The following is an 877,426-nucleotide window of genomic DNA, read 5'->3' on the forward strand; positions in this document are numbered from 1 at the left end:
GTACCAACTCTCTCAGAGACTATTGAAACTAAGAAAATAATAATAAGGGAGGATGTCAAAATGATCTTAATTGTCGAGTGAAGGAGAGCAGAGCTCTGTATGTCATTTTTTTCAGTGGAATGTTTTTGGTGGGGGATCCTTTGTTGAGGTGGGACAGAGAGAGGTGGTTTAGGTGATTTGAGGGAAGAATAGAAGATCTAAAGTGATGTTGAGGGGAGTGGAAATTAGGGAGTTAACAAAGAAGTAAAGAGCTAGTGTGTAGCAGAGGACTCCTTTAGCCTGGTGGTGAGACTCCCTCCATCTGTATCCAGAAACATGTAAATGTGGAAAAGACACGAGTGATCTGCAACAGAATGAACCTTCTAGGACAAGTGACCTAGGAACAGAAAGGGAGAGGACAATGTGCAGCTGAGCTTACTCTATGTGTACCACACCACCAAGGGGTGATTAGTGAAGGAGGGAAGAAAAGTGAGATCAGAGCAGGCATGTGGCCTGGGAAAGCAGGGAAGGGGAAGCTGGAGGGAAGAAGGTGCAGAGTTCACTAGAGGGAGTCTCAGGGAGAATAGGAAGGACAGAATCTTAAAGATTTTATTTATTTTGAGTTTTACAATTTTTCCCCTAATCTTACTTCCCTCCCCCCCCAGCCCCCACAGAAGGCAGTTTGCCAGTCTTTACATTGTTTCCATGGTATACATCGTTCCAAATTGAATGTGTGAAGGAAGAACAGAATCTCAAAGCAGGATGGGCTAGACCCTTGGTCTAATACCTTGCTCAGTCTGTTGAGCAATCAAAGACATAAGTTACTCAAGTAATGTTTTTTTATTTTGTAAGGCAATAGGGTGAAGTGACTTATTCAAGGTCAACCAGCTAGGTAATTATTAAGTGTCTAAGGTTGGATTTGAACTCAGGTCCTCCTGACTTTAGGGCCAGTGCTCTAACCACTGTACCACCTAGCTGCCCCTGCTCAGTTACTTTTTTAAAAATGAAGATATTAAGAAGTCTTTGGAAAAGATTTGAAGCAGGACGCTTAGTAATAGTCAGGTAAATAGGGAAGGGATCACCCACTCTCCCTGTTTTGAGGCTGATAATATGACCACCAGGCAAATGTTCTCCAGGCCCAAGGGTGCACCTCAGCCTCATGATGTTTAGAAAATGTGGCCGGTGGAAACTGATTTGCCTGACTCCGTCCTATTCTATTTTTAACATTATTCTATTTATAAGGAGATTCCACAGTCTCTCTGTAACCTGCTCTGTGGCCTATTGGACATAGAATGGAAATGGAAATGGGGTGTGAAATCATCAGAGCTGTGCTGGGTCCTGGCCAATGGGTTCAAGACTCTTCCTAAAGAGGGACGGAGACAGAGATGGATAGAAAGAGCTATCCAAAGAGACAAAGGCAGATAGAATGATACAGGGAGACAGACAGAGGTAGACTGATAAGGGAGAGACACAGAAAGAGACAGAGGCAGATGGATGGATGTATCCTAAGTTAAATTAAAATCGATAAAAACAGGATGGCATAGTGGATAGGGACATTGGACTTAGAAACTAAAACTTGCCTCAGTCACTTACTAATTGTGTGATCTTGAGCAAGTCACTTATCCTGCCTTGCCTCAGGTAAGTCTTTTTTAAGATGAGGGGATTCGACTCAATGGACTTTTAGGAAGGAAATAGGAATTTTATAAGCACCTGCTTTATTCTAGGCTGGGGCAACCAGATAGCAAAGTGGATAGAATGACAGGCTGGGAATCAGGAAGTCTCATGTTCATGAATTCAAATCTGACTTCAAACACTTAGTAGTAGCTGTGTGACTCTGAGCAGGTCATTTAACCCTATTTGCCTCAGTTTCCTCATCTAGAAATGAGCTGGAGAAAGAAATGGTAAGGCACTTTAGTACCTCTGCCAAGAAAATTCCCAATGTGATCTTGAAGAGTCAGACACGACTGAAACAATTGAATAATTTCAAATATATCAGGAAGCGTGCTACATGTTTGGCAGATTCTCCCAACCACCTTGGCAGGGGGTAGATATTGCTGTTAATCCCCATTTTACAGTGAGAAAACTGAGGAAAACAGGGGTTAAATGACTCATCCAGGCTCACACAGCTTATAAGCGTTTGAGGGCAGATTTGAACACAGGTCTTCCTAACTCTTTTGTACTCCATGGAACCACCCAGTTCTAAATCTAAGATCCTGTGGAAAAAGAGCTGACCTCAAACGTAGGCAGAACTGAATCCAAGCCCTCCCTCATTCCCGTACTGATTATATGTCTCTCTGAACAACTCCCAGACTTCTGGCTTTCAGAGAAACTGAGAACTCACAATGGTACAGACATGTTCCTCACCTGAGAATTCTCTCTACTAAAGAAACCCCAATTCTGATTCATACCCTTAACAATACTGTAGATGGGAATAGCACAACCTTTAAGGTTTAAGGTTTGCTCTTTGCTCATAATAACCCTGTAAGGTATTTCTATTTCACATATTAAGAAACTGAGGATCAGAGAAACTGAAACTGAGGCAGGAGACTTTTTTCTTGTTACCTCCCAGCTTCCTGGTCAACCCTAGCCCTTTGCCTCTTCTGTATTGTCCTTTGGAACTCTCCTCCACATTCCTCCTGCACTTCCCTAACAGTCTGCTCTTCCATGTATATGGCACCTGGAACCAAGGGCAACTAGGTGGCAGAGTGAATAAAGCTCTGGCCTTGGAGTTAGGGGAATGGGAGTTTGAATCCAGCCTCAGACACTTGATTCTTACTGTCTGTGTGTCCTTGGGCAAGTCACTTAACCCTGATTGCCTGGCATTCAGGGCCATCTCCAGTTGTTCTGATTCCTATCTGGTCACTGGACCCAGATGGTTCTGGAGGAGAAAGTGAGGCTGGGGACTTAGCACAGCTCCCCTCACTCCGATTCAATTCATGTTCTTGTCCTGACACGACCTCCCTGATGTCTTGGTTTTCTTCAAGAGTAAAGGACAAACATCATCATCATCTGGAACTGAGCTATCCACCTAGGGTGGAGCTGGGAGAATCTTCAATTTAGATAAACCATAGCCCTAAGTGAAGCTTAAGCAGTTGCACTACCAGTATCTCAGGTTGGAATCACAGAAAATCACTGGACCCTTTAATTCTACTTAATAAGGCAACAAGTATTTATTAAGCACCTACTATTTCTTTTTTTTTTTTTAAAGTTTTTGCAAGGCAAATGGGGTTAAGTGACTTGTCCAAGGCCACACGGCTAAGTAATTATTAAGTGTCTGAGACTGAATTTGAACTCGGGTCCTCCTGACTCCAGGGCCAGTGCTCTATCCACTGCGCCACCTAGCCACCCCTTAAGCACCTACTATATATACAAGGCTCTGTATTATTAAAGAATTCCCTGTTGATAGGAAGGCTCATATTTGTGCCATGCCATTTACACCAAGCCCCACTCACACTGTAGACTTCCCACTGAGACGCTCAAGAGTTCAAATCCAACCAGGTAGCCGGGGAAACCCAAGTGAATCAGGAATGGAGCTGGATGAACAATTTGTGCTTCTGCAGATTGTCCTTGGGTGGATTCTGTGGGAGAAGCCCGAGACAGACACAGAACCAAATGGGACTTAGAGTATCACCTCGCCTCGGTTCCACTTTGGAAATTGTGCAGAACCCCAAAACTCTTCCTGGAACCAAAAGCTACCTTTCTGAAACCTTTATTCATGAAGCATATAACATCAAGCACCTATGGGTGCCAGTCACATATTTTAGGCCCTGGAGACTCAAAGACAAAAACAAGCCCTTCTGTCCTCATGGGATTTCCATTCACAGATAACTAAATACAACTTTTTTTTTAAGGCTATCCTTTTTTCCAGGTTTTAAATATACTTTAAAATTCAATTTAAACAATTTTGAGTTTCATTATTCTCTCCTTCCCTTCAGCCTCTTCCCACCCATTGAAAATGCAACATTTCCAATAGCCATTTTAATTGTGAAGTCATGCAAAAAACTTTTCCATATTAGCCACAATGCAAAAGTAAATAAAAAAGAACAGCAAGTAACATAAATTGAAGAGATTTGCTTCAGTCTCTACCGAGCACATGGGTTCTTTCTGGAGCTAGGGAGCATTTTTCATTGTGAGGTCTTCAGAATTGTCTGGGATCATTAGATCGATTAGACAAGTTTCACTGTTGATCATCATTAACAATGTTTTTGTTACTATGCATAATGTTGAGCCGGTGATTTTGAAGGTGAAGGAACTTCCTGTGGGGAGAGGCCCTCCATCATTGTTGACTGTTGTTGTTCTTAGGTGAGGGTAGTCTGGGGCACTGATGGGACTTGAACCCAGGCCCTCCTAACTCCCAGACCAGTTTTCTTTTTACTATGTCATATATGGACAGAGGCATTTTGGTGAGAAGGGGAAAAAAGGATCAAAAGAGGCACAGGGTAGGGAATAGCCTGTGAGCTTGGCCATAATAACATTTGTATAGACCTTCAAGGTTTCCAAAGGGCTTGATGTCTTTTATTTCATTTGATCTAGGCGGGGTGAGGGGAGAGGGCATTCAAGGCAAGGAACTGGGGGTGGAACAGCCAGCTTGGCCAGAGTACATGGAGAAGAATGTTCAACAGGCCTTGGGACAGATGGTTCAGGACTTCACTTGCCAAAAGGAAGAGTTTTGCTTTTGATCCCAGAGGAAAGGAAGCCATTGGAGTCTCTTGATTGAAACTAGGCTTTAGAAATATCAATGAGAGAAGCAGGTAGATGAATGAGATCGGGGGGAGAGTCTAGAGGCAGGGGGACCAAATAGGAGAGCTCTGCAATTGTCCATATAAGTGGTAGTTGGGATGTGAATTAGAGTGACAGCTATGGGAATGAAAAGAAGGGGACAAATGGGAGTGAAGTTAAGAGGGAGAATGGCAGGGCATGGTGATCCAACAGCAATGAGGGATGAGAGAAGAAATGCCAAGGAGGACTCCAAGCTTTTACACCTGGGTGATGTGAAGAGTGGTGATCTCCCTAACAGGTATGTTAAGCAGAAAACTTATTGAGCCCTTTATGAAGATTAAAAGTTCCATGCTAGAGCAGTCAAATTTGAGCTGCCTATGGGACATCTGGAAGAAAATGTCCCATTTGCATTTGGAGATATGGGAGCCCAGAAGAGAGGCTGGGATAGTATTTGTGGAGCTGGCAGACCTCTGTAGAAAGCTGAGCACTGAGCCCAAAAGATTGGGGCCAAGACCTCACTCACTTGGTGACCAGACTCTCAGAATTTTATTACTTCTAGGGGACCCCCAACCATACCCATAGTAGAAGACATCCTGCAACACACCCAACAAATGTTTGCTTAGGTTTTCCTTGTAAACTGCTTCCACCTTGAAATAGGGCTGAGAATTAGGCTGGGTTCAGGATTTTCTAGGATTGAGATTCTGGGTTCAGAGCTTTTAAATCCCTTTATTTCTCAGGATATAGGTTTCCTCCTCTGTAAAATGGACATAATGTTACTTGTCCTCTATATATTATAAAGTTATTTTGAGAAAGAAAAATACCACACACACACAGACACACAAGAGAATTCTCTCCATAGTTTGCAAATCAAATCCAAATAATATAAAGGTTTCTATATGCCTCATCAGAAAAATGACTTTTTATGGGTTGACAGTGACTCTACCTTCATATGAATCCAGGAAGGATAAAAAGCACTCACTGGCCCCCAAGGAAATTCCCACTTCCACCTATCTGGTCTGTTGGCATGTTTTCTTCTTTTAATAGAGGGCTGCTTGATCACTGGGGAATATCCAGCTGTCACCTGGACCAGATGAATCTGTACTCCTTGATCACAGCTATTGCCTTGTCAAGGTCTGGATAAAGGTGAGCTATGATGCTTGTAAGCTCTAGGGTCTAATTCTGATTGTCCTAATGTTCACCCACCATGACCTTGACGTTCCGGGGACACTCAAGGGCCTCTACTTACCTGGGGAACCGTCAGAAGTTGATTTTTCAGGTATATGAATGCTAGAATGGAAAGAGTCAGCATTGGACAAAATCACTCATCCCTGGGGTTAGAGTTGGGTGCTGATGTCATTAATCAACTGACTTTCTGTCTCACAGCTCTACTGCACCCACCTCCAGTTATCCTTCCCATCAAAAGGGGACCAAAGGAAAGGATCCTGTTGAGTTGCTTCCTGTTATACCGTATTTGGAGAACTGCTCCCAGCAGATGATGCCCAAGTGATGATGGTTCAGGGCTGCCACTGCTGACTCAAGGGAGGGAGATTTGACCTTATTCAAGTCGGTTCTTATAAGACTGAACTAGGAACCTTTAATAGTTGATGGTCAGATTTCAACTTCAACTCAAAAAAAAAAAAACTTAGGCAAGGTCAAAGTAGAAAAGAGACCATTTGACTTTCTGATTGTGGGAGTGTAGACAAGGTTTTGTCCAGTGGGTCCTTGATGGCTGGTAAGGATTCCACCAGTCATATAATTTGATGCTAAGAAGATGATGGGAAGATGGGAAGTCTTCCTCTTCAACACCTACTGGAAGTTAGCCTCTGGTTAAGGTGGAGTGCTGATAGGGAGGCCAGGACTAAGGCTTGGGGCTCCGTTGCTCTCCCCCATTCACTTTCTTCTCAGATTCAGAGCCAAAATGCTCTTTCTCTGTTGGCTTGAATCTCTTGGGTTCTGAATTGGTGAATTAATTGTAGAGCACCACAATTTTTATACCAGCCCCCCAGTCTGTTGTGGAGTTTCCTCAAACAGGACATTCTTCTCCTGAAACAATCAACTGGTCGACCAAAATTGCTTGAGAAGGGTTTCCACCTGGTTAAGATAACAGGGAGCAGCAGCATTTATCGCTTGTTCAAGTGGAAGGATTTCGTTTACTCAATCAGCCTCCGCTCTTGCATAAATCATTTCAGAGGGGAAAAGAGTGTTAACTGGGAGACTGAGAGGAGGTCTCTTCTAGGAGCTGACCTCAGAGGGCACTGGGATTCCAACAGGAAGAGGGAGAACATTCTATGCATGAGAGATAGCCCATGCAGAGGGTCATAGGACCAAAGGACTACAGCTAGAAGGGACTGCATTGAGCACCCAGTCCAACCCCCACATTTTACAGGATGAAAAAACAAGAATTCAGAAAGGATAAGAACCTGTCCAAGATCCCACAAGCATTAAATGTTGGGAGTCAGGATCCCAGGTCCCTCGAATCCAAATCTGAAGCTCTAGTCTTTGGGGAAAGGCTGAAACAGAGTGACTGAAACAGAATGTGAGGGGAGAGAGAATAATGTGTCATCAATCTTGATATAGCAATAATTGGAGGTGTCCTGAAGAGGTATGAACCACATAGTGAGGTAGTGAGTTTCCCTACACTAGAGGTCTTCAAGTAAAACCTGGATGACTTATTGGTCCAATATGTTTCATAGAGTATCCTTGGTATGACTTTGACCAGATAGGGGAAGAGATCCCTCTCAATTCCATGGCTCTGATCCTTACCTGCCAAGGCCATGAGCTTAGGAATGGTCAGAGGAAAGACAGGGATAATTATGTATACAACCAGAAAGATCATTCTGCTCTTACTAGCCTTCAACTTGAATGAAACTAGAGGCCAAGAAATCTCACCTCAAACTACTAGGGAACCCATGTGTCTTTGACTTCATTACAATTAGCATCTTCTCAAACTTAGGGTGACTTAGATACCCCATGTAACTGAAAATGATGCCAGCTGGAGGCACAGAGAGAGAACTCTTGATGAAAAACCTGCCTGCTACTTCCAAGTTTATTCTATTTGAAGCTTTGGTGTACTCTCCATTGAAGAGAAGGTTTGCTAAGAGGATTCATGGAACATATAAGACAATCAAAACCTCCCCTCATCTGTAAAATGGGGATATTCATGCTGCTAATATAACCTACCTCATACAGTGGTAGTGTTAGATGAGAGGACATTTTGGGAAGCTCTATGTAAAGCATGAATACATGTGAAATATTAATTTCAAATTATTTGTAATCATTTTCTCACCTGGAGGCTCTGTGATATATTGGAAAGAGATCTTTCTATCAAGTTGGAAGATATGGCAACTCAAGCTCTGGTGCAGTCAATTATGGACTATGTGATTTTGACTCAATTCTGCCCCCATTTATTCATTTTAATTTTTATTGATTTTTTGGTTTTAATATCCCATTAGTTTCTAATGCATTGTTCCCTTACCCACAGGCCCATCCCTGGTAATTAAGAGAAAATTAAGAGAAAAGGGGGTGGTGGTGGAAGGCTCAAACAAAACCAGATAATAAAACTGAGTGCTCTAAGAAGGAAGGAAGATACATTTTCTCATTTCTTCAGTGGGGTCGAACTTTTCTTTGGAATTGCACAGCATTCGGGTTTTGACTTTGTTGTTACTGTTCTTCCCAGTTCCATTGTTATTGTCCTTATGGATGCCATCTCCTTGGTTCCTTCTTCTTTAGTTCATATAAACCTTCCCATGCTTCTTTGAAGTCTTCCAATTCAATAGTATCCTATCATAGTACTATTTCCCCATTTAGGGGCACCAAAGTACAAAGAGCTTTGGATTTGGAGTCAGGAAGACATCTTCATGAGTTCAAATTTGACCCTCAGACACTTCTTAGTTGAGTGACCTGGGCAAGTCTGTTTGAAGGAAATGGCAAACCTCTCAAGTATCTTTGCCAAGAAAACCCATTCATTTTATTTATTCATTCATACTTTGAGCATTCATAAAGTACCTATGGGTGCCTGCATACAGAGGTGCCTTTGAGGTCATAACCTGCCTGTACTTTACTACCAGTTATCAAGTCACTTCGAGATGAGGCATCTTTGGGAAAGGCATCTCTCAACTATAAAATGAGGGGGTTAGCTGACCTCTCAGGTACCTCCTAGCTTTAGATTTCTGATTATTTATGGTGGGGCTATAGAAAGAGTGATTTGAAGCCAGAGGACCCGAGTTCTTGCTCAGTCACTCACTCACTGTGACCTTGGCCATGTTTGTCTAATCTCTCTGGGCCCTACGTTCTACATCTATCTCTAAAGTAAAAGGGATGGAAGTGATGACACCTAAAGGCCCTCCCAGGTCTTTAATCACTGTATTAACCTCATGTGCAATGAATGACCTTACAAATAATGAGACATGAATTGAAATAATATGCTCCAAAGAGAGGGAAAGAAACAGGAACATTAGCATAGGGAACTTTGGCGGGAGGAAAGTCCTTCTGTCAATGTAAGCCAGCTCTTTCTCCATAACTTGTAGCCTTAGAGATTAAGCAGGACCCTGCTACACCCTGAGGAAGATTATATTCCACTGAGGAATTGGGATCCTACATAGATGAGAACAGTTCAAAGAAGAGATTAAGGACAATTTGGGGAGGGAGAGAGACCAAACAGTTGGGGATAGGAGAAGGATCAGGGTTGCTTCTAGGAGCTGAGCCTCGAAGGCAGAGAAAGTTTTAAAATGAGTCTGGAATTAAGAGAAAAAGGCTACATTTGATCTCTGCCCAGGAGACATGGAGGTGTCCTGGGTTTTCTAAAGTAATGCCAGTGAAACCCAAGCTCTGATGGGTTCTGCCAGGCTGGAAATGTTTTTAGTTCAATCTTAGCTTCTGCTTTTCAAGGATCAACTCATCTAATTACAGACAGGCTCATCATCATTTGGTGATGGATTCTTTGGCCGTGGCAATCCCGGAAGCAAAAGAAAAATGCAAAATGGCCCTATGTTCTGTGAGCACACATAGTATCTTATAATCACAGACTGAGAAGGAATCAGGGAGGTCATCTGATCTAACCTTCTCATTTTACAGTAGAGGAAACTAAGGCCCAGAGAATCTAAGTTACTTGACAAAGAGGGATAATAAAGACACTTAAGAAGGATATGGCCTCAAAGTTACCTCTGAGCACCGGCTTTATAAATGCTCAATGAATGAATGAAATGGAATGTATTTAATCCATCCTTTTTTCATATATTTCAGCTGTTGGAGCCAGGGAACCTTACAAGGAAGGAGGAGGAACCAATTGAATCCTCACCTCCTGTAAGTGATTTTTTTTAAATGCCTTGCCCTTTTAAAACATGTTGACTGCCAATTACCTTTGTTCTTTCTCTAAGAAAGAAAAGAAAAAGAAGTCTTCTGCTCTTGTAATGCTGGGGACGTTGCCAGATCTCCGTGGTGAGTTATGGGGCCAGAATAATTATTCGTGGGCCCCTCTTTCCTATATGCTAACAGCTGTTCCCTCCAGCAGACCTCTCGCCTAGAGGCAGTTTCTTGGAATGGAAATCTTTGGACGAATGTCTTAAGCCTGCCTCCTCTCCTTGAGCTTTCTTCTTTCCCTCCTCATTGAGAGACCTGACTGATGGTTTCATTATTCATCAGTTGTCTCTGCCTCTTGTTTATTCCTCTCCTCAAATCCTAATCCTCTCTTTGAGCCCCACCTCCCCCTGATTGCCATGGAAATGATTATTTTGTGGCAAACAGAAGACTATGACCTTAGGTGAGGAATCAAGGAGGGGAGTGATGGGTTCTGGGAAAGGCATCCCTCATCTTCCCCTTTCTGCCCTTCCAGTATATTTCTTATGAATGAGGAGATGCTCAAGAAATCTGCCCATAGGAACTTGGATCTAAATTCAAAATTCTAATTGTGTTTTTAAAAGTTTTGCATGGAGCAATGATATTTATTATTTGAAGGTCTGGAGTCATTCCCATTATTATTCTTAAGTAAGAAACTTTGGACAAGTTACTTCATCTCCCTCAACCTCAGTTTCTTCATTTATAAAATGGGGGGGCTGGACTCAATGGACTCTTGAGGTCCTTTCCAGTTTCAATTCTCTGAGCCTATAATCTTTTGAAATCTGGATTAAAGATGAGAAGATGATTTCCTGACTCCCAGTGCCCTCTTTGTTTTTTGTATTTTTATTTATATCTTTTATATTCACCTTAGGTTCCTCCTTGCATCCATTCTCCCAAACAGACATCCCTTATAAATAAAGAGGAAAAGAAATCATTAAAACCAATTATCACATAAAAAAAAATCTTAGATACATGCAATGTTTCATCTCCATGGACCCTGACCTCTACAAAAGAAGCATCTTCTTTTATGTGTCCTTTGGGGCCAAGCTTATTCTCCATAATTTGGCAATTCATTTTGTGGTTGTTGATCTGTTTACATTGTTATAGTCAGTGTGTATCCTGTTTCCTTGACTTTGCTTCCTTCATGCTGCCTCCACTCAAGTATGGGAATACTCCATCCCATTCATCTGCCATTTGTTTAGCCATTCCTCAATTTGTTTCCAGGTCTTTGCTAAAATGAAAAGTGATGTTTTAAATATTATAGTAGCTAGAATACCCCTTTTCCCTTGTAGTGACCTCTTTAGTCACTTTTCTTACAAGATCCCAAGTTTCTTACTAGAGTGGACTATCCTAGAGTCTGTTAGATGATTCTAAGCTACATTACTTGGTGAGTCTTCTACTCTGGGCTGTGAGCATTTTCAAACATTTATTCCTAGACAACTCAATGTGCCATCCTGGAATGACCTGGCTTGTGAGGCCTGTACTAGGTCATTTCCTCCAGGGTCTCTATACCTGCAATTCTGGTATCTGTCACCAGATGGAGGGGGGCTACCCAATATATTGTATAGTGTGGGCAGATCAAAAGTGTAGCACTCTCCTGGGTGTGGATGATTAATGATGATGATATTTGTCCTTCATTCTAGAAGACCATGACTTCAGGGAGGTGATGCCATATTATGCATTTGAATTGGAGTAGAGTAAGGGGGGCTATGCTGAGTCACCAGCCTCACTTTCTCCTCCTTAGCCATTTGAGTGCAGAGGTCAGATATGAATCTGGATGACTGGAGATGGCCCTGGATGATGAGGCAAGACCTCTTGACTTCAGGGCTGGTGCCATATCCACTGAGCCATCTAGCTGTCTGGGTGTGAACAGCCATTATCATTGTTTTATGTGGCTCATGTCTCCTGTTGACATTTAGATATGACTAATTAATTATATTTAATTAACTTATATTTAATAATTAACTTTTAGCAGTCCTCTATTAGCAAGAAAGGAATGGTAACATCATTATAAGAATGTTTTCCATTTCCTAGTACTTCAAGGTTGACCTAGAGGTTACCTCCAGTCAACCTCATTAATTAGGTAGCGTAATGTGTTTTTTCTACTATCCCCATTTTATAGGTGTGGAGACTGAGTCTCAGAGAAGGTAGATGATTGCTCCTTCCATACCTTCACTCATTTTTTTTCCTAGGAAGCCTGTCCTTTCCTCTTTTTTTTGGTCTCATCTTTAAGTCCCTCTCCCTTCAGCTAAGCTTTGCTATGTCCTACCACAGCAAAGGTGTGGCAAAGATGGCCAAGAGAGGGATGCCGGGTGTGGCGGATAGGACTGGGAGGATCCTGGATCACCCAAGGTTTTTCCCAATCTATGCAGCATGGAGGCCTGGCGCAAGTTTGAACCCAACTATGTATAAACATGGTATATTTATGTACGGGAATCATCATTTTATTGAACTTGTCCAACAAATCACAACTTTTTCTTCTTCTGAGTTGTCTGAATTGTGGTTTAAGATACAAAAAGACTAGTTATTAGAGCTGATAATGTATCATTATGGAATCATGAGAAGGGAGTGGCTAGAGAGCCGACCTTGGCATCAGCAAGGTCTAGGGTCAAGTCGTGTGATCTAGAACAAATAAATCCCCAGATCCTCTGCCATTGTTTGAGACAGAAAACACGCTAATGCACACTGATAGATGGGGATCCTCCCTGGGAAGTCTCTGGGCTGATGAAATCATAGATCTGGTTTTAAAAGCAACAACAAACCCATTTAATCTCAGAGGCAGTTTGGTGGTCCACTGGGCAAAGATGTTAGCGTTAGAGTAACCCTGCCTCAGTTACTTTCTAGCAGGGGAACCTGGGCAAACCATTTAAGCTCCCTTGTCTCAGTGTCCACCTCTGTGAAATGAGGATAATCATAGTGCCTGCTTTGTGACGAGGATTAAATGAGATAATGTTTGCTGTACTTCCCAAGCCTTAGAGGGCTAAAGAAATATTAGCTATTGCTAGCACATGCTACATGTGCATTATATGTAATAATACTAGCTATTAGATGCATTTAATAACAATAGTTAACAATTACACAACAATCTTGAAGAGGGCAGCTAGGTGGCAGAGTAGATAACTGGCCCTGGAGTTAGGAGGACCTGAGTTCAAATTTGTTTTCAGACACTTAATAATTAACATAGCTGTATGACCTTGGTCAAGTCATTTAATTCCATTGCCTGGCAAAAACCAAACCAAACAAAATAATTTTGAGGGATCTTGAAAATTTCCATTTTACAGATGGAGAAACCAAGACAAACAGGTGAAATGATTTACCCAGAATCACTCAGCTACCTGAAGTAGGATTTGAACTCAGATCTTCCAGATTTCTGGTTCAGCACTCTATCCTGACCCACCTAGCTGCTATAATGTGTATAATGAAGGTGGGAATAAGTCATCTTAGGTGGTTTAGGTATGCACCAAAGTCCCTTGACATATGGACATATAAAATATACCATCATTATTGTTTTTATATTATTTATTGCTTTCGAGTTTGTAAAAGACTTAACTCCTCTGAATCTCTGTAAAATGAGGGAGTTGGACTAAATGACATTTCAGACCACTTATGACTTTAAATCTATGATCCATGGGGGTACCACCTGTATTTCTGCCTTTCTTTGTATTCCTGGTACTTAGCACAGTGTCTGGCAAACAGTATAATAAATGTGTTTTGGCTAACTGATCCTTTGATTTCATTGAGGCCTCATAAGGTCTCATTGAGGCAGGTACAACAGGCAATATAATCCTCATTTTTACAGAGGAGGATCCCTCATTCCCTTCCTCCCTCCTTCCCTCCCTCCCTCCTTCCCTCCCTTTCTCCCTCCCATTCCTCCAGGGAACCTGGAGGAGATAACTCCACAAAAACCTTTCCATCTTAGTTATAAAAAAAATTCTCAATTTTTAATGAAGACATGACTGTAGTGGAATTTGCAGAGACAAGTGACATCTTCTTCAGGATACTTCTACCTTGGGGCAGCTAGGTGGCTCAGTGGATAGAACACTGGCCCTGGAGTCAGGAGCACCTGAGTTCAAATCTTCCTCAGATATTTAATAATTACCTAGATGTGTGGCCTTGGGCAAGTCACTTAACCCCATTGCCTAGAAAAAACAAAACAAAAAAAAGATACTTCTACCTTATTAGGCCATGTTCTGATCCATCAATCCTCTTGCTCATCTTTTTCAATTCTTTAAAATCTCAAGTCTTCCTCTAATTCTCTTACTAGCTTCTCAAACAACTAGGAATTCACATGGAGGCTCTATTTTTATTTCTGCAGTCCTATTTGGTGTAATTATAGACTCCTTTCTTCCAGAGATATGACCTCACTTTTTTTTAATCCTAAAGAATTTATTCATTGCTTTAGACTCTCTATTTATTTCATTAATCTCTGTGTTTATCTGGGAGGCTTTTCCTGTGTAGATTTTTTCCCTTCTTTTTATTTTTTGTTGTCACTTTAGTTAGTGCATATCTTGCCATTTTGAGATGATGAAAGGGAATCTTAGATATGATTCCCCCCATCTTTCTGGAAGTCTTCTGCATAATTAATTTCTGCACAGAATATTCTTCTTGAATCACTCCTAAGTTTCAACAGATGTAAAGCTCTCATTTTCCTGATTTAATAAATTTTAATTCACAATTCGCAGCAGTTCTGATAAGAAGGTAAATGGTTACTTGGTACCATAGTTAAAAGGAAGGACAGTTTAACTGGGTGAGCTTCAAAGTACCAGGTACTGCTAATCCCTGTGGGTGCAAGCAAAGACAGCAGAAGCTAGCCTGCTGTTCTCTACATTGACCCCTTTACCATTGCCATAATTATAATTATATTAGAAAGAAGATAAGCAAGGCCTGTATGAAGGAACAGAATGAGCTTCGGACCAGTTGGCAGGGTTCCCTTCTTCAAGAAATAGGTAAGGTCTCATGAGTATTCTGTAATAATGCTAGATGATTGCTAGGAAGACCACAAGAAGAGATGAACTTGGAACTGAGAGGAGATGGATAATCAGGAAATCCGAGAGTCCATATAACTGGAAATGGGAGCCTTCCTAGGTTTATTGAGGCCAAGCATATCATGACCTGGGCTTTAGGAACTGAGCTCTTGATTATTGGGCCTGGTGATATATAGGTTTCCGGTGTCAAGGATGCTGATAAGATGGAAGACCAGAATCATAAGTCACAAGATGTGGGCATTGGCTGAAGGACTTAGTGGGGCTTAGCTTTTATGGAGAAAAGAAGCATATTAAGTAGATTATAGGTACCAGATCCAGTTTTTCAAGGAGGACAGCATGATAGTTAACTGTATGTGAAGATACTTACATCCCGTGGAGATGAAGCCCTTGTTTTCTACCTAGGAACAGTGATTTGAGGATAAGAGTCCAAATTCCACCACTGATACTATCTGTGTGACCTTGGGTAATTCTTATAATCTCCCTGTGCCTCAATTTCCTCACCTGAAAAACCAGAGAATTTGGTTTAGATGATCTGAGGTCCTTTTAGCTTTAAAAGTATCTATGATCTCCAGTTAAAAAGAAGCCAAGTGAGGCTTGATGTGAGGGGAGAACTCTTCCTACCAGTTATGCCTGCCAAAGTGGGATGATCTGCTTTGGAAGGTGATAGCTTCCCATTTACTAGATCTTCAAGTCGAGGCTGGAGAGCCACTGATTGGTTATGTGGCCTCCAGACAAGTCTTGTTCTTGTAGTCTCCTGACTTGTTCAATTGCAGATTGGACTGGGCAACCTCTGGGCAGTTCTGTGATCCTTTGGTTGGGTGAAAGGAGGAGGGCATTGGAAATAGGCCAGGAAAGGTGAGCTGAGGATTTCAGCCCAGTCACATGACTCCAGTGTGGGGACTGTGGCCATCCTAATCCACAGGCCAAACTCTTCCATCTTTGGTGGCGGCTGGGAAAGGGACCTCTCATCACCCCAGGAGGCTGGCCTCTGTCACTTGGGTAGAGGGCCAGTAGACAACAGTGCTGGCAATAAGTCCTGCCCTCAAGGAGATTACATTTTAACAGGAGAGAATGTGCCAGCTATTGAGATGAAAGAATTTACATCCAGCTGCCCAATTTCATTTCCATACCAGCATCCTGTATCATTGCCCTCCTTCAATTACTGAAAATCTCTGATCCATCTACTTCTGTGAACTTTAGCTCTCTCTGGGCCTCAGTTTCCTCATTTGTAAAGTGAAGGGGCTGGTCTAAACGATCTTTGAGGTTCCTTCTACCTCTAGAGATAGGAACCCACAAGAACACATGAAATGAATACAAGGTCATGGCGGGGGGCAGGTACCTGGGGTGAAGGTACTGAGCACAGATGGTTTCATATGAAGACCAAGACCCAAGATATGAAAGGGTTCAATAGCAGCCTCCCATGAGTGAGCAGGTTGAGCCAGGAGGTCTGGACTAGGGGGACAGCGGTAGGTGCTAAATAAGTGACAAAAGTCTAGTGATCATTCTGGTAAACCCTTTAAATTCTGACCTGCCTCTTGGGAGAGAAGCAATAGGAGAGGAAGGCAATTGGCATGCTCCTCTTGGCTAGATCTTGAATGCACAAGGGAGGGGTGGGAACGATTGCTGTAACAGACTCTCTAAGTCAAGGGTAAGAATTTCTGGAAATGAGAGGAGAGCTGAGCATGGGCTGACAGCATTCTGGGGGAGTAGATGGCCAGGTGTCCATGGATTTGCCCTGCACCAATGCCAGTGAACAGAGGAAGGCTGCCACCACCCCTTCATGATGGGGAGGTGGGATCCAGGGCTCTGAAAGGTGAATTCCATTGACCCTATCAGGGAGACCAATGAGAGGAGGGAGACATCACCTGATGCCAATTGTTTTAATAAGGGCCCAACCCGTAGGAAGCATTGAAAAGCAGAGAGAACACCATCATCCTGTTCTGGGGTTCCAAAGGGCTTCCTTTGGGCGACCAAGCTCATGGTCTTCTGTGTTCCCGGGAAACTGAGCTGGGTGACCTTATACCAGGTATAACTCTTTGTGACCCCACAAACCATAACACACCAGGCTCCTTTCCTCCTCTCCTTCTCAAAGTCTGACCAAGCTCATGTACATTACTTCCATTACTCTCCATCTCATCCTCTGCCATCCCATTGACGTTTTGCCTTCAGTCTTTCCTAAAGTCAGGGAAATAAGTCAATCAATAAACATTTGTTAAGTGCCTTCAAAGGGTCAGGCACTGAGATCTTGTGGAAGCTGTAAGATCTTGTAAGCTGCCTGAAGTCTCAGGGGCAAAGTGGGCCAAATGAGTTGAATAGGGATATTGGGTCAGTGGCAGTCATATCCTTGATATTGTCTTCTGTGGACTGGAATATCTCTAGGACTTGGAGAGGTCAAGAAATTGCTAACATCATCACTGATAGACAGAGATGTTGAGATAATTTTTTGATTTCAGAAGTTAGGATATGTCAACAAGTCAATAGCTTATTTATTAAGAGCCTACTATGTACCAGTCACTAATCCAAAGCAAAAAACTGACCTCAAAAGCTTCATCCTCTAATGGAGGAAGCAACCTATATAAACAACCATATACTAATATATTGAGAGAATAAATTGGGAATAATCTCAGAGGGATTATGGACCCTAAATATGCTTCATCTTTTTTTATGTGCTAGGGTTGAGGACTGCAGCTTTTATGATATGGGGGAGTCTCCCTCACCCAATTCAGGTGGGCGTCTTTTCATCTTAGGGTTGCTGAGAACACTGAAAGGGGATGACTGGTTCAGGGCTACCCAGCATGTGTAAAAGGGTGGGACTTGAATCCAGGCTTCTGGCATTCAGATCAGCTCTCTGAGCATAGCTGCATGACCAGCTCTACTCCGTGTCTTTGTTGCTTTCGTGCCATATCGTCACAAGATGTTGACAATGCTATTGGTTGTAACATTGAATATTTCCAGGACTAAAACCAGGTTCACATTCTTCCTTTGAAGAGGTATAAATTCCAAACAAATACAGATGGTCAGGCCATAAACTTAATTAAAAATTCTACTTTAGTCGATGTTACATTAAATACGACTATTATGCCAAGAGAAATACACAAGAAATCCACTCAGCAGCCACTTCCTGGTGTTCCGACATAGTGGGGAGGAACAGACTGGAGAGAAGTGTGTGTTTGTGTTTGAGGAAGCATGTGGGTGTGCATCTATTTCTCTCTTTTCTTGGCTTGGCTGCCATCTTCCTAATGTTTTGACCAAAAAAAGATGGGTTTTAATTAAAATCTGGGGCCAGCCAGCCAGCTGTACATCTGCTCACTTTCTTTTCTATTCTAGTCGAGTCCTTCTTTAGGCTCTCTGAAATGTAGCTTACTGTGTGATGGATTCTCCCCTTGTCTGAAATGGAGGTCAATTGTTCTTGCCTCTGTTTGGATATGTATTGCTTAGAAGTAGAAAGAAGTGATAACATTGCCAAGAAGGTCCCAGCATTGTTTCTTCTGTGGTGAAAACCAGTTTTCTTGATGGAATCAAAGAATTGTAAAGACTTGTAGGGCTCACCCAGTCCAATCCCCTCATCTTAGAGATGAGGACGTTGCGGCTCAGAAAGGGGCAATAACTCCCCCAAGATCTCACAATACTTGTTAATGAAAAATCTGAAATATGACTTTGTTTTCTAATTCATTGCCTAGGACTTTCTTTTTTCTATTTTTGACACCTAACCCTGCCCTTCCAATCCATGACAATTTCTTAATGGGCATGTCTCTGACATTCCAGAGAACTATTTCTTGAAGTAAAGAAAAAATAGTCAAAGATGGTTGACACAGTATGTAGAACATTCTGTACCCATAGACTCCCACTTGTTTACGGACTATCTGGTTCTTCATCTTCGTTGATGAAGCAAAAAAATGTGATAAGAACACAGTGAACCTCAGGGGGGGAATGAAGATCTATTTTAATAGCTATTTAACAAAATTCTGCTCCTGAATTTATTGGCCATGCCACCTCAGCCAAATCACTTCTACTTTCTGGGTCTGTTTCTTCATTTACAAGATGAGAGACTTGGACCAAAACATCTTGGTGACTATTATTGTGATGGATTAGCTATTGTTCTTACTTGATCTCAGAGGCCAGAACTGGCATCAGGAAGATGACATTGTAGAGACAAATTCCTCTTTATGATATGAGGGAAGTAAAAACTTCCCAGAAAATAGAACCAAGGGCAGCGAGGTGACATCATAATGCTTAGAGTGTAGGGCCTGGAGTGAGGAAGACTCATCTTCCTAGTTGAACTATAGGCTCAAATACCTAATAGTTAGGTGACCCTAGGCAAGTCACTTACCCTTGTTTGCCTCAGTTTCCTCATCTGCATGATGAGCTGGAGAAGGAAATGGAAAATCATCCACTTCAGTATCTTTGCCAGGAACACTCTAAAGAATTGGATGCAAGTGAAATGATGGAAGAAAGCTAGAACCATCCCGCAGTGGAGGGGGCTAACTGGAGAGGTAATAGGTTCTTCTTCACTGGAGGCCTTCAGGCTTATCCTCACAGTTCACTTGTTTTTGCTTTTGCTTATAGTAATTTTGTAATATAGTGTATATAAATATATAGTAAATATAGTATGATAGTAATTATCATAGTAAATAGTATTCACGAAATTTGAGGTGTCCTAGACTTGTCTGTCAATAGCAGAATTTTTCTCACATGGCAGTTGTGAGGAATAAATGATATAAACCACAGGTCTTGGTAAACTCTGAGGGGCCGTATGAATGTCATCCAGAATTAGGGGATCATTATTATTGGTGAGTGTGCAGCAGTTAGCAAAGAGCTGACTTCAGGATCAGAAAACTCTGGATTCATGTGTTGCCCCTGACCCAAACTGACTGTGACCCTGGGAGAGTCACCTGGTTTCTTGGTGCCAACTGCCTCAGTAGAGAGTGGTTCCTCACCTGAACGTGCCATCTAAAAACAAAATCCCAACTACAACCCCATCATGTTGATAAATTAATACCTCATTTGTGATACTATCTGTAGGCAATGTGTCATACAATGTTCTAAGTCCCGTACAAATAACAATTCAATGTTTTTGTTCTTGGGTTGGCTGAAAAAATCCACCTAGAAACTTTGCCTTGATCTTTTCCGTGTGGTTAGGCTCTCAACTTTCCTTTTGTGTAGCCTTTTAACATTTTTTACTAAATTTTCAAAACTCATATTGTTCAGGGAGAATAAATCAGAAATGGGCATCTAATTCATGAGAAACTTTGGTTTAAATGATATTGTTCATTCTTCTTTTTTAAGAGAACCAATGACTTCACTGGATGATGTCTTGATTTGTCATGAGTTCAGGGGATGCAGAGCTGCACAAAGTCATTAACCCTACTATGGCTAGTTTATTTATACACATATTTATGTATGTATAAGTGTATTTGTAACATGTATGTTTTGTGTATTTGTATGCATCCACACCTCTCTCTCTCTCTCTCTCTCTCTCTCTCTCCTTCTATCAGGAGAGAGTGCTCTAGTGTTTGTCATGCACTTTATAGGCATTCTCATTGATCTTTCCAATACTATTGTTCCTATTTCCTGGGACTCAAGAAGGGAAAGGACTTTGCCAAGGTCACAACCTGGGTAAGACCCTGGGTCTTCCAGGATCTAAGCCAGTACTCTATCCATCATGACTTCCTTTCAACTACTGATTCCTAAAAGCATGTATGAACACATGCAATACAAAACTGCTGAGAATGCAAAAATATTGGATATGTGTAACTGGTGGATTTACATCTTGGTTTTGTTGCTATTTAAAGCAGGAAATGGGTTTTAAGAAACATGCAGCTAATGTCAGCTGTGAAACATCTCATGGCCAGCGTCACAATGAGATCATTCTTTGGCAAACTGGGTCCACACCAATAGGCCAATAAAAAAACAAAAAAAACAAAAAACCAACAAACGACCCAGTTCCTTGATGGTGATTTAAGTCTTTCAGACACACAGCCCCAGTCTTTATCCAACTGGAAACTCCTTTCCTTTATGTTTTGGAGCCCAGAGTGCTCTGGCATAACCTCCAGAGGTGGACCCCAAGTTCATTCACTGTTGATCTCTGCCAGCTGTCTGAGAAGAGGCTAGAGAAGAGATACATTCGACCTCTTGAGAGAGTCAGGTCCCAGTTATCTGACCAGATTTCAAATTCAGGTCTTCTGACATAGTCTTAATACGTAGGGCAAAGGATAGATGACCATGTAGTCCAAACCCCATTTTATAGGGCAGAAAACTGAGGCACAGAGAGGTTTGTGATTTTTTTTCCGAGGTGTCTCAAGTAGTAAGCATTAGAGTCAGGAGCTGAACTCAGGTCCTGGCCTGGGAAGAATGGTTTTCAAATATGCCATCTCCTTGAATCCTGCTGTCCAAGAAAAGATGAAGCAAGGTTTCCTCTCCAATAGAAAATGCCAGCAGCAGAGTGTGGTGGAGAACCTTAGCTCCAGAAGCAGAGGAAATGAGTTAAAATCTTGACTCTGCATCTTATTCCTTGCTTGAACTTGAAAAAGTCACTGTTCTTCTGAACCTTCCATCTTTAAAATAAGAGGGATGGATAGGTCAGTGGTGTCAAACTCCAAGAGAATTCGGCCATCTGTACAGGCCCCTGCAAGTCACATTGATTTAGAAACCCACAAATGGAACATTATCTATGTTTTATTGCATTTTTATTTATTTGATTAAATACTTAATCATCTACATTTTGATCTGGTTTGGCTGAACTTGGGAGTGTTGGACCTGGCTGAGGGGCCAACTGATTTGACAGCTTTTTGGGTAGATGATGCCAGCTTTAGTTATATACAACTAAAACCTGGAGAGAATTCCAACTCTGATTTTTTTCTGTTTTATGATCTTTAGTATAGTCCCTTTTCCTGTCTGGACCTCAGTTTTGTCTCCTGTAAAATGTATCAATAGAGACTATGATTATCTCTACAATCCTCTCCAGTTCAAAATCTTATGATTCTTGTTCTCCATTCCTTCATTTTTTCAACATGTCTGTATTGAATACTTGTGAGCTGAAAGAGCCTGGAGGGGACCATCCTTTCGATCATATGCAGATTTTTTGGTTTAGTGTTAATTGACCACTGCTCTGCAGTTAGCTCCCAAAGGGCTGGGGGCTTGCATTAGAGATAAGAGTCCCCAATGGCCCCATGACTCAGAAGAGGTGATGCTTAAAAAACAATATGACTTCTATCTGGACCCTCTCTAGGTAGCATCAATGAGAAGCAGAGAATGACAACCCCAGAGTCAACTTATACTGGGTAGGTTTAGAGTGGGGGGTTTTCACTGCCTCTGTCTTTCTTGTCTGATCTTAGATGAATGAGTATCCTGTGGTGGAAGTCTTCAAGACTGACCAGGAACTTGTGAGTCCCACAAAATGAGAATGTCCTGAGAATTCTGTAAAACTAGGGGGATTTGAACAAGGTTGAGCCATCTGTATCAGAGTAGTTAGCCACTGAAAAGAAGACTAAGCTTAGGTCTTTGATGAGACAATGTCCAATACAGTAAATTATAAGTTAGCAGTACTGAAAAACTGCTTTGCCCTCTGGCGAGACTTCCATATTAGCCTCCAACTGACTGTAAGTAACTATAGTTAGAAATTCAGTTATTGAATTCTGTTCTAATCATTTTACTGCATGCTATGAATTTTGTGTGTTTAGCATTGTTTCCTTTTTGTGGGAATCAACTACTTGTCCCATGTTTGTATAATGGATATGTAATTTAATCCCCCTTTTTGGGGACCCCTTTAGACTTGTGAGCTATAACCAATACTATAATTAACAAAGTCCTTGGGATGCTGAATGGGGTTTGTCACTGATCCAATAAGATGGAGAATCTAATCCCCCTAATTAGAGGTCAGGCTACCCTCAGGCTGAACCAGGTAAAAACTGTAATAACCAGGTATACAACAGGAGGGGGTAAGTGCTCTACTCCACCCCATGGGTTCACCATTGATCCTTCAATGAAAGCTTATTCAGTCTCTATCAGCCACACATTACAGCAGGCAATAGGAAAATATTGACAAAATTGAAACATTCATGGGTTATGGGTTATGCCTGCCTTCAGGTGTTCACCAAATGGAGGCTAGTCACATGTTAGCTCAGAGAAACTAAGACGTGGGTCTTATGCTGGTAGCCTGGAGGGCAGATGAGGAGGCAGCAGGACATGAGATTTAGGGTACTTCCTGTTGGCTTTGCTTTTACAAAGTGTTTATACCACTCTGATAGTGATTCTATGCATGGTAGAGGATGTGGTCCCAGTCCTCATTTATAATCTAAAAAGGATTCACTAGAAATGTAGGGAAGAATTTCCCTCCAAAGATGATTGAAAGAGATTTCTAGAATGTTATTTCTAAGGATTCTCATTTTTATGCTCATGAAAGTAAACTCCCAAGATATGGAATTAAAGAATTGGCTAATGATAGAGTAGTTGGGGGGGGGGGGAAGTCAGGTGATATCATAGTTCATAGAGCACCAGCCCTGGAATCAATAAGATTCCTATTTTTGAGTTCAAATCTAACCTCATCACAGTAGCTGTGTGACCTTGGGCATGTCATTTCACCTTGTTTACCTCAGTTTCCTCATCTGTAAAATGAGTTGGAGATGGAAATGGCAAACTATCCCAGTACCTTTGCTAAGAAAACCCCAAATTGGATCTTGAAATGTCATTACTGTTGTTTGTCCTTTGTTCTTAAAGAAGACTATGTATGACATCAGGAGGTGATGCCAAGACAAGCAAGTGAATTGGATCTGAGGAAGGGAGGGCTGTACTAAGTCACCTCACTCTCCTCCAGAGCCACCTGGGTCTGGTGACCAGATAAAAATCAGGACAGCTGGAGATGGTCCTGGATGTGAGGCAATCAGTACTAAACGATGAGCCCGAGATCGCACATCTAGTAAGTGCTTGATATCAGATTTGAAGTCCTCCTGAGTGTTCTAGTCACTATGCTACCTAGCTGTGCTGATGAAGTCTTAGGCATGACTAATCAACTAAATAATAGCAATAAAATAGAATAGTTGAGGACTGGCATGTCCAGATCAAAAGTCCAATAAGATATACCATTTTTTCAAGCTTAGACTTCTTTCTGAGAGAAAGTATGGCTTGGTGGATAGTTGGCTAACTGTCTAACACCTTTGATATCCAATGCCTCTGTGACCCTGGACGAATCTTGATGACTCTACCACAGGCAATTACCTACAATATGGATTTCTTGGCTTCTGTACACTTCAGACCAAGGAAAAATTATTGTTTTTTTTATTAAGGCTTTGAAAAAATATGGATAAAATCAATTGAACTCAACAAATGTCCCTTTCATGCCCAATGGTGCTGGGTAGGGCTAAATGGTGGGTTGACTTTGCTGTCTCCTCTATGGATCTGAGACTGTCACCTCTTTTGCTCCTTGGGTCCACCTGGTCCCCAGATTTTTTTTTTATCTAAGAACAGCTCTATCTTTACCACGTGTGGTTGTCCTCATTCCTATTGACTCACAGGAAACTGGAGAATGGGTGGTTTTAGCTCATTTGGATATAGAGTCTCTTGACTAACACTTTCCATTCAGTTGTCATGGTAACTTCCCATTGAACTCTACAGAGATGATTAACCCCCAGATCTGAGGAGCTGATAACTTCCAGACAGAGGTGCTGAGTCTAGAATGCTCTGGATGGGACGCAGGGCTGCTCTTTTCCTGCATAGTATCTTCTGGGATTTGTAACCCTCTTGAACTGAGCACGGGGTCTAGCAACACGCACGTAAGATCACTGCCTGCCTTCTTTCCTCTTCTGTTTTGCTCCTCTTTGACCTACAAGCTGTGTGGCCCCAATGCAAAGATTGCTCATTGCTTCGCCGTTTGGCATTGTGGGCATTTGCAAGTTATTTCTCTCTTCTGACACCTTTAGATTCAAACTGAATTTTTCATTTCTTGGAAGAGATTTTTTTCCACCTGACCTAACGACCCAGAATGGTTACCTGTTCCATTACACAGCTCTCCTGCAGATATGGAGCCACATTGCAACCAAGCTTCCTGCTTCCCTTTTGGCAATTACGATTCTCTATCCTAATCTGCCTAGTGAGAGTCTAGCTCATTAGAGCAAGGAAGGTCTTTGATGTCCCAAAGAAAACCAAGGCGGTCAGCCTCCTGTGGCATCCTAATTCTGCCCTAGATTTCTCTAAGTCATCAAGGAGGCTTTTCATCTTATAGGTGGGCACCGTCTGGAGACTGATAATTATTCCTTTCTATTAAAAAAAATTGAAAAGGACCCAGAAGCCATGAAGTTTGTCCCTAGGACCCCCAGAGGTCATAGAGTTCTGATCCTCACCTGTGCATCATTCTCACTAAGCCTCTGAGGTTTTATGGTGAGAGAGAGAGAGAGAGAGAGAGAGAGAGAGAGAGAGAGAGAGAGAGAGAGAGAGAGAGAGAGAGATCATCTGGTCCAACCCCCTTTTTTATAAATTGAGACCCAGGGGGAAATGACTTGCCCAGGGTCAATGCCAGAGGCAGGGTTTGAGCAAAGTCTCTGACTTTTGTCTCTTCGGTGTGTAATTTTCTTAACAATCACCTTCCCTGGGGAGATGCTTTTGTCAAACCAGTTTTGTCTAGGATCAGATGAAAATCATTTCCTCTGTCTTCCCATGTTCCTCCCCAGGTTGGAAAATTCTCAGTCAGCTCAGGAAATGTGTCCTTGAAAGCATGTCTTTTCCCATTCTTCCTTTGGCTGAATTTTGTAACATAGAAGCAGCTTGCTCCAAGTTTTCTTTCTTTTCTTCAGGGGGTGCAGGGAGGGGTACTACATTTGTTCCCAGAGAGCTTCACTCTGACCATCTTCTGGAAAACCATTCCAGATGAACAGATGAAACTGAGCCAAGGGAACTTAAGGAATAGCCCCAGGAAGTGACCTTAGAAAAATGGTCCAAAGGGCTGGCTGATTGTTTACGAGCACAAATGGGGTCCAGATTTTTGTGAGGAGTTCACTATTGTCTCTATAATGATGCCCCCTGGCCTCATTTTTTCCCAGAGCAACATGGGCTTGTCTGTGCCAAACTTCTGCCTCTCCACTGACATAACAGCAAGATCCTTAGCCTTGCCCCACCCCTCTTCTCCTCAAGGCAACCTCTTTTCCTCTGATTAAGTCACAACTACAGCACAACAGACAGTTTATGCCACCAGAATATGGTTTTCTTTCCAGTTCTGACCAAATAGACTTTAGAACTGCCACTATAACTAAATATATTCAAGGGTTCAACTGGCCATGCTCAAATGAAAGAGACCAGAGCTGGAGAAGAAACCATGCCAGTATCTAGTTCAGGCATGATATCAAAAGACTTCAGCATAATCAAATCCAATCCACACCTGAATGAAAACCTCCCTGTATAGAGTCACCAATCAATGGTTGTCTAGCTTTTGCCTGAAGACTTCTAATAATGGAGAAATTATGACTTCCCAAGCCATTCCTCTCTGCATTTGGGACCGTTCTAATTGATGGGAAGATTTTTCTACACATCAAATTCCCAGCTTTCTCTTAGCATCTTACATCTATTATTTCTGTTCATTGGCCCTCAAGGATCAAACAAAGCCAGTCCAATTGTTCCTCCAAATGACTGCCATTGAAATACTTGAGGATAATTCTAGGGACCATCCTCTCTTCCAACCCAAAGTCAGGACATTAAGTACTATTGAGTTGAACACACAGTTTCAAAAACATCTTTTTTTTTTTTGCAAGGCAATGGGGTTAAGTGGCTTGCCCAAGGCCCCACAGCTAGGTAATTAGTAAGTGTCTGAGGCTGGATTTGAACTCAAGGACTCCTGAGTCCACGGCCAGTGCTCTATCCACTGCACCACCTAGCCAACCCCAAAACATCTTTCAGTGAAAGTCTTGCAATCAAAAAATCTCAATGCAGTTGTGGATTTTTGTGTGTTAGTTATTTTTATTTTTGAAAATATTTTTATTTTTATTTTTCCAATTAATCAGCAATTTAAAATTAATCTATCCCCCCATGTTACTCTCTCTTATCGTGAACAAAAATGTCCAGAAAAATAAAGTCCTCAACATATAGCTGCATGGTACAGTAAGACAAATTCCTATGTTTAACTGTGTTTGATATATGCATTTTGTATATTCATATTGCATATAGTATATGTGCTATATATACTGTTTTATTATAATACAGCACTTGTATATATTTATAAAATACATAAATATAACAAATTCATGTATATTTTTGTTGCTGTTCAGTTGTGGCCTGATTGTCCTCCTCTGGATCCACTTGAGCTTCTCGTTTCCCTTCCTAAAATATATATATTGGCCCTGGTACTCTTATGATCTGACCAAAACCTGGTATAGTCGGTAGGATCATTACCTCTTTCTGTCCTCAGCACCAGGTCTCTAATAGTGATCCAGTAGGACCTTAACTTTTCTACCCTTATCTCATAATGAATCTACTAAAACACCCTGGGCTTTTTCAAAGGAACTATATTCTTGGCCTACCAGACCATACAACGAAGGGATCCTTCTTTGATGCTTGGTTGGATCCAAGGTCTCCTCATGGGTACAGGGTCTTTGCTCTGCTGCTGGGAGATTCCCTGTTCAAAACTTAGGCTATCATTATTCCAAGCTCTTAGTTACCAGAGTTTAGCTCTTATCTTTTCCTTTTGTTTGAATTATTTAAAAGGATAATAGATTTGGACTGTGATAAGTAAAATTTAATAGGTCTCATCACCCTCACAAAAATTCTAGTGGGAAAATTTTCTAAATTCTAGTACTGATAAGAATTGATATCCCTAAAGAGACTTTAGATTTACAAAGTCTTTCACGTTTGTTACCTTGCTGTATCCTCAAACAACCTTATGAGGTGATATATAATTCAATTAAGAACAGATTAAATAATATATTATAATATATAATAATATAATATAAAGGGTTATCTATATTTTATAGGAGGGAATATAGAGGTCTGTGGTCATGGAGTAGAATCAGAAACAAAATCTGCATCTGGTTCCTCCCTGACTTTAAAGTCAGCTATTGGTTTATTTATTATTTAAGCATTTTTACCTACTACCAGGCTACTTCTCTCTGTAATATAGTATAAATAGAAAGTTATTTCATATTTGAAAGCTTGCATTCAAGTATTGCGTGCCAACCTGGGTTAGTTTTATGAAGCTTTTTTTCTTCTTTCTTCCTCTTTAATTTTTTTAAATAAAAGGTGGCTCTCTGGGAGAGGTTATAGGAGGAGAATCAGTGGGAAATATAGATGATATTAAAACAAAGACTTAAAAATTATTGTTTTTCCAAGAGGGATTCCAGCACTTCTTTGCAATATTAACACGGACTCTAGTCCTAGCCTAGTGCTAAGGGCAGGAAAATCTTCACTTTGTGGATTTGTAGTCACTGGTGGAATATTTCTAATGTAATCTTTGTTTAATTTAACTTTCACAATTTAGCCAGTCTGAAAATCTCAGAACAGTTAAAATATGAACTCAAATACAAAGTAAAAGTTAATGGAATAGGCCATTCCTAAGTTTGTATTTGGTCTAAACAAGGGTTTAAACCAGACTAGATGGCATTGAATCCTGGGTCTGTGAACCCTCAGGGCTCACTGAAGGGCAGAAGATTGGGTACTTTTAAAGAAAAAAATCAAATACTCAAAGCCTTCTGATTCAACTCTAAATTATTGATATGAAACTACATGTCCTTTTTTTTTTTTTTTTGGCGAGGCAGTGGGGTTAAGTGATTTGCCCAAGGTCACTCAGCTAGGGCATTATTAAGTGTCTGAGATCGGATTTGAACTCAGGTCCTCCTGACTCCAGGGCCAGTGCTCTATCCACTGCAGCACGTAAGATATGGGGGTCAGTTAGATGGTGCGGTGGATAGAGCACCAGCCTGGAGTCAGGAGGACCTGAGTTCAAATCCAATCTCAGACACTTAATAATGCCCTAGCTGTGTGGCCTTGGGCAAACCACTTAACCCTGTTTGTCTTGCAAAAACCTAAAAAAAAAAAACCCAAAGAAACAAAAAAACCCACACCCTTGAATTGAATTGAAGATGAAAGTGACTTCGCTTTTGTTCTAACAGAAGCAGAATAATTTCTTAATTTCAAATAATTTCTTAATCTTACTGTGGATGTATAAAGGTCAAAGAGAATGCCAGTGTCCTAGTTTGTTTTTAACTCAGTGGAACAGAAGTCAACTTTCCAAGGCGATCTACCAACATGGGTTGAAGGGCAGGAACTTTTTTTCATTTCAATCCAAACTCAGTTTTCTATTCTGTGACTGTACTAGCTCCCTCATATATACCAAATGAACTCCCTGCTTCCCCTTTCAGTTAGAGTATTGCTCTGGAACTCAGTCACATTTCAGAAGTTTATACACTTTGGTAGGAAGTAGCCTATGGGATGCTCATGGTTTCCTTGGGATGCGCTAAACAACACAGGTGACTAAAAGCAGAGAATGATCCACACCTGATCAGTCATGGCTGTGGTGTGTGAAAAGAACTTGAGACTTGAAGTCAAGACACAGGAGGTAGAATCTTATTAACTGTGTCACCCTGGCTGAATTACTCTCCCTTTTTGGGCTTAAGTTTCCTGATCTGTATAAATAAATAAATTGGATCAGAAAGTCTTGAGCTTTACCCCCCCCCCCCAATTTCTTTTGAACATTTTTATTTAAAGTTTTGCATTCCAATGCTATCCTTCCCTTCCCTCCCCTTCCCTGAGATAATTAGCAATCAAATATAGGTTAGACATGTGCAATTATATAAAACATTTCCATATTAGTCATTTTGTGTTTGAAGACTCAAATAAAAGAAAAAAGTGAAAAATAGCATACATCAGTCTGTTTCCAATCAATATCAATCCTTTCTCTGGAGACGAATAGGATACTTCATCATGAGTCCTTTGGAGATTGTCTTGGTTCATGTAGTGAGAAAAATAGCTAAGTCCTTCACAATTCTGCATTGAACAATATTGCTCTTAGATTCCGTTCTCTTCATTCTGTATCAGTTGCTGTAAGTTTTTCCAGGTTTTTTTGGAAATCATCCTGCTTGTCATTTCTTACAGCAAAATAATATTCCATTTCAATCATATATCATAGAATGTTCAGCCATTCTCCAATTGATGGGCATCCATTTGATTTCCAATTCTTGGCTACCACAAAAGGTGTTATTATAAATAATTTTGTACAAATAGGGCCTTTCCCCTGCCCCCTCCACCCTCAGATATCTTTGGGATACATACTTCACAGTGATACTGCTGGATGAAAGGTTGGGCATAGTTCCAAATTGCTCTCTAGAAAGGGTGAGTCAGTTCACAATTCCACCAACAGTACTTTAGTATCCCAGTTTTCTGACATTCCCTCCAATATCCAACATTTTCCTTTTTTATCTTTATTAGTCAATCTGATAGGTGTAAAGTGGTACCTCTGAGTTGTTTTAAGTTGCATTTCTCTAATCAATAATGATTAGGGCATTGCTTCATGTGACTATAGATAATTTTGATTTCTTTGTCTAGAAACTTCCTGTTCATATGAAGGTGACCATTTATCAATTGGGAAATGACTTGTATTTTTATAAATATGACTCAGTTTTATATATATATGTATATATACATATATATGTATAGATATATATATTTGAGAAGTGAGAACTTTATCAGAGATTTAAAAAAAATTTTCCCTGTTTTCTGCTTTCCTTACAATTTTGGTTACTTGGTTTTGTTTGTGAAAAATCTTTTAAATTTTAATCATTTTAATTAATGATCTATTTTACATTTTGTAATGTTCTCTATATCTTCTTTGGTCCTGAATTCTTCTCTTACTCATAAATTTGACAGATAAACCCCTCCAAGTCCTCTTAATTTGCTTATGTTCTCATCCTTTTCTCTGTAAATCTTATACCAGTTTTGACCTTTTATTGCTATACAGTGTGAGATGTTCATTTTTGCCTAGTTTTGCCTATTTTCTAATTGTCCCATCATCTTTTGTGAAATAATAAATTTTTATTCTAAAAGTTTGTATCTTTGGGTTTATTATATGCTGGATCACTATAGTCATTTATAATGATGTAATTTATACCTAATCTATTCCAATGATCCATTATTCTTTTCTTATCCTATACTGGATTGTTTTGAAAATTACTGCTTTATAATACAGTTTGAGATTTGTTATGGTTAGATTACCTTCTTTCACATTCTTTAATTGATTCCCTTGATATCCTTGAGCTTTTATTCTTCCAGATGATTTTTTTAATTTTTCTAGCTCTGTGAAATAATTTTTGATAGTTTGATATGGCATATAATAAATACTTTAGATAGAATTGTTATTTTTATTATATTGACTCAGTCTACCCATGAGAAATTAACATTTTTCCAATTGTTCAGATCTGAATTTGTGTGACTTTAGTTCCTGGAACTTTGAGATTTTTAGTTTCATGCACTCCTTAGGCAGTGTGGGGAAACCTATGGGACTCTTTTCAGAATGTTTTTTTGTACGCATAAAATGAAACACATGGAATTACTAAAGAAACTAATTATGTTGAAAATTTAAAAAAAGACCAAATAAGTTCACAACCCTCAGGTTAAGAAATCCTTAATTGCTAAAATTCCATCCTAGTTCTGGCATTTCTCTGTTCTAAGTTCTAAGGTCCATCCCAGTCTGGCTTTTTTTTTTCACAGTAAGCCTCTGCTGTTCAAATACCACCACCCCCTCTTTCTCTCTCTCACTCTTGTTATGTGCACAGTGACAGAATACTTAGTGTCCTGCCCTTGGGACAGTAGAAGGATGATTTTAAGGGAATGTGCAAAGTGGCAACTTCCTTTTTCTGTTTTGTCACAGATTGAGCTCAGAACCTTTTCCTCTTTCACTTAAAAAAGACCCAACCAGTAAGTTAGCCACCCTGGTCCCTTCTCTCATCTTCTCCCCATACACTAAGAGATTGCCAGTCACAGGGACCCAGTGACCATAGTGGGGCAACTTGGAATTTCTTGGAAATCTCTGGGCTCAAGAGTTCAGCATGAGAATGCAGAGTGGTATGGTGGAAAAACATTGAGATTGATAAAATAAACTTTAGTCCTAACTGTGCATGTGAGACTTCTCCTCTCTGGGGCTCAGTTTACATAACTATAAAATAAAAAAGTTTTGCCTAATTGATATCTAATTGTTATCTCTGAATACAAACTCCTATGAATTCCTAGCTATTGAGATGCTGGAACAATTTATATGAGCTGACCAAACCTCTACCCCCATCCCAGTGTGCTCTACCCTGGTACCAATGGCATTGCCTGAAAGGATATTCCCATACTAAGTGTCTCTGTCCACCACCTCCTTCCTCCTCCAAATTACTGTTCCAGATTTCTTTTAAAAATTCAAATAATGTTGGGAAGGTTTAAATCAAAGAATGAGAAGAGACCATTTCTTTCAAACCTTTCATCATATAGAGAAGGGAACTAAGATTCAGAAAACATGACTTCCCCAGAGTTCTACTGCTAATTAGTAGTAAAAATGAAGTCGTTGTTATTAGGACCATTATATGATCATTGACTTAGAAATGGAAGGTCCCTCCAATGTCTAGTGCTGCCTTGTCATTTTACAAATTGGGAAATTGTGGTCCAGGCACAATTTAAGTGACTTGCCCAGAATTCCACATGTTTATCCATAACTAATATTAATGAGGTTGCAAATCTAGAAACAAAAAGTACCATGGAGATATAGTTCAACCTCCAATCTTTTGGTTCCCATACTCTGGGAGAACCTCTGTCTTTGTGCGCCCTCTTCACTTGGGTGAGTTCTTCCCACAGCTGCCATTTTGAGAAACAATACATGCTAGCCACTGTCTCTACTTTTAATGCTCAGAACTTGCCATCATGCCTCAGCTGCCTTCTCACACTGGAAGATCCATAGCACTCTCCCTCCCCTTACTCTACCACCATCTTTCAGCTTCCTTTTGGGTGCTGCTTCCCCATTTAAAATGTAATCTCCTAGAAGCCAGGGGTTATCTTTCTTTTTGCTAGTATTTGTATTCCTAGCATAGTGCATTACTCTTTAAAAAATCTTTAAAGGGATGCTTGTGAATGTTGATTTATAGACTAGGTAACTGAGCTTCAGAAAAGTGGAATGACTTGGTCAAAGTCACACAACTAGTTAGAAGTGAAAGTAGATATAAACTCCTTGAGGGCAGGGAGAATTTAAAATTTTTTTCTGGGGTGCAGCCACAGAAGGAAGCAGCTAGCTCTTGGAGCTTCATATTTTAATTAATTATTCTTGCTAATTAGATACCAACCTTAGTTTTTATATTGCTGAAGCACTGAAGGGACTGTTCATACTCCTTTAAATTTTGATGCTTTGGGGCTAAATTCTGGATGTCCTATCCTAGTTACAGTTCTGTGAACAAAACTAACGGTTTTCAAGAGGGGAAAAATAGAGAGAAAAATGGTGTATGAAAGTTTAAAGGGAAGAATTGTGAGAAGATGGTAGAGTAAGACAGGAAACTAATTGGTTGTTTCAAATTTCCTCATAAATAATGTAAAACAATACCTCAAAGTGAACTTTAGAGTGGCAGAAATAATTTAAAGGCAGGGTAAAGCAGTCATCCAGTCTAATAACAACTTGGGAGAACATTAGGAAGATTTGACCTTCCTGGGTGATAACCTGAGCAGATTCCTCTGGGAAGACATGACTAAATCAATAAACAACAAGTCCTGGGGGTAGCTGTGTAGGTGGCAGCCTCAACCTCAGAAGTTTTACCCCATAGACAGTGCTGGGATCAGATCACTAATCTGGGGAAGATTTCAGAGCCTTTCTCTGCAAGTATTAGCTATGTGGGTCCCAGGAATGCTGGCCATTCCTGGGCAATTTTGCTGTATTATTTCTCGAAAAATGAAGTCTAGGCTCTTTTCCTGGTCATGACTTTCAGGTAGTCTAATAATTTTTAAATTATTTCTTCTAGTTCTGTTTTCGAGGTCAGTTGTTTTTCCAATGAGATAGTTCACATTTTCTTCTATTTTTGGCTTTTTTTTGGAAGTTTTATTTCTTCCTGATTTCTTGTAGTCATCAGCTTCCTTTAGTTCCATTCTGCATTTGAAGGAGTTATTTTCTTCAGAGAGCTTTTTTATCTCCTTTTCCAGCTGGCCAATTCTGCTTTTTTAAGGCATTGTCCTCCTCATTTGCCTTTTGTTTTGCTTTTTTCCCATTTGGCCTAAAGTGGTTTTTAACATATAATTTTCTTCAGTATCTTTTTGTATTTCTTTCACCAAGCTGCTGCTTTGGTTTTCATGATTTTTCTGCATTGCTCTCATTTCTCCTCCTAATTTTTCCTCCACCTCTCTTAATTGCTTTTCAAAGTCTTTTTTTGAGCTCATCCATAGTCTGAGTCCTTTTTCTATTTCTCTTGGAGGTTTTGGATACAGAAACTTCAATTTTGTTGTCATGAGTATATGTTTTGATCTTCCATGGGACTAAAATAATTTTCTATGGTCAGTTTCTCTTTTTTTCTGTTTTCTCATTTCCTCAGTCCAAGACTAATTTACAGCACTTCCAAGGTGTTGGGTTTTTTTTGGGGGGGGGACACCCCACTGGGACCTTCATTCCTTCAAAGGTCTTATGCTCTCTTGCCTGTGCTTTGATAAGTAGATGGCCACAAGCACTCCCCTCTGCCCTGGGGCTGTGAGGAGGATCCCTGCTATCTTAGTATGGAAGACGAAACTGCAAGCTGTATCTGAGTGTGGGTAAACAGCAGAGTCCTGCCCCAGGGAGAGCAGAGAGATTTCTGCAGTCTCCCCTGACCCCCTCACCATCTGTGGGCTGTGCTCTGGAAGTGCAGTGATTCTCCCGATTCTCGCTGCAGGTTCTGCGGCCAGTGCTCCGCACTCCACACTCATTCTGATGTAGCAGAGTTCTCTCACCAAGCTGTTCCTGGTGATCCCTGGGCTGGGCTGGGCTGTGTTGTGGCTGGGGCTTTTTTCCAACTCCCGGTCCTGATGAAACAGACCTTTTCCATGGAGCTTCTAAGTTATCTTGGACTGGGAAAATGTATCACTCAGTCTTTCTGTGGGTTCTGCCCCTCTAAAATTTGGAAAGAGTCATAATTTGGCAGCTTTTGAAGTTTTGGGGGGAAGGAGTTCCTGGGAAGTGCTGCCTTCATGCAGCCATCTTGGTCCTGCCCCTAATGCTGACCATTCCAGACTGTGGTTATGGGTGAGGAGAAGTGAGCATATGATGATGAGTACAGTTGAAGGGGTCAGGACTTGTTGACTGTGGTCACACACAGGAAAGAGTTCCTGGTTTTGGTTTCAGGACAGAGGGTTGAGCTGAAGCTTGCAGCCACAACAGAAATCACAAGAAGAGGAATGTTTCTGACAGCATAGCTGGGGGTGCTGGTTGGGCTTCAAGGAGAAGAAAATCTGAGATCACTGAAAGACCAAGGCATGAACTTTGAAGTCTTATATAATTCTCACCTCTGGAGCAGAGTCCTGCTCTAATAAAGATACTAATCAAGAAATAGGTCATTAACATGAATAAAATAAAGAAAAAAGCATTAGAGAAGATCAAGGTTCAAACTAAGAAAAAGAATACAAAACTACTTTTTTGTAAAATTTCAAAGAAAATGCAAAGTGTCACAACTCCCAAAAGAATTATTGGAAAGGTTTTAAAAGGACTTGAAAAATCAAGCAAGAGAGGTTGAGGAAAAGTTGAGAATAGAAATGAGTAATGCAAAGGAAAAAAAGCATGAAAAGACAGTCAACCAAATGGAAAAAAAGGTACAAAAATTTACTGAAGAAAATAGCTCCTTAAAAATTAGAATTGTACAAGAGGAATCTAATGATTTCATAAGACATTAAGAAATAATAAAACAAAATCAAAAGATTGAAAAAATAGAATATGAGAAAAACAACTGATAGGGATTGAGGAGAGATAAGAATTGACAGACTACCAAGAAGTTAAGACCAAAAAGAGGCTAGACACTCTACTTCAGGAAATGATAAGGAAAATTACCCTGAAAAATGTAGAACAAGAGAGTAATATAGAAATTGAAAAAGTATCTGAAATATCACCTGAAACAACTCACAGGCACATTATATCTAAGTTTCAAAGCTTTCAGGTCAAGGAGAAAATATCATTAGCAACCAGAAAGAAACAATTTAAATATTGTGGAGCTATATACGGAATATACAAGAGTTAAAATATCCTGAAGAACAAAGGAAGTGGGATTGCAACCCAACCAAGAATAACCTATCTAGTAAAGGTTAAATTAATCCTGCAAGGAGAAAAATGGATATTTAAGTAACTAAAACGCTTTCAGGTATTCATGAAGAAAAGACTAGCACTGAACACAAAACATGACTTAGAAGAATCAGGAGAAACATAAGAAGACATACATGGAAGACCAATTATAAGAGATTTAATAATGTTAAATGGCTCATTTTTTTAAATAGGAAAACTATCTGTAATTTGTAAGAATGTTATCCTTTCCAGGATGATTTGAAAGAATATACAGATATAGAGGGTTGGGGGTTGAGTAGATTATAATGGAATGATCCTAAAACATAAAACTGGATAGGGAGAGGCAAATTGGAGAATAATTATCTCCTGCAAAAGAGGAGTAAATAAAAAAAAAGTGTTACAGAAGGAAGCAGGTGAGGGTGGAGGGCAGGTAGAACTTTATTCTCATCAAAACCAAGTTGAAGTGGGAAGAACCTACACATCTACTAGGAAGATTAGGGAATTTGTTTTAAAAAAAAAAAGAAAGTTTCTGAGGATTACTGGATTGATTCATCAGAAGTATTTGTAGTAGTCTACAGTCATTAATGCAAATTTTTATTACTCCAGGTAAAGGAGAGTGAGAGATGAGCTCTTAGTGTCATTGAGGGAGGTTTTGGGAGTTGAAGTGGCCTCCAAGGTCAGCATAGAACCTACAAGAGGAAGAGAAACCCACTTCTAGTGATGTCTGAGTTATGAATTGCCACCAACATTCTTTAAATCTCAGCTTCTGTTGAGTTCGATGTATGTTGGGCTTTAAATTAATCTCTTTGGGAGGAGTGCTTAAAAAGGGATGGAATATATAATAAATGTTTAATGCTTTTTTTGGTCAGCATCACCTACATTATTTTACGGGATTGGGTTTTTTTAAAGGATTCTTAAAGAAGAACATGCAAGGTAACTATAGCTCAGAGAGTAGAAAAATGTAGCAGATTAAAAAAAAAATAATGATCCAGTGGGATAGAGACAGAGGCCCTTGATTCAAATGCCATCTCTGGCACTTACTCCTGGGTAACTTGGGAAATTTTTTTCCTCTCTGGCAAGTGTCCCCTCATGAGGAGACAGGATAAAATGATCTTCAAAGTTCTTTCTAGCTCTAACATCTAGGATTCTGTGAATTCATATCTCCTGACTCCTTGTGTCCTAAGGTTCCTCTGTGTTTGTGTGTGTGTGTGTGTGTGTGTGTGTGTATGTGTATGTTTTGACCTAAGTCATCACTTTATTTACCCTGCAAATTTATTTTTATCTTGTAGAGAAGCTGAGTGTGAATACTCACCCATAATCTGATTTTATTTGTTTTTCTTAGGAAAAGAATAGAAAATGTGAAACTAACCTCCCTCCCCCAATGATTTATCAACTTCAGTTTTAAGGAAAGGAAACAAGGTTTAATTGTGCTAACACCAGTAAAGTGGCGGGGTCCCTAGAGCCTGGGCTGGCATGACATGCAATCCTGCCAACACAATATGAGGCTAGGAAAGGACTTCACAGAATAAAGGAAATGCTTCCTGTTTATTAAGTGAGATTAAGACAAAATAGCTAAGTTCTCAGTTCTAGGATGCAAATTTTGGGTTTCTTCTCTACTTTCTGGAATCACTTTGCAAAATGATGCAGATACAAAGAAAGGCAAAAGAAAATCATTAGTCAAGTGAGAATGAATGATAACAAATGGACAAAAATACATTTATGAAGGACTTGCTACATTCCAGTACTGAGATATCCACATATAAAAATCAAGCCCATTTCTACCCCCAAAGAGCTTACATTCTAAAAGGGAGAGAAGAATGTTGGTCAAAGAAGCCACGGGGATGATTCCTATCACAGAACAATTGATGTGTGCCTCCTTTGGGCTTCTCTGGTGTCATTTAAAAAACACCAAGACTTGAAAGCTGGTATATCCTATTTTGAGAACATATACATTTCTTTATTTTCTAAAATTACTATTTATTTTTAACATTCCTTTAAAAACATTGAGTCCCAGATTCTCTCTTTCTTTCCAGCCTATCCAATGAGAAGGTAAATGATGTTAAATCAATTATACACAGTCATGCAAGGCATATTTCCATTTTAACCATGCTACAAAAAAAATTTAAAAAATCTAAAAAGTATGTATCAATTTGCATTCAGATTCCTTCGGTTTTTTCCTTTGGAAATAGGATTTTTTATCATGAGTTCTTTGGAATTGTATTAGAATCATTGTATTGCTGAGAATAGCTAAATCTTTCACTGTTGGATCATCAACTATTTTTATACCATTTGATCTTTTGCTATTGCTATGTACAATATTCTCCTGGTTCTCCTCACTTCATTCTGTTCATATAGTCTCCCTAGATTTTTCTTGTAGTGCAATAGTTTTCCATTACAATCCTATACCACAGCTTATTCTTTCACTGATAGGTTTCTCCTTGATTTCTAATTCCTTGCTACCATTAAAAGAGCTACATACAGGTATCTTTGTGTGTGTGTGTATATATATATATATATATATATATATATATATATATATATATGTACTTTTACCTTTTCTTTGATCTCTTTTGGATGCAGACTGAGTAGTAGCATTGATGGGTCAAAAAATCTGCTCAGTTTTATAGCCCTGTGTGTGTGGTTCCAAATTGTTTTCCAGAATAGTTACATCACAACTCTACCAACATTGCATTAGTATCCCTATTTTTCCACACCCCCTCCAATATTTGTCATTTTTCTTTTCTGTCATGTTAGCTCTTCTGAGTTGTTTTTAATTTGCATTTCTCTAATTAGAATTAGAGCTTTTTTCATATGACTATAGATAGGTAATTTCCAGAATAAAAAAAATTAAAGCTAATTCATATCTTTTAACTATTTATCAATTATAGAATAGCTTTTTTAAAAAAATAAATTTGATCTTGTTCCTGCATGTTTGAGAAAAGAAGCCTTTATCAGAGGAACTTGCTGTAAAATTTCTTTTAGCTTTCTACTTTCCTTCTAATTTTGTCTATATTGCTTTTAGTTGTACAAACCCTTCTTAATTTCATGTAATCAAAATTATTCATTTTGCTTCCTTTAATCGTCTCTGGCTTTTGTTTCATCATAAACACTTCCCTTATCTGTAGATCTGACAAGTAAACTATTCTGTGCTCCCTTAATTTGCTTAGGGTATCAGTCTTTATATCTAAATCATGTTTCCATTTTGACCTTATCTTGGGAAATGTTGGTCTATAACTAGTTTCTTCCAAAATACTTTCTAGTTTTCTCAACAGTTTTTATAGTGAACTTTTATCCCAAATGGCTTGTATCAAAGACTGGACCACTATGGTCATTTTCCATAATGTATTTTGCACCTAATATATTCCATAGATCCACCACTCCATTTCTTTATTATTATTTTAAATTTTTTTTCCAATTTTTCAGATTACTAAATGTAGTTTTCAACATTCATATTTTGTAAGACTGAGTTCCACATTTTTCTCCATCCCTTCCCTTTTCTCCTCCCTTTGATAGCAAATGATAGGGGTTATATACATGTGTAACTCTGTCAAATATATTTCCATATTAGTCAAGGTCACCACTCTATTTCTTTTTGTTGTTGTTTTTTATTTTTGTAAGGCGATGGGATTAAGTGATTTGCCAAGGTCACACAGCTAGGTCATTATTAAGTGTCTGAGGTTGGATTTGAACTCAGGTCCTCCTGACTCCAGGGTTGGTGCTGTAGCCACTGTGCCACCTAGCTACCCCTCACCACTCTATTTCTTTTTCTTTTTTTTTTTTTTTTAGGTTTTTGCAAGGCAAATGGGGTTAAGTGGCTTGCCCAAGGCCACACAGCTAGGGCATTATTAAGTGTCTGAGACCAGATTTGAACCCAGGTACTCCTGACTCCAAGGCCGGTGTTTTATCCACTACGCCATCTAGCCGCCCACCACTCTATTTCTAAGCTAACACCAGATTGTTCTGATGATTACTACTTTGTAATACAGTTTAGTTTAGGATGTGGTACTGCTAGGCCACTTTGCTTCACATATTTTTTTTTTCATTGATTCCTTTGATATTATTGATCTTTGGTTTTCCAGATGAATTTTGTTAAAAATTTTCTAGTTCCATAAAATAATTCTTTGTTAATTTGATTGGCATAGCACTGAATAAGTAAATTAATTTAGATAGAATTGGAATTTTATTATATTGGCTTGACCTATCCATGGGCAATTGATATGTAGTTTGGTGTTTAGATGTGTCTTTATTTGTGGTAACATGACCAAAATCACACAATAATTACCTAGGGTAGGATTCAAACCCACTACCATGTCATTGAAACCCATAGGAAAGACATATAGATCCTGCTCATTTCTGTTTGACACATAATTTGAACAATTGATTATCTTTTCCCCAGCCTGTATCAGACCAGAAGCAACCATTGATAGGTGTTTGAGGCTTTTGAGGGTAGGCAAAAAATGAGACCTGAACATCTTACAGGGAGGAAGGATTAAAAAAACAAACTCCAAAACCATCTGACTCAGGTCACATAATTGAGTTGTTGCTGTGTCAAACAAAAGTGTGACAAAGTAAATAGAATTTAGTGTTGAATCAAGAAGACCTGGTTCAAATTCTACCACAGACACTTACTGATGTAAGGCAGTGGTCAAGATTCCTCATCCTTGGTGTTTTCCTACATGGACTCAAAAGTGCCTTTCAACCCTAAATCAATGATCTTTTGAGTCTAATGATTTTTTTCCTTTGGTATCAGAGGGCACTGGGCCTGAAGTCAGTGCGACCTGAGTTCAATTCCAGTTTCTGACCTGGCTAAGTCATTTAACCTCTGTCAGCCTCAATTTAATTATCTAGAAAATGGAGATAATCTTAGCCACTCCTTCCCAGGTTCAATTATGAGGGTCAAATGAGATATTTCCAAAATCCTTTGTAAATCTTAAAATTCTAAATAGATGTTGATTGTTTTCATCATTATAAATGAATTTCTGTTCTTCATATAAAACTATGTATAATTAGAAATGTTCAAATGAAATTTTATTTTCTGTTACTGAATAACTTAGAGCTAGATGACTGCCAAGGTTCCTGCTCGCTCTAAATCTATGACCCTGAGTGTGTGTGTGTGTGTGTGTGTGTGTGTATGTTCTATTTTAATGGAAAATATGTTTGGCCAGATTTAGCTGATGTTTTCCCCACATACACAAACTACACCCTGTGCTATGATCTCCCTGGTTTATTATTTTTAAAGTACAGGACTTTTGCTGTATATGAGAAAGGAGAAGGCTCTTTTAAGGGAGCCCTGCTGAAACACACATTACCCTGTTTAGGAACCTGGAAGATGGACCTTTCCAGGCTCAAAAAGCTGAAATTGGTTCATTTCCCAGCTGCCCGAAATAAGACTCCAACCTTGGCTCTGAGACTGTTTACTGGAGGCTCTGAAGTAATAACATGACTTATCCATATATAATTAGATGAGAGGCACCAGAGTGTGGTAGATGGTTGGTTGGTCTTGTAGTCAGAAGCTCGCCTTTGACACATGATGGGACTCTGGGCTACAGGGAGCGACTCCCCAAGACTGTAAGCTATGGCTGCCCCTTCCATGGGGGGTGGGTGAAACTGCAGACTCAAGCTTGGGACTTGGGAAGAATGGAGCTAATTCACTCCTCCCCCTCCCTTTATTTTTGTGGATGAGGAGCTGAGGTTGAGAGATGTGATAACTTCCCTAGCATCACACAAGTATTTATGCCATTGTGTATTTATCTAGCTAATAGTGGTTTTAAGTCTTGCATTTCTTCCATTATTCTATGCTGTTTCCTGGTAGGAGTTTCTATACCAGGACTTACTACCCCAAAGAAATCACAGGACTGGCCTAAGATGATGATGATGATGATGATGACATTAACAACTAATTGAAAACATATAATTGATTAAATTCTATTTTAGAAGAACGCAGGTAGAATTGCTTAAACCTTAAGTTAGGAGTTTCTATTCTTTGTAGAGGGAGAAGAGAGTTCTACAGGGTAGCCTCTCCAGGTATGTAGGAAGTCAACTCATTATTAAAACACATGTAGTTGAATCCATACATCCTTAGAAAACAGTGGTTTTTAAAAAATTAAATTAAAAATCAAAAAGCAGAGATGCAACCCTGATAAAATTCTTGATTCTCTTCTTAAGTTGGTTTCTGAAAATAATGTACATCATTTGTATGAGCAATGTTTCTCTGGATTATGTTGTTTCCTTGGAAATCTGTGGCAAGGTATCAAGAAGGAATGAAGGTGTTCTGTTCTCTGGGCTGTAGCCCATCTGCCCTCTTGTGGTGGTCTTCAGGGATGTTTTCTATTTTATCTCACCTTGGGAGGGACAGCAGGACTGGGCACCTGCCTGCCAAATGTCTTCTCATAGGTAGCACAGTTCTCTCTGTCCTGGGACTTGGTTTCCCTGATTCATTTCAGAATGAAGTAAGCAGAAGAATTAATGCATTGTTTGGAGGTCTTTTGATGGTTCGAAAAGTAGAGTTCCAGAATAGAAAGGAAATCTCTGGACATGATTTCATCCATACCCTGTCTGTCAGGAAAACTCCCTTGAATGATTAGAGATAGATGGGTGCCAGCTCTGTTCTTAAAGGTTGCCATTTTACTGGATTTTCCTTTTTTGCCTTTCTCTTTTTTTTTCCAATTTGGAATTATTTGATAAAACGCTTTTGTTGAATTGGTTCATCTTTATGGTATTTTTTTAACAAGAGGGAAAGGGACTACCAGAAAAAAGCATACATGTGCACATGTATGTGTCTAAACATATAAAAACACATGAAGACACATGCTTAGATATGGAGCTGTTTTATGTGCAAATGTAGAAAATGAAAAAGAACTCTTTGAACTCATTTTATTCTTATGAATGTGTCTAGCACCATTGGTGTTGGGAACAAAAAGAAAGACAGAACCGACCCTCAGGAAATTTATATTCTAATGTAGGAGGACAAGATTCAAAAGAGAATGAGGAAAAGATGTATCTGAATTAATGGACAGAGTGAATTCCAGAGTTACAAAAAGAGCTGAGAGAGGGATAAAGGGGTGAACAAGCCTGCCCGTGCCCATTTTTCAATATGGAGGTTCTGGGAGGAACACAGCAATGAGAGGAGAGGACTGAACTAGATAAGAAAGATTCTCCCCCCCTTCCCACCCCCCCATTTACAACTGCTACTTTGGAGAAATTTCCAAATGAGAAGAAAAGAAAAAAATAAGACAACGTGATCACATTTAGATATAAAACAAGAAAAAAGGGAAAAAATGAGTTCTCAGAACAGCAACTGAAAACCCTTAAAGAGAATTTTAATAGAAATCAGTATATCCACAATGACCAAGTCAAGGTCTCTTATGTAGGCTTGATTCCAGTTCAGATTAAATACTGGTTTGGTAATCAAAGAGCAAAAAAGAAATGTGAAGAATGGCCCATAAGAAGAAATGCCCATGCAGACTCCTTTCTAGAAAAAACCCATGATCATTCAAGTAAATGGAGTCCCCATGCTTTTCTAGATCTTTATCCTTGGGTCCTTTCCAATCAAATTCAATGGAAATAAATGTTTGTACTCCTGGGGACAACTTCTATCAACCTCTAAATGTCTATTTTTCTCTCCCAATTTCCTATAATTTCAGGGTAGTTAGGCTGAATTTGCAAGCACATTCAACTCTACTCAGTATGAAATCTGTATCTTAAAGAAATACCATTTGGTTAAATGTAACTAGAGGAAAGATTTTACACACAATTTATCAGTTGTTAGATGGGAGAAAGAGAACAAAATTACAAAAAAGTGGAGGGGGCAGAGGGATCTTTCAGAGGAGAAAGTCACAATGCTGGAGAAATCTGAAGAGTTGGGAATAATTTTGAAAAGTTATTAATCAATAAACATTTATTAAACACCTACTATTTTTTCAGGCACTATGCACAGGTCTACACAATGAGGCAGTCCTTGCCCTCAAGGATCTGACATTCTAATGAGGGAAACAACATGTACACATGGGCTAAGAGGAAACAATTAAGAGAGGAAAGGCACAGGAATCAAGAGAGAATGGGAAAAGTTTCCCATAGAAAGTGAGATTTTAGTTAGGACTTAAATAAAGCCAGGGTGATCAAGGAGAGAGTGTTCTAAGCATGGGGGACAGCCAGAGAGAAAACTGGGAGGTGAGAGATGGAATGTCTTCTGGAATATCCAATAGGTTAGTGTCACTGGCTCTATGAACACACAAGGTATGAGGAGACTGCAAAGCTAGGAGAGGGCTAAATGATGGAATGCTTTGAATGGCAAACAAACTATTTTCTATTTGTTCTATGAGGCAATAGGGAGCACCTGGGGGTTACTGAGTAGGGGAGGTGACATAATTGGACCTATATTTTAGGAAAATTATATTAGTGGCCGAATGGAGGATGGAAGTGGGGAAACACTTTGATACAGGAGACTCGCTAAGCAGCTGTTGGCATAGTTCAGTAATGAGGTGATGAGGGTCTTCACCAGGGTGAGGGCAGTGTCAGAGGAAAGAAAGAGGCATATTAGACTCTGCAGAGGTGAAGTCCAGAGGTTTTGGCAAGAGCTTGGATTTGGGTTGGAGTAGGGGAGAGGTGAGAGATAGTAAGGAGTCCAGGAGACCACTAGGTGGTGAGCCTGAGGGACTGGGAGGAGGATGGCATTGCCCTTTATGATAACAGGGAAGGTAGGAATAGGGGAAAGATAGAGAATTTTGCTTCAGATGTATGTGTTGATTTTAAGACATCTTGTTGAAGATATTTGAAAAGCAGCCAGAATTGTGAACTATAGGTCAGCAGAGAAATTGGGGACAGGAAAAACAGATTGAGAATCATCATCATAGAAATGTCCATTATATTTATGAAAATGAATGAGATCATCAAGTGAAGAAATGTAGAGGAAGAAAAGAGGACCCAGGACAGGACCCAGGACAGAACCCAGGACAGAACCCAGGGGGCCACCTATGGTTAGAGGGTGTAATCTAGAGGAGGAACCAGCAAAGGAGAGAGAAAGGGTGATCAAGAGGATGAGGCAGAGAACCAGGAGAGAGCAGCACCCCTAAAACATAGACAGAAGAGAGCGTCATGGAGAGTGATCAACAGTATTGAGGAGGTCTACAGAGAGGTCAAGGAAAATGAGGAAGTATTTATTGTAACAGGAACCATTCTAGAGGCCAAGGAGATAGTTCCCTATTCTAAGATGCTTACATTCTATTGAGAAATACTCACAAAACCTCATCAATTTGAGAAAAAAAATTTTTCTGATGAACAGGCCACCTAGGCTTGTCTATCCTGAGTGACTCTTTTTGAGTCTTTCCAGAAATTCTGCATGGGCGATCTTCCAACATACCAGAGGCCTTCCTTCCTCTCCTGAGAGCACTCTGCTTGTCCACTGATTAGCCCTCACTCTTGCCATGGGATTGGCCTCTCTTTTCTTGCTATCCTGCGATTACTTGACCTATCATTATTCATGTTCTTCAGGGTTCATTGTTGGATATGTGGAACAACCTCCTCATGCCCCTTATTGCACCCTTTCATCATCTACTGTGCAATACTAATTTGTAGCTTTTCAGAGTGAGGGGTGCTTATGTCATTCTGATTTCTAGTAACATCAGTAAGATGGTCAGTGTTGAAAAGATGATTCTTTGCTTTGATGAGAAGATTGGTATCAGAAAAGGAGCTTTGCCATTCCCCAAGGCAATCTAGCATCCTTTCCTCCTCCTGCTCAACTCCGGGCCTAGTTCATTGCCCATTTATTTCCTGTCACAGATATAAACACTAGTGAATGAGTTTCATCCAAATGAATCTTGAAAGCTGGACAAATAGAAATCTTCATCCATTTGGTCTTTTCTGTGTGACTGGTCAGGCCAAACTCCTTAGAGTGATTATAGAACTCTTCCAGGAGCTCTGTGGTGGCCAGTGCTGTCAGCATAATAATAAAAATGCTTTTTCCTGATTTTTCAAAGAAGACCACAATATCAGGGAGATGATGCCGAGAAAAGCACATGAATTGGATTTGAGTGAGGGGGGCCTGGGCTAAGTCACCAGTCTTCTCCGGAGTCTCTGGGGTCCAGCAGCCAGATAAGAGTCAGGACACCTGAATATGGCCCTGGATGTGAGGCAATCAATCAATCAGGGTGAAGTGACTTGCCCACACAGCTAGTTAATGGCAAATGTCTGAGGCCAGATTTGAACTCCTGTCCTCCGAATTCCATAGCCAGTGCTCTATCCAGTGCACCACCTAGTTTCCCTTAGACAGCATGGTATGTCCTCTGCGAACAGGAGCATCTGGATGACATTACCACCCATAGGTAACTAACTGTCTTTGACCTTTTCTCTTTGCTGCGTCACCTCCCTCACACAAATAAGCATACGTTTGTATTCCTTGCCTGATGTTTATTATCAGAGAGGGTCACGGATTAAAGTTATTTCTTTTATTATATCTTCTAATGAATATTAATTTTGATAAGTGGATGGGAGTTTAAAGCTCCTAGAAGATACAGACTCTTTGTACTTGTGGTTCTAAAGCCTACACTACAGCATTTGATGGCACAAAGAAGGCGCATAATAATAAAAATAATAACAATGATAGCTATTATTTATAGAATTTTAAGGTTTTCAAAGTGCTCCACGAATGTTATTGCCCTGGGAGGTGGTGCTATTATTCTCACTTGAGGGAATGGGGAAATTGAGATAGGCAGAAGTTAAGTGAGCTAGTTAAAAGTTGAAGACCAGATTTGAACTTGGGTCTTCCCTTCTCTGGGGACAATGCTTTTTCTGCTGTGCCTTCTAACTGCCTCTCTAGGGTACTTAATGAGTATTTTTTTTAGGGTTTTTTCTTTTTTTTGGCAAGGCAATGGGATCAAGTGGCTTGCCCAAGGCCACACAGCTAGGTCATTATTAAGTGTCTGAAGTCACATTTGAACTCGGGTCCTCCTGACTCCAGGGCTGGTGCTCTATCCACTACTCCACCTAGCTGCCCCCCTTAATATGTGGTTTTTTAATTGATCGTTTTAAAAGAAGTCACAAGGTAATTCTTTTGGTCTACCATGTCAATCAAAAAATTCATCACAATGGGATTATATATTTTCAACATCTCTCAAATAATTGTAAAATGGTCAAGATGTGAGATGTTGTACAAAATGATAATAAATATTAAAGAAAAAAGAAAAATACAAAAAAAGTGCATGTGAACGTGTATGTGTATGTGTGTGTGTGTGGATAAAGAAAGCACTTAGGAAAAGAACCTTAGAAATCATGTCATTCTGACCCTTTCCTTTGGAAATGAGGAATCAGAAGGTCTCGGAAGTAAAGTGAGACTCCCAAATTCAAACCCTGAAGCAATAACAAACTGAAGAGTTGAACCTTCAACCATCTTTAAATCTTACTGGAGCAGCCCATCTTGCCCCCCATTATGAGGAAAGCCTTCTTTGTGGATGGGAGGCAATGGACCCTCCACTGTGTAAATTTCAAGTGGGTGCATTAAATGGAATCTTAGAGTGTTGGTAGAGGAGGAGCCCATGGTTGGCCCATCATCCAATCTAATCTTTTCATCTTAGCAAATAGGGTGATTGGAACTCAGGTACCTTGGGTGACTTGCCTGTGGCCGTGAAGTCAGTTAAATAGTAGAGTTGGAACCAAAATCCTTAACTCTTGACTCCTGGTTTTGCACTTTTCCCACCCCACTGAGTTGCTCATACATGTGGGTCTGTGAGTTTAGTCTTACATTTTTGAGCCATGAGTTGATGAAGGACATTCTTCTTGACTTTCTTTTGCATGCTTTAACATTTTTTTTAAAACAACAAATAAATATTTCATTGCCCCCAAAGTCTAATAATGTATATAACACCACTATATTCTACTCTGAAATTTATATGGGCCTAGGACTGTAAATAAAGGGAGTCTTTAAACTGAAAGCTAAATGGGAGTTGGGGTAGGGCAGGAGGGGTAATGGGGTGTAAAAATCAAGTTGACTTTATACATTGTTTTTAAAAAGACAAATGTGTCATGGTAGTCTGACCCTTTTGCTACACAGTGACCCAGGTCCAGAGTAAAACATTCAAAGACCACATTAGCTTGTTAACCAAGCCTTTTTTTTTTCTTTCATTCATTCTTTCTTTCTTTTGCCTCAAAAAATCACAGACCTCATTCATTTATAATAAACCTAGAAGGTATGCAATGAAAAATCAACACCAGGCAAGCTCCCCAAATACCATTATTTTTCAAGTTGCCAAATAAAAACCTTGTTATAAAAATGTCCATTGACTTTAAATCTCTCTATGCAGGTGAATCAATACTGAGTCTTGCATTTCCATGTTTCTTGAATCATTACTTCATGGAATTTAATAATGGAAGGGACCCTAACACCCATCTGATTCAATAAATACCCAAATAGGAGTCCCCTGTGTGATAACTCCCAATGAGTGGCTAGCTAGTTTTTGCCTAAAGATCCCTTTTGAAGAGTGAGCCCATCATTTCTAAGGTGGCTTTTTCAGTTCTGAGATAACCCTCATTGTGAGAAAGTATTTATTTATATCATTTAATTGGATTTCTTAAGGGAGCCTTTTTTTGCCCCTCCTCTCTTTGTTATGCTTTCTCAAGTGAAGAGATACAAGCTTTATTCTTCTTCCAAAGGAAGGTTTTTCAGTTACTTGAAGGTGGCTATCATGCCTTTCTTGAGTTTATCCTTCATTGACTTAATCATATTTAATTCTTCCAGTCTATTCTCTTAGGGCATGACCTTGAGATTTTCAATATCCTTTCTAAAATGTGTTGTCCACAATAGAAAGTGGATCCAATCTGAACAGGGCAATCAATAATTATCAATTACTTAATCTTCAATCAAAATCTACAATGGAATGATCATTTCCCAAGTTCTGTACATTGCGCCTCTCTTGGTTTTCTTGGCTGCCAACAGATAACCCTATTGCCACATGGGATCATTGACCAAGAACTGGAAGGGACTGCCGAGGTCATCCACATCAGTCTTCTCATTCAAGAGATGAGAAAACAGGTCTATGGATATGCAGATATTAAGTACTGAAGGTAGGATTTGAATTCAGCTTCTCTGACTCAAATCAAACACTCTTTCTACTTATGGTTTTCAAATTCTCAGGCCTTTTTCAATTTTGAGTAATTTTCTTAGAATTCATTTTTATTCTGTATTCCTCCAATGATTTCAATGCAATCCAATGAGCTGTCCCTTCAGGTGAGGAAGAAGAGACATGGGTTTTAGCCAGGAAGATCAGATTTAGATGAATGTGAATATTCCCATTTATGTTTTTCTGCCTAAGTAAAGGTGAACACAGCCTTTGTTTTCAGAAGTCCTGCTCCCCATTCCATTTGAGAGTAGGGGGTGTGTGGGAGGGGAGTGCATATATTCACATACAGCTGAATGATGGCAAAGATTGACTTCATGCATGTTGCAATGGGCCAGGATTCAACAAACAATTATTTCATTAGGAATATTTAATAACTGGAGGCTCTGGTGTCTGACACCTGCGTCACTCGCCCTCAACCTCAGGCTTAGCTTGCATATGGTACCTTTTCATCATAGAGAGCAGATCTCAGCTTTCAGCTAATTAGCACTGTTTTTGGTATGTGACCTGAAGCTGGGAAGGTTTGGTGAGAGATTCAACCTCCTCCTCTTTACCCAATTCCAGTTCCTCACCACCCCCCTCCCTTTCATTGCCCCTGCTCTGCTCTCTAACACACTCTGGCTCAATCCTGTTCCAGCAATCTGTGCCCTCACTCTGCCTCTCTTCCCAAAGAGAACCATTCTTTCACTCCATACAACTTGGGTTTCTCCTTTCCCTTTTCCCAACCCACCTGGCAATGGTCTACTAAGTTGAATAGACACTTTGAACAACTGAGACAGAACATGGATTTGAGGGGTTCTCTTCCAAAACTAGGTCCCAAGGTTGCATAAGGGTCATCCTAACATTACTTTCTCCTTGACCTTTTAATAGCTCCTAAGTAGTGCAGATGAAGTCTGTTTTTCCATGAGTTATGGAACCATTTAGCTAAGGCTCCTTATTTAACATGCTAATCAGAAACTTGATATAACATGTAGGAAAAGTTGTACAGTTCTTTTGTAATGCTTTCATCTGACCTTCTAATGAAGTGAGTATTATTTGGAGGCACTAGTCTATCAATCTGAACCAGGAAAATATTGCCAAAGACCGAAAATGTTTTACCTAGATTACTTCCAAGATGAATGAAGATGGGAACCATTACATAACAAGTTTAGTTAGCAAAGATGTCATAAAACTTGTGTACCTGTTATCTGGAATGATCAATTCTCCACTGTATCATCAGCTTTGTGCCTTCTCTTTCATTAAAAATACGTGAAAGCCTTATGTTGATTCCCTGCAATTCCCTGCCCCATTTTGCCTTCATCTCTTGCCTCTTGGATTACTCTCTAGTTTTTAGTTATTCTAATGTTTCCTCCTTTCATACTGTTCCACTGATGAAAGGGAATGTATAATTTGAGGGGCTTTTACTTCTATCATTTCCTATAATTAAAAAAATTTCTCTTTGTAGATAAAAAGAGATGAAAATAAATATTTTTACATGTTAATAAATGCAGATTAATAATGGGACTTTCTGAACCTTAAATAATAGAATAAAATTATGATTTTATTATAATTATTAATTCATTACATTGGATAACTAATACATTATATTGAATCAAATAAAATATTATTAAATATAATCAAATAAAAAATGAAAATTATAATTAAAAATACTTAATCAACTGATAAAAATTTACCAGTCATCCTTAGTCCTTCTGATTCTCTCCTTGTCTTTCAAAAGTGATAGTTGCTTGAAAGAAGAGATTCTGTAAATGGAAGATTCTAGAGTCATCACAAGATTCTAACTCAAACTACTTGAAGGTTCTATGCATCTAGCATAGGACTTGGCCCTTGGTGGGCGCTTAATCAATCCCTATGGAATTAAACTTCTACCTTCTTCCTTAGGATACAAAATCCAAGATGTCAGCTTTGACATAATGAAGTAGGGGCATGGAGAGTAGAAACACATGGAGACTGACTGAAGTAAAGGGATGGTTCCAAATGCACTTTTTTTTTTTTAGGTTTTTGCAAGGCAAACAGGGTTAAGTGGCTTGCCCAAGGCCACACGGCTAGGTAATTATTAAGTGTCTGAGACCGGATTTGAACCCAGGTACTCCTGACTCCAGGGCCGGTGCTTTATCCACTATGCCACCTAGCCGCCCCCTAAATGCACTTTGGATATTTCCCTGACTTCCCTGATGTTTGATTCCTTTTACTAGTACAGATTGTAGCCCATCCTTGCCTTCTTACACTGTTGATTTTTGTCTGTAAACTTCCAAAATTCTTCCATATTGGAGCTGGAATTCACTTGAGAGATCAGCAACCTCCACATTTTATAGATGAGAGAACTGAGGCCTTGGGAAATTAAGAGACTTGCCCAAGCACCTACTTACACTGGCAGTGACAGAGCTAGGATAGAACTTGTGTCCTCTGACCAGTGAAACAGTCCTTTTGTACTCATTTCATTAATAGAATATGATTGCTAACATATCTAAACTGAAAGGAATCCCAGAGACCACCTGGGACAAACTCCTCATGTTACAGAGGAGAAACTGAGGCTCAGAGGGTTAGAGTATCAGATTTTGGATTTAAACCTATATCCTGTTATTCCACACCTAGCATTCTTGCCATAATATTATTTCTTCAAAAGTCATGGGAGCAGGGTGGCACTGATATGTAGTTGTGTTGTTTTAGCTTGAAGGCATCCAGTGATGAGGAACTTGCTGTCTCCTGTATTATCCCATTCTGTTTTTGGACATTAGTGTCTGCCATATTTAGATGTTGGGTTTTTTTTTTTGTTGTTGTTTTTAGGTTTTTGCAAGGCAAATGGGGTTAAGTGGCTTTCCCAAGGCCACACAGCTAGGTAATTATTAAGTGTCTGAGACCTGACTCCAGGGCTGGTGCTTTATCCACTGTGCCACCGAGCCGCCCCATATTTAGATGTTTAATAAATGTTTGCTGACTTAATTTGGAGAGCCCAATTTTCTTGTACGGAGTCAAAATTTAGTCTCTAATTCCTTTCATTCATCAGTTTTATTTTTGTCCTCCAGGGGGGAGCAGAGCAAATCTTGGCCCCCTTCCAAATGACTGGAGGTGATGATATAACACTGTACACTTGAAGTCTTTTCTTTTCCATCCTGACCACCTCTAGCTCCCTGTAATAGATTCTTATGTAGCATGGTTTTGAATATATAACCTGGTCATCTTCCTCAATGAGCAGTACCTTGGACCAGAGAATATCTTGGATGGGGTCCAACCAGAGCCCCCACCTTTGGACAGTATTCTCTCCTGAATGTTGACTGAGACTTGCCTACCCTCATTCAGGGAGTGGATGATAAAGTGAGCATCGAAGCTCATGTTTCTGTGGCTCCAAAGGAATAGCCCATTTGGTCCTTTACCCCTGGAGTGCTAATGCCACAAGGGTCTCTGGGGAAAATGGGAAGAGGGCAATGTAGCCTGGAATTGCAGATCCAGCTTCCTATAGATTTTATAGGAGTCTACACTTGCGAAAGCTGATTTGTTTTGTTTTCTTTCTATGTATTTATTTACATTAACTAGGAGATGTTGGGATAGAACTCCAGGTCTGAATTCAGGAAGACTTAAGTTTAATTCTATCCTCAAATGCTTAATAGCTTTGTGACCCTGAACAAGTCACTTAACTTCTGTTTGCCTCAGTTTCCTCATCTGTAAAATAGAGATAATAATAACCCCTACTTCCCCCTCAGTTGGGAGGATCAAATAACATAATAATTATAGTGCCTGAAAAATAGTTAGCACTACATAAATTAATTTATTAACTTATTTCTCTAAGACATTTTCTTTGTTGTGGCTATAAACTTAACACTGATTCATTTTTCAAGAGAAAAATTTATAGACCAGAAAGATCAGGCCACCCACATTGTTGCAAGACTCCTCAGTACAGCCTGAACCAGATTAAAATGTAATTGGAGAATGTTTAACAAAATAAATAAGAATACAATAGAACATGGATAATGCGATTATGTGATTTTCTAAATCTCTATGTGACCTGCCAGATGGGTATGGGTCAGTGGTCCTGATTCTATTTGAATTTGACACCATTGGCAGAAGACATGTATTCCTTGTTTCCAGTCATACAAATTTCTCATGAGATCCTCAGTATCATTTGAAGCATGATGGAGAATAATGGGTGGATGTTTTTTTCAGAGAATTAGAAGAAGAATCCTTGTCATTCAGCACCTTCCCCATTGAGGCGCCATGTTTCAAACTCCTGTCTTTTCTTATTTTCTTGCTTTTACTCTGGTCCAGTCTGGACTACATTATTCATCTTTTTAGCTACAACCAGAGGGTGGTTTAGTTGCCTCTGTTTTGGATTAAATAGATCTCATTCCCCCTTTCATTGCTGTATCTTCTATTTAAGATTCAGCAACTCCTTAATCTTGGGAAGGAAACTCTGTTCAACCCCAGCCTGTGGCAGTAGCCATTGAACATTGATCCTCATGTCCTGGGTACTGGGTGGAGTGGTCATTTCATAGATAAATTCAGAGCTGGAAGAAGCCTTGGAGTCTAGCCCAATTATTTTACAAAAGAGGAAACTGAGGCTTAGAGAAGTTCACCAGCTCTCCCAGTCTTATACTTTCAGAGGTGAGAGTCAAACCCATCACAACTACTCTGACCCTTTAAAAGCAGCTACAAGGGAGGCAGGCAATTACTCCTCAGCCCCTTGTAGTCTGTCTGTCTGCCAGGTAAGCATTAAACATTCACTAATGCCAGACTGCATTGCCTTTCTGAAGTTGCTTTCTCTGGCATTGCCAAGGATATCTGAATTCCTCAATCCAAAAGGCTAGGTCCACCCTCATCCTTTCCAGCCTCTCTGTAACACCTGCCACTGCTGACCATCCAGACTTCCTGGATACCTTCCCCTTGGCTTTTCACAACTCTGCTCTCTCCTGGTTCACCCCTACCTGACCCTTCTCAGTCGTCTTTTGTCATCTTTCTCCATTCTCTCTTGGTGATATCATTAATTCCACAGCTTTCATTATCTCTATGCTGATGACTGCCAAAACTGCACAACTATCCTCATTTCTCTTCAGGTTCCATGTCTCCAGCTACCTATTGGGCATTTCCATTTGGACATCTTATTGACCTTTCAAATTTAACATACTCCAAGTGAACTCAATAGTTTTCCTTATAAACCCAGGAAGTTGGTGACACAGCAGATAAAGAACTGGGCCTAATGTTAGGAAGATTAGAATTCAAATTTGACCTCTGATGCATTTAAACTGTGTGACCCTAAGGAGTTTTAACCAGTTTGCTTCAGTTTCTTTATTTGTAAAATGGGATTAATAATAGAAGTATTGTTATGAGAATCAAATGAAATAATATTTGTAAAGGGTATAGCATAGTACCTGCGCTTAATAGACACTTAATAAACCTCTTCCAAACCTGCCTTTTTTCCAAACAGTCCCTCCAGCCATTAATATTCTCAGCTGCAGACTCATCCTGACTCTCTTCTCCCTTCCATCCTGTGTGTGATCAGTTGACAAGTCTTGCCACTCTTTGCCTCTAGGACTCTTGCCTACATGCCTTTTTCTTCATTCATTGCCTATTGCTGGATTGCTACAAGAGGTCCAGCATTTGCCACTCTTTGCTCCTCATTTGCACCTCTTGGAATCTATTACAAGCTCTGCTCAGGGACTGTTTCCTTCATCTCCCCTTCCAGATCTCCTCTGTTGTTAAGGCTTTATTCATCTGCTGTACTACTTTTATATGTATTTTGTATTTATTTACTGATGCACATGCACCCTTTCCTTCCCAGTAGAAGTGAAAACTATTTTAAGTCTTTGTTTGGAATCTCCAGGACCTGATACACAGGAGGTGCTTAATCTATGCTTGTAGTATGAAAAATATTCCTGATATTGTTGGTGTTTTTGCAATGGGTGCCCTTGGCATCTTCCACATTTTGACCAAGCTCTAAACACTCCACAGCCCCTGCTTCAGCCACCTTCCTGGCTGTGGGAACAAATTGTTCTCATTTGCCTATTTCATCAAGTCTTCCCATGCTTGGGATAGACCTCCCCCAACTCACCAAAAGATCTGAGGCCTGGTTTAGCCCATCTGCTGAGATAGTTTTACTGGATGTGACTGCTGCCCATGCTCTAGCTTCTTGGAATTGCAGGTGAGGATTGGGGGTCAGGTGGATACTGTGGATGAGCAGCCCTGTTAAGAGCTCAGCAGACCCTCACCCCAGAGATGCTGAGCCTCCTGAACATCCCCCCACATTCCCATACAATGATGTAAATATAAAAGGATATATGGATAATGGCATATAACCACAACAACATTGAAGATGTTAATAAATTAGGTAAATGGAGGATTGACATTTTGAAAATTGATGTCACAGACCTCTTCCAAATTTTAAAAGAAAAAGTAATTGCTCATCCAAAAGCATAATCTCTGCAATGATCTCATCCTGGCTAGATTCTTGGGCAGAGAGCCACTTTCAGAATGAATTGATTTTCAGAGCTCTGTCCAGAAAGGAACTTCTACAGACCAAATAAAAGAGTTTAGGGAGATCTCATCTTTTAACTAATTTAAAATATGTAAATACAGAAAGGAATTGCGATTACCTTAGTGGAAGCAACTCCCTGTGTGGGAATTCTGTTCACCAAAGCAGATAACCATCCATTTAATTGATAAGCTCTACGGGGAGCTGACCCAGGCATGTTAAGGATTGCAAAGATTAGAAATACATAGAAATGAGGTCTTCCTGACTTCAAGCCCAGTTCTTTATCTGCTGTCATGTGCCTCTATTTTAACATATTTCTTTAAAATGATTTAAAATGTTTTTAGCTTTTTAAACTTAGTAAGCACGACAGCTAGCATTTCCATAGCACTTGAAAGTCTGCAAAAACTCTATCCAAATAGGGTCTCATTTGATCCTTACAATAGTCCTATGAGAATAGGTAGTTATCCTGATTGCCCAGATGAGAAAACGGAGACAGTCAGAAGTTAAATGACTTGTCCAAGGTCACACAACTAGTAGGTATCTAGCTTTGAACTCTGTTTTGAATTGACTTTTGAACTCTGGTCTAGAATTCTAGACTTGAACTCCACGTTCAGTACTCTCCACTGAGCCACCCGACTGTGTATTATAACTTAATACTGTACTGAGCCTTTGGGACATCCTGTATATAGATATTCAGATTCCTCAACCCTGATCTAATCACGGTTAGGTTTTTTTTTTTTTAGTCATAACATAAGTGGCACATAGTAGGAGCTTCATAGATTTTTACTGACTGACTGACCTGTTCCATTGATGCAGATCATTGCCTCTCTATAGACCAAATTACAGAAGGGTGAATCTGAAAACTAGAGCTTTTTCCTCAGGGACATCTTCCACTTACTTGCACTAGAAGCCAGGTAATTGGTCCAATATTCCTTTTTGCCCCTTTGGCCTGCCTGGCACCTCCTTCTTTTTTGGGGGGTACAACACTATTCTTGGAGGTGGGTTCGCCCCATTATTAAGATCCCTGTGATTTAATGCTGTTTGTAAGACATCATACATTAATTTTAAATGGGGAAAAATGGGTGAATGACAAAGACTATTTCCTAATATACTACATCCATTTATGTTCTAGTGCCTTAATTTTTTAAATTTACTTCTACATTTTTGTTATATGACATTATGTGTGAGTTTTTAATTTTAATTTAGATGGCTATGTATACAAAATATATGGATTCAAACTTATCAGATCAAACTGTTTTACCCAGAGTTTGGTAGGTACTGGTTTTTTCCCCCTCTGATCCTGTATAAGAAAAATAAATATAATTAAATTTCAAAAAAAAAGATCCCTGTGATATTCCATGAGTCTGAAATGTCTTTCCTGGGGACCATTTTTTGCTAGAATAGCTCAATGTCTATGCTAGCTTCTAGTGAGGTTTGTGTGGAGCCCAAAGGGTTACTGGAAAGAAACTCAACACATGATTCCCCAGAACTTTAATGACCCTGTAGATAACTCACTTTGTCCCAACTTTCAGATAGGACATCCCTGCTTCAGAGAGTGTGAACATAACAATGCTGTTCCATTGAATTCAGCTAAGATACTTCTGCCCATTCAAAAAATGATGTCAAACTCTTAGGGAGAATATATAGTAACTGTTAATGTTTGTAATAAAAACCTAAAGAGAAATCAATGTATTCTTTGCTATATATGACTATATCAAGTATCTTTAATGTAAAGGAATATGGAAACTCCCTCCACCAAAGCAGATGGCATCTTATTTATGGTTGAGCGGACAAGTCCTAGTGGTGGCTTGAGATCCAGAAAGGGGTTAAGGAACCCGCCCAGGATCATGCTGGGATGAGAAGAGAGGTGAAAACACCTTGACTCTAATACTCACACTTGGTTGCCTTGTCACTATCCTTGGTGACGCATTCATCTAAAAATGACACTTGGAGTCATGAATTTGTTGAGGACCCTACTTCGATTAAAATAACCTAAGAACTTAAAAAGAACCCTAAATGTCCCAAATGGTTGGATTTTATGAATTTCCTTGGCAGGGGAAATTGGGGTATAGAAGACAGTTCTGGCCTTGGGATTTTAGAAGATATTTTGAAAGGGGAAATTGGGGTTCTGGTCTTGGGGACAAAAGACCTGAGTTCAAATCCTGAATCAGCTACTTGTTCCCTAGGTGAAAGTGGCATTCAATGACATCTGGGCCAGATCATACTTAAATCACCCTGGGATCTTGGATCACTTCATCTCTCTTAGATTTTGCTTCTTTATCTTTAACAAGGGATAATAATTCCTGAGCTATGCACTTTCTACAGTGATTATGAGAATGAAACAGAATGCAGGAAAGGATTCTGTAAGCTGGAAAATAGCTAAATAAATGCCTATTTCTTTTACTATGGATTTAAAAATGAATTTTGGCTAATCTATTAGAAAATGGGAAAGTTGGATTCATCTTTGGATCAGGTACTTAACATCAAATCACTCTCTCTGAGCAAGTCTAGTGTTTGAAAATATAAGTCCCTAAAGAAAGAGGATAATTTTTGTTACTGGGCTTGTCCAGGGGATGGGAGGTTCAATAAATTCAAATTCTGGTTAATTAAATATTTTTACATGGGTTCATGATCTCGTTAACATGGTCACGACTTTCATTGTGCACATCCCAACTCATCCACACCTTCCTTTCCTTGCATTTTTTTAAATTTTATTTTTTAAATTTTATTTAAAAGTTTTTTTCCTTGTATTTCTTGACCAAGCCCTTCCACAAATCATACAGAAAAGATCTACCCAAAACTTGTTTTTAATACTTTAACACTCATCTATCCACCTACAGTCCCTTGCTTCTGCTCCATGACCAGCCCATTTTCCTTTCCACTTACACATGCCCTGGACCAATCACAAAATCTTTCTAGGGCAGTCTTATCTTTTCCTAAACATTGAACACAGACCCTAAGCTATATGACCTTAGGCAAGTCACTTAACTCCATTCCTGTGCAAAAAACCAAAAACCAAAACAAACCAAAACTCCAGAAAATCAAAACTTATTTTAAAAAATAAAAATAAAATGAAGAGGCTGGAGAATGTGGTCTCTAATGTACCTTCCAACTCTGAGCCCTATGAGTCCTATTGAGTTTGTGTTAAATGTAGAGGCAGGGGCTAGAGGGAGGAAGAGAAGAGACTCTAGGTTTTGTTCTTCCTTAGAATGTCAAGAAAACTAGTGATGATAACAACACTAATGACGAGGAGGAGGAGGAGGAGGAGGAGGAGAATAGAAAGCTGAGTCCTAACTTAAGATTCTGGAGCCTTTCAGAGTATATTTTTTTCCTGCCAGATGATGGAAGCTGGCTTGGTTTTGTAGTGTTCTTGCAAAGCATCAGGATTCTGGTTTGCCGTAATAACACTGTAAAATCAATACAGAGAAATCTTGGCTTGGATGAGGCCTTGACCATTCAGTGAATCACACTATGCAATAGACCCCAAAGATAATGGGTTTCAAAACCAGACATAAATTTTCAGTGGCACTGGCTATTATCATGTTTTCTGGTGGTGGAATTTACAACAACCCCGATAAAATCCATTTTTGGGTTTTAGATGTTTGGGTTTTAGATTAACATCGAACAGAATCACCAGACCACATGAGCTAAGGTGGAGGGGGAAGGAAACAAGGGCTCAATTATTCTTGGGTTCTTCAAGTCAGCCCAGAGTTGCTAAAAAAAAATGACAAACAAAAAAGCCCCAATTAATTTAATGGAGAATTTCAAATACTGTACTAATACAGAGCCCAACATTATAAAAACAACTTGATGCCAGGTGTCTCCAGAGAGCATAGAACATGGTCTGGAGCCAGGAAGACCTGAGTTCAAAGCTAGCCCCCAAATCTTAATACCTGTGTGACCCTGGACAAGTCACTTATCCTTTCTCTGCCTCTATTTCCTCATTTATGAAATGGGGATGATAATAGGATTTACCTCTCAGGATTGTTGTGATGATAAAATGAGATGGTATTTATAAAGAATTAGCATAGCGCTTTTGTTTAACAAACCTTTCTTTCCCCCTCCCACCTTCCTTTCTATCTTCTCTCCTTCCTTCATTTCTTCTTTCCTTCCTCCCTTCCTTCCCATCTTTCTTCTTTTCCTTCTTTTCTTCCTTCCCTCCTTCCCTGACCTTAATGTACATAGCACTTTTTTTTTTAGATTTTTTTGCAAGGCAAATGGGGTTAAGTGGCTTGTCCAAGGCCACAGAGCTACATAATTATTATTAAGTGTCTAAGGTCAGATTTGAACTCAGATCCTCCTGACTCCAGGGCCGGTGCTCTATCCACTGCACCACCTAGCCGCCCCTACATAGCACTTTTATATGAAATGGCAAAGCACATGAAATTTTTATCTCTTCTGTTCTCATCTGTTTTAGTCCTTGGTTTCCTCTCTGGAATTTGGTTAGACGTAATCATCTATACTAGTGGGGTTTGTACATGATGACCACAGTGTCTGATACATAGTAGGAGTTTTATAAACACCCCTACTTTCCCTGCACTATTCTATATAATAGCCAAAGGCTTCTGGGAGAATCCATAGAAATACTGGTAGCTCATAAGTTCAGCAATAAACATACCTACTTTGGTTAGACAGAATAAATCATACACTTTTAGCAGAAACAGCTATATTAAGATTTTTCAGGTATAGGTAAATGATCCAATTAACAAAATACAGATTTATTAAAAAAATAGTATTGAATTGTCCTATATTTTCTCACTTAGATGAGAGCTATCATACAATAACTGTGGTGCTTGGATATGCAGAATTCTTTGATGTTTTAAAGGGTTCCTACACTCCAAAAGGAACTAGTACTCCCTTTTCTCCCCTTGATATAGTATATAGGATTATTCTAGAAGAAACTTTAGGGATCATCCAATCCAATCTCTCCTTCGTTCTATAGAGGCTCACAAAGATACGGCGTTTAGTCCAAGTGCAGGTAGTAAAAGTGTAAGAGAAAAAGAATTGAATTCAGGTTTTTCCTCCAACACTTTCCTTATCAGGAAGAAAAAGAAAGTGATATCCTGGTTTAGTGATGTTGGCAGGTGACCCCTCAGAGACACAGAGGCCATTTATTTAAGCAACCTTGTACCTGAGGACTTTCCCCATATACAGTAGGTGCTTAATAAATGCCTGTGGGATACAATGCCATGGGGACTTGGGTGAACAGTAACTTTGTGGCTCTCAAAACTGAAGGAAGAGGAGACATGAGCAACCTTCTGTCCAGACTCCAGGTAACACCTAATTCTCTCTGTGTTATGGAAAATGGGAAAGTTGTCATGACAACAGTATGGGGAAAAAACCCAACCTGAAGAGTTGGACGTGCAGTAGCAGTATCCTTAGCAAGTGGGAATGGGAACAATTCCTTCCGTGAACTTGGATCTCCCCATCTCCCAAGGGGGACCCTTTTCTGTTTCATCCACACCCTCTCTTTCAGTGGGTGGATTCTTTAGTGTTCCCATTATAGACACCAGGGGGCTACCTAGACTGCCAGTGTAGACTCTACCATAACCATTCGGTTTTCTTTTCACATGGAATATGTGTTTTAACATGTCCACAAAGAACTCCAAATTATTCTCATTGAAGGAAAAGCGTTAGCAACAGATGGACCTAGAGTCAAGAAGGCTCCAGTTCAAATATAACCTGAAACACTACCTAGCTGTGACACCCTGGGGAATTTACTTGGCCTCTGCTTCCTTTCCTGTAAAATGAAGGTAACAATACCTACCTCTCAGGGTTGTTGTGATGTGCAAACAAGAACATATCTGTAAATTGCTTAGTCTTGTGTCTGGCATATCAGAAGGACTTGATAAATGATTCTGACCTTCATTCCTAAGCGGGGAGGAGAGGTAGGGAAGTTATCATTTATATCATCATTGATTTAGAGTCAGAGAGTTCGTTTATTATGATTTTTTTTCATTTTACAGATGAGGAAACTGAGGGTCATAGATGTAAAGTACCTTACCCCAAGTCCTATAGGAAAATAAATGGAAGAAATGGGATTTTAAAATGGATCCGACTCTAAACCCTGGGAACTTTCCTTGGAAATTTTGATCCTTTGTAATGCTGAGGATGTTCAAGAACTTGGATGATGGCTTTTTCACACATATGAAAAGATCGGATTTTCTAATGGCACTTCAGCTTTCCAGACCCTTTGCTTCACAATAAACCTGTGAGTTGTAAGCAGCACAATTATTACTGTAGTATAGTATTAATTGGTTACTTTAGTTTTTCTGAATTACTTCCCTTCTAGCAGTGGTAAGGGCAAAGGTTATTGTTAAAGGAGGTAACAGGTGATTGGTCAAGGCAGATTGCTGTCTCATAGGGATCTGCCACTACTGCCTTGTCTTCTTCAATGCTTTGGGAGATTCTGGAATCCATGATGTGGGGCCATGGGTAGCACTGATGTCACATCCCACTGTGGTACATTTGGATTCAGATTGACAAGACAAGCTCGTGAGTTGGATTTGAGTGAGGGGATGCTATGCTAGGTCACCAACCTTACGTTCTCCTCCAGAGCCATCTGGGTCCAGTGGTCAGGCACGGATCAGGATGAATGAAGATAAGTCTGGATGTGAGGCAACCAGGGTGAAGTGACTTGCTCAAGATCACACAGCTAAAAAGTGTCTAAGGCCAGTTTTGAACTTAGGTCCTTCTGACATCAGGACTGGCATTCTACCCACTGTGCTTTCCAGCTGCCTTAAACTCAAACTAGACCAACACAAGATACCTGAGGAGTCACTGAAGGAGGAATAGGGAAGATAAGGATAAGAACCTGGTACCAGCATTGAACCATTTGGGGAGTGGGAAATAAGAGACATAAGAATATCTCTGTGCAGGAAAGAAAATAATCTCTTTTCTTTGTTGTCATTTAAAAAGACTAATGATGGTTCATTAATTGTTGTGGCTATGGAAAGCTATCTTTTGTGACTCTCTTCTAATTGATTGATGATGCTTTGTGACCTCCTCAATGTGGATGCTCCATTTGAAGGACAGATTACAGTCCATCCACATCATCTCATCCTGTGTAAATTCAACCATGATTTCTGTAAAGAATCTATCCATTGGTTGGATACATTAATGGTAATTTGCTTTAAATTTGGGGCTCTTAACTTGAGGTCCATAAGTCAAAGAAATATATTTCAGGGTGTCTGTAAACTTGCATGAGAAAACGACATCTTGATTTTTACTAATCCCTAACTGAAATTTAAAATTTGCTTCAATTATTTAAAACCATACTTCTGAGAAGGATGCTCAAGAGGGCCATAGCATAAAAAAGGATCAAAGGCCCTAATTGAGATAAATTGTTTCTTGGATGCTAAAACATGGCCAGGTCCACTCCTCTGCTTACCTTCTCTTGGCCCATAGGTGTCAAGGAACATGCATTCATTATGTCCTTCCCACTGTGCTGGGGCATTAGAGATGCAAAAATAAAAATGAAGTAGTCCCTGAGCTCAAGGTGCTTACATTCTTTTGAAATATTGGTTCATCACTATCCATCCACTGTCATCACTGACCAAACAAAACAAATGGGCTTAAATTAGAATAGAGGTTAACTCTTCCTACCTGCCCTATCTTCCACAATTTTAATGTAAACTCATTAAAAGGAGGAATAGTCTTCTATTTCTGTTTCAGTGCGTAGTGAATGTCTTTTCATTCATTCAACACTTTTTAACCATCTGCTTTGTGCTGGGACCTGTGCTAAGTGAATTTGCTCATTGATTCAGTTGGTTATAAAGGGCTTGTCTGGAATGGTCTACCTCATGTGGGGTTTGTTGTAGAGTAGCATCTCTGCAAAGTTTCAACAAACAATGCCTATTTCTAGGATGGTTGGATGAAGGCAGGATGCCAAGAGAGATATGCTCCCTAGGAACAATTGTGTATCCTGGCTCCTACCTGTTCAACCCAAGTCAACCACTGCCAACGGTTTGTTTTCAAAGGCCTTCAAGGCCTTATTCAAGCCTGGGGTGAGTAGACTCTCCCCAAGATAGCCAGAGTAAAGTGTCTGGGACCATGAGCCTCTTGGTCATGTTCTTGGCCCTTCCACTTGTGTGGACTCTCTGAACCTTGGCCACTTTCCTTGGATTCTAGATTACCTTTGTGTTTGACCCCTTTCCAGTGTTCCCCGACTTCAACTGGTGTATTCTTTGCTGTTGACTTCTGGCTCCCTCAGTCTCCTGGTATCAGGTAGTTCCCTAACTTTCTGGACTGACTCATGGCCAGACAGAGACTTTTCTATCTGAACTAATCTATGTCTATGGGCCTCTGCTTCTTCTGCCTACAAAGTTGAACTACCTTTTCTTGGCACATTTCTGAGGATGAATGACAAAATATATATTTTTAAACCAGAAAAAGTATCTTTCGAAGTTCATTCCATTTTCATAAAAGATTATGATTTAGGGCTGGATGGGATCTTTAAGGTCATTGAATCTAATCTCACAGAGGTAATGAGACTCAGATAGGATAAGTATCTGAGACAAGAGTCAAACCCAGGTCTTCCAGTTCCAAGCCCAGCACTCTATGCTCTCTATTAGTTATCAGCTTAGAAAATCTCAGTTTTGAAGCTAATGTCCTTTAGGATTCAGACAAGGGAGCAGATGATTTTTAAGGGGATTTTTTTGAGTGTGTAATATATCCAGAACATCCACTTAGTACTGGAGAAAGATAAAAATGGAACCTGGGATATTATTGGGATGAGGAAGTACCAGATAAGGAAATTCCCTCTATAAATGTAGGTTGCATTTCAATTTAGACTTAGAGAGTTACTTAGGTCATTGAAGGGTTAGGTGACTTATCCAGGATCATAGAGTCAGCATGTGTACAGTCTTTTAGTCAAATAACATCTATTGAATATATGTGTATAGATGTAGATATGTAGATATAAATATAGGTATAGATACACACATATATTAAATTGAAGGTTGTCTCAGAAGGAAAGTGCTAAGATTAAGGATTGGGAAAGGCTTCTGGCAGAAAGTGGGACTGAAACTGAAACTGGAGGGAAGTAAGGTAGCAGGGTTGAGGTGGTTGTGAGCCCGAGTGACTGGGAGGATGGTGGTACTCTCTACAGTAGTAATAGGAATACTCTAAAGAAGGAAGCAGGTTTGGGGCAAAAGGTGATGAATTCAATTTTAGACATGTTGAATTTAAGATATCTATGGGAAATCCAGTTTGAGATATCTCATAGGAAATCCCACATGTCCTAGATGGAGATCACCGATGAAGATGTGAGATTAGAAGTTAATGCTGGGGGGCGGCTAGGTGGCGCAGTGGATAAAGCACCAGCCCTGGAGTCAGGAGAACCTGGGTTCAAATCCAGTCTCAGACACTTAATAATCACCTAGCTGTGTGGCTTTGGGCAAGCCACTTAACCCCGTTTGCCTTGCAAAAACCTAAAAAAAAAAAAGAAGTTAGTGCTGGACATGTAGACCTGAGAGTCATCTGTAGAAAGATGATCATTGAAATAATGGATCTTAATGAAATCACCAAGGGAAATAATGTAGAAGTAGAGGGAGGCCCAGGGCAGAGCTTTGGGAGCCCCCCCCCCCACCCCGCCATGGTTAGCAGGTGTTCATCTGGTGAAGAAGACAGAGAAAAGATGGTCAGACAGGTTAGGAGGAGAATCAGGAGAGAATCATATTATGAAAACTTGGAGAGAAGACAGAATTAGAGAGAAGATCACTAATAGTGAGAAGCTATAAAAGATTACCTTACTTCAGTGAGGGCCCAGATAAGATTATGTAATAAAAATGACAGTGGAAGGAGTCAGCAAAGTTTTGCTATTTTGTTCAACTCATTTGGCAGCAAAAGAGTAGGAGGGAAAGCAGTAGATGGTGGGAGAATTCCAGGGCTGAGGCTCAGCAGGTCAAGACTGGTAATAGGAGAAGGGGGCAAGGGACTCAAGAAAAGGGGTTAGTTTAGAGTTGAGTGGGTTCACCAGAGGATCAAGATGTGGAGAGTATAGTTAGTGTGGGGTGATAATCTGGGAAAGAACTGAAGAGGGATGGCCTTGAATCCAGATCTGACTAGATTTGGAGCTAGCTTTCTATTTTTTATACCACTATAAGACCATTCAGAAGAAATGGACATACGAAAGGACAGGCCAGAGAGTTACAATGGCAACTCTTGAAAATCCTCCACAGACTGGATAATAGTCAATTATCAAGATAGTGCTCAGTCTCTAATGCAACCCTAAGTACCTATGTGCTGAGAAAGTGCTGGCGGCAGGCCTATATCCTACTGGAAAGACTTCAAGGCTTCCTGGACCCATTCAGACTTTGCCTTTCTGCTGGAACTGTCAACAAGAATGCCAATGCATGCCAACCAGTAGAGTGCCAAGTTCATGACTACACATGCATATGTTAACTCTTGCCCAGAATTCAACCAAGGTAGGCAGGTTTTCCTCCTTGGGTCCTTTGGGGTATCTCTGGAGTGACCTCAGGTGAAAAATGAAGGGATTGTATAATAGGTAGTCCACCTCAAGTCAGGTTTGACCTTTCTTGAGAGGTGACCATGGGAGCAGGGAAGGCAGAATGTGAGAACAGGCTACTTGGGCTTACCCCATTGGAGCTGGGACACTCAGAAATAGCCATGGCCAGTTATAATCCCTTATCACCCTTTCAATCAAAGAATTACAAACTTTGAGAGTTGGGAGGGAGAGTAGGGGCCATCTGGATTGGTCCATATACAAAAAACCCCAACCATTATATACCTGCCAAGTGGTCATTTGGCTTAGGCAGAGAGAACCAACTACCCACTAGGTCACCCATTCTATTTTTGGTGAGGTCTAATTGGTTAGGCAAATGAGTGGTCATTTGAGTATTTTGGCAAAGACACTGGAGTAGTTTGCCATTTCCTTCTCCAGCTCTTTTTTACAAATGGGAAACTGAGGCAAACTGGGTGAAGTGATTTGTCCAGGGTCCCACAGCTAGTAAGTATCTGAGGCCAGATTTGACCTTGAAGATAAGTCTTTCTGATTTCAAGACCACCACACCACCTAGCACCTTCAGCTTTCAATTCACTAAAATCTCTAGATAATTTTCAAAGCAACTGCTATCTGTCCACACCTTCCCCATCTTATACTTGGAAGTTGATTTCTTTTTTGTATTTGAAGGCAGGACTTTAAATTTGTTCCAATTGATTTTTGTTGTTCCCTTCCCCTGTGGAACAATTTTAAAGAAGAAAAATAAATTCAAAATAAGTAAGCATAGTCAGGCTTGGCTGAGTCCAGAATGGATGCCTCATTCTACATTTTGTCACCTTCACTGGCAGAATGTTTCATTCTCATCATTCAGGACTTGTGATTTATCATTGCACTGGCCACAGTTCTAGAGGATTCCAAAGTTGCTTTTTCTATAATGATGTCACTGTATAAGTTGTCCTCCTCTTTCTGCTCATTCTTTATCAGTTCATAGAGGTCTTTCCAGTCTTCTGAAACTGCCCAATTTATAATTCTCATGGAAGCCAGAGGGCACCACAGACCCAGAGTCAAGAAGCCTGGAGTTCAAATCTAACCTCAGACCCTTGTTTCTGTGACTGGGCAAATCACTTTCTCTCTGTCTGCCTCAGGATCTTCATCAACAAAAATATCTCTGAGATTCCTTTCAGCTTGAAAGCTGCTCTTCCCTGGGTTCCCTGTTTTTAGATGACCTCAAAAGTCCCTTCTAGCCCTAAATTGGAGAGATTGAATAAAATGACCCATAATGCCTTTTCCATCCTAAATCTATAATCAATAATATATTATCTCCTGTGATCACCTATGAAGGGCAGGATGAGGAATAAGCATCTCTATAGCTACTAGGTATCAGATGCTCTGATAAGCACATTTTTTTGTTTTTTACAAGACAATGGGGTTAAGTGACTTCTCCAAGGTCACACAGGTAGGTAATTATTAAGCATCTGAGACTGGATTTGAACTTGGGTCCTCCTGACTCCAAGGTCAGTGCCCTATCCAGTGCCACCTAGCCGCCCCCTCTTTTTTCCACTAAGCACTTTCCCCAAAATCTATCTTGTTTGCTCCCCGCATCTATCCCGGGAGGTAGGTACTATTATTATCCCCATTTTGCAGTTTGGAAAATTGAGTTTAAGTGACTTGCCCGAGGTTCTACGGCCTGCAAATATCTTAGGCCAGATTCCAACTCGAGATTTCCTAACTGCAGGCTCAGGGTTCCAAGCACTGCATGACCAGTGGCTTCATGGAACAAGTCATCCGTTACCCAGTAGCTCCTATGGAAATCAACCCTAAGTCATGGGATCCTAGCATGAGACCATAGCGGAGGGACTTCAGAGACCATCTAGTCCAATCTAAACCTTTTACAAATGAGGAAACCAGGCCCCGAGGAACAGTTGTCCAAGCCAGGATCCCAGCTGAGGTCGTCTGTTTGTCCTTTAAAACCTTCTGTCACCTGGCCCCTTCTTCCCTTTCCAATCTTCTCCTATTGACTCCTTTCCATTTCCTCTATGACCCACTCTTTGGCTGGTCCTCCCACCCAGTGCTCCATCTTCTGACTCCATTTCTCTTTCCTGGCTCTGTTTCATAACAAAAGCATTTTCCCTTCTCGCCCATACCTCCTGGCCTTCCTCAAGACTCATCTCAGATTACACCTAGAGCCTCCCCTTTGGGATGGATGACCTTCCACCTCCTTTGTATGTCCCTGCTCTGTACAGTCAGTGGTCTATTGTCTTCTTCAGGGAACACCATTCTGCCTTTCTTTGCTTCTCTAGCACCTGGCTTACCCTAAGTATCTAATAAATGCTTTGTGATTGAATCTGACTCAGAAATCCAACTCTCTTTCCTCTGCTGTCTCCCCAGGTAGGGCAGTAAAGTCACCGTATCCAGGGATCCATTCATGCGGCATCCCCTATCTCCAAAAAACCCAACCCCCTCAAGCAACCCTTATGGTGAACAGGGCTAAATCAGCTCTGTCCTGCCCAGAGAGGCTGTACCAGTTATCCAAGCAGATGACCACTGGGTGGCGCCCTTGGGAGTCTCCAGAATGACAGGGAAGCCTTTAAAGTAGATTCCTAGCTATGAGAGACCAGGGAACCAGAGATGATGTCGAGTTCACGGGTTTGCCCTGGTGTGGCCTGACAATCCAGCCTGAGGGAGGAGAGGGTTTTCTTTCTTTGACCCTTTTCTGAGGATTTTCCTGGAGAGTTTTGTTTCTGTTTCATGGCAAGATTGGGGAAAGTGAGGAAAATGAAAATTGAAATTTGGGGAATTGGCTTGAAGTAGAAGAGTTCAAGTTTGTTTCTTGATGCAGGATCTGGGGGTCTTCTGATATACATCAGGGTGAAATCTTGGGCCTCCCATCATTTAAACATAGTGTGTATCTTGTGGAGCCTGTGGAGGAGAGGAAGAAGGTGTGGGGGGAAGAGTTTGAATCTGAACTCAAGAGCCTGAGTTCAAATCTTGCCTCTACAACTTTTTGCCCAGGTGACCTTGGGAAGGGCCACCCTGACTCTTATCTGTAAAAATGAAGGGATTGGAGTAGAAAATCTCTGACATCCCTTTCAGTTTGTAAGCTGCTTCTTCTGGTTCCCTGGGTTTTGATGACCTGAAAGGTTCCTTCCAGACCTAAATTCATCAACCTTTGAACTGGAATTTTTTAAATAGTGGAAACAGAGAGAAACAGTGGAATTAGGTGGACATGGCCCCCATTTATTTATTAGGACACCATGGTATGCTAACTTTTTCCATCTCACTTAACTCCTCTCTCTCTCTCTCTCTCTCTCTCTCTCTCTCTCCCCATTTCTGACTCTCTGTGTCTTTAAGTCTCTAATTTTCTGTCTTTGTTATTCTTTTTCTCTCTCTCCCCATCTCTCTCACACACGTACTCTCTGTTTCTCTTCCTTTTTCTGTCTGTCTGTCTGTGTGCCATACTCTCTCTCCCTCTCCCCCTCCCTCCTCCTCCTCCTCCTTCTTCTTCTTCTTCTTCTCTCTCTCTCTCTCTCTCTCTCTCTCTCTCTCTCTCTCTCTCTCTCTCACATACACACACACACACACACACACACACACACAAACACAAACACACAGAGTGTTGGATAAAAAAGGGTATGGCAAGGTTTTCTAATTCCTTTCTGTTGTTAACTCTGGGGATGCCCACCCTACTAGTCTCTGACATCGGTTGTCCTATTTCATCCATTTTCCATTTTTGGAGCTAGCTAATGGATAGAAATGCTTGCAAATTCATGACATGACTTGTGTTTCTACCTCTTATTCTCTGTGACCAGATCACTTCCTCTTTCTGGGTTTCAGATTCTCCTTGATAAAATGAGGGGTGTAGTCAGGAAGACTCCATGGTGTCATAACAGATTCTGGAATCTGAGGGACTGGATTTAATCTTACTTCTGATGCTCCCTATTTTTGTGACTCTGGACAAGTCACTTAATTTCTCCAGGCCTCAGTTTCCCCTCTTTAAAATGAAGAGATTAGACTGGACTAGATGGCATCTAAGGCTCCTAGTTCTGACCCATTAGCAGGCAGTTTCTAGACTTCATCTTCCCACCTATTAGAGATTGTAATAGTGCCCATTTCCAGGGGTCTCTAGTTCCCTAGGCAGCTTTGGTCTCCTCCCCCTCTACTGAGGGCTCTGCCCTCTCTCTCTAGCAACAGAGGACAACAAACATGGGAAGTCAATGTAGGAGACCAGAGACATCTGTTTGGCTTGAGATGGATGTGAGTCATAGACGTCACCTCCCCCTTTTCTCTCGAGTCCTCTGATGAGATTGACTTTAGACAAAACATCTACCTGGAAGAAGAAGCCTCGTGGAGGTCACTCCACAAGCTGAAGGCCAGCAAAGAATGGCGATGTGCTCCACTATGAAATGGGGGAGGACTGGATGATGGCTGGTCTTTTCCAGTTCTGTATCTCTCTGCCAGATACTTCCCATTTCTGCCTTGTCTTGGCTTTGGATGCCAGACCAAATGAAAATCCTCCCCAGAATCCCCTCTGATGAAGTCCCAAGGTGTTATATAGCTTATATTTAGCAAACAGACTCAGAATGTCCGGAATCTTTCTGAGCAAATGCTATTTGCTCTGAAAAATACAATGTTTGACTGGCCAAAAGGTCCAGGCATCATTTTCTAAAGTCAGCTGAAAATTTGGCTGTAGCGTTTACATATTGGCACCGTTAACTAAAACTTAATAGAAAAACTGAGTAATGTAAGCTCACAGCCTCGTTTTACTATGAGAAAGAATGCAATAAAAAATTCTTTTAAAATACACTGACAATAAATCACCCAAGACAGGGAAGATGAATTATTCAGCCTCCATCTCTTTAACTCAAACTTATGGATGGATGAGCAATTGGACCCCTCAGCCTAGTAGCATCTTCACACACACACACACAAATCTCTGTACACCCCACTCCTTTCAAAGCACCTGCAGATCCCCTGGTTTCCCCCAAACAGAGGTAATAATGCAGAAGGAAGATGGAAGTTGTGGATTGTGATGGAAATGATTGGTTTCCAGTAGAAGGATGCACTCCTCATTGATGTCTTACTTGGATTCAATTTCTGATTTTCGCATTTCTCTGAAACCTTGCAGAAATGAACTCGTGATGTGCTCAAAAGTGAAAAGGGTGTGTGGTACAAAGGAAAATGTATTGATTCTAGAGGCAGAAGATCTGAGTTCAAATCCTGATTCCTATATCTTGCCTTCTAAAAGACTTTGGGGGACTTATTTAACATCCCTATACCTCAGTTTCCCTCTCTGTAAAGTGAATTTGTTGGTGAGAGACAGCGTAGGGGATGGATAAATGAGTGAGTTTGAAGGTCTCTTCCAGCTCAGGAGTTGGGAATCTGTTCTTTTATCAATGTGAGGAAATCCTTTGACCAAAAGAGATTTTGACCCTCCCACTGAATCAACAAGTTCGAGGAATTCACCAGAGGAGAGGGGACTTGCCCAGGGTCACAGTGGCAGGATCTTAAATCCAGTCTTCTTGTTTCCACCCAAAGCTTGCTCTGCACCACTCCCCACTGCCACCCTATCCTGTTTAAACTTGTACTTAAGGACATTGCAAATGAGCATTTGAGAAATGTGGACTTCATTAGGATTAACGAGCTTTTATCACATTTTATGCCCAAACATTTGAAAAATAAAAATTTTAATGCAGGCAAAGAAAAATATTCACTTAATTTCCACCAGCAATAAAAGGACAATGAAGCAAATCTAGTTTTAGGATGGAAATCGGGCAATCTTGTTAATAAAGGGATAAATAAAAGACCCAAAGAACAGATGCCTTTTTTATGATTCCAGACTGGCATTCCAAATGCAATAATCCTGCTCAAATATACAGTTGAAATTACTTTATGGTCATACTTAATGATAGCAAGAATAAACACAGCATTTCATCCTGTGCTCTGCCCCCTTAAAAGTCTTCTATCCAAGACATGCATTCAACCTCAGGGAAAACCTTTCCAAACCTGGGAGGGCCAGGTCATGTTTTCTATGTAAGTGGGTTAAGCTGCCTAGCAGACTGGAGACCCCCGGAAATGAGCCCCATTATAATCTCTAGTAGGCTGAAAGATGAAGGCTAAAAGCCATCTACTGATGGTTCAGAGGATCAGCTCACAGATGTAGGGCTAGAGAAGCCATATAGTTTAGCCTTCTTATTTTACAGAGAGGGAAACTGAGGCTTGAAGAAATTAGGTATAAAGTGGGGAAGACCTATTTAAACTATGGAGCACATGATTTCTTTTCTCTTTCTGACTCTCTAGACATCCTCTTCTTCCACCTTCCCCTTTCCAGTTCCCTTTAATGGACCTCCCATTAGAATGTAAGCTCCTTGAGGGCACAGACTATGCTTCTTTTTGTATCTCAGTGCCAGCCATGTAGTAAGACTTAGTAAAAGTTTATTGACTGGTTATTTAGCAAAATCAAGATCTGGGGTAGCACTGGGGCAGGGCATAATCTCTGCTCAAATAGCAAGAATAAGTAAGTCTACTGGGAAAGATTTGCAAAACTGAGGAGGGATTCTAAAAGGTACCTACTTTGAATAGCAGCATGTCTATAGGACTCGAAGCAAAGTACGATCGGCAATAATGACTCATATTTAAAAATCTCTCTTATGTTTGCAAAGCACTTTACCTCCACCTCCCCCAAAATGATGGTTGTCTTTCTTATTGGGAACATTGAGCAACCCTTACTCTTAGGAAGACTACTTTATCCTCAGAGTTCACACTCACTGCCTCTCCTTCTGTCCTTGTTGGGGATAGAGACCATCTGGTAAGCACCTTCCTTTAAAAAAAGCCCTTCATATACTTGAAAACATTTTTGAAGTTAACTTCAGAATCCCAGAATGTCAGAGTGGGAAAAGGACTCAAAGATCATACCTGGCCCAGAAGCCCCTATTTAGCAGCCAGGCTGATAGTCCTAAGACAGGGGTCTGGCCATGACCCTCCTCTCTTGCCAAGTTTTCCATAGTTCCTCAATGCCCTTAAGAGAAAACACAATCCTTCAACCAGTCATGTAAAACCCTCCAAAATCTGGCCCCATTTTCCTTTCCAAATTTATTTCATAGTGTCCAATCAATAGGTATTTATTTTTTAAATTTAATAATATATTTTACATTGCTTAGATTTCCTCCTGTATCTTCCCCCTTCCTCCTCCCAGAGAGTCAATCCTCATAAAAAAGAATTCTTTTCTTTTCTTTTTTGTTTTTTTAGATTTTTGCAAGGCAAATTAGGTTAAGTGGCTTGCCCAAGGCCACACAGCTAGGTAATTATTAAGTGTCTGAGACTGGATTTGAACCCAGGTATTCCTGACTCCAAGGCCAGTGCTTTCTCCACTATGCCATCTAGCCACCCCAAAGAATTTTTTTTAATTAAAAGAATGGAAAAATTCCAAGACCAGTGAATACATTGGAAGAAGTTTGATGTTATTTGCAATATTCCACACTTGTGACTTCTGTGAAAGGAATTGGGGAGAGATACTGTATCTTTGTGTTTTTTATAATAGTACAAAATTAAGTTTGAATGGGTTTGTGGTAGCTGTTCTTTTAATTTCTTTTATTGTAGTCATCATGGATATTTTTTCTGGGTTCTGCTAAGTTCATTTTCATCAGTTCATATAAATCTTCCCATGCTTCTCTGACCTTTCAAAGTTTGTTTCTTTCAATTCAATAATGCTCCAATCTATTCAAGTACTATAGGTCATTTAGCCAATCTCCTCTCCCTTTTTGCAACTCTTGTTACCCCAAAAGGTGTTGATGTAAATATAAATGCATATATATATATATATATATATATATATATATGTATATATGTATTTAAAGAGAGGGAGTCAGTGACTTCTTTAAAGTATATGCTTAGTGGTAGAATATCTAGGTTAAAGTCTCTGGACATTTTAATCACTTTATTTGAATAATCCAAATTGCTTTCCAGAGGGATCATACCAATTCATAACTCTACTGGCAATATGTAACTGTGCCTTTGCTCCCACCCCACTGAGTAGCAATGGTTGGGTAATACCAAGCTGGTAACCATTCTGAAGAGCTCAGCAGCATATGGGCCCCTCAAGTGCTTTGTTTCATCCCCTTTTGATTGACACAAAAGAAAAAAACAGTAAAATGGGAACCAGGTGACCTGTTTCTTAGTCCATGTTCTGCCACTCATTAGCTGTGAACTTGGACAAAACATTTAAAATATTAAAATTGTGGATTAGTGAAGTGCTCTATTAGATTATTGGTTTTGGAACAGGAAAATCCCGAGTTCAAATCCTGCCTCAGCTAGATGATAGCCATATGATTCTGGGCAAGTCATGTAATCTCTCTCAGCCTCAGTTTCCCCTGCTATAAAGTGGGGATAATAATAATAGTCACTTCCCAAGGTTGTTGTGAGATTGAAATGAGATAATGCATACAAAGCACTTTATAAACTTTAAGGCGCTGTATAAATGCTAGTTATCATTTTCTTAAACTTTTTTAAAATTTAAGGCCATGGGGTTAAGTGGCTTGCCCAAGGCCACACAGCTAGGCAATTATTAAGCATCTGAAGCTGGATTTGAACTCAGGTCCTCCTGACTCCAGGACCGGTGCTCTATCCGCTGTACCAACTAGCCACCCCTGGTTATCATTAATATACTAGCTTTATTAATGACTACTGATATTTAAGAACATTTAAATGTTTGCATCTTCACATGGACAATTTGTGCCCAAGCTGTGGCAGAGCTCGTATTGGTCTGATCAGCTACAATAGGGATACAGTGCATCTCCTCTACTATAGTGATGCCCTTTTGGTCTTCTTTGATAACGAAGGACAAGAACCCAGTGTTTGCCAAACCTTTTCCAGAGATCATCCCGTTTTAGCATCACAATTGGTCTTGTTGTTGCTTCTGTTATTACTATCATTTTTACAGGAAAGGAAATTAAGATCCAGAGAGGCTAAGGGATTTTCCCAGGATCCGATAGTTAAAAAGTGTTGAATTCAACCCTAGATCTCCTTGCCTATAAGTCCATCTCCTCTGTTACTTCTTTTTGGGGGCTTTGGTTTCCCTTGTCTGCAAAAATCACCACATTTTGGAGTTGGGAGGAGCCACAGTGGTCCCTTAATCCAACTCATGCTCCAAAAGAATCCCATGGCAATATAATTGACAAGTGATCATCTAAGCCCTCCATAGACCTCCAGCAAGGGGAGGTTGACTGCTTTCCAAGACAGCTGCTTCCTTTCTTAGATCTAATTGTTAGGGAAATTTTTCTGACAAACTAGTTTAATAAAAACAACTTGAACCCGTGACCCCAGGCCCTCTAAGACCCAACAGCGCTTCTTCCACATGAGATACCCAAGCATCACGTCCCACTGTTCTTTCTGCCTTCAGGACCCACCCACATCAAGTCATCTCTTGTCCAGTTATGCAGAGTTCCTTCCAATAATCCTTATGTTGTATAAATGAGACTTCCCCTCCCCCCCCATCTTGGTTGCATTCTGGCTGCTCTCCAGCAGATGACTGTCCTTTCTCAACCAGAGCTGTATTCCAATATTCCAGGTACAGTCTCATTAGGATGTGATACAGCAGAATCACTATTTCCTTATTTCTGAAAGCTTTGGATAGAAACAAGGAATCCAGATCATATCCCTTCTCAGTGCTCTAGGGATTTCACCTCACTTTTTTTGCTTGAAGGGGTATTAAAAACTGATGTATATAAATGAATGAAAGGAATAGAAAAGTATTTATTAAAAGTGTTACAATAAATTTAGACATGGTCAATTTGTGATTTTATGGAAATACAAATAAGAGAAGATAGCATTTATTATCAGTAGTAGTAGTAGTAGTAGTAGTAGTAGTAATAGTAGTAGTAGTAGCAGCACTAGTGGTCGAGTTGATAGGAAGCCATTTAGGCAGAAAGGGTTATATTTCAACTGAGGACCTCTGGGTTTGGAGTCAAGAAGACTTGAATTCAAATTCTTCCTCAGACAAAAGGTGTAGGATAGAGGTAAATCATTTAACCTCTTGAGCCTCAGTTTCCTCACCTGTAAAATGAAGTGGTTGACCCAATGACCTCTAAGATTCCTTGTGTCTTTATTAACATCTCCCATGCTCTAGTCAGTGACAAATGCTACCTTGGGAATTCCTTTGGGAGAATGGGATAGTTACTTGTATTGGTCTTCACTTGAAATGGTCTACACTTGTGTTTTCCATGTGGGAGATGCAATGGGATAACTCCACAGTGTTCCTGGATTTATCAGAGATTGTTGGACCTGCATCCACCCCAGCTGTGTGCTGCATACTTTGGCATAATGGCCCCTCACTGTTGACATAAAAGTTAAATATACATACATCTGAAAGTTTCTAAGACTTTGGGGAGGCTTCAAGCCATTTATTCCAACATAGCATACAATGAGTTTTATTGGAAACTGCAAAAAATATATGCATAATTTTAATAGGCATGGGCACCCACAAGGCCTTGACACCACTGAAAAAATACTGGCCATGCCAGAACTTTCCCAATAAAAAGTTTGCAGAAGGTTTTGAAAAAAGAATCATAAAATTATGAGGCATGGATTTTCAGTGGGACTTCAACTAGGTTCTTGCTCTTTTTTGGGGGGTGGGGAACACATGTGTGTTTTCTAGCCAAGTTAGATGTTTGCTACCTTCAGAAAGTGGGAGCTGGGTGATTGTTCAGGGCAGTAGAAGTGACCAAATAACAGATCTATAAAAATTAATTGTTAGAATTTAGAGACTCTGAGAACACTTAGGATCCTTCAGGAGCATCCAATCAACTAAAGCTAGTCCATAATTAGCAGGGATAAAGGACTAAAATAGTGACTGTCAGATGGTATACTTCTTCTCCCTATGGCAACACCCTTGGTGAGCTCTCCCTTCTGGTGGTCTTCCCCAGGTGTGAACTTTTGGTGGCACAGAAACTGATGCGGATAGGTCTCTCCTTTGTCCCTAAAGTCTCTCCTCATAAAAGATCTCATGTCCAAAGGTCCAAGGACCCTCCTCTTCCCCACCTCAACTAAATAGATCTCAAAATGTTGATGTGATGGAGCCTTTCCTGCAGCTTGCCCTTAGCCTGCTTTCTGAGTTTTGACCCAGGTGACAGTTTGCTAGTTAAAACTCAGCTATATATATTGCCTTTCACCTTTTTATGGAAGTGTATTTAATTGTGCTAGTCATTGAATCCATATTTAAATGGCCGCTTTGAGAAAATATACCCTTTCCCCCCCCCTTCCTTTGAAAAGGTCATGTGAGCCCCAGACTTTGAGCTGTTTTTCCTCTGGGGTGATGGATTTATACTGCCATATTCTATTGCTCGGTTCTCCATGTGACCAATAAAATACACTGTCAAGGTGGCAGCAGGCTGAGGGCACCAAGAGAAAGTAAATTGAAGGACCCATCCTAGGGTCAAACCTGTGATATCAGCCTTGAATAGGATCTGCATTGAGTGAAGTCACTTAGTAGCCTAACTCTTAATGTGTGAGGAAGACAGGGATCTTTGACATAATAATGGGAATTCAAGGGAAAGTGAGGTAGGCATCTGTAAAGAAATGCCCTGGTGGGGCAGTGGATAGAGTGCTGGACTTGGAGTTGGCATAGACCTGGGTTCAGATTCTGCCATTAGACAAATCAGTTTATCCAGTTGTAAAATGGGGATAATGCCAACACTTACCTCCCAGGTTGTTGTGTGGATCAAATGAAATAATATCCAATTTTTAAAAATGCTTGGCATTCTGTAGAAGTTATATAAATGTTTATTTCCTTCCCTTCAGTGCTACTGAACATCTCTTGGAGGCTTGCCAAAGATGACCTTGGAACTTACTGGCAGGAACATGGGCTCATAGAAGTGTAGCTCTAGAGTTGAAAAGAAAATTAAAAGTTGGACTTGTTCAAATATCTCATTTTACAGATGAGAAGCTTGAAGCCCAGAAAAGTATAGTGATACGGCCAAGGTTACACAGATATTGACCCAGGTCATCTGGTACTTACTCCCATGCTTCTTACCTGGACTAAGGAAGAGTGAAAGAAAGTCTCTGTCCTTATTCCTATTTAAGAAGAAGGCTATGGGAACTTTCTGTTGAGGTAGAGTGAAATGAGAAAAAGAAAGGTCTTGGCACCTGCCTAAGTGCTGGCTGGATGGCACTGGACTGAGTAGCAGAAGAGCTGAATGGATGTTGATTAGCCCCAGTCATGTTGACCCAGGGCAGAGTCACAAATAAGGGATAACACTTGAATTCCCAAGAAGTCACAGCAGCAGATGGTACCTCCAGCAGAGGGCAGCAACAGCTCAAGGGAGAATGAGCCAAGGGCCATGTTGGAGACCAAGAATCATGGCAGCTGTGGAGGTGGATGCAGAGAAATGGCAGTGATGTGAATGCCAGCCGTCAGAGGGAGGATTCCCACCGGTGTGGGATGCCAGGGAAGACTGTGCCCCATGTAGGGAGTAGAGAATATTTCTAACTTCATTTTCCTTTATTAACTTTGCTGATTCTCCCCTCCACAGCTTTAATATTTGATCCATGTATCCGTTGGTGTATCAATAGACTTAATTGCTACCTGGGAACACCTGACAAAGAACCTGGGCTTGTGAGTATCTCCAGATTCTACCAATATAAGAAATGATTAGTGGACTTCAATTGAGTAGTATCCCGGACTGTGGGAGACCATCATTTCTAATTCAGCAATTGTCAATGTGTCTCTAAATATCATAAGGGATTGTCCCTAAATTCTTCAAAAGAAAACATTTAGAAATTTACTTTAACTTGAAAAAATCCTCCCTTGAAAACTTTCCTCTTGTATCTTAGCCTGGTGTGGAATTCTCAAAGGCTATGGCATTGATGCAGATTCTAGAAGACAGTACCAAGCTGAAGACTAGGGCAAGTCTGGGGGCCTTCATGCCAGTATGAATAGGCATGATACATTCTACAAGCTGTGGGTTATCATGGACCAGGAGTCAGGAAGCCAGGTTCAAGACTTGACTTCAGTATTGGGGTACATATGACTTCTCTGCTCCTCCCTTTCTTCATCTGTCAAGTAAGAAAATGGTGTGAGCTAAGGCCCTTTCCAGTTTGGGTGATCTCTAAGCTGTTAGCTCTACTCTGGCTGGGGTTACTGAGTCAGTGTGGTGGTACTGGATTTTCCCCTGGAAAGACAGGGCAATGTCCTGAAAATAGAAAAGATAATAGACTAGAAAGCCAAAAGGACCTGAATTTGAGTTCTGGCATTATAATTACTGGCATTGGAGATATAGAATCTTCTTGATGGCCAAGATTGGCTCATTTTTGACTTGTACAAATAGGCATTTCTCTACATTTGCTGAATTGGAGACAGAAAGACCTGAGTTTAAATCAAACACCTCTGACATTTTATTGCCTGTGTGATTTTTTGCAAAAAATAAAAATAAACCTTTATCACTCTCTATTTCCATATGTAATAAAATGGGTATACGAATGACTCCAGTGCCTATCTCTGAGGGGTGCCAGACCAGATGAAATGATTCATATTCAGTCCTTTTCAAACAGCACTGTTGTTTATTGGTGGTTGGTATAATCACTTTGGTCTAATCTTAGCCTCTCTGCTATGTGTTAGTTGTATGACCCTGGGTAGGTCCCCTAACCATTTGATCCTTGGGTTCCTCCTCTGTCTTAACCTCATACCAGTTATTTCACCTGTGACTCAGTTTCTTTAACTGTATTTCTATAACCTCATGTTCTTGCTCACCTCCCGGGCAAAGACTGTAACAGAATGTTTCTAGGCCAGGACAAATAAGGAACGTGAAGAGTTCAGAGAAATCTGGAAGTCTGCTGTGACCTGGCAGAGTGGAGTGACTAGAACCCAGAGAACATTTCACACAAATGAATGAGAAAAATCTTTTCTTAATTTCTTGCCTGTGAAGGCTTCAGAATGCTGATGCAAGTGTCCAGGCCACTGAACTAGGTAGACAGAGGTCACGGAAGGATTTGAAGTTGGGGTGTCTGGTGCCACTATGGCCAGGCAATGAAGAAGCTTATCACGGGCTGGCTCTCTGGAAGAAGAAGTAGTGATGCCATAGACTGGTAGATGCTTTTCTCCTTCCATAGTTTTCTCACTAGCAGGGTTCACCAGGGTTTTGCTTTGGTTATGTTTCTCTCTCCCCCCACATGGGAGTTTCGATCCCTTTCCTTTTCAGAAAGGAATCTTTTGTCTCTGACCCAGCCCTTGGTGCTTCTGTAAACTTCCTGCCTGTGCCAGGGGTTCATTCTTCTGCCTGTGCCAGCTTGTTGGATGGCATGCTAATGTATATGGTTCTCCTCTCCAGGCTCGGAAACCTGCCCACCTCCCAGTTTCCCTAGGTAACTCTCTCTGAGCTTGACTGTTCCATATGACCCGGAGACTTAGAAGATGGGTTAATTGGTGGGAACCCCTAAGGATAATCTGGAAGCAATCCACTGGAGAAAAAATATAACCCAACCGTGACTGGGCAGGAGAAAGGGTCCAAGGCTCCAACTTGCCAGCCACATTTTAGTGAAGCATAAGAGACTTTTCATTCCTTTCTCAAAGATGGCGAGGTGTGAGTTATGAGAGCACTGGAGTTAAGCCGAGGCTAGGACCTGATTGCAGCATGAGCTGGGGAACAAGAAGGCATTTCAGAATTTTCAGAGATTCACGTTACCTGATTTGAACCTCACAACAGCTCCTAAGGGGAATGCTCTTTTCTCCCCATTTTTAAAGGTTTTTTTTTTTTGAAAGGCAAGCAGGGTTAAGTGGCTTGCCCAAGGCCACACAGCTAGGTAATTATTAAGTGTCTGAGACTGGATTTGAACTCAGGTACTCCTGACTCCAGGGCTGGTGTTTTATCCACTATGCCACCTAGCCGCCCCAAAAATCACAGCTGTGCCCAATGTGGGGCTCGAACATTTTACAGACAGGAAAATTAAGAATGAGAGAGAAGTGACAGCTAGAATTTTGCACCCACTAAGTTCTGAGGTAGTATTTGAACTCAGGTCTTCCTGATTCCAAGTCCAACCACATTCTATCCTCTGGACCACCTAATTGCCCTAGGAGACACTGTTTCTATTCCTATTTTGCAAGTGAGGAATTTCAGTCTCAGAGGAGGAAATACATAGTAAGTTCAAAGGACAGGATCTGAATTCAGGTATCTCTGGGCAGTGGGTGGAATGGATTGAGTGACCTCTGTGGAATGAGCAAGACCTGGGTTCAAATCCCACCTGGAAGTGGACAAATCTCTTTATTTCCCTGAGTGTGTGATCCTTGTCTGGAAAATAGGGAGGGAAGTATGGGGTAACATCTACCCCAGAGGATTGTTATGAGGCCCAAATGAAATAATGCATATAAAGTGTTCCCCAAAACTTAAGCCTGTCTATACTTTTTAGTTATGAGTATTTCTGTTATTGCTGCTGTGGGATAGTGTATTTCCAAATACAAGAGAGTGGACACAGTGGTCCATTGGGTTTCTGTGTCTCCTGACTTTCATTGTACATGTAAATATAATCTCCAAGTGTTTTCTGCTGCCAGGGTCATGTTGAAGGGTTGGGGGCAGGGAAATTATTTCTGAGGTCCACAGCTGGGAATCCAGCTCTGGGGTTTCTTCAACAGCTGCAGACCAATCCTGTAGTGATCCCAATCTGTGATGTTTCTAACAAGCCTAAGATACTGAGCAGACTACCATCAGTAATAAATCATTCATAATTTAAACTTGGAACAAGAGGGAGAGAAAATGAAAAAGGGAAAAAAATCAATCAGATTTGGGAGCTTGGAAACAAAATACTGTTTTTGTTAAGAGTCAATGAATGCCATAGAAACACATGGGCAGCTCTGATAGATCACATTTTAGACCTGTCAAGATATTCTCCCTGGGTTAAGAAGCAGAGACTGGGAAGGCCCCAGGACATGATCTCAGAGATTTGGAGATGAAGGATGGATCAGCTTAGGTGTATCTTTAGGGGCTAGAAATTGTTTTCTTGCATTTCTATCACTGAATATATAACAGCCATTCTAATAAACTATCCATCAAACAATACTTATTTATTAAGTACCCACTGTATACCAGATACTATGCTAGAGATTGAAGATGTAAAGACAAAAGACACCCTCCCTGTCCTCAGGGAGCTGATGTTCTATTACATAACTGTATTCATAATTATATATAAAATGAATATAATTTTTTTTTTACTGGAGCTACAACTAGGGTGGGGTAACCAGGACTTACCATGACCCCATGACCTTTACTCAAAGATACTGGCATCTGGGTGGTCCTCTGGCTTGTTTTTTCCTGTCTGCACTTTGTGATGTTTTGCTGGTTCACAGTGTATGACCCAACTACCACCGCTCTTTTCCAGTCATTAGTCATTACTCTCATCAGTTGAGAGTGAGAAGGGAACTTGGGCATCTGTTCTATACCCTTCATTTTTAAGAGAAGGAAACTAAGGGCCCCAAAGGTTAAGATTTGTCTGAGGTCATTTGGATTCTGTTATTATGATGCATTGTTTCTGTCTTTCTTTCTCTGACTCTCTCTCTTTTTCCTTTCTTTCCTTCTTCCTTTTCTTTTTCTTTCTTTCTCTATTTGTCTTTCTTTTTCTCTGTTTTTCTTTCTTTCCTTGTTTCTTCCTTCCTTCCTTCCTTCCTTCCTTCCTTCCTTCCTTCCTTCCTTCCTTCCTTCCTTCCTTCCTTCCTTCCTTCCTTCCTTAACACTCAGGCATCCATCTGTTTACTTTCCTACCTATCTGCCAACCTATTTTTCTTCCCTCAACCTCACAATCCTGCCCGCTGATTCCTCTCTGACTGCTCCCATCCTGTTTCTTCTTGGGTGTTTGAGCCTAGAGTTTCTGGGCCTGGGTTGTCCCCCTTCCAGAACAAGAATACCTAATAGAGTTGTCACTGTTCCAACAATCAAATTTGTCCTAAGAGAAAACATTCTTAGATGTGGCTTTGGATTTAATTATGAATTTATGTGGCACAATACCCAAATTTCCCCCTTACAATTAGATTCATTATAATAGTCATCTGTTGAGTTAAGGATGTTCATAAATACTGATACCAATAGATGTCATCTGGCAGTAGACAATAGAAAACCTTCCTCATTCTCTTACCTTTCTGTCTCAATCTGAAAAAGCAAGTGAATCTTTCTTTTGTACAGAATCAACCTCATACTGAGAGATCATGTTGTTAAGACACCCCAGGAAAATGAATCTGAGTATTCCTGGTCCATGGTAGGTGACCATTGTTGCTGCAGAAGCTTCCATAGTGTACTACCATTCCTTGTTTTTCAGAGATAAGTGCATCTGGTAAAGAGATGGTACAAATCAAATTAGTTGGGCCCTTCTTGACTCACCCAACTCCTCCTGATCGATCTCTCTCTCTCTCTCTCTCTCTCTCTCTCTCTCTCTCTCTCTCTCTCTCTCTCCATCCTCTTTTGAATACTGACAACATTTAAAACTTGTCGTTCAGAACTTTCCTTATTTAGAGCTATAGCATATTGGCCATAATTATTTCACAAATTTTAGTCTTCTCTTAAATAGAACATGAGGCATTTAGCCTTGGTGAACACAGAGGTAGGGATAGGGAAGCAGCCAGAGCCAAAGAAGGTACCAAGTATAACTTGGCTGCTCTACTTCCTATGTGACTTTGCACAAGTTATTTCCTCTCTTTGGACCTCAGTTTCCTCATCAGCTAAAGGTACTTGGGTCTTTTCTGTTTAAGATCTGATGATCTTAAGTATACAAATAAACTATGGTTATCAAGATCAGAAAGGCCCCAAGACAAGGATGGAGACTAGTGGATTCAGATCATCCAGGGCTCCTACATTTCAGTAGTGCAGATTCCCCCTAATCTGGTGCAGATCACAAGCCCTCTGCTCTTTTCTTGAAAGTCTTCAAGAGTTACTATAGTTGAAAAATTCATCACCCTGTGGTCAACCTGTTGAAGAGCCTCTCCATGTAGATTCTTTCTAAATCATATTTTACATTTTCCTATCGATTCTCCCATGTCTATGATGCTTTTGTTTTCTCCCAGATAAAGAAATTAAGTTTATAGATGTTTATATATGCATATACATATATCCGTGGAATAAAGCTCTCTTCTTTTAGAGTCTCCCTAATCCTTACTCCAGAGTTTTCTTTAAAGTCATTGGAACTCAAAGGTCCCCCAGATGCCATTTCTCTTCTGCAAACCCTCTGATATCAAGCCCATTCCCCCAGTTCATATGACCACAAAGGGACGTACAATTTGATATATGAATGTGGTATTATTGATTGAGCCAAACATATTGGTTCCAAAGAACAGGAGGCAACAGTGTTTCTTTAGCAAATGAGGCACAGATGTTTTCCCAAAATATACATCCTAAAAAAATATTGTGTGTATGTGTATATGTATGCGTGTGTGTAAATCTTTACTGTTGTAGACATATAGAGACTATTTTTAGCCATTTAAACTGTAGGCTTTGGGCCACCAGTGTGCTAATTTTTAAATGTAGCATGATTTCAAAAGTATACACTGATTAATAAGAAAAGCCTGCTTTAAACCACAGACTCTTTTCTTTAAAAAAAAAATTAATTGATGCCTTTTGTTTTTTTAATACCACAAACATTTCCTGATATCCCTCTTCTAACCCTTGCTGAACCTTCCATTGCCACAAAGAAAAACAGTGAAGCCCAGTCAACAGACTCAGTGATCGTGTCCCACAGCGAAGGGGAGATTTCATGCTCATCATCCCCCATGTCTCAGCTGAGAGATGATAATGAATTTTTTTTCCTCTGAAATCAATACTGTTTATTGCCTTTATGCTGGGCTCTGCTACCTGCTAGCGCTTTCACTTATGTTATTGTGGTCTTTATGTATATTATTCAATGACTTGGTTTTTCTTATTTAGCATCTACTCACACAGTATCAGTAACTAGCCTTGTAAAGTGCTATAAGATTCACAAAGTCTTTTGCATACATTATCATATTGAAATCCTGGGGAAAGTTTTCTATTAATCTCATTTTATAGATGGGGAAACAGAGGTTCAGGGAGTTCAAGCAATTTGCCTGAGGCCACACAGCCTGTAAATTTTGAATTAGGTATGTTTTGACTGGAAGTCCTTCTTGGTGCCAACATTCTCTCATGTTTTACTTCTATTAAATGTTGTTTGCTAAACAGAGGCAAACCTGGCCCAAGCTAACACCTTACATGTGACATTTAATACAGTTGGCTAGCTTTCAGTTCAGTAAACTTTTATTAAGCATCTGCTGTATAGGAGACATTGTTCTAAGTTAGAGACGGAGAGAGATGAAATAAGTCATATCTACCTTCTAGGAGCTTCCCATCTAATTTGGTCACTCTTATGATACCAGAATTGGCATTGAAATAGCAATAGGTAGGGGGTGTCTAGGTGGCACAGTGGATAGAGCATGGGCCCTGGAGTCAGGAGTACCTGAACTCAAATCCGGCCTCAGACACTTTCTAATTACCTAGCTGTGTGGCCTTGGGCAAATCACTTAACCCCATTGCCTTGCAAAACAAACAAACAAACAAAAAAACCAAAAACCTAAAAGATAAAAGAAAAAGAAAATAGCAATAGGTTAAAGGCATGGAACTTTGTCATTGGAATCTTCTTTTAAAAATACTTTAATTCCTTTAATCATCCAAGATTTGCCTTCTTACCCCCAACCCCAATTCTCCCCACCCCAAATTGAGAATATAAGCAAAACAAAACCCATTTTAAACATGTTTTAGTCCATCGAAGCACATTTTCACATTGAATAAGTTAAAAAAGAAAAAAGACTTCATTTTGAGTCCTTCACATCTAGAAGTAGCACGGTTCATCATTAGGCCTCTGGAATCTTGCTCTGTCATTGTGGTAATAAAAGTTCAGCCCAATCATTTTCAACACATTTTTATACCATAAGCTGCTAATCCACTCCCCAATTTATCCCCTCAGCTTCCCATTCTTTGCCACCTCAAAAAGACTTACAAATATTTGTGTAGATCCTTAGAGTTTGTTTCCTTCTGGAATATCATATTCCAAGCTCTTTGCTCTGGATGCTAAATCAAATATATTCTTGGCTGTGGTTCCTTGTTACTTCTATTCTTTCTTTCTGATTATTTGTAATGTTTATTCCTTGACCTGGTAGCTCCAGATTTTGGTTATCATGTGCCCGAGAGTCTTCATTTTAGAATTTCTTTCAGGGGGTAATCAGTGGATTATTTATATTTTTACTTTGTTCTCTTTTTTTTTTTTGTGAAGATCTGGGCAGTTTTAAGATTTCTAGAAATAAGATGTCTAGGGTTTTTTTTTTTTTGTTCTCATGGTATTCAGATAGTCCAAAAATTTTAAACTTATTTCTTCTTGATATGTTTTCCAGGTTAGTTATTTCTGTTGGAAGACACCTTACATTTTCTTCTATTTTTTTCCAGTTTTAAATTTTATTTTAATAGCTTGTTGCCTCATTGAATCATTGGCCTCTATTTGGTCAGTTCTAATTTTCAAGGAATTTGCTGTTTGAGCAAGTTTTTTGTATCTCCTGCACTGAAATGTTAATTCCCTTGTGTAATTCCCTCCTTTCTTTTCCCAGTTTTGAAAGCATTTTCATTCCATTTAAAAAATATTTTAAACTTTTGGAAAAAATCCTTGTTTTATTTCTTCCAGGAATTCAAGTTGAATTTGTCCCCAAGTTGGGCTTTTCTCTGAGGCATTGCTTATAGATATTTTTGAAGTCATTCTCCTCTCCAGTAATTGTTCCTTCAGTGTCCCTTTGACCATAATAGCAGGTTGGATCTTTTTTCCTTCTTTCCTTCCTCCCTTCCTCCCTCCCTTCTTCCTTTTTTTGTTTTGATTGTTCATTCTTTCACCTTACTTTTTGACTTTGGGTTTGATATTAGGGCTGGCCCATACCTCACTTCTGCAGGGAAGGCTTGTTGTTTTCTTGTAATACTGAGTAGTGTATTATATGGATATAAGGACGGGTGGGAACCTGCAAGCTTTCAGTGCTCCCAAAGGGGTATGATCCAAGACAAGAGAAGACTCCCATCTCTGAGCAAATTCCAGAATATGGTGGGGAAAGGAATAAGAAGAATGGGGTAATATGACTTGAGGGCAGGCAGCATGGTTTGGAAATGGCTAGGAAGACTCAGAAGGAGTTTGGAGGCCATCAAGTCCACTCTCCTAAGTTGTCAGATGAAGAAACTAATAACCAGGGGATTGAGTAACTAAGGAGTTTAGATCTAAATTGGGACGTGGGAGGGACCTCGAAGGCCATTTCACCAACTATTTCATTCTATAGATAAGGAAACTGAAGTAGCTTCTTAAGACTGTGAGTGGTTGGAGCAGGATATGAAACAAGGAGATCTTATAAATACATCCTTCTACCACATGATGCTGCCTGTCTACTGAGGAAACTTAGGTTCAAAGAGGTAAGGTTATATAGGTGTTAAATATCAGGGTCAGGATTTGAACTCAGGCCTTCAGACTCCAAACAGGGTTTGTGATCTTTTTGTCAAGCCTAAGATTATATCATTGACCTCTATAGACTTTACAGGTAAGACCAGCTGCATGGAGGATTCTGAAACTTGATGTGAGACCTTAGTATTATGGCATATAAGTGCCAGAGTAAGAAATGAGCAAGGGGGGCAGCTAGGTGGCTTTATGTATAGAGCACTGACCCTGGAGTCAGGAGGACCTGAGTTCAAATGTGACCTCAGACTAGTAATGAGGACCTAACTGTGTCATTCTCCTGTCCAGTAATTGCACAAGTCACTTAACCCCATTGCCTTGCAAAAACAAATAAACAAACTAAAAGAAATGAGCAATGAACTTCATTTTACTTCAAGGACACCTGTGAGCAGGAAAATGATTATTTCATGACTCTTTTGTCACTTTATTTCTATAGAGGGAATATTATTACATTTGAAAAGAGACCAGATCACCTGTATGTTAATAAATTCATTTCAGATCCATTTCCTTGACTAATGAGTAAAAACCCCAATACTATGTTCAGACCCCAGCAGTTAATTTTGGAACTTACAGACAAGAATTCTGAGGAAGAAAGCACTTTCCCCATCCTTCCTACATAACTCCTAGGGGGCATAGGAACCATGGCTACCCCAAGTCAAGTCAGTAAAACACATGTATATGCAACTTTTCAGGTTGCGAAAGATCTTTTCCTTACAACACTAGTGGGATGTCCATAGTATAAGTGCTACCCCCATTTTATAGATGAGGAAACTGAGGCTCAGCGATGTTGAGATACACTGATCACACAGTAGGTATCAGAACTAAGATTTAAATCCAGGATTCCTGACTTGAAATCCAGAGCTCTATCCAATATACTGCCTCCCCTTAGATATGATATAGTGTATGGGGGGTCTGGACTTGGAATCAAGTTCAGGTCCTACTTCTGACATTTGCCAAATGTGTGATTCTGGGCCAGAAGTTTAATTGCTATGAGCCTCAGTTTTCTTATCTGTAAAATTGAAGGATCTGTCCTAGATGGTCTTTAAGGCCCTTTTCAGTTCTATGATACAATGATATTGTGATTCTGAAGAGACTAGTGAGGATAAAAAGGTTCTATTTCAATAGGAAGGGAAGACTTTGCAGTAGTAAAGTTAAAGGTCATTTAAATTACAGACACATCTGAAGTGGGGTCACCCAAGTAGGTCTTGGCTGTTGGGAGAAGTGTGGAAGGGAATTTTGCCAAAATAGCAGCAGCTTGTGCGTCCAGGGAGCTATCCAAGGTTCTGACCTCTGTTCCTACCCTCTCTGACCTTGGATCCGCTGGTCTAAGTGCTACTATCCTGGACTTGACTGCAGACTATCTTCAATCTTGACAAATCTTATCAGTTTTTCTGCTAATTGATTGATTTTTCTATTTTAAAATCAGCCTCAAATAGCTTTGACTATTTCTACTTTAGTATAAGATCTTACATGGCTAAGTTCCTTTCTTCCCAAATTTTTCATTATTTCACTTGAGATTCTTGAACTTTTGTTCCTCTAAATCATTTTTGTTATTATTTTTCCTAGTCTTCTATAGTGATCTATAGTCATATTTATGAATAAATAATTTAATTTAGTTAGAATTTATAGTTTTATTGGATTGGATGGCATGGCCTATCCATGAACAATGACTATTCCTCTAATTACTTAGCTTTGTTTTTATATATGTAAAGAGTAATTTGTAGTTGTATTCATATAGTTCCTGAGTATGCTTTGGTAGACAAACTCCCAAATAATTGATACATTCTTCAGTTATTTTCAATGGAATTTATCTTTTTATTTCTTTCTGCTAGTTTTTATTGTCATTATTCAGAATTCAAAATACACATTTATCTGAAAAAATAAACAATAGATGTTTTGTGAATTTAAAAATATCCTACTTTGAGGAATTTATTTAGTTGAATCATTAGAATTCTCTCAATAGCTTATCATATTGTTGATAAGAAATGTTAGTTTTATCTTCTTTGCTGATATTTAGCTCACTTAATTTCTTTTTCTTATCTTATGAATATAGTTAACATTAATACTGCTACTTCAAAAAGTAATGATGATAATGAATTTTCTTGCTTTATTGTTCTTACTGGAAAGACCTCCAGGATTTCTACATTTTATATAATTTTGACCCTTGACTTTAGATAGATATAATTTGCAATATTAAAGAAATGTCTGTTTATTCTTATGTTATATATATATATATACATATTATATATATATATATGCTTACTTTATTTTTCAATTACTTTTCAACATCTACTCTAATCATATGATTTTATTATTATTGCTATGGTTTTTATGTTTATAATTTTTCTTTTGATCCAATTTTATTCAACTAGTAATACAGTATAATGTTTTTAATTTGTTGCTGTAACCCTTGTGTTAATCTTTTATTATTTTGCATCAATACTCATTATGGATACTGGTCTTTAGTTTTCTTTTTCTGCTATGTCTTTCCCTGATTTAGGTTTCTAGAGCATATTTGAATCATAGAAGGAACTTTTTAGTTTTCCTTCTTTCCAAGTGTTCAGTAGCTGTGGTTATTATGGAAGAGAATTGTAACAGCTGAAGAAACAGTTCAGATAGAATCTCTGCAAGGGTCAGTTCCAAAGGTTGATAGATTTAGGGACTAGATTAGCAACAGGGTCAGTGGTATGAAGATGGTGCTGATGATATTGTCTCCCTAGTTTTCTCCATCAGGGACTGAAGAAAGGTGCTTGAGGTAATGGAAGTGGTATTACTTGGCTATCACATTCCTCTAAATGTCTGATGCTTATTAAACTGACTTCCCAATTACAGCTCCTTGAATTTTTTTCTAGATTGTTTCTGAAAGAAGATAGCTTTTTTTCCTTCTATTTTATTAAATCTTACAATTTTGTTCTTAAATTTTTCATTGTTTCATCAAATAATTTTTAGGTTCATTCCAATTTTCAGAGTCTGTTTATTTGGATAAAATTTATATCTTCTATATTCATCTGTTCATTTTCTCTTTGATTCTTTCCCAGAAATCTCTCATTTCATATATAATATGCTTTTTTCCTCTTGTTTCATTTCTTCTAAGAATTCTATTAGATTCTGTGTGTAAACCATGACTTTATATGAGACTATCCATAGGTACCTTGGAATTGAATTCCTCTTCTAGGATTATTTCCTGATGTCCCTGGAATCCTAACATTTCTTTATTGTCCGTGTTTCTTCTGTTTATTCATTTTTTGCTTTACATCTCAACTTATTTCATTCTTTGTATATATGTATTTCTAGTGCTAGCACAGTACATGGCAAATAAGGCATTTAGTAAATGTTTATTTGCTTCATGTCATTTGAGCAATTTTATTCTATATTCAAGATTAAGGGCAAGTATTGGAAGAAGAATCAATGAATGAATAAATTTTACTGAAAAATACACATTTATCTGAAAAATAAATCTTACATGTAGATTTGAAATATCAACTTTGGAAATGTAAAATGGGATGGGGGGCCTAGTAGTGGTTTGTTTAGGAAAAAAGATAGGGGTTTTAGTGAACCATAAATTCAATATGAATCCTCAGAATGATATGGCAGCCCATAAAGCTAATGCAAACAGGCTACAATTAGAAAAAAATACTGTCTAGACATAGGAAGGTGAGACTCTCATTGAACTCTGCTTCAGTGAGATTATATCTGGAATACTATGTTAGGTTCTTGGTGCCGCAGTTAGGAAGGCTGGAAAGAATTCAGAGAAAGGTGATCAATGTAGCAAAAACATTTGTTCATGTTATACATCTAGTTGAAGAAACTGGGGATGTTTAGCTTGGAGAACAGAAGACTAATGGAGACCATCATAGCTGTCTCTAAGTCCTTGAAAGTCTGTTCTATAAAGAGAGTTTATACTTTTCTTTTGTTTGTTTAATTGAATGCAATTAAACTGGGAATATTGAGTAGATGTTTCAATACACTATATTTTGGCTTCCTAATTCCTAGTTCCCTTTAAAAAAAAAGAATCAGTGGGTTCTTCCTCCTTGGTGGTCATTAACCTACAGCTAATGAACTATTAGAGAGGCCAGATATCTGTGTGACTTTACAGGATCTTGTATTCCTTCAGTCTCAGCCACTGGCTTTGGGTAGCTTTCTAATTGTTTAAGAAATGAATGTGTTGGAGTTGCTAGGTGGCACAGTGGATAAAGCACCAGCCCTGGAGTCAGGAGTACTTGGGTTCAAATCTGGTCTCTGACACTTAATAATTACCTAGCTGTGTGGCCTTGGGCAAGCCACTTAACCCCATTGCCTTGCAAAAAAAAAAACCACGAAATAAATAAATAAATTTATAAAAAAAAGAAATGAATGTGCTTTTGGTTTTCACAAGAAAGTTCGAATTTTACAATTCATGCTTTTCTACCAGAGTGCCAAGTTCAACCAATAATTTACTGGAGAGAGTAATAAAGTAAGAAAGCTTTTCTTAAACAAACAATGGACTTTGAGGATAGAAAGATAAACTTAGGCTCAATTTGTGGCTTTGCTGAATGTGTTCTATATCAAGAAATAATGCAGAATTTTCATGATAATAAGGATGCATGTATGACTATACGGTTGCATGGCTTCAGAGAAATGTAAATAGTCAGTAAAAATGGCAATTGAATTATCACAAAGTAGCCTGAGAATCTCTGGGGAAGCAGAAACATAAAGTAGGTTCTCCCCTGTTTTTGCTGAGAATAGCAAGAATGGGACAAATACAAATTTTTCTGCCTGTGCCCTTGTTCCCACAGTATATTTTTAGAATAACAAAACTTCCCTCCAATGTATCTTCCATAAAGACAGTTATGGAGTTTTATTTATAAAGTGCTTAGAGATCTTAAAACGAAAACAGGCAAACCATCAATTAACTTTGAGATCCTGAAGGGGAAAAATAAGGCTGATTGCATTTTCTGATATTAAAATTAAATGTACTCCTTTTTTCATTCAGCAAGAACTTAAAAAACAGGCACTGGGTTTAGTGCTGAGGATTCAAAGATGGAAACAGAACGGTAACTGTCTTCAAGGCTCTTGCATTCAGTGCCCATCATGAAGGTAAGAACATAGCAAATGACCTTATTTGCACATGGGATGAAAATAGCACTGACCCTCCAGAGTTGTCAGGAAGATAAAATAAAGAAAACACATGTGTTTGCAAACCTTAAAGTTCCAAATAAATGTTAGCTATGGGTGGTAGTAATAGAGTAGCAGCAACAACCATAGTAGCAGTAGTAGTAGTAATAGTAAGAGTAATAGTAGCGGTAGTAGCAGCAGTGATGGTGGTGGTGGTAGTAGTAGCAGTAGCAGTAGCAGCAGCAGTGTAATACATGCTTTTCAGTGAGTATTTTGGTTCATTTGAATTAAAAATACAATCAACCAAGTTGAATTGTGATGGAAAGAATGAATTATTCCAATATGCTGTATTGTTGCTATTTGAGTGGCAGGACTATTTCTTTCAGATTTCTTTTGTGTGACAGGTTGGGCCTATGAGTTAGTGAATTGAGTCAACTGAATTCATAGGACTAGAATAGTCCATTTGCAGTGATAAAGGCCCAGCCAAAGTGTGGAAATGGTCAGAAATTCAAAGGAAATTCAAAGTCTGGTAAAAACTGAAAGCTAGAAAGCAAAAAAAAAAAAAAAGAATTCCGTGCAAAGTTTAAACAGTTGCATTTTAAGGAATACAACTAGACTAGAAGATAGAAATTTTTTTAAATGGGTACCGCACCCTCTCTTGACATGTTCTTCAGGCTTTTTCTCCAAAACATACTTTGTAAATTAAGCTAAGCCTCTGACCTACAATTAAATGGGCTTATTTTATGTTGCTCTTCATTTCCATTGGCAACCTGATCTCCTTTAGCTGAGGCCTCAGAATGACTGTAATCCGATAATTAAAGTTTATCTTTGGATTTCATTGACTACGTGACCCTCTTCACGGAAAGAATTGAACACTTCTGAGTTGTTTGTTGATACTCAGAGTGAGAACCTGCCTGCTCTTCTGTCTTTTCCTATGGCCAGTTCTCTTAAGGATGGTGGCTACAGATGGGAAGTCAACTCGAAGAGTGGTTGGTTAGGGACTCAGATGGCAGTATATTTCTAGAGACTGTCCTTGGGATCTGCATTCCCTGGAAAGGGACCTGAGGAATGAAGGAGAGCAGGTCATTGGATATGATTCTTGATGCATTATTCCTGTTCGTGGGTAGCATAAGAAACTTCAGCAGATAATAATGATAGTTGATAATGATAATTCAATTTCTATATGCTTTGCATATTATTATATAAATGACATATTATGTCACTTGATCTTCACAACAATCCTGTAAGGTAGGTGCTGTAATTCTCCCCATTTTATGGAGGGAGAAACTGAGATGGATTTGTGATATGCTGAAGTCATTAAGTGCCAAAGTCAGACTTTGGCTTCAAGTTTTTCACCACTGGTACGACTTTGGTCAAGATCTTTTATCTTTGCCGAAATGAGAGTTGGATTACATGGCTGATCATATTATTGGATAGCTAGTACTTGTGCCAGCCTTCTTGTGCTATCCCTCCTCTCTGTATCTCTGGAGATTTAACTAACCATATCCTGTTACAACAATTTGGTCACTTTTTAAGTCTAGGGTCAATAATGGTAGGGTTCTCTCCTCTGCTGCCTTCATCAATTAAAAAGATAGTAGTACAATCACTATAGCTCAGAGCCCCTCAGTTAAAAGAATACTGGACATTCAGGCCGAATTTTGTCTCCCTCCCAACATTAGATTTTATATTTATTTCTAGCCATTCCCCATACTCTTTTTGCCTGAGGCCCAAAGTAGATCACAAGAAATGTAGTAGAATACCTGTTCCTGGGGACAGACTTGCTCAGGATAAATTGGAGAAAGATCAGATCTTTTTTTTTGGTAACGTCCCTTGTTTTATAAAAAGGTAGGTACAATTTAATTAGTTAGTTCTCGAATTCTATTATAATAGGATCCTAGATCAAGGAGGGGCTTTAGAGGTCACCTAGTCTAATCATTTCATTTTATAGATGAGCAAACAGACTCAGAGAAAAATCTTTTGATCAAGTGACAACTAATACGCGTCAGATTTGGGATTCAAGACAAATTGTTTGACTTTGAACTTTCCCTCCTGACCCTCATTAAATTACCTTTCCTTTTAAAATTCCATCCTGTTCTATCAATTCAAGGTAACCCACCCCCCCACCCACCTCCTAATTGAAAGTCATATTTTCCCCCTCACAGTTTTTGAGGTCAACTCGTCTGACTCTCTCCTTGATCCCCATCATTCCCTCACTTACATTATACTTTTATTACCCTCTTTAGAATATAAGATCTTTGAGGGTAGGGATTATACAATTTGTCTTTTGTATATCCTGGCACATTGCAAACATTTAAAAAATATCTACCACTTATTCTTACAATCTATAGGAACTTAGACAAATTTATTTGGCCTCTCTGGGTCTCAGTTTCCTCATGTGTAAAATGAGGGGATTCATGGCCAATGAGATCCATTTCACCTCTTAATTTGAGATTCTATTAATTTGAATCCTTTCAGGGGGCTCAGGTATGTTTTCTCTACTCTCTGGGTACCTTTCTTCACTTGCCTTACTTCTACACATCTTTACTCTCCCCCTCCTCCTCTTTTCCAGTTCTAGAACCATGATAAAAACAATATTGCCTTTATTCCTAGAAAGGATGTGTCCATTCACTCCTTTCCAAAGCCACTTCCCCAATCCTGTAACTGTCCAAAACAAAGGACCCCTACCATCTGGCTACCACTCCCTAGATGTGTTGTCTACTTCATTAAAATGAAAGCATCTTGAGGGCAGAAACTGTTTCTGTATCCTCAGAACTTAGCATAGTGTTTGCACAAAACATACACTTAATAAATGATTTTTCATTCAATTACTGCAGACTCATCAGAGTCTCCTTGGTTAGGGGGATAGCTTCAGAGGCAAGAAGACTTAGGTTCAAGTCCCATCTTGATTTATATCCTCTGTGTGACTATAAACAAATAACCTCTCGGTTTTTAAGGTAATTCTTTAAAATTAAGTCATAGGGATCCTGGGGAGTTGCTGATATGCATCTGCTTTTGTTTTGCTTTTGTTTTTGCAAGGAAATGGGGTGAAGTGACTTGTCTAAGGTCACACAGTTAAGTATTATGTGTCTGGGGTAGGATTTGAACTCAGATCCTACAGGGCTGGTGCTCTATCCACTATACCACCTAGCTGCCCTTTCTGATATGCATTTGTTTGGAGAGTTTAAACACTGAGCACTCCCTACACTCATAAAATCACAAACATGGACCCCCCAAATGAAAATACTATAGTAAAATACAGGCACAGTGGAAAGAGCACTGGCCCGGAAGGCAGGAGGATGTGAGTTCAAATTTGGCCTCAGGCACTTAATAAGTCCTTAACTGTGTGACCTGGGGCAAGTCACTTCACCCCATTGCCTTAAATAAAATTTAAAAAAACAAAAAAGTAAAACATAACAGACAACTATAAATTATTTTCTATCCCATATTAATATTATGTATCACTTCTATAATGTTTTAAAGTTCTGTTTTCCATGTCATGTGTGGTCATCTCAATAGCCTCCAGAGTGAATTAATTTAGGTGTTGTTATCCTTATTCCTTATTTGATAGATGAGGAAACAGGCCAAGAGAGCTATTGAAAGCTGATGTCCTTGCTGTTAAATATGGCTTTGTTCTATTCCAATGTTATCTTCATGTCCTTAGGGAGACTTTATAAAAGACAACATTTACTCACATTGTTTTTTCTTCTTTTCTCTTATTGATTTCTAGTTCTCTGCTATCATGACTATTTGTCCTTTTTAACATTTTATAAGTTTCTAATTCTTTCTACTCTTAGGTGCTGTGTCAGGTATCCTACAGAATAGGCGGTCTGGGAAAAGCCTTTTCCTAGTTGTAGAATATCTCAAAATACAGGGGATCTGAATGGGATCTAGTGTGTGTGTGTGTGTGTGTGTGTGTGTATTAGTTTTATATATACATTTGTTTTCCTAGTATGCTATATCTATCTATCTATTTCTACTTCTATCTATCTATCTATCTGTCTATCTGTCTATCTATCGCTCTAGAAAGAATACACAAGAAAGATCTTAACATCATTGAAAATCACAGTGGTGTGATTACTGATTTAGAGTCAGACATTCTGGAGAATGAAGTCAAGTGGGCCTTAGGAAGCATTACTAATAATAAGGAGAGAAGAGGTAATGGAATTCCAGTTGAGCTATTCAAAACTCTAAAAGATGATGCTGTTGAGGGAGACAATAACTAAGTGAAGCCTTCTTTGTGCTTTATCCAAATGTTCCTTCTCCTTGCCTTCCACATTCCTTTTATGAAGGTACCCTTCTTCTCCCTCCCATTCGATCCTCCTTTAGATACTATCTTCCTTACCATGGAAGTTCCTTGACAGTGGGTGGAACTGGTGCATGGGATTATAACTAAGTGAAACCTCCTCATGGTTTTGATGATCCTCCCTTTCCCCCAAGGCCATGTCAGTAGGAATTGCTTTCCACTTCCCCAAGGTCAGGTGGTAATAAGGATTATATGGTCCTGTGCTGATTGACCCCATATATGGAAAGATACAGGATTATCTTTCTGATAGAGTAAAGCTGGATCTAAATAATTATGCAAATAGGGCTTGAAATGTCTTGTTTCAATTAGCTGAATCCAGATAGATTATGAGCTCAGCTATCTAGCCAATAGATATTGGGGCCAGGGAAATGGGACTGCATTAGGGACTAGGATAAAAGGGGGCTTTCAAGCCTCCATATTTTGCACTCCTCCTAGAGCTGTAACTCATGTTATGGAGGTTGTACCCCCTTTTTGAAGAATGAATAAACTCATTTTTGCTCTCTGGTCCCGGTCTTCTGATTGTTCTGTTTAAGGAGAACCAAAGCTGTAATATGGTTCTGATACCACAAGCTGTTAAAAGTCTTGTACTCAACAAAGGCCACTGGATTAGAAAAGATCAGTTTATATCCTAATCCCAAAAGAAGAGTAACATAAAAAATCTTTGAATTTGAACAATTGGCTCATTTCACAGGCTTATGCTTAAGAGTCTACAAGTTAGGTTTTAGCAATATGAGAACTGAGAATTACCAGAAAAGTAAGTCGTTTTCAAAAAAGCAGAGAAATTAGAGACCAAATTGCCAACTTTCACTGTATTATGGAGACAGAAAAGGAATTCCCCCCCTAAAATCTACTTCTGCTTCACTGACTAAAGCCTTTGACTCTGGATCAAAATAGTGTGGCAAGTCCCTCAAAAAGTTGGGAGTAGCAGATTAGCTTACTTGTCTCCTAAGGAATCTCTTTGTGGGCCAAGAAGCAAGTTAGAATTGAACATGGAACAATTGATTGTTTTAAGATGAGAAAAAGAGCATGATAAGGCTATATATTTTCACCTAAACTATTTATTTAACTTACATGCAGAGTACATCATGCAAAATGCTAGACTGGATAAATCCAAGGTCAGAAATAATGTTGCTGGGAGAAAGATCCACAATCTCATACATGCAGACAGGACCAAGGACCAGTCTGATGGCAGAAAGTGAAGAAGAATTAAGAAGTCTCTTGATAAGGGTGAAAAAGGTGAGAATAAAAGTGATTTTTAGTTTAACTTAAAATTAAACAAAACCCTAAGATCATACTGACTAGTCCCATCATTTCCTGGCAAAGACAGAGAGAAGAAATGGAAGCTGTATCAGGTTTTATATTCTTGGACTCAAAGATAAATGCAGACATGACATTAGAAGATACTTAACCCTTAGGGAAAAAAGCTAAGGCAAATGTGAAGGACATACTTGAATATAGAGACATTGCATAGTCAAAACTATGGTTTTTCCAGTGGCAATGTATAGAATTGAACTGTAAGTAAAACTGAACACTACAGCATCGATGCTTTCAAATTGTGAGACAGTAGAGGATAGAAGGGTCTGGTGTGCTATGATCTATGGGGTCACTAAGAGTTAGACATGCGTCTAGATAAAATATATAACCTATAATATGCATATACAGACATCCTCCTGAAGTCAGTAGAACCTGAGTTTAAATCTGACCTCAGACACTTGAGACTTACCAGCTGTGTGACCTTGGGCAAGTCACTTAACCCTAATTGCCTCTCATCCAGGGCTATCTCCAGTCATCCTGATTCATATCTGGCCACTGGACCCATTTGGCTCCAGAGGAGAAACTGAGGCTGGGGAACTTAGCACAGCACTCCCCTCACTTGCTTGTCATGGATGTGATATGATGGTCTTCTTTTAGATTGAAGGACAAATATCTCCATCGACATCAGCCTATGTATAAAATATATAATCTATAATATGTATATACAGACACTTAAAGGAAATAAGCATTTATAAGCATCTACTGTGTGATAAGTGCTATACAAATATTATTTCATTTATTCCTCACAACAACTTTCTGAAGCAGTCTCTATTATTATCCCCATTTTATAGCTCAGGAAACGGAGGCTGGCAGAAGTGAACTGTCTTACCCAGTATCACCCAGCAGGGAAGTGTCTGAGCCTGTGTGTCTTCCTGACCCCAGGTCCACTGCCTCATCCACTGTACTACCTGCCTGCCTTGAAAGAGGAAGATAGGAACTCACCTGAAGTATAGGTACTTGAAAGCAGAGCACATCATCTGGCACTTCCTATTTTAACTAATCTCCTTAGCCAGATGCTGAACCCATTTGTTTTTATATTGTTAAAGAACTGCTCTTAGTATCCTCTCCATTTTGGTGACCTGAGTCAAAATCCTTCCCACCTTAATTATGGGCCAATATTGATGCAAAATAATTTTATAGTTCAAAACAAAAGCATTACTGTTACCACAGTTTTTAGAGATTATTTAAGAGACTTGATCTGGAGTGGATAAGGTAGATTCTGAGAAAACTAATTTTGGAGAAATAAAAAATAAAGAACAAAGAAAACAACCCACAATAACCAACCAATCCAATCTGACTTTCTTTGGTTTCATCAGCACATTTAGCTTCCGTCCTCAGAACCCATCACAACGACCATTTATGAAACATAAAAGGTAATGGGAAGCTTTTTTGTTAGAAAAATGATTTTTAAAAATCTAAAAAAAATTCTTTTACAATAACTTAACACACCCCTGTGGCCATGTCTCCTTTTCACTTTCAGGACTTCTTGCAAGTTCTAATCAGATCTTTGCCAACCTAAGTGAATTCTGAATCATGGATGAGAATAAGCCACACCTTTGGAATGATAGTTCTCTGTGTAACGGCAGGTTAAAAGCATTTAGACTCTGTGGCCTTTGAGTCAAGGGCCTTCCATGCCTTATTGCGGCCTTGATTCCCCTCAAAAAAAAAACCAACCTCGTACCTAGCTCAGAATTTCAGAACTAGAAATAACCTCAGTGGCTAATGCAGTCTGCATATCTGCCAAGAAGCCATCCAACTTTTGCTTGACTACCACCAATAATGGGCCACCCAATTCCCACTATACCCTAAGGCAGCCCCATTCCATTTGGGGGACATTATAATTGTTAGAAACTGTTTGCTTACTTGGAGCTAAAATGTGCTTTTTTGCTATGTCTAGCTACTGCCTCTTGTTCTGTCCAAGGAGAGCAAGGTTAATCCTTCCACATGAGAGCTGTTCAGATGTCTAATTTTTGTCTCTCCCCCCAGTCTCCCTTCCTAGTCTTTTCTTTTTAAGGCTAAACATGACCAGTTCCTTCAACTGAACCTCAAAAGACAAGGTGCCAAGGCCTTTCACAATTCCAGTTTCCTGTCTTTGGATATTCTCCATCTTTTAAAAATGTGGTAAGCAGACTTAAGGCAGAGTTCCAGATGGGGTCTGACCAGGTGAGTTCTCCCCTAGTCACAATAAGGAACTTTGAAGCACAAAGAAACAATGCAGACCCAAAGGTAGAGAGACTTCGGTCTCTAGCTTGCTTTTACTTTCAGTGAGATGCCTAAGATTCCTGACAGATCTGGAAAGACTCTGCTTCCCCACCATTTCAAGAAATTCTGCTAAAAGGAAAATTATGGTGATGAGAAGCTAGGATCTGGAACCAAAGGTGAGGAGTTGATTCCTGGCTCTTCCATGTACCTCTTGGGGAGTCATCTCCCTTCTCTGGACTTGAATTTCCTCATCTCCCTTAGTGGAGAAACATCTGAGACATTGGACTCAAGATGAGTCCCTACTCCAGTGTGCAACCATATTGATTGGGTGGGCCCATATTTCCTGCCACTTTTTTTTAATATCCCTAACACATCCATTTGTTTTATTTGTCAAAGAACTTTTTGAGTATTTGTTCTACAATTGAGTGGAGCCAAACTACCTGTATGATTTTCCATGAAATGATCCATTAAGATTCAGAGAACCTTACTGGGTTCCATCATCCCCAGAGAATTCCTTCCAGGGCAATTTCAGAATTTCCTCATTGACCACCCCTCAAGGGGTGTTGTTTCTAACTCCTTTCCTTGCTCCGGATCTCATAATTAAATATTTGTCCCATAACACAGTCATCAGGAAAGCTTCTAATATAAAGGAATTCCTTAGTTTCCTTTTGTAAAATGGATATTTGCTTTTCAAATATCAGAATTTGGTGAGGGGAGGAAGAGGGAAGGAGAGGGAGATAGTAGAGTCCAGACTTGTCAAATCGTAAGGCCCACTGGAAGGAGTTCTGGATAGAGAGTTAGAGGGGTCTACATTCAAACCCTACTTTTGCCAACTTGAGATGTAGGAAAATCCCATCATCCCTTTGGGTCTTAGCTTATTCATTTGTAACATGCAGCTCAATCAGCCAGGCAATGTGCTAAGAGCTAAGGATATACAAAGAAAGGCAAAAAATCCAGTCCCTGCTCTCAAGGAGTTCAAATTTCTAATGGGGAAAATATCTATATAGGAAGGAGAGAGACATTGGAGATGCTGGACAGAGGGAAGGCTCCAGTTTTAAGGGGAAAGGGTTCACAAAGAACATGAGCTGAGTTTGGAAGGAAACAAAGGATGATTAGAAGAACAGTTGAGAGGAAGTTATCCTTCTGTCACGGCAAAGCCTTAGAGATAGGGGAAAAAATGACCATGTATAAAGAAAAAGCTCACTAGAGTGAGCAAAGGGCAGAAGTATTTAATGTGACTGGAGAGATGGGGTAGGGCTTTAAAAGACAAAGGCAAGAATTTGTATTGGCTCCCAGAGGTAAATAGAGTCATGATAGTTTAGGGAGCAGGATCTGGCATCTAATTGACTATATGACTGGAATAAAGAACACCAAGAGTTACTGTATTACTGGGAGGATGGTGATGCCCTTGGTTGAAATACAGATTACAAATGGGAAAATTTGGGAAGAAAGACAAGGAATGAGTCTTGCTTTGGTCATGTAGAGTTTGGGATTGTCTATGGGACATCTGATTGAACATATTTGAGAATAAATTGGGGGGAAGTTTCAAGAGAATTTAGAACTCAAAATTGTAGAAAGTTAAAGTTAAAAATTGCTTTTCCATTTAATTTAAAAAAATTAAATTAAAAAAAAATCTCATAGCAGTTGGTGAGATAGGAAAGTAACCTGGAGAAGTGACTGGAGATCAATAAAAGGATCTGTAAGTCATTTTCATAGTTGAGTGAGACAGTTGAGAAAGAAGCAAAGAGGGCTCAGGGCCCTCCTGAGGTTCCCTCATAGTTAGAGGTTGTGTTATGGATGATAATCTTTCAAAGTGGATAGAGAAGGAGCAGATAGACAGATAAAGGCCAACCAAGAAAGTCCATTGGTAATGTAAAACAAAAGAAAGGAAGAAAGTGAGAGGAAGACTGGCCATCACTGTCAAATGCTGCTGAGAGGTCAGGAATGAACAGGATTGGGAAACCCTGTCTCCCTCACTTTTGAAAATGAAGATATCATTGGTAACCATGGAGGGGTTGTTTTAACTGCTGGAAGTGAGTTAGAAACCAGATAGTAAAGAGGGTTAGAAGCAATATATATATATATATATATATATATACATATATATACATATATATATATATGTATATATAATTTATTCCTATATATATTTATATATAGTTTTTTCTAGTTTATCTGAAAAAAAGGAGAGAGAGATGAATGATATTTTAAAGAATCAACATCTAATGAGAGGTTTTTTAAAAAAAAACTGGAGGAGATGGGCATGTCTATAGATAGTAGAGAGGAAAATTTTGTTTTTTTAGTTTTTTTCAGTTGTGTCTGCTGTCTGTGACCCAGTTTTCTTGGCAAAGATACTGGGGTGGTTTACTGTTTCCTTCTCCAGATTATTTTACATATGAGGAAATTGAGACAAATAGGGGTATTGACTTGCCCACGGTTACACAGCTAGTGTCTGAGACCAGATTTGAACTCAGGTCTTCTATCTCCAGGCCTAACATTCCATTTATTGAACCACCTAACTGTCCAGAGAAAAGAAAAGAATTAGTATGTAGGAAAACTGAAAGGTCAGAGAGGAGATGATGGGGACACAGGCTTCTTCACTTGAGGATTTGAGAAGAAGACTTAGCTCCTTGTGTAAAATTTGAAGTCACAGAGAATCGCCTTGGAAATTGAGATGCCATGGCTATGCAGCTAATGTTGGAGATAGGACTTCAACCTGCATTTAGTCTGGCTTCGGGGGCATGCTCCATCTTACCACCAGTTAGAGAATTCATGGTCAATCTGGCCAAAGGCATTCATTTTAGAGATAAAAATGCTGAGTGATTTATAGAATTACTGAGTTTAGAACATTGAAAGAGTCTCTTGAGATTGTTCCATCAAGTATCTACATTTTACAGATCAGGGAGGCCAGAGAGGGGGCAGCAATTTGCCAAGATCACTCAGCTGGTCCATGTGAAAGTTGGGCTTCTAGCTCAGGCCTTCTGACCCCAAATTCCAAGTCTTTGCCTTGTCCCCACAATGGGGGAGGATTACCTGGGTTGTGCTGTTTTTGTGTCTTCTGTTTGCCAAACTGATCACTTGTACCCTGAGTTTTTTCCTAAGATGGATGTCTATCCTGAATCTGGTAAATTGGAGGAAATGGGCAGATCTACTGTTAGAGAATGAATGAATCTCAGTTCAATGAGCTTTATCAAATACTAGAGACAAGATGTGGTGCTGAGAGTTAGGAAATGTGAGGACACAATTGGGCCTGTTCTGGAAGTGATTCTGGTCCATGGATATTAGGGAAGGGATGGAGATGGCATGGATGTAGATCCACAATTACCAAGTTATGTCAAGGAATCTCAAGTCATTTTAAGAAGAGAGATCACTATAAATATTTCACTTTATCACTAAATATATCTATATCTATATATCTATATTTATATCTTATCTATCTATCTTCTATCATCTATCTATCTATCTATCTATCTATTTATATATCTCCATTTCTGTCTCTCCCCCACCCCTCCCCTTCCTCCTTCCCAACTGTCTCCCATCTCTGTCTTTTTTTCTCTCTTCTCTTACTCGATTTTTTTCTTTCTCTTCTACAGGACTGGACACTTAAAAATGATACTGTTTTAATTTAATTGGAGCAAAAGACCTGGGACACAGGGACTGAAGGATTTCAGTATTGGTGGTTTGGGCCTCTCAGTGGCAACTTTATTCCCCTGGGCCTTTGTGTTCTGAAAACAAACAGGGATTCACATTTTATAAAGTTCATGAAACAGAATGGTGATATTTTTGTACTATAGCCAACTTGTAGTATTTATGAGTTTTGATAAAAATCATATTTCTGGCAGACAAAGTGTGAACTTTTAAAGGGCCAGCTAGCTTTTGCCTTTCCCAATCTTGAGAGAGACAGACAGTCAGACAGAGACAGAAACCGTGTGAATGTGTGGTGTGTGTGTGTGTGTGTGTGTGTGTGTGTGTGTGTGTGTGAGAGAGAGAGAGAGAGAGAGAGAGAAGAGAGCAAGAGAGAGGGAGGGAGGGGGAGGAAAGGGAACAGAGACAGAAATAGAAACAGAGAAGCAAAGAGATGGGCAGAGACAAAAATGAATATTTCCTTGGCAAAAATCATTTGCCCCAAGTATCATTCTGTGGCATGACTTTGAAGCCTGCCATTTTGATTCTGTTTTATAGATATCATTCTCCTTCTGAAAGTTTCCTTTGTCTGTTCCCTCCATCCCATCCCAAGTTTCTAGGTGGTAGAGAGGACAAGGGCCTCCCTTTGTTTGCCTCCCTGCCCCAGGATGGTCACTACCACACATGGGCCTCTGTTGTTCACTTGGGAAAAGGAAACAAAAGAAAAACAGAGTCAATAGTGGAGGCCAAAGCACTCTTCAGTGACTGGCTTTCATGAAGCTATTTTCTCTTAAGCTTGGAATACTTTGAGGCACCTCGAGAAGCCAGCCTGGGCTCTGGCAGCAGCCCGGAGACAAGCCTGGGCCGTTCTCCACTGGCGGTGACTGATGAGTTTGCTCCACATGAAGGGCAAACCTGGTCCAGGCCTCCCTTCTTTGGCTGCAGGTTCCCAAGGACATCTGCAAGTCATTGTGGGAATCAGGGAAGTACAAATTCACCCCAGTTCTGCTCTCTGGAGCAGCCTTTGATATTTCCTGTTTTTGAAGGTTTCCTTGGTATCTGACACATTGGCTGCTAAACACCAGCTGGTGTAAGCGGCTCAGATTGGCTGGCCCTTTGATCAATTATCTTGTCATGATTAACCATTTTCTGGATAATTGAGGGGAGGGGGACAAACTCCTCTCCTCCTTTATGTAAATATAAAACTTCATTAAAAATACCCCAAAACCTTGCTGTTGGAATGTGAAGGAAGTGAATGGAGGAAAACTGGTTTCTGTTGGAGCTGGAAGGGTCTGGAGGCTGTTTAGACCAACCCCTTCATCTTGTAGAAATGGGGAAACTGAGGCTTCTGGAGATGGTGTGATTTGTCCAAGGGCACTCAAGTTATAAGTGACTGAGCTAGAAATGGTCCCGGATTTGGTTTCCTGTTTCTCACCTAATAATGAAACTTTACATTTACTACATTTACTAAATCATGTTAATTCAAATTTACCAAGTCATATTAATATGACTTTTCACTCTGTTTTGTCCACAGTCTGAAACACTGAAGTTCATGAAGGGCCTTAACATGCCCTTTGCAAGTTCATTTCATGATGAAGTCCTTTGGGATTTGTCTAGAAGGAGAATGATCACTTCAGTCCTGTCGGACTCTTTGTGGCCCCATTTAGGGTTTTCTGGGCAAAGTGTTCGCCATTTCCTTCTTCAGTTCATTTTATAGCTGAGGAAACTGAGACAAACAGGGGGATGTGACCTGTCCAGTATCAACCGGTCAGCAAGTGTCTGAGGCTGGATTTGAATTCAGGTCTAGCACTATTCACTGTGGCTCCTAGCTGTCCCTAAAGGTGAGTAGCCAACAGAGGCAGCTAGGTGGCACAGTGGATAGAGCACAGGCCTGGAGTTAGAAAGACCTGAGTTCCAATCTAATGTCAGACACTTGATACTTAACTGGCTATGTGGCCTTGGGAAAGTCACTTATCCCCATTGCCTTATAAAAGTCAGAGAGAGGAGAGAAGGGGCGGGGGAGAGAATAGCCCTCCAAGAGTCAGGGATTTGCTTCTTTTAACTGAAGAGCCTCAGGATAAGCAATGCCAACTTTCAATGTTAATTTTTCTCTGCATACCAAGATCTCCAAACTTTGGGGATGAGTTCAAGCATGTTGGCAGGGCACCAACCCTGAGGATTGATGCATTTGAGCAGAGTTTTCCTATGGGCAAATGTAGTTTTTCAAATATCTTTGAGAGAGCGGACTTTCAAAGCATTTGGCATGTTACCATCTCTTTGTTTCAAAGGGTCATTCATTGATAAAGTTGAGACCTCAATCAGGTATTTTTAAAGAACTATTTTCTACCCAGAATTAAAAAAAAAACCCCACCATGGTAGAGACCAAAAAAGAATACAACCCGGTCCCTGCATTCAAGAAACTTCCAAACTACTAGTGAAAATGAGATGAGGAAATAGAGAACAATTTGACACAATTCATGGTTACGTTTTTAGATTCAAAGACAAAATGGCAATGTGGAAAGGATTCTGGCTTTAGTGATCTTAATAGATTTGGATTTGAATTCCCAACTCTGCTATGACTTCCTTGTGGGATGTTGGACAAGTCATTTGCTCTCTGGGGCATATTTATATTAAAGGAGAATTGCCTTGGACTTGGTGGCATCTATGACTCCTTTCTCTTAAGTCCCATGATCTAAAGTGTATTATGGTTTGTAAGATACAGTAGGAGTCCAAAGAAGGGACACATTCCTATGGGCTGGAGAAGAATCCCATGTAACGAAGAATTTGAACACTTCTGACCACAGAAAGGTTGTTGCACGGGGCGCCAGTTTATTATTCTAATTATTAGAAAATTTTCTTTCTTTTTATTAAACCCAGAGCCATAACTAGGATTGACTGACTGGGCTATGTTCCAGAGCATCAAAATGTAAGGTAAAACTAGCAGTGTGTTTAGTCTTGCAGCAGGTAGAAACAACTGGACTTAGTGCCTAGTTAGAAGAGTCATGAATTCAAGCAGACAGCTTCCCCCTGCCCCCAATAAGTGTTCCAGATGAGCTCTTCCCTTTCTTCCCCTCTTCTAACCCCCACATTGTGAGTCAGTTTTCTGCACACACGATTGCTGATTATGACTCTAATTAGGCAAAAGCTTCCTCCCTTTCTACCCATTTGTCCTAGTTCTGCCCCCAACACATTATAGAATACACGGTTTAAGGATCTGTGCTCTTCTGCTTGGGTTTTCCACTATTTAAGAGGATCATCATTGCTGTCAACTTCTCTCTTTACCAATCCTTCCTGATTACTCACCTGTAGGTACTGTCTTAACAGTCTAAGACCCCAAGAGGAATGCAATGGCTTCCCTTGTAGTCCAACCATCCTTTCCTCACCCCAACTCTTAGCCCACTTGGTGCTGGGAGGGAAGCAGACAAGCGTCAATTAAAAAAAAAAAAACCAGACACAATTATGACTAGGGGAATCAACTGAGTCCTGAAGTTCAAGGGGTTTGAAATAAAGGACAAAAGTAATTGAAGAGCAGAGCCTCCCCCAGCCCCAACTGAAGGATATTTGTATTAGATAATAGGGTCGTGCATTTAGAGCTGAAGTTTCTTAGACTTCATCTAATTCAAACCCTTTTATTTTTATAGAAGAGGAAACTGAAACTTCACCAATGACAGTCAAGAGACATTTAAAAAGCAACTACTATATGTGTAAGCACTGAAGATACAAAGAAATACAAAAGTCGATTCCTACCCTCAAGGAGCTTACCATCATATGGGGGAGGTGATGTGCAAGAGTTGTATTAAAAAGTGCCACAGAGAAGATAGATGGAAAGTAGTCAACAGAGTCAGGAAATGACAGAAGTGGAGTTTGAGCTTAGCAATTTTGATTCCACATCTAGAAAGTAACATTATGTGAAGTTTCAAGATGGTAACCCTTTGTCGGGTTCAACCTGTCTTCCTATGGTCTCTCTCTCTCCCTCTCTCTGTCTCTCTGTCTCTCTTTCTCTTTCTCTCTCTCTGTCTCTGTGTGTGTGTGTGTCTCTGTCTGTGTGTGTGTCTGTCTGTCTTTGTCTGTGTGTGTCTCTCTCTCTGTGTGTGTGTGTCTGTCTGTCTTTGTCTGTGTGTGTCTGTCTCTGTGTGTGTGTGTGTGTCTTTGTGTGTGTGTGTGTGTCTTTGTCTCTGTGTGTGTGTCTGTCTTTGTGTGTGTGTGTGTGTCTGTCTCTGTGTGTGTGTGTGTCTTTGTCTCTGTGTGTGTGTCTGTCTCTGTGTGTGTGTGTCTGTCTCTCTGTGTGTGTGTCTGTCTGTCTGTGTGTGTGTCTGTCTCTCTGTGTGTGTGTCTTTGTCTCTCTGTGTGTGTGTCTTTGTCTCTGTGTGTGTGTCTTTGTCTCTGTGTGTGTGTCTTTGTCTCTCTGTGTGTGTGTCTTTGTCTCTGTGTGTGTGTCTGTCTTTGTGTGTGTGTCTTTGTCTCTCTGTGTGTGTGTCTTTGTCTCTGTGTGTGTGTCTGTCTTTGTGTGTGTGTCTTTGTCTCTGTGTCTGTGTGTCTGTCCGTCTTTGTCTCTGTGTCTGTGTGTCTGTCCGTCTTTGTGTCTCTCTCTCTCTCTCTGTGTATGTGTGTGTCTGTCTGTCTGTGTCTCTCTCTCTCTGTGTATGTGTGTGTCTGTCTGTCTTTGTCTCTCTCTCTCTGTGTATGTGTGTGTCTGTCTGTCTGTCTCTCTCCCTCCCTCCCTCCCTCCCCCACCCCTTTCTCTTCTCACCTTATTTGTTTCTAACCTGCCTCTCATCAGGGTCTACAGAGCCCCTTTCTGATTCATTCGTGCCCATTAGACTTGTAGAAGTACCAAGCATTGTGGGGTCATTACCTTCTTGGCTCTGTGGGCCCTTTGCTTCTGCCCCCCTCATCTAAAACTGCATCAGCTTTTCCAGTTGTCAAATAGCCCAACAAAACTGGTTATCCTTTTCCTGTTTGTTGGAGAGAATTTTAAATTTTAAATTCAGGTTGCATGTTCATATTGGCAATTCCCCCATATTAGTATTATCCATTAATTCATCATCATGCTTTCTAAAAATGTTTGAATAATATTTTATTTTTCCCAATTATATGTAAAAATACTTTTAAGCATTCATTTTCTAAAATTTCAAATTCCAAATTCTCTCACCTCCTTCCCTCCCCACCCATTGTAAACAATTTCACATAGGTCATACATGTGAAATCACACAAAACACATTTCCATATTAATCTTGTTGTGAAAGAAAACAGACAAAAAATAAAAAAAACATGAAAAAATAAAGTGAAAGAGTATGCTTTGATCTGCAATCAGACTTTGTCAGCTCTTTCTGTGGAGGTGGAGAGCATTTTTCATCAAGATGCCTTCTAAAGTCTTGATTTAGTCAAAGCTAACAATGTTGGACAGTACAGGGATATGTACAGGCCTCTGGCACTATCATTGGAGACCTTCTTCTAGGTTAATTTTGGTCAGTCAAGGATCTTTGAAGCTGGTTGTTAACTAGATGCAAATTTACCTAAATCAGGACAAAGAATAGAGATTCTTGGAAAAGGTGGGACTTCAGCTCTTTGGGACCAAGCAAAGCAATTCTCAGAGGTGTTATCCTTTCTTCTTGAAGAAGACCAAGGCACCAGGGAGGTGATGTCACGATAAGCCAGTGAATTTGGTGGGGGGACTCTGCAAAATCACCAGCCTCACTTTCTCCTCTGGAGCCATTTGGGTTCAAAGGTCAATTATGGATCAGGATGACTGGAGATGGCCCTGGATGCAGTGGGAGACCTTGATTTTTCTCAACTAAGTAATTCTATACCCTTTTCACATTATGAGCCTTGAAATACTTGGGAACAGCCTTGGGATGATAGGATTTTAGGACCTGGCAAATATTCCAGAATTACTCCTTCATTTTAAAGATGGAGAAAATGAAGTTAAGAGGGGCTGAGAAACTCCATTAAGGTCATGTAGTGACAGAGCCCCCTGTGATCTTGCCACTCCTCCAAGTGACTTTCCCCTCAAGCTTTTCTTAAAACTAAAGATTTCCTGTTCTCTCAGCCCCTTCTCATGTGGCTTCCAGTTGTTTTCCTTTGTATTTGCTCCAACTTGTCAATCCCCTTCCAAAATTGTGACTCCAAGAACCGAACCTAATACTCTAGATGTGGTCTGGCTAGGACAGAGCACAGAAACATAATCACCTCCCAAGTTCTGGACATTATGTCTCTCCTAATACAGACTAATGCTACAGTAACAAAATAGGAAGAATCAAGCACCAGAAATTCTCACATTGGGCCATGTCTGAGAACACGTGTCTCATTCTGCCTAAGTCAAATATGCTTTTGGAACATAGGGAGCATCCTTCATTCCCGGCCCTCTGGAATACATTCATTTCTTGGATACTGAACTATATTGTTGACTCACATTGAGCCTGGAGGCCACTAAGCCTCCCAGATCTTTTTCAGACAAATTATTTTAAAGTCATTTGTTCTCCATTTTTATTCTTGTCACGGTGATCTTTTGAGTCCAAGGATAAGACTTTGCATTTATCCCTATTAGAGTTCATCTTATTAGATAGTATGATCATAGATTTAGAGCTAGGAGGGACTAAAGGAATGACTAAAGGAAGGAAAGAAATACTTGGGACTACTAAGCTCTTAACATATATTATTATCTCATTTGATTTTCGAAATAACTGGGGTGGTTGGTGGTGCTATTATGATTCCGATTTTATAGTTGAGGAAATTGAGGCAGTTAAGTGAAGTTGCCTGAAATCATACAGCTTTGATTGTCTGAGGCTAGACTTGATCTCAGGTTATCCTGATTCTAGTGCCGGTGGACTAGTTAGACAAGATAAATGGGGATTGTGACTCCCTTATCCAGTGCTGTACTGCCCCCATTTTTAGTCATCTTTAAATGTGAGAAGCATGCAATCTTAAATGACTTAGAAAATCACAAAATACCATTCAACTGTGATCTACTAAGATTCATGCTAACAAGTCCAAGGACAGAGTTCTATTTTTTGGAAAGATGCCATTCATAAAGAAGAGGAGAGTATGGGGGATTGGAAAGTTGTTGGAATAGGGAACTGCTGATTCAGGGAAAGTCTGACAACTGGAATGAGTTTGATAGGAGTGTAAATCCTTGGTAACTGGTCCCCATTCCTGTCTCTGAAGCCCTAGGACATTCTGGGAGTGATTGGTGTCCCATCCATTATTTCTAGGGCTTTTATCTTGGAAATTGATGGACTCAGAAGGGGTAAGAGTTGGTCCTTTGATGGATTCATGGGGAAAGTGACCTGAGGAGAATATGGCTATGTTTGATATTTTCAAAATAGTTTATTAATTTTTATTTCTTCAATTAACAAGAATTTTAAAAATAGTATATTTCTATTCTATCTCCTACCATTGAATAAATTAAAAAAAGAGAAATCTCCCAAAATAAAAGCCTCAATACATACTACTTAGTCTGGCAAAACACATTCTCACGTTGCCCACGTTTGAAAATGTAGGTCTCTGCATCTCAAATTCATCACCTCTCTGTTGAAGGGAGTGGAATATTTTATCTTCACTCTTTTGGACTCAGTGATCACTGTTCTGAAGCCAAACTCTTTCAAAGTTGTTTTATTCAATGATATTATCAATGTATAAATGGTTCTCCTTGTTGCACTCATTTCATCCTGCATCATCTCTGAGAGATCTTGTCCACTTTGTCATTTCTCATGTGAGTAATACTCACATACCACGATTTGTTTCACCATTCTACAGAAGGTAGATGGGAAGACAGCTAGGTGCTACAGTGGATAGAGCACTGACCCAAGGGTCATGAGGACTCGAGTTCAAATCTAGCCTCGGACACTTGACACCTACTGCCTGTGTGACTTTGGGCAAGCTGCTTAACCCGGATTGCCTCATATCCAGGGTTATCTGCAGATGTCCTCCTTCATATCTGGTCACTGGACTCAGAGGGCTCCAGAGGACAAAGTGAGACTGGCGATTTAGTACAGCACCCCCCCCCACTTCCCCTCACTCAAATCCAGTAAATGTGCCAGTACAGCATCACCTCCCTGATGCTATGGTATTCTTTGAGAATGAAGGACAAACATCATCATCAGGTGGATACTCCCTTAGTTTCCAGTTTTTGTCTTCCAGAAAATCTTTGGTACACATGAATCCTTTTCTTCTTTCTCTGATTTCTTTTAGGTCTAGTAGTGATATAACTGGGTCAAAGGATAGGCACAATTTAATAACTTTCTAGGCAAAATTCCAAGTTGGTTTCCAGAATGGCAAGACCAATTCAGAACTCTACCAATAGCCCTCTGCTGTGCTTGTTTTTCTCATATTTTATATCTGAAAGGAGGGAAAAGAAATCATTTTTTGTGAGTGGGGAGAGATTACTTTTCTCACTGCTATCTATTCTCCTGCCTTTCATAATATGGTTGTCCTTCCTAGGGTCCTAACAATTGGACTGTGACAAGATGAGACAGTGAAGATGACCCTTAAATTTTTTCTTCTCCAGGCTTTCTTCCCTTCTCTGACCTCACCTTCACCCTAAAGGGGTCCAAAGAAAAGGAAAAAGAAAAATGGTATTTTAAAAGAAACATTTTTAATAAAAGAAAATTACATAAATGGTAATTTTACCCCTCTATGAACACTTTCTTTTCCCCATCCTTCTGTCTTTTCTCACCCCCCTCCCACTTCCTCTATCCCCATCCTGGCTCTCCACCCAGCAATGCACCTGAATTTCAGAGTTGCTGACAATGTCACTGCTATATTTGGGGTTTGATAACTTCCCTTTTATAGATGGGGTTGGAGTTTTCTACTTCCTCTTCCCTGGATGCTCTGCCTCCTCCCTTCAAACCCCAACAATCAAAGCAGTTGTCTTGCTATTATCACCAAATTCAACTTGTAACCTACAAAAAGAAGAAAAACAGGAGAAAATGTCCCCAGTAACAATATCCTCCCCTCTTTCTTTTTCTCCTCTTCCTTTTCTGTCTTCTTTTTTCTCCTCTGTCCTCCTCTGTCTCTGTCTCTCTCTGACTTTCTCTGTGTTTCTTTCTCTTTCTCTCTGTCTCTGTCTGTCTGTCTCTCACCCTCCCCCACCTCCCCTCCATCTCCCTCTTTTACTCTTCCTCTTTTTCTTCCTCCCCAAGCAATGGAAAAAAATACCCATAATAGCTTCAGAAGTTCAGTTCTAAGAACTACAAGAAACTTCAATTCTAGGTCAATAAACCTTTTAAATTTTCTTTTAAGAGAGAATTTTTTCACTTTTAAAAAAATATCCCTTATGTATTTCTTTCCTTTAATCCTAATTCCTCATACTACAAATGACCAATATATAAACATGCTTGCATAGTGTGTAAATATAATTTTCACTTGACTGTTCATTGCTTAGGGGAGGGTAAAAGGAAATTTTGTAACTTAGAAATATACACAGGCACATGGATGAATGTTTTTAAACAACTTTTATAACATGTATTTGGAAAAGCAAAACATCAATAAAAATTAAAATAAAAAATAGAGAATTGTAAGACTACCAGTCTTTCCATTTTGACTCTGAGATTTCCTATCTCCTCCAGCAAGTCATTTCACCTCATCTTTCAAATGTTCTGCCTAATCATAGATGATGTCTCCATAAAGCTGTTTGCCATTTTAATGGAGTACTAAAGTTGTCAAAGTGCTTCATGTTCATTATTCAATTTGACGCTCATAAAACCATGGGAGGTAGATGCTACTGGGGTTATTGTCCTTTTGCAGCTGAGAAAACTGGGACTTGGAGAAGGCAGAATGACTTGTAAGTGCTGGAGGCAGAATTCAAACCCAGATTTGCCCAACTCCAAATCCATCCGTACTGAGCCTACAAAGCATCTCTAGCAAAGTCCGTAGAAATATGAAATAGATTAGTTCACCTTGGAAAACATATCATGGATGAATAACTCATATTGCCCAGATGTGGACATGTAGCTAACCAAGGCAGCCCATTGAATTAGCCCATCGCAATCTGTGTGTTGGATAAATGCTACAAATGGAAAGCAAGCTGGGCCAGGGAGTGAGCAGAAGATGGAGACTGGACTTCCTTGCTTTGGGGAAACTGATACTTTCAGAAAAGAGAGCATGGGGTACTGAAGTAGGGGCTCAGTCTAAAATCTGGGGAGGTTTGGAAGCAGATTCTACCTTATCCTCTTTAGTTTATGTCTCTTAAACTGGCCAAAGCTCAGTTTCTTTGTCTTTAAAATGGGAATAATAACATCCCATAACCTTTCCCCCAGGGTTCTTTCTCACAGGGACTTATGATAACATAGGTTGGAAGCTGTACAAATCTGAGAATTAGAGTTCAATAGGGAGATGTCTACACCTGCACACGTCCTCTATGATACCAAGTGTTGTAAAATCCCAACTCTTTAGCACAATTATTTCCACATAATGATTCATGGCTAGGAATTTTGGAATACTATGATATTGGAAGAGTAAAAAAATAGCCATCTTAATTCAGTTTGATCCAACAAGCATTTTTAAATTGTTTACTATGTGCAGGGCAAAAGACAATGTGGGGTAGTAAATAGGGAGACAACGAGAATTTATTCAGTGCCTGATGTTGAAGCAGTATTAGGTTCTGGAAGGACCTGGATTCAAGTTCTGCCACTGATGTGTGTTGGTTGTGTGGCCCTGGGGAAACCACTTAGCTTATCAGTGAACCTTTCTAAGATTAAACAACATTCCAGATGCTAGAAGGGGTTTCCTCCTAGGGAGTTGCCTAGACCAAATGCCTGCCCTTTACATTTTTCTGAAGGACAAAGATGTATAGTCATATAAGTTGACCATAGGGTTACAAACAGTGGCTCATAAGGTAAGAAGAAGCACAGGCCTAAGCAATCATATATGTATGATCGGAGAAGTGAATATGAACCAAGAGATGGAGAACCCAAAGGGTTGCATAAAAGAAACAACAAGAAAGTCTTCAGTCCATTGGATCTCTCCACTATTAAGAATGAGACCCTGTGGACTTTGGTTTTCTCATTTGTGAAATGAAGGAATTGGCTAGATGAACTCTGCCAGCTCCAGGTCCATGAGCCTTTGACTGCAGGGAGCCCAAGTCTATAGAAAGAGAGATTTGGGTTCAATGTCCAGATAAAACCCCTGAAATTTGTAGCCAACAAAAAAAAGAGAAACAGACTATTGTGAAAGATTGTGCATCTGGTCTAGTGGAGGTCTTCAATCAGATCTTTATTAGGGACACCAGGGAGGAAATTCTTGCATTTGTATAGAATAGATTAGATGACTTGGTGCAGAAGGGGAGTTTGTTCCAATTCTGAGATTCTGTGATTTATGATAACATAATAATGATATAGGAAAAAAAAAGAAGTCATCTACCTTAGTGGACAAAAGGAAGAGTATGTATGGACACTGGAAATCCTGGATCCTTCAAAGTCTTTCTCTTTATATTTGCATTCGCAGTGAGTGGCACAGTGTCTGGCCCTTAGTAAATACTTAAAAAAAACCTTCTTATCAAAGGCCTTTGAAATTCAGTTCCACCATTTTGCTTTTAGATAGCATTTCCTCTCTTATTCATGCTGTGCTCCAAAACCAGATTAGGAGCAAAGACATAAAGATCTAAATGACTTTGCAGCCTACACTATATAAAGTAGAAATTATTGTTGCTGTTTTTTTTTTCTGAAGGCAGTATGGTATAATGGATAGGGCACTGGACTTAGACTCAAGAAGACCTGGCCAACCTAATCTCAGATTCTTACTCTGTGGTCCTGGGTAAGTCACTTCAATGCACTCTTTGACAGTTTTTCCATTTATAAAGTGAGTCAAATAGGGTTGGTTGGCCTCCGAGATCCTTTTCAGCTCTAAGTCAGTGAGGCTATGATCCAAAGAAGAAGACCTATTCCTTCTCTGTCATATTGAATTAATGGCACTTTGTGGGGAGAAAAAAAAACTCCAACTATGTTTAGACTGAACTCAAGCATGCAACATTTTTATACTACAGATTTTTCCCCCTGAAGAAATGAAGTAAGACACTGGGAATTCCTATTAGTTACAAGAATGCATGTTTAGATGTTAGCATTCAACATATAACAGCATGTGGATCTTGGCAAATTCGAAGATTTTTCTAATTCCTAAGGCATCATTAATAACTTGAAAAAGCTAACAATACAACAACTTTATTTTTTCCCTTCTATTTAACATTTCAATTTTCATTTTTTAAATGAATAAAGGGGCGGAGATGAATGTTAGCTTTCCATATCTCATTGATATCCAGTCTACAAGGCCCTCATTCATGTTGATATGTGAGTTCACACTAAAGAATATTTTTAAAAATTTAGCAAATCTGCCGGGTGGTTGGATAATGTTGTTCATGAAAAGATGCAGCTCCAAAAGGCATATGGATGACATACTCCGAGATGGAGATATTTCATAATTGTCTCCACTCTGGCTAAGAAAAAGGAAACATTCTGATTTGCTGTAATTCAAACCACTTGTTCCATGAGTTCTCCAGTTCTAGATTAAGGAGGACACGTTGACTTGAAGGACTTCAGGACTGTAAATCTTCTTTCTGCCATACATGGATGGCTGAATTTGAGTTAGAAAGGTCTGAGTTGAAATGCAGCTTTCTATATTTCCTAGCTGTGTGACCATAGACAAGTCACTTAATTGATATTTGCCTCAGTTCTGTAAACTGTGAATGGGCTTAAGAATAGGCCCTACCTCTAATTGTGAGGACCAAATGAGGACTACAGGCATTTTTCTGGCACATGTAGGCACTGTAGAAATGCTTATTTCTTTCCCTTCCTTTAGTGTTTTTATTGGAACAGTTGCCTTTTTAAGGATCATGTTTATGCAACTCTGAGGTACAATTTCAAACCTATCAGATTGGTTAACAGGTCAGAAAAGGTTGTAGGGAATGTGGGAAAATGGGGACACTCATGCATTGTTGGTAAATTGATCCAACCATTCTAAAGAACAATTTGGACCTATGCCCAAAAGGCTATAAAATTGTTCATACCCTTTGAGCCAGTTAGGTCTGTATCCCAAAGAGATCATCGAAAAGTGGAAAGGCTCTATTTGTACCAACAGATTTGTAGTAGTTCTTTTGTGGTGGCAAAAAAATTGGAAATTTAGGAGATATTCATCAATTGGAGAATGACTGAACATGTTGTGGTGTATGATTGTGATGGAATATTATTATGCTATAAGAACTGATGAGCAGGATGCTCTCAGAAAAACCTCAGAAGGCATATATAAGAGGATGAAAAATAAAATGAGCAGAACCAAGAGAATATCAGATATAATTAAAGCAATAATGTAAGGATAACCGACTGTGAAAGACCTGGCTAGTCTCAGCAAGGTAATGATCTAAGGCAATTCCAAAGGACTCACCATGAAAAAATGCTATCTGCCTCTAGAGAAAGAAATGATGGACTCTGAATGCAGAACAAAGCATATTTTTCACTTTTTCTTTATTTTTCCTTTTTTTTGTCTATTTTCTTTCATAACATGACTAATACGGAAATGTTTTACATGAGCGCATGTGTATAATCTATCAAATTGCTTGTTTTCCTCAATAAGCAAGGTGGGGAGGGAAAGAGGGAAGAGGATTTGGAACTCAAAATTTAAAAAGATAATATTTAAAATTGTTTTTACATGTAACTGGAAAAAATAAATTTTTTTTCAAAGGCTTATTGTTCATCCAGTGGTCAGTTTTGTTTCCTCCCTCTTTCCCCTGAGTCTAGAATGTGCTCCTTTGTCCTCTCTGCTTCTTCAGGCTTCAATTCAGGGGCTATAGGAAGCCTTTTCCATAGCTCCCTGGTTGTTAGTGCTTTCTCCTTTCTCCTTAAAGCTTTGTGTATGTAAAAAAAAAAAACTTTGTGCAGTCACCTGGACCTGTCTGGTAGGTTTAGAGGTGGAAAGTGACAGACTACTCCCTCCTCTGGTCCCCACCTTTGGAATGTGGGCATTACCACACAAATCTGACCATACTTTTTTCTTTTCCCATTCAGCTGTTCCTGTACCCAAGTAGAACATTCTAGGGGGGAACAGAAGGAATAAAGAGATGTGACCTGACAGTACAGCCAAGACAGCCAAGTGGCACTGGGACTCATTTGGGCAAAGGGAAAAATATGCTCCTGTTGGCAGTTTTTTAAAAAAAAATTATTATAATCAAACCCAGAAGGTTTTTTTTTTTTGGATTTACCCCACCCCCTGGCCCCTTTTCCCTATCCAGGAAAAGTCTTGTACTTCATGACCAGGCTGATGACACAGTCCTTTCTGAACTTTCTGTAACAAGACCAAATATGCTCTTCTCTGTGGCGGGTCCCATTTTAGAATAAGGAAACCCAGGGCTCAGAAGCAGCTAGGACCTATCTTTTATATCAAAGTGGACTACTTTGATACTAATCATAACAACAAAGATGTCTCCAATGAGAAGGGAAACAACTTCATCAATTACTTACATCCTTAACTAGGGAAAAGTTCATCAGCAAGCAGACTCTCCTCAAAATTTTCCCCCATCCAATGTGATGGAAAAAGGCACCACTAGCCCCTTTGCTTATTCACAACACACACACACACACAGGCATTTTATGGACAGTCCTATTTGGAAAAGTGTTATTCCCAGGGGAGTTAACCCCAAAGGCCTCCAGGAATGTGACTGCCAGCAGTTTGGGAGCCTCCCCAGCCCAATACAAATTGTGGTGTTATTACCAAGCTGTCTTGGGGACTTTGGGAATTCCTTTGGGAAAAAAATTTCATTTATTTCATCTGAATTAGAAACTTGTTCCCCAAAAATTTACGAGGTGGATACTCTGATTATCCCTATTTTAGAGGAGAAAGTGAGGCTGAGTGACTGGCCCAGGGTCATGTCGTTAAGTGAGTAATTGAGACAAGATTTGAACCCATCTCTGCATCTAATACTCTAGCCATCAAACTACTGAGGTTATGCAGTATGGCTATCATTTGAAAGAACCAGAGGTGTTCAGACTGGAGGAAAAGAACCAGAGGTGTTTAGACTGGAGGAAAAAACATTTCTTAGGAGACAAGAGAGCTGTTTTCAAGTATCTGAAGGGTATCATGTGGAGGAGGAAGAAGATCTGATTATCCTGGCCCCAAAGGACAGACTTTCTAATAATTAGATATGAAAATAGAGTGGGCTGCCTACAGTGGGAGGGGGCTCTGACTCGGTGGAGAGGGGGGTCTGAAAGCTAAGCCTGAAGGAAAGTTTGTCCCATAATCATTCATTCAATCAAGATTTTAAAGCACCTACCATGTTGTTACTTTGGCTACAAAGATGAAAATAAAACAATGTAGCCGCCAAGGAATTTACATTTTACTAGGGGATAAAAAATATCCACAGATAAGTAAATACAGAGAATATGTAAACCAAATACAAAGTTATTATTTTAAAGGTATGGGGCTTAGGGGGACATTGTACAAAGGACTGGTAAAGAAAGTGGTGCTTGAGCTTAGCATTTTTCCTTTGGAAAAGAGGGTCTGTGTGTGTGTGTGTGTGTGTGTGTGTGTGGTGGGAGTGTGTGAATGTGGGTTTTATATGTATTTGTGTAGAGGGAGTGTGTGTGTGTGTATGGTATGTGTGTTTGATATGTGTGTATGTTTATGTGTGTGCCTACACAAAGGCAGAGATGGGACAGAGGACTCTTATTTCTTCAGGTTTGGTAGGATCTACATGGTCTCAGTTCAGTCTTTCTAATTTGAAATTCTGTAAAATGAAGTGACTTTTTCATGATCACACAACTAATAACTGTCAGAGGCAGGATTTGAATCCAGACCTTCCTGATGCTAGAGGCAGTTCCTCTGGCCCTATGCCTGAGCTCTCTTCAAGTCAGATCCTTTATTAAAGTGTAAGCAATAAAAATGACCCCTAGTCCATCCAATGACTCTGAAATGAGTCCTTGGCCCACTTCCGGGAGGGATAGGAACCAGCAAATAGTGCTGATGGTATCCTACTTTCAGCTTCTAAGTCAGATGAAATAAATGAAATTTTTTCCTCCTGAAATGAATTCCCAAAGACCCCAAGACAGCTTGGTAATAACACCACAATTTGTGTTGGTCTGGGGAGGCTCCCAAACTGCTGGCAGTCACATTCCTGGAGGTCTTTGGGGTCAGCTCCCCTGGGAATAACACTTTTCCAAATAGGGCTGTCCATAAGATGACTGTGTGTTTGTGTGTGCTTGTGTGTGTGTGTGTGTGTGTGTGTGTGTGTGTGTGTGTGTGTGCTCCCCAGCCAGGTACATAAGGCAGCTGTAGAAATTGCTTCTAACAGATTATTTATGACCTGAGCAACCCTGCCTTGGCTCAACCCCTTTTCTTGTTTCATAAATGATAGTATTAGTGTTGAGGAAAGACAACCAATGGAGAAATCTGGATTCCCCAGACAAAGGTTGCCAGGTGCTTGGAGTCCCCAGCACCACCCCTGCCCTGGAGCCTGTTGGTTTATCATTGTCTGGGTTTGTTCTTCCAGGAGATTGTTCTCATGATCCCACAGGCAGGCAGGGAGTGAAGGGAAGGCTAAGATGAAAGATTTAGCCTGTATTGTTTTCAGGCCAAGGATTTGCAAAGTTTATACATTTGGATGATGGTCAGGAGATTAGAAGTTTTGGCCTCAAAAGTTAGCAGAAAAAGGGGGAAACTTCAATAATGATTCAATTGGGTGTGTTACCTTGGGTAAATTATTGAACTTTTCTAAGCCTTGGTTTCCTCAGCTGTGAAATGAGGGTAAGAAAACTTTCACTGCCTCCCGCCCAGAGATGTTGAAAGGAAAGACTTCGTAATCTCTAAAATTCTTTATAGAGATATTAATATTATTATTTTCGGGGCTGTGCCAGTCTCAGGTTCAAGTCTACTTCTGACTCTTATTAATGATATGAGCCTGGACAAGTAAGGTAAGAACCATACTGTTTGAAGGAGTTTCTTCACATAGAGCTTAGAGCTTCTTTCACTTGATGAAATCAAGTGTCTAGTAAGAGAAAATACACACACACACACACACACACACACACACACACACACACAAAATGACAAAGGAAACCAATTTTATTGGAATAAAGTTATGAAAATATTGAAAACTAAAGTTCACCTCAAAGTATGTCTATGTAGACAGATTTTCCATCACTCTTAATAAGGTGGAGGTACACTTCTCATTCTTTTTTCTTTCAAAGACAGAGAAATGCCAATCTTGGGATTTGAACTGCAGGAGATAATCATGATAAAGGTAGGAACTACAGTGAGAAAAGGCAATGAACCCAAACACAAAATTTTTGTTTTATTCTCATATTTCTTGTCTAGAGAGGACACTGTCTCAAGTAGTAAGTTCCCATATGGAATTCAGAACTGAGAGGATTCCTAGGGATCACAGAATAGAGCTGATAAATGCCTTAGAGGTCAAGCACTTCAACCTCCTCATTTTATAGATAATGAAACTGAAGTACAGAAAGGCTTGCTCATTATGCTTGAATTACACAGCTAGATTATGCCTGAGACAAAATTTAAAATCAGATTTCCCTGACTTCATGTCTAAACTGCCTATAATTTAACCCAGGTCTCATACTATAAAGGAAGAAACTGAGGCCAGGAAGGATAAAATATCTTGGCGACGGTAACACAGGTAGTGATTTGAATCCAGACAGAACTTGGGCTCTGTCCAGTGCACAATGTTGAACCAACCTTCATGGAGTGATGAAGAGCAAGACATTAAGTAAGGGTAGCCATGGTTCCAACCAGAGAGATTTACTGTTCTTAACATTTGTATTCTTTGAAATCAGACACCCCCTATTAATACGAATAAGATGAATGTACTCCCAAGCCAAACCCTAGTGAATCAAAGCTTAGGGACTTCCCTGTTTCTATTATACAAGGAGGTATTTCCTTTTTCCTATGTGGACATTGTGGTTTCTGAAAGGGATGGAAAAGGACATTTGTATAAGGAAAATGATTAGAATTAGAGAAGAAAAACAGGCTCTCAGACAAAAAAAGTTAAGGAGAGACACACTGTTCTGAGATTCAGATAGGGAAACGCATCTAAGAAAAATGTACGAAGGGGACTCTTGGAGGCAGAGCACTGATTGAAGCAACGATTATTGATGGTTGTGGTCTATCAGTTCATTTGCATGTCACCATTTTCAGAATTTGAAAAGAATGTAACTAAGAAATTGGATATCAACCAACCTTTTGGGAACTTTGGGGAGATTTATATAAGGACTGGTAATACCTAGCCATGGTAGAATTGTTGAGTTTTTATATCACAAGTTGGAGATGGATCACTGCTTCCAAGAAGATGGTGGTGATAAAAGTCAGAGAAGAAGCTATGGAAAGAACCAGAAGCAGGAGAGTAGAAAAGGACAAGAAGATGAGGAAGCTGAGCAGAGCAGGAGTTAGGTGTCAGGAAATATAGGAGGCAGAATATAGCAGATTGTCAGGGGACTGAGTCAGTTGAAAGAACCTACTGAAGCCACAGCTTTAGTTCCTAGGGAGAAATGAGCTGCATTGTAAGCAGCTGATGCTTTCTAGTATTTCTGGTATTCACCTCTCAGAGGAAAAGTCTGGCTTTGCATCTACTTTGTTGTAAAACAGAGGCTTGGCTTTTTTGAAAGTCAAATGGACAAATCTCTTGCTGCTTGAGAAGCTGTCTGAGGAAAGATTGCTTGTTCCTATTATTCTCTCTGGTTTGAGAGTGGAAAACTCCTCAGAGTGGATCTGAGAAACTTATTCGTTTTCTGATTTAAGGGAACTGCTGGTCACTGAAAGAGCAGAACACTTTTTCATCTCCTTATTAAAGGTGGATGTGTGCTCAAAAGTTTGGCCCCAGAAGAGCAGAAAAGCAACTTTGCCCAGTAAAAGAGAGGTGAGAACAAGACGGAGAGAACAGTGAAACTTTTCCCCAACAGGTAAAAATATGATGTATGTGGTATATCTTGTAGGTAGTATATGTAGTCCAGCGGTATTAAACTCAATTGGAAACAGAGGCCAATAATCCAAACATAAGGAACCACATGCTGACTTAGTTTTAAAATGGAATATTATCTATACTGTATTTTTATTTATTTTGTTGAATATCAATTACCTTTTCATCTGGTTCAATCCATCCTCGGGAGTGTGATGGCTGCAGGTGGGTCCATGGAGCTTATATTTGAAACATCTAGACTGTTCTCTAAAGAGATTCAGGGGCTGCTAGGTGGTGCAGTGGATAAAGCACTGGCCTTGGAGTCAGGAGTACCTGAGTTCAAATCCGGCCTTAGACACTTAATAATTACCTAGCCATGTGGCCTTGGGCAAGCCACTTAACCCCATTGCCTTGCAAAAAAAAAGGGAAAAAAGGAAAAGAAAAGAAGAGATTCAGAATTGTGAATGGCCTTAGGCACCTGTGTTCTCTACTCATGAGTATCCTTGAAAGGTTTCTCTAAGTTTGTACTCCGTTTTCTCCACAGACACTGTGTGAATTGATCTAGGTTTATGGGTGGGCTGCTGTACTTTGATTATTCCCGATGTCACCTCACTTTATTTTGAGTAAATGTGATTATTCCTGTCCTTGCTGACTTTTGAGTAAATGTTATCATCATTCCTAGTCATTCTATTGATGTAAATGTTATGCTTATTTATTGCTTCTGCTTTCTATTGAACAAATGTTGTAATTATCTTTTCTTGATTGAATAATTGTTATGAGCATTCTTGTTTTCTATTGAGAAATTTTATGAGTATTCCTACTTCTGCCTTGTAATGTGTAAATGTTATGTTTTTTTTCCCTCTTGTGAAATAAATGTTTCATACTTAAGTGGGAATGTCACTATGGCTTTATGTATTACAGGAAGCACACCAGTGGGGGCTTTCTTATTCTCTAGGTTGGGGTGGGGAAAAGAAGGAGAGGAAGGGAGAGGGAAAGGAAGCAAAAAGGCGTAGTTAAAAACCACCGAAGTTCAGCAAGTATTGGGTTATCCACTGGGTGAAAGGTTGTCTGTGCTAGGCACTTATGATATGAAAATAAAAAGTTAGTAGTCCTTGCTTCTAAGAAAACAACATTTCAGTGGGGTTGGGGTTTGGGATAGGGAAAATGCAATGTGTACACAGATCAGTAAATAGAAAGTATAGACAAAATAAATATAGCATTTTTATGGGAGTGGGAAGCACCAGCAGCTGTGAGAATGAGGCAAAGCTTCTAGGCTAGCAGGACAGCTGAGATGAACCTCGGTGGGAGCTAGAGTTTCTGAGTGGAGGCAAGGATGAGGGAGTCCCTTCTAGGCATGGTTGCCAATTATGGTGGCACAAAAATGCAGAAGGAAGAGATGGTATGTGCATGGACCAGGTAGTCAGTTTGCCTGGAATATTGACTGTGGCAGTGGCAGTGATGTGAACTGAGGCTAGTGAGTAGTTAAATATAGTCATTCTGAAAATAACATTGTGTGCTATTGATCCAAAAAATATGAGCTCCACAAGAAAGTAAACTCCTTGTGGACAATGATTTCTTTTGCTTTGGTATCTCCAGGGACAAGCACAGTGTTTGCCACATGATAGCTTCAGAGAGCCTTATTTCTTTGTTTTCTCGAAAGAACAAATCTGGGACTTCTGGAGGGTCTTAGATCAAGGGATTGTGGGTCTTTAGGGAGCTTTTGGGAACAGGAGGGTGTTTGTAAAGGACCTGTAAAGGATCTTTGCCAGGATAACATTGTCTTTTTTGGTTCTTTGAGAGTTCTGAGATTTTCCTTTCCTATCCTGTTCCCTCCCCCCTTCTTTACCCTGCCCCCCATCCATTAACGAGCATGAACTACATCCTGGCCTTTAATCATTGATATCATTTCATATACACTTTTTCATTATCATCATCGTTCTTTTGCCTCACAAACATCTGCTCCCCAGACCTCTTCGAGTCGAAACAGAGAGGATACCTTGCTCCTTCTTGAGGCTGTAAGGTTCCATTTCCTAGGCACTGCAAACATTACATCGAGAATTAAACTAAACACACCCGATTTTGTCATAATGATGATTAAAAAAATTCCTGGTGATTAGGTATCTGGGAAAATTATTAGGTCCATATGCAGCTGTGGAATTTCTATTTGGGAGGTTCTAGTCAGGCTTAGGAACCAGTGATAGTGATGAGAGAAGGAACCGCTGAAAATTAACATCCTTGAACTAAACCAAGAATATTAGGAGACCGTCCTTTTCATGGCAACCACATGCTACTAGTTAGAACTCCCAGTTCAAAAATTGTGTTGTCCCTTGGTTGCCCCTTTTTTTATTTTCATTTAAAAAAGGGAATCTCAACACTTGGATTTTAGGGATCAATATTCTATTGGCATTTGATAGTTTTAAGTGAGCCCTACCTGTGAATTGGATGAATCTGGGGTCACAGAATCATCCTTATCAACAGAAATGTCAGAAGTGTCAGCCATGGAGTTGCAAGGCAGAGGAGCTGGGTTTGAATCACAACCATGTCATGAAGGTTCATAAAATTTGAATTTTTATTTGGGAAGGGACCTTTCAAGCCACTAGGTACAACCCCTTCTCCCATTTTACAGATGAGAAAGCTGAGGTTCAAAGGGATTATATGACTTGCCTAAGATCATCGACATTAAGAACCAAGGCAAGATTTGAACTCAGCACTTCTGACTAAGGGACCTTTCCATGGTACCTCCAATGGTGAGCATAATTTTTGCATTATCTTAAGTAAATCAGATTTCTGAGCCTCATATCTTAAAAAACAATAGGTCAGAAGCCCTTAACTTGGAGTCTGTTACTTTCAAAATATTTTGGTAATCATATTTCAAAGTAATTGGTTTGCTTTGTGATCCTATATATATTTAATTTTGTGCATTTAGAAACATTATTCTGTGAAGGAGTCTCTTGGCTTTTCCGGACTGTCCAAGAGTTCATGACAAAAAAAAATGTTAGAAATCCATGATCTCCAAGGGTCTCTACTGCTCTAAATCTAGGATCCTGTTTTGAGCCCTCTAGAGCATAGAGTCCTGGGCTTGAAATCATCAAGACGCAAGTTCAAAACTTGCCTCAGATACTGGGTGAATGAGGCAAGTCATTACATGATAATTTCTCTGATCCTCAGTTTCCCCACCTGTAAAATGAGGATAATAATATTTTCCTCACAGGGCTATGGTGAGGATCAAATGGGATAATACATATACAGACCTTTTCAGACCTTATAAATAGTAGCTCTTATTTTTGAGCATCATCAAATTTACTGAGTTTGGTTTAGACTATTTCTAAGGCATACCATTCTAGCCTTAAGTCTATAGTGACCTAAGACATTTCAGGAAGCTGCCTTCTTTAGAAAAAAATATATAGATGTGTATATATTTGCACACATATATATACATATGTGAACTATTGATATATGTGATATATACTTGCATAAGCACACATACATATATATTTCAGAAAGTGATCTTCTTAGAATAGAAAAATATGGATGTTATTAATACCACATATGTTCATGCCAATAGCTCCTATATGCATACACATATATATTCTAAGATTACTTCCTGAAATTTTTATGATACAAATACCAATTGCTCCCTTATGTATTTTTCTATTTTAAGATTTATACACACTCATATATATTCTTTTTTAATAAGATTATTTCCTAAATATAAACATACATGCACACACCAATAGCTCACATATGTATTTATGTATGTTTTATTTTTTATATTTTTATATATATTCTATTTAAGAGGGTCACTTCCTGAAATACACACACACACACACACACACACACACACACACACACGCCTCAATATCTCCCATTTCTAAATACTTAAACCAAGTATTGAAATTTATTGAGAATTTTCTTTACAACCATCCTATGAGGGAAATAATTCAAGTCTTAACCCCATTTTACAGATGAGAAAGTAGAGTCTCAGAGAGATTAACTGACTTCTTATTATTATTTGTTCCACAACAGAAAATGATTCTCACCTAACTCAGGGTCCAATATGCTTTACATGGCTCTTACTGCCTTTCTTTGCCTTAAAATGATATTTTATGGAAATATTTTGTTTTGATGCAATAATTATTTTTCACAAACTTCCCTCTCATACTATGTTCCCCTTCAAAAGTTACACAAAATTGTTAACTATTTGTGACAAATAAAACACATGATGACTTGAGCTTCTAGGTCATCCTCTATTAAAAATGAGGAAAAGACGTATTTTAACATCAGTCATATGAAGACATGCATTTTTCTAGTTCATCTGAGTTCTGTCTCTTTTTAGTACTGTCTCTTACTCAGTTTCCTGTAGAGACTATGTTCATGATTCTCCCAGGTGCAATTGCTTCCCTCTGCTTTAGTTCAAACAAGTCTTCCCATGTTTCTCCAGATTCCTCATATTTATTGTTTCCCCCAGTACAATAATCTTCCTTTCTAGTCTTAATCCACTTCTTGGGCAGCCATCTCTCTCACTGGCACAAATTTGGTTTTCTACTTTTTTTGCTACTACAAAAAGGGATTGCCATTGGTTGTCATTAGGACCGTTCTCTCTGTTACTGATTGAATATAAGGCCCTAGTTGTGTTGCTTTTCATAGAACAAAATCAGTGATCCATAAACATTTACAAAATTCTGTTTGCCTCTTATTCTTTGCTAGGTTCTAGGGACACAGAGACAAAAAAGAGATATGTCTCTATTCACAAGGGGCTTAACATTCTAATTAGGAAGATTGTGGCAGAGAGAGGGAAATACTCTATTGTCACTTTCTTGATGTAAGTCATTTGAAAACCCTCCTCCCCTAAGTTTAACTGGCCAGTCACATCTAATACTTATATTTGGCTTCCCTTCCCTTAGTTTTTATTCCATGTCAACCAAAAGACAAAGAGAGTTGATCTTGTCTTAGACTCACTAAGGCGAATGCCAGTGAGCCAGGAGCAAAGAAGGGAAGAATTTAGGGACAACTCTTTCTGTAGCAGCAAAGAGTTGGAAATTGAGGGGTGCCCTTGGATCGGGAATGGCTAAGCAAGTTATGGTACGTGAGTACTAGGGAATATTATTGTTCTATAAGAAACCATAAGTGGTCAGCCTCCAGAGAAGCCTGGAAGGAGTTACAGGATCTGATGCTGAGCAAAGGGAGCAGAACCAAGAGAACAATGTGCACATTAACAGCATTGTGAGATGATCAACCTTGATGGGAGCAGCTCCTCTCAGCAGTTCAGAGAGCTAGGAAACAGTATTAGACTGCTTGTGGACAATGTGACCCCCATCCAGAGGACTGAAAACAAAACAAACAAAATTTAAAAAAACAACAATGAACATTTTATAAAAATTTTCTTTTATGTATCTCTTTCCCTTAATTCTACTTCCTCATACTGAAAATGACTAATCTGTAAACATGTTTATCAAATATATATATATATAATATATATATATATATATATATATATATATATATATATATATATATATATATATAATGCTAACCTGACAGCTGCTGAGGGGAGGGGGGTGGGAAGGGAGTGTGGAAGGAAAATTTGTAACTTAAAAATATCTTTGTGCATATGGATGGAAAAGAATTTAGGGAAACATGGAAAGATTTATGTGAACTGATGCAGAGGGAAGCAAGCTCAACTGAATGAATAGTTCAGTTTTTCCCTTCCCAGAAACAGAAGAAACTGCCCCCTCACCACTGATTAACTGGTTGTGAACACAGTGTTGCTAGATATTTTGTGTTATAAGTACCCTTGAGAAGCTTGTCTGCGAGGGACACATGTCTCTTTGTGTCACCCTAGAGTGCTTAGACTTGTATCAAATGTTGTGGAATGAAAACTTTCCCTGACTTATGATCCAAATTGTATTAAAGTGGGTTGTTTTTTACGAGATAAATAGATAAATATAAAACAAATCCAAAAAGGTTTCTGGTACATTCAGGATCTTGATCAGGAAAAAGTAGGAAAAGGTGATTAAAGCAAGCACCTAGAAAATGAAAAGTATGCCTATGGTTCTTCAGGCTGCCATTTTTCTTCTCTCCCCGCTCCACTGGGTGTTTCTCAGCGTACCTCAAATCCTGCCGCGGGGTGGTGGGGTGCTCCCCCTCTGGTCTGGTTGAACTGATCTAGCTAGTGCACTACATTCATTCTCCCGCCTCGCCTGTCCCACATGCCTTCCTCATTTGATATTTTGGAAGCCCTAGTTCTTTTCAAAATTCTGCTCAAGGACCCTCTCCTTCAAGAGATGCTTTCTGATCCTCATCATTGGCATCACTCCCTCCTTCCCAGTGGTTTCACTTTTACTTTTCTATTTATAGATTGTCCTCTCTCCCCTACCCCTTATGTTCAGCTGACAGCTGCCTCCTGGAAGCTTCTATCCACGTCTCCTAGTCCTGCCCTCTAGAACAAAGCAGTCAAGCCATGTCGTTGTTGAGTCATTTCTCAGTCCTGTTCAAATTTTCCTGACTTCATTTGGGGTTTTCCTGACTGAGATACTGGAGTGGTTTCTCATTTCTTTATCCAGCTCATTCTACAGATGAGGTAAACCAAGGCAAACAGGGCAAAGTGCCAGGATTATGCAAATTTTAATTCAGGTCTTCCTGAATAGTGGATCCACTATGCTGGGAAATAGCCATGACTTTCGCAAGTATAGGTCAAATCTTTTGGTCCAGACTTTGTCTGGGATTCAAACCCTGGCCTTTTGACTTTTTCCTGGGAGAGAGAGAGAGACAGACAGACAGACAGACAGACACAGACAGACAGACAGAGACAGATGAGAGAGAGAGAGAGAGAGAGAGAGAGAAAGGAGAGCCCAAAGGTAATGCTAGGGAAGATTCTAACAAATGCTTAATATAAAAAAGCCTTAAGGTTTTAATAAGGTCTATTATGTTTGGAGGAAAAATATTACTTATAACATCTTTTTCATTAGAACAATTTCTTTTAATAGGAGAGTATCTCTCAGTGAGACCTGTTCCACTTCCCTCATATGGACACAGCACTTTTATTGGAATTCTAATGAAATGTACACTCGTTAAAAATGCCTTCCCTGCCCGGGGCCCCCTCCACTTAAATATGGCTGACCGTTCCATCCAGAGGATACCCAAGACCCAAGGCCCTCGATTAACGTGCTTGTCTTGAGAGTCTGTCATGACCTGACAGATTAAAGCTAATATGAGCTGACTCTTTGCCATGTCTTTATGACATGGAGTTATTGAAAAGCCTAGGAATAATGAAGTGGAAATGTAATGGAGCCCAGCCCGTCACCGAGGGTAACACCTGATATGGCGGCCTGAGCAGCAGCCCCACTGCAATAACACATTTCAGGCCTTTTTCTAAAAGAAGCTGGGGCCTCCAGCATCCATCAAAGCAATTCATTGGAAAGAAAGTATGACAGCTGGGCAGGTATAGCACAGAGGGGCCTTGTTTCTCAGAGTGACGCTAATTATAGGTAAGGGCTTTGTAAATAGGCCTCTCCGAGCTGGGAACTGAGCAAAGCACAGTAAAGCTTGGGCACAACCCAAATGACATCCATAAATAAATAGAAAATAATGGGCACTCATCTAATTGAACACAGATAAGAAAATAAATCGGGACATGTGAAGCCCCTTATAGACACAAAGAACCATTTTTCACTCCTCTGACACAATGTGGATGAGAGGTCTGGCTCCTGGTGTTTTCCCAGCTGTGCCTTAGGAGGAGGAAGCCTTGGGACTTACATAAAAAAGAGCATTGGTTCGAGAGTGCAGGATTCAAATCCTACCTGGGGTCCTGACCCTTCCAGAGAGTATGACCCAGGCATTTCATGTCTGAGGTTAAGTTTACTCACCTCTAAAGTGTTTATGACACTGTCTGTAGTATCTCCCCACAGGATGATTAGAAGGAAAGCTCCTAGAGGGCAGGGTCTCTTGAGTTAGTTTTTGAATTCTCAGCACCTGGGACAGCACCAGACACAGACCTTTTTCCATCAGTTGGGTAATTTCTTCGGTATAAATGACTCCCAGTGGGAAAACTCCCTCTGTTAAGGCAGGTCATCCCTTTAGAGAGCCTTTGTGATTAGCTAGTCTGTGTCAGTGGTGAACCTCAATTCCTTTAGGACAAGACGCCATCTTTACACAACCTGGCTCCTTCCTACCTTTTCCATTTTTTAAAAAATTCTTTTCCCTCCACATGCTCCATCATTTATCCTACTGTCCCATATTCGCTGTTCCTAAATCTCCTTCCTCGTTCCTTTACTGTGGTCATCCCCCATGCAAGGAGTACAGGCCCCCTCACCTCCACTGCCAATTTTCCTGGCTTCTTTGGAGATTCATCCCAAATTCCACCCATAGTTCCAGCCCTATTCCAGTTTCAAAAAGCCCCACCCCTTTCAGAGTATCTCATTTGCACTTTTTATGAGCATATTTTAGACTGTAAGATTATTGAGGATAGGGGTTGGTTTTGCCTTTATATTCTATGTTTTAGCATGGTATCAGGTAGATAATAAGAACATAATTACTTCTTGTTGATTGATTGATCAGGTCATTGACTTAGGAGGTTGTGATCTCTCCTTCAAGGGAGATCTTCACGTGAAGGCCAAAGGGACCACTTCTTGGGTATGCTGTAGAACTTGTAGAACCTACAGAGGAATGGGACTGCTAAATTGTACATTGACTTAGAAAGTCATATATTAATATTATCCATGTTTTACTGTATTTTTGTTTATTTTGTGAAATATTCCCACATTTTAATTTAAATTTAATCAGGTTCAGGCTGCATGTGGGAGTACTATGGGTTGCAGGTCACCTGTTGGCCATGGATCTGATACTCTACTGTAGAGGACATTCCTGTCAAGGTTCGTCTCAATGGCCTTGGGATTCTGTGGTCTCTTGGCTTTGAAGGTCCTGACTGCTGTCTTGTATCTTGTACCTTTTATCTAGTTTCTCATATCACAGACTGGAAGTCTGACTGGAGGGATGGCCATTTTAACCAGAGATCTGGACCTACTTCCAATCATTTCATGATTTAGATTCTTGCATGATGAGAGCAGAAAGTCTTTGTGATGGGACTTCAGAGCTGCCTCAGACAGCTCTGGGCCCTCAGGAGGACCTTGGAGCCCAAAGTCAGCTCAGGACTTTGGAGCAAAGATGGTTTTTTCTTTTCTCATTTTGCACAAAGGAAAGAATGCCACAACAAAGCTACAATCTCTTATTCTGCTGGTCAGCATCAAATGCAACAAATGAAGATCAAAATGACTAATGATGCTTGGCATATTTTGGCTTATGTTCATCGAGTAAGTCAACAGGGCTGGCCACATAGGAAGTCCTCAATCCTTTAGCATTATTCATTTCTTCCTGGACTTCGGAGTTAAGGCTGAAGCAGAGAGAGGCTTGGACTGGTTCAGTCATAGTGCAACTCAAGACAGGGAAGAGGCAGGCCTCAAACTCAGTTCTCCCAATTCCAAGTGCCCATAACAAGTGTTTGACAATGCAACTGTTTGTATTCATCTAGTCATTCTTTGTGTAGAAAGTCTTTGGCCAGAGGATTGGGACATTGAGGCATTGCTGGTGGAGTTGTGAACAGATTCAACCTTTCTGGAGCATAATATGGAACTATGCCCAAAGAATAATAAAACCGTTCATATCCTTTGACCCAGCAATTCCAATTCTATGTCTTTATACAGAAGAAATAATAAAAAAATGGGGAAAAGTCCTGCATGTTCCAAAATATTCCTAGCAGCTCTTTTCGTAGTGGCAAAGAATTGGAAATTGAGGGGATGCCCATCAATTGGGGAATGGTTAAACAAGTTATGGTACATGAATACTATGGAATATTATTGTTCTATAAGAAACCATAAATGGCTGGACTCTAGAGAAGCATGGGATGACTTATGGGATCTGATACTGAGTGAAGGGAGTAGAACCAAGAGAACAACGTACACATCAACAGCAACATTACGAGCTGAGCAACCTTGATGGAAGCAGCTCCTCTTGACAGTCCAGAGAGCTAGGACAGCTGCATTTGACTGGTTATGGACATTATTATCCCCAACCAGAGGAAGAAAAACAAAACAAAACACACAGGAAAAAAACAACAACCCTTCTGAATTTGATGAACACTTTATAAAAATTATCTCTTATATGTCTCTTTCCCTTAATCCTAATTCCTCATGTGGAAAATTACCAATTTGTAAACTTGTTTATCAAAATATGTATGTAAAATGCTAACCTGACTGTTCCCTGCTGAGGGGAGGAGGTTGGGAAGGGTGGGTAGAGGGAAATTTTGTAACTTGGAAATATACATGTGCATATGAGGGAAAATAAATAAATAAAATTTTAAAAAAGAAAGTCTTTCTCCAGTCTTAAACTACCATGTGAATATGAGCTGTTATTAGGATTACTAAGGCCACTTGGATTCAAATTGAAAAAAATCTGAACTAAACTCTGTTCTCAGCAGCTACAACTCTAATTGGGGGAGAGAACAAGATAGTCCAGCTGCAAGGCAAAAGGGGGTAGTGGAGTGAAGGAGGGGGAAAGGAGAGATAGAGGTAGAGGATGAGAGATATATAGAGACAGACTGATATACACAGAGATAGATGAGAGACAGAGAGACACAGTCAGAAAAGAGAGAGAGAGAGAGAGAGAGAGAGAGAGACAGACAGACAGACAAACACACACACACACACACACACACACAGGGACCCTAGGTTCTTGAGTGGGATATTGACTTCATGAAATGATGTTTTATCCTTCATTCTAGAAGATGATGACATCAGGGAGGTGATGCAATGACATTCATGTGAATTGGATTTGAGGTGGGGAGGGGCTGTGCTAAGTCACCAGTCTCACTTTCTCCTCTGGAGCCATCTGGGTCTGGTGACCAGATATAAATCAGGAGGCCTGGAGATGACCCAGAATTCAAGGCAATTAGGGTGAAATGACTTGCCCAGGGTCACACAGTTATTAAGTGTCTGAGGCCAGATGTGAACTCAGGTCCTCCTGACTTCAAGACTGGCTCTCTACTCACTCCATCAAGTAGCTGCCTCTCAAAAGATTATTTTACTATTTTTAAAAGTAATGAGTTGATAAGAAGAAAGAACAGAATTCAGGAGTCCCATCTTAGGTATGAATTGTGACGGGAAAAAGTCTGTGATTATTGGGCACCTAAAGGGAGAGGGTGGATAGATAACAAAGGTAAGCATAGTCACATGTGATAATGCTGGAGACCTAGGTAAGAATATGATGTCCTGTTGAGGTGCTTCTATGAATAAATTATATCTGTTATTCCATCATTCAATCCATTGCCAAATCTCGTGGTTTCTATTTTCACATCATCTTTCCTGTCCATTCCCTTCTCTCTACTCACTGCTGTTTCCCAAGTCCACTCACCACTTGGCCACCAACGGGATTTTTCTGAAGTGTAGGTCTAACCAAGGCACTCTAGGGACCTCCTACTCCCTCATGGAGGGAATTGAAAGTCCTCCGGCCTTTAAACCCTTCATAGTCTAGCCCTTCCTTCATTTCTAGTCTTCTTATACTGAACTTCCCTCTCCAGTTCTAAAATCCAGTCCCCACCATCTTTGTTGTTCCCATACTCATGCTACTCCATCTCTGATCTCTGTGCCTTTGTGCTGGCTGCCCTTCTTTGGCTAGAATATGCTGCCTCCCCTCCTCTGAGACTCAACTTCAAAAGACCTTTCCAGATTTCCTTCACTGCTAGTGCCTTCTCCTATGAGATTACCTTCCACTTACTCTGTATATAAGTAGTAGGCACCAAATTATTTATGTGCTACCCCTTCCATTAGAGTGGAAACTCTTTGAGAACAGGGACATTGTCTTTTTCTTCTTCACTTTTCTCTGTATCTCCAGAGCTTAGCACAATCTCTGACCCATTGCAATGGATTAATAAATGCTTATTAAGTGTTTAACAAGTTGACTGAACTACTAAAGCATGTACCTCAATGACTTAGAGTCCCTAAAGGAATAGTAAGTGTCTGGAAGGGGGTTTTGGGGGTGGGAAGGTTAACCCTTTGTATTCATGGTCCTGAGTGTAAAAAATGAAGGCAAAAAGCTGACCCAAAGAGAGAAAATACTTATTCTCCAGACTGCTGGAGACTGACCAGGGACAGGAGGCAAAGAAAAATCAGAGTGAATAAAGGGGTGCTGACTAGAAACCCATTATGTGCTTTTGTATGATGAACAGAACACTGGATTTGGAGATGTGAGAACTGGGTTTGAATCCTGCCTCTACCACTTCTTTCTTTTGATGACCCAGGAAAGTTACATCCCTTCATATGAGCCTCAGTTTTCATCCTTGTCCACATACAGTGGAAAGAGGACTTTGAGGGTTTGAGGGTTTGAACTCAAGAAAGGTCCCGTCCTGCCCATGACACTTATTGGTCATGGAGCTCTGGACAAATTGCAATTTCCTCATCTTTAAAATGGGAATGGTATCCATAATAACAATTTCACAATGCATGTGTGATTACCAATTTAGAACTGCAAGAAACTTCCAAAGTCATCAAGTTCAGACTCTTCATTTTATAGATGAGGAAAGAGAAGAGACAACATGATTGACCCAAAGGACAGTCAGAATTGGAACCCGGGGCCAAATGATATATTAGTCACAAAATACCTTACAATCCTTATAGTATCCCCATGTACATGTTGCCTTTCCTGACAAGACTGGGAGGTAGTTGAAGGCAAAGACAATTTGGCAAACTGTAGGTGCTTAATAAATGCTTAATATTGATCAAATAAATACCGTCTGTTGTTGAGGTTGTTGTCGTTAACCCTATTTCTCTGTCTGCCATAACCAAGACATAGAATTCACTCCTGCCCAGTGATTTCTGCTGGAGGTTTTTCAGGAAGTAGGATGTATTCGTGATGATATCATTGTTAGAGCTCTTTGGAGATGATTTGCTAGTCACCCTTTACTGGCAGATGCTATAGGATTTGGGAGTCTCAGTGGTTAACCAAGGGCTGGTGTTTTCTTTTTTCGGCATCATCTTGGTTCCCCACTAACTCATTCTTGTTAAGCCATCCCAATTAGCTGGGTGTTTTGTTTTGCTTTAAAGTCACGCACAACCCAGCTGGGGAAGTCTTTCTCACAAAGCATCTGCAAGCATTCTGCCTTGGGTCATGAGCTCATTGGATCTTTTTTTTTTTTTAAGCCATGCAAGATTTGATCATGTCTTGGCTATAAAGTCTCCAGAGAAAGGCATAGGGTTAGAAAGAGATTTCTGATTCAGTTTTCTAAGTTTAGAGTGAATTTCAACAAATTTGGGGGGAGTAGAGAAGGAATCCAAGTATGATTCTGTCCTGAAAGCAAGCCTCCTGGTCATCTCAAAAATCTTCTGAGACAAAGGAAAAGGGAAGAAGATTAGGACCAGGGGACTTATTCAGTGCCATCAGGAATTCCTATGAAATCTTCATTTTTTTCTTAGATTCTGACATTAAGAAGTCATCTAGGGGTGGCTAGGTGGTGCAGTGGATAAAGCACCGGCCCTGGAGTCAGGAGCATCTGGGTTCAAATCTGGTATCAGACACTTAATAATTGCCTAGCTGTGTGGCCTTGGGCAAGCCACTTAACCCCATTTGCCTTGCAAAAAAAAACCCCAAAAAAGTCATCTAGGATTTTACCATTGTTGTCTGATTCATTTCATGGTTGCCAATTGAATTTTTTAAACCATTTTATCTTCCAAGGACCAGAGTCATTTGTGCCCCCCCCCAAAGTCATTTTCATTCTTTTGACTTCAATTTCCCCTCAGATTAATGCATGGTTCCTTACCAAAGAGAGTTCCACCCCAGGCTTAGTGGTGCTGAAAGAAAGATCCAAGATGTTGTGATATTTCACATCACAGCACCTGAGAAATTGGGGAGACATGGATGGGTAAGAATATCTGGAGATTTTAGCAGTTTGAACACTTCATAATAGTCAAAAGTGTGATAGGGAAGGCAAAAGATCTAACAAGGTCTTGCGTGGCATGAAGAGAGTCATGGCATATAGAAAAAAGAAAGGGATAGATGGTCCCTCCCATAGCCCGCACCAGCCAGATGCCATTTGGAGGAATTGTATTTACAGAATCTCATTGATAAAGTGGCAAGTACCTTGAGAAGGGCAACCACAGTGATAAAGGACCTTGAGATCATGATATATATTGTTGTTCAGTCCTTTGAAATGTGTCTGATTGTGACCCCAGATACTGTTTTCTTGGCAGTGATACTGAAAGAGTTTGCCATTTCCTTCTCCAGCTCATTTGACAGATGAAGAAACTGAGGCAAACAGGATGCAGTGCCTTGCTCAGGATCATACATATAATCAATGTCTGAGGTCAGATTTGAACCCATGAAGAGTCTTCCTGATGCCAGGCCTGGCACTCTATGCACTTTGGTGCCACCTAGCTGCCTTTCATGATACATAAAGTTCATTTAAATGAACTTGGAAGAGATGACGTGGGCAATCAGACAAAGGATCATAGATTTAGATCATTAATGGATCTTAGAGATCTTTGAGTCTGACCCCCCATTTTGCAGATGAGGAAAAATGGGCTTAAGTGACTTGCCCCAAACTCAAGTCCAACACTCTAGCCCCTCGTCCATATTATTGCTGTGATAATGATTATCATGCAAGAAAGCAATTAGAATTATTCTGCCTGTCTCTGGACAGGAGCTCTTAGGACACTGGGTTGAATCACCAAGAGGCCAATTTAGAGAGTGGGGTGATCTTTCCCTTTTTTGCATCTTAGCACTTCAAACCAGTATTTGGCTCATTGTAGACACTTAATAAATGTTTATTGATTGATGGATGCTTGACGTGAGGAATGAACCCCCTGGGCTTGCTCAGGAAATGGCTGGCAGGCCTACTCTCACTAACAGGCTTGAAGAAGAGGCCGGGTGACCACTTGACTCTGATGTTTTTTGAGTTGATTCCATGATCCTTTTCAGATTGGACTGAATGACTGAGGAGGTCCCTGAGAATCTTTGAGAATAGCCATTCCCTAAGACTGGCCTCGATGGCCAGACAATGATGACAGAACATCGTCCAAGAATTTTTAATTATTATGTGCATCAGAGTCTGGCAATACTTGATATTTCAAGTTCTTCATTGCAGTTGAAGCTAAAATGTTCTCTTCCAGCCAAGACTTTATCAATAACCATAAATTAGCTGAGCCACTTAACTCTGTCCTGCAGTGAACTTTTCCAATTTAACTAACAGAATTTAGTCATGGGACTTAAAATATTGATTTGCACCAACTCTTAGAAGTGCCAATGATGGATATACAGTTCCATTGAAAAATTTTTAAATACAGTTCAATGAATGTGTGATCTCATTGAGGGGCAGCACTTCTCCCACCTGGCACCTCCCAGCCAATCTGACACCTCATCTTATGTCAGACTTGCCCAGATTCTCCCAGAATTTTCAATGATGAGATAACATGTAAAACACTTGATACACCTTGTATTAAATAAATGCTATTGTTATGAATCATCTAAAAGTTGTTCACCCTATATGCTGGACACTTTCCTTTAGTTTTTTTGATGTCATATGGATATCCATGAGTCAGTTAAGCTGTCCATCTATCATCCTTCACTTGGGCTACATGACCAGCTCACTTTATTTTCGTATATATGTGTATATAAATTATATATATATATATATGCATATTTATATATATTTAAACAAATTTACCTTGGGTAAGATTTAGACTGATGATTTTTGGCATAGAAAACTTCCAGATTAGCAAAATTCTTCTGGAGGTTGGACTTTCTCTGCCACTTATTGTCTTTTAGAGTTGTCTTAGGGGGCACTGAGAGGTTAGATGCCAAAAAGGGCCTTGAACCCAGGTCCTTTGGACTCTGAAGTCAGATCTCTATTCACTATAGGATGCTGCCTCTTTTATTTTGTACACATATATAACAGAATCAAAGAGATGTTTGTCCATATAAAATATTTATGTATAGGTAACATTTGGCAGGTGATTTATTCTTAGAAATGATGTAACAATAAAGGATATTCATTATTGAGATCTAGTGGAGGAGATGCACACTAGTCAAAAAGTGTTCACCACCATTGTGGGGGATGTCCTGAGTAGGGTATAAATGGATGAAGGATTTCCTGGCTGTGTGTGTGTGTGTGTGTGCATGGATATATACATAATTTTATTTGTTTAATTGATTAATTACTGTTTTTTCAATTATGAAGCTCCACATGTTTCTATCTGTGAATGATATTGTACAGATACCATCAAGCCGCAGTCCACAACAGAGCCTCCAAATTGAGATCTAAAGTCTCTCAAGAGTTTGGCCTAATCATCTACCCAGGGAAACATGTGGGTGAAGATGCCTTTTGTTCAATCTACAATCAATTAGCTCTTATTACAAGCTATCTTTCCTTTAGTCGCTGGTCTAGGTAGAGACAAAAACAATATAGTTCCTTCTCTCAGGGATCTTACATTCTGAGGGAGTGGGTTATATCATCGCATAGATGAATAGAAGCAAATGTATGCAAAGTAAGTGAGAGCTATTGGAAACAGGGTCTATCAGGTACTGGCGGAATCCAAATGAACCCTGGGGAGGAGGTGGCCCTGAAGCTGAAGGATTGTTCTGTAACATGAAGCTGAGGTCAGTCCAACTAACCTCATCCAACAGAGAAGTCCAACTATGAAACACTTCTATCTTGGACAGACACTGGCAATGGACCTGGGTGCAAAGATAGAATTGGATTCAGAGACAAGATGTTTCCTGAAACATAGCCTCATCTTTTGTACACCAATATTTTAGGACTGCAGAAGCACAGAATATTGTTGCCTCTGCTTGGGGATGTTCAATCAGAAGAGAATATTTGAGGGAAATGTAATCATTGCTTTTCAATATCTAGGAAAAGGGTTGGGCATTTTCTTTTTCATTTCAGTCTAGAATTAAATAGTAATACATAGAAAGTAGAGAAAGGCAAATTTGGATTCAATATAAGAAAAATATATCCAAGGGAGGGCGGCCCTGATGTCCAGTGGGCTGTTTTGGGAAGTAGTGCCTCTCTTCTTGGATGACCACTTCTTGGGGATACCTGGGCTAGCATACTGGGCCAGGTTTGGAATGGACTGGATGAACCCACATTCTCTTTCTCAAGTTGGAAATTCTGTGATTCTTTTCTTCTTATTTCTACCATTTCTCATTTTGAGGAGAATGGAAAATTATAGTTTGTGTGGATCTGAACATGTTCAACAAAGCCTAAACACTAGTAAATCACTGTAAGAGCAAGGAATAACTAGAAAATGCCTCTGTGCTTTTGTGTCCACTGTTATTCACAAATCCCACTTGTTTTCATTAAATGCTTCCCTTTGATCAGAGGATACCCTATTGAAAAATGTTTAATCAGGTAGTCAAGTGAATCCTTAATTCAGATTCTTGATGTGATATGTAAGATGTTTGAAATGCAAATGGATTTCATTTACTAAGGGCAGACATGGGGACAGAAGCATAAATCAAAACACAATTAATTTACTAATTGTTCTCTGCTGTGGATAGAAGCTGGCATTCTATCTTTCGCCAACCTGTCATAGGGTGTAGCAGAACCTCTGAACTCAAAGCGCATTCTCTGCTGCCTATTAGCCATGTTGTCACTCTCCCCATATGCAAAATGGAGTTAATTATCATTTCCCTTCATCCCGGGTCTTCCCATTGCAGGATCCAGTTCAAGAACCACCAGTAATTCAAGGATCTATTTTGTTGTAATTCAGTTGTTTCAGTCACGTCTATCTCTTTGTCAAAGACTTTGGGGTTTTCTTGGCAAAGATAATGGAGTATTTTGCAATTTTCCCCTTCAGCTCATTTTTGCAGATGGATAAGGGAGGCCTCCACGGCTATAAGTGAGTATGTGTCTGATTACAGATTTGAACTCATGGAGATGATTTTTCTTGATCAGGCCAGGCACTGTATCCACTGTGGTGCCACCTAGCTGCACCAGAATCCATTACTTGAAGAATGAACTTTTATGTGCCTTAGCTTGGAAAAGACTGCGTACAATACCATGATAATGAGCTGTGAGTTACTGATGTTATGAAGCATATGTTAAAAAGTCATTGGGGGCAGTTAGGTGACAGTGGCAGCTAGGTGGTGCAATGGATAGAGCATGGGCCCTGGAGTCAGGAGGACCTGAGTTCAAATTCGACCTCAGACACTTAATAATGACCTAGCTGTGTGGCCTTGGGCAAGTCACTTAACCCCATTGCCTTGCAAAAAAAAACACCTAAAAAAAGTCATTGAAGTAACATTTGTAAAGTACATTGTTAACAGTACAATGTTATATAAATGGTGGGTTTATTAATAATTATTAACAACATAGGCATTCATGGAACCTGGCCAGGTGTCCCATGCTTTTTGCACACCTTTACTCATTGATACTGTATGCCCGAATACTGCTGGTGGTAATAGGAGAAATCAGATAAAAGCCAGCCATAGAGAGACGGACAATTTGGCAAGTAGCTTTTGAAAATATTAGCAATCACAGCCACCATTTTCCCAGTCTTAAAAAGATGAGAAAGTTCTATACAAACCTTATTTCCTCCAGCCCTTCCTCAAACTCTGTGAGTTAACTATTCCAAGGATTATTAGCCCCATTGTATAGATTTTATTAAAGTTAACCTTCCCACATTGTGGGGATTCGGAGTATGACACCCCCTTTCTCCCTTGTAAGCTAGTATATATCTAAAATTAAAACGTTGACCCTGCATTTGTACTAGAGAAAAGTGTGAATTAGAATTGATAATACATAATACCATAGAAATCTGAATTTCTAAATTTTTTCAGACTCATCTGTTAGCTTTTGTGTCTCATTGAAACTTCTGCAAAACCACCCCCAAATTCCCATTTAATTTCTGATATCAAAATCATGAGGGGGGAAGTCACTATGTGGAAGGAAAAATGATATCAATAGTTAAACATTCCAGGGATTACTGGCTCCATCATAGAGATGACTCAGAAGGTGAGAGAGCTTAAACAGCTTCCTTGCAGGCACTACTTAAAAAAAGCCTAAGTAAAAGCTTCTGAGAGACTGTAAAAGGTGAGAGGACAACTTTCTGGGCCAGGAAGGAGGCCAGTTGGAGAGTTTTTCTCCCCTTCTTGGCAGCATGACACAGCATAGCTTCCTCCCTGCTCTTCTTGCTTCTTTTGATGGGAGGAAGGAGGTAGATGACCCAGATGAAAAGCCAACACCTTCCTTCCCTTGGATGACCTCAGAAGGAGCTGAAGGTTTCAGTTCAGGGAAGTGACAAAATGACAGATACCCAAGCCCAGAGGGGAGCTGCCTCCTTACATGGAGGCACTTGTTAAATTAGGGAAATGCATCCTCAGCAGCCAGGCAGAAGGAAGAGAAGAGCCAAAAGATGAATCAGCAAAGTCACAGAATTGTGCCTATATTTGTATTGTTTTAAAACTTACACTAAAGCATTAGCGTAATGATGAAGTAATGATGCTTCCCTCCCTCCCTCCCTCCTTCACATAGTTGCTTATTGAGAGGCTGACTGGGATAAGGGACTGCTGAATCCTTAGTGCTTACCACCTGCCTCCAACATTGACTAACCGGGTGGCTCTGGGCAAGTCACTTAACTTTTCTGTTCTGGGCAAATACTCAACTGATAAGATGTAGGCAAGAGAGACAGAGACAGAGAGCAGAGAGAAGGAGAGAGAGCATTTCTTCACCAGGACTTCCTCAGTCAGATAAAACCTTTACAAGTAAGGTAGCAGAGACCTGTAGTGGTCAAATGACTGATCCACATTCTGGAGACGGAACTCAAGTTTTCTGACTTCAAATCTAGGAAACGTTACAGTGTCCTATTTCCTCATGTGTCTGATCCGTCAGATATGATAAGTAGGGTGCAGGTCTAGATAGATAGACGGGCAGACGTCCCTATATGAATAGAGACGAGAATGGTTGTCTCGTGCTTAAGATGATGGGGGAAACATACCCCTAGAGAGTGCGAGGGAGAGGGAGAGGGAGAAGGAGAGGGAGAGATAGAGAGAAACAGAGATGGAGGAAGTCACTTTAGTGATAAGATTGCAAAATCCAACAAGTTTTTTGCAGACATAATCACACAATGAATAAATGTCTGAGGCTAGATTTGAACCCAGGTCTTCCTAACTCCAGGTCCAAAACTCTACCTCACTGGACCTCTTCTTCTTTATCAAATGGCATCAGGAAACAATAGGGAAAACAAAAAAAAAAAAGATGGCTTAGAAAGTAGTTTAGGAGTCCAGTGAGGAGAGTTGAGTGTTCAGAGGAGTGAGATTCATACTTAATACAGACCTGGAGTGGCAGACTGAATAGAGACTGAGTAAAGGGGAGTAACACACACTAAGTCTGAAAGGGTAGATTGGAGCCGGGGTTTTCCACAACAGTCTGAGGAGCTTGTGGTTTATCTTAGAGGTACTTGGAAGCTATAGAAGATCTTAGAGCCAGGGATGTGATGTGGTCCGCTAAGTATGGAGGATGGATTGGAGAATAAAGAGATGGGAAACTATGAGATCTGTTAGAAATGGCTTGAAAAGAGTCCAGGGATGGGGTGGCTAGGTGGCGCAGGGGATAGACCACTGGCCCTGGAGTCAGGAGGACCTGAGTTCAAATCCAGCCTCAGATACTTAATAATTACCTAGCTGTGTGATCTTGGGCAAGTCACTTAACCCTATCATCTTATAAAAACAAAAACAAAAAAAAGAGGAGTCCTAAGTTTAATCATGTAAATTTGGAGGAACCAAGGCTAGTAGGTGGGCAGGTGGAAAAGTGAAAGGAGAAGGAAGTGGCAGGTAGGATGGCATCTGAAAAAGAGAGCTAGACTATAGGGAAGGAGTTCCATTGGCTTTGGGAAAATCACTGATTCTCAGTTTTCTTACCTGTGAAATGGACTCACCTCTAGGGATTATTATGTTCTGGCTCTAATATTGTAATATCCAAGCTCTAAAAAATTACTTGATATTTTAATAGAACTGTAGCACAGATTTTTGTGTATTTCTGTCAATTGTGTCCAAGACAATAAATGTTAGGGACATTCACAGTAGAGGATGGGGATTGGAATGGGAGAGGAGACCAGCTCATTCTACCCATGAGTTGGTAGCTTCCTTTAAAAAAATCACAAACCTAAATATTCTTACTAAGTTTTAAGTTCTGTTAGTCTTATGCTGCTGAAGAGTTTAAAATACTGTCAAATGCCTTACTAAATTTTGCAACCTGGAGCAAAGCTCTTATTGCCCTACCTTTGTTATATCCTTGAACAATGATCACTGATGCTTCCTCAAGTCAAGTCTGCATTATTGGGAGCCCAAGTCAGATGAACCAACTCTAAAATCAGTAAGAAGCCTAATGAATGGAAATGAAGTTTAACAAGGGAGGGAGAGTGGAAAGATCATTGGCTTTGGGGAATCAGGAAATTTGGTTTCATACCCTTCCTGTTGCTTACTACATGTTAGAACCTGAGCAAGTCACCACTCTAGACCTCTGCATTCTCCTTTATACAAGCAAGGCCTGGACCAGATGTCCTCCAAGGTCCATCAGTTCTGGCTCTAAATCAATTCTCTCATAACTCACATGTCCTTGGTCCACCATTTCACCTCAGAAGTAAATGGGGGGGGGGCTAGGTGGTACAGTGGATAGAGCACCGACCCTGGAGTCAGGAAGACCTGAGTTCAAATCTGCACTCAGACACAATAATTACATAGCTGTGTGGCCTTGGGCAAGTCATTTAACCCCATTGCCTTGCCAAAAAAAAAAGTATATTCAGGAGGTTGAATTAAATGATCTCTAAAGTTCCTCTAAATCTCATGATGGTATAAAGCATATAGTAATAGATCAATGGAAATTGTTAAGTTATGGCTAATGATTTTATTAAGAGGAACATGGGGAAAGACTCCATCCATTCTAGAGTTCAATTTCCATTGGCCCCTTTTTGGTCTCATTTGCAAAATGGAGTCCTCTGAGATAACTCTTGTCACTCTTATATTAAAGGAGTGGATGATATATGTGGCTTTTATGAAAAACAGAACAGAGAAACTATAACTGGTGGCTGGAAGCTATGGATTCAAATTCTAAAAAATACTCAATAGATGTGTTGCCCTGGGAAAGTGATATTACTCCCCTCAGCCCAAATTCATTCATCTTAAAAAACAAAGAAAATTTAGAGTATCTCCTGCCTAAGATTGTTATAAGGATCAAATGAACCAATGAATACAAAGCTTAGGAATAGTGGAGAAAGGCCAGCTAATAGTTTGTTCCTATTTTTTTATGGAGATGATCAGTGAAGAAACACAGAAACTTCCCATAATCCACTTGATCATCCTTTACAATGGGACAATTAGATTTGGTTCAAAATTAATGTTATAATGACAGCTTCTCCTTCCCAAGAAAAAAATAGGCGCAAAAGTGGGGTATTTACAAAGAAGTCTTGTTCAGCAGTCAAAGAATCAGAGGCAGTGAAGGATCAGTTGTCCCCAAAACTTGTAAGTGCTCTGGTGGAGGTTCAACGGAAACTCTTTCATTAACTTCATTGGATAGTAAAAGTCATTCATGGTTGCCCATATATAATCCCAGGTCAATTATCTGGAGACCAGACTTCCAGCAACTTCCCCCCCCCCCCAATCTGGAATGGTGCCAAGCCTATTAAATAAGGAGGGGATATGGTAAGAAAACACACTTGATGAGGAAGAAGGACACATTAAGAAGTCAGGAACAAACAGCTAAGAAGAGCCCAAGAAGACATCTCGGGGGGCTATGTCTAAGGGCTTTAGTCACCCAAGGAATATTCGTATTGGCTGGTGATGTCTATAAAAGGCCGGCACCAGGATCCCTGAAAAGGTCAGAGACCATAAAAGATTTGGAACTGGGAAAAAAAATCTTTAAGGTCATGTGGTCCAATCCCCCTTATTCTAGGAGAGGCAAACTGAGACTCACAGAGGAAAAAAACTTGCTTTAGGTCACACAAATAGTGAGTGGTACTTGGCCAATATGGTTTTATTAAGTGTCTACTGTGGGTTGGACTCTGTCTTAAACATGTAATAAGCTAAGCTAGGTGCTTTGAATCCAAGCCCTGTGTTCTTACAGAAGAGAAAAAAAGGGGGGGGGAAGATTCAGAGAAGAGAGGTAGATCCTAAGATCAACAATGTAGAGGTCAAAGGTGCATCTAATCCAACCCTTCATTTTACAAATGAGGAACCTAAGCCCCAGGAAAAATAATTTCCTCAAAGTCACATGAAAGGGAGTTGAACCCTGAACCTTTGACAAAGATAGTAAATAAATGTCCATCCAAGAACTGAACCCAAGACTCTCTAGTACTCCACTATCTTGCCCTAGATAGGGGGATTAGAACTAAGAGCAATAGTGAGTGGCAGACCTTCCACAGCAAGACAAAAGCATGTGCAAGGAGATGTTGATTAGAGAGAAAGCATGGCTTCATCCTCCAATGCAGAAGAGTGCCTCATCCACACCAGAGCAGCTCCTAATCTGCCCTCTTCTCTCTTTAGCTTTGGCCTCAGGTGGTGATCTCCAGCTCATCTGGTCATGCCTCAGTTAGAATCCAAATACAGGTACAGGAGAACATATTTGTGCCATGGTCTACACTTGTTCTGTTATCTCCATGTTCCTAATATACCCCTGGCTAGGACCTATCTGACTTTTGCCTTTATAAATGCTGGCTGAAGTCAAGACCACCTGGAGAATGTGCTTTATCCAGGCAAAGGTAAATGAAAATAGATATAAAACGTCTTTCTTTATGAGTACAAGTAATGCAAAAGCAAAAAGCAGAAGATTTAACACATCTAATTGAATTTCCACAAGAAATAAAAATAACTTCCTAATGGAATGTTCTGATTTGGAAAAGAAGATGATTCTCTTAAACATTTAAGTATTATTTATAAAGCTTAAAGTGTAAATGGGAAGATTTTTAGTAAATATCCTCTATTAGAATTGATATTTTGGTATGACTGAAAAAGGTTACTCAAAAAGAGTTGTCTTAACTGTCTATGTAGGAAAAAAACCAAATGGATGAAGGATGCTGATCTCCAGTCTTTGAGAGAGAGAGAGAGCTATTCCATTAGTACATGTACATGTAGGTATTTATAAGTGTATAGTCCAAGTTGGTCCTAGAATTGAATAGAGTTAGGAGAAGAAACTAGATAATCTTTGAGAAACTGCCAAATTCTTTCAAGATACTTACAAGACCTAATTTTTCAATACTGAATTTTTCTGTTGATAAGTCCAATCCAATAAATATTTATGATATAGCTAATATGTGCCCAGGCAGTGTGCCATGTGGTGGGGGATGCAAAAAGAGGCAAAAAGAAATTCTTTCCCTCAGGAACTAACAAAGCAATATAGTCTGTGAAAGCCATAAAGTTGACAAGCATCCAAAGAGAGATGGAGAGGTGTGTGGTAGACCCAAGGGGACCTTCAGCTTATTAGAAATGATTGATTATATAGGAGAAATATCATAAAGGATCCCATCAGAGAGATATATATGACTGAAAAAAGTTGGGCTGACCATGTAGTAAGAATAAAGAATAATCAATGGACAGTCTGTGCTCTCCATTGGTATCCATATAATATCAAGAGAAACCAAGAAAGTTTCCCAGACAACGAGAAGACCTCCCCACCCCATGAGAAAGTTATGGGAGTCCAGGAACAAAAGTGGCACCAGTCTAGTGAGGGGGGGGGGGGGGCATGAATGAGTTTCAGTCTACAGTATTGGCAGAATATATCAATGAAATCACAGGTTCATTGGAATATATAAATTTTAATCATATCATAATGTGCCTTAATAATAATGAAAAGTAAGTTGACACTTTATTAGTAGTGATATTCTGAGAAATCTTGAGTTTTCCTTCTTAAGAAATTAATGCCATAATATCTTTGCTGGACTGTCATAATTTATATACAGTAATTGCTCACCTCATAAAAATGTTCCCTTTTGTCAAATGGAACTCCAAGAAGCTTTTTAAAAAAATAGCACTGTGCTTAAAGATGGGATATTGATTACTAGACATGGGACAGAAAGGTCTGTTGAGAATGAATTTCAATTGAGCTTAACTTGAATTTGCTGGAGCCATGCAAAATCGGTGATAAATAAGGGAATTTTCTCCTAGTGGGAAGTAGAAGTCACCAGCTTTTTTCAGTCTTTCTTTTTCCATTGAAATGAAAAACAGAGTTATTGCCTCAAATAATCGATTTCGGCTCAACTGTTAAGGGAGTTTTGTGAACGGGTGGTAGGTGTTGAGGCAGCTTATCATTACTATTATTATTCTTTACTATGGTGGACATTCCTTTATGGATCAGCAGACAAAGGATTCTAACAATCAGTTTTTAGGAGAAAACAATACAACTGATAAACAACCAAAAATGCTCCAAATCACTAAAAGCAAGTAAACTGCTCATCAAAACAGATTCAAGATTTCATTTTATACAAATTATCAAAGAAGACAAAAGATGGGAATGTCTAGTACTTGATGGATACACTACTGTTGGTGAATTGACCCAACCATTCTGGTGAACAATTTTGAATTATGTAAGAAAACTAGGTTTTCCATGCCTTTGACCCTAAAATCTCATTTCTGGACAGATGAGCCAAAGAGGTCAATACACAAATAAAGGTCTCATATACCTAAATCTTCATAGCAGCATATTTTTGTTAGCAAAAATCTGGAAACAAGGTGGTGCCATTTGAGGAATGGATGACCAAACTGTGGTAAAACAAATGATAATGAAATATTACAGTATCATAATAAATGAAGAAAATGAGAAATTTAGTGAAACATGTGAAGATTTGTATGAATTGATGCAGTGCTCGCTTTGATAGCACATATACTAAAATTGGAATGATACAAAGATTAGCATGGCCTCTGCGAAAGGATGCAGAACAAGGAAATTTGACCCCCCAATCTCAATCATTTGACCAATCGACACATCTTATTAGGTTTTAAAAGTCTGTAAATCCGTTTGTCAACCTCCCTTGAACCCTTTATCAAATTGGAACTCTTCTTTTATTGGATTGCCTAACTAACTAAATAAATCATGTCCCTTGGGGACTTTAATAATGAATGAAATTTAGTCGTTCTTCAGTTCGGTGGTACACCAATTGTGTGATAGAACATTGTAGGTTTGGGAGCACCCTAAGGAGTCACACTCTTGCACTTGTCCCAGAGGGTAGTTGTAAAATAATCCTAAAAGAATTTTGGTTGGTTAGTTGGTTTGTTGGTGGTTCTAATCCTACCTTATCGAAGGAGACCAAAATGGCATCATTATGTTTGAGACAAATTACAGCATGTCCTACTTTGGTTGATCAGACAAATATGAGCTCAGAATGTTCTACCACAGGTTGGTTCCAAATAGTTCATGTGAACATCTGGGATGGGTACTCTAAACTTATAGATGACATGTTTTCTTTGAGTTGTTTCCATTCTGCCTTCCTTTTAGAGGGCAACCTCCTCACTTGTGGGGCACGCCATGCTGGGTGATCCTGTGCCAGTGTCTCTCAAGCCATACAATCAGTTATAAAGCTCTTCGATGAGACCTTCAGGGTATCTCAGTATAGTGTCTTCTGACCACCTTGTGAACCCTTGCCCTGTGTGAGTTCTCCATAAATAGGTTTTTGGCAAGCATATGTCTGGCATTCTAATAACATGTCCAGCCCATCATAGTTGCCCTCTCTGTAGTAATGTGCTAGACAGTTTAGCTCAAAAAAGGAACTCAGTGTCTGGGATCTTCTCCTGATAGGTGATCTTCAGAATCTCCCTGAGACAACTTAAATGGAAGCGATTCAGTTTCCTGCCATGGCTCTGGTAGACTGTCCAGGTTTCACAGGCAAACAGCAAGGAGGTCAGTACAATGGCTCTGTTGGCCTTCAGGTGGTAGTCAGTCTAATACTTCTTTTCTTCCACACTTTCTTTCGGGACCTCCCAAACACTGAGCTAGCTCTGGCAATGCAAGTGTCAACCTCATTGTCAATGTGAACTTCCTTGGAAAGAACACTGCTAAGGTAAGGGAGCATGTCCATGGTCCTCAAAACTTCTCCATTTGCTGTCATCGATATTTCCACTTATGGGTGGTGCAGTGTTGGCTGATGAAGCCTCATTGTTAGATCAAAATAAGCACAAGCAGCAAAGAATAAATCTGTTCTTTGTTGCATCTTAGTATCAGAGGCTGCATTGAGGGCACAGTCATTTGCAACAACCCTCCCTCCACTTTGGTCTTGGCTTGTAGCCTTTTCAAGTTGAAGAATTTGCCATCAGTGTGGTAGCTAACCTTGAGACCGTGTTCATCCTTGGTGAAGGTATTGGACAACATGGCTGAAAACATCATGCTAAAAAGTTTGGGAGCAAGGACACCATTCTTATTTTACTCCATTGGTGACTGGAAAATCTTGAGAGCATTGTCCATTATCCAGAATCTGGGCAAGCATGCTGTCATGGAAATGTTGTACAATACTGATGAACTTCTCTGGGCAACCAAATTTTGACATAGTGTTGCAAAAACCCTCACCATTGAGGGTATCAAAGGCCTTGGTCAGATCTACAAATGTTGTATGCAGACCTCTGTTCTGTTCCTAGCATTTTTCCTGGAGTTGTTGGGCAGCAAACACCAGAATGACTGTTTTTCAACCCTTTCTGAAGCCACAATGACTCTCAGGGAGGTGAGCATCTTCCAGCCTATTAAGAAGGATCTGGCAAGAATCTTACCAGCAATGACTAAAAGAGAAATACCCCTGTGATTGTCACAGGACAATCTATTCCCTTTACTTTTATAGAGATGGGCGATGCCTTGAATTCTTGGGGAATAACCCCTTCATATCATAAAATCTGGAAAATTTCAGTCTGTTTTTGGATGAGCAATGGCCCCCCCCACCTTGTAGATCTCAGCTGGAACAGAATCAGCACTAGGTGCTTGACCACTTGAAAGGAGACTAATGGCATTCAAAAACCTCTTCTCCAGTTGGAACTTCAGCTAGGGACTGACTGACCATGTTGCTAAAGAGACTGGACCAGTTTCAGACTTCATATCTGATCGGGACCGGCCAAAACTCACTGAAAATAACATAGATACAGAAAGGGAGCCAGCCAAGAGAAGAAGCAATCATAAGGAATGAGAGCAATACCAGTTATGGACTCGAGAAAGTAACTAGGAGTTCTGCATTTATGCTCTGGTCATTTCTATAGGTAGAACCCATTCTTTCATGGAACTATATGTACTTGTAAGGTAGTGAGCCTTAAAGCTGGAGGAAATGTCTTGTACTAATCACTTTTACTCTACCACCTTCAAGCCTGGGGAACATTTTTTTTTCTGCTAAGGATGATTTGGATATTTATAATCTCAATCTTGGGGTATGCAAAATTATCAACTTAAAATTGAGCCTGCATTATTTGGTCAAACATTTAATTAATTCACCCCTAAAAAGTTCCTAGATTTATTGAATTTTGAGTCCTGCTTGTGGCTGCTGTGGCAGGGTCAGACCAAAGTATTTAGCAGGTCTTATGTGGCCCCTGGGGGACCTTCCCAGTCCCTGATCTAAATGAATGTCTTTTGCTAAAAAGCTAGTTGATATCTAATAGTTGATTTAAATGGCAAGTTCACCAGTGGGGGTTTTCCCTACTAAGGACTAAAAACTCAATCCCTCAGGATAACCCCCAGAATCCTCGGGGTTTAAGTGGTCAACTACCCTCTAGGGATCCCCGTTTTTGTCTGTGTCCTCCAAAACATTCACCACTGGGGATCTACTCAACTCGCTGGTAACTTTCCTTACTTTCTTTTGACATCTTAAGGATAGCAGTGGAGCCCTCTGAATGTCTGCCAAGTGGTCAGGCCATCTTTTCTTCCTATCATACAACCACTCGACTTCCACGATTTCTGTTCTCTTTCAGAGTTTCTACTTGAACAGAAATTCCGGCTTGCCCCTGCCCACCCCGAATCTCATTTCAGTTCATCAGACAAGTGCTGTTCCAAAGTGTTGCTGCTATTCAGCAACACCAGTAAAATGTTATTATTGAAAAGAGGGGTTTTTCCTTTCATGTAAAGGAAAGCAGCATGAAAAGCCCCCAGAATTCAATGTTTAATCTTGGTTCCAGAGAATGGATGATGAAGCACATTTCCCTCCCCACAGAGAGAGGGGGTGGACCATGGCCCTGGCTGTCAGACATTGCCTGTTTTGTTTTACTTAACTGGGGTTAAGACATCTTTGAGGTGGGGGCAGGGAGTTATTTAGGAGTAACACTTATATAAAGATTCAAAAGCACCAATGAAATGAGAAAAACCGAACAGCTTTGGTGAGGTCTACACCAGGGAACCAGATTTTCCCCCATGCTGATGTGACTTTAATAAACATCTAATTGTTGGGCTTGGATGCCTTAGGACAGCAGGGACTAATTGAGTTCTGGAAGCACAGATTTGGTAGTATTTCCATCAGAAATGGTTTCTGATTCTTCATCCAAAGGGGATCCTATAAAGAGTGCACACAGTGTATAGAAAAGCAGCATGGGGTAGGGAGAGGACCTACCCCTGGATTTGAAGTTAGAAATTCTGTATTTGAGTTCTAACTAACATCTGAAATGTATTGAATTATGGTAGGGAAATGCTTTTTATTCTATAAATTAAAAATTAAACATATTTTTAAAAAAGGAATGTCTAGGTCCACCGATTCCACTTTCCAGACCTTGATTTCCTTCTCTGTAAAATAGAGGAGGGCTAGAGATAAGATTAGATGATCATTTTTGTCTCTTAATTCTGTAGCTTTATGTAGCAGGCATTTTTGAGTCCTGTTACCTAGAATAGCCCTGTATATGCAGTAGGTATTTAATAAGTACTTCTCTTGAACAGAATTATACAAAAGGGAGGGGAGGGAGAGGGATAATGTGGACTGGAGAAACCCACGGAGGCTGGATTTTGATTCCCAACTCAGACAGAAATACTGTTTTCTGATAGATGAAAACAACTCAGTTCCCTTTACAGCTTCTCCAAATTGGAGCTGGGAATATACTGTGAATATACTTCAAAAGCAGGGAGTTGGCTCATCCAATGGTGCCTGCTCAGCTCTTGGGCAGAGGGGCTGAGCACCAATGCTAATCGCTGGGTTGGCACTGTCCACCAGGGCCTGGGGCCATCACAGCATGGGCAAAATGTCTCTTTTCATCACTTTTCTCTTTCAGATGGTTCTGTTTGGAATCCTCCCAGGATAGCAAACCTAGTGGACCTCAGTTTTCCCAAATTTTCTAAAGCTAAAGAGGAAATAAAATATGTCTAATTAGACAAATGGAGATTCATGGGTGAGGGGAGGGCAGCTGCTCTAGGAGGAGCTGGTTCCACATCCTATGGACAGTCCTATGGCTTAGCTGGAGAGACCCAAGGGAGCATAGAGGATAAGTGAGGGATATCAAGGGGAAGGTTCGTTTAACATGGTTATAAATGTAGAACCTATATTGGATGGGTCTGTCGGGGGAGGGGGAGAGGGAAGGGAAGGGAAGGGAGAGAGGAAGACAAATGTAAAACTCAAAACCTTGCAAAAAAATGATTGGTGAAAACAACTATTGCATGTAGGTGGAAAACAGATAAATAAAATATTCAAAAAACAACAAAAAAAACAAGGGGAAGGTTCTAACACAAAAGATCTGACATGTTGATCTGATGTGTCGAGGTTCATTTTGCCCTATCTTGGGACAAAGACCAAATCTCCAAATTGGGACAGAGAATCAGTAAACATTAATTAAGCTCCTACTATGGCCAGGGACTCTGCTAAGGACTGGGAATTCAAAGACAAAGAATGAAAAAATCTCAAGGGCTTGCATCTTACTGGGGCTCAGGGCAGTGGAGGGGGGTAGCATGCCCAAACAGATGTACAAAGCAATACAAGTAAATAGAGGATAGTTAAGCACAACCTAACTGAGGAAAGAGAGCATTGGTAATTCAGGGGATCAGGAAAGAATTCATACAGAAAGTAATGCCTGAACAGTGTGAGAGACGGATTCTACAATGAGGAAGTGAAGAAAGAATGAGGTGAGCCAATGCAAAGGTTATGGACAGCTAGGTGGTACAGGGGATAGAGCACTGTACCTGAAATCAGGAAGATTTGGGTTCAAATCCAACCTCAGACTCTTACTATGGAACCCTGAGCAAGTCCAAGAGCTCCAAGAAACTCTAGCATGTGCAGCAAGCACACCCCAGTAAAACCATCTCAGTGGATGAGCTAAACCAGGTTAAGAGTAACCAACTCAGCTTAAACCCTTTGATGATTGCTAGGGGGATGTCTAATCCAGACATGGGAAGACTTTCCTCAGTAGAATGAGTGAATGAAAACAACTTTTTTCCAAGGATTGTGAAGGAAGTAGAAGTAGACATTGTGGAGAGCTTCGAGCTTGCTTAGATATCAAAGTCGCCAAGGTCATCCACTGCATCCCAGGTCATCACCAGTCATCTTTATATCTGTCTTGTCACCTGACTTCAATGATACTGGAAGAGAGGGTAAGGCTGACTCATTTAAACTCAATTCACATGCAAGTCATGACATCACCTATCCAATATTTTATTATTTAACTATAATTTTATTAAATTACCTACTTTGATATCCTGTGATGATAGTTGAATGATGAAACAATATGTGTGGTACACTGGGAGCTAGAGTCACCACCTTGCAAGCAGGTGACTCAGGCCACAGGGTCATCTTCTCACTGAACTGAGGCAGCAGTATGATTCTGCAGCCTCTGGGTATATGAGAAGCTTTTTCTTTTTCTTTTGTTTAATTAAAGATTTTATTTATTTTGGTTTTACAATTTTTTTTCTAATCTTACTTCCCTCCCCCCACTCCCCACAGAAGACAATTTGTCAGTCTTTACATTGTTTCCATGTTGTGCATTAATTCAAATTGAGTGTGATGAGAGAAATCATATCCTTAAGGAAGAAACATAAAGTATAAGAGATAGCAAGATCAGACAATAAGATATCATTTTTTTCCCCCGAAATTTAAGGTAATAGTCCTTGGTCTTTGTTCAAACTGCACAGTTCTTTTTCTGGATACAGACGGTATTCTCCATCGCAGAGAGCTCCAATTTGTCCCTGATTGTTACACTGATGGAATGAGCAAGTCCATGTTGCTGTTGGGGTGTGCAGTGTTTTTCTGGTTCTGCTCATCTCACTCAGCATCAGTTCATGCAAATCCTTCCAGGCTTCCCTGAATTCCCATCCCTCCTGGTTTCTAATAGAAAAATAGTGTTCCATGACATATATATACCACAGTTTGCTAAGCCATTCCCCAAATGAAGGACATTTACTTGATTTCCAATTCTTTGCTACCACAAACAGGGCTGCTATGAATATTTTTGTACAAGTGATGTTTTTACCCTTTTTCATCTCTTCAGGGTATAGACCCAGTAGTGGCACTGCTCGATCAAAGGGTATGCATACTTTTGTTGCCCCTTGGGTGTAGTTCCAATTTTCTCTCCAGAAAGGTTGGATGAGTTCATAGCTCCACCAACAATGTAATAGTGTCCCAGATTTCCTACATCCCTTCCAACAATGATCATTAGCTTTTCTGGTCATATTGGCCAGTCTGAGAGGTGTGAGGTGGTCCCTCAGAGAAGCTTTAATTTGCATTTCTCCAATAAGTAATGATTTAGAGCAATTTTTCATATGATTATGTATTGCTTTGATCTCCTCATCTGTAAATTGCCTTTGCATATCCTTTGACCATTTGTCAACTGGGGAATGGCTTTTTTTTAAAAATATGACTCAGTTCTTTGTATATTTTAGAAATGAGTCCTTTGTCAGAAACATTAGTTGTAAAGATTGTTTCCCAGTTTACTACATTTCTTTTGATCTTGGTTATGGTGGTTTTGTCTGCAAAAGCTTTTTAATTTAATGTAATCAAAATTCTCTAGTTTGTTTTTAGTGATGTTCTCCATCTCTTCCTTGGTCATAAACTGCTCCCCTTTCCATAGATCTGACAGGTAAACTAGATTTTGATCTTCTAATTTGCTTATAGTATTGTTTTTTATGTTTAAATCCTGTATCCATTTGGATCTTATCTTGGTGAAGGGTGTGAGGTGTTGGTCTAATCTAAGTTTCTTCCATACTAACTTCCAATTTTCCCAGCAGTTTTTATCAAAGAGAGAGAGTTTTTATACCAGTAGCTGGACTCTTTGGGTTTATCAAACAACAGATTACTATAATCTGTAGAACACAGCAGATATCAGATCCAAATCGCAGCCCTGAGTGGGAGTAGGCGGGCAAATGAAGACCAGCTTACTGAAGTTAGAGCTGAAAATACATTTTTTTTTTCCTGGAGTAGCCACATAGAGAAGCACTATGAAGCTACTGTAGGTTTCACATTCAAAACTAATCTAGTCTACAAGCTCACATTTCCCAAAAAGAGTGAAAGATAGCTTCATAAAAATATAATTACCACTTGCAGGAAAGTGCCAGACCACCATCATCAGTGTATATATATTCCCACCATGATGAACCTTAATGAAGTCAAAGAAAAATGGAATTAAGACCCAGAGACCCTCACTATTATCTAAACAGGCCAAGCTTATAATTCTGAGGGTCTTTAACACCAGAATAGGCATAGACTATCAGATATGGCAGGGAGCCCTTAGGAGGAACAGCAACAGTCATTTACCACCACACATCTCACAACATCCTCATCATTAACACTGACTTCTGTTTAATGCAAAACTTTGTGGATGTACCCTCACAGCAAACATTGGCATTTACTGGACTGTCAATGTAAGGAGAAGAGACAGACAGAATGAAAGTGATAGAGGCAATGTGTGAGGCAGAGTGCTAGATTGATCACAGACTTATCTCTCCAAGTTAAACATTCATATTCAACAAAAGCAATGCCCCCAAGGCAAGATGACTGTCAGCTGATTAAAGAGGACTCTAGTGAGAATCTTGCCAGTAATGACTGAGAGAAACCCCACAGGACAGCTATTTCATTTTCCTTTATAGAGATGAACAACAGAGGCATTCTTTTTTAAAAACTTTTATTTATTTAATGCAGTGGGGTTTAAGTGACTTGCCCAAGGTCACACAGCTAAGCAAATATTAAGTGTCTGAGGTCAGATCTGAACTCAGGTTCTCCTGACTCCAGGGCCAGTGCTCTATCTACTGCATCACTTAGCTGCCCCTACAGGGGCATTCTTGATCACCTGGGGGATAACCCCATCTTGCTTTATAAGCCACAGGATTTCAGTTAGCTTCTGTATGAGCAGGGAATCCTTAGAAGAAATGGAGAAACTTCTTACTGTCTCTAGACCCTGGTTTCCTCACCTAGAAATTGAGGTGGCTGGAACAAATATGTTTGACTGACTCTTCCAGATTTTAATTGATAAAATCCAACACTTTTCTGCCTTGAGAATGATGGAGGAATCAGCCTTCATTATGTATGCAGGATCAAGGATATCTAACTGAGCTATATTCAATCTATTTCCCACACTGTGGGCTGTGGGTTCCATGAGAAACTTATTTGTTATACTAAAGAAGGCATCTTTTAATGTCCACAGGCTTCAGTCTCCTTATCTGTAAAATGAAGGGGTTGGATTAGATGGTGGATTGGATTCTTTTGCTACCTCTATATCCTATGAAAGGGGGATAGCTAGGGGGCACATTGGATAGAGCACCAGGCCTGCAGTCAAGAGGACCTGAGTTCAAATCTGACCTCAGACTCTTTATAATTACCTAACCTTGTGACCTTGGGAAAGTCACTTAACCCCATTGCCTTCAATAAATATTTTTTTTTAAAAAAGGGATGGAAAGGACCTCAGAGGTCCATCTATTTCAAAACAAACAAACAAACAAACAAATAAATCCTATGAAAGACCTTTGAGTCATCTGCCAACCTGGCATATTTCAATGGATGAATGAACAAGAAAGTATTTATTATGCCAGACACCGTTCTAAGTGTTGGGCATACAAATAGCCCCAGTCATTGAGGAACTTAACTTCTAATAGGGGAAAAAAATAGCCCATAGAGGGGAAGGCAATGGCTAGGAGGAAGCAGTTGATTGTTTCAAAAGATATTTGAGATAGCATGGCTGCCTGGACAGTGCAATAGACTTGGAGCCAAGAGGGTGTGAATTCAAATCTCACTTCAGACATTACTTGCTCTGTGACTGTAAGCAAGTCCCTTAACCACTGAAACGTAAAATGAAAAGTAAGGGTTGACTTCTATTTTTTAATCTACAACCCTCTGATCTCATTAATGTGGAGTCTTCCTTCACCAAAGCCATTTCACTCTTCAAAAAGTCCATCTCTTGGTGATATATGCTCATGGTTAGTGACTGAAGGTTTTTTTTTTTTTTTGCAAACTACAATTGGCAGGAGGCACTACTAACAAGCCCAACCATCCTCAAAGCCCTTCCCAGAAAATGAGGCTGGTTTGATGTGAGCTGTCCCTTAGTAATCTTGGTAGCTACCAGGGATGTCTTCTCTTTCTGAGTGTTTACAAACCCTCTGTTAAAGAATGGCTTTTAGAATTTTGCTGGGAATTGGCTTCTAGTTTCCTGGGCTGTGGTTTCCGGGACTGATCTCTCTTCCCCTTTCCAAAGTCAAGGCAGCCATTGCCCATCTCTCGTCTTTTGGCATCCACTACTGTCTTCTCTTAACTTGGTGCATTACCATCTATCATCACCTCTTGACTACAGTGCTTGGCCAATTTAAAATGTCTGTGAGGATGCTCTGACCCAAACCAATGGGAATTATAATTTCAGCCAAGCCTGCAGCAGACATGGTATCAGCTGCTTGGAAATGTTTTGTTGATCCATTTAGGCAATTTACTCCCCAAAAGCAATCTGGTTCACCTGGTCTTTTGTCCTTTGTCAATGCTCCATATTGTTTATAGCCCTCTGAGCTATTATCTTTTAGAGCATTCATTTCTTTTAACAATTTAGATGAGATTTCAGTGGCAAACATCAGCTAAATGTTTCTCCACTAATAGCAGTAGAAATGCCCCTTTTCTTCAGGGAAAGAGAGAAGTAGGATTCCCTGGCTCACTTTCAGAGGATGATTGAGGAGGACAGAAGCCCATGTCCCATGTTCCTTTGGATTCTCTTGTGTGATATTCTTCCTTAGCCTGCCATGGTCTAGGGACACCTCCCCTTGGTGGCACAAGCTGAGTTTTATCAGGCTGAGGCTATGGAAAGATATAGCTGAGAACTCCTCTAGGCAGGTCTAGAGGCAGTGGGTTGGTCGTGGAGAGAAATGGGAACCTAATGTAGAAAGTGAACAACAAAAGAGATCAGAGGGTTCACCAGTGGTTTGCCTTGGGACCAAAGGAACATAGTGTTTTAAGATACAGAAATCAAACTAGAAGCATTTATTAAGCATCTACTGTATTTTACTGGGGAGAAAAAGGTGAAAATGAGTTTCTTTTATGCAGATGCCATTTGAAGAGGTGTCTGGGTCAAGCAGAGAGTTCAGATGACAGGAAAATGAGCCAGATTTGAGCTTCACAAAAGGTCTGACAAAATTTTCAGCATTCAGATATCCCCCCCCCCTGCCCCGGCCAATTTGTTCTTTCTCTGGAAATGAATCATGAGTTTTTGGAATTATTTTAGATCATTGTATCACTGAGATCAGGTAAGTTATTCACAGTTAATTGTTCCCCCCAAATATCTTTTGCTCCATTCAATGCACCCTAGGCTCTGCTCATTTCATTTTGCCTCAGTTCATATAAGTCTTTCCAAATTTTTCTGAAATTATTCTGTTCATCATCTCTTAAAGCACAATAGTGTTCCATCATAGTCATATACCACAGCTTGTTCAGTCATTCCCCAATTGATGGGCATTCATTAATTTCCAATTCTATGCCACAACAACAACCAAGAAAAAGAATTACTATATATATATTTCTGTACATATAGATCTTTTTCCATTTCTAGAAATCTCTTTGGGATACAGAGATAGCAGTGGTATTGCTGGGTCAAAGGGTATGGACAGTTTCATAGCCCTTTTGGTATAGTTCCAAAATGTTCTCCAGAATGGAGATCAGTTCACAGCTCTACCAACATTGTATTAGTGTCCTTGCTTTTTCACAGCCCCTCCAAAATTTGACATTTTTCTTTTCTGCCACATTAGTCAATCTGATTGATGTGAGGTGGTACCTAAGAGTTGTTTTAATTTACATTTCTGTAATCAGCAGTGATTTAGTTTTTTTTTTATATGCCTAAAGGTAACTTTGATTCCTTCATCTGAAAACTGCCTGTTCATATCCTTTGATTAGTTGAGGAATGACTTGATTCTTATAAATTTGACTCAAGAACTCAGAATCTTCTGGGTATGTAGAAATTTTACACCCAGATTTAAGAAATCACAACTTTTTTTCTAGCTTCCTTTAAACCAGTTTCAACTTGACAACCCCCTGTAGCTCCCTCCTCTCAGAGAAAATGATTGCCCCTTGAATCTGTCCCTGTCCAGGGATCCTCTGAAGCAGAGTTCTTGACATTTTGAAGGGGTGTATATATGTGTAGGAAGTTGGCAGGACAAAGGGGAACCCATGACCTCCTCAGGTAGTCTATTCCACTTTGGGGGAGATCTAATTTTTAAGGGAGTTTTTCTTTACACTAAGCCTAAATTTATTAGTCATTGAATTGATTCAGTTTTAGAATTTAAAGGACTTCTTTTAGTTCTCCCTTCCCTTCTTCCTTCTTTCCTTCCTCCCTATATCATTTCCTCTCTTCCTCCCTCCCTCCTTCCCTCCTTCCTTCCTTCCTTCCTTCCTTCCTTCCTTCCTTCCTTCCTTCCTTCCTTCCTTCCTTCCTTCCTTCCTATTATGCCTCTTTATTTCTAGTTTTGCTCTGGGTCCTAAAAAATCGAATATCTCTTCTGCACAGCTGTCTTTCAAGTAAATGAAAAGACAAGAATCATGTCCTGTTCCCAAGTCTGAAGACCACTGTATTTAGGGTCATTTCCTGTATGTCCTATCCTTCCACTTTTCTAATTGCATCTTTGTTTTCCTGTTGGCATTAGATTGTAGACTTCTTGAAGTCAGGGACTATCTTTTGCCTTTTTTAAAAAAAATATCTTGACCTATATCTGATCATTGGACCCAGATGGCTCTGGAGGAGAAAGTGAAACTGGTGCCTTAGCACAGCCCCCCCCCCCACTCAAATCCAATTCACGTGCTTGTCATGGCATCACCTCCCTGAAGACATGGTCCTCTTTTAGAACAAAGGACAAACAACAATTCCAAGACAGAGCAGCCTAGGACCAAGCTCTAGGCTGGGAGCTGGAAATGAAAAAACAAAACCAGGTGAAGCAGAAGCAAATCCTAGCCTGGGGCAGAAGGTTTTAGACTTGAAGTCACTGGGCAATCTAAAGCAAAACTTCAGAGTAGAACAGATACCCAGAGGGCAGCTCTCTGAGTCTTGGGGTAGCCCTGAGGAGTTGAGAGCATCTTTCTAATGTTTTAGATCTTAAATTTTCACTGGTGAATCTCCCCCCCACTCCCTTCTTTCCATCCCCTTTCCCCTCCCCTCCCTTCATCTGTCTCATGATTTTCAGTTGATATCAATTAGCCAGCTAGACTTAATTAGCTTTTAGAATTGGGCACTTAGTGCTGTGGTACAAAATAGTCACCTTGCCTTTCCCCCAAGGTCAGTGATTCTCCCTCACAGGAACATACAGAGGCCAGGGGAAAGTCAACATAGAGTATGTGAGGCAAAGGGAGTAACTCACAGTTCCTGCAATGTTCTCCTTATGTATGATGGAACTTGTCTATTGGGCTCCTTGTATAAAATATATATTTGTGTGTTTACACACATATTTGTATGCTTATGTGTTTGCATGTGTAAATGTATATATAGACTGTATGTGTATGTGTAAATAAGCACATATATAGCTGTATTTCAATAGAATTAGTTTCCTTTGTAATATTACTTATTTTTATTTTATGTATTAAAAAACATCAGGAGAAAGAGTCCATGGATTTTACTAAGAGATCCAAGTCAGATCTCAAAGTGAAGAAGTCCTGACATGGTGCTTTGTGTTTGCTTTTCCTCATCTAATTCCATCTGTTCTGGGTTCACAAAGCAAATAAGACCCACAGGCCAAGTGGGCCTTAGTCAAGAAGACATTTCTTATGAAGCATCAATCCATTCATCAATGGATTTCCATTTTCCATGACTTTCCACACTTTCTAATGACCTTGTTGGATTCATTGAAGAGTCTCATTTTATAAAGCTCCTAAGGCTAAGTGAACCATGCTTAATGATTGACTAATTCTATCAAGGACCTACCCACACACAAGGTGGCTTGGGGAAGGAGGACCCTGTAAACTGGAGGAAAATGAAGGACCTACTGTAGAAGGTGATGCTTGAACTGAGTCCAAGAGGTGAAGGTGAGATATAAGAGCATATTAGAATTTCCCAAGCAATGAGACTGGGCTGAGAGAGTGCCTGGGTTCCTAATATTCGGCTCCTGTGGCATTATCGCTGCTGATCTGACTGTTCTTGCCCCAAAAGCAATCCAGCAATGGCTGCTGTGTTAGGATAGACCCAGGTGAATGTCTTCTCACAGTCTTGGCAAGGCTAGCCTTTCTTGTGGGAAGTTTGCACTGACTAAAGATGAGAAAGAAAGGAGCTGGAAAATTTCAGTTCCTTCCTCTGAAGGAACCACACCCAGTGGTCACTCAGTTCATAGTTTTGATGAACTGTTTTTTAAAACCTTTGACCATGTTCCTGCTTATTGGTTTCCCAAGATTCCAATTTTTTTCTTATTCAGAAAGCATCAGTAATTAAAGGGGAAACAATAACCTTTTTGATACTCTCTATTTTAAATAACCTATGCTTTATATGCTGTTGATGTGGCTCTTTTTCTCTTTAGAGAATGAATATCCTCATTGGTCCCTAGAGGGATGTTTATGGTGGCATGTCTGCTTCCAACAGATGAAGCACAGTTTAAGGTTAGCAAGAAGACCTTGCAGGGCATGCCCTTTTGTCTTACAACTGGATTTCATGGGCATGAAGAAAAGGGGTCAAAGGCTGACCAAGTGCCTTTAACTAGACAATTGCCTAAGAACAATGAAAAACTGTGTCAGCCAGTAGAGAATGAGTTTGTGGCATCATAAAAGGGAAAAGGGAAGAGCAGCAAAACTTCTCCCAGGGTCCACTCTGAGTATGTCTGACAATGTTTGGTTGAAACCCATCACATCTCGAACCCCATTCTTAGAATTTCCTTTTCTGCTGCTCTGAAGCTTGTACGACAGAGCAGTGTAGGCAAGGAACCACTGAGCAGGATTGTTTATCTTATAAAAACAGATATTTTTACTTTAGGGAAGGATTGCGATAGATAAAGTGGTATTCTCTTTCAAACTAGTCCAAGACTGAAAAAAGGAGTAAAATGCTTTCATAGATAGGAGGGAATAGGTGTGCAGTTCCTTTTCTTTTTCATGTGTTTGTGTGTGTGTGTGTTGCCTATGTCCATTCACATGAGTTGTCTAAATATAGCCTTTGGGGAGATAGTAATAGATATATCTAGAATCTCACCAACTCCTCTCCAAGGGAAACTGATCCTTACTTGGAGGAGAGGAGGTTGGGATCACTATAATGTTCACTCTGCTTTCCTCGAAGGGGTATTATCTAGGAATTATATCTATCTGCCTCCTTAATATATTTTTCATGTAGAGGAATTCAATTTTAGATTAAAGATGTCCCTGGTTTCTATCCCACAAAGAGGAAGGGGCGTAGATTATATCTAAAGATTTGACTCACCCATAAAATGATAGTTACAAAAAGGGCTATTTTAATAAATAGTGAATTGCATATGAACCTATTTCTCCAAGCAGATAGGCAACTAATTAACAGATTAGAATACACCAGACAAGAGACTGTGTCAAAGAGCTTTTGTACTAGAAGTAAGATATCTCATCTCATCCAGGAGTGGGAGTCCCCAAATTCAGTCATGGGGAAATTTCTAAAAGTCTCTAGGGAATCAAACTGCAAATCAGAGATATGATTGGGACCCTGACTTCTCCTACATTTTTTTTTCTCCTCTGCAACATTTTTCATCTTGGGTGTTTCTGGAATTAACTTGGATCAATCACAATAGTTAGGTCTTTCACTGTTGATCATCTTTACAATATTGCTGTTATGATATATGTTCTCCTAGTTCTGCTCATTCATTCTGTATTCATTCATAGGTTTTTCTGAAACTATCTTGCTTGATATTTCTTATAATGAAATAGTATTCCATCAAGATTGCATTCAACAACTTGTTCGTTCATTCCCCAATTGATGAACATTTCCTCAGTTTTCAATTCTTTGCCACTACAAAAAGAGCTCCTACAAATGTTTTTTGTACAAATAGGACTTGGACTACTATTTAATGGAGACTGTTTAGAAAGATATGAATTTTCTTTGTCAAGAAAACCCACCCAAAGGGTTAAGAGTCAGACACAACTGAAATATCCCAACAACAACAAATAATTCTTGCTTTAGGTTTTGGGGGAGATACTATTTATCATTTTAAGAAAGGTTCCTGGGGTGGCTAGGTGTTGGTGAATAAAGCACCGGCCCTGGAGTCAGGAGTACCTGGGTTCAAATCTGGTCTCAGACACTTAATAATGACCTAGCTGTGTGGCCTTGGGCAAGCCACTTAACCCCGTTTGCCTTACAAAAAAACAACCTAAAAAAGAAAGAAAAAAGAAAGGTTCCCTTGGTTCCTATGCTTTCTAATATTTTTAATAGGAATGGAATTTTGCCACAGACTTTTTCTACATTTTTTCATATAATCATATGATTTTTAATGATATTGTTATTGGCATGGCTTATGTTTATAGTTTTCCTATAAGTCTTGCATTCTAGATATAAATCCCACCTGGTCATAGTCTATGATTTTTATGATATTTTGCTGTATCCTCCTTACTAGCATATGATTCAAATACTGAAGCCAAAGTTACATAATAAGGAGACAGGACTCATTGGGGAAGACCCTGGTATTGAAAAAGATTGAAAATGAAAGGAGACAGAGATAGCAGAGGATAGGATAGATCAATAGTGTCATGGAAACATGAACTGGGAAAGACTTTGGGAAAAAGAGGTCAGTAGAAGGATCGAGCATGTTATATAGTCCACAAGGTCATGAAGAGTCACATACAACTGAACCACTGAAGAGCAACAACAATATTTTGTTTAAAATTTTTGCATTGATGCTCATTAAGGAAATCATTCTGTTTTTTTCCCTCCCTAGTTTAGGTATCAAAAGCATATTTCTGTCGCAAAAGAAATTTGACAGGATTTCTTTCTTTACCTATTTTTTCAATTACTTTACTTAATATTAGGGTTAATTGTTCCCTACAGGTTTTGTAGACTTCACTTATGAATCCATGTGGTCCTAGGGATGTTTTCTTAGGGAGTTTGTTGATAGTTTGTTCAATTTCTTTTTCTAAGACAGAAGTATTTAAGTATTTTGTTTCCTCTTCTATTAATCTGGGCAGTTTATATGTAAATATTCATCCATTTCACCTAAGTTGTCAATTTTACTATCATATAATTGGGCAAACTCCTAATAATTGCTTTAATTACATCTTGATTGTTGGCACATTCACCCTTTTAAGTTTTTATAGAAGTAACTTGGTTTTCTTTTTTTTAAATTAAATTTCCTCAATACTTAATCAGAGTTCTTTTTCATGGAACCATTTCCTACTTTTATTTATTAGTTCAATTGTTTTTATTTCAATTTTTATTAATCTCTTTTTGATTTTTTTCAGGATTTCCATTTTGAGGTTTAATTTAGAATTTTTAATTTGTTCTTTGTCAAGTTTTTTTAAGTTGCATGCCCAATTCATCAATCCATTCTTTCTTTTATTGATGTATGCATGCATTTAGAGATAAAATTTTTCCCCGTAGTACTGCTTTGGCTACATCCCACAAATTTTGAAATATTGCCTCATTATTGTCTTTATCTTTAATGAAATTATTGATTGTTTATATGATTTGTCCTTTGACCCACTCATTCTTTAGGATTAGATTACTTGGTTTCCAAATAATTTTTAACATATGCTTCCACTGCCCTTTATTAAAATGTAATTTTATTGTATTATGATGTGAAAAGGGTGAATTTAATATTTGTGCATTTCTTCATTTGGTTGTGGGGTTTGATGTCTTAATACATGGTCAGTTTTGTAAATCTAAGAAAAAGGTATGTTCTTTTCTATTCCAATTCAATTTTCTCCAGGGGTCTTTTATAAACTCTTCAGTTCTTTCTTATTTATTGTATGGTTAGATTTATTTAGCTCTAAGAGAGGAAGGTTGAGGTCCCCTACTTTTTGGTTTTATTATTTCCTTCTGTAAGTCATTAACTTTTCCTTTATGAATCTGGATTCCATGCCATTTGGTGGATTTGTGATTATTACTGATATTGCTTCCTTGTCTATGGTCCTTTTTAGCAAGATGGAGTTTACTTGCTTATTCCTTTTAATTAGGTTTATTTCTGCTTTTGCTATATCTGAGATCATGATTGCTACCTCTGCCTTTTTTACTTCAGATGAAATGTAATGCATTTTACTATTTTAATTTTATGTGTCTCTCTTTTTTAAGTGTGTTTCTTGTAAATAACTTATTATTGGATTCTGGTTTCTAATCAATTTTGCCATCCACTTTGGTATTATGGATGAGGTAATTGATCCCATTCATGTTTACAGTTATGATGACTAACTGGACATTTCCCTTGTTCCATTTTCTTCTATTTATCCCTCTTTTTATTCCGTCCCTTCTCTAAAGTCTCTTCTGCTTCTGACCATTGTCTCATTTGTCCTCCCTTTTATCACTGCTGCTTTCTCTTATCCCTTCCCCTGCTACTTTCCTGTTGGGGAAGACTGATTTCTAATACCAATTGACTATGTGTATAGGTAGGTATGTATGTATAAATATACACATGTATGCATATGTACATTCCATACATACATACATGCATATATATCCTTTTAAAACCAATTTAGATGTAAGTAAGCTTGTGCACCTTCTACCATTTTCTCTGTCACTCTAAATACTGTTCCATGAGTGTCTCTTTTATATAAGATAATTTTCCTCTTTTTTCTCTCTCCCTTCTTCTCCCAGGGAATCTCTCTTACTGATCTATACTTTTTTTTAAATATATCAATCAACATATTTGAGCCATTTCTGCATCCTCTTTATGTAGAATCATTCTAACTGCTCTAATAATGATAAAAATAATAATGAACAAAAATGACAGCAGAGGACATATTTCTTAGTGCTTTTGCTCAAAGGGGTCCTTTATGGAGTTAGTGTGAATTCTGATGCATTTGAGTATTAGGACTAAGTGAAAAGCCATCTTTCATAAGACCTTAAGACTTCACCCGATTCGTGATTGTATTGCACAGATCTATCTTCCAATAGTAGATTTCACCTAGCTCTTTTAATATATTTCCATTCAGTCCCCATTAAAGAGTAAGGTAATGTTCCTTTGTGTTAAAAATATATATATTTTAGGGATACCAAAGTATTTTGTGGATAAAACTCTTTCTCTTTCCTTTGGACTATTTGATCTTGCTCTAATCTTACCCCATCTCTTTTTCTAGTCTCGTGTGACCTTGATTGTGTATTTCACATCAGTTCTCAGACAAGTAAGTCACCCTTAGTAACATGCTCTATTCTGCTTCTGCCTACTTTGGGTCTTTTTGTTCCTCTTTGGATTAACTATATTGCAATTCTTTTTCAAATCCTATTATCCCATTATTGACAGCCAAATAGTACCATATATAACCAGGACAATAATCATGCTAAAAGATGGCTTTGGTGGCATCAAAAAAGTATGGGCTCATTGAAAATAGTTCTAAAATATTAAAATTTGAAAAATTAGCCTGATTCTATTTTATTCATTTTGTCATTTAATTCTTTTTTTTTCTTTAGAGAAATGAAGCAAAAAATAAAAACTCACCTAGTTCAGAAAGACAAACAGGGAAACTATATTATGTCCAAAAGCAATTTAGACAAGGAAAAACAATATTATTAAATTCCTAAGCACCAAATTGTATCATAAACTTATGGAGAAAAAGTCAACTAAAATAGAAAGAAGACATATATGATGATATAATAATTGAAGCAGTTATTAATGTTCCTCTCTCTAAGCTGATAAATTCAACAGGAAAAAAATGAAAAGAAATTATAGAAATGAACTGATGGCTGGAATATTAGATATGAAAGATTTATGGTCTCTTTTCAATGAGAACATTAGGGAACATGCCCATTCTTATCATTGGACAGTACCTTTACAAAAATGCACTATCCATTACTGCAAAGAAAGTATATATTAATGTAGAAAAGTAGAAATATTAAACATATCTTCTACAGACCATGTTTAAATAAAATGGTAATTAAATACAGGCAAATGATAGAGCCTAAAAGAAGTCAAAGTAATGACATTTTGAATAATGAGTGAGTCAAAGAACAAATCAGAGAAACAGCTAATAACTGTAAGAGAGAATGATAACAATGAGATAACATACCAAAATTTTTGAGATTCCGCTAAAGCCAATCTTCAGACGAAAAATCCTATCTCTGAAAACATACATTAGCAAAAGAGAAAAAGAAAAGATTAATGAACTGACCATGATATTTTTAAAAAAGAGTCCTCAAATTAGAAAACTCAGGAAAGAAATTTTAAAAATTAGAAAAGAAATAGAGATCAACGAAAATACTAGAATTGCTAAACAGCAATTTTTAAAGCCTAAACAAAACCAACAAATGTTAATGTAACTGCACAAAAGAGAGGGTGAATCAAATGACCAAAGTAAAAAATGAACAAAGTGAATTAGGAATTAATAAAATAATTTTAAAAATCAGTTTGTCTTTCTTCACTTGTGATTTAAAATAAGACTAAGTAAATATTCACTAGTCAATTCAATCTAATTTAATTCAGGTGTTGAAGAACAGGCACTGTGATAGATGCTAAGAATGGAAAGACAAAACTAAATTAGTCCCTGCAATCAATGGTCACACATAGAAGTAAGTATTTTTTCATTCACCCATTCATTCATTTTAAATTATTTTGGGAGAAACAGGATGAACCTAGGTGCATACATACACGATAGAGAAATATAATTTTTTTAATGTGGAAGTCAGGAACACTTGACGGGAGATGGCACCTGAGCTCTGTGATTGATGATTACATTTTTCCATCATTTCAGTTCTTCTCAATGGTATCCCACTAGACTAATTTACTTAGGCAGTTTTCTCCCTCCCTCTCAGTTTAAAACTGATGCAATCGATTAGATTTAGAGGACTCCAAACACATTTTCAAAAGCCCTTGTTAGTGATACTCCATCCCTACCAAAAGCCAATCATTCCTATAATTTAAGTAGTGGTCTAGAAATCCATTCAAGTCCCATGATCAGATACAATATTCTTAATTAGTTGTTTGATTTCAAATCTTTTTTTCTTCCAAAGTCTTGCCTTCTATCAACAGCAATGCCACTCAGATCTCCAATTTATGTCCCAAACATCATAAACTTGTAGAATACTTTCTCATTTATGTCCATGTGGATCACCAGCAGAGGGCACTAGTCAACTTGTTGGATAAATCATGGAAGCTTCTTCTCCCATCTTGGTTAGGTACATGATCCAAGAAGACAGCAAACATCTTGGTTATTGTTCCTGGATCAACCAATAGCTACTTCTGTACTATTCTTCAAGGAGTCTACAGTCACCGCTACTCATTTCTCTTTGATGGTCTTATTAGAAGGTCTTTAAACAGGCAACATCCATGTATCCTCCTCCCCATACCTTGGGGGACATGGTGACCCTTCATCCTCAGAGAGTTCATGGTATAATTTTCTAGTCAAAAACTTTTCTCCTGGGTGTATTAGCATTAATAATAATAATAATAAATAGCCAACATTTACATGGTACCTTAAGATTAGCAAAGTCTTTTACTTATGTTATTTCATTTGATCCTCATACCAACCCTAGGAGGGAGGGGTTCTGGTTATCTCCATTTTTCAAAAGAGGAAATGGAGACTGAGAGAGGTTGAATGACTTTCACAGGTCACCCAGTTAGACAGGATTTGAACTCAGGTCTTCCTGAATCATGTCTAGTATCCTGTAAATCACTTACCTGCCTCTGGAGTTCCTCACAGAGGTTATTTCCCTCAACATCTATTCTAGCCTGACTTTTGCAAATGAGGAAATTAAGGTCCAGAGAATTTGATCACTTGCCTAAGGCGATCACAGAAATTCTTAAGGGCAAAGCAGGGACTAAAGCCCACACCCCTAATTCTCAGTCTAATTGCTTTGTAGATCAGTTATATGCAAACACACACATATGCATATAAGTCTGACATTCAAACCCACTTCCATGACACTCTCCTCTTCAAGAGAGATTAATTCCCTGAAGCTCTCTAAGAAGGTCCTCAGAGCCTGGGTCTTCTGCAAATAGAGTTGAGCCTTGGGTCACATATAAATCTGCATATCTGTACACACACACACACACACACACACACACACACACACACACACAGTCACTACCCTAAGGTTATGCCCTTATTAAAATCTCTCATCCTTATAATTAAAAGAAAAGTCTCTGAACTTCCATTCTCTCCTTTCTTCAATCTTCCCTCCATTTAGCTGCTGAATTCATTCATATCTTTAAAGCTCAGGTTTCATGTGACACTTTCCTTTTTGAATACCTCAATGGGCTGCTTATTACCTCTAGGATAAAATGAGAAGCCTTTTGTGGGCCTTTGTAATTTTCACAGTCTGAATCCAATCCATCTTTTCAGACTTATTTCATATTACTCTCCCTCTAGCACACTTCTGGGCAGCCAAAGACCTAGTTGTTCCCTATTTCAGGATTTCATCTTTTGCCTCCACACCCCTGTACAGTCTGTCCATCATTCCTGGAATGCCCTCCCTTTTTGATCTCTGTCTCTTGATCCCTTGTGCCATTCAAGGTCAAACTCAGGTACCACCTAGGACCCAGAGCCTTTATTATTTTCCATAGTTACAGAGTTCTTATCATCTTGAAATTACTTTATATATTGTTGCTGTTCAGTCATTCATTTGTGTCTGACTCTATTTGATCCTATGGACTTTTGTCAAAGTTTGCCACTTCCTTTTCTATACACAACCCCCCCCCATAGACACATACATTCAATTATGATATGAACATATACACACACATGTGAACATACACACATAATGTTCTGATACATGTGTGTTTATGTATGTGTGTGTGTAAAATGCTATTTCCTCCCAATAGAAAGTAGCTTGTGACCAAGGCTGACTTGCTTCTGTTTTCATATGCCCAGGTGTTAGTGCAACTCTATGGATTTAGCCTGTGCTTAGGTGAATGTTTGTTGGATTGGACTGAACATTGGACCCTTAAACATGGAATCTGGTAGATGTAGATCTCAAAACACATTATTTATTTTTTTAGGACATTATTTGTTTTTTAAAAACTCCCTCAAACATTTTTTTAGCATCTAGAACAAAACTGGCCACAGTTGACTTAAGTTTCTGGGACAAAGAGATTAGATCATCCAGGCAAGGTCACTCAACCCATTGCAGTTCTGAGCTAGGGATTCAGGATTTGTGACTTCCAAGACCTGAGATCAGACACGTAGAAAATTTAGTAGCAGCATTTTCTATTCTCTGAGCTCTGGTGCCAGAGGCTCAATTTGAAGTCACCAGATACAATGGCAAGCTGATAGGATGGATGAGCCCTCTGAATTGGAAAGGGATATACACCTAATGAACCTGAGCTCACTGCCAAGGGAAAAACTCTTTCACTTTCTTTTTTTGTGTGTGTTGATTTTTTTTACTACTCATTCTACATGTTCAAATCAATAAATGGGATTAAATACCAAGACATGTCATTAATTTGTACTTAAATCCAGATGGACTTAGCTCCAAAGAGGCTGTTTTACAAGAATTCATACATAAAAAGCCCTTCTGGAGCTTAGCTTTTTCTGTACACAAATTACATCTTTAAAATATTCACTTTCTTCATAATTCAAATTGCTTCCAAACATTTGCATGCACATTTGGCATCAAATGGTTATCAAATAGTTTTAAGAATTCAAGAAAAAAAGAATGGTATCAAAGTGAACAAAATTTGATTATAGTTCCAAGTTGAAGAAATCTAACTGAAGTGGCTGTCATTAAAAACTGCAACTTGTACTGACCACTCTGAAGTGATTACATAGAAAACCTGAGCATACTGTCCAGCTCATTTATCATCACACCACAATAAATTCTGGAGTTATTTAATCTCTACTGAAGAGCAATGGCAATACTCGAAAAGACTAATATAATATAAATAAGGCTTTACAGTTCACTTTCTTTTGATTTCTGTCATGGTAAGATGTGTATGATTAACATAAAGAAAAAAACACACGGACTTTGGTTATTTTATAAGATTTTTAAATTATATATTTTTATTATATATTATATTATTTTAAATTATATATTTACAACCAGAATGACTTTGGGGTGCATTCATTAGAAATTAGAAATCTGAGATCTAGAGAAATGAAATTATTTGTCCGAGGTCACAGAAGAAGAACAGAGCAAGAATCCTATCCAAATCCTTAACTATGCTTTTCACTCTAAAAAAGTTCAGACATTCCTGAAAAAGTTAACTTAATTCCCTCATCCAAAGGACTCAAGACAAAAAAAAAGTTCCATAATTGGGCAGTCAGCAAATGATAATACAAGGCAAATCCCAGAGTTTTTTGAGAGCACTGTGCAAGTATACAGAAAAGGCTGTTATAAAAAATCAGCTCTCCATCATCAAGAACCCTGAATTGGAAATAATAAGACAAGTGATTAAGAACATCTGCTGTTGGTGTCCCAAAGCAAAGCGTTGTAGGCATCAGAAATAGTCTTAATGTTTTAATTGGCATTTTTAGTTCTTCTCTGATAGTCCTTGCTGAGGCTGCCTCTATCTGGGAGCATTAGCAGAAAATCATCCCAAACCAATTCCTTGGGCTGAATATTCCTGCAGAGGGCGTTATTGATATTTTTTCCATGGGCTGAGTCTGAAGAGTGGATCTCATAAAATGTATTTTGTCTTTGGATGAATAGACATCTCTCCAAGGTACTTTTTTTGGGGGGGGAGGCAGATTTGGTTTACAATTCCCCACCCCCCATAAAATTCCCAACACATTTAGTCCCCCACCAAACTGGTATTGCTTCTGCAACACATATCTTTCTGCTGCCCCCACCCCCTTTCTCATTTAAGGAAGGGTCTCTTTTCTGGTCTATATTAACCAGGACACTTGGAGCATTGCTGTGATAACCCACCGGCTGCACTCTTGGGCTATGGCTGAATGATTTGTGTGTTTCTGAGAAAGTCCAGCTTCTCTTCTTAATCTGGGGGTCCTGGAGTCTCCGTAATTTACTCCCACTGGTTCCTGGATGAGCCATATTTCATGTCAACTGGGAAGGAATTTTTTTTTAACTCTCAATAGAGATATTTTTGAACAAAGACGCAGGGCAAAGAGTATCTTCTTTGGAGTATTAGGCAAGAATGCACACTTAGCCTATTTTTCTTCTGTATGATTATGAGGCAATTGATGATGGCCCGGGGGCTTTGTGGATGAATCAGACTGTTAAGAAGTCTCAGTGAGAACAATATTCTCCCTGATAAGTTAATTAATTGTTCAGCAGTATGAAAGTGCAGGAAGATAGCATTTGACTCCTGACTTTGGTGGCCTCTCTCCCAAAGGGGTCCTTCCTAGCACCCGTGGTAATCAACAGTCCTCTGCATTTGACTCTGATCCTATACATTAATAACTATATGAAACCAAAAACAAAACAAATTAATGATCCATCTCCAAAAATGCCTTCTCCCCCCCCCCCAAAAAAAGGTTTCCTCTTTGAGGTTCCAATTCCTAGCATCCCTTGTTTATAAAACCCTTCTGGATTCTGAAAGATGCCTCTCTCTCCTTGCCTTTGATCTTTGGGTTTTCCCTCTGCCTGTGAAACTCAGATCCAGAGAGCTTCCCTGCCTACCTACTTCCCTGCCTACACATACTTAGGTTGACTTCAGGGCAGCATCAAGAACGGCTAGGAGATGGGAGACAGTGTGATGCACATTGGAGTTTTCCCCTGATGGCTGACCTTTGCAGGAGGCTATCCAAGAAGCATTTTCTTGAGGCCATAGAGGGAAAAAAAAAATCAAACAGCTACTCAGCCTAGAAGAGCTGTTCAGACAGTGGACAACAGAGTTCAAGGTAAGTTTTATGGCTTAGACACCGACCTTGCCTTTCCTTCAGCGTGCTGAAATATTCAGAAGTCCCCAATTGCAGGTGAGAGCGTGGTGAAAAGAATCTAGTTGACTAAAGAGAGAAGATAAGAGCAGAATAGAAAGGCCTTGAATGTAAAAACTTATTTTATTAGGGGGATATTCTAGAGCCTACTTGGGAGTCTTGTTAATATGAGATAATATATGCAGAGAGGCTTGCCAACTGTAAAAGCATCACAAAGGTAAAGACTTAATAAATGCCCTTAAGACTAGATTGGCAGTCCCTGGAGGTCCCCGTGTATTCAGCCTCTGACCATCACCCTCCCTAGAACCAGAAATTCAATTTTTATCAGGTTGCCTGGAGGTGATAAGATTCTAGAAGTACTGATTCATCCTGGCCAAGCACTCAAGGGAGATCCACTTATCAATCAGAATGCCAATTACTGCATTTGAAACAAAAGATATACCTAGCACTAAAAAATGATTTCAATCAACTGGCTGGGGAACTCACTCCTGGGAGATAATAATTTGAAAGTCATAATTTTTAAAAATCAGCAGTGAACTCAGAAAAATAGTACTGGATATAGAACTAGATATTCTCTCTCTCTCTCTCTCTCTCTCTCTCTCTCTCTCTCTCTCTCTCTCTTTTAGTTTTTGCAAGGCAATGGGGTTAAGTGACTTACCCAAGGCCACACAGCTAGGGAATTATTAAGTGTCTGAGGTCAGATTTGAACTCAGGTACTCCTGACTCCAGGGTTGGTGCTCTATCCACTGCACCACCTAGCTGCCCCAATGACTAGATATTCTCAAGGGATATTTGAACTGAACAAAGCCTAACAAATCTCTCATCCTTTAAAAAAAAATTAATTAAATAAACCAAAATTTTCCTAAAGAATGAGTCTACTCTGCATCAAGCCCTATCTAGAAAGACCACAACAAAAAAGTTCCTACCTTCAGAGAGTTTACATTCCACAATATAGATAAGGAAATACAAAGCAAATGCAAAGTTATGCAAAGTCATTTCAAGAGGAGAGAAGATTGACTATTGGCAGGAAATAGAAAATAGGTACCACCTGAAATGTGCTTAAAAGAAAGCCAGGGATTCTAAGAAGTTGAGGTAGAAAGAGAATAAATTCCAGAAGCCTGGAGATGGAGATATAATATGTTCTTTATGGTACCAATGTATTTTCTTTTTTAAAGTTTTAGGGATATGGTTAGTATCATCAAAACATTTCTGGCTATACTTTTCCCTATATATTCCTTTACGAGTCCTTTCTCCTTATTACATAGTGTCATGAAAACTGCTTGATACGGGTCAGGAAACAGAATAATGGATTGGTGGATTAGGATAGTTTCAAAAGAAACAGTAGTGAATGACTACATAATCTGTTTGACAAAACCAAAGCCATGAGTTTCTGGGATAAGAACTTACTATTTGACAAAAATTGTTGGGAAAACTGGAAAATAGTATGCCAAAAAGCTAGGCAAAGACTCAATCTCACAATCTGTACCAAAATAAGGTCAAAAGAGGTGCAGGGTTTAGACATAAAGGGTGATACCATAGATGAATTAATAGATCAAAAAAGACTCTATTTGTCAGATCTAAGGAAATGGGAGAAGTTAAATAAAAAAGGTTTTGCATGAGAGGCAGTTAGGTGGCACAGTGGATAGAGCACTGGTCCTGGAGTCAGGAAGACCTGAGTTCAAATTTGACCTCAAACACTTAATAATGACCTAGCTGTGTGACCTTGGGTGAATCACTTAACCCCATTTCCTTGTAAAATATAAATAAAAGCAAAAAGTTTTTGCACGAATAAAACCAATGCTGCCCAGATTAGAAGAAAAACAGAAAGTTGGGAAACAGTTCTCACAGCTAGGGGTTCTGATATAGGTCTCATTTCTAAAATGTATAGAAAATTACATCAAATTTATAAAGTTACAAGTTATTCCCCAGTTGATAAATGGTCATTATTAAATGAAGAAATTAAAGCTATATAAGATAATATGAAAAAGTGTTCCAAATCATTACTGATTAGAGAAATGCAAACTAAAACAACTATGAGGTTGTACCTCACTCCTACCAGATTGACTAAGATGACAAAAAAGGAAAATGAGAGGTGGTGGGAGAATTGGGACACTAATATATTATTGGTAGAGTTGTGAACTGATCCAACCATTCTGGAGAGCAATATGAAAGTATACTAAAGAACAATAAAATTGATCATACCTTTTCATCCAATATTATCAATACTTGGTCTCTATTCAGAAGAAATCATAAAAAAATGGGAAAAGTCCCACATGTTCCAAAATATTCATAGCAGATCTTTTTTGTAGTGGCAAAAAATTGGAAATTGAGGGGGATGCCCATCAATTGGGGAATGGCTGAACAAGTTATGGTTTATGAATGCTATGGAATATTATTGTTCTATATGAAACCATGAATGGCCAGACTCTAGAGAACCATGGGATGAATTACAGGAACTGATGCTGAGCGCAGGGAGCAGAACCAAGGGAACATTGTGCACATTAACAACAACATTGTGGGTTGATCAGCCTTCATGGAAGCAGCTCCTCTCAGCAGTTCAGAGAGCTAGGGCAACCCTAGGAGACCTGCTATGGACAATGTTATTCTCATCCAGAGGAAAACAAAACAAAACAAAAAATCCTACAGAATCTGAATAAATGCTACATTCACTTTTTAAAAATTTCTCTTTTTTTTTCTTTCCTATCTCCTGGCTTTCTTTCTTTTCCCTTAATCCAAATTCTTCATACAGAAAATGACTGATCTGTAAACATGTTAAACACAAATGTCTATGTACAATAATCCCCAGACTATTCAAGGCTGAGGGGAAGAGGGTGGGAAGGGTGGGGGGGGAAGAAAATTATGTAACTTAAAAATATGCATATGCATTTGGATGAATATGGAAACACTTTCATAACATGTAATTGGAAAAATAAAATAAAATGTCAATGGGAAAAAATAAATAAAATATGGCACCCAGAAGCAAACAAACAAAAAAAAAAGGATTCCTTTCTCTTTAAAGCGTCAAGTGGTCTAGTGAATAGAGAGTGTTTTTTTTTTTGCAAGGCAATGGGGTTACGTGGCTTGCCCAAGGCCACACAGCTAGGTAATTATTAAGTGTCTGAGGCCAGATTTGAACCCAGGTACTCCTGACTCCAGGACCGGTGCTCTATCCAGAAAAGACCTAAGTTCAAATCTACCCTCAGACACTTCCTAGCTGTGCAGTACGGTGCAAATCATTTACTCTCCATCTGCCTCAGTATACTCCATTGCAAAATGGGGATCATAATACTGCAACTGAGATATCTGTGAAGTGTTTATTAAGTAGTTACTAAAAAAATTTGTTGATGGATCAATTTGATGGAATAGAGGAGGTTGAATGGAGAATATCATCAGGTTGGGTGCTCTTTCCACTGAAGCAGGAAGAGTATCTGAGCCTGGCTCCTCTGTCATCCATCCCCAAGGGGGAACTGCAAAGAAAGAGAAAAAGCAGTCCTTGCCCTCAGGGAGCCCTCCACAAGGAGAGATAGCCTCTCCAAAATAGGCATGGGTATCTCCTCCTCTCTCCTCCAGTACCAATATTTACTCTAACACCTAAAGCCCCCCTTCACTTGATGTCCTTTTCATTTACATTGCTGTCAATGTGCATATTGTTTCCTTGTTCTTTGCATCAGCTCTTCCCTCAGTTCCCCCTCATATTTGGCATTTTTATGACACAATAATATTCTATTACATTAATAGACCACAAGTCATTTAAGACAGTCATTAAGAGATGGCCACTCCACTTGCTTTCAGGTTTCTGTTTTGACCACAGAAAGTGTGGCTACAATTTCAATTTATGTGAACTCTGTGAATAGACAGGATACTGGGCTTGGATTTGGGAACTCCAGGTTCAGATATGGCCTTCCATCGTTACTAACTATGACCCTGAACAAATCAGCCTTAGCATCCTTATCTGTAAAATGGTAGTCATACTAGGACCTATCTCCCAGGATTATTGTGAAGATAAAGTGAAATATTTGTAAAGTGTCTTGCAAACATTAAATATATAATTATTAAATAACTTTTACTATTATCACCATATTTATATCTTTTGCTTCTTTTGGTCTCATTAGAATATAAATTGCTGAGTGAGTTGGAATTGTTTTGTAAGCCTGACACTTAACAAAACCTTGTTGGATGTGTTATTGTTTGATCAAGACAGCTTAACTCACATAATTTAAATGTTTTTTTTCCTAGAACAGTTTTCTTTCTTTTCACCTTAAATCTTCCCATCTTTTCCAGTGTTGGCTGGGATGCTTGGCTCACTGAAATCACTAGGCATGTATCAAAGGTGCTCTGTTTAAAGAAGGCTGGTTCCCCATTCCCCAACTCCCTTCTCTTACTTCCCTTCTTCCTCCTAACATCTCCTGTCTGCTATTAAAAAGACATTTTGCTGTAGTGGGAAAAGTGACTCCCTGCAACGGGAGTCAGAAATCCTGAGTTTGAATTCTGGCTTTGCTACTGATGGGCTGTGCGACCTTGTCTCCAAGCCAAGTTGCACTTGGTCCTGTGATAGGTGCTCCCTGGATGCCTCCCAGGCACTGACAAGAGACTGAATTTGGAGTCCATAAACCTGGGAGCTAATCTGAGCTGTTACTATGTGACCTTGGGCAAGTCATTGGTTTTCTCTGGGCTTTCATTTCCTAGTATGTGAAATGAGGGTTTCTGGACTAGATCATTCCAGCTAAATCCTCTGGTCCCTGACCCTGAGTCAAGACTGAGATTAGATGGTGTTGGACAAGTCATTTAACCCTGATACGTTCCTTACAAGCTAGGACTGTTTCCCAGCTCTTCATACAGAGATGAGAATACAGCAAGTGAATAATAAATGCTCGTTGACTGGGTCTTAATTTAGTCATCTGTAAAAGCGAAGATAATATATGTCACGGGAATCAAATGGGATTGGACCCAATACTTAAGCATCTACTGTGTGAACAGCAATAGAAGGGACTCTGGCAAAGCAAGGGGCAAAACAGTTGTTAACCTCGAGGAACTTATATTCTGTTGAGACAACCAAGTCAGGGCGTGTAGACTTCACAACAGGCTCACAAGGGTGCTGACAACACCAACACACTAATAATAACATAGAAACTATTGAGTTTGATAACCACTGAGCAAGAGTAAGCCTCTATCTGCAGATACTAACTGTGTGGCCTTGGACAAGTCCTGGGCAACTCTCCTCTGTCTCATTTTTCTGATCTTTAAAATGAAGACAATAATAGCGCTTCCTTCAAAGGAATGGGGAAGGCATACGGTAAAGAAGACAGTACTTAGCCTGAAGTCAAGAAAACCTGAGTTTCAAATCCAACCTGAGATGCTGACTAGTTGTATGTCCCTGGGCAAGTCACTTCACCTTGTTTGCCTCAGTTTCCTCATCTGTAAAATGAGCTGGAGAAGAAAATGGTCAACCCATTTGCTATCTCTACCAAGAAAATCCCCAGCGATGAATCAGATGCGACTGAAATGATTGTGCACAGCAAGAGCAACAATAACAAAGGAATCTTGTGAAAATGAACCTGGGGCGGCTAGGTGGCGCAGTGGATAGAGCACCGGCTCTGGAGTCAGGAGGACCTGGGTTCAAATTTGACCTCAGACACTTAATAATGACCTAGCTGTGTGGCCTTGGGCAAGCCGCTTAACCCCATTGCCTTGCAAAAAAAAAAAGCTGGAAAGCAAACCTACATGCGGAAGATGTTTTGTGTGAGTGTTAGCTGTTACTACCATTGCTCCTCTTGCGCCTCTGCTGCTGCTACTACTATTACTCCTACTGTTGCTATTTCTACTACTCCCACCACAATGATGACTACTACCACTACTATTACAAAACTACCAAAGGGCAAGGTAATACTCCCTCACCCCACCTTTCAGCTGACGTATCTCAGGCGAGCTTCATTTCCCCACTCCTCCTCTATGGTTGAAAGGTCTAATTGTACCCAAATGTGTCTGCTTGGCCATTTCTACTTCCATCCCCTAGAAAGCTGACTTTTATATTTGACAAATTGAGGGGGAGAGAGAGAACATTAGTACCCAGGAGGGAGCGTGGAATCACCACACAGTTCTCCCATCTCCCCAATAGGAAAGGATGGATAGTCTAAAGCCCTCAACAATCTTAAAACCCCTCATCAAAAACATGCTTCAGAATGGCTTACCTTTCCTCTAGCTTCCTTCCCCCCTTCACTTGGATAGTCTAAGCATCTCAACGGGGACTCCTTCCCTCTAGAAAGCCAGCCTCCTCTAGATGACCAGCCGGGTCTCCCTCCCAGTTCTGAGGCAGCACCAGAACCTCAGTGATCTGCAAACATTAATGTTGTATTGGATAGTTGCAGTAGGAAAAGGAACCAGACCAAAGCTGGTGGCTGTTTCAGCCCCCATTTTTTCTCTCATTTTTCTTCATTTCCTTTTTGTTGGCTTATCTCTTCTCATTATGTTTTCTTCTTTCCTTTATGTTTTGGAGATTGATTGAGGTCTAAACTTCCCCTTCCTCATTTATCAGACTTCAAGAGAAGACTCTGGGGAGACATGATACTTGTCTTCACATCTTTGAAAGGCTGTCTTTGTGAAAAAGTTAAGACTCATAATTTTCCAATTTTGCCCCAGGTTACTGAACATGAGTAACTGCTCTGAATTTGAGAAGCAGAGTGGGGGTGGTGGAAAGATTGATGACTCTGGAGTGGGAAGCCCTGTACTTGAACTTCAGGTTTGTGACTTAGCACCTGGGTGACCTTGGGGAATTTGTTGAATCTTTGTGGGCTACAGTTTCCTCTTCCAGAGTCAGGAATACCTGGGCTCAAATATTGCCTCAGATGCTAACTAACTGTGGGAGCTACCTGTCTGGCCATTCTTTTTCAGTCTCCTTTGTTGGGTTGTTAAAGAATTCTCATCAGCTACCATAGAGTCAATGAACAATCTATGCAGATGATTCTCAGATCTACTCATCTAGCCCTAAAAATTGACAATTGCCTTCTAAGCAACAGACATCTTTTTTTTAGGTTTTTGCAAGGCAAATGGAGTTAAGTGGCTTGCCCAAGGTCATACAGCTAGGTAATTATTAAGTGTCTGATGTTGGATTTGAACTCAGGTCCTCCTGACTCCAGGGCCAGTGCTCTATCCACTGCACTACCTAGCTGTCCCAGCAACAGACATCCTGCCCCAAACCTAAATTCATTATCTTTCCCTATAAACATTCTTCTTTTCCTGGCATCCTCCCCAACTGTCCAGGGTCAACTTCACTCCCTCACAATCAATATCCAATGTGTTGCCAAGGCTTATTTACTTTACTTTAACAATATCTGTTATCTATGCTCCCTCCTCTCTTCTGACACCATCACTGGCCATCACCTCACCTCTGGACCAATGCAGTAGACCCCTGGTTGACTTCCCTGCCTCAAATCCTGCTCACTCCACTCCATCTTTCATCCAGCTATGAAATGGGAAGATTCTTTCCTAATGCCCAGGTCTGATCATGTCAGCCTCCACTCAATTAAACTCTTTTGTTGTTGTTCATTTGTTTCAGTTGTGTTAGACGTTTTGTGACCCTCTTGGAGGTTTTCTTGCCAAAGATACTAGAGTAGTTTGCTATTTCCTTCTGCATCTCTCTTTTACAGAGGAGGAAACTGAGATGAACAGGCTCACCCAGTTAGTGAGTGTCTGAGGCTGGATCTGAGCTCATGAACATGAGTTTTCCTGATTCCAAGCCCAGGACTCTGAGCAGTAGGGTGCCTCCTTAGCTGCCCCTGCCTAACACAGATGACTGATTGACTGACAGATCACTAAAACTCCATCTTGGTTTCTTCATGTGAAAACTAGGTAATGATTATAGGACTTCCCACAAAGGCAACGCTGTGGGAAACAAATCCAAGAACATGATGTCGAGTGCTTTAAAAGTGTGAAAGGGTTTAATACATGACTTTTTTTGTTATTTATATGAATAAACAAAGGAGCCGTGAACCTTCCAGGTGTGAGAGTTCCCTTCACCACTGCAGATTTCACATCATCCGTGACAATATCTAAATTCTAAGGATTTGTCTGAGGCTTAAAGAAGACAAGGTCACACAGCAATGTGTTGGCAACAGAATCTGAATCCAGATATTTCTTATTCCAAAAGCCAAGTACCAAGCTGTCTATATTATTATTGCCAATTGGTAAGATTCGTCTTTTTTTCTATTAAAATAGGAATTAATCAGTTATTTTGCTATTTGTCTTTTCCCCCCTCTCAGCTACAAGAACACACACACACACACACACACACACACACACACACACACACAAACACATTTATTTATTTTTGTAAAAATTTTTTTATGTGAAAATCTCTATCTTTGGAAAAATCACTTTTGGAAAATCTCTGTTATCTTTGGAAAACTCTTCCTAACCTCACTCTTACTTCCCTCTGCAGACTTGTATCACACCGTTCCCCTTCCTCCCTCTGAAGATCCAACCCCCTGACCTGTTTGCTTTTCTGCTATAACATCTTTGAGACCAGAGACTAACTTGTCTATTCCTATCCTTAGGATTTAGTACAGTGTTATGCATACAGTTGGTATATAATAAATGCTCAATTCATTTTCTACCTCTTTTACTGCTAATATGTGCCAACCCCACCTTGGCTTCCCTGGCTTCCTTTCATGCTTTGCTTCTCTGCCAACTCTTACATGCAGTTTTTCCTGGTTCCTTCAGCTGCTAGTACTCCCTTGTTGCCCCCTCCCCAATTCCCTTGTACTGATTCGGTGTGTATTTTATATCTCAACGTGTATGTTCCCCCAGATAGAGTTTAAGCTAAATAAACCCCTGTGAGGGCAGAGATTTTCCCTTTTGTGTGTATGTATGGACTCACATACACAGTATACAGTATATAGTAGTCACTGAATAAATGCTGATTTTTCGTGACTGGAAAAAGTATTCTTTGGGACTCTTCTCAGAGAAGAACTCCCCCGCCCCAAACCTTCCAAAATAATGTCTTGGTAGCTCATTAGATACTTAGGTCACATAATTCAACCTCACCTGTAAGGGCAGTAAGTACCACACAAAATTCCCTGAAGGACTGAGATCTCTACCATTTTCCTGGCTTTTTAATACTTTTCTGTGTAAGGAGGCACCATCCCAGTGATGGGCCCTAGGGTGGGTGAAGAAGACAGAGGAGGGCACAAAGAGAGGGAGGAGGAATCTTCTCCTCGGGTTGTCCTTGGTGGCTCCTTTGTTGGCTCTCCTTCAAGGAGAGGACTGGGGTTGGGTGGCAGTTATTCAGGCTACTGGGCAATCCCAGGACCTCATTTTTCAACCAGTCCCTTTAGACAACAAAACTTTCTTTTTTTTATTTTTATTTTTGCAAGGCAGTGGGGTTAATTGCCTAAGGCCACACAGCTAGGTAATTATTAAGTGTCTGAGGTCGGATTTGAACTCGGGTCCTTCTGACTCCAGGGCCAGTGTTCTATCCACTGCTCCACCTAGCTGCTATGATAAAACTGACTTTCCATAAAGCTCCCTCAATTTTTTTTTTACCCAGTTAGCATAGGCCCAGGGTGGGTTCCTCATCACAAGAAATATTGCCATTAGTTGTCCACTTTCCCCTAAAGTAATGAGATGTATCCACCTTCCTGGCTTTAGAAGGCAACCAAGGTTCTATGAAATTGCCTGGGGAGTATTGTGATGTGCTAGTGTTCAACATTTTCCTCTGATGGATTAAGGCAACTCAATCAGAAAGCATGTATTAAGTCTGGAATGATATTAATAACTAACTCTAAGGTTTGTAAAGCACTTTACACAGTAATCATTTGATCACTACAACTATCTTCTGAAGTAGGTGCTGTTGGTGTCTCCATTTTACAGGTAAGGAAACTGAGGCAACAGAGGTTAATTGATTTACTCAGGATCACATGGCTGGGGAATATCTCAGGTAGGATTTGAACTCTGGACTTTATGGTTCCCACACTAGCACTCTACCCACTGGATTACTTGGCAATCTCTACATTATACTGTGTGCTAGGGACTGTACTGAGTGTGAGAGATATTAAAACAAGATTTAAACAGTCCCTGTCCTCGAGAAACGTATATGCCCAACTTTGAATGACTCTTATCTACAGAGAGCTATGAAGGAAGATGCTATCTGCTTCCAAAGAAGGAACTGATAAATGGAATTGTGTAAGAGGTTTTTTGTTTCACATCCACATTCATACAGACATATATTTGTGTCTAATAGTGCCCTTCTCTGAGGCAGGTGGGAAGAGAGGGAGAGGAAAAAACTGCACAAAAGAGAATAAAAGGAAACTTAGAGGGAAGTGCAGAAAAGTGATGTACAAGGGGCAGCAAGGTAGTACAGTGGATAGGGTGCTGACCCTGGAGTCCCTGGAGGATTCAAATCCAACCTCAGTCATTTAATAATTGCCCAGCTGTGTGACCTTGGACAAGTCACTTAATCCCATTGCCTTAAATAAATAAAATTAAGAAAAAGAAAGGAAAATGATTCATAGTATTTATTACATAGTTTTTTTTAAAGGAAACTATGAAATGGAAATTCAAGGTTTTATATCAAATCCTCTTTATGATGTGCTGTGTACTTGGAAATGTTTCTTCTTTTTCTTTTTTGTTTTTAAGTTCAAATGAAGAAAAATTTTTTTAAAAAAGAAATAGTCATTTAAACAGGAAGTTTACTTGCTATCATTATGTATATTAAACCCTAACCTTTCTTGAATCATATTTTCTCATCAGAACCTAGCTCTGTCATGCTACATGCTAGCTGTCCTCATTCTGTGTTCATTCTGATCTCTGAAACTTAAGCTCCTTCTGCCCCCCCCCCTTACCTCAGATCCCGAGTAGCTTTTGAATGACTGGTATTCACCGTGTCTAGCCTGGACCCAGATCCACCATGTTAGTTCCTCACAATTTTTATACAATGAGTTGATGCAATATTTTTTCTTTTTCCCCTCATTCAACCCTACCTCTGAGAACAGTAGTCAGATGGTCACTACCATTACTGGAAAGCATTTGTTAATGACCTACACTATGACTCTATGGCCAACCTTGTGACTTCCTCATCCAAATCTCCTCTAGGTATTGTCTTCTTCTGATAAGAACAGAAGCTTGGGGGCCATCTTGCTGGCTTAAATGTGTTGCTATAGTGCTTACTGCCATGCTCACCATATAGTAAGCCCTTAATTCATGTTCATTCATTCATTCATTCATTCACTCATTTAAGACAACTGGAATAAACTTGAGTTGGACTAGAGCACTGGAATTGGTGCCATTTTCCCTTTGTCCCATAACACAACCCAATATTGGCTGTGGAAAAAAAAGATACAAACCAGACACCAATCCATCAATCTGCTTAGTTAAATTGGGATGAGTATTAGAAGGAACCTCCAAAAGACAGGATTGCCCAAACCTATTTGCAAGAAGGTGTGCTGTTTTGGATTGGTATCTCTCCCTGCCCCCACCTCCTTTTTAGCCAGATACCATCACATTTTAATGATGGATTATGGACATGGTTTTTTGGCAGCCCCCTGCAGTCAACATGATTCCACACTTATTTCCTTTTAATCAGAAGATACAAAGGCTTATAGATACATGGCTCAGAGCCCAAGAAGAGTTAGATAAAGCTTTAGAAAATAGGATGTGGTAAGGCAATACATATAGAGGGTTTTTTTTCTTTTTGGATGGAGTGCAGATATGCTTTTACTGTTATAAGATAGTTTATCTTTTGTTTTGCTTTAGTGGGTGTTTTTGCACCTGTTGGGGGGGGTGTTTATAATAAAATGCAAAGCTAGCCAGTGTGGCATATGCATCTAATTCCATAATATATACCAAGCTGCATCAGTGTCATTTAAAAATTGCAAATTAAACATTTTTTTCACCAAACTAGTAATATAATCTCTTGATGTCATAAATATGAAAGTAACATGTTATTTATATAGTCATGATGTCAGGAAGACATTATTTAAGTACTTAATGGGATCAGAGGCTTAGCACACAGGAAATATTTTTTTTCTATATGTTTCCTGTGTCTGTTTTACCAAGTTTAATCATTTTAATTGCCATTTCTTTTTTATTTTTTAAAATGAGACTGTGACTCTCTGGCATCTATTGTTTCTTTTCCCCCCTTTTTGGCAGGCAGAGGAGTCATCTAACGGGGTAGAGATGTCAGGTATCATTGACTCTGTTGTCTCTCTTTTTAATTTCTTTTTAATCACTGTAGACTTATTTCCCCTTTATCTCTGAAACCCTGTCTTTCAGACCCAAAGGATTTTTCTTTTTAAAGCAAACAAACAAAAAAACCATATTGATTTTTTTCTTTACCACACATTTTCTTTGGATTTATCCTCAAGAGCCATTCTTACATTCTTGGGACCTAATTCTCCCTGGAGATACTTTCCTTGTTCAGTGGAATGCCTTGGATGAGAAGGTTAAGTGGTTAATTGATATGTGATAATTGATGACTCAGAAACCAGGCTGACTCATACATTGTAATAATATTAGCTGGCATTGATATAGTGTTTTAAAGTATACAGTGAACTTGACATAGGTTTTCTCATTTTGTCCTTATGACAAGCCTGAGGAGTTGGTGTTAGGGTTATCCTAAGATGAAGAAACTAAAATGGAAAGAAATCAAAGCAGTTTACCTAGGGTTGCACAGCTAGGTTGATGATGATGATGATGGTGGTGGTGGTGGTGGTGGTGGTGGTGGTGGTAATGGTGGTGATGGTGATTTTGCTGATGATTTTGCTGCTGCTGATAGCTACCATTCATATATGTCAAACACTGGGCTGCTTTACAATCATTATCTCATTTGAGCTTCATAATGTCTCTAGGAGGTTTTATAGTTCCCACTTTACAGATGAGAAAACTAAAATAAATTGATGGTTAAAGGTCATACAACAAAAGGAAATACAACTAGTGGGTCTTCCATACTCCAGGTCCAACATTCTAGAACCCACCGGATAGCACAGGTATAAAACCAATAGTGTAAAAGTTATAGGGTTTAGCACTGTAGAAAAAAAAGCTATGGATCAGCTAATCCAAACTCCTTAATTTATAGTTGAGAAAAGAGAGATCAAGAGGAGTAGAGAGATTTCCTCATGGTCATTTACAGGTAGTGACTGACTCCATTGGGATTAGAAGCCAAGTCCCCCTGATGTCCAGACCAGAGTACTTTTCTCTTGTCCATGTTCTATCCACCCAGAAAGGCAGGATAAATTTCATCTGTGAATTTAAAAAGGTGTGTTTGTGTGTGTGTGTGTGTGTGTGTGTGTGTGTGTGTGTGTGAGAGAGAGAGAGAGAGAGAGAGAGAGAGAGAGAGAGAGAGAGAGAGAGAGAGAGACAGAGACAGAGACAGAGACAGAGAGACAGAGAGAGACAGACAGTCAGAAGCAGACAGACAGAGAAAGTACATTTGAAGGTTGGGTTTGGCCTCCATATGTGTGGCTGTGAGCCATCCATCAGTTGTATAAACAGCTCCTGGTGGCTGATTTACAAAGTGGTCTCCATCTCCAAAGAGATTGTCATTCACCCCTGTGATGGTGGAGTGAGTGATGGCAGCTGTAGTCCAGAAGAAGCGGCTGGTGAGAACACGGCTAAGGAGGATACGGTGCCTCTAGCATGAAAAGATAAGAAAACAGCAGGCTCCCATCTGGATTGCTTCTTGGGGTAGAGCCAGCACCAAGAGGACCAAGCTCTTCTCTCTCTTGTTCTGGGTTGGAAGAGAGCAGGAGCTTTTCAGTGGTAAGAGCTAGGCTAGCCCCATGTAAAAAAGTCCACTGCTGAGCACCCTATGAAAGAATAAGTGAAAACTAGTCATCTTTCATCATGGTCTCCAGGCTCCATGAATGTCTCTGTGTGTGCTGCACTGATCATTGAACAAGAAATCCACAGAATTAGAAGGGGCCTCCGTGACCAGCTAACCCAACCTGGACAGGAATGCCCTCTCCAACATAACCTGAACTCGGGCAGCCAACCTCAGCTGAAGATCTCCAGTGGGGAGGAACCCAACTGCCAGTCAGTCAGTCAATAAACATGTATTAAACCATTTTGGTCTTCTCCAATGATGAAGGACAAGAACCATTAAGCCAGACACTGTGCCAAGCATTGGAGACACAAGGAAAGGTCAAAACACCACCTCTTGAGCCACTATACCACACTCTCATTATTAGAAAGGAAGCGTTTCCTTCCCCAATCCAAATTGTCCTCTTTTGAAACTCTGGACCTGTGCTTGGGGATTCTTCCTGTCATGTTCTTTCCCTTCCCCGACATTCCTTGAACCTGAGATCTTCCCTCAAAGGTATCACGTTTCTTGGCCCCTTCTCCAAGGCTTCTCTCTCACCCCTAAACATACAGGACCAGGAAGATGAATTGGCCTCTTTCTTGCTGCCCATTCTACCTTCTCACTCCTCATTATTTAATCATCCTGTCTTCTCTAAAATTCCAATTTCTTGTCCATAGTGTTGCTGTCAAATGTGACGTTCTCTTGGATTGAGTTCAGTATCTGCCTCACAGCTTGCTTCTTTACCAGAACCTCTGCCCCTGAGAATACCTTGGCCTCCCAATTCCTCTGCTTTCTCAATTCTCCTGACGTTAGCCTTGCATAAGGTCCCTGATTCAGAACCTCCTCAATGTCATGATAACTCAACTGGACTTGCCTCCAGGACCATCTCTGCCTCTTCAGGCAAGCGACCCAAAGTGGGATGAATCGCTCACTGGAGGCTGGCAAGCAGTGTCTGGATGGCCATTTCTGGGTATGTTGCAGAAGGGATTATGTTTCCATGCTTTTGGCCTGAATGGCCATCTCTCAGATGCTGCCATCTTTGTTGTGGTCTGGGCCCAGCCCATGAACTCTCTTGAGAGGATTATCCTCCTCCAAGGATTATATTCAGTCAGTTTTATAGTGAGTAGACAAGCAATTAAAAAAATAGGACTCTAGAGTTGATAAATCATAAGTAATGGTTTCTCAGTATCTTCTGAATGATCAGGGCTACTATTATGACTTTGTAGGGAAAAATTCTCTCTCCAGAAGCTAGAATAAAACATAATTGTGTTCTGAAAGCTCAGGACTCCTGACATTTTTTTAGTTCTGTTGTTCCTTTGTGTGTCTTAATTGCTCAGCACAGAAAGACCCGCAAAGCCTTGAAGAAACCCCAGTGATAAGAAACAAACTTCATCGTGACTCCTGTGCTCAGTCCCTGTGAGTTTCGGTACCATTGTCTTAAATAAACAGCTCCAACTAAGCAGAGCCTGCAGGAACAGTCGTTGAAATGAAAGAAGCTCCATGCAGCTATTCTGTTTTGTTTGCTTACCAACTCATCTTCCTTGCTTCAGACACTGATGGATTCTGTGCTATCACTTGGACCAGCTGTATGATCTTGGGTGAGTCATCCAGATTTCTTGGTGCCTCAGTTTCCTCAGCTATAAAAGGAGAAGACTCACTCCCACCTTAAAGGGTCAGAAAGTTGACTCAAAGACAGTGAATGAAGGAAGAAGAGAAAGGGGAAATAAGAGATAGAAGAACTCTCACCCCATGCTCCTATAATCCTAGACTGAAGTTCCTAACCCGGGGTTAATTGGCCCCTCGTAGCTCTAAATGGATGAGTTTATGAATCTACAACCATCTCATCAGTTGTTCCCTCCCAATCTCTGCCTCAAGTGGTCCATGCTCCAAAAGGGAATTTAAAACTCCTGGGAAATAAAATGGGGACTAGTCAATTGGTACAATCAGTCAGCAAGCATTAAGGGCAGACTGTATGCCAGACAATGGACCAGAGACCCTTACCCCCAAAGAGATTATATTCTATCAAGTCAGGGTCTTAGATTCAGACTGAGATTCAACCAGACTTGGATTCAAAGCTTAAAGAAAGCAAATGGCAGGAAACTGCGGGGTGGGAGGGGAAAGATTTCAGGATGAAGACAGTCATTAAGCAAAACTTTGAGGGAAGACAAAGCAACGAGGAGGAAGAGTATCACAGTGAGAAGATGGAACCCTGTTAATGACCCAAAAGAAAAGTCTAGAGTGTGTGAATGAATGAATAGGAATACTCAATCTAGAAAGGTGGGAGGGGACTGGATTGTGAAGAGGCATAAGAATTTGTAGTTGATTTTGGAGATAATGGGGAGACCCTGAGCAGGGGAGTGATGTAGTCAGATTTAGGCTTCAAGGATACACTTTGCCAACTCAGTAGAGAAGGGACTGGAGAAGGGGGAGACTTGGAAACAGAGAAACTGCAGCTGAATGCTGATTGGGTATGTGGAGAGCAGACAGATAATGTGAGTGATGGTGACTGATTGGATATAAGGATAGGAGATGAAGATGTTAGGAGTCCAACGCTGTCACCTGGAAGGCAACTGAAGGAAGTAATAAAACTGATGTGGTTAGGGGTCAGCACAGTGTACTCAGGAAGACCTGGGTTCAAATATGACCTCAGACACTTACTATCTGGGAGCCCCTGGGCGCAACATTTAACTTCTGCTTGCTTTAGTTTCTTCAACTGTAAAATAGAGATGATAAAAACACCTACCTCCCAGGGTTATTTAAGGATCAAATACCATTTGTAAAGTGCAAATCATAGTCCTTAGCATACAATAGGCACAATATAAATTCTATTATCATTATATTTATTATTACTATTTACAGCAATACTGATTTGTTCATTTTATAGGAACAGGGTCAGTCTGAGAATCTTTTTATACCCTCATTACACCGCATTTTTTTCCAGTGCATTTCCCCCAACCTTATGGGCTGTTTATTTGACCATAGTTTTTGAATGGATGCTCCCTAATCCGTCCTTAATATTTCCCCTTCCTGAAGGCCATGTTAATAAGGCATGTTTTAAGTTACTGACAAGGTGGATGAACATGGCATTATCAGGTTTATTTTATTTTTTTAGGTTTTTGCAAGGTGATGGGGTTAAGTGACTTACCCAAGGTCATACAACTAGGTAATTATTAAATTATTAAATGTTTGAGGCAGGATTTGGACTCAAGTAGTCCTGACTCCAGGGCCAGTGCTCTATTCACTGTACCACCTAGCTGCCCCATCAGGTTTATTTCTAAATTTAGACTTCATCACAGAAAGACAAACATGAAACAATTATCCTTTTGGTAAGAGTCATGCGTCCCTGAGTTACATTTTAAATTCAGTGATAACAACCAAAGAAATCTTGATTAAGTCCTTGCTGTGTTCAGTGCTCTATGGTGATGCCAAAATTAGGTAAGACATGGGTTCCACCCTCAGGAAAATCCCATTCTGACTGGGGGAATTGGGGGGATTGGATTTGGGATCAGGAAGAAGCAGCTTCCAATAACACCTGTTGCATGGTAACTTTTCTTGATCTCAGTTCCCCAGCTATAAAGTGCAGGACTTGGAGAAGGCTGCTTCCAAAGATCCTTCTAGCTCTGAAGTCTAGAACTCATACATACAGAAGAATTTCAAGAGCAAAATCATAGCAAAATCAATACTTTTTCCTTATTTTTATTATTTATTTTATCATTATATTATCTGTATTTTTTTAGGTTGAACACTTTCTTTACAACAATGTTGTGAGGCAGGTATAGGAATATCATACCCATTTTAGAGATGAGTCAATTTGCCAAAAGACCTACAGTTAGTAAGTTTCATAGTGAGAACCCAGGCCTCTAACTCAAAGACTTATTCCCACCTTAAAGGAAAAGTTGTCTAGAAGACAATGAAGGAAGTTTGTGTGCGTGTGTGTGTGCGTGTGTGTGTGTGTGTGTGTGTGTGTGTGTGTGTTGGGGGGGGGGGATAAGAGCCAAGGAAATATTTCAGAAAACAAGGAAAGAGAGAGACATCCAGAAATCATTGGACTTGCCAATGAGGATGTCATTCATGACCTTTTAGAGAACAGCATCCACAGTGTGAAAGACTAATTAGAAGATATTCGGGGAGAGAGGAGTTGGTATGAAAGAGAAGGCAGTCTACTCCTCAATGAACTCCCAGCCTGTGAGCCATAGAAAGCAAATAGACCTAGAGATTGAATAAATAAAATGTCTTGGGTAGTAAAAGAACTTCCCTCCAGTCCTTACAGAGCCATCTCTCTCAGAGGGGATCCGTGACCTTATAATTGTCAGATCTAATGACTCTTTCTCCATATTTATTCTTCTAAACTTCTCAATTTTCATATACTTTCAGATGCTACTGTGATAAAGGTATGTGTAGGAGCAAAATCACCTCATTTAGTCCCAACACAATTATAAGATGAGAATATATCTTAGTCAATAGACTTTAGACTAAGTGCAAAAGATACTTGAAAACCGTTGGATGACCTGCAGGGATGTTGCACAGGAAGACTTCTCCATGTGTGAGAAGGACTTGGTAACACCTTGTGAAGCTTAGATAAAGCTAGGCAGCCTCTGGCTAGCAGAACTATCTGATCAAGTAGAAAGAATTTATTCCAGTAAACTTTTGAGGAAGCATTAATCAGGGTTGGGGAGAAGAATAGAGAGGAGCAGATCTCTAGGTCTCAGTCTTAGTCTTGGTCTCTTCTCTTCCCCCTCCCCTCCCCTGACTTGGAAAGGACCTTCTGAATCTCCAGAGGCTGGAGGGCTTCCCATCTTTCCATGAGGGACCTAGCCACATCCTTGGAACAGCTGATGTCAGTGTCTGTATTGGGACCCAAGCAAAACTTGGACTGTTTTACAGCTGCACAGAGTTCAGTACAAAACAACATGAGGCAGATGGTCACCAAATCTTTATTAAGTGCCAGACATCACATCGAGAAGGAATATCTTGAAGCCTTGTAGGAGCTGGGAGCTACCTGGCACATAGACCATATAAGCAGGAACCTACTTTGCCCTGGACTCTCTTAAGTGTTTGTAGGAGAATATGTCATAGATGTTTGAAGGAAATGTTTTATATGAACTCTTCTTAATGTACCACCTTAGTAAATACCGGGTTTTTTTTTTTTAGGTTTTTGTTAGGCAATGGGGTTAAGTGGCTTGCCCAAGGCCACACAGCTAGGTAATTATTAAGTGTCTGAGACCAGATTTGAACACAGGTACTCCTGACTCCAGGGCTAGTGCCGTATCCACTGTGACACCTAGCTGCCCCCGTAAATACCATTTTTAAAAGCTAATGAAGTGGTTGACTAATTGATATCAACTAACAATCATAGTGGGATACACACTGGTGGGGCTCATAAGCCTTAAAAATTAGTTTTATACATATATATATATACATATGTATAAATAATACATACAAGCACACACACACACATATCTCCCCTGGATGAGGACCTAAAATACAGTAACCATACTTTGGGAATTAGGCTTATTAGTGATGATGGGAGTGGGGTTATCTCAGAGCCTGTGCCACATAAAAGAAAATTCATTTTAAAAAAATTACTGAATTCCTAGTAGCTTTTCCTCTTCATCTATTTTCCCAATCATTAGTTGCTGAAGAGTTTAATTGTATTAGTACAGTACAAAAGAGTATAAAAGCATCCATGGGGAAAGGTCATATAGATCCAGGAGTCTTTTGCAGATGATAGAAACCTTCACTGCTTCTCATGCTCAACTCTCTGCAGCCAAGGCTTTTCTTTGCAACTCATTCCATGGTTTGCTATCTCATAGTTATCATCCTTTCCCCAGTCTCCTCTTTTTTTCTCCTGAGATGTTCATGTCTTGCAATATTTTCTCCAGCCTTTTCAAAACTTCTGATATTTTTCCTCCTACTGTGTGATCATACCTTAATCCATGGTGATTCCAAATTTAGAGAAGACATGGACTCTGCCCACAAGAAAATTCCAGTTTGACTGGGGGGTTTGGGAATTGGATTTGGGTTGAGGAAGAACTAGCTTCTAGTAACACCTCTTGCATGGTAACTTTTCTTGGTCTCAGTTTCTCAATTGTAAAATGAAGAAATTGGACATTTTTTTGCAAGGAAATGGGGTTAAGTGATTTGTTCAAGGTCACACAGTTAAGTATTAACTATCTTAGGCTACATTTGAACTCAGGTCCTCCTGACTTCAGGGCCTGTACTCTATCCACTGTATCACCTTGTTGTCCTATACTACCTTTTGAGGAATATAGTTCTAAAGAGATCATGAGATCCTAGCCTAGTCATGCCCCTGTAATATTTCTAAAAGTCTTTGTAGTTAAAATAATTGGGTGAGAATATTAGGAAGGTTAAAAATCATTAATGATCATTTTGAATCAAAGGTTGAATTCAGAAATTACTTTTCCTAATATCTCTGTCATAGCATAAAAGAATCATAAACCCACAAATATGAAGAAAACAGATAATTTCACCAGATTTGGGATACATTTCTTTCATAATAAAGATGCTGCATTTGGGGGGGGGAGTAAAGATACAAAATTTTTTAAAATTCACAGACAGAAACAATATGCTTTTGACTTTTTTTTGGATTGATTGTCATTCTCTGAATGGAAATGAAAGTTAATTTACAGGTTTGAAATAGGAACCAGTGAGAAAAAGGAATTAGAGATTGATTTGGTTTAAAAGTTATTGAGACTTTTGCGAATTTTCAATAAGGTGATTAAGAGATAATAACCTTCTCCATCAGTTTGACATGAGTTAAACATGTGGTTAATGAAGATAGAAGATGACTAGGTTTGTAAAATGCCAGAGTGAGTAAGACTGAGCAAAATATTAATTTATGTGACATCAATAATGTTTTAGTCCATGTGAACCAATCTTACATAAAACGCTCCTAATTATTGTCATACCTTTCCTTTCTCCTTACCATGGATCACTGTGGTGTGGCTCCAATTGAAGTGGTGGTGGGTGATGGTGCTGAAACAGCAGGACATTTTGAAGCCATTACTCAGATCAGGTAACAATCACACTCAGGTAATCCTAGCCTAAAAATCTGACTAGTTTGCCGTTCAATCAAGTTTTTTTTTTTTAAAAAGAATGAATGAAACGCATTAAGATAGATGTTAGTTTTATAAGAATGTTAACATTCTCACCTCCTCTGGGACAGACAGTGCTTTTGATATGTAGCCAGGACCCAGAAAAAAAACCACATTAATTTTTACGAGGTGATGAATAAGATAATAGCTTATAGGGACAGGTTATTAAAGAAGGGTTTCAAATGAGTTCCTCTGAATGTGATCAAAGGCCTCCTGGGGTCCTATCATGGTATAGACTGAATTTTGAAGGGAATAATTCCTTCTGCTTCCTCAAGGTAGATCTGGAAGAGATGAAGTTTTAGATGTGACAACCAGCAGGATTTGAGTTTTAAGTTCTAGGAAATCTCAATGATAGGAGCTGTTGATCAGGTCATTTGACTCTGACCTCTGATTTATAAAACCTCCTATATGTTGGTTAGAATTGTACTCAGCAATCATTTATTTACTGTCTGATCTGTTCAAGGTGTGGATTTAAGGGTCAGAGGACCATGGGTCAAATCTTAGTTCTGTTGCTAAGGATCTCTGTGACCTTTGCCCAATTATTTAACCTCTCTGGGCTTCATTTTTCTGGTCTGATTTATAAAACCTCCTATATGTTGGTTAGAATTGTACTCAGCAATCATTTATTTACTGTCTGATCTGTTCAAGGTGTGGATTTAAGGGTCAGAGGACCATGGGTCAAATCTTAGTTCTGTTGCTAAGGATCTCTGTGACCTTTGCCCAATTATTTAACCTCTCTGGGCTTCATTTTTCTGGTCTATAAATTAAGGAGCTTAGAATTGGTAACCTCTGGGAGTCCTCCCATCTCTTAGTTTATTATCCACAATCTGTCAGGATGGATAGAGGATTGATCAGGGCCAGAAAAACCTGGGTTCAAATTGTCTTTCTGATTCATAAAAGAGGTATGACTATGGGCAAGTCATTTAACTTCTGTTTTTTTTTTATTTTTTCGAGGCAATGGGGTTAAGTGGCTTGCCCAAGGTCACACAGCTAGGTAATTATTAAGTGTCTGGGGTTGGATTTGAACTCAGGTCCTCCTGACTTCAGGGGTGGTGCTCTATCTACTGTGCCGCCTAGCTGCCCCAAGTCATTTAACTTCTTAGTTCCCACAAAACAGTTTTAAGACTATAAGTTATTTTTGTTTCTTCCTTAAGGATATGATTTCTCTCTCATCACACTCAATTTGGGTCAATGTACAACATGGAAACAATATAAAGATTTCCTTCTGTGGGGGTGGGGGAGGGAAGTAAGATTAAGGGAAAAATTGTAAAACTCAAAATAAATAAATAAATTAAATCAATCAATCAATCAATCAATAAAAGAAAATCTTTAATAAAGAAAAAAGACTATAGGTTATGAAGGACTTGATGGTGTATAACATCGGAGAGGAATTTCTATACTGGAACTTCCATAACTAAGTGTAATCATGTTTCCGGGCAACCATATATACACAGGATATCCCAAACGTTTTAATTAACTATTGAGCTTTAGTAGCCTAAAACTGCATGAGACATTTGGAACAGCACATACACACATATAAATGTGTGACTATGTGTGGATATATTGGCATATGCACATATGTAACTAAATAGACATACACATAGACTAGGAATACAAGACAAAATTTTTTTAAAAATTGCCACAAAGCAACCATAATTGAAGAAGCTTATTTTCCATTAGAGGATTGGACAAATAAAAATAAAAGTAAAATGAAGATAATTGGAGAGGAAGTGACTTTTCAAAGGAGATATTATCTGAGTTGCTCACCAAAGGAAGCAAAAGATTCTGATAAGAGAAAATGAGTTGGGAATGCATTTTGAACAAGGAAAATAGCTTATACAAAAGTATAGAAGCAGGAGATGAGACACCAAGTTTGGAGTACAGCAAACAGGTCAGGAAAAAAATGTACAATAAATGATGAGGAGTAATATAAAAGTTCATGGAGGCAGACTGAAACAGGATTGTGAAGGACTTCAAATACTAGCTGAGGAGATCATATCTGATCCTAGAGGGAGCCACTGAAGATTCCAGAGTAGGGGAGTCAGTGGCTTTAGGAAGAGGATTTTGGTAGTTGTAAGGAGGTTGGGATAGAGGAGAGGAAAGGATGGAAATGGGAAGACTATTGCAACAGTTCAAAGGAGAGGTGTTTACTTAAGGACCTACTATGCCCCAAGCATTGTGCTAGTCTTTAAGGACACCAAGGAAAAAAAACAAGTGCCTGTCCTCAGAGTGATTACATTCTAGCCGTGGTAGTAGTTGGAAAAATTTATCTTTATTTACAAGCATAGGAAAACTACAGAGATATACAAAGTAATTTCGGGAGGTAGTGAATATTGAAAACAAGGCTTATTAGGAAAGCCCTGAAATAGTAATAGCTAATATTTCTGTTGCGTGTCATGAATATTATCTCATTGAATCCTCACAAGAATTTTTGTTAATTGGTGGTGACTCTTGGTGACCCCTTGGGAGTTTTCTTGGCAGAGATACTGAAGTAGTTTGCCATTTTATTTTCCAGCTCCTTTTACAGATGAGGAAACTGAGACAAACAAGGGAAATGACTTGCTCCTTAAAAAGGAGCTCAGGTCAAATGCAATCACCATTGTGTGTATGAACAGTACTTGTACCTTAGGTGGATGTTTTATGTCTAAAATAAAAACAAAACTTCTGTCATTTATATTATGGACTTGAATTTAAAGATTAATTCACAGTTTTTAAAATGCCTCAGTCAATTTAGAGTTTTTGGAGGGAGGCAGTGGCAAGTCCTGTAAAACCATTTGGTGTTTCCAGGCCTGGTACAAGATGCCAGTTGTATCTCAGAGGGGAGGAGATGGACTGAGATTCAGAATGGAGAGCCAGAATCTCCAAATTGGAGGGAACCCCCAGAGCCCACGAGTGTAAATTTGCTCGAAAAACACTCCCTCCTCCCCAACAAGTGTCTTATCTCACCTACAAGTGATCATTTAGCCCTTCTTCAAAGACCTATAGTGAGAGGGGATGCTCTACTTCCTGAGGCAACCCGTCCTCTTTATAGAGGTCTAATTTCTAGGAAGCTTCTCCTAAGGGAGAGGCCCAACCTGCCTCCCTGTAATTTCCACCCATTGATGCTACCTCTGCCCTCTGGGGCTGAGCAGGACAAGGCTAATCCCTTTTTCATATGACAGCCCTTCAAATACTCGAAGACAGCTGTCCTGTCCCCCTTGAATCGTCTCTTCTTCAGGCTAAACACCTGGGGATCATCCAGGTAATAACCATTGGGCGCATGGCTCAGAAAGTGCTTAGTTCACACTAATGGACACACAAACTCAGGACATGTGGAGAGAGTTATTCAGCATATGGGGGGGGGGGATTCTAACTTCTCACAAACATACAAATACATCAAGAAATGACGTCTTTATTCTCAATCCTTACACTTAACTTGAAAATATTACACTTAATATTTAAAAATGCAAATGATGCCCTCAGGAAGAAAAAGGAGAAAATTTCTTTGAAGATGCAGAAATCTGTAAATAGAGAGCAATGCATATGAAGCCAGAGTTTTTGGATGTGCTCTATAGTTTTGTGGAGGTTTCTTCCCCTTTTTTGAGACTGGGTCTTCCCATCTTTCTCAAGCTAGAGGTACAATGGCCAGTTTTGTTCTACTTCTGTGTGTGTGTGATGTTTCACCACATTGGTGCCAGACTTCATTGGGTACCCAATAAGCCTATCCTTTCTTGAACTCCCAAGCTCAAGCACTTTTCCCACTTCAGCCTCCCCAGTAGTAAAGATTGTTTTCACACCATGCCTGTATTTAGGGCTTTCTTCTAGCAGGAATGGGGAATCTTTTTTCTGCTAAGGGTCATTTGGATAGTTATAACATCATTCACTTGCTATATTTGGTTAAACATTTAATTAATTCACCTCTAAAAAAAGTCCCTAGATTTATTGAATTTCGAGTCCCACCTGCAGTTGCAAAGTCAGGGAGAGGGATAAAGTGGGAAATGTAAGTGATATAAGAAAAGGTATAAATGTTAATTTGGAAAAATGGAGACAGTGATACTATTGATTCCTGTCCTAGATTTCTCAGGGACACCCAAGAAAGGGGGGGGGGGGGCTAAGGAGAACTTTTGTAGGGTGAGAAAAAGAAGGGAGTTGGAGGAAATGAGAGAGAAAGGGAGAAGGAATTATGAAGGGAGAAGGAAGAAGGGAAGAAGGGAGAAAGGAAGGGAGGGAAAGAGAGAGAGAGACAGAAAGAAAGAGAGATCCACTCTCAAGCCCTGAAAGGGAAAGCAACTGAGTGAAGATGATTTCAAAGCTTCCTTAAGGTCTGTCCTGGGATTTCTGGTGAAGGCCCATGCTCCTGATCCAGGCCAGGTCAATGCTTAAGCTTTTCCCCATGTGAAAGTCAGTTGATGACAATAATCATCTCCTTTGCCTAGGAAGGAGTTTGTCTTGTATCAAGAGCTTTCAACCCTAATTCAGAAAATAACACCAAGTCTTCAAACCAGCCTGTATGATTCCCTGGGGCCTTTTTCTTGCCTGAATTTGAGGGAGGAGCAAGTCATTGTATCCCACCTACTTTCTGTGATTTGGGATAGCTACAGGGCAAGAAAGTGTCGGTAGTTAAGCGAGGGGCCAAGGTGGCTGAGCAACTGTCTCCTAACACCTCCCTCCAAGTTTACAGCAGCTCATTAATGACTACTCCAGGGGTCCCAGTCGATCAACCACTTCCTGAATCTGCCTAATTCTTCTATGAAATTGTGGGTGTATGTGTGATTGGATGTGTAGGTGTAGGCGTGTGGGTGGGGGGATGGCAGATGGTGATGTGGCAGGCGTGGCATGCTTCTGCCTCTTCCATCAGGATTTATCCACCCTTACTCTTCTCCTGGCCCTCAACTCCAGAGTCTCATCTCCAGTTCTGTTGATCTGCAACACTCTTGTACTGCAGACCTCAGGCTACAATGGCCCAATGGATAGAGCCCTAGAGTGAGTACAGGATGATTCCATTCTGAATTCCATTTCAGACACTTCCTAGCTGTGTGACCTTGGATTTCCTCTTCTCTACAATGAAGGACCCAACGACTTCAGAGGAACCCTCTACCTCTAACCCTATGCTCTCTGAGCCCATGGGTTTTCGACTGACCCTTCTTGCTATTCGGTCCCTCCCATATATAACAAAATTATGCCTATCTGTACGCTGGTATAGCTGTTATCTCACATTTTGGGAAATGTCATTTCAAACAAAATAACGAAGATACTTGGAGAACTTTTCATCGGGAACACCCCTAGATGAGGAACTGTCTTAGGCAAATGAAAACATATGCCATTCCCCCAAGGGGTGTACTCTTGGAGACTGGAGAAATCAAATTAAAGCGATATCAAGGGATGCCTTGAAGCAGAAAGGTTCCAAAGGGCAGGCTGAGTGGTCAGTCTAGAGAGGGGTTCCAGACTTGGGCCTGTGTCCAGAATTAATGGAGTGATCAAATCCGATAAACCAGAAGTCACTCCTTTACCTCCCATTTCCTCCTCTCCTATCCCTTGTCTCACCCCAAAGCAGGGAAAGTGGCCCAGTTCTGGGGCCCTGCAGGGCTCTGCTTCTGTCCCCCATCCTCCTGCTCCTCCAACTCTTCTCCCCTCTCTCCACGTCGAGGGGAGCACTCCCTGAGTGGAACTCAAAGCATCCGTTTTCTAGCTCACACTTGCCCTTGGTGTGTGCATGGGAAGGGCTTTTTTTGCTTAAAAGCACTTCAACTAGAATGTGCGAGAGGAAGGTGAGGGGGGGGGACTTCCTCTTCCTCCCTCCTCCCTTCCAGCTTTCAGGTGCCAGGAGAACAGGTGACAAACCGAAGAGTGGAGACTAGGAACGTCTGTAAACCGCGACAGCCGATAGCGTAGGCTTTCCTAAGTTGAAAATAAGAGAGAAAAAGGTTACTCGCTCTGCTGACCTCCAATAGGAAAGAATCCTTCCCCTTAAATGGGAGTCCAGAAGCTGCCCCCAGCCCGGCAGTGGTCACTGTGCAGAGAGAAGGCTCAGAAACCTGTCCTTCTCTGGCCTGAAAGATGCTGAATAAAAGGGGGGCGATCCAGAGGCTCAGGAGGGCTGCGTCTCCCCCGCCCCGCAGCCTCCAGCCTTCCAGAGCCTTCCCCAGCCCGAGGCCCGAGCACCAGGCGGGCAGGGAGCTCGCTGCCCAGCTCGGGTCACGGCCAAATTTAGCCCCTTGACTTCCCTGCAAGCCCCACCCCCGGTGCTAAGCGTAGCCACGAAATTGAGGTCAGTAATGCCCGAAGAGCTGCGGCTGAAGATGAACCAGCAGTTTTTCCATCTCCCCAGGCAGCCTCTCCCGGGGGAATGAGGAGTCCCACCAGGCGCGTTTCTGCCCCCACAGCCAGTCCCTCTCTGCAAGGAGGGTCCGTCCCTCTCTAAGGGGGCGACGTGGGGCCCCGGGGTGGGGAGGAAGCGAGAGGGAGCCCCGCGGACTTCTCGGAGGACGGGCTGTCCCACACCCGGTCCCACAGCTGGGCGCGCGACAGGTCGCTCCTAAGCAGGTCATCGCTGTCCCCGAGGCGCCGGGCGTCTGTGGCTTGGGAGCCCGGCGCGGGGAAGGGGTCTCCTCTCCCACCCCCGTGTCTGGACGGCGCGCCCTCTCTGCCCAGCCGAAGCCTAGGAGGCGGCGCGCCCCCAGCCCGGCCCCGGGCCTCCCCGGAGCCCTCTCTGCCGTCCGAGAGGCGGCTTCCGAGCTGACTCACCCCGCTCCGGAGGGGAGGCGCGTCACGCTGCGCCGGGCCCTGCAAGCTGTTGCTTGCGCCGAGGGCGGCCGCGGCTTTCCGCCGGGTCCCGGGGTCCGCTTGGTAGCCCGGCTGCCCGCCTGGGCGGGGCGGGGCGGGGCGGGGCCGGGCCCGGGCCCCGCCCCGGCCCTCCTCTGCCCCTCTCGGTCCCCCTCTCCCCCGTCGCTCCCCGTCTCTGTCTGCCCCGCTCCCCCTCGCCGGGCCTGTCGGCCTCCCTCCCTCCCCAGCGGACCGCAATGATTTAGAAGTTCAGGAATCCCACGTGACGTCACCCGGGGGGGTGATGTAATGCGCTCTAAATAGCCTGTATTGTAATCTGCGCTCAGTCCAACGTGCTTCCTTCGCCGGGCTCGGCTCTCGCCTTCTCTACACTTGTTGGGTAAGTTCCCAAGAATCCCGCTCGGCCGCTCGGGGGGCTTGGGCACTCGGCGGCTGCCGTGGGCCCGGCTCCCCGGGCCGAGGGGCCCCGAGCGGAGGGCCGGGCAGTGGGGAGAGCCGGGTGCGTGCGGGGCTGGGCCGAGGGGGAGCTGTGTTGGTAAACACTCGGGCCCCGGGGCCCCGCTGCCTCCTCCGGGCGTCCCGCCGAGCAGCCCCCGCAGCGCCCCCGGGCTCGCTCCCGGCGCGCTTGGAAGCTGGGGTCCGCGGCGGCGCTGCGATGCTCCGTGGAGGGTGCGTGAGTGCGAGCGGGAGTCTGTGCGTGCGTGTGGCGGGGCTCCCCGAATGACAGCGGGACCTGGAGGGCTCGGGGTGCGCTCGCCCCCAAAGTCTGCCCAGTCGCGCTGCGGCGGCCCGCGTGAGCAGGAGGAGGGAGCCCCGGGTTTGCCCACTTCGCGGCGCTCCCCAAGAATCGGCGCGCCGAGAAAGTTTCCAATTCCAAAGTGGAACTGCGGGGCGGGGGGCGCGAGGAGCCGCTGGAGGGGGAGGAGGGGGAGAAGGAGGAGGAGGAGGAGGAGGAGGAGGAGGAGGAGGAGGAGGAGGAGGAGGGCTCTCACCTGCGGGCCGGCTGGCTCCGGGGCTAGGCGAGGCGCCCGGCCCGGCCGCTGCCCTGCACCCCGCGCCGGGCGGGTGGGTTTCGCACGGCTGCAGGGCAGCGAAGCCTCCGCGGCCGCCGCTTTCGGCCGGGGCCGTTTGCGGGCGGGCGGCTCGGAGCCGCGGCCCGGCTCGGCTCCTCCGGCGGCGCCCGCTCTGCCCGGAGGGGTCGCGCCTCCCCAGGGCGGCCCCGGCCCGCACAGACTCCGCTAGGCCGGCTCCGCAAACTTGGAGGAAGTTTCTCAGAGGCCCCCCCCGACCCCGGGGCAGCGGGACAGAAGTTGGCTCCCGTCTTCCTCTGCGGGGGCCCCCCACCCTGGGCCGGGGGCCAGGCGAGGGGAGGGGGCGGCTGTGTCCCCGCTCTGTGTCGCCCCGGGCAGCCCATTGTCCGGGACTCCAGACCCGGCTGTGCTGCCCGTTGGGGCTCTGGGCTCGCTGGTGCTTGTTGTGTTTTTCTCCTCTTCCTCCTCCCTCCCTCCTTCTCTGACATGTGTCAGGGAATAAAGCCTGGATCCGGGGCCATTACGTCATTCTGCAGGCTAGTAAGTGTGTTTGATTAACAGCCTCAGACACTCCAGGGTCCGGGGGAGTGGAAATGCTGACAAAGCACCCCCCCTCCCCAGCTCTGGGGGCCAGGTCCCTGAGCATCTCGCCCGCCCTCCGCCGCCACCACGCTCCCCCTGCCCGAGGGCTGTCCCCGAAGAATGGCTGAGAGCTCCCGTGGCGTGTGTTGGGGGGATGCGCTACCTGATGGGCTCACGCTCTGCCCTTCTCCATTATCCGAGGGGGGCGGGAGCGAGCCGGCGTCTCTGGGGCTTATTAAAATCTTCAGCGCGCTCAGAAATCCGAAAGGACTTGGGAGAGTGACTAGCGCTGACCCCACGTCCCCGGGCTGGCCAAGTCGCTATGCGCACGGGAAACGGTATATAGTGGGTACCTCCGTGCATCACCCCCTCCCGCCCCTCAGAAACAGTTGTGAAGAAAGACTTCTTTCGTGGGTCCGTCTTCGCAGTTAGGCGTAAGCGGTGGGGGATGGGGCGGCTGATTGGCTCCGGTTTTAATTGGACAGCATCAAGATTAGACCATTTCAGTCCCCAAGTGAAGACCATTGAGCCTCGTGCTGCAGAATGCGGGGGAAGCTGGGGGGGGGGGGGCGCACGGATCACTAAGCTTAAGGGCTTAAGGTTTTGCCAGGAAACAAAGTTCGTCTCACTCGCCGAAATCAAGCAGGATTCTCTCGTCTGTCGATGGGGATAAAAGACTGCTTGGGAAATGTTCTAGGGAGAAAAGGAAAAAAAGGGTGTTTAAGATTGTTGCTTCTGTGGCGCTGAAATCGTACCAAGGGGGGGGTATTAACCGAACTAGGTGGGGGAGAGAGCAGAGGATTCGGGCGCTGGCCGCGTTGAAGTTACTGAAAGCGAAATAAAGGAGAATGTCTGTCCTAAGTTTGTGGAAATTCCTGAAAACACACACACGCTGCGGTATCGGCCACTCCGCTTTCTTCGGTGGAGGGGGTGGGGGCATCTGTGTGAGCTTCCATTCATCGAGTCCTTCGTCTCGAAAATACCGAGTCCCCATGGCAGGCAAGGGCGAGGCGGCGCGGTGCCAGAAGACAAAAGGGGAGCGCTCGGGGTCGGATGGTCAGTCTCCCCAAGTTTAGGGGTCCCCCTGCCCGTGTGTGGACGTGTGCTTGTCCCGGGGGCGGATCAGAAAGAAAAGGCTCCTGGCAGCCCGAGACCCGAAGGGGAACTCTGCGTCCCCGGCCCCCGGCGCTGGGGGAAAGGGCGATGAATGATCAGTGATTTAACGATAAGTGATTAGCGGTTTATTCACACTGTTACCTCTGAGCAGAAGCACACATCAGAGGATTAGCAGGCTCTTTGGATGAATGCTCATTAGTGGAAGGGGGAAAGTAAAGATAATAGGCGGGCACACAGGGACAACTTTCGAAGAAAATCATTCCCCCAGTCCTCGGGAATAATAAGCTCTCTATTAGCGACAGCCTCTTGAATTGAAAACTTGCTTTTATCTTGTAAATCAAAGTTAGGTGTAAAAGTTCCCCCGAAGCTATTATAGCCTAAATTTTCCCAGATCCACGGGACCTGGATTATCTCAGGAGCGATACCCCCACCCCACCCCCACCCCGGCTTTTCATTTAAATAAACAAGGGCTCAGTTGAAGGCCCAGAACCGCGACAGGCGCTTGCAGCAGACCCAGCGCCTAGAGGTGTTCCCGGCTCGGTCAGGGCCGAGGCCGAAGCCTCCCCGACGGCTATAACTAGGTGGCGCCCTGCCCTCGGGTGAGCTCCTCGGCTCCGGGAGCCGGCTCTGGTGCGAGCAGCTGCTTGCTAGGGCTCCTTCGGCGCGGCTGACAGAGCGGATTCTGTCCGGGGCTGGAGGCTCCCCAGCCCCACAAGCTGCTAGTCACATTTTCCACGTCACTTACATCTGGGGAGTTCAAGGCTACTGGAAAAATCCGTCTCATCGCTAGGAGCAACTGTCAGAGAGAAAGGGCCCCACGCGCAATCTGGGAGCTGGCCCCGCCTGCCTGAAGCCGAGGCGAGAGCCCAGACCCAGCGCTTGTCCACGGGCTCGTCCGGGGATCCAAGCCGCTCGTGGTCTTCAGTCCACAGAAAGAGGGCTCCCCCCGCGATCGCTGCCTTCCCTCCCACTCTGCTGCTGGCGGAAAAGAGAGCGAAGCGCCTTAGAAAGAAAGGCTTCCTCTGCAGGTTGAAGGAAACCCTCCCTGTTATCCACGGACCATGGTAAGGAAAGTATTTCCTTGGGGACCCGGACTCGGGGGGAAAGGGGCTCCGAAGCTGGCCCCGTCGGTTTCAGGGGAAACGCACAGTCTCCGGGCCAGGTACCTGTGCAGCAGCCCGGTTCTGCAGGGAGGGCGGCGGGCTGCTGCCTTAGGTGCCCCATCGCCTGCTGCTTTTCCCGGCCTTAGTGTTTAGGGAGGTGCGTGGGGGGCTGCTCCTGGGCTCCGGGAGAAGGCCCTTGTCCTCACATCTCCGCAAAGCACCTGGGGGAACTTTTTGTTGTTTACAAAAGATTTCCTTTTCTTTTTAAAGGGGGATAGAAGGAGCCACCGAGTCCCAGTAATATAGTGAACTTTGTGGGCGCCCGGAGAGAAGGATGAGGACAGTGTTCGGGGGGACCAGCGGGGCGAGGCAAAGGCATGTCAGGGCTCTCTTTTCCGTTTTCGAGTTTATAAAGAAATCTCTGCTGTTCTCCCTAAGAAAAAAATGTGTCTCTTCTCAGCTTCTCCTATCAGCCTGTTGCATTTATTCCAGAGAAAGCATATTCGAGGCTTTTTCCTGATTCTTCAGGATAGAACCTTAATAGAACACCAGAGGGGTGTTTGCTCGCTAGCGAGGTCTCCTTGAAACAGTTTTTCAAGTTCCCTTTTATTAAATGGTCCCACGCCTGGTGGCTGATGGGCCCGAGCCCTCCATCAAATGTATTTCAAATGCTTTGCAAACTTTCTCAGCTGTTATGATTCAGTTGTTATTCGTGATGGCTTGGTAAGATAGCTCCCTGGCAAAGCCGTCTTCCATGGCTTATGTGAACATTTTTACCTGACCAGGCCTTTTCTTGGAGCCCAGTCCACTGAAATCAGGAAGCTAGTCTGCTTTTGATTTCTCCAAATGGCTCCATGAAATTGTGGTGGCTGATTGACTCAGGCTTTGTGACACTTTAATGTACAGGTGGTCTCTTCTCCCACTTTTCGGACTTTTTTCTTTTCTTTTTTCAGACTGAAATCGTTTCTCAGTTATCTCGACTTGCAGACTCAAATTTAATTCAGAATTGGCCTTTTCAATCTTACTATCCTCAATCCCTCCCTGCTTTTCCCAGCTGCCTCTCTAGGCCCCTCTCTTTCACTGAGTTTATGTCATCATCCCATAATATTTCTTCAGCAATTTAGTTATAGCTTCCATTAAACACAGCATTTGATTTGAGACACACGCTGGCTCTGGAGTGGCTAAATAAACCCCTCAGTCGCCCTTCGTTGGGCCGTTGGCTCGACCTGATGTGTTCTTTCTCTCTCCGAGACATTAGACTGAAAGTGTGGTCTCGCTTGGGGGGGTAGGGGGATGCTTTGCTATTTTTGTCATGGCTGTTGTTTTGCACTTTTAAAGTGATGTATTTAGTCACAAAATGAATGTGATCCTGGCCAGTGCTTCCTAGCTCTCTGCCCCTTTCTCTTCCTCTAAATTGGATTTCTCTATCAATTTAAGATCTTTTAAGAGGCTGCTTTCTTGGATGGAGATAGAACAATGATCTCAGTCAATTTATTATCTTGTCTGCTTTGACGACTAAGCCACAGGATGAGAATCCACGGATTCTTTCAGAAGTTAGTAGTTCAAAAATGCAAATTGGAACTATTTCTCTGAATGATGTTTGGAGCAATCGGAGACCCAAGGGCAACTTACCGTTGTGGGTCATTTTGCCTCAGATCTTTCAGACTTCCTTGTGGATCTGCTGATCAGACAACAGTCCCGAAGAATCATTTTGTCTTACTAACATTTGTCCATTTTTCTTGTGGGTTTTGTTTTTTTGGAGGTGAGGGGGAATGTGACAGGATTTGATGCAGGAACATTGGCACTTTGGAAATGACATCATGTGTAATGTTTTCACCGAAGAGTTATATCATTTTGTAATTAGGAAAAATGGGCAATTAACTTATTTTGGGATCCATTACTGGTATATTGTAGGGAAGCCCAGATCATGAATTTGGCTTATGGAGAATGGAAGAGACTCTCTTGTAGGAGCTTTGAGATAGGCATACCAAAACTCTGTTTTATAAACAGCAAGAGATTTTTCGAGGATTTTGTTGAGGACTGTAGGATTTTCAAAGTAAAACATCTGGAGCTTAGGACAATTTCCTGAGCTTGTATGATATTAGGCTTGGTTTTTATATCTGTTGTCTTAAAAAAAAAGTTCAGACAAGCTTCATCTAGTTTTCAATGCTTTAGAAAATTATTCTTTTCCCTATCAGCTTCATTTTCACATTGTTAATCCCTAGTCTTGAATGAATGAGTTTCTATTTTGCTTGAAGTGATGGCAAGAGTTAGGAATCATTCCTCTGCAGGAGCAGGGGGTCTCTCGTATCCCATCCCAGTTCTGTCACTTGCTCTCTGTGGACATTTTAACTTCTTTGGGCCTCCATTTTGTCCTTTTCACAGTGAGGGTGTGGAGTGAAACGATCTCTCGGGTGCCGCTAAAAGGCTCCAAATCTATGAGTTAGAAGGCAGTAGATCATCTAGTCAGATCTCCCCATTTTCCAGATGAGGACACTGAATCCCCGACAGGTGAAGCGTTTTCCCCAAGATGACTCCAAGTTCAGAATAGCAATGCCAGAATTTGAATCTAGGGAACTGTCTGCTTTCAAGTCCAGTATCCTTCTCTCAGACCAAAAAGATGATTACCCCAGACCCATGCCTTGGTATATGTCCACCTATCAGCAGACTTAAAATATCACTGCTGGAAGGAACCCTTAGATGACTTCAGCTCTCCCCCAACCCCCTCATTTGACAGAAGAGGCAACTGAGGCCCAGAGAAAGTGAACACCTGGCTTCAGGCCACACAGCTGGTGAGCAGCAGAGCTCCCACTAGATTCAGTTCCCAGATTTCAAATCTACTGCTTATTGCCACAAATAAAATGAATTCTTTACTGGGGTTTCATGTACTTTTCAAACCTCTTAGCTTATGAATTTTAAAAGACTGTACTTTAAAAATAATTTAGATTATTTCTCTTCTCCGTGATAGGTAGGGGGCACCTTTCTTTATTTCTGTAGGACTCCAGTAGGTTTCTCAGTTGGCCTTCTCATTTGATTATTAAATTATTAAATTCCCTCTTTTCCCTAGAATCTTGTATATGTATGAGATGAAGGTGGCAATAACTCACATTCTTATTGTGCTGGGCTCCTCACCCAACATTGTTGGCAGATAAGGCATCATCCAATATCTTCAACCCCACTGACAAATGAGAAAACTGAACCTCATCAAATTTCTTGATGTTGCTGGGCAGCTAGGTGGCATAGTGGTCAACTTCCTGAATTCAAATCTAGCCTCAGACACTTTTTAATTGTGTGACTTCAGACAAATCATTTCATTCTGTTTGTCTCAGTTTCCTCATCTAAAAATGACTTGAAAAAGGAAATGCAAACCACTTCCAAGATCTTTGCCAAGAAAAATCCCAAATGGTTTCACAAAGAGTCCAACAGGACTGAAAAACGACTAAACTGAAATTTGAAATTGTAGCACTGGGACTTAACCCCAAATGCCACTGCCTGCCTATTTGGTTCTACTCTACTGCCTAATTACATGCTTTTGAATTTGGCTGAGGATTTCCCAGAGATAATAGAGTTGTTAAACTAGGCAACTGATCTTTTCCTTTCAAAGCAGGACTGGGAGAAATTATTTTATTAGTGATTTCAATCTCCCCCCTCCCCCCAAAAAAATCATTCTTCTCCTTTGACCATAGTGGTGATGGCCTTCCCCAACCATCCAACTGATGGACTGTCTGTCATCTCAGCTGCCCCCCCCCCCCAAGCCCTACTTCTGGACTTATTTAGAAGGGTCTAGAAGTTCATTTGACTAATGTGGGAAATGAATGGGACTGGGAGGCTTCAGGATTCCACAGCAGGACTTTCCCTTCTTTGAGATCTATCTGACAAGAGTTGATGCATCCCAGTTAATTTAATGCAGGGAACTCCTAAGTGCAATAAATGGACTGGAGACTGAAGTTCAGACTGGCCAGTATCTGGAAGAGGCCACTCTCAATCTCTGAACCATCCAGCCAAGAATCTTTAATCTGGGATTGGCCTAAAACCCTGTAGCTTGATGGATCATCTCATCTCATTTGTGATTTTTTTCTCAAAAAGTTTTGCTGTCAAGGCCTGGGTCTGTTTTCATTCTTTATAATCTTTACTTTCCAACATCCAAAATTTGTGCTGTTTCAATGTTTGAAGAATCTGTGATAAACTGGGTGGGGACTTTTCTTCTATCACAAGGATCCAGCCCCTTCCAAAATGGTGACCACATACTAAGGACCCTTAGATTTAGAACTGGCAGGGACCTCCGAGGCTCTCCAAGCCTTCAGTTTTACAGATGAGAAAACCAAGCCCCTGAGAAATCAAAGAGTAATGGTAGAGCTGGGTTTCAGAACCAGATTCTTCTAAGTAAAAGCAGTATTCTTTCCAAAGTATTTCATTGTCTTGATCTTCTCATCTCCCAGTCATAAAAACTGGTGATGCATCCTAAAAGATTGATCAAATCTCAGCTCATTCACTTACTATTGAGGTCAGGTTGGCTAAGGCCCTTAGCTAGACTGGTCCTTAGATGTCCCCTGGGTCACTGTGGAGGCCTTTTCAGCTGGGCAGGAGCTCCTAGAGTTTGGGTTTTGTTGCAATAGCGTGACACAGTTTGTCTACACAATCTATAGCACTGAATTAATCCAAATGTACACAATTCCAGTCCCCCAAGAACTCCTTTCTCTTAGGGGGGAAAAATGAATTTCGACCTGAATTGTTGGAGAAATGTAAAGGTTTTGCCAAATCTGTTCACTTTCTTAGTGAAGATCTCATTAAATAACACGAAGTTTGTCTGTCATGAGCTTTGGACCTGCATTCAGAAAGACCTGGGTTCCAGCTCTGCCTCTGGGTGATTTCCAGCAAGCACCTTTCTTCTCTCGGTGTTGGAGTCCTTTTATTTGCAGAATGGCTTTAATAAATGTTTCATTCATTTATCTGTTAAAAAATGGGTTGAACTCCTTTATCAATCAATGAATCATTATCAATCAATTAACAAACACCTACTATGTGCTCTTTAAACTTTAAATCTGTGATCCATAATTATTTTTCACTTTCCTTTTTAATCACTTTACTAATCCTCAAAACAATATTTTACCTATTTAAATAGCAGAGGCCTGTATGGAGGGAATGTTTGGATGTTGGGGAAAAGGTCACCTCTTCACTGTGCCTCAGTTTCTCCATTTGTTGAATAAGGTGGTTTGATTAGATGATCTATCTCTAAGGTTTCCACCATGTTCTAAATGCAGGATTCCATCTAAGTCCTATGGTCTAGGATGTAATTCAAATCTCATGGGACCTTGAACACAGATTCTGAAGTCTTTCCCAACAGGATATTCAGGTGTGAACAGGAACAGTCTGGACCACCCCCTTGAAATAGCAAGAGTATCCAGGGCCATGGGGATTCTTTGAAACATAAGGAAAACCTCAAAATTATTCTCTACAAGGAAGGTTGAAAACAGAGTGAGAATCAAGAGTGCACTGGTGGCCTCTGCTTGGATGGCCATCAGCTCTGATGGGGCTCTTCCATGGAAGGCCAGTGTGGTGATAGGAGCATGGGACAGGCTGCAGCAGGGTCCTCACTGTGTCCTTTGCTTCTACTTTCTTAATACTAACATTTCCCTGGATCTGCTTTTCTAAAAACACCCATTACTACTGCTCAGCATCCCCCAGTAACTGGTTGGGAATGACTTGCCAGTCCTGTTGTGATGGGGAAGGAAATCAGTGTAGACTGCTGGATCCCAAAGAGAGCATCCTAAAGCTGAAGGCCGGCCTTGATAGTGCTCTCACCTAAGTGACTTAATCTCATACAGCAGTGTGATAGAAGAGGAGTCAGAAACCTAGATCCTAAGTGGGACTCCTGGTTCCACCAACAACAAACAGACCAGTCACTTAAATACGTTGAGCCTCAGTTTCCTCACTTGTTGAATCAAGATAAGGTTGGGGACCAGATCATATCTAGATTTCTTTGCTGTTCTAAGTTTCCAGAATTCTACTCCAAAATGAGGATGGATCTTTCTGTCTCTCACTGTGTCTTTGTTTCTCTTTCTCTCTCCCTCTTTCCCTTCTCTTTGTGTTTCTTCTCTTCTCTATTTCTTCTGTTTTTTTCCTTCTTTTCTTCTGTCTCTGAATGTATCTCTGTGTGTCTGTCTATCTCAGTTTATGTCTCCCTCTTTCTTTTCTCTTTTCTTTGTTTCTTTTTTCTCTTTCTTCTCCTATCTTTGAATCTGTCTGTCTGTCTCTCTTCTCTCTTTCTTCTGTTTTTCTTCTCTTCTTCTGTTTCTGTGAGTGTGTATCTCTCTCTCTCTCTCTCTCTCTCTCTCTCTCTCTCTCTCTCTCTGTCTGTCTGTCTTTCAAGAGAGGCACAAATATAAAGAATCTAGGAAGAACACCCAAAGACAGAAACTAAATGTGTGGGGAATCAAGGTTCTTAAAATTCAGCTTGCTTTTGCTCACCCAGCATTTGTCAAAGACTTATCATATGCCAGACTTTGAGGATACAGAGACAAGCTGGAGTCTGGTGGCTGAACTTCTATGAGGAGGGAGACAGGGCAGGTATCAGGCTTGGGGGATGAGAAGGCCTTGCAGAATCACTGAGATCAGAGATGGGTGGTCTAAAGGCTGCTCCTGACTTAAATGCACTAGTCATGGCAGGTAAGTGGCTGATAAAAATGTGCCCTCCCTGTGATCAAATCAATTCAGGTCTGCTCCTGGCAAGGCCTGGCAGCTGTACACACACCCGAGCTTATAAAGGAAACAATTTAAGGAAGGACTCATTGTTTCATTGGGGTTGTTTTTAGCTGCATGTTTCCTTGGGCCACTGAAAAGAGGATTTGATTTACATATGGCATTTATTGTGATGAGAACAGGACCAGAGCTAGAGCTCAAGGACCTGCATTTGATGCTTAGCATCTGTGGAACCTTTCCCTTTACACAGTCTTCTTTTCTGTGAGCCTCAGGTCTCCTTTATAACAACTTACTTGGTCCCTAAGGTGTCAGTCACTTCAAGGTCTAAAATGAAGACCCTTATCTATGGCCACTTTGGTTTCCTTTCCCTGTCTCATTGGGAAGGCTCTAGATTCATATGTTTTATTCTTGAACAGACAACCTCAGTCAATCGGGTTTCCCAATGCTCAGCTGCTGACCAGTCTCAATATTTGTCAAGCCGGCAGAGCCACCCACCGATGCACAGGAAAGATGAGGCTTTTCAAACCTCTGGGTGGCTGTTTTGTAGAGCGAACGACCAAGCTGCAGTGTTTGTCACAAGTGAGGAAAGACTTTGCTAATAGCCCCTTGTGACTTCATGCTGTGAATGACTCTGCATTCCCGCACTGGTGAGTCACTTCTCCCTGATCCTCTCCGTGGCTGCACAGCCATCCATCCATTGCCCAACTTCATATGCGCACATGGCTGTTGGTTTCTGGACAGGAAAACTTCTCCAATTAATATTTGTAAAATATTTAACGCAGTGTCTGCTACATAGTACAATGCTGGCTGTTGTTATAATCATTAGCACCATCATTGCTTTCGTTATATCTTCATGCCTAGCCCTGAAGTGACATAGTAGGGACTAAAGAAATGCTCATTGATTGATTGCTTGGTGATTGACTCTTGATTGGAAGATTATTGTTATTTCCACTTCACAAATAATAAATCCGATTATGTGCATTTTGATAGAATTCTTGCTACTAGAAGAGTAGAGATGTGAACAACTAACTCTAATCCGGAATGGGCCAGTTAAGGAGAATGGGTTTGGAGTTGGAACTAACTTTAGAAGCTATCTATCTAGTCTGACTCCTTCATTTTATAGGAAATTGAGGTCCAAAGAAATGATATGACATATCTCGGGCCATGCAGCTAGAAAGTGACAAAGTTGGGATTTGACCCTTGCATCATGCTGAAGATGAAGTATTCTAGGTAATGGAAATAAAAATATTCAGGGAATGGAAAGCAGACCAGTTTGGCTAGAAAAATATTGGAAATACTGGAAAAGCAAGAGGTAAGGCCCAAAAAACCACATTGGAGCCAGATTGTGGTGGGTCTTAAGTGTCAGGGTAACTGGATTTGATTATTTAGGCAATGGGAGTCATTGAAAGTCTTTAAGTAGAGAAATGACCTATTATAATTGTTCCTTAAGACCGGATTTGAACCCAGGTACTCCTGACTCCAGGGCAGGTGCTTTATCCACTGCGCCACCTAGCCACCCCATAGGCTTTTCTATTTTCAAGACTAAATTTTTGTCTTTTCTGTTCACAGATAAAGTTCTTCCTGTCAATGATGACCAAAGGGGTGGGAGACAGGAAGTTCTGGGCAAAGAATGGGACCCCCTACTAGTATTTATTTCTCATTGTTCTATGACCCTGGCACATATGGGCTTTAGATCTGCCACAGGATAAAAACACTGAGTTGGGACAATGGATAGAATGCCAGATCTGATGCTGGGAAGATTCATCTTCCTAGGTTCAAGTCTGGCTTCAAATGCTTCCTGGCTGTGTGATCTTGGCCAAGTCACTTTACCCTCTCTGTCTCAGTTTCCTCATCTATCCAATGAACAGGACAGAGAAATGGCAAATAACTCTAGGATCTCTGCCAAAAAAATCTCAAAAGGACTCATGAAGAGTCAGATGTGACTGAAATGACTGAACAACAACATGAGGATGAGAGAATAGCACTTACCTCCCAGAATTGTTGTGAGGATCAAATTAAATTGTTGTGAGGCTTAAATCACAGAGCCTGACACTGTGCTGCATAAGTACAGTAGGTGCTATATAAATGTCAACTATTATTTTTATGATTATTACTATTGTTAACTCCTCGAGAGTAGGGCCTCCTTTTGCCTTCTGTTCTTTCCACAGCATTTTGCCCACTGCCTGTCATGTAGTTGGTGCCTAATAAATGCTCTTGACCAACTAATAGAAGGACTTGTGAGAAGTGCTCACTGGTGTGGGTTTTTCTATTTCTAGTTTTTTCAAAATTTTTTTAATAATGAATTTGACAAATGTCAGCAAGCATGAACATCTCTCTTTATTAGAGCAACCCACCCCCCCCAAGAGATTTGTATATAAATCCCCGAATCTCTATGAAGTTTTTTTTTTAATATATCAAATTTGGGGCAACTAGGTGGCATAGTGGATTGAGCACCAGCCCTGGGATCAGGAGGACCTGAGTTTAAATCCAGTCTCAGACACTTAATAATTACCTAGCTGCATGACCTTGGGCAAGTCACTTAACGCCATTGCCTTGCAAAGCCCCCCCCCAAAAAAAAGAATGTATCAAATTCACCATGGCAGTCGCCAAATTTCCCAGCGTGTCTGTCTGTGTCCCCTTATGAATTTACTTCTTTTTTCTTTTGTGTGTTTTAAAATATTTGATGTTATTCTCCCCTCCCCTTTTCCCCACTCTCCTCTCCTCCTCCCATATAAATCACCTCTTGATACAAGTAAGAACAGTCAAGAAAAACAAATTCCCACATTGATCATACCTGAAAACGTATGTAACATTCTGCACCAAAAGTCCACCACCTTTCTACCAAGAGGTAGGAGGCATGTTTCTAGGTAATCCTTTTTGCATGGAAACCCCTCTTTCAGCCGGGAGGGTGCAGGCTCTTTGAGGACAGTGACTCTTTTCATTTGGGCTTCAGAGGCCCAGCCTCTGACCTAGGGATCTGAGCCTTGTGGCTCACATTAGAATTGGGTGAGTAGGGTTGGATTGGATTCTGAGGGAATTCCTTCCAGGGTGCAGGATGAGGAATACTTTTTTGCCAACAGTTCACAAAGAAACAGACTGAATTTAAAACCCTCCCTCCCTTCCAGGAATTAGAGGAAAGGGCTTTTATCTAGGGTATGCAAAGAGCTGGCCATGGTGCCTGGACTCCCCCAAGGCATGGTGGTACACAGCCCATTTTCTTCCAAGAGATCTTTTTTGTTCTCTGTTACATCTTAGTCCTATCCTCATACAACGTTTACAGGTCTGAAGTTTTTGAATTGCTTTCCTACTTCCCACGAATTTTGATTTCAAGAGGAAGCCCATCGTGTAGACAGCACTAGACCCAGGGTCAGGAAAATGAGGGTTGCAAACTTGTCTCTGACACTAATTTGCTGTGTGACTGTGGATGATTCTCTTCAGTCTCATGGTTCTAATCCATAAATATTTTGTAAATGTTGGCTTAACAACATCAGTATTACCGACCTCAAAGGCTTCATAGAGTGAAAATTGGAAGAGGAAGGGAAGGCAAGAAGCATTTATACAGTGCCTACTGTGTGCCAGACACTACCCAACACTTTACAATATTATGTCATTTGATCCTCACCACCCTGGAAGGTAAGTGTGATTATTATCTTTATTTTGTTGCTTCTTGTTATGTTGAGTCTTATCAGTCATATCTGATTCTGCCTGACCCCATTGGGGATTTCCGCAGTAAAGATACTGGAGTGCTTTGCTATTTCCTGCTCTAGCTCATTTTACAAATGAGGAAACCAAGGCAAACAGGGCAAAGTGACTTGTCCAGGGTCACACAGCTAGGAAGTGCTTGAACTTGGATTTAAACTCGGCTATTTCTGACTCCAGGCTCAGTGGTTTATCTACTGCAGTGCAGTTTAGAGTCAATCTAGTTCAGTTCTCCCACCTGACTCCAAAGCTGACATTCTTTCCACTGACATTGAGGCATCAACAATATACTCTTTGGAAAATGCTTCTCACATCTTCAAGCACCACAAATATATCAGTTATTATTATTAGGTCTGAATATAATAATAGCTACCAGTGAAATAACATCTACGGTGTGCTACGTGCTTTATAAATATTATGTCATTTGATCCTCACAACAACTCTGAAAGGTAGAGGCTATGATTATCCCCATTTTGCAGAATAGGAAAGTGACTCGGCCAAGGTAACACAGCCAGTAGAAGCCTAAAGCTGCTTAAACACAGGTTAAACTGACTCCAGACTCTGTGTTCCGAGAAGTAGGATTCCCTTAGCTGCCTTGAGAATTGAGTTCTTCCTGCCATCCAGAACCTTCTCCCCCCACAGAACCAAGCTGCCTCTATTTTTGAAATAGGTATAATACACCAACGTGTTTTTCCTAGCTAAGATTTAAAAACTGAAAGTCATATTTCACATGCCGTATGAGCCCATGTTCCCGACTCTTCTCGTTGGGGAGTCGAGCAGCTGCCATCCTAGTGGCTGAGTGGAGTTGATGCCATCCAAGATGGCGGGGCCCCAGCAGCACTGTTTTGGCAGGAGGAAGCAACTTGTCAGCTGGAATGGTTGTGTTTGATGCTAAATGCCTACACTAATCTCCAAGCCATTCCAAACACAGACAAACAGTGGCATCTGCCAAGTTCAAAGATACCATGTGGGTAGAGCCACGCAGTTGTTCTTCCACAGACCTCTGAAATTGTGATAAGAATCAGAGAGAGAGAGAGAGAGAGAGAGAGAGAGAGAGAGAGAGAGAGAGAGAGATGCCATAGGGTTACCTGGCATTACCTCCTTAAGTAGGAACTTTTTCAACATGCAGCATAATTAGGTTTTTTTCTTTCAATGATAATATACATCTCTACGTAGGACTGCAAGATTCTCCAAATGGAGTCTAAATGGAAGCTAAATTGTTGTATTGTTCTGAAAACAGGCTGAATTCCTGAAAGGCAGAGAAAGGAAAGCAGGGTATATTCTATGTAGATAGTGAACAACATTGGTTTGAGCTCCGTTCACGTCATGATAGTGATGTTCTCAAAGAAGAGCATGACGTCAGGGAGGAGATGACATGACAGGCATGTGAATTAGATTTGAGTGAGGGGGTGTTGTGCCAAGTCCCCAGCTTCACTTTTTCCTTCAGAGTCATCTAGAGTCAGTGACCAGATAGGAATCAGGATAACTTGAGATGGCCCTGGATAGCGAGGCAGTCAGGGTTAAGTGACTTGCCCAAGGTCACACAGCTACTAAGTATAAAGTAACTGAGTTTGGATTTGAACTCCTGTCTTCCTGGAGGTCAGTGCTCTATCCACTGTGCCACCTAGCTGTGGGGGAGGGAAGGAAGGATGTGGTTTATATTTGGATCAATATGGATTTATAGGTTGCTATGACCAAAAAAGAGAAGATAAGTTTGTCACGCGGCTTGAGCTAGAGATGACAATGGCTGATGGCCAAAGCGCTTCAGAGGACATGGAGGAAGAACTGGAGCATGTAGGATAGATTTTCCGTTTGTAAAATATATGGGTTGGATTCAATGATTTCTGTCATCCCTTTGGCTGCAAATCTATTATTCTATGATTCCTTTGGCAAAGTTTTAGGACACCTCAGATGAGAACTCTATGGGATGTTTGGGCAAGGATGAACCACCATCATAGCTGGGAACTTCCAAGTTGAGGAGATCGACAATTCATTTGAATAGTTTGTGGATTCTAAGATAGCTTTTATTTCAGATTTTGCCTTCATACCACTGCTGATCACAGGATTAGATCTCTAGGGAATAGAAGGTACTTTAGGAGTCATTGAGTCATTTTATAAATGAGGAAATTGAGACTCTTTGGGTCATCTGTGATACAGATTCTTGGGAGATGATGGTGGTCTATTATTTGAGTTGACCATGATTGATGAGAAAATATGCGTGAAAAAAGATGGACTTTGACATCAGCAGGATAGCTTGAGCTCTTTGAACAAGCCAAAACAGGCCCTGTTCTTGAGAACTGCATTGGATTAGATGGAAACAGGCACACAGATAAATATAGTGTAGATAAAGTGGTTTTGTGTACACATGTCTAGTGTTGGTGGGTAGGGGGAACACTAAAAATTGGATCTCACAAATCATACAAGACCTTTAGTAGGAAGGGGTACTTGGGATGAGTCTGGGAAGACCTTTCTGTACAAATGGCTAGAAATCATTGGTAGCCACTGTGGAAAGCGAAAGCAAACTGAAGAGATGGCAAGAAGACATGGAGCATGGGGTGTATTGTGAATCAGGATGTGGGCTGGGGAGGAGTTGGAAAGATGAAGATAGTGAAAGATCAGTTGCTAAGGAAAGGACCCATGATTGTGTCAGAATAAGGACCTTCCTTGTGGCAACCCCCTCTACCAACACTGATCTCACTCTACCTTCCATGACTTCCACTATTCTAGTTGGAAGTCATCTGAGGAAGATAGAGTCAAAGAGAGGAGGGGGACCAAAGAGAAAGAATGCTGTAGGCAATAGATAACAAACTTCACTTGTCTTACAGTCTTGTCTTTCTAAAGGCATCTGAGGCATCAGCCCATTCCTCAGATTGAATAATAAACTCATTATTTAGTAGAGACTGCACCCCTGTTGTTTAGGAAGAATTTTGTCTGTCAAGTTTGTGGTCTTTCATCTCATAAAAATGTCAATGTTATCTTTGGCCCAGTTTAGGCACCTTGAATTAGGCAGCCAGGTGGTGCTTGGTCTTGGAGTCCAGAGGATGGGAGGTCAAATCCCGCCTCAGACACTTGCCACTTACTGTGTGATCTTGGGTAAGTCACTTTACTCTGATTGCCTTGCATTTGGGGCCATCTCTAGTTGCCTGATTCTTATTTGACCACTCAACCCAGACGTCTCTGGAGGAGAAAGTGAGACTGGTGACGTCGCCTAGCACGACCTCTCTAAAATCCAATTCACTTACATGTCATGGCATCACTTCCCTGATGCCAAGATGTTCTTTGAGAATGAAGGACAAACATCACATCACACTTGCCCAGTCCCTTCTGGGTCCTCGTCCTTCCCCCTGTGGCTGTTGCTGAAACTGTAACCCTATCCCCAAAGTGAAGTTTACAGGTGCCAAGTCAGTAAGTGAACAGTGTGAGGGAGACTGCTGTCCTTTCAACAGCTACTGCCAAGACCCTATTGGTAACTTGAGGAATCCTGGTCACCGAGATTTCTAGAATATTGCCTTGTATTTCTTGTTTGCTTTTGTTCTTATTGAACTGTATGAATGACAAGAGGAAAAGATCGAATTGAAGCAGGGTACGTGGGAGTTCTCTCGTCTGTGCCCCAGATCTCCACCTCTCTACAATTCGGGGTTCCGCCTCTCGGTGAGGAACCTCTGCAGACCTACTAAGATTTTCCCTTCTAGTGTATTATTGTTTTAGTTTATTGCCTTCTTTGGGGACAAAAGTACCTTTTGAGGGAAAAACAAGTTAATGTTTAAAGGGATGCAATGCTAAGAGTTCACAGGGTCATGGTTCTTGCTTGTTTGGTTTTGTTTTGAGACAGAGTTAAATGATTTGCCCAGGACCATACAGCTAGTGTCTGACGTCATATCTGAACTTAGCTCCTCCAGACTCCAGGGCTGGTGTTCTATTTACTCTACCACTTTACTGACCTGGTTCATAGCATAAGCTGGAAGGGTCCTAATAGAATAAGTTCCCTTCCTTTTCTTTTCTTTTCTTGGTTTTTGCAAGGCAAATGGGGTTAAATGACTTGACCAAGGCCACATAGCTAGGTAATTATTAAGTGTCTGAGGCTGGATTTGAACTCAGGTCCTCCCGACTCCAGGGCCGGTGCTCTCTCCACTGTATCACCTAGCCGCCCCCCTTCATTTTCTAAATGAGGAAACTCTCCCTCTTTCTCTTTTTCTTGTCTTCCTCTCTCTCTTTTCTTCTCTCCCTCCCTTTGTATTTCATCTTGCTCTCTCATCTCTAGGCACACACACGCACACATAGATGTTCCCTTTTCATTTTAATGCTGCACATATCCCAAACCAATATGATAGTTTACATTCCTGCAACTTTCATCTTAGGACCCGGCAGTTTTGTGTCTTCATCAAAAACAAACCCAAATAGATGGCAATCTTTGCCACGTCCACTCCTGAACAGAAATTTGGATCTGATTACAGATAGCTCTCGAGTTGAAGAGTTCGTTCTGTCTCGTTTGATCTGTAATTTGAGTTTTTCCTCCAGTGACGCAGATGGGGCCCCTTGCCAGCCCTGAGAGCCCCAGTGAGCTGGAGAAGCCCCCACTCCCCAGAGTGGTCTATGAAATCCTTCATGATGTGACTCTGGGCTGACCAGCCTTAGGAGATCTGAGTTCAAATGAGCTCTGCGGTTTTGCACAAGTAATTCCACCTTTATAGGCCTCACCTGATGAGACTGGAAGCCCCTTCGGCATTCCAAGCTTAACCTTCTGATCCAATGACCCTGAGCCCTCGGTAAATTAACTGAGTTAGAGACAAGGCTTCCCGCTCATTGTTCTTTAAAAGTCTCTTCCCTGAGACTTGAGCTTCTTAACGCTGACTAAAGAACTCACTGCCCTGTTTCTCTGAGAGAACCTGCTCTTTAGAGGCAAACTTTCAAGGTCAGTTTGCAAAACTTTTCCCTAGATCATGGAATGTTAGAGAATTGGGTTCAGAGGTCTTTGGGTCCACATCATCCTATCATAGAAGAGGAAACTGAGGCCCAGAGAGGACAAGGGACTTAAAGAGGCAATCTTTCATAAATGGGGTAGCTAGGGGTCATCGTGGTACACAGAGTCAGGAAGGAGTCATCTTCACGAGTTCAAACCTGGCCTCAGACACTTACCAGTTGTGTGGTCCTGGACAAGTCACTTCACTCTGTTTATCTCGGTTTCCTCATTTGTAAAATGGAGATAATAACAATTACCTCCCAGGGTTTCCGTAAGGCTTACATGGGATAACAATTGTGTAATGCTTAATGTAGTACTTGTATTTAAATGTGGGCTATAATGGCTATTAGTCACACAGTCAGTAAGTGAGAGAAGCGATCTGCCCAAGTTGCTGCCTTTGCTTGGGATTGGGCGTAGGTTTGTGGGGTCAGGGCAGAATGGAGGCATGATTGCAGTGACCGGCCCCCAGGCACTGGATGAGGCGAGGCCCCTTAACCAGGCTTCCGCCTTTTGCTGGTTCGCCCATCAGCCCTGCTTGGGAATTTGCATGGACCCCCATCTCCCAAAGTTCTTTGACAGAGTGACCTCTGACAAGGCTTATTACTTGCCACTTAACCACATTCAGCAGGGTGAGAGAGGTCAGGGCAGCCCAGGAGGGGGTTATCGTGTGGGGTGTTGGGAACCCTGGGATTGTCAGCTCCTCTCTTCTGGTCGCCTTCAGAAAAGCTAGTGGTCTGGAGGGAGATTGATGTGGGGAAATGAGAGGAAAAGATAGGATTTGCTGGGAAGAGGCGGCCCACTTCTCTGCAGACCTTGTCTCTCAGCTGGGCAGCAGTTTGGCCAGCACGTGGTTAACTAGGAAAGCCCATGGAGCTCTTCCTTAGGCCCAGGTGACTTGATTGAACGTTAATCCAGAGCACACCTGAGCCAGATGCATCTTGAGGGCTGGTTCCCCCCAGAGACAGGATCAGTGGTCCAGGGAGAGACCCAGAGGATCTGGGCCTCCATTCTCCATCTTCTACTGACTCCCCGCTGGGACACTGGGCAAGTCCCTCTTTGTGCTGGGTGTCTTTAGTAAGGAGTGAGATGAGAGGGCTTCTCAGGCCTCAGGTAAATTTGTTATTCTCTGCTATTTACCAAGTGTGGGACCTTGGGCAAGTCACTTCCCCATGCTGGGCCTCATTATTATTAGGGAGTTTGGGCTCTGTCTCTACCATTCTCTGGTATTCCTCAACTGTGGGAGCTGGACAAGGCCTGTCCCTTAAAAATAAAGGGTTTAAGGGATCACTGATAACCTTAAAGACCGGAAGAAGGACTGGAATGTAATTTCATTGGTGATGGGAGCTCCCAGATGAGAAAATGTCTCCTCCCAATGGGGCTGAGCATCTTTCCTGCAACCTAGATTCTTTCAGAATTGTTTAGCACAGAGTCCTTCACCTTTTTTGTGTTGTGGTCCCCATTGGCTGTCTGGTGAAATAGGATTTTAAATGCTTAAAATACATAGTATTACAAAGACAATCAATTATCCAAGCTTAAAACTTCACTGTGACTTTTGGGGGCCATCCTGTATTGAAATGGGTACCTATCTCCATACACCCATGTATGCATGCATTGTAGATATTTTTATGAATACACCTGTCTCTTCCATCTTGTGGGGGGGTGTTGGGGCATGGCATCCTCACAATCTGACCGGAACATTTTTTGGGCCATCCCTTCCTACCAGAGAAGAAGCCAGAATTTTTCTTTTACTTTTACAGTACCTTATTGTCAAATTTGGTTTAAGTATTTTTCTGTGTCATCTGCTGACCTTTGTCTGTGGCTTCTGCAAAACTCCCTAAAAATTCCCATTTAATTTTTTATGCCAACCCAAGACTTTGAAAGCCATGATGGGGAAGGGATAACACTCTCTCTCTCTCTCTCTCTCTCTCTCTCTCTCTCTCTCTCTCTCTCTCTCTCTCTCTCTCTCTCTCCCCCCTCTCCCCCTCCCTCTCCCTCCCTCCCTCCCTCTTTCTCCTTCCCTCCCTCTCTCTCTCCCTCCCCCTCCCCCATATAGTCTTTTCAGTTGTGTCTGACTCTTTTTGACACCATCTTGGCAAAGATACTGGAGCGATTAGCCATTTCCTTTTCCAGCTCATTTAACAAATGAGGAAATTGAGGCAAGTAGAGTACAATTATTGCCCAGGGGTCATGCAACTTTAGATTTGAACTCATGTCTTTCTACTTTAGACCCTGAACTCTATGGTGCCACCTAAAGTGTATGTGTGTTTGTGTGTATGTAGGTATGCCTAGATATACATAAGATATTAATATATATTAATAAATTATTTGATATTAATATATACAAAGAAAGTATTGAATATTAATATATATAAGCTGTTAAGTCTATCTGAATCAGTGTTCACATGTATGTATTTATCTGTATCTATGTGAGAGATATGCATATTCTCTATTTATAAATCTACATGTTTCTGTACAAACATATATAAATATTCATATAGCTGTCTTTAGAGCGCTACGAGCATTTTCAGTGCTCCACGGGGTTCTTATCCTTGAATAGCCATTTGAGAATCTAGGTGACTGGCTCAGTCTTTCAGAATATATCAGAAATGACACTTGAACCTGGTCTTATCAGCTGCTAAGTCAGCTTCCCATCCACTTTGTCATTCCACCATTCCTAAATTGGCTGAAATGACAGCTAAAGTTTCTTTTCACTTTAAATCAATGTTTCTCCAATACAACACTTGGCTATCATTCATATTGTGCTGAATCCTTCCTTATTCATTAGGAGTCAGGGGCCATGGGTTTGAATCCTGGCCCTTTTCGATGCTCTCTTGTTCTCCCTCATCTGTAACATGATGTAACCCCAGAGGCCCTTCCAACTTGCCATCTGTCATCCTGTGCTTTCTGGCTCTCGGTGACCAGTGGCTAGAGCCCCAGCCCAGATCTGTCCAAGGACTCCATTTCCCAAAGACCCTGGAAGTAGGGAGGGAGCCACTGTGGCCACAATCTCATCATTTCCAGAGTGATGTCATGCTCACCAGCCACCCAGGGCCATGTGCCTTCGATGACAGTCCCAAAAGAGGTGGGAGCAAATCATTCCTTGGAGACCAAGATATTGAGTCAAGACAGGAGAGCTGGGGGTGGGAGGGGCCCTCTAGAGAGCCTGAGGTTTTACCAGAAATGAAAAGAGGTGAATGCATTCACTGGCTCCTGCTCATGTTTTTATATTTATGCATTCTCTGATATACTGGAAATCAGGTGAAATATGGAGGGAGTCAACAGTCAGGCATCCTTAAACTGCAATCCTGGCTTTGGGGGAGCCCAGAAATCCTGCCTCTATCTGTACCCTAGGACCCACAAACCAAGTCTGATCTGTGCAATGCATGATCAGCAGGAGGAACAGCTTCCCCATTGTCCCCCTTTCCTCTCTAATCCTCCAACTCTCACTTCAGGGCCTTCAGGACCCCCAGCCTCTTCATTCCAAGCCCCACTCCCCTGGGAAAAGGAGATTGAGTGCTACATGAGATGATTTAAGGGGCCTTGTAAGGAGCTCAGAAAGAGCCAAGCGATATGGCTTAGGGGTTACATGATGGCGCGGTCAGGGAGCTGAGAAACATTCTGATCTGGTAGGTGGGAGAGGGGCCAGTCTTCTCCAACTCTCAGGAATCAACCCATCAATTAATGGGCTAACATTTAGGTGCCTACCATGTGCCAGACCTGTGTTCTCATAACCAAAGCTTGGGGATATTCATGCTTTGTATTTTCTCAGAGTCAAGAGATGCTTCCATTCTGGCCAAGCAAGGGTAAAGGAGAAATGTGGATGGATTTGGAGCAGAGCCATCCCGTTTAAAGGGATTCCTAACAGGATAGCAAGCTTACCAAAACATCCATTCAGAAACATTGCCGAGCGGGAATCTTTTGGCCTCCTCCTGGAATAATTCAATGTATTTGGTTCTCCTCCCACCCCATCCCCCAGATCTGTAAACATTACTTGTTGGTTGTGTCATTCAGGGCCAGGGCCTGAAGTCTGTTGTGTCATCTTTGCCAGGCTGGCTGGCGAATGATTTTTTTTTTTTTTTTGCTTGGAGTCTTGGTAACAGTTTCTGTTTGTTCTCATCTCAAAACTGCTCTTCTAAGAAAGATGCTTTAAAGAGAAACTCCAGGGGTCTGTTCTCCCCTCACTCACAGGTACCCATGATGTTACATGAAGCCAAGGAAGTGGATGGGGGTTTCTGCATTAGAAATCAAGGACAGAGGAAGGAGCCAGTCATCTACCCTTTATTCATATTTCTTTTAAAAATTTTGCCTGACAGTCAAGGGCAAGAGGAAGCAAAGAGAAGGGCAGGGATAAAAACCTGAACTTCGCAGACCTAAGAAATCCTTCATTTTTGCTCTTACTTTAAAAAAGTATCAGTCTTTTGTTTTTACATCTTCATTTTTAAAAACATCCTCCTTCTCCCTTACCCAAACAGCCATTTCTTGGAACAAAGAATAAAGAAAGGAAAAAATATCAAGCAGTTTGGTAAAACCAGTCAATCTGTGGATAAGTGTATGTTATAGTCCACACTCATAGACCCCACCTCTGTCTTGGTCTTAATATTGGGGGGGGATATTTTGTATTGCTTTTGAGATTTTAGGAGTTTCAATGAAAATTTCCTTACAAATTTGTGGCTTAGGATCAAAGATTTATGGAAGGGGTCTGGGAAGTCAACTCTTTCATTTAAGAGGAGAGAAAACTAAGACCCAGAGAGGTTGTGGTTTGCCCAAGGTCTCACATCTGGTTTGTGACAAAACCAGGAGTAGAACTTGGGTTTCCCCACTAGGAAATCTTTGCTTTTTCATAAGATCATAGGTCTAGACCTCAAAGGCACCTTTAAAGTCCAGTTACCTCATTTTACAAATGGAGAAAATGAGACCCAGAGAGAAGTGACTTACCCAAGGTCACAAAAGGCCTATATTACTAATCACTTTTATTTAAGTTTGCAGTGTACTTTCCAATTATCTCATTTTGTTCTCATAACAATCATGGGAGGTAGGTGTGATTATTATCCTCAAACTGTGAGGGACTGGGTGGTTTGCCCAGGGCCCCAGAGCTCCTGTGACTCTGAGGCTAGATTTGAACTCAGTTTTTCTTGACTGTAAGTCCAATACTCTCTCTACACCTGGCCCTTCATTGCATACCTCTCCCCTGCTGCTCCAGGTAGAAGAATCATCTTCTTCTTCCTTCTCCTCCTGGTTCTCCCCTCCTCTCCCTTTTCACCTAACTCAGTAGTTTTAAAGGATCCCGGCTTCTCTTTCGACTGCCTTGCTCAACTGTCTTCCAGGTGGCAAGCTGCCAGTGAGGCTGCCATCTTCAGTCTTGAAAACAACCTCTTGTGAGAGGCTCCACAAAGGTGACTCTTGAGAGGTTGTGAGACCTTGACCCAGTCCTATCGAGGGTCCCAGGAACCCTGAGAATGAAACCAAATTAGTGAGAGAGTTATGCAATTTGGAGGATGAATGAACCAAGTTCCTCTCAAAGGTGGCAGGGTTTGAGAGAGCTCAAGGGGTTCAAGAATTCCAACTATCTTGGTGGCCTGAGGCAAATCACTCACCCCCTCTGTCTCCTGGCTTCCTCACTTTAGAATGAAGATAATAACACCTCTCAGGTATATGCTATGAACTAATTAATTATTCTAAGGCACTTTGAAAAATATAATTGCTCATTATTATATGAAGGATTAAACCATTAATTTCTTCAGTCCTTTTATAGACCTGAAGAGTAAAAGCCAAACTGTGAAGCCCAGAGAGAACAAAGACAGTGCCTCCGCTTGCCCAATATTCTTGGCTCCTGATGGCCCTCGGCCTTTGCTCTATTTCTCAGGGTAGGTGGGAATGTCTGTTCAAACAGTGGTTCTTAATCTGAGCTCCATGAATTGTTTTAAAAAAATATTTTGATAGCTTCACTTCAATATGAATCAAATTTATCTGGTAATTCTATATATTTCATGCATTTTACAAATCTGGTTCCAGGCATGGGTCCTTACACTTCTGCAGATTTTTGGAACACAAGAAGGTGAAGAGCCCCTGTTTTAACTAGAGATAGCGAGGACAAGGAGGTGAGCTGTCTCAAAAGTAATATTTTGTTCAGAGCTAGTGATTCGCCTTTCCCTGAAGGTCTGGAAGGAGAAATTGCCTTGACCTGTTGGCGGGGAGAGCCTCCATAGAGTTAGTGCAGAAAGTGACCTCAGATGTCAGCCCCTTAATTTTGCAAGCAAGAAAATCAAGGCTGGGGATGGGAAATGGCTCAGCCGTTGTTACCTAGGTAATAAGTGGTAAAAGAAGGATTTGAACCCATTCCCTCTGACTCCAAAGCTGATTTTTTTCCCTCTTTCCATTGTGTCATATTGAGCATGGGAAAGATTAGTTGGTTCCAAAGTTCTCTTCCTAAGATTCTATGAAAAAATATTGAAAATTTAATGTCTTGAAACCCAGAAGGAACTCTCTCTCACAAACACACACACACACACACACACACTCTCGTATATAATATATGTGAGTGTGTATATGCATATATATTTGTTTTCGTCCTTTGATTACTAAGAGGACTTCATATCTTATCTTGAAAGAGAATTGTATTTAGGTGAGAATTTATTAAAGTTCAGTGACAGGACAAAAATTAAGACAACTTTTGCTGACCCAGAGTACAGTGGATGACATTGGTGACTTTGATGTTTGACCAAACTCTTAAGTGCTTCAGACATTGTTCTTATCTGCCTAGCTCACCAGGGGAAGTCTTCACACACTTGGGATTGACACCTCCTAATTCACTAATGGGTTTCCCTCAACTTGGTTTAGCACATCTGCAGAGATAGTTTACTGAGGTATGACCGCTGAGCATGAAACAACTTCTTGGAACCACAAGTGAGAACTGGGTGAATCAGGTAGACCCCAAAGATGGATGAACAGGTCTGAAAAGGGCTCAGCAAACCTTCATACACACTAGTCCTGAACGGCCCAACACCCCATTTCTATATTTATCTACATATTAAGATAGGCCTATTTTCTTTTGGTCAAATAATATTCTTTACCACATCTCTATCATAATGACTATGTTACCTTTGGCAAAATCACTTAACCACTCGTTCTCTGAAGCAATAACTCTCTAAGATGATAAAGGGCAGAGCAGATGTTGGTCTGTATTGGTAGAAGGAATTTCTTTACTGGAAGCCTCTGACATAAATGCGAATAAAGGTCCAGGCAAAGGATGTCTATTTTTCTGTCTATTTGTCTTGTCTGCCTATCATGTCTGTCATGTCTATATCTTTTTCTATTATCTGTCTATCTTTTATCTATCCATCCATACATCTATCCATTTATTCATCTATCTATCCATTTTCTATCCTTTTTAATCTATCATTTCAATTTATATCTTCCTTTGTCATCTATCTGTCTGTCAATCCAGCCATTTCATCATATCCATTTATAGTTTTTCTATCATCTGTCTGTCTATCTCTTTGTGTATCCACATGCATATACACATAGCTATCCTTTTTTTTTTTTGGTGCTATTCACAGTTGATGAGGGCCTTGGGACCCAGGATGTTGGTTTTTTTTTTTTAAAGCTGAATTCCTTTTTCTGTAATTTGAGCCTTTTGGCCTAGAGGCACAGTATGGGGGGAAATATTAGTTATTATACACAGGACTATTATGTTTTACCACCGTATCAGTAGAATAGTCCTGTGGATCAAAAATATTGCCCTATTTCTCTTCGGAAAAAAGTTTGGGTAAGCAATCAAGCTGTCTTTCCAGCAAATCTCTGAATGAAAGAAATAACCCTGTTCTTTGTGAGGAGGACAGGGGTTGTTGGTTGGAGGCTATGTTTTGCATTCCATCACATTTTGCCTTGTGATCTGCCTTATATAGTTCTAGTATTTTGATTTGATCCTTATATTGTTAGTTTTGTGTGTGTGTGTGTGTGTGTGTGTGTGTGTGTGTGTGTATGTTAGCTTAACAATTGAATCACAAGACATAGGAAGTGGTAACCTGAATTTGGAATTGATTCAATTTAGCCTCTTATCAGTTCTGTAGCAAATCATCTAATATTTCCATGCCTCAGTTTCCTCCTATGTAAATGATGAAGTTGGACTTTAAAGTCCCTTGATAACTGTCCATCAATAATTCTGGAGAGCAAGCATCGTGAGTTGGACATTTCTTTGAATCTCTCCTGGTGCTCAGCACTGAGGAAGTCAGCAAAAATTTATAGGTTGAATAAATGAATAAACAAACAATATGATAAGAAGAGTCTTTGGTTTGGAGTCAGAAAAACCTGGGTTCAAATTCCACCATCCTTGTGACTTGAAAGAGGGATTCTGTTTGTACTGCTTGGCCTAGGAAACCAAACTGGCAATAAAGGAATGTGAGGAAATAAACTTTCCAGCCAGGAGGAATCATTTGGGCTGCCTGGGAGATCGGTGACCATTTTTTAATTGGAAATTTTATTTTATTTTTGCAATTTCATATAATATTAGTTTTTTTAACATACATTCATTTGTAAATTTATAAGTTCCATATTTATCAACTACCCTCCCTTGCCTCCCCCTTCTCCATGGCGGTGAATAGTCTGGTAAAAGTTGTACATGTCTTTTCATGTTTAATATATTTACATATTAGTCATGTTGTGAAAAAGGAATTAGAACTAAGGGGAGAGGAAAAAAATATGAGAAAAGAAGGAAAAATATAAAAGAAAATTTTAAGATGTGAGCGTATTGTATATTCAGATTCCACGGTCCCCCCACCCCCTGGATGTGGATAGCATTGTCCATCTCTCAGGGTTGGCCTTGATCCCTGCAGCCATCATAGCTGATCATCTCATAATGTTGTTGTTAATGTGTACAGTGTTCTCTAGGTTCTGCTGCTTCACTCAGTATCAGTTCAGACAAGTCATTCCATGTTTCTCTAAAGTCTAAATGCTTATGATTTCTTACAGAAAAACAGTACTCTATAATTTGTTCAGCCATTTCCCAGTTGATGGGCATCCACTCAATTTCCAATTCTTTGGGTGGCCTCTGTTCCACTAGAAGTCCTCAAGCCTCAATGGGACATGGGAGAAAGAGTGAACAAGTATTTATGAATCTACTCTGAGCCAGGCACTTTGCAGAGAGCGTTGTAAAAATGATCTCACCTGATCTTTAACAGTCTAGGGGGTAGGGTCTGTTGCATTTCTCTTTTTACAATTGGGGAAACCGAGGCAGATTTTTTAAAAAGTGACTTACCTAGGATCACAGTTATAAGTAAGTACCTGAGGCTGAATTTGAACTCAGGCCTTCTTAATTCTTGATCCAGTGTTTTGTCCACTGTCTCACAAAGTTGAATGACTACTTGCCGGGTGAATTATAGAAGGGATTCCTGTCCTGATATACATCAAGCCTGATAGATCTAGCAGCCCCTTCTGACCTAGGGGTTCTATAATTCCTTGAAGAAATCAAGGCCTTCCTCTGGGCTTCAGTTTGTATACAATGAGGGGACTTGATTCTTTCATTTTTAAAATGGTCTGAAATCTTCTGATGTTCCAATTAGATAATCTGGGTAACTGTTCGAACTTTGTTGCCATCTTCCTCACTGAGGAAAATAGGGGTGATCACAATGATGTTATGTGGGTGTTATATCATGTGAGATAATATCTATATGCTCTGAAAAGTACAATTGTAACACATTTTAATCATCTGATTTCTAAATTAAAGCGAAGTAGTGTAGAAGAGTGAAAAGAGTTAGCCTTAGAGCCGGGAAAAGTGGGGTTCAAATTCAGCTTCTGATAAATACTGACTGTGTGACCCTGGGCCAGTCATTCATTCCCATCCCCAGTGCCTCTCTAAGATTATAAATTGCCTGACTTACCCTTAGTCCAGGAAGTTACCTTTGACAATAAAACCATAGGAAAATAAGACCATAGGAAACCTATCCCACTTACGTGATTAAATATGGAAAACCCCACTTAGCCAGGAGCATGCCAAGGACCCACCTATTAGGACAAAGTCCTCCCTGGACATTTGAAAGTCAGCAGGGAGGAAAGATACATAGTAATTCTAGGTCCAATGAAAGGATCAATGATGTTCTGATAGCCTTTGTGAATGGGGGTAGAAGAGGGCCAGGATAAAATGAAGAGGGCCATGTTTTAAAAATCCAACACCAAAAAAGTACTTGGTCCTCTGAAAGAGGTAGTGTGAGGTAGTTTGCTGGCTCAGGTGTCAGAAGGTCCAGGTTCCAATCTGAGCCCTTCAGTTTTCTCCTTCTGAGACCTTAGGAACCCAGGAAGTTCCTGAGCCTCAGGATCATCTCTAAAATGAAGTGGTGGGTCAAACAGACTCTAAGGTTCCTTTTTGTTCCAAATTGTATGTACAAGAAAACATGGAAAAAAAAGAAGAAAAAGAAAATATGGCGCTTTGCCAACATTATTACATGTACTAGAATTGGAAAACACAGTGCCTTTCCCTCTGTAGTATTGTGTATATTTGAGGAAGAGCCCTAGAGGTGGAATGGGTGGATCTAGAAAACTGAGGCATAGAAATATTAGATGATTTGCTACAGAACTGAGAAGAAGATAAATTGAACCAGTTCCAAATTCAGGTTACCAGTTCCTATGTCTTGTGATTCAATTGTTAAGCTAACACACACACTGGACCTCTGACTTCCCTGCTGAATGGCCCTGGGTGAGTCACTGGACTTTTTGGCCTCGTGCTGTGGCCATTTTGAGAACATGGTGAGATGCGATGGGCCTACCAGGATTGTTGCTTCAACTTTGCTTGAAGACACCCCTTTAGGCAGAACCTGCTCCCCGTTGAGGCAGCCCATCCCACTTTGGGATGGTCATCATTGTTAGGGATGCTCTCTGGTCCTCCCTTCACAGCCCTCTTCTTTATAAGGCCTTCCTTGGTCCTTCTAATTATCAGCATCCCCGATCACTCTGTACTCACTGTCTATGGGTTTGTGTGTTGTTTGTTGTAAAGGAGAATGGGCACCATGGCACAGTGGAATCTGGAACCCAGGGGCCAGGCAGTTTAAACTACTTCTGAGGCTTCCTGTACTCCTTTGGGCTGAGCACAGAGCTCTCTTGGGCCTCAGTTTCCTCCTCTGTAAAATGAGGGGGTTGGACTGGGTTGTCTTGAGGCCTTCCAGTCTGTGAACTTTGGTGAGGTCCTAGAGGACAGGGCTGACTGAATTCTGTCCTGTTGGCACCAAGTATAGCACCTGGCACACGAGGGGCTCGTAATAAATACTCCTCAGACATTGTCCAAGACTCAGCCTCTGTTTCCTCATTTGTAAAATGGAGATGAGAATAGCACCTACCTCCTAGGGTGGTGAGACTCAATTGTAATGTTAATTGTAAAGCAGTCAACACATGGGCAGCACAGTGACACAGTGGATAGTATACTGGGAACTGATGGCAGAAAGACCTGAGTTCAAATTTAACCTCAGATACTCACTAGCTCTGTGACCCTAGCCAAGTCACTTAACCCTGTTTGCCTCACTCACTTTCCTCCTCTATAAAAAATAAGCTGGAGAAGAAGAATGGCAAACTACTCTAGGATATTGCCCAAGAAAATCCCAAGTGGGGTCAAAGGGAGCCAGGCATGACTGAACAACTTCAAAACCAGTACAGGGTCTGCCGCGAATCAGGCGATATAAAGGTTAATCTCCCCCCCCCCCACAAAAGTGAGAATAACGTACCAAGTATTTTGCAAAACTTAAAGCAATAGTTATTATTAGCTCTTATTGTAGAGTGTAATCTCCTTGAAGGCAGGGATGAGTTAGTATTAATATAACAACCACCACCACCTTGCGGTGCTGTGAAAATGCTAGGGATAAGTCCCTCCCTACTGCTGTTTGCCTGGGACAAATAAGACTCTGCTTGCCTGGGTTGGGACACTAGAGGAGGTTTCACGCTCCTCCGGATCTAGGGAAACATTATCAGTAATTGGGGGGATGTCTGGAAAGTTCAGGCTATTTCCTGGCCAGGAGCTCCCACAAGCTCTCATTTCCTGGGTCCAGTGTCCTTTCCTAGTTGCTAGGGGACTTTATTTCCATAGGGAGGTGCAACCTGTGGAGGGTGGCTCACTCCTGCCCTTTCCCTAATGTCTACCTCCTGGCAAAGAATGTGAGATCGATGTAAGGGTGGGAAGGGCCCCGTTTCTGGTCAGTGATGGCTCACGGAAACCACCCAGGCCCCCTCTTCAGTCATCTTCCGCTTGGCTCCTCACCGTCCTTGGGAGAAACATCTGAATTTATTTTCCCTGCAAAGGGCATTTTTTTTTTTTTTTTTGCTGTGAAATCTGTTTCGTCCTGCAAAGAGCACATTTACTGACTGCAATGCATATCTGTTCCCAAGCTAAGTGGCAGGGCCGTGTAATTCTCCTGTGACAGATGCCCTGAATGCTGAGGAGTAAATTACATTTGGCTGGAAGGAGATGCTCTGGTATTGAACCAGATTACTCTTGTTTCCAGCCCTCCCCATCTCCCCTGATGTTGGGGCTGAGGGCCCCTGCCTCGGAAAGGCAGACTCAGCCCCGAGGAGCCCCAGAGACAGTAACCAAGCCTTCCCTCATTCATCCCCATGCCAGGAGCTCTGCCCACTTAGGGCCTTATAGACAGAAAGAGCCTGTGACCCTGGAGGGGAGGGTTGGATTCTCTTGAAAAGACCTTTGGGTAACCTTTTAGGAGATTTGAGTTTTAGTCCTCCGCTGGTTTCAATTCTGTTTTAATGTGTCACAAAGAGGTGGCTCCCCCCCCCCCATAGCCCCCACCTCCCTTCTGGGAGCTCTCAGCCTCATAAAAATTAGATGCCTTCATTCCTGTAACCTGATACACCCTATCCAGTAAAAATCAATGTTTCTTGTCCTTGTTGCTTAATCTTCTGAAGCCAGATTGCAACTCATGTCTGTGTGTGTGTCTGTCTGTGTGTCTGTGTCTATGTGACAGACGTGTATCATGAACATTTGTTTTATCTTGAACATAGTCACAATCCCCACCGTACCTACACCTAATCTGCATGTTTATGTTCAGCCTGTCTGTGTGATAATGAGATAACAGGAGAGAAAGATTTTCTTCCTTCCCTTCTTCAATATTGAGGCAGTAGAGTTGGCAGAAGATGGGGCCAGGTAAGGAGGGTATCTCCTTAGTACTAGTTGAGAAACTGAGGATGAACGCCCCAAGCATTTGCAAAGCTCTGCCTCTTTCTTGGTGCTAGACCCCAGCACGTACAAGTCCCTTCAGGGGAATGCCAGCTCCTGGAAGGCAGGGACTGTTTGGGAGTTTTATCTTTGTAGAGTACCCAGCCCCTTCAGAGGCTTATTGATCTGAGTGGTTGAATTGAGGCTGATGCTCTCAGTTACTTGTAGTTGGATGGGTTTTTCCTTTTATGTAACTTCAGGGGGAGACTTTTCCCCAGGCTTGCTCTATCTGCTGCAGGTATTCAGCTCGGGACTAAAAACAGCCCATAATTCCAGGCCGTCCCAATGGGATGCTCAATTGAAGTGGTAGCCGAGTAGTGGCTGGATGACCTTGTTTGGCACGAGGAAGATCATGTCTCTGATGTTTATTAACTCTGGGACCCTGAGCAAGGAACTTCACCGCTGTTTGCCTCAGTGTTCTGTGAAATGGGCATTACTGTTCTTGGAAAGCTTTACTCAAAACTGAGGAAAATGAGGCTTCCATAAGACCAGTCAGATTGCAAACCTTGCCAGCTGTAGCATGATGGCAGCCACAGCGCTGAGATTGCCAGAGGGAGGGGTGACATCCTGTGTTTGTCCTTAGAAACAAGAGAATCCAACCCAGACAAAAGTGTATCCTTTCTTCTTGATCTCGTGTCGAAGGGAGACTCGACGGTGGGGCAGCCTGGCGACCTGGTGGCGGTGGACAGCTGGGCCATGGATTCTACTCTTTCCTGCTCCCTGCCTCCCCTTTCCCCACTCCCTGTTTCTAAGGAGATGGAGGGGGAAAGTGAGCTTTGGTTCTGGGGGAAATCCAATCAAGTTCTCCCTCCCATGTTGGCACTGTGCCCCGGTTTCTGGAGAGCAGCCTCTCCCAGAGGACTATGTTCTGACCTTTTCAGTCCCCTTTGCTAATGGGTGAGATGAGTTCTCTCAATCTGGGATTATATAGAACAAGTGGCTGGAGGGACCCAATTCTAATTTCCTCACTTGGGTAGAAGGAACCAATCCTTGGGTGATTTTTTGAGGCAGAAGGATTAATATATAAGGGGGAGGGGAGAAGGGACCTCACAGTCATGCTTTATTTTTGTAACCTGGTGTCTCTCTCTGAGACACAGCATGCTCGTCAGGAGATGACTTTCTGTTGGCCTAAATGAAATCTTTTAAGAATTTTGAGCAGAGGTAATCTGTCCATGTTCCACTAAAAACATCCTTCGTTAGCATTCTATCATCTTTGGGAAAAGTGAAAAGACCTAGGAGCCCTGGTCTGTTCTCTTTCTCCAGGTGTAGGATGTGATGCCAAAGAGACTTGCTGTCAGAATTCTGACTCTGGTCCCTTCTCAGCTGCATCGTGTCACCTCATGGTATGTCGATTTTGTGAATAAAACAATAATCATAATAATAATAATTCTACTGACCCTACATGGCTGTTATGAGGCTCAAATGGAACCATTACAGGCAAATTTATAAGATTAATTGGAAATATGTATATAAACATATATAAAACTACAAATAAATATTTTAAAATTAGCCATCGTTAGGATTCTTTTTGTCCTCCAACAGTAACCAATCCTGCAATAGCCTTTGTATGTTTTTAAAACCCAGTATTGAATTTCTATCAGTTTAGGACTTATGTAGCTTCAGATTCAGAGCTGTGAAATGCTTTATACACCATGTAGTCTAACCTCCTCATTTTATAGATAAGGAAACTGAGGACCAAGGGTATGTGTCAGAGGCATGAGCTCAGATCATCCTGGCTCAAGGCTCAATCATCTTAGATATATTTAAAAATGTATTCCTGGTAATTAAAGGTTCCTGCTGGCCAATCACAGGGCTATAAAATCTTCACTAAAAAACTGTTCATAGGTAGCTCATCAAAACCTCCAAGTTCCAACTTAGAAAAGCATATCCATTGACCTAGCACAGCAATAGGATTAAGTTATTGTTCAGTAAATTCAACACGTCAGTTGTGTTTGGAGAGGGGCACAGAGTACAAATATGTCACCTAGCTTATCTGTCTATCTCCCTAGCTACTTATCTATCTACCCACATCTACCTGCCTACCTGCTTATCTACCTGTCTCCTTTTTATCCCCTATTATGTACCTCTCTACCTATCTGTCTGTCTGGTCTGTCTTGTCTATCATCCAGCTGTCTATCCATTCAATCATCTGTCCATTCATTTGTCTCTTCATTCATTCATTTATTTATTGCTGCTTATTTGTTTGATTCTCTGTAGCTAAAAAAATTGGGGCCTGACATTTGTTATGGGAATGGGAATGGTTTTAATTTGAAGGCTGTGGCTGGGGATTTGCTGCAAGTTTGATCTGCTTGTCCATAGAGTGGTGTCTCTAAACCAGCCTCCTCACATGCCATCTCTTGTCTCCTTGCTTTGGGAGAGGCCTTCTCACCTGGGCTTTGTGGAATCTTTAGCTCTGTTTCAGAGTTAGGTGAGGGGTGGTTCCAAAGTCTCTCCACTTCCAGAGCATCCCCCCATGCCCCAAATTGCTTTGTCTTTACCTGCATTCATTTATCCATCAATAGCTTGGAACCTCTCCAGTCAAATGTAAGCTAGATGTGAAGAGCTTGCAAATATTGAAGGACTGGATACATGTCAGCAATTAATGATTATACTTTAAGGTATTTGTTAAAAGCTTGTTAAATAAAACTGAATTGTAGAGGAGACATTTCTAATCCATTTTTGCAAAAATAGTTAAAGTTTGGTTTGCATTTACTAAACCCAGCTCTCGTGGTCCTGCCTGAAATGATTGAGTTATTTAGCACACTACTTTTATTGGTGAGCCATTTGTGGCTGGAATATATGGTGATGCATCATTTATGCTATGCCTTAAGTGTGTGCTGGGCTCTGTGTGTGTGTGTGTGTGTGTGTGTGTGTGTGTGTGTGTGTGTGACAAATGAGAACCCTGCCCAAAGCCCCAACTATCTGGAGACACATTTACAGTTATGTAATAGAATTGCAGCCAGGCTTAGATAATCTTTAACTCATTCCTTTCATAAGAATCAAGAGCCAGCATCTTCCCAACTGGGTCAGGAAGGCAAGTCTGAGGTCTTCCAAACAGCCATCGGCAGCAAATGCCAGCCTAGGGAGCAGTTTGGTGGCTCAGTGGATGGAGTGCAGGACTCAGGTCAGGAAGGCATGAATTCAAATTCTGTCTCAGATGCTGTGTGACCTCAGTCTCCTCATCCGTAAAATGGGGATAGGACTAGCACCCAACTTTATAGGACTGTGAGGAACAACTGAGATCACACGTCAGTTTTATGTGTATGTATGTATGTATATATATATATATATATATATATATCTCAACATGGTTTTATATAAATATGCATTTATACACACATATAAGTATATAAATAACCTAAAGTACTATATAAATGTTAGCTATTCAGCCAAGTGGCTCCCCTCCCAGAGAGGGTCTTCGCTGTGCCATTGGAAAGCATCAAATTGGCCATTAGAGCAATTATAACTGCAATAATGGGCCTGTAGAATGGAGGGGTGAGGTCTGATGATTTTAAAGGTCTCTTCTAGCTCTAAAGTCTACCATCTTAGGATGGTATAGGCTGATCAATTATTCTAGTTAGACTTCTTTTCCCTTCTGTTGAATCCCATGTTGCATGTGATTGAATACATTCTGGGTGAGACTTGTGAAGATTGTTTGCCAGGAGCCTTCTTGTGCAGATAAATAGTTCCTAATGGTTGACATGTTGGAGGGTGTGGAGGCTGACATGGGGTGTGTGATGTGGTGTGTGGGGGGTATGTGTGTTTGTGTGTGTATGTGGTGTGTGATATCATTATGGTGTGTGGTATGTGTGGTGTGTATGAATGAGTGTGTGGTATGAGTTATATGTGTGATATCCATTTGGTATGTTGTGGGGTGTATTTGTGAGTGGTGTGGTGTGTATGTGTCGGGGGTGTATTTGTATGTGGTGTGTGTGAGTGGTGTGGTGTGTAAGTGTGTGATGTCCATTTGGTATGTGTTTGAGGTGTATTTGTGTGTGGTGTGGTGTATATGTGATGTCTATTTGGTATGTGTGTTGTGTGAGTTATATGTATGATGTCCATTTGGTATGTGTGTGGGGTGTATTTGTGAGTGGTGTGTTGTGTATGTGTGTGATGTCTATTTGGTATGTGTGATGTGTATTTGATGTGTGTGATGTGGATTTGGTGTGTGTGTGTGATGTGGATTTGGTGTGTGTGTGTGATGTGGATTTGGTGTGTGTGTGTGATGTGGATTTGGTGTGTGTGTGTGATGTGGATTTGGTGTGTGTGTGTGATGTGGATTTGGTGTGTGTGTGTGATGTGGATTTGGTGTGTGTGTGTGATGTGGATTTGGTGTGTGTGTGTGATGTGGATTTGGTGTGTGTGTGTGATGTGGATTTGGTGTGTGTGTGTGATGTGGATTTGGTGTGTGTGTGTGATGTGGATTTGGTGTGTGTGTGTGATGTGGATTTGGTGTGTGTGTGTGATGTGGATTTGGTGTGTGTGTGTGATGTGGATTTGGTGTGTGTGTGTGGTGTGGATTTGGTGTGTGGTGTGGTGTGTGAGTTATATGTATGATGTCCATTTGGTATGTGTGTAGGATGTGTGTGTGTCTGAGTGATGTCCATTTGGCATGTATATGGGGTATATTTATATGTAGTGTGGTATGTATGTATGTGATGTCCATTTGGTATATGTGTGTGGGGGGTGTATTTGTGTGTGGTGTGAATGTGTGTGATGTCTATTTAGTGTGTGTTGTGTGAGTTATATGTATGATGTCTATTTGGTGTGGGGGGGTATGGGTGGTGTGTGTATGAATGTATGTATTTGTGATGTGTGTGTGTTGCAGGTATGTTCAGTCTAGTTATCTTCTCTGAGTTAATTGGGTCCAGTTCAGGGAGCATTTCTTAGACGCCTACTGTGTGCAAGGCCTTATCCAGGCTTTGGGTTTCCATCCTTCCTGCTCACCCTGGTTCTGCAGTGTCTGCTGTGCTTTGTAGTTTTTAAAGACCTCTTTACAATTTGGTGAGGGAGGTAGCCTCTTTCATCCTGCAGAGGAGGACATCAAGGCTCTAAGAGGCACATTTCCCTGTTCCCACAGGCTGGTGACTATTGGAGGTGGGACTCTGACTCACCTGCCGGTTCTGGTTCTAGCACCCTTTGCAGTCTACCTCACTGAGTCCCAGAATTTCACTTGTTTCTCAAAGAGAGCACCCAGAATCACGTCCCATTCAACGTTGTCACCGTTACTGGGGGTAGTGGATAGAAGATTGACTTCCCAAGCTGGGTGACCCTGGGCATATGACTGAACATCTTGGAAGTCTCATGTTCCTTACCCATAAAATGAGACTAATAACATATCTGCCCCATTAGATTATTATAAGGCTCAAAAAAGACAAGATGTTTAAGGTGTTTTGCAAACTTTAAATGTTATGGAAATGTCAGTCATTATTACTAAAACTTTTTTTAAGCATTTTTAAGGGTTTTTTTTGCAAGGTAATGGAATTAAGTGACTTAAGGTCACATGGCTAGGTAATTATTAAGTGTATGAGGCTGGATTTGAACTCAGCTCCTCCTGACTCCAGGGCCATGCTCTATTCATTGTGCCACCTAGCTCCTCCTATTACTGAAACTTTTAGTTTTTGTTTTTTGCAAGGCAATGGGGTTAAGTGACTTGCCCAAGGCCACACAACTAGGCCATTATTAAGTGTCTGAGGCTGGATTTGAACTCAGGTCCTCCTGACTCCAGGGCCGGTGCTCTATCCACTGTGCCACCTAGCTGCCCCCAAATAGTTACTTTTTGTAGTTGAACTAAAAGAATGAGGTTGCAAATTTATCTTCTGCAGGCTCCCTAAAAGCAGCCTCGGCACAAGTGAGAAGTTGACAGCATGCTGGGATGGCATGGATGCCTCCCTTCTATTGCCCTGTGGCTTTGAGTTCTTCTGTTTGGGTAGAAGGTTGGCACTGCCCGGTCAGGAATCCTCTTGTCTTTTCTGAGCCCGGTGCTGCTTAAGCATGGTGGCTTCTGGTAGACTTGAATGGGGAAGACTCGGGCCTCTGAGTTGTCTGAGCAGGCCGGTGAATCATTTCTGAACCTCCCGAGGATGCACCATGAATTCCGCTGAGTGTTGGTGCGGGGCTCGGAGGCTCCCAGGGTTGATTTATTTAAGTATAGGTTGGGCACCCTCCAAGGGCTCCCCGCCTGTTTAAGTTGTATTTACTTGAAACAGAAGTCAGCATTTCGCCAATGAGTTGGCGGAGAAGGCCGTGCTGGTCTCGGTCCTGAGTGGCTGGTTAAGACCCGCTTGTTCGTTCCCACTTGGCTGATGTCATTTCCTTAAGTGACGGGGTGGCATTAATATCACAGGTTGGTTTCTCTCCTTGGGGAGGCCCTAGCACCATCTTGCAGGGAGCCATGGCGGGTGTAGCGTTAATCAGCAGTCGACTGCCATAGTGATGGAGCTTTTTGGGTTTGTGAAGTATTTGGCATTCTTTATCTTTGCCTTCTGATTGATTACCAACGACCAAGGCGTAGCAGGGCTCTCATAGATGCTTGTCAATTGAGTGATCTCATTGGAGCCTCACAATAACCCTGTGAAGTAATATGGATATTATCCACATTTTCTAGGTGAAAAGGAGCTCAAGTATGTTCAACATGTATTTATTAAGGCACTGGTCCAAGGGCTAGGGATACAAAAAAAGGGGAAAAAAACCTAAGCAAACAAGTAAAAACCTTGATCCTGATTTCTAGTCTAATGGAAGAGATAATATGGAAACAATTATGTACAGACAAGAATTAGACGAGATAAAATAGGGATGATTTTGAGGGGGAATTAAGAGTATTAAGGGGGAACTTTGTAGAATGAAATAGCTGGGACTTGAAGGAAGCCAGGAATGCCAGAGGGTAGAGGGGAGGAAGAAGAACCAGAATGCCTGGAGACTGGAGATGAAATATCTCATAGGAGGAAGAGAATCGAGACCTATGTGATCCTTTCACCAGGGACCCCTCTATTACTGACCAACAGTTTTTCTGATATCAAGTAGCATTCTGACTTTCTGTAACTTCCACTCATTGCTCCTCTTCCCCGCCGAACCTAAGAAATGGATCATCAGTTGTACTTTGTATTAGGTTCATAACTTGGGATAGTTTGTTTTCTGGTTCACAAGGATGCAGGATCTCCCTGTTACAGACATTCCCTGCAATAGTTCAGGTAGCAACCCTTCCCTTGCAGTCCTCATCCTCAACCTGTTGGGAGACTTCTTCTGATTAATAACTGACATGTCCCATGGGCTATTCCACAAGGCCTATGAAATGACATAGATAGAAAATATGTATTTGACAGCAAATCAGAAAACCACTGAAAAAGTGAGTAGAGGCAGGAGTGCCCTTCAGCTGTAGGCAGGAAGACCTACATTCAAATCTCATATCCAGGCTTTAATTCTTATCAAATCATTTCAACTTCCCTGGGCCTCAGTTTGTTCTGTAAAATAGAGATAGTAACAACACCTTCCTCATAATTTTTTCCCCATTCAAGAATTAAATGATATAATTTTATGCGTGTAAAATGCTTTGCAAATCTTCAAGGGCTATGTAGAGATCTGTGAGCTATGAGGATGAAACTGGTTCTTAGAATGGAGGCTATGAACAAAACTGGGTATTAAAATTAAGTGGAAATGGAAACCTCAGTTCCTTTAACTGGAAAATGAGGTATAATGAGCTGTAAAATGTAAAAAATAGTAATGGCTTTTTGGTAGAGTTGTTGCAAAAAACAAATTTGAAAATGTACTACTGTTTACTACAACTACAACAACTTTTGCTGCCACCACCACCACCACCACCACCATCGCTTCTAGTAGTGAAAAATCACAGACAGCTAGATGGTACAGTGTTTGGAGCAGGAAGTCCTGAGTTCAAATCTTCCTCAGACATAACTATTAGCTGCATAGTCTCAGACAAGTCATTAAACCTCTTTCAACCTCAGTTTTCTTTTCTAGAAATTGAGAATAATAATAATGATAATAATAACACCACGTATATAGGGCTTTAAATGCCTTTAAGGCACTGCATAATTCTGTATTTAATAATGATTGTTAATATCTCAACTTGTTCAATGGACTTAAGATAGAAAGGAATATGGCACCAGGTTTTTGGTTGATGTTCTTCTCCTACTTACACAGATGGACAAAACAATGACTTTTGGAGGTAGAGGGGCCCAGTGGGTGGGTGCTGACCCCTCCATAGGTTCCCTAGAAGTGAAGTTGGCAACAGGCTACTTGTTCCTGAGTTATTTCCCCAAGAAATCCCATGGATGGTAGGTGTAGAGAGGTCACTTGGCCCTGCCCCCGGCTGTGCCCAGGTAGACACAGATTCAAGTCCTTTTCGGTGAGAAAGAAGAGATTTGGCAGCAAATTAACGGAGAGGATTGAGTAGCTCACAATTTAGGCATCAGAGCAGGAGAGAGATGGGAAAGTCTGGATGGATCTGGTTGTATTCTGGGTTCATCAAATGACTTTCTAAATGTTTTGGTTTCAATAAAATCCCCAAACGTGTTTTACCAGAACATTTTTCCCCTTAATTTTTAAACCCATGTGTATTTCAAGGGAAATTTAGTCCATATGTTTCTGATTCATTTACACTTAACTCATCAAAATGTTGATTTCTAAGAGCCATTTGATGTCCAAGAAGACGTTAGAGCTCTTTTAATAACCTTTCAAAGCGCTTTTTTTATTTCAAAAATAGAAAGTAATTTACTCTTGGCAAAACCTTAACACACCAGAAGTAGGAGTTTGGTTGGAAGCTCCAAAGCCACAAGTCTGCAAAGTGCAGCCAAATTCATTCTCCAGATCCAGGGAATACTGTTACTGAAGAGACCCTGGAAGGTTTGACCTTGGGATGAGTTTGGAGGGTAGCCAGAGGAGATGAACCAAAGGATGCTTCTTTATGGGCAGGAGCCTAGAATTTCCTTCTTACCATTGTTGTCTTTTGGAAGCAGTATTGGCCACTTGTCATGGAGGATCTAAAAATCTGAATAATAAAAATAATAGTAAATAGTGGGAAGGAAGGAGTGTCAGAGGCCTTCAGACCCTTGAACAGAACTTGGAAAGGAATCCCTTTTCCACCATATGAAATAAGTGGTTATCTTGGCTCTGTTGAAGACCTTCCATGAAGGGTATCCCTGCCCCCGCCCCCCCAGCTGAGACAGTGCCATTTACCCAGACACAGCTCCCATTGATAGGAAACTTTACTCTGACAAATCGTCTGTTTTAGCCTACTCGAAATTCTCACCCATCACTTTGGGGTCGGTGCTCTGGGGTTAAACAGAAGAGGTCATATGTCATTTCTACAGGTCAGCCTCTTCTCTAGAGATCTGAGCACAGTTATCATGTAAGAGAAAAAGAAGAATCCTTTTCTTTAGTCTAAAGATCTGTGATTCTTTTGCCCAATTCTCATGGAGATCTTGGGGTCCCTTTTCGACCTGCTCCTCCTTCACAAGCTGCTTTCCAGGTCACCCACGTCCTTTCTCAAATGTGGTGTCTAGAATAAACCTAATATTCACCACGTGTTTTGACCAGGCAGAATCCAGCCACATACCATCGCCTCCTTCTGATCATTTGGATGACTTTTCTCCTTTGGCCTCTGCATTCCTAGCCCCCTCCCCTTCCCCCACCCTTTCCCTCAGAACCTTGATTTCCCCTGAACTCCTTGGGCAGCAGGAATGATTAATGATGGTGGCAGCTCCTGGCTCCAACTGGGAAGTAAGGATGATTATTTGAAGAATGTTTGAAAACATATGGAAGCCAAAGACTTATTTTATGTTGCTTCCTATGGTACAAAGAGCTCTGGGCTTGAGTCTACAGACCTGGGTTCAAATTCCCAACTTTACTATTTTCCAGTCTCATTATGGGCTAGTTATTATATCTTTCCAAACCTCAGTTTCTTCATCTATAAAATGGGAATAATGACAAAGAACTTTCTCTCTTTGCCTGTTGTTAGGAGAGTGTCAGACTCTGGGTTCCTATGTGACTTGGAGAGGGAGGGATGAATTTCTTTTAGCCCCAGGTTTTTCCATGTCTAAAATGGTGGAGGGATCGCACTTTGCCTCTAAGGTTCTTTCCAACAGTAAGTTGGAATGATCCTGGGATCATCCTTAATTGCCAATAAGGCAGGAAGCCTTTGCTAGCATCAATCACTTCCCTTTTGTCCTCTGACCCTCATGAATTATGTGCCCCTGTACAAGATTCCTTACCACCCTATGCCTCACTTTCCTCATTTGTAAAATAAGGATAATAAAATCTTTCAGGAGAAGACTGGACCTTTAGTCAGTAGCCATACAAAAATCCTTTCAATCAGAACTCGGGGTATTCTTTTAAGGAGAGCCCCCCCTTCCCAACTGGCCTTACCTCTACAGGGTCTCCTCAAGAGATCAGTCCCACTGTCCTGACTTCATCACAGTCTCCTTCCTGCCAAAGAAAAATAAAAGCAAAGGAAGCATTAAGCTCCCAGATAAGAGATTCAAGGAGCTGGTGCACAGACATAACTCTACAAATAGCACACCAAACCCGGGTCGATATAGTGGTCCTAAAGCCTAGAACAAGGGAGATTTGGAGGTGTCCCTTGAAGGAATGACCTTGTCTGTGCTTTTTCTTTCTCTTTAATTGTTATTTTTTTTAGGTTTTTGCAAGGCAAATGGAGTTAAGTGGCTTGCCCAAGGCCACACAGCTAGTGTCTGAGGCTGGATTTGAACCCAGGTACTCCTGACTTCAAAGCCGGTGCTTTATCCACTGCACCACCTAGCCGCCCCCTCTTTCTCTTTAATTGTTAACAAAGAAAGATGCATCTGGTTAGACCCCATCTAGGGAAGACCAGCTGCCATCTAGCTGGGTCCCGTTGTCTTAAATAAGAAATCTTCTCTTACTGTAGCCTCAAACTCACCAAGGTTTGTTGATTTAATTTCTTTTCTTTTCTAGAGTTCCAGAGGGAGGGGAGGGAGGAAATCTCATTGTTTAAAATAATAATAACTCATATTTCTGTATGGTTTTGCAAAGGCTTGACTAGCGGGCCTGTGAGAGAGGGAGTGTAGCTATCATTCTACAAACATTGATTTAATGTCTCTTATGTGCCAGAGAGCCAATCTGAAAGCCAGGAGGATCTGGGTTCTAGTCAGACCTCTGATCCACAGTGGCCCTGTGACCTGTTGTTCTGAGTTGTTTTCTAAGACTAGGTCTGGGAGATGGCAGGGGAGGGTCAGTATTGGGAGGCCAGTCCCAGGTCTCTTGTCCATGTGCCCAGCCTTATGATGTGCCAGATACAAGAACCAGAAAGTGAATCCTGCCCTCAAAGAGCTTCCATTCTGTTGGGCAAGGGTCACTAGACATAAGGTAAGAGCTGAAGATCTGAAGGTCCGATAAAAAGCACATACAAAGTCAATTCATGTCAGCAGAGAGGAGCCAGACTAGAGAGGCAGAAGGAGACAGAGCTGTGCTGATGCGTGGCTTTATTCTACTTGGTTATTCATAGGATAGGCTTCAGGGAGGCCCCAATCTGGGGACTGGGGATGAGGCATTAGTGGATCAAACTATCTGCAAGCATTTATTAAGTGCCTACTGTATGTATGCCAACACTGCGATTACAGAAGTAGAGAATGGAAGCTGCTGGTGGGCAGGGTCAAGAGGAGGTACAGGACAGGTAGACCATTTATTAAGTGCTTACTGTGTGTTTGCTAGGCCCTGTACTATGGAATAGCAATGGAAATCTAAGGAATCAGTCCTTGCCCTTCGGGAGTTTAGATTCTAATGGAGGCAGACAATACAGAAAGGGGAGCTGAAAAGAATCTGGGATTAAGGATTCCAGGGGGAGTGAGGGGAGTCACCTGCAAAAACTATGCTCCAGAGAGGGAGTCACAGAAGGGAATTGGGAGGCCCCAGGGCAGTGGTTTCTTGGATTGGCAGTGTGTTAGAGGAGGAAGAAAAAAGGAAGGAAGAGAAAGAGGAGGAGGTGAGACATAACAGAGAGAGAGAGAGAGAGAGCAAAGGTCCAGGCTTGATTGTGAATTGATTGATATCCAAATATCAGATTTAATTATTAAGGTGAGGGGTGGCTAGGTGGATAGAGCACTAGCCCTGAAGTCAGGAAGGACCTGAGTTCAAATCCAGTCTCAGACACTTAATAATAACCTAGCTGTGTGGCCTTGGGCAAGACACTTAACCCCATTGCCTTGCAAAAAAAAATGATTATTAAGGTGGACAGTTCCATTAATAAAGCTGCTTCTCTGTCCTCTGAATGGTGACTGCAATTCAGTTCAATGGATATTTGCTAAATATTTATCATGTTTCTTGGACACTGTCCTAGGCCTTGGAGATACAAAAATAAAAGAAGCCAAAACCCACTCTGTATGGAAGGACCCACAGTTACCAATTTCATGATGTCTTTAAAAAAATGTAACATGCTTTTTAGAAGCCAACCGCACATCCTAGATTGTTCCCTGGGTCCTGTGTGACACTTTTCCGTGTTCTTTGTGTTTTTGAGTATTTGGCTTTGTTGATGATCAAGGTCACTGCCTGCAGGGTCTCTATGGAAGAGGAGAAGGGGATAAAGAAAAGCTTTGTACTGATCCCTCTATTTCCTAGATGTGGGAATGACATTCCCTGAGGTGAAGTCCTGTGCCCGGGGTCACAGAGCCATGAGGTATTAGAGGCCGGATCGGAAGCCAGACCTCTCTTGTCTCCAAGGCCACTGATCTTTCTAGAAGCAAAATAAATTCCTGGAAAACATACCGTTATATTGTGGTGGAGGAATATGCTGAAGGAACAAGTCCTCCTTCACTCAAATCGACTTGATAAAGGCTAAGAATGGATGACTAGTGTCATAGAAATTCCAGACCTCTGTTTATGCCAGAGGGCAAACAAGTTTGGCAAAGACCTGGATAGAAAAAAAAGCAAATGGTGTGTGACGTGGACTCTTCTATAATAGCTCCCTGTCTGTGTTTCTCTTCCCTGGAGTAACCACGGGCAGCAGCCTCCTTGCCATCTGTCCCGGGAGAGCCCACAGGGCAGAGGCTCTGAAAGATGCTCTCTAGGCCTGGCCAGCCATCCTCTTCTTTGCTCTGGTGTGGCCAAAGGCCTGGCATTCTGTGGAGTCTGTAGGCTCCGTCTTCCCTTTGCTGAGCCCCCATCGTCTCCGGTCTGCCGTGCACAGTTAGGATAGGCTCTGGGGCTGACTTGGCAGGATGACGAAGCTACTTAGAGCTTTCCAAAGTATGTCACCAAAGGAAATAGGAACCAAATGTTCCTCACTCCCCTTATGTTGGAACGTGAAGTCCTCATCACTCTCTCTCTCTCATTCTCTCTAACTTCTTAGGGAAGACTTTTCATTTTTCTGTGTCGGGCCAAGGTCATTTAGGCATCTAGGTGTGATGGTGGGTGGAGTGCTGAAGTTGGGTTTGGGAGGATCTGGGTTTGAATCCTGCCTCAGATCCAGACTAGATGTGAGGTGGTGTAAAACTCTCTGAGCATTCATCTGTAAAATGATGGGGGGGAGGAGGAGGGAGAAGTTTGAACTGCATAGTCTCTAAGACCACCCTCTAAATCTAAATCTATGGTTCTCTGATCTTAAGAGTTAAGATTGGTCCTTGGGTTTTATAGATTCTTATCTAGTAGGAAAAACTGGGGAGGCATTGAGGAAAGACCAGAGATAGACAGTTATAGCTAGCTGTTCTGAGTCCTGAACCTGTTCTACAAAGGGACCCACTTATCAGTATGTGAAGAGAAATTCAATTGATTGAAAGGGAGGAAGGAGGAAAGGAGGAGGAAGAAAGAGAGGAAAAAGTGGACAGACAGAGAATTGGGGGGGGGGGAGAGAAAGAGTCAGAGAGAGAGAAAATACTTAGAATATGGAAAACAGGTTCTTATTAGGGAGGGGAGAGAAAGAGACCCTTGAAAACTTTGCAGAGTGCAGACTGAAGCTGTCCTGGAAGGGAAATCCTTGGGATGTGGTTGTTAGAAGACTGAAACCTCTCTCCTAGTAGATTCTTCTCTTAATGAATTATTCTTATTTAGTTTCTTTCTTTCTTTTCTGCAAGGCAATGGGGTTAAGTGACTTGCCCAAAGTCACACAGCTAGGTCATTATTAAGTATCTAAGACCAGATTTGAACGCAGGTCCTCCTGACTCCAGGGCTGGTGCTTTATCCACTGCGCCACCTAGCCGCCCCTTTTATTTAGTTTCTAATGCAAATCAAGCTTACTTCTAAAGGATGACAGGGCTTTTCAGTACCCCCTAAATTTTAGCTCTTGGGGAACAGTCTTATTTGCTATGTCTTAGGTATGTCTTTCTTGAAAAATTCTGTTTTGACTGATTTAAGTCTAAAGCTGAAGAAGGACCTTTGGGTAACTAAACATCATCATCATCGCAGCAGCATTTTTGTGATGCTTTTAGGTTTGCAAAATATTGTATAAATATTATTTCATTTTGTCCCTACAATAACCCTAGGGAGTAGGTGTTACTATTTCCCTCATTTTACAGGGGAGGAAACTGAAGCAAACAGAGGTTAATCACCTTGACTGGGTCCCACGACTACCAAGTGGCAAAAGGCAGCATTTGCACTTAGGTTTTCCTCACTCTAAGGTCATTGTCTCATCATCTTCTTGATTTCCCCTTTTTAAGGCAGTCATTGGCTCCATAGTGCTAGCAAGGACCTCAGAGACCTTTTGTGTATCTCGGTCCCCCTTGGCAGTCTGATGAAGCTTATGAACACGTTACAGAATGTTTTTAAATGTGTAAAATAAAATCCACAGGATTAGTGAGGAAACCAATTATATTGAAGTAGTGATCAAAATGTTAAATAACAAGGTTATGGATCCTGGAAGCTTAAGTGAATTGGCCAAAGGCACAGCATCAGAGATGGGATTTAAACTCAGGTCATTTGATATGAGAGCTAGTCATTCCATCTGTGTATATTTGGGAGTAAGGGGAGGGAAGTCAGTAGTATGACAAAGCTTTTGACATTGGAGGGATGAGATGAATTCTTTTAAGACACCTGTACTGTCTTCCTAATAGACCTCAGGGGAGGCACAGGGTCCCCTTTCCCCTTATGGGCTTTTTGATTCTTCTCAGAGGAGCGTTGTTTAGAAGGAGTTTCAGCAATGAGGAAAAGAAGCCACTTCAATGAGATTCTGCGTATGGATGTGCTTGGCTTCATTTTTATTGCTTCCAAAATTTTCTCAGTTGAGTTTAATGTAGAGTTGCATACCTCCAAGTTTGTTTGGCTGGTGTTCCTGCCGATGGGATCCCTAGTCCACGATGACTGATTCTCTAGGATGCGTGCTCCCCTCTCGTGTTCCCAGGGTTTTTGTCTTGAATTATTCAGTGTTGGCGATATGGTGTGGGGAGGGTTTGGCCAGAGGCTTTTGTTGTTATTGTCATTGTTGGTTAAAGTTGTCTTCATTCTTTCTCAAAATTCAGAAAATCCGTAGGGGATTTTTTACATCTTGAGCGGAGACGTTTACCTAAATCCCATCTGGTTTGGCAGGACACCAAACTATGTCTTCTACGGTGTATGAGTCTTGGCTCTTTTCATGGATTGAGTAGCGCCATGGTGGGAACTGACAAGCCAGTGAGGTTTGTGGGATTGGAGAGGGATCACAGAGTTTTAGAACTGGGGAGGAGGAAAGAAACTTAGAGATGGACTATCCCGACTCCCTCCTCTTTCAGATGAAGAAACCGAAGCACAGGAGAAGTGAATTGACATGGTCAGATCCACGCAGTTACTGTGTGGTTGAGTCAGGACTAAAATACCCATTTCTCAGCTCCTAGTCTTTGTTGTTCCTTTTCTAGACTGAAACAGTGGTGAGACAGGGACCATTTTGGGATCCCTCAGACCTCTTAGTTTCCCCTTTTCTCATAAACATTTTTTTTTTTTTGCATCTCCTTTCAGGCAAAATTCTTAGCTTTGTCATATCTTTCTAGAGTGACCCTGTCTCCCGGTTCTCCACTTCTGTCCACAGCCTCATCTCGATTAACAATCCAAGCTGGATCATCTAAAGAGAGCTATGGGGGCAGCTAGGTGGCACAGTGTATAGAGCGTGGGCCCTGGAGTCAGGAGTATCTGAGTTCAAATCCAGCCTCAGACACTTAATAATGACCTAGCTGTGTGGCCTTGGGCAAGCCACTTAACCCCACTGCCTTGCAAAAACCTAAAAAAAAAATAAAGAGAGCTATGGCTTTGCCCTAGTTTGGGGAATTCCTTAATTGAGTATGATAACAGACGATGGAGGTTTTCATTGGTCTTTAAGGAATCACATCTCCTGAGATCATGAAGGATGTTGTTATATTGGAATTGCAATTTAATTTAATTCCCTTGTTAATGTCTGTTCTTTCCCTACGGACAAATGGAGGACACCAGGGAAATCAAAGTTGTTTTGTTACTTGCTCCTTGTTGGGTTGGCAATGATGGTAGTCATACTATCTGGAAGCTAGGTGGCACCATAGTGCAGAGTGCTAGACTTGGAAGTCCCAATGATTTGAGTTCAAATGATGCCTCAGACTTACTGTCTGGCTCACCCCTTAACTTCTGTTTGCTTCAGTTTCCTTATCTGGAGATAATAGTAGCATTTACTTCACAGGGTTGTGTGAAAACCAGATGAGACAACATCTAGAAAGTGCTCTGTCAATTTGACAGAATTTTACCAATGCTTAAGTGATTATTTTATTCTGAAAACCTTGGACAAGGAATCGTCTAAAGAGAGTTGTGACGTTTCAGACTGGGGCTTGGGACAGATTTCAGCTCACTCTCTCTACCATGTTCCTGAGAAGTTTATAGTTGAGCTAGTAAAGATGATACAGTGGGTCTGGGGGCCTGAATCTGAATCCTATCTCTGCTAAATCCTCTGGAGGTAATCTTGAGCAAATCTCTGAAGCCTTGTGGTCCTCCGTTCTCTGCATCTGTAAAATGGGAGGGTTGGATTGATGGCCTCAAATCCTTTCTGATTCTACCTCAGTGACTTTCTGATAGCTCTGGAAATCTGCAGAAGAATCCTAGGTTTCAACCACAGCCCCACTGTTCCAAGAGGTGGCCTCATTTCTTTGCTTAGCTTTTTATCTAAAATGATGAAATGGATGATTTATCAAGAATGCTAGTGATCTTGGTGAAGAAAATGGACCATTAGGATATGTTGGTATCATCTCAGAAAGGGGTCTTGGCAGTAACTCAGGGATTGATGACTCCAGAGGGTGGTTTTTCTCAAATGATCATTTTTGAAGGGAGATAGAAACCCTTGAGTCCTTTCTCTGTCAGTAAGTGTTTGTGTGTGTGTGTGTGTGTGTGTGTGTGTGTGTGCAGGTTTACCTGCAGACTGAAGAGGAGAAATCTGTCAATACAAGGATTCTCATGCCTTTTGGTATTTCTTGGGTCCCTTGGACAGTCTGGTGAGGCCTATGGACCTCTTCTCAGAATTATATTTTCAAATGCACAAAATAAAGAGCATAGGATGACAAAGGAGATCAAAGTTATTGAAAATAAATGGTCATAATTATCTGTAAAATGATGGGATGATCTTTGATCTCTGAAGCCATGATTCCATTGTCCTAGAGGCCATGGGCTGTTTTTGGTCTCCTCTTAAGAAAGTCCAAATTGTAAAAAGTAGAAGCTAATGTCCTCCTGGGCAAGGGAGAGAGAGAGTCTGAGCTCTTCTGTGCTGTGCCAGGGGAGCACTGACCATGGAAGATTTTAAGAAACTGAAAGGCCTTGAATGCCACCCAGGTTGGCCATTCCAGGACTATCCCAGCTAGGTTGGTTACAGAATGGTAATGAATGGATTGACCACAACAGCTTTCAAAGATTATCGCCCATGTTGCTTTGGGGAGTGGGGGTGATTATGATAGGCAGCCGGGCGACATAGTGGTTAGATCATTAGACTTGGAGTTAGGGAGACCTGGAGTTGAATCCTTTTTTCACTCGAGGGCCTAGAATAGCTGCCTTCTAGGATCCCTTCCCTTTCTAAATTTAATGAACCTCTGACCCCAACTCTAGACTCGGTTGGGATTTCTTATGGAGGAAACCATTGAGAGAATAGTATCCTAGGCAAGGCTAGAGAAAGCAGGGACCTTACAGGCTATTGACTCCAACGTCCTCATCTTGCAGACAAGGAAACTGAGAGTCCAGAGAGGTGAAGGGTCACACGGTATGGGAGGCTCCATTTGCTGAACAGTAAAAGACAACTTGCACCCATAGCCCCGAGGGAAGGGCCTTTGGGTCAACTTCAGTGAGAAGTTCAGAAGATTGATTTGGAAGAATCCATAAATATTTACATAAGTGCAAGTTACAAATCTGCGGCTGGGAGATTATTGGATTTCGCTGCTTTTATGCTCCCAGCATATAAATTTCCAGTCGGTGTTAGCCGGCTGCGAAGGGGCGGCCTTTGGAGAATTGTCTCCTCGCCCGGTCATTGCCTCCTCTTTGAGAAAATGAGCTTTTTATGTGTTGCTCCTAATGCTCTTACCGAGAGCTATGGATTGGCCGCTGCTAGGGATTTGTGCATCCCCTTGGCTGAGGGTCGGTTTCATGGTGATGCACTGCCGCCTTAATGAGGGCCTGTTCTGCCAGCCACACCGTGGCTTTTAAAAATCCATTTGGTAAAATAGCAATCCTCTCAGGGAAGGAGTCTGAACTGGGGCCCCACGTGGGAGCTTGGATAGAATTCTGGGGTGAGGGAAAAACAAGGGGAAAAAAACCACATTTCTTTAAAGATCATGTATCTTTTTCAGCTTCAAGACAGGTGAGCCAAATTTGAGCCTTAGACTTTATTTGAATGCTGTGATTCCCAAGAACAGCTTGTCAAGAAAGTTTCCAGATTCAAGGTCTGTGGTCTGTGATAACTAATAGTAAGCCCTGTCTTTCTGGGTAGATTTCCATCTATCTGTCTGTTTCTTTGTCTCCCTTCTGTCTCTGTCTTTTTTGTCCATCTGTCTCTCTCCGACTTTCTCTCTTGCAAGGCATGGGGGTTAAGTGACTTGCCCAAGGTCACACAGTTAGGTAAAGAAAGCCATCTGAGGTCAGATTTGAACTCAGGTCTTCCTGACTCCAGGAAGCTCTTATCCACTGTGCCACCCAGCTGCCCCTCTCTTATTCATAGTATTCTATGAATACTCTAAATAGAATCCTTTTTAGAGCAGGAAGGGAACTTGGGACTGTCTAGTCCAATTCCCTCATTTTAAGGGTGAAGAAACTGGAGTCAGGAGAAATTTTTAAGTGTCTTGAGGCTGCTGGAAGGTCCATAGATGGAGGGGTTGGACTTGAAGTCAGGAAGCTCTGAATTCTAGTCCTGCCTCAAGCTCTTACTAACTGTGTGACCTAGGTAAGTCACTTAATCTCTCTAAGCCTCAATCTCCAAATCTGTAAAATGGGATATGCTTACCCTACAGGGCTGTTGTGAGGATCAAGTGAGATAATATCCATATATAGGCATATGTATATATATATGTATATATATATATGTATATATATGTGTGTGTGTTTTTATGTATGTGTTGCCAGTGAAAGCATATGTATGTGTGTATTCTAGAATGTAGTTACATACAAACACATACAGACACACATATATGTTAAATATATAAAAACTCTACATAGTTTAAAGCATTATAGAAATGTTTGGTAGGATTTGAATTCAAGTGTCTTTGACTCAAGTATCCATTAGACTGCATTGCCTCTTTACTGTTCTTTGCAAAATAGCATCCTGGATAGTCTCATGTCTTGCTGCTTAGATAGGGATAAGACTGGGGACCAGAAGGGCTTTGACTGAGGTCCTTGAATCATCCTCCCAGTTGTCAGGTTTGGAATATTCTGAATTTTCTGAACAGTGCTCATGGAAATGATAGCCTCTACCTCACAGGATTGTTGTGAGGATCAAATTTCATGAGCTCATTAATTTGAGAATTTCCTCCAAAGATATAAATTGTCCCTACTCATAGCCATCCGTCCCATGTGACTTTTGCTCATGTTTCTGATAAACTGGTATCCTCCCTTATGTTCTCCATGCCTTCCTCTCCTGTGTGACTCATTTTCCTATCTTCTGATAAGCTCACTGATGGGAACATCCCTCATGTTATCCTTGTCTGCCTCCCCTATGTGACTCTTGTTCATGTCTTCTGATAAGCTCACTGATGGGAGCTGCCCTCCCTTTTTCTTAATGTTGTCTGTTTACCAGGAGAGTTCACATGCTAGCTATTGGTTCTTGCCCCCTGACCAACCCATCTTGGTTTTTTTGCACATAGATTCTTTCTTTAATTATATAGTTTACTCCTGTTTTCTTAGTTCTTTATTTCTTATGTGAGACAGTCAGCTCAAACCCTCTCTGGGCCTCCCTATTGCCTTCTTAATGATACACAATTATGAGGGTGTTGAGAAACCAATTTCCAAGTATCTAAAGGAGAGGAAGTTACTGGAGGAGGGAAAAACATTTCAGACTTTATTAATACTCCCCCCCCAAAAAGATATAGCTCCCAGCTGATAATGCCTGTTTACCCATCTCTGTTAAAAAAAAAAAAAATGATCGTAGTCTATACGTTGTCGATCTCTTTCTTTTGGTCCTTCCTCCCATCCCACCCTGTTGCTGCTTCAGCTTCCCAGCCTTGGTGCCTATAATTTCAAGTGAGACCACTGGGTGTGTGGACATAGGTGTTGACTACAGTGAGTATAATCATTATAAAGCAAAAACAACAACAAAAAATCAGGATTTCTGGGACTGTCTGGTTAATTCCCCGGTGGTGGTTTCCTGCTAATCCCACCAGCAATATCGTCAGTAGTACCTACCTGTACCATGTTCTCTGGTATTCATTTCTTAGTGCCAAGGAGGTGGGCGTTGTGGGCATGAAGTACAGTATGCATTGCTGGTTGACTTTCCTTAGATGAAACCTAGATCATAGCACCATAGATTTAGAACTAGAGGGGCAATTGTGGTTCATCTGGTTCAACCCTCTTATTGCCCATATAAAGAAACTAAGGCTCATAGAACTGAAATGACTTGCCCTAGGTTTCACAGAGGCCTTGGCATTAGACCTAGAATTAGAAAGACCTTAATTCAAATCTAGCTCCAGGGGTGGCTAGGTGGCGCAGTGGATAGAGCACCGGCCCTGGAGTCAGGAGTACCTGGGTTCAAATCTGGTCTCAGACACTTAATAATCACCTAGCTGTGTGGCCTCGGGCAAGCCACTTCACCCCAATGCCTTGCAAAAACCTAAAAAAACAAAACCCAAAACAAATCTAGCTTCAGTCTTTAACTAGCTAGGTCACCCTGGGTAAACCATTTATTCTCTCTTTGCTTCAGGTCCCTCAAAATGGGGATAATTATCACCCCACCTTGCAGAATACGATGAGATAATATTGATAAAAACACTTTGTAAGACTTCAAGTGTTATTATTATGCTTATTATTCACTTTTCTTTTGAAGGCCGTGGAAGGCAAGGGCAAGCTTCCTTGCTTTGCCAGGTTCCAGGGATGGAAGTATGGTGGAGCCAGATTTAGATGGGAGGCCGGGAACCTCCACACGGGCTCTTCTTTCTCTAAGTGCCGTTCCCTTTTAACATTCTCCTGTCTCTATAAAAGAGTGACATCATAGGCTCCATGTGGGGTAGAGTGGTTTACACAGGGACAGCAGCCCACAAAGCCAGGCCAGGAGAGCTTTTGCATCATTCTAGAGTTTGTTTCATCTCCTTGGTTCCCTCAGATCCTGTCGTTGGGACAGGTATGTGTCTTTTTAGAGAATCCCATTGCCTCCTGGGTGTTATCACCTCATCACTCCTCCCCCTATGCATCTTATTCCCCTGGTTTGGACTTTCTGTACTGAAATTGGACTTCCCAGGCAAGAGAATGGACTAGGATTCCTCTGTCTAGGGCATTTCCCCCTTTATTCATCTGGGGCAAATGCTACTCAGTTATGAAAGAAAACCTGGCTGGTATTTCTGTCTCCCTCTTTGTGTCTTTCTCTGTCTCTCCTCCTCCTCCTCCTCCTCCCCCTTCCCTCCATCTCCAGCACGTCTTCCTCCTCCACCTTTTCTGCCTCTTCCTCCGCCTCTTCTCTCAGAACCATATGAATATGTAAATGTGAATTATTATTAGGAATTGAGATTCTTTTCTGATACAGCTTTCTATCCACATCCCTCATTTCATAAAAATTCAACAAGTGGCGATTCTGTTACTACCTTCTAAGGTGCTGAAATATAAAGAATCAGGAAGTTTTATGGAGAGAAACAGAGAGACAGATATAGATATGAATATATATATATATATATGCATACACACACATACAGAGACAGACAGACAGAGAGGAGAGACAGACAGACAGAGAGGAGAGACAGACAGACAGAGAGGAGAGACAGACAGACAGAGAGGAGAGACAGACAGACAGAGAGGAGAGACAGACAGACAGACAGAGTCAGAGAGAGAGAGAGAGAACATGCAAGAAGCTAGGCCCCTGGGGCTGTACTTGATAGGAGATTCAGGACAGTGGATCCCCATGGATGTGCCCCCTCCCCCAGCACACAGATGTTTCTAGATCTGTTACAAAACCTGGGGTCTTGGTTGCTATAGATAAAAGAACATTTGTGAGTATTTTGTTTCCTCCAAATGGTACTGGCCTGTCATTCGTTCCCAAGTCAGAGTGGCATTCAGAGACATAACAAAGCTTGACGCTTTGATGGATCCACGGAACTTGGCCTTGCCAGAAGCTCCTCCAGTATGACTGGTCTTATTGAAGGGAAGTGGCTCCTGCTTGAGTCTCCCTCCTGTTCTGTAGTGAGTACTGCCAGTTTCAGGGGTGCTGGGATTCCTCACAGGAGGAAACTGAGGCTGGGGGCTGGCCCTGGCCCAGGGTCACCCAGCACTAGCCAGTAGTGGAGGCCAGGACTCAAAGCCAGGCCCTCTTGTCTCCACTGCATCAGATCCTCAGTGAAGAATCCTTGGTAACCCCCATGCTGTGGTGTGGGGTCAAGGGAAAGAGGGAGTGCAAAGGGCAAGGGGAGCTGGCCCTAGCAGGGATCCTCTCTTCGGAGGAGCCTCTGGCCTCTGCAAAGTCCACTCCCAACAAGTGAGATCCACACCTGGGCCTGCTGGGAGGGTGACATTTTTCCCTAGAAGCAGAAAGATCTTAATTCTTCTCCTGGCATGTCTCTAGAGACTTCCCAGTTCTCCCCTTCTTGAGAGAGTACGGAGTGTGAGGAGAAGGGTGTGTAAGCCTAAAGTGGTGGCAGAAGGCCCAGGCTGTAGTCTGGAACTGCTTCCTTCTTGGAGCAATCAGGGAAAGGGCCTCACTGCCCAAGACCACCTCTGCCTGTGACGCCACATAGCCCCATCTTGAGACCCAGTTCAGGTAAAGGGACTTAGCCAGTAGAAAAAAAATTGGTTTTGGCCAGAAACCCAGCCAGGCTGGTGGGAGCAACACCGACAGATAGCCAGAGCATGGTGGCACCAAGAGGTTGTTCTGCCTAATGGTTAGAGGCCATTTTGGGAATCAGGAAAATCTGGGTTCAAGTTTATCTCTATCATAAATAGTCTTGGCCAAGTCATGTAACTTCTCAGTACCCCAGGCCCAAGTCTAAGAGTAGAAATGAACAGGTGAGCTGCCAACATGTTTTGTGGAGGGAGTTAATAGGGTGTTTCTTATGCCAACTCAAGTCCAGACAAAACCTATTAAACTATTATCAGTCATTTACACTGTGGTTCAAATGATTTCCTCAGATCAGCCCTGACCTAGTCCAGTGACCTTGGGAAAAGGTTTGAAACAAATGAGGATGGGAGTGTGGGAATCAATGTGGGAAATATCCCATGCTTTGTGTTTGGGATTAGGGGACCTAAATTCAAATTCCATTAGAGGAAGGAAGAAGCAAGATGCCTGGTGGGGCCAGAATGATAGGAGATACAAGAAAATAGATTAGACCTAATCACTGAATCTGAAGTCAGAAGATTGGGGTTCAAATCATGGCTTTGCTATTTGCTGGCTGGATGGCCTTGAGCAAGTCATTTCACTTTTCTGAGTTTTATCCTTTTCTGTATCTGTAAAATGAAGGGTTGGACTTGGTGATGTATAAGTCTCCCAGCTTTAAAGCATGATTTGGGGTAGGTGGGGGGCCCACAGTTGTAGCTCTGGTTGGTCTCCAGAGGTCTCTAATAAATACCTGTTCCTGCCCCCTCCCTCCTCTCCCAACTTTCCTGCCTCCTGGTGAGCTCTGGTGGAAGGATGGTAAATATGCCAATCCAACAGAAGTGTTGGGAGCAAGTTGGGGTATAAGCATGGGTGGGTAGGAGTCTACCCACATGGAACTGAATGAAATTTCCAGCTCTTTCCTCAGTTGGCCTTTGACAGGCACCAGGCTCAGTCCCAGGCTGATGAGACTAGCTACAGGGCCCAGCACTGGCTCGCTATTGCTGGTGCCAGAGAAGGAGGAACTCTGGGACAGGCCATTCTTGTCTGCTTCCACAGCTCAATGGGCTAGAGTTTTCTATAAACATAGAATGAAAAACACGAATTGTGGAGAGTTCAGTCACAACTGGCTTTATGGAAGCCTTGGCAAAGGCCCCAGGAGCTAGTACCCTCCCTCTCCAATTACTTTGTTTTTAAATACTTGATATCGATTCCAATTTGCTCCCTTAATATTTCTTCTCAGAGGCAGTGTGGCATAACAGGCAGGGAGCTGGTCTGTAGACCTAGAAGATGTGGGTTCAAATCATGTCTCTGGCATCTATTGGTTGTCTGACCTCGGGCAAGTGCATCAATAAATGAACGTTTCTTAAGCACGAGACATGATGCTAAGTTGGAGATGTAAGTGCCCCGGAGGCAGGAGGACCTGCACTCACAGCCTCCCCCAGACTCTGACTAGTCATGGAAATCTAAACAAGATGCGACATCTTCCTTGAGTTTCCTCACCTGTAAAATGGAATGATAATAGTACCAACTTCCCAAGATTGTTGTGAGGATTGAATGAGATAATATTTGGAAAGTGCTCTGGAAAGCTTAAAGCCGTGTATATCACTGCTATCATCATTCTTATTATCATCATTCTTAGTATAGCTTCTATTCTAATAGGAAAGTCTATGAGGGAAGGCTCCAGCATTGGGGGAGGGAATGAGGAAAGAATTCCTGCCAATGATGGTGGTGGAGCCATTAGAGAGGGACCTTGGGAAGTAGAAGTCTGAAGGAAATGCATTCCAGGCATAGAAGATGGCTAGTTCAAAGACTGAGATGGGAGATGATGAGTATTTTAGGTAACTCTGAAAACTGGGCATTAGAGAGAAGTTGTTAACCTGAAATGGTATTTTCAAGAGTCCTGGAATTTCCTTTGTCAATGAAGTCCTCAGGTCATAATCCTTATTCATGTATCTCTCTCTCTCTCTCTCATCTCTGTCATCTCTATCTCTATCATCTCTATCTCTATACATTTATTTGTGTTTCCTTTCTAGTTTTTCTAACAATCTTTGTCAGATTGTGGGTCTTTGCCCTCAAAACTTGGGTCTTTGGGTTTACCAAATCCTAGATTACTATGGATGTTTTCTATTATGAATCGCACACCAAATCTGTTCTGCTGATCCACTGAGCTGAGTTTTGAACTCAGTTCTTGTCACTCTAAATCCTGTCTTTTTCCTCACATATTCTACCATATGGATGTTAACTTGGTGGCACTGAGTTCTAAAGATCTCTTCCTACTGCTATTGCCATCAGCCACCTAGGCGTGATGGAAGTGGGGTTTTTGGCCCAGGACTTTTTTGGTGGTTGTGGTCACTCCTCCATGATAGGATACTTTTGCTTCTGACTTGTGTATGAAGATGGTGATGCTCCTTTAGTCTGTGATCTAAAAGTAGTAGCATTCTTAGTTGAATGAAGTAAATTCCTATGTTCTGGCTTTTGTTCCTAAAATAGGAAGGGCCTGGAGATGTTCTCTCTGTAGACATTTCAGTTCTAGAGTCCCTGTGGCAAAGAGGAAATACAATGACTTAGTTCATATTCCAACTCTGCTTCATGTTCTACTGGGTGACTGTGTGGTCTCAGTTTCCTCTTCTGTAAAATAAAAAGGTTGAATATGCTGGTCTCTAAGATCCTGCCCAGTTCTAGATTGGTGGTTCCATTTTCTCTGCAGCTTAGGTCAGTTAAACAGGTTCCCCAGCCCTGGTTCTCTTATGTATGGTCTGTCTTGAGTAGTTGGGTGCTAGATAGGAAAAGCAGGAGGAATAGGGAGTCTTAGCTAGTGCTAGACTTTTATTCCATAATGAGGTTGGCTTTTGCAAAGAAGAACCCAAGGGCCGAGGTTAATAGAGTCTTCCAGCCTTTGTCTGTCATTGACCTCTTGGGCAGTGACCATTGAGGGAGACCAATCAGTCAGCCAGTAAACATTTATGAAGCATCTATTATGTTCTGTTCTAAGTTCTGAAGGGGGAGAGGGTGCAAACAAAGGCAAAAGATAGTCCTTGCCCCCAAGGAACTGGAACTTTTATGGGAAGACCACAGACAGCTGTGTGACATAAGCTACAGACAGGTTAAATCAGAGCTAATTAGCAGAGGAGAGCACCAGAATTAAGGGGGATCCTGTAGAAGGGTGAATTCATTCCTTTTGACACTCTAGCCCTGGGAAAAAACCCCTTGGCCAATGTTCTCTGAATAATAGCAATTGTTGGGGAGCAGCTAGTTGGTGCAGTGAGTGGATAGAGTATTGGCCCTGGAGTCAGGAGGACCTGAGTACAAATCTGTCCTCAGACATTTAATTATCTAGCTATGTGAGCTAGGGCAAGTCACTTAACCCCATTGCCATGCAGAAAGAAAGAAAGAGAGAAAGAAAGTCCCAAACAACACAAACTGAGGGACCCAAATCTGAGACTGGCTCTTGAAGGAAGGACAGGGCAGTGCCAGCCCTGGAAAGGCCTCAGAGCTGGATTTATTTGCCAGTTGTTTCTGGGAGTTCTTCACTGACACCCCAGGTTTTCTAACCCCTTATCCTTAGCATTGGGGGTCTTGACTTGCCCTCTGAAGTTTTCCATCTTGTGGTTTCAGGTCCAGTTTTTGTGGGTTTTGGCTGGTGTCTTCCTGGCCTGATCCAAAGTCTGTTGTTTGTTTATCATTAGTGGATTTTGCTTTTCTTTGACCCACCCTGATGAAGACTTCTGATCTATGGGCCATTCTCCCCTGGGGGAAGGACAGATTTTTAAGGGAGCAGCTGCCTCGAGGTCAGAGTTGTCCCATCTTCTGGAGGGAACCCAGCTCTGTAGAGAATGCAGTTCAGCCCATCTATGCTGCTTGCCATCCCACCAGCAGACGTTGCCTTCTGTAATCCAGGCCTTCTGCCTGCCTATCCTGGTCCATGCAGCCGCCCTTGAAAATAGCCAAGCCTGGACCTGAGAGCAAATGAAGGCCAGTGAACTTGTGCTTTCGGCTCTGTGGGCGTTCACTGGTAACTATTGGTTTCAAATGATAGATGGAAGGCTGAACCTCACCATGTGTGGGATGTGCCCTATGGGGCCGTGTTTCATACACAGTGAAGTTAAGGCTTGCCCGGAAAAATAACATGTTTTCCTTTCAGCTGCTTGCCTGGTGACTGGCTGATTGGTGGTTTGGTCTTTAGAAAAGGGAATTCAGTTGACGTTGGTTGGCTCGGTTACCCAGTGAGTTTGTGTGTACTTTGTATACTTGGAGAAAACAGTTGTTGCTAGCTCTTGTGTGACAGTAGAAGGTCTTACAGTGCCTCCTGGTCAAGGTCAATGGAGCATCTTACAAATACCAACTTAGTCTGAGACTAAGTCTTTGTGTTGTATTGGCTAGAAAATCTTGCGTCTCACATCTCTGCTGCCCTCCTCTCTTCCTCTGTTTCTAAGGGAGACACTTGGTTCAGAAGATGGATCATGGCTCTGTGTGGCCACAACTTCTAAAATCCTTCAATCTTGATGAAGATGATTGTCTGAAGTTAATCCTAACTGACAAGTAGAGAAGGGGTGGACTTAAAAACAACTATTTCCATGAGGGTAATTTGATTTACCTGCTTCTAAGAAACATTGGCCGAGTGTCCAAAGACAAGTCACTCATGTCTAGGCAATTATTCCAGTCTACAAATTTCAGAGATTAACCTCCATTATTTGAAGGAGTTTAGCCATCTGGGATTTTCCTGTACCAATGAAATCATAGATTTCATCTCTATCCTCTTGGTCTCTAATATTCAGGTCATGTGTCCATGTGGAGTATGTTGTGATATAGGCTATAAAATACTGGCACAAATCTACTCTCTGCCAAATCATTTTTCAGAAAATGTTTTCAAATCAAGAATTCTTTCCCAAGTAAACCCATTTGTTTTTTATTAGTGGGTGGTTTTAAGTTTAAATAACCCTAGTGGTATGCAAAGTGAGACTGTCTAACCTTTTATTGACTTTATTCCAACACACCACTGTCCTAGCTATCAAAAACAACTTTTTCCCTTTATAAGTTCCCCCTCCCCAGTTCCTATTTGTCTCTCTGTCTCCCCTTTCTACCTTTCTCAACTCTGCCCCCCCCCCCCACTTTTCTTCCTTATTCCTTCTTGCCCTCTCCCAATACTGATCTATGGACTGTTTTATGAAAATATTCTTACCACTTTGAGGATAGAAAATTTAAATTGTTCGATTTAAATTGTTCTGACTTTCCAGAAAATCATCTCTGTCTGGTAGAAAATCTCAGAAAAACACCAGGATACTCAGCAAATAGGTCTTTTGAGAAAGCACTGAAATGTCATTCCAGTGAGTTAGGGGATCATAAACTGTGGGTGAATTTCACATTAAAATATTGGTGTGGAAAGGACCCTGGATTTCAAATTAGCAGTCCAGCCCTCAAATGTGGGTTCTGCTGGGCAGCCATCCTAGCTAACCTGTCTTCTAGAAAAAAGTAAAGGGTGAGATCGTCTTTAGCTTTAAATGGAGTGCTATGACTCCACAATCTGGGAAAGTTTCCACTTGTTTGGTCACCACTCAAGGAGTGAGTGAGGCAAGATGCAGCCACACCAAACTGACATCAGAGCTCAGGGCCCGTCCACACTTTGGAAGCCTGGCATGAAGCAGAATCATCTCATCAATCAATGGACAAGGATTAAAGACCAACTAGGCAAGAAATATGAAGGCAATAAGGAAACAGTCCCTACCCTCATAGTTCATTTCAATTTAAAAGTCATTTCTTAATCTGCTACCTTGTATAAGACATTCTGTTAGGCTCTGAGGATCTGGAGCCCCAACTGAAAGAATCCTTGCTTCAGTTCTGCCCAGGGTGAGGAGTGGGAGCCACTATTTGTACAGAGGTCTACTCACAAGATGACTGGAGGGCGAAGAGAGACAACACTGCTACCTGAGAGGGAGATGGGGCCAACTAAGACTAGAAACTGCTGCTGAATGGTCAACCTATACCAGGGGAGGGAATTTCCATACCAGGAGTTTCCTACACAATTGAAACCGTAGAACTAGACCATCCTATGTAAAAGTCGACGTTTCCATTTTTCTTCTTCTATTGGCATCCTTGCTAGGGACAGAGGAATAGATATAAGGGTGGGAAGGGGCCTTTGAGACTATCTAATGCAACCTCTGCATTCCAGAAGTGTGGCTTCATCCATTCTCGGAGATGTAGTTTTAGTCCTTGTTTTATCCACAATGACCAAGCCTGGCTTCTCCACTGAGGGGGAGAGGGGACAGCCCAGAGGAATGGAGATTAGGGGAAGGTTTCCACTTTTTACTGCTGGTGGATCACAAGAAACCAAGGATTCTCAGTTTCTGATACAGCAAGGCCTAATTACTGAGGCACAAGCTGGGCCTGACCAGTAATCAATCACTGCTGACATTCCCCAGAATAGCTCCCAAACAATACCAGGGAAGAGTCCTTGAATTCCCTCATTACCAGGCCCCTATTTAGCCAAGTAGTTTTTAGGGAAGGGACACTTGTCTGGGCCTTCATTCAGACTTGCAAAGAGAAGGCACAGGCTGCCCTTCCCCAAGCCCCACCCTGGGTGGGATTGCTGCCCTCTGTCTCTTTGACCTTCAGTCTCCGAGGAGTCCAGAAGAAGGGTGTTTTCCAGGGCCTGACCTTGAGATCCCTGACCTAAGAGAACAGTCTTCCTGCTAAGGGAGGGGCTGCTGGGCTTAGGAGACCAGGGGCCCTTTTTATTTTGTAAAAAATAATTCTCCCCTTTCCTTCTCTGTGCTGATTTACCATGTAGATTGAAAAACGATGCTGTTGTTTTGGAGCCAGCCCCCTTAGGGAATAAAAGGAGCTGGCTCTGGCCTCTGCTTATTAACGGCAGAAGCAGTTGGATGAATTGGAAGTTGGGGCAATGGTAACCTTTTGTGTGGGGGGGTGATTTGGAGAGTGAAATGGTGATTTCCAAATAATTTTCCCAGGGAAAGGTGACTGGAGAGTAGCTTAGGCTTTGTGGACATTTCTCCCCCTAAAATGGAGAAGGGTTTTGGTTAGGAAAAGATGAAAAAAAGATGGAAGAAGGAAAGGAAGAAAAAAAGGGAGGAAAAAACCAGAAAGAAAAAAGAGCAAGAAAAAGAAAGGGCTAAAAAAGGAAAGAAAAATCAGAAAGGAAGGAAAGAGAAATGGAAGAAATGGAAAGGGGAGAAAGAAGAAAGGGTAAGGATAAAGACAAGAAGAAATACAGAAATGGAAGTCAAAATACAAGCAGAGATAGAGAAATAAACAGAAAGAGCCAAACCAAAAAAGCAGGAAAATAGAATTGGAATAATAGAAATAAACACAGAAGGAAAAAGATAGAAAAATGCAAAAAGAGGGAGAGAAGTAAAGATAGGAAAGAGGGGGGAGGAATACAGAGAAGGAATGAAGAAAGAGACAAATTATATTTGCTACTTCAAAGAGTAATTTCAGGATCCTAAGCATGGTGAACTTTGAGGCTTCTTTGTCAGCAGGGAGGGACACCCCTGGATTTTTCCTTTCTTTCCCCATGGGGCTGATGTTTCTTACTCATCTCATCCAAGGATCTCAGTATGTGCTCTCAATAAACCCTGAGATGGTCTGTATGAATGGAATTATTCTCTTTGCCCGTAAAGCACATTGTCTTATCTTATTATTTGCCTCATTCATGTGTGTGTGTGTGTGTGTGCGAGAGAGAGAGAGAGAGAGAGAGAGAGAGAGAGAGAGAGAGAGAGAGAGAGAGAGAGAGACAGACAGACAGACAGAGAAAGAATGTATTACCAGCTGGAAGAGCAGTTCAGACTATTGGGGAGGAACAAGTCTCAACACCCGAAGCCATGTTCCCCTCAAGTCTGCATTTTGATCCCCTAGAAATGAGCCATTTTTCATCCCTGGGCAGCCCAACTGGTTGATAGTATTTGAAGAAATTTGCTTGTTTGTTCAGTACAGAAGAGAGGAATTTGGATGGGAAATAGCCTGCTAACCCCTTCCCAATAAGCAGGGTTGGGGTGAGAGAGATGAGCATTTCTATTACTTGAATAGTAATAAGCTGGTTTTTGGGGGGCCAGTCTGGTTCCTAGGTCTCACCTGCTCCCCTTTCTTCTTTCCTGCTGCCTACCTTGTTTGCATGGAGGCTTTTGCTTAAATTCTTCCTCACTTCCCTCTCCACATGGGGACCACAGGCAGAAGTTAGACTCATTTTTCCTTTTCCTTTCTCTGGTTCCAGTTTCTTATTGTCCCAATCACCAAGAAGATTATTTTAAGTTGATTTTGTGTTTTTACTTACTAGCCTTGTCCTCAAGTCTTACTCCCCACCCCCCCCCCAAACAGTGGGAAGATGCCAAAGGCCAGGTTGAACAGAGGTATGGCTTGGAAGCAACTAGATCTAGGCGATTTCCTGCCAGGCCAAGTGAGAAAATGACCCTTTTCCCTTTTCCTCTGGGAAGCTATGAGGTCTGCTCACTTCTACATTGTGCTTTAAGGGTGGAGGGTGGGTGGAGTGCAAAATTAAAAAAAAAAAGTCTTGGCTGAAGGATCTCAGTTTAGATTCATTTTATCCAATTTTGCTGTTACCGTATACAGCGTCCTCTCAGTTCTGTTTATTTCTCTAGTTATCTGTTGCCATTGCCATACATGGCCTTCTGGTTCTAAGGATTAGATGCCCTTTCCAAAGTTTGCTTTTGTCCAGTCAGTTTGTGAATGATTCCTTAATAAGATTCTGGGCACAGGAGCCTGGCTTATGGTGGCTACATGTAGTTTATTGTTTTTTCGTGTTTGTGTGTGTGACCCATAGCTACTAGAATGTGCAATAACCTGTGACACATTTTATAGATTTATAGAATTGGAAGAGACCCTAGGGCTCCTTTCTTCTAGCCCCTATCCTCCCTCTTAATTTTATAGGAAGAAAAATTGAGTTTCATGGAGGTCTATATTCATAGGATGATGAAATGAGATAATATATGTAAATTGCCTTGAAAATCTTAAAGGACTATATAAATGTTAATAATGATAATGATGATAATAATACTAACAATAATTTCAGCAGCGTATAAAATCATAGCTTTATAGAAAAAAGGAACCTCAGAAGCCAGGCAACTCAACTTACTCTTTGGTAGATGGGGAAACTGAGGTTCAGAGAGATTGACATGAAATTATCAAATGAGATCATCTGTGTAAATCATTTTGCAAGCTTTATAGCATCATCATAAAGTTAGTCGTTGAGACAACGATTATTATTTATGAGTTGCATCATAATATAGGATCACAGTTGAAGAACGGATGGGGATTTAAGAAGCAATTTAACTTTCTCTTTTGGTAGATGAGGTCCAGGTAGGGTAAAGGACTTGGTCAAGGTCATATAGGAGGGGAAGAGAATACATGCAATTTGCTATATAAATATGTACCTCCATTCTATTTACATACACACACATGGGAATATATATCCACACACAAGTATTCATACATACATGTATTCTTTTGAGTTTTGCATTTTATGGGTATATTCTATACTTTGCTATAAGAAGCTCTTGGTAAGAAAATTTCATTTGCCAATGCAGATTGTTGAGAGTTGCCTAGAGTCACTTAAAAGGTTAAATGGCCAACTTCTAGTCATATGACCAGTATGCATGGGGTGGGGGGACAGGACATCAAATCTTCCTGATTCTAAAGATGGCTTTCTGGTTATGAGGACACATTGCCTATCATACAATGCGTGCGTGAGTGCACACGTGCGTGCGCACACACACACACACACACACACACACACCACCTACCTAGTTCATAGCACATGTGTGCTCACAATCCATTTCATACTATTTAAAAATTTTTTTTTTAGGTTTTTGCAAGGCAATGGGGTTAAGTGGCTTGCCCAAGGCCACACAGCTAGGTCATCATTAAGTGTCTGAGGCCAGATTTGAACTTAGGCACTCCTGACTCCAGGGCCAGTGCTCTATCCACTGCACCACCCAGCCGCCCCCATTTAATACTATTTATGTAGACAGGAACCCATTTCATACAACATATGTCTTATTTTACATATTTATACACATGCACATGAAAACATATTAACCAAATTTTATAAAAACCTAAGTTGCTATTAGCCATTTGCTTTAAACATGGGTCTTCCACTTGGATATGAAAACTTAAAAAAAAAAAGAACAATCCACAAACATGAAAAGCTCATCCTGATGGAATGTTTTTCCACATCTAGCACAGAACCCCCCCCTTCCCTCCCCCCACCCCCACCCTGAGGCTGGAGTCCCTCCTGCTCTCTCTTGTTAAAGCCTCTGGGGAGATACCAGGCCTGGATTACTTTCTAGTCCCTAAATCCATTTGGAAAAAACCCCAATCCCACTAATAGCAGAATTTCTAATGAAAATATTGACCAGGCCCTCAGAGCCGTTGTCATCCCCAATCAGTTGGTCTGGGGATAGATATGTGGAAACCATGGTGCCTGTATCAGAGAACAGAGGTTCCATCTGAATAACCCTGGGAGGAGGACAAGAAGAAGAAAAAAAGAGAGAAAGAAGAGGAGAAAGGGAGTGGAGGAGGCGGAAGGACAAAAATCTCCTTCTGTTGGGAAGGAAGATGTGAAGTTGATGCTAACTCGACATGACTTTGTCCTTGCTACATTCCTAAAGACTAACTTTTTGATGGTCCAAATAATTACTTAATGGTATAGGAAATAGATGGGCAAGAGCTGTGATAGGTGACTCATTGGATTTGTAGCATTCTGGGTTTGGGGGTATCCCAAAGTTGGTGATGGTCTCTTTAGGACTGTTCATTTCTTCCAAGTTTGATTGGGTTATTAAAAAATGTTAATAATGAGTGAAATCCAGAATGGTCAACCAATAGTCACTGGCCCTATTCATGCCAGCTCTGGGGTAAACATCCCCTGGGTGACCCAGAGAGATGCCCCCCCCACCAAGTTCTCATTCTTTCTCTCCCTCCCTCTCTCCCTCTCTCCCTCTCTCCCTCCCTCTCTCCCTCTCTCCCTCCCTCTCTCCCTCCCTCCCTCCCTCTCTCCCTCTCTCCCTCTCTCCCTCTCTCCCTCTCTCTCTCCCTCTCTCCCTCTCTCCCTCTCTCCCTCTCTCCCTCTCTCCCTCCCTCCCTCCCTCCCTCCCTCCCTCTCTCCCTCTCTCCCTCTCTCCCTCTCTCCCTCTCTCCCTCTCTCTCCCTCCCTCCCTCCCTCCCTCTCTCCCTCTCTCCCTCTCTCCCTCTCTCCCTCTCTCCCTCTCTCCCTCTCTCCCTCTCTCCCTCCCTCCCTCCCTCTCTCCCTCCCCTCCCTCTCTCCCTCCCTCCCTCCCTCCCTCTCTCCCTCTCTCCCTCTCTCCCTCTCTCCCTCTCTCCCTCTCTCCCTCTCTCCCTCCCTCCCTCTCTCCCTCTCTCCCTCTCTCCCTCTCTCCCTCCCTCTCTCCCTCTCTCCCTCTCTCCCTCTCTCCTTCTCTCCTTTCCCTGGGCTGGCTGATCTTGAGTTTGGAAATCTCTCAGTCCTCCAATGTTTGGAGCTGGAGGGCTGAAATGTCACTTTTAAAGCAGGGTTAAAAAGGTCACACAGCTGCAAATAATAATAGCCCAATGAAAATCAGATTCCGACTGCAGCCCACTTCAAGAATAACATTGAGACAGGAAACAAGCTAACTTGATGTTTTTACCAGCGAAGAAGTAAGACTCTGGCAGATAAAATGTGAAAGAGAGGAGGAGGGGAGGGGAAAGGAACTCATTTTCTTGGTGTGAAATACAGGCGAAGCAGGTTGGCCTTTATTTTTGTCTATGTGAAATTTGCCTGGCTCTGGGAGTCCCTTTCCCCTTCTTGGAAGTCTTCAAGTGGAGGCTGGAAGACCACTGGGAGGTTAATGTTTTATATGGGAATTGGACTAGTTGCCCATTGAAGACTCTTCTGACTTTGAATTTCTGTGATTCTGAGAACAAACTTAAAGCAAAGCATCAGGTCTCTCTAATATCATGATTAATAGCCATGAGTTACATTTTCAAATTTACTGCTCAGGAACATCCTAAAAACTCATTTCTAATGGATTAATGATCAAAACTTAGTTCTTTGGTCCTGTAAAGTAAGGCTTGAGTCTTATAACAATTCAGCAAAGTGATGGCTACTTTCACCCCCATTTTACAGATGAAGTGGTGCTTAGATAAAGTGATTTCCCTAGCAAGGTAGTATCCAAAGTGGGATTCAAATCCAGGGCACCATCCACTATGGCCACTTTGATGGCACTCTTATCTTCCTTTTGTGATGACCATCTGAATTATTCTCCAGATCTGGTCCAATCCTAAGGATAAATGATCCAACCTATTTCTTTCCCCTGTGTTCTAAGTCTGCATGTTGGAATGGTTGTTGGTCACTTCTCTGGCTGGCTCTCTTTGTAAAGTGATCTGCAGGAATTCAGTCAGAAATGGGGGTGGGAGGAAGGGGAGAGAGAGAGACAGAGACAGAGACAGAAAGACACAGAGATACAGGCAGAGAGAGACAGAGATACAGGCAGAGACACAAAGAGATGCAGACGACCTAAAAGTTTGTCTCTTGTTGAGTTTGGAAATTTCTGGTTTGGCCATAAGCATTCTCAAATGTGGAATGCATGGCCCCAGCTGACCTGATGTGATTCTGTCTCTGAAATTTTCTGATCATTTATTTCATTGAGGGGGAAAATACAGAAGACTTGCCCATCCCTCCCCAACCCCCCACTCACACACCCCAAACTGGAAGTAATTTCAATCTCTATCTATAATGATGTCTGACAAAAGGAAGGAGGAAGCTGAGGTGAGCACTGTGCCAAGGACTGATGAGTTCATGTGTATCCCTGCTGTCCTGGTCATTTTGCACACAAGTCATTCCTACATCTTAAAGAAACTTCATGGCTCTCTCAACTCTTCTAAGCCTCAATTTTCTAATTTACAAAATGGGGACAATCAGATATTCCTAGAATCACTTACCCACAGGGTTTGTTGTAAAACTCAAGTGAGATCATTTCTGTAAACCATTCTGCAAATTTGATAGCATTGTAGAAAGACCAGGTGTTGTTATTTTTGGCATTATGATTAAAATTCATGACTTCTAGGAGAAAATTTAAGATCCTCTGATAGAATGATGTTAACAACTGGCATCTATATAATGCTTTAAGTTTTGCAAAGGACTGTGAATATGTTATCTCATTTAATCCTCACAACAATCCTAGAAGGGAAGGGCTATTATTATCCCTATTTTACAGACAAGGAAACAGAGGCAGACAGAGATTATTAGGTCAAGTGACCCTGCCCAAAGTCACACAGCTAGGAAGCATCTGAAACCAGATTTGAAGTCAGGGCTTCCTGACTCCCAAATCCAGAACTTTCTGCCACCTAATGGAAACTCCTTAAGGTCAGGAACCATTTCATCTTGTCCATCAAGTAACATTTAAGCACCTACTGTGTAGTAAGTGCTATTTTAGGCCCTGGAGTTATGCAGATAGGAAAGGAAGTAGTCCCTGCCCTCATGGAAATTATTTATCCCCAGAGTCGAAAACTTAGGAGGTGCTTACCAAGCAATTGGTAGATGGTTGAGTTTACTGGCAATAAATGCCCTTCATCAGCTGACTCCAGTCTTGCTAGGTTCATTTCTCCTTACTTCCCTTTAAATGAACTTTTTTTCTTGCCAGACTGGCTTAGCTGTCCATGGCAGCCATCTCCCACCTCTGCATCTTTGAACTGACTGTATACTCCTTGGCAGGCATTTGCTGCCTTCTCACCTTTGCCTCTTAGAGGCTCTAGGGTTTTTCAAGGTTCAGCTCTAATGCCACTTCCTAAGGGAAGATCCTCCCTCACTGTTAAATCAGTCTTTCTTCCCTCTTGCCTCTCTCTGCATACATGTATATAGATACCCATATAAACATAAAAATGTATGCATGCATGCACACATATCCACTTCTCTCTACATATATAGTTCAGATAAATTTCTGTCTATAATACACATCCGCTAGCACACACACACACATGCACATGTATTTCATATAGATTCTACAATATATAAACACAATATACATTCACATACATAGATAGCTTTCTCTCCATATCTCTCTATAATATATACATGTACCTCTCTTTCTTTTCCTTCCCTCCTCCTTCTTTTTCTCTGTCTCTCTCTTTCCCTCCTTTATTCTTCTTTCCCTCTCTTCCTCTCTTTTTCTTCCCTCCCTCCTTCTCCTCCACTTTTCCTCTCTTTCTCTGTCTCTGTCTCTTCTTCCCTCCTTTATTATTCTTTTCTTCTCTGTCTTCTTCTCTCTCTGAGTCTCTCCCCTCCCTCCTCCTCCCCCTTTTCCTCTCTTGCTCTGTCTCCCTCCCTTGTTCTTCCCTCTTTCTCCTCACCTGTTTGCCTCTGATAGAATCTGATTCCTTGAGTCCAGACACTCTCTCACCTTGCTTTGTATCTCCACTGGTTAGCCCAGTACCTGATGCAGAAAAAGAGTTGAATCAATGCTTATAGGATGGAAGCATAGAGCTGCTTCTTTCCAACCTGTTCTCTCCTATTAGATAGTGAACTCCCCGAGGGCAAGAACTGTCTTTTCCCTTTCTTTGTATCTGACACAGAGTAGGTATTTAATAAAGGTTTATTGACTGACTGTCTTGTACTATGAAAGGCTCAGCTCTTCAGCCGGGTCCCTGGTTATATCCCTTACCAGTACAGCTCTCTCGGGAGGGCAACAAATGCTGACAGATATTGTTAACGTTGTTATTAAAATTCAAGTCATCATCCTGTCTGTCCCCTCCCCTCTTCTCCCCTTCCCTTTCAGACCCATGTTAAGAACATTGAATCCTGTGCTGACATTAACCGTGTAGTTTGAAATACTCATTGATATTTAGTATTTCAGGTTAACACTTGAAGGTGCCTTGAGTTGAGGTCCTGATGAGAAGGGAAGCCCAGATTTTTGTCCAAACCAACCTTTGGATTGGCTGCTCACTTCAGAGATGGAAGGGATTTGTTGAAATCATTCCCTTAGAGTGAAAGTTGGGTGCTAACTCTGTGTCAGTTAATAACTCCTTGTGTTTCCCAGGTAACAATGCTCCATGGTCTAACCTGAGTGTTCCCATGACTTTTATAACATATTTCATATGGACTCTACATCTCCAAAAAAGAAACCCGAATTTTGTGCACCATCCATCTTATGGTGTGGTCACCCCTTGGATCAACAAATCAATAAGCATTGATTAAGTGCTCACTCTTGATCACATGCTATGCTAGAAGCTGAGGATATGGAGAAAGGCAAAACTGGACAGGCTGCCATCTCTTTGCATTTATTGCCCCACTGTGACCACAGAAAGTGATGTGTTGCCAGGGGGTATAGGTAGGAAGGGACAAGTAAAGTGAGGAAGCCTCTGACTTGCCAGAAGACAGTGAATATGTATTTATGAAGTATCTACTATGTGCAGCACTGTGCTAAGTACTGATACAAAGGAAGGCAAAACCCTGTCCTTGTCCTCAAGAAACTTCTAAGGAGAGAGACAATGTGCCCATAAATCTGCTAGAAATCCCCAAAGGGAGGGAATCTTAAAGAGAAGACTCTAGCAATGTGAGGACCAGAAAAGACCATGGGGAGAAGATAACATTTGAACTGAATCTTGAAGGAGGCCCAAGATTTTAAGAAATGGAAGTAAAGAGGGAGAGTCAACCTGTGCAAAAGTGTGTCCATCAAGGATGGAGCATTATGAGGGTGACCGACAAATTGGGGTGGTTGGACCATGGCCAAATCAGTTTGACAAAATGCATGCACCATTGTGAACTATTTCATGCTCTAAACCAGAGATTGTTAACCTGGTGTGTGTGTATTTTTTGTAAAAAAGCTATCTACTTGAATAGAACTAACTTCCTTTGTAATCTTATGTATTGAAAAACATGATTCTGTGAAAGATCCCATGAGTTGGCTTCATCAGACTGCCAAAAGGTTCCATGATGCAAAATGGTCTGAAATCACTTGTTTTAAGCAAAAAAAGTTGTGGGGTTAAGCACCTTGGTAGAATGAATCAATTAATCAACATCATATCAAAAAGGCATCTAGGTGGTACCATAGAGTGCAGAGGCTGGGTCTGGAGTGAAGAAGGCTCCTCTTCCCGAGTTCAAATGTGAATTCAGATACTTCCTAATTGTGTGACCCTGGGTATGTCACTGAAATCCATTTGCCTCAGTGTCCCCATCTGTAAAATGAGCTGGAGAAGGAAATGGCAAACCAGTTCAGTATCTCTGCCAAGAAAAAACCCCAATGGAGTCACAAAGAGTCAGACAGGGCTGAAATGACCCAACACCAACAAAATTACACCAGCCACTGCCAGTGATTGGGAATACAAATTCAAGGAAAGAAAAAGTCTTTGTCGTGGGAGAGTCAATGCAAAGTAGTTAAATTCAGTTTGGGGAGGGTCATAGACTTTGGAGGAGGGGACGGGAATATGGATCAGGAAAGCTCCAGTTTGAATGAAGGTGGTACTTGATGAAGGTTATCTTTTTTTTTTGGCAAGGCAGTGGGCCTGTGACATGTCCAAGGTCACACAGCTAGGTAATTATTACGTGTCTGAGGCTGGATTTGAACTCAGGTCCTCCCGACTCCAGAGTTGGGCTCTATTCACTGTGCCATCTAGCTGCCCCGATGAAGGTGATCTTGAAGGAAGAGAAGGATTCTCCAAGCAGAGATGAGAAAGCATTCTCAGCCTTGTGGACTCACAGAAATGGAAGGAAAATATAAAAGGGGGGGGCTCACAGGGAAGGCCCAGTGGACTGGGCTGAGGAGTGAGGCTTAATGGGGCTACAATGATGATGTTTAATAAAACTACAATTGGCTGGGATAGCAAGAGGGAGAAGGGGATTCTCACTACTACCTGTTTAAGGGGACCAAAGCTGTGGCTGTGGGTTCTAGTTGTAAATCAAGCCTGTCATCTCCTTGTCAACTATGGGAAGCCTGGGATGGCTTTGTAGATTATTCTATGTTTTATTGCCTGAGTTTTGAGTTTTCTGAAACCCTCGGGGACTCACAGGGTAGTTTCAGTTAAGTGAGTACTGAATTTTGACAAGCCAGTCAATCAATCAACAAGCATTTGTTGGGCATCTCCTGACTGTGTAGCAAAGTAACTGTACCCCAGGGAGTCCGAGGAAACGATGGTCCTTGTCGTTCGGGCGGAGAGACAACACAACTTGCAAATGGTCACATAGGAAAGAGCTCTGGACGGGATGACATTGGGTTAATACCAGATGGAAGGCACAAGGACAACTGGGAAAGATTTGTCCTCGAAGGTGGGATTTTAGCTGAGACATGAAGCCCAAAGGTGGAGATGAGAAGGGAGAGAATTCTAGGCATGGGGAACAGCCAGGGAAAGTGTCCAGAGTCAGGAGACGGAGCAAGGAGGCCAAAGTCACTGGACCATGGAGTAAGGGCTGAGCCTGGAGCAAGAATGATGAAATGGCAGTTAGACTAAAAACCACAATTATTACATGTTTGATTCTCTGTGATGATGGGGGTGGTCTTGTTTAAATACAGAAACACCGACCATCAGCTAAATCTCAGTTTAGTTAGTCAGGTTTGTACTTGTACTAGTCCATCTGAAGATATGGACCATGGCTCAGGAGATTTGTGTTTGGGACAAAAATTCCTGACTTATCTCTATTAAAGTGGGCTACTACCAGTTACAATTTGAGAGAGACACAGATTGTCTGTTTCAATCCTTGTGTCATCAAATATTCTTTCTGTACTATCCCCAGCAAGTGAGTGTCCCTAGGATGGGGGGGGAGGGAATGTAGTAAGGCAAGAGTTTGGCAGAAACTCCATCAAATGGGTGACTGGGACATGAGGGAGGGTTTCTTTAGTTAGAATATTTTCTATCCTATACTTACACATTATTTGGTTTTCCACTCAAAACTTTAACCATCCACGCAAGAGTAACCAAGTGGATGAAGAGTGCTTATTATCTAGACTATGGCATGCAGTTGAATGGGTTTGCAGACCAATGTTTGCTACCATAAAAGATATAGAGATTCATACTGGGTATTATAGTGAAAAGGGAGAGGGAGAGAGAGACTGAAATTGAGATTCTGGGTTCTTAAATTTTGCTTTGGATGCCTGTACTTGCATGATTTTGGGCAAATCACTTCACCTCTCTAAGTCCTCAGTTTTCTCGAATGTAAAACGAGAGGGTTGGATTAAATGGTCTCTGAGGTCTCTTCTATCTTTATATCTTTGATCCTAAGTTTCTCTTTTTTTTAAAAATTTTATTTATTTAAGGCAATGGGGTTAAGTGACTTGCCCAAGGTCACACAGCTAGGCAATTATTAAGTGTCTGAGGCCAGATTGATCCTAAGTCTCTTAACCTTCCAGGGCTTCAGTTTCTTATCTGTAAAGTAAGGAAGTTGGTTTATTTTTTTTTTGTTTGTTTTTTTCTTTTTGCAAGACAATGGGGTTAAGTGACTTCCCCAAAGTTACTCAGCTAGGTAATTATTAAGTGTCTGAGACCGAATTTGAACTCAGGTCATCCACTGTACCACCTAGCTGCCCTTTTTTTTTTTTTGGTTCATTTTATTATTTTTATTTAGAAAGGTGGACTAAATGCTTCCATCTCTAAATCTCATTTTAGGAAGTAGGGAGTACTTTTCTGATTATTGTCCCTGGGAAGTAGGGAACACAAGTATTAGCTATATGTTACAGTTGAGGAAATTGAAAATCAGGATACTGTGATGATTCTCCTGAGAACTGGTGAGTGAGTAGGGCAGAATTTGAACCCTGAATTTCCTGATTCCTTGTGACATCATGCTGCCTTTCAAAGTGCGGTGTGTTTATTTCTAATCTCCTTAGGACATAGATAATACTGTTCATTTTCCCCTCTAAGAATAATAGCACAATGTCCTATTTCCATACTTCATTGAGGCAAGGAAGATTCTCAAATGTAAAGTACTGACTCTGAAAAGACTCTAGCTCTGGGCCCCTTCGTGTCTGTGTGTCTCAGGCCCTTAGTCCAACCTGGCTCAGTTTGACTGAACCCTTCACCAGGATGACTTGAGGCAAAATAGACATTTCTGCTACTTGCTTTTTTGGAGATTTTTTTGTTGTTCTATGGAGCATTAGAAGACCTCTGAGATTTATCATCTATATAACCTCAGTTTCTTCACTTGCAAAATGAGAGAGATGGATTAGAGACTCTGTTGAGGGCTCTCCTAACTCTAAGTTTCTGATCTGTGGAGGAGGGAATCTCCAGGCACCCACCAAATCTCATCTCCTTGAAGTCTTGAGTATTTGGAACAAAGGGAACATAGGAAAATCCAACTTCTTTGGTGTCTGGACTTGAAAATGTCTGTTGTGAAACCCTGGGAAATGGATGACTTTTCATCCCTATTTGAGTAATGGTGAGAGGTAGGTCTGCACGAAGAGGTCCAAATCACTTGGCTTATTTATGTTTCCAAAAAAAATGAAGGCAAGAGTATATTTCCCTATCATACATTTACAAAACCCGGGAGCATTTCAGGAAAAGCTTGTACATGTCGGCACATTGATTCATTACTGTTTCCCTAAAAAGTCACATAGTTCTATTAAACTGAACCATGGCTGCTTACTGAGAGAGGCCAGGCAGCCCCTTCACACTGCACTGATGCTGATTGCTGCATCCCCCAGTGGTTGCCTGGCTATGGAGGAGGAGTGCTATTAGTTAAATTAGGATTTGAAAAATGACATGTAGTGTTAGATGTGTTTTTTTTTTCCAATTCTCCTAGGGAAGGTACCTTGTTTCAAGTCATCCATCTAAGCCATTTATCTGTCCAGACATATTGAATCTTTTTTCTAACCTTGATTCACAATTGGCTATAAAATGAAGCATAGTTAGGGTTTCTGTGGATCTCCTGATAAGGTTCTTCTTTCCTCTGGTTATTCCAAATGTTTTTTTTTGTTGTTTAAAATCAGAATAAATACCAGGAGTTCCAATATTATGGATGAGTTGTGTTTCCAAGGCTTATCTCAATATCAGAAGGCATTTTCCCCTAGACTTTTCCAATGTATCACCAATGTCAACACTCACTCCAGTGATGCAGATTGCAGCTCATCTGTGTCAGCCTACCATATATGACTCCTGTTCATGTTTTCCCATAAATTCACCATGAAGGCATTGGGTAGAGGGTACATCTTTCTCTTTCTCCTATCATTGGAAGGAGAAACAGGATGGGAACACCCTTAGTTTGAATGTAAGATGACCTAATTCAAATTCTTCTTCTGATACTTACTGTCTTTTATGACCTTGGGTAACTTATCTACATTTCCAGGTCAGTTTTCCATCTGAAAATGAGGAGAAAGGGGCAAACCAGATGACCTCTTATAGCTCAAAATTCATTTGAGCATAGCACATAGAACACAGGCTATCCACTGGTTATTCCTTGCACTTGCCATAGGAATAACTCTTCTTTTCACTTTGATATAAGCTTGATGGAATTGTTTCTCTCCCGGTTTCTTTTGTAATTCTTTATTTGTAATATGTTGCCACTTGGTCATATACTTTTCTCCTACTTTCTGAATTATACATCTAATAGTTGCAGTTTGGGGGAGTGATGATATTCTGGGGTTTTTTTTTGGGGGGGAAGGCAATGGGGTTAAGTGACTTGCCCAAGATCACACAGCTAGGTAATTAATAAGTGTCTGAGGTGGTATTTGAACTCAGGTCTTCCTGATTCTGGGGCTGATGCTTTATTCACTGTGCCACCTAGCTGCCCCAAGTGATGATATTCCAAAACTCAAAGCTTTAACTATCCACACAAGAACAGCCAAGTGGATGAAGAGTGCTTATTATCTAGGCTATGGCATACAATTGAATGGGTAGCCTATAAAGGTCTTCTATCAGCATATCTGTCCTAATGGTTGTCTTATCTATGGATTTTGTTATAAGGACTAATAGTCAGTGATCCTACTAATACCTGGGCCTGTGTCCATTTTTTTATTGGCATGTGGTGGCAACCCACCTCATACATGTTACCATATTAATACTACCCCAGTCCACAGTCTGAAATCCTCAGGCAGCTTCCATTTAAGGTTTTCTGAAAGGTCTCAAGAAGGTGGAAAGTGGCTCAGTAGGAAAAACCTTTAGATTTGGAGTCAAGATCCTGGGTTCAAACCCCAGTCTCTGCTCCTTACTGTTTCCAAGACCTTGGACACTTGGCCTCTGGAAGATGAAAGGGTGACCTCTAAAGTCTGCACCTGGGTTTTTGAGTCTTCTGCTTTTGCTCTTTACTGCGACATGAACTTGGGCAAGTTTATAATCTTTTCCAGGCCTCAGTTTCCTCATCTGTAATAATGAAGGAATTCAGAAAACCGTGGTCTCAACCATGGTCTCTGCCTCTTCCTCTTCAAGTAACCTTGTTCCTAATTACCTGAAGCTTCCATTCGCTCATTGGTAAAAATGAAAGCGCCCCCCCCCCCCCCCATTCAGAGTCTTGGCTCCTTCTGAAAGGTGCATCTTTCTCAGAATGCTTTCAAGTGTTCTGGTCTGATAGAGGAATAATCCCAAAGATAAGAAGAGGAGTTGTCTGTTGGATTTTAGCTGGGGCAGCCCAGTGACTTTCTTCCACCCTGCTCCCCCTTCAAAGTAAATAAAAAACACTGAGATCTCAGCCTGTGGGGAGCCTAATGAATATGAGCCAGTCAGAATCTTGGATCCTTGTTCATTTGTCCTTGTCTATTTGGGGAATTTGATATCCTGAGAGCCATTGGGAAAAGGGCTCCCCGAGCGGCGGCGGGCTGTGCGTGTTTCTGAGGCTGCAGCCAGGGATATTAATGAATTTTTGTGTTCTTTTTTTTTTGTCTCTATCCCCTTCCCCTTAATCTGTAGATTTATGAGGAATCCAAGATGAACTTGGAGCAGGAAAGGCCGTTTGTCTGCAGCGCCCCGGGCTGCTCACAGGTGAGTGGGTCCCACTGGCGGGCCTCCGGTGGGTGCCTGGCAAGCGGCTTTGGCTCCAGCTCCCAAGACCACTCTTGGTGTCTGATCCATTACTGCTACATCCTGTTTGGTCTCTCCAGGGAGAGGCTGCGATTGTTATTATCATCATGGTCCCCCTTCCCACCCTCCCCACCCCCCTGGTGTGCACCTCCAGCCACAGCCACTGAAATCCAATAGGGCTGACCCCCTCCTCCCTCCCTCCCCCACCCCCAGGAAGCCAGCCAAATTCATGACTGGCCCCTCCAGATGTCCAGGCTTGTCATTTGAGAAATGGGGAGAAAGAGGAAGTCTGTTTTTCCATGGAACGGTTTGGACTTGGCGTTGTTGTATTATCGATGAAAACATGACCCAGCATGGAGACTATGGGAGAGTTTGACATCTTTCCAGACTGAGAACTGTCCCCTGATTGCCCGAGGTCCCTTTAATCTTTAGAAGAAAGGGGCCTTGAGACCTTTCCTTGGTATGGAAACTTCTGGTATGGCATCTCCCTCCATCCATGCAGCTCAGCATTGACTTAGGAAGGTTAATGAACTTGCCCAGGGTCACACAGCCAATATGGGTCAGAGGTTGCACTTGAACCCTACCCTTTTACTCCAAAGATAATTGCATATCTACTATGGCACCTTGTCTCTCATCTCTACTTGAAGGACAGCAATGAGCTCACTGAGGTAGATTGTAAATCTTCTCCATAGAACAAAGCCGGAGGTCTTCTGTTCTCTATCGCCTCTAGAGATACTTCTTTAATCACATCCTAGCACCAGAGGATGACCTTGAAATCTTTCCCATATTCCTATTGTTAGGAGCACATGTGGGAAACTGAGGTCGACGACCACTTGTGGTTCATGGGAGTTCCCATGCTTCATGCTTCTTAGTTCAGGAGAGGTGTGTTCATCTGTCAGATCTTGAGCCTGGGATTCTCTGAAATCATTTCCTTTCCTTTTCCTAAGATGACCCTTAAGTGAGAGGCAGGCTTCCTATCTGGAATGTTTCTCCGGAGGCTTTGCAGGGTCTCTGGGCAGCAGTAGCTGCAGAGGATTTGGGAAGGTTCCTTTGGGGATCTTTGCATTCCTCCACCTTGTATTTTGGAGGGACTTCTAGGGGCCTTTGGAAGGAAAGATGCTATGGAAATGTAAGACATGGTTTCTTGGACCCTGTCGAGTTACGAACTGCTCCAAGAAGAGCTCGAATTCTCTCCTTGGGCATGCATGGCTGTGAACAAATACTAATTTCTGACCTATGGATCGGGAATATTGGAGGAAATGATCAGTGACGCTAAAATGGCTTTTGAAATGAATTGTGACAGAAAGAGCCCTTATCTCGGTTAGGAATCCCAGGATCTGAGTTCCAGTATCTTCTCCATCCTTTCCTAGTTGTGTGCCCTTGGGCAAGTTTTTAGATCTCTCTAGACCTCCTTTTGAAATAAAATAGACAGGGAGGACAAAAGGAGATCAGAAATAGCAGGGAGCTCACAATTGGTGATCCCAAATCCTAGTGAATGGCTTGGTCCGCTTAGAGGGTCAGTGACCGTACAAGGACCTTCATACTTGGCTCAAGCGATACCTCTAAGAAAAGCCATTGTTGATTCTCCTAGTTGTCGCTGGTCCCCAAAACAGCTTTGAATCTATTTTTGTAGATAGTATATATTAATATAGAATATAGCATAGTCTACGTTGTATACATAGATATTCTACAATATATAATAGAGCATTTCCTACAATATATTATAGATAGCATATTCTACAATATAGAATATAGCATAGTCTATATAATGTAGCATATTCTACAATATAGAATATAGCATAGTCTATATAATGTAGCATATTCTACAATATAGAATATAGCATAGTCTATATAATGTAGCATATTCTACAATATAGAATATAGCATAGTCTATATAATGTAGCATATTCTACACTATATATGTATATATATCTTTATTTACATATATGTTTATTTATTTACATCGATTTATCTGTGTACTTGTTTCCTCCTAGCAGAATGTAAACTCTTGAGGACTGATACTATTTCAGTGTCCAGTGGCCATCACTAAGGTCATTTAAATGTTTATTGCTTATTGATATTGGGAATAACAGGGGCAGGTAGATAGAAAAACTTCAAAAAAGGAATATTATTTCGCTTTTAGGGGATATTCTCTCCACTTGGAAGACTGGTGTGTTCCTTTGCATAAGGAAAGAAGAAGGGATTGGGGTTTGCCCTAAGGCTAGACTTCAAAACTAAAGTTTTGACAATTGTTCCTCTGGTACATTTACTATTTTAAAATAAATCCCTCAATAAATTGTCATAAATGGGCAAAGTGCTCCTATCAGAGCATTAGGGTCTTTGAAGTCATGAAAGGTTGAAGTCAGCAAGATTGCTTCATCTTAGTTCAAAACTGGCCTCAGACATCTACTAGCTGTGTGACCTTGAGCAAGTCACTTCACCTTGTTGGTCTCAGTTTCTTCATTTGTATAATGGAGAAGGAAATGGCAAACCACTTCAGTGTCTTTGTCAAGCAAATGAGGGCAGCGACTGTTTCATTTTATCCCCAACCTCCAACATGCTTTTGTGATACCTGTCTTCCCATCTTTTCTTCGCCAGTAGAATCTCAATTCCTTGAAGGCAAAGATTGTTTCATTTTTTTTTTGTATCCCATTGTGATTCCAACATCCAGTGCACATAGTAGCTGTTTTAATTACTGCTGAGTTGAATGGAGTTAGATTCCCTAGGCTATCCCAGTTGATTTAAACAACACTTCCTTCATTAAAAAAATGTTATTGATATATGTTGCTTTCACATCACTGTTATTTCCCAACATCCCTCCCTCATTCTGCCCAGAGTGTGGTAAAGTTCATCTGAAAAAGCCTAGAATCCCAAGTTGGAGCCTCCAGAGGCAGGAGGACCAAACCCTAGGACTCTTGGTGTTCCTGCAGGTGATGCTGCCTGCCACTGGGCTCTCTCCCCAGACAATAAGGGACCTACATTTTTGACTCATTTGTTGGGAGGGGGGCAGGCAGAAGAGCTTGGCAGTGTGTCTCATTCCATAATAAAAACTGGAAGCCCAGCTCATCCTTTTTTTACTGCTCCAAAGTCATTGTTGGCTCCCCCGGCATGTTTGAATGACTTAGATGATCATTTTCCCACTCTCCCCCCCCTCCAGCTGGTGCCACATGAGGATTGTGAAACTCTCTGAATGGATCTCCTTTTCTTTCTTTCTTTTTTTTTTTCTTTGTATTTGTCTGACAGCGCTTCCCGACCGAGGATCATCTGATGATTCATAGACACAAGCATGAAATGACTTTGAAGTTTCCCTCAATAAAAACAGACAGTTTGTTATCAGGTAAGGAGCCTCCAGCAGGAGAGGAGGGGCTCTGGCTTTCTGGGGTGGAGGGGGAGAGAACACTTGGACAAACAGCCTGGACAAACCGGGCCAAGCAAATACCATACCCCCACAATCGAGATCGCCCTAGTCGGACGGCACAAAAGCCAGCAGCTGACTTTGGATTCCCACCTTTCTGGGAATGTGGCATGTTGACAATAATAGCCCAGATTTATATAACCGTTTGCCTCTGATACTGAGAGGTGAAGTAACTCAACCCAGGGTCACACAGCCAGCATGGGTTGAGATGCAACTTGCTTTGCTTCTTTCTGACTTTGAGACCCGCTCACTATCCACTCGGGTCTTTGAGGAGGCAACTCACTGAGGCTAGAGGTTATGAGGATACATTGGTAATGAGAGTTACCTCATTGGGAGTTCTCCATAGCATTAAAGTCATAGGCTGGGTGTTTTCCCTTTATACCCACAATCTCAATGGATCTTCATAACAACCTGTTAAGAAGGTGATTATTTCCATTTTATAGATGGGAAAAGTGAGGCTAAGAAAGTTTAAATGAGTTGCCCGGGGTTCTACATCTAGTAAATGTCTAAGGTGGGTGTCAAAGCTGACCCTTTTTATTCATAGCACTATCAGCACACTATATTTTTAAAACTCCTTAATATAATCAGAGTGACAGGTGGAGCAATGGCCTGGAGTCAGAAAGACCTAAGTTCAAATCTGGCATTGGACATGTATTAGCTGTGTGACCCTAGACAAGTCACTTTACCCTGTTTGCCTCAGTTCCCTCTTCTGTAGAATGAGTTGGAGAAGGAATTGGAAAATGATTCCAATGTCTTTGCCAAGAAAATCTTAAATGGGATCACACAAGGTTGGGCAGAATTAAGTGACTCTCCTCTTCTAACACACATGCACACACAGACACATTCCAGAGAACAGCGTACCAGAGAATAAGGTCAGAGCACTTACTGTACAGTTGGTAACATAGCCTATGCTATGAGAGATACTAAGAAATAGCTTCTCTTAATAGTCTAAGTACAAAGATATAGTCACAGGAAAAGGTACCCGTGACTTCTATATAATATGCTATGTGTGAAGTGAACTCAGCAGAAAGACAAGAGAAATAAGCAGAGCTCATGGTTCCCTTGAGTAGTGTAGTGAAACATATGAACCTCTTCTCAGAAGGGAACCAGTTGTATTGAAATAGATTTGTCTTTGTTAGCTTTCTTTCTTTTTTCTTTTTTTTAAATTTTATTTATTTAAAGCAATGGGGTTAAGTGACTTTCCCAAGGTCACACAGCTAGGCAACTATTAAGTGTCTGAGGTTGGATTTGAACTCATGTCCTCCTGACTCCAGATCCAGTGCACTACCCACTGTACCACCTAGCTGCCCCTGTTATCTTTCTTTAATCTATCTTTATTCTACCTGCCATTTTCCTGTCTCTCCACCCACCCACCCACCCACCTGTTTACCTACCTAGCCATCTTTTTACTTTCTTACTAGCCAAAACGACATCAGTGTGTTAGAAATGAGTTACAGGGCGTCTGCCTGGTGACTGTTCAGACTAATATAAGCTCAGAAATAGTCCGTGTGAACACCTTGGGTAGATTCTCTAAAAGCAAAAATAAAAAGTGCCTCCCAGTGGAGTGGCCTGTCAAGGGAAGGGAAGAGCTCCCTGTCACTTGTAATGTCCGACAACAGCTGGGTGACCACTTGGTGGTGATGTTGTCTGGGGATTCCTGTTCACAAACAGGTTGGATTAGCTGGTCTCAGAGTTCTTTTCCAATTCTGTGGGACTGGGACTTTTCAAACTCGATAGCATTTGTATGAGCAGAAAGAAAGGACCAAAAGTAGGGTTGAGATAGACACAGAACTTGGGCTAGAAAGTCTTTTAATCCAGCACCCTCATTTTGGAGGTGAGACCCAGGGAGGAAAAATTGACTTGCCCAAGGTCACATAGATAGAAAAGGACAGAGATGGAATCTGAACTCAGGTCCATTAAGTCCATGGTTCACTTTCCACTGTACCCCATAGTCTTCAGTTGAACTGAAGGAGAGGTAGCTGAGGAGGGCAAGTTTGGCAAGGTAGCCTGGAACTTAATCATGTGTCTTGAATGCCAGCCTGGGTTCTGGTGTATAGACAGTAGATTGATAAGTCACTTATCCAGGGTCACTCAGCTAGAATCTGAGACAGAATTTGAACTCAGGTCCTTGTCACTCCAGCTCCTGCTATCATCTGTCCTCCAGACAATTAGTAACTCCTAAAGTCACTTCAAGGTTATTATTACTTTTTACCTACAGGGCAGTAGATGAATAAATCACAGAATCTGAGAGTTGAAGGTACCTCAGTGACCATTTAGTCCAAGACAATTGGATTCCTGTAAAGAAGAAAAGCATGATGGGTGTGAACAGGCCTCCATAGATGACAATAAGGAGTGCTTTCTAGCTCGCAGTCTTGCACTTGCTTAATAAATATTTGTTGACTTGCTGTTTGCAAGAGGAGGATATTATCCAAGAAATGAATGATGGGGAAAAAAGTGCTTCATCTTGCTGCCTTTCTGTAGGGATAACGCTATCATATTATTATCATAGGATAAGGTGAAGCAGGTTTTTTTTTTTACTGGAGGTATCAGAGCTTGATTTTGGTGGGGAGGGCTGTTTTTGATAATATTTTGATGACTGCTTTTCAATAGAATTGGTTTCCTTTGCCATCCCATGTACTTGATTTTTCTCATTCAAGAACATTGCTCTGAGAAAGTGCTATAGGTTAGCTATAGAGTGGCTGCCCACAGTGACCATGGATTTTAAATTGATACCATAGTGATGCTCTGAGAACTGACTTTCCAAAAGGAAGGATTAAATGATAAAAGTAAAATGAAATGGAAAGAGTTTGGACCTGTGATATAATTGATATAGGGATTGCTCAAGTAAAGAAAGTCCCTCTGCCAACCAGAGAGCTGCCTAGAGAGAGGAGAGGTGACAATATGTGAGGGACTTGAACCCAGGTGTTCCTGACTTTGTGGCCAGTTCTTGGGCAAGTTCCCCATTCTTTAGAATTCAAATACAAATATTTATTTACATAAATTTACATTCCCATTTTGCATATATTTTGCCTAAACTAAGAGTGTAGGAACTATTCCAATGGCCATGCACATTAGGGGAGTAATCACTTGAGTCCCACAATAGCCCCATGATGTAAGTGTGATCAGTATTTTTTTTTTAGGTTTTTTCAAGGCAAATGGGGTTAAGTGGCTCACCCAAGGCCACACAGCTAGGTAATTATTGTCTGAGACCAGATCTGAACTCAGGTCCTCCTGACTCCAAGGCTGGTGCTTTATCCACTACGACACCTAGCCCTGCCCCAAGTGTGATCAGTATTATTCTCTCTACTTTAGAGTTGTCTCATGATTATGGGAAGGGTTTATGAATGAGTTGACACATGACAAGGATCAGAGGCAGGATTTGAACCCAGCTCTCATTGACTCTAAGGCCAGCTTACTGGCTGCCATTCACTAGATCCTAGGCTGCTCCTGGGAAGGTTCTTCCTTAGCAAGTGGCTCCAATTGTAAGCAGAGAGGATTGTCATCCTGGGTGCAGTGTAACAGGAGCAGCTGAGAACTCGGCAGGGTGGGCTTCCGTTCTCCTCTGTTTATCTCCAATAGTTATAGTTGCAGTCATCACTTTTTCACAGCTCTTCACCTCCTCTTAGCAAATCTTCAAAAGCTTGGGCCTGACTGGAGTTGCTGCTAATAGAATATACTGAGAGGAGATCTATGCAGAAGGGGGACTCCCACCTGGATTTTCCCTTCAAAGCTGGGAGAGGGAGGTGGGATAATGAAGAAAAAAGTAGAGGGTGGAGAATCGGGGTAAACAAGATGCTTGTCTCATGTGGTGGGTCAGTATTTTAAAAATATTAATATTACCATATATCCATTTATTGACACTTCCCAGGAAATGATGCTCTGGGAAATGTTAATACTGAACCTACTGGCCATGTTACAGTATCTATCTACTCCCCCCCCCCAAATTTAATAGGTTATTATCAGGAGACACTTGGAGCAGCTTCCTATTCTCCAGGCAGATAGGTGAATAATAGGAGGAGGAGTAATAGTTGTAGTGATTTCAGTCATTTTTCAGTTGCATCTGATTCCGTGATTCTATTTGGAGTTTTCTTGGCAGAGATACTAGTGGTTTGCCATTTCTTTTTCCAGTTCATTTTGTAGATGAAGAAACCAAGGCAAACAGGGTGAAATGACTTGTCCAGGATCACACAGCTGACTCTAGGATCAATGCTCTATCCACTGTGCCACCTAGCTCCCCAAACAATCACATATAAATAATTGTAGGCAGCATATATTGGACATAAGCAACAGAGGGAAGTTGTTGGTGTTGGAGAATTGTTTTTTTAAATTTTTATTTATTTAAGGCAATGGGGTTAAGTGACTTGCTCAAGGTCACACAGTTAAATAATTATTAAGTGTCTGAGGCTGGATTTGAATTCAGGTCCTCCTGACTCCAGGGCCAATGCTCTATCCACTATACCACTTAGCTGCCCACTAGACTTTTTTCTTGAAACTCCCTGAATGTAGGTTCATCTGTGAAGAATGAATGAGTGGACTGCAACAATACTCTTTCTTGCTCCCAGGTCCACTCTTCTGAAAATTCATATTAAAATAATCCCTGTCATCATTTTCCTTTAGCAGAGGCTGAGATGAAACAGAAATTGCCTCTTTTCAGAGCATTTTCAAGGTATCCTATGAGAGGTAGTCTGCATTAAGAACTCTTGATTGGTAGGAAGGAGACTCAACTCTTTCACTACCAACAGCCAGTGTGGTATCATCGACAGAATGATGAAGATGACCTTTAGAAGAACCTGGATTCAAATCCTATCTCAGACAATTGCAAATTCATTTCTATGATTTTGAGCAAGTCATAGAAACCTTCTGGATTTGAGTTCCTCATTTGGAAAATGGAAAAATTTGACTTGATGGCCCATAAAGTCCCTCATAACTCTGATTTTGGAGACTCAACCTCTCTGAACCTCAGTGTCCTCATCAGTAAAATGAAAGGGGTCGAAGTATACAACAATCTTGATGTGTTGTTTCAGTTCTAAAATCTGATAGAATCAAGAGCTAAGTTGGGACTGCCTGCCTCTTTTCTGTGTTCCCTCCATAAGTCCAATCTTATTGTCCCTTGTTTTTATTTCCCTCATGGTAACCCCAGATCACACAATTTTTTGGTGTACCTCCTTCCTCTTCTCTGGCTGTCTGTTTTCACTTGAGGGTTTTTAAGAAAGCTGCTAGAGTAGAGTGAGACCTCAGAGGGCTGACTGGAGCTGCTGCTAAATGAATATACTGAGAGGAGATTTATGAAGAAGAGGGAGGGACTCCCACTCTGATTTTCTCTTCAAAATTGGGAGAGGCAGGTGGGAAAATGAGGAAAAAAAATAGAGGGTGACACCTTGTCCAACCCCTTCCTTTTACCAAAGTGGAAACTGAGACCCAGATCCTAAATCCAAAGGTAGAATGATCTCAGAGACCAGTTTACAGTTAAGGAACAAGAGGTACAGGGGGCTTAGTCATTAACCAAGTATCACTGAGAAGATTTTGAAGGGACTTTCTCTTACTCTAGAGCCAGTACTTTTTTACTGTATCCCTTTTGCCAAATGACTTGTCCAAGGTCACACATCTCATCAGCAGGAGAGCTGGACCTTGAACCCAGATCTCTTTTCTCTCAAACTCAGTGCTCCCAGATCCATCAGGCCCAGGTATGTCAGAAGGCAGGTTGACCTTTGGTGATCAAATTTCTTTCCTGTCCCTGCTCTGAACCCTCCTGGGTGAAAAATAGCCTCTTGCTGCCTCACTAGCCAGCAGGTGACCTGGGTATTTTTAGTTCTTGCTAAGATTTCCATCTGTCCAATTCTGACCTGGATTGGCTTGATTTGAGGTGGCTGCTCAACCAGAGAGACTCAGTCCTCCAAGAACACAGCCGCAGCAATGGCTCTGGGTCCCGGGATTCTTCAGCCCTAATCAATTTGTGGAGGTCTTTGGCCCTGATAAAGTCAGTCTAGGCTGATGGTGCTTGTTGCTCAGTCCATCTGAGTTCAGAATGAGATTCAGGCAAGCAGACTGGGGGGGGGGGTCCTAGTGGAGAGATGGCTGAACTTCTGAGCTGTGTGATCACAGGCAACTTATTTAACCCTCTGGTTAGTAGCTTCCACATCTTTAAAATGGGAGTAATAATATTCACTGTACAGGGTTATCAGGAAGCAAAAATGGAAAAAAAGCCAACTTTAAAGGACTCTCTATTAATATATATATAGTTATCATGATTTTATCTCATTAGCTTACCCATAAAACCCCACAAACAAGAGTAAATGTTGCCATTATTTTGTCCTTGAGAGAATGACTTTGGGCCCTTGGCAGCCTCTAGACATCAGGGGTAGTGTATCTCAGCTCTCACCTCAAGGAGGTTGTATCATGTAATGCCTACAAATGCAGAACCAATCAACAAACATTTATTAAATGCCTACTGTATATTGGCCCTGTGCTGGGTTGCAAAGGCTAAAATAGAAACACCCCTGACCTGAAGGAGCTTATATTTTTGGGGAGAATCAAACAGATTCAAACTTCGCTGATGTTTGAGAGGTGACTTCTCCCATTGTGTGTGTGTGTGTGTGTGTGTGTGTGTGTATGCACACACATCTGTTCCTCATCAATATAAAGGAACATTTGGATTAGATGACCCCTGAGATCACTTGAAACATTAAATCTATGAACCAAAGTAACTATAAAATCTGTAGTGGATGGAAGGTGAGAACTGGAGTCAGCATGATCTGAATTCAAATCTGACCTCAGATGTGAACTAGCTATATGACCTGGGCAAGTCATTTGTCTCTCAGCCTCAGTTTCCTCATCTGTACAATGGGAATAATAAGAGCAAAGACCTCAAATTGTTTTTGTAAGGATCAAATGAGATACTACACAGAAACACTTTGCAAATTGTTAAAAAGCTACTTTTATAGACAAAGGGACATTGGGTTTGTGGGGACTCTTAGGTCTTGGGGAATCTGAGACAACTTCTTGGAAGAACTTTCTCTTGGTTTTAGTCTTAAAGGGGGATTTTAAGAGATAAATATTCAGAGAAGGGCTGCCCAACCTGTGTTGTTGAGAATGGGGTGTTATGGAGGAGTAATAGTAAGCAGGTTTCTGGGTTGGACCATGGAATTTTGGAGCGAGTCATATGTATTCAACCTGGAAAGAGGCTGAAGCCAGACCTTGCAAGATATCAATGTTAAATAGAGGCAATTGGGAGTCATAGAATGTTCTTGAGTAGAGGAGTGACACGATCAGACCTGCACTTTTGAGTTTATTGATTTGGCACCTGGTTGGAAGATTTACTGGAGAAGAGAGAGATGTGACCCATGGAGTCCACTTGGGAGCCATTAAATAGTGCATGATGGAGGTACCTGATAGCACCTGATCCCAGGTGACTGATATAAATAGATTCTTGGGGATAGATGCAAATGAGGTAGAAGAGCTAGAATTGTCAGAATTTGCCATCTGATGGGATGTGGAAATAAGGAAGTGACCAGGACAGACCTCTCCCTTCTGGCTTTCATAGATGGCATGGAAGAAGACCCGGAAGGTTTCTCCAATGTCATAGAGACTTTGGGTCTCTACAAGGTAAAGGATGATCAGTGGATCAATGGGGACTCTGAGAAGATTGTACTTGACTGGGTCATCGAGTCTTGAAAGGCTCCTCCCCATCAGACACTTTTTCTTTACTCAGTCATTACCTGAACCTGCAATAACTAGGTAAACCAACTAAAATGCCATCCCCATCTGGGAAGCTGACTATTCAGGTGTTCCTTATCAAAAAGCTTTTGATTCCTGTGAGGAAGGAGGGGCAACCTACCCTCCACCGCTCATCTCTCTGTGTCTTTGTTCTTGTCATCACTTCCATCTCTTAGTTAATTCTTCAAAAGTCAGAAAATCCCATGTGCCATGGAAGTCCTTCATATTCTCCCTGACTACTAATGTCTTCTTCTCTCAGATGGCCTTCCATCTCCTCTGTATGAATCTTATATCCACATGGTTGGAATGTAAGCCCCTGGAGGGTAGGAATGGTCTTTTACCCTTTCTTTGTATCCCCACTGATTAGTACAGTCACTGGCACATAAAAGGTGTTCCCTAAATGCCTGTTGGTTGACTTACTGACCTTTGGTGAGTTAGCAGAGAACAGATTTCTCTCTGCCTTGACCTTTGGCTGAGACGTTCAGTTCGATTACAAAGATTTGAAGGCCCAACATTCAGAAGAAGGATCTTTCATTTTCTCTGGGCCTGGAGGGACAAACAGAAGCAATGGCCGGGAGGGGATTTTGTAGCAAGGTAGATTTAGACTTCATGTAAAGGGGGGAAACCTTCTTAATAATTAGAGTTGTCCAAAAGGGGAATGGGCTTCTTTGGAAGGGAGTGAGTTCTTCCTAGCTAGAAGTATCCAAGCAGAGAATCAGTGACCATTTGTGAGACATGCTAGAGAGGAAATTCTTGTCCAGGTCTAACTTTAGACTTGTTGGTCTCTAAAGTCCTTTCCAGCTATGCTAGCCTTTGTGACTGTGACAGTTTCTATGATTCATCTGGATTTCTGGACCCATGATGATTATCCACTAATTAATATTGCATCTTCTGAAAATCAGAGTGATGCTAATGTGGAATATTGGACCTCCAAGGCTTCAATGCATCTTTAATCAAGGTTATCCTTTCGTCAGAGCATATCGCAGCCTCTTCATGCCTTCTCATTCCATGTTTTCCTCCAAAACTTCCATGTGTGTACTGCTAAACATGCCTTTCCCCAAGGCTTTTTATATTTTAGGAGGGTACCAGGGTTTCTCTGGATTGCCCCAGACCACCATGCCTAGGCTGTTCATACTTCTAGGTCTCAGTGTCTCCTTTACTTCCCTTGATATCATATATTTCTCTGTACTAGCCTTCTCTTTTAAGTTCCAAGAGCAGGATCCATGTCAAATCTGTCGTTTTCTTTTCTGATCTGTCTCACACACAGTAGGTATTTAATGTTTGTTGGATGAATGAATGGGAGATGAATGGTTGCCTGGGGATAGACAGAGGTAGAGAGAAAGGTCCCTACTGTTCCAAACATTTCCAAATGAATTTGTTCATTTGTTTCAGTCTTGTTTGACTCTTGGTGACTCCATCTGGAGTTTCCTTGGCAGAGAAACCGGAGGTTTGACATTTCCTTTTCCAGCTCCTTTTCCAGATGAACAAACTGAAGTCAACAGGGTTAAGTGGGGGGTGGCTAGGTGGTGCAGTGGATAGAGCATGGCCCTGGAGTCAGGAATACCTGAGTTCAAATCTGGCTTCAGACAATAATTACCTAGCTGTGTGGCCTTGGACAAGCTACTCAAACCCATTGCTTTGCAAAAAACCATAAAGGTTAAGTAATAAATATCTGAGACTGGATTTTGAACTTGGGATTCTTAAATCCAGGCCGAGTGCTCTATTCACTATGGTATCCCATAACTGTCCTGCAAATGAAGGCAGGATTATTTGTTGAAAAAGGTGTCACCATCAGGGAAGTCAGGTGGCACAGTGGATAGAGCACTGACCCTGGATTCAGGAGTACCTGAATTCAAATCTGGACTCAGACACTTAATAATTACCTAGCTATGTGACCTTGGGCAAGTCACTTAACCCCATTGCCTTGTAAAAACCAAATAAAAAAAGAAAACAGCCTTACCAGTTTCACAGAGTTTCCTTGTGATTGAAAATATTAATACTTAATAATGATTAACATGTAGGTGGTGCTATTAATATGCCCATTTTACAATTGAAGTGACTGAGGCAGAGAGAGACTAAGGCAAATTAAAAAATTTGCCCAGAGTCACATCATGACTGGTCAGTGAATGGGACAGGACTTTAGGTCTTCCTGAATCATCCTCCAGCACTCCATTATGGCTGCTTTTTAACTTAACTTTGCTATATTAGTCTTGGCCAGGTTAAAAAAAGGTAGAGTGATCTATCTGTGATCTTGAAGGCTTTGGCATCCCTGAGGGCCAGGGCCATTTTGTTTTTCAGGAGGACCTTTGTATTTCTCATGCCTAAAACCAGACCTTGGCCATGATGGAGTGGAACTGAATCCACTCAGCCTGGCTCCATGGCTAGCAGAGAGTGGGAGCTTACTGAATTGAATTGGTGGTGAGCCACACTATTTTAAAGTAAAGATTTGCCAAACAGATCAATTATGTAAGTAAAATGACTTGGGGAATATTTACACTTCTGAAGGCAAGAGTTATTTCAACTCTTCTTGGATATCTTAGAAGCATGCATTTTCTTAGAGACCAGGAGGTGCTAATTATAAATAATTTCCCCCCCTTTTTCCAGAAACTTTAACCCCAAGATATATTGCTAGACAATTCTTGATTAGCCACTGTACTCAGAAGAAAAAATGCAGCACCCCTTACTCAGCTTTATCTACTGTGTGGTTTCTCTGGGTTTGAATTTAGATCTTTTTTTTAATGTCACTGATTTCTCTGGCCATCTGGGAAACTTTTGGACTCCATCAAATAAAATTCATAAAAACATACAAGAAGATACAAAGAAAACCAATTTATTTAAATGACCAAATACATATTGAATATATCTTTAAGAAAATAACCAATATGTGGACCCTAGATTAAGAATGTCTGAGTTTGATGAATCCTAAGGTCATTTGAAATTCTAAATCTTGAAGTCTCATGCCTCTTGTTCTAGCTTGTCCACCAACAGTTCCTTGTGTGACCAGGGTCCAGAGAGTTATGATCTGCCCCTGGTCATTCCTTCATCAGCAAAATGATAAGATTCAGCTCAATGACCTCTTTCACCTGTATATCAACTGAGCCATTATCTTTAACCTCTTCATTTGTAAAATGTGGGGAATTGGCTTAGATGGTCTCTAAGCTCTTCAGCTCTAATCGATGATATATGACTCTTAAAACAATTAATTATTTCAGACCTTACACAAATTTAGACTGGCCTTAACTTTCTCTTGGTCTGAGCTAATGAGCATGTATGGCTAAATGGATGGATGGATGCTTGGAATAGACAGAGACTCAGATCCTCATATCATTCACTACTGATTTTCAGAAGGTTCTATTTCCCATCTGTCTTACTCAAGACCCTCAGGAGAAGTGTTAAAGCCATAGGAATGAGATTGTTGCTGAAACTATGAAACCCCTTGTGTCCACTGCTCTGTAATGGGTTTTCTTGTCTGCCCAGAGCCTGTTGCCTTTCCTCCATGGTGAGGGAGGAAAAATGAAACATGGGTAAATACATAACTTAAGGGTTGTTCTACAGCTAAGTAAGCTAGTCACCTATTATTAAATGCACAGCAGACTAAACAAATTTTTTTCAAGGCATCGGGTTTCAAGCCTTAGATTTGTGCTTGTCCCATAGCTTCCCTTAGAAGGAATCATGTCAGCTACAGCTGAAGAAGATGATAGGAGTCAAACTCTGGAAGAATAGGGGGTCTTGCAGTAGTGTTCAAAGGGTTTATTATAGCTGTTGACCGCTCATTCCCTCCCCATAAACACACAAACATATATGTATGTGTATGTCACATGAACAAAGTGTTAAAGATTAGATTAAGAGTTTAGAAATGGAAAAGACCATATGGTCAACTCCATGGGTGTGGGACTCCCCATGTCCCCATTTTACAGATGAGAAAACCAAGGTCAAGAAAGATCACATAATTTACTGAAAGTCACACAGTGGCAAAGCTAGATTTGAACCCAAGTCCTCTGACTGCATAGCTAGGACATTTTGCATTATGGCATTGTTATATACCACTTATCTTTTTGGTTAGTGTGTCCATCAAAACCTCAGGGGGTGAAGCAAGTTAGCACCACAAGTCCTTTAAGCTTGGGCAGATCCCAACATAACTCTATAGCAGGAATTTGCAAGGCTCCTTGGTTTGCAGGAAACTAGTTCTTAATTCTCAGAAATGAATCCCAACACAGAAATATGGCTGGTTTTGTGATGGGGTTCCTCACCCCCACTCCCAGCTTCAAAGCCAATTTCCAACATATCTGTCAATTGAGGACTGAGAAAGATTTTTTTCTTTAGACCTTTTCCCTACATTCTTCTGACCTCCTCTGACTCAGTTGTGCCAAATAAAGGTTTTGTTTGAAAGATGAGTATTCTGCATTGATTATTAAGAAAAGGAACATGACCAGCTTGAAGAGCCCAACTCATTCCCAAGGTGTATGAATTATTACTGTTAATTCTGCAAGGTTGGGCATCCAGGTCAATTCATCTTCATATTGAGTGATGACGGAGTGTCAAAGACTCAAGAGATGAAAATGATGGTGGTCCCTACTTTTGAGCTTGTGGTCTAATGTGGAGATAGAGATCTGAGTTCAAATTCTAATTCTGCCATTTGGCTGATATTGGCCAAATCATTTCACCTCTGTAAGATGAAACAGTTGGACAAGATTTCCTAGACATTCCCTAAATAATCCTAAAGCATTGGATACAAAGAAGAAACAATGAGGGAGGGTAGAAAATGGAATGGCTTCCTTTAGGCAATCCTGGTGGCCCAGGCTGCATGTCCAGACCAATCCTCTAGGCTTTTGAACATTCCCCCCCTGACTGACTGCACCTTAGCTATTAACATCCCATTGGGCCTAGACTGTTATTATCATCTGGTATGCCCCCCCAAACCGGGGAGACTCCCTGTAGTCAGGACCTCCTGTCATTGCTCAGAAAGGTGTGGCTTTCAGAAACCTGAAGTCACAATCAGGGATGTATTAGCCTCTGATTTTCTGGTTGGATCTAACTAGGTGTGGGGGCTTTGACGTAGCCTCCGATTTGAGGTCTTGTTTGCCTCCTCCTGCAGAAACTCAACTATCTGCCTTAAAAATCCTCCTGGTATCTCCTGGGGTCTCCTGATGAGTCATACCAGAGAACCTGCAGTCACCCCGATAAATGAGGAAACCAAATGTTAGCTTCAGGAACAGGAACCAACCACTACCAGGCCCAACTCTGCTTCCTGTTGGAGCTGACATTAAATGCTCATTTGCAAGAACAAATGATTTTTGAAAACTAACAACAGTGAGACTGATCTTTTCCAAATGTGGACATAGGAGCCTGTTTTGAATTTCTAAAATGGCATCATATGGGGAAAAGGAGTATGGCAGAGGGACTCAAGAAGCAGCCCTGCCTGGAGGAGGGAAACCTAATATCTGGACTCTTCTCTTACGGTGACTGAGTCTGAGTGACATGAACTGAAGACAATGTGTGCCTGCAACTGGAAATTATTAAGGATTGCTGATTGGTGTATGTGGAGAGAATTTCCATAGTAGGAATTCCCCATATGACTGAAAATATGGTTTTAGAGTTTAAAAAATATATTTACATACTTATATATGTTGTATATTATAATATTTATAATGATTAGTTATACATGTATTTATAAATATTATATTTATATGTATAAGTTATAAATATAAGTATCATATAAAATATATAGACATCTAGGCGGCCCAGTGGATAAGTAGATAAGTCTACAAGTAAATATTATACGTTATACATATTAGTTGCAAGGATTATATCGTAAGTTAAAAATATAATAAGCATTGTATAAAATCTAGAGACAGCCAGACGGTCCAGTGGATATCACTAATTAGACGAGAAGTCAGAAAGAGCTGAGTTTAAACCCCACCTGAGGACTTTTGCCAGTAAGACTTTGTACAAGATATACCCCTTTCCATCAACAGCATCTTGGTTTAAAAATGATAAAACACCAGCATGAAAAGACATGATGATAGAAAGTCTGTCTTTTGGTTGGAGCAGAAAGATGGCAGAGGGTGGCATCAGCAATGGCATGAATCAGTCATAGACTGCTCAGAACTTGCCTTGTTAACTCTTTTGAAGAATGAGTCCCAGTTAAAAATGCAAGAGCTTTGGACTTTAGTAGTACATCTGCACTTGGGGGGTCAAATTTAGAATGGGGAGAGATTCTTTTAGGCCACTGGGTCCAACCTTTCATTTGATAGATGAAGGAGGAAACAGTCCTAGAGAGAGGTGATTTGGCCAAAGGTCATACAGTGGCAGAGCTAAGCTCTGCTTTCAGGTCCTATTCCTACAAATTCAGTGCCCTTTCTGTCTCTTTAGTAGCTCCACCTTGGTTCTTCAACACTTTATATCTGTTGTCGTCCCAGTGTGTAGAGTCTGTTCACCAGAACAGTTCACAAACTCTGTGTCTCTCTTCCTATGTGGTTCTTGTTTGTATTTTCTCCCAAACTCTGCACAGAGAATTTCTTCTGTGCCCTGGTGAACCTCCCCTTAGATTTGAACTATTTTGGAGATACTTAAATATGTTCAGGCCTTCTCACTTTGAACTTGCTCACCTCCTTATTCAATCATAAAGACTTTTGATACTATTCTTTTGCAAATGAATTGTCTCTGAGCACGGGTGATTTCATCCGCCATATTTCTTTCCATTTCCCTTCAGGTCTGTCCAATTAGTTCTTTAGAGTTCATATTGTTTCTTGATTTAGAGACATTTCATTTTACATATCCAGGATAATGGTGGTGTTAACTGCATGTATGTCTATGTATGAATGCATGTGAATATATATATATATATATGTGTGTGTGTGTGTAAAATAACTTGGGATCACTGAAAGTACTGAACAATACCCCAAAATACCCCAAATATAATCCTTCCTATTCTCCTCCTGGGGTTCAACCCTGGGCCTGGACAGCTTTCAATACTGAGTAGAGAGATAGAGATACTGATGTCAGCCTTTCAATCAATCAGTAAGCATGAATTAAGGCCTACTGTGTGCCAGACAGTAAACTAACCACTGGGAAGACAAAGAGAGTTCAAAGACAGTTCCTGTCCTCAAAGGAGCTCCTCAATCCTAATGGGGGGAGACAGCAAGTAAACAAATATGTACAAATAAACTATAGACAGGGCAAATAGGCAATAATTTTATTGGGAATAGCAAGCAATAATTTTCAACATAGAAGCCTAGATATATACATATAATATATGATGGTGATATTTGTCCTATGGTTTTGAAGAGATGTTTTTAATTTGCTGGGTTCCAGTAAAGAAGCAGCTTTCCTGCTCTCTGCCTTTGGAATTTATGAAGAAATACGTTGGCCAGAACAAAATTACTTCATTAAGATAAAGAAATGGGTTTTTTTTTGTTTTACAAATTCAGTTCAATTCTGGACTTTTTGACTACTAACTGTACTAGTTGCTATAAATAAGAAGAGAAATATTAAATGATTTTTGGCCTCTGGGGCCGCAGCAGAGATAAGTAAATAGAAAATGAAGGGAAATAAGTTCAAAGTCATTTCCTTGAGTGAGGAGCATTAGGGGAAGGATGGAGCAGGTAAATAAATCACCATGGGCCTCCAAGTCTCCCCTGGCAGCTCAAGTTCTTTCAGAGCAATTATCTAACTAGTGGGAAGGCCATTGGTTTGCTTAACTTGGAAAAACAAGACTCTCCTTTCTCTGTGTCAGCCCAACTGGCCCTGACTGAAGATGGCAGACTGTCTCATTCTTCCCTCCCCTTCTTGCTCAGCTGCCAGAGTCTGTCAGCTTCACCTCCATCAACTCTCTCCGTCCATTTCCTGGGCACCATTCCTGCCTAGAGGATTCTGTTCAGGCCTTCGTTACCTCTTGCCTAGATTGGTGTCTTATTTCAGTTCCTTACCCAGCCATCATACTATCTTAGCCTGAGTGATTCCTTGTTTCTTAATTTCATCTGTTCTCTCCCATCATTGTGCCTTTGCTCACTCTGTGTCTCCTTCTTAGAAAAGAGAGTCGCCATAGCTGCAGCCTCATGGAAGTGGCGTCTTTCTTCAAGGTCAGAGTCAAGTTCAGTTGCCCCCAAGCCGTTCCTGGTTACTTCTTCCCCTATCCCAGCTTAATGTAAAGCTTTTTTTTTTTAAAGCAATCACTTCAGTCTCTTCATTTAACCTCTCGTGTAATTGTATCCTTATAGGTCACAGAGCTTATCGGGCAGGTTTAGGTTCTCCTTGAGGGTAAGAACTGAGTTATTTTGTATGCCAAGAACCCACATAGGCATGCCATGTCTATATCTAATGCCATAAACTTTTTATTGCTGACTTTAAAAATACCCGTTATTTTTTCTGATTCCCCACTGAGCCCTCCACACCCAATAGCTGCAGTGACTGTGCTTGATTGACTAACTGATTGCTGAGAAGGAGAGATGTGTGTTTCAGTATTGATTTTTCCATTTCCAATGGTTTTCTCAGACTGAAATTGGTCATTACAATTAATCAGAGCTGATTATCTATGGAGTTGCTATTATCGTTCTCCTGCTTCTATTTTTCTTCCCTGTATCTGTTCAAGCTAAATTTCCCATATTTCTTTGAGTTTCTCACAATCATGGCTTCTTATAGCCCAATATTCCATTATATTCACATACCACAACTTGTTCAGACACTTCCCAGGTGACAGACACTCCCTCTGTCCAGTTGTTGCATTTTTTATTTTGAATTCAATTTATTTTGAAGATTCTGTCCCTAAGGATTAGAAATCCAAACTTATTTCAATGCATCCCGAACCTCCCAAATTTTCTAAGATGGCACTTCTCAGGCACCCTTGGAAGTTCACAGGATCGCAGATTTAGAGCTGGCATAGAATAGAATGTCATAGTGTTTAAATCCCCATTTGTACAGATGAGTTAACTGAGAATTAGAGAAGGCAAGTGACTTCTCTAGAGTCACACAGTTAGTAATTGTGTAAGACACAATTCATACCCAAGTCTTCCTGACATTAGGGCTCCATCGATGACAACCATAAGTCTAGAGGACCCACCCCAGGTGTTTACATGGACTGTTTGTACTCACCCTGTGATAGAGCATTCTGAGCTCCTATTGGTTTGATCAGCCATCGTAGGAAACCCTGTCAATAGTCTCAAACATAGTGATGCCATTTTGTTCTTCTTTGATAAGGAAGGACAAGAACCAACCAACTGATTGAGCCCCAATACAAGTGACTCCTGTTGGCAGAAGACATGAAATGGGATTGATTTGGCATATTTTAAATACATACCATCTCAACCTAACTGGGTCTTCATTAGTGCATCTCAAGGCAAACCTTTTATTCATCTCTAACTGCCACCACCACAGTGGATGCTCCAAACCTTTCCCTTCCTCCTACCCTAAAGGTTCCCTTGCCATCACTCTCCTCTCTGAGGAAAACCTTGAATACTTCTCCAATATCACTGAAGTCACCTGTTGTGACCTTTTTCACCTCCCTTTCTCAGTAGTTCAAACACTCAGACTTTTGCCACTAGTGTGATCTTGGGCAAGTCAATAATGCCCTTGTGCCTCAGTTTACTCATGTATAAAATGAACAAGGAGGCCCCTGAGGTCCCTTTAATCTCTAGATCTGTGATCTCAGGAAACCCTTACTGTCTTCACCACTCTTCTCCTTCCCTCTGATCTCAGCAGTAAGGAGCTCTTCCTACTTATCAAGGTTACCCTTTCTACTTGTGTTCTTGATCCCGTTCTAGCCAGAGTCTTCTGGAACCTCTCTCCTTTAAACATCACTGGGTCTCTCTAGGCTAAAAAAGAAATAAAAGCCCTTTTGTGACCCTGCTTCTTCAAGTTTCATAGCTAAACTGCTTTCAGCAACTCCCTAGAGCCCTCTGTTGTCTGATTTCTACTCCCATCCCCACCACTACTGTTTCTATGACCCCTTAACTGCTGGATCCAAAGACTCAGTTGTCTTCATCCCCTTCTTTTATTATGACATGTTAGCCAGCCTGTTTGTTTCTATCTCTTGTCTTGGCCTCTGGGCTTCTGGGTCACTGGCCTCTCTTGCCTTTTTTCCTTTGGTCTTGACTCTTCCTTCCCTGGCTCCTCCTAAGAGTGGGAACATCCCCTGAGTCATCACCCCCTTTCCCTCCCTCTCTGCCTCCATTCTCTTCCTTAGTAATCCAATCAACTTGATAGCTTCCTTTTTTCATCTCTGCTTAGGGTGTTTAAGGCTGTGTATCTAATCCTGACTTGCACTTCTGCTTTTCTGATGGCCTGAGGGATATAGGGATGTGGGGAAAAGAGCCCTGGATTAGAGGCAGAGGACCTGAGTTCAAATACTCTGCCTCTTACTACCTGTGAGTCCTTGGTCAAGTCATCTACTTTGTATGTTTTTGTATATATCTGTATATATAGATATAGATATATAGATATATAGATACACACACACACATATACCATTTGTATGTTGTCTTTTCTTTTAAAATGCATTTTCCTTGAGGGCAGAATATGTCCTTGGCCTATCTGTCCATCTGGAGACACCCTGATTCATATCTGGTCATTGGACCCAGATAGCCCCAGAAGAAAAAGTGAAGCTGGTGACTTAGCATAGCCCTCCCCTCACACAAATCCAATTCACGTGCTTGTTGTGACCCTTATATCATGGTTGTTTTTGAGAACAAAGGACGAATGTCATCATTATTCATCCTCAATCATTCTTATCTGTGATTTCTCCACTCCCTCCCCCAACACATAATAAGTGGCAGTTTGGATTGGTTTCCAATGGATTTGGAGTCAAAGAGCCTGGGTCCAGATTCTACTTCTGAACTTTGTTCATCCTTAGCAAGTCCTTTCTCCTTTCTGAACCTCAGTTTCCTCATCTGAAAAATGCTGAGGATGAGGAAGATAGTCTCTTAAAAATTCCTCCCTATCCTTCATCTCTGACCCTAGAATCCTTTCACCTCAACATTCAATAATAGGCGAAATTTAACCCATAGGTTGGCATAGACTTTTTTGTGGTGGGGTAGAGTGGCATTTTTTAAAGTTCTATTTGACTTTGAATCCGAAGTGGGGGGAGGGAAGCACCTCATTCTACATCATGTCGATATCTCTCCTCAGATCAGACTCCGACACCCACTAGATTTTTGAAGAACTGTGAGGAGGTGGGTCTCTTCAATGACATCGACTGCTCCCTGGAGCATGAGTTTCGGAAAGCCCAGGAAGAAGAGACCAGTAAGAGGGTAAGTCTGAATTCGTGCAAGCTTCCACTCTATTCCTTCTAGATTGTAAACCTCTATAACCTCTTCGATAGCTTCAGTTGGAAACTAGGTGGCACTGCAGATTGTGGGTAAGTGTGGCTTCAGATATACTCCATTCATTCCCCAAGTGCTTGCCTAGAGAAAGAAGCTCATTGAGCCCCTCCTGCTGAAAACGGAATTGGGGCTGTTGACTCCCCAGCCAGGAAAACCACAAGGAAAATAAAATGAAATCAAAGCAAAACCTACATGGTTCTCTAAGAGACAGCTTTAGTTTTATCTTCCTATCCTTTTCCATATACGATTAAGTCATCTGAAAATCCAGTTAGTTGAATGGTAACAGTAAACCTTGTGCAGGTGGAGAATTAAGGATGACCCGGAAAATGGGAGAATAATAAAAAGGATCTATGTGGAAGGATCATCTGGACCCTAGTCTTATTTGCCCACTTAGCTTCTATCTCTGAGTTAGTTCATAAGTATCAAACCTAACCACACAATTTTAACCAATATTAAATTATTTGTTGATAACTTCTTTATAATATCATTTGTGGTCAGGAAGCACTCTTTCCCCTTCCCGCCTTTCTTTCTTTTTTTCTTTTTTTTTTTATGATTTTCCTTGTTATCTTAGAACTTTTATACTATTTTTTTAGAATTTTATTTAAATCTATAAATAATTTCTTGGCAGTTTAATGGAAATAGCACTAAATCTGTAAATTAATTTTGGAGGTATTGACATTTTTATTTTATTGGTATAGTCTCACTATGAATACTAAATAATCTTGTGATTATTTAAGTCATGCTTTGTTTTCTTAAGGAGGGGATTTTTCCTCTAGTTTGATTTGGACGTCCCTTCCAGTTCTAATAGTCTTTGATTCTGATTCTGGGACTCTCCACCATTCTATGCTTCCTTTCAGGATTCAGGCTGCCTTCATGTTGGACATTCTTTTACATTGTCATGATGATCTTTGTACATTATGAAACTCGAAAGATAGTAGGTGGGTGACTGTGGAAGCAGATTAAAGGGCCTTGGAAAGGATTATCAAGCATGGGGTCATGAATATCTCCTGATGAGTCTGGTTAGAAGAGAATTTGGAAAAGTTTGTCAGAGAAGGAAAAGTTTTGGGGGAGATCTGGGTAGGTGACATTCCCCCTTTCCATAGCCTTCTCAATTCCAAAGCAGTTTCATGTGCTAAGCCTTGGACAAAAGAAATGTTATGGAATCTTGTACCTTCTGCCTCCAGAATGGTCAACTTTGCTTGATGTTTGACACAGTCATGTTGTGGATATTTTCATGGGACCTTGTGTAGAGCTTCAGGATATTTTCCATGACTCGTCCTTTCAAGACTGACTCTGCCAAAGTTTTCTTATGAAAATGTGAAGCTTCATATAATACAAATAACCACTGGCTTTGGTGTCAGAGGTTCTGGGTTCTGATCCTAGTTGGTCATGTATTGTGTATAAAACCTTAGGTTAGTTCCCCTCACTGGGCCTCAGTTTCTCATTCATTTAGTGACAGATTGGTTTAGATGATTCCAATGTTCCTTCTAACTCTAGATCTGTGACCCTATGAACTTCCTGGAGGGGTACAAGTTGTCGAGGGAAGGAAAAGCTGCCAAGGCAAACTGTAGGCTTTCAACTTGCTTGTCCACCCACACTTGCACCCGAGATGACAGCCTACATTCCCTTCTCCCCACACGAAGAATGCAAACATGGAGGACCCCCCCCCCCCACCATTGTAACACAATACATTATACTCTGGTGGTCTGCTAGCATGTCCATCCATACACCTTTCTTATGAAACCTGTGCTTTCTAATCTCTCTTGTATATAAGATATGCTTAATAAGACTTGTTGAATTGAATTGAATTTTTTTATTTTTATTTTTATTTTTTTTTGCAAGGCAATGGGGTTAAGTGGCTTGCCCAGGGCCACACAGCTAGGTAATTATTAAGTATCTGAGGCTGGATTTGAACTCAGGTACTCCTGACTCCAGGGCCAGTGCTCTATCCATTGTGCCCCTTAAATTGAATTGTTGAGCATAAGTGCCCATTTGTTGGAGGAGAAAACTGAAATGTAAGTGTTCTGATCCGAGGCAGAATATGAATCCAGGTTTCTGGACTCAATATTCAGGGTTCTTTTCATGACATATGAACCTTCTGTAATTGTTTCATTTTTAAAAATTTCAGTCTCAATTGTTCTAACTTGCTAAATCCAAATATTTAAATTGTAATTTGTGGAATAAGCTCTTTGTTAAGAAAATGAGGTTTAAATATCTCCACAACCCCTATTTATCTCAAGTTGCTTATGGGAGAGGCACCTCTTCATTCATGGTTTTGTGGGATTTCACTTTATTTGCTCAGAGAGCTCAGAAAATGCTGGTTAGTCTTCAGAAGACCATGAGCTAAGACAAGACTTTTCAACTTTTTAAAAAATTTATTTATTTAAGGCAATTTAAAGCAAGACTTGCCCAAAGTCACACAGGTGGTAATTATGAAGTGTCTGAGGATGGATTTGAACTCACTGACATCAGGGCCAGTGCTCTATCCACTGTGCCACTTAGCTGCCCCCAAGACTTTTCTACTCCATTAAATGACACATAGAACAAGGTTATCCTGATTTTTCTCCATCTTTAAGTGACTCAGTGGCATAGACCTTCAAGTTGGACACTCCAGAGTTGGGGACCATTTATTTGTTCATTCATACGTTCATTCATTCATTTGTTTATTTAGTTTTGAGCAGAGGTATTTTAATTTATATTTTCTACTTTAAATTTATTTATTTTGAATTTTGCAATTTTTCCTCAAATCTTGCTTCCCTCCCCCCACCTGCCACAGAAAGCAGTCTGATAGTCTTTACATTGTTTCCATGCTATACACTGATGTAAGTTGAATGTGATGAGAAATAAATCATATCCCTAAGGAAAAAAAGTATAAGAGATAGCAAAATTACATAATAAGCTAAAGTTTGTTTTTTTCATTAAAGGTAATAGTCTTTGGTCTTTGTTCAAACTCCACAATTCTTTCTCTGGATACAGATGGTATTCTCCATTGCAGATACCTCAAAATTATGCCTGATTGTTGCACTGATGGAATGAGCAAGTCCATTAAGGTTGATCATCAGGGGACAATTTATTTACAAGTTTAAATGACCTCTATGGGAACTGAGACCCTGAACTTCCTCAGAGGTCACACTATGGCCTGAGTTTGGAGGCTACAAGTCAAGTGAGGGAAAACAAGGCCACTTTTATAAAAGTTAGAATTGAATCATAGACTCTCAGGGACCTTCCATGCTGTCTAAACCAGTGTTGTCAACCTCACATAGAAAGGGGGGTTATTAATGCTTATAGAAAGACCTCTATGGAATATATATTGGCTTAGTTTTAAAATGCAATGTTATCTATTTTTATGTATTTTTTATTTATTTTGTTAATTATTCCCTAATTCTCATTGGATGGGGAAGGGGCAGGAGGGAGAGAATTTGGAATTCACGATTTTTTTAAGTGAATGTTAAATATTGCTGTTCAGTTATGTCTGACTCTTCTTGACCCCATTTGGGATTTTTCTTGGAATAGTTTGCCATTTCCTTCTCCAGCTTTCTATAGATGAGAAAACTGAGGCAAAGAGAGTTAAGTGGCTTGTCCCAGATCAAATAGCTAGGAAGTGTCTGATGTGGGATTTGAACTTAGGTCTTCCTGACTCTGAGCCCAGCTCTGTATCATCCGGGACCTCTCTACTAACCTTTTGTCCCACAGTTTAAACCCTCAACAGCAACAACAACAACAAAATTCAGACCTCTTTCAAATGAATTTCTGACAAGCATCAGCTTGTGCTTGTGAAATAATTTTTAAACATGTCATATTTTAACCTTTGTCTCTAAAATGCTGCCTTTTTTGATCCCAGGAAATGGAGATCCTTTTTGGATACTCTCATTAACCTGGTAATCATGACATCTCTGCTTGCATCGAAGGCATTGATATAAAATGTGAAAACAGCGCCAGGCTATGCCTCGATGCTCTGAGACACTCCAGGAGACCTTACACCAAGATGGCCTCCTTGGGGCCATCAATGACTGCCCTCTTGGGTTTCTTGGATGCTTCCTCTGAGTATCCTAGGCTGGAAGGAGGACACTCTTCATTTTGTCCCTAAGCCTAGTATGAGTGGGGGACTTGGCGTGATCTTTGGCTCACATCTAGGTCAACTGATATCGATTGGTCTGCTCTGTCTCCCAATTTAAGGAGCTGCCAGATGATGGTAGCCAGGTTAGCCTGGGGTGACCTTTTCTGGATGAAACCATGCTTGGTTTGGCTTCTCTTGAGAAACTCTTTCAAGAAGTTCTTTTGAGATGTTCATTAACTATCCCTTTCATAATTTTCCTTAATGGGGGGGGGCTGGACTTGTGACTTCATGGTCGTAGGGATTGGATGGAGAGTTGTTGGGCAGATCAAATGTAATCACATGGAAAGTGCCCTACAGACCTTCAATGGTTATATAAACACTAGCTGTTATTTTTGTTATTAGTAATAATAATTGTGATGGTAACTTTAATACTAGATGTCAGATAGTGAGAATGAGCTGCTTGGAGTTGTGTGGTGTGTGTGTGTGTGTGTGTGTGTGTTAGTGAGTTTGTGCATGTGAGTGTGTAAGACTATGCATGTGGGTGTATGTGTGTGAGAAAAAGAAGGGAGAACAAGGAGCCTTGAAATGATCTCCTTTGTCTTGCTGAGTGAAATATAACATTACGTGGTTTAAGAGTCTGAAGATGAAAAGCCCCGTGTATATGGAAGTACTAAGTGTTCGTCTTCTCCCCCAGGACGGTATTTGACTCATTATGCTGACACAGCACTGGCAAATTAGGGCATTTCCATGCACTTGAATTCCTGCCTAAATGATGAAAAGTCCGGCCCCTCCCCAGAGGATCCAAGGCTGTTTGATTTATGGGAATGCGGACCTGCTGCAATCTGAGGATCTCACAGTTAGAGCGTTAGAGAGCGGGGGCACCATGGGGTCAGTCCTAGTCAGAAAGGGGGACCATAATCTGATGAAAGCCCGGACTGGGAGAGCATGTTAGCTGATAACCCAGATGGCTCAGGGGGCCTCTGCAGGGTTCCCTCAGTCCTGCTTCCTCAGGTCACCGGCATGGAGACAGTTGGTCGCCCTGGAGAGGCAACAGTGAGCTGAGGAAGAAAGTCAGGGACTATGGAGCAGGTCTACAGGTAACACCAAGAGTGATGATTGTGGATTCACCGTTACTACTGGTTTAGAACTGAAAAAAGACCCGAGGCGATCTTAGAGCTGAAGCCGAAAGGAACCTCAGGGGCCGCTGAGTCTAACTGCCCGTTTTACAGGTGAATAAACTGAGGCCCAGAAACCCCCCATGGTGTAGGATCTTGGATCTAAAGCTGGAAGGAACCTCAGGGGTCACCACCGCCAACCACCTTCATTTTACAGATAAGGGAAGTGAGGCCCATGAGAGTCATCTGAAACTCACACACACACACACACACAGTTACCTACATCCCCCCCACAAGCACACACTCACACAAACACACGCTCATACAGTTACTCACATACCAACTCATACAAACCCACATTCTCCCACACACAGATACTCACACATACCATCACCCCCCAAAACACATGCTCATGCACTCACACACGCACACAAAACACATGTACACACATACACACTCACACACACTCACTTGCACTCACACACATGTGCATACATTGTCTGTCTCACACACACACACACACACACAAAATGGAGAGGACTGAGACAATAACTAGGGTCATTGGTTACAAGGAAGCTTCTAAAACTCTCCCTCCAAACCCCAAACATAATGTTAACAATATTGCCAGATACAACTAATGCCAATAGTTGGCCAGTGACTAGTCTCATGGTGGGGGGGGGGGGGGGTAGATCTGTAAACAGGCAAAAAGAGCCTGTTCATCTGAAATGTTTTTTGTTACATGACGGCCCTTGTCCAGCTGAGACCGTCTTTGATCTCTGATTTTTTTTTTTATCAGCCTGACTGAAAGGGAATGCTGATTAACAAAATTATTGGAGAGGACAGTGTGCAGTTTTCTCTCCATCCAAAACCCCCATGGCCCTTCTTCCCCTGATATGAAGGGGAAACCACTTTCTGGTCCCTGGGTTGTCTCCATTCTTTGCCTTCAAACCCCATTTTTTCTGATGGGGCCTTGAAGGGAATGGGGCCTGATGGCTACGAATCACCCGTGGAAATGCCTGCAGTCTAAAGAACAGGCTCAAGGGGCAACAGAAGGGTGCTAGTGTGTCTCGTCAATGGAAGAGTGCCAGGGCTCCGAGGCTCTGCATTCCGGTTCGTGTCTGTGGCTAACTGCTCATGGGACCTCAGATTTGAGACCTGCTACTTTTCTAGTTTACAAAGGTTGCTGCTAAAACCCAATGGCTTGGGCTCAGGGAGCCTCCTGATTAGGGATCTAGCCCGAGTCCAACCTTTTCCCTTCTCTACGCTCCACTTTCCCCATCTGTAAAATGGGGAGTGGTTGCACCCCATGGTTTCTGAGATGTTTCCCAGCCCAAGGTCTGTGATCCAGTGAACATGTTTTTAATGATTAACCATAGTACATGTGAGAGGTCAGAGCCCAAGCAGAGAGGATCCTCTCTTTTCTAGATTGCTCAGTAGATAGAGCTGGTTCTGGAGCCCAGAAGACCTGAGTTTAAAATTCAGCCTCCAAGTAGCCATGTGACCCTGTGCAAGTCACTTAGCTTCAACCTGTCTCAGTTTCCTTATTTGTTAAAGAAAATAGGCATAATAATGATAGCTACCTCCTAGGGTGGTTGTGAGGACAAATAAGATATTATTTGCAGAGCACTTAGCATACAGTAGACATTTAATAACTTATTCTTTTCTTCCCCTTCCCTTTCCTATTATAGGATGTTCTTAGCTATATCTCTAAGGTTACTAGAGGCACCAGTGTCATGTTAATTGGAATTAAGAACCCCCAGTGGAAGTCGTCATGGCTCCCATTGGGATCCTTCACTTTACAGGGAGATGGCACAAGAACAGGATGTTTTCTTATCTCAGGTTCCTCCTTCTTTTTAGACCTGGGACTAACTTGATGCTAGTAAGTCTCTCTCTGACCACTATAGCACCTTGAACATCAGAGATACTTACTGGAGAAACTCTTGTTGGACTGAATTTAGCTTGTCTATGACTTGATGACCCTAAATAATGAGTCACTTATTTAATTTTGAGTGTTTTAATTAGGCAGAAGACACTTGGAAAACAGTGCAATAGTCATTAATTACTGAGTTGTTTTTTTCTCTTTTAATTCTGAGAAATAGAGGTTTTGAGAAATTTCAAGAGACATCCACAAAGTTATCAATAATGCTGTTGATAATCATGATGATGATAGGTACCAGAAGAGAATCCATCAGCATTCTAATATTTTTGCTCAGTTGCAAATAGCAATGATTTTATCCACCTGTACAATGACCCACAGCCTATTACATAGAAAAGTATGAACAGCAGGGACAATGATTTATTTGTCCTGGGACATTTTTGATTGGAAATCCTTTCTAGAAGAAGAGAATGAATTTCCTATAGTATGATGACCAATTTATAATAATTGGCAAGCATTGGCTCATCTGAGTATCATCTGAACAGCATGGTGGGGGGGTTCTGTACAAGTATTGTCTCAGTAAAACTGAGACATGAAGACATGAAGAAAAGCTAAGTGTGGACCTGGGGATCAGGAAAATTTGGTTGTGGCTTCAGTTCTGCTGTTGAAGAGTTTTATGACCTTGACCAAAGCTTAAACTCCTTGGTCCTTGGTTTTCTCATCTGAATAATGGGAGAGTTGGACTGGGTGGTGCCCCATGTCCCCTCCACCTCTATATCAGTAATTATTTGGGGATCCTAGGACCTCCTGGGGGCTGAGTTTCCTCCTTTATAGGGAGTTGGACTAGAAGCTCTTTCAGGTCCATCCCCTTCAGAAGGCCTTCAGAAGCTCTTGGCTGGCTGCCTCTCTCTGTGACTAAGCCTGTGCCATCTCTTCTCCTTCCCGATCTCTAACTGTGTGTGGTCCATGAGTCCCAGGCCTTTTCCTCTGCCCCCCCCCCCCCATTCTGTTCTCTCTTCTCTTTCCACTCTCTCTTTTGGAAATCTTCTTGGCTCCCACCACTGGTCAGTCTGTAGCCCTGGCTCAGTGCTACATCTCAGAGAACCCAGAATCTTGGTCAGACCAAGCCCTTAGACATCACCTTGTCTAGTCTGTTCATTTTACAGGCAATGCAACTGAGGCTTGGCAGAAGGAAGTGGTCTGCCTAGGTCCACAACACTAGATACTGGCAGAGATGAAACTTTATCTAAGGGTCTTCTCACTTCAAGACCAGTCTCTGCCATCTCACATTCCTGACCCTCTCTAGATGGATGAGACAGAGCGTGGTTAGATAGCTAGAGATAATGTGCTATTTCCCATCCATAGCTCCTCACTTCTGCAATGAAAGGTGGGAGGGTATCTTTGCAATTCTCCAGGACCAATTGAGGGCATTACATATCATAATTAATACTCATTTTAATAATAAATAAGGATAATAATGATGCTAATTAGCATTTACCCATCTTAGGGTTACCAAACACTTTTCAAATATCTCATTTGTTCCTCACAACAACCCTGGTTGATGGGATCTGTTATTATTATTCCTATTTTACAGTTGAAAAAACTGAGACAAACAGAGATTGAGTGACTTGTCCAGGGTCCTATAGCTAGTAAATATCTGAGACTGGATTTGAATTCAGATCTTCCCGACTCCATCTCCAGGCCCCCATAGGTTGGTAAAATAGAAGAGCTCAAAAAACCCCTTAATGTGACTCAAATTTCAGGCTCCCAATTCTAGTTGGTAGAGAATACAGCTTGTCTAGGCCCGCCTTCCCATCAGGCTGATTTACCATAGATAAGAAGGAGCCCAATCAAATTATTTGGCCAGGATATTCCTCTGTAAATCGATTTTGAGGCAGACAAAAGGGCGGCCTCCCTCCCTCCTCCTGTTCTGAGGACTGACTTCCTTTCCCATAAGGATGATGTTATTCCAGGTTGGGCCAGGCTGCTGACTGGTTCAAATCCCATTACCTGTCCTGAGGCGGACAGGCGGCCCGGCACATGGCTTACCAGCTGAGAGCAATTTACAGACTTCCAAAGCACCAGCCCACAGCACACCACCCAGAGACCTGGGTTGACTGGATCTCAACTGCAGCAGATGCCCAGCCTCTTCACTAAAGACTGCCGATGTTCTTGGAGGCAGGGAGGAAAAACAGATCTCCTTTTACCCTTCTTAGCCCAGATTTTTAAAACATGACTAAAAGATGAAACTTCAGCTTTAGGGTGAGGGGGAAAAAGCCTGGCTCCAGAAAGGTCTGAAATATTGAAATCTGACCAAATGGGTGAAGAAAGTGGCCCCAGTTCTCCTCCAAAGTCACGGAGAGCTGAGGTAGTGGGGTTCAGGAAAGAGGGCCAGGAAACCTGACTGTGCTAATGATGACTTGTAGGATCTTGGATAAGTCATTCTGCTGGTATGGTAAAAGTGAAGGTGGTTGGACAAGATGAGTTTCCAAGTCCCTTCCAGCTGCAATCCATGTTCTTGGGCTTTTCCATCTCTCTCTTTCTCCTTCTCTCTTGTGCAAACACGTGCGTATACACACACGTGATTTCAGATACCTGCTGGGTTAAAAGCTGGCTGTGTCCCTAAATGAGATATTTGACCTTGGTCAAGTCTCCCCATTCTGGGTCTTCATTTCTTCATGTATCAGTTGGACCTGAGGTTTCCCAAAATTCTCTCCAGAAGCTACCCTGAATCGTCTTCTTTACTATCCCAGAGACATGAGGGATGCTTCCCAAGGCCGAAGGTAAAAAATGAAAATGAAATCGACTTCATCAGAAGGTGTCTTTTGGTCCAAAGGCTCTGTAATGTAAATGAAAATTCAGTGTGGCTAAGATAGGGATGGAAGCAATTTACTTCAGGAATCTGACCACCTTCCTATGGAAGGTGGGGCTGTGGGGGAGTTCTTTGCATAGTGATGGCATTGAGGGCTTCTGGAACCCAGGCCCTGTTTACCCTCCTCCCCAACTTAGATTAGTTCCACTGAATCAAAGACAGTGGTCAGCAAAGAAAATAGAGAATAATGACTCTCCAGTCCAGGCCTCAGAATTTACACTTGTCTGAGTAACATAGAGTTCTTCTCCCCCCAACCCAGCCAGCTAACACATCGGTTATAGATAACTCGTAACCAATGGGGCCGGGGATGGGAATAGGGATGAGGGTGTGCTTGGGAAAGGAGTGTCATTTTTTTTCTTTTGGCCTGATGTCCCTGTGCCTCTTCCACCCCACTCCTTGGGGCAAAATATCAGAAAACTAAAAGTTATCCTCCTCTCCTTGGAGTGTCTCTGTGATTTGCTCTTCAGAGGACCATCATGGAACCAATTGGCATCAAGATGGATATTCAGAGCTCCTGTGCCCCCCTGCTCCTCAGCTCTTGGGGAGAACGAGGGGGACTGGTGTTGCTGTGAGGTTAAAATATCCATTTTTTTTCACACTAACTCAAAGAAAAGGCCTGGACTATGTGTCATAATTAACCAATTCATTTCCATTTCCCATATGCTTGGGCTACTGTCCCTAGGACACCAAGAAAACCCTGGATTTCTTGAACAGCTGTTATTTCTCCCTCATGTTACCCTTCATCTCCTTGCTGCTCAGCATACCTAGAATCTTCTTCCTCCTTACCTCCTCCTCTAGGAATCCCCAGGTCTATTCCAGGTTTAACTCAATAAGGACTTTCCTTCTTCCCTCCATGGTTAGTGCTTTCCTCTGCCCCCTGAGATTCCTTTGTATCCATGTCTTCTTATCTTGGTAGAGCACAAGCTCTCTGTGGGCAGGATATGGTTCATTTTTGTGCACCTTGCAGAATGTCTGCCACACTGGGAGAAAAAGGGGTTTCCCTGGTATTAGAAACTTCCTGGTGAGGAAAGTCCTTTACCAATGTAGATGGACACTCTTCAACAACTCCAGGTTCAAACAGAAAGTATGTATTGGAACTGAGACACGAATCCAGGTGGTCTTGGCTTTTGTACCAGCTCTCTGTCCACTCTACCATGCATACCCCTACCATATGGTTAACTGTTGTTCATTCATTCAGTCATGTCTGACTCTTTTTGCCCCCATGGATCATAGCACACCAGGCCCTTCTATCCTCTACTATCTCCCAAAGTCTGTCCATGTTCATGCTCATCACTTCCATGACCCTCTCTATTCATCTCATCTTCCACCAACCCTTTTCCTTTTGCCTTTTAGTCTCTCTCAGCATCAAGGTCTTTTCCATGGAGTTCCAACTTCTTGTTATGGGTCAAAGTATTTAAGCTTCAGTTTTAGTATCTGGCCTTCTAGCCAATAGCCTGAATTAATTTCATTAAGTATTGACTGATTTGATATCCTTGCTGTCCAGGAGACTGAAAATGCTTCTTCAGGACCACAATTTGAAGGTTTCAATTTTTACAACATTCAAATTTCCTCATAATCCATCTCTCATAGCCATACATTGCAACTGGAAAAAAACCCATAGCTTTGCTGATCCAGACCTTTGTCAGCAAGGTGATATCTCTGCTTTTTAGAACACTGTCCAGATTTGCTGTAGCTTTCCTTCTAAAGAACAAACACCTTTTAATTTCATGACTGCTGTCACCATCTACAGTGAAAGGCACTTAGTTAATTCTTGTCCATTGATTGACTGATAAATTTACTGCCTAATGAAGTCTAGCAGAAATGTTAAGACATCATTTTGGGCAAGTGAGTCGCTTGAAGAAGATGACTTGACTTCTGCCTGCTTTCCTGAAAGATCATTTTTGACATCCATCATTTCTCTATCTATCTATCTAGCTAACTATCATCTACTTCCCTATTTATTTGTCTATCTGTTTCTCTACTTCTCTGTTTGTCTATATTTATCTACTAATCTATTTATTTGTCTGTCTATCTTTATCTACTTCTCTATTTATCTGTCTGTCTGTCTATGTATCTATGATTTTTGCAGGGTAATGGGGTTAAGTGACTTGCCCAAGGCCACACAGCTAGGTAATTATTAAGTATCTGAGGTCAAATTCAAACTCAGGTCCTCTTGATTCCAAGGCTGGTACTCTATTCACCGCACCACCTAGTTGCCCCTAGACATGCATTTAAGAAGCACCTACATGGCCTATTGTCAAGTCCAAGGCCTTCATTTTACAGAAGTAACTGAGACCCAGGGACCTGAAGTGTAAGCCTAGACTGGCCGATTCAAACCCAGGTTCTCTGACTTCCCATCCAACAGAGAGTTATCCTGATTTGTCACGAGAGCTAGGAAGAAGCATCGCTGACCTGCCCACCTACCATTGGGCTGCCATTTTGGAAATGGCTTCTTTGAGAGGATTTCAGCGGCAGCTTGCAGAGACTGAGGCCTGGAGTCAATGCCGAGTGTGTCCACCATGTGTGACCTTGAGTATAGATCCCAGCCGGGCTCCCCAAATCCTGCCTGGTCACTTGCCCAGGAGGGAAGGCCTTGTTCTGTGGCTCAGTGTTTGCGTGGGGGTTTACTGGGGCCCTGATATCAGTTCTCTCAACAGAGAAGAAAACCAGTTGTGTTTTTGTGATGGATTTAGCTCTGATTGACTACAGATGATGGCGCATCAAACCTTTTGAGGACTGGCCGCCCGCAAAGCAGTCGTGCTTCCCTCTGTGAACTGGGGTTTTTCCCGGCATGATTTGTTATGCACAGTGCTTAGGAATTTTCCAAAGGATTTATGAATGTGAGGTTATTGCTAGAGCTTTTGGCACCATGGACCCCGGCATTCCGATCCTTCTGCCCTCTCTAACTAGGGCCACGGGGGATTCTGCACAGAGAAACCTGGGGAGGTGTGGTTTTTTTCGAAGGTCCTCCATGGTGCACATGTGTGGGCTTCTTTGACTTTACCAGACATGGAGTAGTGAAGACATTGGTGTAGTGAAGAAAGAATGTATATGTCTCGAAATGGGCTATCTAGCCTTGTGATCAGTGAAGACTAAGGAGGACTGGTGCTTCTGGAAGACCCAGAGGAGATTATAGGAGTCTTGAATGTAGGACAACATAGTTCAATGGAACAAACCCTGGATCTGGAATCTAAGGCCCTGGGTTCAAGTCCTGACCCTGACTCAGGGGATGGCAGGATAGCTATCTTCAAGTAGTCTAAGGGTTTTTCTTTTTGGTACTAGAAGCAAGAAGGCAAGTTACCAAGAATCAATCTAGCCTGGGTATCAAAACATATTCCTAACAATTCAAGTTGCTTCAAAGTGCAATGAATCACCTGGGGAGGGAGGTGGGAACTCCCTCCCTGGAGATTTCCAAGATGCTCATTTGTCAAGTATGTTATGGTGGGGAAGTCTCTTTGATGTATAAACTGGGGGCTAAACAGTTTCCAACTCATCAAATCTATAATTTTTATTTACTAGAATGGTCCTGGAGGGTCATTTAATTTTTTTGCCTCAGTTTCCTCATCTGTATAATGAAGTAATTGGACTAGCTAGTCTCTGAAGTACCACCCCACCCCCAATCTTTGATTGTCTTTTGCTAGAGGAGGTTGGATACTGCATTCCATTTCCTTCCTCTGTCTCTCATGTTCATCGTGGTGCCATTTTCTCATTGCTACTGTGAGGATATTCCATTCTCTCTGCTATATTGGGAATGTGAGTGTGGATTGCTCTAGTATCTCAAGCTAAAAGAACAAAGCGTCTTCAAAGGAGGGACATTATGTTTTCAAATTTAGTAATAGCCATGTTATCTACTTTCCTTCTGGGGTTTTCATGAGAAAAATGATGGTTATAGACATCTCAGTGATGGTCATTCTTTGCTGCTACCAAGATCTTGATTCTCAGAGATCTGGGAAGGGCTCCCTCTCTCATCTGGCATTCTAGGGCCCAGAGATCTACAGGGGAGTGGGGCAAGATCCCAAGGGCTCTGTTGGGGAAAGTAAACTCCCTCTGTTGACATTTCTTCTGGGATCTTTTTGAGTTAAACTCAAATACATATGTACTCATATTTGTGTGTACATAAGGGATGGGTAAGGGACAGAGAAAGAGAGACAAAGACGAAGATATAAAGACAAGAGAGACAGAGATAAGAGAGTCAGAAACAAGAGAGACGGAAACAGAGACAGAATCAGAATCAGAGAAAGTCACAGAGACAAGACATGGAAAACGCATAGACAGACACAGTATGAAACATTTCTGTGTTGCCCTTTGGAAGGTATGAATGAGGCTCCTGACCTATCATGAACAAGGAGCCTACTTTGAGTTGTTTTTCCATTAGTCATGATAAATTTGTCCTGACCTATACACACTCTTCAGGGACCCCCTTGTGAACGGTGATGTATGTTTCTAGACAACTGGCTAACGGCTAGGGCTATTGACTGAGATCATGGAAGAGTGAGACGGTCCTGACTTCCTTAGCATTGTGCTTCAGTTGAGCAAAATACACACAATTATACAAAGGTATATCCAAAGAAGAGAATAATTGTGGATATTATGGACATTAATAAATTAGTCAACAAAAATGTATTTTATTCAATGAAGACACCTAAGTTATTTTTCCTCTCCCTTCCTCCCTTCCATGAGAAGAAATCTCCTATCATTGTTTTCACGGTTAGATGGACAGATAGATATCCCCTTATAAGGATGTCAGCTCTTTCAGGAAAAGGACTGGTTAATTTTATCTTTGTTTCCTCAGTCTCAGGCAGAATCCTTGGCAGATAGCAGACATTTAATAACTGGTTGTGGACTATAATTGGAGAGTAAGGGAGGGAGGGTTGGCAGCTTGCCATAGTAGAGAGAAAGTTGGCTTTAGAATCAGGAAGATCTGGATTCAAATTCTTTTTCTGAGATACTAGTTTAAGTGTTGGAAATATCACTTAATCTCCCATTGCTGTAGGCAGTTCTCTGTGACCAAAAGCTATAAATTATAGACAGTTGCCAAAGTGCATCAGTGGAGGAAATTTCACACATGGATGAAATCATATACATTTATAATATGCAATGCACACATATACAGAAATGCATACATATATATGAGAAAATATGAATTTTTATTTAGTGAGTTTTGAATTCTATGTAAAGGAGATTCCTATATTAAATGGTTTCATGGAAGATTCCTTAACCCTCTATGGAAATTATTTGCCACCGTGTTTCATAGCATTGGATCCATTGTATGCTTTGGGTCTCACTACCTGAGTGACCCAAAGCTGTTCAGGAGAACCACACCCACTTCCTATTGAGGTCTTATAGAGTAATCTGCCAACATCAGTACACCATCTTTTTGACTGCCATCTCTCTCTTCATTTTCTAGGCATGTAATTCCCCATCCTTCCCCAGAATCCTTTTTTGAGATTTCCTTTTCCCAGGGTTGCCTCTCTAGTGACAGGCTGACAAATCACCCCAGGAGGACACAAATCCCCCATGAGCCTTCCCGTCTTTTTCATCCCTTTTCCTCAAGCAGGAAAGGAAGAGAGAGTTGTTTAAGAGCCACCTCAGCCCAGGGATCCTGCTCTCCATCTCCTGCCCTTCTCCTGGCAGCAATGTGGTGCTTTGGTATCACTGGGCCAACGGCAAAATCAGACCTCTCCTCTTAATTACCTGTTCATATTTCAGCCCCACAGAGCTGTTTGGCCCATCCAGAGGGGATAAACCTTCATTGTAATGGATTTCTAGTAAGACTATCTCTGAGATAAGATGCAGAAATCTTGGCTCTGGCCACATGTGTACCCTTAGCCATTGCACACCCATTCTGGGCTCCCCAGAGCCATGTTGTAAATGGATTCCAGGATCCATGGCTGAGTAATAAGATACTGCAGATACATTTTAGAGCAAGGTGCACTCCTGCCTTATTTATGAAGATAGACATGCTGGTGGAAGGCTTAATCACAGCTGATAAATCATTTTAAGAAAGCCTATTAGAACCATATGCTGATTTCGTACATTAATACGGCATGTCTGGTTCTAGTCTAATAAGACAAGGTTTTCTCCCATGCTCTCTGGGTCTTCTGGCGTAGGCTATTTATCTGTTTAAGTGGTATCACTTGTATGGCGGCATTTATCTCTCTAAGAGGTGCCATTAATAAAACAAGGTGAAGGGGGAAAAGGGGGGGATGGAGAAAAAAAGGAGTCCAGGCGGCAAGGCTGCTATGACTGGAGGAGTGGCGGGATCTGTGTGTTTGTGGTGTTACAATGATGAGAGGGGGGGGACTAACTTGAGAACAGGAAACATCTCAATTAGTGATTTGGAAGACTAAGGACTGGCCTTCACCCAGTATCAGGTGGGTACTTGGGTCCTAGTGGGTTTTGGGATTGCCCATTGTTCAAGAACTATCTGAAATGTTGGCTTGAGAGAGGGTGGAGATCGGAAGAGTGAACTGGAAGGAATCTTACAATTTGGGGGACTTTGCTTCTCCCAACCTAGCTGGGGTCTGTCTCTGGAACAGGTTCCTGGGTTCCCTAATGAAAGCCACATTGGTGCCCCTGCCCGTGCCAGCTCTGTTCACTGCTAATTGTAAGGTTTCCTCGCAGATCTTTTCTATTAATCCTTGATTATCCTCCTGTTCTTTTTATTATCTTGCCAAATTCAAATGCTAATAATTGCATGATTTATTGTTTATTTATAGCCCAGTCCACCAGTTAAATGGTTTATTTATTGGATTCCCAAACAGTGATTGGGCTTTCACGTTCTATAGCAAAAACTTGTCTTTGTTCCTAAGGACACTTAAAGCTGGGCTATGGGTCCTTCCACCAAAAGAGAAGCTTTTTGACCATAGAAATAATGGTTAATGCATACAGGAAGGGAGAGATAACCACTAGCATGGGTATTTAAAGATATTTTTGTGAAGGGATAGCAACAAGTATTCCACTTGATGGAGACTGTTTGGGATGGAGTAGAGAGCTGGGGATGGCAGGGAGGCATTGGGAAAGGGCCTCAATGTGGAGATCAAATCCCAACTCTGTCCCTAGCTAAGGTATGGCACTTTCTTGTTTCCTCACATACTTCTTCCTCCAGCTGACTCCCCTCTCTCCACCCACCACTTCCTCACCTTTCTAGGTCTGTTTTCCAAGGAGGAGCTGGATTTTGTCTTTTGTTTTTTATTTCCTGTCTACTCTGATCTGACCAAGTTTTACTATCTTTGGATCATTGAGGAAAACCTGCCACAAGCAACCCAACCAGGAAGGTCAAGTTCAAGGTTTAGCATGGTTTGGCTGGGCTTCACAGGAAAGCCAGGCCGCCCTGTGGTGCACTGGCCAATTGGAGACGTGGTCACTAGGGAGGCAGGGGGTAATGGCCAGATGCCTGGAAATCTTCTTGGTTCCATTCAGTAAGCAACAGGAGTTTATGTATACCCCCTCCCCTACTCCTCTCCCCAAAAGAACTCAAATACTCCTCAGCTTCTGATTTTTTCCCAGGGACAATTCAGTTGAGCTTTTCTTGAGGTTAAGGGACTTTTTCCTTCCTTTAATTGATTTCCTATTACAGTCTCTAAAGGCATGGCCTTGACTTGTTCATATCCCAGGGTTAGAGCAAGATGCTTTAGTGCTATATACTCTGAAGAAAGGGTAAAGGTTATCTGAGGATATAAGAATGATGACACTCCATCCACACTTTCCTCCTCTCCCTCCCTCCATCCATTCAGCAATATCAGCCAGTATTTATATGCTTGTGGAACAAACTACTTTATATACATCATCTCATTTGACCATTGCATTGTCCCACTGGAGTGTTATTATCCCCCTTTTACAGCTGAGAAAACCAAGATTGAGAGATTAAGTGATGGGGTCAGAATTTGAACTCACATCTTTCTGACTCCAAGTTCAGTAGTGTATTCTCTACCCTTGGTTTTTATTCGTACCTACTGGGAGTAGGCACTAGGACTGGGAATACAACAGAAAAAATGAGAAAGTATCTGTTTTCAAAGGTCTTCCATTCTAAGAGTAAAGACAGCAGTAGCGTATAACATAATTAGAGAATATATAAAGTAATTGGTTGGGGGCAGGGAAACATTAGCAATGGGTGGGACCAAGTAGGACCTCATCTAGGAGGTCTTTGAAGGAAGAAGCAAGGCATTCTAAAAGGTGGTGAGGTAGAGGGGAGGCCTTCTGGTTATCCTAGAGGCAATGGGGAGCTACTGAAGTTTCTATACAAATCCAAGGTCAGGGCCCTTTCCATACTACTCTCAAATCCCTTCTTTTCCAGAGGGGGATAAGGGGTGGGAAAAAGATGACTGGGAAATAATAGCTTCAATAAGGGTATGTGGTGACCTCTTTGTGGAAACCTGTCTCTTTGCAGCTAGGCAGCCCTATGCCCCTATATGACCAGATGAACTCTGCCCAAATTCAAATAAACATTTAGGGCCATTTAAAACCATTAAGATTTTTCCCCCCTCTGACTTGAGGGAAACCAAATAAACAAACCTCTTCCCCAAAGAGATTCAGTGTTTCTGCCTTTGCTAGTCAGTAAAGCTGAGCTCTCAAAGAGGAATTCCCCCCCACCCCCCAAGTACTTCCTAATGGATTCATTTTAGAATGTATTCTGCTTTTGAGATTTGACATTCACACCACTAATCATCCTCCTCCTCCAATGGGTTGACATTTGAGGGGCCTTTGAATGAACTGAGAAAGTTTTTTTGCAGTTAGCAGAGACCTTCCTCCAATCTTCTGCCTCAAGATGAACAATCAATCAAATCCATCCAGTCGCCATTGTTCTGAGGGATCTGCCTGGAGTCTAATTAGTGAAAGAGAACCAAGTTATGTTTTAGTCTTTTGAGCCCAGATATTCATTTGTTGGAGAGATAGAAATATAAGAAATAGGAGTGGGGTACAGGGGAAAGAACACTGGTGCTGGAGTCTGAGGTCCTGGGTTCAAATCCTACCTTGGATGCTTATTACCGCTTTTGATCTCGGACAAATCCATTCATCTTGCCTCAGTTTTCCTAACTATAAAATTAAGGATAGAATTGAATGAGCTTCTAAATTGCTTCTAGCTTTAAAACAATGACCTCTACTAGCTTAGGGAATTAAATCTCTCCCCAGATGAAAGGAAAATCTCAATTTTATTTCCCCCTTTTCTTAATTTCTTGACCATTTGTATCCTTCACAGATCTCAACATCATGTTATGCGTTCATTCAGTTATGATTTCCAGTCCATAAAATCAGCACAGGAGGTTGGATTGCTGCGACTCTAATTACCACCCCTTTTGATAGAACAGCTCTGTCCCAGATCTTTCTTTGTCTTTCATGTTTTACCCACAGTTGCAAAGGGAACCTGGAACTCACTTGTACCATCACTAAAATGAAAGATTTCAGTTTACTTTCTCCTTCCAACTCTAAATCTGTGAGCACGAGAGATAGAAGAGGTCTCCCTATGTGCTTATTTCACAGTGGATGAATCCAAGATTTGGGGCTGGAAGGGTTTTCAGAGAGCATAGAGACCAACCCTCTCAATGGACAGATTAGAAAACTGAGGCCAGTGGTGTCAAGTGACTCATCTGAGATCACATAAAGGACTATAGATCCAAAGCTGGGGGGGGGGGACCATTGGAACTCAGGGAAGTGTCCAAGGTCACATGGGTAATAGTGAGCAGACCTAGGAACTCAATCCAGAACGTTGGGCTTGAACTGAAGGATTCTTCTGCATCACTCACTATTCCTTCATGCATCCCAGAAGCTAAAGGACCCATCTCTGTGTTCTAGATAATGTCCTAGAGAGAGCATCCCCGTATTGTGGTGGCCAGGAGAGTTGAGGATGGACAAAGTTGATGAGGGAAAGCAGCCGGTCTCTGGATCTTTCGTGGGAGTCACTCAACAGCTGTGGTTTGGAGGCTAGGACCAGTTTCCATCACATAACTGGGATGGGCATGGTTAATTCTCAGGTTTCCTTTCTCAGTCACCCTCATGCAAGGAGCTGGGTTCCAGCCTATCCACCCCCGTAGGGCCATGAAACCATTGACTGTCTACTCTTCATGTTACCCATGGAGCAGAGGGAAAAGATGTGTGAGGGTGGTGCTGAAGCCAGTGGCGGCCAGGGTTAGAGCCTGGGGCGAGAGCCTAGACTGTGAAGGTTCCCATGGAGATCTCAGTGGGCAGCAGACAAAGGGGTGCCTGCACAAATTAGGAAAGCAATGAGGCAAAAGAAAAAAATCGCGGCTATGACGAATTTCTCTCACTTTAAAAAAATTTTACATTTCATTGGTGAATTTCCCCGAAATTTTAATGTGTTTAAGCCTGATTCTACATTTAATTAAAACTGTAATGGCTCTAGAGAGTAAAGTGGCACCATTTAATCAACTCTGCCAGGCCTCTGGGGTTCATAGAACTCAACAAAATGAAAGATGCTCCTTGCTTCCCCAGCTTCTCCCTTCTCTGGACTCTCCAACAGAAGGGAAGAGAAAGTCAAGGAGGAGAAAGGGAAGCCATCCCATAATGGTGGGTCCCCACCCATGAAGGCAAAGGAACCGGAATGTCTTTCCTCTCATTCTCTTCCCTCAAGTTTTTCCATAGGTTCTGTGGTCATCAGTTATGATATTGTGTGACTGGGGAGGACACTCACAGTGGTCCAGGCAGATTGGTTTCTGCAGGAGGATGGAGGGTGAAATGGGGAATGGAAGGACTCCTCATTGCTTCTGTGACTCCCTGAGAGAGAAACTTCTGATTTTCCTACTTCCCTCTCCTTCTTTCTCTGCCTTATTGGTTCACTTAAGAGAGAGTCACGCTTAATCCTCTAAATTGGAAAGAGCTGCCTGGGAGCCCCCCACCCTGGAGCATGATGCTGGTAATGACCATGGCCTGGCATTGACTTGACCTGGGAAAAGTCCCCATCACATCTGGATGGGCTCCTAGCCCTTTGCTTTGGTGGTGGTGGTGGTGGTGGTGGTGGGTGGGGGGAGTTTTATCCAGATTGGGCTCAGTCAGAGTCCCATGTCAAAAGTTGTTGATGTCCAGGCAAGAAAGTGTGGCCAAAAAGCTGAAAAAACAGATGATCACATAAAAACCAGCCTCTGGGGAAGTAGACCATTAGTCAGCCTTATTTATTTATTTTTCCTTTGCTGCAAGGCCCACTATGAAGGAGCTGGGATTACCATATAAAAGGCAATGCAAGAGCTGACCTTCCCATATGATTAGGAGGAAAGTTTTATCCTGGACTCCTGCCACCTGCAATCTGTTTAGATTCCTCAGATCACCAAGCCTTTGAATGCTTTGACAGGAATAGGCCAAGTCACATCATAAGTGTGTCTCAAAATAAACAACCAGAGCCTGCGGCTAGCCCGCTCAGGAGTCGTCCCTTCTCATCCCCTCTGCTGGGCCTTCTTTCCTTTTATCCTGATTCAGGGCCGAACCTGAAGACAAGCCATAGCGCAGCATCCTGGGAAGAACAAGCCTTCCTTCCTGGGAAGATGTGGCTGACAAATTTAGGAAATATCTTGTAGCCTTCGAAAACTCATTGTTTCCTTTGGGTGAGATTAGGAAGCTTCAAGGGGCTGCCCATCCTGGCTGCACCTTGGGGGCCAGCTCATTGAATGCACTCAGAATGTGTTGCTCGAAGTGAGATGGACTTTTTGCCCCCCATGAATTGAAGGGAAAATAGGGTGATTATGTTCTTTAGAGGAATGCTCTCCTATGGGCATGGAACCAAGGCAGCCACCTTTCCCCTTTGTGACTGATGTCCATTTAATGGTATATTGTGTCTTTCCTCTCAGGCGTCCTTTATTTTCTGTTATCAAAGACCCCTGGGTGGAACTCAGGTCATTTCTGGCTCCACTGGGAGTATTAGAGAAAATTCTTTCTTCCAGCTGGTCACAGATTGAGGCCTAGATCTGCCCCCAGGAGAGACGGAACTTCACTGGTCTTGAGACCATGGACAAGTCCCTTCTCTATGTCTTGGTTTCGTTATCTGTAAAATGGAGGCAAGAGGACAACCTGAAGGCAATAAGACCTGAATTCAAGTCTTGACTCCCACCATAACTGGCTGTGTGGTAGTAGACAAGTCACTTAGAGGTAACTTTCTAAGACCGTGAGTTACAAAGGAATTGTTGATGTATCTTGGTGGAGGAGATTTCTTTGTGAGGAGTTCCTTGGGCTCAGGATATCACAACTAATCACAGGAAATATCTGAACAGCTTGGTATGGTAAAAGGAATGTTGACTTTGAAGGGAGATTTGAGTTCAGATCTCACTTCCCTCTCTTCACCTCACTTTTCCTTCTCTATACAATGAAGGCATAGGACATGATGAAGGTTCTTTCCCACTCTAGATCCATGATCCTTTGTGCTAGGTCCTATGTTGGATACAACATAGTGGGGATACAAAGATCAAAATGAATGTAGTGAAAAATGAGTAACAATATTGATGTTCCTACCTTCCTCACGTTGTTGGGAGAATCAAATGAGATCATGTGTGTAAACAGATGGCAACGGATAAATCATAGAAATGAAAATAATAACTCTAAATCCATTTTTTAATGAAAAAATACAGGTGGAGAGCAATGGGTCATTCACGATTTCTCGATAGATGCTCATCAAAGGTATCCTTCAGTCTGACATTAAACCTCCTCCCCTAGACCTCCCCCCTCCCAAGTGTCCTGGATTCAGTTAAAAAGGCATAGAAAGAAAAGAATTAAGGCAGTGCTTACCAACTTTGTATGAGGTGAAATAATTGAAATTCTCTGTGAAGACTGAAGGGCCAGTTGTCTTCTAAACACCATGCCATGAAAAATACCTGTTAAAAGATTTCCTAGACGATGATGTTTTCCAGGATGAAAATCATCATATTGTCTTCTTTCCTACCCCTTGCTTGTCCCTCTCATGCTCCTTCTCCCTTGTTCTAGGGGTGTTCCAGTTATTTTATCCCCAACCAACATTTACATCATTTATGAATGTCATCGATGCATTTAAGACTGAAAAGCCTTCATGTTTTTGTCTGTCAAATAATAATGATAAGAAGAGTTGTGGTGATTAAATGGCGATATAATCATTTAGGCAATGTGGTGAAGTGAATGGTGAGGTGGTCTTGGAGTCAGGAAAACTTGGGTGTGAGTCTTGCCTCTGATCCAATGACTGTGTAATTCTGGGCAAGGCTCCTGACCTTCCTGAGCTCCAGAATCCCTCCAAGACTCTAAATTATGAAAAAGGAGCCAGCCTCAGCTTCAATGGTAGAGTCATTTCCGCATCCACGGAATTGCCAAAATGATACCAAGAAAAACCCTATTGGATCATCATAGCTTTAGAGTTGGAAGTGATCTCAGAGGAGATCTAGACCAGCCCTTCAAGTGACTTGTCCAGGACCACAGAGGTGAACGTCAGTGTTCTCTGCCTCCAGATCCTGTGCTCTTTCTGCTGAGGATAACATCCTAACCCTGGCTCTTTATCCACGATACAAATACCGACTTAGTAAAGTTTGTAAGACCGACAGTATTCAGGAGATCAAATACCCTTAGTGTGCAGGAGGGAAATTGAGATGAAGAAATCAATTTGAGTTACAGTGCATTGTTGCCAAATGGAGGAAAGATCTTTGAAATCCTAGTTTTCTCTTTCCTGCTCAGATGACTTCTTTCTTTTATTGAAGCCTGCATTCCTCATGAGAAAGTGAACAACTTAGGGATGTTCTTTTAAAAAAAACCCACATTCCAAAGTTCCACAGGGGTTTCCTGAAGAAAAGAGGGAGGAGACCAGAGACCAGATCCTCTTGGTACCTCCTTTGCTCATTCAGAGCTTCAGAAAAACTCAGGGTCAAGGACATTTCTAGAGATTTCTCAGCTTTTCCTGAAAAAAAAAATCAATTTTGATTGCACCTTGTGTTTAGGCTCAGATTTGTATACAACACTTTCTAAAGAACTGGGAAAATATTCCTTTTCTAATAGGTTGAACCCTTCTGTTTGACAGGAACCATCTTTAGTTCTGTGTTTGATGGGGCTTAAACATAACCACTGTTTCTTCTTTTGCAGTAACCCAAACCAAGAGTTCTAAGAATTATGTGAAATTCCCATCCTGGGCCCCAAATCCTTCAGGGAGACAACCCAAACTCATTAATTTTGTGTAACTCTTCTAATTTAATAAATATTGTGTGTTCTCTGTCTCTGTCTGTCTCTCTCTCATCCCCTTCCCTCCTGCTCCTTCCCTCCCTTCCTTCCTCCTCCCTCCCTCCCTTTTCCTCACTCTTCCCTCCTTTCCTTCTTCCTCCTTCCTTTCTTTTATTCTTCTCCTACTACTTGTACTATTTCTTCTACCACTTGTACCACTTCTATTTCTTCATGCCTCTCTGCTTTTGCTGCTTCCTTTGCTTTTACCTTTGCTGCTTCTGATTCTTCTTCCTCTTCCTCCTCCTTTTTCTTTCTCTGACACTCATTAATCTGAAAAAAAGTGAGTCTCTCACTCACCCTTCTTTCTCTCTCCTCCCCTTTTCCTCTCTGAAAAAAAAATCAAAATTTGATTGTTCCTTTTGTTTCAGCTCACCCTCAGTACATACCACTTTTCCCCTCTCTCCTTCCTTTTTTTCTTTCTCTTTCCTTCTACTCTCTTCTTTGAATTTTTCAACAAAATATTATTAGTTCAGGGATAGTTCAAACCTGAAGCCTCAAACAAACACTCGATAAGAGAACTCTGCCTTGGTCTTTACCATCCCTGGGTCTTCTCATTCCAATACTCTAGAATAGCCAATCTAACTCCATGAATAGAATTATCAGGATAACATGGAAGTGAAAAGAATTCCAGCAAATGATGTTTGAGCTCCCCAGGACTAGAATAGCATGTTCCTTAATCCCACTGCTCCTCCCTCCTATTTATTGTCTCCCTATCCAATTTACCAGAGAATTTCCCACTGGCTCTTGGCTCCTTTCCAAATTGGAGTGTAATCTTTAAAAGATTACATTCTGTAATGAAGGGACAAGGAGCTCTTTATTAACCAGTATGGCAGGCCAGACTCTTCCTTCTAGGAAGGGCAGATGCATGAACTGGCCCTGGAGTTCTCAGTTCTGACCTTATAGTCTCTTAGCCCTCCCTTCCTTGCTCCCTTTTTTTCAGGGGAGGATGAGGACTGCTAGGGAGGAGACCTCTAGATTGGGGGGGGGATAGTAGTGAGTTAGAATTAGGTAATTCCTTTCATTATTTGGTGGGGCATAGCAAACCTAGGATTACAGAAGGATTGTAGGACAAATTAGACACACAGTGGAATGTAAGGACTCCTGACTCTCAAAGCAGCAGACTCTGGGCAAATGTAAGCATTTTCCTATAAGAGTTGAAGCTTAGATTGAATAGATTTCTTCCTTGTCTCTATCTCCTCCCCTACCCTCTTCCTTCTCCAAATTTTATCTTTTCATCCAAATAATATTTTTTCAAATATTTTTTCATTTCAAATATTTTTCATTATTTTAGTTCTCTTTATTAAATTACTTCAAAGAAATATCTATGTATATACATACATGCATTTGTGCATATATGTAATCTTATTCATAGATTTAAAAAATCTTTGCATATGTGCACACCTACATACCCGTATTTATTTACATCTGTTTTCTTCTTCTTCTTCTTCTTTATTTTTTTTTAGGTTTTTGCAAGACAAATGGGGTTAAGTGACTTGCCCAAGGCCACACAGCTAGGTAATTATTAAGTGTCTGAGACCAGATTTGAACCCAGGTACTCCTGACTCCAAGGCTGGTGCTTTATCCACTGCACCACCTAGTCACCCCCTGGTTTTCTTCTTAAGAGTAGGACTCAGATATGCTCATCCTAAGGTCTAGATCTACAAGGATCCTTAGCTATCATGCAATTCAACCCTCACTTCTCCCCATTTCACAGATTGAGTGACCTGTCCATTATCTCACAGGATTTGAACCTTGGTCTCCCTCTCTCCACAGCTAGCATTCCATCTGCCCCATCACATTGTCTATGCAGGCACACACCCATATCCAAATATAACTAAGGGAACACTTTCTCTCTCTCTCTCTCTCTCTCTCTCTCTCTCTCTCTGTATATATGTATATATATACATACATACATGTATATATGTTGAGTATCTGCATATATACATATGTCTATATCTATATATCTATCTCTATATATTATGTCTATGTCTATCTATATATGTATTTCTAGATATCTATCTATGTCTATATCTATATATTTATATATCTATATCTATCTATATATCTCTATATCTACATCTATCTATCCATCTCTATATCTATTTCTAACTATATATCTATGCCTATATTTGTATATCTATCTATATCTATATCCACATCTACATCTATATCTATCTATCTCTATCTCCAGAGAGAGAGAGAGAGAGAGAGAGAGAAAGAAAGAGAAAGAAGATATTGAGGGGACTGGTGGTCTGGATACCTTCTAGAATTCTTTTCAATTGTCTATCGCTGATTCTATGGTCTATGAAAAGACCCACTATTTAACTGTCTCAGGGATAAGGGATCGTCCAGGCTTTGTTTGAAATGCTTCAGTGAGGGAGTTGTGGAGACTTTTTGGCCTCCTAAAACATCTCTGTCACCCTGAGGCTCAGGAGGTCTTTCCTGACCTCAACTAAATTTATTCCTATTTCTTCTCCAGGGGTCAAAGAGATCAAGACTCATAGGCCTTTAATTACTTGAAAATATTTCCCCTCCCTAAGTCTTCTCTTTTCCAGACTGAAGGGTGCAGCCACCGTCCTAGGGATGGATTTCAAATATTTTACCATTAGCTACTTGAAAGCAAGGATCGTTTTATTTCTTGGGTGACACCCCCAGCCTCTAGCAGTGGCTGTTTAATATGTTTGCTGATTGATTCCTTTTGTGATTTCTTTTCTTCCAAATTGCCTCCCAGAGAATTTGAGTCCCTAGCCTCCTTGGCTTAAGCCTTTGGTGAATTGTTAGCTATCCTTCGGTCTTTAGCCTGCCTAAGTTCTATCCCAGACCTTCTCCCCAGAGAGCTCACAGAGGAAAACCCAAATTACTCTTGCCAAGATGCTGGAAGTGTTGGGCCTGCTCTTGATAGCAAACTCTCTGGACTGTCCTTTCCATGGCTCATTCAAAGCAGTGAAGGGTAGGATGTCTTTTCCATAATATAAGTCCAGTGTCCTCTAGGTCTGGGCTTGAAAAGCTGCCTAGAAAACACCAACCATCAATTTAGAAAAGAAAAAGAAATGTCATAGAAGGGCTACTTCCTAGACCCTTTAGAAACTCCCTTCAAGCTCCCCTTAGAGCTGGTTTTTCCATGTTGGCCTCATCAGATTGTCTCTGGTCACCAGAGGACTCTGTGTTGGCTATCTGGTGGTTTGAGGGAGAGTGGGGTGTATCTTCATTGAAATGCCTTGCATCAATCAACTGGTGGACTAGAGGCCAGAACTATATAAGCAAGTCCCCCAGAAACCTTCCTAGTTCTGCCAGCAGATTTCCTTTGGCCTTAAGCTAACCATTACTTGTGGACTATAGAGATTTTCCCCTGCTCCTGGACAGGATCATTATGTTTGCCAGTCAGTTACCCTTGGACTCTTTCAGGTAGGTGGCAGGTGGGAGTGGAAGAAGCAGGGATAGATGAGGTGAGAAGTGGGGAGGATATGTAGTTTTATCTTTCCATGGAAAAGAAACAGTGAGAGTAGCCTTTGGGGTTGGTTTCTCTGTAGGCAGAGAGAAAAGACTCCAAGAAGAATGGGTTCCTGGGAAATGGAGTTTCTAGGAGACCGTAGTGTCTTCTCTAAGCATCCCTACTCCCAGCGGCACTTTCTGTTTATCCTGTAATTCACTTCTAGTATCTATTTATCCTTCTTATTCCCCATTTACTTTGCTGATGCATTTTTTTCTTTTCTTTTCTTCCCTATTTTTTAATGACTTCCTCTTACGTGCTAAGGAAGTAGCCAGAAATCACTATGGGGGAGGGGAAAGGAGGGGCAATTCCTCAATGTCTGGATATCTTTATCACTTATGGTTTAAGAGAGTTGCTTGCTATATGGTGATGTGAAGCTGGTCAGATTGGACTTGAACCCAGGTCTTCCTGGCACTATTCCCAGCTACTATTATTAAAAATAAAGCAACACACACTCCATCATTTATAGTTCTATTTTGTTTGGGAACACAGATCCATTCTTCTCACCCTAAACTATTTAGCTTACACAAAGCTTTTTTATATGGACAGTTATAGTCTTCTAAGTCATAACACTTGGTTGTACACCCACCATCATTGTGATGGTGGTGCTCATAGCATGGTGACTTACAGAGCTCTAATTTTCAAGGATCAAAGAACACTGTCATTTAAAGAAAAATTTCCAAGTCACGCCCAAAGACTGTCTACAGAGCTAGCTGAGTTTCTTAACTTGCCTCTGGGAGGTAAGTGTATCTTGCCCATACTGGCATCATATTAGCATTTTCCGTTGCCATTTCTGGAAAGTCATTGTAGTAGAGTTAAGACCGTTTGCTTAGCCGTGAATCTTCACCAAGGCAATATTCAGAGGGAGATTTTGATCCAAATGCAAAATTTTAATTTCAAGGAACTGTGGGCAAAACTGGGCTAGTTGGTTTCTTTGTCCTTTTATTTTTATAGTTCAGAGTTGCAGAATTGTGTCTTTCTCCTATTATTAAAAACCCCAAATACCAAACCTTTGTTAGGCACTTTTTGGAGTGCATTTATATATTTTAGAGATATATTATTCCTTTCTTTCTCATCCTCTTCATCCTTGGCTTTCTTTACTTATCTCCATGGGAATGTTCCCTTGTCCTCCCTATCTCCTCCAAGTCCCAAATCCCAAGGTGATTTATGAAGACTCTCATTTTCTATTAAGTCTTCTGATCACTCAGTAGTTAACTAAGCCCTGAGCTTTGAGCTCTGCTCTTCAGAATGAAAGATAAGTTCCTTGACCTTAGGGAGTTTGAATTTTATTGGGGAGGCAGGAAATAGAACATGTACTTAGAAAATAATTACTTAGTATTTTCAAAGTCTTGGGAGGCAGTTGGTTTTTTTTTTTTTAAGAATGTAAGCTTCTTTTTTTAAAAAAGATTTTATTTATTTTGAGTTTTACAATTTTCCCCCTAATCTTACTTCCCCAGCAGAAGGCAATTTGCCAGTCTTTACATTGTTTCCATAGTATGCATTGATCCAAATTGAGTGTGATGAGAGAGAAGGAAGAAACATAAAGTATAAGAGATAGCAAGATCAGACAATAAGATAGCAGGTTTTTTCCCCCTAAATTTAAGGTAATAGTCCTTGAACTTTGTTCAAACTCCACAGTTCTTTCTCTGGATACAGATGGCACTCTCCATTGCAGACAGCCCCAAATTGTCCCTGATTGCTGCACTGATGGAATGAGCAAGTCCACCAAGGTTGATCACTGCCCCCATGTTGCCATTAGGGTACACAGTGTTCCCCTGGTTCTGCTCATCTCACTCAGCATCAGTTCATACAAATCCCTCCAGGCCTCCCCAAATTCCCATCTCTTCTCCATGACATACACATATCATAGTCTGCCAAACCATTCCCTAATTGAAGGACATTTACTTAATTTCCAATTCCCCACCACCACAGAGCTGCTATGATTATTTTTGTACAGGTGATGTTTTTACCTTTTTTCATAATCTCTTCAGGGTATAGACCCAGTAGTGGTATTTGCTGGATCAAAAGGTATGCATACTTCTGTTGCCCCTTGGGTGTAGTTCCAAATTTCCCTCCAGAAAGGTTGGATGAGTTCACAGTTTCACCAACAATGTATTAGTGTTCAAGATTTTCACATCCCTTCCAACAATGATCATTATCCTTTCTGGTCATATTGGCCAGTCTGAGAGGTGTGAAGGGGTACCTCAGAGAAGCTTTAATTTGCATTTCTCTAATAAGTAATGATTTAGAGCAATTTTTCATGTGACTATGGATTGTTTGGATCTCATTTGTAAATTGCCTTTGCATATCCTTTGACCATTTGTCAATTGGGGAATGGCTTTTTTTAAAAAAAATACGACTCAGTTCTCTGTATATTTTAGAAATGAGTCTTTTTTTCAGAAACATTAGTTGTAAAGACTGTTTCCCAATTTACTACATTTCTTTTGATCTTGGTTACAGTGGTTTTGTCTGTGCAAAAGATTTTTAATTTAATGTAATTGAAATCATCTAGTTTTTTAGTGATGTTCTCCATCTCTTCCTTAGTCATAAACTGAGGCAGTTGGTGGTTGCATAAGAAATAGAGGGCTGGCCCAGGAGCCAGGAAGATGTGGGTTTCAATCTTCCCTCTGACACGTCCTGGTTATAGGACCCTGAATGATCACTTAACATTTTAGGTAGCTCCCTAAGACCATCAATTGATAAGCAGGTTTCTATCCATGTTGGTAGAGATGATTCCTCACTGGTAACTCTCTGCACAGGTTCAATCTATATTTCTCGTCAATGGAATAGAAGCAGTTTGATAGAGTGGAGAGAGACCTGGTCTGTCTGCAGGACTGTATGACCCTTGGAACAAATGACTTAACCCAACAGTGCCCAATATCAGAGACTCTAAGTAGGGCAGAGTTGAATCTGTATGAGTATAGGACTTCCTCACTCTGAAGAAATGATAGGTCCAGTTTAAAAACATCTAATAAAATATCATTTCAAGAGAGGGAGAGAGAACATTAATGCTTAGAGAGATAAGCAAATGTCTCATGGAAGAGGCAGTACCTGACCTATACTTTGAAGGAGGTGATAAGACAGGAGTATGTCCTCAACATGGAGTTATCACATGGGGAAGGAAGAAAGACAAAGAAAAAAAGAAAGAAGAATATTTTCTGCTTTCAATGAAATTATTTTTATATCATTGTCACCACAAAAAGTAATGTAATTTAGACTGCAGCGTAGATGACTTTATCATTAGTTTTCTTGAAATTAAGTTTTGTTTTAGAGAATTGGAGCAAAGAATAAATGAGAGACAGAAATTGATGGGTATTACAAAGGGACGTCAGAAATATGAACTTCACAATTGTACAATAGTTTAAAATGATTATTTTTACTTTTCTTGTTGTTTTTCAGTCATTTTTCATCATATGTAAATCTTTGTGTCCGCATTTGAGGTCTTCTTGGAAAAGATGTCATTTCTTTCCTTAACTCATTTTACTGAGACAATCTGAGTTTATACGCTTCACATTTCTGCCCTGCATCAGATTCCATAGGTTACCTCTTCTAGTTCCTGGTCTTTCCTTAAAAATTGAAATTATAAAATTTCATTTGTTCCAAAATTTATACAAGTGGTGTAGACCTGGGCTCCTTTTGGGACACTATGCACAAAGGATTTCAAGTTCTTGAGAGTGTTTCCTTCCTTAGCCTTTATTATAGGTCAGAAAGTCCCAACATTGCTCAAGTCATCAGGAACCTGAACATGGTTTGGGACTATGGACATACTGTTCTTACCAATCCATCTAACAGGTGTTTATTGAGCATGTCCCAGGTACTGCCATACAAAGACTAAATATAAAAGTACCTAGGGGCATGACCCTGGAAAAATCATTTTACCCTATTTGTCTCAGTTTCCTCATCTGTAAAATTAGTGAAAAAGGAAATGGCAAACCATTCTAGTATCTCTAATAAGAAAATCCCAAATTGGGTCATGGAGAGTCAGACATGACTGAAATGCCTCACCAAGAAGGAGTCTTTAACAAGGGTTCTATTCAAGTGTTGGTATGGAGAACATAATACACAAGCAAATAAAGCAAAAAGCCCCTTTAGGAGGTAGCAATGGTTGGAAGTCTTCCTATAAGAGACGTACATGAGTGGAGTCTTGAAGGCAGAGAAAAGATAGAGATGAGGAAGGTGAAACTTCCAGACCTGGGAAATGGCATGAATGGAGTGGAATGCCAAGGGAGATGGAATGCCAAATTTGGGAATTGGCAGTGCATGAAAGGGGTAATGTGTAACAAGTTGGAAGGGAAAGTGAGAGAGGGGGTAGATTGGGAGGAACTTCAAATTTCCAGACAGGAGTTTGTGCTTGGTCCTAAAGAAAACAGGACCATTGAACCTTCTTGAGCAAATCATCCATGAGTCATGGTGGGTTTTGCTTTATAATTTTGGTACTTATGTGAAGGTTGAATTGGAAACAAGAGAGGCTGTAAACTTGGAGTTCAATTAGGAGGTTGCCTCAATAGACCCAGGAAGGGGCCATGAAGGCAGATATAGAAATGGAGAGAAAGAGGTGGATGCCTGTGATGCCATGAAAGGAAAACTGGCTGGGGTTGGTGAGTGGTGGGATACAGGGAAAGGGGAAGAAGGGGAATGGGAACCTGAGAGCTCTGTCCACAACTCTAGCACACGGCTGGGCTGGTAGATCTTTTGTCCAGATGTCTGCATTCTCCCTCTGGTGGCTAGACCCTAAAGGAGAGCATCTGCCTTCATTGGCTTTCCCCTCCAGAAGGGGTGAGATGTGAATTACTTCAGACTGTGTGACCTATAAAGAGCTCTGTTAATGATCTCAGAGGACACAGTACATCGTAAAGGGAATACAATGTGTGTGCGGCACAGACCAGTCATCATCCTCTGCAGATGTCCCTGGGTGTGTGTGTGTGAGTGTGAGTGTGTACATGAATCCTGCGGTGTGTCCTCCCTGCTTTTCGGTAATAAGAAACTGGCATTTTAGTGCCCTTTGGTGCCACCGTGCTTTTAACTGCTGTTAAGATAAGGAATAATGTCCCCCTAGTCGTCCATAATCGTGTTGTAATTCCATCAAGAGACTTTGGTAACTTCATAAAGCTGAAAGCCCAGCCTGAGTGGTTTTTTTCTTTTTCTTTTTTTTTTCATGTCACCATAACCCCAAGATGAAGTTATGGCCTTAATTTACTGGATGCCTGTTTTGGGGGTAGAATGTTAAATACTGTTTTAAAAGAAACACATCATCTTCTGCCATATAGTTTTTTTTTCCTTTTTCCTTCAGTATCAGAGTCACCCCTTCCTTTTCTGAATCCTTGTCCTCTCCTTTTGGTAATCCCTTCTCTCCATTTTTCTTAAGGTTTTTTTGGAAATACACAATATTTGTCCTTCTAAAGTCAATCATTAAGATTTTAATCAATCTTCTAAGAGCAAGACCTTTTTCTATTTTAATGTGATGGTCAAGGATCCCATTGGAGAAAAGAAGTCAGTTCATATACACTCTGGATAGTCTCTTAATTGATCAATAACCTTGAGACTCCAGTGTAGGAAAGACACTGCATAACTGTAATGTCTAAAGATCAACCAAGAAGAGCCTTGGGTCCATGGATGAAGGAAATTGGGATGTTTAGCTTAAAGAAGAGAGGAAGAGTCCCCAGATGGCCTCCTTTCATGTACTGGAAAGGTGATTATACATTGTTTGGTCCCAGAGAGCAGAAGCAGGTATACTGAGTGGTTGGAAGTCTACTCAATGTCTGGAAAAACCTTTCTTACAGTTAGAACTTTCCATAAGTGTCTTCAGAGATGATGGATTTCTCCTTCCTCAAGGGCTTCTAGCCCAGACTCAATGACTACTTAGAGGGATTTCTTTGGGCATCCCCGGGGTGCCTTCCAACTCTCCAATCCTGAGATTCTTTGCACTCAACCTTGACCTAGCTCTCAAAGATCTCCACTCAAGACCTTCAGAATGGAAAAAAAAAAAGAAATTAGTTGACAAATTTCAGTTGTTTGATAGGAAAATAGAAGTTTGAGAGACTGGAAGCCCCCTGAAGGCAGGAACTCTTTTTTTTTTTTCCTATGTAAAATAAGACAAAACATCTCTGAGATGATGATACCTGGCATCATCCATAGTAGGAGCTTATTGGGTTAATGCTGTGGCTTACAGAAATCAACTCAGCCTCCTTCCCATACCTCAGGGTCTGCTGTGTACTACATGTTACAGGGTCATAAATTTAGAGCTAGAAGACCCATGTAGTCCAGTCCCATTATCTTTCTTTTTTTTTTTTTTTTTTTTTTAAGGTGGCAAATGGGGTTAACTGGCTTGCCCAAAACCACACAGCTAGGTAATTATTGTGTCTGAGACCACATTTGAACCCAGGTACTCCTGATTCCAGGGCCAGTGCTTTATCCACTACCCCACCTAGCCACTCCCCCATTATCTTTCAAATGAGGAAACTGAGCTGATCAAAGTCATACCAGTAGGAAGTGGTAGAACTTGGCCTCCTTTATTCAAATGCAGATCTACTTACTGTGACAGTAAGTTTGCAATTGATAATGATGACGATGATGATGATGATGTTGATGAATGACTGGGCAAAGCTAACTTGGTTGAGGAAACCTCTGGCTTTATCCCTAGAGGATCTCCCCCTGAGTCACATACAATTTTTCTTTGTTTCCCTAGTAAAGCTTTGCAGTCAATTCTATCATCACAGAGTTGGTGATAGGGAGACCTGGAACCTCAAATCCTGACCCCTGATATCTCTCTGAAGTCAACTTTTCTTCAATGTTGACCTTGCATGATTAGAAGATACCAGTGCTAGAATAGTATTCAGGAAAACCTGGGTCCCCTCACCCTTGCTTCTCTTTCCTACCCATCATACCTCATGAATTCAATCATAAACCTGGGTTATACTTAGGTTAATGAGCATGATAACCTAAGCAAAGGCAGGCTACCATAATGGATAAAATGTTGAATTTTGAATGAGCAAAACATCGGTTTATGTCTGCCTCTTACATTTAGTAGCTGTGTGATTTTGGATGTCACCTTTCTTGACCTCAGTTTCCTCATCTGTAAAATTGGGATGATACTGTCTGTAGACCTAGACTTGAAAGTTCTTATGAGATAATGGATTCATTATCATTCATGATGAAGAAAATGATCTGATGCAGACCAATGTCTTAGCCTGTGGAAGTTTTTGCACTTGAACCTTTCTTTTTAGAATTTCTTTTTCTAATTAAGTGCATATGGATGGTTCTGAAATCACCTTAATTTCCAAATATAACCCTCTCCCTTTCCCCAGAGAGCCATCCCTTCTAACAAAGTGAACACAAGAAAGAAAAATTAAAAATTTAAAAAACAGTTTAGAAAAGACCCATTGACTGAAAGTGACAATAAATAGAAGATTCCATGGCCACATCCATCCTCTCTCATCTCTGCCAGAAAGGTAGAGATGCTTTCTTTGTGTTTTGCATCCAGGACCAATTGTGGACATTATAAAGGAAAGAAGAAAGAATGAATGGAAAAAGCACTGAGTAAACCCCTCAGTGTACGAAGCCCAGTGTTCAGGGCCAGGACCCCCATAGTAAGCAACACAAAGCCTCCTCTCAAACAGATCACCTCCCAACAGGGGAGACAGCTCAGAGAGGAGGCTGGAATTCCAACTTGTCAGGAACAAGGAACCTGATGGGCTCAGCTTCGGCTTGGCTGCCAGCTCTAGGAAACAGCCCAGCATCTCTCTTCGCAGAGAAAACCAGCTTCTCCAGAGGAGGTTTCCAAAGATAAACAGTGCATTGTTGGGCACTAGGCAAGGTGATGCCTAGGCTTGCCCTCCCATTGGTTCAGAGCCTGCAGGAGCCCCTCTTTGGAAAGTTCAGCATGGTTTCATGAAGTCAGGAACAAGGAGATGGGGAAACTGAGGTAGGGAGTGGGTGATGGAGGGCCACATGACCATACGAGGTGGGAACAGCCTGGGAGGGGTGAGCCTGGCACCCTGTGGTTAGAGAAACAGGTTGGCAAGGTCAGCCCCCCTCCCTTGGGGAGCCAGGGCAACCTAGAGGCAGAGCCAAGGGCAGGGGATGGTCTGGCCCTTGGAAGGGACCATTTGCAACTAAGTGTTTCATGGATCAATATGACCATCTAGATCTGGCCTTCTATATAGCAAAGGAGAGGAATTTCATCCAGAGAACCATTTTTAAAGTTCACTAGCTATGCTTTCCTTTTCTATTTCTATTTCTATTTCTGCCTCTCTGCCTCTGTTTTTCTTTCTGTCTCTCTGTCTTTCCTCCTCCTCCTCCTCCTTCTCCTCCTCCTCTTCTTCTTCTTCTTCTTCTCTCTCTCCCTCCCTCCCTCTCTCCATTTTCTCCCTTTCCCTCCATCTCCTTTTTTCTCCCTTTCCATCTTTCTCTCTATTTCCCTTTTTCTCCCATTCTCTCCTTCTCCTTCTCCTTCTCCTCTTCCTCCTCCTCCTCCTCCTCCTTCTCTTCTCTTCTCTTCTCTTCTCTTCTCTTCTCTTCTCTTCTCTTCTCTTCTCTTCTCTTCTCTTCTCTTCTCTTCTCTTCTTTCTCTCTCTCTCTCTCTCTCTCTCTCTCTCTCTCCCTCTCTCCCTCCCTCCCTTCCTTTCCTCCCTCCCTTCCTCTTTCTCTCTTTCTTTCTTTCTTTCTTTCCTTCCTTCCTTCCTTCCTTCCTTCCCTCCCTCCCTCCCTTCCTTCCTTCCCTCCCTCCCTCCCTTCCTTCCTTCCTTCCTTTCTTCCTTTCCTCCCTCCCTTCCTCCCTCTCTTTCTTTCTTTCCTTCCTTCCTTCCTTCCTTCCTTCCTTCCTTCCTTCCTTCCTTCCTTCCTTCCTTCCCTCCCTCCCTCCCTCCCTCCCTCCCTTCCTTCCTTCCTTCCTTCCTTCCTTCCTTTTCTTTCTTGATTTTTCCCTAGATTTTTAGCTTTCTTCTTCTTCTTCTTCTTCTTCTTCCTGTTCCTTCTTATCTCCTTTTCTTTCTCCCTTCTCTCTCTGTTTCTCTTTTCCTCTTCCAATTTCCCTCCCTTCTTTATCCTCTCTCTTTCTCCCCTCTCCCATCCCTTTAGCTCAGATCTTGCCTCTTTAAGTTACTGGAATGTTAGCCAAATCACATCATCTCTGAAGGCCTCAGTTTCCTCATTTTTTAAAATGAAGCAGTTGAACTGGATGCCCTTTATGGCTCCTTCTAGGTCTAAAACTATTCTATGACCTCTCTGGGACTCAGTTTCTTCAACTATAGAATGGGGTGAGGTTGGAATAGAGGCAGCCTTTGATGTCCCCTTCCATTTCTAAATCTATGATCTTATGTTTCTTCCTAAAGGTATTTAAAAATTTCCCTATCTCTGACTCTGCATTTTAAAATTAATTCTTTCCTCTCACCCTCTTCAAAAGAGTCTTTGTGTATATATGTTTATGCAAGGTGTTCCAAAAGTCTTAATGCTGTTTTAAGTTATTGAAACTTAGCAGTTTAAAAGAACATTTTAAAACTGCTTAAGCTTCAAAGTGCACTAAGACTTTTGGGATGCTGTGTTTTGGCCAATTTGACTTGATAATGTGGGAAGAATCTCTGGGCAAATCTGTAGCCTTGCTTAGGAGGCAAGTGAATTCCCTAGCAGAACTACCCTGAAATGATTTGATTGTCAGAACTTGGGCTTAGGGGTGGCCTCTAGGGATTCTTTTGTTTGGATGCCTTGGGACAGACTCCAGCCAAGCCAGGATTTCAGATGAGGATCAGGGGAGTCCCGTATTGGTGCACCAGGTTCAGCTGGTAAGGGAGATTCAGAGGGGGGGCTGTGACAGATTGCAAGGTCCTATACTAGGGACTAGGGAACAAGGACAAAGCCAAGAGTCCTTCCCCCTGTGGACACTTCCATTCTAGTCTGCTCTCATTTACCCAGGGGTAGTAGGGAAAAAGTATGTTTGCTCATCAAGCAAAAACAACGATTTCAGCCACTTTAGACGGAGCAAGATGTACAGTGGAAGGGCCATTAGAGGCCAAGTCCAAGTTTTTACAGATGAAGAAGGTAACGCCCTAAAAGATTATCCAAGGTCAAGCTGTTTCTGTCTAGTCTGTATATTGATGACTCTTTGGGGATTTTCTTAGCAGTTTTGCCATTTCTTTCTCCAGCTCATTTGGTAGATGAGGAAATTGAGACAAATGGTGAAGTGACTTGCCCAGGGTCACTCAGTTATTAATTGTCTGAAGTTTCATTTGAACTCAGGTTTCATGACTTCAGCTTCCACTATTCACTGTGCCACCTAGATGCCATACAAGATCATACAGAGTGACAATCAGTGGGAGAGATAGGATTGAAACTCAGGTTAGGACTCCAAATAATAATAATTGTAATAGTTAACATTTATGTTGCATTTTACCATTTGCAAAGCTCTTTACAAATAACATCATATTTTATCCTTGCAAAAACACTGGGACTCAGGTGGAATTATTTCCCTTGTTTTACAGATGAGGAAATGGAGTCAGATAGATCAAGTGAGTTGCTGGTCAGTACCTAGGACAGAATTTGAACTCAGGGACTTCCTGGTTCCAGTTTCACAACCCAATCCTATGTGCCATTAGCCGGATAAATTAAAGATTTTTTCTAGTACTTCAGACTCCTTTACTTTTCTAAACTGTATGAGTTCAAATCTAGCCTCACACACTAACTGTGTGACCCTAGGCAAGTAATTTAACTCTGTTTGCCTCGGATTTTTCATCTGTCAGATAGAGATGAAAATTCAGATAATATGAAGAATCATCTGAACAACAACAAAAATTAAAATTTTCACTGCCTTCCCAACCAAAATCCACAGAGTAATGTTCATTCTTGGAACATTTTCTAAACTATCCTTCCATTAATCTTCATATGATTCAAATAAGGTTGATGACAAAGAGACAGACATTTGCTTCTCCATCCCTTCCATCCATTTGGCATTAGATGTTTAATGTGTTTTGTCTTCCATTTTAGTCTATATGGCTCTAGAGGTCTTGTTCTAGCCTTGAGTTAGAACGTGTGACTATTGGGAAGCTATTCAATCTGCTTCAAGCTTCAAAGGAGACATGGAGCCAGGAGAATGACCCAGGTCTTGAACCTGCTCCTTCCTTTCTTTGTTACTCGCCTAAAATGAATCTTTTACCTGAATCCCCAGGCTGCCCTAGAGCTTCCTCATCCCTGGTCAGTTTTGCTGCTGGGCAAGCATTTTCCAGCCCTCTTTCCAGTCCCCTTTTCAGCTCCTTGAAGTCAGGCCAAGAATTTGGCCTGAGTCTTTGTTGACTTATTCACCACCTTGAACATCTGGCCACAGGGTGTGAACCTTGCTTCCTGCCTGGTCCTGTAGAAACCTGCCATTTCCTTGCCATCCTCACTGGCCTCTGCAGAATGATTCCAGTCAATTCCTTTCTAGAGCCTTTGAATGAAAACTAAAGGGCAAAGGGATGTCTCTCATGTCTTCTCCCCCCTTGGAGGGAAATATGCCATCGAGGCAGCAAAGTATGTGGGGTCTGCAATGTTGTGAAATTTGCTTCTCTTGGTGGTCCTTGTCCATCATTCAATGAGCCAACATTTATTAAATACTTACTGTATGCAAACTTTAACAATGTGCTAAAGATACAAAAAACAATCCCTGCTCTCAAGGACCTTGAATTCTATGGGAGAGGCAGCAAACAAGATTCTAAAGAGTAAAGGGGAGATCTTCTCAGAAGGAAGATAGGAGCAGGTGGATGGAGATGTGTCTTGAAGGAATTCAGGGAAATTACCAGGCAAAAGGGAAGGGGTCAATCACTTCAGGGTTGGGGGACAGTCAGGACAAAGACAGGGAGGAGACAGCAGATCCTTTGAGACACAGAAGGAAGGTCATTGTGGGGGGTTCTTAGAGTGGATGTAGGGGAATAAGTTATAAGAAGACCAGAAAGAGAGGAAGGGACCAGGACACCAGGAGCCTGGAAGGCAAAACAGAGGAGTTTTTAATTTGATCCAGGGTTCTGAGGGAGGATGCCACAGAAGGAGCTCATTAAACTTGGTGGTGATGATGCACGAATGAAATATTTACCCTAGATTAACGATTGCTAATTTTCTCAAGGATGCAGAACAGTGAAAGGAGCCCTCAATTGGGAGTAAGGATTCAGATGCTACTTTGCCATTGTTATTCCCTGTGTGACTTCGGACAAGCCTTTTTTCCTTTCTGGAGCTCTGTTAAAATGAGGCGCTTGGACTTGGATGGTCTATCTCTACGGTTATTCCTAGCTCTAAATCTATAGTGCTGATATTTTTAATATGTGATGTTTGTGATCAAAAACTTCAAAATTATGGCTTAAAAGTCTAAAAATAAAAAAAGTAGAAATGTATGACAAGGCACTAAAAATGGGCCATGTCAAGAGAACCATGGAAGGGCCAAGAATGAGTGGGACAGAAACCTTGTAAGCATCTTGAGGGCAGGAGTTTTTTTGCTGTTGTCAATGTCTGATTCACCATAAGCACTTTGGTATTTCATCAATTCCTTCAATTGGTGGCATCTGGAAGATGGTGGTACATTTTAGGAAGGGCAAAGACAATCAGGAGCCCATTCAAAAACAGGTGACTAGGGAACGAGAGGATCTGAGACAAGATCATCCAAGGCTGGGTTATTGGAACCAGTGTTCAGGGGTATTTTGTTGGAGATGTTTTGCAGGTGCACAGGAGACATGAAATCTGTCTTGGAGGATGAGACCAAGTGATGAGAGGCCTGTTTGATTTGGCCCTAGTGCCAGAGTTGGAAGTGAAGGGTGGGAATTGCAAAGTGAAAATTGAGGCTCCACATGATCAAATGCTGCAAGAAGAAATGGTTTTAGTTTACTTCAATTCATCAGAAGTTAATGAAGCATTTACAGTATTCAGACCACCACAGATACTTGTATTACTGAGGAATACAAGGCCAAAACCCGAGAACCTTCTAATCTGTTAGGAATGGAATGTAGTTGACTGTCAACATGAGTTGACTGATTTGATTTCCAGGAGAACAGTGTTCGATCAGAGAAGCAAATAGAAAATACTTTGATGAAGAAAGGAGCACCAAGGATTGGGGAGATCAGGAAGGGCTCCCTATAGGAGATGATAGATAGATTGTCTATCTGAGGGTCTGAGAGGAAGTGAGGAATAATGGCATTTCAAACAAGATAAACAGCCCATGGTAAGGTGTGGAGATGGAGATAAACCAATTTATCTGGATTAACCAGCAAAAAGCTATGCCATTTATGGGGCTCTTAAAGATTGGCCAAGCCCTAAGAGGTAGGTTCTATAAGTTTAGTGACCATTTTTACAGATGAAGAAACTAAAGCTTAGATCATCATTGGCTTTAGCTCTTCCTCCTCTTGTATCTATTACACTATTTTCCTAATTAAGTCTCCTTGCTCCCTTGTCAATCCATCCTCCATACAGAAGCCTGAGTGATCTTCCTAAGGTACATGCCATCTCCTTGCTCAATAAAATTCACCGGCTCCCTATTACCTCCAGGATCCAATCTAGCTACCTTTCTAACTCTGTCGTACATGACTTAACCCTTTCACTCTGTGACGCATCCCAACCGCCCTTCTTAGCCTTTCTTACACACAATTAGTACCACCATTTCCCAGCTCTGTGTCTTTGCACGTTGCCATGTGCAAAGGAATGCATTTATTCTTTATCATTACCTTTTAGAATTCGTACTTTCCTTGAAAACTAGCTCAAATATCACCTTCTCCATGAAGTTTTTCCTGATCTCTCCAGTTGCCAGCCTGCTTCCCATTTAACTTTGGGTGGATATTTCATCTCTACTTAAATGTATGTAAGTTGTCTCTTCCAATAATATGTAATTTCCAGAGAGCAGGCCCTTTGTTTTTTGTCTTTGTACCCCCAACGCCCCAAAGGTGCTTGCTTGTTTGAATGAAAATCCCCTCAGCAAAATTCTAGGCATATTGTCATCTGCCATTTTCTTGAAGACTTCCAGAGATGGGGAGCTCCCTACCTTTCAAAGCAGCCCCTTTGGGGCAGCTGTAATTATTCATATGAGTTATTTTCCAGTCCACAGCACCTCAAGCCTTGGCTGGGAATGTGGGTCTCCCCTAACCACTACTTCTTTAAGGGGTTTCCATGCTCTATCATGTTTCCCAAGGCATTCCTTCAGACTTAGACTTGACTCGTCAGCCACAAGGAAGATGAAATTTGGATAGACATTTGGATTTAGAACTAGAAAGGACCTTAGAGTCCAGCCCACTCATTTTACAGAAAAGGAAACTGAGGCTAGATAATGGGAAGTGATTTGTACAAGGTCATAGAGTTAGAAGTATCTGAGACTGGACTTGAATTTAGGTCTTCTTGACTCTCAGACTAGTATTCTACCCGGGTGTTACAATCAATTAATGAGTATCTATTAGGTGTCCTCTCCAAACCAGATGCTGTTCTAAAGACTGGATACATATTTAAAAAAATTTAGACAAATAATCCCTGCCCTCATTTTTGTTCTGTTAGAATATCTAGATTGTATGGATTGTTTCATACCTACAGTAAGCATGTTTCACTCTTTGTTAGTCTGTGACATATTTTACTTATGAAACATCTCTTCATCCCTTTATTTCTTTAAAATTTTGTAGCATTGCTTAGTTCCTGTCTGGCTGCTCCCACACCCCTTGATGACATTCATCCACGTAGGCACCAAATCTACAGAATTATTCTAATCCTCTCAATGAACCAACCAACCCCCTCTCCCCATCACAATCCAATTTTTGGTGTGATTTGGGTGCTCAATTATTTTGTGTCCAGAGTGGGCAGAGGTCTATCTGGCACTCACTCAGGAAGAGAGCTTCCATGCTAAGATGTATCTAGCTCCCTAGATCGCTGATGGTTTGCCTTCAGCCAGTGTGGTCCCTGAACAGCTGGGCACATCATCAGTCCCCGAACGGAGGGCACATACAGTAGGGCTGGCTAAGTCCTTCTGCTACCATTGGGTCTCCTCTGCTTGTGCGCCAGCTCCCTTTGGTAGACGCTAGTGTCCTGACCTTCAAGCTCCCTTGATAAAGTCTCATGATGTCATTTAAGATGAGTATCCATGGTATATTTTTCCTCCCTTTATGAGTCTCCTTGGCCTCTTTTTTTAAATTGCTTCTCATTTTCAGTCAGAATCTTTTATCACTCAAGGGAGGACATTTCTCTGGACCAGCTGTATATGGTGAACAAGTGATGGAAAAATAGACTTAAATTTCCCCAAGCCGTCCTGGGCCTTTCCTTCTCCTTCTTCCCTGTCCCCTCAATGAAATTGCCTCGTGTTGACAGTTCCACCCCATAACATCACTTGTGTCCAATCCTCATCTATCTGTCCAAATAGCTGCCATGATGGTTCAGGCTCTGATCAACTCCTCTCTAGAATGCTATCATAGCATCCCACTTGGTTGATTTCTTGCCTCTCCTGCCTTCGAGCCATTCTCTACATCGTCTGCTTTTAAAATGATAGCTGATAGCACAGAATAGATCATATCACACACACCTGTTTAAAAACCTTCAGTGGTTCCCTTTGGCCTCTAAGGTAAAAGATTCAAACCCCAGCCTGATGTTTGTGATCTAACATAACTTTTCAAAAATTACTTTCCAGTCTAATTGCATATTGCTCCCCTTCATCAGCTTTGGGTTTCTGCCAAGCTAGAGTACTAAGCATTCTCCACCACTGATGCCCCATCCCTCACCCCCAGAGTCTTTGCACAGCCTGCAATATATTCTCTCCTCATCTGTCCCTCTTTCCTTCCTTGTCCTTCATCAGGACTTGGCTTTGTGTCATGAGGTCACTGATCTGAAGGAGAGGGTGCTAGAGTCCAAAAGACCCTGGTGAAGGCTCTCTCCAAACCTTGCTCCCCCCTCCACTTAACAGTCCCACCTGTCCTTCTCTCTTGGGGAGGTGGTAAAGCCCAAATAACATCATGCACATAATGGGCTGCACAGACTTACAAATGCTACAGAGATGCTATTATGATAGAGGTACAGCCTCTTCCATGAAGTTTTCCCTTGAGTCTGTCAGGAGTTAGGGGCAGGTGCAGACAAGATGGTGGAGTGGAAGAAACTCTGCAGCTGGAGGCCAGAAGGCCTTAAGACACCTTCTAGCCAGATTGACCTCTTTCTGCCTCAGTTTCCTCATTTATAAAATGGGGGGAGGGTAATAATAAGCATCTGCCTCTCAGACTTCTTATGAGTATTGGATGAGATTTTTAAATCACTTAACACAGTGGCCAGAACATATGTGGATGCTTTTAAAATGTTTGCTCTCTCATTCACACTGGGAATGCTCTCCTTCCTCCCCATGTTGACCTCCTGATTCCCTACCTTTCTTCAAGTTCCTGCTAAAATTCCATTATAAATACATAGATCTATATTTATAATATATTCACACATGTGTATATACAGACATGCACACATGTATGACTATAGAGGTATGCATGTGTCTTCATATGTATGAATATGTAGCCTTTTCTATTTTTACATACATACATGTATATGTGTATGTGAATATATATAGCTTTTTATGTGTATGTATATATTATATATATATATATATTCTTATTTCCAGTATCTTCCCTCTGTTGATTATTTCTAATTTATTATTCTGTAGATCATATGTATATAGTTCTTGGTGTGTTGTCTTCCTCATTGCCTGGGAGTTAAGGTAGACCAGGTTAAGTGACTTTCTCAGGGTCACACAGCTACTACGTTTCTGAGGTCAGATTTGAACTCGGGTTCTTCTGTCTCCAGGGCCTGTGCTCTGTCCACTACAGTAGCCCCCCGGGGTTGCTCTATCCTGTGAGCCTTTTGAAAGAAGCTTTTACTCTACCCCTCTTTTGTTTCCCCATGCTCTGTTATCACAGTGCTTGTTTCCTAGTGGATGCTTAATAAATGTTTATTGACTGATACCTACTAACCATTATAATATGATGATTCCCCACGCTGAGTGGTCTTTGCTTTCTGTCTACCTCTCTCCCTCCTTCCCTATAGCAGAGACTCTCTTTGAGGGGAGGGAATGCTCCCTTTCTGTCTCTGCATCTCCATCCTCACACAGCACCATGCAGTGGAGGCTGAAGCATTGTTTGTTGATTGAATTGTAGGTGGTGGGGAATTCAGAGACAGAATCGAGAGGGTCCTTCCCCTGGAGCTTCCATTTGCCTGGGTAGGGAGAAGCCCGAGAGGATGGGGTGTGGTGTCCTTCATGCTGACCTCATGAAGGGGTTCTGAGTGTGAGTGAGGTCAGAAGAAGGGGATGAAAATGGAAGACTGGCACTTTTGGTCTCATCTTGAAAGAACAGATGACAAAAATTCTCCACCTTCTTCTGTCTTTGTCCTCCCTGGTCTCGTTTGACCTTCAGAAGGTTGCCGGGAGCTCCTTTCTCTCCCTCTGCCCCATGAGATGTCCTTGCCATTGTCCCAGGCAGGTGGATGCCGCTGTAACTCCTGGGTGACATCAGGAACCTTTGCCAGGGCCGACGATGATGTCATCTCCCCTTCAGCTCCCCATGTAATTTAACAAGTTGAACACTGTAACCTTGGGGTGGATCTGCTAGGAGGAGGTTGGAAATATTTTCCTGGCATCCATAAACATCGTGCCCCTGAGCGAGGGTTGGGAGAGCTTCGTCATTGAGAACAACACTGTGTATCACCACTGGTTGGTGCTTCCAGATACCCAGAATGGAGGGTGCAGCCCAAGAGTGGTGCCAGACAGACCCAAATAGATAAAACTGTTCCCAATAGACGATTTGCAGTTGATAGATTTGACCCCCTGTGGAACTGTATTAAGGGAGAAGTGCATTCAACCCAATGGAGAGTGAAGATAGCATGACTTTCTTTAGTTTGGGGTAAATGGGGGAACCAATTCCCAATGGGCTATGGGAGAAGGAGGCCACACATGTACACTGTAGGACAGTGATGCTGCTGACCATAATAGTAACTATATTTTAAGGCACCAAAATGGTCGATAAAGAACTCTATGTTTATGATGTCATTTCATCTTTAAATTCACTACCACCTGCAGAAAACAGCTATTTTTATTCCAGTTGTACTTGTGAGGAAATTGAGGCTAAGGGAGAATTAGTGACTTGCTCAAGGTCACACAACGAGTGTCTGAGATGATGTAAAGCTTTCCACAAGATCTGTTAGTCAGTTTATAATAGACTGTTAATATAATATAACATATTATTATATATAATATATAGTATATATACACTAAATATAATATAAACTGTTAGTTTATAATAAGAGTATTTATTAATATTTCTATAAGTAATTAATATTATCAAGTGCCTACTATGTACCAATGTTATTGAAATGGATAGGAAAAAGAAAACGGTCCCTGCCCTCAAGACACTGGGAAGCTGAAGTAAGCTGGTACTTAGTTGGCGGGGTGGGGGCAAGGTGAGGATGTGGAAGTCACTAGGGTAGCTGGTGGTAAATGAAGACACGGCTGGGATTTGGAGACCTCTAGGAAGGTAGGCTATGGGAGGGTGGTTGTTTATGAGCCAATTTCAAGTCAACCCTTTATTTACCATATTGGTCTTCCTATCACTATTGCATCTTGGAACTAGTGGTGCCATAGTGAACAGTGTTTTGCTTGGAGTCAGAAGGTCCTGAATTCGAATCCCACCTCAGACAATTAATAGCTTTGTGACTCTGGGCAAGTCATTAACCTCTGTCTGCCTTCACTCCTCATCTATGAAATGAAGGCATTGAATGGATAGTCTTTGAGGTCACTTCCAGATATGATGTTTCCTTCAGTATGACCCTTGATGATTATGTTAGCCTGATTCCATCTGTATAAAGGGCTGGGACACATTTGGCGAATAGTTACTTCTGGAATCCACCCTGCAAAAACGATGGATTTAGTCCAGGAGTTAGGTTTAAAAAAATCTCAGTATCTATCCTATTTCTAGTCAGGAATACAATGGGGAAGCAATATGCTAGGGAGGAGAGTGCTGGGTTCAAATTTTGGTTCTGTCATTTGCTATCTTTGGGCCAGTCAAATGTCTCTGTGTCACTCTGTGTCTCATTCTTGATTCTCTGTGCCTTGGCTTCTCATGGGTAAAATGAAGGGGTTGGATTAGGTGATCACTGAGGACTCTTCCAACCTTATTATCTTATGAGTCATTGAAATTGCTTCAGGTTTTCCAACACGAGGCCATTCAAGTCTTGGCAAAGAAGACATCAGACTGTTCATTCCCCAGAGTTAGCTTCTTTCTTTCATGTAGAGAGCTCCCCCTGATGAACTGCCAGTCAATGGCACCTCCCTTTCAGAAGTCTCACCTGTGGGCAATGGAGTTCATAGGTTGATTGGTTGATATGAGACTGCCACCACTTCCAATAAAATGATATTTTCAACCTATGGATGTTCTGGACTATGAGCCCACATGTGAAGTGGGCAATTCAATTCCCCTGAGATGAAGCCTGGACCCTCATGGGCATAAATATTGATCTAAAACAACAGGGGCTTCATCTACCCTTCTGAAAAAGGTTAATCTTTGGATCAAATGGACCAATCCATCTCTTGCATTGCAAAAGCCCCTAAAATGTGTTTATTCCTAAAGACGCCATTGGAATGCATCCTGAGAGTTGTATAGAGGCTTCTTGTAATACATTTCTGTGTAAGCATATTGTTGCTGAAGTTAGAGTGGGGGCAAGAGGCCTCAGCACTAGAAAATCCTTTTCCAAAAAAATTCTCCCCAAGCTGGTGTGTTCTGTTTCATTAGCCACCACCACCATGTTTATTTGCTTTTTAAAATTTTATTTGGGAAAGGAAATCAATTTGCACCCCTGACCCAATGCCAGGTTCCTGTTTATAAGCGGCATGATCGGCAGCTTGGGGCGAGGGGGCTGGTGGAGTTGGTGGGGAATAGAGGGTTCATGGTCTTAGCATTAGCTCTGACCTAATGGGTGTCCACTGTCAGAGGCAGCCCCACTCCCCAGGGTCTGTGGTATGATTATGCAAACTGAAAGGAGTAAAAGACCTTATTTGTATAATCACTCACTCACCCAAAAGGATGAGAGAGAACTGGGCAAACCAGTGCTGCCCTTTGGGGGCTGAGCCCTCCCCTGGCACTGGCCAGTTTGGCTTCATGATTGCACCAAGACTTTTGCAGGGAGTCTGGAGAAGGGGGTGGAACTTGAAATATCCTTCATGTATAATTAAGAATTGCTTGCTTTCTTTAGGCCTCTAGCAAGGTAAGGTCCCCATTAGAAGGATGGGAAGGCCTGGCTTGAAGGAGGGATTGTTTTCCCTCTTTCACCCTCCGAAGGCAGACAGATTTCCCTTGCAAACCCCAAACATCTGACAGTGATGTCGACAAGGCTGTCATCAGCTTTAACTTCATTTCTTCCCCCCCCCAACCATGATGGTTCTCCCCTTTTCACTTATATTGAAAACATACCTTTCTCTCTCTCCTAAAATGAAATCATGATATTAACAGTTCCAGACCAAGAGGTCTTACCTGGAGATCAGTGACCCTTTCCTGTCACTCCCCACAGTTAAGACTGTGAGCTGGAAGGGACCTTGGGGTCATCTAATCTAGTCCTGTCATTTTACGGAAAAGGAAACTGAGACCCAGAGAGGTGGGATTCTAACTCAGGTCCTCTGATTCCAAAGTCTATGCTTCAATGCCCATTCAAAGACAGTGTGACTCAGTGGAAGGAGCACTGGCCCAACAAGAACTGAGTCCTGATTCTTCCACTTGGAGACCAGGTGGCCATGGTGCTTTCCCTCCCTCCCCTCACCCCACCCCCTGGGTCTCATTTCCTTAACTCTGCAACCAGAGGGCTGGACTGGATGTGTTGGAAAAATTCTACAGGAGCATGCAATTCAGTTCCAAGCAGGTTTCTGAAAACATCCCCTTAAACCTACAATTTTCTCTCTTTTTTTTAGGCCTCTCCAAACTTGTATCTGAGGAGCAGAATTATGGTCTTTTCTCCCTAAAGGTTTAATTCTTAACTATCCTCTTCCCTTCTCTGCATCCCTTTCAGATTCAGATACTCAGGTTTAGACTAGAAGGGACAGTGGAGACCATGTAATGAAGTTCAACCTTTTAATTGATGAATAAATACTTTGTCATTCATTCATTCATTCAGGCTCATGGACTCTTTTAAACTCCAAATTCATCATTTCCAAGGGTCTTTAATTTTCCTTTCCTCATCCCCACTACAGTCAAATCACCTATTCATCAAGTTTTGATTTTGTGACTGACTGTGTTCGGCTGGCAATACAAAGAAAGGCAGTGACTTCTCCTGCCCTCAGGGAGTTTCCAGGTTGGTAGGTAGAAACAAGATACTGCCTGGACAAGTGGATGGTGATCTTTATGGAAATACTTGTATGGACTCCCAGGCCAGAAGAATGGGAGCAGCAATGGATCTGGGCTGGAACCAGAGAATCAAATTCCATCTTGGTCACATACTTCTGTGAGACCGTAGGGAATTCACCTAACTACTCTGGGTTTGTTTCCTTGTTTATCAAGTGAAGGGATTGTTCTAACTCACCTCTAAGGTCCCTTTCAGCTTTAGATCTATGATCCTATGATCTCAAGGAGGGAGCTAGGGAAGGGCTACTTCTCCTGGAGTCATTGTTTCCAACAATCAGCAGATCTGGTTTGCAGAGGAGGGTCTTCTGCACGCCAGGTCTGCTGATCGTGGAGCTCGAAGGATCATGAACTTAGAGCTGGGAAAGACCTTAGGGACCATCTAGTTGAACTCTATCATTGCACAGGGGAGAAAGCGAAATCCACTGAGTTTATATGACTGTCCAAAAGGTCCCACTGATAGTAATAACAATCCAGGATTTTCATTTGTCATGAGGCAAATTTAGGCTTCATAATCAGAGGGTGAAAGAGGTCTAAATATGAGAGCTGGCCAGAGCGAGAGTAGTTTCTCTTGAGAGGTGGAGGGTTTGGTCTCCTTGGAGGTCTTCAGGTAGAGGCTGAATGACCACTTGTGGAATATCTGTGACTGCTGAGGTTACTCCTAACTCTCAGATTCTATGCTAAGGTAATTCTGTGGACTGTGTCCTCTGACTTTAGATCTAATGCTTTGCCAGATAGGGGACTCTTCTCATTAAAAAGTCAAAGCCCCACCCCCATTCTTTTTCAGGAAGATAATGAATCTCAGGGAGTCTGGATGATTTCATGTAGATACCGAGCTGCTGTGCATCAAAGCTTGGGCTCAAACCCAGGTCTACTGGCTCCAAGGCCAGGGCTTGCTCTCCAATACCATTCTGCCTTCATTTAGAATCTTCTCCCTAACCTAGTTCTTGCTCACTCAGACAAAATAGGAGCTGTGCTTGCATAGCCCAGATAGGCTGCGAACGAGAAGCAGGGGTGGGGGGAGGGTGGAAATACAAGGGACATCTTTCATTATTCAAGCCTAGTAATTAGAGGGCGCCGCTGAATGGATATAATTGGATCATGTCACCAAAATTAAGATAAAAGACCCAAAGCACATGCCCCCTTCTCCTCCTCCAAATATCCTCCCCTGCCCCTTTACATTTTGCTCAGTCAGTCCTGGGGGCTCAAACCATTTGAGGTCATTTAGTTGTCTTAGAGCAAGTCAAGGGCAAATACACTGGGGAAGACATCCCTGAATGATGGGGGCCTATAACTTCATATCCGCTGTCTGGTTTCTAGTTTGTAGTCAGACAAAGGAGTAAGAGTAGTGATGAAAAAGGTCTCCTCTCCCCCGCCTCCTTGCACTCAGAGCGAAGAATCATTCAGTGAAAAACAGATAGTAAGTCAATTGGAATATGAGTGATATTTTGACCGCAGTGAGAGGGGGAAAGACGATGTGTATTATAATCTTGTCATTACTTCTTTGGACACTGGGGTCTGGTTCACTATAAAACATGGAGGGGGAAAAGGTGGTTAAAATAGAAGGAGGAAAGATGCAGAGAGACAAATTAATAGAAGCTTCTGTGCCTGTGGGGCTGATTTTCCATTTTGGGATATTAAAGGAAGATGAGAGACTCAAACTTAAAGTTTCTATGAGGGAGAAAAAAAGAGAAAAAGAAAACGATAGGTTAGAGAGCAAAGTTTTGAATCATTCAAGGGAAAGAGCTTAGGGAATATTAGCTTTGGCCAGTGCTAAGTGATAAGAATGATGAAGTGGACTTCAGTTAATCAATCCCTAAACATTTATTAGGCACCTGCTAAGTGGCAGACAATGTTTTAGGTTTGTTGTTGTTTAATCGTTTTCAATCATGTCTGATTCTTCATTATCCCCTTTGGGGTTTTCATGGTTTGCCATTTCCTTCTCCACCTCATTTTACATATGAGGAAACTGAGGCAAACAGGTTAAATGACTTGCCCAGAATCATGCAGCAAATAAGAATCTGAGACTGGATTTGAATTTGGGTCTTCCTCAGGACCCCATGCTCTATCCACTGCACCACCTAAGTGAGGTATGAAAAAAAGAAAATAAAAACAAACCTATTAGAGGAGATGAGGTGTTTGTGTGTGTGTGTGTGTGTGTGTGTGTGTATATATATAATATATACGAGAACCACAACAACACTTCCTGCCCTTGGGGAGCTGATAGTCTACTGGAGAGATGTGACGACCACCCAAAGAAACAAACATATCTTTAAAGGAGTATGAAATCATTTCAAAAGGGAGAAAGCCCTAACAGTTGGGAGGTAGGGAGGAGATCAGAAGAGGTCTTTTGTAAGAGGGGGCCACTGAACCGAACAACAATGACTCTTACTTCTTCCCCTCCTCCAATAACTATTGCGATGAGAAGGGGCTGACTCTGGGTAATGTCTTTATAGTAACAAAGCAATGATTGCCACATTCTTCCTTTCTCTTTTCACATAAAATATCTTGCTTAGTACAAAGGTCCCCACCGAAGAAATGTAGACAGATTCTAGCCCTGGAATTATCAAGAGCTTAATATCCAAGTGGAGTCGGGATGGTGCTCACTTGTTGGAAGGGGCTGGCGTGTGATGCTCCTAGGAGGTTCTTTTTAATTTGCCTCTGGGTCTGCTGGCTCTACCCTAACTCTTCATAAGACCAGTGATGTGGGCAGCAAATCTATTCTAACCAGTCCTAAAAAGCGTTCCAGGGTATAGGATAAATAAAGAGAGGGGAGGGGGCTTCCGATGGTAGCCTAGGTGTTTCTGAATGGGACAATGACTCACAAATGCTCTAGAACACCAGTTCCTAAAGTACAATCCAAGAATTCACTTTCAGGGAATTCTCAGTCACATATTATTTTCCAAATAAAACTAACAAATTATTTATTTCTAAAAATATTCAAAAGAAAAAGACAGTTTACACTGGCACAGACAAAGAGAGATAGGAGGGAAAGAATTGGAGAGAAAAAGACAGGAAGTCAGAGATGGAAAGAGAGACTGAGAGAGATAGAGACAGAAAATAAGGAGAGACAAAGAAAAAAGGTTAATTGACAATTGATCTACCCTGGGATTCAAGCACCAGGAAGGGATTTGACTATTAGGACCATGGGTTTTATGGGGCAATAACTATTCCTTTGCCAATGAGGCTCAGAGGGATGTGAGTCTATTTTCTGTCTTTTATAAGCTTTTTAATAAACCTGTTCTCTGTCTAAATACTGTTTGTTAGCCTGAGGTGTTTGCAAGGGACCAGTGGGAGGTGGTGGAAAAAGAAAGACCAGTGCCAGAGCCTGATGCTCCAGAGCCAAGGCCATTTATTAAGGAAGGACTGAGCATCTTTCAAGATTGAACAGTGTCCACATAAGCTCATGTTCTAGTTTAGAATCCTGGATTGCATATTTATATATCTAGACTGTGAGCATGGAGTGTTAGTAATAAAAGGTGAAATGGACCCAGGGTTATGCCCTATACCCACTCTGCACCTCAACATGATCCTCTATAAAGTAAGTTTTGGAGTGGTGCCCATCCAGCTTCTGATCTGTGATCTCCTAAGTGAAACTCAGTTTCTGTATGACAAAGTGACTCTGTCCCAAACTGAACTTCCCATTGATCCTTGGAGACTTCCTGAACTTCGTCTCGATAGCTAAAGGAGCAGACGTCAAAGAGTGTTTGCATTCCAAGATTCCAGAGCTTGGAGGGATTGCTGAGATTATCTTGGCCAACTCACCTATTTTACAGGTGAGGAAAATGAGTCCCAAGGAGGTTAAGGGTCCTGCCTAACACATTTAGTAAACATCAAGCTTTCCCAAGATCACACAGACAGTTAGGATCCCTTTCACCAAATCCTCCAGGAAAGCAGCCACTGGTAGAAACTCACTTTCTTGGCAGTGAACTGGTCAGAGAACTGGTTTACCATATGGGCTCCACTGGAGTCATTCGTCAGGAAAAACCTTCTCCCAGATCAAATTTCAGTTGTTTGCTGTGAGAAATGTGTCCAGATGGATAACTGATGCTCCAGCCAGTGGACTCTTCACACGGTTGCCATGCAACGGGGGAACTCTTCTCCCCCAGGTGTGCGGGTGGCATGTGGTGGAGCCTGAGAGCCCTCTCAGAGAGAAGGTGTCCTCCCTCCTCAGGTCTGTACTATGTCACTAGCAGCTTGAGAAAGAGAGCGACTTGTCTATTCTACCCATGAAAGCATTCTCTTTGAAATGTTGGCAAAACTGACCTCTTGCCTTCACTTGGCCAGTTTTATGCCTCCTTTCATTTTTCAGTGACTTCATATTTTGCACTAAGGAAAAGACTTAAGTTGACTTCAGCGAGGGTAGAGTGGGAGCTTCCCACCCCAGGGCTCCCTCAATACTGTAGATGTGTAATGTTATTTTGAATCATTTCCCAGCAGGTCATTCCTATGTGCTCAATGTCGCCATCACCTTTTTTTTTTAAGTCCCTTTCCTCTCACACCCTGTACAGATGTGAGAGCCTGAAAGTTTCATTTATTCCAGACTCCATTCACCCACCCGAGCTGACTCCTGCTTCCTGTACCCTGAGCTGGGCTCCTCCTGCTTCTCCAGGCTCCGGAGAGAGCCAGTCTTGCTTCAGCATCATCAATGGCCGTGTGTTTGGGCCAATTCACAAGATGGGCCATTGGAGCCGCCCAGACAGCTGGGGTCTGTCCTGTAGGGGGTGATTTGAATAATCAGGAAATAAACCAACAAAGTGTTATCCCTTGGTCTCCGGATTTCAGGCGAGAAGGACAATATTCTGGCATTGCCAAGACAAGAGCAGTCTGTGACTCTGGGGCCATTTGTCCAGCATCCTTTGGGGATCCAGGAAATAATAATCATAATAATTGGGGCACCTGCCCTGGGAACAAGAGGACACTTGAAAATTTTTTTCCTTGAAGCATTTGCTGACATTTTGTTTTAGTCTTATGACAATACAAAAGAGGGCATGAGATAATGGTGAAGGACCTGGCCTTAGAGTCCTGCCTTTGACAGGGAGAGACTGTCCTCTGGTTAGGAAAAGTCAACTCCTAGGGCCCCTGGGGCAACTGTATAAAGGTAGAAGATGCAGAAAATTGCAGAGCTGCAATGGGGAAGAGATTTAACTACTGGGTTATGAAAACACAGGTGTGGCCAAAAATGAGAGGGGGGGCAGAGATGTGAGAGAGACAGAGAGAGAGATAAAGACATTAAAAGAGCCAGAGAAAGAGACAGAGACAGAGAGATGAAAAGAGATTGAAAGAGATAGAGACTGAGAAAAAAAAACAGAGAGACAGAGAGATAAACGAAAATTGAAAGGGACAGAAAGACATAGAGATACAGAGAGGGAAAAAGAGAGGAAGGGAGGAGAGATAAGATAGGAGGAGAGGAGAGAAAGAAAAGAAAGGAGAGAGAAAAGGAAGGAAAGAGAGAAATGAGTAAGATACATAATAACAAATTACTTGATCCTGTTTGCCTCAGTTTTCTCATCTGTAAAATGAGATGGAGAAGGAAACAGCAAGTACTCCAGTATTTTTCACAATAAATCCCAAGGGATCACAAGGAGTTGGATACAACTGAACAACAGCAAAGTAGAAGCTGAGAATGGGATAGATGTGAGAGTCATCACAGAATAGAAATTTTAAATAAATCTTCAAGGTCCCACAGCGTGTTAGAATTAGAATAGGGATTAGGGTCCAACTCTGCTTTTCAATTGGTTTATACTATAATTAGTTATGTCCTTGTGTTGGGGCTTGATGATAGCAGAGTATGGTATTAAAATTTGAAAGGGCAGAGACAGAAGTCTGACAGGAATAAAGGCTGGCCGGCCTGGACCCTCCCTAAAATGGAAGTATTCAGTAATGAGAGAAGGGAGTCAGTATGGTAAAGGGATATTCCCAGGGGAGAAAGCCCCTGGAGCAGAGCAAGGGTCCAAGGGGAGACTGCAGCTGAGGCATAATGTGCAAGCCCTGAAAATCACTCCACTGGTACCTACATAATGTTAAAAAAATCTAGAAGAATGCTTCTTGAAACATTGAGTGTGCCCTCTTCAGATATTTGGAATATGATCTGCTCATTTTATAGATGAAGAGAGTAGCACCCAGAAAAGAGATGTGACTTACTCGCAGTCATTTGTGACCAAGAGTACCACATGCTGGGATGTTATCTGTACCATTGAAGGGGACACTCACATCAGTGAGATCATAGATCCAAGGAAACCTTAAATGATGGCTATCTAGACCAAATTCTGCAGATGACCAGTAAGTTGTAACCAGAAATGGACAGCAGGATGAGACCAGGCTCGATCCCCTTTGAATAATTTGCGATGCTTTTACTGACCCCAAACTGTTGGGCCTGTGATTGTACTCCCTGGGTTAACGTCGGCATTCTCCTGAGGATAGTAGATGGCTATAAATGACCAAATACCACCATCTCTCAAAGCATATAGTTACAAATCACCCAGAGGACAATGGAAAGACACATGGTGGGCAGATGTAGGTCATAGCACATTACCAACCGCGCCTTGCATGCTGAACAAAAAGGTTTCCCATATAAGATTTAAGAATAAATTGTCTTTCTCATATTCATAGGTAAGCACTGCCCAAATGATAGCCTCGTTAATAACAATAATACTAAGAATAGTTTGCATTTAGGCAACACTTTAAGGTTTGTAAAATGCTTTATCAATATTATCTCAGTTGAGTCTCATGATAGACCTATGAGGTATCTACTATCAGTTCCATCTTACAGATAGGGAAACTGAGGCTGAGGGAGTTAAATTATTCTGCCCATAATCACAAAGTCCCTAAGTCTTTAAGGAAGAATTTGAACTTAGTTCTTCTTGCCTCAGTGTTGCTCTCTATCTACAAATTGACCCCAAAGATGATTCTTTTTGGTAGAGATCAATCAAGACCCATAGCCTATGGATCTGATAACAATAGTAAATTGTGACAGTGCATCCCTACTGTTGGTTGTTCAGTCGTTTTCAATTGTGTCTGACTCTCTGACCCTATTTTAGGGATTTCTTGTTAAAGAGATTGAACTGGTTTCCCATTTCCTTCTCCAGTTCATTTTATATTTGAGGGAATGGAGTCAAGCAGGGTAAAGAGACTTGTCTAGGGTCACACAATTAGTGTCTGAGACTGGATTTGAACTCAGGTTTTTCTGACTTCTAGTGCTCCTTGGCTCAGTGCTCTATCCACTGAGCAAACAGCTGCCATTAAAGGAAAAATATATATGTATATTTATATTTTTTCTTTCTTTTTTTTAAATTTTGATTTAAGGCAATGGGGTTAAGTGACTTGCCCAAAGTCACACAACTAGGTAATTGTTAAGTGTCTGAGGTCACATTTGAACTCAGGTCCTCCTGAATCCAGGGCCAGTACTCTATGAACTGCACCACCTAGCTGCCCCTATATTTTGCTTTAATATGCATAAATAACATACATATATGTATTTGTATATATGTTTATAATATATAAAATATATAATAGGAGTACTATTTGACATTCAGTTGTTTTTCAGTTGTGTCTGACTCTTGGCGACCCCATTTGGGGTTTTCTTTGCAGAGATATTGGATTGGTTGACCTTTTCCCCCTCCAGCCCATTTTACAGATGAGGAAACAGATGAAATGACTTGCCCAGGGGCACAGAGCTAGGATGGGTCTGAGGCTGGATTTGAACTCAGGAAAATGAGTTTTCCTGACTCCAGGCCCAGAGCTCTATGCACTATGGCATCTCCTAGCATTCTGCCATGCACACAGTAGATTTTTTTTGCAGGGTAATGGCATTAAGTGACTTGCCCAAGGTCACACAGTTAGGTAATTATTAAGTATTTGAGGCCAGATTTGAACTCTGGTCCTCCTGATTCCAGGGCTGGTGCTCTATCTACTGCACCATCTAGCTACCCCTGTATAATAGATATTTGACAAATATTTGTTGGATTGAATAAAATTAAATTGAATTGAAAGGAAAAATCCATTTTGGGGAAGGAACAAATAAAATGTATTTCTATTTAGACCATCATGGTCTTCCTCAATTGAGTTCTGGTTTTTGGTTACAACTCATGCAATCTACATGTTCAAAAAGATGTTTCTTCATGACAGTGAATTAGGTAACTTTAATTTTTGTGACCGCTATAACTTTCTTGAGAGATTCCTGAGAGACACACTGCTTTTCTGTGAGGATTAAATGATCTCTGTGATTCTTAGAAGGGCAATCTTCCAGTAGAGCTTTGAATAAAGTGTTTTACTAACAGATAAACCGGGGCCAGACCCGTCTTCTTCACACCAATTGCTTTCCAATGATATTGTATGGAGGTGAAACCTGGAGCACCATGGTTTCCAAGAATGAGCTGACTGATGTCCAAAGGTCAGTGAGGAGATGTATGGCAGCCTGGACTATGGTGTATCAGCAACAAGTTCTTCAAAAGAGGTGGCATAAAAAATAGTCAAGATATGTATGTCCGGGAAAGAAGGACAAGCAGATAAAAGATGGACAACCTGTGAAATCCTTGCATACCCATGGAATGTGGAGAGACTTGGGGAAAGGCCCCCTGACCATTGAATGAATCTCTGGGCACATTTTATCAGAAGGTGTGGCATAGATTGGGAAGGCATCTGCACAATGAGGCCACAGAAACACCCAAATATCCCAGAAACAAGATGCCTGAAAACGGCTAGTAATTCTTTGATACATTTTACATAAATCTTAAGTTGGAAGTAATGTTGAGCTGCTGAATGGAGCTTCAGACATCCTCTCCTCCCACCCATACCTGAACCAGAAAGCCATGAATCCAGGGTTAACTGTGGTCTCTCTCTCTAGTGATGGAGATTCTAAGATATTTCAAGGAAAATGAGTCCACTGGGAGAGGTGAGGAGACAACTCTCAAAAATGCAAAGAACTCTGCTCTTCCTATTCTCAATTTATATCTGTTGCTTCTGGTTTGTTTTATTTTTTGGGGGGGAGGTCAAGCATATTCGCTATTCTACATGTCAACCCTTCAAATATTTGAAGATGGTTAACATAGTGGAATCAAAAGTATGTCTTCTCTAGGATAAAAGTTCTCACTTCCTTCAGTCAGTTCCCAAATGGCATTTTTTAAATGTAGTCCATAAGACAATTTTTTTTCAAATAGCAAAGATAATAATCTTTGATCTTTGTTTAAACTCCACAGTTCTTTCTTTGGATGCTAATGGTATTCTCCATTGCAGATACCCTAAAATTGTCCCTGATTTATTGCACTGATGGGGGTGAGCAGGTTCATTAAGGTTGATTACCACCCCTAAGTTGCTATTAGGGTGTGCAGTGTTCTTCTGGTTCTGCTCATCTCGCTCAGCATCAGTTCATGCATGTCCTCCCAGGCTTCTCTGAAATATCATCCCTCCTGGTTTCTAATAGAATAATAGTGTTCCATCACAAATGTATTCCACAATTTGTTCAGCTATTCCCCAATTCCCCTCGATTTCTAATTCTTTGCCACTACAAACAGAGCTGCTTTGAATATTTTTGTACAAGTGATGTTTTAATCCTCTTTCATGATCTCTTCAGGGTATAGACCCAGAAGTGTATTGCTGGATCAAGGGATTTGCACATTTTTATTGCCCTTTGGGCATAATTCCAAATTGTTTGCCAGAAAGTTTGGATCAGTTTACAACTCCACCAACAATGCAATAGTATCCCAGATTTCTCACATCCCTTTCAATGTTGGTCATATTGGCCAATCTGAGAGGTGTGAGTTGGTACCTTAGAGATGCTTTAATTTTCATTTCTCCAATCAGTAAAGATTTAGAGTAATTTTTCATATGACTATGGATAGCTTTGATTTTCTCATCTGCAAATTGCCTTTGCATATCATTTGACCATTTGTCAGTTGGGGAATGGCTTGATATTTTACAAATTTGACTTGGTTCTCTATATATTTTAGAAGTGAGTCCTTTGTCAGAAACACTAGGTGTAACATTTTTTCCCCCCAATTTACTACATTTCTTTTGATCTTGGTTGGAGTGGTTTTGATTTTGCCAAACTTTTTAATTTAATGCAATCAAAATTATCAGCTTTTTTAAAAGTGATGTTATCCATCTCTTCCTTGGTCATAAACTGCTCCCCTTTCCATAGATAGAACTGACAGTTAAATATTCCTTGTTTCCCTAGTTTGCTTATAATATTTTTATTTTTAAAATAAAATATTTTTATTTTTATTATTTATTTTTAAATAATATTTTTATATCCAAATCCTGCACCCATTTTGATCTTATATCTATATATAGGGTGTGAGATGTTGGTCTAATCCAAACTTCTGCCATACTGTCTTCCAATTTTCCTGAAAATTTTTATTGAAGAGTAAGTTCTTATCCAGAAGCTGAAGTCTTTGGGCTTATCAAACAGCAGATTACAATAATCATTTCCTGCTGTCTCTTTTGCACCTAGTCTATTCCACTGATCCACCAGTCAAGTGGCATAATCTTGAGACTCTTTGCCATGCTGGTAAACCTTCCTCTGAGTCTGCTCCAGTGTTCTTTATAAAACATGGCAGCAGAACTGAACACAAGGCTGAAGCAGTGACCTGTCCAGAGAACAGGCCCATCTCCTCCTTTTTTCTTCTTTATCCAAAGTAGAGTCACAGGAGATCATAGGTTTGGATCTGGAACACACCTTAGCGGTCATCTAATCAAAGACCCTCATTTTATAGTCAAGGAAACTAAAGACAAAGGAGATTCATCTCAGAGATTCATGGGGACCTGAATTCATGGGGAAGGTGAAATGACTTGTTCAGGTCACATAGGTAGTAACTAGTAGAGATAAAATTTGAATCCCTGAGCATCAACCTGAGTCATAACTTTTTCTATTGTTCACTCACCAAGCTTTCCAAGTCTTTGTAACATGGGATGCCCAGAACTGAGTACCAGATTTCAGCCATGAATTGACTTTGATGGTAGAGTACAAGTGGATTCTCTCACCCATCGTTCTAGAGCAAGTCTTTATAGAAACTCAAATCTGTTCTCATCTGACCAGTAGAATGAAATTGAGAGGATGCTACCGAAGCAGCTTCTGTTTATTTGAAGAGAGGGAGCTCAGAAAGAAGACTTTCTGAGAAGAGAAGGAAGACACATGAATGTCACAATCCATACAGAATCTGAACATGCCAGGATGAACAGGACCTTGGACATGGTGCCAGGGGAGTGTTTCTCACAGTCTAAGGTGGCTGCTGAGAAGATGTTTATTGTTTTTCTGCATTTTATTGCCAGTTTAAATGAATAGCTATAAAAGGGTTATGGGAATAGTTCATTGCTACATTGCCTTAAGCACAGTATTAGGAAGAGCCAGAAAGTATTGGGGGTGGAACAGGGTGGAGGATGGGTAATAAGTCCAAGAAGATGCCCTACCCTTTATTATTTTATAGACTCAAAGATGTATTCTCACCCCCAGGGAAGATTGACTCCCTTTGGCCAAAGAAACACCATATTAATGTAGGTTAACAGAATATTATCATGACTTCCAACCCTTCTCCTCAATTCACAGCTGTTTCCTTATTCTGAAAGTTGGCCATGAAGCAAAATTGAGAGAGAGAGAGAGAGAGAGAGAGAGAGAGAGAGAGAGAGAGAGAGAGAGAATGAATATGAGAGAATTTTAAGTTTTTCTCCAAAGTGTCCTACATGTAAAATTTCCAAGCTAGAATCATTTTCAAAACTCTTTATGCCAAGGTCAAATGGCCTTATGGAGAAAGAGAAGGATGTTGATTTCTTAAAATTTCCCCAGACTGCTTTGAGGAAGGAGGGAAAACCCACAATCCTCCCTCCCTAATCCTAATCTCTCCTGCTCATTGTAAACCTGTCTAGAAATGCATGTGTAGGCAACATGATCTTAGAGCTAAGGACCTTTTCCTAGGTCTCAGAATCAATCATTCCAAAATGAATTAAGAGCATATCCCCAGGCCTTTAGAGGTGTGAAGTTAGTGGTGATGACATGGAACCCCAAGTGGGTGGAAGGGGAATACTGTTCCTGAGATCACAGCATAGTCCCAATTAATCACCTTTTAAAGTGCCCTCAAGGGGAATATGATAACTTGGGATTTTTTGTCCTCTGTCCATCCCATTTACAACAAAGGAAATTATTTTCACAACAAGGCTGAGTACCAATAGGGTCGCCACCTTTCCTGTTGGCAGCAATCCCAAAGCTGTGGGGAAAGGGGTTGAGGAGTTGACCCACAGAAGAATAAACTTTGATCAAAGCTCCCCCTTCCAGCTCCTTATTTTAGATTTTGCTCAGGCTACTTTCTGTTGTCTGAGAAAGCACTGGACTTTTCTTAGAGGTGTTCAAGTCCAGGGTACCAGGTCTAAAATGCTAGCAATAAATTCCAAGACTTTCAAAGATGGATAGCTTGGGGGTGGCTAGGTGGCACAGTGGATAGAGCACTGGCCCTGGGGTCAGGAGTACCTGAGTTCAAATCTGGCCTCAGATACTTTATAATTACCTAGCTGCATGGCCTTGGGCAAGCCACTTAATCCCATTGCCTTGCAAAAACTTAAAAAAAAAAAAGGTGGATAGCTTTGGCAAAAAAGAACAGTGACTCAGTGGTCAGAGAACCTGGGTTCAAATCCTCTCACTAACTATGTGTATCTGATCATTCACCCTTCCTGGGCCCAGGTTTCCATCTTTAGAATGAGAATTTAGGACAAGATGAATTCTAAGGTCCCTTCCTGCACCAAAATAATGTCTTACTTAGGTTTTTCTGTGTCTTTGTCCTAAAGGAGGATGGGTATTGGCACAAGTGAGAGTAGTTTTTGCTTCTTTTCTGCCACTCCACACATAATTTGTCCTATTGAAGCAAGTTATCATCTCTAGGGGCTCAAGTGTTTTCTGCTTCATACAGCTGTAGTCAGAACTGAACTTCAACAAATATTTTAGTGATCCATATACATATATATGCATATATATGGCACATTGCTAAATGTGACATTAGAGGGAAGATACAAAGGAAAATGAGAGTGCCTGCCCTCAGGCAGCTTATTTTTAGTGGGGGCAAAGGAATAAAATAATGCCAAAACAAAACAAAATCTAGCCATTCCCACAAAGAAGTGCAACAAAGGTGCTGAGAATCCCAAGGAAGGAAAAGTCACTTCTATCTGGTTGCTTTGGGCTTTGAAAAATGGAGCCAACCAAATGGGCAAATCTGGTGAGGAAGAGTATTTCAGACCATAGGGAGCAGTAAAGACAAAATGGTATTGGTGAAAATTATTGGGGAATTATCAATAGCTTAGTTTTACTGAAAATTAGTGGATATCAAGAAGAATATTTCGAGGTCACCAAGATGACTTAGAATGTCATTTAGGATTGAGTGAAATTTTTAACAATTCAATTTTTAGAAGAGAGAATTGACATGCTTGAATATTAGTGATCAAATTTAAACTCCTTGAAAACTGCCACTGATTCCTCTGTCAGCTTAGCCCTAACACCTTGCATAGTGTCTGATACATTATAGGAGCTTAATCAGGGAGTGCTGGTAAATGTTGAATAGTCAACTCTCCAGAAAAAAAAAATTACACAGGACACACTTTCAAGTTTAGTCTATATTTGTAGCATTGTTTACGTGCTTTATTAAGTCTAGACAATCAACAAAACAGTTGATGAAGCATTGGTTTACAATCCTTGATAATTTTTGAAGTGTAAATGTTCACGCTGAAACAATGGACTCTTGCTAGTGTTTGGAACTGGCTTCCACTCCCTTCCTTCTCCAAGAAATATTTGTAGATTGTTTCATGATCAGTTGAGGTTTTGAAAGATGGAGCTGGAAGTTTAGGGTTGATGATGGTGGAAGAGATTGGGGATGGCAACATGACTTTTCACAAAAAGCTTTCATCGCTTCAAAGAAGACTTTGGGTTCATAGACCCAGAATTGGAAGGGACCTCAGTGACTTTTTAGTTTGACCTCCTCATTTTGTAAATAAATACATTGAAGTTCAAGGATGTTAGTTACCAGCCCAAGGTCCCAGACTGCTACCCCAGAATCAGTGGATTTTTCTAAGATCCTTTTGTCCTGTTCTTATTTCCCTTCAGTCACCCCAATACACTTTTAGCTGAGCAGACGGCGAGTGCCCTTAAATTCTGTCCTTCCCTTTACTTAGAATAGTTTAAATATTGTTTGCATCTGGGAAGATTTAAAATTCTCCATAACTCCCCAAGCATCATTTAGATGCAGACAGCTCCAAGGTTGCACAATCCTGCTTGTAAATGAGTGTCAGACTGACCCTGCCTCTTCATTGGGAAATCCATCCCTTTTCTACTCCTCAGTGATTAGAAGAAGCTTAGATTAGAAGATAGCACTTGGGACACCCTGTGGGAATCAAATTTATTTTGCCGGTATGCCTCGAGTCTTCACTTTCATCTGTGGTCCACTTTTCTTTTTTTCATTCCCACACCCCCAAATTATAGTCAAAATATATGTCTATATGTTCATGTACATATGGGTTTTTTTGCATAATACATTCCATGTCCATGCATGCAGAATGACAATTACCATCCTTCATCACATCTTCCTCAGCATGCAATCAAGACTTATTTATTCTCCTGCTCACTGAGTGCACACCCTTCATGTTTTGGAATTATCATAAAAACAGAGGGATTGTGGGAAGAGAAGATGGGAAAAAGCCAATGGAAATTTTACAACCCTTCCGAACCAGGTGGTTTAGAGATGAGTGAAGGATGGACTTGGTTCTTTCTCAAAGGTCTAAGGATTCTTAATAATTGTTGCTCAGGTTAGGCTTCATGTTGAATGTTTGGAATTATTTTTGGAGGGGATCCATGGGGGAATACTTAGGAAGCTAGGTAGATATTGAAGAGATGTTGTACATTTAAAAACTTCTCTTTCCTTAAGAAAAGATTTTGTATCAGGGCCAGTCGTGGTTCAGGATCTGAAGCTGACTGGATGTCCAGTTTCTCATACTTGATGGTCACAACTGTATTGATTTTCAGTTTTAACCCTTTAGAAAGAATTCAGCAAAAAACAGAAACCAGGAGTTGAAGGTTCTCCTACTATGGTGGACACAGCTCCTCTCAGCAGTTCAGTGAACAGGGACAATGCAGAGAAAAGCATACTATGTTCACATTTTAAAATTTCTTCTATGGTTTTTCTCATGATTTGCTCCTTTAGTTCTAATTCCTTTTACAATGACTAATATGGAAATGTTTTAAACATGATTATACAATTTATAAAAAATTGCTGCCATGGGGAAGACGGAGGGAAGAGAGAGTGATAGAAAAATGTGAAACTTGGGGCAGCTAGGTGGCGCAGTGAATAGAACACTGGCCTTGTAGTCAGGAGGACCTGAGTTCAAATTTGACCTCAGACACTTAATAATTACCTAGGCGTGTGGCCTTGGGCAAGTCACTTAACCCCATTGCCTTGGAAAAAAAAGAAAAATGTGAAACTCAAAAGCTTGCAAAAGGATAAATGAGAAAACTACCTTTGCATGTAAATGGAAAAAAATGAGTAAAATTAAAAAGAAAAATAATTTAAGTCTCTGGGTTAGAAGGGACTTCAATGTCCTTCCCATCCAATTTCCATCCTTGACTAAAAATCTTTTACACTTACCCTGACACATGGTTGTCCAGCCTCGAGCACTTCTCACTACATTTCAAGATCACTAATGCCATTTTTTTTTGCAAGGCGATAGGGTTAAGTGGCTTGCCCAAGGCCACACAGCTAGGTCATTATTAAGAATCGGAGGTCGGACTTGAACTCAGGTACTCCTGACTTCAGGGCCAGTGCTCTCTCCACTGTGCCACCTAGCTGCCCCTAAATTACTAATGCCATTTCTGAACAACTCTCACATCCTTTCATCTGTCCTCATTCATTCCTTTTCTACTCTACTCAATCGAGTATGGTATCACAGGGTTTAAAGAAAACTGGAAGGACACTTGGGTCATTTGGTCCAATGCCCTTCCTTTTATAGAAAGGAGACTGAGATAAATGATTCACTGAAAACATACACTGAAAATATTCTCTGAAAAGAGCAAGTCATAGGTGTGAAGGGTCTCTGTCCCAGATGATTGTAGAAAGAATTTTGTTTAGGTATGGGTTGGACTATCTAGTCCCTGAAGTCCATTTCTGAACTTCTTTGATTCTGTGATTCCAAATTCAATCCTTTTCTCCTGCTGCCCCACAGTAGTTCTCCCCTAACCCCCCCCCCCCCGCCAGTTCAGCACTTAGCACATGGTAGGTCCTTGATAAATGAGTATTGCGCGTCATTGATTAGTGTGTTGAGCAGAATCTTAGCTTTGTATTTAGCAGGTAGCTCCACCTGGGTTTGACTGGGCTTGGCATATATGTCTCAAGCTCCGTATTTGAAGAACAAGTTTATTTGTTTTTACCAATATCTCTGTCATTTATTAATCTGGCAAAGTCATTGTTGGATTAAAAAATCTAGCAGATAAACAGTTTTTAATAAAAATACTGCTAAAAATTTAAAAATTAATCTGGTAGTCTGGGATCTGATGGAAAACATAGTTTTTCACAGATGGAAAGGGAAATTGAAAGTCAGAATGATTAGAGAGAAGTTCAGGAAATGTGGGGATGGTACAGAGGTATGTGAACAAGCTTGCAAATGAAAGAGGATATTGCCCTAAATGGAATATAATCATGAAAAGCTGGGTCTTGGTCTGGTTCACTGTCCCCACTAGGGGATAGTACTTGGGCAGAACTCTTCAGTTTCCTTCAAGGTTGTTGTTCCTGGGTCATGGGGAACTTACTTCCTCTACTTCATCCCCTGGCATTATCTCCCTGCTCTTTGGCGGACTGGAATTCTTTACCCTTAACAGGTTGCAGCTCTCTTTAAACTTGGTTTGTTTGCTTTTTCTCATCAGTTATAGATCAGTCAAATGCTTCCTATAAATGAATCAACCATGAAATGGAGGAGGAGGAAAGGGAATCCATGGGCCAACCACTTTAAATATATTAGAGATAATCCTTCCCTTCCTTTCTTCTTTCCCCCACTTCCTCCCTTATTCCTTCCCTTCCCCTATTTTTACTCTCCCCATATGCCTCTACCCCATATTCTCTCTTTCTTCAAAGAATAGCTTTACTAGCATGTCATGAAAGCCTACCGTTTACTTTGCTAAAAGCAATATAAAATAATCCCCCAATTGAATTCCACAAGCATTTTTGTTTTTGTTTTTGCAAGGCAATGGGATTGAGTGACTTGCCCAAAGTCACACAGCTAAGTAATTATTGCCTGGGCTTGGATTTGAACTCAGGTCCTCCTGACTGGAGGGCTGGTGCTCTATCCATTGCACCACCTAGCTGTCCCCCACAAGCATTTTGTTTCACTGTCCTAAGTTCTATGTCCTTGGAGCTATATGGGGGGGGGGAGGAGTGAGACAAACCCTACCTTCAAGGAACTTACATTATTCTCTGTAGTACTGGGTTAAAATAAATTACAACAGACCCCATCAATGTACCTGCCTGGCACTGTGAAGCAAGCTTTAGTTGGGGTAGGAGTGAGAGAAAGCCACATCATACTAGAATATCTCAGAATTTCAAATCGGGGTGGTAAGACTCGGACCCTTTAATCATAGCATGAAGTTGGCCCACCCCCTTCTCTTTGGGGGCTCAGTTTCATCATTTGTAAAACGAGACTAGCTAATCTTGAGGATCCTTCCCTGTTTTAACAGTCTATGAACCCATGGGAATCCTGAAGTTGTACTGAGCAATTTCCTTTTAGATTTCCAAGGGACCTTTGAGAAAATGTATCTCCATAGGTTTTGAAGAAAAATGAGATCAGATGGCTAACCCTCAAGATAGAGGCAAAATTCACACACACACACACACACACACACACACACACACACACATCTAATTCACACTCATCTTCCTCCTTCATGCCTTCCATGCTTTTCTATACTGGAAATTCATAGTATTATTAGTTTGGAGCCATGAGACCAAGCCCCTCACTTTACACATGGGCAGATTGAGGTCTAGAGACTTGCCTAGGGCCACACTGTTGGGTAGTGCCAGAAGCAGAATTCAGATCTCACTCTTGATTATAGGCAGCTCAGGACCCTGACTCCATTACCTTGGGAGTTACAAACCTTCCATCCCAGTGTCCTTGGGCCATCTTCCTGGGAAGGAGGTGCAACTCGGACTTGTTCCTTCAAGGGCTGCTGAGAAGAAAGCTCTGGCCCCCAAATCCTTGGCCTTCTCAAATAGCTCAGCATCATTGGATATTGAGTAGCGACACTGAAGAAATGACTAACCATCTTTTTTCTCTCTACCTTTTGATACCCTTCCACTTGACTTGCAACTGAAACCTGTTGTATTTTCCCCAAATAAGATGTGAGCTTCCCAGGGGCAGGGATTATCTGATTTGTTTGAATTCCCAGTTTCAAATATAGTGCTTTGCACACAGTAAGTGCATAATAAAGGCCTCTTTCATTCATCTAGTCCAACTCTTCTTTTAATAGACTCAGAGTGGGCTAAATGACTTTCCAAGGGTGCATGGATAGTAAGGAACAGAGGCAAGATTCAAACTCTGGTCTTCTGATTTTGAACTCAGTGAGTTTTTGCAAGGCAATGGGGTTAAGTGGCTTGCCCAAGGCCACACAGGTAGGTAAGTATTAAATGTCTGAGACTGGATTTGAACTCAGGTACTCCTGACTCCAGGGCCGGCGCTCTATCCACTGAGCCACCTAGCCTTCCCCAGTGGGTTTTTTAAACAGCACAAAAATGGTTCATTGAACTGGAGGTTATTCTTGCCCATGAAGACAGATTGTGAGCTGAAAACAAGGTAAATTCGAATCCAAGGGACAATTTCACATTCAAGTCCTAACCTGCCCTTTAGAAAGAAGTTTCTTTGTTCTGTAGCAAATGATAGGGCTTCACCTCCAGAGCTGCTGTTTATTCTTCTGAGAAATATTTATTTTTAATGATCTCTTGTCTCTGTAGGAAAAAGACAGATATGTGTTCAAAAGGAAAGAGGGAAAATGACTGGGCAGCCTAGAACACTTGGGTCCTGATGTCATCTCTATACTGCTAGTACAAATTAGACCAGAGCTGGGGCAGACTTCAGTAGCTCATCTGACCTTTCCTCTTGGTCAGAGCCATAAACTCTGTGACTAGAAAGAGAAGAAACTGATATTTCCAGTGTCCTGCTCAGCTGAATAAAAAGGTTCCATTTTTATCTTAGTATCTCCCCTAGGAGCTTAATAATTGCTTGTCAGTTGATTGATTGATTGATGTCATACCTCATATTTTTAAGGTTGCAAGTCTAAGGCTGATGATGATGATGATGATGATGACGACGACTCAATCATCAATTATGTATTTAAGAGCCTATTAAGTTTAAGGCAAGATGCTGAGATACATAAATGATTTTGGAAGAAACACCCTCCCCAAAGATGGCCTTTCAGTCATTTCAGTGATATTGGAAAACCCCATTTGAGTTTTCTTGGCAAAGATACTGGAGTGGTTTGCTATTTCCTTCTTTACAGATGAGTAAACAGAGTGACTTGCCCAGGGTCTCACACTTAGTAAGTGTCTGAGATTGGATTTGAACTCAGATAATGAGTCTTCCTATTCCAAGCTTGGCACTCTGTCCGCAGCTCCAAAGATGCTAGATGGAATACTATGCACAAACAAGAGAGAGTAGCCCAGTTGACCTGGAAGAGAGTGTGTGAGGAAGAGTCGTTAGCCTAAAAGTAAGCTGAAATCAGATTGAGAATCCATGCTATAGGACTGGTTTAAGAATTTGAGGATCCCTAGTTCCCAAATCACAGAGCACAAAAGCTGTCTGCAACTAATAGGAAAATTGTTTTATAGCAGAGATCTTTCAGAAGGCAAAACCAGGGCAAGAAGGGGAGATGACAACAAAGTCAACTTGAGTTTGATGTCACTAGAAAGTCCTTAACATTTAATGTTTTATGCATTTATTTTTTCCAACTATATGCAATGATAGTTTTCAACAAACTTTTTTCAATGTTTTGAATTTCACATTTTCTCTCTCCTTCTCTTTCCTCCTCTTCCCTCTGTCAGAAAAGCAATCTGATATAGATTATACATGAATAACTCTGTTCAACATAAATCCATATTAATCGTGTTGTGAAATAGGAATCAAAACCAAATGAGAAAAAAACAAGTAAACAAAAACAATACATAAGCCAACTTTTAAAAATTGAAAATAGGGGTGGCTAGGTGGTGCAGTGGAGAGAGCACCGGCCCTGGAGTCAGGAGGACCTGAGTTCAAATCTGGTTTCAGACACTTCAAAATGACCTAGCTGTGTGACCTTGGGCAAGTCACTTAACCTCATTGCCTTGCAAAAACCTAAAAAAATTGAAAATAGTAAACTTTGGTCTGCATTTAAACTTCACAATTCCTTCCCTGGGATATAGATGGCATTTTCCATCACAAGTCTTTTAGAATTGTCTTTGGGGGTGGCTAGGTGGCATAGTGGATAAAGCACTGGCCTTGGAGTCAGGAGTACCTGGGTTCAAATCCGGTCTCAGACACTTAATAATTACCTAGTTGTGTGGCCTTGGGCAAGTCACTTAACCCCATTTGCCTTGCAAAAACCTAAAAAAAAAATAGAATTGTCTTTGATTATCGTACTGCTGAAATGAACAAGTCCATGACAGTAGATCATCACCCATGTGGTTGATAGTGTGTATAATATTCTCCAGGTTCTGCTCCCTTCACTCAACATTAGTTCATGTCTTTCCAAGTCTTTGTTCCAAGAGGAGTAAGCTGCCGCCAAGGGTGGCAAGTCCTCTTCTCCTTGGAGCTTTTGGAACTGAGGCTGAATTATTCCTTGCCACTGCTATTCTAGTGGGATGGGGGGCAGTGTTCTTTTTTGGAATATTATTGGATCAGGTGGCTGCCAATGTCTCTGCCAACCCCAAGATTCTGAGATCCTGTGAATCTGTAACTTAAATGTTTCTTTATCTTTAGTCATTTTTCCCCCTTAGGTCTTGTTGGCAGAAAAACAATGAAAATGCTTTGTTTCCTCTTTTTGATGGTCCTAGGCTTTCTCTTCTTCTTGCCTTTCCTCTCACCCATAGTGCCACAGCCCTGGTGGGCCTGCCTATGTCAGCACATGTAGGTTGGAGCACACACACACACATGTACACACTCACACCCTGGCCCAGCCCATGATTGAAGCCAGGAGTCTAGGCTCCATCTGGACTCCCATCAGCCCAGGCAAGCATAATCAGAAACCTCAGGAAAGGTGCTATGTGAGGGACCCTGGCACCCCCAAGATCATGCATGTTCTCACCATCACTTAACACGTGGCTCACTGCTGCAGAGCAGGGCTGGGCTGGCCCTTGTCCTCCCGGGGAGGAACCAGGCTTTCCCTGTGCTAAGCCTTCAAGTGTTCTGCCAGATGCTTCCTTGCTAGCAAAGGGGTCATGGTGCCCCACCCTTCCACTAACTTCAGACTAAAATCTCCATCAAACTGCTATCCCCACTGACTTAACAGGTCCCCTTGGCGTGGGCAGCCACAGGCTCTAGAAGGGTAGCACAGCTTGTGGAGGTAGTAGGCTGTGGGTTCCAATTCTGACCCTGACCCATTAGTCCTGTGATCTCATGTCAGACACTTAATCCCTGAGAGATAGACAGAGACAAAGAGACAGACAGAGAGACAGAGGAGAGGGAGAGAGAGGGAGAGGAAGGGAGAGACAGACAGAAACACAGAGACAGAGTCAGAGACAGAGAGAAAGAATCAGACAGATAGGGACGGAGGCAGAAATAGAGACAGAGAGAAGAGAAGAGAAGAGGAGAGGGGAGGGGAGGGAAGGGAAAGGAAGGGGAGAGGAGAGAAGAGGGGGAGAGCTGAATGAGTCTCTTCAAGTTCTAAATCGATTTGCTAAAACTGATTCTGAACTATTTAGATGCCCTTGACCTGCTCAGCAGTTGGTCCAGTGAAGCTTAGGGACCTCTTCTCAGAAGAATTATTTTGAAAGCATAAAATAAAATATGCACAGGGTTACAAAGAAAACAGATTATATTGAAACAGTAATCAAAATGGTTTTTAAAAATGCAAGCCACAGACCCAGGTTAACTAAAGGAAGCAAGTCTCTTTTTAACCTTTTTCAAGGGATCATAGTTCCAGGGATCCAGGAACACAGAAACCTTGGAGGTAAAGGTTCCTTGAATTCTAAGTCATAGATTTAGGGCTATGTTAGCCAAATGCTTGATTTTACATGAGGAACCTGAGGTCCAGGGAAGAGAGATGGCCTCTCCAAGGCCATGCAGGTAATCAGTTGCAGAAAGAGGATTTAAAACAAGATCCCAGAGCTCATTCCTTCCCCACTGTATTAGTGTTTTCGCCAAATAAAGCTTGATCCATCTGTATTTAATAATTGTCCAATATGGAGCCCGTCGCCTACCACATAAGACCTTGATAAATTGTTTATTGATTTGACTTGTTGTCTAAATTGAAAAACAACACAATAACAATCAACTCTCAGCTCTAAAATATTCTTTAGAATTTTCCTGCTTGCTTGACCTCAGTGAAAGCAAAGTCTCTTTGCTCCAGTACTTTCCTTCCAGGCAGAGACCTTCACCAGGCTTTATCACACTTGGGGTTCTAGTTCCAATATTCCAAATAGGAACAATTCTCTTTGAGTTTTGCCCCCCCGCCCCATTGTTGCCACTTACTGCCCTTCTCTAGCTTGGCAGAGTGTCTCTGAGCCTGCAAAATTCAGCCCCCTTTGTGGCCAGCCTGATGGGATTTCTGTGGTCTCAGGACCTGCCTAATCAAACTCAGTCATAGGAACCCTGAGAGACCACCGAGCTTTGAGGTCTTTCCATCTTGGTAGACGCTTGTGCCTCGACATGACCTAGAGAGCCCAGGATCAGCTCCCCACCATTAAGAGAAGTCCTAGGGTGACTCTGGGGAAGAATGACTAGCTGAGGGTTTGTTAAAATAAATTTGAAAGCTCTTTGCCTAGGAAGGGATCAGCAGAATACAAGGGAAAGTGCCCTCAGTTTGGAGTAAGATCCCATCACTTAGCAGGAATTGATACATCCTTTCATTTCTCTTGGCCTCAGTTTGTAAAGTGAAGGGATTGGACCAACTGTTCTGAGGGGTTCCTTCCAGATCCAGATTGAGCGTATGAGGACTAGAAGGGACCTGGATCTTTGGAGTGGTACAGTCGGCTCTTTGTAGATCTTTGACCTTGCCCTCGTCTCATCTTGTAACAATCATCCGCTTCCCCGGGACTCCTGGGCGATTGCACAACCATGCTGTCCTTTGACCCAGAGAGGTGTCAATTTCATGGTGTGCCATCCGCGCTCTCTGTGGGCTGGACAGAGACCATGAAGAGGCCGGTGTGCTTGTCATTCAAAGCCAGCCGCAGGGTCGATGGATTGGCCAACCCATTAAATCATAGAGCTGGGAGCTCGCCATAAAACCTCACTTTCCAATGGGGTATTTATCATGCCAGGTCAGAGACATGTGGACTAGATGTCTAATATAAATCTCATGTCAGTGTGGTGACAAAGTGATCAACAAACTTCCAGGTATTTTCCATATGTTTCCTACTGTCAATGAAACCAGTTAACCTTTATTCTGTCCCAAAAGGTAGTGCTTATAAGATGTATTGACTCGAGTTTTGCCAGGTACCAATAATACTTTTGGACTTGGAGACCATGAACACAGAATGAAATATTGATTTCCCTCCCTCTTCCCCTCCTTCTCTGGGCAGACTATTTCAATGCACAATGCAGTTGGCGGAGCGATGCCAGGGCCTCATCAGCTGGGCACCACACGGATGCCCAACCACGACACCAGCGTTGTGATTCAGCAGGCCATGCCCTCCCCCCAGTCCAGCTCGGTGATCACGCAGGCCCCTTCCACAAACCGTCAGATCGGGTAAGGAGAGCTTGGAGGTTGACTCCATGTGTGTCTTCATGAAACGGGGTAAATCCTTAGGGTCTTCATTGCCCAGGGCAGCCCCTGACTGAAGTTTTGATCTATTCTGGGAGAAAATTAAAACTGTTTTGATCACAGAGAGATATTGCCAAGCAAGGGACTGATAATAAAGCAATGCTTTTTGTCAATATCATATGTATTTCTGAATTTTATAAGAAATTAGTTTTATAATTTTATAAGAAATTAGAGAAACTGTTTTTCTAAGATCTCAGAGAAATTTACAGAGGCCAGAGAGTCAGTACTCCAGAAAACTGAGTGTTGGGGGTATAATGGTACCCATACAACTTTCCTATCCATATCCAGCTGCTGTTTGGGAGGGTCCCAGATCTCCTGGTCTTACAGTTAAAACTTCCTATCTCAACTTCCTATCTTTAGGATGGTAGAGAACCTGAGAACTCCATCCTTTGGGAAATGGAGAGAGACAAAGTGAGAGATCAAAAAGATCTCTTAGCTTTCTCAACAGTTGGGGAATCCTGAAATACTTTTAAAAAATAGTATAGGGTGATGTAGAGGTTGGAGCCTCATGAGACTCAATAAGCTTGGGAGGAGCTCTATTGACTGTAAGATGTTAAGAGGCCATTTTGAAAGGGCTGGGATAACATTGACTCATTTTCCTAGCCAATGATATATTGGGGGTGATACAGTGAAATGATTAAACTTATTGGATTGGGATGGAGGAGATTTTGATTTCAGTCTCAGTTTTCACATTGACTTGCCATAGATTGTGTTGTGTGAATTGTGTTGTGTTGTGATTTTGTGGCATCTCACCCCTTGGAGTAGCATGAACGAAGGTCTTTGGGATGCTGGGCCTGCCTTTGGATCCTAAGTCATATAGCCCATTGTACTCTCTGCCCTTGTCCTGATTCTGCCTCATCTAAGGCCTCTGCATCTTTCCCATCTCTAGACTTACCTACCCTCTTACCCACTCCCCAGGGCCTGCATACCCTCACTCATCAGCTGATCCACAATCCTTGGCATTTGATTTTGAAGCAGTCAATTTAACCTCTTGTTGCTTCAGTTTTTCATTCTGTGGAATGGAGGTAATAATCTTGTCCTATCCCATTTGGAGAGGAACAGAAAACAATTCATAGTTTAGGAATCGTAGGTTAAGAGATTTAAAGGTCCTTGAATTTTTGTTTTGTTTTGCTTTAGAATTTACTTTGTATATATAATAAGACCCAATAGTACAAATAGTTACTCCCATGCTCAACACCTCAGGGTCATGGTCTCCTCTATAGCACCTGGGTTTGGGGGGGAAAGCCAGATCAGACTTCATACAGTTTCTATGGAGCATTGGTCCCATCCGAGCCATAGTTACTCTTCCATTCTTAGGAATAAAAGCACATATACCCATAAAATTCCAAGGCTGTCAGTTTACTTTACTACTTTTGGAGAATGGACTACTGCTATTTATTAAAACCCTCTGGGTAAGATGGTATGATGAGACTAGACTAGATGAGGCAGATTTGCTGAATAGAGAGCAGGGGCTTCATCCTCCCCAGTGGCCCCCCATCCCTAGATGTTTCTAAGGTGATCCCTCTGCATGGGGGAACAACCCCACATTTCTCTTTATTAGGAAAACATCCTGGGAGGGTAAGCCCTTGTCCCTGGCATCTGTTAGTCCATACGAATATGTTGTGACTCGTGAGAGAAGACTTGCCATAACAAACCAAAGTACCAGAGTTAATGACTACCCACCCATTGGCCATGGGTACCCTGGAGTTTCCATTTAGGATTCAGAAAATGAGACTGTCCAGCTGAATGCTTGGCTTTGTTTGGAGAGGCCACAAGGCCGAATGAGCAAATACTTCTCCTGTTAAAGATGTCTTTTCTCCCATAAAAGCTTTGGGAGCCAAGGCAAGAACCTGTAATCCTCCCAGGGTGGGGTGGGCTCATTAAAGACAGGCAAACGCCTCCATCTCAAGTGACTATTTCCCCATAGTAGCTGGGCCTAGGGAGAAACAAGTCAGTGTTTTGTTGGGTAATTATAATTATTTTATTTTTCCTTCCAGGGGGGGAAAGAAAAGAAATGTAAATTGTGTTAGAGTTTACAAGCATTTTTACTGACATTCTTATGCCCCACTCCCCACCCCCCCCAGGTCTCCTGCTAAGCACCCCCAACACCCCCTAGAGGCCCTCAGCTATTGGAACTGCATAACTAGAGCCACTTAGGCTAAGGATGGGCCTGCTCTTTGAATGGCCAGCAGTGGGCTCTGGAGTGGAGGGGGATGCCCGTTCAGAATGGGGCCCTCCAAGGCCAGGCCTGGATGGATGGAAGCCCTTCTTTTTTCAGGCTGTACCTTTCAGAGTCTAAGGTGTGGACTCCAAGGGAAACACCCTTTATCTTTGCTTGACCTGTCCCCAAATCTGACCGGAATGACCACTGGGGCTCCAGAAGGAGTAACACAACTCATTTCACCAATGGATTCAAAATTGAGATCTAAGTGGTTTTAAAAAAAACCCCAAAACTATGGGGATGACTTTCCCTTCTTTATTTCCCCCAGCAAAAAGGAAATGAGTACTTATTTTAAAACATGAGTTTCCTCTGGAGACTGTGTCTTGAAATGAGCATTTGAAACTGCAGATAGCTTTTTTTATTTTATTTTTTTTGTAAGACTGCACAGAACCCATATTGTAGTAATATTCTGATTTTTATCACAACCTCAAATATTCAAGTGTCAAAATCTGGCCAAGCCACCTGCAAATGTTTGCAATGGCAACCAGCCAACAAAAACAGCAAACAGCAATGAAAGTCTCCATTCAGGCCCAAGACTCGGAGTTGTGATCCAGCCACGGAGCCTGGCATCCACCTGTGCCCACGCACAGCTCACTGCTGCAGCAGAGGGGCGTGGGTACAGCTGGGAGTCGGGGTCGGAGCTCGTCTCCCTTTGTTCTCTACCTCCCCCAGTGCCCCACCCCCAGGTATTCCTGCCAAGCCTCTGACTTTGGGGTCTCCCCTGCTCTACCATTTCTTCCCTTTTCTAGGAGGATTTGGGGAGACTTAAAAGAGAGAGGAGATATTGAGGGAGGGCCTGGAAAGCGTGATGGACGTGGGTACAGGGGGAGGCTTTCTGGGGCAGAGCGGAGCCATCGTTCACAGGCTTTGGATGAACATGGCTACCGAACGGGCGCTGAGCCAAGCCAGCCCCAAGGCAGAAAGTTGTAGTCCTAATGGGCAGAGAAGCCCCGGGACCTGGCTCCCACCCGGCACTTCTGCAGCCGCCATCTTCCTCTCTGGCCCAGTACAGAGCAGGCAGCTATCTTCTCCCCAACCCAAACTTGCAGACTGGTATAAATATCCTAGCTATAGTTATGTGGTTAGTCAGTCTAGAATAAGACTGAGAAATAGCTGTGGAGTGTGGGAGGCGTCCTCCAACTAGTAAGTACTTGTGTTCGCTCTGGTGCCAAAAATGGTGCCTTTGGCTGATTGGTGGCACAGGGTTGGGGGAGTGGTGCCACAGATGGACAAGAGGAACTAGGAGCCGTGGGGGAGAAAAGGGTCTGGAAAGAGGGCGCCGGTCACAAACCCACGAGAAATGAATGAGTGAATAAAATAAAATGAAAACAAAACATAAAATAAAATTTTTTAAAAAGTAAAATAAAATGAACACATGAGACCAGGTCAACTCTAAACCAGGATTTGAGAACCTGGATTCCACTTTTCACTTTGTTATTTATCACCTGTGTGATCGATGGTCACTCAAGGCCTGGCTCATTGTTTGGATCTTGTCAGAGGAGGCATGAAAGGAAGGTGGAGTAGTAGCTTATCATTTTCTCTCTCTCCTTCCATACCTACTGCTCAGGCAAGTTAGTGGTTATAATAATGATAATAAAAATAATCTTTAATAATATTATTATATTCATTATAATATTATGCTTTACATGATTTAATAACATATAATTATGTATAATATTAACTATATCATATAATTATATTGATTATATTTCATATTATGTTATATATTTACATATAAGTATGCCATTTTATTGTATAATATATGGATATATTTATATTATATATAATAATTTGATGTTATAAAATAATTATTTAGCTGAAATTTATATAGTAGCTATTACATGTTATAAATGATAAGCAAGTGCTACAAATATTATCTTCATTACAGCCTTGAAAAGTAGGTGCTAGTCTTACCCCATTTAATAGATAAGGAAGCTGAGAGATTTCAGTGACTTGCCCAGGGTCACACAGCCTATAAAAGTGTGTGAGGTTAAATTTGAACTCAAGTTTTTCTGACTCCAAGTCCAGGATGTTATCTAACTGTACCAACTGTCTCCAAATGTCAAAATACAGAGATCTTTTTCTGTGTCTTTCTAGTGGCCATTGAACAATTGCTTGACACTGGGTTTTCCTAGTATACCATGTTTTTCAGTGGTCACTATGCAATTGGTTGGCATTGAGCTGCTTGTAAGGTGAATTGTCTTCATATGATCCCTTGGGTCTCTCACCAATCATGGTAGCAAATGGCCAGTTGAATTGGTGGCCATGTCAGAATACGAGGCTCTGACACCTGATCTGTCCTCATCACTTGGAGATTATGGCTGGTTATGTAGGTGGCAGTAAGTGTCCAGAGAGATGGCCTTGCCACTTTTGCCTAGCAGTTACTGGTTTCTTGGGAGATGGCCATCCAGGCCGAGTAGGGAGCCTGGATTTCTCAGAAATGGTTTTGTCCATGCTTTTGAAGCTGAATGAGCAAATGGAGCTGAGATCTGGTGCTTCTTTGATAGAGCAGTGAAGAAAACCCAGGACCTTCAGAGAGGATCATAGAAGTGGGACCCTGCCAGGGAGATGAAGAGCACAGTAGAAACTCCCTAAAGATTCTTTGGTTTTGAGGATCTCTCATTTCAGTCCTTAACAGAGATTCCATTCGGAACCTTCCCCACCCTCAACTTGTACTTGCACCCAAGGGAGGTGTTGGGTTCAAGACTTTGCTTTCCCTTGTCCATTTCTCCAGGAGAGTTGGCAAAAATGAACCCCTGAAGTCAGTGTTGGAGGAATCATTCTCTTGATCCACATTGAAGCCAAGTAGTAGGAGAACATAGCATGCAGAGAGCCTGTCCCAGACTAGATGGGTTTTTAAAAGGCATTGGATTACCAAGGTAATTTCATGGAAACTGAGGCAGCTAGGCAGTATGATGAATAGAATACTTGACTTAGCATCAGGAAGACCAATTAGAATTCTGTCTCAGACCTTGGAAGTCACTTAGATTCTGCGAGACAGTTTCTTTATCTGTAAAATCTAGATAGTAACAATGTTTGCCTCCCAGGGTTATCCTGAGGGACAAATAAAAATATAAAGAAATAATATATAGAATATATTATACTATATTATACAATATATGCTATATTATATCTGTAATATAGAAGCCTCAAATTGTTATATAAATGTTAGTGGTTATCATCATCATTTTATTATTATTATTATTATTAATATCATCATCATCATGATTTTGGAGTCTAAAAATTGATCCTATAGGATATATGCATGAAGCCTGCTTGGAAATCTTCTAAAGTTTCCATCTATGATGTAGACATTATCAGGCAATTATTTATATTAACAAAAATAATTCCAAATCAGCAATCATGGGTTATGAACCTATTACAAACCAATACCAAAGAATGATAAATCAAAGACAAAACCAAAACAATCCAAACCAAGCCAAACCGATCCTCTCCCCTCCCCTCAGGAGTTTGCATTCTATTTGGCCCATGTTACATGAAGTGGTTTTGAGAAATTTAAAGTCTTTTCTCCTTTGTCCCATGCCCAGTCACCCTATGAGAAGGGTTCCATAATTTTTGAGTCAATCTTCCTCAGACTTTGTGCTGGAAAATATTTTTGAAGTCACCTGGTCCTACAGTCTCGTTTTATCAAGAAGGAACCTAACACTGCCAGAATCAAAATTTGAATTCAGATCTTAAAAATTGGCTTGCTATCCAAAGAAGGAAAATATAAGGGATCATGTTCACCATAATAGCCCACATGGAGAGATGGTGGTTTACATTAAAGGACACAACAAGAGCCCACTTCCCCACCTGCCAACCAGCCAATGGTGAGGATCAGGCCTCCCGTCCCTGGCCCAGCTCTCCTAGCCAAGACCACTTGGAAACCATCCTGAGTAATTGAGACCAGGAGCCATTGTTTCCTGCTTTGTGTTTGACAGAATATCCTGGCCGAGAGCATGGTTTTATTGTTAGAACGTTGCTGGATATTTCACAGCCCTGAGAACATTTATGAGATCTCATCAGGGGGATGTTTGAGAGGAGGGTCCGGGGATTGGGCCATATGGCTCCCGTTAAATCCCCATGCAAAGGCGCTGAGAAATTACCTTGGAGAAGAGGCCTAACAGGCACTTGGCTTGCAGATTTTTTATGTGTGGAACAAAACCTTTAAGTACCGAGGCCCGTTGAAATATAATGCCTCTTAACATCCCAGAGTTGTAAGGGAGCAGAGCTTTTAGGCCAGATGACAGGGGTGTGGTGAAAGGCGTGGTCTTTGGCTGGGCATCCAGAAATGGCAGAAACCATTGTGGTTCTGGAGCTCAGACCTTGAGACGCAGGAAACGGGAAATGACCAAAGTGATCTCAAGGATGATCCTAGGAGGGAGCATGGCATAATGTACATGTTCAGAGGGGATTCCTGGCCACTAGTGGGTCGGACTTGAAGACCACCGAGGTCCATTCTAGCTCTGAGAGTCTTTAATAGCACTTTCCAAAGTTTAGGAGAAAAAAAATAGGCTGTCCCAAAAATCTTAGTGCAGTTCTTAAACCCTTCATGAAGACTTTGGGGACATGCTGGATAAAGGAATCTTCTAGAATAGTTGTTTGCAACCTTCTTCTGAGGCAGGGAGCATCTCCAGCTGATTGTCCCTTGAAACTGCCCCACATTTCAGCTCCTTGATCTTTAAGAAGGTTGTTCTCCTTGAATTTGGGGTTGACTTCGGGTTCAAAATCCACCTTGGGGGAGGGGGGATGATGAAAGCATTGTCCTGGACCTAGGACTTCATCAGCAGGAAGACTTCCATTCCCTTCACTGATATAGACCCTGGAACATAATTCTGAGAATCTTTGGGTCTTCCCCAAGCTCAGAGACTTAACTTGAACCCAGCTGTTCCTGACTTCCAGGCTGCCTTTCCCCCTCCGTGATATGTTGTATCTGATTCACTTTCTATATTCTACTGTTGAGGAAGCTGAAGTGACAAAAACCCACAGCTACCGAGTATCAGAGACAGGATTCAAACTGGGGTAGCTCCTGAACCCAAACTTAGTATTTAACCCCCCACATCACACTTCTCTCCTGAGAGCACACCATTTGAGATATGCTCTAGTGAATGGACAACTTTATTCCACACACTTAGCTAGAATCTCAAAGATGACTTCTGGTACCTCCTTTTTCTTTTCCAGAACCAATAGGCAATGGACACGGTTCCTCTTTACTGCTTTCTGTGGCCAATGGATTGCCCCATGTAGACATGGAAAAATCCAGATCCCAGTCACCATCTCTCTCACATAGCGAAGAGAATATGGATTAAATAGAAAGATGAATAGTTGTGTGTCAAGGCCAATGGGGAAGGGATTGTGTCTCTTCTACCTCCCTTTTCTCTCTGCTTTGGGAAGAGAATTAGCCGTGTGACCTTTGTTTTCCAGAGGAAAATGTTTAATTTCCTTAGGTTGGTGATTGTAGAGCAGGACAAGTTGAACCAGATTTGAAACTGGTAGGAACCTCAGAGGTACCTTGGCCCAGAGAGGGTTGGGGCCATGAGACCCAAGTGACTTAGTGAGCATCACATGTCGAGTTAATCGCAGAAACGAGATTAGAATTCACATTCTTGGATTCCAAATCCAGGACTTTTTCCATTGGGCCACATTAGTCATAATAGAGGGTGGGTGGGATCAATTGAGGTTTATCAGGGAAAATCATTTTGTTTTGTTTTCTATGCTCTGAGTTCCAGAAGTATATTTGCAAGGTTTAATATACATTCCTCTAAAAGTCTTTGCTTATGATAAGAGGTAGGGTAGGACCGTGGAAAGGACCATGGACTTGGAACCATTAGAAACATGGATTCAAATACTGGCGTCTGAGGCTGGATTTGAATTCAAGTGCTCCTGACTCCAGGGCCAGTGCATCAAGCCATCCCCCCACTTTGCAAATCTTAATACTCTAGCTAGTTATTAGCATTTTTAATAAGTCTTGGGTCTTTTCTTGATTGAAAATGTTATTTATGTTTTGTGTGTGTATGTGTATGTGTAAGTCATTTCTAGAAATATTCCCTCCCTCAAATGGAATTCTCTCTGATTTAAAACCAAGAAAAATAATTAAGCATCAGATACAGTGATCTAGTTTGATAATGCATGTCATTCTGCCCTGGGAACTCCCCATCTCTCAGCTGAAGGTAGGAAGATAGATGTCATTATCTGCTCCCTAGGACTGTTATTGGTTTTAGTGTTCTTTTCACTTATATTTTTATAGACATCGTAGGCATTGTTCACTTGGTTCTGTCCATCACCAGGACATCATGAAGAATTCAAGTCAATGTTACTTTGGTACTGGTTCCATTTCTTCCCCATATGTCCTCTCTATCTCCTCTTCTTCACTCTTGCCCTTCCCTTTTCCCCCCTTCCATTTTCCCTTCATTTCCCCCAATACATGTTAACTCCTTTAGAGTAGGGCCTGTCTTGTTTGCTTATATTTCTATTTCTAGATCTTAGCACAGTGATTAGCACATAGTAATTGGTTAATAAATGATTTCTGTCTCCCTCCTTTTCATCCTTCTCCTTCTCTCTTTCTCTTTATATTTTTCCTCCCTCCCTCCCTCCCTCTCTCTCTTTCTCTCTCTCTCTCTCCCTCCCTCCCTCCCTCCCCACCTACCTTTATCTCTTTCTATCATATCTATCATCCATCTATCTGTCTTTCTAAGTAGATAGAGGCTAGCACTAGTCTCAGTGTCCAAAGTCTCCTATATGATCTTGGATAAGTTCCATGACTTCCCTTGGCTTCTCTTACCCCATTTACAGGATGAAAGGATCATTCTAAGTCTCTTCCAATACAATGGTAGTAAGTCCCCATCCCTGTTTCCTCTGGATCAAGGTTGCTTCCTTGGCCTTGCCAGCATCTTAAATTGACTAATTCTCCTTGGTCATAGAGAATTGTTTTGAATTTAAACCTCTGTAACAGAGGCTTTCCCACACGGGAGACATATCCCTAACAAAGAAGGAGATATAGGTAGGTAGCAGTGCCCCCACCCTTATGGAAGCAGTTCCACTGAATGGGCTAACTCCAGGCTGGTTAGCCATCCTCTAGAGTTGTCTCTGTTTTTTCAGTTGGTGGCTTCTTCCATGCTCACATTTGGTGATTAAGGGACTATGACATGAGGGAACTCTGCTCAATGTGTGTTAAGTAGAAGAAAAGTGAAAAGTTTGGTGTTTATTCTATAAAGGACTGAGATTGCCCAAATCCCAGTTTTGTCCCGTTCCTGGTCATGTGACCTTGAGATTGGCCATTCCCCTCCCCACCTTGATGCCTTCTGGCCCTCAGTTTCTTTATCTCTAAAATGGGAGTGACAAAGAATCTTACTAGATCAGCCGAGTCTCCAATGTGCCAGAACTGAACATGGAGCCAGACGCACAGTAGGTGTTGGATAAATACTTGGTGATTGATTTACTCATTGTTTTAGATGGTTCTTAGCCACCCACTGGAAGTGCTGAGGAAGGTCGGTCTTTTGCCCAGTTTCGGTGCACAAACATGTTTGTTTGTGTGAGACCTTGGGCAAAGAGCTCATGAAATGTGGGCTGCCCTGCCTGAAGCCTCAGGCAGCTGCCAGCCCTGCATCTGGATCCAAGGTGCTACATAATTTTCATTGTCCTCAGTGCTTAAGGAAGCACCTGATGCATAGTAGGACCCTAATAACTGTTAGTGACAAAATGCGGAGGGGGGGATTGATTAGGAGGTTCGTCGGTTCTCCTCCCAAGACAGCAGACTAAGCTGCTGCCTCCCCGAGCTCTGCCCTGCCTTTGCTGGAAGTTGTGCATTCTCATGCCAGTAGACTTTCAGATGGAATGAAAAAAAAGATAAATTATGATTCAGTGTGCTTGTCCTGGAAACTTTTAAAAATTAAATTTTATTGATATCTTTTTCTGGCATCATAGTTATTTCTGGGTATTATTAAGCACCTACCCTATACCAGGTACTGTAATAAGCTCCTTACACATATAATCTCATTTGATCAGTACTATTATTTGTCCTCGAGGTCCAATGACTTGCCTCCGGGTCCCCTTCCCCACCCAATCTCATCTCTTTGGTCATTTAAACCCTCTTTTGTACTAAAGAAAAAACAGTTAAGTCCAAACAACTGAGATGGTGACCACATCTGGCAATGTGTGCAGCATTCTACCCAAACAGTCTAGTAAGAGAAGGGAAGTAGGCATAAAGGATAGAATACTGCTCGTGGAACCAGAGGACCTGAGTTTGAATTTTGCCTCAGTCACTTATTTTCTGTGTGTCCCTGTGTACAGCACTTATTTGTCTCTCAAACTCAAGCTTGCTTATCTTTAAAGTAGGGATAATAATGTCTCCTTCAAAGGGTTGTTGTGGGAATCAAATGACTTAACTAACATATGGCAGACATTTTTCAGACCCCAAAGTGTCAAAGAAGTGGGCTTTCCTCAGCTTCCTCACTCTCATCCAGAAATATCTGATGCTTTGGGAGCATTCTTTACTTCTTGCTCAACCGCAGTTATGAGTCAGTTTACTTTTTTCTTTTTCTTCCTTTTTTTCTTGCAGTCACATTTCTTTTCTTTGCTTAAGCTTTATCTTGGGCCCCTGGTGTGGTGCTTGAACCTTGGAGGATCAAAATAAATATTTGTTAATTTGGACTGAATTAATTGACATTCAAAAACAGCAAGAGCAGAATCAGAGGGAGCTTCACCCCAGGACTTGACTCTGACTAGGAGGGGTGGTGCTGAAGATGTTCAGGATGGAGAAGCTTCCCAGCTGTATAAAGAGTGAACTCTGAGAGCCTTGGTTTTTCTATCTGTAAACTGGGTCAATAATTACCTTTAACCTGAGAATGCCAGTGATCTGTGGGCAAGTCCAGTATGAAGGAACTTGGTACTGAGGAGAGAACATGGCTCATGGAGTCAGGAAACTTGGTTTCAATTCCTGACTCTGATACTTTAAAGTTGGGTAATCCCAGAGCAAATCACTGGGCCTCAGTTTCCTTATCTGCAAAATGAAGATAATACTGCACCAACTCTCAGGGTTATTGTAAGAACCACATGAGATTATATTTGTAAAAAGTGGCATTGGTGTCTGGTACATAGTAGACTCTTAATGTTTGTTCTTCCTCTCCCTCATTTCTTCATAGAGTAATTGTGAGGAATGAATGGAATTTTGAAGCCTTATTATATGTTTATTCATTGTTGTTTATTGTGAAGGACCCATGATTTCATAGGTATCTCCTTAACCAGTGCAGAGTGACAACATTTCACTGTTGGTCTGATATCCAAGGGGATCAGCATTTAAGTCCCAACTTCAGAAACATCTTGACTGAGTAGTTTGGGTCAAACTTTCCTTTTCCCTTTTCCCTTTCCTCTCCTTTTCCCCCTTTCCTTTCCTCTTCCCTTCCCCCCTTTCTTCTCCTCTCCCCTCCCCTCCCCTCCCTCCCCTTCCTTCTCCTCCCTTCCTTTCCCCTTGTCTTCCTTCTTCCCTTCCTCCTTCCCTCCCTTCCTTCTTTCCCTTCCTTCCCTTCTTTCTTCCCCTTCCTTTTTTCTTTCCCTTCCTCTTTTCTTTTCTTTCTTTTCCTTTTTTCTGTTGGGCAATGGGGTTAAGTGACTTGCTCAAAGTCCCATAGCTAGTAAGTATCAAGTGTCTGAGATCAGATTTGAACTCAGATCCTCTTGGCTCCTGGGCTGGCATTCTATCCTACACCCGCTAGCTGCCCCCATTGGGTCAAGCTTTTCAACCTCTCAGAGGCCTCAAGCTCTCTCCTGATGACCTCCATGTACTGAGGATTGTGAGGGACTGTAGTGAAATAACTGGTCACCTTGATGGACTGTTGGGAAGAAGGCGTTTGTAAGAGGAGGATGATGATGATGATGATGAAAGCAATGGTGGTGATGATGATGAAAATGATGAAGAGAATGACATTAATAATGAAGATGATGATAATAAAGATGATGTGATGAAAGTGGTGATGATGGTGGTAAGGAGGATGAAGGAGGCAATAAAGGTATGAAGATGATGATGGAAATGATGATGATGATGGAAATAATGATGATGAGGGGATAAAGATTATAATGAAGATGATGATGATGAAGGTGATGAAGATTACAGTGGAGATGATGAAGCTAATGATGATGATAATGGTTTTGCTGTTGCTTCTGAAGATGATGATGATGATGAAGGTGATGAAGATTACAGTGGAGATGATGAAGCTAATGATGATGATAATGGTTTTGCTGTTGCTTCTGAAGATGATGATGATGATGAAGATGATAATGGGTGACCAGCACTTAGGTGGCACTTCAGGTTTGCAAAGCACTTCACATATTCTCTCCCTTGCTCCTCACAACTATACTGTGTGTGTAATTGGGTAGGAGAACCTGAGAGAGGTTAGGGTTTGACCACTGGATGCCTCACAAGTCCCTGTCTGGGATGGAGCTTTATAACTGCAGTGGGAGGACAGACATCTGAATCCAAGACCTGCAGATCTCTGTGACTGTGGTCAATCAACTCAACATCTGTGTGCCTCAGTTTCCTCATCTGTAAAAAAGGAGTTAGACCCCATGATCTCTGACATGTGTTTCTTCTAGCTTTAAATTCATGCTCCAAATGAACATTTAAATATGAGTTATTATTCTTGAATAAATGGTAAGTCACTGAAATGAAAAATTACAACCTGAAAAGGCAGTGTAGCTTGGTGGGAAGGGCACCACTGACTGTGAAGTCATCAGTCATGAGTCCCAGATCTCCTATGTGATCTTGGACAAGTCACTTACCTTTCCTAAGCCTCAGTTTCTTCAGCTGCAAAAGGGATTTTGGCAACATGACTTCTAAAGTTCTCTCTACCTCTAAATCTATTGACCCTGTGACCCATTCCAAGAGACAGAAAATCATCCTAGGCGGTGGGTTTTATAATTATTCCCATTTTTACAGATGATGAAACTGAGGCAGACAGAGGTAAAGAGAAAAATCTTTTCTTATTTTTGCTTCAAAACTGTCAGACTCTTGAGGCAGCAAGATGTTGCTTTCTTTCTCTTTGTCCCTCCTTCTGTCTTTGATTTCGGAAGCACATCTCCAAGGTCACTTTGGCTGACTGTGTATTTCAGGTAGGGTTTGACAAGGCAGCCTCACAAACAGGGTATCAGTAGCCTGAGACTGGCAATGCCCAAGACTTCTGGCAACACCTCAGGGAAAAGAACCCAAGGAAATAATACATCATGACAAGACATTCTTTCCGCCTTGATTTTCCCTAAGTGAATGAGTTGGTTCCCTGCCAAAGACTGCTCCCCCAACACAGGCAGGGGCATGTGGACTCGGCTATGGCCCTGTACACCCTCAGGTATGGTGTCTGAAAGCCCTGGCTTTTCTCCTCCACCCACACCTCCCCCTTTTGGTGGTGGTGGTGGTTGGTATGGGGGTGGCACAAGAGTGCTGAGTCAAACCCCTGGGGGTTGCAGGGGCACCTGCAAGGAAAACTGCTGACTCAGGTCATCACCACCCACCAGCCTCCAACCTGGCTGCCAGACCCTGCACATTGGGTGGAGGGCTTCTCCACTCAGCCCCCATTGGCATCCTCCACTTCTGAGAAGGGGGCTCTCCTATGCCTAGGGAGCAGAGGCATGAAGGGCATTACATTGGCCTTGGATCAAGTAAGAGGAAGAGAGATAAGTAAAATATGTAACCTCTTGGTCAGGAAGGAAGAGACCCAGCACAGAGGCAGAAGAAGACATAGAGAGAGAGATGGAGATAGAGACAGAGAGAAAGTGATAGACAGAGACAGACAGTCAGAGAGGGGAGGGAAGAAGAGACAAACAGAGAAAGAGAAAGGGAATCAGACAGAGATATGGGGGACAGGAAGAGAAAGGAGAAGAGACAAACACACACAGAGTGAGAGAGAGAGTGAGAGAGAGAAGAGGGGAAGAAAGGAGAAGAGACAAAGACAGAAAAGGGGAAGAAGGGGGAGAAAGAAGGGGGAGAGTAGTGGAAGAGTGATGATTTATTCTGCTCTTTTAATTTTGCAGACACTTAGAAGTATCTGAAGTAGAATCTGAACAGTCTCCTTGACCGTGTCCCTTCCCCCATGCTTCAAAGGCAGGATTTGAACCCAGGTTTTCCCAATTCCAGGTCGAGTGTTCTTTTTATTCATTTACTTTGCCTCTCAAAAAATTAAATTCTACAGCACTCTAAGTCAGTTTTGTGAAATGCTTTACATTTTCTCATTTGGGCCTTATGACAAACCCCGATTTACAAAAACCACCCCTGGGTAGCCAACAGTCTAGACCTCACCCCATCTGGTGGTGTTTGCTTCTCTGCAGGGGAGAGTTTATTTGATCCAGAAGCACAAACTTGTCCTTGGAAACCTCCCTATAATTTCCAAAGAATGCTAAATCAGCATCACCAATAGATTGTGTGTATGTGAGTATTTTTTTTTTAAATCAGCCTCGCAGAGGTTCTTAGCAACCCTTAAGCTTCCCCTGTCCTGGCCACATTGATGGTAGCAGGAATGCTTCAAAGGGCAGGGAGCCTTGACCAACAAACTTTCCATTCCACATTCTTTAGACCACTGAATTTCTCTGAATTTCTTGGCCCCCAGGTCCTTTCTCTTTTTTTGTGGATGTGATCCAGAGTCGAATGACCACTGGCTCAGGCATTTCTCCAAAGAAGGAAGCCACACACAGGACTCACAGCTCTTTGGTTCTTTTGGCTTTATCTAATTCTTTTGGAAGGATTCTGTGGTCTCCTTTCCTGACAGACTTAAAAAAACACTACACAAACTTATACATCTAAGAGTTACGTACTTCTAAAAGTTAAATGCTCCAAAAATCCAATAAAGCCCGCCATTGGCAATGTACTAAGGGAAGACCAAGGGGCTCCTTTCAATGTTGGAAAGGACTAAAGCCATTGGACAGAGTGAAATGTGGGAGCAGAAGGGGTGGAGCTAAAATTAATAAATTAATTCATGTGGTCTATTCTGCAGCCCAACATAGAGCTCAGAACTTTTCTAGACCTTTACCCTAAGTGAATTCAATCAATCACTCATCAATAAACATTTATTAAGGGCCTCCTATGTGTCAAGGATCTGAGCTTACAAAGAGGCAAAAGACAGTTCCTGACCTCAAGGAGCTTACAATCTAACGAAATGGAAAGAATGCTCAATTGAATCCTGGCTCTGCCCCTTACTCCCTGTTTGACCTTGGACAAATCCCTTCTCTCTGGGCCTCAGTTCACTCATCCTTAAAATGAAGAACTCAGGTAAGGCCACCTCCAGAGCTATTGAAACTCTGAATCTAGGGTCCAGGAGTCTGATGGTATTTCCGTCTTTTAAGTGTAAGGAAGTTGGTGAGGCTTGGCCAGGATTCAGACCCAAAGGCTGCTTCTTTGGTGGGTTTGGGGACTGGTAAGGGTTGATGTGGCTTTGTAAACCTCAGGATTTTTTAATGAACCAGAAACTGGAAGACATCCTTTTGGCCAAGTCACTGGGTTTGGACAGTCAAAGAAGGGATGCTTTCCAATTCTCTGGTTGCTTGTTGTTTCTGTTCTCACCAGGGCAGAGAGAGCTGAGGCTCCGTGACAGACAATCAGATTTCCCTGACTAGAATCTTAAGAACCTCCACCTCTGGGTGGCTCCAGCTGACTGACTAGTGAGATGCCAGAGAGTAGAGAATGACACAGAACTCCAGGAGGATCCCAATCAATTCATTTCAATTTTCTGAATTAAGAGCTAATGAAATGGGAATCTCTCTACGACATTGGATTGGATTTTTTTAAATCTTCAACAATGAAAAATGAGACTTTGGTCCACATGCTATCGTAACTTTAGTCATCCTTGACTCTTTATTTTCCCAAATCTGGGATACTTCCAAGTCTTTTTGATTCTGCCTTGAAAAAGTTCTTGCCCTTGTTTGGGCCCTCAGGGCCACTTGCCTAGTTCAGATCTGCATCACTCTTGCCTTAATTCATCTTTGTGCCAATTTATCCCCCCACTAGCTGACAACTTAAGGTTGACCATGTCACTCTCTGTTGAAGATGTTCTCATGTCTTCTCCTTGATTCCAAGAATGATCACTTTTAGTCCTTCACAATGTGGCTCCAGTTGAACTTTTCAAGTTTTCTCTCTCCTGGTATTACTCTCCTTCACATACTCCACAATTGAGTGCGACTACCTTTCTTCCCATTCCCTGGATAGGACATTCCAACCCCGCCTCTGCACCTTTGCCATTGAACTGACCTCCCACCAGGAATGTCATCTTTCTTCTTCTATCACTTAGATTTTCCAGTTTTCTTCAAGACTAAACTTTAGTTTCTCCCTCTCCCAGACCTATTTTAATCCCTTTAATTGTTACAACTTCCTCCAGCTCCTTGGTATATCTTTTGCATAGACTTACCTAGATATTTATTATAACCTTCTCAATAGCATGTAAGGCCATGGAGGGCAAGAATCAATTTTATTTTTTCTTTTTAATTCCTAACTTCTCGTATAACATCTTGTACATAGCAGGATAGTGTATGATTCTTGAGGACAGGAACTTTCATATTTTGTCTCTATCCCCAACACCCAGTCCCAAGCTCAGTACAGTTTGTTGGCACTGTGAATTGATTATTAAATGATAATAGGCAATCCATTTTTGCTGGTGAATATAGGGATATTTCTTATCCATTTTAGAGTCAGCCTCTTTCTGTGGTATATAGTCTCAAATACAGGAATCTATGCATTCCATAAGAAAAAGAGTTATCATAAGAAGAAAAAAGGCCAGTAGATTTTAATCCCACTCAACAGAAAAGCTTTTCCTTGGACTTGATAAAGAGAAGGCAGGAGATGTCATGAATCTCAAACATTATGGAGATTTCTCAACTTTCCTCCCTCTGAGATTTTTATTTTTAATTCCATGCTAAATAAAAAGCAACATCTTAATATAATAAGACTTCTAAGATTGGGTTGTATGCAAACTCCAGTCATAATTCAGATTCTGGCTGTCAACGGCAAATGGAGAAGAATGTGACAGTTTCAACTTGGCCCCGGGGGACATTTGTCCACCCCACAAAACCACTGCATGGTTTGGCACCATCCTTCCCAACTGGCAGCCACCCTCTGGGGTGGAGTGGTAACACTGTCTTCGGCAGTCACAGGCACAGAAATAGAGCCAAGGTCCTGGGGTGGGAGAGAAGTGGTTCCATTGGAACCCTTTCAGACCTGCCTCTTCCAGAGGGGCTTGAATAATATGATGGTGCCTGGTCCAAGGTGTGACCACCTAGGAGGTGGGGAGAGAGGGGGGGAGGGGCTAATTCCATAGGAGTCTAAATAAGGAGGGAGAGAGGAAAGGATGAGCTGTTGACCTGAGGGTGACCATGGTGATCTGCCCCTCACCATTGCCCCCATCTCCTGGAACAACGCTTCCCACCAGAGGGAAAACAAACCCTGTATCTGTGTGTCTGCCTATCTTGTGTCTGCTGCGGCTGCTGAAGCAGCTGGGATTCTGGGACTTGAGTTCTAACTCACCTAGAGATGAATACTGTGAGTCATCTGTGGAGTTTGGGGACATGTGTTAATGAACATGGAAGGAGCAAGCCAAAGGTAGCAGGATTCTTGTGGAGTTAAGAAAACAAAGTTTGCAAAACTAAATAAGCTATTATGGGTGTGATGGTGGGGGTGGGGAAGGGTGACTCATATGAAAATTCTGATATAAAGTTCCATGAAATGAATAAGGGACTTCAGTGAACAAAGAGCAAGGCCAAATTTGGGCCAATTTCCTATGAAATCTCTTGTGTCATATTTTCAATTTGGGCCTGTTTCATGTGGTTTATTTTCCTAAGGTTCGCGGTGCAGGTTTCAAATTCAGCTTTGCCTGTGGTTATAAAATGAGGGAGCCAACTCATACAAGACTCCAATGGGATGATGCCCTTTGATGGAAAACATTAACTCCTTTTCTTTCACTAAAAATTTCCTCCAGGGGTATGCTCATTTCTTTTCTCATCCCTTTCTTTTTAGCCCCTTTTCTAATTGCACTATTGTTGGATTGACCCAAGTGAGAAAGTAAAGGGCTATAACTTTAATAGTGTTGAGAATAGCTGTATAACTAATTTTGAATGCTGGCTTTTCATGGATCATATAGGTCTACAGTAGAGGCAGCTAGATAGCCCTGTGTGTTAAAGTTATGAAATTAGAATCTGGAAGACTTGAGTTCAAATCTTGCCTCAGACACTTACTAGCCACATGATCTCAAACATTTGGCTCATGCCCCTGAGCAAGCCCCTAAAGACATAGGAATAGCATCTACCCCATAGGATTTCTATGAGGTTCAAATGAGATAACCTATGCATTTTTTGCATACTTTAAAATGTTACATAGATACCAGCCATTATTATTTTTGTTGATATTATTATCTCTAGGTATGAGGCATTCTTGGTATTCTCAATTTCTGGGTCCCAAAAATATGATTTCTGGAGTGTTGGGAACTCATTGATGTGAGACCTTCTCCCCCCATAGGAGATCAACCTCTCATGTCTCAGAGGTGCCCCAGGATGCTGAAAAGTTAAATAGATTTCTCAGGGATACACAGCCGGGAGACATCGGGGAGAAATTTAACCCAAGTCTTCCTGTCTCCAAAGCTGACTTTTTTGTGCATTAAAATGGCAACACTACTTCTCTGCCTTTCTCTATATGAATATTCATATGGTTCTCAGAGTTTCTACAATTTGGAGGTAGTTTGAGAAAAAGACTATAAGGTCAATAAGGAATTTAGGGAAACTGAGCTCTAGACCATGAGACTGGGCTAAAAAATTCTAAAAGACCTGAAGTTAGGAGATATAAAGTGGAAAGAGTATCCATCTTGGGGATCCCTATTTCAAAGAAATCCCAAGCCTGAACCAAAATGAGCCTTTGCTCTATAAAATTGCTCCCCATTTTTGTAACTATTTTTTTGGTATTCAACTTGGAGCATAAGCAGGTTTCTCCCTCTATTCTTTTTCATTTAACACTCTTTTGCCTATATATGGAAGGCAGATGGCAAATACATTCTTACCATCTGTGGTTAGGTGTATTCTTTCTCTTACCAGGAATCTGCCATCCCTCCATTTTAAACTATGGCCCAGATGTCCAGATTTCATTCTCAGATGCCACCTTCTTAGCTAGTTATTCACATCTCAAAGTATTTTTTCTCATTTTCATCCCTTGTCTTTAGTGGATGACAGTGAGAAAAACACCACCTCTCCTCTTAGGGTCTCCAACTTTTTTCCCAAGCCTTCATCATCACTGGTCATCAATCCTCCATTCCTTCTGCCTTGAGAATCAGCATGTGTGAACCTACCTCTCATTCACTGTCACCAAGTCAACTGCTTCAGTATTCTTGATTACTGAATCTAGTGAAACCCTTGATGATGGTTTGTCCTTTCTCAAAGACGATCAAGACCCCAGGGAGGCGAGGCTGCCACATAACCCCCTTAGTGGACAGTCTCTCAGCTGAGAAGTTGAGGCTCTCCTCACTCCTCTTTGAAAGAACAAGCATCTCCAGGAAAAAAAAAATCTGCATTTAAATTATTTTTACTATCCTTTCCCTTTCTCCCTAGGTAATGTTCTTCCCTCCAACATCCTGATGCCTCTTGTACCTCAGATACCTTTGTTTCCTTCCTTGAAGAGCCAATTTTTTTCCCCTTTAAGGAGCCTTTTACTCTTCTCACAATCTGAAGTGTGGAGATGAATTCTTTGAATCCCTCAAGTTTCTCTAGGAAAGAAAGCACCTTACTATGATTGTTACTTAGCTAACAGTCACTTGACTATGTCAGAAATGTCAGCTTCCCACACTCTACCCAAGTTACTTAAACATTTCCTCTTCTTTTTTTTATAGTGATTAAGCTTTTCAGCCTTCCCTTTCCCCCAATTCTTTTTTGTTTACACCTCAACTACAGGTTAAAAATTTTAACAGCAGATTATCTCACAGTGCTCCTCAATTTCCTTTCCTTTTTCTCAACCGCCCCATGAGCACCTCCACTTCTCCTACAACCTTGTACCAACCTTCCACTTGCTTCACCAATTTGCTCCCCCCAATAATCACTTCTTTTTTTAATAAAGATTTTATTTAGAGTTTTACAATTTTCCCCCTAATCTTGCTTCCCTCCTTCCACCCCCACAGCTGTTAGTCTTTACATTGTTTCCATGGTATACATTGATCTTTTGATTCCTTATCTGATCATTGTTCTGATTTACTTTTCTTACTTATTTGACCTTGCCTTGCCATCTACAGTTTCCTTTTACTCATTGAAACCGCCTCTTAATAATTTACTCTCTGATCCTCCTTTGCCTTTTTCTATTATCCTTAATTGTTTTGTGTCCTTTTCCCCTTCTGACTCAGACTAATGCCTAAGTGTGGAGATGTCCATCAAGTTTTACTTCATTTCATGCAAATCTCAGTCAATTTTTCTTCCCCAAATTCAACCTCTGACCTATTGCATTGCTTTCCAGCCCTTCCAAGTCACCTACATAATTCCTTTCTCCTTATTCAATTTCCATCCTTCTTTCTTCTTCCACCCTTTTCCCTCTAACTTTTTGCTACTGGGGCTGAAAGTAGACTCTATCATCTGTCCCCTGTGAAGCAAGCCAAGAATATGACTAAGGAAATGACCCATCCTCAAAGACGGAAGAGCCATAGCTGGCTCAGGAATTTAGAAGTATCTTGGGTTCACAAAGCAGGACCACAGGACTCCTTCTGCCTGACCTCTTCCCCATTCTGTCCCAACTGGAAGGGACCTGACATAAGATGAAGCATCCCATTGTGTGCTAATTAAACCAGAATAATTACAAAGAGATATCTGAAGGGCCTCTCTGTCTGTCTGCTCTGAATTAGGGTGACAGAGACCTGAGTTTGATTCCTGGCTTCCTAGACCACAGACAGTAGGAATGGAATGAATTAAATAAGCATTTATTAAGCTCCTGCTATTTGCCAAGTGCTAGGGACACAAAAACAAGTGATTTGTGCCTGACCCCAAGGAACTAGCATTCTAAACTCTCCCTCGAAAAGGGAGATATGAATGTATACAGGTGTATTTGGAGCATTTTCAGAGCAGACAGAAGGTAACCATGGGGATGACAGCACTAGTCCTGGGGGAGATAGGACCAGGTAAGGTCTCATACAGAAGGAAGCGCTCAATTAGAGAGGAAGGGCATCCCCACCCCCAATCCTCCCCGTCCCCAGTGGGTAGTAACTAGCACAAACTCAGAGATATAGGCAATCATGTGGGAAATACTAAGAAGGTCAGTTGAACTGGGACTTAGAGACTTCAAAGGGGAGAAACGTGCTTCAATATGGAGAGCTGGAGCTCAGTTATATTAGAGAATAGCGAACAGATCCATTGGCTTCTCACTGTCTCTCAGAGCCCCATGCTCTCGTTCCAAGCCTATAGGAGCAGACATACATTGAACGGTTGAGACAGAGGTGGCTTGGGGTGACTTGTTGGGATTTCCCGGTTTCACTTGGTCCCCTCCAAGGGGCTCCAGCTCTAGGGTTCCCCAGAGCCCCCAGCTCCAGCACTAAGCAGCAGGATCTTCTGAGTGACTCCAATCCTGCATCCTCTTTAGGTTAACCTTATCAGATCATGCCATCTTGGAGCAGATAGACAGGTAAATCTGAGAGACCTCTGAACCCAATTAAAGTTATACCACAAAGAAATCAAGTTCATGTGGTTTGCATTTCAGCAAGTTACATTTTGTGGGCTGTTCTTGCTCTAATTCAGTACTCTAATGCAGACCATGTGAACATTTGAAACGCTCTTAACAGTTAAGCCAGCTCAAATAACACAGAACCAGGGCACCAATAAAGAATGAATTAAAGCTGATTGCAACTGTGGCCAACTTTGGGTTGTTTTGGGTTTTTTTATCCTTTAAAGGAGCTGGGGTGAGAGGGAGGATGGGGGATATAGAAAGAGGGAAAAGGCTATCTCCATTTGTGCTTTTTGGTCAAGTCATGGGATTCATTGTTATTTCTTGAATGTTTAATAGAAGTGAGCTGAGAAGGTAAATTTAATCCCCCAAGGATCGTGGAAAAGAAAACCATGAAGGGTTAACATGTTTTAAGAGTCAGTTTTGTCCCCTGAGATGTCATAGGCAGTTAGTTCAGGAGGCAGAGTTCTTAGAGGTCAATGGTTCAAGGCAACTAGTGATGGGCCAACCCTACTTCTGACCCTGGTCCACTCTGGTCCTCATATCTAAACAGGCCACAAAAGTGAACAGGTGAAAGAATGATGAGGATGATGATTCAGCAGCACCCTCCACAGTAGACTGCTAGCCTCAATGTAGCTCAAAGGGCAAAACTCAAAGAGCAGTTTACTCTCCCCGCTCTCTGACTTCCATCTACACTGGCTCCATGTCTTTGGGTAAGCCGTTCCCCACCCTTCATCCCCTCCACTTCTTAGCCTTCCTTGTGACTTAGCACAAATACAACATCCTACATGAGGTTATCCTGATTGCCATTCCAATGGAAGCTTCATTGGTATAGGTATTGCTTTATTTCTCTGGATTTGTACTCACCTAGTGCCTGGTATCTAGTAGGTACTTAATAAATGCACAGACATTGGTTAATCACTCTACTTGCTGATGTTTCCATGCCCACCTCAGAATGACGTTGCATTTATTTTTCTCCCCCTTATATTCCCATATCTAAGTGCATGTTCCCTTGGAATAGAGCATAAGCCCTTTGAAGGTAAGGACTGCTTCTTTTTTGCATAAAAATGCTTGTTGAATCTAACTGAGAGTTAGAGCAATGATTCTTCACAATCCTCTTAGATGCAAAGGACCAGGAAGATCTAAGTTCAGACGTTTGAGTAGAAAAACAAGGAATAGTATCCAGTAGTAATAGGCACGTCATAAATTCCTATAGATTTCACTGGACATGTATGATACATAGCCTCTAGGTAAATGAGAAATGACTCTAATAATTAGCCCATGTCTTTTACAGTAGATTTGGAGTCAGGAAAATCTGAATTCAAATCTCATCTCTGGCACTTATGTATCTGGGACAAGTTGCTAATGTGGAATAAATTCCTACTATTCTCCTGAGAGGTCCTAGTCTCTTTGGGTAGAGGGTATTCCCACACTGGGATTCTCCACACTGGGAGTCCCTGATGTTCTCCACGGATGACTTAAGGCTGTGACCTGTCATGACCAGGAGAGAAGGTGCTCAACTAGGCTGCCTCAAGTTTTCACCTTACTCAAAACCACCGAGAACATTTTTAAAAGGGGCCGTGGGAAGAAGAGTCCCTGCCAGTCTTGCCAGACGTGCAGTAGCTAGTAGTAGTGGTCTACTCCCAGAGTTCTCTGGCTTTGCCCAAGGTACAGGAGCCTCAAGAAGGAAGGTGAAAGGCCCATTAATTTCTGATCCATGAGAAACACAGTGCCTGCCAAGTGGGAAAGAGTGAAGCCATGGGAAGGCCCTCGACTTCCAAACTCTTGAGAGGTTATCGCAAACAACAGGGAACATGTAAACCAACGGCCAGTCACAGGCTTTGCCCAAGCCTGGATGAGCTGGGCAAAAGAGTTTATTCTGCCAGCCAAGACTCATTCACTCTAGCAAAGAGCATCAAAGGAGCCAGGATCAGGGAGATGCCAGGGAGCCCCTTCTGCAAACAGGGTTTTTTTTTCCTTTAGAAGATCAGAAGATTTCTTGCTTTCTTTCTCTAATAAAATCAAAGCCAATGCTAATATTACCATCTAAATTTCACAAGGAGGGTTCTGAAAGCATCGACTCAAAGGGAAAAAAAGTAAGAAAAACAAAATCTGAAGCCGCTGTTTTTCTTAACCTCAGGGATTAAGTCAAAGAGAGGATTACATGATCTTTGACTTCCTTTTGGTGCCCTTTGGGGGGCAGTGGTCAATGCAGTGGAGACACACAACAGGTGGTTAGAAATTCTGGGCAATGAAGAAAGGGAGAAGTGTGCTCTGTTCCTCAGCCCCCTCATTCTTTTTTGATATAGTGGTGAGCATAGTCTACGTGTTCTTCTAAATAGCAGCTCTCCCACTCATAACCTGAATGATTTGAAGGCTGATCGCGTCCCTTCTTTGGGAATCCATTCCCCAGAGGGGTTCCATTCCCCAGAGGGGTTCCGCCAGGTGATCTCCAAGGTCATCAGAGACTTCATAGACAAGTGCCAATCTTCCTGCTTGCCCCTCCCAAATCCTCATGGACACTCTCCTGCAAGGCTGATTGACTTTTACCCAACACATACCCAGATATACACCTTGAAGGAGAAGGGATTTTCAATAGGACCACAGGTCTCAAATGCAAGAAAGACTCAGACGTCTCACCCCCTCCCTAGCCACAGGGTCTTAATTTCAAAGCTGGTGGTGGGAACTGAGCATGGAAAAAGGTCTGGCTTATGGTTCTTTCTTCCAGTGGCGGCAACCTTGGGAATAATTTAAAGATCACATTTCGGGCACCATCAAAGTGAAGTGGGTCAAAATAGCTGCTTTTGTAATTGGAGGGGGCAGGCGAGTCCCTTTGTGGGGGCCAGCTAAAGTTCGTTGGCGACATGGGTTTAGCAGACGAAGACTGCCTCTGGGATGGTGTCCTGGGTTCTTTGGGAAATTTGATGCTGGGGCTTCTCTTTCATCATGCCTACTCCACTGCTTAGGGCCCAGGCCTCTCTTAAATCAAAATATGGTGCAGGATACTCAGTGGTGTTAAGCAGTCAACCAACATGTAAGAAGAGCTCTGTTCCCACTCTCCAGTCTGGATGGTTTCACCATATTTTCAGGGAATGTTGAAGCATGGGAAGGTGCCAAGAGGGAAAATGAAGGAAAGAATCATCAAAATGTAAGGAATTTAAGTTAAAAATAAAAAAAAAAGAAGGAAGGGTTCTTTGCTAAATGTTTGGGTCAGCTACTTTCACTCCAAATAATTTTCTTTAAAATTCTAGGAAGGGGGTAGCTTGGTGGCACAGTGGATAGAACACCAACCCTGTAGTCAGGAGGATCTGAATTCAAATGTGGCCTCAGACCCTTAATAACTGCCTAACTGTGTGCCTTTGGACAAGTCACTTAACACTATTGCCTTAAATAAATAAAAAATTTAAAAAATAGAAGTCTAGGAGGGGGTTCATGGGATCATGGATCAAAAGCTGAAATGGACCTTAAGTCACCTAGTCTAAACCTTTCATCTGACAGAATGGGGAAACTGAGATCCAGGGTAACTACCCAAAGTCATAGAACTGAAGTCAGGATTCCAACTCTGTCATTGTGTTTAAATCTCGATCGGAAAGTTAGATGGTATCATGGATAGAGTTCTGGGTCTGGGGTCAGAAGATAGTGAATTCAAATCTGACCTCAGACTACATGGGTCACTGTAGCCACATAATTTCTCTCAGCCTCAGAGTTTCCCCATCTATTAAATGGAGATGATGATTGTCTTTTTTCACCTGGGTTTTGTGAGCATCAGATGAGAAAGGGTATATTTGATCCTTTGCATCCCTCAAAGCTCCTTCAATGTTAACTATTGATTAATTGATGTGCAGATAAAGCAAAATTAGAGGCATTACTTAGACAGTGGACTGACTCATAAGCATTTGAGAAACTCCTTCTACAAAGCTAAATTATGCTTGGTGCTGGGAATGAAAAGATAGATATCCTCTTCCTTGGAGTTTACATTCCACTGAGGAAAACCAAAGCCCTCCCATCTCTGTTGGGACTCCTACTTCCCTGGTTTTCCTTAAGTCCCACCTTCTGTAGGAAGCCTTCTCCCACCCCTTTTTTTCTGGTACCTTCCCTCTAATAGCTTTTGTATAGATCTGGCCTTGCTTATATCTCTGTGCATGTTGTTTCCTGTGTTAGATTGTAAGCAGCTTGAGGGCAGGAACTGCCTTTTGCCTTTTATCTGACATGTAATAGATGCATAATGAATGCTTATGGAATTGAATTGACGTGCATTCAGATAATTTGAAAAGGGAGAGAGTAGTCCCTGCAAACTCACCTAGCAGGTGAGGGGCACAGCCTGTGCAAAGTCTCAGAGGTGGGAGATATAATGAAAGTATGACTTGATGCTAGTTTCAAAGAGATGAACAGAAGATATGTTGGGTGTTTTCTGAACTCCATTTCTAGCATCACACAACATAAAAATAAAACAAAATTTGTTTTGATTCTATCAAATACCATAGAATTGTCCATTGTTTCTGAATGATGATCCAGAGAAAGGCATTGCCAGATGAGATGCCTCAACTGTCCCTTCAGGGACAATTTCATGGGAGAGACATATTTAGAGTAGGGCTTCTTCACTTTTTGTTGTGTCTTGAATCCCTTTGACGGTCATCTGATGATGCCTATGGAGTCCTGCCCAGAAGCATGACTTTGAATACATATGGCAAAATACAGATGGTTACAAAGGAAGTGAATTCTATTGAAATGTGTGTGTGCAGTCATTTTCTAGTCATAGCTGCCTCTTTGTGATCCCCTAAAATGCATACCCCAGAGACAAGCTGTCCCGCTGAGGGAGATCTCTCAGCATCAGGAGAATTTCCAGAGAGCAAATCCAAGTCTGCTGCTCTCTATCTTCTACCCAGTTCTCCCTTCCTTACTGTCTAGACCAGAGGAGAATGACCTCCAATCCTTCCATGTACATGACAACTGGAAATTACCTGAAGACAGGTCATTTTGCCCTCCCCCACTCTACCTCCATGTGTAACCCCCAACCTCTCTGCCATGTGGTCATCCTGCCTTTGCCTAACCCTCAGTGAGCAGGAGTCTACATCTTCCTAGGGGTGTCATTACTCTCTGGGCAGCACTGATGGTTAGTGGGTTAGTTCTCAGAATCGAGTTCAGATGGTCTCTTGGTACCCAAATTTAAGATTAAGAAGGAAATTTGAACCTGTGAATTTTGGATCTGCTAATTAGGTTGTGAGTTCATCTCTGAGACTAATCTTTACCACTAAATGACAAAGAAGGTACTGACCTACGTTGGTAAAGGGCATTTCCTCACCTGGGAGTTTCTATATCAATGTGCTCTTGGGTTCAGCCCTTAGTTCTGTGTATTATTTGAAGTATAGATTTAAAACTAGAATAAGCTCATTGAGTCTAAGCCCCTTCTTTACAAGTGGATGACTGAAGTCCAGGGATATTAAAGAAAGTTAACTAAGGTGGTAAGCCATCTGAGGTAGGATTTAAATCCAGGACCTCTGACTTCAGAATCGGGACTTTTTCTCTAGGGTTTCTTGTCCCTGGCCCATTGATGAGCATTTAGTATTACCATGTCTTGAACTGGCTTGTATTCTAGTATTTCTACTGCAAAAGGTGTTAACAATATGACATGGTAGAAGGAGGGTTGAATTTGTAGTCCAAAGACTGGTTTAAATGTAGACTCTGCCGTTTACTTACTGTGTGCACTTGGGTAGGACCCTTCACCTCCCTGGGTCTCAGTTTCCTCATCTGTAGAATAAGATGCTTGGACTAGAGAGCCTCTCAGGACCATTATAGCCAGTGGTCTGTGAGGCCATGATTTTTGGTGCCCCCACACACTGCAAGAACTCCTTGTGTTCCTCTCAGAGGACCCCATCATCCAGCTTCTGTTTCCTGACCGGCAGGAAGAGCCCTGGATTTGAAGTCATAGTATCGTAGCTTTAGTTTATACTGAATATGGAAAAATTCAATCAGTTGGTCTACAAAGATTAGTGAAGCCCCAACTATGTGCTGAATACTGGGCAAAACTCAGGGCTCTGCCCTTCATGAGCTCACAGTCTAATGGGAGAAACAGAGTGGCATGTGTCCATATGCATGCATGTGTCTATTCACACATGCCTACATATACAGAGATATACATACACATCAAACATAGAATAGAGGGAAGGTTGTCTCAGGGGGACACTAGCAAGGTCTTGCAGAAGGTAGGATTTGAGCTGGCTCTTGGGAAGCCAGGAAGTGGAGGAAGCCAGGAGGAAAGAGAACATACCAGACAAGGGAGCCAGAGTCATGTGGATTTTGTTTGGAACCTGCAATGAGTTGAGTTAGGGCCTGGATTTCCATGACTCCATGAGGATCTGCTTGCTGCTAAATGGTAAAAAGAATTAAGTGAGCCAAAGGGTCCAGGATGAGGGAAGTAAGAATTCTTCTGCCCTCTTTCCTAATCCAACTAGGGTCTTGTGTTTAGTGCTGAGCCATTGATGAACTGAAGAAATTGAATAGGTATGTGGCTAGGATAAAGAAGGACCCTGAAATAATTGCCTAACTGAGTGACCTTGAGAAAGTCACTTAACCACTGCCTTAAATAAATATATATTTTTTAAAAAGGACCCTGAGATGAGGTCACATTGAGGTGAAGGCACTTAGAAGGTTGGATTTGAAGAAGGGAAGACTCTAGGTGGGGGGGGCATGAGGACTATTTCCATGTATTCCTAGGACTGTTAGGGGTGATCTGCCAAGCCCCAAAGGACAGAGCCAGGAGCACTGGGTAGAGATAATGGCTGGGGAGTTCAATATAAGGGGAAAAAGAGCAGAACCCAACACCCTATAGTTGTTGGAGTTGCCCAGATGTGAACCAGGCTTCCTCAGGCTGAAGTTGACTTTCTGTCCATATCAGGCCTTCACTCATGAAGCTCCAATGGTTCCCTCGTTCCCTTCCAAAGTCCTAACAACCTGGTCGTACCTTCTCTTTTCAGCCCCATTGGACAGTGGTCCTATTCCCACACTGTACAGTTCAGTCAACCTTTTCTTTCTACTTCACCCATGACCAAACCATTCCGTAGTTGGAATGCCCTCCTTCCCCATCTCTGCCTCAGACAATCTCATCCACATGTAGCTTGAACCCCTTTTTCCACATGGAACCTTTCCTGACCCCCCTTCCACCTCTCTTCCTCCCAAAATGAAAATATATTTTACCACTTGGTCTGTATTTGCTTCTGTTCTGTTACATTCTTTATATCTGCAGGGCCAAGGACCCTGCTGACCCTATAGTATATGATTAATGAATATTGTTTGATTGATTGATTGGGTATTAATTCCCTTTCATTGGAGATTTTCAAATAAAGCAGGATGGCCACTTATTAGAGGTGTTTCAGAGAGCTTAGACTGGCCTGGGATGTTTCTAAAGTCTTAACTCTGAGATTCTATGGGATTGTGTGTTTGTGTGTGTCTATCTGTGTGGGCACACTCATGTACTGGAAGGAATGTGGACTTTCCTATGTCTTACTCTTGCTGTCTCACTGATTCTCACCAGGAAGAGCACCAAACATTTGTTTGGTCCTGGAAATTCCCCAAGAATTAGAAGCAATTCCCCTTCCCCCTTTTTTCAAGTTGTGCTTGCGATTTGATCTGCACTCAGTACATGAAGGCCAGCCCAGGAAAGGCAGGATTTAGGGTTGGCCATCAGCAAATCACAGGCTCAGTAACCTTGAATTTTGGAGAGAGCAGTTTTATCCAATCATTAATTCCAAGGGACATTAAAATACATTTGGGTTTTGTTCTCCACCATTTCTTATGAAGATTCTGTCTAGAAGAATGCTTTGAAATATAAAATAATTTTATGCATCATCATTTAAAAGGATTTTGATCCACATAGCATAATTACTTCATATATATGTTTCTTTAATTAGACCTAACCCACAAGAAGCTAAATTCAGGGATTCCCTTCCAGTTCCAAGTCAGTCCATCCCTTTGGAAGGTACAACTATCAAAGGGCCTGAAGGGAGACCTCAGCCCAGTTAAAAGGGGAGTTTCAATGTGACCATCTCTCCACCATCATTTTAGTTCTCAAATGTCCACTGTGATCCAGTTGGTAATTTCACCCAGATTAGAATGTCGTTGGTCATCTACCATGCTTCCATGCCAGAAGTCTATCAAATGCAGGCACTGTCAGTTAAGGAAAGAAGAGGACAATTATCTCGCAAGGACCCAAGCAGCCTTCATTCTCTTAATAACCTCCATATTTATCAAGTGAGTAGGCCATGTATCCTCTACATAGACCCTCTGCAGTCACTGAGTTTTAGCTGTTGGGAACCATCCCAAGAGATCAATAAAGTAGAATATGAGGACCAAGTTCCATGTTGATTCATAAATGATTGTTAACTGACTGGCAGAGGACAGAGAACCCTAGATCCAGAAGTGGAAGGAATCTTCAGTCATCTGGTCTGACACTCCCATTTAACAAATAGGGAAACTGAGGCCCAGAGATGTTAACTAGCTTACTCAAAGTCACACTGGTTTTTTTTATTTTGCAAAGATAGATGGGCTCTAACCAGGAAGGCAAGGGAAAGCTCACTGACCATTACTTGTAGACTTGTCAGAGAGGCACGGTTCAGTTGAAAGAACTTGGGCTCAGGGAACAGAGCATGTAGTCCAGTCTCAACTCTGACAATGCCTGGGGAGACCTTAGACAAGTCCCTTAACACCCTGGGCTTTAGAATTTCCTCATCTGAAAAATGAGGAGGATTGATCTGGAGAGGTAGAACTTCTAAAGAGCCTTTCTTTCTCAGTCTGGGAGTGAGAAGACAAAAATGAAACAGTCTTTACCTTCAGAAACCTTGTGTTCTATTGGCTCATTTCCTGAATTTCATGCAGCAAGAATTTATATTTACATCCGTAGACACCATAATAGGCAATGAGAATGCAAAGACAAAATCAAACTGTCTCTTCAAGGAGTTTGTTCCAAATCTATGATTTTCCTCTTCTTCATCCTGCTTCCCTCTCCCATTCCTCCCCAATTATCATTCTTTCCTTCTCTTGACTATCATCTTTTCCTCATCCATCCATCCCTCCACCCATCCACCCATCCATCCATCCATCTCTATCCATCCATCCATCCACCCACCCATCCAACCTATCCTCTTCCAGTAATTCTTTCTCTCTTGCCTCCTGTTCTTGACTATTCTAGATCTGGGGAACAATAGCCATAAAGATATTAGGGGGTAGAGGGGAACAAGGAGGACTAATGATAGTATGCAAGGTTCTGCTCACTCCAGAGTTGTCTGCCTTAAAAACAAAGTGTAATTTGGACAGACAGACCTCATGATAGGTCGGAATGAGATCTAATGAGAAATTGCATCTCTTTGGTTTCTTCTTTTTAATTCTCATTATTTTTCCATGAGGTTTCATAAGAATCCCTACTTGTAAGGAAATTCTGGATGCAACAAGCAGTTGCTTATGTTTTTTAATCTAATTATAGGGGAAGAGAGGATGGGGGGAGGGAAAGGGGGAAGGAGGCTGGTGAATGTCGGGGAGAGGAATCCACAGTTTATGAATGGAATATAACTGTGGTCGGCTAGGTGGGTGGGTACAGAAAATGTTTCTCTTTTCTAGAGCAGGTCCAAGGCAAATTCAGAATTTGCTGATCATGTTTGTTCTGTTACCAGCAGGCAAGCCAAGGGAATGGAAAAGGAAGGATGTGTGGGTGATGGATCTGTGCTCTAGAGAGCCCAAGGGGCACAAGGTTTTGATCATGGGAAGAGATGCTGAATCATAGTGGGACTTGGCCTTGCGTGTTTAAACATGGAGGTTTGGGCAAGCAGCGGGTGAGGGTCGGAGATAAAACATCTAGGGAAAAAATAGCCATAGCTCACCATCATGCTTTACTTTGTTCATAGTTTCAGCCTAATTTAGAGCCAACCTTTGACAAGAGAGGTTGAAAGGGCTAAATAAGACCTGAATGAGCTGATCCTTCTGCTACTTTCTGAGGAACCATTCTTGGCCAAAAGGTGGGGAGCAAGAGGACAAAGATCAGTCTGCATTTTAGATGATTCAAAGATTTCTCAAAGATTCTAGAAGTGGATTCTCATCAATTAGGATGTTCTTTCCCATAGTGCAGATTGCAGCCTATCCTTACCTGTCCATTCTGTGCCACTCTTGTCCATGTCTTCCCCTATGTCCACCCTAGATGGTCTCTCTCCAACATACTGAAGTCTGACTCAATTTCTCCTGACAGTGAGAGTGGAATATTTGTGTCATCTCATCTTTCCCATCTTCCCTCCCCCCACCCCCATTGTGTATTTACTTGATGCCTTGTATTTTTTTCCCTCCTTAGAAGTTTTTCATTGATTAGATAGGAGTGAGTCTGCTCACCTCCCAGTCTGTCCTCTAAAGTATTCTTTTTTTAATTAGTAGAAAACCAAATAATTCTGAGTTTGCCATGTTTGCTGAAGGTGTCCCCACTCATCCTCCATGACTCTCTTTTTGCAAACTTTCTGGAATTATTTATTTTTTCTTTCTCAACGAATCTTGGGCTTCCAGATAGGAAGAGAATAGAGGGGGAATTGGAGACAATTGTTCAAGTAAAGGAGAGAGCATGATAAGGATGCATGAAGATGAAATGTGATACGAAGGTAGAATGAATATCCTGGGCATCCAAGAGCAAGTAAACCATGGGCCTTCTTTTTTTCTTTTTTTTTTTTTTGGCTTCTTGCAAGGCAATGGGGTTAAGTGACTTGACCAAGGTCACACAGGTAAATAATGAATAAGTGTCTGAGTCTAGGTTTGAACTCAGGTCCTCTTGACTAAAGGCCAGTGCTCTATCCCCTGTGTCATCTAGCTGCCTCACCATGGACATTCTTAAGGAAGCATGGTCTAGTGAACAGAATACTGGTCTGGGAGTCAGGAGAGTTGAGCTTGAATCTTGCCTCTGACACTCATTAACTTTGAAATACTTTTTAACTGTGTGTAAGCCATTGAATCTCTGAATTTTGGTTTCTTTAATTTGTAAAAGAAGCATAACAACCCACCTTGGAAGGTTACTTTAAAAATTAATGCAATTATTTTCTCTCAGTTCCCTAATTTCCTAATAAAACTACAGGAGTGAGTCTGTAAAGACTAATCTTGAGTTCAGAGTTTGAATACAAGACTTGTATGGGAGTAAATAAGGGGACTGGGTTTCAATAAACTTATCTAGGATATTAGAACAGCCAAGTCATAGAAATGACCAGGACAAATTAATGGTGGTTATCGTTTTTTTTTTTTGAGAATTTGTCAGAAATACCTCAAATGGATAATTATCTTTCAATTCTTTGGAGACTTTGCCAACATCAAAAAACATCTCCAAGATCATTTTAGGGAGGAAGGGATTCTACTGACTCTCTTCTCTAAACTGAATCAACTGTCTTGATGGTCTCAGGAATCTCCAGATCTCCAGTCAATGACTGACAAAGGGAAGGGTCAGGAAGAGAACAGTCTCTTCTCAAAGCATGGGAGTGCTGACCAGCTGAAACTTGTCTCCAAGCTGTTTTTCAGTAGTGGCCATTAGTCCTTTCTGAAGACGTATAGATCTCTTTGGAGTCTGGTTGAGGGAGGGCATTTGCATTTGCCTTATATATACTCTAAAAGGTGTTTCCAGGAAATAATAGCTGATTTCTTTGAAACTCGTTTCTCCCATGTTTTGGCTTGAATCCCCCCCCCCCCCCATTCTAGTTGAAGTCTCGTTAAGTATTAAGATTTATTACATATAACCAGGCCCTGATGGATTATTTGGAAAGGTCCCCTTGACCCTCCCTTCGACTTTGATGTCTGTAGAGATGATGTGACTTCTTAGATACCATGTCTTATTTCTTAATAGGCTTTGCTAGTGGATGCTGGCTGCATAAGTGAGCATAAAGATGGGAGGGGAAAAACCAACTTCTAAAAATACAAGAACTAATTCCTAATTCTTTCCATTTGAAAGGGTAAAGTAATCAATAAGGAGTGGACCTTAGTGGTTCATCAGAACCAGCTGAACTTTGGAACTTAGGCATCATCTAGTTCAATATCTAGTCAATCAATATGCATTAATAGGCATTTACTAGCTTCTAGGCATTGCGGTAAGTATTAGGGTTACACAAGTCCCCTCTCTCAAGGACCTTAAATTCTTTATATTAAATATATTTTTATTTATTTCATTAAATATTTCTCAATTGAGGGGCAGCTAGGTAGCGCAGTGGATAAAGCACCGGCCTTGGAGTCAGGAGTACCTGGGTTCAAATCCGGTCTCAGACACTTAATAATCGCCTAGCTGTGTGGCCTTGGGCAAGCCACTTGACCCCGTTTGCCTTGCAAAAACCTAAAAAAAATATTCCTCAATTGCATTTATTTACTACTTTCTAGGTATAGTTCTAAGTATTAGAGTTACAAATAAAGCCCCCTCTCTCAAGGACCTTAAATTCTTTTTATTAATATATTTTTATTTGTTTCATTAAATATTTGTCAATTGTTTTAAAAAAATTTTAAGTTCAAAATTCTCTCCCTTTCTCCTGGTCTCTCTCATCCCTTGAGAAGAACACATGGGAAATATATCAATGAAATGTGGAAAGTCATGTAAAACATTTTAACAGCCCTAAGTTTTAATGAAGGATAATAACAGCTCCCCAATTTTAAAGGAGAACAAAGGGAATGGTAGGTCTCTGGGAAGAACAAGATGGCAAAGACCAATGAGGAATGGCAAGTCTGGGACACTTCTCCAAAATGGACCTTCTTGGAAGAACTCTCTGGTGGAAGGTGGGGCAGCTAAGTTCAAGCCCCTCACTTTACTGAGATTTCATTACTTACAGAACCAGGACTTGAACCTTTCATTCTTGTTAACAGACTGATCACTGGCAAGCCAATTCCCCCCTCTACTCCTCTAATTCCTTATTTGTAAAATGAAATGGAAACAGTAAATGAGTTAATTCAGGTAAAGAGCTAGTGGTATGATGGGAAGCACCCCAGTCATCCAAATCCATGTTGATTGTTTTCATTTTTCTCCAGGAACTTCTGGAGAATCTCTTTGTTAGACGTGGTCAGCAATTGGTAACAAGGGCTGATGTTCTGTAAAGCATCTTCCCTTCTTCACCTTCCAAATAAACTTATGGACAAGATAGTGTTTGCTGTTTGCATTTCATTCCCATTTTACAGAGCAGGAAACTGAAGTTCAGAGCTATTAGGATCCCAAGGGTCAGAAGTTTATAACCCAGACCTGTTCACACTCCACTGTTTTGATTTCGTAACTCAGGGGAATGAGGACAGCACAATTTAAGTTAATCCCAGTGAACCTGGTGTGTACAGGAGAATGATGATGTCTTAGTGGCCCTGAGCTGCTGTGACTCTACTGTCTTTTTTTTGTTGTTGTCGTATTAGGTTTTTTTGCAAGGCAAATGGGGTCAAGTGGCTTGCCCAAGGCCACACAGCTAGGCAATTATTAAGTGTCTGAGACTGGATTTGAACCCAGGTACTCCTGACTCCAGGGCTGGTGCTTTATCCACTATGCCACCTAGCTGCCCCAGACTCTACTGTCTTTGAAGTGACTTCGTACCCACTTATCTAGTAGGCAAATGGGGAGTGATCTTGAATCCCTTGAATTTCCAGGTTCTGGGGTGCCAGCCACTTCATCCTCAAGAATAAAGAAGTCTGAGCTATGTCCAGGAAGAGGTATTGGCCACTCCCTAAGGGTCAGCACAGGTCCAGTGATCTTTCTGAAAGTGCTCACACTTTCTACTTCAGTCTCTTCTCACAATAACCCCAGAAAGGAGGAAGTACAGATGTGCATTATTACCCCTATTTTTACTGATGAAGAAACTGAGACTCAGAATGTTTGCCCAAGGTCACACAGCTGGGAAGCAGTAGAACTGGGACTGACCTATTCCAGATTTTCTCCTGGGCTGCTTCTTATCCTTCACACCTCAAATGCCCATTTCATTAATGTCCCTATCTTTTTCTTAATTCCATTTTAGATTTTGGAGTAAATTAAAAAAATCTGTGAATTTCTTTGAACCTTTTTTGGAACTAAATTTTGGAGCCATCCTAATAGTTAAACTAGAATAGGAGACCAATTAGATTCAGATTTCTCCATCATCTTCTTCCAAGCCTTGGCAACAAGAAAGCATGGTGCATAGATCACTGAATTATAAGGATTTGAGTTTGACTCTTGCCTCAGACACTTACTAGCTATGCCACCCTGGCCAAGTCATCTTAGCTGCTTCCTGCCTCAGTTTCCTAAATTGTAAAAAGGAAGAGGGGATTGACTGGATGGTCTCTGAGCCTCTTCTCTCTCTAGATCCAGGATCCTATGAACTAAGATTTGCCATTGTGCTTTGGTTGACATATTCTTGTTTCTTAAATTGTCCTTCATAAAGTAATTTTGAAAACAATTTGGAATTTTTTTCTCCCTACCCTTTTTTTCAAAATAACTTCCTCGGAAACAGTCAAATGAAACAAATCAACACCTAGGTTTTGTACTTCTGATGCCAAACAGAATGCTGGGAACAATGTAGGGCTTTCCCTTGTTTGTTGACTGGCCATCTGTGAAGGTGTAAGCCCTTTTCCTCACCCATAACTCACACCTCTCTGCCTCACCATCAGTCTTGGGAAGCTCTTATTCATTGGACACTATGTGGATCCGATTTATAAAATCCTCAGAGTTGTTTTCTTTTATATCATTCTCATCATTTTGTAAACCATTTTCCTGTTTCTTTTTCCCACTCTATATCAGACTTGAAGGAATATGCAAGCATCAGTGCCCTCCAAATTTAGGACCCTAGTACAAAGCTCCACTCACCCTGACCCAGTTAAGGATCCAGCCCAGCCTCAGTTTTGCCAAACTCGCAAACTTCCAACAGGCGGGCTAGTCATCCTGCTTGTCTGGAAAACCCCATTTTTATGGATTTTCTCCACGCATTTGTCACAGACACAATTTCTATTTTCATGCTCAAACTGAAGAAGGCTTCTTTCTGCTTAGAGTTTATTTGTGTGTACTCCCCTCACAGAGGCCCCACTAGCTGGTTCCCTTCCCTCTCTCTGGGCAAGAACATTTGATAAAGTTTCCTCTGGAGTCTCTCAAAGTTCCTGTATAAAATAAGGGGGTGGGGGTAGACTGGCTGACCTCAGGGATCTCTGCCAGCTAAAGATCTATGAGCTCTGGCGTGTATGTATGCATGTGTATGTTTGACATTCGCCTAAATTACTCAACGACTTCGCTCCATTGTCTCCTTTCCCATTGGATCCATCCAAACAAGAAAGTCAACTCGATCAGTGCCCAGAGGGGCACTGGCTTCTCTTTTGGGTAGATGGGCCCCACTTGATTTTGTTCTGCTCAGTTTTACATGGTGGATCCTCAAACACACCCTGACTTGGCAGGCAGGAGGCAGCTCCCCTGCCCATTCCAGATGTGAACCACATTGAGCAGCCTCATAGTAAGAAAGCTGGTAAAGAAATGACCTAGGAGGGAAGAGCATCAAAACTACATGATTTGTCTCTTCTATTGCATATTGGTCCCATCCCTGACCCATGCTGCCTTTGGGAGCCTGGACAAGTCGCTTGGCTTCTATAATCCTCTGACGACTGTCTAAGATCATAAGTAGAGATGGGGGTAGCTTCCTCAACTGGAATACCCTTCATCAATGAAATCTGAGTTCCAGTCCTCATCCATTCATTACTTATCTAAATCCATTCAGACTCAAATCTAATTTCCAGTGGCTAGAGACTATGAAGAGACTGGAGGTAGAGGGGATGGACTGTTGGACTAGGAGTGGGCAAGGCCTGAGTTCAGATGCTGCATGGGATGCTTGTTAGTTTTGTACCTAAAGCCTCTCAGCCTTCAGCTTTCTCATCTGTAAAATGGGAATAATGAATAAATAGTACGTACATCCTAGGGTTGTTGAAAGGTTCAGATGAAACTCCAGATACATATTATATATATATATATATATATATATATATATATATATATATGCAGATAGGTAGATGATAAATCAATGACAGATTATAGACAGATAAATAGATAATAGCAAGATAGATAGGCATATCTTGCTTCACAAGCTTTAAAGCACTGCATCCAGAGAAGACTGATCTTACAGCTTTCTGACTTTGCCTCAAAAAGGGAATTCTAAAAACAAACTGTCAACAATTTATATGAAAGCTGGCTCTACATCACATTCTTACAAAACGCCGATTAAAACAATTCCCACTTAACAGCTTGGTAAAGATAATGGGAAAAAATTCAAAAAGAGAATGTTTGAAGGAGTGTAGGAAGAGAGATATTCTAATGGACTATTATTGGAGTAGTGAATTGAAGCAATTAATCTGGAAAAATAATTTAAAATTGCCCCTACACACACACACACATTAAATTATGAACACCCTTTGACTAGCCTACCAATCCTTAGTATATTTCCTAAGTGTGTCAATGATAATCCATAAAAGTTTATTAAGGTCTTACCTATTCTAAGTGCTGAGATTATAAAGAAAGAAAAAAAACCACAGTCCCTGTTGGGAGCCATTAGGCAAACAGCAAAAACGCAGAGGGTAAGTTTCATTTAGACAAATTTTTTTGATTAGCATTTTTTGTTGTTCCAAAGAACTAGAAGCATAGTGGTTGCCCACTGGTTAAATGATGGACTGAATGATGGTAAATTTATGAAATGGACTATGTGATAAGAAATGACAGCTCCAAAGAATTCAGAGATATTTTGGAAGGCTCCAGGGGAAGCTTTATCAAATGTTCTTGCCTAGAAAGAGGGAAGGGACACAGTGAGTGGGGCCTCTGTGAGGGGAACAGAAAGAATCTCTCTTCAGTTTGAGCATGGGAATAAAAATTGTGTCTGTGACAAATGCGTGGAGAAAATCCATAAAAATGGAACTTTCCAGACATGCAAAATGACTAGCATGCCTCCTGGAGGTTTGTGAGTTTGACAAAACTGAGGTTGGGTTGGGTCTGCAACTGGGTCAGGGTGACTGGAGCTTTGTACCAGGGCCCTAAATGTAGAGGGTGCTGACCTACATTTATGCTTCTTCAGCTGGGAGAAACAACTTTCAGGTGTCAACTTCCTCTCCCCTAATGGGGAGACTCCTCCCTTATCTCCCCAGGACTGAAGGCTCTCTTACAGTTGTGCCTCTTGGAGTTTTTAATCAAATATCTTATTGTGAATGAGAATTGGACCAAGCGTCTGCAAAATGTGCTCAATTGGAAAAGAAGGGATTATCAAAGAATTATTGCCACCAAAATTTTTTTTTTAGAAAAGATAAACAATAAAGACCCTGCCCTACTCTGGTGTACCACAAAACAAGGACCAATAGAATCTTTTCCCCTTATGGATGCATTAAAATCTCTACTGTGTTAAAGAGGCTCCATCTTTTCCTTTCTCCTTCTCTTCTTCCTTCACCTCTTCATCTTCCTTCTTTGTCCTTCCTCGTCATCTTCTTCCTCTCCTTCCTTCTCTTTTTTTTCTCCTTTTCCTTCCCCCTCATCTTCTTTCTTCCTCCTCCCTTCCTCCTCCTCCTTATGGAGTTAAACTAAACCTTAGCTTCTCTTCTTCCCTCTGCCTTCCTTTGTTTTTGTCCAGACTTCACCCTGTCCAACAAACACTGAACAGTCCCGGACATGGCATTTCCTGGTTTATGTCACTAGTGATAAGTTCTGTTTATTAATCATGACATGAGCCATTATCAGACTCTGCATCTGAGACCACTTCTGTTTCATGATGCACCCCCCCATACACATATATACCATACATGCACATAGACTCATGTGGTACCCCATTTGGGCTTTTGCCTCTCCTTCCTCTTCAGAGGAGAAAGAGATGAGAGTCCCCCAGTCCTAGCCCCTGTCCCTCCCCGCCCCCAACCTTACTCTTCACATCTATCATTCTGTAGAGGGTATTGATGTCCCATATTATTCATGTGCTATCCATAGCTTGTTTAGATACTTCCCAGGGATCCCCTTTTTGTTGCAAGTAACAGCAACAATGATAACAAAACAACAGCCGCAGCAGCCATAAAAATACTGCTGTAAAGAGTTGTTCTATGTGAGTTCTTTCTCTTTTTTTAAACATGCTTTGAGTAGATTTCTAACAACGGTATGTCAGGTCAGGACATTTTTATCACCTTCTTTGTACAATTGCAAATCATTTTTATCTTTGCTAGACAAATTCACCACTTCAATAGTGCATTAATGTGCTTTTCTTTCCATTATCATTGGGATTTTGGGAGGCAATTTCATGTTCAGTCCTCCCATTTTAGAGATGGAGAAAGTGGAGCTTCCACAAGTCATGTGATATACCGAGGGTGGTAGAACTCAGAAGCAGCAAAGTCCAGGCCGGAGATCAGGTTCCCTGAATTCAAATTCAGCTCTTTCCACCAATGGTTCAAGGTGGCCTTTGCTACAGACTTTGCTGTCCGAAGGAGGAAGGGGAGCAGAGATACCACCGACAAGGTGGGATGATTCCTTTTATGAAATAAACCAACTACACCATTGGCCCATTGTCTTCCTTGCACTATAGAGATGGTCTCCTCATTGAATCCCCAGACTCCTTCCTATCCATCCTCCCAACAGTATTCTTTGCTGCAAGCCTGACTATGTTACTGCCCTGACTCAAAAGTCTTCAGTGGCTCCCTATTTCCTCTAGTATAACATATCCACCAGCCTGACATTTAAAAACCACCCGTGGTTTAAATCTAACCTACCTTGCTAGACTTACTTCTCGTTACCCCAAATGTGCTATCTCCCCTATTATAATGCTTCTTAGGGGCAAGTACTGTCCTTTTCTATTTATACCTCAGTGTTTAGCACAAATAGTGAGTACTTAAAATGGTTATTCATTCTTTCTTTCATTCACACTTTCCTTTATGCCAAACTAAACTTTACTGTCTTTTCCCCAAATTCTACTTTCCTACCTCCTTGCCTTTACCCGGCTAACTTCCTGCATGTTACGCCCTCCCTCCTCATCTCTAACTCTTACAATCCTTAGCTTCCCTCAGGGTTTAGTCCCAGTGCTAGTCTCTAAGTTGTTTCCCTTGATCCCCTCTGCTATTCACCCTCTCATCCTTTTTGAATTTCCGTGTCTTATTATCTAAAATGCAGCTATGGGTTGCAATGGATAGAGTCCTGGACTTGGAAGAAGGAACACCGAAGTTCAAAACTTCCCTCAGATACTTACTAGCTCTATGATCTTGGGTAAATCAGTTTAAAAAAATAACCCTTTCCTGCCTCAGTTTCCTTATCTGTAACATGTAGAAAATAATCACAGCATGTATTTCCCAAGACTGGTGTGAGGATCAAATGATATAATCATTTGATTTTGAAAATCGTAAACTACTTTGGAGATATTATAAATGATAATGATGTCTCACATGTGCCCCCTCCCCTAGTAGGGGGTAAGCCCCTTAAACATAAGTGTTGGTTTTATTTTCATCTTTTAATTTCCATTCCCTAGTACTAGCTTTGTGCAAAGAAGATGATTAATCAAGATTTGGCTAATTGCATTGAATAATCATTGAGAGTTCAACTCAAGAATCACAACTTGAAAATAGGATAAGAAGAGAGACTTTAAATGAAGAAGGTACCGTGACTCGCTCTCTCTCCTCTAATGTTGTCTGATTTCCTTTTCTGGGAATTCATGACTTCTCCCTGGCTTTTTGAACTTCTAGGATTCCTAAATTTCAGTTTCCTCTTAGGGTCATCTGTACAAAGTTACCATGTTAGTGATTCTTTTTATGAACTGATGGGGGCATGTTATTTACTTTTCTTTTATCCCTGAATGACAGAATTTCCTTATTTTCTCCTAAATGGGAGTAAGAGAGAAGCCTGTATCAATAGCCAATGTGGACTCCAACATACCACCAGCCAATAAAAACATAATAAACATTAAAAAGATGCATGGCCAGAAGAGAAAGTGAGTTGATAATGTGACAAGACTGGCAGCCTTAACTGGCATCCATGAAATGTCAACTCCACATGTTGGTATAGAGAATTTGAAGAATACCCCAAGTTGATAAGATCATAGATTCAATGACACATTAAGTATCATTCTTTTCCTCCTCAGAATCAATAATGAATTGATTATTTGCCTCCATAATTGACCATGTCTGGCACTACTCTAAAGAGTTAATGAGAAGGATCTCAAGAGTTTTGACATCTAAATCAAGATAAAGGGGAGTTCCCCTAAAATGAATTTTGGGATGTTCTGCCTTCTCTTCTTCATCTTATAAAAATCCCTTGCTTCCTTCAAAACCCCACTTGGGTACATAGCTCTATTCTTCATAGAGCCTTTCACCTCTTCCCTTCTTCCATCATTAGTGAGCTTTCCTTTTCTTGAAATGATTTTGTATGACTGTGCAATACTTTGTTCCTATCTACATTGTGCATATTATATCTCGCGAAGAGAATGTAATCTCTTTTAAAAGGGTGGTGTTCATTTCATTTTTGTCCCTGGAGCTTGGCTCAGTGACTGGCTGATAGAAGAGACTTGGTAAATATTTATTGAGTTGAATGGAATGGAATTTGGGTCTTAAGTTTGCAAGGCCAGAATCATGCATCTTTGAAAAAGATGTGAGGTAGACCCATAAAACACTCCAGTAGCCTGGGAGTTTTATACATCCCTGGGTAGTGGTAAACACCAATCATCTAAAATAGGATGGTAGGACTAAGAGTTCTATATTGTCCTTGGGATCCCACCTTGTCCAAACATTCTGCTTTTCCCAATAAGCAAATAGGATCCTTCATTTAGTCAAAGGGAACTCTCTAGATGGAAACTTTCTCCAGTCACTCAGGTGGCAAGCCTTCAAAGACTTAAAAGAAAAAGTCCTAGAGATTTGCCTGAAGTTCAGAGAAGATTTGGACCCTGTCTTTCTGTCTGACTCTACCTCTTGAGTTCTGAGCACAATAGAAATTAAAAAGTTTAGTCCAATTGAACTGAATTATTATCCAACCCTTTGCTCATAGATAACATCATTTTTTTTTTCATTTTGACAAAATTTATTTGAGGGGCTGATTCTGTGGGCTACAGCCAAGGTCCATAAAAAGGAAGAGTGGAGGAGTAGGAAGAAGGAAGACTAGGTTTGAAGTCTGGAAATGCCAAGAAGGTGTCTCCTCTACATTAGCAGAGGGAGGTTCCTCCTCTGAGGAATCCCTAGGCCTGCTCTTATCCCTGTCCTCACTTCTAAGTCCAGTCAATGCCAGTTACATAGATGGATTTTAATAAATACTTGTCAATGGATGATTTCTTTGGTCCAGTGTTCATATGAAATGCTTTTGTCTGTAGGCCTATCACAGGTTTTCTGAAGGAACATCTGATGAGATGAATCTGTTTTTTTCATTTTGTTACCAACCTGGTAAGACTTGCCCTGCCCTCAGCATTGGTGGAAGGTTCATCCCTTGCAGGCATATGGGAACATCAGACCATAAATCTCTGTGTTTGTTGGCTAGGACCCACTGCATTGATGCATACCCAACTTGTTGGGGAGTTCAAAGGCCTGGGATCTGGCTGCTGTGGGTACCAGGCTGGAACGTGGACAGAAGAGGTGAATGGGCGGATTCAGTTCAATTCACAGAACCCTAGGAGTAGAACAGGAAGGCAAATGAGTGACCATCTAGTCTATTTCCACCTCATTTTACAGATGAGGAAACTGAGGCCTAGAGAGTTGAAACAGAAGATGAAGAAGATGATGTTCCTATGGGTTAGAAACTGTCTGGCACTGCCTCTTGCAAGAGCCCCCTGTCATATACCAGCACCATGCTGGATACACAGATGACAAATGATGTGGATTAGCCACACTAAATGTCATCGTTGTTTTAGACTCTTCACTGGAGGCATTCCAAGTTGGAGACACAAGATGGTGGTGTTTTCCATCTTGTCGTCTGCTTTTCTCTTCCCCCTCCCCAAGAATAGTTAACTCATGCTGTCAAATCCTGAGTGTTGTCCCCTTTAGACCCTGGAATAAATCTTGAACTGACAGAGTTTTTAAAAAGTGGTCGATGTGTTCTTGTATCGATGTCCTGCCAGTTGAGCGTGTGGTGGGAGAGAGGAGAAGGGTGCGGAGGTGGTGAGAGCGAGGCTCTGAGGTATCAGCCTTGGGGTTTGTACAGAAGTTGATAGCACACGGCTTAGCGACCACAATTCAATTAGGAACACTGTGCAGCTGCCCTCAGGAACCTTGCCAAAAAAAAAAAAAATTAGGAAAGAAAGAAAAATGCTTTGTAAAGGAGATTGTTTTTACTCCCTTTGCCTGATGCCTTCTAAGTCTATTAACCACATAGACTCACAACGCTAGAGGAAAAAATTTATTGCCGACACAGAGGGACCCAAATCCCCCGAGGTTGGCTAAACTCAATGAAAACACAAGAATTGCATTTATGGGCCTCCCAAAGATAAGAATTCAACCTTTAAAATGGTTCCTTCAAATGAAAAATGGGTAACTGAGCTGCTAATGGCCTGCTGGCCTAGGAATTTGTACTCTGCCCCAATGTGAGAGCATCTCTAATAAATTCCAACTTGGCTGGACAGCAGGCGGCCTTTCACCACAGGCAGCTCTCAGCCTTGAAGGCCTCAGAATAAGGGCTGAAAATTAAGGCAAACTGAATATCTTGGAGCAAGGAGGGACTGTCATTGACCATATGGTCTCCTCTGTGAATGTGAGAAGACCCAGTTATTCTTGGTTATGATTCAGGGATGTGGTGTCAGATCTGCAGAAGGAGGATAAGGATGATACCTTAGGGGACAAATCTTAGATCTAAGAGTCATCGGTCTACCTCATCACAGAATGCCCTCGACAGGGGAAGAAAGATCCTCCCTCAAAGTTCCTCCCTCCCTTCACACTGCAATGTGTGCAAAGCATGTCACTGGGGAAGCTTCTAGTAGAAGTGGAGTTTATCTGGGACTTTAAGGAAGCCAAGAATCAGAGATGCAAACAATTCTAGAGATGAAATACAACTTGAAGTCAGGAGATTGAAGGAGTCACAAGGAGCTCTATGTCTCTGAACCTAGAGGGACAGGATGGTGAGGGCTTTGAATGCCAGAGAGAGTGTTTGATCTTGAAGCTGATAGGGAGCCACTGAAATTTACTGAATAGGGTAGTGATGTGGTCAGATTGGCCCTTTAGAAAGATCAGTTTGACACTGAATGGAGCCTGGACAGCACTGGGGAAGTATGGGAAGAAGCAGTCAAACTCCCCACCACCACCACCACCCAGCAGCTATTGTATCTCTCTCCTGATAGAGGACCTAGTGACCATCAAAAAAGAAAAGCATATTGTTTCTTAGGGGAGAAGGAGGTTGGAGTGAGGGGAGAAGGGAATGCAGCTATTAGCCATGGATAATTAAGGATGAGAAGAGCTCAAGTGGGAGAGACCTGTCTTCAAAAAGTCCAGTTGATAAAATTATATGGTAGTGTTCCCCTTGAAATGGATCTAATGGATTCCTTTTTCATCAGTGATACTATTTTTCTGGTTTCCTGTTCAGGTGCTTTGCTTTGACCCAGACAGAAGCATCCTTGACTCAAGGGTCTATGGGTCTAGTGAATGAAATGGCCCTGCTTAGGGATCATCCATCTGCCAGGTTGAAGGGGGAACCAGGACTCTGAATTATAATTATCTGGAAAGAGATTTTTTTTCTTTTAATCTTCCCTTCTTTTTTTCCTAGATGGAAAAAAGGCCAAAAGTTTAAATGACAGCTTCTTAGTGGAATGGCCCCACCATATGATGAACCCATAGGACTCAGCTGGCATTTATTAGGGACCTGCTTTGTGTGTGGTACTATACTAGGTGATATCAATACAAAGATAAGGGTAGACACAATCTCTACCCACAAGGAATTTGTCATTGGAGAGGCAAGTTGGTGTTGCTACAAAGAATGCCAGGGAAAGTCCTATATGTACTACTCTAAAGGCTCTGTTATGTAAGGCAGCTTCTTGCTGCCTCAGTTTCCTCATTTGTCAAAAGGACTTGATGATACATCATCTTCATCACAAGACCCTTGGCCAGTCTTAAAGTGCCAGATAAAACTGAACTCCTAATAATAATAATAATAATAATAATGATAGCTAATATTCATGTAGTGTCCTAAAGTTTTCAACTTGAACCTAAAAACCACCTTAGGAGATAAATACTATAATTATAACAATTTTACAGATGAGAAAACTGAGGCAGTCAGAGGTTTGGGGTTTTTTTGATGTTTGTTTTTTTGTTTCTTTAGTTACTTTTCCAAGGTCCTACAGCTTAGAAATGTCTGAGGCTAAATTTGAACTCAAGATTTCTGACTAGAGGTTGAGAGCTGTAATTTACTATGTCCTTGAATCACCTCCAATTATTAATCTCTTATGAAGGGCATGTAAACAAATGAGAAGAATATGAATCAAATCACAAACAGCAACTGAAAGAGTCCTGGACTTCAGGTGATAGGGCCTGGTTTCAAGTTCCTACTTTTCCTTTTACCAGCCGTGTGATACTCACTAAGTCACTTCATTCTCTGGGCCTTGATTTCTCTAAAACGAAGAATTGACTCAGTGACATCTGAAGTGGTTTGGGGGGGTCATAAAATCTAGGCTTGGCTCAAAGAAAGGGCTGTTCTGAGTTTGAGGAATGAGAGATCACTTCTGGCTAGAGAGGAGTGGTGGGAATCAGGGAGAGCTCCTTGGAGGAGGTGGCAGGAGAGATTTTAGCAGATGGAGAGTGGATAGTGTAGTGATGTGGTCAGATTGGTCCTAGATCTAGAGATAGAAGGGGCTGCAGATCTAGGCCAGTCTAGCCATCTGACATTAGAGAGGGGAACAGTGAGATCCAGCTGGGGAAGTGACTTCCTCAAGGTCACACAGGGAACGGTCAGAAAGATAATCTGCTGAGAAAAAGGGGACACTATGGGCAAGAACATGGGAATAGGTTAGATCGTATTCTAGTCAATATTTAACACCAGTCCTCTGAGGAGGGCACTATTTTTATTGTTTGGGTTTTTTTTGCAAGGTAATGTGGTTAAGTGACTTGTTCAAGGTCACACAACTAGATAATAATTAAGTGTTTGAAGTCAAATTTGCACTCAAGTCTTCCTGACTATCCACTGTACCACCTGACTACCCCAAAGGAGACTCTTTTAAGTTTAATCTGGATTAAAACTCTCCATTGCTTTCCTAAGTTCAGATGATCAAATAAATGAAACCCTGGTATGTAGTGTTTGCTGATTTGAAAGGTGTAGATGTTTACACTGAACATTAAATAATGGGCTCCCTGGTTAGCCAAGAAAAAGGAATACTGATAAATCTGGTGAGATTGGAACATGGAGTGCTTGAAGTGGGGGGGGGGGGCAGCAAGAGATAAGGCTGGAATAGTAGGTTGGAGTAATTGTGGAGAACCTTGAGGTTTGGGCTAAGAGCCTCATCGTCCATTTAGCCAACAGTGGGGAGCCATGGCATGTTTTTGAGCTAGGAAATGACTTGCCATCTGAATTATGGGAGTGATAGGGCAAAAGACAGAGTAGAAGAAGTGATGAATTTGAACCATGATAGTAAGAGTCAAATGTCGAACTGATTCAAGAGATAAGAACAAGACTTAGTCATGCTCCACAGAGCAGAAGGAGAGTCAGAGATGATACATTTTCAGCCTAAGGCCTATCCCCACCCCCCAATCTTTTCCTCCTTCCCCTCCAGGCTAAAACAAGTCTTTCAAACAATTCTCATATGGTAAAAAGACCAAGCCCTTCTCCATCCAGATCAAATATAAAATCTCTCCTTTGGCTTTTTTATGGCCAAACACAGTCTGGCCTCTTCCTTTCTTTCTAGACTTTTCTTCCACAAACTGATCCAGTAACACTGATCTTCTCCCAACTTCATACCTTTACATTGACAAGATCCCATGTCTAGAAGTCTTCCTCCATCCCTTGTCTCCTCCACTTCAAGACTCAGCTCAAATTTCCCTTTTTTTTCCAAGAGTGTCTTCCCTCTGAAATTACTTTTCATTATTTATTCTTTATCTTGTATCTACATAGTGGTTTACAAGCTGTGTCCTTCATTAGTCAATGAGCTTCTTGGAAGTAGGGACTATGTTTTTGCCTTTCCTTCTATACGTACTAAATTGGCATACAGTTGGTGCTTAATAAATGCTTGTTGCTCAGTTGATCTGTACCTTGTCCATCAAGAGCCAAACATATATTAAGGATCATTTATATGCTAGAGTTGCAAAGAGAAATGAAAGAAAAAAAAATGAATCAATGAAGAAATGAATGATAAAAAAGGTATTTAATAGGCATTGACTATTGAGCAAAACCCTGGACCAAGGACAGGGGACACCCTGGGAAAAGTCCCTATCTTAAGGATCTTCCATAGCATTATAAGGGAGAGAAAGAATCTTTTTAGGGGCCTCCTCCAAGCAGATGGAAATAATGTTCCTTTCTTAATGTTGTTTCCGTGATAAAATGGTATCTGCTCCCAAGGAGTTTACATTCTACATGAGGAGAGGGGGATGTGTACATCTATAAATTTATGTAGAGTAAATACAAATTAAATTGAGGTAGTTTAGGGAGAGAGGAGGGGGCCTGGAAAAGGCTCCATGGAGAAGGCGATGCTTCAAGACTGAGCTTTGAAAGAAGCCGGGATTCACATATTAGTTCCATTTACAGAATTAGAAAAGCTCAGAAGAGGAGTGTGTTTGGTGAGTTCAGTCTGGGGCTAGTGTGACATCAAGGTGAAAAGTGTCCATGAAACACCAGAAGCCAGAGTGGGAGGCTGGACGTTAAGAGGGTGATTATCTGCCTGCGAATCCTGGAAACCATGGGGTCAGGTGAGATCCTGGAGCCTGAGAATTTAGAGAGGAGGACCCAGGCTTGAAGACAGAGAGATGGCAACTCGAGTGGGCAAGAGGAACAGGGAAAGGAGTCTATATGTGCTGGAATTCTTTTTAGGGCAGATGACTATACTCCCCAGGTGTTATTCTCCTTTTTTGGAGGTAAGGAATTACTGAGCCGATTGGCACTGTTACCTGTTGGCTGACTCAACAGATAAAAAGGAAATTTCTCTGAATGAGTCATTGGCACAAATATGGGATGTTCACCAATCTCCGATGGAGTAGAAAGCTTCATTTCTCAAGCCAAGACTCTGCATCTGCAGACCCCCTGCTCTCGGGAGTACAGTCTGCCAGCATTCTGCTAATGGCCCTGCCCAGAGAACCTTAAGCTTTCCCTTTCATCCATTCCTAACAGCATTAAATATGGCGGCAAACAAAAGGTTGCTTTTTGTTTTTTTTTCTCCACCAATGGTTTCCTGGAATGATGATGTTCAATTCATTCCTTCTGGTTCACTTGATCAAATTACAAGTTAGTTATGAGATGCATTTATTTAGATTCTTGCCGGGGATTCAGTAAGAAGGGAATCCGGTAATCCAAGGTACTAAGAGAAGGGACATGAGGGGTGAATGGTGGATGTGGGTGGGGAGTGGAGAGGCTTGTGGGGGGAATAAAAACAGATTTGGCCGTAGGAAAATACCACAGAAAGTATGAGTTTTCCAAGGAAAACACAGAAAAACCTTAATGTATGCTGCAGTTTTTAAAAGGAAACATTAATAGCTCAAGACGCCCTTCTAGGGCAAGCCAGTAATCAATTTCAATTTCCCATCAGAACCTACCTGTCAGTGGGACCTCATTAAATGAGGTGGGATTGGTGTTAGCTTAAGAGGAAGGGTAGGGGGGACAGGGAACTTAGCAAATGTTTTCAAAACCATTCAAGGATTGTCAGGTTTTGTGGAAATCCTATTATTAGGAATGATTTTGGGATTTTTTTTTTGAGTTTTTGTACTTAACCTCCCCCCAGACTGTATTGAAAAATCAGAGGTTTGGGGGATTCATTATGTCCTTAAAAGCAGGATATTTCATCTCAGGATTGAGCTAGAGGAAAAACCCATTTCTTTTGAGGTCCCATTACAATTTGACCCTTTTGGAAACTCTGGGTTCAGAGTCTACAATTGTGGATTCAAATGTCAGCTATGCTATTTGCCTCTGTGTGACCCCAAGCAAGTCTCTTTTCCTTTTGGGGACTTACTTTTCTTATCTATATTATGATGGGTAGAATTATAACATTCCAATATCTTATGCCACTCTCAGGTTGATGATCTTAAATAAATCTGTATCACTCTATCCAGTTGCTGGGGACCCCTTTCCAATTTCTCTGTTTTTTTAACTTCTCTCATTGAATGTAAGCTCACTGAGGGGAGGAACTATTTTCTTTGAAACCCCAGTGCTTGACAAATATAAGGAATAAGAATCATCTATGATTTTGTGTATATATGTATATATGGGGGGTATAAGGAATCTGAAGTAAAACTCCTATCAAAGCAGGTTGTCACCTTCACTATAATCTATCATTTCAGAGAGGTTCCCAGAGTACTCAGATGACTTGACCAGGGTCACACAGTTAGTTTGTGTCAGAAGCAAGATTTGAATCCAGTTCTCTGCACTCTATGCCATCATGCTCCCTCTCTTGGCACATGGTCAACGTTTAATAAATGCCTGTTGAATTAATGAGCCTCATTGGAGCCAAAAGGAAAAAAAAAAACATTGTACCAGCCTAGCAGAGAAAAATATTTCTGTTTAGCCAGAGTGGGAGGGAGAGAAAATGCCCCTGGGCTGCTGAGGTACCTGGGGAATTTCAGCGGTGGTTGGGCATTGTGTTTCTTTAGGCCAAACAAATCAAGACATTAAAAAAATAATTGTTGTGAAAGGGGAACTGTGTTGAGGATCACAGGAATGTGTTGGCACCTGAAGAGAAACCGCTGGGTAAATCAGAACCCCTAGCATCATACCAAGTGTGCTGAAGAGGGATGGAAGAAAAGAATGGAGAAAAACACACACAATTAAGGCTTAAATATGACCTAATACATTGGCATAGTATTTGATCTTATCCTATTTAGGGAAAAAAACTTATGACTCATGTGTCAAATTATCAAGTCATTACTCACTTATAGAGTGTAAATTGTGGCTACCTTTTATGTACTTTTCATTAAGAATGCTCACTTCAGTGAGGATGGATTCGGAAAAGGGGAGGGCAGTTGAGGTGGGCAGAGGAGTCCAGAGTGACCCAGCTGATGAGCTTCCGTTCATATTAGTAATCTTGCAAATGTATCATGATTTGCATCTAGTCTTCCTCTTTAGAATGGCAACATTTTGAGGACAAGCATTGGTTTTTCTTATAATAACAAAGGAAAAGCTTAATAAATATCTTTGTGGATTGAGTGATTCTTGATACCAGTCTTTGAGGAAATAGATTATAGATGGAGAGCTGGACAACTCCTGCTTCTTTTATAGGAGAGGAACCTGAGACTCATTGGGATAAAGAGACTTTCTCAAGATAACACATGCAGCAAGTGGTGTAGGAATAAAATCCACATGATTTTATTTTAATTTTATTTGAGAAAAGTATTTAGAGTCCATCAGGTCTTTTTTCTGAATATTGAGAGCATTTTTTTCTCACGAGTCCTTTGTAGTTGTCGGGTCATTTTGTTGCTAAGAAGAGTGGAGTTCTTCATGTTTGATCAAGGACACCGTGTTGCTGATACTGTGTACATCGTTTTCCTGGTTCTGCCATTTCACTTTGTGTCATTTCATATAACTCTTTCCAGACTTTTCTAACTCTTCCTATTCATCATTTCTTATTGCACAATTGTATTCCGTTATATTCATATCCCATGGTTTGTAAATGAATGACTACTTTGCAGGAGAAATGAATTATAGGGGATGCTTTTGAGAGCTGAAGCCATCCAAACTTGGTTCAGAAACAGTATCCATGGGGCCTGTTATATTTTCCCAAGAAAGCACTGTGGGAACTGGAATGTTTCTCAGAAGTATGTTTGAGCATCTCATCCACATGGTGTCCTTCCTCCTACCTGACTAGGTTTGAGCTTGTGGTTGTGAAATGGCATTTTAATTATACCTTAACATTTAGGATTTCCAAATCCTTGGTTATTATTAATTAATTAACCTCTGCAGTAGGGTGGGAAAGGAGTCAATGTTGTTATCATTATTGTCATTCTGGTCACCATTGATCTTACATGGGGAAGAGATAGAACCTCAGGACTGGAAGTCCTCTTTGGTCCCTTGCACCTTGGAGAAGATCATTTCCTGAACTCCATCCAGGAGTTTCTCTCCTAGGTTTAGGTCCTCTTTCCCAACAACCAGAGACTTTTCTGTTTGGCCCCAGGGGATAAAAGTTGCAGAGAAACCAATGTAGATGACATAAGGGGAAGCCATTTCAACAGTCAGAACTGTTTCAGAAGAGAGTGGACCACTGAGGCACATAGTGGGCCAGTCAGTCAATAAGGAGGGAACCCCTCAAACAGAGACTGGGTGACTTCATTTGTCAGGTATGGGCTCTGGATGACTGCTAACAGTCCTTTTCAATTCCAAGATTCTGGGACTCTGGGGCTCTTGTCCAGAAAACCAAGGCAGAATAGAGGAATTCTTAGCATCTTTTCTTGGGCTCATTCATAAGATTGGTTCTGTGGCTTAGGGACAGCTAAATTTGGAATTTTACCCATGGAAAAATGCTATGCCATGTCAGGCCAAGAAAGGGGAAGTTCAATAGTATCCCTGGGAGGAAAAAAAGAATTTAGGGGAAAAAATTCTGCTGAGCTATGTTTGGGACTCGTAGTCAGTGCTACTGGATCATCACAGACCAAAAAAAGAAGAAAATGGTCAAAGGCCATTGTGTCTGTCTTTCTGCCCTTCCTGGCAGCTTCCCATCTCCCCTCACATTCCACCATCAGCTTCACCCCCAGCCTTCAAACTGATGACTGAGAATGGTGTCAGAAACACCCTAGATATTTTTAGGATTTCCTTTCCTGTACATCAACAAGCCTTTGCTGTCTTGATGATTATATGACCATTCTAGGGGGCAAAGAAAATCACTCCAAAGCATCATGAATCTGTGGTTGGAAGGGACTTTACAGGTCTTCTAATCTCTCTCCTTCATTTTGTAAATGAGAAAATAGAGGCCTCCCAAAAAGGAAGTGACCATTAGCACTAGTGGCAGAACGCAGATTCAAATCAATGTCTCATGATCCCCAAGTTCAGTGTTCTTTCCAATGCCTCCCAATCCCCAAAATCTTTATCAAGTAGATCACGGATTTAGAGTAGAAACTCCACATTTTATAGAAGAGGAAATAGACCTCTAGAGATTATATGACTCACACAGTCAGGGATTATCTGGGTCAGGATTAAAACGCAGATCTTCCTGAGCTCCAAGATGAGCCCTTTTGCTCTTGCATGCCTGAGGCAAAAAAAGGAAACATCTTTGTCTTCAAGAAGTTTGATAGGGGATAGAATATGGATGTAAAATGAAAAAGCTCATGATGTGACTTGTCCAAAGTCATATGGACAGTCAATGTCAGAGGCAAGAGATGGCCTAAGAATGTTTCCTAAAATAATCAAGGAGGTCAATTGTACTCAAAGCAATAGACTTTTGTTATTTTGTTTTTCAGTTGTGTCTTCCTCTTTGTAGCCCCAGTTGGGGTTTTCTTGGCAAAGACACTGGAATAGTTGCCATTTTCTTCTCCAGTTCATTATTCTGATGGAGAAACTGAGGTAAACAGTTAGGTGACTTGCCCAGGGTCATAGTGCCACTAAATGTCTGAGGCTGAGTTTGAACTCAGGAAATCTAATAGCCATTACCTCACAGGGTTCTTGTAAAGAATGCTTTGCAAAAGTTAAATCGCTATATTAATGATGATGATGATGATGATGATGATGACCATTATTATTTACTAGGTAGACACTGGGAGAAGAATGAGCCCTTTCTGTTAACTAGAGAAAGGAAGATAATCTCTGCCTTATTTCCGCATGTGATGTCAGAGACCAGAAGACCCAGAATGTGGGACGGGATTGTCTGGCTTTCCCTTTCTCTACCCTTTACTTTACTAATACCTCTCTGAGCTCACTTTGGACAAGTTGTCTGCTCTACACCTCTCTCACATTCTCCCTGTTGTCTGGTTAGGCAAGGCGCTTTATCCACTATAGTGCCACCTAGCTGCCCCTTAAACCTTTATTATAGAATATTTTAACACATGGGAAAGAGTTTAAGTCTTAGGAAGAGACATCCAATAGTGCAAGGGAAGTAGGGTTTCACAGAATCAAATCAAATCAAATCTTATTTAAGTCATCAGCTTTTGAGAGTGATTACTTTTAGGCCATGGCAGGAGGAAAGAGAATGAGTGATGCTCTTCTAAGAAAGCCCAACTCTCATCGTTCCTTCTACAGAGTGGGTAGGACTCCCCTGGGTCCTTCATCATCTTCATCCATGGCCTTATCAGGAGGATTTGTTTCTCATCTTGTATGTTGCAACCAGGGAGCTGCTGTGGACTGTCTGTAGGGGCCCTGATGAATAGAACAAATATGATGGAATGGATGGCTCCATCGAAATATATGGAAGAGGGGTGGCTAGGTGGTGCAGTGGACAGAGTACCAGCCCTGGAGTCAGGAGTACCTGAGTTCAAATTCAGCCTCAGACACTTAATAATTACTTAGCTGGGTGGCCTTGGGCAAGTCACTTAATCCCATTGCCTAGCGAAAATTTAAAAAAAGAATTAAAAAAAAGAAATATATGGAAGTACCAGACAACAGGGAGAATGTGGGGTAGGTGTAGAGCAAAGACAGCTTGTCCAAAATGAGCTCATAGAGGTATTAGTAAAGTAAAGCACAGACAAAGGGAAAACAGAACATTCCCGTCCCACATTCTGGGTCTTCCTGGCCTCTGATGTCATATGTGGAAATAAGACAGAGACTGTCTTCATTTGTTAAGTTAACAGAAAGGATTCATTCTTCTCCCAGTGCTACCTAATAAATAATAATAATGATAGTTTTAATAATAAAAATTAAAATAATACTTTCAATTTTGCAAAGCACTCTTTACAAGGACCCTGTGAGGAAGCCACTCTTATATTTTACAGATGAGGAAACTGAGACTCAGAGAGATCACACAGCTAGTAAGTCTCTGAGGTAGTTTTTGAATTCAGTTCTTTCTGAATCCAAGCCCAACATTCCATCCACTTTTCTACCCAGCGCACCCAGAATGTAATAATGGCAGGTGAATGGAGAATCTAAGGAGGAACTCAAATCTGATCCTTCTTTTGATTATGTGTTTTTTTATTTTGAGTTTTAAAAATTTTCCCCTAATCTTGCTTCCCTTCCCATACCCATCCCACAGGAGACAATTTGTCAGTCTTTACATTATTTCCATGGTATACATTGATCCAAATTGAATGTGATGAGAGAGAAATCACATCCTTAAGGAAGAAACATAAAGTAAAAGAGATAGCAAGATCAGATAGTAAGATAGCAGTATTTTTTTTCCAAATTAAAGGTAATAGTCCTTGGTCTTTGTTCAAACTCCACAATTCTTTCTCTGGATACCGATGGTAATCTCCATTGCAGACAGCCCCAAATTGTCCCTGATTGTTGGGCTGATGGAATGAGTGAGTCTATCAAGGTTGATCATCACCCCCATGTTGCTGTTAGGGTGGACAATGTTTTTCTGGTTCTGCTCATCTCACTCAGCATCAGTTCATGCAAATCCAGGCTTCCCTGAATTCCTGTCCCTCCTGGTTTCTAATAGAACAATAGTGTTCCATGACATACATATACCACAGTGTGTTAAGCCATTCCCCAATTGAAGGGCATTTACTTGATTTCCAATTCTTTGCCACCACAAACAGGGCTGCCATGAATATTTTTGTACAGGTGATGTTTTTACCCTTTTTCATCATCTCTTCAAGGTACAGACCCAATAGTGGCACTGCTGGATCAAAGGGTACACACATTTTTGTTACTCTTTGGGCATAATTCCAAATTGCTCTCCAGGAAAGTTAGATGAGTTCACAGCTCCACCAACAATGTATTAATATGCCAGTTTTCCCACATCCCTTCCAACACTGTGAGGTGGTACCTCAGAGATGCTTTAATTTGCATTTCTCTAATAAGTAATGATTTAGAGCAATTTTTCATATGACTATGGATCACTTTGATTTCCTCATCTGCAAATTGCCTTTGCATATCCTTGGACCATTTGTCCGTTGGGGAATGGCTTGTTTTTTTTTTTATTTGACTCAGTTCTTTGTATATTTTAGAAATGAGACCTTTGTCAGAAATATTAGTTGCACAAATTGTTTCTCAGTTTGCTACATTTATTTTGATCATCTAGTTTGTTTTGGGTGATGTTCTGCATCTCTTCCTTGGTCATCACCTGCTTCCCTTTCCATAGATCTGACAGGTAAACTAGTCCTTGATCCTCTAGTTTGCTTATAAGTTTTTTATGTCTAAATCCTGTATCCATTTGGATCTTAAAACAGACAGAAAACATAGCTCCTGGTTCATATATGGGCGGTGTGTAGTAGGCAAGTCATGTCACTGCTGTTTGCCTCAGTTCCCTCATTTGTAAAATGAGGATGATAATTGCACATTTCTCACAGGGTAGTTGTGAATATCAAATGAGACAATGTACCCAGAGTGCTTTGCCAACCTAAGGTTCCATTAGTTGTTTGTGGTTGTCATGGTTGGGATACTGGGAGTTGTACAGGGGATACCTAAAGGCTTCATAATTAATGATGGAAAAGAAGAGTCCTCATTTTCTTTTGCTTGGACCAACCTCACCTCACATTTCCTCTGACCATCTCCTGACTTGGAAATAATTAATCATGTTCAATTTGCTTCCCTGATGCCACTGAGCTGTGTAGTTGTGTATCTGAGCTGTGTATCTATTGGCTCGGGGTCAGCCAATGCAAAACCTGCTTCAGAACTAACATTGCCCAAGGCTCCCCGGAATCTTCCTCTGTGTTTCTGTATGGCCACCCACAGGAGAAGTCTTCATTTGGCATTCCACAGTTCCTTAGGTTTTGCTTCTGGGATTATGTAGGGCCCATAGAACTCTCCCAGGTAGATCCAGATGGAGATTGATGTACAGGCAAAGGCAAACGATCTGCAGCAAGGAAACATTGTCATCACCCAACATGCCTGATCCTGTAGGCTTTCTTCTTAGGTATATGTCTTCCCAGAGACTAAAGTTCACTGAACATGGACCTTTAAAACTCTAGTTAAACCCCAGTCTCCAGCACCCTAATAATTGGTTCCTTGGATGGCCTGGAGGCAAAAAGCTAAAAGATATTTCCTCCTCTCCCTCAATTCCTCCTCAGTAAAATTATTTCAATGGGAAAAAAAGGAGAACATTTCACAAAAAAGAGGGGGAGGTAGAATTTGCAATTGTTGACCCTTATTACCTGTGTGATCTCCCACATGAATGGTGATGTTTTGAGATTTTGCCTGCAAAAGAATGAGAAGTTGGAGTCTTTGGGCTCATCACTTACTTTGCAAGGCACCTCAAGGAGGATCCCCCAAATTTCAGTAGGAAAATAGCTCTCTATCCCAAGGACAAAGTTTAGCCCTAGATGCTTTGACTGTTGTTTTCTTTAGGGAGGTGACTGGTAACTATAAATTCTTTATATTTAGATCGCCTCACATGAGAAAGTTATCTATGGAATGATGTGCCTAGTAGTCTAGGATGGCACCTTGGCCAAAAGTCGCAAGTATCCCTAGCCCCGGAGATCCTGAATGTTTGTCAAGTTATGAAATGATAAAGGACATGCCTTCTTCAAGCTCTCCATTATGGGATGATGATGGCCACCATCCCACTGCTACAATCTTTGGGTCAGAGTCCCACCTACCTCACAGTTTGGCTTTATTTTTCTTTGTCTGATGAAGAGCTCAAACTCTTCTCCCCTATGTACTGTGAGAAAGCTTTGTAAATAATGAAGAGAAGAAAAATGGTAGGAATATGGGGCGGGTGGGGGTGAGGCAAGGAATGCTCTGTGGGTTTGGGTTTGTTGTCGTGCAGGCAAGAAGGTATTCTATACAGGCCTTGTTGAAAGGAAAGTTCGTTTTCTAGAATATCTGTTGAGATGAATTAACTTATCCCGAGTACTGAATTTGGCTAAAATTAAATCTAAATTTCCAGTAGGATCTAGGGACAATAGAGACCTCAGAGGTCATTGGATGCAAACCCTCATCTGACAATTGAAGAAAGATTTAGAGAGATTGTATGACTTACCTAGCATCATACAATTTTCATTCACTTGTTTTAGGTTGACAAGCAATTATTTTCTCTTCCATCTGAAAAAAATAAAAAGAATAACAAAACAACATAAAAAATCATGGTTAAAGGAAACATTTCCAAATTAGCCACACTGCCAAATGTCATACAAGTTTAAAGGGTCGGGTATTGGACTTGAACCCAAGTCTCTGAATCTGGAGGTAAGTCTCTTCCAATTAAACTTCCAGATCTAGAGGCAAAGTCCATCCTTCAATCCATATAGTGAAGCCATGCACCCCCCCATCCCCAACTTTCTAAACATTTCTGGATTTGAGTCAGTTCCGGAGCTATCTGAGGGAGGTACCCAAAAGTTGAGCCACTGCCCCATACTGAGGCAAGCTCCAGGGATAGCTAGATTCAAGGTGGTCCTAGAATCCTAGTTCACATCTAACCTGACTTCATGAGACAGCTAGTCATGTGGAATCCAGACCTTATACTAGAATAAAGGTTGTTGGGTCCCATTTTCACTCGTTGTAAAATTCTGGAATGTCAACTTTCCAGTCGGTAGCAAAGAAGACTGGACCAGCTGGTCGGAAAGTACAAGTGTGGTTAAGGTGAGTTACGAACAAGGGAAAGAATTTACAATGTCTCTTCTTAGGGAACCCAAATAACTTTTAAACCCTAGACAGCCATGATGGAATGCACCTTTCTACATCTAAAGGGAGATCGTCCTGTCTCCATATTAACCGGATATCTGTGGTGCCTAGAAAAATCCTCATGACAACATTTCAACAATTGATCATTGAACTTCTCCTTAATGACCTCTCAGGAAAAAAAAATGAGATTTATGGACAAAGATCTGGAGTCAGAAGGCACTTGAATGATTAGCCAACCCAGTTCCTTTATTTTACAGCTTCATTGAACTGAGAGACCTTTTGAACAAAATAATCGGGATTTTGGGATGCATTATGTGCCCTCAGAGTTTTGATGGGTGTTCATAGGATCCTATATTCAGAACTAGAAGATGCTTTAGCAGTTATCTAGTTCAACCTCCTCATTTTACAGAAATGGAGACTGAGGCACAGAAAAGGAAAATGAATTCTGAATTGACCCCAGTCATCTTAAAGCATCTGGAGGGAAGCATGTGGAATAGGGTTTCCACTTGGCACTTGAAGGTAGAAGTAGTCAGTCAGTATCTTCCATGAGGTGACACTATGATAAGCTCTTTGCAAATATTTTCTCGTGTGAGGGTATGGGTTTCCTCTCACTCAAGACCCTCATCACAAGCCGGGGATCCCTTGTCAGGGGACATTACAAGGGATTCCTGCTCTGGTACCCATGAAACCAGTGGTTCTCTGAGGTCCCTTCCAACTCTGAGATGCTGGATGTGAGGATCCCTCCTCTGGGCTTCCAGGAAGAATTCCTTCGGAACATTTGCTGCCAATTTGTCATTCAATAGAGGCCTAGAGAGTTTCAAGCTGATTATAATTGTCTGGCTGCCAGAGTCTATCTCATTCCTAGGGGCGAGGTCAGTGATTAACACTGGGGTATGATGTCATATCTCAAGTAATGTGGTTCTCTGGCTTCTGCCAAGGTGGCGATCCTTATTCAGGCAAAATGACCAGCCCTCTGCTTACATGGCAGAATAGGCAGGAGCTGGGAAAAGAAGCCAGTGAAGCTCTCCAGGTAGGATGCTGGCAGACCTGCCATGGTCAAGTTCCTTCCTTTCTCTGAGCCTCAACTTTCTCACCTGTAAAATGGAGATCATCAAGGTCAGGTAACCTGGTACCATGGAGAGAAGTCTGGGTTTGGACTCAGAATCCCCAGGTTGAAATCTCAGCCCTGTTGCTACTTGTGGAGACCTGGTTTAGCAACAAACCCTGTTGACCTCAGTTTCTTCTTCTGTAAAATAAGAGTATGGTACTAGGTTACCTCAAATGTTCCTGTACATCTGTAGCTTCTGCTTCAGTGGGTTATTGCAAGACTCAATTGTGATGATATTCTTTTTTGTTTTGGGGCAAGGCAAGGCAATGGGGCTAAGTGATTTGCCCAAGGTCACACATGTATTAATAGGTAGCATTTGAACTCAGATCCCCTTGTTTCCAGGTTTGGTGTTCTATCCACTGGGTTACCTAACTGCCCTGTGATGACATTCATAAAGTGTTCTGTAAATTTTAAAATATCAGTCTTGGGCAACTAGGTGGCATAGTAGATAGAGCACCAGTCCTGGAGTCTGGAGGATCTAAGTTCAAATCTGACTTCAGACACTTAATATTACCTGTGTGACCTTGGACAAGGTCATTTCCTTTCAAAAACCAAACCAAACCAAACCAAACCAAACAAAACCCAAAATCTCAGTCAGGAATATCTGAAGTCAAATCCAGTCTTGGACACTTATAAACAGTATGACCCTGGGCGAGTCATATAACCTCCATTTGCCTCAGTTTCCTTGTCTATAAAATTGGGATAGTAATAGCACCTGCCTCCCAGTTTTGTTGGGAGGATTAAATAGATGACCATTGTAAAATGTTTTAACATAGGGTCTAGTATACAGTAGGTGCCATATAAATGTTAGTTGTTATGATGATTGTTTTCTTTTATGTTTTTCCCCAGAGTGGTCTTGGCACCTTCTCACACATAGTGGATGCTTAAGAAATACTGATTGAGAGATCCTATCTTAGGGAGAAAAGGGAAGGAGGGAGTAAAATGTGGAACTCAAAATCTTACAAAAATGAATGTTGAAAACTATATATGCAGTTGGAAAAATAAAATATTATTAACAAGGGGGAAATACTGGTTTAAAAATAAAAGATACTTACAAAATAGAAAAAAAATCAGATTTTACCCAAGGGTTCTTGGACTGTGGGTTCAAATATGAATAGGAGGTCTGTGATTTTTTTTACAGCTTTCTTTCCATATCATTGGTTTCCTTTGGAATCTTCTCTGTTTTATTCTGTGTGTGTGTGTGTGTGTGTGTTTAAAAAATCTGATTGTGATGAGTTGTCCATGGATATCACCAAGTTGCCAAAGGGACCCTGTACTATAAACAGACCAGGGCTGAGGTCTTACCCACCTTGTAGAGTAAGCCATGAGATTCATGATGAGGGAAAGAGACTCATCCCCAAGCAAAAAAAAATGATCCTTGGACTTAGGGAAACCCAATGATTCATTTCTTTATTCTTTATTCACTGGGGTTTCGAACGGTGGGTGCAAAACCTCCCTCCACTCATGCTGTTGGGCACATTTGCCCAAGGTCCCATAGCCAGGGTATGTCAGAGACAAGATTAGAACCACAATCTTTCTGGCTTTGCAGTCAGTCCTCTCTACTCTTTAGCAGGCTGCCTCTCAGTAAATCATTAACAACAAGATCCTTCTTACCTCTCAGTCCAATCCAGGAACCTACATCGGACACTAGCCAGTGTCTAAAGACAATGTGAAAGTATTTGAGTGTATACACATATTTGTGTGTGTGTGTGTGTGTGTGTGTGCGCGCACACGAGTAGCCTGTCTGCAAGCCAATGAGCAGTGTTGCCTCCTCACATCATTCTCTGGTTGCATTCTTATATTTTTAGGCCAGAGTCATAATAAAAGAATCTTTATATTCCAAAATAACTCTACAGATAAAACTGCACTATCGGCAAACCAGCTCCTCTTTTCAGCCAGGGGGAAGCAGTTGGTTCAGGGTAAAGCTGAGTTCACAGTCTATAAATGGCATGAACCCCCTCAATCTGCCTCGTTGTATTGTGGCAGAGTCACTTAGGGAACCACTTATTTTTAGCCTCTTAAAGAAGCACCATCAACAGGAGCATTTTTTTTTTCTGAGAAAAAAGACAAATCCAAGTGAATATGGTGCTCTGCAACAGTGGAAAGAGCATTGGATAAGAATCTGAGACCCTGAGTTCAAATCCAAACTCTGCCATTTACTGACTGTGAAACCTCCACAAAATCATCTGCTCTCTCTGAGGCTCAATTTCCTTGTCTGTAAAATGAGGCAACTGAACTTGGGTTGGTGAACTAGTTGATTTCTAAGCGACCTCATGCCTTTCATTCTATGATGCCCAGGAATGAGCTCTCTAGGATTTTTCCCTGACTCTATGAAGTCCATTCTGAGATTCTCGGCATGCCATTGACAAACCATTCAACATTTGTTCCAAAGATTTTGTTTTCCTTTCTTTTTTGCAGTGAGGGATGCGGTGAAAAGTACAGAGGAGAATTTTTGTTCAACAAAAAAATTAATTTTTTAAAAATGTAAGTAGAATAGCAATCTGTTCATCTACATAAGTGGAGGGAGTTTCCACACTGGAAGATATCTGTACACTAAAAACAGTAAAAACAAAAACAATTCTGAGAAGACTGAGAAAAGTAGAAATAAAAGAATTAATTTGTAAAGCTACTGGCCTAAATAAGAAGGATTAAGTCTGTTAACCTTACAATAAAGATGCTCTCTGATAATTTGTCCAAAATGGTGATGGTGACTTGGATGGTCAACGCCATCATCATCATCACTCCCTCTATTTTACGGTCTGTTCTGTCAAATAAATATGGCACACTGCCCTCTAGGGGCATGCAATCTAAACCAGAAAACTTTAAATGTAAACAAACAGAGAGTGGGTAAATAAACCCACGTGTCAGTGAACCCTTTCCACCATGGAAGGTTCCATTCTGGGCCTTCTAGGAACTGGCATTTAAAAGTAGAAGACATAGAAGGCGTTCCCTTTCTGCTGAATGTGCAGGCTGATACCATAAGGAAGGAAGAACAATTAGCAAATTCATGAAATACCTTTCTGCTTATTCTTCAACTAAAGAATAATCATTGTTTATTTGTTTAGCTGGAATACAATGTATTTTTGGTAATCGACCATTGGTAGATGAGTATGGATTTCATAAGTCTTGAGGTCATCCCATCTCACTTCATATAATCTTTACTAAAAAGCTTTAGGCAAGAGAAGGGGATGATTGACTTCCTCAGTCCAAACAACGATTCTGTCATTCCATGTCTCTCCCCATCCCTTCGTTCTCGTAATACAGAAAGGGTATTCATGAATTTACTTATTGTTCTTCCTAGCAAGGGACGCTATCCAGTGCTGTGGATTAACTATTGTGTATGAGGGAGGTTGACAATTCAGTTTAATTGAACAACGTTTATTACACATCTCCTATGTGTTGTAATACTGTGTGAGATCCTGAGGCAAGACTTTAAAGATGAATGAAACACAATCCCTGGCCTCAAGAAACCCACAGTCTGGAGGGGGGGGTGGATATTAAAACAATTTCTCTGAAGGACTTATGATAAAGAATGCTATCCCAAAGACAGAGCTGATGGTGTCAGAATACAGACGTAAGTATTGTTTTTTTCCTTTATTTTCTTGAGGTTTCACTTCCATTGTGTGTGTGTGGGGGGGTTACATTTACTTGCACGATATGACTTTTGTAGTAATGTGTTTCATAGCTACACATTTTTAATCTACACCAAGTACCTTACTTTCTCAATGGGAGTAGAATGGGAAGGAGGGAGAAAGTTTGGAACTCAAGATTTTGGAAGTAAATGTTGAAATTTCCTTTTGCATGTAGCTGGGAGAAAAATTAAAAAATTAAAATTAAAAATTAAACAAAAAGGAAACTTCCACTCTAGTTGGGAAAATAAGATTGATGTGGTATTTGGAATGTGACTGATCAATAAAGTAGCAAGATCAGGCAAGCCCCTACTAGTGACAGTGTTTATAATACATCAGATAGTAAGGTCCATGAGGGCAGGGACTGTCTTTTGCCTCTTTTTTGTCTCACCCAGATCTCAACCCCAGTGTTTGCCATGAAATAGGAGCTTCATAGAGTTTATTGATCTGTCGATACAATAGGAAAAGTCCTTGCACACAAAAGACTTAAATGTATGCATGCTTACATCCATGTATACACATTTGTTTATGCATATCTATGTATTTGTTCACAGAAACATATAGGAATATGTGCATGTATGAATGCATAGAGGTTTGCCTATATGATCATGTCAGAGGTCAGGTGATTTGGCCAAGGACACACAGAAAGAGAGTGAGAAAGCAAGGATTCAAACTCTTTAGACCCAGCCCTCTCTCTGCTTCCCCAGGATGTCAAATGAGCTATATCTTTGGCATCAGAGCAATCTGGCATCATACCCCAACTTATACTAGTGGGTAAATCATTTCACTTGACTGAGGCTCAGTTTCACGGTCTCTGAAATGGGCTTAACACTATAGGAACTTTAATTCCGTGAGGATTTGTTGAATACCTACAACACGCCAGCCGCTATTCTGGCTGCTAACATTACAAAGACAAAAATGACAATGGTCTTTACCTTCCTCCATTTCATATCTATTATTTGCCATCAGTTAGAGGAATGGGAGGAAAGGGAGAGGAATTAAAACGAGCTCAGATAAAATATCCAGTGATTTAAAGGAGTCAGTTCTTGTGGTCATAATATTGGAGCAGCACTTTGAAGGAAGATAAAGAAGTCTAAGGGCATGTGGGAAAGCTGTGATAATTGATAATAATAATTAACATTTATTTATATATGTTCTCATATATTGCTATCATCTACATAGTGCCTTAAGGTTTGCAAAGTGCTCTACATATCTTATCTCATTGGATCTTCACAGCAGCCCTAGGGGACAGGTGCCATTATTATAACCATCTTACAGATGAGGAAACTGAGGAAGCAGACCTTTAGTGATTTGCTCAGAATTTGAACTCCTTAATTCCTAAATCCAGAGACCTATACAATAATGGATTGAAGGTGTTCCCTTTTTAGTGTTACATCACCCCCCCAACCCATGAACTCCTACCCAGGAGAAGAGAGCCAGACATTCTGGACTAATGCATCACCCTGATGCTTGGTTGACATTGAAGAAATGTCCAAGGTTTGTCCTACCCCGTGGCTCCCAGAGTTGACTTATATAGTCAAAAAGAAGGGACTCCTTGTTAATGGTTGAAGTTGCTAAGGCAGCCAAAGCCCCCTCCAGATGCTAGTGTGTGGTCACTGGTCATGCATTTCTATTTGCTGAATTCCACACCGCCAAGGCAACTGTCTTGCCTTACTGAAGATCCACAGGGGAAAAAAGTTATGTGTTCGAGTATGTGGGGGAAGAAAGTCCAAATGGAGCCTGGGAGACCACGCTGCACTCCCTCAGCTCCCTTGATACAGCAATGTTTATTCTGTGGGCCCCAGGCCATGGAAAATGTGCCATCAGTCTTAACCGGCTCCAGTCTCCCTCATTGGTTACTCGTGAAGTTACAATGATGTCACATAGGAGGAGATGGAAGGGCCCTTCCAATAAAAGCACATTTTTCAGATTTTAAAAATACATTACATTTTAGTGAAATAACTCCTGTGAGGGTTTGGGCCATCGTCAGAAAAAGAGGCCCATGATTTTAGTTTGTCATTAAGTAGCAAACCCCCCTTCTTTTTGCCTAACTTCATTCAAGGGGGATTGGGGGACATTTGTTCCAGTTTATAATTATTTCTTGGATACTATGGGTTGCACTCATTCACAGCTTCATCTGAGTGGAGATTTGGATGTTCTATGTTGGTGGTATAGTTACTTAAAAATAATCTGTCCTGAGAGTTAATGTGGTGTGGTGGTGGTGGTGGTGATGATGATGATGACGACTGATATTTATATGGCACTTTTGGATGTCAGCTCATTTGATCCTCATAACAATCTTCTGCCATAGGTATTAATAGCATTCTCATTTTACAAATGAAGAAACTGAGACAGAGTGATTTGTCCAGGGTCACACAACTGGGTAGATATGGAACTGGAGTGAGCTATCTCATCTCTAATATTTAATAGCCAAATGACCAAAGACAAATAGCAACTTTTGTGAACCTCAGTTTCTTCATTTGTAAATAATAATAATACTTTACAGGGTTGTTATGAGTTATAAAGATAAGTGACTATGAATTTTGGTAATTAGTAATACTTCAGCTGTCCATTAAAACAATTGAACGTTACTATTTCCTAAAATTTCTCTTTTATCTTCTGTGACAAGTCATAACCTCCTGGTTGAGAGTAAGATGTTTTGTCATTGGAAAAGTACCTTAAACTAGCTTTCTTCCCTAGAAGAGGAAATTTCTAAGGTCCTTCCATCTTGAACCCTGAATTATGATGGCCCAAGTACATAGGGTTTAGGCTTGTAAGACTGGAAAGGATTAAGTTCAGATAGAGAGTAAGGAGGAAGGTTTGAAAAGCTTTCCCAATGCCCATACTTTAAAGATGAAGAAGCTACAATGAAAAGAACAAAACTGGACCAGGGTTCAAATTCCAGCTTGGATGCTTTTACTTTATACTTGGAACAAAACACTTTGGTTCCTTAGCTTTCAGTTTCTTTATCTTTAAAAAGGAGGGGCTTGGACAAGATGAATGCTAGGTCCCTTCCCTCTTTAGATCCAAATACCCTAAAATACCAGTAAAGGTAAATGCATTGAGAAGCTAAGCTGATAGAGCTAGCTAATGATCGAGCCTCATCCCCTTAGTCCTATGGTCTTTGGAGTGAATCATTTAGCCTTATCCATCAAAGACAACTTGCTGCAGCTCTGCTCAATTAGCATTAGGTTTCAGGTCACTAATATTTGATGAAGCAGGGCTCCAGTGTCAGAACATCAGAACATCTTGAATTGAGAAGCCAGATTTCAGTCTTCCTTATTAAAATAAGTCTCTCTCTCTCTCTCTCTCTCTCTCTCTCTCTCTCTCTCTCTCTCTCTCTCTCTCTCTCTCTCTCTATCACACACACACACACATATCTCCCTGCCTCTTTCTCATCTCCCCCACACACACACATACACCCTACAATCAAATGACATGGACCATTAACATAAAATGCCTTCAGCATCCATTCGCTTATTATTCCCTATTCCTAAATGAGATGAATAAATAAAATTAATTTCCATTTTCCACTTCAAGTCTATGCATGCTCCTCTGAATGAAACATGACTGGTTTATAAAGTCAAGGCTTTTTCCCATAGGTTTCCTCCTTTGGTGGATGTCAATTATCTGACACAAATCTTGATTGAGATGAGTTGACCCAAAGTGCCTGTGATGGATAAGGTAGGATAGAATGCAAGATGAGGAAGTGAGCAAGAAGTCAGCAGACCTGGGGGCTTATTCCAGGTGTATCTCTTTCTAATTATGGGGCCTCAACCAAGTCACTCACTATTGTGTGGGCCATTTTTCATTTCTTCCATGAATTTATGGTACTCCTTCCCATGGGGCAAATTGTCAGGTGTCCATCCCTTCTTCCTTTTGTGTGTCTCTTGACCACATCCTCTTCTCCCAAATCCCCAAAGGGCCCACCTTCCACTAAAGTCACTGGGCACTTACCTTATGACTCATAAAAGATACAATAAAAATTTTAGAACAAAAAGATCATGGTGAGAAAGAAGTTGGATATAACCATTCAACAAATGGGGGAGACAGGCCTAGACAATTGTGGTTAGTAAAGAGTGTCTTTGGTTTACTTTAATATATATTTAAGAGGAATAGTAAGTTATACATAATCGATTTGCATTTTCATGTGCAATCAAATTTTTTATTAAACTGTGATAGAAATACTCGTTTTGTTCCATAAATTTAAAATTAAATAGCAAAAAAAGACTACTCAGTAAATCCAGTGTAAATGTCGCCCTATGACCGACTTTATCACAAGAGGCAAAGACACTTTAGAGACAGTAGTCCCAGTTCCAAGCAAATAGACCCAGAGGGCTCCTCTACTGCTCATTGTGAACCAAGATGCCCACTTGAAATATGATGGTGCCTTTCTTGTCGTGAGTAGATCCTCCCTGACTGACCTCAGGAGATGACTTCTGAGGACACTCAGTTTCTGAAAATACTTTGCTTATATGGTCTGGGGTCTGGACTTTATTCCAAGCTCCTTATCCCATGATGCTCCTGGTCTGTTACATAATTGATGAGACAATGCCTCAGGAAGACCCTGGCTCCTTAGATAAAATGCTAGGAGTCTAAATTCCAGCTCCAATACTCAGGATCTTTCTGCCTCTGTTTCCTCCTCTGTATAAAAGGGAATTATTGAATTCATGAGGTTGCTGTGAAGATTAAAGGAAATTTTATATATATATATATATATAATCTATAAAATCCTTTGCAAAGCTTAAAATGCTGCATAATTGTCTATTATTATTAATGTTAGACATAAATGCTGCACAGACATAATTCACTTCCTCCTTGGAGCTCCATTGAGACCCTCAGGAGAGTTAACCAGTTTTCATTAAACCTCTTCTGTGTGTCCTCTGGATCCAAAGCCAGAAAAGAAGTTGACCCTGCCCTCAAGGAGACTACATTCTACTGGGAGTTCAATCACTAAGGAAAGAGCCACGAATCGATACTTGAAGGCAGGAGGGAGGACTAACAAATTAGAGAATCAACACTAAAGAATGTGTTGAGTCCTCAGGAAGTTGTGTACATGCAAAATGTTGGTGACATAATTGGGTAATTTTTTTTCCTGCTTAAGAAGCCTTAAAATTTTTTTAGTACAAACCCTCTTGTCATCAACCCTCTGAGGTTTTTAATCCATTAAATGGAAACCACTATCCAACCCCTCATTTTACAGATGAAGAAATTGAGTCCCATAAAGGTGAAAGGTCAGACAGATAGAAAGTGGCCAATTTGGGGTCCTCTCATTCAGTGTCCATCACTCTTGTAGATGCACAGCCCTGCATACAACTTAAGGATATGAAAAGGTGGGAGAGCAGGGATGGTGGGGAGGTCAGGGGGTATATTCTAGGCAGGGGCAATGGGGAATGGCTCAGGCAAAGAGGCAGAGGCAAATGGAGTGCCCAGTCCAGGGAAGAGTAAGCTGACCGGTCTGGCTGGAAGGGGAGGGGTACAAAATGAGTCTAAAAGACAGAGCATTGGTTCTCATTTCTCCTCACATAACTGCTGCAAATTAAATTGGGGCCCAGAGCCTTGCTTGCCTGCTGTGACTTCTCCAACTTCTTCGTTAGTCATCGCTGCCCATTCGGCTTGGTTTATTTAACAATAACCTGATGTGACCCCACAGCAGCCAACACTGGTTAGTTTTCCCCCTCCTGCCTGATCCCTCCCAACGCCCACCCCCAACTCTGATGTTCCTCAGAAGGCGACGGAACTGTCAATCTAGTAGCAATGGGAAACCTTTTGGGAGACACCCAAGACCCTGACAAACCAAAGACACTAAGCAGGCCTCAGAGCCCCAGGGACATAGGTGGAGAATTTGGATTTTAAGAGGCAGAAAAAAATAGAAGATGACTGGAAAATGGGTAGAGAAGGAGCAAGACAGAGACAGAGAAAGAGAGTCAGAGATAGGAGGAGGAAGAGGACAGAAATGATGAGAGAAGGGAGTATAAAGACAGAGGAGATAAAGAAGGGGAGTCATAGAGAAAAGAAGGAAGAGAAGAGTGGAGGGAGTATAGATGGAGAAAGAGAGACAGACAGAATCCAAAAGTGATTCTGTTGGGGTAGAGAGAATGTTAATGTTAATTAAGTTAACTTAATTAACATTAAGTTTTAATGTTAAAAACCAAGGGATTTCAGCATCACCACTGATTCCAACACATAGCAGCTGTGTGACTGCAGCCACATCACGAATCCTCTCTGAGCCCCAGCTTTCTCATCCGCAAGGTGCTGGAACAGTAATAGCCTGCTACAGGATGCTCCATCCATAGTCTTGGGCTTCAGTAGTAAGATTTGGGCAGGTGAGAGGGAGAATTGAGAGTAACTTCTGTTCCCTGATTTTATCTTCCTGACATCAGTCCCTTTTGGGTACTTCCAAGAAAAGCATCTTGGGTCCCATGATGTCACTGTTTTGTTTCCTCCATCTCTGAGGAGAGACAGTTGTAGTACTTGGGATAGGGAGCGTCATCTGGAATCTGAGGAGCTGTGTTCGAATTCTGATAATGTTACTTGACTGACTTTACATATCCTGGACAAGTTGCTTAGTCTCTCTTTATCTCATTTTCCTTTTATGTGAAAGCAGGGGATTGGAGGAAATGACCTCCAAAGTCTCTTCCCTGCTCCAAATCTCTCTGAGTATTTTTTCCTGGACTAGACCTGGGATCCTTTGGTCTAGGGAACTTCTGAGAAAACTCTTCCATCAAAGTCGACTAGCAGGAACTCTACAGGTTCCTGGGACACTTGGACAAAGCAATGAGCAGAGCTACCACCATTGAGTCCTTTACCAATTTCTTCTCATTTAATTTTCACATTTTATGGATACGGGAGCTAAGACTGAGAGAGGGTAAATGACTTGACTAGAGTCACACAGCTAGGAAGTAGGTGACAAGATTTGAATTTGGGTCTTTCTGCCTTAGCATTCTATCCATTGCATATTTTTTGCTGTTATTGTTCAGTTGTGTTTGACCCTTTATGACTCCACTTGGGGTTTTCTTGGCAGAGACACTGAAGCAGTTTGCCATTTTCTTCTGCAGATCATTTTACAGATGAGAAAACAGAGGCAAATAGGGTGAAATGACTTTGCTCCCTAGAATAAGAGACTTGCCCATAAGGACCCAGGCAGTCTATGTTAAAAGAGGACTATCTTCCATAGAAAGACTATCTATGCAGAGAATCAGGAAGACATTTTCTGATAGAAAACAGGGCATCATTGAATAGAAACAGAAGAGAGAGACTCCTAAAGACAAGTGGAGAAGAATCCCTCTCACTTACTTATTGTTGATTCCCTTTTATTGTCCCTGCTTTCTCCCCCAGCCCCACCTGCTCCTTTCTCTCCACTGAGAATTGCTCTGAAATGGAGTTCAGGTCAGCCAGCCTGTTCAACTGCTGTCAGTTCCTCATCTGTTCTCTGCCTTTCCAGAAAGAACAGAAATGACCTGGGGCAGCAGTAGATTAACTGACAGGTTTATAGAAGCCATTCTCTCCTTTCTTCCTCCTCATCCCCAAATTTCTGAAGTCAGGACCACTACCCAGGACTCTAGATGGATTTGTGGGTTTTGTTTGGGAACCCCTTCCTAGGCAGTCAGAAGATCTCCTTGCCATGGAGCAAAATCTCTCTCCCTTCTGGCCTGGACTTTGAACTTGCTGAGATCACTCCTGGGATCTGGACCCCAGTACCCAAGCATGGGTTCCAGTGGGTCACAATCAGAACAGTGGCATCTGTGTAGATGAGATGACAGCAAGCCAACTACAAAGCAGGGGTGGTCCTCTCAGGCTTCATAAATATGTAATGACACCTTGCTGGGTTGAATTTCCAGAACCCTTGGTTCTAATTATCTTCCTGTGTACAACAGACATCTGACTAATGATAGAGGATCATAGACTTAGCAGGAGGTCACAAAACCTAGAATTTTGTAGCTGCGTGGAACCCAAGCGTCCTTTTCAATATCCCACCCTCTGTAGGAATACTTTCTACAACATCTCTGACATCGCTCATGAAGCTTCTATTTGAAAACTCCCAAGGAGTGTAGGCTACCTCCTTTACAGGCAGAACCCACCCCACTGGCAGCCACTTTTTTAAAAAAAAAAATCTCATCTGTATATTGATCCAATGTATGCCTATTTAGAGTTTCAACTCTGGGCAGCAGAATGAAACAAATTGACTCCTCCTTTGTCATATCAAAGAGACAGAGCTTTAGATAGTTCCCAGAATTGTAAAATACAAGACTGTGAGGGGGATTTGAGAAAATAGAATTCATTTAACACGTGAAGAATCTGAGACTTAGGAAAGTAAAGGGACTCAGCCAAGGTCACGTAGCTAATAAGTGGGAGAGAGCTGGACCTTGAACCCAGGTCCACTTGGGTTCACATTTTGAACAATTCTCTATTGAACTTAAAATGTTGGTAACATTCCCATCTCGTCCAGCTGCCCAGTCTTGTGGAAGTTGGTGACCCACAGTGACCATGTGCTTTTGCTCGGGTCTGACACCCACTGACGAACCATTCAGTACCTGCAAAACCCCAGATTAACACACACACACACACACACCCCATTCTATTAGAAAAGAACATCCCAGGCAGGCCGGCTTCACTTCCCTATCTCCCTCTTCAAACCCGGGCTTTTTGGAAACCCGCGGATACTTGAACCTCGGCACTGAGAAAACATCTGTTTTTCATTTTCACCTGACATATTGCATCTTAAGACATCATGCTGGGTGTGCAGCAGCTGAAACATTTTGGAAAAAAAAGTTCAGCCTCTCCAAACTCCAACCCTTCCAAACACATGGTGGAGAGAGAGAGGCAGTTCAGAAAGCAGTTTGGTATTTGGGGGGATTTAGGGGGGTCTAGGATTGTTTTCATTAAATCAGGGCTGTGGGGGAGGATAATGAGCTGATTCAGACACTTGCAAACATTAAGCTGGTTTGTCCACTATATATGTGGGCTGCCATCTTCTTTGCTAAGGGAGTAAATTTAGTGCCAAGAAAAAAAACAAACCTCAGTTTAGCCCCTTAGAGAAAGACCCTCTGGGTATTTTGGCAACTGTTTTTTTGGCCACAGCCAGATGTCGGTTAGGGGCAGTTGAATTTCATAGAATACCCAAATCTCAAACTCATCACTGGGAAGGACTTAAGGCCACCACATTCAGCCCTGTATCCGCACAAGAATTCCCACTCTAACATATCTGACAAATAGTTATGCAGCTGCTGCTTAGAGATCTCTAGGGAGGCAGAAACCACCACCTCCCAGAGCAGACTGCTGACCTCTGGCAGGCTCCCAGGGCCAGGAAGTTTGGAGCACCGCACACCTCCCCAGCGACATCCATGCCCTGCCTCTTGCTTCAGTCTCCGCCTCTTATTAGAATTTGGACTTCTGCCTTTGGTACCCAAAGTTTGGACTAGTGGGCATCAACCTGATCCAGACTGGTACCAGGGCTCCCATACCTTTTCCTGACCATATTGAGTGTTAACCTTCACCCCCCCCAACACACACACACACACACACACACACACTCACACAATTTTTTCATTTCTAGCTCTGAGAATAATAAATCAAAATGACCTTCCTGAATGGAACAGAACCATCTTCTGTCTATTTTCCCAATCTCAATCCCCTCTGATTTTATTGTCCAAAATACTTCTCCCTGGTCACCATCCCCCTTTATGTTGTCTTCCTTCTTGGAATATAAGCTACTTGAGGGCACTGAAAGTAGTAAATGCTTAAGATTTTAGAAAAATTAATTCATTATATAAAGTTTAAATATACTTTGTAACTTCAGCTCATTATTATGTAAAATGGACAATTGAATCCTATGGTCAGTGAAGGCCTGAGGCCAAGCAGAACTAATTCAGTTCCCACTCTGTTGATCATCCTTCAAATACCCAGGATGCTTCCACCTAAACTTTTCCCTCTTTCCTCTATAGTCTAAAAGAGCCTTAGTTCCTTTAACCACCCCCCTCCTCCCCTGCCCCTCACCCCCACCAAAAAATTGCTCATTTGTTATAGTTGTTTTGGACTCTGTGTGATCCCATCTGGGTTTTTTTTTTGGGGGGGGGGGATAAAGACACTGGAGTGATTTGCAGTTTCCTTGTTCAGCTCATTTTACAGATGAGAAAACTGAGGGTGGAGTGACTTCCAGTCTCACCCAGCTAGAAGGTGTCAGAGTCAGGATTTGAATTCAGGTCTTTCTGTCCAGATCTAGTGGCATCATAGGGCACCTAGCTGTCTATTAATAATAATAATAGCAATAATAATAATAGTTTTTATACAACATATTGTATTTTGATCACCATTTTGGGAGCTTGCCATCTTCTCTGCTAAGGTAGTGAATATGGTGCTAAGAAAGGGGACTAGCCTAATTCCATGATATTTTGCAACCTTCCTTTGCCCATTTCATTTGAGCCTCACAACAACCTTGTCCATGTCATATAACTCAAAAGCATCTCAGTCAGAATTTGAATTCAGATCTTCCACTCCAAGTCTATCACTCTATTCACTTACCCCTACTGATCCTCCCAGGAAAAAAAGCTCTCTATGGTCCCTTGTCTCCTGTGATTCTCACAAGAACTCTGTGGGATAAACCCATCAGCATTACTACCTGTATTTCACATTTGTACCAATTGAGACTGAGAGAGACCAAATGATCTTGTTCTTGGGCTACAAATTTATTTCCCAGTGGTCCATTTCTATGGTCTATGGTCCATTTCTGATTTGCCTGGCTATTCAGAACTAGTCATTCATCCATTCCTATCAAGTGATTTCCAGGAAGACTCTCACCTCACCCTCTTGCTAATTGGGTAACTATAAGAACTTGAGCAAGTCACTTCACCTCTGTCTCAGTTTTCTCTTTTAAAATAGGGGGTTAATAAAAGTACTTCCTTGGATTTTTTTTTTTTTTGGCAAGTCAATGAGGCTAAGTGACTTGCCCAAGGCCACACAGCTAAGTAATTATTAAGTGTAAGAGATCAAATTTGAACTCGGGTCCTCCTGACTCCAGGGCCGGTGCTCTATCCACTGCACCACCCAGCTTTCCCCCCCCAACCCAATTGTTTTTGAGGATTAAACCCTTTTTTAACCCTTAAAGCTGCATGGAAATGTGAATTGTTATTATTTTATTAATATTGTTATTGTTATTATTAAGCACCTTCATAGGTCCAAAGTACTGGGCTAAAATTCAAGAACAGGAAAGAAAAGGGTCCCTCTCTATGCAGAACTATCCTGGGAGTCCCTCTGCCCATCTGTGTCCCCTTGCCCCTAGGGCACATCCTCCTCACCTCTGCCTCCTGGCAAGGTGCTTCCTCCAAGGTTCTGATAATTAGCTACTTCCTACCCAAAGTCTTTCCAGATCTCCCCCCATTCATCTTTGTCTATCTCTTTGCACTCCAGACTCTAATCTCCTAGAGCACAAGCATTGGTTTTAACTTAGCAATTTTATCTGTAGCACATCTCACAGTGTTTGTTACTGAGTCAGGGTCTAATGCTTGTTAATTGATTGAGTATTCCTCTTCCTCTCAAGTGATCACTTGCATCCTTGTGTGTTTACAATTTATAGCCTCCTAGTAGAATATAAGATAAACACACACACACACACACACACACACTGTAATAAACTCCCAGAAGGCAGTGGCTTTTTTTGTTATATCTTCATTCTTTGTTTGAGATAGACATGGAAATACATCAGATCAGATCAGAAATGGCAAAAAAAGAGTACTAGAGAAATTAAATGACTCACACAAAGTTAACCAGGGCATGTTCACCGAGATAAAGTTGAAGGTTAAGAGACAAGGAAAAGAAGATGAGAATCCTGCCACTATAACGCTCCAGGTGGCCCATAGATCCCAGAGCCTGGAGAATTTAGAGTTGTAAAAGAATCACGGCTCATGCTCAAGTTGAAAATTCTAAACCTCAGGTTGTTCTTAGTTCAAAGGCTCATCGTTGTTTGCTTTTTTTCTGATATGGCTGTTCTCAAGCATCTTCTCTTCTTAATCTTCTCCATTAATTTATTAACTCCATCAATTTATTGTTCTTCTCCATTAAGTCAGGTTATTGGAAATCCCATTCTTCTCTCTTGATCCTTTGGAAGCCACTTGAGAGTTATTTCCACTTTGGTCCTTCGGGAAGTGAATGCTGGGAGAATGACAGAGCAGCTAGGTCTAGTGATGTTCTTCTCTTTGAACTGCCTTCCCACCAGATCAAAATCCTGGTGCCCTACTCAAGTCTGAGGATAGCAGAGCGGAAGACACAGAAATGGAAATATTTTCCTTGCTTTCATTCATCTACCAAGGAACTATTCTTCTTCCCACCCCCAGTTTTTCCATTTCCTGCTTTTCCAGTCTTTGCAGATTGGGCAAAAAATACTCAATATTTCCTGGAGTTGACTGATGACAGGACATGGATGTCTGAAGCCTAAGCTGTCTGGTGTGCCCCAGGATAAGACCTGGGGAATTGTGGGTGCTCATATTGATGATATTCATGGTGCTGCTCCTACAACATCTTTTCCTACTCAAAAGTTTAGACTTCTTTGTCCATGATATTTGCCTTCCTTCTAAGATTCCTTAAGACTCTCCATAGAATAAACTCATGAAGTGAATTTATTTATTTTCTTTGCACAAGGCAATGGGGTTAAGTGACTTGCCCAAGGCCACACAGCTAGGCAATTATTAAGTGTCTGAATACTGATTTGAACTCAGGTCCTCCTGACTCCAGAGCCAGTGCTCTATCCACTGTACCACCTAGCCACCCCAAAAGTGAATTTACTTCAAAAGGATCTTTGAACCTGTAGGCAGAAAATGGCTGTCCTTTCAAACTTTCTGCTGAGATTTTTTTAGAGGATGGCAGAAAATGCTTGGTGAATATCCAAGACTATCCTGGGTGTGTTGTGAGAGGAGAATATATTGTTCTAGGAGAAATTTTCTTTTTTTATAAATTTTAATAATATTGTAATTTTTCTAAAGCACAGGTCTGATCATGATCTCTCCTGCTCAAAAATCATCTGTGGCCCATACTGGCTCCAGGGGGGGAAATGTACCAAACTCCTTAATGTCCAAATTGGTTCCAATTTACTTTTCCAGTCTCAAATTCTATTCCTTGCTTTTACTCCTCCTGTTTCTAGCCCAGCTGGACCATTATGTGTTACCATACTTGACTGTCTCTCTCATTTCTGTACATTTGCATTGGTCCAGTCCCTGGAAAGGTAGGTACTCAATTTCTCTCCCATTTGCTGTAATCATTTAAAAACTTTTTTTAAAAAAAGACTTCTTGGAACCTCATTGAAAAAAACAATAGAGAAAAAGACACCAGTCCCTCCTCAGGGGACAACTCCTCTATCTTTGGCCAACCTTCAGTATCAGTAAGTTTAGTACCTTGGACAGACCCAACCTTTCATCAATGTAGAGACGGGGAGTGACTAACCCTAGGATTTCCATTCCAGGAATGGAAATTCCCTTTATCATCTTCTCTGTCTCTTAGAGAGCTGCCCAGGCTGCTAGGGGTTCAGTGCCTTGTCAGATATAACTGAACCAGTATGGGTCAAGTGTGGGATTTGAACCCAGGTCTCTGTTCCTGAAGTCAGCTCTCTATCTATAGTTCTGCCATATATTCAACACCGTCTTCTGCATTCAGGACTGTAGACAGATGCCTCTCTGATAAGCTGCCATCCCTCATTTTGGGGCTCTCTTTAATCTTCATCCGTCCGAGATGGGAACATCATTTGATCCACAACCCCAGAAGATCACTAGGACATTTGACATTGTCTGATGGGGGCAGAGGAAAGGAAGCAATTGTGGCCATTTTAAAGTCACAAAATGTGAGACTTTGAGGCTTATGGGAAGGACTGAAGTTAAGTCATGTGGCTTGAGTTTCATCTCTGGCTTATCTGTGTGACCTCAGGTTGTCTCTGATCTTCATATTCTCTATAAATAAAATATGAAAGTTGAACTTAATGTGCTAGAAAATGTAGTTTTTTTGAAAATTCTTTCCAGGTTCAGGTTGATGAAAGCTTTGACTTTAGATGAGCAATAATTTTGTCATATTTTTTCCAATTTCTGATTATTTGGGTGGCTTATCTGTGACCTGCTTCTGACTTATTTCAAGTCAAAGAATAAGTCAAAGCTAAAATCCCACTTCTCCAGGAAGCCTTTCCCAATCCTCCTTCATTCTATTGATTATCCCCGATTTATTCTGTGGCTAGCTTGTTGGTGATAGTTGTTGACTTGTCTTCCACTATTAGAATTTAAACTCCCTGAAGGCAGGGTCAGATTTCACCTGTCTTTGCATCCTCAGTGTGCAGCACATAGTAGGTCTTTAATGAATGTTCACCAACTGACTATTCCCTTCCAGTCTCTTCTTCAGAGTTCTTTGTTCGTTTCACCGCCTCCCTGTTCTCTCTTGCCTTAGCCACATCCCAGAATCTTGGTAAAGTGAGGGGTATGAAGGGGGCCGCATGGAGGGAGAAGATGGCAAGGAGGGATAATATGTCTGGGATGGGACAGCAACCTCCTGAACTTTGGGGGTTTACCCAAGACTTTCCGCTCAGGATCACATTTGGTCATACTCTACTCTAAATATCGTTATCCCCATTTCCTGATGAAGAAACTGGATCTCAGAGAGATTTAATGGCTTACCCATGATCCCAGAGCTTTGCCCAAGATTCAAAACTCCACATAAAATCTCAGCATTAATATGGGAAGGAACCATAGACACAATTTTCTTTAACCCTTTCTTTTATTTAATATTTATTTTTCCAACTACATGTAAAGATCGCTTTCAGCAATCATCTTTTGGTAAAGTTTTGAGTTTCACATTTTTTTTATCCCTCCTTCCCTTTCTTCCTGTTTATCCCTGACAGAGGGAAATCTAATATAGATTATACATGTATAACTATGTGAAGTGTATTTTCATATCTATCATGTCGTGAAAAAAAGAATGAGAACCAAAAGGGGGGAACCATGAAAGAGGGAAAAAATACAAATTTTAAAAATTGAAAAGAGTAAACTGTGGTCCACATTCATACTCCATAGTTCCTTCTCTGGATAAGAATGATATTTTCCATCATGAGTTCCTTAGAATTGTCTTTGATTATTAGAGTGATGAGATGAACAAGACCATCTTAGTTGATTATCACCCAGTGTTGCTGTTAATATATATACAATGTTTTTCTGGAGCGGCTCACTTCACTCAGCATTAGTTCATGTGCCTCTTTCCAGACTTTTCCAAAGTCCTGCCCCTCATGAGTTCTTTTTTTCTTTTAGGTTTTTTTTTTCTTTTTGGCAAGGCAATGGAGTTAAGTGGCCCACCCAAGGCCACACAGCTAGGCAATCGCTAAGTGTCTGAGGTTGGATTTGAACTCTGGTCCTCCTGACTCCAGGGCCAGTGCTTCATCGACTGCACCACCTAGCCACCCCTCCTCGTGATTTCTTAAAGAAAAACAGTACTCCATCACATTCAAATACCAGAATTTGTTCAGCTGCTCCACAACTGATGGGCATCCCTTCAATTTCTAATTCTTCACCACTAGGAAAGAAATTCTTATAATTATTTTTGTACATGTAGGTTTTAATTCCTACATATGTGGACATTTTTTCACTAATGAGGAAATCAAGATACTGGGCAAGTTACCTCTCTCCATTGCACTTCCTTGGGCTCCAATCAGACCTTTACTAGTTCTGGACAGATGACCCTATATCCTTTGAACAGCCTCCAACTATCTTTGTTCTGTGGCTGCCTCCAAGAGCTATAATGGTGCTGGTTTCCACTTTATGAGCCCTGAAGAATAAAATGATATCTATACAGGAATAGTGGATTTCCTTCCTGAATTTTTCCAATTGCAGCTTTAACTGGTTGACCACTGAGGTCCTTTTTAAATCTGAAGTTCTGGGATTTGGTGATCTTCAGCCAAATTCCCACTTTGCCATCAATAGCCCCATGGAGTATGATGAACGCAACCCATCTTTTCCTAGAGTTTTTCCAAATAGTTTGTTTTGTATTTAAAGAAAACCAAGTTGAAGTAGGAATGTGGGTACTTTCAGATAACTTGAAATGTTAGGAAGAGTTTCCTGATGCCAAGCCTAGATTTGCCTTCCTTCATAATAAAATAAAAGTTCCTAGCAGGCAAAAAGCAATCTCACTTTGGCGAGTGTCTAGCATGATATCTGAAATACAGTTAGTGCTTCATAAATGCTTATTACTTGATTGTTGATTAGTCTGAAATTTGAATTTTTCATGAATGATGTGGAAATCACAGGGTATGTGATGGATCTTTCATGTCACTCTCATGTCCCCAAAACACCCCAAAATCTGCCTCTTTTTAAAATTTGTTTATTTTCCTTCTCAGCACCCATTCTCAGAGCCTGGCCCTGACCATCGGCCTCCTCTGCAGCATTAAGCTATCCAGATTAAAACCAACAGATGCTCTGCCCTGGGAAGGCAATTCTGATCTGGGGGAAAAGGAGCCTTCCCCCGCCCCAAGACATTTCCCAGCCTGCCCAATGGAGCTGCCTTCTCCCTCTTTCTGTTCCATCTCAGATTGAAAACCTGCATGAGAGGAGGTGAAAGGCCAATGAACTCAAACTCCACTTTGATCTGAGCTGCCAAACACAGATCTCTCCACTCCCGACCAAATAAGCCACGTTCAGATGGCAGAAATACATGTGTCTGCTCCGTTTGACATTACCTTGGAGATAAGAGGCATGGAGGTCTAAATTCCTTCCATGTGCTGTGAAATCCTCTGTAGGGGACCCTTAATAGATTTGAATTCACACCCCCTATTCCATTGGCCTGCTTTGGGAAGGCAGGAGCTCATTTGGACTTGATCTTCACCGCTGGTCCTTGTGGCCTCACAAAATACTTTCTGTTTATGGTGGGATGCTGAGCAGACTTTTAAGATGTGAGATTTTCTTTTTGATTTCTTATGGAATCCATTCCCTCCATCCTCAGTTTCACCAAATGCTTTTTCTTTTTATGAAACCTAATTTAGGGGTCCAGCTGATGTTGAAACTTAAGGCTGTTTTGGTTCAGCTGCAATGTTAATGGATCCTGGATAAATATGAAAAGGGGGCCCAGCTGGAAGCAGACATAACCTTATCTTAGGGCCGAAAATGGATCCTAGGCATTAAAAGACCAAACACTCGGCCCCACTTTACAGCCCCACCAAAATGTTAAAGTGATTTTATAGCAACTCGATCAGTGGGCAGAGAAGTGTGATAGAAATTCAATGCAACTCAATCCAGCAGACATCTAAAAAGTGTCTATTATGTCCAGATCATTGGGGAGACCGAGGCACAAATGTCCTACCTTCAAGAAGCAGATACTACTAGAAAAAAAAGAGATCCCTGCCTGGGAGGTAAGGGCTGGGTTTTAGACTCGGATCTGCCCCATAAAGCTGAGTGACCTTGGGTAAATCACTTGACTCTTGAGAAACTCCTCATTTGTAAAAATGAAGCTACTCTTGTTCCTTCCTACTCCAAACAGATAATGGATAGAATAGAAAATAGATAATTCTGTGGGTAGGGGTTTAGCTTTGTGATTGCCTTTATCTCAGGGACTTCCAGATAAAGAAACCCTCTCTCTCAAAGCATCTGGGCACTTTTTTCTTCCTGTTGTTATTCTATTTTGTCTGACTCTTTATGACGCCATTTGAGGGTTTTCTTGGCTGAGATCCTAGAGTGGTTTGCCAGTTCCTTTTCCAGGTTATTTTCCAGATGAGGATCAGTGACTTGCCTAGGGTCACAGCTGGTAAGGGTCAGAGACCGAATTTGAACTCGGTCTTTCGGAGTGTTCAGTGCCCCACACAGCTGCCAGGGCACCTTCTCTACAACTGATCTTCTTAGTGAACTAACCAAAGCACTGAGCAGTTAGGTGACTTGGCCAGGATCACAGCATGGATCACAGACAGGACTTGTATTTTTCTGACTCTAAAGCCAGCTCTCTATCCATTATCCCACGCTGCCTTGCAATGTCCTATGATTATTTCAAATAGTCATGAATTGGACACTTTGGAGGTTGAAGCATTTTATATGCTCAATTACGTTTTTATGACATCTCCAAATGATCTTGGTGACTTCTTTTGTTTTTATTCTTTCTGGTGCTGCCAAATTTCTGGCCACACTGAAGTGCTTAATCCGCTATTCAGATCATTGAATCATCTAGCATAGGAACTCCAAGGAATCTTAGACACCATCAAATGCAATGATCTTTATTCCATCTTCATTTTCCTTCATTTCTCTACAACCTTGGACCTGATCACCCCCTTCTCTTTGATTCTCTCTTCTCTCAGGGTTTTCAGGACTCCCCCCCCCATTCCTTCTCCTCCTCCTCCTTCTTTTTCTCTCTTCCCATGAACTCCATATTCCAAATATGTCCAAAATAGAACTCATTATATTTCCCCTTAAACCTTCCCCGGTCCCTATTACTGTAAGGACCACCATCTGCCTCTCAGATTCTCCACCCCCACCCATATTCAACATGCTCTCAAGGCCTGTGGATGTTGCCTTTGCAGCATCTCTGGAATATGCCCCCTTCTAGCTTCTGACACTTCTCTCACCATGGTAGCTGCTGATGGATCTGCCTGTCTCAAGTCTCTCCCCACTCCAATTCATTCTCCATTCAACCACCAAAGTAGTTCTAGTCATGTCACCTCCTCCTTCCTACTCAATAAATGCCAGTGGCTCCCCATTACCTCTAGAAACAATGCTTTATTTGGCATTCAAAGGTCATAAAACAAAGCCACCTCCTACTTTTGTTGCCTTGCTAAGACACTGCCCTCCTACCCACTCCACATTCTTGTTCAAGAATCATGATCAAGAGGTGCCTAGGTGGCGCAATGGATAGAGCACCGGCCCTGGAGTCAGGAGTACCTGAGTTCAAATCCGGCCTCAGACACTTAATAATTACCTAGCTGTGTGGCTTTGGGCAAGCCACTTAACCCATTGCCTTGCAAAAAGAACTAAAAAAAAAAAAAAAAAACAACCATGAGCAAACCAATATTGCCCAAGCTACTACTATCCATCCACTCTCCATGGCTCTACTTGCTACCCTGTAACTTTCTAAACCAAAAGATCTCTCAATGGTTGCCATTCTCTTTATGTATTATCTCCTCCTGTAAAATGTAATATCCTTGAGGGTATTTGCTCTTTTATTTGCATCCAGTGAAAGCAATTAGCATAGAATTTGGGCAAATAGTAAATACTTTCCCCCCATTCATTTAGTTGTAGTGTTTCTGTTTGGACCACTCTCCAACTTTCACTCATACTTGAGGGTTGGAGTCCCCAGAACACGTCTACTACATATTAAAAAAATTATTCAATCAAACAACGAACCACTCAAGTGATCAACCATTTTAACAAGTTTGGGAACTGAGTTGGAGGCAAACTCTGAAAGTAAATCATTAAGGGAAGAGAGAAAGGGGAGAGATTCTTCTGCTATTCCCTGCCCCATTCATTTATTATATCATTGGAAATACTAGTCCAGTATCAGATAGTGAGTACCTACAGCTGGGATCTAAGTAATTGGATCAGTAAGAGACAACATACTCAGTCTTGGATCATTGTCTTGATCAGAATAACTAAATCTTTCACACTTGATCCTCCTTGAATTACTGTTGTTACTATATACAATCTTGCCCTGGTTCTGCTCATTTCATCATCAGTTCATATAAGTCTTCCCAGGTTTTTCTGAAATCAATCCTGCTTGTCATTTATTATAAAATAATAATACTCTATCATAATCATATACTCACCTATCACAACTCTTTCAACCATTCCCCAATCTATAGATATTGCCTCAATTTCCAATTCTTTGCCAACACAAAAATTGCTGCTATAAATGTTTTGGTATATAGAGGTCATTTCCCTTTTTATTTGATCTTTCTAGGGGTCATGGTATTGCTGGGTCAAAGGGTATGCACAACTTTATAACACTTTGGCCATAGTTCCAAATTGTTCTCCAGAATGATTGGATCAGTTCACAACTCCCAATAGTGCATTAGTGTCCCAATTTTTCCATATTCCCTCCAGTTTTTGTCATTTTCTTTTTCTACCATATTCGCCAATCTGATAGGTATAAGGTGACATTTCAGTTTGTTACCCTACTAAGAGGTGATTTAGAGCATTTTTCATTTGACTATTAGCAGTTTGATTTCTCCTGAAAGCTACCTTACATATCTTTTGACCATTTATCAACTAGAGAATGACATTTATTTTTACAAATTTGACTCAGTTCCTTATATATTTGAGAAATGAAACCTTTATCAGAGACACTGGCTATTTCTGATTTTCTTTCTAATTTTGGCTACATTAGTTCTGTTTGTATAAAAGCTTTTTAATTTCATGCTCAAAAATATCCATTTTACTTCTAAGAATATTCACTTTTTCTCATTTGATCATAAACATTTCCTTTATCCATGGATAGGACAGGTACGTTTTTCCATACTTTGCTAATTGACGTATGATGTCACCATTTTTGTCTAAATCATGCACCCATCTTGACCTTAACTTAGTATATAATGTGAATACTGGTCTAGGCCTGCTGTTGTTCTTGATTAGAAGTTTCAGTCATGTCTGACTCTTCCTGACCTCTTTTGGAGTTTATTTATTTTTTTTTTTTGGCTAAAAGATACAGGAGTGCTTTGCCTTTTCCTCCTCCAACTCATTTCTCAGATGAGGAAACAGAGACCAATATGGGGAACTGACTTGCCCAGTGACAGCTAGCAAGTGTCTGGGTCTGGATTTGAACTCAGACCTTCTCTATTCATTAGCTGTTCAGAGCCTAGTTTCTTCTACACTGCTTTCCAGTTTTCCCAGCAATTTTTGTCACATGGAGAGTTCTTACACCAAAAGCTTAGATTTCTGGGGTTATCAAGCACTGGTTTCCTATGGTCATTTAGTCCTGTATAATGTATAACCTTGGTTACCCCACTGATCCCTCACTATTTCTTAGCCAGTATCTTTGTTTTAATTGCTTTGTACTATAATTTATAATCGGGTACTATTAGGCCACCTTCTTTCACTTTTTATTTCCTCACTGATTCAGTAGGGAAATTTCTTCACATGGTCAGGGTTTAAACTTTTGATTGATTCATTTCAGGAAACTGGTCATTATTTGAAGTGAAATCAGAACCCCCATCTCCTTACACATTTCTTCATTTATGAATCCTATGAGAGAGGGAAGACATCATGGACATGATTCAAGGAGGGAAAATTTTATTACAACCAGGTTAAATTCATTAAAATATTTTTTTGTGTTTAAATAAGGAAAGTTTTTCATTTCAATTACACTTCTATTCCTTTTTACATAGAGGGTTATGTTTAAGTTCATAATTTTAAAAATCAAATACTTAAATAATCACGACCCCAACCCTTGATCAATTTATGATCTCAAAGGGAGGACAAAAGAGATGTAGATACAACATGATGTTTCAAGAATGAAAAAGAATGGGGTGGCTAGGTGGCGCAGTGGATAGAGCACCAGCCCTGGAGTCAGGAATACCTGAGTTCAAATCTGGCCTCAGACACTTAATAATTACCTAGCTGTGTGGCCTTGGGCAAACCACTTAACCCCATTGCCTTGCAAAAACTAAATAAAAAAAATGAAAAAGGAGCTAAGGATATACATGTAGCAGCATATAACTAATTCATAATAAAAGTAAAACTTTGGTGCTATGGTAGTTTTTGACTTTACAAAACATTTTTACGTATGTTATCTCAGACCGATAATTATTGGGGAGTTTCCATTTGCCCTGGGGAAGGGAGTTCCAAGAGGAATGGAAACTCCTCGGGAGGAGGACTCAACTTATCGTTTGTACTTACATTCCTAGAGCCTGGCATCAGACCTGGCACAGAAGAGATGGTTGGTATAAGATTGCTGAGTGAATGATCGTAACTGGTTGATTAGAGCCCAGCACCCATTATATAGCTACCTATAAAAAGTTCAAATGAGAATTTCAAGATGCTGTGATTTCTTTGGTATATATGCTTACTCTAGCAGCAAATTATAATTCCTCTCTGTTAGCAGACCACCTTTGAGGATTGTCATGGCCAAATGATCTCCCCCACCACCACCACAGCTAACCTGGAGCTGAGCCTCTACAAACTTGACTATGTCATTTTAGTACGGAGGCAATGAATGGTGTGTTGCGGGGGGGGGGGGGGGTTCCCAGCTTGTATACAGAATGCAAAGTCTATCTCACCGCTAATTGATAATTTCAAAGAAGTGAGGGCAGGGGAAGATTGAATGGTTAGGTGACCATTTTGTGAATGAGCCCACGTCTCCCTGTTTCCTGGGATATTCCTCCAGCCATTACACTATACTGTCTCTTATTAGTAATAATGTGAGTCCATTTTGGGGATGGGAAGCAGGAGTCAAGGTTTCTATTTTATACATGTAAGATCTGAAGCTCAGAGAAATGGAATGATTCTCCACCCCCACCCCAACCCCACTCTCACCCTTCCAAACTTTAATAATGGAAGTCAGAATTTAGGATTTTGACATGATGTTTAGAAGGGTAGAGGCAGGCAAAACTGAACTGCACAGGAAGAAGAAATTTCATTCCAAACTGTAAAGAAACAATATATCTGTTGCAAATTCCTTTCTTTCTCCAGTATTAGATTTTGAGATAAAAAAATCAGGTTTTTCTTTTACTTGAATATTTCCAATGTATAATTTGTGGTTACACTACTTAGAATGAAATTTGCTGAACTCCTAGGTCTCAGATTGGCAGCCGATGGAGGCTTGGATTTGGAGATAGACATCTTGGATTCAATTTAATACATCTCAATTCTGTAAATCCACCTAGCTATTACAACCCTGGGCAGATTATTTGGCCTTTCTGATGTTTAAGCAACTTTCTTAGGAATCGGGTACTGAGGAATAGAGGGAAGCAGTATAATCCCATACTAATGGAATTGTAGAGATCTGATGTAGTGACTATGTCCCACTGTCTCCATCCAGGACAACAGACCCCAACAGCTTCCGCTCCTCTGGGGCGACTCTAATGATTCCAGGATAATTACTCTAGCATTTCCTGGTTCCTGTTAAAGCTGGGAAGTGCCTGGGCTAGACATAGGCTTGTTTGGTTTCTGTCTTCTTGTTTATCTTCAGCATTTTGTGTTAAAATAAGCTGGAATGTGGGTCCTTTCTCAAACAAGACCAAAAACCAGAACTAGTCAGTGGGATCGGCCATAGTCTTTCAAACCATCCAAAAGAGAACATGAGCATTTTCTCTAGCCCTGATATTCATAGAAAAATAAATTTAGAGCTGGAAGGGATCTTAGAAGCCATTTACAGATAGGAAATTGAGGTTAAATTGTAATGTGACTTCTCCAGGGTCTTCCAAAGTCCAAGGCCATTCTACTATGAACAGGAGTGTGTATACGTGTGTGTGTGTGTATGTACCCCATCATTCAAACATCAGATCATTGAATATTACTCTATTTTCTAATCAGAGATGAGCTAGCAAACAGTTTGGTGTAGTAGAATACTGGACTTAAAGTCAGAAAGTAAAATCTGGACTCTTGTTTATGATAGTGTGCATAAGCTCAAGTCAACTTATCAAGTTGAACCTCAGTTTCCTCATCAGCAAAATGGGTATAATAGTAGCTACTAGTTGTAGCACCAACTTTACAGAGTCATTGTAAGGTTCAAATGAGAAGATGCTATGAAAATATGTCACCACCTTGTCACCACAGAGTCTTGAAGATGGGTGGGCAGTTTAGATTGTCTTAGATATTTTCAGTGGGGCAAGGAAAGCCTGATGAGGAAACTACAGAGGCTCAATCAGATCAATCCATCTAGTCCAATGCCTTCATTTTATAGATGAGGTAACTGAAGCCCAGGGAGGTGAAGGGGTCAAAGGCAGAACTTGAAAGTGGGTTTTCCTGACTCTCATACCAACTTGTGACCTACATGACACCATATTGCCTCCCCTTTAGAACAGCCACTCACTTTATTCTTGAGTAGAATTTGCAAGTGAACTTTAAAAAGAAAGCTAAGTAGTCATCACAATTCCCGGCTTTGGGTTTTTGCCTTTGGGTTCAAGCCTTGCTTGGCTTGGGTTTATTGATTGATTCCACTTGGCCTGGGAGGCAATACAAAACCCCCTCTATCAAAGCCATCTCCAGGAGAGTGGAGGAGGTCCTGCCCTGGGCCAGGCAGCATCCTCTGCACCACCCATCCAGAAGGACCACAGAAAGGGCCCCCACTTGGTTCTGAGCTGTGTTTCTTGTCACTTCAGAGTATTTCCAGCCTCAGGCCAGAAGTGGTAGAAGGGATTCAAAATGAAGGCCTGTAAAAGCATGCCAGAGACCACAGGCACACTCACTTGGCTGTGTTTGTGGTTTTTCATACACCCACTCCTGCAGAAAATTTACTGTAAAAAGGGAAAAAAAACCAAACAAGGCCCAATTTGATAGAATGGTTGATTAGTCCTTCACTTGAATACCTCTGCATCTCCCGTTGGTTCCCAAGTGAACCTCAGCCTTCTTTCTCGATGCAGTCTGTCCCACTGGGTTAGGTATGACTCAAACACTGACCATCTGATTCAGTCCCATGGCCTACAGTCCCAAGTCACTGGACAAGTCATGGCCCAAACCAAACAGTTTCTGTCTTCATACTCCTGAGGGAAGGGAGACCGAACAATAAATAACTAAATATAAGTCATTTCGAGTGGGAAGAGTGCCAATAATGGGGCAGATCTGGAGAGATGGGTTATGTTGGAGCCAATTCTTACTAGCTTGAAATTGTACCATTTACATTCATTTAACAAGTAAATATCATACATTCTCCTGGGTGGAAGCAACAGCATGTAAATAGAGAAGGCACTCAAAACTATGGAAAGTCATCTAAATGATGGGGGTGGGGATGGGGATGGGGAGGGAAACAAAAAAGGCCCTCCTATGGAAAGGCCTTGAAGAGCTAGAGATTCTAAGTGATGGGGAGGAGTCTGAATTATATCTGAGAGTCAACAGGGAGCCAGGGGAGCTTCCTAAGCAGAGCGGTGGTGAGTTCAGATTTTTGCCTAGGAGGAAGATTTGGTCTTTTGTGCAGAGGATGGACGGGAGGGTGAAGAGACTTGATCCCCAAGGAATCTGGGCAGATTCTACTTATAAATTCAACCCAATACCTTATTGTCGACTGAAGCCATTTAATCACATGATTTCACCGGGCAGGAGAGCAGTTCACAGATATGGTAGCCATGAATTCTATGGAAAGTTCTTTTCATACTATGTTGCTACAATTCAAGGCTCTTTGCTCTTGGCAGGGGAAAAGCTGTGTCCATGTGGTGATGGAGGAGGTTCCTTTATCTATTTTAGGAGAGGATCAGCCTCAATCAGTGCACTGATTCCCTTGCAGCCAGCCTAGTGAACAGTCTCCTTCACCTTAGCCAGCTGGTCCTCAGAGGATTGCCTAGTCCAGGTTTCAGTGGGATAGACCAGAATTTAAGATTAGAGGATTTTAGAAACATAGATGTAGAACTGCAAAGGGACCTCAGAGGCTTCCAAGTTCAATCCTCTTGTTTTACTGCTAGGGAAACTGAGGCTCAGGAAAAATCATGACTTTTCAAAGCCCAAGGCCCCACCACTGATAAGGAATAACTTTCAAGGGCTACATTAATGTATTTTTACTAATATTAACAGTGCCAAAATTAGTTAACAAAATGTTCTCACATTGTACATTCCTCAATTAGACCAGAGTGCGATGTAGCCATGGACTATATGCCCAGAGAAAATATGCTTTGAAATTAGAAACAAACTTTAAAGGATTGAGTACATTTGAAGGCAAAAAATTAATCTCTGCTCTCTCCCTCCTTCCCTCCTTCCTCTCACCCCCATCACCCTCCTCCTCCCCACCCCCACTCTCACCATCCCCCTCATCCCCGGGCCCACCAGCTGACAAGTCCTACTCAGTCCTCCTAAGACCTGACCCTTCCCAGGGTCCAGCCTGAGAACGCTTTCCTCACTTCAAGTTCATCTGTCATTTTACCAGTGAAAGTTTAAGATTTCATTCTGCTTTTCCTCAACAGCTCCTACTGGTTCTGCTCTCAAAAGCAGAGTCAGCCATGTGAAAGGGTCTCCTTCCTTGAGCACATCTGGAATTCCTCCCCAAGCACCCACCTTTCCGCATGCATGTAGATCCTCTGAGACCTGAAACTAGAGGGGCCATCTCTTCGGCAAGACCCTTCCCTGCTCCACCTAAGGATGACCCCAACACTCTACCCAACTCCCATCGAACCTCTTCACTATTGAGTCATTAGAGTCATAATTAATTATCATAGGCTAGTGTTTCTAGAGTTTTATGGTTTGAAAATACTTGATAAATGTGATCTCATTTAGTCCTCAGATAAAAGAACTAGGGCTCAGAGGTTGTGATGAGTAAAAAGTATCTGAAGGAGGATTTGAACTCAAGATGTCCTGGCTCCAAGTTCCACAGTCTCTTTACTACAATACTTGGCTGCATCCTTTGCCTTTAAACTGTTGCCAGGGAACTCCTAAATAGGAGTGATGCTAGTGGAAAGAGCTCCCTGACGAGTCAGGATAACCTGTGAGTTCAAATCTGGCCTCAGACGCTTACTAGTTATGCGACACTGGGCAGGTCATGACTCTGTTTGCCTCAGTTTCCCCATTTGTCAAATGAGCTGGAGAAAGAATGGCAAGCCACTCTAGTGTTTTTGCCAAGAAAACTCCAAATGAGGTCATGAAGGGCCAGATACAACTGAACAACTGTTCTTCCCTCAGCTGGCCCCCATGTGATTTGGAAACCCAGAGGTCAAGTGTATCTGATGACACCAATGTAGTGTGTGACTCTGGGGCCTTAGTCCAGTTGGGCAGCATGGAGAAGTGGGGGATGTCCCAGAACTGCAGAATAGAATCTGAAGTGGAAAAGCCCTGAGCGTCTGTCAAACAGCCCGGCTATGGCCAAGTACAGGGTCAGGAGACTGGGCTTCGAGTCACTAACTCCTACATCCAGAAGGGTGTTTAGAGGTCACCTAAACTGACCGGCTTATTTTAAATGTTAGGACACAGAGTTGAAGTGATTTGCCTGTGGTCACATGGCTAGTTGAGCAAGGGAACCAGTTGGGAGCAAGACAGGCAAGGGAACCCACTTCTCCTGGACCTTCCCCCCGGTCGTCCTCCCCTTCACAGTACATTAGGAGAGATTTCCCTTGGGGTGCAGGTCTGAAATAGAACTCAGACTTGGGGGGGCTGCTTCCCCATCTTTGGGAGCTCCAGAATAAGGTCAGATGACCTCTTCTAAACTTCCTGTCTTCTCTCTCCCTTATTGCTGGAACTTTTCCCCTCTCCATCTCCATCTATTGGCTACCATTTTTTTCCTTCAAGCCTCAGCTAAAATCCAAGTCCAGATCGATATCTGCTCCTGATTCCTATCCGGTCACTGGACTCAGATGGCTCCAGAGGAGAAAGTGAGGCTGATGACTTAGCGCAGCGCCCCCCCATTCAAATCAAATTTATGTGCTTGTCATGGTATCACCTCCCTGACGTGCTAGTCTTAGAGAACAAAGGACAAACAACAAAATCAAGCACATATGTGTGAATACATATGTTCATACACGTGTGCGTGTACATGCATGTGACTTATTACATGTGTGTGTTTACATGCAAAGAGAGACATCTCATTTGTATAAGTTGTATATTGTCTCCTCCATTAGACTGTGCGATCCTTAAGAGCAGGGACCACTTTTTTCCCCTTCCTTTTGGATCCCAGCCCTTAGAACAGTGCCAGAGACATGGAAGGTGCAGTATTAATGCTTCTTTTAGATCTCAGTGAAGGATGCCAGCCACTCTGATGAGCATCAGCCAAGTCAGGGATTAGAACTGAGCTGCTGCTTGGGAAGCATAGGTTTATCTTATCTTTATTTCAAAATCAGTAATTAATCTTGAAAGCCATAGATTAGGCTCAGGGCTGGGCCTCTGAGGAAGCCAAGCCTATATAATGTGATTTCAGAAAGGTCCCTTGTTCTCTCCCACCAAACAAACACACAAAACCCTTCAATTTTCCCTTCCATAAAATTCAGGGGCAAGGGAAAATGTGACTATGTCTAAGATATCTTCCTGCTTTAATCAATGATGTTATCACCCCATTATCTCTTGCCAGGGTAGTGGAATATAAGCTTCTTGAGACCAGGGACTGGTTCACTATTGCCCTAGAAATCTCCCTTTCTGAGACTGTAGCCTTGGAACTCAGTCGGAGCTTAGAAATGACCAAGTCTGACTTTCTGAGTTTACAGATGAGGAAACTGAGGCTTGCCCACTGTCAAAAAGCTGTTCTAAATGGTTTGGTGACTCAATGAGTTGACCTGATTCTCCAATTCCTGAAATTTCATGATCATGGGATGAAAGATTCAAAGCTGAAAGGTCCTTCAGATGTTTTTCAAATATCTTCCCCTGCAGTTTGCAGAGAGGAAGTGGAAGGATTTTATTTGTTAGTTTGTTTTGGAGGAAGAGGACAAGGGAATGTTTTGAAACCACCTCATGATCTCTTGGCTTCTTCAAGTGGTCAACTCTGAGCTGGATTTATTATATTCAACTTACTGAATTTGAAATGATTTTTAATTTAAAAGAACCCTTGTTTTCATGCAAGGGTTCTTAACTTGGGCATCTGTGAAGCTGAGCTGGGTAGCAGCCTACCTCCATCAGAATTTCCCTCTACTTCTCTGCTCATACCTATCCCCATCAACTTTCAGGGTAGGTCAAGGAGTCTGGGAAAAGCTGATAATCGCATCTTCTTGTGGATAAAAGAAGAGGGTCCCATGTTTGCCATGCACGCTGTGATGTGAGCCAGTCCGGTAGAGAACCCATAGCAGTTAGTTTTCCCACAAATATCTAAGGAGTCAGTCAATTAGCTAGTCAGCAAGTTCAACAATATTGAACACCTACTATGTGCTAGAGCGAAGTGTGGCCCCTCTGAAAAGCAGTCATGTGCAGGGTCCCCAGATTGGAGCCTCCTTCTGTGTGTTTCTAGGTGTGTGAAGTCCAACACCAACTTCTTTCTTTTTTCTTTTCTTTTTTTTTTTTTGGCTATAAAAAAAAATCTGAAAACAATAAGTCTTGTTCATTGACATAAACCGGCTGTCGGTTCCTTGTGGGACCTGGGCTGATAAAAACCAGGGAAAAACTATTTTATTTGCAATGTAAAGAATTTTAGCCTGTGGAGATTTTGAGTTTGAGTGCCGTAAAGGTAAGGAGAACAACCCAGTTAGCTGGTAAAGTCTGTGCCCCCCTCCAGCGCCCTTTCCCCATTCCCCAGAGACATAATTAAAACTCCAGAAAGTGAGAAACTGTTGCTAATAGGAACATAACCATTCCACCATAACAGATTCATTCATTCACCGACTTTTATTTTACTCCCCCTTTTTTTTAACAGGTCAAACTGACCTTTATTTTACCATTCTTGATACAAAGGGCTTTTCTGAGGGTTGACACTTTATTATGACTTACCAGGTGACTAGGAAACAAACGGTCAGCATTTGGGGACAGTAAGGACCAGGCCTCCATCATAGGTGGCTGTGATGAGCGATTCACTGGATGTCGATGGCCCAACCTGTCACTTGTGGCCTCCCCCAAGGAGAAGAGCTGGCAGCCACTTCCCTAATTTGTGAGAGTGAATTTGTACTGGAAAACCTTAAAAACCCTCATGAAGTCAGAATGCAAAGTAGTAGTGATGATAGCAGCTTCTATAGTAGATAGAGAGCAGCCTTAGAGTTCCTGGCCTAGTTGTGAGACCCTGACTAAGTCACTCACCCTCTCCATCACTACGGTGGCACCTCTGAGCAGGCACCAGTCTGCTCTATTGGAGGAACTTTCCTTATCATTTTCTGTCTGTACCTATACCTATAGGTGCGGAGCCTTCTCCCAGCCCTGCCAAACTTCTGTATTAGCATTTCATCTTAGGGGCAGCTAAGTGGCACAGTGGTTAGAGCACCAGCCTTGGAGTCAGGAGGACCTGAGTTCAAATCCAGCCTCAGACACTTAATAATAATTACCTAACTGTGTGACCTTGGGCAAGTCACTTAACCCCATTGTCTTGAAAAAACAAAACAAAAACCATATAAAAATCATTCCATCTTCCTTTTAGGGCAGGGATTTAGTTCTTTTCTATTGCAATCATATTGTATACAAAAGACACTTAATTAATGCCTATTAATTTGGCTTGATATAGTAAGGTTTTAGGGGGGGATGTGGGAGCAGAATATTTCATATGCTGTAAAACTCAATGTGTTGATTTTGTTTGGTTATTTTTCTTAATCCCAGTCTTAAGCGAGTGAGGAAGGAATGATTGACTGAAAGAGTTTATTGAGGACTTCACCCTATTTCAAGTCCTGTATGAAGCGTTAATAATAACAATAACAGAAACAATATTTCCAGAACTCCTTCAGTTTTGAAAAGTGTTTTATAAATATTATCTCATTTTATTTTCACGACAACCTTGAAAGGTATTATTATCCCCATTTTACAGATGAAACTGAGGAAGATAGGTGTTAAATGACTTGCTCAGGGTCACATAGTTAATGTTTAAGGTGAGATTTGAACTCGGGTCTTCCTGACTCCAGGTTCAACATTCTATCCACTGCATTATTTTTCTGCTTCACAAATGCAAATATAAAATCAAAGACTGATCCCTACTCTCAAAGAGCTCATATTCTAATACCAGGAGACAAGCCATACAAGGAAGCATTGTTTGGTTTGAAAATTTATTGCAATAATAGTGATTAGAGTCTTAGGAGAATAGATTGACACCCCTTATCCCAAAAAAGCTATGTCAGAATTGATTTGATTATGGTTTCAGCAGGTGACTGGTATTAAAAGTAGAAGTAATTTATACAATTTTATTTTTCTTTCAAGAAAAAAAGTTTTCTATCCTAGCCCAGTTAGCTTTCCTCCATAATGACTTGCAAACAGTGTGCCCAGATTCTTGCCCATGGAAATAAGGAGATTCATAGATATGAACAAATGTAATGACTAACATTTTGTTGAAGAAGATAGATGGTGTTTGGGAAAAACTGTCTTGCCTGAAACTTGACACCAAAATATGTGCAGATCTTTGTAGTTGATTTAAAAAGAAAAGAATGAAGGGGAAATCTTAATCCATTAATATTTATATATATGCCCATGTTTTGGCTGGTGGGACTGGTATATCCCCTTCTCCCTCCTGGTTTCCTTCAAAAAGATCTCATGTGCCTTTCCTGACCCCCCCGCCCCGTTCTCCTTCCTGACTCCCACTTAAGACTTCCTCTTGAAATTATTTTATCTGTCTATACTTCATATACTCTCAATAAAATATAGGCTCCTTGAGGTCAGCGACTGTCATTTTTGTCTTGCACTCTCAGAAATTAGTGGAATCCTTTGTAGGCATTTATGAGCATTTGTTGGAGTCAATCAAATCTAGAAACTTAAGCGAAATCACTTTGTTGGGTAAGCCCAGGCTTCCACAGAAAAGTAAGATGTTGGTGGAGGTGGAAATGATCCCTAACAGAAACAATGGAACAAATCCCAGGTTCTCTAATGTCAGATCCACTGTATTCCCCACTGGATTCCATTACCTCCCGTGTTCTTTGTTAATAAATTAGCTAAGTCAGAGGAGTTTTAATGTCATCCTTTTAACATTTCTATAGCTTCTATTATCCACCAGGCACTCCACTAAGCCAGATATGATCTCATTGGATCTTCACACAGCAACCTTGGGAGCTAAATGCTATTCTTTTCCCCATTTTGTAGATAAGAAAACGCAAACAGGTGAAGTGACTTGCCCAAGGTTACATAAAGAAGTCAGTATCTGAGACTGGATTTGACTTTTCCATCTCCTAAGAATAAGGAGGCCAAGAGTAGTCATCCAATTGAGGCTGCTCTAAGAAGTCTATGTTTTCCTGAGACATCAACTATATCTTTCTTTAATGAACTTTCTCCAAAAGAAACGGCAGGAAACATTTAGCCTGTGGATTCTGAGTCTGCCATCCAAGCAGTCAGGGTCAGACCCTAAGAAATGGACAGACAGAACATCTTCCAGGTGTTCATGGCAAGTTATTCTTAAAGACAGGATGGATGCAGAGTTGAATAGATTAGGGGTGTATAAATGGAGGGGGGGAGGGATAAGAATGGATAGATGGATGGATGAATTTTTCCATCTCACACGATAGATGTTTCTCTTCAAATCCCTTTCCAAAGTATTTTCCCTGTAACACGGTGGCTTAAAACTGCCTAATAGTGTGATTGGGTCCAATAACTTTCTGCTCTTTTAGCTAACAGGTTATTAGCAGAAAGGAAGGAGGTGGCTGCTCATTGTCTTTGACTTGCCTTTCACTGCCTCTCATGGGTGTAGCCATTGTGTGTTCTGTTCCTGGGCTCTTCTTCCTTCATTTCAGTATCACTCCCTACAAGACTCAAAATGTTTCTCCAGTGTGGCTCTTCTTTAGGCAGCTCCAGTTCTGGAAATGTCTAGAACCATCTGGGTGTTAAAACCAAGTTCCTTTTACCTTGTCCCTGGTCAAATAAGCCCCTAGCCAGGATTCTCTAATGGATAGACTTATAAACCTGGAAAGGTTTCATGCAGTGGGATAGGGAATCCATTCAAGGCTCAGATCTGAGCTACTTTCTCTAGGATGTCTTTCTTGAAGGTCTCTTAATATTAGTGTTATATCCCCGCTCTTCCTCCCCCAGTAAAGTTATTTTTGCATATATTTTACATTTTTGTTGTTCATTCATGTCTGATTCCTTGTGACCCCATTTGGTGTTTGCTTGGCGGATTCTGGAGTGATTTCCCATTTTTCTCTAATTTTACATTTACTTATTTACTCCATATTTAAGTTTCTATTTAAAAGAAGACCATGACCTCAGGGAGGTGATACCATGACAAGTAAGTGAATTGGAATTGAGTGAGAGAGATGGTGAGATGGATAGAGCACTAGCACTAGTCAGAAGGACCTGGGTTCAAATCTGACCTCAGACATTAAGTGTGGGCAAGTCACCCTGATTGTCTCACATCCAGGACCATCTCCATTTATCCTGATCCATATCTGGCCACTAGACCCAGATGGTTCTGTAGGAGAAAGTGAGGCTGGTGCCTCAGCACCACACCTCCCTCATTCAAATCCAATTCATGCACTTGTCATGGCATCACCTTCCTGATGTCCTGGTCTTCTTTGAGAATGAAAGACAAACATAATCAAGTTTCTATTTGGGGGTAGGATGTCTCCTACATAGACTTCCTGGACAAGGACATGCTTTGACTAGTCTAAAACATTTACAGTGGAATCTATGGTGATCAGGGAGAGCCCAGAATTATAGATTTAGAATCTCAGAGGCCATCTAGTCCAACCCCTGCATTTTTCATATAAGGAAACTGAGGTTCAAAGTAGTTAAGTAACTTGCCCAAAGTTACTCATTTCTTAAACCTCAGAGATAAGATTTGAATCTGTGTCCTCCCATGTAGACCCAGCTGAATTTTCACTGAGCTATTTCATCTCCTGAAGATCAGGGCTTTTTGTTTTTTGTTTTGTTTTTGATCAGAGATATTAATTAATTGTTTAATTTTTTGCATTGAAATTTTATTTTTCCAATTACAGACTATGGTAGCTTTTCAACATTCATTCATTTGAAAATTTGAGTTCCACATTTTTCTACCACCCTCCCTTTCCTTTCCCTTTCTCATAGTGGTAAATAGTCTGGTAAAAGTTGTACATGTGCATTTGTGCTTAGCATATTTATATATTAGTCTTTTTGTGTGAGCAGAATTAAAACAAAGGGGAGAGAAAACCATGAGATGGGAAGGAAAAACATAAGAGAAGTTTTTAAAAAGTGAAAATCGTATGCATTCAGATTCCATGGTTTCCCCCCTATGGATGTGAATGGCATTATCCAGAGCAGGTCTCTGAGGGTTGTCCTTGATCTCTGAACCGCTGAAAGGAGCCTGCATATTGAGGGTTTTTTTTTAATTTAATGCCAGTCTTCAACATTTATCTTCAAGTCCTATCTTGAGCATTTAATGACTCATTGTATAATCCTCCATGGGAGAAGAATCGACATGGCCCATGATCTGTTTATTTGATTCTACAATACTGCCATATTCTAGGAAAGAGCAGACTATGTTTGAAGAAAATTTGCTTTGTTTAAAGAAAACTTCTTTGCCAGCTCTCAGAGAAACTTGAAATTTTCTCTTTCATTCTAGGGAATCTCTTCCCTGGTTTGATTGTTGGCTGGTTGATTTTCTCTAGGCACTTTTTCATTTGAGTCCAATTTAAAAAGTTAGATTGTGTAACTCTTTTATTGGAATGTCCTTCTGTCTGTCTGACTACTGAAGGAAGTCGAGGTCCAGGTCCATACAATGTAATATCAGAAATATTTGCACTCACACTGACGCCAGCCAATATGGTGAATGACATGAAAGGCAATCCTCTGAGCAAACTCCAATTGACTGTGTTTTGTGTGTTCTCAAAAAACAAACCTCCTGTCAACTGCTATGAGAGTATTGACCAAGGATTTGGATGTTTGGGATCTTTAAGCCAAAGAGGAGGATTGAAATCACATCAGAAGATACAAGTTTTCTTATTTTACATTCATCCTTTAAAAATTGATTCCTAGGTTGAAACAACTTCTTTAGTCTGATCTTTTTAATGAATTTATTGAGTTATTTATTGTGGAATGTTCTCCCAGTTAAATAATGAAATTAGTCATTTTCTGCAGAATTTTCTGAAAAAGAGAAATGGGAATCACAAGAAACAAAATGCAACTTTGTGCCATTGGCTGATTCCATGAGTAAGAAATGTGAGTGAGAGGGGCAGTTAGGGAGCACAGTGGATAGAGCACTGGCCTTGGAGTCAGGAGGACCTGAGTTCAAATGTGACCTCAGACACTTAATGATCACTTAGCTGTGTGGCTTTGGGCAAGCCACTTAATTTTTGAAAAAAAAAGAAAAAAGAAATTGAGTGAGATTTATTATAGCAATGAAAATACAAGAGCTTGGTGATAAATGATTAGGATTGATGACTTATAAATGTCCTTATTTTCATTAGAATTATGGGGAAATCTTAGAGACCAGCCAGTTCAACCTGCTCCTCAAACAGATGAGGAAGTCAAGTCCCCGGGACAATTTAAACCAACTTGTTCCTACAGTAGTGACAGAGCCCTCGATTCAACTCCACTTACTCATTTCCAAATTAAATTCATTAAAAAAAAAGGTGGGGGAAGGCAGGGAACCACACACACCTCCAGGACTCAAGCCTTTAGAATATAAGGTCACATTTGAAGATTACAGAATTATCTTTCAAAAGCTAGAGAAGACTCTAAGAGTTTCACCTAGTCATAGAGTTGCAGGATCCTAAGACCAAAGCTGGTAGAGATCTCAGATGAATTAGATAATCAGAGGCTCTCTTCTCCAGCTTCTTCCCATTGTACCACATGTCTGTTTCTATGAGGGAGATTTTGTTTCCATGCTCCAGGACGGCACCATTCTCTAATTCCAATGCATTGCCATTATTTATTAATTATGCATATATATTAATCAAGGATTATCAGGAAATAGGTATGATGAATAGAATTTAACTTTTTTTCCTGGTCAATATAAGTCATATGGGAGTGATGACAGTGACAAATCCCCATGATGCCATTTCCTTCTTTCCCGCTCTGATTTTTCAGTTTTCCAAATTTTAGACTCATGTGTCCACACCCTGTGGACAGACAGTCCAGACAGTCCTGTAATAGGAAAAGAGAAGGTCAAGATTTGCCTCTGAAATGTTCTGGCTATGGGACCCTCATCAGGAACCTTAGGCAACTCTCTGAAGAAGAAAAATAACATAAAAATGGGCTGAAAAATGAGTTTCTATGCTCAATTCTAGATAGAAAGGTAGGATAAATATAGTTATATGGATGGATAGATAGAAGATAGAGATGGATAAATAAGTATAGATAAATAGAATTGAATAGAAGGAGATAGAATAGATGAATAGAAATAGAGAAGTATAATGGATGGGTACATAGGCTCAAAAATTAGGTTTAGATGGATGACTAAGATGAAGCAACAGATCAGATAGATAAATAGGAGGAACCAGAGAGGCATATGGATGGATAGAGAGCATTCACAGTTTTATATATATATATATATGTATATGTGTGTGTGTGTGTGTGTGTGTGTGTGTGTATATATATATAGTTGGATGACTAGATAGAAAGATAGCTAAAAATGGATGGATGAGAGATTTAGAAAGATATATAGATAGCTGACTGGATAAAAGTTAGATATAGATGCATAGATAGATGTAGATGAATAGATAGACTAGATGCATAGAAATAAATATAGGTATATGGGTAGATAGTTAGGATAGATATAGGTAAACAGAAAAATTGAATAGACAGAAATAGACAGCTCTGTAAGTAGATAGGAAGAAAGAAGACAGAGATAGAATACAGTTAACTAAATGGATAGAGAGAGAGAATAGAATTGTAGAATTTTAGAGTTTGACGGAACATCCAAGATGCTACAGGCTAATCCCCTCATTTAAAGATAAGGACACTGGAGCCCAGAGAAATAAAATGATTTCTCTTCCTCCCCGCCCCCCCTCAACAGCAAAATTGAAGGAAATTGATGTTAAACTTTGGGGAAGTTAATTGCAAGAAAATTAGATGCATTTCTGCTGGCTGACATGTCTAAATGAACAGAAACCTTCAGCATTACATCATCATTAAGATTTTAATTTTTATGAGTTGTGCCAATTTCCCTTATTTGCCACTGAGATCTCACACAGAAGACAGAGGAAGAGGAGCCATCTGAAAATTTTTGGATGGAATATGACAATAGAAAAGTGGGGCAGGGACATGTTTTTCTCATTTGGATCAGGACTCCAGAATTCCCTGAGAGCTATAACATTCTCCCTGAGCTTATATTTCACCTTTGAAATAGAAATAAGCAAAGGTATATCCATCCATATCTTCCTGCCTCCTGGGAGAGAGAGGTTTAGGGTTAATTTGCTATGGTACTAGAAATGATGCTTCCCTAACTTTGGTTATAAAAGGACATTAAGATGTCACATTATATTTTAAAAGTTTTCTTGAAATACATCAGTCTTCTTCTTGGGGATGGGATGGGTGATGTCATCAGTGTAGGGAACTCCCATGTAAAAACTCCCTCCACTAATACACATTAGCCACTCTTGTGTGAAGCTTGTTATCTCAGAGAATTGCTTAAAGATAGAGACATTAAGGCACTTGCTCAGCCAGTGCATGTCAGAGACACAGCTTGAACCCCGATTATTCTAATTCCAAGACTTGAAAAATACAAATCCATCTTGTACTCCCCAGTTCATCAGAAGGAAATGTCCTAGTTTCCCTGTGGGCTTTCTTATATGTCCAATGGCTTGAAATGAGAAAAATATTCATGTTTTTCCATTCAAGATTAGCTCTATCCTCCGTTCATTCTGCCTCCTCAAAATCAACAGAAATTTAATCCAACGGGCAACAGGCAGAATAGCAAGGGAATGGGTCAGGGAAGGTGTGTTTTTGAATCATCTGTTGGCCTTGATCTGTCTGCTGGAGTCATAGAGCAAGCTTTAGGTTGGAAAGGACGGGAGAGATCATCTATATGAATTCACTGGCCATCGGCTAAATTTCTGCTATAAAATTTCCAATCAGTGATTTTCTTCAGATATCTCGTTCCATTTTAATAAACTCTGATCCTTTAAAATCCATCAAAAGTTCTATCTCAAATTAAATAGGAACCCAATTTTCTCCTCTGGAGTTGTATGGATACTGGGGTGTTTCTTTCATGTAATCATCTTAAAAATATGTGAAGCCAGTTATTTTGCTTAAGCCTTTTCTTAAAATTGCTCAGCACCCCCTTTTCCTTAGACTGCTTCCTCATTAGTTTCTGATCCTGCTCCTGCCCACTCCTTTTTTATTATTGTCCCTTTAAAACAGATTCTTATCTTGGGGTCTAAGGGATCTCTAGATAGATTTCAAAGGTTTCAGAACGTGGTTTGGGAAAAAAACACATCCTCATTTTTCACTAACCCCAAATTGAAATTAAGCCTCATCCTTATTTAGGAATTAAGAAAAAACAAAGGGACCCATAGGCTTCCCTGGACAGCCAAAAGGGACCCACATTATAAGCTAAAAACATAGTTTAAAACATGTATGACACTTCCTATATCAAATTGATTACCATCTTAGGAGAAGGCCGAGGAAGAAGGGATGGAGAAAATATGCAATTCATATATTTTTTTAAATGAATGTTAGAAATTGTCTTTCTATATAATGGAAAAATAAAATACTATTTTCAAAAAATCAGATAAAATGTGTTGCCTAGAGCTGAGCCCAGTATCGCTGAAACATCAGGGATAGTGTAGAAACATTTCTTATACTGATCACAGAACAGGGCTGGGGGTCTCATAAAGTTTCTCCCAGTGATGATATTCTATAAAATTCATTGCTCCTGGAGTAATTTTGATCTGAATACAGTACTATAGTACCACATCTCTCCTTTTCTGAAAGTGTTTTCTAAATGAGAGCTGTTATTAATTTGATGTACTCAGAAGTGATTTTCAGTCTGATGGAAAAAAGTGAGGATAATTGTTCTAGGAAAGGAAAAGTTTAGTGTGTGCATGTCCCATAGACTTGGTCCAGTGACCCTGAGGTCAGAAGACCTGTTTTCAGATCCTGCCTCCCCATCTTAAACTTAGTTCATCTTCTTTGGTTTCCATGACCTCCTTTATCAAATTAAGGGGTTGGACTGGATAGCCTGGAGTCTTGTCTCCTTTCACTCCTATGGTTCATTCAGTCTAACATAGGGACCATAACTGGAGTAGTCAGTGGAAGTTATAAAGATACAGACCTTGAAGGTTCACTTTTAAGAATAAACCCAGGGTAGGGGCAGCTAGGTGGCACAGTGGATAGAGCATCAGCCCTGGAGTCAGGAGAACCTGAGTTCAAATCCGACCTGAGACACTTAATAATTGCCTAGCTGTGTGGCCTTGGGCAAGTCACTTAACCCCATTTGCCTTGCAAAAAATAATCTAAAAAAAAGAATAAAACCAGGGGGCAGCCAGGTGGTACAGTGGATAGAGCAGTGGCCCTGGAGTCTGGAGTACCTGAGTTCAAATCCAGCCTCGGATACTTAATAATTGCCCAGCTGTGTGACCTTGGGCAAGTCACTTAACCCCACTGCCTTAAATAAAAAATTTTTAAAGAAAGAAGAAACCCAAAATGGCATAGATTGCCTTGGAAGAAATGTATGTTCCATTCCTCAAGAGCTTTCAGCAGAGATATGATGCTACAGAGGAGACTTTTGGACAGACTGGTTTCAAGGTGATTGGTCTATCTGTGTCTGTGGAAGAGATGTCCACATTTCATTTTCTACATCTAGGAACTCATAAGTGCAGCAAAAAAAAAAAAACCCTACCTGTCTTCCAAATGGGACAACAGTACTGCAGATTCATCCACGTGGACTCTCTTCATGATCAGTATTGATTGGGAAAGTCCAAATCTATTATCAGCGGAATTGGAGAGCTACAAGAGTGTGAAAACTGGGCCAACCCAGTAGATATAAATCCTATCCAGGACCCCTAAGAAAGCTGAGAAAACTATTCCTGGAAAAAGCAGGTAATATTAGTTCAAGATATCAGCAGGGAGTTGGGCTCTGGGAAATAAAGGGAAAATATTGAGGAATTTCTGTGAGCATGTGTTTCTTTATTGAACAAATAATCTCTGACCAGACCTCCCATGAAAGAGAAGCACATTCCATACATGCTCTCTATTGGGCAGTGCTTTAAGACACCCCTCAAATGTGAATCTTTTATGATTTTGAGGGGAGGAGATTAAGAGAAGAAAGGTCATTCTCAACTCATTCTCCAAAGAGAATCCTTGATTAATGGGTACTGGCATCTTGGGCCAAAGTCTTAGAAACCTATTTTGCAGGAAGATGCCTCCATCTATGGAAGAGACAGGCTAAATATCAAGGTCTTTGGAAACAAAAACTTCTTTCAAGGTGATTTTCGGGGGTGGTAGGGGTCCTGGGCACAAGCCATGGTGTTAAAAGGGAGAATTGGAATCGAAAAAGGAGTTGGTTTTGTTTTTATTATTTTTTCAATTAGTTAGGAAAACAGGCCTTGGGCTTCCTGGCAAATTAGCCAGTAAAACAAATAATATCTTTTAACAAATATGCTTCAGTATGGGCCAGGCATATTTTATGGAAAGTCACGCCAGTGACTGGAGGCCAATTCTACCATAGCACTAGCTCTCCTACAGGACCTAGCCCAATGGAGACTTTGAGGGTCCAGAGAAAAGCAGGGCAACCCACATTGTTGAGGAAGGAGATGAAAGGGGAGGAATGTTTCCCAATGATCTCCCCAAAGGAAGGGGGAAAAGAACCAATAAAAAGCATCATTTTTACTGCTCTGTTGGTGAAAGAAATCAAGTCATCTCTTGCAAAATGATGGAGATTTTGATGTACTTCTATCTACCATTTCTTCCTCCCCAAGTTTCTGCTATTTTGGAAATGCCTGTGTAACTCAGAGAAAATTGCTGAAAATTCTGTAAGTCAAAGTTTCCTTCTTTATAGAATAAGGAGGTGAGACTTGATGACCACGAAGGAGACTGTCCATCTGAAATTAAGAATTGATGTTTTTCCAAGTGCCTTAAAGTTTGCATACAGACACAAGTTTTTCTGCTTACACTGTGAATTCTTGTGGGCAGATACTGGGTGGTTTTGCTTGTTTGGTTGTTTGGTTTTGTTTGGTCTTTCCTTAAAGCTTAGAAGAGTGCTGGACAGTGATAAAGGCTTTAATAAGTGTCTGTTGACTAAAAGGTCGCTTGAACCTCACCTTGACCCCATGAGATAAATGTTATATCATCTCTGCATAATATAGTTGAGGAAACTGAGGTTCAGAGGTCATAGGATCATGAATCCTGAACTGGTCTTTCATTTTAAAGATCAGGAAACTGAGACCCAGATGCATTTAATAACTTGCCCAAAGTCACCCAGCTAAGAAGCATCAGAAGTAAGCACTGAATTCTCTAACTCTAGGACCAGGTTGCCTCCTCTGGCGACATAGTTATTAAAAATTTAAGTGGAATTTGCACCCAGGACATCTGCCTTATAGATGAGTAATTCTCCCCATTGTGCTTAATTGTCTCTGTGATTAATTGTATATGTTATTTAGACTTCCCCTAACCTCCTCTTCCAAGAAAGCTTCTCTTTCTTGAAATATGTATTATTCACATAATTAGTTTTAAATTTATTGAATATATTTGGAATTGGAAATTTTTTAACTGAGTTCTTAGACCAATCTTTATGAATCTCTTATTTACCAACATTTGATACTGTTTATTCAGAGACAGTAGAGAGAGCAGCGGACTGGTGGTCAGGGTCCTCGATTAGTCTAGGCCACTTACTGTACTCCAAAATACATCAGCAAAAACTTGCTTGAATAGCATTTTATGATTCAATGAGACATCTAAATGGAGCAATGGATAGATCACTGAACCCGAGTCATGAAGACCTGAATCCAGATTTAGACTCAGACACTTACAGGCTCTGTGACTCTGGGCAAGTTGCTTAGCCCTGTTCGCCTCAATTTCCTCATCTATAAAATGAGCTGGAGAAAGAAATGGCAAACTACTCCAGTATCTTTGCCCAAAAAAACCCTCATAGGGATTATAAAGAATTGGACGCAACCAAAATGAGTGAACTACAAAATGATACAATGATGATCCCAGAGTAAGGTTTTGTTTTTAAAAAAATTCTGACAACCTAAAAAAATTAGTAAATTATTTTAAAATTTCTATATAAACTATTTTAAGGTATGGGGTAGAAGAGTGATTGTCTGTTCCCCCTCCCCTCCACACACCATAGGAAAAAAATAATTTAAATTATTTAGTTCTATGGAGTTTTTGTTGTTCATCCTTTGTTCTCAGAGGGCCATTGAGATCATGAAGGTGATGTCTTGACTTGCTATTTAATTTCTTTATAAATTTTTATAACAATATTTTATTGTTACTTAAATCAAATTATGTACCCTTGTTCCTTCTTAATAACTATCTTCCAACCCTCCATTCCTTATTTCCTTTCACTAGAACTCTTATTATGCATATTTGGGTATATAGAAGGTCTTTTTTCCCCCCTCTCCTTTAGTTCCTTGAACTATACGGTGTAACAAGTTTAGTAACTTGTCTTGCATTATTTTAAATTGACTTTCAGAATAACTGATTGAATTGACAGTTCCACTAACAGTGTATCTGTGTATATATCTTACTATTGGTCTTCCAGTAATGACTATTTCTGTCTTTTATTATTTTTTTCTAATTTGGTCCATAGTGGATGAGAACTCAGAATTATTTTAATTTGGATTTCTCTTATTATTGGTGAATTGAAACATTTTCTTTCTTTTTTAAAAGTTTTACTTTATTTTTACAATAGCATACAAAGATAATTTTCATTATTCATTCATTTGCAAGTTTATGAGTTCCACATTTTTCTACCACCCTCCCTTCCAAGGCATTGAACATTCTGGTAAAATTTATTCCCCATATAATTATATTGTGAAAGAAGAATCAGAACTAACAAGGAAAAAAAAAACATGAGGAAGAAAGAAAAAATATGAAAGAAGCTTTTAAAAATGAGCATAAGGGGCAGCTAGGTGGTGCAGTGGATAAAGCACCAGCCCTGGAGTCAGAAGTACCTGGGTTCAAATCTGGTCTCAGACACTTGATAATTACCTAGCTGTGTGGCCTTGGGCAAGCCACTTAACCCTATTGCCTAGCAAAAAAATAACCTAAAAAAAAAGTGAGCATAATCTGCTGTGTTCTGCATTCAGATTCCCTGGTCTTTTCCCTCTGAATGAGGATGGCATTGTCCAAACCAGTTCTCAGAATTGTCATGGATCTCTGAACTGCTGAGAGGAGCTGCACCCATTATAGCTGATCATTTCATAATGTTATTTTTGATGTATACAAGGTTCTCTTGGTTCTGTTCACTTCACTCAACATCAGTTCACGCAAGTCTTTCCATGCTTCCCTAAAGTCCGACCACTCAAGACTTCTTACAGAACAATAGTACTCCATATCATTCATATATGATAACTTGTCCAGCCATTACTAATTGTATCCCCTCAGTTTCTAATTCTTTGCTACTACAGAAAGCACTGCCATAAATATTTTTGAACATATGAGACTTTTTTTGCTTTTTTTTAATGAACTCTTTGAGATATAGACCTAGGATTGATATTGCTGGATCAAAGAGTAAGCATAGTTTTATTGCTGTTTGAGAATGGCTCCAAATTACTGTCCAGAATGGGTAGATCAGTTCACAACTCTTCCAAGTACATTAGTGCCCCAATTTCCCTGCATCCTCTCCAACATTGATCATCTTCCTTTATTGTCATTTTAGCTAATCTGATAGGTGTGAGGTGGAATCTCAGAGTTATTTTAATTTGCAAACCTCTAATCAGTAATGGTTTGGAGCATTTTTATATGACTATAAATAGCTTTAATTTCTTCATCTAAGAACTGCCTGTTCAGATCCTTTGACCATTTATCAATTGGAGAATGACTTGTAATTATATAAATTTGATTCAGTTCTGTATATATTTCAGAAATGAGCCCTTTATCAGAAACACTAACTGTGAAAATTGTTTCCCAGCTTCTAGCCTTCCTTTTAATCTTGACTGCATTGGTTTTATTTGTGCAAAAGCTTCCTAATTTAATGTCAAAATCATCCATTTCACAATTTATAATTTTATATCTTGTTTGATCATAAACTTTTCCCCTCTCCATAGATTCAGCAGGTGGAATATTTCTTGTTCTCTTAATTGGCTTATGATCTCACCCTTTATGTCTAAATCCTAAATCCATTTCATTCTTATTTTGATATAGGGGGTGAGATATGGGTCTATGTCTAGTTTCTGCCATACCATTTCCCAGTTTTCCCAGCAGTTTTGTCAAATAATGAGTTTTTATCCCAGAAGCTATTGTCTTTGGGTTTATCAAATGGTAGATTACTGAAGTCATTTACTATTCTTTCTTTTGTACCTAATCGAATCCACTGATCAATTGTCTGTTTCTTAGCCAGTGTCAGACGGTTTTAATGATTGTCACTTTATAATTTAGTTTTAGATCCAGTATAGCTAAACCACCTTCTTTTGCATTTTTCCATCAATTTCCTTGATATTCTTGACCTTTTGTTGCTCCATATGAATTCTGTTACTAATTTTTTCTACCTCTGTAAAATACTTTTTTTGTGATTTGGAACATTTTCAGATTGTATGTTTAATTTTAAATTCTTGCACCCTCTAAATTTTGCTGCCCTGGGGCAAATCCCATCTGTCCTTCCTACCTTAGTTATAGCTCTGATCCCGGGTCATTTTTAATGAATCTAGTTACTTTGGTGAATGGAGCCAGCTCTGACAGGCTTGTTAAATTCTCAGTGTGAGCATTTACACCTCAGACATCAGCAAACACCACAAATCAGTGCTTGATTTAGGGTTTTGTTGATTGTCTAGACTTAAGAAAGTGATGGAGAAAATGTTAATGAGGGGCAGATTAAACTTAAAAGTCCATCGTGTGAAACAATTTTTTCCCTAGAGATCTGGCTGTTTACCAGCAGATCCTTGCTTTAGTGGGTCCCAGTCCCTTGGAACTAATTATAGAGCCATTTTTGGACATCAATGAGTCAATCAATAAATATTGATTGAGCACCTACTCGGGGCCAGATACTGTACTAAACTGTGTCCCTTCTTTAAAATGCCTATGCTGCTTTGCCTTCTCACCTACCTTAGTTTCCCTTCAACTGTTTAACACTCATGATGCTACTATTATGCATCATACACCATACTAAGTGAAGGCGCTATGATGATAAAGTTATCCTTCCAGAATCTCAGGGTCCATCATCCCCGAAGATGTGGGAACATAGCCCGACTTTAGTGATAACATTGACTAATGCAAATGGACCAAGATGCATTATCCCAAGTATTCCTTCAGAAATGCAACTGGTCCTGTTTCTGTGAGAAGCTAATGGGCCTCCTGGACTCTTTTCTCCTGGGGTCCAACCCCCAGCCTGCTCTGGAGGTCTGCTGACACCATGATACCATGGCAGGGTTGAGAACAATGAGCAGTTCTCTCCTGCTTTTCCGTGGTCGGAAGGCGATTGGATCCCTTCTGTGTATAATTCAGGAAAGGCCTTTGAGGTTTGCAAAATGGCACTCTACGAATCAATAGACAGTGATGTATTATATCTCTCTGAACTCCTATAAATATATTATTGAAAAGCATTAACTGTTACACAGAGAATGCTCAGGCTAGTTAGAATGAGAGCCTAACTTACCAACCCTCTTCTCTCTATCTCTGACCTCCAATCTTGACGGGTGAACTTAACCACTCTGGACTTCAATCCGGCTGTAGTATAGAATCAGTGAAATGGAGATAATGAAGACTTGGAGGCACTGAGTCTTTTGCACATTTTCAAGAACTGAGTCCATTGGCACAGCCATCCCCAACCCATGGGGCACCCCCGATGGGTAATCAATAAGCCTAGATATGTGTGTTAAACCTTTAATTGTTTGAGAAGGACCAGAAACCTGAATTTAAAAATGAGATTTTGTTAGCAAACAGACTGAATATGACAGTGATTCCCTCCCAAAGTTTGGATATCAAAGGAAAGATTTGGAAGGGCTTTTTTTTATAGTCAACCACTCATTCTATTAAACAACATTTTCAAGTGCCTACCTCGTGCTAAGTATTTTGCTAGGCAACAGAGACACAAAGGGGGGAAAGAACACAGTTTCAGACCCAGGGAACAGGAAAACTCCTCTTTGTATTTGAAGAGGAAAGGCTTCTGCACAATAGAGTTGTTTGCAAATTCTCTTCAAGGCAATAGGGAGTCAGTGAATCTTCTTAAGCAGAGGAGGGCCATACAGCTTAAGTAATCTTAATAGGGGCATCTTTGAGAATGAATTCAAAGGGGGAGCTTAGTTTCAAGTAAGTTACAGATCTTGATATAAAGAAGTCTTCCACTTGACCCCTCAGAGCAAAAGTAAGGAAGTGACTATAGATGTGGATTTGATATAAGGAAAAATCCCTAAGGATTTGAAATCTCCTAGCTTAGAAAGGTTATCTTAAGGCTGTAACTTCCCCTTTCCTGTAGTTGAGCAAAGATTGGATGGCTATATAGCAGGAATGTTGCAGGAGGCAGTTCTTGGTCATGTACAATTTGGACCTATAGATCACCACTGAAATAATCTTTCTTTTTTGAGATTCTGTAAACCTCTCTGGTGGTTATGACATTTTTTGTTTATATATGAATGAATATTTGTTGGCAGGATTGGGAGGGGACAACTGTGAGCATGGCCTTGGGGTATGGAAAAACCTATTGTGAAATCTTGTCTCTGGCACAAATCATATCCTAGCATGTCTCTTCTTTCTGAGCCTCTCTAAGAATGAAGACATTAGACTAGATCAGCAATGTCAAATTCATATAGAAATAGTAACCACTTTACCAAAAATAAGGATTACAGGTTGACTTAGAAAACCACAAATTAACATCATCTATGTTTTGCTGTATTTTTATTTATTTTGTTCAATATTTCCTATTTATGTTTAGTTTGGTCCCAGAAGCTTTGGAGGATGTTCATCTCTGACACCTCTGGCCATCTGAGGTTCTTTAATCCTAAAAATGGATTTATAAAAAAATAAGGAACACATTGGAGCTGTTGAATTAGAGTGATAAAATTTGTGGTAGAAAATCATAAGAACCTAATGCAGTGGTGTGGGGAGATTTCTATCACCCTTCCTTGAGTAGGTGTTGGTGAGGTAGGAGTAAATTAATCCCAGGCCACAACCCTACCTGTTAATGAGATTCAATCTCACTCATCAGAATGTAAGAAAGAGCTTAGTGGAGCAAGGTAGAAACCAGGAGGAACTTCTGGTATGGGAATTCTCTCTACTGAAATAAATAACAAGGAAATTAGATGACTTACCCAAAGTCCCTTTGCTAGTAGGTGATAGAAGCTACATTTGGAACCCCCCCCCCCAGTATTTAACAACTATAACAGACTGATCCATTCTTTTCACTTAATCTATTTTAAATGTTTAAATAAATGCAAAGGAAAGTGCAGAAGAATGAAATTAAAGGCAGGGGAGACCTTTTTAGAAAGAATCTGTGCCCTCTCCCATAGCTTTCCTCCCCCTTCTAGGAAAAGGGAAGTTTGGAGGCTACTCTACCTTCTTCCTTACTGTCCTGACAGGGAGCTTGGTTCCTAATAGGCATTGGGGACCTTGTTGAATTGAAGTGAATTGAATTGAACCCCCTATTCTAAGTCTTTGGCAGAGTTCCTGCCTTTCCTGCTCTGCAGACACAGGTTTTGTGAAAGTGTTTGGCCCCTTGAGAAGAGGACTAATAAACGTAGCAGCAATGGCAGAACGCTTGGGGAAATAGGCATTAAATCCCAGCCATTCACTGATTGGCCCCCCATTGGTTCCTTTCCGACTATAATCAAGGCTGTGTTCTGACTTAAATCAAATGATTCTTCCCAGCAGCAGCAGCAGCAGCCTCAAGGCTTGTTGAGGCTCTGTAGCTGAAGGATCCAAGGATCAGCATCTCTGTTTAGTCCAGTCCTACTCTGAGCCTGACACTGGCGGGGTGTGTGTGTGTGTGTGTGTGTGCGCCTGTGTCTGTGTCTGTATCTGTGTCTGTGTCTGTGTCAGCCTTCCTTGAAATCCTCTGCTCTTAACCCAGAGTAAGAGCTTCATAAAGTCTCAGTGGTTTGACTCTTCTAGACTGACAAAAAGAAAATCGTTCCTACCCTCAGCTAAGTCGCCATATACATACGGATGCAAAAACCCATCTATACACACCTATACAGGTTAATCTATATTGGGGGGGTACAAGACATGTATGATACATACAAAATATGCAAAGTCATTTGATTATGAGAAGTAATAACTGCAGGAATCATGAAAAGGCACCTGTAGAAGGTGATATTGCAGCTGAGCTAAGAATGAAATCTAAGATGAGGATGTTGGAGATTGCATTTCAGGCATAGGGGACTGCCTATGGAGTGGGGTGGGGGATAGACTAACATGGAAAAGGCCTCACTGGCCAAGATCACATAAAACTTAAGACCCATGACAATTAAGCATGGGAATCCAAGAATACAGGAATAGAAAGAGAAAGCTGGATCTCCATTTCAGAATAGGACTCTATTCTTGTTTGGTCCATTTGCAGGTTGAAGTGATTATCCTTTAGTCTAGGCTTGCTATTGGCGAGGGCTTTGTTCTTGGATGACTATCCAATTTGCTGACCATTTCCATTGACTTTTTTTTAGATTGTTGCAAGCAATGGAGTTAAGTGACTTGCCCAAGGCCACACAGCTAGGTAATTATTAAATGTCTGAGGCTGAATTTGAACTCAGGTCCTCCTGACTCCAGGGCCAGCGCTGTATCCACTGTGCCACCTAGCTGCCCCTAGCTTTCTTCTTTACTGCTAAATCCTAAAGCAGAAGAAGACACTGCCCCCATTCTTTTAGGTTTTTTGCAAGGCAATGGGGTTAAATGGCTTGCCCAAGGCCACACAGCTAGGTAATTATTATGTGTCTGAGGCTGGATTTGAATTTAGGTACTCCTGACTTCTGGGCTGTGCTCTATTCACTGTGTCCCCTAGCCACCCCTACTGCACCACCTAGCCGTCCCTCCATTGGCTTCTAATGAAGTTTGCATTTTTAGTTATTTCTTTTCTTGTAGGGAGATCAGTTTCTCCCAAGACCACAAAAGTCCATTTTTGAAATAAAAATAAAATCATATTTGGAGAGGAGGGAGAAGGGGGCTGAGAAGAATTTTAGAGAGCATTACAAATAACCTAAGGAAAAATGTTTCCATGTGGTATAGTGCTTTGTGTAGATGGTCATTCATTCCATCTCTCAATCATTTCTTCTGGAAACATGACCCTGTTGGCCCCCAAATATATATGGGAGAGCCAGCCTAGTCTGTAAAGCTTGTTGGATTTGGCTGTAGACAGGACTGGGGTTTAAATTATAACTAGGAATGCTTTGCTACCTATATAATCTTCAGCAAATTACTTCATCTCTCCAAACCTTAGTTTTCTCATCTGTAAAATAGGGATGATAATAATAATAATAAATAATGCATTCTTCAATTTTTCTGTTAGTCCACAAGCATTTGATAGGCACTTCCTATATGTCATACCAAACTTTGGAAATACAAAGAAAGACAACAAATCTGAAACAAAATGCATTCCTGCTTTCAAGAAGGTCTCCAGTGGGAGAATGAGCATCAACAATTAGAAATTATAAATAACGGGAGATCCAAGCAGGTAAATAATTAAGTATGAACAGGAGATATAGGCAAAGTAGATGGAAGTCATCTCTGATGGAAAGCCTGCTAAAAGTGGGATTTGAAGGTAATTGGTGAAATTGAGAGGTGCAGGTGAGGTGGCTGAGCATGGCAGGCATGGGGCCAGTCGGGACAAAGGAAGAGATGGAGAATCCTGTTGGAGGAACTGTAAGCAGGACAATGTGCCCAGCCTATAAAGGGACTGAAATATTATAAAAAGATTGGAAAGGCAGGAAGTGGCCACACTAGGAAGAGCTTCAAATGCCAGACAGAGGAATTTTGATGAGGAATGAATCTGAAATCACTACGTAAACCTGAGTCGGTATTAGAAGTGTTGGCATAATGGGTCCTGGACTGTCAGAAAGATAGGAGACCCCTGACCTGTAGTGATTGCATTATTCTTTATAAAAAAAATTTTTATTTAAGGCAATGCGGTTAAAGGACTTGCCCAAGGTCACACAGCTAGGCAATTATTAAATGTCTGAGGTCGAATTTGAACTCAGGTCCTCCTGACTCCAGGGCCCGTGCTCTATCCACTGTAACACCTAGCTGCCCCATGAATGAATTATTTTGACCAACCCCCTCATTCCTAAGACTCAGTTACAGAGTACCAACTGCCCCTGATCTGGATTCCCTACATCAGTGAAGTTATAGGTTCTAGACCAAAAACAAAAACGACAAAAAAAAGGTAAACCTTGGAGAAATTAAAGTAGGGCAGCAAACTCTGATCAGGGATTGAGTTGGGGGTGGTATGGAGGCTATTTCAGCAAAGATCTATGGGAGGGGTGTGGTAAATGAAAGGGTGGAGACTCATCCCCCAGAGGGTCCCTTGGCAGTTTGGGGGATCTGCTTGGGGGAGGGGGGCTGAGGGAAGGTGGAGACCATGGGGAACAAATGATGAATTATATGTTTCCTCACCCCCTCCTTCCAGAGGAAGCATGTTCCTTCTGAATTCCAGTACCCTGGTTCATGCCCCATGCTGGCTGCAGCTCTGGGTGTTGTTATTTGTACAGTGTCTCAAGTCCTATAGTTAATTTGACCAGAGAAAGTTAGTTTGGCGTGAAAGCAGGTGTCTGAGCAGTTTTCTTTGGGCTACTGACCTCTGGATTCTCTTTGTTGGGTCGGCATTAGTGTCTAAAACCAACTCTCCTTTCTCTTTCCTTCCTCCTGTGTCCTTAGTGAGTTCTCAGACCTGGAGTGGGCCTCCATGCCTTTCTATCTGGTACCATACCCACACATACTCTGGAAAACAAACAAAAATGTCATTCCTTCAGACTCTAGGCATTGTGTCTCCTTCATAAAGCGGTGGAACCAATCAGCCATCCTGCCTGGAGCTCAAATCCATCCCTGCACCTCTTCTTAATGGCTCCGTAAAGCTTGCAGCTATATTTCAGAGGATATCTGTGTTGCTTTCTTATTGCTGGTAAATCTTTTTATTTGTACATGGTGAGTTCTCATGGAGCTGAAAGGTATCCTGGCCTATTGCTGGGCAGGGATAGGAAAGAGCTACCAGGAACATGGCTCACTCCTAGGTTATGACAGTGGTTTAAGAGCATCATGGGGGCGGCTAGGTGGCGTAGTGGATAAAGCACCGGCCTTGGAGTCAGGAGTACCTGGGTTCAAATCTGGTCTCAGACACTTAATAATGACCTAGCTGTGTGGCCTTGGGCTAGTCACTTAACTCCATTTGCCTTGCAAAAAAAAACCTAGAAAAAAAAGAGCATCATGGGCTCTGTCTCTGCCCCTGAAGCTCCTCCTTAAGAGTCCTAGAAAGAGCCTTCCTGTAAAACTCAGCACACATCCCTCCTTCAGAGGAGGTTTCTCATTCCCCTGTCTCCCAGCTGCTAATTTCTTCCCCTTTCATATTACTTCCCATCAAGAAATAGAAATAGCTATGTGGATGGATAGATAGACTAGCTATAGGTAGATAGATGGGTGGATATATAGAAAGATGACTATGAGTAGATGGATAGATGAAAAAATGTAGATATAAATAGATGTAATCATTTTCATGATGTTGCCCCATTAGAATGTCAGCTCCTTGAGGGCAGAGACTGTTTGTGACCTTCTTGCCATCTCCAGTAGAGTGACCAGTGGGTAGTAAAAACTTGACAAATATTTGTTGACTGATTCACTTCTGGACTTGGAGTTAAGAGATACCTAGGTTGCAGTCCTACTCTGATATGTGCCAACTACATAGATGACTCTGGATAGCCTTGGAATGAGGCTTCCCCTTTCAGACTTCATGTCTTTCATACTAAAAATGTTGTCAATAATTCCTGGTGGGTCTCCCTCCCAGGGGTGGTGAAGATCCAGTGTGATCATTCTAATCAAATGTCAGTCCCTTGAAGGCAGGGAGGGTCTTGATTTTTGTCCTTATACAGCCAGCGCTAAGGGCATAAGAGCTATAAATGCTGGCTAGTGGATTCATTCATTGGTTAATGGATATTACAGTCTATACAAGTCTTAGCTCTATAATAATTGTCAACTATCACTTCTACCATTACTACTACTACTGCTGCTGCTTGCTATTCCTCCTCCTCCTCCTACTGCTACTCCTACTACTACTACGGCTATTGCTGCCACTACTACTACTGCTGCTACTACTTACCACTACTACTCAGTGTCTGATAGCAACACAAATCAGGACCAGTGCTGATGACTTAGCAACGTGATTGACACATAGTAAGCAGGTAATAGATGTGTATTGATTGACTGATCACAACTTTCATCAAAGGAATCTAAAAACATAATCAGGGACTGTGAGGTGGCGCACCAGCCCTGGAGTCAGGAGAACCGGAGTTCAAATGCGGCCTCAGACACTTAATAATGACCTAGCTCTGTGGCCTTGGGCAAGCCACTTAACCCCACTGCCTTGCAAAATAACTAAAACAAACCAAACAAAAAAACCCCACCATAATCAAAGCACATTTAATCCAATCCAGTTCAAACATTCATTAAATACTCAGTGTGCAAGGAACTGGACTAAGTAGTGAGGCTAGAAGAACAAAAAGGAAATGCTTCTTGTCTTCAGTGGGGGATCTGCCTGGAAACAGGTAAAGAAGTCTAGATGTGATTCATCATGAGGGTGAGCTCCTGGGGGGGGGGGGGGGGTGTCTGTCGTGCTGAGCCTCCAAGGAAGCTCTGGTTTCTGAGATGGAGTTGGGAATAGGAGGCAGAGAAGTGCCCAGGCTGTAGCTGCAGCGGCCCCCACCCCACCCCACCCCCCATCCAGGAGGTGCAGACTTTCCCATGCCTTCCCTAGGATGCCACATATTGGGATTCAAAGAGTGAAAATCCATTTTCAGGCCAAATCCCAAGAGTCTATTATCCTTCCAAGGAGGAAGGAAGGAGCAAGATACACTCCCAGCTGCTGTCTACCTCTGAATATCCAGGAAAAGAAGTTCTCCAAAAAAAGAATGGCCTCTTGCTTTCTGGTGTTTCACATGAGCTGAGAGAGCTCCTTGATGGGGATGGGCCAGTGGGGGAGGGCAGGGTTTCTGCCCGATACATACGGCAATTATCTCCCTTGTAGGCGAAGGCCAATCTCGCAGCTGCACCAAGGAGCTTGGAAGAAAAGCACGTCTGCACTAATTCACAGAGAAATGCAGGAGACAGTATCAAATAGACAGCTCTCTGAGGTCTGGCCCCATGGCCCACCAGCGGTTGTTAGTATCCCCAGGAGGATCGAGGCTGGCTTTCTCAGACTCCGAGCTGATTAAAACAAGGGGTGATGGCGAGGCCATGTTGAGTCTCCAGTTTGGGGTGGAGGGGATCAGGAAAAGAGCTGACAGCTGCTTCACAACTGGAAGGAAGGGGGCAGAGATAGGAGCTTCTTGTATGGGAAAAATAACACGCCACAGAGATACAGAGGCTGAGACCAAATCAAAGGAGTCTCAGTCCCTTTGGTGGTAGGGGGATTGTAGCTCCCTTTTCTGTGTGTGGACAGTGCATCTGGTTTACTTAAGTACAAGTGAGATACAGGCAATGACAGCCCCAGTGAGAACATCCTAACTGGACCTCAGTTTCCTTCTCTGTAAAATACAAGGTTTGGACCAAATAGCTCTGGACCCTATGATACATGAGTAGGCGTTTCTGAATGAACAGAAGGATGAGACCCTAGGCAAGTCATTTTACAGGTGGATTAGCCGAACTCTCGAGGTCCCTATGAGCTTTCAGTTCTTAGTCTATGATTGTATGATTTTTATGAGACCAAAGAAATATAAACACGTATCATAAGGGCTCTCCTCCCTCAAAGCAGCCACTCTTTCCCTTTACCTCATCATAAAGAATGAAAAATAGTGGAGAAAGCATCCAATATTCTAACTGGAAGCCGGTGAATTTTCTCCCACTTTTATTAACCACACATGAGTAGGGCTGATGCTAGAGAAAAGCAGATCATTTTTATTTATTTATTTAGGTATATGCAGGCTGGAAAGTCCCATGTTTCTCAGCAGCTGGAATCTATTCCTGGGCCCCCTTCAGGAGATGGAAAGAGGCTTGGGGTTAGAAGTGGAACTCTTGGTAGGATGCAAGAGGTTTGAAATGAAAGGGTGAAAGTGAGGATGGAAAAGAGCCCTTCTTCCCCTTTCCCCAGCTTCTCTCTCCCCACCCACCAGTCGAAGGTGGCAGCTGTGGCAAAGCCCCCCAGATCCACTTCTGAAGCTGTTAAATCCATCTTTTGGAGTGAAGTAATCCCACTATGCTGTTTCCAAATATGCCTTTCATACAGGGATCTTGAAGGACTTCTGAGGTGTTCTTTTATTAATCTTCAGAGTCTCCTATGGCAAGCAGAGAATGAAGGGGTGCACTATAGCGTGTACTATGGTTCACATAGATTTTATCTTGAGAATGGATCAGTAGTCTATACATATTTACAAACAGGTTAACAAATCTTTGTACTTTTTATTATCTGTCCCTTGATTTCTGTGCTGACATCACCTGGGGAGAAGAGAGGGAAGAAGGAGTCAGTTGGCCAAAAACCAACTACTATCCCATATACCTCACAAAGTCACACACACAGCAATCATTTCTTTTTTCATTTTTATATTTATTTTTTTCCAATTACATATAAAAACAATTTTTAACATTCTTTTTAAAAAAAATTTGATTTCTAAATTCCTTCCCTCTCTTCCTCTCCTCCCCTCCCCTCTCCTTGATAGAGATGATACCTAAGCCAGACCTTTTTTTAGGTTCTGGAAATACAAAGACAAAAATGAAACAGGCCCTGTTGTCATGGAGCTTATATTCGGTTTGGGGAAGACATGTATCTGTAGGAACATATAGAAGACTGATATAAAGTGACCTTGGATGGGAAGGTGAGAGCAACTGAGCAAGGAATTTGGGCTGTGAAGGAAGCTGGGGATTCTGAGAGGCATAGGTGAGGAGGGAGAGCAGTTCAGGCCCGGGGGCTGGAGATGAGCTGGGAGAGAAACAGAAGGTAAGCCGGGGAACTGGGCTTCAGAGCGCATGGAAGTTGGAATCGCAAGTAAGGAGACTTGAGAGGTAGGAAATGGGCAGAGCTTTAAATGGGTTTGAGTCTTGACTTTGTTTGTAAGCTCTTTGAGTCCAAGTGGCCTCTAAAATTAAGGTGCTGGAGGACATACCCTCCAAGAGCCCTCCCAGCTCTCAATACGATGTTATGATTTTCTGAACTCCAACCTTGTGATCCTATGATTTGGAGTCAGGGGACCTGGGTTCGAAATCTGACTGCCAATTAACGCTAGTGTGGCTTTGGGAAAGTCCTTTTGTCTCAGGCCATTCATTTCTTAGTCTAGACTAGAGAATCCTTGAGAGTAAGGACTATTGTCTTCTTTGATTCTGTACCCAAAGGACCTAGCACAATACCTAGGACGTGATAAATGCTGGTTAACTTGATTGAGTGACCTATAATGAGACAACCTCTAAGAGTCTTTCTGACAGTAAAGCTAAGAGCTGCTAAATAAAGTTAAAGTCAGAGGGTCAAAGTTGGAAGTGATGGCAGCTCTGCCCCATTCCAGTGGACAAAAGGGCCAGTTCCAAAGGAAGCTGGGTCACTGGCAAAGCAAGGGCCCTCATGTAACAGGAAACACTGTAACACGATGCCTGGATCCCATCCCCTGAGAGCCCCTCAGGTTGACCACGTAGGAACAGCAAGGGCACGTTTAAAGAATCTGATGCTTTCATACTCTTGAACAACCAGAAACCCTGGTTCAAAGCAAGGCCATGCCAATCCAAAAGGAGAAAGGGCAATAGGGCATGCCTAACTGTTCCATGAGTAGACCAACCAATTGCCATGGTGTCTAGTTACAAGGCAATGATCATAAGCACTGTTTAAAAATGAAGAATCTTTTTTTTATTATTTATTTATGGTTTTTGCAAGGCAATGGGGTTAAGGTGATTTGCCCAAGGTCAAACAGGTGGGTAATTATTAAGTGTCTGAGACCAGATTTGAATTCTTGTCCTCCTGACTCCAGGGCCAGTACTCTATTTACTGCACCATCTATCTGCCCCCCAGAATCTTTTTTACAAATGAGGAAATTGAGCCAGGGGGAGACCGAGTGATTTCCTAGGGTTACTTCCACGGGAAGAACTAAAGGGATTTGGGCATAATGCCACCCAACAATTAATGAGGTAGACCCCTTATTAAACCCAGAGAAAGCTGAGAGTGAAGATTAACTGGTGCCCTTAGCCCAGTTCAGAAAGCTTTGATCCTTTGAGGGAGGCCTACTGGATGGTGTCAGGCAATGGCAATGGCTAGGCTCTAGTGCAGAGATTGAAGGGTATTTTGTTTGATTTTGATTTCCAATATGACAAACCATAAACCACCTTCTGTCTCAAAAGACCTCATCCCCTTAAAACCATTATTTCTAAATATTCTAGACTATGGTCTCATGAGTGGGGCCTGCTTTGTCTGGAGGGTTCCTACTTCTCCTCATTTTTGGGCAATGGGGAAATGAAACTTCTTGTTTCAGAATCACTGTAGTAGATTGTGGAGATTTGAAGTCAGGAGGATTTGGTTTCAAATCCCACCCCAGACACTCACTAGCTATGTGACCCTGGGCAAATCCCTTAGCCTCTCTGTGTTTCCTTGATTATAAAATGGGAAGATTGGACATGCTGGTTTCTAAGGACCCTTCTAGCTCCAAATGTATGCCTGTGATGGGTCCTGTAATTCTTATCATAGTTGCTTTACTCTGTGATACCATATTTGACCAATATAGGAAAAAAATGGCTAGAGGAACAGAACAGAAGTTAATACAATGAAAAGCCCCCACCCCCCAAAATATCTATTGAAAAAAGCAAAAATCCATTCCATATGCAGAAATCTTTCCTGATAGAATGATGATATTCCCAGAGAAATATTTTAATCTTTGGAGCAGGAAACCACAAAGGCCTTTACATCTTGAGTTCAACATTTTTCTTACTTTTCAATCCTATTTTATATTTATTAAGAACCTTCTATGTGTAATGAAGTAAATTAGACACTGGGGATAAAAAGATTCAATGGGGCATTGTATCTGTTCCATTGGCAGCCTGCAAGTCCAATATGGCAGTATCAGACAGATAAATAAGCAAGCTATAATTAGCCCCGAGCAAGGCTCACAGCACATGTGGGGAGGGCATCCTTCCTTCCTACTCCCCATCCTCATTCCCTGCTGCAATTGCCTCATATCTGAAACCAGGGGATTGGACTAGATAACCCCCAGGGGTCCTCCCATGTCTACATCTACAATCCGATGATTGACACAATGTCTTGGCAGCAGCCACAAGCCAAAGATGTGCCTTTCACCTCAACCCATCCAGGTTGAGGAGCAGCTGCTTTCAATCACACCATACCCACCTCCACCCTCCACCCCCACTCTGATTGGAAAGGCATGGTGCGAGAGACTCATGATGCCACTGGCAACAATTTCCCTCAAAAGCAAATCTGGATTCTGATGTTGAATCTTTTCCTGATGCTCAGGATAAAGCAGTAAGGTGCTTTTGGGTAAATGGGTTTGCCATCCTTGTGAGACAGAAGCAAAATATTGGCTTTTTTATGATGGTGGTGGAGGAAACTCAGTTCTAGAGTCTGAAAAGTTGGCTTGAGGTTTGTGATGAGCAAGTCAGTCCACATTTCTCAAGAGGCCATGTGCATCTTGTGCTAAGGCTCTGGAGAGAGGAGGACCAAAAGTTTCTAGATCCTATCCTCAAGATGCTGACACTCTACTGAGGAATGCAACCCCCACCCCAAAAAATAAATCCACCCTTCTCCTCTCAATTCCTTATTCCCTCTGCAATTTTCTAACTGACAATAAGAACTTATTCTAGTTTTGCTCTTTGGACTTCTTTTCACCCTTAGGCACAGTATAGCAGATATAAGGCATTGGGGACTTGGAGAAAATTGGGGGTTTGCTATGGGGATTTTTTTATATAAATGTGTGTGATCTTAGGTGAGTTAGTTTATTTCCTAGGGCCTCGGTTTCCTTTATTGTAAAACGAAGGGATTGTTGTAGATGGTGTTTGATGTTCCTTCAAGCTTGAGATCCATGTTCTTATGACCTTATTCTATGATTTTACTCAGTGAACATAGTGTGTCTGTATCAATCAACCACAAGTCTTTATTAAGCATTTACTTTGTGCCTGACCACAGAGATAGAAAGACAAAATTAGATAGTCCTTACCCTCCAGGACTGTTTTTAAGGACAGCTACTTGGGGAAGTGTGAGCCCATCCACACAAGGTTTTAGGGGGTGGCAATCAGAGCCCCCATATTAGAATCTTGGTTTAAAATTCATGAATAAAATGTATAGGATTACAAAGGAAACCTCAAGTGGTTATCATAATGTTAAAATACATAGAGTTGAAGAAGCCCGAGTAAAGAAACCCTGACTTGGGGAGTCAGAATAGGCTTCCCATAGAATGTGCATGAGCAGAACCTCCTGGGAACCCTGAGGACCACCAAGCAGAGCAGGGAAGGGATGCCAGTGCCAGAGAGAAAGTTGGCTTCCGCCTTGCAAAAGACTGGTGACGGATTAGAGAATCGGCCCTGCCAGTCTGCACTTGGCTTTCTCAGTGATAAAATTGACGGGCCCGTCGGAGCAGCTGTCGGGCAGGGGGGGAAGATTAATATGAGAGAGGATCAAACTGAAGGGAAAAGGGAGTCTTTGGGATAACATATTCTCCCCAGAAGTCTTAAAACACATACAAATAATGGGAGCTGTGAAAGGGAGACGGAACCTGGTTAAGCATCTTGTCAGGAAAATCTGTGATCTCAGGCTATTAAATAGTACGGCGTCCTTTCAGACCATCATAACTCAAGAATACAGTGACAGTGTGGTAGCCGAGGGCCAAGCTGTAACCTGGCCTTAGTCTGAAAGTGGAGGGGCCCCCAGGGAGGGAGAAGAAACAGGAAGAATGAAGGGCTCGGAGAGCACCCAGAACCCAGAGAAGAAGGTTATGTCATTTTTCCAATGGAAGCTTCCTAAAATGCCTGCCTTGACCTCAGTGGAGGGACCATGAATTTCAATGAAGAAAAAAGAGGGAAGGGGAGGAGGGGGGGAACATTGACAAGACAGCTTGTGAGGGACCCACCTTGGAGGCCCCTCCAGGACCATAGGAAAGCATGATGGCAAAGCTCTGCTTAGTACATTAAAGAAACAACTTGCAGAAATCCCTCCCTCCCTTCCTTCCTCCCCCAAACAGTAATGAGTCCAAATTGCTAATAAAGCATAATTCAAAGATGTTGTACTTGGGCCATTTTTCTGGGCTGGTTATATTTTATGTCAGTTTTCCCACAGCTGTTAGCATGCTATAGCTATTAATGTACCAAATGCGCCAGTTAAAATGGAAATAGAAGCGTTTATTTCGGACCTTTAAAAAATCAAAAAAAAAAATAGTTCTGTTGGATCTCCTTCTGGATGAAAAAGAGGAAGGGTGGGGGGAGGGGTATCAGGATTGGGGGATTTGAGGGGAAGAAGGAAATCATTCCTTAGGACCTGAAAGTCTAAGCAAAGTACAGTTGAGAGAACCATTTTTTTTTCTTCCCGCAAAGTCATTATTCAAAGAATGTGCTCAGGAGGAAGGAGAGAGGTACGGCAAAAGGATCTGGCAGAAACACATGTGGATTGCCGTAGGCATGGTCTAACTCCTAGAATTAATGTGAAAAATTAGGAGGATTGATCTGGGAGCAAAAAGTTCAAGAAAATAAAAGCATTTTTGAAAATCCCCACAATCCATAAACTCTTAAAATGCACCTAATCCCAGTGGAGAATTGCTGAGGCCATGATAGGAAAAGGTAAAAAGCCATGTGGGTTAAGGGAAGAACCCACAAAAAGATGGCATTGGGACTAGGCTCTCCTTGGAGCATTAGGGACCCAGGGACCCTGAATGTGAAACTGGAGGAGAGAAGAGAGATGGCGGACACCGTACTAATGAGGTTAGTTGGAGCGGTAGAGGCAACCCCAGGCTCTATCACTGGGTGGCTTCGAGCTCCCTGTAAACAGCTGTAGGCACATGGAATGTCCTTTTTTATAGCTAGAGATGACTAACTCTTACCAGTGAGTAATATGGCTAGCAGCCATACCACCTCTGTCTAAGCACTCATAAGCTGAGCGGGGTTGGACTTGGTCAGCCTTTATAAGGGAGACCTCCAAAGAAATCCCAGAGGGCCTGTTGGAGGCTGTGGTGGTGAGTCAATGGGTGGTTCTCTTCTCTTGAGTCAGGACTAAATCACACTGCTCATATGGTATTGGGGGGCAGTGATTTGCAGGTGCAGCCTTGCCTGGGAAGAGACCCCTCTTAAGGTATGGGGTGCCATTTAAGAAATGTCAGAGATACAAAGGAGATATCTGACAGAGCAGGGAAGAGGTCTGATACCCTAGAGGGAAAATCCCTTGACTAAAAATCATCCTAATTCTTTTGTGACATTTATTTTTTTTTTTCGAGCGTCACTGTGGTAGACTGAGAATTGTCATTTTTCAACTTCTTGTGACCCCATTTAGGGTTTTCTTGGCAAAGAATACTGGAGAGATTTACTGTTTTCTTCACCAGCTCATTTTATGGTTGAGGAAAGTGAGGCAAACAGGGGAAGTGACTTGCCCAGGGTCGAGCCAGTAAGGACCTGAGGGTAGATTTGAACTCATGAAGAAGAGTCTTCCTGACTCTGTACCCTCTGGCACCCCCAACTGTCCTGAATATGAGTACCAATGAAATCAGTCCTTGTTCCCAATGACTTTCCATTCTATTTTGGAGATAATGGTATACAACAGATAACTAGTAAATAGAAGAGAAATCACAGAGTGATTTCTGGGATGAGACAGGAAAATCCCAACAACTGAAGAAGAGAGCAAGAAAGGTCTCCTTTGGAAGATGGCATCTGAGATAGGCTTTAAAGGGAGCTAAGAAGGTGGGCAGGAGGAAATATAACCCAACAGAGAGAATAGCCCTTCAAAAGTGTGGAGGTAAGAGACAGAGAAGCAAAGAGGTTGCTCCCAATGGAACATGGAGAGCATTAGGTACCATAATAGTTGATTGGTCTAGAAACAAGAATTGAAGGCAAATTCTGCAGGGCATTAAACACTAGATAGAAGAATCTGAATTTTATCTTAGAGTCAAAAGAGAGCCTGGGCTCCAGTCTTTCAAGTATGCCAAGAACAGGTCAGAGCCCATCCTTGAGTAGAAGTTTTAGCGAGGGGAGGGTCTGCTCTTTGGAAACTATAACCAGACACTGCCGGGACATTTTGGTGGAGGAAAGAAAAGACATCCATCTAGAACCACATTAAAATGAGGAGCACGCCAAATCTGGGATCAGATTCATTTTCAAAATATTCCTATAGGAGATTTTCCTTTAAAAAACCCCCACTACTTTCTCAGTTATCTACAAGGAGAACATGTCCTATTAAACTTTCTTAATTTACAAAATGTTCCTAAACATAAAGAAACACGACTTTGTCCCACTGATAGTATCCTAAGTCAAGTCCTTCCCCCAGACTCTTGCCTGGAGCACAGTGAAGAGAGGTAGAGGAAGAGAATCATGCTAGGGATTGTAGGAACTGCCTTTTTTTTTTTTTTTTTTTAACAAATATTATCTCCAAGCAGGCGCTTAATAAATGTGCATCGGCCTACTGAGCATCCCATCTTACCACTTGGACAATCAAAGCAGACAGTAGCTAGCACAGTCTTAATCTCCATGAATTCAACTGCAATAAATCCACCAAGCACTGATCAAATACCTACTGTGTTCGAGGGATAGCTAGACACAGAAATAAGCAACACACGCTCCTCTGGGGCCATACAACATGCAGCAGACAGTAAATACATGTGAAACCACATTTGTTCACAAAGTATTGAAAAATAATTTCCCTGAGTGATAATGCTCATAACTATGGAATCAGGAAAAGTCTCTGGAAGGAGGCTCATCACCTCAGTTTTGCTTTGAAGAAAGTTCCCAATTCTATGGAGGGGAAGGGAAGCAGGGAAAGTTCATTTATTTATTTATTCTGGTTTTTAATTACTACATTAGATTGGAGAAAAATGGAAGCCAACCAAAACTACAATTTTTCTGGAAGACATCATCTTTTTTTTTTTTTTTTTGCAAGGCAATGGGGTGAAGTGGCTTGCCCAAGGCCACACAGCTAGGTCATTATAAGTGTCTGAGGTCCTATTTGAACTCATGTCCTCCTGACTCTAGGGTTTATGCTCTATCCACTGAGCCACCTAGCTGCCCCGATCCCTTTCCTTTTAAAAAGAACTGTTCATAGTATATCTGGTTTGGGGATTTTTTTAAAATATCTATCTTCCTTTGAAAGACACTTCCATCCCAGACACTAATCCTGCATCGTCTCATATAACTTTTCCAACCTTGAATGCTGCCTCTACATACAGAAATCTACCGCCTTCATAAAAGGCCACTTTCCCTGCATACTCAACATGCAGGAGGCGAAACTTCTCAAGGTCTTTATTAAATTTTGCCCTGCCACGATGTCGTCAAGACACATAAAGAAATCTGACGACTTCATAAAATTCTAACTTATATTGAGGTTGCAAAGTCAGACTGTGTACCCTTTAGAGCCTTCATTAAAATTCCCTTTTGCCTTCGTGTTGAAAGACATATAAGGAAACCCATAAAAAAACCTAGCACCCTCTCCTCAATTGCAGAGAAAGGAGTGTTCTTACATTCCAAACAGCAAGGGTCACTGATTCCTTTGGTGAATCTGGGTTCCATAAGCATATCATCCGTAAGTGTCAATATTTAAATTTTTATATACTCTAATTATTTTTATGACCTTTTAGGTAACTATATAAAATATTACCTGAGCTACTGAAACATTTTTAAAAGTTGGGTTATGTAACGAACTAACTGTATGTCTGTACCTAACGATGTCCTGGTGGTTTTCCTTGGAGTATGAATGATTCTAAAAATTCTTGACAGAGAAGAAAAGCTAGCTATGGAATAAAAATATTTATAAAAATAAACATAAAAATAAAAACTTATGGAGATCTCAATTCCCATCTCTACCCCCACTCAGATATATGTAAATATATGTGTATATATATACATATATATATATATATTTATATATTTATATTTATAGATACATCCTTGTGCTGGAATGAAGCTCATCTAGTCCTATAGCTAGCAATTTTTTACTCCTCACTTTCCTCAGTGTTGGAAGTTGAGGGTGTGGATCTCACATATCTTTAGGTTAGAGCTTTCTGCTAAGAAACCCTACCAGTGTGGAGCAGTGCCCACACCACAGCTTTGGATCTTAGAGAGTACCTAGAGCCAGGGCTCTTAACCTGGGGTCCACTGATCCCCAATGATAAATCTCAGATAGGAAAAAAATAGCATCTTTGTTCTCACTAACTTCAAAATAAAATTGTGCATTTCCACCAGTTATTTAAACCATTGCTCTGAGAAGGGGTGTGTAGGCGTTAGCAGATTGTTCAAGGGGATCATGACATAGGAAAGACTCTTGCTCTAGAGAGTGGCCTTTTCTAGAAGGTCCAGGGGCCCATGGCCACTTAGGTACAGTCATTGTCTCTGAGAGGAGGGACGGCAGGGGGCTGTCTACTGAAATGAGTTTAGGAGAAGCCAGAAATGAGGCAGGAATTCCTGAATGTGGCTATAAAACTGGCTCCTGCCCATGAGACTGTTATGACTTTTGTGAGAAACTCAAATTGGCCTTGTTCTCCTGGAACCTGACCATTTTACCGGGCCCAGGCCATGTCTCCTCACTTGGTTTTGGGAGGAAAGGGGCACTTTCACTTTTGCCCTAGGGTACTGATACATATTAGGTCCTAATAAGTGTTTCCTATTGGATTACTTAGCCTCTATAGGGAGCAGATCTCCTGGGGGAACTCTCAGGTCAGAATCAGCTAGTTTTTTGTATAAAGATAAGGAGTGGTGGAAGAGAAAAGAGAAGCTGAAGTCAGTCCTTCTGAACTTAGTTGCCCACCTTTGCCACAAGCAATCCTCAGACTGTTTGACATCACTCCCAAGTGCAGTTGGACCAGTCATGATGGAAACTAAGAAGCATTTAAGAGTTACAGGTGCATTTTAAAGGGATTCAGGCAATATTGGGGTTCCCCCGCAGTGGGATTAGTGTATAAATTTTTTAATGTTTTAATAAAGAAAAGCATTTCCTTAAGAAATAATTCTCAAGGCTCAAAGGAGGTTTAGTCAGGAGAGGATCTCCTGGGAGTCAATGAATCCAATCCCCTCATTTTACGGATCAGCAAACTGAGACCCAGAGTGGCAAAGGTCATACAGGAAAGATTTGGCAGACCTGGAATTTGACTATCCCTGGCTCCTGGGCTCTTTCTCCTAGGCCACACTTTAATGCCATTGAAGGGAATGTATCTTTAAAATCATTTCAGCAACTGACAGACTGGCTAGTGAGTCTAAAAATGAATATAATTTCTAGCAAAAATCCCTTGTTATGCTAAATTCCTCTAAAGTGAAAAAAACAAATTTAGGGGATCTGTCCATTGGGGGGGTTCTTTTTTAGTTATTTCACCACTCAAGGTTTATCACATGTACAAAGGTGCTGGATTCTAGAACTAGGTCTTGAGATCATAGATTTAGAGTTGAAAGGGACCCTGGGTAAAAAAAAAAAAAATCACTGTCTGCCTCAGTTTCCCCATTTGTAAAATGGGGAGCTACAACACACGGCCTGTGTTGTCTACTTTGCAGGCTGGTTGTAATGGCAAAAGAGAAAAATCGATGTAATGAGAGTGTCTATAAAATTTTGCCAATGGAGGAACAACTGCTGGGTCAAAAGTCCGCCTCCTTTTGAAATCATTCCTAAAGTCTGTCCTGGGGAGTACAGATGGGGAGGCCTGCTGCCACTGCCCTTTCCCTACTAATGGGGCACACAGAGTGATAGCGGGGCTCCCATCCTTAGCACCAACATGGAGATCTAGATTCCCAATCTGTTCTCTGACATGGAGGAAGATCAGTTTTTCCAGAACAGACGTGTCACCCAGACACAAATACCTCACACATGAACAGGTTTCCTCATTCGGAGCAATGTCTCAGAAATCCCCTTTTCTTTTTGTTTTGAAGCTTTGAAAAAGAAGCAAAAATCAAATTCAAAGCTCATGCTTCTGAGCATTATTTATCTTAGAATTCCTGATAACTCTCATAAATGAGAAGAGGAAGAAGGTTTGAGAGCCTTTAAGCAGACCCCAAGAGGATTAAACTTTTCTGGTGGTAGTTGTATGGTCTTTAACTTGCCAGCCTATGGGGCAGGGCAGCAGGATGGACACCCTGGCCAAGTGAGACATCTCAGTGCTTTGCCCCAAAAGAAGAATTTTAGGTATTACAAAATTAAGATCTCTCCAGAATCCTCGAAACATGATGGTGGAGGGGGACTAGGTGGTGTAGTGGATAGAGCACCGACCCTGGTGTCAGGAGTACTGGCCTCAGACACTTACCTAGCTGTGTGGCCTTGGGCAAGCCACTTAACCCCATTGTTTTGCAAAAAAAAACAAACTTAAAAAAAAAAGAAATATGATGGTGACAGCAGTAAGGAATAGTAGAATCCTAAAACTTTAGTTTTGTATATGTGCCAAAAAGATTAAGGAGCCAGAGGATGCAATGGATTGAGAACTGGTCCCAAAGGCAGGAGGATTTGAATTCAAATCCTGTCTTAGATATTTACTAGCCGGGTAAATCAGACAACCTCAGTTTTCTTATCTGCCAAATGGAATCATGATGGCATCTAACCCTTAGGATTTTTATGAGGGTCAAATGGAGATAATTTGGGGAAGTGATTTACAAATCTTAAAACATTGCAGAAATTATTATTATTATGAGTCAGAAGATCTGGGTTCAGATCTTATACTCTCCTACTGGCATGTAGTAAGATGCAATGCAAATAGAGAGACCTCTCCACTCCAAATGTCTATAAGAGCTCTTTGTGCCCCACCTGAGCCCCTATTGTTCTGATCAGCCACAGTCGGACATACTGGGCCTTGATCCCAACATAGTGATGTTGTTATAACCTTTTTGAGACTGAAGGACAACTTAAGTTCATGCTCATAAATATCCTCTCTCGACGACCCAGTTTTCTCATCTGTTAAATGGGGAGGGGGTTGAATGAGAAGAGCTCTAAGGTTCCTCCCAATCCTGATCCCATAATAACTACTCCTCTGATAGTTGTACCTGTGAAGAAAGAAAACAGGTCCAGATCGATGGGGGCAGAGGGGGAGGCAGGGCAAGCAGAAAGGACCGTCTCCTATTAGAAACCAGGAGGGATGGGAATTCAGGGAAGCCTGGAGGGATTTGCATGAACTGATGCTGAGCGAGATGAGCAGAACCAGAGAAGCACTGTCCACCCTAACAGCAACCTGGGGGTGATGACCAACCTGGATGGACTCGCTCATTCCATCAGTGCAACAGTCAGGGACAATTTGGGGCTGTCTGCGATGGAGATTACCATCTGTATCCAGAGAAAGAACCATGGAGTTTGAACAAAGACCAAGGACTATTAACTTTAATTTAGAAAAAAAAAAACACCCTGATATCTTATCGTCTGATCTTGCTCTCTCTTATACTTTATTTTTCTTCCTTAAGGATATGATTTCTCTCTCATCACACTCAATTTAGATCAATGTATACCATGGAAACAATGTAGAGTCACAAATTGCCTTCTGTGGGGGTGGGGGGAGGGAAGTAAGATTAGAGGGGAACATTGTAAAACTCTAAATAAGTATCAAGCTCTCCATCTCTTGGCACTTTTTTGGTAGACTGAGACTCCTTGATTAAAGAAGTTTCAACTCCCTGAAAAACTTTAATCTAACTTAAAGCTGTTCGATTATTCAACGGTATTTATTAAGTTCCTATTATGTGCCAGATGCAGAGGTAGGAGCTGGGAATCCTCACCTTCAAGGAGCTGAGGATCTAATCCTGGAACTTTTACAAGTATGGAAGCAAGTATGGCCTTAATCCAAGTGATAGTCAGCCCCCCAAGCACCCCCATGCTTTTGAAATCCCACCAGTTGAGATTCATTCCTTAAAAACATGTTGATGAAAAACAAAAAGCATTGACCTTGGAGGGAGGACTTTTGGGTTCCAGATCTACATCAGTCACTTAGAAGAGAGCTCAGTGGGGCGGCTAGGTGGCGCAGTGGATAGAGCACCGGCCCTGGAGTCAGGAGGACCTGGGTTCAAATCTGGCCTCAGACACTTAATAATGACCTAGCTGTGTGGCCTTGGGCAAGCCACTTAACCCTATTGCCTTGCAAAAATCTAAAAAAAAAAAAAATAAGACAAAGCTCAGTGACCATCTCCTCCAGTCTGGGGGTGATTGACCTGCATCTGAGCAATGGTGTCTCTGCCCTGCCTGCTTGTGCCTCCTGCATAGAGGAAGTGTCCAAACCAACTGCTTCTCTGGGCTTGCCTCTCTCCCCACCTCTTCCCTTACCCTTTGGTGTATCATCTTCCCTGCTAGAAAGTAAGCTTCCTGCGGGCAGGGACTGTCTTTTCTTTTTCTTGTTTTTATATCCGTGGCACCTATTGCTTATTGATTGACTCTGTGTGTGTGTGTGTCTGTCTGTCCCTCTCCCTCTCCCTCTCCTCTCTGTCTGTCTCTCACCCACTTCTACTTACAGATTTACATTTCTATCTCCATCAGTTTTGTAATTTACCTACTTATTAATATATTTCTATGTGAATTTATCCACTATTTATCTATCTAGCTATCTTGATCTCTCTTTATACAGATATTTACATATACAAATAATATTAAAAACAAGAATATTAGCACTGAAAAGAGGTGCTTCCTATTAGCTCCTCAGAGCTCACGGGCTGGCTTTGAAGAAAGAACTTTGTAAACTGGAAAGTTATGGATAAATGCAAGTCATTATTGTGATGTAAACTGCTGCCAGTGTTCCCTAATAAAAAGGGAGTCCCCCCGGGAAGGTATTTGCCCTAAGCTTCAGCTAACACCTTTTGTGGGATTACTTAATAGCTCCTTGAGAGGCTGGCCCTGGGAAATGGGACTCTCCCTGGAGGGGAGAAAGGAGGAATGAGCAGAGGTGTCAGCACAGAGGAAAGTGTGTGGAAAGGAAGAAGTCAGAGGGCACCAAGTCTCCTCCCTTGTGCCTAGATCAGACCCAGTTTGCAGTTGTCTGAGAAAATCAAATCTACTTTGTTGAATTAAATAGCCATTCTGACTTAGTTAAGAGGCTACTGCAGCAATCTGTATGAGGATGTGCATCCCTACTTCCTGCTCCAGTCCTCTTCCTCACATAAGGGCTACATCTGATGTCCCTTGGATAGAAAAGACCTGTCTGCTACTTAGATGCATCTTGAGCATATACCTTGATTTCATTGTGCCTCAGTTTCCTCATCTGTAAAATAAAAGGGTTGATCTCAGTGATCTCTGAGGTCCCTTCCAGTTAGATCTGTGATTCTGTGAAATTCTTGTGGTGTAAGATGCCACATGTAAATAGAAATTTAAAACAGAAGGAGACCTCTGAAGGCATCTGGTTGAACCTCATTTCACAGGGGAGTTCCACTGTGGAGAGGTGACTTTCTCAAGTGGGACATTTATCAGGTGAAAAAACTAGGAATTCAAACCCAGACCAAAGGTTCTTAGATGCAGGGCTGGAGGGGACCTAACAGGTCATATCACCCACATAGAAGGTACTTAATTGTCAAGTGATTGGTTCATTTATATTTTACAAATGAGGAAATAAAGCCCTCAAAAGGTGAATTCAGCAAATTTACTCCAAAATTCAGTTGTTTTCTTCAGAATAATGGCCAGCAGCAAGAGTTCTTTAAAAACTAGCATTCCCTTTTCCTCTCTAGAATCTAGAATTGATTTCTTAGAGCTGCCTCTGGGCAGAGAATTCAATATTTGCCCCAGTGTGAATTGACACAAGTGTCCAAAATGAAGATTAGTGAGAGTAACTTAAAAAAGGATTGAGGGAATGGTGGTGGGAGCTCCCAGGGAAAGCTCTTCTTATCCTAGGGTCTCCTCATTGCCCATCTGTGAATCCGGTACCTCCCCTCTGAGGCTGAAGACCGGTGCCTTCTATTTGAGGCTCTGACTTCTAAGGCTCCTCCCAACTCCAAGGCTGATCCTCTTGCACATTCTTCATTCTTTTTTTTCCTTTTCACTGATCACCTCCAAGAGTCTGTTGAGTCTGTTTGCTTGCTTTTGTTTGCTTATCCCACAGAAGTTTCTTCTGATGTCCTAGAATTACTTTTACAGGTAAGAAGGGCTATTTTAAGCACAAAGTTGCAAGGCAGAAGTCAAATTTCCCTCCAGGAATAATAATCCTAGGAAATAGAAATCAGCCCCCTTCAGGAGTCACTTTTGTATTTCCACGACAGTGACAGGCTGATGAGTGAGAAACAATTTAGAATGGATGAATTGGCCCTTCCCAGTGCTTAAAACACTTTGCAAATGGAAAATTGCAATATCATCTTCTCTTGTTACCCCCCCCCCCCCATAGCGCCCTTTAAGGCAGCAAACCTGAAGGGATGGGGGGGGGGGGTTTACTTGTATCAAAATTCTCTCCCATTGGACATCTTACTATTTCAAATTTAAATTCCATAATAGCAGCAAAGCTTGTCTAAAGTTTTATGGATGGAAACTGGCCAGGGAGGACTCCACTGCTCCCACTAATCCATCTTCTTCCCTGTTTTCTTGTTCTCAGAGCTCTCTTGTTCCTGTTATCAGGCCTGCTGCTTCCTCCTCAGTTTCTAGTTGGGAAAGCATGGCAAAGTATGAGTTCTTATCTCTTGGAGAGAGAATCCCTTATGGGAGAGACCAGAAGTTAGCAAATCTTTAGGGGATAAAGTACCTGAGAGGACCCCAAGTCCAGGTATGTAGGGAGCAGACTGCAAGCATGTTTTTTGCATCTCTCTCTTTCTCTCTCTGGATCTCTTTTATTAGAGAACTATGATGGAGTGTTAGATTAAAGAAAAGCAAAGGGGGGAGAGAGAAGGCTGGATAATTTTATGACCAATTACTCTACATTTTGTTCCTAAAATAAAAGAAAGTCATAGAACTAGGATCCTTTTTAGAGCCTGAACTAATTGCTATGAGGACCAGAAAATAATTCTTTTCCCATCACAAAACAATGAGTTGAATGGATTCTGGAACTGCTGGTTCCAGGATTAGAATTCATCAGGATCCAAAGAATCAATTTTGGGGTTCATAGCTGTGATCTTGGTCATTCTATCTCTTGACTATATATTAGTAAAGTAAGTGCACAGAATAATAGACTTTGGAGAGCATTCAATTCAGTCCCCTCCTTTCCCAGATGAGGAAACTGAGTCCCAGAAAGATTGTGACTTGCTCAAGGTCATTTGGGTTATTAAGCAAAAGAGCCCAGGATTCAATTCTGATTCCCCTTTGACCAAAATTAGTGCTCCTCCTACTCCAGGAGACAAGATTCAATCAAAAGGTCATAGGGTCATCAGTCCAGAACAGAAAGGAAACAAAAAAAAATCGCCTTGTTCTGGGGTTCCAAATCTGGGAAATACAGGAACAGATTTCAGGCAGTTCATGAATTTTCCATTCTTTTCAATAATTCTTGGTTTCCCTTGTAATCTTGTGCATTTTTATTTTATTATGCATTTAAAACCTTGAGAAGGGATCCAGACATTTCACCAGATGTCCCATGGATTAGTGACACAAACCCTGGACTGTCCCAAACCCAGGGGAGGGGGGCAATGACTCACCCCAAGATACACAAATACATAGCCAGGATGTGAACCCAGGTTCTCGGGACTCCAAATGAGGGCTTCTTTCCTCCATACTACTTTACCTGAAAACTGTAGACATGACATAGGAAGTCTTCTGGGAATTCCCTCCCCTATCCAATCTCAATCCATCTCTCTACAAAAAGGTAAACCTGAGGTTCAAAACCTTTAGGTAATTTGCCCAGGGTCCTACATATCCATGGTAAATTACTATAGGAGACAGGATTTGGACCCATGTTTTCAAGACTCCACTCTGAAATGAAGACTTTGGATACTCTTGGAGCATCCTTTACCTCTGGGTGTCAATTGTGACTACATAGAGCTTGTACAGATAGAGCTGCCATTTTACCACCTTCTTTTGATGACAAAGAGATTCCCCAGAGGAATTCAAAGACTGCCTCTAAGGTTCCACCCAGCTCTAAATCTAGGATTTTATGATCCTCTGATTTTCTTCCTTCTGTTTCACCCCCCACCTCCAGCCCTCAGTTATAAAGACATTTTAGCCTCCACAACAGCTGCCTTTCATCTCATAGGATTGGGAGGGATAATACAGAATAATTTATAAAAGTATCTTGAACTCCAGGAAAGAAAGAATCACAATAAAAGATAAATACTGATCTGCCACATGTACTACTACAAAAAGTCTTCCCTGTTCCCCCCAGTTGCTGAATATACTTTTATCTTTGGAAGGTCTGAATCAAGATTTGAACTTAGATCTTTCTGACTCCCAGCACTCTTCACTGTAATACCTACCTGCCTTCAGTGATGCTCATAATGACCCTTCTAAGTAGTTCCCCACAAGAAATACACCCACTGGGTTGGAAAGAAAGAAGGAAGGAAGAATGGGAAGAAGGAAGGAAGGAAAGATGGATGGATGGATAGAAGGAAGAAAGGGAGAAAGGAAGAAGGAACAAAGAAATGAAGGAAGGAAGGATGGAAAGAAGGAAGACATTATCAATCAATAAACATTTATTGAGACTACTCTGTGACGGGCACTAATTGCTCTACAAACTTTAGCCCATTTGATCCTCCTAATTGCTATTATGGCTCCATTTTGCAGATGACGAAACTGAGGCAGGCAGGTAAAGTGACTTTCAGGGCCACTCAGCTAGTGAGGTTCAGAGGCTGGATTCGGACTCGACTTCCTGAATCCAGGCCCATTATACCACCTTACTGCTTCTGCCTTCCTTGTTGGAAATGGAACACAGAGCAGTTGCTGGTTGTCTAATAAAGGCAATATGCCCACATAGGCAAAACCCTCCTTGGAACCACTGCAGCAGTTTCCTTCAAGGGTGAAGGCCATTTTCTGTGGAGGGCAGTCTTCATCACACTTTCCTATCTGGGGTTGTGGCGTCAACACTGAAACTCTAGTCATGGGAAGGTCTGAGAGGTACTTTGCGATGTGGAAGTTCGTTTGAAAACCAAAATATTATGTCAGCAGTTTTCTCTTTCATTTACCCTCTCTTATCAAAACCAACTTTTTTTCTGCAACTCTGGGGCCTTGTTAATAGAAATGCCGATCATTTCATTTGGGAGGCTAAGCACTTGTCTTGGAAAGGAGAGCGTGGGAGAAGCGCCTCCCTGTCCCCGAAAGCAGAAAACTAAAGGGTTAATTCCACCGCAGGAAAGCCTTTTAAGAGATCTCAGCTCAGTTTAAGAAAAGATCAGTTGTTAAGCATCAGAGAGTGGTACAATTTGGCTCCTGGGGAGGGGGAATAATCACAAATACAATGTCAGGACAAAAAATGAAGCTTCTTTCTTTTTTTTCTTCTCTCCTAACAACACCAACCATAGTAAGAATCTCCTCTCAAGCTGAACTTCTGTGTGCATTTTTTTCCTTTTAAGTTTAATAAGTGATCTGTAATTTCTACAAGGCGATAGAATAATTGACAAGTATTTATTAAATACATACTGTGTGCAGGGAATGCAAAGGAAAAGCCTGAACATCTTGGCCCCAGAGACAAAAGATATTCAAAGAGAGTTGGGTGAATTCTAACACTTTTGTCCAAGTCGATAGTTCTGAACTTTTGCTCAAAATCAATCTCTCTCTCTCTCTCTCTCTCTCTCATTCTCATTCTAGAGAAATGGGGACCTGGCTTCTTGCAGGGTGGCTGTCCATTTGAAAGAATCCTTTTTCTTCCATCTTTCTCTGATAAACTTATTTGGGAGATGCTGCCCAAGCTCTGACCATCCCTAGTTCTCTTCCACAAGAGCAGAGAGACCAGTAGGCAGCTTCAGAGAGAAGTGGTTTTATGTTCTGGTCTTGGCTGCTGTGGTTGGCTTACAGCAGTCAGCTACATTTCAGCGTAACAGCCATTTACTAGGTGCCTACCGCATGCAGTGTCCTGCAGATCCAGTGCCTGATTCTCTGGTCCTCAGGGTCTTCCTGCCTCTAACTCCTGCTGGCTGAGTGAGCCTGGTCAAGCCCAGCCTCTCAGCGCCCTGAGACAGTTTGATTAACAAGTGAACCAAAATCAGAAAAGCTCTCCTCTTTGTAAGCCTACTGAGCCAGCTGCTTGGCCAGGTCCTGCCTGCTTCTGGAGACAAGGCCCCGGCCCAGTTCTGGGGGTCCTTCTGGTTTGTCCCAGGTGCCAAGATATCTTCCACCCAGCTCCACCACAGGAGGGGGGAGGGGGAGGAGGAGGAAAAAGATGTCAGAGAAAGTTTAAGGAAACGAAACTTGGACGGTGGCAAGACGGATGAAACTAGAACTTGCCAAGGGATAATCTGTCCTCTCCCTCCCAGTTGGTTTCAGGGTGACGGGCGCAGCCACAAGTCTCTTTGCAGCTGACCGGCCTCCCTGCCTAAGTCTGAGGCCTCCAGGGATGTTGGCCTGGAGAAGGCAGGAGGGAACTGCCCCTTCTAGAAAGGGGACAAACATCTCCCTGGGGCTAGACATAGGTGTTCTTATTTGTCCCTTTTATAGATAAAGAAACTGAGGCTCAAAGGAGCCTAGAGTCCTTTACTTGAGTCACAGAGTCAGAGGTGGGATTTGAACCTACGTCATCCTGACTTGGAATCTGGCTCTCTGGTGACCAAGACCCACTGCTCTATTAATGGCCATGAGCCCCAGCATTTGCCACAATATCTCACATATCATAAGTCCTTAGTAAATGATTGTTGACTGGACAGTCATCCTGTAGATCTGTAGTGGAGGGCGACTGGACCCCAAATCACCCAAGACTGAGGAGGGGATGTGGGCTCCCCCATCTGCCCTCTGCTTTGTATTTACACTGGGCCTTGGACAAATCCACCCTTAATCAGAATTTTGCATAATGAGCGAAAGAGGAAGTTAAAGGAAACTAAATTTGAAAGGGAGGAAGTGGACTGGAAATGGGCTGGGCGGCCAGGATGGTGCTGACTGGTGGCTCTGTGGTGGCTTCTGCTCCAGAGAAAATACTTGCTGGTCCTTCTGTAGAAGGACAGGCATGCAGGTGGATCTGCATCTGCAGCTCTGCCTTCTTGTAGGATTCTGGCCTCAGTCTTTACACCTGGAAAAATGGGTTGCTCTGCTTTTCAAGGGGAGTAAGAAAGAGAGTTTGCAGTCATTTTTTCTTCCTTATACAATGTGAACTTTTAATGGACTTCTCCTCCCTTTGATACCATTACTTCCTGCCATCTCTTAGTTCTTGCCTGCATCAAGGTCAAATTCAACTCATTTTTTGTCTCTCTCTCCCCCATTCTCTTCCTCCCTCTCTCTTGACTGCCTCTCCTTCTCTCTTCCTCTTCCTTCTCTCTCCATCTCTTCCTCCTCTCCCTTCTTCTCCATCTCTCTCTCTCTCTCCCATCTCTTCTCTATCAGTCACTGTGTCTGTCTCTCTGTCATACACACACACACACACACACACACACACACACACACACACACAAGGATCAAGTCTTTTTTATATGTTGGTGCCCCAGTTCTGAGTCCATGATCTCTGATTCACTGATTTTCAGAGTTGGGCGGCAACTCCATCACCACCTAGGCCAACCAATGCAGACGGGCATCTGTGCCCATTGTGACCAAGCCAGTTTGCTTGCACAGGGAGGGACCCTCCCAAGGCAGCCAGTCATCAATTCCACTTGGAAAAGCTAGAACCTTTAGGGAAATTTGGTTTGGTTGCTTCCCTAACATGTCTAGATGTGTCCCTTCACAGCTTTCACAGATTGTTCCTGCTCTTGTCCCCTGGGTCAAGCAGACTATGTCCGATCCTTTTTTGGATCAGAAAATTTTAAATGTTTGAAGACAGCTATCGTCCCTGGCCGCCTGACCCCAGTCTTTTTTCCCTTTAGGCTAAACATGATCAGTCCCTTCAGTAGATGCCCCAATAATTCAAGCACAGGTGATTTCATGTGTCCACACTTCCTTCACCTATACAGATCACACCCACTCTACAATTTAGGAGGAATGTTGTGGCCAGGGAAGTCATCCCCAGGGTCAGCTTCTCTACGCCTTAGCTAGCCTGTGTGAAGGTCATCATCAGGCCCATCCCTGAGGGCTCTCTCCAGGTGGGTGAGGGCCAATGTCTCTGTCTTGTATATAATAAACATTCAGTAGTTTGTAGAATGGAGGCAGTAGAGACTCAGCTAGCAGGTCTAGAGGGCAGGGAATGAGCTTTGCAGGGAAAGGGCAACCAGGGGGGGCATTTGAAAGAAGACTAACCCCAAGGATTAGTAAGGTAACTGGAGAATATGCCAATGAGGGATCTAAAAGTCAAAGTCTTAAGAGTTTGGTATGGGGGTGTCTAGATGGCATAGTAGATAAAGCACTGGCCTTGGAGTCAGGCGTACCTGGGTTCAAATCTGGTCTCAGACACTTACTAATGACCTAGCTGTGTGGCCTTGGACAAGTCACTTAACCCCATTTGCCTTGCAAAAACCTAAAAAAAGAGTTTGATATGGGGGTGGAGAGTGAGCACCCCAGAAACTTTGATAGCTCCTTGGGGGAAGAAGAGTTTTGGCCAATTTACTGCCCCCCCCCAAAAGCACACTCACAGAGGCCACTCTCTAGAGACAGGAAGGTATAGTGGAACCTGCTTCTGTGCCTGAATATCCCAGATTTGGCTTCAATTCAAATGATAAGATCATGAGACCATTTAACCCAACCCCTTTCTTTTTCAGGTGAGGAAAGTGAGGCCCAGGGAGATGAAATCACTCCCACAAGAGCTTATGTCAGTGTCAGAATGGTGTACAGACTCCAAAGTCCTTCCTTTCACTAATAATGATCACGTTTATAGTAGAGGACCTTAAGGTCAGCATATATCATCTCTACATAGTGATTTCATTTGTTCCTCACAATAACTTTGGGAGGTAGGAGCTATTCTAGTAATTATTATCACCCCTATTTTATGGATGGGGAGAATAAGGCTGAGGATGTAAGTTGTTTGTTTTGGGCCACAAAGCTTGTAAGGATCAGAGGTAGGAATAAAACTCAGTCCTTCCTGATTCCAGTCTCATCCATCTATCCCCTTCATTGGAAGGTTTCAGGCAAAGACTAGATGACCACTTGTTGGGGGGCTGTAGAGAGAGTTTCTATACAGGTATGGGACCTTAGGTGTGGGCTAAGTGGTCACCAGGTACCTTCTAACCAAGATATTCTAGGATTTTGAGTTACTTGACCATGTTGGGCCTCAGTTTTCCTCTATATAAAATGAAGGGGTTGGATTGGGTGAACTTTAAGCTCAACTTCTTGCTCTTAATATAAGTGGATAGAGGGTGGGTTTGGATTCCATGAAATCCTGAATTCAAATCCTTCCTCTGACAGTTATGGTCTGGCACTGGGCAAGTCACCTGGCCTCTATCTGCCTCTGTTTCCTTGTCTGTAAAATGTGATTGATAATAAGACCTATCTCCCAGAGATGTAAAGCACTCTTGGCAAATTTTGAAACTCTTTCTCCAGGCTTACCATAATTACAAGGCCAAGGACAAAGATACATGGCGGGGTCGGGTAGACAGAGATTTGGGTTTATTTAGCTTTTCTTAAATCTTTTTTTTTAATTTTTAAATTTTTATTTAATTTAGCTTTTTAATTTTTAATTTTAATTAAATTTTAAATTTTTAAATTTAAATTTTTATTTAAGGCAATGGGGTTAAGTGACCTGCCCAAGGTCACACAGCTAGGCAATTATTTAGTGTTTGAGGTGGGATTTGAACTCGGGTCTTCCTGACTCCAGGGCCAGTGCTCTATCCACTGCAGCACCTAGCTGCCCCTTATTTAGCTTTCCTTGTAGTTTGTTGTTTCAAGGTTGCCCCCTCCCCAGCACCCAAGACCCCAGGAGGTGAGATAGAAGACTCTGAGGGAGATCCAGCTAACTTCCAGGAAGTACTTGCAAGTAAATCTCCCCGGCCTCCACGGCCACCAGACCCAGACCTAGGAGTGGGCAGAATAGGAAGCTCAGGCCCCTCCTCTCCTTCCCCACTGCCTTTCTCCCAACTTCCCTCTTTCTGTTAATGATGTCATCCATCTCCCTTTGCCTGAAAACCTCAGTTGTCCTTGATGGGGGCTCCCGCTCTTCTCCCCCTCCCCATTTTATTGGTTCTGCCTCATCATGCTCCAGTCCGATTAGCATCCTGAAAGTCCAGTTCTGATCAGACCCATCACAAACAACCTTCAGTGGCTCCCACTGTTTACCAAGGAGTGAATCCAATTTAATTCGGCAGATACTGATTTAGAATCTGCCACCCTCACATAGACCTGTGCCAGGTGCTTGGGGAGTCCGGGTCCTGCTGTCCGAGAGCTTTACAGTCTAGGATTTGAGAAACACAAGGAATGATAATACAAAATAGTATATACTAATCGCACAGGAGAACAAAGTCTCTGTAAGATCTGAAAGGGGTTCTTAGACACAAGGGATCAAAGAGATCTGCATGAAGGAGGCAGAAGCTAGGTGGACCCATCACTCCCCTTTCTGTAGGAGAAGCAACGGGGCACAGGGGGAAAATAATAGCTGTGGAGTCCATATTATGCATTATATTAAACACACACATACACACACACACACACACACACACACACTCACACCCATCCCTTTTCTTCTTTTCTTCTGCATTCCAACTAAAAAGTCCTCTCTGTTCTCACACATGAACCTCCCTCTCCCACTGCAGTACCTTTGGCCATAGCACAAGCCTGGGTTACCTTCCCTCCTCCTCTCTGCCTCCAAGAAGACTCCTTTTCCTTCACAAGGCAGTTTAGGCACCATCTCCCCCCATGAAACCCGCCCTGATCTCCCCGTAACGACTAGAGTCCTGCCAAACTACCTCTGCTTTGGATTTTTCTTTTCAAAGTTATTTTTTTCTCTACTCATCTCTGTTAAATTAGAAATCTCTTGGGATGAGGAATTTTCATTATTTTTATTTGTATCCCCATCTCCTAGCAGAAGGCCTCAAAAATTGTAGGTGCTCAGTGAATGTTTATTGATTGGTTGAAATTGGTGGGGGCGGGGGTGGGGGTATACAACATAGAACTGAGAAAACCTCAGAGAACCAATAGCACAGAAACTCTGCCTTTTTTTGTGTCATGAATCCCTTGGACGGTCTGGTAAAACGCATGGACCCCTTCTAAGGAAAGTGATTTTTTTTAAAATCAGTCATTATAAATACACAAATTAAAAATAAAAGACATCTGAAAAAAGATGTTATCTAGAAAAAGAACTGATCATTAGAAATGTGTATAGAGTAATTTTACATATATACATATATATATCTAAAGGTAGCTATCTCTGGGATGGGGAGGGGGAAAAGGAGGAAAAAGACAAATAATTACAACATAGCTTTATTATGTATTTAAAAGGAACAGCAAGTTGTACATTCGCAGTTTCATATCTAATTATCTTTCTTATTATTCTGTGTTATGGTGCTTGTTTTATTCCATAAATTAAAAATCAAATCAATTTTAAAAATTAAAAAGAAAGCATCATAATCGAAGGAAATGCTCAATTTCAGTTTGAAGTGAAACAATGTGCAGATGATTTTTTAAAAATCATAATTGAAGGAAATGCTAAATTTCAGTTTGAAGTGAAAAATATGCAGGAGAATGATTTTTTTAAAAATCATAATTGAAGGAAATGCTAAATTTCAGTTTGAAGTGAAAAATATGCAGGAGAATGATTTTTTAAAAAATCATAATTGAAGGAAATGCTAAATTTCAGATTGAAATAAAAACTATGCCGGAAATATTTTTTTAATAAAAACATTGTAATGGAAAGAAATGCTAAATTTCAGTTCAGAGTGATAAAAAGATGCCATTTCCCCCTCCATTTCAGTTCACAGACCATTTGAAATTTATTTGCAGACTCTAAGTTAAGAACCTAGCCCAAACATATCATTTTACAGGGGAGATCAAGACCAAGGGGATGTATGTGATTTGCCCAGGATAACCCAGTATAAATGCAGAGCCAGGATTCCAACCCAGATTTTCTGACTTCCCAATTCTGTATACAAGCTAACTGGAAGAAGAAAATATAGACAATGAGAGGGCTCAGGAAAAACTTCATTCAAGAGGTGGCCCCGGAGGAGCCAAGCTGTGAAGGAAGCTAAATTGTCCAAGAGGTAAAGGGGAGAAGGCAGTGGGATGGCCAACGCAAAGTCAGGGGGTGGAGGGCTGGGTTCAGAGAGAGAGCCCAAGCGACCAGTTAGTCTGGAATAAAAAGCATGTGCAGATGAGGAGGGTGCAGTTAATCTATAGAAGGTGGACTGCTTTTTAATGACAAGCTGAAGGGGTTGTATTTGCTTCTAAAGGGGATGGAATCTAGAACATACTTGTTCACAAATTTCCTTGAATCTCGATTCTCCCCAGCATACAGAAGAAACTGAATATAATTGGTTGGTTGCTATTGGGCATAGACAGTATGGTCTTCCTCCAACAAGGCTGCCATTCTCTGGCTCCTGGCTTCCCCAGCTTCCTTCAGATCCCTGCTAACATCCCACTTTCTTCAGGAAGACTTTCCCCATTCCCTCTAGTTCTAGTGCCCTCCTCTGCTGATTATCTCCACTTTATCCTGTAGAAATATTTTTTCCTACACAGTTTGCTCTTGCCTGCTTGGGAACAGGAACAATGTTTTTGATGTCTTGGGGCCTCTAGTATGTAGCACACTGGAGATGTGTTGATTCACTAACGACCTGAAATTATAGCACTTAGAAATGGAAGAGATGCTAGAAGTCAATTTTTTAAATGGGTTTAGACCAGATGAAGAGCCCTTTCAGTTCTAGGCCTAGGATTCCAGATGTGAGGGTGCTAGAGAAATCTAGAACTTTTCTTTGAGGTGTTTGAATCTTCACCTGCATTATCTCACTTGTTCCTCAAAAGACCCCGTGAAAGGTAACTAGGTGCAGTGGACAGAGCCCTGGAATCAGGAAGACGAGTTCAAATCCAGCCTCAGATACTGAATAATTGCCTAGCTGTGTGACCTTGCACAAGCCACTTAACCCCATTGACTTGCAAAAAAAAGACCCTGTGAGGGAAACTTAATTATTATACTCATTTGAGAGATGGAGAAGCTGAGGCTCTGAGTGGCTATGACTTCCCTAAAGGACTAATAAGGGTCAGAGGCAAAGAATTGAAAGTGGGGTCTTCCTGACCACAGATCTACTAATCTCTCACTCCCTGGAGAAAACAGGGAAGCAGAGGAAGCCTGGCTTGATGGGTGTATGGGGAGACCACCCCAAGGAGAGCGTCACCCAAATAGTCAAGCTTTGGGGGCCCAAGACCAAACTTCATCTTCTTTCGCAGCTAGTTGCTGAGCCCATAGACTTTTGCAGATGGATAAGTGAGTAAGTCTGGAGCCCCTTTCTCTCACTTCCTTGCACAGGCTAAAGGTAACCTCATCTCAAAGTTGCCTGTGCCCCAGACTCCTCACCCCCTTTGACTCTGTCCACTATGAAAACATGGGACACCCAAGTCGAGGGGATTGCTGAATAACACCACATGGGCGTGCAATGGTCTGTGACCAGAAGGTTCACTGGAAACAATTTGCAAAGGGGGCCTTAGGAAACCACCTGGATGGCTCTTTTAAATGAAAAGAGGAAGACATACCACTTTTTTCTGAATAATTTTTAATACTGGCTGGGTACATGTGATAGTCATTAAAGCTTATTTAACCCTGAAATTATCTGGCCCCTCCAATTCCCTCAGGGACTCTCTGGGTCTTGGGTTAAAAATCTGAAATAATGTCTGAAAGGAGGTGATATACTCCTTCAAAATCTGAGTCAAATAATTCCAGGCCTCAAAGAAATTGTTTTCCGAGCGGCCGATGTTGTTTGCTCTTCGTGTTTACTCCCTTCTTCCTCCATGGGGTGGGATTGAGACTTCTTTGGCCTCCAGTGTTTTCCCAACCTGCTCTCCACTTCAGAGAGAAGCCAACTTCTCACTGTTCAGTCTGGGGGTCAGCCCCCAGCATTTGACCCCCTCCCCAGTCCCAGGCTTTTCTCTGTCTTCTAAGTGAAATGAGGACCTTGCTGTCTGGGAGGCTGGGAGCTCAGCTCCAGATCCACCCAGCTGCTGGGTCTCCCCACCGCCCTCTCCCCAAGGAGGAGACATGCTCCAAGGGAGGGCGTGCGAGCATTACTGAGCCAGCCAGCAGATCTGGAGACACGGCCCTGTTGGCTGGGGTGCCACGTTGAAGGAGGCTCCCACTGGACCAAAAGTATCCCTGGCCTCCCCTCCCGGCAGCCCCCCGTTGGAGTGCAGCTCAATAGAGATAGGACCTGGGGAGTGGGGGAGAGAGATCCGGAAAGGAACCAACAGATGAAAGGAGGAAACCCTTGTGTTTGAGTGGAATTTCCTCTAGAGTACAGGATACTCTTTATCATTAACTGGCCACAGGAAGGAAAATGGGGAAACAGTGGAAAGGGTGGGGGTGGGGTGAGGAGACCTGGCTGAACTCAAAAATACCTAAAAGTGAGGGGAGGTGTCCAGGGGGTGGCAAAAATTCAAATTAAAATGAAGGGTCCTTCCTAAACCCTGTGGAAGCACAACCATGAGTCAACCACAGTACATCATCAAAAATGAAGGGTTTTGGGACCAGAAATGTCCTGACTCGTTTTTGGTCTGGTGGCATCAATCTTTGTAATATTATTTGCTTAAAAAAAACAACCACCAGTCTTCTCTTTGATCACCTTCTGGTGAAGGGAAGCCCTCCAAGGTGCAAATTCACCTTCAAGAATTCCATAATCCTTCCTCTGTTCAAAGCTCTTTCTCTGTTCGGTTCTAGATTAAAATAGAAATTCCTCGTATAAGACAGAGATTTTGTCTCCTTGAAGGCAGGGGTTGCCTACTGGATCTCCAGCCTCCAACGTATTGTTAAATTGACTGGGCTCTTCACCTGCTAGGCTCCAAAAAGAACCCCCCTGTGTAACATTGATGTAAGTTAGCCCGGTGATAGTGGTATAAAAGAAAACCTAACAGGAGAGTTTGTCTTTGGAGAGTGGGAGAATGGGGTGGCAAAAAAGTGGATTTGGAGGGTGGGACTGGAGGGCCACAGAGATGCCACAAAACTTGGGTTCATCCTAAATGCCCCAGCTGTGTGACCTTAGACAAATCATTTAATTTCTCTGGATAGGGCTGTAACGAGGGAGGAAGGCACCATCTCGACTGTTGGCTAATGCATTTTATAGTAGAGGGGTCAGACAGGCTTTGTGACAAATCCAAAGCCCTTGTTTTATAGAAGAGAAAATGAAGACTCCAAGACCCAGCTAAAACTAAGATTTTTTTTTTTTCCCCATGTGAGGCAAATACCATAAATTGGCCCTGGATTAGATCTAAGTGTTGGAAAGTGTCTACTGAGGGGGGAAAAAAGAAACCAAGATGATGTTTGGCAATAATCCTGTGACCTGAGGCAAATCACATAACCTTTCTCTGTCTCAGTTTCCTCTACTATCATATTAGGAAGTTAGGCTAGATGTAAGTATAGGAAATTGGAAAGAACAAAAGGAGGAGGGAAAATGAAATTCTTGACCAGGTAGGGTCCAGTGTGGTAAAGGACCCTTTGTGGAAAAGGGGGCACAAGTCATGTAAAATCTTGTGGGCTTGATCTGAACTAGAAAGAGGCTGCAAGAGTTGTTGAAATCTGCTTTATTCTCAAAAGAAGGGAGGGGGGGAATCAAGGGCTCCTTGGTAATTCCGAAGTAAGTGAGTTATACAGGCCACTGACACGGCGGACCCAACTTTATAACAACCACATTTGCTGCTGTCAAGCCACTGGCTTCATGGCGCCAGCCGTAATTACAGCAAATCACCTCTAATTCCAAGCTGCTGGCCCTGATCAAGGTGTCACTGGGAGCCACTGTGGCATCCGAGTCCCCGGAGGATGTCCTGGCCCAGGGCAGGAGGGTAGCGGGAAGGAACACGGTCCCCTTGGGGCCAAGCCTCCTTTCACTCCTCACCCCTCAATAAGAACGTTGGGGAGATGGTCCCCAAGCTGGGCCATTGGAATTTCAAGTGGCTCAGAGGGGCGGCCCTGACCCCTCCAAGCAGAGGCCTTTACTAGGCCAAGAGCTGTCGGAGGAAAGCCAAAATGTCGTCCACTGGCCACATGGAGCATCCCTCCAATGGGAGGGACGGCTGGCAAGAGGGCAGGCCTAGGTTCAGAGACAGGCTGCACAAGAACATCATGGCCTCTCTGGCTGTCTCCTTCTGTCTGTCTGTCTATCTCCCTCTGTTTTTCTCTCCGTCTGTCTCTCCCTCTTTCTCTGTTACTGTCAGTCTGTCTCTGTCTCCCTCTTTCTGTCTGTCTCTCCCTCTGCTTTTCTGTCTCTGTGTCTCCCTCTCTGTGTCTGTCTGTCCTCTTCATGGTTTTAGGGCGCCTGTGAACTTCCCATTTCTCCACCTCTTGTGACTTGGGTGGGGCTGGGATGACTAACCCAGAGAGAGGACGGGGTTCAAGCCCGGCCTCAAACCCAGGGATAACTGTTTGAGGGAGGGGGCCGATGTGTGAAGTGGTGGCCAGCCCCAGGCAGGTGCAAGGGCCTCGCTGTCATCTGTCAGGGGACAATGCGGCTCCCCCCCTCTTGGGCTGCTTTCCTTCCCTTCCTCGAGAGAAAGAAAGCAGCGCTGTCCTCAGCAGAAGAGCCCAGGCCTTCTGCCCCCCAAGCCCCTGCCCCCCGCTCCTCTGGGCTGGGAGAAGTCTTCTTTCTCTCTGGAGGAGACCTAACCGAGGAGATCGAGCACCCCCCATTCCTCTGTGCGGGGAGTAAAGAGCAGGGCCTGGGGCAGGGGCTCACAGATTTAAAAGTGGGGAGACCCTGGAGGGTGGCTGGTCTGGACCCCCATTCTCCAGACCAGGAAGGGGAGGGGCCTGAAATTCAGGTGACCCTGGGCAAGCCCCTGTGGAATGGGGCGCTGAGCCTCCCTGTGCCCCTCTAGAATGGACGGAGCTGCCCGCCCCCCGGGGGACCCAGGCTGGGAGGGGGCTGGGCTGTGCTGGTTTTCCCTTCCCCTCAGCTCGAATCTCACCTTCCACTTCCCTCCCCAAACTGACATCCCCCCCTTCACATCATCTCCAACTACTCCGCATGGGCCATGGATATCCCCAATGAACCCTGGTTAGAAAGGGGGCTCTTGGGGGCAGGGCCTGAGTTCGACTCAGCTCAGGGTCCAGCACTCAGCAAGTCCTCTAGAAATGGGCCCAGGGGGGCAGGGGCAGGTGGTCGTCTGGGGTGGGGAGAGAAGAGGGGAAAGAGGGGGGAGACAGAGAGAGACAGAGACAGAGAGAGATAGAGAGAGACAGAGACAGAAACACAGAGAGAGACAGAGAAGGAGAGACAGAGAGAGAGACAGAGAGATAGAGAGACAGAGACAGAGACAGAGACAGAGAGACAGAGACAGAGAGAGAGAGAGAGACAGACAGTGACAGAGAGAGAGACAGAGACAGAGAGAGAGACAGACAGTGACAGAGAGAGAGACAGAGACAGAGAGAGAGACAGAGACAGAGAGACAGACAGTGACAGAGAGAGAGACAGAGACAGAGAGAGAGACAGACAGACAGAGAGAGAGACAGAGACAGAGAGAGAGACAGAGACAGAGAGAGACAGAGACAGAGAGAGAGACAGAGAGAGAGAGAGAGACAGAGAGAGAGAGACAGAGATAGAGACAGAAACACAGAGAGAGAGAGAGACAGAGACAGAGAGACAGACAGAGACAGAGAGAGAGAGACGGAGAGACAGAGACAGAGAGAGATAGAGACAAAGAGACAGAGAGAGAGACAGAGATAGAGAGAGACAGAGACAGAAACACAGAGAGAGACAGAGAAAGAGAGACAGAGAGAGAGAGACAGAGAGATAGAGACAGAAACACAGAGAGAGACAGAGAGAGAGACAGAGAGACAGAGACAGAGAGAGACAGAGACAGAGAGAGATAGAGAGACAGAGACAGAGAGATAGAGACAGACAGAGACAGAGAGACAGAGACAGACAGAGACAGAGAGACAGAGACAGAGAGAGACAGACAGAGACAGAGAGAGAGAGACAGAGACAGACAGAGAGAGATAGAGACACAGAGACAGAGACAGAAACACAGAGACAGAGACAGAGACAGAGAGAGAGAGACAGAGACAGAAACACAGAGAGAGACAGAGAGAGAGACAGAGAGAGATAGAGAGAGACAGAGACAGACAGAGAGAGAGAGAGAGAGAGAGAGAGAGAGACAGAGACAGAGAGAGACAGAGAGATAGAGACAGACAGAGACAGAGAGAGAGAGAGAGAGAGAGAGAGAGAGAGAGAGAGAGAGAGCGTGCAAGAAAGAGAGTGCGAGAGATAGAGGCAGAGTGCGAGCGGCAGAGACAGAGAGACGGGCAGAGGCGGGCAGAGGCGGGGTGCCGCCCCTGCAGGCTGCCCTCTGCGCCGGACTCGGGTGCCCCGCTCCTCCCGGGGGGCCGCGGGGGCTCCCCGGGCGGCGGCTCCCCGAGGGCCCTCCGGAGGCGGCAGTGTTTCCCGGCTTGTTTACCCGTCTCCCGGGGCGCTGGCGGCCGGGCTGCGGCTCGGCGGCCCGGGCCGGGGCTGCGGCGGTCACCTCGGAGCCGGGCCAGACTTCCCCGGTGACTTCACCAGCCCGGAGCTGCGCGGCGGCGGGGGGCGGGGGCGAGGGCAGGAGCGGGCCAGAACATGACATCACCGCTTGGCCCGGGCTCAGATGGGAAGGATGTGACTCACTCCAGCTAGTTAGGCTTTGGCTCGAGGCCGCGGAGGCTCACTCCAAAGCCCTCATGTTCTGCGCCTCAGCAGGGGATTCGAGCTCAGTGATGTCCATGAGGTTTGTGCGCGTTTTGCCTTCCTTTCCTGGATGGGGGCCCCCCCCTCTTTCTCCCCTCTTCTCCCCTTCTGCTCTTTGTTCCTCGCCTTTCCCCCTCCCGGGCTCCGGCGCTCCTCTTCTCGCCTCGGCAGCGGCATTTCTGGGGCCCCGGCGGGGAGTCGGGGCGCGGGGCCCAGGGGTGCCGGGCGGCCCGCGGGGCCGGACCCCCCAGGACGCTTGGGGACGGACGTTCCGGAGCCCGGGACGCTGCCCCTCGCGAGGCCCGGGCCGTCCCGTCACTCGCAAACAAAAGCGGCGCCGCGGCCGCACTCGGGCAGCACAAAGTTGCTGCTGCGGCGGGGCTGGGGCCGGGGCTGGGGCCGGGGCTGGGGCCGGGGCTCGGGCCGGGGCTCGGGCCGGGGCGGGAGACCGGAGAGGGTTTGCCCGCGGGAGCCAGTGGCCTGGACGGCGATGTCAGCGGGGCTGCGGGCTGGCGAAGGGACGTGAGCGGGTCAGGGCGGCTGAGCCCGTACCTGCGGCGCCAGGACTGGGCAGGCTGCAGAGCGCGGGCCCGCTCGGGCACGGACACCCCCTTCCCTCTGCCCCGACGAGCCGTAAAAGTCGCCTGGCCGCCTCTGCAAAGGTGCGATGACCGCAGCCGGGGGCGGCTTGCCCCGACTCCCTGCTTTCTTGTCTTTGCCTTAAAAGCGCGCTGGCGATGTCCGCGTCCGGGGAGTTTTCTGGGGGACTCGCGAGGGGGGAGTGCCTCGGGGAGCCCCCCCCATGGCGAGGACTTCGGGTGGGTGTGCCATGCAGCGGCCTCCGAAGGGCGGCCAGGTGGGCACCCGCCTCGGGCGCGCCGGCCACTAGCTCGGTTCCCTTCACTTGGCTTGAACTGTTTGTCACGAGAGAGGGCTCTGAGGCAGGGAGGGGTTCGTGTGCTTTTAAAAAGCATCCCTAAAAGAGTTCCTTTTTCAGCAAAGCAAGGAGAGTTCTTTCCCCTCTAAATTACTTTCCTGTTCACTTGGGTCCTATGTTGAACTCGGAGTTCTGACTTTGATCATTCTAACTGGCTTCCAAGCTTGCAGCGTTAGAGCCTCAACTGCAGACTTCCCCTCCCCATACAGAGTGGCCAGTAGAACCTTCTAAATGGAATTTCTCAGACTAACAGTGTTCTTAATCTGTCTTCCAAGCACTTAGCTTTTATCAATTATTTATCTGGAATACATATGGAAATCTCTGTTTCTAAATAATTCGTCTCTTTGGTAATCCAATGTATTTTAGTGTTGAGATTTTTTGAAAATTACTCTGAGGAGGGGTCCAGAGGCTCCCCCAGGCCAACTCCCTAAAATACCGACATCTCTCTCTCTCTCTCTCTTTCACACACACACACACACACACACACACACACACACACACACATGAAAAGGTCATGAACCCTCTCAGAGAAAAGCAGCACGAACATGTGGTTGTTGGAATAAGCAGCAAGTATGCGGAAAAACACAAATTCTGATGTTTGCCGGTGTAAATTCCAGCTACCTGTCCGTGCCTCTGGTCCCCGGTGGGCTGAAAGAAACTCGAACAGGGTCTCAGCAGATGAATTGTTGCTGTTGCCAAGTTCCTTCCTAGGCCTTTTATAATGTCGGCCCAGGGCTGGGATGGCATTCAGGAGGACTGGCTTTCTGAACTGGTGTGGCAATCGATGCAAGTCATGGGGCTGGAGAAGGGGCCAAGGCCTCCCTGGGCCTCTAGGCCAAAGAACCTCCCTTTGACAAGAGAGCAATCACCAGTAAATAGGAATAGATATGCATCCATATATGTGTATTTACATATGTGTTTGTGTAGACATGTTTATAGATGTATCTAGTGTAGAATGAATGGTAGAAAGAATGCTCCATTTGGAGGTAGAGGATCTGAGTTCAAATTTTGACTCTGTATTTAGTATGGCCTTGGGCATCCTATGAACAATTTGCCTCTCTCAGTCTTGCTTAGTTTCCTTCTCTGTCCTAAAGGACTGAAACACTATTTCCATCTGTAAATCTCCAATCTTAAGCTTTATTTATTTATTTTTTACTAGAAACCATTCCGTTTTTTTCTAAATAATGATAGTATTTGGAAGGTTACAAATATTATTTCATTTGCTCCTCACTGCAACACTGGGAGGTAGGTGCTACTGTTATTCCCATTTTACAGATGAGGAAACTGTGACAGTGAGAGACTAAGTGATTTACCCAGGGTCACTCTGCCAGTAAGTTTCTGAAGCAGGATTTGAATTTACTACCTGCAATATAAATTGGACTCCAATAGAATATGAAAAACTAACAATTGAATGAACATAAAATATAATATCAATATGTATGAATATAAAACAAAAGCTCCTTAAGGGATCTTCTCTCTCTCTCTCTTTTCTATTTCTCATTCTCTTTCTATATAGAGATTCATATATGTATGAATAAATGTGAATATATGAATTATATACACATCTGTTTATAAATGTCAAAAGAGAGCTCAATAATATTTGGCATAGAGATTCCCTCCTCCCAGAGTGCTGCCTATTAAAAACCAGTAGAATGAGTAAGTTAAGAGAAAGAAAATAGGAGAAAGAACTTTTTTTCTACTTTGATGGTTTCTTGGCATTGAGGGCCCTCTCAAAGTGTGAATCTCCAATTTCAAACACTGCATGGGGCTAGAATTCAAATAATTGGCTCTGTGAGGTGGTTTAAAATTGGGCAAGTGTAAAGTTAAAGTCAACCATTAAGGAATAATAGTAATAATAATAAAGAAACCCACTCCATATACTCTTTTTTTTTAACTTCAGCTAATCAATATTTATGAAACACTTAACTAGGAGCTGGGAGAGATTCAACTTTTAGGAAAGCCTTAGTCCTTGCCTTCACCGAGCTTATAATGGAAAGGTCGTAGGCAAAGCATAGAAGAAGCCCGGATGGTACTAGGGCAGGTCAGAAGAGGCGGTTGCTTGAATAGCATCCTCAAAATAACAGTTAAGGAATGGCAGGGATGCCCTGATATATTGCTTGGAACTCAAGAAGTAAATGAATTTAAGACCTCAAAACTGGTAGAAATAAAGGTTCATTGGAAAATTATTTTTTTTCTAAGTAATAGATTCACTTTTCTGGTCAAATAATGCTAGGGATACTTGTCAAACTTTAGGGGCCATCTATCAATCATAGCCATCAGGAAACTCTAAAGAGAGATCATAGGTTTGGAGATCTATAACTAAGTGAGGTCAGGCTCCATCTAGTCCAACTCTCTCATTTTATGGATAAAGAAACCTAATTGCCTCCTAGCCTAGGGAGTGAGTCATAGAAACTGAATTTGAATTCAGGATCCCTGATACCAAATGTGTTGTGTTCTTCCCATTGCACCACATTGCACTGGTATGGGATGGGTTGAGTGTGAGGATGTCCTGAAACTGAACACACCTCCCCCTTCAGGTGCAAACCTGGCCTGGAACCAATGGAAAGAAATCAGAGGTGATTATCACTCTATAAACCAGGTGGATATGAGCAAGTAAAGGGACAGAATTCTGAAGACAGTCTAAGAAGAATGATTCCTCATTTTTTTTTGGTTTGTTTGGTTTGTTTGGTTTTTGGAGAGATTCAGTTTGGCAACGAGATGGACTGGGGAAAATTGTGCTTAGGATTAAATCTAAGGTGTGGGTCCTATCTGGTAGCTCGGATTGGATGTGCTCTTTGGGCGGCTTTGTCTGTGCTTAAATCTACTCTTGAGACTTCCCTTCTGTTAACAGAATACTTTCCCAATCCCCTAACAGTAATGGGAAAGTGAAAAAAGGGTGTGTATTCACTGTCTATGCTTGCAAATCCTCCACTGTGAAACAGGGATGGTAATACTTTCACTAACAACTTCTCCTGAGTGGTATGGGAAAGGCCATTATTAAAGTGCTGCAGAAATAGGTTTTCTTATTTTGTGCTCAGATGGACTCCTTATGGTTGGAAGAACAGTGTAGCACACGTGCGCACACACACACACACACACACACACACACACACATCATCTTCACAGAGTCTGTCTTTGAGGATCCCACGACTCCCATTGTTAGCTTCTCTTCCTCTTGAAGTGACTTTGTGTACAAGAGAAGAATGGGGTGGGAATGGGTCGGTGTAGGGGCTTGGTTGGGGGGGGGGCTGTCTTCAAGGATTTGAAAGGCTAGGGTGTAAAAGAGGAATGTTAGCCTTGCTCAGCTTGGCCCTAAATTGGGATCCCAGTTTATAAAGAGGCTAATTTAGGTTTGAGATTAGGAAAAAACTGCCTTAAAATGTTCATAACTCCTAAGCACAAGGTTCCTGAAGGGGAATTTCATGCGCTAGCTAGTCCCTTTTGGAGGATGTAGCATCTAGTCTAACTCCTCTATTTTACAGATGAAGAAACTGAGGCCCAGAAAGATATTTCAGGGTCACACTGGCAATTGGGGCAACAGCTGCGATTTGAATCCAAGTCCTCTGTCTGAGCCCTTTCCATTGCATGGTGCCCATGTACTTAGAACTTTAAAGAAACTCTGGGATACCCTGGGAAATTAGGGAGAGCTCTGAATACAAGTGAATTGGTGTGTGCATGTGTATCTGAAAGAAAATTCCAAGTGTCTTTATTACAGAAAGATGAGAATATTATCACAATTTCAGCCACCTGATATGGGGACTAGTAGAAAGAAGGAAGGAAAGTGTGTAGTTAGAAGGAGAACATTGGAGTAGCTTTGAAAGAGACTGAGAGAAGCCAAAGTGAGAAGGTCTGGATTTGAATCCCAATCCTTCCATTAATAGGGTTTTTTTGGCAAGCCCTCAACTTGATCTCCCTCATCTTCCTCACCTGTAAAGTGACGGGGGATGGATTAGAGGATCCGTGGAGGATCCTCCAGTTTTAAATTTATTTATGAAAATAGAAGGTTGCATTCATCATTGCTGAGATCCCTAGACTCAGAGGATGCAACTTTACTTTCCAAATACAGAAACTCTGAAGTTCATAGAGGCTGACTTGGCCAAAGTCACCAGACAGTAAGTGGACAGGCTGGGATTCAACCAGTGTCCTCTGGTTCCAAAGCCAGTCCTCTTTTCGTCTATTTTCCACACTCGCGTGCTCTACTCAAAACTGGCTTTTTAATACAATTTGTAAGACTGAGTGAGGACTCCAGAAAAACGTCTCTCATCCATGTTCGGAATTCCCGTTTCTGCGAAGATGGCTTTCCTTGATTACCATACTCTCTCCGATGGAAAATTGGCTTGGATTAGCTCTCCAAACGTCTATTCCATCTCGTTCCTTGACTGGAAAGTGTTTTCATCTGTTCATTGATTTTTGCCTGACGTGGTGAGACTTTAACATTGCAGTAGCTTAGAACGGTTACGTGAATAACGAGGCTCCTAGGAATGTTGTTAGGCCCCTTCAAAATGTCCTCATGGAGTGGGATTTATGTCATTATCCCCCTTTTACACGAGGAAGCCGAGTCTCAGAGAGGTCATAGATCAGAAGATCATACATTTAGAGCTGGAAGAGATATTAGAGACCAACTCTCCTTTTACAAGTGAGGAAACTGAGGCACCGAGAGAGCTGAGGTGATTGGTCCTTGGACATAAAGCTAGAGCCAGCCTTTGAGCCCAGATTTTTTGACTCTCAGTGCTTTTCTCACTTGTTTTAAGCATGGGAAAGAGCTGGGTACGAACAAAGAGAAGCTGCATTGAGCTGCTTCTTACCTGTGAGACAGACACCAGCCAGGTCTGTTTAGTCATCTGTAAATTGAAAGGGTTGGTCTCCATGGCCAGATCTGAGTCCATGATGCGATCTATGAGCCATTCATCTCTTTCTCCTGTACGGACCGTGGCAGGAAAGCTTGCTTAATGATTAATGAGCTGTAGCTACACCCAAGAAAATGCAATCGATAGCTTGCTGCCAATACTCTCGTCCCTCAAAGATTGGTGATTTCATTGGTGGGGGCTCTCCCCAGAACGTCGCAAGGTTTGTAACTTCTCTGGGAATTCATGCAGTGGTTGAGAGTGGAAGGGACCAAAGCTCATCCCCCTTGGCCCACTCTCGGAACATAATTACTCCTCCAATGGAAGACCAATTCAAATGCCTGTCAATCTGTGGAAGGCTTACAAGACCCGTCACTCCACTGGCCAAAATATGGGGAACGCAGGTTGTAAAGGAAAGGACACGTGAGGTAAGACTCTGGGTTCAAATGCTGAATGTGCTTCCTAACTGGGTCACTTCGGAAAAGTCGTTTCTCCTTCCTGGTTCTTGGTTTCCATCTGTAAAATATGACGGTGGGAGTCAGTGGTGGTCTCTGAGGTCTCTTTCAGCTCTATCACCCAGCTCTGAAGGAAAGTCCCTTAATCTCCTCAATTTCCAAGCTCCTAACTGCACAAGTAAGGGATTGGACTAGGTGAATCACCGGGATTCCTTCCAGCTGTAGGTCTACTGTCCTTATGGAAAGTATTATAATGATAATAATAATAATCACTTCTTCATCTTGTGCCTCATATTCTATAAACGGTTTCCTTCAGACAGATTGTGAGGCATGTGCCCATTTTAGAGATGATTAAACCAAGACTCGGAGAGGGAAGATGGACTTGGTATCATAATTAGAATAAGAATTAGAATTAGAAGAAACCTTAGTGGTCATGAAGTCCAATCCCTTTTAGAACAGAATAAAGTGAAGCCCAAAGAAGGAATTTCCTGGCTCAGCATTGTCTGACAAATATCAGAGCTGCAATATGAGCCCGCCATCTCCCTGACTCCATCCAGGGCTCTCTCCACCGCACCATGCTGACCTCTCCTAGATAATCTTTAAGAGCCAGAAGTGGAAATGGAACCCAGATCGTCGGACTCCAGTCCCATGGAGAAGATGGTGCAGATCAGCCATCTCTTCCTGACTCTATGTCCTGGACCCTGCCCCTGGAGACCCAGCCAGTCCCACAATCAACTCTCAACATATGGTTTATGTCTCTTCTATAGATTCTAACTTCAACTGAATGTAACTTGGTGTGTGAATTTTTCCCCTTGGGTCCTGATGATTGCATCTGGACCAGCTCCCTTCCCAAAGACCCTGCCAGAAGAAGGTCAGGGTGTGCCCCCAGATGAGTGGCAGTGGCCCTGGGCATGGGTAGCCCCGATCTGTCATCTGGAGGGGAGGTGGCCAGCAGAGCCCAGTGGTGGCATCGGGGCTGGGCTGTCGCTCCCAATATTAGTCACTGTGTTCAGGGCAGGAGCTGCTGTGTGAGAGCCCAGGAGGGAAACCAAGCTGAGTCCAATTGGCCGGAGGCTGGCATTGTGGTGGCGACGTGGCAGCAATGTCATGGGGCAAGAGAGATGTGTACTTGGCCTGTCCGGCACTGTCACCGGCTCTGTCACTGAGGCCTGGCTCCCCAAGATCCAGACTGCGACTGATGAGGAAAGCAGCTGCCGTCGGCTGGGAAGGCAACAGCCAGCCTGGACCCTGGCATCGCCCAAGAGGGCTTGAATCCTGGATCAGACATCGATTACCTGGGTGACCTTGGAAGAGGGAGGCCTCCCTCCTCCCTCTTAATCTCGAAAATATGTGTGTATGAAGGGGGAAGGGGAGGCAAGGAGGGAGTGGAAAGGTTGCACCAGGCAGGGTCCAACAGCTTGGAATCTAGGATTCAGTCATGTTGGACCTAGTTTAGACATACTCATTCACACACACACATGCATATATTTGTGTGTCTATGGATCTTTACACATATATGCATGTCTGATATATAAACACATGGCACCATACATACATTTCCATCCATACACACACATATTTCTGTATAAATTGGTATATATGTGCATATGTACATGCCCATGTAGAAACCTGTATCTAGGGAGATCTAGGTATGTGTAGCTGTCCACATGCATCCAAACATATGCAAACACATTCATATAAATGCATATGTACATTTATATATTTACAAATATGATCCCAACATCATTATGTCACTTTGGTCCTCTTCACAAACAAAGGACAACAACCAGCCAATGTATGTGGGTATATAGATATAGCCATATATAGCCATATGTATATTTACATACTGCTATATGCATGTCCATTTATATCCATGACTAGTATAAGTACATGCGAATGTGTGTTCATCCAGATACATACAGACACATAGATAAGTCTGCCTTCTGAAGTCCTCTGTCCTCCTGTGACACTGGCTGTTCCTCACACCAGATTGACTCCAAGCCTTTAGCAGACCCAGTGCCTGGAATGCTCTCCCTCCTCATCTCGGTTTCCCAGCTTCCTGGATTTCCTTCAAATCCCAATTAAAAATCCCACCTTTTCCAGAAGCGTCTCCCCATCCTACTACATTCTGGTTTCTTCTACCATTGATTATTTCTAGTTTGTCCTGACTTTATTTGTACATAGTTGTTTGGATGGTGTCTCCTTAGACGGAGGCTCCTGGAGGGCAGGGAACATCTTTTGCCTCTCTTTGTAGCCCTAGGCCTTAGCAAGTGGCTGGTGCTTAGTAGGTGCTTAATAAGTGTTTGGTGACTGACTGAATACTTCCATCTTGGAGGGATATGGTGTAGCCTGGATTATATCTGACAGAGAAGATCCATCTCACAACAATCTTGGGGAAAGAGTGCATTTCAAGGGACATGCTTCCTTTCTTTCTTCTCAGACAGGCAGTCCAAACCTAGTCCAGGACTTGAAGGCAGCCAGTTCTAGGACCTGGGGCTGGGTCATTATTTCTCTCTAAGCCTTGATTTCCTCATCTGTGTAATAGGAATGAATAAGGAAATATTGATTTTGAGGGCAGTTATGAGAGTTGTAGCTGGAAGATGCTTTAGAGAATAATTTTTTTCTAACCTGTGAACTTCTTTTGTTAATTGTGTCTCCATAAACTTGTTTACCTTGGTAATAGTATGGATTTTTTATGCAGTTTAGAACATAATTATGGAGAGGGGTCCCCAGGCTTTACCTGACTGCCATGGACCACCATGTCAAAAGAACCTAGATACCTTACCCTAGAGAATAGTGATGAGTCCAACTTTCTCCTTGGGCTAATGAGGAAACTGAGGATCAGGGGCACAATAATTTGCCCCAAATCACACAGGAAGTCATGGACAGAGGCAGGGTTTGAGTTCAAGACCTTTGACAGTCAAAACAACATTCTCTTTCAACTATAAAGAACCAACATTTGTAAGAGCCCTTGAAGCTTTAGGAAGATGTCGGCTAGGAATCAATCAACCACAATTTATTAACCATCTCCTATGAGTCAGACCCTATGGTAAGGGCTAGAATTAGGCTTAGCATTCTTATTTACAGAAAAAGTTCATAAAATAAGATGCACCATTTAAACAAAGCTCTGGAGCGGCAAGTCAGCTCGGTGTATAGTGCAGTACCTCTGACTCGATGGGCTGCGTGGCCTTGGGTAAGTCACATCTCCCATGGCTGCATTTCCTCATGGGTCCAGTGATGGGGTTGAACTCGATAAACCCCACAGTCTTTTCCAGTTCGAGATTTATAATCCCATGAATTGTAATCCAGGAACAGCTAGGGAAGAGACTCCATTATGCTGTGGGAAGCTCTGGAAGGGTCCCCTCTTTCCAACCTGGGGAAGTTTAAGCTTTCTGCCTCCCACTTTTCAGTGACATTCAAGATAGCATATGTAGCTACAATGAGGTCCAGTTAATTGTCTTTTTGCAGCTGGCTGCTGTCTGACCCGGGTTTACCATGCTATTCAGCAACTCTTTACAGTGAGGCCAACCCCTTTTAATTCTTCTGACATTAATCATAATCGCTGTAATTAGAATGCAGCCACTTAGGATAATGCAGATTTAATTTGTAGCATCAGTGCTGTTTTGGCCTGACAGTTTCGATTTCCTCAGCATCCCCTGAGGTACGCTTCTCCCTCTCCCAGAGTCAAAGAATTTGCTTCCCTGAGGTCCTTGGCCTGCCTAGTCCCTGAGTGGCTGGTTCCTCTCCCACCAGAGCTCACACAATCACAGATTTAAAGCCAGAAAGGAAATTTGGGGCACATCTAGTCCAGCCTCTTTATTTTCTAAAGGGGGAAACTGAGTCTGAGTGGAGAGGATATGACTGCCAAGCCCGAGTCCACTCACTACAAGTTCAAGTCTGTCCATCTCCCATCTCCCTTACCTAGAAGGGATCTCCAGGGTTCATAAAAGGAGTCCACCCTGTCTTCTGTGGAAGTGTTCTGAGGAAGCCCCTCACCACTGCCAGGGCCTCTGATGGGATGGTGTCACGAGGGACAACTCGGAACAACCCGAGAGCAACACCGTCCACAGACAACTAACTGCTGAGATTGGAAGTTGGGTTTCATTTCTTGCCCCCTGACTCTCTCTTTCATTCCTTGGGCTCAGCTTGTCCACAGTTTTCGATGGTTCCTTCCCCATCAAAAGAAAAAACCCCACCACTCTATATAGGTGGGTGTTTTCCAGATGCCAGGGCCACCAGGGCTGCTTTGTTTTGACCTTTGCCAATGCTCTTTTGAGGAGCACTGAAGTTTCTGGAGGTCTAGAAAGATGGGACCAGGGAAAGAGCCTTGAAAGATCCATGCTCGGGAGGACTGGGAGGGGGGGGCTTTGGGGAGGAGCACCCATGCTCCGTCGGTGTCTTTGTCCCATCTTCTCTGCCGAGAGGGAATCCTTCTTATCTGGAAGGAGCAACAGGGAGCTTAGAAGAGGCAAGATGGCCCCTTCTATTTGGCAAGAAGGAAATATGCTTTTCCACCTCTAGCCACTCTGGCCCTTTTGTGTTTGGTTTGTGGGTGGGGTGTGTTGACCCATTGCCCAGACATTTTGGAAAATCATCAGCCAATGATGGAGGAAGGGAGGCAAGCGTCCTCGAGCCAAGCTCTCTTCTCTCCTCTGTCCGGCATCCCCAGCTCAGTGCCTGGGCTTCTTGGGGTCGGTTGGGTCTCCTACAGCAGGGGCCCAATCCTTTCCCCAGAGCCCGGCAGGATGTGAGCCGTCTCCTCCCAGATGGGACCTGCTATCTCTCAATGGGCTGTTTCCTCTCTCTTCTTCCTCAGCCAGGGAGAGATTATGAGAACTCAGCTCACAAACAACCGTGATGCAATCACGATCCTAGAGTTACGGCTGGAAATTTAAGTTATCAATTCTAAATATTCATGTTCCAGATAAGGAAACTGAGCCCCAGAGAGGGGACATTAGAATCATAAGCAGAAGAGATCTTCAGAGAAGTAAGGTCTTTCTCCCAGAACTGCCTCTGCCTCCCCCCAACCTGACCACTGCCTGGTCCAAAATAATCCCAGAAGGGACCTCAGTGCTTTTCTTCGTTTAAGAGAAACTGAGTCCCAGAGCTGGGACACAGGGTTGCCCAGGTAAGGTTACACAGGTACTAAGAGTCCAAGTGCAGCTTGTGTGACCATAGTCCCTTGACTATTGTCTCCCCTGTTAGACTGAGAGCTCCTTTGAGCAGGGACTGTCCAGGAAGGTATATCCCCTTCTTTGCATCCTCAGCCCGAGGGAGGTTAGTTGACTGACCACCCTGGTTGTAGGTAACAACCATCAAAGTTCCATTTTGATTTCATAGACTCTTGAGTCTCCTGACCTCAAATAGAGGTCGATATTTCCAGTAGCTAATGATGGCTAAATACTTTGAAAATATCTCTTTTCTAAATAATGTTCCGGATCTAAAAGTCCCATATGGTGGCATCGAGGCAATGCCAGGGATCATTCTTATAACTGGCAAATCACAAATATGCCCTTTCCTCTTGAGCACCATTTTGCTAAATCAATTTTGTCTTTGTCCATTGCTTCCACTCCTTTGGGTCGGACTGCCAAATATTTTCTTTAGGTCTTTTACCCCCCCCCCCCCCCCGAAAGCCTGTGTTAATTTTTTCTGGTCATGTGTATTCAAATGTAGGACATTCAAAGCCATCTTTTCCCTCTCTTGCAGCAAAGTGACAGTGTCAGGAAGACCTGAGTTCAAATCCAGCCTCAGACCTTTACTAGCTGTGTGACCCTGCAAGTCACTTAACTCTGTTTGCCTCACTTTCCTTATCTGTAAAATGAGTTGAAGAAGGAAATGGAAAATCACTCCAGTATCTCTGCCAAGAAAAGTTGATCACATGAAATAACTAAAGACAAGTGTATATCTTGGCATCATCACAGGTTTAAATCCAGAAGGGACCTTAGAGGTCAAAGGACTAGAAATGACCTTAGTGGTCATCTACATTATTTTCTAGTTGGTAAAACTGATTCCTCATGAGGTCAAATCACACAGGAAATAAATGTCAGAGCTGGATTTTCTCACCCCTGCTTTGATTCCAAATCCAATTATCTTCCCAATGCAACACAAATTATTGTTTGTGTTTATGGAGTTTGTGAATAAGCTGCTACATGGCGATTAACTTTCCCTTCCATGAATTCTGGCCTGTTGGGCTGTAACTGTGCCTGGGACAAGGTCACTTGGGGAAGGAAACTGGTTGAGAGGTCCTTTAGCCAAGTAACTGGGGAAAAAAGATCTTGGGGAGGAGTATGAATAGGTGTACCCACTGAGACTGGTCTTGTCTCCTTTGGATGGCACTGGGTGAGCAGTATTGTATTTCTCTATCAATTCAGTAGGTTCTTGGTTTTCGACTCTACTACCATCTTTTTGCTTACAGCTGGTAGAATGTGTTTTTCTAGTTCTCAGCAGACAAGGCTTCACAAACTTACATAAAAGAAAAAAACAGCCATGTCTTCTTGAACATCAAACAGCTCTTACAAAACACCATTTTGATGAGTTAAGTGTAAATGAACCAGAAACATCAGGATTAGATTTCCCCTCAAACTACACTAGGGTTGAAGAATTAAGGGGAAATGTGCTTGGCAAGATGGGCATCGGATTTTGCCAAACCCCCAAATGATTGGAAAATCAATTGAGACGTCCACCCATCCCCAGACTTAGCAGCCTATCTTGGAAAAGATGATGGATAGGACCAAGGGAAAGGGGCAGGGTGACTGTGCCTCTGGCAAGGAACCTGGCAGTTTGGGCACCTTTGGGTTCCTTTAGAAACCAAAGCTGCTGCTGTTAGTTCAGCACCCCAGTTCACCCCACCCCCACCATCACCTCCAAAGTCAATCATGCCCTTTTCCTAAGTGTAATAATATATTCCCAGGATATATAATATGGGATCAACTTCATCCACTGGGGTCTAGAGCCACACCAAGAGTTATTCCAGTCATTTCCCTGTCGGTGTAATGCCAGGCTTTTTGTTGGGAGAGAAAAAACAACCCAGTGTGCTTGATAAAAGCAAACAGATTTGGAGCAAAAGCCAGGGTTTATTAGAACAGCCGCAATATGGCAATAGTAAATATTGCAAAACCACATGATGGGGGTTTGAGCTGCCGGGGGAAGGTTTCCAACATTTGGATGGGCTGAGCCATCCCCAACAGACTCTGCTCAATGTTTGAACATTCTCTCTGGTGTTAGGAAATGCAATGGCCATTTCAGGGTCTTGGCTTTAATTATCTTCATGAACAGGTTGCATCACATTTATAAAATGCTCCCCTAATTATTTTTATGAGCTGATACTGGCTGGCAGCCAACTTGGATGCCTCATGGTATGGAGCTAGCCCTGGCTTCTTAAGGCCTATGCCAGGGCTGCCCATGCCCCAGTGGTGTTTACTAAGCCAAAAAACGTAGAGCCTAGTATAGGGGAACTAATTGCCCCCCCCCACCTCTGTCTTCTCTGTTTTTTTTTCCCTCTGTGTCTGTCTCTCTCTCTCGTTCACTCTGTGTCTGCCTGTCTGTCTCTCTCTCTGTGTATGTCTCAGTCTTTCTTTCTATCGCTCTCCCCACTCAGTCAACAGCAAACATTTATTAAATTTTATTAAATAATTTATTAAACATTTATTAAATCTTTATTAAATAATTTATTAAACATTTATTAAATCTTTATTAATTATTTATTAAACATTTATTAAACTTACTTTGGGTCAAACATTCTGCAAGACATGGAGAATACAAACATAACCATGAAATTCTTTTCCACAAGGATCTTTTTGCAGGTTCCTAGGGGAAGACAACACGTTCATAGATGAGTAAATATAGGAGAGGAATAAACACTGTTTTCTGTAATTTCATTGACATCAGAAACCTATGTGTGGAAAGTCTTTCTGTTAGTGAAGGTCAGAAGGTTCCCTTCAACTTAAAAGTCTTGGAAAGCTGGCTGAGGTATTTAGAAGTTAAATGACTTGGCCAAGGTCATGCAACCTGTGTGTCTGAGGTTCCACATGAACATAGTCTTTCCTTCCAATGTCTATGTCGTCTCACTGACTCATCACAAATGAGGAATATAGACACAATACAGCAATTCATGGGAGGTCAAAACAAAAAGAAATTGGTACTTGAACTCAGCCCTGAAGGAAGGTTTTTAGAGGTGAGGAAGGAGAGTGTTACCTGTACCACCGAATGGGTGGGTACCTGTATGGGTAGACAGGTATGGAGATGGGGGATGGATTGTTATGTGCAGAGAACAGAAAGTAAGCCAGCTTGACTGAAGAACAGAATGTGAGAGGGAGTAACGAGGAATCAGCATGTAAAGATAGATGGTGGAGCCTGTCTGTGAAGGCTAGACTGTATTTTATCCTAAGGGAAATGGGAAGTCATCTGAAGCTTCCAGACAATGAGTGTGAGGGTCAGTGTTGTGCTTTAGGAATATCAATTTAGCAGATTGTGAAGGATGGAGAGCTTGGAGGAGGAGTCCAGTGAGGAGATTAAATTAGTAATAGTCCAGGAGAGAGGGTGGGAGAGCAAGATGGGAGTGGACCGAGGCAAGTGGCACTGAGGAAAGAGATTCGTCAAGATTTGATCATTGGATTGGGGGTGGAGGAAGGTGGCAGGAGGACAGAAAGTGGAGAATCCCAACTTTGCAAGACTGAAAGAATGACAGGCTTCTGCAGTGATATGAGGTCTAAGTGAATGGTAGGGATGGGGGGAAAGAGCATCTATTTTGAATATCTCACTTGGTGCTTCTAATGATGTGACTGTAGCTTTTGAAGGCAGGGGCTTTCTTTGCAAATTTTTATTGTTTGATAAAGAGGGGGTATGGATGGATGTGTGTGTGTGTGTGTGTGTGTGTGTGTGTGTCTCCTTTGTAAAGAATAAGATGGTTGGTATCAGTCTAGGAAATAAAGGGAAAATTTGAAATCTTAGAAAGAAAAGGCTTTTTCAAAAAGAGGATCCTTTCAATTTTTGTATTTTAATAGAGTATTAGTCATGATATCCCAAATTTACAACCAGAGGGGACTTTTACAACCTTTTGATTTCTTCCCCTCATTTTAGAGAAAATGAAACTGAAAGCCAGAAAGATGAAGTACCTAGCCCAGAGCCATACAGAAAGTCACTTGGCAGATCTAGGATTTGAATCCAGACCTCTGGACTCCAAATCCTGTGTTTTTGCCACATTGCCACCTCCTGTTTGTTCCTGATATTCATAAAGCATTTTTATGGGCTGCTCCGGCAGAGTCAACTTCTGTAGGGAGCAGAAGGAATTTTGTTCTCGATGTGTCTCAAATGCTTTGGGACCGAAGAAGAGAATTAAAACATCAGATAGAATAGAAAACGGATTTCCAGTGATTGAAAAACACTTCATACAAGTTATACAGAATCGCATTGGTTCTTTGCTTCATCTTTTCCCATTTCACGTTAGCTCTGTCTGGTCTGGGATATATAATGAGGAATCATGAAAATTGGAACCGTGAGAGGGAAAATCAGGTCTGGTTTGGAGGCAGGTTGGTTCCCAGTGAGCAGAAAGCAAGGCTTTGGAGTAGATTTTGTTGTTTTGTACCTTTTTTCTAAAGCGGCTCAAAATGAGATAATAAAGCCAAAGGGATCCTTTGATTCTTGAGAAAGTCTGGGTCTCTTGTTTGTCCTTTCTCCCACCCTCCCACACACTCAAGAATTTCTTTTTTCCCTATTATTCCTTCCCTTTCTAATTCAAAAAGAGTCAAAGGCACAAGTGCTGAAATACAATATAGCAAATTGTTCTCTCAGCATTTGTCACAGCTTAAAACTTAAAGTACTAGAATTCTTACTTTAAAAAAACTCACTAGAAATAAATATTCCCCAACTGGTCATGGCCCAAAGACCTTTAGCCAGGATGGAGCTTTTATCTTTTTCTTTTTATCTCACCAAGACACCAAATCTCTGAGTGGGAAGGGCTATCAGAGGAGGTCTGTCTTTTCGGACTGGTACCTGAACACCAATTCCCCAATCAACAGCTTCAGCAAATAACCATCTAACTTCTCTTCAGGGTCATTGGCCACTGTCTCCTGAGGTATCTCATTCCACTTCTGGACAGCTCTCACCCTTAGACATTTTCACTTACATTGACCTTCCTTTGGCAATTTCTGATTGATCAGTCTAGTAACTTTGTCAGAAAGAGAGAGAGAGAGAGAGAGAGAGAGAGAGAGAGAGAGAGAGAGAGAGAGAGAGAGAGAGAGAAGGAAAGAGGAAGGAAGGAGAAAGAAAAGAAAGGAAATGAGCATTGTTTGGAATGATCCATTATTTATATCACACTACCTTTACCTATCACTGCTTTCCTTTTGAAAAGCCATATGCCATCCCTTTAATGATAAATTCTAGATTTTTGCCAGAAATGGAAGTCAAATTCATTGACCTATAATTTGAAGAATTTTTGATTTTCTTTTTTAAAAATCACATAGAACTTGTTTCACCTTTTCCTTTATTTGCAATTGTTCACCAAAAACAAAACAAAACATTATTCCCTGACAGAATCTCTATAACCAGAGTTCTTTGGGTACTTGGGAATTTACTAGTTAAATTGGACCTGGAGACTTGAGAGCAGTCTTTAAGCTAGGTGCTGAGCTCTCTTTTCTTCTTTCCCCTGCCTTTAGTGTCAACTTTATCTTAACCATTTGTTTGTCCTATCCTTTTTAATCTGAAAATTATTCCCCCTAGCAAAGAAAGAGAATTGAGTCACGTTTTCTTCTTTCTGTTACCATTGTCATCCCCCATCAGTCCTTCTTCTCAAATGCAGATCCTTCTTTGATATGCACCCACCCCTAAAAGGAAAAAAAAAAGAAAATCCTTGCAAGTGGTCTCCACCACACATTACCAGGCTCAGCTCAAACTCAGTTTTATTCTATTCTGACAGGATTATGACATATTTAAGGTTCATATTCAGTTACCTGCCCTTTCCCCCCTCTTCTCTCTACATTTATTTCAGAACTTGCATCCTCACACTTCTGTTTGTACAACTTCCCTTTTCTTAAGCTCATCAGAGCTTCATCCTCTTGGGTAGATTTCCTCTGCAGCATTTTAAGGCAATTTTATCTTTCTCCAGACCCTTTGAATTCTGCTTTCCCTTATATCTAATATAAATGCCAACCGACACCCAACTTTACTCTATTATTATTTTGAAAATGGAATGATCAATAACTTTCAAGGTTCCTATCATTTCTATTTCCACACTCAGTTCTTTCTAGATTTTTCTCTTTTCCAAAATGATGTTCTCCACATTCCATCCAGACCAGTTCATCTACATTAGATGAAATCAAATTCACTTTGCAAATATGTCTACAACTGTGTCTTGACATGTGTGTGTATTTTAGTAAAAACTTTTGCCCCTGAGTTTCACAGTGGGTGGGGCTGCTGTGTTGTCTTTCTAAGCAGTGAGTATATTGGTCTTACTTCACTTTGAAAGGCTGAACAGAAAAGAACAATTTTTTTTTTAAAAAAGTATTCGGAATGCCCCCTTTTCCTCTCTGGTCTTCTTCAATGGGTTGGGCTAGATGAGGTCACTGGCTCCCCCAGTCTCTCTATCTCAGTCCAGTAAGTGGCATTTTTGCCAGTAGAACCTTGGAAAAGGACTTCCCCTCTCTGGCTTCAGTTTCTTCATTTGTAAAATGAAAGGAGTGACCTCTGAGATCTCTTCCACTTCTGGAATCCTATGATTATAGCTTCTGAGCTTTTATGGTCCCAAGTCTTCTTCTAATCCCCCCCACCCTTATCATTCATACAACTTCCTAGAAAAGATGAGAATTAGGTTCTCAAAAAGCATTTAAGAAGGGACAGCTAGGTGGTGCAGTGGATAGAGCACCAGCCCTGGAGTGAGGAGGACCTGAGTTCAAATGCGGCCTCAAACACTTAATAATTGCCTAGCTGTGTGACCTTGGGCAAGTCATTCTTAACCCCATTGCCTTAAACAAAAAAAAATAAAAAGGCATTTAAGAGTATCTAACTTTCAAAGACAAAAATAGAACCTTTTCTGCCCTCAAGGAGCTTACAATCTATCTGGGGAAGCAACGCATACATGCCTGGAACATGGTAGAAACTTAAAAAACGTTTATTGGATCAAATTGGAAAGGTGAAAAAATATAGACAGAGTAAACACAAGTTAACTGGGGAGGGGAGAAGGGGATTAGGCACCAGCAACTCACATCACAAGACAAATTTGCCCTCAAGACTATAAATTTAGAGCCGGAAAAAGCTTAGGGGTCATCACATTTAACTCCTATTATAAAGGAGAAAACCGAGTCTCTTAAAAACTAAAAACCATTAGCTCAAGGTAACACAACTTGAGTCCCTGGGAAAGGATTTGAATGCAAGATATACTGACTCCTCTACCTCATTGCCTCTGGATATATGGAGGGATTCTAGATTCAGATCTGGAAGGACTTGCCTCATTAATGAGCAGTCATAGGGTCTTAAATTCAGAGCTGGAAGGGTTGATACTCAGAGAGGTAAGTGACTGGCCCAGGATATGTATATGTATATGTATGTGTGTGTGTGTGTATATATATATACATATATATATGTGTATATATATATATACAGTGTTTATATATAAATATATCCATACTTGTGTCTAGGTGCCTGGATATGCACAGATGTGAATACACACATATGACTCAATAATGAACTAAAACACACACACGTATGTGTAAATGTGTATGTAAAGGTTTGTATGTTTCTAGTTAGCTATTGAGTCATCAGACTTGGGAGGTGCCAGTTTTTATTACCTGTGCAATACACTTTCATTGGGTTCCCAGGGATTTAAAAAAAAATCAGACTGCTTTCCCTCTGGAGGGAGTAATCTGAGCTAATTAGGCAAACCCTCTGCAAGTTTGACTCCTTATAGGGAAACTTGCCTGGGTACAGATAGAGAACTGGGTTCAGCCCCTACCCTGAAGAAAAGAAACCTGCAGAGCTATTCAAACCCTCCTGAAATGTCAACACCTTTTGAAAGGAGCCTATTAGGGATGCAAATAGGAAGTTACCTTCTTGAGATAAGCACAATAAACAAAACAATGAAACCCATTAGAAGCTGAGAGACACCCAAGCTTGGTCACCTAGGTTAGAATGAGGGAGAAAGGGAGACAACTGTTTCCCCAGGGGACCTGCAGAACCCTAAAGGTGATGACTGACCCCAAAGGTAATTCTCCACTCTTGGGCATGATTGTCAGCCTGCAATGGGCTCTGTACTGTTCCGATACATCCTATAGAAAGGACTCAGAGGCTGAGAATCCTGAGACTCCATTCACCATCCAAGTGACTCCCTTTCCCAGCTTCTGAAGCTTTTCTTCCCTATTAGCATATGAATGTGGGAGGGGCCAGATATATTTTGCTTTCCTAATTTACCTCTACGGTAAAGAGCTGTTGGTACTTAATAGTCATTTAGTAAATGTTTGTTTATTCATTCATCTGGTCCAGGCCCTTCATCTTACAAATTGAAGCCCAGAGAAAACATGGCCAAGGTCACACAAGTGGGATTTGAACACAGATCCTCTGGCTTCTGAGTCTGGAATGCATGCTCAAGTTCTCTGATTTCTAACACTCTCTGAACAGTAACAGCTATTAAAAAAAACTGATTTCAAGACTTAAGTGGGACTGTTGTTTTGTTTTTTAAAATAAGTTTTCCCTCTCTGCCTTGGTAAAGATGAGGGCTTTAAACGACATCATTCTTTTCTCCATGTCACCCTTTCCAGGTGCCTTTCCCTCCACCATCTGGGGTTCTTAGAACCTAATAGGTTTTACACTTTCCCTAATCCCCTCTTGCCTGTACTGTCTGATTTCTTCACCTTGACTGGGGTGTGGGAGTGGGAGAGGGGAGAAGGAAGTAGAATGCTTTCCCCCTATGCATGTAGCAGCAACCCTATCAGAAACAGAATCTGGGTTCAAGTCTTCCAGATTCCAAGGCTTCTTGCCCACAACACTATGCCATCCAGTCTCTATGTTAATGCCATATGTCATCACAATTGATATTCAAAAATAATTTTTTGGATTAACTGGAACTTTTTTTTGTCTTCCTTCCTTTTAATGTGATCAGCTCTGAATGTCAGAAAATCTTAATTGGCTTTCTCATATTTCTGAATCTGGGAGGAACAGTATTAAGTTCCAGGACGTCATAAAACAAAATATTTGAAGTATGTTTCAAATTTTAAGAAAAAGAAATGTTTAACTTAATAAAGATGTGGGATTCATTTACAAAGGAAAACCCTGGCCATGGACCAGCAGCAAGGCAAATATTTTGCCAGAAGTTTGTAGGATTTAAGAACTGGGATGAATATTGAAGGCCATCTAGTCCAACCCCCCTTCTTTCACAGGTGAGGAAACTGAGGTTCAGGGAGGACAAGTGGCCAACCCAGGGCTACGTAACGTGGGGAGTAGCAACTCCTCAGATTTCTGTTTCAGGTACTCTGCCTAAGGGCCAGCTTCCAGCTTCCCTTTCTCCCCTCTTCCCAACATTCTCCCAATTTCCTTATAATTTTAAAAGTAAAAAAAAGCAAAACCAGTTGATTTTGAGCTAGATGATTTGTTTTTATTTACTTGGAAAATATAGTCATGCTTATTTCTCTTATTTGCTCTGATCCTCATCTCAATCCTTTCCTTTCCTATTCAACTTCTCCTGTATTGTGTCTTGGAGTGCGGGAAGAAAATCAAAATCTCCAAAAGGTAACTTGTGAGCAGTCACTAGGTTTGGGGAGATGACCCTCCCCTCACCCTAAGGTCCATGCTTCAATATAGAGAAATATCTTCAGTTACCTCTCCCTTCTTTCCCTGGTTTTCTGCCCCAAACTGATTTTTCTCAGGGCTCCTACTTTGGATTAAGGGGAGGCAGGCCAGGAAACATCAGGGAGGACTGGCTGCCCATAGATTTGGGGGTTTTGACTAATTCTGTGGAGATCTGGGTCTATTCTCTTCCATTATCTCCCTCTCTGGGATTATTGGCCCCAGCCCCTGCTATCTCTATTCTCCAGACTTTCCATACCTCACCAGTACCTATTCTGTCTCTTTTCCTTGAACTGGAAGGGGGAGGGGGAAGTAAGGAAGCACAGATTCAGTCCTGCCCAACCCACTTAAGAAAAAGCACCCAAGGTTTTAAGGAAAAATTGTAGCTAAGCCACAATAGAAGAGATTCTCCAAGTGGATAAACCAGTCCTTCCCTGTACCCTAGGCTCTTTTGGAAACTGCATTAACCCTTTCAGACCAGTAGACTAGCATTTAGTACTGTTCTGATAGGATAGTGATTTGCAGAAATGAGAGAACTTTCGAGAGTGTCAAATCAGTTTTTCCACGAAGTTTTATAGACCCAGAATTTCAGAGAATGTCAATGACCAAGATACATCTATTGAGAGTATATTTTTTAAATCTAAAAGGCAAATATAAATCAGATGAAAATATTTATTTCTAAATAAAATTATAATGAAATTTTACAACATTTGTCATCTCTGGTCCTTCTAATATTTGATTCAATTCAATAGGAATTTGTTAAACATATAGACCAGCCACTGTGTGTGCTTAAACCTCGGATTAACAAAACAGAAATAAAATAATCCCTGGCCCTAAGGAGTTTACCTTCTCTTGGATGCTTTTCACCTTTTCAGGTGCTTCAAAGCTGAGAGGAGACAGCTAACTTGGATCACAGAATAAAGATTTTTTTCAAAAAATCCTTGTTAACTTAGAATAATGGGCTAAAACTTACAAGATAAAACTGGACAGGAATAAGTAAGATTTTTTTTGGAGGGGCAAAAAAAGCAATGGCACAAGTTGTGATGAGTGTGGCCACTCCTTGAATATGAAAAGATAATTTTAGTGGACTGCAAGTTCAATGTAACACAGCAGCCAGAAAAGGTCAACTCTCTGGGTCTTAGGTCCTTCATTCCTAAAAGTTTGGAGTGGGAGAAGACTAAAAGACCTCTAACAACCCCTTCAAATTCTCAGTCTACTATCATGTATTTTTATCTAATTCCCTTCATTACCATTTATAACATATGTGAAGGGCTTCTGTGGATAGATACCAAGTGGCTTTTTACCAGCCTCAACTCACTGATGATAAAAGAGCATAGATTTGGGGATACAGAAGGGACCTATCATTAAGTCCGAATTCATTCTCTCAGAAATGAAGAATAAGAGTCCCAGAGACAATAACTAAGTTGTGCCCAGGCTGTTTGAGGCAGGTGGGAAGGATCCTGGCCCCTACCAGTGACTCATCCCAGGAAAATGGGAGTGGGGTGGAGTTGCCCAGCCACTTATCTCGGGGTGTCTGAGGTGTCGCCAAACTATTGTTGCAGGGCACGGATGGGATTCCAGGAGGAAGCGATAGCGATTGGGTATGGGTTGGACTGACAGGCTGGCAGTCACTTTCCATTTCCACTTCTATCAGGGGCTTCTTGGGAATATTAGAATCTGACATTTACTGTGACCATAACCCTACCACAAATTAAAGTCAGACCCGGTCCCTCCGGGGAAGAAGTGGATTAAGCTGTAGGAAGACATGTGAAATGATGCCAAATGACACTTTAAACTCAAAACCCCACAACCATGTTCGTCTGAGAGCAGGCAGAGAAGTAAGACCAGGAGCGAGATGGGGGGGGGGGCTTCCTTTGGCAAAATGGGGGCCCACCAAGGGAGGTAGTGCTGATGGTTTCACACAAAAGCCCCTTGTGATGCCTGATGACAGATTTCAGGAGAATAGCACCCACACTGGGAATCTCACTCTACTGGTGCAGATGAGAGACCTCTAGACATGAGAGTTGATTGGCCTACTCTGAGAATAGTAAATGACTTGTTCAGAGGTATACAATCAGGATCAGTGGGAGGACTTGAACACAGGTCATCTTGGCCTTGAGGCCAGCTACCGACCCACTACAACAGCAACAAATGGCTAACATCTGGGGCGGCTGGGTGGCTTAGTGGCCCTGAAGTCAGGAGTACCTGCGTTCAAATCTGGTCTCAGACACTTAATAATGACCTAGCTGTGTGGCCTTGGGCAAGCCACTTAACCCCGCTGCCTTGCAAAAACCTAAAAAAAAAAATGGTTAACATCAATACAGTTCTTTAAGATTTCCAAAAATCTTTGGAAAATTCTTTTATTTTTCATTGCATCCTCATGAGTGCCTCTTTGTCACGTCACCTCTTCCTGGAAAGATAAGGAAACTGATCTGCTTCCAACGCAGGTTTTCCCAATAATTGTGTGTGTTCTATTATGGAGACCCTCTAGCCTCCAGTTAACTCATCTGTCATAGGCCTCATCAAAGGATTTTGAGCTAGGAAAAAACCTTAGAGTTCATTCCAGGTAGACTATCATTTAAAAGAGAAGGAAACTTAAGAGTCCAGAGCGGGGAAGAGGCTTACCCAAGTCTTGTTGAGTTGTTTTTTGGTCGTATGTGACTTTTCATGACCCAATTTCAGGTTTTCTTGGCAAACATACTGGAGGGGTTTGCCATTTCCTTCTCCAGCTCATTTTATAGATGAGGAAATTGAAGCAAACAAGGTGAAGTGACTTGTCGAGGGTCACACAGTAAGTGTCTGGGACTGGATTTGAATTCAAGGCCTTCTGGCTCTAAGGGCAATGTTCTGTGCCACCTAGCTGTCCTTCTGTACATGGAAGAGCTGGGGTTAAAATTGAGATCTTTGGCTTCTCTTTATTATTTTATCTATACATTTTTTCTTTACCACAAAGCCTAGAATGAAAATATTTTAATAGATATTTTTAACTTTTCTGTCCTGGAATCACTGAGCCCAATGTCTTAGATCATGCTAGTATCTAGGAAAAAAGGGGGGAGAAGGGGAGAAAGATTTGAGGGGTTATATAAATAAAGCCAGTCAAAGATAATTCCTTTGCCTCACTTATCTAGTTATTTCAGGCAGAAGTGTTTTGTTAGTTTTTTTTTTCCCTTTGGAGGAGGGGAGAGGGAAGGAAAAGCTCAAATTACTTGCCTCAGTGTGATACAATAGAAAGTAGCTTGACTTTGGTGTCAGAAGCCTGGGAAATCCTGTCTGACACTTACAGTGCTCGTACCTGTGAGTATCTATCAATTTGCATTTATTAAGACCTACTATGTGCTAAGCCACATGTTGATGTTGAGAATACCAAGGCAACAATGAACCAGGCCTTGCCCTCAAGGAGATTCCATTCTAACATAGGAGGCAATTAAACACATGCAAAAGAAAGCCAAGTGTTGAATGAATCAAGTTTATTGAGTGCCAGTGTGCCAGTCCCTCTACTTGGTGGTGGAGTGACAAAGGCCAAAAAGCAACCAGTCTCTGCCCTCAGGAGATTATTCTCTTTGAGGAAGTAACACATGTATAATGAAGAATAAACAGAATGAATAGTATGTGGACCTATAAGAGTAAATGAAATAAAAAACCCGGTGATTGTGGAGACACTGGTCCCTGGGGCTGGAATGTGGTATTTAGTTTCGGTGAGGCTGCAGCTGAATTTTGAAGGAAATTCAGGATTGGAAATGAGGAAGCAGGCAGTGAATCCTGTACTAAGATCTAGGACTTCAAAGAAAGACAAAAGCACTATCTGCCCTCAAGGTGCTTACCATCTAATTGGGGAGACAACCTGCAAATAGCCACGTGCATCCAAGAGCTACACAGAGTAGTTGGCAATTTCAAGTGGAAAGTATTTGGAGAGGCCTCTTGTAGAGGGTAGGCTATGGGCTGAGTTTTAAAGGAAGCCAAGAGATGACAGGATGAGGAGGGAGAGCCTCCAAACATGGAGGAAGCCGCTCTAAAAGCTTGGCCATAGGATGTGGAGTTTTGTGTTTGAGCAACCTCTGAGAGGTCAGTGTCCTTGGATTGTAGAGTATTTGGAGGAGAGCAAGGTATGAGAAGAGGAGAAGGAAGGAAAGGGTCCAGGTGAGGAGCAGAGGACTTAAAACTGGATCCTAGAAGCCACTGGGAGATTGGGGATGGCTTAGCCATACCTGTAGTCATTTAAAAAAATGTTTTGGCAACTGACTGGAGGGGAGAATGGAGCAGATGGAGACTTGATATGGCAGATTAATTAGAAGACTGAAGCCATAGTCCAAGATAGTGGCTGTATGAGCAGAGAGAGGAAGGATGTTCACAAGGTGCTGTAAGGGAAGATGGGAGAATGAGGGGGAAAGTGAGTCAAGAACACTCTAGGCGTGGGAGATGGAAAAGGAAGATGAAATATCATGGTTTCTGGAATGTCTCATTATTTTCCTCATTCATACCAAGAGGGGATTGAGTTAGAGGACCTTAAAGGCCTTGTTGGCTCCAAATCTGTTATCTTCCATGTGGTGGCATTTGAGAATGGCCACTATGATTCAAATGACAAGTCCATGAATACGACTAGGGAAAAAAAGAGCAACAAAACGTATTTGAAAAGGCTTGCAAGAGCTTGGAGGGGATGCCTAAGTATCATTGCTGTGAACTTTATGGCTTTTATTTTATTAAGGACCTCAGATTAATATCAGCTTAGTTATAAAATGAGTGCAGGGCTGAAGAACCTCAAAAGTGGCCCCAGGGAAAAGTTGTGCCAGGTGGTTCAGACAGGTTTCCTCGACACTCCACCCTGAGCCCCACCCCTACTAATCTCCGATAAGTTGAGCATCCCTAGAAAACAGGATATTGTCTCATGGCAGTCACAGCCACTTGATAAACCCAGCCATTACAAATAGTACTTCTTTGGGTATGTTATTCATGTAGCGAAGGCTGCCAAGAGCAGTGAGGTCATCCTAGGCTGGAAGAGGCCATGTCTCAGCAAAGAAAATGGAGCTTTCAAAGTCCTTGGAGGGCAGAGGCTTCCCTAAATCTCCACTCATGAGTACATGGTTGTACCTCTTAGAGGAGGATCATGGCCTCATCAATCAAGAACAAAGAGAGACTTTCAGGGCTTTGTAGTCTAATCCTCTCATTTTACGGATGGGGAAACTGAGACCAAGACTTGTTCTAGGTCATGAAGTGATCTATTTTAGGTTCAACCCCAGTTCTTCTGCCTTCCAATCTGGATATTTTCCCATTGTACCAATAGATTGTAATCTTACTGGGCATGGTTTTAGGTACTTAATTCTATGAATGCTCTCAGACGTGAATTTTTGGGAGGGTTGGGAAGGATGATAGTATCTGTCATTCGATTGATATAAGGTATTCCTTCCTCCAATGCAAGCAGGCATTGCTCCTCAATTTAAAGTCTTAAAAGCTTCACTCAGAGGTTAAATAATTTGTCCATGGTCAAGAAAGGTGGGACAAAGCAAAGTCTTCCTAACTGAGGGCAGTTGTCCATCCATCTCACTTGATTTGACATTGATAGTATTGCTAATGATGACAACTGGAGGTCCCCTTAGCATGCATCATTATGGAGTGGTGGTGACCCTCTGCTTTCTGCAAAGCACAAGTTAGGTAGGTTGTACTAATCTGTCAAGGCTTTCAGGGTGAACCAATGGAGCAACAAGGTCCGGCCTAGCTTAATTTAAAAAGAGACCTGAGCATTTATTTTGACCACAGGGTGATGAATTGTCCAATCATGGGCTCTCTTGAAGACCATCTCCTAAGGCATAGAAGGGGGAGGATCTATTCTGATAAGAGTGAGGATCATCCAAGAGATCAAGGTTCCTCACTCTTTGTATTTGGCTCACATGGGAAATGCTCTCTCTCCTCCTCCCTGCTCCTAATCCTGGACTCCAGGATCACCTTCTGGAGTAGGCATTGGCTGATCCCCCTCCCCACCTGTCCGCCTGTGAGTGTCTTTCCATCCAAGGTTACCTTGTTCTGTTAGATGTACTTTTATAGACATCTGACGAAATGTAAGCTATGTATTTTATCTTTTTGTATTCAGCAGTTAGTGAGAGATTGGTATACAGAAGGTACCTAATAATTGCTTTTTGAAGTGAATTGTGCTTCCACCTGGCCCTGCAGCTGAACTACCCAGAATCAATCGAGCAATCAACATGCATTTATTTGGTGCCTGATGAATGCCAAACATGTGGTCAGGGACTGCAGATAGAAAAACAGTAAGAAAATAATTCTTCCCCTCACAGAGTTTACAATCTATAAGGGGAATGTATAAATATGTATAAATCCAAAAAATACATTCTGTTGGGAGAGCCGAATTTTGTTCTGATTGGGACTAGTCCAGAAAACTTCTGAGTTCCTAGTCCACTATTAGAGAAAGCAAAGTGTTTCAGGGAGGGCCAGAAAAATCACCAAGGACCTCCAGATCTCACCATATGAAGACTAGTCAAAGGAAGTGGGGATATTTAAGTCGAGGCAAGAAAAAGCAGAGGACATGATGACTGTCTTCATGGATCTGAGGACCTGTTATATGGAAGAGAGACGAGATTGGGGCAGAACTGGGATCAAAGGACCAAAGTTGAAAGGGCAGATTTATATTTATGTTAGGGAAAATTTCCCAGTAATAAGAATTTCCCCCAAATTAATAGGTTTCCTTAGTGTAGAATGGGGTCTTCAGGCAAAGACTGGGAGACCTTTCATTAGAGGCTAGTGCAGAAGTAAAGATTGGACAAGTTGCTTCTGAGATCCAAGCCAAGGCTGGTGACTCAGTGGTTTTTGGGGAGACAGGATGGGGTGTTTTTTTCTTTCCACAGCTTTTAACTGATCCAAATAAGGTAGCTAGTAAACTGCAAGGCCAGGAGAAACTGAACCCAGCCTCTAGACTGAATGCTGATAAAAAGAAGTGCTGAGGAAGCTGCCTGCCAGTTCTGAACTGAGCAGAGTTCCCTTATGGTTGTTCCATGGAACACCAAGTAGGCAACCATACCCAAGCTTGGGATTGCAAAGGCTGTGGATGCATCTTTCTGAGGAAGAGAGCAAAGGGACCACCAGCCCAGGAAGCAGGAAGGAAATTCATGGGGACATTGAGTGCCTCTTAACTAAGGGCTGAAGGGCTCTCTCCCTTGCCCAAAGTCTACCTCGTGCTGGTCCCAGCAGGGACAGGATGGCAGAGTCAATGAACTCCCTTCCTGATGCAATTTTGTTATTTGGAAGCTCACATCATTGTCCTTCTTCATCTGTGCTTAATTAAATTTCCTAAGTGCAGACTTTAACCATAAATGAACTCAGTTCAGAAACCACAGACTTACCGACTTAAAAATAATTTTTAAAAAAAAAATCCCTCCACCGGGGGTCTGAACTATAATTTATAACATTCCCTTATTAATTGAAACTGAGCAAGGAACAGTAGAAAGGGCAGAGGATAGGATATCAGAAGACTCCTACCTCTGACACCTTCACTTGTATGATCTTGGTCTACTCATTCAACACCCTTGGGCCTCAGTTTCCCTTTTTTGTAAGAAAGGGGAGTGCCTCTTATCTACTAGTGACTGTGCTAAGAGCTTTTTTTTGACAAATATTATCTCATTTTATTCTAGTAGTATGGCTTCTGAGGTCCCTCGAATTCTAGTTCTCTGATCCTAGATCCTGTTAGAGGGTCTTTGGTCATTTGACAAGTCTCCTTACCCCATCCCTAAATGGATCTGTAGAAAGTGTTTCAGCAGGCTTATCAGTTTTTGGAGATTCAGATTATACCATGATGTATATGTGCCATGAATAGGAATGACAGGATGATATCTTTAAAGTTGGAACAGGCCTCAGAACTCTTCATTTTATAAGTGAAGGAACAGAGACTGGGTCGAGACCAACAGTTATAAGTAGCAAACTTTAGGTTTGAAATGAACCTTATAGGATGCCTCTCTTGAGCTCCTTCACTTTCTGTAGATGAGAAATAGAGATGCTGCACAGCAAGGTAAATGATAGGTAGGTGGAAGTAACATCAGCAGAATTTGAGTCTTGGTCCTCAAACTAATTTCAAGACTTTATCCATGATGCCATCTTTTTTTTTTTTAAGTATGTTTATTTTTTCTGAAGTTTTTTTTTTAGATTTTTGCAAGGCAATGGGGTTAAGTGGCTTGCTCAAGGCCACACAGCTAGGTGATTATTATGTGCCTGAGGCTGGATTTGAACTGAGGTACTTCTGACTCCAGGGTCGGTGCTCTATCCACTGTGCCACCTTGCTGCCCCTGAAGTTTTTTTAAGAAAGGTTTTATTTATTTTGAGTTTCACGATTCCCCCCCCCCCCCCAATCTTGCTTCCACCCCCCTAGAAGGCATTTTGTTAGTCTTTATATCATTCCCATAGTATGCATTGATCTAAGTTGAATGTGATGAGAGAGAAATCATATCCTTAATGAAGAAACATATAGGATGACATATAGCAGTTTACATAATATGATAACATTTTTTAAAAATTAAAGGTAATAATCTTTGGTCTTTATTCAAAATCCACAATTCTGTCTCAGGATACAGTGGCATTCTCCATTGCAGACAGCCCCAAATTGTCCCTGATTGTTGCCCTGTTGGTTTGATCAAGTCCATCAGGGTTGATCATGTTGCTGTTAGGGTGTACAGTGTTTTTCTGGTTCTGCTCATCTCATTCAGCATCAGTTCATGAAAATCCTTCCAGGCGTCCCTGAATTCCCATCTCTTCTGGTTTCTAATAGAACAATAATGTTCTATCACATACATACACCACAGTTTGTTAAGCCATTCCCCAACTGATAGACATTCCCTCAGTTTCCATTTCTTTGCCACCACAAACAGAGCTGCTACGAATAGTTTTGTACAGGTGATGTTCTTACCCTTTTTCATCATCTCTTCAGGGTATAGACCCAGTAGTGGTATTGCTGGGTCAAAGGGGATGCACATTTTTGTTGCCCTTTGGGCATAGTTCCATTACTCTCCAGCAAGGTTGGATGAGTTCACAGCTCCACCAACATGTTAGTGTCCCAGATTTCCCACATCCCTTCCAACACTGATCATTGCACAATGCCATCTTGCACACCTGAGTTAGTATTTTATTGTATTTTTCTAATTTCCCTAAATGAGATTCACTCTTCATTTACTCTAGTTTGGCAGTCTGGAATCTATCCTGAAGTTGGCCAGAAAAATGATTCAGCCTAGCAAGAGTTGATGCAGTGATTTATAGAGGCAGCTCAGCATTAGGATAGGCTTGATGTTAAGTGAACCTGAGTTCATATCCTACCTCAGTCAGACCTTTACTAGTTGTGTCAATAGTCAAATCTCTTCATTTTTTTTGAGCCTCCTTATCCCCACCTTTAAAATGTGGATCACTTAGCCACCCCCCTCGGATGGTGGTTGTGAGGATCAAAGATGATCCCTCCACAAAGCACCTTAACAAGGTGAGTTAATGAATCATTATTATTTATAGAAGTTTCCAGGAACTCTATAATCTCTGACAGAATCACAGATTTAGAGCTGATAGCAACTTTGGAGGTCATGGAATCTAACTCTAGCTTGACAGATAATGAAACTGAGGCCCAGAGATGGGGACAATCTCTGTTGCCCAAGATTACAAGCAAAGCTAGGATTTAAACCTGTGATCTTTGATTCCAGATTCAATCCCTCTCTATCCATTGTTTCCCCCCTCCAATTCTCCATTTCAGACCTTTTAAAGTCCTAATAAGCATCTCCCCTGAATTGAGAAGATACATCAGGTTATGGTAAAATTGAATGCAACCAGCCCATGGGCTCTATTACATTTTATTAGCAACATCGAATAACTCAGTCATATTTCCCTATAGGATGGAAGAGTTTGGATTTCAAGGGACCAGAGGCTATTCCCCCAAAAGATACAAATATCAGTAGTCAAGAGGGGTAGAAATGGGGCCCCTGGTTTACCTCGGGTGACAGGTTTCCCTTCTGATACCCCTGGTGATAATGATTCCAAAAACGCTTTTGTCCATATCTATAAATCAATGCAAGCCCGAGAGGGATGTTTTAATTGACCACAGTTTGAATGTAACTGATACTCTCCAGTCCAGGGCCTTAAGCATTATTAAGTATAGTATTATTGTAGGGCATTCATCCAATTTTTAAAACATTACAAAGATTGGAGACAGATGAGCTTTCCTGAATTATTTTAGGTCTGTTTGGAAAAAAATGCCTAAAATAAGGTTTCAAATGGAAATTAATTGAATTGATGTAAAAACAAATGGGACTGACAGTCATCAGAGGGCTCGAATTTAAGGGCGCCGTTGATAAAGTAATACAGATGACTTGTAGGTAGGGTGGAGAGGGAGGGGAGAGGGGGCATCACAATTCTTCAAGAACAGGGCTGCCTTGTGCTAGGGTCTTGGTGGACTGTAAATATAAATTGAAAGTCCAGTTCTGTCATATAAATCCATTCCTTTCTTCCCTTTATCCAGCAAACAAACTCCTTCTGAATCCCATACATATGTCTGTGTATTGCCCATTGATGGATGAAGAGATGTATAATGTTGTCCCAAGGAGTTCAGGGAAGTGCTTATGGAAAAGGTCACCTCAGAGGTCATCTTCTTTTCCCCACCTCAGGTTACAGAAGAGGAAACTGAGTTCTAGAAAGGTTACATGGCATATGGTTAGCTGTGGCCAAGACTAGATTGTTTATCTGCTGGCTAGTGATTTCTCACTGCCCCTCACTCCTTTCCTGAGTGACCCTGTGTAGAGTGAATTAGGAAGGACTTTTGGTCTTGGCAGTGTGGCAGCACTAGAGTAAGATGTTCAAACCCAGCCTCTGCCATTTATTGCTTGGGCAACTTGGGAAAGTCACTTCACACACATGTGCACTCACACACAATACTCCGAGCTTCTGCTCCCTCCTCTACAAAATGAAATGTTTAGATGACCTTTGAGGTGCTGTCCAGCTATAAATCAATGATCCCATGAATTTTCTAATCGTTCCTTTTCACAGACTGGTAAGGCATAACATGGACGCCCTGTGGAGGAGCATCTGTGAAGGTGAAGTTCACAAAGAATAGAACACTTTATGAGTAGAGGTGTCATGACTTGCCCAGAATCAATCAATACATATTTATTAAGCTGTTGCTCTGAGCCCTGAGACTATACCTAGATCAGATAGTTGCTGCCCTCAAGGAGTTTACATTCTAATGGGAAAGATGGGGGTGGGGTGGGGAAGAGCTGAAAACAAGGGAGAGGGAAAGGAAAAGAAATATTTTAGAAGGAAATGAAGAGCTCTCTTTTCTTTTTTCATCCTCTTCCTTTCCTTCTACTTTCTTCCTCTTTGTTCAGCTTCTTTCAATCTATATCTCCATGTATGTATGTATAATTATGTACTATGAAAATTGCCTGGACCCTCAAGACAGCTCAAATTACATGGAGGATTGTGGAGTTTTTCAATCCAACTTACGTGTCCTCAGTCACAATACTTACCCCCTCTACTTTTTGTGGATAAAATGTGGGAAACATGAATATTCAGATGAAGAGGTGAAAAGCTCTGGCAGTAGTACTTTGAGGTGCTTTAAAGAATATGTTTCTAGAAGTCTATGGTGATAGCTTCTTTATTCTTTCTCAAGTATTTTTGTCTCTTTTTAGAGAACTTGTTTCTTCAGATAACTCATTTTTTAAAAATTTGTGAAAACAAGACCCTGAAAAACTGAGACTTTTTTTTTGGAGTTTTGCAAAGCTTCTTTCACTAGAGTTCAAATCTGACCTCAGACACTTTCTAGTTGTGTGACTGGGTAAGTCATTTAACCCTATTTGCCTCAGTTTCCTCATCAAAAAATGAGATGGAGAAGGAAATGACAAATCACTCCAGTGTCTCAGTCAAAAAAAAAATTCCAAATGGAATCATAAAAGATTTGGAGACATCTGAGATAATTGAACTACAAAAACAATGCTATGAATGCTAATTTGGCTCCATCCAGGGACTTGGGCTTGAACATGACCTATTTCTTAGTAGCTTCACAGTAGACCATGTACCTACCTTGGAATCAGGAAGACCTGGGTTCAAATCCTTTGACACTTCATTGGAGCCTATTTTAGACCTGGAAGGGACCTTAGAATCAAACTCCACAAAGTACTGATGAAGAACTGAAAAGTCAGAGGATTGGAGAAACTTTTCCAGTGTCACAGAGCAGAACCAAAATTAGGACCTAAAGGATTCTAACTCCAAATCCCCTATTCTTTGGACTGTTATCATGCTGCCTATTGACCTTGGGCAAGTCACTTAATTCTATTGAGCTTCAGTTTCCTTAATAACAAAACTATAATATTTTAATTATCAAATCAAATATTGTATGAAAAGTGTTTTGCACAGTTTCTTGTCAGTGTTAGTCATTATTGAGGGTGATGATTATTGTTTTATGTGCTGTCCTTGGTGTAGGCAACCCCCAGTATGGAAAATCCCTGTACCTATGCATACTGGCACTTAGTATACATATGACCTGCCTTTGAGATTGGGGCATTGAGTGGCTAAGGACTTGCTCAGGCTCACACAACTAGGATGGGTTAGAAGCAAGGGCTTGAACCTGGGCTGACTCCAAGACTGGCTCCCTATTCTCTTGGCCATGTTACCTCTCTGATAATTACTAATTATAAATAATAGAAAGTTGGCAGGGTTTGTATTTTAGGTTATTATATTGGATTATTTTTAGATTGAGTTTCTAGAATTAATCCTCAAAGTGGTAATCTTTAATCTGCCAAGTTTAAGCCATTTCATCTTGATTGTGGAATTGGGAGCATTCTATCATTTTCTGTTGTTTCATAACATACTATTGTGAAGACACTAAAAGAAGTCCCCCCCCCCCCCAGCTCATGTTGCACCCAAGATCTCTGATGGTCATTTCCTTTTCAGGAGAAACAGAATTTTTAAAAGCCCATTCCTGGGGGGAAGGGAAAAGCAAAAGCCATTCTCTCTTTTTGCTTGTTGCTTCCTCTGAAGATTTAGGGGTTTAGACTCCCCTTTCCCGGCCCCTGACAGAAACTCGTTTGGCAAGTCAGGCTATAATTCTTCCCTTAAGAACATCCAAATGAAGTCTCTGTCTCTTTACATGGATATATATTCAGAACATACATAGTCCAAAAACTCTTTCCTCTTTGGGGGGAAGCTTGGGCATGGCCTGTGCCCTTCCTGACCTCTTCTTAAAAGGATCCCTGGTCACTCTAGTTCTGAGCTCAGATGCCACTAACCCTCCCTAAAGTCTTTCTCAATTTGTTAGTTGTTAGTGGCCCCCATCAACACTCACTCACTCACTCTCTCTCTCTTTCTCTCTCTCTCTCTCTCTCTCTCTCTCTCTCTCACACACACACACACACACACACACACACACACACACACACACACTCTGTCTTTCTGTCTCTCTGTGTGTCTATCTTTCTCTTCTCTCTTTGTCTCTACCTCTCTCTTAAACACACATGCGTGCATACACACACAATTCTTTTAAACTTATGTTTGCATTACTTGTCAGGGTATTTATTGTCTCAAATGAAAACTGTATAAAATGGCAAGTTCTTCAGGACAGAGACTTTTGTCTTCGTATTCAGAGGGTCTAATGCATATAAGTAAGTCATTCAACAAGCCATTATTCTGTGCTGTGAGCCTTGGATATACAAAGGAAAGACCATTCCTGCCCTCAGGGAGCTCTCATTCTCAAGGGGGAAGCAACATACAAACATACAAACAACCACATTCCATTGTACATGCCATCTCAGAGGCACTAACCCCTAGAGAGAAAGCAAAATTCAGAATGAAAGAAGCCTGGGAATATTTCAGAGGATCAAAGATTTAGAGCTAAAATAGAAATTAAAGATCATTTAGTCTCACCTTGACAGTTTTCCAGATAAGCCAACTGAAGTCCAGACAATGACTTTCTCAGGGTTTCAAAGAGGTAGAATCCAAATCTGATTCTTTTGACCCAATTAACATTCCCCCCAAATTTGTGTGAACTGATATGATTGCCAGTGTTGTATAAAATTCTATTAATTGTATTCACAGATTATGCTATTATTTAAGAAAAATCTTGGTCCCAGTATTACCTTCTCCTAGGAGAGGAGACTTATTTAGATTAACTTTTATGGACCCCGTGTCACTGAAAATAGCCACTGTGTTGACTGGGTTCATTTTCTTTTTCTCAGTTCTTGTCCAATTTCCTTTCAGCTGGTTCTATATCTGGCCCCAACTAGACAATCAAAGAGTTCCTATCCTGTGCCATGGCATTTTAAATGTTGTCTGTTCTGATCCCTTAACTTTATAGATCAGGAAACTGAGTCCCAGATGGGGTGCTTTGCCATGGTTGGTCAAGTCTGTTGACTTCTACCCTGGCCTCCCTGCTTAGATTTCTTATGTCTCCTTATTGCCAAGATTTCTGAAATGTTTATGGCTCACTCTTGATTCTGGCATTGTTCTCCCTGCTTTCTGGTAGGCTCAATTAGTTTTATTATTTATTGTTTTTCCCATGCTGACCACGTGCCTGTGGGTTTTTACCAAAGCCACTCCAGTCAGTCTGGTGCTCTCTCTTGCGTCTCAGGGCATCCCTTGGGGCCTTGAGAGTGAGAACTCTCTAAGGCATAGATGGTTGATCCTAGCATTGAGAGCTGGAAGGGACCCCAGAGGTCCTTGAGTCCCACTCCCTTCATTTTAGAGATAGGAAAACTGAGGCCAACCAAAGGAAGTAGCTTACCCTAGAACATGCAGCTAGTAAGAGAAAAAGACAAATTCAAACTCAGGACTTTTGACCCCAGACCCAGGGCTCTTTCCATTACAAAAAGCTACCTCTTGCACCTCACCAGTCAAATCGCCCACGTCTTGGTCCCGAAGTTCTGTGAGATCGGGCAAGTCAGTTGCCTTGGCCCTCAGTTCCTCCTCTGTAAAGTGGGGGCATTGGTCTAAAGGACCTCTGAGGTCCCTTCTGGGTCTGCATCTGAGGCTTTAGAGTCGGTCTCTATCCCATCAAACATCAAGGAACAAGAGCAGACTCAATCTGACTTTGCAGGCACCCCCACCTGGGGGGGGGGGATATAGGAGGGGGTGGGGACATGAGAAGGTTTGCTGTCGTCCTTTGCCTTCTGTTGAAGATGGCAAAAATAGTCTGTCATCTTTGACATTTTAATTGAAAGAAAAGCTTCCATGGATCCCAGCCCTAAGCAGTGTGTTTATCCAAGTGTATAAAGAGGAATAATGTGTCCGTTTGGAAAAGTCTCAGTCCAAGGGGAGCCCCCACAGTCATTGAAGAATCCACTCTGAACTCACACACCTTCCCTCATTCCTTGCCCCAACAACCGTGAGCAACTCTGCCTCAGGCAACATGGTTATTAAAAAGAGAGGATCAGCTTCCTCACAGTCTGGAATTATTAGTTCATGGCGACAAGCCCACACTAGAAAAAGGGAGAGAAAGAGGGATGAAGGAGGGGTGGGGGGAGGAGCAGAATGGAAGGAGAAAGAGAGAAGGGAAGAAACACAAAAGAGGAGAGATAGAAAGGAGAATGGGAATGAAAGAGAGGACAAGGACCTGGAAAGGGAGGACACAGAAAGAAAGAAAGTGAAAGTTGAGAGGAGGAAAGAGACAGAAAAGAGGAAAAGGAGAGAAAAGGGGAGAAGCATGAAAAGGGAAGAGGATACAAAAAGAAAGAGAAAATGGAAGAAGGGAGAAGGAAAGAGACAATGCAGGAAAAGGAGAAGATTGAGAATGAAAGAGAGGACAGAGGACAAGGAAAGGGAGGACACAGAAAGAAAGAAAATGTAAGGGGAGGAGGAAAGAGACAGAACAGAGGAAAAGGAGAGGGAAAGGAAAAGAATGAATTTGAGAGGGCAGAGGACAAGGAAAGGGAGGACAGAAAGAAAGAAAGTGAAAGAAGAGAGAAGGAAAGAGGAAAAGGAGAGAGAAAAGGGAGAAGAATGAAAATGAAAGAGTCAGAGGAAAGGAAGGACACAAAGTGAAAGAAGAGAAGAGAAAAGAGGCAGAACAGAGGAAAAGGAGGAAGAAAGAGCAGAGCAAGGGAAAGATGAGGAAAGAGAGATAGGAAAAATGAGGGAGGGAGGGGGAGAGAGAGAGAGAGAGAGAGAGAGAGAGAGAGAGAGAGAGAGAGAGAGAGAGAGAGAGAGAGAGAATGAGAGAAGGGGAAAGGAAGGTAAGAGAAGAGAGGGAAGAGGGAGCAAGGAGAAAATTGAAAGGAAAAAAGAAAAGAAAGGAAACAGGTAGAAAGGGGTGAGAAGGAAAGGAAGAGAGAGAAAAAGAAAAGAAAGCAGAATGGAAAGAAAGAAAGAACAAAAGACTGTTGGTTCTTTGTTTTCACAACTGCTACAATTCCACATTCTTCTTTTCAGAGTCTTCATTCTGCATGATTTATAAGTTTTTTAAAAGGGAGGGGAGGAGGAGGAGGAGGAGGGATATCATTTGAAATGGATTCATGATCTCTTATCTTAGTTTTACTGAGACATCCTAGCTTTACTCTAGAAATAGCTCTTTAAAAAATCTTGGGAATAAAGATGGCAATCTTCTAGGGATTCTTAATCTGGAGTCTGTTAGCTTTTTTAATTTAGTATTTTGATAATGATTTTAATATCATCTGTTTCCTTGGTAATCCTCGGTATTTTATTTTATGCTTTTGAAAACCATCATCCTAAGCAGGGCTCCTTGGGCTTCCTCAGAATTTTAGAGGGGTTCTGGACAAAAAACAAAAACAAAAACAAACAAAAAGAAAAATTCAAAAATGAAAAAAAAAAACAAAAAAAGAATGAGAACATGTGAAATACTTAGTGAAAAGTTTATTTTCCCTGAGCTTTAGCACAAGTATCTCTCCCTGCTCCACTTTCAGGTGGGGAAGCAGCCTGTGAAGTCTGAGGCTGGTTCTGGGCTGTCATTCACTGCCTTGGATGGCACAAAGACACCAAGTCTTGGAGTTTCAATTTCCATGTCTGAATAATGAGGGAAATAATATCCACCGCCCTACTCTCGGTTGACCTGAAAGGTTTAAACCATCATGAGTGCAATATATTATCATAACAATTATGGTGATGTCTGCATATACAAAGGGAAGTGGAGAATTAAAGCAATTACTCCCATAATTCTGACCCCCAAACCACTTTTGCCTCAATTATCTGGATATTTCAGGCAAAAGTGTTTTATGGGCTGATTTATCCTGATAATTGCCTCAATTCTCCACTTATAATCTAATTTCAGGGGGCAGGGAGGTCTATAATTTTATCAGTATGGAAACTCCTTGTAACTTCATCTTGGAGAGTTGCCTGGGACACTGAGGAGTGTCTTGTCCAGGGTCACAGAGCTGTTCTACGTATCGGATGTCAAAGGCAAGACTTGAACACATGTCTTTTGGATGCCAGATTAAGCCATGAATCCAGAAAACAAAGGAGCTGCTCTGATATTTCATAACATCGAAATTATCTTTAATAGTGGAAAGTGCTAGTTTAAAATTTCTGCTTACATTTTTTAAAACACAAACCACATCCAAAAATAAAATTCACCCATTTGGAGTGCTAATGTATGGGATTAATAGAAATTTTAAAAAAATGAGGGGCCCCAGAGATGACTTTTACCCTTCTGTATGATGATAGTTAGTGTCCCAACTGTCCCGGCATGGTCCAGGGCAAAGAATAATACAAATGAAGTTAGAGGACCCAGATTTCAATCTCAGCTCTACCATTTACTGACTACCTTTGTCTTAGTCTCAGCCTCCCAATCTGTATAATTACGGGATTGGATTTAATGAAGGTTACTTCAAGGTCTAAACTAAACCTTTTTAAAATTTCTGGAATGATTAAAGAAAGAGTAAATTGTCCTAAAGAAAAGAATGTTTCCGAATCAGAAGACGCGAGTTCAAATCTCACTTTTGGATTAGATCATACTTGTTTGATCTTAGACAAGTCATAAACTCCCCAGGCTTCAGTTTCCTCTACTATTAAAAGGAAAGGACTGGACAAGGTGCCCCTTCTTTCAAGGTCTTCCAGATGTGGGCGCTCCCTCTGCCTATGCAGATTTCAACCCATCTTTAGCTTCCTGACTCAGAAAGGTTAACTTTTCCCCATGGTTAGGAAGGGATTATGTGGATTATAAAGGATTTGAACCCAGGAACACACTTTCTGTTTCACCATGTTGATTCTCTGATGAATATCTGGATTTCCTCTTCTTGGTTTCCCATATGTATTTCATGACTCTGTACATACAAACATTTAGAAAAGTTAAAGAAATCGACATACATGTCTCTCGATCAATGCACATTTGTAATTAATAGTCCAGCATAGATGTGTCTGTGATGGTCAGCGATAATTTCTAAAGGAGTCTTTTGATCATTTCTGGCAAAGAAAGTGGAAAATGTAGTCTCCTCTTGGAGTGTGAGGCTATAAGAACCAGAGAGGGAAGATGGATTCTTGTCCCTATTTTGGCCTCCCTATAACTTCCCAATACAACAAACAGCTTAATGTGGGTCAGACATTGAACTGAGGATACAAAAGAATTCTTAAGGAGGATTTGTCCATCCTACTGGACAAATAGCCACAATTTCTGAGTGTTTTAAAACCATATTTTAATGTGTTCAGGCTTCATAGAAAATTCTAACAGTTAATTTTTGTACTAATGGGGGAAACAACATACAAACAACTATGTACAAAGAAGATATATACAGGATAATTAGAAATAATCAATAGAATGAACAAGGATCAGGAAAAGATTTTTATAGAAGATGAGATTTTTGTCTGGGACTTGAAGAAAGCTGGAGAAAAAGTCAGCCAATGAAATGTCTGTAATTGGAGATAGTTTTATGAAAAAGCAAGGAAGTCAGAAATAAATGAAATTTTATGTTCTAAGGACAAAACGCAAAGTTATCACCAATAAGCCACCTGGAATGTTGTGAGATGTTTGCATTTTTTTAAGCCTTTATACAGATCCCCAGAGCTGAGACACACCAAAGGGGGGGGGGGCGGACAAAAAAAAGGAATTAGCTTATTTGCCATTTTTTTATAAACACAAATAGTTTCCTTTTCTCTCAGTCCCATGTTCCCTGACTCATTAAATCCATTTAAGAGTATTTTTTTTTCTTCTTTCTGTGCTACAGCAAAGCTCAGACTTTAGGCTCCCCAGAGGATGGCTTGCACAAGTCCTCTGGGTCAGACCAAAAATCAGAGTGTTTCTATTAAGCAGCCTAACACCTTGAGTTATTATGAAATGGCTGAGTTCTAATGGGGGCCTAGAATCTGGACTTTCCCTGTGAAGGCCTGGGAGACCATTGGTGGAGTTGCCTTTGGACCTTGGTTTGGGAGATGCTGGGATTGGAGACTTTCTGTTTGTCTTCTCATCCCAAGCAAGAGGCTCCAGCTATTGTAACCTAGCAGATGAAGTCTGCCCTGCAGAGAGTGAGGGGCTGCCCACAACAAGACCACCTTCCAGGAGAGGAATTGCACAAGTTGTTTCTAGACTTGAAAAAACACAATGCAGAAGAATGCACAGACGGTCATATTCCAGTGTAGGTCCCTAGATAGAAATATTTAGAGCAGGGAAAACCCATGGGGTCTTCTCATTCAGCCTCCTCCATTTTACAGGGGAGAAAGGAAGAAGGAAAAAGGTAAGATTGGAGATAACTTGATACAGCAAAAAGGTGCTGCTTTTGGAGTCCAAGGGTCTGGATTCAAATCCCTTAGGCTTCAGTTTCCTCATCTATAAAATGAAAGAATTTGACTGGTCTCTGACTTTTCTTCATGCTCTAAATCTATCTGGGTTCCTGTGATCTTAAGCAACTTGGCCAAGTTCACACATGTAGTAATTGTTAGAATTCTTTTTTCAACATTTAAATATATTTTTATTTAGTTAGTTAAATTTTTCCCAATTACATGTAAAGAAAAATTAACATAAAGTTTTAAAAAAAAATTTCAAGTTCTAAATTTCTCCTTCCATCCTGCCCCTTCCCCACCTCTTAAAAAGGCAAGTAATTTGATATAGATTACATGTATGAATATTTTCATATTAACCATGCTGTACAAGAAAACACATACAGATAAAGAAAGTAAAGAGAAGTAGCTTTCATTCTGTACTCAAATTTATTAGTTCTCTCTGGAGGCAGATAGCATGTTTCATCATGAATCCTTCGGAGTTGTTTTGTATCATTGTATTGCTGAGATTGGCTAAGTCATCCATAGTAGATCATCATTCATTTTATTGATGGAAAATATGATTATTTTCCCCCCAAGATCCTCGTTGACATGCATGCTATATTGGTGAACTGGCTCTCTTGGACATGAAATTTCCAGTCCAGGTGTAACAAGATTCTCCTGATTCTATTCACTTCACTTTACATCAGTTCATTTAAGTCTTCCCATGTTTTTCTAAAACCAGTTGCTCATCATCTCTTATAGCTCAATAGTATTCCCTCAAAATCATTTACCAGAGCTTGTTCAGTCCCAGTTGTTCAGTTCCCTAATAAATGGGCAAACCCTCAATTTCTAATTCTTTACCACCACAAAAAAGAGCTTCTATGAATATTCTTGTACACATGTGACTTTTTCCCTTTTTTAATGATCTTTTTGGGATTCAGATTTAGTAGTGATATTACTGGGCCAAAGGGTACACACAGTTTTATAGCCCATTGGCTACAGTTCTAAATTGTTCCAGAAAGGTTAGATCCGTTTACAACTCCACCAACAATGCATTAGTATCCCAACTTTCCCACATTTTCTTCAGCATTTGTGTGACAAAAATTTTGAGCCCATATCCTTTCTGGTTTGAACCCAGGTTTTCCTGACTCCATGACAGTGTCCTAATGCTTCCTTAGAGTAAAAAAAAAAACCAAGCTTCATCATAGAATTTTACTTGGGATGAAATAAGATAATGCCTATTAGTTGTTTTTCTTTTTTCCTCCTGTTATTAATTTATAAAGTTCTAGAAATTTCAGCAAAAGTAATGAAATTAAAACTCATAAAAAGGAGGTAAATATTCCTATTTTCTGCTAATTCACTTGATCAATTCTAGTGAATCAGCAAAAATACTAGTTGAGATTGCTTTATTGTGTTTTTTGAATTTCAAAGCAGTATATGAATGCAAACTCGATGGTGTTTATTCTGTTTACCCTGCATAGAGTTTGATTGGCTCCTCCGTTAGTCTGTATCATTAGTCTCTTTTTGTATCACCAGTGTTGAACACAATGTCTAGAACGTGGTTAATGCTTAATAAATGTTTATTGAGTAATTGATTGCTGGAATATATGATTATTATTTCCCCCAAGGTCCTTGTTGACATATATACTATATTGGTGAATTGACTCCCTTAGACATGGGAGTCCAGTCCAGGTGTACTTAAGACTGAGAATGATGGCAACTTCTTCTTTCCTTCCCAGGCCTGTCCCAGGCTCTCTATCGTCACTACTGCACCTTCACAACAGACAGAGACAGCCCATGCCAGCCTCTATGCCAGGGACCCTGCCGAACCCTACTATGCCCGGCTCTTCAGCAGTCCTGATGCCAGTAAGGGTTTCTGTTTCATTGTGGTTTCTCCAATTCCTTGTTTGTTCCATGACTTCCACAGTTTTCCTTATATCTTAACTTGAGGTCCATGAACTTGGTGTTCCCCCTTTTTTTAATAACTGTATTTCTGTTTCATTGGGTTTTTTGTCATTCGATGTATTCTTTATTTTAAGAAGGGGTCCCTAGGTTTCACTCCTATATCAAGGTTCTGTGATAGAACTCCTCCACCTCCTCCATCACCACCATGACTTGGTAGCTAAGTCTAAGAAAGCTGCCCAGGTTAGGTTTGAGGTAAAATGACTAATCAGCTTCAGCTGGTGGAATTTGAATCTAATCCTTTTTGACTCCAATTCCATCACTCTTTCCATGAGATCAAACTATCTCTCCAAAATGGTCAGAACATAAACGACTTTCATGTTTTGGCACAAAGCTGCATGTTGTCCATTGTACCTTCCCTCGTCCTCACTGCAATATAGAATCCCTATTGCTTAGAATACCTTGCTTTCCTCAATTCCTCTGTCTGTCAAAATGGATTAATCGTGCAAAATGGGTTAACTCAAGAGTTGAATTTACATCATATTTCAGCCTTCCTTTAGTACCCAATCATAGGGCTGTTCGCCATAACTATACCTACCCTTCACTTGTTACAGTTTCCCATTTGCCTACTCTACCCACCGCTCTGTAGAAATTCCCAGTTCTTCTGAGAATTCAGAAGTCAGCTGCTCAGAACAGGTATAATCTAACTCCAGCAGCAAGTCACCTACAGTAGTAGTTGCCCAGGTGCCATTGTGGAGTTTCCTGCCCTACCCCCATAGCTTACCTCCTAGGGGAAAAATCAATTTACTGATCAAAAATCAAAAATATTTAGATGCCCAGATAGGTCCACCTCTCATATTCAAAGTCCTTCCTAACTTCTCCACCCTCCTAATTCTCCAATCTTCTCATACCTTACTAATGGACACATGCCCTTTGATCCAGTGACATTGTCCTATTGGTCACAGGTACTCCATCTCTTGTCTCTGACTTTTCTTTCTTTTTTTATTGAAATTTTATTTTATTTTTCCAATTACATGCAAAGATAGTTTCCAACATTCATCTGTTTGCAAGTTTATGAGTTGCTTTGGCATTTTCTTTGGCTGTCCCCCATGAATGGAAAATTCTCTCTCCTCCACTGTGATTATGACCTCCTGGCTTCCTTGAAGTCCCAGGTAAAATCCCTTCCTCTACAGGAAGCCTTCCTGACCCCTCTTAACCTAGTGTTTTCCTCTTTTAACTATCTTTGGTCTGTCCTAAATGTAGCTTGCTTTGTAATTATTGGTTTACATGTTGTCCTCTCCTCCCCCACCCCAACAATAGACTGTAAACTTCTTGAGGACAGGGACTGACTTTTGCCACTTTTTATATTCCTAGTGCCTAACAAAGAGTAAGTACGTAATAAATATTGGTTGGTTGATTGTTTATATATGGAAACTGAGTTCCAGAGACGCTGTGACTTGCCTGTCCAAGGTCACACAAGTTCTGAATCTCTGAACTGGAATTTGTATCCCTGACTCCAAACAGCAATACTTTGCCCACTATACCAAGCTGCCTCCCATTGCATTACTATTTACCACAGCCCTGACAGTCCTGGTTGCCACCATCCACTGACTGCCAAGGAGAGGTTGTTTAGCCAGCAGATGTGGAAAGTATAGAGGAGCATGGGCTCACCTTTCCAGGCTTCTATCCAAGTTCACCACCCTTCCTTGATTTGCTTTTCCCCCTAATTCTTCCTTGCCCTCACTCCTAAAAGTCCCTGAGCCCTACTCTTATTTCTGTAGAGGAGGTACCACGCCGCAATGATGTGCTTGGAGTCAAGAGGACCTAGGTTCAAATATTGCCTCCGATTCTAGTTCTGTGAACCTGGGCATGACCCTAAACTTCTCTGAGCATGCATTTCCTTACCCACCTTTCAGGCCTTTCCAGATCCGACTTAGATTGAGCAGGTTACAGGATCAGATATGTCCCCATGGGTTCTATTAGTACTTTATAAAAAGCCATTTTATTTAAAGTTTTGAGGTTCAAATATTATTTTTCATCCCTCCCTGAAACAGTTCTGATATCAGATATAGATTATATAATGTGCAATTTTATAAAATATTTCCATACTAGTCATTTTGTATAAGAAGACTCAAATGAAAAAACTGAAAAAGAGATAGTGTGAAGTCTGTATTCAATCAACAGCCGCTATTTTTCCAAATGTTTCATCATTAGTCCTTTGAGATATTCTTGGATTATTAGATTGCTGAGAATAGTTAAGTCATTCACTGTTCTTCATCAAACAGTATTGCCGTTACTGCGAACAATATTCTTCTGATGCCGTCACTTTGCATCCGTTCATGTATGTCTTTCCAGGTTTTTCTGCTGTCACCCTGCTTGTCATCTCTTATAGCACAATAATATTCCATTACCATCATAGCTTGTTTACCATTTCCCAATGGACGGGCCATCCTTTGACTCCAATTCTTAGCCCCCACTAAAAAGGTCACTATAGATATTTTGGTGACTATAGATAGGATCCCTTTGGAATACAGGCCTCATTGTGGTAGATTCCCACAGTTCGGAAGTGGCAGAGCCGGGACCTGAGCCAGGTCTTCTTCCTTCGAGTCTGGTACCAACTATTACTCCTTTGACCTAGAAGTACGCCATACATATTTCCTTTCCACAGAGCTATTAAGCCAGCCATCAACGAGTCTTTATTAAACTCCTACTAAATACTAGTCAGTCATGTAGTCAAACAAACATGCACTTACTGTGTGTTAGATACTGTCTTAAATTCTGGAAAACAAGGATGTTATGACACAATGGAAAGAATATTAGCTTTAAAATCAAAAGACTGGAGTAGGAATCCTAGTTCTGACCCATGTGCAATTTTAGAGAAGGGACTTCCCCTCTCTGGGTCCCAATATTCTCCTCTATTAAATGAAGTATTTGGACTAGATGACCCTGGGGTCCCTTTGAGCCTGAACCCATGAGTCTGTCAGTCTGTAATGATAATCATCACCATTATTATTATTATACCACCACCATCATAACTAGCTTTTGTAAAGCATTTAAGATTGGCAAAATATTTAATATATATTATCTCATTTTTTCTTCACAACAGCCAGGAGAGGTAGGTGTCATTATTTAACAGATAAAAAAATTGAGGCTGAAAAAGGTTAAGAAACTGATCTTCTAGTAAATGTTTGTGGACTAAAAATCTGAAGACTTGTCTTCCCGAGTTTAAAGCCAGTTCCAGATAGTTACTAGCTGTGTGATCCTAGGCAAATCACTTAACCCTGTTGACCTCAGTTTCCTCATCTGTAAAATGAACTAGAGAAGGAAATGGTAACTCACTCCAACTTCTCTGCCAAGAAAACCCCAAATGGGATCACCAAGAGTAAGCCCTGACTGAAAAATAACTAAATGACAAAAAAATGTCTGAGGCAAGGGTATTTCTGAGTTTGGGTCCAACATTCTATCCACTGCGATAGCTAGCTAACTGAGTAAGGAGAGATGGGTTCAGTTACTCTCTTTATATTATACTCTATAGGTGTGACTTTAGGCAAGTCATACCCTCATTACAGGTTCATGGCTGTCACCTGTGAAAAAGAGAGTATAATAGCTGCACTGTCTACCTCTTTGCAAGCCTTTGAGAGTTAGAGAAAAATAAACTGCTTTACCTTTGGAAACCACCCTCTATGCCCTTATCCATTAAGGAGGTTTCTGCAAAAATGATGTGCAGTGGGATGACTTGCTATTGTGTCTGGGCATCAAACAGTGTTGAAGTTGGGCCTCTGGTGGGTATTGTGGGTCATCCACCAAACAGATGTTCTCAAAGCAACCCAGACTTGTCCGTTCAGTGATCCCAATCAGTTCTGGGTCTAGCCTGCAGGGCTATTCTCAGAATTCATTTTTAATTCTGCTGCTTTCCTCTCTTGTAGATGGAGAGGCAGATGTCTGTGAACTCTAACATCATGGGCATGCAAGGTCCGAACCTCAACAATCCCTGTGCATCCCCCCAGGTCCAGCCAATGCATTCAGAGGCCAAGATGGTAAGTGGCGTCTCCTTCCTTGTTTTATGCCCCTTGCTTGGGTGTGCTGCTTGCCAGCTCAGAGTTAGTGACCCGACTCCTCTGTTTCCTATGAATAGGTCTTTCTGTTCAAGGCCCATCAACAGATTGGTTCACATTTGAGAACGTTTGTTACTGTAACTTTCAAGGGAATTGTCCCCAGAGAACTGGGAGACATAAAGGGTGAAAGAGACTTTTGAAAAGGGCAGCATTTCCAAAATAGCTTTCATGGGATGCCTTCGATTTGTGTCTATGTTATTATTTTGCTTCAGTGGAAGATGTATGTGTGGATGGGTTTGGTTACAGCAAAAAAAGATATCAGACTTTCTCCCTCATGTTAACTCATTTCTAAAAAGTGGTTTTCCTGATATTTCCACCCAAGAAAGTACTAGAAATGAAAAGCATATTTCATCCAAACTCTATTCAGTCTGATCTCATGCAAAATTATCTCAAGGTAGGTATGCTCATTTAACATGAACATTTAAAGGACCAGAACTAAATCTCCCACAAACCTTTACTTCCTCCCCAAAAAATAGGATCATAAGAAATTTCCCATGATTTCCTAAAATATCAGTTTCAAGCATCATCAGTTCTGTCAGTTTGGTTACTTTCTCCAGAGATGAAGGTTGCCATCTTTCTACAACAAATGAGATGATCTTCAAGAATTACTGTGGCCCAGGAATTCATTGCTGGGGTGTGTTGGGGCGGGGTGTACTATGTAAGGGGTGAGCTCCTTGAGCTGGCTTGGCTAGATAGTTCTTAGACTGTAGGCTTATAGTTCTTCATTGGGTCTGGTTAGAAAGAGCTGCCACGGCTTGTGTTCTGCTGTCTTGACTTTGGAGAACAAGGAGTCCCTCTTGGCAGCATATGTAGCATTTGAATCAGGTACTGAAAGAAGCCAGGATGAAAATGTGTGTGTTTTGTTACTGTAGTTACTCAAAAGGTCCTGTGTCTTGTGTGCATTGATTGAATGATGGATCCTATAGTTGTCGATCAGTCCTTCAGGTTTATCTGATATCTTCATGACCCTATGTGTCCAAGGAATTTTCTTGGCAAAGATATTGGAGTGGTTTATTAGTTCCTTCTCCTGTGGATTAAGACCAACAGAGGTTAAGTGACTTGTCCAGGGTTCCACAGTTAGGGCTGAGGCTGGATTTGAACTCAATTCTTCTTGTTTCCAGTTGCATCACTCTATGCACTGAGCCACCTGGCTGCCTGTGTCATTAAAAATGTTTATACAGTTTTCTGATGGATAGATTTGGAAGCTTCTCCAGGCATAAGAACATGAGCATCGTGCCTCTAGGCACTGGGAAAATAGGGATGAGCTTGGCTAGAGTTTATGGCTAGATATGGGACTAGTTTAGTCTGAAGCTTTTAATGGTCAGTTTGAGTACTTAGCTGATCTTTCCACAAGGATTCCCTGGGATGTTCAATTAGTCAATTGAGATCCAAAGACAGCCGCAATTCAGGATCAACTGGGGAATCCCAGAATTGGGAGCTTTCAGTCTGAAAAAAGCATTTGTTCATTGAGTAGCCCATTGACCCAAAGTAGTGACAAAGCCCAGAATGTTGGCGACCTTGGGCAAATAAAAATTCGTGGTCAAGAGGTCTCTCCTGACTGTGCCACACAGTCATGATGATATGCCAGATGGCACCAATGCCTGCTATAGAACTGGGTAAATCTTTCTAAAATAGGCAAATGTTTGTTCAGCCTAAGTTATGCAGAGCCAAACCAAATACTTGTTGGCAGAGTCAAGTTCAAATTGGCATCTATTTTAGAGACCAAACTACTAATAGTTTACTCTTCTCTCTCTCTCTCTCTCTCTCTCTCTCTCTCTCTCTCTCTCTCTCTCTCTCCTCTGTCTCTCTCTCTCTGTGTCTCTGTCTGTATGTCTGTCTTTATCTGTCTCCCTGCCTCTTCTCTTTTTCCTCCTTTTCTCTCTCTTTCCTCATTCTTTCTTTTTCTAACTCTTTGTCTTTCTCATAAGGGGAAAAATGGAACAGTAAGGATGCTTAATAAAAAAATGAAATTGTTATTCATATTTGTGTTATCAGTATTTAATACAGTTTTGCAGATTAGCCAATTCTTCTCATCGGATTTGAGGGAATTATCAGAAAAATGGCTACCCTTCAGAGAGAACCATCTTCTTCTTTCTCTCATCCATCTTCTGACCAATAGATATTCCTTTTTTTTTTCTTTAGGTTTTTTTGCAAGGCAATGGGGTTAAGTGGCTTGCCAAAGGCCACACAGCTAGGTAATTATTAAGTGTCTGAGACCGGATTTGAACTCAGGTCCTCCTGACTCCAGGGCCGGTGCTTTATCCACTGCACCACCTAGCCGCCCCAGACCAATAGATATTCCTACAGGCCAGATCTGATCATGTTGTTCCGCTGCTCAAACAGTAAATTGCAAACTTTCGTTTGTTATTAGGCTTTACCAGATCTTCCCCGACTGATTTTATCTACCACTCTCCTTCATACAAAGAAGTCTGTTTGTACTTTGCCCAAACTCCCTCTGTGTCTTTGTCTCTGATAACTAGAATAATCTCCCCACTTCAGTTAGTCTTGTACCCATCACGTTTCCTCTCTGGCGTGCTTGTTGCCACCATCCATAAAACTCAAGTTCCTTAAGGGCAGACAATGTGCCATTTTTGTTAGTCTATTCTTGGCATCACATGTAGTGTATTGTATATATGGATCCTTAGTAACTGCTCATTGGTCCCAAGCAAATTTTAGCTGACTTTTGACTTTCTAAAGGATGATATAACAACAAGTATTTTAGCCCATCTAATGTCTCTGGTTTCTATTACTTTTTCTCAGAAATTTTCTTATTCACAAACATTCTTTTCTTATCAGAGAACTTCCCCAAAATCACACCTCTAGATCCTTTATATGTGCATTGATGGCATAGAATAATAGATCTCAGTATAGAGAACAATTCATGTCTAATATTTCAAATCCACTTTATAAGTGGTTCACCGTTGTCTATTTGGAATATGGAAGCAGTATGCTAGGAACTGAGAATACGGAAGCAAAACAAAATAGATTCTGCCCTCAAGGAGCTGATATTCAATGGGGAAGAGGCAAGATGTACACAAATAAACTGGTACAAAGTTATTGCAAAGTTTTTACAAAGGAATTTCAGGAAATAGAGAACACTAATAATGGGGAGAGGGAGAGAGAAATGACTTGTAGGAAATGATAAAAAAAGAATAGAAGAAATTTCAACGTCTTTATTTTTATTTTTTCCCCTCCACTCTAAGATAATAATGCCATGACTATCAAGATGTATATGCTTGGCTTCAAAAACAAATAGTCATACAATTTTTCCCGTTTAGCCCAGAGTCTGAGGTAACAATCAGGCAATCACTCAGGACTTGGTTTCCTTTATGGGTCCAAAGAAGAGAAGTCCCTCCTGCCATCCTTTTTGCTGTGCACATGGCATGTCAAGAGTACCTGGTGGGGGGCGAACAAACGGCTAAAAGTCTTGCGATTCCTTCTCTTCAATCATGACCAGTCAGCATGTCCCTATCAATGGAAAACAACAATGATGGGGCTAATTTGGTTTCCACTGTGGAGAAATCCTTTAGCCCAGGGGAAAGGCACTTTTCATTGTCTTCTTACTCCTATCACCAACTCATTTCTTCAAACAACATTTCATATGGCGTTGTCACTTAGCAACTAAATTATTCCTTAATTTCTGCCCAGAATTGCAATGATTCAAGGTCACAAGTCAATGAATTTCTTAGCCATGGAAAGTTAATTTTGCCTTGTTGTTCACCACAGATCTGGAATCTGGATTAAAGAATCTCTCTAGGTCATTTCTGTCCTCTGGTTCTATTATTAAATAATCATGACCTTAACTGCCATTATCTTACTCATTTGCCACCTTTCTTAGTCACCTTTTGTGATTTTTCCCTTTCAAGAGCACAAGAGGAATGGAAACTTAAACAGAAAGGGGGTTCCATAGTCCCCCTGTAGACTGAGCAGTTATGAGTCCGGGGTGGTGGCAGCTAATGAAACAGAACATCAGAAATGTGGGATATGCAGGAATAGCCAAGTGGGTAGCTCGAGGCAACCACATTGTACTTGATTTCTAGCCATGCCCTTCTTTGGCACTCTGTGTGATAAACAACCTCTTTTACTCATCTCCCCTCCCCCCTCCCCCCCACCCCATGAGCTTTTTACATAATATAATTTCTTTATGGGATAAATAATCAAAGATTTGGGGAAATGACAAGCTAGTTTGCCCTCTGCTACTTCCAATGAGTTTGGAAAATCACAATGGTGGTATCAGCCCTCTCATATATCAAGGCTTGAATGGATTGTGATCCCCAATGGTAGAGATCATAGGCTGATTCAGGGCTTTCCTTAACCATTCTCTCCTATGTGTCCTCCAGAAAAGAAAGATCCAATACACTAGAACCATCATGTCAAACAAATAGAAAATAGTGCCTGTAAAGGTTCCTTGTTATCTTTGTCTATATTGTATTTTATTTATTTTGTTAAATATATCTCAATATATTTTAATCTAGGTCCTGTGAGAATGTTGTAGCCACATTGCATTAGATATCTTTTCAGTAGGGCTGTATCTCTAGGTCAGGAGTTCTTAATCTGGTGTCCACGAACTAAAAAGCTAGGTAGATGGGTAGACAGACAGATAAAGTGGATTTCAACAGATTTGGTTTTATTTATAATCTATTTTCTTTTATCCATTTAAAAACATTTTTCTGTAAAGAAGTCTCTGGATTTCACTAGACTGTTGTCCATGACACCAGAATGGTGAAGAATCACTATTCTAGCAGAAATTTAGTAGTGCCCTTATTTAAGAACATGATTCTGAAAAGGCATCTATATAATTCGTTAGATTCTCAAATGGGGTTCATGACAGAAAAAAGGCAAGAACTCCTTCTGAAGGTGAATTAATTACTGACCATTTAGCTCCCCAACACTTTCCTAGGCACTTGGTTACAAAGACAAATTGTAAAATCTCTGATTTCAAGGAAGCTGCATTTTATTGGGTGAAACAGACTTATTGTTGGCACTTGTGATAAACAGATAATTCATGAAACAGGCCTGCCCCCTCAGAGCTTACATTTTTACCAAATCAATACCAAGGGTTTAAAATCTATGCTTCCCTTGGTTTGGGAATAATGACTTCTCAGTTGATTTTTTGACTTAATTAATTTATTTCTCCATTCATTCTCCTCCTGCTGGTCATGGGATCACCTAGTAGTTATCTGCCAATCCTGAAATATCCCAAAGGAGCATCGACATATGAAAGATTTTCATGACATTGGGTTTTAGTTTTTTTAAGTTTTTGCAAGGCAGTGGGATTAAGTGACTTGTCCAAGGTCACACAGTTAGGTAATTATTATGTGTCTGAGATTGGATTTGAACTCAGGTCCTCCTGACTCCAGGCCCCGTGTTCTATCCACTGTGCCACCTAACTGCCCCTGAAATTGTTTTTAATATGGGAAAAAAAGAAAGAAAGGAAGAAATAGAAAGACAGGAATAAAAAGGAAGAAAGGAAAGAAAGAAGGACAGAATAAAAGAAATAGAAAGAAAGGAAAGACAAATAGATAGAAAGAAGGAAAGGAAGAAATAGGAAGAAAAAAGAAATAGAAGGAAAGAAAGGAAAGAAGGAAAAAAGAAAGAAGGAAAGAAAGAAATAGGAAGAAAGAAAAAGAAGGAAGAAAAGAAAGAAAAAGGGAGGAAAGAAAGAAAGGAAAGAAAAAGAAGTAGAAGAAAAGAAAGAAATAGGAAGAAAGAAATAGAAAGAAGGAAAGAAGGAAAGAAAAAAGAAATAGAAAGAAGGAAAGAAATAAGAAAAAAAGGAAGAAACAGAAAGCAGGAAAGAGAGCAAAGAGAGAAAGAGAAAAAGAAAAATCCTTATATGACTTGAACGTCAGTGAAAGCCTGCCCAGGTTTCTTTTCCCCATTGCCTTTGTTATTCTATGCCTAATTCTCTTCCTGTGTGAGACAGGAATGGATTCCAGATTTCGACACAGTTCTTATTTCATTATTTTCAAGGCCTTTTTCAAGGGTCACACGTGGGCTATTGTTAGGAATGGCCTCTGTATGGCCCTTTCCTCAGGGCTTTGGGGGTGTTGCCCAGAGGGTTCTGAAATAGGCACTAGATGGGCTTCCTTCGGCCCTGAAAACAGTAGGAAATCATCCTGTCTCTTGGTCAACTCTTCAAGGTGCTGCCTTTGATAAAGGCACTTCTCAGATGTCCTTTCCCTGAAGCCACTTTGTCCATGAGTGTTGGTGTCCTGTTTCCAAATCTATCGTCCTTACATGTCCTCCAAATCGATGAATTATATTCTGAGATACAGTTTTTTTTAAAAAAGGATCAAAGGATCATAGACAGAACTGGAAGGAACCTTTGAGGTCACTTAGTCGGATCCCCTCTTTTTATAGAGGAGGCATCCATGACCCAGAGCAGCAGATCGTTTGTTCACCATGAACAGGTAAGGCTAGGACTTGAAGCCAGGTCCAGTTGGTCATTTTTGAATCTTACCTGACTCTTTGTAATCCCATTTGGGGTTTTCATGTAGAGATACTGGAGAGATTTGTCATTTCCTTCCCCAGCAAACAGGGTTAAGTGACTTGCCCGGGATTATATTTGAACTTGGATCTTCCTAATTCCGGGTTGGACATTTTATCACTGCATCTAGGAGCCCTAGGTCCTCTGACTCCATATCTGCATCCTTGCCCATAATTAACTTGATAGCCTTATTTGTGGCATTAGTCCCACAAGGGAATCTTTCCACTTAGTGTGTATGAATTAGTCTTTCGGTGGTTTTCATCTCCTTCAGCTGGCACAAACTGGTGATGTGTAAGTTCTGAAAGCTTACAATTTATATCATATCTTTCAGAAACAAACACACCAACATACCCAGAAACTGAGCTCCCAGCCACTTGGCTTCTTCATCACAGAAATAAGTGGATAAATAAATCTTTAAATTAGTGTTGAATTCAGAGCTGCATCAAGCCTCCAAGAGTCCATCCAGAGTCTTCCCAATCAAATAACCTTCCCACCCACTTCCTAAGTTCAGTGGGTGGATTAGGTGAGGATGTGACTTGCTAGAATGAAAATTTATTTGGTACCTGACCTACATTTTTAAGTACAGGAAGGGGAGAAAGAATTAAAGAGAGAAAAATAGCAGAATATGTTGGCAGTATTGCTTATCAGCTCATCTGGACCTTGGTGTTTGTAGGAAATGAGGTGCTTTGCTCATTTGATCATTCTACCGACAACCATTCTACCTCCTGTAGGATATTATAGCAAACCCCACGTATGCAGTCAAAAGACCCCAAAAGAGCTCTGTATGATCTCAGTTGAGTAATTCACTTTTCTGGGGGATCTCAGTTTTCTCATCTGATGTCACCTGCCCCCAAGATGGCTTCCAGTGTGAGGATTTTATGAGTTTCACTTTTTTTCTCCCCCCCCCCCTTGTTTTTGGAGACCATTAGGGTTAAGTGACTTGCCCAGGGTCACAGAGTTGGTAAATGTCTGATGCCAGATGTGAACTTGTGTCCTCCTGAATACAGCGTTGGTATAAACGAGGTGCCACCTTTGGGTAAAGGAGGTGCCAGTATGTAATAAAAAACAGTCTAATGCCAGATGTTAGATGGAAGAACAGAGGGTTCTGAAATAGGCAATAATTTTAGGATGAATTCCTAAAGAAAGGAAGGCCGACTTGTTGAAGTAACTGTGCTTTTGGCATAGAGTCAATCGGGTCTATCAGGGATCTGCATGGTTCTTGGAATCTGCTTGCTTTCTGTTTTGTTTAGAAAGTGGAAGGTAGAGCATTACTCATTTCCTAAGATAAGTGACATGTAATAATAAGTGAGTTTTTCCTTACTCAGAACTGTGGGACCAGAGTCATAACTAGGGTGGGGCAATGGTGACTTTTTCTCAGGGCGGTGATATCTGAGGAACCTGCTTCCTCCCTTTCCCAGGCTACTGTGCAACACCATTTGAAGGGGTGGAATGTCCACTCACTTCAGTATTTCTACCCCCCCCCCCAGGCACTACAATGCCCAGGGAAACCTCCAGATGAAACATATTGTCTTATAGCTATCCTTTGACTAGTTCAAAAGTACCTAGTTCAAAGCAGGAACTGAGTGAATGAATGGGGGGTGTCAGTGAAAGGGTAAATAAACTCAGAGTTTTGATCTGAAAGACATTTCAGAAATCCTGTTCATACTTTTTTGTTTATTTATTTGTTTGTTTGTTTGGATTCTGCTGTCCTTCTCTCAGGGTAGCTCTGTGGTAGAGCACTGGACCTGGAGTCAGAAAGAGAGCTGAGTTCAAATCTGCCCTCAGACTCTTATTCACTGTGTAATTCTAGGCAAGTCACTTAATCCTGTTTACCTCAGTTTCTTGTCTGTAAAATGAACTGCACAGCACTCTAGTAACCCGGGAAAACCCCAAATGAGGTCAAATAGAGGTGGACATTACTGAAATGACTGAACGAGACAAATCCCCATCTCACCTTGGCTGATCCCAGGGGCGTCCCTATGGAAGCTGGAATCTTCTCTCTTTCTCTTACCTGGCCTCCTTTGGCCCTCCTTCCTCAGTCCTTCACTCCCTGGGGTCCCCGTATGACTGCAGCTTAGTCCAGGGGCAGCTCGGAGGCTGAAGCCCCAAACTCAAGCAGTCTACCATTTAGCATCCTCCCCTGAGCAGGGGTTCAGCCACAGAACACTTTCACCTGTGTGAACACATGAAGACACCAGAGAGATCATCCTGTGTACGGAGCCACAAACATTTGGGAAGCACTTCCTGCTTACCAGGCGCTGGCAGGGGCAGGGAGGGAAAGGGGAAAGGAAAAACAGTCCCTTCTGAGTTGTTAAAATTTAGCCAAGGGTGAAAACTTTGGAATATGTGTGTGTGCATGTATGTATGTTGTGTGTCTGCATGTATGAGTGTGAGTGTGTGTATGTATGTTGTGTCTGTGTGTATGAGTGTGAGTGGTATGTGTGTGTCTGTGTGTATGTATGCATGTTGTGTGTCTCTGTGTGAGTGTGTGTGTCTGTGTGTGTATGAGTGTGTGAGTGTGTGTGTGTCTGTGTATATGTATGTATGTTGTGTGTCTCTGGGTGAGTGTGTGTGTCTGTGTGTATGTATGTATGTTGTGTGTCTCTGGGTGAGTGTATGTGTGTGTCTGTGTGTCTGAGTGTGTGTGGTATGTGTGTATGCATGTATGTTGTGTGTCTCTGTGTGAGTGTCTGTGTGTGTCTGTGTGTATGAGTGTGTGAGTGTGTGTGTCTGCGTGTATGTATGTATGTTGTGTGTCTCTGGGTGAGTGTATGTGTGTATGAGTGTGTGTGTGGTACGTGTGTGTATGTATGTTGTGTGTCTCTCTGTGAGTGTCTGTGTGTGTATGAGTGTGTGTGTGTGGTATGTGTGTGTGTCTGTCTGTATGTTGTGTGTCTGTGAGTGTGTGTGAGTGTGTGTGTTAAGCACAAAACAAACAAAAAGAGAGACAAGGTGATGTGAAGGGAGACTTCAGAGAGGCCTCGAGGCTGAGGTGACTCTTGGGCTGAGCTTGGAGTCAGAGAAGAGGAGTCAGACACAGGCTGGAAGGCGGTGGCATGGGCCTGACTGCCCGGCACCTCTCAGGTTCCACAATGCTTGCTCTTAATCTGGGATGGCATCGAGGTAGGGCCCCTAACCAAGAAGAGTACACAGAGGATGCAGAAGGCTGCGTTGCCTCTTGAGTCAGAGAACCTGGGTTCAAATTCCTCCTCAGACACGGCCTACCTTTGTGACTTGGGCCAAGTTATTTAAACTCCCTGGGTCTCAGTTTTCTCATCTGAAAAATGGGTGGCAGGAGACTGGCTGACCTCGGGGGTCCCTGCGGGTTCTAGCTCTCTTGGGGTTCGTGCTGCGTCCCGAGAGAACCAAGGCGTTGGCACCGCCACCAAAACCGCCTGCCCCCCGGACGGCGCCCTGGGCTCGGCTCCCATGCAGCGCCCCAACCTACCCAGCGCTCCCGCTCCGGCTCCCCCTGCGCTCCCTCCCTTCTGTGTCCACCCCTGTTTGGGGGAACCATGGCAACCAGGCCAACACAGCCCGGCTCCCTCCCGCCTCCCTCCTGGAGCCCGGCTCAGCGCACACATTCCTGGGGCTTGTTTTCATGTTTGTTTAACGTTTCTAAAGCCCTAAATCAGATGCATCTGAGCAAGCAAAGTGGGGGCAGTCGGGCGGGAGCACCTCCCTTCCCAGCCCCCCAAGGCTCTGGGGACCTGGGCGAGATGGGGCGGGTGCGCAGGCGCGACGCACGGAGGGGCTGCTTTGGGGCCACGTACCAGTCACCCCAATTGGCAAAGCGGAGGAGCCCTGAGCTGGGGGGGGCTGCCCTGAGGGGGGGGCTACTCTGAGCACGGGGGGGGGCTGCCCTGAGCGTGGGGGGCTGCCCTGGGGGGGGGGCTACTCTGAGCGCGGGGGGGGGGCTGCCCTGAGCGTGGGGGGCTGCCCTGAGGGGGGGGTGCCCTGAGCGTGGGGGGCTGCCAGGGCCTCACTCGCAGCCTTGTGCTTGGAATTCCGACAGCTCGGACTTTCCAAGATTTTTGCCAGAGCGGAATCATGAGGTCTGGCTCGGCCCGGGAGGAGGCTGGGCGCTGGCTGGGCGACGTGCCCCCCGCAGCCCGCACCCCGGGGAGCCCGGGCCCTGCAGCCTCGGCGTGCCCTCGGGCCCGGGGTGGAGGCGCCCAGGGACGTCTGACTGAAAGGGGCATCCAAGACAGCTCGCCTCCTCGTTTTTAGGTGCCAAGTGGCGCCCAGAACCGTTATCTGGGGGAAGCACTGCGCTTGCTCGCTCTCTCTCTCTCTCTCTCTCTCTCTCTCTCTCTCTCTCTCTCCCTCCCTCCTCCTCCTCCTCCTCCTTTTCTTCTTCCTCCTCCTCCTCCTCCTTCTCTTCCCCTCTCTCTCTCTCCCTCCTTCTCTTCCTCCTCTCTCTCCTCCTCCTTCTCTTCTTCTTCCTCCTTCTCCTTCTCTCTTTCTTCTCCTTCTTCCTCCTTCTCCTTCTCTTCTTTCTTCTTCTTCTCCTTCTTCTTCTTCTTCTTCTTCTTCTTCTTCTTCTTCTTCTTCTCTCTCTCTCCCTCTCCTCTCTCTCCTTCTCCTCCTCCTCCTTCTCTCTTTCTTCTCTCTCTCTCTCTCTCTCTCTCTCTCCCTCCCTCCCTCCCTCCCTCTCTCCCTTCCTCCCCCTGCTCCCCTGCCACCCCACCTCTTCCTTCTTTTTGTTCAATTTTCATCGTCTTGTGATTTCATTACAATAAAGAACCTCTGATGTGGAGGCTCCTTTTGCCCATATGATCAGCAACCCCAAGGTAACTTACAATCTTAGATTTTCTTGGCAATCTTGAGAGGTCAAGTGACTTTTTCTTGGTCATGGAATCAGTGTGTCAGCACTTGAACTTGGCTCTTCTGACCCTTGGGCTTCCATACCACTGCAAAATTGCTATGTCTCCTCTAATTTCCATTTCGTAGGGCTTTGAAATCAACTTGAAATGTATAGCTCCAAAGTCATAAAAACACATCAAATCTTTTTTCTTCTTTTTTTCTTTTCAAATCTTTTTTTAATGGGCAATTTGCAATATCTGTTTTTAAGGCATATAAATGAGATCATCTAAAATGAAAATGTTACTTCCTCACTCAGTGGCTCCCTATTACTTCCAGGAACTAAAAATCTACTACATACTCCTCTATTTATCATTTAAAGACCTTTGAACACTGGTCACATGCTACCTTTCCAGCCTTAGATGCCAGTTACTTAACTCTAAAAGGAAGTATGATTTTCATCAGCTAACATAACCTTTTTGTTATTCCTCATTCATGGTGCCCCATCTCCTATCTCAATGCCTTTACCTTGGCAAAGACTCCTTACCTCTGTCTCTCAGAATCTCATTTTCTTAGACTTAGCTGAAGTGCCCCTTGTCCAAGGCCTTCCTTGATCATTTCCCCCATTGCTAATGCCCTTGCCCCAAAGTGTATTTAAACTCTTTTGTGTGTATCTATTTCTGTCTTCACACATTAGATTAGAAACTCCTTGAGGACAGGAATTGTTTGAATTTCATTTTTATAGTCCCACTGCCTGAAACCCAGCACCAGAACTTTGAAAAGCAAGACACCTGTTTGCAAGTAATCTATCCAACTGACATTTTCTCTATCACTTTTAAAAGTTTGCCTTTTAATAAAACAATAAATCAAGTCCTGATTTGTTGCATTTGCTGTATTCCAAGGTGTAAATGCTCATCCTTGAACGATCTCCTTGAATTATCTTCAGCATACCCTGGCCTAAAACACAGGAGAGACACTATGTAGGACCATCTCCGCTGCTAATCTACAGCTTTAGAATAAGGATGCTGTGATCACTAATTCCTTAACCAAAAGAATGGGTTAATAATGCTCAAATTTCAGACCCAATGACAGGAAGATAAAGCTGATTTGTTTGGGAATGAGAGTATCTCCCCTTAACTCAATAACAGCTGACCAGGGACTGAAAAATCTTAATACAGAAGTAAAGACAGCCCAGAAGCAGAACCTGGTTACAGTCCTGGGTTCCGTGGTATGAAATCACTTCTATGTGGCCAAATTGGTAAATGACTGGACTCTTCCCTTGCACTAACCCAGGGAAAAATGGAATAAGAATCTGTCTCCCAGTTCCTTTAACCAATCACATTTCGCTTCCTTGATAATAATAAACTTAAGTCTATTTGAATTTTTTTGGTCTTCAGATGGAAATAGCCAGTTGATTAAGATGCATAAAATTGAAGGTCAAATGAATTTAAACCACATTTCAGTGGTAAAGAAATCCTGTATCCACTTAACTGCGCTATTTGTGTATGCTAGTCTGCATAGACTTGGTCTGCATTCTATTCCTAAGAATAAAGTAGGTAATTCATATGATGACTTAATTATATATTATATGATTATAGCATTTATTGTTTAAATAATGAATAATAGCTGATCTTCTCCTTTTCTGTCTCCTCCTCCCCCTCCTTCTCCTCATTTCCTCCATTTTTCATATAAGGAAATTGAGACTAGTCTCATAACTAATAAGAGTTAAAAGAAGCACGATTTGATCATTTGGGGTCTTCCTGCTTCTTTCTAGTTCAGATCTCTAGTCAATATTCCACTGCCATTTCACTATTGCTTCCCCCAGTATTTTCAGAAATGTTCTTGTATTTTAGAGACTTTTAATTCAGGAGAATGTGAAATGTCTTCAGCACTGAGTGTCCTGAAGGGTCCGGATTCTTCAAGAGGCCCTATGGGCACATCTTTAAATATGCATTCAATCTGAGAGCCTGAAATAGACATTTCCTAGACCTGGGCAAATTATTTCAAATTAACCAAATGTTTTTAATATGTCTGGCTCTGACAGAACACCACTATGTGTTGGAGAGTGACATTGGCCATGACAAGCCAACTTTCGACATTGCTTTTTTCCAAAATAGCCAGCATCACTCTTGGTCCAGACATGAGCTTCCCACATGCCCCATGTGGGAGTCTTGACTCTGCTGGTGGAGGGGGGGAGGGGATAGAGGAGAGGTTGACCTAAAGAGCCTGCCACTCTCCCCCTCTCCACCCCCACCCTATCCCATGAGAATGATCTTTGTTCTGGCTGCCAGCATACTGAATCCAACATCCATGCCCGTGATAACAGAGCGTGAAGCCCCATCACTCTTGAGGCTGATGAATGTGTCCAGCTGTTCTTTGGGCTAGAGAGATGGTTGGGGGGAACCAAGGGGGAGAAGGTAGGCGAGAATATGAGATTGCTCCCGGGGACATACTTTTCTCACTCCATCTCTGCAACCACTGTTATTTCCTGGGAATTCTCCTGAGAGCTAGTCTTGTCAGACTTGTAAACAGTGATGATGAGGATGATAGTAACAATAAAAGTGGCTCACTTTAATGTTTGCAAAGTATTTTATCAATATCATCTCACTTCATCCTCAAAATAACCTTGAGAAGTAGGTACCTTGTTGTTTTGATGAGGAAACCTAGGTTCAGAGAGATTAGGTTGAGTTTCCAGAGTCACATAGTAGAATGGATTCAATTCTTTGTCTTCTTCCAGACTCAAATACAGTTTGCCATTCTCTTCTCTTCCCCTCTCCTCTCCTCTTCTCTCCTCTCCCCCTCCCCTTTCCTCCTCCTCCTCCTCCTCCTCCTCCTCCTCCTCCTCCTCCTCCTCCTCCTCCTTCTTCTTCTTCTTCTTCTTCTTCTTCTTCTCTCTCTCTCTCTCTCTCTCTCTCTCTCTCCCTCTCCCTCTCCCTCTCCCTCTCCCTCCCTCCCTCCCTCCTTTCCTTCTACATCTTTCTATAACCTTGGCCAAGTCACTGGAATTCTCTGGGACTCAGTTTCCTCCCTTTTAAAACAAGGAAGTTGGCCAGCCAAAGTTGCTTCTAAATCTATGATTTTAGTGGTTCATTTTTGTTCTACACCTTTGGATTGACTATTATAGAAAACTCTCAAGGAAAACCCAGCAGTAGCTGTAGGGGTCCCTTGGTGCTGATTGGTAGACCATCAGGGAACCAGACCTAGGTTTCTTCTTGTCTGCAAACCACAGGACCAAAATCCTCTGAAACAATGGGGTCAGGAAGCAGAGACTGATCAATCTTGTAAACTAAGGCCTTCCTTGAAGACAGGAAGTTCTGGGTTCAAGTCCTGCCTCAGTGACCCTGGGAAAATGACTTAATCTCTCCTCCTCTATCAATCAGTTGAAGGGTAGTCATTTGAAGAGGTGTCAAACCAGCATTGGTCATTGGTAGAGGGGGCTTTCTTCACATGGGAATTTTCTCTGCCTGTTAAACCATAGACCTAGGCCTTCTCTCTAGTGGTTAAAGAATTATAGTTTTTAAAACTAAAAGGAACCTGAGAGACTGGCTTCATTTCACAAGTGAAGTGAAGGGAGCTGATTGACCTGACTGTTTTTCTGAAGCAATGGGTGATGCTAACTGGGTGATGGTTTTAGATCTGGGAGAAGGCCAGAGAGATGGGAGAAGGGGAGGGCAGAGGGCAGGGAGATGGTATGGTAGGATGGTTGAGCATGCTGGTGGGACATGGGGCACTGCCACCATTCAGGACATCATGAGACCCCCAAGGTAGAACTGAGTTGGTTAAGTAGCCCCAGAATAGTGGGGTCAGTAGCTGACTGATGGCAAGATCCTGTGTTTTTTGAGAGGTGGCAAGAGTAGCCTGGGCAAATAGGAAAAAAATGGCTATTATTGAGTTGATGGGAGACACTTCTGTTCCCAAGGTGTAAACTTGGGGCTGGCTAGATAGTGTGGAAGTTATTGTAAAACTGATTTAGGCTTGGTGTCAGGAAAAAAAAATCATATAAACAATGGAGCTGTCCAAAAGTAAGGAGAGATCTCTTGGGGGAGATTGGGCAGGGAATGGGGTCTCCTTCCTTAGAGGTCTTTAAGAAAATTTGTATGACTGTCAGGGATTTTATAGAGGGGTTTCTTCGGCAGGGAGAGTTGACCTAGATAGCTGAGGGAGGAGCTGGAGGGAGGCTCTTCCAACACTGGCATTCTGGGGGGAGGCACTGTGTTGTGCCAATACTGGAGGGTATCTATTTCCTAAATGGTGTTCCCTGGGAGGGAATTTGGATTCTAACTGTTCTTACAACAATAGATGGTTGAAAAAATGGTTCTCCACAGTGAGTTAAATATTATGCAAATCACTGGTGGTTATGCAGCTTGGAAGTCTGGGACTCTGGCAGGCATTTGGTTTCCAGGGCTGCTGGGACAGACAAGTAGCTCTAATGGCCTTTTGGGGCTGGCCAACTCAGACTTCTCCAATGAAGTCTGATGAAATATCTAATGTTAATAAAAGAAGAAAACTCTTCTAGAAATTGAATTTCTGATACTCTAACAAAGGTGACCTTCATAACTAGAAATGCTTTTCATTGAAGTCACATGACCATCTGGGAGGGGGGGATATTTAGAGCTGTTATTTACATCATTTTATAGAAAAGGAAACTGAGGTTCAGAGGCTTTGGAATTGGAGGACCTGGATTCTTAGCCAATTCTTCCATTTATTATGTGTGGGTTTGGGAATAAATCACTGAAACCCTCTCTTGATCTGTGATCTTTTACATTGGAATCAGGGGTTCTGGGATTGACTCTACCTATGAAATTGTGGACAAGTGATTTTACCCATCTGAGCCTTCCTTATCTCATGGGGGAAAGAATTGAATGAGATAACATCTAAGGTCCTTTCTAGCTCAGAATTCATAATCTCATGTCAGAGATAGGACTAAACCTATGTATTACAGATTCCATTTTATCTACCATACTTCATTACATCTCTTTTGAACTTTTCAGCTTTCTCAACCTAAATCTCAGGTGATTTTCATTCCTGAAATATGAGGTGGCTCTCCTGTTGGTAGATTCTGAGACAGGCAACCTCAAGGAGGTCTTAGGGAAAAATCTCTTTTTCAAGAATATGGACCCCTTGCTGTGAAGTCTCCTTTACCCTCCCAAGCCCTTTTTAATTCTAGTACCTTCCCTCCATGAGCTATATCATATTTATTCTACTAGTAGCCCGTTTGCTTGTGGGCTCATTAGATTGTGAGCTCCTTTGGCCTTTGGCCTCTTTTTTGTAACTCCAGCACATTCTAGCACTTCAGCACATTACTTGACTTATAATTGGTGATTAATAAATGTTGACTGTTTGAATGAATGATTGATTTCAAGAACTCTGAAGTATTTCCGGTGTCTGAATAATATACATCCCAGGTGTTGGTTTAGAGAAGTTGTCTCAGACACCCAGTCTAGTGGAAATGTTGCAACATTTGGGGGAGGCCACACAACAAAATGTTATAAAATGCTGAGATCTGGGTGGAGACGTGGCTTTTGAAAGTATGAGTGGTGTGATGATCAGATGAGAAGGAAAAAAAAAAACTTTGGTTCCAAATCATTGCCCAGAGTCACTTCTAAAATGGAATATCTGAGACATGCATCCAGTCTCTGGGAAGGAAAATCCAGACACAAGTGCTGTACCTCCCTCAAATTTAGGAGAGTAGATGGCAAGAAGCATTTCTGTGAGGTGTAGAGGTCTTCCTCCTTCCCATTTTCCCTTGCCAGCATCATGGGGCAAGTCACCCCGGAGCTTGTCTTGGGTATCTGATTTTTCTAGCTTCCAGGATCTCATCGGTGGTAGTGTCTGCCCAGCTCCCCAAGGAAGAAAGCAGTAGGGTGACTCAGGAAACACACCTTCTATTGGGTGGTCACCTATTCCAAGTTCTGTGGGTCATCTGGTCACATAGGAGCATAGCTGAGTAATAGTGGCTAGAACTTCAGACCCAGAGTCAGGAAGATCTGAGTTCAAATCCGACCTCAGACACTTACTGGCAAGTCAGTTAACTTCCATCTGCCTCAATTTCCTCATCAACAAAATGGATATAATAGTAGCACCTACCTCCTAAGGTTATTGTAAGGATCAGATGAGATAACATTTGTAAACATTTTTATAATCCTCAGAGAACTATCGAAATGCTGGCCATCATCATTAGTTGTTTCCTTGTTCTTCAGTCATGTTTGACTCTTTTGACCCCCCTTCAGGGTTTTCTTGGCAGAAATACTCGAGTCATTTGCCATTTCCTTCCCTAGTAGATTTTACAGATGAGGAAACTGAGGCAAACAGGGTGAACTGTCTTGTCCAGAGTCACACATTTAATGAGTGTCAGAAGTCAAATTTGAACTCAGGCCCTGAGTTTTATATACCATGATATCTCATAGCTGCCTCATCATGATTTTTATCTTAGCTCTTAAGCTCGAAGGAACCTCAAAAGCCATCAACTCTAACTTCTTTATTTTAAGGAAAGAAGATTCATAGAGAGTAAGTTGAGAAGTCAGCATCCCAGGCACAGCTACACAAAAAAAGGCAAAAGCAGTCTCTGACCTTAGGGAGCTCAAAATCTAATGGGGAAATGACTTGTTTAAGGTCATTCAAGTGTGAAATGGAAAGAGTAGGATTAGAATTCTTTGCTCCTTCCACTTAATGGCACTGCTTCTATAATGGTAATTCATAGACAGTAATACATAAAGTCCAGGATCAGAATTAATAATTAGTCCCGATGATTTCCTTTGAGAATCATAAATCCCTATATAGACATGATAGTATTTGAGCATTAACACAATTCTGAGAGACAGTTACTATCATTCCCATATTACAGATGAAGATACTGAGGACCAGAGTACATCCCTCTGGCCAGAGTTTCATAGTAAGTGGCAGAAACAACATATTCTGAGGCCAAACCCTATCCTCTTTCAAATAGACTTCTGAGTTTATTTCATGAATCACTTCATCACTGTCCTAAGGTATATAACTTGACTGTAGGCTTGGAATTGAGGAAGGGGGATCCATGGCTCTCTACTTCACTCTTCTCAAAGGTACCAATTTTGAGCCTCATTCATGGAACATTTGGGGCAGCCTAGCTATGCCCAACTCTCCCGGCTGATTGATAGACTAAGACTTTTGGATGTCATAGTGATTGCTCTTTTTTGCCCTAGAAATGAGATCACGGAAATGAAAATGACCTGGGGGGAGATGAAATCTGGGCCCCACTCAGAAGGTGCCAAATTCATTGGAGTCACTCTGTAGTCTTACCTCACCTTTCAAAGGGAGCCCTCCAGTTCTTCTTCATTAGGAAAGACACTGAAGGCTTCCAGAAATCCTCTCAGAGCTCTGGGTCTGTAGGAATCCTGAAAATAGAACCATTTTCTTTTTCTTGTGATCCATGGCCATGTTGGAGGATTTCCTTCTTGGTTTTTACTAAGGACAAGTCAGAGAAATCTCTGTGACTCCTCTAAATTAAAGCTATTTGTGCAGAGAGTTCTAGATCTACACTCCAAGGACCTGGGTTCAAATCTTGCCCTGCTACTTATTGTGACCTTGCAAGCTGTGCTTCGCCTTTCTGGGTCTGAGCTCCTTCCTCTTTAAAAAATGAAGGAATTGTACTTTCTAGATCATTTATCCAAAATAGGAAACCAAAATAGGCCAAATAAAAGTGGGAATACCTGAAAGAGTTACAACAATTTGCTCTGTAATTCAAAACCTGGTCTGACCAGGTCGCGGCCGTCTTACATCTCATTTACCATTGTTATGTCTTTGCCCAAGTTGCCCCTTATGCCTTCGCACTTCTACCTATTCAAGTCTCAATTCAGATGCCACTTTCCTCCATGAAGCTCTTCCTGATCCACCTCCCCTTGTTTCCCATTGTTCTGTTCAATAAAAGTTTATTAAATTGAATTAATAAACCCACAATAGATTGACCTTCCCAAAGAGGAGCACCTTTCCTCTCCCCCCCTCCCCTTGTCCCCAGTTCAGACATGTCCTCTCTTGCCAATGAGGCAGTCAGAGACTCTTACTATCACCATGTGAACATCATGTGTTCAGTGTGAACAATGTTGTCCAGACAAGAAAGCAGGCTCCTTCTTGGACCCCGTGCCAACTGACCTGAACTGGTTTCTTTCCACTTGGTCCTGGTTCAGAAAACAACAGTACTGCTCAGGAAATGAAAGAGAAATACCCCGAACTGCCAAAGGTCTTGGAAAACATTAAATTGTATATGGCTCTTCTCCCTACTTTCTAAACACAAGGACTTCCTCTCCCCTTCTCCTCATTGAAGGGTGCAAGGCCTTCTTCACCCGTGGGCCTGAAGGTCCTACCTGGCAGGGACCCAGGGCCAAACTTGGATAAATTCAACTAGGGACCTTGAGGTGCCTTGCAGAGCCTCACTAAATATTTGTTCATGCAAATGAGGGAAAATGAAAGTCTTGAATCTGAGTTCAAACACTGTCCTGTGGGCTTTTGGTTTCCTTTAGAAATTAGTCTCTGAGGAGATGAAAAGCTTATTTTTTTCTTTTTTAGAAAAGAGACCTACTTTCAGTGAATGGAAGATTTTCATGATTCATATATATATATATATGCATTCATATATATATGCATATATGCACACGCATAATTTTTAAAAATCATCCATTAGAATTATAAGATAAAAGTAAATAAATCTCCACCCAGGGCCAAAGTCATCTTCCTAAAGCATGGGAATGATCATGTCATTTCTCAGCTCAAAAAATTATCTGTAGGTCATTACTGCCTTAAAGATAAAACGGAAACTCCAGGGCTTGGTATTGAAACTACCAACAAGAAATATTCTTCTAAATCCTTTGACCTATCTTTTCAGAATCATTCAACCCTGTTTCCTGACATTTCTGACAAACTGGCCTATATTCTCTTCCCTAAACTAGCCATTTCATTTCCCACTTCCCCACTTTTGCCTGGTCTGATGGACTCTGCCTTGGCACCCTGACTTCATAGAATCCCTTGCTTCTGTCAAGTTTTAACTCAGGTGATGCTTCCTATAGAAAACCTTTCCTAGTCTTTCTGTCAGTGATCTCTCCTTCCTTCTGGTAGTTTATTTACTTCTCTGTGTGGTATTGTAGTGCTTGTTTCAATGTAGAAGACTCTATTTAGTCTTTTTATCCACAGTTCTTGGTAACAAAGGAGACACACATTGAGTGGTTTTGATTTATATTGAACTGGGGATTTTCCTTTACGATGATGTATGGTAGAGGGCATGTCATTCCACTTCTCCATTTTACAACTGAGGAAACTGAGACCTAGGGAAATAAAGGGACTTTCCCCAAGGTGATACCCACAGTCCATGCCAGCCAGAGCTGGGGCTTGAACTCACACCATCTGGCTTCATCACCAGCTTTCTCTCTGCCATGCCTCCCTCTCCAGTCATTGTTTCATTTTATCATCCCTTCCAAAACCACAAGATGTCCTGTGAAAATGGTCATCTGCCTGGGGCTATCCATTCTCCACCCACAAAGGCCATTAGTGACATCCACCATAGTAAACTGTCTATCGGCAGTGGGTTGGCCCCATGTTGAGAGGTCTGAGACCGGACAGGATTCTATTTCTTTTTCTCTTCCCCCTCCACCCATAGCTGAGTGAGGCTCTCTTTGGTTACAGTCCCACCCCTCTCCAGATATCCCCTAACTTCCTCTAGTTCTCAGCAGCCCTCAGACCCTAATGAACATTAATTGATTAGCTCTCTCTGGAAGGAGTTGGAACTGGAGTGAGTACTCTCCCATTGGGTACACAACTAAATAGTTTATGAGGTAATTAGTATTTTAATGTCTTTTCTAATGAGCCTTTTCAGTAATGAAATCTCCTGAGAAAACATTATTGGTGCAGATACATTTCCTCAGACACAACAGAAGGTTGGCTAATGCTACTGGGAGCTTGGAGCTCCGGGTTAGAAGGCAGCCTAAGTCACTGGCCACTGAAAATGAGCTAGTAGTTTTTCCACCTTTAGAAACAAACCCTACAGACAACAAAAAAGACCTCTCCTAACTCTTGCTGTAGCTCTTTCTTCGGCCGCAAATGACTTGGTTCTTATTTTGTCTTTTCATGCTTATTTAGGTTCACATATTTAAACATACAGGCCCATGCATCCATAGCCCAGGCCCAGAGACTATCAGCTTCCTGAAAGGAGGGACTTCTTTTTGTCTTTGTATCTCCAGTGTCTAACATGGGGGCTGGCCCCTAAGAATTGGAGGAACCTCAGAGGCAATCCCCACCCCCATTTTACAGAAAAGAAAATAGAGACTTTGAGGGACTTGCCCAAGTTCACATAGGGAATAAGTGGCAGAGGTAAAATATTTGAACCTAGATGCTGTCATTCCCAAGCCAATGCTCTTTAATGATAAGGATAAGGATTAGATCTGAGATTTCCACAATTTGGAGAACTCCCTCATCAGGAAATTCCCTTGACCAGTACAAGGTGGGCAACTTTTCTACCATTTGTCATCTTAGAGTTTCCTCTATGAATTGAAGTTACTTGCCCAGGGTTCAATAACAGTGTGTGTCTAACGTTGGATTTGAACCCAAGTCTTCCTAGCTTCTGTTCTCAAATTTCCTGTATTATTGAGTAGTTTAAGGTAATTTCTGGGGCTGCTTCTGCTGAATAGTCTTGTTTGAACTGTCTTGGTTCAGCCTTGCTTGTCCCCATCCAACCTAGGGCAGGAGAAAGACAGTAGGAGCCACATCTCCTTGACTTTGGAACTACCTGGGCTGGGGGCAGCTAAGAGAAAGAAGAGGCTTCATGTCAGGAAGAAGGTTCAATTTTGAGAATTGTTTTTGGAGGAGAGGCTGGAAACTTCTTGGCCACACCTTAGTCACCTAGACCTTTATTTAATCAGGGGACCTGGCTCCTGTCTCTGCTTATAAACTCTGTATCATCTTTTTCCAAGATTTTAATGAGGTTTTTTTCCTTCTTAAAAAATAAAGAAAGCACTATTAGGAAAGAGAGGGGAGTTAGAACTAGCTGACCCTTTAAGATATTCCAAAGGATATTTCCTTTTCTTTGTCCCCATTTCCATTAAAAATCAACAGATAGATATATGCTCAATGGGAAAAGGCATGTGCTCCTGCCCAAAGGAAGACTTGTGTTTGCACAGAGAAAGGAAGGTCCAGGAAGGACCCGAGAGGTGATGGTTCTGGCCAGAAGACAGGAGATGGCCAGTACTTAGTTATGGGCATACAATTAGCAGCAATGGATGGAAGTTGTAAAGTGGGAGATTGAAAGTTGCTGAAAGGAGAAACTATTTGTGATAATAATGACTCTCCCAGGGTAGCCTGGACTGTCTTAGAAGGTAGAAAGTTTCCTTTCACTACTGTGTCCTACCATTTGATGGGTAGGAAGCAGAAGGGACAGTCATTGAGCTGAAAGCTGAGCTACATGGCTTCTGGGATCTCTTTCTACTTTGGAATTTTAGGATATTGAAAACTAGGAGCTTAAGAAAGAAAGGTCTTCTTCCAGACATACTGTCCTAGTCTGAACTGGGATCTCTTAATGACAAAACCTACTTCTCAGGGTCAAGACACCACTATGGGCAAAGAATTCAAAGGCCATGGTTTTTCAAAACAACTGTCCCATGGGTACAGTGGGAAACCATCATGGCCAAATTCATTAACACCAGCAAAGCATATAATGTCTGAAAACAGCAGCCCTCAGAGCTACATTAATTCATTTGAGAAATTTATCTGAAAAAACAAATGCTTAGAATTTCTTGGGAAAAAAATGTAGCCTCCCTAGGGTAGGAAAAAATGCTTGTCTCATTTTACAGATGATAAAACAGAGGCTTTGAGAGCTTCCATGACCTGCTCCAGGTGGATAGGCATTCAGAGGCAGATAGACCCAAGAATTCCTTCCTTCCTAACTTTCTTCCTTCCTTTCTTCTTTCCTAACTTCCTTTCTTCCTTCCTCTCCATTATTTCTCTTGCTTTCTCTTTTCTCTTCTCTTCTCTTCTCTTCTCTTTCCCTTCCCTTCCCTTCCCTTCCCTTTCCCCCTGTTTTATCCTATTGCCCTGCACTGAATACAAGTATTTAATGAATTGACAGCTCCCCCCATGAATTATTTGACATGTCTCTGAAATTAAATCCTTCCTTTATTCCTTCTCTCCTAATTTCCTTTCTTCCTCCCTCTCTATTTGTTTCTCTGTCCTTTATTTCTCTTCCCTTCTCTTCTCCTCCCTCCTTCCTTCCTTCCCTTGCCTCCTTCCTTCCTTGCTTCCTTCTTTCTTTCCTTCCTTCCTCTTCTCCTGTTTTATCCTATTGCCCTAGGGTGAATACAAATGTTTGATGAAAGTGACTGCTTCCTCCCCCTGAAGATAAATAGTTTGACATATCTCTGAAATGGAATCCTTCCTTCTTTCTTAATTTCTTTTTTTCCTTCTTCTCCATTTGTTTCTCTCTCCATTATTTCTCTTCTTTTCTCTTTTCCTTCTTTCCTTGTTTCTTTCTTTCTTTTCTTTCTTCCTTCTTTCCTTTAACCCTGTTTTATCCTATTACCCTGTGCTAAGTACAAGTATTTAACAAATTGATGGCTCCCCCACCAAAAATAAATAGTTTGACATGTCTCTGAAATGGAATCCTTCCTTCTTTCTTAATTTCCTTTTTTCCTTCTTCTCTATTTTTCTCTCTCCATTATCTCTCTTCCTTTCTCTTTTCCTTCCTTCCTTGTTTCCTTTCTTTAACCCTATTTTGCCCTATTACCCTGTACTAAGTACAAGTATTTAACAAAATTGACAGCTTCCCCCCCGAGATAAATAGTTTGACATGTCTCTGAAATGGAATCCTTCGTCCTTTCTCTTTTTTCCTCCTTTCTTTCTCCCCCTTTTCCTGCCTTCCACCTTTTCTCTCTCTCCCTTTTCTTCCTTCCTGTTTTTCTCCTTCCTTCCTTTCTCTCTCCTTTTCTTTTCTCTCTTCTTTTGCTCTTCACTATTTACTACATAGTTCATTGTGATCCTGTGGTCCATGTGCTTCACCCATGCCCCTTGACGACTTAATATAAAAGGTAGGTTTTCTATAGCTGTGCACATGTCTATCATTCCCCATGAATAACTTTAATCCCTGGATTGTTCAATGCTGTTATAGTATGGAGTGGTCAAACATTCTGTTATCATCGATTATCGAAAATGTCTTTGGCGCTTCTGTCCCTTAGTAAGAGTAGATGACTGCTCAGACTGCGTCTAATCAGACTCTTTAGCCAAAGATGACTTTGATGATGAGGAAGAACAAGCCAGTCGATGCCTGGCCGGGGAGTTCAAAAGGAGCCCAGTGTCAGTCCCTTTGGAAATGCCAGATGAGAGAAGGGTCATGGTAGACACAAACACAAGACCACGGGGCCACAGTCCAGAGGCTTCCCGGGGTGAAAGGGCCGAGCCAGAAGTGTGTATGTTGGAGCTCTCCTGGCTGAAGCCTGTGACTTGGAGACAGAAGGTCCCACGGCAGCATGTCTGACATGTTATTCAGCTGTTTTTTCAGCCATTAGCTTATTGAAGCTGCATCCCCTGATTACCTCCCCCTCTCTGACCAGGGGGATTTCTGAGACATGGATGATAGGCTGCCTGTGGCTCCTATCTTAAGTGATGGAGAGGCAGCGATGGCCCCTGCCTTGCTTGACATGGGATCAAAGTCTCTCAGTGGGGAATGGATGATGAAAAATGCCCTTTGTTTACCAACGTCACCCTTTAATTTGTTAATGGCGCTGCTACAGGGAGAAAATACATGCTCCCTGTTGGCTAGGAGGAGTCTCGATCTCCATCCAGAAGGATGGGAGGGAGATGTCAGTCCAGATGTGGAGCAGGCAGGGGTCTTCCTTCTGTTCAAACAAAAGCCACAGAGATGTGGCAGATGCAAATGAATATTGTCCAGCCCAATACTGTCAGGCGGATACTGGGGCAGAGGGGCTTTTCTCAAATTAGGGTTCATTATCTAATGACTGGAGATAAGTAGTATGAAAAAGAATCACAATATTAATGTGCTGGGGGCGGTACCAGTTCAGCTCTGTTTCACAGTGTGGATGGGAGGCCTGCCATGTGTCAGATCCTCTGCTGGGCTCTGGAAACACAGAGACGGAAAAATGGAATGGTCTTGGGCCTCAAGGAGTCCTAATCATGTTGATGATGATGGGGGTGATGGTGATCGTTGTTTGCATACACAAGAAAACATTTTACATTCAGCTTATCATTTAGTTGGCCCAAATATTACATGAGGGAGGTCACAACCACCCAGACTCTCAATTTCACCTTTTGTAAAAAGGTGCCTTCTTCCTGGGTTGTGAGGAGGATCAGATGAGAGAAGGTCTGTGAGGGACTCTGTTGGGGGGTAAGATTATTATTATTGCTATTATTATTATCATTCCTATGCTGCTATCTTATCATATGGTCATTGGTTATGTGATCTCCCCCCCCCCCACTCTGCACCTTGAGGCTTCGGGGTTGCCCCGCCTCCTTATAGCTATGCTTTCTTTTAAATATTCTCTCTCCCAATTAAGGGTGCAGGGACATGGCACCATCAATAGAGTCAGGAAATCCTGAGTTCTAGTCCTGCCTTAGATACTTACTAGCTGTATGACCCTGAACAAGTCATTTCACCCTGCTTGCCTCAGTTTCAGCATCTGTCAACTGAGGTGAAGAAGAAGATGCAAATCACTAATCAAACATGACTGAACCACACTGCCCCAATTAATGCCATCTCCATTCTACTTTTATTCCCTTCATTTAGCCAAATGTTTGGCACAGACTACATGCCTAATAAATACTTCCATACATTTCATTCATTTGTTTTAGTCTAGCCCTCTTATTTTATAGAAGAGGAAACTGAGGCCCAGAGAGGTTAAGTGACTTGGCCAGGATCACACAGCTAGAAGTTGACCCAGTCCCTTTTGCTGCTCCATCAACTGGAACACCATTCTGGGTTTTGAGGAAAGAAAGAACAAGGTCTGCAGAGGTAATTCAGACCCTGGGAGGCTGAATTTGGAAGGCTCCCATTCCAGGAGAACCTGTGCTGAAATGAAATGGGAACCTGGAACTGGAAGCCAGGGTCTGCCCCAGGTATGGGTTCAAGACTCAACAATAAACAGCGGACTCTTCTCTGGGTGGAGGGGTCCCAGGCCCTGCTGAAAGACTGAGGGTCTGTCTGGAACACCTAAGCAAGGAGGCCTGACCAGCAAAAGGCCACGCTTCCAGCACTGGTACAATCTGAGTTCCTCCACAATTCTCTTTCTATGTTTGTGTGTCTGAAGATGAGAATCTGTAAGACAATAGAAAGAACATTCCTTGGCTTTGAAGTAAAAAGACTCAGTTTCACATCCCAGCTTTGTTCTTATTTTTATAACTTTGGGTAGGTCCTTTAACTTTGGTGGGTCTCATTTTCCTAATCTGTAAAAGTGAGGGTGATGGGTTAGATGGCCTAGTTCCAGATCCATGATCCTTTTGTGCCTCAGTTTCCTCTTCTGTAAAAGGAGAGGGATTGATTTTGCCAGCATCTGAGGCCCTTCCTCTTCTATCTCTATGATCCCATAGGATCCTTAGTGCCTTTGATGGTTACGTCAAACTGGTTATAGCTGCTTACTAAGTTGGGCTGAATCAAACAAGATGAGAGCTGAGACCACTGATTTATTTATGAGATTTGTTGCATTGAATCATTAATATGAACTTAATGCTTTTGAAAGTCTGCCACTGGCAGGTCCCATCTCCTCCCAGCCTGTCTTCAGGAACAGGTTTCTCTAGGGAGGTCCCTGGGGCCTATGGAAGCAGCTTCCACAGTTTCCTTCCTCTCCTGGCAGCTTCAGGTATGTGTCTTGGGAGAGGCATCATGGAGCTTTGGAGGGAGGGCTAGCTAGCTTCAGTCTCAGGGCTGCAACCCTTAGCAGCTTCCCAAAGTTCCTTTTATTCAAAGGGCATCAAAACAGAGACTAGCTCTTCTACTTTCAGTCAAAATGGTACAGTGGGAAAGAGCCCTCAGCTTCTACCCAGAGGACTTGAGTTCAAGTCCAAGCTCAACCACTGGACAGATACTAAACCTCATTTTTTTTCAGGTTTTAGGTCAGTTATGTAAGAAGGCAGCCTGATGCCTGAGGGGACCGGGTCTGTCTCTTGCTGACCTGTGTTACTTTGGATAAGTCACTTGCCCTTTCTGGACTGGTTTTTATCACTTATAACATGAGAAATTAGGCAGAGTGACCCCTGGGGGTTGTCCCCACTCTGAATCTGTGAAATGAGGACCATGGTGTTCATTTTGTTCAATACCACATCATAAGTAAAATGAATCGTTGGTATTTTGATTAGTGCTAATTGCAACAATGTCCATAATTACAGAATTAGCTGATTTGTCACACTGCATTACTTAGTATTTATTGGGTTGCTAAGGGTAACCATTACCCTGCGATGAGTACAAGTGTTTCATGACATTGACAGCTTTTTTTCCCCCCTCAAGATAAATAGTTTGACATATCTCTGAAACAGAATCCAATTGGTGGAGAAATTGGCCGAGTCTAAAACGTGACATCATTGTTGGCACTCACTGGGCTTTCTTCCCCCGAGTGAGCACAACATACAAAATGCATTCTACCTTTCATAAGATCAGAATTTGACCCCCAGTAGAACACACCACCTTTTCACCATACATCAACGCAGCATTTTTAATAGGCAAGAGGCAATTCTTTTCTGGAGTGTAGGCAATCCTTCAGCTAAGACTGATTGGGAGATTTTCTTGTGATTTTTTTCCAGTGGGAACACTTCCATTCAGAAGCAAAGGTTAGTCACAAAAAAGTTATTTTAAAATTACATATATGCATATATATATGATATACTTTGGTGAATGAGATGTAAGAAATCTATCACCAAACTATGCAAACATGTAAGCATTTTTATGAGGGCTAATGAGAGGCTGCCAGTCTCCACTTTTAACAAGTAAATGGTGATTATTGGGACCATATGTGACAAGGCTTTCAGAGATGTGTTTGCAGCATTGTAATTTGACCTGAGCTAAATAAGTTTTCAATCTATTCTGGTACCTAATTAGCTTGCAATAATAGTTCAATGAAAAGGAAATTAAATCCTTATTTGAGTCATGTCATGGAAGTGATACCAGGTAAAGACTAATTTGTAAGAGATGGATTTATTTGAAAAAGAAATGTCCAGTTTCCTTCAGCTTCAGTCTGATGATGATTCCTAAAGTTCAATTCAATGCAATTAGCATTTATTAGGTAACTGTTGTATATCAGGCCCTGGCACTGGCATTGGTAGTTCAATGGATTTCAGTGGCTCCCTATCCTCTCTAGCATCAATACTCATAACTCTGGCATTAAAACCCTTTCTCACCTGGCTCCAACCTGCCTTTGTGTCTTCCTTGCCATACTCTACAATGCAGCCACATTGGTTTCTTGCTGCTCCTGTATCTTCCATCTATGTCCCTCTTGTCTTGGAATTCACTCTTTCCTTTCTTCAGTTTCTTGGAATAGAGTATCTGGCTCCCTTCAAAACTCAGGGATGAAGCTATTCTTGACCTCACACACACGGGCACACACACACACAGAATATATTGTGATTTCCTTTGTAATAATTGTATATAGACTCCCATATATGCATCTGTTGTCTTCCTATATAAAAGTTACAGAGTAAACACTTATTGAGAGCTTTATTTCTCCAGTATTGCTCTCCAGGAGAATGTACACCCTTTGAGGACAGGAGGTTCTGCCTTCAGGAGGCTCAACCCCTGGCTCATTCCTTTGTACATAGTAAATACCTGTTAAATATTTTGATTTATAGATCAAGAATGCCTAGTGATTCTTACTAACTAGGGCCGAGTTTGCCCATTGGATGAATCAGCTGCCTCCCAAGAGTAGAAGTTGGAATAAACAACAAGGGAATAACTTTTGTCTTTATTGAATTTGGATTATTTCTATGTTGCCAAAGACTGCCGGTGCAGCCCCCTGGGCCCAAGCACCAGTAGCCTTATCTTGTTAGGGTTCCACCAGACATCTCCTTGAAATGTTGCCCCAACCAGCTTTGTCCTGAGAGCTGATGCTTGACCATGGGCATGGCCAGCTATAGAGGCATTGCAGGATTTATCCCCATCAACTCATGGCTTTCCGGGATAAGAGAAGATCAGTATGTGTTTGAGGACATGCTGATGACCTCACTTCCTGCCAATCTGAGGCCAGAAGGCATCAGGTGGCGGTAGCTATTAGTGGTATATTGGGGCAGATGGGGCAGGAGCCAAGGAGAGGGGGATCTTCTCCTCTGGCAATGTGTCTTCCTTCAGTGGATGAAAATGGGAGGCATTGTCAGTGTTAGAAGATGGCCGTGACTCCCCTTGAGGTGGTTCCTGAGGTTGGCATTGTGTCCGTGGCCCCAAGTCTGGAACCGGTGCTGAGCTAGGGAAGACAATGCTTAGTCATGGAAAGATCTAGAAGGGAGCCTGTTGTCTCATGGCAGGCAGCCGGCCCCCAAGTGTTGGTGGGATGGAAGAGGGAGGGAAGCCTTTGCTGTGCACCTACTGTATACCAAACTATGATAGCCACATCACAGATATTATCTCGTAATTGTGAACTTCACAATTACCTTTTAAAGAAGGGCTTTTGTTATCCCCATATGTTGCAGTAGAGGAAGCTGAGGCAGGCAAATGTTAAGTGACTTGCTCAGGGTCACACAGCTAAGAGGTGTTTGAGTCTGAATTTGAACTTAGGTCTTTCTGGCTCCAAGATTGGAGCTCTTTCCACTCTACCACCTACCTACCCCTGTTAGAGTCTTTCTTACCATATCCTGTTTTTTAAAAAATAAATATGCTAATAGATTTTTTTTTGGTTAAACTTAGGTTCAAGAGTTTGTCTTCTGTGAGAAATTAGAAAGGAAAATACACTCATTTAACAACAATAAAATTTAAGTATCATTTTCTGTTAGTCATTATGTTGGGTGGAAATGATACAAAGATGAAAATGAAAGTATCTGCCCTCAAGGCGTTTACATTCTTTTCATGGAAACACCACACATTCAGCTAAGTAAATACACTGTATACACAAAGTGACTTCAAGAAACTCAGTTATCCATCACAATTGCAGAGCTCCTAAGATGAAGAATGTTCCCCACATCCTGTCCGAGGGGTGATGGGTTCAAGATGCACTTTTGGACATGAGCAATGTGTCCTGTTTGACTCTACATATGGTCCATAAAACTTTCCTTTTTTTCCCCCAGTAAGGATGGAGTAGGATGAAAAGGGGGGAAGGATGGAGAAAGAGGAAAAAAAGAAAGACTTCTCAATTAGAAATTCATTAAGAAAGTAACTAACAATCAACTTTGGAAGCATTGGACCCTGGGTGCTATTAGAAGAGGGGTCTGGTAGGAGGCAGCTCTCCATGTGAACATTAATAACTTGTGGATAAACTTGTGGCACAGGACAGGAGGAGTTCATTTCTTGAATATAGTAAAGCTTTCCCCTTTCAGGATCTCTTAATAAGTCAGTAGGAAGTCTCAGAGGGGCAGCATGATGTAGCGTTTAGAGAGAATGAGCCACCTCTACTTTGGGAAGACCTGGGTTCATGTTCTGCCTCTGACACTTCTTGTATGACCCTGGACAGTCACTTTACCTTCCCCAGCTCTAAGGCTAAAATTGCAGGCTGGATACTGATACGCAGTGGTAGAGACAGTTTCCTCACTGAAGTTCCTTATACCAATGAAATGGAAGATAATACAGCAACAATAATACTAATGACAATAATAATAGATATTTCATGACTATTTGAAATATGGTCTAGCTTTTAAAACTGGAATGCACCCACAGTTTTTCAGGGGAAAAGCAAAATTTTCCAGATATAAGACAACTTCTTAAATTAGACTCCAGTGTTCCCTGAAACATTTATTTTAAACTAAACAAGTGGATCCAACTCACCTCTCCCTCTCCCTCTCCCCCCTCCCCACCCCTTCAATGCATTTTTGAAAGGAGTTCTTTCAAAATTCTAACCTGGTGTGGAGTGGATAAAGGACTAGCCCAAGAACCAATAAAACCTGACTTCTGGTCCTCCTTATGAAATATGCCAGCTGTGCGACCCTAGGTAGTTCACTTAACTTAGTATTACTCTGCAAATTCCAAATGAATTATTGGTTTTTACTTAGCTGGTAGTTGAAAGCTCTGATTTCAACTACCCCTTTAGCTATTACCACTCAAACCAAATAAAAACAAAAACCTGGAAATTCAGAATAAGGTAATAAAGTTTAAGAAAAGATATTATCAGAGAAGAAAATTAAATTAGCAGCAATTATATTCTTTATTAAACTTAATACAATTAATGCTGAAGCAGGAATCACTGCTGAGGGAGAGGAAATGGGGTTTTCAGGATATGGGGGTTCTACTTCTGATTCTGCCACTAATTTCCTATGTGGTCTCAGCTGGGCAAATTATCACTAAGATAATAGATCTGGAAGAGACCTCAGAGGGCTAGTCATTACATTATAGAATAATGGAACCTTAGAGGTCATCTAGTCAAACCTTCTCTTATAGATGAGGAAACTAAGGCTGAGAGAGGTCAAGTGATTTGCCCAAGATAATACAGGTAGAAAAGAAGCAGAGACTTCACTTCATCTCCAGTTCTTTTTCCATTGGCTTTCACGTCTAATATTGGATCAGGTGATCCTAAAGTCCCTTTCCAGCTTCAGCATTTTATGAATTGTCTTCCTCCATTAGAACCTAAGTTTCTTATCTTTTTGTTTTTTTTGTTTTGCAAGGCAATGGGGTTAAGTGACTTGATCAAGATCACACAGCTGGGTAATCACTAAATGTCTGGGTTTAAATTTGAACTCAGGTCCTCCTGACTTCAGGGCCAGGGTTCTATCCATTGTGCCGCCTAGCCACCCCCTATAATGAAAGTTTCTTGCAGGCAGGAATCATTTTCCTCCTTGTCTGTATTGCCATTGTTTGGCCCCCTGCAAGGTCTTAAAAGATGCTTGCTAATTTTCAAGGATTAATTTTAATTAATTTTGCTAGGATTAATTAATTTCTTAGGATTCATTTCACATGGCAGTCTTATATCCATTTTGACACGGGGTCAAGTGACCCGATGACCAATCGGAGTCAGCAGAGCTGTCATTTGTCAAATGACTTTTCCAAAAAGGCCCTCCTTCAACTACCCCTGCTTGGACTTGTATAGAATTTCAAAACGTCTTATTTTAGAAACTGTCAGTAAAATGATGACTTTGCTTTAAATTGTCAATCAGTATGTTTGAAAAAGTAAGTAGCTGTGTGTGTGTGTGTGTGTGTGTGTGTGTGTGTGTGTGTGTGTGTGTAAGACGCCCCTCAGGTGTGGAGAGAGGAGGCGGGCCTCTCTCAGCCCTTCCTTGACATGGAGCTGTCAAGATAGCTCATTTTTGTGGTGGAAGAAAAGATTCATTGTCTCAATTACCTCTGATTAGCTTTTTAGAAGTGAAGACTGAAGGGAGTTGAGAGATTGAGATGCCGACAAGTAAAACAAGAAAGGACCAGCCTGAGGAAAATGAAATACAGTTTCCAGAAACGACCTTGGAAGGCTTTTCTCCCCCCTGCATTATTCTTTTCAAGGTTAGGCCTTGAAATGCAGCTGATTAAGACTCCCTCCCCCAGCGGCCCAGACCCCCAAGACACCCCAGCATGGACCTTCTTTCATTTTTAATCAAACAAGCTCAATATTCATTTTGATGAGGCTAAATGAAACGTTTGTGCACAGTGTTTCCACGCCATCTCTATGAATGGCAGTATTGTGGCAGGCTGAGGTCACTGCAGAAGGGAAAGTGAGGTAAGAATGCAGCTGAAGCTACAGGCCCCTGGCGCCCAGGGCCCAGCTCCTTCTTAAAGTCACAGAGTGGTTCCTCACCCACTGCAGCCCCTTCCTTCAGGGGATGTACCAGGATTTGCACTCCAGTCCATGAATAATGCAATAGCCTTGAGATGCCCAGGTGAAAAGGGCAGCGCATGGGCAGGCCATCGCAGAGGGGCCATTATTTTGCAGTCTTATACATGGATTAAAAAATAAAATCAACTTTCCAAGTACAAGCTGGGGGAGGCATGACTAGACAGTTGTTTATATGGAAAAGTGGGAGTTTCAAGGACCTGGAAGCTCCATATGAATCCAGAGTATGATAGAGCAGCCCAGAAAAGTGCAAATGTAGACTGAGCTTGGGACCAGACTTGCAATTTCAATGATATGGGCACTTATTGATGAGGCAACGCTCCGATAATGCAGATCTGTAGTCCCTGCTCTCCCACCGCTAGTCCTCCAACAAGGGTCCTTCACTTTTTCCTATGTCCTGGTCTTCTTTGGCAGGTTAGCATGTAGCTGATGATTCCCTACCCAGAGGGATGTTTTTAAATGCACCAAACAAAAGAGAGGATTTCAAGAGAAGCCATCTGTTAGTGATCATAATAGTATATTTTTCCCCCTCCTTCAAGGTCACAACCCCTTTGGAATCTAGCCACAGATCCATAAGTTAGGAACCCCTGCCTTCCAGAATTTCCTGAGACACTGAGAGGTTAGGATGCTAAGGGACTTTGTTAGGGTCACACATCAAGTCTGAGTCAGAGGGATGAATGGAAACCAGGATTTTCTTCCTGACCCTAAGTCTAGTTCCTTATCCTCTGTGGTATTGGGTAACCCTGATTGCCTTGCATCCAGGTCCATCCTGATTCACATCTGGCCACTGGACCCAGATGGCTCCGGTGAGGCTGGTGACTTGGCACAGCTCCCCCCACCCAAATCCAATTCATGTGCTTGTCATGGCATCGCCCTCCTGATGTTGTAGTCTTCTTTGAAATGAAGGACACACATTCATCCTACACCTAATGTCCGGGATTAGGGACATAGGAACACTCAGGGTTACTTCAATGGCCTACCACACCTGGTGGGTTGTATTCTTTTTTAGACTCCCATTTCAGAAAAGATTTTAAGGCTAGAGGGCATCCATATCAGGGCACCTGGGAGGAGGGAAGGTCATTCAAATGATCTCTTGAGAAGAATCAATTAAATGAGCTACAGATTGGAGGGGAGAAGGGGAGTAGTTGGGTATAGGACTTCATAGCTGTCTTCAGTTTTATGAAGAGTTTTCATGGGGAAAAGGGATTAGTCTTGTTCTGCTTGGCCCAGGGGGCAGAACCAGGATCAGTGGGTGGAAGATGCAAAGGAGAGAGAGTTAGGCTGAGGTAAGGAAAAACACTTGTGGGCAATTAAAGCTTACTAACTGTGGAATAGGAGGAGGTGTTCCTTCTCCTTGGAGGTCCTTAAACAAAGATTGGATGAACAATGTTGGAGTGTGTGTTGTAATAGGGATTCTTGATCAGATAGGGCTTCTCCAGTCCCTTCCAGCTTTGAGATGCTCACATTCTTCTTTCAAACATCAGCTTTGGAGGCCTGCTTTCAAAGGAATGTCAACATTAACTTCTACTTTCAAGGACAAAAGGATTCTTAATGAGTTAGTGGGTCAGCTTCCCCCATCCTTTTCATAGTGATGGTCAGTGGGGCAGTTTTCCTTTCAATGCCATCTCTTCTTGGCCTGGGGAGGGATTCCCTCATGCGTCCGAGTCCTGGCAGAAGATTCCTCACTAGAAGAGGTGACAGGGTGATATCTCAGTGCAAAGTCACCCAGAGGACTCCAAGGCTTGTTAAAGCTGTGTGTCAATTCACATTTTGTCTTCATTTTATGCTCACTTAGAAGGAATGAATGGGTTGCCAAGGGCATGCTGGCAAATAGCCTCTCACCAACACCATCCTCATTAGAGCTGTGAGAACTTGGAAAAACCCGCCCAGTAAGAGGTTTTTTTTTCCAACAGCCTTTCCAAGTTCTTAAGTTGTAACTCCTTTGAAACAGAGTGGGAGTCCTCCTTCTCATGAGGCAGGACCCACCCAGTTTGGAGCTGGAGACACTTAGAAAAGATGGGGCACTGCCCTTCCTTCTCCCCTTCCTCAACCTCTCTTCTTTTAACTGGTACCTGAAGTCATGAATTTGACAACATGGTGACAGGGGAAGGGATCCTAGGGGAAACACCATCATGGGGGCAGGTGGCGCCATAGGAACCATGTTATAAACAAACAATGTGACTGTGGGGGCTCACAGCCCCGTGGTAGTGTCTGCTTGGTGTTCTGCATTAACGATGTCATTGTTAGGCTGGGAGGTTGGGCCAGTCTTGTGTGTAGCTTGCCTGTGTTAACCTCTGCAATGCTAATGATCCTTGAAGTAACAACAGATTCTTTCCCATCAACTTCAATCTCCTCCTTCCTCCAAAAACCTACCAGTGCTTAGAAAATCTCAGCACATGACCAGGGACCATACCCCACCCCCAACTTCGAGTCCCAAGTCATGGGAAGAGATAAAGTAAAAATTCACATTTTTTAATCTCTTTTCATCTTACAAAGGAGTAAGATTGACTAGTAGACCAGAAGGAAACTTAAAGGTCATCTATTCTAATCCTCATATTTTACATACAGATAAGGAAACTGAGTCACAAAAGCCCAACAACACACAGGTAATTAAAAAGCAAGTCTCCCTAAATCTGTCTCTCTCTGGCATTTCCACCCTTTGCTTCTGGTTCTGTTCCACAAGGCCATGCTGAACAAATCTCATCCCTCTTCCATTTGGCAAACTTTTTAATACTTGAAGATAGCTAGAATATTTCCCCATCCCCCCAGTCTTCTCTTCTTCAGTCTAAACATCTCCAGTTCCTCCAATATTTAATATGTGTTTAATAAATACCTTTTTTCTTGATTTATATCTTTATTCGATCCTCCTAAGATATGGTTCCCAACTTGTTCCCCCTCCCGGCCACCCTCCCTTTCTTAAAATACTCCTCACCAGAGGAGCAGATATTAGGGAACACATTACTTCTGATAAATTACTTCCAATACAAATGATATTTGAAGACACACTCAGAAAAAGAAATTGATTCTCTTCAGCCTTGAAGTCAAGAGCCATAGCAACCCGAATGGCCAGGAGAGCAAGACTTGATTTAATCCAGCAGCTCAAGAGATTGGCATTAAATCACTTAGTCTTTTGTCCTATCAGTGACATTTAGCTTGTCCAATTTTCTGCACTTCCCCAAATTTCTCACTAGAATTCCAGTTACCATCAAGGGAATATTGTTTCCAATAACCAGAATTGGTCCCATTTGCATATAAATTAATGTGCTTCAAACTATTTGATCGGCATCAACTGTTCCTCTTGTTCAGTGCACGAGCTATCTTAATCCCTCTTTAACAAGAAGAAAACACATATCCACCTCTGAATGTGAGGCAGAGGCAGATTAAATAGTAGACCAGTACACTAGCATACAGTAGGTGCTTAAGGAATATTTATAGATTGGTTGATAAAGAGAATTCTGGGCATGTGTGTGTGTGTGGTGCAGTGTAAAGAAATGTAGATGTGGAGACTCAGGACCTATTCCTGATGAGCCTCAGTTTCTTAAGTTTTAGAAGGAGGGGGTTGGTACTAGATGATTTAGTAAAGTCTCTTCCATATCTGACTCATTCATTTGTTCCCTTAGTGTTTCTGACTTATTATAAGATGAATCTAATTTGGCACTTATGTGAAATACATGTTATCTTCTCACTGAGCCTCTGTTTTTGCCCCTGGTTGATGAGGTGTTTAGACTGAAATGATACCACAATATAACAAACACTGTCCATGCTTCATTTCTCCTACCTATAACCCATAGAGCCAACATAAATTAAATCATAAATTACAATCGGTAAACTCAAAAAAGGATGAGCCACAGAGCAGAGAGCTGACAAGTGCAGCTTAGAGTTGTGAGGGACTTTGGAAATTATTTAGTCCTATGATCCCCAACACATATTAGTATAAGACCTCTTTCTAAGATTAACAAAGCAATATTTCCTGTCCTTTCCAGAATAATATGATAGTATTTGTATTATTTAGTATCCAATGACTGAGAAAATACATGATCACAAAAATCCAATGAGTTCAGGAATGTTCATACGTTAATAATGGTGACTTCTATTTAAGGTGTAAAACAATAGTGGACATAGTCTTTGAACATATGCATTCAGTTCTGCAGATGATCATACCTCACAAATAAACATATTTTTCATTCATTCATTTAGCTGTCCCTCCATCCATGCATTCTTTCATTCATTCATTGATTTATTTATTCATAGACTCGAACTGTAGTTCTGTCTAGGGGTCTGTGGTCCACAGTTTTGCAAGCACTGCTCGTGCTATCCATTTTATATATAAGGAGACCAAAACTTAGTGAGGTAAAGCAACTTGTCCAAGGTCACACAGATAGCAAAGGTCTGAACTGGTCTTCTGATATCAAATCCATCTCTTTTCACCCCTAAAACTAGCTGTGGTGGAATCTGAAATAGTCCAACTGGTAGGTTCTTAAATAAACAGCTGAGGCCTGAGTCCCTGTAACCAGTATTTATGTCCATATCTGTCTAGCCCCTTGGGAATCCCTTGGCTACCTTATGGACCATAAAGACTGATGGAATGTGTTTATGCATAATTTTTAAAATGGCCCTTTCAGGAAACACAGTCTTAAAAGACACTTAAAAACTCGAGACTGGGCATGAGTTTATTTGTCTTCTAGCAAAAAGGAACCAGAAAAGTGAGCAGTACCCCCAGATGTGTGGGGGCCTGTAGGAGAAGAGGCACAGCTGTTCTATACATTGTGACTATCAATATAGCCCATCCCCCATTCGTTCTGTGAGTTGATTTAGAGAAAATTTATTTACCATGAGAAGTCATTCCTCTGCAGCTTTGAGAGTGATGATGGGAGTCTGCAAGAGCAAACTGCTTCCCATTTTCTCTTCCTCCTCATTTTCCTCCTCCTCACAGTAGGCCTGACATGCAAGTGGACTTCAGTGTTTCCAAAGCTCTTTACACCCACAGCCTTATAGAGACAGGAACTTCAGGTATTGTCCCCATTTCCTCGAGGACTTAGGTAAAGTTGAAGAAGGTTAATTGTCTTACCCATAGCTTCCCAGCCAGTATATGGCAGAAGTGAGATCTTAGCCCCCTCCATCTTATTTCAAGTCCAGAATTATTTCCACAACAACAACAGCCCTAATATACATTAGACTCATTAACTCAGCTGCTTTTCCCTGTTAAGATATGTTGTAGTAGAATCTCTTAGAGACCAATCAGAAATGGATATGTTTTTAAATAAATCTAGTAAATAAAGAGAAATTCAGATTTTGGACTACACATCATCTTCACTTCATATCCACATAGATTCAACTTAGATTGTATTGGAAACCCAACACCATTTGGGCCAACAGATACGACCCGACTTGCCAAGTGGAAGGGAAAGAATGCCAAAGTAAAGAGGGAGGGCAATAAACTCTGAACTTAACCAATTTCACTGTTGCCTTTTGCCAAATCTGTGCAGCCTGACTAGGGTTGTTTACACTTGCATGTGATTTCCTCGGGTAATGGATTTGAAAAGTACTCTCCCAGCATCCCCCCATGTGCCGGAGCAGATGTGGAGAGTTTTGTGGTTTTTACAGTAGATGTGCTCAGCCTGCCCCCCAATTAGAGCTGCACAATTAGATTTTCACATTGTACGCACTGATGTGGATGGGACCAAGCTCCCTAAATGAGAGCTGAATCATCTTTATTTCCTGCTGTGTTTATCGGAGTTCAGAGCTGGCTGCCGGTGTTCCTACTGAAGTCAATCTGTGGCAAAAAAACATTGCCATTCATTTTGGTGAAGTTTCCCTCTGCCATGGTATGGGTAGGCAAACCATGTGTCATCACTTATGCTCTCCTTAACATGGGCATCTCTGGCAGTAGGGAAGGGTCCGAGATTTCACTACCTTTTGGGGATGCTCAACCTCCTTAGACTAATGTTTGTCCGCTCTATGTTGGGGGTGCTTATGTAGAAGAAAGAACAAGCCTGCTCGTCCCCATCCCGGATGCAAGCTTGGCTCCTGACATCATCAGTCAACTTGAACTTCACTTCCAACCACATACAAATAGGTCTCAGAGTGCTGACTGGGCCATGATGTCAGCCCTGATTCTTTCTTCATTAGTTGATGGGCTTTTATAAGAGGTAAAACTGGGTCTTGTTTTTCTAATGGAAAACATGTTTTGAACAATGGAAATACCTCTCTCTCAACAGTTTCTCCTGTTTTGATTTCTCAACTCTTTTAATTACTCTCCCTGTATATATACTTCCAGAGCCTTATTATCATACACCAGTACCTACAGGGTAGTTAATTTCTAATTCAGACTGAATTTTCCATCCACATGCTCCTCCACCTCAGGACATAGCAGTGTAGATAGCAGCAGAACCAGATCAACCCATTGGGTGGGTCAGATCCAAAGTGGTACAAAAGAGCTGCTGAGAGTGGGCATGATCTGAGCCTCCATAGATTTCACTTGAGCCACTTTTTTTAAGGTTTTTTTTTTTTACAAGGCAGTGATTTTAAGTGACTTGCCCAAGGTTACACAGCTAGGTAATTATCATGTGTCTGAGAACAGACTTGAACTCAGGTACTCCTGACTCCTGGGCCAGCGTTGAGCCACTTTTCTATAGCAAATGGCAGATGACAAGTTGTCTTGTGGAATTCATAGAAAACCCCCACTTTTTAATCAATTCATATGCATCTTATCATGAGGATATTATGGCATGGTGGAGAAAGAACCAGCTTCAGAGTTAGGAAGACCTACTTCTGACACATCCTGGTTATTTGATCTTTTTCTTGGGCTCCGAGTACCCCTCTCTCTAAGTGGTAGAAAAGACACATTAGTTAAGGAACTTTTCTTAGATTGAGAATTTCCATTCATACCAAGATAATCCCAGATGCAACTGCATTCCACCTTTTCATGAATCATCCCATTTGTAGAATCATAGATTTAGGGACCTCAGGGATGTCAGAGGGTCATGAATGATGCTAACAGAGATATGGTACAGGATTTGGCTTCAGAAGTCATCAAGTTCACCCAACTCCTTTATTTTCAAGATAAGGAAACTGAGGTTTGAAGGAAATAGAGCTTGAGTGACTTGGCCTAGGTCACTCAAGTTAATAAGTAGTAAAGACAGGAATGGAAATCATTTTTTTCCTACTTCAAATTTAGCATGTTACCTAAGTTATCAGAAGACTCTTCATTTGTTTCTTAGACCTTATTTATTTAAAGACACTTCACTCAAAAATAAAATTTTGGCATCTGAACACTTGCCTACTCTGAATGATCCACTGATTAAAATAGGAAAAATGGGTTGGCGATGGCGGGAATAGACCAAAGAGACGAGGAAACACCGTAGGACTGGTGGTACCATTAACACATTTGTTTTGGGAGGTTGCAAACCTATTTTCTTGGCACAGAAAATAATAGGAATGCAATTGCTGCTGTATGTATCTACAGGAGAAATTTAATTAGGAGCAGTAATAGCACTTTTCATTTTCAAAGCTCTTTACAAACGTTCACTAATTAAGCTTCACACTGTTTCCAACTGGTCGGCAAGCATTGCTCCTTCATCTTCACAGAAGGTGAAGCAGCCTCAGCACTAGACAGACAGGGGAAGTTTTTCAAATGCTGCCTATGGAGACTTCCTCCCACCTCCTGCTAGCCTGCCCATTGCTGACATGTCCAGGCTTCATGATTCTTTGGCAGGAAATAGCCCGGGCCTTAGAGGGATCCAAGTCCCCTGGACTGGAGTGAGAGTCCTACATGCCCACTCATCCCAAAGAATATTCAAGTTTGTAACGGGGGGACAAAGCAAGAGGGACAGAAGACACTTCTTGAGGATTCCTTCACCAATTAACTAGTCAATTAAGTGGCATTTATTAAGGTTCTCCTACGTGCAACGAACTGGTCTAGGATTACAAGGGTAGAAGTAAAATCATCTCTCCCCCTGAGGAGTTTACATTCCATTAAGGGAGACCACACACGTGCCCATTTATGAACATATATATTCAGAATAAATTCATGTCCAATGTAGGCAACATATCCACAAATCTATGTACATTGTCTGGGGCAAGGAAGACTTGTTAAGTGAAGGGCTGTGGACAAGTAATTTAAGCTCTCTCAAACTCTTCATCTGTAAAAAATGAAGTGGTTGAGCTCTGGGAGCTCCACTGTCCCCTATCAGTGTGGATTTCTGATTCTATAGCCCTAGATTTTTTTCTGCCACCTTCCATTACTAGCTAGGTCGCCCTGATAAGTCACTAAAATCCCTGGTATTCCTCCTCAGGCAAATGAGAGGATGATCCAAGACGATGTCTAAGGATTTCTCCCAAGTTTCGCAGTGGTCCTCTCACATTAGAGAACTATGGATGATTAAATGACTTGATTTCTATAAAAATGCGATACTGCGGCTGGGCTCCTTTTCAGGAGAACAGGGTTCCCTCTGACTTGCCCACCCTCAAGTCACCAACTCCTCAGCTTCAGACGACTCTCTAAAACTTTGGCCCCATGTGCCTCTAGGTGAGGGAGTTCCCACACAGACAAAATCACAAGTTGTTCAATTATTGACTTTTATGTTGAAGCATTAGATTCTGGCTTGGGACAAGTAAATAAATGTAACCCTTGCCAGATTCACCTGCGCAGGCAGTTATGGCTTTTAGTAAGGATGACGATCACTGGTCATTTAAGCCTTCAACATGAGTTTGGGGCTTAGATTTCTCTTTCTCCTGACCCTATGACAAAGCAAAAATGTACACTGGTTGGTTAGCTGTTGAATTTTCTGACATCTGATTAAATTATGTACTTAGGATACTTTGTCACTAGGAAAGAAACCAAATTGTTTTTCTCTAATAATTCCTTTAAACTCCGGGCAAGGTATTGGTTTATTTTTTCATTTCTTTTATGGAAATACTTTGGTGTGGGAATAAAAGAGATATGTTGATGTTAAGACTTAAGAAGTCACTGGAGACAGGGCACTGAGGAGAAGGCATTGGTGATTCCTTAAATAGCAAAATTATTTCCCATGACTATGTCTAGTCATTGGAACTAGAATTATGGTAAGCTATCAGAGAAAAAACAAGGTGGGGTGGAGAGGGGAGATCTGAATTCTAGTCACAGATATAAGAAGACTGAATGACTATTAGAACCATCATCCTTCCTGGCTTACTCCCTTATCGATAAATGCCACACTAAACATCTCACTGTCTTCCTCTTGGCCTCAGTTTCTACATATGTAAAATGAAGGAGGGGAAGGTCAGACTGGATGATCTCTAAATTTCATTTGACTGATAATTGAGCCTCAGAGAGACAATAATAAGAGATAACATTTATATAGTACTTTTCGGTACATATTATCTCGTGGTTATTTTCCCCTTTATACAGATGAGAAAACTGAGATTCATAAAGGTTTTGCCATTTGTTCAAGGTCAACATTAACTAGTAAATGTCTAAGGCAGGCTTTGAATTCACATTTTCCTAATTCCAAGTCCTACACTATCCATTGTACTACCCAACTGGTGACTTGCCCAGTTTCACACAGCTAGGAAGTAAGGGGCACAAGGTTCAAATCTAGGGCATCCAACCCCTTAGTGCAGTGCTCTGTTTAGTATGCCGCCTCCTCAGTTTTGGTCTAATGGAAATGATAAAGTACTTGATATCAAGAAGACCTGAGTTCAAATTCTCCCTCCAACACTTAGTATTGGTGAGACCCTAGGTAAGTCACTTGACTTCTCATGCCTCAGTTTCCTCCTTTGTACAATGAGATTGTCTAGTACCTACTTCCCTGTTTTGTGATAAGGTACAAGAGAGATGTTATACAGGGTGTCCTCAAAGTCAAAATGCAGTTTTAAGCTAATTAATCCTTGGAACATTTTAAAAACGTAAAGCAATTTTCAACATTAAAACTATCTAAATACTACTATTATGATTCTCAAAGCAAGGCTCAGCATGAAGACTTTGGGAGTTTTAAAAATGCAAAGTCTGTGTGAAACACTGTATAAACATAATTTCGAAGTAAAAGTGATATGTTTGGCTTTGCGGGGGCACCTTGATTTAGCTGGTCAGAAAAGCATGTTTAAAAATATTAACTTTTTCCTCCTTTTAAATAAACTAGGTTTGGGCGGAATGTTGCTTTATTTTTTTTTCTCTTTAAATTGGCAAGGGCTTAGAAACACAAGCCCCAGCTGGAAAACACCACCTTCCATCAGACACGTAGTTGTGCTGGGACTCACAATTTTGGTGACAATTCAGAATGCCTTGGATTTCTGAAGTGTTTTGAACACACAATAAAAAATAAATAAATTCTGGTGACCCATAATGGACCTGGCTTTTGTGAGACTGAATCATCATTTGTTAATAACCCAACCTCTTTGTAGGCTTGGGAGATTATATTTGGATGACAGGACAAAATAAAAAGAAAATGACTAAGTGGAGATTTTTTTTTCCATTAATTCTCTACCTCCCCACTTTTGTATCATCATCAGAATATGTCCCATAGCTGGGCAACTTAATGGATGGGTAAAACCAACATAGTGAGTCCTTAAAGGCTCTGATTGATAAAATGCATTGGGTATAAATGCCTCATTTGCTTTTCACTTTCATAAATCTGACACAGAAAAGAGACCACCCCAATGGGAATCCAGGAAAAGTAATTGATAGCTGCTCAGAAAGCTATTTGGGAGAGAGGATTAGGTTTGATTTTTTTCAAAAATGATCAGGACTGGGAAGGCAAATTGTTTCATGGGATTTCCCTGATTTTTTAAAAATAAAAAAAATTCTGCTATTTGATATGAGACTCTGCTTTCTATAGGAACTATGCAAATAAAAGGTACAGATGCCTTCTGCATCTCTAGTCCTCATTTCCTAGCATGTGTGCAGGCAATCACCATAAAGATTTCTAGATGAAAAACACAGATTGGACCTTTTTTATGCCCCTCTTTCCCTGAAGTCAAATTTATGTTCTAAGGTGAGCAGCCTCTGTTTTTAAGGTCCTTTAAGGCTTCCTAGGATTATACATTTAAATCCTGAAGAGACCTCAGAGGCTGTCTAATACAGCTCCATTTGATAAATGAGTAATCAGAGGTACAGGAAAGTTAAATGACTTGTCTAAGATCATTAGACAGTCTGAAGGTATGAGGATAATATGTAAATGTGGGTGCTCTCTGACTCCAGAATCAGTCTTCTTTCTATTGCACTGATGTTTCCCTATAGTATTTGTGTGTGTGTGTATGTGTGTGTGTGTGTATATATATATATATATATATATATATATATATATATATATATATATATATATATGTATATATGGAAGATGAGAAGTTATCTCTCTACCAATGTGAACCTGACCAAGTCTCTTGCCCAATTTGAACCTCAGTTTCCTCTCCTGGAAAAGGAAGAAATTAGAGTAGTTGATTGTTGAAGACTCCTTCTATCCCTGACACTGAGGATTATGAAAACTGCCTGAAAATTCAAATCCAGTTCATAGTTCCCTGGAATTCTTCACCAAAAAATCCATCAATCTGCTTTTTCTCCTCCCTGCCCTGGACAGAAATTCTCTGTTCGTGAATATTACGAATAGTATGGCAACAGTCATCTTGCAAAGAGCAGTTGTGATTAATGGTTTTGGGGTAAGGGCCAGAGACAAAAATGGGACCCTCAAATCACCACTTGCTTATCAGTACACCCTGAACCATGAATTAATTTGCCTTTGCTTGAATATGTGGGTGTTAGTAATGATGGGATACTGTTAATGTGGGTATTGGGATTTTTCTCCCATTGAAAACCATGGTTTTGCCTCATTTTCTCTTACTCATAACAATTTATTGGGTGGTGAGTAAAGAGACCATGGTGTTGGGGATTTCAGTTGAAATTTGTGATGCTCAATTGTAGTCAGGAGGGGGTAGAAGTTTCCTTCAGTTGACTCCCCAAAGAATAACAAACAGTGGCGAAGTCAGCTTTAAAAGTGCCATATAGGCCTCCCCCACTCTCCCCACCCCCGCCATGGTTAAAGGACAAACACATGAAAGAAAACATTTCCTAAAAATCACTTTGGATTTCTCCTCCCAAATTGGAATCCCTCATCAAGGTCACCAACCTCCTCTAATGCAATTAAGCATGAAGAAAGATTCATTTTCTAAATGTCTGCATAAATAAAAATGATGGAGAACCACAGGCCACTATTGCAGACAAACCCACAGCCTCAACACTGGAAAGCTTTGAATTTTCTCTGGAGAGTTTGCACCTGGGGGACTACCTGGAGCCATTTGGATTTTGGACGCAAGAGCAAAATGTTTGTCAGTGTTGTAAAATTAATCATATTTAAGAGAAAGACCCAAAATAAAATGTAGGTGAGTTTATAGATGTACAAATATTTGTCTAATGTCAATATTCTTGTTGGATAGTCCCTACACTGGGTTTTGATTTTGTTTTTGGTTAGTTAAAAGAAGGTCTGAGCAGTAATTTATTTCTATTTCTCTGTAGCATTTCTCCTCCATCCTTACTAAGAGTTCAAAGCATTTTACAGATATTCTGTTGAGTTCTGAGGCTGCTTTCCTTCTATGAGAAAATAAATGGTCCTCTATGAGGATTAAATATCAGATTGGCTTTTGAAAAGCTAGTTGCTCCCATTTCTATTCTTAGAAATCATATGCTTGAGAGCTGGGAGGTCCCTTAGAGGTCATTGAGACCTCTAAGTTTGCAGATGGTAGGATCTCAATTTCAGAGTTCAAAGGGTCCTCAGAGTCTATCTAATCTAACCTGTACCTTAAAAATAAATCTCAGGATGGCTAGGTGGCGCAGTGGATAGAGCACCTGGGTTCAAATCTGACCTCAGACACTTAATAATAATTACCTAGCTGTGTGGCCTTGGGCAAGCCACTTAACCCCATTTGTTTTGCAAACCCCCAAAATAAATAAATAAATAAACAAATAAATAAACGAATAAATAAATAGAGCAAATAAATAAATAAATGAATAAATCTCCAGTGGAACAGACCGAAGGGGACATACAGATGAGGAAACTGAGTCCCAGAGAAGTAAGGTAATTGCCCAAGGTCATAGAGATAGTAAATAACAGAAATGAGATTTGAACTTGGTTACTGTGACTCTTAATCCATTGCATGTAATCAAAGGTTTCACACTTTCTCTCTGCAGTGAGAGCAGGATGAGGCTAGTAAATGCTGCTCCAAGTTCTCTGTTTCAGTGATCATCCACAAGTTTAGGTCAAACAAATTTCATAAGTAAATGGAATTTAAAGCCTTAGAGTCATTGAGATCTATATAAATGTTATCCACCCAAGTGTCGAATTAGCCTAGAATGTTCCTGACTCTACTCATCCTTTTGTGGACATATTTTATGTAGTTCCTAACTATAGCATCTTCTTGAGTTCAAATCTGGACTCCCATTTCAGCTATATAACCCTGAGCAAGTCACTTCACCCTATTTAACCTCATTTTCCTCCCCTGCAAAATGAGCTAGAGAAGAAAATGGCAAATCACTCCATTATCTTTGCCAAGAAAACCCCAAAGTCATAAAGAGTCAGACATGACTGACTAACAACAGCAACTATATTAGAAATCTTGCTTATAAATAAATCCCATGAAAATCATTGAAATGTTTGCAAACCCATCCTTATGTTTCAGTGTCAGATTTTTTCGCTATTCCTCCCATTCTTTTTGTTTGTTTGCTTGTTTTTGCAAGGCAATGGGGTTAAGTGACTTACCCAAGGTCACACGGCTAGGTAATTAAGTGTCTGAGGAGGTTGGATTTGAGCTCAAGTCCTCCTGACTCCAGAGCAGTGCTCCATCCACTGTGCCACCTTGCCACCCCCATTCCCCTTATTATTGAAATTGACATCTTTTATTCTTGGGTTTTTATTTTTTTCATCCAAATCCTAAATGGCTATTCATATTTATCATCTGAGTAATTCATTTATGGTTTTCTCTTGAGATATGCCAATAGCTCCTGTACAAACAAATTCTATGTATTGACGATAGTTGGATTCTCTTGATTTTTAAATAGGAAGATAACATAGGATTTATATTTCTCCAGTGGATCATCTGGTACAAAGTCACTTTTTTAATGTGGATTTTTTTTTTTTTTACTTTTGATTTCCTAGTCCAGGAAAGTTGGATACATTTTAAAATTACGTTTCCTTGCATTTAGATTTATATCCCATTCTGTCTACAAATTCAACATGTATGTGGTAGGGAAGAAAAGAGAGGGTTGAAAAATGGTAAAGAAGGAGAATAAAAGAATAGCCCATATTGGTAGAGACAGGAAGGCAAGAAGCTGAGACATTCTCGTCTTAGAAAGGGAAGGGGATTTAGTTCTGCAATCTGCAGACAAGAAACTGAACTGGAATTTGAATCCAGACACTCACTCTCCAAATCTTTTGCTTTCTCCACTGTACCCTATCCTTTTTTTTAAAAGGTTTTTGCAAGGCAATGGAATTAAGTGACTTGCCCAAAGCTACACAGCTAGGTAATTATTAAGTGTCCGAGACCGGATTTGAACTCACGTACTCCTGACTCCAGGACTGGTGCTCTATCCACTGCGCCACCTAGCTGCCCCTGCCCCTGCCCCATCTTTTCAGTTAGTTGGTAGGTGCTCGTTATTAGGAGAAAGACTGTCTGTTCTTTGATAGAGGATTACCATTCCATTGGAATCCCAGTTTCTACTTATCTAGCATCCTCAGTTTCCTTATCAGAAAAAAAGGGAATTTACTAGATATTCTTTTATGTGCTTTACAACTATATACCTGGGACCCTAAGTCTTGTGCCCTTGGTTTTCGGTTTATTAGGAGTTTTTTTTTAATTTTTCTTTTCTACCTCATTACATAATACTGAAGGTATCTTAGCTGCTGGTATCCTTATCATCTGAAATATAGGGATAGGACTCAAAATCATGTGTGTGTGTGTACGTGTGTGCATGTGTGTGTGTGTGTGCATGTGTGTGGTTTTGCCATAGTGTATGAGGAGACCAAACCCGTGCGGTTACTTTGGTATAGGAAACTACAGGTGAGACATTCTCTCCTTCTCTGGAGGGTGGTGCTGCTTCTGCAAGTGGAGTTGCCCAAAGATGAAAAGACTTACTCCCAGTCCTACAGCCAGTGTGGTCAATAGGCAAACCTGACCTTCCTAACCCAAGGTCAGTTCTTGGCCATGTTGCCTCTCAAGACTCAGAATCAAGGAGTTCAAAGACTGAAAGCAACCGTCTAAATCAACCTCTTCGGTCCCACCAGAATTTTAGACGTGAAAAGGACAAGTAGAACTTTCTTTTCTGATCCCAGTGAAGAAACTCAAGAGCAGAGAAGTCTCCTTGTCTCCAGGCCCACAGTTAAGTAGTAAGAAGGATGAGTGGAGAACTCAGGTCTCGGGGCTGCCAGACCATTGTTCTTCCTATGGCATTGGGTTGACTTCTTGGCTATCCTAGGAAGGAGTCAAGCAATGGAAATGAGTTAATGATGATAGGATAAGCAGGGTTGCTTCAGTCACCAGGGTAAAGACTGCCTATCAGACTCTTGGGCCATCTGGTTGTAGGGGCAGGGAATGAGGTCATGGACCACAGCTCTGGAAATGGTTCCAGTTGGGTCCATTTTGTCAGTCTCCATGACTTTCTGAAAAATAGTTCTTTTTGTGTATCAGAAAATAGGAAACTAAGTCATTCCTTCTCCTGGATTTCCCATGGTTATTGGGAGGCTTAATTAGGGGTGTGTGTGTGTGTATGTGTGTGTTTACACACCTTGAGTTCTTCAGGAAAAAGGTTTTAGAATCCTGGAATATCAAAGTCAGAAAGGACCTAAGTGGCCAAATAATACAAGCTGTTCCTGCACGAACATAATACAAACATGTTCCTGTATTCCACCACCACCCCCCAGCACCCAGTCTTTGCTTGGAGACTTCCAGTGCAAGGAAAGCCAAGAAACCATTAAGGCAACTCATGCTATCTTGGAATAGTCAAATGGAAGCATCGTGTATCTCCAGCATCTAGCGCGGTGCCTGGCCAATACTTCCATAAACATTTATTAAGAAGCTTAGACGCTACTCCATTCAGATGGAATTGGACTGGTTTAGATTCAGTTAATATAGGCTACTCCATATACTACAAGGATGCCATCTTGATTTATCCTCTAGTGCCCACCTCTGATTGCAAAGACAAACCAATCCATCCTTTTAAATTCTATGCCCAAAAAAGGTTTTCACCCTTATCACCACCAGCCCACTCAAGTACCCTTCAGCTTGGTATGCGTGTCTTATTATCATTCGACAGCTGAGAGAGCTTAGTTCACAATTCGCTTACACAAACAATCATCCTCATCTCCACCCTGGCTGAGTTTGTGTTTGCTTCTTGCTGTTCTGGTCGTCTTTTGGTTGCTTGGGGGTTTTATCTGTGACTCTGGGGGGCCAGAGTCTTCTGAAAGCAACAGGTTTGTGGGATTGGAGACCCCATTCCAGAGAGAGGAGGGAGCATCTTGATTGGTTTGCTCTAAAACACCTCCTCTCTGGCACCATCATGGTCTTATTTTGTCTGTTGGGTCTTTTGTGTGTTCTTTCAGGAATCTCCTTTGAGTAAATCTCCCAGACAAACTTACGGCCACTTTGGACTTGGCTGGAGATTCAATTAGACACACGTTGCAAAACAACTATTCATCGGGGCCCTGATGGGATCAGACTTTCCAGGATGAATCAGTGGCAAGAATGGCACAAACTGAAGGCAGTCGTTAGCCTTTAGCCTCTGGGGGAGGGAGGGAGTGCGCAGCTGAGGCTTCTAACTTTCTTTCCCCTCCCTCTTAGTTATGGCTGTTTCTCTTTCCATGTAGAAGATGGTTTTTCGATCATGCATCGGGCAGTAGGGCCCAGTCCTGGTTGCTTTTAAGGCTGGCCAGTAAGTAGATGTGGTAGAAGACTTTCATGTCATTGGGTTGACCCCTAATTCTGACCTTTGAATATCAAAGTGGCCAAAATGGCTGGTCTATAATAGAGCCACATTGCACCTATCATATAACTCATGACTATGTGAATTTGGATACTCCAGGGATTGAATTGCTGTCATTCCTCTCTTCCCACTTCCAGCAAGATTAATTCCACTGACATATGATGTAACCAAGGTGCAGAGAAAGGAAGTAACTTCTCTATAGTCACAAAAATTGGAGAACACAATCAGGATTTGAACCCAGGACCTCTAAGAACAAAATACACCAAACAAAGCAAGGGCATTGCATTGTTTTGTCATCCAGATGAAAGACCTGTGATTTCATCAGTGCAGGGAGCTACATTGGGCTATTTAGGTGGTCTTCCCCCTCTACCAGTACTGGTCAGTACCTTCTCTGCAATTTTTGGACTCAGAGCATTTCCTGGTAACACTGGGTAATTAATGACTTGTGAAAAGTCACATGAATGATATATGTCACAAACAAGACCTCCCTGATTCCAGGGCTTGGTCTATTAGTTATATCATTTTGTCTCCTATAGTAATGGACCAGTCTTATAAATAGATCATTGGATTATAGAACTGGAGAGCACCTTTTTCATTATTTTATTTGTTTCATTTTCAAAGGAGGAATCAGAGGCTCAGAGAAGGGGCCACTTGCCCAAAGCCACCCAGGTAATCATGTAATTTCCTTCTTCTATGAACTTGAGCAAGTCCTTCAATCTCTCTGTGCCTCAATTTCCTCTCAGTTAGACCCAGTGACTTCTTTGAATGGATCTTTGAATGGTTCTATCTCAGAACCAAGATTCAAATCCAGGACTTTTGGCTCTAAGTTGTGTGTTTTCTTTGCTGTGCTACTGATCTTGTCCATGGTAATTTCCCATTCTGTAGTATCTTCTTCATCCCTTTTTGAAAATCAGATTTTCATCTTTTGTGATAGCATCGCTTGGGTTTCCTCTGTAGTGTTCCTTCCTCTCTTCCCAAAGAGACATCCCTTATAATAAAGAATAAAAGAGAGAGGGAAAAGTCTAGTAGCAATTGACTGACCTATCCCCCAAATCTGACATCCGACAACAGCATCCAACACCAGTATTTCTTACTTTTGGAAAGAAGTGGGCAGACAGGGGAAGCTCTTTGTCAATTTTTTTTGACCATTGAAAGTGAATATAGTAGAAAAATGGAGTTAATGGCTTGGAGGCCTGCTCTGAGAAACGAGGTCCAGAATAAGGCCAAGTTTGAATCCCAAGGACAATATGGTACCAGAAGGCCTTAGGTTTTGTTGGACCAAAAGGCTCTTCATCTACTCAGACTCCTCCTCATGTCTCTTCTCTGCAGACATAACCCACACAGAGGGAAGCTCCAGACTTAATGACCTTGGCTCCCATCCCAGAAGAAGATAATTTCAACCTATTGATAAGATCTGAGCTCATTAGCTTTCACTGAAAGTGACCTGGTGGATCAAGCCTATCTTGCCTTTCCCAGGCCTCCCCTGGATAAACCAAGGAAAACCTCATTCCTTCAGATTGCTTAAGAGCTACAGGACCATCTGTCCCATGGCCAAATTACTGAGGTGTGGCCTTAGGCCCTAGGCACTTGAACATAGACTTGGCCTGCTGGCACAATAAAGTAAACACTTTTATCTTATGACTTGGCTGATCTAGGCCTTACATGGTGTTGGGGTCAAGGGGACCACAAGCGACATGCCTATCTATCTCCAAATCTTTCCCTCTTGTCCAGAGTCATTCATGAAGATCCCTTTGGTATTGACAGAGACCCTGGCATTCTCTTTTGATCTGAGACCATCCATGGGTGCTGAGGTTAATGGACTTTGGTGATTTGGGCAAGAGTATCATCCTGTGAGTTTGTCAGCACTCCTTGGTGTGACTCACAGCCTCTGGTGACCCATTCCATTGCCATGGTTTATGTAAGGACTAAAGAATTCTCTTGCAAGTGAGCAACGTGGAGTTTTTTTAGAAACCAGCTCTAGGGCACCTGTGGGAGAATCAGGGAAGCAGCAATTAAATATGTAGATCAGCTCATTGAGAAGAGGATTCCCACTCACGCAAATGTCTGGGTATAGGGTGAGCACACTCTTGTTGCTGAATGTCCTTCTTCCACTATCTTCTGGTTAAGTCCACTCTTTGGACCTGGCCCTGGAAACAATTATGAGTCATGGACCCATAGCTTCAGAGGAGGAGAGGACCTTAGTCTGACCTCTTCATTTTACAGAGAAAGGTCCCAGTCTAGGTGTGTGTTACAATACCTTCAGCAGGCAGCTTTGGACCTCTATTTCTTTATCCCTAAGACAAGAAAGGAGAGAAGATGGTCTCTAGCATCCCTTCCAGCGCTGACATTTTGAGATTCTCTGGTCGTCTTTTGTCCTGTTGTCAAATGTTAACTGCTCCATGGTAATGGCAAGGACTGGTTTGTTTTTGACCTCAGGGTCTAGTCTAGTTCTTGGCACATACAAAGGAATTGGTTAATACTTGTTGAATTGAATGCTTTCAAATCACCTATCAAAGATATGATGATTATGTATGTTGTGGTCCCAAATGGTCTTCTCATAGAGGGCCCCTCACCGTGACTCATTGACTTTGTTGTCCTTAGATCTATCTCACCTGCCATCAGATAACGCCCCTTTCAGTTTAGGCAAGTTTTCCTTACTGTTTTTCGACACTCTCATATTCATATTTACAAAATGCTATAAATTTTTTACGAACTATCTCATTTAATCCTCTCAAGGACCTTGAGAGATAGATGTCATTATCATTCCCATTTTTACAGATGAAAAAACTGAGACTTTGAGAGGTACAAAGACCTGTCCAGAATCACGTCTTCTAAGTGCCCAACTGGAGAGTACTCCAACCTTTGATGGAGAAAGGCAGAAAGAGCTGAGTTACAGAAGAGAGACAAGTTTATGAAAAACTGAAGCCTCCATATAAGCATACAGACAAGAGAAAGGAGACACTATCTGGAAGCCAGTTAGACTTCTTGAAACCCCAATGGGAGGGCTACAAGTCAGTCTGTAAAGTTCCTCTCCTCCCCCCCCCCTCATTCCTGTCCTTGGGATTACTCCAAAGTGCAGTGGGCTGCCACAGGAGGAATTGGGTTTGGAAGTCTTTGAGCAAAGGATGGATGGCCACTTGTCAGAGACAGCATAGACACGATGCAGGTATGGATTAGACTGGAGAGCCTTTTAAGTCCCTTCTAACTCAGAGAATCCTCTTTGTTTACAAAAGCTGGTGATGGCACTTGCTGTTTTTCAGGGAAAATGTGAAGGCTGCAAAAGGGACACAGAGAGAGAGAGACAGAGGTGGGAGGGGGAGAGAATAGGACAAACATCATCCTTCCTATTGGAATGGACTTAAGACCCTCCTGGGGCAGAATTCACAGCATATTAAATCTTGAGCTGAAAGGTTCTTCAGAAGACATTATGCTCATATATTCCAACAGGAGCTCTCAGTGAAACTCAGGATCTAATCATAAGACTAACCATAAGAGTAGGAGGTGAACGGCTGGGTGGTGCAGTGGACAGAGCACCAGTCCTGGAGTCAGGCAGACGAGTTCAAATCCAGCCTCAGACATTTGACACTTACTAACTGTGTGACCCTGGGTAAGTCCCCCCACCCTGACTGCCTCACATCCAGGGTCATCTTCAGTTGTCCTGATCCATATCTGGCCGCTGAAACCAGACGACTCCAAAAGAGAAAGTGAGGCTGGGGACTTAGCACAACACCCCCTCATGCAAATCCAATTCATGTGTATGTCATGGTATTTCCCCCCCCACACACACACACGTCATAGTCTTCTTGGAGAATGAAGGACAAATATCATCAAACGGTATATTTCAGTAGGTCCCAGCAGGCCTCTGAATCCACAAGCCCTGGAGGGGTGAGATATTAGGTAAGCAGTCTGGAGAGAGAAGGGAAGGAAGGGAAGAAGGAAAAAGAAAAGAAAAATTGGTGGAAAGGAATGGGAGAGGGCAAAAACACAAACTTTATCTGATTCCTCCCAGGGAATCTCAGTACACTTAAAGAAGAAAGGTGACTGGGAAATTCACCTTCAGTTTGCCATTCCCTGCTGCCATTGTCAAATATCTCTCATGGATGTGGAGCCAAATGGCAATACCCCGCAGGGGTGGACCTGGGGTGGGTGATTGGGAGAAGCTGGTTTCTAGCACCCCCCTGCCCCCCACTACCTACACAGAGCTGCCCAGCAGTAGGAAAGACCGGGCCACAACCTTCTATGGTTGGCCTGTTTTCTTTGTGAGGTATCTATTCAAATGAAGGACGTGTATGGGCACATCGCTGATTGAGTGTCCTGGCACAGGCGTGAAGTGGTTAACTGTACATTTAAGTGGGTGTAATTAGGCTTCCAAGTTAATGGCTCATTAAGGGGGACAGGGTAGGGCTGGCCTAGATCCCTGTCTGGGGCCATGCTAGAGGGAAGAGGGCACTGCATTGCTTGACTTTAGAGCCAGAAGAGCTGGGTTCAAATTCTGGATCCACTCCCATAAGATGTGTGATCTTGGCCAAGGCGACTGACCTTTCTGGCCTCTATTCTCATCAATGGGCTGAGTTGCATAGGTCATGTCCCAAAGGACCCCTCTAACCCTAAACTTTCACTGGGCCTGAAGAGCAACCTTGCTGGCCTATTTAGGAGATAAGCTTTCTGCCTGGGAAGAGGGTTTTGAAATAGACTGTGCAGTGGTTGTGGGAGAGAGGGTCAATGTCGGGAACATGATCATAGCCCCAGATTAGATACTGGATATTATTTTAATTTTCTGTTTTTCCAACAACATGCAATCATTTTCTTTTTTGGCAACATTTTAAGGTTTACATTTTCTCCCTTTCTCCTCCCCTCCCCCAACAGAAAACAATCTATTACAGGCTCTGCATGTGTAATTATGCTAAACATCCTGCTTTTACTTTTGCTAGTGAAGCTAGGGCTGACAGCCCAGTGTAATAGGCTAAGCCCCAGGTTTGGGCTAGAGATGGGGGCTCTAACTGCTGCCAAACAGCTGTGTGACTTTGGACAAGTCCCTTAACCTCTCTGGCCTCACTGACTAAAGCCTTTGAGTCAAAGCTTTTGAAATGCATTCCTTCTAGAGCTGGAAAATGTGATTCTTCCCCCTTCCCTTCTCTTCCCCCAGCTCCCCCGCTGGGAATCTCAGTTCACCATGAAGACAAAAGGTGACTATGGGAAATTTAACTTTAGTTTGACACTTCTGCTGTCATTGTGAAAAATCTTTCCCAGAGCTATAGATGTGGAGAGAGAAAGGACTTTCAGAGTCATCTTTTCCCAACCTCTTCTACCCCCCCCATTTTACAGAAGAGTTGCCTGAGGCCTAAAGAGGAGACTGAGCTATTCTATAGTTTCCAAACCCATCAAAGATAGAGAGCTACATTTCCTTATATAATGGAAAGACTACTGGTTTTTAGAGTCAAGGACCTGAATTCAAATCCCGATTTTGCTCTTTGCTTGCTGCTTTGTGTCCTTGGTCAAGTCAGTGGTCTCTCTGGGTCTCCATCTCCATGTCCTTCTCTGTGGGACTGGATAAACTCAGAATTTCCATTAAGCCTTAAATCTGTGATTCCAAGTCTGCCGAGCAGTGAAAATGGACACTCACCTCCCACTTTTATTTTATTTTGTTGTGTTTTTCTGATTGTTAGTCGTGGACCTTTGGTTGGTCTTTTAACTGGGATCAGTAGGAGCCTCAGCTTTCCCTTCTTCCCACTCAATAGGCACCTTGTTCTTTGGGCTCCTTCCCTGGGAAACACCTCAAAGGCAACCCAGAGGACCATCCCAGGACACAGCAGCTGCCCCAGGAGGTCAGGGCCAGCCCAGACCCTTAGATTTATGGAGGGGAAAATGTTCCAGGTCACTTGGGGTCCTCCAGTCAGTGTAGCCATCTCATGGCACTGGCCGGGAGGGACCTTACCAAGGGCTTTCAGCTGTGGGCACCGGATCTGTTCCCGCCTTGCAGCCTCCGCATGGGCGTTCTGTTCAGACCAGGCCAGCGCCATCCGGCAATGGCAGGGTGTATTTTTAAATGGCAAGTGTTGAAAACAAAGGGCATCTGTAATGGAGCCCAGACCTGGAACTTCATAACGTCAAAAGCGTCAGCTGCCAATTTGCTGTGTTGTTAATCTCTGATTTACAGTTCCCTGCATGTGTGGGTGGGGAGGCGGGTCTGGCCTTTTGGGTCTAGTCATTTTTCTTCTTGGGTAACTTAGAAGAGATGTGTGTGTGTGTGTGTGTGTGTGTGAGAGAGAGAGAGAGAGAGAGAGAGAGAGAGAGAGAGAGAGAGAGAGAGAGAGAGAGAGAGAGAGAGAGGAGAGAGACATTGTTTTTAAGAGAAACAGTTGGTAGCTGTGTTTTCCTTGGGTGCAATGGAATTAAAGATCAAGAGAATCATGGATCTTAGATCCAGAGCCAAAAGGAACCTTAGGGGGTCTTCCAATCTAACCCCCTTGTTTTATACATGAGGAAACTGAGGCAGAGCAAAATTGAGTGACTTCCCCAACCAAGTGTCACCCAGTTAAGCAAATTTCCGAGGCTGTATCTGAACTCAAGTCTTTCTGCCTGGAAACCCAGCTCTCCATCCACTGCTACTGTCAATCATTCCCCCATTTTCAAAGAGAACCACAGATGAGGAGACCATCCCCCTCCCTTTGCAGATAACCAAACTGAGGGCCAGAGAAGTTAAATGACTTGCCATAGTCACAAAGGAACTAAGTGGCAAAGTCAGAATTTGAAGCCAAATTTAAATGCCTAGTTTCCATGGTCCTGATTCCCCCTGAATTTGCATGACTGTTGAGTTCTCTGCCACACTCTCCATCTAGGCAGACTTCCTGTCTGTCCTCCGGCTTCTTTCACTGTTGTCCATCAAGACACGATGCCCACTTCCCCATCCTGGGCCAGTTCCTCAGTCATCCACCCTCACAGCTCAACCTGCTGTTTTTAAGGAAGCAGAAATGGTTTTCCTTGTAACTCTCACTTGCTTAGAAAGTCTACCTCTGATAGAATAGCACCAACAGAGTCTCATCTTTGTATGGCCAGGCTAAAGGTCTAGCATTTCTTGGCCACTGAGATCATGTCTAAAAATCCTCAAGTTACTAGTCAAAAATTGTCAAAAGTGTAAGCCATGGCACAGGAACAGAATGGAAATGAAAGGACCATAGCCAAGGAGGAGGGGCAGGTGCCCCAGGACTAACAGAGAAGGAAGCAGAACCCACGATGGAACCAGAGCTAACAAGAAGGGGTGCCACAAGATGCCCCCAATAAAGCTCCCATTGCCCTGGGCCACCTCTAGTCCACCAGGGACTCTCCAAAAGAGAATGTAGATCTTGGACCTTGCCCCAAGAACAAAAATATCGCTGAAGAAAACATTTTAAAGGGCAGGTCCCACTAGCCAAGGAAAATTCTCAGTGGAGGTAATTTTCAAATCAAATGAAGGAAAAGGTGTCTTGAAGAATTTCCATTTACAAATTTTTTTATAGAATCATAGAGCCCAGAAGGAAGGTTGGAGTCCTTTTAAAGTCAACTTACTTTTTCATCGAGAGAGAAACTGAGGCACAGGAGGTTAAATAATTTGCCTGAGATAAGATTTCTAATTTGCTTCAGAGCCAAGATAGACTCCTTAAGCTTCTTATTGCTATCTAGATAGTGTCTCTGCTATCACACCTGGCTCTTTTCTCTTTTGAGTATATTGGCTTCTTGAGAATAAGGTTGTTTTACATTTGTCTTTGTCTCCAGTGCCTGGTACATATTAATAGATCCTTGTTCATTGACTGATTGAGGATGATCCATTGGCTCCATATCTTTTATAGACCCCAAATCCTCACTGCTCTTTCTAAACCATTTATCCATTTTGAGAATCTAAGTTATGGGGTGAATGATTCCTGGAGTCAGAGTCAGATGTCTTAAATATGAACCTTAGCTTCATTTGATTTCTTCTGGATTACTGCCCTGGCCACAACCCTCAGACATCTCTCTAAATGTTGGAGAGGTACCTGAGGCTCAGATTGGCAATGTTTCCCAAGGTCAGGATAGTTAGACCATCAGATGCAGGATTTAAATCTTGTCTGAACACCTCATCCAACACTCTTCAACACATTCTCCCTCTCTCCAGGCTTCTTTCTCCCCACTCCAGGATGGCTAGACAAACACAAAAGGATTTCAGAGTTTGGATGACCAGAGAAATCTGTGGTGGTGGTGTTTTTAAACACAAGTTCCCCTGTGAAAGAATTTCACATTAACTTAATTTCCATTTCCCTATTCTCGTCATGACTTGAGCACTTTTCAATTATATGCAAATATCAATTTGAAATTTCTGCAGTTTAGGAAATTATAACCAGTGGTTTCTGTAGAAATTAGTTCAGACCGCTTAGAAACAATAAATAAACATTAAGCCTCATTTTCTAGAGTTTACCCATATCTGATGGATACATCCAGGACCTGTAATTTTGTCAGCACATAAAATCCTTCACAACCCATGAGTAATTTACAAGTTATAGAAAACGCTCCAGTGCTCAGACAGGTTCAATGATTTATCTAGGGTCACATAGCCCCTAAGAATCAGAGAGGGGAGTCTAACCAGGTCTTCCTGTCTTCAGATCCAACAATCTATCCACTAAGCCATGCTGCCTGCTATGAGAGGTGCTGCTCTGTCCCCCCCACCAACTGTATGACAGGCTTATAATAGATTAGATTTCTGTGGTGCCTTAGGGTTTACATTCACATGCCCTTCAGTCTCATCTTTATTATATTATATCCCTGCTCTTTAAGTTGCAGCCTCATCCATCCCTACTCTTCTAAGTTCCTTCAATCTTTACTGGGATGATATCATTATCAATCCCTTCCCTAAACTCATTTGCAAAATCCTTTCCTCACAGCAGCCCCATGAAACCAGGGAAGCAAGGGGAGATGTCCTCCCTTCAAAAAGGACAAAACAGAAACCCAGAAGAGATCTACCCACCAGCATTTGATTGAAAAAAATGTCAGCAGGACTTGAACTAGTACTTCTTTTGTTTCATTTGCTGGCCTCCTTAGATTGCAGGAGACCAAAAAATACACACAACTGATTTTGGGTGCTCTTTTTTTCTGCAGGAAAGAAATTAAATTTAAATTCTATTTTTTAATAAAATTTTATTTTTCTCTGATTTACAAAGACAATTTTTAACACTCATTAAAAAACCCCCAACTGAATCTCTCTCCCCTTCTATACAGTAACCATTTGATATAGGTGATACCTGGTCAATCATTTACCAATTTGAATGACAAGATCTCTCCATGGTTTTTCCTCACATTTCTCAAATGCTGAGAGAATGGTTATTCCCAGCCTTGGTTGGACTTTTCAGTATTCTATGTCTCCCTTTTCTTGTAGGTCTAGTTATGAAATTGCCAACCCCCTCTCTGTTTTGCTATTTCACACGTCTTTTCTAGTTTTGATTTAGGTCTCAGCATGATACACCATAAATCAGAAAGGTGGGGGAAAGGCAGGGGCGGCCCCCACTGCTTAGAATCCGACTCAAGTGGCACTCTATAATTCAAGGGCGGCAAACCGCGGGGTAGGCAACGCCGGCACCACAGTGACAGTCCAGGTTGTTTTTGTTAATAGAGATGAAATTATGGGTGTAATGAGCTGGCAGGGCTCAACCAGACTTTAGCAAACTGTTTACTCAGCTGTCCTCGGGCAACAACCGAATATTTGTGGATCAACTTCTCCCTTCAGTTCCCCAACAGGATAATCCCAGGATCCCAATTTGTTCTCACCATGAAAAAATAAGAACCGCTTCTCTAGTTCCCCAGACACAAAGCTAAGGCTGGAGTGGCATTTTGATTTGAGGGGCCTACTGACATCATGAGCCAAGAAAACTTTCTCAGTGGCAGGCTTTGCCTTCTGGAAAAAAAAATCTGCCAGATTTTGGAAACCTCAACACTTTTGGTAACTCTTCATTTCTCATAATGACGCCCCTCTCCCCTAAGAGATGTATAGGAAATGGCAACCCTATTTCATATATGACTCATAAAATCCCATTCAAGGGAAATAAGATTTCACCAGGCTAGTCCAGGCCCCTTCACAATCCATGAATCCCCTCAGCAACAAACTACTTTGAGGTGGACCGAGGTCCATCCTGTTATCACCGTGGGTTCAGGGCTGTAGAAATGGAGAGTGAAGAGGGACCTTGTAACTCATCTCATCTAAAGCACACCAGTACAAGGATCTTATTCTAGAATTTATCTGAGAAGCTTAAGATCTTAGGATCCAATAGAGAGAGAGAGAGAGCATCTGGTCCAGACTCTTCATTTTCAGACAAAAAGAAAACAGTCCTTGCTCTCAGGGAAATTACATACTCTCAGAAGAGATAATATATATACCCATATACATGTAAACAAAATAGAAATAAAGGAACTGAGGGAGGGCTCAGATAAGTCAGTGCTTGAAGCTGAGTCCTTACAAAAGTAAGACATTCTGTGAGGCAGTGGTGAGGATGGAGTAAATTCCAGGCAGATGGTCCATCCGGGTAAAGCTAGAGAAAAGAGATCATCTATAAAACATAGCAAAAGGATCAATTTGTCTGGGCTGGGGGATGTGAGAGAGGGGGGAATCTTAAGAATGAAACTTAGACAAAGTGCCATTAGGATGTACTGAGTAGGGAAATGACATGGCCACACCTGGACCACTTTAGTAGGTGTGTGGAGGACCTCTTGTTAAGGGGGGGTCTTGAGGCAGAACAATGAGGGTGATATTGCAATAATCTAAGAAGTGATGAAGATTTGAGCAAAGGCTGTGAATGTGTGGGCAGTGAGAAGGAGACATGGTTTGAGGGATTTGGGGGAGGGGGAGGGAGAGAGAGACAGACAGACAGACACGGAGAGAGACGAAGGAGGAGGAGATGGGGGCAGCTAGGTTGCACAGTGGATAGAGCGCTGGCCCTGGAGTCAGGAGGACCTGAGTTCAAATTCGACCTCAGACACCTAATAATTGCCTAGCTGTGTGACTCTGGGCAAGCCACTTAACCCTATTGCCTTGCAAAAACTAAAAAACAAAAGGAGGAGGAAGAAGGAGAAGAGGAGGAAGAAGAAGTGGGAGAAGGAACAAAAGAAAGAAGAGGAAAGGGAGAGAGAGACAGAGATTGTTAAAAATCTCCAGAGATTGTATTTCATGGGGAGTTATAAAATAATGATCACCAGCACCTACATTCTTGAAGAAGACCACTACACATCAGGGAGGTGATGTTCATGACAAACATATGCATTGGATTTGAGTGAGGGGAGGCTCTGCTAAGTCACCAGCCTCACTTTCTTCTTCAGAACCATCTGGATCCAGTGACCAGATATGAATCAGGACAATTGGAGATGACCTGGATGTGAGATAATCTTGGTGAGTGACTTGCCCAAGGTCACCCAGCTAGTATGAGTCAAGTGTCTGAGGCTGGATTTGAACTCCAGTCCTCTTGACTCCAAGGACAGTGCTCTATCCACTGTGCCACTTAGCACCAGCAGAATTTTCAATCCTACAATTCCAGAAGATGCAGAATAAATGCTTAGAAGAACTGATAACAAAAGGATCCAGGGGACTCTTGCATATATAGTTATTAAAGTTTAATAAGTTGCCCTATTCTAAATAATAGATGCTTTTAATTCATTTTTAGTGTCCCAGGATTATTGATTTAGAGCCAGAAGGGATTATAGGCAGTCAACAAACATTTATTAAATGCCTAATGTGTACCAATGCAACTAGATGGCGCCATAGTTTACAGAGCACCAGACCTGGAGTCAGGAAGACCTGAGTTCTAATGCAGCCTCAGACCCTGGGCAAAAGGATGAAAACAGCAACAATGACAACACTGTACTGGACACTGTGCTGAGCCTTGAGGATACCAAGGAGGTAAAAATGCTTACCCCAGGGACTCGCAGGAAAGCGATGACTTATCAGGATTTGAGTTCAGGTCTTCTGACTCCAAATGCACAAAGGAGATGGTCTAGATGTCAGTCTCTGCTGACTCTAAAATGTGTGAGAAATCTGGAAGGGCTGGCAGGGGCTTCACCAACTGCAACTGAGGTTTCAGATCAACCTTTGCAATTCAAGACACCACTAGCAAAAAGTTGCTGAACATTGCAGTCCACCAGGGATAAAGCATTATGTGATGAAAAGCAAGGAAATAATGATGATGATGATGATGATGATGTGACTGCTCTGTCTGGAGAACTATTTGCCAATCTGGTTTCTGGCCACACTCTTTTTTTTCTGGTATTTATTTTTGCCAGTTCATCTTTTACAAGCAGCCACTCTTTGCTGTCCTTGTGGTCAAATATCATTCTAGATCCCAATTCCCTTTCCTGGGAGCAGTATCTACTCGAGACAGAAATGCCCCTCACACACTCATGGACGTTCTCATGTGAGTATGAAATAAGGATGAATTTCCATTGTTTCTGTTTTGAAAAATGCTGACAGCATTCAAGGGAGTTGAAAATACTCAGGATTCTGCAAAAATTGAGGGTTGCAGATCCCTATTACAAGAGATATAGTCCAAAAGGGAAATTCTTTTTGGAGTAATAACACAATGAAAATGTGAGTAATCAAAGCATTTTCTTTCCAAAGACCCAACTGTCATGCTTCCTTCTCTCCTGGGTGAATGTGGGTGACTCCATATAGAAATCTGAAAGGATATTTGAGTATATAGATGGATACATATAGAGCCATATACTAAAACATATATATTTGCATTATATGTATGTATATATGTAGACACATTATACACATACATGCACTTTGGCATATGTATCCATAATTGTTCAGTCATGTCCAACTCTGAGATCCTATGGACCATAGCCATATCACTACTGTCCCTGGGCACTTCTTGGCAAAAATACTGGCATGGTTTGCCATTTTCTTCTCCAGTGGATTAAGGCAAACAGAGGCTAGTGACTTGTCCAGGGTCTCATGTATAATATCTGAGACCAGGTCTTCTGACATCTGACCATCTAGCTACCCCTACATATGCATAATTATGTATCTATGTGTTTGTTTGTCCCTCATTTTTGAAGAAGACCACTACATCAGGGAGCTGATGCCATGACAAGTGCGTAAATTGTATTTGAGTATTGGACAGGGGCTGCGCAAAGTCCGCAGTCTCACTTTCTCCTCTGGGGCCATCTAGGTCCAGTGGCCAGATATGAATCAGGACCACTTGGATGCTGGGCAATCAGGCTTAAATGACTTAAAGGTCACACAGCTAATAAATGGCAAATGTCTGAGGTTGGATTCGAACTCTGTCCTCCTGAACCTAAGACCAGTGCTCTATGCACTGTGCCACCTAGGAAACAGAAAATTTTTTTTCAAAATATGCTTTTTTTAACTGAACTTTTAAAATGCCTGTATTCACAAGAGGCATTTCAAAAGTTCAGGTAAAAAAGCATATTTTCAGGGTAGTGAGGTGGCACAGTGGATAGAGCACCGGCCCTGGAGTCAGGAAGACCTGAGTTCAAATCCGACCTCAGACACTTAATAATTACCTAGCTGTGTGTGGCCTTGGGCAAGTCACTTAACTCCACTGCCTTGGAAAAAATCTTTTAAAAAAGCATATTTTGAAAAATATTAGCAAGAGTATTAACAAGAGAGAATCCTTCCTTCTCAAACAGCTGGGTTCAGAGTCAGTTTTATTTATTGACTGACTGGTTATGTATATGGAATAAGTGAAATTTGATAGAATCCTAGCTCTGTCTCTCTTTCCTGTTTGACCATGAGAAAGTCACTTCCATTTTCACCATCTCAGCACCTCCTCCATAAATGAAGGTTGTTCCTCTATGAAATGATGGGTATTCTCATTGAAGGAAAAAAAATCTTCCCTATCACTTTTCCAAGTTGGATTTTGGGTGATTAAAAACAAATGTCCAGTCCAACACTTCAGGTTGATGTGTTCCTGAAAACTCAATTGAGCAATGCGCCAATCACTACTTCAGGCTATTGGCCATGCAAAGATAAGAAGGGGTCATTGTGTTTCCCACTCTAGATTAATTTTTTATTTGAATAGGAGTGGGCAGAGAGAAAACATCATGCACAGAAGGTAAAAACTCCAAGAATTTGAGGAGGGGGGCCCCCAGAAAGGCCTCTTAGAAGAGAGCCCTCTCCACTCTTGCATGTCTATCTTCCTAGATGAGAACATAAGGAGATGGGGATGGAGCAGGGGAAGTGACCTGAGTAGAGGGTGGTGAAGCTAAACTTCCTTTGAGAGATGGTCAATGAGACTCATCAATTTTCCCTGCAGTTTCTGGGGTCATAGATTTAGAGCTGAAGGAGTCTAAGAAGATAGTTCAATCATCTCATTTTACAGATGTGAAAAGTGAGGCCCAGAGAAAGTCAAGGGACTTTCTCTAGTTACCTGTGCAGAAATGAGAACTAGATTTTAGATCTGGATACTCTTTCCTCTGGACCATGTCCCTGGTTCTTCTGGAAATGAGGAGACCTAAGCTGTCCAAAGCTTAATCAGGGATGTCTAATTTATCTCCAACTAAGACTGATTCTGGATTTCATTGGATATTCCATAGTATCACATGCTTAGAGGTGGGAGGCACCTTTGAGAGCAGCTGGTATTTTGAAGATGAGGAAAGTGAGGTCTGAGATGTCAGGGGGACTTGCCTATACTCACACAGATAGGAAATAACAACCAGGATTTGATCCAGTATCCTCTGATCAGAAATAGTGTTGTCTCCTTGCCAACCTGTGCCCCTTGGCATATGACTGAAAAATACAGAGAAAAAGAGAAGGGATATCTATGGGGAGTGGGTGCTGAACTCAGATTCAAGAAATCCTGGGTTCCGTTTCCCATCTCTGATGCTTAGTAATTGTATGACCACCCTGACCCTCAGCTTATCATTTGGAAAATAATAGTAATGTCACAGGGCTGTTGTGTCAAAGAGGATCATGTGTGTAAAAAACTTTGTAAAGTCAAAAGGACTATAGAAGTGCCAACTAGATCATCATTTGACACAACAGAAAATACTTTTCTTTGAACTTTGGAACCTTCAGACCACGTTTTCCTCCTTTAGCCCCATCATTCATCTTGAGAATGTCCAAGGAATGAAACATGCTGAAAGAGTCTTAGTCCTATCTAGGCCTTCTAAATTAGAGGCAGACAAATGAAATCAGGAGTTATCTGCAGCATCAAACTCTAAAGGGAAAAAATAATCACTCACCCCTTGCATCTGCAAACATTTTACATCCTAACTGAGAACTCATGGAAACACAGAAGCATGACTGGGTATGTATGGGTGATGGGGCATCATCCAGAATACAAGCCCAGAGAGACAGGAGGGAGGGTAATTAATGAATCCATTTGGAAAAGTTGGTGCCCTTCAATTAGCCTGAATGCAGCAAAGCAGATGGGAGTCCCAATCTCCAGGGAAAACTGCTGAGAGAAATCCTGAAAAATCCATCTTTGCCCTGATTTATATGGGTAATTATGGGCCTCATTTACACAAAATTGTTCAATAAGGCTGCACTGAGAAAATTAAGAATTTATATGACTCTGAGATGTGGTTGAAACGAAGCAGCATTAGTAGAGTCATCCGTCATTGCTTCTCTGTCTAAGAGGATTGGGTTCAACCTGTAAGATGGGAGTAGGGACAGGGAGCCCTGAAAGGGCTGCTGGAGGGGTCAGATGAAAAAGGACCTTGGCTAAGTCTCCAGGGAGCTCTTCTAGCAGGAGAGTGACCCACAGACCTTTCTGAGAAGGATGCTTTATCTGTGAAGGGTCTGTGAGATCTTGCATTTCTACCACCTCAGACATTAAGATCTCAGCATTCCCATTGGAAAGAGATGAAATTGGGTGGAGATGGTTAAAAAAGAGAGCTAAAGCCTTCCATGAAAATGGGGCCAAATCCAGGAATCTTTTCTACTAGGAAATAACTGACATATGATGTGAACACCATGCTTAATCCTCAGTCTTGGTTGAAGCCAAAAAAATTTGACTTTTCCATAAGTCAACTCTCAAAACTAATAAATATGTCATTCATATTGGTTGAGAGTCTGAAATATATTGAGCCAGGAGTTACAGCCTCAGTCTCTAATTCTTGAATATACTCAGCTTGAAGAATTCACATCCTCAGTTTTATCTATAAAATGAAGTGATTCCAGCACAAAATTCAGATCCCTATTAATTGCTTCATTTTCATATGCTTCTGAGAAAGAACTACCAAAGAGACAAAATCAAAGTCAGTAACCATTTATAAAATGCCTACTGTGTGCAAGCCTCTGGGCTAGATCAGAGAGCCATAGATAAAGATGGTGTGTCTGACCTTCAGGTACATCAGAGTCTATGAATGGGAGAGGGAAAGATGAAGTCTGCTCTTGTATAAGTAAATCTACAAAAATATATATGATGAAAAATAAGAGAGGAAAGAGCAATGACTTGGATAATCTGGCAAGGTCTCGACATGATGGAGGGTACTTGAGTGCTGATTTTAAGTAAATGGAGACACAGGTAAGGAGAGAGGGCATTCTTGACCTGCGACCGTCTGCAAAGATCATGATGAGAAATACATTGTGGGTCAATGTGATGGTAACTGAACAAATGATGGGAGGTCATAGGAAAGAAAATGGCAGGTTGGAATCAGGTTGTAAAGTGTCTTAAATGCTTAGGATTTTAAAAAATTAAGTCTAATAAGGAATACCTGAAGATTTCTGAATAAGGGAACAATCTAAATTCTCCAACTATTTAATCAGCAAGTCTGTGGAGGATTAATGGAAGGTGGGAGACCAATTTGTTAAGCTGAATGAAGAATGAAGGACTACATTAGGGTAGTGAGCTTAGAAGGCAGATGTTTGGAAGAAAGATCAAAATACCTGGCCAATACAGTATGGAGAGAGAGAGAGAGAGAGAGAGACAGACAGACAGAGACAGAGAGAGAGAGACAGACTTGGACTTGATGGGAGGAAAGGGGAGGAGGAGATGGAGGAAGAGGAGGAGGAGAGACAAAGACACAGACACCCAGAGAGAAGGAGAGAGGGTGACAGAGACAGATAGACAAAGATAGAGGAGGCCAAGACAAGTCAACAGTCATTTATTAAGGGCTAACTGTATACCAGTAAGTCCTGGGAATACAAAGAAAAGTGAAAATATTCCCTGCTCTTAAGGAGTTCCCAGTCAAATCGGAGAGAGAGTGAGCATGTGGAGAGCTTTACACATACAGGATCTAGAAAGAACAAAAGGTGACCTCACCGGGAAGAGTCATTGATGAAGATGTGATATTTGAGTCCCAGATACCCTTCACTGTCTCTAAACATTGTCTCTAAACAAAGACTGAAACTCATAAGAAAAATGGGGAAACACCTAAAGAGGAACCAAATGTCCCAGTCTGCTTCATAGAGATATTTCTCCAGTTTCTGTCAATCTGAAAGCAAGAAAAGGAGAAATGGGAATAATAGACTTGTCAGTATTAGAGAAATTTGACTTCTTCCCCATGTGGAACTTCCTTCCCATTCTTTTCTTTCATGTTCTCAAATGGGCAGCAGCACCCAGTGATTTAGTTGGTTCCTTGGAAATTCAGGGACTGATAATCAAGGGAGTGGTGGGCCTTGACTGTCCAGGGGCTGGACAGCCACAGCTGGGAGATCCTTAGTGGGGAGGGAGGCTTAGGGAAGGGATTGCTATCCCTCTCCAGGGTACCAGAAGTCTTCACTGGCAAAGGCACAATTGCTCTTCTACAAGATATCTTTTTGGTCTACTCGGGACCAAAGTTTCTCTTTCATTTCCATTTCCATGACGAGAGAACCCATCTGCAGGTGCGGGTTCCCCACATCTCCTCCTTCCCACTTGAATCACAGACTGCTATCCACCCGAAATTCTGTAGATAGCAACAACAGACACAAACAGGAGCCATGCTTGTTGAAAGGCTTCTCTGAGCTGGGAAGATTATATAGGAAACACGGAGCTTTTGTTTAGATGGTTGTGTTGGTTTGGGGTGTGTGTGGAGTGGGGGGAGTTGACCAGAACTGTGTTTTTATTAATGAAGGGAACTCCTGGTGTGGAAAGTCCTTCCACTGATGCAGACCAGCTATCTGAGTAGAACTCAGTTTTAAAGAATTTACCTGAGGTGCTGAATGATCACAGAGGCAGGGCCTGAACCCAGGTCTTCCTGAACCAATAATCTCCACTGCCATTTCTCTAGTGCTCTAAACTTTTCAGAGAATTTTCCTCACAGCCACCCTACTTTTCATTACAATATTCAGGGTTTCTCTTCTTGTACCTTCCTTCATGAGTCTGAGGGCAAGGAAGAAACTTAGCTGTCTTTTTACTCGTCCCACTATGGACAATTGGACATGAGTCCTCCTAGGTCCTCTGACAGCCCTCACCACCTGAGTTCTGATAATAATTGAATTAATAAACAACTTTTCCTCCCTAACAGCTGGAGGGGCCCCAGGATATGTGTTCCATATCTGTCATTTCCTTAACCACAGTGGGGGGGGGGGGGAAGAGCCCCTTCCATCTAAGACTTTTTTCTACTCTTTGTCTTCTATGCTTTGGCAAAGGGCCAAAGAGAAGTAGTGAGGGAAGTGAGAACTCTACTAGTGTCCTTGATAATAGGGTATAGGGCTGCCAACAGTGGTAGAAGATGAGGAGGTTCCTTTCTTGTCTGTGGGAAAATAGGTTTGTCTACTCCCCTAGCAAGTATGGGGGACCTTGGATGGGACCTATGGGTGGATGGGAACCAGAAGCTGCTGGCTAAAGGAAATCTGGTTTCCCCCAGCTGGGTCTGCCTGCCTTGGTCCTGCCTTGTTGGCCCTGGCATCTCCCGGGGCCATCACCCTTCAACATCAGGGCTGTGTGGGGCAGAGGGTCAAGGGTGGGCTGTCCTCCATCCAAGACCCTGAGTCATTTTGAGCTGATCTTGGATTTTCCATACTTGAGAATCTTGCTGGTACTTCTTGGTGGGTAGGGCTGGGAGTTTCTTTCCCGGCAAATATCCAGCAAATTCCTAAAGTAGAATGAAGCCTGAAATAAGCTCTGGGTTTTTGAACAACATAACTGTCTCAGGAGGACAATGAGTAAGGGATAGCAGAGACAGTGTGGGACTCAAACTGAAAGAGCTGGATTCAAATCTAGCCTCTGATGCAGTGTGACAGAATGGATTCTAAAGGAAAATTAGTTTCAACAATTATTGAAGGCAAATCACAGCATGGTTATAAACAATAAATGTTCTAGGAAGATACCTCTCTTCCTTCTTGAGAGAGGTGAGGACCTATGGATAAGGAACGGTGCATATACAGTCAAACTCAGTCAATATTCCTTTTGCTTTCTCAGATTTGGGAGGGACTGCCATCTAGTCTAAGTTTTGTGTGAGTAAGGATCCTTTCAATGAAGAGCCCTGCTGCATGGGGCCATTCAGTTTTTACCTAAAGACCAGCAGGGAGGTGGGATCCTACCCCCTACCCCCAGCCAAGGCAGTCCATTCTTTTTCTTTGGTATGTTTTGTTCTTTTGCAAGGCAATGGGGTTTAGGTGACTTGCCCAAGGTCACACATCTACGTAATTGTTAGGTGTCTGAGGTCAGATCTGAACTCAGGTCCTCCTGACTTCAGGGCTGGTTCTATATCCACTGTGCCACTTAGCTGCCCCAGACCATTCTTTTTCTGGAGCAGATGAATTCTTTTTTTTTAATTTTTTATTTTTTTAAGGAGATGGATTCTTAGCACATCTCTCTTCAAGTCAACATTGACCATGTTGTAACTCCTTGCTATAGCTTGTAGGCCTGCTCCAGTGCCCAAAGATGGGCAGAGACTGGCAAGAGGTGCCGCTGAGTCTGGGTTCTAAATTCAAATCTCCAATCTGATCTGCATTAACTGTATCATTTTCTCAAGTCACCTGAATAGTCTCAATTTCTATACCTGTAGAATGAAGTTGGGTGGGCAAAATGACTTCTGAGGGTACCCCAGCTTGGAATTGTTTTTATTGTCATTAGAGCAGCTTTTGAGAAGGAGAGAAGAAGAAAATATCTGAAAATAAGTTGATGTAGAAACAAGAGAGAGCAATAATTTTTATACACATAGTAGGTGATCTGTTCACAACAGCAGTAAGCAAATGCTTAATGACTTTGGTTTGATTGACCTGATCTGTTGAAAGAGGTTCGTTTCCTGTGCATCATTGTCTTCATTTTACCATTCAGTCCCTTTTGCTGTAAAATAAAGTTTGGAATATTATCTAAGGGGAAGGATAATGTTTCTACAGCTCACATCCCTGAGTTGTGGGAAAACCATTGAACAGCATATAAATTTGAGTACATTATTGTTACAATTAATTGAAGGAAACAAAACTGAATCAGCAGAATTGGGAACCAGGGTCCACATATCAGAGCCTCCATTTGCTATCTTTATGAGCAAGTGACTCCCCATCTGATCCTCAATTTCTTCATCTGTAAAATGAAGCAATCGGATAAGACAGTCTCTCTGATCACCTCCAGCTCTCTGTCTGTAGAATGGAAAAATAATCCATGTAGAATTCCACTCCTAGGTTGATAATGAGGTGGAAAGGAGAGAATGTCTATGATGCATCAGACCTCAGGCCGTATCTTGCTTCCAACAGTTCCTAATTATTTGACTCTGGAGGAATCATTTGACATTCTATGCCTCAGGTTTCTCCACTGTAAAATGAGGGGGTTAGAACTCAATGGTTTCTAAAGACCCTTCTGGTTGTAAGCCTATGGTTCTCATTGTCAACCTCAAAGAGCCATAAAAAGGTCAGCTATTTCTGTCCCCAGGGACATGCTGACAAACTGTGAGATCTGGTCCTCTTCCACTCTTCCAGATCCTGGCCTTAGAACATGTTTGGGCCTACCTTGTCAACTGCCTTGGGTTTCCTGTCTCTGTCTGTCTCTCTCTCTCTCTCTCTCTCTCTGTCTGTCTGTCTGTCTGTCTGTCTCTCTCTCTCTCTCTCTCTCTCTCTCTCTCTCTGTACAGCAAATGCTCCTGATGTCAGAGTCATGGAGCCTAGCAGTAGCCAGTGAGCACCAGGTCTCCTTTACAAGCCTTAGAAATCTTCCCTTTCCAAAAGTATGAGCAAAAGGAAGGAAAATTGAGGCTTCAACCTTTCCCCCCCCCTCCTTTTTTAAGATAGTGCATCTAAGGTTCAAGAATGAAAACAAGAAAATATTGTAAATTCATCATGTGGGAGGGTTTCAAAAATATTGTTAAATTTCATCTATTTATCTGGAGCCAATCCATCATCCTCAAAAGACAGCTCCTGGGGTTTTGATCTTTATCCAGTGACTTTCATTTCAGCAGAGCTATGGGGAAGGATTCTATTCAGGCATTTTTTATCATAGAGGCAGGATGCTATGATGCATAGAACAAGAAGACTTGGGTTCAAATCCTGCCTTGGATATTTATCAACTCTATGACCCTGAGCTAGTGTACTCTCTCTGCCTGGCTTATATAATAAACTATATCCAAGGGGCGGCTTAGGTGGTGCAGTGGATAAAGCACCGGCCCTGGAATCAGGAGTATCTGAGTTCAAATCCGGCCTCAGACACTTAATAATTACCTAGCTGTGTGGCCTTGGGCAAGTCACTTAACCCTATTTGCCTTGCAAAAACCTAAAAAAAATTAAAAAATTAAAAAAATAAACTATATCCATGAATGGGCTTTCCTCTCACCTCCTCTCTGATCAGTCATCAAGCTTTGTCTATTCTTTTTCTACATTTTCCCATCTGTTGCCTTCTGGATACTTATACAGCCAATACCCAACTCCAGACAGTTGTAATAGCCTTCTCATTGGACACCAAGCTCCTTCTGTTTCCAGAAAGTAGCCAAAGCCCCATTCTAGTTGTGGCACTTCCCTAATTGAGAAACATTAATGGCCCCATACTGTCTCAAAGATAAACCATAGCTTCCTCAATTCATGTCTAAAGCCAATCTGACAGTCGGGCTTCAACCTCCCCTCCCAAGCTTACTGTATACATCACCCCTTTCCTACCCTCTGTGATCCAGTCAAATTACCTATGGATTTTCATCTCCCTTGACTTTGCAAAGGTTGGCTATTCCCCTTGCCTGGAACACCTTACCTCTATTTTATAGAATGGACAGTTTTCATTAAAAACTTCTCCAAGGTATCATCATTTGCAGAAAAACTTTCTGGATTTTAGCTCCCATTGCTATCACTTGGAGTTTCCCATACAAACAAAATCATAGATCTGTCAAATATTATTTATTGAAATAAACTTTCCACTTCCTAAGCTGGTTCTTCTTTAGAAAAACATTTTTGAAATCCCTGATGGTGTGAATCCCACTGGATCTGCTGCCCTGATTTTGGGGTTTTTTGGTTTTGGTCCATAGGGAAATCTCCTATCTGCTTTCAGTCTCATGCCACAGTCTGACTACCACGTGTGAGGCTAATTAGATGCTGGGAGAAGAGAATTTCATGCTGAAGTTTTACAAAGGTCCATTCACAGACATGTAAAAGGGCTGATTTTGGAGAATCGAATCAGTAGCTATTTTAGGAGGATGAAGGCAAGGAAGGGACACTTAGCTGCAACTGAGGAGAAAGGGAGTTGGAATTCCCCTTTTATTCTCAAGATGGGGGCAGACACTGGCATCAGAATGGGACTTAGGAGTCAGAGGACAAGAGTTCAAATCTCAATTCTGAGTCTTAGCAAGGATTGGGCAAGTCATTGTTAGCCTCAATTGGACTCAGTTTCCTCATCTGTAAATTGCAGGCAAGAGAAATGGAAAAATAGCTTCTGAAGTCAGCTCCAAATTCTATATTCCTATGGATTTTCTATTGAAATCAACTAGAGGTTCTTGCAGCCTGCATCTTGCCTAAATCTGATTCTCCATGCTCCACACTGATTGTAATTAGTGTGCCTGCACAGCCCGGGTGGCTCCCAGCTCTGGGATAAATTAAATCACTTCCCCTGAGAAGGCTCCACACATGGCCTGTTAGCATTGTCAGATGCTGCTTCTCCTTCTGATTTATAACTTAAAATATAGTGAAAGCTCAAGACCAGATTTTTAAAAGGGGGAGTCAGGATGGTATACAAGCAAGACTGGGCTGGGCTGGGATGGGGCTGGCCCTGGCCTCACACTCTACCTCTATAAAATTCAAGTCAATTGGGCAAGAATACCTTTTATTTAGATGCCACTAGCCTTTCCTAATCCAACAAAGAGAAAAAGGGGAGGCGGAAAACAAAAAATTCCCCCAAATTAACCAACAGTTTGGAAAAGCCTGATGTTGTATGCAGCATAATGTTCCCATAGTCTCCCACCTCCGCAAAGAATCGGGGAGAAGGACCTTTTCACAGCCCCTTTCTGGGGCTGAACTGGGCTATTAGAATGTTACACCATTCACTTTGTCTTTCTCATTTGATTTTTATTTTCTCAACTACATGTAAACAACAATCCATTCATTGGGGTCATGTGGTAGTCGTCACTTCTGTGTATATCATCATGTGTGTTCTCCTAGACCTTTGCATTAAGAACCTACTCTGTCTTAGACATTATGGAGGATGCAGGTGAACTGATATATTGGAAACAGTTGCTGCCCTCAAGAAGCTTATATTTTGGGGACAGGATACACAGATAATTTCAATTTTAGGGAGGAGGCAGAAGATGGCACCAAAGCTATACTTTGTAGGGCTTTTTTTTAGGTTTTTTGCAAGGCAATGAGGTTAAGTGACTTGCCCAAGGCCACACAACTAGGCAATTATTAAGTTTCTGAAGCTGGATTTGAATTCAGGTACTGCTGACTCCAGGGCTGGTGTTCTATCCACTGTGTCACCTTGCTGCCCTGAAGTTTTTTTTTAGAAAAGTTTTATTTATTTTGAGTTTTACAATTTCCCCCCCAATCTCACTTCCCTCCCCCCCCACCACACAAGGCAGCTTGTTAGTCTTTACATCATTCCCATAGTAAACATTGATCTAAGTTGAATGTGATGTGAGAGAGAAATCTGTGCCACCTAGCTGCCCCCAAAGCTATACTTTAAAGAAATTCTGTTAGGGTGCTGTGAGGACATCTGGAGGATAGTGGACAATCTTAGTGAGGGCCTAAAAACAGGAAATGAAATATCTCATAATGAGAACAATAAATGAATGAGAGGCAGTAATGGGAAATAGGTCTAGTGGGGAGGTCTTATAATTTCCAAAGACCCCTCAAATTTGCACCTCTCAATTTTCATGATTCTATAAAATAGACTCAGTTTCCTGGGATCAAGGTATTCTTTTGACCCAGGAAACACCCAATCCTCCCTAATAATATTTTTCTGTCCATTTTTTTTCCATATCCCCTTTGTCTCTCATGGGTTAGCAATCTTCTACTTGTGAGACTTCTAAAGAGGGGAATCTATCACAAATTGTCCTTAGTGAATGCTTCATAAATGCTTATTAAATTGAACTGAATTTCACAGAATTTTAGAGGAGGACGAGTTTTTGGTTGTCATCTAGACTTGAATTGACCTGACTGTGGTCTTACTAATGAAAACAGTTGACAGGATCTCAAATGACTGGTGGATGTACATTCCAATTTAAGCATAACTAAGAGCAAAGAAGGGAAGGCACCTCTAATAGATAGAACAAATATTGTGATTGAGTTTCCTTTCCAAAGATAACTTGCCCACATTACTGTGGTTCTCTGATGCTTCCTTCAAAGTAAATAAATTCTCATACAGAGTGAGGTTGCCTCAGAGTTTGGGGTTCAAGGACCACCCTGATATATACTGGCTAGCCCTGAGCATAACCAGGCAGTTTATGAAGGCTCTAAGTTGTAGTACCAATCTGTATTAGTAGAGAAATTTTATCCATTGGCAGCTCCCCCACTCTAGGAAATCAAAGATCTAATCAATCAATATATGCTATTGGTCATTGTTGGGTTGACACAAGATTCAAGTCAAAGAGAGATGAAGAAGATTGGTTCGAGGTGATCCATTTATTGGTGCTTTCATGCTGTTGGTAGCTAGCTACTTAAATGTCTACTTGGCCCAATTAAAATTCTGGCTTCTCAAAATAATGTTAATATTAATACTAGCCATCATCATCAAAGAAATAAATCCCCATTCCTAGTACCTCCAAAGAGCTAGATAGACTGTCTAGATTGAGATAGTTGCCTCCCCAGTGGGAAAAAAGAAGTGAGCATGGGACTGATGGCTGCCATTCTCAGCTAGCCACTGGATTCGACCCTTCATTCAAAGAAAGGAAATGAAGAACAGCCTTGCCAGTTGGAACCTTTAGGGGAATTTTTGGGAGGGAGGCTGTCATTATCCTAGCTGAAGTGGGGCCAGCATAACACCCCCTTATGGAAAAAAAAAGTCATGGAACATTTAATGACTGGACCCAACCCGTCAGAGCATGAATTGTCCAGTCCCAGGGTTCCACAGCTGCTGACTTATAAGATATTAAGTCTTCATTAGTCTGAGTCTACTTCATAATAAAGTAAATGTTTTGGAGACAGATGTGGATATATAATATCACAGACATATATTTGAAACTAAAAAATGATAGCCAATCACTTTTAAAATAGCTAATTGATTGACTTTAGAATATGAACTTAAGTGTTGTGCTCACTGCACTAACATTTTTCTTCTCTAAAGCAAGGAAGAATATTTTTTAAATATTTTGAAAAATGTATTTCAACATTGATTTCATGATCAGCAACTGGTTTCCATTGTAAGCCTAGGAATTTTGTGTTATAGACTTTAAAACATTTTCTTCTATGAAAAGGTCCAAAGGCTTTACTCAACTGCCATAAAGATCCATAGCACAAAAAAGGTTAAAATTCCCTAAAGACAAAACTCACCTAGGGATGTAATCTCAGCCACTGAATATTTGTTTATAACAAAATACATATTGTATTCATGAATATTTGTAGAACCACCCCTTAAAACACAGACAATACACACAGAGGGAGGGATATGTGATTTCATCAGCACAAGAAACTCCAATGTGGGGATTTCCTCCACTAAAACAAATCACCACTCATCTATAAATGAGCTTTCTTCTCTATAAACTGAAGGGATTAGACTTGGCCATATCTGGATTATGATCCTATAAGATCTTGTTTTTTTAAAGTTTTAAACCTGAGTTTAAAATGGACTACTGAAAATAGAACAAGAAAAACAAATTCTCTGCCTCAAAACCACATTCACTCTGATAGGTTCCATTCCATCAACAATCCACCAGAATGTCAGCCTAGGACCAACCAGTCCTGAGGAAGCAGGGCTAGAATCACTTAAAAGGAACACATTGGAGACACTGTCCCTTGCTGGGTCTAAGACTGGGAGTCATGAAGCATCTGCTGTACAGAAGGATCCTTTCTGGCTCTTAGAAGGTCCAACATCTGGTAGGCATGGGCTTGACCCCAATGAGGTTGGTGGCCCATAGAGAAAATCATTTTAACACTGAACTATTATTTGAAGCCTTGCATGAGACTGAACTGTGTGTCAAAGGGAAGGGAGAACTTATCCATGGATACACCATCAGTATTTCCATTTGGTTAGTGGTTGACACATTTGGTTAACCATTCTGTTAGCTCCCGGTTAACCACAGATAGTTCAGAAACTTTACAGAAGTGGCCAAAAGTCTCTATTTACTTAAAAAAAAGTACAGGACACATTTCCTTGGTTTTTCCCATTCACAGATGGACTCACTCCTTTTTACCCTGTATAGAAGGAAAGGTCCATGAGTAGTTGGGTGAAGGGGAACTTTTTGATGCCCATTGGGTGACTAGATTACTATGGTAAAATGGAGAATTCCCCCAAAGGAATATAAGTGTGCTTTTGATTTATAAGTCTTAATATCTTTGATTCATCTCTACTCGGTTCTCAAAATGACTAGTACAAAAGGCTTAGTTCAAATGCCATCTCTTACATGAGATCCTTCCTCATCCCTCTACCCCATTTTAGCACCACCCTTCTCTCCACAAATTACTTCATGTTTTCTCTCTCCCCCCTGCCACATACACATTCTCTGTTTCATTCTCTCTATATATACATATCTACATATGTGTAGATATCTGATGCAGATATCTACATGTATGTTTAAATATATCTATATATATAGATATAATATACTTTTTAATGGTACACTTGTTGAATGTGAGCTCCTTGAGGGCAGAGACTTTCATTTTTTTCTTTATATTCCTAGTACCTTACTGAATACCTGAATAATACCTTAATAAACGGGACTTGGATGAATAAATGAGTATGGGTGAATTTTTTTATAGTAAGAATTAACCTGGTGAAGCTATTCCAGAACCAAACTTATTGTTAGGAAGATATAAGTTCAAATCCCATCTGTGACACTAATAGATACATAGATTTATGATTTAATAAAGTAAAATCAAAAGGCATTTATGAAGTGCCTAGATTCAGCCCTCTGGGGATACAAAGAAAAGTCAACAAACAAACCGAAAAACCAGATCCTGTCCTCAAGGAGCTTAATTCTAAGAAAGGAGACACCATTCTTACAATTATGTACCAAAAGATATAGTCACATTGGATTAGAGGTTGTCTAGTCCAATTCCCTCATTTTATAGTTGGGGAAAAAAAGCCCCAAAGTGGTTAAATGACTGAATCTGGCACTTGCTACCTGTGTGATCCTGGGGAGATCGCCTTAGCTTTCTGAGCCACAGTTTCCTCCTATCTACAACGAGAGAATTGGATCCATGATTTGGATCCAACTCCAAATCAACCCCATAAGACTGTTGTGAAGGAAGTCCCTGGTAGACCTTGGTAAACAATTGTGAGCTGTGCAGAATTGTGACCTGGACAGTCTAAACAGATAGAAGGGAAAAAGATGGGTTACCCAAGATGTTTCTGTTCCATAGCTATAGCCGTCGAAGGGATACATTCTGATGCTATTGTTTAAAAGAGAACGATTTTGTTTTTTTAAGCATTCTTCTGACTCTATGATTTGCCTGAAAGGACACTGTAATCATCTGAAAGCTTGGCAGATGCAAAATCTGTAGCAGGTAACTTGTTGGACTTGGAATCATGAAAATGTGGGCTTAAGGCTTGGCTGCCAGAAGCTTCACCTCACATAGCCTCAGTTTTCTCTATGAAAAAAAAGCTGGGAAGAATATGGTATTATCTACCTCCTCAAAGTAGTTTTGAGGCGCCAATGAGATCTTTGCTTTGCAAATCATGAAGCACTCTATAAATGTCATCTATTAATATTTGACTCTTAGTTCTTGAGCAAGATGTTTTTTCAAATGTGGGGGAAGGTGGTGATTTGGGAATCAGTGGGTCTGGGACTCTCTGAGTCCCAAGAGGAAGTTGTCATCCCTTCGGTTGGTGGGGAAATCCAAGACCTGTCATGCTTTGGGATTTTATCCAAGAGTGCTTCTTAACGCTCATTTTCCCTATAGACACACCCCAAAATGGCCAGATATTTCATAAATTAAACATGACCACTCTGTGAAATGCACTAAATTTGAGGAATAAAAATGGAGGGGATTTTTCTGGGTTTCTAATGGGGAGTTCCCTTTTCTTTAATTATGATGTGGCTAAATTGCTAGAGATGGGGCTAAGATTAGAAGAAACTTTGTTTTTGCTTTTTGTTTTTGTTTTTGGTTAGGCAATGGGATTAAGTGACTTGCCCAAGGCCACACAGCTAGGTAATTATTAAGTGTTTGAGGTTGAATTTGAACTCAGGTCCTCCTGACTCCAGGGCGGGTGCTCTATCCACTGCATCACCTAGCTGCCCCTAGAAGAAACTGAATTACAATGATCCTAGATCTTCATTCTCTCAGAAATTTCTCCTGGTGTTTTGCAGGATTCATTGTTGTCTTTTGCTTTTACATAACCATTATTGTCTTTTCATATTGAAAGGAGAGAGAGAGAACAGAGTGACAGAGAGAGAGGCAAAGAGTAAGGGGAGAGAGAGGCAAAGAGTAAGGGGAGAGAGAGGCAAAGAGTAAGGGGAGAGAGAGGCAAAGAGTAAGGGGAGAGAGAGAAAAGGAGGGGAGGGAGGGAGGGAGAGATACAGAGAGTTAGAGAGAGAAACAAGTAATACATTGACTGTGCCACTGGTTTTACATTATCATTCCCAGATGTTTCCTCCTCAAACCTTGTGAACTTTCTGTTTTTTTTAAAGAACTTAATAAAACTAATCAAAACATCAATTTTGTGTGAAAGCATATATACCATTCCACATCCATAGTCCCCAACCCTTCCACTAAAAGGAAGAAGATATATTTCCTCATGATTCAAGGGAAAGTTATGTTGAGTTTGAATTCCAGATCTGATACTTATTACCTTGTGACCCTGGACTATTCACCTAACCTCTTAAAGCTCATTTCTTTGTGTTAAAAACAAGGGAGTTGACTAGGTCATTTCCAGTTCTGTACCCATGATTTTTTTTTTAAAAATATATTTTTATGCATATCTTTTGTTTTCAAATTGCCAGTTTCCCAATACCTTCTCTCCTCACACAAACCCTTACCAGAGTGAAAGAAGAAAAAAAAAACAGGAGGGGTGGAGACTAGTTCATCCAAACTATTCAATACTTTGAAGGTTAACCTTTCAGTCAGGGTTCCATGCCCATATTCCCCCACCTTCTTCTGGTTCTTCCTTGGGTCCAAGCCTGCTCCTTGCCATTCCACAGGCTTCTGTTTCCATTGTTTTATTATTGTCTTTTTACATTGTTGTGATAATTGAATACCTTTCCCCTGGCTGTTTACTTCGCTTTGAATCAGTTCACATAAGTCTTTCAATGCTTTTCTGTATTCCTCATGCTCCCCAGTTCTTATAGCACAATGAGATTCTGTTATATTCACATACTACAGTTTATTTAACAATTCCCCAATTGATAGGCACCATCTTGTTTCTAGTTCTTTACTACCCCCCAAACCTGCAGATCTTTTCTGCCATTTCTCTTGAAGCAACACACATCTAGCCTCTCTATCTTTCAGGGACAAACGTGTCAGAGTCCAGGTGTGATTTCTAAACATTTGGTTTAGGTATCTTTGATATAGCTGAAGGAAGGGCAGTTTCTCATGCTGTCCATTGTAAACATCTACTAAACTTTTCTTGGTCCCCATGGAAATATCCTCAAAAACTAGTTTCACTGCTGTCATTCCAAGCCCCAAGTAAAAGATCTTGTGCTAGTCCTTGGAAGGAAGTCCTTCAGTTCTTTTAATGAGACATTGTTGAATTCAATATTTTCTTCATTTTAAAGATGAGAGAAATGAGGCAGGATGATTGAGGAGCTCCAGAACCTCCCCCCCCAAAAGGATCCCAGAATCACTGGAACCTCAGAGATCATCTCATCCAATTATCTCTGACCAAGAATCCCCCCAACAATATCCCAAGCAAGTGGGCAGTAAATCTCTGCAGCAAGACCCCCAGTGAAATAATTGTCAATAATTCTCAATTCCCTGGTTTCCTCAAGACTCATTTCATACCCACCTTCTTCCAGGACTCTTCCCCAGACCCTCTATTTCTTCCCTTCTCTCCTCAGATCATGCTCCATCTGCTCCTATCTTTATCTTGTAGGTCTATATTTCTACACCAGAGCCTCTAAAAAGCCTCTTCTCCTATGTGATCCCTAAACTCTTTGGGGGCAAAGTGAGAAACTTCTCTCTAATTGGAAGGTCCTGTTTGCTTTATTAGAATGTAAGCTTGAAGGCAGAAATGAGTTTTCACTTTTTTTATCTGCCCCACATTTAGAACAGTACCTTAGTAGGTATTTGATAAATATTGCTTAGGAAGCTTTCCTAATGCTTCCATTGCTCCTGGTTCTGCCCCATAGGGCCAAGTGTGATACCTCTTCTATAGAGCAACCCTGTCCTGTCCCATTGAGTCTTCTCTTCTTTGGATAAACATTCTCTCTTCTTTCAACCAATTCTTATCAATTGCAAATCTAGGATTCAAATAATTGAGTTTAATTCAACAAATATTTATTTTTTATTAAGGAGATTTATATATTATTTGAATTTTACAATTTTTCCCTAATCTTGCTCCCCCCCCCAGAGGCATACTGTTAGTCTTTACATTGGTTCCATGGTATGCATTGATCTAAGTTGAATCAACAAATGTTTTAAGCACCTACTTTTATTTTTTTATTTTTTTATTTTTTTTAAGGTTTTTTCCTTTTTGCAAGGCAGTGGGGTTAAGTGGCTTGCTCAAGGCCACCCAGCTAGGTAATTATTAAGTGTCTGAGGTCAAATTTGAACTCAGGTCCTCCTGACTCCAGGGACTGTGCTCTATCTACTGCACCACTTAGCCACTCCCAAGCACCTACTTTTATAGAAAAAAAATCAACCACCTTATCTTTAAACAAATACTCAATAGACAGTTTGAGTTTTTCTCCCTCTCATAAACTGCATCTATATGGAGAACTATTTTATTATAGCTTCTGGCCTCCATAAAGGGCTTTTCAGATATACAATCTCAAACATTATTAATCTCCTACTGTGTACAAGTCATTCCGACCAATTTCTTGATTTATAATGGTGCCCATTTGGGCTCTTTCATCACTGTTCGATTCCCAACCACTGCAAGATTCATTCAAGGGCTGAGCATAATATGCACAGCTGTCCTAGCAAAGACGTGAGGTAGGATTCAGTGGAGAATTGGGGTGATGTGATCCTGACCTGCTGCTCCACCCAGCAGGCTCACTGCCACATTCCAGGCCCCTGCCTCAGATACTCTAATATGAGTTTTCAATACAAAGATTTGCAAAGCAGATAGGTTGGGAGCTTGTTTTTTGCTCATAGAAAAGGGCACACAGAAACAGAGAGAGAAATAAGTCAAAGCAGGCTCTCCACCTTCTGGGGGGAAACACCATAGAAGAGAGTATAACCCCAAAATCTGTGCCCTTATTTGCCAAATGATTAGGTCATCCTACTGGAGTGTAGCTCCTATGATGCATGCAGGGAGTTGGGTTAGCTGGGAGAACCTGGACTTGCCATTTCCTGACTTCTCTTCCCAGATTTAGTGGTACATGAGCTGGTATTTTCCACAGCAAGTTATAAATGCAAAAGTCCAAGGGTTCATATGTATTTTCTTAACATATGTTCCCACCCTATGGTTCTGATTAAAACCTCATCCAAAATAAAATAACAGGGGATCATGGTTTTTATTTTTTTTTAATTTTCCTGAGAGAACTCTCCTCTTCAATAAAAGCCAGAAATAAGTGTTACCAAAAATTACCCAGGCCTACAGGTGTCAAGCTCTCAGGACTGGGTCGGGTGCTGGGTTTCCTAGCAGACAAAGAGTCCCATTCTCCTCCTCATCACCACTAGAAGTGATCCTTCTGTAAATGAAATTGTTGGCCCTGGCTTCAAAGACGTTCCATGTTTAGACAACACCATTCAAAGCTTCTTAGTCACAGAGGCAATCAACAATTATTTTCAGTCAGTCCAATATGTGTTTAAGCTATTGGGGAGTGGGGTAGTGAGGACAAAGATCACACTTCTCTGTTTAGTGTAAGGCAGCCCTACACATTTGGGTTGGGATGGACATGATGGCAGGGAGAATTTAGGAGGGGACCTCAGAACTGGTTTGAGCCTAATGGCTAGGGAATTAATGGAGGAACCTCCAAAGGGACCTAGAAGTAGACTCCTTGACCACCACTGGCACTGTCTCACCAATGCCCAGATGCTGCCAATGCCCAACAAGGAAGTTTACTTCTCAGAACCTTCCTCCTTATCCATCCAGTTTTTTTCTGCACCTTCAGCCTTCCAACTAATCAGGGAGAGGCCTATTTCTGGTCATTGAAATGATCTCATGGAACATTTCACCCTATAGCTGGATGTGGCCTTCCTTCCAATGGCACATTCCATCACATCTTCTCATTCTTCTCTATGCTTCCCCATCAATGCTTCAGAAAGGAGCCATAGGAGCGGCTAGGTGGCACAGTGGATAAAGCACTGGCCCTGGAGTCAGGAGTACCTGGGTTCAAATCCGGTCTCAGACACCTAATTACCTAGCTATATGACCTTGGGCAAGCCACTTAACTCCATTTGCCTTGCAAAAACCTTAAAAAGAAAACAAAAAAGAAAGGAGCCATACAGTGAAACTAAGGGCTTCTTCTCCTTGATCTCTAACATATTGAGGGCATTGGACAGCACTCAGATTGCTCTCACTAGGTGACTACTTTCCCAGTCATTCTCATCCTAGGTATCCTTCAAGTCATTTCATTTCTGCAAATTGCTAAAATGCCTCAACCTCCAGGGACCCACATTCCATCCATCTGTGTCTTTTGACTCATCTACTGTTCTGATTTTTGGTATGTGGTGCATTCTATGATTGACAGCCATGTATCATCATTGGGAGAATATGAGCTTCTAAAGGGTGTTTTTGTGAGTCTGAGAGCAGTTTTATGACTGCTAAGTCATAACATGACTAAGCAAGCCATTTAGACTCTCTGAGGTCCAGGATCTTACCTATGAAATAATAACCATAGGTGGATCCCTTTCCCTAAGTCCTCTTAGCTAGTCAGGTATCATACGATCTCCAAATCTGATGATTCTATGATCTAGTGTATAGAAATGAATTAAATATTTAATGTTTTAAAAGAAGGAAATATGTATTTCAGGCGAATCTATATAATTTTTCAGATTAATAAAAGTCAAATCCATTTCAAACTCCTACAATTACTTTGGTGTGGATACTCCCTCTATGTAGAAATTTGAACAACTGTGGCTCCCCATTACCTCCACGGTGTCCAAATCTATTGTCATTTACTAACAGTCATGTCTGGTGCAGTCTGGGATAGCTCTTTGGTTTCCCAAGAAAGAAAGGGAGAATATGAGGGGCTGTGGACACTTGTCTTTTTAAAGATAGTTCTAGGGGTGGCTAGGTTGCACAGTGGATAGAGCATTGGCCCTGGAGTCAGGAGTACCTGAGTTCAAATCTGGCCTCAGATACTTCATAATTGCAAGCCACTTAACCCCATTTGCCTTGCAAAAATCTAAAAAAATAGTTCTAAAATGAGTGGGGATTGTGGAATATGTCCTGATATCAGACACCCAAATCTAGCACACATGAACCTTTAAGATACCAGTTCAAGACCAAGTTCAAATCTGGCCATTATGGGAAGCCTTCCTTGGGCAAAGTGAAATGGGAAATTCACAGTCATCCATAGGGACTCCTTACAGTGGGTATCCTACACACAACTTATGAAAAAGATGAGAGAACTATTACTACAATTACTACTACCACCACCACCACTACTACTACTATTACTATTAGTGGAATCTTATAAAATAACCTTACTATTTGTTTTCTATACATTATCTCTTTTGTGCCTCACAGTATTTCTCTGAGAGAGATAACTTTAAGACCCCTATGAGATGAAGACATTGAGAACAGAAAGTTTAAGTGACTTACTCAGAGTCACAACGCTAGTCTCAGAGGCAAGATTTGAAAACATATTGTCTCCTGACCCCCATCCTGTTGCATCTTTCTACCTATCACAACTGATTCAGATAGCTTTAGTGGTTAAAGTTAGGAGATAATTGCCAACTTTTCTCTTGACTTTGCCCAAGTTTATCTCACCTAATTCTCTGGCCAATTTGAGATTCTGATTTATTCAGACTGATACTTCAGAGAATCTGGAAACACTGGTTCAAGTATAGAAAAGAACAGGAAAGATCTTTCAGCTCATAAATCACTGGCATTGCAAAGATTCTTGTCTAACTTTTCTTGGCCCTTGATGAACCTTGGGTTGATTCATGTAACTATCTTTCAAAAAAAAAAATAAAAAAAATCACCTGGTCCCCCCACCCTGCTTTAGATATGCTGGTGGAACCAGTCCATTTGTATCAAGAAAGGAAGGGCAGATGAAGATGCAGACTTTGCATAGGCTCTGTAGTCAATTCAGAGATTCAGAAACATCATTTTCATAGAATCCCATTGTTTTGAGGCCAAAGCTAAGTCACTACTTGCATTTACAACCTTTCTAGAAAGAGGTCCAGTAGAAAGACCTGCCACCACCTACCTACTGTCTCAATTACAATTAGTGTTTATGCAGTTCTACATGGACTCCATAGCAGCATCCACAGAAACCAGGGTTCACGGCTTCACAAATTGGCATGAGGGTTGTGAAGTGGTGATGGACGTTGGGGTCTCTGGCTCTGTTTATATCAAAGGTTGAATATTCAAAGTCATAAGGAATCAGTATAGCAGGACCAGGTTGGGATGATGACTGCAGCTGCCCTGGGACAGGATGAGGTAGATCACTGATTTCTGACCAAGATTCAGATCCAGGGCAGCTGGCCCTCCCTCCCATTGGAACAGTGAACAAGGAGCTTATAAAATACACAGCCCAAATGGAAGTGACCCCAGTGACTGAAACCATCTGTTTGTGTGTCTGTGTGGCTGTGTGTCTATGGCCTCGGACTATCCCTCTTGGTTTGCTATCGCTAATAAATGGAAGTGGTCAGAGGGACTCTGGACAGTCACCAAAATCATTTCTTCTTGCCTGAAGTTGCGCCTCAGTAATGACCAGGGTTTTTATGGCTGGAAAAAATGTTTATTTGCTCATTAATTTCCCGCCAGCCTCCCTCCTCCAAGCCCATTTTTTTGGCATGGCAGATGATGTTATTTAAAACAAGACATGGTTTAGCTTCAAAGAGAGAAATCACTCTGAAAAATACAGCTTGGATTCATTTGCTGGTGATTTATCATTCCTCGAAGTGTGGATTACGAATATGTATATTTGCTGTCTCTTATTGATTTAGAGTATAATCACTCTTCTTGCTGGACATGGTGGAGCCAGGCATTGGGCTATGAGAGCCTTCCAGCAGTGCCCTCAGCTATTTGGGAAGGGACTGGAGGAGGATGGGAAGTATCTTGGGTATCATCTGGGTCACTCTTCTCATTTTACAGATAGGGAAACTGAGGCTTAGAAAGGAGAAAGGATTTGCTCAAGGTGATGAAAGAATTATCCTAGGTCACCTAACTCTAAAATCAGAGGCTTTCCCACCACTTCACAAAGCACCATCTTCCTCCAAGAATATTAAAAATGGTTCCTGAGCACCAGTCCTGGAGTCAGGAGTATCCAAGTTCAAATCTGGTCTCAGACACTTAATAATTACCTAGCTGAATGGCCTTGGGCAAGCCACTTAACCCCATTTGCTTTGCAAAAATCTAAAAAAAATGGCTCCTGTGACATTATCTAATAATTGGTCTATTTCAACTTTTTGTTCGATGTGTGATGTAATCCAAAGGCCAGAGGGCAAGGAGAAGAGCCAGGACTCCTGGGTGGACAGAACTAGTCACCTGTCAGCCCAGACAATAGGTGTGTCTGACTTGCGTCACCCAGAGGTTGAAGCCTGCTCTTGGCTGCCTAGGCCACGCCGTTTCCTACAGGGATTAGGTGGAATCCCAGTGATGAAGTTCTTGCAGCATAATTGAGGAATGTAGGGAGCAAAGCTGGGAAGTTATTATTGTAATATATTGTCCTGAACCAGGCACAGAGTTGACGGGAGGCAGTCAAATAAATTCCACTCAATAGTGCTGGCTAATTAATGGAGAGATGACGATCTGGGACATCTGTCAGGGTTCATTGGTTTCTAATTCAAAGTGGAAAAGGTTGTAACATCTTGCAGTGGTAAGATCTTGGTCCATTGCTAAATATTTTTCTCAATTCTGACTTGCTATCATTTATTAAGTGCCTACTGTTTGCCACACATGCTAGCCTCTGAGGACACGAGTACAAAAAAAATGTAGAGACAGTAAGATGGATAGCTCACTGAGCACGCAGTGAGGAAGACCTGAATTCAGAATCATACAAACTGTGTGACCAAGAAGAAAATTACAAAACAGACAAAACAAAATCCAACTGTCCATTCTCCTTGTTTCTTTCTATTTGACTCTCCTTGCTTTTTTCTTTCCAAAATAAGGACTTCCCTTCTTCTAGCCTCTCATCTCAAAGATAAGGTAGAAAGCAATGGGAATGAAGAAGACAAATTTCTTTCCATGAACTTATGTTCCATTTCAATAAGAAGCATAAAAAATTTATTTTTTATTTATTTTATTTAAAAAATCTGGTTAATTGAGAATATTGATAAGATGGGGTCTGCTTAACTGAAGTTTTATTGTAAGTGGTCAAAAAGTATTGTTCCAATATTTCTGTGTAGCATGGAGTTTGCCCTGGATTGCCAAAGTCTCTACCATTGAGGGAAAAGCTCTGAAAGATTCTGACAGTAAAATGCTTTCACATTTCACAGTCTGAGTGTGTGCTCTATCAACCTAGCTGGAGCTAGAGAAGCTCCTCTCCAATAGGGTGGCCAATTTGGAATGCATTAGTTGGCCATGGCAACCTATGAATTCTACACTGGCTAGAAAACTCTGCAACAGAAAATCCCAGCTTAAATGGAGCTATTCTTTCTCCACAATTAGCATTTACCATCATCTGTGATCAGCTATGAATGCAACTCTACAAAAAGAACTCAAGGTCTTTGAGAATAATATTAGGCAATACATAAAATTTTAAGGTTCACAAAGTTCTCTATGTATTGCATTACCTCCTCCAAAAGAAAGTGTGGGAGAGAAGAGGTATTAGACTGACTACCAAACTGAAGGTCTACAGAGACCTTGTGTTGACCTCTTTGCTATATGCCTGTGAAACCTGGCTGGTCTACCAGTACTATGTCAGGAAACTGAGTCACTTCCATTCAAATTGTCTTAGGAAGATTGTGAAGATCACCTGGCAGGAGAAGACAGCAGACACTGAGATCCTTTCTAGAGCTAAACTGCCTAGCATTCAAACATTAGTACAGAGAGTAAAACTACAATGGGCTTGACATGTTGGTAAGCCAGATGTATGCTTGCCAAAAAAACCTATTTTATGGAGAACTCACACAGGGCGAGCACTCATGGAGGGGGAGGAGGGGTCAGAAGAAAAGATACCTGGGCACCCTGAAGGTCTCATGGAAGAACTTTAGAATTGACTCTATAGCTTGGGAGACCCTGACACAGGACTGGCTGGCATGGCCTGCCCTCATCAGTGAGGGTACTGCCCTCTATGAAGAAGGTAGAACGAAAGTAGCTCAAAGGAAATATGACATCTGTAAGTTTAGAGTATCCATCCCAAATGTTCACCTGGACTATTTGTACCCAACTCTGGGGTAGAACATCCCAAGCTTGTATTGGTCTGATCAGTCACAGTCGATCACACTGACATTTGTCTCAAGCATAGTAATGCCATTTTGACCTTCTTTGATTATGAAGGACAAGAACCAACTATATAGCTCATATCAAATGAGGATCTCATTTTGTCCTTACAACAACCCTGTTTTATGGATGGGGATAACTTGTCCCCATAACTAGTAAGTATCCAAGGCAAAATTTGAACTCAGGTCTTCCTGATTTCAAGTTCATGACTCTATTCACTAACCACCCTTCCACTCTACTCTCTAGCCTCAGTAAAGACTTTGGGAAACTTGGGTGAGTCTACAATGAGACATACTTCTTAATGGATGACTTATTTCCAAAGGAGAAACTATTTGATGATGGAGGACGCAGGACATTGTTCTGGTCTGTGAGGATTATGGGTTATTATGATAATAACCATTGTGAAGATTCTGGCCTGGGCCAGTCACTGAGGAATTCTTTATGACAGACTTGATTTATTTTTTTAATCAAGAGCCAGTCAATGTTTCATGTGTGCCTGGGAACCATCCGGGGCCCCACCACTGTTCATGCTTCCCACCCATCTGAAACAAGAAATACCGCTTTCCTCATTATTCTACTTTCTTCCTGTTCATTCCCTCCCCAAATCAAGGAAATCTTTTGTGTGATGCCGAATGGTATTACCATGAGGGACTCATCACCTGAACCAATTTGATATCCATTGAAGGGAGTGAAGCTTTTTACAAGCTATGACTATCATCATCATCATCATCATCATAATACTAGTAATAATAATTGGTAGCACTTATAAATTACTTTAAGGTTTGCAAAATTCTTTACAAATATTATTTCATTTTTATATTCATGACACCCTGGGAGGCATATTATTGTTCACATTTTACAGATGAGAACACTAAGGCAAACGGGGTGAGACGACTTTCTCAAGGTCACACAACTAAAGAGTGCTTGAGGCTAGATTTGAATTCAGGTCTTTTGTATCCCAAACCCAGTACTCCCTCTGTCCACTGCAGTGCCTCCAAGTATTTCACTTAGGTCACCTGTGCCCCCCTCATACTCAGTTTCCTCAACTGTAAAATAAAGTAGTTGTACTCTCTGGCCTTGAAATGCCCTTCTCTTTCTAAATATATAAGCTATAGCTTGGACTGTGCTCTTAGCCAAGTCATCAATTAATACTGCCTTCCATTCCAAATTTGTTTTTTTTAATTTGTGGCATAGTTAATCAGTCTACGAATATTTATTAACTCTTATACCACTGGAGATACATGTACAAAGAATGAAACAATGTCTACATGCAATGAGCTTACCTTTTAAGTGGGAGGAGTGTGTGTGTGTGTGTGTGTGTGTGTGAGAGAGAGAGAGAGAGAGAGGAGAGAGAGCGAGCGCATGTGTATCCCATCTCTGATGCCTATTATCAGACAGCTTGGACAGCTCAATTTACCATTTCTGGGTCTTGATTTTCTCATCTGTAAATGGGGGTGAAATCTGGCTTAGATTGTATCTTAGATCTCTCTCTCTCCCTCTCTCTCTCTCTCTCTCTCCCTCCCTCCCTCCCTCCCTTTATCCATCTTTTAAAGATATTATTAGCTTGTGTTTCCAGATGGTTGAGATAAAGCAAATATCTCAATAAAGCAGGACATGACTGTTTTGGTTCCTCAGAGAATATAAAAATTACATTTACATTAGACTGCAGTCAACAAAGTGTGCAATCGTATTATATTTTTAAAAAATACATACTTTAATTTAAAATACTTAATTGCTAAAAACTGCTAACCACCATCCGAGCCTCCAGTGAGTTGCAATCTTTTTTGTGGTGGAAGATCTTGCCTTGATGTTGTTGGCTGCTGACGCTCACAGTGGTTGGGGTGACTGTGGCAATTTCTTAAATTAAGACAACAATGAAGTTTGCCACATGGATTGACTCTTCCTTTTAACACTTAGAGGCCATCATAGGGTTATTAATTGACCTAATTTCAGTATTATGTCTCAGAAAATAGGGAAGAAGGAGGAAAGGGAGAGAGACAGAAGAACCACTGTTTGGTGGAGCAGTCAGAAAACCCACAGCATGTATTGATTAAGTTTCTGTCTTATATGAGTATAGTCCATTACCCCCCAAAATAAAGACAATAGAGTAACATCAAAGCTACCCAGTGACAGATTTCCATAATAGATCTAATAACAAGGAGAAAGTTTGAAATATTGCAAGAATTACCCAAATGTAACAGAGATATGATGTGAGCAGATTTTGTTAGAAAACGACACCAAAAGATTTCTTGACCACAGACTTTCAATTTGTAAAATTTTGTAAAAAGGCCTTATCTGAGAAGATCAAATGAGGCTGCCTGTATGTGTTTTATACATATATATTTTTTATACTCACTTTAGTCATATATCAACTTTATATATATATATATATATATGTTATTTATGTGCGTGTATGTGCATGTATTATGTTTTATATATGATACAAAATCTTCAATCCTACAGTAGTTTTGGAGAGGATGCTAGAAGTTGGGAGCGGATTTGGTTTCCTGCAAAAGGCGATATTTGAGCAAAGTTCTAAAAGAAGAGAAGGACTCCATGAGGCAGAGGGAAAGGAGGGTGTGTCTGCATTCCAGACAAGGGATTGACTGGGGCAAAGGCCTAGGGAGGGGAAATGGACATGAGAAGGGAATAGAGAGAAGGTCAGTTTGGCTGGATCACAGAACGTGAGAAGGCAAACAATGGCCATTGAAGCTGGCAAGGCAGGAAATGGTTGTAAAGACCCTGAAACATAAGCTAAGACTGAAGTGTTGGAATCGAAGTCAGAAAGGTTTGAATCCCACCTATGGGTGGTCAGAAACACCATTTCGGTTCTTTGGGCATTATGTTCCTCATCTGTAAAATGGGCATGATAATATCTGTGGTACCATCCTCCAAGGGTTGCTGTAAGACTCAATGAGCTAATGAATGTAAGTTGTGAGCTATGAAAGTGCCAACTATTATTGTTCTTGTGACTTCCATAGGCTTGACATTCTATGTTGTCTCTCCCTCCTTCCCCTATCCCATTAAAATGTGGGCTTCTTGGAGGCAGGGACAATGTTCTTTCTGGTTTGCTGGATCCACTGAAGGATGATATCCATCCCCATCATCTAGTATAATGTCTAATAACCAGAAGGTGTTTAGTAAACATTCTGTGAATTGAATAGAAATCACATAGATGCCTCCTGCCTGGATTTCCATTCCTGGTCTCAGTTTCCCCTCCTCTGTTTTCTGTGTTCTAGAGGCTGAAGGCAGCTTTGACTCACCACCCCGCAGCCATGTCCAATGGAAATATGAACAGCATGGGACATATGATGGAAATGATGGGCTCTCGCCAAGACCAGACACCTCACCATCACCTGCACTCTCACCCGCATCAGCACCAGACGCTGCCGCCCCATCACCCCTATCCACACCAGCATCAGCACCAGCATCCTACCCACCACCCTCATCCACAAGCCCATCACCAGCAGAACCACCCTCATCATCACTCCCACCTCCACGCACACCCCGCACACCATCAGACCTCACCACACCCTCCCCTGCACACGGGCGGCCAAGCACAGGTAGGTGAAGTAAGCCATCCACTGGCAAAGTAATTGTTAAAGCTGGCATCTGCAGTAACTGTCTCGAGCCCACTCAGGCCATTGCTGGCCCATTTGGCTAGCTTTCTGGGAAGACCCAGATTCTTCTATCCTATCACTACATTGGATCTGGCCATTAGTAGGTGATGACTGATTTTAGATTCAGATCCAGGGACTAGGGGGAAAATACAGCCACAGTCATCAAAAATCAAGACTGGCCTCCAATCTGTAACAAATTTCAAATGCCAAGATAGTGCCAGTGAGGAAATAAAGCATGGCCCATGAAGAATAGCAAAGCCACTAAGGCAGACTATGCAAAGAGCTTTAAACTTGACTAAGAGGTCCTAGGTTTGAATTCTAACTCTGCTACTTCCTACCTGTGTGACCTCTGTTTACCTCACAGCTTCAGTTTCCTCACCTGTAAAAGCAGCAGATTTGTCTGGTTGACTTTGCCAACCCCCTCCATTTTAAATCCTATAGTCCTATAGCCTGATTTTGAATCCCAGTGCTATGACAACTTGCCTATATGACCTTGTACAAAAGACAAGTGAGCCTCAGTTTCCTCATTTATAAAATGAAGTGACTTTAATAAATGACCACTGAATTCTCTTCCAACTCTAAATGGGTGAGAAATCTGACATTTAGGGTATCTGAATTCTGTTTTTAGTGGACATACTGCAAAACTAGATGGGGATCAACCATCAACTAAGGACTTTGGGACTGATCTGGGTCACTTATAAAATTGAAATGAATTCTATTATTTAGCTCTCTAATCAATCGTTGAAGTAACCAATGAAAGCATCCACCTCTAAAAACAGTAGGGGAATAGGTTTGGAGATCAGATGTGCTCTGGACCAGGGGAGAGCTCACTTGGATTCTTCTGTCATCTGTGTTTAATATGGGAGAAGGGAGAAAGATATCCCTGGTCAGTAAATGACAAATTTAACCCAGATGATGACAAAAGCCATGGCTCTGACATCTGAGGATCAAAGGTCAGATTCCTATTATCTGTGATCCTGGGCAAGTCATTTACTATCCCTGGGTCTTGGTTTTGTCTTCTGTCAAATGGGAGTGGGGTGGGGATTAAATTGCATCTGAGTTTCTTCTAGCTCTTCATCTATGATCATAGATGTCCTATGTTCCTATAAGGTTCAAGGCCCAGTTGTAGGTTATTACAAGGATGAAATGGGAGGGAAGTCAAAGTTTAGCTTCCCCTGAAGGAATAATGGGAACATAAGTCAGATAAGAGGTCATCTTATCTCTTTATACTGAGCCATTTGGAAATGAACTCTAATTCAAATTCACAAAATATTGATCAGGCATCTCCTCTATGCCAGTCACTGGGTTAGGTTCTGGGATAAAACTGCTTACAGTTAGCTGGTACAGAGGATAGAGCACTGAGTCTAAAATCAAGAGTTCAAATCTAGCTTCAGACACTTACTAGCTGTGTGATCCTGAGAAAGTCACTTAAATCTGTTTGCCTCCATTTCCACATTTGTAAAATGAGTCAGAGCAGGAAAGACAAACCACTCTAGAATCTTTGCCAAGAAGATCCCATATGGGGTCTGGAAAAAATGAACACAACTGATAAATGACCGAACAACAAAGTGCTGTGCTCAGCCCAGAGTAAGCACTTACAAGTAGTCATGGATGAATACATGATTGATGGAAGGAAACCTTCAAGGATCTGATATTTTCCTGGATTAATGATATAGAATGGTACTGATTTTAGGGGGCGAGAAATTACCAAAATTAACAAAAGTACGGGACAAAAGACCAACTTCATTAAATGTGGGAGGGGAAGCCAAGTTCTAGGTCAAAGATGGTACCCAATTTCCATCCAGATTTTTAAGTGTGGACTTGAGGCAAAGAGTAATAAGATAATAGCTAAGGAGGCAAGTTGGTAAATTTATTTCACTCTTTTCTAAATAAAAGAACAATGTTAGCCTCTTAGCTTTCAGTGGCAAGTTACTCCACAGACAAGTTTAGCAGTCCTCATCTTAAAAGATGCTCATTAGCTCATTAGCCATTAGTCAATCGCCCTCCATTTCAGTCCCAAGACAGTAAGTGGCCAATTGTAAATGCAATTAGTTAATTGTCAATGTAATTAGTTGGATGAAGCATTTTCCCCCTTACACAATCCCAGAAAGAGTTGAGGTCAGAATCCTGTGAAGATCTAACCAAGAGAGCCATTTGGACCCTGTCCTTAGATGCCATTGGGACATTTCAAATCATCTCATGCCAAATGAGTTTATTGACTTCTGAACCCAAACAGACAGGTTGGGGGTTTCCCAGGAATCAGGGGCCTGAATTAGATAAAGCAATAAGGTCTCTGAGTGTAATAGAGAGGAGAAAGTTTAAATCCTTCAGCTTCCTCCTTGTGTGATACTGGCCACCTCAGATCATCTCTCTGAGTCTCAGTTTCTACCTATGTGAGGTAAGGGGATTATTCAATGATCCCATGAACTGAATTTGGCAATGGGGTCTCCATCTGATTATTCCTAATCAAAGTCAGGCGATGGTTCTTCCAAGTCTTCCCATAGTCAGCCTCTTCACTCAGAAGAGAATGTTTCCTTAATTAATTTATTTTCCTGACCCCCTTCTTTCTCCTCCCTCAGACCTCTCTGATATGTCTTTACCTTTCCTCTCTTCCTTCCCTCAAGCCAACGTCTTAGCCAAGTCAAAGTCTTACTTGAATCCCTGAGCCCATTCCTTTTCCACCAATTCAATTCTTTGCTTCATTCATCATTGACTCAATAGTTCTGTCTTTAGTCACTTTCTTCACTCTCCTGTGAATGTCTTAAGATTTCCCATTCTAAAAACAATAAAAATCCTGCACCTCTGAAACCCCAAAAGCTAAAATTCTCTATCTCTTCTCCTTTGTCCCACAATTTCTTGAAAGAATAGATTATAATCCAATCCAAGACTACTCTTCATTGCTTCCCAACTCCTCAGCTTCTCACAATTTGGCTTCTGTCCTTACCTCCCTGCTAAAACTGCTTCCTCTAAGGTCACCAGCAGTCTTGTAGGTGTCCTATCACTGTGGTTTTCCCCATTCTTCATCCTCTTTTTACCATTCTATTGTATTTGATATTAATTACCCTCTTTATTTAGATGAAGGTGTCCATGTTTCAGTAGGACCATTGATAATTGATCTTTATTCATCTCACGTGTCCTCAACTAGAGACTAAGCTTTGTTCTCTTCTCTCTCTGCTCTCTTTTCTGATCTCATTAACTCCCATGACTTCAATTATTACCTCTAGGTAAATGACTCCCAATATGATTTAAGTATCTTGAAAGTAGGAACCCTGATTCGTATCACCCATTACCTTGAAGAAAGCCCAATGCTTAGTAGGTTCTTATAAAATGCTTATCAGTCAATTGAAATCTATATATCTACCCTAGTCTCTCCCCCTAAACTAGGGTCACATTGTTTCATGCACCTACAAGACATCTTTTTTCCTGGCAGCTCAGGATTAACATGTCCAAAATTATCCCCCCCCCCCATAAACCTTTTTTTCCTCTCAATTTATCTTTTTCTATTGATGGCACTGCCATCCTCCCTATCCTCCAAACTCAAAATCCCCATATCCAAATCTTATCTTTCTTCTTCTTCCTTCAAACTTTCCTTCAATTCCTTTTACAATTAAATCCCTTAAGAATTTAACACATAGAGTGACTGGCCAGTCATTGTGTGACCTTTGCAAAGTCCTGTTGATCCAAGCTCCACAACATCTCTTGCAGCAATACCATCCTTTCTGCTCTTAAGACCAACCTCCTAGTTCAGCTCTTTTCTGTCTGTTTGCCTGAAAGATTTTGTAGCTCTTTCCTAACTTCCAGTCTTCCCTTTCTCCTTCCTTCATTACAGCTGCTCAAATACTAAACTTGGGAGGCCAAGGAGTGAATGGGTGGTGAGGAAATGGAGATACCCAAGATAGATTCCTCTTTCTAGAATTTTAACAAAGAAAACAATAAGAGATAAAGAATAATAGCTTCAGAGGGTGGTAGGGTGGATGGTAGAGATTTACTTTTGGGATTCAGGAGACTTCAACTTGCTTCTAGGCAGAAGGGCAAGAGCCAGTAGAGGAGATAGTGATGCTATTAGAGAGAAAACAATGAGCAAGATCTGGGTGTGAAGCAAGAGATCCAAGTCATGAGTGAGCCTAATGGCCTCAGAACCTTAAGCTTAAATGTAATAATATTTCTTTCAGTTATTGAAATATGTTATTTAAAACTTATTTTAAAGGATTGAGAAGAGTTAGGATCCTTGATACCGGTATAAAAAGATCTGTCAGGTAACTTTTAACCTACAAAATAGGAACTTGGTGTTTGTCAAGATAAGAGATAAATTCAATTAAACTTAAATGAGGATTAATTTCATAATTCTGATCTTTTTAAAAAAAATTGAAAAGGTTCAGAATCTTAGAGAATTCAGTTGCAGGGAACACAGACTGATGGGAGCACAAAGGTCTGTCTTGGGTTTGTATTTGTAATATTTCCTGACTACAGTAGAAGGATCACTGGATTTAGTCTGGAAGGGACTTCTGAGGTTCAAGTATAGTTACCATTTTACAGATCAGGAAACCAAAGTCCAGAGTGTTTTGACATGCCCAAGGTCATAGAGGTAGTAAGGGGAAAATCTGGGATTAGGAGCTAGACCCTCTGACATCCAGTGCTCTTCCCATAACACTTGTATTGGCCATCCACAATGGTCCACTTGTGTGGTAAAGTCTCCGAGGGTGCCACAGGACACTTTCCAAAGGCAGGAGCAAGGACAAGTCTTCTGCTATTGAATACCATCTCTCTACTGGTTCTGCCATAGGTCTAACATTCTAATAGAACCGCCATCTTCAGCTTAAAGCATTTTAAGGGTGGGGTTGGAGAGGAAGGGGAACTGGTCATCTAGGGAGATGAAATGCTGGTGGAAGGTCTTAGAAGGGAGGCCCTAAAAGGGCAGCAGAGGGGAACCAAAAATTCACTTTGCCAACCTCACCATTTTCCTAAGCCTGGTTTCCCCGATTATGAATATGAGCTCATAATTTATTTCACACAGGAAAAGGGCTTGGATAAAAGCAAAAATAGTTGGACAGTTCAGCATGTTCTCTGCAGAGATGTTTTGCCTTGGAGTGGGTGGTTTGGCTCTGGTGTGAGGCCTCTGAAGTGACAACCACTCAGTCTTTCCCAATAACAGGACTGGCTACCTCGATGGTCTCGAGGGGGACTAAGGCTTTAGATATTTCATCTGTTTTCTCACTAGCATGCATTAGGAGGCTGGTGGGTGCTATGAAGTCACCAATAAGTGGCTTTGAGAAACTCTTTTAGGCTATATAAGTCAGCTTTTTCATATACCCAAACACAATCCAGAGACGGATGGCACAGAAATCCACAGAAAGTCTGATAGAGTTTGGGATTAAACTACATCACCACCATCAGTCATTGCTCAAGGTGTCATTATCCATGACTGCATCCATTAGTAGGACTAGTCATTCTGATGGGTCCCTATCAACCAGTCAACAAACTTATACTAAGAGCTGATTCTGTGCCAGGGAACATTGGAGAGGTGGACTGTTGGGCCACTTCTTAGTCTAATGTTCACATAGGCAAAGAGTGAACTTTATGGAGATTATAGCTGTAAAATTATAGCTACAAATCTCACTGACTGAAAAATGAACTTTTTTCCCAGTGAATGAAGAGAGAGGGAGCAAAGTACATTGGTGAGGAGCATAGGTATCCAAGCCCTCGTCGGCAGATCTGAGGGTCTCACGTGATAGTGGTTGTCTATGTGGGGAAAGAGGATAAAGGTAAAATGTTGGAGGTGGCTGTACTTTGAAATGTCCCTGAGCCTTGAGGATACTTGGTCAAGTCCACCATCGGTCCATGGTGCATTTGACCACTGGGTCATGTAACATCTTTGAAGCCAATGGGATCCTTCTCAGACATCAAAAGTGGAATGGCTCCCTGACCCACTGTTGTCATCATTACGGCATTTCATGTATGTTACTTCATCTCATTCCATTTTCACAACAAATCCATGAGGTGGATGCCTTATTATCTCACTTTACAGGGCAGAAAAGTGAGGATCAGACATGGTAATATACTTTCCCTGAGTCACACAACTAGAGATGGGATCTGAACCCAGCTCTCTCTCAGCTGCAAGCCCCAGGGTTCTTTTTTCTCTTTCCTAAAATTTCTCATTTGTCTCCAAGTTATTATTCTCAGAGATAGTGACCTTGATCTCTCACGTCACCGTAGAGCGAAGCAGGTGGGAAAGAATTTCTGTAAATCATCTTGCCACTATTTCATCAGAGCTTAAGGTTCTGAAATAATCTCTAGATGTGATTGATTTTGTAAGGGCCTTCAAAACCGGTTGAGGGGCTCATGTTCTTCTAGAGGCTGTCTGAACCAGATTCATCTTGGGTTCTATTACACTGGGATCAGTTCTCTCAGGTGACTCACAGGATCATAGAACTAGTCTCAGATGGTTGAGATCTGTCATCAAAGTTCAGATCCCAAATCTCTCTCTTCTGATGGTTTGTTTTTAAATTCAACTTAAATGAAAATTTCTTTTAATGACTGTTCTTAGGTAGGGACTTGGGGTAGGCTTTTCCTTGAAGATTTGAAGACATAAGAAGAAGAGTGCTTAGACCATCCACAATGGTCTTGATTGAGAGCTGGGGAAAAAATCTCAGAGGTTACCTGGGTCAACGCCCTCATTTTCCATGGGGAAATGTAGTGATTTCCCCAAAGTCTTGCACACAGTGGGCACTTAAGTAATGTGGATTGAGTGATTGGTTTACAAGAATTCTGTCAGATCCAGGTGATGTGTTTTAAAACAAAAATGATGTCAATTCAGTTCCATTTCACAAACATTTATTAAATGCCTACTCTGAGCCAGAAACACTCAGAAGCTGTTAAGACAAAAACCAAAATGAAAATAGTGTCTGACTTCAAGTAGTTTTCATTTTACTGGAGGAGAATAAGGTGTAAATAAGGGAATATGAGTAAATAATGGAATGAGTAATTAGTAGAAGGTCATTGGGGGGAACAGAAACAATTAGGGGAATGAGGACCCATTTGATCTAAACCTTGAATGGAATTAGAGATATCAAGGTTGCCATCTGTATTTTTGTTTGTTTTCTCAAATGCCTGAAAGTGTTCATTTGATCAGCTAAGGCATCATAACCCCTCGTTCCTGGGCCTCTCCTCCAAGGCTTGGGTTTGTTTTCTCACCCTTCTTCCTTCCCCTCTCCAACCCTTGACAGGTTTCACCAGCAACACAGCAGATGCAACCCACCCAGACGATACAGGCACCCCAGCCTACTGGGGGGCGTCGGCGGAGGGTGGTGGATGAGGACCCAGACGAGAGGCGGAGGAAGTTTCTGGAAAGGAACCGAGCAGCTGCCACCCGCTGTAGACAGAAGAGGAAGGTCTGGGTGATGTCATTGGAAAAAAAAGCGGAAGAACTCACCCAGACAAACATGCAGCTTCAGGTGCGGGCCCCTGGCTCTCCCACTGCCGCACAAAGGCCCTGTGTCCACTGGGGAAACCCACAGGCGCACAAATATGGCACCCTGGGATGCCAGCAAAAACATAGGCGCCATCTATGAGGCCCTTTAATCCATGGCTGCTCCCCTTACCTCCTTGCCAGTCATTGAAGTGGTATCTGGCAAAATCAGGGGGTGCGTGCCATCATCCCCTATTGCCAGATATACTGGAAGATGTTTGATCCAGATAGGAGAGCAGAGCTAGGTGATGCTTTTAAAAAATACCGATTGAATTTAATAATAGTAAGTGCCTATTATTTATAAGATATATTTTGTAGGCACTGGGAATACAAAGGCAAGGAATAAAAACAGTGCTGGGCCTCAGGTAGCTTACATTCTACTAAGAGGAAACAGTAGATAAGTAGGTAGATAGAAAAATAGATACACATTATACATACATGTGTGAATGTAAAATGTTTACATCATTCATACTATATATATATATGTATATATATATATATATGTTTGGGTGAATGTATGTCTACATATACCCACAAACTCTAGGAAAAGTAAATTCCTTTAAATTAATTTGAGGAAGAAGAAATACTATGACTTGTGGAAAGGTGAGCATCAGAAAAAGAGTCCTCTAGAAGGTGGCCTCTGTCTGATAGAAGGAAACCACATGGTTTCAGATAGATTCACCAACCAAAGAACTGGTATTAGATCCCCAGCAGAATGGAGTCACCTGGAGCTACTTTGGCATTTTCAGTTTTCTCTCTTTTGCTTTTTGTAAATAGTCACACTTCTTCTTTGGCGATTGCTAAAAGAGAGGGATGATGCAATTTCAAAGGATTTTGAGCTGGGAGAGATTTTACACATCATCTCATCCCACACCCAAGGTGGAAGTAAAAGGAAATGAAAACCTAGAGAGAGGAGATGATTTGTCCAATCTCCTGAAGAAAGAACATGTTGGAGGCAGGAATTCTTTTCTTCTTCTTGGCCCCTCCCCTAGAGGGTAGAAGTAGGAACAAAGAGGGAAGATGAAGAAGGACAGGTCTAGGTGTCACGTAGAGAGATGCTTCTAGGGAGCTAGGCAAGAGGCAGGGCCACTCTGTCTCATGTGCGATCTTCAGGCAAAGGCAGAATGACCAAGGACTGGGATTCCTATGCAGGATTCTTAGACATCACCATTTTGGAGATCCCTTCCACAAGATTATCAGATCCCTGATTGGTAGAGTTGGGAGGGATCTTGGAGGCCATTGAGGCCAACCCACAAAATCTGGAAGTTCTATGAATCTGTGACCTCAGGACTTCTGTCTTCTAATACCTTGCCCCAACCCAGATCAGATCTGAGTCTTCCTTCATATTTTTTTCTTTATTGATTTTTTTTTACATGTGCTTCTCATGAGAACATTTTTACAAAAAAAAAAAAGGAAAGAGGGTCCTCAGAAGAGGGATAGGATGAGTAAAAAAGACGGGAAAGAGAGATGATGGTGCCCTCTATCACTCCAACAGACCTCATGATGAACATAGACTTAGCTCAAGGCAATCAGACTAAAAGAAATACTCATTTGCATATAGGATGAACAACGACAAGAAGAGAGAAATCACATCCTCTGTCAAATGAAAAACTTCTTGCATTTTTTTTCTAGGGCATGGCTGTCATGTGAAATAATGCAGTATAGTAGATAGAGGGTCACCTTAGGAAGAGATGAATTCAAATCCCAACTCTGGCACATACCAGAGTGGAATCCTTGGGTGATTTCTTTAGTGCTGAAGTCAGTCTCCAATCTTCTGTGTTACCATTTGCATAGGTAGAAAGAGGTTGTCTATCAGGAGATGCCCAAAGGGATCAACTTATAGGGTAGTGCCAAAAGAGTTGTCCACCCAGAGGGGAGCAAAGCCTAACTCTGCCATGTGCTAGTCAGGTGAGCCTGGATAAGTTATTTCACCCCTGTACCCATTGGCTTCATCTGTTCAATGAGGGAATTTTACAAAGAGGGCTTCTTCTAGCTCTCAGTACTATGATCTTACTTTGCAGAGAACAGCTGAACTGTACTGGTGAAGGAGATTTTCATACCTGGAATTCCTCAGAGCAAACTGCCATGAATTTAACACCACCCCCCCCAAATGTTGACCTGGAAAGGAGTGATGTGAAATGAAGAAAGGGAGGGGAAAGGAGCCATTGATTTATAAATATGCTTGTTACTTAATACTAGTGTATTAATATTCATTTTTAGCCAATGTGTACAGTGATTGTGCCCTTCATTTGACCCAGTCTACTAATTTAAAACATTTTAGAGCCAAACCAGTAAAGGAAAGGAGGTGCTGGAATACCAGTCTACCCAAGGTGGAAAAATATTAAAGTAGATACAAATATCCCTTGTTAAATAAGACATCTAAACACACACACACACACACACACACACACACACAAAGTAAATACTGAGTTTTTCTTCTTCTTCTTCTTCCCCTCCAGTAAATCTAATGGGAGTGGGAATCACACCCCTCCAATGCAGCCTATTTTGCCTAGTACTTAATCTTCAGATATATTATTCTGGATGGTGGAGACACCATCTGTCCTGGTACCTCTGTGTGACCCTTTCCCTTTCACTGGACCTTTGTAAGAAGCAAAGGTGTCTCTCTCTGGAGATCAACTCTGAGAGCCCAAATGTTAAATAAACTGAAGGTGAAGGTGCTAAGCAAATAAACTCCAGCCAGCCTGGGGAGCCAAGGTCTAGATGGCTTGGTGCCATCGATGAGTTGTTTTCCAACCGAGAACCTCCTGGTCAGGTTGGAGTATTCACCATCCGCAGCTGGAACAACCCATCCTAAGTAAATAAGATCCTAGCCTCTATTCTCTATGACCCCCCCCCCAAGAGCTGGAAGCCCCAGATCCCTGAATTTTGTACACAGGAGCATACAGGCTGTAGGAGTTGGGGAAGCTTTCAGAGGCAATTGCTTTCATTTATTTCCTTCCACCCCACCCCACATTGGACAACTGAGGAGATTGGAATCTAAATTTTTGGAGGGACTTCCCCAAAGTGACACTGTTAATAGCAAAGTAATAATAATAATAGTAATAATAATGCAGTCATATTTCTGTAGCACTTAGTCTTACCAAGACTGTGTTAAAATTTAATTACAGGCTGCCTAGCTGTGTGACCCTGGGCAAGTTACTTCACCCTGTTTGCTTCAGTTTCCTCAAATGTAAAGTGAAGAGAATGGGACTGGATCCCACCTCAGAAGTCCCCTCCAGGTCTAAATCTAGGAATACATCAGCACAAGTCAGCCACAACCCTTTGGGATTTATGTGAGCTTACCTAAAAGTGAGGGATAGGGGACCTCTAAACCTTAGATGTAAGTTTCCTAACTCCCCATTTTCTATAATATGTTTGAACTTTTTCCCCTTTTCAGCAAGTCCCAGTCTTACAGATGAGAGAAGAAAACCCCCTTTCCCCCCCTCTTTTGTCTCAATGATTAATTGACATCAGTTCAAGATTTATCAAGGGTCAATGTGATTCTCAGTGGATATTTAGGTTTAGGGATAATGGGATCATCTGGCCACCCATAACAATAATGGACTTTTAAAAAAATTTAAATGCAAAGACACATGGTCCAAGGAGATGCTGAAATTTTAGACACAAGAGCCCAGGTTTGGGATTTGGCAAAAACACCAGCCAGATGGGAACCATTCCCTGACAAATTGAAGGTCCCCTGATTCTGAATGAACCCAAATCGCCCTCAGCTAATCAACAAAAACATGCCCACATTCCACAGCTCATTGTCATAATTAGATTTTTGGCACTGAGTTTTGTTCACTCCCAAGAACACTTTGGCTTGTCCCTTCACAAATGACATCAGAAAATCTCTCAATTGCTGGCCCCACATAGGTTCACAAATTTTGAGCCAGAAGGATATGGGAGACACTACTGAGCCCAACTCCCTCATTTAAAGATGAGGAAACTGAGGCACAGGAGGCAGGAGTTAGGAAAGGTCTGGTATTTGAATGGTGCCTCTTCTCAGAACTCTGTAGTTCCATCTGTCTCTCCATAGGCGTGCCCCTCCACCCTGGGGCCATCTTGTGGGTTGAACTGATGAGTCCAGAGATACTTTACCCTTCCAAGGGAACATAGGCAGATGGCTACCAGCTTTGGAATAGCAACCCCCAATGGTTTCAAACGCTCACACTAAAAAGACTCCTCTCAGCAGGAAATTCTAACAGTGATTTGACTCATGAATTTAATTGGAACCCTACATTTACTGCTTCAGAACCTGCTCATTTTACAGAGAAGGGCTCAGGAAGGTGAGGGATTCATCCAGGGCTACGTGGGCAGCAACCTTGTGTGGTAGCCCAGCACCAGCTATGATTACTCACGACCTTCTCTTTTTCAATATCGATTAGAAGAAGGAGGGCTCCTGTCCATCCAAAGCCACTGCTACCTCATTCAAGAGTTCTTTGTATGGTGTTAAAAAAATCAGTTCTTCTTGTATACTACCCCAAATGAAAATAATGAAAGAAGGAATCATTTGAACAAAATTCATTAAATAAGAGTATTCCAAGAAAGGCACTCCCCAACACACTGTTGTTGCCAGTGAGTCGTTTTTCATACATATTTGACTCCTTATGACCCCATTTTGGGGTGTTCTTGGCAAAGAAATTATCCAAGTTTTCTGTCCCCTGCTTTTAACTCTTGGGCCAATTCCATCTTTCAACCATATTGACCACTGGCTGTCCTAAAAGCAAGTATTGAAATGCTAGCATTTCCTCTTGGACCCCAGTTTCCTCACTTATTAAATGAGAATGGATGGATGGATCAGAGGAGATGGACATTGCCAGTCCGGATTCTTTGACACTGTGACTTCCATTGTCTAATGACCATAAGAAATCAAAGTCAAAAAGCCTTACTAAGTTATTAGTCTGCTACAGAGTTGTGCTACTAAGTCAGACAAAATCAGACAGAAGGCTTCAGTCAGAGGCCAAATTCATGAGCCAAATAAATCTTAGAGATTATTTAGTTCAGTAATGAATAGTAAAAATTTACTAATATTTATTAATTAACATTCTAATTATTAAGAGTCTATGTGCTAGATGCAGCTGATGCAAAAATTTAAATGAAAGTCATAGGTTCACAAATTCAGAGCTAGAAGAATATGAAAGATCCAATTGAGTTCAACTTCCTCATTTAAAGATGAGGAAACTAAGGCACAGGAGGCAGAAGTTAGGAAAGGTCTGATAGCCATGGCAGAAAAAACACCCAATACCTTGCAGGTCATCTACTCTAGGGAGTGATTTGTACCCTGCTCTTCCTGTCTCCAAGTTGAGAGCCCTCTCTGAGACCCTCCTTAGCCTTAAGGAGATTATTTTCTTTCAGGGAAAAACAAAAAAAAAATGTATATCTCTATTTTTAAATGCATTCAAAAGAAATAAATACAAGATAATCCAAAAGAAATATGAGAAATTAGAAAAAAAAAGAGCCATGAAAGTCTGATGGACAAGAATTTAATGAGTGGTGCTCATCTACACTGGATATGTAGATAAAATGGCCAGGCAACCCCTTCCCCCCCAGGCATCAAACAAGACAGAACCCTGCCTAGGGTCAGACAATGAGTTAGGGGAAGAGAGAGGACCAGAAGTCAGGTTTCCTGATCCCCTGTGTACTATAATAACAATGAGATGTTTCTATGGCACTTTAAAGTTTACAAAATATTTTATATCCTTGCAGAAGGTTGGATGGTGGAGTAGATAAGGCACTAGGTTAGCTTCATGTGACAGCTCCAAATCTATGATTTTATGCTCTTGGTTGAGCCTGTAAGGAAGGGACAACAATGCCCATTTTATAAATGAGGTACCTTGAGTAAGAGTGAGTATGTGATCTACCTGGGGTTACTTGTCTAATTCAAGGAAAGGGGGGTGTCCTGCCTTACCAGCCTGTGCCCTTCCCCTTCTATCAGGCTTCTGGGTCACTACAGACTGTCTCATGAATGGGTTTTCTCTGTCCTGGACATTGGATCTTCTCTGCCTCTTGAAGAGTTAGGTGTTCGAGGATAATCAGTTAGCAGTTCTCCTCTGCTGGGCAGGTTATCTGGAAATCAACATTTAACCATGACATGAAACATGTATGTGGATAGGTGGGCATCTCCATTCACTTGTTGGTGCATCAGTTTGCTCTCTGAATTTTCCACCATCCTCAATGTCAACTCCTTGGATCTCAGTTTCCTACTTTGTAGCTTGAAAGATGGTAGGCTCATTTATTAGGTGCTTTGGGATCAGCAGATGGAAACATTCTACAGATGCACCATATTTCAGATAAGACTTTGGTGCTGGGCCAGAAGAACACATAATGTAGCTCATTGAGGTGATTTGGCTGTTTGCATCAGCTTCTCAAAGAAGCAAAACTCATACTATAAAACAGGTCAGACTGTGCCAAAAGAGGCCAAAAGTGAGCCAGCTCCCAAGTGCAGCCCAAACAATGGAATTCAGAGTTGTTTTTTCAAGGAAGGGGCAATCAACAATTCGAGTGAACATTGAACAGAGAGGGTGTGACTCAACCCTAGTGGAAGAATAAATGGAAATGAATTCCTGAATTTCAACTCTCCTAAACCATCAGAGAGAACAGAATGCTCATGAGCTCACTCTCTCCTCACCCTCTCTCTCTCTCTCTCTCTCCTTTCCTTCCCCTCTTTCCCCTTCTTATCCCCTTTCCACTCTCGCCAATGGGGGAGAGCAAAGGATTCTAGTTTGTAGATTTGGTCTCCTGGATCAAGTCATGTAAACACATCCCCAAGTACCTAGGGAGCTGAAGAAAGACCACTACTCCATAGTTCACCTGGCCAGTTACTGTTCATCATCCACTAGGGAAAACTTTGACCTTTTCTAAAGAATTATTTTCTGTTAGAATTCATATATCAGTTGCAGTTTTATTTTTATTTATTTATTTATTCATTTGTTTGTTTGTTTTGCAAGGCAATGGAGTTAAGTGACTTGCCCAAGGCCACACAGTCAGGTGATTATTAAGTGTCTGAGGCTGGATTTGAACTCAGGTACTCCTGACTCCAGGGCTGGTGCTCTATCCACTGTGCCACCTAATTGTCCCCAGTTGTGATTTTCAACAAATTTCATTACTTTATTCAGTGGGTATTGCTATCAAGAGAGGCATAGATTTGAAGCTGTTGAGGATCTTACATTTACATTTACAGTTGGAATGATAGCACTTTTTTGATCAGAAAGTTGAACCCAGAAAAAAAGCCCAAATCACTCAATAGGAAGGGAGTCTCAGAATCACTATTCAGACTTAACCCTGAATGGGTTTGAATCTTCCACAGTCACCATGCTTCTGTGGATCTTTTCTTTATCCCAGATCACTTAATAGGAACATTTGGTATGTTTATGAATCATTTCCTAACTCAATCTGGTCTAAAAATGGGTTTATCTTTGGCTCATCCTATTATTTTAAAAGGGGAGCGATGAGAAAAAGACAATGCAGTCTTCCTAAGAAGAAAAAGGGTTAAATTAGAGAGAAGATACATGCTCTCCAAGGCAAAATTAAATCTTCACATACATGAAACTGACTTCCCAAATTTTGCTTAAATTATTATGTATTGGTTTGGACTGAAGAGGGTATGGTATGACATTCTTCAATCATTCCTATTTTGGGTCAGCCCAGTCTCCTTTTGGGAGTTTCTTCAGATCCCAGAAACAATTTCCATATGTAATCAGATGAATATTTTTCATTGTCAAATAATTATTATGGGCAGTCAGTTGTTAACTTTGAAAATTCTGAAAGATGTATAATGTAGAAGTATCATTATGATGTTAGAAGTTTCATTGATTGGGTTATTGGAGTAGCTAATGCCAGAGAATTTAATCAATCTTTTTTTAATTTAGAATTTTCATTTTCCCCAGTTACATGTAAAAGCAATTTTAGCATTAATTAATGTTTAACTTTTAACCAATCTTTTGATGCTAATAATATTGGGGAAAGGATACTGCTTTTAAAAAGAAAAAATTTTAAATGAACCATAGCATTTTAGGAATTAAAATAATCCTCTGTTATTAGTTAGATTAGTGACTGAAGAGTCAAGTTGATTTTGGAGGCCAGTCAATAAGCATTAATGGAGTGCCTGCTACATAGAGGAGCTGTGCTAAACCTTGGGGCCTAGGTAGAGAGGTGCAGTGAGCACAGGGTTAAAACTCACACTCTGGATCAGATGTGATATGGAGCACCTCCAATTCCTGCTACTAGGGAGGTTAATGCTGGTGGATTTACCAAGCTCAGGAACTCCAAGCTACAATAAGTCTAAAAATTCTTTTAGGTGTCTTCGTTCAATCTAGTACCAATATAGAGCCTTTGGGGAATTGGTAGGGAAGCTCTAAAGAGAGACAGGCTGGCCCAACTTAGACATGGAAAAGATCAAAGCTTCCATGTCCATTAGCAGTGGGCTCTAGCCTGTGAATGACTACCTCCCTTCTAGCCTGAGCAACATACAAAGATCTAGGTAAAAACAAAACAAAACAAAACACCAAAACCCAAAACTCAGAACAACAAAAATAAACCAATGTTTCTGGATATTTAGTTTCAGGTTCATGTGAGCCATTGTTTTTGGCAAATTGCAAATGGACATTAGCCAATGATAAGGCAATTATTTGTCATGATTTGTAAAGTGGAATTATCCAAAATATTGTCCAATTTGAAGTTAATTTTTATCAAGTGAAAGCACCTTGGATTCAGTCCTCCGTTACCCTTGCCTGTTTCCAAGTTACTGAAGAGGCCAACAAATCTTTTTTAAAAATAAAGACTATGCTTTTTTTTCCCCTTTATAGGGTCACCACTTAAGCTCCATTCACACAGGCATAGTGAGGGTAAAAGTCATTTAATTTGAGTAATTAAGCAAAAATTAAGCAAAAAAAATTCTAGTCAATCAATGGGAATTTATGAAACTATGTGGCTGATATTAGACTAATAACCATCCCTTCATTGCTATTTTGAGGAAGAAGGGAGATAGTGGGCCCTTGAAATCCAAGGCTGGCCACCTCCTGAGTTTGATTCATGGTATTCGGTCCTTCCTCTTCTTTTGCCTTCATGTGCTAGCCCAATGGCTCCAATAGGTAGGCTGGGATTTGGCTGATAGCTGGGTCTCAGACAGATTGTAGTGTTCTTTTCCACCAGAATGATCATGTTCCTTGCTTCTGACTTGGATATCTGATGGTGAATTAATGAGGTAACTTCTCCTCTGCACTTGTCAGTTTGAAGGCCACCAAGCAAGCCACATAACTCATCCAAATTCTGTTCTCTGCCCTCCCAATCACCTCTTCAGTCATTAACACCAATCGAGACTTGTAGAGCCAGTGAAGTAAAGGCAAATTAATGAAGATGCCACTGTCTTGAGAGTGTGGAGGCCTCAGAGCGCTTCACCTTGTCTGATAAAAACCCATCTCACATAAATGAGGTTTTGGAAAGACTGTTAAATTAAGTTCAACACAGTATTTATTAAATACCTACTAAAATCTAGGACTTGAATGAGGCCCTGGAGATAACAGAGTCAAAACTGAATTATTCTCTTCCTTCAAAGAGTTTAAATTTCATTCCATGGAGTTGACATGTGCACAAGTAAAGATCAATTTTAATAAATATAATTGCAAGAGGCATAGAATACAAACCACCAAGATCATTGATCTGGTTTTGAGGAGAACAGTGGATCATGTCAGACTCATTTCCTGTCAATCCTCTCCAAGTGTGTGAGTAGACACTTGTTTGCATGCCATGGCCTCCATCAGATTGTAAGCTCCTGGGGGCAAGTATTTTCTTGGGTCTCTTTTGCTTAATAAATATTGATGGATTGACTTCTGAGTTTGAATACTGACTCAGATATTTACTAGCTGCAGTAAATCATTTAATCATTCTCAGTTTTCTCATCTATAAAATGGGGATAATTAATAGCACTTATGTCACAGGCTTTCTGTGAGAACCAAATGAGATATTTGAAAAGGACTTGCAGACATTAAAACACTATAGAAATAGCAGCTCTTATTAGTGAAAAGATTAATAATAAACTTATTCATTGATAATTATAAGTTAATGACTTGAATAATAAGGAATAATAATTACTCTCTGGAAAGATCACATGTAGCCCACTTGAACTGGGCTTTGACACCATGACGCAGAGATAAGGAGGGGGTGCCATCCAGATATGGAGTATCAAAGAGACCTGTGTACAGAGAAAATCTGAGTGGAAATGAGAGATGGATGAAATGCCAGTTTTTGAGTTGCTGAATTATTTTCCTTGCTTTATCTTCATCACCCAAATCTCATTTAGTAAAAACAAAACACAGAATGCAAAAGCTTCCTTGCCTGGGGCATGCTTTCACTGGTCTTTCTAATAAGGCTCTGACTCATTTATTTTTTTTCCAGAATGAAGTTTCCATGTTGAAAAACGAGGTAGCCCAACTGAAACAGTTGCTGTTAACACATAAAGACTGCCCAATAACTGCCATGCAGAAAGAGTCACAAGGTTATCTAAGTAAGTAATTGCTTTATTTTCTTTTTCTCACTCATCTCATTTCGGAATCATCTTTTTTTTGTAGCCGAGTCTTCTCAAAAAGGGACTCAAAAAATGAAAATTTCCTATCCCTTTCGAGGTCGAACTCAAGAAGGAGAGTAGTCAGACCATCCTGCCCTGCAAAACTTTCTCCATGTGCCAAAACACTGGGGGAAATTCTGCCCTATCCCCCCACCCCCAATCAGTCTGAGTTTATCATGGAAATGCAAGTTGAAAAATCCCACCCAGCTTCCATTCTGTAGTGTGACCAGTAGAAAAAACAATCAGTTGCCAGTGGACTGCCAAATCTCCCAGATGTTGCTTAAAGTTCTCCAGAAAAGATGGAAATGGGAACCATATTTAGACCTGAATTCCCTTATTGTGAAATGTCTATGGGGAGGAGGTCTTTTTGCCATAGCTACTACTAGTTCCTACCTGACCCTTCGGAAGTTTGAATATAAATGAGAGAACTGAATTAATTAAAGGAAGCTGGATCCTCATGTCCAGAAGGTGGCTAGGATCTGAACCCATTTCTTATTTGGGGTCCCCATATCCTCATAGCCCCATCAAGTTCCTTGAGGCTGCAATGGAAAGAATGTTATATATGGAGTCAGCTGGGCTGGGTTCAAATCTAGTTTTTTCTGCTTGCTGCCTGTATGACCTTAAGCAAATCAGTCTGATTTCATCTTTAAATTGGGTTTGCTGGTTTAGATGAGAGATGTCAAATTAGAAGTCCCAACAGTCCTGAGGACCTGAATCAGATTAACATGTATTGGCAAATATTTAAGAAAATAAATAGAATAGAATAGAATACAGATAATGTTAATAGGTGGTTTTCTAAGTCTATAAAAGACTTCATGTAGAGATCCTTACATGCAGGTTGGTGACCCTCATTTCTATTTAAGTTTGACACCACTGGTCTGGATGACCTTTGAGGTCCCTTCAAATTCTCTGCATTTCTCAGGCCTTTTTTCTTCCAATGGCAAAGGTGACCAGAGCAAAGGATCAGGTTGTGATGGCTTCATATCAGTATGTTTTCAAATGAGTTTTTATATCAAGCAACTATAATATTCCTACCTCATATGGGTCCTATTACTATCTTTATAACACATTTGACTATTTCTATAGAATTAAGAGACACGTTTGTATAAAAGAATTCCTTTCCTTGGTAATGGAGAAAGCATGGGTTTGTTGGCAGTTCTGAACTTGGAACTCAGCCCCTACATAGCTGGGGTGTTGGGAGGAAAGCTCTTTTATAGACTTCAATGCCCGATGGGCATGGACTAGTGAAGAGGGGGGTGTGGCCTGGGTATCAGGAAAGCTTGGCTGTGAATCTGACACTTGATAGGTTATGGGCAAGTCACTTAACTTCTTGATGCCCAAGCAACTCTCTAAGACTATAATTTGCATGTTGCTTTGTTTTTTTTTTTTTTACCTGAACCTATAATTTCATGGTTTGGGGGGGAACACCCAGATGGGAAGCAGCCTAGTACAACAGGATGGGTCCTGGATTTGGTATCAGAAGACTTGCATTCAAATCATGCACTGCCACTTACTAACTGTGTGATGTTCTCACTTCATCATCAGTTGACTCATCTGTCAAATGAAAGAATCTGGGCTGGAAGGGCAGGTCATCTCTAGGGTTTCTTCCAGCTCTCCATCACATTTCTCTCCATATTGTAGGTGTTACTCATCTGTAACTTAGAATCATGCAAAATTGCCTAAGGGACTAGCAAGTGAAGGGGCCTACCCTACTGTCATACAGAGAGGATGGTATTGTAAAATGAGGAGACCGGACTTCTATCTAAGGCCACAAGATTTAAAGCAGACAGTCATCTGATAACATCCCTCATTTTACTGTTGAGGAAAATTGAGGCTAAGATGGTTTAAATAACTTGACCAAAGTCACTCTTCTAGGTTCTCACACTGATAATAACTAGCATTTATTTTTTAGAAAATTAAAAAAAAAACATGTTTGGGGACAGTGAAAGTTTAATTGACTTGCCCATAGTGTCACAACCGGAGTGTGTTAGGGACTTAAACTGAGGTATTTTCTGACTCTGAGTAAGGCTAGTCCACCACCTGACACCACTATATTGTCCCTGTTATTAACATTAATATTATTATTATTACTACTACTACTACTAATCATGATTAAGGCTCAGCTCTGGAAAAGGAATTTGGAAACAAAGAGTTTCTACTTCCTTCCAAAAGAAACTGTTGAGAAATTCACCAACATCCATTTAAAAAAATAAAAGCCACAGTGTCTCTAAGTGTCTCTCTAAGCATTCTGCAAGTCCATACAAGAATACCACAATCCATTGGGGTGTGCATGTGCGTGTGTTTCCCCCAGGTCCCGAGAGCAGCCCTCCGGCCAGTCCCGTCCCGGCTTGCTCCCAGCAGCAGGTCATCCAACACAATACCATCACTACTTCCTCATCGGTCAGCGAGGTCGTCGGAAGCTCCACTCTCAGCCAGCTCGCCTCTCACAGAACAGACCTGAACCCCATCCTTTAAGACTCCCGGCTCCCCCGTTACTCCAGAGACAAGCAGTGTCAGCCTCCTCGAGAGCGTCCTTTTTCCACTAAAGGGCATTTTTAGAATTAACTCAAACCTGGAAAACTCCTCAAGCCCTTCCAAGACTGGCTTTTGTTCATTTTTATAGTTATTCTTGAAATGTGTCTTTTATACTTAGTTACAAAAAAGGGAGTTATGCAATTAATATGCTATCTGCTTGGGAAACACTGTGGTGCTTTCTTCGACTTTCTGGTACCAGTTATTCATTGATAAACTGACCTCTTTCTGTACATAGCCGTGGCTTCATTCTTCTCAGTGGAACCCCAAGGCCTCAGATCAAGAAAGTGGGTCACCTCCAACAATGGGCCTACCTACGAGGTAACTGGGGGGTTCATCTGGGGAAAACCATCCTAACCAACATGGAAAAGTTGGGCTCGTGGCGTTCCCCAGATTCCCAAGGTATATTTAGAGTCTTTTTCACGGCTGTTTTTGTTTTTGTTTTCCCCTTTTTTCCTTTAAAGAAATTATATAATACATGGATGCCTGAACAAAGTGAATAAAATAAAACTAACAAAAAAATTCTCCCTAACACATCTACCCCTCTTCTCTCTTTTCATTCCCTTGGCTTGAACTTTCTCATTTTCTCCCTAACAAATTCACTCTTTGTCCTTCCCTGTCTCACCACTGAGATCTCTCCTTTCCTCTAGCCTTCCCTTTTTTCTTATTTCCACCTACTTCTCCTTTCCCCCACCTCCCCCTTCCTCTCCTCTATGAGCAAAAAAAAAGAAAAAAAGTTGTTTTTAAAACAACACTTCTCAAAATGATTGGCCTAGTCCTGGCTTTCAATAGCCCTTCACCCACAGCTGGGGTTCATTTAAGCTCTTGGTTTTTACAAAATAGAAACCAGGAGATATTTCATGTCCCTGATTTAATGTTTTTAATAAACAGAGCAAGTTGGAGGCAGCCTCGCCACAGGTGAAATGCTACGGACAGGCAGCTGTGGGGACATTGGGAAAGGGAGCTTTGTTCAAGCCTGCATTGTGAGTCAGTGCCGATACGGGTAATAACATCACACCCTTGAATTACAACGGGTTTTATACTGCCCGTCTGTACCATAGAAAATCCATGTACTATATAATAATTCAGAGAGGCTCTATTCACTACACACGTTCCATCGTTCCATCATCAACTGCTAATAGTCTGAGATTTATTTTTTGTTTTAAGCCTGTGAAACCGACTTCACCATCCTGATGGGCAAAGGAAGAGTGGCGTCAAATCCTGGACAAAACCCCATGTTTCCACAGGTGCTTTTCCTACCCTCCCATCACATGGAAAGTAATCTTTGGCTCCAAGGAGAACGGCGAAGAAGGTTCTCGGCTGAACTCAAAATTTCTTGATTTCTCATCTTGACGACTTGTGTGAAATTGCACATTTCAAATGCTGCCCGATGAATCGAGGCTGGTCTCTTTGACATAAGCTGGTCAGTGGCGATAACTGGCAATGAGACTTTTTTTTAAACAGGTGTTGCGCTTCATCTCCATTTTTTTTTTAAATCTGTGGGTTTGTTGGCTTCTAAAGAGCAGCACTATAGATTTTTTTTAAAAATCCCCAAGTGATGAATGTGGTTTTTTTTTTTTTCCTTTTTCTTTCTCTCTCTAAGAGTGAATAGAGCCTCTTTGGAAGAAAAAAAAAAGAAATGTATGAGGGTCACAAGTCATGATTTTAAAGACAGTTTATGTATTACAGTTAACTTGATCTTTTTTCCAACAACTCTTGCCATGTATGTGACTGCTTTCAGAAGAAGGTTTAAGTGTACCATGTAACTCATGACTTGATTATATAGTCTAAGAACCAAAAAAAAAATTAAGAAAAAATAAATGTAAAGGATTTTTATTATATTTTAGACAAACATATAATTTTAAAGTATTTTAAATACTGAATCTATAGTTCATTTTTTAAAAATGATCCAGAGGTATCAACTGGATGGGTTTCTTTGCTTTTTTTGCCTCCCAAGAATGTGCTCGGTTTTGAAAGAAACATGTCATTTGCATCTTAGCTTTGAGAGGAGGAGGCATTTTTCATCAGAATTCTTTTCTGGGACTCCACCATCCATCCCAAAAGTAGGGAGGAAGGGAGGGTCAGAGGGGGAGATGGGCCGCTGCAGTGTTCGTTTTATGAATTTCTTTTTATGATTCTTTTTTTTCGAAGGAGGGGACAGACACGAGTAAAACAAAACTTTTCTCGTTTTCCTGCCTGTGGAGTTCTTAATGAAACAGACTTCTCCCACTGAACTGCTAATGTCAGAAAGCCCAGGGAGAGGCATGTCACTAAATCACCATCGGGTTTGCCTTTTTGTTCGGCCTCTTAATTGATATATTTCGCCGTTAAGCTGAAAGCCTCTGACGGCTAAGGACTTGCCTGAGTTTTTCTTAATTCAGCAACGTGACAGCTGACTGATGGGCATTCTATATAGCTCAATTCCGTCTGTTTTTTATGCTAAGCAGGCCAAGCCAACCACACGGTAGCAAAGCAGCCGAAACGTATAATTAGAATAAACTGTCTTCTTTCCAGAACAAGGGCCTTTAGGTGTATTCATTAGCAATGGGGAAATACAGGCAATAAAAGATGTCAGGGGACTTGTCAGGACTTCTGGAGATATTGAACTGAATGGACAGCTCCCTGGCCAAACCCAAGGCCGGGCAGAGGGATGTGGGCTATCTCCCCGAATGGACCAACTCGGCCATTAAGCACCTTAAGTCAAACATCATGGAAGACTCTTCCTTGCCTAAAACAGTCCCTACCCTTAAAGTCTCTGTTCGGTGTGTCTCAACATGTAAGATGATGACGTTTTCCTCTCTTTGTTGCATCTCTTAGCCCCCCTCCCTCCTATTCCTTTTGAAAGCCATCTCATCCGTGAACTAAATCTCATTTTCCCAAGAGCACCTCCTGACCAGAGGCCAAGAGAAAGAGTTTACAAAACTGCCTTTCTTCATCCAAATGTAGTTTATTCAATTATCAACAGCATCTCTGTTGAAGATCCCTGCCAGGCTACCTGGGAAATCTGACAGGGCCTCCCATGCCTTCCTTATTTGATGGGCGCTAACAGCCATACAGATGGGCATTGCTGATGCTGTGTCTACCAGGGGGAGCCTCATGCCACAACTTAATTGCTTCATGAAAGATTTCTCAACATCCAAGGCCCAAACAGGTAGGGCAAAAATCCCAGCCCCAGTTGATTGCAATAATTGTCGAACTTTTGTGTTTTCTCCCGGTCCTCCCACTTAGCATTCCCCTACTCCCTGAGCCAATTTTTGCAAGCCACAGCCTTAACACTGCCAGTGGGAGACAAGTGGTTGGTTGCTTTCCTGGCATGTTTTATAAGGATGAGAACTGAATATTCCCGGGAGCTTCTCCATGCAATGCAAGTCAATGCAGCCCATATTAGGAGTGGTGGCAAGTCAGTGTGAGATGGTCAGGTAGTGATCTGCCCATTAGTTACATGAATTTTTAGTATAGTAGCAGAGCTTGTCATTAATATCATAAACCAGCTTTTTTGATGGGGGGGGCAGGAAATTCATGTTTTTAAGCAACTATAACTGCCATTAAAATAGCCTTTCAGCTAGATAGACTGTGCTTCTTTGTGGTTTAATGTCAAACTTTCTCAACTATATCCATTGAATTATGAAGTCAAGTTTGAGGACCAAAGCAACATTTGAACAGGAAATTTTTCATTTAGAATTTTATAACATATTTATTAATAAATGTTATTTTTAAAACATTCCAGCTGAGCAGTATTCTTGTGGAGGCTATATTTGTTTTTGGAAGTCAAAGTGTTAGTTTGTAGTAAGCCCAGCTGTGCAGTATCCCCATTTTTTTCAAGGTCTCCAATGACCATTCTCCATCTCTAGATGGAAAAGTATGCTTAGGTGGATGCTTAAAAGTTTTCTAGGGCTTCATTGTTCCGAGAGTATTCTGTAATCTGCTTCTGAGCACTGAGAAACAATGATGGCAATTATTTCCTTTTTTATTTTAAAAGGAGCCCTTTTATTTTTAGGCAGCCAAGGTCAGCTAAAGGGGGATCCTTATTATAACTGGAAATGCTTTCTTTAGCCATCCAGCATATCTCAGAGATGTCCAAATGACTGTGTCTCAGTTTTCTTCTGTCAAATTCCTCCAGTGACTGCCATTCCCCTAGTCTACCCAATGCTATAGACAGATTTCTGAAACTCCATTGGGTCCCACATAAAAGAAGGAGAAGGAAATGGCAAATAAAGATTTAAATAAGAATCCTGTCTATTGAGACAGTAGGAACTTGGAGTCTCTTTTCTACTTTTCACCTTATTTATATTTTTAAATTGCACTTTAGTGTCTTTATTCCTTTTCTACTTTTTTTCTTGCCCCTACTCCCAACTTTGCTGTCCCTGGTCCTTTGACCCTCCTTTACCTGTCTGTCGACCTCCCCTGCTCCTCTTGTTTTCCCTCCTCTTCTCCTTTTTTCCATGACTCCATACAAACCCACTTCCCTCACTGGCTCAGACATTGGCACTGGTGATTTTGATATGCTAGCATCTCAAGGTGGCTATGAAACCTGGTTCAGTCTCCCAGCAGTCTACTAAAATGAGGTCTGTGAAGAAAAGAAAATGCCAAGGAGAAGAACCAGCCAGCACCCAAAAGACTCAGCCTCTTCACCATCCAGTGTGTTAATATGCAAAATGAGGGCAGCAGAGCCTCAGCTAGACTTTCAAAATCCCCTTGTTCTGAGAACCAAAGTGTCCTGAATGGGTAAGGGGCTGGATTGTTTAAGGTCAGTATGGCGGATGCACTTTAGCTAGTTTCCGACCTAATGTAGCAATGAGGCCACTGAGATGCCAGTGGCTGGAGATGGTGGACTCTAAGTCCCTAGAAGGTTCTGCTGCCTTCTTGCCTCCTGAGAGGCAGCACCCCTGTTTTAAGTCTCTACCCTAAGGACAAGCAAATGCAAAAGCAATAATATTTTTAGAAATCAAATACCAAAAAAGCCCCCTAATCCCCAAATTAAAACTCCCTAACTCTTATCAGTACATAGAGTCATTGTAAAGCTGGAAATGGGTCTCTTTCTAAAATCTCTTTTTTTCCTGTGTGTGGTAGGGGAGGGGGTGGGAAGACAAGAGGGAATGGTTTCCAGTGACCATTGCTAAAATTGTTTCAAGAGTATTTTGTTGTTTTTTTTTTAATTATTTTCATGAATTTTCTTTGGGGAAACTTGTTTTCTTACCAAGCTGGAAAAAGAGAGGCCCAGCTCCTGATCTTGAGTTCAAAGATGAACTCATTAAGGGATCATTGGCTCCCTTGTCCGACTTGTGCCTTCATGGGACAGGTTTCCAGAATTACAATTCGACCCAGTTCTGATATCTGGCATGCTAGAAATCAATATCTTGATGTCTTTTCCTACACCATGCTCACTTTTCCTATATTACAAGCTTCCTTTTCTTTTGTAAAGAGTTTTGGACTCAGGGTGCTTACTGAGAAGGTGGAGCCCAGAAGACTTAGTGTAAATATCCCTTGGAAATGGCCATGTGCCCCACACTCCTCTCACATTCTGGCTTCCCTCTTGAAAATCTCAACCCCACACATGGGAATGGAGATGGTCAAAGGAAGGGAAGCATTGAGAGAAGTGGGTGTTCTACTTGTACCCCCCCAGTATAGTGCCTTTCACCTAGTATGGATTGAATTAAAGTGGAAGCAATTATGAGAAAGAAAACACTCCAGCCCATTGGAATGACTCATCCGGTGTAGTCTTTCTTCTACTGCCTGGGTACCACTAAAACCATCTCTGCCTCATGAAGATGCTTCTAAAGAGCGGATGGGATAGCTTCAAGGAGCATCTTAGAGGGCAGCGAATCTTTCAAGAGAGCTTAGAGTTTAGGGGATGGGGCTTCTAAGATTGGAAGGTCCCCTCCCCAACCCTCGGAAAATGACTCCTACAGGGATAGCCAGGATAGTGAGATGCCACAGAGACCTTTTTTTTTTTTGGAACTGGGTAAAGTGAGCACTCAAAGGTCCCTCCAAAAAGGTGCTGTCACGCTGAGTTATGGGTTTGGGGCTGTTTGTCATTGTCAACAGCAAAAGTTTCCATGTTTGTTTGTCTCTCTTGTTTAATTATGTAAAGCAACCACCTTCCTTCCTGGGAGGAGAGAACATTTTGGTACATACATGTAAATACTTGCTGCCGCCTTTGACATGTTTAATTTTATGTTAAGCTTTTCGTTGTTTTTTGTTGTTGTTCTTGCATCGTGAACACATGTATTGTTACAAATGGACAATGGGTTCATTGAGACTGTTCGACTCGGTCAGATTTTTACATCTCTTTCTATCGAGAAGAGAGGAGATTTTGTGCATTTGTACAAATGTTAATAATATCACTGCAATTCCAATATAATAAAGCCTTCAAGTGCAAAGAAGGTCTGGAGCTTGGTGTGGTGAATCTGTGGGTGAGGTCAGGAGTGGGAGGCAAGACCTGGGTCTTACCCCAGCCCTTGGTCTCATCCCCGGGAGGTTTGGGCCCCTCTACCTTGCCAATATACCCGGGGTGGGAGAGAGAAAGAGAAGCAAGATTTCTTTTTCCCCAACTACAGACTTGGGGTCTCAGCTACTTGCTCCCAATCTCCCTCTGGTTTTCCTGGGGTTGCTACTTTTCACATCAGCTCTTCCTGAAAGAAATCCAGTCCAATTTTACAGACAGGGAAGAGAATTAGAGGAGTTGGGGTGTTCAATATGCTTTTTTAAATGATCACCATGTTTGGAGCAAGAGAAAGTCTTGTTTGTTCATAGCACCGGGGCAAGCCTTAGGTCCATCTCCCCTCAGGGGAGTAGGGAAATTCATCCAGCATTTTCATTATCTGCTCAGAATCCACCCCCCCCACCCAGCATGGAAACAACCCTTACTTGTCTTTCATTTTGGTAGTATTCAATGATACCTGCAGGTAACCGTTATGCTAAAGTAGCTAGAACCCTGGACCTGGAGTCAGGAAGAACTGTGTTCAAATCCAGACTCAGATCCCTGGGCCAAGTCATTTCACCTCTGCCTTCCTTTTGTTTCCTCAGTTGTAAAATGGAGATAATAACAGCACCTCTCTCCCAGGGTTGTTGGGAAGTTCCAATGAGACGATATTTGTAAAGAGCTTACCAACCTTAAAGTTGATTAATAAATGCCAATTGTTATTTTGTTCATAGCTGACAACACATCCTAGTAAGAGTAGGTACAGCTATAGTTGGCTCACCTATATAAGCATGGCTTCGTGGCTTATCTATATGAGTTGGTTCACCTATATGAGCGAAAAAAGCATTTATCAAGTGCTTGCTGGATGCAAAGGTTCAGTCCCTGTTTCCAGACAGTTCTTATACTAAAGAAAGATGCATATGAAGGTGCGGCTGCAGAGCAGATGGAAAGACTCAGGGGACCCAAAAGGCAGCAGCAAAGTAGATGGTAATGCATCTTTTTTTTTTTTTTTGCAAGGCAGTGGGGTTAAGTGGCTTGCCCAAGGCCACACAGCAAGTTAATTATTAAGTGTCTGAGGCTGGATTTAAACTCAGGTCATCCTGACCCCAGGGCCAGTACGCTATCCACGGCGCCACCTAGCTGCCCCAGTAATACATTTTTAATGTCATTTCCACTTATAGAATCAGGTGTCTTTCTGTTGTTGAACTATTTGATGGTGCCGAGGAATTGGGTAGCAAGCACTTTCTTTTCTGGGTATTCAGTTGAAGTCCCCAGTGGATACTTCCTTGCACCCCATGTATGGGTCAAGGCAACACAGATCTGTTGGTTTATCTCTTCTCGCTCTTTGACTCCCTTCCTGGAAAGGCTCTATTTGAGACTCACTTCTCAATTTTTTCTGGTGGATTTTTCCAGGTTTAAACAAACAAATGCACTAGTCTCTTATGTCTCTGCTTTGAAAGTTCTATTCTCTTGATCAGTCCCAACCTTGCCTGTGTGGATGCCTTTGACTTTCACTGCCTTGCTAAAACTTCTTCTTTAATACAGAGTAGGAACCTTACATGAACATGACAGGGATATTGCCAAACAAGTCTCTTTTACTAGAACAGGGAGGTGGGATAAGGGGAAGGGGGGAGAGGACCAGACCTGACCAGGAGGCTTTCCTTTGTAGTCATGTCAGACATAGACACAGTAAAGCTTCTTAAATGGAGGTGGCAGGGTGGGCTTTGGGGCAGTTATACAAGCAAATGCTTATAAGGAACCTCAAAGTAAGTTTCCTCAACTGAAATGATCCCCAAGATGCACTAGTGATCTATTCAACCTTCTGGGAAGGTTGTCTTGGAGGACAACTTTTGGCTTTTAAACAGTCATTCCCAGACACTTTCTGAAGCACCACTGACAAATCCACATAAAGACCAGGGAAGACCAAGACAAGTCTAGAGAATAGTCAACAATTCATGTTGGCCAAGACAAAGGTATAAATAGGAATCATGTGTAGTCAGACTTGGTTGGGACCAGGTTGTGGAGATTTTAAATACCAGCCTGACCAGTGTGTGTAGAGAACAGGAAGCCATTAAATACTTTAAGGAGCAGGATAGAATACCGCATAAGACACTGGACTTGAAGTCAGGAAACCCAAGGTTCATATGATCCTGCACAAGTCACTTAATTTCTGTCAGTCTCATTTTTCTCACCTGTGGGATAAAGAAGTTGGCCTCAATTGATTCTGTAATCCACTGACCTGATGATTCTTTCTGGCCATTCATTTCTCTGAAAACATTCTTCATCCCACTTTTCTGGCCCAGTCCTTCATTGGTAATGTGATGCAGCCCGCTCCCACCCATCGATATCTCCCCATTGCCCTTTGGATGACCTCCAGCTTTAATTCTTTGGAGATTTGGGTATTTTATGACTCACCATGATCCAGCATCCCTGGAAGAATATAGGTGCTAAAAGATGATTCAGCTCTAAATGTACACTCCTTTTACCTTATAAGTGGTATAACCAATTTGTACTTTAGGAAGAGGATTAGAGACACCAGAGGCAGAAGGACTGGTTGTTATTCGATTGATATTCAGTTATGCCTAACTCTGTGATCCCATTTGAGTTTTCTTGGCAGAGGTACTGGAGTAATTTGCCATTTCCTTCTGCTCATTTTACAAATGAGGAAACTGAGACAAACACGGTAAAGTGACTTACCAAGGGTCACACAAGTAGGTGCCTGAAGTCACATTTGAACTTAGAACTCCTGCATCTAGACCTGGTCCTGTCTTCACTTCACTCCCTGTCTGTCCTGAGAAAACTAGTTAAAATAGCCCAAAGAAGAGTTAATAGGCTACGAACTAACATGGTGACAAGGTATGAGTGTTTAAAAGAAAAGGAGACATGATTTGTAGTAAAATAGAAAGTGGCAGATTTGAGGCAGGAAGAATGAAGAGAAGGCAGAGCCAAAAGTGACGTTCTGGTTTTTAACTTCTATTCTCTTTCCAGTTTACTCTTCACTTTCCATAGTTTCAGGATGACTCACCAGTGAGTTCTGGTCCCTGGCTCTAGATTTAGAGGACCTGGCTTCAGACTCTGCCTCTGAAATTTGCTACCTGTGTGACTTAGATAAGTCACTTCAACTCCCTCTGTTTCTTCACATTCAAAAGAGGAGGTTGGACTAGGTGTCCTGATGCCCCACCCAGTGACCCTATGAAAATGGCTAAGAGACAAAATCTTTACAAGCTCCTCCTCCTCCTCCTCCAGGCAGCAGGTCTATTGGATCATTATGCATTGGCTATGTAGCTTCAGCTAGAAAAGCATTATGGTGGAAAGGCTAGAAGGTCAACCTTAGCAGCCAGAAAGACTCCAGTTTAAACCCCTCCTGTGACACATACTGACTCTTGGATCTTGGTCTCTCAATGCTCTAGGCAACTCTAAACCATAGGCTGTAGAATAGGTCACTGCATTCAAAAGAGGGAGCTTTCCAACATGGGGATGATGAAGAAACTAGGGATGTTTAGCCTGTGAGAGAGAAAATTTAGAGCACACATAATAAATGTCTTCAAGGCTTTGAAGGGTTATCCTACCCTCCAGAGGTTACATTTGACTGGTGAAAACAACATCTAAGTAAATTTGGGCTCTTGTGAGATGAGAAAGAACAATTGGTGGAAGTGTAGGAAGATCTGGGAAGAGGGATTTCACTGGTACCCCCAGGGCAACTAGGTGGCACAGAGGTTGAAGATGACCAATGACATCACAGGTGGTGTCTTGACTTGCTCATGAACTGACCAAGGGCTATGAGAGAACATGGGGACAAAGAAGAGGAGGTGTCCATGCTGGCTTTGCATCCAGTGTTAGTGATTTCCTGAGCTACTTGGGACAAACTGGTCATTTCCTAAGGACTAAGAGGAAAGAACATCATAGAATGGTTATTTCCCATAAGTTATAGATATTAAAATGGATCAAGGAAGAAAACCAGAAAGGAAACATGCCCAACTTTCACCTTCCAATACATATGTTCTAATTGGTCAAAGGATCCTGGATCTAGAACTAGAAAGAAGCTTAAAGGTCATCTAGGCTGATCCGTTCATTTTACAGATGGAGAACATCCAATACCTTTCCCTAATGGCATATTATTTTTAAGGTTGAATATATAAATATTCCTCATGAATTGGAATTTACTTTTGTTCTTTTCAAAATCTTTCTCCCTCTACCCCCTCTCTCATCTCTCCCCACCAATGTTTTGACCCTTAGGTCAATGCTCTAACCACTACACGAACTAACTGACTTGTTTATTGGAGGACATGGACAAGACTTTCATAGGACAGGAGTCAAAGAAACAAAGATACAACAGTGACACTATCCAAAGGACTTGTGGGAAGGCTAGGTAAACTTTTCTGGGGTACTTGGAGCTCTCCAAAATTTCAGGCAATGCAGGTCCCACACAACCCCTTCAACCATACCATATGCAAACCTCACCCCAGACCATCCTCAAGAACTTTTGTGTCTGAAACCCTCACTCCTCTTTGGGGCAAGATGGGTATAGAGATTCAGAACTTAATCCTAATCTTATAGAAAAGTAAAGTCCAGAGAGGTTCTATTGCCCCAGTCACCTTTGCCCATTCCCTTGACTTGATGTGTTTTGCTACTGATTCAAATGGCAAATACCTTCACATTGATGTCAAGTCAACTTAATTTGACTTTATTAAAAAAGGGTGCCAGACACTGCTTAGTTCTGGTTATACAAAAAAGGGAGGGAAGACAATCCATGATCTCAAGTCCAATGGTGGTGACAATATCCAAGCAATTACATACAAACAAGCTAGACAGTATAAATTGGAGAAAATCAGTAGAAAGGAGGCTCTACCATTAAAATAAATTGGGAAAGACTTCCCATGGAAAGTGAAATTTTACCTGTGAAGGAAGGAGGCAGAGAAGAGAAGAAAGTATTCCAGGCCTGGAGACTAGTGAAAAGTTCAGCATTGGAAGAAGGTGGGTTGTATCTGAAGAATAGCAAGGAGCCCAATGTCACTAGATCAAGGGCACATGGAGGGGAGGGAGAGGTCAGAAGTCAAGAAAGGTAGAAGGGGTCAGGGTGTGAAGGGTTCTACAACAGTAGCCTCATGATCAGCATCTCTGCCCCAAGGTGCTCTCCCTCCAGTCCGTTTTCCACATAGTTACCAAAGTGGTTTTTCTGAAGCAGAAAACTGACTATATCACCATCCCCATCCCTGCCTCCTTGGGACATGAATGTACACTCTTTGATGCCCATCCTATGAAAAACTTGTCCTTGTCTTCTAATAAACAAGTCAGTTAGTTTGTGTAGTGGTTAGAGCACTGAATCTAAAACTAGCCCCAGATATTTTTATTAATTATATGCCTTGATCAAGTCACTTCACTTCTGTCTGCCTCAGTTTCCTCATATGTAAAATGGCAATAAAATAATGTCCCTTATCTCCTAGGTTGTGAGGATAAAATTAAATGTGTACAGAGCACTTTGCAAACCTTAAGGCACTATGAAAATGCGAGCTTTCACATTATTAAATTCAACATAAGATCTCCCAATATGTGAAGGACTCCTATGTCACCTTGATATCAGGAGAATCTCTCAAGCACCCAGACTATGTGATGGTTATTGCATGATCTTGCTGCTTGACAACCTCATCTGTTTTATTCATTCCTTTTATTTTATAAGCCCTTTCCCAGTTTTTTCCTATAATTATTATTATAATACATTATCATTATTCAAAATTACTTTTTTTTTTTTTGGTTTTTGCAAGGCGATGGAGTTAAGTGACTTGCCCAGGGTTACACAGCTAGGTAATTTTTAAGTGTCTGTGGTGAGATTTGAACTCAGGTGCCCCTGACTCCAGGGTCGGTGTTCTATCCACTGTGCTGCCTAGCTGCCCCCATAATTACTTTTGATTTTCCTGTTGGTAGAATAGATCATCCTTTTTGTATCAAACCTTCAACTATTTTGGGATCGATCAGGCAACAAATAGGGATTTATTAAACACCTATTGTGCAAGACCTTAGGGACCCAAAGAAAATGGTGAAGCCTTTCCTGTCCTGTTCTCACAGGACACTTACTCAAAGCTTACCAAGCATCAGGTACTGAGGATCAAAGGGAGGCAAAGGACAGTCCCTGCCATCAATGAACTCAGAGTTCAATGGGAGAGATAACCCACAAATAACTAAGTACAAAATACAAATGGAATAGATTGGAAATAATTAATAGAAGGAAGACTCTGAGATTAATAGGGATCAGTAAATGTTCCTATATAAAATGGGATTTTTAACTTGGAACAAAGGAAGTCAGGGAAGTAGAGATGAAGAAGGTTCTGTGTATGACGAAGGAATGAGTAAATGTCTCCATAACAAGGAAGTCAACATGATCACATATCAATCAACAAGCTTGCTTTAGGCACTGACTAGGTAGGTACCAGACACTATGTGAAACCATTCCTACCCTCAAGGAGCTTACATTCTTTTTTTTTTTTTTGCAAGGCAAATGGGGTTAAGTGGCTTGCCCAAGGCCACACAGCTAGGTCATTATTAAGTGTCTGAGACTGGATTTGAACCCAGGTACTCCTGACTCCAGGGCCAGTGCTTTATCCACTGTGCCACCTAGCTGCCCCAGGAGCTTACATTCTAACAGGAAAGACAACATGAAAATATAGCAATCAATTAACGAGAATTTATTAAGCACCTGCTATGAGGAGAGCAGTTTCTAGTTGCTAGGAATGCATCTATTATCCCAACTATGCTCGTCATTTGAAGGCACAAGACCGGAAGCTCATCCATCAATTTAAGTCTACTTTGGACAGAGACTCCACGTGGACAATGGGTAGAAACCCGGCTTAGACAGGAGGAGAGCAGGCTGGATTGCATTTGGGAAACAGCAAAGTATCTTTAATGCCTCCCTGTGAGGCTATTTGATTGTATAAGACCACAGACTCTAAAGAACTAAAGTTGATCATTCTCCCAAGGGGGCAAAGGAAAGAGGCGACTGCTGGTCATTCCAAGGCATTACAATCAAGCAATTGCAATGTATATATACTACTAGACCCATTTTACAGAGGAGAAAACTGAGACTCTGGAATTAAGTAATTTGCCCATTCTGGTGAGTGTCAGAGGGGTTTCATATAAAATATTCAGGCATTTGAAATAGTAGCAGCCTATTATTTCATTGTGCACTCTTAGGGTCAGTGATTAGTGATCACATGAGGGATCATGACTCAAAGTTTATCATGGGAATTATCACTTTTGATGCAATGTAATATAAGAGAAAAACCATGGGGAAATGTGGATAAAATCATTCCAAAAGAAGTTGATTTGAAAAATCTATGTGCCATATAATCTAAGGGGAACTTCTCTCTTTTTTTTCTTTTAACAGGAAAGGACTAATAAAACCCCTATTCAACTGTTTGCAGGAAGAGGGTCACAGTTATGAAAAAAAAAAAGTCTGAAAAACCTTGTCTCCCTGGAGAGGGCTTGCCCCCATGCTTGGAATCCTCTCTGTCCTCATTGCTTCCTCTCAGAATCCCTGGATCCCTTCAAGGCTTATTCAAGTGCCACACAGACCAGGCTTTTCTGGATTTCTCCATTCAGTTAGTTTACATTGTTTATATGTAAATATATATTTATATATACATATTTGGGTGAATGCAAATTTGCATTTGTAATATATAGGCACATATTATACATAGTGTGTAGATACATCTATGTGTAACATATATATTCTGTATTTACGTTTATACTCTTCTCCTACAGTAGAATGTAAGCTTCTTGAAGGCAAAATCTTGTACCTGGAGAGTTATGCACATTGTGAGGCATGCAATAGGTGCTTAGTAAATGTTCATTGATTGATTGATTTATCAATGAGGCATTATCAATGAGAAAAGAAATAAATCTTCTACCATTAGCCCTGTGCTTGACAGTAGTTGGGAAAGTACACCAAACACTTGATGGCACAATAATTGGCTAAGAAATTCATCAGAGTGGATTTGGAGTAAAGAAGACCTGGGTTTGAATTTCTGAGGACTTAAAAACTCTACTCAATGCAATGTTCTACCATGATGCCAGAGGACAGGTGATGAAGACTGTCACCTACCTTCTGAGGAAGATGATGGATTCAAGATGCATGAGCATTTCTTTTGTTTGACTATGCATATTTGTTACAAGAGATTTTAATTTGTCTTTTTTTTTCCTGAAAGGGGGAAGGGGAAATAACTAAAAAAATTTAATAAATAAATAAAAGCTTAATTTTAAAAAATTTTGGTTTGCATTTTACTCCAGACTCATACTAGCTTTATGACACTGGGAAAGTTATTTTAGTTCTCTGAATCTTTCCTTCCTCATCTTCAAAATAAGGGGGTTGGCCTTGATTCTGGGGAAGTAAAGATAAGGGATGCTACCCATCTCCTGAGAGAAAAGTGATGGCCTCAAGAATGAGACACACAGTTTTAGACATGCTCAACGTAGGAATCTACTTTGTCTGACTAATTAAATTCGTTAAGATGATTTCTTTTTTTCTTTTATTCAGTTGGGAAGAGATGAGAGAAAAATAAACATTTGTTAATTAATATTATAGTTATTTAAAAAACTAAAATATGAAGTCAATATCTAAAGCCCCTTTCCATTTTGTATGATCTGAGAAAGTCTATCAGCACTCAGTTGATCGGGATTATGAGCTGAGGGAAGCCAATGTGAAGCAGTAGAAACTGAACTAAATAGGACATTGGTGATCTTTAATATCATCAGAAATAGGGTATCCATTGGGTAACAAATATTGGGTTGAGGCAGGGTAGTAAACTATAGCTGTAGAAGGAGGCATGCATTGTTAGAATTGGTCCATGATGAAGATTTTCATCAATTTAGCTTAATTGTTCTTTGTTGGAGCAGCTAGGTGGCGCAGTAGATAGAGCACTGGCCCTAGAGTCAGGAATACCTGAGTTCAAATCCGGCCTCAGACACCTAGCTGTGTAACCTTGGACAAGCCACTTAACCCCATTGCCTTGCACAAACCTAAAAAAAAAATTGTTCTTTGTTTATATTGTGGTGAAAGTGGAAAGAATCATTGGGAAGATAGTATACACACATATGTTTATGCATGTAAATAAAATACATGTAAAATATAAGCACATATACATATATTTAAAGGGCATCAGCATCATCAAAACAATCCCAAAGTGAAATTTGGAATTTTCCATGTGAATTCTCTATGACAAAAGATAGATTAGAGATGAAAAAGACTTGACTGGCTAAGTAGAAAATAGCAAGTACGGGGTCCCTTGGCCTCACAGTTGCGCTGCCTAAGGGTCTTGGCCCTCCCGTTTCTTAGAGCTCAAAAATCCATAGCTCTCTGGTTACTCTATTTCATTCTTGTTGACATTTAAACTTTACAGCCAGATGGAATGGGTCACTTCAATATCACGGCATCTCTAGTTTTTTAAACTAATGGACAAAAATCTATTTCAAGTATTCGTTTAGCTCCCAGGTTGATTTGAACTTCAATCTGGTATGCAAATGACCAAATAATACAATAGGCCAATGGATAGCTCCTTAGAAGAGAAGAGTGACCTGATGGATCCAGGTCAGACCTGGGTGCTTTTTATGTTCATGAGCTGATTAAACAGCTAAGTGAGAAAGCACTTAGATGGAGTGGACTGTGTTTTAACAGCTATATTTATGAGTCAAAAGAAGCCTGTCTGGATACCTCTTTATTGCCATCAAGTTATTCTGAATTTTTGACAATAGAATAATATGTAAAGATGTTATTTTATCGATACTAAGCAAAATCCTCTTTTCTCTTTGTCTCCATTTTCTAGGGCAATGTGACGGCTTGTTGTGCAAACTACCCTTTAGATCTGATAAAATATTGAAGAGAGGTTCCAGATAGTGTTGTGTAAGCAAATACCAAGAAAATCCCTTCCCATTTGCAAACAGGTCAGCCCAATCTCTGAGGACTTCCTTGGAGAACGTTAAAGCAAGAATGCAGTAATGCCAAAAAGTAATGAAGAGAGAGATTCCAAAGGTGCAGAGAATGGATGCAGGAATTTCACAGAAATGGGCCCCAGAAAGAATGTGGGAGAGAGGAATTCCAACGAAGGCCTAAAGGACCACTGAGGGGTTCCCTGAGGTTCAGTGAAGTATGTCCAGCAAAGGACTCGTCCGGGACTTGTTCTAGGACATTTAAAAATGAGGAGTTTTTGTAATCTTGAACAATAGGAGCAAGTATCCTAATCTGAGTAAGTGAATGGTACAGTCACTCGCCAAGTGCCGTAACAGTTGAGCTAAAAGTATGGGGAGAAGTCTGAACTGTGAAACGAACTGGAGAAGAAAATGGCAAACCACGTCTTTGTCTTGGCCAAGAAAACTCCAAAGGGGGTCATGAAGAGTCAGACGTGATTGACAACAAATACAATAACTATGGAATATAAAGGTGGTAGGGTCATAGATTTAGAGCAGGGAGGAACTTTTAAAGTTCAATCCTCTTGTTTTACAGTGGAAGAAACTGAGTCTCAGAGATGGGGATGTCACAGAAACAGCAGAAACAGAATTTGAATTCTAGACCTCTGACACTGTCCACTCTCCTTCTGCTTTGCCAAATCCCAGGATTTCAGTACCATCCTGGACTACTAGAAAAATCATCTTAGAGTTTTTCATTTTACTGGTCATGCTAATAATGTTTGAGAGGCACTGGCAATGTAATTTTACTTTGTGTCCTTCCATGGGTCTGGGAGCTCCTTAATGTGGACATTCCCTTGAAAGTACAGGTCACAACCCATCCCCATGAAGGCATACCTTCTTATCTTGTGCTCTTCCTGAATATTAATTTCTTAATTTAATAATCAGAGCACCCAGTTTTCAAGACCTTGTCCTAATTTCATCTGATCCTCATAAGAACCTTGTGAAGTAGTTGCTATTTTTTCCCCAACAAGTGATTTCATTGATGTAGAAAATTCCCCACTGGGAAAACTCTGATGCCAGTCCATAGCTATCCCACAACTTCTGGTCATAGGGAGCTTCATAGTGCACTGAAAAATTAAGTGATGACCCCAGGGCCACATAGTCAATAGGCTTCAGAGGCAAGGCTTGAACCTGGTCTTTTTGACTCCTAAGTCAGCTTTCTATCCTGCTTTGTTTCCTATTCAATGACACCCAGGATTCCCATGTAGACTCCATTCTGAGTTCCTGACCCAGCCTTCTTAGCTTTTGTCCCTAGATGGTTTAGGGGGCAATAGTCATGGGCAAACTTTTCACGATGACTCTATAAAGTGTCATAGATATAATACTGAGGATCTTGTTGAAGGATAGCTAGGAAAGAGTAGAGGGATTTTAAATCTTTGCTCCACTTTGCAATGCTTAGCAATAAAAAATGAGTTGGAGACTGACCTAGGTTCTGATCCTGCCTCTGATATGCTATATGACCTCAGGGGGGACCTTCAGTTCCCTAAACCTCAGTCTTGCTGTCTGTAAGCCAAAGAATCAGACTGGATGACTTCTAGGACACCTTCCTGTTCTAAGTCAATGTTGGATTGATTCTATGATCTCTTGATCTCCTCTATGACTATAGAGAAGAGATGAGTGGGAGCTATAAGCATCAGTGAAGGACCTGAGCAGGGACTCCACCCAAGTGGAATATGTATTTAATGCTGACTTTAGTGTTGGGGTACCCTGGTTAGACCAGTCCAATCCTGGTGAGTTGCAGAGCAAGAATAAGGAAGCATATGGCAGGTGCAGAGAACCTTGCTAAACTGTGGCGGTCTCGGATCCTATCAGCAGCATCAAGAGGATTTGTATTGATATGTGTCTTTGCTGGGGCTTTCCCCCATCCTCCCCTTTTGTCCTGGTTACATCTTGTAAAGAATATAGATTTTTGAATGCGGTCTCCTCCATTAATTAGATTGTGAGCTTTCGGAGTCCAGAGACTCTTTTACCAGTATTTATCCTGGGGCTGACCACACATCAGGCTCTTAATAAACACTTGTGAATGTTGACTAGTTTTTTAATACACTGCTTAGGAGCCAGGGCTCAGAGCTTACCCAAGAGTGGCTAATGGGCAGCGATGATAGGGTTCACACATTTACCTCCCGGTCCTAACCACTCTTCATGCTTGAAAAGAAGGTAGAGAAAGGCCAAGGGGTGGGGACAATGCCTTGATCATCTTCAGGATGGACCCCAAAGCAATCTGTGGGATGCCAAAATCTTGCATCTTTTGTAGTAAAATGGCTCCTCTCATTATGATGAAATTAATCATAAAATGAAAGAAAGAATTGCTCACTATTATACAAGATATTTGGTCCTCCAAATGGCCAAGTGAGATAACCCTTGTTTTTCAGCTAAGGAAATGAAGACCTATTGATGTGGACTGACTTGCCTATGAGCACAGAACTGCAGAAGTCAGGATTCAAACCCAGATCTCCTCATCATCCATTGAACCATATTGTTTCTCTAGGCCAATAGAGTGATGATCCTGGAACCAAGAAGACCTGAGTTTGAACCCTGCCACAGGCATTTATTAGCTGTTAGTTTCCTCATCTGTATAATAATAGCACCTACCTCACAGTGTTGTGACAAAAACGAAGTCATCTGTAAACCTTAAAGTTCTATATGAATGATAGATATTAGTTTGATGAAGTTTGTATATATATATATATATATATATATATATATATATATATATATATATATATATATATATATATATTCTGTTTTGATTTAGCGGTCTCAACTAGATGACTCAGGAAGTAGAGTGCAGGTCCTGAAGTCAGGAGGAACTGAGTGGGACCTTGGGCAAGTCACTTAACCCTGATTGCCTCACATCCAGGGCCTTCTCCAGTCATTCTGATTCCTATCTGGCCACTGGACCCAGATGATTCTGGAGGGGAAAGTGAGGCTGGGGACTTAGCACAGCACCCCCCTCCCTCAATCCAATTCATGTGCTTGTCATGGCCTCACCTCCCCAACATCATGGTCTTCTTCAAGAATGAAGGGCAAACATCAGCAGCAGCAGAGTCCCGAGACATATTTTCAGGGGAAGAGGGAGGGGGAGACTTTCATATTTTCAAAGTTTCCTAGACTTCATTTAAGACAAATTCAGGATTTTGAGAGCACATGAGGCCGCAATTCTCTAGTCCATGCTTAGAAATACAACAGCAGAATTTCTCCAGAGGCCAGCTGCCAGTCTAAGACAGCTAAGTCAGATAAGTCTCTTCCAATAGAGGAAGTCCATCAGTCTAAGACTTGTCTGGAAAATCTTCCTTGTTGATAAATTCCCAGATTTCCTCAGATTCTGTGAAAGACATGTCAACGTACCAAGAAAGTGTACACCTTATCAGCAAAGGGAATTATGGGAAGTGTCATTTTTCACAGTTGTAAAGGATCATGGAAGGTGGAAATAAGAGGAGGGGTTGGGGTAGGGAGAGAGAATCCCACCAACCCAGGGGAAGCAACATTATCACTACATTAAACTGAATATATTCATGAGCTGCTGAAACCTTGTCTGGCTCTGCCCCAAATCTGCCTGGATAGAATTCAGTGTTCTGAAACCTGGTAAATTTATTCCTTCTTTGCAAAGAAGATCCCCTGTGACAATAAAATAATCTTATACTTCACTGGGAGCCTAGATATTAGCCTGATTGGACAATAGGCTTCTAAAGGCAGCAAAAGGCACCACTCACAACAGCATTGGGTCCAATCTTAGGGTGACCCTTTCTGTCTGTCTTTTGTCTGTCTGTCTCTCTCCCTCCCTCCCTCCTAATCTTCCCCTCCCTCTTTTCTGTTTCCCTTTTCTCCTCTCTTTCAAGTTCTGTCTTTTTCTTTCTCATTCTTTGTCTCTCTTGTTATGTCTCTCTCTCTCTCTCTCTCTCTCTCTCTCTCTCTCTCTCTCACACACACACACACACACACACACACACACACACACACACAATTCAGAAATTCCTCAACATGACCCTGTGGTTAATTTAGAACAGTCTTGGGGAGGTCTTATCAGAGAAAGAAGACCTTGAGCATGGAACATGGAACCCTAGAAACATCATCATCTGGGAGCTAAACTAGTGATACATGGCAAAGAACATCACCAAAATGTCAGTATTCAGGAAATTTTTTCCGATAACAATTCATTAAGACAACCACCACCACTACTACTACTGCCACTGCTACTGCTACTACTACTACCACCACCACCACTACTATCACTACCAACACTACTACATCCACTACCTCTACTACTAATACTATTACCACTATGACTGCTGCTGCTGCGCCTACTCCTACCACCACCACTACTACTAATACCACTACCACCACCGCTACACTACTACCACTACCACTGCTACCACTACTACTACTACTACTACTACCACCACCACCACTACTACTATTACCAGTAATACTACCACCACTACCGCTACCACCACTACTGCTACCACTACTACCACCAGTAATACTACCACCACCACTACTACTACTACCACTACCACTATTACTGCTGCTGCTGCTACTCCTACTCCTACATTATTATTATTATTTTTATTATTATTATCATACTTATATTTCACTTAAGAGTTTGCAAAATGCTTTTCAAATGTTGTCCCATGTTATTAGAATTCATATATTTCCACTTTTCAGAGATGAGTACTCATTCTTTAAGGAAAGTCATTGAATAATTTTTAAAATGTCAAAATTAAGATTAAGAATCCTAGCCTTCACTTCCAAGTGCCTTCTGCCTGTGGTTCCATTGTCTGTGCATATTGCATTTTTACATACAATGACTACCAGAAGTTAGTCCAAAAGATTCTGGCATCCTCAGTTCAAAGCATGAATGAGTTCAAAAGAGCCCACAGCTGATTTCCATTTTGCTGGGAGTTCTTACTGGCTGTATCACCGACCTGTCACTCTTTTGCATTCATTCCCTCTTCTTCCCCTTGACATGCCCCCTCCACTTCCCCCAAGGAACTACAAGACCTCAAAAAAACACATGCTCCTGATACTGTGTGAAACACATTTTCTTCTTACAGCCCCTTGACTGCTGTTTTCCTTCTGCTGTGTCCAGAGTAGGATGACACAATTCAGTCTGATGCATGTACAAAACATCTCTGGAACCACAGTGCCATACAGAGCCCAGTACTCCACTTGGTACCTGCCAACTTTCTCCCTTGGTGACTCACTACTCATACTTCAATCTATTAGCCAACCAACCGATCAGTCATTTAAGTGACTACAATGTATGGGGTATAGAGTACATACTCTGCTAGCCTCTGAGGATAGACAAAGGCCAAATAGCCAGGAATGAATATTCCAGAACATATATATATATATATATATATATATATATATATATGTATATATATGTATATATATGGATAGAAAGCTAGACATATCTACATACATCTAGACTTTTATATATGCATTTATACTAGACAATATACATGTACTATATACTCTGTGTAGGTAATTATACACCTTTGTATAGATATCTGTATCTATATAAACACACACACACACACACACACACACACACACACACACGCACACACCTTTAAAATTTCACAAGTTTTTTTCTCTGGTCAAGGGAGGGGGAAGACAAAGGGTTCCTTCTCTAGGGCTTAACTGGAGCTGCTAAATGAATACTACAACTGGCTCATCCCTGGAATGCTGGATGAGTCTGAAGCTTACATCCAAGCCCCATAGGCTGCAAGCAATGAAAATATCCTCCCCCCTAAATTATTCCTTTGATTGATTGATTGATTCAATAGATTTCTGGACCTTGTTCATACCTCTGTCTGATTGATTGAACTGAGAAGTCCAAACCTTCTGTGTTTGATTAGAGGGTGATGCACTCCCACTCACACACACATATACACTGACTAAATCTATAAAAACTAAGTCTAAGGTAATTGGGGAGGGGTCACAGGCAGCTGGTGGCACTAGAGCTGAGTTTTGATCTAAAACAGGTGGGGATAAGAGGAGACTATATTCCAGGAAGATGGGGAATGGTCTTTAAGAAGTCATGGAAATGAGACATGGAGTATCATATATGAGGGACAGCAAAAAAGTGGTCTGTGCTTAACCCCAGAGGGCAGGAAAGGGAGTTTGCAGAGGCTGGGGCCAGGATACGTTCTTCCTTGTTTGCTCTTCCATCTGGAGCTCTCCATTGGTTTCACCATTGCTTTTCCAAACTCCCTTTGACAGTATGGGTTGTTGTTCTTTGCCACTGAAGAGGATCAAACTGATATCACTATGCTAGAGTCAAGTTGCAGTTTGATCAGATCAAAATGAGCTTGGAATTCTCTGCCACAGGATAAGCTCAAATAATCCAGGTGAACATTTGGGGTGGCTTCTCTAAATCTGCACATCTTGGATTTCTTTTTGTATTCTTTCCCTGTACCTTCAATCAAATCAATATCATTTTAAATTTTTTTAATTTTATTTAATGCAATGGAGTTAAGTGATCTGTCCAAGGTCACACAGTTAGGCAATTATTAAGTATCTGAGGCTGAATTTGAACTCAGTTTCTCTTGACTCCAGGGCCAGTGCTCTAACCACTGCAACACCTAGCTGCCCCCCCTTCAATCAAATCACATGCTCTCTCAGCTCAAAAACTGATCCTCCATCCTTGGGCCTTTAAAACCTTCTCCAGGCTACAATATCTTCTTCACTCCTCAACCAAGACCATCCTTGAGGTTTTTGCCCTTACTCAACCAATGTGCATCTGGAGCAGATACTATGGGACATAAACGTTAGCGATCTATAATCATTCCTGGCCACCTCCACACCACACCGTCAATTTGTTGAGTGTCATTTTCAATTTCTTTGTTCCAAAACTTTGAACCCTACTCGCTGAATTGGTGGGTCCTAATCAGTTAACTTTTGTCCTATTTTGCCTAGGTCCAAGTCTCTAAACCAGTGGTCAATCATTTCCTCACCAAATCTTAGGTTCTTTCTTTTGTCCCTTCTTTGAGTTAATCTCTCTTTACCCTTCTTTTAGTTATCCTCTTTAGCTCCCTGAGGGAGTTTTTTGCTTGTATTTGTATCATGGGACTTAGCATAGCTCTGTACAGCACAAGGTTTAAAATGTACTCTCTTTCCCCACCTATCTGCTTCTCTCTGTCTCTTTCTTTGTCTCTCTGTCAATCTCTCTCCTATGTCTCTGTCCATGATTTATGAATCATCTATCATCTATCTATATTTCTACCATTCACCATCTATCCATATTTCTCCCTCCATTTATAGTCAAAATTACATCTTTATTTTTATTCACCTCCCTAACTAAAACTCCATATCCCTCTTAATTCCAGCGCCTTCTCTCTGTTAATGATTTCCTATTTATGGTGTATATGATTTGCCCAGTGTCTTTCCATTAGGTGATGGGGTTCTTGAAAGCAAGGACTGATTTTGTCACTTTTTTTTTGTATCTCCAGAGCTTAGCAGAGTGGCAGACATAATTGGTACTAAATAAATATAAATTGATTGAATGAAAGTGAATATTTTCTTCAATTATTTAAAAATGTGACTCTGAATCGGGTCCAGAAGCCAACAAAGGGGTCTTAGAGTAAAAAGGATTAAGGGCTGAATCCCAATTCTGAACAATTCTTGAAAAAGATGAATTTCCAAAGGTTTTCATATAATATAAAAACCCCCTATTCCAAAGGTGTTATTGTTTCCTTAAATTCATAGTTCTCTTAACCCCATAATATGAGTTTGTTGAACCTAAAGACCAAATGATAAGAAACCCTAATAAGTCTTGGGAAGCCCCTTGAAGTGTTGGCTAAGCCTTCAAGGGTTTTCTGAAACCCTTGAAGGATACTTTGGATCATTCCAAACAACGGCTGGTGGAAGTCTGCTTATATCAAGGGGTCAGACATCATCGCCAGACCTGCTCCTGATAAATAAGTTTTCTGTTCAAGATTTTTAATAACTAAAGAAACAAGATAACACAATAGATGGGACACTGGGCCCAGAATCAGGAAGAGCTGGGTTCAAATCTGGTCTCAGATACTTACTAGTAGTATGACCCTGGGGGAGTCATTTAATCTCCATTTGCCCCGCTTTCTGCATCTGTAAAGTGGGGAATAGCACCTGCCTCATAGAGTTGTTATGAGGGTGAAATGAGATAATACTTAATATTGCAACTCTTGGCATATAGTAGGTGCTCTAGAAATACTTAATAGCCTTCTCTAGTTCCCTATATTGTACCTTAGGTCTCTAATGCTTCCTGGCTGCTGTTTACCCACTCTTTTTCTCACTTAACATCTGGAAAGGAAACATAAAATTATCTTTTTCTCTAAATATTTGTCTCTAGAAAACTAGTCTTGTTTAAAGTGGCAGGCCTGAGCCTCGATGGCGGTGAGAGTGGTCAGTCTGCGGGGAAACGTCCAGGAGGATGCTCCAGGGATCTCTCAGCAGCCTGGACCTGTTGAACCTGCTGGGACATTTATCAAGGACTTGGGTAAAAGCACAACAATTACATCTGCTGAGAACATGAAGCCGGATGAGAGAACAGAAAGACATCCGAACACAAGTTTTCAGACTTTCCAAAAAAAAAGATCTCAGTAGGTGAGAACAGCAGTTATCAAACTTTTCTCTCAGGACCCCTTTCCACTCTTAAAAATGACTGAAGACCCTTCCCAGGAACTTTTGTTTCTCTGAGGTCTAGCTATTGAAATGAGATAGTTTAAAAAATCTGTGCCTTCTAGAACAGAGGTAGAGATGGAGAATCAGAAACTACTTAGAGAAGCTCCTCCCCATCCTCAGTGTAAATCAGACGATGGAGAGCTGAGAGAACCATGACCTTCACTTTCATTTACCAGGATCACAAGGCTTGTCTTTTTTTCCAGATTCAGTGCTCTGGATTCAGAAATCCTATCTCTCACATTATCTTCCTTCATTGTACTGTACTCTTCCCACCAATCTTCTGCCTAGCCACAGGGAACAGCTCTTCCAAAAACAAACAAGTATAATTCTGGATGCTATTTTGGTGTGCTGTGAGTTGGACTGAACAAAAAGTCCACCAAAAATTTTTCCATTTGTTTTTTCCCTATTAAAGATCACCTGCTTCTCTGATTATTAGTTTTAAGTATTTATACATTCTTATAAGACATTCCCCCAGTAGGGGGTGGCTAGGTGGTGCAGTGGATAAAGCACCCACCCTGGAGTCTTGAGTACCTGGGTTCAAATCCAGTCTCAGACACTTAATAATGACCTAGCCGTGTGGCCTTGGGCAAGCCACTTAAGCCCATTTGCCTTGCAAAAACCTAAAAAAAAAGACATTCCCAATGGTCATCCTCCACAGATGCCCCTCAGCGATTACCATTAGAAAGTAAGCCCAGGGGTGGGTAGGTGGCACAGTTGATAGAGCACTGGCCCTGGAGTCAGGAGGACCTGAGTTCAAATCTGACCTCAGACACTTAATAATTACCTAGCTGTGTGGCCTTGGGCAAGCCACTGAACCCCATTTGCCTTGCAAAAAAAAAAAACAGTAAGCACAGGTTGATTTTACCAAGCAAGAAAAGTTTTGATGTGGGGACTTCCTATGGGCATATGGTCTGCCATCTGAGGGTCCATCCCACTGAGTCAAGGAGGGAAGTTAATAGGTGATAGTTAATTAGATAGATAGATAGATAGATAGATAAAAGGTGGATGGATGAATGGATGGCTAGATGGATATATTCATGCAAACATCCATTTATATATGCACAATCCCTTTTCTTAAGGAACCCTTCCTTTGTCTCTTCAACCATTTCTCTTCCGATTCATGAGATTATTCTAACCCCAATATAGAAAACAATTCTCTTTAAAACACACCAGAGTAATATCCAGAACAATTGTTATCTATAAAAAAAAGCTTTTTTAAGGATGACAATTTCAGTCCTGTATTATTCTGTCCAAGCTTCATTCTATTCTCATCTCTCCAGCAATTTAACTTATAAGACTTACTGTTTGAAGAGGAATTGAACCCAAACATCTTAACCACTTGCTGTACATGGGTGACTTCAAGTTACATTGCTACTACAAAAAGCAATTTCATTTCATGGAATCTTTCTCTTGTGATATCAAAATGTCATTTGGACTCAGGAAGCATAAAATTCTTACAAAGGAATTCTAGAGACTGAAGCTTTGAGTTGGAATCTGAAAGTCAAAGTGAATCAGTAAATGGAGGCAATACCTACACATGCCTTATAGACAAGAAACCAGGCAAGCCACTGCAAGAATAAAGACAGCAGGGAGAAGGCCATGTCAGAATACATTATGAGATTTTCTGGTATACTGAAATCAGAGTTGAAGGGGAAGAACGTATTTAACGCAATTAGCACCTATGAAATTCTAGTCTCAATGCCCATTTTTAGAACTACAAAATGGACCATAGCATACTTGGAAAGTATCTTATAATCTTATACAGAGTCATATAATATTAATGAATCATAGAGTCTACCACCCAGGAGACTGATATTTTTAGAACATTAAAAAACAGAACAAAAACCTACAAAAATATTTTTGGAATAAAACATCACTTCTAATGAGATAATATTTGTAAAAAGTACTTACCATGTAGATCATTCTTCATTGAATAATAGTAAAGCCTGCTGACAAATGCATAGCCTTCATTTGATTTTATCAAATATAATCAAAGTTGGTTGATTTCCAGGTTGAGGCTAGGAAACAGCTAAAATCCAAGAATGGGATCAAAAAACCCTCTGTGGGCAACATCCACATGAATTTAACCAACAATATGTCAACAAAGATGCATGAATCAAATGGCTAGGGCATGGTATTTGTTTATAGATATAGTGGGGTTTATGGTGGCAATTCAGGGCTAGGTTGCTGCCACACAAGGTCACATGAGTGCTACCAGTAGAAGGTCAGACTCTGTGATCAATGTAGATCATGCAAGGAACCAGGAGATCTTATAAATTATTTGCTTACCCATAGGCTACAAAATTTTAGTACTAGCTGAAAACTTAGCAATACATGATCTGGTGGCAAGAATTATCTAATTTCCATGGGCTAACAGGAGACAAATTCCCGTTCTACACATGCAGGCTTCAGAATATCCTGCCAAATTGAACCAAGGCATTGTATTGGAACCAGACTGAACTGTTGCCCACAATTACTCACACATAACATTGATCCATAAAAACTTAAGAACAACGAATTTAATAGATAGTCACCATCTCCAACTACATGTAATAAAAAGCTTTCAACATTTAGAAACTTAGCAGAAGAGATCAGAACCATGTGGCATCAGAATTATTGCGCATCATCCCCATCATCCTGTCTGCTCCTGAATATGTACCCAGGTTGCTTTGGGGGATGAGCTCACAAAACAGTGATTTCATCCATTGGTGCAATAGTCTCCAGAACATTAAATGTATAAAAAAAATACTGGCTGATCGGACTATCATCTGGGATGATTCCCAACTGAACCCAACAGAAATGATGAGATGGGTTAGATAATAATAATGATAGCTCCCACTCATATAGATTTAAGGTCTGCAAAGCACTTTCAATATACCGAGAGGTGGGGTAGTATAGGAGATAGAATGCTAGACTTGGAGTCAACAAAACTTGTGTTCAAATCCTGGTTCTGCCACTTACCATTGTGTGACCCTGGGCAAGTCACTCTCATTGACTTTCTTCATCTATAAAATCAGATTTGGATCTGATGAGCTCCAAGGTCCCTTCTACCTCTAAATCTATGACAATCTCTACTCTGAATCTTGAAACTACCCCAATTGTGACTTTGCTATCCCCATTTCATGGAGGAAAAGGCTGAAGCTCAGCAAGTTAATTGATTTATCCAAGATCACCCAAGTAGGAAGTAGTTGAGGCCAGAGAACTCAAATGATCTGTAAAGTAAATAAGATGGAATGCCGCTGTATCAGGGAACGAGAATCACAATGTTCTGTAGCTCAGTCAATCCTATTTCTTGAAATAATTTCAGTCTAGGCATTATTTCACTCTCTAAGTCTTCAGTTCCATTTTGACTCTAAATTTTCCACCATGATGGATCTTCTCCCTTCATGTAGGTGAAGGGAGACAATTCATGAATTTATTTGACGCCCTCCAAGAAGGTTTTTCGGGAGATCTTTTGTGGAAACTACAAGGGTGTTGTCCTCCCTGTAATCCTTCCTTTAAGAGAAAAATGGCTTTAGTATTCAGCATCTAATGTTGAGTCCTTCCCCAGGGAGGAAATATCTGGAGAGGTAGGCCTCTTTCATTCCTTTCACAACATGCAAAGTCTATTCAGGCACAAATTAATACAGGCTTAAGGTCTTGTCACTCATCTGATTTCAGTTGACCAATTATCTTGTCCAGGAGTGTTACAAAAAAAGACAAAACTTCAGAACAACAAGGTAAAGCATTCTCTTTCCCATGACTTGATTCTCAGCTACTGCTGGATGGTGAGAGAATCAACCCACAGATGTGTTCTAAATATGCTGGGGAGGGGGTGGGCTTTCAGTGTGGACTTTGACTTTGAGTTTAACTGAAACCAGAAAAAGTTGTAGGCCTTAGGAAGAATGAATGAGAGCCCCTCATTTTTTAATCCAGTTAAATTCAACAGACACTTATGAAACTCAGCTCTATGTTAGACTCTGGGGATATAACAGCAGAAAAAAACAGAGTTAAATCAATGTGATATGGATTTACTTTGGGTCAGAAAAAAAATTAATAATTCATTAATTCATTCACAACAAGCATTTTATTTGGTAAAAACCTATATTTTTCTATCTTTCCCAGACTTGAAGTTCAGGGATTTGTTCCACTACTGATGGGCCAGTACTGGATGGAACTTTGACCTGGGCTGATTTGCCCACCTCAAGATGACCCCACTCCTCTCCTGAGCTCTCACTAGATTAGTGGTAGATGTCAAGAGGACCCCCAATTCGTTTAGCCTACTGTGACGCAGTGAGTTCAAGTGAGCCACCAGCCTCATCTTCACTGGGAGTGCACATTGATGGGAGCCTGGCTCATAAACATTATTACAGTGCTTCATCTATGCCAGCCTTCAAGGCTCAGTGCCAGGCTTTGGGAATACAAATACCAAAATGAAGCAGTTCCTTACCTCAAGAAATAGATAATCTCTAGACGAGAGTTGGGGGTTGATTAATATATAAACATCAGGAAATTCAAATGATAAAGAAACAATAATAATGATGATGATATTATAGAGCACTTTTAGGTTTGCAAGGGGTTTTACAAATGGGTTCAAGAGGTTGAGAAAGAAGTAGGGGGATCCCTGCTCTTTGAAGAAAGAAGAAAGAATTTCTTTGAGGGAGCATTAAAGAATGAGAACATTCCAGAGGCTGGGAAATATTTGTAAAAAGGCATAGAAGTGGGAGCAAGACTGGTATCTGGGGACCCTTTAGCAGACCAGTGTGACTGGGGCCAAGAGTGAAAGAAAGGAATGTGAACTAAGGTTGGGAGGGTAGAGTCAGATTTTGGAGGGCTTTACATGGAGGCCAAGGGATTCATATCATATCCTAGATCCATGAGGAACCGCTGAAGAGTTTTGAGGAGTGTGTCAATTAAGTATGTGTTTCAGGAATATCAGTTGCTATTTCACATATATATATATATATATATATATATATATATATATATATATATATATATAGAGAGAGAGAGAGAGAGAGAGAGAGAGAGAGAGAGAGAGAGAGAAGACATTGGAGACAGGAAGAGCAATTTAGAGGCTACTGCAAGAATCCAAATGAAAAGTGAAGATCGGATAGAAGTTCTGGGAGTAGAGAGAAGAGAATGAAAGTGAAAGACATTGTGGAGGGCAGATATAACTCACTGGCTGTTAGGACATGGGTGTTCTGGAAAGGGGAAAATAGTCAAGAATGATGTTGGAGTTGTGAGCCTGGGTGATTAGAAGGTTGGTGATACCCTCAACAAAACCAGGGAAGTTTGGAAAAGAGGTTGGAGTAGGGCTGGGATAGGGGTAATAATGAATTCCAAGTCCTTTCCTATATTACAGGGCCCCTTTTCCATCAAATTCAGAGAACGGTCCTACAGACTCAGAAAGGTAACTCATACAATATGACTGATTCATGAGAACATTAAATAAGACCCAGCCATATGGTTGCATTCACTCTTGCTTTCTTCCCTGCCCCCTCGTGCTCCCCAACCTGACTTTGAGCCTTCAGTACAACTGACCTCATTCTCCTTAGAAAATAGCAAACCAAGAAACTTGTCATCAAGCAGCATCTTTGTGAAATAAATGGCTGTCTAATTAGCCATTAACTTATTTTTTTCATTCCTTTTGGGCTCTGCTCATGTTAAAAATATGTTCCATGGATGCCAGCCTACTGGGATGCTTGGAGCCCCTTGTCACTCAGCGGTAATTCAGTGGAATAATAAATAGCTATGCCCCCAAACAGCGGCTCTGACTTCCTGCAACCCCTGCTCCCCCCCAGCTCCATGCCTGTAGCCCTGCAGGAGTCTTGCTCACAGCAATTACCCTACTGGATTTGGGGGAGGTGAGGGATCTAGGCCTGCCAGGAACAAGATGAGTTTCAGTCTTCCACAATCCCTTCAAGTAGCAGAGGTTTTCTCCAGCTACTCTTTGTATCTCCTATTTCTGAGGTTACCCAAAGTTTGGGTATAGAAGGTCCCCAAAGATCAAACTTTGACCTTTAGGAAATTTGAAGAAAAGCCCAATGAAAAGTGCTGGCCACACATTCACTTTTTCCGGGTCAGTGATCATAGAGTGGAATGACATATTTTCCAAAGGCAGCCTAGCCTGTTGGGTTCCGTTTTGAGCACCAAGAAGCAAAAATAAGTTTAGAAAGAAGGCAATTGGAATGGGCAATTAAGCAGAAGATACTGGATATGTCCAGCCTGGAGAAGAGTAGACGCTACAGAGCATATGATCACTGTCTTGAAGTTATTTGGAAAATTGTACCTGGAAGAGAGCCTTTATTCTGTTTGACCCCGGAGGGCAGAACTATGCGTCATGGGGGGAAGAGGCAAAGAGGAAGATTTCATTTTGCTGTCAGGACAAACCTTCTAATGATCAGAGGTCTTCAAGGGAAGTTGGACAACTCCAAGTCATGGATGTTAAGGAGAGGATTTCCACTCTGCTATCCCTCTCAACTTGGAGATTGTATTTATTTCTGCAGAACCATTATGACTTAGGTATTGCATGTCAGAAAACACAGTGTTTAAGGATCATAGAATTGAGAACTAGAATGCATCTGAGAGGATTTTTTTGTCTGTATTTTTTATCTTTGACATTCCTCACCTGGGAACTCTCTTGATCCATGAAATCACTGGTCCAATTCCTATCCATGAAAAACTAGAAACAAAGTGAGCATCAGTGTTTCAGACTACAATCCAAATTAAAGTGCAGGGCATTGCCTCCCTTGAACCCGCAATTCCCAAAAGGTTGTGGATCTGAGAGGAGCTTGGAAGCAGCCAGTTTACATATGTAGAATCTGAGATTCAGAACCTTGTTTTCTGTACACTATTATGTGGGATCCCTTCTAAGATTTTAACCCATAATTCATCTGAGTCATCCCTTGCCACCCTGCCTCTCATTTAACTATCATAAGGGAGCATCCCAAGACAGACTCTTTAGCTATCCCTAGAATGTTCCCTACCTCAGCTTCTCTGGAAGGGCAAAGTAGGCAAGCATCAGGCTACATGTGGCAGAGGACGAGCTCTTGGATCCAAAGGACATGGAACCCCCTTAAGATAGACAAACGAGAAGAATTTTGCAAACCAAGCAGAGAGGAGATACGGGTTAACTGTGATCTGAAGGGAAGCCTCCCACCCCACTTCATCCTATTCCACCCCCAGATGACTGTCTGATTCAGGTTCAAGCTCAGCCCAGCCCTGGTGCAGAAACATCAAGAGAAATCAAGATAGCTCAATCAACATTAAGGGACCCAGGTAGTCTTTGATCCTAGATCAACCCAAGTGCCACTCAGAGCTCTTCAAAATCTCTCAATACTAGGAGAACTCCTAGTCCAGTGAGAGTTTTTGCCCTAATACAATCTTCTGGGCTCCTTCCTCATTCATAGGACAGATTTCAATAACAAGATCATGGGTTCAGACATGAAAGGAAGCTTACAGATCATCTAGCCCATCTCCCTCATTTTACAAATGAAAAACCTGAGGCCAAGGGAAGCAGATGATTCGTCCAAGATAACACAGAGAGTACATACATAGCAGAACTGGAATTCAAACTCTGTTCCTATGACTTTGAGGGCAGAGTTTTTCCCAAGGTATCTCAATTTTTGTAAACATTTGTATATTTATGTATTTATATATTTATACATATTTGCATGGATTTATGCATTTGTAACATCTCTATGCATTTAATATTTGTATATACTTATGTATTTTTATATTTTTTATATTTGTATATATCTGGGTATATTTATAGATTTGTATCTTTTATATTTGTGTGTTTTTTATATATTTATGTGTGTCCATGTATTTGATTCTAATAGAATGCTAGCTCCCTGTGAGCATGGATAGCTTTGTTTTTATGTTTCTATAACAGGGTAGACATTTAATGTTTGTTGACTGACTGATACATTAATATAAATTTTCAGAATTACCAAATAGTTGCCATATAACCACCTTGTGAGGAACGTAAGTCACACATGTGTGATTATCCCCATTACACAAAAGTCAGAGGAGTTAAGTACATGTCCTACATACAAAACTAGATTTGAATCCGTGTCTCTCCTGACTCCCAATTCTGTTTTCTTCCCCATGTGATATGATATTTTCTTGCTTCAATATGCTCCTTAAAGGCCCTGAATCCAGAGCCAAAGGTAAAAAAAAAATGAAACAAGAACAGGGCTTTCTATATACCACTTTTCAAGGTGTGGGAAACAAGTTCATTGAGAAAGAAAGCATAGAGATGCTAAAGTATTGTCACTTCATCCCTGTGGGAAAAGATGGACCACAAAACTCCACATTCACACTATCAAGACATTTCCTTCATGTTGTATTATAGCCCAATCTCTGGGGTCTGAACTCCTAAGAAGGAACAACAGAAATGAAAACCTATGGAAAGCCACCATTTTTAAGGAATGTCTCCCAAGGTGTTTGTTACACAAGCCTTTCTCTAACCTTTCAACTATCTTTAAACCAACATGATGGATTTTTTTTAAGTAATTGCTTTTCCTGAGGAGGACTTTAAGATTAGTGCTCAAGATAAGAAAGAACTCACCAACATATAATAAATGGAATGAACTTCTATGGGAAATAGTGAGCTCCTCAATCCCAAAAGCTCCCAAGCAAAGATCAAGATGACCATTACTCCCAGAAGCTGTAGATAGAATTCATGGGCTTTGGGCTGAGCAGGGACATAATAACGTCTAGCATTTGTATAGTTCTGAGATTTTCAAAGTGCATCATGTAAGGGAACTTACAACAACCTCCCAACAAGCCTGTGAAGGAGGTGCTCTCATTAGCACTGTTTTAGAGATGAGAAAACTGAGCAGCAAAGTGATTTATCCAGGGTCACACAGCTAACACAAGCTGAGACAGTATTCACATTCTTGATTCTAAATTCTGCCACTCTATTTACTGCTCTACCCAGTTGTCTCACATTGGAGGAATTTTCCAAATCTTAAGATTCTAGCACCCTAACATTCCTCTGGAGACTGCAACAATATATAATGTGCTAAATAAATAAAGAATCCACTTTGTGAATAGGGTATTCATATATTTCCTGTCCCAAAATAATATATATATATATATATATGTAAATAATTAGACCTTATGAGATCCATGACTTCTAATTTTGACACTTGAACCTTGGAATAAACTTTGTTCCATATAGATTGCCATGGCAGAGGAATTCATTCCCAAGTGACCATCCTACTGGAGATAAGCTTCTCTTTGTTGACTTATTCAATGACCTTGGAGAGCAGATAAAATCTCTTTCTAGAGTCATTCTCAAAGCTTTTATGACCTATGTTATCTTGTTCTCGTCTCTCTCTCCATTTTACAGATGAGAAAGTTGAGGCCCTAAGATGTTAAATGACCTCCCAAATCTTTTTAAAATGGCAGATTAGATCCAGAGTGCCATATTGGATAGAGTCTTAGCTCTGGTGGTAAAAAGAACTGAGTTCGAATCTCACTTTAGCGACTTAGTCACCATGGATGACTCCATCTCTCTATGCCTCAGTTTCTTTTTTTGTAAAATGATCATAATGATAACTGTAGAATCTTCATCTTAGAAGCTCAGAGAAATAATGAATTTAAAGTGCTTTGCACACTTTAATATGCCATGAAAACCTCAGCTGCAATGAAGATCTGGATCTCAACCTCTCAGTTGAGTGTTCCTTTCACCAAACCATCCTCTACCCCAAAATAATGACTTTGGACAAAAATTTTTCTTGATAAAAATCTTGAAAGAGAGTTCTCACTAAGCCCCAGGAATTTCTTCCACAATTTATCTATATGTGTAGACCTTTCCTATGGTTTTACACTTGACCATAAGACTGCACTTTGGCAGATTGGGAGTAGAAAGCTAATCAGTCACACAGAGTTCCTCCCCTTCCCACCATCTTTATTTTGTTTAATGATTTGTTCTTGAACCTATTTCTGATGGGTTTTGAAAACTTCTGGCATTTTTCTTTTGCCAAAACCCACTCAGAACAACTTAGCATGAACTGTTCCCCTCCCTCCCTGCAAAGTTTCATTACAGTAGAACATCCTTCTCATACCCAGACCAATCATTAGGATCATTGTTTGCTCTGCTTACTGAATTATATTCATTATCTAGAGGTATCAATTTGACAGACAAAGAACATTGTGGGACAGTAGAGAAAGATACTATTCAGATTTTCATCATCAGCAAAGAGTGATGATTTTCAACTGTGGAGAGATGGAGGCAGGAAGAGAAGGAAATGGAGAAAGATTTCTTTTGTCCCCAGGCATCCTCTTGAAGGATCCAACCCTGAACTTATTTCAGAAAGGACTATGGGCCACGACCACATAAACTAAGCCCCAGAATGAAAATATTAAAGAACAATAATATAACAGGAAAGATAACAAATCCTAATGCTATGGTCTCAAAATTTGGCTGAAATCATAGCCCTTGGAGTTCCTGTCTCTGAAGAGGTCCTCTAAAGTTGTCTCAAAACGACAGTTGCTTGATCTTTTTATTTTTTTCTGCTCTACAGTCATTTCAAGGCAATATTCTATCCAATTGGGGTAGAAATCTGGAGAGTCTGAAAATGTCTGCCCTACTCTGCCATCATTCTGAATATCCATTCTTCCTCAAATAGAAGTATCCCCTACTCCCAGGTACAGAAAGCTGTGATGTCCCCAAACCAAAATTCCCGTCTCCACTCTCAGATGATGATATAATGTGCTCATGTAGCCACCATTTGTAAAAGAAAAAGAAGACACTGACTTAATCACATAATGGAAATCCCTAAAATGTATGGAGTACTTGTGCCAGGTCCAGTGCTATTCAGCACTTTACAGTTAGCTCACCATTAAACCACACTGTCTCTCTGTCTCTCTTCCTCTGTCTTCCTCCCTTCTGTCTCTGTCTCTCTCTGGCTCTCTCTCTCTACCTCTCATATGAGAAAGACTAGGAGTCTCCCAGCTAAGATGGCAGCAAGAAGGTCACAACCACATTGAGCTTTCCTGTGTTGCCCTCAGAACCAATCCAAGCCTCATAACAAACTTTGGAGCAACAGAATCCACAAAACAATATCTTTCAGTCATATCTTTAGCATGTGGAGAGGGGATTATGGAGGAACACAGGGCACTGGAGGAGGCAAGGTAGGGCAGGGACTTACCTGAGTTCCTTTGCTGTGGCCATGGAAGCTTCTGCAGTTGGGGTGGCCATGGGGTGGGGCTGACTGGTGGAGCTCCAGCGGGGGGGGGGGATCTCCAGTGGGGTTCCCAGGACCCCCATTCAGCCAGCAAGACTGGTCTGGACTGTAGGTCCCAGACATGAGCCCTTGGCATTCCTGTGCAAACAGCCCCAGGTGTTCTCACCTTCCCAGATGAAGGAGTGGGCAGCTGACTTTCCCAGGTGCTGATGGTCCTCTGGCTAATTCAGTGACTGGGCTACCTGACTGACTACTCTAGGTATTCCCAGCATTCCCCAGGGATTGGACAGCAGAAAGAGCCCCTGGCATTTCCATCAGGAAACCCCTGGTGGTCCGGGACAAACAGCTCCAGGTGTTCTCACCTCCCCCAGTGAGGGAGTGGGTGGTTGACTTGCAGAAGAAGACAGTCCAGAGACAGAGCTTCAGGTGTTCCTTAAGAGTTGGTCTCCTGAGCAACCCCCTGGAGTTCTGCAAAGCCAGCCCCTCCCCCCCCCCCCACACAAGACCCTTGAGATAGGTAACAAATCCCAAAATGATTGAGAAAGGTCAGAGAAAAACAGGGTCTATTGAAAATTATCTCCCCATATCATTCCAAAAAGAGGCAGGAGGAGTGCAATATATGAAGTTTCAGAGGCGAATATGAATTGGTCTCCAGTCCAGAAAGACTTCTTAGAAGAACTCAGAAAGAAGTTTAAAAATCAAATGGAAAAATTGGGGGAGAGAAATTAATATCTTCCAACAAAAAGTGATAGAAGAAAAATCCTTTAAAATACAATTGGATAAATGCAAAAAAGAAAATCAATCCTTCAAAAATACAATCAGGCAAATGGAAAAGGATAAGTTCCTATAAAGATAGAATTGACCAAATGGAAAAGGAGATGCAAAAACTGAAAAAATATGTCCCTGAAAATTAGGCTGGATTGTTGTGTAGGTGTGAACTCAATCAACCATTCTGGAGAACAATATGGACCTATGCCCAAACAGCAATAAAACTGATCATACTCTGACCCAATACTAGGCCCATATCTAACAGAAATCATAAAAAAATGGGAAAAGTCACACATGTTAAAAAAATATTTATTGAAACTCTTTTTGTATTGGCAAAGAACTGGAAACTGAGGGAGTACCCATCAATTGAAAAGGAAGGAAAAACATAAGAGAAGTTTCAAAAAATTGAACATAGTATCCATTCAAATTCTGGGGTGATTTTTTTTTGTATTGTTTTGTTTTCCCTCTGAATATGGATCATAACAAGTCTTGCAGGACTGTCTTAGATCTGTCAACTGCTGAGAGAAGCTGCATGTTGATAGACTTATAATATTGTTGCTAATTATTATATATTATATTATATGTTATATTGTATTATTATAATATTGTTGCTAATTATTATATATTATATTATATTATATTATATTATATTATATTATATTATATTATTATAATATTGTTGCTAATTATTATATATTATATTATATATTATATTATGTTATTATAATATTATTGCTACAATATTATAATAATACAATATAACATTATAATATAATATAATATATAATATATTAGCAACAATATTGATAATAATTATTATATATAATATTATAATATAATATTATAATAATTAGCAACAATATTATTATAATATAATATAATATAATATATAATAATTAGCAATATTATTATAAGTCTATCAACATGCAGCTTCTCTCAGCAGTTGACAGATCTAAGACAATCCTGCAAGACTTGTTATGATCCATATTCAGAGGGAAAACAAAACAATACAAAAAAAATCACCCCAGAATTTGAATGGATACTATGTTCAATTTTTTGAAACTTCTCTTATGTTTTTCCTTCCTTTTCAATATATTTTTTTCTTTTCCCTTAGTTCTAATTCCTCATACACAAAATAATTAAGTAAACATATTAAACACAAATGTATATATACAACTTTTATCAAACTGTTCACTGTTGAGGGGAAGAGCCTTGGGGGGGGTGGTAGAAAAATGTGTAACATATAAATATGCAAATGAATGAATCTTAAATAACTTTCATAACATGTAAATGGAAAAATAAAATAAAATGTCAATTGAAAAAAAGAAAATTAAGCTGTGACTAGTGAAAGCTAGTGACTCCATGAGACACCAAGAATCTGTACACACACAAAAATGAAAAAATAAAAAATATATAAAATACCTCATTGGTAAAACAACTGACCTGGAAAATAGATCCAGGAAAGATAATTTAAAGATCACTGGACTACCTGAAAGCTATGATCAAAAAAAGAGCCTCAATAGCATTCCTCAGGAAATAATCAAGAAAACTATTCTGATATCCTAGAACTAGAGGGCAAAATAGTCGTTGAAAGAATCTACTAGGGGCAGCTAGGTGGCACAGTGGAGTCAGGAGTACCTGGGTTCAAATCTGGTCTCAGACACTTAATAATTACCTAGCTGTGTGGACTTGGGCAAGCCACTTAACCCCGTTTGCCTTGCAAAAACCTAAAAACAAAACAAAACAAAAGAAAGAATTTACTGATCAAAAAAAAAAAAAAGAATCTACCGATCACCTCCTAAAAGGGATCCCCAAATAAAAACACCAAGGAATACTGTAGCCAAACTCTATAATTATCAGATCAAGGAGAAAATCCTGCAAGTGGCCAGAAAGAAGTAATTCAAATACTGAGGGGATCACAGTCAGGATTGCACAGGACCTGGCTGCATCAACATTAGAGGAATATGATATTCCAGAGAGCAAGAAAATTTGAATTACAACCAAATATCAACTACCTAACAAAAATTGAGCACATTCTTTCAGGGAAAAAAAAACATTTTACAAAATAAATGACTTCCAAACTTTCCTGATGAAAAGACCAGAGCTGAACAGAAAATTTATTCTTCAACAGGAGACTTGAGATACATGAAAAGATAAACAGGGGAAAAGAAAAGCATTGCTATTTAATAAGATTAAATTGGTTAAATCCCTACCTATAGGGAAGATGCTCATAACTCTTAAGAATTGTTACTCTTTTAGAGGGATTATATTTAGGCTGAAGGTATGGATCTTTTGATGGAATGAGTTATAAAAATTAAGATGTTAAAAAGGGGGGATTGTAAAGATGGTAGGAAAGGTCAGGCAGAGTGAGATAAATTATATCATATGAAGAGGCACAAAGGACCTAATGCGGCATAGGGAAGAAGGGAGGGAGGGAGGGAAAACCTCTTGAATCTTACTCTCATCAGATTTGGCTCAGAGGGAATAACATGTACACTCAATTGGGTTAAGACATGTGTCTTACCTGGAAAGTATTAGGAGGAGAAAAGAAAGAAGGGGAATAGGGAAAGGGAAGAAAAGGGAACATGACTGATAGAAGGGGGGAATAAATTGAGGGAGGTAGTATTCAGAAGCAAAACACTGGAGAGGAGGGATAGGTTGAAAGGAGGTAAAAAAGTACAAATGGAAGAGAAATGGCATATAGGGGTAATAAAGAATAATTATAATGGTGAATATGAATGGGATGAACTCTCCCATAAAACAGAGGCAGTTAGCAAAGTGGATTAAACAAAATATTGCTTACAAAATACACATTTGAAACAGGAAGGTACACACAGAGTAAAGGTAAAAGGCTGGAGCAGAATATATTATGCTTCAGCTAAAGTGAAAAAAGCAGGGGGTAACAATCCTTATCTCAGACAAAGCAATTGCAAAAATAGATCTCATTAAAAGTGATAAGGAAGGAAACTATATCCTTCCAAAGGGTACCATAGACAAGTAATTTCAGTACTAAACATGTATGCACCAAGTGGTATGGCATCCAAATACTTAGAGGAGAAGCTAAATGAGTTCCACAAAGTCATAGACAGCAAAACTCTACTTCCCTCTCTCAGAAATAGATAAAAGAAACAAGAAGAAAGTTAAGGAGATGAATAGAATGTTAGAAAATGATATGATAGAGCTCTGGAGACAACTGAATAGGAAAAGAAAAGAATATACCCTTTTTTTCTGCAGCACATGGCACTTTCACAAAAATAGACCATGTTTTAGGACATAAAAACCTTATAATCAGATGCAGAAAGGCAGAAATAGTGAATGCATTCTTTTCCTATCATGATGCATTAAAAATCACATGCAATAAAGGTCCATGGAGGGATAGAACTAAAATTAATTGGAAACAAAATAACCTAATTTTAAAGAATGAGTGGATCAAACAACAAATCATAGAAATAATTAATAATTGCATCTAAGATAATGACAATGTAGATACAACATATCAAGACTTTGTTATATACAGTCAAAGCAGTTATTGGGGGAATTTTGTATCTCTAAATGCTTACATGATTAAGAAAGAGGAGATTTGGGCATGCAGCTAAAAAAACTAGTGAAAGAACAAATTAAAAATCCTCAAATAAATACCAAATTAAAAATTCTGAAAATTAATGGAGAAATTAATAAAATTGGAAGTAAGAAAGCTGTTGAACTAATAAAAAACTGAGTTGGTTTTATGAAAAAATCAATAAAATATATAAACCTTTGATTAATTTGATTTTAAAAAGGAAGAAAACCAAATTTACAAGTATCAAAAGTGAAAATGTTGAATTTACCACCAATGGGAAAGTTATTAAAATAATAATTCAGAGATATTTTGCCCAACTTAATGCCAATAAATTTGACAATCTAGGTGGAATGGATCAGTATCTACAAAAGTATAAACTTCCCAATTTAAAAGAAGAGGAAATTAAATATTTAAATAATCTTAGCTCAGAAAAAGAAATCGAACAAACCATCAATGAACTCCTTAAAAAAATGTCCACGGCCAGATGGATTCACAAATGAACTTTACCAGGCATTCAAGGAACAGTTTGAAAAGATAGGTGAAGGAGTTCTATCAAATTCCTTCTATGACACCAATAGGGTGCTGATACTTAAACGAGGAAGAGTCAAAACACAGAAAGAAAATTATAGACCAATTACCTTAATGAATATGGATGTAAAAATTTTAAATAAAATATTAACAAAGCTATTACAGCAAGTTATCACTAAGACAATACACTATGATTAAGTAGGATTTATACAAGGAATGCAGAGTCGATTCAGTATTAGGAAAATTATTAGCATAATTGACAATATCAAGAACCTAACAAATCATATAATTATCTCAACAAAGATTTTGACAAAATACAGCACCCATTCATATAAAAAAATGTGGTATAAGAATAAATGGAGTTTTCCTTAAAATTCCTATTTAAAAACACTATAAAGCATAGGAATAAATGGAGTATTCCTTAAAAAGATTCATAAACCAAGCATTCAAGGAACAATTTGAAAAAAAAAATAGGTGAAGTTCTCTCAGATTTCTTCTATGTTACCAATATGGTGCTGATACCTAAACCAGGAAGAGTCAAACCAGAGAAGTAAAATTATAGAATAATTGACTTATTGAATATGGATGCAACATTTTAAATAAAATATTAAGAAAGTGATTACAGCAAGTTATCACTAGGATTATGCACTGTGATCAAGTAGGATTTATACATGGAATCCAGGGTTGGTTCAATACTGGGAAAACTTTAGCATTATTAACAATATCAATAACCTAACAGAAATCATATAATTATCTCAATAGATAAAGATTTTGACAAAATACAGCACCCATTCCTATCAAAAACACTATAGAGCATAGGAATAAATGAAATGTTCCTTAAAAAGATAAATGGTTATCTATTTAAAATCATCAACAAGCATTATATGTAATGTAGGTAAGCTGGAGGCATTCCCAATAAGATTAGGGGTGAAACAAGGATGCCCATTAACACCACTAATATTCAATATTGAATTAGAAATGTTAGTTTTAGCAATAAGAAAAAAATTGAATGGTAATGAAGAAACAAAACTCTCACTCTTTGCAGATGATATGATGGTATGCATACTTAGAGAACCCTAGAAAATCATCTAAAATTACTTAAAATAACTTTAGCAAAGTTGGAAGATAGATAAACCTACACAAATCATCAGCATTTCTCCATATTACTAACAAAATACAGCAGCAAGAGATAGAGAAATTCCATTTAAAATAACTATAGACAACATAAAATACTTGAGAATCTACCTGCCAAAGAAGACTCAGAAACTATAGGAAAACAACTATAAAACACTTTTCACACAAATAAAATCAGATCTAAATAGCTGGGCAAATAGCAATTGTTCATGGCTAGGCTGAGCTAATATAATAAAAATGACAATTATACCTAAATTAAATGGCTTATTTCAAGTCATGCTACTCAAACTTGCAAAAAATTACTTTGTTGAGCAGGAAAAAATATATCTAAACTCATAGGGAGGAACAAAAAGGTCAAGAATGTGAAGCGAATTAATGGGAAAAAATGCAAAGGAAGGTGACCTAGGCATACCAGATGTAACATTATATTATAAAGCATCGGTCATCAAAACTGTCTGGTATTGGCTAAGAAATAGGGAAGCAGATCAGTGGAATAGATTAGGTGCAAAAGAAATAGTAGTACATGACTATAGTTATCTGCTATTTGATGAACCAGAAGATTATAGTTTCAGGGATAAGAACTCACTCTTTGATTAAACCTGCTAGGAAAACTGGCAGAAACCAGTATCTCACACCCTATACCAAGAAGAAGCCAAAATGGATACAAGAGGGGACAGTTAGATGGTACAGTGATAGAGCACTGGCCTTGGAATCAGGAGGACCTGAGTTCAAATCCAGCCTCAGACACTTAATAATTACCTAGTTGTGTGACCTTGGGCAAGTCACTTAACCCCACTGCCTTGCAAAAAAAAACAACAAAAAAAAAATGAGTACAAGATTTAAGGACAGTTAGATGGCACAGAGGATAGAGCACTGACCCTGGAGTCAGAAGGACCTGAGTTCAAATCTGATGGCAAACACTTGATAATTACTTAGCTATGTGATCTTGGGCAAGTCACTTAACCCCATTGCCTTGCAACCCAAATGGGAACAAGATTTAGTCATAAAAAGTGATTTTTATAAAGCCAATTAGGAGAACAAGTAATAGCTTACCTGTCAGATCTATGGAAAGAGGAGAAGTTGATGCCCAAACAAGAGATAGAGAACATTCTAAAATGCAAAATGGATAATTTTGATTACAATAAATTGAAAAGTTTTTCACAAATAAAACCAATGCAACCATGATTCAAAGAAAGGCATTTTTACATCTAGTGTTTCTGACAAAGGACTCTTTTCTAAAATATAAAGAGAACTGAGTCAAATTTACAAAAAAAGTTATTCCCCAATTGATAAATGGCCAAAGGATATGAAAAGGCAATTCTCAGTCAAAGAAATTAAAGCTATCTATAGTCATATGAAAAAAATGCTCTAAATCATTATTAATTAGGGAAATGCAAATTAAAACAAATCTAAGGCATCACCTCACACCTATCAGATTGGTCAATATGACTAAAAAGGAAAATAATCAATGTTGGAGGATATGTGGGCAAACTGGGACACTAATGTTTTGTGGGTGGAGTTGTGAACTGATCCAACCTTTCTGAAGAGCAATTTGGAATTACACTTTGATCCAGCAATACCACTACTAAGTTCCAAAGAAATGACAAAAAAAAAGGGTAAAAAAAAACCCCACATTCACAAAAATATTTATAGCAGCCCTTTTCATAGTGGCAAAGAATTGGAAATTGAGGTGATGTCCCTCAATTGGGAAATGACATAACAAATGTGGTAAACGAATATGATGGAATATCATTGTTCTATGAGAAATAATGAGGAATACTATTGTTCTATTAGAAATGAGACTTCAGAATAGCCTGGAAAGATTTGCATGAACTGATGCTGAGTGAAGTGAGCAGAACCAGAACATCATACACACTAACAACACTGGGTGATAATCAAGTATAATGGATTTGCACATTTCAGCAGACCAATAATCAAAAGACTTGTGATGGAAAATATCATCCATATCCAGACAAGGACCTGTGAAGCTTGTATGTAGACCAAAAGTTACTAGCTTCAATTTTTAAAAGTTGGCTTGTGGATTATATTTTTTTCCCTCTCTAACATTTTTTTTAAATTTTCACTTGATTCTTCTTTCACAGAATGATTAATATGGATCTCTGTTTAGCATGGTTATACATGTAAAACAGTAGATTGCTTTCTATTGGAGGAGAGAGAGGGGAGGAAAAGAGGGACCAAATGTAAAACTCAAAACCTTGGAAAAAAGTTATTGTTGAAAACTACTGTTGCTTGTGGTTGGAAAAATAAATAAATAAATAAAATATTTAACAATTCTGAAAAAAAGAAAGAATTGGAAAATGCATTTGTACTTGGACTGAGGAAAAAAAGGCACAAAAAACCAAAGATCTCTCCATTGTCTCCCCTTTCCCTTCAAGCTTTATCTATTATATCTTTTCTGATGGTTCTCCAAGTGAAAAAAAGGGTTTGTGCTGTTTTAACAGAGAAGGGAATTCAAGGCAATTTTTTCTTAATGGGGAGGAAAAGGGTAAGTCTCTGACATCACTGAACAGCAGACCACCAACCGATGCATGTCCAACATGTCCTACCGCTGTGTACTTTCTGAAAGACACGGGTTTGGTTCTCTAGACTGAACCTTTCCACACCTAATAATTCAACCCCTCAAGCCTCGTTGCCTATGCAGACAATTCTACTTATCAAACTGGTCAATTTTTCCTTTTGATTATTTAAAAGACATCAGCAGGCCTCCAAAATAGACGGACTCTTTCATTAGGCCTCCACATTTGCACCGTTGAAAGCCTCACCTGGCTGGAGAGCCAGCTGGCTGCCCATTGCTGAATACAGAGATATTGTTTGGAAGTTGCCTATGAGAGAAGTCTGCTCACCTGGAAGTTTTCTGCTGAAGGAGGTTTTATATTTTCTAAACCCCTGGATTCCAATTAAGGCCATTCATTCTACCAACCTTTGATTGAACAAATAAAAAAAAGATATTATGTATACAGTTTTAACTATGAAAAACAAGACTGGCTTCGGTATGCAGGCTCTTAGAGAGTCTTAATAGAAGCCTATTTTACCTGAAGGAGAAACCCAATAAACATGACTCCATAATGTGTTATGGGGCCCAATATTGACTTACCCTACAGGACTCCTTGAGTTATAATCAACATTTGCAGCCTGTATTCTATGTCTTATATAGCAGGAGTCCATATAACCAATCCTTATTTCTTTTACAAAGATTTAACTGCATTTCATTACAATACACTCTTTCTACAAAAATAAAAAAAGTCCGTTGTTCACTATAACCTATTGGTTGTATAGAAAAGGAATAATGCACGAGTCAATTTATTATAGTGAAAAGGGATGGGGGTGGGGGGGATCCTAAATGTCAGTCTCTAATTTCGGTCCAAGAACACCCCACGGATGGGATGGTGGAATTGAGCCTTCTTGAAACATCCACAGGAATCTCTTTCAAAGAAGCTCCCAACTTTTAGCAATTTGTAAATATTTGCCCAACGTCTCCACAAGATCAGTGACTGGATTTAATTGAAGTCCATTAGGGGAGGTCTGGGAATAGCCCATTGAAAATCATTTGGGTTATTAAAAAAACAAAATCTCATTTTTTTCCCCTCATCTGAGGATGTTTAAACAAGACATTATTGCCCATTTCCCGTAAAAATTCTCCAGACTTTTTCCATGGTAAGATTTTTTTTCTTTTTTCCATATTTAAGTTTCAGGATTAGTTGACTTCCTTAAAAAAAAGACAAGTTAATTCTCTTTACCCTATGACATGACTTGATGAATCTTGGGTGAGTTTCTTTAGGGAATATATGAAAATATTATTGATGGCTGAAGCATCAGAGAAGTTTAGATTAAAAACTGTAAAGAAAGGGCAGCTGGATGGCGCAGTGGAGAGAGCACCGGCCCTGGAGTCAGGAGGATCTGAGTTCAAATTTGTCCTCAGACACTTAATAATTACCTAGCTGTGTGGCGTTAGGCAAGCCACTTAACCCCATTTACCTTGCAAAAGCCTAAAAAAATGCCAAAAAAACTAGAAAGAACCCCAAAGTCACAACAGTCATCAATTTTTTCATCTATACAAAGATAGGGTTAGATTAGGTAGCTTCCAAGTTTCCTTCAACTCGAATTCTGTTTCTAGTCCCATCTAGTCCTCCCCCATTTTTTAACGCAGGTTGAGGAGTAGTATCTTTCTGGCTTTTGCTGCTGCCCCTGTTCAGTGTTTCAGCTGTGTGTGTCTCTCCCTGCCCCTATGGACCACTGCATCCCAGGACTTTTATCCTCCAGTATATCAGTATTTTCCCAAACTCCCGTGTTCATGAAATCTGAGCACCGGCCTTGGAGTCAGGAGAATGGAAGTTCGAATTGGGCCTCAGACAGCTGACACTAACTAGCTGTATATCCTTGGGCAAGTCACTAACCCTGATTGCCCGGCATCCAAGGCCAGCTCCAGTCACCCTGATTCCTATCTGGCCACTGGACCCAGGTGGCTCTGGAGGAGAAAGTGAGGCTGGGGACTTAGCACAGCCCCCCCCCCCAGTCGAATTCAATTCAGGTGTTTGTCTTGGCCCCACCTCCCAGATGTTTTGACCTTCTTCGAGAATGAAGGACAAACTTTATCATTATTATAACTATGACCCTACTGAGACCCAGAGATTGAAGACAGAAGACAGGAACCCACAGCTATCTAGTCTGTTGCATGAAGGGAGGCTCATTGCTGATTCTCATGGATGGTTGTGCTGTTCTTAGCCAGACAATAGTGAGAACCCTATATAAGTTTGGTGACACAATAGTGAGAACCCTACATCTTCACTGTATGGATTTCTTTAGCGTTCACCCCCCCCCTTTTTTTACTAAACAAAACTGTAAAAGTCAGAGACCCAGGCTAATGAGCCTACCTTCCCATTGAGATCTTGAATGACTAACCTATTCTACTGATTTTTCTCTGCCTCAAAATCCATATAGCTTTTAAAAGCATTTCATTAAGACTGCATGGGGGAAGGGATGGGGAGGGAAGTAGACTGGTGAAATGAGTGGCCTCTGCTTCAACAGATAGTCCTTTGATTCTTCCCCCCTCTACATAAGGAGGAGCTAAGAAAGGATAGAGATCATGCCCACCTCTTGTCTCATTAGTGGCCCTTGTGGCACCAGACAGGGTTTGGAGAGGGGCAATCATGACACTAAGATTCCATTATCCATCCTGTGTATTACCCACTGTGTGACCTAGGGCAAGTCATTAGCCTCTGCAGGTCTCAATTTTTTCATCTTTAAAATGAAATTCAATTGAAATGACCTGAGGTCCTCTCTAGCTCTGCCTAGAATTCTATGATCCTAAGTATTGCAGCAAAAATAACACTGAGGATCTGAATCCAAATTCTGACTGATCCTTGCTGCCAGATTGACTATGGTGATCACTGAGCCTCAGTTTCCTCATTTGTAAAATTAGGGGGATTCACCTAGGCAGCCTCTGGGGTACCTTCCAAGCATGAAACCCATGATCCTGTGAATTCCCCAAAGCTCCCTGGGCCTCAGTTTCCACATCTGTAAAATCAAAGAGTTGGGGCTAGCTGGCTCCCAGGTCCCTTCGCAGTCTGTGTCACCTGTGCCCGCTTATACCTCATCTCCAGACCTGAGATGCCAACAGAACACGAGCCTTGGGCAGTAGCTGGGCAGAGTCCGGGGGAGGGTCTCTAAGGAGGTGGGACCAGCAAAGCGGCCCAAGAGGGCTCCCTTGGACTCCTCGGATCCTCCTCGCCCCCCACCCCTGGCCCTGCCTGGGCACCCCCGCAGGAGAGCCTAGAAAGGGGCAGTTGGCAGCCGCAGCCCCCGCTGCCAGCCTGGCTCTGGCCCAGCCCGGCCGGCTCCCCGATTCCGAAGGGCAGAGCGCCCTCTGGCGGCCAGAAGGAGAAGTGCGGCCCCAGTGCGTGACTGCGGGTGGACTGCGAAGGGGTGCTGATGGCCAGTGGCCAGGGAGCCCCGACGTCCCGAGCCAGGGTGAGTTACTGTCTGCGCAAGGGAAGACTTGTCTCAGAGGGCAGGCAGCCCGGCCAGGCTGCCGATGACTTCCCCGCCTTCCCTGGCATTCGCTCAGAGACCCCCCAGCCCCAAAGCTAACAGGATAAAGAGGGAGACCCCAACTCCTACCTACTAAGGCAGGCTAAAGTGAGAAGACTGGGGAATTCAGATGCTTTGAATCCTAACTCTGCTTCTCGGCACCCGAGCCCTGGCCTGCTGGTAAACACCTCAGCCCTTGGTCTGCTGTCCGGCACCTTCATAAATACTTACTGATAACTCATTCATTTCTCAAGTTTGGATAATCAACCAAGTCCTAACGTGTAACATTTGCCTGTTTCTGAGGTGTAAACGCTCTCTACCATTCTGACCTACCCATTTTGTATGAGTCAGTTGATCTCCCTGAGTCTCAGTTTCCTCATCTGAAAAAATGAGAAAGGTAGATTAATGACTTCTGCGGTCCCTCTGAGCTCGGAATCTATGGTCCTCTCGTCTGTAAACCACAAGAACCCCACCAAGAATTCTTACCCTGAGGTCTATGGGAGCTCATAAACCTGAAGGGAAAGATTACAGCCTCATTTTCACTGACTTTTCGTTTCCTTTATAATCTCAGATAGTTTACTTTATGTGTTTTAAGAAGGTCATTCTGAGAAGGGATCCATCTATAGGCTAATTTGGCTAGATTACAAAATGAGTCCAATGTACAAAAACAAGATAAGACCATCGTTGCAGGTTCTCCTTCCACCCACGGTGTGCATGTCCCCATCACAAGCACATACCAGTCATCTCTGTCACTGATGTAAGGGTAGTGGTGTGCTGACACAACTCCATCCATTTAGAGTCACTGATACGATGGTGAACCTTGTTGCCTTTCCCAGGTGAGAACACACCTCATCGACTCAGTTCAGTAGAAGTGTGACCTAAGTTTGAACAAAACCTGGACAGTAATCCAAAACCATTTCACCTTAGTGGCACAGAAAGTCCTAGGAGGTAATGATAAATTATAAACATTATGAAATAGCTAAAGTTTTGAGCATCAGAGAGTAGTTTTCTAGCTAAGAGCCTGAGAAGGCATCACCTTGGAGAAAAGAGTATCCTTTTGGCAGAAAAGGATCTTGGGAGCTTCAGAAGGCTGGAGGATTTAGATGCTGTCACTTACCTTCTAGCAGCTACTTATGGTGGCAGTCAATAACCAGGGACCCAGGACAAACTTCACTTACTCAGGAAAGGGTTATTTCAAGATTCTACAAAGATCTTTGCCATTTCTGGGCAAAGAAGCCTCTATCAAAGGGACTTCCTGGAGATGGGCATCACCTTTATTATATCATAAACCCATTTTCCTATGGATTCATTGACCAGTGAGGGATTCATAAGCAATAGCATTAGAAAATCAATCACCCCAACTCCTCAATATTGGAACCCTAAGGGCAGATGCAGCAGCCTTGATTTGTGGGGTTGGGGCAAATAATTCCAGAATAGGCACAATACTAGAATTAGTTTGGACTCCAGAGATCTCTGAAATAAAAACTAGAAAAGATTTTCAAGGTGTTTGAGTTCAACATTTCATAAACAAGGAAACTGAGACTCAGAGAGGCTTTGTTTTTCCTAAGGTCATGGAGTTTGATGTTGCTGGGCTTGGGCTATCACCAACTAACTCAACTCTACTATTCCAAACTAGCAGAGAGAGGGCTTATGGTCTCTCCCCAGCAGTTCCCTATACCAGCTTGATAATGTTAGCCTCAATCTCTTCCCTCCAGCCCTCTGGCCAGAAATTGGCAAAGGTGGGGGTTGGAATGCCAGAGTAGAGCAACCATCTTCAGGACACCCCAAGTCTTTGAAACCTTCATTGAGAAACAATGCCCTCCCTGGTAGCCTGTGGCCCCTTTGAGGTGGGTGAAAGTGAGAAAATACTGATGGGGGTGGGCTGTAAAACCAACAGCTTGGTGGTGTTTCTCACACAGGCTCCCCACATACCACAACACTAACTGACAACCGGATTATTCCAACCTGGACCGGAAAGAGTTGTTTAATGAATGGTTTGCTGGAAGCTGGTATCATGCTTGAAGCTATGCAAATATATAGAGAAGGAGGAGGAAGGCAAAAAAGAGGGGAGGCAGACAGCCCAGGCTTTGCCTTAAGGGTTCTTAATCTATCACCACCAAAGGTAAAAGGCTCATTTATCCTATTGCCAAGCCTCATGAATCATCCACCTCCATGCTTTGCTGTCTGCATGGATTGCTCTATGTGTGTGTCACACAAAAGGATGGATGGATGGAAGGATGGATAGATGGTTGGATGACTGAGGTGTGATATCATCGTGGGAGCAAAGATTTAGAGTTGGAAGGAGTCTTAGAAATCATTTAGTCCAACCCTCTTCTTTTACAGATGAGGAAAATGAGTCCTAGAGATGTCAAGTGATTTACTCAAAATCACACAGCTAATAGATTTAATAGTCTTTCTACTACACCATACTGCCCCTCTTGTCACTGACAATGAATCAGCCTAATGTTTACTTCCTATGAAGCTATGAGGGAATCACTTAAACTCCTAGAGACCTCAATGTCCTCTTCCAAAAAACAAGGGAGGTGGACTAGTGGTATCAAGGTCCTTCCTAAGTGTAGTGTTCTATGTAAGCTCAGTGTAAAAGGAGATTGTGATAGGGGATCGCATGATGACAGAATATTCCTTGAAAGTAAAGGAATTTGGGCAAATAGAGAAACAAAGCAGTCTGGATCAGAAGTGGCATCAACTGATGTATCAGGACACAAGTGGGCCCATGAGATCACAAGACCAGGGCAAGACTGTGAAGGAGGAAGGCTTGAGAACCAGGACTGCTTGAGATTTTATTTTGCTTTTATATTTCCAACCCTTTGCACATAATGGATTCTTTTTTTTTGGCAAGGCAATGGGGTTAAGTGACTTTCCCAAGGTCACACTGCTAGGCAATTATGAAGTGTCTGAGGCCAGATTTGAATTCAGGTGCTTCTGACTCCAGGGCCGGTGCTCTGTCCACTGTGCCACCGAGCCACCCCTCAATGAATTCTTAATAAGTATCTCTTAATAACTTCTGCTTCCCCCTTCTTAAGTTCTCACTTCTTTTTCTCCCCTTCCTTCAGCCTCACCCTCTCATCAACACTTATGTTCTACCTCAGCAGAGGTTAGAAATTCTAGTGATTCTTGGCAAATACTATGGCAAGAAGAGTTGCTGTGTGACCATAGGGAGATCACTTAATCCCTCTCTGTCAAATGTAATAGCTCTCTAAAACTGCATCAGTGGTTTCTTATCTTTTTCCTCTCTCCCCTCCTTACCTCTCTTACCCCATCCCTGCCTCTCTCTCTCTCTCTCTCTCTCTCTCTCTCTCTCTCTCTCTCTCTCTCTCTCTCTCTCTCTCTCTCTCCCTCTCTCTCTCTCTCTCTCTCTCTCTCTCTCCCTTTCTCTCTCTCTCTCTCTCTCTCTCTCTCTCTCTCTCTCTCTCTCTCTCTCTCTCTCTCGCCTGAGGTCGAATTTCAGTTCTATCTATGAAGGTTTTTTCTGCTTTATGTTTCCACAGCTGAGCACCAAACACCATTCATTGATGAGAGAGAGATTTGAAGAGAGTGCCACACCTACATTTTCCAGATTTCTCAATCATGCCAGTTACCCTATTGCTTCTCAGAGGAGGGGGTCACTGACAAGAGCATCAACTACAGCCCATACCCTCTCTAATCAGAAGATAGGAACCTTGAATGAGTTTTCACCACAATTCATATATAATATTTTAAGTATAACACTCCCATAAGAGTTTAATGGGAGCTATGAGTTACTTTATTATGTTTGAAGTTTTTATCAATGCCTACATAGTCTTTTGTGTTTGAAGCATTTCTTTAGCATGGAGGAAATAAATAGCTGTCCTATACCTAATATATAATATTCAGAGTGCATTTTTAGTATTCCCTTTGGGAAAAATCTTAGGCATGAGCCAAAATCTAAGTCTTAAGTAATTTTCCTTGGGGTTCTCAGGCAGGGGGTGTAAAAAGCCAGAGACAGCATGAAAAATCCTGACCCTTCTCTTTAGAGGTCAGGTTCACTCAGAGATAACCCACATTTGTCTGAGTCCAGACAAGGGAATCTTTGGTGGGAAAAGACACCACTCCAAAGTCCTGGCCAGAAGTGATCTGCTGTTAGACGTGTGACATCAAGCCCCGTTTTAATGGTGGTTCCCTGGGCCTTGGTTGAGAGCCAATACAGACCTCTCATTTGCCTTTTTTTTGATTCATTTGCTGAAACTTGCTGTAACCTCCTTACCTGAGACTTTGCCAGAGGGTTACTAAGAGCCCAGACCCACTCTTTGCCCACCACACCCTCTTTACCTCCAAGAATTACTCCTTTCAACTTCACTTCTTAGCACCTGCCCCTCCCCTCCATTCCCACCCCTTGCTGGATTACTTACTTTATCCTTTTTTTTCTCTCTCGGCTCTTATTTCCCAGATTAATGTGGTGCTAAAATATCAGCCCCATTTGATGATGTTCCCTCCCCTTTTCTTCCCTTCCTGTCCTTTGCCTTTAATCAGACTCTGAAAGAAAAGTCCACACCTGGGTTTATTCTTCATGCTGGTCTTTGCCAAGTCTATGGCAATGTTTCTGGCATTTTCTATGGGACCCTCTAGGAAACACTGACGACTGTTGCACTTTCTTGAGTCTCTACCCCGTTGGTTCAGGTAAAGAATTCTAGTTCTGGAAGGGATATACAGGCAAGAGATGAACTGGAAGTGTGGATCCAGGATCTTATCCTGCCCCTTCTAATTGCCAGATATGACCTCTGGCAGAACCTGTATGACCTCTGGCAATTCACTTCATCTCTCTGTAAGTTGAGGGGTTCAGACAGGTTTTGAGTTGGGCCTCATTTACCAAGAGGGTAAAAATTTCTTGATGGGGCAGCTAGGTGGTGGCATGGTGTATAATGCTGGGCCCAGAGCCAGGAAGATCTGAGTTATGGACTCAGACATTTATTAGCTCGGTGACCCTGAGGAAATCACTTTACCCTGCTGCCTCAGTTTCCTCATCTATAAAAATGAGCTGGAGAAGGAAATGCCAAACAGTCCAGTCTCTTTACCAACAAAATCCCAAATGGATCCTGAAGAGTAGGACACAACTAAAAGACTAAACAATGAACTTATACACACATTTTGTTCATACAAAACAGCAGAAGGCCATTCTAACTATTCCCAAGGACACTACCCCCATTAGTCCAATGCCTGGAATGGAGAACGATGCTGGCTGCCCTTTGAGATCTCACAAAACCCTGCACCAGAAGAAGACACAAACAAGAAGTGGTCCCTTCACAATCAGGTTTGCCCAGGAAACCATATGCTCAGAGGTGAGTCGGTAACCATGAGGAGAATATGTTAAAGTTCCTTGAAAAGCAGCATTTCCTAATCCAAATGGGTTGCATTGGACACTAATGGCCTTCTCCTCACTGAGGGTTTTCAAGGGTTGGTTTGGAATATTCATAGAATGGATTACTCTTCCAGCACATTTGGGTCAGCCGGCTCCTACTGTCACTTCCAAACTCTCATCCTATAAGCTCGTAACTTAGGGTCCTGCTCCCATGGTGGCCAGCATCTAAATTGGATTGAATCTAATTGTGATGTTCGGTCTTCTGAATGACTCAGAGAACCAGTCAGTGGCAGAAAGGAAGAGCTCTGCCAACTGTTAGCCTTGGAACTGGGCCAGTGGCTGGCTTGGTTCACTCTTCAGTGTATCATTAGATGTGTTGCTAAGAAAAGTTCTCAAGATGACTAAGGGCATGAATGTAAATGGCACCTCTGTCGGTGCCCGCCTTTCAGAGTTGCCTAATCCCATTGTCATTCTCAAAGACAGCTTTCTTTTCTAAGAATCTTCAGAGGTAGATTGGGCCGTCTTCCATTCACTTAAATAATAAATGCTAAAGAAGAATCTCCCACGAGCTTCAAACTCCCAAGTTATTGGCTCATTGCATGGGAAAGGCTGAGGAATGGCACAATATGGATCTCTGGGATTTAATTAATGTGTTCTGATCGTCGAATTCAGGTGTCTCATTAAAATGGATCTGAAAAAAAGGTATAGAAATAGTGTTACAGGGTGCCCTAGATGAGAGATAATGTTAATCCTAGAGGACAGGGTTTTTTTTAGTTTTTTGCAAGGCAATGGGGTTAAGTGGCTTGCCCAAGGCCACACAGCTAGGTCATTATTAAGTGTCTGAGGCCACATTTGAACTCAGGTCCTCCTGACTCCAGGGCCAATGCTCTATCTAGTGTGCCACCTAGATGCCCCCCAGAGGACAGTTCTTAACACTGTCTATGACAGGTCCCTTTGGCAGTCTGGTGAAACCTTGGGACCCCTTCATAAGGAAATGTTTTTAAATGTATAAAATAAAATTCATGGGCTGACAAAGAAAACCAATTATATTGAAGAACAGTTATCTTGGAATTTTAAAAACCAAGTTCAGTTACTCTAGGTTCAAACTCCTACAATCACAGACAACGAATATTCCCATGGTCTTGTTAAAATGTAATGGCTATGAGAGTGCACAGAGCTCTTACTCAGGAATACTGTTTCTCCCTTTTTGCAACTTCCTTCCATTTCTCCATGTTCTGCCCATTAGAGTCAAGAGAAAAAGTCGAATTTCTTTTTCTTTTGTGAATTCTGCAAATACCCTAAATGGTTATCACATCTCTTGGGGAAATCACTTTACCCTGCTTGCCTCAGTTTCCTCATCTGTAAAAATGAGCTGGAGAAGGAAATGCCAAGCAGTCCAGTATCTTTACCAAGAAAATTCCAAATGGGTTCTGAAGAGTAGGACACAACTAAAAGACTGAACAATGAACTCACACCCCAGGCTTGAAAGTGTATGTAAACATGCATACTTACCTAGTCGGTACCCGTGTGTGTGTGTGTGTGTGTGTGTGTGTGTGTGTGTGTGTAAAAGCAGGGTGCCCTAATGGATAGAAAGCCAGCCTCAGACTTAGAAAGCCTTGGGATCACCTCCTGTCTCAGATCCATGCTGGTTGTGTGACCCTGGACAAGTCACCTAACTTAGCAGTATTCTAATCCATTCTTTAAGACTAGATTGCAGAGTAAGTGCCAATCTACATTGGCAGAGGGAGGTCCCTCACTGGGGATTTCTTAAACCAAAAATATCACAGATCCAACTTTTCAATAGTTACATCTATGAATTTTAAATATGAATATGCAATATGCATAAAATACAAAGGGTGCATGTATATGAATGTGTATGGGGGTGTAAATATTGCGCAGTTTTTCCCTGCTGCCCAGGCTATGCATGCCCCTCCGACAAGGGGATTCCCCTGAGGGGATCAACAGCAAAGAGTGGGAACAAGCTTTTTGCCTCTCTCCCATTCCCTTGACCTCAGGAAAATCAATAAAGCAAAGCTTTGTAATGGTTGCAGCAAGAATCGCCCCTGGACGTGGGCAGCTCAGCCCACAGTTTGTAGCCTTGGACAGAAGTTTGTTTCCTGTACCAGAGAGAATACTTAAGATCTATGTTGCTTGGAAACAAATATTAACAAATGTAGACACAAATCAAAGGGATAATATGCCAGTTATTAACATATATGTTAATATAATCTATAATATTAATATAAATATTATGCATTATCTGATATGTAATAATTAAATAATTAATGATTATGATAATGAAGTGATTAAATATAATTAATATATGAATATAACCCTCCTACGAGGTTAGAGCCAACTCTGTAGGACTGCAGAACAAATGAGATATTTCACCTTTAATATGGACTTGCCCTATCCAACTATTTCAGAAGGTCCAAATTTCCCAGCTGGACCAGGTAGGGCAGGGTATGGGTTTTCATTCAGGATTCTCCTTGGAGGTATTTATTTTCTCTTCCCAAGAGTGGTCTTTTGCCAGAAGGCAAGAGCCCCCAACTCATCTCACTTGATCAGGTCAACACCAAGGCTGGAGATGTCCATTTCTTAGGATCACCAATTGCTAGCCTGTCCTGCCGATGAAGAAAACAGATTGCAGAAGAAGACGGCAAAACGCTCGGGCTTTCCTGGGTAAGCACATATTCTCACTATCATTTGCTTATGTCTGCCAATGTGGGGGGCAAGGGAAGGGGGAGAGAAAAGGAGAAGATCTTTCTTCTCATTGCTAGAAGTCCAAGGGAGCGAAACCATTGGTTACAACCCAAAAGAAAAGGGTTCAAGAGTGGCCTAACGTCATCTTTGTTCCTCTTAGACCACAAAAGTAATTCTTCTGGACTCAGTCTCCACTTATCTTTGACATAACCCCTGACTCTGAAGCACATATCTCATAGCATGGGTCAGAGGGCATGACATCTGCCCTCTTATTAAGCACTTACTATATGCAGAACACTGGGCTAATCACTGGAAATACAAATAGAAAAGGGATCCAGTTTCTACTCTTAATGGATTCATATTCTAAAGGGGGGAAGACAACACCTAAAACTCAGGAGGAACTGCTGCCAAGGTCCTAGAGGTCAGATGGCAGCAAAGAATCAGACTGAGGAGATATCCATCACCCAGATAATGGCATACTATGGAATATTACACACTATAAGAAAGGATGAGTAGGATGATTTCAGAAAAACCTGGGAAGACATACATGACCTGACACAAGATGAACCAAACAGAACCAGGAGAACATTGTACAGAGGAAGACTAAGCCATTGTCCCAGCCCTCAGGAAACTTACATTCTAATGGAAGAAATCACATGTAAACAGTTATGTATATACACAAATACAGTTATTTCTATATATATGTGTATTTATATTCAAGATCGATTCAGTCTAAATGGGGTAGGGTGGGGTGGATGGTGATCTCAGGAAATGCAACTGGACAGACAAGGAAGACCTCTTGCAGATTGTGGAATTCCTGCATAATCATATCCTGAGCAAACATATCCATTGCCCCTTACCGGAGCCAATGCAAGATTCCTCCAGGATGCCTCCCTATGGAGAGGACTGAATGGAAAAATAATTGCAGAAGACATTAGAAGGCTTTAGATGGCAGATGGTCTTCAAAAGCTATTTGAGCTTGGGGTGGCTATGTTGCTCAGTGGATAGAACACCAGCCCTGGAGTCAGGAGTACCTGAATTCAAATCCAACTTCAGACACTTAATAATTACCCAGCTGTGTGGCCTTGGGCAAGCCACTTAACCCCATTTGCCTTGCAAAAACCTAAAAAAAAAAAAAAGCTATTTGAGCTAAATAAAAGATTTATCATTCTGCAATGAACCTGGTGACAAGACACTGAACTTGGTGGATGTTTATTTTGTTGTATGGACCAGTGTCCAGAATTGATTTGCGTTCCTCCTTTAGATCAACATTAAAGACTCCTTGTCCTTCAGATGTAATTTCAAAATAAATAATAGAAATTACTCTTAATTAAGCAAACCTTAATTAAGCTCCCACTGTGTGCAGAGCAATGTTCTCAGTGCTAAAGGAGCCCTAACATCTAAACAAAACATAATCTCTGGCCTCATGTGATTTACAAGCTGGTAAGAAAATATTTTGGACATTAATACTGAAAGCACTGAATTCTTAATACTCAAGCCGAACCTTAAATATGTTCCTATTTGAATGCAATGAATTTATTTATTTAAATACAATAAATTCAATATGTTCATATTTAAATACAATTCAAAGAAACCATATTTAAATACAATAAATTCTCATGTTACATTTAAAAGCCATAGTACAAAATAATATATGGGCATGAGATATATGTAAGAAAATCAGCCTAGACACAAAGCACCACCTTGCCAAGTACCTTGTACTTGGACATGCAATGCATCTTTGAAAGACACCAGAAAGAATGAGATGGGCCCAGGCAATTATACTGTCTTGGCCTCCCTCAACTATCACCATCAGACATTTGGGGCCAGCTTTTACATCTGTAGTTCAACAACACATGTGGACAGAAGCCTCCGGTAAGAATGTAAGAGGGATGCATGAGCAGAGCCCGTTCCTTCTGCTCCAAGTATGAGAAGGGGCTTATTGCTATTCCTGTCCTCCACAATAGCAGACGCTTGGCTGAAGCCCCCAGTTCAGTTTATTTTAACAGGGTGTTTACCATAGAGAGGCAATACCAAAGGAGAGGGGATGTATTCATTCCCACATCAAAATCATTGTCACAGTCCTCCTCAGCACCCCTTGGAAATAATCACTTACATTTGTTCGAAGGCAAGCTCCCTTGGAGTTGCGTATTGTTTTATGTTGCTGGAGATTAATGATATCCTCTTAGAAGAAATGCAAACATGGATCCCATTTCCCAGGCATGGTGGGAAGCAGCTGAGGATGATCAGTGGCGCTTAGGAACACAAAGCCCCAATTGTATTTTTCTGTTGTTTGGTTGCCTTACACTGTTTCAGCCCAGATCACTCAGAATTGAGCCTAACAGTCATTCCTGGTCTCTTTTGGATGATCAAGGTAGAAACCCTTATGGGAACTTACAGTTCACAACTGGCAGAGACTTTGACATTCACTGAAGGCAATTCCTTCATTTTACAGACAGAAGTGAAGTGACTTGTCCAAGGTCACACAAAAAGTATCCAAGACTGGATTTGAACTTAGGTCTTCCAATCTAAATCTGGGAAAAAACTTTCTCATTTTACAGGTTGAGAAACTGAGACCCCGAGGTATCAGACCTAGGATTCAGACCCAGCTGCTCTGCCTCCAAATTCAGGATTTTTCTCATGCTATTTAACTTTTTTCCCTTTAAGGGCCTCAGCTTTGCCAGAAAGAGGTAAGCGAAGGATGTCTTCAACAGAGGGGGAGAAACCAGGGTTCCAAATTTCGGCCACCCCGCGGCCTGGTTCATGGCTTTCGTTTCCCCACACCCTAACAAATGAGTCCATTCATCCTTCCATTCTTGAAGACAAGGCAGTGCAGCCCCTCCTACTTGGAGGGGCACCCCAGCTTGAAGCAGCCTGGGAAAGTCAAAAAGTGTTATTTTGTGACAAAATGATTTAATGTCTGTTTATTTGCATGGTCTTTCAGCCATATAAGAGATTTTTTTTAAGCCCTTTCTTTATCTTCCAGGGTTCAGGATGAAATCTAAAACAGACTTTGGAAGAAGAAAGAAGCTGAAGAGGTAAGGAAGGAAGATAGCCTAGGGATTTTTAGAATTTTCTAGAAATGAAGAAGTAATGAAAGAGGGGTGCACTCTGAGGGTCACCTCTACCCAGATTAGTAATTTCCAAAAGAACCTAGGCTTCAAGGGATGGAAACTTTGCTCTGCCATTCATTACCTGTGTGGCTAAGGACTAGGCACGTCATCTCCTGGGACTCAGTTTCCTCATTTATCAAAGGAGGTGCTTAAATTTGACATCCAACATTGAATATAACCCAATAAAAAGAACACAAAATCACAGCTCCTCACTGGGAGGTGAGGCTAAGAAGGAAAATGTGTCTATGTGTAAAGAAGATGCTATCAGCCACGGACAAAATGTTAAGACTTCTAAAAGTTTTTTTTTCTTAAAGCTTTCTTACAAGAAATGCTTCACTGGGTAGGAGAGGAGGAGTTATATATTTGGAAGAAATGAATGATATATATATATATTATATATATATATGACATTTATAAACTATAATAAAAATTGAAAAAAAACATAAACAGATTGCAGAGAAAATATACTCCAATTCAGGATAGAGCTGCCATCGATTCCTTTTCTCTCCACCCCCCATACCTTCCTCAGCTCTATCCATACCTACTGACCACACACACACACACACACACACACACACACACACTGTGAGTCTCTCATCTCTCTTTTTTTTGATTATTTATTTTCCAATTATATGTATGGATAATTTTCAACATTCATTTTTGTAAAGTTTTCTTCCTCCTTCCCTCCCCCCATCCTAGGATAGCAAGTAATCTGATTTAGGTTGTCCATGTACAATGGTCTTAGACATATTTCCTTATTAGTCACACTGTGAAAGAAGAGTCAGAATAAAAAGGGAAAAACCATGAGAAGGAAAAAGCAAAAAGCAAATTTTAAAAGGGGTAAATAGTATACTTTGATCTACATTCAGATTTCATAGTCCTTTCTCTGTATGTGGACGGCATTTTCCATCACAAGTCTTTTTGAATTGTCTTTGATTGTTGTATTGTTTACAAGATCTAAGTCTATCATAGTTGATTGTCACACAATATTGTTGTTAAGGCATACAACATTCTGGTTCTTCTCACTTCACTCAGCCTCAGTTCATGTAAGTCTTTCCAGGGTTTTCTGAAATCTGCCTGCTTATCATTTCTGATAGTTCAATAATATTCTATTACATTCCTATATATATCTTATCACACTATGCACTATAAACACTGGCTGTAAAAATTGTTTCCCAGCTTTCTGATTTCTTTCTGAACTTGATTATATTGGCTTTGTTTATGGAAAAACTTTTCAATTTGGTCTAATCAAAATTATATATTTTGCACTTTATTATGTCCTGATAAAAACTCATTTCTAAAATAGAGAATTGAGTGAAATTTGTAAGAATACAAGTCATTCCCCAGTTGCTAAATGGTCAAAGGACATGAACAGGCAATTTTCAGATAAAGAAATTAAAGCTACTTATAATCATATAAAAATGTTCTGAGTCATTATTAATTAGAGAAATGCAAATTAAAACAACTCTGCAGAAACATCTCACAGCTATGAGATTGGATGATATGACAAAGGCAGCCTATGCCCCAGTCTCACTAGACCTTCCAGAGCCTAAAATCTACCCTGTCCTTCCTCCCCTTCCTTGTCTTAGCAGAGGTGGGATTCCATTTCTCTCCTCTCAGTCTCCCAGATGCCTATGGGGGGGGGGGGGGGTGTCACATCTTTTAATTAGATGTATTTTACTTAGCAATTAATGATGCCTTGTTCAATAGGCCTCCTCGCCTCATTATGTATTGCATTCCCAGACTGTCTGTGTTTTCTCTACATCTGGTAGTAAAGCTTCTTAAAAAAGGGGTGGACAGGATGAGTTATATATTTTCGGATATGTTGTTATTGAGTCAGTTTAGTTATGCCTGACTCTCAGTGACCCCATATGGGGTTTGCTTGTCAGAGATACTGCAGTGGTTTGCCATTTCCTTCTCCAGTTCATTTTACAGATGAGGAAACTAAGGCAAGTAGGGATGAATTACTTGTGCCAGGTCACACAGCTAATTTCTGGGGTCAGATCTTCCTGACTCCAGGCCTAGCAAATGTGTTGATTTGTTTTGTTTTACTATACAGATAAGTTTGGGGAGCAGCTTCTATTGGGGTAAACAAATTAGTGGGAAATGATAAAATGCAAGAAAAAAAGAAAGCAGTAATTAAATACACACACACACACACACACACACACACTCTCTCTCTCTCTCTCTCTCTCTCTCTCTCTCTCACACACACACACACACACACAAACACACACCATGGAAGAGACCAAAAGAGACAAAGAGGGCAATTTTGTTACTGCCTTTTAAAATTTAATACAAGTTAAAAAAAAAACAAATAAAATGGGCATGTTTTTAAATGTTCTCATCTTTTTTTGTCCTTTGTATATTTATACAATCAGAGAATGTGAAGTTGTGAGGACTTCAGCAAGTATTTTGTCCAACCCACACATGAAAGAAAATTCCCCTAAAATAGCCCCAATAAGTGGTTCTCCATTAGCACACTTGTGTTTGTATAATTATTAAATGTACAATGATATTTTGTATGTTGTTGGGCTGTGGCTTCTTCAGGAATAGAAGTCTCACTCTTTTTGATCAATATACAAAATCCTCCCTCCCTCTGACCCTATCACTAATCCCATTATTATGTCAATAAGGGCTATAATTGACAAAACATTGTCCATAGAGTATGACAGGACATTAATATGCCTCTAGCGGTGTATGACCTCATGCTAGTGACACCTAGACCTCAGGCTTGAAAAGAAAACACTTGTCTCCAAGATAAAGTCATTAGAATACATAGATATTTTTGCTCTTTCCAGTTACAACCAAGTAGGATTGTTAACAACAAAAGCTCTGAATTGTTATGGAGAAAAGAATTCATTTTCCTTCCTTGTCTGAGAAAGTTGAATCTTTGCCATAATTGAACAAGAAGCTCATTGCAAAGTATTTATCCATAGGTTTTATTTGAGGGGTTTTGAGTGTTTATTTATTCCCCTTTCATTTTTTTTAAATTCTGTGTATTGGAAAGAGGAAACAGAGATGGGAAAAGTCAATATCTCCTTCTCTCCCCTCTGTCCCTCCATTCCACTTCCCAAAAAAAATCAGACTCTGGCTTTGAATGTTTATAGCAAAACAGATGGGAGTCAATGGCTAGTGAGCCTCTTCTTTTGTATTTCATTATAAGAATATATAGAAAAATAATTCAGAAAGCCAGCACCAAGATTCCTTTTAAAGTTCTGTGATGTCATCATAGAACTATGGTTCTTCATTATCATTCTAATCTCTTGATTCTCTGGATATAACTTTTTTCAATTCAGCAAACATTTCCTGAGTTTGTGGTCTTCCTCAGAAACTACTTTATATTTATATTGTGTCTATTTTATATTTTCTTATCAGTGTGCCTACCTTTTTAGTATGCATTTTTTTGCTCTAATAAAATCTGTAATGAGAGACATTGGTCACTGCTTCCAGTCTAAGCATGTCCAGATGGCCACTGATCCTACTTTCCATGGAAAAGAGGATAGGGAGTCTGCATTTGTCATAGACATAGAGTTGTAATGACACGTAAGAGGAGTGCCTCAGAGATAAATGTTCTGTAACTGCTTCCAATCTGTAGGACCAATGAATAATTGTCTCTTTGATTGGCCCCAAAGGCTTAAGTGAAACTGGGAGTCATTCAGGAGATTTTAGTCAGCCCCATCCTTTCTCTTGGTTTGATTTTTTTTTTCCCATTCTGGCAGCATTCCAGTGAGACTTGATGACATCAGAAAACAGGCCTTGGTGCCTTCGCCTTCCAAGGTGAATATTTTGTTTGGGAACCCAGGCCTTGGTTCTTTACTTTCTGTATGTTCATTCATTTTAGGGGAAGGAGGTCAAAATCAATGACCTTAAAATGTCAGGCATAACATTTGTGCTAGGGTTTGCTGCCTGAAAGTCCATCCTGGCGGCCCCAAGTAGCAACCTTGGTGACAGTCCAGTGAATGGAAGTTGTAGCAATGACATTTGGACATGAACTGGGTTGAGATCAAGGCTATGTGGCCTTTGTAAAAGCTGATTGATGTTATTTGGTCAAATGGAAATGGGATTCTCATCAACAAGAGCAAAGATTCAAAAGAATCGTATTAGAAAAGAGATGGCCTGGAACACTATTGTTCTGTTAGAAACCAGGAGGGACGGGAATTCAGGGAAGCCTGGAGGGATTTGTATGGACTGAGGCTGAGTGAGATGAGCAGAACCAGAGGAACACTGCACACCCTGACAGCAACCTGGGGGTGATGATCAACCTTGAGGGACTTGCTCATTCCATCAGTGCAACAATTGGGGACAATTTGGGGCTGTCTGCGATGGAGAATACCATCTGTGTCCAGAGAAAGAATTGTGGAGTTTGCACAAAGACCAAGGACTGTTACCTTAAATTTGGGGGAAAACCTTGATATCTTATTGTTTGATCTTGTTACCTCTAAGACTTCTCGTCTCTTCCTTAAGGATATGATTTCTCTCTCATCGCACTCAATTTGGATCAATGTATACCATGGAAACAATGTAAAGACTGGCAAATTGCCTTCTGGGGGGGGAGGTGGGGGGGGAGGGAAGTAAGATTAGGGGGAAAATTGTAAAACTCAAAATAAATAAAATCTTTAAAAAAAGAGAGATGCCCAAGACACTCAAGGATACCCTATGAATCTAGAAGAGAGGGGAACATGAAGCTGAAGGACTCACTATAAATATAACTGTTCCATGATTGCAAGATCTCTTTAGGTTTTGACTTTGTAAACCCAGAACCTAACCTATCGTAGGTGCTTGATAAATGTTTATTGAATGAATGAATAAAGAGAGATCTACTCTAAACCAGGAATGTGCCAGGCTGAGTTCTTCCAGAATCTGAGCTTCTTCAAACAATGTACTGAATATTGAGTGGACAACCCTTTGACCTTTTGCCCACTTGAAGGGAGATAAATTAAAGGGACCAGTCCTAGGTCTCCTGCCTCCAGAGCAATCTATGCCCCATGGGAAGTCTGGCAGTGGACTGCAACACTTGGCATCTCCTTTGTTGTTTTATTATAGATTATCATTCTCTATTTGATTCTTCCTTTTATGATGAATCAACGCTGCACAAGCCACTAAGCATGGGATCTGTCTCCTTGTAAAATCCAAGTCACAGGTATCTAGTGATCATTGAAATGTAAAGAAGAAGCTCTAAAGAAGGAGGCAGGGCTGCTCAGTGTCTGGGGGCTTGAAGTTAATTCAGATTGATATTCTACAAATCTACAAACCTTTACTTAGAGAAAGGCAAAGATGAGGCACAAGGGGTCATTGAATCTCTGGTAACTGACAAAAGTGTAGCATTTTTCAATATTTCCCCATAGTGGGTAGGAGAGAGAGAGAAAAGGACATTCAACACATTGGACATGACCTATGCAGAAAGGCAGAGGTGGTAGGCATCATGCCCAGGGAATAGCTGGTAGATCAACTTAACTGAAATGGAGAGTATTTTGTGAGTATTCTTCATTGGGCATATTCTATGGGAAATCATACTCTAAATTCTTTTCAGAGAAACAAAGGGTGGGCATTTAAGCCTCCTCCTATATTTTAAGTGGAAGTTAAAAGAGCAAATATCCTTTCCTGATGCTAATACTTCCTTTGGGCTGACATAACTCACTTTTACCTGAAGGGGAGAATGAGCAGACCTTCTGAACCAGGCAATTTTCTGAATTTAGTGAAATGTGGTCCACATTTCCCCTCCCTAAGCTTGAATCATTTACTGAGTGGCTCTTGGGGCCAACATTTATCTCTGGTGTTGGCCAACTGTGTAAACTGCAGATTTAAGCAAGACACTTAGTGCCGGCAACAAGAACCACTTCATTTTTGAGGATGTGGTAGTCATCTCCGAGGATGTGTAGCCTGGAGAGACTTGGCTCTTAAGTGAGAGGTCCTCAGTAATCTCATTCTTCATGTTGTTCATCCTTCATTCTGGGAGAGGCCCAATGAAATCACAAGGAGTAGATTAAAGTTATCAGTCTCACTCTCTCCTCCAGAGTCAATGAAGTCCTTTGGCAAGACCAAAGTCAAGATAACCTAAGATGATCCAGGAGTGGGGCAGAGGAGCACTTGGCCTTTCAAAATTAAGGTCTCCATGAGCAAAGAGAAGGGATATCTGATTTAGAAATGAAAGAGACTTTGGAGATCATCTCATTCAACATTTTCATTTTATATATGAAGAAACACAGAATGTGAGAGGACAAAACACATGACCAAGGTCATATGGATATCAAGGACCAAAACCAAGGTCTGAACCTGAGTCCTCTGGCTTTTTCTACTAGACTGGAAATCCCTCAACTATATCATACAAATAAAGAAATCTAAAATCCTCCCTCAACTTCTGCTTTTTCCCTTCAAACTCTGGAAAATGATTTTTTAAATATTATTTTATTTTCTCAATTACATGCAAAGATAGTTTTCAACATTTTTCCTTTTGTAAGCTTTTGAGTTCCATATTTTTTACCTTCCTTCTTCCCCCTCTCCCTGCCCATGTCAGTGAGCAATCTGATAAAGGTTAGACATATACAACCCTGTTTAATATATTTCCGTACTAGTCATATGTTGAAAGAAGAATCAGAACTAAAAGGGGAAAAAGCATGAGAAAAAGAAAAAACATAAAGCAACTTTTAAAAAGTAAAAATAATATGTTTTAGGGTGGCTAGGTGGCACAGTGGATAGAGCACTGGCCTTGGAGTACCTGAGTTCAAATCCGGTCTCAGACCCTTAATAATGACCTAGCCGTGTGGCCTTGGGCAAGCCACTTAACCCCATTGCCTTGAAAAAACCTAAATAATAATAATAATAATAATGATACGCTTTAGTCTGCACTCAGATTCCATAGTTCTTTGTCTGGCTGTGGATGGCATTTTTCATTATAAATCATTTAGGATTGACTTGAGTCACTGAACTGCTAAGAGGAACTAAATCCATCATAGTTGATCATCACACAATGTTGCTCTCAATGTGTACAATACTCTGATGCTCTGGTTCTGTCCACTTCACTCAGTATAAGTTCATGTAAGTCTTTCTAGTCTTTTCTAAAGTCGGGTCACTCATGATTTCTTTTTATTATTATTATTATCATTATTATTATTATTATTATTATTATTATTATTATTATTATTATTATTATTATTATTTAGGTTTTTGCAAGGCAATGGGGTTAAGTGGCTTGCCCAAGGCCACACGGCTAGGTCATTATTAAGGGTCTGAGACCGGATTTGAACCCAGGTAGTACTCCTGACTCCAGAGCCGGTGCTTTATCCACTATGCCACCTAGCCGCCCCCACTCATGATTTCTTATAGAATAATAAAACTCCATAACATCCAGCCCTATGGAGGCTTAGAACTAGACCTTGTTCATATGCCATAACTTGCTCAGTCATTTCCCCAATGGATGGACATCCCCTCATTCCCAGTTCTTTGCCACTACAAAAAGAGTTGCTATAAATATTTTTGCATATGTGGATCTTTTTTAAATTTAGAATCCTGGGGTGGCGAGGTGGCGCAGTGGATAAAGCACCACCCTGGAGTCAGGAGTACCTGGGTTCATATCTGGTCTCAGACACTTAATAATGACCTAGCCGTGTGGCCTTGGGCAAGCCACTTAACCCCGTTTGCCTTGCAAAAACCTAAAAAAAAATTAAAAATTAAAATTAAATTAAATTAAATTTAGAATCCTGGATGTGGAATCAAGAAGGCCTATAGTCTAATATCACTTTTACCTATAACTAGCCATGTGATCCAGGCCCTAGTCTCATCTGTCAAATGCAAATCATAATTCCTTCAGTGTCTTCCGAACAAGATTGTTATTATACCTATACAGCACTTCACACATGTTCATTTATGCCTTGTCTGCTGTCCCAATCCACTGAGTGGTTAACCAAGAGAGACTTCTGTTGGTTAAGTTTCAGCATCAGGGATGATGTTAAGGAGGATGCTGGAGATATTGGGAATTCTAGAAGCAACAGTGATTTTATTTTGTATTTTCACTCATTAAATCATGTCTGACTAATCTCTTGTACAATATGACATCCAAATCTCTCTCTCTCTCTCTCTCTCTCTCTCTCTCTCTCTCTCTCTCTCTCTCACACACACACACACACACACACACACACACACACACACACACACACGTTTAAAATTGGGTGAGAAGAAGCTGGCTTGATAGAAAAAGCTTTGGGATGAGAGACAGAAAATATGGAGTCAAGTCTCGGCTCAACCATTTACTGGCCGTGGGACTTAAATTTCTGTGACTCAGTTTCTTCAGGAATAATGCTTTTTGACCTTATTAAAGAACTAGAATTTACATAGTCCTTAGCTTGAACAAAAGACTTTTCCTGGGTGGCTAGGTGGTGCAGTGAATAGAACACCGGCCCTGGAGTCAGGAGTACCTGAGTTCAAATGTGGCCTCAGACACTTAATAATGACCTAGCTGTGTGGCCTTGGATAAGTCACTTAACCCCATTGCCTTGCCAAAAAAAACCTAAAAAAAAAAGACTTTTCCTTTCCTAATCCTATTTGATCATGTTTAAGCTTGTCATACCATCCAGGTACCCAACTATCTCCTGGGACCAACTTTATTCTGCCTATCACTCTATAACTATAACTGTCAAAGATATTCTCTTCACTCTGCCTCTGTCTATTGATCTGCCTTTCCCATTCTTTTTTTTTTAGATTTTTCAAGGCAATGGGGTTAAATGACTTGCCCAAGGCCACACAACTAGGTAATTATTAAGTATCTGAGGCCGGATTTGAACCCAGGTACTCCTGACTCCAAGGCCGGTGCTCTATTCACTGCTCCACCTAGCTGCCCCCCTTTTCCCATTCTTAAAAATCAAAATAGTAATGTCATTATTTCTGGAAAGGATTTGCTGACTGACTCAACTGATCATCTCTGTGAAGCTTCAGACCAAAACATCTCTCCATGTCCATCATTTCCCTTTATATTGCGACTTTCATTAAAAAAGTGCCTGGTCTTCTGTCTTTGTGTCCCCCAGTGCTTAGAATAAGGTCTGTCACATGGTAAACATTTAATAAATGCTTTTCATTTATTGATGGATCTATCATTACTGCTAGTCTAGGAGGAAAATAGGCATGAAAAGTGACCCATAAGCTTTGCATTCAGTGGATTTGCGATCTTATGCTGGTGGTGTGATTGGGGGGGGGGGGGGGGATAGATTCATCAGTGCTGATAAACAATCCACACGTCTCATGCTCAATGATTCTTGCCCATTCCTTCTTATAAATTTTCACAGATCAACCCCATATGTCACAGATTTTCTTTTACATCCTTTAACACCTGGTGCCTACATTCCAGTGCACTCTGAGCATGTCCATCACCCTGATGAAGGTGACACAAGACCAGGCTTACCATTTTTCTGATGATGTACTTCCCAGATCACATCTAAATCTATAGCAATAATGGCTACAGATCCTTCCTTGAAGCTAGGAGGATCTGGGTTCAAGTCCTTTTTCTGATATAGACTGCTGCTGTGATCCTGGGCAATTCCTTTAAGTCCTCAGTGTCTCTCTGCAAATATATGTTGCAGAGAACATGCTGGCCTGCATTTGATCCTGCCTTTGAGTTTCCTCTCCCATTGAAGTCACTGATCTTGATATATTGACACAATGGAGAGAATACACTTATGGCTTATGTTCATATGAACATATGGCCCCAGTAGATGGCTAAGTGACTGGATGCGATGCCAAGGTTAAACATGATCAAAACAGATTAGGTAAGGAAGTCTGTTCTATTTTTTAATCAGGCCAACGTTAGATTGATCCAATAAATTTCCATCAAGTACCAGAAGAAGACAAGGCAAACTGATGCTTGATTTAGCCTGAAGACAGGGGCGGGAGGTTGGCAGTTATTCTTTAGAACTGGACAAAGGTGATCCTGGACACGGGAAGCCTTGGATCCGCATTGTTCACCCTCGAGGCTTTAGAAAAGATGGATTCTGTAGGGTTATTAAATGCTACTTGGTTCATTTCTACAATGATATCATTTGGGTCTCAGGAGATCCTTTCTGAGCAATGTTATATTAGCAGGCTTACTCTGCAGAAGATAGGCTTATCTGATTCAAACATATCTTCCATAACATCAAAGAGTTGACATAAAGAATAATCTGAATTGTGAGAAGATAAGGCCAAGGGAGAAGGAAACTTTGGAGGATGCATTTCCCTCTTCTCTAATATTCATGTCATATTCTAATTGCATGAAAGCAAATGATAACATTGCAGAAATGAACCAAGTAGCATTTTAATAGCCCCACAGAATCAGATTAGGAGGATCTCTTGCCATCTTAACACATGGGATGAGGGAAAGGAAATAAGGGAACAGAGCCATTAACAAATGCTTTCCTTCACACCCCGTAAGCTTATTTTACTTCTGGATACAGCTGCCCATAGAGCAAGAATTGACCCATTGCTGGAAGAACACTGAATCTTTTTCATGGGAATTAAGCCTGATGAAGGAGCTTCCAGGTTTTCTCTCTTATGAATGGTGTTGTGAGAAGAACCTGGATATCCAATAAGAGAAGGATGCTAAGGGTAAGGACAAGGGAAACGTTGACTTTTGTAGGATTGTTCAAATGGGAAGGGACTTTGGAGATTGTCAAATTCAGTAATAGAACCAAGATCTAAGCCAGGTTCTTTGATTCTGCATTCAAATTCTTTCTACTATAACATTGTATTTGTTATTGTCAGGCAGATGGTAACTGACCCCGCCCCCATCATCGACAATAATTCAGAGACCTCCACATCTCTGCTATTGGGGGAGCTTATAAGATGACCAGAGCCACGACTTGCCAATTGGATTGTAGCAAATGAATCAAGGATTACTGCTCATTTCTCCCCTGCATGGTCTTTATATAAAACATTCCCAATGCTTTTTGTAATAAATTTTGTAAATAAATAAATAAGTCTTAGGGAGGCACTGATAATTCTTGAAAGTCATGTTGAAGAAGGATTGGAGAAGAAAGACATCAAGAAGGTTGTTGTTGAGTTGTGTCTCACTCTTCATGACCCCATTTGAGGTTTTCTTGGCAGAAATACTAGAGTGGTTTGCCATATCCTTCGCTAGCTCATTTTACAGATGAAGAAACTGAGGCAAAGAGGGTTAAATGACTCGGGGTCACACAGCTAGTAAGTGTTTGAGGGCAGCTATGAACTTCAGAAAATAAATCTTCTAACATAAGTGATACTTTGGTCCTGTGGAATCTGAGATAGGTTAGGGACATACAATTGTGAAGATATCCACAGGGCACTGGTGATTTTTCATCAGATCTCAGGAAAGAGACAAGGGATGGTTATACAGATCTGGGAGTTATCTGCACAGAATGAATAAAAAAACATTTAAAGTTATGTAGTGGAAGCCAGCATTGTGGCCTGCATAGAAATGATAACAGAACAAAAAGGAATCAATGTGATGCCTCTTCCTCTCATGGCTATGTTCCTGGGTGGATGGGGAAGCTAGGTGGTGCAGTAGATAGAGCACTGGCCTTGGAGTCAGGAGGAGAGGAGTTTGAATCCAGCCCCAGACACTGTTCTTACTAGTTGGGTGATCTTGGGCAAGTCATCTAACCCCAAGTGCCTCTCATCCAGGGTCATATCTAGTCCCGATTCATATCTGGACCCAGATGACTCTGAAGGAGAAAGTAAGATTGGGGACTTAGTACAGCCCCGCCCCCCGCTCAAATCCAATTCATGTGATTATCATGGTATCACTTCCCTGATGTCATTATCTTCTTGGAGAATGAAGGACAAACATTCTGGGTGAATAAGCAATTAATAGGCATTCCCCTAACTGAGACATTATTGCTTGGGAAAAGACCCTGTAATCCCCTTGCTGTCTAGGAAAGCCCTGGCTCTCTCCCCTTCTGCTCAATAGCCCTGTTGTATTGATGGAACTATGCTAGAATTGAGGAGAATCTGACCCAACGAAGTCCAGAAAGCACTCTCTAGAGAATTATTTATTCCCTTTACTCCTCTACTAATTTTCTGAAAACTATCTCACCTGAGAATAGCCACACTTTCTGCTGGCCAAGTCACAGATGGATCTTGTACCTGTTGGTACCTACAATAATGACTCACCAATGGCCAGTCTCTGGATGTAGCATTGGCCTTGAGATTCTCTTTCCTTGCTTCACATCCCTGGTTATCTTCAAGTTGAACATCCTGCCTTCTCTGTAAGAGGATAAAACGCACTTAGCAACAACGCCATTGCTTTAGACCTCACAGGCTGGTCAGCTGCTTCCAGGAAAAATTCTGTGTCCCCAAACCCACTGGAATAGGCAACACTCAATAAGAATCCATTTTTAAGAAGACCACAGCATCATGGAGGTGATGTCATGACAAGCATATGAATTGGATTGGGGGGGGGGGGAGACCTGGGCTAAGTCCCCAGCCTCACTTTCTCCTCCAGAGCCATCTGAGTCCAGTGGCCAGATATGGATCAGGATGACTGGAGATGCCCTGGATGGGAGGCAATCAAGGTAAGGTGACTTTGAGGTCACACAGCCAGATGTCTGAGGCCAAATTCAAACTCCCATCCTACTGACTACAAGGCCAGTGCTCTATCCACTGCACCACCTAGCTGCTGAATTGTTTAATGTTCCTAAAGACATAGGAAGATCAATGAGCCTTTGAAGACTACGGAAGAGGAAGACTGGTTACCTGAAGTTCTAAAAATCAGATCTTAAATAAATATACACACACATATACATACCTTACATACAAGTCTTTAATAATTGTTTACTGAATTGATTATTTCTCTTCCATTAAAAAAGATAATATTTCTTTGGTTGAAATATGCAGGAGAAGAAAATTATTCTTTTCTTTTTCTTTGAGAGGGCAAAGATTCAGATTTAGGGAGCTAGATCCCCCCTCCCCATGCTATCAAAATGAAAATATGCCTCTTGAACTCAGATGGAGTAAGCTGGCAGGCCAACTCATGTCTAGGTCTCTTCAGTTTTATTTACACTGAGCACCGTGTTTATCAAGCTCATAAAAGGTGAATGGATGACCTGGGAATTTTCCCAGGGGCATTACAGAGATGCTGCCATAAACTCTGTTACTCTCAATGGACCATACACTTTATAACTCATCTTGTATAAATAATACAAACGTCTGCAGCATTTTCCATCCAGTGAAAGTTGAATAAATACTTATGAGCCGTGCCACTGACTCCTTTCGCTGTTTATTTGGACTCTTAGTAGAGATCAGCTCCAAGAGACAACCATCTTACGTGTCTTGCTTCTCGTTGGGAAGTCGAATTTATGAATGGATTTTTATATTTGCCCATAAAAAACTTTAGCTTCAAGATTTGTTACATACCTACTAAGTTTGAAACACAAATAAAAATAATCCCCCCCACACCCAGGAAGTTGGCTGTCTATGCAATAAATATGGAATTGAATCTTCCCCATTTTAATCCATTCTAATTCTAGTCAAGAGTGTAATTGTTTCTTCCTCTGAGGGTCTTCCCCACCCACACTGATTTTTTTTCTTTCTTTTTTCTTTCTTTTCTTTCCTTCCTTTGCTTTCCTTTCTTCTTTCCTTCCTCCTTTCCTTTCTTTCTTTTTCATTCTTCTTTTTTGACTAGGTTAAGGAGACCACTCTCTGCCTCATTTCTTTCTTACCTACCTAGCTTTAATCACTGAATGGGCGTTTCCTCAGTCAAAATGAGAGCTGTTAAAGACCTTAGCTTATAAAGGCCCAGGTCTCCATGACATCCAGGACCATCTCCAGTCATCCTAATCTATAACACTCAAATGGTTCAAGAGGAGAAAGTGAGGCTGGTGACTGCACAGCATCCCCTCAATTAAATCCAATTTACTTGCATAGCATGGTATCTACTGGTCCTCTTTGAGAAAAAGGACAAATAACAACCAAATAACCCTATTATTCTATAAGCTCCAAGAGGACAAGAATTGTTCTGTTCATCTTACTCCTCTAGCTTCTCATCTAGGGATTAGTGCTTACTAGACATTGTTGAATTTGAAGAAAAATTGGGTCAGAGAAGTGAGGCATCACAATCTAATGTGAATGACTGGCTGGCACCAACTGGGTGACCATGGATAGATAGATATATGGCCAAAGCACTGACCTGACCACCACAACTACATCTGCTCAGTAATCTTCAATGGTTCCCATTTGTCTCTAGGATAAAATAAAAATCATCAGCTTTGACATTTAAAACCCTTCAAAAATATGTTTCCCACTTGCCTTCAGTTTTTTCTCCTTTACACACTCTCTGCCAGTTAACGGATCTATTAGAGCGTAAGTCCCTAAGGGCAGGGACTGATTTTTATTGTTGTATTTCCAGCATTCAGTACAATGTCTCACACATAGCAGGAGCTTAGTAAATGTTTATCGACTAACTTTCTAGGAGCTCCACATATTTTCCATTCCATCTCCTACCTTTGCACTTTGCACAAATGGTGGCCCTATTGGGTTCACTCCTTTAATTGTCTCAACATAGGGGCTGCCTCACAAAGGAAGTCGCCTCTGATCTCCCTCTCCTCTCAACATTTTCAGTCTTTTGAAATAACTTTTCACATTCTTTGCATGTATTGAAACATGTATGTTGGCTCTTGTAAACTGATTGTTAAATTTTCTGTATTAAAATACACCTCGGAAATTGGCCAACGCTACAATCTGGGATTTATTGTTTTGTTGGTTGTGGTTGGAGAAAATGATAATAAATGCACTTTAAATTTTAAGTCTGTCATGTGTAATGGGAAGGAGACAGTCCTTGACATCACAATCCTATGTAAACATCATCTACCTCCAGTAAATTATAAATCTCCAATCTACTGACAGTAATGGTGAACATCCACGGAATACTTTATTTTAACAAGTTTTTTGATGCCCAATTATTTTTTTCTTTTTTTTTTTAGGATTTTGCAAGGCAATGGGGTTAAGTGGCTTTCCCAAGACCACACAGCTAGGTCATTATGAAGTGTCTGAGGTCAGATTTGAACTCAGGTCCTCCTGACTCCAGGGCTGGTGCTCTATCCACTGTGCCACCTAGCTGCCCCGATGCCCAATTATTTCTAAAGAATTCTCCCTTCACCTTCTACCTCTTGCTGATCCTTCCTTTATAACAAAGAAAAAGAGTCAGACTAAAACACCATATACAACTTCCAGATAGCATATCCAATATTCTACTTTGGTAAGCCCCCACCATCTCTAATGTTTCATTCTCCATTCTGAGTGACCATTATTGGTTTTTGAGTTTCTCAGAGGGTGGCTTCTTTTGATTTTTCATTTACAAGACTGTGATAATTGAATATATTGTTCAAAGAATCAGAGAGTAGAGCCAGAAGGGACCTAAGAAAACATGGCAGCCAACATCATCAATTTACAAATGAGTCAACTGAGGTTGAGAGAAATTAACTGATTCATATATGGTCATATAAGAGCCAAAATCCAAACTTGAGTCTTCCTAATTTCACATCCAAACTTTATCTGCCATACCTCCTAAATCCACAATACTATTCAATTCATCACTGTACAGTGGTTTGCTTAGCTATTCCCTAACTGATGGGCACCCTCTTGTTTCTTCTCTGTACCATCACAAAGGGGTCACTTTATAGAAGTTATCTGGTTGAACCTTCTAACAGCAACTTTCTGAGGTTTCTAATACAGACAATATCCTCCCCCTTTTACAGACAAGAAAACTGAGGTTCATAGAGGTTATTAATTATCAAATGGTAGAGGTGGAATTTGAACCTAGGTGTCCCTAACTCCAAGACCAACATTCTTTTTCCACTAGGCCAGTAAGTCCTATTTTGAACTCTTCCCGTAAAAAGGAAGCCCACCACCACCCCTGCCAACCTTTTCATGTTTAAAATTAATATTTTAATGTTCTACCAATTACACTTTTGGAAAAGCAAACTTCTGAACACCCTCAGCTGGGCAGTTACACAACACGTACTCCAAGGTGTGCGTGGGTCCCAACTATAGACTTCCCAGAGAAAGAAAAAGAAGGCTGTTGTTGGAATGACTTGTACCCTAATTCCTGGACAGTCAGTCCAGATCCCTGCCAACTTATAATTAAGATCTGCTGTGGCTAGATGATCCAGTGCCAGAAGCACCTGGCTGAGGTTCTTCTAAAAAAAATCTTTGTACCCCAAGTGAAAGGCGGGATTTTTCCAGGAAGGAGGGAAGATTGTAAAGACACAGTTTACTTGGAAACCTGGGCACATCTGGAGATCAATGGGGCCCTCATGTTCATGGTGGAAACTTGGATTGCATACCTGCGCCATGTTGCTAACCCCTTCCATATTGGGGTCTCTGAGTATTGCCAGTATAACTGCCCACACAGGACCGCCCTACAAATTAAGGAACACTGTTGGGGAGAAAGTTCTCCACCCATGTTGACTTCTGTAGCTAAGGGAATTAAAGGTCACAAAAGCAAGAATTTGTAGCCCCAAGAAAGTCAAATAACAGATGTTCTTGTCTATATCAAGATACAGAGAGGTAGAGAGATAGATACCTAAATAGAGATAGCTATTATATATATATATATATATATATATATATATATGTTTGTATGTATATATTAATATATATTCATTGCAGAACTTTTGTGATGGCAATGGTGGTAGAAGCATATCTTTAGGGTTGAAATGGTCCTTGGAGGTCATTGAATCACTTTAGAAATGAGGAAACTGAAGCCCAGGGAGATTAAGTGATTCACTGAGAATCACAAAATTAATAAATCCCTTCCTAATTCCATGTCCAGTGTTACAACAATTGGGAAGCAAAGTGGGTAGCTGGTGATGTTGGAAAGTTTGAACAAATTATAGAATGGGAGCTCAATGGAATATTACTGCCCCATAAGAAATGATAGATATGAAAGATTCGGAGAACCTTGTGAAGACATGGTTGAACTGATATTGAGGGAAGTGGACAGACAGACTGAAGCGGACACTGTCCACAACATAGGGCTCCATAATGTCAAGAAAAATAGTAACGACAGACTCCAGAACTCAGATGAATGAAGAGGTCAGTATTGACCGTAAAAGAATGAGGTAATTAGTTTTGCCAAGTGGGCAGGACACTGACTTGTAAGACTGATGACCTTAGCTTGAATATGGGTGACCTCTGCTACTTAGTACCTGTGTAACTTTGGGCAGATACTCAACCTCTCTGGCCCCAATCACCTTTAAAGGTTAGACTAGATAATCTCTATTATAGTTCTGCATTTGTGAACTTGGATGCCATTGGCAGAGATACCATGGACAATGGGTGTGAAATGTGGCTTACATTGTCAGACATGACTGCAGTATTGATTGCTTTAATTTTATATCTTTTTTTTTAAATCAGCAATGGTTTTGTTGGGGCTGGGGTCATTGGGAAATGACCTTGACTTTTTTTTTTAACAACAAAACACTTTTTAAAAATCCATAACTGGGTGGTGGGGGCTAACTCTGCATTATGGAACCTGAGACAAAGTCTTTTCTCTGTCCCTCTGTCCCTTTTTCTTTTAACCTGGAGAAGGAAGATGAGTTTAGATGATAGACAAACTGTATAAGCATAAAATTCATGAATAGTTCTCCTGGGAGACTCCAGAGATTAAGTGAGATGTTGTGTTGCTATACCCCACCCCAACTTCCTCTGGGTGTGTCACACATCTGTCTAAAAAGGGCCCCTTGGGGAGTTTTATAGCTTTCAAGGGAGGAAACATAGAGTCTATCCATATAGTTTGTGCTGGTGTGTGCGTGTGTACATATGTGTGTGTATATGTATGTATGTGTGTATGTTTGTTTCCCCTGAACCAGTGGCTGACTTCAATTTCTTTAGGCTTTCAGCCCCAGTCTGTCCCTTGGCTCATGATAAATATGGGATTGACATGGTTTTTCCCCTTGGATGATTTTCTTCTTCTTTCACTTCAGTATTTTAAAGTCTCCCAAGATTCATTCTCTCTTCCCCAAGTTGTCATGATTTTCATTCACCTCCAACTGAGGAGTTTTTTCCTGCCCTTGCTCCTAAACTGAGTAGCCTTCACCTTCTTAGGAGGAGTTGGGGTCTCAGGGAGAATCAATTCAGTGTCACCAGCTGAAGATGACTTTCAATTTTCTCAGCATTCCATGAATAAAAATAGGAAAGGGGGTAGGGACTAGGGCTAGCTAATTCAGCTCATTCAGAGCATTGGGGGACTGAGTATAGATAAAGAGTTTGCCAATAAAAGACAGAATATAATGAAGGATTCAAAAGCATGATGAGGAAAATTCTCCAACCAGGTCATTCCTGTTGTAATTAATTCAATGCTTCCCTTGAAGATTCTGTTGCATTTACAAGGATGGGCATAGTTTTCAAGGTCTCCTATCTGGAAGTACTTCCCCTGGTAGGACTCGCCAGGGTTTGGAACTTGTTTTTCTAAAAAGATCTTGATAACGGCATTTTAATGTAATTTGGCTCCTTTTGTAGTTATATATATTTAATTTTAGGCATTTAATGAATCTGATAGGGAAAAGAGGTCCCTTGGCTTCACTGGACTCTTAGTTGGGGTCCATGTCACACATAAAAACAGTTAAGAATTGCCATTTAGAAGGCTATGGATGGGGTGGCTAGGTGGCGTAGTGGATAGAGCACCGGCCCTGGAGTCAGGAGTACCTGAGTTCAAATCCACCTCAGACACTTAATAATTACTTAGCCATGTGGCCTTGGGCAAGCCACTTAACCCCACTACCTAGTAAAAAACATAAAAAAGAAGAAGGCTATGGATGACTTCCTTTTGAGATGGAAAGTGTGAGGTCATCTCACTTTGGCCCTAAAGAAACCCCAATAGTCAGTCTGATATACTATCACCCTGTTGATTCCAGTCAATCAATCACCAAGCATTTATTAATCATCTACTATGTGCCTGTGCTAAACAGGATTTGATAACTTGACCATCTTCTTTGACACAGATTTCAGAGTTCTTAATCCAGGCAATGGGCCAGCCTATTCCATTCACATATTACATGGTGGGAGTTCAAGCTTAGAACCCGAAGGGACTCTAGAAAAAATGAGTCCATTAACAAATAGAATTCTTCCACCAGGATAGAAATCTTGGACAAACAAGGGAATAAATAACAGGGCCCAGGATTAAAAAAGAGGACAATGGAATAGATTGATTACCCTTGGAAAGTTGCATTTGACTTTCACTAATTCTCTCTTTGAAACAAAGGTCTATCTTTTGAACACCAAGATCCTTCTAGTGACCTTGTAAAGTTACAAACCCTTCTCCAAAAAAAATGAAGTTACAAACAATCAAATGGAGAAGTATATGGTGAGTGTTATCAGGCCTCAGCATAGCAGCTAGGGATAGTGCCAAGGGAGCTAGACTTGGTGAAAGGAAAATTTGGATTGAGATTCCCAACTCTGATGTCTTCACCCATTGGGATGCCTGGTTTCCCCCAAGTTTCAGCTCCTCCATATGACACCTTTCCTGGTTCACTTACCCTCTGATGTAGTGCCATCTCCTTCACACATCAAGGTGATATTGTATCTGTTAAATATCTATTCTTTTATCTCTGTTGTTGTACCTGGTAACTTCCCCATCAGAACATAAGCTCATTGAGGGAAGAGACCATTTCTGTTTTGTCTTTCTATCTCCAGTGCTTAGTATATATTAGTTTCTTATTCTGTGTTGTTGATTTAAATGATGCAAGCCTAAGTTTCTTAAACTTTAAAAAAACACAAGAGGAGAATGGACCTAATTGCTTTCTAAAGTCACTTTCATTTCTTATATCAATGGTCCTATGATCATCAGTTTGGATTCCATCTCTAAAGAAACTAAAGGAAAAATATAGGCAGAAAAGAAGACAAGGTGGGCACATGGAAAGCATGAGGGACAATTGTCCATCAGTCACTGGGTTCTCTAAAAAGGAAGGATGGAAGGCCCCAGCCCATTAAATGGAGCTTTATAGCAAATTTATGAGAGTACATGGAAGAGATTTGCAGAAGATGGGCAGGCATGGATGGGGCCACAATCTGTAATGTTGGGACAGCTCCAAGACAGTATTGGACTATTTATTGAAATCAGTGAGATCTGATTCAAATGAACCTCTGAGTCAAAGAATTACCCTGATCAGGAATAGAGGGCTTGCAGTAATAGTTTTATCCCTTTAAAAGGTGCAAGTGGCCTACTTTAGGACCATTCCATAAATGACACGTTATATTTTGCCATTTAGAAAATGGTTTTTTCCTCATGCTCTCCTGAGGGAGCAGGTACAAGTATCATTAACTTCATTTTACAGATGAGGAAACTGAGGCTAAGAGAATCCAAGCCATGGTTACAAAGCCACGTGTCCGAACCAGGGCAGGAACTAAGATCTTCTTAGTCCAAAAATAGCTTCTGTGCACTAATGCTCATCATTGATCCACTCAACCTCCAAAAAATGGAAATGGTTATGGTACCTAATTCACCAAGGTGTTGAAAAGACATAAAAATTCGCAGTATTATCCATTAGATATCATCATCATCACCGTCATCATTATAATTCCTTACCTAGCACACTATTCATGACACCACAATTTTTATAATTTTTATAAGGGCCATAGACAGATTCCCCAACCTCAATGAACTCAACAGAGCAGACACAACCATTATGATCATCTGGTAGAAAGATGAGGAAAAGCTTGGGCAATACAAAGTGAGATCACTTAAATCTAATATACTCTTATATTTCTTTTCATTTTTAATATGTCTTGTTTTTATGTCATGTTCATTTCTCAATATTTCATTCTCTCCCCTCCCCCAACCAAGTCATCATTTTTTAAATAAAGAATAAAAAAGCAACTTGGAAAAACTATCCAACACATTAACCAAGTTCAATAATAAATAGTGTTTTGCATTCATAGTCCCCCATCTCTGCAAATAAAACAGAAAGCGTACTGCCACATTTCTATGTCATCATTATTAATCTGGCTCTATTACCTCCCCAAGTCTCTGTCTATGTGAGAAAAAAAATCTGAAAGAAGAAAAGAGAATCATTTACACTGTCCTCTGTTTTTCCAAATGCAGTAATTTGGCCCAATCAACCATTCAACCCTCTCAGCCAAAATCAAGCATAAATGGTCATAAACTAAGGCCATTCTGGAACACAGGATATAAAAGTTGGAAGGGAAGGATATTAAAAGGAGGTTTGGTTTAAAAAAAAAGACCTGGATTTGGAAGACCTAGGTTTATTTTCCAGTTCTGATACTAGCAACTTATGTGACCTAGGATATATATCCCTTCTAATCTCTCTGAACCTCAGTTTCCTTCTCTGAAAAATGATAGTTTAATTCATTGACCTCTACAATTCCTTTTTAACCCTAAATAATGATCCTATAATCATCTGACCTTCTGAATGACCCTGCAAAGCTAATGGTGCAGGCATTCCCCACCTTCGCTACCCCATTTTACAGAGAAGGCAGCTACAGAAGAGAGAAGAGATGAACCTAATTAGAGAGTTAGATAATGACCAAGGACTGGGTTTGTAGAGATCTAGCTCATAGGCCCAAAAAAGCATTCCCAGGATTTTCTCTTCCAAACGCTTCATTTTATCCAGTGAGGATATGGACCCAGAGGCATACACTTAGTCAAGGCTGAATCCAAACCAAGTTCCTTTGAATCCAAACCCAACTCTCCCTCTACTGCTGGCACCCCAGCTGGCTCAGGACACTTGGTTCCATGGTTCAGCTCTCCTCGCTGAGCCCACCCAGATCCTTCCTCTACCATGCTTGTTATTCAAAAACCATTCTCTCTGCCCCAGCTGTAATTTGGTAGGAGTGTTCAGAACTGGTCCTTAAGCATTTCATGTGCTTCCTTTACATACCAAGGACTCTAGAACTACTTTCATATAAGGTGGGTAAGATTAAGATCTAAGAGGCGATGGAGAAGGTGGGAAAAAGGAGCCAGTGACTGTTGGCTGGACCCGGTTCAATTTCTCATACCAGTTTTTTCCCACAGGAGTAGATTTATGATGTGTCCTTTCCTATTCTAACAAGGAACTTTAAAAACTCGGATATTGTTGGAAAGCTTAATAAATACAGTATTTTGGGGGCAAATGCTCGACAGGGACAATTTTTCTTTTTCTGTTTTCTGGGCCAGTCATCTCTCCCTTTCCTCATTAATAACTGTTATAAGTAAACTGTGAGAAAGGGGAAGAAAGACTTGGCCAATCCAAATCGAGAGCCCTGAAAAGGTCAGTCCCATAAAGCATCCCACCATTACTCACAAACCGGGTGAGACATTACCCGTTATGATTCTGACTTTTCATGGGACCAAAACTCCAAGGGGAGCAAAAAAATGGCACCAAATGAATCCATCCCATTAAATAGAAACCCTAGAAGGAGAGAGGGCAAAATATATAATTCACTGGATCTGTCTTTTATCAACTGAAGCCCAAACCATGGGCCTCGCCGGAGTTCAGAGTCAGGAGGAGAAAAACCAAGGCGGCCAGTGATTTAAGATTTTCATAAGCCTTTGTTTCTCCCTTGCCACAGGCCCACAGACTGGGAAAAAGTGATGTGAGAAAGGCAGACAGGATTACTGTCCCAAGTCACTGAATCAATCTCCCTCCCAATGGCTCCAATCGAAGATATGAGATACATAATAAACTGCTCCACCCAGGAGGTTGCTGCTTTTTTTAAAATATTTTTTTGTTAGAAAGCTCTTCTGTCATGTTGGCCAATACCCAAAGTTTTTCTTACTGAGCTGCCCCAAACTGTTCACATTATTTATTTACTGAGTGGATCCCTTGTCTCATTACAAAAAACTGTTTCAAAGACCCAAACTTCAGCTCAAAAAGATCAATGATTCAGGGCGATGTCTCTGGCCTTTTTGGATGGCCATCCACTCCTTTCTCTTCAATGTGAGCATTCTCCTATGAAAAATCACATGCTGATAGTGGTATGTCCCAAACATTGTCCCCCCTCCTTTTTTCCCCCTGTCTTTCTGCATTTGCATCCGAGAAAGAAATCAGACCCTTTCTCACCTCCTGCTAAGACCCAGAAAATTCCGAAGGGGTTGAATTCACCTTTCCTTGGGCTCCTGCCATAAAAACCGAACCTTTGTTTTACAAAAACTAGAACAGTTGGAAATGTTTCTGAACAATCATCAATGCCAATGATCTTTTCTGTCCCAAAGGCAAAGCTTTAGCCAGATTCATCCCCTGGGGGAATATTCCTAGGCTGTACAGGAGAAATTCACCCAATGAAGTCAAGTTTGACTAGAACTCACGGTCCATTGGGAGGATCTTCTGGAAAAATCTTATATACAGTGGACAGGGAGAAGAGAGGGAAGGAGGGATGGGGGAAAGCTTGTAAAATTCAAAATCTTACAAAAAATGATAGGTAGAAACTACTATTGTACATAACTGGGAAACAAATAAAATATTTATATAATAAAAAAAGAAAAATCTTCTACAAACATGGTTGAGCCAGTGAGCAGAGACCCCTCTGCTCCTGGCCACACTAGAGGGAGTAAATATGTATAAATCTGCCCCTTGTCCACTAGATAGATGCTAGAATTGATTTCTTTCTCCCCTTAGTCCTGCATTTTTTTCCCCAGGAAGCAGTGAAGAGTCAAAATTTAAATCATAGCCCCTGAGAAAATTTCAATCCAAAGAATTACTACTTTGTTTGCTAGAGCCTCCTGTGCCTCGGGTGGGGCCGAGTGTGACTTCAGCTGAATCCATTCCTCCTGGGGCCCAGTGTACTACCTCAGCCTGACCCTAATCCTGGGGATGTTGGACTGAAGCATAGACTTTAACAGGCAAGCCCCAGAGGGGAGAACAGCTTCAGAGGGCCAAGCAAAGTGAGTGCATGCATGGAAACACAGCCCCGCATACCAACCCTCTGAATACTAGCAACTCATTAAGGGATGGAAAGGGGAGAGGCCCTTGCAAGAGATGATGGTGAAAATTTATAACCATTTTGTAAAAAGAACCTTGTGTGTTTGAAAAGCATGAGACAATAAGAGCTGATGAGGAGGATAAAGATGAAAATGATGAAGCCACCGAAAAAACTTCCATCTCCACTCTGGTATCACAGACCTGTTGATCTCCAAAGTTGTCCTAGAGTGGAAAAATGTCTGACTGACCTTTTGCTGGCTCTACAACTTCAAAATCTGATTTGGAATATTATTTTAAAGTTGGAGCAATTCAGCTGGGCATGGCCTGTGGTCCACCATCTTGACTCTGGCTCTTCTCTGAAATTTTGAAAGATTTCTCATTTCATCAATGGTCAGATCGAAGACCTTCAACCCCATCCATCCATGCACCCTCATTCAGACAGTTCCATGAATATCCTACTGTGCATGACTTCTTAACCTACAGCCAATGATCTTGGCTCTTTTGTTGTTTTTATTTTTTTCCATTTAATAGTATTTTATAGTTTTCCAAGTACAAAAAATATGATTTTTATTTTTTCTCGATTTTAAAAATATTTTTATTTGTTTTTCCAACAATAAGCAATGGTAGGGGCAGCTAGGTGGCACAGTGATTAGAGCACCGGTCCTGGAGTCAGGAAGACCTGAGTTCAAATTTGACCTCAGACACTTAATAATTATCCAGCTGTATGACCTTAGGCAAGTCACTTAACTCCATTGACTTGCAGAGACAAAAAACAAAATAAAACAAGCAACGATAGTTTTTGCCAATCATTTCTTTTGCAAGGTTTTGATTTTTACATTTTCTTCCCTCTCCCCTCTCCAAAAGAAAGTGGTATAAGATAGGTTTGACGTGCTTAATTATGCTAACATAGATCCATATTAATCATGTTGTGAAAGAAGAATCAAATCCAATGGGAGAAAAAAAAATTAGAGAGAGAAAAAAGGACATAATATATGTCAACTTTAAAAATTGAAGATAGTAAGCTTTGGTCTGCATTAAACTTCCCAGTTCCTTCTCTAGATGTGAATGGCATTTTCTATCACAAGTTTTATAGAATTGTCTTTGATTACGGTGTTGCTGAAGTGAACAAGTCCATCATAGCTGATCATCACCCATGTTACTTTTAGTGTATATAATGTTATTCTGGTTCTGCTCATCCCACTCAGCATCAGTTTATGCAGGTCTTTCCAGGCTTTGTTGAAGTCCCATCCCTCATGATTTTTTTAATAAAACAATTGTTTTTCCATCATATTCATATGCCACAATTTATTCAGCCATTTCCCAATTGATTCCCCAATTCTTTGCCACCACAAAAAGAGCTCCATGATTTTTTAGCTTTTTTTAAGGATCTCTTTAGGATTGCTGGATCAAAGTATAGGCACAGTTTTCTTGCCCCTTGGGCATAGGTCAAAATTGCTCTCCAGAAAGGTTGGATCAGTTCACAACTCCACCAACAATTAGTGTCCCAGTTTTCCCACATCTTCTCCAACATTGATTATTTACCTTTTTTAGTCATATTGGCCAATCTGATAGGTGTGAGGTGGTACCTCAGAGTTGTTTTAATTTGCATTTCCTTAATCAATAATGACTTAGAATTTTCATATGACTATAGTTTTAATATCGTCATCTGAGTACTGTCTTTCCATAGCCTTTGTCAATATTCATTTTTATAAGATTTTAAGTTTCCAATTTTTCTCTTTCCCTTCCCTCCCCCTTTCTCAAGAAAGGAAGTAATATGATATAGGTTATATATGTACAAGCATATTGATCGTGTTTCCACATTAGTAATGGTGTGAAAGAAGAAAGACTACAAGAAAGAAAAAACAAAAAAAAATGAAAAGTCAAAATAATATACCTAGATATGCATTCAGACTCCATAGTTCTTTCTCTGGATGTGGATGGCGTTTTCCATCATGAATTGTCTTGGATCACTGAATTGCTGAGAAAAGCTAAGTCTGTTGCTGTTTGTGTTTACAGTTTTCTCCTGGTTCTATTCACTCACTCAGCATCAGTTCATGTAAGTCTTTTCTGAAATCTTTCTGTTCACTATTTCATATGGAACATAACAGTCCATCACATTCATCTACCACAAGTTATTCAGTCATTCCCCCAATGGATGAGCAACCACTCAATTTCCATATTTTTGCCACCACAAAAAGAGCCTATATAAATATTCTTTTTTCTTTTTTAATGACCTCTTTGGAAAACAGATCTAGAAGGGGTATTGCTAGATCAAAGGGTATACACAGTTTCATTGCTCTTTGGGTATAGTTCCAAATTCTCTCCAGAATGGTTGGATCAATTCACAACTCCACCAATAATGCATTATGTCCCAGTTTCTCACAATTTTCTCCAACATGTGTTATTTTCTTTTTCTGTCATATCAGTCAATCTGATAGGTATGAGGTGGTCCCTCAGAGTAGCTTTAATTTGCGTTTCTCTAATCAATAATGATTTAAAGCATTTTAATCTGACTATAAAAAGTTTTAATTTAAACTCAAAAACTGTCTATTGCTATCCTTTTTTGAATCTTTTTTAACAAATATTTTGATGATGCTATCATTGGTTTCCATGAATTTTCTACATTTAAAAACATGATTCTGCAAGAAGATCCATAAGTTTTACCAGACAGCCAAAGGGTCTATGATGCCATAATAAGAAGAATAACAGCTAAATAGCATTTGAAGCACACATGGCAGACACTGTCATATACACATTGTAAATATGACCTCAACTGATCCTCACAACAGTCTTGGGAGGTAGATCCTATTATGACACTCATTTTAAAGTTAAGGAAACTGAGGCACACAGAGTTTAAGTGACTTGCCCAGGGTCACACAATTTGGAAGTTGCTGAGGCCAAATTTGAACTCAGTTCTTTCTGACTCCAAGTCCAGGGCCCCATACAGTGTGCTGCCTACTAAGACAAACAACCAAAAAGGGCTAAAACTGCCTACCATGGTAGAGAAGCTTCATGTTTGGGGAGCATTCTGTAGCATATTATGCTATCTCAGGAACACCAGTGAGTCCACAGAAAAGTTCAGTGATGTGCTCATCTACACTTTGACATCAGTAGTGATAAAAACACTCAGAATATAAACTCTTTGGGGGCAGAGATTGGCATTTTTTGTTTTTGCTTATTCTACTTCCCTATTGTGATAGATGCTTAATAAACAGAATCCAACATTTGTTGGATGTCATTGAATTGGACAGAATGCACGTGGTCTCACTAGAGATGCCAGTGGCTATTCTTTCCCAATTCCTTGACAACCCAACAGGGACCATATTCCACCAAGCAGGAAGGAGAATGGTCCTTGAGGGCTGGGGCTAGTTTTCATTTTTCCTCTTAATTTCCAGAACCTAATACAATCCCTCATAAATATAGGTGTCTAATAGATGGTTTTGGACCAGATTGAATTAATTGGAATATTTTCATCTCCATGTTTCTTTCCTAACTTGACTTGTAGGGTTTTGAAGAAATCACTCTGATAGAGGTATGTAAAGAAAAACAGTCTTAGCCTCCTTAGCCCAAGATAATGGAACTGGGAGCAATGGAAAAAAGTTTTACGAGGCAGATCAAGGTCAAGGTGAACAAAACTTTCTCACAATTGTCGTCATTCAGTAATTTTTCACTCCTAACTCTTCATGACTCCATTTGGCTTTTCTTTCATTTGGGGTTTCCAGATGGGGACACAAAGAGTCTAAAACTACTGAAAAATAACAAAAAAGACAGAATTCAGAAGCAACCATGTCCCACCTCCAAGCCTCTTGGTCAGTGTAGGATAGAAATTGTCTCCTAAGGAATTAGGTTTGAGAAACCCAAGAGCCTGAGCCCTCCCAGGGTATTTATTGGGCATTAGATGATACTCATTTCTTTTCTCCTTCAGATGATCCCCAAAATTATATTACAAATCCAGATTATACAGCCCATTTTATTTATCCTTTGTTTATTTGCTTTCTTTCTTTTCTATTTCTTTTTCTTTCTGCCTTTCCTTTTTCTTTTTTCTCTCCTTTTTTCTTTCTCTTTCCTTCTTTGTTCTTTCTTCATTTCATCCCTTCTTTCCTTTCTTTTTCTTCTTTCCTTCCTTTCCTTCCTTCCTTCCTTCCTTCCTTCCTTCCTTCCTTCCTTCCTTCCTTCCTTCCTTCCTTCCTTCCTCCCCACCCCTCTTTCTTTCCCTTATTTAACAGCTAAGTGGTGCAGTGGATAGAGTCCTGAACTTGGAATTGAGAAAATTCAAACTCACATCCTGCCTCATACAGGATTTACTAGCTGCATGGCCCTGGGTAAATCTGGTCTCAAACACATTCTAAGCTATAGGACTCTGGGAAGGTTACTTATCCTTGGCTGCCTCAGTTTCCTCATCTGTAAAAATGGACCTACTGGTCAGATGCTACTTCCCAAGGTTTCCATCAGGATGAAATGAGACAACACATTTTTAATGTGCTTTGTGATCCCTAACACACTTTCTAAATGGTAACTTTATCTCCTGGGAGTTGAGCATGATCCATGATGCAATCCTGCTTCCCAGCCTCTATGTCCTCAGACTTCTGCCTGCTGGGATGTCTGGACTTGGGCCCCACCCTAGCAAAGCCGTGTCTGGCGTACCATGCCAGACCAGATGATTTCCTCTCGAGAGCTGAGAGGATCAGAGGAGCTTTGGCTCTGTCATTTGGGCTGATCCCTCTCCCAAACTGCTACCTGGACTCCACTCCTGAAGGCTCTGCCTTCACAATTTATTGCTTGTTGAGCAGTCAGACACATGGGTCCCTACTTGTCTTTGAAGCCGTCTAGCCATTACCTAGATGGAGAAGTCCAATGACCACAGCCTCGCTTTACTGTCCTATGTATAGGAACACTCAGCAGGATCAAAGACCGGGGAGGTCTCTATTTTCAAAGGCATTTTGCCCAATTTTCTCGTGCTGTCTGCAAAAGGAAACTTGAAAGGTCCCACCTACCTGCACTCAAGACTTTGTTTATTTACATTTCTAGTCTCATTTGGAGACATGAATGGTCCTTTTTATTATGTAGAGGTTACAAGCACATCACAGCCTGAGATGGGGCAATATGGGTTGGATGTCTGGATAGATGCCTCAGGAGAATCAGATTGGGCCTAGTATATGGAAGCAAGGGGAAATTGTCTGTAATCAACCACTAAGGAGTGGCTGACTCCATCTGAGGGTGGTTGAAAAAGATACTGGGGTCATAGTGGACCATGTGCCAAATAAGAATGAACAATCTTCTGTCCTTAAGAAAGGAAACAAACCATGCCAGTATGAACGCAAAACAAGGGTACTGTAAATATGAAGTAGCTCTAAGCAGAGATTCTTCATTTTTATGTGTGTCATGGACCCCTTTGGCAGACAGCTAAAACCTATGGACTCCTCAGAATAATGTTTTTCTTTTAAAAGCATAAGTGAAGGAAGTGCTACTTTTTAATTAAAGTTAATTAAGATAAAGATGTAATCTTTTCTCATACAAATTCGTGAACCAAGAAGTCAATGTGTAGGGGCACCTAGGTGGCGCAGTGGATAAAGCACCGGCCCTGGAGTCAGAAGTACCTGAGTTCAAATCCAGCCTCAGACACTTAATAATTACCTAGCTGTGTGGCCTTGGGTAAGTCACTTAACCCCAGTTGCCTTGCAAAAACCTAAAAAAAGGTCAATGTGTCTATCCTCATTATACAGATGAGGAAACAGTGTTTGTAAATATCAGAGGCAGAATTTGAACTCAGGTCCTGATCCCAAATCCAGGGTTTCTTGTATTATACCATGAGGCGATCATCCAAGTTATCTCTGTTGATTGATTATGTGAAATTTGATCTTTTAGGCAACATTTTGCTCCACTGAAATAGATTCCACACAACAAAAATCTTGTAATTGCTTATATTTTTTCCTTCACTCTTGAAGATCAGGACATCAGGGGAGGGGATGCCATGACAAGCACATAAATTGGATCTGAGGGAGGTGGTGCTGTGCTATGCCACTGGCCTCAGTTTTTCCTCTAGAACCATCTGATATGAATCAGGATGACTAGAGATGGCCCTGGATGCATTGCCTAAACATCAACTGCATGATGATAAAGATAAGTTTTGCTGATAAACGTCACTGTGGCAATGGTAAAGAAGTTGGTGGTTATAGTTTCCAGTTTGCCTTTGGGGGGGGTAATAAAAATGTATATGATTCTTTCCAGGAGATTGAGATTTTCCACTCTTTCAGCTATCTATCCAGCAAAAATGATCAGATTCCAATATCCCTCCCCTACAGTGACCCTGAATCTCTGTTCTTTGGGTTTCCCACTGCCAGAGGCCCAGTGACCCATCCACCAAAAAGAAGCATCTGAGTTATATCATTAGCAATGTTATTATTTGTATCATATTGGAAGATACCTGGACCAAGAGGATATTTCCATTGCAATCCCAGCTGTGCCACAAATCAATTACGTGATTTGGGGTAAGTAACTTCCTTTTTCTAAGTCTCCTCATAGTTTCTTCCATCCTAACTTCCAATTTTCCCAGCAGTTTTTATCAAAGAGGGAGTTTTTATCCCAATGGCTGGACTCTTTAGGTTTATCAAACAGCAGATTACTATAATAATTTCCTGCTATTGCACCTAGTCTATTCCACTGGTCCACCACTCTATTTCTTAGCCAATACCAAACAGTTTTGCTGACTGATACTTTATAATATAATTTTAGATCAGGTAGGGCTAAGAAACCTTCTTTTGCACTTTTTTCATTAAATTCCTGGAAATTCTTGACTTTATTTCTCCATATGAATTTACTTACAACTTTTTCTAACTCATTAAACCAATGTTTTGGAATTTTGATTGGTAGGGCACTAAACAGGTAGTTTGGTTCTGGTAGAATTGTCATTTTTATTATATTAGCTCTACCTATCCATGAGCAGTTGATGTCTGCCTAGTTATTTAAATCCGATTTAATTTGTGTGAGAAGTATTTTGATTGTTTTCAAAAAGCTTCTGAGTCTGCCTTGGAAAATAGACTCCCAGGTATTTTATATTGTCTGAGGTTACTTTGAATGGGATTTCTCTTTCTAGCTCTTCCTGCTGTATCTTGCTAGCCATATATAGAAAAGTTGAGGATTTATCCTCATAGTTTTTTTTCATATGTAAAATGAGGGACTTGTTGAGGTGACTTTCAAGGTCTCCAGCTCCCAGCTTCTGTGATTCTAGAATCTTGTCTGAAGCTGACCCTGGTGATTCCAGGAACTTATCTCAGGATGTATAGTGCCATCCCCTATATTATTTTAGTCGTGAATCTGTGGGTAGCTGTCCCAGCACCCCGAGGAACTAAACAAGGGCTTCATCCTTTGTATATAGAGGACTGAATTCCAGAATCATTCCTGTCAATTTTCCCTCTGGTCACAAGGGGGCAATGTGGAACTGGTACCACATAATGCATTGTAAATGGGAAAAAATGGGGTCAGAATGCTACAAAGCCCGGACTTGGAGGATGCTAGGTGAGAAGGGCATTTGGTACAGAACTGAGGAGTCCATTTGAGTTTGGGCTTCCAAGAATATAAGATAAGGCTTTATTTATCTAGCAAGATGCTTAAAAATAACAATCATGGCCACTTCTCTGACCCATTGCCCTTATTTGGTAGAAAGAAAACTCTCTGGAGGAAAAAGGACCAAAATCCTTTCTTTTCATGCTATTATCCATGTGACTTCTATTGAAATGTAAATTCAATGAAAGTTACTTCAATTCTTTGGGCTTCACTTTACTCATCTGTAAGATGATGGAGTTGGATTACTTAGCTCCTAAGATCTCTTCTAGTTTAAAAATCTATCATCTATGACTTTTGTAGAGTCATTCAACTATTTGCTATCTGGTGGTAGGATTTGAACTCAGGTCTAAGCCCAGAGATCTATCCACTATATTACTTTGCTGTTCAGTCATTTTTCAGTCGTGTCCTACTCTTAAAGACTCCACTTAGAGGTTTCTTGGCAAAGATACTAAAGAGACTTTTCATTCCTTTCCAACGTTTCACATTTCACAGATGAGGAAACTGAGGCAGCCAAGGATAAGTAAACTTCCCAGAGTCCTATAGCTTAGAATGTGTTTGAGACTAGATTTGAGCTCAGGAAGAGGACTCCAGGCTCAGCACTCCTACTCACTACACTTCCCTCTTAAATTATATAACATAAATATGTATCTTATGGACTTAAGATTTCTTCATCAAAAACATCATAAATGTAATATTACAAGGCAATTTAATTTCTACTATATTGGCATCAAGGCAGAACACTAGATTCGGGTTCAAATTTGGCTTAGCTGTGTGATCACTTACAAATCACCTAAATCTCTCTCAGATTTAGCACCTTTTCATCTTCATGGAGTCCAGAGACTTGGTATTTTGATATTTGTATATTTTGATAGCTGGATCCAGAAAAGGGGAAAGAAGGAGGAAAATGTACAGCTCCTCATTTGACCCCTTGCTAAGGACATAATTGCAGCTTGTGAACATTATAGAAGCTGATTTTCTGCGGGCAAACCAGACCCAGAAAGGGTGGGCTATCTTTCCAGACTTCGTGAGACATCGCTGAATTTCTATCCCATCCCATTATTTCCATATTTACAACAAAAATGAATTTCAAATGCTTGATTGATGACAGCACTGTATATAGATTTGCCTTCTGGAATTTGCTCTCTAAAGCAAAAATCTGGCTGGAGATTAAAAATAACTAAGGTATTTTAGAGACAAAAAAAAAAATCAGCTGCCATGCAATGATTCTTTTTGCCACAAGGTGACGCCAGATTCCCATTCTTCAAGGTAGTCTACCTTCCAGCTCTCATTTGATCTTCACAGCATCCCATTAAGGAAACGGGTCTATTCGATGGGCGTCATTCCTTAGTAAACTGAATAAAAAGGGAAAATGTTCTTTTTTTAGTTGATATTTTATTTTTCCAAATATATTTTATGAAGGTTGATCAACATTCATCCATAAGCAAATGCGTATTTTTGTTACAAAATTCCTTTTCCCCCTCCCTTCCCACCCCCTCCCCTCAGAGAACAGTCATACATATTTGTGTTAAACATGTTTACAGATTAGCATTTTCAGTCTGAGAATTAGGATTACGAGAAAGCAATATCATAAGAGTTTTTAATAAAAAAAAAAACTAAATGTAGTGTTCATCAGATTCTGAAGGATTTGGGGGGGGGGGTTGTTTTGGTTTTCTTCCTCTGGATGGGGATAGTATGTCTTAGAGTTGTCCTAGGTCTCTGAACTGCAGCCATCAGGGTTGATCATCTCACAATGTTGTATTGTTCATTTGCACAATGTTCTCTGGGTTCTCCTCTGATCACTCAGCATCAGGTTCATGCATCTCTAGAGTCTGACTATTTATGGTTTCTTATAGAACAATGCTATTCCATAATACTCATGCACAATAACTTATTTAGCCATTCCCCAGTTGATGGGCATAAGGGAAACTATCCAAAAATGCAGGTTGGTGCTAAAGCTTTGAATGATGAAATGTTCTCTTCCTTAGTTGAAGTCTCTAACAGGAAGGATCCAGCACCCTGGAAATCTTAGAAATTCAAGTGATGACTTTCTGAAGGATGTGGTCCCTAGGGGGTGATTATCTGGGGACAGTAAATAAAGTCTCACAGAATCTGAAGAACAAGAAGAAGAGACATTTGTAGAATTTTTTAAAACATATATAATTTGATTCTCACAGCAACCCTGCAAAGAGGATACTCTAGGTAGTTTTTTCCCATTTTATAAATCAGGAAATCAAGACACAGTGGTGAAGTTGTTTGGCCCTGGTCTTATAACTAAGTATGGGATATTTTGTCTTCCAGACTCCACATGCATCATGATCTGAACTGCAATCAAGAGGCAAGGTGTGGGAAATGGGAGAAGCAATCTGGAGAGATCTCAGGCTCATTGGGTTAAGAGCAATGGGAAACCCAACCCTCTCCTTTTACAGAGGAAGAAAGGAGGGCCAGAAGTGAGGGGATGTGTCCAGGGTCAAACAGGCAGTAAGTGACAAAGTTGGAATTTGCTTTCAAATTCAAAGGCTCTTGGAGAGGTCCCTTCCCCCTGACTGAGCCTCAGTTTATTCATTTTAAATGAGTTGGGGTTGGATTAGGTGACTTTTTAGGACCCTTCCATCTCTAAATCTGTCATCTGACACTATTCAGCATCCAAAGGGCACTGGGATGTCCACAGTTACGAGCTCAGCCAAGAGCTTGGTCATTCCCTATTCTTCACCATACTTCTCCAAAATAGGTCAACGCTATCCCACTGAAGAATCGGGATTCTTCCACTTGAGAACCAGAGCCCAGGGTTTCAGCTTCTCAGAGGGAGTCCCTTTGGAGATTTTCCCAGAACTAGAGGAATTTGGTGTTTCATTGTAAGAGAGTTCAGTGGAGATTATTTCTTTCCTGGGCCACTTTGAGGAGTGTGTAGAACTGGGTTCCCTAGCCTCATTATCATAATGAGAGACTAAACGGAAATACCAAGTTTCCAAGGGGTTGGGGTACAATGGGGACATTAATAACTAACATTTATATTGGTCCATAAACACTTTCCAAAACCACATGAGGTAGGCTGTGCAAGCGTTGTTGTAATTATTTTACAGACTTGTAAACTGAGGCTCAGAGAAATTAAGGGACTTGCCCAGGGTCAAGGATATAATAGGGATGGTGGGATGGTTCATATCCTCATCAGTTTGATAGACTAATGCAACCTTTCCACATGGAATATGCTGAGTAAACAGCTTCCAAGAAAATCATGATGAAGTAAGGGAAGTGTCTTGGGAAGACTGGATAATATATGTAGACATTCTATAACTAATTCTCATTGACTGAAATTTCCCCAGCATCTTCCATGTAGGGAAGTGTCCAGCAGAGCAAGGAGCTGGGGTCTGAAAACATTCCAGGGCTTCATTAGAAGGCTAAAAAATGGTGAGAATCAGGACTGAGATCTGGGTCTTCTGAATTCAAATCTGTTCTATCTCCTCTAATAAGCACAGTGCTTGGAAAAATAATAAATACTTAAATATTTTTTCATCCATCTATCCATTTATCCATCCATCCATCCATTTATCCAACTATCATCCATTTATCCATCTATCCGCCCAGTCATACATTTATTCACATATATGAAGCTGCTTTGATGGAATTATATATTGTCTTCGGTGCTCTCCAACGTTTCCTGCCCCAGTCCCCCAAATCCATGTTCTTTCTAAGAAAACAATCAGTCACCATCTTATGGTCCCAGAATAGAGAGCTGGAGAGAAGCTTGAGAGAACAGGCAAACCAACCCTCTAATCTTGATGCAAATAAAGGGCTATTTAAGTGACCCACCTAAACCCTACAGTGACTGAGGAGGGTGAGACAAGTCTTAGAGTTGGCTCTAAATGTATACTTTTCTGCCTCCTCACTCATCATGCAGCTAAAATGATGCAAGGCTTTACCTATTGCCAGCAATGACCTCAAGGAACTGCTGTTCTATTAGGGAAGACAATACAAAACACACATACATATATAGAATTATGTTATTTTTCAGTTGCTTTTCAGTCATGTCCAACTCTTTGTAACCCCCCTTTGGGGTTTTCTTGGCAGAGGTATTTCCTTTTCAAGCTCATTTTACAGATGAGGAAACTGAGGCAAACAGAGATAAGTGAATCATAGAGTTAGTGTATATATATATACATATATCTGAGACAGAATTGAACTCCATTCTTCCTGACTCCAGGTCTGCCAGTCTATTCACTAGGCCAGGTGTCACCTAGCTACCCTAAATAAGGATATCAATATATTAAAAATAAATCCAAGGTAAATGAGGGTAGGGATGGGATTAGAAAATGCTTTATCTAGATACTGCTTAAGCAGAATTTCAAAGGAAACAAGACATTTTCATAGGCAGAGGGGAGATGGGGAGGGTGTGTGGAAGGGGGGACATTGTAGGCAGGGGACAGTCATACATATATGTTTTGTCTGTGAAAAACATCATCAAACCTTGCTTATGGTGTCAAGTGAGAAATCTGAGGTCAGGAATCCTTAAATTGTTCATTTTTCAAGTCCTAGACTCCCCACCCCCCTACCACTGCTCACCCATGAGTCCCTTCTAAGAATAATGTTTTTAAATGCATAAAAAAGGAAAAATATGAAACTCAAAAACTTTCAAAAATATGAATGTTGAAAACTATCTTTGCAGGTAGTTGGAAAAATAAGAAAATTTATGACAAAAATGAAAATGCATAAAAGTACACAAGATTACAGTGGAAAAAATTATCTTAAAAATACAACTATAAAAATATATTTAAGAAAACAAATAGATTCATGGACACCAGGCTAAGTTTGAGGTCCCCAAAGTCACATAGCTTATCAATATCAGAAGTAAGATTTGGACCCAGATCATCTTGATGCTTTTCATAATAACTAGATAATTGCCCCAAATACCCTTTTCTTTGTGTATTGTAAGCAACATCCCTCTGTTTTTTCTGTCATGTCTCTGCTGTACCTTCCTTCACCCTTCAGTGACTGGGCTCTTGCCAACCTTTGCCATGGTCTCCATGGAACACCATATCTAACAAGGAGACAAAGCAAGTCAAATAAACTTTTTAGAAATTGAATCATTCATGTAGGAGATTCTTATCTTTGTAATTTCCTTTTTGCTATCCTCCCTAAATGATCTTTGCACTCTGATTTTAAGCTGCAAATTTCTGATCAAGCAAATCAGTTCCTGAAATCTAAATTGAAAGAAGAGAAGAGAGAAAGGAGAGAGGCAGAGTCAAAGACAGAAAAGAAGACAGAGAAAGAGGCAGAGAAGAAAGGAGGAAAAGGGATAGAGGAGAGACAGAGAGAGAAGGGAGAAAGATAGAGGGGGAGAGAGAGGCAGAATGAGGGGGGAGAAACTGGAAAGAGAGAGGCAGGGATCTGGGGAGGAGGGAAAGGAACTATCAGGAAGATCAACCAGAGAAAAAGAGCTGAAGTACTGAGTCCACCCACCCAAACACACCCCAGCTATTGATGACCCTGCAGTTCTCTCTACACTTCCTCCCATGACCATGCAGATGCCCAGCATCCCTCTGTTTTTACATTAGTCATTGTTAGAGTTGAGATATTAAGTGCATTAAGAGACAATCTGGTATAATGGACAGAGCACTTCATCAGGTTCAAATGCTGCTTTTGAGGTGTATTAACTGTGGGACCTTGAGCAATTCACTCCTCACCTGGAGTAAGGATAATACCACCTAATAGTGCCCATCTTTGGGGTTTCTATGAGGCTAAAAGGAAATGATGTACATCATGTGCTTTACAAAATATGCATTAGCTATATCAGTTGGCTTGGAGTCCAATGGCCTCCAAACAGTCTCAGCTCAGAGATCTGTGGGAGTGGGTGAATCACTTAAGCTCTCCGAATCTCAGTTTGCCCACCTGTAAAAAGAAGACCGTAATATCCCCCTTACTGGATTGTGATGAGAATCAGAGGCAACAGCCAAAGTGCTCAGCCACAGAAGCTTCAGTTATCATTATTTTTATCAGAGGTCCCTGGGAGAGCTGGGTATTGAACAGAGTGCCCAGAGACCTCAGATCTGACCTATTAGCTGGGAGACCCTGTCCTCCTTAGTTTCCCCCATATGTAAAATGAAGATAGCAGCACTTATCTCACAGACTTTCTGGGAGGAACAAATGCAGCATTTGGAAAGTTTTCAAATTTTAAAACACTACTTAAATGTTGCTATGATTATTTATGTCTTTACTAAGTGCCCCCATATTGGATATTAAAAGAAATCAAATCTCTGGTGACTAGAAAGGACTTTGTTTCTATTTTTCCATGTCCAAGTTGCTTCCTTTTGTAGAATGGAAGCTCCTGGAGGTATTTCACTGAAGTCTTTGCATTACTGCATCTCACTCAGTTCCTTGAATGGAATGGGTCCTTAAATGTTTGTTAATTGACTGGTTAGTCTTTGGAGCCTCAGTACCTTGGAGAGTTCTTGACATGCGGTTCCTTTAGATCTTACATCTTGAGCTGGAAGGAACTTTCTGGAAATGGAAGACCATCTTATCCCACCCTCTCCTTTTACAGAGTGATGCTAAGACCCAGGAAAATGAAATGCTTCAAAGGATCCTAGATCAAGAGCTGAGGCTCAAACAACCAGCCTTGAAGCCTCTAAGATCACATTGTGCCTCAGAGATTGACAAAAGGCAAAAATCAGCACTTATTTTAGGAGAGGTTGTTAATAAAATGGATTAAATTTATAAGTGTGTCAGGCATACATTTTCCCCTTGGAGTCAGTTGTTAAACATTTACTAGTATATCCCTGCTTAGAGGACATCTGGTTGAAACCCTTCATTTTTCTGATCAGGAAACTGAGGACCTGACCATTTAAATTACTTGCCCAAGGTCACATAGGCAGTATCAAAAGTAGGATTTGAACTCAAACTCTTTGGTTCCAAAACAAGTGCTCACTGGGTTGAATTGGATTTTATGTGCTTGAAATTCGACTTCAGCTTACAATCCTTGCTGCAATTAGGAGTTCAGGATATTTGGGAAGCGGCGTGGCCCCCTGGAAAGTATGGTAGGACATAGGAAGATCCAGTAAGAGCTTCTCTCTTGGAGGTGCCTCTGACTTGGCAAAAGACTTCCCCAAGGGAAATCAGCTCAGGGAAGCCCTCGAAGAGGCTCCAAAGCAAGTTCAGTTAGAAGCACGATTCTTCAGGACAATGGAAAGAACCTTCTGGTTCTGGAGGCCAGAACCTTGCTTAAGGGAGCAGAGGCTCAGCACAAGGCTGGCTGCAGGGAGATGAAGGTTCTTGGCCACAGGAACTTTAAAAATGCAAAAAAAAAAACCTCTCACAAAACTGTCTGCTAAAGCAGAGAAGGTCTGTGCCCAGCCTGGGAGAGATCCTTGGCCTTGTAGCATTTCAATTCTTCAGTGATGCCATACAACGAAATGCCCACTAGAGGACGACATCAGCTGCACAAAGCAGAAGCTAACCCAAAGGGAAAGGGCTCTTAGGAAGTGGATGAGTAACACTGGCTAGCATGTCTATGGTCTTTGAAAATCCGAAAGGTGTTTTGGATAGATTATCTCATTGGATCCCCAGTCCTGTCAGGTAGGTTCTATTATTCCCATCCCTGAGAGACAGGCCAGCAGAAGGTGAGTCACACAATTAGGAAGGGTCTGAGTCAGAATTATAAATCAGGACTTCTTGATTCCAAGCCCATTGTTCTATTCACTGTGATACCTGGCCACCTCTACATGGGAGAGACCAAGGGGGTAGTCAGACAAGGTGTCCTGGCTCTTTTTTTTCTGATTGAAAAATTCAATCTAATAAATAGTTATTATATCTCTGCCTTATGCAAGTCACAGTACTAGGTGCAAAGGATACAGAAAATATAAAAACAGACCCTGCACTCAAAGAGCCCCCATTCTGTTGCAGAATCTGATATGTTCAAGAGAAAAATGAAAAAAAAAATAAGATTCATCAATGTTCTCCTAGATGCCCCAGGTTATGGGAGCCCTCCCTCTGCTCAGATTATCTTGTATCTGCTTATCTTGGAACCTGTTGTATCTCCCAAGAGAATATACACTTCAAAGAGGCAGAGATGTTTGTTTGTCTTTTCAATCACAGTCTAGTTCCGGCACATCATAAGCCCTTAGTAAATGTGAAAGGAATGAATGAGAAAGAAGATAGTCTTGTATATCCCATTTTGGCAATGAGGGAAGTGAGCACACAAACCATTTCCCCAAAGGAAAGCTTAATCTTGGCTTTGGGTTGGGATAATGCAGAAAAGTATTTTGAAAATGTGGTCCACAGAGATGATGATGTGAAGAGAAGCTTCTCTCCCTCAAAGAATGTCCTGGAGGAATTATTTTTACTATGGCATCTGGGACGTGCTATGAAATGGTAGAAAGAGAGATGATTGATCATTGGCAGTTGTGTGGCTCTAAGCCAGCTGCTTAACCTCTCCATTTGTCCTCTGTCTTTAAAATCGAAGCAAACTACAACTATGTTCACTGTCTTGGAAAGACAATACAAGATGTGAGAAGAGCATTGGTCGAAACAGGGTGGCGTGGGAAGAACATGTCTCATTTGAAGTCAGGACCCAGTCCAGGTTTGGAGCCTACCTTTATGGCTTAGCAATTGAGTGACCTTAGCACTTCACCCTTCTAGATCTTGGTTTCCTCATTTAGAAAATGGCTTCACAAACCTTGCATCAGCAACCCTGCTTTGTGAGAAGAGTCTTTTGAAAAACTTCAAGTGTCCTCAAAATGTGAATTATTATTGCAAAGAGATGGTTAGTAAAAAAAGTGCCTTAGAAAGCACTGTAGGACCCAAGGGAGGCTAGGCATCCTAATATACTATAGGTAGAGCCGGGAAGTCATCCAGACATCTGTGAAAGCAATTCCACATTCAACTCCAAAACTACTAAACTTTGAACCCTATAATATCACTACTAGGGAAGGACCAAGTAGTTCTAGGTTGGAGGGAGAGGACCTATATGGATACAAATATGCAGATATCTGTATTCAATGATGCCATACAACAAATGGCTGGTAAGAAAGAACCAGAAACAGCGTGGTAGCCATCAACTGGAGGAGTGCTAAATAAATTATGGGAAGGAATCTTATTGAACTGGAAGATGTCCCCATTAGAGAAGCCTGGGCCCACCTGTCTGACCACTAAAGTGATGTTAAGAAAAACTTTGAGAGACTTTAGACCTTTGATCCATGCAAGGACCAATTATGACTTCAGAAGACTAAAGATGAAGAATTCTCCCCACTTCTTGACACAGAGGTTGTGGACTGAAAGAGACATATTTTCAGACATGATGCCCGTGCCACTTTGTTTTGTGTGAAACAAAAACACTGCTTTTTACAAGGGAAGGTTTGGAAGGAGTGGGGAGGGAGGGGATGGGAAGAGTTGGTGGATGATGAGTAGAAAAGAAAAAAATCTGTGAAACATTTAACAAAGAGAGGAAAAAGGAATTAAGAAGAAACAGACAAGCAAGGTAAGGTACTACTTTGTTGCCACTATGTAAAATTGAATAACAAAGTGTGGTCTGAAAATCCTTTTCCTGGGTTTGAGATGTTAAAAGGTTCATTCTTGCTGATGTTTGTGAAGTTCATAATAAAAAAGAAAATTAAAATTTTCTGAAAAACAGTAGATGGTGGGGGAGGAGCAGGGAGTAAGTCTGAACTGCTCTCGTGTGACATGAAATGGTCAATCCTGGGCAAAATAGAAGATGAAGCTCATTTTATTCTTCTCAGGAAAAAGCTAGAAGGCTATGTAGGTGTATTGTTGCCAGGTTTGCTGGAGGAGGGGGGGTGCTTAACTATTTTTTTATTAACAAGAGTGGGTCATGTTGGGGAGGTCAGTATATTTGAAAATGATTTATAGCTCTATATGTTTCCATATATGCATATATGTGTTCATATACATACTATCATCAATCACATTTATATATTGTTCGATCATTTCAATTGTTTCTAATACTTATAACTCCATCTGTGGTTTTCTTGGTAAAGATCCTAGAGTGATTTGCTATTTCCTTCTCCACCTTTTTCAGATGAGGAAACTGAGGCATACAGGGCTGAGTGACTTGACCAAAGACACACAGCTGGTAGGAGTTTGAGGATTTGAACTTCAACCAAAGATGAGAATTCCTTATCCTAGGTCTAACCCTCTAGCCAACCAGCAGCTGAAATATTCATATACAGACACATGTGTAGATGTAGACACACAGATCTGCATCTAGGGCATCAATCACACTTTTTAAACAATTTTTATAATGCAGTTGCCTTGGCCTTGAGGCTTTGGGTTGTGATTAAGCCCTGGGCTTCAGCTGAACTGGCTGGTTGGCAGCAGGGAGTCTCCTGTACACAGCCAGCGTGGGGGGCGATGCTTAGCAACAGGGCAAACAAGCAGTGGAGAGTGGGAAGGAAAAATGAGCCTCACCAGGGGTGAGTGGGAGGGTGGGAGGAAGCTGGGGAAGGGCAGCCAGTCCTGGTTTCTGCCAGAAATGGGGAGCATGAGAGCGGTCATTGCCCTGGAAGAAAGTAGGAAGGGTCTCTGGGGAGAGTCAGGCAAAGGAAAGTAGTAGCAAGAGAGGCTTGCACTGGGGTGGGGTGTTTGGGGGGGGGTATGTCAGCCTCCCAGGGAGGAAGTCCCCAGAAAGCCAGGCTGGACACCAAAATGAGCCGCCAGTCTGGAAGCCTGGTCCTTGGCACTAGGTTTGTTCAAGGGGATGAATGGATTTTCCAAGTTTACCTTAAATATACGGTATCCTGAAAACAGTTCCTAACTTAGCAACAAAAGGTTGGGATTCTAATCCTGGGTGACATTGAGTAAGTAACTTGCCTCTCTGGTCTGTAGATACCTCATCTGTAAAATAAGGGGATTAGACTGAGCTTTCTGATTCTTAAAAGGCTGACAAGTCTTTGGTTGATGAATCTGACCCATTAAATATAGTACATATGTAGACCAGTTCTTGGCTTTCCTCCAGAGACAGGGCTTAGGTGGAAGAGAACTGAGCAGTTTTCACAAATAGAAACCCTGGTTAATTCTGTCTAACTATACCCATTCAATTTCATTGATTTATTATATGAATAAAACCTCAATTCCCTTGTCCTCAGGAAAATCACCAAATCTCCAAGCTGGGAGGCATTTCAGGAAACATCGAGTCCAACCATTTCTCAACAGTGGCTGCCTTCTCCCATCCTTAATAAGGAAAGTGTTGTGTACTTGGAAACAGAAAGGTTTATCCATCACTTGGGACATTGTTGACTCTAGGGAGCCTTGGCCCTCTATCAAGCTCCTGTCCCTGGCCACCTGCCTCACAGATACCTGCCCAAGACACAGCAGTTGGGATCAAAGTTGCCAGTCAACTCTCTCCATAGTACCAGTCATCCTGCAAAAAAGGCTAACCTAGTTTATCTATTTCATAGAATCTAAGGTCTGAAGGGATCTCATTTTACAGTTAAAGTAACAGAAGCCTGGAGAGAGAAATGATTTGGTCAGGGTCATACAGAGAGCATCTAGGGTTCAAACCCATTTCAAAGTCAGTGCTTTTACCAGCAAACTAGACTACTTTCACTTCCTGGACCAAATGGCTTCAAAGGTCTCTTCCAGCTCTAATGCAATAATGTTAGGCTTTCTCATAGTAAACATGTTTTTGCCAATGGGAGCACAACAGTGGTTAGGTAGAAAGAGACTTGCAATTGGACGATCGATGTTCAAATCCTGGCTCTTCTATTTACTAGTTGTGATCTTGGTCCTCAGGTTTCCTTCTCTGTAAAATGAGGGTGTGTTGGGACCAAAGAAATTTCCTTCCAGCTTGAGATCTGTGACCCCCTGATCCTAGATTAGAAATGGCAACCCTGCCATTTTTTTATCAGGGTGACTTTGTGTTAGGTTCCTTAACCTCTCTGGGACTCTGTTTCTTTATCTGTAAAATGAGAAGGCTTAACTAAGTGTCCTAGAAAGTCCCTTTCAACTCTAGATCTGACACCCTTTGAATATTTCCACAAACAAGAATAAAGCCGGAACCAGGAGACCAGCCTTTCTTGTTCTTAAAGAGTAATCGTTCTTCTCAATGGACATCAAAGAGTGGCCATGTGGATGATGTAGGACCTCCCTGTGTGAACATTTCCCTCCACATAGGCAGGTCACAACCTACCAATAATTTACAGTCTTTTAGCATTGCCCTATGTTTATAGAGATTAGGGAACTCACCCAGGGTTGCATACATTTTCCATCATGTTCAACTCTTCATGACCCCATTTCTTGGCAAAGATACTGGAGTGGTTTTTCATTTTTTTCTCTGGTTCATTTTATGGTTGAGAAAACTGAGGCAAAAACGGGTTAAGTGACTTGCCAAGATTTATATAGCTAGTTAAGTATTAAATGCAGGATTTGAATCCAAGTCATCCTGTTCCAAGTCTACAATATGAGTTCTCATTAACAGAGATGAGCTAGAGGAAATTATAAATCTAGAGAAAATATGCTGCTTTCTGGTATAATTGCTCACATAGCTAATGACAGTCATATTTTTGACCATGTAAGTAACTATTTGAGCTTGGATTTAGTTCTCTTTTGTTCCACTCCATTAGGCTTAATTTCTTTCCAGGGAGAAATTAGAACCATAGCCTCTGTTGCATGATATTATCTTGTCAAAAACATGTCCCAATTAACACTAGACGATTCAATAAATAACATACGTGCCAGGTTGTAAAAGAATAGTAAATGGCAAACAGAAAAACTGAATTTTAGTCTAGAAGAAATGGGGGGGGTTCAGTAGAGATTCTTGAACATGGGGGTGACATGGCTCGACTTGTTTCAAGATGGTGGTATCTCTACAGAGAAAGGATTAGAGAAGGGAGAGAGGAAATAGGGAGACCTTAAACTGTTGCAATAATCCAGGTAAGAGGTGGTCAATTCATAAGTTAGGCTGTGATTGCATGAGTAGAAAAATGCAAAAACATTGTGAACGCAAAGTTGACAGGATGTCAATGTTATTAAGGGATGGAATTAAAAGGTTGTGGCATACTATTAACATTTTCCAAAAATCAATTGAAAGAGACATAAAAAAAATAAGCAGAAATACAGGGGAAACATCTCTAATTTTCCAGGACTCTTACATCTCCCAGTGGTTAGTGTTTCTTCCTTCCTTAAATTACCTGGTTTTAGGTCAGGTAATATTTTGATGTAATGCTCTTGCTCAACAGTAGATCCCCCCAAGGATGCTGATTTCAATTGTACATACTGAAGTTATACAGGGACAATGAAGTAGGGAAATAGAAGACAACACAGCCATACTTTATATCCTCAAATCTCAAATGTATTAACTGCTTTTATAAATGTTGTATTGATGCTTTTTTTCTCTTATACCACATAGTTCAGCATACCTCTCTTCCTCAATTAACCCTTCTTTTTAAGGAAGACAGAGTCTGATGGTCTATGCATCATTCCTCATCCCTGGAGCCTGTCTCCAGAGCCATTCATTCAAGGAAAGAATTTGTTTAGTGCCTACTATTTGCCAGATAGTATATTACACCCTAGGGATAGAAAGAAAGGCCAAAGCAGTTCCTACCCTCAGAGAGCTTAAATTCCAACGGCAGAAACAACAAGGAAATAACTCAGTATATACAAGCTATATTTAGTGCAGATTGGAGATAATCGCACAAAGGGAAAGCATAGACATTAAAGGAAATTGTTCAAGACATTTTGCAAAAAAGATGAGATTTAAATGAAGGGAAATCAAGGTGAAGAGATGGGGGAGAGATCCTGGACTGGGCGTAGGGGAGGGGACAGCCAGGAAAGATGAATGAGAAAAAATATTTTTTTAATCTGGGATAATATGAAAGCAGTCTGGCAGAAATTAGCTTAAACCACCATCACTGTACAGTATAACCCGTGATACATTATAAAGGGCATGTGACTTTAATGCTAAAGATCAAATCATAAAAAAATTAAAAGAGAAACAGATTATAAACCACTCACAGCTATGGGTGGGAGATGTCTTCTCAACCAAACAAGAGATAGAAGCAATTAAAAAAGAAAAATAATCACTTTGATTACATAAAGCTGAAAAGCTTCTGCACAAACAAAAGTAATGCATTAAGGATAAGAAAAGAAGTCAAAGGGGGGAAAGGTCTTTGTTTCGAATTTCTCTAATAAGCATTTGGTATCTCTGACATGTTAAAAGTAATAAATGTATGTAAAAACAAAAACCTAGACACCAAGATTTGAGGTCAAATAGCACGAACAAATAATTCTCAAAAGTCTTTCAAATGAATAACAACCACATGAAAGAATTCTCCAAAAAAAAACTAAGAGAAATGAAACTCAAAACAACCCTGAGTTTTACCTCATATTCTATAAATTAACAAAGATGACAAATAATAGTTAATTGAAGAGGTTAGGGACTCCAGTTTATGGCTGGGGTAGCTGTGAATTGGTACATTTTAGAAAGCACAATGGAATTACGTCCATAAAGTCACTAAACTATCCCTATCCTTTGAGCCAGAGATTCCACCACCAGGCTTATACTTCAAGGAGGTGATTGATAAGAAGAAATTCCCTTTATAAATAAAAATATTTATAGCAGGACCTTTTGTGACAGCAAAGAATTGGAAATAAAATAGGTGCCGATCAATTGGGGAATGACTAAATATATTGTGGTACTTAAATATGAGGGGATATTGTTGTGCTATGAGAAATAAAAAAATTGAGAACAGAGAAGCATAAAATAATTTGCATTTTCTGCTATGTTATCCAGTCTGATGGGTGAGATGGTACCCCAGAACTGTTTTAATTTCCTTTTCTTTAATCAGTAGTGATTTTTTCATGTGATCCTTGATGACTTTTATGCAGTTCACTGTTGCCCAGAAATTCCTTAATTGGGCATTTTAAAATCTTTACATTTTACCTCTTGCCTTCCAATCCGAGCTCAATGCCTATTGTTTGCCTTCAAGTCCTCTGCCTTTCAGACAAATTGTCAAACTCATTATCCCCTATGCTTCAGTTTCCATCTCCTTCCTCCATATCTTTGTATATTGTCCTTTGCATCTGACATGCCCTCTCTCCTTACCTCCCCTGTAAAGATCTTCTTTCTTTTAAGGTTCAAATCAGGATTTACATCCTATGTTGTTCAAATGCCAAATAAGCATGCTTACCTAAAATACTATTTTACAGGGAAGTTGTAAAAGACAAACTTTTGATCTGTCTTTTACAACATAATATGGAAATACATTTAACATGATTTTACATGTATAACCTGCATGGGAAAGTTCCTGGTGAAGTCATTTAAGGGTTAAAAAGAAGTGTTTATGCTAAGAAAAACCTTGCATTCCAAGGGACCCGTAACATCCTGCTTTTGCAATAAGACAGTTTTGCTAACTGAGGCTCTGACTATGAGAATCCTACTTTTTCTAGTGAAAACATCATGAAGTCCATCAGGATCTCTAAACTAAGAGGGTCCCATAATGGGTCACCTACCATCTGGTGAGATACATATTTTGAAAATAATACATTCCTTTCTTTGCTAGCGTTCCTGGGATAGATTTCTGTGAATAGACTCTACCCCCTGAAAGCCAACCAGTGAACTACAGATTGAACTGGGGGTTAGGGGTGAATCTTTAAAAACCAAAGACTGTGCTTGCAGCATGGCTCTCTGATTTGAATATGTACTCTCAAGAGAGAGAGAGTAAATAAAAACTTTCTTCTTTTGCTCAAATTCAGTCTCTGAAAATTTTCTTTAGTGTATTTTCATGACACACAAACCTATATCAAATTTTTGCTGTCTTAGAAAGGAAGAGAAAAGGAGGAAGGGAGAAAAATTTGAAATTCAAAATGTTACGGAAATGAATTGTAAAAATTATCTTTACATCTAATTATAAAAAATAAAATAATAACTTGGGGGAAGGCAACCTTTCACAAGGAGGTCTGAAAGAAGCAGTACAAGGACACTCTCAAAGTCTCTCTGAAGAACCTTGGAATCAGTTGTGAGACAAAGGAGACACTAGCACAGGAACACCTAACAGGGTATGTCTGCTGTTTTCTATGAACAAAACAGAATTGTAATAGCCCCGAAGAAATGTTAGATGTCCAAATATAGAGACATTTCCATCCCATATGTTCAGAACAAACAGCCTATTTGTGCCCAATATATGGTACAACCTTCCAAGCTCACATTGAAATGGTCAGCCACAGTCAAAAAAAAAAAAACTGCATGGGTTCTAACGTCATGATGTGATTTGTCCTCTTTGAGAATGAAGGACAAACAATATTTGGGCATGAACTAGATGACCTTTGCAGTTCCTTGGAGCTCTGAAGTTATATCTCTAAATGAATTTCGAACTCTTTCAAACATCTAGAAAACCCTCTACATCCTTGACTAGCATTATACAAACATTTTTCGTGATTATTGTTATTTTTGTCTTCTAGGAAGTAGGGTCTTATACAAATTCTCCATGAATAGTACCGTGTGAATAGTACAGACGGTTAGATAGGGCAAAATCTGTACCCATAGAGGGAATGCTCACATCACAGAGAGAGAGATGATTCAAAAAACTATGGAGATATTAAGACAACAACAAAACTCTCCAGAAACCATTCTTGGGACCCTAGAAATGTTGAGGAGGCTATTTACTTGTTGAAAATGTACTGGTCAGGCTATTACTTTGGACTTAGTACACATTTTGGATTTGCTAATACATAAATGCATTGTTTCCTCCAAGAAAGGTCATTTTTGTCTTTGTTTTATTCCTATCATACAGTCCAGTAATGATATAGGATGGGAGCTTAATAAATGTTTGTTGATTAATTGATTGACTAACACATGACTAGCTAGACTATGTTACTCCCTTACTCCATAGGCCATGATGGTTCCCCTTGACTCTAAGGGCAAATCCAAAATCTTCCCTTTGGAATTTAAAGTTTACAACCCAGCTCCAGTTTATTTCCAGGCTCAAGTTGCATAACTTTTGCATTTATTCTCTATTCCAACTGGAAATGCACTGATAAATGTTTTGACAACTGGCTCTCCAGAAAAAAAAAGAAGAAAAAAGACTATATAACATGCTTTCAAGTTTAATCTCCATTATTTCAATCCATCACTTTCTTAAGACAATCACCAAAACAACTAAAGCCTTAACTTTTAGCCTCTGTGATTTCCCAGATGTAACTGCTCACATTGAAAACACTCTTATTAGTCAGTATGACTTGGCTTCAACATACCATTGATTTTAACCCAACTGGCTTTCATGAAGTCTCTCAATCATGGTAATTCATCTTCTGCCTTAAGACCTTTGCACAGACTAACCCTCATTCCTGGTATATCCCCCTCCTCACAGCAACCTCTAAGAAACCCATTTCCTTCAAAATTCAGCTTCAAAACTGACTTCCACATGTGACCTTTCTTGATTCCCCTAGCCTACCAGTTGTTCCCCCATTATACACAAACACATACACACAATTATTTTGTCTTCACTTGCGTGTGTGTGTAGAGGGATGTGATATTGTCCCTGTTGGAATGTAAGCCTCTGGAGGACAGGCATGGTTTCATTTATGTCTTTGTCTCCCTGGTTCCTAGCATAAATTTATCATGTTGTATGTCTGTTGTCTCTTCCAGTAAAGTGCAACTCAAAGGAGGGCAAGATGGTTTTTGTTTTTATATCCCCAGACCTAGCATAATGCCTGGCCCTCATGAAGGCTTTAATATAGGGAAGACTATGCCCCCGAGCTGTTGAAAAGAAATGTTTGTACTCATGTTCATGTTATATGTTAGAAGTAAATATTGATTTATTAAAAAATAACTGATATTAAATGGCTAAATGGAATGGAATGTCAGTCAATTACTGGCATCTAACAGAAGAAGGAAATAAGACTGGTGGAAGCTTAAGCAATGGAGGCACCAAACCTCTCAGGGTTCTCCTTGAATCCTGAAGGGCAGAGCATTAACTAAAACCTTACTTTGAGAAAGTGAGGCTAGAGAGAGCATACTGGCCCCTTTAAGAAATGTTTATAGGGGCAGCTAGGTGGTGCAGTGGATAGAGCACCAGTCCTGGAGTAAGGAGTACTTGGGTTCAAATCTGGCCTCAGACACTTAATAATTACCCAGCTGTGTGGCCTTGGGCAAGCCACTTAACCCCATTTGCCTTGCAAAAACCTAAAAAAAATGCTTATAGCTGAATGAAGAGGAGTGAGTCACTCTCTTCAGAAGCTGAGGTACCCATGATGTTTGCATGTCCAGGAAAGAAGGGATTCACCCAAGACCCATTTTGAAGTGGTGGTAGTAGAGGTGGTTATAAGATCCAGACTTTGCAAAATGGTATTTGGTTCCTTAGAGTTCACACTTTAAAGTTTTGGTGGCTTTCCAAAGTTTTTGTGAACATGAGGTTTTTCTGATGAAAGGTTTGAGGATCCCTATTTCAACCAGTCACCCTTGAAGGAGGATTCTGGCCAATAAAAGCATTGAGATTCAGTCAAATTCCTCCCAGAGATGCCTCTTCTGATGGCCTCTGAGAAAATGACTTGGTGGTAATCATATCATTCCTCCCTACAGCATTTTTCTTTTTCTAAGATCCTCATTCTATTCCAAGAGAAATCAACCATTCCATCTGCCATCAAAAAAGCTCCTGCTTGATTTAATTTAATTAATAAGCAAGATAAAACTTTTCCAGCTGAGTCAACCATTTTTGTCTTGACTGACTGACTACTGTCTCTTGGTCCAGAGAGAGCTGTTCTTTATTTTGCAACTCCATTCCAAAACTCTTTTTCTTGATTTTAAGCAGGAAAATAATGACCTCCTACTTCCCACCTGTCTTTTCTGCACACGTATTCCCACACTACCCAGGTTGGTGTGGCCACCTTTGACCTTGGCACTCTCCATGACCCACAGAACCAAGGATGTCTTTGGAATTCTAAACCAGAGAGCAAGAAGCTGGGCCAAACAGCTCAGCATTATCCAAGTTTGCATTCATTCCCCCACCCCCATCAAGTCAAGCATCCAGTGATGTAGGAGAGATAATCAGTCAGATTCCTTCTTTTTCTCAGCCATGATTGACTCCCTTATAAGGACAAACTATGCCACTTGAAGCTTTTTCCTCTGGGGTCCACTGAGAATCAGAGTTCTCACATGGAGGACCAGGCCGCATGAAGGAAACCTCCCCAAGTGGGGTTTGAAAGAATCAAAGGAAATGCACAGGAGGACAAGAGTATGTCCTGTGAAGTGTGAGTCTGTTGCTTTTCCTAACCGTGTATTCCCAAGGGCAGACATATCGATCTCTGTCTCCCATGGTAATGATGATAAATCTGCCCAGGCCAATATCCCCAATATCCATGGAGGCCCCTCACACTGGAGATTGAGATAACCCCTTACTTGATGACATTAGTAATTTGTTAGCTTCAACTCAAACCACACAGTGGGGAGTTCAATGTCTCTTATCTCATGCACACACTTGCCTTATTATGCCTTTCCAGACTTGGGAAAATTATGAAAAGGAATCTTTACTGTATCAAGTGTTTTGTTGAAATTTCTGATAACAGTTTTGTTAGTGAGGGTGCTAATGGCATGAGAAGGGTGAAAGATTAGGGAGACACAAAAGTACAGATTGGAGTTGGAAAGAGATTTGTACTCAGGTATAGCAGTCATTCAATTTAATTAACAAGCAATGATTGAGTAAGCCCCTCCTATATATTAGGACTGGGTTAGCTGCTGGGATTAGAAAGTAAAAAGAAAAAAGTCTTTACTTCTAAGGAATTGATCATTTGCAATCTGTTTATCTAATTTACCTCTACTGATAATTTTCTTTCAATGGTGGACTATCTTATTGTGGAAAATCTTACAAATGGATTTGAATCAATCACTCATAAATATTTATTAAGATCCTATTGTGTAGGGGCAGCTAGATGTCGCAGTGGATAGAGTACCAGCCCTGGAGTCAGGAGTACCTGAGTTCAAATCCAGAATCAGACGCTTAATAATTACCTTAATAATTACCTAATTACCTAATGACCTTGGGCAAGCCACTTAATCCCACTGCCTTGCAAAAACTAAAAAAAAAAAAGATCCTACTGTGCACTAGTCATCATTTTAAGTGATGGGGATACAGAATACAAAGAATAATTAAATCATCCTTGGATGATAGCTCAACCTAACATCTTCCACTCATCCTTCCCTTGGTCTCATATAGGGGGCTGAACCCTCTTCTAGCACTACCTAACCGTATAGAGCACAAAGGAAAAGAGAGAGAGAGAGAGAGAGAGAGAGAGAGAGAGAGAGAGAAGACAGACAGAGACAGAGAGAGAAAGATTGAGGTATTGAAAGACTATCAAATCTCTCACATTTCTTCCTTTTTTGAAAATATTCATCCATTTCCAAAAGGATAAGAAGAGTCAGGTTGCAGAGAGAGAGAGAGAGAGAGAGAGAGAGAGAGAGAGAGAGAGAGAAAAGACAGAGACAGAGAGAGTGAGACAGAGACAGAGAGAGAAAGATTGAGGTATTGAAAGACTATCAAATCTCTCACATTTCTTCCTTTTTGAAAATATTCATTTCCAAAAGGATAAGAAGAGTCAGGTTGCATCTGCATTCCCTTGGTGCTATCCTTTCAGGCAACAACATGGTAGCCGGCTTTAAAGTCTAAGGTTTTAGGTTCAAATTCCAGCTATGCTACTTAACTCCATGTCTGACCTCAGATAAATCATTCCACTTCTCTTTGCCTCAGTTTATTCATCTGTAAAATAAGAATGATTAAGACTAGATTCACTCTGAGATCTCCACCAGTTCTAAGCTGGAGCTACTCATTATTCACAGAATGTACCACATTTCCCCATGTAGAAGATGCACCCTTTCCCAAAACATTTGGAGCCTAAAAACTGGGAGTATCTTATACAGAGGTTGTAGATTGTTTTACTTGCATTTCCTGCTTTTTCACACTTGTCTTTGCTCTCATTGTTTTGCATTTGTTTCTGATATATTAGGTGATGTTCTGCGCAGAAATGGCTCAGAAAAGATTTTCATATAGTGCTGAATTCAAGGTCAAAGTAATCCAGTTTGCAAAGGGAATGGAAATTGTAAGTTTGGTCCTCCTCCAACTGAGGAAGCAATCTGAGCCTGGCACTGGGTAGAAGAAACCAGGCTGAAAAGACCCCAGCAGAAGAAAGTCATAAGAGAGAGGCAAGGCAGCCAAAAGGCCTGAGTTCGAGAGGGAATTGAAGAGATGGAGAAAAGAGCAAAGAGCCATTGGAATTCCTGTGTCCACCAAGATGGTTTAGCAGGAGGCAAGAAGAATGGCTGATGGAAAAGAAGTGACTGGTTTCCAATGGGTACTTCAGGTTCAAGTAACAGAATGGACTAAGCATGCACCCCCCCACTCCCCAGACTTGCCAGGGAGAGCTTGTGGCCAACCCTAGACCAGAGCCCAGGCAGGAGAGCAGGGAGAGCCTCTCCTAAGTCAGTGATTTGTCAACAAACAAAGAGGAGAATAAGCTAATGGATTTGTTTGAATTTTATGATGAATAAAACTTGAGTTCAATAATTTTATGGAATACATTTTTTTTCAAAATTCAGGCCCCAAATTAAGGTGCATCTTATACCTGGGGAAATCTGGTACTATTGGTCTTGCATCTTGACTGGATGCTCTCAAAGATTAGAATGGGACCTTTCCTTCAAAGGAAGCACTGAGGACATAATTGACAGCAGGGAGGAGTGACTGAAGCTAATTATTGGGCACATGTGAGACAGTTTCAAAAGGTCTAAGTCTCACAGGAAATCTTGCAAGACCAATCATCCAGATTTCATTCACTGGAAGAAGTAAGACAATAGAAAGAGCAAAAAACCCCTGAGCACAACAAGGGAAAGGAAAGGGAGCCTCTGATACCCTCCCTGATGGAGAGAAGCAGGCACATCTCTGAGAAGGGAGCCACAGGAGGAGTTAGATGCTATGTATACCACCAGGGCTGTGGTCTCATGTCCACAAGGACCACATCTTCTCATTCTTGGTGACTCTCATCCATGCTCACCCAACCTGTTGAAGGTCATCCGTGGCTCTCTGAACACTGTCTGGGTATTGGTAGAGAACCCAGGACTTTCTATTGATTATCATTAGAGGTGAGAGCATGCAGGAAGTGGAGGGTTGGAATCCTGCCTCTGACATAGTTGACTGGATGACTTTGGGCAGGTCCCTTGGTTTCCTCATCTGTAGAAATAGAAGTTAGGCTTCTAAGATCCCTCCTAGCTCAAAATCTCTGACCTTAGGAGTTTGGGGCTATAGATCTCCCGAATAACATTCCTTACATCCCTTTTTGGAGCATAGTTCTTCCCTGGTAATGTGTTACAGCCTGCTCCCACCTACCACATGCCTCCTCACTGCCCTGAGGGTGACTTCTAACTTAAATTCTTTAGAGACTAGAGTACTTCATGACTCACAGCTCTATAGTAGCAATGGAAGACTATAGATGTAAAAATGGGTCTGAATTCCAAAGCGGGCATGGGCGTAGATAGCCCTTCATATGTTTTACAAAGCGAAGGATAAAGCCAAACAGAAAGTAGAACCAAACCTCTCAAATCATGTCCTATGACAAAATGAAAACACATACACACAGAGCATGAGGAGAGGCCAAGAAGACCTCCTGAACTCTGACTCTTATCTCCTAAAATGCCCACGTGCCCCTCTCTGGGTCTGAAGCCAACAAACAAGAGTGCTGTGGGCAGTGTCTCTATGGCCCAATCCCTCTTTCAAACTAAGGCAAACACTCTCTACCACATAAGTACTGGGAGGTAACCTGAGGTTCCACCTGGGATCTCCTCTCTTTCTGCTAAGAGAGCCTTAGGGCAGATTCTTTCTTGGGGGCTGTGAAATAGAGGAAAAGGAGGAGGAGCAACAAGAAAAGAAGTCCTAAGGGTAGCAAGAAAGAAAAATAAAACCCAAATTATCTATCAGGGAAGATTTTGTTTTTTTACTGATAAGGTAAATAACCACAAAAGCAGCTTCATTAACAACCCAATAATGAGGAACTGGGTTCAAATACTACACTAGCTACCTACTGACTTGAACAACTTCCTCTTTGGGGGGCTCAGTTTCCTCCAATGTAAAATGAGGATGTCAGAATCAAGAAAGTCCAAAGTCCCTTCTTGCTCTAATTCTTTAATCATAGATAGTCAGGTGGCTACAGACAAGTCACTTTTCTTCTCTAAGCCTCCGTTTCCTTTTGCTTTATAAAAGAAGGTTGGACTTGGTCACTTCTGGTTCAGCCCCATAAGATGACTTCTCTGAACTGCAAAGTTGACATGATCCCAAAGAAGTGACAGAAGGAAGAAGAGCCCCCCAGGGACCCATGGAGGTCAGGAGGAGGTGAGGGAAGGAAGCAAACAATAAGAGACATGGCATAGTGACAAGGCTGATGGACTGGAAGTCAGGACACCTGGGACCAAATCCTAAGCTGTGGGAGCCTGGACAAGCCTTGGAAAAATAACCACCTAAGAAGAAAGAACCTTAGAAATTCCCTAGTCCAATCTCCTTCTTTTGCAGCTAAAGAAACCAAAGTCCAGGGACGTTAAGTAACTTGCTTAACATTGCATAGGTAATAAGGTGCAAGGCTGAGATTTGAACTCAGTTTTCTTGACTAGCAGCAATGTAATTCAACGAAAAGAACCAGCATTATGGAGTAAGTGGACCAGGGTTCAAATCCTCATCTCATCTTTAATGTGATCCTAGGCAAATCACCTGATTGTCTTCATCTGTAAAATGGGAAAACGGCCAGATGGTCCCTGATGTTTCTCCTGGTCCTAACCTAGAATTCCATGACTCTGATGTCAATGATCTTTCCATTTCCAATCTCATTTTACTTCTCAAATCTTCCATTGCCCTATCTGAAAAATAGGGTTAAGACTACAAGAATGCCTCATCAACATACTTTAGAAATATGAATTATTAGTATCATTATGAGTGCAGAACAAGAAAAGGGAAATTAAATATGATTAAATTGGGGACAATTGGAGGGGGAGGGGAAGGGCAGGGCTAAATGGAGAAGAAAGAAAACATCATGAAGGACAAAACAGAGCATACAGGTGGGATACAGTTCAGTGTAGATACTTTCACTGAATACAACAAAGATAAATTTAAAAAATGACTGCACAATACTTATCCCCCCCCCCCAACCCTAGCCACTCACCAAGATCTCTGTCATTGCTTCTGACTGATTCATCCAGGGCCCCTGAGACCTCACAACTAAACCAGAGTTCTCTCTTAGTGCTATTTGATCTTCTAGAAAACACAACTGGAAGTATCTGAGAGGCCAGGGCAGCTGAAATAGATTGAGAGAAGAGAGAAGTGGCACCTCAGAGCCCACCTCCAAAAGTACTAACTATAATGCTGCCTGTCTTACCACCATGAAGCACAGATTGCCAGCTGAAGCCTCAAAGAAACTGGCTTCAAGTCCAGGCTCTGGCATTAATTTCCTGAGATCCTGAGTGGGTCACTAAGCTTATTAATGCCTTGGTTTCCCCATCTGTAGAATGAGACATTTCAAACAGATGTGTATCATGAGCTAGCTAGGATTCTGCCCTCCCCAAAGGAAGCCCAATCCAATCAAGCATTGGCAGTCCTGACTTTCATTTCCAATCTGATCAGCAATTCAAATCACTCAGAACAAGCCACTAATAATAATGGATGATTTTATCAGCTTGGGGAACTCTCCCTCTCCATCCAAACTGTAGCCCATCTGTGAAACAGACTGGTTCCTTTAGAGTCAATGTAGACCTTAGGGACTGTCTAGAGAAAGAGAAAGTGATTGTACAAGATCACACAGTGTCAGAGACAGGAAGGAATTTCTGTCTGGAGCACCCCAAACCCAACACTTGAGCCAATTATCCCTACTCCTTCCCAGGCTACAGGCATAGGATGAAGGGAACCTGGCATTCCATTAACACAGGAGGAAATTCCCCCCCTCCAAAGAATGCTGGAGTCGTGAGTCACCTAATCTCAGAAATGAGATGTTGAGTGACTTTTCCAAGGTCATAAAGCTCATGCAGATCAGAGTAAGAACTTGAATCCATGTCTTACCGGGTCCAAGGCTAGCTGTCTGTTTGTTCTGCAGGCCTATGCCTCCCCCAACTCATAGAATCCCTAAGTGTTTCATTTTTCTTATATAAAATGAAAAACCAACAATGAGCCCTTGCCTCGACATCATCACAGGGATTATTGAGAAATCTAATGAGGTAAAGTTTTTTTGAAACACTCGCTGGTCCTTCAACAAATGGTATTTGTAAATGCAAAGAATAAGCTTTTAATAGAGTAATAACAAAGGACAGTTTCTTGGCATTGCCAAGACTGGGGGAGGGGCAGAAATGTGCACATGCATGTCCTAATCCTTAGGTCTGGGCTAAAACAGAAAACAGGCCAGAACTAGATGTTAGCAGGCTAGCTTGACACTGAAGGAACTGACTTTCAGTGATACATAAACAGAGAACAGCTAACTGAGTTTCTAAGTCTAGTTTTTGGGTTCACACTACCAAAAATATATTTTTGAGAGACTATGTAGAAATGACAGAGATTGGGGTTGTTCAAACTGGAAAAAGAGGAAGCATGGAGCCAAGAGGAAAAGAAGGAAGCAGAATGTCTGTCTCCAAAGACTTGAAGAGCTTTCATGTGAAAGAAAAACAAACAGATACAGAGATAGATTCATATATGTGTGCATATATTTCTAGCAATGATATCTAGAAATATATACATGTGTGTAGATATCATATATATTATATGTAGGATAGTTTGGGTCTCAAGGATATATTCTTGATATCCAGAGTGTTGCAAAAATATGTACATGTGTATATAATTTCTTGATATTAGTGCTATCCTTATATAGCTATATAGAGATATGGATAGCATGTATGTATGCATATAAACACAGATGTAAAGATACACATATGTATCTCTATATTTCTATCACTGATGTCAAGAAATACATAAATATATACAGTTCTGGAACACTGGATAGCGTGTGTGTGTGTGTTTTCTATATCACTGATAGAACTAGGAGCAAAGGAGAGAAGTTTTGGAGATGAAAATTTCAACTTGATGTAATCACTTACGCTGTCAACAAATGAAAGAAGTAATCTGGGCAAGCATCATAGAATCTGAGAGGAGGAAGGCATTTCTTCAGCCATTAGGAAAAGCCAGAGTGAAAACCAATTCCTACTGTAACGGTCCTGACAAGTGAATATCCATCCAGTTTCTATTTGAAAACTTGCAAGAATGGGGAACCCACTACATCTTGAAGCTATATCTCAGAAGCAAAGAGAGTTGGAACAGGCCTGAGATCTGCTAAATTCAATCCAGATCTTCAAAAGACTGTAAATATTCTGTACATTGGACAAGTGAACAGCCAATATCTAGGTGTTTGGGAGGAGGGTGACTGTTCAGAACTGACTTGGATTAGATAGTCATGAGGTGCCCTCCAATTCTAAGGAAGGGCAATGCTAAAAGTCATAAAAACATACAGAGAAATGCACTGGGTCAATGACAGCAGAGCTTCCTCATCCTGTTTAACTTCATTTTCTGATTAATGAGGGACAAGCCAGATGCTGTTCTTTGTTCAAGCCCCTTGCTGTTGGAAATTCTTCTCAAAATGCACTTATCCACTTGCCTGTGTTAGAACAGAAAAGGAGGATCATTTTTCTCTGATGATTTCAGCATCTCAGGGTCAGCATTCTGAAGACTGTGTACAGTGTCTCATTGTGCAACCCTATTGATGCGGAAAGTTTGGGGAGATAGGGATGGAATTGTAATGAACCAAGGATATACCCTGAAATTGGACATTCTGAAAAATAACTCTGATTTCATCTTTTTTTTATGGACCTTTAGTCCTAGACTTGGAATGCCTGGGATTGGGGAGGTTGGGGGAAGAAAGGGAAGCAGGTTAACTAAATGTTCCATTTAATTGGATTCTGTTTAAGTGAGGTTTTGCTTAGCTATTTCTTCAAAGTGCAGCAACTGCTGATGTCAATGTTTCCATGAGGCAGCTTTAAATGGTGGCTAAAAGGGCAGAACTCGGAGTTGAGGGTCCAAAGATTGAATTCTGATTCAGATACTTTCTACCTGTAGGATTGTGGGCAGATCACTTAGCTGCTCCCAGATTCAGATTTTTCATCTGTGCAGTAGGCAGAATCATTCCTGTAGAATTTGCCTTGCAATGAGTGTGAGAGTCAAAAGAGAATGTGTGTCAGATACTTTACAAATTTGAGTAAAGATGCATGTATATGGATGTGGCCATCACTACTATTTATTTAAAACCACAACCAATTTCTCTTCCCCATCTCTAACCCCTGCCAGCCACTTTTTGAGTACACCAATTAAGAAAAGAGATTAAATTCAGCAGCAATCTAAATTGCTAAATAATAATAATAATAATTTAAAAAATTTTCCCAGAGGTCATTTTTCCCTCTTATGCTTTTTTTTATGGGTTTGCTGCTTTAAGAGCCTCTGCAGCAGTAATGACCTTCAGTTCAAGCTACTTCCTGCCTGTTAATGACCATCTGGGTGAAAGGCCCCAGACTTGAATCCAGTTTCCTTCCAGCAGGCCATGGTGGCTGGGAACCCATCACCTTGTTACCATTACTACTCAAATCATGTTATTTCCACATTACTGTCAAATTAACTCCTTTTCTCTGAGCAATTTCAACATACTTTAGGCTGCTTCAAGTCACCAAAGAATTTTTTCTCTGTCTTTTTTTTTTAAGGGTAAGTAAGACAATGTCAACACTCACTGTGAAACTGGAAAAGTATGTTGGGCAGTTGTTGAAAGAAGGCAGTCAAAGCCCCGTGTGGTCTGAGTTAACAGGACAGCTAGATGCCCCAAATCCATTGCATTGTTACGGAATCGGGTGGGAAGAAGTTGTTCCAGCCTTTAAACAGTTCTCTTAGGAAATGGGTTTATTGACATAGCTAACCATGAACACATACAGCATGGGTGCATTCCCTATTGCAAGATGAGCCAGGGTGAGGTTTTGAATGGGTGCATGCCTAGCTAATCCAGGAATGGTCTCCCATGGAATTCTGGAGTGGTCTTCTCTGTCATTCTTCCTTTGAGATTCATAATGAATCATAAGCAAAAGAAATGGATGAGAGTCCAAAGGGCTCATGGGAAGGAAAAAAGAGAAAAAAAAAAACCCTGAAAGATGTTGTACTGAAAGGACCTACAATAAGTTTCCCATGTAGGATGAAAAGGGAGGCCTGCTACATGCTCTCCTGGGCTCTCTGGGAAAGCAGCTCATAGGGCAATGAATGAGTCTGGGATGAAGGTGAAAACAAATAGCCTGTGAGCTTCATGGTCCTTAGACAACCATTAGAGAGCAGTGTGGGTGGTCCAGTCCTATTTGGACCTCATGTAATCACCTGGAGGTGATTCCCCAAGTCATTTAGACTCCCAGGAAGTTTCAAAGGCACTCAACAAAAAGACCAAAAAAAGGAGACAGCACCAACTAGTCTACTGGTCTCCACAGCATCCTCTCTTGAAACTGACCCATTGTACCCCTAAAGGACATTATTCCCAGACCACATACACACACAGATACACACACACACACACACACACACACACACACACACACAATTATTCATGCAAACCAAAGCTGACTATATTTAGTATCAGATGTAGACTTCGGTAAATACAAAAGAAGGAATAACAGTCCCATAAAATTAAGGACCTCAGAGGTTAAAGAGTCTTACTCTAAGATCCGGAAACAAAAACAGATTTAAAAACCCAACAACACTACGAGTATTTTCTACAAATTGGGATGTAACTTTATCCATGTTTGATAGCAGAGTCAAAAACTGGGCACTTGGTGTATGAGTTAATTTTAAAAAAATAATACTTTTTTTTCACAGTGAGTTCTAAACCCTTCTAAGATTCTGCTAGTTTTAATAGAAAGCCACTCATTGGCACAGGGTTACATCATATGGTGTGCCCAGCTTGCCCTCTTCCATATGGAGGAAAGCATGGAAGGGCTCAGCCATGACTCCTCACCCACTTCTACCATTATGAAATTAGGATTTTCTTCTAACTAGACACTAATGGAACCAGAGCACATGGATGATTTCTGTGGCATCCTTGATCAAGCATCCCTTGCTGTTTATCTCAATGCCACTGGTTGGAGAAGCAGCGGCCTGGAGGAGATGCTTCCTAGTGCCCATCCGATCAGCTGCTGGCATTGCCACTGCATTTGCCTTTGCCTCAGAAAGGTAAGAGATGGGCAAAGCCATCTGAGAAGTCTGGTCTCCAAACCACAAGTAACAGCCATTGCCCCTTGAACTTGTTCCAAGGAAAGTATGCAGCTTTAAGTCCCATTCCCAAAGTTTAGCTACTTTGCTATTCATTTTGGAACTTGAAACTGTTTCATGTCAAACATGGCTAGAAAACCCCTGGTGCTCATTAGCGGGCTGTTGGAATCGGTTCCCTGTCAGGACCGGCACAGTCTTCTTCACAGTTTAAAAGAATTCATGTGTCTTTGTCTCAGCAGATAAAATCCCCAAAGCACCTGAATATGCCTCAGCAAAGACGAGGGTGATACCCGAGGGCTCCAGAAGCTTCCCCACCTCTTCTGAGCATCCCCAGGGAGGGATTCCAGGGCCAGAAAGGGCTGCTGCCTTGACTTCCCAGTGAGGCTCCGAAGTTTCTCCTGTTTATAAAGTGAAATCAAAGGTGGGCAGTGATTAAATACAATGGCTTGGCCAAAGGCCTCTTGCCTGACCTGGGGCCACGAGGAGAAGAGATCCCGCTGGCGCGGAAGCTGATTCAAACAGAACCAAGCTGACGGATAGCAAAGGAAGCCGGCCCGGTCCATTCCCCCAGATGTCACCCCGCCTGACGTGTCCGCAGGTCTCTCCATCAGCTTGGAGAACTTCCCCTCCCGGGGGGGGGGGGAGGCTGGAGGCCTAAGGCAAAAGTGGGGGGGGCAAAGGGAGAGTTGGAGGACAGGGAAATCCCCAGCGGGGAGACTTCGAGGAGAGAACTTGCCCCATGGAGCTCACAACCTTCCCTGGCCTCACCCCCATCCCATGGCACCTGGGTCTCAGTCGGCAAAGCGCTGCATGAGGTGGTCGTCCCGCCTGCTCCCTCCACTGCCTCCCCCGCTGTCCATGAAACGGTCACAGGGGAATTCGATGAGGTCGGCCTCGCTCAGGGCGCACACCGCCGTGCGGGGCCGGTGGGACTGGAAGCCCGAAAAGTCCGCCGACACCCCGGTGCCCATGGAGCGGAGAGGCCGTCGGGTGGAATACATCTGCCGCACGTGGACTGGGGCGCCCCCTTTCCGGCGGCCCCGCAGCTTCCTCCGCAGCCAGCGGGATGCCCAGGCCGCCAGTGCCAGGAAGACCAGCAGCGCGTTGACGGCCAGGAGCACCAGGGTCAGCAGCTGGTAGTCCACGCCCCCGGGCCGGCCCCCGACGTGGCCGGCCTCTGGCAGGGTGACCAGGCCGGCGCAGTGGTCGCGGGGGGCCACGGGGCAGACCCGGCCCCCGAGGACGGCCTCCACGCACACCAGGTAGGGAGTGTCGCCTCTCAGCTCGCGCAGCGTGGCCGTGTCGCTTCGTTCGGGCAGGTAGATGAAGCGGTGGAATTTGGGCTGCTGGCCGAAGCGGTCGAAGAGCAGGCGGAAGCGGGCGCCGTCGGGCGGCCGGGGGCTGCGGTGGTCGCGGACCGCCCAGCGCACGGTAGCGGTGTCCGTGCCCACCGCCTCCACCGTCAGGTTGCAAAGGATCCATTTGTTGAACTCGCAGGGGTCGGCCACCAGCGGGGGCAGCGCGTCCGGGCCCGCGGCCGGGGAGGCCCTCTCCTGATGCTTCGCGGCCAGCCGCTGCATCTCCGCCCTCTGCCAGGGGTCGCCGGCGGGCGTCGGCGCAGAGCCAGAAGGGGCGGTCCTCGGGAGGCTCGGGCTAGCTCCGGGGCGACCGCTAGCTTGCCAGCTGGGGCGCGTCCCGTCGGCGAGCCACGGTTGGACCGTAGTGGCCGCGGGAGGGGGTGGATGCTGGGAGCCGGGCCCGCGCCGCCCGAGCCTCAGGCCGCTCCGGTTGCCGCCGTGCGCCCCCGCCCCCTCGGCCCAGGCCACCCCGGGCGGGGCGCTCCCGCGCTGCGGCTGCGGCTGGGGCTCCCCAAGATCATCAAGAGGAGGCGCCCCTGGCTCGGTCCCGGAGAGCGCGGGCAGGGCCGAGGGCGGCGGGGAGGAGGCGTCCGGCTGGAGGCAGGAGCCGTTCTGCAGCTGCACGTCGTCCAGGTAGTCGAGGTACTTCCCTCGCAGGGCGGGCGGGTGGCGGCACTGCACGAACACAGTCAGCAGGCGGCCCTGCGAGTGCCAGTGGCCCATCCAGCGCTTGAGGCCGCGCAGGCGGCAGTCGCAGGTCCAGCCGTTGCCGTCCAGGTCCAGCCGGTAGAGGGCCGGGCTGGCGCCGAAGATGTCCCCCGCCAGCCAGCCCAGCTGGTTGTCCCGCAGGTTGAGCTCGCGCAGGCGGCCCAGGCCGCGGAAGGCGGCGGGGGGCAGCGCCGAGAGGCGGTTGCGGCTCAGGTCCAGCGTCTCCAGGCCGCCCAGGGGGTCGAGCAGCGCGGCGGGCAGCTCCCGTAGCCGGTTGCCGTCGAGGCGCAGCTCCCGCAGGGCGCCCAGCCCCACGAAGGCCTCGGGCGCCAGGTGCGCCAGCTGGTTCCCGCTCAGGGCGAGCAGGCCGAGCCGGGGCAGGTGCTGGAAGACGCGGCCGCCCAGCTGCTGCAGGCTGTTGGCCGACAGGATGAGGCTGCTGAGGGAGCGCAGCGGCCCGAAGGTGGCGGGGTGGCGCAGCGACGGCTGCAGCTCGTTCCCGGACAAGTTGAGGAAGCGCAGCTTCCCCAGGTGGGCGAAGGCGTTCTTGCCCAGGAAGCGGATGCGGTTGGCCTCCAGGTGCAGGTAGAGGAGGTTGCCCAAGGGGGCGAAGGCCGAGTCGGGCAGGGAGCCGAGCGCGTTGCCGTCCAACCTCAGCTTCACCAGGCTCTCCAAGCCGTCGAAGGCACCCCGGCTCAGCCGGCCGATTTCGTTGCCGTTGACGTAGAGGATGCGCAGCTTGGCCAGGGGGGCCAGCGTGCCCGGGGCCAGCCCCTCCAGCAGGTTGTTGCCCAGGTAGAGCTCCTCCAGCCGCGAGAGCTTCTCGAAGGTCTTGGGGTGCAGGGAGCGGATCTGGTTGAACTGCAGGTCGAGGCGCCGCAGCTGCGCCAGGCGGTGGAAGTCGAAGGCCGTGACGTTGGCTATGAAGTTGCCCCCGAGGCTGTAGGTGAGCACCTCCTGCGGGCTGGGCAGGGTGCTGGTCTTGGGCACGGCGCGGAGCCCCCGGTTGGTGCACAGCAGATGCTGCTGGTGCTGGCAGTCGCAGCGCTCGGGGCAGATGGGCTCCGGGGGCGGCGGCGGCGGCAGCGACAGGCAGCTGCCCAGCAGCAGCAGGAAGCCCACCGTCCGGGCGACCTCCATGCCCGACCCCCCGACGGCGTGGCGAGGCGTGCGCGCTGCTGGCTCCCTCGGCTTGGCCTCCAGCCTCGGGCTCTCTGCCTCATGCCCCCCTCCCCGCCCGCAGCCTCCGCCGGGGCTCGGCGAGCCCCCCGGACGGGCTCCGCGACGGCTGGGACGCGCCCGGAGAAGCGAGTGTGGCCGGGGCCCCGGCGCGCCGGTACCATCCGCGCCCCGGCGGCCGCCTGCCCTCCTGCCAGCCTGCGGCCCGAGCGCGGCGGGGCGGGGAGCAGGGAAGCCGGCCCCCTTCTCCTGGCGGGCGGCTGCGGGGCCTGGGGCGAGAACCGGTTCGTGGCCGGCCCGGACTGGCCGGGCTGCGCCTAGCGCCCCGCGGAGCTCCCGGCCCGGCCGCGTTCCGCCCAGCCCGAGCCGCGCTGGCCGAGCAGCTTCATGGCTCCGCTCTCTCCTCCCCCTGCCGCTCCTCCTCCTCCTCCTGCTCCTGCTCCTGCTCCTGCTCCTGCTCCTGCTCCTCCTCCTCCTCCTCCTCCTCCTCCTCCTCCTCCTCCTCCTCCTCCGCGGCCGCCGCCGGGCTCCAGGGGGACCAGGGCTGTTCGGGCCCCCCCACGGCCCTGCCAGGGAGGGATGAGAGAGTAGAGTCCGGGGCTGCCCGGCCGGAGCCCGAACTCCCCAAAGTGCGGAGGGAAAGAACAAAAACAAACCCAAACCAGAGCCGGGGCCGGAAATTCGTACTTCCCACACTGGGTCCCCCCTTGGGACCCCAGGCGGGAAAGAGGATCCGGCGGGGCTTGGAGCGAGCCCCCCGCGAGGGGGAGCAGGAAAGCTTGGAGCCGCCCGGGCCGCCGCCGCGCCGCTTCTGGCCAGCTCCGGGGACAGCGGCCCCCGAATGGGAAAGGACGGATTGGAACCAGCTGCGGGGCCGGGGACGGACGGGCGGGGGCCGGGGGAGGAGGGGAGCAGGGGGAGGGGCGGCCCGGCAGAGTGGGGGGCTGAGGGCGGGGGCGAGGAGGGACTCAGCCAGGCGGCCGAGGACATCTGCAGGCGCACAGAGCCGTTTTTATTTGCCAAGAGTGACCCGGCCCCTTCCCGAGAGTGGCAGGAGCGAGCGAGCGTCCCTCGGAGCAAGCCGCTGGAAGGCCAGTGCCCGGAGACAACCGGCCTCCCGGAGCCGGGGCAGGAAGCTTTCCCCAGCTCTTGGCCCGGGGCCATCAGCGTTATATAGGAAGCTTTTGGCAGCCACATCAAGGCTGTCTGGAGAGGGTTGGTGAGCGGCCGCTGGCCCTATTCTCCTGCGAGAAGAGGCGGGCCCATGCACAGATGGCCCTGTGTTCTGGCCTCTAGCATCTGGGGAATGAGGCCGCTGTGGGCGAGCGTGGCATCAGCCCCCTGAGAGGGAGCTCTTGTTCCCAGAGAGCTTCCCTGGGCACGGGCAGCTTAGGCAGGGACCTGGCGGGCCACCGCCAGGCCGTTCTCCTCGGCAAGTCCTGAGAATTCTTCTAAGCCCTCCGCGTCATCTAGAGTGAGTCTCTGGCACTGCCTGCTGAAGGCGTCGGTCGGGCTCGCTGGGCCTCGGGTGCTAGCTTGGCTTTGGAGGGGGCGACTTGCTGTGATAGGAGGAGTACTGGAGACTTACAAAGCCGGAGCACTGGGTGGGGAGTCCAAGCTCAAGTCAAGCCCCTCCTCTTAGTGGTGAGATCCTGGATCGGTCACTTAACCGGGAACAGAACCTCAACTTCCTCAGTTCCCTATATGGGAACCATGAGACCAGTGGTCCTCCTCTCTATGATAACTGTGCAGTTCAAATGAGATGAGCGAATGAATGCCACACGGGGAGGCCCTTTATGAAAGTCCTAACTGTGGGCTAAGTCCCGGCTTTGGAGGTTGCTGACACCCCCGAACTACTCCGGGCACCCTCGTCGAGGAACCCAAGAAGAGCAACACACGTGTCTCTCCAGCGCAACCTGACAAACAGTATTAAACACTCCGCGTTGCAAACCCTGAGTTCAGTGGAGGTTCTGTAAATGCTCCTACCTGGAGAAGCCACTGGTCCAGACTCTCCAAGCGACCTTGGAAGATACTAGTCCAGATGAGGGGATCCAGAGAAGGGACCAAGAGGAAAACAGGCCAAACCCGGGCCTTGTAACTCCCAGTTCTGTGTCCTTATGAACGATGGAGCAAGACAGCAGGAATATACGAGATTAGACCCTGCTCCACCAGTCTTAGACCTTTTCTACCTGGAAATCCCCAATACAAATCTCACCAATGAGTGATCAGGTAGCTAGATGGCACAATGGAAAAGTGCTGGGTCTGAAGTCAGGAAGTCTCATCTTCCTGAATTCAAATCCAGCCTCAGCCATGTACTGCCTGTGTGACCCTGGGCAAGGTAGTTGGACCTATTTGCTTCAGGGGCAGCTAAGGTGGTGCAGTGGATAAAGCACCCGCCTTGGAGTCAGGAGGACCTGGGTTCAAATCCGGTCTCAGACACTTAATAATGACCTAGCTGTGTGGCCTTGGGCAAGCCTCTTAACCCCGTTTGCCTTGCAAAAACCTAAAAACAAAAAATAGACCTATTTGCTTCAGTTCCTTGTCTGTAAAATGAGCTATAGAAGAAAAACTGGTAACCACTCCAGTATCTTTGCCAAGAAAGCCCCCAAAGGAGTCCGAAATGACTAAACCACTTGCTGACTCTGAGCTCAGCATTCTATCCACTGCACTTTGCTTCCCCTCCACGAGTGGCTTGGGGTACAATGGAAGAAAGCATGAGTTCAGGTCATCACATTCTTCTGGCTCTTTTACAAGAATCTGACCAAGTCCCCTGTGGCCCAGAGCTAGCCATCAAAAGTCATAGGTAAAGATGGCGCCACCTGGGAGATCAGATCAGTTACTCATCTCCTCTCTCAGGGTAGCCTTGTCACCCTGCCTGACTTTTCTTCAAAGCAGCCTGGTCAGACCTGGTGTGACTGGCATGAGCTTTAGTAATTGTGAGGCTGAGACTGAAGAAGGTGAAGAAAAAGAACCTTATTTACCTTCCCAAGTTTCAAGATCACAGATAATCAGCACATGCTTTTTGAATGGCCGCTGCTCTCTTTACCTATGGAATTTGCTTTTTATTAGTTCTGCTAGAAATATCGAGGCTATAAAACACCTTCCTGGATTTTTGATGTCAGAAGATGATGGCTTCTCCATAACATTTCATTTTCTTGAAAACAACCCAGCTGCCATAGGCTGTTAGTGCTATTTGAAGATAATACCATCTGACCTATTTCAAAGATGTATAGGCAGCTCTTCCTGTGGCCCCAGTTTACTCCCATTTACAAAGAGGTGTCACTTAAACTCCTCAACTCTTTGGCTGAATGAGAGCAGGACTCCCTGATCCACAGCTGAAAACCATATAGTTTGTCTCCTTCCGGAAGAGAAGTGGGGAGGAGTGACTTCCAGATGTCTCATCAATACTGGTTTTCCTCAGGGAATTCATTTTTTTTTTATAAAGTGCAGCCTTCTGGATTTGAAAAGCTTTGAAATTGCCCATTCCTCCCCTCCTCCCCAAAGTAGTATATAATATATATATATATACATATATATATATGGAGAGAGAGAGAGGGATAAAACACATATATGTCTGAATGTCTATGTCTATGTATGTATAGACACATATGTGTGTGTGCATGCAAAGGAGTATATACCCACACCCATTATATATAAAAAACACACACATGTATAATGTCTGAATATATCATGTCTATATAAGTTTCCACACCCATATATGTGTGCCTGTAGATATGTATCTATCTATGTGTGTATATAGATAGAGAGATCAATGATAAATTAATAGAGGAGTAGATAAAGACAAATAGAGAAATAGATAGATGATAAAAAATAAATAGAGAAGTAGATAAATAGATAGACAAATAGAGGAGTAGACAGACAGATGATAGATAGATAGATAGATAGATAGATAGATAGATAGATAGATAGATGATAGATAGATGATAGATAGATAGATAGATAGATAGATAGATAGATGATAGATAGATGATAGATAGATAGATAGATAGATAGATAGATAGATGATAGATAGATAGATAGATAGATAGATAGATAGATAGATAGATGATAGATAGATTATAGATAGATAGATAGATGATAGATAGATGATTGATAGATAGATAGATGATAGATAGATGATTGATAGATAGATAGATGATAGATAGATAGATAGATAGATAGATAGATAGATAGATAGATAGATAGATAGGTAGGTAGGTAGGTAGGTAGATAGGTAGACAGATACACACACATAAAGAAAAAGGATTTTTTCATCTGGAGCTGTTCCAAGAATTTCTGGGCCTGGATGAGTGTCACAAAATGTGCTTAGGGTAAATAGACTAAAACAGCTAGAGAGACAGTTGAATCATTGCAAGGGGGTAACAGCTGAATGGGCCAGGGCAGAGTCCAGTTGGGTGTGGGTCAGCAGGGGCTGGAAGCATCTGGTAGCTTCCTCATTTCATTATTGCTTCTTGCTAACTGGATGTTAAAGTCACTCGTTTAAGTGCAATAGAACTTTCAGGGCTACCAGTGCTCTCTAAATTCCAATGCCTTGTGGCAAAGCCCAGTTTACCTCCTCCCTAGTTACAGGGCTGGTGCTTTGTCTATCTGTCCTCAGTGACCTGGGCAGTTAAGCAAAAGAAGTGATAGATCACTAGTCTTGGAGTCAGGAACACTCATCTTTATGAGTTCAAACCCAGTCTCAGATACTTAACTAGACCAGTGACCCTGGGCAATGTCACTTTTATCCTGCTTGTCTCAGTTTCTTCATTTGTAAGATGAGCTGGAGAAGGAAATTGTAAACCTTTCCACTCTCTTTGCTAAGAAAACTCCAAAACAGAGTTAGGAAGAGTCACACACGATTGAATAACAACTTCAGTGACCTACTTTGGCATTAACTTACTAGATTCATTTCTAAACTATACACCTCTTTAGGGAGCAAAAAGTATTTTTCATGAATTGAATATGATAAAAAAAACCCCAATAATTGAAGGAAATCACATAAAAGCTGAAACAGGTACTCTAATAATCTCCATTACAGCTGATGGTACCAACGATTCATTCTTAACCATCATAAAATAATTAGCTTAATAATAATAATGTGGGCTGGCATATAGGATATATATTATCTCCTTTGACCTCCAGAACACTCTGGAGAACTGGATGCCACCATTATTATTGTTCCTGTTTTGCAGATGAGAAAAACTGTCATTTGCCCTTGGTTACACACAAAGGGTCCATCAGGTTTTGACTTCAGTTTGAAAGTGACCCCAAGTCCATTTCTTTAATCATACCTACCCTTTGTCCCCTAGCAAGCCAAAATACTATTGATTGATTTCATATGGATGACAATAGAATGCAGATAGTAGATGAATCCTAAATGTCTAAAGTTTTCCATTATATATGAACCAAAGGCAAGAGCATTTCAGAGGGAAAAGCAAAGAAAGTACATATTTGAACCAGACATCAATGACAATAGGCACGTTTAATAGGACCTCTGCTAATCCTGCATTTATTTGGTTCTTTCTTCTTTTTCAGGCTGTTCAAACTCCAGATTTTCTCTAACATGCCACAGGAACCTCTTTTAGAGGTCAATTTTTAGGTCAATTCACTCCATTCCTGAAGCTCTCTCTCTCTCTCTCTCTCTCTCTCTCTCTCTCTCTCTCTCTCTCTCTCTCTCTCTCTCTCTCTCTCACACACACACACACACACACACACAAACTTCATACTCCAACCCTTCAACTTTCTTCTGCAGATTGGTTCCTTTCAGAACCAACTTAAAGAATCTGCACAGCTATTGAAGTCTTCCTCCTTCTCCAGATTGTCCTCCTTCCTCACTTTCCAGACTTTCTCTACCATGCACTAGGGCTGGTTTCCCCTCCCCTTTTCAGCTACCTTTTATGTGTGATTTTTCTCCATTAAAATGTGACCTTCTTGAAGGCAGAGACTATTTTTCTGCTTAAATTTATATCCTCGACTCTTAGCACACTGTCTGGCTATTGTATTTCTTACTGATGATGATGATGATGATGATATTTGTCCTTCATTCTTGAAGAAGACCATGGCATCATGTCATGACTTGTACATGCCTGGCCATAGTAGGGACTTAATAAATGATTGAAAACTTGACCTGGTTCATTTTACAAGTTCAGGGTGCCCCAGCACATAAGCACAGAGACTATGAATCAATATTAATATTAATTAATTTATGATATGTCCCTTAAAGTCTGAAGATTAGATTAGGAGAGTTAAGGAGTGAAATGAAGAGATTCAGACCATGAACGAGCTGTCACCTTTGATATTTATTTTGCCATGACCCCTGTCCTAAGCCAACAGCCAGCTGTGTGAGAGTTGGACTCTTGGGAAGTTTCTCAGAAGCAGCCAAAGTCAGGGAGGAAGAACAAGCCCCAGTCTCCATGAGCACAGGCTCGAGTCAGCTCTGGAATGAATCAGTCTCCCTTCTCTTTCCTTTGTCAGTAAGGAGCCAAAAGGTTCTCAGAGAGCAACTCGGAGAGTGGGGACAAAAAAAATCAGGCTTATTTCCCCCCACCATTCACTGTCTCAGAGTCCTTAGGAAGCAAGGAAAACTGAGTGATATGTCAGGGAGCAAATCTTTCCTGTACAAAGGGGAAGAGCTAAAATATCATCTTTGGTAGCAGCTACCTTTCCTTCCCTTGAGATTTGTGCTGTTCTCAGCCTCAGAGATATTTAGCAGCCCCATCACTAGCCCTGGATAAGAATCTCCTTCAGTAACTATCAATTGGATGTCACAGCATTAAGTATGAGAAATTTTTTTTTCTTCTTTTTCTAATTTAGATGCTAATTTGCAAGTTCATGTAATAGAAACTACATTTTTCTCTGCAGGTTACTTTGAATGTGGAATAACTGGAGTTTAGATACTATCTTTACCACTTTCTATGTGATCATGATCAAGTCACTTAGGCCTCTTGGCCTCAGTTTCCTCATCTGTAAAATGAGGGGGTAGAATCAGATGATCTCAAAGATTTTGGATCTAAGATCTCATCTGGAGAGACATTTGCCATCCAAGTTGTCTATTCAAAATGATAGAAAAAATTGAAAATAAAACTTTTCATTTTAAGAAAAAGATCACAAACTCAGAAAAAATAGCAACAATTCCAGCTGGGAAGTGATTGGGGCCAAATCACCATAGGAGACACAGGTTTGGGTAGGTCAAGAGGAATTGATGGAGGCTGTTGGGAAAGGACAGCCTAGTATGTATATTTGCGGAGAAGGACTGACCGTAGGAGTGGTTTGTGTAGGCAATGAAGGCTTTTGGGGAGGGAAGCCTGAAGTCAGCACGTAGGAGGATGAAGAAAGCCTTGGTTATTTCAGAATCCACAATGACTTTTTTTTTTTCACCTGGAAATCTCCAATACAAATCTCACCAATAAGTGATCAGGCAACTAGATGGCACAGTGGAAGAGTGCTGGGTCTGAAGTCGAGAAGTCTCGTCTTCCTGAGTTCAAATCCAGCCTCAGCCATGCACTGCCTGTGTGACCCTGGGCAAGGTAGTTGGACCTATTTGCTTCAGTTCCTTGTCTGTAAAGTGAGCTATAGAAGGAAAAACAATAACCATTCCGGTGTCTTTGCCAAGAAAGCCTCAAACTGAGTCACAAAGAGTTGGGCATAACCGAACAGCTGAAGTGGGCACCCAGGTTAACCTGAAAGATCTTTGTTCAAAGGACAAAATCACTCTCAAGTCAACCCAGTTTGGCCTTTGGCAATCTCTTCCTTTTAGGAACTATGTTTCACACACTTACTCTAAAGTCCCCTCACCAAGTTCTACTCCAGGTTCTGCCCTCAAGAAAGCATCTGGAAAGGAGGGGCTTGAACTCAATTTGTTAAATAGTGAGAACTCCCCCTCCCCAACAAAAGAGGAGAAAGAAGAGACTGCTGACAGAGTGTTGAGGTTGTAGGCAGCAGCCCTGGTTCCGATCCTGGCTCTGCCATTTTCTATTTATGCCATCTTAGGCAAAGCTTGAATTTCTTAGAGGCCAAATTTCTTTGTCTGGAGAATCAAGGAGCTGGACAAGATGGCCTCCAAGGCCCCTGGATGGTCTAAATGTAGAATCCTATGATATTCTATGTTCTTTGCTTATAAAAAAATCTCAAGAGACTAGCAAACTGGACCTCCAACAAAGATAGCTTGGGGGGGGGGGGTGCTTCTCATGTACAATGCAATCTCCTATCTCTAGTCTATTTTATCCGATCCTATTTTTCTCTTAGTGAACATTTATTATACAACTTAACCGACAGGAGACATTATTTGGTAATGTTGCCCTGGCAAGAAGAAAGCCCAGGGGGTGGCTAGATGGCGCAGTGGATAGAGCACCAGCCCTGGAGTCAGGAGGACCCGAGTTCAATAACCTCAGACACTTAATAATAACCTAACTATGTGGCCTTGGGCAAGCCACTTAACCCCATTGCCTTGCAAAAACCTAAAAAAAAGTTAAATAAAAACAGAGGAAAGCCCAGCAGGGAGTGAAAGTTTTCCTCTATTGTCTCTGAAGCTCTCAGGAGCAGCTGACTTATTCAGAAAAGGTGAATGACATCTACTAATGTAATAAGGCACTGCATGCAGTTAATCAACAGACATTAAGCCCTTTCACTGTGCAAAGCACTGGAAATATGAAAGGAGGCAAAGGACAGTTCCTAACCACAAAGAGATTGCAATCTCATGCTAATTCTGGACAGCTAAGCATGTCCAGGAGAAAATGGGAGATAATCATTAGACTTGATCATCAAGGTTGCCTTCTTGAAAGGCAAGGGAGCAGAGTAGAAAGAACCCTAGAATTGGAGTCAGACATTTTTGGACTGAACCTTGACTTCATCAGTCCCATCTTTTAGTGCCCACCAGACTATGGCTTCAGGCAGCAACTTACCATGCCATCTCCCACCTCTACACCTTTACTCAAACTGCTCCCCTGACCACACACACATACACACCTGGAAGGTACCCAGTACTCCACTTGTCGTCTTAGAGCCTGAGCTATTGTCTTGGCTCAGTATAGCTTCGGTCTCCTTCATAAGACCTTGCCAAAGTCTTTCCATTTCTTCCCAGTTTTTTCTTTTCTCTGCCCAAATGATCTCTTCCCATGAGAAAGTCAGTTTTTTGAAAGGCCTTATTATCTGTATGGTCCACATCTAGTGATTCCTATTGGACAAGAAGTTATTGCCTGTTGGTTGAATTGAATTGAATTCCCTAATCTATTCATCTGAAATATTTGTGCTTCTCCTCCCTCAGGGCAAGATGACATGGGACTTCTTCCAGGTCCTTCAATACTTTAAATGATGTGAAATGTGAAAGGGATAGAAATTGGAAAGGATTAAAGAATTAGGTGGCGAAAGGTGAGGTCTTGGGACTGTGGATCTGTATCCTCAGTATCTAGCACAGGCAGGAACATGGGTGATTCTTATCTTTAATCTTCGAAGAAGGTCAGAATGCCATCACTATGTTAGAGACAAGCTAGAGACAAGTTTTCCATGTGAGCACCTGGGGTGGCTACTCTAAACTTAGTATGTCCTGTTGGCTCTAATTCTTCTCCATTAGGAATTATCTAATAAGTGTTTGCCAATCAAAAGAGAAATCGATCTGGGACACCATACACATCTCCATTAGATATTTCAGAGAGCCTTAGGATTTTTTTTCAAAGATTTTCTTTTCAATCCTACAGTTGAGAAATAAAGTTTTCTCTAGATGCATAGTATTAAATTACCACAATACTCTTTGGTCAGAAAGTAAGGAAGGGAGGAAAGGAGGTAGGAGCGGAAAGAAAAAAGGAGGAAATAAAAAAAGAAGGGAGAGGAGAGGGGAAGCCTAGGATGAACAGTAAGGAATAAGTCTCTAGAAAATACAATTGGGTAGACATGGTTTGTCTTTTTCATAAATATATTATAAATCTTACCTCAAGGCTGTTCAACACTTGAGGCAGTGGCTGTTATCAGGGCTAGACTCCCAGGGTGATTACACAGAGAGGAACGTTTTTGGTTTCTTTGTCAAAACTTGGAAAGTTTTGGGAGGCATTGACTCAATGACGTGTGCTTATGTAAGGCTCCGAAAATATACTGACAAACTAAAATGTTAGAAGGAGTCTAATAAAATGAAATTTAATAGAGATAAAGATAATCTTACATTTGTGTCCAAATAATCTACTTCAAAAGCACATGGCAGAGGAGGGAGGCATGGCTAGATAGCAATCTAATGGGGGGGGGGGGGAGAAGAGCTGAGAACTTGAGCAAACTTTAGTTTCAACAGTTTGATATATCAGCCAAGAAAAGCAAACAGGATCTGGGACTGCATTAAGATATTGCATTGCCTCTGACCTCACTCTTCCACTGTCTTTAGCAGGTTGTACCTCCAACCCCCACCTCCCAGCAGGCAGCTGACTACTGCAGGGATTGTACCTGAGGGACCTGTGACTTCATATTGTTGCTCCCAAGCCCCCATCCAGTATGTGCCCTAACCAGTTAACACCAATTATCAAAGAACACCAAAAGAACACCAAATATCAAGAACAATCGTTATAAAACAATCCCCTCAACTGGGAGATACCTCTTCCCTTTTATTTATTTTTTATTTATTTCTTTGTTAGGTTTTTGCAAGGCAGTGGGGTTAAGTGGCTTGCCCAAGGCCACACAGCTAAGTCATTATTAAGTGTTTGAGGTCACATTTGAACTCAGGTCCTCCTGACTCCAGGGCCGGTACTGTATTCACTGCACCACCTAGCTGCCCCTACCTCTTTCCTTTTACAAGGTTGCTAGGGAAAGTGAGCTGAGACTTACTAGATGAAGGTAATGTAGAATACACATATTATATCTATGGGACTGAATGAGAGCCTGTGACACTTGGCTCTGAGTTCTTTTCTTCCTTCACAGAGTTCCCACCAAGTTCACTTCAGGGTGAGTCATTGACAGTGGAACAATTGCCCCCTGGCTCAGCCAAACTATTCTCTTTCCAGGATGGGCTGTCTTGGCTGACCAAGAATGACCTGGATGATGCCAGCTGTTTGGATGCTATGCTGACCCCTTGGAATCAGTTGCTACTGCCTCTAAGTCTGGACTCTGATCAACACTGGGACCTCAGGTGTAATGGATCTGGACTCTTCTATATCAGAATACTGATACAGATCAGGAATGAAGAAACATCAAAGAAATGGGCACCATGTGCTCAGGAACACATGGCAGCCAGAGGAGAGAGTTAGGGAAACCTGCTCTTTCTCTTAGGATTATAGTAATAGGGAGGACATGAAGGACCCAAAATGGACGTTGGAAGTTGGCTTAGAGGTAGAATCAGTAGAACTTTGCAAATGATCAACTGGAAACAAATGAGGGAAAATTTTATGTGTGTGTGTGTGTGTGTGTGTGTGTGTGTGTGTGTGTGTGTGTATGAGGGGAAAGGGTGAAAAAAGAAGTAACCCTTAAGCACTATGCCAACTTGACCAATATCATCTCATTTGATTTTCCCAACAGCCCTGAGAATTAGGCACTATTATTAGCCCCATTTTACAGTGGGAATGGATGATGAGCAATGGATGAATGAAAGTTTCAGCCTGAATGACTGGGAGAATGCTTTAATTGAAATAAAACCAATTTATTGACATAGATAAGCAACAGTTGCAAAGAGCTCACAAACTATTAGCCATGGTTATTTTCAGGACCACACACTCTGAAGCCTGATAGATTTAACTACCCCTTCTGTGAACATCCCTTCATGAAATAGTATGATCTTAAATTTACTTTTATATAACTATCAAACAACATCACAGAGCAAAATTTGTTATCCAAAAATCATAGGGGAGGCAAAAATAACTTAAATTTTCTCATCACCCTAAGAGACTTCATTATATAAATAATCATGTTTGCATCTCCAGTTCTTGGCACATGACAACTGCATAATGCTTTTTAATTTATTAGTCAGCTATCCATTTTTCCACCCATCCAACAATTCAATCAGGAGTAAATTGAGGCACATAAAATTCAAATGATTTGACAAAGGAATTTATCCAAGTAGAATGATTTGTCTATTGATCCAGGAATGACTTGTTGGAAAGATAGTAAGTGGGGGGACTTTGTGCTGAACTGTAACCCTCTGACCCCAGATTCAGAGCTTTTTCCATTCTGGATGTTATGCTACCCCCTTGGAGGCAGTTTTTATTGCTACTATAAAACAACACTCATGATAATAATAACAATCATCATTTCTGTAGTGTTTTAAGAATTACAGAGTGCATATGTTATCTCATCTTATCTTCATAATGAGGCAGACATATTATTTCAATTTTATAGATAAGAAAATAGTTTCAGGGTGCAGCTAGGTAGCATAGTGGATAAAGTACCGGCCCTGGAGTCAGGAGTACCTGAGTTCAAATCCAGCCTCAGACACTTAATAATGACCTCGCTGTATGACTTTGGACAAGCCACTTAGCCCCATTGCCTTGCAAAACCCTAAAAAAAAAAAGTACATTCTTACTACAAGAGTGTATGCATAGATTTAAAAGTGCAGGTGAGTCCAGACTCCTGTGAGTGGACTTTCCCAGTCACAAAGACAGAAGAAGACAAAGTAAAGACAACCAAAGGAGTTGCACATACTTGTATCTGAATAACTGAGGGGAAGTATGAGAGACGTTCTTGAATCCAAGAAGCTTGAGGGTAAAGGAGTTATTCCTCAGTCTATCTGAACTCAGCACCTACTTATTCTAGCCAGGGAAGGGTGCTGTACAGACTTTCCTTGTCTGGAGTCAGCCTAGCAAGTTATCTCAAGAGGAGGTTCAAGTTCAAGAGTCTAGAGATCTGACTTTGGAGATGATTTCTCAGCAATGTGTCAGATGGGGAGCCTTAAGAGGTCACCCACTTCTTTGTTCTCGCCCCCACAGAGTCAAAAGGAGCAATAAGGGACTAGCACCACAACCTGCAGGGGAATAAAAAACTTTACCACCTATTATTCAGAGAGTGGAGGTGTAATGAGGGAGGATTGTCTGTTCCAAATCATGGGGAGGCAAAAGTAACTTAAATTTCCTCCTCTCCCTAAGAGATGTCTGCTGGAGGAAAGGCAAATCACAGGATGGCTCTACAATGCTGTAAAGGATAGTGTAGGACCCTCTACAAGACCTAAAGATTTATTGGAACCTCGGGGTATTTCCCTGATTCCAATCCCAAATCCAGTTATATTTCAAGGAAAGTCCAAACTTTGGGATGGTCCTGAATTGGACTTATCTTGGTGAAAAAAGTAGAATCCAACCAAGTAGGGAGGGAATACTGAAATTTGCCTATGGAAGTGCTACATTAGTTTCCTATATTTACTTGTGAACTTTTAGAAATATTTTATACATTTTTTAGATAAATAAAGGCTGTCATCTATCTACATTAGTCATTTTTAGTGCTCAAACAGAAGTTGGAATCCTTTGAGGCATGGTTGTGGAAACCTAGACACAAATTGTGCATCAGCTATATTTGGAAATTTTCCAGAGTAAACTCCAGTTGGAGGATAATAAAAAGTCAAAAAGTTGCCTTGTGGGCTAGGACCCCAAGGTTGCACCCAATCCATGGGATCCCTGAGTTTAGGGAGGCCTTGGGAAACATCCAGATAAAGCAACTGAAGCCCAGAGAGATAGGCTGGCTCTCCCAAGCTAGTTACTGGAAGATCTGGGTTTAGAGTTTCACCCTCTCCTTGACTCCAGCTGCTCTTTCCCTGCTATGTCACTTATTTTCCAGCACAAAGCTTTCAAAATACTGAATTTTTATAACTAAGAAGACATCCTCATCCACCAAGCCAAAGATTCAGCATCATGTGGAAGCTGACACATAGAAACAGATGGTTTATGTTGGGGAGTGGAGTGAGCTGAAGCCACTTTAGGCACATCTGGAAGACTGCAGAGAATAGCAACTGTTGACTAAGCTTCAGCTAGGAAATGGGGCAAGTCCCCCTCATTACAGTGGTAATGTGTGTTCATATGGAGCTGAAGGAGTAGCAGGGCTGAGATCTTCCCCACCCGCAACAATGAGATTCAACGAGGACTCTCTGAAAATGCAACCGCATTTCTCCTAGAGATAGTATTTTTAAAATGCTCTACAAGGGATCTAAGTTTTCCAGGCCATCTTTTCAAGTCTTTTTGTGGCTATTTAATAATACCTCGTGTTTGTGTTTTACTTTAGCCTTTTTGTTTTGGAAGTGATGGATATATGGGTGGCTTCCCATTTCCTACACATTAAAATGCAAAGTGCCTTCTTTGATATTCAGGATCCTTCACAATCTCAGACTCACTTTACCTTTCTAACTTTCTCCTTTCCTCTGTGCTATACTCTAACTGAATCAGATTCCCCTTTGTCTCCTGAATACTCACAATGAGCTCACACTATTGCGTCTTGGCAGAAGCTGTTCCCCCTATTCTGCCCTGCTAGCTATGCTTTAAAATTCATTCCTAACGCCATTTCCTGTAAGACAACCTTCACTGATTCTCCATGGTAAGAAATAATTTTCCACTTTGAGATCACATGATACTCATCATGTCCTACTCTTTGGCATGGATACTGGGGTTTGTGTCATAACCATAAGACTTTAAGCCCCGTGAGGTCAGGGCTATGTCTTAACTAAGCTCTGCATCCCCCCTGGTGTAGCATGATTTGATTTGATTTTGTCCTTCATTCTTGAAGAAGTCCACCACATCAGAGAAGTGATGCCATGGTAAGCACATGAATTGGATAAGGGAGGCTATGCTGTCACCAGCCTCAGTTTCTCCTCCGGAGTCATCTGGGTTCGGACCAGAGATAGGATGGAATGTGAGGCAATCAGGGTTAATTGACTTACCCAAGGTCACACAGCTAGTGTGTGTCTGAGGCTGGATTTGAACCTGGGTCCTTCTGATTTCAGGACCTGCACCATCTAGCTTCCTCATATTGTAGCATAATTCTTCACACACAGAGAAGGTGTTTGCTAAATATTTAAAGGCATTTTCACACATTTTCACACCCAATTTGTTATTTCATTGTTGTGTCTTATGTTTACTGACTAGCTATCAATCAGCAATTCTCTTTGTTATAGGTTTGCTATGACAGCTCTGAAATGGAGTGAATAGAGTGTTAGACCTGGAATGAGATAGATCTGAATTCAAATCTTGCCTCAAAAATTATTAACTTAGATAAACAAAATTTGCAAAATTTAAAGGGGATAGCTAGGTCACACAGTGGATAGAGCACTAGCCTTGGAGTCAGGAGGTCCTGAGTTCAAATCCAGTCTCAGACACTCAATAATTGCCTATCCCATGTGATGTTGGGCAAGTCACTTAATCCCATTGCCTTAAATAATTACTTTTTTAAATGAAAAAAAATTACTAGCTGTGTAACCTTGGGCAAGTCATTTAATCTCTGCTCTCAGTTTCCTCATCTGTAAAATGAGGATAATAATAGCAGGATAGTTGTGAGGTTCATTTGATAATTTGTGTTAACAAGTTAGCAAACCCCCAAATGCTCTATAAATGCTAGCTGTGTGTCTAATCTAAAGGTCCAGGAAATCCTCATGAGAGGTTCTCACAGGTGGAGTTTTGAGGGAGGACCATCACAAGGATGCACAGATGACTTGTTTAAGGGGGCGACTCCTTTGGAGGAGAAACCTTGTGCCAATCTTGGTCCTGGAAATGATCTTGAGTAGCCAAATAATTTACTATATCCCATGTAAATAGTTGGAAAGTGTTTGCAGATTTCAACCAAAGGCCAGGCATTTTGTATTTAAGACCAAAGGACGTGGCCGGAAAGGAAATGAGAGGCAGGAAATCTCCTTCCACTTTTCACATTCTCTGTAATTTTCTATCAAGATTTTCACTTTGAGGCTACATCACCCCAGATGCTGAAATGGGAGGTTAGATCAAAGGGACCCATCATAGCTCTAGGATACTAAATAGCTTGTGGGGAAGATCAAGTATTTCTATTGTAAGAACCTAAATGGGTCCATGGTGACATTATTTATTTTTCTAATTTTTTTTCCTTAACCAGGATATAATTGAAAACCTTGAAACAGGAACGTATTCAGTGTCCCTCTCATTGTAGATTAAAATATCTTGGGAATTAAGAACAATCTGTGCTAGCCTTTTGAATATTTGGAACTGATAAATTTCTGAAACTCTTATGTTATTTTTGAGAGTTGACCTTACATGCCACTCATGTTGTACAACCAGGTTCAACACTCTTTCCACTGCACCATTTGGCCCTCCCCCCCTTTTTTTCAGAAACATCAATAAAAATGTTGTTGACAACAAATGAGTTTAAGCATATCTCCTATTACTTTATTAGTATCAGATGATAATTAGACAATAGTTTACATATATTACACAATTCTTATTTTATGTGAATTTGAAGTATAATTCAATTTTAAATGAATTCTGAAAAAAATCCAAATTTCCAAAAATCTCACCTGTATTAATTAACTTTACTGTACAGTACTGTTCTCTCTCTCTCTCTCTCTCTTTCTCTGCTCACATCCCTCAGTTCAGTGCACATGGTCTCCCCCCCTTACCTCCACCCTCCAAAAAACCATAAAGAAAACCCCTCAAAGTGAAAGCAAGAAAACAGATTTTCAAAGAGAAACAGGGGTATCACTTGAGATCCTTGTTAGGGAGAAAGGTGACCTTAGCCTTACTCCAACCACTTGCCCTCCTGTCTACTCCATCTGTATCACTTTATGTAGTTTGCACTGGGAAGATTTAAAGGAACTGATGCAGAGTGGAGCTAGCAGAACCAGTAGAACATTGTACACAGTAATAGCAACATTGGATGATGATCAAGTGTGAATGCTTTAGCCATTCTCAACAACAAAATTACCCAAGAAAATCCTGAAGAAATCATGATGAAAAATATTATCTTTCTCCAGAGGAAGAAACTGATGGAGTCTGAATGTATACCTAAGATTACTGTTTTTCACTTTCCTTTTTTAAATTTTTTTTCCCACAAAATGACTAATATGATATGAGCTTTCTTTCACAAAAAATTAAAATGTGATTGCACAGGCATAATCTATATCATATTGTTTGCAGTCTAAGAAAGTGAAATGAGGAAGAAGAAGGGAGGGATAGAATTTGAAACTTAAAACTTCTAAAAAATTGAATGATAAAATTCTTTTTTTTTACATGTAATTGGGGACAAAAATAAAATACCACGACAAATATGTGTGGAGGTCTGCAGAAAGGTACACTTCTAACCTATCTCACTGGATCCTCCCAACAATCTTATGAAGGGAGTACTATTATTATGCTCATTTTAAAGATAAGGAAACTGAGGCAGACAGAAGTTTAAGTGATTTGCCTGAGTTACACACCTGGTGTCTGAAGCCAGATTTGAACACAGGTCTTCTGAACTCCAGAACCCCTCTATTCATTGTGCCACCCCTGGACCACTATAGTCTCTCTGTGAAACACCTAAGTATAGCACAAGAAACAATTTAAAGGAAAGATAACATTTATCAGAAAAAATATTTTATGGGAGGGGGGAAGGTGGTGAGAGTAAGAGATAATGATAAGTGGACTGACCATCAATGGATCGAGAGAACCTCTAGGATTCTGGCTGCACTCCCTGGGAAAGATAGCCCAGAGGAACATAGCAGGAGAGAGCATGGAGGAGGCTGGAAGGATAGTACCATACTCTGTTGATGTTTCACTTGCTAAGATGGGCTCAATCATTTAGTTTCTTCAACTCCACTGTAAGATCCTTGAGGTCAAAAATCACTCCCTTCTATGAGCTTGTTTCCAGTCCCTCAGTGGAATGTCATCCACTACCTTACATATGAAGAGCATTGTCAATTTTAGTTGATTGATAGAATCCCAATCCCAAAGGGAAAAGATAACATTCCCTATGAACTTACTCTTTCTGAACTAAACTATTTCCCACCTCTACTCATTTTTCCTCCCCTGTCATTTTCAGTGGTGTACCTATTCTGGACTTCATCAGTAATGCTCCCCCAACCTGCCACTACCTGATCACCCAGGACAGTTTAGGGGTAGCATCCTATAGACGAAGAGTTTGGGACTGACATGGGTCTCGTTCTCATACTAACTTGCTTTTATCCTCTAAAGAACCCACTAAAGTATGATTGCCGGACTAAATGCCTAAAATTTGGAGGAAGGCAGACTTGACCTTGAAGCCAATTGGACTGCTTCTCTAGACCAGATCTCTTCTGGCACTGAAATTCCAGGAATGTGGGTTTCTGCAGGGAAAAAAATCAATGGCTAACAGTACTGTTAATACTAATTTAAAATGGTGAGGTTGGTTAATCCTTTGAAGAAATAAGAAAAGCATCTTTTTTAAAAGTTTATTTTCCCTACATTACTGTCTCAAGATTTCCCATACTACTGAACTATTCCTTGGAAAATTATGGACTATTAAAAAAAAGCCAAACAAACCCTGGGAGGCAGCATGGGGAAGGGAATAGAAGATAGGTTTTGGGATCAGGAAACTTCTTCCTCAGACAGATACTGGATCTGTCACCAAAGATAAGTCATGGAACCTCTGATTGCTTCCAGGAAACCCTCTAGTGAAGTAACTGATACACATTTTTAAAGCACCTAGTTAAATGCTGGCCTTCAAAGACAAAGCAGAGTTTGCCTTGGACCTTGGAGACGAGATTTGCATAATTAAGTATATACATACGACTTGCCATTGCAGAGTAGGCACAATCTGAATTAGTAGATGGAATCCCCCCACCAATGAAATCCATCAATAAACATTTATTTTGCAATTAGTATGTAAGTGATAAAAGCTGGAAATACAAAGCCAAAACTGTATTTGCCATCAAGGAAAATAGGAAGGAGGAGGAAGAAGGAGGAAGGAGGAGGGGAGGAGAAGGGAGGGGAGGAGGAGAAAGAGGAGGAGGGAGGAGGAAAAGGAGCAGCAGGAGGAGGATGAGAAGAAGGAAGAAGAAGAAGAAGAAGAAGAAGAAGATAAAGAAAAAAAGAAGAAAAAGAAAGAAAGAAAGAAAGAAAGAAAGAAAGAAAGAAAGAAAGAAAGAAAGAAAGAAAAGAGAGAGGAAGGAAGGAAGGAAGGAAGGAAGGAAGGAAGGAAGGAAGGAAGGAAGGAAGGAAGGAAGGAAGGAAGGAAAGTAAGAAAGTCTTTACTTAGGCCCTTCTTCTCATTTATTTTCCTCCAGCAGCAGGCAGTGGAGCTTCCCCATCTCCCAACTCTTTTTCACTTTGGTTCCCAAGGACTTCTGGGACCTTTACTTTTCATTATTCCTTTCCCCTTCCTTTCTTATTTTCAAAGAGTTTCTATAAAGTCTTTTCCTTTACAAAACAATTGAGGTGGGGAAAGGGATTGAAATGGGTGGGTATTTGGACTTTGGACTTTGGGCATCACTCGATTAAAAAAAATTCCCTCAGTGTGGCAGACACTTATTGGGGTCCTTATGGTATTGACATAATGTTGTGACCCTAGAAATTCTCCATTTACCTCATTATTTTGTGGGGGGGAAAACCAAACAAACCAAGGGATGATTTGGATAGAATCAGAATGATTTCTGAGGGAAAATTGTCAAAGGAGAAGAATGGTATTCTAGAGGCCAGAAATTAGGCAGAAGTCAGCCAAGGTTCTTGAGGAAAAATCCAAACAGCTCCCTGAATCACAGGGATTTATAACCAAGGGAATATGTCCCAATAAATACTTGTCAGAGTCATTTTTTTCACTCGTTGTCTTTCATTTATGGTCACAAATGAGATCACTAAAGTGAGTTTAAAATTTTTCTTTCACCAGTGTATTCCGCTTTCCCTCATACATGCATACATATATACACATACACATACATGCATGCATTCAAACACATAGCTCCCTGCATATCCATGAAGACACACATACATGCATACTACACACACATACACACATCTACAGTCCATCTACATATACACCCAGAGAGATCTATTCATGCACATACAATTAAATTAACACATTCCAGCACCTTTAATAGCAAATCTTTGGAATTAGGTCATTGTCAAGGCTGGAGATACATTTTCTCCTCCAAATCTCACCACTTGCAGGCACCAACCTGGGTGTCTCAGAACCAGCCCCAGCATCCTTCAGCATCAGGATTGGAACTTTCGAGCAATCAGTGAGTCTTTTCCTAAAGACATCGCCTAATGTCCTAGGGCGATTTTTCCCTCCTCTTCCTGCCTTTGAAATCAAATCTATCAGAAGAGGCCCATGTGTAAGTTAGCTCTTTAGTTTCCCTTTCTTGGCAATATCATTTACAGGACTGGAGCACCCTGCTGAAGGAAGGGAAACCCCCAACTTTCACCAGCCGTTGAGGTTGCCTTATCCTCCAATTTGTTGGGATGCCAGGCTTCCAGGAACCTTTTTAGGTTCCTGTCAGTGCATGTTTGCAAAGCGAAATCCTATTAAATCCTTGCTCAATTTTACCTAAGAGAGATGTATTTAATGGGAATCATAGACTCTAGGGGAAGTATTAGTTGAATGATGAACTCCGATTTTGTGTAAGTGAAACACATGGAAGCTATCTGGTGACCTCTTCAAAAACTGACTCCTGTGAAATGAATGAAGAATCCTTTACAATAATTCTAAGCATAATAAATGCTTAATTATGAATAGATTTGGACTCTGGGCGTTACCCAATCACTTTTCCTGGACCCATGGGTCTTGACTGAGCATGAGGACATGTGGATTTCACAATTCATAGCTGTGAAAAGAGAGAAGAATTAATGGAGGGGGTTAAGAATTAATGGAGAGGGGGCGGCTAGGTGGTGTAGTGGATAAAGCACCGGCCCTGGAGTCAGGAGTACCTGGGTTCAAATCTGGTCTCAGACACTTAATAATTACCTAGTTGTGTGGCCTTGGATAAGCCACTTAAGCCCATTTGCCTTACAAAAACCTAAAAAAAATAATTAATGGAGAGGAGAAAAAGAGATAGAAGAGGGAAGGAGAGAAGAAGAAAGAGAGCAGAAAGAGCAGAGAAAGAAGGCAGAGCAAAAGCAAGAAGAGGGAAGGGAAGATGAATCTCCTCACCAGTCATCAGAAAAGCAACCTTCTTTCTTTTTCTATTCATAGAGAAGTTGGGAGGATTATGACATCTTTCCTAGTCTCCATTTTTTTCAGCAGGTAAAACTACTACTGCCTCAGGAATTCCTGGAACAAATGAAAAGAGCAAAGTTCTAAAGCAAATATCCCACAGGGGAAGCCAGCCACATACCCCCAGTGATGCTCCCCCCACTTTAGGAGCAGTCTTCTTCAGCTCTACCTCCCTTACCAGAAGGTCAGGAATGCCCTTTTGGATTATGGTCCTCTCATGGGAGCAAAATGTTGCCTCTCTTAACTAATCTACAGGTCTTCTCATGGATTCTATCTCTAGATAAAAAAGGAGGGGGGAGGGGGCCTTCACTATTAGGGATAGAATACTATCTTTTCAATCCCATGACATGTTTGGTCATGGTTAGGAACTAATTCTTACTCTTGTAAGCTGGACAAGGGAGGGAAAGTTCTACCACAGAAATGTCCCCCTCAGATAGTCAGAACGTGTTCAATGACAGCTACGGAGAACTGCCAGGAAAGGCAGCTCTTCTAATGCAGAGAAGCACCTGTTCTGCAATTTATAATCCTAACTTTCCAATGTTGCATCATCTCTGGGTTCCTTCCAAGAGGGAAGTTCCAACCTCAACCTCAACATGTCACCTGTGGCACGTCTCTTCAAAAACGAATCCAAGTGCCCCAGAGGTTCATTCCATTCTATGACTCAATTAGCTGACAAATTAGCTCTAACTAAGATGACCTAGTTAAAACATGAACTACACAACCTCCTTCAGCACATGTGGGAAGAGTAAGGACATGGTAGTGAGACACAAAAATGAGGAACACAAATTCGACTAGAGTAATTCACAGCTCTGTTCCTAAAAGATCTCAATGTCTTCTTTCAGAGCAGCCATTATCCCTGAAAGAAGCATCTCCGGTGGGCAGCCAGCTCACATAGATTCCCCAAATTTAAGTCTTGCTTTTGTGTCCAAAGCCACCTCTCTTCTCTGCTGCCAGAGGTTCTGATTCTTGAAACTACGTCTAACTTTGAATGACTGATTTTCTGTATCCATATCTGTTGGAAGAGTGTGCTTCTGATAGGAAAAAAAATGTGTTGATAGCCCCAAGGTTCTGTGTGGCACTGGGTAGGTATATTTCTAGTGAAGGCATGGAGAAGATTACAGGTGATAAAATGGATATTTTGGATTATATAAAGATGAAAAGGTTTTATTCAAACAAATCTAATACACCTAAAACTAAAAAGAAACTATTAATTGGGGGGGGGAGATCTTTCCATCAGATTTTGCTAACAAATGTTTCATTTACAAGACATTTTAAGGAATTGATTCAAATTTTTAAGAAAAAAAATCACTCCCCAAAGGGAAAATTTTCTACAAATATGAATAGGCAGTTCTTAAAGAAAAAAAAAATCCAGGCTATTTGGGAAAATGCCCCCAAATCATCATAATATGAGAAATGCAAATTAAAACAATCTCATGAAACTGAAAAAGAAGGCCAAAGAAATGAACAAATGTTGAAGGGGCTATGAAAAAAAAGGCATACTGATATAATGTGGGTGGATACAGCCATTCTAGAAAGCAATTTGTACTTATATACAGAATTTTACTAAATAGAAGAAAATATTCTATATGCATACAAAAAATTATAGTCATTCTGGGCCTAGAGTCAGGAAGGTCCATCTTCAGCATTCAAAGCTGGCCTCAGACACTTGCTAGCTCTGTGACCCTGGGTAAGTCACACATTTCTGTCTGCTTCAGCTTCCTCATCTATAAAATAAACTGGAGAAAGAAATGGCAAACCACTTCGGTATCTCTGTCAAGAAAGCCCTAGATGAGATCATGAGAGTCATATGTGACTGAAACTTTTGAACGACAATTTTTTTAGTAGCTCTTGTTATGGGGGTCAAAAAAGTGTAAGCTAAGATGGCAAAAATAAAAGACTAAATGAGTTGTGGTATAACAATGTGATGGGGTATTAGCTTGTGATAGGAAATGAGGACATAGATGATTTCAAAGAAACACAGAAAGATTAGTAAGAACTAATGCAGAGAGAAATGAACAGAACCATGAGAATAATTTATACTGTAAAACCAATATTAGGAAAACAAACAAGTTTTAAAGCTGTAAGAACTATGATTCATGGTATAATCATCCATGATTCCAGAGCACCAATAAATGAAGCATTCTCTCTCACCCCTGACAGGGAAGTGATGAACTTGGTGCAGAATGACACATTTTTTTGGCCATGGCCAATGAATAAATTTGTCTTACTTCACTCTGCATATTTGTTACTGGGATTTTGTTTTTTTTTTTCCCCAATAGATTGAGGGTTGGGAGGGAGAGACAATACATTTCTATTAATTAGAAAAATAAAATTTAATTTAAAAAAGAGACACAGCTGTATTCCCATGGCTTTCCTATTGCTTCTATCCACCCCTTCCCTAAGCCTTCATGATGCCTGGGAGAAGGTAGGAACTAGGGAGAGGACCAGGAAAGGGCAAGAATTCACTGATCTGGGTCTAATTTGCCCCCTACACTCCCACACACAATATGTACCATTCTTCTGGTCTTACTTTGACTGTGGTCCCTGACTTAGAACCCGTGCAATAGGACATAGTATCTAACCTCAACCAGAACCAATCAGTATTTGATTATTTTTTCTGTACAGAAAAATTTTTTTGTTGGCAAGGGGAAAGAAGAATAAGGACTGAGAAAGGATCTTTGGATTTAGCAATCAAGAGACGGCTGGTAGCCTTAGAGAGAGCAATATAGCTATTCTGAGTGTAGCTCACAGTTAAATTGTTTTTTAGGTTTTTGCAAGGCAAATGGGGTTAAGTGGCTTGCCCAAGGCCACACAACTCTGTAATTACTAAGTGACTGAGATCAGATTTGAACCCAGGTCCTCCTGACTCCAGGGCTGGTGTTTTATCCACTGTGCCACCTAGCCACCACCCCCCCCAGCTAAAATTTTTATTGGAAGAAACGGATTGTTTGAAGCAAGGAGCTGACTCAGTCCAAAATTTATGGTGGCCATTTTCCTTGGAACATAGCCATTTTGATTTCCATGGACACAGTCAACTCTCTCAGTTTTCATTGGTTCCTGCTACAGAGACTCATACCCTCCTAAGCATGTATATAGGTACTGGAATTCATTGCTAACTAACCTGTTCCCTCTTATCTCCTTAGTTTTTATTCTCTTCCCAATGTGCAGCCCATTAATTCATATTAATAAGTCCATCAGCATATGGATTCTAAATAGACACTGCAGATGGGCAATGAGCTGGTTCCAAAATTGAACCAGAAGGGGAATGGTCAAGCTCACATTTGATCAATTAGAAGTCTTTTCAAGGATCCCAAACTGTTCCCTGCCTCCAAACTCCATCTGTTTCTCACCAACATTCTTCTAGTGGTGCCATATGGCCACCACTCATGCAGCAGCAAGACCTCTGAAGAATCATTATTGATAATGATCCAAAGAGTAGTGGAGAGATGTTTGATGGGCAGAGGCAGGGTGCAACGTATTACCAACTTTAACTTCTGTCCAAGAAATTTCATAAAAGACATCATCCAGGAAATGTAAGACTGGAAAAGGAAATGAGACCTCACTAATGATCAAAGAGATGAAAATTAAAATAATATTGAGATCCCATCTCACATATGTTGTTATTACAAATAAAAGCAATGAAACTCGAGGCTGATGAGACTGTGGACAAATAGGCACACTCATTCATTGCTAGTGGAATTGTAAACTTCTAGAAATCTATTAGAAGAGCATTTAGTGGGATATAGGAAAAGTTACAAAAATAATCATGCCCTTTGACTTAATAATTCCATTGTTAGGAATATACCCTTTATGAGAACAAAAGTTGGTCTAATTATTCCAAGATTTTGGATATAGACATACAAAATTACAATTTGTAATCATAAGTATTTGCAAAAGAAATGAAAGCAAATGAAATAAATGTCTAACGATCACAGAGTGGTTAAGTAAATTGTGGTACTTTGGTGTAATGGAATACCATAAATGTAATTAAGATGGACAATTATGACACATACAAAGAAATTTGGAAAGACTTTTATGGAATAATGCAAGGAAAAGAAAAGCAAAACCAGAAGAATGGAGAATACACTAACTATTATCATATGAGGGAAAGCAAATGAGAAAAAGAGTGAACAAGGGGTCCTGATGGCAATCTCAGAATCCTAAAAAGTGTTCTGATGTTTTAGGAATTGAAATCACTTAATTTCAGTGGCAAAAATCTGCATGCTTATGTTGACATTTGAGGTTAAGTTGTTAATAAAATGCAATTTACCAAAAAGAAAAGGGGACAGGCTGGTAGAAAACGAAGTCAGGGTAGTGTATGGGAACCCACAGAATGTTTAAAGACCTCCAGAAAGTTAGGCAGCATTTTTGCAGGAGACTAATGGGAAGCTATGAACAGTTATCATTTGGGATGAAATGATATATGGATGGGTTGGGATCTGTGCCAATGGAGGGATTACCCCCCAGTCAATGATGAGAAGATGATGATGATGATAACTATCATTTATTTAATACTTTAAAGCACATGAAGTATGCGTACATCTTCTTAATTGATCCTTGCAACAACTCTGGAATGGAGGTGCTATTGGTACTTCCATTTTACAGATGAAAAAAATAGAGACTGACACTTGCCTAGAATCCCACTGTGCATGAGTGTTTGGGGCAGGACCTAAACCCAGAGCTTGATGTCTCCAGGTCCTATGCTCTATTGATTCTGCCAAACTGCCCCTTGGATTATAGAGCTGCTGAACCTCTGAAGTGCAACCATAGATTCTTTTGGAATCTGGTAGCACATTTTCTGCATATTTTTGATCACTTCATCCTAAGTCAGTGAGAGTTGGCAAAGTTTGAGATTTTCTGAAAATGTTGGGTGGTTCAGTTTTCTACCCTTCATGGCCCAAGAAGAGGAAAGAGAATTAATAACCTACTCTATCAGCGTCGAAGGTGCCAACACTCCTGGCTAAACTGAAACCCAAGCATGTTAGCCACCCTCTCAGATTGTGCACGCAGCTGGCACTGTGCGAACCCTTTCCCATTATTCCAAAATAGATTATTTACATTACATCACATGCAAAGCAAATCTCATTATTAAAAACTTTGTTGTTGTTGTTGTAGTGCATGAATTGTGATTCCAAAGCAAAGAGTTTCTTGCCTACAAAGCTTAAAGAGAAACCCTTTTGAATCCAGACCCATAATTATCTTCTTTGCCAAAGGAAAACGAGAATGGGGAGGACTGGACCTGTCATATCATTCAAAAGATAAAAGCCACAGAAACAAGACAGATGAGGAGCTTAATCTGGATTTGCATAAACTGGCACTTTTGTCCTCAGTTTGAGAAACTAGGCTGTCTTCTAGAGTGGATACCAGAGGAGGGCAGCCCTGGTATGGAGGGCAGAGTCTTAGAGAAGAAGTTAACTGCTTCTTGCCCTGGCTTTACTACTCTGTGGGTGACCTGAACAAGTCCCTTTTTCTCTCTTCCCCTCCTCATCTTCATTTAGACTTCTCAGATCCCCCTAAATTCCATGATCCTCCTGAGAACTCCTTCCTCCTGAGGAAGCAGAGTCAGAAAATTCTCTGGTTCCCCCAGATGCAGATGCCTTTTCATTCTGTTTGGATTTTTGTAAATTTCCAGAACTTCAGACACACCCAGATTGAGCCACAAATATAAATCTGCCCAAAAGCAAAGGAACAGTGGTTTCCAAACTCATTGTCTTAAGGATCCGGACTGTGGGAAGTTGCTGAATCAATTCAGAACCCAATGTGTCTGTGATTAGTGGCAAATTCTAGGGAGTTGTTTGAGGCCATGGAGATGAAATGACTTACCCCTTGCACAGCTCCTAAATAACAGAAGCATAATTTGAATTTGATCCTCCAAACTCCAAGGTCAGCTCTCCATGTGCCGTGCTATTCAGTTTCCATTAAATACAAAAATGCACAACACATCTTCTTGGATGATGAGGGTGGCACCACTGCAAAGTTGACAATTTTCATTTGTATTTTGGGGGATAACATAATGAAAATTGATTTTTGTGTATATTGTTCTGTCCCCACATTAATTAAATTCTCCTTAAAACTAGTGACTTCAAATTCTATTTTTTAAAATGAGTTTGCTACTCTGATTCATTTAGTGCCTATCACTAAACTTGGTATCAGGAAGGTCTAGCTCAAATCCAACCTTACTAGTTGTGTGACCTTGGTCAAACTCTATCTCAGTTTTCTCATCTATGAAATAAAAGGGGTGGGGGAGTGGGGGATGTTGGGAGCTAGGATTGGACTCAGTGATCTGTAAGGTCTCTTCCAACCTTAAATCTATGATCCTAGGTTTCTTTGACTGCCTGAAAATGTAGATTCCTTCTTCCCTTTCTCAAAGCAAATGTCTGTTGATGGATATAATTAGTATTATTTCATATTTAGGAATTGTTTGATAATTAGAAGTAGTATATTTAGTCAGGGAATTCCCCCCATTTACCATACTAGGCCACCCCCTATAGAGGCAGATCAATGTTCTCATTCAATACAATTTAGAGCAACTTCTCAGAAAAGAAGAGCACCATGCTCAGAATTCTGGGCAAGGAGGCATAGCGTCTATGATTGGCTGCTAGATCCGGGTTCTTGTGGGTCCAGTGCATGGCTAACACACAGACAAATGTCTGTCAGGGAGATGATAATGGTGGCAGTGAGATGGATATTGCATCATATTTTATGTATTTGTTACAAGTCTTCAATGTTCTCCACATTTATGTTATGTTGGATGAATTACATAGCTGTCCTATGCCTGTTATCTACATGTCTTTTCTAGAAAGTATGTCATTAATTCCTTTTGAGAGAGAATCTAGACTTGAGCTTTCCCTAAACTTAATTTAAGGAAATTTTTCCTGGAATTACAGGATGGAGCTAATGAGACTGAAAGGTTAAGAGAAGCCTGTTCCACTCTCTTTGTCATCTGTGACCTATAGGTTTGAAACTCATCCATCTGAAGCCAAAGTGAGCCTGGGTACCTTGTGGGCTATGGGTGATTCTGACATTTACATGGCATTTTGAGCTTGACAAATGATTGCCATATGGAAGCTCCTCAAACTTCTGTAAGGAAAGTTTGGAAGGTATCATTATTCTGTGAGGTATTTTAGGTTTAAAGAGATTGAGGGACTTGCCATGGTTACAGAGTTTGTAGCTAGAAATCAATGAAATATGCAATGCTATCTTTATTATTAAGTTGTTTAACTAAAGGAACTATTAGCTCAACTCTCTCCTCACCCCTTTTGAACAGTGCTCTCTCAAAATAACTTTTCTTTGCTTATGAATGATCATAAGTCCATGGTGTCTATCACCTCTGATTCTTTATTTTAAATTACTTGTATTAGAACTGTTCAGCTAGTTCTCTTGGCACACCTCATTGTTGGAGGGCTGCCCAGGTCGGCACAATCCTCTTAGCCACTGGAGGCTGCCTGAACAGTCTCCCTAAGCAAAATGATATTCTATCCTGTACTCGCCTGAAGAATCAGGGTTTCCTCTAGTCTTCTGCTAATGGCATCCCCTCCATCCCCGCCCTCTTATTTAATTTTCTTCCATTTACTGGTGAGGGCACCATCATTCCTCACTTTGAGGAATTTGTCTGAGTCTGGCCTTCTCTTCTAGTTCTCTCTCTTATTTCAATTTTCCAAGACAAGAAAGCTCTTCCCTGACATTGTCGTGCCCACTTCCTTCAGAGCATCAGCTAGAGGAATTTTTCTGTAACCAGCCTGTGTTTTCATAGTGACTGGAGTGTGGATGGAATACTCAAGTTTCCCGAGCCTTTAAGCCAATAGGAAAGAGGGACCCAAATTCTTAACATGAATATCTTTGTTCTATAAGGGTTGTCCTCTTTTCCATATAAACCTCTGAAAAGATGTATCTTTGACATGCTCCTGTTTCTAGGCATACCAGTTCTAATTATGGGTTAAAACCAATGCTCACTCAATGACAGTCCCATTGGGTTGCTCTCCTTGGTATAAGCCAAATGAACAAAGTCAATTTCTAGTGAGATTCCATGATACTGTAGAAGGAGTCAGAGGACTGGGTCAAATCTTGGCTCTGTCATTTACTCTCTCTGTGACCTTAGGACAATTATTTTACATGCCTCAGTCTCAGTTTGTTCATCTTTAAAAGGAGGTGATAGGACCAGATGACCTCTTACATGCTTTAATGGCTGTAGGACTTTTCTAGTCTATTTAATTCTTATAAGCTTAATGGTGTTGAAATCAGAATGTTGTGCTGAATCAGCCCAGATGTCTACAGATTGCATTTCCAAATACTCCAATGAGAAGTCTGAGAAGATACAGGAAATTAAAAATTTTGAACTTTCACTTTTTATATTCAGGGCCAATATAACAGTTATGTCTCTTTAGTCATAACACATTCCACCAAATTATCCCCACGTCTCATTCAATAAATGAAACTACAGGAGGCCAAGAACCCTAGCATTCTGATGGACTTGTATGTGACTGCAGTTCTTATTATGTCTAGCCATAGGTGAGTCCAGAAGTGAATCACCTACTCCAGTTGAAGAAATTGGTTCCAAACTGAAAGAACAGGGGGAGAAGAAGGACATTTTATCATTCAATTCCCTAAGACTCTTCAAACAAGACAGTCTCACCTTTTCCCAAGAACAATTCTCTTGAGTAGGGAAATGGAAGTCAAAAAAATTAGTAGCTCTCTCTCAGGCAAGAGAGAAAAAAGCAACTTTCCCCTTTCCCAAACCTATTAAAGGGAAACCATTAAAGGCTGAGGTAGTCCACCAACTTTTTAGTCCAAGGAATCAGTTCTTGCCCCCCTTCCCTCCTCTCCCTTTCACTTTGGCTCAACTCCCATGAAGCGATAACTATTTGCTTTCTTTAGAGTACTACAATTTGAGAACAGATTTTTTTCTAACTGCAAAAACTCTTGAACGGCCATCTGCACTTCAACTTTATCATTTCATTTTAAGTGAAAGTGGCTGGAAAAAAGTCACCTAAGAACCCATTGCCTAGTCAGCCTCTCCTGGATGTCAGCAATCAGCTCTGTTAAATTCACTTCCTCCCAATTATGAAAAACGCAGAGTGAATTTTCCTTTTTTTCTCAGACTCTCAAGTTTTGGCTCATATGACTCAATGATGATTAAGGATTAGGGAATTCAGAGTGACTTCAGAATTGCAAGTACATTCTAGCTGTGTTTACACAGAATGCAAACCAGAATTGAAACAATTTTATGGGTAACCATGGTCAAACCTTTGCTTCTCCTTAGGAAAAAAGAGTCACACCAACACACTTTCAACCGAAGGTATCCTATTCAGTTCATTTATGAAAGTGTTACAGTTGATTATTCCAATTATCTGGATCATTGTCTCATTGTTTTATTCCATTCTGCATATCAAGATACCATTTAAGACATGGTCTAAGTGTTGTGTTTTCTGTTAACCTGTAACAGCACCAGGATTCTCTCCATTCAGTTGATTGACAAATATTCTTCAGTTATAGAAGCATAGAAGTAAAGGGATCTTGGAGGCTAAGCTACAGCAGAGGCCATGACTGGGTAAATAGAGATGGCCTGCCCAGGGTTACACAAATAGAGTCACAATAGTCATTGACATTCCAGTTTGGTTCTGAATTCTGAATTTTTTCTCTCTCTGTCATTCTGCCCCATTTATTCAACAAACTTTTAATTTTTAAATTAATTTATTTTTTCAATTACATGCAAAAATAGTTTTCAACATTTTTAGTAAGATTCTGACTTCCACATTTTTCTCCCTCCTCTTGACAGTAAACAATCTGATATAGGTTATACATGTAAAACTATGTTAAACATAGTTCCATATCAGTTGTTTAGTGAGAGAAGATTCAAAACAAAGGGGGAATAACCATGGGGGGAACCCATAAACCATAAAAATCAGAAATAATATGGTTTGGCTTGCATTGGGACTCCATAGTTCTTTGTCTGAATGTGGAGGATATGTTCAGTCACAAGTCCTTTAGAATTGTCTCTGATGATGTCCTGCTCAGGAGAACTAAGTCTATCATAGTTGATCACCACTGTTTGTTATTAATGTGCACAATGTAGTCCTCACTCTTCTCACTTCATCAGTTCATGCAAATCTTTTCAGATTTTTCTGAAATCTGCCTGCTCATGATTCCTTCTAGAACAACAGTTCTCTATCTCATTCATGTACCACAGTTTGTTCAGTCATTCCCCAGTTGATGGGTATCCCCTCAATTTCCAATTCTTTGCCACCACAAAAAAATAACTGGGTTCTCAGTGGGTAGGAAGGCGAAACTCTGGATTCAGAACAAAGTAGAAAACATTTCTATTTTGATGAGAGAGACAAACTATTCAGCTTAAATCCCTAAGTAATTAGAAATATCAATTTGTGCTTAGCAGTGCTAAGATACTAAAAATAGATACAAATACAGAAGGAAAACCTAAATATCTAAAGATTCAAAGTGGGGGAGAGGGGAAGAGGGAGGGAAAGATTTCCTGGGAGATAGGGCAATGGAAAGAGCACTGAACTTGGAGTCACAAGACTTGAGTTCAAATTCCAATTCTTCCTTTTTCCACATATGTGATCTTTGGTAAGGTGCATTTTCTTTCCGGGCCTCAGTTTCTTCATCTGTAAAATGAAGGGAAGGTTGAACTAGATTACCCCCAAGGTCCCTTGAAGCCTTAAATCTGTGATCCTGTAATTAAGGCCTGGCCCAATGTCAAAAAACTAAAAAATGCACTGGGGGTTATTCAGCCAAACACATACGAGGAGAAGATGGGCCACATAATACCTCATTTTCCATGATTACTTTAACAAGCATCAAAACTAATAAATTCATGATAATGTTTTTAAACCAACATCCTTGACTGAAAGTGTAAGGTTTCAGGGAGGAAACCAGCCTTCAATAAAAACAGACGATAGAAAGGGAAAAAAGCCTCAACTTCCTGACTGTCCTTTCCATTGTGTCATAGACAAAGCTGATGTTTTCTCCCACAAGCTTGTCACAATGACATAATCTTTCCTCTCTATTCTTCCTGAAGTGAGGGTCCTTGTGGAGCCAGTGTTGGCTCAGAAAAGATATTTGTTTCTGGGGATGCTCAGACATTAGGCTGTAATGGTTCTGGCAGGATGATTACTAGAGGGAGGCGACATTAGCGTTTGGAAAATGGTGTGGGGGGAACTTTCTGCCAGATGCTCCATGTGATGGTATTAAAGACTCATTTGATAGAATTAGGCACAGAATATGGAGGGGCCTGGTTAAGCTCACAGCCTCAGACCACTCAGCTCTGTTTGATAGAAGAAGGCAGATGGAGCTATGGTGTGTTGTTTTGGGTTGGAGACGTCCACAGCACTGCAAGGATAATGAGCCACATTTATCCAGCACTTTCCTTCTCTCTGAGAAATATATGTAGTCCTGGTATTGTAATCTTCATTTTCCAGATGAGAAAACTGAGGCTGTAACAGGTGATGTGACTTTCCTGGAGTCCTACAGCTTTAAGCCTCTAAGACAGGCTTTGAATCCAGGCTCATACTTTCTACATCTAGTAGTCTCTTGCCCCTCATGAATGACAAATAGGGAATCTAGAATCACAGGTGCATTACTTTTGAACAAAACTCATGGTCCTTTTCCCTAGACTGTGTACCCAGACAGATGTCCTGGGATTTCTTATCAATAGGAATGATTTGGACAGATTCCAGTCGAGAGCATTATAATTCCTGAGGAAGGAAGAATAGGGAAACAAATCCCAAGCATCTCCTCCCTGTTCTTGGAGAGGGTTGAGAAGACGGATTTCAGTGATTTGTACTGTCTCCGTCCTTAGATGCACATGGGCAGTCTGGTGGTTCACCTGGGTCCATACAACCTCTAACTCACATCGTCAACTCAAAAATGAGATTTTTTTTTTTAATTTTCTAGGGGTTTCTTCAGGGGAGGGGCTATTGTATTTTATTCCCATCTATTTCATCAAAGAGATTGTCATTCTGGCCCATTTGTGTGTTAAGAGCAGCTTGATCAATATTCACCTGGGACAATTTGTGACTAACCCTAAATAAACATGGATATCCCTCCTTATACACCACCAATCTGGAGAAGCAAAAGAAAGAGTATTAGATTTTCAGTCAGCGGTGACCTTGTACTTAGAGTAGCCTTGATGGGGGAGAGGAAATTAGGTAAGAGAAACCCATTGGGCAGCCACTCTTTCCTCATCTGTTCCTTGTCAAGCTCAAAGTAGTCCTGCCTTATCATAGGCAGGTCAATGAAGGAGTGAGATGGATGGGTGCCCCTTTCAGTTGCTCTTGTGGTTCTGTCTTAACAACTCTCAGTCATCAGCTCTTCTGCCTCCAGTAGCCAATTAGAACACATTTGATCACGTACTATCATCCTTTGCATCACTCCAAGATTCGGATTGGAACAGAAATTAACTTTGGATCTGTGAACTTATTTTTGATTTTGTTTTTATTTTTAGCTATGTTGACAATTATTTCAACATAAATTGTTTCCTTTGTAATACTGTGTATTTTATTTCTTAAACCCAAAGGCTTCATTTTAAGAAGGAATCTAGAAGCTTCGGTACATTTACCAAAGGAGTCCATGCCCCAGAAAAACATTAAGAACTCGTACATAAGAAGTCAGCAGCAGAGAGTACGTAGACAAGGATGGGGCCTCCCAGTCCATTCCAAAGTCAAATTCAGATAGGAACGAGGTACATTTAGTTTTATCTATTTGTATTTTTATTTGTTTGTTAAACATTTCCCAGTTACATTTTAATCTGGTTGGGCTGTTGGGGAGTTCTGTGGGCAATGGCCCCATTTTGACATCCCTGATCCAATCCACTCAAGCTACATGTAAAATGGTAGAGTTGGACAAGTTGCCTCCTGGGCTCTCCCCGAGTCCTCATTCTGGCATCCCATGATCCTCATGAAGCATCTCTTGGCACGAAACGAAGGGGAAAAAATTCTTATTGCATTAATTGTGCTCAAAATTCCTTCCCAGGCAGTGATAGCTACAAGGGAAGATGCAGAATATGATGGAGTGAGGGTGAATTTTGGCCCTCTTTATTTCCTTTAGGATCATTTCTTAAAAATAAAAACACCAGAAGAAACATTCATTTGTAGAGTACAATGAGTTATTGTAGATATTGAAAAGAAGCACGTTCTGTGCATCTGCCTTTGGTTTGTAGGATTGGGCAATGAGTTTTAACTTGTATTTATCTTCTCTAACAAAAAAAAAAGCTGATTTTTTAAAGAAACAAGTAGTTCTGTGCAGTAGTTCTGTGATTGGGGATAGATAGGGAAGACAGGAGAGCACCTTTACTTGGAGTCATTCTCTGATGCAATGACTCTGATTGGGTCTTCTCTTCTGTTATGTTTTCCAAGTCCTTTCTAAGAGATTCCTCACATCCCCCTTTCTACCATGAATGATCACATAATCACAGTCACTCCACTGTTTTCTGCTCAGAGAAAACCCACCTTTAGATGTGAGTCCCTACTTCATAAACTGGCATAACCATGCCTATTTACTTTATAGAAATGGGAATGGCCTTTTTATTTTGATTCTCAATGCCACTACTATCTTTCATTATGATAGACTTAGTCTTTCAATAATTTAAAATTGTCTTAAGACTTCAGAGTTAATACAATGACTATATTGTCATTCATCCATCTTTTATGCATATACATATGTCCTAAGTGGTATATTTGAACAAATTCATTTTTCCTGTGAGCCTAAAATTATACAACTACAAAATTCAATTAAAATAATATATGGGTATATTTATGGATATTTAAGTTTATATATATTCATATATACATTTATATTTATATATTTTTCCATGTAGGTAGAAACTGTGAAATACTTCTATAAGGCAGCTTAGTAGGTAAAGTCTATTAAAATAATATATTGAAATATACTAGACAGAAATATCACTAAGACAGAAAAATGGAGTAGATGAGGAGTTCAGGATTAACAGATTTTTGGTTGCTGTTTGGTTGGTTTAGTCATGTCTGACTCTTTGTGATCCCTTATGACTCCTGGAATAATAGTCAGCTGGAATTTAGATAGTATTTTAATGCTTGCAAACCATTTTACATTAACATTATCTCATTTGATTTGTGAGGCAGATCCTATGAATATCTCCATTTTATAGAGGAGGAAATCAAGGCTGAAAGAGATTAAGTGACTTGACTTACTCACAGTGTCTGAGGTAGGATTTGAATTCAGATCTTTCTGACTCTAGATTTAATTACCTAGAAAGAACAGATCCCAAGTTTAGCTCTGAGCTATGACATAGTAGTGATGACCTTCAGTGTAGTGATAGTAACCATAGTAGTGGTTAACTTCAGAAAAGGTTATAATTTCTTGACTTTCTCTATCTATCCTTCAACAAGGGAAACATTCTGGATCTGATTCCCTCCAATTGTAAGGAACTGGTTGGTTGTTGGGATGAAAACTGGAATCTTGGAGGTGGGGAATAGTTAGTCCTTTCGTCTTAGCATTTGTGATACAAAAGAAGAAAGTTGGGTGGAGTTTGACAAGGACCCTCCATTTTGAAAGCAGATTTCAAAGGGTAAAGAGGAAGGAGAGTTAGGGTTTTGTAAGCTAAAATTCTATAGGAGAATTCTGTCCAGGTTGTATGGGAAGTTATGGAATTCAAGAAAGTAATGGAACAAAGAGAAATGATTTTGATGAGGAAGAAGGAGGACAATGGTCTGAAGAGATGTGAACCCAAAGGGAACTCACAAAATGATTTATATTTTGAAAGACATATAGAATATGGCAACAAAGAATGATTATCTGGGCATGAAACAAGACTACAAACAAAGTGTCAGAATTAGGCCTTGCAAAGAGAATGGATGAACAAGAAAATAATAGGTGGTGGTTTTGATATTTTGGAAAGAAAAAGGAATGCAAGAAGTAATCCTGTTTGAAGTGGATGAATCACTTGATGAGAAAGGGGAAACAGTGTCTGAATTTGTAATTTGCTTCTGTTCCCTCTGCTATGGTCAATGAGTTTTGCCTAGAAATGAGAGAGCCTAAAAGAAAAATGGCCAGTGAGAAAGTGATAAGATAAATAGGTGGGCACAGCAAGAGAACTCCTAAATGCCCTTGAGTTCAAGATACCTGACCCAGAAGAATAATATCTTTGGGTCTAGAGAGGACTAGCCAGTCTAACCAGGCTATATCTCCCACTTAATAAGCTCAGCAGCTCCCTATTACTTCTGCACTCAAATAGAAAAATGGTCTATTGGGCATTTAAAACCCTTTACAAATTTATCTTCCCAGCCTTATAATAGATTAATGCTCTTCATGGATACTACATACCAGCCCAAATAGCCTTCCTACCTTACACACACACACACACACACACACACACACACACACACACACAGCCCTGGTACATATGTCTATTATATATGTACATGAAAATGCATGTATGTAGATATAGTCTTTGTATACAGTATATATGAATATATATGTATGCAACAATACTGCTTAACTATATAGAGATATATCTCTATCCATCAATTCATCTTTTTCTCTATGTCTCTCTCTATCTCTCTGTCTCTCTCTCCCTCTCTCTCTGTCTCTCTGTCTCTCTCTGTCTCTCTGTCTCTCTGTCTCTCTGTCTCTCTGTCTCTCTCTCTCTCTCTCTCTCTCCCTCCCTCCCTCTCTCTCTCTCTGCCCCCTCCCTACCTGTCAGTTTGTGGTCTCTTATCTCTGTACATCTGTCCTGACTATTCCTCCCTTTCTTCTTCTATTTACCTACAAAAATACCCAGCTTCCTCCCAGGATCAGCTCACATGCTACTTCCTTCATAAAGTCTTTCCTGATCCAAACTGATCATGCCTTCCTCACTACAAAATGTCTTGTATCTGTTTTGTATTGATTATGTTATCTAGTGATATAACTTATATAAATGCCTGTGACCACATCTGTTGGTAAATCTGCCTCCCAAGGGCGGTGCCAGTTTGCAGTTTCATTGTCTTTATGCTCTGAGTACTTGGCACCTTGCCTGGCCCAATGTTGATTGATTGGTGTGATTACTAAATGTGACCACAGACTGTGAAAGATCATGGAGTAGAAAAGGACTCAAGCAAGACAAATAGCGCCCAGTCTTAGGACACAGGGATGCAACGGAGAAAGGGAAGGGGGAGGCAGGGCTTGGGCTAGTGGAAACTATAAACCATTGAGTGGAGAGCTTGACTTCGGTTTCAGACAAAAACCTGTAAAGAGATGCTTAGTGAACATTAAGAAACTGAGGACCACAAAAAGGCAGCAGAACTTCATCAAACCAGTTCATATGGATTTTCTTTCTTTCTTTTCTCCTTCCTTTCTTTTTTCCTTCCTTCTTGTCTTTTCTTTTTGTTCTTTTTTAGGGACAAAAAGATTTATTTCAGTATTGCTGCTGTTAGCAGAAGCTAAGGGAGAGATTAGCAGCAGCAGGAACAGTAGCTGCCATGAAAAGATAAGCAGTAAGGAAAGGTACAGGAGAATGAGAGGTTACCTGGGGGCTCATGCTCCCCAAGAGCAGCTGGTCTCCTAAAGAAAGACAAGCTTCCTTCCTTCCTTCCTTCCTTCCTTCCTTCCTTCCTTCCTTCCTTCCTTCCTTCCTTCCTTCCTTCCTTCCTTCCTCCTCTCTGTCTCTCTGTCTCTGTCTCTCTGTCTCTGTCTCTCTGTCTCTCTCTCCCCCCTCACTCTGTCTCTCACTCCGTCCCTGTCTCTCCCTTTCCCGCCCTCCCCTACTCTCTCTGCCTCTCTCTCTGTCTCTTTCTCTCTTTCTCTCTCTGTCCCATCTCTGTCTTTCTTTCTGTTTGTCTGTCTCTGTCTCTCTCTCTGTCCTCTATCTCTCTCCCTGTTTGTCTCTCTTTCCCTCACTCACTCTGTCTCTGTGTCTCCCTCTCCCTTCCTCCCTTACTCTCTCTGTCTCTGTCTCTGTATCTCTCTCTCCCTCCCTCCATCCCTCCCTCCTTTCCTTCCTTCCTTCCTTCCTTCCTTCCTTCCTTCCTTCCTTCCTTCCTTCCTTCCTTCCTTCCACAAAGTTATTAAAGTGGCGACTCACAGAACTTAGTAGAATTTCTAGTTTATCTAGATTTCCACAAAGCATGTAAAAGAATAACATCGCTCGGTCATTCCCATGGATAAGCTGGAACAATGATGGTAAAGTGATATGGAGTCATTACTATTTTGATGGCTGGAAGCAAAGAGTTGTCATCAATGGATCACTGGCAACTTCAGAGGATGTCAAAGTCTATTAGTCAGATCCTCTCTTCCATAAATCTATCGTTGCATTTTCAGTCTGATTTCTAGGTGCTTTTGTATTGGTTTAAAAGTAGTCATTCGCATGCTCATATTATAATAAGAATTCATCAGAGAAGAGAATTCTCAGATGAGGAAATGCCCTTCACCAATGCCTGTTGGCACCTTTCTACAACTTATCAGCTTAGAGAGCTGCCTGAAACATGAAAGCTTGTCTTGCCCCAGATCACAGGCCATAGGTGTCGGTGGCAGAACTTGAACCCAAGGTTTCTGGACTCCATGGGTGCTCATTACACACTTAGTGACACAGCTCTCTGTAACGAGATGGAGAACTCAGCTTCATATCATGTTTCAATAGAAAGAGTATAATAATATCCTGTGTTTATGTGATCTCTCCCAGGTAGGGTCCCTTCTTGTGTGGCTTCTGCCTGCTGCTAGTAGACTGCCAAGGTTCTCGATGCTGCTTTTAGAAGCAGTGAAAGCCCTGCAGTAAATTAGTAGCTAGAATGCATTCTCTGCGTCCTCCTCTGAGGTATGTTTTTCCACTTTGCATTCTTTTAAGATTTTTTTGAGAAATAAATCAACCTCTCCTGCATCGCAGATGACAGGCTCTACTCTCAGCGTGGCTGCCCGGATATGGCAGAGACAGGGAAACTGTTCCCACAATACTCAAGAGACCCTTTTGTTTTCAAAGCCAAGGCCAAACAAACCACCCAAAAAGTAGACCCGGGGAGCCACAGGGAGCCCAGGGGAGGATCTGGGGATCATTCTCCCTTGCAGTCCAAGTTCAAGGTCACCCATTGTATCCTGGGCCCTCACCAGACATCTTGACCTTTGCCTTGCCACTGGACTTCAATGACTGTGGAGGAGAGCGTGATGAGACTGCTCAGTTCTGCCCCACTCATGTAAGGCATCACCTTTGTGGTGTCATTGGTCCTCTTCAAAAAGTAGAAAGGACAAGTACAGCAATAAAAGTGAGCTCCTTGAGGGCTTTCTCTTACTGTCTTTTTATCACCAGGAGCGGCGTCTGGTTGGTGATGAGGAGGGAAAGAAGAGAAGGAACAAGTGAATGAAGGAAGGAAGGAAAGAAGGGAGGAAGGAAGGAAGGAAGGAAGGAAGGAAGGAAGGAAGGAAGGAAGGAAGGAAGGAAGGAAGGAAGGGAGGGAGGGAGGGAGGGAGGGAGGAAGGAAGGAAGGAGGGAGGGAAGGAAAGAAGGCAAAGAGAAGCTGTGTAGCACAGTTTGCCAGCAGTGGGGCTGCTCCATCACATCTGATGCATACTAGCCTCGTGATACTGGGGAAATCTCTTACATTCTTTAATAACAATTCCAACAACGATAATAATGTTAAGAGCTATGCGACAGGAACTGTATTAAATGCTTTATAATGATTATTTCATTTGTGCCTCACAACAGCCCTGGGAAGTAGGTTCTGTTATCCCCATTTTTACAGCTGAGGAAATTAAGACAAACTGAACTTAAGTGATTTGCCCAAGGTCACATGGCTAGTAAGTGTCTGAGGCTGGATTTGAACTCAGGTCTTCCTGAGTCTTTCTAAGATAATAGTCTCAAAAGTGGGAGTTCTGACATGACCCCAGAAAGTATGAGATCAACTGAGAGGTTCCATTTTACTCTCTCTGCAGTAGCCAATTATCTCCGACACAATCATGATTACCCTTACAGACTTAAAAATTTTAATCTATACTGTATCTGGGTTTCACCTTCATTTAACGTAAGAGAAAACTGAGGCACAGAATGGTCAACTGACTTGCCTAGATTTACACAGCTAGTGAGTGTCTGAAGGAAAATTTGAACTCAGGTCTTCCTCCCTCCAGCACTAACACTAAAGTCCACTAAGCTAACTAGCTGCCACCCTATAAACTATCCTTTGAAGAAGTGGGCCTGTTAGGCTAAAGAAGACAGAAGAGACACGAGTGTTAGATTCCAATACTATAACTAAGAAAAGGAAGCAGGCTTATTCTGTTGATCCCTGGAGGTAGGACTGGGAGTTGTAGGCGGAAGCTGTCAAACCAAATCTTTTTTTTAATTTATCTTTTTAGTTTTTCAAGCTTCTTCCATCTGCAAATTTATGCTACACATTTTTCTGCCTCCCTTCCCTCCCTTGCCCCCTCCCCTTGGTGGTGCAGTTGGGTAAAAATTGCACATGTATATTTGTGTTTAACATATTTATGTATAAGTCATTGAATCTAATGTTGATGTCAGAAAAACACCCTAATGATTCAAATTGCCCCCAGGTGGAGCAGGCTGCATCAAGAGCCCGTGCGGTCTTCCTCCTTGGAAGTGGTCAGTTAGAGGCCGGAGGGCCGCTTGTTGGGTTGGTAGTAGGATTCCTTTGGCGGGAGATGGACAATCTGGATGCTGAGATCCCTCCCAGCTCTCAAATTCTGGGACTCTCCTGGAGGATCCTGGATCTCTTTGCCTTCCTTGGACCCCCTTCTTCATCCCAGTCCTGGTCACTTCCTCAGGTGCAGGTTTGGGGGAGTTTATGGCACTCTCAGAGCAGGGGGAGAGTTTCTCAACAGCTCTCTTGACCACTGGGAGAGGCAACCAATAAGCATCAGAGTATTCTTGAGCATCTGGAGGGGAGGGGAGGGGAGGGAGAAGGCAGCAAGGGCTCCAGGCCTCCCACTTTCCATCCTCTCTAGCAGCAGTATGTGCCCTGATCAAGGACAGTGAGGTCATAGTGAGATTGGTTGGTCCTGGATGGTGGTGGTGGTGGTGGTGGTGGTGGTGGTGGCTGCTTTAAAGTCACCTGCTTTCAATTTCTATAACTTGGCAGAGTTCACCAAACCCAATTATTTTTTGCTTTGTGGTCTGTCCCTATATGTCACCCCCCACCCAACACCACCTCTGAGGAAAAAAGCTCAGAAACCAAAGCATTCGATCAAAGACTGCTATTCATTAGCATCCACCATTGCAGGGGTTCCTTTGGCTCCAATGAAGTAACAGCCCCTTTATATAGACCAATTTCCAGCTTACAGCCAACCCTGTGAGGTTAGGGTAGCACAAGAATTCTTTGTTTATTTTTAGATAAGCCCTAAGACTTTGGAGATGCCCCATGTAAGAGGGGCTTCTCCAAGGCAAAATTTGATTTTAGTCTTTATACTCTCAGGGCTTAGAGTCTATTAAATAAAAGATTGCTTAAATAACCAGACCCTAAAACTATGGAGATTATCAGTGGCAAGAAAAACAGCTCATTGAGAGTCAGATTACAAACTAAGAGCTACAAGGGGCCTCAGCAGCCTTCTAGGCCAACCCCCTCACTTTATCAATGAAGAGACTGAGTCCCAGAGACCATCACCAAAGAATCAGCGTTCAAGATCTAGAAGAAACCTCAGAGACCATAGAGTCCTTGCATTGTGCAGATGAGGAAACTGAGGACTGGAATGGATCTTAGCTCTAGAAGGAGCCTCAGAAAATCTCTAATCAAATGACCTTATTTTAGAGATGAGGATACTGAGGTGCAGGAAGACTGTTACTTGCTCAAGTCACAACCTGTAATCATTGGAGGCAGAATTTAAACACAGGTTCTCTGACTACAGAATCAGTGCCTGGTATCCCAACTGCCTCCTCATTAAATAGCATCTCCTTTACCAGGTGAAAGGTGTACTGTTGGAAAGCTTTTGTTCAGTTACTTCAGTCCTATCCAACTTCCTGGGACCCCAGTTGAGATTTTCTTGGCAAGGATACTAGAGTAGTTTGCTATTTCTTTCTCCAGCTTATTTTACAGATGAGGAAACTGAGGTAAATAGGGTGAAGTGACTTGCCCAAGGTCACACAGCTAGTGTTTAAGTCCATATTTGAACTCAGGAAGATGAGTCTTCCTGGTCCAGGACTCTGTCCACTATGATGCCCCATGGTGCAGAGCTACCCCCTCCAAAAACAAGACCCCTTATTGAGAATACTCAACAGCTCCCCCTTTCCCCTTCTTGCAATCTGCTCTCCCCTCCCATCCAGCTATTCAGTCCAAAATCAACTTGAATTTTCCACCAAAGCTCTGCTTGGACTCCTGCTTTCCCCCCCTAAGATTGGCCTGGTTTGGGTGCTTGTTTATTACAGCCCCGGCATTTTTCCTGGGTGAGTCACTTTGCCGGGAGAGAAGCCGGCAATGGGACAATGACCTCTTTGAAGAGTGTCTCCTCCCAATGGAGCCCAAGAGGATGCTCATTGATGCTCAGTCCCAGCCAGCAGCAATGTCCTAAGGATGTCGGGGATGAGACATTCTTGTCCATGTGGCCTTGGGCTGGGGCACACACAAGGGAAAACTTGGTCAGGATTTTGATCCCTGACTTTTCTTCCCTCTACAGACATTGTTTATTTGGTACAAAGAAAACACAAAGTTAGACTTGGTGAATGGATCCAGTTTGACGCAAACTTCTTAGCCATCAGCTCCATAAGAGAGCTTGGGATTGTCAACAAATATTTTCTGGGGTTTGGGAGGGAGTGACAGTAAGAGAGGGAGGGGAAAAACAAAGACAGGGTAGTTCACAGTTTTCTTATTTTCCTCTTTTGAGGCAAAAAAATTAAAATGGAGTGAAACAAGGTTGCATGCTTGTTCCATTGCTTTTTAGCTTGTTTTCAGCCATATTGTCAATTCATTGAGGTCGAAAATGGTCTCAGGGTTAGCTACTGTCCTGAACTTGAAAAGCTACAAGCCAAGACTAAAGTGAAGGGAGTGCTGATGCATGGTTTTCTTGGTTTTTTTTTTTTTTGGTAGATCATTGTGTCCTCAATGCAACCTCTAAAGCTGAGATGCAACAACATATGGGTTGATTGTCTGCCATTTTTGCTAATTTTGGTATAACAATGAACACTAAGAAAACCCAGGCTGTCCACCAGCCAGTACCACCTTAGCCATATGTGAAACCATTGGCAAATGAACATGTTTTGAATACTGTGGATAAGATAACTTTCCTTGGCAGTATACGTCCCAGGGATGAACATATTGATAATGAGGTTGTCAGTCACGTTGCCAGAGCTGGCTTAGTATTTGGGAGACTCTGAAGGAAAGCGTGGGAGAAAAGAGGTATGTGACTGACTACCAAACTGAAGGTATGGAGAGTCACTGTGCTGACCTCATTACTGTATGCTCATGAAACCTGAACATTCTACCAGCTCCATGCCAACAAACTGAATCACTGCCATTTGAGTTGCCTTAGGAAAATTCTGGAGATCACCTGGCAGGAGAAGATCCCCAACACTAAGGCCCTTTCTCCAATTAAACTACCAAGAATTCAAATGCTATTAGAGAGCCCAACTCTGATGGGCTGGCCACATTGTTCAAATGTCAAATGTATACTTGACCAAAATAACTGTTTTGTAGAGAATTCACAGAGAGCAAGCATTTACAAAGTGGTCAGAAAAATGATACAAAGACACTCTTAAAATCTATCTTATGAACTTTGGAATTGATTATGCAACACGGGAAATGGCATAGGTCCTGGGCACAGGACCATCCAGCATGGCATGCCCTCATCAGAGAGGATGCCATGTTCTATGAGCTGTGCAGATTTAGAGAATTCACTCCAAATGTTCACATGGACAATTTGTGTCTGACCTGTGGTACAGCATTCTCAGCTCATATTGGTCTGATCAGCCACAGTCAGAGACACACTTAAACTGGACTCTAACATAAGTGATGTCATTTTGGTGTTTTTTGAGAACAAAGAACAGCAACCAACAACAACCAACCAAATTTCCTCTTAAAATGAGGGTGTAGATGTCTTATCACTCAGTAGAATAAAAGCTCCCTGAGGGTAGGGACTGTTCCATATATTTGTAGCATCTCAAACACCTAATACCATTCTCAGCCTATGAGAGGTACTTAATAAATGTTGTTAGATTGAATGTAATGAAGCATACTTAAAAGAGTGCCTCTTCTATAAAGGACTGGAAGCATTGGAACTCAGGGTTCAGGTCACTCCTTAGTCTTGGTAATCTCAAAGGGAAATAGGATCTCTGGAAGATATTGCTGATATCTCCACTGTCAGTAATAGCCCCTAATGGCCTAAGACATTGACTCCCATAGCTTGTTTGATGTAACCCCAAATATTTTTCTGTACCAAAATTTTTTTATCTTAAATCATAATCTATTCTTTTTTTGGCAAGGCAATGGGATTAAGTGACTTGCCTAAGGTCACACAGTATTAAGGTCATGCAGTCTGAGGCCAGATTTAAACTCAGTTCCCCCTGACTTCAGGGCCAGCTCTATCTCCTATACACCCAGCTGCCCCCTCTATTTAAATTAAAAAAAAACAGAGTTCAAGGACTTCTACACCAACAGATCTGTGATCATCCATTCCCATATGTTTGATGAGGCTCTTGTCCTTCTAAAACTTTGCATAAATTAATACCAGTCAATATGCTGGGGTCTTACCTTGTATTCTCTTGATATATGTGGATACCAGTGGAGCACATAGACTATGCATTCATCCTTCCCTATTTTCTACCAAGTCCAGCCTAACTAGCCACAAAGGGGAAAGCAAGTGGATGAGAAATGTCTACTACACAAGTACTTACATGTATCTAGATGACCAACTCTAGAGAAGTCATCCATTACATGGACACATATCTTGGACAGACCTTGCCAGTGGACAATGAGCTGAGTCCAGAAACAGGAGAGTGGGCTCAACTTTTTCTGAGAATCTGAGTGGTTCTGTTCATGAGCAAAAGTTCTACTATTTGCCCAGCATCTCCTCAACAGAAACCAAATCTGTCTCCGTCTCCATCTCTCTCTCTCTCTCTCTCTCTCTCTCTCTCTCTCTCTCTCTCTCTCTCTCTCTCTCTCTCTCTCTCTCTTCTTTCATTCTGGTGCCTCACTGGTACCTTGATCAGATACCACATCCAAGTCTAGGACAGCTCCTCGGATCTTATCTCCTCACTTGAGTCCCTCTCCTTCCTTTCCAGCTTAGAAGTCATTCATTATCAGTCTCCTCTTCAGTGACTTCTGGAACAAGGCATACCCTATGACTTCACTCACCATCCTCTTCATTTTCCAAACCAAAATATTTCTGTAACATCCTTCCCCCTTACTACATGTTGTCTTTCCCTCTCAGGATATCAGTTCCTCGGGGTCAGAGACTGTCTTGACCTCTGTGCTGATCTTCCCAGACCTTAGCAGAGTGCTTCCTGCATGGTAAGTGCTGAATAAATTTTTTTTTCACGTGTTCATTCCAGTTTCTGTGAGCTGATCCGAGGTTAAGAAGTCAGGATCATCGAGGTTCAAATCCTGCTTTCCATACAAACTACGTAGGTAGCTGCGGCAGATCATCTGTATGTTTGGACTTGATTCTTTATCTGCCAAATGACAAGCTTGGCCTGCTAAAGCCCTTTGCAGCTCTAAATCTGAGTCCATGATTGATCACGCTACAAGAACCTGTAAGGAACAAAATAACTGATGACAGCCACTGACCGTCCTCAGGGTGTGAAAGAGCACCCTCATCAGCATCAATATTTCATTCTGGGCTCCAACCTTCCATCCCTAACAATCAACTCTCAGATTGGTTCCATTGACAAGAGGTCAACCCTCTACCCCTTAGTCATAAAGAATGAGAATGTTCATGGACTGAGGAGATTAAATGGTTTGAGGATTGACATGACCAGGCCTCATACATCATCAGGGCTGAGCATGGAAGCCTCCTTGTCCAGAAGAAATGAAGAGAATCCCAGACTTTTCATGGTAACAAATCAAGAGTGGATGTTGCCAGAGCCTCCTGGGAACTCAACCTTCAGCTGTGGCTTTAGGAAAGGCAAAAGAAAGGGCCAGGGTACCTTCATAACTTCAGGGATTTTTTAGACAAAAACTCTGAAGACCCTCCATAGAACTGGATCAGCACAAATACAAATGAACATCTTTGAGGGAAGGATAATACTTTAGGGAAAGACAAATGCTGTGTCCAACATGTATTCCAGATGTTTCAGAGAGCCAATTTTAAAAGCAAAACATACTAGACAGGCTTCTACAAGCCCTCCCCCTTCCCCCTGTCTCTGGGCTGATATCCTGGCAAGTCTGGCTATTCTTAGAATAATGGAACATTAGAGCAGGAAGGTATTTCTGCCCAACCCCTTTACTTTGCAAATGAGGAAACTGAGACCCCAAGAGATAGACGAAGTCTTGCCCAGGTTCATATGAATAAATAACACTTATAGTTATACTCAGACATCATGCCTCTCAGCAAAGTGGTTCTTTAGGGTTATCCCTATGATGGTAATCTCTTTTCTACAAAACTGAATTCTCTGGAAGAACAAAGAGTATATGAAAAGAAAATTTACTGTAAAATTAGTCATGGGAAAGGACCAGATTCTAGGAGTTAGAGCCAGGAAGGACCTGGAAATTATCTATCTCACCCTTGCCTCATTTTACAGAGAAAAGAACCAGAGACCAGAAGAATTTGACCCAGTTCAGGAACGGCTTATGAAAAGTCTCCTGAAAACAAAGCACTGGGCTAGGTGTCGGAGAGAAGAGTTGGGGTAAAATAGGTAGATATATACAAAATGATGGTGGGCACAAGGGCTGTAGGTCACTACTGACTGTGGATGGGGAGGAAATCAGTGGAAGAGGGAGTACTTGCGTCCCCTTGCAGGGACTTGTGGGTTCCAAAGATTGGGGGTCAGTAGAGAGAGAAATATGGCTATGGAATCCAGCCTGAACAAAGTATATAAAGGAGGGAGAAGGAAGGTCCTTTCAGAGCAACAGGAAATAAGCCATTTGGGGTAGGAGGTACACTAGGGAAAGGGTGAGAGGATAATGGAAAATCTTTCTGGAAATGGAATCAGACTCTGAGCAGTTTAATGATTTGCTCAAGGTCACCATGCTCATGAATACCCTACCACTTAAATTGGGGGTTGCAAAAATGTAATGAGATCATAGTACATATGGAACATGTATGACCAGTCCAAGAAGTGTATTTACCTGAAATAGGATAGAAAAGAAACTACCAGAGGAAAGGAAGTATTTCAATTTGAATTTTGGATCCTGTGTGTGGTCCCTAGTAGGTTCTGAATGAATAAATAAAAAGCACTTAGGTGCTTTCTAGGTCCAAAGCAGGGTAAGAGCTGGGGATATACACCTTCCAGGTGTTCACATTCAAATAAGAAGGGATGACAACATGCAGAAGGCTTCAACTGCCTAGCAGGTGGTAAAGCTCACTGGTTCTTGGAGTGCCTCTTCTCATGTCAAATGAGAGACCAGGTCAGTCTCTAACACTGAGTAACTTACTAAAGCCAGAATTTTCAGATTCTCCAGTAACCATGGTAGCTGAGGAGCTGGGGGGCTGCAGGGCTTGTTCAGGAAGTTACCAGGTTATAGCTCCATGGTGGTCGCTTGCTCAGATGTTGGAGACAGGCCAAAATGGAAAAAGCAGGACAGGCAGTCTGGGGGGGGGGGCTCTGCTGTTTCTGGGGTTCCTGGTGGTACTTGGATGGCAGTTGGTATTGATGGTGGCAAGGATGGAGGACACCTCCTTCACAAAGATTCTTCCCCTGGATGATGGTTGCAAGGTCTGGAATTGAAGTCTGGGGGTGCTAGTCTTCTCAGAGCTCTTGGATTCAGGGTCCTATCTCCACCATGGTCTGAGGGAGTGGTTGAATGAGGTAGGATTTGCTGGGCCTGGCACAGGCTGCCTTCTGTCTGTCCTTCAGATTAGCCTAATTTGCCTACCCCAATAATGGCTATTGATTGAATAAATGAGATATTAGAAAATCATCAAAATTACATAATAATTGCACTTGACAATTTGCAAATGTTCTTTTTTGACTCTCATAATGATTATTATCTCCATTTTACAGATGGGAATACTGAGTCATAGAAACATCAAGTGATTTGTCCAGGGTCACACAGCAAGTAAATGTCTGAGGCAGCATCTGAAGTCAGTTCTTATGGACTCTGTATCCATGCTGCAAAGGTTTCACTGCCATCTTTCTATGTCAGGTTCTTGATTTACAAAGACGTAGAAATATATGAAGAAAAAAGTGTTAAATAGATCCAGAGATTTGTTTGAGCACATCATCAGAAGATTCTTTGGTAATTACACTTATCTATCTTGGTACTTCTGTTTGTGGGATTTCCAATCCAAAGAAGAATGAAATGTTAAATCTCAAAGCTTTGCAAAGTTGGATCCCCCAAATCACATAATCCTCATCTCAACCTCTGTCTGGAGTTATTTTAAGATTTGGAGTTTTTTTTATCTGTTAAATCTTTGCTACCTCCTTTATATTTTGGATTCTTTTTTCACACTATGGTAACAGTTACTGATGGTTAATGTGGCTTAGTAAATTGAGAATTAAGTCTGGGATCAGGAAGGTCTGGGTTCAAGTCCTGTCTGCCATAGACTGACCCTGTAACCCTGGTCAAATCACTTATCAAGTCCCCCAGACAAGACTATAAGACCAAGTTGTAGGGCAGGCACTAATATTGATTGATTAATGAAGGTTTCTCACTGAAAGCTTCTGAAAGAAATCACAGATATGGTCTTTAAGTTCATTTTAAATATTAAATTTTATTTATATTTCAATTAACAAGCATTCATTTTTTTCTTCCAACTCCCCCCCCCCTTTTCTTGGGAAAAAAAGGAAAAAAACCCTAAACCCATTGTTACAAAGATCAAGTAAAACAAATTTGTATATTTGCCCCACCTATTCATGTGTCTTATTTTGCATCTCGAGTTGTTATCCTCTATGTAACCCCTCTGGTAGATCACATTCTTCATCACTGATGTTTCAGAATTGTGGTTGATCAAAGTGCTTGAATTTTTAAAAACTATTTGCCTTCACAATGTTGTTCTTCTGTTCTGTGCAGATCATTTTGCATCAGTTCATATAAACCTTCCCTGATTTCTCTGGAACCATTGACCCAAACTGAACAAATATTATAGTATAATGACAAATCACATTTCTTAGGAATCATAAAGTTCCCAAAATGTCCCCCCACCCACCCCATACAGACATGGAACCCTAGGCTCAATAGAAGTAATGTATCTTGCTTGGAGATCTAGTCTCCTGATTCCAGTACAGGCTTCCTTCCACAATTCATTTTACTTTAACATAAATCACATCATTCTCATAACTGTACAATGCTTCCTTATGCATTTTTGAGGGAGAGAAAAAAATCATGTGTTTGAATATACTTTCTAAATGACAAAACAATATTTTCCCATCAATTCAAAAATTTGAGTGATATTTGAGTGGAGTAATATAAACATATTTCTAGAAATCATAGATTCTTTTCAATTTTCTACATTTTCTCTTGAGAGGTAAAGCCCCTAAATTCCTTTGAGGATTTCTGGTAGTCATCAGTATGGTTCCCATCCTTTTCCAAAAATAAAGCGATTGATCATGTCAAAAGACCGTAGGGGCTGATCATTGGGTAAGATGTGTCCTCCACCTCGAACAATTACCTTAAGATATGGGAAGGAAAAAGAAAGAGAATTGAAATACAGAGAAACAAGAGACATCTACACTAATGAGGAGTACTAAGTCTCAGAATGGAATTAAGAGTACATGCAATCAACAATTATTAAATGCCTATTATTTGTAACCACCATGCTGGGATTATTAGTATCATAAATTGTACCCAGGATAAGTGGCAGGAAACACCACCCCATGTGCACTGGATCACCAATGGAGAACTGGAAGTGACCAAAAATATCATTTATTCCAAATCCCTTATTTAAAGTTGAAGAAACTAAAGCCCAGAGAAATGACTTCTTCAAGGCCACAAGGGTCCTACAGAACTAGTTTAAAACTCAGGTCATAACGTTCCAAGCTCTCTTTCCTTACATCTTCCTATCTTCTTTTGTAGGAACAAAGACAACAGGATGCTGGTTCGCAGGAGGCTGCTGTGGGTTGGGGTGGTAGGAAGGGAGTAAGAGGAATGGGGGAGGCAGATACCCCAGTGCATTTAAGGATAAGTGCTGTCAACACCCTTTAGGACAAAGCTCTGGTTGCCTGCCCTAGTTATGTCTTTGATGGTAATTCATGTCTAACTGGCATGCTGTTCAAGTTGAAACCGTCTAGTCTAAGCTTTCATCAGTACATAGATGGTCCATTTTTGTCACAGAAAACTAGAAGCAAATACATCTGACAAGACCTCCTTCACACGACTCCAAGGGCAAGCTTTGCTGGCTCTAACCATATAACATCCACGTGCGTGCATGCGTAAACACACACACACACACACACACACACACACACACACACACACACACACACACACACATACACATTCTCAGCCTTGAAATTTGGCCTTGGCAGTTATCTGACGAGAGACTTCTGTACAATCTCAGCTCAAATGAGATTTCACTAAGTCATGAATGTGACAAAACGCAGCTGCTGAGTCCTGAGATTGGTTTGGCAAAAATTCTCAGGAAGAATGAAGAGCTCAGAGGTCATTCAGGTCCTTTGGGTCCCAACTCCCCAAACAGCATTCCTACAAGGGAAGTCTGAGGGCTTAGACGGTCATCTTGAGGTGGAAGCCTCCCTCCTCTCTGGATCTTAGACCACATAAGCTGCCTATAGCAGACTAGTCTACAAGGAATGCAGGAAAGATGATCAAAGGAAACCTGGTCTTTAAACATTAGACTCAAAACTCTTCCATTTTCCAACAGTTTTCTTCAGTTCTGTGAATCTTTTAGAACATTCTTGGAGAGACTGAAAGATCTCTCTTTGCATGCAAATATATAATTCACCTGAATTAATTTCTTGAGACAAAAAATGAGATCATACAATTGCAGATTGGAAGAGATCTTAGAGACTGGCACCATCTTCTCAAAGAAAACATTCCTGAGTCAACCAGCTCACATTGTATTACCACTGGAACCCAGATCTATACTTGGAAGGGACCTCCAGGACTGTCCTGTCCAAGTTCTTCACTTTTTAGTTGAAGAAATGAAGGCCCAGAGGGATGAAATGCTCATGGTCAGATATGAAGTTGTAACATAGTGTGCCACTCTATACAGGAGGCCTTCCCAAGATCCTCCAGCTGCTAGTGCCTTCTCTGAAATGACCTTCTATACCCTCTCCATATCTTTTCTTGATGAAGAATGCAGATTATTCTACTTCACACTGCATATTTCTATTGAGTTAGAACCAATTACCCTATTTTACATCATTATAACTTGAGGCGATTCATTACTTACACTAATTAGAACCTGTTGCTAATCACATATCTTCACCTTAGTTTTGAGTTTGAGAACAGGCTGTTTTAGCATAGTACTGGCACACAATAGGTACCTAATAAATGCTCACTGATTGATTCTGCATCCCCAGTATTTAGCACAGTGCCATAATTTAATAAATGCTTGTTGGCCAAGAATTTCTTGCTGAATTACTGAATAATAGTTTCACTTCCTCATTGCACATGGGCACACAGAGTCACCTAGTCTCCCTCCTTGACCATCCTAATATCTACTGTTGACTGGGCCATGTTGGCAAACCCAATTCAGGTTTGAGGCAAGAGGTCTACACGGCCTAATTTTTGAGGGTGACCACACCCTACTTCAAATTTTCAATCAGAGTAGGAGACCATTCTTTGAAGAATTCCTCTAAATCAGGAGAGAAGGAGAGAAACCACCCGCAAGACATTCCTAGGCCCCACTGGAGAGGCTCCAAGTTACCTTGACCCTCACCAAATATTCTCTCTTCTTGTCCCTTTATAAACTCTTCACATCCCCTTTGGTATTATAACTATTTGTGTGGGTGGTATTTGGTCATTTCCCTATCTTAAAAAGAGATTATAAACTCCCAGAAGACAGATCCTAAAACTTCTTTCATCTTCCACAGGCCTCTCTAGCCTTAAGCTTCACTTGGAATAGGGAGATGGCCCTGGATACTTGAAGACCATGTTAGTAGAGCCCATGGGTCTGACTTCGGTATGTACCATTGATATCCCAGTCAAATGAGGTCCAGAGAGGCTGACCAATGGATGATGAATTCTTTGGACCCAAAACATCAAGGAGATCACTTGGTAAAGATACTAAGAAGGTTTTAAATCTGCATTATTGGAAGGCACCTCCACCCACAGTAAATTTATGAATTAATCCACATTAATTCACCAAGCATTTATTAAAAACTATGTAAATTAATGAAAATTATGAACCCATCTCTCTTGGGAAAGTGAGGGGAAGGAAAAAGCTCCTACTATGTGCTAATAAAGGTGAAATGAATTGACCCAGACACAGCAATAAGTGTCAAAGCAAGTAAGATTTGGACCATGATTACATGACTACAAACCTAGAACTATATGTCCTATGCCATGCTGCCTCTTGAATAATTACATCACTTCCCACTACCCACCATCAACATCACCATGATCACCACCACTACCACCACCACCACCATCATCATCATCATCACAACCAGTAAGTACCACCACAATCACTACTAGCATTTATAGAAAGCTTTAAGGTTTGCAAAGCAATTTATAAATATTTTCTCACTGGATCCTCACAACCCCCTGGGAGATGGGAGCTATTATCATTTTCATTTTACAGATGAGCAAGCTGAGGCTGAGAGATTAAGTGACTGGCACACAGTTCTAACTCCTGTCACAATCCCAACTAGGCAAGAGTGAACTTTTGTTGCTCCTTCCTCTCAATCCTGCTTGGATAACTTCAACAAAGTAGAGATGAAAGAAGGAAACTCCAAGTGAAAGGTATTTTATACTACAAGCTGGCAAGAGATCTTGTCAGATGAAGAGGCAGCAATTAGACCTACTATGTGTCTTGTGTTTCATTCTTAGGTAAGCTCCTTGAAGGCACGGACTATTTTATTTTAAATTGTTGTCTTTCTTGCACACAGTAGGTACCTTAGTAAATGTTGAATTGAAGTGAAGGAACTATTCTTTTCCTTATAGTATTTTTATTTAAACTTATCCAGACAGAAATTTAAGCTCCTATTATGTGCTAGACACTGTAGTAGGTATTGTGGAAACAAAGACCAAAACCCCAAATCACTTTATGGTCTTTAAATGGCAGTGAATTTTATTTGTGTTTATTATAGTTGGAGGCTATTTAAACCAGTGTCATTTTCTAAACATGAAAGCAAAATAAAATAAAATGGACTTCAAATGCTTCCTTTCAATGTGAATTTAAAAGGTAAATGGACTATATTCTCCTTAATACTCCCATTAACTCCCAAGCAGTCACTTACTTGGAAGTGGGAATGGGTAAATTATAGCTTAATGTATCTACACACAAACACATCCTTATGGAAATGAGTTAGTCAATGAGGAACAGAGAAGATGCTGACCATGGACAAATCTAAAAACGTTTCCATGTGCTACTGCAAATAGCTGCATTACTAGTCAGTCAACAACATTAATCAAGCACCTATTATGTATGTGCCAAGCCCTGGCCTAGGTACTGAAGAGAAAAAAAGATGCAAGAGAATCCCTCCTGTCATTTAAGAGGGAAAAAATGGAAAATTCTACATATAGCTTCAAAATATCAATGCTAGGGGTGGCTAGGTGGTACAATGGATAGAGCACCGGCCCTGGAGTCAGGAGCACCTGAGTTCAAATCCAACCTCAGACACTTACTAATCACCTAGCTGTGTGGCCTTGGGCAGGCCACTTAACCCCACTGCCTTGCAAAAAAAATTTAAAAAAAACATCAATGCTACATGTACAGGGAGAAGGAAGTACTGACCAAATTCATTGAAAAAGAGCTGAGAATAGTAGTGACCCATTAGCTCAATATGATTCAACAGGGTGGAAATAGATTAAGAGTTATAATGTCCAGAATAGGTGTTGGTGCTGTAATATTCCATTTCTGTCCGCATGGTGTTTAGCCAAGGGTGCATTGCTTTGGAAAGCATAGCTGAGCTGGGCAGAAAGTGGATCCTGGACTGCATAACACCATCATATTGAAAAAGCAGACACACTGACTATATATACTGTAAGTGGTTTGTGGCACAATGGAGACAATAATCTTGAAATGAGATTGGGGTCAGATTTGGGTGATTTCATTTCTTACTATTCCAATGACAGTGAATAAGTCTTGTTCACCCCTCTGAGCTCAGTTTCTCCATCTGTAAACTATGGAAAAAACCTCTCCCCGTGAGAAAAACGCCCTCCGTCAAAGTGGGTGTAGGCGCTGTATGACTTGAAAGGACTTCTGAAACATGGGACCCTGAGTAACTTTCCACAGATCACAGAGCCAGACAATGGATTCCAGTTGTTACCTACATTGTTTGCCACCTTCTAGAGATGGGACAGTAGAAAGAATACCCTGCAGTCACAGGACTGAGGTACAAACCTCCCCTCTGTTTCTCTACTTGTGGGACCTTGGACTGATCCTCCCTGGAAAAAATGAAGAGGGTTGAGGAGATGGTTCCTAAGGTCCCTTCTAGATCATATTTATGACCTATTGCCCCATACCCGGCATGTGGTCTCTAACATTTTTAAAATGGGAATAATAACTTTAGGATCAAATATCTAGAACTTTGGAGGCATATCCAGTCCATTTAACAGATTAGGAAATTGAGCTCAAAGGAAGTGAATTGACCTTCTCAAGTAAGTACTATTTCAGAAAGGCTCATTTTCCTGGGTTCAAATCTGACCTCAAATACTTACTGTGTGACCCTGGGCAAGTCAATTAACCCTGTTAGTCTCAATTCTTCAGTTGTAACAATGAGCTGGGGCAGGAACTATTTCAGTATCTTTGGCAGGAAAATCCCAAATGAGATTACAAAGAATTGGCCGTGACTGAAACATGGAACAGCAATAAGAGGTGGCTCCATAGAGGATAGAGTGCTGGGTCTGGAGTCATGAAGAATCATCTTCCTGAGTTCAAATCTCGCCACAGAGATTTACTACCTGTATGACCCTGGGCAAGTCACTTAACTCTATTTGTCTTAGTTCTCATTCTGTAAAATAGGTTGCAGAAGGACAGTATCTTTGCCAAGAATATCCCAAATGGGGTCACGAAGAGTTGGACAAAATCGAAATAACCGGACAATAACAAAATCTAACACTTTCTCCTATGACCCACTGCTTCTGTGATGTGACTCAGACCTTCAAGTTGGAAAGAACCAACTCCATTATTCTCCAGATGAGGAAACAGCTGTTCCTTCTCCCTAGGTTGTCTGCACATATAATAAACAATGTTGTTTGTGGCCTCTCTGAGAGCAGTGATCTTTCCAGAACTTGATTCCCATCTCATCTCAGAAAGAGAAGAGTTTGGGGAGAGGAGTGGTGACTGGCGATCCTTTTCCAATCTATTTCTATTCCTGTCTAGCAAGACTTCTCTCACTTTGGACACACCATGAGGATCTGAATGGGGAGTTTGATTATTTCTGCCTCTATTACAGGATGAATTGCAACCCCCACAGGGATCCAACCAAATCCCCAATGCCATCCCTTCCATTCTTCCTCCTCCTCTTCCATCAATCAGTTATTAAGCACTTACTGTATGCTGGCAAGGGGCTCAACCCTGGAAATAAAAAGGAAGTAAAAGACTTGCCTGCCCTCAGGAAACTTGCATTTTAATAGGGAGGACAATCTGTAAATAACTCTTTATGTATAAAATATATTCAGTATAAATATGGAAAAGAATCTCAGGAAGGTGTTAAGTGGGAGGTGCTAGGAAAGGCCTCTTGTACAAATTGGGATTGGAGGTGAGTTTTGAAGCAAGCCAGGAGGTAGGAGTGAGGAGGGAGGGCATCACAGGCATGGGAGACAGCCAAGGCAAAGGCAGGGAGGTAGGAGATAAACTGTGGGAGGACTTACAAAGAGACTGATATGTTTAAACCTGAGAAGGATGTAGGGAGATTGAAAAGGGAGGACTGGAAGGTTGTGAAGCCTTAAAGTGTTCAATCAGGGGGACAATGCAGTAAAATGCTGCCAAGTCCTTCTGCCTGGCTCCCCAGCTTCCACATTTAGATGAAAAACAGACATTGCTGGTGGTGCCAGCCAGACCTCCAAAACTCCAGGCTCTGTCCCCGGGAACAATGGGACCAGTGAGGACCTGGTGTCTCTGCTCACCTTTCCACTGACCCTAGCTTCCTGTCCACCTAGCCTTGCAGGAGCAGGACAGCTCCTCTTGACCTTTCCAGGGAATGACCTCCCTGGGGAATGCTGGACATTCCCTGCACAGACCTCTTTCCCAAGGCCCAACAAGAAGTCACAGGGCTCTGGGAAGTTCAGAACTTCTCTAGAAGCTCTAGTGGGATTCCAGTATGGCCTCAGTTTCCCAGATGAGTTAGGAAGAGGAAGGGCTTCCTGGGTCCCCCCCTCCCCACAATCTTTAATCCACTCAGCATCATAGAATCCCCTCAGATTATAGAGGAGCAGGAAGATGCAATGGACTTCCAAACTCCTCCTTTTTCATATGGCTGGATGGAGAGATGGATGGATAGACAGACAGACAGACAGAGTGGGACAGGGAAAACATTAATTACTTACTGTATGCCGGACACTAGCTAAATACCTGGATTTACAAATGTAAAAAGACAGCCTCCGGCCCTCAAGTAGTTTCTTTTCTAATGAGGGAATGATGGGGAAATGCAAACCTGAGAACATGACTTGCCCAAGAACACACATGGAGAAAGGCAGCAGAGACAGAGTTTGAATCCAAGACTTGTGACTCTAAAGTCAGTCAAATAGGCTTCTGGTCATTGAAGCTTTGGAACCAGGGAAGGGGTAAAGAGTCCTTGACTGGATGTTAGGAGATCTGGGTTCTCTCCTGACTCTGCCACTCACCAGTCCAAAAACCTGGGTCAATGCCATTTCCTTATCTGCACCTCAGTTTCTTCATTTGTTACATAGCACGTCTGGACTAGCTGATCTGTGAGGTCCCTCGCTGCTCTTTAAAAAAAAGCTACAAATTCTCATAACAACAAAAATAATAATAATAAAAATAATAATAGTAATCAGCATTTTACAGTATCTTAATGTCTGCAAACTCAATAAATATCTCATTCAGCCCACACAGCAACCCTGGAGAGCGGGTGCTGTTCTTATTTCTACTTACAGATGAAGAAACTGAGGCAGGTGCCAATTAGGTGATTTGTCCAGGATCTTACAGTTAGAAAGGGTCTGAGGGGCTAGATTTGAATTCAGATCTTCCTGATTCCTATCTCCAGCACCAGAACCAGCTGCCTCTTAAGAAATGATCTGAGGGAGGCTAGGTGGTACAGTGGATAGAGCACGGGCCCTGGAGACAGGCGTACCTGGGTTCAAATCTGATCTCAGACACTTAATAATGACCTAGCTGTGTGGCCTTGGGTAAGTCACTTAACCCCATTTGCCTTGCAAAAACCTAAAAAAAAAAAAAGAAATGAGCTGTACTTTTGATACAGTTGTAGAGCAGGCAAGGTTCCCCTGGTTCACCATGACTCTAGGCCCCCAACCTCCTGGGTTCCCATGACTTCAAGGAGTCACCAAGGATTTCTGGGTTGACACTGGCTGCTTTGGTGTCGGCTGCAGGAAAATATCAGCCTTTCACCAGATGAGCCAAATGTCAAACTGTGTCCTCACCCAAGATAAACTGACTGCATAACCAGAGCCAACTTCTAGATAAAGAAAACTGCAAGCTTAGCCCTGCCCTTCCCCCTTCTTTCTCTTCTCTCTTCTCTCCCTCCTTGCTTTCCGTCCTCTTTGTCCTCCCTCCCTTCTCCTCTTGCTCCCTGCTCTCTATTGCCACCTCCTCACCTCTCCCTTCTTCTTCCTTTCTATCTCTATCTCTCTGCCTGTCCTTTGTTTTATATTTCTAGGAGCAACTTGACTCATTTTGGTTGAATGCCAATTAAAAACAAAATCAAACCTAAGTGTTTAACCTCTCCCTTCCCCCTCCAATACTTCTTTCTTCCCCAAATACCATTGATTTCCAAAAGCCACTCAATTTGTAGGCAAGGCTGTAAATTCTAGGTTTCTTACTAAGTATCTATCCACTTTCTACTTAATCAAATGACTGTCTGCAAAATTCTAATAGTTCATTACAAACCACTCACAGTAGACGGTTCAACAACCAGAAAGAAAATCCTCTTTCCCAGCTCAGCTGCCATTAGACCTCAAAACATGGACATGTGAGCCAATTTATATTTGAAATAATACAATAAATTAGCTCCCCGATGATTAAGTAAGTGCATATTTGGGGAACTTAATTTAGGAGCATTCTTCTTACATTAATCAGCTTTTTAGAATAAGACAAAACGACAGGAGAATTCTGTGCCAACCCTTGGCAAATAATCAGTGGAGTTGGAAGTCGCTATTGTTTATGGTTTCCCTCAACTTCAGGAACTAACTTGTGTTTTTTACAGAGAGGAAAAAGAAGCAACAACCCAGAAACTCCCCAAGTCATTGTTCCTTCAAAAAGGGTTATAAATATTTCAGAATTTGAAATTCTTCAACCTGACTTGAGCTATGAGATCCATGGGATCTGTTTTGTTTCCCTTTCTTGCATCTCAGAGCAGAGAATTCTGATTCTGGGACCTTGATGTCATTTAGACCAAGAGCCTTATTTTACAGATAAGGAAACTGAGGCTCAGAGAGGTTTGATGACCTGGTCATATAAACTCCTTGATTCTAGTGCCTTTTCCTCCCCACTCCCATCCAGTCTCCACTAAGCTGTCAAATTGGTTTTCCTTAAGCACAAGTCTGGTATCGTCCTCTCCTGTATTCAGTCACCTCTATTTGCTTTTGAAAGCCCTTCATAACTTGGTCCCTCCCTCCCTCCCTCCCCAATCTTAAACCTCAGACCAGAACACATGTTCTATACTCCAGTGACATAGTCTCCCTTCCCATTCCTTGCACAAGATGCTCCCATTCCCAACTCCACGTATTTTCTCTGGCTCTCCCCCTTGCCTGGAATGTTCTCCTTCCCTCATCTCTGCCTCCTGGTTTCCCTGACCTCAGTCAAGTCTCAGTTAAAGAGCCATTTTCTACAGAATGTCTTTCCCAATCCTCTTTCCCCTTCATGCCTTTCTTGGAAGACTATATGCAGATAGATATCTTATCTGTACAGAATTGTTTGCTTGTCATCTTCCCTGTTGGATTGGGAGTTCCAGGAGAGGGGCAACTTTTCTTTTTTTTTCCCCTTTCTTTTCTTTATAACTCCAGTGCTTAGCACAGGATCTAACACAGAGAAGGTTCTCGATAAATGTTTATTGACTAGACTAGATCCATAGACCCCGGCTCCATAGACAGCACTCTTGTGATTGATATCGGCTATCTCCTTTATTCTGGTCTGTACCATTGGAAAGAAGTTTTGTTTGACTGTTGGGGTAGCTGCAGAAATACCAGAGCTTTGAGGGGAAAGGTTTCTAGTTCCATATTCTCTTGGTATCTCCTTGATCGGGGGCAGCATGGCAGAGGGTAGGCCATGGGGGGGGGGGAAGACTGGCCTCGGGCACAGAGCAGCCATGGGCAAGCTGGGGATCCTCTCAAGGTCTGGCACTGCTCACCATGACTCTGCGTACCAGATGAATTGCTGATCTGCATGGGTGGCCTAGTGTTCCACACTGGGAGTTCCCCACATTGATGAAATCATGACCCCTACCTCCCAGAAAGATTTTCTTCCCCCTTGACAATTGGTGAGTGGCCAGTCCTGCAGCAATAGTCAAACAAAAAGCTTTTGTGGAGGAAATTGGGTGAGAAGTAAAGGCAGAGAAAAACAAGAACACACAGAAACACTTAGGAGCCAGCATGCCTGAGATGTAGCTAAAGACCTTGAACCACAGATGCTTAATATGTATTTATAGAAAGAAGTGAGAGGCAAAGACCTGGGTTTGAATCCCAGCTCTGCCAAACAGGTACCCGGATAGATTTGGATTGATTGCTGAGCCTCAGTTTTCTTTTTTCTTTTTTTTTTCTGGTTTTTGCAAGGCAGCAGGATCAAGTGACTTGCCCAAGGTCATACAGTTAAGTAATTATTAACTGAGGCCAGATTTGAACTCAGTCTGTCCTGACTCCAGGGCCAGGGCTCTCTATTCACAGTGCCCAGGCCTAACTGAGGCAAATGCGGGGATAAACTGCAAAGCCCTTGAATTGTAGCAGTGGATGATGCCTTTTCAGAATCATAGAGGACTTCAGGGGTCGTCCCATGCAAACAAAGACCCTTCTTTGGGATCAGTTTCCCAAGTTATATATAAAAAGAGCCTGGACAAAAAGTACTTCTTGGCAGAGTCTACAATGGAAAACACTTATTAAAAAATAATCAAAATTTTGATAAATGAATAATAACCATTAGTTATGATTATTTTGTTAACCATGCGATTTTGTTTTCTACATCTGCTGAATACACTATTATTTGCTTGTTGTCTCTCCCACTATTGGACTTTGAGTTCCTTGAAAATGGGGAGTGTCTGCCTTTCTTTGCCTCCTTAGTCCTTCAGCACAGTATCTGGTAGACTGTAAGTAATTAATAAATGCATGCTGACTGGATAATTCACTTTCTTCTGTGCTTTTAGGTGATATAATTTCAAATTAAAAAGGGGCAGTGGTGTAGAATTCAGGGACTCTCCCCCATAGACCAACAAAGTCTGTGGTGTAGCCCAGATGTGGGAAGCGCCAGCTGCACAAATGGGTGAGTAATAAGCAGCCAGTGCCAGCATGTGAAGGTCCAGAAGAACTAAAAGGCAGAAGAGGGCCAAGTCTATTCTCTGATGTTGATTTCTGGCATCAAGGCCGAGCAGGATGTTGAGATCCATCCATTGCTTGTTGTTCCAGGGCAGGCCTGTGTGTGGGCGAACGGATCTTCCTCTGTAGCCCTCAGTTCCAGGCAAGCCCTAAGGACGACTTTAGGATGAAAATGCCCTAATAGGAGAATTCATGCTGGTCACGTTGGAGGGAGAAGTTGAAGCTAATTCTAATCTTAGACTAAACTGGATGGGCCTGGGGAGACATAGGAAATCTTCTATCCATCCCTCAATCAGCAAGCACGCAATAAGAACCACTGTGACTCTGCCACACCTAGCTGTCACACTGGATAGAGTACTGACCTTGGAGATAGGAGCTTGGGAGTTCAAATCCAGTCTCAGATATGTACTAGCTGTGTGACCTTGGGTAAGTCACTTCACCCTGGTTGTCTCCCGTCCAGAGTCATCTCCAGTCGTCCTGATTCCTATCTGGCCACTGGACCCAGATGACTCTGGAGGAGAAAGTGAGGCTGGTGACCTAGCACAGCCTCCCCTCTCTGGTGTCATGGTCTTCCTTGATAATGAGGGAACAAACATTATTATCATTAATAAGAATCAACTATTTGCTGAAAACCACACATTTGGAAAAACCTGCTTATCATCTCTGCTTTAAAAATGACAACCTTTCCTTTGTCCTATTTAGAGATGGATCAACATATCAAACACCTACTATATACCAGTCTGTGTCTGAAACTAGGGATACAAAGGCAACAATAAAGTGTCAATAGTTTTCAAGAATTGAAAGGTCTGTGGTTTTGTAAAGAGGGAGGGAGCATGAGGGAGTGTTGCGGGGGAGGAAGATGATGCAGAAGCAAGAAAGGAAGTGACTGGGTTCCAAATATCTAGAACCCTCTGCAAGATGACTGGATGTACTGACTGTAGGAGAAAAATAATAAACATTAGGAGCACCGAATCTGAATTCTGGACAAAGAGTGACTAAAAAGTGACTAAAACTCTGTCAGATACTTTGGTAGGGTGTGCTTTTGTTGCTGTTGTTAGTTTGTTTTCCAGCTTTTATATCCCTAGATCCAAATTCCAAGTAAGTCTTCCTCCTCTCTTCTTCCTTACGGATGAGAAGTCTGATTTTGATAAAAGCAACAAATATTTAATATTTGTCTTAATCTGGAAAGACAGGCTTCAGATAGCTTTTTTTATTATCACATCCCCCATGTTTTTAAAGGTAATTATTATTCCAATCTTTTCTTTACTGTTCTTATGTTATAACTTAAGAACATATGAAATTCCTCCCCCTCCCCTCCCCCTCAACCTCTTCCAGGAACATTTCTGAGCTTCAGGCAAGTGGTAACTGGATACCAAGGAGCTAGTTCCAGACTTGTTCAATAAATAATATTTAGCACATTTTATCACCAAAGCTTTTAAAGAAACATTATCTCTCAAATTCTGGATCCACTAGTCACAGGGAAGGAAACAGCACGATCCATCTGAAACAGTGATGAACCTGAAGTTATCAGACATGAATTCAGGTTCCTATTCTGCTACTTCATGGGCCATCACCAGCCAACTTGACTTTTGTCTTCTTTTTTAAGGTTTTTACAAGGCAAATGGGGTTCAGTGGCTTGCCCAAGGCCGCACGGCTAGGTAATTATTAAGTGTCTGAGGTAGCATTTGAACTCAGGTCCTTCTGACTCCAGTGCTGGTGCTCTATCCACTGCACCATCTAGCTGCCCTAGTATTATCTTTATAATGAAAAGGGGTGTGAAAAAGATGAAGAAATCCATCATTTTTGCCACCATTGTTCACCAAGTCCACAAGATCTTCTAAAGTATTTTACTCTTTAGAGAGACAGTTAAATGGTTCAATGGAAAGAGCACTGGGCTGGAAGTCAGGACGATTTAAGTCCAAATCTTTTTAGTTAAGTGACCTTCACTCAAATCATTCACCTTTAGTTTGTTTCAGTTTCCACAATTGTAAACACAATTACAGCAATAATAATGGCACCTACCGATGCCTAACTAGGGTTGTGAGAATCAAAGGAGATAATATTTGTAAAGTGCTTCATATAATAGCAACCACACAGTAGGCACTTAATAAATGCTCATTCCTTTTCCTTAGTTAGAATAGCTAGTATTTACAGAGCACTTAAAAGTTTACAAAGCACTAAATCTTATCTCATTTGAGCTATATATCAACACTTTGATTAAATAAAGACCAGATTTAGAGTCAGAACACCTTCTGGTCCAATCTGTTCATCTAACATGGAAGGAAACTGAGACCTACAGAAGTAATGGGACTTGCTTGAGGGTATCAAAGATGTAAGCAACAGAACTAGAATCTGAACCCAAGTCCTCAAACTCTCTCAGCTCCCAGCCTTCACTGACTATGCAAAGCTCCGCATAGCTCACTTTCGAACTGCTGGTGGTCTTTCAGAAGAGGCAGGATGACAAGTTTCTTGGGAAGGTAATTCTGGGAATTCTTTGTTCTGTCACAGGTGGATCTAAATGGCAGTTGTGATGTGATATCCAAAGATACCCAATGCTCTAGGAGAACAAAAGCTCTTTTGTAAGCCTGTAATGCACATACAGCCACTGGGGATTGGGAGGTGGGGAATCCGGGTAAAGATTCAAGATGAGGACTTTGGACAGCCAAGGTCATACCCTTCCCTATGTGGAGACAAATCTCTGACAAAAATGGACTGCCCCACATTGCTGACTCGTATGCAACAATTCATTCAAACTGCTGACAAACCCACAGGGAAACCAGAGGGTTAGACTCCAAGGACATCTTAGGCATCCAAATGCAAGTCCGACTATTGCCTTGGGAAAAACATAGAAACTTCTGTTCACTGAAAGGCCCTCCTGGATCTCCCTCCACCCTCCAGCTTGTTCCATGTCACTCTCCTTTGTAGCCAGAATAGGCTCCCCACTTTACCCAGTCCATCTCTCTATTTCCACCTTTATGCTTTTGTACTGACTGAAATCCAGTGACTCTAGAATACAAGTCTAGCTCGCCTCCAAGGACTTCCAGAATCTTTTTTCTTCAGGGATGCCACCTTGTCCTTACCCTCCCTGAGGTGCAAGGGTTCTCTTCTTTCAAATGACTTTGTGTTTAATTAATGACTTGTACACATGCTGACTCCTCACTCACACTTAATAAGTAAGCTTCTTTCTTACCTTTATAGAACTAATATGTACACAGTAAGGGCAAATTTAATGCCTGTTGAATTGCTATTGACTTGTTCCCTAATTTCTTTTGTACCTACTATTTATACATATTATCTCCCTCCCATAGATGCAAGCTTGTTGAAGGCAGGAGCTCTTTCATCTTTTCTTTTCATCCTGAGGGCCCAGCACTGTGGCTGACCACAAGGTAGAAACTTCATAAATGCTAGTTGAGTGACTAATTAACCAAGCCACCAAGAAGCACCAGAATATACGATTCAATGGTTACATGGGGACAAAACTCATCGGGTTTGAAGGGATAAAGCCAGCTCCTTGTTGGTTAATTTTCATTTCGGTCTTCTGTGGTCACCATTGTTGACCCCACTAGCAGGGAAGCACCTGGAGACTAGGTATGTTCCCAGTTTGCCTTTGGTTCTGTCTCATTGTTGCCTTGCAAAATGTCTGGCATGTGGCAGGCTCTTGAAAAATTGTGAATTTTAATTAGAGAGCTACCCATTGAGTTATCGAGAGCAAGCACTGAATGGTTGAGGCTTCCTCTAACTCTCAACGAGAGTGAGGAAGCCAAGTTCTCCATGGGATCTGAATGAAACAAGTCACCAGCTCCTGCTATAAACTTCCAGATGATGTACATCATACTATTAGGGTGATCAGAAAGTGCTTTGATAATATTCTTGTTAGTGATGAACTAAACAAGACAGTTTGACCAAAGGGGTCCAGACCTTTCTTCCTTCAGATGATCTTCTATAAGGCAAAAGGAGGTTCTGATCTATCTTCTTTCAAAGCACAGTTTAGGTGCCACCACCTACAGGAAACCCTTCCCAAGCCCTGTAAATAGCACTTTTTCCTCTTGAAATTACTTTCTATTTTCAAATTGGTAACTTTATAGATAGCAACCTTCTTGAGGGTAGGAATTGCTCTCTTGTTGTCTTTGTATTTCCCCTTATCCGGTCTACTATGGGTTCTTTAAATGTTGTATTGAAGTGAATCACATTTCCCAGCACCTGGAGCCTTGGTAAAAAAAAAAAAAAAAGAGCTCTAGCCCTCAGGTCCTCCTCTTAGGAGGAGGTAAATTGGACTGGAGTTCATTTTGAGACATAGCTGAGCAAATACTCCCACAAAGCCAAAGTCATATTCCAGGGGATTAGCTGCTCTTGGCAGTCACTGACTTAAATCTACTGAGTGGTTTCTTTCCTCCTTAATAAGAAAACAAGACTCAAATTTTCTTTTCCCTTCTCACTACTAGCCTAATGGGAAAGTCATTGTCTTTGACAGTTACTTTATTCTAATCAAGATATGGCAGCCCAGGATTCCTGAAAATGCCATGCAATCAAGTTATTCCTTTAGAAGTCGACAAAATTCTTCATGAGGTATTTCTAATTTGAAAGAAATAATTATTGGGGGGACTCCTAATTATTGGGAAAAAATAAAATAAAATGAGGAAGACAGATGGATTGCCCCCTTTGTGGACTGGTTGATTCTGGACAAGCCTCAGAATGCCAAGTTAGGTTTAGTATGTACAGGTGAACTGACAAATCACCCTCCCTTATTACCTCTGTAGAAATGGCACAGGGGTATGCTGTATTTTACTTTGTTTCACACTGGTCCATGACCAAACTATTTATCATCTAGGGACCAACTGAGTGATAAGGAGTCTCTCCATGTTTAATTTAGTTGGTCCTCAGGCAGCATTCCTATTTCCATGGGGTTCTCAATGGGCTTCCCTTGCTTAGTAAGGGTTTTGGATCCTGATGGTGCCCTGAAGGAGGGCTTCATAGAGTGAACTGTGGCTCATCTGAATTTGGTGACTTTTGTACTTCAAAGGCATTTATTTAGATGCTTTTCTGATTATAAACTAGCTTATATTAGGATTCAGTTCCTTTTGGGAGCATTCCATCCTCCAGTCCAAAGATCATTTCCATTGGTGGAGAGAAAATGGAAGCAAAACAGGGGTTGTATAATACTGTCTTCTTTCTGTTGTCCATGATTTATCTGCCCCATTGGAGAGGCAATCTAGTAGAATAGAAAGAAAGTCAATCCCAGAATCAGTAAGATGACAGTTCAATGCTACCTCTGGGCCTAAAAGGTTATGGGACCCTGAGTAAGTGGCTTAACCTTCCAGAGCCCAGACAACTCTCAGAAAGTATAAATTGCAAAGCAGGGGATGATTAGCCTTCATTGGGAGAGGGAGTTCTCTAGGTGAATGAAATCACAGATCTCATTTTTTAAAAAGGATCATTCTGGCCACTACTCCAAATACTGTTGTTATCTTTTCTGGAAGTCTTCTCTTTCCTCCAATACAATTCAGAATGTTCCTTTTTTATTGTCTATAGCTTTCTTCAAAGCCCTAGCTCAGACTGAGCTTTAACACAAACATTCTGACTTTCAACAAACAGAATTAGGACAAGGGAAGTGAAATGAGAATAACTTACATTTATGTTAATACTATCCATCAGTCATAGAATTCCTGCCTTGGAGCAGGAAGGGCCCTCAGAGACCATCTAATGACTAACTTCTCCTCTTTATTACAGATGACCATGAGCTGACCTCATTGTTGCATACCTGAGAAACCTGGACAGGATACCAGTACCATGCCAGGAAAGGGAATTACTTCCATTTCAAGTGTCTTAGGATGATGCTGAAGATCACCCACTGAGATCCTTTCTCAAGTTCATCTGCCAAGTTTTCAAACTCTACTGTAGAGAGGGCAAACCTAATGGGTTAATCAAGTGCCTAATGGACATTTGCCCAAAAGACTATTCTACTGAGAACTCACCCAAGGCAAGTACTCCTATGGAGGTCACTCTTCAGGTCACTCTGAAGACCTTCGGAGGCTGTTGTGAGGCATAAGACAATAGCATAGGACCACAGAGCATAGCATCAAAGAAAGTGCTTAGCTCTGTGAGCTCAAAAGAAATATGAGATGTACAAATTTAGAGCCATCTCTACTCCAAATGTCCCTATGGATCATTTGTGCCCACCCTATATAGAGAGCTTTCCAAGCTCATATTGGTCTGTTCATTTGGTCCTCTTTGGGTACTAGGGACAACAACTAATCAACAAACGAAGAGCCTTCAGTCAGCCCAGGAGGTGAAGTGATTTGAGCGGGGCCATAGATAGCTAAGTGTCAGAGGGAGAATTGGAAGGGGACTTGAGAGGCGGCCTTCTTCCCCCGCCTCAGTCAAGCAATACGTCTATCAAGCATCCATTATCGTGTTTAATATTTGCAACAAGTATTTATCAAGAGCTACTTGTCCGCAGTGGATAGAATGCTGGCCCTGGAGTCAGGAGTCTCTGAGTTCAAATCCGGTCTCAGACACTTAATAATGACCTAGCTGCGTGGTCTTGGGCAAGTCACTTAACCCCATTGCCTTGCAAAAACCTAAAAAGAAGACCTACTTGTCTTTCTATTTTCAGTATTGAGTTCAGAGGCAACAAAGACAAAAGAGAAACAAGCCCTCCAAACAAGGCTATTACAATCTAACAGGGAAGGCAACCAGGCTATCAATCAATACATTAAGAAAAAAATCAAGGTAAGTTCAATGAAATACAAGGAATTTAAATACAAAGTGGTTAGGTAGGAAGGCCCTTGCAGAGTCGGGGAGGGGGTCAGGAAGAGCTTCATGCTGACAGTGATGCTCAGATTAGAGAGATGCCATGAGGCAACAGTAATGAAAAAGGCTCCTTCCAGACTTTAGGAATGACCCATTCACAAACATATGCATTTATCAAGACACCATGCAAGCTTCCAAAGATATGAAGACAAAAATGAACCAGCTACCCACCCTCAAGGACTTTCTACTGCCTCCAATAACTTCACAAAACTGGCTGGAACTCTCTACATTATCCCCATTTTATCAATAGGTGAAAATGGAGAGATGAAGTGATTTGTCCTGGGCTACACACCTAAAAATGGGACTGGTCTTTGGGTCTTGATCACGGACTCATCTGATCTGAATGCACCCTTGCTGTCACCATTAAGAGAAGGTGACCCCAAGTCTTTTATATCTCTCTGGGCAAAAAAGTGAAGAAATTGAGGAGAGCACTGAAGTGATCTGCCACACAGATAGCAAGTGCTAGAGGTGAGATTTGAAGTCCAGTCTGACCTCAGAGTTAGTGCTCTTTCCCTTGTATCAATAAGGTAATCAATCAAATGATAAGCATTTATTAAGTGCCTACTGTGCCAAAGGGGCTGGGAATCTGAACACACTCAAAGTGATACAATTTCTGCCTGCAAAGACTCTACCTTCCAAACAAACACTTTCTCTAGGTCCTCCCCAATTTAAACACCTATAAGAAGGCACTCTATCTGTTTTCAGGAGAACAGACTACATATCTGTTTTCCAAAGATAAGAGAGATTTACCATCAGATTGGCAGCAAGAAAATGCATTTTTCAGCTATGACCATCTTAAAGCCTGGGACTATGCTATCTGTCAGGCAGGTGGTCCCATACCAGTGTTATCACAGATGCTTGAAGGATGGTAGAGTTTTATATCTAAACACAAAAATCAGCATGTCTACCAAGCTCAATGGAAGGAAGAGGAAATTGAGACTAAGAGACAGAAGGTGATTTGCTCAAGGTCACACATTAGCTGCTGAGCTTTACAAGAGACAAATACAAAAGATTCAGGGGATGGGGGTTGTTGAGAGATGGTGGTGGTGGTGTAGATTTGCACTAGGGGGTAAGGAAAACTTCCCTGATAATAAGAGGCATCCAAAGGGGAATTTTTATGCCTTATGAGGCAGTGAGGACCCCAGGAAACCTGGGAGCACACTTGTCAGTCATGCTGGAAGGGAGATAACATGTTTAGGTACTGCCCTGAAAGCTTCTTCCAACTTTTGCATTCTGAGATTCTGGGATCTCAAAACCCCAGTACAGAAAATATAAAGAAGAACTGGGTTCCTATCTGGATATGGGGTGGGGGTGGGGATCCACTGAGACATCCCCAGCATCTACCCTTTTGTCTGATCTCTAAGAGCCTGGCTGGACCCACCAGCAAGTCCACGATCATTGTCTGGTTTTTGAAGGCCATGGGAATCAATTTCCAGAGAAGCTTGCTGGGGCCTCCCCGAATGGGGGAGCCTGTCACCCTTGTTAGAGGACAACCTGGGCCCCCACTCAGAGACAAGTCAACTTTGCTTTCAGTCATAAAATGAGGAGCTGTGGTGTTTGGCAGAGAGCAAGCTTTCTTTCTTGGCAAACAGAGACACACGCTTCTGTTTTATAGAACGAATGTTGAAAAGCAGGTCTACGGTTGAGGTCCGTTTTTTTCATTATTAGAAGTTTGACATTTGTACAGCGTTCCAAGAGCTGAGCTTCACAGAGAATGCCTTTGTTACTCCCTGGTTTTTTTTTCCTTTGCTCCTCTTGTCTCCAGCCCCCACCATTCACAATATTGGAACAGTAAGGGAGAAGGATCTCTGCCAACATTTGAAAATCACCTATATAAAATGCAGATCCCTCACCGTGTGGTGAAATCCTCCCCATCACTAACATATGTGGCTCTCGATCCTTTTGTTACTCATTTTATGACAGATTGAAGAGCACTGTTTCATCCCCAGATGGGTTCTGCCTTCTCACAGAGGGTCACTGGGCCATGGGAGATATTGGCCCCAAGCTCCAGCCTGAAAGCCAAGCTGCCTCTTCCACCTCTGGGGTGTGATATCTCTGGGGAGAGACAGTCTAGCCTGCCAGGTGGCTTCAGACAAAGAGCCGAGCGTCCGCCCCAGCTAATGCCACACAGCTGAGATCTCCATTGACGCCCACCATGGCAAGGCTGCTGATAACAGGTGGAGGCAGCAGCTGTGGTCCTACCATGTCCGGAATGGATTTCCGCTGGCTTCCACCACCTCCCAAGCCTGGCTCAAGGGACGCCTCCTCTGTCGGGTCTCTGCATTTTCTTAACTGTGTAGGTGTTAGGGTACCTCCCCACCTCTTATTGCCAGCTCCAAGTTCAGTCTGCTGGCTGCCTCCTCTATGAAAACTTTCTTCCTTCATCCCCCTTAGCCATAAATGATCTTTTCATTCTCAGCTCTCTTATACAGATCTGCATAGACAGGATCACAATTTGCAGCTATTGGCATTGACCTATTTGTCTTATTCCTCCCACTTTATCTTATTAAATTCCCTGGGGGTAGGGAACCACGTCTCTTTTTTTTTGTCTCTGTACACCTCTCCCAACCTAACATTGTTCATGCCCTTAATAAATATTTATTGAATGAGGGCACCACATTTTAAGAGCAGGTTGAAAATTATGGTCAGAGGAATGCAGTAATTTGGAGGACCTTCCAAGTGTCCTGAAGGATTCAACACTTGCCCCCACTAAGTTCATAGGAGTCTTCTACCTCAAAATAAGATCTGGAGATTAGGTTAGGTCAACATTTACTAAGCACCTACTAAGTGCAACGTATTATCATCAGCTAGTATGTACAGATAACTCTTTGTCCTAAAAAACCCATGGGTACAGCTGCATACCCCCAAATATGCTCAGGTTTCCCAACTTACACCATAGATTTACAACTGAAACCATCCAGTCCAGTCTCCTCATATAAAAGATAAGGAAAGTATCAGCTGGAGAAGTGAAATGACTTGACCAAGGTCATATAGCTAGTAAAACACAGAGGAAAGATATGAACCCAGTTCTTCCTGATTTCAAGTTTAGCTCCCTAATGTGACTAAATGCTCTTTTTCTAATTTCCTGCCTCATACCTAGAACCATGAAAGGTTCTCTGTTATGTGGTACAAAATTATTGCAACACAGGCCATGTTCTGAAGCTCCAAACAAGGAGCCCT

At 41.5% G+C, this 877,426-nt stretch overlaps 2 protein-coding genes, 1 long non-coding RNA gene and 1 pseudogene across 5 annotated transcripts; 2 read left to right on the forward strand and 2 right to left on the reverse strand.

Annotated features, from left to right (window-relative positions):
• The first annotated feature begins 148,969 nt into the window (after nt 1-148,969).
• Nucleotides 148,970-149,068, forward strand: LOC141494583 (U6 spliceosomal RNA; annotated as a pseudogene).
• A 49,606-nt stretch (nt 149,069-198,674) lies between these two features.
• On the reverse strand, nt 198,675-202,126 carry LOC141493631 (uncharacterized). Its single transcript, XR_012470264.1, has 2 exons — nt 202,023-202,126; nt 198,675-201,176 (listed from the first exon to the last, which is right to left on the reverse strand). It is a non-coding gene; the product is annotated as an uncharacterized LOC141493631 (long non-coding RNA).
• A 202-nt stretch (nt 202,127-202,328) lies between these two features.
• On the forward strand, nt 202,329-698,153 carry CREB5 (cAMP responsive element binding protein 5). Of its 3 annotated transcripts, none has more exons than XM_074195556.1 (11): nt 202,329-202,440; nt 279,670-279,741; nt 283,024-283,117; nt 302,030-302,151; nt 374,849-375,015; nt 566,521-566,647; nt 570,610-570,720; nt 662,283-662,606; nt 669,887-670,114; nt 680,521-680,629; nt 683,001-684,808. In XM_074195556.1, the coding sequence occupies exons 2-11, from the start codon at nt 279,688-279,690 to the stop codon at nt 683,162-683,164; spliced, it is 1,500 nt and encodes a 499-aa protein (XP_074051657.1). In that variant the 5' UTR covers nt 202,329-202,440; nt 279,670-279,687; the 3' UTR covers nt 683,165-684,808. The 3 variants fall into 3 exon arrangements, with proteins under 3 accessions (XP_074051657.1, XP_074051658.1, XP_074051659.1); XM_074195557.1 differs by lacking the exon at nt 683,001-684,808 and adding an exon at nt 697,021-698,153 and having other exon boundaries at nt 202,330-202,440; XM_074195558.1 differs by lacking the exons at nt 202,329-202,440; nt 279,670-279,741; nt 283,024-283,117; nt 302,030-302,151; nt 374,849-375,015 and adding an exon at nt 523,988-524,160.
• Nucleotides 698,154-801,918: 103,765 nt separating this feature from the next.
• TRIL (TLR4 interactor with leucine rich repeats) lies at nt 801,919-806,586 on the reverse strand. The gene is made up of 2 exons (XM_074195559.1): nt 804,068-806,586; nt 801,919-803,681 (listed from the first exon to the last, which is right to left on the reverse strand). The coding sequence occupies exon 1, from the start codon at nt 806,487-806,489 to the stop codon at nt 804,075-804,077; it is 2,415 nt and encodes an 804-aa protein (XP_074051660.1). The 5' UTR covers nt 806,490-806,586; the 3' UTR covers nt 801,919-803,681; nt 804,068-804,074.
• Between the last annotated feature and the right edge of the window lie 70,840 nt (nt 806,587-877,426).

This window comes from Macrotis lagotis, chromosome 7 (genome assembly GCF_037893015.1).
Source record: "Macrotis lagotis isolate mMagLag1 chromosome 7, bilby.v1.9.chrom.fasta, whole genome shotgun sequence".
In the NCBI taxonomy this organism is placed as follows: Eukaryota; Metazoa; Chordata; class Mammalia; order Peramelemorphia; family Peramelidae; genus Macrotis; species Macrotis lagotis.

What these genes read in the sequence shown, in the direction of transcription:
- TRIL (XM_074195559.1), bottom strand. Translation starts at nt 806,489, where the DNA reads ATGGAGGTCGCCCGGACGGTGGGCTTCCTGCTGCTGCTGGGCAGCTGC.
- CREB5 (XM_074195556.1), top strand. Translation starts at nt 279,688, where the DNA reads ATGAACTTGGAGCAGGAAAGGCCGTTTGTCTGCAGCGCCCCGGGCTGC. An exon ending in CTTCAGCAGTCCTGATGCCA is followed by an intron (nt 566,648 to 570,609) that starts GTAAGGGTTTCT and finishes CCTCTCTTGTAG; the next exon opens with ATGGAGAGGCAGATGTCTGT. An exon ending in ACACGGGCGGCCAAGCACAG is followed by an intron (nt 662,607 to 669,886) that starts GTAGGTGAAGTA and finishes AACCCTTGACAG; the next exon opens with GTTTCACCAGCAACACAGCA.